The sequence below is a fragment of the Camelus dromedarius genome, chromosome 19 (assembly GCF_036321535.1).
Source record: "Camelus dromedarius isolate mCamDro1 chromosome 19, mCamDro1.pat, whole genome shotgun sequence".
NCBI classification, from domain to species: domain Eukaryota; kingdom Metazoa; phylum Chordata; class Mammalia; order Artiodactyla; family Camelidae; genus Camelus; species Camelus dromedarius.
Window position 1 is genome coordinate 13359302 of NC_087454.1, and position 1153433 is coordinate 14512734.

General features: G+C 40.0%; 3 protein-coding genes, 2 long non-coding RNA genes, 4 other non-coding genes and 1 pseudogene across 16 annotated transcripts; 7 read left to right on the forward strand and 3 right to left on the reverse strand.

Annotated features, from left to right (window-relative positions):
- The first annotated feature begins 55500 nt into the window (after positions 1-55500).
- Positions 55501-120143, forward strand: E2F3 (E2F transcription factor 3). 3 transcript variants are annotated; one of them, XM_031435134.2, is made up of 7 exons: positions 55501-55804; positions 107983-108094; positions 109322-109541; positions 110833-110991; positions 113958-114072; positions 115429-115564; positions 116746-120143. In XM_031435134.2, exons 1-7 carry the CDS (start codon positions 55787-55789, stop codon positions 117006-117008), a joined length of 1023 nt encoding a protein of 340 aa, XP_031290994.1. In that variant the 5' UTR covers positions 55501-55786; the 3' UTR covers positions 117009-120143. The 3 variants fall into 3 exon arrangements, with proteins under 3 accessions (XP_031290994.1, XP_031290995.1, XP_031290996.1); XM_031435135.2 differs by having other exon boundaries at positions 109340-109541; XM_031435136.2 differs by lacking the exon at positions 116746-120143 and adding an exon at positions 115711-116739.
- Positions 120144-145206: 25063 nt separating this feature from the next.
- TRNAS-AGA (transfer RNA serine (anticodon AGA)) lies at positions 145207-145280 on the forward strand. The gene has a single exon. It is a non-coding gene; the product is annotated as a tRNA-Ser (tRNA).
- A 6785-nt stretch (positions 145281-152065) lies between these two features.
- On the forward strand, positions 152066-690732 carry CDKAL1 (CDK5 regulatory subunit associated protein 1 like 1). 6 transcript variants are annotated; one of them, XM_010980113.3, is made up of 16 exons: positions 152066-152164; positions 152974-153017; positions 164081-164255; positions 167071-167183; positions 241835-241919; positions 304480-304576; positions 322292-322340; positions 339823-339943; positions 396804-396907; positions 474819-474985; positions 503030-503175; positions 555307-555487; positions 583767-583829; positions 661526-661609; positions 664733-664897; positions 689801-690732. In XM_010980113.3, the coding sequence occupies exons 3-16, from the start codon at positions 164086-164088 to the stop codon at positions 690005-690007; spliced, it is 1752 nt and encodes a 583-aa protein (XP_010978415.3). In that variant the 5' UTR covers positions 152066-152164; positions 152974-153017; positions 164081-164085; the 3' UTR covers positions 690008-690732. The 6 variants fall into 6 exon arrangements, with proteins under 6 accessions (XP_010978415.3, XP_010978420.3, XP_010978416.3 ...); XM_010980118.3 differs by having other exon boundaries at positions 152075-152187; positions 152960-153017; XM_010980114.3 differs by having other exon boundaries at positions 152075-152187.
- On the reverse strand, positions 684818-684890 carry TRNAA-GGC (transfer RNA alanine (anticodon GGC)). The gene has a single exon. It is a non-coding gene; the product is annotated as a tRNA-Ala (tRNA).
- Positions 690733-701952: 11220 nt separating the features above from the next.
- LOC135318579 (uncharacterized) lies at positions 701953-767625 on the forward strand. The gene is made up of 4 exons (XR_010376744.1): positions 701953-702119; positions 707546-707655; positions 738860-738978; positions 767479-767625. It is a non-coding gene; the product is annotated as an uncharacterized LOC135318579 (long non-coding RNA).
- Positions 712348-712419, reverse strand: TRNAA-CGC (transfer RNA alanine (anticodon CGC)). The gene has a single exon. It is a non-coding gene; the product is annotated as a tRNA-Ala (tRNA).
- On the forward strand, positions 741202-741308 carry LOC116147849 (U6 spliceosomal RNA). The gene has a single exon (XR_004131441.1). It is a non-coding gene; the product is annotated as a U6 spliceosomal RNA (small nuclear RNA).
- A 42167-nt stretch (positions 767626-809792) lies between the features above and the next one.
- On the reverse strand, positions 809793-823036 carry LOC116147684 (uncharacterized). Its single transcript, XR_004131257.2, has 4 exons — positions 822997-823036; positions 822117-822550; positions 817435-817491; positions 809793-810746 (listed from the first exon to the last, which is right to left on the reverse strand). It is a non-coding gene; the product is annotated as an uncharacterized LOC116147684 (long non-coding RNA).
- A 116479-nt stretch (positions 823037-939515) lies between these two features.
- SOX4 (SRY-box transcription factor 4) lies at positions 939516-944439 on the forward strand. Its single transcript, XM_031435130.2, has one exon. It carries the CDS (start codon positions 940332-940334, stop codon positions 941739-941741), a length of 1410 nt encoding a protein of 469 aa, XP_031290990.2. The 5' UTR covers positions 939516-940331; the 3' UTR covers positions 941742-944439.
- Positions 944440-987555: 43116 nt separating this feature from the next.
- Positions 987556-1044054, forward strand: LOC105089195 (uncharacterized; annotated as a pseudogene).
- The last annotated feature ends 109379 nt before the right edge of the window (positions 1044055-1153433 follow it).

Consider the following 1153433-nt stretch of genomic DNA (forward strand, 5'->3'; position numbering starts at 1 on the left):
AAAGTCACAGCTAAATAACAGCACTTGATAAGAAGGGGAAAATTCATGGCAAAGTGCAAACAAAGAATAAGAAAATCCAATTTAAGGCTAATAGATGAACTCAAGTAAACCCATAAGGCGATCATGGAAACCACTGCATGCCAGACGCCACTAGTTGCCCATTCAATATCCACTCTTGTGAGCATGAGGGAACCGCGAGGGAGAAAGGAACACACTGAGGATGGCAGAATAGAAAAATAGAAGTAACCTGGGTGACTGAAGGGCACCAGGATTGATGACATCATCCAGCTGGTAGACCAGCGGGGACTGCCTACATCCATGCTTCCTGCCGTGTGAGAAAAATAATCTATTTGATTTTTCCACTAGAGTTCAGTTTCTCTCGCATGCCGTTGAATATAATCCCTAACCGAGGTTCATGTCATATATTACCAAGTCTAGGATGCTACAGATTGTCAGATGCGCCATTATTTTATGGGCAACTTACTAAGAAAAAAATGTTGCCAGTTACGCTAACGCACAATGCCGTGATAGTCCTATTAGGTATGTGAATCGGCTGCATCTGTCTCTCTTACTGTGCGGCTTCTTTCTTTAATGCTGAAGGGTTTTCCAGTTTCCCTTGCTATGCATTTCATTGTAGACGGATAAGCAACCCTCTTACACGTATCTCAGCAACCAGACCAGATCTACCTGTGGGGATCTTTCTTTCTTGGGTCCCACAAAGCACTCGGTTGTTGCCCCCCAAGGCCACTGTGTGTGGTGGTGTGGTCTTGCTTTGCACAAGTGCACCTGACCAAGAGGGGCAAGTGAGGGCTGAAATCCAGCCCATACTCATATTCTGGCACCAAAGAGGAGAGAGACCTTTTGCAACTCATCTTTTTCTGAGCTGTACAAAACTGCAGTGTGCAGTAGTTGTGGCCCTGGCACTGGGGATCTGGTGGAGGAAAGGAGAGATGTGGGTCCCGGTTTTATAGTTCTTGAAACCTTGTGAGGAAGAAAAACAGCAAACAAGGAAGGGTGATGATGGGTGAGATGGAGGATACTGAGGCGCTGGGAGCACATGACAAGGGTGCAGGGTTGGGTGGGGCTCAGGAGAGGCTGAAGCCTGAGTGCTGAGTGGGAGTTCGCTGGGTGAAGGGAGAGGGGTGGGGAGGAAGAGCATGATGGGAAGAGGGAACTGCACGTGTGATGGCTGGGAGGCAGGAAAGGGACATGTTCCACCGAGGCAAGAGTGCCTTTGTGAGAAGAATGTGGAAAGGGAGATTTAAAAATGATTTCAAAAATATTATGTTAATAGACTGAGGCCAAATAAAGTGTGGTCATGTGGGCTCTGATAAGGATCTTAGAGTCCACCCTGCGGGAAAGGGAGACCTACAACAGTATAGGGCTTTAAGCAGGATGATGACATGATCAGATTTGTGTTTCAGAAGGCACAGTGGCTACAGTGTGGATTGGAGAGTTGGCAATCTATTGCATGGTCCAGGCATGACATAACTGTGGTGTGGACAGAACTGGTAGCAGGAAAGGTGGAGAAAAGTAAATGGATTCGAGAAATGTTTAGAAGGTACAACTGACAATGTTAGTTTGGCTTCTGAGAAGCGGAAAGACTGGGGTGAAAAGAGAGGGATACCAGTCTGGGAGGAGATAAGGAGTGGACAGAGGGTCACATCATCTCCTGAACTAGGGAAGAGGAGCAGGTCTGATTCAGGGACAGGATGCTTCCATTGTGCACCTGTTGTGTTTCATGGACCCATGAGATGTCCAGTGGAGAGAGCTCTTCCCTGCTCCTCAGCTGTCCACCTCCTGCCTTGCTGCTCCAACGTGCTTCCCTCCCCTTCCTTATTCTCTTTCTCTCCTGAGTTTAAAGTCTTCCAATCTCAGGTCTTCAATTCCCATCAGAGGAAACAAATAAAAATAAAAACAAAAACATATTTATGAGGATTAATAATGTAACTCTCTCTAGAGAAGATATTTAACCATATCAGTGTCTGACGCATCTGTTTCAGTTAGATGATGTCCACTGGTCTAGAAGACCCACAGTGATGGTTAGGTATTTATTTTGTATATGCTGATTAAAAGTGGTCCCCAATGGGCTCTCTCTCAGAAGACAGCAAGAAAATCACTGAAAGATGAGTTCTAACTTCTTTCCTTAGAGCCCTCAAGGGTTCCACCTACCCTGGTAGATGAGACACATCATATTTACATTAGATCCCGGACTTTTACATGGTATCTAGTTGTGGAACACTTTCATCTAAAGACAGGTTCCCTAGAAATAGAAGCCGAGATGGAGAGTCTTGTGCGAGGGATTTGTGGAGGAAGAGCTCCTGGAGAAGAGGAGTGGGGGAGACAGGAGAGGGCAGGATGGGAGAGCTGGATGTGGTCTCAGCTGGAGCCCAGCTTCAGCCTGGTCCCCAGGGAGCCCAGGGGCCAATCTACCCTACAGAGTCAATCACCCGTTAGGCAGGGGTCGGCCTTTTGTATCCCGTCGGTTGGTCATTGGCTGAGGGCAGCTGAATGGGGTTGTAACCTCCAGGCAGCCCCAGGCTGAAGGCAATTCTTTGGACAAGGGGGCAGGGGTGGGTCATAGGCAACCAACGTTCACAACAGCTGGGGGATGGGTGCATCAGGCCTGGGAGAGACAATCTAGACCGGGAACTGATGGCTTTCTTCAAACAAAATCTTACCCAGAAGCCTAATAGATATAAAGGAAAACACACATCCACACACAAACACTCACCGCTGGTGCGTGGCACCTTCACAGAAAACCTTTGACCCCTTGTCACCCCCCCAGAAGGCTGTCTCACTGCTTGATTTTAAAGTGAAATAAAGTCCAGCAATTCTAACTAAATCGTCGCCCTTCACCTCCTCCCTCCTGAGCACCCTCTCCTAGTGCTGGAGTGGGTTTTTCTGACGTCCCTTCCTGACTTACAGGAGTTACTTCCAGCGGTCTTCTCAAATGTCGGTGTGACTATAAGTCACCTGGGGATGCTACTAAAAGTGCAGTTTCTGATTCAGTCGTGCTAGAACGGGGCCCGACAGCCTGCGCGTCTCGCAAGCGCTCAGGCGATGCCGACCTGGCCGGCCAGTGACCACTCTTTCAGAAGCAAGGCTGATCAGTTCTTTCACTGGATCATGTTTGCTTGACCCACTTCACTTCCCGGGGGTAATAATAGCAGAGAGGAGGCAAGGGAAGAAAACAGGTGAGCAATGGAGAAACGTGTCAGGAGGCGCTCCACAAATATTATCTCAGTCACACCGACCACCTCTCCCACGGGAATCCCACTCTTTCTCTGAGTGTCCTTATATGCTGTACAAATTTCAGCCATTGCTCCTGTATTTGATTATATGGACTATACCAGGAGTTTCTTGAAAGTATGGAACTCCCAAACTGGTGCCTAAGGCCCCACAGATGTTTTGTTTTATCATCACAGTGTTTGTAAAATATATGAATCGGTTGCCAAAGGCAAAGCACTGATTCTCAACCCCCACTGCACATTAAAATCACCCAGAAAACTCTAAAAATATGTCAGCACCCGAGTCCGACCCTCTGTGATTTTGCCTTAATTTAGTACAAATACATCAGTGCTTGTTTTTAATAAACATTTTATTCTAGAACATTCTGAGACCTTGAGGATTACTGCAAACATTCAGTACCGAGTGTTTTCCTATAGCCCACATCCAGTTTGGCCTCTTATTAACAACATCTTACATTACTATGGTTCATTTGCTCCAACTGATGAAACATCCTCATACATTATTTTCAACTAATGTCATACTTTATTCAGACTTCCTTGGTTTCTCCCTAATGATTCTCTTCTGTTCCAGGAGCCCATCCAGGACACCACGTTCAGTTTAGTCATCATGTCTCCTTAGGCTCCTCTTGGTCATCAGTTTCTCATAATTCTCTTGGTTTTGCTAACCTTGACAGACCTGAGGAGCACAGGTCAGGTATCGGTAGAATGTTCCTCACTTGGGATTTGTTCGATGTTTTTCTCATGGTTAGACTGGAGTAGACATTAGTATTTTTTAAATTAATTAATTAATTTTTACTGAAGTATAGTTGATTTAAAATGTTGCATTAGTTTCAGGTATACATATACACATTTTTTCCAGATTCTTTTCCATTATAGGTTATTACAAGATATTGAATATTTCCCTGTGCTAGACAGTAGGTCCTTGTTGTTTATCTATTTTATATATAGTAGTTAATCCCAAACTCCTCTTTTATTCCTCTCTCCTCCTTCCTTTCCCCACTGGTAACCATAATTTTCTTTCTTTGTGAGTCTGTTTCTGTTTTGTAAATAAGTTGACTTGTATCTTTTTTTAGATTCCACACATAAGCGATATCATATGACATTCGTCTTTGTTTGATTTACTTCACTTAATAGAATAATCTCTAGGTCCATCCTTGTTGCTACAAATGGCATTATTTCATTCCTTTTTATGGCTGAGTAGTATTCCATTGTATATATATTTATACCACAACTTCTTTATCCAGTCATCTGCCAGCGGACACTTAGGTTTCTTCCATGTCTTGACTGTTGTAAATAGTGCTACTGTGAACAATGGGGTGCAGGTACCTTTTCAGATTAGACTTTTCATCTTTTCCAGGCATACAGGCATTAGAATTTTTTAATAATCCCTTGGTTATTCTAATGTCCAGCTAGTGTCAAAAAAATCATTGACTTTAAGAATGTGGAAGGTTCACATGAAAGTTCAGGTCTGGCTTTTCCTGACATGTGGGGAGATCTGACAACACTGGGACTGCAGTCCTTCAAGGAAACCTGATTGACAGTTAAACGTGGTTGAGGGCTCCCTCCAATTCTCCTCAAATCACTTAGCTATTGGTCTCATCTCCTCACCTCCAATGGGAGACATTCACTTATTCTTTTATGCACAGCACCTATTGTGGTACCTGATGCGATGCACACACTTGATAAATATCTATTAAGTAAATAAATGAATGAATGAGTTTCTAAAGGAAAGAACCTATAGTTTCTGAAAATGGCAAATCTGTGTGTTACATGATCTGATTAAAAGATCAGGGCAAAGGTGGCCGAATGATTTACTCAACATTCGCTCTAACCTACTTTCTATGTGATGGAGACTCAAAACTTAAAACTACATTTTCTAGACCCCCACACAGCTAGGTTTCCTCCAGGGAGGGTAGTCCTGACAAACTCACTTTGCCAAACTCGGAAGGAGGAATGAAGCCACGCAAGGAGGAGCACAGGGAGAGGGTTGTTTCTGGCAAGCACTGTGGTGGAGACATTTGGTTGTTCGGAGGCCAGCAGACCCTCCTGGGGCCTGGAAGCGGCAGCCAACTGAGCAGGCAGGCCAGCCCCGCAGTGTGGCTCTGGGAGTCGTTGCTTAAGGACAGCCTCCTCAGTCTGGTTTTGCATCTTCCCAACAATGTCTCCATAAATTTACAGGATGGATTCTGTTATCCATTTATCCATCGGGAGGGGTAGAATAATCGGTCAGAAACTGCACATTGCCTACTCTGTATCCGTTCTCTTCTTCACTAACTTCTATATTTGGGAGCTGTAAATATGTCAGGCTTTAAAAGCATATGCTGTGTTTCCATATCCCCTTGCAGAAGGAATGGCCAAGGAGATGGGATGGAAGGCTTTGGACAGAGCTTCTGGGCAAGGTCCACAGGCAGACCTCAGAGAAACCGCAGCTTCGATTCCAGACTGCCACAGCAAAGCGAATAGCACAATAAAGCAGGTCACGTGAATTTCTTGGTTTTCCAGTGCATCTGAAAGTTATGTTTACACTCTACGGTAGCCCACTAAGTGTGCAATACCTTTATGTCTAAAATAAGTACATACCTTAATTAAAACATGCTTTATTGCTGAAAAATGCTAACCATCACTGAGGCTTCAGCAAGTTGGAATCTTTTTGCAGTAGTCACATCAGAGATCACGGATCATGGATCAGCATAACCAGTATCATCATAATGAACAAATGTGAAATCTTGTGAGAATTACCAACATGTGACACAGAATGAGACAGGAAGTGAGCAAATGCTGTTGGAAAAAGGCACCGACAGGCTTACTCGATGCAGGGTTGTTACAAACCTTCAATTGGTTAGAAAAGAAAAAAAAAAAAAGCAGTATCTGCCAAGGGCAATGAAGAGCAGCAGAGTAAAGCGAGGTGTGCCTGGACTCGGCTGGCAAGCACCCCTTTGTCCTCAGACCATCCTCCAACCTGGATGAGATGGTTTTCGCACCAGCTCTGGTGAAGATGGAAGCCACGTGCTAAGGATGGCAGAGAAGAAAGCCAAGAGGAGGCCGGATCTTGACAACACTGTGGTGCCATCACACCAGCCCTTGACTGACTGCCTCCAGCCTCCTCGTTTTATGAGAAAGAAATTTATCTTGCTCAAGCTACTATTATTGGGGGGTGGGGGGGATGGGTCTCAGTTCCTAAGCATTTAAAGCAGTTCCTTCATGATATAAATATAATGTAACAAAATATCCAGCTGGAGATGAAACTTTTTGAGTGTTTTTGGCTCCAGAGAGGTGTAGGAGGACATCAACTCGGCCTTTTCGCCTGCCCCGTCTAATCTCCTTCAAGCTGTCAAAAGGCTCTCCTCCTGTCTCCAGAGCCAAGTTTAAGGTCTGGGTGTCTATCTGGGAAGTCAAGGCTGAGAGGGTGAAAGATTGCCCTGTTGTCTGGCAACAGGATTTTTATCAGCCCTTTCATGTTTTCACAAATCCAGACAGAGCCCTAGGGAGAGACTGACAAGGGAAAGTGGTCAACACTCTGGATTCATGTATGTATATGGCGCTTCCTAAATATTCATCGTGTGTCGACTGCATGCCAGGCACGGTCAAGGCATCAAGTCCCAGCAGTGAGTGAAAGATCAAGTCTCTGCCCTCAACGAGTGTGCACTTGCGGTAGGTGGGGTGGGGTGAGGCTCTGCAAGGAAGCCGAGCTGTGTTACAGAGTCAGCTGCATGGAGGTGACTGTGCAGGTGAAGATGGAGAAGAAATCAGCCTCCCATCTCTGCCAGTGCCGGCTCTGCAGCCTGGAATAGAGCCCCTCGCCCTTTTAGGGAGGGCTTCTCTCCCAGGCCAGCTGTCACTCTGTAATCTGCCCACTGTGATCCCAGCTGGACACGGCTCACCAGTTTCTCTGTTACTTTGTAAATTATGGTTGGGAACTCTAGCCCTCATGATCTGGGAATGGGAGTGAGTTAGCTGGGTCCACTGAGCTTGGAGAAGGGGAAGTAGAGGTCTGGTTAGACATTTATTAACTCTTGCTTTTTAGAGACAGAATTCACATAGATTATACACACTGATTATTACCATTTACTTTATAATGATTCTGAACCTGACACGCAATGTGCAAGGCACTTGATCTTATTCAGACATCACAGAAACCCAGGGGTAATATACTATTATCTTCATTTCACAAATGAGATCAATGCTCAAAGAAGCTAATTATCTTGATTGGGTGCAGCAAGAAATCAAAATGGATCCATCTGACTCTAAGGTCACATTCTTTCCACTTCACTATTCTGCCTCTTCCATGCCAGCCTGCAACTCAAGACCTTGGATCCTAGAGAATATTGCCAGTCTGAGTTTTGCCAAGCAGACCTTACGAATTCAAAACATAGCCACAGTAGCCACAGCAATCAAAAGTTCCACAGGGAACGTTTGAAGGCTGAAGCAGGCTGTCCAGCAAGCACAAGAGCCACATGAATCCAGGAATTTAGAGTTTTTCAGTAATTCTCTTTCTCAAAAGAATATCCAACCATAAGAAATATTTGACAGTGCAATAAGTTACTTTTTTTTTTTTTGGTAATTTACATGACCTGTGCTTGCTGTGGATGGGGGTGAAGGCTAATCACTGCTTCCCTAAGGAGAGGAAAATATTTTCTCTTGCCCTTTTCACCTGCTCAGTCTTTGACTAAGACTGTAAGGTCTTCAGCCATACCCACCAGTTAATGAAAATGCACAGTTGAGAGAAGAAGAGAAGAAATTGGAGAGGAAAAGGAGTTGCCAGAAATTTTTTCCAGACCACTGGATCCTCCAAGAACTAATTAGCTTGAAGCATTCAGGAAGAGAGATTGTATGTCTTATGGTCAGTAGGAGTGCAGGTTAGTCACCAACTGTTACCCCCTCAGGCTGAAGAAACTTACTCCTCCAGACAGAGTCCCCCCTCTGCTCTTCCCTGCTCACACTAGGATCGTATGTCTATATTTGTACTTAACCACACGTCTCCTGCCAAAGTAGCAGGCATGATGTCTTTTCATTTATGACTCTGTGTCAAAACTCTGAAGTGTTGGTGGCCAAGGACATAAAAATTAAATCAAACTGGCTTAAGCCAAAAGGGTGGGGTATTTAAAAAAAAAAAAAAAAGGAAATCTATCGGCTCATAAAATTGAAAAGTTCAAGGCTAGTGCCAGACTGATAAATCCTGGATTCAGAGGCTCAAATAGTATCTTCAGAATTCCAATTTTCTCCGTCAGTTCTGCCTCCCACGGTGTGGGTTAGGTGCTATGTAGTGGCTCCTGGTGACTTCATTCTTATGGTTATAAGATACTTCCTGGTGCTTCCCTCTTAAATTCTGGGTTCATTCTGATTGGAGGGATCTGAGTGACTCAGCCACTTCTGAGCCAATTACTAGCTAGTGGAATTCAGTGTGATGACTGGCCAGCCCTGAGGCACATGCTTCAGCTCGGAAGCTGCGGTGGAGACCCTGTAAACCACGTGGACTGTGCAAGGACAGGTAGGAGTGGTTCCCTAAAAGAAACCTATGGCGTTATTACTGGAAGAAAAGGTGGAATGGATAGTAAGTGACTAAAATAACACATACTCCTGCAGTATTCCCACTGCCTGGCACAGTGCTTGGCACGTCGCAGGAGCTCAGAAGTCTTTGTTGTTGAAGAAGGTTCTGCAGACCTGCGCTCAGAGCAGTGCCTTGACTCTGGTCCCCTGCGGTGCTGGTAAATGATGCCCACCTTGGCTCTTGTTACCCTCAGCTCCTCTCCTCTGAGTTCTGACTTGATCCATGTTAAATTCCTCTGCTTCACAACATGCCTTCCATTTTCCTATCATGACCAATCTACCCTCGTCCCACCAAGGTAGAGCTCTTTAGAAGGCAAGGTCCAAGTTGCCTCCCTCCCTGGTCTACAGAGCTCAACTGGACCTGAGCTGTCCGAGGTGAGACACTAATTGGGACGGGAGCACTGCTACACCAGGTTGAAGGACAGGATGTAAAAGGATGCCAGACCTGAAACCCTGTTCTCCAGATCCCTCTTTGTGTCCTGTTTCCAAGTAACCCAGGGCCTCTTTCCCACAGTTTATCTGGCTGATATCCTGAGAGTAAGTCCAATGGCCTTTCAAGATGGCAGCAGTCAGTGTCTAATAGTTATAGCTGCACAGGTAAAGTTCCATCTCAGGGTATTTTACTAACTGGCCAGGAAATATTCAATGTGCCCTTGAAACAGTCAATAGCTAAAACCTGTACGGTATCTGTAAGAAGACACACTCATTTCCAGGCTGCTGTGATATTGGAGGCAACCTTCTACTCCCGAAAGATCTTGGAGTTGACTGAATCATCTTGTATTACAGAACTCACACGCTAAATTAGCATAACAGGATGCTCAGCAATCCTCTTTGTTCTCCTACAATAACTAATTAATTTTTCCTAAATTTCTTCCTAATTGATGTACTCATTGAAAAAAATTACACTGTGTATAACAATGATTGACCTTTATCATAAAAATTGTGCTGCAGAAGGAAAAATATCCAATTTCCTGTTCTCACCACCCATAGTCTTTTAAATAAGCCTGACATTTAAGACATTAATTATAGCTGTGCATTCCAATTCAAGCATCAGAGATGAACCTCGAGTAACTAATAAACTTTTGGTTTCTTATGAGTTCCAAATAAGAACTTGAAAAAAAGAATGGGGAAGTAATTGTCCAGGACAGGGGACTTCAATGGGTGCCTGAGGACTTGTCTTCGAGTATTACTTTATAGTCAGAAGAAAATGAAAGTGAAATATAGCCGAGCTTGCAATAAGAGATGTGTTTCATAACCATACAGCGTATTTCTCCATAGCACATTGTCATCCTTATCCCGGTGATCTTTATATCCACAAAAGCTTGAGTAGGCGTTCAGTGACTCCCTTTTACAGATAAAGAAATTGAGGCAGCGAATAATTGAGTTTCTCAAAGTCACATGCATTAGACATAACATTGGAAATAAAATCCACTCAATTATCAGTCAGTCCAGCGCCTACTCACATTTTGAAAAGCTAAGACCCTCCGGGCTTGGTTATGAAACTTTATTCTACACACTGTTTTTCTTTCTGTCTCCCTTGCAATTCTTGTTTTCTGCTCCGATGTCAGTTCTCATCTTGAAACCAGGATTTTTTTTTTTTCTTCTAATCCTTAGTTGTCTCTCAGTATAAACCGATTTCCTGTTTGTGTTCTTGAAGTTCATGAGTGCATTTATTTTACCAGCTAAAAGACATGAGCCAAAATCCTTGTGACACACATTGAAATGCAGTTAAGTTGTTAAGTGGAGCACAAAATGTAAAATCAGAATACAAAGGTTTATGGGTGCAGAGTGTACAGGTTTTATGCTATTCGGCCCTGATTTCCAGGAGGCATGTGTCTGCCTTTCCTTGATGTAGGTCTAAATTTGACAAATTTATTTCCTTCAACCAGGGTTAAATAATGATTAATTTCCCAGGAGCCTAACTTTCCTTAAGCATTGTAGCAAAATGTCTTTGCCATGCCTTGTCATTGGTAGGTGACAGAAAAGTTGAGTCTTTGGTTTTTAAATATGTTCTTGACAGGCAAGAAGTCAGAGGTTCAGAAAGCTTCCTGGGGCTTGTATTAAAAACCAGATTCTTTGTTGATCATATCACTTGTCTTAAACAGATCGCAGCTTCCAAGAGGGGAAGCATTTATTTCGCATTAATCACGTTCTACGTGTCAGGGTCTTCTAGACACTGTCTTCCTAATTGAAAGTGTCTTGTTGAAAATTAAGTACAGAGAATAAAGAACATTTGATTAGGCTTTTGATAGAAAGGCAGAGCCTGTTAATTAACCGCAGTGGGCTTCAGAGAGATGCAGGTTCAAAGCTTAGCTCTGCTGCCTTGGGAAAGTCAACTGATTACCTGTGCCTGTCTCCTCACCTATGAAGTGGTGCTCATGGTACCCACTTCCTAGCATCCAGGTGAAGCTGAAATGAGCATGGAAAGTGCTTGTCATACTCCATGAATAGCAAATATTTGAGGGTATGTTCAAAAATAAATAAGACTGTTTATTGCCCTTGTGTATCTGAGAATATTCAAGGCCATGTGTCACAGATGATTGTTGATAATGCACTCTGCATCCTTTTCTGTTCCTTTTACACGTATCATATGTATCAAGCACAAGGTAGCAAGTCACCAGGTGTCCGTTCATAATTTGAATGAGCGCAGACGGTCCAGTTCTCTGCTCTGCGAGTGGTAGAGCTTTATGTTTCTATAAGAAATGAGAGCATTGATTTCCTATCTTTACAGAGAGGAGGGAGACAGAGTTCCTGCCACTTGCTCCAGGGTCACAGAAAGGTAGTGGTGCATCTTCGAAGATTAGAGAACTGGGCTGGTTTCCATTTACAGAAAGGTATTGCAAACTGAAAATCTTTGTAGATGTGATGGAATTGAACTTTGTTTTTGCAAATGACCTGACTTGAAGCTCCAGGGTTAAGGGGGAAGAAAGTCTCCCACTTCCTAAAACCTGAACTAGGACTGGAGTTTATCGTGCCTCCTTTGACGCCATGGTGGCCATAAGGCAGCTGAGCCACGAGGGCCTGGGTGTAACCCAAACTCAGTTTCTCTTCTACGTCTTGTTCTGTCTGCTGTGTCCTGCAAACACGCAGGAAGACGCTGTGGCCCACTTGCCCCGCTTTGCAACCAACAAGGCAGCGGGATTTTCCAGCAGCTGCTTCTGGCAGAGTTTTATCCATGGGCTTCCAAGCCTTTCCTTCAGGCTCACTCTGCTACAGATGAATAAAGCCCTACAGATTCCCTGCTGATCTGAGTGCTGGTACACACTGCATGGATGGAGTTCGTTAGCACTTTTCCCGTGCGAATGGGCGCACGGCCCTGGTGTTCTATTGGTGGAAGTCGGTTAGTGGCAGTCAAACCATTAACCGCCTAATAAGCCACTGTCACCGCCCCTCCCACCCGCTGGCCTGTCATCAGACCCCCATCGCAAGCTCATCACCACCACTAGGCAGCAGGTCAACAGGGCTCCTTCATGGTGGGGCACGTGGGCCAACCTTCTAGAGGAGGAGTCCCATGCCATCATTACTGGGAACGGCCACGCTCGGTGTGTTTTAGGAGTAAGGCAGGAAGAGTGAGGATGTGGAATGATTCAGGAAGCAGGAACCAGAGAGAGAGGCCTGGCGTAATGTTGGCTAGCTGTTCTCGCAGTGCACGTTTTTAAACCGCAGAATGCACTTGTGTGCACGCGAGAGCCAGAAAAGAATGAGCATCTATTAAGCAACAATTTGCAGCACAATATTGAGTTGGATGTGGTTGGAAGTACATTAGAAGAATCTAAATTCCACCCATCCTTTAAGGCCTAACATAAGTACTCTGGCTTCTAAGAGCCTACCAACACAAGAAGGATCTCTCCCTCCTCTGACCTTCCCTTCTCTTTCTTGTCTACCAAACGGTTTCCTACTTTTTAAAGCCATGAATCTCTTTATTGAGGACAATAAATTCTGCAGAAGCCAATAAGAAAACCAGATATAAGCAGAGGGGCTCTAGTAGAAGTGGGGATGTGCTAACCTGGGGCATCTCTCCACTGAGAGCCTGAGGAACCCTGGGGTTCCCTGGAACACTGTTTGACAACTGCTTGCCTGCATCATTGACTTGGCAGTTAATTGGCATACACTGTCATATGTTTTCCCCTGATTCTTGTAGATTTGCTAACTAGATCACAAATTTCTAAAGGGCAAATATTCAAATGAAAAGCAGAAACAGCAAGGGCTAGGAGCCAGGAGATGGAGGTTCTGGGCCTGGCACTGCCACTGGTCAGGCTTTGCACGTGCACTCACTCAGTACATCGGGCCTGCAAAAGCCAAACTAGACAGTACGTAAGAAATGTGACTTTAATTCCTGGTTTCAATGTGCTGTAGACCAATTAACTTAATCATGTTTAGAGCCCCTTTCTCTCTCACAAGTCTCCCAGTTTGGGATGCTCAATCACACGACCTCCCTTTGTATTAAGGTCTCTTCTTGATTGAGGATGCTATGCTGGTGCTTCACCCTACATAATCCCCACCACACCCCCAACCCTCACCCCCTCCACACACACACACCCTAGAATCTAGCATAGGGCTTGCCACATAATAAGGACTCAATATGTATTAAATTAATCCAGAAGAAGACATAGTCATTAACTGAATGGGGCTCAAAACCTAACTGAGGAGATGACTAACACATAGGAAGCCTCTAGAAATCAATGCAAACCAGTGTGTGGTGGAGGCTGGGAAATTGTGAGACAAATGAGAAGGCCCATGGGCAGATCCTGTGTTCTAGGTCATTCCCATCATAGCACATGAGATTTTGAACATCAGAGTCTGGGAGAGAGGCCAGATGAGGAATGGCCAGGACCCAGACACTGGGCAGACCACTGAGTGGGAAATGTGACTTGGGTGATTGGGGTTACAAGGTGGTGAGTGTCAGGGAGGCACAGTGTGGGCCTGCTTGGCTGGCTGGCTGGCTGGCTGGCAGGACTCCAGAGAGAGGCAATCAGCAGCAATCCATGCAGGCAGCTGGTGTCAGTGAGGTCCACGTGTGGAAGGACCAACAGCAGTGGGGTTCGCGTGGTAGGGGAAAAGCCAGGCCTTGGGTCCAGGCAACCCCATGCAGCTGCCATCCCTGGAGAAAGGCAGTCCTGGGGCAAGAACAGGGCACAGTGGTCTAGGCAGGAACTTTCTGGAAGTCAAGGGAAAGTGGATGCTACAATTTGGGCTGACTTGGCTACAGGGTATGCTCGATCTCAGTGGTGGGTGAGCACTGCAAGAATGAGCTGAACGTTGGCAGAGACCAAGCAAGAGGGATGAATTTGGTTTTGGGCATGGCCCTACGGAGATGAGCCAGCTGTCCAAAGCACAATCTAGGGTCTGATGTGGGTTGGTGCCACAGCTCGAATCTGGCAACAGGAGCCCAATCCCTGCCTCTCCTGTTAGGCAGAAGCCTGGCAAAACTGCTGGGGCAAATCCACAAGTTATGATAGGTCCCTGGGCATAGCACTCTTCCCCAGAGTGAAGGTTAGTTACAGTGGGTGAGACTGAAGGTAGAATCTGTGAATCATGTCAAATCATAGTAATATTCATAGCAGCATTACCTACAACAGCCAAGATACGGAAGCAGCCAAACTGTCCATCAACAGATGAATGGATCAAGAAGATGAGGTATATCTGTACAATGGAATACTACTCAGCCGTTAACAATGAAAAATTTTCCATTTGCAACAACATAGATGGACCTGGAGGGTATTATTTGTGAAATAAGTCAGACAAAGAAAAACACTATATGTTATCACTTATATGTGAAATCTAAAACATAAGACCAACAAATGAACATCACAAAATAGACACAGACTCACAGATAATGGAGATCAAACTAGTGGTTACCAGCAAGGAGAGGGAATTGGGGGAAGAGCAAGAGAGGGGGAGGGGATTAAGAGATATAAACTACTATATATAAAATAAGCTACAAGGATATACTGTACAGTACAGGGAATACAGCCAATATTTTGAAATAACTTTAAATGGAGTATAATCTATAAATTTTTGAATCACTGTATTGTACACCTGAACTAATATAATATTGTAAATCAACTACACCTCAATTTAAAAAGTAAAAAAAAAAAAAAATTTCCACCATAAAAAAAAAATCTTAGACAGCAAATCCAAATGAGGTTATAAAATGAGAGTTTGAGAATAGGTTTTGAGTTAAAGAGCCCAGTGGGAGATCAAGAAACTAAGGAAACAAGGGTGAAGAGTGGAGGGTCAGGGTACCCAGGCATCTTCCAGGTCAGTTCCATGACAAAGTGTGATCCCCTACAGTGGCTTTAGATACCGCAGTCCCATCATGGGCTGACATAGATGTGCTTGAGCCGTTGAAAGAGGCATTGACGGTGCATGGCAACAACCTCCTCCAGGCAGAGACTGTGCATGTAGTCAAGCAGGAGAGGGGTTCGTGGTTCTGGGAGAGCCCCGCCAACTGAGCACAAGACCCCACCGAGCTGGAGGGAACAGGAGCAGCCCCTCGGGAGAGGAGGTAGGCAAGGCTAGAGGCAGGATGTGAGGGTCTCAGCAAAGCAGTCTGGGAGTCAGGCTGGAGCTTCAGTTCAGGAGCAGAAGTCAGGATCCAGGGCAGAAGCACAGTCACACAGACAAGGCACATGCATGCGAGGTTGGGTGTGAAGCTGGAGTGTGTTGGCCCCGCCTGGGTCGACCAGATATTGGCTGGGGGCAGCCAGACTGCGAGGTGGTGGTTTTTGATCTCTGCCCTGTACTCAGACTGATTGGGGTTTTCATCTTGAGTCTACCATTTTCTGGCTGTGAGACTGTCAGCTAGTTAATTAACATCTCTGAGTTGTGGTTGCCTCATCTTTAAGATGGACATAACAAAGTGTACTTGGCACATAGTTGTTGTGAAGACTACGTGATGTAATGTATATGAAGCACCAAGCTTGGAGCCTGGCACCATTATAGATGCTCCATAAACAGAAGTATTACCATCGTTAAGACTAATTCTAAACCACGCCTGTTGGGAGGGAGGCAGAGGGAGCTTTGAATTCACTGCCAGGTCTGTCCAGATCGCTGAAGGAAACAGATGATGCCTAGCCCAGAGGTTTCAGGTTGGATGGTGCTGGGATAGAGGGACTAGGAGTGGGCTTGGTCCTGTGGGAAAAGTATGGCTAAGTTTCTTCAAACAGGAGTTAAGGTTCAGAGAAGCATCCACTGTGGGGTGCTGACTCACTGGCCTCTGTTTCCAGCAGACAGGGTCCAAATGACCCTTGCAGAAAGAGGGATTAGGCAAACAGCTCATCACTCTGAGAACGTGGCATCCCCAAAATATCCCCGCTCCTCAATTCAGGACCAATGGTACCTAAAATTCTACCATTATATGTTCATTTCTTTGAAATAAACTTCTCCCCAGGCATAATTGTTCAAAAGGTAAGCATTGCATGATGTGGAACACACTGAGTCACTCACAGTTCATGGATCCAGACCTCAATCTGCAGAGATGCCTGAAACTCCCCCCAGAGGATTCATGTGGGCACGGACCTTCCCCAGACACGGGGCAGCCAGCACAAGAGGAGGAGAGGAAGCATCTTCAGAACTATGAAGACTTGGGAAGAAATAGGGAAAAGATAGAAGCTTACGCAGCATTTATTCCCATCAGGGTTTCATGGGATCTAGTTTATAGATTCAGTTCTCAACAAGAGGGCTACAAGCATCTGGTCATGGGGAAGATGGGCTGAGAAAGAAACGTTGTCTGCACCATTTCTTTTCTGTGGGTCCCAAGCCCCTGGTGGGACCTTCTTCCTTTGGTCTCCTGACTTCCCCTGAAGAAGCTAATACCTTTAAGCTTTGGGCATAATCTGGCTGAGGCAGCTTTGAATTTAGGCCCTAAAGCTACATTAGAAATGCACGTGTGTGGTTGGCTTACAAAGGTAACTTTTTGTCCCGGGCAATATACAACAGTCCAAGCCACATGTGGCTGAACCATAAGATGGTGGAGTACTTTGAAGTGCACCAGACGGTAACTTGGAGGACAGTTTCTCCAGTAAAACATCTTGTGCTTTCCTCTCTCAGGGAGTCTAAGATTCTGTGTTAACCCCCTCGCATCTATATCAAAAAACCTGCTCTAGCTCCACCTCTGAAACTAAGATGAGTCCTTTGTTAGATTAATAAGAACCCAACCCCCACCCCATTTCTTTATTCCCCCGAGACGTATTTGTGTAACGTCTACTCCCTGCCCAGCACTTAAGGGAAGAGCTAGCAAAACAGACATGTGGCTCTGTCGACCAGCAGCATTTGGTGAGTCCATCTTGAAATTTCCTGCTTGGAAAACTTGCTTCTCATGGCACCTTCAACATCCCTTTCTCTTAGTTCTTCCTGTTTCATTGTCCAGCCCTTCATCTCCTTAACTCGTTCCTAGCTGCCCTGATCTTTGAATATTTGAATATTGTAATTCCCTTGGTCTTCAGACCCTCGTCTTCTTTACTGTCACCAACGCCCTGTTATCGCTCTGTCCCAATGGCTGTGAATTCAGTTTGTGCTCTAACAACACGTCATCTTCACCAGGACCAGATGCCTGGTCCCAACCTTTGTCTCTCAGACCCCAGGTTCATATATCCAACTCCCTCTTCAACGTTTCCATTTGGATGTGGAAGAGGCAGCTCAAATGTAACACATCTAGAGCTAAATTCTGGCTTCTCCTCTAAAATATGCTCCAAGTTGGTATATTGAAAACCTATGCTTCCCGTTGTTTAGATAATAAGGAAAATGACAAGAGACGATGAGGTGATGTGTAAGAATTAGCCAGAAGCCACATCACAAAGGACTTGACAGACTACGGTAAAGTTGAGATTTTATTCCCAGTTGTATCTAAGGCTAGACGTGTCAGTCGCAAGTTGAGAGGAATATCTGAGATGGTGTCAGGAGATGGAATTTGGATTTGTGACCCATTAACTTAGGCTTCTGCTTGTGTAAGGCTTCTTAGTTAGGAATGGACTGGCCTTCGCAAGTGCAAACTGCTCCTCCTTGGAATGGCTTCCAAGATGCCGTTTCCTGTGCAGAAAGCGATGGCATCTCTATCAGGACCAGACCCCAACTGCTCCAGCACTTCTGTTATTGGTTCCCTCTCTAATTATGTAGCCAGTTTCATCTCCCACAGCAACAACGTATCACATATGGCGTCTCCAGTCCAGTTCGCCCAATCCCTGTTCTCTTCTCTCCATCCTCACAGCCACCCCTAGGCTTTTGTTCATTCTGTTTCCCTGGAAAAGAGATACCCTGGGCCTCATCCACGCCTCCAAAACCCAGCTCTAGCTCTGAGACCACCATGAGATCAGATTTATAGGTCTGCATCATGGTTTCAAGTTTACTTTGTTTATTAGTGAAGTACGATGAATAATGACCCTATCCCCGCCTCCCAAAAACAGATATCCACATCCTAATCTCCAGAACCTGAGAATGTTATTTTGCGTGGGTAAAAAAGGATTTTGCAGATGTGACTAAATTAAAGATCTTGACATGGGGAGATTATCCTCCATCACCTGGGTGGCTCTTAAATGTGGTCACATGTATTTTTATAAGAAAGAAGCAAAGGCAGAAAACAGATAGAAAATGGGAAGGCAGTGTGACCACAGAGGCAGAGGTTGGAGTGATGCAGCCACAAGCCAGGACCGCCAGCGGCCACCAGAAGCTGGAAGAGGCAAGAAACAGATTCTCTCCTAGGGTCTCCAGGGAGAGTGTGGCCACTGGACACCTGATTTCAGCCTAGTGCTACTGATTTCACATTCCTGGGCCTTCAGAACCGTGAAAGGATACGTTTCTGTGGCTTGAAGCTGCCAAGTTTGTGGTAATTTGTTAGAACAGCCACAGGAAGCTAATACAGTTATCTCGCTCTTCCCTTGGCATCTCACCCCTTTGGAAGGGCGCACTGCTGCCCTGTTGGCTTTCCTGGTGAATTGCTAGGTAATTCCTGTTCTCTTACCCTTCTTGAGGCTATGCCTACCCATTTATTGCATCCTCATTTCACAGGTGTATGTAGGTGCATATGTAGGTGCATTCTTCCTCCCGTTCTCTTTACCTTAAAGCCCCACGATCTAGCCAGCCAGACTCCAGGCAAATATCTTTATGATCTGGGTGGCAGAATCCAGGGTAGATGGTGCTCGGCAGGCCTGGAGGCTGGTTCAGGAATCCGTGAGCGGGGTGATGGGGTGTGGACTCATAGGTGGTTTGAGCTATTTAGGTTGTTGTGTCTTTTTTAACTTTGATAATACTGGGTGCCTGGAACTGTGACCAGAAGCAGAAAACAAAGGCTCCAGGCATGTCTGTAGCCAGAGATTCAGGGACCTGAAATGCAAAACTTAATGGCTGAACGGAGCTAGGGGATGAAGAAAATAGAAACACAAGGTTTTAAACCTGAATCATTGGGAAGATAAAGAGTGATACTATTCACAGAAATGGAAATATTAGGAAGCAATGAGAGTTAAGGAAAGAAAATCATGAATTCTTTATCTGAAGTGCTGAGTGTTAAGAAAGTGGAAATGACCACTTGAAAGGTTATCTCCCTAGGGGAAGTCCTCAATTCTGGTTCTTCCAGAATCCTCTGGTTATGCCTTTACTGCAGCCCCGGTAACACTACATCACGATAACTGGCTGTTCTGTCTTTGTAAGAGTCTGTGAACTCCTGAAGGGAAGAGATTGTGTCTTCTTCTAGCTCCAGCACCAAATATTCTATCCAGCACCTCATAGGTGCTCCATAAATCAACTGTAAGTGACTTAATGAACGAGCTGGAGTTCAGACAGGAGGTTCAGGCTGTGGCCGAAGATCCTGGAGTTTACAGCCCACTTGCAGAGGGAAGAGCTGAAGCCTTGATAAATAGCACAGCTGAAAGGGATGACAGTTTGATCTGTCACCAGTTGGTTTCCACAGTTAATATCAGGTAGTTCTCGCTAAGTAGATTTTCAAACTTTGACCCAGTATTCAGGTGTCAGGGATCATAATAATTAAATCAGGAAGAAGACAGGAGTCTGAGACATTATCATCCATCCAGGCTTTCGTGAAGCTAAAAGTAATTTATTTGCCAGACAGTTCAAGGTTCACTCACCCTTATCACGGTTGTCATGCAACCTTATAATAAGCAGCAGTCAGAGGCATACAGATATTTTTATGTGGCGTGTCTGACTTCTGGGTACTGGTAATTATATTTTATGCCACTTCAAAGATCTAGTCAGGTGGGGAGGTCTACAAGCAATGTAACTTTTTGTTGGATATTTCTTCTCCTTAAAAGCTGCCAAAGGTATGGAGTATTCTTAAAAATGCTTTTCAAGCACTGCTGTAAAGGGCTTTTCCTTATATTCCCAGCCAGATCATTTTTGTACCTCCTGCAGGCATCAGGATATGGGGGTCAACTTCTTCTGAATGTCAAAAGAGAGAGATAATAATATTGGCTGTTTTAGACACTGCTCTTACCTTCATTGCCTGGACCTATCATCGAATTTCCCTGGGAATTTTATGATCTACTGATCAAGGACCCATTCTCTGTGATTGTTTTAGCCAACAGAGTGCAGTAGATGTAGTGCTGTGACATCTGAGGTCATAAAACTGCCATGCATTTCTACCTGGTTTTTGGGGGGGATACTTGCTTCTGGAAGCCAGCAACCATGTTGCAAGGAAGCCTGAACTATGCCAAGGGGCCACATGGGAAGACCAAGTCTGGATGTCCCGGGCAGTGCAGTGGAGGGTCCAGCCAAAGTTAGCACCGACTACAAGACATGTGAATGAGGACATCTCTCAACGATTGTAGCCCCACCACTGAATCATGCCCAGCCTTTCAAGTTTTCCTAGCTGAGACCCCAGACACTGTGGAGCAGAGACAAACTTTCCCCACTGTGCTCTGCACAAAGTCCCGTGCCAGGGAATCTGCGAGCCTAGTACAATGGTTCTTTTTACGCCACTTAGCTTTGGGGCGGTTTGTTTTACATCAGGAATGTGGGCATAGCTGGCATTACCCTTCCTCTCTTCTCCCAGTCCTGATTCTGGTCGCCGAGCAGGGTGGGGGTGGTGGAAATTTTACAACCATGTGGTGAAAGCATGATCTTGGCCTTGACATCGTTGATCTGCTGAACCAACACCCACAATGGTCTGCCTCCAGACCTCTTGGAGTGTGAGAAAAATAAACTCTTTTTTTTGTTTATTTGGCTATATGCCTGATTATCCATTACTTTCAGTTACTTTTAGTTAGAAGCCCCCCCCCACCAACTCACACAAGTGACCCCTGCAGGTAAGATTTGGTGGATTTGTGGGGGCTAAAATTTGATTTCTAAATGTCAATGACTGTCTCATCAGAATAAAAGTAGACATAACCACTGTAGTCTAGTCTTCTGAGAAATTTAGCTGTGAAGAAAATGAGAGAAATGAGGTGGTAGCTAGGGGACTCCTATGGGCAAATTTTATAACTCATGAGGCAATACCTAGTAGAAGCAGAGAGATTAAAAACTGGAAAGTAAATAACCTCAGCAGTTATTGTGAGCATTAAACAATCCTTTGGCCCTCTCTGGAAGGCTCGCTTGGAAATTTTAAAAACAGGGCCAGCTTCCTGGGCATGCAGCCTGTACAGGTGCACAGGGCTTCATGCTTAGAACAACTCCACGTTTGATTCAACAGTCTCTGTCTTGAAATTCTTCATGATTTTTGAACAAGGGGCCCCATGTTTTCACCTTGCACTGCTGAGTCCTGCAAATAACGTAGACAGTCCCATCTGGAAGCTTCCTGCTCCCACGACCCACTTAAGTGCAGTGTTACTGGGAACCTGGGACATCACCCATTGCTCCCCATAGACATTCCCCAACGTGGGGCAAAGGGGACAACAGAATGTCCTGCCCAGCTGTCATTTTCAAGCCATCGGCCATGTGCCATGCCTGTAGATCAGGAATCCAGATGCAGAGCTCATCCCCTTTCTAGAAGGAGGCATGGTGATCATGTCTCCAGCCAGCTGGGCTGAGCCTTAGTCCCAGAATGAAAAGCAGGCATGGGAGCGGGAGGTCTGGTGAGGAGATGGGTCACATTTGGTGAGGGTTTGATTAGAGAGAGAGAGGGCCTGTGTGTCCATCAGGGTGTCAATAGCACCATTCTCCAGAAATAAAGCAGCAGACTCTTACCAAGCTCCCCCATTCCTCCCCCAGCGGGCAGAGAGCCGCTGACATGTACCGCCTGATCTGACTCTAACTGGCTCAGGGCCCGTGGGGAGGCAGACGGTCATCTCCAGCAGACGGGGTGAGTATGGCTGTGAGTTGGGGACACTGAAAGCAGGAAATTTCCTCCTCCCCCCTCCCCTCTCCCTGTGCTAAGGGAAAAGTCTAGGATGAGTTTATGCCTCTACTTTTACTAGAACAACTCAGCAACAATTTAAAAAAATAAATTTTAGCATTTGTTTTTAGTAACAAATGGAGAAATACTAGCAGAAAACCAAAAAGCAGAAAATGGAATTCTGCCCATCCAGAGGAGAAGTTGGTACAAAACCTGAGTGATGGATAAACATCTTCAGGACCTATTTCTATGTCCACAGTAGAGAGACCCGTGGGCCAATGCCTGCATGTCATAGCAGCTGAAATCATTTCAGCCCAAATACCTTGAAGAGGAATATGGTCCACAGGCATGCTTTAAAATCCTCTTTTTCTTTTCCCTCCCACTGTCCCACACTCAACAGATCACCTTTCACTTCCCAAAACCCTTCAGAAAACATCCTCTGAGCCCCAGCCAATGGGCCTTTTCCTCTCAAGTCACATCACAAAAGCTCAGAGGAATTCACCTGGTGGACAGTCCCTTCCATAGGGAACGAGGGAAAGAAAGAAACCGACTGGGGAGAGTTAGAAGTCTCCTTAGCAGGTGGGGAGAGGGCAATGCTGAGCTCATATCCTGGTCATCATTTTCTCATCTTATACGTGCATTTTAAAAAATGAATGTTTTTCTATATCAATGACTGTTCTTCTTTGAATGGCTTCATTGTATTCCATTGTACAGATAAACTATAATTTCTTTAACCAAATCACTATTTATTTCCAACTTTCCCATAAAGTTGGTGATCAATTTCATTGTTATTTAAATCTTTACACATATCCTCAATTATTGACTTAGGATAAATATCCAAAAGTAAGGATTCTGATGCATTAGTTGGGACATTTTTGTCCACATGTGTGACATGCAGTGGTTTAAATAAGAGTGTATTTATAGCTAAGTTAAAGTCAGAGCTGGTATGGCAATTCAATGATGTTGAGGACCCAGGTTCTTTCTATCTTGTGGCTCTGCCATCCCTAGATGGTCCTCTTGCCCATGTGATCTGTATTCCAGACAGCCAGACAAAGAAGGGGGTGGGGACGACAGACCACACTCCTGGCTTTTTAGGGCTCAACCATGAGGTTATACACATCACTTCTGCTCTCATCCCATTGGCCAGAACTTATTTATGTACCCATTCCTAACTGCAGGAGAAGCTGGGAATATGATCTTTATTCTGAGTAGCCTGGCTAAAAATTCTATTACCATTCTATTCACTGACCCACTATTCTCATCATCACACACCCATCCCCATACCACCTTGACTCACACACACAGTTCCAGCGTGTCTGAGTTCACATGAGTATCGGTTTAAGTCCAGATTAACCCATAACGCAATGTGTACACATAAACACGCACACATATACCCAGCACTAGTTGATTATAAGTGTCTTGTTCATACTTTTAAAAAGCTTGGCAATAATTACCACCACCTTGGAAAAAACCAAGAGTAAAAAGCCTAAAAAGTTTCCAAGAGTTAATTTTTCATAGGAAAGAGGACAAGATTAATTTATTCTTTATGTTTTATCCTGTTAATCTTTTAAACTGTACAAGTAATACACGTGTGTCAGCAAAGATAATTTTGTTGCAAACCTACAAATCAATTTAAGTTAACTTACCCCAAAGGCAAAACAAATAGAAGAAACTGGGTAACCCTAAAATCAAAGTCACTCCTAAATCCTCAAGAAAGAGAAACCAAAGAAGTTCTGGGTCTCTCTCGACACTGCCAACAGAAGATTCGACACCAAAAACCATCCATTTCCATGTATCTGTATGAAGATTTAGATTTCAAGAAAGTATATGGTCAACATCAGATGATATGTATCTGCTTTTCTGTTGGGTGGGATGGGGAGCTGGGAAATGGAATCACTTGGTCAGAAGGCAGGGCAGTTCCTCAATGGGATGTACACTGATCAGGACAAAAACAACTGATGTTTGTGACATGTGCTTATATTTTTTAAATAGAAAATACACGTACAGAAGGAAAATTTAAATCACCTATATTCCCACCACAGTTTATATTTTGGTATAAAGACTTCCAGACATTTCTCTACTCGTATATAATTTTTCCTGCCAAAATTGAGTCATACTGTATGTCCTGCATTATAATTTGCTTTTTTTCCCACATAGAATACCTTGTGAAAACTCTACATAAATTAGCAACAAGATCGAAATGTAATTTTTAATTCAGAGTAAGGAGACTGAAATGAATTGCAATCAAAGATGGTAACCAGTAAACCAGTAATCAATGTTAGAGTGAAAATTTAGTCATGATTTCCAGACCTATAGTCCCACCCATGAACACCTACTACTAGTATATCTGAATTTCCATCTCTCTGTCTATGTATCTGTCTACTTATATACATACCTATCCATCACCTAGCTAGCTACCTACTTTACCAGTCATGATGGACTAAGTTATGCTCCAGTAACAAACAACCCTGAAATCTCAGTGGCTTGATAAATATATTTCTTCATCCTACCACATGTCCAATGCAGGCTGGGGAGACTCTGCTTGTATAGGTACCTGGGAACCAGGGTAATAAAATCTCCATTCAACCCAGCTGGGGCACAGAATATGGCAAAGCACACCCTGAATCTCAAACTTGACCTGGAAGTGATACATCTTTTTACTTCCACTCACAATTCATTGGCCAAACCAAATCTCATGGCCAAGCCAACTCCACAGTAGCAATCCTGCTGTGCAGCCCTACCATGTCCCCAGAAGAACCTGAATATTTGTAAGTAGCAAGTGGCAAAGATGGCACTTTGGGTTTTTTTTTTTTTTTTTTTATAAAGAATTCAGTAGTAGAAATTGGGTTGGAATGGAGAATTACCTCTTTCCCCACTGGCAAATCCTTTAAGAGGATCAAATGATTTAACCATATTAGTCAGAGTTTGCATCATAAACCATTTCCATTTCTATCTCAAACTACGTTTTGTCCCTCCCCCTAATCCTCTGTTCATATAATACCAAACAAACCAGAAAGTAAGGACATGGACAGCTGGCACTGGTAACTCGCACAGAAGATGACTTTGTGGTATGCTAAAAAGCCCTGTGTTATTCATTCTAGGAGGCCTAAAACAAAATGTGAATAGTTTTGATTGTTTAAACTGCTTTAAGAAGTATCCTGAAGAATTGAATATTAGTATTAGAGTGCTATCATCAGCGATTCAGACCAGAAAACTATCATGAAAATAATACCAATAATATGTAGCTCTGGAACCAGTTTATTTCAAGTGTTGCCTACTGAATATATTAACTGATTAAACGTTTAAGGTCTTTTTGAAAAAAGTGTTATGTAGATTATGGGCAAACTACATCTTTGGCCATTGTATAGTGCAACTAAGGTGTATCAACCTGTTACATTTATTGATGGGTTCCAAGGAACCATGGCCTTGGGGAAGAGACAGATGGATGAGGTCATCATCAGAGAGCACCTGAGTCAAGGAAAAGTTGGGTACCACTGGAACCAAAGTGTACAGCCATCTGACTTAGGGGGCGGCTGAGATGGAAGCAGAGGTAGCCTACTGAGTTGTACTAGAAGCCATGGATTTCAGCCAGACAGGTTCCAGGGATGACCTCTGATGAGACTAGACACACGTGCTCATTTATAACGAATCTCATCACCTCACTGGTAAATGTGCACCAGACATGGGAAAAGCAAAAAGAGACAGATGATGGGACATCAGTGACAACAGTTTGCAGCCCTTGGAAAGGGGAGCTGAGCTTTCAGGTGGTGGGCCCAGCAAGGACTTCCTGGGGCCCAGGGGAAGTCTTCCTGGGATGTGGGTGGGAGAGGATTTCTGCTCATTCGTAGTGGAGGAGGATGTTTCCAGAAAAAAAGCCATAAAGACACAAAAGTTGACCTCAGAGGAGAACTCTTAGCTGGAGGCTGAGGACTGGGCTCTAACTTCCTGTTCCTATCTTCCGTCCACTGAGCAGATAGGGAGGGTGAAACTGGGCTCCATCAAATGCACACTCTGTTGCCAGACCTTGACTACTCTGAGCAGAGAGGAGGAGGTCTCCCTGTCCTAAAAATGGAGGGGACAGGCTGAGACAAGAGGTATAGACTGAGCAAAATTGGATTCAGAGAAACATTGCCAATCCTGCTACTGTTCAGTTAGTCCATTCTCCTTTCGGAGTCCAGGACATGTATGTTTTGTAATATAAATGCAAGTTTTAATCAAGTCGGCAAGTATTTTTTTCAATATAACAAGCTCAATATAACAAGCAAAATGGTTAAGAGTTCACTATTTTTTAATACATCAAATATACCAGAATTAAATTTTTTGTAATTATGATAGTTATACATGCAAATTGAAAAAATTTGTGGAAGAACAGAAAGCTATAAAGAAAATATTTAAAGTAATTGGAACCTCACTGCCTGGAGATGGCTACTGTTACTGTTTAATATATTTCCTTTGCATCTTTCTCTCTGCAATTTTTAATAATGTAGATTTGTAAAAACATTTTAAATTATGTTATATATAATATGAATCCTATACTTACCAATTTTACTTAAAATGTGAATGTTTTTCTATGTATTAAAAAACTCCAACACTATTTTAATGGCTTTATATCATCTGTGGTTCACCAGCACTTACTCATTTTCCTGTTGTTAGTCATTAAGTTCATTTCCAATATTTCATTATTATAAATTATACTGAAATGTATTTATCAATTCATTTCACTATAATTTATACATATATACTTATTAAAGTTAAATGTATTATATCTTAAATGTGAATATATATACATGAGCGTAAAACTTTGTCCACATTTTGAATTATGTCATTAAGATAAATTCCGAGAAGTGAAATCACTGTGTCAGAAGACAGACATTGAGGCAGTTTTGAAACATGACCCCAAAATTCTTTGACACTCTTCCTGGGGAGAACTGGGGTCTGTTCCCCCTCTCCCTGAATCTCAGTAGGTTTGTGACAACTTCAATCAACAGAGGAAGCAGGGCCAACGCTGTGTGGTCTCTGAGATGTGATGGCTGGGGCACTCGCAGTTGGATCTCTGAGCCACCATATGAAACACCTGACTACGCCATGGCCGCCATGCTATGAGGAAACCAACCCACTTGGAGGCCAAGTAAGATGCTCCAGGGGACAGTCCCAGTCTGTGCATCACTCTCATCCAGGCACCAAACCTGTGAGTGATCAAACCTGATGATTCCAGCCCCCAAATGGTGGGTCACCCCCAGCCTTCAAGTGTGACTGGCTGAAGCCCCCACACATCATGGATCAGACAGACCATCCCCACCGTTCAAATTCCTGATTCCCAGAATCTGCGAACTCAATAAAATGATGTTTTAAGTTTCTGGGTAGTTTTTCACACAGTGACAGCAACTGGAACACACATTTTCCGGGTCCTTGACACATCCTGTCAATTCATTTTCCAGGCAGCCTGTAGCAGTCCGGCCTCCCACCTAAAGTACATGAGGGCTCCATCACACTGCTCTTGATCCATACCACCTTCAGAATCCCTCTCTTGCTTCATTTTTACATTTTTACTATGGAAAATGAATGTTCGCAAAAAATGAGGAAATAGTATGTGAACGACCACATACCCACCACCTAGCTTCAATCATTTCCACTCTTATCTCACCTCTCCCCCTTCTACTCCCATCTCTTCCTTCTATCGGCAGAGCCGTTGTATCTCTACAACACTCTTCCTAAATAAAAGTCTGTTTGTTGCTGTGGGCCATTGAAGACCAGGACTTGCCAGAAATAGCTAGATTAAACAATAAACAACAACAGAGTAAGAAAAAAAGATAGGTAAATACATTTTAAATAGTTATGACTTAGGCACTGTTTTAAACATACACACAATCACTCATCTAAGCCTCTTAGGAACTCCAAGAGGTAGGTAAAATTAATTACCATCATCCTATTTTGCAGATAAATAAACAGAGGCACAGGAAACTAAGTAACTTGCCAAGTTGGCACAGCTAGTTGGTAAGCGGTAGAGACAGAAATGGAACCCAAGCTGTCTGGCTCCAAAGCCCATGCTGAGAATTACTCTACTACATCACTGCTCTTGGGAGCCTAATTTCTGTGGCTGGTTATAGCAAATTAGTTTGTATGGCACCCTCAACTGATTCTCTAATCCACCATTATCCCAATTACTGGGAAGATACTGGAAGATATTATATGGTGCCATTTGACCAGATGGCTCAAGAAGAAGTATTGCTGGTTTATGTGTGTAGCCTTGTAAAGAAAACTCCAGGCTAGGAAGAAAAAAGGTAACTATGTTATAACCTAATAAAGTCAGGGCTTCTACTGCAGGTCTTTCTATATCAAAAGGAAAAGAAAATACAACTTCTGGATTAATGTGGTGGAATGACTCTGTATCATCATCTAATTCCAAAGGAAATAACAGAAAAAAAGTAGAAGTGAGTTTTCAAAAAATTCACCAGCAGCAATGAAACGAGGAAAGGAGCACATTCCAATACGATAAACCTTGAAAAAGTGGTCCTGGAAGGACACGAGATTCGGGAGTCAGGCAGGGCAGCATTCTGGTAGGGCTGCCAAGCCCAATTCCTTGTGTCGTAAGTCATAAAATCCTAAGCATTCTCATCAGTACTCCAAATCCGCAAAGAGCCAATCTGTGGGTTTATCCTTATCTTTTCTGTTTTCTGACTGCAGGGAATGGAGATGGCTGCTGAGGGGAAATTGGGTGAAACAGCCACTTGGAATAACACGGATGGGAAAATTCCAAATTGGAGAAGTGAGCCAAAGCCCATGGAAATGCAGAACACCAGGTGGAATGAACTCTGGCGAGACACACAAAGCTCAAGGTTTCTAAGAATACACCAGCCTCGGCGGAGCCCCCCACCATGCCCAGAGCGCGCAGAAAAACCGGAAACACTGAGCCCGCCAATTGCAGCACAACGGGGAAAACAAACCGGTCCAGATAAGGTGGGAAGGCAGTCACGAAGTCGCCCACACTCCATCAGAGCAAACAGGGGGTTTGACAGAGCTGCCCGAACTTGAGCGAGATGAAAAGAATCAGCCCTGGCAAGGAGGCACCGGTGCCTGCGGGGCTGGGGGTGGAGCGGGGGTGGAAGGAACAGAGGTGAACAAAAGACACACACACACCACAGCCTGCATGGAAATTCAGCTCCAGGGAGAGGAAGGTTTGTCCTTACCCGGGTGTCGAGGACAAGGCAGAGCCACGGCGTCATCTCGGCCTTGGAGAGACCACCGTAGAGACGAGGGGTTTAGAAGAAGGGGAACCAAGGGGGAAGGTACAGTTTAAGCGGTAGAGCGCATGCTTAGCATGTATGAGGTCCTGGGTTCAATCCCCAGTACCTCCATTAAAAATAAATAAATAAATAAACTTAATTACCCCCCCCACCAAAAAAAAAAAAAAAAGAAGAAGAAGACGGGGAACCAACAAGAGTGTATCCACACAAGACAGCTTCTCAAGGCCCAGCCTGCAAGTTTCCAGACCTTATTCCTTCGTGCGATTCAAGGAAATGAGCCAGCTCCAGTTTTAGGACCCTTGCCGAACCTTCCAGAAAAAAAAAAAAGACAGCTATTTGAGTACCACGGTGTAGTAGGTCCTAAGCTCTTTTCCTGTATCAAATCATTGACTCTTTACTGTAAGCCTATGAGATACACTATTATCATCATCCCATCTTACAGATAAAGAAACTTTACCTGTAGGCACACAGCAGGTGAGGCAGTCTGGATCCAAACTCCATCCTTTTATCCATTACACTCCGCTGGCTCTCCTTTACTCAAAAAACAAACAAACAAAAATTTCATCTTCCGCTAGAGCCGGAGGAACCCATTGGGTTTACTGGGTGGGCAGGAGGACTAACCGCAGCCTGCCCCGCTAGGGAGAAGTTAAGAGGTTTTTTTTTTGATTCTCTCCCCAGTCCCATCCCCGGAAAGTAGCTGAAGAAGGAAAGCGTGAGCCGTCTGATTGGTTACCCTTGCTTTTGCTTGAGAACCTTATTTCACGTGTAAATAACCAGCTGAAATTAATCTGATCTCTCTTAAGTGCTGAGATATTTCTCCCAGGTAAATGCAAATCCCTTCACCAACAGGTTTGTTCACCCAGGCTGTAGACTACACCCATACATAAAACACCCACACAGGCACACACACAGCTTGCAGCAGTGTTTTAACACAGACATAATTATGACTCACAAAGAACCACGGCTGGAGCGGAAAGCACTCAACCAGAAGTTACGTAAGCATGGATGACACCCACTTTCTACTAGCGTGGTACTAACATGCTGCATAGTGGGCTGGAGATTAAATTAACAGAAGGCGGAAGAGGCCATTGACTGTAATGAATTCTTGAAGGAGGAGGATCTGTCTTGGAATCGCTAGTCCACTGTGGGGGGTGTAATATTCCACCAATTAACAATAAACTCAGTGATAAGCCCAACTTTTGCTTCCAGAGAGGCATTTGACCTGCAAACCAGTGACTCTCAAAGCTTTCCCTCTGACTCAGTATCTTGTGTTCTAGAGTTGATTACCCTTAAATAATTCCCACCTGTGAATGATGGTGGACCTTTTTTTTTTTTTTTTTGACAACTCCCAGAAAGTACCTAAATGGTATGAAACTCCTCAAATCAAGACTAGGAAAGAGGGACAAAGCCAGGATTCTCAGCTCAGAATCATGAGGGACACATGAAATGCCACCAGCATGCAGGGCAGCAAAAGCATTTGGCCTAAATGTTGTACCCTCCTGTCTTAATTAACCCTCCTCTCTGTCTTATTTGCTCCTTGATCTTTAAAGTTTTTGATGTATGAGTGTATGGAACCTTTGTGAGGTTAGCAGGGGTAGAAGAAGTTGACTATGGTCCTACCTCCAACCTGATCTGTTCTTTATAAATATCATTATTGCTGACTCTGTGGTACACCCACCTGTTGGCACATGTAAAGGTGTTCACTGCGAAGATAAGGAGGTGGAGTGTGCCAGTGACCTCATGTGGAGGATGGTGGCTGAAAGCAGTATTGGCACAGGTCAAACTTCCTCCTCAAGTGATACAGGCTTGATGTAGGAAGTGATCTCACACCCAGGGAGGCTCTGGGGCCATCACTGCGGTGATCATGAGTGTTTAGATTCAATCTAGAACACGTCAGTGAGAACTACTACTTATATATCGTGGGTATACAAGTACTTTCAGTGGCACTTGTTTAGGGGACAAGATGGGAGTACATTAGTGGAAGAATCAGGAAGAGTGAAAAGAGGGGGGAAAAAAAAGACTAGCGAGAAACAATTTCACAGAAGCCAAGAAAGCAGGGAGTTTCAAGAAGAGAGAGGAGAGTTAAAAGTGTCCAAATATTGAGCAACTTGAAACTTTTACTCCTTGAAATAAAAAGTCCTTCTGGATCCTACATCTCTGCCTCATACTCTTCCCCAACTCCTGTCCAACCACACTCTTCCTCAAGAGAAGTCCCCTGTCCTTTTCTCACTGTCCACCTTGCACTGAGTAATTCCACCTACTTCTGTAACTGAGCAGGATCCTATGGGACCTTCCCAGGACAGATCCCCTCCCCTATATCCTCTGCTTTAGCTCCTCTCTGAGATACCTAGATAATAGCACCGAATGCACATTTCCTGAGTTGTTTTATAGATGCTAAACCCCCACCAAATGGAGGAAATTAATTACTTGATTACCATGAGCACGGAGCCCCCAGACCAACTGATAATATTACCCTATGCCAGAGCTGATCACAAACCCTGGGATCCCCTTCCACACCTGGCCTTTAAAAATGCTTTGCTGAAACCTCTCAGGGAGTTCAGGCTTTTTTAGCACTAGTCGCCTGGGACTCTTTGTTTAGCGCCCTGCACTAAACACTGCACGTTCCTTCACCACAACCTGGTGTCAGTAGACTGGCATTACTGCAGGTGGGCGAGCAGACCCTAGTTTGGTTTGATAACACTTCCATTGTTTCAGCCAAGTCTTGCCTACATGCTCAGGATGCCTAAATCTATTCCTCGTGTCCAGACCTCTCCCTGAAGTTTCGGTTTATTTCTTCAACTACTTGTTAAGCAATTTCACCTGGATGTCCCACAGATTCAACTGAACTCTTTTATTCTTCCCCCATTAGTCTACGACTTTCAGCTGGACCATTAACTAACACTGAAGCTGGAATCCCGTGAGTCATCTCTGGTAACTCCTCCTCCAGCCCTCATTTCTAATCCCTAAGATTTACCACTTTTGGCTCCTAAGCATTTCTTAAATTCATCACCCCTTCTCCAGCCTGAATTCCTGCTACCTCGTCTCTCTCCTCCACTATCACTGTGGTCTCCTACCATCAGTCTCCCCTTCTCTGGTCCTGCCTCCCTCAAATCCATCCTTCCCACATTCTCAGACTCACCTGATTACAAAGCTCAGCATTTCACTCTCCCATTGAAAACTTGATTTGCTGCCCATCATCCGTGGACACTATGGAAACAACCTAAGTGTCCATTGATGGGTGAATGGATAAAGAAGATGTAGTATAAACGTACAATGGAATATTATTCCACCATAAGCAAGAATGAAATCTTGCCATTTGCTACAACCAGGATCAACCTTGAGGGTATGATGCTAGGTGAAATAAGTCAGAGAAAGACAAATATCATATGATCTTTCTTATATGTGGAATCAAAAAAAAAGCTCTCAATTCAGAGAACAGATTGGTGGTTACCAGAGGCAGGAAATGGGTGTGGGTGAAATGCGTGAAGGTTGTCAAAAGGTACAAACTTTCAGTTATAAAGTAAATAAGTCATGGGGGTGTAAGGTACAGCATGGTGACTACAGTTAATAATACTGTATTATATATTTGAAAGTTGCCAAGAGAGTAGATCTTAAAAGTTATCCTCACAAGAAAATAAATTTTTGTAACTATATATGGTGACCGATGTTAACGAGACTTATTCTGGGGAGCATTTTGCAAAATATACAAACAGCAAATCATTACGTTGTATACTTGAAACTACCATGATGTTACATGTCTATTATATCTCAGTTAAAAAAAAAACCTGCTCACTTTCTGCTCATCATCCTTTGGATAAAGCCTACATGGGGCCTCCATTATACAGCCCCTGCCCCACTGAGAAGGGCATCAGCTCGCCTCAATGCCCTCTTCCCGAAACTCCAACAACAGTAAATTTCATGAGGTTCCAATTACACTCAATGCTACTCAGCCCTCTATTTCTCTGCTCATACCTTCTCCCTAAATCCACCTCAGCCTGACCATCTCACACTCATACACTAAGGCTCATGTCCACTTTCTACAAAAAGCTCATCTGATCCTTCCAGACTAGTTTTCCTCCCAATACCTTGTACATTTTTTAGTTCATGCAGCAAAACACTCAGAGCAGTGCCTAACAGTAGCCTAGAGCTGTAACTGCAGTGTACGCCTCCCAGCTACTCCATCAGACCCCATATGGTATAAGTGCCTGTTCTTCTTTCTGTTAGATACTGAGCTCCTTGAGGACTTGCAGGATACCTTTCATTTGGCCATCCAGATCCACTCTACCCTTCTCCTTCCTGCTCTGCTCAAGGAGCCCGATGTATAGACAGATCAGTTGGCTTCCTCCTCTGCTGGCTTCTAGTTGGCTTGGAAGGGGCACAGGAGGATGAGGAGAACGAGGTCAGGATATTAATTCTCCAGCTCCCTCCTTGCTAGGCTGTCATTGGCTGACTGCACCCTTGACTGAAAGCCACAGTCGGGCAGGAAGCATCTCTGCATAGCTTGCTGGTACTTCTCCTTCACCTCCTGTGTTCCAGTAGCTCTAGCAGAGCACTTGGCATACAGTAGGTGCTCAGTAATGATGGAACGAATAAACGTGTCACCCTGCTGCAGTTCCCCGGGTACACCCGCAACTCTGAGATAACAGACAGTGGGGGCAGCTAGTGAACTCGTTGAACTTTGGTTCAAGGGGGAATAGAGGGAGATGCTTTCAAAAGTCAAGGTAGGGGATTAGTCTCAACAGGGGGACTGTACTCAGGGCTGGAGGAAAGAGGGGAGGGTCTGAATCTTCCTGGTAAATTTAGGAGACTGGAAGTGCCCATTTAGACCATGAAGAAGGTTGGAACAATTGATGTGAGAAATGAGATATGGAAGATGTAGAAAAAGGAACTGTCAATTAGCAGAGAAAGCTGAGTCGACGTCAGTATTTGCTTGTATCTGCACGTATCTATAGTACAGCAGGGCAGCAAGTCTCTGACTTGGGTGCAGGAATAGAATTCAAATAAACACTGTGTGGAGCCAGGCACCGTGGCAGGATCTGGAGACACAATAATGAATGAGACACAATTTCTATCCTCGAAAAGTCTGCAGTAGAAAGAGGAAGATGAACACACAAACAGATCATTTCAAAAGTCAGTCGTGTGAAGGGCAGCCTAGATTTGAAGTAAGTGCAGCGAGCAGAGGAGGTCAAAGGGGTAGAAACAAGACCCATACACCCAATGCCAGACCCCGAGTCCAAACACCACAGCCTGCTTGGAAAACTGTTGTTTTTTTAATAAGTAGTTTTAATTACAAAAGCTACGATTAAAACATGTCTATAAATAATTCAAAGAAACCAAAAGAGGTTTTCAGAGTAAAAATAGAAAGTCTGCTTTCTCCTCACTATCAATCCCCCTCCATTCCTGAAGGTAAATGCCACTAACAGCTGGGCAGGCTTCCCAAAGTTTCTTCTATGTGTGATAGAATAATATGCTGGTATATTAATCAGTGTGATTTTGTCTTTGATACTTGTTAGTTCTGTGTCTGAAAATTTTTTTTTTGGTAATTATTTATTTGATGACTCTTAGTCATACTCCCTACACACACACACACACACACACACACACACACTCACACACACACACTCTCACACACACACCCCACTAAAGCAGGACCATGAGGTGGGGGCCTTGTAAGAATCAAGACAACTCATGACCAAAGCTTTAGATTCCAAAGACCTGGCATAAAAGTATTTCCAGTTCCCAAATCTTGATGTTATATATCAAAATCAAAGCCCTGAAATATTTGCGGCTAAAAACTCATGGCATAAACAGTAGTTTGGAAATAGAATGGTTGCAGAGGCCAACTTCCCCGCCACCAGAGATAGACAGGAAGTGGAGTGATGGAAGGCCATGATGGGGTGGACAGGGTGGGGGGTCCGTGTAGCTCAGGATGACGGACAGGACATGGAGCAACCGCTCTATCGAAGAGGAGACTCTGCCTTTTCCCTCTGTGAGAGCAGAGAGCTGCAGGGGATCGAGGCAACGTCTGGGGTCCAGCAGCCGCTTGAGCACTTCAGCTGTTCTTGCGGTTGCCCTCTGGTGAGAGCTTCCTATAAACAGCAGCCAGCTGGACAGCCACCAGTTGTTCAGCAGATATGATGCCTGTTTATGCCCCAGAACTTTGCCCTTTTCAAAGGCCCAGGCCATTTCTAAGCTTCCAAGATGGAGAATGGGGCCAGGACACATGTGCAGTGATGTGCGGTCCAGCAAGCTCCAGCATCCTTATTGGGTGGCCCAAGGAGAGCCAGCTTGTGGCCTCTCTACTGCCTGGACAGAGGGGACCACAGCCCAACGTACACTCGTACACAGATGCAGATTATTGCTTAACACTCATTGATCATACATAGACAATTCCATAATTTAAAACTTTTCACTTTCAGTATCCAGAACAGTAAGGACAAAGTAAATCCTCAATAAAATATTTGTTCAATAAATGAATGATACATGGTGATCTTTCCATGCAGAACGTACTGACTTCCATTATCCTTTTTATTGGCTACTCAGTATTCTAAGATATAAACTATTTAACTACTTGTCCCTACTAACAGACATTTCAGCAAGTGTATTTCTGTAGGTTTGATATATACAATGCAACTGTTGAGCCAAAGTATGTAGACATTTTGATAGATGCTGCCAATCTGTCCTCCAAAAAGAATGTACTTGTAACAACGGCAAATGGTATGATAGCCAATGTTGACTAAGAGTTTATTGTACCCAAGGCACTTCCCCAAATATTCTGCATGGATTGATTTGTTGATTCCTTAAGATAGCTCTTTAAGATAGGAATTTTTATCTTCATTTTACATATTTAGAAACTGAAGCACAGACAAGTCAAATAACTTAATCAAAGTTATGGATTCGTAAATTGGACACCAGAGCACATGCCCTTATCCACGTGCCTCTCTAAGGGAGGGTATCTATTTCCCCACACCTTCGTTAATAATAGATTTATGTATTTTTGTCAATCTCTCAGGAGATAATGTGGGTGAACATACCATAGGGCTCTAACGCAGATATAAAGGATAAAACATTAGAAAGTTGACTCCCTGTGGCTACGTCCCCAGTAGACCAAGTTTTTAATATTTTGGTGACTAAGTGAAAAGTTCTAATGTCCCTGCTGTCAGTGTAACTGTATCGGTGAGGGATCTGAGTTGGAGAGAGTGGAATCCATTCTAGCCACAACGGAAATGGATTTATCACTGCTCTCCAAGCTTAAAGAATTTCTAAGAGGGCCAGGACCAGGTTTGGTGGCCATACAGCCAGTAGCAGTGGCACCAGGACCAACAGCAAACCACACCAGGAGCCTGTTGAACACCAGGAAACCTTTCAGCTGCTGCTGAAGCTACTGGACCCTAGGCAGCTGGGCCACCATCCCGCTGCTCCCAAAGAATCAGTCTCCAGCATAGAATCCTATCTGCCCAGGGGCTGCCAGCTCATACTGTTCACTCCACCTTCTAAGTTTCTGGTGAAAGCCACTTACAAAGGAGTCTGAAAAGTGGATTTTAAGCTTTCTAATCTCTGATTTACAATGCAGTGGGGTGGAGTGAGTTCTACGCAACCGGCAGATTCTGCTACAGTAAACATATAATTTTTCTCCCTAAGGATTTAATAAATTTTGTCCTCTGGGAGTGAGAGGGGAAAATATGATTTATAAATATCTTTATTTTTCCTCAATTAGCCCTCTTGCAATTTGTCCTAAACATGAGGGCAGGGCTATGAGTGAGAATTAGCAGCTTCAGCTGTGAGAAAAAGTGAGACTTGGACACCAGTGAAGATTTAACATTCCCAAATCGAGATAATTGATCACCTATTAACAGAGATATGAGAGCAATGGGTATCAGTGGCATCGTCCCCCCAGCCTTGACTTCTCTGCTCCTGAGAAGGGCATCCCCACCACCACTTCCATCTACACAGCTCCTGTAGGGCCTTCCTTGTTCACTTCTGCTCTTTCCAGTCCTGACGTGACAACATCACCCAGCCAAATGTGACTGAGCGGGGTGTGGGCAACTGACCCAAACTAAGACACTGAGTGTCTTTACTGGTAGTTTTGAATTTGTGACTCAGTGGTGGAACCCATAAGATATGACCCTAAAGAACTGACAATAGCCCCGTCTCTTGCTATTCTAAAAGTCAAAGAAATGCAGTGAAAGAAATAAATCCAATCCAAATGAGGGCAGCTATGACCCTAGAGAGAGAGTTCTCGTAGTGTTCGAATTTCTGGTTCAAGCAGTCCCCAAGAGCCCCCTGCATCACAGCTCTCTGTGACTTACTGTATCCGATCAAGTTTAAGATCAAGTTAGAAGATGCCCACTACATTATGTATGTACTTTGTGTAAATGCACTTGCAATGAAACTATAACGTGTGATCAATTATCAGACTCATTTCATTTCAGAGATTTTTTTTAAATTAGAATGCAGACTTAAGCATCAATGAGATAGGGGTTAGCCAACTCTTCCTCGGAGTCTAAGCAGATTCAAGCTGGCTTGCTAGGACTTACAATCACAAGAATAACTAATATATTACGGTCTTACATATGTGAATATGATGCAGAGAGAAGTTCCAACCTGGGAATAGAATAATGTGAAAAACACACGGCAGTAAGTATTTCTTAAGGGAAAAATTATTTCATGCAAGAATTATAAAGAGCACAAATTGCCCTGAAAGATACTGTGATTGCCAGTGTCCTCATTTGCTCCAGTATTACTTGGAAGCACTGCAGTGACCCATCCTGCGGTGACGAACTAATGGCAGCAACAATAGTTTCAAGCAAGTCAATTAAGATGTTTTCCTATAATTAGCAAACAGAAACACAATTTTGCTTATGGGTTAATATACACGAGCATCTTCTCAAGAGTTAGAAAGTCTTCAGAATCCATCCTCCTAATATAATTAAATCATATGCTAACAATTAGTGATGAAAGCGTGGTTCAAACTGAAGAGAGCTTTAAAACTCCACAAACAAGCAAACTTTCCTTTGGTACCAAAACAATCAGGAAACTCAGATTTACCTTTAGGTACATCTTTAGCGCACAAGTAAAGGGCGCTGTCTGAAAGGCTGCAGAGATTTGCCAACTGTTAAAAGTGGTAATCCCACCAAAAAAGAACTTACGGAGCAAAACAAGAATCCATTCTTACAAGATCAACTGTCCTGTAGCTCCCTTTCATTTTAAATTTGGCGTGTGCTCTTGCTTCTGCCGTATCATGAGCTGTGAACTCACACGGTCTGCCAGATGGCAGTGGGAGGCCCATTAGTTATGCATCACACATCCTGATCAAAACTGAAAGAAATTATGCTCAGATTGAGGAGAGATGCTGGAGAGTAAAGCAATGATGAGAATTTTCTGTGTTTCTCCGGAAGATTTCACATCATCATTCTCCATAAATAAACTCATTCTTAATCTGTGGACCCCCAATCTGGGATCACTTCCAAAGGAACTCCTCTCATGGTTTGGGTCAAAACGTGCACGTTCCTGTGATATTCATTAGAGAATTCCACGGAGCTGATGCCTTTTCAAGGTTATCTTGAAAAATCTGAGAATCAGAGTGTAAAATAATACACTAAATTTTGTGCCTTTCAGAGAAGGTCTGTTCTTTAGTGCTGTGGAAGAAGTAGAGGAATTCAGTTACAAAGGAAGCTTACTAGAATCTTGGAGAGCACAGGCTTGATGAAAATAAATGGGAAATGCAGTGTATAAACATTGCTGATGAATGAAAAGGGATATATGTATGTACACATATGGCTGAATCACTCTGTTGTACACCAGAAATTGACACAATGTTGTAAGCTGACTATACCTCAATTTTAAAAATGTTTGAAAAAAAGAAATATTGCTGATGAGAAAGATTCTAAGTAGTACTTTGAAAGGGGCTGAGGGACCCAAAGTGTATAGAATAACATTGATAGTAAAGTTTATAGTCTTTGAAATAAAATAGAAGATTGTATTTGTTGCTTAACAAAACCAAGAGAGTGTGTTGTAATCATATGTTACCAGTTTTCTGCTAAGTAGAAGGCATTCATATAAGGGCTTGTCCTAGTGTACTTTCCTGAGAAAAGACCTTTTTTGTTGCTTAAGGAGAGTCAGTCACTGTACATATGTCCATGGAAGCCAATCCCAGCTCCACTTTGAATTGTTCTTTTGGCAAGGAGCAAATGAATAACTATTTCTAGTCCTTGGTTTTCCCATCTGCAAAATAAGAATAAAAATACTTGTCTTTCCCTATCCACTGGGATGCTGTGAAGAAAAATGTCAGAGACCTTTCAAAGAGGGAAAAGCTCTGTCTCAGACAGAGAGAGGAAAAAAATCTTTCTGCCCCATCCCCAAATTTTCTGAAAAGCCTAGACTAAATCAACTGACATTCACTGAGTGTCTATTATAACTCCACATCAGCTCTGAGGGACGCTTAGAAGACCACAAACGTGTGACCACAGTCATAGAAGTGGAGAAAACAGTGCTGGGGTCCAGGGTGAGCACGGCCCTCTAGTCGTGAGAGGTACAACATGGGTACTCCCTGCACTCAGGGAGCATCCAGTCTAGTGCCCAGGGGGGCCCTGGGTCTGTGGTGTCCAAGCCTGAATCTACACCAGATTCTCCTGGGAAGGTTCCTAAGGACACAAACCCTGGGTGCCTCTCCCCAGATCCAGTGGTTTGGGGCATGTGGATTGAAGAGGGATGTGATTGACGGAGAGGTGAATGGATGACGTCTCTGGACTTCTCACTCAAACTTGCATCCGTGTGGCTCTGCCCTTATTTATGTTCAGCAAGATTTTCTTTCAACAGAGAAATTCAACATCTAAAATAAAATAAAACAAACCTTTGATATTGAAAGAACATGGGTCTAACAGGCTTCCTCGGAGACAGGAAATTATTTCTAGAGTTTCTTTCATTTATTCACTTATTCATCATTCATTCACTCGACAAACATTTCTTGTATGTCTCTTGTGGCCCTCGGGGCTCAGCAGTGAACAGGACAAAGTCTCAGTTCTTACGAAGCCGTCACCAACGTACCGTGGACATCCGGGCCCCCAGCTTTTGTTTTTCCAGGTTTGATTCTTTAACTGAACCAGATGTTCTCTCCACAATTCCGCACATTCCTTCTCACCCTACCCCCTTTCTGCCACCCTTTCTTCCCGCCAGAAGGTCATTTCTATTTATTCGAAAACACAGATTTTAATGTTTGCTCATCTGAACTGTATTAGTCTTCGCATACTTCTGCCATTGATTCTGAACCAGGCAGTGCAATAAAATGAGTACGTCTGTGTAACATGTGCTTGTTCCTTGCTTCACTCTCCTCTGTTTCATATTCAGTATGACATGCGGGAACGATGTCTCGGAGCAGGATGTTTGCACGTATATACCTTCGGTAGGTGTGATTTGATGGGCAACGTAGACGTAATCAATCAACAAATATTTCAGAGACATTCCTGAATGCATAAAACAATGTCCTCATTCTCAGGAAGCAGATTAAGCTTCCTGCGATGGACAACTCAGAAAATGTACCAGAGGACTTCTCTCCCTCTTCAGTGATGCAAGAAGAAGAGAGGAAGGATTTTTAAAGGTAACAAGCAAGTTATCTCCGCTTGTAGTCCAAACCCAAAAGATGACTGCCTCAACTTGAACAGTTTCACATCAGTTACTACCTGTGTGTGTGTGTGTGTGTGTGTGTGTTTGTGTGTGTGTGTCTGTGTGTCTGTGTATGAAATGCAAGAACAGGACTAGTGGGTACCTAGAGGGATAAACTTTTCACTGGTCCTGCTGAATATCTCACCAGCTTTGGGCAGGATGAAAATAAAGCCAAAGCTCAACAAAACCAACCAAAGGGAAGGTGGTGCTCTGAGCATCCTTTTCTCCTGTGTTCTTCCAGCTCCCCTCACCATCGCCCCCATCAGCACCACTCCCATCTTTCTGCTCCCAGAACATCCTTACCCAAGGCCCCACGGTGTGTCCTGCCTCCTTACTAGGGTATGAGGTTGCAGCATTCTACCCAGCCCCCTCCCTCATTCACCAACAGTGTGGATCCAGCTGCTCGTTGGTAGGTGGACCTGCCTTCCTCCCTGCTCCAGAACATCCCTCCTAAAGCTGGCTGGCCAAAAGGAGAGGATGGCCTTCCCAGACAGAGAGGCGACTGGTGTCTCCAAAAAGCTGCTTCCAAGTCCTTGCTTGTCATTGTGATTTCTCCACCACCAAATTTAGCCTCTCTGATCCAGATTCTTTGACATTGCTGGCAAATTTTAACGGATCAAGTAAATTATTCCCTGTTAATCAGCGAATGGGAAAAGAGCCAGGAAGAATCTAAACATTCATCTGTTACCTCTCCCAGATGTCATCTGTGAATTATTACAACCTCTCAAGACAACATCCCGACCTTTGTCCCCTTAGCCCAAAGAAATGACTCTAAGAGAAGGAATTTTAGACTAGGATAAGGACAGGAGATATATTAGAACTGGAGGGTTCTTCACCTCATACTATTACATAGAGGTCATACTCCCAACACAAAAACAAGTTCAACAACAACAAAAAAAATTCAGTGACCTTCTTGTAAGCCCTCTTCTGCAAGGAAAGAAAAAAATAAATATATACTTCAAGTAGTATTCATGCTTTATCCATTTTCTGCCATAGCTTAACTTGAAAATGTTTTCATACAACCATGATGTGTAAGTATTTCTCTGTACATTTCTAAAAAAGAAAATAACCTCAGAGTTTTAAAAAAATCCATTTTTATAATAAAATATTAGGGAAAACAACCTTAGGGATTAAATATCAACTACTTGCTCTTAAACCAAGGACACACTACTTCTCTTTGAACTTGTAAACCATCAGTGAGTAACTGAAAGATAAAAACCAGATTGTTTCTGGCTTTTTAGAAGAGATTTTGTTTTGTTTTGTTTTGTTTTGAGCCACTTAACATATAAACAGAAGAGTGTGATCATTTTCGAGGCAAATGAGATGTTACCAAAGACATTTACCTTTGTAGCATTTATTAGAAAGAAATTAGAAATGTGTCAGTACCCTAGGGCTGCTCTAACTTGGTTCCTTAAATCAACTGAAGTTGATAGTCTCACAGCTCTGGGGCTAGAAGTCTGAAATCATGGTGTCGGCAGGACCGCGGTCCCTCTGACACCCGTAGGGGAATCCTTCCTTGTCTCTTCCAGCTCCTGGTAGTTTGCTGACAATCTTTGGCATTCCTCAGCCTGTAGCTGCCGCTCCAATCTCTGCCTTCATCATCACATGACATTCCCCCGGGTCTCTGTGTCTTCACACAGCCATCTTCTTGTGTGGACACCAGTCATTGGATTAAGGGCTCACACCATGTTTAACTTAACTAATTAGATTTTCTTTTCTTTTTTGGTGCCATGCAAGAACAGAACAAGGGAGCCACTAGGGAGATAGACCTTTTACTTTTCCTCATGGATATCTCACTAGTTTGGGGTAGAATAAAAGTAAGATTAATTCTAGGCAAAATCAATTAAAGTGAAGGTGGCTCTCTGAGTTCTCAAGTATTAAAACCTAAGTCTTAGAAACAACTTACTGGCCATGCTCAGGCCACATGCCCACCCTTGAGGTGGGTGCATAAGGTTTCAGCTTCAACTAAATCACACAGTTCCAGGCTGTGGGAGCAGGGCCCAGCAAGCTGAAGCAGCTGACGCTTTATGCACGAGTCTTACTTCCATGTAAGTCCACATATATCCATTTATACCACAAACATTTAGTATGTACTATGCACCAAGCACCAAAAAGACAAAATTGACTATAGAAAAAAAAATCTACTCTCAAGATGTTCACAGTTCAGTGGAAGAGAGAAAAATAGGAAGCAGTAAGAAATTAAGAGTGTATCATTTTAATTCACACACTATCGAAAAGTAAAGAACGAGACATCAAAGTTCCCGCCTGGATTGTCTGGTCTAATTCACTATGATTTCTCCCCTAGATAGATCAGAAGTTGGGAAAATTTTTCTGGAAAGGGCCACACAGTAAATATTTTCAGCTTTGTGGGTTAAACCGTCTCTGTTGCAACTGTTCAACTTAGTTCTTGTAGCCTGAAAGCAGCCACAGACAGGATGCAAACAAATGTGTTTGGCTCTGATTGAATAAAACTTTATTAATAGAAACAGACTTTGAATTTCATTTAATTTTTCACATGTCATGGAATACATTCTTCTTTGGATTTTTTTTTTTCAGTCATTCAGAAAAAGAATCAAAAATCATTCTTAGATTGCAGGCTGTACAGAAACAAACAGTGGGCCAGGTTCAATCCAGCAGCCAGTTTGCCCATGCCCTAGAGTATTGCCACAGTCCTGGCCCCTCCAATCCACTCCCCATACTGCAGCCAGAGGAATCCTCCTAAGACCAAATCTCCTCACGTCACACATCTGTCTCCATGACATCTCGTTGTCTTCAGGATACATCCCAAATATCGTCATAACTGTAAGGTTCTTCACAGTTCCTTGCTGAGCTGCTCTCATTTCCTCCAACAAACCATGCATTCCATATTCCGGGCTCCCATTCCTTATTACCTCCATAGTCTCTATTCATTCTTCTACCTAGTTCCTCCTTCAGGAAACCTTCCTTAAACTCTTCCCCAAGCCTGAGAGAGGTGTCCTTAGTATGTTGATAGCAGAGTGCATTGCCTCCTACCACATCACTTAGTATATGACAATGACTATCATAATACAGAATTACAATTATAATGTTATTATAGTTCCGTTTGCCAGCCTATGTCTTCAAGCTTGATGAGGACATCCTTAGGTCTCTTTGTTTCTCACTTATATGCAAAGCTTCTAAGTCAGGGTCTGGCATAAAGTGGATGCTCAACTAATGTTTATTGGATAAATGAATGATATGAGGAGAGGTATCTTAGGAGGCTTTGCAGAGGAGTGTCCCCTGAACAGAGTCTTAAAAGATGAGTAACCGTTTATAATTTTGGCAGGGAGTGGTAGGCATTTTTAAGCAGGGGGACAGTTATATGACACATGGAAAAGAGACCACTGGAAGTACACCAGATAGTGTGATATGGCTGGAGTATATGCTGTCTGTTGGAAAATGATGTGAAATGAGGCTAGAGAGATAGCCTGAGAACTGTGTAGGCTAAGATAAGGAATTTAGTCTTAACTCTTCAGGTAATGGGGTGCCTCAGCAAGGCAAAATTTGTTGGATTTATATTTTAGAAAGTTTACTTAGATCTCCCTGCACAGGTAGATAGTCTAGATCCAACTAAAGTGCCTGGGATAAAGTAAACAAGGTCATTTTGGCAGTGGAGTTGACTGGAGTTGGATGCCAACCTGCCATTAGGAAATAAAATCGGAGCCTGCAGCAACAATGCATGTAAGAAATAAGGACCACATGAATTAAGGCACTGGTAGTGGGAACCTAGTGGAAGTGTGCATTTAAAACAGGAAAAATGGCCAGATTAAAAAAACAGAATTAGAAGCCAAAGCCCATGATATCTGCTGTAAGATCCACTAGCCCATGTGTAGCCATTTCAACTTGGATTTAAATGAGTTAAAATTAAATAGAACTTAAAAATTCAGTTCATTGATCATATTAGTGACATTTCATGTGATCATTAGCCACGTGTGGCTCATGGCTACTGCACTGGACAGTGCAGATTTATAGATTTCCATCACTGTAGAATGTTCTATTGGCCAACACTACACAGACCATAGTTGAAATCGTAGCTAAAGTCAAGACTGTCCAGGGAATTCCTCAAAAAGTTAAATATAGAACTACCATCTGACCCAGAAATTCCACTGCTAGGTATGCAGGCATACCTCATTTTATTGTGCTTTGCTCTACTGCATTTTGCAGATAATGTGTGTGTGTTGTTGTTGTTGTTGTTGTTCTTTACAAATTGAAGGTTTGTGGCAACGCTGCATCAAACAAGTCTATCAGTGCAATTTTTTCCAATTTTTGCTTATTGTGTGGCTCTGTGTCATATTTTGGTAATTCTTGCAATATTTCAAACCTTCCACCAGCAAAAATATTATGACTCACTGAAAGTTCAGATGATGGTTAGCATTTGTTTTATCAACGAAACATTTTCTAATTAAGGTATGTGCACTGTTGTTCTAGACATAGTGCTATTGCACATTTTACAGCATAGTGTAAAAATAATTTTTATATGCACTAGGAAACCTAAAAATTCATGTGGCTTGTTTTATTGTGATATTCACTTTATTACAGTAGTCTGGAAACAAACTCACAGTATCTTGAGGTATACCTGCATAACCAAAAGAATTGAAAGCAGGGATTTGAATGTTCATAGCAATATTATTCACAATATCCAAAAGGTGGAAACAACCCAGGAGTCCACCAACAGATGAATGGATACACAAAATGTGGTATGTCCATACAGTAGAATATTATTCAGCCTTCAAAAAGAAGGAAATTCTGACATGTGACAACATGGATGAGTCTCAAAGATATTAGATAATTGAAATAATCCAGACACAAAAGGACAAATATTATATAATTCCACTTATATGAGCAACCTAGAGTAGTCAAATTCATAAAGACAAAAAGATAGAAAAGTGATGACCAGGGACTGGGGGAAGGAGAGGATGGGGAGTTATTGTTTAATTGGCACAGAGTTTCTTTCAGGGATGGTAAAAAAAACTTTGGGGTATAGATACTGGCGATGGCTATACAACATAAATTTAACACCACTGAATTTTATGCTCACAAATGGTTAAAATGATAAATGTTTTATGTATATTTTACCCTAATGATAATATAAAAGATTATCTAGAGAGAACGTGTAGAACAGGAAGAGGAGAAAGATTCTGTAAGGGAATAAAAAAGAAGATGAAGCCATGGATGAGATACAGAAAGTCAGAGGGGTAGAATGGCAAACAGGAGAGGATGCTGTCAAGGAAACCAAGGTGGAAAAGAAAAAGTAACTTTCTACCCACAGGCCCATTTGTGATATGCTGCCAACAGTGTTCCCCATTTAAAACCCACAAGAAAGAGGCACAACCAAACCACCAAGTCCGAAAAGGTAGCTTGCATTCCTTGGCTCCCTCCCAGCCCAGATCTCATCCCAACCATCGCTCAAAAATGAAGGATCTTGACTGAACTTCTCTCCTTCAGCTCACTCCTTCACGTTCTCTCTGAGAAGCTGGAAAGAAAACAGCTCCTAACTTTCCTTTCCCTTAATGCCTGTGGAAATGTTTGCCTATGTGGCATCGTTTCAATGACACTTCAACGTGGTAGCTTCAAAATGAATGTCTAACAATGAAGGAAAGGTCCACCCGAGAACTCCCACGTGAGAACAGAAAGGACATCTAGGTAGGAAAACTAAAACCCACAGGCCATGTTTACCCCAAGACTTGGGGGCAGAGTCATCCCACAAATCCCAAAATATAAATGAATATGGATCAATCACCAACTGCCACAAGAGCTGTGTGGTCTCAGCCCCTGTACACGAGGAAGAAGGAAAGAATTGGGTGGTGCCTGTTGGACCTAAGAAGAGGAAACCACTCAGAGAGCAGCAGATCTTCATGGGGATGGGAGTGGGCTGATGGGGTAATAGCAGCTGAAACGGACAGATGTTTTGCTCCCCAGGAGAAGATGAGAGCATGGGGCTACAGTAGGAAGGTCCAAAGGGAACACAGCAATCTCCCTCAACTGCCCTCAGAACTGACCCTCAGGGCTCCCTTTTAAAACAGGGAGGCAGACCAAGGAGGAACTGCTGAGAATGGAATTGAAGTTGATCAGGACAATATGGAAGCAACCTAAATGTCCATCAACAGATGAATGACAAAGATGTGAGGACGGGTGTGTACACACACAGAGACACACAGACACACACACACACACACAGGAATATTACTCAGCCATAAAAATGAAGACTTTTAGAGGAAGTTGTAATGTCAACAATGGACTGTTACTCAGTCATAAAAAAGAATGAACTAATGCCATTTGCAGCAACATGGATGGACCTGGAGATGATCATACTAGGTGAAGTAAGTCAGACAGAGAAAGACCAATATCATATGATATCACTTATATGTAGAATCCCAAAAATGATACACATGAGCTTATTTACAAAACAGAAATAGACTCACAGACATAGAAAACAAACTTATGGTTACCAAAGGGGAAATGGGAGAGGAATAAATTAGGAGTTTGGGATTAACATGTACAAACTACTATACATAAAATGGATAAACAACAAGGACTTACTGTAAAGCACAGGGATCTAAATTCAATACCTTGTAATAACCTATAATGGGAAAGAATCTAAAAGAGAATATATATATATATGGCTGATCTCTATGCTGTACAACTGAAACTAACACAACATTGTAAATCAAACATAGGTCAATTATTTTTTAATTTAAAAAAGTCGATCAGGACAGGGACAAGAGAGATGAAGGGAAGGGAAAGTCTAGACTAGACTGAAGTAGGGGGTGGAGGGGGCACAACAAGGAAATCTCAGAAAGTAGACCTCTGTGTGCACGAAAACAATAGAAGAGGCAGACAAGCTCATCCAAACCTCTCACACTCTAAGGAGTCCAAGAATACTAATTTCTCATACAAATGTGCACCAGAGAAGTACTGAAGACAAATATCACGTGGAAGTCTTATAAGAAAAAAGGAACGTAAGGAGAGTGGATGACCGCTAATATCACAGAACAAGGGGCAAGCAGATATCACACGCCTCAGATCTGCCAGAGAACCAAAAAACTGAGTTTGGACCAGGGTGGGGATAGCTCAGTGGTAGGGCACATACTTAGCATGCACGAGGTCCTGGGTTCAATCCCCAGTACCTTCATTTGAAAAGAAAAGAAGGAAAAAGAAAAAACCAGAGTCTGATCGAGACAGAGGATCCAGCTGCAAACCTGCAGGTAATGGAGAAGACAGAAAAAATGGGGCAAACGACACCATCCGTGTGCGACCTGCCGAATTTAGTCTGTCGGGTTAAATGGCCCAGGTTCCTGGAATGAGTTTTCAAATGACTACAAACTGGGTGGCTTAAAACAACAGTTTCTTCTCTCACAGTTTTGGAGGCCAGAAGTTTCCAATCAGGGTGTCAACCAGGTTGGTTCCTTCTGCAGGCTCCCGAGGGAGAATCTGTTCGTGCCTCTCGGCCTATGGTTTGTAGACACATCACTTCATTCTCTGCCTCTGTTTTCACATAATCTCCTCTCCTCTGGGTTTCTCCTCTCCTTTTCTTTTATAAAATGATCGACATTGGATTTAGGACCCACCCTAATCCAGGATAATCTCATCTTGAAATCCTTACCTTCATTATTCTGAAAAGACCATTTTTCTAAGTAAGGTCAAATTCACAGGTTCCAGTGGACAGATCTCTTTTGAGAGGGACCAACCATTCAACTTACTACATTCTTCAAGATAAATTGTAAGGTAAATAAAGGGATAGATCAGGAATCATATATTAAAAGAGATTTAAAAGACTTTTCTTTTAATGGGCAAGACTATAGTTTCTGGACTATATTTGGCTTTTTTAAAACATAAAGAAGTGAAGACTAAAAATATTAGGCTAATAGTACTTTTGGTGGGAGGGAAGGGGTTGTGATCAGGATTAAGGCATGTGAAAGGGACTTCAGGGATACAGGTCAAGTTCTACTTCTTGACCTGGGTTGTGGCTACAGGAGTGTTCATCCTGTAGTAATTCATTAACCCATGGTTAGTTTTGTTTAGTTTTCTATGTCTGTAGTTTTGGTTTCCATAAAAATCTGTTTCAAAACAGCAAGGAAACACACACCTTTGAGATAATACCCTTCTTTTCCATCCAGCATATTTTGTCTGAATCACATTACTTGTTAACTGAGCAGTAAGAGCTTTAGCAGAAGAGGCAATTTGCAATCATGGTACAGTCTAAATAAAGTTACACTAACAATGGTAACATTAGTTGCTCAAAAGTTTCTACATACAAGGGAGTTTTCTATGTCATCATTGCCTAAGAAGCCAGTTTATAGGGCAGAGATTTCCAGGTCATAGATGCCTGCGTGGCAGTGTTTCCCAAAGTGTATTCTGTGGACCACCTGCATCACAATTATCCTGCTTATAATGCAGATTCCTGGACTCCAACCAAAGATTCAGCTACAATAGATTGATGCTCTATGCCGGAAGTTTATCCTAGATTTATTTAAAAACACAAAAGCTCTATCTAAAGAGTACCTTCCTGGTCTAGTCAAAGAATTGATGACAAGAAACCCTACACTGGTATCTCAACCTGACAAGAAACTCTACACTGGTATCTAAACCACTATCTATAAATAACTATAATGGTCAAATTTTCCAGGATGAGCACCTAGAAATTGTTATTAGTGTTTGATGTGGTAATGGCTTAAGGACATGCTCCTCTTTCTTCCCAACCAGGAAGATAAAATAGAATGTTATTTCTGTGTGAGCTAACTGACTGAACTGCAATAGAAAAGCCTTAAACTCTTAGGCTGGTCTTCTCCAGACCCTAAAATTTAAATATGCTCTGAATCCAATGTAGGTTCAGATTTGGCTGAACTAAATTAGAGGCACAATTTAAACTTCTGATGTTCCGAAGACTTTCTGGGCCCATGAGCAGTCTCCTTAATCCAGAAACCTATGACTTTTCCATCTGAAGATTTAATATTGAATCCCCCAAAACTGTTTAATAGTGTTGTTTCTTGGGAATTATTTATATAGACCTTATGGATGTTGGCAAATCTGTATTTAGAAATAGAAAATGAAGACTTTTAGAGAAAATTGTAATGTCAAACTTTGTGGTATGTATAATGTACATGTATCTGTGTGCATATGTTTACATACATGTGTGCAAGTAGAAATTCGGAGCTTCTTATGGCAACTGGCAGGATGAGAAGGTGCAGGAAGGAGGTTGGAAACACCCATCCAGGCATCAGACACGGGGATGGCAACGCTAGCTGGGGCAATGGGGAGTAGTGGGCAGAAGTCCAAAGTTATACAGCTGACTCTTGCCCTCAGTCTCTAGAGCGTAAAGGAGTTACCCGGAGGGATTTGTTAAATGAGGTTCTTGGGTCCTGCTCAAGGGATTCTGATTCTTTGGGTTGGGGTAGAGCTCAGGAATTTGCACTTTTATAAGCACCTTGGGTGAGTCTGCACCAGGTGGTCAGCAAGTCATACTTTGAAAATGTCTTCAGCAGGGGCTATAGCCAGGCTGGCAATTAGTGTCATTGGTGTCCAGTAACGAGTGGTATCTTGGCAGTGATCCAAAACAAGGTGAGTAGCAGTTAAGAGGTCTGAGGCTCAGGCAGGCAGGCTAACAGACTGCATTAATTTCCTAGGGCTGTCATAATAAATGACCACAAACTAGGGAGCCGAAAACAACAGAAATTTACTCTATCATAGGTCTAGAGGCCAGAAGTCTGAAATCAAGGTGCCAGCAGGGCTCTGCTCCCTCCAGAGCTCTAGGGGAGATGCTACTCCTTGCCTCCTCCAGCTTCTGGTGGCTGCCGGCATTCCTTGACTCATGCTGCTCATCCCAGCCTCTGCCTCTGTCTTCTCATGGCCTTCTCCACTTCTCTGTATGTCTCTCTTCTGGGTGTCTCTTATAAGAACACTTGTCACTGGATTTAGGGCCCACCCAGATAATCCAAAATGATCTTATTTCAAGAGTTTTAGCTTGGTTACATCTGCAAAGACCCCTTTTCCAAGTTAGGTCACAACCACAGTTTCTAAAGATTAGGACAAAGGCTGGTGGGGGAGAGGGCACCATTCAACCAACTAAGCAGGCCAATTCTGGGACAGCTAGCTGCCTTGGGTTACTGTCAGAGCAAGGGAAAGGGTGGCGGTGACTGGTAAGAACAGTCTGGCTCTTCTGCCAGAGCAGTCTGAACTTCAAGGGAAGGTCTTGAGGGCTCAGACTTAGGAACCAGCCAGAAGCTGGCCACTAACAGATGAGCAGGTTGGGTAGGATGAGCAGCAGAGCTGGCCTGCCTTCACCACCCTGAACTTCTGAGTCAGGATTCCATAATCCCTACTAACCAGGACATGACTGCTCTGGCTCTGGGACAAAGCCAAGTGGACATCCAGAGGCAGTAGGAAGATTAGAGGCTGGGAGTCAGAGTGGACAAGAAGGAGCTGCAAAGCACAACCACACAAATAAGTAGAATCATCAACAGCCACAACTTATTGTGCACTTGCTATATACCTGGTAAAGTGCCATTTATTATGGCCTCTTTTCATCATAACCTTGCAATATGGGTATTATGATATGAGCTCCCATATAACATGTGAGAACACAGCCTGTTAAAGATTAAAGTTATATAGCCAGTAAGTGGCAGAGCTAGAATTTAAACCCCAATCACTCTGGATCCAAAGCCCATTTTCTTTCTCCTAAAACATGCTTCCTCTCCACAAGTGAATTGCCTACCTCAAATGTTAGCATATTAACTTCCAACACCTCCTCTTCTCTCTTTGAACCCCTCTCACCCCATCCTGGGGTTCACTAGACATAGAATGTCAAAATATCAGAATTACAGGTGTGGATCTAGATTGCGAACACTTGCTCTCTTGTGACTGTGACTGTAATCTTAAAATGTAGGTCTACGATGACTGTGCATGTTGCACACCCCTCCTCCTACGACCCTCACTATAGCCGCCAAATGCATGCTGCCAGTGATTTTCTATAGCTGGTAACATACAAGTAGTTACAATACTAGTTTTCTCCATAGTGACGCACAGTGGAAAGCAACGTTGATAGAACAAGATCAAGGAAGTTGCTAATACCTTATGCTTCTAGCCCAGCCAGGAATTGATGCCCTTTGAATACCACCTAATCTGCCCTAAAGATAGTGTCAGTTTTACGATGATGTGTCAATCAATGTTTGGGTACTGGGCCATGAATCCTCAACTAGTTTGAAAGCAAGACCAAAATATTCCTGAAGCAAGGTTTAACAATACTTTGAGCTCACCCTGTTTCAGATAAGGTTAACAGGACTGAAATAGTAAGGAGTCTTAGCCTGAACTGGCATATTTTGTCAGGCCTTTCAGAAGACTGAATATATGAGATTTTGGAAATTATTACTAATGATGATGATGATGATGATGATGGTAATGATGATGATGATGATAATAATAATAGTCTTGCAAAAGGGCCTGAGGTATTGCAATCCTCATCACACAGTAAGCACCAGATCAGCAGCTATGTTGTGCAATTCTCAGTGATTGGAACTGTAAATGATAACCTGACATATGGACACCTTTCCCCACAACCTGTCAGGGTCCTTTTTCCTACTCAATCTCACAGGAGCAATCTTCAATTTTAAGACCCATGAATACTTGCACCAGTGCGGGAGTCAGTTTGACAATAAATTTAATACTTTTCGGGGTGTGTGTGTGTGTGTGTGCAATTTCTAGTTTACTGGAAAAAATTCTTTGAAAATATTTTGGACTAGGTTTAGACAGACGTGTTTGCTTTTAGTCAGAGAACTTGCTAGGAAACCGAAATTGTGACGTGCTGGTGCTGAGCGTGCAGCGTTTATTGGGAGCAAGACGTCATCGTGGGAAGCACGTACTTCTCTGGATTACTGTTTGGCGGATTAGAAACCCGTAGATCAATCCTAGGTTAGCTCAGATTAACTGCCCTGGGTGCTTCTGGGCCAGCGTGGGGCCGAGGCGTGGGGTGGGTGTCTGCTGGACTCCAACCAATATTCGTGCTAAGATTTCACTGGGCAAAATATTCAGAGTTAATTTTTACGTAAACCCCATGCAGGCTAATAATGAAGCTACCAGGAACGATCTGGAATGTTAACTAAATCGTGCCCGAAATCAAGTCAGTCGAACCTTCTGCCCCCACGATTCTGTCTGCCCACATGCTTCTGTCTATCAGCCTCGGCCTCGGGATCAGCTCTCGCCGCGGCATTGGGTGGATTTCAGGAAGGGAGAAAACCACGATTTAAAGGGCTCAGTTTCCACCTGCCAGGCATCGTTCGCATGGTCCAACCTGCCTTCGGTACATATTTGGGAGAATCTCCCGCCGTTGTTCATCTATTACCCTGACTGGTCAAACGAAAGAGTTCCTGAAAGTGTCCCCTTGGTCACCTTGACAATTTCCAAAAGCGAAACTTGCACTCTAGACTAGATCCACACTGAGTCTGCGGGGCGCGGAGTCCCTGCCCAGGTCAGCAGCGCCCGCCCGGCTGGTGGGCGGGGATGCGGGCGGAGCCTGGACCAGGCGTGGTCTTCCGTGGGAGAGAAGGCAAGGCTTCACCCCACCTCCTGAAAAACCCCTGCTCCCTCCCAGCCAATCAAGAAGGCCTATGCAAATAGGGCCCCTGTCGCCCCGGCAACCATGATGCACGACAGCCAACGAAAACCGGCAAGTCGCGTCCCTGCTCGACGATTGGAACTGAAGTAAGGAGACAGAGGCCCAATGGGCTGTGGGAACGGTCCTCGGCGGGTTGAGGGGCGGGGACATGCAAATATGGTTTGAAAAGGCGGCGGGAAATCTGAGTTTCGCGGGAGGACCTTGGCGCGTAAACCGTATCCCTTCATTCATTGTCAGCAGCAGCTTCCTGGAGCCATTTTTCAGCTGCCGGCCGCAGCACCCGGGCTGCCGCCGCCGCCTCGCAATCCATTGCATCGGCCGCCCCCGACGCCTCCATCCCCCCTCGGGGCCCGATATCCGTGCGGCCGGGACCCTCCTCTCTCCAGAGCCCCGATTATTTTTGGCCCCCGGGGCCCGTGCGGTGCGGAAAAATAAAAAGAAAAGAGAGAGAAGGGGCTCGGAAGCGCCGGGCGGGGAGGAGAGAAGGAGGAGAGACTTGGAAACTCCGACTGCAAATAATAAAGAAATTGAAAACAATACGTTAATATACCATAGCAATAAAAAGAGCAGGAGCGAGAGATGAGAAAGGGGATCCAGCCCGCCCTGGAGCAGTACCTGGTGACCGCCGGGGGTGGGGAGGGGGCGGCTGTCGTCGCCGCCGCCGCTGCAGCCTCCATGGACAAAAGGGCACTGCTAGCCAGCCCCGGCTTCCCCGCCGCCGCCGCCGCCGCTGCTGCCGCCGCCCCGAGCGCGTACATCCAGATCCTCACCACGAACACTTCCACCACCTCCTGTTCCTCCTCCCTCCAAAGCGGCTCCGTCGCCGCCGGCCCCCTCCTCCCCAGTGCCCCCGGCGTGGAGCAGACCGCCGGCAGCCTCCTCTACACCACGCCGCACGGACCCTCCAGCAGAGCCGGGCTGCTGCAGCAGCCACCAGCGCTGGGACGCGGCGGCGGCGGCGGCGGCGGCGGCCCTCCGGTAATGCCCTCCCGTTCCCACCGTCCCCAGCCCGGGCGGGAGGTGGGCTCGCACCGCGCGGGGTGGTGGGCGAGCTGCGGGCCGCCCTGGGAGAGCGCGGGGCCGTGCGTCGTGGGCCTCGGCGGCTGCCCCTGCAACGAGGGTTTATTGTTAGACTTATGTGCCTTCCCCCCAGCGCCCTGAGGTCGGGGGGCTCCGCCAGGCGCGCGGGGCAGCGGGGATCGCCTTGGCGCGAACCACATCAAACACTCCTAAACTTTTAGCGGCCCCCCCTTCTTTTCCTGCACTTTTCCCTACCCCCACTCTCCCCTCCCCTCCAACTCGAAGCTTCCTCTTTCTCGGGCGTAGGAAGGGGTCACGCCCCGGATGGAGAAGGGGGTGGGGGAGGGAGTAGTGAACTGGGGAGTGGGGGACTCTGGGGGAGTGGAAACCGGGGGTCCCTTGGGGTGATGGCTCCCCCGCCGGCCTCGGAGGCCAGTTGGCAGCCGGGGGTCCCCGAGGCGTGCTCGGAGAGCAGGGACTCTGCCAGGCTGCGCTTGACACATTTTGGGATCGGGAACTCCCGGCAACAAAGGGGCTGGGGGAAGCGGAGGGGGGCGTTGGGGGGGCGGGAAGGTGGAGCTGGAAGCTGGGTGCGGGCTGGGGCGTGGGCTGTCTGAGGGCTAGGGGCTAGCAGGCTGGCGCCCGGGCCTGGGCGCATCCCGGCGGTGGCAGCGGCGGCGCCCGCGTGGCCCGAGCGCCCGGGCCTTCCTCGCCGGGCCCCGGGCCTGCCCTTGACCCGCCTCTCCCCTTGCCCCTTCCTTCCCCGCCCTGTCCCCCTCTCCGCCCCCCAGCGACGGAGGGCGGGGGCAGCCGTGTTCCCGTCCCGCCGCCTGGGTCTGTCCCTCTCCCCGGGACCCGCCGGTGACGTTTCGCACACGTGCGCGGAGGACGCGCCTGTGACTGGGGAGGAGGCGGCGGCGGGAGGGGGCGCTGGAGCGGGAGAGGGGGCACCCACTTCCTCCTGCTCGCCGGCTCCCTGGCCTGGGACGGTCCCGGCGCCCTCGCACCCGCCCCCGGCACGGCCACCCTCCCTCTCCTCTCCCCAACCCCCCCCCCACGGGCGCCCGCCCTCGCCCGGCGCCGCCGGTCCGTTCGGCCCTCCGGGCCCCCTCTCCAGCCGGCCCCCCCACCTCCCCCCGGAGCCAGGCGGGTTTCGGAAATGCCCTTACAGCAGCAGGTTAGTGACCGGGACGGCTCAGGGGCCACTGCCGCCGCGGGGGCACCGGATTCTGTTGGGGGCTGAAGCCGTGAGGGTAGGCGGTTGAGCGGGGTTTTGGAGTGGGAACGGGGGGTTGGGTGCTCGAGGGAAATGAGTAAGCAAGAAAAATCTAACTAAGTAAATGCCCCGGCCTCCGGTTCTAGGAACCCCGGGGCAGGAGTGGCCGGCCCAGGGGGTGGGTATGGTGTTTATGTGTATTTTTTCCTAGGGGGCCGATGGATGGGCGATTGAAAACCGGAGGGGGGCTTCTCGCCAATGGCCGAGTTGAGCTCTGTTTTCTGTCTTCCTTCCCTTGTGCTGGAGGGGGAGGGGGCGGGTCAGAGGGTAGGGCGTCCGTAGGATTCCCAGGCCACCCGCCATCCCCTCCTTTTGTCCCTGTAATTTATAAAGCGCCTTTGAGAGATGATTTAGGTCAGTATGCGGCTTCTCTTTTTGTTGATACTAGAAAGAAGTGTGGCCCGGAGGTCTTCCCCCTTTCTCTTTTTCTCTCCCTCGTTCCCTTCCTCCATGCCTCCTGTCTTCACCCTCGTGGTGAGGTTTGGCCCCCACGAGGCTAGAAACGAACCAGACCCAGTTAGGTACATGGTGGTTTGTTGATAATACCAGTCGCTGACCTCACCTTGTCTCGGCTCCAGATGGGCTTAATTTTTGGAGAAGCAAGATTTTGCCGAGGTCTTTAAGAGAGTCAGCACCTAGACACCACTTTGGGGAATGAGATGGGTTTTGGAATAATGGAAAAAAAATATTTCCTTACTCTTCCCAATTTCACCTCGAGTTGGATCTTAACTGCTTTTCAGCCCCAGAGATACTTGCTGGGGATGTGTGATAGATACCGTCTCAGTCAAAGCAGCTCATCGTGTTTTAGTGACTAGGGTCTGCCAGCAGGGGGGAGGTACAGTACCTGCTCACACATACAGTATCCAGTGAGCTGCGTTCTAGCCATGAGAATGTTCCGCGCTTTCATTAGCATTAAATACTGTTACTGACTTGACCTAAACATACTTGGATGTATTTTCAGTATATTTGCCCCCTACACAGTTCTGTTACTATTTCATAAACCTGATCTGGAACAACCAGCTATTGAGATTCTTCTTGGATTGGATTCAGATTTATGGGGGGAGTAGTTCTGATAATGGGAAATTGTGAGACCACCAGATTGCCTTTTTTTTTTTTTTAAGTTTTCACCCACTTGTTGGGCCAGGTTTCCAAAACTGTCTAGCCAAACTTATATGTAGATCATTGTATTTAAAATATAAAAAAATTACCCTCACCACCGTCCAAACTGTTTCAAAACTTTATCCTTCTTACTATGAGATGATTATCCCAAAGTTGTGAGCACTGAATATAAAGTTTGGTTTCTGGTTTTTCTTTTTTTTCTTCTTCTTCTTATCAAAATTGTATTAGACTTCTGTTTAAGTCTTGAACTTTTGTTGATATTCTTTCCCTAAGCAGGCAGGACACCATGGGGATAACTAAGTGACTGGCTGAGCAGAGACCACTTAAACACTTTGCAGCCGAGAAGAGGTTGAGAACTCCTGTTCCGGTGGCCAGAGTTGCAGGCCCATGTGGTTATGATTCCATGTTCTGTCTTAAGAACTTAACCAGGAGCAAATTCTCCAACTTTTTTTTTTTTAATGAGACAAAATATATATATACGAGTGCTACCTTTCTAGCTGTAACTACCTCTGTCATTTACAAGTCGTTTGATCTTGGGCAAATAATCTCGCAAAACAGATACCTCTTCTGTAAAATAGGGACAATAACAATACTAACTTGAAGGTTCTTTTTAAGGGTTAATATGATAATGCATGTAGAACACTTAGCACAGTGCCAGGCAAAGAGTAGACGCCCAGTAAAATGAATACTCAGAAATGTCATTGTTTTTGTAATTCAGAGAAATGATGTAAGACCACGGGCACACTGCTCCTTTGTTGACATATATGAGGAAAATGGTTAAAAGTTTTCTAAAATGATATGTAATTAACTGTTTATACCTAATTAACTTGAGGTTTTAAATCTATAAACCGTGGCTACCCTAAGAATGGATGAAATGGGGACATGTCGGGACGGCAGGCCCGTATAGAGATGGCGGTGATGAGCTGCCCGAACGTGAGCATGTGCCTTGAGTTGTGACCAGTTTAGATCAACTCATCCTCACTTTTTGCCCTCACTCTTCCCTTGACTCCATGGAGCTGCCATCTCTTGGGGGCATCCTAGGCTCAGGGGCTTTTGTAGAAATGGACTCTTAATTGTCACATCAGAGGCTTGCACTAGATAAATTCAGTGTTACATGCTAAGCTGTCGCACACGGGCTAGAGAAACCATAGTCAGCAGTGCTGTTTTCTGGAACAGAAAAAGCTTCATCATTTTCTGCCTCTTCTGAAAAGAAGCTGAAATTATTTCATTCCACTTCTAGAGAATTTGGGATCTATTAATGCAAGAGACAATGGCCTGTCACAGCTGATTTAATTTAATCCAGTCATAGCAACCCGCTGATTAGACTTCGGAAAAGAACCTGCAATGCTGGAAATTTCTGTCCAAGAATGGAGAAACCATAGGTGCTGTAGCAGAGTCTCTTTTTTTTTCCTGTACGAGTATAAAAGAAGAAAAAGACTGAGTTCCTGTGGTTCTGTACTCAATAATCTTGCTTCTGCTGAGATAGATGGTTGGTGCCAAGTTTAAGCTAGGAGAGAATTTTTAGTCACTACATACCCCAAAATGGAAGTTTTAATATAATGCAGTGCCCAGACTCGGGCAGGACAAATCGCTCCACTATAATCAGTACCCAGGGTGCCACTCGAATCATCCTCTGAAACAAAGCGCCCTTAAATGTGGCACCGTGACCTAAGGAACCCAAGCTTGCGAACAGGAGAGGCTTATTTGTTGTTGTTTTTCTAGAAATCATCACCTTGTATAATAGTTGGAAGAGTAGGTTCTGAGATTGATGTTGTGCTGTGTAAAGCTAACTTGAAAACAGAAAATACTCCTCTAAGCGTAGACATGAATAAGTAACAGCACCTGGAGATTGAAAGGGTGTAGGGAAAAGTGGCTTTTAATCTCATTTCTCATAGGGAAAATGCAGTGGTTTTCTTTTGGCTCTCCTGTCCTTCATTGCCCTCCCCATGTAAGTATCAGCCGCACCTTTAACCTCTTTCCAAAGGACTTGGACCCGTTTGGCAAGGCTTCAAATATCCATAGTTAATTTTCTGACTGGTTTCCTAGTTTAACATGACTTACATATATTCCATTTATATGTCCAGTTTACATCCACTTTCCCCGGCTGACCAACTACAATTCCTTTTTAACCACCCACTTTCTACTAACATTTTAAACTAGGAAGAGTGAAAATCAACAATTGCCTGTGATCATCAAATCAAGTCTCTCCTAGGTTCCCACAAAACCACCCTCAGTATTGCAAGGCAAAGAAGGTAGATTGCAATTCTTAGCAGGGTCTCTGTTTCACTTTGGTTTTTAAAGAAAGGAACCGGAATTCTCTGAGGTACTAAGCATGTGGTTTAATGTATACTTTTCATGCTTGTTAGCAGCTTAAAAATAGTGTTTCAGGGACTGTATTTACAATTTGTAAGAAGCATTTCTTTCTACTAATCATTTTTCATGGGACTAAGAAGGGATGCTAACTGGGAAAGCAGTAAGTGTAGGAAACCACTAGCAGTATCTCCTTCCTCTTACCCTGATCCTCTCTTTGGCTTCAAAGAGTGACTTGGAAAATGTATCTTATGCAAAGAAAAGTTACACAACGGAAAGGGCAAAAAGGCAACAACTGGGATGGAGACAAGGAAATCAGGAGAGTGGGGATGGGGTTAAGACAGAGGAATAATGCATATAACTTTGGCTTCAGTAAGAAGGATATTGGTTTATTTTCTGTTGTCACTTCGAGCACTGCCCCCCACAAAGCAATGCATTTTTAGAACGCAAAGAATGTGGAAGTTACAAGGATGCATTCTCAGTCTCCCCCCAGCCTTAACTGGAGGCCTGCCTTGTTGATGTGGCAGCTGCAATTGTATACAATATCCCTTTGAATGGGAAGAGATAAAGCCCACTGGTTGCCAGATTGTATCACAAAGCCCAGGCACCTTGCTTTGCTAGAGAACCTGGGTGAAAGAGACTGCTGTGTAGCTATGTAAACCAAGGCAGGGGGTTTATGTCTGTGGGAGGTTGACAGCAGTGAGAACTTACAGCTGATGGAATAGGGAGGTGATAAAGAGATAAGAAGAATAAAAACAATTGACTTTAGTCTGCTTTCTATTATTGTAGCCCAGCTGGGGCCATGTCTTGTGTCCAGGTGACATTCTTTACACCTTGACAGTCCCTAAGAACAATATTTTAGTTTAGCATAGGAATACCTGATATTTCTGATGGTCTTTGAATCATAGCATTTGAGAGCTGTAAAGCAACAGAGTCATCATCTGACCCAATCCCCTTCATTTTGCAGGTGAGGAAATTTAAGACCCAATGCAATTAAGTTACGTGCTCAAGGTCACAAGCTAACTACTGGCAAAACCAGAACTGAAATTGGAGGCTTGAATTCTTAGAAGAACCGTCATTCACCAAGACAAAGTCTCCTATGCCCTATATGGGAAAACCGAGACGTATAGAATGCATTTTAGATTGCTTTCAGGAATGGCTACATTTTAAAAAATATACAGAAGTGTCCTTTGAACAGTTGGCTTTGGAGTAACAACAGCTCATTCTCAAAGATACAAAATAAGTGAAGCTCCTTTAGATGTTCAATGAAAGGGAATTTTTTTTAATGGACGGAATGACTGACTCTTATAAAAACATGATAGTAACATTTTTAAAGCTTTATTATTTGCAAAATTTCTGCAGATATGACTTTCCCAGTGCCCAAAAGTGAAACAGACTTCACTGAGAATAGAACCTAAAAGGATTTTTGCCACACTCTTCAGGAGAGGGGCACAGGGTGGCTCTGGTATTGGAGGTCTGGTCCTGGGCCAGCCACATCCTAAGTGATTGCTGTGGTTTTTCAGAGGTCCCAGGACCCTTGCCCAGTGACATCAGACTAGGTGCTCTTCCTCCAGGAAGATTTCTGGTTTAACAAAGTGACTGATCAGTTTAACTCTTTCAGAGGAAGTCATCGCCCCCTAAAAGCCAGAACTAATTTCCTTAAAATGTCTTCTTTTACTTGTGGAATTGAGAAAGCTTAAAAATAGAATCACTTCAAGCCCTGAAGCCTTAAAGTGAAACATAATCCAACGTGGCTCTGTCGTTCACCAACTTGTTAGCAGTGGGGATAGATGGCTTGTCTATAGTCCACAAACCAGAAAGGCACCATGCGTAGATACGGTCTTGCAGCCAGTGAGCAACTGTTGGTGAGAGCTATAGTTACCAGTGGCTTCCCCTGGAGGACTTTCTGGTGGATGGAGTCCGTCTTTCGGGGAGCAGAGGACCTGAATGCCCTTGGTTCTCCCAGCCAGCTCATGCCTGGCTACACAGGAGATCCTGTTGGCTCCCCCAGCACACGCTTGACTGCTGAGAAGCGCTTCTTCAAGCCCTAGTTTTCGTGATGCTGAATGCTGTGGCTCTGGACTCTGGGGGTCCCAGGAGGTCCACTCAGAGCCTGTAGATTTCACCCCTCCCTTGCCCTTTTTCTGTGTCTGATTCTTTGAGGTCCTGGAACTATGTAAGCAGGACAGCAGCCCTATGGCCCCTTCCTCTCTGATCCTCTCTGGGTCTGGCAGCCCTTAGGAGAGGCGGAGGCTCACGTGCACCTACCCCACACCCTCCACCCAAAAGGCAAACTGAAGGGCAGCGGGGCAGCGTGGCTTGTGCTCTTATCAGCTGTGTGCCTGGGCAAATCACTCAACCTCTGCGTCTTCATTCCCTCACCTGTAAAATGGGGACATGATAACACCTACCTCAGTGGATCGGGACGATTACATGAGTTCATGCTTGTCATGTACCGAGACCAGAGCCTGGCCCACAGGGAGGATTCGGCAGACACTTGGTGGAACCCTCCTTTCCTTCCACCGCCGTCTCTTGGGCCGGTCCTTGGTGGTTTGTTTTCTGAAGTAGCCCTCATGTTCATGGAAGCCCCATGGCAGCTCTCTAAAAATGGCGGTGATGGGGAGGAGGAGGGACCCATGGGGCGGTTTTCTCCTGACGCGCTCTGTAGGATGTTTGTGCCTCTTTATAAGTTGTCCGTTGACTTGGGAGAAAGAATAGAAAAATAAGCCTCCTATTATAATAGGACTTTCAGTAGTGATAGTGTCATGACTGGAACCTATTTCTGTGATTCTGTGTGTTAGTAAAGTTGGCAGTAGTAACATGAATGGCACTGTGAACATCATCTCACTTCTGTATAGTGGACTCAGGCTGGAGACTGAACAGCAGAGATCGGGGTGTCTGAGGTCTCTGGGCCCTGGCGGAACTGGAGGCCGAGCCAGTGTGGGGGAGGGGGGCTGCCTCTGGGCCTCCCTCCCCCCTTCTTACCTCCTTCTCACTCCTCGTTTTTCGGTGTGTTCTGCCTGTTCTTCCCGCTTCCCCCTTCCCTCTCCCTCTGCCTGGCTGTTAGGAGGATGCCAGAATTGCAGCCTTCATCGGCCGCTTCCGTGACTTATCAGATTAATTACAACCTTTTCCCTAGCGTTTGAGGTGCAGAGAGATCTCGCCTTTCCAGTTCTGCTTCCCATTCTCCCAGCTGGGCTAGTGGCAGGGGGCAGAGTTCAAGGAGGCTCAGCTGCCCCTCTGGTGCGTGTGTCTGCCGGTGGATTCTTTCTCCTCCCACTCTACTTCCTGCTCTTGCTGCCGTCCTTCCCGCTGGCCCATCAGGGACACCTGCACAGGGCCTGCCCTGACTCCCCAGGGCCTTGGGCCCCTCCCGTCCCTCAAGTCACTGCTTCTTCCCTGGACCACATCTTCACCGACCTACCAGACATCCTCATTGTCCATGTCCTTGACTTAACTCTTCCTTCAAACCCACAAGCTTCAAGAAACCACTCTGTGGTTTTCTCACCATGTCGTCCTTGCAATGCCTTCTACGTCATGGACTCTCGAATACTCGAGAAGGGGCATTTTCATTGGACACCCACAGTGTGCTTAGCACCCCAGTCTTCCTGTTGGGGATGCGAAAGAAGAATGAGGTGTGATCCGCCCACTCTTGAGTTTACAGTCTGTTTGGGGAGACAGGCTTTAAACATAAGTTGAGTTGCAAGCAAGACTAAACAGGAGTTGGATGGAAAACAAGACTCATCTAGCCCTGGGTTGTACAGTGTCGGCAGGAAGTGCCAACTGGGCCATGAGAATGGGGAGGCCATGGCTCCTGTGGTCACCAGCCTTAGAGCCCATTCAGGTGTAAGTTTGCATCATCTGGGCACTTTTCAAGAAATACCTCCACCCAGACTCATTACAATCTCAGGGTGGGGTCCAGACATGGGTATTTTTGGAAAGTGTCCCAGATCACTTTAACGTAGACTCTCAATTGGAACCGCTGAGCTCGGTGGACAGGGAAGACTAGGGAGGCTCCTCATGGCTGTGGAAAGAAACATCATGAGGCAGAAAGTAGTTAGCATAAGGAGACCAGTTGGACTGGCGTCAGTATGGGGGAATGATAGGACCTAACACTGGATATGTTGGTAAAACTGGTCTAGAATAGAGATTGCCTTCCAACAAGGTCCAGGCAGGGAGTTAACAGTCGGGAGAAGAATGAAGGGTAAGTGGTCTGGGGCTTGGGGGCTGGGCTTGAACAAAGAAGAAATGCCCTATTAGAAGGGGGCCCTGGGACCCTGCCCCTTGTGATCGCTGCCAAGCAGGCCCTGTTTGCTGCCAGATCTTCAACTTTCTTAAAATGCCTGAAATCTACCAGTTTTAGACTATTGGCCCCATTAAAAGGGAAAATGTGTGAGCCAAACAAAATAGGTCTCGAGGCCAGATTTGGTGTAAGGGCTGCCACTCAGCCATCTCTGGTCTCTGGGGATAATAATAGCTAACGTTTATCAAGTGCCCCGTGCACGGGAGGCACTAAACTAAGTGCTTTCTGCACCTTAGCACGTTATCCACACAACCTATGAAGTGGGTATTACTATCGTGCGTGTTCTGCACGGGAAGTGGCAGACAGCGAGGAGTTAAGGGGCTGGCTCGGCTCCACTGATGCGTGAGGCACCTGAAACTGAACCCCAAAGAGCCTGGCTGAGGACTCTCAGCTGGTGCCTGGTCTTTATCCTCGAAGGTCTCTGACATCGTGTCCATTCCTAGGAGGGACCCCAGGCACCTGTCAAACAGAAAGATTCCGATGTCTCTCCAGGCTTACCTGATAATAAGAATTCCTGTAGCACTTGTTCCAGATGCAGATTTCCAGGCTGCACTCTACCCTCAGTCAGAGAAGCAGCCAGAGCTTCTGCAACATTGGGGAAACAGTGCTGCAGGTCGTTGGGCACAAGCAAAGGTTCTTGAAGCAGGAGTGACCAGGCAGTGCAGGAGCTGCCTGCAGACTCAATGGGTGCTGCGTTCATCCCACCTCCTAACTCGGACGTTGGAAAGGGCAGCCCTGCAGACCCTGGAAACCTGTACCAGGTGCACTGGCACCCCGTGCCTGTCCTCGTGCCAGCTTTGGGTTTCCAGGTCATTGCCAAGGCAAACCATCCAAAGACAGGTTTATTCAAAACCCAAAAGAGGTGGAACAAGATGGGGCCCCTGGAGTTGAGAATCTTAAGGGGTCCAAGTGAGCACTGTTGCTGTGTGCCCAGCACCAACACCACTGGGTGCCGGGGTGGCGCGCTGGACACCCTGCCCTTGAGGAGTCTACTTTATCCTATAATAGGAAGGCTTTTCATTCTGTTGGGTCTGGGTCTGCCTGGAACAGGTTACCGAGTGGACAGAAAGCCAGAAATTTCCCTGGGAAGAGAACTCGGGCTACCATTTAGAATATGGATGCGCCAGAGCTGGTGAGTCTGGAAGCAGGAGCAACGGTGATGGTGGGAGAAGGCAAGACAGCAGTGAGGGGCAAACCAAGGGAGAAAAGAAATACAAGACATCGACGCCCAAGACATTTCACTCCTGGGCCTGAAAGAACGGCGCATTTCCTCCGTCGGGGTTTGCACCGTGTGGGGAGGGGGTGGTGAGTTTGGAATGAGCCAGCTGTGAGCGATCCGTGGGCCATCCGGCTTCCTGAAAGGCTAGGACTCAGAACGTGGCTTTGGCACAGAGGTTAGAGAGGAAGGCTTGATGAGCAAAAGCCAGCCAAGAACTGGTCTCCCTCTCTTAAAAAAAAAAAAAAAAAAAAAAAAAAAAAATGAAAGCAATGCCTCAAAAACCTTTCATCATTTGTACTTCTCTCTCTGTACTATGGAAACGAGACAGATTCATCAGGGTGATTTGGGGGGATCAATACTGTTGGGGCTCTCGGAGACGTGCCATCAGATGTTACTTATTACGTGCTCTCCTAGGCCTGGCTCCTTCCCGGCCGCTTTGAGAAAGCCCACGGTTTGCAGAGAGCCAGCTGGAGAGTGCCGAGCATGGGGAAAGGTCACATAATTATGTCTTGAACTAAGGTGGTTCTTTTGACCATTATTTCCTATGCTCTCTGGTTTTCCAGAGTTTAAAGAAGAGCCTTGAATTAATTTTCTTAAGCCTTAGCTTATTAAATTAAAAAAAAAAAAGAAAGAGCCACGTAAATTCTAAGTACCTTTATCATTGATTTTTAAATATGTAACTTCTGTTTAACCCTATTTGCAATAATCCTTGAATTAACCAATTTTGCCGCTATATTGGGGAGCAAAACTTGTGATAATCACCCTAATAGTGGAATAAAGTTTCAGCCTTTCCTGTTACTGTTTTCCTTGCTAGCATCTCAGACCCTCTAGTTTTGGGACTGGTCTTAGGACCCGTGGCGTGGTGGTGGGGTACGGAAGGAGTGTAAGACTAAAGGGCTGGCTCCAGAAACATGCTCTGTCACTTACCAGCATGTGACCTGTTACAAATTATATCTATGAGCTGTAGTTACCTAAAATAGTGTTGCTGTCTTCTTCAGTGGTTGGAAGGCTTAAATGAGATGTGTTGATAGGAAAGGTACTGTGTGGTCCTAACTTAGTGTGTGCTCCCCAACCACCCCTCATGGTAGGAGCTCTTGAATGTTGGTTGAACCTGAACTCAGCATTTTTACCCACTTGAGGGAAAACAAACCAGGGGACAAACACTTCCTGAATATCCACCCCGAGCTGACTGCGGTTCCCAGGATGCTGGGTGTTTCAGTGACTAAGATGCTGTCCCTGCCCTCAGGAGAGAGGGGAGACGAAACACGTCTTTTAGCGACTAAGATAAAAGACAGCGAAGGCTGGAAGAGAGTATCAGTGAAGTGTCTCAGGCATCCAGCCTTGTGGAGGGGAGGAGAGAGAAAGCTTTTGGAAATTCGAAACTGGAGCAGGGTTTCAGGACTGTTGACATTTTAGCTAGAGAATTCTGTGGTGGGGAGGCTATCCTGTGCGTTGTGGGAGGCTGAGCAGCAACGTGGTCCCCACTCTCTAGATGCCAATGACATGCTCCTTGCCCCCTGGCGTGATAATCAAAATTATCTCTGGACAGTGTCAGCCTCCCCCCACCTCTGCCTCCCTGTTGATGAACTACTGAGCTAGCCCTTTAACTTTGGGGTGCCCAGCCCTCTCGTGGAACCCCAGCACTGGGAAGCATGGTCCTGCTCTTGAGAGATGATACAGAGAAAGCATGTTCTGTGTGGCCCCCGAAACCCTGCCTGTTTTATGATCAGCCTACTATGAATGGGCCACTGGGAGTCTCTGTAACTTGGAGAAGGAAGGATCAAAGTCTGCCGTTGGGAGAACACCAAAGAAATTTTCCATCTATCATTGCTCAACTGGGGAATTAAGAGAGACCTTCTGCTTGAGACCAACTTCACCACGCATAATGATCTGGGCACGTCACTTCCTTTCAAACCTGTTTCCTTGCCCGTGAAATAAGGAGAATCATAGATGGTTGTGAAATGCTGTCACGTGTGTCAAGTGCTGGGTCCTGCGCCGGCCACGCACCAGACTCTCCTGAGGGTTTGAGGTCGTCATCTGTGTGCTGTCTGCTGCTGCTGTTGCCATTACCGTGACCAAGGTGAGCTTCCCTTTCAGGGCAGTTTGGCTGTTAGAGACCATCACCTTGGTTGCTGGTTTTTCTGCAGCCACCTCCCTCACTCATCCATCCCCATGCTGGCCTCACTTTCCCCCACGGAGCATACTGATTCATTTGACCTCCTTAGCAGGTGTGTAGGGAGCATCTCGTGTACTCCAGCCCCTGTTCTCAGTGCACACCGACGAAATCCCCTGCCTTTCTGTGGCTTGGATCATGGTTGATAAAGATTTTGCTACGTAATAAATACTCTGTTCCTCTCTTTGATGGATTCTGTTCTGGCTTTTTGTTGTTGTTTCATCAACAGTGGTTTTTAAATGTATGGACCCAGACTAGCAGCAGCACTTGGGAGCTTGTTAGAAATGCAAATTTTGGAGTCATACCAAGAGCTACTGAGTCAGAAGCTCTGGGTGTGGCCGGCAGCGTGGGGTTTGATAGGCCCCCCAGGAAAAGATACCTCTCAACCAGAAGGCACGAGGGGAAGCCAAGCCGTGGCCGGGCTGCCGTGCTCTGCGGCGGCGTCAAAGGGGGTGTCGCTCATAGAGTGCAGTCCCAGCAAGACCAGAGCTTACAAAAGACGGTCTCGGGCGCATCCAGACTGGCAGCCTCCTTTGATCTCTCCCTGGGCCTGGCGTCCCTCCTCCGAATGGGAGGACGCTGGGAGGGTCCTGCGAGCCGCAGCACAGAGCTCAGGAGCAGACGTTCTTAGCCTTCTTTGGGCTTTTCAGCATCCAGTGAACAGGGAGGCTGCTTCCCTCCCTTTTCTCCAGAGACTTTTGCCTTGTTTGTTTGACAGTTAATATTCCTTCCTTTAATTCCTTCTCTTTTAATCGGCCTCTTGTCTAGCACCAGTAAAAATCCTCGTATCTGTAACCAACTTGCCAGCCAGATGTACATGGCTTCTCTGGAAATGAAATGGTTGCTCTCCTTACATGGCTGGTAATTTGGGTATTTAAAGATATCATGAGGAGTAAATGAAATGAGAAACCATGGGACAGCATCCAGCCTGGAGCTGGGCACAGAGTGTCCAGCCACTTGATAAATTCCCACCCATATCCCCAACTCATTATGAAAACCAATAAAAGCATTAAATAGATACCATAGTTCTTCATGTGCAAAGCTTTCGACTACACAGTTTGAATGGGTCTGATTAACCCATTGATTAACCATCATATAAATTATAACCAGAATCATGGAGTTAGAAGTTTTGATCAGTTAAAACTTTCATTAAATATATGTAATTAAATAAGTTTAACTTATACTCTCAAAAAAAAAAATAGATGTTACCTGATTTTTTCCCATGAAGACGGATTTAAAAAAAAAAAAGAAGCCCTAATTAGACTGGCAGAAATTCTCTGTTCTGCATGAGCCCAAACCTGGGTCTGCTTGTAAGTAAGCTGTCAATTTAGGAGCCATCTTCAGTTTACAAACGCTAATTAATTATAATTACATTGATTATGTTAAAAGGAGTGTTTGGAATGGATTGATTCTTTTAATAAAATGCTGTATCTTGAAAATGCACATGGAAGGTCATAAGGCTTTATTACAGCGCAGGTTTGTCCCGTTGGTTCTCTTCTAAAAATGTCTCTCTGGCCGTCGGTGGGCATCTCCGCCCACTTTCCATCCACCTTCAGCCAAAACAACTTCTGGTTACAGTGACGGTTCTAAGTGTGCCATTTGTGGTCGATTCTATTATAGAGGTCGGGAAGTGAGGCGAGCAGCACTCATTTCTCGCTTCCTGCCTTGCTCAAGAGTGAGGGTCAGCTTTTCTAAGCCCTTGACTTTCAATGTTTGCTGCTCTATGTGGTACTGGTGGCTGGGGTGTGGCCCTTACCTGCCGCCACCTCTGAAGGTCTGGCATGACTCAGCTCCTGCCACCCTTTCCAAAACCAGGTCTGGGGACCAGGGCGTAGGCTGGCCCTCTGCCTTGCAGAGTAACAGAGTTAGAATAGAGCCATGTCATCTACAGAGTTGAGTTTTATAAATATTTTTCAGGTGGCTCCAAACATATATCATCATATTTGACAGGGACAAGTTGCCAAGAATTGGGCTCTCATGAGTCTTGCTTTCCCTTTGCTGCAATGTAAGAATAATGTGATTAAACTGGCCAGTTTGTCAGTGGCCCATTTTCGGCAAGGTATGTCTCCTGCTCTTTTTGCACCTTAGAGGAGAGATCGCAATAGGACTAGATGTAGGTCCCAACTTTGCAGGATGAGGGACTCAGATTTATTGCTCTGGGGGATGACTGTGTAAATCGCATGATAAACTAGAGTGCACACTTATTAATTTACCCTGAGAAATATAGCTGCCAAGTGGATAGTTGCAGAAATTGGAATTGCCTTGGGTTCCCCATCAAAAGATTATTAGCTGAGTCAGAATAAAGGAGTTGAATCATCCTATTCATATCTTCCAGCTTCCTCTGAGGAGCTTACCTGCAGAGGCGGGAGTCCTGCTGGCTGTTTCAGGAACGTGATGGACACTGTCATTTACTCGGGTGTCCAGTGATGACTGTTACGAAACACTGTCTTGGTTGCCTTTTTTTTTTTTTAAGTACATGTCTGATATTTAAAGAAATCAAAGGTGGTATAAGTCAACGGAGTAAAATCTGAAACACCCTCTCCACTCCCTCCCAGTCCTGCTTCACTTTCCAGAGGTAACCACGACAGCTTGGTTTTTCCCTTTCATACCCATTTTCAAATATATATTTTATATAAAGCTGCAAATTGTGGCTTGCAGTTTGTACTTAGCAAAGTATTAGACATATTTCCTTATTGATGTTCATCATTCCTTGGAATCGTTGCACTATCACCCATTATATGGAAATGCCAGAATGTAGTTAACACTTCCCGTTTGATTATTTCTAATTTTATAAGCACTGCTACATTGAATCTCCTCATACATATGTTTTTGTGCACGTGTATATTTCTGAAAGCTAGATTTTTTTTTAATTTTTTATTGAAGTGTAGTTGATTTACTATATATTAGTTTTGGGTGTACAATATAATGACTCAGAATTTTTAAAGATTATATTCCATTGAAAGTTATTATGTGGGCTAGATTTTCTATACATATATTGAATTTCCATCACAGGGCACATATCATAAAATGCTGGATGGATAAGGCTAAATTTTACCCCCAAAAGGCTGAACCAGTTCTTCCTCTCACCAGTGTAGAGTGTGCCTGTGCTCATACTTTCCCCAATACTGGATGACATCAGTCTTTCTGAAGTTTTGCTGGTGATGGTTTTGCTAGTGATGCTAGATATCATCTCTTGATTTTTATTTTGTGTTTCCTTAATTATGCTACTATTATTACTGTTGCTGGTTAATATTTGTTGGGTGTTTTATGTGACAAGATCGTTTTAAGCACTCTACATGAAATTTACTCATGAGTTCAACATCCCTGTGAGTTTGGTATGATTATTGTCCTCATTTTGCCACCGATGAAAGAGAGATGAATTAGTAAATGTAAGCGTCTCTGCTCAATTTGTATTTTTGTGAATTGCCTCTTTGAATCCTCTATCATTTTTGTTTGTAAGGCTATTTATAATTTTCTTATGGATGTATTAGAACTTTTCAGATATTGGCCTTTCTCTGGTTTGTGTGTGTGCCGCCCACATGTGTGTGTAGTAAATTTTTTTTTATCAGTTTGTCATTTTTCTTTTAATATTATCTACAAGATATATTTCTTTGTACAGAAGTTTTGTGCATTTTTCAATATATAAAACTACAGTCTTTATAAGTTTGGTGGCTTGTTTTGGGAGAGATTTTCCTAATCCCCAAATTGTTATAATGTTCTCTATTTTCTTCTCTTGACCTTATAATTTTATTATTTTGATATTTAACCTCTTTGGAAGGGGGTATGTGTGTGTAAAAGATCTGACTTTGTATTTTTTCCAAATGGATAGCCGATTATACCAGTACCATTTATTAAATGGTTCATTCTTTACCCATGAATTTGAGATACTTCTTGTCATATTTGTGTGTGTGTGTGTGTGCACGCACATATACACACACACTCACACGTGGATCTGTGTTGATCTGCACCTGGACCTTCTACTCTGCTCCATCGGTATCTCTGTCTCTTGCTAAGGAAATAACACACTACTTTAAGCACAGTAGCTTTATAGTATGTTTCGCTGTAAGTAGGGAAAACCCCACCCCATTTCATCTTATACTTGCTTTTTCCATTAAGGTAACAGTTTTCATTATTACACATTCTTTTTGTTTTGTTTTGTTTTTATACTTTCTTGAAGTTGCACAGACTGGGGTTCTGTCTCCCCTCATCCACCGTCAATTTGGGGTAATAAGAAAGGTAATAATTGCCTGCCTTATTGAACAGTTTCGTGCACAGGGAATGGCAGTGAGCATTCTGCATGTATTGTTTCACCTTAATCAACCCTCCCTCATCTGTAGATGAGGAAAACGAGGCTCAGTGGTTAAGCAGCTTGTCCCAGGCTACACTTCCAGGCGGTGGTAGAACCAGGATTCCAGACCAAGGGATTTCAAACCCCTTATTAACCCAGACACGTGGAGTCTCCTCGTGGGATATTTACAGGCCTTTGTCTAGAATGGGTTACTAGATGTCTCCAAGTTCTGCAGGGCAGTCGGTGGCACTTAGCGCTTATTGTGTGAAGAAGACTATCAAGATCTCTCTCAAGGACTCACATGTCGGGGCAACAAGAGTTGAAAAATTCGGCTCTGCCAAGGGCATTTGTTCCAATTTAGGAGGCGTGAAGGTGGGTCCACGGGGTAAAACAGAGGGGAGAGCATCACCTAGCCAATGCTTCTTCTCAGGCCAGACCCTTGTCTAGCCCTCCCTTGGCTCTGAGAGCGGTGGGTCAGGGCGTGGCATGTGCAGAGGTGAGGAGGATGGCCTTGGCGGGCATTCTGGTGGGAGAGGCCATGGACACAATCCTGGGAGTTTCCACCTTTGCAGAGAAAAGGCAACCCATATTGGCTTTCTAGTGGAGAAACAGGTCGGTGGTGATCGTGAGAGGGGCATTTAGACAGGAGCACTTTTCCATCTACCTGCCAGTCTAAGCCTTCCCTTCCCGCTGGTGGTTGCCTCTTGATTTGATTTCTCTCAGGTGCCTTCTGTGGATTTTTACGGGTGAACATCAGGAAAGTAATTTTCTTTGGAGAACTTTGAAACTGCCTCCCAAACAGAAGTGGAGCTGAGCTCCCACCGGGAGCCTTGGGAAAGTAATCCTATTTATTAGTAGTTGTATATTGATTTTGTGTGTAAAATGGACCCAGAGGCCTGTGACAATGAGTCCATTTGAAATTATAATTTAAAATATCTAACCGAATACTGGGCAGAACTCCTACCCCAGAATATAAATGATCAGATGCTTAGTGAATTTCTCCTGTGCAGTAATTAAATTGGCAATTGGTAGGTCAAGTTTTGTTTTCCTATCCTAAATCCTTTAATTTACCTTTTCTTCCACAATCCCTGGTGTAAGGATGTCGGCAGCGCTATTCAATCTGATAAACCTTTCTAAGAATACATAGTTGTGCTTTGTCGTTCATTTGTTTAATCGGCCCACGTTACCTGATCTTGTACTATAAAATAGAAGGCACCTCATCAAATAATTCTTTTTACTGTATGACCACACTGTTAATTTTGTGAAAGCTTGCAAGCTTTGCTTCCAGATGGAAAGGTGAATGTGTGATTATTTTATTATTTCTTTGGCACCTGCTGCCCAACCTTGTTTCTAACATCTGCGGTTGTGGCTGTACATCCGTTCCATTCCCAGCCTCCCGGTTGCCGGTATCTCTCTGGTCACCACCTAGTGTCGCTCTGGGATTGTGACCACAGGTGGGTCTGCCGGGGCTGTGCTGGCGGTGACCGCGCCAGTGCTGGTACCCTGAGTCTGCCTCCGCTGGCCTGGGCTTTCTCTCACTCCCAGGACTGAAGCTTTAACTCTGCCCATTCTGTTAGCAGTTTTTCTCCACCTTTCCTTTCCAATATACTTTCACTTCTTCCTTCCCATCCCCCCCCAATACAACTGCCCGGGCATCCTGGCTTTTTCCATTCTTGACAGATGATCTGCCCACTGTAACCGTAGCTCTGCTGTGCTGATATCTGTTGAAATTAGACCTAGAATCTAAATGTGGCTTCATGAAACGACAGGTGAGACATTTTTCTCTTCCAGTAGTCCCTGGTCTACTGATACCCCAAACCACAGCAAAGAACTGTCTATCTGTACCTTCCCCGCAGTGATGTTGGGGGTAAAATGGAGAAATATGTGTCTGAAAGGGATTTAGAATTAAAAGTTCTGTGTAAGGCACTGTGTTTGCTGTTTTTTGCATCTATAACAAAGTAGAGGGATGCTCACCACCACGGGAGGTCACCACGCCCGACTCCGCCTTCCATCCACCGAGCATATTGAACAGACTTCAGCATCACTGTATATTTGATCATGAAATAGGAATCAAGAACCTTCCCTCTGTTTGCTCCTATAGCTACCTCTTACCCCAGTGAGACTTTGTAACCCAAAGATTAAACGTTTCTCTTATGCTTCAGGGAATGGGTTACCTAGTATTTTGTATTTGGTCGTTTTCTTTTAGAAGTTCAATAATTTGGTCTTGAAACTACTCCTGCAAAATAGGTGCATCACAAATACGACTGTCTGTGCTGGAGGCGGGCCGGACTGCGCGGTGGTTTCTCACACTGAACACGAGGCTGCGGGGGAAGAGGGCTTGGCCGGGGCCTGGGCCGTGCAGGGGCTTGCTGTGTGGTCAGACTCCTCCGGGCCGCCCGGGGCCTGGCAGGGACTCAGCCTGGACGGGTTGGAGCAGATCTTTCACGTGCAGGCTCCTTTCTTATCTGTCAGGTGTGAGTGCTCTTTATGGTCCCCTTCTACTCAGTCTTCTGTGACTTTGTCCATGAAGCCACTGTGTCCCTTATGTTCTTAGGGGTCTCGGGAGGTTCTGGTGCTCAGGGTAGCTACTTAGGCGCCACCAGGCATTGGGAGTTGCACTGGGACCTTGTGAGGAGGGAAGGGGTGCGTGCGTGCTGCCGCTAACCACACCCCTGCCCGGCCAGACTTGACGTCTCTCACTTCTCCTGTTTTAAAGTCCTAAGGGTTAATTACGATGTTTACTATTTTTATTTGCATTCCTGACAGTGCTCTTTCAAAGTGAGTTGGCCCCAGTTCCTTTTCTTGTCTAAGTGGATCTCAGAATCAGGGTGTGGCTCTTCTGGCCTTTGAGATGGGCGCAGCTCCAGGGCACCGGACCTAGGTGAATGTTACCACCACCCAGAAATCACTGAGTCTGTGAGTCTGTTTCTGTTTTGTAAATAAGTTCATTTGTGTCGCTTTTTTAGATGCCAGATTCCATCTGACTGACTTTGCTGTACACCAGAAAATAATATAACATTGTAAATCAATGTGTATAAAAAAAAAAAATCAGTGTGTTTAAAAAAAAAAAAAAAAAGAAGACATCACTGAATATCATTGCCTGCCTGTTGCCAGGACTTTGGTCCCTACCCTTCAATGACTCACTGAACTGCCTTTAAGTTCTTGCAAGGGATTCTGAGAAATATGGGAAAATGTTATTTCCGGGTTAAAGATGAGGATACGGAATGAAGGTCAGAGACATTTAGTGACTTTTCCCCCCAAGATGAGAGGGGTGGTTAAGGCATTAGACTTTGCAGTTACTGCGGTTTCAAATTTCGTGAGCTGTGGGAGCTCAGACAAGTGATTTCACTTTTCTAGACCTCAGTTTACCCCTCCATAACATGGGACAATTAATGACTGGCCTCTCAGGGTTGATGGAGAGCGTGAGTGAGAAAGCGTGTCTGGAACGTAGAAAGGGATCAGAAGGTTAGCTCTTACTATATATGGAGAGCATGTGGGAGAGACGGGACTGAAACCAGGTCTCTGGTCTAAATCTTGTATTAGCACACAACTTCCTGCATATAAAGAGAATCATCTTTAGATACGTAGACTTATGTCCTTTAATTTTACTGTAAATGTATTTAGGACAGTTTTGATCAACGTGGATTTGGTGCAAATTTTATTGTAGTTCTTTTTTTTCTCCTCTCTGCTGTTATTCTAAGCTGCCCTGCAAGGATATTTTTAAAAATTGCTGGGAACTCGGGACTGTGTAATCACCAGGGGAGAGCCAAGACCCTCAAGGTTCTCCTAGGCCAGTGGTTCTCAACTGGAGACAGGTCCGCCCTCCTGAGGATGAATATTTGGCAACGTCAGGAGACATTTCTGGTTGTCATAACTGGGGGTGGAGGGGGAGGGTGCTGCTGGCATCTAATGGGTGGAAGTCAGGGATGTTGGTGAGTCCAGCAAAGAACTGTCAGGCCCAAAATGTCAGTAGTTGCGAGGTTTAGAAGCCGTGCTCGAGGTAATCCCCATTCCTACTGCAGGCAAACTGCCTCCCCTTGTTGTAATAAAGTCACATACGTCTTTTCAAACAAGGCGGACTCATTTTCTACAGTATGTTGGTTTTCCATATGAAAAAGATTCAAAGTGCTGAAAATCTAGCACCACTTCTCAAACTCTAAGGGGAGGAGGAGGCTGGAGAGAAAATTGTTTAGATCTTCCTCAAGGTATGTAAAGCTTTCAAATCCATTCAGATACTTTCTCAAAAATTTTCTTTTTTGTAGGTTTTTTCCCCCAGTATCACATAACTTACACTGATGTTTTAGTTTTTGTAAGCACTAAGTCAACAGGGGCAAGCTATACAAACAAAATGTGTTCTTAGTACATTTTAATTGTTCTTTTTTTGTACAAACAATTTATGGCTTCTTGTTCCTACACATTGATTTCTAGGGGAATTTTAACATTTTGTTTTTAAACTATTTTATTTCTTTCAAACTGATCTACCCTAATTGTTAGAATGAACCATCAGTCTTAAAATGAATCCTGTCTGTTAGAATGGCAGCTTGTTCTAACTAGTCATGCTTCGAGCATTCTGCTGTGGTCTATTAAAGTTAAAACAAAAAGTTTATACTTTAAGCAGAAATTTTACTTTTAGATTCTAATTTTGCTAATTTTCCAGTCTGGAATATTGACAGGTGCCATATAAAATAAAAGATGCCAAGTTCAATTTGAATTTCAGATAAACAACAAATACTTTCAGTATAAGTATGTCCCATGCAATATTTAGGATACATTTATAATAAAAAAAATTATTTGCAGTTTGTCTGAAATTATCATTCAACTGAGTGTTCTGCATTTTTATTTGCTAAATCTGGCAACCCTAATGATAGAACTCGGTATTGAAAAATACCAGGAAATACCACTCATGTCTGGCATCTCCCTGCATAACTTCTTCTTGGATATTGTACTTTATGAAACTGTTAAATAATAAATCTCAGACAATAATTTACCAAAAAGATGGAAATTTTCTGAAGGCAATTTAGCAAATTTGTTCTGCAATCACATTCATTGGTCTTTAAGGGGAGCTTGAGTAAACTGGAAGAAATCTCTTACCTGATGTTCACAGAAGTACCACATATCTGACCTAAAAACTCAGTTTCAGAGGTGAAACCTGGATGGGAGAGAGAAACCTTTCTATGGTTTGGCTTCCAGGGATTACCCAGAACTTAAATGGGGTGATTATACAACAACTGAACTCATTCTGCTATTCGTAAGTAGTAGAATTCCTAAGCTGAAGGAAACAAATGGAACAGGTTGATTGTAAAAGACTTAGATTGGCTTTGGAAAATAGCAACAAAGCCCAATCAAAATTCTCATTTAAAATACAAAATTTGCGAGAGTCCTCTGCAAGTGAGTCTTCTTTAACGCTCCTCTCCGTATTGCCTGACGTCCACACTTACCTTTTGGGAAGAAAGTGATTGTCTTGGATGCCAGCCTCTTTACATCTCTGTGGCCTCAGAGTGGGTCCATCACAGAATCTTGCTGCCTTGCTGAATGATGTTTTTGCCTCTGGAGGAAGAACCGCTGTGTCTGCTGTCATCAACTAACTGCACTTCCCTCTGGTCCCACATCGTAACCCCATGGCCCACCTCTGATGGCATTAGTGTCCTTCGCGCTCAGATGCCCCTCCACCCTGACGCCATCTTGCTTCAGGTGCTTGCAGTACTGCTTTTTGCTTTCTCTGGGAACTTCTCTAGTGCCAGGGCTACACGCACTGCAGCCTGCGAGTCATGGGAGCTAATTTTCCTAGAGGCAACCCTCCACCCTTGGGGAAAGGAAGGAAGTCAGGGGGTAAATGTCCCTCCCCCCCAGAACAATTTTAGGGGGCATTCTAGATGCTTCTTGGGAGATCTCAACAGAATTCAGCCCGTGTCGTGCATGGCCATGACCTGGTTCACACACCCTTAAATAATGCACCTGCCTCTTGCTCCCCACTTCCTCTTCCTGCTCCCTGGGATCGCTTTCAGATAAACTACCTGCGCCCAAGTCCTCGTCTTGGTCTTTGTTTTTGGAAATACCTAAATGTAGACACCTGTGGTATCAGTTTGCTAGGGCTGCCGTAACAAAAATACCACTGACCAGAAATGTGTTTTTCATTTCCTTCCATTATGAATGCAGGCAATAGACCCCCATACTGCTGGCAGTACCTGTGACTTCGTCACCTACACCAATCACGGATATTTTCATATCACATTGCACTTGTTGCCAGATGTCTTGAAATCCTGTGTATGCTCATCACAATTCAAAATTACAGTAATTTTTTGATCTCCTACTGGATCTTCTTACTGAATGCATTAATAAAGCATATAGATTACTATATCATAAAGTTTAATTTTTGAATAGCTATATTTCAATACAGATGTTTCTTTTGTTATCCTATGTATTTCATTTTAGGACCATAAAAACAGTAGTCTGAGAAGGGGTTCACAGGCTCCTGCAGAAGGCCAAAGGGGCCCATGACACAAAAGAGGTTAAGAGCCTTAGAGGAATTATGTGAAAAAGAGAGGTCCTGTTACCTTGTCTTAAATTATGGTAGTTAATAACTCCTATCAAAAATGATCCCATCCTCTGTTCTGGGCTTACTGACTCATCTATTTTTTCCTCTCCTCTCGGGAATCTTTTGTAAATTTCGAGATGGACTTTTTGTGAATGATTCTTTTCTTCATAGTTTGACTGGAAGAGGTGCTCACCTTGTCAGGACTGTAAGAGGATATTGCAAGCTTTGATGATTGAGCAGAAAAATCTGAGGACAGCTGGTCAAAACAAGCTTGTCCTGCCTTGTGGGAGGGTCAGAGCTCTCCAAATGATCTTTTGGTTTAAGACCTTAATTAAAAACAGCCTGTAAATTCATTTGTGGCAAGATTTATTACCATGAGCAAATCCCTGTTGTGGTCGAAAGAAAGGAGGGTTCTAGTGGGGGTCAGGAGGCTTGAATTCTGGTGAATTTGGCACAAGGGAGCTAAGAAAACCCCAGACTGGTTACTTAAAGTTTGTGATTCATATAATTAAGGGGTGGGTTGGTCAGTAGGATCTAAGGAGTCTCTGAATCTGAAGACATTATGACTTGTGGCATAATTAGACACCGTTTAAACTGTGATACCGAAGTGTCAGAAAAAAAATTTGCAAGTTCTACATCTCAGTTTCGTTTCTCATGGGAGAAGCCACGTAGATCTGAGACCCACTAAAAGCGTCTCAATGCATCAGTGGATTTTTCAGTTTTACCTAAAGTGTTCTGCTTGTTCTTTTCCTAGAAAGTATACAGAGAAACGCAGGTTTCTTCCAAAGCGCCTTTCTAAGTTTAACTGTCGTACCTGGGAGCGTCACTTCTTTGTTTCGTTTAGGATAAGAAGGGGGCCAGGTAGCTGCATATGCCTTCCCTGCCCTGCCGCCCGTTCACTGCCGCAAACTTTGTCGTGTTTGTGGGCATCCTTGGAGTGAGCAAGCACCGGGGGCCCACGACGGGCAGCCCTGGGCAGGGCCACCGGCTTCTCCCCACGCTCAGCAAAGGCGCAGCACCTGCGCGGAGCGGGGCGGGGAGTCTGCCCAGGGGCCGGCTCCCGGCGTGCGCGATGCAGGAGGGCCCGCGAGTAAGGCGCCGGAGACCCGTGCAGCGCTGGCGTCCTGGCGCGGGTGGCTGGGCGTGGGTGAGGTCCTGCTGGCTCCTTTCAGAACATTTCATGGAAGACCTCGAGACGTAGGTTGGTTATAACTTGCCCAAAGCCATGGGAAAAAGTAAGTCAACCCCGAATATAGGTGATTATTGATTGCCTGGCATTTTGATTTGATCGCGAGACCAGACCCTTTGAGCGTAGGGAAAATTTTAAGTGCAAGGAGTCAGTTTGTTCACCTAAAGAGAGGGAACAGGGGAACTCTACTCAGATTCACTGAACTGCCGAACACCGTCATTAAAGGGATACCAGAGGTAAGAAGACCGGGATCCTTTTGTTATCATACAACAATGGTGATAATAATAGCAGTTGTTACCACGACGCTTTCCCCGCTTTCTTGTTCCTCTCAACCTCCCCCGGGGAAAAGAGAACTTCACCAAAACTAAGATCCTAGACTAAAGAATTGTCTTTGTGAAAAAGGAATGTTGGAGCTTTCTGTTAGAACATTCACAGTAGAATGGAGATTCTAGATTTTCTTCCCTTCTCTCTCTACTTCAGCAGCTTTCTCTCATTAGCGGCCCTTTTCCCCTCCTCCCTTAAACCAAAGTACCAGGCAAGAGGAGGAAAAGCCTAAAGGCCAAGAGTACACAGTGCCTGTAATTCAAGCCCTTGAATTCCAGTAAAGTTCTAATACAGACTTCTATGAAAATGTAACAATTAAGTCCATTTAGGGAGCAGGAAAATCTTTCATACCTTTTAAAACATCAAAAATCGATATTCCCAGGTGGGATGTACTATGGAGAAAAATTAAGTCTCTTGGTTGCATGTAGCTTATATGGAAAGTAAAACATCGGTCATTGCCAACTACAGGTGACTGGTAATGTTGGATGGAATTCATCAGCTTTTGAAATGGCATCAATTTAAAAGGAACAGTTTTTGTCTCTAGGGCAAGACTGTTCTTATTCTGGCTTCCAATGCCCTCAGTCTATCGGAAAAGTATAAAAATTGGCTGATGCAAATCCAATTTGGAAATAGAACTAAGGGGCGTTGTAATCTGCAGAAAACATTAGATAATTCTCAAAACTTTTGTTCTCTAGTGCACATATCGTTTTACTCAGGTTGGGCAAAAGTTGGTAAAACGCATTTCAGAACTCTGTTTTCGTTTAATTGAGGGGAGTAGAGAGCAAATGACTTGGAGAAGCATCTAATACCCAAAGAAAGAAAGTGGACACTTTGAATTCTGAGAGGGCGTGAACAGAAAAAGCTAAAGCTGCTTAGTTTCATAACCAGCCCCTGTCAAAGGGACTTGAGAAATTCTCTGCTCAGTCCTTTGGCTTTGCTGATTAGGAAACCGAGTCTGAGAGAAATCCCTTGCCCCGGGGTCAGAGAGAGTCAGCGGGAAAGCTGTCTTCATCGTTACCACCACCCCGTACAATCTGTATTCTCCAGCTGTGCTTGGTTATAAGATTTATTTAATGCCATGTGATGACCCTACAACTGTTTGTGATTGTGAATATCACAGATTTGACTGGGTAATGTGATCTTTTTTATTTGCTTTAAGTTAACTTTAGCCCTTAGCATGGTATCTTGGAAAGGGCACTAGACTTGGATCCAAAAGACTTGGGTTCAAGTTTCAGCTTCGACCTTAGCTTTGCTTCAGCAAATCTGAGAGCCCTGTTTTCTTTATCTATAAAATGGGAATAGTAATACTGACCCAGTCTACCCTCCACAGTTGTGAGGGTTAATTGTGAAGGGCTTTGTGAAGTACGAAGTACTATATAAACATAAAGGTATTAATCTCAAGTGTTTGGAGATACATGAAAAAGATGTTTTCCACTTTTGCTTACTCTAATTTGTATGTCATACAAACTGTTTCTCTATTTTTACTCTGAGTATCTTATCCCTTTAGAATTTTAGATGCTAGGCACGATAGCTTCTCTCCTGATCTGGCTTTTGTCTCAAGGTGTATGTTTTCAAAGCGATACCACCAGTGCAATTTGTTGGTCCTTTGGCCTAATTGAAATTTTTTATTCTATATTCAGTATATGAAAACTGCATCTTATAAGGCCATAAGACACTTAAGCAAATATTCAGACTTACACTGTGAAAATCCTAGCATGCTCTTCCCTGGGGAAGTAGAGAAATGAGTACTGTTTGTGATAAGAGCATTGCCTTAACACAACCCACCTAGGCACAGCCTTGGCAACACAGACTGGAAGGAGATTTGGTAATTACACTCTTTGGTTCTTCTATGAATATGGCCGATCTGGGTAATTTGGGCACCAGAGTGAATTTTTAGGCATGAATTATCTGGTTAAGTTCTCCAGATAATTGCCAGCTGTCTCCTTTGCTCTCTGCTCTGTAGACCCCAGTCTGAATAATTGTCTTCTGTTTACTCATGCAAGCAAGTTGCTGGTTTCCATTTTCAAACAAAAACGGACCACATATTAGAATGGTATTTTAATTGAGCTATTTTTGCTGCTGATTCACAGATTCCCCCCACCCCTTGCCAAAGAAGTTGCCCGGATGAGAACCCATTAATTTAGTTGATTTGGGGGCCTCCCTTGTCGACTCTGGGAAAGACTTAAATATAGTAAAAGAGATTTGGAAGTTGATGGTATGAGATTTTTGTGACATATTCAAAACTTATCTCAAATTCTGACCAAATATTTTTCTACTAATTTTCCTAACTAAATGAAAACTCCAGCTGTACAAATAATGGTTTTTGTTTGAAAATATTTCTTCCCTTGTTTTTAGAACCATCAAGGGAATTAAATTATAAATAAGTAGCCGCAAAGAACTTCTTTGTCAATGTGAAACAGAATGTAAAATTGCTCAAATTTTGAACTGAGTTCTAGAATGTTGAGACCACTCTTCCGCACGGGTTGACAAAGCACGCTTGCCCTTTCAAGAGGGAGGAGGAGGCTTACTCAAATGTTTCTGTTCCTTTGTGTCTTGATTTTTAGTTTATTTGCCCATTTCTCTGTTGGATCTGATTTTAATACTGCAGTTCTTCCCATGTACTCTTAACTGATCCCAAGTGCAATGACATGGCTCATTTTTTTCCTTAAAAAGAAAAGAAAGGAAAATTCACATTTCACCAGCCTCACAAACCTCCCCTTACTTAAGCATACATAAAGGAAACACTGAAATTTGTGACCAGTACTGATAATTTCCTTTCTGTGTGTTTGTGCTTTATTTATAAACTCCAGTGGAGGAGGCAGTGACCCATCAGCCTAGCCAGGGCACTCTACTCAGGACTTCTCCACCTCTTGCAGGGAAATCACCTTACCCAAACATTATATGCTGTCCAGACCCTTTGTCATACTTTCTTGAAAACACCCATTCATGTGCATCAAGGATGTGCTCATATTATTGGACTAGGGGTTTCCCATAGTTTGAACTCATCTTTTGTTTGGGGGAGCTGTTTTTCTTATATTCTTCATCCCACAAATACTTAGCCAGTGCATATTCTGTGACAGGGATATTACTACCCCCCAAAATCATGTTAACGCTCATTTAACTCGGTCATCTAGGAAAATGATAATAACCTAGGTTAATAGTGTCACTGTTATCTTACACTGAACATTTTTTCCAGAATTTCTCAATGGAAACCAACGGTTGCTGTGAATTTTTACCTTAGTCCCAGCCTACTTCCAATCAAGGCAGTTATAAGTGTAGAGATATATCCATCTGTCCAAAAAAAAAAAAAAAAGAGGAGAAAAGTCAGCCCCTGCGTCAGGAAGAGCAAGTGATTCACCCGTCGGCATATGGGATGCTCGGCCCCTTTCCTATTTCTCGGGCTTCTCAGTAGGGAGTCACTGATACCAGTACAAAAAGCCCATTTTTCTTAGGATTTGGTCTGCTCTCTTGAACCCACTGGAGAAACTGAAGTTTTCTTTCCATAATGATCTTAAGTGTTGGTAGTTACCGTCTCTGTGAAAACTCATTAAAAGTGAGTTATTTTCCTTTGGAAGAGAGGTCACATGCTGGAGCTAACCGTGGAATATCAGGACCAAGAGCCATAAGCCTCCTGCTTTACCTCTGGTTTCCAGATTTATTTGAGCCTGCTTCTGCCAGGAGTTATTTCAGTGGACATCTTACAAAGTACAGATGCTCAAGGAGAGAGAAAGTGGTCAGAGGTAGGGGTGGGCAGACGAGGCAAGGACCTGCGGGGGTGAGCGTATCCTTTGGGAATCCTTATTTTGTCTGTTTGCTTGTTTTATTTTGGTAAAATACACATAACATAACATTTACCATTTTTAGGTGTATAATATGGTGACACAAAGTGCATTTGTCAAGTTGTGCAACCATCACCACTGTCCATTTTGAGAATTTTTCACCATCCCTAACAAACTCCGTACCCACTAAACAGTAACTCCCTGTGTCCCTCTGCCCCCAGTCCCTCCTAACCACCGTTGCCCTGACTGTCTCTGAATTTGACTCTTTCAAGTGCCTCGTTTAAGTGAAATTGTAGAATATTTGTCCATTTGTGTCTGTCCCATTTCACTTTGCATAATGTGTTCGAGGCTCATCCATGTTGTAGCATGTATCAAAATTTCACTCCTTTTTATGGCTGAATAATATTCTGTTGTGTATATAGACCCAGTTTGTTTCTCTGCTCATCTAATGATAGACTCTTGGGTTTTTTCCACCTTTGGGCTATTGTGAATAATGCTGCTGTGAACATGGGAGTAGAAGTATCTGTTTGAGTTTCTGCTTTCAATGCCTTTGTGTATGTGCCCAGGAGTGGGATTGTTGGAGCAAATGGCATTTCCATGTTTAACTGTTAGAGGAGCTGCCAAACTTTCACAGAGCTGCTGCACCGTTTTACATTCCCAGCAGCCTTGCACAAGGGGGAATCCTTGTTCTGACCCCTCTGAATGTCACCTCACTGTAATTTGCTCATAAGGCCTCATTCATCGCTGGGTCTCCCAGCAGTCACCGTTTTTGCTGCTGGTAAGTGGCTTTGGTTGGGGAAGAGAGCATTTTTGTTGTCTTGTTACCTGGCTGGCTACGTTTACAAGGTGCAGGAAGGCATCCTGTGCTGTGGTGCTCCGTGTTCTCCGCTGTAAAGGGAGCCTGCGCGGTGAAGTCAGCTCACCCTGCCTCCTCCCGAAACAATCCACCTTTTCATTCTCCTGGTAACCATCTTCTTAATAGCTGCTGGTTCATCGAAATGAAAAATTTATCTTGTGCTGCTTACGCAAAGGAAAGGCTCCTCACATGTCAGATATTATTTTACCAATTATCTTGGTAACTTCTGTCCTTTTTATTTCTTCAAGCAAGTTCAGAATTATTTGAGTCTCCATCACATTCAACTTCTTATGCCTTTTTATCATGATGAAGTAACACTACATCAAGCAAACTCTACAATTACTTGAAATGCTGCAACACTCTCAGTCACATATGTGTTTGTGTGTGTGTGTATTCATACCTTGACTTGATTTTTTTCCTTGACCAGTATAGACAAAGCCTTTAGTGAACATTTAGGTTTCTCAAATAACCTTTTTTAATAGAAACCTCAGATTTTTTTTTTTTAATTTAACCTTTGAAACATTTGTGTGAAGTAAGTGACTCTTGAGCGCCGTATCTTTTGGCAGAAGAGGAAGCGGACCTGGCCGAGAATTCCCACTGGGGTGCAGTGGAGGAGGGGTGGGCACAGACAGCGTACCCATGGGGCAGTGGGGGTGGGTCTGGAAGAGTGGGGACAGGGATGTCTGCTTTATTGCCCCGTCCTTCTTGGGCCCTCGTTCTTTTTCTCTTCATGGCATCATTGTGTTGGGTAAGTTCATGATTATCCTGCATCCCAACTCATGGTTTCTCCATACCGTCACACTTTACAAAGTATACACTTGTTAATCTGGAATCCCCAGTGTGGGGTTATTAATAACATTTTTGAAAACTGTAGTGCTTCAGAGGCTGTCTCAGCCTGTGTGAATTCCCATGGCTTTATTGCTTATGGAAGTTATTTGACAGTTTAATTGTGTGTGCTAATATTGCATATCTTCCATCAAGTTAAAAGTTATTTTATTTTACTTTAATTTCCTATCAACAGTTTGATCATTGTTTAGCTTGTAAGCCTCTTGGAGATAAAAGTTACAGATCAGTGTCCCCATGGAGTCTTGTACACTGTAGGTCCACACCATATATTTATGATTTGATCTGGTGCTTTTAGGCAAAGAGATTTTTAATATTAGCTACTCATGATTCATAACAAGTTCAGTTTTTATGAAATAAGCTTCACTCAAATCCTCGAGATGCCCAGTCCGTTGTGTAGTGGAGCTACACAGTTGATACCTTGGACAGATTAAAGATTTGTCCATTTCTTGGTTCATTCCTTCACAAACCAGAATATCTAGTATGATCCATAGGGATTCCTCAAAAAAATATTGGTTTCTACCTCCAACGTAAGTCAAGTTGTGGGTCTGTTTCTCTTCACTCTTTTGCGTGTGAGTTCCTCACTGCAGTAGCCAAATCCAGAAGAAACTGCAGGAAAGCAGTGTGAGTGCTGGCCTTGCATTTCTGCACAACTTGTTTACATCCTCACCCAGAAGCAAGATCCTTGGAAGTGAAATGTTATGCCAAAAGAATAAAACAAAACAAAAAGAACAGATAAAACACACCTTCTTTCTAAACCATTCAATTCAAGGCTTTAAAGTCTTAAGAAAAGTTGCAGAGTCCACCCAAAGGCCGCGGGAAGTCCCCTTGAGTCATGAATGGGTGTGGTTTAGGGCTGGATGTGGCATCAGGGTTTCTGGGCTTTCATTCCGATGCTAAGTTCCCTGAGGGCAGGCATCTCACCAAGGACCCAGCACAGCTTCTGCCGCATAACAGGTGCATGTTGTTGGTACTGAACTGCATTGGCCCTGCCACTCCTTGGGCCCTTGGACACATCACAGCCTTCCAAGGCTCAGGCTCCACCCCAGTCAGGGTGGGGCGTGGGGAGCAGGTCACAGTGAGTTGTTGCTTTTGTGTAAGAATGAGTATATTTTCTCCTTTTTCTCAGTCGTACTTTTTTTTTTTTTACAGATGCCATTAGCATCTAACCATTGATGTCTTTCTCTATTTGTTTATGAAACGATGGTACATCTTGCAATCAGTGGCTTCTCAGAGCCGAGGACTTTGTTCTCTCATCTGCTCTTGGAGGGAAATTGGGTACCAGGAAGACGGGTTCCAGTGTCCATGCTATCACTTTCTGGCTGATGTTTCCTCATCTGTGACGTAGGAGTTCAGGGGAGATGAAGTGATCATTTTCAGCACAGCAGTCTGCCCTTCAGCAGAGGCTCAGTGCATGTTAAGTATAATCATTTCACCAGAAGGTTACGGACTTACCCTTGAAAGCATGAGGAGCACCTGCTTGACATATACAGGGTTTGGGTAGCACCATGGGCAGCGCTTAAGGTTGGAGGCATTGCTGGCCCCCGATGTAAATATCTGCTTCTGGATTAGGAAGTGAAAAGTAAGATTTGTAATCCACCCTCTGGATTATTGTTGACAAGATAGACAATTCATATACTTAGAGGGAACCTAGAAAGTCAAAAGTAAAAACAAATCTTAACACCAAAAAGCAGCTTCAGAAAATGTCACCATATTACTGCCTCTTTATAAAGAAATGCAGCCACTTTGGACCCAGAAGGTGATAGGTTTTAAAAATGTCTTCCTTGGGTAATACCAGGATGCAGTGTGATAAGTTAGATTAACGCATCACATTAGCTGGTGGCTTGTCAGGGAAAATAGGCAGGTCCTCAGAGCACAGAGGAAAGAGGAACCTCCGTGTCATCTTGTTGAAAGTAATTTTGAAGGGGAGTAGGACCAGCCAGTGCCTGGTGTCCTGCAGCTTTTGACTGACTGGGGGAAGGGCACTGACTCTCTTGTGAGGCTTTTTTCCCAGGGGACAATTGAGCTAAGCAATACTGCGGGATTAGCTCTGTGTGTGTGTGAGAGAGAGAGAGAGAGAGAGAGAGAAACGCACTTGGGCAGAGCTGGTAAGTCTTGCCATTTTGCTTTACATCTGACCAGCCAAGCCACGCGCTTGGCAGGTCTTGGGGACAGTTCACCACTGCACCAGACAGAGATCCACAGCAGTCATCTGGGATGCTTGTTTTCCAGAATGTAATTTGCACTGATCTAGCCTCCGAGGGGAGGGGACAGGATGAAATAGAGAATTTACTTTTATATTATGTCATCTTGTGCAGAGACTGCTGTAGAGTCAGGAGTCAAAAATCTTTAAGATTAGGCTGTTCAGTCATTTTGCCCATGAGTTGGATTACAACACATTTGTTCATTGTAAGCAGTCAGCAACTGGGGAACTCACTGTCGTCGCCAGTAAATTGGGTGTTTAAGTGACAGAGGAAGCTAGCGGAATTAAGCAAACTGGAGTTCCAGTCCCTGTTCATGAGTTCTGGAAAATACCTCCGTGAGACCTCAAGTACCACCACCACATTTTGGAGATGAGCAAATGGAGGTCCAGAGAGGGGCAATGACTTGTCCAGGGTCACACAGCAAATTAAAGCCATATCGAGGACTAGAAAACTGGCGATTTTTGATACTGTATCCTTAGGTCTTTCTACTCCACTTCCTGGGTGACACGGTGGATAGGATTTTACTCAAATTTCCTGAAGGTTGGTATGAAAGCTTTTTCACTTGTCCAACCTCATTCTCTTTTTCTGCATAGATTGCAGGTGGTAATTTTAGAAACTGAGCAAGGGATGCTGAAAAGCTAGTTCGTGTAGTAGGCTTTTTTTTTTTTTTTTCTGGTTTGGTTGTCATGAGTGCTCTCCACGCATAGCCTAGAAACATCCCCAGAGAAATGATCATCGGCTCTCCAGGGAGAGCTCGTGCAGGTGGAAGGCTTCTGTGCTCCCGTGCTTGCTGGTACGTTTCCTCCCATAAATTCCTGGCGTTGAGAATCGGTACAGGAAAGATCAGATGACTTGTTTTCTTTCATTGATACATGACAGAAAGTCATACAACTGTAACTCTGGTGCCTTGACATGTGCCAAGAGTAAGTTAAATGTGTTTGTCTTTATTTTTTTTAATGTTATGGAACATGTATATATAAAGTTTATGTTAAATTTTTATAAATTTTATATAGCAGCAGTCAACATAAAGGTTGACATTCTAGGGACTATGTAAAAACTGACATCTCAGGGAGACATAGCGGTACTAAAAAACCGTGGTTACTCTGACTTATTTTGTATGCTCTGTGGTGTGCTTGGTACAGTATCTAAAGGTGTTTCCTCGTTTTGAGTGAGATAAAAGACAGGTGTGAAAGGTGGGAGAAGGGTGGAGTGTGGTTCTTGCCTCATCTGGGGAATTTTATATTCCTGAAGTCTATAATTAGGTGCTTCTGTTGATTGTTTATTTATTAAAACAAAAGTGGGGAGAGTGCCACGGAGTGAAAAACATGCTATGGCAAACATCTGAGCTTCGTTTAAAAGCATGGGCTGCAAAGAAATGTAAATTCATTGGCTTAATTGGAAGAGAGCATTTATGGAAATTGAATGATCCAGTAAAAACTGAAAGCCTGGCTTCTTTCATCTTCCGAGACCTGTTGCAGCAAATGCTGTTCTGAAAAGCCCTTCCCTGCAAAGTGGACTTTGCCATCCGATGTCTGGCCTTCTGGTCAATAATTTTGGCCTCACTTGACTTGTATTTACCAAGTGCTTTTTCGTGAGTGGGGGCAAGGGGAGGGGCTTTGAATGGTGCTGAAAACCTGTAAAGAAAAAGTACTCAGGTACACCAAAATTTTCTCATGTTTTAAGTAGTACCTCAATTTGATTTCAATAACTATTCTAGAGGAACTTTTATAAGAAGATGCACTTGAAAAATCTTGCGCTCAGGCCTGTTCCCATCCACCCTACCCTCCTACTCCCAATAGTTTCTTGTGAATTCTTTCACCATTTGTGCAGATTCAAGAAATTAAAGAATTTTATCTTCCTTCTCTTCTTAGAAAAGATGACAATTGTGTCTTATTCTGCACCTCATTTTTACCTTTAACGATATACTTGAATGAGCCTTCCATGTCAGGACAGCACCACCTCGTGATTTTTAGCACTAAATAATATTCCATTGTATGGATGTATCAGAGTTATTAAACTAGTCTCCTGTGAATAATCTCATAGATTCTTTTAGTCTTCTGCTGTTCCAGACAAAGTTGCACCGGGATCACCTTCACACATGTGCAGCTGTAACTGCAGAGCAGTTTCCTACAGGGAGGATTGAATTTTTGGCCAGAGGACATGTTCAGATGTACTTGGGATGCTGTTGAATTGCCCTTCCTAGGGACTGTTTCATTTTGCACTCTTACCAACAACTCATGAGAGCTTCACCAACAGAATGGGGTATCACACTTTTGGATTTGTGCCGATCTGATGTGCAAACTGTATCTCAGTATGGTTTCAATTTGCATGCCTTTTTAAAAGAGTATGAGATCAGACATCTTATTATATGTTTAGATACCATTTGTATTTCTTCTTTTTTTAACTCTATGTTCTGTACTTGGCGTACTCTTCTATTGGGTTGTTGGTCTTTTTCTTATTGATTTGTAGAGCGCTTTATAAATAGGGAGATTAATTAGCACTGAGTCCATGATGTCATCTCCGAATATTTTTCTCAGTTTATCTTTTTCTTTAGTCTTTGAGGTTTGTGTTTGCCACATACAGAAGTTAGTTTTTATAAAGCTTATTTTTTTCCCATTCTTTCTTTTATGGCTTCCAGATTTGGAGTCACGAAAAGCATCCTCTACTGTCCCCTTTCCAAACACACATACGAAATTGATGCTTTTTTTTTTTCTTGGCAGAATTTATGTAGACTTTTTTTTAAATTTCAATGTTTGCTCCTTTGGAGGTTTATCCTGCTCATCTATGAAGTACAGATTCAACTTTATTTGTTCCAGATATTACTCAGTCGCCCCAACCCCTTTGTTAAGAAGCCCACCTTTATACCCACTTAAATGCCACATTATAAAATAAACATTTTGTAAATGAAAAGTAGCCACTCCTCCTTTGTGAAACAAGAAACCATGGGTCAACATTTCTGGGGAGAAAAATGTTAAGGTCTTTCTATTTTAACTTCAGATAGTGCTTCGTTTTCTCCTCCAAGGGTAACATTTACACACAAGTGAATGAATGAAGTTAACTGAACCCATCTGTTCCTCTCTAGAGGAATGATAAAATTTTATCTCTTGGCATAAATCTCAAGATTTATCTTAAGACAATGTCTTGTTTCACTCAAAGTGAGTTTTCCCTTTATCGCAAAGCCTGAAACAAGATAGAAACATTTCTGTGTACTCAGGGAACACACAATTTGTGAGCCCTTAGAACAGGGGTCCTCAAAGTGTGGTCCCCACACCAGCAGCCTCAGCCTCACCTGGGAACTTGTCGGAAATGCAAATCCCCATCCTTGACCTACAGAATCACAGACCCTGTGTGGCAGGAACCCACGGTCTGCATTTAACGAGCCCTCCGGGTGATTCTGAGCATGCTCAAGTTTGAGACCCATGGCCTTAGAGGTTATATTTAATCTCTTAATGGAAAAATTGGAATCTTATAGCTCTGCCTTTTAGGTGGATCGGTTTGGTCCTTTCCTTCTTGACACGGGAAAATGGAAAGACTGGCAGGAAACGACAATACCTGTTCTTTGATGGTGGTATTCTTCGAGCAGAAAGCTTCTCTGGGTTTTTCCAGAAGCCACAAAGATATACCACTTGTGCTTTGGATGAGTACATCTTACATCCAAAATTCTGCCGATGGGGTCAGTGCTTCCCTTTGTCGTGGAATAAAAAAACCAGCAAAACTGGTTTCTATAATACGCTAGAAGTTTTGTAGCATCGGAGATTTGTCTTCTTCCTACAAAAGCATTATTGTTCCTTCTTGTCTGTTGCCCCTCTGCCTTTAAAAATAATTTGGTATCAGAACAGAATACACGTTTACCTCTGAGGAGTGTTAGCCACACCATCATCGTGCTTGTATTTGGTTGGTTAAGGCAGACTTCCCATAAGCGGCAGTACCTTCGGAGCCTAATTGCCAGCCAGGGTTTCCCTTACAACAGTGGTTCTGAAACTCTGCTAGGCATTAGAGTCAGTTGGGTAGCTTTTAAACCTCCTGCCGCCTGGACCACACAAATATACCTAATCAGTATCTCAGGGGTGGGACCCAGGCATCAGAAGTTTTTAAATGTCCAGTCAATTGTAATGTATATCCAAGTTTGAGAACCAGGACTTGTGCACTTATTTTGAAGTGATTTTGATTATCACAACAAGGACTGTAACAGGGACCAAATATCACATGTAAGACAGTGGTCCTGAAAATACCCAATATAGTCAGAACAGGAAATCTGTAGTTGAGATAGCAACTTGCTTGAAGCTTAAATCACTTGCTTTTTGCTTTTTTCAAAATCTGATGACTCAGCTTTTGAAGACCCCAGGTTGCAGCATGTGTTTCTCTCCAACTCCCCTGGATTTCTTGGTAACAGTCTTGCTGATCTCATTGGCTGCAGGGAAAGTGGCAAAGTGATAGGCAGGTCGGGATTGGCTTTTTTCTCTTTGGCTCTGCTTTGACGCCTCTAGCAGGTGGCTTCCAACCCTCCTGGGAAACTTTGACCTCCAGAAGCTTCTGTTGTCCGAGAGCCCCTGGGAAGGCTATGGTCCTTCTTAGACCTTTTCCCACCTTTGGCCCATCAGATATTGCTTTGTCCACAGCAGGAGTCGATGATCCCTCCTAAAAGTCCATGATTTTATTAATTGACCCCACTGCACAAGTTCCCTGTAGAGAGTCACAGTTGGCTAAAAGGGAAGGTAAGGACTGAGTACAAAACTTCCTGCACACCCTGCTTACCCTGAAGACAGGGCACTGTTCATAATAAAGTGAGCATTCTTTCCCACCAGTCCTGGGGTAAGGGTGTGTCCCAATTGCTTTGACAAGGGTGCCATTTGGTCATAAACAGCATGATGATAGGGTGGGGACAGAAGGAAATCCTCTCATCCCTTTTACAGCTCCAGACAACTCTAGAACCAAACCCTTAGGAACCAAGGGAAAGAGCTCAAGAAATGATCCAGTGGCTGAGGCCACACACACACCCACACACACCCACACCCACCCCTTAGCCATCCTCAGGTTTAACAGTCGAAGGAGCTGGGGAAAGAGCCAGCTTGTGTGTTTGGCTATGAACTAAGACACAGATCAAGAGACTTTAGGTTCTTAAATTTCTATGACGGTTTTTGATGTCTGTGTTCTTCATATTATATTACTCGTAACTAATCTAGTCAGAATTTCTGGTGAATTTAGCACTTGCCAGGTTCTCGTCAGTCCTGTCTGACGCAAGGAATCTTGTTCAGAAATGGTAAGTGGGAGTGAACAAAAGAAGTGATATGTATCAGTTGATGAGGCTTCGGAGATGCTCACAGGCATTGAGGTTCTGCAAAGTATTCCAGGGATTTTTCTACTGCTGTATCCACTATGTACAGATGAGGAAACTGAGGCCCAGAAAGCTCTGGAACTTGGCCAACAGGCCTTGCCATCCTCCACGATCTCAAAGTTTAAAAAAAATTTTTTTAAGTTATATTTTGCAAACTGACCAAAGAATTATAAACTAATATGGTGGAAATAACAGAGTAATGTATGTGTTCTTGTAGCTTCTTATTTTAGTCACCTTTCTATACCACTCTGAGATCATCATTGAGAGAGTTCTAAATTGGAGTGTGATTCAAATAGTCCACTTTTCCTCCCTGCCTACACATACACACACACGTCTTTTAGTGAGCAAATGCAATGAGTGAGTACAAATAGAGATTTTTGAAAAATTGGCAGTCCATTAGTTGAAAAAAATACCAAAATAATTAAAGGATTCATTAATCATATGTTTAATATAACTGTCAGTGTTTTTTGGATTGGTTCATTTTATTCTATAAAACTCTATAACATCTGTAAACTTTAACCGATGTATAGAGATCGGGAAGTTTTATCCATCACACAGATAAGTATTTGTTTTTATTTTCAATAAGCAGGTATTTATTTTGCATTTATAATATGTAATTGTAAAAAGAAAGTTAACACAGGAATTCTAGATGAATTCCCAGGTAAGACCTCAGGCGGTGTTCTCTGGCATGCACTTGGGGTCATCTAATCAGGAAAAGCAATGCCTTTCAGGTTTGTGAACTCACTTGGCCACAGGTGAGATTTTCAGGTTGAGAAGCAGGGGGAGGATGTGATGTAGGTACGGCTTCAGAGATGCAGAGAGTGTTTGTACTTCGTGCACCCCCTTTGCCAACTGGAAATAAGTTCAATCATCTCTCAGTATCCCCAGGAGGTTGGGTCTAGGACCCTCTGCGGATACCAAATTCAGCAGACGCGGACCCCACTGAGACGGAGGGCTGAGTGTACATAGGCTGAGTGTACATAGAAACTGTTCTCCAAATTGTTGGGTTCAACTGGAGCAATTTTTGAGACCTCTCTTTTATATATATATTTTTGAAGTATAGTCAGTTTACAATGTTGTGTCAATTTCTAGTGTATAGCATACTTCAGTCATATAGGAACATGCATATATCAATTTTCATATTCTTTTTCACCGTAAGTTACTACAAGATATTGACTATAGTTCCCTGTGCTGTATAGTATAAATTTTTTGTTTATCTGTTTTATATATAGTAGTTAGTATCTGCCAATCTCCAACTCCCAACGTATCCCTTCCCACCCCCTTCCCCGCCCTGGTAACCATAAGTTTGTTTTCTATGTCTGAGTGAGATCTCCCTTTAGTCTCCCAATTAACATAACATCTATTGAGGTAACATCCATTGTATAGAATTGTTACAAGGCATATAGGCTAGACATAGTGAGGAGATAAATAGGTTAGAAAAACACCCACTTGTTTAAAAGGAGACAGGCTATCAGAGTGATCACCTGGCTGTACCTGTCACTGTTGCCCCCGACAGAGCCTGATTTCTTCCACCTGGGCTGAAGTCCTCTTCAGATAAATTGCAGCTTTCCCTGTAATTACCGAGCTGCCGCAGAGAGCCAGGTCCTTGGTAAACTTTATAGTCTGTTACTGATTTTCGTCATTAATAAAGGTTATCATTATCATCATCTCTCTCCTGTACAACACACTAGCATTTTTTTCAAAAGCCATTTAGATAAAAACCACTTTTCTTTGTCTCCACATTCTTCGAATTCAGTATTAGCAAGTTTGCACATTTTTTAGGGCTATTGTATCACCACTATTCCATCCCACATTTTTTAATAGCATTTAGTCCTCGTATGTTTTCAAGATCTTTTTTTATGTGCATCTGGAAAATGAACGCAATTTCATATGTATTTATTACCCATCACTGCTGTAGCCCTGTTTGATTTTTCTTCTGTGCCTCAAGAGGTAGAGGCTCATTATGAAGTAGAAAAACACTAAGACCTTGGTCAGAACATTTATGGGGAAAATGAGAGGCTTCTAGGTCGTGATCTCTATCAAAATGTTTGCACATTAGTATAACTGGGAGTGAAAGTCCAATTCATGTGTCAGAAGCTGGGGACTCAAAGCTGAGAAAGTGAGTGGAGGAATTGACTCCTTTCAAATGCTTCTATTTTTTCTGTGTTGATGGCTGTGTTGTTTTGCCCTGTAGGTGTAAGATTCTGTCTTTTAAATTCTAGGAAATATCTCAAAAATAAGTAGGCCTGTTGGTAAAACTCTGTCATTATGGAGGGGGTAAACTTGCGTTTTTGTGTGTGGGTACTGCATTTTAAATAATCTGTTCCCCAGAAACACGAAGCTCCTTTTGAAGTTACTGGGGAAAAAACAATGAGAGTAACACGGGCTCTTCCATCATCTGCTCCCGCCCTCCCTGTCTGGGTGTTTTAGGGCTGTTCTCCCATCTCAAAAGTTGCCTAATCCTATATTCACTTTGTTGGGGATTGTATGAATTGGGGTCTGTGTTAAATATTCCACAGTTGTTCGCTCTCTAGTGATCCGGCCAGGAAGAGCATGGGTAAGATGAAGAATTTGTAGGGATCATCTGAAGAGACTCATTAATCCCAGGGTAACCTATGAAAACCAAGGCCTGCTTATACCATTAGATGAAGAGCATACTGACTTCCTCCACCCCTCACCTGTTTTTGGTCTTACATAGAAGACAAATACCATTCTGACTTGCTTTTTTTTTCTCTTACTACATAAAGTCAAAAATGGACCTTGCCTAAAATACTGCAGCTGCACAGTGCTCTCTAATGTGGGTGTATGATACAGTTTATTTAACCATTCCCCAGTTAATGGACAGTGGACATCTAGGGTTGGTTGGTTTAACTTCCGCCTGTGATATATAATACTGTAACAAAATCCTTGACCCACACAAGTCTCTGTATTCCCGTTGGATTTTGAAAGATATTTTTGCTGGGTATGGAATTCTGGTTTGACAGTTTCATTTCTTTTCAATGCTTTGAAAGATGTTGCTCTACTATCTTCTGTCTCCATTCTTACCAATCCCATCATTTTTTTCTGTTTGTAACATAACTTTTTTCACCCCTCTGGCTGCTTTCAAGATGTTCTCTCTTTTGTCATTAACTTGGAGCAATTTGATTGTGATTTGCCTTGGTCTAGATTTCTTTGTTTCTTGTGTTTGGGATTTACTGAACTTCTTGAATCTGTATGTTTATATCATTCATGTCTCTACTTAACTTTTTTGAACATATGGAGTAGAGTTCCATTAACTTTTATCTGTCTCTTTGTCTACTAATTCTAACATTTGTCTTGGTTTGAGGTCAGTTTCTGTTGATTGATTTTTCTCCTGAATATGGATGGAACTTTCACGCTTCCTTGGAAGCCTGGTAACCTCTGGATGGATGATAGTCCTTATTGGGTACTAGATGTTTTTGTATCTCTAAGTATTCTTGAGTTTTGTTCTGAGATGCACTGAAGTATCTTAGAAACAGTTTGATCTTTCAGATTTTGCTTTGCTGGGTGGGGCCAGAGCAGTGATTATTCAAAGGCTAATTTTGCCTCAATCAGAGCGTGAGACAACACCCTCTGAGTACTTTAGCCTGTGCCTCATGAATTATGATGGCTTGGGGTTTTTTCCCTGTCTGAGAACAATTGTAGGAACAATGTGCTTTTGGTTTCAGGCCCTGTGGAAGCTCTAGTCACTTTCTGTTGCTTTCAGGTGTTCATTTTTTCCAGGCCTGGGGTACTTTCTTCACATGCATGCACTGATCAAGGGTCTACTGAATCCAAGGGACCTTCTGCAGATTTCCAAGACTATCTGAACACTTCCTTCCTTTCTGGTTCTCTGTGCAAATTCTAGCTCTCTTGATCTCCCCAGCAACATCTTTTCTCAACTCAGGGAGTTTATCAACTACCACCTGGGTTCCTCCTTACTGTACTGCAGCCTGGAAACTCCCAGCCCTCAAATACAGGAATTGAGTTTGCCACTAAATAAAAGTTGAGTGAACAGGAGAGCAGCACTCTTTGGCCTTCCAGTCAGTTGTATGAGTATTAGATATTCCTGACATGAGACTAGCTGATGTCAGCTTTCGGTTCTTTGTATTTCTTAAAGTAATATTTTACTACTTTAAGAGAGTTCTTCAATTCTTTAATCTTCCAAAACTATTCTTGAATCCATGTATCGTAATCCTGCACCAGGAGAGTTTGTGAAACTATGTCCTACAGAGCCAAGTGCCCTGTCCTTTGGACCCTGAGGGATACTTAAACACATGCTCTTTTTCTAGGATTTGAGGTCCTAGCGCCGTGCTGCAAGCCATTGTAGGACTTATGTTCCAAAGTAAGCTTCTGTGAACTCACCAGTTCAGATTCAGAACAACTACACTACCCTCATGTGTTAACAGTAGCTCAGTGGGAAAAAGTTTGCTGACAGGTTTTTTTGGTACCAGTAATGAAGCAATTGAATTACTACTCTAAAATTGATATGTTAAACCCATAGTATGAATTTGTTTATAGCTCTTTATTGCACCTATAAACTGTCTTTCTAACTATGAATGGCTGAGGACATCAAAAGGAGTATCTTCCTGTGGTTAATTAGCATTGTTTTCCAAGGATGGGATAAGGTCCAGCTATTCAAGTGGGTAGCTCAAATTTGCTTTTATTTTTAGTACTTGTTTCTGGTCCTCACATGTAACACAAAGATGACAGAGATGTAATTCCATTACCCCAAAAGATGATTGGCTTTCTCACTTCATAAAATTTTAGTATTTGGCATGAGCAAGATAGATATCCTTTTATAAAACATAATTAAAATTGCAGAAAGATAATGATTTACCCCGTAAGTCCACAAACAGTGGCCTAAGGGCCAAATCTGGTCCACTGCCTGTTTTATAAATAAAGTTTTATTGGAATACAGTCAAGCTCATTCATTTATTTGTTCTGGCTGCTTTCCTGCTACAGTAGACGAGTGGCGTAGACACAACAGAGCTGTGTCCCACAAGGTCTAAAATACTTGCTACCTGGTCTTTTACAGGAAATGTTTGTCAACTTCCTGGTTTATTCCATTGATGTTGAGGTGAGATAAAATCGTAAAACCAAAAACTAGAAATTGGAAAGGGAAGTAGAGATAAACTAAACAGTCTTCCAGTGGGAGATTCAGGGAGACATCTGAGCAGCAGAGTGAGAGCAGAAGCTTCTGAACTGCCCATCACGGAATATATTTTAAATACTTTTGCCAACCTCCAAATTGGAAATTCAGATGTCTGGAGAGAAGAATTCTTAAATTCCATTTTATGGGCAATAACTACATATTTAAAGGCTAGCAATCATTTAAATTAAAGAAGAACACATTATGAATTTGGTAATATGAATAAATGTAAAACTGTCTTTTCAGTTAGCAATTTAATTGCACAGTTTTCCCTGTCATTTATTTTTCTGTAAAAGCATATAAAATTCAGACTTCAAAGGAAATAATAAAGTGTAAGCATTGTATGGGGGATTGAAAACCTTTTGCCCACTCTAATTTAGAGACCTCTATGACTCACAGATATAAAAGCTCATCATAGAGTTTCATATTATTAAAAGTATTAGTCATTTTCTCTTATTTCATCTAAGTAACATTAGGTCTGTGTAACTTATTAATCAGGACTTTCTCTTAAGCTTCCTACCCATTTACTCTGTTTTTTCTTTTCTTTTTTAAATGGAGGTACTGGGGATTGAACCCAGGACCTCCTGCATGTTAAGTATACAGTCTACCACTGAGCTACAGCCCCCCTCCATTTAGTCTTAATTTGGTGTTAGATATAGATACAGATATAGAATTAATCTGTAAAAGGTTTTCAGAAGTTCTTGCTTTTTAAGATCAACATTCAATTATCGGGGTAGAGACTAAGGTAGGAAAGATATTAGGGCTTCTGCTCTCTTTGCAAAAGAAACCATTACCTCTATTACGTGAGTTCGTTTACTAATATGAAGTGCCAAGCACAGTGCCTTGCACCTAGTGAGCCATCAGTACCACTTGCTGATGGGTGAGAATTAAGTACATGGAAGGCCATTCTGGTTCAGAAAGGCAGATTGTCATATGTGTTTATCTTCTTTCTCTTGAAACCCTATGAAAATAATAGTAAACTTTTTCTTGTTTTTAATCATTGAGAGGAGGGCCTTCAGTAGACAAGATTAATTTAACAGATTTCTGGAACACAGAGAGTGAGTGGAGGAGGGGCCATCAGTAAAGTAGACAGAGGAAGCCATGGCCAGAGAGGGTGTCAGTCTGCCCTGGAGAGCCACCAAAGCTTGTGTGACAAGACCAAGAGCAAAAAGGGGATTCTCATCAAGGTCTTCATGCAGAATAAATGTCCAGAATCCAGGAGTCTTTCCCGCAGACAAGTAATTTTTGAGAAATCTCAAAATAAATGGATTGGCTCCATTCTGGCCCCTAAGGGTATCACCTCAACTTGAATCATACAGCTCCCAGTTTTCACTGTATTGCTTTATTCTTAAATATGCGTTTTAAAGACACAGAGCTTGACAAGACGTTTGAGCTTGACAAGACATTTGAGAAAAGACATTATAGAGTGAGACCAAGAAGATATATATATATTTTAAGGTAGGAAAATATGACTATGGAGAACACAGATGAAAAGGAAACAAAAGAAAACTTTAAAAGAAATGATGGCATTGGAGAGGCTAGGCTATTCATAAAACAAGAACAAGATGCTTTAAAAACAGGTTGATCAGGGAACGAAATAAAATGTTCTTGAAAATCATCTAGATTTTTTAAAATTACCCAGATTTTTTAAAGAAGTGAAGTAGAAGCTAAATTTGAGGTAAGCAAGTAAATTTGATCAGTAAGTAGAACAATGAAAAAAAAAAAAGACAAGAAAAATAGAAAATAAAAGGTTTAGTGGGTAGCGTAGAGCTTGGTGGTAGAATGCATGCCTAGCATGCATGAGGTCCTGGGCTCAATCCCCAGTGCCTCCACTGAAAAAAGTAAACCGAATTACCTCCTCCACCAAAAATTAAAATTCAATAAACAAACAAGCAAACAAATAAATAGCTTTAGAGGAACAACCCAAGAAGAATAGGAATTCCAGAAAGATCAGAGCAAGACAATGAGAGGGAATGGTTTTACGACATAAATACTTCTCACAGCTGAAGGCCAAGCATGTGGTTTCTAGGAGCCCACGAGTTCCTCACGCAGTGAGTGAGAAAAAGATGCTCATCTGAATGTACATTGTGAAATTTTATGGTCAATGTAAGACAGGCCTGGAACCTTCCAGGGAGATTAAGATCGAATAGCTTCAAAGGAATAAGAATCTGTGGCTGCAGGCTTCTCATCGGCAGCACTACATAAAAACCCGGGAGCAGTGCCTTCAGAGTTCCCAGGGCAACTGATGTTCAGCCTTAAGTTCTTTACTTCGTCACGCTGTGAAGTGTGAGGGTGAAATGCACGTTTCAGATACATCAGGGCTCGAATTTTCTCCTCCATACCACTGTTCAGATGTATTCCAGGAAGACAGCTGATTAACAGTGGGATCAGGAAACTGACGCTGTTGTAACCAACCAACAGAACCCAGCTCTGGCCAACTTAGGCAGAAAAGGAGTTTATTGAAAGGATATTGGATAACTTACTGAAATGCCAGGAAGATTAGAGAACCGGGCTTGGCCAACAGGCAGAAACAAGGAAGAACCACAGCTAAAACATCAACCCACAGCCATCACCACCTCACTCTGCTGTTTTGCAGGAGCAACTCCAGAATCCAAATCTGGGGCGGGTGTGTCTGCCTGTCCCAGCCCAGGTTCCAGGGAAGCTGGGAGACAGGACTGGGAGTCTTCCGCTTCTATGGTAGAATGGGCTACCCTGGGGAGATAGATCCCTGAGCTAGTGCATTTTTAAAAATCATGTGCATTTATTTATTTTTAAATTGCCTTAAATGATTGTTTTAAAAAATGTATATAGAAAGGAAGGCAGTCACCAGTTCATAAGTAAACAGCTTCTATTCCAAAAGTTGTTCATCAGTTTGAGATTCCTTTTCTTTTAGAAATATTCACATGTAGGCAGTTAGATTCCCAAACTAGTCCACAAATACAAGTTAGAGTGAAGTTAAAATTCCCTAGATCTGTAGGTTCAAAATCAAAAGAAGAAAGATGGCCAGGTTTGGGGTCCATTCTAGAAATCCAGAGAGAGACGATGGGGGAATTTAGCTGGGGCAGTGAGGCGGGCGGGTGTGGAGAGCGATGCATCTGAGAAGGAAGAGAGCATATTCTGCCAGCTGGTGGTGGCTGGGATGTGGGGTGTAAGGGGAAACCCACCCCTAGAGTGAAACGCACTCTTGCTGCTCCTGTCGCCACGTGCCTCCGTCAGAACTTCCTGTGTGCCCTTCACTTGGGCAGTTCTCTGAGATGTTGGTTTCTAATTAGGCTCCTTATGTACCAGCTCACAGAAATGCTGCTCTTGATAGATTCTGAGCTAAGCTCTTGCTGGAAAAAAACACTGCAGAGGAGACTCAGAGCTCTTCATCTTAGGTAACCTCATGGCAATGAGAGGTTGATGCTGGGAGTGTGGTTATTAGCCTGGCATGGAAGGGACCATGATCTGGCTCCTTCTTCATTCTCTGCACCAAAGCCCCCCTGCCCTATTCCCTACTAGCACCTCCAAACCCAGGTCCTTCCAAGTCTCTGGGCTTCTGGCCATGCTTGGACAGCCCACTTAAGTCCCCCAAAATCCACTCTCTTCTCTGCAAGAAGAGAAGCCCATTTGCTTACCAGGACTTGGCTCAAGCACCACCACCTCTAACCACTTCCTCCAGGTCTCCTCACATTTCTCTGTCCAGCCCTCTGTCCTACCCTCCTGTACCTAGTCACAGACTCTTGCAGTATTTATCATGCATTTCCTGCCAGTTGTCTGTACCCTCTTTACGGCAGGAACCACCACATCACCTTTATGTTCACCTGCCTGTGTGGGGCCGGGTATGCACTTAATAAATGTTTGAATGGACTTTTAAATGGTTAACCAGATTGAGTTAATATATAGTCACAACTGGAAACTAGGTATTCTTTTCTTAAACTCCTCATGCCCTAACCCACTGACCTAACGGCTAGAATCCAAGTGATAGATTTAACTGTGGTCCAGTCTCAAGCTGGAGGTTCCCTCCTTTGAGTTATTTCACTATTGTACTTAGTCTGGTCCTCATTCTATTTATGTAATTTCCATTTTCTTCTATTTCCCTTCTTCCTCTATTCAAAATGCCTTGTCTCATCCTTGGCTTTGAGACAAAATGGATCATGTATCTAGTTTTTTCCTTTGCTCAGATCTATTAACTGGGGTAAAGGGAATTTATTGTAGTGTTCACAGTTTGTTAACCCACAGCAGGCATGCCTTTTCCTTCATTTAATTTTTTCCTGTGGTTCGGCTGAATGGTATGTAAGAACCCCTTCCCTTCCCACCATGAAATGGGATGCTCGTTCTGGTAGCATACCTTCTTTCTGATTTGAACACATACCCATGCACACTGGATGGGTATAAACCACTAGACTTCTTTGGTTTAACTCTAAATGGAAATGCTTTTTGTTTTTCTTGTTATGCAAGATACTCACACTGACTTTAAAGTGATTTGTTAATATAAAAAGTTAAGAAAGTAAAATCACCGTAATCCTACTACCCAAAGATTAATACTCTTAAACTATTTAGATACTTTCTAGGCATATGGTTTCCCCACAGAAATACAATTTTACTATTCAAACCTGCTTTAAAAAAAAAAAAACTTACATATATAGATGTACCTCATTATTAATTACATAACATCCCATTATATAAATGTACAATAACTTACTGAATTTTTCTTCTGAGATGGGGCACTTACGTTGGACATATGTGGAAAAATATAAATATTCAAGAAACTGACTGTGCTGTTTTTAATAGACAAACCCTAGAAACAACATAAATGTTCTCAGAATATACTCCCAAAGGTGGAAGTGTTAGTTTGAAAGATATAAATTTAATGTGTATACAGACACATCACTTTGTAAAATCCAACCAAATATTACAGAACTGTAAACATGAAATCATTACCTCATACTTAATTTTACTTCTCAGAGATAATCTCCTTGAACATTTGATGTGGACATTTTCAGACTTTTCCTCTGTGAATACATGGAAAATTTTATATTGAGGTCTATAGTTTTATAGTTTTTTACCCTATGAGATCATGTTATACATATCATTCTGCAACCTTAATTTTTCCCTTATATATTTCTTGAAAATCTTTCCAAATAATGTAGATTAATTGCCAGCATGTGTAAATACATATATTTAAATATCCCCTTTACAGGTTGGTAATGTTGGAGCTTTGTGATTTACCTGCCAAGAGACTTGGGGGATTTATTCCTTGGTTCATTCAAAATAAAGAAGTAAATTTGACTGAGTGTATGCCATGTGCAAGGCTCTGGGGAAACTAACCTACTTAAGACCTGAGCTCAGGGTCCAGTGAGGAAACCTGGAGCCAAATAGGTGTGATGGTGGTAAAAGCATGCCCTTGCAGCCCAGAAATTGCTATGGCAGAAAAGCAGAGACATCTCAGTCAGCCCAGGGAAGTCATGGTCACTGACAGGTTATTTGAACAGACCTGAGTTTAATCCTGGTGTCTGTGACTTGTTAATGGAGACTGCAGGTAAATCCTTAAGTTCTCTACCCCACGATGCCGTCATGAATGTCTGCTGGGAAAGTGGTTATAGCAGAGGGATGTTAAATGTCCATTAGTAGGTGTACAGCTAAGTAAACAAATCATGGTATATTAAAAAATACAATATTATGCAGCTCTAAAAAAATAAGGTCATTCTATTTGCTGATAGGGACCAAACTCCAAGACATTGATAGAGTAGTATGTGGTTTGCTACCGTTGGTGTAAAAAGCTTTTATAAGGTGCAGTGGTTTACAGCTATATATGTACTAGACTATCTGAAAGGATATCTAACTAACTTCACAGTGCTTGCCTTTGAGGAAGGGGACTGACGATCCAGACAGAGTGGGAGAAAGATTTTTTTTTTCATTCTGAGTTACTTGCTGTCTGTCGATACCCATTTGTGCTGTTTGAATTATTATATGCACTTATCATGTAAAGGAAAGGTTTTAAAAATTATGAGTAAAATGAAACTCCTTAAGTTTATCATAAAGTAAGGTAGTATCAATTTAATAAGACTTTTCAGATATCTTTATATGGCAGTCTTTCACAAGCATTTCATGAAGTGGTTGCAAGCACGGACTTTGGAGTAGGCATATTTCCTGGCTGTGGGGTTCTTGGAAAAGTTATTTAAGAGCACTAGACCTCCATTTTCTCCTGTAAAATAGGAAAGAATAATAACAACTACCTTATAGGGTTGTTGTAGAAATGTGATAATGCAATCAGGTGGAAAGCAATTAACATGGCGTGTGGATTTTAAGAACCCAAATGCTGAATGTGTTAAATAGTTCATATTCAAAGGCTGTATCAGTCAGGATTCTTGGCTGCAAGGGGTAGGAATCTCATACTTACCTCCTACCACAAAAGGGATCTGGTCAGCTCACAGAAATGGGAGTCTGAGGTAGGTTTGCCTTTGGGACTGGAAATGTCTAGCGCCTCCCTCAAAGGCACTGGGATTCAGTCTCTCTCCAGCTCTTAACTCTGCTCTCTGTTGGCTCAGTTCCCAGGTAGCGCCAGGCTTACACCCTACCGGCCTAATAACTCCCAGTGAAAAGAACCCAGGACTTTCCCAGTAGTTTCCAACAAAAATCCCTTCTCTGACTGACTCATCCTGCTTCGGTCATGGACCCATCCATCAGCCAGTCACAGTAGCCAATGGACTGGACCGTGCTGATTGGTGGGCCCACGTGAAGGTACTCACTTCTGTACCCTTGCTGGGAGGGGGAAAGGGTCAGCCTAAGATGCTGAACACTGTCAGGCCTTTTGTTTTCAAGCTTGGAGACAAAAGAAACCACGTGAACTTGAGAACCGGGGAGAAGTTCTTTCCCCAAGTGAAGAAAAGGGGGCAACAAATGCCAGGTGGACGGACACTATGGATGTCCCCTCAGCCGACTGCTTGGCCGCCTGACAGTTGTTCCTGTTATTTTCATGTGTACATTTTCCGAAACGCTCAACAGTGCAACTATTTCATTACAGAGGCATGTCATCAGAGTTGGGGCTGAGGTCCTAAAGTTAGCACATACTTCCTTTATGGTAAAAGCCACCCTTGGTACTACCTCAGGAAGGTGCCCTGTGGGTGATCTACGTAGCATTGCTCATGTCAGCCTTTACTCCTGCTTAGGTCCAAATGGCTGGGCCTCCCGTTGAGCACAAGATGTATTAGTTGCTTTACTGGTACGGGCCATGAAGATCTGTTTATAAACAGAGTAGCTCTCAGTTCAGCAAGATGTTCACACTAAGAACAAACAAAAATTGAGACAACTGAGAAAAGATTTTCCTCTGCCCTGGTGCTCAGCCCAGGGCAAGGGGGTGTAGGCAAAAACTACCTGCACTGTTTAAATCCTCCCATCTGGTTTCTTATTTGTTTTACTAAGCATGTGCACTAGAATTTGCTAAGGTAAGCATTAAAGTAATCCTGTTCCATCATATATCACAATTTTTAGCCTTTTCCCCAAAGAGTTTGGCCATTGTGTCCATCTTCAGATCTAGGACCTACAAGGGCTGTTATCCTCAAGCCCAGTTCAGTCCCCATTCGCCAAACAGTGCAGGAAAGAGAACAGGGTAACCCAACAGAAATGTCCATTTGGAAAGGGGGCATTGCCCATGGTGGTCAAGCGTGTTGTGTCCTCAACAGGAGTGCCAGGCCCTTGGCCCTTGGACTTGCTTGTGGAGCCAAGATGGCCACCCCGATCTCTACCCTCTGGGAGGATTTCCAGAGTCTGCCCTTCTTTCACAGCTCATTTCTTGTTGGTGAGATTTGCAGGCTAGTGATTGAGTCCCTCCAAGACTGAGGTATCTTAGGCCTTTTGCTTTTTAGACTTCTCTGGCAAGACAAGTGCCTTTCACATTTTCTATCTAGTGCTTAGATTTGGTTTGGTGCTTGGTACCACAACCTGACTAACCCTGGTCCTTGAAGTTAGATCTCATTTTCTTAGCAACAGATCTCTGGGAATGTCCCCAGCCCACAGCTTACTACTTCCACAGGCCTTTGCCTCAAAGTACTTGAAACAATAGCCCAAGATGGGGAGGCAAAACGAATTCACCCCCAGGCTACTAGCCACAGGTGGTTCTTTCTTGTGCGGATGCAAGGAGGGCGCAGCCTGAAGGGTCCAAGTGTTCAGGGTCCCAAGCTCTTTTCCCATTTTGCCTTCCTTCCGTGGACTTCGGTGGGGGCACAGAAGAGGGCTGTGTCTCGGGTAACTTTCTACAAAGAGAGAGTCTTCAGAGGAAAGCCAATTCCTCCTTGTGTACAAACTTTAGGTAAGCCTCCAGTGAAGCTTGTCTCTGTCAGTAATAATTCCCTCAAAGCCACGAGAAGTGGCTGACACCCCTGCCCCACTTCAGCAAGGCACGCCCGCTCCCCAGTGCTTTGGAGCCCGTTGGGCTCAGCGAGTTCCGCAGGCTGTCCCCTGCACACCACACTTTCAGGAGCCCAACTCAAAGTGATTTGAGCAAAAAAGGAGATTTTATTGGCTGATGTAACTGAAAAGTCTGGGGAGGACCAGCTGTCGCCCCCAGTGCCTGACCTGCTGGGGTTCTGAATGATGGCCTCAGACCCCTTTCTCTCGGTTTCTCCACCTGCTTTCCCCTGGGGAGGCCTCATCTGCAGGTGGCTTCCAGCTGCCAGCTTATCATCCTACCAGCTTATCAGCCTTACTGAGAAGGCACACTCCTTCCTACTGGTAGTTCCAGAAAAATTCCTGGGGTTGGCCTTTGTTCAGCCAGCTTTGGTCCTGTGCCATCTGACCTAGTCATGGCGGGGGGGCACAGGCCGGGTCGCCCGGGGGCACAGTGCACTCACTCCGGGAGAGGGAGAGATGCTCCCCAAAGAACCATCAGGGGCTTTTGCCTGAAGAAGAGGGAATGCTCCCAGAGCCAACCAAAACCACAGGCCCACACAAGGATCTGACGGAGTATTTGGGAGGGGAAAATGGAGTTAAGAACGTTAATTTGCTAATTGTCATTCCTAGGCCTTTGGAGTGATGTGGGTTAGCTCAGCACTGCCCAGTGGAAAGACAACGTGTGCCACAGATGCAGGCCACACAGTAAAGTATGTATGTCTAAGAAAGGAAACTGGTGAGAGGGTTGTTTTAATACTCTCTTATTTAATAATATTTTGTAAGGCCGAAACAGCTTCATTTTAACATGGTATCAATATAAAAGTTATTACTGAGCTATTTTTACCCCTTTTTGTGCTGAGTTTTTGAAATCCAGTGTGTGGTTTACAGGGATATGACACATCTGTTCGGACGAGCCCCTCCGGCTAGTGGCTAGGGTGGCGAACAGAGCAAGGTTAGCTGAAAACTTTGCGCAGAGAAGCTGGATGTGTCATCGGCTAAGTTGTGACTTCGCTTTCTGTGTCATGGGCAGTTATTTTGAAGTTGTGAATCTCCTCATTAGAAGAATCTGCCCTGAAATGGGCCTCAGTGCACACTGCCATGTGGGGGTCTCACTGGTGCCACCCCCGTCTGAACGCCCTTCGCATCCAGACGGTACTCACCAGTTGCGTCCTTAGTTACCTGGCTTCTGTCTCAGCCTCTGCGCACTGGGGCTGAAGGGACTCTCATCTGTCTTGCTTACCTCTGTTTCCTGAGCCCAGAGCCCATGACATAGAAGACATGAAGTGGAGATCTTTTAAAGTGAAAATCAGATTAAAAACTTGGGCGAGAACTGCTTGTTTGCCAAGTTTGATGACAAAACCAGGAAAGTAATACCAGTTGAAGCCCAAAATTGAGTGTTTGAGGTATTTGTTATTCTGATGAATGACCATTTGTAGTCTCTGACTAGTTGTGTTACTATTCAATCACTCTTTCTTTCATTGAATATATACAGAGAGAGAGTGAGTGAGTGTGTGATTGAATACCTACAGAAACCCAGGCTCTGTGCCAAGCCCTAGTATACAAAGATAAATGGGAAACAGTCCCTACCTTAAAGGAAATGAGAAACAGATCAGTGAAATAACTCTTAAATTGAGCAAGTGTTATGATACCAATAAACAGTGTTTGGGGAGCTCAAGGAAGGGGGTTCATCCCAGGTCAGAGAGGAGGACAGGCAGCAGAGGTTTACCGGGGAGAAGTCGATTTAAGTTCCATGATGCCTATGGTATTCCTCATATCTAGCCCCATGCCTGGCGCGTCTGTGGAATCAATGAGTAAATGAACAAAGTGGTTTCAGAACCTGATCCAGAAGGGTGATCGGATTTGTCCGTCTGAGCAGAGGGGGTGGTCACTGCAGGTGGAGAGGGAGTTTGCATGGTGGCCCCGCCCCAGGCGCCTCGGCAGGGAGCCAGGCCCCCCGAGAGAGGCGGAGCAGGGTTGCTGAGAGCCGCACGAGCCCGCAGCATTTGGCAGGGGCTGGATCACACAGCCTCACTCGTGATTGTCCACATGACCAGTGACCAACGACTGTACTCTCTTATTCCAGGCAAAGCGCAGGCTGGAGCTAGGAGAAAGCGGTCAGCAGTACCTCTCAGATGGTTTAAAAACCCCCAAGGGCAAAGGCAGAGCTGCGCTCCGAAGTCCAGATAGTCCAAAAAGTAAGGATCCTGTCGTCTCTTTCTTACTCTCTGGTGTGAGCCTCCCACCTTTCAGAGCTCGTGGCTGAAGGGGTGCCCAGGTGCGGATGATTTTGGCATGTTTGGTTCTTTTCATTTCTGTCTGTGCCTATCCAAAAAATAAATACAATGTCTGCAGACACCCAGGGCAAGGTTTACAGAGCCACTCTGAGACCTGGAGACTGACTTCAGGGGAGGCCTCTTCCAATGCGTGCAGTTTCATTTTTCAACTCAGAATACAAGCTCCATGGCACCGTTCTGTCACCAGATTTAATTTTAATTTTCCTTAATGGACCTTCACTTCAGGGGCCGAGGTGAGCTGGGCGTAGACAAACTTTGCCGGAGTCCCTTAAATCTCTGGTGCAGCCATGGGAGCATGAGGATGGACTGAGACCAATAACTTGCAGCTAGTTTCCACTTCCGTCAAATATGGTCATTGCTTCTTTTGGGAGAGAGAGAAAACTAGGTAGGAAATAGCTAAATAGTCCTGGATGTCTTTGGCATTTAACGCAAAGGCTGAATTAATTTAGATGTTGTCTTCTCCTGTAGTTTATGAATTAGGCAATCCACAAATGTGTGTAATGCTCAGCTAAACCCTTGACCTGTGCACCTCGAAGAGAATAAATACAGTATTAAGCGGACATTTCATTCTGGAGGGACGGGGAGATGGGATGGGAAGACTCTCCCAGGTATTCTTCGGCGCCACTATTTGAAAAGTTGGTGAACAAGTTATATACACACACACAGACACCGGCGCCTGAAAAGCCAGGTAGGATGAGTCTGTCTGGCCCCATCATGAGATACTGGAGAGATTCGTAGCCTGACCCCATCAAGTTAGGCTCCACACGTGCTGATCCCATGAGGCTACAGCACTTTTTCATTCATTCAACAGATATTTTTGAGCACCTACTATGTGTGAGATACTTTACTAGACCCAGGGAGTAGGGTAAGCCAAAGAAGAAACTACAGAGAAATTCACAGTAAAATGCCTTAATTAAACAGGAATTTTTACTGTCCCTTCTTTTTCTAATAAAGCAATTTCATAGCTTTCTGTAACTCACCAAAAAAAATCAGCAACCACAGCTTTGCTTCCGATACTAATACTTGGGCTGCTGGGGGAAAGAGGGCTTGCTTGACTGCAAAGAAACCCTTCATTTCTTTACCTTTCCCCCTATCCCCCCACCCGCTCGGTTTTTGTTTTTCTTTAAGCTCCAAAATCTCCCTCAGAAAAAACACGGTATGATACGTCACTTGGTCTGCTCACCAAGAAGTTCATTCAGCTACTGAGCCAGTCACCGGATGGGGTCTTGGATTTGAACAAGGCGGCAGAGGTGCTGAAGGTGCAAAAGAGAAGGATTTATGACATCACCAATGTCCTGGAAGGCATCCACCTCATTAAGAAGAAGTCTAAGAACAACGTGCAGTGGATGTGAGTATGAGTCACGGCCCCCCACTCCCTGGCTCCGGTGGGGTCCTTTCACACTGCTGCGGGGCTCCTCCCAGCCCCAGCTTTCAGATTCATGCCCACGCTTCTTTCATTTTCTCTCCTCTCTCTTTCCTCCTCAACTCCTGAGCCAGAAGTTCAAAGTCTCTTGACAAAGAGACTTTCTGTTTAGATGCAGTCAGAGATAAAAGGGTTTATAGTCTACTAGCCTGGGGATCCTGGGACTGGGATTAAATAGGGCCCTGCAGATGTGAAGTAAAAGGCTCTTCGTCTGTTACCATGATACCCACGTGTGTACTCACGTGTGTAATCTAATAGATGCTTACACGTGTCTTTGGCTTCTAAAAGGAATTTAGAAACTGTGGCTGTGTATTAACTCATCTGTCTATATGCACAGTTGTCAAATATCCTTATGTATGGTTCTCATAGCAGATTAACTCACTTTCTGTGTAAATTAAGGCAAGACTTAAATGCCCCTGTACCATCTGGAAAGCAAGGCGAATACACATTACATGTATGATTAAATGTATAATAATGTCATTTGTGAATTATGGACCGAGCAACTGAACACCCAGCACTTTAAAAGGAACTATTAAAGCATGAGTAGAAGGAATAAATCTGTTATAGGTTGGCTTTGAAAAAAACACTGCTTCAAACATGATAAAATGAACAGGTAGTTTTTTTGTACTTTGGGGGAATTCTGTGACGATTCAGTGACCCATTTTTAGCTTGTGGTTTAGACAGACCTGTTGCATATTGGTCTTTGCTCCTGCGTACAGCACAGACATGTTTCCTTAGCCTTTTCCTTTGCAGTTGTTGGTATAAGACCCGCAGTAATAACCTACGTCTTTTGTACTTTTTGGATGATTTTTTGTTGAATATTGAACCATTCCATTGTTTCCTTCAAATTTTCCATCTTGCTATGTCTTTCTGTCCTTTGTCTCCCTGTTTCTTTTTCCCCACTGGGAGGCATGTGGCAGGGAGGAGCTGCCCTTTGAGTTTCAGTCTTCTGAAGAAACAGGCCTCCTATGGAGGAAAGAAACCTGAAAATAGCAATGTTTTTTTCACTTAATTTCTATAGTGTGAAAAGTGAAGAACTGACTGTATGAAGAAATATGTATAAACGTCCTAATTTTAACACTTGGCTAACAAGCAATGTGACCTCCTGCATCAAGAGGGGGCATGTACCTGAAGGGCCACTTCTCCTGGCCTTCCCTGTCCCCGCTCCCCGCCAGCCTCTCGAGCAGCCATGCAAAGTTTGTGTTTGGGTTTCCAGGGGCTGCAGTCTGTCTGAGGACGGGGGCATGCTGGCCCAGTGTCAAGGCCTGTCAAAAGAAGTGACCGAGCTCAGTCAGGAAGAGAAGAAATTAGATGAACTGATCCAAAGCTGCACCCTGGACCTCAAACTGTTAACCGAGGATTCAGAGAATCAAAGATATCCTTTGTGCCACCTGGTCGGTGGGGGTTAGTGCCTTCTAGACGGTTTCCAGAGTTGACGGTCTGACTTTCACGCACAAGGTAGAATCTACTCTCGTTTCATGCAAGTAAGCGTGTGCGTGCGCGCATGCGTGTGTGTGTGTGTGTGTGTGTGTGTGTGCGCGCGCGCACGCGTGCGCACACAAACCCACTTAACTGTCTAGAAGTCAGTATTTATGGAATGATAGTTATTGGACTGGAACCTATCATATCTATTTCGATAGCCAGGTGGGAACTTTTTTAAAGCATTTTATTCATGTGTGGTTGGGACATATGGATATACTCATAGCGTAAGGCAAAGCTATTAATGAGATACGCAAGGTGTCAGTATTCGTATTAATGATAACATTGGGCAGAGTCATCTCTGGCTTCCCAGATTTCGGGTGGGTGTTAGCTGTCACTGTTGGGGTTCTCACATTCTATTTTCTCTTCCTCAGATATCGGGAGCAATTGGAATTGGTTGAATTGAGCTATATAGTTGAAAGCATTGCAGGAGGATAGAAGGATCATTCTATAATTTTTAAAGTGTGTTATGCTGACTCACAACACCAAAAAGTGATTTCAGAAACACCCCCAGGGCCTAAGAAATCTCAGTTTATCTATTTATCTAGAAACATTAGTCCTTGGAAATAAAAATATAAAAAGCCAACTCTTGTTCTTAACTCGCTAATAGACTGTTGACCACCTCAGAAAAACTTACTGTTCATCACCTCACTTCAGACCATAGAGTAGGGAGATTACTTCATTGTGCTGACCAGAAGATTTTGCAATATTCTCAGCTATTAGTAGAAAACCAAACCAGTGTTTTAAGTTATCTCTGATTTCAGTGCCAAACTTCTGATTATTCCACCTTTATCTTTGTTAGAAAATAAAATGTGTCTTGCCCAGTTTCTTCTATTGTCTTGTCTCTAATAGGCTTTCCCTTGGAGTTATGGGGACATTTATTTTCCAATCCAGGCAGTTTTTGAAACTGATTGTTCATTTCCTGTTGCCCAAAGGATTAACCTTGTCAGCTGATGATTAGTGAGCTGGAGAAGAGGTGTGATGATCTGAACCCCCAGTGGTGGCCAGAGTGGGTTTGTAAGGGAAGAAACAAGAATAGCTCTAGTTGGGCTGTTTCACTGTTCAGTCGGGAGTCCCTTCGAGGAGGAGAGGTGGTGGTTACACGTGATTGGCAGCTTTCCGGAACGTGTACCTACATTAGTTTTCTCTGGAGCCTTTGTTGGCAGAAAATGAAAGCTTCCTTGCATGGGGCTGCTAACCCAAGAAGCAAATTCAGGAGGGAGCCACAATGGAAGCACTTTGAGTTTGTAAGATTAGAGAATATGTTTGCACAATTTATTTCAATTCGCCATTCAGTTCCGAATTTGGTACAGCTTGTTCACAAATGTGTTGAAATTTTCCTTCCTGCAGCATGTTGGGTAATTGTAGATGAGCTTTTATTTTAATAAGCTGTTGTCAAATAGCTTTTTGACAGTGGGCCGTGGGGTAAGTACCTAGTTATCAGTTTCCCCACTGTTCTCAGTAAAAATTCACAAGCGTGTGTGTCAAGTCTTCTAGAAAGACACCAATTGGCTTCCTTGATGAGACAGATGACCTAAAACCCAGAATCCTGAATGAGCTATCCTTTCAAGCTCAACACTGAATTTAGCTGTTGTCTGAACTACTGAGACTCAAAGATCATAGACTCTGACAGATGCCTTAATGTACATGCAGATTTGGGGTGAATGTGCTTTTTTCTGGACAGTAAATTCATAGCTTTCTTCAGTTTCTAATGAAAAGCTACTGATCTAAGGGACATCGTTTGCTCTAGGCTGTCCTATTTCTGTGTCAAACAAGTTAGATCACGGACTCCATTTGCTACTTGATATTACCTGCAGAAATGCCTTCATTGAGTTGTGATTCGCTGTCTTGTCCTAGGCACTTTTTGTAGGTTAACATAAAAGGCAACTGGCCAAAGACACTGTACGTTAATTATGTTGCTTCATGTCTCTTACGTAAGAAGGCTGCATGGCCCGTTCTCCTGCAGCACCAAGTGAAAGCTTGGCTCTCTTTTATCATACAAGTACCATATTCTTTCACGATATCCTCTTAGGTTTGGCTATTGGGGCCCTTAAAAGAAGTGTTCGGTGCTCAGAAGTAACTCCCAAGAGTACTGAAATATTATCTCACTCTCTTTTCCTAAATCATTCAGGTTACAGAGTATCTGGAAGCTGCTTTCCTCCTTGTGAACACTTAAGTATTGTAGTTAATAATATCATACAAAGGATAATTTTCCTAACAGAGAAATAATGACACTCTTATCAACAGGCAATATATAATCACAACCAGCCCAGGTGCAGTTAAGAAAACAAGCTGTCTGCCTGAGCAGTACTCTCGAGTTCTTCCACTAAGATAGATGTGTATGTATTAGCGACTCATTCATTCGTCTGGGTGGCTGCTGACATTTGCTAATAGTCAAGTAACACATAGAAGTTAGTGGAGTTTCAAAAAAAATTATGGTTACCAGAGCTTAAATTTTTTTCTGTAAATTAGCATTTGCCATCATTCAAGATGAGTGACAGAACACTTCACTGGAGTTCATGGAATACCTGTGCTCCAGAGGAACCTGGTTTGAAAATCCCTCACCAAATTGGATATTAGTTTTCTTTTGAGTTTATTTTAACTACTTTGTTTCTGTGTTTATTTTAATATCTTAAATAGCCATGGACTTTTTAGGAAAAAACTGTACACTTTTGTTGTTTAGACTATCAACCAGAAAAAAGGACTCATGGGAGATCTCATATATTTAAAGACCTAGAAGGAGAGACACATATGTTCTTACAAGAAAAAAATACTTTGTAAGTTTTCCATGCATCTTTTTGTTATCTTCATAATGGTTACACCTGAGTCGATTAGTTGGAAGATTTCCTTAACACTCATTACGTTAGCTTATGTTACATATCAAGATATTCGAAAAATTAGTGGCCTTAAAGACCAAACTGTTATAGTTGTGAAAGCCCCTCCAGAAACAAGACTTGAAGTGCCTGACCCAATAGAGGTAAGGAGATCATGTCTTTGTTCATCTGCAGAGATCTGTTTGGGATGCTGAAGAATCACTGACTCATGGTTAAAGTCTGTATCCTCCTAGAAGCTTGATAGTTCTTTCCCATCTGCTTTGCTTAACCTTACTTTAAAAACATTTTAACAGTTTGATGCGTACTGAGTGTCCAGAAAGTCTAATTTTAACATAGAAGGGCATTCAACTCAAAGGGGTATATGACACCCCTTCTTTCCTGTACTTTCTCTTGTTCATAATTTGTTATCTGGTGGTTCTGATCTATTTGAACCATTGGGAATTTTATATTGATTACCCTGGATATGATCCTTACCATAAATAGAGGTATACATGTTGTAAACTATCTCCCTGTCTTTTTTTTTTTTTTTTTCATGGAGCTACTGGGGATTGAACCCCAGACCTTGTGCATGCTAAGTATGTGCTCTACCACTGAGCTATACCCACCTACCTCTCTATCTTAGCATGTATTAAGAATGTGTCATTTATAACATATTTACTTTTAAGAAATCAAATGGGACCTTGGGTTAATTGATAGACTCAAATATTTTTTTTAAAAAGGCGTATTTTTGTGATTGTTTTCAGATATACTTTGATAATACAGGCCTAAACTGTAGCTATAAAATAATGTAGTTAAAAAGAACGTATAAAAAAGAAAAAGAATGAAATTTGCAAGCTGTCATCTAGGGTAGAATTCTTACCTTAAATGATAATAATAGCCCTATGACCTAGATGAAGAAGAATTTTAAACATTAGTGTGCTGCATTCTTACTAAACTCAGTTCTGAGCACTTAAGAACAGTGTTCATCCAGTGGTTATTAAAGTTCCACATGAAGCCCTACTGTTAAGAAATAATAACATGGAAATAGTGTATTTGGAACACTTAAAAGACTTTTTAATAGTTTGCATACAAGGAATATATATATTTATATATTTTAATCACCTCTTCTTGGGCAGAGGTCAGCAAACTTTTTCTTTCAAGAGCCAGACAGTAAGTATTTTTGGCTGTGTGAGCCATACATACAGTCTGTTGGGACTACTCAACTGCACAGCTCCGCCATCACAGCAGGGAAAACAAAAAAACCAGCCAGAGGCAATACATAAACCATGGGAATGGGCAAGACTCTACCAATAAAACTTTATTTATTTATTGACCCTTGGGCTGTAGTTTGCTGATCCCTGCTCTAGAGGACAACAGTCACTGACTGAGGTAGACTACCAGTGGAGAAGCAAAAGGAGCAACAAGAATTACCCTTACTTTCCATGTTTTGATGACAATTACTATAGCTTTCATTTCCAAAAGAACTTTCAGTTTGAACGTCTCACTCCTTCTGTTTATAGAGCCTGCAAATACATTTGGCAAGTACCCAAGGACCCATTGAGGTTTATTTGTGTCCAGAAGAGACTGAAACACACAGTCCGATGAAAACAAACAACCAAGACCACAATGGGAATATCCCTAAACCCACTTCCAAAGGTAAAAATTCCACTCTTGTCATTTGGAAACTGTACTTAAAATGAAGGTGACTAGAAGGATCCAGTTTCAGAACCACAAGTCTAGGCAAGAAACAGAAATGTCTGTTATTAATATTATTAAGGTAACTTTGTTTTTTTTTTTTTAAGGCATTCTGAATGGTTTACAGAATAAAATGATGATCTTGGGCAAATGGCTCCTCCACCCACTTAATGGATTCCCTTCAGGCTCTTGCTATCGGCAGAAACCATTTCCTCACAGTGTTTGGGGAAACTGAAGTGAGGAGTGAGGAGTGAGGCTGTGAGCTGTCTGGGTGAATCATCAGCTACCTTCGGCCAAACACCTCTGAGTGATAATGCAGAGGCCATTAGAGAGGGAACTGAAAAAGTATGGAGAGAAAGAAGCCTTTTGTCCAAGTTTTATCTTAATTTTTCCCCCAACGGGATGGGGAGAAAATAAGGGAGGGAAACCCCTGAAATATAAATCTAAGTCCTCTGCCCTCCACGGTCCCTACAGCCAAGGAAGCACTTTGCAGTCTTTTTTTTTTTTTCCCCAGTTTCAGACTGGAGTTGTGTATTTAATTTTCTTCTTCTACTGCCTCCTAGTATAGTGGCAAGAATAGGAGTGATTTAAATAAATAGAATGACTTAACATTGAGCAAAAATACAGCACCTCAGATGGTAAAACAGAATAGCACTTGTTTTTTCCACCCTAAAAATTCAAAGTGGATGTGTCCTTTTATTTGTATTTTTAGAGATGTCTCTAATAAATTAGTTGTTCAAAAAAGACTAAGCTAAAATTGGTGATTTCTATCAGGGAGCCAACTTTTCAGTCTGCATGTTTTCTTTTGTTTTTTTGTTAAAGAATGACTACTTGATATCAGAGAGACTTTTTTGAACTTCTTAGTCCCTAATATTTGAAGCTATTTGTAATTCTTGTTTGCTAACAGTAGTTATTGGAAAAGATTAGTAGACCAGAACAAAAACAACCACCACCAAAAAAAACAGCTGACTGGAGTCACTGCTTACAGTGCCTGTTAGTATAAAGGTGATCTGTACCATGTTGTCATCTAATTGTCCTTAGCAGAGGGTGCCTGCTTTTATAATAGCAACATGTATAGTCTCTCTAAAAATCAATTTGATTTTTGCCTTATTTTTTGGTTTCCACCAACTTTTTCCTTTCAGACTTGGCTTCAACCAACTCAGGACATAGTGATTGCTCGATCTCTATGGCAAACCTTTCTCCTCTGGCCTCCCCAGCCAACCTTTTACAGCAGACTGAGGACCAAATTCCTTCCAACCTAGAAGGACCATTTGTGAACTTACTGCCTCCCCTGCTCCAAGAAGACTATCTGCTAAGCCTTGGGGAGGAAGAAGGCATCAGTGATCTCTTTGACGCTTATGATTTGGAAAAGCTCCCGCTGGTGGAAGACTTTATGTGTAGTTGATTATGCTTTGTGTGAACTCCCCTTATAAACCAATATTTTTTTATTATGGAACCAGAACATCTGTCATGCAGTGTTGTCCCTTCCTACCTTCTTCCTCCAAGATAGTATCATGAAGTAAACGACGAACTTCAGAACAAAGCTGACATTTTAATGAATTAAAAAAAAAAATTGTCTAAACGCACAGTCGCAGGCTCCCTTGGGAAAGCCCTGCTTTGCCCCAGGCTCCAAAATCTCCTGGATGAGTCGGCAAGTGAGAAAATGTGCAATCAGGTGTCTCTCACCCGTCCTTTTCCTCCCTCCCTCCCCGACTGGCTTGCTGTGCCTGACGGATGGGCTGTAGAATGGGGTCTGGCCACCCGGCCCACTCGAAAACAGCAATCTTCCTTAATAGCATTTCAAGCCGTGCCTTCTCCACAGAATGCATGTCTTTGGGGTCTGCTAATATGGAATGGAACTGCAGGAACTGTAAACTTGAAGTCATGCAAAAGTATGAAATGGATTTCTTCAGCTCTTCTTAGGAATATTTAAATTACTGTCATAATTCAGTTTAAGCTATGGACCGTGTGTCCCACTAGGAGGTCAAGAGATCCTCCACAGCCTTTCGGATGAAGAAACTTTTCAAATATTTGTTGCAGATACAGAAGAATAGTCAAGTTCTGCCCCTCTAAGCTGTTGTGGATTTTCCTGTCTCCATAAACCACTCCCACTCCCCTGCCCACAACGTATTTGTAAGTTTAAAGTTGATTTGTAGCAAATGCCTACTTAGGAGTTCTTTGTGGATTGTTTTAGATTTTTCTTTTTAAGCTGCCATTTAAGCATTCCTGTGGCACCCATCACCATTTCAATTGAATTGTTTACTTTGAAGCGGTTTTTGCTAATTCAAATTATTTAAGCAGAGGTAGAGAACCTCTACTGATCAGAGCATCTAAATGTGTGTGATCTAAGGTTTAACAGCCTCTGCAAGAAGCTTTGCCCCATCTTGCTTCCTTTCCCAGGAGGGGGCGCTGGAGCGAGTGGCGCTCGCTGATAGGGGTGGCCCCTTTGGAAAGAGAACCAGGTCAGAGGACACAGCAGCCCCAAGGAGCAGCAGGCGTGCATCCCTCCGTCCTTGGGCTCCCCGGGCCCCTGCCACCGGGGAAAGGGCTCTCTTATACTGCACTCAGGGAGACCACTTCTCAGGATGGGGTCAGATGGAGAGGCCTCTGGGGAGAGAGACATCCCCCGTTGTGTGAGTAGCATTCTATCAGTGGCATTTACTTCAGCTGGTGAGAACAGGGCATCTCCCACTTAACTCTGCAAGAATGGTGTCCCAAGTTGGAGGCTTCGTGTCAGCTGCAAATCCTACCAGTTCTGTCCAAGAATGGCTTTCCCATTGGCCAGGGGAGAGATGGCCATCTCCCCCTGGGAATGCAGCAGAGTACCTCAAATCCATTCTTTGGATGCTAAACACTGTGGGAATGAGGGAGTCATCTAAAAAAAAAACAAACCTCAAAACAAAGAACAGTGAAATTGAAATGCTATGTGCCGGACATGGTGGTGGGCACATAGTAGGCACTCGATTCATATGTTTAATTACATGGAAAATAGATCCCTTAGGAAAAACACAAAACAAAAAACCACGAAAGCCCCAGCCAGTTTACTCTAGGTAGATTTCCACAATATGCAAAGTGGTGGTGGGGTCAAAACAGATGACACCAGCACTTTAAACTCTTTGTGTAGGTATGCGTGGGTGTATGTTTGAGAAGAAAAACAAAGGTGCAGATTATCCTCCTTCTTCTTCGGCCTCCAGCCCCACCCTCCTCCCCTCACACACACTGGACTTGGTCCTAGATGAAGCATTGGGGTGGGGGAGGGAGGGGGAGCTTTGTGTCAAGTGCCTACTGGAAACGCACTGTGGGGTTTTTTCCTGTATGGGAAACCATTTATGCCAAGCTTTTCCCCATGTCCCGTATTTATCTCATCTGGTTAGCTGCCTCTGCTTCCAGCTTTGTGTAATTCTCTTTGCCAGCTGCACAAAGCTGATTTTTTTCCAAAGTCTAAAGACTGAGCTCACCTAGCTAGGTGGTTGTGTGTTTGGTTGAGTTTCTCGTTAAACTTTTTTCGTAACGTGATGCCATATTTATTGTTTAAAAATGAAAGGAATCCTAATAAGTCTTAAAAGTTCCTTCACGCATAAGGTTTTCCCAGTTAATGGGCTTAACTGGTGTACATTAATCAAACGTCCATACTGTGTTCTGTTTGCATTAGTCCTTTTCTTTTTGACATAGTATCCGGCACACAAAGTGGGTTAGTACTACAGTATTTGTGTTACTTTAAGTACTGAGTATGCAGGTTTCCTGGTACCATTGAGTTGCTGCTATTAAAGCTCACACATGAAATGGCTAAAAGTTACAAGTGTGCGAATTATGACTGAGTGAGCCTTAGAAAGTAAACTGTATAAAGAGCAACACGAGCTGTCAAACAGTGTTAGGTGTGTGTTTATATGTACAGATTTGTGTGTAGCAATCATTTTATTTAAGTTGATACGCAGTCTACTTGTATTTTCATTATCTAGCAATTTTGTACAAAAATAGCAATTAATTTGTAAACACTGCCAGAATATTTTCTAGCTGGTTTGTAATTTTTTAAGAGTGTTATCTTGTTTTTGTTGTTGCTGTTGTTGTTGTGGTGGTTCTTGTGTTCATTTTTGTTGTCAGTGTAGATCTGTAAATACAATTGCAGTATTTAACGCTTTAGCTTTCAGGAAAAAGAAAGAACTCAGTGTGTGCATGACAACTTGTGTGTACAAGAGGAGGGATTTGAAGGAAGATGCCTTGCAGAGTGAGTCGGGTGGCAACTGTCAGATTGTGGAAATTTCTTTTCCTATGGGGTACGTGATTTTGTCAAAAGGAAGTATTTCTCCCAAAGTTGGGAGTAGGCAAACTACTAATCAGTTTAGCTTTGTGTTGTACGCTAGTTTAAAAAAGAAAATATGTAATATAATGTAAAAAAAAAAAAAGCTTTTATGATGGATTTTGTAAATAGATTTGTTACAGGGTAACCTGTTCTCTAGCTGTGATCTTACCACTTCAAATGGGTGTAATTTGAATAAATTTTGTATGGTAAAGGATCAATAAAATGATTTTTTTTTTAAGAGTTCGGACTGTGGATGGATTTTCTTACTGTTTGTCTTATGCTTCTATCTTCATTTATTTTTAAAAACATACTTTTAACAAGGGGAAAGTTTGAACAAAAGTTCAAAACATCATATGCCTTACCATTTATTTGGGATTTGGGGAACATTAAGCAAAATAAAAATTTTGAGCCCCTGTGGTGTGCTCACCACTTTGAGAAGCAGAAGAACTTGCCATGTCTCTGACCGCAGAGTGCAGAAACCACTTCCAGGTATGGAAGGAAGGACTTTTACACTGAGAAAGTGACAGCAAGTCACGTTTTATTCCTCATAAGGAGTATGAAGTCAGTAAATTCTATTTCTCGAGATCAGTAATTACCTCCCCTGTTCTAGAGTCTGTATTTCTTGTGATGCTACCTTTGAGCAAATTGGGATTTTATGACTGCCATGTCACATGCTTAACTCAGAGCTCATCATGTAAAAACTTGAAAACGTCATGTATCATAGACAGGCACACACAATCAATACATGAGTATAACATACAAAAAAGAAACATTCCCTGCCCCGCCCAAGTCTGTTCATCCCATGTTCCGTATGTGTATCCTGGTCCACTTGCTTTTTAGGCATATATAAACATGTGTATGAGTGTACGTGTGTATTTTTAACATAAATCATACTTAATATATGCTGATCTTCTGCTTTTTTTCCTGCTAAATAACGTCTTGGACATTTTACCATGTTAGTACTTAAAGATCATGTTCACTCTCTTCAAAGGCTGCATAGCATTCCAGTGATTAGAATTTAACTTATTTACCTAGCTAATTTCCTGATTGAGAGAGATTTTTGTTTTGCTGTAAAAAATAAAATGTTTTATTGAATGCTTATATTATGCCACATACTATATTTTTTAATGTAAGATAAAAATAGCATAAATTTACCATCAGTGACATTTAATACATGCACAATGTTGTTCAATGATCACTACTCTCTGGTGCCAGAAAATTTTCATCATCCCAAAAGGAAACCAAATACCCATTAAGCTGCTCCCCATCCTCTTCTAGTCTCAGCCACTAGCAACCAACCACTAATCTTTCTGTCTCTATGGACTTGCCTATTTTGGATATTTCCTATAAATGGAATCATAACAATATGTGACCTTTTGCATCTGCCTTTTTTCACTTAGCATAATGCCCTCAAGATTCACCCATGTGGTAGCATGTATCAGTCTATTCCTTTTTATGCCTGAATACTATTCCATTGCATAGATATACCTTTCAATTCTCTATTATCACCTGATAGACATTGGGGTTGTTTCCACCTTTTGGCTATTGGAGTGTCAGTACTGTTTTAAGTGATTTATATGTGCTCTATGTTTTTTCAAAGCATCCATCACAAGCCAAACCTCTATATGTTATCTCTCCTCTTCCAGAATGTAAGCTCAGTGAGGAGAGGTACTATGTATTGTTCACTATTGTGTCCCAAGTTCCTACCACAGTGCCTGGCACATAATAAGCACCTAATACATGTTTAAATGAATTATTCAGATTTAGCAGATAAGTCTGAGTTTTAAGAATATTAAAAGTTAATTAAAAGCCCAGAGGCAGCACAGTGATATAATGAGCTACCTCATTTTGTACCTTGTGCTGGACTTTTTCTTTTCTCTCACATTTTTGCGTTTTATTTTTAGTTCTGCCTAGAGCCCTATTTTCCCAGAGCTTAGGCACCTGATTTCTGTCACCCAACACAGCTGCCATCCTACCCAGGGATCTGCACATTTGGTCAGCAGGTATTCTACAGTCAAGCCAGTGATAGAAGCTGAACAAAATGATACAAAGATAACTGAAAGGGGGTAAGGTGGAGGAGGGAGTGGGGAGCTAGCGGATAAAACAAGAATTGTCTATACACAGCTGAAAACTAGACTAGATAAGTTTGGATCAATTGTGTAGAGCTGCATCTTCTCAAAAGGTGAATATATGACTAGGATGTGTCTACAGTTTATAATTCAGAATCTTACCTGAGTATGGTTTTAAAATGGGCTCATTCTGGGGAGAATTTAGAAATCAGTCTGTAATATTGAGATAGAAAATAAACCTATTATTAAGTTAATTTATTCAGTCATTTAATGTTTATTAAGAGAAACAGTTATTCATTTATTCATTCAGTTACTCTTTGAATGAGCATCAAGTGATTGCCATACACCAGACACTATTGTAGGTGCCAATGTACAAATAGAAAAAGACATACATCCTACCAGCAAGAGGAAGCTTACAGTCTAGTTGAGAGAGAAACAACTTTTAGCTAGGAGAAGTGAATTCTGAGGACCAGATCTTAATAAGTGATTTTTCTTTCTGAAGCCATATTTGGAAAACATGGAAGGATAGATGGTTAGAGGCAGAAATGGAAATGAAGGGAAGATGGAGCCTTGCTGCTGGAGAGCCTCACAAATCAGGAGAGCTTCTGATCAGGGTGGTTTAGGGAACTGTGCACCTGGATGCAGCCATGCCTGCAGAAGACTGCCCAGGTAGGTACAACTCAAACACAAATAAACCAATGGGTTCATTTTCCAGGATCTAGGGAGCTGGGGAGCCTCAATCCAATCTAGACTACAAGCCAAATATCACGAAGGAAAATGACGAGATTAAATGGTAGGTCATGCCTTGGGATATGAATGAGAATTCCTGCCCAGGCTACTTAGAATGAATCAGCCAGGAGTCAATAAGAAGTTAAAAGAAGTAACACTCATAGCAGGAAGTTGCACTGATCCACAGAATGCAAAGAGCAAGCTTTTCTTTGTGCCCTTCAATCTGGGACTTGAAGACTGAAAAGACAAACAGAACAATGTATTGAAATATTCTGGAATGTTTATAACACTAGAAATTACCTTTATGCTTTGTGTGTGAAGAGTACCATCAAAAAGTTCTGGAGTTCCCTATGTGGGGTGGCTGGGAAATGCTGTAGGAAACAGAACAGTGAAAGTCCCATGTTATCAGGGATGTCCCTCAGAAACAACACTGGATACTCCGGCAGTGCTTCTGCTGGGCTGTTTTAGGACCTAAGTATACACCATGTAACAGTAGAGGCAGAGTCAGTTCCTAGGGGAAAGGGAAGATGTATGTGTTCTCTATTGCCTACATCAATTTCAGTGGCTAGGGTACAGAAACATGGGAATTAAAACCATGTTTTAATTTAGTTACCCAGGGAATTAAGATAAACAAGCAATCAAGGCCTAGCTTTTCAACTCAGACAAAGCCATGTCAACTGGTAATGATCACAGAATCACAGAATTTAAGTTGGAAGACAATCTCATACCTAACAAGGAGCTGATTTCATCATGTGACAGTTCCGTGACCAGTTTTTTTTTTTTTCTTTCAGTCAAGAAAATCTCTGGAACCCTAGTCCAATGCTCTTTTGGTGGCATCTATAAGGTCTCCTAGCTCCCCTGCTCAGACACGCACATCAGGGAGCTGCCACTTCCCAGATTGGGTCTCAGACCCACAGCCTGGCTGACATGGTTAATTCATCATTCTGAACTGACATAAGCTGGAAGATCTGTGTCCACACTGTCGACCAGCCCTGTAACTTCTCCTGCTCTTCTATACCACGTTTCATGGGTAGATGCTATCATTACCCTCTGTGCCTAGTGCACAGCAACAAATCAGGAGAGGTGGAAATCCCTGGAAGTCTAAGCTGGAGGGCTTCTCAGTGGTTCTTTTGTCCTCAGTCTTTGATAAAAATCGATTTGCTCTATTTAAACAGAGGAAGAATCAAATTGGCCACATCTTCTAAATAGGATGTTCCATTTCCCCCTTGAAAGACTCAGACTTCTCTTTCTGTACAGACTACTCTTCAGCTTCAGAAACCTTTAAGACAGTTTTTCTGCATAATCAAATTCAGGAACAGTTGCCTCAGCTGAAGCCTAAATTATACTGTGTCTCTCATCCTTGAATACTCCTCAGCATTGTTCAGGGCTTTACAGTTTACATTTTCATCTGCCTTGTCTCTCCATCTAAAGCCATTTATAACTGATGGCAACAGCTGCAGAAGTAACTAATCAATCTGAAAATGACAGAACAGCATGTGGGCGGTGATGTAAGCAGAGGATGAAAAGCATTTAGCTGTAAGCCATACTCTGGAGACCCAAGGAGCCAGAAAGAACACTGCGATTCCACAAGAGAGATCTGAAATAACGACATTAGTACATAAAAATTAAACCATGTCAACAAAGAGAGCAGTTTAAATGGGTTAGGAATGGGAATAGAGGTTGTGTGTGCTTAGAAACGGAAAGAGACAGAATGAGACCCAAGATGCTTGAAAAGAGCCACAGCTAAATCCTGTCCTTGACAAGAAACCAAAGAACGGCTGCTCCTTTAGTCAAAGAGAAGGTACCATAACAACTGACTCAAAGTTTGGGTATCTATTGAGGGAATAAAGTGAGTGTTAAAGACAGGGGCAGCCATAGGGGTATAAGGAAGGAAATAACTCTCTTACCTGGTCCTGGGAAGGAGATAAACCAGCAACTGGGGGGGGGAGGGGAATTAGTTGTAAGTGAAGAAGAAAGAACTGGATACGACTCTTGCTCTTACAGTATGGCAGGTTAGATGGCCAGGAAACCCTCTTGTTACAAAACATCTAGATTGCACAGAAAAAAATAGTTTTATTGTATTGCTGAGATAACAGGGAATTTCTAAGGGCCAGAAGAATAAAAAAAAGAAAACTGAGCTGAAAAGAAAGGTTGCAGAGCATGTAAATGGGAACAACAGGTAAACCTAATGTTGGCTATCAATTTCATGTAGAATGTTGTTACTGGAATTAAGAAAAAAAAAAAAAAAGCCCTGGGTCAACTGAGAAAGACTGAAGTACTGAACCTAAGACTCTGAGATTAAACCAGAGAAACTGGAAGAAGGCTCTAGTGTTCCAGGCCAGAATCATCCCCCTGACTTTCAGCAGAGCAAATACATATCCTCTCTGGACAAGACATCCTTAATGGAGGACCACAGACTGTATCTAGCAAACATAAGATCACAGTCCAGATCACCAAATACATAAGGAAACAAACCAGCATTAACAGCAGAAGCAGCAAACATCAGTTTTAGACCTCAAAGAACTCAAGTAATGGAATTATCAGATACAGTATATAAATATGTATGAAATGCTTAAAGAAACAGAAGATGGTAACACAAAAATGAGTGATTAAGAAGAGATGATCAAAACCTGCCACACAGATTAGAAAAAGAATAAAATGTTAGAAATTTAAAATACAATTGTTGAAGAAAAGAAAACAAAATGATGGCTAAACCAGCAGATGAGATACAGCTAAAGACATCATAATAAACTGGTGTAGTAAATCTGACAAAACTACCCAGAATGTAGCCAGATAGAAAAGGAGATGGAAAATATAAAGAAATTTTAAGACATGGGCAGCAGGGATTGGAAAAAAATTTCTTTTCTGTAAAAATCCAGATAATAAATATTTTAGGCATTGTTGGCCATAAGATCTCTGTCAAAACTACTTAACTCTGCCTCTATAGTGTGAAAGCAGCCATAAACGGTAAGTAAATAAAGGAGCGTGGCTGTGTTCCAATAAAAACTATGAATTCTAAAATTTTCATGTAGTTTTTGCTTGTCATGAAATAATATTCATCCTATGATTTTTTCCAACAATTTTACGAATGTAAAAATTGTTTTCAGCTCACAGGTTGCACAAAAAGAGGAGACGGGTGGTTTCGGGTCCAACGTGTAGAGTGTAGACGTCGCCCCTCCTGCCCTCCCAACAAGAAAAAAACTAAACAATGTGATAATCAATAACTCTCCTTAGATCCATGAGAGAACTGAGGTCTAGGACAAGCCACCACCCTGTAAACTGGAGAAGCAGGCAAATCCAGAGAACCAAACCTTACTCAGAAACAGCCACTGGAACCAGCAACTGGTATGAAAACCTGAAGGGTAACTGACAGGTTGTGGGGTCTGCCCCCCAGTGTGAGAGAATCTCCCGAGGACCCAGTCTCGGGGTTCCTTACACTTTCACTAGTTCTCCCTCCAGGAGGGAAATCGGGAAAGAGAGACGGGGAGAAGAGATCGGATTTTTTTTTCTGTAAAGAGCCAGATAATAAAATGTTTTAGGCATTGTGAGCCGTAAGGTGAAGGACCTGAGGGTGAAGATCTGAGAATATTTCCCTCCTGCTTCTGGCAAGGGGAGGAGAAAAGTTAACTATTTTGAAGTATGCTCAGACTATTCTGTTCTCCCTAACAAAGGTCTGCCCTCAAGGAAAACTGTTTTGCCAGAGCCTATCCAATGTGGATTTTGCCAGAGTTTAGGTGATATCAGGGAAAGGAAATATCCAATTCCAGTCCCTTCTAGCCTTCCTGTCCCATCCTATGGGGGAAAAAGGCAGAGAAGCTTGTGAAGGTCACAGCCTGAGGCACTAAAAGACTGCAATCTAATCATAAGATCCCAGAATGCCTCCCATCTCCCACACCATACCACCACATCAGCAGGGCTGTGTACAGAATAGAGGACGGCAATGGAAAGAACTGCGAGTCTCAGACTCTTTTAAAAATGAGTTTCTAGGAAAACTCAAAGACAACAGGAAAGATAAAAATGACAGTAGAGGAAATTTTAGCCACTGACACCACAGCTATAGCAAATAGTACACACAGCCTACCTCCTAGCCAGACAAACTTAAAACCTCACACTAAAGACCTATCTACTGCAGTTCCTTTTGCCTGATATATAATGCCTGAATTCCAGAGAAAAATTACAAGGCATACTAAAAGGCAAAAAACAAAGTTTGAAAAGACAAAGCAAGCAACACAACCAGATTCAGGTATGGCAGAGGTTTGAGAATTGTGAGACTGGGAATTTAAAATAACTGTGATTAAGATACTAAGGGCTCTAATGGAAAAAAAAAATGGACTTCATACACGGACAGTTGGGAAATGTAAGCAGAGAGATGGATACTCTAAGACTCAAAGGAAAATACTAGAACTTAAAAACACAGAAACAAGGGAGACGGTACAGCTCAGTGGCAGAGGGCATGCTTAGTATGCACAAGGTCCTGGGTTTAATCCTCAGTACCCCCATAAAAACTATATTTAAAAAACCAAATTACTTCCCCCTTCCAAAAAACAAACAAAGAAAAAAACAAAAAACAAAACAAACAAAGAAAAAAACCTTGAAGAATATGAAGAATGTCTTTGATGAACTCAATAGATTGGACATGGCCAAGGAAAGCATCAATGAGCCTGAAGCTGTGTCAATAGAAACTTCTTAAACTGAGAAACAAAGAGAAAAGAAAATTTAAAAAAAAGAGGGGAGACAGACAATTCTAGAACAGTGGGAAAATTACAAAAGGTGCAATATGCACTTAATGGGAATACCAGAAGAAGAAAGAAAAAAGGGAACAGAAGAAAATGCTTTATATAATACTGGCTGAGAATTTTACAATAATAATGACAAACAACAAACTACAGATCCAGGAAGCTCACAGGACACCAACAGGGATAAAAGGTCTACACCTAGGCATATCATATTCAAACTGCAGAAAATCAAAGACAAAGAAGAAACCTTAAAAGAAGCTGGAGGTGGGGAGGATACCTTATCCATAGAGGAGCAAGGATAAGCATTACATTGGACTTCTCAGAAAAACCATGCAAGCAAGATGAGAGTGGAGAGAAATACTTAAAGTGTTAAAAGAAAAAAAATCAATCTATAATTCTATAGCCAAAAAAAAATCCTTCAAAAGTAAAAGAGAAATAAACACTTTCTCCAACAAGTAAACATTGAGGAAATTTGTTCCCAGCAGACCTGCCTTGAAAGAAATGTTAAAAGAAGTTCTTTTAAAAAAAAAATTCTTCAGAGCGAAGGAAAATGATAGATGTGAGACACTCAGATCTACATAAAGAAAGGAAATTTGTTAGAGAAGTAATAAATGAAGGTAAAATAAAATATTTTATTTTTCTTACTCATAATTGAGCTAACAGACAACAGCTTGTCCAAAATAACTGGCAACCATATGTTAGATGATTGTAGCTTATGGATAAGTGAAACGAATGGCAGCAGTGTTATAAGGGATGGAGAGAGGAACTGAGATAGTGTGTTATGACATATCAGTACTGCATGTGAAGCAGAGTAGTGTTATTTGAAAATGGACTTAGATTAGTTATAAATGTATACCACAAAGTCTATGAAAACAGCTAAAAATTTTTTATAAAGAAGCATAATTTATATAAGACAGAAGAAGAATGGAATCATACAAAATGCTCACTTAAAACCAGAGAAGAAAGAAAAAAAGTGGGAGACAAAAAAAAAAAAAGGCAAAAATAGACAATGGTAACAAACGTGGTAGATATTGATCCAACTATTGTCAATAATCACTATAAATATCAATGGTCTAAATACACCAATTGAAAGCAGAAACTGTCAGAGTAGATTAAAAAACAAGAGCCAATTACGTGTTATTTATAAGAAATCCACCTTAAATATAAAGATAGACAGATTGAAAATAAAGGAATGGAGAAAGACATACCATGCAAATGCTAATCAAAACAAAATGGGAGTAGCTATATTAATTTCAGACAGAGCAGTCTTCAGAGTAGGGAAAGTTATCCGGGATAAAGAGGGCATTACATAATGATAAAGGGGTCAAAACTCCAAAGGGTAAAACAGTCCTCACTGTGTAGGTGCCCAACAGCAAAGTGTCAAAATACATCAGGCTGATAGAACAGCAGGAAGAAATATACAAACCCACTACTAGTTGGAGACTTCAATACCTATCAGTAATTGACACCAAAAGACAGAAAGTCAGTAAGGACACAGCGGAACTCAATAGCACCATCAATAACTTAGACTTAATTGACATCTATAGAAAATTTCATCTAACAACAGTAGGCTCACATGGAATATTCACCAAGATAGACCACTTTCTGGAGCACAAAACACACCTTAACATTTTTTAAAAGAACAGAAATTATACAGTGGTCCTCAGACCACAGTGGAATTGAATTAGAAATAAATACTAGAAAGAGAGCTGGCAAACACTTAGGTATAAACCTAATAAAATATGTATAAGATCTACATGAGGAAAACTACAAAGCTCTGATAAAAGAAATCAAAGATCTATATAAATGGAAAGCTATTCCATGTTCATGGATAGGAAGACTAAAAATTGTTCAGATATCAGTTCTTCCCAATTTGATCTATAGATTCAACTCAATCCCAAGTCTGAGTTGAATCTATAGATCAAGTTATTCTGTAGATATCAACAGAGATTCTAAATTTTATATGGAGAGGGAAAATCCCCAGCATAGCCAACAGAAAACTGAAGAACAAAGTTGGAAGACTGACACTACCAACTTGAAGACTTATTATAAAGCTGTAGTGATCAAGTCAGCATGGCACTGGTGAAGCAACAGACAAATTGATCTGTGGAGCAGACTGGACTCCAGGAATAAGACCCACAGAAATATAGTCAACTGGTCACTGAGAAAGGAACAAAGGCAATCCAGTGGAGAAAGGATAGTCTTTTCAACAAATGGTGCTAAAATAACTGGACATCCTCATGTCAAAAAAAAAAAAAAAAAGAATCTAGACACAACCTTAACCTCTTTCACAAAAATTAACTCCAAATTAATCATAGGCCTAAATGTAAAACAAAATCCATAAAACTTCTAGAAGATTAAATAGAAGAAAATCTAGATTCCCTTTGTTTTGGTGATGACTTAAGAAAACACCAAAAGCATGATGAAAACAATGTTTATAAATTGAACATGGTTTGGTACAATGGTATTGGTACCTTATTCTTAAAATTAGATGTTGAGTTCACAGGTGCTCATCTCATTATTAAGCATCAAAACTCACATTCATGCTGCATTAATATTTTTGTATGTAAAATTATTACACAATTTTTTTTAAATTTTGAGATTGGGCCCCAAAATACCAGAAAGATAAAGGTAAGGGATTGACAGGGTCTTTGAGAACAACTGGCCTTCAGAGTACCAATGTGATAGTTCATTACCTGATGTATTACTAATGCACCGTAGATTGAGTTAATCTTTTTCCTGTGCTGTGCACTGCAATCAAGCCTTCTGAAAGAAAGATAAAAATAGAAAATCGGGTAGAATTAAAGGAAAGGCAAAGCTTTGCAATTCATTATTTTTTTTGAAAAGCCAAGAATTAAATCAGAAACAGAAATCTTAGAAGGAGACAGAAAAAATGAGAGTTTCACCTCAGCAGGACCATGGAGTGCTTTGCTTAACTCTTCTCTGAAGTGTTGTTATGTGCAAACCGAGTGCCAGGAACTGCCCTGGATAAAAACAGCTTTTCCTCCAGGCCCCTTCTCCAGCTGAGTTCAGTTCCCTTCCCAGAGGCCCCAGGCACAACTCGTTAGTGGACAGGTGCCAACAGGGTAGAGGCCGATGAGAGCAGGAACAGCCACGGACACAGTGCTGCACACGCTGACCCTTTGGTAGTCATTTTGTGAGAACACTGGGCAAAAAACTCCCGTAAGAACATCCTTTCTGAGCCATTCTTGCTGACTGACTCTTTCTTGCCTCTGTCTTGATTCCACAGCTAACATCATACTACCTTTGCTTTCTTTTACATCTTCCCTCTCTCCGGCCCACTGTTTGCCAGGCTCTCACAACCAGTGTGAAACTTGGCTTGGAGACACCTGCCCGGCACAACCTCCTACTCCCGAGCCCATATCCCCTCCTGACCCAGGGTTAGTATTTGGTATCTTGGACCTTACTGTTCCAATTCCAGCTATTCCAGTAGGCACTGATGGAAGAGCAGAGACAAACAATATACTATTAATGATTTTCTGGAAATAGCCATTCAACTCAGTTTACAACCTTCTTTGGGCCTCTGCTCTTTTTTTCCCCATTTATTGTACTTTGGGGGAGAATGCTATGTGATCTGTATTACCTTTCATCCTTTAATTGTCTAGCTTCTCTCTCTCTCTCTTTTTTTTTTTTTTTTTTTTTGCTTTCAAAAGAGAGTTTCATTTATTATCAATATTTGGCTTGATACATGCAAGGTCTAGACACCATCTAAAGTTATTTTTGATACTTTTTCATTTCATAGCTTATGTTTCAGAAGTCAGAACTCCTAGAATCAAGTAAAGCCTTAAAGCAGGTTAAGATACAGGTGTGTGGACTTCTTCGCTAAGGTCTCACAATTCCTCCCAACAAGCGGTCAACCAATGTTCATCATAAAGCCCCAACTCCCTAGACACCTCCCACATTTCACTGTGGCCTCTTCTTCACACAAGCCCTGTGCAACCAACTCACACATAGACACACAACAATCTCCAAGTCACCCACACTGCACAACAGCCTGTCAACAACCATTGGTGGCTAATCAAGGGCCATTTTTCTCGACGCTGCCTACAATCTTTTTTCCTTTTCTTCCACAATACACACTACTCAAAACAAAAGAAACAAGTTTCTTCTCCCTAACTTAAGACAGCTGCTTTAACTCTATACATCTCTTCCTCGCTACAACCCACCCCCGAATCTGCTTAATTTTGTTTCCTGCCTTTGTGATTCAGAAGGTGCAGGGTCTAGGAAGATGTCATTCAACTCTATAGGCTACAGGCACCAGCACCTGGTTCCAGGCCAACCCTGGACAGGCTAGCATCCAAGTCCTGCACCTGCCTGGATTCCATTACCTCATCCGCCAGAGGCAGCTTCAGAGCCCCGGCCATCCTGGCTCCTCGCTTGCCCCAGGAGACACCGTTTCTGGTACAAAGGCGAGTAGTAGTGTGATTCTACCCAACGCGGCAAAACTGTAGAAAACTCCAAACCAAAATCTCCCATGCGGTACCCACGAGCCACCTCAAGGCCGACCCGCACTGCCCGTATACTTGGCTCCTTGCTCTTGGCTGCTCTGACTTCCAAAATCAGTCTCCCCCAGCTCTCCGGAGCCGGCATCGGCCCTTCGGCTTAACCCCTCCAGGCCGCCCAGAGGCCCCGCGAGCTCTCCCCTCGAGCTCGTGGTGGTCACTTACCGCTTTCCGAACAGACCAGCAGCAGCCACCTGCCGCCTACCGCGCTCCCACGCCGCTCTCACACCCTCCGGCCGCCGCCTTCCGCCAGAAGCACCTTCCGGGAGCCACCCTCCTCGCCCCTCCAGGCCTCGCTTCCGGTTATCCCAGGGTCACTTCCGGTCACCCCTTCTCAACCTCCACGGCTCTTCTAACCAAACCCAGGTTTCCGCGGAGCCGATTCCCCGCGCGCTTTGCAGCCCCCACGGCCTGGAAACGCGGATCGAGAAAGACCAGCACCACCTTGAAACCCAGACCCCCGGGCTCCTCCACCACCCCAGCTATTTAGCTTCTTAAAATGACAAAGGTATTCTCTTCCTGGTGAGATCACCAATTTTGTCCTCTTGTATTTCTTTTGGCGATGACTTGACATAACTGATATAGTACTAACCTTTTCAGGAAATTGTCATTTATAAAAATGTTTGTTTTAGTATGATTATTTTTTCTTACCGGGGCAAGAAGATGACATGGTAAGAGAAAAGAAAAAGGAGACCACTCTCTGGTCTCTTCCTGTTTTGGTGTGTACCACTTAAAGCTGCCACACTCAGAACGAATAAAATATAGGAAGCCGCAACTCTTAGCGTTAAGTACCTAATAAAGTTCCTGTTACTTCAGTTATCAAATATATAGTGGTTTCAGTATAACCCCCCCCCAACTTAATTATATAGCAGTGTCATTAAGGAGACTTTCCAAATGGTTCACAAAAATTCTAACACCAGCCATGTTTTTTGAAGAGCTGCAGATATGATTACAAAGCAAGATTCTTCTCTTGGTTTTGTTTTTGTTCTCAGCAACTCTCTCTTACTTTACCTCACTTTTTAGCTCTGCTACCGCTAAACAAAGGACTTCTAGAAGTCAGTGTTTTTGCAGATCTGAGGAAGACTACATCCATTTTAAAATGGTAGAAGAGCAATTTAAGCTGGTTTAAAAAAGGAAGTGCCTGGAGGTGTTTTGACAACATATTGCAGTATTAAGCACTTGGCTTTCATTATGCTTTGAATGGTAAGAGGGTGATGATATGTACTGAGTTTCTTTTGAAACTCCAAACAGGAGTGCCAGAATGGAAGGGATGTGGGAATCAGAGCATGCGATGACACTTTTAAAAAAGATCCATACACATTCTATGGGTTTTGTTTTATGGAGAACTCCAACTGATGTAGCATCTATGTATTAGAAATCCTGTCTGCTTCCCTTCTCCACTATCAAACCATAGTGTCACAGGTGGGTCCTCTGATTAGTATTACATGACCCTCATTTCCTCGACTCAACTGGGTGAACATAGTTTCTTTCTCAGGAACTGGAATTGGGGATTAAGAGAAACTAGTGCGTATTTCTTGAGCGGAGTAGCTGTAGTCATGTTCCACAAGAAGTGAGTAGCAGAGGAAGCCATGGCAATTAAAGAAGGAACTGCAGGAGTTAAGAGAAACAGAGATAAGAGACAAAGCAAGAGCAATGAGTTCCACATGCTTCCTGAAGCCAGCAGCACCCTGGCCCTGAAATTCTCATAATAAATTCTTCATTGCTTATTTAGGCTTGAGTTTGTGTCTGTTGCAACCAAAAGATCTTAACTAATATGATAACCTAGTGTGTCAGGCAATTTGTCAACCTCTAGGGATCCAGAGATAAAAAAGATGTGGTCCCCATCTCCCCCCCACCCCAACACCCAACTGAAAAAAAAAATAGACATTGTTCCTTCCTGCAAGGAACTTTCAGTACCCAAGGGAGAGGTACACACGTAAGCAGATAAAGTCTATATAGTATAGTAAGTGAGAGGATATTTAGTGTTGCCAGATTTAGAAAACAAAAACAAAAGCAGGATGCCTGGTGAAATTTGAATTTCAGATAAACAATGAACACATTTTCGTATAAGTGTTTCCCAAATATTTTATCTGGCAACCTAAGAGATAGACTGTATACAGGTGTTAGAGAAGGGAGGAGCTTAACTCAAACTAGAATGTCTCAGAAATCTTAAATTTTGTATATTTATTTATTTACCTACTTGGTTAGTTCTTTTCTGGAGAAAGGAGCTTGGGTTGAGTTTTGAAGGTAAAGTAAGAGTTCACCAGGGGAAGAAACTGGGAAAGAGTATTTGAGTGAGAAAGAGAAAACATCATGACTAAAGACACAGAAGCGTGACACAGCAGGGTATGAGCAGAGATGGCAAGCATTTGGTATCACCAAAGCTCACCAGCACAGGCAATGAGATTTAAAATGTCAGTAAATGTATAGGGATTCAAATGATACATTAAACACAATAACTTCCCATCCTGTGCATATGCCTATTGGAATGTCAAGAAAGATATTTTAAAAACAGTAATTCATAGTGACACTAGAAATCTAGAAGGGCTGCAGGCAGCAGATAAAAGAGTTGAGGAATTCCTGGAAAAAATAGAACATTTATAGCATCTCATGAGCAAAGCAAACAAGTGGAGAAACTGTAGGCAAAACACTAACTGGAGAAAGCCACTTCGGTGATATTTCAAGGGTAAGAATGGATTTTCCTAAGGAAACCTCAAGTTCGTTGTCAATAAGTAGAAAAGAAAAGAGCCTGGACACATCATAATGACAATTATCAAATGTCTGACTTGGGACATCAGGGTCTGTTGGATCGCGCTCCCCTCCCCATGTGCTAGCCAACAGTTTGCTCCCAGAATAAAGGACTGCGAATGTTTTTTCTAAGCATGGTGAGGCTTAGAGTTAGAATTAGAAAATCATGGATATTTGGGTCAGAGAGCAAAGCAAGAAGGCGCCCAGAGGTAACTCTAGACTTTGGCCAAGACTATGGAGGGTGAAAGATTCCAAATTAAAATCATGAGCATTACTCTCTAAAGAGAGAATTGTGTTTCAAAACATAGGTAGAGGGCCCCAGGTAAGAGTAAGGTGTCTCTAAAGCCACAAATTACGCTCAATCTCTCTCTCTCTCTCTGTATACAAACAAATACATACTACATGCATATACATTATGTATATTTTATCTTTCTACTTTGACAAACACTCCTTTATAACAAAACTTTTTGAAGTATGCAAAGCCATGGTTTTGCAAAATACCAACGATGTCTGACTTTAATTAGTGTTGCAACTGTCTCGCTATTCAGTTGATGGGCCAGTCATGGACTTAGCTGTGTAAAAAAAATCTGTAATTCATAAATGACTATATACTTATTCCATAACATTCTTTTTCTTGACCATTTCAGCAAACTAACTACATTGTTATAATCAAGATTTTCATGTAATTAGTGTTTTATTGACAGTAATTATCTGAGGGGTTAAAAAGAAAATGTAATTATCTTGAAAATATGCAAAGTTTCCATTATTTTTATTAAAATGTGTAAATTAAATGTGAAAACGAGTTTTCATGTAAGTTTTCAAACATGTCCTTTTTTTCTAAAATATTTAAAATTATTAAAATTGAATTACAAACTACAAATTAAAGTTAATGAACATTAAATTTTCAAGTCAAATTATTTTTAAAGCTGAAGTTTAAATTTCATTTTTAAAAATTATATTTAAATGTTATTAATTGTTAAATAAAATACACTCAAAGATAGTCACATATTTAGTTTTCATTGTCCATCTGGTTGCCAATAGAAAGAATTAGTATCATACTACATGCTTATTATGGCTAATTGTGTATCTATATGCAAATTTAAGAGTAATGTGAATTATTTACTGTATGCAAATTTAAGAGTAATAGGAATTAATACTGGGAAATTGTATTCACCTGTCATGTATGATTGTTTCAAATATTGAGCTAATTTAAGAGAAGCTACAGATTTACAAAGGCCAGCAAGAAAATTCTAGCTCTCAGAGAATAATCTTTCATTATGCAAGAATCTGCTGCATTCATCTTGAGAGGAAGGATTTGTCACAATAATTAATTTGTATTTTCTCTTTCTTTAGCATTTCTGCTTCTCAAATCCTCTCTGCTGAAACAATACCCATTTCTGAAATCGATAGGGCACAACTCACAAATACTCAGGGCATTTGGACAGGATTGCCTGTTTTTGTTTCAAGGTCATGGACAGAGGCAAGGTGTTTCTCTGGGGCTTGAGCAGTGTGAGCATTCTATGACAGCAGGTGTTCAGGGAGGCAGATCCTGCTGTGCCGGGACTGAGTGCCTATCTTGAGTGGAAAAGTCACCTGCGTATTCTTTAATCAACTATTTTTGTGCAGTCTTTTATGCCCAAATCTCAGAGTGTGAATGCTCCTGTTGCCACATGACCCAGTGCTCACCTGCCATCATCAGAAATAGTTTTCTGTGATCAAAACTTGAACACATTGAGGGGTAACCAGAGAGTCCCATTTGAGTGTGCAAGTAAGATGTTTTATCTAGGTCCACACAGCAAATATTAATAAGAAAGAAATAAAAATAAAACAGAGCAAGAATCACCAGCTATCTGAGGAAAATCAACGCTTTGAAGGACAGGCACCAAGGGCAACAAATAAGAGAATGAACATTTGTTTCCCCTCTGTTCATAAGGGGAGAGGCAGGCGGTAGCCAGGTCCTGACAGGCCTTGTTGGTCATGCTAAGGAGACGGGACTTCATATGGCTGTCAGAGGGCCAGCGCAAGGTTTCACCGGGGATTGGCTTTATCATATTCGTATTGTCGACAGCTCACAGGCTGCAGCGTGAAAAGCAGTTTCAAGCGGAATAAGATTAGAGGCAGGAAACAATTTAGGAAACTATTTAATAGTCCAGATGGTAGTTGATGGAGGCCTGAACTCAGACAGTAGGAGTAGGAATAAAGAAAATCGTCTGAAAGGGCTTAGGAGACATAATCATTAGAACGCAATGACTGACTGGGCGTAAAGAGTGAGAATAGAATCGGTCAAGGATAATTCCCAGGTTTCTGGCATTTTGACTGTCAGGATCATTGTGTTACTAATTCATTTTGAAAAACAGGAGGAGAAACAGATTTGGTTAAAATTAAACTTAAAAAAATAAGAGTCATTACAATAACAGCAAATAATAATAAAGATGGGTGACATCTAATGAGTTTCTACTGTGTCTCTGATTCCATTTTATCCTTTAAAATGTCTACATCTATTATTCCAGTTAATGTTCTAGACATTCTGAAAAATGGATACTATTAATTAGACCCCTTTGAAAAATGAAGAAACTGGAGGTGTAGTCAGGTTAAGTAACTTGCCAAAACTCACAGACAATGTCCTTAACAAACAGTGTTACTGTTATTGTAGCAAATAGTTTATTAATGTTGTTTCTTTTAACATCTGCTTTAATCTATTGCTATATAACAAAAATACCAAAACCTATTGGCTCAAAACAATAAACATTTATTGTCTCATACAGTTTCTGTAGGTCAGGAATTGGGGAGCAGCTCTGTCAGGTGGTCCTAACTTGAGATGTCTCGTGAGACTGCAGTCAAGGCATCAGCCAGTGTGATGGTCATCTGAAGATGGACCTGGGACCAGAGGGTTCACTGCAAACTGACTCACTCATGATCTGTATGTGGGCGCTGGCTTTTGGCAAGAGGCCTCAGTTCCTTCCCAGGTGGACCTCTTCATGGGTCTGCTTGAGTGTCCTCATCACACGGCCACTGACTTCCCTGGGGTGAATGATCCAAGAAAGAAAACGATGGAAGCTACGTAGTTTTTGATGTCCTAGCCTCAGAAATCACACACTGTCATTTCCTCAATATCCCAGCAATTACACAGCTCAGCCAGATTCGGTGCGAGAGGGGAATATACAAAGATGAGCCTTAGTGGGGTCATCTTGGACACTGGCTGCCACAGGTCTTTAACCTGGTCTTGGGTCATTAACTCACAGAACCTTTCAGAAGGGCAGTCTAGCGCTCAGCTCATCTGACTTAACCCACAGATAGATTTTTAGAGACAAGCACTCACTCCATCCCCTTAAGGCAATCCTTTATTAATATTGAATCTGTCAACCAACCTTTAGTCAATCTTAAGCATCAGGAAATTTGACAACTGTATCCCCTGACAAGTTCCTTAAGGCCAATAAACCTCTCTTGGTGGTTCACGATGTAGGAGGGCTAGCCTTGCTGGTCCCTGCCTGCCTCCTCCCCGGCCAGTCTCTCCCCATTCACGCATTGCTGTTTCATTGGCCCTTTTCCCCACCTCAGAGTGTTTGAATTTGCAGTTCTCTTGGCCTGGAATTTTTTTACCCTTGCTTCCTCATACTCTCTCTCTCCTTTGGCTTCTTCTAATTCTAGGCTTCAGCCTACACGTCTCTATCTCAGAAAGAACTTCCCTGCTCATGTGGGATTCAAACGGAGAAATTGCCTCTCATAACTGGGGGCCCTGAACCACGTCCTGCCATGAAACAGGGGAAAAGAAATCTGTCCTGCAGGAGGAAAGCCACTCCATTAGCACCCACGTGGGGAAAAGAAGGCACCACTTTTATTGTCATTATGAAGAATAATCAAGATAATTATCAGTATCATTTGTCAGGACTTAGATAATGGTTGTACCCTTGTCCTCATCTCCTTTAAGAATTCATAAAAACAAGAGTGAATAAGAGGGACTTTACTAACAATGTTAAGGGAAGAATGAGAAGAAAACCATCTGAAAATAAATCACCCATAAGTATCCCTGTTCCAAAGCAACTAGAACTAGGTAGATTAAGAGTTTGGGATTAATACATACACATGACTATATATAAAGTAGATAAACAACAAGAACCTACTGTATAGCACAGGGAACTATATTCAGTTTCTTTTTCTTTCTTTCTTTCTTTCTTTTTTGAGACTGTTGAGTGAAAGTATTAATTTTTCTTTTCTCCTCTGGATTTGAGTCTGGAAATTGGCCTGGAACTAATGACAGAGTCTGAGAATAAAAAGAAGGTCAAGGTGAATGACAGAGTCAAGGCATGGAGTGGGTGAAATTATTTCAAGCTCTAAATCCATATTTGCTTAGAGTGATCCATCCTAAGATTAAACATCCTGTTTTACTTAAGATCTGGTCAGCGTGTGCACACATACATACACACATATCACTTCCCACACACATATTATATAATTCACACATACATACACACACTGTTCCATTTATATTTACTTCTATTATCTACCTGTATCCATTAAAAATGAGTTCACACTGACATCTCTAATTCAAATCCAGTGCCACAGGGGTCATTCTTATTTTCTCTCTTTTACTATTTCTAATTTTGTTACTTGACAGTGAGAAACTTAGCTTCCATTATCCTCAATATATTTGCTTGATCCTTCTATTTGTAACCAGTCTCCCATGTGGCCACCATGCCTCTTCCCCAGTCATAGACACCCTCCTCACCCCACTTGGAATCTGTCACCCACCCCTGTCCTTGGCAGACACTATTCTTATTCGGTCTGGGCTCTGATACTTGGTGCCAGGCTGGTGCTGATCTATCCCCTATAGGGATATCCTCTCCATCCAACTCTGACTCTCACATCCTAAGCTGGGTCACCCTCTGCTGAGTAGTAGCCACAGTGTGGATGTACCAATGTTTTTTAACCATTGTCCTATTGAAGGACATGTTGGTTATTTCCATGGTGGGGCATTACAGATAAAGCTGCTGTAAACAGTTGTGGACATGTTTGGGGTTTTCTTGTTGTTGTTGTTTTTGTTAACATAGGTCTTCATTTCTCGGGGATTAATGTCCAGGAATGCAACTGATGGGTCATATGATAAGAGCATGTTTATTTTTTAAAGAAACCACCAAGCTCTTCCAAGAGTGGCTCTACCAATTTGCATTCCCATGGTCTGATAGCTTTTTCACTGAATTGTTCAGGAAGGGCAGGGTAAGGGAGGGAAGACCAGAGAAGGGAAGGAAAAAAAATGAAAGGAAAGGGAGTAGTAATCTATTACCTGTGTTTAAGTCTATGCCTGGTTTCTTTAATTTTTTCTTTTGATCTAGATTTCTGTTTTCATACTGTTGACACATTATTTTAATTTTTAGTCCATGGAATATTTTCTTATAAAAGCACTTTTTACCTGTTCTTTTTAGCACTGTTCTTTAATATTTCATTGTTTATATATATATATTTTAAATCCAAATCAAAAATTTTATTGAGGTGTAATAGGCATACAATAAAATTCACCATTTTTAGTGTACAATGCTAAGAGTTTTGACAAGTGCACAGAATTGTATAACAATCACTATTATTAAGATACGGAACATTTTAACACCTTAAAATGTTCCTTTTTGCCCTTTATAGTCAACCCTTCCTTTACCCACAATTCCTGTCAGTTGATGATCTGTTTTCTGTCCATATTGTTTAACCATTTCCAGAATGTCATACAAATAGAATCATGTAGTATGGAGCTATTTAAGTCTCTTTTCATGCAGCGTATTTGTGTGTGTTAAGGAGTTCATTCATTTTTTTCTTGATGAATAATATTCCGTTACATATAAGTACCAAAGTTCAACTATTTACTAATTGAAATAGACATCACGTTGTTTTCAGGTTTTTTGGATATTTAAAAAAATGAATTTTATAAACATATCCTGATTCCTACAAAAAGTCTTTTATAATATTATTTTCCTTTATAATTTTGTATCCCTTTTTGTTTGCTTGCCATGTCTGTATTCTTGTTTCTAATTATTGTGTTTTTTCTCTTTATTGTCTTATATCTCATTTGTTTTTGTAGTTGCTTTTAAAAAATCAGCTGTTGATTTTATTTGTCCAGTGTACTTTTGATTTTTAATTTACTTTATTATGCTTTTAGTACTTTTTCATCAGGATTTAAAATTTTCCTTTTCTAAGATCTTTAATTTAATGTTTATTTAATTAACTATCTATTAGCAATAAAATAATTTACAAGCATATGTTTCCTTTAAGAAGAGTTTTCCTGCATTTCAAGGTTTTTGAAAAGTACTTTATTATTTTTTAAACAGATTTTTACTGTGTTCTTAACTTTCTCCTTGGTAAGTATATTATTTAGGAGAATTATATTATTTTTCATGTAATTAGGGTATTTTTGTTATTAATTTCTGTTTTTATCACAACTGATGGCCTAGAGAACATTATGTAAGCACAATAAATAGAATTCCTGCACCTCATTTAATTTATTATAAATATCAATTAATTCTATATTTGAAGATGTCAGGATCTTTTATACAATATTTCATCCACTCAATCTCTCCTATTGACAATGAAGAATTAAAATCTCCTGTATAATTTTGATTCTGTCATCGCCTGTATTTCTAACAAACACATATACACCAGGGCTTTGACACTTGGTTCACGTTCTCCACCTAACTTCTGCCACTTTTCTGGGTGAATTATACATTCCATTTCTTAGTGTCCCTTAATCTCTATTCCAACTCTTACTTCCCTCTCAGCAGCCAACTCTCTTGGCCACATCCTGGACCTTGTTACAATTTGGGACTCCTCTATCTTTGATACCTACTCTCAGACCACATCCTTCCCCACAATTCCTGACTCTCACAAAGCAAAGACTCATCTAACCGAGCCTTGTAGCCTTTCAGCTCTTCTCCTTCTTCTAGTTGGATTTCTTCCTTTTTGGATTCTCTTTCTTCTCAGTCCAACTTGACTCTCATTTTCAGCCACTTCAGCGTCTTTCTCACTGGTACCTTCAATTTCCTTCCCCTCTTGTCCTTCTACTCTGTCTGTCCTGCCGATTCTGAACCCTGGGTTAATTCATCCATCTGCCTTCTCTATCCATGAATTATTCAACTACCTTCAGGGGCTGCAGAGTCAGTAAAGATTCTTGACTGACAATGAGAAATCAATTGGAGAAACCAATTCAGAGAAGGAGATTAACATGAGGATTCACATTTGTACCTTCAGAGAACTAAGGGTCAAGAATGTAGTCAAGGTGGGGGACGGTATAGCTCAAGTGGTAGAGCACATACTTAGCATGCATGAGGTCATGGATTCAATTCCCAGTACCTCCTCTAAGAATAAATAAGTGCTAAATAAACCTAATTACCTCTCCCCTACCAAATAATTAAATTAATTAAGTAAATAAACTTTAAAGAAAAAAGAATGTAGTCTGGCCCTTAAAGGACGAGATTCGGGGCTTCTCTCTTCATTTTCATCTCTGTTGCTCTCTGCCTGACTGCTGCTTTCTTCTTTCATTTTCTCTCTTTAGAACAGCTTTCTCTTCTCCCACAGTCACATGGAAGCTCCCTGATAAACAACTCTTCTGTTAGATGTCAAAACTGATACTGAACTCTCTTTGTCTCTGTTTCAAATTCATAGGGAAAGACCTCTGATTAGACCAATTTGGGCCAGAGGTCAATTCTAGATCGATCAATTAGAGTCAGCAGGGCATGGACATGTTTTGTAAAAATGGCAGCTGCAGACTGTTGTTACCATGGGATAGTTGTTACCACATGCTCATCCATGAACTTACTGCCAGGGAGGATAGGATATGCCCACGGGGCTTGCCCAGGTTATAGGTACTCATAAAATCCAGTACTGTGGTCAGAGGACTACAAGGTTCTGATTGATCTGGTCTTAGTCATTTGCCCACTGGTAGAGGCTGAAGTAGTCCATGGCCCCCTGGACCACATAAAATTAGAGAAGGTTCTTCTGGATAAAGAAAACCTGACTATCTGACATAGCTGCTAAGTGATAGGGAAGCTGAGAAACTTCCTGGTGCATCGACTTATTCCAAGTTTAATAGATGCAGGGCTAGGCTATGTATGATCTGAGTAAGTTTTTACACAGTATGTTTTCATTGCTCCATTTGAAGTTTTTTTAAAAAAATCTTAGAATCTTAAAAATACCCACATTCATAGCCAAATAGCAAGCTCTTTTTTTTTCAAAGTCAAATATAAATGACTTTAGATTATTTTGGAGTAACCACACCATTGTTTCCCTCCATTAGGCAATACAAGCAACAATCGACTAAATAAATGTGTCACTTGTCTCATAAAACATCATAATTATGTCAGAACAAGTCAACTTCAGGGAATAGAGTTTTGCTTTGAGCAAATTCATTTAGCGTATGAATTCTGCCCATATGTATACATAACATAATTAAATGTATGCTTTGAAAATAAATGCTGTAGTGGCTCAGCGAGTGTCTTTGTCCTAAACATTTCTTCTGCCTCTATACAAATCATTTATTGAGAAGTTAAAGAGGGTAACTACAAGAACACAATAAAGAAAATGACAAAAAGTCTTGTTTTCTTTATTTTGTCCTGGTTTACTTTGCCTTTTGATCTCTGCTTTTACTCTCCTACTGAATGGACAGCCACCCCAGGGGATCTTTGAGAAATTTAGATTCACCAAATAGACCAAATAAGCCCAAACTGAACACTCCCTCTTCTTCCTCCCCTCCTGACTGATGCAGCTTAAACCTGGTTTCTCTGTAGCTTCAGGGAGAAAATTCTCATGAAATCGGCTACTGCAAGCGTTATTCTATACTCTGGTAGCGAGTTTCTGACTCATAAAATCTTTCACGGTCCTTATCATTCCCACCACTCACTCTCAAACAGATTTTCTCTCAGTGGAATTGCAAATCTCTGAATTTCCCCTGCCCATTTATCACTCGTAAGAAATATTTCAGAAAGAAGCCCATGAGAGATGTGGCTAATAGAGAGCTTTTAATGAATGATTCTTTTTAAACCAAAAACCATGAGTATCCTATGGTTAAAAAAAGAAAAAAAGGAGTTTCCGTTTCCACATCTTCCTGGCAGTGACCACATTCTGACACTTGCTAGTGAAATATGTTTCCAGTATATTTTAGTTGACTCTTGATGGTCACTGCTAATGCCTTATTAGAAAGCTCTCGTTTTTTAAGTCACATCTCTCTAAATGTGTTTTTAAAAATAACATCAGCCAGATTTGCAGACATAGCAAACAATCTTATGGTTACTGGGGGAAAGGGGGTGGGAAGGGATAAATTTGGGAGTTTGAGATTTGCAAATGATAACCACTATATTAAAAAATAGATTAAAAACAAATTTATTCTGTATAGTACAGGGAACTATATTCAGCATCTTGTTATAACCTTTTATGAAAAAGAATATGAAAATAAATAAATATATATATATATGCATGACTGGGACATTGTGCTGTACACCAGAAATTGACACATTGTAGCTGACTATACTTTAATTAAAAAAAATCAGCCAAATGTATTTGATTTTTTAAACTAGGTGAACAACTTTTATCTATTCTCAAATATTCATATCTCAGGTGTTATGATATAATGCTTAGGAAATGGTCACCGTTCTTTCTCAGCAATATTACTTCAGTAGTTTCTCCCTCTCTGTACTGAACCATCAATTTCCCCGTCTCTAAGGGATTGCTCTCCTTTCGCATATAATCATGCTCTTGTTTCACCTATCTTAAAAAAATTCCTTCCTTTTGATCCCAGTTTTTCCGCTGCTAAGTCCCATATCTCTGCTCCGCTTTGCAGGCAATCTTAAGTGGTCTATATGCCCTGTCTCCAGTTCTCTGCCTTTCTTCCTCCTTGAATCCACTTCATTCAATTTTCATCCCGTCCATTCCACCAAAACTTCCCTTCTAAGTTGCTCAGTTCAGTGATGACTTCTTAGTCTTCATCTTACTTGACCTATCAGCATAATTTGACACAGTTGATCACTCCCTCCTTCATTACATACTTTTAGCATTTGGCTTCTGGGATACAACATTCTTCGTTTTCTTCCTACATCACTGGTTGGTCCTTCTCAGTTTTCTTTACTTCTTCTCACTCATCTTGACATCGGCGTGCCCCAAGCTTCAGTCTTTGATCCTCTTCACTTTTTATATTAATTCTAATTTCGTCTAGTATTTTGGCTTTATATGTTACCTGTAGCCAATAACTCCCAAATGTGTATCTTCAGCCTAAATTTCTCACTTAAACTTCAGAATCATAATTCTAACTGCCAAGTTAACAATCCAACTGGATGCCTGATAAGTTATATCAAGTTTAGTAGGTTTAAAACTGAGCTGCTGGAGCAGTGACAGCTAACAGCAATGAGCACACCTAGTGCTCATATCTTAGTTTCTAAATATAATTTCTCACTAAAAGAACCACAGCTCCTTGGAAAACTGGCGGATTCCAGGGACAGAGCAGAGAAAGTGCAAGATAAGCCTAAAGAGGGGAGGCTATAGCTCAAGTGGTAGAGTGCATGCTTAGAATGCATGAGGTCCTGGGTTCAATCCCCAGTACCTCCTCCAAATATAAATAAATAAATAAACCTAATTACCTCCCCTCCATAAAACAAACAAAAAAGCCCCCCCCCCAAAAAGATGAGCCTAAAGCATCTGTGGTGCCAGAAAATAAGGAAGTGCTAAAAAAAAAAAAAATGCAGACATGTCCAAAGAACACAGAAGCTAACCCTGAAGGCCAGTGGCCAAATCTGGGATAATTTGAGCACAGATTAATTCTGGCAATGGATTATAAACCAGAGAATAAAATGAATATCTGTGTATCCATAATAATATGAATTAATAATTGAACAGATAAATAATTGAGAAGGGACAGCTCATTTAAGAATAAAAGTGGAAGGAATAATGGAAATGGAACATTATCATTTGTCAAACTGCACAGTAATGATTGTTGCCCACAAGAATCATTCAGGGATGCTAAAATTGGTGGGCAAACACATGCTGGGAAATAAGAGACTTACAACTCTCAGAGTATCTTCCCTCAAGACACTTTCTAGCAACAATGGGAAAAATAGTAACTTTACATTGCAGAGACCACGTCCAAAGTATGTCACTGGTAATTGAGACCTATTAACATCATGTACCTCCTTGATATGATGGTCTAACTGGCCATAGCATCACTTCTGCAGTGGTATTGCCAAAAATTCATAACCTGAATTTAGTTATCAGGAAACATCAGACCAACTTAAACTGAGGGACATTTTACAAAATAACTGATTAGAATCCTTCAAAAAATGTCAAGGTCATGAAAGACAAAGAAAGAATGAGGACCTGTCCTAGATTGGGAGAGTTAACAATATTGTATCAATGTGAACTTCCTGGGGTTGAGAATTATATTTTGGTTATGTAAAATGTTGTCATCGGGGAAAGGTGGGTGAAGGTTATACATGAACTAATTGTAATAATTTTGCAACTTAAAAAAACTAAAATTATTTCAAAACAAAAAATTAAAGATAAAATATTAAAGATGCCTTGAATTCCTGATCTCCCCCTTCAGGAATCTATTCCATCTCCCCTGATGGAAGTCTCTTTCTTCTTGTGGTCCAGGCCCAGAACTTTGAAGTTATCATCCTTTACTTCTCTTTCTTTTCCTCCTCATACCCTAAATCCAATGTACCAGAAATTCTATGGGCTGGGTTCTCAAATATGTTCAGAATCTAACCACTGATCACCTCCTGCTCCTACAGAATACTGTCAGTTCCTGCCTGGGTTATTCCAACAGCTTCCTAACTGATCTGCTTGACCCACCCTCCTCTCATAACTCTGTAGTGCCTCCCATTTCTTCCAGAGTAAAATCCCAAGATCTGACTGTGGCCCATCAGGGCGCATCTGAGCTGGTTTTGTTCACACTCTGACCTCTTATTACTCACCCACTCACTCCATTCCAACCACTCTGATCTCCCTGCTGCCTCTTTAAAAATCATAATAATAAATTAATTTATATTGAAGTATAGTTGATTTACAATACCGTGTAGGTTTCAGATGCACAACATACCAAAATTTTGATTCACCATTTTTAAAGGTTATCCTCCTCTTAAACTTATTATAAAATATTGGCTGTGTTGTACAATATATCCTTATGGCTTCTGTATTTTATACATAGTAGCTTGTACCTTTTAATCCCTTCCCTGATCTTGCTCTTGTCTGCCTTCCCTCTCCCCACTGGTAACCGCTAGTTTGTTCTCTGTATCTGTGAGTTTGTTTCTTTTTTGTTAGATTCCCTGATTTATTTATTTTTTGATTTATTCCACACTATAAATGAAAACATACAGTATTTGTCTTTCTCTGTCTGACTTATTTCACTAAGCCTAATACCCTCCAAGTCCATCCACATTGTTGCAAGTGGCAAACTTTCATCCTTTTTTTAAATGGCTGAATAGTATTCTATTATACACACACACACACACGACATCTTCTTCCTCCATTCATCTGTTGATGGATCCTGCTGTCTCTTAAACATGCCAGGTGTACTCTTCCCTTGGAGCCTGTGCACTGGCTGGTTCCTTTTTCCTGAATGCAGTTCCGCCATACAGTCCTTGGCTTACCTCCTCATCTTGTTCAAGTCTTTACCTAAATATCTTTTTCTCAATGAGCCTACGTTGACTACTATCTTTAAAAATTGCAAGTCCTTACTCTTGGTTCTCTTTAACACTACAATTTTTGGCCATTTTAAAAATCACTTTTGGACACAATATAGAATTTCTATTTATATCATATTTATTGTGTATTATCTATCTCTCTCTACCTGCTAGCATATAAACTTTAAAGAAGGCAGAGATATCAGTCTATTTTTTTTTGCCCTGAATGTTAAAACAATCCTTGGTATACTGTATATACTCAATAAATACATTATTATATAACTCAATACATTTATTACTTGAGTCCTATGTTGCTGAAGGACAGAGAAAGCATCATATGTCTCTTTTCCAATCAGGGAGTCAGACAACCGATACAAATTATTTGTTTAAAGGCCAAGAGAACATGTAAAAATAAATTTAGCCAGGACTCTTTTGGTTGTAAGTGAGATAAACCTGCTCAAATTAGCTTCAGGGTTAAAAGAGGGGATTTACTTGTTCATAAAACTGAACAGCTCAGCAGTAAATCCTAGCTGCAGGCATGCGGATGTAGGGGGTTTACAGTTGTCTTTGAAACTTGTTGCTTTCTCTCTTCACTGCTCAGCTCTCCTTTTCTCTGAAACAGCTTGGGTCTCAGGCAGGTGTTCTCCACGTGGTAGCCCTGGGAGCTCCAGCCAAATTCTCCCACTGGACTGGGAGTCCGGAACTCACTGTGGCCTGGCAAGGGAGTGTGGTGTTCCCGTGGCTGTGGCCCGGGCCACAGGCACAGCCCCAAACCACTCATTCTGAGAGTGGGAGAATGAAAAGATAAGATTAATTATAGAATCAAGCCAAACCAATCTGTGTAAATTGCCAGACCGGAATAGTTGATATTACAAGTATAACACTCTGACCCCTAGTGGTTAGATTACACGGAGAAAATTCAGCATTAGTCCAAAGACAAGAGCACGTTAATTATTTCACGTCATGTTTTTACATGACATTTTCTCAATTTATTTAAGAACATTGCTGTCCTTCCCTTTTATTCTCTACATTGAAGCATTCACCTATCTTGGGTGCATTTTATTTTGACATAGCTCTTGTACCGTCTTTTTTTCTCCATTTCTACTATCATCATCTTTCTTCCTGGCTTTACGGTTGGGCTGTTGTGATAATATCCTAACTTGTTTGCTTATTTTTCATCGTTTATGAAAACCAACACCTGAAAAGTCTTACTGAAAAAACTGCTTTAGTTGTATGGTGTCCAGCTGGGGAATTTACTCTGACAATTCGTTAAATCCAATCAAAATCCCTGGGTCTAGCATTAATTTTCGTATGCCCCCTCATCCTTTTGCAATTAAGACATTACAGTTAGCTTTCTATCACATGCACTAGGAAGCTATCATAAGTAATAATATATTTGCATAATATATGACCTGCTGAAGTTTAAAAATTGAGGACACATATTTTTCTTACCTCTTATATAAGAAATAGACTTATCCATTTTAAATTTCACTCTAAGTTTATCTAATATTCTAAACAGAAAATTTCATATATACTTCTTATCATTTTTCAGGAGTGAATTAAATGTGTGATTTATTTATCATAAAAAGATACTGATTAGTACAAATTTACAAGTACCTTAGCTAATTGCTCTGATCATAAGCTAAATCTAAAATATGTGTGCCTACATTTTTATAGCTTTCATATTTTATTCCTTCTTTCTTGGTGGCTAAGCTAGAAAGAATTCTCCAACTTCATTATTGCCCACATTTTGTCTTCAATTTTTACTGTAAGGAATAACATTAAAAGCTTTAGTCAATCACTCTGAAAGTTTATACATTTATTCCACATTTCCTTATCATTCTTTTCTTTTTTCACTCGAATGTTTTCTTTATTTGAAATTTTACACTTTAATGGAAACATACAGTTTCTTTCTTCTGAATTATTTATATTAAAAACCCCCTAGGGGTATAGCTCAAGTGGCAGAGAACATGCTTAGCATGCACAAGGTCCTGGGTTCAATCCTCAGTACTTCCCCTAAAAATAAATAAATAAATAAATAAATAAATAAATAAATAAATAAATAAATAAATAAATAAATAAAGTTATCCCCCCTCCAAAAAAAACCCCCTGAAATTAGCCTGTCTAAGCTTCAATTTTCTCTTCTGTCAAAGGAGGATAATGAGGATAATAATAGCACTCCTAACTTACAGGATTGTTTATAGAGTTGTTGTGATGAATACATTTGGCAATTCACTTAGTATAGTAACAGGCACACATTTATAAGTTCTCCAAAATGTTAGTGTTTGCTGTTATAGATTCACTTGCATTTTTAGCGAGTCTTTGTAAACTCCAATTGGTTTGCCTACCACCAAACATTTATAAAGCATTTAGTATTATATTGAGGGCTAAAAAAAGAAAAAGACAAAATGGAGTGTCTGCTCTTATGAAGTCTACAATCTAATTTGAGAAACAAAGCATAAAGATTTAAAATTTATGAACAAAATGTGGTCTATACATACAATGGAATATTATTTAGCTTTAAGAATGCCTTTTTATTTTTTTAGGGGAAGAGGTAATTAGGTTTATTTCTTTACTTATTTTTTAAGTGGAGGTACTGGGGATTGAACCCAGGACCTTGTACATGCTAGACATGCACTCTACCACTGTTTAGCCTTAAAAAGAAAGGAAATTCTGACATGCTACAACATGGATGAACCTTGAAGACATTATGCTAAGTGAAATAAGCCAGTTACAATGGGCAAATACTGTATGATTCCATTTATATGAGGTACCTATAGTAGTCAAATTCATACAGACAGGAAATAAAATGGTGGTCACCAGGGGTTGGAGGAAAGGCAGAATAGGGAGTTATTGTTTAATAGGCAGAAACATTCAATTTGGGAAGATGAAAAAGTTTGGGAGATGGATGGTTACACAAAAGTGTGAATGTACTCAGTGCTTCTGAACTGTACACTTAGAAATGGTTAAAATGGTAAATTTTACATTCTATGTATCTTACCATAATAAAAATATTTAAATATTCATATAAAATAAAGTTAGAGTTCAATACTAACTATAACAGATAAACCAGTAAATTATAAATTACCAAATGTTACTTTAACTTTATTTATGAAATGTACCCACTTATTTTTTGAATAAATAATACATGTGCATGGTACAAAAATAAAAGGTACAAAATGATATGCAGGGAAAAGTTAATCTTCCTTTAGCCACTCAATTCCTTTTGCCAGAGACATAACTCTATTGTTAGTTATTCATATGTCCTACCAGAGATTTTATGTGTATATTCCAACAACTATACTCATACACTGTATACACCATATTGCAAGTTCTTTTTACACTTAAGAATGTCTTGGGTAGTGCATTAAAAGCAAACTTGTTCTTTTTAAAGAGCTGTATAAATATGATAAATATATTTAATCCATCCTTTATTGAGAAGCCAGAGAGGGTATCCAGTCTTTTGCTATTACAAGCAATGTTTCAAAGAATAATCTGGCGTGTGTGTTATTTTGTATAACTCTGAGCATTTCCATAAGATAAATTCCTAGAGGTAGGGTCACTGGCTTTTCAAATGACTCATATTAAAAGTGCCTAAAGAGACCGATTTCACCAGAGGTATTGGTGTTAGTTGCTTTGTCGAAAAACCTGGAAACATCCCTGTAACCTCTTCTTTTATACCGATCAATCTCTGAGTCTTGCTGATTTTACCTCCTTAATGTTTCTTCTGTCCTCCCTTTTCATTTCCCCATTGCTCACAGCCGACTACTCAATTTAGGTTTTCACTGTTTCTTCACTTCTGAAGTGTTGTCCTCCAAGTCATCTTCCTAAGAGAACAATCTGTTCAGACACTTTCATGCTACCCAATCCATTCAGTATTAGGTCTAACATCTTTATTTCAGCAAACAAGGCGCACCTTAGTCTGGTCCCTGCACTTTTCCTCTCTAGGCTTCCCTGTCATCATCCTGCTTTACTCTTTCTGCTTTTATTTATTTATTTTTTTTTACTTTTTAAAGTTTTATTTATTTAGTATTTTTTAATTTTAATTTTTTTGGACGGGAGGAGGTGATTAGGTTTTTATTTATTTATTTTTAATGGAGGTCCTAGGGATTGGACCCAGGACCTCGGGCATGTTAGGCTAGTGCTCTACCACTGAGCTATACCCTCCACCCTTAAACTGACTTCTAAGCATTAAAAAAACAAAACAAAGCAAAACCCCAAAACAAAAAAACCCAGCAACACCTTGCTTGGTGTTACATGATCTGCATTAAATTTAATCCAACTATTCTGTCTTTATCCTTTTCCATTTTCTTCTCTAATACGACTTCTTTCCACAAACGTTGAGGAAGCTGGTAAAATGTAACGAAATGAGCAGGTTTTTTGAGATTTGGGCCGAGTTGGATTCAGCACAGAGGATAGTCATTACTGTCAGAGTCACTTCGGGCAAGTACTTAAACTCTCAGTTTCCTCTTTTGTAAGATAAGCCGGGAGATAATGCTTATGTATAGCGCTGAACACAGTGCCCGACACGTAGTATGAGTTCAGGAGAAGTTAGCTATTAAAGGAGTCTCAGAACCCGAGGTCTTGGCAGTGTTATTTTCGCTCCTGCAACTAAAGGAATTAGTGGAATCATTGCTTAAAGTGGTTAAACCTGAACGCGCACGTTCAGCGATGAAGCGTTTTGACCCCTCCGAGCCACCGTCGCCGAGCATGCGTAAACAAACGTGGCGGGACGCATATGTCATGGCGAGCTCCATCTGAGGTCTCTGCCGTTTGTGGAGAGTGGCGTGTGGATTCTCCTGCTTTGGGCTGGTTTGTTATTTCCCGACTACTGGGTAAGGGCGGCGGGTGGACCAGTGTGGGACAGAGTTTGGCCGGAGCTCCTTTTTTGGCGGAGGCTTGTTTCCCCCGTTTCTGTCTCTCTCGGGCCGTTTGCTGGTGTGTTTCGCAGTTAAAAGGGAGCTTCCCAGCTGGGCTGGGGGAATTGGGAGGCAGGGAGCGTTGCCAGAAGTGAGGACCGGGTCGTTGGCCTGAGGTGCTGCGGGGCTGTAAGGCGTTTTTAAGGGCTCTTGTTCCTTATTGTCACCTCTAACTGCTTTCATTCTTCCACTTTGTGCCTTAGTGAGTTTGTGGGGCGGGACAGGGCTTTCCCAGTTACCTAACTTTCAGAGCTGTATCTCAACAAGAATTCAAGCTCTAGTTGGGCTGAAGAGCAGGGTCTTGTTTTTTCACTTTTCCTTCTTGTTTACTCATGAAACCGCTCGCTAAATCTCGGAAGGACACGTGTCTTTCGGGTGGAAGGTGATGTAGATACTTACTTCATTGCCTTATCCTGTTTTGTGCTTACTGGTATTAACTTGAATCCCTCAGATGTGTTATACTGCAGGATAGTGTTTATTACTAAGGCCAGACACTGGATCTCAGTCATGGCAAATATGGCAGATGTCACACCTGTCCTAATTAGTAAGAAGTTGGGAGTAGTGTGGGACATCATTATCCTTGCTGTATAAAGCTGTATTTTACAGAGTTTAATCCCTTTTTGGCAGTCTTAAAAGAGTTCTTACTGTGGTTTTGTGAACTCGTTACTAGCTTGCTTTTTCTAATCAGTTTTTATGTTCCAGACTCATCTTTCAAGAAGATTTGAGACTAATTGCAGATAATCAAGGTACTCATTTATTTTAAACCTTTTATGTTGGAGTGACGTGTTACACGTAATATAACGTGCAAAGGTAGTTTGTTTTAATTTCTTAGTAATTTTCTCACCATCATTATATGGAAACGCGTTATCTTGATATCACTAAATCTAAGAAGCATTTTCATTCATTTTACTTAACCTTTCATCACCTGCATTGAGCAGCGCTGACCATGTCCACCTCTTTGACATGCTTCTTCCTTTTGCTTCTGTGCCCCAGTGGTTTTCTCCTTCTCTGGTGGCTGTTTCTTGGTCTTTGTTATAGGCTGGTTCTCTTATTTGGCAGTTAAATTTGGGGTTCCTTAAGGCTTGGTCCTGTCCCCTTTCCTCTTCTGATTCTGTTCTTTTTCTCTCTGGGTGATCTAATCCACATCCTCATCAACACTGTTCTCTTTTCTTATTCTAGCCATTCTAATGTGTGTGCGGTGGTATCTCATTGTGGTTTTGATTTGTGTTCGGCTGTTCGCTAATGATGTTGACATCTTACCGTGAGTTATTGGCCATTTGTATATCTTTGGAGAAATGTCTTTTCAATGACTTTGCTCATATTTTATATTGGGTCATTTGTCTTTCTGTTGTTGAGTTGTAAGTGTTCTTTTGAACTCCCTTGTTGAACATTCCCTTGTTGAAAATCAGCTAACCAGGTAATGTATTTTTGACAAGCATTCTAGATGATTCTTATGAAAGAATAATTCTAGGACAGTGATTCTCAAATGTAGTGCACGTCAGAATCACCCAGAGGGCTTGTTAAATAAAGATTGCTGAGCTTTATTCAGAGTATCTGATTCAGTAGGTTTGGAGTGGGACCCAAGGCTTTTCATTTCTAAAAAGTTCCCCAGTTGTGCTAACTGTGCTGGTGTGGGAACCACACTATGAAAAATAGTAGTGTAGGACTTTGGTTCACAGCTGTGGCAACACATATGAGAATTACTGAAAAGTGTTAAAAAGAAGATTGATGGCCAGGCTCCTGTTTCAGAGATCTAGTCAACTAGCACAGGGCTCAGTAGTTGGAAATTTTCCATAGCTCCACAGGTGAATATAATAAACATGTAAGCCTGAGACCTTTTGCTGTAGGAGAACATTGGTACCCAGTCAGGGAAGAGTGCAATCACCTGGGCAGGTTTTACATCCCCAACCTTGAATTCCACTCTGGAGATTCTGATTCAGAAAGGGGCCTGGGTATTTGCTATCATACAAATTCTCCAATGTGAGTAACCGGTACTCTGTGGTACTGTTCTCACTCCATCATTTTCAGTATTTCCACTTATGGTTGTTAGTCCCTGTATCAAACTTGATTTCCTCTACTTTTGAGGAGAAAACTCTATATGATCCTATTGTTCCATTTAACTGTTACCTTGCTTTCCTTTTATTCTCAAACTTTCATTTCCTTACTACTCACTTTATTTCTGAAGGCTAACAATCCCCTTTGCCAGTTTTGTTGGAAGTAAAAACTTGAGCTGATTAGTAGTGATGAGTGAGTTTGTTCAGATGCTTGTGATACGCAGCCAGGTTTAGGAACCTGCATTACATATTTGTCTCTTTTGTCTCCTGAGAGTGAATTTCTAGAAATGGAATTGTTGGGTCAAAGGACACACATGTTTTAAGGGTTGATTCGTATTGCCACGTTGCCCTTCAGAAACGGTATGCCGGCTTTGCTGAGCTGGCAGCTACCAGTAGGGCTTTTGTCAGTCTTTTTTTTTTTTTCTATCAGTGGGGTAGGTGGAAAATAACTCCTTGTTTAAACAATGCTATTAGTGTGTTTGAGCATTCTTTCCTATACTTAATGGCTATTTGCATTTCATAAGTGAGTTGCCAGTTTTTCCTTTGCCCAATTTTTTTCTGGAATGTTTTTCTTTCTAAGGGTCACATTCAACTCTTGCATTATTTGTGCTTTGCCAGTGAGGCAGAGGCACGTGGGGAGAGCTGAGTGTGTTGGAAGAAGATGTGGGTTCTAATTCTAGCTCTGTCAATGTACAAATCTTGTAGCTCCCCTGGACTTCAGTTCTGTAAAATAAAAGGCTTAGCAGTGTTCCCTGCTTCTGTAACTCTGATATTATAAGTTTACCGCAGTGGTCCCCTCTCATCTCTTTTCTTCCATACTATGTCCCTTCAGTGGATCCACACACACTTGTGTGTGGGATGTAAATATTGCATAATGTAGGAAAAAAAAAAAAACAGGGCTTTTAATATGTCATTCAATTCCCAGTCCTTCCGTAGTCCTTTAGTAACATTGAAAAGCACTACCCGGCCTTACCCTTTCTCACTGAGCTTAGTTATTTCATAGAATTACAGTGACTGAAGAAACCTTAAGGGTTAGGTATTTCACCCTCCCACCCAGTGTAAGAATGTCCTCCTGTGTTGTAGAAAGACCAGGTTTAAGCTGAACTTCAGCTTAAACAAGCATTTTATTCATTCATTCATTCAACAGATAATCTGGGCGTCCTGTGTGCTGGGCATTGTTAGAGGGGAAAAAGAGATGACACCTTTGTTCTTACAGAGCTCACACTGTAGTGAGAAAGACAGAAGCAGATACAGATACGGTGTCAGGTAAGTGTTAGGAGTTAAAATGAAGCATAAAGCGGGGCTAGAGGTCAGTGAGCGTGTGTGGGATGTCTGATCAGTGTGCGGTTATTTTAGATAGGGCGGTTCGGAAAAGACCTCTCCGAGGAGCTGTCATTTGAGTAGAGAAATGGGCAGCAAGCCATGTGAATATCTGGGGATGATATTCCAGGCAGAGGAGTAGCAAGTGTGAAGGCTCTGCGTCGGAGCCTAGTTTGGCATGCTCGAGGAATCTGAGAGGTTAGTGCAGTTGGGGCGAGTGGGAGGGGGCAGAGGGAGTAGGAGCTTGGGGCCAAACTTTGTGAGACTGCGTAATCTACGGTCAGAAACATTTATTGAGATACTGCATTGTGCCTGATAGTTCTACGTACCACCTGGGGTAAAGCAGTGAACAAAGCACCTGCAGCCTTTACATCCCTCCCCACCCCCACCCCCCGCCCCCGGAGTATATACCCTCACAGAAAGAGATAGTACCAAAATAATGAAGACATTGTCGTGGAGGAAGAAATTTTCCTCTGCCCTTCTAGGTTCTTCTGGCTGGTCTAAGAATTAAATTGACAGATTAATAGAAAAAAATAGGATGAAAAGTTTAATAACACGTGTGCATGGGAGAGAGCCAGGAAAACTGAGTAATTCGCCAAAATGGCTGAAACCCTTCCTGTAAATACCATCTCCAGCTGAAGTCAAAACAGGATCCTCTGGGTAGTGGTTTGGGACTTCAGAGGGGAAGAAGGCATTTGCCGTGAGATGGAAAAGCAAATGTTTGGTAACAAAGAGGAATTTTAACAAACAGACTTTGCTAGTTTCACCTTGTCTGTACACATAGTTCATACTATAGTTATCTATGGTGACAGCTCCCTTCCTGGAACAGGTCCTCTGTTTACATTCTTTTGGGCAGTTAGGGGGAAGGTCAGAGTTTCTGCCTGAGTCTTCTGGGCCTTAGTTGTTTTCAGCTCGAAATGATCTGTATGCCAGAGACATTTTGGGGTGGCAAGTTTGCTCCCCTCCAATATCTAAGCAGGTGGTGAAGTGCTGTGGTAAGAAAGCAAGGTGGGGAAGGGGGATAGGAAGTGTGTGTGGACATGGTGAGGTGGGAGTTGCTCAGACAGGCCTCACTGGTAACATATGAGCCAAGTCCCAAAGGGCTGGAAGGCAGTCCAGGCAGGACTAAGACCTTGAGCTGAGTGTGTACCTGGTGGGTGTGAATCCGCCAGGAGGGCAGTGTGGTATGAGGGGGGGGCGCAGTAGGAAGTGGGGTCAGAGAGGTAACAGGAAGCTGGTTATGTATGTCCTTGCAGAACTTTGTAGCGATTTTTACTCTGTGGCTTTTTACTCTGAGATGGAATACCAGTGCAAGGTTTTGATCAGAAGCCAGAGATGACTTAGGTTTTCAAGGGATCCCTGGCTTACTTGCTGCAAGTGTCTTTCGGGAATTAAGAGTAGAAGAATGGTGACTATTCAAATTATCCAGGCAAGAGTTAATGTTGGTTTAGACCAAAAATGTAACCATGGGTATGGCTGGAAATAGTCAGGTTCTTAATACCTGTGGAAGATTGAGCCAACAGGATTTTGTTGATGACTTGGATTTAGGGTAAAGGAAAGAGGGGTCAGGAATGATTCCAGTATTTTTGGCCTGAGTGGGTGGAAGGTTGGGATTGCCTTTAAATGAGATGGGGAAAGTTGTGGGTGGATCTGGTGTAATGTTGGTAGTTGTGTGTAGGGTGAGGTTGGGAGAGGGTAAAGAGTTCTATTTTTGGCTTTTTTAAAAAAAATTGAAGTATAGTTGATTTAGAATATTGTGTTTCTCGTGTACTGTTTTTGATTTTTTAAGTTTGAGATAACTGACATTCAGGCAGAGGTGTTGAGTAGGCATTTGGACATCTGAGTCTGAAGTTCAGGAGAGGACTGGAGCTGGTTATATAAACAGATAGTTGGTATTTCAAGGCCACAGGGCCAGATGAGATCACCTGGGGTGTGTCTGTAACTAGAGAAGAGAAGAAGCCCTGTAATGGAGCCATGGGGACATTCCAACGTTGAGAAGTTGGAGAGATGAGGACGAACCAGCAAAGGAGACTTGGGGAGTGGCTGACCTGGTGGAATGAGAACTTGGAGCGAGTGGGATCCCAGAAGCCAGTGAAGAAAACATCATAAGGAGGGAATGAATGGTCAGTAGTATGAGATGCTGCAGATGGGGTCATTGACAATGACTGAGAGTTGACCATCGTCTGCATTGCTGGGAGCCACTGAAATCATGACAGGCGATTTTGATGGAGTGGTGGAGGGGAAAGCCTGGCGTATGAGAGAACAGGAGGGGGATATTGGACACTGTAAGTATAGACAGCTCTTGCAAGGAGTTTTCCTTTAAAGGATGAAAATGTGGTGGATGTAGTAAGTAGAGGAAGTGGGTCAAGATAACGTTTTTCTTTTTTAAATGGGGAAGATAACAGTATATTTATATCCAGGTAGTAATGATTCGGTAGAGACACAACTAGTGATGATGCAAGAAGTGGGAGCGTTGCTGGAGTTGTGGGCTCAAGCAGATTAAAGTAGGACTGTTCCTGGGGAGGTGGCCAGTTCATTCATAGCGACAGATTGGTACGTGGGCAGAGGAGCATATCCCGTTAAGAGAATGAAGTCATCCATCTGTGTAGAATGTGGGAGGGGATGAGGGCCTGCTTCATTCAGGCCTTCTGTTTTCAGTACCGTCATCAGCCTCATTAGGACAAGATCTGTGAGAAATTATTTTCAGACAGTTCCTAAGATAAATGAGTTTAAGTTTCTTTACTGCAGCTCTTCCCCAGTCATTGGGATGCATACTGAGACTCTGTAAGAGGCAGAATTTCCCAGGTTGGTTTGACCACAGAACTATTTTTTCACTGATAGTTAATAAATAGAACCAATTTGGGAAAGACTAACCTAGTTCATTTCACCTTACCTAGTTTTTGCTGACTTGGCCAGGGTTCTTGTTTGCAAGAGCAGAAAGCTCAAGCAGATTTAAGCCACAGAGGGAATTTATTGGCTCATACGACTGGGCAGAGCAGGGCTGCATCTGGCTTAAGGCTTTGGTTGGATCCAGGTGCTCAGATACTGACATTGCTCTTTACATTTCCTGCTCTTGAAAGGCTTCCTTCTTTAGGTAGGCTTCTGCTTTGTGGCAGGCAGAATGGCGCCTGTATCCTCAAGTTCATGTCCTTCTAACTTAGCCACTTCAGTGAAAGAGAAACCAGCTCTCCAGTTAGCCCAAGAGCTCTGATGGGGGTTGATTAAGCTTGTTTTTCATGCCTGCTAGCACAGCATCCATTCTGCAGCCTGTGGATCAAGAAGAAGTCATTCGGCTTTCAGGTCTTATTATTGAAGAAGTGTATTTGATAAGGCTATAGCTGCTGTAGGTAGTGATTCCTCTGAGGATCCAGGCAAAGTCAGTTGAAAACCTTTTGGAAAGGATTCACCATTGTAGATACCATTAGGGACATTTATGATTCATAGGAAGAGGTCAAAATAGCAACATTCACTGGAGTTTGGGAGAAGTTGGTTCTAACCCTCATGGATGATTGTGAGGGGTGTAAGATTTTGTGAAGCAAATAACTGCAGATAGGGTGGAAATAGCAAGAGTTAGAAGTGGAATCTGAAGATGGGACTGAATTGCTGCAATCTCATGAGAAAACTTGGATGGATGAGGAGTTGCTTCTTAGGGATGAGCAAAAAAAGGGATTTCTGAGATGGAATCTGCTCCTGGTGGAGAGGCTGTGAAGATTGTTGAAACAACAACAAAGGGTTTAGAATGTGACATGAACTTAGTTAACAAAGCAGAGGCAGGTTGTGAGAGGACTAATTTCACAAAAAGTGGTGTGGGTAATGCTATCAAACAGCATTGCGTGCTTATAGAGGAACTGTTGGTGAAAGGAAGGGTCAGTCGATGAGGCAAACTTCGTTGTGGTCTTATTTTAACAAATTGCCACAACCACCCCAGACTTCGGTGACCACCACCGTGATGAGTCAGCAACCTTCAACACAAGGCAAGACCTTCCACTAGCAGAAAGATGACAACTCTCTTAAAGCTCAGAAAATAGCATTTTTTAGCAAGAAAATACTTAAAAATTTAAGTGTGTATCCTATTTTTTAAGTTATAATGCTATTGCATGTTTAATTACCATAACTTTATGACTCATTGGAAAATAAACCTATTTGTGTGGCTTTATTGTAATACTCGCTTTATTGTGGTGGGCTGGAGAGCAGAGCCCGCAGTATCTTTGAGGTGTGCCTGCGCAATTTTTTTTTCTGGATAGTTTTTTTCCTTAAGTGTTTTTTTTTTTTTTTAACATTTTTTATTGATTTATACTCATTTTACAATGTTGTGTCAAATTCCAGTGTTCAGCACAATTTTTCAGTTATTCATGGACATATACACACTCATTGTCACATTTTTTTCTCTGTGAGTTATCATAACATTTTGTGTATATTTCCCTGTGCTATACAGTGTAGTCTATTCTACAATTTTGAAATCCCAGTCTATCCCTTCCCACCCTCCACCCCCCTGGTAACCACAAGTCTGTATTCTCTGTGAGTCTATTTCTGTCCTTTATTTACGCTTTGTTTTTGTTTGTTTGTTTTTGTTTTTGTTTTTTAGATTCCACATATGAGTGATCTCATATGGTATTTTTCTTTCTCTTTCTGGCTTACTTCACTTAGAATGACATTCTCCAGGAGCATCCATGTTGCTGCAAATGGCATTATGTTGTCGGTTTTTATGGCTGAGTAGTATTCCATTGTATAAATATACCACCTCTTCTTTATCCAGTCACCTGTTGATGGACATTTAGGCTGTTTCCATGTTTTGGCTATTGTAAATAGTGCTGCTATGAACATTGGGGTGCAGGTGTCATCCTGAAGTAGATTTCCTTCTGGATACAAGCCCAGGAGTGGGATTCCTGGGTCATATGGTAAGTCTATTCCTAGTCTTTTGAGGAATCTCCACACTGTTTTCCATAGTGGCTGCACCAAACTGCATTCCCACCAGCACTGTAGGAGGGTTCCCCTTTCTCCACAGCCTCTCCAGCATTTGTCATTTGTGGATTTTTGAATGACGGCCATTCTGACTGGTGTGAGGTGATACCTCATTGTAGTTTTGATTTGCACTTCTCTGATAATTAGTGATATTGAGCATTTTTTCATGTGCTTTTTGATCATTTGTATGTCTTCCTTGGAGAATTGCTTGTTTAGGTCTTCTGCCCATTTTTGGATTGGGTTGTTTATTTTTTTCTTATTAAGTCGTATGAGCTGCTTATATATTCTGGAGATCAAGCCTTTGTCGGTTTCACTTGCAAAAATTTTCTCCCATTCCATAGGTTTTCTTCTTGTTTTATTTCTGGTTTCCTTTGCTGTGCAGAAGCTTGTAAGTTTCATTAGGTCCCATTTGTTTATTCTTGCTTTTATTTCTTCTAGGAGAAAATTTTTTAAATGTATGTCAGATAATGTTTTGCCTATGTTTTCCTCTAGGAGGTTTATTGTATCTTGTCTTATATTTAAGTCTTTAATCCATTTTGAGTTGATTTTTGTATATGGTGTAAGGGAGTGTTCTAGCTTCATTGATTTACATGCTGCTGTCCAGTTTTTCCAACACCATTTGCTGAAGAGACTGTCTTTATTCCATTGTATATTCTTGCCTCCTTTGTCAAAGATGAGTTGACCAAAAGTTTGTGGGTTCATTTCTGGGCTCTCTATTCTGTTCCATTGGTCTATATGTCTGTTTTGGTACCAATACCATGCTGTCTTGATGACTGTAGCGCTATAGTATTGTCTGAAGTCTGGGAGAGTTATTCCTCCAGCCTCTTTCTTTCTCTTCAGTAATGCTTTGGAAATTCTAGGTTCCATATGAATTTTATTATGATTTTTTCTAGTTCTGTGAAATATGTCCTGGGTAATTGGATAGGGATTGCATTAAATCTGTAGATTGCCTTGGGCAGTGTGACCATTTTAACAGTATTGATTCTTCCAATCCAAGAGCATGGAATATCTTTCCATTTTTTAAAGTCTTCTTTAATTTCCTTCATCAATGGTTTATAGTTTTCTGTGTATAATTCTTTCACCTCCTTGGTTAGATCCTTAAGTGTTTTAATGTAATTGTAGGTTCACTTACAGTAATAAATATTATGTGGAGGTGCTGTATGTTTTACCTAGTCTCCCCCAGGGGTAACACCTTGCAAAACTGTAATACAGTATCACAACCGGAATATCCACGTTGATCTGGGCAGCATCTAGGTCGTTTCCATCACCACAGGGATCGCGCACATTGCTGCTTATAGTCACGTTCACTTTTCTCTCAACCCATCTTCTCCTTCATCCCTGGCAACCTCTGTTTTGTCCTCCATTTCTGTAATTTGGTTATTTCAGTCTCAAGTATGTTATGTAAATGTAATCACACCGTATATAACTTTTTGCGATTGGCTCTGCTCACTGAGCATAGTTATTTGGAGATTCATCCAGGTTGTTGCATGTGTCAATAATTCATTCCTTTTGTTGCTGACTAATATTGCATGGTCTTGGATGTGCCTCAGTTTATTTAACCATTCAGTCTGTTGAAGGGCATCTGGGTTGTTTTCAGGTTTTGGCTTTTATAAAGAAAGCTGCTATGAAACACTCGTGTTTAGGTTTTTGTGTGACTATGTCTTAATGTTTCTCTTGGATAAACTCCTAGAAGTATAGTTGCCAGGTCTCATTGTAGTTGCATGATTAGTTTAAGAAAATGCTGTTTTCCCCAAGCAACTGTACCATTTTATATTCCTGCCAAGACTGTACGAGTGATCCAGTTTCTCTGCATCCTTGCCAGCATTTAGTGTTGTCACTTTTTAATTTTAGTCATCCCGATAGGGATGTTGTGATATCCCATTGTGGTTTTAGTTTGTATTTGCCTGATGGCTAGTAGCTTTGAATCTCTTAGCGTGTGCTTATTTTTCCTCTGTATATCCTCTTAGGTGAAATGTCTCTTTCTGTCTTTTGTCTGTTTTCTAACTGGATTCTTTTCATCTCTCTTAACTATTCTATTTTGAGTTCTAGATACTAGACTTTTGTCAGATATGTAGTTTGCACATATTTTTTCCCACTCTGTAGCTTGACTTTTCATTCTCTGAAGAGTCGTTTTCAGAGTAAAAGTCTTTACCTTTGCCTGGGTTTGTTAATTTTTCTTTTTTATGGATTGTGCCTTTGGTGTCAAGTCTAAAACCAACTTAGTTCTAGATCTAGAAAATGCTCTCATGATTTTTTTCTAAAAGTTTATAGCTTTATGTTTTACATTTTGTCCATGGTTCATTTGAATCAATTTTTGTGTAAGGTGTGAGACTTAGATTGTAGTTCATTCATTTGTCTGTAAATGTCCAGCTGCTCCAGTACTAGTCATTGAAAAGGCTGTCTTTCCTCCATTGAATGGCTTTTTGCACTTTTGGTTTTTTCTTGGTGTGTGTGTGGAGTTGGATGGTTATTGTCTAAAAGTTTTCTGTCTTGCTTAGCTGCCCATTTTCTGCTTCTTTGGCAAGAGAACAGGCTTTTGCTTTGTTGAGGGCTGTCTGCACCTGCTGGCACTTCTGGGTTGCTGTCTTCTTCAGCTCCAAGTCTGGGATATAGGAAGCAAAATAAAATGCAGGGAACTCACCACTGTGGTGTTCCTTAGGTTCCAAGGTCCCTGGCCAATCTGCCTTCTTCTGTCCACCTTTCAAAGTCTTCTTATTTTATCTACAATGTCTTATTGTTTTATCTTCAATGTCCAGAGTTTTAGTTGTACTCAGCAGGAGGGATAGGGGAAATATGTTTATTTATCTTCCTGGAAGCATGTCCACATTTTCTTTTCTTAATTATAAAAATTTTGAACATTCAGGAAAGTAGAATTGGATCATAAACAACAGCATATCTATTTCCTAGATTTAAGAGTTCTAAATGTTGTCCCACATGTCTTACTGTATTTTTTACTGTTTTAAAATAAATTATAGACATAATGATATTTTATCTCCAAATATTCGGTATTCATCATTAAAAAAATAAGATTTTTAAACATAAGGGCAATACTTTATATCTAATGATTTATAGTAATATCCTAATATTACCTGATACCCAGTTCATACTCTGATTTCCCTAGTTCCCAAAATGTCTCACCGGTTTTTGGACAAAGTACTAATCAAGAACGTGAAGTCTGTTTCCTTGCTATCTTTTAAGTCTCCTTTAATCTTGAACAGCTCCTTTCCTGCTTTTTTCTCCATGACATTGACTTGTTGGAGAAATAGTTCTAGCTGAACCTTGGAATATCCCACTATCAGTAAGATTTATCTGGTGTTTCCTTGTATTTCTTTATCTCCTATATTTTCTGTAAACTTGAAGTTACATCTAAAGGCTTTATTAGATAAAGATTTGGCAAGAATATTTCATAGGTGATGTTACTTTAAACAGTTTCTAAAGGACTCATACGCTTTTATAACTTTTTTATGTGATAGAGAAGATGCCTTCTGCATCCTGTGATGCACTACTGGATGACATAGAAGATATTGTGTCACAAGAAGATTCGAAGCCACAAGATCGGCATTTTGCAAGAAAGCACGTTGTTCCAAAGGTGCGAAGGCGCAACACCCAAAAATATTTACAAGAGGAAAGCAGTCCACCAAGTGATAGGTAAAACTTTTTTTTTTTTTTTTTACAATTATATTCAGTATCATACCAGGTGAGAGGCTGGCATTATTGTATATGATATACATAATATCTCTGCTAAAAAATCTTTGAACTCTTGAGATGAAATATGTAGATTTATTATTTTTTTAAATTGGAATAGTTTTAAAATTAGCAAAGTCTAAGAAAGAAAAAGATGTTCCTAAAAGGCAGGGTCTAGGACAGTATTTGGCACAGAAATAGATCTCCCTTCCATTCCCAGGCCAGATGTCTTTGGTATTACTGTAGTTGGTGTGTAATTGTTAAACCCAAGTTAAAAATTTTTATTGGAATTTGTGCTTCTTATGAAATAGTAGTGGTTTGAGCATTTGATTTTTCTTAGCAAATTTATAAATAATTATGGATCATCTAATGGAATTGGACACAAATAAATTATTGTGCTGTTTACACTATTATATTAGGTCTCTCATTCAGTGACATTCTAATACAGCCTAGCCAGAAAGGATTATGGAGTTACACAGTTATAATACACTTATGTTGTTTATCTAGTAAATTGCTGAAAGCTGTAACACCCCTGATGATTTTGTTGGGAACAGTAAGCTTTTAAAATCTATGAATTTAAAATTTGCTTACATTTTAATGACTGTAGTTTATTAAATCTGTCCTGAACAGGTCCTTAAGGTAATGTCTATTTAATTATTAATTATTAGACCAATCCAAGTTGTAAAAGTCTTTTTTTCCTCCTCCCTAAAAATATTGCATATTTTAGAACTTTATTTTTATATATGGAGTACTTTTAATAATGCCATAGGGTGGCAGATTTTCATTTTGATTGTTATTTGTATTTGTAATTATAAAATAAAGATTGTAGCTAGTATGTCTTGGACAAGAATTTGCAAAGGAAAATCACTACTGTGTGAGCATATAGATCTACTTAATTTTTATTTTTTTAAAATTGAAGTGTAGTTGATTTACAATGTTGTGTTAGTTTCAGGTGAACAGCAAAGTGACTCAGTTTTATATATATATAAATATATATATATATATATAGGGGTGTGTGTGTGTGTGTGTGTATATATATATATATGTTCTTTCTCAGATTCTTTTCCACTGTAGGTTATTACAAGATATTGAAAATAGTTCCCTGTGTTGTACAGTAGGTCCTTGATGTTTATCTCTTTCATATAAAGTAGTGTATATATGTTAATCACAAACTCCTAGTTTTTCCTTCCCCACTTTCCCCCTTGGGATATCATAAGTTTGTTTTCTGTGTATGTGAGTCTGTTTCTGTTTTGTAAATAAGTTTATTTTTATCATATTTTAGATTCCACATATAAGTGAGATCATATGGTATTTGTCTTTCTCTGGCTTTATTTTACTAAACATAATATTCTGTATGTCCCTCCATGTTGCTGCAAATGGCATTATTTCATTCTTTTTTATGGCTGAGTAATATTCCATTGTGTATATATGTGTATGTATGTGTATGTGTGTATATATCACACATACACATATGCACACACCACATCCTCTTAAGCCAGTTGTCTATTGATGAACACTTGGGTTGCTTCCATGTCTTGGCTATTGTAAATAGTGCTGCTATGAACATTGGGGTATGTATCTTTGCAAATTAGAGTTTTCTTTTCCCAAATGTATCCCCAAGAGCTCAGTTAAAAACTATTTTTAATTTTTTAAGGAACCTCCATACTATTTTCCATAGTGGCTGCACCAATTTACATTCCCACCAACAGTGTAGGAGAGTTCTCTTTTTTCCACTCCCTCTTCAGTGTTTACTATTTGTAGACTTTCTGATCATGGCCTTTCTGACCAGTATGAGGTGATACCTTCTTGTAGCTTTGATTTGCATTTCTCTAATAATTAGTGAGATTGAGCACCTTTTCATGTGCCTGTTGGCTGTCTGTGTGTCTTTGGAGAAATGTCTGTTTAGGTCATCTGCCCATTTTTTGATTGGGTTGTTTGGCTTTTTTGATATTGAGCTGTATGAGCTATTGGTATATTTTGGAAATGAATTCCTTGCTGGCTGCATGGTTTGCAAATATTTTCTCCCATTCCATAGGTTGTCTTTTTGTTTATGGTTTCTTCTGTGCAAAAGCTTATATAAGTTTAATGAAGTCCCATTTGTTTATTTTTGCTTTTATTTCTTTTGCATTGGGAGACTGATCCAAGAAAAGATTGCTGCAATTTATGTCAGAGAATATTTTGCCTGTGTTCTCTTCGGGGGGTTCTATGGTGTCAGGTCTTACATAGATGCACTTAATTTTTCTTTATTTGCCACTGCTGTTAGAACCATTTTCTCTGCTACTGTTATTTGTTAGCACCTTTCCAGGAGTTGAATTTAGTGGTGGTATTTTGTCACATTGAAGTTAAAATACAATTCAGAGAAGGGGGAGGGTAGAGCTCAGTGGTAGAGCACATGCTTAGCATGCATGAGGTCCTGGGTTCAATCCCCAGTACCTCCACTAAAAACTAAATAAATGAATAAAACTACCTCCCTCCCCCTGCAAAAAAATAAATAACTAACAATAAAAAAAAATAATGAAAAATTAAAAAGATACAATTCAGAGAAAAAGATTTTTTTTTTAATAGAGAGAGTCTTAACTTAGAATTCTGTGCTAATTTTATCTTGATTTAGATTTTTGGTGTAATGACAGATTATGTATTTAGTTACTGCTTTTAATGAATAGCTTGCAAATGGGTTGCAGTGAGTAAGTGTTTTTTACATACTATGCCCAGAAATTACCTAGTGTTTTTTATTTTAAAAAATCCCTTAATGAGACTTTTTTTTTTTTTTAATTAACAGCACTATTCCAGGCATACAGAAAATTTGGGTACGAACATGGGGTTGTTCTCATAATAATTCGGATGGAGAATATATGGCTGGACAACTAGCTGCTTATGGATATAAAATTACAGGTAATGGCATCTGTAATGTATTTTATTGATTAAATTGTTTGGAGCTAAGTTTTCCAGAGAGATGTATTTTAGCTTCAGCAGCTAGAGGATATTTTAGCATAACTTAATGATTTTAAGGCAAAAAAGAATGAAGCTGATTTATGTTGCATAGGTTACTACAGTTGACTCTTGAACAGCGTGGGTTTGAGCTTCACGGATCCTCTTATCCATGGACTTTTTTCAGTACATATACTGCTATGTTTACAGTGTGTGGTTGGTTGAATCTTTGGGCTTGGAACCCTCGGATATGGAGGACTGACTCTGGGAATTGAACATATGCAGGTTTTGGTATCCCTTTGGGTCTTGGAATGAATTCCCTGTGGATACTGAGGGATGACTGTATATAAGACATATTTTTTAAAAACTTAAAAAAAAACCCTTTATTTTGAAATTAATTTGGACGTACAGAAAAGTAGTAAAATTACAGAGTATGCATATGCCCTTTACTTAGCTTCCCCAATCTTAACATCTTACATAATTATAGTACAATTAATAAACTGGGAAATTAGCATTAGTGCAATACTATTATCTAAACTACAGATCCTGTTTGGAATTTTGCCACATTTACCGTTTGAATCCTTTTTCTGTTCTAGAATCCAATCTAGGGTCTCACCTTAGGTTTACTTGTGATGTCTCCTTAGTCTATTCCAATCTGTACCAGTTCCTCAGTTTTTTCTTGTCTTTTATGACCTTGACATTTCAGAAGAGAACTGATTATTTTATAGAATGTCCCTCAGCTTAGTATTGTCTGATAGTTTCTCATGATTAAAATAAGATAGTATATGCATTTTTGCCAAGAAGAGCACAAAAGTGATATTATATCCTTTTCAGTGCATTGTATCAGGGGGTTCATGATGTTAATACACTAACTCTTGTCTGCCAGATTTCTCCAAAGTTACATTACTGTTTTACTCATTATAACTAATAAATATTCCTGTGTTTCCTCAACCTTTAGCCTACTCATTTTAGTATTCGATAGTTTTAGTGTCTGTTGGTGGATCTTATCTGTAACAGTTACTACTGTGATATTTGCTTACTGTTGATTTTCTGTTTTCTTCCACATTTATTAACTGAAATTATTCTGTAAGAAAGAGTTGTCCTTTCTCCCACATTTTCCTTGTCTGTATCAGTGTGGACTTATGAATATTTATGTTACTGCACAGACTATCATTCATACTGTCATTATTTTGTTGCTTGTATTCAGTTTTGGCCGTAGGACCTCGTTCAGCCTGTGGCGCCTGTGTCTCTTCAACATGCTCCTATTCTTTTTTGGGCACTTTCCTATTTTCTGGCACCACAAGGTGTTCTGGTCTCACATTTTCCCTTCTGCAGCCTTGGAAGCAACCACTTTTCCAAGGAATCCTGATCCCTTTCATTAAGAGAATGGTGTTTAGAACCAGCCCAGAGATCTGGGCACTAGGTGTGCGCACTGCCACCTTAAAGTGTCAGTGCTTCTCGGTCCTCTCAGTGGACAGAGTTAGGAAATATCTTTGTACACTAGATGGCCCGTACACGCTCTGTATGTATTTCTCTTGTATGTATATTAAATGGGAACATAATTTGAATGCTTTGTGACAGGCACTGGCTCAGTGCTTTATATGTGTTATGCTTAGTCCTTGTGATATAAGGATGTATTAGAACTCTTACTTTATAGGTGAGGATGGCGAGGTTGTGTCTTACTGTAAATCATGTAGGCAGTGGAGTCTGTTGCTCCAAAACACTGCATTTGACCGCTAATCTGTATCTCATAGTTGTCTTTGCATGTGTAATTGACCAGTCTTGGCTTCAAGATGGACGTGAGGAGTACGGAGGCTTGGACAATTATTCCTTTCACAGCATTGTTTCCTTCAGTAACTAAATGATCATATGTCATTAACTTTGTGCTTTTGATGACTTATTCTCTAGATAGAAAAAAAATCACTCTTAATACTTCTGTTCTTTAGATAAAAACACTCCAAATCTGCTTTTAGAATTGCTTCTCTATATTCATTAGTAATTTTCAGTATAATTTAGACTAGACTTGCCTTACCACATTCTGATGGTGCAGTTTGAAAATTAAGAAAATAGCCTTTAAGATAATTGCCTAAAACATTTAAAAAAAAAAACAGAGCTTGACTTTTCCTAGGTGGTATTCAATATCTAACACATTTTAATTTTAATTTTAGTCCATTAGCAGTTTGTTTTCAGTCTTATAATAGTACTCTTTGTAAAATAACAGTCCTAATGTGTTTACACAAGGATATTAAGCTTTGTTATGCACACCTAATTTTGGTTTCTTATTTGGGAATAATAGAAAGGGAAAATAAAGCAATTACTTGAATATGAATTTATTTTTCTTAATGTAGTATATTATTTTATATATCTACATTATTTACATCTATTTGTATTAACTTTATATACTGTTGATTGTACCCACTTTAGAAATTGATAATCCATTTTTTTAAAATCAAAGTATAGTCAGTTATAATGTGTCAATTTCTGGTGTACAGCCTAATGTCGGAGTCATGCATATATATACATATATTTGTTTTCATATTCTTTTTCATTAAAGGTTATTACAAGATACTGGATATAGTTCCCTGTGCTATATACTCCGTTTTTAATTCTGGTATGACTTGCATGCAGCAGACTTTAGGACCACTTTCTTTACTTGTCTAGATGCTATAGGCCCAGAAAATAGGAACAGTGTTCCCTTCTGTAAAACATTTAGTAGGAAATCTCTGCAGGTCTTTTATTTAGGTTAGATATATGATGTGAATGATTTCTGACTACCTGTGCCAGTCGTCTCTTCTGTTATTGTGGAATAGTGGGAGTTTATAAAAATTATTATTGTTTAATAGTTTATAATGTTTCAGGAATCAAATACAGAACTAAAATATTTTTATTTAATTTTATAATTGATAAGAACTAGATATAAAGTATTTTATGTATAATGTACACAGAGGTTATTGATAACAGTATACAGAGAAATTCAGAATTCTTAGTTAGCAGTAGTAGGTATTTTTACTATTTGGAGAAGAGAGAGAGATTATATGGCTATATACTTGAAATTGCTGCTTTTAACTATTTGAATCTAGGAATATAATTACTCCATAGTAAAACCTCATAGAGGCTTACTCAGAGCAGTAAGCTCTTGTTTGTTGCCTCCTTCAAACCCTTTTTATTTTGAGGAAAAAGGTTCATAAGTTATAAAATAGTGCTTGCTTGCTTGTCATTTCAAAGAGTGAAACCTACTGTGGAGAAATGATGTCATTCCCTAAAACTCAGAACAATTAATTGTATCATGGATACCTGTTTGCATGATGCATTTAAATCAGTATCATGGAAAGCAACTGAATTGTCCTTGTAGGTATAGTGGCTTAAAAAAAAAGTATGATTTGAAAACAAACAACAAACAAAACAAAAACAAAAAGTATGATCTGAACATATATATTTCATGAGAGTGTTCTTTACGTAAGCAATTTTTATGGACTAAACTCCCTCTCCCCCCACCATAATGCTACCTTTAGTGACTATTTTAGGATTATTTCTTTTGGGATGTTGGTAAATTATATTCAGCATCCTCATTGGTGGCAGATCTTCATATCTTGAGAGTATATTTAGTGTTAGAATGGTCACAGGTCATTTGGGGCCAAAAGTATGTGATATGATGTTGAACAATGCTGTTTTAGTTAAAAATAAGGCATTTTTTATTTGTCTTAACTGATTCTGAAAACTGTTCTAAAAGAGTTCAAAAAATGTTTATAGTAGTGATTCTTAAACTTTTTGGATCTCTTCAGAAACTTACAACTCTTACACAATTTCGGCAAAGAACTCATAACCATTGCCTGGCCCAAATGGTGGAGTGAAGGTATGGTCTTCCAAGGTGACTGCTTTAGGAACAGCCCTCATTTAGATACAGGTAAAGTAGAGAGATGTTAGAGATAGGTTGAAGAGATAAAAAAGATGTTGGAGAGAGAGATGTTTAGTTTGTAGTCCTCTCTACAGTGATTGAATATAGTATCACTTTTTATTTAGTGGGAAAAAGTCCATCACAAGGCCATTGACTTAGGTTCTAGTTCATAGACACCTGAGAATAACATGTTATGTACATGAAATATCTGTGATGAGCTTACCTACGTCAGAGCATTTAGCTTGGGTGCCCACAGTTTCAGAGAAATCATTTTGAAATTGCTGGGCTGTTGCAGTTCTTGATAGTTTCTTTGTTATACCTGTATAGAGTTCATTCATTCAGCAAATGTTCTCTGACCATGATACATGCTACAGGGTATAATGCTAGGAGGTGTGCAGACATGAAAATGCGCTAGACATGGATTCCAGCAGACAAGAAGATGATTGTTTTCTAGTAGAGGAAAAGCATTCATACTACATTCTAAATCTTAGAAGTTATTTTAGTAAATGTTCAAGGTCTTTGAATGTATTCTTTCATTTTTTTATAATACAAGGGAAATAGGGCCTGCTTTTATCAAAAGAGCATTTCCAATTTATATTTTAGAAATGCTTGATGTTAATGTCAAGTCAGAGTATAAAGTCTTATGTTTGAATTAAGAAAATTAATAGCTCTTTGTTGTTGTGGAAACAAACATTAGTTTATTTGGTAAAGGACAGTATTATATAATTGAATGACTAAAGTGTAAGCATATTTCCTGAACCTGGCCATTTAATTTGAAGTAGCTTTAAATTGGAAGACTGAGGTCAAGGGGGTTATATTAGACTGATGAATAGAAATGTTTGTGTAAGAAATAAATTCAAGAACCACACTGTGGATGGTAGACTTTTAAAGACATTAAAGTTATGTTTTTGTGTTTGGACTTGGAGTTTTGAAAATCATACTTCTTGTTCATAATTAAAGTATGAGTGCACATAAACTTCCTTTAAAAAAACCCAACAAAACAAACTTTCCCTGCTTTATCTCTTTTAAGCACTGGTGGGCATGACATTTCATATTAATATCTTGAGTTTACATGCATAATAAAGGAGATGAAGTGAAGAGATTAATTCTGTGGGAAGCTGAAAAAGCAAGAGCCTTCAGCTTCTTCAAAACACAACTAAATGAAAATTGAATGTATGATACATTCTTCTCTTATGTGACACATTATTTTGTGCCAGCTAGTTCAAAGTGAAATCAGGATTTTTGTACACATTTTCAGGGAAGGGGACTGAATTGGCTAAAAGCCTACCGTGTATTAGGCATTTCATGTAAGTTATTGCAAGGATCAAATGAAATTACCTAGGTGTGAGATTACTTCATATTCTAAGGTGAGATTGAGACTGAGAAGGAAGACACATGACCTGCACAACTTCACCCAGTGAATCCATGCAGGAGCTGACACGGGCACTTACTGTCTGTCACTGCAGCCTCTGCTCTTTGTGTTACGCTGTGTAGTCTCTCAAAGTTGGTATTTTAAAAGCAGTCCAGTGTGGAAATTTAATAACCGTAATGGCTTTTATTAGGGTAGTTCTTGCGGCCCCTCATTTTGAAATTTCTTCTTTAGTCATCTTTTATATGGGATCCTGATTAGAAGCCATTCTTTTTTGGGAGGGGAGGGAGCGGGGGATACAGACCGTTGGACTCCATTACACAGGAATATGCTCAGTTTGTTAATTTCAGCACTGAGTTAGGAGTTGGAAGTAAGCTGTTTCTTTTGTAAGAGTCAGTATCACCTGAGAGCTCCCTGGTCCATTTCCACCTCCTTAATCATAGAGTCATCTCCCAGTGGAACAAATAGAACATCTTCTTGATTTTTGTATTCTTCCTGAACTTCCAGTGGAGTTCAGTGAGCGAATCATTGCGTGTCTTAGTGCAGGGCTTTTAACTTGCCTTCCATCATTGCGTGTATAGTGCAGGACTTTTAACTTGCCTTCCACATGTACCTCTTTAATCCATCCTTCTTGCTCCTTTACCAGCCTCACAGTTATTTACAGCGTGTATATTGTCTTACAGTTTGTAAAACACATTCATGTCTATTGCTGGTTTTATGTAGCTTTGAGATGAAGGCAGAACAAAGACTTTGCTAACCTAGGCTTTTAAAAGGTTATTTAAAAATAGCCTGATATTTAGGTTTCTGACTTAAGTTATGTGTATTAGTAATTAGTATTTATGATGAGGGATTTAGTTATGTGCTGAAGAGAACATTTTCTTAATGTAACACAGTTTCCTTGCAGAAATTCTTTATTCTCTAGCCAAAGGTGATGCTTTTATCTGAAGATTTTGAAGTCCATCTGGAATTTCAGTGAAAATAAATTCTACTCTGATCATTTGCAGAGTGCCTGTAATGCAAAGGGTGACCATCAGCATGTAGATACAGTTCAATCTTAGCATTATTCTAAAGCTCAGAAGTTAAACATAGAAAGGGTTATATACACTAAAATAGAAACTGTATCTGTTGATCTGTAAAATGTCCTCATGTGGGCATTTCAGGCTAGTTTTATAAGCTTTTACTTTTTATATCCTATGTCCTAGAAAACTATAATCTTAAGATAATTAAAGTTATTTCCTAACTTCCCAGTAATTTACTTTCACTTTCTCTCTCTGGTTACTGTGGGAATATTATATAGGTTTTTCGCATGAACTAGTAAGAATATTCTTCGTAAGCCTTAATATTTTTCTAGTTTCTTCTTGCCACTATTATATCACCTAGGAAGTAGAGGATTTTATTAAAAGCTGACGTTACATGAGGAGCTGACGGCACAGGGTAGTAGAGGTAGACATTTTTCCAGGGTGTGACTTCCAACAAAATAAAAGTGATGCACCAGTGTGTCAGATGACAGTTGTCATTGAATCACCGAGCTGTATTCTTTTTATGAAGTCTCTCCAACACTCAGCTTTCAAAGATAGAAGTCTTAAAGAGGTTTGGTAGCTTCCCTACCTTTTATCTACCTGGACAGAAGAAAAGAAAGCTCATGAGGTTAGGATTTGGTGACAGGAGGTAATTTGGAGATACCTAAATATAAAATGAGACCTCTTTGCACATTGCCTTGTAGTATGTATAATAAACAATTGGGGTTGAAACAATCTAGGACTAGACTGTTTCTTTCTGATCAGCCCGTATGTTCTCAGTAGATGAAATTTTGGAATCCTGTACTTGGAGAGTTCTGGAATGGCTTCCCTGAGTCAGGAAAAATCCTTTTGTGAGGAACTGAGTAACAGTGTGCTCCTCAACCCCATCTCCATTTTGTTGAGGAAAGTTGGTTGGGAATGGTGACTAAGTGAAAGGTTGGTTGAAGTTGTGGAAAATGAGCCGCTATTTAAGGGGGTTAAAGTGTGATTTTTAAAGTGGAAATTGCAGAGAACAGACTTGACATCCTAAGTAAAACCAAAGACTGAAATGTAAGTCAGTGTAAGGGAATTAATTAGGATGTGTGTGTATATATGTAGGTATTCATGAAAGACTCCATCAGTTGGAAGGATGTGGACAAACGTAATTGAGAAACCATTTTTATAATTGGTTCTTCAAAGTGCTTCAATTTGGGGGGCCATTGATACATATAATTAATTGACATATGTTATGCATAACTTCCTGGAAAACTCACTGTTGCATTTGTGGCCTCAGGGATAAGAAGACTTTGTAGAAATGTAAAAACATTGTTATGTCACCTGAAAATGGAGCCAAGTAATGTACTTTTCTTAAGGAAAATGTTGTAGTAAAGATATTGCATACCTTAATTGTCATTCTGCGGTGAGTTTTCCCATTAAGTTTATATATATATACGTGTATGTGTATATATATATATATACACACACACACATACAGAAGTATAGTCAGTTTACAGTGTTGTGTCAATTTCTGGAACTAGTTCTTTTCTCCCAGCAGTTAATTAGGTTTACTTACTTATTTATTTTTAATTTTTAGAGGTGATACTGGGGATTGAACCCAGGACCTTGTATATGCTAAGCATGTGCTCTACCACTTGAGCTATACCCTACCCTTTTCTTATAATTTTTTTTAAGAAAAATTTAAACAACTTCATTGAAGTATAATTTAGATTATATTTACCCTTCAAATTTAGAATCACTTTCCCTATAAGATCTTGTGAGGAGGTTGTCTTTATTTTAAAATAAGCCCAAGATGACTGAGAAATGGGAGAAAATTGCTTTTCATTACATGAGGAATTATATTATGCTTTATGTTATAAAAACTGAATAGCTTTCTCTATTCAGGTTCCTAAAATTTAAATTCTGTATGCTGAGAATTTTGTTAAATTTTGCAGTGCTTTAGTGGAACGAAACATTTCAGAAAGGTATTTTAGTACATTTTAAAAGGGTTTCTTCTTTACTGTGATATAAAATAGGATGCAGGCTGATTTTTCTGATCTCTACGTTCTGGTTTTTTTTTTCTTTAAGTAAATAGAGCATGGGAATAAGTAGTTCATTATTTGTCACCTCCTCTTTTCATCTCAACAGAAATTTTTCATGATCAGAAGCACAAAACTACCTGTGTTTGAACCAACAGCCTATTAAGTGGCACTGGTTTTGATTTTGTAGTAAATTGTGTGTTATCCGTACAAATTAAGTAGTGTCTGCTTCGCTCCTGTTGTTTAAATCCTGAGCTGTATTTTCCTTATGTTTTTGAGAGTGAATTCGCATGGTTGATTAGCATTTTTATCTTTTACAAAGATAAAGAGAAAATCTGGTTGACTCTTGTGAATTCTAAAATAAAAATCTTGTGAATTCTAAAATAAAATATTTTGGTTCCAGGTCCTAACTTTTTTAGCCAAAGTGAATGCCCAGTAATAGTTAATAACTTGCCTGGTCATCAAATTATTTTGATAAAAGTTTTAAGCTCTTTTTTGCAATTTTCTCACAGTAGATGTGGGAAAATTTCACCTTTTTTATTGTCTTTCTTTGGGAACTTGAGGATCAGTTTTCAGTCCTGTTCCACTTTTGGCCTGACCTTTTCAGGTCACTTAAACTTCTTGTTTGCATTTCTTGTAGCATGTAATTGGTAATACTTCAACTCACAAGTAGTTGCATTAATTTTTGTGAATAAACTACTATGGAGTGCTAAGTTGTGTTAAAATTACTAGTCCTTTTGGAATCACTGGCCTTCTGGTATTGAACAATTTGAAATATTTTCAAGTTTTAATATTGATATTTTATAATTTTTGAGTGACAAATTGATATAGACTGATAGGTTTTTAGAAACTACTTTTGATTAATTGCTTGATGATTTGCATTACCCTTTGAGATTCTGTAAAACAGTTTTTTAATAATTCATTTAGAAATAGCCTGTTTCAATTTTATTTCTCTAAGAAAATGGGCAGATGAGAAAGTACTTAAAAAAATCTATTTTTGCATTGTTGTCTCTGATTTTGGAAAAAAAAAAAACAAACTTTTTTTAAGATGCTGACCCCGAAATGTGAAATAACGTTGGCACATTTTGGCCTTTAAAATTCTGGTAGGTTTGGATTAAAACACATGATGTATTTTCAGCTCTTGGACGATAGATGGCAGTATTACTGCAGCTATACCTTTATATATGAAAAGTGAGTTTTGTGTTACAAAGAGTTTTCTCATAAAATTATTAGAAATCATTAAATTAGTTAACACTTTATTTTTTTTCTGATTTATTGCTTCTCAAACTTTTTAGTCGTACTTATGTAAGAATTGGACAAATGACCTCTTCTGAGGCAGCGCGATCCAGTGCAGATACCAGCCCACCACATGTATGCTGGAGACCACGTGTGAAATTATTCGTTCATTGCTCACTGCTTGACATTGTCCTTACTCTGTTGGCCCTGACTGTTCTTGTCGTAAAGTGTGCTCATTGTCCTTTTGCCCAGAGGAGCGTGCTCAGGTGGCGGTTTTTTGAATCTGAAGACACATTTGATACCTTTTACCACTCCATTGATTTCACACTTAACTAAACTAAACTTCGTGTAAGGTGCAACTTGAGTAGCTCATTAATCCTCAAATCCATAAACATATATTCAGGGTAGAGAGGCTTAGTATTAAAAGAAAATGGAATAACCTGCAGCACTTGAACGTTTCCCTCATTCCTACTTTACCAAAATGATGGTTAATTTAAGGGGAGATGGTTTGAGTGTGGAGGCATTTGCAGAGACTCAGCTTTTGGTCCTTCCTTCCTCATAGCTTGGTAAGGCTCAAATTTAAGAGTTTCTAAGAATTTTTGTGCAGTGCTATATACACAGATTCATGTATATCATAAATACGGGTGACTTAAGGGGTGTGTGTGTGTGTTGATTGGGACTGTATACGAGATGACCTAATCTGATGACTTTACATCCTTCCTAACTCCTTGTACTTGATGCAGCTCCACTTACACTGCCACCGTTCAGCTTACTTCCCCGGCTTAGAGACAGAGGGAGTAGCACCTCAGCTACGTCCTGTCTTAGGGTAATTTAATTTATCTTTTTCACATGTTCTCTCCCATGGTGTGTGAGTTACTTCCATCTTAAATCATTTCTACCTTTGGCATCTCAGAGACACTGTTGCTTAGTGATTAAGAGCAGACTATAGCCAGCTCTTAGTACTGGACCAGACTGTAAAACCAGCTACTGCTGTGTGTTAGCTGTTTGGTATTGGGCAAATGACAATATCTCTGTGCTTCAGTGTCCTTATTTATTTAATGTAGATGACAACAGTAGTCCTTCCTAAAGATTAAATGTTAGTATGTATAAATGTTCAGTGTGTGTTTGGTATTATCATTATCATCATCAAACTAAGTATCTTGCACAAAGTAGGAACTCAGGTGTTTTTTGTGTGTGTATTAGTAAACACATGAAAACAATTTTTTGGTTGTAATGTACTGAAGTAACTTTATTCTTTATAAAAAAAAAAGTGTATTTTAAAGGTTAACTGAATGTGGTGTGTGGTATGTGTGTGTGACCGTGTGTCTATGTGAATCCCTTTAGTTCTTCCTTACAGTCCCTATTTAGGTGGCTGTCAAGTCCAGTCTGCGCAGTCCTGACATGTCTTGGATAAGATCCTCACTCACGCTATCACTTTTCCTGACACGGACTCTACAAATTATACTAACTCAGAAATCTAATTTAATCCATTCTTATTAAATTGGAAGCAGTAATTGCTTTCAATTTAATGGGACTGAATTCAGTATTAGAAATTTTGATGTTCCTCCAAACTTAATAAAATTTGGTTATGTATATTTCCATGATTTGCATGTGTGCCTGTGAGAGAGAGAAGTGATCTGGAGCGTTACTTGTAGTCACACGAGTTATTTGCAGCGATAATAAAAGGAACATGGTACAGGATGGCACTTCCTCATTCTTTTTCCCCTCTCTACCAGGGAATAAAGCAGAGAGAAATACAACGAAGGGCCTTCAGAGTGGGATTTTTCATCCATTCAGAAATAGGAGAAGGGAATTAAGAGTCTCCAGAGAAGATCTGGAATGTTGTTTACTCTTGAAGGGAGCATCCAACCCTCCCAATGATGAAAAAAGAGCTGTGGAGTGAAATGGAATCCTTCAAAAATTTATTCTTAGCATGTTTATATTCAGTCTTTCCCACTAAATCGTTTTTAGAAATGGCGAAGTTTACCGATTTTTATGTCTGATACAGTGCTTTTTCATGATTATGTTATGAATAAGAGGTGAGGCTAATTAATGAACTGATAAATACATTTTCTGAGTTAGTGTCTAATTGTTGATCATTTGATGGTGGAGTTCTGTTTCACAGAAGATGTAGTATTTCGGGCCCATGCCTCTGACTTGCTCTTTGCTTTTACTCTTTCAGTGTTTTCCGTAACCATTTTAGCTACCATCTTTTTTAAGCTGCAGTCTTTTTTCTTCCTTTTTAATTGAGTGACAGTGTACAGTAATTTAAGATGGATTCATTACATGTTAACTGATTTTGAAATCTCTATAAAGAACTACTTGACGACTGCACTTAGAGTAAAATTCTTGGTAACGAATCAAAGATAAGATCATTGAGAATATTTTCTTTTTCCCATGTGAGAGCTGAATTGTTAGCTAGCTTACAAAAATAAGGGAGCTGTGAGAGTGTTCTAGAATAAATATGTTACGGTCTGGTAAAAAAAACTATTCAGGAAATCAATGAAAGATGTAAAAGTAGAAGACATTGAAAATGCTATTCAGACATCTCAATATGAGATCAAATTAAGGCAAAGAAGCTTTAGGGAGAATATTTGAAGCTTTTCATTTCCATCTCATTTGTAGCAGCTCTTTTATCTTGTGACTTAGGAAAGTTGCAAATCATGTGCAAGCCATAAACAAGGGCTTTTTTTTTCCTGGAAAAAAAAAAAAACAGAGAAGGCTTTGCAGTTTTCAGTGAAGGTTTTTTCCTTTCAGCATAGAAATAGGGAGAGTACTGTACTGGGTGAAGAGTTTTTGTGTTGGTGAAATGTAAACAGCTATGTGAATGTAGTCAGCGTTTGTGTGTCTTCATGTCAGAATTTAAATATACATATCTTTTTCTTGCAAATACATATAAAAAACATTGTACAAATGATTAAATTATTTTGTAAAATCTTATGCAGTGTTGCAATGTGTGCATTACTTATAACACAGGATAATTAGAGCATTTGACTCATTGAGGAATTAATGCTGGAATTAAAACCTAGCAATTTCAAGCTCCTAATGACTCAGCCATTCTAACTGAGGGATATTTGGGTCAGGCATTAAAATTTTCTGAGTCTCAGTTTTCTTTGAAATGAAATGGTGCTGTCAGCCATACAAAATTAAAATGAAAACATAAACATGAGGTATTTTAGGTTTTGAAAATACTTATGTTTAAAAATAACTTATTTATTATAACTTAATGTTATTAAATAGTAAACTGATTTTTTTTGAATTTTTATTTTTTTCAATGGATTTTTTTAATACCTTGCTTTGCTCTCTGTCATCTTTGTTACATTTAAGGATATTTTTATACAATTTAGAAGCCCAGTTCCTAAATATACCAAAAGGTGGTGCTGTTTACATATGTATAATATTTTGCTTTTTGATAAAAAATGTGTTGCATGTTTTATCTGCAAATGTATTGAATTGAGGTTATATTTTTTACGTTTAATTTTCTGTTTTGTAAATGGATTTTTATTTCAGCTAAGGTTTACTGGGACCAGGTTTTGTTTTTACTTTGGAAAGGTTTGGAAATTCAGATATTTAACAGCTATTTTGTAGACATAAACTCCTGTATAATCCAGTATAATTAATGATAAAACCTTGTATTAATGTGACAGCTAATGTGTCGTGGAAAACATACTTGCTTTTGTATAGCAAAAACCATTAATTTTTTTAAGCCTTTAAAAACTATCCAGTGATTAAAACATAACAGCCATAAATAAATGATTTATGTGGCTTTTAGGTCATACCTCATAGGTTTATCCATTCTGGAATGTTATTTTATGTTAAAAGCACCTTTGAAAATTTAGCAGAATCTTTCATTGCTTGAATTTCCTACTGGCAGTAGTGTGATGAAAGGAGAATTGAGGTTCTATGCATAGCTTCCTTCGGTGGAGAATGCAAAAATTAGATAATATGAATTTGACTTGAAGTGAGGATTATTTATATAATAGGATGTGGTGAATACATTACCCATACAGTTAGGTGAAAACCTCCTGATTGTTCATTTATGGAGTGTATTACATCCCACTATGACCCAAGAAGATAATATAATTAGGATATTTTTATGTGCAATCAAAGCTGTCTGTAGTTTTTTGAGTATAAATAGAATTTGCCAGTGATTTTTACTGGAAGTAGAGCAGCACAAAATGCTGCTGTTACTAATATTATAAAATGCTTGACTGTTGTTTTGGGGGTAAGATGAAGAAATCTAAGATAATTTTAGGTTTCCTTCCACTGTTTTCTTTATTTAAAAGTAGATGTTTCAAGTTAGCATAACTACTACATTTCAGTTTTTTTCCCTTAAGTATCAGTTTTTAAGGTACTAATCCATAGAAATAAAGAGTTTACATCTTACATTAAAAATTCACCCTTGTCACTCTGAAGTGACAGTCTGTTACTGAATGTATGTAGTTCGGGGAAGTGAAGACACATTTGGCAGTTACAGGGGTTTTTATGTTCGTGAGAGTGTGCTTACAGTTAAATGTTCACTCTTACTGCTGCTTTTGTTTTGCTAGTAATATGATTCATATGTGATTTGTCTGAATTGTTTAAAAATGCATAGTTAAAGGAGGATTTGATTATTTAGCAACTGTTTTAGTAGCCGAAGACTATCACTTAGACATTTTCTTCCAGGATTTGACAATTGTTCTGTGAGCTATGAATAGTATAAAAAATAGAAGGAAAGTATTGTGATACCTTGGTACTTCAGAAAGCCCATACTCTTAGGATACTCTTATTGTAGAGATTTAAGAAGTGTTTTAATTACCTAGCAAGAAACCGAAATGTTTTTTGACCTAGTTTTTTTTTGCAGATATGAAGTTTCATGGTTTTGGTAAATAAAAAAGATGATTTTCCTGAATACCTTTGTGTTTACAGATTTTTGTAAGGAAATTAGAAAAAGCAAAAATGCACTCAGCATAACTTAAAAAAATAGTTTGATTTTGGACATGAAACTGAGAAAGACAGCTAAGTGTCCCCAAAATACTTTGAACCAGCCCCCTCCACTCCATAGCCTCTCCCCAGGCTCCCCACAATTTCACGTTTGCTTCTCAGGGTTGGAGCCGAAGTACTACATGTAATATTATACAAGCAATATTTTTTTCTAAATAATACTTTTGATTAATAGAAATCCAGTCAAAGACATTATGTATTTGTTATGAAGAAAAGATCTATCATGCAGATTTTGTCTGGCTTCTTTATGCCTTATAATAATGTGCTAATTTATGCTGATGATCTTACCTTATGACCCTTCTATGTGGCCTAGATATGTTAATATGTTATAGCTTTGTAATTTCAGTCATCTGTGTTGGTTGAATATGCTTGTTTGTCCACAGTACCACTCAGCAGTCTGTGTCAAGGACTGGAAAAGAACAAGAAAAGCGTATCTTAGAATCAATTTCTTTAAGCATGCATTCATTAGTAATGGAGGAACTTGTAAAATAGACATAATTTTAAGAAGACTGTTACATCTGAACATTCATTGAAAATAGTAAGTACTCCCAAGTACTGTCAGCTTTTAATTAGAAAAGAGAATTGGGTCATTGGTTTTATTAAGCAAGAGCTTATCAGCATCTTTTTATTTTATTTTTAAATTTTTAAAAATGTCAGTGAGAGAGTATCAAAGGAATGATAGATGTTGTAAGGCAGTTTTGAAGACGTTAACCATTTTATTACACCCCTTTTTCTATTCTGTAAACTTTGAGGGTCATGTGTGTAAAAATGCCCAAGGTAGGAAAATACTTTATGTCATTGAAAATTTCAAGACCTTATGGTGAAAACAGGGTAGGATGACCAAGGCTTAAAATGTGAGAGAACTAAAATATTTTTTTAAAAAATTAAGATAAAAATATTCTTAGAAGATAATTTATGTGACTTAAATATAATTAAGTTATCCTCCTTCATCCAATGGAACTTAGGAATTATTTTATTCTTTCTATAAAAGGTATACAGCAGGGAATTTTTTTTTCCTTCTAATAGTTAGCCCTTTATCTGAAAATGTAATACCTTTTTAACTTTGCCTCAAAATTGTTGTACCCCAATTTTGGTTCTCATCTTGATCTGAAAGACACTGATCAGTTCAAATGTTTGAAAAACTTGTGTAATTTTTAAATTAGCGTACTTGGCATAACTGAGTAAGTATTTCTCAGACCTCTCTGAGCCTATGATTCTTTGTCTCTAAAATGAGCTACAGGGTTCTTGTGAAAATTAGTAGGTGGTCAATAAATGTTAGCTGTTATTATATTAATTACTACTAAAGAAAACTCACCATTATATATTTTTTAAATTTGAGTTTCTGAAACGAATTGGTAACTTAATGAAATTTAATTTAAATGTGTTTAATTCATTTAAATCTATTTAAATGTCTTTTAGTTTTATGCATTTCTCTCTTGCACATCTTTTTCTGATGGTGAGTGTTCATTAGGAAATGAGGATAGGATACTGAAGTAACGTGTAACACATGGCTTCCCTGGGGAACCAGTGAGGCAGAGTAGAGCGATTTCATGGAAGGAATAAGGGATTAGAATTTGGAAGATCTGAGGTCTTACTTCAAAGATGACATTGACTATTAGTGAACTTACCTTCTTCAGCTTTTTAATTCTCATCTGTGAAATAACCATCTTGCTTATTCCAGAAGTGTGAGGAATAACATGACAGGTGGACAGGTCATGTTTTTTCACGTACATTGTCTCACTTTGAAAGAGCTAAAGCACTAGTTTAGGAAATGTCAGATGTGGAATCCTTCTCTTCCATGTCTAATTCCATTCCTTCTTACCCTGTCCACCCCCTTCCCCCATATCAAATCAGGCTTTTACTTAACACACTCCTACGACCAAGGTTACCTTTACTCTGCTTGTAGCACTCATTAGACTCTATCAGAATTATTTCTTTACATATCTTTCTCTCCTGTAAAACTGAACTTGAGTACAGAGATAGCCCTTTTTTCTTATATTCAGAGAACATCCTACCATATTTGGTCTGTAATAAGCACTCAGCTCATGTTTCTTGAATGAATTTGTATCAATATTTATGTCATTCGTGAGAAACAGGTAAACTTTGCTGAGTGGTTATATAAAGTACAGAGGTGGTTTCTCACTTGTGATGCCCTGCCTTTTACTGTTAGGTGTAAACCACTGATGATTTCGTACCACCTGAAAGAATTAAATTTAGCATTATTCTGGGTCATGTAGTCTTTCATAGGTTTTTTGAGACCCCCTTAGGAGCCTGCCAGTAGTAAATGGCCTTATTGGTGCTTTACAAATGTTGGATTTATGGGCACCTTAAGTGTAGATTTCCTGCTTAAAGTGACTGAACAGAATAGGCTCATTGTTCTTTGTTAGTTTCCTCAATTGGTTCTTTTAATTTTCCTGTTTCTACTGGTGATACCTTAAGGCATCTGGCCATGGTGAGTATTTCTTCCTGACGCATCATTCCTTCTGCCACCTGCCAAAGAAATGCTTTTACTTTGGTCAAAGACATTTGGAGTTAGTTAGATTTCGTTATGTTGTAGGTCATGGACCACCTGATAAGTCTAAGCATGTCATACTGATTAGCATTACTAGAATGCTTCATTCTGATACTGTGCTGTTTTAAACCTAAAGATGTCATAGAGGATGGAAAAATCCTTTATCTGAATATGCTACCAGATTTGAAGACTTCTCCTCACTCTCAATATGATTTTCCTTTGTGTGAAGTTCCAGTAGACTGTATCAAATTTAGTTTTATGTAATCTTTCAGGACCATTAGAATTTTTTCCTTAGGTCTATTTAAGTCACTCCCTTTTAAGATAATTTAGAAAAGAGGAAATGGAGGTTTAGACTTTAAAAAGGAAGAAAAATGGCTCATAGATCATATGTAGAGGTTTTAACCTTTCAGCCTGGAAGAGAGGGATACTTTGGGCCCTAGTCATCTTGTATCTGAGCACTGGAAGGAAGCTGAGATCCCTGCTGGAGGGTCCCTGGGACCTTGTGGGACCCCCCCCCCCCGGGAATCCATTGGATTTAATTGTTTGGATACACTCTTAAAATGCATCTTATCTGCTGCAAGTACAAGAAAGGTTACTGACATTTGAATGAAACTGTAGAAGGGCCATACTGAGTTTTCTCAAAAGCGAGGGATGGTTAGAGAACCTGAAAAGCGCAGTACTTGTCGTTACAAACACAAAAGAGTAAAATGTCACTTATCATCCTTTCTTTCAGTGTGATGTCTGTATTAGGTTGTAGTCAGTTTTAACAAAAATTGATAGGGCTTCCCTGGGTTCTTTTTCTACCTTTGGTCTCTCTATCCTGTCTTCCAGCTGGATCTTAAATTCCCCCCAAATCTATTCTCCCGCTATGGAAATCTTTAGAAATATTAACCCCCTGACTGGGGAGGGACTACTTGCCACCTGTATTTCTAGAAAGGGAAAAGTATGTAAATCTCTTGAAAAAGGGCTGTGTTGAGCTTAACAAGTACTGAAGGTAGGGGAAAGAACAAGGAAGGTCGACGATAAAGCGGTGTCCGTTGAGTTAGACTCTGCGAGGCTGACCAGCTTGCCTTGTGATAGTAGCGAAGCCTTCTAATCTGTCTGGGTTTCAGTTTACTTACATCTAAAATGAGTGAGTTGAACCCCAGTGCTCGCTGGTTCTTTATAAATTCATTTATTCATTAGATATTTAGCATGTGCCTGTGGTGCTGTGTATTCATCAAGGACAAGGCAGACAGGGTCTCGTTCCTGTAAGGAGACTTCTGTTGCCCCATCTCTGCTGCCCTGTCCCTTTCCCTGGTCTTCCCGGGTGGATAATGGGTGGTAATTGGGTGGATAATGAGGAAATGAAGCAGTGTGAAATAATTACTGACAAATTTTGGGACCTTTTTTGCTTGCTTATATATAAACTGGATCAGTATTTTTGTGGGGAAAAAAAGCAGGTTGTAAAGAACATAGTTTATACATGTTAAAAAGGTTATTAAAAAGAAGAAGTAAATTATCTGTTAGTGGAAGTAATTAGACGACTTGGGAGTGAAGTGAAAGGCAGCTAGAGAATGATCTTGTTGATACTTAGGTGTGCCAGGTATAAATGGAAAAGACTTATCCCTGACATTGAAAAGTAATGAAAAAAAAAGTATTTGAGCTTTTTGGGTGTAGTTACTCACACTGTTGTATACGGTGAAGGTCAGATGTAACTTTCTTGATGGTTGGGAAGGGGAACCTCTTTGGTTTGAGTCAGCTCTAATATCTTTGAGCTTTATGCCTTTAATCTGGAGAACTGAAATTTATTATCTCACGAAAGGGGAAGATAATTTGAATAGAGTTAACTGAAGTGAAAGGAGTACATTTTTAGTTAATTAAATACTTTGAGGCATCCAAAATGAAGAAAACTCTCAGATTTGGCTTCTGGATCTAAAACGATACCCTGCCTGTGCAGGTTGGGGCAAGAGCGTTTAAGTCCATTGGAGGCAGCCAGGTTAGCGTCATAGAATTTAAAACTCTGACTTTTCCCAAGATACTGACGAAAGCAACTAAATTTATTGGTTATTAGGGAGTGAGAGTAAGTTCAATTTTCTCCAGACCTGTGACAATTAGAGGTTGGTTCTAGCATATCTAATGCTTAAGTTTCACGGCTACCTCTATTTGAGAGCTGTTTTGGAGAGATAACCTTGTAACACATACATTTTAATGAGTACATTATTTTGACCACCTGCTGAAGTAGGCTTGGAGTGACTACTGACCTGAAGTGAATGCCTGTGTTCAATATTAATACGGCATGTCTGGATCCAGACAGCAATCTTTCATTTTGACATGCACATAGTCAAAGTAAATTAATGTTTAAAACCCCAACACTTTAAGTTCAGCCAGTGTGTGCATTCCATAATAATCCTTCAGAAGCAGTTTACATAGAAATGCTGAGTGCTTTCTTATACTTTATTTATCATATGTATGGGTCCGCATTGCAGTGTTTGTAACAAGATTTATCCAGTGCTATTTTTGTGACTTGCTTGTCTTACGGTGGCTAAAGAAATTAATTATTTTAGGACTTGGTCTTTGCATGTTTTAAGTAAAATTACACTGTTTTTATATGTTTGTGGCTGGCAAAAGTAGCCTAATTTCAGTTATGTTAATCTTAGATTTTTTTTTATTAAGCTAGTTCCTTTATTTCTGCTCAAATCATAAATTTTTGATAGTAATTTTTAGTAAATCAGGCCTGGAAATAATGTGTATTTGTGACTATGTAACAAGAATATTACTGGAGGATTTTTCTTTTCTCCTTTATGTACCATTGGCTAACCTTTTATTGGTTAAAAAAAATTCATGGCAGATGTAGCCATGGGAAAATTATATTAACATTTAAGTATTAAATTAGCTTGTAGCCAGAGTCTCCTACTAATATGATGACATTTAGTGAGTTCAGGATTTTAAGGACCACGTTGCACAACTCATTGTTACACACTTCCTGTTTGCCTTTTTTAAAAAAAGTATGTTAGATCTGCTTTTTCAGATGGAAAATTTCCATCATGGAATCCATTGTTGTTAGTACTTCACCTAGCTTGTCAGTGTTTATTATTTACGTATTAAGAATATATGTATAGTGACCATAATGAGAATGGGATGTGATTGGTGCCGTCTGCAAACAAGACAGTTTTCATAACACTGTTACAGTTTAATTTCAAAGAAAAATCTCAAGTTATATTTATTAGCAAACATATTTCAGCTAGGGAGGTTTTCATCCTCCAAAAAGATGGCAGATGGAAGTGAACCTAATACGTGTTTTAAAAAAATAGCTGCATTTGTTTTGAATTATATCTCTTACATCAGCATGGTGCTTTTTATTTTTGTCTTAGAGTTATAATAAATGCCATACTTTTGCTGTAAAAATCAAAATTAGCTTTCTTCTGTGTCTGAGAGAATTTTATTTTCTGTTCAGAAATAAATAAAATATTTGTTTGAGGATGTAGACCATCAAATAACAACTGTTAGATTATCCTTAATGCAGTTTTAGTATCCTGGATCTTGACTATTCCTACATGAGAAAATTATGTGCTTTTCTTTTGGTGCAGGGGATTTAGATAGGATTTGGAAACATTGTACAGAGAACACCTATTGTTTCTATTGAATAATGTATGCCCTCCAGAGATGAACTTTTTGACCCAGTGCTCTTCCAGTAGTAATAGATTTGCAGATTTGAGCATAGTCTTCGACTGGGTCCTGTTTTCAGTTCTCATGTGTGATGGCTGGCTGGCAGAATTACACATCTGCTTTGTGGCTGCTCCGGAAGGCAGTACGACTAGCTGGCTCATACTGGTTTAAATTTACAACACTGGCTTGATTAGTATTATGCTGTCACTACCTGAATTAACTAGCTGTGGATAAATTGTCTATATCATAACATCTTCCTTCTGCTGCATGGGGAATTTTTGTCCTCCTGTAAGTTTTCAGAAGAGGTTCTATTAGCTTGGATTAATTGAAAAATCATCACTTTAACACTGCCTCTCTGCCAGTCAGAGACTTGGTGAGTGATTTCTATGAAAAGAGACCATATAAGAGGTTATGTAATTGGGCCTTTTATTCCTGATCTGATTTTAATTTGCTTACTTTTATAATTTTTCAACCAAAAAACCCAGCCATATTCTATCTTTAGGAAGGTTGGAGAGTTGAGCTGGAATATGTGCACATGCAGGTTTTTATGCAGTCGTGGAGATCTGTACAAACACGCTGTAGAATAAGTGCATTTTGTTGAAGTAATGAGACCTCGCAGAAGGTGGGAGCTACCGTGGAGGCCCCAGAGGTCTTGGACTGTTTTGTTGGAAGTTACGCATATACCTCCACTGATGACAAGGCAGACATTTTCTTTGGGGAAAAGTAGTTCACAGCAGACTGTGGTATCCACTTCTTGCAGCTTTATGAGCTTACTTCAGAGGGTTGGTTACTGAGCAAAATATGTGCATGATTACATATAATCAAGGTTAATTTTTATCAAGGGTCACTATGTTTTTGCTATGGTCTGACAATCATGACCTACATTAAAAGAGCCCTGTGGGTCTCTCTGGTGTATTTTTGCTTAATGTCTGGGTAGTTTATTTCAGATGCTTGTCAGTTTCATTATAAATTATCGTTGGGGGCTCTTGCTGCATTTTCAGGTATACCATAAAAAACAGTGCTCTTTGCAATTAGATTGTCGTGAGGGAGCTTCTGTTTTATGATGTGTAAACACTCCTTAATCTTGAAGGATGAGTAATTTTGGAGACACTTTCCTTTTGGTTTTGTGTTATATTCCATTGGTAGATTATTTTGAAATAGAATAGACTTAGTTCTACAACTGAGATTCCAGATTTGGTTCAGTTAATTCATTCTTTAGTTATCCTTGGGGAAAATATTTTGGAATTTTCAATTCAAATGCATTTTTCTGGCTTAAGAAAAATCCAGATGTGTAGCTTATTTCGCGACTAAGTAGGATTTATAAGTCAGAAATTTACAAATATTTTCCCCTTTTGCTGGTACAAAGGGAATGGTAAATAGTGTTTTTTAAAAATGTGATTTAGGACATGAAGATAACTCAGAGACAACTTAATGGCTATTAAAACTGGGTATTTGGTTTTGTAGTTTGAAATCATATTTAATTTTGGCCATATCTGTCTTAGTGGTTTAAAGGATAAACAGTTCAAATAGTAAGAAAAAAGCAGTTTGTGTTTTGTCAGTTTTCAACTTTAGATATCAGTAAATCATTGCTATAGCCTTCTTTATCTCTTGTTTGCACAAAAAACCTGTTAGAATTATGTCTGGGGGGACCATCTGCTGTGGTTCCCAGTCTTGTCAGTGTGATAAGGGATAAGCTGTATAAACAGGGGCACCAAAAAAAAAAAAAAAAAAAAGAAAAGAAAAGGAAAAAAAAAGCAGGCTGCTTTTTGGAAGGGAAAAGTACGGTGGGGATTTAATTTTATAATGTACCCACAGAAAGTCATAGGATTTTGCTTGTAGTCTATCAGGATTGAGGGTATAATGTATTTATTTAGAAACTGCAGGTCCCTGTTACTTGAATGGTTTATCTTCACATTAATATATCTTCCTTTTTGATGATAAGGTTCCTGTTTTGGAGGGCAGGCTTTTGTAAGTTTTTGAAAATATTTCAGTATAATTCTTGACATTCCAGTATTTTTCAGATTGTTCAGTTTTGAATTTTTTTTTCCTAGCTATTAATTTTTCTCTGAATTGAATCCTCAGAAATCATCCTATTCCTTTTTCATTTGCCACGAGGTCACGGTGCTTCATAAGGAACAAGCCAGTCATTTCCATGGCAACTCACTCTGTCAAAACATCACAAATCTGTCTTGCCCCCTACCTTTAAACTCAAGTGCAGTTTATTTTGAATCAAACAGTTTTCTTAGGATGGAAAAATGAAGATTCCAAAAAATTGCTTTGAAGGTTGACCATTTAGCATCTATGAGAACAGTGGAAGGAGAATAAGGAATTGAGTTATATTATACATGTAAACACATGACACAGCCACTCCAGTGGAGAAAAGTCTGCTTTGCTTAAAGGCTCTAGCCCTTGCCCGTCAGTCATTTTGACTTAAGGCAGTATTATTTCAGCATGGGAGTGGCACTTTGAACTTTTAAGTGAGTTCCAGGGTTTTGTCAGTTCTTTTCCTGTTAGGAGGAGCCAGTGGGATGATGTGATTACTTGTTTATGGAGCAAGAGAACAATGGGTGTTGCATCATTACTGAAAATCTCATACCCTTTGATATCAGGTATTATGGAGCACAGGAACATTATTTCTTAATAATTAGAAACATTAAAAATGTATTTTGTTTCTTTGCCATGTTTTTGCAAAAATCCCAAGGTTTTTGGGATGACCCGTGAAGATGGTAGACGTCACGAGCACTTGCTGTTTCCCCACGTTCCCTGTCGCCCGCCTTGCACCGCATCTTGGTCAGTTCTTACTGTGGAGTCTACTTGTTGCCCTCCAGAAGGTGGCTCACCTGAGTCACCCCTCCGGTTGGATGGCAGGAGCTTTCTTTTCTCTGGACATGTGTGGCATGGGCAAGTGTTCAGTAATGTTTGCTGTGAGAATAGAGATCACAGTGAATGGAGTTAGTTGTTTGTGATAAACAGTTTTTTTCTATGGCAAAGGTATTTACTCCGTTTTTTTCCCATGGATGTTTAAAATGAAGTTGAAACACATTCTGTGCCCCTGGTGCCTTCCCAGGCCTCCCACACAGCCGTCACCAGAGAACTCCAGCGCCCGCCTCTCATCCCCATTTCCTTTCCCTCCTGACTAGCTCACCGTGGCAACTCGAGGCTCTTGATTGTGGGAGAAGTTGCTGCTGGTCCAGGTTTTCGAAGTCTCCAGGCACTGCTCGGTGGACCACGTTAAAATTTTTCATTAGGAAATACTCGAAAGAGAGAAGGACTCAAAGAATGAGATACAGAACAGCCACAGGCTCCTTACCCAGACTGAGAAATACAGCATGACTGGTCCAGCTGCAGCTCGCGGACCTATGTAGCGCGGGTTAGGCAGCAGGCTGCTTTTCATTCTCCTTTTCTGCCTGTGGACTCCAGAAAAGCCTCGGCCTTCAAAGGCAGTCCTCCCCTCCTCTGCGCCTCCCTGGTGCTGCCCTGGCCCGTGAACCTGCCAGTGTGCTACACTCCAGCCCTCTGTGGGGATGCCTGTCACCTCTGTCAGGCGGTGCTTCGTCTTTGTGTTCCCAGCACCGCACCCAATGCCCTGGAGGGAATAGGTGCTCATGAGGGCTTGCTGCGTGAATGAGTGAATGAATGAGTAGATATGTTTCTAACAGACACCATTTTAGTGTAGGATTCTGTTTGGCAAAACTGTCTCCTTGTCTTGCCTAGTTACTGGGTCTGGCTGCTCTGATTTGAACAAATTGAATTAAACAGAATCCTGTAGAACAGATGCGTTTACAAGTCTCTGCTCACACAGCTGCTGGTCTATTTAATAAAAACATTGTCGTTTGGATTGAGTATTCATAGTCTCTTTTTGTTACCTCTGGTAGTATCGTGGTGTAAGCAGAGACTGCAGCCTCTGAGGTGAGTGGCAGAATGAGCCAGTGGTCAGAACTGAGAGACGATAGGAGATGGAGGAGACGGACGGAAATAGGAGGTGTGCTTTTAATGAAAAGAATGAATACATATATTTGCCCTCCCTGGACCATAACTCGTAAGTTTTTGACCCCAAATTTCCCAGGCAATTATTCTGATCATCCCTCCTGCAAGTCACCTATGTATATGACATCCCTGCTCTGAATTACAGAGAGTATATGCAGAGGTATTTGCTCTTTAAATTAAAACTTTAGGTGTAATTTATTCCCAGTAAAGTGTACAGTTTCTAAATGTTCAGTGAATGTTTTCCTGTTTTTTACACCCATGTACCACTACCCAAAGAGGATGGAGAATATTTCTGTGTCCTGGGTAATTGGATAGGGATTGCATTAAATCTGTAGATTGCCTTGGGCAGTGTGACCATTTTAACAATATTGATTCTTCCAATCCAGGAGCATGGGATATCTTTCCATTTTTTTAAAGTCTTCTTTAATTTCCTTCATCAATGGTTTATAGTTTTCTGTGTATAATTCTTTCACCTCCTTGGTTAGATTTATTCCTAGGTATTTTATTACTTTGGGGGCTATTTTAAAGGGGATTGATCTTTTCTTTTTTTGTTGATTCATCATTAGTGTAAAGAAATGCAACTGATTTTTGAATGTTAATCTTGTACCCTGCTACCTTGCTGAATTCTTCGATCAGCTCTAGTAGTTTTTGTGTGGATCTTCTAGGGTTTTCTATGTATAGTAAGAAGATGGAGAATATTTCTATCACCCCAGAAAATTTTGTTGTGCGACTTTCCAGTCAGCCCTCCCTGTCTCTCCCCTTCTGTAGGAGCCAATTTCTGATACTGTCCCTGCTTGTTCTTGGGAGTCCTATGAACAAAATCATATGGTAGGTACCCTCTTGTGTCTGGCTTGTTTTACTCAAAATGATGTTTCTGAGATTCATCCATATTGTTGCGTGTATAAATTCCATTTGCTTCTGACAACAAAATGTGTACACTAACCACCAAATAAAATTCATTGTTACCTTAAAGCTGAGAGGTTGAGTAACACATTTTTGGGAGTATTGTTAATAGAATCAGTGACAACAGCTCACATTCATGGGGCAGCAGCCCCCATGCTAAGTGCTTTGCACGCATTAATGTACTTAGTTATGTTCTGTGGTGATGTGTTTATTTAGTTCTCGGTGGCAGGCATGTTTGGTGAAAGTTTTGACAGCCAGTGAGGGGCTCAGTGTTTGCCAAAAGAAACTGTCTTGTGTTGTAAAATTCTTATTGTTCTCTTCAGGATCCAGCACTGTTTATGGCAGGTATTGATGAGCTAAAATAAGAACCAAGATGGAAAAGGCAGTGGAAAAGTAGTGTTGGGTAGGGAAGGAAGCAGTGCAGTTGCTCAGTTTTGATTCCCCTTATACTGGCTGCAAGGAAATAACCTTTGTGTATATGTAACATTGTTGTCTTAAGACTTTCAAAGATGCTTCTAATAATAGGATGCCCTCCTTTCTGTTCAGAATTATATCAGTCCAGCTTTGAGTTTTTATGTGTAAGTTTTGTACTGCTTACACTTACAAAAGACCTGCTATGTGCCAGACAGTGTCCTCACTGCTACATGTATTCTCACGAATCTGCAAAGTGGGAATTTTTCCTTTTTAATTCCTGTTTTGCCCACAAGTTCGCCAAGGCACTGAGAGGTTAAGACTGGACCAAAGTCACATAAGTTATCAGGATGGAGCTGGGATTCTCACCCAGGCAGGCTGATTTCAGAACCCATGCTTCTTCTAACCACTCCCCTGTGTGTCACAGTCCCCATACCCAGTCACACTCCTTACTTTTCCTTGATCCTGGTGGTGATTCCGGGTGAGTATTGGGGTTAGTAAGCATTGACAATATCCAAGCAGATGCAGTGGTTGGAACTTAATTTTAAGACCTGTATAATTCACACAGCAGTGCTTATTCAAGCCTGTACGTACGGAGGGTTGATGCTTCTCAGCTAGTTGTCTGTAGCCCCTCGGGCTGAGAGACTCGCCAGACTGGTTGCAGGGTAGGCCTCTGAATGGATGTGTGTGTGTGCTTCATCACTGGCAGTTGAAAGCCTATCAGCATATGGGGGCCTTGTGCTCAGAAAGGTTGGACATGTCTGCACCAGATCCTTGACATCTGTGACTTCAGCATTTGGGGTTTCCATTATTTTCATGCACCCAGAAAGTCCATGACATTTGGTCATTTGTTATGCGGATACCGTCAGTTTCATAGAGTTGTAGGAATTAGTTGTCAAAGGCTGGAGTCCAAAACCTAGCTGTTGGGTTAGTGAGTGAACCTAGCAGAGGTTCCCACCTGTGAGACTCCTGAATTCGGGAGGGTCTCCGAATGCATCCCATTTACCATGTCAAGGAGGCATTGTTTTTGCCACTCATGGTCCAGGCAGGCGCAAGTTTCTGCCCTGGGCTTAGGCCTTCAGTATTATTTTTGCCCCCTTATCACTTATGGAGTGCTTAGTTGTTACTCCTGTTTGGCCTTTAAAGATGAAGTCCCTTTACTTTTTTGTCGTCTGCCTCCCCTCTCCGGGTTCAGCGCTGGCTGCTGCTGGCTGTCCCCTGTCAAGCTGGGGGTCAAGCATGCTGGGTAGTATCTTCCCTTTCTGTGACTGTGCGCTAGCCCAGTGCCTCTCCCCTCGGCTCACGGTCAGGTTGACTCCATTGATACTTTTTCTACCTCTTACTTTGTTTCGATCTGAAAGTATATTATTAATTTCCCAAGGGAAGCCCAGGTGTTTTTCAGCTCGGCCTCCAGGGCCTTAGTCACCTCTTGAGGCAGTGGCACATCTCCTTGCTTTCTGCCATCGGAATGCTGGATCTTGTGAATGCCTGAAATGAGGCTGTTACAATCCACACTTACTTTTCAAAGGCAGACTTCCATAAAGTCAAACTTCTTTTTTACTGTACTGTATTTAAAAAAAAAAAAAGGTTATCTCACGCCTGTATTTTAACTAAGATACTCCCTCTCTGGTGGAGACTGCTTTAAACATGCAGTTCTTTTGTCAAGGAGTGTTGGTTTTTTCCCGTATACTAACCCATAAGATACGCTGCCTGTATTTCGTTTAGTAAGAAGTCTTACAATCCTTTGAATTTCATAAGGTTTCATTTTCATGGGCCTGTTCAGTGTATGCTTAACTATGTAAAAGATCCTGAGCTCCGTGTTCTGGGGGAGCCAGAGATGGAGCCCTGTCCTCCATTCTTACAAAACATTCATCCTTTTACGAAGACTTTAAAGGTGCTAAGCTAATGTTTTGGGCAACCCAGATATGCTTCCTCTTGTAAGAGCTGAGGGAAAAATTTGAGGAAAAATTCTGTGCATGATACTAAATTCTTAATTTATCACAAGTTTCATTAACCCTCATTTTTAACGCTGCTCCTCATGAAATGTAGGTATTAAAGCAATCCACGTAGGGTGACAGTAATGACGGCGGCCCTAGCAGCCTTCAGAGGTGAGTGGTGGGAGATTTACAGCCAGTACGAAGTGCCTGTAGTCATTGTTCAAGTACAGGCTCCTGGATTTTACTTAGCTAGGATTTATACTAAATATCATGAAATTGCAGGTTTTGCCTCTTGCAATAAAGTACAAGTCGGTAAATAATGTCACACTCTTTAGCACTCAGTTTTGGTTTAGCAATTTATGGTAATACCTAAAACGTACTTAGCTTTTACTGTGTGCTAGGTGTTATTTTGAACACTGTACATATATTAACTTCATGTTAAGGATTAAACATGGTTTTCAAAAAATAATACTGAATCTTTTTGGAAAAATACAACAAAGTTGTCTTGAAGACCCTGGATTTGGAAAGCCCAGCCCCCCCAACCCCTTTTTTTGAAAACATGTGCATACAGATATATCCATAAATATATTTTCAAAAAGAGATAAATAGCAAATTTAGAAGTACTTCTTGGGGAAGGACTTTCTTCATGTATCTAACCCATAAAATACTCTGTTTCTTTCACAAGACATTTTTTACATAGATCTTTTCGTTTATGAAGTGAATTTTAACATGTTGCTTAACTATTCAGCGTATCTGTGAGATACAATGTTATGTGCTGAGGAAAATAATTTTAAAAATGAAAAGATTTGGTCCTTTATTTTTTTCAGTTACCGCAGGTGGCAGTTATGAATGATTCTAACGTAAGGTGATGCCCCTGTTTTCCCAATGAGTAGATTAAAGTGTTTTGAGGACCTGGAATATATAAGCTTTAGGAATGAAGATGAAGTTGTCACATATCCTTATATTTAGTTAGTTATACATACAGATTTAAAATTGCATTATATAAAATAATTTTGAAATGTTGCTTTTCTATCCTGGCTTTTCATGAAGCAGTTTTATTTGAACTCTTCAAGGGCATCTTGAACATAAGGTTTTTTCCCCCTCCTTCAATCACTTTTTGAGTTGTCTAACTTAGTTTTCAAGATTTAACTTCCATTTGACTTGTTTGAAATCCATCATACTTTGAATCTGTCTGTGATGTGGTCCCTGGAAATTTCCCCCTGGTGCCTGTTCTCGTAATTAAAAGAGAGTTGGTTTTGTCTTTCCTCCTGTAGAAGCATATATGTTGATCTCTAAAGTGTAACCACTTATTATAATGCTTTTTAAAAGCTGATCTTTGAAAGACTTATTTGCAATGAAATCCAATACTTGCCAGTCTCAGGTTATATCCCTAGGAGTTAAATCAGGCTTAAATCTCACTGCAGCTGTTTTGACTGATTCAGGTGATTGATTCAGGTGACTTCTCTAGGCTTCCTGTTGCTCAGGGTAATGTCTTCTTCAAGTGATACTGTAACTCAAAATAAAGGACTGGAGAGAGTTAGAACTCGTGGCAGTAATAAAGGCTTTACATGGACTTTATTAGAAATATAGAACAATTCTCTCTTTTCTGAGAGATTTTTTTTGGGGGGAGAATAAATTGTGCCTTACATTTGGGCATTATTTTTAGTAGCTAGCTGACACCTGTTGGAGAGAGTAGATAGGCTGTATTTTTGCCCAGTTTTTTCTTGCTGTACTGTCACCATTGCATACTGCTTTTCCTTGCCATGAATTTAGTTCTTTTTACCTGGTTTTTCATTTTTATATTTCTCTATTTCATATTACCTTGTTAGATTTTTTTTCCCCTTTAGTCAAATGAAAAACGTTTATCACTGTTGACATCTTCAGTATTGTAAATATCTGTAATTCTTATTTTGGGTGTTAGAGTAATGTTCTATTGGCTAAGATTCTATCAACTTGACCCCCATTACATGTTGATGTATTTCTGGAATGAGTGTTCCTGTGATGCTTTCTTGCACGTTGGAACTTTAATATTTGAAATCAGATTGTGCAATGTGGAAAGGCAAAATACACTCTTAAACTATTTGCATGATAATCTAAAGAACAAAAACATTTAGTGGGAGCAGTGGTAGAATGTTTCCAGGATCAACACTTGGATGCTTATGGGAGAACAATTTTTTTTTAATGGATGGCAGGTGGCAGGGTTGAAAAACAGGTTTTTATAATGGAAATGCTAAGTCTTAGCCATAGTGGTGTGAATGGTATTGTTACAATAGATATAATAGATGTGTTGTATTATCTTATCTAATCAGACACTTTTGTTAGTAAAAGCTCCCTCTCTTCAATTAGTTTCAGCATGCTTGTTGCAGAGAATCAGTCTTCTCAACAATCAGAGCTACTCACAAAAGGTTTGAGAGATTGAGGCTTTTTTTTTTTTTAAAATATGTCTGTCAGGTTTTAACAGATTAAGCCTCAATTTATTTTATTAAAAATACTACTTATAGGAAAGTAAGTATAGCAAACAGCTTAAATGTATTCCAGATTAGAGAGGATATGACTCTGCCCCTTTAATGAACATCAGTAACATTGGCAACGTTCTACTGGTTTCTTTTTTTTTTTTAAATCTTACTACCCATATTTCACTTTTGATTTGTTTTCAGTACCTTTACTCTTAAAGAGGCTCAGGAAATTGAATTACATTTTATACAGTCAGCTTCTAATCTCATTCTTATCTTAAAAATTTGTATAACTCCTAAAGGCTTTTTTGTAAATAGGGGTCTGTGGGGTCTGTGAGTCTGAGGGGCTCTGAGGGAGGGGAAAGACCACACAGGAGTTGGTTTTTATCGCAGTCAGGAAGGCACTCGATAATGTGCTTAAAGGCAAAGGAACTCAGTTATATTCTAAGAAAGTAGAACCAGTTGGTCTTTTCTGAGGGAGTCAGAATAAAAATGGATAGTCACCATTTGAGGATTTTAATCCCAACAGGCAGGAGGCACTGTCTACATATGCAGGGTGGAAAAGCGTTCAACCCTTCCACTCCCCCATCCTAGAGCAGTGGTACCTTGCGGGGAGAGGATTGGGGGTGAGCTGTGCTTGGCAATAACTCTGACCCCTTTCCTTCTGTGTGATGTTAAGTGTACAGGATGGACTGGTAAGTCTTGCGAAAGTCAAGGCTTAAGCTCAGATCCCTGGGTAGTTAGATTGTTCTAAGAGTGTAATTGTTCAGGAGAACTCTTAAATAATTTAACTTGTGCCAGCTTGCTACTGCTAGGAATAAGAAGATGACGAAAACACTGCCCACTCCTCTGAAAAGCTATCAGTCTAATGAGGCACATAACTATTTGGAACCATAGGAAGAGGCCATCCACACGTCCTGAAAACCAAATCTCCCTGCCTGCATGAATTTGCTTCACCTGCACACCCTGTGGTCCCTCCACTGCACTTGAGTGGTCCACATGCCCGTCTGAGGCCAGTGCTGTCACTGCACTTACCCCTCATCTGCTCGGGGACATTGCTCCTACAGTTTTCTCCTTCCTCTGCTGGATTGTTTTTCCTCTTGGCTGGATCCTTCCCATCATCAAACATGCTGTGATATATGCCCTCCTGAAATAATCTCTTTCCTTGATACCATGTTTCTCCCCAACTGTTCCATTTCTTTACTTTCGTATGTAGCCCAGCTCCTTGTAAGCAGTTGTTTATACCTGCTGCTTTCCCTTCTGTCTCCAACTTACTCAAACGCTGCTGAAGGACCGTTGCTGAAGGTGCTCTTGTCAAGTTCATCAGTGACCATCGTAGGGTCAAGGGCACTTGTCACTTCTTAGTCCTTATAGTCTTTATCTGTTATCATTTGACATAGCTGATCACTCTTTCCTTCTTGAAATATACTCACTGGGCTTCCCGGACACCACTCCCACTTGCTTATAAGTTCTCTTCCCATTTCGCCGGCTGCTCCTTCAGTCATCTTTGCTAATGCCTCCTCATTATTACGATGCCTAAATGTTGGCGTTTCCTCAAGGCACTCTTGGACTTTGCTTTCTTCCCACCTGTACTCATTTGGAATTTTATGGAGCGTCACAGCTTTTAAGTACTCTCTATATGCTGATGCTTCCCAAATACAGATTTCCAAATCTAATCTCTCCTTTGAACCTTGGACTCTGTGCTTATGTATCATTTGAATTTGGATCTTGAGTAGGCATGTCTGTTTAATGGGTCTAAAATTCTTAGTCTCCCCCACAAATCTGCTCCTTCATAGTCTTCCTATTTCACTAAAAGGGGTCTACCTACACCCTTTCAGTTGCTTGGGCCAAAATCCTTGGAATAAAGGATAATTACTCTTCTTTTCACAGCCACACTGAATCTATCCTGGTGGCTCTGCCTTTAAGACATCCAGAGCCCTGCCAGTTTTAGCACCCCCACCTAGGCTGCCACCTGGCTCCAAGTCAGCATCATCTTTTTGCCTGGTTATATAGTTGCCTGATTTATCTCCTTGCCCACCCCCACTCCCCCAACCCTAACACACAATCTGTTTTCCACACAGCAATCAGAGATTGTTTGAATATCATATTATTCAGTCTTCGGCTCAGATTTCACAGTGCTGTCCAATAAACTTTCTGCAATGATGAAAATGTTCTGTTTTACACTGTCGTATATGGTAGCCATTGGCCATATGTGACTATTAAGCACTTGAAATCTGGTTAGTGCAACTGAAGAACTGAATTTTAAATTTTACTTAATTTTAATTAATTTAAATGTAAACAGCCACGTGAGTGAAAGCCAAAGTTTTATCATGACTTGCGAGGTGTTAGGTGAACTGAATCCCTTTAATTTCTTTCTCTGACTTCATCTCCTATCACTGTCACCCTAATTTTTTTTTCTGTGCTTTGAACATACCAAGTCATGTGCTTATATTTGCTCTTCCCTCTGCCTCGCATGTTCTTCCTGCAGGCATCCACTTGTTCTCTGCCCTTTTTTCAGGTTTTGGTCCAATGAATGTTACCTTAGGGAGTCTTTCCATGATCAACCTGGACAAAATAGCATCCTTTCCTCACTCTCTACCTCTAACCTTCTTGATTTTCTTTGGGTAGGGCTCACCACCTAATAGATTTATTTGTTTGTGGTGTCTTCCCTACCAAAATGTAGGTTCTGTGAGAGCAGGGAGCCTCATGTCCTGATACTGTTGGAGCCCCAGTCTAGAACAGTTGTTGGCACTCAGTAAATGTTTAATTGATGAACAAGTAGTTATAGTCCAGATGATACACTCTTGTTGGCATGTGAATAAAGCCCTCTTATAGAGGAATTAGTAATGACTTCAGCCCTAGGACTGGGACTGCCTTCATAGAACAGTGACATTTGAACTGGGCCTTAAAGAATGAATAGAAATTTGTCTTGTTTTATTTTTACTCATTTATTTTTAATGGAGGTACTTGGGATTGAACCCAGGACCTCAGACCTGCTAAGCACTCACTCAACCACTGAGCTGTACCCTCCCCTGCTGAAATTTGCCTTGTTTTAGAAGAGACAGTAGAATTACGTGACTTAATTTATATTTCAGTTTTGCCTTGTTTTACATAATGCTGACATGTAGGCAACACAAGTGAGTACACAAGTTCTGTTATGTGGTGGGCACTATGCTGGGCCCTGGTGATACAAAGATCAATAAGATGTTCTAGGGGGCGGCAGGGGAGGGTGTAGCTCAGTGGTAGAGCGCGTGTTTAGCATGCACGAGGTCTGGGGTTCAGTCCTCGGTACCTCCATTAAAAAAAAAAGTTCACTTCCTTCAGGGACCTCATTGGATATAATATAGTAGTATCCACTGGGAAACCGAGTAAGTAGTAAAAAGTTCAATTTCAGCTTTTTCTATTGGCATTTTAGATGGTATGTTCATTGTTTAATAATCAAGAGATTGATATATAAAAATATAATAAAAGAAATGTGTATTTGATGCCATTAGCGTCTGCAGTGATCATTTCTCCTAGTAGTTAATTTGCTCCAAGCTGTTGTTGATAGGGATCAATTTTTTTTTTTCCCCACCTCCCTCCTCTTTTTCTCATTACAGGATTGAGTTCTATAGAAAGCTAACTGGGGCAAGAAAATTCATCAGTTGTCTGCAAACTTTCAGAAACTACAGATCTGAATTGTTGACATTGCCATTGTAAGAGAAGCTAGGTTTATATGATAATCTTGAACTGACTGTAGGATAGAGATTATGTGAATACTCGATGAATTTAGTGCTTTTTAAATTGAGTAGAAGTAAACTGAGGCCACATCTTAGAACCCTTTTCAAAGCGTGTTGTGGTTCATTTAGGTGTTTGGGGTGATGAATGAGCTTTTCAGAAGTACTCTTTCCTTGCTACAACCCAAAGAGTGTATTCTTCACAGACACCTTCCACATCCACCCCTCACCCAGGAAAACTCATCTGCCCTCCTAGCTGCCTGTATTTCTCTTATTTCTTTGAGCCCACCTTTGAATTTAGGACTGGTAAAATTATAAACATTTATTAATGTTTGATCTCTATGTCCATGGAGCTAGCTTTAAAAATCTTCTTTAATCTCTGAGATGAAGCAGTCAAGAGTCGGGCATCTTCGATTATAGAATCTCTTTGAAGTTTTCTTTCTATTTCAGTTTTTCCCTCTAGCACTCCTACTTTCAGTGGCTTAGAGGTGTTTTTTTTTTTTTTTTTTTTTTATTAAAACATTTTTTTCCCCTTTTGCTTAGGTCTCTTTGGCAGTCTTTCAGAAGTTCAGAGGCAAAAATTAGTAAAATTAGGCTTTGAACCTTGTTTATTGTTTTCAAACTGTGCTTCTCTACTAAGATATTTGTTTGAGATAGAAAGAGATCTCCTTTTAAAATATTTTCATCTGTTTTACGTTTTATTGCTGATTCTGTTGTAAATACAATAGTCCTAAAAACAAGCAGTTGTTTTTCCTTGTCTAGACTAGAAAGCTCAAATTGATCAAGATGACTTGAGTCTAGTTTAGCTACTACCCATTTTTGTTTTATAGCATTATTCAGTTAAGTTTTGAAATGACAAATCTGAAATATTACAAGGTGGGATTTTCTTTTGTGGCATTACATGAATCAGCCTTGGTCCAGGGAGTAATATGAAAACTCTCACTACAAGAGGAAGGTAGCTTGTTATTTTTTCATTCTTTGTAGCCCTGTGTGAAATTACTGGCAGTCTTTTTGTATCATGAACATCTCCTCTCCTACACTGAGGTACTCGCTTCAGCTTTTGTTGTCAGATTCACATGTTACAAATGTTCAGGGTAGATAGATAGCATTGATCAGAGCTGTTAAATTATATCTGTCATAATATCTTGCATATTTGTGTTGGCTTTTACTTCAGTGACGGGTTCACTTCTGCTTTCTCCTTTGTGCTTAGTGTCTCTCTCTCTCACACACAAACACACACACACTCTTTAAGTTGAAACAGTTTCACATTGCTTCCTATTTGATTATAGGTGTAATTGATACTCTTACTGAAAAGAAAGCCAACGAAATTGAAAGGCTTAACTTAAGTAGAGTTTTTGTTTCTTTAATTTTATAATTAATAATTATTGTTTCTCAAGTGTCCTTTGGCAGGTATTCTCATGGAACATTCCAGGATCCTGTAATACTTATTCTTTGATTAGAAAATTATTTGTCACTTGCCTCTCAGTTCTTTAGGAAAGTGGAGGGCCTCCTGATTGACATCAGTGAGATTAAATTTCAGAAAAAGAATATTCCACAAAAATACTTTGACAATTGTTTTATTAGGTGTTTTTTCCCTTATTTCAATGAAATTTTAAGTATAAAGCCCAAATTTATGTTGTCAGGTGTTATGGAGTTATTCATTGACCATAGAGTTGTTGTGTAAGTCCAAGAGCCACTTCATTACTTATTTGCTGTGTCGCCTTGAGTGAGTTGTTTAACCTCTCTGTACCCAGTTTTCTCATCTGTTAAGCAGGATAATAGTACCTCTTCTATATGGTTATTATGAATAATAAATGAATTTAGATTAATATATTTTTAAGACACTTGGAAGTGCATAAATGTGTATTGAGAAGAAACAATACAGTAGTTAGAGGCAGCTGCTGCTCCTGTTATTGTTGTTCTTATTAGTACTAATAGGTCTGTGTTTGAATTCTTCCTTTGTCCAAGTTATGTGATTCTCTGAACTTACTTGACTTCATCTCTGAGTTTTCATCTTTAAGATGAAGATTATACTGTGTTGCACCTAATAAAAGTCATCAAGAGACCTAGAGATGCATATCTAAATGACCTACTGCAGAGTAGGGCGCCATAATTTTATTACTTGTAGTATTTATATTTTTTCTCCTGAAGACCCTGCCCAATATCCATTTTCCTTTTTCCTTAGTCTTTTGTAATATTTAGTGGTATCCTGCTAAATGGATATCTAGAGTCTGCAAAAAAGAGGAACGCTTTTGGGATTCAGGGCTTTAGACAGAATTAAAATAAATGTTTCTTAATTGGCTGGCTGTGAGAGGAACACGGTGGGGATCATCAAGGTTTCACCACTGAGTGTTTAAGCAGAGGATGTGAGTGCTGAGCCAACATTTTCTCCCTCCTTCATCTCCTGTCTATTATTCCCTCCTCTCTGCCTGTCAGTATCTGTTGTGAGGCTGTTATGGTGGCTGGACCCTGGAGTGCCTGTAATACGAATCACAGTCCTTTTAGAGTGTTGGTATGGGTGCCACATCAAGCTGTAAAGGCATTAAAGGATTAAAGGAGTTTCAGAGGCACTGTTAGATGAAGCTGCATTTCCTTAAATTCTTACATTTGTAATGGTTATAGTGACAGAATCATTGCAATAATCTGGAATCTAGGGAAAGTTGTGATGTATGCTAGATTTGTATCAAAATTTACTTTTGTTACTGTCACATTCTGGTTTTCTTCTCCCCAGAAGGCAAAATTATTTCTAAACTGAAACCTCAGCTTACTGAGCTTAATATTGATTTTGAAGGCTGTAGAGTGATGACTGAAAAATAGTCTATAGCTAGTTTTGAAGAGAGAATGTGTTTGAACTTCTGCATTAAATATGGCATGTGCTATGAGTCTGACACGTCTTGCTGAAGCAAGTCATTAATGACATGACCTCCTGTCACGAGCATAGACACGTTTTAAATTCATAAATGGTGGCCTACTGAGAAATGTCTATTGTGTTCATTAAAATACACATATGAAACGAATCAAATTAAACATTTCAAACAGCTAATTTTATCAACTGTTAATAATTAGTTTTTAGCACTGAGAATAAAGGTAATTAAAATAGATTTACTACATGTTATAAGATTTCTGCCTCAGGAAGATGAAAAGGGACATTTATTTTTCATATACTTGAACATTGGCATTTCTGCTTTTATTCTCTGGGGGTTTTGTGTATAGCAAAAGAAGTTATTGAGGTTTTTTAAAATTATAAAATTATAATTATAAAATATCTTTAGTGCTTTTTTTGTCTACCTAAATTTAATTGCAGTCTGTTGGAATGTTAAAATTCCACATTTAACTTCTGTGGTTAATAAAAAGGTATTTTCTGCTGCTCTGGTGTATTGTCACATCATTTTATTTACATTTTTATTAATTTACTCTTTAGAATAGGTCATATCTTCACATAGATTAAAATACCTAAGACATAAAAAGATTTACAGGCAAAAGTGTGTTCCTGTCTGGATTTCTGAATTCCTTAAATGCTGTTCTCATATCCTCTCTAGGTAAAGTCATTTATTAGTTTCTGTGTATGCTTCAATAGTTTATAAAACTGCGAAGAAATATATGTCTTTATTTTTCATCCCTTTGTCACTAAAGTCTTGGAAAAACCCCAGAAATCCAGACATATAAGGTAATAGATAATAAATGTTAGATAATAACTTGGAAAGAGCAAAGTCACAGTATTAATCAGTTGAGTCAGTTGTATCATAGCCCCCTCCCCCCCATTATGTCAGGTTGAGTGTTCATGTTTGCTTCGTCTTCAGAATAGAAAGTTCCTGGAGAAGTCCTACCCTTTCTGGAACTGTTTCTGTTTGACCCATCCTATGCAAACTTACTCAGTCATGCAAACACTGGGTGCTTTATACAAATATTACCACCTGTATGTTTTATTTGTGTTTCTCAAAGGAGTTTTTGGTAAAATTTGCATAGTGATTCGGCTCATTTAACTTTGTGTATTGTTAAGAGTTCAAATGCTGTGGATATGAAAGATTATAGTGTGTACCAAATAAAAAGGTACGGTGACAGGCAACGTTCTCAGGATAACTCTGTCTTAGGTATTTAAATCTAATTTGCATATTGAATCTAGATCTATGATTATTAACCCAGCTCCATTTACAGTTGATGAAAATTTGCATAAAATTGTCTTCTTGATAGCTCAAGGTATAGTGAGCAAAATGTTAACTCCTTATTTATGTAGCATGTGCAGCTCTGACTGGCTGTCATGATGAAAAACTAATCTAAGCACATTTGGTTTACTTGATAATCTTTTCTGGGAATTAGCTGTGGTATCATGTCACAATGTCAGTAACATGTCTGACAGTTTGCCTTCTTGTACTGGAAATGGTGGATAGCATGTTATAAATCCTAGCAGCTGTGCGGTGTCAAATCCTCTCTCTAAGGATCTTGGTAGGCGGATCATTCAGGAGGGGTTTACAGCTTGGTTTGTTTTATAATTTTGAAAGAAATTACACTAACTTTGTTCATTTCATGTTGGCGTTTGCTTTGCTGTAGGCTTTATTTCTGGTGTTAGCTGATAACTTCCCAATCATCTGGTCTTGTCTGTCCTTGTTATTGTTTAGAGAAGATGATTCTTTTTATTAAATCTTGTATGAGTGTCTGCATGTGTAATGATTCACTGGAGGCAGGGAGCTTATATAAATCTCCTTTTCAGATGAAGTTCCTGGCTATTTACAAAGGTTGATTACTTCTTAGAACAGTGATTGCCTAAGGTTTGCAAGGGCAGAGGAAAATCACACCTCTTATTTTACCTTTCTCCATCTGTGTTAAACCTACTGTAAATATATTGGTAAGGGTGTTAGGCCATTGAATAGGTCTTTGTATTTGAACAGTTTGATTCTATCAATTTCACTGAAGTCATTATTCTTTGTAGGACCTCAGGATGATAATACTTTTGAGGTAGTGACTGAACATCAGTCCTTAAGTAATTTTCTATTAAAAAAGTCCTTAATACAATTTCTGTTAAAAAATTTCTCCTTTTATCATGAGTAGTCTCTATGCCTTTTCAAATATGTTTTTAATAAGATGATAATTGAATAATACTCAAGCTATTTACTTTTATTTATAAAGCGTTTGGCTGCCTTGAGCAAATCTAATGATGAAACAAAAAAGCCTGGATGGATAAGAATATAAATATAAAATATTTTGTAACAGTATTTATAAATTATTTCTGGCTAGTGTACACCCCTTAGTGTATTTGAATTATTAGATTTGTAAAATTCACTTTATGTACAATATTAGATTAGGATGTGTGTTATATAAAGTGAGGCATGCCTCTGAAACCTAGCATGTTTTTTTGTTCCTAAATTCTGTGGTGTGCTGAATGATAAACAGTCATGTTCTTAGATTGATCCTGGATCCCCTGAGGGAACTGGCAATTTCCCTTGGAAGGCATTACTATATCTTCAGTTTTCTTTTCGACTTGCTCTCCCTGTGGCCCACACTTAGGTCAGATTACTGAGAAAATCGGTGTTATTGATGAATGTTTTGTACATGATTATAGAAGTCTCAGTATCTCTGAGAAAGAGCAGAAACACGTAATTAAATGCAAATGGTGGCAACTTGGTATGGAAGGTATAAGTAGGTTGTTTGAGTAGGTGGCTCAGATGCCTTTGATGCCAACTTTTGTTTCATTGCTTCTTCTTTTTCAATTTTTGCCTGTGGCCTCTTTGGAGTTCCTTGTGATCAGTTGAGCAAAGGTGAAAAAAACTTGAGCCTTCTTTACAAATGATTCTGCATAAAATGCTAGTCACTCAAAAGTAGACACTGTAGCACTAAAACCCCACTGAAGACTGACCATGAATGACAATGGTGGGAAAATCTGTACATTGGGCAGAATTTTTGAGCAGTATATTTTATTGCCTACTATGTTTGGAGTGGGAGATGACCAGAAATAAAGAGCTACATTGATTAATGGGCAGTTGCTAATGTTTTGTCTGGAAGGAGCAGGATCTGAACATAGGTGACAAGGAAGTCTAGGGAGGAAATATGTGGATAGCCCCCTCTGACTAGTGACAGATTGTGAAGATTGTGTCTCTTGTGAATGCCCACCAAAGGGCATCTACTGCAAAGGAGACTCTTACCAATGAAGTAGACAAAACTCTCTGTGAATGTCAGTTAGCGTCTTTCTCTAGCAGCCCTAGCACTTGGTCAGTGGGCCCATGAAAAAGCGGCTGTGTTGGCAGGGCTGGAGGGTTCATAGTTCAATAATATGGACTTTCTTTTAACAAGGTTGACCTGGCTAGTGCTGTTACTGAGTACCTAATCTGCCAACAGCAGAGTTCAGCATCGAGTCCCTGACATGGCACCTTCTCCAAGGGAACCAGCCAGCCATCTGCTGGTGGTTGATTATGGTGGACCTCTTCTGTCATAGAGAGGGCAAAGATTTATCCTCACTGGAGTACTCCCATGTTTTGCATATGAATTTGTTTTCTCTACCTGTAATGCTTCTGCCAACAACCACAGTCTGGGTTCACAGAATACTTTATCTACTGTCATGGCATTTTGTATTGTGTTGCTTCTGATCGAGGAGTTCATTCCACAACAGTGAAGCTGCAGAATGGGCTCCTGCCCTTGGAATTAACTGGTCTTGCCAGATACCCCATTACCTGAAGGTGGCTGGCCTTACTGAAAAGTGGAATGGCTTACTGAATACTTCATTATAGCACCAGTTGAGACAGTACCATGAAAGGATAGGGTTCTGTATTACAGGATGTAGTATATACTTTGAATTATATTGTTCTGTCTTTTCCATGGTCAGAATCCATGGCTCTGGAAATCAAGGGTTGGAAGTGAGAGTGGCATTTCTCACTAGTATACCTAATAACCCACTTGTGGAAATTATGCTACCTGTCCTGGGAGTACTGAGCTCTGCTGTTTTAGAGACCTAAGGCTCCATGGGGAGAATGTTTGCATTAGGGACCTCAGCAGTGGTTCCACTGAATTGGAAGGTGAATCTACTACTTAGCCATTTTGGGGTCCTCATGCCACTGAACCAACAGGCAAAAAAAGAGGCTGACTTACTTGCTGGAGTGATTAAGCTTGACTACCAGAGGGAAATTGGATTACGGTTACATTATGGAGTCATGGAGACAAAATCTGGAATCCAGGGGATTTTTCTGGGGTTCCTCTTAGTTCTTTTATTCCCAGTAGTAAATGTTAATGGAAAACTACATCAGCCAAAAAAGGGCAGAATGATTAATGAGTCAGGTCTTTAAAGAATTAAGGTTTGGGTTACCCTGCCAGATGAACAACCCTGAGGAGCTGAGATAGTTTAATCTTTAGTCTTTTTCTTTTTCTTTTTTTTTTTTGCCTTTCAGGTCTACGCTTAATTTCCTGAATGTATGTAATATAGTTATAATAACTATTTAATGTTTCATCTGCTCATCCTAACATCTGTGTTAATTTTGGGTCAGTTTTGATTGACTGGTTTTTTTCTCATTATGAGATTTTATTTTCCTTAGTTTTTGCGTGCCTGGTAAGTTTTGATTGGATGCTAGACATTGTAAATTTTATCTTGTTGGTTGCTGGGTATTTTTGTATTCCTGTAAATACTCTTAAGCTTTGTTCTGAGATCCAGTTAAGTTACTTGGAAGCAGTTTGATCCTTCTGATCGTGACCAGATCCATGCTCGGTCAAAGGCTACTACTCAGGCAAGACCCTTCTGTGTACTCTACCCAGTGTCCCATGAATCAGGAAGTTTTTCCATCTGGCTGGAGAAAACAGGCATGATTCCCAACCCTATGTGAGCTTTGGGCACTGTTACCTCCATTCTTCGGAGGTCATACTTTCCCTAAGCTTGGTTTATTCTTCACATGTTTGCACTGATCAGTACTCAGCTGAATATTTGCAGAGCAACTTCTGCAGATCTCTGGAATTCTCTTGCTTTGTAGCTGTCTTCTTTATGGGACTCTGTCCTGTAAACCATTTAATTCTTGTCAATTCAGATTCCTCTGGACTGTCTTGGTCAAATACAACTCAGACTGGAAACTCTGTGAAGGCAGTAAACCAGGGCAATTGTAGAGCCCATCTCACTTGTATCCCCTCTCTCAGGGGTCATTGCTCTTCACAGTGTGTTCAGTATCTTAAACTGTTTTGTATATTTTGCGTGTTTTCCGGTTGTTTCAGATGGGAGCTTTCAGTATCGTGTTTGAGGCCACGTATTCGTGTAACATTTAATAGGCTAATATTAAACAGAACAAAACATATTGACTATTTAGAAAGTCAAAAGAAAACCTTTCTTCATAACGGGAGCCCGTTTTTTAGTCATTTGTAACCACTTCTGAATCATGGAAAGATTTTTTTTTAATTGAAGATTTGTGTGTCTCCAGAGTTCTCCCTTATAAATTGTAGAATATAGAAGAGACAAAGCCGATAAGATTGACCTGATTGCCTCTGTAGGTTTGTGAGCGCAGAGAAGTTGAAAGTGTAGAATTTCAAAAAGGTAGCAGAGAAGTCTGGGACTAGAGTTTATCTGAGCACCGAAGAATCATGTGTAGATAAATGCAGGATGAGAAACACAAATAAGCAGAGGAGAAGCTTTTGAAGCACAATATTCCCAAAGTCTTGTCTTAAGGATATAGGTCTGTGTTTGTTACTTGCTGATTTGAAATCTGCGTAGTGAATGTTGGAAAATCTATCAGTCTGAAAGGAGTCGATCCAGACATGCTGCAAAAAAGTTGGGTATGAAACAGGAGAGAAGAAAGCTAACTTTGATGAAACTTTTCATAAAATCTGTTTCAGTTCAGGGTGAAAATGGCAAAACCTTGTGGCTCCCCTGAGCTTTTGAAGGGTATTCTGGCTGTTTGTGAGTCTTAGGAAGTGAGGATTTTATTTCTTTGGCTCCTTTTGGCCTTACTCCGTGCCAGATGCTTTACATATATTATCTCATCTCTCCTCCTGACAAATCCAGTGAGGAATGTGGTGTTAATCTCATGTTAAAGATGGAGATTTTTGAGGCTTATAAGGGTTTAGGTAGTTTGCTTAAGGTCACTGCTAGTATGTAAGCAGGGGTTGTGCCTGGGACTTGACTTGTAGGCAGGTGTTCCTTACACTTCATCACATGCATGAGTTGCGTGGTGCAGTTGCTTTTTCTGAAGGTAATAGATGAACATTTCTTTCCTTGGGTAAAGAGCAAAAACTGAAGAACTGAAAGTACTTCTAAGGTTATCTCAGTTTCTTCTGGTCACCAAATTAACAGAAAAAGGGAAGTATTGACTGAGTAGTCTAACCCAGGTTTTGTGTTTTCCCTGTTCTGACTAATGTAGTTTTTGTTCTAATGCCCATACTTATTTTGTTGAGATGGATGCATGTTTGTAAGTAAAACAGTTACATATTTTTAGGGGCATAATTTAATCAGTAAATTATGCATTCTTGTTAAATGATTCAGACTATTGCAGATTTCTATATCAGATAGCACTTGAAGTCATAATGTTAGTATTATAGAAGACAGATTCAGAGAGTCTTTTTCTCAAATAAAACCATCTGATCCCAAAGCACAATGAAATAACACTATAAAAGCAGAGTTATTATGACAGGGGGTTGGTGGCTACCTTTTTCTTTTGGAAGACAGTGGTTCTAAAAATGGGGTAGAGTTGAACACATTCAATGCCAGTATGTATTTTTTGGATTAAGCCTATAGCATTTTTAGGAATGTTTAGATAGAGGTGTACTGAGATAGCTCTTAATAGATCACTGATAGAACTTTAAGTCTAAGTATGTTCTGTTGTTCCTGAAATAAATTATCTTAGAAATCTACTATACCTTTGTTATCACCATTTGGACAGATGGAGATTTACTGGAGAAAGAAATTTAGTGCCTGTCATATAAATGATATTATTGCTTCTGGTAATGTCTAAAACCTATGGCCAAAGTTGAGAAAGTTCTTGAGCTAATAAAAATAATTCTCAGTGTTTGATTGTGAGAGTGAAATCAGCACTTTGTGTACTTTTGTTTTCTTTGGAATGCTCTGTGTACTTTAGAAGGTTGAACAATTTAAGAAACTGAAGATCTTTTTAGTGCTTTTGAGGTGTGTTCCTGATACCAGGTTAGTATAAGTTTCTATAACTGCATTGTACTGTGTTATACTCTATCCAAAAACAAACATGTAAATAAAACTCATTGTGTTATATCCTTGACAAGAACACTATTTTGTTGCTGGCATATGGTTGGTTAGTTGTATTCAGTACCATACCTTCCCCATTGAATGGCACCATCTGTTAAAACTGTGACAGATACCAGTAGAGAGGAAGCCAAGTTTTAGTTTGTGAGCATAGAGTAAATGAGAATGTCTGAAGTTGCCTGCAGTCGAGTACTTTACAACTGATTTAGTCTAACAGTTGGAGCTAGTACTACCTTGGGAAACCAGATCAGGAAAGAACACGATAATGCTTGTTTAGCATCTTTATCTACTCTTAGCAAGGGGTAATGCGTTATAAAAAATAAATAGCACATGATTAAGTTATTCAAAAAGATTTGCATGATAGGCTTTGTTTTTAATGCTATCAAAGTACTGGTGTTTGTGGTTTGTGATTGCATCTGGCATGATGAGAATTGGAAAAGGTGTTTTCACAATGAGGCAAAAACCTTTACAGGAATGATTTTTCATAGGGTTGGATTTGGAACAATTTTATACAGTAAAAATAAATCTTAAAATTATTAGACATTTATAAGTGATTCCTTTTCATGTCTATGACTCTGTGCTGTGAAAGTAAAGTTTGGTGTTGCATGTATCCGGCTGTAGCAGAGTTACAGGCCTTGTTGGGATTGGGAGGACACGGTTGGGATTGTTGTTCACAGCCCTCTGTGTGTGTGTGTGTGTGTGTGTGTGTGTGTGTGTGTGTGTAGGAGGGCAGTGAGTGTGTGTGCTGTCCCGCTTTTGCTGTCTCCACTTGGACTCTTGGGACACTTTTAATATTATTTTTGAATAGTTTGGACTTTGAAATTACTTATGGTTTTACTTTTGCCTGGTCTCCTCTTCACTCAGCTTTGGCCTAGATCTGTCTTGAATCTAAGATCTGCCCAAAAAGATCTGCAATAGTAAATTCTTTGCTCATGCATGACTGAAGATGTTTCATACTTGTTGGAATGGGTACAATTTTTTAGATTGAAAATAATTTTCCCTCAGATCTTTGAAGTATTCTTTCCTTTTAGAATTCAATCTAAGAGATAAGAAGTCTGATGACAGTCTAGTTTTTTCTCTCTCTGTAGGTAGCTTTTCTTGTCTTTCGTTTTTAGAAAACGTTTGGGACCTTATCTTTAGCTTCAGTCTGAAATAGCAGAAGGGTATTTCAAGGTGTGGATGATTTTTTGGTTATGATGCTTAGCAGGGTTGGGATTATCAGTCAGAAGCTTTAAATTTTATTCTTTATTTCCATACCTTTACTTTCTTTATCTTTTTCTGGCAGTCCTGTTGTATATGTTAGCCCTTGTGACTGAATTTCTTTGCCTTTTAATTTTTCTTTTATTTTCTGTTTGTCTTTTTACCATACTTTCTGGAATTTCCTTGACAGTGTTACACTCAAATATACATGGTAGCAGTTAATTTTAGTGCATATTTGAAAATCCATCTGTGCATTTACTATACCTAAAGAAATCTGTGTTCAGCATTCCACATTTTCATGCAGATTGTTAATATATTCTTGAATTTATATATATGTATGAAATACTAACTTTGCATGCTAGGATGGCCACCTCTTTATTTTATCAACAGTAACTTCTGGGCCCATCTTTCATGCTTCTCTGGAATTTTCCCATGTTTCTCTGCTGTAAATTGCTTTCTGTTAGCCACTTAACTGCCCTTTGTTTCTGTTGCTTCCTTTCTGGCCTGAGAAAGTACATTAGTTCACATCTACCCACCCCAGAATAATTTTCTTTCAATGGTGACTATTTCATCATCTTACTTCAGTGCAGAGGAGGATTGCAGGCCAACCATGAATTGTTCTTAATAATCTAGACCAGTGAAATAATGGACAGTTAATTGTTCCTGCTGCCTCTTTGGATGGAGGAAGTATTCTAGTAGTCTCAATGAGAGCAAATTAGTATTTTAAACTGATAGTATCATTTTCAGAAGGCTAACTTTTTTTATTACTATATTTTTGGATAGGGAAGCCTTTCTTTGTGACCCAGGACCAACACATTTGTTATGCATTTCAATTTTAAATTAATAATGTATGTAACCAAGACTCTGGTATTTACTATTACTTTTTGGATCAAAATAAGAATATTAAACATTTTTTTGAATGCATAATTTATTCACATGGCACAAAATTCAAAAGGGACCCAAGAGGTATACAGCAATGTCTCCATCCATCTGCTCCACCTGCTAAGTCTTTCTGAAGAAACCTAGTGTTAGTTTCTTTCTCTTTATAAAGGAGGATATAGAATTATAAAAAGAAATGTACATACACAGTCACACACACACATACATAAACATATATCTCACATAGATGCAGAATAATTTTTTAACCAGACCCTTCATTTCAGACATTCATGTTATTTTGTTCTTATCTTTTGCTTTTACCAGCAATGCTACAAGGATACCCACTGTGTGTGTGTGTGTGTGTGTATAATTTTACACATGTGTAAATATATCTGTAGAGTAAATACCTAGAAGTGTAATTACTGGGTTAAACAGTGCATACATTTATAATTTTGATAGATATTACCAAATTGCTTTCTTTGCTAATCTGATGAAAAATGGTGTCTTAGTGTCTTTTAATTCTCATTTCTCATAAGAGCTATTTTTATATTCCTTTTCTGTGACCTATCCATGCCCATTTATCATTTTTTCCATTGGATGATGCTTACTAATTTGTAGTTAGTTTCTGTTGGAGAAAGTAATCCTTTGTGATAGGATTTCCAGATTGTCCCCTCTTTGTTGTGTTTGCCATTGATGGTTGCTTCTGCCATGAAGAAGGTAATTGTTTTTTATACAGTTGACTTTATCAATGTTTTCTTTTACTCCAAGATGATTGTAATTTTCTCATTGTTCCTTCTGTGTCTTTAATAGTTTCATTCTCTTACATTAAATCTTTGAGCTACATGGAATTCATTTTATGTTTGACATGTGGTTCCAACCCTCTCCACTCTCCCCAGATGACTGACCAATTCTCCTGATACTGTTTACTGAGCCATTTATCTTTTCTCTTCTAATTTGAAATGCTGCCTTTACCACACACTAAATTCCTGTATACATTTGTATTTTTTTCATATTTAAGAATTATGTTTGTTTATTATGAAAGTTCAAACATACAGACAAGTAGAGGGAATACTTCAGTGAACTGCCCCCCATACCTATCAACAGATGTAATAATTAATATTTATCCTTTCATTATTCCTGTTTTTTTCTGAAGAAAGCAATCCCAGATACCATGTTTTTTTGACCCATATATGACTTCTGCATGCAGCTCTAAAAATACGGACATTTAAAAAGATAAGTTAAATATTTGACTTTTTATTTCCAAATTCAGGAGAAAAAACATTGGGGTAAACATTTGGTGTCTATGTGCTCTTATTAGTAATCAGTTGCTTCAGAAGGTGATACCACATTGGCCTTTTAGTTGGTTAGTATTGAGTCGTCATGAAGCTTTCCTCCTGCACTTGTTTTTTGGAGGGACCTGCCATTGTGTACCATGGATTTTGAAATTTTTTATTAGTATAGAGGTGTCCAGATGATTTCACTAGCATGCCACATAATGAGCAGTCTGTGTGTAGACTACATGAATAATAAAGTTGTAAGCAGTGGTTAAATATGATCTATTTCTGACAGCATATAGAAGGCTAAATGCTAGAAATTGATACCATTTTGGTCAAATTCATGACTGCATTCTTGAGAATAAGGGTGTCAGGGCACATGTCCCATTTGATTCTAGATTTGTACCACTGAAGTTAGTGCTCAGTGTCAGATTTGTCAGTTTCATGTGAGAAAATACATTTCCATGATGCCAGATGGGTGCAAACATCTTACGTACTATAAATTTCAGTTTAGGTTATATTTGTCGATTAGATTCCATGGCTAGTATGTTTAATCTTCTTAAAATTGAGCTAACTTCATAGAGCTTGTTCTTGATCATTCAATTATGTCCTCAGATTTATTTCCAAAGACAGCTTCAGAAACTGAAAACATGGATCACATTCTTGTACAGCTAAAAACTCTCTTGAAAATGAGAAACCATTTTCATCAAATAGCCCTGATTTTCACTAGGATTCACCAAATACCTTGCAGTGATATAAAATGAATATAGATTTTAGTTATTATCTTCACAATTCGTATATCCAGTTTGACTAGGAATTCTTTATTTTTGAACAGTTCTGCAGTTTGTTAATTTTTTTCAGTTTTGTTGTGTTTTATATGCCTTGTTACAATCTGTTATTGTCTGGTGAGTCCCATACATACTTGACTGGTTAGGTCTTCCAGAGTCTTATAATTCCCCAAAATAATCTGAAGAGGCACTTTTTCATTTATTTCATTGGATTTTACTATTGTCATTTGATTGAAGTCTCCATTCACTTGTCATGTCTCCTTAGGCTCCTCTTGCTGGGGCAGTTTCCCAGACTACTTGTTATTGATGACCTTGACAGTTTTAAGGACTCTTGGTTGTTAGATATTATAGGATGTCCCTCTATTGGAATTTGGTGTTCTTCTCATGATTAGACTTGGATGATGGGTTTTGGGGAGGAAGACCACACAACTAAAGTGCCATTTTCATTATATCATATCATGTAATCGTATCATACCCTATCAACATGATTCATGACTGATGTTAACCTTGATCAGCTGCCTGCAGTAGTGTTTGTCAGGTTTCTCCACTGTAAAATCATCCCCCTTAACCCCACCCTTTCTGTGCTGTGCTCATTGGAAGGAAGTCACTTATGTGTAGCCCACACTTCAGGAGTGGGGAGTTAATGTTCAGTTTCCTTTAGAGTGGAATATTGACATAATTCATTTGGAATTTTTCTGCATGGGAGATGTCTCTTCTCCTTTATTTATTAACTTATTCAGTCTTTTATTTATGTCACTATGGATATTATTTTATACTTTAGGTTATAATCCAGTGCAACTTAATTTTGTTACTTAAATTGTTCTCACTTTGGCCATTGAGAGATCTCTCACTTGTTCCTTTCTCCCTTTGACATATCTCCATCAGTTTCTTTTTTAATTAAAAAAAATATTTTTGGCACTTTCTTGTGCTACAAGATATTGCAGGCTTATTTGTATATTTTCCACCCCATCTCTATGCTGACTTAAAGAACAATGCAAACAGAAGAGTTGTGAGCGTAAGTTTAATTCAGGGTCTTGGGGAGGGCTATAGCCTGGGAGACAAGCCACTTGGTTAGCTCTGAGGAAACTGCTCTGAAGAGGTAAGGGAGAAGCCAGTTTGTATATGATTTTTGGCTAGGAAATACATGCAGTCAGGCATACATCTTGGTGAGTGATTATTGCTAACCACAAAGAACAGATATCTCAAGTTAAATGATGTTTGTGTTTTTCTGTGTATGAGAAGATGCAAAGAATCTGGGGTCACTGAAGTTCTTCCCGAGGTGTCCATCTAGCTATCCATGGGGCCTCACCATTTTTTTCTTCCTGAATTCCTCTCAGGGTGCACTGTCAGCAGCTGCCGTGGGTTACCTCTTAACCCTTGTAGAGTTGGGTGGTGAGCAACACACTTTGTTCTTCTTTGTTCATGGCCAGAAGCAGCCATTTCTCCCAGGAGCCCTGTTCCTTTTACTGGGGAGACGTAATAGAAGCCAAGACCGGGTCTCAGTGCACCCGTTGCCAGTGCTTGTCCTGTCTTTCAGACCCTCTCAGGTGGCAGATGGAGGAGATATTGTGTGTGTATACACGTGTGTGTAGATATTTGTATGTATCTGTATTAGGTTAAACATGAGTTTTTACCTATGTCTCCAACTCTAATTCAGTATAACTCCAATTTTTTAAAATAACCAAAAAAAACAAAAAAAACAAAACCCAACAACAAAAAAACCACCAAAGGTTTTACAAGTTTATGGCAATCTTATCCTGTCCCACACAGGTACCCTTTCTGTTGTTTAGCTTTGTTGTTTAGCTGTGCTTGGCTGGACTCGGTATTCACGCCCAGTTTTGTGTAAGGATTTCTTCATTCCTGAGCCATTTTCATTCTTCCATGAATTATCTAGCTGTTTAATACTCAAACTCCCCCTGCCCCCGTTTATTGATACTGTGTTGCCTAAGTCCTCATATGTTTGAACATTTTTTAAAAAATAAAAATTGGGTTCTATCAGTGAGATGCTTGAAAATTTTATCCATTCACCTTCTATCCTCATAGTATTTTTTTTTTGTTTGTTTTGTTTTTCAGTTTCGGGTGGATAATGTGGGCAAAGGGAGTGAAGAATAACATTGGATTGATGACCGAAATGTTTTGTTTTCAGTTTTATATGTTTACTATGCCTTCAGATGACATTTTCCTGAAATTTATAGATTAAATTTGGCCCCTTCTCAGGTTAGAACACTTGTGGTATTTTTCTTTGCTGATTTTCTTTTGTTTTAGTTCATTGGGATTTGAAAAAGGTTAAGTTCCGTGATTCTTTTGCCTTGACCAGCACATTTTTCCTCGAAAGCCCTTTTCGCTCTACTGCTTCCGCAAAGTTACTGTTGACATTTAAGTACTACTGTAATGCCTAATTGTTATCTTAGCAGCTAGTACAATTCTCAGATTTAAAGAGTTTAATTGGCTATCATTTTCATTAGAAATTGACATGCTGATTTTTTTTTAATCCTAATCTGAAAGAGAAAGGAGACACCCCCCTTCCTTGCATTTGCCAGGCTTTTTTTAAGAAAAAGTTTTTATACGTGAACATATTTGTGAGACTCACTGTATTATTTTTGTATGGCTTTTTTGGTGAAGAAAAATGTATGTTAAAGGTGTTTTGGGGTTAGTGAGCAATGAAATATAAATCTGTTTCCAGGGCAAAGCATAACTTCTCTTCAGATAAACAGTTGTAGACAAGTTTTGTCGTTGCAGGAAGTTTATTCGTTTTTTAGTATCAACAGAAAAAGAGTTTAACATTATGGTGAAATATATACCCTTATTTTAGAAAAATGGTGATTTTTGAAAAATCTTAAGATAATCAGTATGTAAACTAACTTTGTAAGCCAAGAAAGCACACTAATAAGTTTATGCAGTGACCCATTTGGACCATGGGGAGTGAGGATATGATATAATAATATAACAGCCTGCCAACTTAGACTTACTTTATAACACTTAGGTTATTCAGTGTGTTAAAGGTTTTTAAATGGTATCCTTTGTAATATACTTCCCCAAACTCCTTGGGAAAGGGAAATTGCTATGTTGTGTTCAAATCTTGTTAAAATAAAATCTTAACTACTATAATTTACAGAAGGAGTAGTATACTGATTCAGAAGTTTTTTTTTTTTAATAAAGCGCAAAATGCTTGCTGTATAATATGTTGAACAAAGTAAATCAAGGTGGAGGTTAGTAATTAATAGGGAGGTTTTGTTGATTTCTAAGCCATGGTGCCTGACATAAAGAAAAATAGTATGATGGACCCTTATTTTATTACTTTAAATGCTTTTAAATACATTTGAGAGCAGTAGTGTATACGTGGTGGTTAAGGTTGCAGAGTCTGGAGCCAATTGCTGAATTCACATCTTGGTTCTGTCATTTGGTAGTGTGTGACCTTGGCTGAGTTACTTAAGTTCAGATCTCTCATCTGTAAAATGGAGACAGCCATGTAGTTGTGTCATGGAATTGTTGTAAGGATTGAATGAATTTATGCATGTAAAACTCTGAGAGCCTGGCACAAGAATGTGCTGAATAAATACTAGTTATGATTTTTATCTATGTATCGATGTGTCTGTCTATCTGTATCTCATTTTAAAAGGCATATTGGTTTATTAATAGGCTTTCTTTGAGAGACTGGAGAATCTTTTCATGCAGCTCATTGTGGAATTCTTTTCTTGAAACCAGATCCTATGCAGTTTGGGAGAGTTTGCTACCTAATTCAAGGGGTTTGTTTTCAAAGTTTATGAGAAGGCATTTTGTGATTGCGGCAGAGGTGGGGGTGACTGCTAGGATGAGGGGCTGGTCAGCTCTTGGAAGAGCCCATTTTTGAGGAGTGGAGTAGTAGTGTTCAGAGCTGAGACCCATGCAGACAGCCTCCACTGTACCATGCAGGTCTTTATCTTCCCTGTCAATCAATTAAAAGAACTCATGAGAAAAACTCGTAGTATTTTGTTTGTTTTTATAAGACTTTTTCTCCCTCTTGAAGATGTATCTTGTGTTGTGTTCTTACTCAGGAGCAGGCTGGGCAGGTAATAGAGCGTCCGGCTGCTGCTCCATCCTGTATGCACAATATGCAAGGCCCGCCTTTGATGTAGTTGGATCCCTGTTTCTCCTCACCCGGATGCTCTCTTAACAGCTCACCCTGAGCCCCCCAAACTGGGCTGTGATCTTGGATTAGAACCAAGGGGTAGAATTAATTTTAAAACATCCATTTCCATAAATGGAGTAGTGGAAGAGAGGGAAGAGACGAAAATTTGAAAAGTATTTCAAATTATAAGATTACTTAGTACTAAAGTCTTTTACATAAGCTTCTGTATTTAAAATTCTGTGTAGTACCATATTTCTACAGAGTTTAGGAAGCCAGTTTTGTCTGTTTAATTGAGGGTATTCACATCAACAGTGGGTATTAAAGTAGGCTGTAGATGAGAAATAGTTTCCTCGTAATCGTGATTTTGTTGAAACAAAATTCTGCCTAATGCTTCTATGCTTTTTGGCATAGATCCTGTGATTATGGTTTGTAAAACAGTCGCACCTTCTCTCTTCATGTGTTTTCTGAGTAGTAACACGATTTCCCAGAATACTTAGCACACTTAATTCAAAAAGACAATATTTGTCTTTGCTATGGTCACAGTGAGATAAAACACTGACGCATTCTAGATAGAGATATTATGGACAGTTAATTCCTGGGAAAAATTATCTTACTTCTATTGGAGCTTTTTGTAAGAATAAAACCATAGGTGAGACTGGTATCTGTTTTTGTAACTGTAATCCAGAAATAGTTATGTATTCTACTCTACTTCAGCAAACTTTTAAAAAATGTGTTGTAAGAACTTTAAAATTATTTACCAGGGTTTTCTTTTCTATCAAATATAAAAATGGCTGTTAGAGAAAATTTTACTGTTTTTTTTAAAGTTAAAATGTTGAGTCAATCTGTTTTACCTTTTCTGAATTGATTAATTCAGTAAGAATTCCAGTGGTGGTATGTTAGTCCAGTGTGTTTCCCACAGTTCTCACCAGGGAAATGTGTGAAATTTACTAAATTAATTGAAAAGTTTTCAATGTCTTTGTGACTTATGACAATTCCTGAAAATTAGGGCTTTCTAATGAGTCACGTTATATAGGTAATGTGTAAAAAGTCAACATATTGCTATAAGGCACAATTTAATAAATGAGATATATTTGGCTTAAATGCAGTCTGTGTATTTTCACTCTCTTAAGTGATTTGTAACATTAAGATCTATTTTCCCTATGAGGTTAAGTAGAAGTAAGGCGTTTACAATCAATGAATTGCTTCTGGGGAGAGCATAACATAAACAGATTTTGTTGTAGTAAAGATTATAAAATATCATCATAAAGGTAAACATGGACTGTTAAGTTAAAAAAAAAAATTGTCAGAGTGTATAAAATTGGAATTGGGAGACTCTACACCCCTTTGACATACATCAGCCTTCCTGGTTTAGGCTTAAAACCATAGCACTGTCTCCAAGACCTGCCTTAATTGTGTTCCCCATTACCCAATCATTCAAGTCTGACTTAGGATCTATGTTTTCCTTGCTACAGCTGCTGTGAGCAGAGTGGGGCCTGAGAGTGTGGACTGAGTATATTTTTTTCCTCCTTCTTTAATTTTGTGATTATTTAACTTCTGAAGCTACTCTTACTTCACACTTACATAAACGTTGTTGTTAGGAGAGATCATTTTCCGTCTGTCTCATTTTTGCAAATAAGCTTCCTGCTAGAAAGTAAGCTAGTTGGAAAGAGAAGCCTTGACTAAATCTTGATCACTGTCTGTTTTCCCAGCATCTGGTAGAGTGTTTTACACATGGTAGGCTCTTCAAAATACATGTTGAATGAGAGAAAGGAAACGAAGTCTGGAGAGGCTAAGTGAACATACTATGCAGGGAATGTATATTATAACACACTACCAAATTAATATTCGTTAAATAAGTACTCCAAAAGGCTTTAGAAAGATTGGTTATTATTAGTAGTGATCATGCAATAGTAAATCATTCATATTTCATAAGAATTTATTAGATAACACACCCCATATTTAGATAGGGATGCTTTGCATTGTACATAACAAAACACCTAATCAACAGTGGCTTAAACTAATGAGGATTTATTTTCTTTGCGTAAGAAGTTTGGAGGTAGGTGTCTTGCTGACTTTGGCTTAGCTGCTCAGCAGTGTCAGGGCTGCTGTTCTGTAATTTTCTTGGCCTTTCCTTCATTACTGCAAGATGGCTGCCCCTGCTCGAGGCATCGCCTTTCTGTTTGAGGTGCCACGAAGAGGTATGGATTGACTGCAGCATCTCTCTTTTTACCACGAAACCAAAAGCCTTTCCGGAACCTTTCTTCATTTTACCTGGAAACCAGAAGCCTTCTTAGAAAACTTGTAGCACAGCAGACTTCCCCTTAAGAGTTATGGCCCAAACTGTTTGATGTGGCCACCGTTACTGGAAGGAAGGCTGAGAAAGTGTGTTGTAGCTTTTCCAGCCTCTGGTGGAGAAGGGAGAAGGAGTTTGGAACTAGGTATTGGGTTTGTTAACCAATAGTATCTGCAAAATCTGCCACTTTGGCTAGCTAAAATCGAAATATAGCCTCTTCTTTATGAATACATTTTACACTGAATACAGTCACCACTTCTCTGAGGGAGATGCCTGATCTCACTCATGATTGCATCTGCCTCATAGTCTAAGATGCCTGTTTCATGTGTAGTTTTCTCCATCAGGTCTAGTTGTAGCTGGTTGTCTTCTGGTGACCTAAAGCTAAAAGAGAAATCTGTGTTCCTAGTACACCCAGAAAACCGTAACGGATACAGGAACAAGATAACTTTAATAAATCCTCCCACTTAGAAAAGGAGAGAATTAGAAACTCAGAATAGTCACTGGTCCACAAATGTACCATGTTCTGGAGGATGTGAATATTGAAGACTTCGTGTTCAGGCAGTGGATTAAATTCCTTAGTTAATCCATCTGCTGTCTCTGCTTCATGTTTCCTGGGAGAGTCTCCCTTGGTCACAATGTCTTGATTTCTGTAGCTACACAAGAAGTCTTGAAGTGGGCAGACTGGTTCCTCCCACTTCCTTCTTCCTTTGCAGAAGTGTTTGGGCTATTCTAGGGACTTTCCCTTTCCATATACATTCTGGAGTAAGTTTGTCTGTGCCTACCAAAAAGCTTGCCGGGATTTTGATAGGAGTTGCATTAAATTTACAGATCAGATTGGAGAGAATTGACATCCTTACTACCTTGAGTCTTCTAATCCATGTACATGGGAAGTCTCTATAGTGATTTGTTCTACTTTAATTTCTTTCAACAAAATTTTCTACTTTTCAGCACATTTTTTTAGATTTACACCTAAGTATTTCATTTTCTTTGGAGCACTTATCAGTGGTAGTCCATTTGTTGATTTGTTTCACTTGTGAGTTGCTAGTATATACAAATGCGATTGATTTTTGTTTGTTGATTTGATAATCTGCGACCTTGGAGAACCCAGTTTTTCTCGAAGTTTTTTGTAAATTCCTTGGGATTTTCTACATTGATAATCACGTCATCTGCAAAAAGAGACAGCTTTCTTTCTTTCCAGTCTGTTTGCATTTTACTTCTTTTTTGGCTTCATTGTGCTGTCTGGACCATCTTGTACTGTGCTGAATTTGAGAGGTGAGATTGGACTTCCTTGCCTGGTTTTTGATCTTAGGGGGAGAGAATTCAGTCTTTCATCATTAAGTGATGTTAACTATAGGATTTTTGTTAGATATTCTTTATGTGTTTGAGGGAGACACTTTCTGTTCCTAGTTTTCTGAGTGTTTTTGTCATGAATGACTGTTGGATGAATTAGAGATTCTTAAAAACACTACGAGGGAGACTGGATTATTATTTTTTAGTTGGAAATAGGTTAGTGCATGAATAACAGAATGATGAAGCCTTTTATCTAATGTATGTAGTATTTAGTAATCAAAGACATGGATCAGCCTCACTTATTTCTCCTTATGTAGGTGAAGATGTATGGATATAATTACGTGTAAATTTTTTTCTCTTCAGCTTTTAAAATAAATATTTCTTTTACATTTACAAAAACCCCACTTTGTTGACACCTGTATTGGTCCTGCCACTGATATTGTCCTCGTGAAACTCACCCACATCTTCCTATCAGAGAAAAAAATACTTCCATGTGGATAGAAAGTCACATTCCATTGTTTTTTAGTGCCTTTTATTCTCCGGCAGTTTTTTGGTGGCAGCCACATGTTACCGAGCAGTTTGCCTCTCTTATCACCACTGTTTAAAAACTAAAATTTTAAAAAAGAAGAAAAAAATGATGTTCACAAAAAAGTTGCAGGAGCACTGCTGAAAACCTTTTCCGAAGCCACTGGATAGTAAGCTGTTCACTTGATGCCTCATTGTCCCAAATACTTTAGTGTCTGTTTCCTGTAAAGTTACTGTCCAACAAAAACAGCAACGCAGCCTTGGTAGACGGGGAATTGACCCGTAGGCCTCGCCACCACCTGCTCCTCAGCCCTCACACGTGTTATTCCTGTGATGTCCTTCCCAGCAGGAGGATACGTATTTGGAATCACATTTTGCATTGAGTTGTCATGTCTCCTAAGACCCTTTTAATCTGAATCAGTTTCTCTCTTTTCCTTCCTTGCCTTGTTTGTCATTTTTGAGGAAACAGGCCAGGGATTTGAATGATCGGACTGTGATTTGTGTTTGTATGATGCTTCTCCTGATTGGGTTCAAGTTATGCATCGTTAACAGGAGTATCTTCAAAATGGATCCACTTAGTGCATCCTGTCACGTGACACCTGACTTTGATTTGCCCCATTATTGGGGATGTTAACTTTGATCAGTTAATTAAGGTGATACCTGCCAAGTTTCTGTACTTAAAGGTTATTTTTTTCCCGTTGTAGTTAGCAGTGTATTCTGTGGGGAGGTTCTTTGAGCTATGTAAATGTCCTCATCAGACTTTCGCCTCTTTGACCTCCTGCTCTGCACCTAGCTGCGTCTCCAGGGCTGCCCGCCTCACTCCTCCTGGAGCCCAGTGCCCTGTGAGCACACCCTCCTAGAGCCTCCCAGGGCCGCCCTCCTGCATGCCTGCTTCCCTCCCCTGTGTGTGCACTGACAGCAGACCCCAGGCGGCTGCCGCCCCTGGAGGCCCCTTCACCTCCCCGGGCCTCGGCTCCCGCAGGCCGGGCTGCCCTTCGGTGCCTGTGCCATCTCATTTGGCCCCAGCTCTGACGCCCCTCCCTGGGCTGCTCCCCCACAGGGATGCCCTTCTTGCTCTTGCTGGGCTCTGAGCCCCTGGGCTGGGCTGCCTGCCTAGGTGGATGCTCTCTGCTGACTCTGACACATGGGTCAGGCCACACTCCTTTGTGGCCACCCCCACCCTTTTCGTTTCTCACCTACTGATACCTCATGCCAGGTCACCCTCCCATACAGATGCCTCCCTCGTCCTGCTTGGGCTCTGACACCCTCCTTCTCTTGGATGGGCTCTGATACCACTCCTTAGATGGCCACCTGCCTTCCGCGAGCACGGCTGCCAGCCTTGCTCAACACCCCCGTTCACTTTGTACCGAATCATTATGAAAGGGTGGGGAGGGGAGCTCCGGTCTCCTCTTACGTTGTTCACTTTTCAGTTGTTTTGTCCTTATTCATCCCTCTGTTGTTTGCTTTCTCATCTTTTCTTTCTACTTCATAGGTCTTTTCATGAGAAATAGATAATTTATAACATTCCAAATGTAAAATTAATTTTTTTAGAGAAAAAGAGATGACTATAATCTGTGACTAAAAGTGCAAAGCGTAGTTGTTTTAGATGTCATGAAAGAAATAATCCTTATACACGGGAGTAAAGACAACATCACAGTGTCCCTCAGAAGGGGTATTGATGGCGCGGATTCAGAGTGCTTCAGTTCACCTGTTAGGGACACAGGTGGATCCCTGCCCAGCCTCCTGGTTCCCAGTTTATGGCGCCTCTTTGCAAGTGACATCTTTCTATCCCTGCTTCCTCATCCGTGAGATGGGGATCTTAAATACTTACCTCATGAGGCTGTTGGGAAGCTCAGATGAGATAAGATATTTGAAAATGCTTTGCCAAGGGGAAAATGCTATGCAGATGTGGTCATTTAGTTCTAATTCATTGCATAGTCAAGTGGAAATTGACAGGAAATTAAGTCAAGCATTTTAATTGCATTGTGACTTCTAGGCAAATTCCCTCTGATTCATAAGGCAGAGAAGAGGTCAGGACAGCTTTTGCTTTTTGCTCCCACTTTTTAAGTCCATTGTTCTGTCACCATTACTCAGTCAGGCAAACACTCCTCTTTTGAAGTCCTGCCCACCCATTCTACCTCTGTGACACGCTTCCACCAGCCTGATGAGTTTTGTGGCTGGTGTACAACAGTCCTTCCCACCCAGTGCCTACTGTCTGTCATCTTGGGTGATACCAGCATCACTGACCTTACACAAGTTCTTTTCACACACGTGCAGTTGTTGGTGGCACAGTTGTGCTTGCCAAGGTCCCTGGATAGATATCTTACGGTAACATGTCTCATGGTGAAGTGACACTCTTCCTCTGACCTGCTTTTCCCTAGAGCTCCCACTTAGATTACTGGTGTCATGCTTTGCACTAGGCTTCTGGGTAGAAAGCTCCAGTCTTCCCTCTGTCGTTTCCCATATCTGATCACTTACTAAGGTGTTTTGTTTTTTGCAGAAACCTCTTTCCTACTTGAGCCTTTGTTTTCTTATAATTAACAGCCTACCTCTGGCCCTTATTACCTAATCTCTGAACTATTGCAATAGCTTTCTTCAAGGCTAATGTTAGAACCTTGGCTTGCCAGGTCCCAGCCTGGGCCTCTGTTGAATAATTGGGTGAAGAAGACCCTTAAGGCCAAAGCCAGCTCTCTGAGGAGCCAGCCTTTCCAGATGAGCCAGTCAGATGATACAGAACCTCCAGATGGAAGGGATCAGGCTTGGGGAAGAAGCTCTGCCCTGTCAGGCCCAGAGTCGTGTCGGAAAGCCTCTGGAGTCCAGGAAGACCTGATCTTCAGACCACGGGTGCCATTACCTAAATATAGCTACTGTTAACATTTTGGATATTTCCTTCTAATCTATTTTTTATACATAGTCTTTTTCTCTTTTACTTCTGTAATTATATGTATAAATTGCATAATGTCTTTTAAATGAAAAATGCATTTTTCCATGATACTTTTGTAAGTGCAGTTTTTTTTTTTATCGGTACACAGTGTTTCATAGAATGAAAGGTTGAAAGGTTGCTGCTGTCTTTGCTCCTCTTAGAACAAGAAGATCCCCTGAATAAATACCAGATTGTGTCTGAGAGCTCGACCCCAGCTTCTGCTGAAAGTAGTATTTCTCTAGGGTTGACTTCTGAGTGCTGACAGGAACTAGTCTGTTTGCCTCCAAGTTTGGTCTTTTTTTTTTTTTTTTTTTTTTAATTTTTCAAGTTTGGTCTTGATGTGTGCTCATTAATATGCCTTCTGCTGCCCTGATCCTTGCTTATTTGTTCATTCATGCATTTCCTCTCCCCTCTCCCCCCAGTTTTCCTCTTTCCACCCTCTTCCCTCTCTCCCTTCCCTCTCTCTCTCCCTTCTTTCCTTTCTTCCTTCCTTCCATCCATCCATCCATCCACAGTAACAGCATATTCTCTTCTAAACCCTGAGCTTGGCTCTGGGGATTTAAAAATGAATAGTCCATTGAGGGACTCATCCCAAGAGGGAGACACATTTATGAATCTTTTCCAGGATGTGCCACAAGCCCATCTGTGTGCACACGGGAAGCAGTGCCTTAACTCTTTCTGAGGCGCGTACGCAAGGCTTCCTAGGGGTGGCGACGTGCAACCGAGCTGGGGAGGGTGAGGAGGAGTTTGCTAGGGCAGATGGTGGGGGAGATACTTAGGCAGAGGTTACAGAAATGAGATCAGTGGTGACGCTGTGGCTCAAGCTTGTCTGTAGTTTCTTTGTTGTTACTGCTGTTTTGTTTTTTAAACAGTTTTATTGAGATAGTAATTTTCATATACCATTTGAAGTATTAATTAATTCTCAAACCATGCACCATTTAAAGTGTAAACTGAATACCCTTTAGTGTATTCAGAGTTGTGCCTTCATCACTACAGTCATTGCCCCGGATAGAAACCCCACATCCTTTAGCTGTCACCCCTCAGTCCTCCCAGCTTTTCCAGCCGTTGGCAATCACCAGTCTGCTTTCTGTCTCTTCTGACATTTCATTTAATTGGAATCATATAACGTGTTCCCTTGTGACTGACTTCTCTCACTTAGCATGTTTTCAGGGTCCATCCATGTTACAGCCTGTATCAGCACATCATTTCTTTTTATTGCCTAATAATACTCCATTTTATAGTCACACCACATTTTATTTCTGCCTTTAGCACCTGCTGGATATGTGGGTTTTCCCCACTGTTTGGCTATTAACAGTAATGCTGCTGTGGACATCAGTGTACAAGTTGTTGTGTGGACATAGATATTATGCACCCAGGAAATAAATTTCTGGATCTCCGCTGCATGTTAACTCTATGCTGAACAATTTGAGGAACTGCCAAACTGTTTTCAAATGAGCTATACTAGTTTACATTCTGATCAGCAGTACGTGATGGTTCCAGTTTCTCCACATCCTAGCCAACACTTTTTTATTATTTTATTTTATTTGTTTAATCATAGCCATCCCAATGGATGTGAAGCAGTGTCTCACTGTGGTGTGATGTGCATTTTCTTTTTTTTTTTTTTTAACATTTTTTATTGATTTATAATCATTTTACAATGTTGTGTCAATAATGTGCATTTTCTTGATGGCTGTTGATGTTGAGCATCTTTTCATGTGATTATGAGTTATTTGTGTGTCTTTGGAGAAATGTCTCGTCAGTTCTCGTGCCCATTTTTAATCAGATTATTTGTCTTTTTATTATTGAATTGTAATTGTTTTTATATAGTCACTAGTGTTTTGAAGCAAATTTAAGACTAGAATACATTATTTTTGACTTGAACTGGAAAATGACTCAATTAAAATTTTCAATCAAATTTAAATCTGAAAAGTAGATTTGGAGTTGGGGGATGTCAATATTAATTTTAAAAGGTGGTAACATTAATACATTCCACAAATCAAATTCTAGTTAAAATAATGTTACTCGTCTTATTAAGCTAATTCTCCCTGTTTATGTGCAGGTCTGTCAGATAATTAAATACTCATTTCTCTCCCCAGGAAGTCCCCGGCTACTGTGACAAATGAGTAAGGTTTTCTGTAGTTCTTCTTTCCCAAATAATCCTTTAGGACAATAGTTTTCCATCTCTTTGTCTCTTATTCTTTGTCTCAAGTTGGTAAAACATATTTGTAATTTTAGAAAGTTTGATAACTATTATTTGGGGATATTATTTATGAATAACTGTCAGTCAGTTGAACAACAATTATTGGATGCCTACTTAGGTCTACAGTTGGCTCATTTTATTTCTCTCCTGGGGCTGTATTTTAAATATCAGACATTCGTATGGCATGAGCATTGACAACTCAGAATGGACGCTGACTTTAAAGTACTTCACTCACATTCACTTTCATTACTTCAGTAGATCTTTGATGTTGTTCTTCTTTGTACTTTGAAGTCTAGTGAACCTGTGACTAGTCCATAGCTTTATTTTTGATCTGAATCTTTCCTCTCTTGGCAGTGTCCTATGGGTATTTTTCTTTTGATTACCATATGGGTAATTGTTTTGACCCAGGAAGTTTGCTGGGTCAAAAATCCAGAGGTAGCTCTTGTATTAGAGGTAATATTCAGCAGATAATCTAAACTTCCTTTCAAGGAGGTACTTCTATACTCTAGAGTTGGTCATGGAAATGTACCATTCCATGCAGATGAATTGAGTTATCGATTTGTGCTAAACAATTGAGGATTGTATATAGTCTGAATGGAAACCAGATGTTTTGCAAATTTGCTAGTGAGTGGTTTCTCTAGGTTGTTATGATTTGTTCCTTGGCTAAAGAGAACTCTTCAGTATAGCCCTTTTAAAATACTTGAATCAGGAAGGAAATTTTCTGTGGAATATATGAATTTAAAGATGCAATTGGTCTAGTCAGCTGCTCTGAAAAGCCATCTTTTCATTCTCCCTGAGACTGGCTCCCTGCTCACTGCAGCCGCATGGTTTGTATGTCTCCTCTGCAGACATGGGCTCGGGCAGCTTTATTGCCAGTCTCCAAACTGGGGCTTTCTTTTCAGTCTGCTGCATTGAATCACTGGTGTGTCCCACTGTGTCAGACACAGCTGTGGACACCAGTTCTGAGATCACCACCAAGGACATAAAGGAGAAGAAGGAAGTTGTGGAGGAGATGGAGAGAGGAAGGGGTGGACCTCCTAATGGAGAAATAATGAGGAAAATGGGGAGCAGCAGGCTGCCAGTGAGGTAGAAGTTGGGGAGGAAGTGGAGGAGGAGGAAAAGGATAAAGATAAAGAAGAAGACGAGCAGGCTGAGGCAGCTCTGGGCAGATGAGCAGCCGAAGATGGCAGGGACAACCATGTTGACACCAAGATGCAGAAGACTGATGAGGATAACTAGAAAGCAAAAAAGAACAAGGTAAACTTACAAAAAGGAAAAGAAGATAAAAAAGATGCCCTGATCCATTCACTCCTCACTTCCCATCTCGGACTCTCAACGTAGTTAACCTTGGAGTAGAGAGGCCCCCCTGGCTGCCCCCTGTGGGTGGCACCACCCACCACCCAACCAAAACCACAGAGTGAATTTGCAACAGGAGAAGAAAAGAAAAAAAAAAAAAAACCCGAAAGCTTTCAAGGCCCTGCTTCTTTTCTTAAAAGTGCTTTAAAAAGAAAAATTTATTTGAATTTTTAGCTTGCATTTTATATTTTTGAACGTACTGTTAGGGGTCAGACATTTTTAATGATCTTGGATGACCAGACCAGCCTTTGGATTGTTCTCTGTCCTACTTCCGACTTTACTTGTGGTGTGACCATGTTCATTATAATCTCAAAGTGGGGAAAAAAACCTCAGGAGAAAAACACAAGAAGAACAAAAACAATCTTATTCCCAATATGCCAGTAACTTTTTTTGTTTATATACTTAGCTGCACTATATGAGTTTTATGAGGTGGCTAAAAAAGCCAAAGTGAAAGGTTTATTTTTTTCCCCTTTTTTTGTCTATGAAGTTGCTGTTTGTTTATTTGGCTTGTTTGAATGTGTGAAACAAATGTCCAACAATACACTGGAATTTTATTTTGCTAAGTTGTTCTAAAAAAATTGTATTGTTTTTACAACTATTTTTTGATTTATAGTAAATTCTTAATAATGACTTATTCTCTCCTTTACCAAAATATAGTTGCAAATAGCTGCCAATAGTATATGTCTTATCAGCTGGTTTTCAGTTATCCACATATGTAGATTATCCGTGATAGTCCAGTTAAAACGACTCCTACTTTCCTTTGGTTAAATGATAGTTTTCATAGTTGCCTTCATGGCAGCCATCAGGAGGCAGGAGACTGTGTAATGATCTCGGTGGGGGGCCGTGGAGAGAAGTGGCAGACATACATTTGTTTGAAGGTGGACTCTTGAGAGTTTTTGGATTTGCTGTGGGAGATGGTGAGGTACAAGGAATGATTAATGATGACTTCCAGGTTTCTGGTTTCAGCATTGGAGTAAATATATCATTTATAGTGATGGGGAGGTCTGCAAGAGGTAAGGTTGAGTCTCAGAGTCAGTTCCCTCTCTTCCTCTGTACTGCGTGAAACTGCATTCCACAGCCTCCTTGCCTTTTGGCTTTGGTGGGTAGACGTGGCCAATAGGAGGCACTGATGGAAGCCTGGAAGGAGGACTTAGTGAGAAGGTAGAGAGGTTTCCTCCCTCTCTTCTCTCCGGGCCGTGTCCCAGGAAGTGGCACTTTCATTCCTGTGGCTTCAGTCCTGTCAGACAGCTCTGCCCCTTGTTGCAGTCCTGGTCTCCAGGGCGCAGCTCCTGCTGTCGCTCTTACCCTGGCCCAGTGATCGCAGCTTCGGGGCTCTCATAATCCCACCTCCTCCAGTGGGTCTCTCGGCCCTCAGGCTGGTAGAGCTTTCCTGCTGTTAATCAATTCCTGGCTGCTTCACCATCCCCCTTCTGTGTCTTGACTTTTCTGTTGCTCATGTAACCACACTTCTGTATTAATTTTTATCTTAACACCAAGAGTGGTTTCTGTTTTTTCTTAACTGGAACCTGATGAGTACAAGGGTGAACATTTGAGAGTTCAGTTGTAGAAATGGTTGGTGTCAAGGTTAATAGTTCTTCGGTATGTTGCAGTGGAGATGTTACTGGATGAATTGGGTAGTGAGCTCAGGTGGGTGTTGGAACTGGTAGTGTAAACTTGGGAGTCAACTGTCAGTGTCCTGGTGGTGTTTAAAACCATGAGAGAATTGGTTGGAATCATCTGGTGACCAAGGAGAAGGGAACCAAAATTGAGGTCCTAAGGAACTCTAATTCGTGGAGGGCAGACAGTGATGGATAAAGTAGAGAGGCCAGGGAGGTAGGAGGAAAACAGACTGATGCTAGCAACACCATAAAGAAAGGAATGTTTGATTACATCATGCTGGTTCATCAATTCCCTTGATGAAAGCGGTTTCAGGAAAATGGTGAGTGGCTAAAGGTCTTCATCAGAATGAAACAGTGGAAGAGTGAATGGGAGGTGACAGAGTACAGCTGGCACAGAGGGACTGTTTGTTTCGAGATGTTTGAGTATGAGAGGGAGCAAAGAAATGGCAAGATTGTAGGATTAAGACAAGCTATATTTTTTACAATTGCTTTTTTGCTTTGAAAATATTTGATTTTTGAATCGGTTCAAAAATAAATAAGTTATACAGGGAAAAATCTTCCTCTTTTCTCCCATCAGTCCTGTTCCACTGCTTCCTCCCAGTCCCAGCCTTTGCTGTTCATTGCTGGCACACACACCCCCAATTTTTTTTAAAGCAAATACAAGCAAATGTGAATATGTCTTCTAGAGTTCCAATGGTAGCATAGTGTATGTACTTTTTAGTGTCTTACTCTTTTCTCTGAACAGTATGTCCTGGAGATCTTTTTATATTAGGACTTAGAGGTTATTCTTTTTTTTTTTCTTTTGTAGGTAGCTCTAAACAAGTCTCAATTCTGAATATACTAAAATGTCTTTAGCCAGTCACCTTTTGCTGTTACAAAAAATGCTGCCATGAATGCCTTTGCACCTGTACAAGTATGTTTATCATAGGCTAAATTCTTAGAACTTCTCTGTCACAGGATGTGTACTTGCCGTTTCAGAAGATACTGTCAAATTGCCTCCATCCGTGGTGGTCTAGTTTGTATTCCCATCAGCAATGCATGAGAGTGCCTGTTTCCTCAGTTACACCAGCTCAGTGTGTTATCAAACTTTTGGGTTTTTGACAGTATAGGAAGTGAAGAAAAATGGCACAGGGTTTTTTTTTTTTTTTTTAAGTGCAGTTGTACTTTTCATTTATTAAGAACGGGGTTAAACATCTTTTTGTGTGTTCAAGAGCTGTATGTGCTTCTTTTTTTAGAAACTCTCAGTTCATATTCTTTGTCCCCCCCCTTTTTTTTTCCAACTAGATTTTGGTCTTCTCAACTTTTGAGTTTTACTCTTCAGGCCTGAGAGCCTAAAAGTTCAGTGTGGCAGGAACACAACATCCAGAAGGGCTTTGGATAGAGGGGTGGTGAATCATGAAATGCCCTGTAAAGTCTCTTTGGTGTGTATATTGCTTCTGAGTTTATAAACTTATTTTACATGTAGAAATAGGTAATCTTTCAGGGATTTTTTTAGACGCAGTTCCTTCTGAAGTAGTTAATGGAGGATCAACAGAACAGTTTAATTTGGAAAGAGGATGAGAGGATATTGGCAATATTCTGTTCTACATAGTAAGTGAAAGATGTCTGTCTAATGCTCTGATTTTGATCATGACCAGGTCTATGTAGCTATGTAATTAATTTTCATTAGTTATTGTTAGAGTTTTGCCAGCTACGATTTCTCACTTAGAAGAAAAAAAATGTTCTTTTCCCTTGTTACAGTAAACAGTTCAAGCTGACCCTGGGTTTCCTCATCTTACTTCTGTGAAGTGCTCAGTAGGACTGTTGTAAAAGAGCAAACCGGTTACGCAGGCAGCCTCCAAGGCTAAGTGCTCCCCCAGCGGCTCCTGTGCTGACCTCACTCAGAAACATGCCCAGCGCCACCAGCACCAGGCAGTGGAGGGTTGCTTCTCTGTGGGCTTCAGACTGGGAGTGTGCGTGCTCTGTGCCGGTCTCTCTCTCTCTCATTTCTCCTCCTCTTCTTTCCTGCTCCCTCTTTTCCTCCCTGTTTTCTCCCCAGCCTCCCACTGCTCCAACCCTAGCTGGTTAAAGGAGAGTACTTTTCCGTGGGTCACTTTCATTGCTTTTATAAAACAGATTTTGAAAACACGGTGTCTCCACACCATGCATTTGCACAGTCCCTATAAAGAACAGTATGTGAAATGTGGAAGGAAGAAATCAACCCCGGGACCAGAATTTTTATTTTGTCTTATTGGTTTTAAGATGGTATTTTCAGTGTGCTCCACAAAGGTGCTTTAAAGTGTTCTTATTAAAGCATACTCTTTTCTCTGAGTTTTTAGTAGAAATCCCAACAATTTGTATTACACAAATAAACTCCCTGGGTTATGATTAAGCGTGATGGACATTTAAACATTTGGACTTGACTTGTCTTCCAGAGTTCTGTGGTGAAGAAATTCCCCCAAAATGCTGTTGGGTCCAAAACAATCAGACTTTCCCCCCACCTTTGTTATATTCTTAGTGAATTCTTATTTGTATCACTGGCTTAACTGCCCTACTTAAATCTACGAATTGAAGTAATTCCAGGCTTTTCTTACTGTTGTGGGCCGTTCCTTTAGTTGACTTGCAAATGGAATGGTTGTGTAAGAGAAATGTTTTACTCTGAGCAGTGCTGATGTGAAGCACGCTCCTCTCTTCTGTAATGCTACCATTATGCAGAAAGCTGCAGGCTGAAGGGAAGATGGGTGGCTTTGACAGTAGCCTGTGCTTGGGAGTGATGATTCTGCACTCAGGATTAATTCTTTCTTTACTTGCGTGTCTCTCACCGATTACAGAAGGCCAAGAGCTGACATATTCAAGATCTTGGAGATTTTGGAAATAGGCAGACAGCTCCTTTTGAAGCCTGGCTATTTGTCTTCTTAGAAATAGTACCATGAGGCAACCTCAAGGCCATGCAATACTACTTTATTTTGTTTTCAGATATTGTCTGCATTATTTTTGATGAGAGGCAAAGAGCCACTAATGAGGCATTCTAATTTCCTTAAATTTACAGTCTCTGGAGTCAGTTTGTCTGGATTTCTAATCCTGACCCACCCTATTACTGTGTGATTTTAGGCAAGTTACTTTTCCTGTCTAAGCCTTAGATTCCCCTCTGTAAAACTGAAGTAAAAGTTGAACCTGCCTCCGATTGGGAGGATTAAATGGGAGGGGGTTGTGGAGAAAGAACATGCGTGCTTGGCTTATTGCTGCATAATGTGTACTCAGTGATGTTAGCTATTGCCATTATTGCTAGTCAGATTTTTATTACTTTAGATTTAAAAGTAATTCATCTTGTGTACAGAAAGAACTAGTTGGGAAAGTAAATGTGTTTCGATTAAAACAAATAATTTGTTTCTCTGTCCTCACATGCAACGTGGGTAGTGTGTCAGTGACCATCATTTTCTTGGTTCAGTGAGTATGAAAGCTTTCAGCAGTGGGGAGGAAAGTCCCAGAAAATGTGTATCAGGTTGCTGTTTTCATGATGGATCACAGCAGGAAAGTAGTTTATATTCTTCCCTTAAAATGAAAGAATACTATTAATTTTGAGCTCTATGGAAAAAGAAACTTAAAAAAAATTTTTAAAGACTTTATTAGTTTTTTAGTTTAGCTAAATGCTTTTAGATTTCAAATAATGCACATGGATCTAAATTAAATATTAATGTGTCCCTTCTCAGGATTAAACTTAATAAAATTATAAAAATTAGTGTCCATGCAAGTTTAATAAAAGAAAAAGAATATACAAGTTGCATATTAAGGCTGTATTGAAGGACAGCTGACCTTCCTCTTACTTCCAAGGGCAAACACCTCAGTTACATATGTATGCTTTGAGGATTTTTTTTTTTTTTTAACTTAGAACAGAATTCCCCCTTTTCTCTTTTTCTTTTTGAAAACACAAATGAAATACAAGGTCTACTCTTCAACTTGCTTTCACCTGATGATATAATAAAGATTACTATGAATTAGCACTTACAGATTTATCTTGCTTTTTCAACAGCTAATGGTACTTTAGCTGCAGTCTCATGATTTATTTAACCTGTCTCCTTATAATGGATGTGTAGACTTTTCAGGTTTTTTGCTTTGTCAGTAAATCTTCCATGTGAATTTTAAAATGTGTGTGTATTTATGTATGTATATATATATATATATTTATATATACACACACACGTATATGTATATGTGTGTTTGTATGTAAATATGTGTTTGTGGTGCAGGTATGTGTAGGAGAAATTCTGATGCACATTTAAATTTTTAATAGCTGTTCCAGTGTTGCAGTGACAGTTTCATCAGTGTAGACTCCATCAGCAGAGTAGAGCTTGCCAAATTCCCCATAGTATCATACTTTTTAATATTTTCCAATTTGATATGAGAACAAAGGATCTTAACTCATTTTGCATTAAAAAATCAATGAGATCAATGTATATCAGGATAAAGTCCTAATAGAGCAAAGATCTAAATGTAAAGCCATATGTGTATTAAAATAAAACATGAGTGAATTTCTTCGTAATTTGGGAGTAGAGGAAACTTTCTAATTAAGACTTAAAATCCAGAAGCAATGAGAAAAGGATGATAAATTTGATATCCTGGAAATAAAGTATGAAGAAACTATAAAAATGTAAAATGACAAACTGGGAGAAAATATTGTAACTTCTGTTACAGACAAAAGATTAACATCCTGTGTGTGTGTGTGTGTGTGTGTGTGTGTGTTTATTTGCGTATATTAGTGAATTACAGCTTAAGATGAAAATGACTCTTGTAGCCCCATAGAAAAATGGGCAAAAGATATAAACAGACAGAAAATAGGAGGAAAAACAATATAATCCTGCAACATGAAAATATGCTCAACTCCTTCATAATAAGAGAAATGCACATTAAAAGTGCACTGGCATCCAGTTTCTCACCACGTTGGCAGAAGTACAAAGGTTTGATAGCACGCTCTGTGGGCAGTGCTGTGGGTAAGTGGGCAATCTCTTGCATCGCTCATGGGTTTGCAAATTGGTGCACCGCTTATGGAGGGAAATTTGACAGTAAGTCAGGAAATTACATATGAATTTATCCTTTGACCCAACTGTCCTGCTTTTTTGGACTTGGTTCCAAAGGTAATCTGGGAAAAATACAACAAGATATATGTGCAGTGCTATTCATTACAGCACTGTGTGTAATAACGAAAGACTGTAAATAATCACATCCTGATCTTCCGTCTGCCAAGCCTGGAGTGGGTAGCTTTCACACCAGTCCTGATATCCCAGCTCTGGCATTAGCTGTATTTGGCTTATGTGCAGCTGATTTTCAGCTGCGTTTCAGGGGTTGACAGTGCTGTAGGACAAGCTGCACAGTGGGTAGAACTCTATTTTGGGTCCTCTCCAGGTCTGTGTCTCCAGTATTGGTGCCTTCTTACTGCCTTTTCCTTCCTTGGTCCATTCTTGGCCATCTGCCTAGTCCTGTCCCATAAGTGCTCTTCTCTAGGACTGCTTCCCCCTCCCAGGCACTGGGGAACCTGACATGAATGCTTTGATTCAGGCAAGACCATAAGGCTTTAACCTGCTCTTACCACATACTTAATCCAGTAACCAGATTGTCTACTATTGGTAGGATATTTGAACATTTATTTTATTTTAGGTGATGAGGTTCAGAAAGGCAGGTCTCCTGGTGTTTCCTGATTGTTCTGGATGGTGCCACTCTAAGGTAGACATGCCAAAAACTAGCTTATTTCTTCTGTTTCAGATGCATTTCACCTCCACCCTGCCTCCTATATTAATATTTGAACTTGGGATGCATCTTAAAACTTGATGAGTATAGTGTTCCACCTCTCTTGAAGAAGCTTTTACAAAGTTGATGGTGTTTCTTATAGTTGATGGCATCTGAAAATCCGGGAAATGTGTTCCTAAGGGGGCAAAACATGAGGGATAAACATTCCTTACTGGCGAATAGCCATATACGATTCTCCTCCTCACTTCCTTCTTGTGGTGAGTTTTTCTGTGTTACTTAAAAATCCTAAAAAAGGGCCTTTGCTGAGTGATTGTGGGCTGGCACAGAACAAATAATTAAAACTGAGAAAGGAAAATGAAAAAAAATGTGGAGGATCGTCTTGCTTTTTTTGGCAACAATACTAATATTTATACAGATACCTTTCTTGAATTCTTAGCAGTTAACACAATTGATTACTCCTTTTTCAAATACTTCCTTCTCTGGATTTCTATGACACCAGGTTCCCTAGTTTTTATCCTCTTATCCTATGGCCTATTCCTTTTCAATATCCTTTTCCCACCTCAACTCCTCCATCAGACCTTTAAATGACTCAATGTCCTCCCCGCCCCCAACATTATCTTCTTAAATTAGTGCGTCCATTCCTGTAAGTTCAGATTTTTTTTTTTTTTAAGGGTTTTGATTTTTCCCAGTTGTATCTCCAGCCTGGAAGACTCCCATGAGCTTTGATTTCATCATATACAAACAGCTGATCAGTATTTCTAGTTGAATATTTAATAGGGCTCTCAAACATAACATGGCCAGAACAAAACTATTGATTCTCGGTTCCCCAAATCTCTCTTTCCAAACTGTCCTCATCTCAGTAAATGGTGCTGCAAACAACCGATGCTCAGGCCAGAATCCCTTCCATGTGCTTAGGAATCCTACTTGATTTCTTCTTGCATGATTCATATGTAATTTATCAGTGAGTTCTCTTGATTCTGCCTCCAAAATCTACATCTGTTCACTTCTCAGCCTCACCATTGCTGTAACCCCAGTCCCGGTTACCATGTCTTTCACTTATGCTTAGACCAGTGTGTCAGCTTCCAACTGGCTTTCTTGTCATTACTTTTTTCCTCACTTCTTTTACTCTTGGCCCATCTGTAGGCTCTTCCTCACAGTATTTCCAGAATGGTATTTCTGAGTAGAAATTAGTTCATGTTTGAAACCCAGTGGTGACTTCTCATTATTCTTAGAATAAATGTAAAGTTGTTAACTTAGCAGCATCATCCGGTCCCTGCCTCCCTCTGAGACCTTTCTCTCCCCGCTCTCCCTGTGTCCAGTCACACTGGTCTCTCTTCCTGGAACGCGACAAGCTCTGTCCTGTTTCATGGCCTTTGCACTTGCGGCATTTTCTCCTTGGAATGCTCTTTCTTCTGATCTTTGCATGGCAGATTCCTTCCCATTATTTAGATCTCAACTTAGATTTAAACTTCTAAGGGTGACCAACAACCCCACAATTACTCTTTGTTCATTACCCTCTTTAATCATCCTAATACCATTGACCGATACCTGAAATCATCTTGCTTGTTTCCCTGTTTTGTTTGTTTTCATCAGACTTCCTGTTTAAGGCTGTAAACTCCTTGAGGGTGGACACCCTTTTCACAGCCATATCCCTGGTACCTAGAACAGAGCCTGGCACATAGTAAATCCTCATTGTGTTTTGGTTGTTGACTGATTTATGCTTGTAAGTAGTCTTTGACAATATTAAATAAGATGTATTAACACAAAACTGAGTTGAGAAATAATTGGATAAGAAACTTCTGTGTTCATTGGAGAAAGGAAATTCTCTTTTGGGGGGTGGTTACTACAAAGTTAGGTAATTTTGTGGGCATTTTAGTGTATTCACAGGATTCCTGTGGGTTGCAGTGACTGGATCACCAAGCATAGTAGTCACTCTATTTTTAAAGTCAGTACATTTCAACACTGGCAAAATTCTAGACAAAGTAAAGTCATTTGCTTTATATGTTGCTGGAGTTCTTGAGTGGGCTTTTTTGTTAGAGGTGTGATAAGGGTTGTCTGATGGCTCTAAGGTGACCAAGGAGAAGAATGTGCTAGGATACAGAGTTGGCATCTGGCATGGATTGTCCTATATTTTGATTTTTGTTTGTTTGCTTGAAATAAATCTGCAGTTGCTATATTGTTTATCATTAGCTAACAGACATCCGTGTCTTTATTCTGTGCATAATACATTGCTCATAGTATTCCTTCTCTTTCAAATTTCAACATTCCTTCAGTAAATATTTAATGAGTGTCTGCCATGTGTGAGACACTGTAATAAGTGCTGGGGATGTAGCTGTGAATAAGACAAAGTCTCAGTCCTAAATATTTGTTAAAGAAATTGGTGACTACCTTGAAGCTTACTTCAGAGGATCAGTGTGGCCTTCAGAGCTTTAGGAAATTGGTAGAAGGCATCTAACAAACCATATGCATGTGTTCCCACACATTATCCCATCTTCTTCTTTTTTCTTCTACCTACTTGTGCATTGTTTAGTGTTCCATGGTCACTTGAATGTCTGTTCTGTACCCATCCCTGTGTTAGGACCTGGACATCCTGAGAGCAGCAGATAAAAATGTTGTCTTTAGTATCTCTTAAGTAGTAATAAAGACAGGCTGGAAAAATGAATTATCTTAATACAGAATTGTGAAGTGTGAGAACAGTCTATTACAGGATGCAGAGAAGAGGCATCTAACAGACATCTAGGTGAAGCTGAATGATGAATAGGAGTAGGCCAGGTGGATGGCAGAAGGGTAGGAATTGTCATTCTGTGAAGAAAATAAAGGTTTTTTAGGCAAATGAAGTAGTGCGAGCTTGAGAAATTCAGTTTGGTGTGTCTGGAGGAACAGATGACTGTAGGGAGAAGTGAAGACTGAAGTTGGGGAGATGGAGATCTGGATAGGTCTTGAATACCAACTGGAAATCACTAGTAGGAAAAATTACTATGATCAGATTGATATTAGGGGAGTATCTTTTAGGTGGCATCGTGGGGAATAATTTGGAGGGAACTAGAGGAAGTAGGTGAATACTCCAGCATTTCTGAGTTTGAGCAGGCAAGTGACGTCATCAGGTGTATGTTTCACAAAAGACGCTCTGGATGGGGAGGTCGACTACGGGTAGGGGTGGGGAGGATGAATGGAAGGAGTGAGACAAGTTAGGAGGGTCCAGTATTCAGCTGACACTCAGTAATGAGGCCCTTCCCTTGGCTTGTTAGCATTTCAAGAAGTTTTGGATCTTACCTCTTTATAAAAATTTTTTACTGTTTTTGTAATAAAATGCGGGAAGAAGTATTGCCAAGTTACTAGGAACTTTGCTGTGCTCGCCGTTGCGCTCACATAGTGCTCTCACCTAAAGCTCCTTCCCAGGGAGAGAAGGTGCACACAGACATCCCTGTGTCCTTAATTCTTCCTGTCTTTTGGCCTTAGCTTCTGTTCTTATTGAAAGACCCTTGAAAGTGCTGCAGTTTTCAGTTTGGGTTTTCCTTTCATTGGTGTAACCCTGTTTTAATGTTTAAGTCCTTTTAGGCGGCAGGGCGGTTTTGGAATAGCATCAGACATTACAGGCGTTTTCAGATTCATTTCGGTAAACAAGATGAGCTTACGTGATTGGTTGCCTTGCTGGTGAGTTTAGTATCTTATACAGCAATATCCAGTCAACTTAGAGAAATAAACGGCTCACTTTGATGTAAGTCAGTATTTTTTTCGTGGAAGACAGATTATGTTTTTAATAACTTCTCAAGCTGAAGAATGTTCAGTGTATGATAATACACGTGCCTGAAAAATAAGAACACACAGACCAAAAAGGAGTACTTAATTTCATGTTGAGATTCGGCCAATTTCACTTTAGTTTTTGGAAGTTATTAAATACTCACAGGATTGAAAATACAGGAAGAAAATGCTTATCCTCTTTATATTGTAAATGGGAAGATACTAGCACAGGTTGTATATTTTAATACTTATTTCTCATCACTGTTTCCATATTAGAGGAGTTACCTACTGCTTTGTAATTGCCTGTTTACCTGATTCTGTTCGCTAGCTCTCTCTGCTCTCCCCCTGTGGGCCCAGTGCCATCTGAGTAAGCACTTGGATATTTTTGACTGATGAAATGTGATACTTACTTTTCTTTTTCATATTTATGTTTTTAATAGAAAATGCATCAGACGCAGATTTATGGCTTCTGAACAGTTGTACTGTAAAAAATCCGGCTGAAGACCACTTTAGAAACTCAATTAAGTAAGTGGAAATTGACTTTTTTTTCTTTTATAAGTGACATAAGAATTACTTTTAGGAAATTAGCTTTTAAAAGATTCTTAATATTACAAATATTCAGTATGTTATCAAAGAAAGTCAGTTGGACTTTTAGCATCATAATGTTTTGAATTTATCTAATAAAGAATGAAACTTTAATGTAGATTTTTCTAATAGGTATTTGAGTATGTGTGAAGTTAGCTAATAGGTAATTTGAATATCTGTTAAGTATTAACAACATACTCTTCCCAGGGAATCCAGTCCATACATTCTGGAACAATCTGAAACAGTCCTTTCCTCTTTTCTCCTCTCTGCCCCTCAGCACTGTTCTGGATGCTAATGATGTCTGGCCATCAAGGGAATTACAGTTTATCAGGGGAAATGGGCATATAATCCTTGGCTCTTGCTTTGTTGTTCAAGTTAAAATGAAAGAATTATCCTTTCTCATATCTGCTCTGAATCTTACTCTATCCACCTTTTTAGAACCTTCATTCTATAAATTGTTGCCTCATCTGTTTATATTTTCAACCTCTCCAACTGCACTGATGTCTTTTTATTGGTATTTAAACACGCTCAGGTCTGATTAGCTCCGTGCACCCCTTTTAGCTATTGTCCTATTTTTCTTCTTGCCTTTCCCGAGAAACCTTTAAGATTATCCATTTCCTAACTTCACTCTCAAACTCACCCCCTACCACATTGATTTTTACTGTGAAATGTATCTTACATAAATGAGTTTATGAAACATGTACAGTTTAAGTAAGGGTAATAAACTTAACCCCCCACCCAGCGTAAGAAAGAAGGCATAGTCAAGACCTTGGAAACCGCTGTGTGTTCCTTTTTGTCATATCCCCAGAAGTAATCTTTATCCTGACTTTGGTGAGTCATTCCCTTCCTTTTATTAGTAAATTTGTCGTCTCTTAAATGTACCTCTAAACAATGTGTTGTTTAGTTTTGCCCTGTTTTAAACTGTGTTTGTTGGACTTACACTGTTTGTGTTCTGAGATTTGCTGCCTTTTCTCAGCATTTTGCTTTTAGATTTATCCACGTTGATGGATGTGAAATAACGCTGACCATTCATAGTATTTCCTTAAATGAATCTGTTAGTTTATCCACTTTATTATTGATAGAGTTTTGAGTTTTCCCAGTGTTTTGTTTTCCTGTGCAGTGCGTCTCTGAATATTTTGAACATGCTTTCTGGTGGACGTGTGTCAGAGTTGTTTTAGGATATGTACCTAGGAGTTGAATTATTGGGTCACAAGTGTGTACAGTTTCATACTTTGCTTGGTAATACTGAACTCTTTTCCCAAATGGATGTGCCAGGTGTTCACTCCCACCAGTAACAGATGAGTGTGGTTGTTCTCCATTCTTGCCAATACTTGATATGGTCAGACTTCTAACTTTTGCCAGTCTGGTGGTGGCGATGGTACTTCAGTATGGTTTTAGTCTGCATTTCCATGATGACTAATGATGTTGAGCATCTTTTTTATATGTTTATTGGCCATTTGGATTTTCCTTTTCTGTGACACAGCTTTTTGAATATTTTTTCATGTTGACTTGTCTTTTTATTATTTGTGGGAATACATTATTTATAGTCTACATACAAATTCTTACATGTTACACATGTTGCAAATACCAATTGTGGTTTATCTTTTGACTTTTTTTAATGGTTTCTTAAGATGAAGAGAAACTGGTTTAAAATTTATCCTTTGGATCTGTGCTCTTATTGTTCAAGAAGTCTTTCCTTAACCTGATGTTGTTAAGATATTTTCCAATATTTCTTCTAAAAGCTTCTTGGTTTTTACTTCTTACATTTAGTTTTATAATCCATCTGGAGTTGATTTTTTGTGTATGATGCCAGAAACGGGGTTTTATCTTATTTTTCCTGTAGGCACCAGATTTTTCCAGTATCATTTATTATTTTCTGTTTTAAAAAATATGTCCTTCTCCTTATATCTATGTATTACCTGCTCTGTCATGCACTGAGCGTCCAGAGATGGTTGGGTCTGTCCCTGGGCTCTCTGTTTGCTTCTGTTTCTTTTTCTGGTGCTTATTCCACGCAGTCACAATTAGTATAGATTTATATGAAGTCTAGATATTTGATAGTGCTCATGCCTTTTTGTTCTTCTTTAAGAGTGTCCTGGCTTTTCTTTGCCCTTCGCCCTTCCATATGAATTTAATGTAAGGTTTTAAGTTCAACAAGGAATACTGTTGAGATTTTGATTGTGATTACATTGAATCTGTTGATGCCTTTGAGGGGAAAATTGGTAGTTTTTACATTTTGATGTTTCCAATTTGTGAATAATATATTTGGGTCTTCTTTGACTTTCTAAGGATTTATAATTTATTCATGTAGCTCCTACAGCATCTTTTTGATTTTTTTCTCTAACGATGTATGGACAACCAAATTGTTCCAGTATCATTTATTTAAACTATCCTTTTTCCTTTTATCTGTACAGTATTTTTTATCCTTATACTATTGTAAATGGTAATTTTAAAAAAAAACTCACTTTCTAGTTATGTTTACTCCCTGGTTCTCGAGGATTAATTCTTGCAGCAGTGTGAAAGATGGTTGGGCTTAAGGAAGGGTATGATCAGGAGTCCATGTAGGACAGAGTTGGAGTAGCAGTCCAGATCGTGATGGCCTCGTTTCAAGTGGAAGTATTCAGAGTTGGAAGGAAAGAGTTGACTTGAGAAAGAATTCTTTATATTTTCAACATTATTGAACATGACTCCCAAAGTCTCTGACTAGAATGAAATAGGGAATTCCAGAAAGGGAGTTCAACTTGAGGGAGGACGTGTTTTAGTTTTGAACATGCTGTATTTGAAGTCACAGCTAAATATTGTAATAAAGCAATGGATGATATTTGATCTTTATCGAGTGTCTTCTGTGTGAATGTTAGAAGTGCTTTGGATCAATTGTATATTACCTAGCTTAATTCTTGCAGTCTGTCCATGAGTTGTAGATTCTTACTCTATTCCTGTCTTCCAGATGAAGCAACATCTGTTTTACAGATGAAATTCTCTAAGGCTGTTGAGATGCAGATTTTATATTTTTTCCATAGAAGCGATAGTTGAATATGATGGCATCTTCAACTCAGAAGTTATGGAAGGAGCAGAGAAGTTATCACCTGGATGATGATGGGGGCTCAGAAGAGGGTAGTGATGTGGGATGGAACAGCAGAGTTAGGGTTATGGTTAGGAGAAGGGAGAATTAAACCACGAGCAGAGCATGATGTCTGCCAGGTGCTGCTCATTGTCAAAGCACGCTTTTTATTTTATGAGAAGTCTGTCATGTTCCCCAGTTATCTACTTTTTTTCCCCCTATAAGAAAGGCATATAAAATATAAAGATATTTTAGTGTTACTGATACCTGCTGAGTAAAGAACCCAGAGAATTTAATTTCTGTGATTATCAGTTTTATAATGTAATTAATGGGTACACTTCTAGACTGTTTCTAAAAGCTGACTTAAAAACTGAAATGTAATTTGTGTCAATGGGTTTTCTTATGTATAAACTGCATTGTGAATGTGGTTCAGAGTAACGATACAGTGTGTGAATGATTCAGTGAGGTGATCACTTAAGATATGTTTGTCATTTGACACTGTAAAGCTGGTGGTTGGTGAGCACAGATTCCTTTAATGCACTGTTCTGCTTGATTGAAAGAAAATTTAAAAACAGTATTACAGGTATTTTTTTAAATGGCTTTGAAGGCTTTTGATAGTCATAACTAGTCCTTGTTAACATAACACCTAAACTAACATTTGGTTTGTTTCCAGAATAAACATAATCCTGTAGAAGGTGCAGTAACAGTTATCACTGAGAAAACATCAAATTCAGGTGACATTTATACATTTAAAGACTTTCAGTGACAGATTACCTACTCTTGTCCAGTGTTTTGCTTTATTTAGATGTTTCCCCCTTGTCATCACCATCTCCTAACAAAGCAAAACCGAGATGAATGTTCATAAACTTGATTACACCTGCAGTCACGCTACACGTTTGTCTTCTCTCAACCTCTAGCTCCATCCTTTCCCTTCAGCCTCCTCACTGGCATGCATCTTTTCCCGCATGACAGTGAGACAACATTTGAATTCAAGGAGAGCCTGATAGGGGGTTTCATCTCTCCTAGCTCAGTTACGCCTCTTCCCTTATGCTCAAATTCACAGATTTACGGCACAGGCTGGGAGCTATGTTTTTTTCTAACCCCCCCACCCCCTGCCAAATAATGGTCACTTCATGTTGCCACTCATTTCTGAGTGATTGTCATTGCTTCTCATCATCTGCTTTTGCTTCTCTTTCAATGTATTCTCGGTGTTTAGTAGTTGTTTGTCTATTATCAACTCATTTTATCTCTCTTGAGCCACCAGGCAGTGGACAGTCTTGTTTTAACAGGAGTAAAGAAAGATAACTCTGGGAGATTCAGTATCTTTCACTTGATAAATGCAGTCTCTCTTTGATTAAGATCACAGAATTGTGAATTTGTGACAAGACAGTCATGGGCTGATTTTTTTTCTCTCTTGGTGGTGGTGGTGGTGGTGGTGGTGGTGGAGAAAGGTATTACTTTTGCAGCTTCACAGTATAAACAGTATTGGGGGGCAGTATTATTTAACCGGCCACAGGTAATATTGGCTTAAAAATAGTTTAAAAATTTCATTTCATAAACTAGTGCTGGTAGTAAATCATTCTATCTTAACATAATTGCTTAACCTAGTCAAAGGAACATACCTTATATGAAAATGTACTTCTGTTCATCTGGAGGCTGGACTGCTCAGTACTTCATACTGACTTTCTACTGGTTGATCTAATTACTAACGTTTTTATAGTGTTTGCATTATTGATGCTCAGTTTGATAAAAGAGTAGGAGTTTTAAGTAGCAAAAACGGAGTTAAGAATCATTTTTTGGGGGGCTACCTTTTGAACTTTGAAATCTTTTTTTTTTTTACATAATATTTTTATTACTGAGGATTTTTTTTTTTTTTAGGAGGATGTCCTCTTTTTGTGTGGGGGCAGTTTGGGGGAGGTAATTAGGTTTATTTATTTATTTTTTTAATGGAGGTACTGGAGATTGAACCTAGGACCTCTTGCATGCTAAACATGCGCTCTACCACTGAGCTATACCCTCCCCCCCGAACTTTGAAATCTTAAATGCTATATTGCCTTTACTAATTTTGGAAAGATTGCTAATGAGCCCCATGTTTTGTGATGGCAGCCTGTGGTAGGCATATGCTTTCTTCTTGATATTTTGCCAGTTGCCCTGGCCTTGTTTTATCCACTATTACCATTTGATTTAGACAATATGGCCTTTAACTTGAGGGGTTCTTGAGTAAACGAAAAGAGATCAAAAGTTTCAAAAAAAATTTGCTCTTAATGAGAATATCAAACAAGAAAACTCCTTTGGTTAATGCTTCATAGAAATGTGGGATCTTTTCCATGCCACCTGAAGGAGGTCATTCAGAGGCTGGTGAAAATAAACACGTCTTGTGTGTTCTATATAAATGACAGAAAGAATAGCCAGCTTGCTTTGATCATGGACTGTCAACCTCTCCTTGACCTTGTGTGTTGTTAACCCAAATAGGCACTGTGGTTTAGCCATACTGATAGCAGATAGACAGGAGTCACTAGTTCTTTGAACTACCTTTGCTTGTAGAAATAAATGGTAATGTTGAAGGGATGGTTTAGATATCTGAGTGAAATTACTTGAAAAGAACAATGGGAGTGTAAGGAGAAGTGGACAAAGAAGAAAAGTGTGTGTTGAGACAGAGGATAATCTGATATCTTACGTCTGTAGGAGTGCTCTTTTTATAGCATTCTGTTGATTAGACATAAATTACTGAATGGCCACTCCTATTATGAAAATACTTTTTTGCTTCATGTGGATTTAACTTTAAGCTCTTCATCGTAAATTGAAGTTGGGGGAGGTACCAGAATATTATTTCAACTTGAATTTGGAAAATAAATTGCTTTCAAAAAAGCTGGCTTATTAAGAACAGAGAAATGCTTTCTCTTTGAGTTAGCAATTATCCAGTTTAAAGGGAAAAGAAAACTAGACTGGTTCTATTTTTAACTAGATTTATGAGTAATCAGGTTATCATTCTTTTTTTAATTAAAAAAATGGGCACTGGGTGATAAAAATAACAGTGAGTTTTAGTTTGGCCCTTGTGCAAGAAACAGGTTAGATAACACAACTTGTGTAACTAATTTTTAGTGCCATAGGCTGTGGATGTTTCTGTAAACATAGATATTTTAATTTTGGCTTTTTTAGTTGTATGAAAGGGCTTTAGTTTGGTGTCAGTTTTATGTTCTTCTTTACAATGTGAGTAGCAGATACAGTAACTCATCGTATGCTTTGACCAGTCACAGTCTTCATGGTTCCAGCTATTCTTTCCCACCAAAAAGTTTTCCTTTATATGGGAAGTTTGTCCAAATATTGTACTGTTTGACTTAACATGTATTGTCCATCAGGTTTTGTATAATGCAATGGTTTTTCTCTAAACAGTGCTATTCTTAGCATGAGTTTACATTTACTCCTACATTTTTTTCTACTTTTACTGTTCAGATACTATCTGTGTGCTTATTACTTCAAATTTATGTTTCTGATACTCCTCTCTCCTTCCAGAAACTAAGCTTGTACGTCTAATTGCTTCCTGGATTTAGATGCCCCGTTGACTGTTGACGTCATTGCTTCGGAACCTCTTCATTATCTCCCTCACCTTTACCCCAGCTGGGGTTCCTATTCGTATTGCCTGTCTTGTTTGGTTGCATAGTCACCTATCAGATAGTCTGAGAGTTTTCTTTGACTCCCTGTTTCCCTCCCTTATTTTCCCCATCCTTAAGAATTCATTCTCCTTCTAAAATATCTTTTCCTTCTTCCCTTTGACCTCTTCTTCCTCTTTGGTTTTGCCCAATGTTATTAGTATTTTATTGCTTCTTGGAACCTGCAGTGAACCACTGTGTTCTCATGTTTCATCAGATTGCCATGAACTAGGAACCTGTCTTTTAACTTTAATCCTTTCTATTTTAGTAATGGGCCTTACTATCTCTTGCTCTTCATATTACACTAGAAATTTAGCTTGTTCTCAGCTGCTTTTCTGTTCCAGGTCAAACTTTCCCCTCCATCACACCCTGTAATGGTCTCAGCTACAGGATAAGATAGAATTTCTTAGTGTAACAAGGTCTTTGAAAAAATCTGTTCCTTGCCTACCTCTCCAACTTCTCTTCTCACCATTCCTCCATAGAATTTTACTTCTCACCTAAATTATATTTTTCCAGGCTCATAATGTGTTTGCATGTTTTTCCCTCTTTTCTGGAATATGCTTTCCCTTTCCCCCAAATGGATGCATGTGTGCATGTGTATGCATGAGCACGTGCGCGTACACACACACACACACACACACACACACACACACGCGCGCGCACGCGCTCATGCATCTTAGGTAATCCTGCTTGGCAACCTAGTCATCTTTCGGAACTCATATCAAAGGTAATATCATCTGTAAGGTTATCTCCCGTCTAACTCCCACCCTTTACCTCCAGGTACACAGAGGTAAATCACTTCTTTATCCCATACAAACATCCATTGTTGCGTATCACATTTTATTATTTGTTTACATATTTGGTTCTCTCCTAGATTGTGAGTCCTCAGGTCAGGTAATTGACCTCAGGAAAATCCTTTTTTGTGGAGTCTAACTTTCTGACTCTACCATGTAATGATTTTCCTTTTCTCAGGAAACAGATACCGTTAATAGAGGAAGACTGTCAGCTGTTCTGAGAAGAGGCTCCCAGGGCCCCTGTGAATCCCATGTAGAGACAGGCTGTATATTTGAAAAAGGGGAAAAAACATTCTGATTTTCAAAGATTGTATTAGAGGGCTCTCTTTTTAATAAACCTTTTTTTTTTTTTAATGTTTTGTTTATAAACTAGGAAGAAACCTGCTCCTTGTTGTCCTAAATGAGACAGAAAACTTGGTTTGTGACTGATGGTCCACAAGTTGTTTCCAGGGGCAAGCAGTAACAGAAGTATCTCTTCTCCCTTTCTTGGAGTATTGCTCAGTCATCTGGCAGACGCTCAACTGTGAATGGCTGGACCCTGTTCTTCCTGCCAAACTTAGTGAGCTGGGCCTGCTTCCGGACTCGACCATTGGATTAATTGAAGCATCTCGTCTTGAGTCAGAGGGTAGGAAAGGTGTAGATAAAAACCAGGTAGTGTTTGACCTTGCTTTAGACACACAGTTATACTCAACATGTATTTGTATAATTAGGTTGAACTGATTCTTCCTTTTTTGGGAAGAGAGCTTAGTTAGCATTATTCTGCTACCAGGGTGTTAGCAAGTCATGGTTAATGTATAATTTTGTGTTAAGTATATTGTTAATTATATAACTATATTAATATCACAGCACTCATCTTACATCTGAGTATCAGATTGTCCAGTTTCAACGAATGGGCAAACAACATCAAAAACACAAAGTGGGGGAAAAATCAACATGGCTATCATAGGGTGTTGGAAAGGCTAACTTGCTGTAGTACAGGATCTTTGTGAGGGGAGTCCAACAGTAAGATCTCTGCGGACAGTGGTGTTCACTCACTTGTTTCCTGGGGGATCCTTGGTCTCTGGAACAGTGCCTGGGAAATAGTTGGCACTAAGCTGTTTTTGTTGAATTGAAAGCTAATTCGATGGAGACCAAATTTCTCTGGGTAAGTTGCTGTTTATGTGTTAGGTCTTCTTACCGTCTGCCATATGTGAATTTGTATCGTTCAAATCTTAAGTCATGGATCTGTTTAGTCTACTTTCCGTTGTCGCTAGGACTTTGTCTTGTTTTTCTCCCTGTCAGCTAGTCGGGGGTTAATAATGGTATTTGAGGAACATGCTTGCTGGAAACATAAATGAAGAGCTCTCTGTTGATTCCTAAAGTGAGGGGTGAGAGTTACATAATTCAGAGCAGATTTTGACCATTTCCTGCTACAGGCTTTCGTTGCTTGCTCCTTACCCGTGGAAAACATAGGGATGAGTGGGAGTGCAGGGAGATTACTATGTTACACATCCCAGTAAGAAATTTGATAGGGAATAAAGGAGAAATTATGTTTTAGGGTTGAATTCCTGGTTGACTTAAAAAAAAAAAAAGAAGAAATAGTAAGATTTACAGTTGAAAGATTAGTTACTTAATTTGCAAATCAGGAACAGAAAAAGCAGTTTAGATGTAGTAAGTCTTTTTAAAATGCAAAACTGAGTTTCATAGCTGTCTAACATCTTTTTGGAGAATGGGATTTTGCATATTTCATGATTACTGTTAAATCAACAGTTGCTTTGTTTTTGCCATTTTAAGCAAGAGAGTAAGTGAAAGAGGTCAGTGTATTATGTACTGGCAACAGCTGGCTGATAGCATTGAATACTTACGTAATTAAATATATGTGTTGGCTATTGTCCTAACAGCTCTGTAGGTGGAGGCCCCAGAAAGCATGCAGAAACTTGCTTTAGCAGGATTAAAGAAGAAATCAACATGATCTAAGCCTGTGCTTTCAGCCAAGAGTGATTTCCTATTGTTTTGGTTTGAAAGACATTCTACTTATTCTTGGTGTGTGTGTTTATACAACAGCAGACCAAAAAAAAAAAAAAAAAAAAAAAAAAAAGACACTTGTATTTTTTTTCTCCCCTTATGCTCTAAGTGTGAAAAACATAATCTTAATTTTTGGTCACTCAGTAGGGTTGTTTGTTAACTGACAATAAATGAAGTAAAGAAGTATGACCTTTAAACCCCCAGGACACGATACTAAAATATTAAACATTAACTGTTTCTGTTTCTTTCTTATGGTTAGAATTAGAATTAGGTGTCCTCTGGGCCATATTAAAATAGTGACTTTGATTTTACACTACATGAAGGCATGGTTGTCTGTGATCATGGGAAACTGGATAGGGGTGTCAGTGAAGGATAAAAAGAATCCAAGGTAAAGTGTAGCTCTGCCTTCATTTAGTAGTCTTATCTGTGGATGCAGATTCTACTCAAAGTACCCTATGGTTACCTCTCTTACTGCTTTTATACCTCAAGGGCTGAGGCCAGTCCTTAAGGCACCTTTTTTTTTTTCATTTTTCATTTTTATTATGTAGAATTGTTACAGTTTGACTGCATATATATAATATATTGCATGTAAACACATATACAGAATATACTGCACATATTTAAAAAAATTTATATATATGTACTATTCATTGCTTCTAAGAACGTTTAGAGCTTTAGCTTTTTAAACTTATATAGTTATCAAAAGAATAAAGCCAACCACAAAATAAGAATTAATTTAAAAAGATACACACACCCCACTATTTAACAGCAACATTCTTTATAATTGCCAAGATATGGAAGCATCCTATGTGCACATCAATAGATGAATGGATAAAGATGCAGCGTATATATGTAATGGAGTACAACTCACACGTAAGAAAGGATAGTTTGCCATTTGCAGCCCTTCATTCACTGTTTTTTTCACTTCAAAAACCAGAATTTTATAACTGACATAAACATTTCCATTGCATCAAAAACAACAAAATACCTAGAGATAAACTTAACCAAGGAGGTTACTTACACTCTTAAAAACTGTAAAACATTGAAGGAAATTAAAGATGATACAAAGAAATGGAAAGAGACCTTGTGCTCTTGGATTGAAAGAATCAACATAACAAAATGGCCTTAAGGCATCTTTAAGTACAGGCTCTAATGAGTGGATGGTACCTTTGTGGGTGTTAGAAAAGGATGCCAGTCCTTGTAGCCACAGCCTGGCACAGCTGTGTGTGGCTGCCCATACAAATAACCATGTATTTTAATAATCTTTTTGTCTGTAAGCCATTTCAGAGTTCCTTGGGGATAGCCACTATGTCTTTTATCTGTACCCCAGCACCTAACACAGTGGTTGACAGTAAGAGTTGAACAAATGAGTGAGCCAGCTCACGTGTTAGCTTTCTCTGTATGTTGACTCTCCTGAGCCCTTCCACCCCCTTCCTCTTTCAGAACAAGTGTCCTCCTCTGTCGCTTTTCTTAGCACCTTTTCTGTATCTCTTTTTTTTATTAGATTGCATTACTTAGAAATGAAATTCAGCTGCATGTCATAGAAAGCCCTTAAATAAGATAGGGGGTTTATTTTTCTTTGTGTAATGCAAAGTCTGTAGTTGGGAAGTTTACTGGCTTTAGTTTACCAAGTCAAGGATGTGAGGGCTGAGTCTCTGAAGTTTCATTGATCTTTGCATTATGATGTAAAATGATTGCTACTCCTCAGCCTTCATACATACCTCACAAAAAGGGACCAGGCCAGCTGAGTTTGTCCCTCCTTTAAAGGAACTTTATAGGAAGTCCCACACAAAATGCTGTGTTTGCATCTCATTGGCTGGAGCCATATCATATGACTACGTCTATTTGTAAGGGAGGTGAGGAAATGTGGTATATTTTCATTTATTTCAGACTGGTCACGTTGTTGCTCCCAACAGACTAGGGGTTCTGTTAATACTGAAGAAGGGGAGAATGCTCACTGGGTCTGACTTGATGTCTCTGCTACAGGGCACAGTCTTGGGGGCAGGATATGTATTTTATTTACCTTTCTCATTTATCAGGACTACAGTTATTGGATGAGATTCTCAACATATTTGTGAACAGATGGCCCTGCTTTCTCCTGTTTACTTTATTCAGAATGTTTAAGAAACAATGTAGTTGACATTTGAGAACTTTTCTTCTTTTTGATTACACAGAGCTGTCTCTAATGAACTAATGACAATAACAAAATACACTCGAGAAGCTCATGGCTTAGATATTGCACAGATAATAATAAAAAAAGAATAATTGGGATTTTCATATACTTTCCACTCTTAGGATCTGCAGTGACCATATTTGAAATGGAATCTGTATCTCACTGTTTCAGATACCCAGTTCTATGATAATAATAATTATAAACCTGGTTTAGAAACTAGAAATTTTCAAAGAGTTTAGCCAGAAAATGAAAGCAGAGTTTAAAATTATCACAGAAGGTCTTAACCAATTGCAAGACAGGTTGAGACTTAAATTCATTCTATAATTGTTAGAAAACAGTATTTTATATAATTCTAAAAAGTTTATTTCAGCTGAGAACAATGCTTCTTTTTACTCAGATGGAAAGTTGGTGTTCTACAGTTATGTTTAAAAAAAAAATGGAGGATTAGATGTAACCAGTGAAAAGCTAACCAAAGGGAGGAGTCCTGTAGAACTTGCTGTAGATCTTCTGTAGCTTGGCACCACTGGATGTTATTAGAGGAAAGTTAAGAGTATCCAGTTCTCATCCTAGAATGTGACCTGAACGTTTTTGCATCAGTGTCTTTTTGTGTCCCTACAGAGATGCTCTGCTGAGCCACTGATACAAACTGCCGAGATATATTTATGTTCTAATGGCCCATTCATTAGTGTTGTTCTTCATTTGGTGAGTGAGTGTGTGTGAATATGAATGGGTCTGCTCTTCTCAATGTAGACGGATTAAGAAAGAAACTGACAGAATCACATGATACGAAATATTTTGGGAAAAAAATTAAGGTGTATATCAAGAATCTCTTTTACAGTATATTTTAGAAAACAACAGCTCATCCTTTGTGCCAGCCAGTGATGCACTTTCTAGCTCATAAATTTCTTCTCTGCTATAAGAGAGATCACATAAGCAAGTTTATGGCAAAACTAAAAAGTTTAATTTGGTGATTTCCTTAAATGCCTGTCAATAGTTTGATAGTTACTGCAGGGAAAGGCTTGTTTTTCTTTAAATGAGAAAATGTTTTGAGACAACTTTTTTGTTTTTTTGTCATCCATAGTTGAAACATTAGTTTGCTGTTTTGATGTTTTTACTCTTTTAATAAATAACAAAGGTTTTGGTGTCATTTAAAAGTGGTAATTTTTAGGTGGTGGAAGTATAGCTCAGTGGGAGAGCATGTGCTTAGCATGCACAAGGTCCTGGGGTCAATCCCCAGTACCTCCATTTTTAAAATATGGTAATTAAAAAATTTATGAAAATGGAACCCATGGATATTCCACTGAGCAAATCCTGGGTGTATGGTTCCTTGAGTATATATTTCTGATCTGCTCATTGTCCCACTGCCTGAATAACCACGGGCCACAGTTAGAGCCTTGGAACTCTGTGTTAGCGAGAGCACAGATGCAGTGGAGACCTGGGGTCTTGCGAAGAAAGTGCACTGTGCAGGTGGGGTTAGAGGAGGGCCCTTATCAATAGTCCTAGTGGGGATGGAGAGGAGGGTCAAAGATCTAGAGTCTGGGAGTCTTGTCTTCTGTAGGCTTAGGGCAGTGTTTCTGAACGTTAGCAGACCCAGTGATCCTTTTGTATAACAAGTGTTTTGCAATGTACCCTTTATTAATTCATCTGATTCATGATTAAAATTAGTGAAATAAAATTCATTACTACACACATAATTACAAATAACACAGTTGCTCTGAATATAATTGATATAGGAGGAAATAAATAGAAACATCGATGCTGTAATATATTTTTCAAAATATAAATGCTCAGGTACTAATATGCTGGAAGACCAAATGAAATCTCCTGTATGCAGAATTACACTGAATGTGAGAGTGACGAGTTCTGTCTGATGTGTGTGTAGCCTTAACAGCTTAAATACCGAGAATGACATTGCCCTAGGGATGTGCCTTTCTGGGATGAATGACAACCCTTGGTAAAGTTCTTAATGAAAGGAAATATGCTTTTCCTTCCATTTTCACGAAAGGTGAATACCTTACAGTGTCTGAGAAGTCTGTCGTGATTATGTGTAAGATAGAGTTAGATTCTGGGGCCAAATAGTATGTTTTTTCACGTCCTTGAATGTTCAGTGGGACATTGAGAACTCATGCAGCACCTGTGGAATTCTTTCTACAGGACATACGTGCATTAGAAAACATCCAGCACCTCTGACTCCTGCCCACTCAGTGGCATTTGCATTCTCCAATCAGTATCACGACCGAAAAGATTTTACAGATTTTACCCCTAATGATTATAATTTCTGTATGGCCTGAAACACCCAAAACAAGATGTTAAAAATCTATAGTGGTTTAAAAAGATATATGTAATTAATATACATGTGTATATATATATGATGTATATATAAATATAAATGAATATATATGAATAATTTCAAAGAGCTCCTTAAATGAGATAGCTTAATAGAAAAATCTTCAAAGGGAAGGCAGTTAATGCAAGAAGAAATGCAAATGACAAATAAACAATGAAAAGATTTTCATCCTTACCAGTAAGTGGTCAGAAAAATAGAAATTAAAATAAGATACTGTTTCTTGATGGATAACTCAGATTGCATTTTTCAGTAGATCCGGTGCTCCTAAGATTTGGGGGAAATGTTTACTCTGATAAATTGCTGGTGGAAGTTTGAATTATTACCGTCTTCTAAGTAATTTTTTGATAGGTATAAAAATTGAAAGTATATATGCCCCTTGACTTAGCAGTTCTGTGTTTTATGACCTCCTGCAGATATAAAAACACTTGTCTGCAAGGATAGGGATGTAAAGTCATTTATTGCATCATTGTAACACTTCTTGCTGTTATAAATAACAAATCTTACTCTTCTGTTCCTTACTTGTCCCTCCTTTCCTCCTTCCTTCAACTGTGTACCCTGGAATAATTCCCTACAGGTATATGTAAAGCTTCCTTATTCTTACATTTATAGAGTCTTAGAATACTTCTTTGTGCTCTTATTTATTTATGGATTCATAAACATTCTATTTTATATACATGAAATATTATTTACTCATCTATTGATGGACATTTAGGTTTTTCTATTAATTATAAATATATTTATAAGTTATATAAATATATAATATTAATATATTTTACATAATGACTATTATAAATATTGTTTATAAACGTGTTTTGACTGGAACTTTATGTAGAGTGTTAAAGATTTTTGTTTTACCTTCCATCTTGAAATGATACCATACTGAAAAGTTGCAAGAACAGTGCAAAGACTTACCGTAGACCTTTCACCCAGCTTCCTCTAATGTTTAAATGTCTTACATTACCATAATGCAATTATCAAACCAGGAAGTTAATATTGATACAGTACTCTGAACTACTATACAGACCTTATTCAAATTTTGCCTCTTTTTCTGGTTCAGGATTCAATTTAGAATCCTATGTTGCATTTAGTTGTCACATCTCACACGTCTCCGTCTCTTTCAATCTAGGACATTTCCTCAGTCTGTCTTTGTCTTTTATGACATTGACACTTTTGAAGACTATTGGTGATTATGTTGTGAAATATTGCTTAATTTGAGCTTTTCTGATATTTCCTCACGATCAGATTCAGATGTGAATGCATTATCAAGAATACAGGGAGTGATAGGTATGTATCCTTCTTAGTGTGTCATACCAAGGAGATTCAGGATATTGTTATATCTCTTCTTAGTTAACTTTAACATACAGTAACTAGGTGTTAAATTTATTTACTTAAGGTGGTGGCTTTTGTCTTTCTCCGCTGTAAAGTTACTGTCTTCCCCTTTGCAGTGACTATGTGATACTTTACTATTGTGCATACACTTTCTTGTCATGCTTTCACTTAATTTATCGTCCATTGATTGTTTTTGCCTATAGCAATTAATTCTATTGTATTTATCAAATGATGTTTTTTCTGTTTCCATCATACCATCTACACTGATTAACTGAAATCTTAATGTGAGGAAGAGCTGACTCTTCTATCTTTTTAATAATGTCATTAAGAGAGTCAAGGTTAATTATTTTAACCTTGGACATAATCCTTTACTGTCATTATTTTATTACTCAAATTGTTCTGGATTTAGCCAGTAGGACTCCTTTAAGTTGGCTCCTTTCTTCTTGGTGCCACAAGAGTCCAGGCTCATCTTACACTTTCCTTGCTTTCTTCCTGGAATGAGCCACTTCTCCAAGGAGCTCTGGTTCTGTTCATTGGTGAATGGTATAAAGAAACCTGATCTGAGCACTAGGTATGCTCCTTGCTACTGGAATGTCATTGCATCTAGGTATTGTTAGTGGACAGAGCTAGGAAATGTATGTATGCAAACATCTATATCTATTTATCTGTATATGTATTAAAAAGCATAAGGTCACACTCTGCCCTTTGATTCTATTTCAGCTGCATAGAATTTCTTTCTAGCCTTCCTCCTTTTCTTGTACATAATCCGTTCTATAACAGTGAGAAACACAGCTCTCATTTTTTACAATGTGTTTGTTACTTGTTTAGTCCTACTAAACGTATAGAGTAGTTTCAGAATTACCTATCTTCATGTGAAAAAGACATTTTAGTAACTAGAATATAATGTTTGTCTTAAATTCTTTTTGTCTTTAATCTTACATTATGTAGTTCAAAGTTACTTAGGTTAGTTCTTACTTTTGCTGTCCCATTCAGTGTGGTTATGTTATTAATTTGTAGTTCAGTTGGGTTAATTTGTTACCATTAGCGTTTCATTATGGATTCTGCTCACTTCCTGTCTGGTTAAAAGAAAATTTTTTTGAGTACGTGAAACATTAGCGCGATTCTCAGAACTGGACTGAATACTCAGAGCTGTGTCACTGACAGCTCATCCTGTGTCTCCTGCCCATTCCTTGTCTTACCATCCTCATCCCACCTGTCTCCATTGGCTTCTGGTTTATTCTTCCTCTTTTGTACACATAAGCACAAGTCAGGTTGTGATTTTTCTGTTTCTATCATACCAGTTACATTTATTTATTTAAAAATTTGTTTTAATTCTTTTTTTTCTATTTTTTGAAGAATGATATTTATTTAGGGTTTTTTTTTTTTTTTTTTGTAGGGGCTAGGTAATTAGGTTTATTTATTTCTTTATATTTAGAGGAGGTACTGGGGCTTGAACTCAGGACCTCATGCATGCTAAACATGTGCTCTACCACTTGAGCTATACCCTCTCCCTCCTTTTACATTTATTAATTGGAATTTAACTATAAGGAAGAATTGTTTTTTTCTCCTTCATCTATTATTTAATCATTTATTTATGTAAGTATAGGGTCGTGGTTATTTATTCTCTGGGTCCATAATCCTGTAATCCACAGAATAAATATACAGAATTCTGTATGCAGAATTCATGTACATTTTTAAAAGTCTCCCTCGAGTTTCCACTTAAATAATAGCATATTCTAACATTCTTTTATTCTGTGCTTTTCTGTGACGTATTCTGGAAACTGCATCAATTGATGGAGATTGTCCTCTCTCTCTTACAACGGCATAGTACTTCACTGAATGGCTATATCATGGTTTATTCAACTACTTTTTTGTGCATGTGGGCATATACGTTGTCTCCAGTATTTTGTGGTTCCAAATAGTGCTGTAAGGAGTAAACTTTAGTACATATATTTTTGTATTATTGGAGGTGTGTCTTGAGGGTGAATTTCCAGAGTGGAGGTTGCTAGGTTGTAGGGTAAGTGCTTCCATAGATATTAACAAAATACTCCAGAATGGTTGTAATGATTTGTGTTCTTACTAGCAGTGTATGAAAATTGCGTGTTTCCCCATAGCCCCTCAAACAGAATGTTGCTGTTATCATCCACTAGAATTGCGCCACTCTAGGGGAGGGTAGAGCCTCAGCGTTTTAGTTTTCATTTCTCTGCTTGTCAGTGAGTTAGAACATCTTATATGCTTGGCCATGTCTTTCTTATCAGTCATTCATGTCTTTTTCTAAGTTTTTTATCCATTGTCTCAATTTTTATGAGTTTTTAGAGTGTTGCAGATAATTGTCTGTGATATATGTCATAAACACCTTCTCCTAGTTTTTCAGTTATCTTATGACTTTGCTTATGGTGTTTCTTGACATGTAAAATACTTTTGTTGTTAAATTTATGGGGGTTTTTTTTCCCTGTTTCTCCTGAATTTTGAGTCATAGTTAAGTTAAAGCCTTTCTGTACACTAAGGCTAAGGAGACATTCACTTGTGTTTTCTTCTAATACTCGTATGTTTTCTATTTTTTCCTTTTTTTTTTTAAAGAAAGAAAAAGGATTTTTTTCCCTGATTCGTGTGGAGTTTATGCTAATGTATGATATAAGCTAGTTAATTGAATTAAGATACTTAATTTGTCTGAATAGCTACTTAACTGTCCTAGGACTCTTTACTGAAAATATTTTCTCTACCCCAGTGTTTTGAGATGCCACTTTTATCATATATTAAATTTCCAAATTTATATAGGTCTAATTTGGGCTTCTTATTTTATTCCACAGGCCTGTTTGTTTATTTATGTTTCTGTGAAAGTTTTATTTATGAGTTGATGTCTGCTAGGTTTAATCTCTCCTTGGAGTTGTTGTTTGTTAGTGTCTGTATATAAAATCTTTGTATATTATATTCCTTGCCATTTCTACAGCTACCATTCTGGTTCCAGCCTTCTTCAGGCCAAGACCTAGATGATTACTAGGAATGGAGATTATATGTTGGTGTGTTTTGTTCTGTTTGGAACTAGCTGACAAAGGGTTAATATGAGATAAAGTGACTGGCATTGTTATCCACGGCCTGGGCTACCTTGTAGGTTAGACTACCATCTGGTCATTTCTTCAACAAATACCATCATCACCATTACTTATCTCGTATATGTTGGCCACTGTACTGGGGACATAGGCCCTGTCCTCAGTTATAAATAAACCTCTTTAGAGGAGAGCTTGAAATCTAGTTCTGTTCTGTGTTGAATGGCTTTATAGGGAGGTTCTGCTGTAATTAAGTTGTTTAGTTACTGAGAAATGAATGGATGTTGCTTTTGAAATTTATTGGAAGAACATCTTAGAATATAATGTCATTATCAATTATGTTGATTTTTTAAAAACATGTTTTATATTGTAATGATTGTAGTCTACTATGTGTTGGTTTTTAAAGATATGACATTATATTTGAAGTTAGTTTTCTTATAATTATGTATCAAATTAAGAAAAACTGAGGGTGAATTTCCTGACAGTAAAGTGCCATTAGCAATGTCTGCTTTTTACATTCATCACTCAAACTGCTACAATTCTAGGACTAGTCTTTTTTTTTTTTTTTTTAAAGATGATTAAAACTAGACAAGTTGTCACTTGTCTGGAATTGTTCTTTCAATAAGCAAGACTTGATTAAGACTGAGTGTTGTCTGTCACTGTCTACATCTGTGATTCTCTTTGCTCTGAAGGAAAATCTTTACTTTCTACGTGTAGCTTTCTGTAGAAACCTGGCCTGACAGGGCACTTCTGTGTCAAATCTTCAAAACACAGGGAAAAATAGAATTTAATGATGACGATTCTGTTCGGAGGGGTGAGGCTGTAAATAATAGGGCAAAATTTAAACTTGTGTTTCTTGTTTGCTAGCTCCCAAAGAGGTATCTTGCTTGGTCATCTAAGTTTTCCGACTTCCGGGTGTGATTTTAAGAAGAGAAAATAAGTTTGTGATACCAGTGATACTAAAGGTTTTAATATCTGAAATGAGCAATCAGTATTTTGTGAGGAATGAGATTAACGGGTTGGGAAGGATACCCGGTTTCAGTTTGGTTTGTTGCATCACATGAGCTGGGGATCTTCAGCTCAAGCCTCTCCTGTTGGCCCTGCTTTCCCTCAGTTGTTCAGTGCTGTTTGGAGTGCGTGTATAGTTCCTTTGAAAGATGACCTCTCTGTGTAGATGAATCCCTATAAAGAACATTCTAGAAAGTTGTTAGGCTAACTCTTACGTGTAGTCTGGGGTCAAAAATGTTTCTAGGCAGCAACAGTGTTGTGCATGCCGACCTCTAGGAATTCCATTCCTTTCCTGCTACTTCGTTGTGTGGTCTGCAGCCTGTGGCTGGGCAGGCATGAACCAGTATGTGTCTGGGTCTCAATTCTGTGTTCTTTCCATTTTGCTATGCTTTTCAAATTTATTGACTTCTCCTTGATGCCAGGTATTTTGTTAGGGCTCAAGGACAAACAACAACAATAACAACATCAACAAAAAATGAGTAAGGCAGAGTCTTGTCTTTATTTGATAAAGTAAATACCTGGGCCAGGTACCGATTTAGCCTCTGGCAGCCCCCAGTCCTGCCTTCTTTGCTTTGCTTTCTGGGGCTGGAACTGGACCTGGCCAGAGTTCTCCTTTGTCAGCAGCGGCGGGGGTGGCTCTGTCAGTAGAGGGTGCTGGCGGGAACTTGCGAGGTCACAGCAGCAGCGAAGCAGCTCTCTGGATTCTAGGCCTCCTTCCCTTTTTCATTCACTGCGGGAGCCAGGGGTGATGGGTGCGTGGGAAGGCCTAGTGAGGCCCGCGTGGCAGTACAGGTCCTGCCTCCTTGCCAGTGACATCGTGGGCCATCTCCCTCCAGAAACTCTGGTTGTGGCTGTACCATATCCCCTGCATGTCCCTGATCGTCCATTCCTCCTCTGACTGTGTAACATTTCTCTCTCATTATCTGGATGTGGCAGCACTTCCCTCTTGAAGTTGTCCCTGAACTTCCAGCCCAAAGTACGTCTTCTAACTTTACTTCTTTGACACATCCTGCATTCACCACAGCTACATCGTCCTCTTCGAGGGTATTGTACTTTTCATTTGGCTGGTATTTCTCTCCCTGAAGACTGTGAGCTTTTACCTGCTTCAGTATACCCAGCACCTGGCAGGGACACTCAGATGCTTCCTGAATTGACTTAAATCTTCTGTTTCACTCTTTACCCCTTCATTCTACTTAGTAAAGTATCTTCTAAGGGAAAACAAAAGCTATCTTGAGTAGTGGGTGAGGCACATCTATATACTTCGTCTTATTTAATCTTATTTAAACTTGAGGGCACAAGTATGTTTAGAGGGGTTAAGTATCTTGCCCCCTGGTTGACATGGCCAGAAAGTGATGGAGTTGGCTTTTACCCTGGGTCTGTCTGACTCCAAAGACCCTAAAATGTTTAGAAGATGTTAAAAGTTAAACAAACATTTGGTTGACAATTCCTGGTTTTATTTAAACTTAGAGATTTATTTGTTAGCAGGAAGTTGCTTATGGATAGTGTCTTGTGCTCTTCAAAGTTGGAGTTAATAGAATAGTTCTTTCATCTCTCATACAGCGATTTTTAGGGGATGGCAATGATGGGAAAAAGCCATAAGGTCCATTTTATGACTATTGTATAATTCTACCTGGGGATAAGTGGTGTTTTCTTTGTCATTGATTGTTAAAAGTTTATATTATGATACTGATTTTTAGAGCCATAGATGCTAATTTATCTCAATCATTCAGAATTGAGTAAGGAATTCTGTTTTTATTACATAAGGCTTATGTTTCATAAGCTTGGTCTTAGTGTTAAAAATAAATAGCTGATTTTCAGAAATAGCATTGGTTGTTGATCCACAGACTTTTAAACCATTTTTCTTCCCCATTATAAAACAGGTAGCTTGCATTTGGAAAATGAAATTTAAAAGTCACCTGTATACTCTTCTGCAGTGGTTACCATGGTTAACATGCTGCTGTATGACTTCCCAGTCTTTTTTCTGTATTGGTTTTCCTTTTATGTAGATGTAATTGTCTTGTGTTATTTTTGTATCCCACTTTTAAAAGAACATTTAAGCTTATCACTTGATATAATATTAATTTTAAGTGCCTATGTAATATTTCATTTTATGGATATACTATAATTTATGTACATTCTTTGGCTGAGTGCTTAGATTTTATCCAATTTGCCATACACTGCAACAGATGTATCATAACCATCAAATAAATGAACATCTTTGGGTGTAAGTCCTTGTGCTTATTTCTGGATGTTATTTTTTTTTATGTAGATTAGATTTGTGAAGGTGGAATTTTGGGTCCGAAAATGAGCATTTCAAAAACTCTACATATGTCTTGTCACATTATTGTCTAGAAAAAGTGTATCAGTTAGGCTCTCATCCAGCAGTGAGAGAGACACTTCTCCCTCCTGTGTTTGCAGAATTACCAGTTTTGACTTGGCTAATTTAAAAGCAATTGAGATTATATTTCCTTGTTTTTATAGGCGTTTTGTTGATTATGAATGGAATTGAACATTTTTACATATATTTGGGTTAGTTACCATTTGCTTTTAATTTTTTTATTATGGACTTAATGTTTTTCAAGTATGCTCATATGAGAGTCTTTGAGAATCAGCTGTAAGAGAACTCTTAAAGTTAGAACTGCTTTGCCATGCTTATGAAAACAATAATCAGGAATAAACGTAACATTCAAGCCCTGAGAGAAGGCTTTGCAGATCTGATGTGAGTTTATTTAATTATATTCCTCTGTACCCAACCATGGTCTGCCTGAATACTTTGATCAGTATACAGAAAAAGGAACCTGAGATTATAATATGTTATGATAATTATTTTGCTCTAAAATAATGATGAGTATATTTTTCAAATAAAATGAAGCATATATTTCATGCAACAAACACTATGTTACTAGATTTTTTTAAAAGTAGGAAATACTCAAGGGAGTAGGCTGTAATGACTTTGAAATTCTTTAGGAATTGTGGGTAAGATGCTTTATGACTTCCCCCACCAAGAGGCTTTGTGGCTCTCATTTGTAAGCTGCCATTCATTGTCCTGTCTCTGGTCTTTATCTCTCTCCAGTTTTTCTTCCTCAATCTTTGGACTAGTTCCTGCGGAAAATATGAGTGCACAGTTGTGCCCTCTTGGCTAGGGCATCTCTGGACCAGCAGACCCCGAGCAGCCAGTGCTGCTGAGAGCAGGTGCGTGTGCAGATGGCTTGGTGGGGCCAGCCTGCCTTCTGCTTGGTGGTGCTGGAGAAGGTGATTGATCATACAGCTCACTCCGCATAATGGTCTGAGGCAAGGGGAGCAAGAGTACCAGGCTAAGGGAAAGTCAGAGCTGGCAGAACAGGCATACACACTTAATTTAATCTGAGTTTCATTGAACTTCCTTAACAGTGCTCTTAAGCAGTGGCCTCTGTGCTTGTGGTTTCGCCTCTTCTTCTCTTGCCCTGGATCTTCTGAGGGAGATGATGATAATAGAGACAGAAAGGGCAGAAGGCAGCTATCCTGAGCTGGAGAAGGTATCCAGGCATCAGTGCTTTCATAATTCACGGTGGACTCCAGGGTGGTGTAAAGACAGCTCATTATGTGCCTCAGTTGAGCTTTTGTCTTTTCTTATAGTTACCTCAAAAATGGGGTACATGTATCCCTGGGGTAGATTAAAAAAATGCATTGGGTGGAAAGAGAAGACTAAAAACTTCATTTTTATCTTGTTCTTTAAAAATTTCTATTTCCATCTATCTTTTGGAAAGTACACAATCAACTTGTACTCTAAGACAAGTATATACTTAATAAATATATGTAAATTAGGGTGGTATATGCAAAAGTTTTTTATTTCTAACTGAATTTTCATGGCATGCAGTTTCTAAATCTTACAGGATTGTGAATTACGGGATTTGTTGTATGGGAATAACGCTTTTGCTTGTTAATACTAGGACATGGGACATTTACATAAGATTACGATCTACCTATTAAGAGTTCTTTTGTTTGGATTTTTTTCCCCCTCTGAGTAAATCAGACTTAATAGAGTACATATGAAGGGCATGAGGTCGAGGACAATTCTCACTATTTCTTTGCCAGAATTTTATACTGAATTTAAAAATGTCAAAATGATGGAAGACTTTAGAGATGGCTGGTATAGAAGTATTCTCAATTTGTTATTTAACCTCAGAGTTCATGTGGAGTTTTATAACTGTTTTAGGGAGCTTTCTGTTTGGAGCCCCAAACATCATGAGCTCTTGTGAATTCTGTCTACAGCTAATAAAGAGGTGCAATGATAGTCATTTGTCTCTGGTTTTCTTCATCTTTACTTCTCTTAAATGTTCATTTATGATGCTTGAAACCATCCCAGCCTCTTTAAGTTAGTATTCCGCAGAATTTCTGTCTAGGTCACAGAGAGGTTATAGTTATTTTTGGGAACTCTGAAATTTCATTGTCCATGTGGTTCAAAAATCATGAAACCTAAAGTGAAACCATCGTAGAAAGCTTGCTGATGGGGATTTATCAACTGTGAGAATTGATAGTAATGATCATTTTTGCATATTTTCCTGTAGGATAAATTATTTTTTGAGGCTTTGTTTTTAGTTGTAGTTGTTGGATTTCGTTTAGCCCTAAACATAAGAAAGTAATGTAACTTTTTGAGTAAATTTGGAAAACCAGTGTTTTGAGGGGTCGCAATTAAGATGGGAAGTAGCCCATAATGAAAAGAATATGAAAAGGAAGGTATGTATGTATCTGGATGACTGAAACATGCTGTACACCAGAAATTGACACAACGTTGTAAACTGACTATACTTCAATAGATAGATAAATAGATAAATAGGAAGAAAGAAGACAGGAGCTGTACACAGTGCTGGGAAGTGAAGAGAGAGCCAGAGCTTGGAAGGGATCAGGTCTCAGCCTCTTGGAGGGTGCCCCTTTCAGTTCTCAGACAGCCTCTCACTTTTCTTCCTCCATTCTCATTTCCTTGACAAATATTACAAGTGTGTAAATATTTATTGGCTTTTCTGGTTAGTCAGAAATAGTAACCATTTCTGATAATCAACCCAGTTGAGATAAGGTAATTTTTGTTATTCAGTTCCAGATCACTCAGATCCCTTTGAGACTAAACTTTTTGAACTGTTAGCTGTTTGAACTTTTTGTGTGTTTTTTATTAAGAGGAAAAACAGTCACTGTCTTCTTTCCCAGAAGCATGGATTGAAGAACAGGACAGATGACTGAATCATCTTTCCAGATAGAAGTGTTGCTTCCAGGGACAGATGTTCTGTACTTAGTTTTTTGGTTGATGTAGTTCATATTAATGTGCACCTAGTACTACACCAAACGGCAGCCTTACTTGCCGGCCTGTGGCTGCCCCGAAGGCCAGGACCCCAGGAGTACTTTGGCCTTCTCTTGTCATGTATCCTCCATGTAATGTGGACGATGGAAACCTAATACTAAAAGCTTTTCATGAGACCTAGTTATACTTGAACTTGGGGTTGCTTAACTCAGAAACGTTCTAATTTAATTAACCTGTGATTGTCATACTTGGCACAAGTCTTCTTGAGAACTTGCCAGCTACATTCATAGGAGTCCCAGTTTTCTGCGCTGGGTGCAGGAAGTACCCCTTCAATTCCACAGGAGGATGAGGATGGACATCTCTCCCTGTGCATCAGGATGTCAGTCTCTGAGTTGTGCAGAAAGGGTTCTCTGTCCACATCTTTTGCCTGTTCTGCATATTTATATTAATTTTGTTATGAAGCATCAACTCAGCAGAGGTAACAGAAACCATAGCTGCCTGGATGCCAGGGCTAAAGAAGTCCTTTCTGTCTTTGTGCTTACAGCTCATGATAGTAATGGAGTGTGTCATCACTTCATGGACTGAAACACATGAAAACCAAAGTGAAGGCCTTTGTCACTGCTTCTTGCCTCTAGTGAAAAAGTAGAAAATGTAGTGAAAAATGTAGTGAAAATGTAGTGAAAAAGTAGAAAATATAATGCACAGCTGCTGCTTTTCCAGCTAGTAATTTTGAAAAAAATAGATACAGTACATGTTTTTTAGGACTGTGTCTTTCTGGGGGGAAAAATCAAGTTGTTTAGCGCCTTCAGAACTGGATGTTCTCATGTTTCTAGACAAAATGTGATACTAATAGGCCTATCCAGAGTTGTTTCTACAAAGCTGTCTAGGACGTTGGGTCCACCAGCCAGGAACTCTATGTCTTGGTAGAAGCGCTTGTTACAAAAACCATCCTCTAGGAGTGTTCAGGTTATAGGTCCATCCAGATGTTCCCGAGTACACAGTCTTCCCTTTCAGAGATGAGCCCAGATGTCAGGTTATAATTGGAGGGGGTCGTATTTCTACACTACTTGGGGGCTTTGGTTTCCTTGTACCTGCTAGTTCAGTTGCCACCTAGTTTCTTGATATCTGTTTCTGGCACTTCTATCATTTTTTGTTTACCTTTTCTCTGGGCATGGGGTTACTACCCATTCTGCAAGATGCTGTGTGCAGCCATCCTGGTTTTCATTGATACCATATATTTTTAAATTGTGGTAAAATATACATAATATAAAATGTACCATTTTAAACACTTTTAAGTGTACAGTTCAGTGGCATTAAGTACATTGACATTGCTATATAACCATCCATGTCCAGAACCTTTTCATCTTCCCAAACTGAAACTCTGTACCCATTCAACAGTAACTCCCCTGACTCCCCTCTGCCTAGTCCCTGGTAACCACCGTTCTGCTTTCTGTCTTTATGAATTTAACTGTTTCAGCCACCTCATATAAGGGGATTCATTGAAATTTTAAAAAAAGATCTGAAAAAGCCACTGCTTTATTTCTTGAATGCATGGTTAAATCACCAGTTGAATTTGCATCTCTTCTCTTAGCTGTGGCCCCATAGGCCTTCCACAGTGACTGGCCAGCCAGAAGCAAGAGGGTGAAACATGGGAAGACCCTAGAAATGTTGGACCTTCTTCCTTTTAATAAAAAACTGATCCTGAGATGTTACCTAAAAATGGAAGAGTTCTTCCCGTATTTTTTACAGCCCTCAGTGGCAGCAATGTTCTACTTACACAAAATAGGAAGAATTTCAAGTTACTCAGGCTTTACTTAGTCTCCAAGTCTCCAAAGATATTTAAGTTTAGACTGAATTCTTTAAGAAATCAGGGAGCTAAGGGCATCTGAAATTAGTGAAGGAAATAAAATCTATCCTTGGGAAACAAAAAGTAAAAGACTGCCTTTTAGCAAAGACCCTTTCCTTTGGTTGTCTCTCTAAAGCTGATACATAGAATGACATTCACCAGGGACATCCATGTTGCTGCAGTGGCATTAGGTTGTCATTTTATGGCTGAGTAGTGTTCCATTGTATAAATATACCACAACTTCTTTATCCAGTCATCTGTCCATGGACATTTAGGTTGTTTCCATGTCTTGGTTATTGTATATAGCGCTGCTATGAAAGTTGGGGTGCATGTATCTTGTTAAATAAGAGTTCCCTCCGGATATATGCCCAGAAGTGGGGTTGCTGGATCATATGGTAAGTCTATTTTTAGTTTTTTGAGGAATCTCCATACTGTTTTCCATAAATAAAATAACAGGTTCTTGAAGAAAATTTTGATTTCTGCTTTGAAACGTCAGGTGAATTGTATACCCTAATAGTGAAAATTTTCTGTTTTTGAAAGGTATGTGGTATTTATTTAGATCAAATGAGAAGACTACTTGTTTTGGGGCAAGTATAAATTGTGTTATTTAAGAGAAAACTAATTGCAATGGAAAAAAACATTGGTTGACTGTTGTCTCAGGGCTTTATGGTTCTTAATGATTGTGAGTCATAGGCCATTTTAATTACCTGGTAAAAGCTAAGCACCTTCTCCCCCTACGAAAAAGTAGCACATTCACAACCATGTGAAAAATTTTCATACAATTTCAGTGGGATTTTTGGAAGACCATACATGGATGTCAAGTTAGAACCTACATGGATGACAAGTCTTTCTCTAAGCTCTGTAGTGAACTGACGTATGTCATCTTTGTCACTCATAACACCTATTTTTTGCCAAACAAGTTTAAGGCAGGGGAGCTGCTTCTCTACAAGTCTCACACCATATTCTTCCCAAGATACGTATTAATCATCCATTAGTGAGACAAGCTCAAAACAGTTAACGCAGTTTGTTCCATAAGACAGATTGAAGGTTCAGATCTCTGTTCTTTTAGGTGCCTCGACCAGCACTTTGTCTGAAAGGTTCATTCAGGCAGACACAGTGACATTTTAGAAATAGGATTTAGTTACCTTTATATTCAACATCAGACAGCAAAAAATCCTCCTAAACCCGTGACTGGACACAGAACCTTCTAGAGATTAAGTTTGGGAAGCTGTCTCTAAGGGTAAAGTCTACAGGCCTCATGAGTTCTTTTGCCCTGCTGATTCAGAAGTGTGTCTTGTCTCTGAATTGTTTAGTCAGTCTGCATGTGTTGTATCTCATTACTTTCAATAAGTGAAAACCTATTTGTAGCAAGAATCCTGCAAGTCAACAAGCTACTATTTTTACCAATAAAAACTCATTTCTGACATTTAATATACCAATTAATTAGCAAACCCTCTGTTGTTACTTGAGATATTGATGATAGACGTATTTACGGTGGCTGTCTCTGAAGCTGGGATTCTGCTTACAGTGCCCTGGGATTTGCATTCTTGACTAGAGCAACTGAATGCCCTTAGACTCCAGGTTTGAACTACAGAAGCCACATTCTTTGTGCTCAAGTATTTTAAATTAATGGACAGACATTGTAACAGCAGATAATAATTTGCATGCGTTACATCAGTGAGACCCTCGTTTCATACCCACCTCCTTTTAATCATTTCCTGTTAGTGGTTGATTTCAGTCCCAGTTTTGTGGTTTTCCAGTGTGTGTTCACATGGTACTCGTCTCACAGTGGGGTCTCCAGTGCACTGCATTGTGTGTGGCTGTAACACAGTGACTGCTGAGTAAATTTTGGTTGAATGAATAATGAACATTCAAAATCCCCACTGAAGAAAATTTTAGACCAATTTTACATTTATGGAAACATTGCAAAGGTAGAGAGTTCCTGTATACTCAGTTAACTTACTGTTAATTTCTTACTTTACTGTGGTGCTTTTTTTTTTCACAACTGAGAAATTAACATTGGTACATTAGTGTTAATTAAACACCATGCTTCATTGAGATTTCACTAGTTTTCCCCCAATGTCCTTTTTCTGTTCCAGGATTTCTCCAGGATCGCATTTAATTGTCATGTCTTCTTAGTCTCTAAACAGTTTCTCAGACTGTCCTTGTTTTTGACAGTTCTAAAGAGTACTGTTCTGTAGAATGTCCTTCAGTGTGGGTTTATCTGATGTTTTTCTCATATTTTGAGAGTGGTCATAGGTTTTTGAGAGGAAGCTCACAGAAGTGACGTGCCACTTATTATATCACATTAGGATACATACTGAGCAGTTTTATTTTTAATATTTTAGGCTTAGAGTGGAGAGATGGGGACAACAGAAGGTGGAATTTAAATCAGTTAGTTTTGCCATGGTAAAAATGGTGGTAAAGATAAGGCGAGGGCACTGAATCTAAAAGAAAAATTTAAACTTATCTGGGGGAATTCAGCCCTTGGTATTCCTGCCATGCATCATGTTGGATGTTTGAAAGTTGGTAGCATTTACTTTATTTAAATGCTTATCTGATATAAATCAGAGAAGTGAAAAGGCCAGTGGTATATAGGTAGATATATATCAAGGCACAACTGTAATAATTTTTAAAAAGTCTCTCAAATAATGAATTTTTTCAAGTCAGAAAAATTCTTAGTTGGATTTTTTTTCCCTTTGCTGTGAAGTTTTTTCTTGCCCTTTGTTCTTTTGCATTAGGGTTTATGTTTTTCAAGCTGAGTTAATGATGTTGAGAAACATTTCAAAGGATTTGTCACCAGAGTAGTTTATCCCTTAATTAGTGGTGAGGTGGTTACACAGACAGGTGACACATTTTAATGTATTACAGAGACTAGTCTTGTTAGTTATTGATTAGTGACGAATAAATTACTGCCATTTTTAATCATAAGAAAATTTCTTTTGAGGATAATTAATCAGATTCATGTTATTTCTCAAACCAATGTAGGATTATCATCTTTTTTAGTTACAAGAATCAACCTGCCTGCTTCTGCCTGGGATACATTCAGGACAGAGCAGACAGGTTTCTAGGTTTGTATTTTGATCTTTACTTTTATTTAGGTGGATGAGAAGTGTACTTGCTTAAAAATTACTTTAAACTGCCTTTCCTGTTGAGTATGTTTTGAACTACCTGCTTGACAGATGGTGTTGGAAGTAATTACTAAAATCATGTGTTTACCTGTACATGGACATGTGTTCACCAGATGCACCCTGTTTACTTAGTGCTGCTGATTTCTTAAAGAAATACACACCTTCTGGTTAGAGTTGCATAACTTAGGAGAATGCATAAAAGCTTGGCCAGCCAGAACTCTCCATCTTGCTCAGTTGCAGAATCAGCTGTACTGAGATTTACCATTTATATCTCTTCCTGAGTGGTCAGGGTAGTCCAGGGAACCACTTTCAGTATTATTTACCTTTCCTTCTTTTGATTTACTAAGTATTCTAATTTTACTTGTCTATTGATTTAACAAATAGCCCCTCTCCCCAACTGTGTACTCAACAGTAGTAAGAGAGAGTTAAGCTTTAATATGATGGTTATGGTTTATTATATGGTTGTATTATTTATCCTCAGTATTTTAAAATACATGTCTTCCAGATCACATGTTAAAAATATGTTCATCCTTTGTATTTCTAAATTCTGATATTTTTGGATAAAGCATTTGTATTTTTTTAAACAACTCATGGGTAATTTCTTTATTCATAAAGATTGAGGCTTGCTACTTTAATATTTTATTTATTAACCATCAAATCCTGATTTGTTTTCTACCTCACTTCTATTTTATTTCTGTTAAAAAAAAGTTTAAAAAACTTAATGACAATGACCCCTTTTAACATATGTGCCTTAAGTGTTCAGTTTTGAAACTCAATACATTTAACTGTCTATAAACCCTGAGAAACAAGGAAAGTCATTGTTTCAAGATTTTGACAGGTGCAAAACTGTAAATAATTACAGGCCTGGGCAGAAACTAGAACAGAAGTTGCACAGCAGCTGGCAGGCCTGACCTGTGACGGGTCTGACCTGAGTTAAGTAGCCTAACTTTCATGGCAAGCTCAGATTTGTTTTATGGTACGAAGTTCACCTTCTGCTACAACAAGATTCCACTGAGGCTGGCTATAAGCTGCAAAGAGAGAAACATACACAGAATACGGAGAAAGAAAACTGTCCACTGAGTCATCTTTTGTTCAACTTTAGGGCTAGAGGAAATTTTTATAGATGAGTTTTTAAACTGATTTCCGTGTTGACTGAAATAAATCACTCAACACCCAATAGTATACAGCAGTTATATCTGAGAAGGATAGTCTGGCTTTTTAAAAACTTTTTATGTTGTCTATTTCTTTTTTTTTAAATTGAAGGATAGTCACTCTATAATGTGTCAATTTCTGGTGTATAGCATAATATTTCAGTCATACATATACATGCATATATTCCTTTTCATATTCTTTTTCATTATAAGTTATTATAAGATATTGAATATAGTTCCCTGTGCTGTAAGTAGAAACTTGTTTATCTATTTTATATATAATAGTTAGTATATGTAAATCTCAAACTCCCAGTTTTTCCCTTCTCACCTCTTTACCCCCTAGTAACCATGAATTTGTTTTCTATGTCTGTTTTTGTTTTGTAAAGATGTTCATTTGTCTTTTTTTTTTTTTAAGATCCCACATGTAAGTGATGTCATATAGTATTTTTCTTTCTCTTTCTGGCTTACTTCACTTCGAATGATGATCTCCAGGTCCATCCATGTTGCTGCAAATGGCGTTATTTCATTCTTTTTTTACTGCTGAGTAGTATTCTATTGTATGTGTGTGTTATTTATCCAGTCACCTGTCATTGGACACTTAAGTTGCTTCCATGTCTTGGCTATTGTAAATAATGCTGCTATGGACATTGGGGTGCATGTATCTTGTTGAATAAGAGCTCCCTCTGCATATATGCCCAGGAGTGGGATTGCTGGATCTATGGTAAGTCTATGTTACCTATTTCTATAACATCTTGAATGACTGGGACATTGTGCTGTATACAAGAAATTGATACATTGTAATTCACTGAACTTAAATTTTAAAAAAATTTGTTTTCCATTCTATTAAAAAAAAATCTTGATTTTTAGTCTTATGAGCACATTTGACTTTTAATTATTTTATAATTAAAGCAGTCTTAATACTTTATATTTTGGGACTTACCTGAGTTGTATTTTTCCAGACCATCATAGAAAATAATGCAGATGCAGATTTTTAATGAGGTTTTATCACCTTTAGGTTCCACTAGGCAGTTCCCAACCCTAAAATTGCTGGCTTTGTTGATCTGTGAATTGCTGCCCACTCCCTCCACACGCCATGTTGTTGCCCCAAGAACTGCAGTTGGGAAAGGTTAGGATTCTGCTCAAGCTGGTGACTCGTGGGCCCAGTCTAACCCCTGGATGAGTTTTCTCCGGCTTGTACAGTATTCCAAAATTTTGGCAATTTCACATTTGTGTTTCTGTTATTTCTGGCTTTCTTGGAAAAACTGATGATGTGGCAGTGGCCTGCGCGGCTGCAGTTGGCCAGTCGGAGTAGCAGCTTCCCCCTTTCCACTCTCTGATTTGCTCTAGTCCTTATCATCCCTGTTGTTTATTCACTTCTTTTACCTGCCTACAGACACAGTGATGACCTTGAGCCTGGAAGATGTGTGGATTTAAAGGAGGACAAACCTGAAGAGAAAGGACAGTTTTTAGGAAAAATTTGTGGAGCCTTGACCCAGTTCATTTTGGTTTGTCTTGTGCTCTGTTCTCTCCACGCTCTTTCCCTTTTATTCTAGGTAATGCCTGCATTTTTTGTTTGTTTGTTTCGTTTTCTTTTCACTGTTATGAGATGTATACCCTTTAGAATTTTGAGTAATGTTCCCCCTAGTCACCCTTAATCAAGTAAATATCCCAGGCACTTGGTGTAGGTAGGGGTTCTCTGAATGATTACTAGTCCTTTAATTCACATACTGGTATGATTTTGTTTGATCAGCTAGTTTTTAACCTTGTTTTTAGTAGGAGTCAGCTTTGTTGAAGGATGAGAGTTTAATTAGAAAAGGCCTGTAGACATTTTTAATGCTCTAGTAATATAGAGAGTTAGGGCAGGTCATGGTATAATGCCTTGGGGGATGACTTAAGAAGGACCGATGGCACTGAGGTCAGTTACAGGGTGGACAGGAGGAAGTAGGAGGACCCTGGAGATTAAAGTTTTCCTTTCCTAGAAAGGAGAGAAGAGATGGTCCTCTTCTTCCCTGTCTTTGATACCCCTCTGCTCTTGGTGTTTTAACTCCTAGGATACAGAGTCTATGGAATAAATATGCTTTTTCTTTGTTTCTAATTAGAAGGAGAGAGGAGAACTGGGAAAGAGTTGAGTTTCATTCATCTAAGAACCTCACTACTAAAATACATGAAACATTGAAAAATAGACTTCAGTTGTCAGGTGACTTCACACATGCCTTTCTAGTACATTGGTTTGTTCTGAGCTTTGTTAAATAAAGTTACTGTAAAAAGAGTGGTATGGGCCAGTGGTGGGGAAACTGTGGCTAATAGGACGAATTAGCTTGCTGTCTCATTTTGTAATAAAGTTTTATTGGAATAGAGTTGTACCCATTAGGTAACATGCTGTCTGTGGCTGGTTTCGCATCCCAAGGGCAGAGTTGAGAAGTTGTGACAGAGGCCATGTGGTCCGAAATTCTAAAATATTTATTATCTGGCACTTTACAGAAAAAAATGTGCTGACTCTTGGTGTAGATGGTTTTGGCCAAACAAGAAAAAAAAGCTCTTTTATGCACTCTGTTATTTTTGATGAAAACAAAGAGAATTAGACATGTGATTGATTTTCAAAATTTATATGGTTTTTTTCATGATTTTGCAGATATTTTAGAGAGCTATTGTTCCATTTGAATGAAATGAAAATTTTATAATGTGTAGGACTACAACTGGCTTATGATTTGATTATGTCATTGGCTGTAAGCTATTTCTGGGCAAGATTATAATAATAGTTTACAGGAAAACATGAAGTAATAAAGTTAGTAAAAACGTGATATAATAGTAAAAATTAGTAAAATAAAAGTTTTTTTATGTTTTGGGTTACAACTTTTTTGGAGGGAAGAATATAATGGCAGTAAGTTTGAAAGCATAATGTTATTTAATTAGTTTTTACACATATTTTCGGGAGTATATTTAATGCACAAATGCACATATATGGTTCATTATGGTGTTAATTTAAACTTTGAAAACTGTGGAAAGTTTCTATGGTATTCAGTTTTGAGAACATTTGAAAATAGCAGGACTGTACTGTGGGATTCATTCAGCCTGACTGAGTGTCTCAAGAATTAAGCACTGTTCTAGGCACTGGATTTCAGCACTGAATAAAAAAAATACTTAGTGAGCTTACATGGGGAGGGAGAGAAACAAACATGCATTGACTCAGTTATTTATTGGACTATACCAAGTGCTTTTTTAAGTCCTGGGGATACAGTATGAATAAAGCAAAATTTGTTGTTGATGTAGCTTGCATTATAGTTGTAAAAGAGAGGTAACATAACTCGGGACAAATGCTATGAAGAAAGTGAAAGCAAGATCTTGGGAGACATGGGGGATTCTAATTTGAATAGCATGGTCCAGAAAGATTTCTCTGATAATATGACCTTGAGCAGAGACCTGAATGAAATAAGGTAACAGCAGTGGGGATATCTGAGGAGAGACTATTCCAAGCAGAGGGAATAGCAATGAAGAGGTACTGGGATAGGAACCTGTTTGATTGTTCAAGGAACAGCAAGGAGAAGCCAGTGTGGCTGGTGGAAGAGCCATAGGGAGAAAGGTAGCAGATGAGTTTATTGGCTGCTTAATGAATGGCTCTGAACAAGTGTCAGGGTTAAGGTCACATGGGACCAAGCTCAATGCTGTATGAAGTGACAACAGTATGAAACTAGAAAATAAGGATCCGTGGAACGTGTCCCTAGACCAGAAGTCAGGAAATAATAGAGTTAATTTGCTCATTGTTCCTCCAGTTTAATCTCACTTGGGTGAATCTCCTTGCGATTTACTCTTTCAAAATGAAATTCTACATGGTATAGTCTAGTGCCCTGAGGTCTGTATAAATTGTTGAATTTATGGTATGCCAATACCCATTACAGGGTGGCCATCCGGTTAATTTGCAACAAAGAGTATGAGGTTTGGAATAAATGGGTCAGAAAGCCTGACTAAAATGAGAATAACAATTCACATTCAATTAAAATGTGCATAGCCTGCAATAATTTTTCATTGTACTAGGGTGAAGGGGAGAACAGAAGTGGAATGATAATTAACAGTTGTAAATTTAAAAGTCAGCTGTATTCCAAGTGTTAATTTTTCCTGGAAGTGTCGTGCAAAATGGTCAAGTTCCTGAAAGTGTAGAAACAGATCATGCGATTTATAATTGAGAGGCATGCTAGGTAGCTGACCTCAAATGTGAACTAATTAACTTAGGGCTTGTGTAACATGCTTTAGCAAAAGTGGGTGTTTAAAAATAGTTGTGTTTTTTTTTTTTTTCATTTTACAAATGACAGCATTTATGGGGTTTTAATTTATTATAATATTGCTGAGCATATTTTTATGGTGATTCAAGTTTAGCACAGGTATCAAATGAAATTTTATTTCTGGAATCATAAGATTATTTCTTAAGCTTATTCACAAAATATTTTATAAAGAACATCATCAGTCACAATTATTATAAAGCTACCATATTTAAAACAGTACAGGGTTTTGATATTAAGCAGTTAGTAACAGTTATTGAAATGCCTTATATAAAGATAAGACTGATTAAATGTATACTGTTCAGAGAAGTATTTCAGCAAGAAGGCCCTTACATAGAAGCAGTTCTTTTGCAAATACTTGCTGGAATTCAGGACTCATTTTTACCCAGGAGTAATATTATAATATACATGGTAGTTTGATTTTCAGCCAAACCCAAAATGTATTAAGAATCTATACATATTTCATGGATTTTAGAGACAACTGTGGTACCACTTTTGAGCAGATCTAATTTCCAGTAAAAACCTGTAGCTTCTCTTTTCATCGGTGCACGTGTTTCAGCAGCACACACCTTCTTGAGGCTGTTTAGGATGACTTCCCTTCCTGCTGTCTGTGTCTCTTTGTCCCCTGTTCTGGGTAAGGGAAATGGGCTCGTAGAGGAGTTTCACGGATTGGGTCTGCGGGGGAGGCGATTACTGACATCACTAAACATTCAGTCCTGTCACTAGTTCTTCTCAGGGCAGCACTTCTTACCCAGGGGTCCCCACACTCTTTATCAGTCACAAGGAAGCTGAGGGGATAGGCAGGGCCTTGTCCCAGAGCATCTGTTTGCTCCCCACGTAACAGGACAGTAGGAGGTGGTGAGGGCCTGGTACGGTGGGCTGGGACAGGTTCTCTCTCTCTGCTTAAGGGCCTAAGGGCTTCCTGTGATGATTCCTTTGCCTTAATTCTGCTGTTATATCAAGGGATACCCCCCCAACCTGCCCCCACTAGGTTTGCCACCTGGTGTAGGGAGGCCAGGTTTTTTGGGGCTGGATGTTGGCTAGAAGGTGAGTTGTGTCGTGGGGAAAAACAGGGAGGAAAGAAAAAAATCAACCTAACTTACTTTACATTAGGCTTTTTTTGTGTGTGTGTCTTTTTTTGGTGAGTTTGAGGTAGTAATCAGATGCCCATAGGCTGACTCAACTTAGTTTCTGCCTACTTTCCAATCTTACATTTCTGTTCAAGATATCCTACAATTCAAATTTCAGTGAAACAGGACACACCTCTCTTCTTATCCCTGACTTTATTTCACATTTGTAACATCTTGCCTTTATTTACCAAGACCAAAGTGTTCATTTTAGACCCTAATTTTACAACAGAGGAAACAGAATACCATCAAATATGTAACTGTATTTAAATATATATGTGTGTATCTGTGTTTATGTATCTCATTATATGTATGTTGTACACAGTAATAAATAGCCCGGGAGTACAGCATCTGTCTCACCTGCTGCTCTCTCTGTGACGTGGAGGGATGACTCACGTGAGTAGTTAGTTGTATGACTGGTATAAAGTACTTGGAAGACAGTTTCACTTGCATAAGTCCTTTGCTGCATGTCATAAAGATGAAAAGTTTGAGCCATCTGTTACTTAAAAAAAACACCCTAGCATACCACCTGGTGTTTGACTAGGCCTCGGGATTTGTTCCAGATACAGCACTGCTTCAGTGAACAAATATTGGGGTGAGGGGTGGGTAGGCTGGGTGATTACTTCTGCAGCTTGGGAGGGGCCCTTTTCACTGAGTCTTGAACAATGTTATTTGGATCATTGTTATTTCCTATTGTGGTTTGCCTGTCATTAAAAACAATTTTGTCTTAATTTTGAAAATTGGATATGAGGAGTAACATTACACAAAAACAACATTATACAATGATGGAGATAATGTTCTGTGCAGCATGATTTAATTTGGAGCAGTGGATGGCCACCTGCTAGGCCTTTGTTCTTGTGGCAATCTGGCAAGTGGCCCTAGTGTTTTGGGTCTTTAGTTGGTCACGTGGCCTTTGAGATCTGCCTGGTTTAGCTGCAAACCATTAATCTGGTGGCGCAGAATGATGGAATATTTGACTACTGGCTGTTTGAATTAAGAAAACAAATCCCTTTTAAAGTTGTTATTCAGCAATCACAGAATGCTTTTATCTTGTTGGTATAACATCTGACTCTTTACATTTTATCTGGGGGTAGCTTATTCTTATCTACAACATGAAAACAGAAATCTAGTTGTATTTGGCATTATGGTAACTGGCTACCATATAGCACCTGTCTGCTTACCCACTGTGGTAGGGTAACCATGTAATTCACTGATTAACCTGGGACCCTTTTGAGAGTGACAGAGAGCCACTAAAAATTATGCTGGGATAAGAGGCACAGACAAGGACATCTGGGCACTCTGTTCATAAGACATGGCCGTTTTCACTATCCTCTGTGATCAGGAGTAACCAAATAGTCCATACGTATTTAAGGATGATTTCTGTATTTAAGTTGTATTAATTCTGGCTTGTATGGTGTCTCATACAAAGCAGGCACTCAGTCAGTATTTGCAAACTGAAGAATTGTTTATATTGAAAAAAACTTAAAGCTTCCTGCTATTTAAAGATACTTATCTTTAAAAATGTACATTTTAAAGCAGCTTTGGGTTAAAAATCCTCTTTATTTTCCTGATACTCAGGCCCAGTCTCAGGTTTCCCCAGAGTGATAGTACCCATTGACCTATGACTTGAACTCTGAAACCATTTTAATGCATAGTATATTATAAGAGTAGGGAAAGCACTCAAAAATTGCAATTGCCTATTGTTCTGTCTACAATAATTTAAACTACATACTAGAAGAGTGAGCCATGTAGTTAGTCAAGTGCTTCTGACCTATCCCAGAAACTTACTTTTCCATGTTACTTGAAGTTCTTAAACAATTCAGTGGTTACTTAACAATTCCTTAAATTTCTTCTGAGAAAATAAGGAAGCCAAGTTATTCAACTTAGTTATCTGATAGTACCTAGTCAGAGACTTTTCATCAAAAGATTAAAATTTTGGATCTTTTTTCAATGCTGTTTTAATTTTATCACTTTAGAAATTTTCTTTAAAAAAGTTCTCTCTCTTTACAAGCCTTAACTTGTTACATGTAAGACATAGAAAAGGAGGTGGATGTTTCTCTCCTTTTCTACGTGAGATAATAGAAGGGTGTTTCTTGCCCATCTGGCCATCTCATGAAATGGGTTTAGCTCAGCCCTAGAATGTGGTTTACAATGTGGTGGATTTTGGAAAGTCAGCTGTGGTTTAGAGGGAATGTACGATGTGGGTGGGCTGGGAACTTCAGTGTTTTCTACTGGTCTGAGGTAGGTTTTTTTTGTTTTTTCTTTGAAGAGGTGTTAGAAGATCTTGGGTTCTAGACCCTGTTAATTGGTTTCACATGCTATTTGTCTAGTCTCCTTGTTTCTAGTATGAAAGAGTTGAAATAGATGTTATTTAAATTCCCATTTCTTTATTTTTTGTGTGTGTATGTGTGGTGATGATTTCAAAGTCTTGTTCTTTCTGCATCTTTCCCTTTTGCTTTTCTGCAATCCTGGCTTGATTTCTTTCTCTTGATCTTTCAGTTTTTTCTTCTTGTTCTCAGATCTTGTTTCTCTCTCTTTTTTAAACATGAGTGAAAGAGTTCTTGCAATCTTCTTGTTTATTTCACCCGTAATTCATTACATTCAGATGCTGATCATGATAGAACTTGCCTGGGTGCTGCCTGATTTTTGTACAGTAGAACTAAATCCATGTGGAAGACATTTATTTACTTGTTAATTATCTTTATTGCAATGGAAGCTCCCAGGGTAGGAGTTCTGCTTTGTTTACAGCTGTATGCCCAGAGCCTGGAAGGATGCTGGGTGCCTAATAACTATTGAAAGAAATGAGTAGAAATGCATTAGTTTCCTGGTAGTTTATTAAATCAGATATTGTTTAGGGAGATTCTTGGAGTTCCTTTGCTCTATAGAAACTCCTGAATCTTGGGTGGTATTTGAACCACATAATGAGGGAGAAGGTACTTTGGAATGATTCTTCTTGTAATAATGTAGGTTTATAGTCTCTTCCCTTTCTAGTGCTTTTTGTCCCTAGACTTGATTTTACTGCTTTATCAGTTAAGGTCGTTTTTGCTGCAAGTAATACAAATCTCAGCTGAAACTCACTCAAACAATAAAAAAGCAGATTTTTCTCACAACGTGGAGTCCTGGAAGGCTTCCGAGTGGGTTGGTTGAACTTAACTGTTGTCATAAGACACCCAGGTTCATTCATCCTATTTCTAGTTCCTCTTCCGTTTGCATCCTTAGCTTCACCCTTCAGGCTGCTTCTTTGTGTGGCTGTGAAGACGGGGGCAACTGCTGAAGCCATGTTTTTCTAGTGGGAAAGGAACTGGCTTTTCTTTCTTCAAAGACCTTACCAAAACTTTCTTCATGTATCATTGGTCCAAAGTAGCTTCATACTATTCTTCTGAATGTTGGCAAAGAAGATAGAATTGTAGTGTTGGCTTGGACTAATCATCTCAAGTGAAATAGATATTGGAATCAATTACAGTATTTGGTAAAATCTCATGTGAATTAACCTTTATAAATAAATTTCTAAAGACTGTTGATTTCCTGAGTTCCAAGTTAATACTTCCCAGTGTAATTAGGTTCATAACCAAGAGGATGCTGGGTGAAGTCAATATTATCATGGTAATTGCTTCATTAGGGAAATTACAGCATTTAAATTAAAAAATGTGATATTTTTGTCCTGTCTTCCTAAAGTTTAATAAATATGACATGCCACATTGTTTTTATAAAGTAGATATGTAAAAATCAGAACCATGACTCCCCCTTAAGTGTGTTTGCACTGTAACAACTGGTATGTTTAAATTATTTAAATAAAATGAAATCTTGGTGGCTAGTAAAGTGAAAAAAATAACTAGGACATAGAGAAACTTACTTAAAATAATAAAAAGTCAATATTTAAGGCAGTGTGCCTCTGTCACCTGACCTTACTAAAAGGTTTTTGATTTACTAGAAGATACAGTAATGGATTATTTTTGTTTGGCCAAGAATTCTCAGTAAATATTTAATAAGCAGCTTGGAAGCATTAGAATATTGTGGAGAAAGCACTGAATTAGGAATTGGAATCCAAATTTCTAATTCCGGTTCTGACTCTAACGATCTATGTGAGTTCTAGTAAAACATTCAACCTCTGTAAGCCCTCATTTCTTTATTTGTAAGAGAGTTCCCCTTTAGTTTTCTCAAAATGTCTTTTTCCCTTCATTGGTTGTAACCATTTGTTTCCTGGGAATTTAGTGACATATCTCTTTACTTTAGAGGTGTGGCTTTTTAGTGTAATTAAGATCATATGCGATTTAAGTTTATTTGAACAAGGAGGGACAGGTAAAAAGTGAATCAAAGTTGTGAGATGGAAACAGGTAGGTGTTCTGTCTTCAGTGTATATAGTGCTTATAGAAAATAGAGTTTCTGTTTTGAAATATACATTTTAACTCATTAGAAAGGCAAGCATTTTGTAGGTATACACACACTGCATTTGCCTAACACTTCCAGTACCTCATTAACCAAAGATGAGCTTCTAATGATGATCTGAGTTGATAGTCGGTAGTGCACATGCCATGTCACTTAGAATCCAGTAGTACATGCACATAAACCAAGAGATCATGGTAACAGAATATGATAGTCTATGAGAGGGAAACGTATTGGGTGCTACAGGAGATTATAAGAGAGAAATTTAAATGCTAAAGTTGGAGTGGTCAGAAAAGACTTTTCTGGAGGAAATATCTTACATTGTTACCTGAAGAATGAGTGGGTATCAGCTAAATATTAGTCATTGATCTACACTCCCTTTCCCACAGTTATAGGAGGTCAAATCCTGGCCATCACGGTGTATTGAGACTATTTTAAGAGAAGTTTTAGGGCACACGTTTTGCATTCAATACCCAGACTTAAGCCCAATTACTTGTAGGTATAACAACTGATGTTCAAAATGATCCTTATTTTTCAAGTAAAAGTTATATAATAATTTTCAAAGTGCCATATATTTTCGGTATGAAATACTGTCTTTTATCTTTGTAAAATTCTAAGAATCAGAGGACTTATAATGGTGCTGCTCTTACCTCTTCTGTGCAGAGCAGCCATTACTTCATGGATGCACTGTGGTGAGAAGAGTGTTTAGTGGGACACAACCTAGGATGGCTTTCATAATTCAGGAAGCACAGGTGAGGGACCTTTCCCCTCTGACTGTGATGCAAAGCATAAGCAATTGGTCCATTGTATCGGCGGATTTCCCATCTTTGGGTTTGAATCCTTGCGTTTCAACCAACTGTGTATCAAAAATACGTGGGGAAGAAATTCCAGAAAGTTCCAAAAAACAAAACTTACTTTTGCCATGTGCCGGCAGCTATTTACATAGCATTTACATTGTGTTAGGCATCATAAGTAACCTAGGGATGATTTAAAGTATATGGGAGGATGTGCTAAGGTTATATACAAATACTATGCCATTTCATGTAAGGGACTTAAGCATCCTCAACTTTTGGTATCCGTGGGGGATAGGGGTGGGGGTAAGGCAGGTCCTGGAACCAACCCCTCCTTGATACTAAGGGATGACTATACCTAGTTTTCAGCATTCTGCTATATTATTATTTTACCTTTACTTTCATTCTTTAAGCTCTTGAGTTTTGATTGAATTAATTGATTAATTTAGAAGACTATTAAGTGTTTTTTCTTCTTCTCATGATTAGAAGTCAGATTCCATTTTCTGTCCTCTACTAGTATTTTTACATGTTTTTCTTCTTTTAAAATACTACCAATATCTTAAACTCTTTAAAAAATGATATTACTTCCTAAGAAGAGTACATAAAATGAGTCATTTTTGGCTCCTAATCTTTACTCTCCAGAGACATACAGTTTGTATTAGGAGATTGATACTCTATTTTTTTCTTGTTACTAGGAAGATAATGCCAGTTATATTCATGGAGAATGTTTGCAAGACTAACCAATAGATTTTTCAAGTAGAAAAAGAGTGTGGCAGAGTTTACAAATAAATACTTGATGAACTATAACTCATAAAATGTACGATGTTAATTCTTAATTAAGAATTTATAATTGATACTGCCTTATGTTTTAATTTTCTTTTTCCTCATCTTGTTGAGAACAAAATCTAAGTACAAGAAATGTAATAATTATAATTGAAATTGAAAATTCAGACATCTTTTTTGTCAGGCTTTTAAAATACCTTATCACAAAATGTTACAAGGTGAGTACAAGGGAGAAATTAGAGTTACCTATGTGGGTTAGTTACCATAAAACCCAAATGTGAGAAATATACTATCTTCTCATGTTAGCAGGCTATTTTAAAATCCATCTGTGACACTAATTTTGGTCATATTTAGGCTTCTAATAAAATTACTCTAGCTTCTTTAAGAAAAGTCTGCGTAAGTGCAAGGAAAATGATTTATAAGATATTTAAAAAGTATTTAATAGAAAAGAGAGACAGGTTTTTCCACTCGTTTTGAAGGGTGGAGTGGGTTTGGGAATGGAGATTAGGAATTCTGTTCGGATCATGCATAATTTGAGATGCTTACTGGATACCTGAGCTGACATGTTCTATATGGGAGGTTGATATTTGAGAGATAAATTTGGGAATCTTCATCCTGGTATATAAATCCATGAGACTGAAGAAGTTCGCCTAGGTAGGTAATTAGGGTAGACAGAGAAGGAAAAGACCAAGGACTAGGAGGCAACAAAGGAGACTCAGTGGAGATAGAAGAAACCAGGAGAGTGTTTTGTCTTAGAAGCCAAGTGAAGGATATGTTTCAAGAGGGGGAGTGATGAGCTGTGGAAGTGCTGAGAGATTGAGTCTGATGAAGACTGAGAATTGAGCTATTGGATTTGTCACGAGGGCACTAGCTGGTGGTGGTTCTTGATGAGCAGTTTCAATGGAGAGGCAGGGATATAGGACTGATTTGAGTGGATTTAAAACAGAAAGGGAGTGAGATGGAGTACAGATGGCATTCTAAAGGAGATTGACTCTAAATGGAAGTAGAAATGGAGCCAAAGCTGAGTGAGGAAAGGTGTAGAATCAAAGGAGGGCTTTTGTTTTGTATTTTTCAGATGGGATGTTGCTGCATGTTTGTATGCTGTTGGATATGATCCGTTACAGACGTAAAACTTGCTTGGGAGAAGGAAAGAGGGTAATTACTGGAGCAGAGGATCCGAGAGGGCCTGGGATCTAACACACGAGCAGAAACTTTGGGTTTACATACCAGTGAGGAAAGCTGATTTATTTTAACAGGCGGAAGACAAGCTTGTTGATGATGAGCAGGTAGTTTGATTGATGCAGTGGTGGAAGGAAACAGCCATTTTCATCTGACTTCTGTTTTTCAGTGAAATTAGAGGCAAGGTCATTTGCTGAGAACCTTAATGGAGAGAGACCATGTTAGAGCAATATATGCTTGTTTCGTTTTCTAAATGATACTTAAGAAATACATTCCCTAGCTGTTGAAGTTTTGTTGTTGTTATGGTGGGTAGCAATCTTTGCCCAAACACATTTTAAGCAGGGAGAGTTGAATTTCACTAGGACTTGTGTGGCGTCCATCACTCCCCCTCGTCCCCTCCCACCGCCTTTTGAATATGGGATTTGAAGTTTAGTGATGTTATGTTTTTGGCCTTCTCCTTGTGCTAATTCTCTAATTTTTCAATAGTAGAGAAGAGAGGATTGTTTCATTGAGTTGAGTTACGTTCTGCAGCGTATCCACTTGCTACCAGGACTTGAGAGTTCCTTATACAGTGAAATGTTCCACCTTGTGACCCTCTGGTGGCTATCACTCTGATGAAGGTGACCCGAATGGAGACATTCTTTTTGCTCAGGTTTTAAAGTGAGTTTCTTTTCTTTCAGCAGGTACAGATCTCCTACATATATTCTGTTTTCTTCGAGGGCTTCAAAGTACCCCCGTTTTTGCTTTAAATAGTAGAGACTAATGTTAACTCCTCTCTTATTGTATTCCATCTTCCAGCTCACTTCTCTGAACCTCATTTTCCTCATTTGTAAAGTAAGAATCTCTCCTTTAACTCGTGGGTTCTTCATGAAGATCGCATAAGGCAGCATATGTGGAGAAGCCTAAAGCAATACAAAAAGCAAAATCCTATTGTCATGATGATCATTTTTGTTTCTCTCTAGAAGACATGAACCATCCTTTAGACGTTTGGCTTTCAGCTTACAGGGACATTCATTTCTTGTTTTACTATTTCTTTTCTGATTGAGACTTAATGTAGTAACTTGAGTATTTGGGATTTTGATGTTTATTTTAGGGTTGAAATTTGAACACTACAAACTGGAAGTGAGAAAGGAACCTGAATTTATTGCCTGTTTTTTTTTTAGTTTATTAATTCTAGCTTTTCAAAGCCACAAATGTTCTCTCTTGTCACAGTTTTACAAATGGATATGTGAGAGCATAAACCAGAATTTAAAATATTAAAAATGAACTTTCTCCTTGTATTTTCATTTGCTAATATTCAACTTTACTAAAGATCAGCTGGGTGTAAAAAACTGAATATAGATTGTAGCTTTTGGGGGGGATGTTCAAACAAATTTTACTTTTTTCTAATTTAAAAGCTTACTAATTAGAAAAGAAACACATTTCCAATGTTATTTGCCACTGTGGTATTTCTTGTTGGATTCTGGTGGCAAATACTACTTTTGGGGGCAGATATTTCCTACTTCAATCATAGGTTTTTAGTGCTGCAGTAAGCATCAGGGTTCATCTAGTTTAGCCATTTTCAAGTATGCGAGAAAATTAAGGCTCTGAAAGGAAGATGGTTTGTCATCACAGGACAAACAGCACAGCCGGAACGGAAATGTAGTTTTCTGGGTTTTCCTTGTTGAACCATCCTGCCTTATAAAGCTCATGGTTGTGTTCGCAGAAGAAGTTGGTGAAGTTGCCCACACACAGTTCAGAAGAGGAGCAGTCAGAGGTGCATTCTGTGTGCTCTTTGGACTTTTAAATTTTTTCTGTCAATCCTTGCAATGGTATAGGTGTTAATTAATTGCCACAAAATACGGGAAGTAAACAAGTTCTTTTGTGATGTTCTCTTGGAATCTCTTTAGTAATAATTCTGACTGACTTGGTCTTTCAGTGTCATCCCAGTTCCCTCTGACAAGGATGGTCAGAGGGCAGAACACAGTTCTGTTTCTACCAGCATGCATCGGGTTCCTCTGGCTAACTGTGACTTCCTGTTTACATATCGTGGGTTAAAACTGCTTTCATGTGGGTTCTTAGGTAAGTAGGGAGGTTGAAAAGACTTTAGAGACAGCTACCACAGTTGGACTTCTCTTCCTCTTTTTGTTTACTTGGAAATCTCTGGTTATTTAGTTCTAGAGTATTTTTTCTTAAAGATTTATTTAATTCCTTTATTGTAAAATACAATAATAAATTTTAAAATTGCAAAGAAATACATAGGTTAGGGAATCATTTTAAGTCAGACGTCCCTGTAACTGCCCCCTAATTCAAGAAATGAAACATTGCCAGTCACTCTGGAAACCCCTTTGTGTTCCCCGTCACACAGCTCGCTCGCCCTACCTCCACGGGTGGCAACTATCTTGACCTTTACAATAACCACTTCTGTATGGCTTGATCCCTACGGCTCTGTCACCCACATTTTATTCTTAAGCAGTAAAGTTAAAATTTTCCCATTAAAAAAACAACTGGTGTATATTTTAAGTCTGTCTTAATCAACAGTTTCCCTTCTGTCATTTTCTTTTCCTTAATAGTTTACCTGTTGAAGAACGTCGGCCTTTTGACCTGAGAGCTCTCCATAGTCTGAATTTTGTTGATGGCATGTTCCCATGCAGTTCAACATGGTCTCCTGTCTTCTGATTTTGCTGCAAATTGGCAGCTGGCCGTAGAGCCTTGGCAGGATTTTAGATTGAGTTGTATCCTTTCATCAGGAGGCTCATAATGCGGGATGGTTTCCGTGTTCATGATGCTCTCTGCCATTAATGCATAATGCTCAGATTCATTATTTCATTGGGGTTTGGAAAATGGTGACATTCTGTTATATCACCTCGTTGTCAGAAGTTAGCTGTAATAATTTTATAAGATGTTTCCCTTCATCTGCTATTTACTCCTAGGGAAAGGCAGAAAAATTCTAGATCCTTTTATTGACCTGGTTTCCAAAATAATAAATTAGTTTCCTATTATTCTGAAAAAGTGACTGATAATCTGTTTTTTTTTTTTTAAGTATGTTTAGAAACTGAGGAATTTAAACATATTTGGGCTTCAGTCAATTATGATTCTTACCCAGGTTCAAACTGTCCTGTCTTGGGCCACTTTGATCCCCTCTGGGTTGGCTTCTGAGTCATTCTGACATGACCCTGTACTCTTTGATAGCTTCCTTGCTCTCACATGGTTGGATAAGATGTTCTAAGCTCATCTTGTACGTTTCCTGTTCCAGACATGGACTCAGCCTTTACTCTGAGAGGCCCTGGTTTCTTTTAATGGGAAATGGCATTTCATCACCACACCAGGGTGCTTTGCTTTTGTATTGGTTGTTGTTTCTAGGCCTTTTCAGTCTTTTAATGGATGCACACACTCAAACACAAATTGTATATAAAATACCTGATGAGTTCATTTTGGTGTTTCCAACTTACATTTAAGATTACAAGGTTTTTACCTTAATCTCATATATTACATTTGTTTCCTAACTTCTTCACCAAGAATCCTAGTTCTCAAGAGCATAGAGGGTGATAGAATTATCCCATGTTCCTCATTAGCTTTATCCCACTTTGTACATAGTAGTTTCAGAATAATAAAAATACTTGTACAACACACATCACCAATCATGATTACTGAAAAAGTTAAAAAGATTTTTTTTTGGCAAATGCTATATTTCCATTCTCCTCCCAGATATTTTTAAATGGGAGTTCTGTATCTACATCATCAAATCATGTAGTCTGTATGTACTCAGTCTCTCCCTTTCAAACCTTATTTGGTATTCATTCCATAAATAATTATATATTTAGTGCTTGCCACTAGACCTTATGTCAAAACCCTTCTAGTTATTTTTGGTGGTTTGAAGTGATTTTTTAGTAGGTTCCTTAGTAAAGGCTCCTGGGAACAACAGTCCCTTACGTGTGGTGTGTTGATAATGGTTAGTGATCTTTATACTTGACGATCACATTTGCTAGATATAAAACACTTGGGTCATGTGTTCTTTCTGGTGTAGAGTACTGCTTTTGAAGTCTGGTGGCAATGTAATTTTTCCCCTTATAAGTCATGGGTTTGTTTTTCTTGTTGTTGGTTTTTTTGTTTGTTTGTTTTTTTGCCTGGATGCTCAAAGGAGATGTTTCTTTTTCTTTAGAGTCCAGTGATGTTATTAGAATGTGCCTTAGTGTTGGTTCTGGGACAGTATCCTCAGGAACATAGTATGATCTTCCAACATACAGAAAAATCTTTAAAAAATCTTTTTGGTAAGTTTTCTTGAATTTTAATTTTTAGTATTCCATTCCATTGCCTTCGGGTTTCTTTTTCATTTTCAGGATCTCCTTTTATTCTTAAGATTGTCTTTGCCTATCTTCAATGAGTTTTACTTTCTCTTGAATTCTGTGGTCTTGCTTAACTAACTTACTAGTTCTAGTAGCTTTTTATTAAATTCCTGTAGGATTTTATACCTACCCAATCATTTCATTTGTGAAGAAACCTTTTTAATTCCTTTTTCCTGTGATTGTATGCCTTTCTTTCCTTATTGCCTTAGCTAGGGCCGCTAGTACAATAGTGAATAAAAGTGGTAAGAGAGGGCATCCTTACCTTGTTTTTCCTCTTAGGGAGAACAAATGATGTTAGCTGTAGGTTTATTATAGATATCCTTAATTAATTCGAGGAAGTTCTCCTTTGATTTTAGTTTGCTGAGACTTTTCTCATGAATGGATTTGGAAATTAGTCAAATACTTTTTTGCTTCTATTGAGATGACCTTTGGTTTTTATTTTTCAGTATGTTAATATGGTAAATGTGCTTCTGTTTTAGGAACTTGGACCCGTTTGCTTAGGGGATGATGGAAAGGATGACAGGATCACAGTTGGCTGAGGCTTGGCTTCCCCTTGAGAATATGGGGGTTGCTATTCTTTCAAGAGTGGTTATTGTGGGCCTGTGGTGACTTTAAGTCCCTTGGTGGCACTGTTCTGCTTACCCGGTGGTAGTGCCGGCACTTACAGGGCCACATAGAAGACCTACTTTTCTACCGTTGAGATCTGTACTCGAGGCCGTAACTTGTAGGGAACTCTGGCAGCCGATGACTGAGGGGAGGGGGACTCAAACCATTGTTCATCTCTAGTCAGAGGAGGTCAGCTTTTCTCCACTCCTTTCACCTTTGACCTATAGGTTTTTTTGGGGAAAATCACATTTTAAAAAACGTTTTACACAAATTGCGTCATGATTTGGGTTGCTCGTGGTCCCTTCCCCAGTTTTCCATCAATGCCATGGATTTACTGTCATTTATGTTTATGTATGTGTGTATATACATATATGATAAGCTTATATATATTAAAATATATCAATGTTATATGTAACATTATGTATATAAAAATGTTACATATATTCTCCGAAATTTTGGAAAGACACAGAGGTAGGTGTTTCTCTTCGTTTGGTCATCTCAGCTCTCTGCTGGAATCAAAGTACATAATTGGGCTTTCCCTTCTAGCAGGAGTTAGAATATAGTAAATTCCCAGGCCTATTTTTTATTTTAAATAAGGCACCAGTGCCAGCAGCTGCTGTGGTTCCAGTTAAACAGGCTCCTACACAGCAGTTCTGAGTATAATTCTTGTTTCTTTCAAGTCCCATTTCCTTTATTTCTAGCTTCAACTTAAGAGTTTTTTATAATATTTAGGTGACCATAACAGTCTAGTTTTATTTTCATGAATAAAAATACAGATAATACATAGTATCTTGGTTATTAGTTCTGAGATAAAAATGAGGGAACATCAGTCTAATAGTGGTGATGGTCCTCTCTCTCTCATTCATATATATATATATATATATACACACACATGTAATATATATATGTGTGTGTATATATGTATGTGTATAGTTACTTCTGTGCATTAGTAAAACATACAGTTATTTAAAGGACCAATTAATTGATTAATTTCAGTAGAATACAGAGAAAAATCTCCAGAGGGAAATGGAGCTTTTAAATTAACCATGAGTGTCAGCTAGCCTTAATAATTACGAAAAGTATCCCAAGAATGACATGCTTTGTTTGTACAGATAAAGTGAAAATAATTAATAGGATTATACAGTTAAAGCAAACCAAATCGTTCTCTTCATCCTTACTGTATATAATTTTTTACACCAAATATTTTATAGTTGCTACATAGCAACTCTTATAAACTGTTTATTTATTTATAAGAGTGAAAATCCTTTGATGACTTACCTTAAAATTCAAATGTAGATAAATAGTGTTAATAGAAATCAAATGTAGTTCCTCCGATTGGATTATCTGTATTTCTGATGACGAAAAAAGATTCTTATTTAATGGTGGGCTTATAAATTTTAAGAGATGAAAGCATGGCTGTCAATCACAGCTTTAGTTAATGATTGATTTTAGTGTTATCTCCTGGTATTACTTTTTCTTTCACTTACTAAATTGCAAGAGGCTTCTTAAAAATGTACTGTGTGTAAAGTGAATTTTAACGAGGCGTTGCTCCCAAGGAGCTTGCAGTCTTGCAGGGAAGAGATGCAAGAGCTGCAGCACTGGACATCAGTGCTGAGCACCCTCAGTCATTTGCCGTAAGAACAGTACTGATAATTTAGAACAGTGATTTATTCTGAATTCGCTGGTTCAACTAGAGTATATTAAAGTGAGCCTTTTTAATAGCGCCCTAGAATGCTGATACTCTCTGCCTCTTTCCTCTCCAGTAATACCTCTTGATCGTGCAGAGGTTAGAGCTTGCTGACGACCAGTTAAGGCAGTTTAACTTACTCTCATCTTTTGCCTTGGTCCAGTAGGTAAGGGTTCCATGACCACGGAAATTAGCCAGAGAGACAGCTCCTGTAGACTCGTACCTTTTCCAGGACCAAGTGTCTTTTACTTGGTCACTTCTTACTGTATTATTTTAAATAACAGAACACTTTTCTGTTACTCCTCCAAAGGGTCAGTTTTTCCATTAACTAATGCCTCTTTGGAAAAGTGACTTTATTTTATTTTATTATTATTTTTTTTTTTTGAAAAGTGACTTTAAAAACAATGTAAAAAAACTTGAAAATTTTGTTTAGGAACCTTTTTAAAGTTTTTACAACAACAGCTTTTTATTCGGATTATGTAGCTAATTCTAAATTTTAAATTTGCCTGGGCCTCTCACCAGAAACCAGATTGGGATCTAATAGTACTCTAGCTCAAATTGTATTCAGGCTGGAACTCTAAATAAGACCAAGTATGCATTTTCTTTCAGAACTTTTATCCCTTTAATCCAATTTTTCCTTGGAACTGGGACTTTAAATTTCCCTCATTCCTTCCTTGTAGTATGGTTTCATGTCTTAATTTTATTTTGATCTTTCATTGGTGAATGTGATAATTAGAGTAAACTATAATGAGATGTGCAAATTGGATGGTGAATTGAATAAATGTAACAGCTGATCAGGGCATCTCAATGTCGCGTTATTAAGGTCTTCCTATATACTGCTATACTTTTGAGTTTCATTAAAAAAAATTCATTTCCTTTTCTTTCTTTGTTCCTTTCCTTTCTTGAAGGACATTACCTTCTAAAGTGTTCGCTATGAGTAGACTAACGGGTATATTGATCTTAGGGGAGGTGAACTAATTACAGATTTGCTTTTCATTTTATGGGGATATTCTCCATAATAAGAATATACATGTCATATACTTCAGGTTATTTTTTATGTGAATTCTTTTAAGGAAGGAGTGTTTCACTTACTTGCCTTAATTAGCTTATCAGGAAGGAAATGATTGGTTTAAGTACTAAGTGCTGTGCAAGTCTTTTTTTTTTTTTTAATTTCTTATGAAATGTAGTTGATTTACAATTTTTTCCATTATATGTTATTACAAGAAATTGAATATAGTGTGCTGTGCAAGTTTTAAATGCAGTGAGGTATCATATATACAGTGGTCTGGTTTTTGTGAGTCTCACTCATCTTGCTTTGCCTTAGACCTTGAGGTTACCCAAAAATGTGATTGAACTTTAAACTTCATGGTTTAGGGTAGGCAGAGGAAACCTTTTCGTATGTACCCTCTTAGTTTTGGCAACTGGGACCTGGGACTCAAAGTGATAAAAGACAGATTAACAGGAAAAAACCAAAACAGACAGATTTGGTTATGTAAGTATGCAGGAATTAGAGTTTGGGGATTGTATACTATCTTAACACAGGGGGTAAAGAGTGGAGAAGACTTCAGACAAAGGAGAAGGGGGTTGGGGGCTTCTTGGAGAGGTGTAAATTATGGAAAGGGATGAGGGAATATGTTAATTTTCAGTACGTTTTGTTACACAGGAAAAGGTCCTGTGATAAGAGCTGTCTCTGGAGTAGTTCTTGTACTGGCGAGGGAGACACTTGTACAAATGGAAATTTATGTCCTGCTTTTAGCCAAATGGCACTGCGGAGAGAGCATTTTTCCTGAGTCTGCTGTTTCTTAATTGCCTTCAGCTCAAAATAATTCCTTTGGCAAAGTGACATATTTTGGGGTGCATGTTCTGGTCTCCTTCAATGAAAAAAGAAGGTTCTGAGTGATGGATAACATTACACCAAATTTTATGAGGCCGCCTGATTCTTTATTTGAGCCTGCAGTAATTCCTCTCATTTGAACTCAGGACAGTAAAGTTATTTGCAGTATTTCATTTTAAAAGTCCTAATATTAAGATATATTTTATCATGCTTGTAATATATTAGTATAGTACTCCATGTGTATTATTTATGTTCAGTTGTATGCATTTAGGTATTTGGGGTACATCTTTCTCTCTCTCTCTCTTATTAACTGGTGGATACCTTGGTAAAAGTTTTGTGGCCATTGGTCTGTAAATTTATTTGTACTTATTAATGTACTAACCTTGTAAGTAAAATGTTCATTTGTATTTTTCAATTTGCATATTTCAAAAAAAAAAATTTTTTTTTTGTCTTCAACTTCATGTATATTCCTTGAAGACAGATTGCTCTTGGTATTAAAACAGGCCTCTAAGCGTATATTGTACACATAAAAGGCACAAAATATTTCTTTGAAGAATTTGTGAAAATTGTATATAAAATGAAGTTTTTCATTGTCGTTATTTACTTAGAAATTTTTATAGATTCATAGCATGGCAGTTAGAAATGGTGGCAGTAGACTAAGGAGACAGGTTAGAAATGACATATTGAGAAGTAATAGCCGACACAAAAGAAAGAAAAGAATCAATATATATGGCTTACTGAGATTACTTACTATGGGGCCACATAACCTTCTGGATCTTGGTGACCTCTGGCTTAGGACATCATTATATCAAGGAAGGCAAAGGTCAGTGATGGATGACTGCCAGTACTGTCTTTACTTTGACCTCAGGCAAGCTATTTAATCTTTCTGGTCCTCAGTTTCCTGTTTTATAAATGAAATGACAGGGCCAGAAAGTTTTGGATGTCTCTTACAAATGTGAAATTCTATATCTACAATGATGATCTAAGGCAATCAATGACAGGTTCAATTAGGTTCACTATATTTCGTGTAATAAGAAATGCAAGCATGCCATGTATTTTAGAAACATCTCCTACGTAGTTTTTTGACTGGGATGTAGGCTAGTGTGTAGGGGTTAAAGCTTTGGGAGGTGAAAGAAGGCAAATCTGAATGAGTAAGTGCAAGTTATCTAGAGGTAGAGTTTAATAAGAAGGACATACAGCAAAAACAGGTGTTCAGTGTTTAAATAGGAGATTTTGAAGTAATGAACTCCCCGCCTCTGAGGAAGTAAAGCAGAAGCCACATGACCACTTCCAAGGGATGTTAAAGGAAATAGTGACCACTTGGGTAAAATCTGTTCAATTGGGCAGCCTTGCTATCTAAGAGGAGGTCTCGGAGTGTTGGGGAGCTCTTTGAGGCTACCTAAAGTACTTTAGGAATGTCTGTGGGGAAGAGTATGACGCTCACGTCCTCTTAGATGGGGCTTCATCTCTGGGTGCTGGTCGGGGTGTGTTACTGCAGCTGCTGGGGAGTCCTTTCCTTTGTGCTGTTTGGGTGTCTAACTTCTAAGAACCATGTTATGAGTATCTTTTTTATATTTTTAATTCCTTATTCAACAGGGTTCACTTATTTAGACTTCAGGATGTTTCCTTTCCAGATTTATTCTGTGCATATGGCTTCTTGATGCCTTCTTTATGGAAATGGGACGAAACTTACATCTTGTTCTATAACTTGGTGTTTTCTCATAACCGTATATTGTGGACGTTTCTCTATGGCAGCCCTCGTGTGTCTCCATCATTCTCTTAAATAACAGTGAACATTTATGAAGTTTTTACTATTTGTCAGCACTTTAAAAAATCGTTTTCATCAATCAGTGAATCAATAGAAAGTAACTCACTTAACCGTCACAACAACTCCGTGAGGTAGAAACTTCTGATAAATGGAGACTCAAAATCACGGGGAGGTTAAGTAATTCACCTATTGTTGCCTAGTAAGTAGCGGGGCCAGCATGAGAAGCCGGGTGGTCTAGCTCCGGAGTCGTGCCCTCCATCACATTGCTGCCTCGTTTCTCGACTGACTGTGCAGTTCCTTTGCATGCCTGTGCTAGAACTCATTTACTTCACTTTGAGTGTCCCTCTCCCCAGTTTTTGCACCCACAGTATTCCAGGCTCTGTTCTATGTCCAGGAATGTCTCTGTGAACCAGAACACACACCACCATCCCTGTCCTTAGGAAGTTCACACTGGGGAGGTGAATGGGGGTAGACTACGAAAAACATCAAGGCATAAGGTACAGGAGGAGGTGAGAGGCGGTGTGAAGAAGGAGTAAGCCAGTGAAGGGACCGATGGTGCTGTTGTGGTCTTTAAACACAGTTTTAAACGCAGTGTGAAGATGACCTACGAGCCCAGCCCTGGCGGATGAAGGGCAGTGCACCGCGTGGACGTCTGGGCCTCAAATGTGTCAGTGGAGGGAACAGCAAATGCAGAGGCCTCATGTGGGTGCCCACATGACATCTTGCCGAAACACTTAGAAGGCCTGTTGCAGCCAGAACAGAGTGAGTGCGGGAGGAGTAGGAGTTTCATGAGGTGAAGGAGGGAGGGGTGGCAGGCAGTATAGAACCTTGTAGACCAGTTTTAAGAACTTTGACTTTTAATCTTTGTAGGGCAGTGAACTACGAGAAGATTTAGGGGGGAGGGTGCTTTGTTCCAGCTTACATTTTAAAATCATCATTCTACTGTGTGGGGACCAAACCACAAGGGAACAAAAGTGGAAGGGGAGAAAATGTTACTGGGTTGGACCAGGGTGGTGGACGTGCAGGTGAGGAAGAGTGGTTGGAACGTGGATTCTTCCGAAGGTCAGTGGGATTTGCTGATGGATTGAGAGTGAGAGGACAAGATGGATTGAGAATAATTCCAAGATTTGGGGAAACAGTAGTTGGAAGGGTGTCTTGCACAGGTGTCTTGATGCCGAATTTCTGAATCAGTGAATAAACCTATGGCCTTTAACACTTCTGATAAAACTTTTAAGCCACCAGCTTTAGAAACAAGATAGAATATATGCTTTACTGTTTTGTATCGTTGGGGGTTTCAATTTTAGAGAAATGGAAACATGTCATGTCAGGCTGGCTTTCCAGGTGACATAAATAGGTGTCATCAATATTTTTCAGGGTATGAGCCTTCATTTTACAGGGTCAGAAACTTGATTTTTGTAGATTTTCCTAGAGTTAAATGGACTCAAGGATCAAATTCATCATAAATGTCTCACATATTCAGTATCTCCTGGAAGCACGTGCAACCGTGGTCAACAGCAGCCAGCCCCCCCCCCCCCCCCCCCCGGAATCACAAGGATTTCCTGCCCCTGCTATCCCGCAATCTGGGGAAATGCTAATTTCCTGACTTCCAGGAAGAGTTGCTTTTAGCAGCCAGTATGGCAGGATTCACAGGGAAGCATCTTTCTGTAACGTAAGGAATCATTCCGATCCTCTACACTTGTTTCCCTTTGAGGCTACTTGGGCCCACCTCGTGCTTTATTACTATGTTTCTTGTCCTCTACCCAGCCACGCGAGCCCCAGTCACTGGTTTTCTGGTTTCTGCAGGAGATTCTTCCATTTACTCCTCGCGTTTCTCCAGTCTTTGGTTTCCCCCACTTCTCCCATCGCTTTTTCCCCTGTAGCTTTCTTTTTTTTTAAACTTTTTAAACTTCTTATTGAAATTCCCTTTTCTACAATGAACCAACTTTCCTTATACTGTTAATGTCTTCACAAAAGTCTATGTCCTTGGCAATTATACTTCAGTGAGGCTGGGAAGAAAAAAGTCCATGCCCAATTCATTTTTCTTTCTTAAATGGAAGTCACAGAAACAGAAAATCTTCAAAGTCTTTTCCAGACTCTTGATGCATGGAGCAGATGGAAGTGCAGTAAGAGGATGTGTAGGAGAAGGCGGGGAGGAAGACTCTGGTCCCCCTTGCTCAGCCTCCCCTGTGTCCCTGACCTGATCCCTCAGGGACGTCATTAGGAGTCAGGGTCCCACAGCCCTGCATTCAGAGAAGCCGCCTCTCCCCCATAGCTGGGTGCCCCTGTTGACCCGGGCGCTGCTGCTGCTCCAGAACCACAGGGCCGCTCGCAGCAACCCCTGCTACTCCAGATCTCTGCTCTTCCCTTCCTGCAGGGACCTGGGTTTGAAGGCCCATTTCTTTGTCTTCTCACTAGATTGTGAACCCCTACAGAGCAGCGAGTAGCTTCTAATTTTTGTGTTTCCTTGTGTCTGGCACATGAGTGACTGAATGGTAGAATGACCAAATGAAATGCTGGATTATTGACCTCTTAACAAATACTAGTTCTTACAGGCGAACCCAGGGACTTGCACTGGTAGGAAGCACAATAAAGGAAACCTGTGGAACCTGGACTCATTGGGAGTTTCTTGACTGGCTTTACGTGGCCAGTTCATCAGGGAATGGCAGCTTGTTAACGTCCAGATTCACTTTACAGAAATGACTGCAGTGTCTGAAAGGATTAACTGCTATGATGACCTGCCTCAGGCGCCTACTTTGTTTGCCATTGTTTTAAGTGTTGAGAAACTTTTACCCTTTGGACGCCTCTCTTCTAGGTGTAGTGAAGACCACACCCTTTACAGTGGCATTGTTTCTTCTCACAGGGCATAAAATGTGCAATGAAGGCTTTAGCTTTATTGGTTAGAAAAAATATTGTCTTGAGATTATACCCCAGTTATTTTGGATATGAAATGTCTCCAGAAATCCCCAGTTACATATTTGAATACATCTGTTGAGATGATTTTTTCTTTTTAGATTGATAAATCCCATCAAGACTCAGAGTAACTTTAGTTTCAACTTTGGGCAGCTCTAAGCCTAACTCTCCAAGTCCTTACAGTGGTCATATCTGGAGACAGTTGTATGGTAGCTGCAAACTCTTTCCTCCTTGAAGATTGTTCTAAAATTTAGAAAGGGCATCATGGTTATTGAAATATATTACAGACATAGATCCTTATTTGTTTTATCTTAGATTGTTCGCTAAGATGTTTTTATGAGTTTCACAGGGCTACATGCCTGCACATAAATACTGGGGATAGTATCCGCTTGAATATTTGAATGTAGACAGTACCGACATGCAGAGTAGTCAAGAGTGCTTGCTTGGCACAGAAGCAGTTTAATTGACCCTCTCTCTTTTCAGTGTTGCTTTAAGAGTTTTTTTAAGAGTGTTATCAATGTACATTAGAAATTTTAAAAACAGGTAGATGTTTAAAAATAGTTTTTGCTGCAAGAAAATTTTGGTCAAAGACTTAGATGATGATATGAGTATTTTATATAGACTAAATATCAATTTGCAGGAAGGGTACCAGGAATAAGAGAAATGAACATGGAGAAGAAGCAACATTTCCTCCTTATCTGCTACTTGTAGAAAACTATATTTTTCTTGATATATCTATGAATTTATTAAACCTTGGTTAGACTATTTGTTTGTAAGACTCAGAAAAACAGGGACTATCAAGTATTAAGTTGTGTTTCTACTTTGAAGACATTCAATATATTATAATCTCTGTAAATTTCTGTGCTGTTTTAATCAAGAAGTGTTTGCTCCAATGTTTATCACACAGTCAAAGCTCAAGTTTGATTTATGTTCTGAAACATTGTTTTCAAGGACCCAGGAGATGCTGGATGCTCATCCAGCTCCAGCACTAGCTGCATGAAGTGTGGGACTTGGGGTCTTGATCATTGTGTCCTCTTGAATCTCAGTTTTCTCAGTTGTGAAATAAGGGAATGATATCACACTATGTTTTTGTGTTTTCTCAGATGCTGTGAATTTTAAAATTCTGTACAAATTATTTCTTTTGGTGCTTCACAGAAAAGAGGGAAAGGTTTCCTTATGTTTTCTGTATTACTCAAGTATAGAGACAGGGGTACATCTCTATTTAATTTAGAACTGAGTTTCAGGAAAATGTGAGTGATGATATTGGATTAAGTTTATATTCTGCTTTCATTCTAATTGATATTTCAAGGCTATCTAAAATGAAGACTTCAAATTCAAAGTATTTGAAAATTTCTTAAGGTATTATTTTTACCAGCATTCATATTTTGTAGGATAAGGCTTTAAAAAAAAATGTCTGTGCTGGGTACATTTCTAAAGAAAAATTTTTTCAGGCTTTATTTCAGGCCAATGAACCTGAACAAAGCTCACTAAACTGAAAGAACAGGATATGAGAAGGGAATGTTTAGAACAAGAATACTCTTTCAGAAATTGTGTTAAAATTTTGTTTCTTGATTTGGTCACATACAGTGTGGCACGAAAATTCCATAACTGGGGTCTGATTTTGGGCTTGGAGTCTGGTTCTGGTCTCCCCTAGCATTTTAAAGCCAAATTCAATAAAAACAGGAAATAATATTTTAAACAAATTACTTAAGCATCTCTATTTTGAACTTCTCCTCTTAATTTTCTGGTGTTCTGCTTACTCCATAAAATATGGCCTTGGACTGTTGTTTCGTGACCTGATCTAGTGTTGATAATGTCACCAGAACATTTTCCCTGGGTTGTTGCATATTGGCTGTACTGTTTCCAAATATGTTACATAACTCACTACTTAATGGTGACCTTGACATAGTGCACACAAATGCCAGCCATGGTTACTGTATGCTCTTGGTGGCATCAATACTTTTTTTGTTTTCCACACTAACATTTTTTGTCCTGTGGGAGTGTTTCTACATTGCTAAAGAACCTTAAAGTTTTGTATTCAGTTGGATCCTCTCCACACCCTTGGGGACTGTTGCATTCACTTTCACCAGCTGTCACTTTGGAATACATTTCTAAACTCTACCTCCAGCTTTATTCCCAGCCAGTTTACCTGCACGTCCGGAGACTTGATGGGTATTAGCAGGACACACTAAACCTGAGGTTCCGTTTTAATTTCCTGCTATCCCAGTACTTGACCAGCTTCTCCTGACAGCTAGTGGCACCAGTATTCTTTTCTTTCCTTAGCCTGGGGATGCACAAACTCTGGCCTTTGGGCCAAATCTGACCTGCAGTTTGCTTATTTTAAATAAAGTTTTACTGGAACAGACACACACCCATTTGTTTTAGTATATGCCTGCCTTTTGCTCTAAGGTGGCAGAGTTCTTCATCAGAGATCACAGAGACCTGTGATCACTTAAGCCTGAAGTAATTTACTCACTGGTCCTTTATAGAAACTGTTAATCCCTGTCTTAGACTCAGAACCTTGGCATCACTTTTGATTCATCTTGGTGTTCCCTGAGTGTATTCTAGCAAGAATACTCATCTCTTTTTAACTTTTTTTTTGATCCCCCACATATGTTCACCTCCTCACATCCTTTTGCCTAGGATGTTAAATGAATTTTCCTACCTTTTGGCTGCTTTTCCTGGATATTTCATTTCACACCTTGCCACCAGGGTCCTTTTTTTTTTTTTTAATTTGAGGTATAGTCAGCTTACAATGTTGTGTCAGTTTCTGGTGTACAGCACACACTGGGGTCCTGTTCTCAAAGTTTGGCTCCACTCTATGTCCAGTGTGCCACCAACACAGGCAATCTCCCCACTGCCTGCTAAGTTAGACTTGTCGAGCCTTTCTTTATCAGGCTCCTTCCCCAGTATGAGCCTTATTAGTCTCCCTTATACAGAAATTCTTTCTATAATGAAATACTTTCTCCCAGCTTCCTCCCTTCTTGTCTTTGTCCATCCTGTAACAACTGCCTGGAGCTTTCTCTGCCTCTATTTTCACCCATTTTCAACTCCTGTCTGTTACAATCCTCCCAAAATTTTTCATGAAGTTTTTTTTACTGTCTTATTCTGTGTGCATATTCTTTTTCCCTCCATGGTGTGTTGCCTGTATATCTTTCTGTCACTTAAGAGCACTTTACTTGATGCTGTGTTGTGTTCTTTTATGGCTCATCCATTGTAAACCATAAGCTTGTAGAGTGCAAAGCACATTTCTTTCTCTTACTGTGGTCCCTTAAACCCTCACTATCATGATTTAGATGTGCTTAATAATTAAGTAATTGAATCACATTATTGGAAACAGGCTTTTTTATTTGAATTTAATTATTGGTGACCTCACAGACTCTTGGATATTTGGCAGTGATTCTGGCTGCATAGCTACAGGTTTTGAGGAAACAGATATTATTTGCTTGTATATATTGTTAACGTAAATGGAAAGATTTTTTGTTTGATAAGGTATTTCACATTTACTACAAGAAAATTATTTGTGTGCAATGATGTGCTTGGTACTAATAAAAAAAAAAAAAAGTAGAACCATGTGGCAGAGCCAGACAGTAATTCTTTTGGATATGTTCAGCAATCTACCAAAGTCAGATTTTCTTGATTTCATTAAGTTTTTTTTTTTTTTAAGGATTCCAAGTGGAAAGGTTATGCCACAGTACTCTAAGAACTTACTGAAATGAAATGCTTGCATGTGCTGTTAAAATGGTATCTTGTCGTCTGCCTGTTCATTCATTTTATCATTCTCTGCATACTTCCCAGAAGGTTTTGGTGTGGCTGTTGATCACAAACAGCTAGTTCTGTTAATCCACCCCCACCCCACTTTTGGCTTTTAGTTCTGAATTTGTACTCTTGAAAAAGTTGACGGAAACACAGAAGTGTGCAAGGTACAGAGGCTTTTTACTTCCTAGTGGTATAGTCTAGAAGTTACATGTCTGGAAACTGGGCTGCTGATATCCTTAGCTTTCTCAGTTGGTTTCAGAAAACTAGACTCCTTGGGGGTCAGTTTGGTGTCTAAAACACAGTTCCCGAGCATCCAATCAGAAAAGGTAAAAAAAAGCATCACAATTCCCAAACCTACATAGCTGGAAAAGAACTGAAGACTTGGAATCTTAATAGAAAATGGACCAAGACTGTGAATAGTTTCTAGGAAAAGATAATTAGCTCTGCCTGTCTTACCACTGTCTTCTAGCGCAGAGTTTGCCGTACGCATGCATGCCTGGACAAATGAGTGACACCCACATGAGATACATCCCAGCTTCCTCATAAACAGGAAAAAAACGCCAAGTGAAATAACCAGATGTGTATTCCTTTGAATGAACATTTCTACTTCTTAGAGTTTATGTTGGGGTAATAGACAGCTTAGCATAGATTTCACATCTAGGTTTTCCTAATCCAGAAATACTTTCTCAGATATTCAAAGATATCTATCCATCATTCATCCACCTACCTACACATCCATCCATTCACATATATATATATATACACACACACACACATATATGTACATGTATGTATATACATATAACTATATGCATGTTTATTGTAAAATAACTTGTAATAGTGAAAAATGGGAAATAACCTAAGTGTCTATCAGAACAAGAGTAATTAAATGAGTAGTATACTCACTGTTATGTTTAGAAAGGCTGAGATTCCATTCCTGGGTATATATCTGAAAAAAATGAAAATACTGATTCACAAAGGTACATGCACCCAAAGTGTTCATAGCAGCATTATTTATAATTACCAAGATATGGAAGCAACCTAAGTGTCCATCAACAGATGATGTGATTTGTGTGTATATATACATGTGTAAACATGTACGCACACACGCACACACATAACGGAATGCTATTCAACCGTGAAAAAGAATGATGTCTTGCCACTTGCAACAACATGGATGGACTTGGAGGGCATTATGCTAAGTGAAATAAGTCAGACTGAGAAAGGTGAATACTGTATGATATCACTTACATGTGGAATATAAAAAATAAATGAATGAGTATAACAAGAAAGAAAAACCACAGATATAGGACCAACTAGTGGTTACAGTGGGGAAAGGGAAGCGGGGAAAGGTAAAATAGGGATAAGGGATTAAGAGGCATAAACTATTATGCATAAAATAAATAGGCTATGAGGATGTATTGTACAACATGGGGAATATAGCCAATATTTTATAATAACTAAACGAAGTATAACCTTTAAAAATTGTGAATCACTGTATTATACACTCGTAACTTATATTGTCCATCAACTATACTTCAATTAAAAAATGAAGAAAAAAGGATGCAGTTGATGTTTAGGTAAAGACTCAAAAGGAAAGATACACAAGTTGTACTGGACGGAAGTTGTAAATCAGAATGTTTCCTATTTGTGTGTAAGTAGTGAACACAGGTTTCCTTACACATCATACCCGCATATGTGAGGGATGGTCTGGACGGAAGCATGCATGTAAGTCTGTGACTTGTAGGCAGCCTCTGGGGAGCAGAACTGAGGAGATGTGAGAATCCTCGGGAGGGAGGGAGTGTTATACCTTCTGTTTCTTTCTTTCCTGTTCTGTTTTTAAAATGTGTATTTTACTTCTATACTAGACAAAAGACTAGGAAATCATGTAGTACGTTTTAGGTATCTTTTCATCAATATTTAAAATAAATAACTTATTTGTATGGCTAACATCTATCTGGAAAAAGTGGTTTTCAAGAATGATTTATATCCTTGAGAACGCTATATAAGTAAAATGTGTTTTATAATGGGACGATAATGAAAGACATTATCAGATTGAACTGCTATTGTGTTCTTTAATGTTACCACAAATAGACACATAGTTCAGAAGTCTTAATATATTTTCTTTAAGCTGTTGTAAGCAAATCCTGCTTCATACTAGATGGGCTTGTTATTTTTTAGGGAACTTATGTGCACTTACATCAGTTTCCAAGGGTACACTTGGGAGGAAAAGAATTAACATGGTTTTCTCTTCAATCTTGTAGAAAAGCTCAAGAGGAGAACAAGAAAATAGTGCTGGCTGGATGTGTTCCTCAAGCCCAGCCTCGCCAGGACTACCTTAAAGGACTGAGTATCATAGGGGTAAGCTTGTACCTGATGAGGCAAAAAAAAAATCTTACATTGTCAAAGTATGTAGTGGCCCCACATTTTATTTTTGATTTCTAGGTTATTTAAAGCTGTGTTGCACTTAAAGCTGTCTTTCACACACTTTCCCTGTTGCCACTGAAACTTGGTCTTGTTTGTGTAACTTTTAAACTTAGCACAGAAACGTGTTCTAGGTTCTCTCATTTAAAAAAGAATGGCACAATAAAAAGCCATGGTATGGAATTTAAGTTCGTTCCTTATAACCTGGTCTGCATCTGCCTGTCCAGCACCATCTCTTGCTATGTCATAGTATACAAGTGCCTCTTTGGGAACGTCCCACTTCACCATGCTCGTCCCCCAGGTCTTGGCTTCAGCGTGACCCATTCTGTAAGCGCTCTGACACCTGTGCGGCCTCCCTGATCCCGGCTCTGGCTTCCCTGTTCTTTCTGTGCTGTTACCTGTCATTTGCTCTATCTGCATTTTGCAGAGTTGCAATTTTGGGGGGTTATAACTTACATGATTTTTTGAATAAAGCCCACCTCTCTATTTGAATTACTAGGTTCCCAATGATAGCATTATCAGTCTTAAACCCTCACCCTGCTTCCCAGCCTTTCTCACGACGCCTGACAGTCGGCAGCGTCAGTGTTTGGTGACTGACTAAATGGAGGAGTCCTCCTGTTGTACACTTGTGGTCGGCCTGCTTATTCCCCTGTTGGACAGTGAGCTCTGGGAAGTCAGGACACTGCTACCTGCTAGCTCTCTTTTTTTTTTTTTTTTTTTAACATTTTTTATTGATTTATAATCATTTTACAATGTTGTGTCAAATTCCAGTGTTCAGCACAATTTTTCAGTTATTCATGGACATATACACACTCATTGTCACATTTTTTTCTCTGTGAGCTACCATAACGTTTTGTGTATATTTCCCTGTGCTATACAGTACAATCTTGTTTATCTATTCTACAGTTTTGAAATCCCAGTCTATCCCTTCCCACCCTCCACCCCACTGGCAACCACAAGTCTGTATTCTCTGTCTATGAGTCTATTTCTGTCCTGTATTTACACTTTGTTTTTGTTTGTTTGTTTGTTTTTTAGATTCCACATATGAACGATCTCATATGGTATTTTTCTTTCTCTTTCTGGCTTATTTCACTTAGAATGACATTCTCCAGGAGCATCCATGTTGCTGCAAATGGCATTATGTTGTCCGTTTTTATGGCTGAGTAGTATTCCATTGTATAAATATACCACATCTTCTTTATCCAGTCACCTGTTGATGGACATTTAGGCTGTTTCCATGTTTTGGCTATTGTAAATAGTGCTGCTATGAACGTTGGGGTGCAGGTGTCATCCTGAAGTAGGGTTCCTTCTGGATACAAGCCCAGGAGTGGGATTCCTGGGTCATACGGTAAGTCTATTCCTAGTCTTTTGAGGAATCTCCACACTGTTTTCCATAGTGGCTGTACCAAACTGCATTCCCACCCCTGCTAGCTCTCTTATTCTCTGTGGCCATCACTGTTCACAGATGCCCAGAGGGAGTTAGCATTCAGACCATATTTGTTGACCAAAGGGTGGTGCTCCTTCCTTCCCACCATTCTACTAAAGCTGATCTCATTGTGCTCAGTAACCATCTTCTTTTAAAGAGGCTTTATCAATTCAAAAAAAAAATAAAAATATTGTATGTTCTTAGAAAATAACTAGATGAGTAATTGGCACCCGGACTGAGATTTATTGAGTTTCCCTCATTTGATGTATGGTTGATGGGTCCTTACACTGTGTTCTCAGTGTAATGAACTTGTTTTCTGCTGTGAAGTCCTTGCCCCACTGGCAAATTTAATAATCTTTGAACAAACACTCTCATGTTAAACAAACAGAACCTGAATGTTTGGGAACTTTAGTTTGTTTTCACCACTTGTCTGTTTACATTTTGATTTCTCTTGGTTTAAGGAGTGAAATGAATATGGACTCCTAAGTTATCTTTTCATGTCAGACCAACTTTCTCCATAAACATAAGCCTGCTGTGTTAGGGAAATAGGAAACTAGTTAGAATTCTGTTTTAGAGATGGAGTGTGGTAAAAGCTTGGAATTCATCTTTGAGTTCATCTCAAGGAATTAAGTTACAAGAATAGTAGGACTTCTGTAGTATGACAAAAGCCTCTTCTCTGTGTGCATTATGGTGAAGTTTCCCTGAGCTCTGCTGTGTGCTGTGAAGAGCTGAGTACATGTGAGGATGTTGGGGAAGTTCTCAAGATAGTGTAAGAGAGGATGCTCAAGGGCTAGTGATGTGGAAGACGATTTTCAGGGATGAAGTCAACTCCTGGCTACCGCAGATAAACATATTTTTTCCTATTTAATCTAGCACCCTTTTTATTCTATCACTTTGTCTCATTTTATTACTATTAAAATTTGTTAGATTTATTTAGCTTCTTTATAACTGGAGGAATAATGCATTTGAAAAAATAGAAAATTCATAGTTCTCTCACCCTCACTCAATAATTATAACTTCGCTTATCCTTTCCAGACTTCTAACCTCTGCATATTTTGCTTGATTGTAATCTCAAAACAATTTTGTGTCCATATTTTTCCATGAGATTTTATTCCATGAGCTCTTTAACCATTTTAAATCCTGTGTTAATCTATTGAAGGATATACCATATGTTACTTAACGTTTCTTAAATGTTGGATGTAAGTAGTTTCTTAATTTTTAGGAAATATCCATAATATAATAATGCTCAGAAAGGGCGTTTTATTTAAATTTTAGATCAGTATACAGTGAAAAGTTTCCAGAAGTAGAATTGCACTGTAAATAGCAACATTTTAGAGTTATGATTTAATTATATCTCCAGCATTTAGTATTGTTATTAAACTAGAAGATTATTCTCTGTCAGCCTCATTTTATAGAGCATTTTTATCTGTGGCAGCTATATGACATCTATTATAAATGACTTTATATATAAAAAACATGTTGAGGAGAACTGAAAATTTTAAAAAAAAATTTGAAGTAGGAGACCAAAATCATCTGCATTTGGAGAGATCTCTTTCCGAGTAGAATTGTTGAATTGCTACAAAATCAGAAACCTTCTGAAATTCAGTGAGTTACAGTGAAATAAAGTGGTACAGTGAAATAGAGTTACAATGAAATAAAGAAATGAATTATACTGGTTTACACAAAGAAAAAACAATTTTGAGGTGTCAAAAAATATGAAGATGCTTAAATTCAGGGTTTGGGAAACTATTTTTATGAGGATGTTTAGAATTGTGTTGCACAGTTAATTTCCAGACTGTTTGGGAACTGCTGCTCCTTCACAGAATCTTCCCCTCACAGATGTCTGTGATGAAGGGCATTAACAGAGGTGGAGGGAAGACCAGCTACAACTGTGTCCTGTGCTTTCGCCTCCTGCTGGGATTTGTCTGTGTCACCCCGCAATCCAGGGAGGATGTGTCAGTTCTGTTGACCAAATGGTTTAAAGAAAAAGCTGGTGAGCAGGGTACTAATTGCACACCATTTTGCAAGTGCTCATGGAGTAAGCACCCAAGAAGATACTTCATAAGGAAAAATATTACCATTGCCACATGTTCATTTCCAACCATATCAGACTTTAGAAATGAAGCATTTAATTTGTTTCCATAATCGGAGATAGCAGTGTGGTAAGGGCACATAGCAATTGGTGATTTGACTCCTAGGCTTTATATTATCATCTGTCTTAATGTCTCCTGAATCTAGTTGTGGTTAATATTATTTATGTGGTGGTGCACAGAAGGAAAATAGTAGAACATCAAAACCAGAAGTAACACCTGTCAGCCTCTGGGTCCAGAAAAACTGGCTTTGGTGGCAGTAATCTCTGGCTTCTTCCATGCTAGACAGCAAAGCTGTCTCATTTTTTCATAGGGAGAGAGGAGAAAGAGCAGACTTGAAAACACAGATGTCTTGGATAAAAAGTTCTTTTTTTAACCAAAAAAATTTTTTTCCTAGCACGATTAAATGAAGTTTATGATGTGTATCTAGAATATAAAGTTATGTAAACATAAATTTGTAGATAACCAGTGCAGAATCAAGATCTTTTTCATTTTTATGTGATCTTGAAACATTTTACCTTACAGTGCAAATTTTCATTTCTCTTTTGACAAATACAAAGATGGTTAACTATTCACCTTGGAATTCGTTTTCATGCAGTGTCACTTTTTTTTTTAAATCACTATTATTTGTTTACATTGATTACTCTATATCTAGCTGTAGGTAGTTCCAGTAGTTCCAAGATCTTGTGACGATCTGTTGAATGCTGCTTTCCTTCTCTTCAGTTCATTTTTTGACAGGAAAGTTTCTTTTAGGTTAGCCAACCAGAAAGGATGTTCTCTTTTAAAGTCTGGTAGCAAAAAAGAATAATAGACTTAAGCACTCGGAAAGCCAGGCTTTAATCCCAGGGCTGCCACATCGTTCTCTTTTCTATTCACATCATTTCCTTTTTTCTATTCATCGTCATTTTTTTCTATTCAGAAAGGTACTTTCTGAGTGCCTGCTGAGTGCTAGCTCCTAGTCCAGGTGCTGGGAATGCAGCGGTCCATAGAATCACCAAAGATCCCTGTCCTCATAGAGCTCATGTTCCAGTTCATGGGGAGAGGAATCTGGTTTGAGCCTAGAACATCTACAGTCTCCTGGAAAATGTGGTGGGATGTGTCCTAGAGACCGGGAGATAAGATTAGTTGGAAGTTTCTCTGTAAGGCTCGGATGGAATTACACTTTGTGTCCATCAGCTGGGGGTTGTGTTAGGAATAGATGGTTGAAATAACAACTATTTGCTTGAGTTCTTCTTAAGATATTGTTATTTCTCACTTCTTATAGTAGGCAGTATTAACAGGCATGACATTTATTCGGAAGGTTGGTTTTCATTTCTGTTACAGGAAAGCATGTTTCCAGAACTGCGTATTTTGGGTAGATTCTCTGTTAATAAAGAGACTGCATTTGAACTTGGTGTTCAGTCATTAGGCTTATCTTTGTATAATATGTCTAGAAATCCTAAATAAACTGAATTAATAAACAAGTTGTAACACTTTAAAACATACGATTCACAGCAGAATATGCAATGTGATATTGAAAATTTGTAAATGATAGAACTTCCTGATGTGCCAGCTGTGAGCCCTGCAGGCAGGTGTATATTTTCTTTGGCGAGCTGAACAGAATGTGGTTTAACCCAGGTGTCCACTTATCTCTGGGACTATTACCAGGTTGATTTGCAGTGGTTTAAACATCTTTTGAGGCAGATTGCTCTAATCCTGAAAAGTCAGACAGCATGATGACTGTTTCAAATATGAATGCTAATTTTGAAAATTATGTGTATGTATAAAGCAGCATTTGAAAGAGGATACATTTTAGAATATTTCTGTCATCTACTGTATTGCAAAAGGTAGATAAATTCATGAAATGGAACAATGTCATAATAACAGTGGGATCGGTGTTAAGGGCAAAACTTGGAGAAACTGTCCTCCTGTTTGTCTCTACTAATATTTCTTCTTGTCATATTCCATTTTTTTAACCTTTAATTATCAAAATGGCAGTATCACAAGAGAATGACTTGTAGATTTCAAAGCCCATTCATTTCTGTACCTTCCTAGATCTTCCTAGATGTTGTTTCCACTTTTTCATGGCTGCTTCTAGTTCTACCTATATGCATACACATTTTTAACCTACTGATTTATAAAAAAGTAGTGCATCATTGTAGTGAAAAGCATGGATTCAGGAGCTATGTTATATATAGGTTCATATGCCTGTTCCACCACTTATTAGCTGTGTGACCTTGTGCAAGTTACTGCTCCTCTCTGTGCCTTGAATGTCTGTAGAATGGAAGTAATACTAGGACTTAACTCTGAGTTTTGTAAGGGTTAAAGTGTTTAATGCATTTAGTATGCTTAGCATGGTCCCCGGCATGTAGTTAATGCTCTGTATTAGCTTTAGAAAAAAAAAGGAATTATTTAATTTTCTTACTAGTAGAATTACTAGTAGAGCACAGCTGTGTGCCTGGAATGAAACTATTTGCTAGAGATACAGAGCTGAATGAAACTTGTCTCTTCCCTAAAGACAGTGAAATCTGGAGAGAGGCACAAACAATCATGATAAATATGCAGAGGGATAAAGTCCTGTGGGCACACAGAGGTTGACACCATTATTGACTTGGGTTTCAGAGGCTGAGTAGTGGTCTGATGGATGAAGGAAAGGAGAAAGGGCTTTTAAGCAAAACCTATCTAAGGAAAAGCATGCATGCTTTAGGGCACCTGAAAGGAAGAAGAAATAACAAGAAATGTATCCTTTGAGTGTAACTTGGAGGAGATAGTTCTAAGAGGTGTATTTTGGAGTAGTGCAGATGAGTGATAAATAGGGTGGAAAGAAGGAGTTTGCATTCAATGGAATGTTTAAGTCAGAATCAACAGGACAGAGTGAAAGACTGGTACGTGTAAGATCATGTGAAAAGGTCGGTGTTAGAAGTGTTAGAAATCTTGGTTGCTTCTATATGTCCTTTATTTGTTATTTGTTATTTTCTTATATGTTATTGATACTAACTCTTTTCTTATTTTAAATAAGAATTGTTGAGATATAATTAACATATAATAAAATCACCTTTGGTTGATTTTATATAGAACATTTCCATTGGACCGGAGAGTTCCCTTGTATCCTTTTGTATTCATCACTCCCACCCCCACCTAACAAACACACACAGTCCTTGGAAACCATTGTTCTGATTTCTGTCCCTATGGTTTTGCCTTTTTCAAAATGTCAAATAAATGGAATTGTAGATATACCTTAGAGATATTGTCGGTTTGGTTTTAGACCATTGCAATAGAGCAAATAATTAAGTGAGTCACACGATTTTTTTTTTTTTTTTGCTTTGCTAGTGCATGTAAAGTTATCTTTATGCCATACTATAGTCTGTTATGTGTGCAACAGCTTTATGTTTAAGAGAACAATGTACATACCTTAATTTTAAATAATGCTTTTATTGCTACAAAGTGCTAGCCTTCATCTGAGCCTTCAGCCAGTCATAATGTTTTTAGGGGTGGAGGGTCACTGGAGAATCTCAGTGTTGATGGCTGCAGACTGATCAGGGTGATGGCTGCTGAAGGTTGGGGGGGGGGTGGCAGTTTCTTAAGACAACAGTGAAGTTTGCTTCATCGATTGACTCTTGCTATCACCAACGATTTCTCTGTAGCATGTAATGCTATTTGAGAGCATTTTACCCACAGTAGAACTTTCGGAATGGAGTCAATTGTGAGACCCTGCTGCTGCTTTATCAGCTAAGTTTATGTAATATTCTAAATCCTTTTTTGTCATGTCAGTGATCTGTTAAGCTTGTTGTCTTATGTGGGTGCAGTTTGTGTTAACCTAGAATTAGAGTAGTGACATTAAAGATCACTGATCACAGATCACCATAACAAATAAAATAATGAAAAAGTTACATACATTGTGAGGATTACCAAAATGTGACGCAGAGAAGGAAGTGAGCAAATACTGTAGGAAAAATGGTGCCAACAGACTTGCTCGACACAGGGTTGCCATAAATCTTCAATTTGTAGAAAAAAAAAGAACACAGTATTTACCAAGTGCAGTAAAGTGAAGTGCAATAGAATGAAGTGTATCTATACGTTACTTTCTCACTTAGCATGATTCATTCAGTATTCATACATGTTGTTGAGATTATTAATAGCTTGTTGCTTTTTATTGCATGGAATTATTTGACCAAATAGATGGACCACAGTTTGTCCGTTCAGCAAGTCAATGGAAATTTGTGGTGTTTCCAGTTTGGGGCTATAAAGAGTAAAGCTCCTGTAAACATGTGTGCATAGGTCTTTGTGTGGCCATATGTTTGCGTTCTCCTAAGTATCCAGGCGTGATACTGCTTGGTCACATGGTAGGCGTCTGCTCAGCCTTTTGAAAATTGCCAGTGTTCTGCTTTTCTACCAGCAGTTCCAGTTGCTTCACATCTTCACCAAAACTTGATACTGCCGGTTTAATTTTAGCAGCTGTTACTAGGTATGTAGCAGTATCTCATCGTGGTTTAAATTTGCTTTTTTCTGTCGGCTAATGACGTTGAGCATATTGTGTGTGATTATTTGACATCCATGTATCTTTGGGAAAGTGTTCAACTCTTTTATCACCTACCCCTCTTTTTTACTCAGTTTGTTGAGTTAGGAAACTGTTGGTTAGGTAGGACACACACATACAACCTAGGACATGAGAGAAAAGAAATTGATAATTGGACTTCATCAAAATTAAGCATTTTCGCTCCCTGAAAGATACTGTTAAGCAGGTGAAAAGACAAGCCATGCACTGGGAGAAAGTATGTGCAAAACACATGTCTCCTAAAGGGTGTATATCCAGAATATATAAAGGACTCCAGCGGGAAATTAACCTGTTTTAACATGGTGAAGAAAATGTGTCTTTTTAGCATCATTTTCATTGCCTTTTAAAATTTTGATATAGTAGAAGCTTGGAATTTGGGGGAGGACAATGAATGGGTAATTTTTCTTGTGGTTTCAAAACTTCAAATGTATGTTTCCAGGATCTAGGAACAGGTCTGATAAAGTATCTATTTTTCTCTCTCTGTTATAAACTTCTTTTTTTGAAGTATGGAAAGGATTTATTCAACTCTTTAATCTATTTGCAGTTTACTGTGGTGGACACTTACAAGCTCTATAAAGCCAGGAACTTAGTTTTCTATGATTTTATGGTTTTACATATTTTACATTGTTTTCTGTACTTAGAACAGTGTCTGGCTCAATAAATGTATTGAGTGAATGTTTGCTAAATATAAAGTGTGCATTTAACGTAATTTTTCCCATATTGTTCGCAGTTATTCCAGCAGCATTTATTTTGAAAGTTTCCTTTCCCTCTTTGATGATGCTAACTAACTCTGCCATATGTATGTTTCTTCATCAGTGTACTAATTTTGTATGCCCCATAACAAATTTACCACAGACATGGTTGCTTAGAACAAACACGTATTTATTATCTTAAAATTCTGGAGATAAGAAGTTGGACATGAGTTTTTACTGGACTAAAATCAACGTATTGACAGGGCTGTATTCTTTTCTGAAGGCTCTAGGGGAGAGTCTTTTCCTCTGCCCTTCCAGCTTTTAGAGATCACCCACATTCCTTGACCTGTGGCCACCTTCTTCCGTGTTTAAGGCCAGAGATGCTATCTCCCTCTGACCTTTCTTCCACAGCAAATTATTCTCTGGTTCTGGGGATCAGGACTTGACCATCTTTGCGAGGCCATTATTCTGCCTGCTACATATAACATTGTTTGTTAGTTGATGTTTTATATCCCTAATGTGTATTTCTGTACATCTGTATTTTAGTTCTTATAGTACTATGTTTTCAACTTTAGTATCACTTTAAAGATAATTTTTCACTTTATAATATGTCCTATTATTTAATATGGTTATAATTTTTGAATGTCCCAATGTTTCTGTATGTAATTAACTTTATTTACCATGCTGAGTTTTCTTATTGTTGCTTAAAGATTTTTCTCCCTCATACTGAAAGTTTTATAGGTATTTTAATTGAATTTAATAGGAGAAAGTTCCTGGTACTGATCTTCATTTTGCTGGCATCCATCTAGTCTGGCTTCATCTTTCAATTAGTACTTTTTATCTCTTACTGTGTGTTCATCACTCACTGGTACCATTCAGGTAGAAAGTATGCTTTTAGTAGTGCGCGGAATGTGCTGTCATACAACTTTTGATGAAAGGGCTATTTCTGCTATTGGGGAAGAGTTTTTCTCAATGAAGAGATGAAAGAAGATGAAACTGTACTGGCAGATGAGAAGGCTTTTGTTGAAAAAGTTAAGCCACGTGTAGCATCAAATGCCCTTTTGTGTTACTTATTAGCAGACCTGTCACGCACGGGCTTATGAATTCAAGGAATCTTTCTTCCGGTGGAGTTAGCTAGTGACTGCTCTGGACTTCCCCAAATTTAAGAGATTTGGAAATTGAACTCTCTCTTCAAATACCATTAATAGAGTTAGGGACTTTCCTTAACAGCTTGAAGAAAAGTTTTTAGAAAAATATTTCTTTAGAGAAGTCAGTCCTGAACTTCAACCTGTCAAATGCTGGTTATTGAGTCAAACTCCCATTATGGTAAAAGTGAAAAATTTGAACATACATTTGATAGAAAAGACTTTTAATAATACAGTTCTTAGAAGAGCTAGAAAGATATTTTTTTCTTTTAAAGGTTGATAGAGTTTTTAGGTGGTTTTAAAGTTTTGGTTTGTTATTTCTTAATTAGAATGAGAATGACAGGTTGTCCTAGTTTACTTGTTTACAGTCAAAATTAAGAGAGCTAATGAGAGTGCTCTGCTATATATATATCAATGTTTATGTGTATTTATAATGTATTAATCTTTGTTACTCCTGAATTTTGAAGTGTTTTAGGATAAAATAAAGAGATAGTAAAACCACATGCAGCTTCATTCAAGTATAAGAAGACTCACGCCAAGTAATAGAGAGGTGTGGTTAAAGAGTAGCCTTGGCATATTCTCAGTACAATTAGCCTGAGCGATGCTGATGAAATGTTCTGCTAACCCTCCAATGACTTCCTTTTGCAGGTAGAATAAAATCTAAATGCATAGTATGAGTTGTAAGGTCTCACATAGTCTTACTCCCCTAATCATCTGACCTCATCCCCTTCCACTGTGCCCCTCATTCTCCATCACTCTGTCTCTCAGCCCCTGTATGTACTCTTCCCCCTGGAGGTTCACATTGATGCTTCTGTCTTAGGGTTCAGGTCCCAGGATTAATGATACCTGCTCAGAGGTTTACTTGGACCCCTGTAGCAAAATTGCCCTCTCTACCTACAGCTACTCCCAGATTTTATTTTTTCTTTATAGCATCTGTCATGATAGGAAACGAACATTTTCCGTTGTTTGTCTCCCCCAGTAAGAATGGAAGGCCCACGAAGCAGAGATTTTGTACTTCTCACCATTGTATCCCCCATTCCTACAATAATCATAGTGCTTGGTTGGTGCTTAATAGGTTGTCGTCAAGTGAATGGGTGCATGGCGGTGGTGACTTGTCGGGGAGAGTTTGGGGGAATAGTTGTGGCCTGGGTCACTTGGAAGTGCAGGTTTAGGTGGACAACAGCATTCTGTGATCATTTAGTGGTGACCTCTATGTGGCTAGGAAGAGGGAAGTTTACCAAATGTGCCATTCTAGGTAAGATACACTAGTAACACTTGGCAGGAATTTAGCAGGGTATCCTTGTGCCTTAGTGCCCTCAGCCTAGGAAAGGACAAAGTATCTAACGCGTAGGAGTGTTGTTGAGAATTAAAAGTGATGGCGCGTATGGCACGTTAGACAGAGCCTAGGAATTGCTCAGGAAATGTTAACCATCCCTGAGTTATTCCTAGTCATTAACTTATCTAATTGCTGGTTGTTCAGAAAAAAAAGACACTTCAAGTGTGTATGAAAGCAGAACCTCAGACTGCAGGATGGTGTCTCAGCTTGTTTCCTGACTGTGCTTTGTTTTTCAGTCTAGTTGGCAAAATTGTGTTCGAGGTGTGTACCAGTTTCCTAAGGTTGCCTTAACAAATCACCACAAACTGGGTGGCTGTCTTAACCATACTTTAAACGTGTTCTTTCCAGTATGGTTGTCAGTGGCCACATGTGAATATTTAAGTTAATTAAAATTAAGTCAGTTCCTCAGTCACAGCCACATTTCAAGTACGTAGTAACTACACGTGGCTAGTGGCTCCCATGTTGGACAGCACAGCATATAAACATTTCTTTCATTCTAGAAAGTTCTGGATAGCACTGCTCTAAACAATTAGGAAACTTCAGAATAGGTCTTTTATTTGCTTTAGGTAACTTCGTATAGGTTTGTTTCTTCAATATATGTTTAGTTATAAATTTGGAGTAGTTCATAATAGCTGAATAAAATATTTTTATGGGTTTCTTTTAAAAGTTCTGCAGCAGAATGACTCATTAATGTTATTTATGAATTGTTTATTCACCAACTCCTTTCTTCATTGTCAAGAACATATGGAGTCAGTAATAGAACATACTGCGTGTCTTTTTTTCCCTGTATATTTATAACTAAGTGCCTGAAGGACACAAGATACTGTTTTATTTATTTTATTTGAATTATATGCCAGAGACTAAGCTCTTGTGTATCCAGGGCTACAATTTATAGTATTAATTAAGAACAGCTTTCCTCTTCTCCCTAGAATGAATTCAGTGTATTCTTCATTACTGTGTGTGAATCTTGAGTTTGTTCTCACTCGGCATTGTTTTGGCTTCTCCCCCTGCCTCCCACCTGTGCTTTTTCCTCCTAACTCCCCACTCTCCCACTTCATTCCCCCTCCCCCGACTCTTCCCTTTCTTCACTGTCTTCTCTTGTGTGCTGCTTTTTTTCCTCCCACCACTTCCTCCAGTATCCTTCTAACTAGAAATGGAAATGACACAATATTTTCTTTAGAGCATTTAATGAACTTCTCCCCTACTTTTTTGCAGTCAAATGCTTTTCCCCCCTTTTCTTAAAGTTTGGTAGAGCCTTCCTTTTGAAGTCCTAGGGTTCCTTCACACCCAGCTGTTACTTACCAGGTGTAGGTAGCATCTATAATTTTCTGCCATAAAAGCAAATGTGATAATCAAATACTCTTCTAAAATTGGAGGATATGTTTTCAGCTATATGCATTCAAGTAAATTTTGTGTGGCTATTAGGGTGAAAGAAAATCTCTTCAACACACACCCCCACATACACACTTAAACCTTTATTTTGACATAATTTCACACTCATGGAGAAGTTGCAGAAATAAAAATTAACACGTACCATTTACCCAGATTCCCCAGATGTTAATATTTTACCACATTTGCTTATCATTCTTTTTTTATATTTACACATTTGTTTTCTGATCCTTTTGAGAGTAAGATGTCAACATGATGCCCCTTTACTTCTAAATATCGATGTATTTAAAAACCAGGGACATTCGCTTACATCACTATAGTCCAAGTATAAAAATCAGGAAATCAGCATTGGTGAAATGCTATAAGTTAGCCTGCAGGTCTTAACCACATCTTGGTAATTGTTCCAATAATGTCTTGTATAGGAAAAGAAAAATCTCAGGTCCAAAGTTGCATTCAGTTGTCACTTCTCTTAAATCTCCTTTAAGTGGAACGTTTCCTCAGTTTTTCCTTGAGTTTCATGACCTTGATATTAGAACATTTGATCACCTTCAACCTTTTTTTGGGGGGGCGGGGAGGGGAGATTAACAGCTTACTTGAGATGTAATTCCAGCACCATACAATTCTCTCATTTAAAGTGTGTAATTCAGTGGTTTTTAGCATATTCACAGAGTTATGTGACATAATCACAATCAGTTTTAGAATATTTTCATCACTCCAAAAAGAAACACAGTCCTGCTCATTTCTTTCACTACCCATCCATAGGCAGTCACTAATCTACTTTGTCTCTGAAGATTTCCCTGTTCTGGTTATTTCATATGCATGGAATCATACAGTATTTTTCTTCTTTTCTCAGTTCGCTTTCTCTTAGCATAATGTTTTAACATGATCAATATGCCATTACCCCTTATGGCTTAATGATACTTCATTGCATGGATGTAACACCTTTTGTTTATCTGTTCACCAATAGATGGGACTTGGGTTCTTTCTACCGTTTGGTATTAGGAATAATGCTGTGAATATTAGTGTACAAGTTTTAGTGTGGACATATGTTTTCATTTTTCTTGGATGTTTACCTAGGATTGGACTTGCTGAATCGCATGGTTTAACCACTTGAGGATCTACCAGTCTGGTTTCCAAAGCAGTGGCATCATTTTATTGCATTCCCACTAGCAGTGTGTGACAAGGGTTCCAGTTTCTCCTTAGCCTTGCGCATGCTGGTTATTGTCTGTCCTTGTGATTATAGCCATCCTAGTGGGTATGAAGTGTGTCTCATTATGGTGAAATAGACATAACATAAAATTTACTGTCTTAACCAATGTTAAGTGTGTAGTTTCGTGGCATTAAGTACATTCACACTGCTGTGCAACCATCACCACCATTCAGCTCCAGCACGTTTTCATCTTTTCAAACTGAAAAGCTATGCACATTAAACAATAACTCCTCATTTCCTCCATTGTGGTTTTGATTTGCATTCTTTGGTTGGCAGTGATGCTGAACATCTTTTCATGTGCTTATTGGCCATTTGTATATCTTCCTTGGAGAAATGTCTATTCAGATCTTATGCCAATTTCAAGTGGTTTATTTGGCTTTTTATTGAGGTGTAGGAGTGCTTTATATATATATTCTCCATTCAGGTCCCTCATCAGGTAAATAATCTGCAAAAATTTTCTCTTATTTTTGATGTTGTCTTGGTATTTTTGTTGCTTGTGTCCTATGATGCACCAAGAGGTTTTAATCTTGGTAGTGTTCAGCTTTCCTTTTTTCTTTCATTGCTCATGCTTTTGAAGTAATATTAGGAAACCATTGTCTTCTACAAGGTTGATCTAGATTTATGGCTCTGTTTTCCTTTAAGAGTTTTATAGTTTTAGCCTGCCCTCAGCTTTTTAACCTTATAACTGCTCCTTCCACATGTTGTCCTGACTCTTCTCTAGGGATACTGCTCCTTATTCAGTCCATGTGCTGCGAGTTTGGGTGCAGCATTCCCTTTGAACTATTACGTCTCCAACTGCAAAAGAAAGCCTTTTTGGTTTCGTTCTATCATTGAATTATCTCATATTGTATTTCTTTTATTCTCTGTCTTTTAATCTCAACTGATACATTAGTCGTTCACCTACATTCACTGGGAAATTTGACCAACTCTTCCTTCCTTATCCTACCCATGTTTTTAATATCATGGGCAGTCTGAGTATCCATATGTAATATGGACTCTGTATTATACTCTAACCTCTTACTTCCTTACTTCTACAACTCCAGTGGTTATCACCTTCATCCTGTTTCAGCAACATTTCTTATGACTAGATCTGGGATCTTGCTATTCTTCAGAAATCCTAAATGCTTATATATGTACTCTATGGTAATCTCTTGTTCTCTTCTCTCCTTTTTCTTTCTCCATCCTCCCACCCTCTTTCCCACCCCCTACCTTCCTTTTTCCTTTCCTTCCTCCAACCCCCAGCCACTTTATTTCTCCTTTCTGGCTCTGCTTCGTTCTCTGTTTAACCCATTACATAAAGTTTCATCTTATCCAAAATGCATAGTTCATTTCCTTTTTTCCATGTCTTTCAGGTCCATCCTAGTAATCTCTTAGTGTTGTTTCCCCAGCCTTTTGAACCTTCCTGGCACATGTTAGATGTTGAATGAATGAATGAATGATGGAATGTACAAACATTGGGGTCAATCTATTTAATGGTTTGTTTCATGCATAAGAACTGCTGAGCCCTGAGAAAAATTACGGCTATCTATGGAGTCATTGTTAAAAATTCATGGCATCTAATTTTTACTGGAATCTCAGTACTGTCTGGCAGTTTTTGGCTATTTTTAGTCTTCATTTCTTTTAACAGTTATTAAACTTTTAACAGGTATCTTAAACATCCACTCTCTCCTTACTTAACAGCATGCTTTCTCACTCATAGTAGATGAACTTGCTTCTTATTTCACTGAGAAAACTGAGGCCAACAGATGGGAAATGTACTTAATACCCTCTCTGACTTCTATGAGACTTCTAGTACCTGTTTTCATGCTTCCCTTTCTTTTAGAAGATGGCTTGGCCCCTTTCCCATTCTGGGCTTATGTCTCTGCCTGTGTTGTGGATCTTACCCTCTTCACCTCCTGAAGGACCTAGCTCCATCAGTTGTTTCTTCTGTCTCCACTCCCTTTTTCTCTGAGGCCTTTCTCCCCTCAGTATGTAAACTTTAAAAAAGAAAAGAAAGAAGGAAAGAATTAAGTATACTAACACATGTATACTCAGGGTTTTTGTCTGCTTTAAAGCTACTAGGAGTCCTCTCTCTCTTCTTTTGACCCAGCTTTTTGTAAGAGATGTCTGTATCAGCTGTCACCATTTTCTTATTTGTGATTCATTACTGCTGAAGTGTTTATCCTGAGTTCATCGATCCCCTTGTTGCGAAATCAAGCATATTCATTTTAGTCTTTGTGTTACTTGTTATCTCTGTAGCATTTGACATTGTTGGCTACTTCTTCCTCTTTGAACTCTGGATTATCCTGGCTTTGAATACATTCTGTAAGGAAGCCATGTGGATTCTCTTAATAAAACCAGAACCTTATGGTTCCAGTAGTTCCAGGTAGACACATCCATCTCCAGTTAAGCAGGTTTATTTGGGACTGAAGGTCCAACATTCTCTGAGATTTGCTTTGCTTTGACAATTTCTCGGTAATTATCATTGTTACTACTACCATCATGCTGGGTGGAGTGGTGACAGGCAGTGCTGGAGTCACGTATGTTTTCACAAGTCTTCCCTTATTTCCTATAAGGCACTGAGGCCAAAGGAATATTTCAAAGAGATTTGCCATTGCATTTTTAGTAAAGTATTTTAAAAAGGTTCTTGTCTCAGTGGAGTTCATTGCAGCATTGTTGTATAATAATGAAAGATTATGGATAACAAAAATGTCCATCAATAGGGGAATGTATGAATGCTTTATATCTATACAGGAGATACTGGGCAGCTAGTAAAATGAAAGAAGTAGACCTAAATGTATAGACAATATATAGGAAACAAAAATCAAAAGAGCAGGTCTCCACCTTATATGTCATCTGTCTGTCTCATAATTTGTAATGGAAAAACCCTACAGAACAGAACTATGTATAAATGTTTAACACTGGAAAATATCTTGGTGTCTGCTCATCAGACCATTCTGAGTGATGTCATCTGAGGGAGCAGAAGTGGACGATGTTATGAGTTTCTTTATCTCCTTTTTATATTTCTGAAAACAATATTGATTTTGGAGATTTTTTAAAGTAGAAGGGATATCAGCTTATGACCTATTCGTACTTGCCTTGCTCTCTTCCTCTTGGGTTACATCTTTGCTTTTTTCATTTTCGTTCTAAACTCTAGCCACGCTGAGTCTGCTTAGTGGGCTTCTCCTGTCTTAATCCTGCTCACCCCTCAGGAATTGCCTTTGGTTCCCTGAAAAGCACTCCTGGATTACTCACACTTATTTTATTACCTTTCCTCTGTGTTCGCATGGCATGCTGGGAAATCTCCCTTAGTCACTGGTGTCTAGGGCAGGCGCTGTTATTTGACTTTGTATTCCATGGACCTGAGCATAGTACCCAGCACATGGTAGAGATTCATTAAAAGTGGTTTCACTGTTAAAATAATAAAGCAGAAAATTTGGAGTAGATCGTCTTAATACCAGCATGTCCTTTGTGTGGGTTGTCATATTATGCCATTTTTTTCTTGAAGCTCTGTGTGAAGAAACATATTTTAATGAAACTTCAGTTTATATCTCAAGATGTGTTGTGTTTATGTTGATAGGCTTTCTTAACAGAACTCCAGGCAGTTTATTTAAATGTAATATGATTTCTTCATTACAGTTGGAGGACAGGAGAGTGATAATTTCATACTTCATTGTAACACAAAACATTAATACGGAATTTTTTATATTATCTCCAAATGCATTAATTAAAGAAAACCTTCATTTGTGCGCTTCAAAAATGTGTTATGTTGACTTAGGCAGAAGGATACGTAAAAATTAATGTTTCTTCTCCATATAAATTGCTTGTCTAACACTTTGTTTTCTTTATAGGTTCAACAGATAGATCGAGTGGTAGAAGTTGTGGAGGAAACAATTAAAGGTAATTGTGGAAAGTGAAATAAGCATGTGTATATATTGTTTGAACTATATTATAAAAATACTGCTTAGTTAATACTTGTAAAGGGTTTTTGTTAAAGTTATTTTTAGACAAAATCATAAAATTTTGTCCTTGACTGCTTTGTGCATTGACCAGTCCAAATGTAGGAGGCATATATTTGGTTAGCTTATACATAAATCAGATCATAGTCTTTTTTTTTTTAATTTAATTAAAAATTTTTTTCTTTGCAGGGGAGAGGTAATTAGGTTTATTTATTTATTTATTTCAATGGAGGTACTGGGGATTGAACCCAAGACCTCGTGCATGCTAAGCACGAGCTTTACCACTGAGTTATACCCTCCTCCCACGTCATAGTCTTTAAAAATTAAAAAAAAATTTTTTTTTAGTATAAAATAGATTTAATTTGAATCTCAGGTCAGGAAGACAGAGTTTAGTCAACTTTAAAATAAGGAAATGATTTTATTTGCATTCTTTTGCAGTTTTATTAAGATATAACTGACATTATTTGCATGTTTTATATCACATAATTAGTTGTACTTAACCTTTTTAAGTACTTTTAAAAGGAGTATTCAATTTTGATGCCTCGTCTATGTATAATTTTTGTAGTTATGAGAAAATGGATGGTTATGTGAGAAAACATGATAGTTATATGAGAAAAAATATAATTATAGGAGAACATAGAATTATGCTGTAATTGTTTCATTAACTAGTGTTCAATAAGAATCTGAAATGAGAATCTGTGAAGTCATTAAGAAACATTTTAAATTCTGTGTATTAAGTTTTAAATATTTATAGTCTACTTTTCTTCTGTTAGTGCAAGTCAAAACTGACAATATGAACAACATAGAAGAGGCATCAAAATTGAATACTGCTTTTAAAAGTACTTAAAAAGGATAACTACAACTAATTATGTGACATAAAACATGCAAACAACCGGAGAAGTCATGGTATAGTGTAAAAGTTGTGTCAAACATAGGAGCACAGGCATCGGGGTTAGTTTGCATGGATTCAAATTCCAACTCTGCCTTAATGCTTGTTCAGTTGGGCTTCTTGAAGCAGAGCTTCAGGGTTGCTTCGGGATGTTGTTTCCTGTCTTGAGTACCAGATGTATACTGGCCACTAAATATTTTTTTTAAATTAATGACAGTGAAGACAATACAGGAGAAAATCTAGGTGATGGTGGGTATGATGATGACTTCATAGGTGCAACACCAACACAAGTGAGCCATAATGTAAACTATGAACTTGAGAGATCTGCACCAGGAACTGGGAATGGTGAGCAAATATGTATTTCTTATTATATCACAATATCGCAAAAGGCCTGTCACCTCCAGTTTGGGTTAATTAGGGATAGCTTCTCACTGAAGAGCTTTGCTTGAGTAGATTTATTGGAGAGACTGCAATCGGATTTAATTGTGATAGTCTGTCTACCGCAAGAGACAAGTTGAAGATGAAGTTGGTTTCAGGGTGGGAAGGCTGACAAATTGCGTCTTAGTAATACAACAAGATAATTTTAGAGATGGAAGAAGTAATTTTGGTACATGCCCATAGTTTGACCAAAGAGAGGGTTAAGTGACTCATCTGAGATCTCCTAGTTGCTGGTGATCTGGGCCTGTTAGTGAAACTTCCATTCTTCATTTCCTGTTTCTGTTGCTAATAGAAGTTAGTTAAGTGTCACAAGGGCCACACTGTTTCTCTGCTTCTTGGTTGTCTTTCAGTAAATTACTTTTCTGAGGCTCAGTTTTCTCAGTGTAAATTGGAGAGGATTAAATGAAAAAGACTTTTGAGATACTTGGGATATACTGGGCAGAAATTCATGTGAATGTTGATTTCTTACTACCTCCTTAATACCTAGACTGCTGGGATAAAATAACTAACCTTTTATATCAGTGACCCTCCTTTCAATCAGTGTATATATGGCTGTCATTTTCTGGGATTATTTTACTTTCCTGCATGTGTACCTTCCCTCGTTGCCTGTTATTTACCAGATTAATTTGTGACTTCCAGCTCATTCTACCATTTTCACTTTTTCTTCTGTTAGTTCCATATGTACACCTTTTCCTCCAGCCAGTTGTACTATTTGATGTTCCTTGTATATTACTTGCAGTTTGCTTTACATTCATTTTAGGATACTGCACTGAAGTGGCTAAGTTCTGTTTGCCCCCCCCCCCCCCAGATCCATTCTCTACCCTTCTCCACCTTGCTGTGTGTCCATGCCCCCCCCCCCCCCCGATCTGTGTGATTGCGTCAGTAGGATCCTTGCTACCTGGCGCCTAGTTGGATTTCTCCAGTTAGAGGTTGAAAGTGTGGCTGAAGTGTGAGATAGGAGGGTTCACTCCCCTCTCTCACTCCCTGTTTGCTCATCCTGAATGGGTTGCTTCCCTAACCTGAATCTCACAGCTCCTGTCAGGGGACCCTCTCTATTCTTCTGTTTCTCCAGGCTCCTCTCCTTTGCCTTTTCAAGCCTGGGGTGGAAACAGCACCCCCTTGTTGCTGGCCTGGGGCTACTGCATTGTCTCTTGGTTTTCCTAACCTTGCCAAACTTCAGTAAATAGTCCCGTTATTAAAATCTCTTCAATTATGCAGTGTGCCATCTGCTTTGCTGGGTTCCTTATTGATAAATGCTCCATGGAGAAGAAGTTCTGCCCAGAAGGGCCAGGTGGAATATGGCCTGACCAGAGGGTTTTGCGTTGTCTTGTTTCCACATTTGATTCCTGTTGGGCTTTCTTCATATGTCTTCCTTGAAGGAGGCTTGGACATACAGCCTCTGCTGCAGCCTGTTTGCATTCTTATGTTATACCAAGTAACGTAATGTATTAATAAGATATATTGGTGATAAAAACATTGGTATAATTTACAATAAAACCATCAAAACATATTCCATTTGTATCTGTCTTGGTTGGAGCAAAATGGAAAATTTAAGTTTTTCTGAATGAGTTCTTATTCTTTCACTAGTGGCCTGAATATTCCATCCATTTATAGCATTTGTTTTTAGGAGAGACCCTATTATAATGACTTTAGGATTTTTTTTTTATCATCTTGATAATTCAAGATTTGTAACTAAATCCAAGGAAAGAAGTATAGTGTTGAAAGATTTTACAGTTATTTCTTTATTTTAAAAATACTCATATATCCCTTAGTCTTGGTTTCTATGGTCATTAACCCCCCCCCCTTTTTTTTTAGTCCTAAGTAAAATCTCTGAAGGGAATATAAATTGGGCTATTTATTCTGATATATGTACATGAAGTCCTTTAAACAAACAAAAAAAACCTTAAAAATTTTTTTTTGTCTTTGTAAGACAGTCTAAGCAGATAAGTAAGACCAATGGTTGGTCTTACTTACATTGTGTATTGAAAATAGAAAAATGTTTTTGCTATTAAATCCTATTCTTCTCTAGTCAGTCTCTAATAAAGGAGGCCTCTGCTGTTTTAATATGTTAGCTGGTATTTCATTTTGTCTAATTCCAAATGCCTGCAGTGTTGTTAATTCAAGGCTTTCCCAATATGGTACAATTTGCATGTTCGATTGATTTTTCATTTCCCCTAACTTCTCAGTAATTGATGTGATCTTGGATTAGGCTGACCTAAATTCCCAAGATACTTCACCAAATAGCTCTTTGTTATTTAATGCATTGCTATTAATCTTCACTCTGTCAGAATTGTACTTTGCATTTGATACTAATTTAGAATATAAACTCTATAAATTGAGACTGTGAGGCGCAACTGTATCAAGTGTGGTTTTATTAGTGTTAATGACTTTAGTGACCTCCCTACGAAGTCCAGTAGTGATTTACTTGAGGATGTTTCCGAACTTAATAAGTAAGTGAATAGAGCTTAGATATGTAGCATTGTTCACCTGGACACTGTTGGACCACAGAAACACATCTGCTTTTTCAGTATTTGCTTTTCAATAAAATAATTATATTGATTTTCAAAATATGGTTTGAAAGGGTGCTCTTACACGTCCTCTCATCATCTGTAATCTTTTATCTGTTACTGTGGTCTAAATATCATGGAAAAAGTTATGCATTGGTTTTACACATTGGAAACGCTTCCCAGTCTCACTAGTGTAGAGCAGTGATAACTTCTGCTTCCCCATAACTAAACGGGCCAGAAATTTATTGCTGTTATTTAGCTTTTTACAATGAGCCTGTTTTAAGTTTATGTACCGGATTAATACGGGATGACAGTTTGGTAAACACTGCATGTTGCCACCTTCTTAAATGTGGCACTTTATGCCCTGTTCAGTCCCCTTTCCTGTCTTCTCCCTCTGGTTCCTCCAAATAACCGTAGTCCTCTAGCTTTACATGTCCCCTGTACTTTTTATATACATTATTTCTAGAACAACTTTCTTTTTATTCATTGTATCTCTTCCAGATAGCATTTTTCAAATCATAATAGCCTTACAAATGAGAACAGAGTTCTTCATGATCCCATATAGCAAAGTTCTACCATGTGACTTTAAGTTGGTTTTTCACATCAATTTAGTCTGTAATGGCTGGTTTGGAATTACAGTTGCAAAGGACTGTTTATTAGACAAACCACTGTGTCATGTCTTGTCTGTATTTCTATAATTTTGTAACTTTATTAGCTAAATTATCATTCCTGTTTCTAGCCACAGAAATGCTCAGCAGTCCCGGTATTAATTTATTTGCCACAAAATAGCCAATAGATGCTCTTGAAAGAGTGTTCTTTAAATATTGTAAATAGTCATGTTAAGTAACTTTAAGTTTGTCTAATATTTTTCTGTCTCAAAGCTTTGAAAACTCAGATAAGTGCTGAAGTGTGTTCCCAGGTGAATTCTGCTGTGTTGGCTTCAGAATTGTGTTACATGTTTTAGTTTGTTTGAAATTTAATTACACTGCTTTTGTGTGTTCAGCACTTACATTTCCTTTTCTGTTCAAAGATGTGTTATCTTACGGTTTGCAACCACCTTTTATTATTAATGGAATTTACTGATATGAAGACTTGGGTATTTCATCAATTTTGATTTTTTTGTTGTTGTTCCTGGGTAGAAGTGGGGAGGGTGCATAGTGCTGAATAGTTTGTTAGGTTGATGATCCAGTTGTAGTTTTCACACAACACTGTTAAAGTGGTTCACTGGATTTGATTGTTCAGAACAAGGAAAGGAAATTACTTAAGTCTGAACCTCTCACGACCTAGCCCTGTGTTAGTGATCCCACTGATCTGTTTGGTAAAGTAGCCCCATCCTTCCTTGTTTGAATATTAATGAGGACTTGCCCACTGTGAAAATTGGGCTTGCATGTTAATTCTTTGCAAATCTTGATTTGATATTGCCTTGACAGATGGCACGCAAGTGAGACTATAAGTATTGTTGAGTTCTCTAAAAGTGCATTCTTGTAGTCTAGACTTCTGTGAAAATTGTTACTGTTAAAACAGTCTATCGGGTTTAAACATTAATCATGTCTATATATTAATAATTTTATTTCAGGTTTTTGATACTCTTCAGATACAAGATTCTAGTTTCTATGCACTCTAATAGGATTTATTTAGTAAAAAATGCCACATGGAGCAATTAATCTTGTTTTGAGGCTCTCGTAGGAAACATGAAAGTAGAATTTTTTAAAGACTTCAGTATGCTTAAGTTCTTCCTTTCTTGTAACTTTCTTCTTAGAGAATTGGCATGTGGTTCAGTGCTGTTATACTCTGCATGCATCTATGTGTTTTATTATATATCTGGAAGAGTTTTCCTCTTCATTTAAAGAATCTACTATTTTTGTTTAGTAAAATGTAGTGAGAATAGTTGGGACTATAAACTTAGAGAAAATAATCTTAGCAGCTTTGTTACATTTTTAAAATAGAGGATGAAGTTGTAGGTTGATTGTGGTATTTTCAGTTCAGCTATTCTTATTTAACACAATAGTAAATTGTATTGTATGGATAATTCTTCTTTAGTACTTTATAGCTGAGTTCAATAAAAATAGTGGGTTCTTGAGTACTTTATAGTTGGGTTCCTTAAAAATAAAGTGGAAACCAGGTCCTGTTAGGAGTGTACTATCTAAAATTGCAATAGCAAAATAAAATAGGCATAAAAATTATGATCATTTTTGAAAAAAATACTGAAATGCAAATACATTATTGCCAGTAAAATCCTATATTATATCACAGCCAAGTGAAAAAACTAGCAACATAGAGCAATTTGATGGCTCAGATGTAACTAGATGAGAAATTTAAATCTGATTTTCTCTTTTTCTTGAAAATGTTGACTATTTGAAGAATTTACTTAAACGACTTGTAGGATGTCATTTGTTAGGTGTTGCCATTGACCTTTCCTTAGAAAACCTAATGTTGTTAGCAGTTGATACGCTGAAAGAATGCTCAGTTGATACTAAAGCTTTGTATCTTAACGTTCTGAGATGCGTGTCTTTTACAAGTTCATTCTGTAGCACTCTACAAAGAATGCAGCAGATATGTAGCAGTTACTTCTGAGACTTGGAGAATAAATACGAATTTCATACACTTCTTACTTTGAGGGTGGGGGAAACTCATTTGCAGAATCTCCAGTTAGGATATCAAAGATGGATGGATTTTTAAAAGTAGAAGTTTATCAGTACTACCGTTTTATAATGAAGTGTACATTTTATTGAGTAATAAAGGAATAGTAATTGAAATGTCTTTATAAAAGATGGTTTCTAACACATTAAACCTTTATGGTTACTCTGAAAATTCAAGTGTACCATTTCTTTAAGCTGCACAGAAGGCTGACTGTGATGGGTAAAAATCGTGGACTGAGAATATGGGGAGCTGTGTTGAAATACTACTTGGTTCTACGGCTGACTGTCATGTTTAACAACCCACCCAACCTCACTGATTTTCCGTTTCCTGGTTTGTGAATTGTATGACATGGAAGGTCCTTTCAGCTCTGAAATTCTAGGAGTGTTGGAATCTGCAAAATAAAAGTGAGTTTCAGAGCCTGTCATTAGAATGAGATGTTGACATTTTGGACAGTGATCTCTAGCAAAAGTTATTATAATGTGACTAGTTTTTTCTCAACACCCTAATCTCCATGTGCCAGATTTTACTTTTTCTTTCTTGGTGCCTCCCTACTTACAAAATGAAGTTGAAGATGTTGGTGACATACCATGCAGTTTTCCTTCATATGTCTCTGTATTCTCCAGTGAGGAGGGTCTTGAATAAAGCACAGTTCTCAGACTCCTTTGCCTTTACTCCACCCCGTGGTAATGCTGCCCTGGGTGCTGATTTGATAGGCAGCGTACTTCCCAGTGTTGCATAAGAATTTGGTGCTTCTCTGAAGCAATTTTCATTTTTACCCTGGAGCGTGCTTGAGACAGGCAGTTTTCGTCTTGGTTGGTGACTGAGATTGCTGGGGGGCAGTGATTCTCAAGGGTGTTTGCTGGGAGAGGATTCCTAGCCAGGGTGGGGAAATGGCAGGGTGGTTTACCAGACCCTGGGGGTTGGAGATTCTGCCATGTGGCCCCTCACCTAGAATCACTGCATTGTGAGCCCCTGTTACAGCAGTACGGATCGTATCACTCGTATGTCCTGGGGGTGGTAACACAGCCACGGCTCTCCAGGTGCTTAGACTTACCCAGGATCATCCTGGGACACTGCTTACACCTTCTTTCTCCTCCCTCATGTTCGAGAAATTGGAGCAGAATGCAAGTGAGTAATTTAATAGGGGTGACCTTGAATCTACTTTACCTTATATATTTAAAAAATCATTCGCAAATCTGATTACCATTATCAATGCAATTATTTGTGACCTATTTCCTAGCCCTCCAGAGGTTTAAAAATAAATGGGATCTGACTTTAACTTGGAGTGTTGGAAAGTTTAAAAAATCTCCTTGCCATCTTGCTTTGAGAAACTTCATTAGCACTATAGGTCTTGATAGGATTACAGTTGCATTAATTATAGTAGCATCTGTAATTAACTTCTGTCTCGCTCTTCGTAGCTTACCCTTTCGTGTACATTAATTCATTTGTACTCCGCAGGAACCCTGGCATTGCTGATTACACAGCTAGGCAGCCATGCCCTGTAATTTGAAACCTAGTCTTCTAATCTCAAATTCTTTGCTTGCTGTTAAGCTGCTTACCTTGAATGCAGGAAAGTAAGAAAGTGAGACCCTGTATTGTTACCTCCATCCCCCGTGCCTGTTGACTAAAGTCACGGCTCACCCATTTCTAGTTCCCTGAAATATGAAATATCCTGACTTACACATTTTCTTCCTGCACATTTCTTGTTTCCTCCTGCATCTCTTTTTCCCTCTCCTCCTTCTCAGTTTTACTTCCTGTTTTATTTCATGCCCACAGGAAAAAAAAATTCTTTGTAAGTTGTTAATAAAGATTTGTTTTATTTTTAGAAATTCTGAAAAGAATATTTTAGTCTTACTGTGCTATACTAGTGCTTAATTTAGGAAAGGAGTGAGTAAAAGTGTTCCTTAACCATAAGCAAACCAGTAAAAAGGTAATTTAACCAATACAAAGCTAAAGAGATTCTGCAGAGAATGTTGTGTGTTTTTTAAGGGTAATTTTGGAAGGTTTTGAAGTGAAACAGACTTTATACAGGTTTTTACTGTCATGATTAGGTCAAGAAAATCCATAGTTTTTCCAGGATATCCCTGGGTTTTTAAATTCTAGTTTTGTGTTTAGGCCAGGTAAGCACTGAAGCTGTAACAGGGAAGATTTCAGTGTAGATAACTTTGAGTCTTTAACATTTCATATTCAGCATTAATTATAACTTCTTAAAATCAAGTTTTAAAAATAGTATTTGACCAGCCTTTTGATGAGAATAAGAAGGCATCTCAAGCTCACATAATTTCCACCTCATAAACTATGTTTAGAAACATTTGATTTTGAAGGTGTGGGTTTTTTTTTTTTCCCCACAGTGGGCCTTCTTGAGGTCAAATCTTTTTTTTTTTTTAAATTGAGTTATAGTCAGTTTACAATGTTGTGTCAAATTCCAGTGTAGAGCACAGTTTTTCAGTTATACATGAACATACATATATTCATTGTCACATTTTTTTTCGCTGTGAGCTACCACAAGATCTTGTATATATTTCCCTGTGCTAATAAAATCTTTTCAGTGGAATCTGGTTTTAACGATAAGTGGTTTTAAGAAGTGGAAAATGACCAGCAAGCAGGAATTGTAGCAAAGAACTATGCTTGCTGTGTTAGTAGTATTGTGTCCAAGTGTCCGGTGAAACCTAGATTGTCGTGTTCATAAATTGTATCTTGCTCAGCCTCCCACACTGTAGTGTCACCTCTCTTTGAAGCCTTTCCTCATCTTTTCTGGGAAAGTTGACCACTCTCTCATGGTGTCTCACTGTCCCTAGAAACACTAATCAGACCATCTCTGACACTTCATCCCAGTTGTTTGTTCACAAGTTTGTTTTCCTCAACACCTTAAATCTCTTTAAATCAGTGTGGTAACTCAAGACAGAATAGATTTTGTGTGTGTGTGGGGGGGTGTATTTGGAGAGTCATTATGTTGTATTTAAATATTGATAAAATAATATTTCATACATACTTCATTTTTTAAGCTCATCTATAGGATGTTGGAGCTTTTGAGTTACGCATTTGCATTGTTGTATTGTGTTGTGATATAAAATGTACATCTTCTTTTTCTTTACATTTCTACAGTTAGTTCATTGTCCCCATGTCTATAAAGGGCAGTGATAATGGCTGTCACAAGGGGTGGAGGAGCAAGAGTGTGAATTTAAAGCCAGGACGTAAGCACCAGATGCCCTCTTCCCTGACTTCTCTTTTAGATTGCCTTTCTGCTGCCCACAGCCCAGGTGTGTGTACCTCTGTTTGGAGATGGATAGACAGGCATTTTTAAGATCTATAGATGGGACAGCTCTCCATCTCTCTCTGCTTCCCACCTCTCCTCTGTCACACTTTATAATGACTTGAATAACAGCAGGAGGAACTTGACATATTCATTCATGATGGGAGGTAGGAATTTGAGCTTCAGTTTCTAAAAGTTAAATGTGACTCACAAGTTCCTTGTTCTTGTATTTTACTGTTCTCATTTTCTGGGAGCTTGAATGCCAGCTATTGTAAGGACTGTTATCTCTGCTTCCGTCACCTGGTGCAGTTTAATGTTGGGAATACAGTTTGGAGTCTGAGTGGTGATTAAGCTCTTGCACTGCTGCCATGGATGCTTTACTTACCGACATTGCAGCACTGAGTAGCTTTATTGGTGGAAACATTAAAGCCTTGAGGCTACTGAAATTTAGAATTCAGGAGATCCTATTGTAGCAAGACAGCCAATGAACTGAGTTCTTTTAAGGGTCAGTTCTTATGTGGAGTTACTGACAGGGGAGTGCTTTGACTGTTGAATGCTTTGACGTACACTTTGATATTTTAAAATACTACTTTTTATTGAACTGTAGTTGATTTACAGTGTTAGTTTCAGGTGTACAGCAAAGCGATTCAGTTATACATATACATATGTATACACATATGTTTTCAGAATCTTTTCCTTTATTGATTATTACAAGGTATTGAATATAGTTTCCTGTGCTTTATAGTAGGTCCCTGTTTTTTGTTCATTTTATATATAGTAGGGTGTACAATTGATTTAGATCGTGAAAAATAAGTTGGCACCACACAAATCTCCTCTTACTATTATAAAAGGTATATTTGCTTGCAAAAGATGTAATTAAATCTAAAATTAAATGTTTCTGGTAATTGGCTTCCAGAAGGTGTCTTCATTAATGTAAGAAGACATCTTGCTTATGAGGATTATTCCTTATGTGTATTCTTTGTTTAGTATGATTACCAATACTGCTGTGCAAATAGAAGAAAAAATTGCCTCAGAACATTCCATTCCAACGTGTTTTCATCCTTTTATCTTCTATAGTTCTGGATCATGCATACATTTCAGATCATTTTAATTATAGTGTAGATACTTTTTATTGTGCAGCAAGAGTTTTTTTTTTAACATTTGTTTTATTGAGTAATAGTCATTTCAGCAAGAGTTTTGTTATTAAATAATCCTCAAACTTTTGGGAGATTTAAATTTTGTAGTATGACCTTATCTTAGCTTTCTCTCTAAGCCCTGCTGGTAACTTCAGTACCTTAGAAGGCTCTTACAACATCTTGATTCACACCTTGAATTCTGTCTTTTTGGACAGTTTATTCTTATCATTCTGCTCTTACTTTAATATCTTTTTCTAGGTGTCATTGTTCAATAAACATTTGAACTCTTCATACTTGCTGAAATCTTAGTAGCTAAAATTGACGCTTGCATTGTGGTCATTTTGTCTTTTTGAGTCAGTTCTAGGATTTCGCATAAAGTTTTCCCACCTAGGCATGTGACACAGCTGCTTCTTTGATTTGACCCAACTTCTTTGTTTTAATTTGCTTTCTTCTTTCAAAATGAAAATATTTAGAGGGGAAGTTACTTACGAGTGAGTATTAGAGAATGCTTGCTTTCTTGAGAGGAACCTGTGTATGAGGAATGCCATTGAATGGAGTAGAGAGAAACTTGGCTGAATTTTTGGTTTTCTTTGTAATTAAGTAGTTAAAACGCCTGTGAAGGATATGTCAAGGAACAACTCCAAGCATTTTGTAGAAAAACTGAGTAAATTAGCATCACTTTCTAATGTTCTGAAACAGTATTCAAATTGATGTGACTAAATTTACTTAAGTGAAAATTAATGTCTGCAGTGCAATTTACTCTTCTTTTTTTTTTCTTTTTGCTTGAATTTTCTGCCAGTCTTCTCTCACCCTCTGCCCCCAGTATCGTGTTGAATTGCTTTACTAGGCAGTTTTCCAGCAGGCCGACCCAGAGTTGAGGTCTTGTGAATGTCTGTTAATAGGACTGAATTTGTGTGAAGTGAGCAGTTAGTAAGAGATGGAAAAAAAACCTTGGCCTGAGGCCTCTGGTGGTGGTGGAGGTGGGTGGTCACATATTAAGGAAGTAGTGAATGGCCTTTAAAATTACGTGGGATGAATGAAGTATTGAAGGACGGTCTGGCTGTTTATAGAGCCTTTAGAAGAAAAAGAAATTAAAGGGAAGAGAAATAAACAATTGGCGTCCAAGTTGCTGAATTACTGTTGCTTCTGTAATGTGTCATGATATTCTAAAGCTAATTTGTACAACCCATTTTAGCTTTGAGAACCAGAGGGGGAAGGATTGGTTTCTATGTAGACATATAATTTAATTAATATATATTTTGTAGGTGGGCCTTTTTTCGTCACCCAATTTATATATACATACAATTTAAAAAATATATACGTATATGCTTATATTCCAGAGGTTGGTTCTTTTTGCTTGTGAATGACCATTCTAATTGGCTTTCTGACATGTTGACAGACTAGGCTTTCTATTATGTTTGGGTGGGATGTTTTTCCTCAGCTCAAATAATATTCAACACAATTGGCACTGTGGGATTTGGAAAAGATTTTTGCTCTTAAAGATCATAAACAACATTGAATATTGATTCAATGAATATAGCAATTATTGTATAAAAACATGCCTTTTTCCATAGAGGTTGTTCAGTATTGTGAATTCACAAATGTGCATATAATAGTGAACTATATAAAGCAAACTAGCTTTTGGTTCAATATTTTGTAATATACAGTAATTTTAGCTAATAAAATGGTTAGTAACATTCTTTAGTGGATTAGAACACATGTAAAAACCAGCACGGAGTCAGGGGTTTGTAACTGATTTATAAATAACTGCTGAAAGCCTCAGGCTTAAAATTAAATTTGGTTTTAACAGGACTGAATTTTATGTGACACTTGTAACAACGTAGAAAGATGTTTATTAAAGATGGTTAAGAAACCCACTGAGACATATTTGACCATTATTTAGAGGAGATGAAATGTGAATTTACATTGAAAATGGGAAAGATTAAAGATCTTGGATGTAGAACATTTGGTTACGTCCCGTTCTATGAATAGAGCACTCTTATTTTTTCGGCCTTGTATTAAAATCACATATCTCTATTTCAATCACTAACGTCTTTGTTGCCGTCTTCTCAGTGGTCTCATGTTATTACCAGTTGATCTGGTCACACGAAGCATTGTCGTTCCCATCTGTTCCTTTTGTTACTTCCTCCTTTAATTTCTTATTCCATGGGATTGAAATGATGTAAAAACTGGTATTTTCAGTCTTCTTTTCTTTCCAACTCTGTTGTCCTAATTTCTTCCTCCTTTTCTCTTCAGTCTAGCCACACGGGGTGATGAAGTTTGCACTGTCACAAAATAAATAGGCCCTCGTTGAGCAGCCATTGTTTTTCCATCGCAGCACAAGGCATCAGTGGCTACCTGAGGGGGCTGAACAGAGAAGTGGTGTGTTAGTGTCTAATGGTGCTCCTTGCTTCTTGGTCCCTTCATAAGTAGAGCATGTTCATTTTCAGTATAAATCAGCTCCAGAGTTTTTCTTTTTCCCTTTCACATGTTGCCCTCAGCTTATATCCTGTTCCTGAGTCCTCATTTCTTCTCCTTTTCCTCCCAAAGACGTACCTTCTTTAAGACATCTCCTTCAGTTTTATTCTTTATTCGGTCAAATAGCAATTGGTTTTAGATGGTCATAATACTGATAACTGCATACATAATGGGTAATGATTTGGAGTAAATGTTTTTATTCCATGGTCCATAGATTTAAGGGGTTAATTCAAAGCAGCAATTTTGTTTGTAAAAGGGTTTTTAAAAGAGATGGTATATAACAAAAGTTTTATTCTGCTAGTCTGCTTTTTAAAAAAATAGTTGTTATGTGGTTGAATTTCCTTCCTTTTATCTTTGGCCAGATATAATGAGAGACTTTTCTGTTACTTCCTATATTGTTTTTAGTGTAGTACATTTTTTCAATTAAAAAAACCAGACTATTGTTAGGTCTGCCCTGCCTCTCTTTAATGAATCATTGGATTGGAAAATAACTCATTATATCATCGGGCAGAGATACGTTCCTTTATTTGCATGTAGATGGTGAAGATGAATAATTTATCAGATGTTATTAGTACAGGCTGCATATTACTGAAGTCTCAGCAGGATATAATGAAATTTGTCTCAGGCTAGTATGAAAATAGCATGCCTTTGCACAGTCATTACTGAACTTTTGGCATCTCTTAGAGAACAGTTATGTTATCATGACAATCTTGCTCACCTCTTCATTAACTGGACTTGTGATGGAGGAGTTCAGCTTATCTCGAAAATCTGTGAAATCTGGTATGCCAAATGCTTGCTTTGGTCTAGCTATGTTTCTCCATCAGAGCAAGAATTTTCAGAATGAATGAAGTACTTAAAGTTTCTTATTAAAGCGATTAGTGCAAAAAGGCTATGACTGATGGTTTTGTTTCTCTTGGTCCTGAAAAGCTGTCTGTACAGGAGATGTTTAACCAATGTATCTCTGTGAAATGAAGGGTGGTGAAACATACATATGATTGCTTAGAATCTTAAATCTCTACTAAGTAGGTATTTGAAGTTATTTTAAATAATTGCTTTTAAAAAGTGGGTTTTGACTTGCTTGGGGTACAGTTGTGTGAGAAGGTCAACAAATCTCCTCGCAGGCAACAATAAAGCTGGACAGATGGTCAAAAACCAGTCATCCTGGCACTCTGGAAATTGACTAAAAGCAGTCAGCAAACTGAGAAGTGTTTATTTGTGAAAATAGCTGAGCTTTGGGTGAGAACAGTGTGAGTTGTGGTGTTTGTGCCTGGGGCTACTCCCATTTTCCTTCCTCAGCTCTGTGGGCAAGGTTGTTCAACCAGGGTAGAGCAGGCTGTGAGACGCGGTGGCCTCACCGCTGCTCCCATGGAGGCTCATTTGATTTGGAGAATTGTTAGTTAACGTAGAGATTTTTATGGCAAGTGACCAGGAGTGGTGGGTTGGGAGAGTAGGAGCTGGAGTGTCTCTGGCTCAACCCACTTGAAGTTGTAGGCTTTTTTGGCACAAGTAATAGACAGCCAGACCAGCAACAGGTTTAGCAGGACTTCTGGAAGGTTAGTCAGAGAGAGGATGCTTGATAAGTCTTTGAAAACTGTATGTTGCCTGGAGGTTGTGCACATGCACAGCAGGGACTGGAGTGGGCCCAGGCCACCTGCACTTACTCGCCTGCTAGAGGCTGCACGCACATCCTGAGAAGGTGGGAGGACCTGAGCAAGCCCAGGAGAAAGTAAAAGATGGGGCAGACTTGAAAAGGCCCTAACCTTGGATGCTCTCAGTTCAAAAATAGATCCATCAGCACACAGTAGGAATCTTACTGGCTTAAGGTGTTTAAGTCCCTGGCTTAACAAAAAGCTATTCAGATGCATAATTGACTGCTGGGAAGTTATGCTTGGGAGGGAAAAAAGACAAACTCAAAAGGGAGATCAATGACTATTCATTGTGGACAGGCTTAGACTTAATAGACACAGACATAGATTTAATAGATTTAGCCAGGTAAGTACTAAACAAAGACAGCAGTAACCTTTGGGGGATAAACCTGAATTGAGAGTTTCTATAATATATTACCTAAAATTTCCAGTATTCAATGAAATATTGTGATACATACAAAGAAACTGAGTATAACCATATTTTGGGGAAAAAAAGCAGGATAGATTGTGAGTTGCCAGAATTGTTGGTTTAGCAGACAAAGACTTCAAAGAACTAAGTGAAACCATGTCAGAAGCATGTAAGGAAAGGATGGTGACAGTGACTTGAATACAGAATCACAAAAAGACAGAAATTATAAAAAAAGAATCCGTAGGAGATCTGGAGTTGCAAAGCACAGTAACTGAAATGAAACATTCGTTAAATGCTCAACTGCTGGTTTGAGACGGCTGAAGGGAAAAGTGCAGTAAATCTGTGGCTAGACCAAGAGAAATTATCCAACTAGGACAGAACATTGAAAAGGGCCTCCGAGGCCTCTGGGACAACATCTGGCGCACCAGCAAGTGCGCCATGGGAGTCGCAGGAAGAAGGTGCAGTAAACAGCAGCAACTACAACAGCAGCCTTGACCAGCGCTGCGTGAAAGCGTCCCAAACTCGGTGAAGACCATTACTTTTGGATCCAAAAACCTAATGAATCCCATGTAGGAAAATCGTAGAGATCTTCGATTAAGTGGATAACGCTTAACAGTGTTAGGGAGAGCAGTTTGCTTTACTCAGTCTGCTGATTCAAATGTCAGTCTCATCCAGAAACACCATCACAGACACACCAAAATAATGTGTAGCTGAATGTCTGGGCACCCTGTGGCACAGTCAAGTTTACACATAAAATTAGGCATCATGATATTTTACTAAACAGGAATCTAGTTGGCTTATAATCACATGAAAAAGTGCTCAATACTATTAGTTGTTATGGAATGCATATTCAATCATACGACAATGATAAACCCATTAGAATAGCTGTTGTCAGAAGTTACAGTATGTGGTCTTGGTGATGATGTGAGGAAATGCAAACCCTCATACATTGCTGGTAGGATGTAAAATGGTAGCACTACTTCAGAAACACAGTTGTTTCTTATAAAGTTAAATATAAGTTTAACACATGACCCAGCGAATCTGTTGCCAGGAAGCCATCCAAGAGAAATGAACACATATGTCCGCATGGAGACCTATATTCAGATGTTCGTAAAAGCATTATTATGATAGATATTAATTGGAAACAATCTAGATGTTCATTAGCTGGTTGACAGATTAACAAAATGCAACATATTTGGTGTGGGAGCAGGGACAGACTATGAATAAGCTTAAGGGAATTTGGGGAGGTGATGGAAATGTTCTAAAACTGGGTTATAATGATTGTACACCTGTTTAAGTTTGTTTAAAATCATTGAATTATATACTTACAGTACATGAGTTGAATAGGAAGTACCTCAGTAAAGTTATTAAAGTGATATGTGTGTAAGAGCAAGTGGCAAAGTAAATGAGGAAAATAATTGGGGAATTTGAAGGGGATGGGGCTCTTTGTACTATTCTTCCACCTTTTCTACAGCTCTGCAGTTAATTCAGGATTTTCGTGAATCTTAGAAGTGGTTTGATTTTCTTCTGTAATGTTTTAAAAAAAAATAAGTTTAAAAACTTTGTTCTTAAAAATCCAACCCTGAGGTGTCATTTTCTCTCAGCCTTTTTGTTCTTCTTTGATTGACAGTTTGCTTTGAGCAGGTAACCTGCTTTTGCCGTTGGCCTGCAGGCCCAGTGCCCAGGTGAACCCTTCCTGCTTCATATGCGTATCTGGTCCATGCTAGGGAGCATTCCTAGCTGGTGGAATGACATTCTGAGGATCTGTGTCTGTTTCTCTCAACTGTGTAGCAAGAATGTGCAAATATTATAAACGAAGTATTTCTGACTGTAGGACTCGAACACAGCTGCTTTTCCCTTTGGTAGTATGTCTTAGGTTCAGTGATCACATCTTCTCTCAGTTGTTTTTATTTATTTTCGTAAAAGAAAAAGTTAAATGTAAATATTAACACATTTTTTGGAAAGCGATAAATTAAAGTGAAGTTATGTGACTCATGCTAATGTATATTTATATGCTTTAATTGAAGGTCACTCCGTGAGACTGCTGGGTCAGAAAAAGGATAATGGAAAACGGCTGGGGGGAGCACGATTAGATTTGCCAAAGATTCGAAAGAATCCGCTGATAGAGATCATTTCCATCAATACTGGGTAAGCTTCTCTCTAACTTACCCTTTCATATAGTCCATGAATTCTGCTTTTCTTCCTGGCCATGTGACAGAAAAGTAGTTGAACGTTTCTGTGGGAAAGAAAAATCAGAAAGCTCTGAAGCTCATGAATATCGTTCCCTATGAGATGTTCCTTTTATGCAGTTACACTTAGATTTGCAGCAAAGGTTAAATCTTTAACATTATTCTACTTTCTCCTTTTTGGTGATAAACATGGATTTTATTTGCTATGCCTTTGGTTAAAATCTTTTTAAGAAGAGTATTTCATTCTGTGAAATGGTTAATACACCCATCATTTTTGACTGTTTTTTTCAATAGTAAATGTTGTCCAAGATCCTAACTATGTTTTGATGATAAACTATCTGAAATGCATATTTTAAAATGTTACTTTTATAAGCCTGAAACTGAAAATAAGCTTTATGACTGAATTATCATGTACTCTTAATTGCCATGTTAGTCTGAAGTTCTGCCTGACTGCAGCGCTTGGTGTAATTAGTCATACTTGGTTTTATTTGCATTTATTGAATTTAGTTCCTTTCAATTATGGCTCCATCTGAAAAGTTACTTACTTCACACTTTAGTCTAGATCATCATAGTCTGGAAGTTTGATGAGCCAAGGCCTTCTACTCCTTAAACCTCAGGGAGTCCCCTCTGTTCATGCAGCTGCCTTACATTTCGCACAGATTTAAAGCCTTCGTGCCCCTTTTTTATTTTATCTTCCTTCCCTCTTTGTAAAAATTGCTCTCCTTCTGCCCTGTCCTTTCTTCTTGCTGTTTCCCACTGAGATCAGGTGAACATCTCTTTCCTGCTCTGGCATCTTTCTGCCTCTCTCCAAGCCAGGGCCTTCCCCTCCCCCTGTGCGCCTGTGGCTGAGCTGTTGCTGTTCCCCTTTTCTCCTGTCTCACTGCCTTCTGGGCGAGCCTTCACGCTGCCGTCAGAGACTGGGGACAGTTGAAGAAGACATTTGCTTTTCCCCTAAAAGCCCTTGGGGACTTTCAGTTGACTTGGTGAACTTGTCCAGGACCAACGTCTGGCCTTCAATGTTGAAGATTCAGAAACCTGGACCCATTAGGCTCAGAGACTAGTGAGTGAGTCAGAATTGAATAGTGAGATGTGGAGTTGTCACACTGACTGACAAATCTGATACACTCTCTTGAGCCTGAGCCAGGTCATACATGTCGGGCTGTTGGCTGGTCCCTCTGTCTCTGTTTCTCTTCTCCTTCCTTCACATACTGCATTGTTGTTGACTCCTGAATTCCTGTAGAAAACTGCAGCGTCCCTGCATTTCCTCTCCTCCCTATTGGCCTCATTTTCCTCGCTAATATTCCTCACTGTTGAAACAGACATAGGTCCATTTATGTTGTAACTGCCCACCTCCCCTCACTGGCATGTAGTAAGCTCCATGAGTGTAGGGAAATGACTCTCTTGTTTTGCATTGTATCCTTAGTACACAGAAAAATGTACACAGTAGGGATTTAATAAATGTTCACTTAGTGATTGAATCAAATCATTGGGTTATGTAATTTGAAAGTTTAATGGGATCACGTTAAACTCTCATCACAGTACAGATTGCCTTGCCGGATTGGACGGTAATACTTGGAGTTTGGCTAAGCACACTTTCTCTTGAACAGTGTCTTTTGAAGAGCCACGTCAAAATGTTTCTGAGATTCTTTTTTTTTTTTTTTAATGCAGGACTGATCAACTCCTTTTTGGATGGGCACATTCCTTTAAGTATGTTAATAGTATGTTAATATTTTAGGGCCTGTCAAACTCTATTATATGAGAATCCACCATGTTAGGATCAAGGTGACTTTGCAGCTACTTTCGAGCTATTGAATGTCAGTTTTCAAAGATGCTTTATTTTTCCAGCCTTTGTACTTCTCCATTTTGTCACTCTACACCCACACTCCACTATTCAGACAAACTGAACTACTTGAAGTTCTCAGGCTCAGATCAAGGTCCTTCTCTGTCTCAACCACAGGCCTCTCTGCGTGCCGTAAGGGTCCCCTTGCGTCTTAACGTTTCTCCACTCACTTGGGGGGTAATCCTGCCTGACACAGGTGTGTGCCCCATTCTTTGGCTGGCTACTTGTTCCTGCCCCATCCCTCCTTCCCATGTGCATTTACAAACTTCCCTATTTACTTGATTATCTCAGAACGTGTAGTTTATATTTTCCACTAAGTTGTAAGCTTTGTTGTTTCTGAAAGTACTTTAAAGCTATGACTGATTTATTTTGCCATACATTTCTCAAAATTTGCCTTTGGTAGCCATTTTAAATGGACTTTAAATTTAAAAAGCATGAGGCTAAAAATTTTCACGTGCATTTGAATTTTTCTCCTCTTAAAATGAGGCTCTAGACTTTTTAAAAGCTCACTGGATATTTCCTTTCACTCTCATCCTCTCACATCTTTCATTTTACAGTGAAGAATTGCCCCTTAGTGAGTCAATGAACAAGTATTCTTTTGCTATGAAGAGAATTCAGTCCATTCCATAGCTCGTTGAGATAAGAGTTTCTGAACTTCTCTGACTACTGATCATTTTCCTGAATTCGCTGGAGCCTTATCACTTGTTCTCAGATGAAAGTATCTCCATGAGTGTTGGTTGGCAATATCACTCTTAACATCTTTACCTTGGATTTTATTTTTTTAATTGCCTGCAGAGCTCATTGTTTTTTTCATTTACGTTTAAATGTTTTAAAAGAGTTCTACTGATAGTTTTCTTTTGAATGAAAAGTATCATCCCCGTCAAAATCTTTCAACTTTTCAGTTTTATCTCTTTCAAATGAAATATGGATATATATGTTTCATATAAATTTTTTGTTTATCATTTAGGAAAAGGATCCCATTTTCAGCAAATCTTATTACATGTATTGGTAAATTATCTAAGTTACTGTTAAACTATACAAAATTGTTATGCTTTTTTGAAAAATTTGCATCCTTTTTTCTTGAAGTATAGTCAGTATACAATTTTATGTCAGTTTCTGGTATATAGCATACTGTTTCAGTCGTACCTATACATACATATATTTGTTTTCATATTCCTTTTGATTATAGGTTACTGTAAGATATTGAATTTACTTCCCTGTGCTCTACAGTAGAAACTTGTTTATCTATTTTATTTATTTATTATTCATATTTTATTTTATTATTGAAGTACAGCCAGTTTACAGTGTGTCAGTTTCTGGCGTACAGCATGTTTCAGTCATACATATTCATACATAGATTCGTTTTCATACTCTTTTTCATTATAGGTTATTACAAGATATTGAATATAGTTCCCTGTGCTGTACAGAAGAAACTTACTGTTTATCTATTTTATATATAGTAGTTAGTATCTGCAAATCTCAAACTCCCAGTTTATCCCTTCCCAGCCCCCTTGCCTCCTGATAACCATAGGTTTGTTCTCTATGTCTGTGAGTCTGTTTCTGTTTTTTAGATAAGTTCAGTAGTGTCTTTGTTTTTCTTTTTTTAGATTCCACATATGAGCGATCTCATATGGTATTTTTCTTTCTCTTTCTGGCTTACTTCACTTAGAATAACAATCTCCAGGTCCATCTGTGTTGCTGCAAATGGCATTATTTTAATCTTTTTATGGCTGAGTAGTATTCCATTGTATAAATATAATCACAGCCTCTTTATCCAATCCTCTGTTAATGGACATTTAGGTTGTTTCCATGTCTTGGCTATTGTAAATAGTGCTTCTGTGAACATTGGGGTGCATATATCTTTTTGAATTACAATTTTCTCCAGGTAAATGCCCAGGAGTGGAATTGCTGGATCATATGGTAACTGTATTTTTAGTTTTTTGAAGAACCTCCCTACTGTCATCCATAATGGCTGTACCAATTTACATTCCCACCAGCAGTGTAAGAGGGTTCCTTTTTCTCCACACCCTCTCCAGCATTTATTATTTGTAGACTTTTTAATGATGGTGATACCTCATTGTAGTTTTGATTTGCATTTCTCTATTAATTAGCAACGTTGAGCATCTTTTCATGTCCTTGTTGGCTAAAAGTTGTTATGCTTTGTTACAGTTCTAACTTAAATTTAAAAGGAATATATTATTCTCTTTAGCCAAGGGAGAAGTTGAAAATTTCTGGTCATGCTAGGTTGTGGATGAGCTAAGAGGACCACTTATTTGATCAAGGGTATGTAAGAGTACCTTTACTTCTTAAATAACATTTATCTTTTCTCTTTATACTCTGTCTTAATTTTATGTTCAAGTATTCATCTTACTTATTATGCTTATTGTATTGGATATTATAAATTTGGTCCACTTGGTGCCTTGTTACAATTTACGCTGTTCATGTTTTTTGTTAGCCACCATTTGTCTAATATACGTCTTATGTCTGGACTATCTCTGTGGGTTAAGACTCCCTGTAGACATGAATAGGCACTTATTTTTCTAGTGGGAGGATAAGACAGCTATATGGACATGACTCTCAAATACAGTCGAGAATGAGGTTAATTGTTGCTAGTGTATCTCAAGTGCTTAATGTGTGCCAGACACAATTCTGGTAATTGTATATATTTTCCTGTATTTAATCCTCACAACTGCTTCATGAGATTTTTTAATAGATGAGGAAACTAAGTTATAGAGAGGCTAAGTGACTTCATGTTGTCCTCCAGCTAGTAAATGACTGAGCAAGTAGTATCTTGTGTGGTCGACAGGGAGGGGTCTGGTGGGAGCAGGATAATCTTTGCATTATAGTGACATTTGAAATGAAATTTCAGCATCTGTAGATCACTCATGTTTCTTGCTCATGTTTCCTGTAGCAGCTCAGCCAGGAAGGAATGAGAGCTTGATTGGTAGTTTTGGAAATATAGAAGCAAGGGTGGCAGAACTGTGTAATGGTTAAGAAGATGGACTTTGGCATTCTCCAATGGATTTATTTGTAACCAGGGACTTGGTAGTTGCAGAGATTGGTTGGAGATAGAAATACAAGGCCAAAAAGAAGTCTTAGTTAGTGGAGGGGTGAGAGTGGAGGTCACTGAAGGTGATCAGTGCCTGTGTGTAGGAAATAGGAGGAGACAGAGGAATTATCTGTGAAATAGAATTAGTCAGAGGTGAAGGTTTTATGCATATGCAATGTAATAAGTATCCATTACTTAACATTTCTTAAGGAGAAATAATGCTTGGATAGGTGAACCATTTCGGAAGAGTGGGAAAACTGGAAACGTTGTTGGAAACTAGTAGGGATTGCCACAGGAGGATTACTCTTTGGAGGAGTTCGACTATTAAGTAAAAGAGGTGGTCTTTAGGGAATAGATTTTTCTGTCTGAGCTTATTTTGAGGCTGAGGAGTAAAGATTAGAACTCCATTGAAAGAAGAAACTGTTTAAACAGGATTATATACATAGTTAGAAAGTGTTGGAAAGAAAGAGATACTTCTATGCTTCCTTAGAGATAGAAGTAAAGGATGTAAGTTTAAGGTTTCTTAAAGGTCTTGACTGATGTAATTTAGAGAAAGCCATTTGGTTCCTCCACGCGGTCAGGCAGAACCGAGGGTGCGGTGCTCTGTGCCCTGTCCCTTTATGTCTGGGTTGATGTACTGTAGCCTCTTTGATGCCACTGACTTGAGATACAGGCAGTTTTCCATCAGAACATCCCCTGCCTTCTGGGATTTGTCAATTCTCTTCTTCCCCCTTTTCCTCTGTTTGGTGGTGGTGTTCACTTGGTATTCTAACCTATGTATTTTCTATAAACTGGAAGCTATATCTAATCTGAGATTCTCATTAAATATTTGGCCAGAAATAATCTAGTTTCTGATGTAAAGATAGGAAATTTAAAGATTCACGCCAGATTGTTTAATCTTTTTCATTAAATTGGTAGAGTAAGGTCGTAGTTCTAAAGGACAGCAGAGTAGGAAATCTGTGGACATTGATGTAGAAAAATATCAACCAAGTGCTGTGGTCAGTGTAATAGGGAGTCAACATGTGCATTAAAGAAAGGAGCGAGCTGTTGAAAAGCGCAGTTTCTGTCAGGGGACCCCATTTGTGTGACTGCCTTATTTTTTCTAGGAGGGAGAATGGAGTGTGGAGACAGACAGAAGGTAATGTAGGGGACAAAATGTAAAATATCAGAAATTGGCCATAAAGAAAATCTGTGCTTTATTTTGCCTTCTCTGTCACTATTAAAGTAATCATTTTTGACAATCCCTTGGCAGTTTTCGTTCTTCCAGAGCCAAGAGTTGGATGCTGCTTAGCAGTTCTGATACAAGTTATATCATTTTTCAGATACTGCTATCACATTATCCCTAGTTTGAAGGGATAATCCTCCCCTGGGCTAAACACATCTTAGAAAATATTGTCTGACCCTGTAATGCTTTACCGGTACTTTCTCTTTTAAAATTTATCTTGTCTTTCTTGTTACTTGCCATCTGTCAGACATAAAATAATGGTATACAGGAGCCTTTAAGGGGAATCTAATTTTCATTGAGATTGCATACTTGAATTTATTATCACTTTTTAAAGTATCTGTTACTTTTTCCCCCTTGTAACATCTTAGCTTGGGGAAAACAAACTCACTCAGATGTTTTAAGATTTTTTTCTGTAATGTCCAGAATTTATCAGTCTCTATTCCAGTGCTAGGTGAATGAATGAAATAACAAGAATGCAAATTGGTTTCATAGAAGGTGCAGTTGTTTTCAGAGAAATATAGTTACTACTAATAACATGTTGTTATCTTTGTGGTCCTGATGATTAAAATATAAAATAGTTACTAACTAAACATAATCAAAATACATTGGAAAATGTAATTTTTATTTGCCTACCACACTACCAGGTATTGTGTTAGATACTATGACATATACAAAAACAAAGATTTCCCAAGTCAATGGGTAACTAACATAGACTGAAATAATCGAGAACATGCAGCTGTAAGCAGAGTTAATTATCGCTCCTGTATAGGGATGATTTGGGTCTTACTCTGTTCCGTACTCTGGGGAATGCTTTTGGGTCCCAGCATGACACTCTGCTAGAGGTGAGGGTGCACAGCAGTGCCTCCATAGGCCTCCGAGTTTAAGAGGTGTGAGATACACAGATACCCTCTTACCGCCCCTCTGTGAGATGCAGTGTCAGCCACACAGTAAAAAGGTTGATGAGCCTGGAATGTGGCACCAGCCTCTTGCAGAGAAGACGGTAGAGTTCATGGCACACTGTGGAGAGCTCGGCGACTGGGGATTGGAGTCATAGACACTGTTACTCTCTAGCTGCGTGACTCAGAGAAACTGGGTAACCTCTAAGAGCCGATCTCTTTTTTAACGTGGACACATGCTACCTACCATATATGTAGCCTGGCATTATGGGCATTTTAGTAAGTGTTTTCCTTAGGATTGCTCCATCAGCCTTCTCCAAGGCCACTTCTCCCCTTCCTTCCTCTTCATCCTGTGTACTCTGGGCAGGAGAGGTACTGGTACTGGAACATAAAGTCAGGAGTTTATCTGATTCATCAACAGCTCCTCAATCTCCTGTTTCACTGGTTCAGTTTTAGGTGAATGTTTGACAAATAAACTTGCTCACAATATTTACTTTGAAAGTATTTTAGCATTTCGGTAACAGCGGTGTTACTTGAATGCAGAAAAAGCTTTCCAGCTGAGCTGGAATAGAATTCTCTTTACTTCTCTCTCAATATAGATGATTGTTTTGTGGAGAAAATATGTTAATTTGGACCATGAATGAAGCGGAACTTATCTCAAACAATTAAATGTGTGAAATTGAAGTGTTTATGGCAGTTTTGAACTTGTCACATTTTTACTTTTATTCCAGAACTAGTTGTCTTGAAATTTGTGGCTTTTTTTTTGATATCTTTAATGAAATCCCCAAATACCTATTTTCTTTTAAATACTGTAAAAATAAAATTTTAATGTAATCTATTTTTAGTGTATATATACACTGTATTTGGGAAAGATCATTCATAAGAACAGTTGATGGCACTGTTGGTTCATACCTGTGAAGTGATTATCATCAAGTTGCAGAACTTTCAAATGCTAGTTTAATGAATGCCTTTAAATGAGTGACCCACTTGGAAATTTTAGGCAGCATTAGGATGGGGTTTTAATTTTAAATTTTCTAAATTCTTCTTTATGTAATTATATATAAAGAAAAGACTGGTTTTGAAAAGACATTTCAAATTCTAGCATGTTACAGGATATACCATTGCTCTAATTAAAAAGTATATCTTGTTGACCATTTTTCTGATAAAATTACTTAGTTTGAGGAAGATAGAATAACTTGGAATTTGAATAAAAAAAGCAAAAAATCTAAAGACACTCAAATTTAGACATATTATTAAAGAAACCTTAAAGTTAATTGAGTAGAATGGTTCACTTCAGGTCAGTTCATAGATTATATGGTGAGGATATACATTAGTTATAAGTACTCAGATGCTTTTTATTGTTTAGAAAGATTATTATTTTATTTCATATGTAAAAATCTTTTATGTTTGTTCTTTAAAAAAAAGTAAAGACCCTGTTTGTGGACATTTGTTCACTCAACGTGATTTGATGCTTGTTAATAAGTGCAGAGGATTGAAAGATGTGTTCATTTGGTGTCTGCCCTTGAGAATCTCACAGGAGAGAGAGAGTAAGACAAGCATCAATGAAATGAAACAATGAAATCATAACATTGTAAGTACAACAGTAAAGGAGTGAACAAAGTTATTCAGGAGGGGGATGGGCTGTGTGAGTGAGTTAGGAGTTTTCATAGCAGGTGGCTATTTAGACTGTCTGGCAGAGTTTATCTTACAGGTGAGTTCAAAGGCATTTTAAGGAGGTAGACCCCCTTCCCCCATCATGACCAGTGGTATTGAATTTTGAAAGGCCGTATCTTATACAGAGAATGATCAACAGATCATTGTGGTGGTGTTTTGAATAAGGGAATGAATGGCAGGAGAAAGGCTAGAAAGAGATAGTTTGAGATTGCTGGGGTTCACACTTGGCCTCATTGTTTTCTCATTTGCTGTGTGACATTGTACAAGTTATTCAGCCCCTCTGTTGGCCTCAATTTTCTCATCTGTAAAATGGTTAGAATAGTGTTGGGAGAATTTAAAGAGATTATCTGTTTAAAGTAATTAACATGATGCTTGGCACATAGTAACTGTTCAATATAATTATTATTAAGTTTGTTACTGTCAGAACTATACAGAGGACAAACTTCTGGCTTAATTAGATTTCAGTTTGCTTAAGACCACGGAGCAGTAAGTGGCAGAGTCATGACTTGAACCACATCATCTAACCAGTTCTTTTTCCAGTAAACCACAGAGTCGCTGGCTTCTAGCCCAGTGTTCTATCCTTGCATTGAAACTGTATTTGTTTAGTTAGTTGAAAGCCAGTTAGAGCTAAAGTTTGATAGTGATCTAGGGGATAGCCTACTAAACCCCCCCAAAGAGGCTATAGGTCCCAGATTTTTACAAGAGAAATTTCTTATATTGTACTATTTTCTTATATTGTACTGTCTCAGATGCGTCTTAAGATGCATTAAGTTTGTCCAATGGAGTGGAATCTGAATTTCGTATTACGATGCTTAAAGGATAGGACTGCTGATTCATGCAGGTTTAGAGATGGTTGATTACTGTACCCTCCTGTCCTGTGGTCTTTTTTTTTTTTTCAAACCAGTCCTTGAGTTAGGATGCACGTGGAAGGGCGCAGCAGAAGTGGTTGAGTGGTTGTTTCCAAAGAGCTACCATCTGTCAATTTTCTTGTTGCTTCAAGGAAACTTGTTTTCAAGCCCTATCAGGAAGGGGGGAAAAACCTCAGAACTGTGTTGCCCAACTGAAATTAGGTATAATTGGAGGCACATGTGATTGTGGATGAAGGCCTGTCATGTCAGTTTTTGCACTACAAAAATAATATATATCTCATATTTATTTCTGAAACCACTTTGCTTTTCTTTTGCTACATCTCAGCATGGTAGCACCAGTTGTTTTATTTTTTCTAACCCTGACAAAGCAGAATGTTTTGTTTGGCTTTTTGAAAAGGCAGTAGTGCATATAGTTAAGACCTCATTTACTTTATCTGATGAGGTAGTCTCTGAGGAATGTCTTATTTTTCTGTAAATCCACTAAGGAAACTGGGTTTAAGGCAAGGTCATTTTTTAAAATCCTATTTTCTATTTTTAAACAACGTATGTAGCTCTGTGATTTGTGATGTGTATTTTTGTGGTTCTTTTTAGGTTGACCTTAACATAAATATTAATAGTGAGAGATAATAGGGATTTAGGAAGTTCTTTCTACCTTGTAAAGTACCTTTATGTACTGTTCCACTACTACTCTCGAGAAAATCATAAACTGTCTGAGATGGTATTTTTATTCTGTTCTCCTGCTCCCCTGCTTCCCTTTTCCCATCTCTGTTTTTCTTCCCCGTGCCCCCCACATCTATATAAATTTATGAGAACAAAGTATGTACGGATGAATTTATTTATTTAGGACCAGTTGCCCTTTTGATTGGAAGCTATCCCCAAACAAGATTGGTGGTTGCCTGCTGTGTTCATTGGCTTGTTCATATATTCGTTTGTTTCTTCTTTACTCACTCACTCATTTATTCAGCAAACATTTACCTACTATCTATATATGTATAAGATACTCTGCTAAGTGCAGTAAAAATAATAATGCTTACCTAATTTATCACAACCCCCATGAGTCTTTTATCACTAGTGTAGTTTAGTTAACTGGTAAATGACTCTGTTTCAGTCTTCATGGAATATAATAATCATCCGTTTTTTAAAAGAATATGTGTGAGACTTAGAGTTATATACCTAGAAATGACCACAAATACAGAGAAAGAATAAAATAAGACTGATGCTATATATGACACATGAAAATAGGGTTGTACAACAATAGTGTGCAGTGTATGTAACAGGGCAGCTGGGGGCCCCCCTTTGGTAATTGATTGCTGCTGAGAATTCAATCATCATTGCCACATATTGTTCTCACTGTGAACTTCAGGAAACCCACCATCCTTTGAATGTTCATTCTGTGCCTGTTCTGTTAAATTAATAAATACCTGATTTCACCTCCAAAGAATGGAATTATTAAGGTCCCTTTTTGCTTACTCCAACATCTTTCTCCTTATTTCTACCGTTAGGTTTATTTTTTCATTTTCCTGCCTTAATTCTCAATCACATGCAAAAGTAAGAGGCAAAGCAATAACAATAAAGACAAATACAATTCTGAAGTTTTTTTTACATTTTGAAACAAAGATGTCTATCTGTGTCCAGTGCCCATGAGGAGAGAGTGGGGACTTGAGGTTCTGCTGCTGCTAAAGGCAAATTTTGAAGGTAATTAGTGATGCCTAGTGGTTGCTACACGGTGGTTCACTTAATGTGAGTCTTCTGTGTAATGGAGTTGACTGGCACTTAGATATTTAGTACACTTACATTTTTACAGTAATACATCGATTGATTAATTTTCTTAATTTTATTTAGCCTTGTTATCCAGATTTTCAATTTGGAATGTAAACTGACATAATTTAATACTCCATTAACTTTAAATTCTGTGGCAGATTTTCAAAGGTGAATGATGGAAGAAAGAATAATGTCAATATTTCAGGGTTTCTTCTTTTTTTGATTTTTAACTTGATTATATTATTTTTGCGTATCCTAATTTCAGATCCAACTGTGACTAGGACTTATATGTAGAAGATTTTCCTGATAAACTTCATAAATGCCTATTTGAATCAGTGTCAGTATGACTTGCTACTTTTTAAATTTATTTTCTTCATCCCAGTACGACTCTGCTTGTATGTTAATGGTTCTAAGACAACTTTAAGCGATCCTCTCATGTCTATATTTTCTGATTTCTCTTGCAATCTATTTTCTTTAAATTATGCTGTGTTCCGTTCCCATTCCCATCTTCCATCTTCTATATGTCCTGCCTTTTCTTAAGGTGCCATTACCATCAGGATACTTTGATTACTGGAATAGTTTGGTCTTAAAGTATCACCAGTGTGTTGTTTTCTTCTCTGCATCTGATACAGAATTATCAGTGTGCTTTTCTGTTTTTTGTTTTTTGTTTTTTTGGATAGTGGACCCTGGCAGAACTTTTTTCCTGAATTGAGTTCTAGTAATGACAGCCAAAAAGTAGCTTCTGTGATCTAGACTGGATTATCCATTCTTTTTAGAACCCAATACTTTATAAATTTACCTTTGTCTTTTTTACTTTCTTTCTGTTCTGATGGTCTTAACTGCAGTTAACTTTGGCGTGTCTAACATGTACTACCACGTATTAAAAAGCAGATTTTCAAATATATTTCATTAGGATGAATTTACAGAAGCAGAAGAATTAATGTCGAGTTAAGACCCTTTTTATGAGTCTTGGAATATAAATTCAAATTGTTTTCCAAAACATTGTCATTTACAATGCTAAAACAACAAGGAGGTTACATGTTTCACTTCACTATGAAGTCTTCATTATTATTCTCATTTTATATGAACTGAGGTTGAAGAGATTAAATAATGTGCCTAGAGCCACCATGTTAGTATAGATACAGCTAAAATTTGCAGCCTCCTGTATTGAATGTGGAAGGCCATTTGGCCTGGTGTGAAGTACAATTCTGGAGCCAAACTGCCTGGATCTAAATCCTGGCTCCAGTGATTACTGTGTAACTCTAGGCAAGTTCCTTTGTCAATTTTCTCATCTCTAAAACAGGAATAATAATTAAAATAATCTGTTTCAAAGGCTTACTGTGAGGATTAAGAGTATCTATAGATAGGTTAGAATAGCATCTGACAGATATAATTGTTATATAAGTGATTGCTGTCATTATCACCATTTTTAATTAGACTGTGTTCTCTGTTTACTTATTTATTATCCATGTATAATGTTTATTCTTTCTAAAATGACATAGGCACTTGAGTAATCAAATTGTGGAACCATTCAGTCATTTTTTGAGTGAATGGAAGGGAGGAAGGAAGGCAGCCTAGAACCCACATCTTTGACTTTATATAATTATGTTTTATTAAAAGCCTCTTTATTTTGGTATACTGGATGAGAAAAAACTAGTTGAACTTAAGTATATCTATTGTAAATATATGGTTTGTTCTTTGTAACATTTCCTTGCCAAATGTTTAGATAGATTGTAGAGCAACATGATTGTGCAGTGAGCAGCAGTTTGATTTAAGCTGTGTATTAATGGGTTATATACTGTCTAAGATCTTTTGCCAACTAATAAGAACGGTCTGAGGCCTTTTTTTTTTTTTTAAATAAGGAATGGAAAAAAAACCTTTTAATTAGGGATAGACTTTGCAAACTGTTTAATAAGTTCCTTTTTTTTTTTTTTTTGGTAGCCCCATGGCCAAATACCAACTGCCCACACACCTTCTTAATATGAATCTATTCTTGGGTAATTAAAAATCCTTTTGGCAGACTCATATATTCAGAGACTGTTAGAGCTGGAAAGGATTTTAGAGGTTTAAAAATCTTTTTTTTTTTTTTCATAGATGATGAAACTGAGGCCCACTGGACCTAACAGCCCGAAGTCTGGTGGCCCACACCACACTTACTTGTAGGAGAAATTAGTTCATGAGAAACAGAGAGAGACCACTCTTGACAGGTGGTAGGCCTTCACACTTTAGGGTTTTAGAGCTTGGTGGAAGGATTAGAAGCATTTGTGGTCTGCAAGACATCAAAAAAATGATATTTTATGTTACCTTGTATTGAATTATGTATAGATCAAAACATAGAAAATGGTTATCACTTTGGTCACTAATGTTTGGAGAATAAACAATAGAAAACAGTGACTCTTTCTACTAAGTGAATTGGATTACATGGGATAAACAGGCTATTGAGACTTAAGTTTCTCTCTTTTAAAATTTATTTTTAATGAAATTCTTTTGGGGGGGTAATTAAGTTTTTAAAAAGTTATTTATATTTAATGGAGATACTGGGGATTGAACCCAGGACCTCGTGCACGCTAGGCATGCACTCTACCACTGAGCCATACCATCCTCCCTGTAAGTTTCCCTTTTGATGTGTGAGAACCTTTACCAGAACTCCAGAGTTCACATCTCCTTGTGTTCCTCTACACGTCACTCGTTATTTGCCTTTCCCCTCAGTATTTCTGGTTCTACTCTGTGTCAAATTTATTCCTTTAGTTTTGTGTGTTTGTATCTCTAGCACCTAATAGTGACTAGCATATGGGAGTGCTCAATTAAAAAGTTTTTATGACTCAGTAATGGTATGTTTTCATTCTAAAGCTTTCTCTTGCTGTTTCCTGAGTCTTGACCATGTATTCCAGCCTTTCTCAGTGTATGTTCTCTGAGAAAATTAAGTCTAAACTTACATCTGAATGTTCTAGGCACTCATGGTGGTTAACGAATTAACTTCTCTCCTGGGCGTCTAGATTGATAAATAGCTGTGTACCATTCTTGAGAGAATTGAGAAAATGATCACTTAGATTATTTTTTGTAGTACTCAAGCTGCTATCTTGGGACACTGATTGAGAAAGACTGCTTTATTCACTTCATCAGGCCTCCTAATAGCCTTTTTAAAGCTTACTTCTTTTCTAAGGAGTGTCATTGATTGACTTCATTTTCATGCCACTTGTTTCTTTACTCCACATTTCCTTATGTTGCATAAACTTCAGTTTTTACTAAGAATTGTTGCTCAGTTTGCTTTATGTTGAATAAATTACAGAAAATTGGCTTATTCTTTTAAAAGAACCAGCAATAAGTGTGTAATAGAGTTCTCATATTGTTGTGTTTTTCTCATGTAAAGCATATACCACTTGAATATCAGACTGGTTGCTGGTTGGGTGGGCTTATATGTCAGATGTGCTAGGATCATGACAGCACAAGTTCCAAGAGCAATGGTAGGAGACTAGAAACTAGTAGATTGTGGGTCGTTAACAGCAACGTGGCCACTGCAACTGACCCCTGAGAGTCAGCCCTGTTTATAGACATGGCATCTAAGACTGGCAACTATCTGAGTTCTTTATAAAGGAGTCAATATTAGATGTGTCAAGGGTCAGTTGTATGAAAGTGAAAGAAGAAATAAAACGATACCTGTTCACAGATGACATGATTACCTACATAGAAAGTGCCTTGAAATCTACAGTACAACTCCTAAAACTCATGAGTTTGGCAAGGATACAGTATACACCCACCAAAAATCAATCCTGTTTCTACATGCTATGTAGAAATGTAGAGTTGGAAACTGAAATTAAAAAAAAAAATATTTTACACAGTAGCTCTAAGAAAATTTAATTACGTGTAAGTACTTAGGTGTAAATCTAACAAATCAAGTATAGGATCTGTATTTTGAAGACTGTAAAACAGAAGAAATTGGAGAAGACCTGAAAAATAATATGTGAAGTTTATGAATTGGAAGATTCAACATATTAAAGATAAAAATTCTCCCCAAGTTCATCTATAGATTTAAAGTAATTTTAATACAAATTCCAATTGGATTTTTTTTTGTAGATACAGACAAGCTGATTCTAAATTTCCGTTTTCAATGGAAAGACAAAGGAATTAGTTATTCAAAACTGTTTTGAAAAAAGAATAAAATAGGAGGAATCATACCAACCTATTTTAAAACTTATTACAAAGTAGCAGCAGTCAAGATGGTGTTGTAATGATAAAGAGATAGATGAATAAGTCATTGGAAACAGAACAGCAAGTCCAGAAATAGACCCACACAAACTGGCTAATTGATTTTTGACTGAGGTGCCTAGTGTGTTGAAGAATGAAAGCAGTATTTTCATCAAAATGTGCTGGAACAATTGAATATCCATAGGAAAAAAGAAAAAAAAAAACTTTGACCTAAACCATATATGTATACACACACACAAACCCAAAAGAGATCAAGGATCCAAATACAAAATTTTAAATTTTAAAAATTATAAGAGAAAACAAAGGAGAACATTTTTGTGACTAACGGTGGTTAGGCAAAGTGTTCTTAGATGTGGTGTCCAAAGTATGATTGGTAAAAAGGACAAAAGATGGACTTCATCAAAGTAAACAACTTTTGCTTTCTGAATGATACTCTTAGGAGAATAAAAAGCAAGCTACAAACTGGGAGAAAGCATTTTCATACCCAAACATAGGACTTTTGTCAGAATGTATAAGGACCTCTCAAAACTCAGTATGAAAAGAAACGAACCAATTAAAAAATGCTCAAAAGACTTCATCAGGCACTACACCAAAGAGGATATTCAAATGGCAGATAAGCACATACAGAGTTTTTCAGCATCATTACCACTAGGAATACAACAACTCACCTATTAGACTAGCTAACATTTAAAAGTATTGACAGCGCCGGGTGTTGGCAGGGATGTGGAGCAGCTGGAACTCTTAGGCATTGTTGGTGGTGATGCAAAATGATACAGTACTTTGTACAACAGCTTTTCAGTTTCCTTAAAAACTTAAGCATAAACTTACCTGTGATCAGTAATCCCTCTTCTGGTTATGAGAAATGAAAACTTATGCTCACAGAAAAACCTGTACACAAATGTTCTTAGCAGCTTCCTTCCTAATTGTACAAAACTGAAAACAAGTCATATGTCCTTCAATAGCTGAATTAATAAATAAACTGTTACATTCAGTGGAATAGTACTGAGCACTAAAAAATAATGAACAATTGATTCCCTCAGCATCTTGGATGAATCTCAGAAGCATGATTTATTTATATGACATTCAAGAAAAGAGAAAATGATGGTAATGGAGATGTCAGTGATTTCCAACAGGTAGAGGTGGGGAAGGTGTGCCTGTAAGGGGATAGTGAGAGGGAGTGTGCTGGGTGATGGAACTCTCCTGTATCCTTATTGTCGTGGTGGTTCTATGTGTCTATACATGTGCTAAAATTCATTCAATGGTATACTCTCCAAATATTTGTTTTACTGTATGGCAGTTATTTAAAAATTAATTGGTCCTAGAAGGAAAAAATATATTAAATATTTAGATGAAGAATCAAGGTAGGAGATTGAAGTTTGTGAAAAAGGGTTTATACCTCATTTAGGTAGGAAAAGAATCATCTGGACAGAGAGGGAGATGTGTTTTGATCTGTATATTTGAGAAGATCTGAGCTTTGGCACAGTTGCCCAGAGTAAATGAAGCACTAGTGAATTTATCCTTAGTAGTGAATGGAACATTGTCACCTCTAAGTAATATGACATGAATAGTAAGAAAGTTACATGGCAGGATTTATGTCATGATTTGATTTATTAAATAAAACTTTAATTACTCAGTGTCACTTCCCATTAAAGGACACTGTCTTTCACTTTGGCAATTCCTGCCAGTCACCATTTGTTGATCAGAAGAGAACTTCCGGAAGTATTCTGTTGTTGCCAGAGGTGAAAGTAGGCCCCGGTGGAATCTGGCTGGAGCAAAAATGTCACAGTCACAGGAGAAAGGGTTTGGCTTATAATTAAGCTGATGCCTATATGCTCCTCTTACCTATGTGCACATGTGCACACCAACCCTGCAGTTTTTCTTGTTCCTTTTTGCATAAGGAAATAATTACCGCTTTGGAACTTGTACCTATAGAAACTGAAGAAGTCTAAGAGTATGTGGCTACTTTTTCATAATGATTTGTTTAGATTTAATTTTTTCTGTCTGAATAGGCACTAGAATTATAATCAGGTCTTCAGATTCATCATTTAATCATCTTAGCCGTGTATTTGGAGGAACTGAAGATCCTCTTTTGCATGGGCTGACTGTGAGGATGTGTGCTGGTGGAAAATCAGCATGAATCCCTGCAGTTTCTAGGAGCACCCAGCCCTGCCGGAAGTGTTGGATTGATGTATGCATAGGAAGCTGTTGCTGCCTTGTTTTTTGTTTTTTTTTTTTAATCAAATGATCATAGAAGCTTTATTTGTAGTAACCTAAACCTAGAATCTACCCAGCATCCATCATCCGATGAAAGGAAAAACTGTCAGACAGACATTCAGTAGAATACTACCCAGCAAAATAAAGGAATTAGCTTTTCGTACATACGAAAGCGTGAGTAAGACTCAAAAGAATTATGCAGAGCGAAATAACCCAGGCAGAACCATTACATACTGCATTGTATCATCTATATAAAAATAGAGAAAATGCAGATAAATCTATTAAAGAAAGCAGATCAGTGGTTGCCTGAAGCAGGAGGTCTGGGATGGGGCCCGGGATGGCCCACAGAAACTTGGGGGTGATGTATATGTGTTCACTCTCTTTATTACAGCGATGTACGTATACATGCATATAAAAGTGTATGTATCAAATGCTTTTCAAACTGCCATGCCCAGCTTCTTTAATTCTTTTGATACTTAATAGGAATTCTATCATGTTTTAATTATCATTTTCCCATTAAAAAAATTCTATTTTCCCCTGCCACCTTGATGTCTTCCTTAGAATATAAAAAGAAAAAAAAAATCAGTAGGGAGACAAAAAAGAAAGCTAAGAGAGAAAGCATAAGCAAGATCTCATTTTGCTGGTAACAGACTACCAGAGGACACCTTCATTTGCTTTCCTCTCCTTAGCTCTGTGTGTGTGTGCCTGCGCACGTGTGCACATATAGTCTTGAGGTGCTTGTACCAGGCCTCTTCTGGCAATTATTGGCACGTGATAGGCACTCAGGGCTCACATAGGTATGATTGTTTGTTTTCAATCATACAGTTCCACACGTTAACTGACTAAGCAAATTTCCTTAGCTTCAAAATCCATTTGAGTGTGCAGTGAGGAAGTCCCACCTAACCTTCATTGGAAGTGAATGGTCTGCGTTGTAATGACATGCTAAAAGGCAAATGCCAGGAAAGAGTGCGTAAAAGCCTTCCAGGTGATGGGTGTGCTCAGTTACAGTCATGCTTGTGGCTTGCAGTCTGCATTTGCCCTTAACTATCTGTGTGAAAAGACACTTCCAAAGATAAAATGAGTAAAATCTTTTCACGTATCAGTCTTAACAGATGAACATTTGTAACTGATTTTTATGATAGACGTTACTTAATTTTGGTTCAAAGTTAGAATATTATCCCCCACAAAGAAAGAATTCCATTCTTCTCATTAATACACTTGTATTACCAAAAAATACATTGTCATTATGTTTTGAATTTCTGTAATAAAAAGTCTACAGGAACTTTTTTTCCTCTCATTATATGAGTACCTACATAATAACCTTCTGGCCTGGAAAAATATTTACTGTCTGACCCTTGATAGAAAAATCTGCCACGCCTTTCTTAGTTGATTGAATGTGGAAAGGGAAGCGATGGTAACGGGAGACGTGATGCCCACGGTTTCCGGTGGGGCATTGCACTGATGCTCTTGCAGACAGGAGCTCCAGAGAAGAGGCTGGGTGGTAAGACAAAGATGAGTAGCTGCATTTTGAGCCCGTGTTTGGGATGCCTGTGGGATATTTTCGGGAGCCTTTGAAAATTTGGGTCTGGGTTTCAAGAGAGAAATAGGGAATAGATGTGCTGTTGTTATAAGATGGTAATAGAAACCAAGGGTATGTTTTTTAATATACTCTATATTCCTTTCAAAAATAAATGTATTTTTCTACTGTGTTGTCTATATTTGCAGCAAGGCTCATTTTTCATGGAGTTCCTAAAATACAACTCTGGTCACTAAGTAACTCCTGTTCTTTGATGTCACACTAAGGGGGCTAATTCACATTCTCTTCTTGACTACATGATAGAATTCTCTTTCACTATGTGTGACTTTAATTCTCGGCCACATACTAGAAGTAAATTCAGCAGATCTTTTTTGAAGGCAAAAAAATACATGCATTTTGGCTCCATCACTGTTGCTTGCAGAAACCACAGTGTTTTTATCAGGGGGAAAGCAAAAAGTTGTTTATAGTGGAAAGCATAACAAAATCTGTGATCTTTTTGCCTGAGGACTCTTTCCAAAACAACTTACTGTAACAGACATCTAAGGTCAGTATTTCCTAATTAAGGCTGTTCAGCTAGAGCTGGAGCTCCCAGTCCAAGATCACCCATAGGGCCGTTCCCTCCTTAAACACCCCCCCACTGCACCACATGCACACACACACACACACCCATACACACATACACATGTCCCTTCCTTAATATAGTGTGTCTTTCAAATTACTAGTCAGCATCTGGGGACCATGCCTTTTTTAGCTTAAAAGAATGTTAGAAAAAGATATTTTACTTCATATCACCAATGATTTTTAACTTTTATTTGTGCCTTTTTCTGAAAACAAATTGAGAAATTCAGCATGCTGAATAGGGATGTCCCTTCAGTAGCCAACGGCGAGCAGAGAATTTAATGCATTGATATTTTTGTACGTGAGGAACGATTTTATATGTAGGCTGTGTGAGATGAAGCAGCAGCCTGAAGAGGCCACACACTTATCTCTGTTCTTGTCCGCTTTCTTCAGAATGCCTCATTCTAGTGAATACTCAGTAAATATTTGTTTGCTTGAACGCTCATCAGCAAAATAGAGTTAACAATTGAGGAATAAACAAGTGTAGAGAGGAAGAAAGGAGATACAGACGAGTTACTCTAGTTCTTGAAGAGTAACAGAAAATTGAGGACTGGCTTGGCTCATCCTTTTTATTTTGTTTTCAGCTGATTTTTCTCTTTCAAGAATGTAACTCTCTGAAGAAAGATAATTTTATTTTTGAGGTCTTATGAATAGAAATTACTCAGGAATATTCACTATATTTAGTATTCCAATTTCATAATATGAAAAAAATTTAATAGATATAAATATAGAAGCAGCAAGTCAGTTCAAAGGTACATCTAAATTTATACGTAGGTGTCCCTATAGGCTGATAGTCATCCTTCATTTTGTATCTGATTTTTCTACCTTTTGCTCTTTCACATTGCTTTTATTTTTTTAATTATGGAAAACTTCAAACAGATAGAAAAGGGAGGGTAGTATAATGAGCCCTCACGTACTCACTGGGCTACAGTGATTATCAGCTAACAGGCGATCCGTATATTCCGTCTGTCTCCCACCACTCAGCCCCCCCTTTCCTGCCCCAGCACAACTTGATTATTTTGAAGCAAGTTCTGGACATTGTATTATTTAATTGGTAAATTCATCAGTTATGTTATCTCCAAAAAAAAAATCTTCGTTCTTTTTCCTTTATGGAAAAAAAAAAAAGAGAGAAACCAATCTAATACCATTGTTACACCTAAAATAAAATAAGTAGAATTCTTTACTGTCAACAAATACCTATTCAGTCCCAAAACTTTCACAGTTGATGCTTTTGTTCATTCTTCCTCTCTTTCTCCCCCAGCCATCTTTATAGTTGGTTATTTTGAGTCAGCACCCAAAGGAGATCCACACACTGCTTTGGGTTGATAGACCTGCACCATCACAGCACTGGTTATGTGTCCAAGTTGGCCATCAGACTCACAAGACTCAGCTAATTTTAATCTAATTCTGCTTTTATTTCAATTCATAGAAGGACCAAGGGCAGGAGACACAGCATCTTCATCCCATCAGGAAGCCTAGCATCCCTGCCCTATGAAATACACCTTCTTTTAGCCCTCACCTGTTTTGTGTGGTTCAGTTGCTGTGGTCAAGAGGCAAGGTATGTGGACGCCACCTTGACAACAGCAAAGTCTCAGCCTCGATTTCACACTAAATTTTTAAACCATTCTGTTAAGTAGTGGATCCTGCCCTGCATACCATTTCACTCAATAACAGGGGCAGTTCATACAGCAGATGAAGCAGACATAACATTCTGCATTTATCTTAACTCTGAGGTTTCCAGGGAAACAAGTATGACAAGAGGGACATTGAGGTCATTCCCAGGAGAGTGTGTCTGTTCAGGCCAATGTTATACGTGGTCTCTTAAGTAGTGTTTCATCTATTCCTTGTTTTTTTTTTGTTTTTTTGTTTTTCTCTCTCTCTCTCTTTTTTCACTTAAGAAACCATTACATTTATCCTAGCATTTCTCACATTCTGGACTTATTGGTATTTAATATGTTTCTTTATCCCCAGTTTCTGCTGTGCACTGGAAATTAGATCCAGAGGCTTGCTCACAGTTTAGATTTGGCATGAATACTTCCCAACAGGTGATGTTAATGTCTCATATCAGGAGGCTCATGTCTAGTTATTTTACTTTTGCTAATCTGTGCTGTCTTACTCTGGGCTGCTATAACAAGATACCAGTGGATAGTTTGTAAACGAAATGTATTGCTCACAGCTCATGAGGCTAGGAAGTACAAAATTAAGGCGTCGGTGTGGTCACCTTCTGGTGAGGGCCTTTCTCCTGGCTCACAGCCGTCACCTTACTGTGTCCTCACGTGGTGGAAGGGGCAAGGGGTCTCTCTGGAGCCTCAAAATGATAAGAGCACTAATCCCAGTCACGAGGAATCTACTTTCATGGCCTGTTCACCTTCCAGAGGTCCTGCCTACGAATACCATCACTTTTGGGGGTTAGGATTTCAGCGTTCAAATTTTGATGGAACACATTCAGCCCATAGCATGTGAATTATGTGTTGTTAACTTCATCCAACCTTTTTAAAGTTTAATCAGCTTTTACTTAACGGTTTAAAAAAAAAAGGGGGGGCTAGATGATTGACTATATCAGGGGTAGGCAACCGTATTCTGTATGGGCCAGATACATTTTTTAGGCATTGTGGGTCATATAAAATCCCTATCAAATAATTTTCTTTGTGTATTTTTACATCTCTTTACAAATGTAAAAGCCATTATTAGCTGTCTGGTCATATATAAACAGTATGAGCCAGATTTGACCTACTGGCTAGAGTTTGCCGACTTCTGGCCTACATCCATTATTTTACTAAACATTGCAAAATTGTTAAATTTTAGTGCTCCTAATATTGCTTCTTCATCTTTTGTTTGGGATTCCTCTGAAAATAACTTTTCCTAATTGTTTACCCTGATGTACAATTCCTACAGAAAAGACAAGATGAATGCCTAATTCTTCCCTCTTTAGTTACTGGTATTAGAAAAATGAGTTGGTTCCCTAGTATTCTCCAAATGTATCCATTAAGTTTTGGTTTTAACTTTTAACCAAGAAACATTACTCACTTGAAGATTTTCTTTAAAAAACATTTTTGATGTGTTTCAAACCATTGCATGTTCGTGAATGGGGGCTCCTTCAGGTTGTCTCCTGGATCTTTTTGACTTGGTGTCAGCGGTCTTTCTAGTGTACCCAGTAAAGAATGTAACATGTGTACTCCCACGAGACCATCACCACAGTCATGATAATGAGCATTTCTCCCCAAAAGTTTTCTCATGCTCTTTTATTTATTTTTTTTAACATTTTTTATTGATTTATAATCATTTTACAATGTTGTGTCAAATTCCAGTGTTCAGCACAATTTTTCAGTTATTCATGGACATATACACACTCATTGTCACATTTTTTTCTCTGTGAGTTATCATAACATTTTGTGTATATTTCCCTGTGCTATACAGTGTGGTCTATTCTACAATTTTGAAATCCCAGTCTATCCCTTCCCACCCTCCACCCCCCTGGTAACCACAAGTCTGTATTCTCTGTCTGTGAGTCTATTTCTGTCCTTTATTTACGCTTTGTTTTTGTTTGTTTGTTTGTTTTTGTTTTTGTTTTTTAGATTCCACATATGAGCGATCTCATATGGTATTTTTCATTCTCTTTCTGGCTTACTTCACTTAGAATGACATTCTCCAGGAGCATCCATGTTGCTGCAAATGGCATTATGTTGTCGGTTTTTATGGCTGAGTAGTATTCCATTGTATAAATATACCACCTCTTCTTTATCCAGTCACCTGTTGATGGACATTTAGGCTGTTTCCATGTTTTGGCTATTGTAAATAGTGCTGCTATGAACATTGGGGTGCAGGTGTCATCCTGAAGTAGATTTCCTTCTGGATACAAGCCCAGGAGTGGGATTCCTGGGTCATATGGTAAGTCTATTCCTAGTCTTTTGAGGAATCTCCACACTGTTTTCCATAGTGGCTGCACCAAACTGCATTCCCACCAGCAGTGTAGGAGGGTTCCCCTTTCTCCACAGCCTCTCCAGCATTTGTCATTTGTGGATTTTTGAATGACGGCCATTCTGACTGGTGTGAGGTGATACCTCATTGTAGTTTTGATTTGCATTTCTCTGATAATTAGTGATATTGAGCATTTTTTCATGTGCTTTTTGATCATTTGTATGTCTTCCTTGGAGAATTGCTTGTTTAGGTCTTCTGCCCATTTTTGGATTGGGTTGTTTATTTTTTTCTTATTGAGTCGTATGAGCTGCTTATATATTCTAGAGATCAAGCCTTTGTCGATTTCACTTGCAAAAATTTTCTCCCATTCCGTAGGTTTTCTTCTTGTTTTATTTCTGGTTTCCTTTGCTGTGCAGAAGCTTGTAAGTTTCATTAGGTCCCATTTGTTTATTCTTGCTTTTATTTCTTCTAGGAGAAAAATTTTTAAATGTATGTCAGATAATGTTTTGCCTATGTTTTCCTCTAGGAGGTTTACTGTATCTTGTCTTATGTTTAAGTCTTTATTCCATTTTGAGTTGATTTTTGTATATGGTGTAAGGGAATGTTCTAGCTTCATTGTTTTACATGCTGCTGTCCAGTTTTCCCAACACCATTTGCTGAAGAGACTGTCTTTATTCCATTGTGTATTCTTGCCTCCTTTGTCAAAGATGAGTTGACCAAAAGTTTGTGGGTTCATTTCTGGGCTCTCTATTCTGTTCCATTGGTCTATATGTCTGTTTTGGTACCAATACCATGCTGTCTTGATGACTGTAGCTCTATAGTATTGTCTGAAGTCTGGGAGAGTTATTCCTCCAGCCTCTTTCTTTCTCTTCAGTAATGCTTTGGCAATTCTAGGTCTTTGATGGTTCCATATGAATTTTATTATGATTTTTTCTAGTTCTGTGAAATATGTCCTGGGTAATTGGATAGGGATTGCATTAAATCTGTAGATTGCCTTGGGCAGTGTGACCATTTTAACAATATTGATTCTTCCAATCCAAGAGCATGGAATATCTTTCCATTTTTTAAAGTCTTCTTTAATTTCCTTCATCAATGGTTTATAGTTTTCTGTGTATAATTCTTTCACCTCCTTGGTTAGATTTATTCCCAGATATTTTATTACTTTGGGTGCTATTTTAAAGGGGATTGTTTCTTTACTTTCTTCTTCTGTTGATTTATCGTTAGTGTAAAGAAATGCAACTGACTTTTGAACGTTAATTTTGTAACCTGCTACCTTGCTGAATTCTTCAATCAGCTCTAGTAGCTTTTGTGTGGTTCTTTTAGGGTTTTCTACATATAGTAACATGTCATCAGCATATAATGACACTTTTACCTCTTCTTTTCCAATTTGGATCCCTTTTATTTCTTTCTCTTGCCTGACTGCTGTGGCTAGGACTTCCAGGACTATGTTGAATAGGAGTGGTGATGGTGGGCATCCTTGTCTTGTCCCAGATTTTAGTGGGAAGCTTTTGAGTTTTTCACCATTGAATACTATGCTGGCTGTAGGTTTGTCATATATAGCTTTTATTATGTTGAGATATGTTCCCTCTATACCCACTTTGGCGAGAGTTTTTATCATAAATGGGTGTTGAATTTTATCAAATGCTTTTTCTGCATCGATTGAGATGATCATGTGGTTTTTGTCCTTTCTCTTGTTGATGTGATGTATTACATTGATTGACTTGCGTATGTTGAACCAGCCTTGTGTCCCTGGGATGAACCCCACTTGGTCATGATGTATAATCTTTTTTATGTGTTGTTGGATTCTATTTGCTAAAATTTTGGTGAGGATTTTGGCGTCTATGTTCATCAGTGATATTGGCCTATAATTCTCTTTTTTTGTAGTGTCTTTGCCTGGTTTTGGCTTCATAGAATGAGTTTGGGAGTAATCCCTCCTTTTCAATCGTCTGAAAGAGTTTGAGAAGGACTGGTATGAGTTCTTCTTTGTATGTTTGGTAGAATTCCCCGGTGAAGCCGTCCGGTCCTGGACTTTTATTTGTAGGGAGGTTTTTAATTGCTATTTCTATTTCCTTTCTAGTGATCGGATTGTTCAAGTGTTCAGATTCTTATTGATTCAGTTTTGGTGGACAGTATGTTTCCAGAAACTTGTCCATCTCCTCTAGGTTATCCAGTTTGGTTCCATATAGTTTTTCATAATATTCTCGTATAATATTCTGTATTTCTATTTTGTTTGTTGTAATTTCTCCATTTTCCTTTCTTATTTTGCTAATTTGTGCTCTCTCTTTTTTCTTCTTTGTGAGTTTGGCCAGAGGTTTGTCGATTTTATTTACTTTTTCAAAAAACCAGCTTTTGGTTTGGTTGGTTTTTTCTATGGTCTTGTTAATCTCTATTGTATTTAATTCCTCTCTGATCTTTATTATTTTCTTCCTTCTGCTGCTTTTTGGGGCTTTTTGTTCTTCTTTTTCTAATTCATTCAGGTGGTGGGTTAAATTGTTTATTTGAGATTGTTCTTCTTTTTTGAGAAAGGCCTGTATCACTATAAACTTCCCTCTTAGCACTGCCTTTGCTGTGTCCCATAGGTTTTTTCTCATGCTCTTTTAAAATCTGTTTTCCCTTCATCCCTGTCTGTGGACAACTGATGGCATTCTGTCACTGTAGATTACTTTGTATTTTCTAGAGTTTTATATAAATAAAAGCATATAGTATGTCCCCTCTTTTTGCTAACTTCTTTCATACAGCCTCCATGGTTAGATTCATTTATATTGTTATGTGTATGACAATTCCTTTCTTTGTTGCCAACAATATTACAAGGTTTGTTAATCTGTTCACCTCCTGATGCATACCTGAGTTACTTGTTTTCTGATGTCAAATAAAACTGCTTTGACCATTATTCTGTGAGTCTTTCCATAGACAGTTGCTTTCATTTCCTCTTGGGAAATATCTAGGAGTTGAAAGGGCTGAACTGAACAATTTTAGAATTTGATGAAGTCCAGTTTATCATATTTTAAAATAAAATTTGTATTTTTTATTATATTTAAGACATTTGTCCAGTCCAAGGCCACTAACATTTTCTTTTTTTTTCCCCTAGAAATTCTGTAGTTGTAGGTTTTCCATTTAAGTATAGTATTCATTTTTGGTTGATTTTTGCATGTTGTGTAAGGTAAGGGTTGAGGACCATTCTTCTGCATATGAGTATACAATTGTTTCAGCACCATTTGTTGGAAATATAATCCTTTCTGCATGTCTTTGAACCTTTGTCAATAATCAGTTGTCAATAAACTTGTGCTTCTGTTTCTGGACTATCTATTCTGTTCCACTGACCTATATATCTCCTTTGCCACCAATTTTACAGTATTTTGTTTAGTGTTGCTTGAATTCACATGGTTTATCTTCCAATTTTATTCTTCTTGTGAAAAATCAGTTATACTATGGTAAATTATTTGCATTTCTAGAAATTTTAGAATCACTTCTTAAGTTTTTACCCCCAAAAAAGAACTCTTTTATGATTTTCAGTCAAATTATATTGAATTTATAGATCATTCTGGGGAGAACTGACTTCTTTACAACATTGAATTTTCTAATCCCTGAGGATAATTTTGCCTTTTAATTAGATCTTCTTTAATGTCAAAGTTGTTTTATAGTTTTAGTTAACAGTTCTTACATATGTTTTGTTAAATTTATTCTTAAGTATTTCTTTTTGGGAGATGTTATTATAAATGATATTTTTACATATTTCAATTTGTAAATGTTCATTACTATTTATATAAGTATAATTAATTTTTGTGTGTATCTTACCACTTTCCTAAATTTACTTATCAGTGTAGTAGTTTTTTTGTAACTTTTAAAAACTTGTAGTATGATGTTAATTGTGGGTTTTATGTGATTGGGGAAGTTTACTTCTATTCCTAATTTGCTAAGAATTTTAATCACAAAAGGATGTTTGCTTTTGTCAGTTGCTTTTTCTGCATTTATTAAGATGATTATATGTATGTTTTTTATTCTTTTTTTAGCCTGTTAATATGTTGAATTACATTGATTTTTGAATGTTTAACCAACTTTGATTTACTGGTGTAAATCTCACTTGGTTATGATGTATTATTATTTTATACATTTTTGGATTCAGTTTGCTAAAATTTTGCAAAGAATTTTTAGATCTATTTTATGGGAAACGTTGGTGTGTAGTTTTCTCGAACTCTAACTTTTATATCATGGAAATGCTGACCTCCATTTTTTTATTGGTATGTTTAGACCACTAACATTTAATGTGGTAATTGGTGTGTTGGATTTAATTCCCCCATTTTGCTGTTTTGTATTTATCCCAAGTGTTTTGACTTCTTTTGTCTTCTTCTCCAGCCTTCTTTTGCATGAAAAGTGAATTTTAAAATTCTTTATTTTGGTCCCATTTTCTTTGTAGTTGCTCTGCACAGTTTACAGTATTTATATTTACTACAGTTTGCTTCCAAGTTATATCATTTTAGATATAGATTAAAACCTCAAAGCAATATACTATTATATCCTCTTTTCCTTCTTTATTCAGTTGTTGGCCTACATTTTACTTTCTTATATATTATAGACCAATAAATATGATTTCCTGTCACTTCATCTTGGCCAGAAAGCAGAAGTCTTTCTGCCAGTGTCTTATTTAACATTTTTTTCTTCAGTATTCCTTAGAATGGTTGCCATTTTGGTTTTTGGATTCTTTGTCAAGTTTCTGAATTATTGTCATGTTTATTTAATAAGAAAAGAATTGGATAATTTTCTTGTTCTTCTGTTTTTAGGAATAGTTTGTATAGCACCTGTATCATCTGATCTCTAAAGACCCAGTGGTGGAAGGAGTACTTTAGCTTCTGTGTTTTTGCTCTAGTAATTGTTTTTTTGTCTTCTTGTCTTTTCTGGGGTCAGATTTGTGACATTGTATTTTTCTAGAAAGTTATCCATTTTATCCAGATTTTCAAAATCATTAGAGAAGTTTGTGCAAAGTAGTCTCTTATTTCTAAAATTTTTCTCTCTTTTGATGGTGATTTCTTTCTTGCTCTTTCTGATTTTGCATTTTTTCCCTTGACGCCTTGCTTCCTGATTAGTTTAGTGTTTGTACACTTCTTTATAGAATCATCTTTATTGGCTTTTATTCTGATTTTAAAAGTAAACATGTTTATTGAAAAAAGGTTTAGAAAATTTGGAAGAAGCACAAATAATACAGTAAAAATCAGCTAGTCTACCACCCAGAGATAGCCTTTGTTAACAGTTTGGTAACATTTTCTATGGTGGTATGCATATAATTGCATGTTAATTTAACATAATTGAGATCAATTTTCTATGCACATATTTGTATCAATCTCTTAGGGCAGTCATAACAAAGTACCACAAACTGGGTGGCTTAAAATAACAGAAATTTATTCTCTCATATTTCCAGAGGCTAGAAATCCAAACTCAAGGTCCTGACGTGGCCATGTGCTTTCCAAATGTAACTCTAATCTCTGTTCATCTTCACATGGGCTTCTTTCCTCTGTGTTTGTGTCCAGATTTCCCTGTTTTTTAAGGACTATAGTCATTGAATTAGGGCTCATTCTGACTTGATTATATCTGCAAAGACTGTTTCCAAATAATAGCACCATCACAGGTTTTGGGTGCACATGAATTTTGGGGGTACACTATTTAACCCAGTATTGTATTCTGCTGTTATTTTCCCTTCTATTTATTTCAAGGCCTTCTTTATACTTTTATTTTTGTAAGTGAATTTTAGGGTCTGCTGCTGGGCAACATCAGTGCTGGAGTGTATCTGCTTTGTGATCTGCTAGCAGCCAACTATGCTTACAGTTTACCCATAAACTCAATTTTCCATCGTTACCTAACAAAGCGTCATCATAGGAAAGAGAGGCAGGGTTCATTAAATTTCCTCAGAGCTTATATCCTGGTTAATTTTAGAAGATGAGAATGTTCTCTCTTACACTGTTCTTGAAAATCATTAAATATATGAATAGAATGAATGTGGTGTTTTTAAACCCAAATTAAGTAGCATAAAAAAGCAAATAGATTTAGTCATGTTGTATCATCAGAAAACTAAAAAAAAAAAAAAGTGGCTTGAGTACTTTGTTTTGTTTTGTTTTTGGTTTGTTGTTGCTGGTTAGTTTGATTAACAAGCTGTTCCTGGACCTTTCTCATGGTATTCGTCCTGGCCCTCACACATCCTCTAACGTTCTCGTTACCTTCCGCCTTTCTTTAACAAATGCTGATTAGTCTCCATTGCAATTTTTGTATCTCAAAAGTCAATGGCTGTTCCTAACTGTGATGAATTAATAAGTATTTGTTGTTGTGGCTGTTTAACCCGCTGCATCTTAATTAGTGTAGATACAATATTCTGGAGGATCCAGATCCTCCGAGGATATTATGTACAATATGCTGTGTCACATTACATGTTATTTTTGCTTGTTCCTTAAAACTGACTGAAAGGGAAGTCTTACAGCCATTTTCAGTATTAGAAACATAGAGATAAAATCATATCACTAGTTATTAGTAAAATTGGAACGATAACTTAGGCCTTAATTTCCAAACTTTTTCTTGTAGCACTACAGACTTAGGATTTGTCAGCTTTAAGGTAGTGTGAAAGTGATACTGAGCAGTAGAAACTGTACTTCCAATTTTGCATTTTGATGTTGTTCCAGGCTCAGGGAACCGTGCGCTGTCTTAATGCTGGGCTGCAGCAGCGAGCGGCTCCCAGTCAGCCACGCCATCAGGAGGCTCACCAGCCCGCTCACTTACAGCCATTCTGTATCCAGACAGTCATTCTGTTTCCCACTTTCAGTGCAGAATTCCATACATTACGTGAGATAGTCGACACTTCATTATAAAATAGGCTTTCCATTAGATGATTTTGTCCAGCTGTGGGCTAATGGAAGTGTTCTGAGCGCATTTAAGGTTGGTTAGACTAAGCTATGAGGTTTGGTAGGTTAGGTATATTAAATTAATGCATTTTTGACTTAACCATATTCTCAACTTACGATGGTTTATCAGGATGTAACCTTGTGAGTTGAGGAAGATCTGTAGTTCTTTTTATTAATATATGTACATGCAGGCTCTGGTGTAGAGACAGGATATACGTATAAATATTCTCTCAAGTCTTCTATAAGGCAACCCACCTTTAAGAGTTGAAGTGGAATTTTGCTTAGTTAGTTTTTTTTTTAAGTATTTAAATTCTCAGTCATGTACTATCTCCTCATAGTAATTATAGGTTTAAAACAAGTTTTCTATTTCTCAGAAGGTTGGAGAAAGTCATTCTCAAACTGCTTTTATTTTATGCTACTGGATTAAATAATATGGAGACCTTTAGGTGTTTTAGAAATCTATCTAAAAAGAATTGTCTAGTTCTTGTTTGAAGGATAATAATGATGTATAAGTTGCCCTCCATCCTCAGTGAACACACAGATGCACCATTCGTCTGAGCAGCTTAGTGTGCCCAAGAAAGCACAGATGTACTACTATTATACTAAGAGTTTTTATGGTTTACATCAACAAGGAATTTTATCATCTGATTTTTGTGAAACAATTGCTTGATCTTAGGGAATGTTTTACGAAAATAACTGCAGACTGGATGAACAGGAGTGTAGCCTGAAGTTCCCAGCTCTCAAAGAAGCTTCCTTTTCCAAGCCTCACACCCGCTCTCCCCCTCCCCATCAATACTCTGTACCAAGTAGTCATTCACATTATGGTTCATACTGTGGTGTCAGCTTTTCCCAAAGGTGCCCCCCTCCCCAACTAGTGAGTCATTTCTATGATAATGGCTTATTTCAGAGCTTTCACAATCTCTTGTTTGGTCTTGTGGGGCCAAATGTTAACACTGTCACAATCAAGGGTTAGATGATGGTCTTTGATAATGTGTCTCAAACTGGAGTTAGCACTATTTCTTCAGTTGAGGAATGTTTCTGGATTGACCCCTCTAAACTGTTCTGTGATAGTAACGTCATGTCTCATATTTGTACCTCAGTCATTACTCACATACTATGGAGCAATAAACTCATTGTTTTAACGTTATCAGGTTGTCAGTATTATAAATAGCAATCCAGTATCAACCAATTATCTTTTTTGTTTGAGTGTTTTGTATTTAAGAAAAGTGATAAGTTCTTCTCATTAAAATTGAGCTGATGTTACTCTTCTAACTCCTATAATTGAAATCAATTACTTAAAAAAATTGTAAGTCTGTATTATAACCACTGAAAGTAAAATAAAGAAGAACGACTGCATAATTGCGTATTCAGGACTTTCTACTTTGTAAGACTTCATCAGAATCAAAGACTGTTAGAACAGATGCATTAAAATTATGTAAACATTTAAGAACTCATAGTAAAATTCTTACAAATATATTATGCCATGCGAACGTAGTATCTGTATTTTAAGTGTCCCTGTTGCTGTGAAATCACAGTGAGATGATGTGGTACCCCAGGCAGTAGTGAGAGGGGCTCTGTGTTCATACTCTCGTGACACATCTTGATTATTGTTTGTGTTTATAATTTAGGTATTACAGAATGTTTAAAAAATCTGTTTATCCTCTACATGGTGTTACCTGGTACAGGAGTCTGTGTTTCTTCAATTCATGAATGATGCAAGTACTTGGTTGATTTATGCTTTATAAAGTAGAACAATCCTTTGGTTGAACTAGAGTTAATTGTGTTAACAGGTTACTCACTTGATCTGGTGTAGAAAACAGTTTCTGATAGTGCCATTTTCAAATGGTGTTTTCTGCCTTTTTTGCTTCCATGTAGCTAGCATATATTGTTGCAAAACTTTGATTTATGTGTCTGTTGCTTTATTTTCCAATATTTTGTATGCTTAAATGTTTATCTAGAGTATATACTAGTGGCTGATTGGACGAAGATGACAGGCTCCTGGGCTATGCAAAAAAGCTTCAGGTGGGTTATAAGCAGACATCTCTTTTAATTTGCTAGGCAAAAGAATTATAGTTTTTGAGAACCTGGTAGGTGTGCATTGTAGGTTTCTTCTGACTTTAAACCTATGTGAATATAATGATTTTGAATTTTTGAAGAAGTGGCAGAATATTAATTGTTGTTGGCAAATGTATTTCTCTTTGTATTCATTTCTCTTGTATTCCTGATGGTCAAACTGATATGTGAACTTTGCTTCACACCTTTGGTGACAGAAAACACCAACTAAGTGGATATTATCCTAAAGTGACCAGGTGATCTAAATATTTATCTTGTGCTGTTTTGAAAGCTTTAACCACTAAACAAATGACTCTTTCCTACACTTGAAAAAAAAAGTAGAGTGTTAAGATTTATTTAATGTATATGAATATTTGTCTTCATATTCTGCTTCAAAAATGGATTTTTCTTATAGAAATAAGGTAGCAGTAAATACCATCCCAAAAGTTTGTAGTTCTCATTTTCATTGACTGTTTAAGGAGATGCCTCATGGACCTGGCCTGCCCCTAGTCGCCCGGCTTCCTCCACTGGGAGACTCCGCAGGGCTGACGTCGAGGATGTGGCCTGCCGCGGCGGCCGTGGATTCCCTCCCAGAGTTTGCGCTTGCTCTCTCTGTGCTCCCCAGAATTTCTGAAAGTAAGCAGAAGGTCTTAGGCCTAAAAATGTGTGGACAGCATTGTCACCTCTCACAGCTCCTCACGAGCAAGGATTGCAGTAGTGCTGGCAGAGGAAAGTGGAGGCTTCTGACTCCAATCACACGTTCTTTTGCTGCCCGTGGTTTCGTCAGCATATTCAGTCTTGTTAGAGTCAAGTTTTTATGCCTGGCAGCCATTCTTTTCTTTAATGGTGGTGGTGGTGGTGGTGGTGGTGGTGGTGGTGGAGGAGGAGGAGGAGCAGGAGATGAAGGAGGAGGAGGAACCCTTGTGCTTTGTTTGTTGCTGAGACTGTAAATTGGTGCAGCCACTATGGAAACCAGTATGGCGCTCTGGCTCTACGCTCTTAGCTGCTCGGAATGTGAACTGCTGCTCCTGTGAAAAGATTTGTTGCTGGTCTAAGACAAGGTTCCTGTGGAAATAGAGAGTAAGTGTTTGGAAAGTTTTGTTGCTTTTTCTGGTACTTTAGTTGTAAGTGATGTTACGTTGTGTCTCACCCTGTGCTTTTCTGACAGCTCTTTTAGGGTATGGCTTGATTCTTCTTTTTAAGTGTATGACTTGATTCTTCTTGGCAATACTTGTGACATGAAAGCATACTCCTTAGTGACAGGCTGTATTTACTGAAAATACCGTAAAAACTGTTGCTGACTGTACAAGTCGAAATAATTTTTAAATGGTCCCAGTTCATAGATACCAACCTAAGTTGATTATTAGTTATGACTTAATGAAAGTGTTACCAAACTCCAAATAAGGGCAGGCTACCTAGACAGGCCCCCAGACCTCCTGCAGTCTATTTTTGTGGTATATTTTTTTTTTATAAATTTTTATCTCCTCTCCATTCTGATTTTTAAATAAATTCTGGGGGATGACTCCATTACATCACACTGCATTTCCGAGGAACTACTTTCTTAACTCCTTTCTTTTTATTCCCGGATAGGACCTGAATTTGGTCCTGGAAGGGGTGTTCTTGCTACATGTAATTATTTAATGTCCTCTTCAAACAAGATCTACGTGTAAGTAGATGGAGCCGCCTTCAGTCTGCAGCCTTTCTCCTTTGAGATGGAAACTGGAGATCTGAGTAAGAATTTCTCCAAGTGGAAGCCAGTCCCCCATCCCGGTGGACTCAGCCTAGTTGGCTTGAGGAGAGAGTGGTTGTCCTCACTGATCCCATGTGAATGCAGGGAGGAGGGGAAACTGCTGAATGAGTAGTCAGTGTGACAAAAAGCTGTTACTTTTTTCATCCCTAAATATAGTTGTTTCCTATTGTAAGATATTTTATCCTCTGACTTAGAAAATTTCCTTTTTGTCTTTCTTTTGCTGCTTTTGTGAAACTTGCTGTTTTCAAGTGTTTTGATTTTGGAGAGGGAGGAGTTATAAGTGGAATTGTGTATTTCAGAGAAGGTCAGGTTTAGCAGTCATCACTCGTCACATGCCTGTCTCCCTTTTTTATTTTTAAACGGCACAGGAGTGTCTGACTCGCACGTGGTGTTTCTTGCTTGGCTGACTGGTGCCAGACTCCATGTCTTTTGTTTTTGAGAGATAAACGTCTGGTGGTTTTTGTTTTTCTGTGAGACACATGTGAGTCATACTTATCATGAACTATGTCCTTCCTCCAAACCTCTAATTATTTTGGATGACTTACCTATATACACCTCAGCATCTGGAAGCTAATATGTTAAAAAATTTCAACTGTGTGTCTGTTTATAAAAGTTTGGTGAGTCATCTGTGCTTATGATAGAGTTATATCTTGGTTGAGTAAACTCCCAGTTCTGTTGGTGCTAACGTTGTTTTTGTACTTGCATGTATGTGTGTATTTGTGTCGGGGGAAGGGGACCAGGTTTATTTATTTATTAATGGAGGTCCTGGGAATTGAACCCAGGACCTTGTGGATGCGAGGCAGGCGCTCTACCACTGAGCTGTACCCCACCCCCCATACTTGTATATTGATTGCAAAGTTAGGGAAATATGTATATATATTTAAAGTTCTCCTCAGACTCTGTGACTTCATCCTCCTTGGTCATGGACAGTACCAAAAATCTAGACTTCATCAGTGTGTTTAAATCCTGTGAATGACACTGTCTAGCACAGTGGCTCGTAGTTTACAAAAGCAAACAATACTAATGATGAAAAGACAGCTGAAATATTTCCTATTACGTTATTGAAAAACCTGTTCAGCATTGTCAAAATCACCTTTATTTCCCCAGTATGTTATGACAGGTAGTACGTGTAATGGTTAAGAGAATGGATGTGGGAGCCAGCCTGTCTGGGCTTATGGACTAGCTCCGCCACTTAACCAGTTGTGTGATGTTTGTGGTATTTGTCAAACCACTTTGTCTTTCTGTGCCTCAGTAAAATAGGGAATAATGACAGTACTTACTTCAGCAGGTTGTTTTCAGGATTAAGTTCATATATGTGCAGCGCTTACAGCAGTGCCTGGCACTGCCGGGTCGGTGCATGTAAGTCTTAGCTACCATCAGTCATCTTTGTGATTGTCTAGTTTGACAAAGGATTTGCTAATAACTAACAAAATGATATTTATGTTATATTTAAAGTATGTACTAGAACTTATTTTTTTTAAAGCTAAACTTATCAGTGGAAACCATTTTTTTTATTTGTAACTCTTAACAAATGAACGGCTGAAGCTAAATACTTCATTATCAAAGACTATTGCAAAGTAGTGTTTTAAACATTAAAAAGGAAAAACAAAGAAACATTGTCCATGGAGTTGTATGAAAGACCAAGTAATGTGGTTCTGCCTTTTTTAGCATACTTTTAGCATTTGCTTATGTTCCTAGTTGAAGACATAAAAACATCTGATTTTTGACAAAGTGGGTACCAAATCTTATATGTCTAATATCTAAAACTTGAGTTTTCATCGAGTTACCACTTAAGTTTTCTTGACTGTTGATACACTTCCATATTATTGTTTTAAATAGTCTTTTTTTATTGGGAACATTTCCTTGAACATTCACTTAGAGTATCAAAAGAAGTTTCTGTTTGTGGTTGGAAAAAATGTCTTTAACCTGCCAACAGAACTTAAAATTGCATAAGAAAATGGGTGTTGATGCTGAGAAATGGTGTGTAGGCAGCAGATCTCTTGTTCTGTCTGAAAACAGTGATGAAACACAAACAACAAATGCGGAATTGCTGTTGCTCTATTTCAGTGTGGGAAAGATAACTTCAGAGTAGGGGAAAAATTTCTGCTGTCTTAATAATTTTTTATTTACGCATGGGATTTTGTTGGCAGTCATTACAGGGATCACAGAAAGCTAATTTCTATAAAAAAGTACTATGGTGCCTATTTCATTATGTTTGTGTTGAAATTCTGCAGGAGTTTATAACTTGGGATTCATTGGTTGATCTTTAGGTGATCTGTGAACTCTTGAAATTGTCTATGCAATTTTACTTTGTTTTTGAAGCTTTTATGGTGCATTGTTTGTCATTAATCAATTTTTTTTTAACTCTTTACTATAGTAAAGTATATAGCATAAAATTAACCATTTTAACCATTTTTAAGTGGACAGTTGAGTGGCATTAAGTACACTGGTATTTTTGTGCAGTCATCACCATTGTCCATCTGTAGAACTTGTTCCTCCTCTCATCCTGAAGCTCTGTGCCCATTAAATAATGTCTCTCCCTCCCCTCCCCAAGCTCCTGGCAACCCGCGTTCAGCGCTCTGTCTTCATGAACTTGACTACTCTCGGTGCATCAAATAAGTGGAATCATACAGTATTTGTCCTTCTGCTTCATCCATGTGTAGCATGTGTGAGAATTTTATTTTTTAAGGATGAGTAACATTCTGTCGTATGTATGGCCCACATTTTGTTTATGTGTTCGCCTGTGATGGACGTTTAGGTTGTTCCACCTTTTGACTATTGTCAATGAGACTCTTATAAACACTGGTGCACAGATATTTGTTTAAGTTTCTGCTTTCAGTTCTTTTGTATATATACCCAGAAGTGGAATTGCTGGATCATAGAGTACTTCTGTGTTTAATTTTTTTAGGAACCAGCATGCTGTTTTCAGTGGTGGCTATACTGCTTTATATTCCCACTGCCAGTAGAATTTTATGTATTTTGGTGTGCTTTTTTTCTGGAGAACCAGTCAAAGTAATCCACTGTTAGACAGTATTTAGTTCTTAACAGATGCATTTTAATTCCTACACACTTAATATAGTGAAGATTGTGTTACAGGTATGAGTTTTACTAGGCCACCCACTTGTTTCCTCATTCCACCAAGACTTCCTTGGGAAGATGAAATGCAAGGCATTGTCCTTTGACTTTAGTCATATGAGTTAACATCGAAATAGGTGACTGTAGGATTAGGTAGAATCTTGTATTGAGGTAGTCCTGAAAAGTAGAACTGTTTTTCAAGCTTGCCAAAAAATGGAGCTAACAAAACACACAAAAATAGCATCAAGAGCATGGAAATGGACTGGCATTAATAATTTTGATTTCTCAGATTCATGGATGAGACTGTGGATCAACAAACTGCTGTGCACCTTTAGGTACCTGGATAGACTATTTTCACTGTGAATATGTTAATGAACTTATGTAAATGTGTTTTAACAATAGGTTTGTTATCCTTTAAGATGGATTATTATCAACCAAGGACATTATCAGAGCTAGATTTTTTTTTCACGTGACTTCAGAATGATGGCTAACAAAAATAAATTGATAGTAGAGATACGGCTCCCTTTTCACTTCCTCCAAACAGGTAAAAGAAACTCAGAGACATAGAAAAGTCCAACAGTATCTTTTGTCCTATATCCCTGTAGCAGTTAACAATGATAATGTGAAGTTGAGCATGATAATTTGAGTTATGATTCAGCATCCTGTTGATTATATTTCATTTCCTAAGGCAGAGAATATGTGCTGCAGATTTTTTTTTAAATAAATGAATCCTATATTTTAGGGCCAAATTAAAAAGTCTAAAACAAACTAAAGAAGATTACACGTGACACCTAACATAAGGCTGCCATAAAAGAAGTTGTCTGCCCCAGGATGAGTGTGATGCTTCCCCACCCCACGCCACCTTTCCGTTCCTGCTGTTCAGGGTCACTGTTGCTGATGGGACTGGGGCACATCTTAGCACCGTCTTAGGACAGGAGGAAAGGTCGAGAACAAGCAGTACAGAGGTATAAAACCGCATTTTAGAAAACCTGCATTTTTTTCTTTCAGATTAATTAGCTGAATCACTTGGTCTCCATTTCTTATTTGCCAAATGAGAGGATTGGACTAGAAGGATGTACTTTTTGAAGTCCTTTCCAACTCTTCTTCTTGTGTGTGTGTGTGTATGCGTGTGAGTATGATTCTGGAGTCTTAGCAACACCCCAAATTCTGAACCCTAACAAATTCCCTAAGTAATCTTTGTAGAGTCTGCCGAATTATGTCTAACCTATAATTTGTTTCTGGTTTGAAGCTAGGGGCCATCCATCTTGTAAACTTCATATCTCCCAGTATAAGGCATTTCTCAAAATTGGCACCCAGAAATCGTTCAAATGTAAAGAAAATTGTTCAGGTTAAGGAAGGTTTAGAATTATTGTGGCAAACACCATTTAGTTGGTTCTTTGACACATTTTGTTGGATATATTTGCATTCATCTATTTCAACTGTAGATCATAAATAACCAATGATAATGAAATATAAGGACTTGCATACCCAAAGTTAAGAGATGCACCTTAAACCAGTGGCTTCACTTGCATTTTTCTGTGATTTCCTTGGCAACCTTCCTCTGGCTTTTTAGCCTCAGGATCAGATGGTCTTGAGTGCAAACCTGTAGTTCACAGAAAGGAAGGGGCTGTATTTTGAGAGCAAGGCAGTATTCTCCCAAAAGCCTTGGTGCATTTTATTGATAGGAATTTCATCCTTGCACATTTCTGAGTTAATTCTAGTTTCCGTAAGAGTGCCAGGTGCTGGTTGCCTTAGTTCTGAGTTCCTAAACTAAGCATTTATTAAAAAAGAAAAAAGAATTCTCTTTCACCTTGCCCTACTCTAGGATTGATGCTCGAGCTGGTTTCTCTTTAGCTTTCTGGATGATGTGAGGGAAGAGTTGATTCCTGAACGAGACCGGTGTTCTTTTAGGAAGGGAAGTGGGGATAATTTCAGGGCCGGCATCTTAACAGTGTTTGTGCCCTGTAATTCAGCCTTTTCACTCCCAAACTTCTTCTTATACGTGTTCTAAACTAAAATTTGCCCTTCAGCTGAACCCCCTCACCTCCTCTCCAAACTGGGACATTTCAAAGTCTCGTCTAGTTCCAAGACCAGGTTCTCTTTCTCGGGTCTTCTGAAGCCTCTCATGGTCTTGCAACCTAAGGCTGAAGAATAACTTCTCTATGTCTTTTTTATAATGCTGGAGCAAGAGCGGGATGATTCCCACGGAAAAACATCCCATTTTTAAAGGAGCATAGTGGAAAACTACACACACTGGTCACTCTCACGTAGTCTGGGCATGGTGAGTACTCCCTGTGCCGGCAGGAAGTTAATTTCTTAGTCAGTGTATTTGACAGCAAGTGGTTTTTACCCCTGAGAGTGCCTCCTTTTTCCTTGTCTTCTGTGGGAAGGACTCTCCATTTGGGAATGGCAGCTTCTGGTGGCTCTCCCCACAGTGGATGCAGTGTCGAGAGGAAGGTTGCCTCAGAGCAGTGGTTTTCAGTGTGGCCTAAGGTCCGTTCCATTTGCAGCAACCACAGTCTGACACCTTGCCTGGTCCTTCTTTCTGAACCTGTTAGAGCATGAAGCCTCCACCCACGCGCTGGGACCTTAATTTAAAGGTCACTGCCCTGTCTTGCCTCTGTTTGCTCCTAGCCCGTAGGCTGCATTTCAGATACATGTTCACAATGAAGTGTGTTGTCTTCTTTGTTAGGCGAGGGCAGGCCCATTAGCTGGAGGTGCTTGGGAAAGGACGCTGTGGGGGTGGGGTTCGGTGTCTTCACACCAGGCTCCAGTCCCATCTCCCCTGGAATCTCTAACTTCTCAGCCCCTGTTTTCACAGACCTGAGCTTGGCTTACAGATCCTGGCTTTTTGTTTGCTTGGTTTTTGTTTTAACCCTGTGGAATCCACATGACCGGACTTTTGTCTTCTTTGGGTTATAGAGGCAGAGAGTGCCTCTTGTGTCAGAGATCTGTTTTCTCCCCTTTCTGCTTTTAGCTTAAGTTTATCATTATCTAGGCTGGAAAAAGTAGGCAACACATTTCATCATTCTTAACTTCTGTACTATTTAAGTTTCTTCTGCTTGAAGCGGCCGTAGTAAATGTTGGCGTGATCATGAAGGCCTGAGCTCATTGGTTAAGAGTGCTGACGTCGAACTCTCCCTCTTGGGGTTAGAAGCATGTGCCACCAACAGGGAAAGGAAGCAAATAAGGAAAAGCAAGTCCATCCTTTCTTGTTTGGTCTTCCTGCCTCCCTCTTTTGCCCCCTTCACTCATGGCCTAACTGGAAAAAGCTGGCAAAGTGTGGAATCCATGGAATAGTGCTCAGTAATAAAAAGCAGTGAACTCTTGATACATTTCACAATATGGATGGAAAAAGTCAGACAAAAAAGAGTACATACTCCATGTTTCATTTACCTAAAATTCTACAAAACTAACTTATGATGAATACTGATTTATAGTGAAAGAAAAAACAGGTGCTGGATACTATGGTGGGGAGGTGATGGAGGGACTGGACAGAAAGGTGACAAAGAGACCCAAGAAATCTTTGGGGTTGATGTTTTTTGGTCAGTACTTAACAAATGACACATTTTAAATACGTGCAGTATATTGTATGTTAGTTTTACCTCAATAACTCTATTAAGATTATTTATATACTTATTAAAATTATACTATTTGGCAATCAAACAGCCCCCCCCCCCAAAAAAAACCCAACACCCACCCCCTTGAGTATTCTTATAGGTAGAAGAGGTGGATGCAAACAATGGTTCTGGCTTTTAATGAGTCTGTGTCCTGTAAACCCTTTTCAGCTTCAGTTTTCTTCTGTAAAAAACAGCTTCTAACAACCTGCACTAGGGCTGCCTCACAAAGGAGACTGGGGGACAGTGTTTTGTGTCCTTTGAATGAACTCTCTTCCTCTCCCTCCTTCTCCTGAGTGTTGAAAAGAGACTCCATGGGTTTCTACTCTGGCCCCTTTTCATCCTGTGAGGGTCTATCTCCCTTGGATAGGCCACACCTGCATTATTTGGTGGTGAACTGGTTGAGTAACTGTCATTAGTTTGCAGGTGCCCTCAAGAAATGGCAGTGGGAACAGAAAAGCCTTGAAGTCAACCAAACTGATGATTGTGTTTCAAAGGCTGTTTGATTTGCTGAATTTCAATCACTAGCTTAGGACAAATGTAATAAATTTGCATATTATAAAAATATTTCCTCTTGAAAAGAAAAAGGCAGCACCGCTAAGGTAATCATATCTAGAAACTCAGCTTAAACTGCAGCTATTCTGTAGCAAATTGAATGGCTTTACAGCTGAAAAGAAATAGATGATCTTGTTCCTGTTGTAAATATTCCATCTGTATGCATCTGATGAGTAGTGACTTAACAAGGTCTACAGCTGCTCTAGGTTAACGTTTTTGTAGCTAACAAGCTACTTTCTTTAAGGGACAAAAAAAAATTGTTTATTTTCTCAGCAATTAAGAGATCCAAAAATGTGAATACGTTTATTTGCGAGTTTACCATGTGTTATGTATATTTTAGTCGCTTTTAATATTTTTATTTTATAATGGTGGAGTTTAGATGCCTTAGGATATAATATTTGGTCATGGATGTCAGGACATCAGTGGCATCATGCGTCTCAGTCTAGCCAGTTTTGACTTTCTACACTGAAGTTGCTTGACCCAGGGCTTCTTGGTTTCAAATTCCAGCCTCACCACGCATTAGTGGCCTGTAATAAGTTCCCTAGCCTCGTTTTGCCTCAGTTTCTTCATATGTAAAAGAAGGACAATAAAAACATGGACCTCACCAGGTTGCTGTAAGGATTCAGAGTGATTTAATACATGTCAAGTGCTTACAATAGGGCCTTGCACACGTAAGCTTTGCATTAACTATTGGCTTACTATTTATTTTTATGCCAGCGAGTGTTTTATTTTTAAGAATCTGTACTTGAAAGACTGTTTCTTTATAAAATGTATGCAAGTTGAACAATTTTAAAATAAAATGCTTATTAGATTAGAAATAGAGTTATTGGGGGAAACTGTGAGGCCGTTAACACGTATTAGCAGGTTTGCCTTCAGAAAAGTTAGACCAGTTTGCACTCTCATCAGCAACCTATAAGAGCCCCTGGAAATGGAATTATTGAGCCAAATTAGGATGATTTTTATCTTGATAAATTTTTAATGAATCGATTTTCCCTATTTAACCTAGAAAAGAAAAGTTAAATAGAACAGGAGATATTTGGAAATACAAGAAAGAATTTTCCAGTAGAATCTGTTGAAAGCCGGCAAAATGAACATTTAAGGGTAGGTAAGGAATCTGCTCTGGGAAATACTAATAAATAGCATTTCCTGTCATTTGTTTTGTACTCTTTGGGAGTTGTGGACACTCAGGTACCTGACCTGATCTACAATATTTGGATAAACGATCTTATCATATTGCATTGGTTGATTCTTTCAAACAAAACATTACATACCTTAGTGTATGCCTATATGACTAGCCCTACTGGGGAGTCAGAGATTTCTTTTAATTCACTTTCGCCTCTGTCAAAGGGTGGCTTCTTCAGGCTTATACACCCCATGCATATCACCATCTCTTGGGAAGGAAGTTCTCAACAGATACAAGACTTATCTCTCAAACATTCTTATTCAGTGCTCCCATCTGAGTTCTTAAATTGAAATATTTCCCCCATTTGAGGTAGATTTTTTTTTCCCTTCCATCCTAATTTTTCTGAAAACAGCATGGTTCTTTGAAAGGATTAAATTCTATATTTAATGAGGGTAACTTTTATCACTCCTTTCCCTTGTCCCAAAAAAGAAAGAAAAAGAGCTGTTACTGAATCAGTAGGGGGTTCTGACTATCAGTCAAAGAAAGAGATGTAGTATGAATGAAACAGAATGCTATAGATTGCTGTCCACTAAACCATTGTGCACCTGCAGCCTGAGTGGGAAAAGCTGTCTTCTCAGGCTTGGGTGGTGGCTTCATGGCCAGTGGCCTTATGCACATTAAGGGCCTGCTAGTTGTCTCCTTTTATCTCTGATATGCGGAGTTTTGTCTTGGCCCTGCTTTATTTAGGTAGTGGTCTTAAAAAGGGAGAGTTAGGCAGGTGGATTTTACTTAGTAGATTTTTATAGTGCTGATTAGAATTGTAGCTCTCAAATTTGGAGGATTTTGTTGAAATTAAAATGGTGGGTAATTGCTTAGGCATTACTTTTCAATTTTGGTTTAAAACACCTCCTTTCTCTTCATTATGTAATTACTCACTCCATTATTTGACCCAAACAATTAATTTTCCTACACAGGTTAGAAAATTATCTGAATTTAGCTTTCTAATTTCCAGACAGTTGAGATATAAGACTTCTAAAAAATTTTCCCAGGATGTTTTGACCCATTTTAGAACAATACCTTTTATCCCAGGCGCCAAAATGTGGTACCTGTTATATGTTATAGAATTAGTTTCTCCCAGTGTTTCCTGCGAGATTTCACCCCGGCAGACGTCAGCTTCCAGAGCCACAGAGGAAGCAAAGTCAATCGCTCTCCTCGCTGCTGAGACCCCTTTACTTTTTAATACACTTTGAGGTCCATTATTCAGGGGTTTTTTGTTTTGTTTTGTTTGGTATATTTAGTGTGTGGTTAGTCACACTTTGAGGAGATTAACCCTTAAATAAATCTTTGCTAGTGATCACTTCCCATATGTTCTCCTTTAGAATACTTGGAAGTGAAGCTTCAGTTTTCCTTAGTTTAATTGACAGAAAGTCAATTGCTATTTCTAATATTATCTTCCAGTGAATTTGGCTTCCACTCAGGCATATAAAAATAGTACTGCTTTTTACAAATACATGTGCCTTGGTTCTGCAGGGCACATGTCATTCTTGCAGGTTTTGATTCAGTAAGGTTGGAAAGGGGGCCAGGTATCTATACCTAAAAAGAAAAAAAAAAATCAAACCCAAATCACAAACTCCCAAGATGCAGTGAATATTTAGGAGTGGAAGTGAGTGTGTGTGTGTGTGTGTGTGTATGTGTGTGTGATTGTATGTTTGTGCTTTATATACAAATATACATCTACATGATTATATTAGTTTTAAAAGGGTATTTGTTACGGCTTTCTTGACCTTATAGTATTTTAGGAATATGTCTAACATGGCAGAATTAATATTTAAAAGGCAGAATTATATTTATATATATATGTAAACATAAATATAATATATAATATATATGTGATTTATACACAGACTGTGTAAATAAAGTCTCCTATATGGTAGGATATAAATAGTTGCCATCAGAGCTCCTGTTTCTTTTGCCACTGGGATGTGCATAAATTAATCCAAATCTGCAGCAGTCACTTTGTATTTATTCTCCAGTTCTACCGGCCAATCAGGTATTTTTGCTTCACTAGCAAGTATTATTTGCGGGCTGCAGCTGTTTCCACTGCTGTCTTTGAAAGGTATATGAGATAATAGCTTAGCCTTAATTTTTGTACTGCTGTCATTGTTTTATAAAACTAAAAATAACAATATAGGTGGAATAAAAGAAAATTCTTGGAAAAATATGTGCTTTATGGCTGTCAGAATTTCATCATCTTCCATCGTGCTATTTTGGTAAACACATTCAGAAAACAGTTGTTACTGTTATGGGTGTGGCGCTTCGTCCCCCAGGGAGTAAACCACTAGCTACAAATAGAACCCTGTTGAAAATCCAACTGGCTTATTACTGTTACTTATTAATTATGTTTCTTCTATGTTTGTGTCATTTGGCATGTTTCCTTTTTTAGGCCAAAATTCAGTTAAAGCCACTTTCCTGCTGTTTTTACCTGTACATCTTCAATTCTAAAGATTATCGTAGAAATGTAAGGCAACTTAGGCAGATGTTATGGAATTATTTTGCAACAGTAGTTTCAGTGGGCCTTGATAGATTTTTGCTGGGCCCTGGTGGAATAAGAAATGCAAGGAAAATATGGTGAGTTCTTCCTGGTGCTACGTGTGATCCTTCAACATGACATTCCTTCTTTTCGGGTTTTAAAATAGGCTATTTTTAAAAAATATATAAAATAATGACACCATAGAGCAGTTTAACTTTTTAAAAAACATGTCTTTACTTGGCAAGATAAAAAGTTGGCACAATATTTGGTGGCCTTAAGTGTGTGTATTTTTAATTTATTTCTCTGTGACCTCTTAAGGTCTGGGAACTACTGATGGAAAATGTACAGTTACATCGAAAATGGATAAATGAACTCATTGGTTCTTTGATGGATACTTTGGCCCTTTGATTTCCCTTGTTGGATAGTCTGTTTGGTATGGTGTACACACTGCATTGTGTTTACATCCTGTGTGGGGTCCCTGGACTTAGAGTTTTAGTCTCCAAGCATTAGTTTCCTGTTCCCAGCTGCCTGACCTTGAAGACAAGAGTGCAGATCCTTTTGCCTCGCAAGATCCTTGTTACCGCCCTGTCCCTCTCCATTCCTGGCTTCCCTTTCCCTGCTTCGTTGTATCTGACTGGATTTGTTTCTAAGCAGATAGAATTATAATTGCCAGCCCCCTTTTCTGCTTAGCACTGCTCCTGGCTCTGTAACAAAGCATTGACTTGACATCTGGTTTGGTTCATTATGAAATCACCAATAACTTTGAGCATTTGCTGATATTCTAATAGTCTGCAAGGTACTGTATTAGGTACAGATGAAATAGTAAAATAAGTAAGATATGCCTATTTTTAAAGTAAACTGTAATCTACTGAGTATTAAGCCCACAAATAATCATGTATTTTTTTCCACTTTTTAAAAAATTGTAAAATGCAAGGAACATGAAACTGAACCTTTTTGCCATCTTAACCATTTTTAAGTGTAGTTCTGTGGTATTAACATTCACATTGTTGTGCAACCATCACCAGCATCCATCCCCTTAAGTCTTTTCATCTTGTAAAACATAAACTGTATACCCCTTAAGCAGTAACTCCTCATTCTCCCCTCTCCCCAACCCCTGGCATCAACCATTTTACTTTCTGTCTCTATGAATTTGACTACTCCAAGTACTTCAGATAAGTGGAATCATGAGTGTCTTTTTGTGACTGGCCTATTTCATTTAGCATAAAGTCCTCAAAGTTTAATCATTTTCCATGTATTGCAGTATGTCCTTCCTTATAAAGGCTGAATAATATTCCATTGATTTTGCTTATTCAGTCATCCAACGGTGGACACTTGAGTTGATTCCATATTTTAGCTATTGTAAATAATTCTGCTGTTGGCATGAATATGAGTATACAAATATTACTTCGAGACCCTGCTTTCAATTCTTTTGGGCATAGATCTAGAAGTGGAATTGCTGGATCTTATGGTAATTATACTTTCAATTTTCTGAGGAAAGGTCATACTATTTGGGGTACCGTTTTACATTCCTACCAGTACTACACAAGGATTCCAGATCATGTTCTCCAACACTTGTTCTTTTTTTTTTTTTTTTTTTTTTTTGATAGTAGCCCTCCTAATTGGTGTGAAGTGGTATCTCATTGGAGTTTTGACTTTTATTTCCCTAATGATTAGTGGTGTTGTGTATCTTTTCATGTGCTTATTGGCCATTTGTGTATCTTCTTTGCAGAAATGTCTATTCATGTCCTCTGCTTATTTTTGAATTGGATTGTTTGTTTTGTTGTTGTTGAGTTTTGGAGTTCTTTATATATTCTAGGTATTATCCCTTATCAGGTGTATAATTGACAAATGTTATCTCCAGTTCTGTGGTTTGCCTTTTTTTTACTCTGTTGATAGTGCCTTTTGAGGCAAAAAATTAAAAACTTTTTCTGAAGTTGTTGTCTATGTTTTCTTATGTTGTCTGTGCCTTTGGTGTCATATCCAAAAGGCCATTGCCAAATCCAGTCTTGTGAATCTTTTGTCCTTTGTTTTTTCCTAAGAGTTTTATTGTTTTGGGTCTTACATGTAGATCCTTGATCCATTTTGAGTTAGTTTTTGCAGAGGGTGGTAGGTAAGAATCCAACTTCATTCTTTGCATATGGATAACCAATTTTCCCAGCATCATTTGTTGAAAAGATTGTCCTCATTTCATTGAACGTTTTTTGTACCTTGTCAAAATCATTTGACCATATATATGAGGACTTATTTGGGGGCTCTTTATTTTATTCCACTTGTTTATATGTCTGTGTTTATGTCAGTATCACATTGTTTTAATGTAGCCTTATAGAAAGTTTTGAAATCAGAAGGTACGCGTCCTCCAGTTTTTTTGTTTGTTCGTTTCTTTATTTTGTTCTTTTTCAAGATTGTTTTTGCAGTTTGGGGTCCCTTGAGATTCCATATGAATTTTAGGATAGGTTTTTCTATTGCTGCACAAAAATGTTACTGGAATTTTGAAAGGAATTCCATTGAATCAATAGATCACTATTGGTAGTATTGACATTTTGATAATAGTATGTCTTCCAATCTGTGAACATGGGGTGTGTTCCCAGTTGTCTTCAGTTTTTTCAGCAATGTTTTGTAGTTTTCATTGTGTAAGTCTCTCACAATGCTTTGGTTAAGTTAATTCCTAAGTATTTTATTCATTTTGATGCTAGTATAAACAGAATCATCTGCAAAGAGATAATTTTACTTTTTTTCCTAATTTTTTTGCTCTTTCTTTTATTTGCCTAATTATCAGGCCAGAGCTTCAAATATTATGTTGACTTGAAGAGGTGAAAGTTGTCATCCTTGCCTTGTTTCTGATCTTAGAGGGAAAGCTTCAAGTGTTTATCATTGCATACAGTGTTCATTGTGAGTCTTTCATTTATGTCTTTTTTTATATTGAGAGAGTTTACTTCTAGTTTGTTGATTGTTTTTATCATGAAAAGATGTTGAATTTTGTCAAATACTTTTTCTGCATCAATTCAGATCATTTTTTTTTCTTTCATTCTGTTGATATGTTATATTACATTGATCAGTTTACATATGTTGAACCACCCTTGCATTCCAGGAACAAATCCCAGTTGGTCATGGTGTATATTCTTTTAATATGCTGCTGAATTTTGTTTGCTAGAATTTTGTTTGTTGAGGATTTTTGCATCCATGTTCCTAAGGGATATTGGTCTCTGGTTTCCTTTTCTTGCAATGTCTTTGTCTAGGTTGAGTATCAAGGTAGTTTTGCCCTCAGATAATGAATTAGTAAATGTTCCCTCCTCTTCAGTTTTTGGAAACTTTTGAGAGGGATTGGTATTAATTCTTCTCTAAATGTTTGATAGAATTCACCAGTGAAGTAATTAGGTTCAGGGCTTTTCTTTGTTGGGAGATTTTTTGATTACCAAATCAAGCTCTGTAACTAGTAAAGATGTATTCAGATTTTCTATTTCTTTGTAATTTAGTCTGGGTGTTTTGTTTGTTTGTTTGTTTCCAGGAGTTTGTCCACTTCAACTAGGTAATAAAATTTGCTGGTAAACAATTGCTCATAGCACTGTCTTACAATTCTTTTTATTTCTTTAGAATTCGTAGTACTGTCCCAGCTTTATTTCTGATTATACTAATTAAAGTCTCCTTTCATTTTTTTCTTAGTCCATCTAGCTAAAGCTTTGTCAATTTTATTGATCTTTTTGAAGAACCAACTGTTGGTATTGTTGATTTTTTTCTCTGTTGTTTTTCTATTCTCTATTTGTTTATCTCTTCTCAAATCTTTATTTCCTTCCTCTGCCAGCTTTGATTTTATTCTTCTTTTTCTGTTTACTTACATTGTAAAGTTGGGTATTGATGAGATCTTTCTTCTTTTTTAATTTAAGTGTTTACAGCTAGCTCTGAAATTTCCCCATAGTACTGCTTTGTCTGCATCCCTTAAGTTTTGGTGTGTGGTGTTTATTTTCACTCACCCCTAAATATTTTCCAATTTCTTTTGTGATTTCTTCTTTGATTCATAGGTTATTTAAAAGTGTGTTGTTTAACTTCCACAATTTTGTGAATTTTCCATTTTCTTTTTGTTACTTATTTCTGACTTCATTCTCTTGTGGTCAGAGAAGATGCTTTGTATGATACTTATCTTTTAAAATCTCTAGAGTTTAATTTGTGTTCTGAAATATGGTCTTTCTGGAAAATGTCCCATGTTTATTCCATTGTTGTTGGGCAGTTTACCATTCAGATCTTCTCCTGGAAGTTGCTAGCCTTCAGCTGACTCCAGAGTTCCACAACAGTTACACCAGACAGGTGATGCCAATGCAGTTGTCTAGGTGGGGTGCCAGAATCCTGCAGCTTCCCACTCTTCCATCTTCCCATAATTCTCCCCAACAATCATGTATTCTTACCTAGAGTAAGTTATTGTATCTTAAGAGAAGTAGTGTACAATCAGTGATAAAGAATTTCAGATGAGATTGAGTACATCTTTGACTTGGCCATCTACGTAACTTTGGGCAAGTTTTTAAATCCCTTTCAGCCTCAATTTCCTGTGTCAAAGTTAGAGATAATGATACGTATATCAATATTGTTGTGAGGATAAATGGAACAGTTAATATAAAATGTATGGTTTACTGTCTGGCAAGCATTCAGCAACCATCTTTTACTATTATTAGCAACTCCCCCTTCCCCCAGGTGATTTTAAAGGTGGTGATGATTTTCACAGAGATTGATGGGTGGTGATAATAAGGATATCTCTTTGTAAAGGGCATGAGATACAAGGGTACAGAGTTTAAATATGTTGACACAACTTTTTGAAGCAAAGGGTGTAGCCCAGCAGCTAATGGGGATAGGATAAGGGGGAAAAGTAGCTGCAATTTTTTTGAATTTAGTACAAACAGAAGAAATGTTAGCAGCTGGGTTTGACAAACAACCAAGAAGGAAAAGAAGGAAAAGAATTCCAGAAAGGGCACAGTTAAAGGCAGAGGCAGTACCTATTAGGATGAGATTTTCCAGTTGGAGATTGAGGCAGTAACTCAGGTGGAGAGATCTCGTTTTACAGGGGAGGAGTCCCAGCCACCGGAAGCTGCTCAATGTTATATTCTGCTAGTTTCTCAGGTGTGTTACTTTTCCTTTGCTTTTTGATCTTGAAAAACTGGAATTATCATTTGAAGATCCAACCAGATTTTACTGATAAGAATATGTTTTGTATTTGTTTAAAAGATCAAAAAGTTTGTAATTTTCCTGGAAATACTTTTAAATAATTTAAAAATTATAATGAGGGTTCACAATAGGCTATATTTAACAGTCAAGTCTGTCACAGCCTACAGTGTGTGAACCGTTTGTTTGTTGAGTTTTTGTTTTTTCTTTGCTTCCTGATGCTTCCATATGGAAGAATATAGTTGGGCTACAGTGGGATTTTCTTCCGAAGTTTTGTTCTATGAAGGGCTTATTTTATAAAAATTAAAGCTTTGAGAATGATTACACTTTATAAGAAATATAATGTAAAGATTATACTTTTTCTCAAAGCTTTAAATATAATCAGTTTTAATTCAACTGATTAAAAATAAATAAGGATTAAATTATGTAAGTGGCACAGAATATGTTAGTTTGAAGTGTTAATGTTGGAGTCCACAATGGTTTTTGCATATTTAAAATTTTAGTCTTTGACCCTAAGTAGGGAGGAGCAGAATCCTGAGTCTCATGAACTTCCCCTGCCCAATAAAATAAGGTATCAGAATTTTTAAATGTGTAACTCTGATTCTTAAATTATTCCCAGACTTGTGGTATCTAAAGATGCACTTTAGAAGGAAAAACATAATTTATTAAAATTTTTTATTTTCCTTTGCTTTATGTGGTTCAGGTATCCAGTTGACATGTTGTCATGCATTTGAACCCTTTAAAATACTTTAATTTGTGGAAATTCACAGTGATTCCATTTGTTTAGTTTCTGTAGTTTAAAAACATTCTACCACAGATGCTTTTTAAGATTTCAGAGTAATACTGCTAAAATTAAATGCCTAGTCTGTCTCTCCTTTTGAGGTTTTTTTTTAGTTATTTCTTGGCCTGGGGCCAGATAACAACCTGTGCAGAGATGAGTAGGTGTGGTGTCTGGCTGTATCCTTCCATCACAACAGGCTGTCTGTTCAGGAGTTTGCATCCTCCTTGCACTTCAGCAACCATCTCTTCTTGGTTTTGGCTTTCAGCAGTCAGCCCTCAAAGATCTTTTGTTTTCTGACAGTTGAAGAAACTGGCTCAGTGTTCTTATTCTTAGACAATTATTTAATTGTTTACAGATAACTGAAACTAATAGAGGTTTCTATGATGAATCCCTTTATTTTGTTGGAGACATGTCATGTCAAAATGATCGGTATCACAACTCCTGGTTATTCAGAAAATTGTTTTTAAACCAAATAGCATCAAAAGCTTTTTCTTTCTTTTCTGATTTTGTGTTGCTTATTTTTCCTGTGTATTATAAGAAATCTCTCTCATTTTTCACTGTAAGACATAGCAGATTTATTGCTTGAATTAGTGCTGTTATGCTTAAAAATGCACTGTGTAGAAATTTTCAGTTTATTGAAATAATATAAAATATTATTTTGGTAACTGCAGATAAGGATGAACCCATATTATACAATAAACAATTTAGAACTTCAGAAATATATCACATCAGCAACTCTGATTAGCCCCAAGGGAGCAGTTTAGTGAAGAATAGTTTGAATTTTTAATGTAATATTTATACTTACTGGCTTATTTTGAGTATTATAAATGTTTCCGAATATCACCTTGTTTTATTTAAACTTTGGAGTATCCTTTCGTTAGTGACTTCCCGTGGGGGCTACATTTCCACCTTTGTTAACTGAGCCAGTAGGAAAATATGATTTGGTTTCCACAGTTGATTTAAGTCAGTGTATCAGCAACACATCTGTTCCATAAAGTTAGGTACACCTGGACGATGACAGTGCAGGATTACTTCCTCACAGAATTGTTTAGAACAGTCACGTTAAACCACCGTTGGCCAATACTTACCAGTCACTTGGTAGATGCAGGCAGTGTTCTATGTATTTTCTGTGTGTGAATTCATTTATGTTACAAATATTTGAAGTACACGTTTCCAGTCTGCTTTCCTTCCCCTTCTGTAGGCTGGTGTCCCCTAAGAAAGTTACTTCTAAGAAATAGCCCAAGTTAGAAACAGTAGTAGCTTTTATTTGTGGAGCTCTGTTGGGACAGGAGGAATAAGAGAAACGGGTCAGGAGACCTGAGTGGTATTGGGATAGAGAGCAGCTTCCTGGGAAGGGTGGTGATTTCACTGGAGTGCATGGCAGTCATGGGGGGAATCGCAGGTGAATGAATCAGGTGGGGGCCCGCTGTGTCCAGTGGATCCTGGAGCCGCTGAGCAGGAGGGCACAGAGAGCTGTCAGCTTGGAGACTCCGAGCAGTAGGATGTTAAAAACACGCCAAGACAAACAAGGGGACACATTCTGCCACAGAGCAGCAGTTGGATGAGAAACAGAACTTGAAAACAAGGGTGAAGTAACTCATTTGGGCCGGTGGCTGGCCAAGAAGCCTAGCCTTAGATTTCCAAAGAATGAAAGAGAGAAACACATTTTATAATGTTTCCATCCACAGGATGGTGCCTTCTGGCCATGTCTTTGAATAGATGTGCTGCATCACTCTAGAGCTCATGTTGGGTGATCGCCTCTCTTGTTACTGCATCTCATCTGCACTTGTCTGTAGCTAGGATATCTGATACACATTAATTCTGGGGAGGCAACTTGGTGTGGAAATAGCAGGGAATTTGAGATTTGGCAGACCTAGATTTGAATTTCAGCTGTTACATGTCTTAAACAAGTTACTTACCTGATTCCTCCCAACCCCCAAACACACACAGTTTTACTGAGATATCATTGATACAGAACTTTGTATAAGTTTAAGATGTACAACATAGTTATTTGCATAATTATTTGATGTATGTATATACTGTGAAAATGTTTAGCACAGTAAGTTTAGTTAATATCCCTCATTGTACATAATCAGATTATTTTCTTGTGAGGAGAACTTTTCAGTTCTGTTTTCTTAGCGTCTTTCAGATCTCAAAACTGCGCTGATAACTATAGTTGCCTTGCTGTACATTACATCTCCAGAATTCATTTATTTTATAATGAGTTGTTTGTACCTTTAGACTTCCTTCACCCTTTTCTTCCACCCCCTTGCCCCAGATTCCCCCTCTGGCAACCACCAATCTGTTACTTGTTTGTATGAAGTTTGTTTTTTTTTTCTCAATTTTTGTTTGTTTGTTTTTAGATTCCACAAATGAGTGAGATCACATGGTAGTTTTCTTTCTCTGGCTAACTTATTTCAGTTAGCATAATGCCCTCAAGATTCATCTATGTTGTCTCAAGTGAAAGGGTTGTCCTTTTTAATGGCTGAATATCACATTGTATAAATGTATCACATTTTCTTCATCCATTCATTTGTTGAAGAATACTTAGGTTATTTCCATGTGTTGCTATTGAAAATAATGCTGCAATGAAAATGAGGTTGCAGCCACCTCTTTGAGACAATGATTTCATCTCCTTTGTATATATACCCAGAAATGGAATTGCTGGATCATATGATAGTTATGTTTTTAATTTTTGAGGAACCTGTATACTTTTTTTTCATGGTGGCTGTATGTTTCCATTCCCACCAATAGTGCTTACAAGGGTTCCTTTTTATCTACATCCTTGCCAGCTCTTTTTGACTCTTGTCTTTTTGATAATAGCCTTCCTAACAGGTGTGAGGTGATCTCATTTTGGTTTTGATGTGCATTTTCTTGATGATTAGTGATGTTGAGTATCTTTTCTTGTGCATTTGAATATTTTCTTTGGAAAAATGTCTATTCATATTCATTAGCCATCTTAACATTGGGTTTTTATTATTTGCTATTGAGCTGTATGGGGTCTTTATATATTTTGCATATTGACCTGTTGTCAGATGTTATGAATCCCTTATTATGGAATACTAATCAAATACTATGAATCACTTATTATGAATCAGACATGTGGTTTGTAAATATTTTCTCCCATTCTGTTGCTTACCTTTTCATTTTGTTGATTCTTTCTTTTACTGTGCAGAAGCTTTTTAGTTTGATATAGTCCAGCTTGTTTATTTTTACGTCTGTTATTTGTGCTTTAAAAGTGTCACATCCAAAAAATAATTGCCAAGAACAATGTCAAGGAGCTTTTCCCCTGTGTTTTCTTCTAGGAGTTTTATGGTTTCTGATCTCAAATTTAAGTCTTTAATTCATTTTGAATTAATTTTTGTCAGTGATGTAAGTTAGCGATCTATTTTCATTCTTTTGCATGTGAATATCCAGTTATCCCAGCACCATTTATTGAGTAGACTATCTTTTCTCCATTGAGTATTCTTGGTTCCTTTGTCAGATATTAGTTGACTGAGTATACAAGGGATTACTGAGGGCTCTCAATTCTCTTACATTGATCTATTTGCCTGTTTTTACACCAGCACCATACTGTTTTGATTACTATAGTTTTGTAATATGGTTTGAAGTGGGGAATTGTGAAGCCTCCAACTTTGTTCTTTCTCAGGATTGCTTTGGCTGTTTGGTGTCTTTTTAGTTTCTAAATGAATTTTAGGATTTTTTTTCCTATTTCTGTAAAAAATGTCATTAGAATCTTGATAAGATTGCATTGAATCTTAGATAGCTCTGGGTAGTATCAACATTTTAACAATATTAAGTATTCAGTCCATGAACACAGGATGCCTTTCCACTTATTTGTGTGTTTTGTTTTGTTTTTTAATTTCTTTCATCGGTATCTTAAACTTTTCAGTATACAGATCTTTCACTTTCTTGGTTGAATTTAGTCCTTGGTATTTTGTTGTTTTTTTATGCTATTGTAAATGAGATCATGATTTAGTCTTGGTAGGTTGTGTGTTTTAAGGAATTTATTTCTGCTAGGTTGTCCAATTTGTTGTTGTGTAGTTGTTCATGGTAGTATCTTATGCTCCTTTTTATTTCTGTGAAATCAACTGTAATGACTTTTTGGAAGCAGATTCTTTGTAAGATGGAGATAGTAATACCCAACTCTAGAAGAGTTAAATGAGGTAATGTATGCAAAACATCTCAGTGTTTTGGTGCTCAGTCAGGGCTAAAGAAAAGTAAGTTACTCTCTCAAGAAGCAGCCAAAAAAACCCAGTTTTCTTTTCCCCATTGTTCTGGAATGGATGAGGATTGAAAAGAGAAGGCATACAACAACTGGGAGACTAGAACTTCTGTTCATAAGAGAGACGGCACAGTTTGTACATGTGTGTGTTTGTGTGTGTTTTTATGTAAATGGTTTAGGAAGAAAGGGATGTTAGCTGTTTAAGGTTGTATTTAGTTAAACAGTTAAAAATCAAAATGTATGTGTTATTTTACTTAAGAGTTCCATGCAAAAATAATTAGAAATTAAACACTGCATAGTTGCCTCCTGAGTACAATGATTTATATGCATTTTAAAGTTATATATTAACAAAATTACACACTAGCCAGTTACAATTATTAAAAGTTTGATTTTCCTCAGTTTGAAATTTGAAAGCATTTGTATAATGATTGTCTTTTAAAACCTTACTATTATAGCAATTGAATCACTCATGTGAAGTTACTCTTTGTTTTGTTCGATGTTACTGAGCCTTATGTTTTTGGCATAGGAATATTTTATTGTGTATAATTTTTTTTAAATAAGAAAGTTTATTGAAACTGTATTTTAAAATTATAAAAGTAGAACCAACATTTTAGTTTTTAAAAGATGATTCTTTATCATATCTAAAGTCTGTTGGGAAATAATTCTACTTTTTAGTTTTTTTTAAACTAATATTATCATTCTGCTTCTTTACTTTGACTAATATAACCCCAACGAGCATTCATTGAATATATTTTAATTTTTTTTTCTGATTTTAAAGAGTGAAAAATATTATCTGAAGATTTCTAAGGATGTGTTTTCTATATTGCCTATTTATTCTTGTATCATTAGTTAAAAGTTGAATGAAAAGCTTTTCATTTCTGAATAATACAGTATGTATAAGTAATAATAGAATTTTAGTTTTATGATAGCCAAAGAAATGTCAGTGGTTTTAAAAAGTGTGGACCTTTAATAATTATTGTGCATTTATTATCTTTGTTCCATATTAATGTGTACATTTAACAATAATATTATGTGATTTGTACAATCTTTCTTGAATAGTTGAAACTTAAACGAATTGCAAATTGCAACTTTCTGTGCTTGGTGGAAATAAATTAAGTATGAAGTTTCGTAGATAATCATTTAAAAAATATCTCTTATATAAACTGGCAAATGATACCAAAACAGCATTTTAGGGGTATGTTTTGGATATTTTTTCCCCATGTTAAGTGTGCACTGTCTTTAAAAATATAACTTTATATATTTCGATCATTTGAACAGGTGTCTCAATGCTTGTACCTACTGCAAAACTAAACACGCCAGAGGAAATTTGGCCAGTTATCTAACTGATGAACTAGTTGATAGAGCCAAGCAGTCTTTTCAAGGTAAGAGTTCCTAGGATTCTGTGTGATTTAGTCTCCTTAATAAACTGTAACTTCTAAGAAACACTTCACTTTCACTTTCTCATGCTTCCTTAGCTTTCTGAAGAGTTTACATATATTTATTCCAGCTTATCTAATGGTTGTTACCAGATTCAATCAATCAGGTTATAGTATTCACATAACTTCTTTCAGCACTGCTCCATTTTCTTGTGACTTTAAGGTAAGTGACATATTTTGAACTTTATCACCTATCTTTACACTTCATGGAAAAAAGACCTAAATAAATAAATAAATAAAAACACCCAGAAATCCATGACCTTCTGGTGTGTGTGAAGACGTTTGTGGACTGAGTGAAATACTTCCCAAGATTTCTATACCTTTCTTTGATAGTTTTTGGACCATTTAGAAAATAGAGCTACTAGGGGTTTCTGGGAGTCTAGGGAAGAGAAGGTGGTTTTTGCTATGACCCAGTAGAGATAACCCCCTCATCCACAGGACTGTTGGACCAGGAAAGAGTGGTGCTGGTTGAGTCCTCATGGGAATAGTTCTTTGTGTGGGTTGCCAGCTACTTCTGCTGGAAAATGTGATTATCTAGGTATCTCTTAGTGTATAGTGAGACTTAATCTTTAATATGAGTCATAGTTGTGTTGACACATAATCATAAACTTCCTCTTTTGTCTTTGTTTATAATATGTGTATATAACATTGGTGTGTTTTCATAACCAACATGAGATAACCTATTGTTTCATAATCTTGTGTGTTAATAATTATTGGCAAAGTACTTTTCCTTTTAGCAAGTAACTTGGAGTGTTTCTTTCAGTACTTCACACTCTAAATCTCAGAAATTAGGAGTTCCACACACATTTAGTCTAAAGCTTTTATCAACATGAATTTGAAGTGTTCTTTATAACAGAGAAAAATGCCCTTGATTAATTTAACACATCTCAACAATTACTTTCTACTTTAATATTCTTAACACAGTCCCCTCCTCTGTTCACATTCAACTTGTATTGAAAGACAAATAAATGGAAACTCATTGAATCTTGTAATTGTTCTGTTTCAGAGCCAGGTAATTGTCTAATCTGAGGAAAAGTCTATCTGGTTGTCTTTTCTACAACATCACTACTTTAAGGATTTTTCAGAAAAGGCATGAATTTGCACAGAACCTTACTTTATTTGAAAAGTGATGCCTTTGCTGGCATGCTGAATTGCTGTGTGTTTTTTTCCAAATATTTGTTGGATAATGGAGATACTAAACCTACATAATCTAGCCACCAAACTGCAAATTGGAAGACATACAAATTAGTTTCTTTAAGACACTTTTTCAACATTATGTATTTCTAAGTGCAGTTGTTTAAAATTGTACTCATTTTACTCTGAAATTTTTTTTGAAAAATATGAAACTCTTAAATTACTGTGTAGGAAGTAAAAATATTCTCTTGGTTCCCTCAGATCTATCCTCACCTGTAACCTGTGTTTAACTACTTGATGTGATTGCTTCATGACTTAGTATTTACATTTGTATATTGTGTATTGTGCGTGATTTAAGAAGAAAGGAATAAATATAGTTGCTATGAACTGATTACAGAATTATTCCTAAGATATCTACCTTAGCTGTCTGATTTATCTTAAAAATGCCCTCTGAGCATCCAAGGTACAGTGTGTTACTTTGGTCTGCGTTTAGTTGTTAGATAATACTGTCATGTCCAAGTGGGTTAGCCGGTTAAAGGGGGTGATTCAAAGCATATATAAGAGGTTAGCAGAGGAAGTATTAGAAGAGATTTATTTGGTATTACTTTCAGCAGCAGCAGTAGATAGATAAATAGATAGATAGACAGAGCGACAGACAGACAGACAGACAATCTCCTTTGCTATTCCCAATCATGGACTGCAATGTAAAGTTTTCTATTGTCTTGTTATCTGTGTATTAGAGTTGAAATGGAAAGCTAGTTTTTGGACTTGGGAGCTCATTAGATTGATTTGTGGTAGTATTACTGAAATACTAAGGTCCTAACTTTCTAGGTAAGCCAGTGTGTTTTGGAAAATGTTAAGTCATGAGTATTTGATGCTCTTTGCCTAGAAGAGTCTGAATTTGAAACACTGCTCTGCTACATACCAGCCACATGATCTGACCAAGATACTTGACCTTAACAAGCCATGGTTTTCTCATTGCTATAATATTTAGTGTTGCTGGTTGTTAGAATTTGAGATAACTTACAGGAAGTAACTGGCTGGGTCCTTATTATGAGGAAGAAGACATGTTACTTGAACTGAAGGAATTTAAAATAAATCCAAGAAGTCTAATTTTGAGTGAGAATATTGGAACATCTGTAACAGACATTAATGACCAGAGTCGAATGACAGATTTAATTTTGATTATAAAATATGTTTTATGAAAAATGTCTCTATCAATAGAAGCTACTTAGGATGACAATTACCTTTTATTTTCTTAATTTGAGAACTGCTAAGGATGACCTTACGTTTTCTTCCCACTATAGAAAATAGCTGTCTGTAAGTTCGCATTTTAAAGACTTGAGTTAGCAGCGTTATCTTTTTTTTTTCTGCAGAAGACATTGAGATCATAATGGTCTTATAGAATTCCTATAGTTGAGTTTTAAAATTGTGAAGAATAATTATGAAGGTAAATATCATAGAAGAAATAACTCATTTTCTTATTTCTGTGACTTTTGCCTATTTAGTTCTTTAATAGATCAGATATTAGGATTATTTTTACTTCACAACCCCTTAAATTCTGCATGATACTATTGTTAAGTTGTCCTATAATCAATAATAAACGTTATGGTTTTGAAAAGTTACTCTCAGATGAAAAGTCTAAAGATGCCAGTAAATTTTTGTGCTATGTTTAAAGCCACTCTTGTCAGTGCACGTAAAATTTCCCGTCCTGAAAAACTGCATTTCCTCCCTTTCTTTTTAAAAAATTTTTAAATGACTGTGTGTCACAAATACAAAATGATTTTTAAAAACTCTACACCAGTTGTGGTATGGAGATTAGAACCCTGGTTACCGGTCATGTGACAGACTGTACAGTAAGATCACGGTTTCTTTCTGAATAGCATATTTATGAAACGTTTTCTATTCATAAACATTTATTTCTTAGAAGTCTAAAGAATGAAGAGAGTAGGGCTAACCCAAAGGCAAGGGAGCATTCAGCAGAGTTTCTTAAATAATCATGAAATCATTCTGAATGTTAAGTGGTTTTCTAAAGTATTAACATGCTGATTATACATTTAGCTGCCCAAAAGTGGGAAAGGGAGCTCATTAACTTTTGAATGGTATTTAGTTTATATTTCATTGTTTCTTGGCTTTTTTTCTCTTTTTCTGTCACTCAACCTAGTCCCCTTGACATTTTCATTGACTATTTTTACCTTCTCAGTGTGTTGTATCATTTTTGTGGGCAGTTCCACGTATGAGTGTAGGATTTACCAGGTTAACTTCTGGGTATCATCTCGTTGTCCTAACAGACCGTTGGGAAGCGTCCCCCTCCCCTCCTTACCTGTGCCGAGCTTTAGGTTTTAAAAATTCCTTGGCATAGTAGTCTCTGGGGGCTGGGGTTTGACATGGTTACATTTTAGATACCTAGAAAAACATGTCAAGCAATGACCAGGACTTTGTTGGGGCCAGAATGAATTTACAAGCTAGTGTTGTCTAGGATATTTGTATTGATTTTTCTCTAGCAGCTAATCAATCAGTTTCAGTTGTATAAGTGATGGAGCAAACCTTTTTAAGTGTGCTGGGTGAGTGGTGTGGAAACAACACCTTTCACTGCTGTCTCTGGAATCAAAATGTAGAGATGATGGATGAGCTGTTTTTATAGCTCTTGTGTGCTTTTCTAGATCTCATTTCTCTGTTGGTTCTTTTTTTTCTTCCTCATAAATCTGAACCACCCCCCCCCCCAAGATAACTGGCATAAACCAGTGATGGAAAGGTAAATAAATTAAGATGAAATATTCAGAGCAAGGAGGAAATTTCTTGATGCTTCGTGATTTTAGGATTAATGTTGGGATTTTAAGAAATGGATTCTGTTTTATTTCAAGACTTGGAAAGATACTGTCCGTTGTGTATAAGATTAATTATGCAACATAGCTGGAAAACATTGCTTCCTGCCCTTTTAGGTAGGAAAGGATATGAACAATATTTGGTATTTTGGTGTATAAGCTGAATTGTATGGTTTATATCGAGCCGCATTTGACTTATCATCTGTAGCAGTGATTACCAAATACTGATTTTCATCTAAGATCAAAAAGAGACCAATAATTGCGTCCTATTAATTTCTATGGCACTTATTTGTGTCTCTTTTATTCCTTTATCTTTTCATTTGTGCTGTGTTCAAATTCAGAAATCTGTTTCTTCTGTAGGATTAATAATGTTAATGTACATTTTTGTTATACATTGTCAACTTATAAAAAGAACTTTAGGCAAGTTACATTAAATGATTGCATGTAATAGACCATGAAAATAAAGGCTGTATAAAACGCTGTATTGTGTTTTGAAAGAGGGAAGATAGTTTTACCAACTGGTGAATCGTGGCTCTTTCAAAGCATAAGGAAATAGGGTGATTTATATAATTTGATATGGGTGTATAAAAGGAAGTATATAGTTTATAATGAGGCTGTAAATATGAAGGTTTATTTTCATACGTCCTTTTCTAAGAGACATTGACAAATATAATAGAAATGCCTTTAGCTGGTAAGATACAGAATTTCAAGATATAGTCTCCACATGGCCTTTTCTTCTGTTGATTTTTACAAAACCCCCAAATATAATATTGAAATGTGACTTTTAAAGGAATTTTAATGAGAGAGTGAAATAAATGTAATGTACATAATACATATAACTTGATAGGGATAGGATGCCTAAATAGCTGTTTATCAGATGCTCAATTTAAATAAACCGAGATTAATCACTTTGATTTCATAGTGTGTTAGTTAAGGCTCTCTATGGCAGACCAGAGTATAAGTTACTTGACTCTTATCTCTTCAGACCTTTGAGTTTCTAAGTCAGTAGTGTGCAGAGTTTTCTTAGCAATAAAGGAACTCTTTCTTCAAATGAAATTGGAAAAGTAAAAGCAGAACTGCTGTGATTGAAGTAGAGGTGAGGCCCAGTTTAATGAGCCCTCGCTCCTGTGGCCTTTTCTCGGAGCCTTTAGGATGCAGGCTGAACCGGCTGGTGCAGATGAGTATTTCTCTGGTGTGTTCCTTTATACACTGGTCCAGAGCTGGCAGGCATTTTCTTAAAGGGCCAGATGGTAGAGTATTCTAGGCTTCATGGGCTGTAAGATCTCTGTTGCAAGTGTCCACTTTTGTCCTTGTAGCGTGAAAACAGCCCCAGACAGTGCATGAGTGGATGGTGTGGCTGCGTTCCAGTGAAACCGTGTTTAGAACAGGAGTTACGGATGAAAGTGTTCAGTGGTCAACTCTGGGGAAAGCTAACTTAAATAAGACTGTTTTGCCAGCTTCCTTTTATCTCTAATGTGCTAATACACAGCACAAATTCACAAGAGAAGGCTGTAGTTTTTAGCAATGAATGTTGATCTAGAACAGATCAGTGTTCTCAGCCTGACTGTTCATTTTAGTCAGTTGGAAATTTGAAAAACCAAAACCATACTTACGTCCATGTCCCATGGCTGGCAATTGTATCATCATTTCTGTGGATTGGGGGCCCTGTTTTGTCTAAAATAGAGGTGATCCTACCATATAAGCCAGAGTTGAGGACTAGAATTGAGAGCCACTAGTTTTAGATAATTTTTTGGTTGAACCTGTTAGATGAACAGACCCTCTCAACCTCTACTGAGAGGGACCATTAGGAGGAAACCCTGGTTGGTTTTAAAGAATGGAGCTGAGTAGGAAGGTTGGAGAGGCAGTTAAGTGCAGTGCTGTTAATGTGTTGATATCACCCTGCTAGTTAATGGCTGGTTTCAAAATCCAGTGGTGCTTATTTCAGTTAAAAGGCTCAATGATTTTAGTTATCTCCAGGTATCACAAAAGGGTCAACTGACATTTTACTGAGTGTTTACTGTGCTGTGTGAGAATTAAAAGGATGGAAAAGGCATGGTCCTTGTCTTCGAGGAGCTCCTCCTAGTTTAGGAGGACAGAGTAGCCAGTTGGACTAGTAAAAATTAAAGTATGCAGAAGTCTTCAGATGGCAACAATCAGTGAGCCTTTAAGCTTAAATACCTTTGGATTTTGAAAACATCCGTTATGTGTCAGGGTGGTGTCAGCAAATTGACAGCCTTGTGCTGCCCACTTCCCCCCACCCACCTTTCTAGCTCTGGGCATATTTTAGCAATCAACCAGGGTTTCTCTGCAGAATCCCTCTCAATTCAGAGTTCTTATTAGCCACTGCTGTTTGATTATGCTTAATATTCTAGATGAAATCTACTTGCCATTCTGAATCTTAAGGTTTATGTGATGCTAGAGGTCTATAAAAGAAAGAAACCAAACAGTGACTCTTAAACTGAAGTAACTGTTGGAACTATATAGTTGTTATTTTGCCATTTATTAACAAATATTTATTGAATATTTATTAGAAACAGTTCATGTTTCTCCTCATAGACACATGCTTTAGAAAAGCAGCGATAACAATACATTATGATTATCAGCCTTTAATTTTCTTTTTATAAAATAGGGAGGCCAGTGGTGAGGTTTGCTGATAACCGAACAAAAAGCTTATCTTTGCTGTGGGAACAAGGATGTGGTCCCAAGGCTGCTGTATGGAATGACATCTGTTCATAATTCTCTGAGTTTTCATAGTTTGGGGTACATATAATCCAAAGTACAAAAAATTTGGAGCTTCTGGGAATACCTTTTTCTATCCATCCTTAGGGAAACTAGAGTGTCATCAGTCTCCCACTGTTATTGGTGATTTTTTTTTAAACTCTTATTTTGTTCCATGAAACAACCCTGCAAGTATGCAAGAAAGTATGAAAAATAGGTAAAATAATGAGACCCCGGGAAAACAGAGGAGAAAAGTCCAGACTTAGTGTGGAATTGGAACATGGGAAAGTAGGCATGGTCACATATGCAGTTTCGACTCCGAACTTCTTGAAAGCTTATTGTCTGTAAGGAAAAAAAGCAACCTGACTGGGCATTAGATTTGAAAGAAAATGTTCCTGTGTGTGTTCTTGTAGGGAGTCCTGAGAAAGCTAGTGGGTCAACAACATCTCTTTAACAGTCCAATCCACATACTGTGTTTCTTAGAGTTGTATGTTTTGGCATTCTTTGTTAAAACTTGCAGCCCTGTCCCCCAAAGCACACCACTCTGAAAGGATTTATTGGGAGGATAAGACAATGCACTCCAACTATGTGTGGCTCGGGAGTGATCTGGCCCCACTTCCACAGCCGTCGGGTACCACAAAGGAATCCTGCTGTACTGGTGGGGTTTGCGCAGCCCAGGTCATTTTGTGAGACGACCCATCAGAGTGCAGGGAGAAGATACTAGAATTGGTGTTTCTTTGTATTGCCTCTTCCTTTAAAAATTTTTTTTGGTGTATGTTTCATATTGTATATAATGTGCTAGTACAGTACCTGAATATAATGAATAAGCATCTATCTGAGGGGGTGCATTTAAAAAATTTTTTTCACTGATTCAGGAAAGTGATTTTCTAAAATGTGGAGACCACTGATGGAGAGGAAGAAAGAGCCTGCTCATTTCCCACTAGAAACCCCATTCTTTCAGCCAGGCATTTGGTTTGAGTAGGCAGAAGAGTTTTTTGCTCTCTCTCAAGGTCCTAAGGTGCCCGTATTCTGTTTTGATTGAGTGCAAATCCATCTGCTTTTGAGATGAAATAAGCAAATAATGAAGTGTATGCCCTTGGAGGAAACCGGAAGCACTTAATGAAGACTCTTGCCGAGCATCTGCTCAGAGGCTGACTTTTCAACCTCAGCAGCACGTGCCCCTGCCCCTTCCATCTGTGTGTCAGGTCGCTGGAGGACTGAGCCAAGGGGGCGTCAGGTCAGGCATGTGTGGCAGTGCATATATGGGCTTAGTAGGTGCTCACTAAATATCGAATGAGTGGCTAATCCTGAATTGATTACGCTCGATGAAACGCCATATGCAACTTGGAACCTATAATGAAAATACAGCCTGGAAAAGCTATATTTCTGAAGTGGGCAAGAGATACTGCTTAGTTTAGCTGCCTTTCAGGCATAGTTGAGCACTGTGTCTTATAACACAGGCTTGATTTTATGACACCAGATATTTGGTGGTGGTGGTGGCTTTCCAAGATTTGCAGCAGAGAAATCATTTACTTTGAGGAATCATTTCTTGATAGTTAATGGGTATCTGTCATTTTACCAAATGAATATATCCACGTAGGTCCATGTTTCTAGTTACAAATAAATATTTGCTTTGGTATTTTTTCTTTCACTAAACAGAATTATGCAAACAATTTTTGGTGACAGGGGGACAAAAGTTAACCAAGGGTTTACTTTTGGAGTTTGAACTGAGGCTGATCTGTCTCTGGGATCACTTTGGTGGACTTTAAAGGCTGCAAGTTAGTTTTGGAAGGTTGTTTAATGGAATTTTAATAGCCCTGGAAAGATGTGAAAGCGATACTGCTACCTGGTGGTTTGTAAACCTGACCTTTGTGAGATGTTTTCTGGGCAAAAGTACTACTTTGTGATGCCAGCAGCTTTTATTGATTCTGCAGAATCTGCAGTTTTCTAACACTGGTTGTCAATTCATTCCAGCTGAAAAATTATTAAATTTCTTCTCCTGCTTGTGTGGATATTAAATCGCAGTAAACATACTTGCACAATGTCAGGTACGGTGAGCACAATTTTCTGTGTGAAAAAAATGTTAGTGGGACCTTGGCTGCTCAGCAGAGGTTATAAATTTCTGTATTTCTTTTTATTTGTTGCTCTCAGTTATGTGTTTTATTTCTCTTGGTGAGTTCCAACATATTTCTTGTTATTTGTAATATAGGAAAGAAAAGTTTGATTTAGATTGCTGATTTTAAAAACCATGCCCTTTAGTTCGTTTCTGGAACTGTCAACAGAAGAAGGGAGAGATCCTGGGTGTAAGGATTTAACCAGTGAAAATACGATTGGGGAAGAATGAGAAACACCTGATGAAAGAATGAATTGAATGAATAAGGGAAAGAGTGAGTAAATGATCCTACCCGCCATAAAAATCTTTTAGATGCGTTGAATTTTAGCTAGGGACTATGAATGATGATGAGATAGTAACTGTCTGTGGAAGTGATTGTTAAACTTTACTGTCTCTGAGAATAACCTCTGGACCTCAGGGTATGTGTTGAAAATGCAAATATCTGGCCAGATTCCCTACTCAGTAGATCTGCAACAGGCCCAGGAATTTGCAGTTTCTAATGAGTCGCTCCAAGCCACCCAGATACTACAGGTGTCATGAGGATCATTTCTAGAAACTTGTCTTGAGAACCTACTTGATTAAATACACTGAGTCATTTGATCAAAATACTGAATGGAGGTGGAGACAAAATGTACCATTTATGTGAAGAAATAAAGTAAAAATCTGGACTTATTTTTCCCATGTAAGAGATGCAGCGTGAGGACCAGCTCTATTTTTCCCAGCCAGGACTTTTGTCAGATTATTTTGGGGGAGTTTTAAAATACAGATTCCTAGGCCCCACCTCAAAAGATTCTGATTCTGTGAGGCTGGGAGTGTTTATTTAAAAGCCCTACAAGTTTGAGAATCACTAGTTTTGTAACCTATCATCTGCAATTTAGTAAGTAAGCCATTGTATCACTGAGTGATAAGAGCAGTGATTCAGATAAGCCTTAGTACCGTGGCACTGTGGACAAGAACAGAAAGGGTTAACTTCTGTTCCCGTAGTTTGTTAGCTCTGTGGCCTTAAGAATGCTGTTTTTCCTCTCAGGCTCAGTTTTCTCTTCTGAAAAATAGGAGTAAAGCATACTCATTAGATAATCAGTATGAATATTAAACAAGATAATGTAATGCTAAATCTGTGATACTTTGTGAATACTGAATAAAGTTGCTTGTTACTTTTCTTAATGATCTAATAAGAGGGCAAGGAGGAGGAAGGGGAACAGAAAAGACAAAATGCTGTTGCCATTTTATTTTTCTTTTTAAGTCTATTCTGTGTGTATTAGTGCCTATACCCTCATGCTTTCATATGCTCATGTGTGGGCTGCTTTTAAGGAAGAACACTGGCCTGTAGATGTGGTCCTCATACTTTAAAGGGCAGACGGATCACCTGGAGATTTTGTTAGCATGCAAATTTGTTTCTTGTGCGTCTTGGGTGGGGCCTGAGAATTTGCATCTTAGGCTCGCAGGTCATGCTGACACTGCTTGTCCTTGGCTCACACTGGATGGAAAGAGCCGGTAGGATGACATGATAGTAATGACACTTCATATTCTGCTCTTAAGTCTCCCCTTCAGTCTTCATCCCTCACCATTCAGAATTTGTTCTTCAGTCACACAGAATCTTTCCTTCGTACATCTGTAATAGTGCTTACCAGGTATAATTAAGGTGATTTTTTAAAACATTAATATCCTCCACTGGACCATCTCTGTAATAATGACTCCTTGGGTCTTACTTATCTTGATGTCACAATTAATGTTCAGTAAAAGCCTTTATTTTTTTTGAAAAAAAGTCTTCTGATGCATGCCCTTACGATTCTCATAACAGCAGACTGGAAAGTTCATCTTTCACCTTTCTAACCAAAAGTAGTGAATGTTCTCAGAATAAACCTTCTTAATATCTGGCTGTGGATCTTGGAGTTTGAAGGAATAGTCAGCCAATGTCCTTGATTGGTAATGAGAGAAAGATGGATTGTTCACAGATGTGAGGTAATTTAGGGAGGATAATGTGAATTGGGCACAGTTCAGACTATTTCTTTTTGTGAATATTAATGTACACCCATACTAGATCATATAAACGAATAATGCCAAATTAGATAATATTTGAAACAAAATGAATGCTGTACATAGGAAATGTTGAAGAAAACTGGAATTAAAAAGATAATACCTGTTTTCATTGAAAAATTGGGTTGCTATGTATTGTGTACAAGTGAATTTGTTTCTGTTTTTATATCTGTGTTTGTTCACTCTGGTGACTTCTGTGCATTGTTTATTTATTTTGAAGTATAGCCAGTTTATAATGTGTCAGTTTTTGGTCTATAGCATAATGTTTCAGTTGTTCATATATGTATATATTCATTTTCATATTCTTTTGTGCTTTATTTTTTAGACTTGAAATAATTTATATGCAATGGTCTGGCCTTCATTTACAGTTTTACTGACTTAGAGATATAATTCACTGTGTAATTAGTTTTAGTGAAAAAAGAAGGGGGCAGTAGGAGAAACTTGGCACTATGTTAAGTGGAGAATAATTGAATAAAGACTTAAAAAATAATTTCTCTAACTGTATTAGCCCATCATTTGAATGTTTCCAGCAATATTATTTCTAATTTTCTAACTAAATTTTCAAATAGAAAGTGCTTTTTGTAAATTCATAAATACTGTGATGACATGAAAATATACCTCTTCCTATGAATTTTGAAAATCTAAGTGTTTTTGCTCTTGACTAACATTTTGCGTTTTGTTGACTAGTTCTTGATTTTAAATGATGATATTTAAAATAGCTTACTTTGAGTAAATACAGGAGAATGGTTGAGGGATTTTTTTTTTTAGCACATTAGCCAAAGTTAGTGTGAGATTTAATCTTAATTGTTATTACTATTATTTATTTAGCAAACATTTGTCAAGTACCTGTTAAGTGGAGGATTTGTTTTAGTGAAATGCTGTTTATATTTGACATTTTCTGTAGTGAATCCTGGAATATTTAGTAGAAGCAGTTTGTAATTTATGGCTTGATAGCAGGTTATGAAATAAATATATATTTTTCCTCACTAATATAGAACTTAATAAAATATAAATTGCTACTTAAAAATGGCTGGCTTGTTCAGAATAATTTATATAAAAGGAAAACTAAATGGAAACTTGGACCAATGTATTTTAGGTAAGAGAAGATATTTCTCAAATTGGGTATCAGCTAACTCTTGACATTTAATCATGTATTTAGCTACCATATTGCTAATTATTCTGAAACATGGACTCCAGGAAGCCAGATTGCCATCCCTAAGTAAAGAAAAATTTATTATGTATGCTGCATAGTATTTATTATATTCTGTCACCAAAAAACGTAAAATAGAACCTTTGCACATCACTGATTTTTTTCCTTGTTTTATTTTCATTCTTACTCGTGACCGTGATTTTTTGTGATCAGCACAGGTATGATCATAAGTATAATTCAGCCATTGTGCTGTTTTGTGGCCCTTGTATTAATAAAATTTCCTGGGAAGTGGGTATCGCATAATGTTCTTTGTACTTGTACATCTAGCTTTTCACTTCGCCTTTCCATTCCTTTAGTGAATTATAGCTGCTGGTGCTTGTTGTCCCTCTTTCAGTGAAGCACAGAGAGGTCACCTTGCAGGTCTGAGGAAGAGTATTGAAATAGAGATTTCTTGACTGATAGGCCAGTGTACTTTGCACTATAACATGCTGCCTCTCAGGGTCAGTGTTGTATGCAAATACTTGATATTGCAAATGCATTGGTTGCTATAGTGCAGTTTAGTTTATTATGATAATTAGTGTCATTTCATCAGTTGGGATCATTTTGAGAGAAGCCCTTAGTGGAATTGCAACCATAATGTTCTTGAATGGTGGCACTGACACATTTCACAGGATTTCAGTTGCATTGGCCATTCCTGTTTCAAAAGATTAGATGCCTGTAAAAACAACAGAAGCCTAGAAATCAGACCCAAGCAGTAATTTTAGGCTCTAGGAACCTTAATATACTAGGAGAAAGTGTTTTAATATATGTGTTAGTAACATTTAAGTACATTCATTAAGTAGTTCATTAAACTACTTTAATGTACCTTCTTAATAACTAACTGTGCTTAATTTGCAAAAATACCTATTCTTTTCAGTTTGGAGATTTAAAATATTTAAAAGAGAAGAAAGCTGTATTTCATATTTTAGAAATGTGCATAAAATGAATATAGGAGTGATGTTAATGATGCAGAAAGATTAGCTGTACTATATGTAACTATTAACTCAAGGCTTTGGATCGATGAAGATACTTAAAGTTTCCAGTGTACCCATCAGACTAGTTTGATTGCCTAAAATCTGTGTTCTGCTCATGCCATAGAATTGCTTTAAATGAACTGTGAATTTTAATTTGAAATGTATTTGGAAACCAATTCCTATTAAAAAATAGATTTATAGCTTGAAAACTGGGCACTTCAGAAATGCTAAGTAAATCCAGTTCATCTTCAGTTGCTAGTTGTGTCTGTTTTTAATTTTAGGCAATTGCATTTGTGACCCACTCTTGTTTGGCTTTACTCTTTGAGAACCAGTGCTCCAAAGAAAGAAAAAATAAACCCACTTTTGTTCCTAGTTTATTTGCAAACCAGGTCAGACGCCCTTGATTAGCTCTCAGTTGGAGGATAATTTGAACCTTGACAGATTGAACCCAAACAGCAGGGTTTCTCTAGTCTGGCCAGCAGATAGAAAAAATGAAATAAAAGCTAATTCCAGTTCACAAGCCATACAACAGGACTGAATAAATGTGCAACTGTTAATGAATAGCTATTTCAAATATTTACAAAAGGCCCAAGAAAAAAAGAAAAGATTAGCATCTTAGGCAGCTGTTCTAAGGGAACCCTATTAAAAATAAACATGATAAATGATGCTGGAGAGCTAATATATCTGTCAAATATCAAATACACTCAAAGAAAAAAAACACTGTTTCAGAAAAAAAACTATTAAGACTCTTCGGGGCATGGCTGACTTGCTTTGTGGTATACACCAGAATTTTATTCTTATTATTTTAAAAATGCACCTTTCCTGACTCCTCCAATATTCATATGGATATTATTTTGTAGATTGTAAGGTTATGGGTAACTGAATGGAATCATTTGAGTTGTATCTATTGTGACTAAATTGATTAGAAACTTTAAAATTCAGCTATACAGCATTTGAATGAAGACATACTGTTAATTGTTGTTTTATGGGATTGCAGATGATATAATGGTTTGAATATGACCGTAATAACATTTTAGCATCATGGCAATTGTGCTACGAAATGCTACATAAAAACGGAAATTATTACTGAAGCAGTGAGGTGTTGGTTCTCAGGGCCGGTGGCAAGTACAGTTGCTAGTGTCTACCTGTGCTTGACAGCGTTTCTTCAAATCCATCCTGGTCTCTTCACATAAAATACCTTTTTTTGTATTTAGATGAAATTAAAGCAAACTGTACCTGCCAGTTTGATTTGAGGTCATTTGTCATTTGTAGAAGTGTAATTCTTTACCAGAAGTGTGGATCATTTTGTGAAAGTTCAAAAAACATGTTCATGGTTGAGATGTCCCCTGCATGAGAGCAATGTCTATGGTGCAGATGTAAAGCAGTTTGGTATGATCTCAACTAGAAGTCAGTTAGATCAGGTATATTAACATATTTTTAGGCCCACTATATGTCTTCAAATCAAGGTTTCAGAACCAGTGCAGAAGTATGGCCGTCCTTAGTCCCTTCAAGACAGGTGATGTGTTACTTGGGGAGACCGTGGGAAAGGCTGACAGAGCGTCACTGGACATCACTATCTGGCCCTAGTCTGATTCTCTCACTTCATATTTCGCTCCTCTCCAGGGATACCCTTTGTTTCAGCAGGACCTTTATGGACCCATTTCCCCTATCCCCACCCAAACTGGCATGATGGAACATTCCAAATAACCTATATCCTGGAGTAGTCTTGAGTCACTGTTAATTCATTTTTGCCTCCTAATGTAAGGGTTAGAAAATGGAAGAGAAATGACTATAAAACTGATGTATAAAGGGGGCATGAAAGGGGACGAGGAAGAAAGCCACACAAATTCGTCCTTTGTTTTGATCCACATGTTGCTTCTGTGTAATGAGCAATGTCATTATTGTATTGCTGTTTCATTCTTTGAAATATACACACTGCATATGCATGCATACATACGAGGGGAATTTTATTATGATTTATACATATGAGGAGCTGTATCAACATTTGATATTTTTAATGATAACCTTCCTATTTCTGCTGTGTTGAAGAGGTACTAAATATCATCCCCATTCTAAAAGTGGTTTTAGTGAAATCTGAAAGGGTCTGTTCCTTACCTAGGAAATACTTTGGTTCAAACTCCATGGATAACACTAAATTTTCATGCTGTTCTGCAGTTACATTAGACCCTTAAACTTAGACTCTCTTTGTACTTCATCATTGTAATTTACACACTGGGTTGGTATATTCTCTTCAAGACAGTTTGTCTTGCGCCTCCAGCTGCTCCCCAATAGCCATTGTGCTGAATAAGCACTTATTTCAGTATGTCCTTGATACAATTAATGCAGGCATCTGCAAAAGCGGCGGCGGCAGCAGCTGCAGTGCCTTATGGAAGCCAACTTCTGCTTAGCATTGTGATAAAAGAAATAGTTTTGAGCTGGAAGCTAATGTTGGCTTATTTTTAGCATAAAAAGAGTTGCACCTGCCAGGGGTAGTGGAGGACTGAGGTTTGTTGATTACACGTTCTTGTTAGTGCCATTGTTATTGGTAAAATGGGGATGATGTCATCCTTATCAAACTGAATTGGCACCCTGTAGAGTGACAAATAATTTACCCTCTGCAGTTTTATCAGCATGGGCCTCATGTTAGAAGTAAGCGGAGTGCTGAGTTTTCACAGTTGAATGCTATGGAACTGCAGAGGTGTATGAAAATGAAAGGGATTGATACTTGTAATCAGCACACATAGTAATGGCCAAGGTGTAATGAAACATAAGTGCACATTTAGGGTAATTATGCTGCTACCAGGTGGGGCCCTGGGGCTTTGCATGTATAGAAGCTGCTTGAGGTGGCGGATGTGCAGCGAGGAATCCTGCAGCACCATCTGGTAGATTCTCATTTTCTCATTAATTCTTCTGTCCCCTAAGTCTGGGCTACATTGACTTTGAACAGCACTTCATCTCTTCAGTATCTCATCTCATTTTAGCTGGGAGTTGCTTTCAGCGGTGGTATTGATATGATGTAATTCACAGTCTCAGCTATGTGAAATACAGTAAGTCATTGAGTTGATTTTCAGTTTTGAGTAAGGCTAACTGTCTTTAGTAACATCCACATGACCATTTAATTCTAAATGATTCAACACTTTTGTAGTTTTTTTTTTAAATAAAATAGAATAGCTGTGCAAATTGGCTAAATGCACATTGTTCTCAAATATTTTATACATAAAATTTATTTATTAAAAGTTATAAAAGTACATTTTCTTTGGTAATTTTTTAAAGAATTCTTTTATTTCTGCAAGCTGATGTAATTTTGCCTCAAATATAACAAAATCTTATTTTCCAGTCAAGCTTAAGAATAAATTATTTGCACAACAATGTGAATATGCTTAATGCCACTGAGCTGTACACTGGAAAATGGTTAAAATGATTTTTTAAGAAATGAATAAAAATTGATATTTAAGGTTGCATATTTTGTAGGAAAGTTAAATGCTTTAAACTTGCTAAATTAATTTTTATATTTTCACAATATTTCATATTATATTAAGAATAATATATTTAATGCACCTAGCATGTTTATAGGTAGTTCACATGTGACTGCTCTCTTTATTAATAAGAATATTAATATCATGCAAATTTTTAGTGAAATCTATAGTATACATTCATATAACACAGAAAGTAACAATAAAGTAGCATTTGGTGGCTGACTTTTTTATACCATGTATCTTATATGAGAGATCAGTTTATCAGAATAATTTGGACAATCTTCTGGAGTCTGTAGTTGCATTTAACTGACATTAGTTAGCTGTTTCACAATCTCTTTAATGAATGCAAATAAAATATTTGAATGATCTGAGTGATCTGAAACTCTTTAAGAGTTTCCGATAAATAAAATTTTCCACCAAGTGAATCCCCATGCATTTTGTCATTTCATTTCCATGAATTTTCATGAAATGGAAAATGAGAGAAAAACATACTACACGAATGCTTGCAGTGATGCCCCAGCGGTCAGTATTTGTCAGTGTAGTTGCAGAGGCAGGGAGAGCTTTCCCATCAATGACAGTGCTGCCATCTGAACGTCCCTTCAGTGGATCTCAAGTTGGTATCCAGATACTTCTGGCTCCGTGAAAGGAGACAAGTATAAGCAATTTACTGCTTTAAAATACCCAGCTAATTTTTTTCATGTTTACCTTGAATAAGGCTCCTAAAACATTAATAAAATGTATCTCATTTCCCCCTCCTTTCTATTTATATAAATTAATCAAAGGCAGCAAATAAGAAGAGGTTGAAAACTCCTTCTAAGTTATCTCTTGGGAAGTTACTTGATTATCACTTAATATGTAGTGTAATAGTGGACAGAAAATATATTAGCAATATGTTATTTCTCGCCTAAGGTTTACTCACTTGTGTTGAGAGCATTTAATTATCAGGATTTTTTTTTTTCTCCTACATTCAGCAGACATTAGTGAAGTCACCTATTTACCAGGCTGTGAGCTTAGTAAAAGCATGGGCAGTGAGGTCAAACTGTTTGAATCCTCGCTTGGACCCTAGCCGGGTATGTGACTTTGAGCTAGTAGTTTAACCTTTCCAAGCCTCAGTCTTCTCATCTATAACCTGAAAATAATAATCCTTTACCTTGCACAAATTGTGAGAATTCGTGCTGATGTGCTCCTGGCAGAGGGCCCGTATGGGCACGCAGTAGTGGTTGCTGCTGTATGGCTCTTTTTACCAGCAAATGCGATTAAGAACCTACACTCCAGTATTTAGATTATCCTCACAGAATAAGTCACCATCCTTTATTTCCTAGCATATTCTTCACAGGCAGGGTGGACATATATCTACACAGTTCCAAGGTACTTAATAGGTTAGAAATGCCCACTGAAGGGTACTAATCAGTTAGGAGACACACTTACACATCTGTCCCTTCTCCTGATGGTATTTTTAAATACGTAAAATAAAAGACATAAGATTAAAAGAAAAATTATGTTGAAATATTATCAATGTATGAAAAGGATGCTTTTGTGGTATGTGTTTCTTTATCAATACATTAAATAGCAAGATAGAGCTATGTCTAATAGTTTTAATAACTTCCTAATAGTGATATCTCAGAATATTTCAGAATACCTAGAATAACTGTAATGTGACACGAAACTATAATTTCTTATGGATAGAAAATCACAGGTACTGCCAATACTTAGAGCTTGTTGCCTAATTATACAAATGCAAAATTTTGACAAAAGATTAGTGAAAACAAAGTTGTGATTTTTTTTTCCCTCATCCAAGTTTGGGTGTTCTGCTACCCTTCAAGTCTGTCATACCTCCAGGGTTTTTGTACCCAAGATAAGAACCCCTGGTGTAGTGTAGGAAACTTTCAACCAGCTTTCTTAATGAAGGAGAAGATGTAAACAGCGACAGAAACTAATACACACACTTACCAACATCAACAAAATAATCCAGAAATGATTCAGACCAACTGGTTTGTGTTGTACTAGCCCTTGACCAAGACCTCTGGCCAGTGGGCCCTTCAGTGCTACCTTTGTCCATCCCCTCCTGTAAGGTTAGCTGTCTCACAGTTTTATATTCAGTAGTTCCTTGTGACTTGATTATGTTTCCAAATGCACTTACTGTTTTATTTGAATTAGAATACAAATTTTCTGTGAAATTAATGAAAATCTATTTGCGTCACAGGTCTGTAACCATTCGGTTACTTTACAAACACAGTATCTGTCCCTTTACCTATGAGCAAAGAATGCTTGAAACACAGTAGGCTTGGAGTTCTCAAATGATGTGGCCTGAGCTTGAGTAGATACCTAAATTAAAATCTTGAAATTATTTTTGTCCAAACACAGAGCAACAGGAAAGATCCAAGCATATTCCATAGAGATTGTAGTTGCATTGTTTTATGTATCTTTAATTATAGAAGAAAATAGCCACAAAAATATACCACATTTTTTAAAAACATTCAGCAACTTATATTATTATAACTATTTTAATTTAAAATGCAAATTTTAGAGCAGCAGTACTTTTTTTTTTTAATGCTGAAAAGCTCACTCTTTTAACATGTGCTTTTTTGATCACAGTTGTGGTCAGAACTAAGTGAAAATAATTGAGCAAAAATCATCAGAGTACAGAGAAAGATTATTTTTGGCTTTCAAAATGATGCATGATGCAGGATTATCTAAGAGATTCCTTTAAGCTGGGTTTCAAAGGACATGTAGGATTTGATAGATGGTAATGTGGGCAAGGGCATTTCTGTTCTAGGCTCGAGAAATAGTATGAACAAATACTGAAAGAGATGGACATGCATATTCTAGTTAGGAACACGGCCCAGTATGAATAGCTAGGTACATGGTGGTGTGTGATGGATTCTATGGGGGCCCAGTTGTTGAAGCTTTTTGTCCACAGCTAAGAAGCTTAACCATTATTTGGTAATTATTGGAAGGAAATAAACTTTAATCAGAGCGAACACAGGAAAGAAAATCTGTATTTTAGGGAAGTATTTCAGGTTGTAATATGAAGGATAATTAGAAAAGGCAAAACATTGGAGAAGAATAAGGTTATTAAGGCTCTTCAAATGTTCCAGGCAAGAGACTTGAACCTGGCATTGAGAATTTGGAAAGGATGAGTTAGAACGAAGGGGTACTTTGAAGTACAGATTTTGAAAAATTGGAGGATGGGAAAATAAAAAACCCACAGTCACAAAGGACTGAAATTTGTAGTCTGAACGATGGGAAAAGGAAATGGAATCAAAAAAGCAGCAGCGTGTTTCAGAGGAAAAGGCAGTTTTAGGCTTGGGTTCAGTGAGGTGTTCGAAGTCTTTCTTTGTAGTAAAATGTAGCTGTCTATTTCAAATTCTCATCTGAGGCTCTCTTTAAACGTTCAAGGTAAATAATGGCCAGGGGGTCAAACTTTGGAGCAGAAAGCTGAAGAGGTGCCATCCATTTTGTAGAGGTTGAGAGGATGAGATTTAAGAAGGTATCGTGGATGTGGCAATTAGGAACTCATTGATTATCAGAAGACAGCAATGGCATTGTAGCCGTTCCCAGACTTTATTTAGTGTGCCTAAGAATGGCCTTAGAAAGCTTGTCCTAGATTTGTTAACTCTTTATCACAGGTCTCTAGGACTAGCCAGGGCCTGAAAATCTGCTTTTAAAAGCATTCAGATGATGGTGATGATAGTAGCTGATATGTATACAGTGAGGACTTATATGCCAGACACTGTTTTAAGTTGATTATATTTAAAATCATGGTCTTGTAAGAATCCTATGAATTATGTACTGTAATTTCCCTATTTTACAAATGAGAAAACTGAATCACGATGAGGTTAAATAACGTGCCCCAGTTTGTACAGACAAGAGATGGTGACGCCACAGCAGATGAGCTTGACCACTGTGTTACTCCCAGTGAGTGCTGAGAGCCAGTCACTTAGAGCAGCGCCCATCAAAGCTAGATAAGGAATACCAACGACCCAGCCTTTCATCTATCAAGGCCCTTAGTCATTGTATTTTTTTCTGTGGGTGTTTTAAATGGCATTGCTTTGTTTCCTTGTACAATTCTCGTAACACTGTTTTGACCTTGCTTAACTTTTAATATTCTTTGAGCCTTAAAAAATGTAAGTGACCAGGTTTCTCTTAACTTTCAAGAGGCCCTGGGTAAGTGGTTGCAGAAGAAGTTGGACTGCAGTGGAATTAGTAGCCGAGGGAGGCAAGGAAGTCAAAGTAGCTAGGGTCTGGAGATGAAGGAGCAGTGAGTGCCTGGCCCAGAATTCTGTGTAGAAAGGGCTTAAGGGTGGCAGTCCCAGGTCGAGAAGCTGTGGTTTTAAAACAAGCACACTGATTTCACTTAGAGTTATGTTTATTTGTACTGCCTTGAAGGGCACTGGGCCAGGGTTACAGAAGGAAATAATTGGGTCTGGGAGTAGGGTCAGGGGGAGATTGTTGAAGCCCCATAAAAGCTACCCTTTGGTGCCTCCAACTATGGAAAGAAGAACAGAAATGGTGTGGGAGATAATGAAACTGCATGGAGGGAACACTTTTCACAGTGCAGGCTATTTACACGTGTTTCTGTATGATGAGGAAAAAGGAAGTAAAAGTAAAGGTTTGGTCTCACTGGAGAGATGGATCTTGCATAACAGGAGAGCGCTTTCAGAGGAGATGGAAGGGATAGTAAGGTTAGAGAAGCACAAGGGTACGAACGCTTGTTACCGTGACACAAAAGGGAGAAGGAAGGTTCTGGGGAAAAAAAAATTGAAAAGTTTTGTGGTGATGGAGGAGGGTTAAAGACTTTAAAAATGAGGATTCTCCAGCTCTTTTAATAATAAGTAGGTAGCAAGGTCATCTGCTCCCAGGAATCACTGGGGATCTGAGGAGAATGGTTGTACATCACCTGATGATTATATGTCTTTGTAGACCTTTGAATAAGGGGGAAAAAAAAAAATAGAAGCTCTCAGAAGATGTTTCAGTACTTGGATTTTAAATATTTTATCTTCACTGTTGTTTCTGAGATGTGTTGGGGGGTTGGAAGACTGATTCCAGGAGGGGGCAGCAGCGCTATAAACATTTAATTCGGGTACGTATTTCCTTTCTCTGTTCACTTGGCTTTTAAAAATTAATAATGTGTTTTCTGTCCGTATTACCTTAACTAACGAAAAAAGAGTCTATTAAACTACTTAATAGTGTTAGAATTTATTAATGCATTAGTATCACATTACTAAACATAGCAATTGTGGAAAGTCCTGAAAATTATCCTTCTATATAATGGTTCTATTTGAAAAATTTTGATATGATGTAGGCCTAATTTTGTCCCATCTCTGCCTGTGACTTGTATAATAAGAAATTCAAAAAAAGGCTCACCAGCATAAATAGCTTTTAAAATATAAGCTGTGGGAATATAGGGCTCATTGGGCTTGTTGAAAGAATTTTTAACATATAAACATTAATTTTTATTGAGCACAGACTGAATTGAAAAAGGCTAAACCTACATGTTAAAATAATTTGGCAATCTAACTGCAGATTCAAAATTTCTGAAAATGTAAATAAATTAAAATGTTAGGCAGTGTTTTGCCATCTGTAATGAATTAGCATTCCATTTTTACCAGCTGCTGCTGGGGTTTTGAAGCTGACTCAGGATCCGAACACACTGGCCGGTTGCTGGTAACACATAGAAGAACCCGTAGTTTAAACGGACAGGGCTGGACTGGGGATTAGAAGTCACTGCAATTTTAAGCAGCAGAGATCCTCCCACTTGGGGCAGAAAAGAAGGGTAAACCTTGTGTACAGATGTTACAGCACAGATGAGGAGGGTGGACACCACTGCTTGCTTCTGAGGGGTAGGGCATCCGGACCTGACCCTGACAGATTTGTCCGTGTCGTATACAAACTCGTGCCGTCTAAGACCTGACAGATTGAAGGAAATTTTAGTTAAATATAGGGCGAGTGTCCTGGGAGTTTTAAAGATCTTTCATTGTGTAGAATTGCTGTCCTGTTCCCACCATCACAGACTCGTCGGGTGTCCCCCCGAGCTGACCGGGACTGAAATGTACCTGTCTGGCTGTTAACACAGGCTGCCCTGAGCTCACTGCCCTCGGGCGGAACCTGTCATTGATTTTCTAGTGACTCACCCTGTGTTTCTCTGGCTGGCCCTGACTCTGCTGCCTCAGCTGAGTGCAGTGTGAACTCAGAGAACCTGTTTGTGACCCTCAGTTGGTTCTGTGTGCATTTCTCACTATTACTCATCCACGCAGAGCTCAGAGCTCAGCTCTCATTCTAAATGTGTGCGTCGGGGTCACTCTTAATTGAGCCCTCCTTCTCTTAGAAGCAGCATCGCGTACTTATCCTGTGTTGACTCGGCCCATGAATGTTTGAAGTGTCTGTGTTTGGCTTTGTATAGTTATAATCCTTGCTCCTTAGCCTGGAAATTTAGGCCACTTGTGGTCTCTGTTTCCAGCCTTAGGCCTAACCACCCCACTTCCCGCGGCTCCAGTCAAGCTCACCTACTTCGACTTTTCCACATGTGTTTCAAGCTTTCCCACCAGGATGATGGATCTTTGCTGACCTGCTTTCCTTCCTTCCTTCCTTCCTTCCTTCCTTCCTTCCGGTCGGGCTCAAAATTGCCACGTTGATTTTGGACGTTGAGGTGATTTCTCTGACCAGAAACAATTTCTCCCTCCTCGACACTATTATGTTATTTAATAATATCTTGCTTTTTCCACTGTGCATTGTAGTTATTTGTGTTATGTCATGTCACCCTTACTGGACTATTCCCATGTACTGTCTTGTATGCATAGGTTCTAAGTAAAATTTTGCCAGTGGCAAGGCGTGGGGACCCAGACTGTAGAGGGTCACCAAGAACAGTGAGATAGAATGCCCTTCTTATCTGTCACCTAATTAGCTTCTCCCATTCCCTCACGGACTTGGATCTCCAGCAGCCCTTTCTAGGCTAACATACCCTGCCCTCATTCCCACATATATCCGCTCTACACTCTTGTCCTGGGCTCCTTCAAGTGTTAAGTCAATGAATCTTTAAAGCCAATTTTATCAGCCCTCTGTTTTTAAATGAATCTCTCCCATTAGAGATTGTTCCAGTACTAAGAGCAGAGAGGAGTACCTTCACAGTCTTAAGGTTGATGTTCAGGTAGGATGTCATCCCTTTTTCATGGACCCAGAAAGCTGCTCATACCACAGGCAAAACTACGCTCCCCAAAAGGGGCAGAGAACACTTTGGCAGTGGCTGGGAGGTGCAATGAGCATCTGCATCTGGTTTTAAAGTATTGGTACTGTGAGTTAAGAGCAACAGAATATACCTCTCAGATTTAAAACAACTCACATATGCTTTACCAAAAATAACTCAGTAAATAATATTTCCTGCCTATTATATACAAGGCACCTGAACAGTTTTTATGCCATTTAATCTTCAAAACAACTTTTTTGTTGTTGTTGGAAATCATTATTCCTGCTTTTATAGATGAAGAGCCTGAAATTCAAATATACAAAAAACAAAAATATTTGTCCCGGGTCAGGCTTACTGTTGTCTCTGACTGGTGTTTTGAAACAAATTTAAACTTTATTCTCCTTTTTATCAGCAAATTCTTTCATATCCATGCTGGATTTCTAGACTTTTTGCTCCTGTCCTCCTCTGACTGTTCTTACCCCTCTGGTTCCGAAAGTCATCCCTGATTCCCTGCTTCTGCTTCCTCTTTCACGCAGTGATCCCAGCGATTTGCTGCCCACATCCTAGAGTGAAAGAATCCAGCCTACCCAGACCAAGAAACAGATCACGTTTTTTCAAACAGAGCCCTTTCCTCACAATCAGTTAAAAGTTTTACCCTGACTGTCCAGTTCTCAGTTACAGTACAAAATTGTGATACTGATTATCATCTCTCTATTCCCAGCCCTACCTCATTTTCTGTTTTACTGTGTTTTAAATCTGTGCCTCTTGTCTTCCTCCGTTTCAGCCCCCTCCAGCTGTTATGAGCAGGGTTGGCCGCTGTGTTCTTGCCGTTGCTTTCCAGTGTTTGGTTCACCAAGATAGTAGTTTTAATTTCCTCAGAGGTTGTGACTTTCATAGTTGAATTATTTTTTCATCTTTAGAAATAAATTCTATGTCTTTGACATCACATGCAGAGAAGCACTAGGGGATATTTTATTATATTGGAATTTTTGTAAATAATTTCCTTATGCATCAACATGAAGTTTGCCAAGGGCTCCAGAATACTTAGAATGGGGATGTCAGGTCATAGTGAGCACTTCTACATATTTTATGTTGTTTTTTTAACCCATCAAAGAAACTAAATTCTTTAAATTTTTACAATATTTTAACATAAAACCAAGACTCTATAATGTATCATAAACTGGTCTTTGTTGTTTATATATTTCTCTGTGAGCTCTGTCTTATATGGTGCACATAAAGCCCCCTGAATTCGTATATATGTAGGTTTGAAAACGTATTTGAAAGTCAGTTATCTGAAAGTCAAATTGTTGAGTTACATGTTATAAGGGGAGAAGGTTGCTAAATAAGTTCCTATAAGGCTTAAAAAAGATTATAAAATTTCGTATTATCAGTTCCTGCATACCTGAGCAACTCAGCAGGTGGGAGAGCATTCGCAGAGGCCTTGGCTGGATGGGTTCGGGGACTTCCTTGGCAAGGGACCACCAGCTCTCTGAAGATTGTGGAAGTTATCCAGGCATCTTCCTTAGCTACTGTTTACCCATCTGACATGTTGTGTGTGTGTGTCCTGAAACAAATTATATACATGTAAATAATGAGGGTTTAACATGGTGTCCTTCTGTATAACTAAGTCTTTATCCCAACACTATTCATTAAATAGACTAGTGAGTCTCCAGGTGTGATCCCAAACTATCTTGATTTTCAAACTTTAAGGAACATCACAGTCACCTGGAGGGGCTTGTTGAAAACGCAGATTGCTGGGCCCCCTCCCCAGAGTTTATGATTCAGTGGGTCTGGAGTAGAGCTCGAGTGTTTGCATGTCTTTCAAGTTCCAAGATGATAATGATGCTGCTGGTCTGGGACTGTCTGTCAAGAATCACTGAAAAAAGACCTTCCTGTCTCCACTGGTGTGTGATTCCTTCTTTACCGTATATATCGATAAACATGTATTCTGTATATTTGATATATAACTCTATAAACCTTCATTTTTTATTCTTTATTCTATACATTTCTTATTAAGAATTTATTTTTAGCTGACTTTTCTTGTTAAATGGACTCCCTTTTTTGGGTAATATTTTCTAACTTTATCACTTATGGGTGGGCAAGCTATTGATTTGGCTATGTTTATCCAGATATGTGATTGAAATTTCTTATTAATTATTAATCCTGTAGCTTTTTAGTTGATTCTTCTGGGATTTCTAGGTAAACAACCATATTATTTCTGTCTTTCTCTTTGAACTCTGCTTATTCCAGAAATGGCTCTCTATGAAATATTTTTCTTATCAGCTAGCATGTTGCTATTATTTGTCTGTCATGATTTTATTTCTTAAGTCGGTCCTTATTAATTTATTTTTATGCAAGCTCAAATCTCCTATTTCTGCCTCCACAGTAGACATTTTGATGAAATTGATGAATTTATCAACAATATTGATAGATTCTGTTTGGGAGCTGTCACTGCCACTACAGTCAAGATCCTGCACAGTTGTACCGCTCGCAGAAATGTCCTCCTTGTCCCTTTGTAGTCAAGCCCTCTTCTCCCTGCCAACCCTGGCAACCACAAATTTGTTTTCTGTCCCTTTAGTTTTGTCTCTCCCAGAAAGTCCAGCTTCTTTCACTTAATGTAATGTATTTGAGATTCATCCATATTGTTGCGTGTTTATTCCTTTGTATTGCCGAGTATTATTCTGTTGTATGAATGTACCACAATTTGTTCATGGGCTTACCAGTTGAAGTGCCTTTAGATTGTTTCCAAATGTTGGCAGTTATGAATAAGGCCATTGTAGACATTCACATGCAGACTTCTGTGAGAAAACACCCAAGGTAGTATCTGATTTTCCTCACCAGTTTTTCTCTCTCATGCGGTCTTTATTTACTGTGATGTATTCTGTTTTCATAATGGCTTCCTCTGATTTCTGAAGTCAGTGTCCCTTTGTGTGTTAAGAACGAGTTTGAAAAACTGGCAAAAAAAATTCTTCTATTTACATTTTACATTGACGGTTTATTGATGGAAATTTGTCTCTCTTTGGCACTTTGATTTTTTTTTCTGTTTTGCTACTAAAATTTTTGTTCTGTGTTTTCTTTGCTCATCCTTTGTAAGAGAGAAGTCTATAGTCATTTTGAGGTACAGATGAAATTAGATACTTCAAGCATCATCATGAGTTTTGGCAGAAGGGCATAGGGCCCCACCTGTAATTCTTCCCAAAGGGTCTTCCCAAATTCATATTGAAGGATAACAAAACCCAGTTCTCAGTGGGTGGCTGGCTGGGCAATGGAGCAGTAAGGAACTGGATTTGAGTTATAGGCATTAGCCTCTTCTCACCTCTGCCTGCATTATTTTCCCAGTTGCATTTCAGTCAAGACAAGGATGGCTAATTCCAGGCAGCTGCCCCTTTCCCACATGTGGTAGGCAGAACTGAAATATGGTCTCCAAGATTCTCACCCTCTGCTGTACGTGCCTTGTGTAATTCCCTCCCCTTGAAGGAAGCTGAATATGCCGGGATGGTCCTTCCATGATTCCGTAGCCACCTCCCACGAGTGGCTATTCAACACTGACATGTGGCTAATACAACTCAGCAATGTTTTTACTTATTTAATTTTAATTAATTTAAAAATAAATTGCCACATGTGCCTGCTGAAGTATTTGAAATAAAGTGTACTGATGTCTAGATCCTATGTTGAAATGCATTAAAAAAAAAAAAAGGTGGATAGCTATGCAGTAAAGCAAGTGTGGTAAAATGCTTATCACAGAATTTCGGTGGTGCTTATATGGAGTTCATTGTAAAATTATTTCAACTTTTTCTGTATAAGTTTTATAATAACTTGATAGGAGGAAATATTTCAAAGTGCTTTATTGAAAAATTAATTATAATTGTTAGGAAAAGTCCAGGACCAGATAGCTTCGCTGGAGAATTCTACCAAACATTTAAAGAAAAATTAACACTAATTCTTCTCAAATTATTTCAAAAATAGAAGTGAGAACTTTTTCTAACTCATTTTCTGAGACCAGCAGTATTACCCTGATACCAAAGCTAGGAAAAGCAATTAGGAGAAAAAAAATTACAGACCAATATCACTAACAAATATAGGTACAAAAATCCTCAGCAAAAGTACTAGCAGGTGAAGTCCCACAGCATACTGAAAGGATTGTATACCACCACCAAGTGGAATTTATCTCAGGAATGCAAGGGAAGTTAAATATAGAAAATTGATCAGTGAAATACACCATATTAACTAATGTAGGGGAAAAAACATATCAATCTCAGTTGACACAGAAAAGGCATTTGACAAAACCAAACACCTTATTTTGGTCAGAAGCACTAAAAAGAATTCTAAAAGTTGAGGGGAACTTCCTTAACACGACAAAGGGTGTTTATGTCAGGCCCTCAACTAACGTGATACTCAGTGGTGGAAGAGTGAGAGCTTTCCCCCTAAGATCAGGAACTTGCTTCTGCTGCAGATATTTAACAGTGTACTGGAAGTGCTAGCAAGAGCAATTACAGAAGTAAAATGCATTAAAATTGGAAAGGAAGAAATAAAACTTTCTCTCCTCACAGATGTTGTGACCCTATACATAGATTATGTGACCCTGTACACAGATTATACCAATGAATCTAGAAGAAAGCAACTAAAGCTGAGAAATGAATTTAGCAAAGCTGTAGGTTACAAGATCAACACACAAAAATCAGCTGTTTTTCTATGCAGTAGCAATGAACAGTCCAAAAATGAAATTAAGAAAGCAGTTAATTTACAGTAGCATCTTAAAGAATAAACACTTAGGAATAAATTTAATGAAGGAAGTAGAAAATTATCCAGTGAAAACTGCAAAGTGTTACTGAAAAAAATTAAATGAGCCCTAAATAAATGGGAAAACGTTTATGTTCATGGATATAATGGCTTAATATTGCAAAGATGTTAGTATTATGCAAAGCAATCTACAGATGCAGTACAATTCTTATCACTATTCTAGCAGCCTTTTTTGCAGAAATAGAAAAGGTAATCCTTAAATTCATGTGAAATTCCAAGAGGCCCTGAACAGCTAAAGCAATTTTAAAAAGAACAGAGTTGGAATACTTACACTTCCCAACTGCAAAAATTACTATAGAGCTTCAGTGTATGATCAAAAGAGTGTGGTACTTATTTATGTTGAGGGGAGGAATATAGCCAATATTTTATGATAACTATAAATAGAGTATAACTAAAAAATTGTGAATTACTATATTGTATACCTGTAACATATAATATTGTACATCAACTATACTTTCATTTTTAAAATATATTATAAAATAAATACATAAATAAATAAAAAAGAAAAAAGTAAAAAACAAAACAGAAAAACCAGTGTGGTACTTACTTGCACAGGAATAGACATCTAGATCAATAGAATAGAATTGAGAGTCTGAAAATAAACCCATACCTGGCAAGCTGATTTTTGACAAGGGTACCAAGACCATTCAATAGGGAAAGAATTAGTATCTTCACAGATGGTACTCGGACAACTGGATTTCCGCATGTAGAAGAATGAAGTTAGACTCCCTGCCTCACACCATACATAAAAAGAGTTAAAACAATAAGACTGGGAGAAAATATTCATAATACATTTATTTGGCAAAGGATTGATATCCAGGATACAAGAATTCTTAAAACTCAGTAATATGAAGACAACTGAATTTTTTTGACAACAGAATTTCTAAATGGGCAAAAGCTTTGAGCAGATACTTCACAAAAGAAGACGATCGAGTGACCTTTAAGTACTTACAGAAGTGCTCAATACAATGAGTCACCAGGGAAGTGCATTCAACTTACAGTAAGATACTGCTGCACATTTGGTATAATCCTAAAATTTAAAAGATTGCCAACACCAAAATGTTGGCAAGGATGTGGAGTGACTGGAATTTTCATACATTGTTGTTGGGAATTGCAGTTTCTGACCACTTTGGAAAAGATCTTACAGTTTCTTATAAAAGTAAGTGTACACTTGTCTAATGATCCAGATATTCTATTCATTTACTGAAGAGAAAGGAAACCATATGGTCAGAAAAGATTTATACAGAAATGTTTATAGCCATTTTGTTCCCAATAGCCAGAACCTTGGAAACATCCCATGTGTCCATCAATAGAAATATGAATAAATAAAATGTAGTTTATTCACACAATGGAATATTATTTAGCAATTAAAAGGAACAAGATAGAAGCAAAACCGGATTTACCTCAAAACATGTGAAGTGAAAAAGAAGCATTACACAAAAAATACACAGGGTATGTTTCCATTCACATGAATCTCTAGAACAGGCAGAACTAATCTCTAGTACGAAAATGTGCAGTGTATTTGTCGCCTCTGGGATGTGGTAGCGGAGGAGGTGGTGGAGATTGATTAGGTGCCTGGGGATGGCTTTCTAGAAGAGTGTTGATGGTATCTGGAAAGCAGCTTGAGTTACACAGCTGTGTATATTTGTCAAAAGTCACTCAAGATCTGTGCATTTCATTTTATGTAAATTTTGCATCAAATAAAAAACTCTAGTTAATGATATAAAGAAAAAAAATAATTCTGAGCTTTGAATATAGTCACGCAGTAGCGGAAGACAACTGCATATTTTATGGGGCTGTTACTACTGGCCTTGGGCAGTTACAGCCTTATGTTTTACAACGTACTCACCATGTATCTTAATAACTAGAGCTTTAAGCTACATCTTGATGTTTCTTATTGCTTAATTATCAATTTGCAGACTCAAAGCAAGATGTACAAATGGTGTTTATGGGAGCTTTCCTTTCTCAAGAACTCCTTCTCTAGTGATAAAATCGTTGGTGCCCAGATACGAACACTGTAAAGCAGTTGTGAGGAAAAAAAGTGCTTAGCAATTTAAGTGGAAGAAAGTGTGCAGTAGGTAATTTGATATATTTTCAAAAATGAAAGAGTATTGAAAAAAAATCTCATTTTTCTATTCACGTCCCTTGTAATGTCAAATTATCTGATGGAAATTGTAGTTGTTATTCGAACCTTCTGGTGACATCCAAATTTTTCTCTCCTGAGCTCTCCAGTGTTTCTTTAACATTGTTTAAAATAAGAATTACCTGGAGTGTTGGTTCAAAATATATTTCCTACACTCCTCTCCTGGAGATTTTGCCTCAGTGTTTCTGAATGAGGTTCGTGTCATTTGTCTTTTTAACAAGTACCTCGGGTAGTTCATGTCAAATTGTTTGTGAAACACTGTTTTCAGGTTGTAGGCAAAGGCATCAGGCAAGAAGTACCTTTGTAATTCTTACTGGTGACCAGTGATACCTTTAAATAATAACTTCTTAAAATGCAGTCGCATTTCGAGATTAATTATTCAATGTAACAATTATAACAGTGATAAGATGATATTATTGAATAGTACAGTTAAGGTATTCCTGTTGCTCTTCTAAGTGCCTTGTTTCTATTACCTTTGTTTAGTCCTCACAAAAGAAGAAGGTGCTATTTTTATCTCATGTTACAGATGAGGAAATAGATCCAGAAAAATTTGTTCTTGCTCTCGAAGATAAAGGGTGACAGGGTCAGGCTTTAAACCTAGAGATTCTGGCTAGAGAACCCATACCTTACCCAGGACTTTGCTTGGCCCCACAATGGGCTATAGAAAGGATATCTACTTCTTTTTGAAGGTTGGAAGGAATTTTTCTACAGTAATGAAATGAGGTGTAATGCTGGTCCAGCGCCTCCATCCTTCCTCTCCTTACCTCCTTACCACCTCCAGCACTAGTGATCTCGGGCCGCGCCACACAGGGCTTGGAAGGCTTTGGCTTGAGCTGCGACAGGATCAGTTACTAGCAACAGGACCCTGGGCGCGCTGCAGCCTGTCCTTCCCGCAAGTTAATGACACCTCCTGTGGTGGTCGGAGCTCTGGAGGTGATGCTCAGTGGTGTTGTCAGTCATCCTCCACTCCTGTGCCATTTCACCCTCTGCTGCCCATCCTGCTCCTCTCTTACATGCATACAGGGCTCGTCTGCTTTTTTTTTCCCCTCCCCCGATGGTTGTCTATTTTTCTTTTTTAAATTTAGTCTAATTTCCAGAGATTTTCTTTGCGACTCCAAGGTTGTAGCACCCTTAGAGTTGCTCTTGTTTTGTGTCTTTCCTCTCTTTAGCACTTTCCTGACTTTTGCTTATTGTGTACCTCTGTTAAAATTAATGTTTCCACACCACCACCCCTGAGGAAGCCTTACCAAAAAGTTGAACTCGAATTTGATTAAAGTAATGCAGAAGACATGGGGACATGCTAAACTGCACTTCAGGGGTGCAGCCAATAAAATCCAGACTGAGGAACTTAACAGGTCAAAGACACAGTTTCTGTGACAAAGAAGATGGAGTGGCAGGAAAAGAGATGAAGGGGAACCGAATAGATTGAAGGATTTTAAAAGAAAATTGCAATGTGTGTGGAGTGTATGCAGATTCTTACTCCAACAAACTGTTGTTCAAAATGGACCACTATAAAATTGAATACTGATGACTTTTTAAATTTTTAAGATTTTTTTTAGGTTTGGTAATAATTAAATATTTATAGATAAAGTGACGTATCTGTAATTTGCATCAAAAATCTCTGGGGAGGATTGGAGGGGGCCAAGTATGGACAGGTGGCTCTGGGCTGCATGGGTCATATTTCTTGAAACTGTTGAGGACATGAGGATTCATTATACTGACTATCTACTTGTGTATATGTTTGAAATTTCCTGTAATAAAATGTTAAAGTGAAATACATGCTTATAACCCTTCTTTATCTGCACAAACCTCCAGAATTAATGAAGCAGTTCTTACTTTAAAACTGGTTCTTTATAGGGAGTGTTCATTTACCTCATGGCCCAGTGTCCACTTGTACCTTGACCTGCTCAGATTTTGTTCCAGTATTTTCTGAGAGGATCTTTCTAGATAAACCAAACCTTCAGGAAGCAGTTGCCTCAAGCATCTGTCAGTGGAGCCTGATCAGATTGGTTAAATTAAATGAATTCAACTGGGGCAGAGTCAAGTGGATGAGAACCTCCTGGTCTCCACTGCACATCTGCTCCTGGTGGCGGGCTCACAGAGGTCAGGCTTCCTGATTTACCTGAGTGGAATCTGAGGGAGCAGGTGCAGAGTCGTTTGCTTCTTTTGTCCTGCACCTGCCTCACCTCAGTTAAGGGGAAACAGCTGTTGAAAGCAGAATAGCATTACCCAGTCGGTGGGTCTGGAATGATCCCAAGTATGCGGTTCTCTGTGCAGCCTCATTTTTAATAGTTGACATCTTTTGACTTGGCATCACAAAAGAAGCACATTAGAACATCTCAATAAGATACTAAATTCTTCAGGATTTTGACTGGAGTCAGTAAGATAATTTTGATTCATTCCAGTACCTGCACCGCATACAGTTTATAGCCCACATCCAGGAGGTATTTGCTGGTCCTTTGCTTGCCTCAGAGCAAAAGAATAATAGGGTGCAGTGCACCTGTCTCCCCACCATATAACTAAATGGTTGTTGGGATATTCAATTTAGATCTCATGCCATTAGCCACTGTTTCTCAATAATTATGATAAAGAGTCAGGGATATGTTACAGGAAATGTTAAGGCTGGATTGTTTGATCGAGGAGGACCTGACTGGGCGATGGAGTGGAAATAATGTAAATTTTAAAAAGTGTATTTGCCTCATTGTATGATTTTTAGTTGTGTAATAGTTGCACTTATCTGTATTGCTTCTCTCTGGTATATGTAGAATGTGTAACAGTTAAGGACTTGACTTCCACAGTCAGATGAATCACTGTTCTCCTGTTTGCTGAATCTGTGTGACTTTGGATAAGTTATTTAACATCTCTGTTCTCAGTTGCCGGTCTGTAAAATGAGGATAATGACAGAACTAGCTTCACTGAGTTGTGGGAATCAGATGAAGAAATGTATGCACAGGACTCGGGGTTGGGCTTGGAATAAGTGTTCAAGTGATGATGTTGGTGATGATGAAGATGAGGAGGAGGAGTAATATAGTAGTGTGTGAGCAAGAAGAGTGAGTATATAACTTTGAACATTTCTCACTAGATTAGAAATTAACATTATTTCATGCTAACAAAACAGACCTTGCTAAAGCATTCATGTGGTGTGATTATACATGCAACATAAACACATAAAATAGAGGCATATTGCAAACTTTTGACATGTAATTGGGTACTGAGCACATTTTAATCAAGTGGAGAATAAAATTCTTGTTAAGGATATTGGTAGTTCATTTGCTTATTGGCTGCTAGATACATAGTACCTAAAATGTCATTTTTTAAAATTCTTATTTTTTACTGAAGTATAGTCAATTTACAGTGTTAGTTTCAGGAACATAGCAAAGCAATTCAGTTATACCTATATATATATAGGTATATATATATATATTTTCCAGATTCTTTTCCACTGCAACTCATTATAAGAAATTTAATATAGTTCCCTGTGCTATACAATAGATCTTTTTTGTTTATCTGTTTTATATATGGTAATGTGTATCTGTTAATCCCAAACTCCTAATCCCTCCGGCACTCTTTTCCCCCCTGGTAATCACAATTTGTTTTCTATGTTTGTGAGTCTATTTCTGGTTTGTAAATAAAATTTGTATTTGTTTATTTTTTTAAGATTCCACATATAAGCAACATCTTATGGTATTTGTCTTTCTCTGTCTGACTTAATGTGATAATCTCTAGGTCCATCCATGTTGCTGCAAATGGCATTTTTCATTCTTTTTTATGACTGAGTAATATTCCTGTGTGTGTGTGTGTGTGTGTGTGTGTGTGTGTGTGTGTGTGTGTGTATACACCACTTCTTTATCCATTCATCTGTCAAAGGATTGAAGTAAAAATATCTAAGTGGTTATCTCTCAGTAGTGAGATTTATTTTAATTTTATAGTCTACAGAATTTTTTACAGTGTGTCCAAAATCTTTTTTCCACAGTCAACATGAATTGACTCCCATTATAAACTAATTAAAAATACGTAGTTAAAACACTTGATGGTTTTAATGCTGCACAGAAAATAGGAGGATATTTTGGTAGTTTATTTTTCAGTTAAATGACTTCATAACTAATAAATCAGTCTATTTAAGATTGTATTGTATGAATGACTTGGTCAAGGTCTGATGAGTTGATGAAATTAAGTTTTTCAGTCTGTGGAGAAGTCCATGAAAAATGTAGTTACCCTTCAGAGTACAGCCTTGTTACAGATTTTCACTCATTCACTTCTGGGCGGGGACGGAGAACCCAGCTACTCTTCGGTATATTTCAGCTTGTGACAGCTGGATTTGGTAATGGGGGACTCTTTGGACTCTTTTTCACTGTTTCTTCTTGGTCTGAGTTTTATTTCATTTGCTTCTGTATATCTCAGCATAAATCTGCCTGGCCTGCTTGTCTTTCTCTGTTCCTCTCTATACTCTCTTGGTCCGTAGAGGTGCGTTCTTCCTACCCCCACCCCTTCTCTTTGCCTCTCTCCTTGTTCCTGATGACTTTGTAGCTCTCCAGAGTTGGGGTATTCCAGATGAGAGTTTTGGGCAGACTAGGCAGTAATGACTAGAGCAGATCCACTAACTGTGACTGTCATTCTGAGAGTGACTTCCTGCTTAGTTTTCTTTCGCTTCTTCTCAGGAGTGAGCTTGGTTTTTGTAGGGATACTATAATTATTCCAAAGTGGCCTAGTCTTGACTAATGACTGTTTTTCTTGGCATCTGAAATCTAACAGATAGAAACCCAATTGCTCTTTCTAAATACTATGGATTCAATAGGATTAGGAACAGTTATTGAGAGTACTGATAAACTAAACATTATTTAAATGCTGTCATCACGAAAATTACTGAAAAAAATAATGTTTAGTAAAGTCAATCATACATAAATGTTTTCTTCTCAAACAGGAAGTCTGTATTCAAAGTAACCCTGTGATGAAACTTACTATAAAACAATTTCCTCCAAAATACATTAGCTTAAACTAACTTATTACTAAGATTAAATAACTCCCAGGATCCCCCCCGTACAAAATATTACTGCCAATGAATGTCTTAAACTGAATTACACATTTTATTTGTATGGAAATTCAGAGCAAGAGGGGCTCAGTGACTTGCCCCTGTTACATAACTAGTCCTGGTAAGCACAACAAGACACTGTCTCCTGGAATCCTTCTTCTAATTCTTTAGCTACCACATCATGCTACATCCTACTTACGGGGCATTATTTTCAGGGCAGAGAATGTCTTGTTCCTGCTGTAGTGAATCTTGTCAGCAGAATGATGCTGCTTTTTAGAACCATTTATTGGGCATATAATATTTCCAGGTGTTATACTAAGCAATTTACATATCATTAATCTCATTTTTATTCTCACAATAACCCTGTGATGTTGTTACTATTAACCACATTTTATTGATGAGGAAACTGAATCAAAGGGGTCCTGAGGGATTTGACCAGGGTAACATAAGTGTTGACTTTTTATGACCATGCTGTGTTAACTTAAAGCACTGATGAAGTGCTCAGTGACTAGAGATGCTGCCTGGACCCTCTCCTCTTAATTCTCTAGGAAACAGTTTAAGATTATACTTCACCTGCTCAATATTCTAGTGCTTAAATTTTATCCACAATAACTTTTATTCAGAGAAAGTTTGAGATTAAATAGCTCCTTCTCCTTTAATTTATACCCATGTAGAATTTGGCATGCTACCGTGGAATATTGAGTGTTTGACCCAATTCTCATAGAAAGTGGTAACAAGTATTTATATAGAATCACACTAAAGCCATTTTCTAAGATGAGTAGGTAAAAGGGTGTTACGAAAACAATGTTTTGGTATCTTCTGTTATTTAAAAGATAGTCTTCAAGCTGCTGTTTAATGCTGGTGGTTTTACGTCTTTAGTAAATTGTGAGACTCTCAAGGTTTATATCCTCATCAGGACTGTCACGTGGCCTCTTATGTCTTCACGTTAAACAGTGTGTGCTCTGATGCAATATGCAAATGAAAGCAGCAGCACCATGAGTAGATATTGCTAGTGGCACAGCATATATTGGCTACTTGAGTGAAAAAGGCTGTTGTTAAATTAAATGATGAGGCTGAGTGTCATTAACTGTATGCTTATTTAAAAAAGTCCCCCTCCCCAAGACACCTGCTCCCTTGTCAGAAATGTCACTTTTCAACAACACCTGTAGGTTAGAGTCATTTCCAATTTTCTCTTCATGGAATCACCTTGCTTTTGCTAATGGATTTCTTGGTAAAGGAGGAAAACACAGACTCTGTTTTTCAAAATACTGCTATAACATGTCTGCCTAAGTCGTGTGCTATATATAGAATGTAAGAAAATGGGCAGCATTCCTTAAGGAGCTCTTTTATGAACATGTGATAGGATATTTTATCATTTGTGTAGATCTTTTCCCCTAGACGTTAAATATTAAAGTTAAATGAAAAATCATTGTCCTGAAGGGTTTGTGTCATTTACAATAGTTTCAATTGCAATCATGCACTGAAAATCAACAGGACATGTCCTCTTTCACATTCACGATGAGGTAATGTCCACTGGCGCGCAGGTGTTACAATATGAGCATTTAGGTTACTTTCGCAGTTGAGAGATGACAGCCTCACTAGTGCTTGCTCTGTGGGAGGGAGGGGAGAACTAGTGTGTGAGTTCCATGGTCTGAGACATGTGCATGCTACGAAGTCCTTTTTAGTGATGTAATGACATAAAGATGGTATTTTTATTTGTGACTGTTACTTTATTTGCAGAGTCTGTTTTTTTCCTGTTGAATTTGTGTTTAATATCGTTATTCAACATATATACCAAAAATGCACAGATCTTAAGTGTACAGTTTTGTTTTTACAAAATGAAACCAAGAAACATAAAACATGTAACCAACACCCAGATTAAAAAGTAGGGCTTTTCCAGCAACTCAGAAACCAGTTTCTTACCCTCTAGTCGTCTACCCAGAGTAACTACTTTCCTGACTTCTAATACCATCTTACTTTTCCCTTTATAAATGACCAGATTAAGGATTTTGAACTTTATCCTAAGAACAGTGGGAAGAAGTCATATCAAAAGATTTGAGGCAGGGAGGTGACATCATCTGATTTGCACTTCTAAAAGACCAGTAGCTGCAGTGTAGAGAGCACATTGTAGGGTCTGGAGTTTAAGTGGAGGGATCAGATAAGAGGCTATTTGATGAAACCACCTGGTGGTTTGACCTAGTGCCATGGCAGTGGAGATGGGAAGAATTGGACAGATTCAAGATACACGCACACAAATGCACTTGAGCTTGCGCAATTGGTTAGATCAAATAAACAGAATTTAAATATAAGACGTGAGGAAGAAGGAGGGGAGGCGTTAATAGTTCTTGGGTTTATGGATAAGATGTACTGAATGAGAAAGACTGACAGAAGCATGCATTTGACTAAGAAGTTCTGGAGGTCCAGTTTGGGCATGTTATTTTGAAATAGCTGTGAGCCCTCAAAGGGGGTTATCAAGGAGGCAGTTGAATATATCACTATATTGAAAAAAGACTCTGAGCTGGAGAGCTAAACTTGAGAATTGCTGAAATATAAATTACATTTAAAACCATGGACATAGATAAAGTCTTTTAGAGATGGAGCTTAGAGCACAAAGAAATGATAATATTTAGAAGGTATGAAATACAAAAAAAGGGAGGCAGAGTAATAAAGAGGTGATCCAGAAAGCAATAACAGCAGAATGGCTGTTGGCGAAGGGATGACAGCAGGTCATTTAGGCAGTCCAGATGGATGATGGGGGAGGATGTGCTGAGGTAAAACCCTCCCAGGAGTCCAGGACAGTGCGATAACACTCAGTTGTGATGTTAGGGCTTTTGCCCACAAGTCATCCCTATGTCTCATACTGTGGCTGACACTATATTCTAGAGACTAAGATTTAGCTGTATTAGGAAACCACTAAGTTTTGAGGGGAAATGGGCAAGTTAGAATTTGTGGATGGAAAAGCCAAGCTATTTTTAACATAACTGTTTACCAGTCCTGCTTACCAGAAGGCCATGCCCACTTTCTATATTTGAACAACCAAACTTAATACCTCCTCTTCCCTTTCATTTGTACACATAAACACACACACACACACACACACACACACACACACACACACACACCTTTAATGCTGAATATCTTAATTTTGATATCAAAGCTTTTCTGAGGATGTTAGTCTTTGAAACACTATCTCCTTTAATCTTCCTAAGCATCATTATTTGGAGATGTGTTCTTGAATAAAGTGCTGCTGGAACTGGTAAATGCACGTTCATTACTTTACTCAGCCCGAGCTCCTTTGAGACTTTATAATTGAGCATCAGTAATACGCATCATTTTAGAGCTCTTCAGAGATCGTTCTTGATGTTCCCGCTTTTAGCTCTGCTGCTTTTTCAGTGCCCTTATATATTTATTGGAAAAGACGAGATGGTTTTCGGCTCCTATGTACTTTAGTTTGATTGCTCAATCATGATTGTATTTCATATACTTGCACATAGTAACTGAGAAGAGAGAATTCTGTTAACAAAGGTGCTGCTTCTAAATAGAAAATGTTTTATTTGAAAGGGCTTGGAACCACCCCTAAGGAACAAATGAAATTCTGAAGTCCCTGTAGTTGTATCATAGGGCAGAGTTGGGCTTGCTTTATTGTTTTGTCATGGAAAACATAAATCATTTTAGGATTAGAAATTGTAGTCTTAAAAATGACTATGAAGAAAAAACAGTAATTAAAAAACAACCCTAGGCGAATCCTCTCATGGCTGCTTATCAAGTAATGGTCTGTCAAAGGGTAGCAGAGCCCAGTGAGTGGTGAGTTGTGGGATGAGGGCTTCGCTGCAGGGAGTAGTGGTGGGAACCAGGGATGCAGGCTCAGGTGGGAGTTTGGTGATGGGCCTCAGGCTGCCATTCGTCAGTGGGCTCAGCACGGACGGAATCCCTGGAAACAAAGGGGAGGAGAATGAGCTGGAATCTGCTGGCGTTTCTGCGTCTTCTGTCACCTCTTCCAATTATAATGGCCTTCATTCAGAGAGTCGTGGCTGCTGCCTCACTTCTGCTTCCAAATCTCCTGTGAACTCCTTTCTGGGCCAGCTTTAACTCAGAATCCTACAGGGAAGGGCCTCCTGGGGATTCCAGCTGAGCTGTTTGACAGAGAACAAACCACCACAGGATGGAATCTGAATAATGAGGCTCCTGAAAGTTGGTATTTTTTCTCTCCCACTTCAAATGCCAGAATTATTGAATGGAGACAAGAGAAATGTTCATGTGTTTTTCACGAGAAGACGAATGACAATCTTGAATATGCAAGGTCTACTTAATAAGAATTGAGCACTACCTGTGTTTATCAGATTTCGATGGGCCCAAGTATAATTACTTGAAAACATTTAGTATTGATTAAAAGGGTCATATTTAAGATAGGACTTAAAAATACAGATTTAATTGAATGATTACAATGAATTCCTTCCTGAATCTTCATTGGTAGGCAAATGAGAAGACGCACTGGACATGACTCTTACCTAGATTTTAATACTAGCTGTGTTATAAACTAGCTATGTGATTTTGCATAAATATTTAATTTTTTCATCTTTACATTCTTTCTTTATGAAGATTAAAAGGAATAATGTATGTGGAAACTAAGAAGCATTATAAAACCTTTGGATATTACCATGTCTTTAGGGAGAAAATTTCCTCCAGTTGACAGGAGGTTAACTTATATAATAAACATTTTTATCCTAAGTAACAGCCTTCTAATGAATAGACTCTCTATATTATATATTAAGTCTGATTCCACTGAAATCTGTCTCAAAGCAATTGTAATGTGACAAAATATTTTTATTAAAATTTAAATACTCTTATTGCTTGGTTATTTTTCTAAGAGGAGTCTTCACTTAAATTTTCAGTGGAAGTACTGGTTCAGCTTCAGAATATTGTTCATTCTTGTCATAGAAGTTGTATCCTTGTGTGTCTTGCTGCAGTGTACGTATCTGAAGGAGTACTAGTCATTGCATCTGTTGTAATGAATTGTTAAATTTTCTGGTTGTTTGTTGTTGCTGCCTCCTTTTCTAATAAACAAAACTATATTAAATAAAAGGTCAAACACTGTAAATTAAAATCCAAGAGCTAAAATAAGCTGTAATGTGATAAAAATGCATATATCTGTGTGATTTGTGTGTATGACATGGTGTGTATAATGCTTTTGTTGAATTTAAGCCTCTCTAGGACAGAGTTCAAATTCTAAAGAGCTCAAAAACCTTTCCAAACATCTAGTACAAGAAGGAAATAAGGGTTTGGTAATCAGAATTGATGAAAGGACCAAAAATGGGTCAGATTTTGTAAAGAACCTATCACAGTTCAGCACCTTTTAGAATTCATCCAAGTCTTTACGCATTCATTATAATTGAGTATGTAAACTGATGATACTTTGCTTAATAAGGCTGCTTGCTAGTCATATCTAGACTGTTACTGCATATGCAGTCAATGAGATTTATTTAAATGGTTTAAGTGCTTCACTTAAAATCAACTTAAAACACAGATATTATTTTAATGTGGTATTTGCCCTGGTTTTGTTTGTACTCCCCTCCCCCACCAGTGTTTGAAATACTTATCAGTCCTTTGAGCCACACCCAGCCCACCCACAAACTAGGCAGAGTTCTGTCCTGAGAGTCTCTGTTTATAGGGAGAAAGATGATGTCTCTGTGCCAGGGAGGTTGCGACTCTGGCGGCCGTGAGAACACACTTCTGGGCTGGCCTCAGGTAGAGCAAAGGTGCTGTGCCAGGAGGGGTGGAACAGTAGGGCCTCATTTCTGCCAAGAGGTGGCCTTGGTGGTAGGGCACTCGGAATTTAGTAACTTCAGCCTGGTTGAAAACAGTGTGACTAATGCAATTATCACACCCACTCCCACTTCCCCCGAAGGTAAGCATTAATTATTTATGGTTATCAAGTCCTATCTCCTACATTCTCATGTTCTAAATTAGAAAAATGTTTGTTATTCCTGGCTGTTGATTTCTAGATTCTGTTTTCACTTTCTTATTCTTCCTTATAATTCTTCTCCTAACAGCTCTTCAACTGTTCTTTGTCCGCATCCAACCCATTGTCTCCCAAATGTCTTTGATAAGAATCATCTTGGCTACTGGTAAACCTATAGTTTTCCAGACTCTTCCCATGGAGGGTCTGATTCTGTGGGCCTGGGTGGAGCCTGGGAATTTGGATGTATAACCAGTACCTCAGGTAATTCTTACAGCTGACTTTGAGAGACTAGCTCAGTGGGGAGGGTGCCAGCTTTAGCAAATAAAAATACAGGAGGCTCATGGAACATACTTAAACCAAAAATTATTCATTGTTTATCTGAAGTTCAAATGTAACTTGATGTTTTATCTGGCAATCCTAGCTTTGGAGAAAATATATCTGTGCTGTAGAAGCAGCCATTTGAACTTGTAGCCTGGGGGCCAGATGAATTCTAGCCAGGATGCAGGATTTTCTTGGACATAAAATGTAGGTGCCACTTCACACCTTCTGTAAGTCCAAATCTGTATCTGTATGATTTGGTGGCTGTTATGATGAAGCATGGTGTTATGGGTCAAATTGTGTCCCTTCCCCCAAATTCATATGTTGAAGTCCTGACCCCCAGTACTTTGCCTTATTTGGTGATAGCATTGTTATAGAGTTAATAAAGTTAAAACGAAGGTATTAATATGGGCCTCAATCCAATATGGCTGGTGTCCTTATCAAAAGGGGAAATTCTGTTGACAGGTGCTCATATGGGGAGATGCAATGTGAAGATGAAGGCAGCAATCAGGGTGATGCCAAGGAACCCTAAAGATTGCCAGTAACCTCGAGAGGCTGGGAGACAGGCTTCGGATTCTTTTTACAACCTTTGGAAGGAACCAGCCATGCAGACATCTTGGTCTTAGACCTCTAGCCTCCAGAGTAGGAATTTTCTTAGCTCCAGTTTGTGAATGAAAACTGAAGCTCAGTCAGATAAAGTGTTTTAGCACAGTCAAATAGTGGCTGCCAGAAGGAGGAACCAAGAATCAAGTCCAAATTCTCTGGTTCCAAGCTCTGTTCTATACTACTACTAGACAAGAAAGATACTAACCAGTTGTGTAACTCCACGAAGGACTAGATGAGAGAAAGAGCCTACTTATTTAGTTGGATTTGTTTCTTTGGTCTGGAATTAACTATTTTGGTTCGTATGCTCATTTTGCATATGTGCGCATGACTCAGTAACCGTTTTATGTGGCCAAGGTCACACAAGATGTCTTTGTTCTTGAGTTTTAGCAAGAATTAGAAGAATTACAAATAAGGTTTTCATATTATTACAGACACTATTCTTTTTGCTCTGTTTTGCATTGAGACCAGAGTAGACATTGTCAGTTTTAATCTCTGGGTATTATATTCCTACTAGTGCTTAGCAGTTTCCTGAAAGGATTGCTGTCCATAAAATTTTTCTGATGCAGGAAATAATAAAATTTTACTGCCCTCTTTTTCCTGTATCTTCCCCAACACCTGAGATTTGTGGTGCAGACTTATTCCTTCGAGTTTTCACTGTAGTGTATCTAGTCCAGCATTTTAACAGTTAATGTTTGCTTAGTACATTGGAAAGGAGGATTTCTCACCAGAGGTGATTTCTGGCGTGCTGAGTGTGTGGCTTCTGAGATTTATTATTTTTATGGGGTGGAGAAGTTTCTTCAGGCTATTTCTGTGAATGAGAGATCAAAGTCAGATGGATCTGACAAGTCTCCTTTGAGAAGGACCACCCAACAGTTTGATAGTTCTTGTGTTTTTCTACCACATGGTGATTGATGTTCCCATGATCCACTGCCATTTTGTTTTGAATAAAAGTGTATGAAGAAGCCCCTGTTTCTGCTCTTGATTTTTACCAGAAAACTCATGGGTAACTTTACTATTATTATTATTGTTTCATTCAGATTCCTAAAAATTTCCAGTGTTCTTCTCCCTCCGCAAGTCCCCCCAATTTCTTTTTAGCTACTATTTGTTTCTTTTTCCGTCACTAAAGTGGAGTTCAGTGGAAACTGTTTGGTTCCCTGCCTGGGTGGAGAAACAGCAGGCTTTCCTGGATTGGGTCCTGGCATAAACTAGGAGACCAGCTTCACCTTCTCTTGAGGTAAAGTTGATCTCTTAGTTTCTGCTGGTGAATAGCTTTCTCAGGGAAGTGGTGTGTCGGTCTGGTCTTCAGTTCCTCACCTGGTGAGGCATCCAGGACTCTAGATCCATGAGGAGTGGGGGTGGTGTTCTAATTTAGGAATAGCTGAATGAGGCAGGTAGTCAAGAGTGAAGTCAGAGGTAAAACCTTGTGAAAAACGGACAGCCCAGAAAGCAGGATATGAGTTGGAGGCCCAGGTGGTCAAGCAGTGGAACTAAGAATCAGCCTTACTGCTGGGAAACCTTTGAGGATCTCACTTTCCGTCTTCTCGTGTGGGAGGTCACTCTTGATTTTAAAGGGTCCATGTTTCACCCAAACGTCACCTTCTCAGGGAAGTCGTCCCTGAGAGTCCTCTCTAAAATAGCACCCACCACCACCCACACCTCCATCTTTTAAAGTCTTACCTAGATTTACATTTATTCATAAGAATTTATCATGATCTGACTTACTATATGTTTGTTCATTTTCTCTCTCCACTCCGCTCCAGCCCAGTGTAGATTCCATGAGAGTTTAGACTGGATATTTTCTTAGTACTGTATCCCAGAGCCTAGAACTTAATACATGCTCAGTAGAAATTACTGTTGAATTTTTGGATGACTGTCTTAATGGCAGAGATATCAACACTACCTGTCTGGTTCTGTATTATTTTCTGAAATGCTACTATTTAAAGCAGGTTTTAAACATACTCTGCTACTACCACCACAGAACATAATAATAGTTTTCTGTAGTTTCATATAGCCCCTTAAAAAGGTCTTTAGTAGTCATTTGAAGTAGTATTCAATTTTCCCACCTTTTTAATGTGAAGATTTTCTCATAGCTATGGTACCACTTTTACAAAATGTACATGGCATTTGTATATCTAAAGCATTGATCACCTCCAAACTCACGCAATATGCCTGAAGATATTTTTTACTTAGTTTATAATAGTGGTTGTAAAATTGGAGGTAGGGTAGTCTGTTTTACTCCTTCTTGTAGAATTTACTTGCTAAAATATGAATGGACTTTACAGTAAGTTGTTTTCCCATCATATTTGCTGAATCTTTATTAAATTCTTAATCTTTGGCTAGCCAATATGCAAATATCTGAAATAATGTATTTATCATAAATTGATTCACATTTTGAAAATCATACATGATTTAAAAATTGGGAAAACTTTAAAAGAAGCGATGAGAGCAGACATCTCTGCCTATTTCCTAATCTTAGGGTCCTATATTAGAGTTCTCTAGAGAAATAGAACCAATTATACACACACTCACACACACTGAGTGAGTGAGTGAGTGAGTTACTGTTTGATGTAAGGAATTGGCTCACATGCTTTTGGGGACTGGCAAGTCTGAAATCTGCAGGGCAGCCTGAAAATTCCAGCAGGAGGCAATGTTGCAGTCTTGAGTCTAAAGGCTGTTTAAATTCCATCCTCTTCTGGGAACCCTAGTCCTTTGTCTTAAAGCCTTCAACTGATTAGAAGAGACTCACTTATATTATGGAGGGTAGTGTGCTTCACTCAAAGATTTAAATGTTAATCACATCTGAAAAATACTTTCACACAACATCTAGACTGGTGTTTATCTGAACAACTGTACTATAGGGTAGCCAAATGACATGTAAAAATTAACCATCACAGGCAGTGTATGACACAGTAGTCCCACTCTTGGTATTTACACCAGAGAAATGAAAAGTTTATATGAAAACATATAAATGAATGTTGATTTTATTTGTGATAACCCCATATGGAAACAACTCAGTTGTCTTTCAACAGATGAATGGATAAACTGTGTTCCATACAGTGGAATACTGCTCAGCAATAAAAAGGACCAAGGTATTGGTAGATGCAGCAACTTGACTGGATCTCAATAACATTATGTTAAAAAAAAAAAAAAAGACCCTGAATGACTTATTGTATAAGCTTATATAAATTATCCTGAAATGACAAAATTATAGAGATGGAGAACAGATTAATGATTGCCGGAGTCAGGGTGGGAGGAGTAATGGCTGTAAAGGGATGGTAGCATAAGGGAGTGTTCCTGAGGTGGTAGAACCGTTCTGTATGCTGGTTGTGGTGGGGGTTCCATGAATGAAAATTGTAGACCACCCCCTCCACCCAAATAAGAAGTGAGTTCATGGAAAAACTGGTGGACTCCTAGTAAGGCCTATAGTTGGGTTAACCAAATGGGAACAATGTCAATTTCCTAGTCTTGATAATTGATATCGTTCCAAGAATCTGGTAAAGGGTTACAACTATTTTAGCAACTTCTGTGTGAGTCAAATTAATTAAACTAAAAGTTGTTTCAAAAGAAGGAAAAAGAAGAGAAAGATCTACAGATATTAGAGAAATCACTGAAAATAACAAATAGGTGGGCATAGAGGAGAAGAAATAACAACAGTAAAGCCTAAAGCTGGACTGAGCATGGTGGCGGTGAAGCAGTGAGGAGGAAGACTAATGAAAGTATTACATGTGGAGACAGTAAACAGGAAGATCAGATGCAGAGGGTAGGGACCTCGTTGTGGACCTCAAATGCATTTGAGGCATTTGAAACCTCACCTCCAATGGAGAAAATAGAGAGCTTTCATGAGATTTTTCACTAAGTTAGAACCCATTGTAATTTAAAAGGACAGTTACGTTTTAGGCCTGAAAAATTCAAAGCACGAAGAAGCTTGACATGCTGTGCTTCAATAAGTGAATAGAATATTTCACTGAAATATTCTAAACGCTTTAGTCCATTGTGTCTGTTTTTGTTGCACGTTTGGTACACTTTTGTTCTGACATAGGTTTACCCTTAGTAAGATCTTCCTTTGAAGGAAGGACTTCCAGTAATAATTTGTAGAAGTTGACACAGCAGTGCAATCAAATAACTTTCAAGTGGTAGGCTTTGGTATACACTTATTAAACTAATGAGTGAGTAAAAGTTTATAATACAATGTGCATTTGTTCTGTAATTGCTCATAGTTATATTCTTACAACACATAATTAAAAATTCTTTTTGTATATGTATGTGTCTTAACCAACAGAAGTTATATTCTGAAAGCTAGAAGCCCAAGATTGAGGTATTACCCTTGGTTTCTTCTGGGGCCCTTCTCCTCGGCTTGCAGATCACACTTTCTCTTTTCTCTGTGTGTGTGCCCCCAGTGTCTCTGTGTGTGTCTCAGTTTCCTCCTTTTATAAGGACACTAGTAGTCATATTGGATGGGGTCCAGCCTAAAGATTCCATTTTAATGTAATTGCCTCTTTAAAGGCCCTGTTTCCAAATATAATTGTCTTCTGAAGTGCTGGTGGTTAGGGTTTCAACATACAGATTTTGAGGGTGACACAGTTCATCCCAGAACAGCCATTACGTTGCCTGCAAATATATTTTTCTTCCTTCTCGCTAACATATATGCCCTTTGTTTCTTTTTTCTGCCTCTATTGTACCAGTTAGTCCCACCAGTAAAATGTTAAATAGAAATGGAGAGAAAAAACATCCTTGACTTGTTCACAATCTCATAGGTGGAAAAGTATTCAGTTGTTTCCCATTAAATATGATGTACCCTGTAGTTTTTTTTTGTATATGCCGTATAAGTCAGGTTAAGAAAATTTACTTCTATTCCTAGTTTGCTAAAATTTTTCATTTATGGGGGAGAATTTTTTCAGATTCTTTGTCTGTATCATACTCCCTGGTAACTTACCTTGTTCTCAAATCTACTTTTTCTATTGTCTGATTGCCTACTCTTTCACCAGTACCCTGTCTTGATGGCTGTAGCTTCTTAGTAAGTCTTGAAGTTAAGTACCGTCAGTCTTCCAACTTTGTTCTTCTTCTTCTTCGGCATTGTGTTGGCCACTCTGGGTCTTCTGCCTCTTCATATAAACTTTAGACAGTTTGGTGATAGCTTGCTGGGATTTTAATTGGGATTACATTGAATCTGTAGATCAATTTAGGAAGAACTGACATCTTGACAATATTGAGTCTTCATATTCATGAACATAGACTATCTCTTTATTTATTTTTCTTTGATTTCATTTATTGGGGTTTTGTACTTTTCCTCATATAGATCTTACACATAGTTTGTTACATTTATACCTGCTTATTTCATTTTTTAGGGGGTGCTAATGTAAATGGCATTATGTTTTAATTTCAAATTCTGTTTGTTCATTGCTCGTATGTAGGAAGATGATTGACTTTTATTTATTAATCTTGTATCCTGCAGCCTAGCTATGATCACTTGTTATTTCCAGGAGTTTTTCTGTCAGTTCTTTTCAGATTTTCTTCTTGGATGCTCATCTGCAAATAAATACAGTTTAAGTTCTTCCTTCTCAATCAGTATTTCTTTTATTTCCTTGTGTTGTCTTACTGCGTTAGATAGCACTTCCAACATGAAGTTGAAAAAGAGTGGTGAAGGAGGTTGCCTTGTACCTGACCACACATTTTAAAAAGAGATTTAATATACCATTAAAATATCACAAGCTTAAATTGACACAACATTGTAAACTGACTATACTTCAATTATTAAAAAATATCATAAGTTTACCTGATTTAAAACTTTCTATGGCAAAGTACTTTTAGGAAAATGAGATTCATAATAATCTTTAATTTTGTTGGGAGATATGATTGTAGGTTAGATTTGGGGGACCATACTAAGTGAGTCTGCCTATTTCCCCCAAATGGAAGAATTGTAACACATATTCTTCCACATTCAAAAAAAAAAAAAGCCACAAACAAGAAGAACACATGCTCATTCTATAATTTTTCCTATATATAAGTACTGTGAAGTTTTGGGTGTGTGCTTCTAATCATTTTTAAGGCTTATACACTTGTCCCACCTAGCTGCCCAGGTTGGTTCCAGGACTCTTGCAGACACCAAAATCTGCAGATGCTCGAGTCCCTTATATAAAATTGGCTTGTACAGTTGGCCTTCCATAGCCACAGTTCCATATCCACAGATTCAACCAACAACAGGTCCGTTTTGACCAGTGGTTGGTTGACTCCCCGGATGCAGAGCCCATGGATACCGAGGGCCCACTATGTAAATGCATATTGTTTGTGTTAGGACTTTAGCCTAGAGGTGATAATTCTCTTTACTTTTGCTTGTCAGTCTCTTTACTCACATATATTCCTGCCCCCAAGTACAGTTTGCACATGGGAAGCTCCATAAAATGATGCTATGTTATGGAGCATTAAGAAGCAAGGATCAGCCCATCTTTGTTGTGTTTATCCATCCACGGTTGGTCCTGAGGTAAGAAAGCATCGCCAGCACTTAGTTTTCATGGATGTTCCTACCCTCTAGTAGCGGCCTGTAGCAGTGTTGTGCATATCATACCCTGGAACCCTTCACTTTGTGGGTCAGAACGAAGCGTTCATATTACATATCACTTGAATACACATGTTCAGTGATGAGAGTGGTCTCCTGTGAAAACTCAGCAAAAAACCCTTGTGAACGTAGTCATTGAGTTACCAAAGGTAAAAAGAGAAAGGAAAGAAGAAAGGCAGGATTAATGGGAACAGACTTCACTAAGGTGCAACATGTCAGTAAGGGGCCTAAAGCATCAACTGTGCGTGTACAATTTGGAAAAGGTTGAGGGTGACTAAGCCATTGGAAATGTTGGCGCTGGGCAGTTAAGATCACTACAGATCTTCATCTTCATTATTTGTAATGGACTTATATCATAATTGGAGATATGGTTGTAGCCAAATCATATTTGTTTGCTGTATTTATGATTTAATTATTTGTTTTAAAACACATCTCATTTTGATGCTTAAGGGATGAATACTGTTCATTTCCTTCTTTATGCGGGTGTGGATTTGATCTTCAGTTTATAGTCTCATACAGTTGGCACTAGTTGTGTTTGCCGGCGGCTCAGTGCCTTTTGAACGCTTTGGCTATAAGCTAGGGTGTTTCCAACCTTAGGAGAATCACCTCCCTAGGAAGGAGCTCAGAAAATTCACCTCCTTTGCTCTAGCACTGGAACATGACCTAGATTCCAGCAACAAGTCTGAATTCTGAAGTGAGCACCTCGAGGACAGAGGCTCCTCCTGTGATCTGTTTTTGCTAACCAGGGTGGCAGTAGCGGCAGCCTGCTTTTGGGATTGGCAGTGTTTGTGGGGTCGAATTCTCGGTGTGGGAGAAACACTGATATTCGTGTTAGATCTGTTTTGTACTACGTTGTACATTGTTCCTGGAAGCCTAGTATTGAGCCTCGTTCTTAGTTTCCTTTTAATAAACTTCTTTTTCTGTGTGATTACTCAGAATCAGCTGTTGTTGCTTACAACGAAGAACTTGAATGGTATCAGTTCTTAGTGAACTCCGAGCATCTTATTGAGGTGCCAGACTAAATTTAGCTTGGCCGTGTTTCAGTGACAGGTGAAGGCACAGGGCAGGGTCTGGGCTCAGAATTTGTAAGAATGATACCATTTTTAGGTCTAGACCTAGAAAGATAAGCCAAAAATGAGGAAGGAAGCCTGAGTTCAAGATAAAGGTGAGGGCCCACCATAGGAAAAGCTAACTCTAAGACAAGATGACCATAGAGATCAAAGTTAGTGAAGTGAATGGAATATGTTAGATTCATGCCTGATTGACAGGTTGAAATATGTGTAATTTTTTTCTCAGCTTTTAGAAAATTTTAGATTTCAATACTTTTCTTTGATTCTGACTCCCTTGATTATATTTCCAAGATTATAAGTCTTAAAAAGTTTCAAAGAATGAAATTTGTTGTCTACTATATACAGAAGTAACAAAGCCAAAATTTTGTTTTTCAGATATGTACTGCCATCCATGCTTTACTTGGTTAGTTTTCAAATAATGATGCTGATTTTTCAATTACTAGTGAGAAATATGCCCAAGAAAGCACTTAAAATGAAAATACACTTCCAGAAATTGTAGACTTAAGAAGCTGTTACACACATACCCTTAGTTTAATAGATTTATCTTAATATTGAGAGTTTCACTTACTCCTTATAGAATTATTGACCCTTAATTGGAGAATAGGCAATCAGGAGGCAATGTTGCTTTAATAATATGGTCTAAACTGCTAAGTGTCTCTCTTTCTTGAAATTCAAATGATTGTCTTAGTTAAATCCTCTTTCATCTGTATGCGACTGAAAGTTTCCTTCTTAAAAATTTCTTACTAAAAAATAAAATGATAATAATAAAAATAGCTTCCTTTATTTAGTGCTGATCGAGTGCAGTCACTGTCTTACTTGTTTTACATAAATGATGTATGAGCCGCACTACACCCAGCAAGACAAGTTGTTACCCCTGTCTTATCAAGAATATAAGGCTCAGAGAGATTACTCTACTTGCTCATGGCTATCCAGGGATATTTTAAGTTGATGTTTGAGAGTAATTTTAAATTAAACAAAAGGAGACTAAGGTGCTTTTCTAAAGAATCTTGACTTGTTGTTTATCTTAAACCTGATCTCAGACTCTTAAATAGAATGGCCCTGTGGCCCATCGTTGCTTGTATCTTCAGAGAATGGTTGTTCTTAACCTCTGGACCAACTTTGCGGCTTGATTTCACAGGCTATTTGTCTTTTAACAGCTGGCAATGACTACTAAGAATCACTTCATTTCACTCCCTATTGGTGAAGTAATTTCTCATAGATTTGAGCTGCATTTTCTCCAGTTTCCATTCTCTACACATGGCCAAAACAGCAAATGAGTAAGAAAGTGCCGTGTTGACAGTTGAAACCTTCTGACTAGCTTCTCCCCAGTTATAGATATCCCTACTATTCTCTTGTACTAGGAAGGAAAAATAAGTCAAACTTCTCAACTTTTTTTCTGATGCTGGGAGATGCCAGGCCTGTATGAACTTACCTTAGAGGCCCTAATACGTTTGTGCACTGTAACTGTGAATGAAGTACATCTGATAGACATCCCAGTGCTGGTGGACTTGAAAGCGTAGAATATTTTGAATAAAGGTTTGAAGGATTTTTGAACAAAAATCAAACTGGGTTTGTGGTAAAGGCATGCACTCTGAGCCAATGCAGAGAGAAAAATCGTATCAGATGTATTTCAGCCTTCTTGTGCTATTTGAGGAGCACACTTTGTATTCAAATAAATCATTTCCCCGCCAACGTTCAAAGGATCTTTTTCTTCTCCAAAAATGGTCTTCTTCACCTGCTGTAACAAATCACATATTCAAAATGCAGACATAGAAGGAAATTTTTTTTTTTAATTTTAGGTGATAAAGAAATCCTGGTTTTAAAGTTTTTCTTTCTTTACCCTCTTGAGTATTATCGATTGCTGGAAAGTTTGTGTGGGGAGGAGGAAGGAACGTAACAAAACAGTGATCTCACCTTAAAAATATAGGAGTCGTGGAAAGGGTACAGAATCTAAATGAAGACTGTAAGTCTTACATAATCATCTAGTAACATCTAATAGCATGTGTGTATATGTGGTGTGTTGTGGGAAACGACAGGCCAGCTCCTATAGTGGAAGAGAGGAGAGAGAAAACTGAAGGATCCTCAGTTTCCCTGTACACTGCATTCAGTGTTAGGCTTTACTTGTTTGAGTCAAACAGTCCCGTGCTTTTTCACCCAGAAAGACAGTCTGCAGTTTATAAGATGTAATTTAAGATTGTGATGAGACTAGAGAGATGGGAGTTGAATTTTGTAGCTTGACTCTATTCAAGCAATAACTCTTACTTTGGAAGCTTTTGTTCACTAAAAAAGTAGGTTGTTTCAGTGAGTCTCAGTAATACACAGAAATTTCCATCATTTACCAAATGGTTTGTAATTTAAGCTGCATCTATATACCATTTGAGCTGGTTTATTAAAATGAATGAATAGCATAATTTATGTTTAAGGTTTTTGTCAAGCATTAGGCACAGAAGTATTTGTTAGATGGGGTGGCATTTGACTCAGAAATGTTTTATTAAGGCAGACTAGAACTTAACAAAAAACATAAAGTGATTTAAAGAGATATTTAGAGGGGAAAAGCATGTATATATAAACTTAGATATTTAAGATGTTCAAAATTGTAATAGAGAAAATTGGTTTAGTAACACAGTGACTTGTTATGTTAAACAGTTAACTCTCTAGCTTACATTATAAATACTTAGTGATATTCCAAGATGTACTTATTATAGAATATAGTGTTACAAGAGCAAAATTCCAAAGTACCTTTTCCAGTAAATTTTAGGGTACATTGATGTTTATTTTTAAATGAGGATGCATTTACATATCATTTTATGTCTAAATGAAGATGCATCTTATAATTGAGGGAATTTTATAATTATTTGAAAGCACTTTGTGTTTTTTTCCCTTACAAGTACATTTTATAAAGTGCATTTTATTTTTCTTCCAGCTTTATTGATATATAATTGACACATAACAGAAAGATATGTTTTACATTGTTGGTGTCTTAGATTCCATTGTATACAGTAATTATCTTTTAAATAGACACATCCATACATCATACAAATGATAAGAATTGTGAAGATACTAGAACCTCAGCCAATATTCAAAATATCAAGCCAGTGATATTGGTTACTAAGTACTATGATGTTTTGAGGAATACTTTTTATTCAATTTTATTTCTCTTAGATTGAGTCATGGCTCATCTAAAAATGTGGAAAGAAATTAATGTTATCTAGACATAAATGAAAATTTTGACAAGTTCCAGTATATTTTTCATATAAGAATTTTAGGAAAATGACCTCATACATATTGAAGGATATTCTGTAGAGCTCTATTAAGAGCCTGAGGATGGTTTTCTACAGATGATATCATTAGCCTGGAACAATATTGCACTTTATTTAGTAAATGGAATGAAAGACATACAGAAGGAATTGATGAATAACATCAAGATGGGGGAAATTGGTGGCATCAAAAGATTAAAAGAATGTAAATTAACTGTAGAAGATTTGGTCCAGAACATCAACAGGTGTATAGTAAGTTGAACTGTAAAATTGTTTCTGTAAAGAATTGAGGCTTGGCACTAACCCTGCAGTTGGCAGGGAGGAGGGGTGGAGAGGCTGCAGAAATCTGGTCAGCACTCTTAGATTATGTCAAGGATATGTTGTTCTTGTAAGAGTTAACATTACTTTGGGGTAAACTAAATAAGTATTGAGAAATAATTCTTCTATTACACTGTGGAGAAATTCAGTGAAAATGGTTTAGAAAAAGAGACCTCTGAGAAAAATTAAAAGAAATTGAAATGGTTTGATTTAAGCAGAAGAACCAAGAGATTAGGAGTTATAAGGAGAAGAGACACCAGCTGTTCTCCATTTCTGTTAACAGAGAGTAAGAATAAATGGATATTAATGAGAGTGGAAAATATGCCAGTTGGTTGTAATAGTACCAGAAAGAAAAAGGAGAACCTATTCTTAGAAATTTTGAATACAGTATATTATTGCATCTGGTAATAACTGTATGTACTCATTTGATAAATACATATTGAATATCTTCCTTAGAAAGATCTAATGTTAGGTACTGATTCTTGTTTGAATGCAAGAGACTAGGGTCCAGAAATACAGTATCCCCCCTAGTTCTATAACTTTCTTGAAAGTAGTTAGCGGGCTAAATTGGGCTTCTTGAGAAATGGAGAAACCTGTATGGTATCCATTTAGTGAGGAAATAAATGATCAATATCTTACATAGAGAGTCAAGAATAGAAAGGTTCTATAGAGTTAGTCACCATTTGATGTCAATTAAACTGACCTTCATATCTACATGTCTTCTGCATATTCCTTAAGAAATGTCAAGAGAAGCAAGAGAAGTTTAGTAATGTGGCTCATATTTTCTTTGTCATTATTTACAGTGTATTATGTACACAGTGTAATCTGTCAGCCAACTTTAATTTCGTAAGCTGTTCATTATGTTTAAACAGTGCCTTTCTTATATTAAATATGTATGGTAGTCTTTGAGAAGAATACATTAAAATGGCAGATGGGGGTCGTTTTAAACATTACCTTGATTGAAGGCAAGGGACCCCCTTGCGAATTTATAGTGTGCTTTCAAGGAAAGTTCGCAATATCTGATAATAACCCAAGGAAGCAAGAATTCCACCAATTCCCAGCACTGTGATTTCAGAAAGCAATGGCTGCAAACAATCTTCATGCTTCAGCACTTCCCATTTTGAGATTGTTTGCAAGGGCAGTGAAGAATGGTGAACAAAAACATTTACAGTTGTATTGCCTATTAATAATTCAATAGGAGTACACCTATTTTGCATTAATATTACTTTTTCATTGATTTTTTTTAAATCACAGTAGCAAAAGATAAGTGGAAAATCAAATTTTTGACCTATGTTGGACAAGAAGATAGGTCCTGAACTCTAGAATTCTGGAACTTGAAGTATACTCTGGGAATCACACCCTAGGTTTCCTAAAGGTGGAATGTGTTTTTTCACTTTACTATTTTCTCTTTGCCTTGGTAACCAATAAGCCTGAATAATGATTGTTTATTAAAAATGTTAACCAGGAAAATGATTGATTTTTTTCCCCTTGAGAATGATGTCTTCTAGTTTAAACTTGGACAAACAATATATCTTTAATTACATCACTTTCTTTAATAGTCACCATAAAATCTGCTCTCTTTAATAGGAGCTTTGCTGAATAGAAGATTAAATCTGTGAATTTTTATTAAAACCTTAGATGATTATTTATCTCTGTCTCATTTAACTGTTGATAGTTGAGATGCTTCTTCCCTAACCATTCTTGTTCTCTTTTTCTAAGTAAACAGCCTGCATTTGATGTAAAAGGGAAATGACTGTCTCTGCAAAACTTATTTTAGCTTTAACCAACTATTTCATTCATGTTTGGTGAGAGCTTTGAAATTATGCAGAGAGAAATTATGACTTGTAGTACTTAAGCCACTTGCTAATCAGTGCTGGCCGTCCTTGGCTGATAAAGTGATCACTTTACAATTACACAGAATGTTGGGGTATGTGTGGGTACCATGAGCAGCCTGATAATTTCAGGATCCCTTTAAAATTTATATTTTTCAAGTAATTGTCCAACAGTTACTGAGCGGGGATGTGAAGCAACTGATTTTCTAGTGGTGAAAATTGTGTATCTTTTTTTTTTTAATGGTTTGTTATGTGTACAGACTGTAGCATCACAATTTAATATATAGTTGAAGGGTTTTTCCACATATGTTCTTTTAAGAATCTATGAATCCTCTGAAATACCAAGCAAAATGTTGTATTGGCTTTTTTTCTGGATAGGAATCTGTAACTTCCATCAGTGTCAAAGGGCATCTCTAACCCAAAGATGTTGAGCTAAATAGCCTGGTCTAATCTCCTTATTTTCCAGATGAAGAAACTGAAATCCAGCAAAATCAAGTGACTTATTTAAAGAGAGACAATATTGGAAGAGCTGCAGTTAAAATCCTTTCTTCTACTTTAGACTGTCCCTTAGGTTTCCAATATTCTTTTAAAAGTTAGGTGCTCAGAACTTGGACTTGAAAAAAATCATGGACCTTTTCCCTACAAAAATCTGTTTAACCCAAAATACATGTGAGCTAGAGACCTGGACTCGTAATATCTCAGGGATGTTGTTTTGAGTTCCATCTTAGCTTGGAGATACTGTTTATAAAAGCCAGCCAATATTCGTTACAGCTTATAAGAGAAAGTAAGGCCTCTCCTCCTCTGCCTGATTTTAACCCTGTGCAGTGGGACTGGAGATTCTCCTTCTTCGAGCATGTGTTGGATAAATCTTGACAGTTCCAGATAATAAGGAGGGTTCCCAGTAGACATTGAAAGGATCCGTATTTAAAGGTTGAAACTTTGTGGGATAACCTTCCTGTAAGGATGCTGATAATAGATGTATGCAACCACTCATTTGTTGGATTTTCTTTGGGGGTGCTTCAGGTTTCTTGGGGCACATAAAAATACTACCCCATTCTTTCTGATAATAAAGTCTAGCCTTGGGAGCAAGGATAACAGTTACCAGTGCAGCACAACATAGGAGAAAATGGAAGGGAGAACCCCAAAGAGCAGGTGGAGATGGTCTCCAGCAGGAGCAGTAGTAGGGAAAGTAAGATACAGTCAAGGAGGCAGTGTAATGCAGTTATACTAACAAGAATAATTACTCATGAGGAAGGAATGATAGCACATTGGATGTTTCCTGTTTAATCTTAATCCTATTTAGTTTTTAAATCTTCCTGATTATTTTGATGTTAGTAACAGTGATTTTTGCTTTGTATTTGGCCTTTCTTTAACATTCATAATCATCGAAATGGGGTGTTTGTTTTTCTGTAACAGGCAGGACATAGGCTAGATTTATTAATTTTTATTTTTAATTTTTGCTGGCTAACTCCATCCCTGAACATCTGCCGCCATCCACCTCAGTGATCAGTGGCAAGTGTCTTCTTCCCCACTGGCAGCTGGGCTGCTCATGGCTTCTTCCTGCATGTCATCAAGGACCAACTCACATCAACATCTCCTCCTTGGACCCAAAGAACACAAGGAAAAATGGGTAGAGATTTGGCACATTAGTTTTTAAAGGGTGTCAGCTCTTGGATTTTAGTGCTTGTTTAAATACTCTGAAACTATATTTTCTTTTTTCCTTTAATTTTAACTTGTCTTCATAAAGTTTGTTTTCAAAAAAATTTATCAAGTTGGTTTGGATTTTACAGATCAAAAGTGTAAGTGATCTCTGGACTTCTTTCTTGACAAAAAGTGCCAAGAAAAGCTGCATTAAAACAACAAATCTAATTTTAAAAACACTTAATGAGTTAAAAAGCAGACTCAAACCAAACTAATGAAAGCTATTTAAGAGAAGTCAGTTGAAGTGGTTTTAAGCATTTATTTCATTGCTTATTTAACTCCTTGGCTGTTCACACTATAAATGTGAATTTGAGAAAAATTAACTTGTTTTTGAACTCTATAAAAAGTATTTTTTTCCTTTTAATTAACTTTATTGTTTTTTAAAGCCCTCCATCCAGCTCTATTTCTGTGCTTGGGTAGTTCCCATTTGCAAATGGGGCAATTTCTGCATTTAGGTCTGAACAGGCTATGCCACAATTATCCTTTTTATTGTAACTTCAGTATCAAAGAAGTAGTTTTTGTCTGCAAATGGGAATTCAGAGTGATTCAAATGCCTTAGTAAACATATTGTCATTTCCAGTTTCCAAAGGCAGTGGCCCCTGGTCCCGCAAACGAAACCCGTGCAGAGACCTGGACGGGTCTTAGCTCCTCATTGTTACTGTGGTATTTCGCGTAGTAGTAACGGTTGCTAGCATTTGTTGCGTACTCTGTGCCAGGCAGAGTGGGAATTGCTCCGTATGGATTATCTCATTTATCTTTACATCACCCCTGTGAGATGCGGATGTGATTGTCTTCATCTCACAGCTGAGGAAACCTGAGCTCTGAGTCATGTAGTTAACTTACTCATGGCTACCCAGCCAGTAAGTTGGCAGAGCCAGAATTCTAACCCAGGCTGACCCTGAAGCTTGTTGTCACATGAGCATCTGTGCTCTACTGATACATGGGGATGTGCGATTATTGTTCTATGTGTACATATATGTATAGTTTTTCTAGTTATAGGTCATCTTTGGAGTCACTTTGATTTAGAGGAGTAAGGATACATAGGATTTGGCCTCACAACATCAGGTCCTGTGCTGGGTTCTTTACTGGAAGATTTGCTGTCATTGAATTGTCACAATCCACTGTCACTCTGCCTACTTTACAGACAAGACATAGGAGATTTTAATGTGGTCATTGTCGCTGGCTAGAAAGAGGCCAGCCCAGGGGTTTAGAACCTGGTCTGGCAGCTGGCTTTCTCCAAACAAAGCTCTTTTTCTATTTCTGGGTAAGAACTATCAGACAAGCTACACAAAGGGGTTGAAGTACAGTTGAGACTACTTGTTTTGTTCATTTTGTTTTAATTTAATGTGTGGTGCTGTTTTTCCTCTGTGACATCTGAGTATCTTTAGAACACTTTCTATAAAATTATTGCCTAATAATTTTATGCATGTTTGCCACAGAAATATCGGAAAAATTTGTTTTGAAAAAAATTTGCCCTTTCCTAGAAGGTTAAATATTTGAAACATTTCCCTTCTTTCTGCCCCATCCCTTTCCTTCCTTTAGCAAATATTAGCTAAGTAGTTATTATGTGCAGTAGTCATCGTACGAAAAGCTGGGAGCACCCACATGACTGGAACACATCCCGTGACCTGGAAGAACCTCCAGATACTTTTTGAGCAACCACTGTGTACTGCTTGCTTTGAAGTTTATAAATAAAGGAGTAAAAATTCATAAAATCTTCAGGGGGTTAATTTTACAGTATAGGTTATCTCACATATTTAGTATATATATCAAACGGTGAGGTCCTTCTCTGTGCTGTAGTGCCCAAACATAACCGTAAAGTCTTGCCATTGAATCAGCTGTTACCTCTCCCGATGCTGTGTTTCTTTCCGACTGCAGTGGAGAGCCTCCACATCCTGATGACACGTGCACCATTTGCAAGCTCTTTCTAAGACTCTGCAAGCCTGTATTTCTTTGGGGGATCAATAATTGGGAAGTAGGAAATCATAGTGTGTCATTGCAGAAAGGGAATTTTTAAAGTCTTTAAAGGACGTGCAAATCTTTTCTATTTTTTTAGAATTTTGATAATGTATTTAATTGTTGTTGCTGTATACTCACATGACGCCAAACCTACTGTTTCTCCAAGTGTGTTTATCAGTATCACCGGAGTACATGGTCTGAGACATCAACCCATTAGAATCTTGCCCACCCTGCTTGAATATTTCACCTGCTTTGTAAGTGGTTCTTAAGCCTGGTAGCACTTAAGAACTATTTTCTTGTTGATTTTGTATGTATTTAAGCAGAAGCAAAAGAAACTCTGTTTTGAGTAAGAAATAAATTACAGAGGGATACTCCTTGACTTGTGAGCCCTAAAGGAAGCCTCAGTAGATCTCTGTAAATTGAGCTGAAACGGTGTCATCTGGCCCCGAAGACCTGCCTGCCTTAGCATGGTGTTTTCTTCAGTGATTGTAAGTAGGATGAGACCAGGTTCCCCCAGCCTCAGATTCCAGCGTTTTGAAAAGTCTCACTTTTTAAATGATCTAATTTCCCAAAAACAACACCAAAAATATTCCCATAAAGAAAAATGGAAGAGAATATTTTTCTGCTTAGTTCCAAAGAGACCTCTTTTTCTGATAAATTCATGTAATCTTCACAGACCTCTCCTAAGGGAACCCCTACGACCAGTGATACATGTGCTGTGAGCCGTCCCCTCTACTAGATATTTTTGTGTTACTGAATTTAACAGTTATTTATTCTTAAGTCAGTTAAATAACTTGCCCAAAGATGTTGAGTTAATCAGCAAAGAACCTAGGACTCAAATCTTGGTTAGCTGAATTTTTAAAACGTGTCTTCCTAAGTCAAGAAAAATGGAAGACAGTGCTTTCCACTCTGAGTCCAACACGAGAAAAATTCCATCCAGTGAAGCCACCATCTTTCCAAAGTTACCAGCAGAGCAGCACTGAGTGAAAGGACTTTCTTTATCTGCCCTGAAAAAGGGGTCATCTCCTTTCTGAATTTAAGTGTTGACTTTACCTGTGGGAATATAGTACCCTTTGCCTCGGGGCAATAAGATAATTATTTTGGTTTTAAAGGTCTTTCTTTCTGGCTCTTACAGGATTAGAATAAACAGAGGTAATGTTTATGTCAACAATGTTATTTAGCCAAATAGGTGACACTGGCAATGTGAAAGGTAGATGAGCATTGACTCCAAGACAGTGATGAGACATTTATAAACTAAAACTAGGGACTCAAAATTAAGAATGCCTCTGTAACTGTAACTTTAGCACATTTGCCTGAATGTTATAATATATTCACTGTAAAGTCTAGAAGCCTTATAAATATATGACTGGCAGTTGCCTCAGGCAGAAATCTTTTACTGATGCAATGAGATAAAAGTAATTAAGCTACATGTAGGCTGATGGGTAATTAAATCCATGTGAAGCATTTTATAACTAATTGCTGTGTTCTAATCACAGATTGCTTTCTATTTGTCAAGGTAAGTGTATATAATTACACAGTCCTTATTTTCTTTAATCTGAAATCATCCCAGTTGGGTGAATATTTTTAAGCACTCTGAATCTTAGAATATCTGCTACATTTCTTGCATAAAGATAATTTGCATATTTTGTAATTTGAGGGCCTTTTATAATAAAATAGCTGTTAGTGACACTGACAGCAATTTTGTGGTCAGTAGAGATTTCTACAGTCTAGGTTCATTGTTCATTTTTTTTTTTAATAGTAAAGCTGGTTTGTTATTTATTGAACGCCAGTAATGTTCAAAGCATTATATGGACTGTGGTACAAATCACAGTAGTCTGAACAAGGATCAGTAAGTGGTGTGAAAGGATTTCACTCTAAAATGGAACCAGAAGAGTATCATGTCATCTGCAAACAGTGACAGTTTACTACTTCTTTTACAATTTAGATTTCTTTTATAGCTTTTTCTTCTCTGATTGCTGTGGCTAGAACTTCCAAAACTGTTGAATAAAAGTGGCAAGAATGGGCATCCTTGTCTTATTCCTAATCTTTGAGGAAATGCTTACAGCTTTTCATCATTGAGAATGATGTTAACTGTGGGCATGTCATATATGGCATTCACTGTGGGTTGTTTTTTTTTTTTTCTCTTTTTCTTTTTTTTTTTCTTTCATTATGTTGAGGTATGTTCCCTATGCACACTTTCAGGAGAGTTTTTATCATATATAGATTTTGAATTTTATCAAAAGCTTTTTCTGCATCTATTGAGATGATCATGTGGCTTTTATTCTTCAGTTTGTTAATATGGTATAACACACTGATTTGTGGGTATTGAAAAATCCTTGCATCCCTGATATAAAGCCCACTGGATCATGGTGTATGATCCTTTTAATATATTGTTTGATTTGGTTTGCTTGTATTTTGTCCAGGATTTTTGCATCTATGTTCATTAGTGATATTGGCCTCTTAATTTTCTTTTTTTGTGATATCTTTGTCTAGTTTTGGTATCAGGGACATGATTGCCTTATAGAACAAGTTTGAAAGTGTTCCTTCCTCTGGAAATTTTTGGAATAGCTTTAGAAGGATAGGTGCTGACTCTTCCCTAAGTGTTTGGTAGAGTTTGCTCGTGAAGCCATCTGGCCCTGGACTTTGGTTTGTTGAGAGTTTTTTAATTACTGATTCAGTTTCAGTACTGGTAATTGGTCTGTTTTTTCTGGTTCAGTCTTGGGAGATGTCCCTGTCTAAGAATTTGTTTCTTCTGGGTTGTCTGTTTTATTGGCATCCAGTTGCTTGTTCTAGTCTCTCATGGTCCTTTGTATTTCTGTGATGTCTGTTGTAACTTCTCCTTTTTCATTTCTGATTTATTGATACGGGCCCTCTCCCTTTTTTCTTCATGAGTCTCTGTCTAAAGATTTATCAACTTTGTTTGTCTTTTCAAACAACCAGCTTTTAGTTTTATTGATCTTTTAATTGACATTGATACAATACTATTATGTAATCTATAGACTCTATTCAAATTTCACCCATTGTCCCACTAAAATCCTTTTTCTGGTTCAGGATCCAATCCAGGATCTCATATTACATTTAGTTATCATGTTTCCTGAGTTTCTTCCCCTCCAATTTACAATAGTACCTTTGCCTTTCTTTATCTTTCGTAACGTTGATATTTTTTAAAATTACTGGCCAGTTATTTAAAAGAACCTCTCAATTTGGATTTGTCTGCTGTTTCAACATTATTAAATTCAGATTATGTGTTTTTGGCAAGAATACAGCTAAAGTGATGTCCACTTTTCAGGGCCTTCAAATAGATGATGTTGAGATGTCTCATTAAAGGTGGGTTTAATTTCTGTCACTTAATGAAGGTGACAATCTGCCAGATTTCTCTACTGCAAAGTTACTGTTTTTCTCAGATAGCAGGTATCTTATGGGGATATAAAGGACTATGCAAATAACCTGTGTATCCTCATACTTTCTTTTGTCCACTGACTTGAACATTCACTGATGATTCTTAACTCCAATGATTATCACTGTGGTGTATGTCAATTGGCGATTTTTCTCTTTCCTTTCACAGTTACTAATTGGAATTACAATATAAGGAGGAGCTGTGTCTCCTATTTGTTTTTTTTTCAAATACTTATTTATGTAAGTATGGATTTATGAATATTTACTCTATTCTGTACTTTGAATTTCATTATCATTTCTATTATTGCTCAAATTGTCCCCAATTTGCCATTGAGCACATCCTCAAATTGGCTTCTGTGCTCTTTTGTTATAGTATCAATTTTTTGAGCACTTTCTTCCTTTCTGGCTCCAGAAAATGTTTCAGGCTCTTCTTGTACTTTACTTACCCAGGCCTGGGATCTACCATTTCTCCAAGCAACCGTTGTTTTTAGGGGAGAATGGTGTTTAGAAAATACAGTCTGGTTATTAGTTGCACTCGTTGCTTCTGGGGTATCATCTTCTGGCTTGATCTTTTACATTTCGAATGTATGGAGTTCTGTTGAAACTTAAAAAAAGTACAGTTCTGTGTAAACTAATGATATTCAAGTGATTCTCTAGTGAAACTCTGCTTTTTTCCTGTTCAAATAATGCTGTTTTCTTTTTCCTCATTTCAGAAGGAAAATATTAAGTTAATGAATAGAATTATCTTCATTTTCAGTATTTTTCAGAAAATTTTTTCTCACTGTTTTGGTGGCTACCTTCTATCGGCTAGATATATAAAAGATGGCAAATTAGTGCGTAAGTAGAAAACAAGTATTAACAGAAGCTCAAGTAATTTATTACGATTATTTTTACAATCTGTTTTGTGTTTTTTTTCTAAGTATATATATTCAATATATTTTAGGCATTTTCTGATTGTTCAGTTTTCTGTTGTAGTGGGAAAAGCATTTATATTTTGTGTTCTGTGTGAAATACTGTCACTTTCTTGTGTTCGTGCCATTTACACAGATCTGAGAACTGAAATTGTAGTCTCCTAGTTCAGTCCCACGTGTTCTCATCCCTGCATCACCTTCTCCTTCTCCACCGCTTCAGGTTTTCTTTTCTTCCTGTCTTTTTATTAATTGAATAAGTCAATCAACAAATATTCATGGGATGCCTCTGAAGTGTCAGGCACTGGCCTACTGCAGGAGATACATCAGCGAAGAGAACAAGTGAAAATCTCAATCTTACTGTAGTTTTTCTCCTGGTAGGAGGTATGGTAGAGAGACAATACACAATAGACATAATTAGAAGCAAATTATAGTGTGTTAGAAAGAGAGATTTCCCTCCGTATTTCTTTCTGCCTGCTCCTCCCTACTGTGCTATTCGCTGAGTAATTTCTCTCCATGGATACTGTTGGAGATCTTTAAAATAAACAGTGAATGAAAGAGACCCTCTCTAGGACCTCAGCTTAATCCCCAACCACCTGAAGTCACATGAAATAACACAAAAGAACTAGGAAATTTCAGAATACAGAGTCAAATTGTTTTTCACAGGGTTTTTAAAGAATATGTGAACTCAAGTTTGAAGTACTGAAACATTGTGTTTCCTGGAAGAGATTTTGCAGACTTAGTAGAAGTAAATTAAAGTATTTAAAAAACTTAACCAACTTACTTATAAAAAATAAAGTGATTTTACTATAATTGGCTGAGTTTGGGCCAGTGCAATTACCACAAGTACTCTGTTCTCTTTTTAAATCATTTCTCCATCGTTAGAAAATCTCACAGTAATATATTGGCTGCAAGCATGGAGGAAAAGGTGGAAAGTTGCCTTGTAATAGTTTCATGCAGGGGGACTGAGGGATGGTGAATGTGGGTTTTTATTATGTTAGCATGAGTACTTTGTTGATAATTCATTTTCCCCCAAAGAATAGAAGTTGTATAAGTCACACTTGGAAATGAGGAGCTTTTTAAAGGATTTCTGTTTAACTCATGTGTTGGTTAATGATAGGTGAGTCACAAACCTCACCCATTTTCTATGTTTGCTTCCTCATTTTTAAGTTATAAGATAAATAATGGTTTACAGTTAGAGGCAATTTGTAAATCTTTAAATATATCAAAGTTGGGAATGCTATTTGTAAACATATGTGTATGTATTAGTGATGAGAATTAAGGATTCAAGAAACTTTATGGTTTTAAATAGAGTAATCTTTCCTTTTTTAATAGTGTGGAGTATATAGAATGTACATGTCAAAAATGACTTAAACATAATACACAAAATGTACTAGAATTGGAAGTTTGCTAGTGGTATTTTTTATTTAATATTTTTCATATTTTAATAAAACAGCAAAAATAAATAAAAACAAACATAAGTAAATGAAGTGTCAAATGTATAGAGTATCTTGTAGCTGTTATTAATCAGTTATCTAACTGAAGAATTTTCAGTTTCTCTTGGTTAATTATATAGAAGGAAGTACGTTTTAGTAATGATTTAAAGTTCATGTTAATTCTTTCATCTCTTCATTGTAGACAGCTGTATTGTCTATGTAACAGTGCTGTACAATACAAATATAATGCAAGCCATGTATGTAATTTAAAAATTTCCAGTAGTCATATAGGAAAAGTAAAAAAATGCAGGTTAAATTTGTTTTATAAGATTTTAATTAACCAAATATATCAAAAATCATCTCAACTCATAATCAATATAAAAAATTCTTAATGAGATATTTATATTCTTTTTTCATATTAAGTCTTCACATTCTGTGCACTTACAGCACAACTAATCACATTTTAAGTTCTCAATAGCCACGTGTGGCTAGTGGTTATCATATTGGATAGTGCAGACTTAAACTCTTAAAGCATCTCATACGTTATTTATGCATTGTTTGGTTTTCTTCAGTGATTTCTTATTTCTAATGCTACTAAAGCTTTCTTTCTTTTGAGATTTTAGATGCTATTTCTCATGTTGCCATAATTATAGCCGAAGTTTTATAGGTGTTCTCCTTGGATCACTGAATTGGCATAAAAAGAATTATGTTGGAATTCCTTCCTTGTAAGTTAGGAGGTTAATTCTTATCCCTGCTCTGCTGCTGGTTATTGTATAACTTGGGGCAAGTTGCTTTACCTTTCTGATCTTTGAGAGTCTGTGTTTGTAAAATGAAGTGAATCAAGGCTTCTGACATTTTCTAACATTTTCTAACAAGACAATTTAAAGCCTTTATCATATCTGGGTATAATTGGAGAGCCCGAATTGAGTAATCAGGGACAAAGAAAAGGGCAAGGTCAACAGAGCTATTGGTTTGTTGTTTTCCTCAGTGTCACCAGCTAACTATATTTTGTCTTTCTTTGAAAAGCTGAATTATTATGGTAAGAACTTATCATTTTCCCCCATGAGGTAGTTATTTTAAAATGGCATTCTGTTTTCCCCTTAGACTAGAGGAGCGTTAACATTCTATTTTTAAATATTGAATATTAGCTACCTAGATTAGCCTCACATAGCAGAATTTAGTAAAGGTTGTTGCACTTAATTGTGCTTGTAGAGCCACTTACTGTAAAACACACTGACTTCATTGGTTGACTTAGCTTCTGAGGGATTTATGGGAAAAAAAAGAAGAAAAGATGAACTTCACCGATAGTAATCTAATCACAGGGATTACTAGTTGTCATTCAAAATTTAAAGTATAAAATGTTTTAAAAATATAATAACCTGTAGAAACAGTTAAACGCACACACAGCGATTACCAGCTGTATCACACCCTAACATTTTATTATATTCAATTCAGACTTTTTTTTTAAATAAAGTAAGTATTACAATGTTGAAGCCTCCTGTGTGTATCCCTCTGTGATTCCATTTCCACTCACATCTCCTCTGGAGTTAATGATTGATGATTATTCCCATGATTTCCTTATTCCTTCTTTCCTCTTTTCCTGCCTCCTTCTAGATTGAATATTAGGATTCTTTGTTTTTTATCTCCACTATTGTGTTGTTAGCTATACCTTTTGTTTGATTGATCAGTGGTTGCTCTAGGGTTTAAATGCTCTACAGAGTAGTGGTCTGCTGGTAATGAATTGTCTAGCTTTGCTTGTCTAACATCTTTATTTTGCACTCGTGTTGGATAGCTGTTTTTCTGTTTTCACTGAATACAAAATTCTAGGACAGTTTTTCAGTGTTTTGAGGATGTCTCTCTGTTCCATTCTGGCTTATGTAGTTGCTGACAAGTTTTCTGCCATTTTTATCTCTGTGCCTGTGTACAGTGTCATCCCCATCCTCACTTGCTTTTAAATTTTCCTCTTTATTTAAAAAACCTATTCATAATGTGCTTTCGTGTGGTTTTCTTTATGTTTATTCTGCTGAGGTTGATTGAATTTCTTAAGTTTTTAGTTTATAGTTTTCATCAAATTTGGAAAAAATTCAGCCATTATTTTAGGAAATCTAATTATGTGTGTGCTAGTCGGCTTGGCATTGTTCTGTTCTCATTCTCAGTGTTCTCTGCCTCTTTGCTTCAGTTTGGATAGTTTCTGTTACTGGGTCTTCAACTTCATCTTTAGAAGTTCCAGTAGGATCTTTTTTCTAAAATCTTCTGTTTATTTTCTCATCATGTTCATAGTTTTCAAACATGTGGACTACATTTACACTAGCTATTTTAATCTCCTTGGTCTGCTAATTTTATCATCTCTGTCATTTGTGACTCTGCTGCTATTGATTGATTTTTCTCTTGATCATAACCACAGTATGTTCTTGTCTGCGTGCCTGGTTATTTTTGTTTGGATGCCAGGCATTTTGAATTTCATGTTGAACATTGGGTTTTATTGTGTTCTTTTAAAGAGTTTTGGAGTTTGTTCTGCTTTAGGGTTAAATTATTTAAAATTAATTTGATTTTTTTTTTTTTGAGGCTTTCTTTTTAAGTTCTGTTATTATAGGTCCAAAGAAGCTTTCTGTCTAACACCAGCTTTTCTCTGCCACTAAGGTGGATTCCTTTTTAAGGGCTCTATCCAATGACTCATGCATTCTGAATTCTTTCTTTTGGCTTACATAACACAGGTTATTCCTGATTCTATACGACTTCAAGGAATTGTTTGTCCTACTGCTTTTCTATGATTCTTTCCCCAGCCTTGAGATTCAGTTTTCTCTTATGGATTCTCAGCCAGAAACTTGAGGGGGGCCCTCTGCTGTTTTTTTGATCTCTGTCTCTGTATATCTCTCTCGTTGATAATATTTAACCCTTTCTGAACTCCAATTTCTGTCTCCTCAGTCAGCAAGATCATCAGGCTCTGTTCGGATTCCCTTTTCTATGCTGTGGCCTAAAAAATGCCTCCAGGCAATAAGATGGGCATTCATGGGACTCACTTTACTTGCTTCTCTCAAAAACCGTAGTCCTGCACCGCTTTTTATTCCTTGTCTGATGGTGGTTGTTTCATACATTTTGTCAAATTTTCTAGTTGTTTATAACATTAAGGCAATTCTTGTAACACTTAATCCTTCATGTGTAGAAATGGAAGTCCTCACAATATTTCTTTCTGATTATAATTATATATTGTCATTAATATGGCCAGAGTCCACAGTTCATGCTGGATATTGTGCATTCCTTTACAGAAACAGGAATGTTGGTGGAGATAAATTTGATTAGCATAGCTTGGTCAAGTTATGGAGCTGGTTATTGGTATATGTGTTATTCTGTTTTAACATATATTAAAATTCCCTTTTATTAATACCACCTGCAAATATTTGTAGTGCTTTTTACTTAGAAATTTTAAATTGAAGAGGTAGTCAATTATTAAATCCTTGATATCTGGATTGTATATCAGACCTTTCTTCTTCTCTAGCTTCTCCATAAAACTTCTAAACTTTTTTTTAACATTTTTTATTGATTTATAATCATTTTACAATGTTGTGTCTAATTCCAGTGTGGAGCACAATTTTTCAGTTATACATGAACATATGTATATTCATTGTCACATTTTTTTCTCTGTGAGCTACCATAAGTTCTTGTGTATATTTCCCTGTGCTATACAGTATAATCTTGTTTATCTATTCTACAATTTTGAAATCCCATCTATCCCTTCCCACCCTCCACCCCCTTGGCAACTACAAGTTTGTATTCTATGTCTTTGAGTCCGTTTCTGTTTTGTATTTCTGCTTTGTTTGTTTTTGTTTTTGTTTTTGTTCTTGTTTTTGTTTTTGTTTAGATTCCACATATGAGCGATCTCATATGGTATTTTTCTTTCTCTTTCTGGCTTACTTCACTTAGAACGACATTCTCCAGGAGCATCCATGTTGCTGCAAATGGTGTTACGTTGTCGGTTTTTATGGCTGAGTAGTATTCCATTGTATAAATATACCACCACTTCTTTATCCAGTCATCCGTTGATGGACATTTAGGCTCTCTCCATGTCTTGGCAAAACTTCTAAACTTTTGTGTATATTTTTGTCCTAGAATTGTACTGTACTCTTTCCTTATATGGAAACAGCTCTCACCTGTTTCCCTCATTTTTACTTTTTACTCACCAGAAAGCATAACTATATTCTGATGTCTGTGACATTATACATGGAAAGGGCACAAGACTTATACTTACAAGACTTTTTAAACTCGTCCATCTTTTGATAAGTTGCCAGTTATAGTTAAAAAGAGTAAAGCTGATGTGAATTATTCTATTTTTTTTTTGAGAGAGGAGGGAGATAATTAGATTTATTTACTTAATTATTCTTTAAATGCAAGTGGTGGGGACTGAACCCAGGACGTCGTGCATGCTAAGCACGCACTCTACCACTGAGCTGTACCCTCCCCCCGAATTATTCTATTTTCATAATAGTTACTCGGAGTATGGGTGGTAGAGTCTTGAAGGCGAGCCTGTTTTACCTTTCCTTTTCCTGCCTCACAAGAGAGGATTCTCTTTACTTATTCTTATTTGTCCTTCTCTTTGAAATTGTAGCCTTGGTTCAGCATCTTTGAAGACTCTGAGTTTGTGGCAAATGTTGGTTTGTTGGACGTTGGTGTAAATGATGCCCAGTGATGGACTGGACCCCTGTAGCAGTACTGAGGCTTTGCTGGGTGGGAAGAAGGAAAAGAAGGCAACACTTCCGTTCCCTCTAGGTGCTGCCATCTAGAAAGCATAAATGTGTTACTGGTCTTGGGTTCCTTTTATTTGTTTCTATTTAAATATGTGAGTTTTGTTTCATGCATTTTGGCCAGGTATATAAATCCCCTCTCCAAAAAAAAAAAAAAAAAAGAGGGAAAGAAACCGATTTTTTGAAGAAAGACTGGACAGTGGTATTTCTTGTTTTTCCCTTTCCTGCCATTTCTTATATGCCAAATCTAGAGATTTGAGAATCCTGAAACTGCTTTGAATATTCATGAGCATGAGCATGAAAGTATCTTAAAACATGGAATTACTGAGAGCATTCACTGACAGGTATAATACGCATCTTGGATATTCATCACATACAGTAGTTAATAGGTTATTGAAGTGTAATTTTTGCTCCCTTAGTCCTGCTCTGTGGGCTTGAGCCTCTTGCCACAACTTCTGTCACCAGTGGCTCCCATTTTACAGTTCTTTTTCACCACAAATCCCTCACCTACTTCACCCCAACCACACTGACCACTTTGTGGTTCCTTGGGAACTGTAAACATGCTCATGCTGGGTCTTTGCACTTAGAGTCCCTCTGCTTCAAGTGCTCTTCCTTTGGGTCACTGATCTGCATGGCTTACTACTTGGTTCATTCCAGCCTCGGGTCATCATGAACCTTCCGTGACTATTCCTTATCAGCAATAGTAATGTCCTTTCCCAACCACTTTATCACATGTTCCTTTTATTCTGCATTCATACATTTTATTAGTATTTACATTTACTCAACAGTGTATTCTTCATCTCTCAGTTTATTGTCTCTCACTTGAATAAATTTCATGAGGACAGGGATCTTGTCTCTGAGATATAGAACTGTGTCTGGCACATAATAATACTCAACAAGTACTTGCTGGTAGAAGAATGAGTGACAACAAGGACCTACAGTGGAGCACAGGAAACTATATGCAGTTTCTTGTAATAACATAATGGAAAAGAATCTGAAAAGAAAGAATATTTGCATATACACATATATATATATATATATATAAACTGAACCACTTTGCTGTACACCTGAAACTAACATTATAAATCAACCACACTTCAATAAAAAAGAAAATTTATTAAAAGAAAAGAGCGAAAGAATCAATGAATGGGGGAGGGTATAGCTCAGTGGTAAAGTGCATGCTTAGCATGCGTGAGGTCCTGGATTCAATCCCCAGTACCTCCATTAAAAATAAATAAATAAATAGATCTAATTATCTTGCCCCCCCCAAAATTTTTTTTTAAAAATTTTAAAAAAGAATCAATGAATGAATAATGTTACATTTGTCTGAAGACACTTAAACTGTGTACTCAATGCACCTTGACATTGAACATAAGAATATAATAGAAAATAAAAAACTGTGTTTGTTGTTTAAATACTTGAAATATTAATTTATATGTTTTATATTCAAAGTCAGAATATCCTCCTTATAACTACAGGATTTCAGGTCGTATTTGACTGTAGATTTGGTGGAGGTCACTTTTGAGAAAGACCTTTTGGACCAGAAACTGTTAGTCATAAAAATGTTCTGGTCTATTTAAAATTTAAGTTCTATTTTTTCTTCATTCTATAATTGAGTTCACTAGCCAAAATAACACAAAATCTTTTGCTTCGTTAGTTTCCTTTCCCCTCTACACTATTCTGTAGCCCTTTGAGTTTGTCTTGAAATCTAGATAAATTTCTGTCTGTCACCATGATCAGCTCATATTAATCTTTTCTGAGAACGGGTACTGTGTTGCAGGCATCTGGCCATCTTTTTTCCTCTTCCTCCTTCCTTTTATATCTGTACTGTTTGGACTGCTGGGAGTTAAGCCTGTTGTGATTTTTTTTTTTTTAAGACAAAACAACGTCTCTCCCCACTCCTACTGAACCACCAGCGGGTCCTTTCATGGACACGGCTGCCTGGATTCTCTCTAGGGGTGTTTAAAAAGCCTGTGTATGGAACAGAGCAGACTGGAATTAAGAGGATAAACGGAATCTGCCTCACTGAGGCTTATTGTAGATTTTGGAGACTGGGAAGTCGGATGCCTTGTTTGCAGAAAGCGGGTCATCCTTTTGTGGTGTTTGGTTTGCTTTTAGCTTTCCATTATTTCCAAATTCTTGTAGAAGTATGGAAATAAACAATCTTTTATCTGATTATGACCTTTCAAACGAAATGAATTACACAGGTTGTTTTTGTTTAGCAGCAACATCATCAGTTTCTGCCAGTAACTGTTTTCCTGTGTGTGACTGTACTCCTGGATGTCTGGATGCTCTGGAAATACTGTCTGTTAACTCTTATTATTAAAGCACTAAAAAAGATCATTTTAAAGCTTCATTGTTTTATGGATACTTGATCCATCTGAACTTAGGTGCAAGTGGAAAATCTGTCCTTTAAATAAAAAGATGGTTTATATTCGCTTGCTGTGTTGTCCCACCACCACTATAGGGTACTAGGGAACATTAGGCAAAATTGCTTAGAAGTGAAGAGACTACGCAACACACTTTGCAACATTCAAGCTGCATTTTCATATTGTCCGAAGAAAATTCATGTTGCTATTGCCTTATTGCCTAATGCAGAACCTAATACACTCCTGTGTATACTGTGTGTGTGTGTATGCACACATGTACATACAGACACATTTACATATACACGTGTGGGAACAAGTCCATTGTTAGCTGAATTAAACGTAATGGGTCATTTTTACCGAACGCAATCTTATTAACTACATTGATTGATGGAACCAAGTTTATTGAGTGCTTCCTCTGTGCTGTGCACCACAGTAGGTCCTAGGCCTAGTGTATTTGTAACGTTTCTGCATCTCTGCCTGGGAGATGCTTGCATCCTATCGGGAGACACACAATTAATCCAGTAATTACGAGGCATTGTGGCCCAGAATTTTGCACAAGATGCTTGGAAGCACAGGAGAGGAGCATCTAAATTAGTTTGGTTGGTCAAAAAAGTTTCTTGGACGAGGTATTCATTATGCAAAGAAGAGTGGAAGGATCTTAGAGGGAGCAGCATATGCCAAAGCAGAGTTCTGACTACAGTGTCGTCCAGTGTCAGATTTGCCTGGGGGAGTGGTTGTGTTGTGAGAATGTCAGGAAGAATGTTCTCGACTTCAGAAGCTATATGCTGGCATATTTAGGGGTAAAGTGCTATGATGTCTGCAACTAATTCTCACATGAGTCAAAAAAAAACATGTATTTGTGAATGTGGAGAGTGCTCAGCAGTGTGACAGAATGTCATTCATGGGTCTAGGTGTAGGAGGTACAGGTATTCATTATAGTCCTTGAAACTTTTCTTTAAATTTAACATTGTTCAAAAAAAAGGAAAAAAACCTTCAGGTCACAAATAAACTTTTTTTTAAGTTTGAAAAAGTAGTATAAACATGATATAATTGAAGAATTAGCCAATAAATAATTGTCTTCTATGGTGGCCTGTTACCTGGGTATTTGTCAGTGATTGTTGCTCTTTAAAAGATAGCCTTGATTAATCTGCTAGGGGGCTATCCTTAATAAAACTGTTATTTAAGTCATTTTTTGTCTAAAAGGAAAATGTAAAACCGTTGAGTGTCCAGTAATAGGATCAGAAGGGACCTAAGGAGAGTTCTGTTGTCTAATTCACTATTAAATGAATACGCTAAACACGTCAAAGCCTGACTATCTGTATTATTGTAAGTGTTGCTGTTGAAGAAGTTTCCGTGACCTTTCTAGTGTTTAGGCAGAGGGTCATATTCATTTCTGAATTGCCCAAGATTATTTTTTAAGGAGAAAGCACCCATGAAAATTGAGTAACTATACTCTGTGACCCTTAAAAGAGAGAATGGGGAATTAAGAGCAGAGAATGTAATGGATATTAAATAAACATAACAAATAATGTATATTTAATTCATATTATTTATTGGCCATAGAAGGAAATGGAGGATGAAGGCTGGAGTGGGTGGTGGGGAAAGACTAGGGGATGGAATTGGCGAAGGAGGGGAAAGGCCAGGCTGGTAACGGAGAGTACAGGACAGAAGCGGGGAGAGAGCACATCTTCTGAGGAAGGAAGAGTTAGCAGATTTTGAGGTGATCTCTTTCTATTATGTCTAGTTGATGTGGCTTTTCTTGCCATCTGGTGTGTTTTAACTATTGATCCCATTAATCACTGTTTACAGTTTTTATATTTTTACAATCTGTATTTTTAGAGGCTCTACTCATAATGGAATAATTGAAACAACTTATTATGGTGGAAATTTTCCCCAATGATAAAGCAAAAGCTAGTAGAGAACTATCACTTCTGACCAGATGAAATCAATCTTCACCCATATTTTAATTTGTTACAATGAAGCTCATACACAGGAAAAGTTATAGTAAGTCATAATCCTTTGAAATTGAGTTTTGGCAAAGTGTGTTTTTTCAGAAAGGATTTTTTTTTTTTGGCATGAGACTTATACTAGTGAGAATATTATCTTTCTTTTATTATTAACCTTTTATGTCTTCTACTTTTTCCATCCTCTGCCATCTCAAATTACTGTGGAGCAGAGATCAGAATCCAGCTGTCGAGGTTGCTCTCCATTCAGAGAAAAATAGCATTTCAGCCATAGGCTGATTTATAATTACTTGAGTAAAATGAAAATGGACTCCAATAACTAAACTTTTTAAAGAGTTTTCCCTCGTAAGATGCATTTCATTTCTTCTTAGTATTTGCTGCCTTTTTAAATGCCAATATTAGTACAGCAGCAGAATGATAGGTGATCTTACGAACCTAATGCTCGGTAGAAAAGTCCGACTGAATAATTTAAGCAACATGAACAAAAGTCAGGTAGATGAAGTTTTAGGAAATGGTAAGATTTCTCCTTGGATGCTTAAAAAAAGCTCCTTTCTGTCTCCCACTTTTCTACCCACCACTTTCTTTTTTTGCACATATTTATTTTTACAGGCATGGGAGTTTTCACTGGGCATTCACTCCTCTTATCTCAGTTCTTCCTGCCTGCTTCTCCTTTTCATTTTCATGTGTTTGTTTTTCTGACACGTATTAATCAAAATCCATGTTATAGTGCAGACTGAATCTATCTCACTGGGGTTGACGTCATATCCACTTCAAGCCCGCCCAGTCCACCCTTCATTTTGGTTTCTAAAGCTGTGTTCTTCAGGACCCACCCCTCCACCATCACCCCTGAGAAGGATGTGTGTGAAGTTCCCAGGATGTCTGTCAGTGTCCTCTTGCCAGCTCCTGAGTCATAGCCAGTCTTAGGTCACAGAAGTTGAATGATGATTACATATCGGTCACGAACTGGAAGAGCTGCGGGGCACATAGTAGGTAATAAATGTTTGATGGACGAAGAAAGAAATGAAGGTGCAAAGGAACATAGCTCATAACTGAAGTCCTGTTGGAATGAAGGTGCTTAGGGCAAGCACTCTGACCATAAGTATAGCCAGTTAAGTGTGCAGCCAGAAGCATGCATGTGTCCCAATATCCATTTGTGGTTACAGACTGCAGCCTTCAGCTCCCTGGTGAATTCATCTGCAAGCTGACCTGATGGGAACGGCTTGCACTATGAATAATCACAATGCTTCCCAGAGAAAAGGATGTCAGGCGTGGGGATTCCACATGGAGCTTCTCTTTTACTACGAAATGGCTCTCTGTATCCTAACCACGTGAGGGATCAGCTCTCATTAGAATCTGTGCTTGAAACAGAACCTTACAAAACCTGAACTTTCTCACATTAAGAGCAGAATCATCTCTGACAAATTTTTGGATTGAATTGACAAGGCACGGTTCTCCTAAAGTCCAAGGATTTCACGTTTTGCACCAGTTTTCTCATTTCCTTGTGTTTTAGAGCAGGCTGCTATTAGAGCATTTTAGTGGCCTTGATCTTGGAGACGTCAAGACCGTTATTCCTGTTGTTGCTGATTTAGTGTCACAGCTGCTTCCTCTTTATGTGATTTAATTTGAAGTTTCAGCCCACCAGGGGGCTATTGGTCCCCACCTATGCAGCTTCAAGAGCTGGCTGCTGTTTTCTGCAGGGATGTTATGTTATTTCCATTCCTATTCATAGAGGTTTTTCCCCTCCTGTATTCAGCTAGCAGCAGCAAGGCACTGTTCCAGGAACTTGCTCTCTCTACATAAGGCGTAACGTGGAACCATTTGGATGGAAAAATTATAAATTAAAATTATTCTGTTCATTTTAAAATATTCATATTGTGTTGCTCAAATGCCAGTAACTGGAAAATCATGGATAATGTCCTGTTTTTATAACCTCTTTCAGAGCGTTTTAAAATCCATTTATGTTGTTACTTAGCCATTTCTTTTCCTGGAGTGGATTTTGTGATAAGATTTTTTAAAAAGGGGGGGTTGTCTGAGTCCAGTGTATGATGGCATATGTAATATTAAAATACAGATGATACCACTAATTGCAACCTATTTTTTAATAGAAAAATATTTACTCCGAGTATAGAAAATATTTATAAAACTACAAAGCTACAGAAACAGCTGTGGACATTCTGGGTTATGTATTTTGAGGTTAAAACTTTTTAATAAATGATTAAAACTAAGTAAAGCTTTATTAATTTTGGAAACTACATCTTTAAATTAAGAAAACCCATCTATTCATATCAGTACTGATTTTCATACTAAAATTATCGCTGACTTTTAAAACGGAGCTGTTTTTTGATGTCTCCTGTTCTTTAATTAGGGAAAAGTAAATTTTATTTCTGTTCCTGTATTTTCCATGTCGATATGGGTGTCAGTGAGAATATGCTTGTCTCAGATAGTCAAGTGGGGAAAAGTGAACACGTTTCTATGTAGGTTGGCTAGTCTTTTTGATAAAATAAATATATCTCTTATTCTAAAGGAAAGCATACTGATTGGAGATCTTAACTTCAGTATAAATTTTTCCACCTCAGTGGAACATGTTAAAGAGAGTGAAGATCTTTCCTTTTTGCTTTTTTATTCTGTAAGTTTTAAGTTCACGTTCACATGGATGCCGTGTGTTTTATTTGTTGTCTCTCTTGGTTAGGAATATTTAAATGTACTTTTGAAATTCTTCTGTTCTGTCAACTAAACCCAATTTAAAATTATAATTTTAGGACTCTTCCTAGAAACTACACTTTTGGTTCAGGCTGGCGTCTTTGTGTGCCGTGTGTGTGTGTGTGTGTGTGTGTGTGTGTGTGTGTGTGTGTGTGTGTTGAGATTCTTCAGAAGCAACAAATCACGTTAGGATGAACAAATTTCACAGGCCCAATTCATTGTTTTGGCCTTGTGAATCATTTGGCCGTTTAAAACAGGCTAATCCTTTTTTTATTCCCCTTATGAAATTCTTTTTTTTTTAATCCTTTAATTGAATATGCACTCAGAAAAGTTCTGTATGCCATGAAAACTTGGGTGGCTCTTGCTAACTCTGCTTTATTTATGTTAAATACTAGGTTATCCAGAAGTATTTCTTTTCGATTTTTGAAAGACTGTTATTGCAGGCTGAACTGTTTGAAATCAGGATTCTTTATAAAAACGATAACAGTAAAACATATATCCATTTTCCTAAAGTCTGATTGATGGAATATAGGGTGCAACCTGTCCTATTTTTAGTAAACGAGTTTTCTAACACAAATACTTCATTTATAAAGCAGCCAGCTCCTTTGAATGCAGCAATACAGTGCAGTCTATTCCTAATTGAATAAAGACAACAAATGAGCATAGCTACTGCAGGAGAAATGGGTACCTTATAATTAATAATACGTGAGTTAAAGCTTAACTACACTTGACATTTTTCCTTGGGTTAGTGACAGACTGATGAGTGAGTTAACTGTTGATAGTACCTTTCCTGTGGAGTGACTGTTTTTAGTTCTGGGGCTTATGCTGTTCATTAAAATAGGTATTCTCTGTGCTGGGGCTAAAGCTTTAGTCTTGATCAGAGTGCTCTGGAGGAACTGATTGGCTGTGAATGTTAATCACTCCATAGGATACACTGATAATTGACAGCATTGTTGTTACTCTCTGGTGTTCATAAAATGAACTTAATAACCCAGTGTCACTGTGGGATAAGCTGCTTTTTCTCTGCAATTGAATACCCAGGCTGCCTGCATAATAGTGTTGAGAAATACTGCATTAGAAAGGGTGAGCAGCTGTGTGATGAAGGCAACAGCTCTGCAACAGATTTATTAATTATCTCCTTTGATTCACAGAGGGCGTTTGTGAGATATGGTTGACCAGCGAAGACACAGGGGCTTATGGCAGAGATATTGGCACCAGTCTCCCCACACTACTGTGGAAGCTGGTTGAAGTGATTCCAGAGGGAGCAATGCTGAGGCTTGGCATGACAAATCCACCCTATATTTTAGAGCATCTGGAGGTAAGGAGAAGCACCCCATTTCCCTGCCGACACAGACACGAACCATTCCGGACAGTGTGGCAGCCTCAGCACCGTCACATGTGCTTCATTTAAAACCACAGTCACGTTTTGTGTGTGTGGTCCCACGTGACCAAGAATGGATAGAGAATTTCAAGTCCCCTTCTTTGTCAGTCTGCACGTCTTGTTTTCACTTCCTCACTGTTGATTAATGTTGCCGAGGTTTTCCAGTATTTGCCATCTTGTCACAGTTCTTCGTTTCTTTGCAGCCCTTCAGTTTTCCATTGCATAAATTGGCCCCAATTCCTCCATTTATAACCCTTGTCTGTTTCAGGACTGCTAATACGTTGCATTGATTTTGCAGCCAACTGTGAGCGTTGCATTATCTGAAATTAGCCCCACCTACAAGGATACTGTGCTGTAAAGTTTAAGGACGTTTTAAATTTCACCCCTTTGTCTGGGGATAGTTAAGGGCGAAGTGAAATCAAAGAGACATAGAGCTCAGTATTCTTCCACTTGGTTGTCTTGTGCTCACAATGAAAAAGGAGTTATGATGATGTGAGAGCCCTGGCATCAGTTTTATACCTTCCGTGGATCAGGATGCCTCCCTTCAAGTAGCTTATCTTTAAACTAAAAAAGTGGACGTGTGTGCAAGTAACTGTGATACTTGATGACAAATGACACAATAAATATGAGCAAAGAATATGGACAAGGGAGCATCCATTAAAATGGAAGGATGCTAGGATCCATGAGTGTTATTTGAGAAATAAGATTATTATTTAATATTAGGCTCATAGTTAAGGATAAGAAATCTCATAAATGCCATTAAAAAGTCATGTGCCAAGTACGGAAACAAGTCACATATTTTTAATCAGCTGTGTTCTTTGCAGTTAGTTTGTGCAGAAAAACAACATTGCAAAATTCTAAAAGCAAGTATAGTGACTGAAATTTAATGCATAAATGTGCATGAATGCTCAAAGATTTAAAAGATTGTTTCTGTTGATCTGAAGGCTTATACTTGTTGAGGTTGTTGCTGAAAAGCCACTCTAATCTCAACAATGTGTTTTAGAAGGAAAACAGAGTTGATCGCAATCTGATCGTTAATTAGAAATCTGTAATGAAGAAATTTAGAAATTTCAATTTTGTTACTCACATTTTCCCAGCCAGATCCTACACAGATGCATGTGATTTATATGTTAACTTTGGTACTTTGGACAATGTAGGACAATTATGATTTGCTATTTAAAAATAAGTTGCAAGCATGTCAATTTTTACATAACCCTCTGACTCAACACTTGGAAAAGCAAAAGATTCTCTGTAAAAATCAAATATGCTAAGAGCTGTAGCAGTCCTGGGATGTTTGTGGTAAGTGTGAGGCCCGCATCATGAAGCCCAGGAGATGTGCTCATGTATGGTTGGTAGGAAGACAAGGAAGCCCTGCCAGTACACAGCTGATAACGTGCCAGTTTCTATGGATTAAAAAAGTCTCATCAAGGATCAAGGGAACATGAGTAGCTAGAGTCAGAGAAGTTAAGGTGGGAAGTAAACACAAGGGGGAAAAATCATGTATTGGCTCTGAGATGAGTAACCTAGTTCATCTTAGGATAAATTCAGCACTTAAATTAATTGCAAGATTGCAAAACCTAATGTCGCCTTTATTGCAAACCCTAATGCTCAGTACCCAACGCAGTACTGGAGTTGTTGACCTCTGAATAGATGCTCCAGAAGAACTTCTAAAAATCAACAGAAGGTGCACTTTACTTGGAAAAGCACCAGGTGTTTGGTTCATAGATTGTGGTTAGAGTGATAACAAGTTCTGATTGTCATAGCATTAGCTTGTTAACATTCTTGCTTTAAGACATCTGTAACGTTGGCCTTCCCTCCTACATCGTCATCTTCACGAGGCAAGTACCTAGTCGTTTCTGTCTCCAGACCTGCCCGACCCAGTAGTCGCTCAGTAAATGAATGCATAAAATGATGGATAAAGGAAGAGGCTTCTTTGTGAAATAAATTGTAAAGCCCACTGTAGTCTTGAACTTTGATGCCTTAACCTTGTGGCCAGAAGAGGCAACACCAGATGACCAAGTAAATGAGCCTCGAGGGTGAGGTTTGTCCCAAAGAAAACTACCCATTTCTCTGCACTTGATAAGCAGGGAGTAATCCAGTCCCCCTGGACCACACCAAAGGAAAAAGCAGTCCAGAGGAAACAGAGCCAAATGAAACAAATGAGCAAAAGTGTACAAGAATCAAAGACCTAGACATCTGGAAGCAGGAGCTTTTCAAGTCTTCCTTGGTCGCTTTGACAGGATTTGCACACTTTGTTGGTTCTTCTCATCCTCCTCTTATCGGGAGAGCCTTGAGCCTGCAATGTTCCACAAACACACCCTTCTGTACCAGGAAAGGTACCTGAGCTCCACAGCACCCCTGGCTTCCAGGTGTGAAAAAGAACATTCGGAAAGAGAGCCCCCCCAGGGAGCCTCACCCACCAGTGCATGCTGTTTCCCCATTTTCCTCTCGCTAAGCTTAGACCACTCTGCAGAAATTACTTGACTTATCTAAAGTGCTGAAGAGAGATCATCAATAAAGAAAAAAGGAAACAGGAGAAAAGATGAAAACAAGGGGAAAAAGTAACACCAGTGAATGACAGGTGGTGTGTTGTTTTTTTTAAAACGTAGGAATAGAAGGAAGCCACTCTTGAGAGCTACTTGGAAGCTGTGAGTGAGTGTCCTGGAGAATTGTACTGATAGGAGCCAGCCTTCTTGTGTTTCTGGAAGATGCTTCATCCTGCAGACTTCAATTACAGAGCCTTCAGCGGGCTGCGCTCCTTCCTCTTCATTTTATTCTCTCCACTTTCACCTGACTCTTGAATTTTTTTTCATCTCTTTTACCAGTTTTTTTTTTAACTGAACAGTTTAAAGGGGAAATCATTTAAAGGAAAATACCAGAGTTTCTATCATTATTTAAACGTATGACGAGGAAAGTTAGATCTGTTGAAAATACGTTTTCTTAAATCTTCCTAAGAACAGAAGATGCATATTACACTTAATACAGGACGCACGTTTAAGTTCTAATCGAGAGCCTGGCGTTATGTGTGGCACTTTGTTATAGCAGATGCTGAATAAAGGTGTAATGAATACAAGGAAGGGAGGGAGAATTCTTAATCCCTATCAGGCAGGCAGGTCAAGTATCTGATTGGAACGTCTACAAACCTATTTTTAACTTGTCACTGCCTTAAAAACAATATGAGATTTATTTTAAATGACGATATAGCTGACAAAGATACCTCAAACGTGTGTATATTTGGTGGGAAAACACCCTGCAACTGAAGAAACAAAATGATAACCTTATCTAATACTTACTAAATTTGGATATGAGGTAGAAACAATAGATAAAACAGTAGATTTAAAAAGCTTTTATTGCCTCATTTTAAGTCTGTGATGCCTCTTGATTACCCTTAGGATAAAGAGCTCTCGCTCACGACCTACAGGGTCCTCAAGATGCTTCTTCCATTACATCTCTGTTCTCTCTTCCCTTTACTACCCTTATGATGCTTCCTATGTAGCTTGCATTTTTTAAAACCATTTCATACTCCTGCTATGTTTACTCTAACTTTTTCCCATTTCACACTCACCACATGACAGTTGGTGGTCCTGAGTTAATCAGATATACTAATATTTGCTACTACTTATGTTGACTAATATCTTGCCCCTATAGTGGCAAATAAGAGACACTTGCCCTCTGTGTTTGCTTTCCTGTTGATATCGCTGAGATAATAATGCTGGCATATTTCTTTTTAATGAACTCTGACCTTCTAGGTGGAGCAGCTTGTGAATTTGATTACTCGTGAAACTACCTTGCTTGGTTTTGCCTTCTGAGTTGTAGGTATCCACAGCTAAAATATTAGTTCAGACTGAACATAATGCATATGAACCCACCAAGGGGTGATGTGGCCAGTGACAGTGATACAATGGTTACTGGTAACCAGGCACCAGAAAACACTGGGAACTTTTTCCCAGACTTTGTAATAGAATCGTAATAAGACCAGTACAATTTCTCGGGTTCCTGTTATTTTCTAGAAACCATGTTACTTGCTTTATACACTTCATGTCTTTTCCTTCTTAAAATCAGCTAGCCATATAGAAATTATTATCCTTATTTCATTGATTGAGAAGCCAGGTCTTAGCAAGCTTTAATAATTGGCCAAATTGCATAACGAATTGACAGCTGAACTCGTTTCTAATCTTGTCTGACTTAAAATGCTTTCTCCTATACTGCGTCTTCCACGAGACCGTCCCAGATTCCTTCCATGCTGTCAGGCGCTGTCCAGCGTATCTCTGTCGGCACTCATCCTGGTGCCTCAGGACTACTTATTTACATTTAAATCCCACAAAACTGTTATCTTTAGGGAGAGGCTGTATCGTATCCTTGGTCTTTGCATTTCAGCGCCTGTGATAACATGCGCTTAATAAATGTGTGTGGAGTGATGTGATGGCTCTAAGTTGAGCTGTTCGTTGACTGCGTGTCTTATATATCCTGAGCTGTCTTCATATCCGGGCTGAGCATCTCGTTTTAGAAGAGTTTGTGGATGATTGTCACACGTGTTCCTCACTTATGAGTCACACTTCTGTGGAGCTGTTCTGGACGGTGGGGGCGGGATCCATCTAAGGGATGTGTTTTAGTTATTCGCCCTGCTGAAGTATCACAGTGATAGTATCTTTAGGACTACCTACAGCAAATGAGCTCATTGTCTGATTATTGTGCTTGTAGATTGTCTAGGCTCTTAGCCTCTCTCTTCTCCTTCCTGCTTCTTAGCTTTCACTGCTTTTTATAATCTCCATCGGGGAAGTCAGCAGTGGCTGGAAAAGGAGGAGAAATTAAAATCAGGCAGTTTGTCTTGTTTTTCGTTTTATGGGTTGGCTGGTAGGGAAAAGATATTAAAGCTATTGACCAGTAAGGGATATGGGAATTATCAGTGGATTTTATTTATCAGAGCTGTTCTGGTTCTCTGTGTGTTATGAATAATTTAAAAGAACTGTTGTCTTTCTTTTAGATTCCTGTGTGTCTTAAATTCATATCAGAATTTCAGTGCATCACTTACAGCCTGGTCCAGAGAGAGCAAGCTGATTAATCTGGAGTGCAAATGCTTGATATTAAGGACTTTTCCTACACTCACAATATGAATAAAGCAAATTGGTTATCTTTTAACTTATTACTATATTCTGTAAAATATTGCTGAAACATATTGACACATATATTCACATTAATATGCTACATTTTATTTAACTTGAGTTAAAAATGTACAATATTTTGCAAGATTTACATTTAGTATATTGCTATTATATATATTATATATGTTACATTGTGTAAAGTTAATCATAGTGATGTTTTAGATGTTCCAGGTGTTTTGGGTTGAGAAATCTGGTAGTCACTACAAGTCAGTTTCCTGCCACCTGTGATTTTTGTATATTTACTTTTATTTAAATGACTTTAAGTCCTACTCTAATTGCATATTTAGCAAAGTTAATTTATCTGGTAGAAGAAAGTAGGTATCTGTCAAGGACTTTCGCTGCATGGTAATTTATGGACATTAATAGTATGTTTGGCTTGGCAGACTTTTGAAAAATGCCTCATAGTGTCAAAATAATATCAAACTCAGTACCTGCTGTGCTTATGTTTCATCAAAGGAATACAGAATTTCCAAACTGAAGTCAACAGTTCACATGGGGTCTTTAAACTTTTTTTTTCCTTATGGCTTATACTTTCCAGAATAATAGAAAAATATGCAAAGAGGTTTTGTGCTGTTAGGGACAAAATATTTCACCCTTTTGGTAAATAGAAGGACATGCTAGATGATTTATTCTGAGCAAGAAAATGGACAGAAAAATCCTTTATTTCTGCCCTCCGTGTACTGTAGCTTTTGGGACTTGTCGTGTGTGGTGTGATGTGACTGTTGGCACCCAGTTTCTCACTGACTATGATCATCAGCACTTTCTTTCTTTCTTTTTTCTTTTTTTTTTTTTTTCTACTTCATTCATAACCTGGCACTTGTGAATAGATTTCAAGACGTCAGTGAAACCTCAGAAACAGGAAACCAAAGTTGGTGCCTCTCTGAAAATTTCAGGAGAGGAATCCTTCATCAAATATGAAAAGGATTCATATTCTTGATGAAAAGTTTATCAGGCCTAATTCTCAGCTGCGAACAGCCTCCCTGGAAGGGAAGATGAGGATGGAGGCTGTGCCCTAGCCCTGTTTGCCCAATGACTTGACTCCTGATAAACCATGAAGTTGAAATACTGCTCTGCATAAACATGGTTGCAGGTTCTACCTCCCCACCCCCGCCAACCACAGCGCCAGCTCTGCTCCTTCCTGGGTGGATTTGGATCTGAGCATCAGCAAAGCTTCAGTCCGGCCCTTGTACTAAAACATTTGCATGTGTGCACATACTTGTATCACAGCCTGTTTGTTCCTGTGAGCCTCACTTGTTCCTGTTCAGTCTTCTACCCCTAACACTCCAGCCCTGCCCAAGAATCCTCAGCTTTGCTTGAACTCAACAGCCCGCCAGTAAAACGTTCATAGCTTCCTCCTTCTTAATACTGAGATTCAGTTTGTCATATTCTGGATGATTCAGCCTCCTGATAATACGCAGGCCAGAGCACCCAGAAACGAGATGAACTCAATGAATAGATAGAGTTGATCTTGGCACGTGACTCTGTTGCTGTCCTCACAGCCATATACTCAGTTTCATCAGGAATCTTATTTTATGCTTATCATCCCAGGTATGTTTTTAGGGGAAAAATGAACTATTTTGTGGATGAATGTTTCTCATGTTGAAACTATTGGGTACCTCTGTCTTCTTGGGGAGAACAATGGAAAATACCTTGTTTTAAAATTTTATTTATATGGCCATCGATAATTTAAACAGAGGCCTGACCTGTTGGCCTCACTGATGCCCTCAGTTACAATTTCTAAATTACCAGTCTAGACCCAGCGTAGGAGTATAAATGGTCAAACTGGTTTTGGTTATCATAATATGCTTTAATCCACTTTGTGGTAAAAACTATCTGAACTTCACAACCACTAATGTCATCATTTTTTCTCTTGCCATTGGCCTTAGTTATTGAATATTGCTGATGAAATCCAGTGACATATTTATATTCTTTCCCAAAAGAAGATGGCCATTTTCCTGAGAGGAAAAGAACATAGGGACATAGGGATAAAATGTGTGTCAAGATGATAAGTGAAAAGGCCTCAGCAAATGCTTTATAAAGAAACTGATGTCATAGTGCAATATATGGAATTGTATGTGTGTGTATCTTTTAACAAAGCAGAATACTCTAATATTTCAGAATTATATGAAATACTGGAAGCCTGGAAATTTACATATTTTCATTGTGGAGTACAAATATTCCTACTTCATCTTTTAGTGTTCTCGTGTACATGTCAGTTTATAAAGGAGGGCATGAGATATGTGTATGGTTTAATTTGCATCTTAAAAGGCATTTCGCATTGCCATTCCCTGAATCCTTAATTTCACAGGAGTAGCTGAGAAGGCTTCCATGCCACCTGTCAAAATTAGTATGGTTCAAACTCCACAATACACTGTCTGTGGGCCTTATCTTCCTCATTAATTTAGGAAGTCAGTTATGTTCAAACCATTGAGAAAAGCTGCTTTTGACTTTCCCTCATAAGCACGGAGAAGGGCCAACACATAAGGCAATTGGTGCAGTTTTTCCTTTATACTTTTCTTTTGATACTAGGATCATTTCTATATTGATTTCTTTGCTCTGATAGCCTATGAAAGGCTACCCTAGGCACTTGCTAATTCAGCACTTAGTAAAATGAAATCTTCATATTTTATATCAGGTGGGTAATGGAATTTTCAGGTGATTCATGGTGTAGAACAGAAAGGTTGGTAATGAAGTTAATGGTTCATAGAATAGTTGAGGGACATTCTGCATATTTTTCAGAGAGTAAAATGTAGTTCCTTAGCTTGCTTCTATTTATTTTTAATCTACTAAATAGTGTATTGTTTTTAGATCTAATATGCATCTGTTCTTTTCCCCACATCTTCCTTTGCCTACTGTAAAAATAACCCACATGAAAATGTTAAGCTTTCAAATTTTAAGTCCAGAGCTCTTTAATGTCATTTAACAGTAAATGATGATTGTGTCCTAAATTGAGAACATAGGGTTTTTTAATTATTAAGAACTCCTTTATTTGTATGTGTTGAAACAGAACTATCAGATTATAATGGACATGAATGGTGTATGTGTAACAAATAATTTTTAGCATCAGAGGATGCTGCATGTGGACCAGAGAAGTCAAACTGTTTACAGTAGTACTGTAAGTTCTCCAGTTCATTAGTTTAGGGGCAAAAAATTGTCTCTTTTTATAGCATGAATTTTTCTGTTTTTAAAAATCACTGTGAAAAGTTTGCTACATGCGAAGTACTGTTTGATTAGAGAAAATATTGTGGATCGGTCTGTCTCTCATATATGGCACCAAAGAAATAACTTTCATAGTCACATGTTAAAATAGCTCTAAAAAGCAAGCTTTATGTCAATTTTTATTGTGTAGTGTCCTCTGGAATATCAGCCTAAATACGGATCATTTGATATTTCAGACATTAATCTTTTCATTAATTTGCTACTGTATTTTCCAGCTTCCTTTTCCCACTCAACAGATCTTTGTTATTTTTTTGGTTCCTCTGTTCCTCTTTCACTGCCTTTATATTAGTTTCCTAAGGTGGTTGTAACAAAGTGCCACAAACTGAGTAGCTTAAAAAAAACAGAAATTTATTCTCTTACAGTTTGGGAGACCAGAGGTCCCCAGTCAAAGTGCTGGCAGGGTTAATTCCTTCTGGAGGCTCTGAGGAGGAACCTGCCCTGGTCCTCTCTCCTAGCTTCTGGTGGTGGCTGGCCGTCCTTGGCATTCCTTGGCTGAGATCACTGTGATCTCTGTTCAGTTTTAACATGTTGATTTCCTCTCTCTGTGGCTGAATTTCCTCCTTTTTATAAGGACACTAGTCATTGGATTAGAGTCCACCCTAATTCAGTATGACCCCATTTAAACTTGATTACATCTGCAAAGACCCTATTTCCAAATAAGGCCATATCACAGGCACCGGGGATGATGATTTCAACGTATCTTTTTGTGACACAGAATTCAACCTACAATAGCCCTCTTTTGTGGTAAATACTCTCTAGTGTGCCATTTTAATTCATTTATGTACATACATACATACATAGTTTTCAAAGTCATTTTCTTAGTGGTTACCTTAATCTTAGTATCAACTTTATAATAGTGTACAAATCTTTGCCTCTATATGTAGCTTAATTCCCTCTCCCTTTCTTTGTGCTGATAATGCCATACAAATTATATCTTCCTGAAATGTACACCTATCAGCACATTAATAATTAGTGCTTTATGTAGTTGGCTTTTAAGTTAGGAAATATAAAAACAAGAGTTACGACCAAAACCCACATTTATACTGTGTTTTATGTTTGCTTTGTGGTTACCTTTAACTGTGCGCTTTCTTTCTTCGCGTGGATTGAAGTTACTGTCTAGTGTCCTTTCATTTCAGCCTGAAGGACTCCGTTTAGTATTTCTAACACAGGTCTCCTAGCAATGTATTCTCTCAGGTTTTGTTATCTGGGAATATCTTAGCTTTTTCTTCAGTTTTGAAGGATGGCTTCTCTGAATATAGAATTCTTGGTTGAAAGTCTTTTTTTCATCACTTTGAATACGTCATTCCACTGCCTTCTGGCCTCTGATTTGTGATGAGATACCAACTGCTAATCTTCCTGAGTATCCATCATACATGATGAGCTGCTTGTCTGTTGTCAAGATTCCTTTGTCTTTTGGCAGTTTGTGAGATAGCTGGGTACAGATCTCTTTGAATTTATCCTACTTAGAGTTTGTAGAGCTTCTCGGTTGTGTAGATGAATATTTTTCTTCACATTTCAGAGTTTGGGGCCATTATTTCTTCAGATATTTTTCTGCCTTTTTCTTTCCCTCTGGAATTCATATTATGTGTATGTTAGCGTGCTTGTGGTGTCCCACAGATTTCTGAGGCACTGTTAATTTTTATTCATTCTTTTTTTTTTCTCTGTTTCTCAGACCAAGTAGTCTCAATTTTTGTCTTCAAGTTTGCTTATTCTTTCTTCTGCCTGCTCAAATCTCCTGCTGAGCCCCTTCAGTGAATTTTTATTTATTTATTTATTTGGGAAGGTATATAATTAGGTTTATTCATTTTAATGCAGGTACTGGGGATTGAACCCAGGACCTTGTGCATGCTGAGTGCACACCCTAACACTGGGCAATACCCTCCCTACCTGAATTTTTAATTTCAGTTCTTTTACTTTTCACACTAGAAATTCTGTCTGGTTATTTTTCATAATTTCTGGCTCATTATTGATATTCTTTATTCAGTGAGACATCATTCTCATGCTTTTCTTTAGTTCTTTAAAAATGACTTGCTTTACTTCTTCAAACATATTTAAAATGATGATTTAAAGTCATTGTCTAGTATGTCCAATGTTTGGGCCTTTGCTGGGAGAGTTTCTATTAATTGCTTTTTTTCCTGTGTGTTTTTCATGTGTCACAACTTTTGTTAAAAACTAGACATTTAAATATACTTTTAAAGATAAATGTGACAGCTCTAGAAATCAGTTACTCTTCTCTGCTCAGGATTTATTATTGATGTTGTTGTTTGTTTGTTTGTTTAGTGATTTTTCTTAATTAATTCAATAAAGTCTGCAAACCAGAAATAGACTCACGGACATAGAAAACAAACTGTGGTTACCGGGGGGAAAATGGAGGGGAGGGATAGATTAGGAGATTGGGATTAATAGTTATACATTACTGTACATAAAATAGATAAACAGTAAGGACCTACCGTATAGCACAGGGAACTATATTTAGTTTCTTGTAATGAGCCATAATGGAAAAGAAACTGAAAAGGAAAAATTGTATTTATATATATGTGTAACGGAATCACTTTGCTTATACACCTGAATCTAACATTGTAAATCTACTTCAATTCAATAAAAAATAAGAAAAAAATTCAGTAAAGTCTGCACTTTGTACATATGGCAAGTAAAGTCTTTACCAAATTAGCTTAGCAGTCAGCTAATGATTGAACAGAGATTTCCTTAAATGCGTAGAACCAATAAATCTCTCAGTCTTTTCTGAGGAGTCCTATGTGCATATTGGAGCATGCCTTTAATGCTCAGATCACGTACAACTTCCATCTCTACTTTCACTTCCTGCTTGTGCAAAACCTCAGATTTAGCCGGAGATGAGAGCTAAGGGCCTTTTAGATGTTTACTGAACAGGTGCACGGCCTGGACAGGCACACGTCCCTCTGCATGCACATGGCCTTCTAGATTCCCAGGAATATGTCAGTGTGTTTCGAAACCCCCTCTGGACATCACATCCCCTGGCTTTTCCTTTTAAGTTTTTTTGATTTGCTTATTATTTGCTCTGTTATTCACAGCCCCAGGCAGGGGTGATGTTAAGCAGTTGCAGCTGATTATTTTTGACAAATGCCCCTGGGAAAAGGGCTTTTCTCACTGGGTGAGTGCCAGGTCAGGTTAAATAAGAACGCCATGTGAGTGGAGTCTTCCATGGAATCACCACACAGGTCAAATAATAACAGTTTTTCTGGGAGTGGAACTTTGAAGCAGCTCCAACCCTCTTCTGCCCCCTTCAGTGGCTGCGAGGCTGCTGGTTTTCACCCTGATTGAAGTTCGTTGGTTTTCAAGGCCGCCACAGAACTGGGGAGTAGGACGTGAGAAAAGGACAGGTTTAAAATGCCACGTAACTCTCTGCTATTACCAAGATTGCTCCATTTTTCTTGAATAAACACTCCCCGGATTGCTGCAAGCCTTTAGTTAATTTCCAGAGTTCTGATAAAACTTGATTCTGACCATTTTTGTCACTGTCCTCATTGCTTTTATGGAGGAGAGGATTTTCAGGGGTCTTCACTCTGCCATTCCTGCTGATGGCAGTAAAGATTACTTATGCCTTAGAACAGGCTTCCTCTATTTCTGTCAGGCCATTAGTGCTTGGGGTTGTCTCAGTTTTCTTCTTTAATTTTTGTGTTCCCTGTCAAAGGTACCATCAATCACTTATGGTTCCATCTGCCCTTGTAAAGCTTTTGAGAAGGCACTCATGTCTAGACTATTGACAGCAAAAGATCGCTATTAATTGAATCTCTCAGTGGCCTGTAACAAACATCACCCTCATAGAAAGAGCCGAAATTTACAGATAAAGTGCATACCTCATTAGATGCTCATAGCTCTGGGCACCACACAAGAGATAATGTGGCTTACATAGACTGAAACTTGCCTATGACCTTTAGTTGCTTCCCTCTCTTTTTTTAATGATTCTGTTTCTAAAAACCGTATCAAATATTATTTTGTTATTTATTTTCTAGTAGATAGTTCAGCTTCCACAATCACTATCTTTTCTATTGTTGACATTACTGTAGGTCTCTTTTCATGAAAATGCTTTGTTTTCTTGACAGATGACGTCCCCATCACTATGCCACGTCCCATTCTCTGCATAGACTTCCAGAAATCTTTGCACGTAAATTGATTCAGCATTTGTTAATTAGAAAGATGTTTGCTGTTGATGCTGCTTTACCAAACTAAGAAGGTATCAAACTTACAATTAATAGGTATAAACTCTAAATTTTGCAGTTAAACACTGGAAAATATAATTTGGTAATTTGAGGATATGTAATTCCGGGAATTAGAGTCATTTTGAAATTTGCGGTACATTGTCTTACTGTCATGAGAGCAAACACAGGTTTTAAAGTGCCTCAGTTTTATCAGCAACATTTTTGTTAGAATATCCTTAAGATGTTTTTGTTTATTATCCTTCTAACTGAATCGGACATGACTGGACTGAAGTGTTCATAGAAGTAGAAGACCTAAGTTTGAATCATTTTGTCATTAATCTGAGACTACAGGGTTTTACTAAACCAAAAATATAAGTTCTTTAAAAATAAAATAAAATGCTAACAACTTTACTGGCAACTGCTTCAATTTGGCAGTGCATCGCAGCTGCACTGCTCAGCTACTACAGAATCAGAAACCTAAAGGACATCCCACATACAATGTTGCAAAGGTTCAGCTTTGGACTGGGTTTTGTGAAGTCAGCTTGAAACAGATTCAACCAGCCTGTGGCCCTTCAGATCCTACTACACTGAGGCAGGGTTTCTTACAGTTACTAGTAAGTCCATGGTGAAGGGAAAAGGCCAGTCCTCTGTTTCTGTTACGATTAAAGGTAGAAGTTTCCTTTCCCAGTCTTGCGATTTCAAAATTTGATTCCTTTATTACATCCAGATGGGACTAGAGGAGGCCGTGTATTGTACTTTTACGTACTGCAGAATAAATAATTACATCAAGCAACGCAGAATACCTTGTGAAAGTATAAACAGGAAACAGATGTGAGGTTAGACATACAGATAACTATAAAGTTGAGCTGTGTTTGAGACTAGCAGGTTTTCATGTTCTCCTTGGGCTGTCAGTTAATAGTTTTATTACTGAGTGATGAAGTACAGTATATTATTTTTGAAGTGGACTGAGGCAGTGTCTATATCATGTTGTACATTTTAATGTTGAGTAAAAAATTAAAATGAATTTAATCATCATCTTGTTATTGGTTGCTGTTTGAGAGACATGAATAGTAAAATGGCTAGTGAATGTGGAATTTTTTATTGTTTACAAATGTGGAGTTTGTTTAGAAAATCTATTTTGGACAGGGAAATTAAGATAAGTTTGAGTACTCGCTAGTATTTGAGCAGTATCCTCCGCTTTTCAACCCACTGGCTTTGTCATGTGACCTCCTTGTATCTTATTTATCTTAAAAATGACTTTAATTTTAGGCTCCTATAATTTAATAATACTACTCATCATTATTCTATCATATTTGTAAATGATGACAAATTACTTTGATTAACTTCATTAAAAATTCTTTGTATAAAAAGTAAGATGTCCATCAGTGCATGAATGGATAAAGAAAGTAACAACCTGGATGGACCTTGAGGACATAATGCTAAGAGAAATAAGTCAAACAGAGAAAGACAAATACTGTATGGTCCCACTTCTATGTGAAATTTAAAGAAAAAGAAGAGCTCATAAAAACAGAACAAATTGGCAGTTGCCAGGGGTTGAGAGGGGGCAAAATGGGTAAAATGGTCAAAAGTACAAACATTCAGTTTTAAATAAGTCCTGGGGATGTAATGTACAGCATGGTGACTATAGTTAATAACACTGTATTGTATTGTATGTTAGAAAGTTACCGAGAGAGTTACCTTAAAAATTCTTTCCACAAGAAAAAAAAATTGTCACTGTGATGAGGGATGTTAACTAGACCTATTTTGGTGATCATTTTGCAATATATACAGATCTTGAATCATTATGTTGTGCCAGATCATTGAAAAAGCCAAAATGAGAGTTGTGAATTCGGAGTCTTCAGCTGGCCTTGTTTAAACACATTGGCTCTTGGTAAAATTAACTGCTATTCAACAATTAAACAAAAAGATACCAAATATTTTTATTAAGCAAAAAGATACCAAATATTTGATTGGGGAAGCAAGGGGTTAATTAAAATAAAGAATTGCCTAGTTGAGATACAAAGTGCTCTAAATGAGAATTGAAAAGAAATTATTAGTTCTTTGTGTACATTGGGAAACAGGAGGAATTGATGAATGAGGTGTGGCTAGTTTAGGGTAGGTAGCTTGGAAGTGGGGAGTTGCATTCCAGCTGAGGGTGACATCTGAACAGGGGTGACACATCCAGAGCATGTTCTAGGCAAAGCACAGTAGGTCTGTTTTGAGTGAAAATGTGTTTTCTGAAAGTCGGTGTATGTTGGGAGGAGAGGGGAAAGCCATAAATGGGAGATGAGACTGGAAAGGAGCCTGAGTCCTGGGGAGTGGAATGCCACACTCAGATGTTAGGACTTTGTTTTGTAGACCCATGAGTGGTATAGAAACTCTTGCCTGGTATTAACCCAAAATAACTTTTTAAGATCATGTGCCACCTCATACATTTTTTGATTGACATTGAATGTTTTTTCACTGTAAGTTAACATAGTTGCAGAAGAGGTCATCTCTCATATTTCTCATAGAGAATTATAAAATAGAATTGTTACATCACTCTTTCAAATGAATTCAGTGAAACATAAAAAAACAGGAAATTTCATGTCATCTTCTTTTTTATCTGGAATTTGAATTTCCATTTTCTCCACAGAATTCTATCTAATATCTATTTTTAAGCTTGAAAGTCTTCGGTTGATCATTCTACCATCCTCTGTATCAAAATGTGTTAAAAATTAAAACATAATTGTGACCATGGGGCTCTAAGTATTTAAAAATAAAACACTTTTTTGAATTGTCATTAAATTATTAGTAGTACACAATTCATCAAAAACAGTATAAATATTTATTAAGCATAAATGTAGAAATTAATAGAAACACTACTTTTAATGAAATGGATGGTGAGGGTGGTAGTCATGGGAACTCTTTATGTTGCTTTGAAAAAGGCAGCTTCACAGCTTTTGCTTGGTGACCTGAAGGTGTTCAGTAAAGGTGAGAAGGAGGTGTGAAAGAGGCCTGCATGAAGCCTTGACCATAGACAGATCGGTTGTAGGCAAGAGCACAAAAGGAAATTAAAGACCTGGAAATGGATTCATTTTCAAATGACCCTTGCCTGCTAGTTGGTTTTCCTCCAGGAAGACCCTGCGCTCGTCTACGGGTCCACACTTAAACTATGGTTTGTAAGAAAGAAGAGTGTGACCTGGATAGTACAAAGTCATGGTAAGGCAGTACATACGGGCAAATGTCAGAGACTTCTGAGTGTTGAGATGTTTAAGAAACACATAGCAACTAATGGGGTGTGGTGAATGAAGGTGAGAAATTGAGAGGTTTTGAAACTCTGAGCAGGGGAAGGTTGTAATGCTTTGACAAGGAAGTACAGAGTTCATTTTTTTTTAACTGAGATATAATTGACAGATGACATGTTAGTTTCAGGTGTACAGCATAGTGATTTGATATTTGTATGTAATGTGAAATGATCACAGTAAGTGGTAAGAATAAGAAATAAGTCTAATTAACATCTCTCACCACACATATTTAACAATTTTTTCTTGTGACTAGAACTTTTAAAGTCTACTCCCCTAGCAACTTAGTAATACACAACAGGGTATTAGTAACTCCAGTCACTATGCTGTACTTACTTGTTTCGTAACTGGAAGTTTGTACCTTTTGGCCACCTTCATTCATTTCACCCCCTCCCATCCCTGCCACTGGCAAACACCAATCTGTTCTCTGTGTCTGTGAATTCTATTAAATTACACAGATAAGTGAGATCATACAGTGTTGGTCTTTTTCTGTCTGATTTATTTATATCACGTAGCATAACGCCCTCAAGGTCCATCCAAGTTGTCACAAATGGCAGGATTTCCTTCTTTTTTTGTCTGAATAATACATATACCATTGTATACATATACCACATTTCCTTTATCCGTTCATCCATAGTGAGTTCATTTTTAAACATCATCCATATAATCAGTGCTCGGGAAAGTCATTCAATGGCTTGTTAAGGGGAAAACAAACACCCAGATGGGAGTATCCCATTTGTTTTTAATTTTTAATGGGTAGTTTTAACGTGTAATCCTTAAACCTCTAAGGGGTTGGATTTTCCTGTCTTCATTTCACTCAGCTGAAGACATTGCAGAGTGTTAATTTTGCTCCTGGGAGACATTTTTTCATCTGGACTGTGTTCTCCCGCTTGACACCATTTCTTCAAGGGACACTGAGTATTATTTATTCAGACTAAATTATTATTATTTCAGCATGATCCCAGCTCTTTCTAGATATCCTATAAGAACTGGGCCTGTGTGGGTAATTCTGTGGAGAGGTTATTTAGAGCCCTGTGAGGATGGGACAAAGGAAATGATGTGAACATTCTATGGAAAAGTGGGGGAGGTGCCTGCTCCCTTTACCAGGGTTCATTTCAGCATTATTACACGTTTTGTTAGACTCTCCTTGACATAGCTCTTTCTTTTCCTGTCTGTCTTCTAGAGTCTCAACCTCTAGCTAATTTTGAAATTTAAAAAAATTGTTTTGGAAATCATTTTCCTCACCTAAGACAGAAGGAAATATTTAGCATATAATAGGGGATCTTCCATCTCCTTCATCATTATTCTTTAAGCCCATGTTTATCCAGTTTTGTAACCAGGTAAACATAATGTATTAATAATATATATATTTATAGAATGCTTGATCTATGGAGAGATAAAGTTCAAGACCTGTTCTGTTACCTTTTTACAAAAAAATACTTTAATCCTATAAAAATGACAACATTCAGATCTGAAAATCTGAAAATCAAGTGATTGCTTCTGTTATCATTAGGTACAACCTTGCAAAAAAAAAGTGCATCATAGTTTTGTATTTGTAGAAACCAGACCTTGACAGAAAGGAGGAAAATAGAAATCTTCATTTTCTCCTCTGATCTGAAGAAATCTATTTGGATTGCATAGGGTTTTAACTTCTATTTGATTAAAAAATAACAGAGCATTAAAAGAAATATATAGCCCAAGTCTAAAAAGGTAAATTTAGCTCATCAAATGGAAGTTTTTCCTGATCTTTCTTTACATGCTAGACAAGCTATGTGATCCTGTAACTTTGGAACCACAGCACTTAAAAAAGCAGCAGGTTAGAATCTCAGAAAATATTCTGACAAGGTGTTCTTAACTTAGACAAGGTAGCCTGCTATGCAGTAACTGGAAATGCTTTCATTTCAGCTCCAATTAAAGAACTGACAAGAGAAGCCAGTTTTACCAAGGGAGAACAATTAAAGTAGAACAAGGAGGAAATATGCCCCCTTTGTTGCTTTATAAAAATTATACACCCATTTATCAGTTTGAGCTCAAATTCCGTATTATTCAGCAGCAAGAGTGTAAAGATCCTATTAATTTATTATCTTTTAATTTCAAGTAATATAATAAGAGCCATTTAATTCATGCATTTTGAGACATTTGGGAAAAACCCACACGTTTCTAATAAATCAGACGTAAGGAGAATTTTGCAAAGCAAAATATTTAAATTGTCTTTGATTTTTTTTTTTTTTTGGTCTTGTTTTGGGGAGACAACTCTCCACTGCTTATTTCCAGCCCTGCTTCCAGCAATGATTTATTATTATTTAACATTATCACGAGAATTAGTGCTGCTCTCAAGAATGATTTTAGGTTTAAGGAGGATCACTGATCAATCGGCTGATACTTTTGTGAGATACATTTGATGGAGCAGAGTGACGGGGAGTAAGAAAATCTTTTCCTCTACCCATCTTGGGTTCTCCAGGTGAAGTTCTTTAAGTTAGACTGGCCAAAGATAGACTAACAGCAGAAAAACAGAAGCTTATTAACATGTGCTTCCAACTTACATGCATGGAAGCACCTAGCAATCAGTAACCCAAAAGGGTGTTTAGAGCTTGGGTTTATGTACATCTTATGCGTAAAACCAAAGAACCTGGATTTGGAGCTCCTGGGTGACAAGTTCTGGGACGGTGACCAGAAAAAATGTGGTAAATGAGGATTGTTTAGGAAAGTTTGTTACACATATTCAAGTCTTGCCTTCACCATTGATAGGGGTGTTAAAATTGTTAAAATTTTGTTCCCCTCTTCCTAGTACAGAATTTCCATATTTACAGCCCCCTCCCAAGTTCTTCCTTTAAAAATGGAAATTTTCCTGGTTTTAGAGGTTTCCTGGGTCTGCTGATACTCAGTGGCCTCTAGCTCCAAATAATCCATATGCCAAAGAGGCCTATTTTGGATGGTCTATTCTGGTAACTTTCAAGGCTCAGTGTGAGTGTGTTTATACTCCAGCTGTACCATTGTTCGTTGAGCAAGGTATTCACTTCTCTGAGTCTTAGATTCAGTAAAACTAATCTCTAGGTTTGTTCAGAAATTTAATTGAGATAATGCGTGTTGTTACTTGTGAGTGCTCACCTGACTCGCAGCAACGCCAGTCTGCCATCACCCTATTACAGTGAGGGAAGGTACAGCATTTATTGCAGAGCACCAAGCAAGGAGAATGGGCAGCTCATGCTCTGAAGACCTGAACTCCCTGATGGCTTTCAGGGAAGGATTTTTAAAGGCAACGTTTGAGGTGAGGGTTGCAGCTTGTGGACTTTCCTCTGATTAGTTGATGGTGATATAACAGGGTGATGTTTCAGGAATCTTAATCATCAACATTCTGGTTCTAGCCATTCTACATGCTTATGGTCAGCATGTCATCACCATCCTCCACCTGGGTGTGGGTCTCACTTTCTGCGGCTCAGCTCAAAGATAATGTGTTCAGATTGTTATGTATCCCTTGAGGAAGAACTAAGACTGTTTTATCACTGAACTATTTATTGTTAAAGCTATTATTACTGCTCTTGCTTGACTGTTTTTCCTTTGTTTTTGCGTTCCCTCACTTCCCTAGTTAGTAGTTGCTGGAGTCTACTCTTTGGAACTTGGGGAAGGCCGAGGGGAATAAAACCTTTTTTCCCCCCTACAAACAAGAGGGAACACAGAGGGGCTTTTGTACCCAGGGACGCCCTCAGATTTCATTGTTAATCAGCAAGATGTCTAGCACATAAAGATGCTACCTGCTATTACCATTATTACTACTGTTACTGCTGCTGCTGTACCACTTCACAGTATTGTGATTTGGAGAGTGCCGAGAGTTTTCTTCTTTCCTCTAACAATCATGCCAATTATAGTCTATGTTTTTGAGAGTCCCCTTATATTACAATAAATTTGAGAGTAGGGAAAGACTTGCCCATCTCTCTTTTCTCCTTTTACTTTCATTCTCATTTTTGTGTCTTTTTGAACAAAGAGATTTCTTTCTTGTCTGTTTACTTCTGCTCTCTCATCACAGCTCCAGGGACAACATTACTCTAGTGGTAATCACTTCTTCGGGAATGATTATAAGCTGTTTTGCTGATTCTTATCTCTGATTCTCCTTTGTTGTTTTCATATTCAGATTTCTCTCCTGTTATGCTAATGTGAAAGCATTATTAGCCCCCTGAGTGTAAGTGCCTGGGTGATTTGGACCCTGCTTAGAAGAAAGGTTTTCTTCTTTCATTTTTGAAGAAATTAAGTTCATACTGAACGATGTATTTGTCAAGAAATATTATTAGCTTAATCTTTTGGTCTTTGAAAATCATTTTACTTTTTCTGAACCCACCAAGTGGTATCATATATAGTTTTATAATTTAAATGTTTCAAGATGATAGTAAGAGTAATGAATTTTTCTTTTAACAATGATTGCTTTAACTGTGATTCATTTTTCTTTTCTATTTTTCTATTTTCCAAAAGTTCAAAAATAAGTATATATTACTTTATAACACAGAAAAATATTCATTTTGAAAAAGAGCAGTGTTTTTTCATTATATTATGTACACTAATTACTTTATGCATCTTTATTTTGGAAGTATGTAACAGGTTTAGCCTCTTTAAGTCTGTAAGATCTGTAAGTCTAAACCTCAAACGAACAATTCTCTCTTTAAAGTTATTCCAGCGAATAATGTTAACAGTTGATATATTTGATAAAAGAATAAAGAACTAGAGAATCATTAAGTGGTCTCCAAATGTAATTCTTATTTTTCCTAAATGTTCTTTTAAAGTTAAAATTGATATTATTAGGCTAAAAAAAGCAGAGTTGATATGACAGGTCACTGGATTATTTTTTACAAAATACACAGCCTTTGATCTTACGTATGTTACCTGTTGACTGTTTTTAAGTGTACCGTTCAGTGACATTAAGTACATTTATAATGTTATGCAACCATCACCACTACCCATCACTCGTACTTTTTCATTGTCCCAAACCGAAATTCTATACCCATTAAACAATAACTCCCCTTGCCTCTCTCCGTCATCTCTGTGAACGTGGCTATTCTAGGTACCTCATGGGGGAAATCACACAATGTCTGTCCTTTAGTGTCTGGCTTATTTCACTTAGTACAGTGTGTTCACGCTCATCCCTGCTGTAGCAATGTGATGTTATTTTACTTACTGCTGTTCCAGGCGGTTTTACTGTCTGTGCCAGTGCACACTGTACAGCATGCAGTTTACCATGCATGCTCATACGCCAAGAGTGTATCTTGTTGATCTGTCTCCTTGCTTAATGCCTGGTGCTTAAATAGTTAAATTAGAGTTGCATGAATGAATGAATGATTGAATGACCCAGTTGATTAAGCAACATGGTTATTTTGGAATGAATCCTACAAAGACTTCTAGGTGAAGGTCAAAACGACAGTGCCTGTGTTTAGGAGATCCTATTTTAGAGTCACCTTCAACACTCCCAAAGTCATGTAAGTCAAGATAAAATAAGACCAGAGTCATATTTCACCCATTGCTTCATTAATGACACTGTAACTGCCACTCAGTGAATTACCAGCACCTGCATTTACTCTCAGCAATCTAAAAATAAATTATCATTAATGGCATCAGAAAGTCAAGGAGGAAGCATAAAAAGAGAACATTTCCAATCCTTATAGCCCAAATGAAAAGGAGTAGATAACTGTGAACAGATTCTAATTTACATTTGCTCTATAACTTACTTAGAACAGGAAATTCACTTCTAAACTGCAAAGAGTTAACATTTTCAGTGTTTGCATTAAAATAAGTTGAGACAAAATGTCTGTTCTAATTAGCTTTCATAGAGATGTTAAAAGGATTCCAGTGCTCCTTTACCATCACCACATCATCTTAGAGGCAACTAAGTGTCAGGGGCAACTTAGTGTCAGAGGCGATAATCAAACTTTACATTACAAAGATAAAAATATACATCAATACTATGTCGAAATGCTAAGAGTTGTGATTATACACACATTTATTTTCAACTGATATTATCAGTGTTTGATTTTACTTTAAAATTATTATTCTGCTCTGCTAAGGAGAAGAAATCAAAAGAGAGTTCTTATATCCTGATTGTGGTGATGGTTTTGTGAATCTACACATAGGTTAAATTTCATGAAACTGAACATACATGAAAAAGTAAATTTTACCATATTCATTTTAAAATAAAGTAACAAAGAGGAAAGCTAACAGTACAATTTGTTGTGATTCAAACATTACATAATATGAACAGGTACATGTTTTAATTTTTTTCCATTAAAAAAAAGACCTTGTCTACCAAACACTCTCTTTAAAAGAACAAATCAATACCTGGTCAGTTTAATGGGAATAGTGCCTGCAGCCCCGTTAGATTGAGCATAGACAGTTCTTCTTTGGGCTTCTCTTAAACATGATAGAAATAGTTAAAGAATCCAGTAGAAAGGCAGATGTTAAAAGATTGATGGAAAAATACTTAACTCTCATTTGTGTATAGTCTGATTATCCCAAATGAGCCTAACTAAAGGACTTTTGTTTCATGTGTTAGGTGGTATAGAGTAGAAAGAATGTTCTAATGGTTTAACTGCTCTTGTTGCAGTTGCTTGGTATGTAAAATGATGCAGCTAAGCAAGCATTTATTAAACATCAAAGTATGTTTCTGGGATTGGGGGTACAAAGACGGCAGTAACCTCCCCTGCGTTTTATAAACATGTAAACACAGAGCTGCCTGCTTTGATGAGGGCACACTGACTTGTGTCAGGCACTCAGCTGAGCACTTGATATGTATCTCGTCTGACCCCTCCCTCTCTGATGTAGATATTTTTATTACTTCTGTGGTAGATTGTATCACTGTTTACCAAATATTCTGGTTTCCCTCCCTGTGGGAGTATTAGAATCTCTGTCTACTTAAACTCAGGAGTAGCCATGTGACTTGCACAGGTCAGTGAAATGTGGGCAGAAGTGGTAGGAGCTATTTCCGGGCAGAAGGTTTAAAGCCAGTGATTCTGTATTGATACAGGAAAATGTGGGGCAAGAGGATGGCCATGTCTCAGGTCTTGGTTGAGTCCCTGGGATGCGCCCCACCGAGTGTGGGTTCTTGGCTTCATGCAGGAAAGAATTCAAGAGTGAGCCACAGCTGAGTAAAAGTAGATTTATTACTTGGTCAAATCTCCCACCATCTTGGGCCTCAAGGCCTAATGGGAGTTGAATTTTCTATCATCTTGGTGTTAATTGCTGTGTCATTCATTCAATGGCTGTGCCCTGCCTCCTTCCTTCCTGTCTCAGTATGTCTCTCTTTTCTCCCTGCTTCTTGCACACCCTGAGTCTGGAAGTGGAGGCAACTTGAACAGAGCTTCAGCCTAATCATGACAAAGATGTAGCATGAGCACATACTACATTTCTGTTGTTAGGAGCCACTGAGATTTTTGAGATTATTTGTTATACAGCATAGCCTAATGCTTTCTGCTGACACATTGTCATTTTATAACTGAAGAAAACTAACACTTGGAAACATTTAAAATATATATGTCCAGAATGAAGAGCAGTTAGTGGGATAACTGGATATAGGCCCTAAGCCTGTCAGACTGCTGAATCCTTTTTCTTAACCAGTTTACAGTAAATATGGGAATGGAAGTATGTATCAGTTACAGGAGTAGAACAGGGTTACGTGGGCCACAGAAGGTTTCACTCCGAATGGAGTTTAATTTTGCATGATAAATAAGAATTTTCCAGGCAAGCTATACCATATTGTAAATATTCTAAAAAACATTTAATTGCATACTTTTTATGGGTGAATTATATGGATTGTGAGTTATATCTCATACTGTGTTTAAAATGCTTAATGGTAATGATATAGGTTGTCTTTTTTTTTTTTATTGCTTCATCATATATCTTAGATTAGTTGAAAAAAACATAACAATGTAAAGTTTAGCTTTTTAAATATGCATATACTTCCTAACAAAGCTACAGTCTGAGAGGGCTTCTGACTGGTAACTGTCAGTGTGAGCGCAGAGACATCTGAATGCAAGTATTAATATATTTTACAGTATCACACACTGAGTGACTTTGTTAAGCAGTTTTATATATTCAAAACCAGGAAGAATACGATGGTTAATTTGATTACTGCAAGGCGATAAAAATGAGGTTTAACATTTCTTTTAAAAATGTACCATACATAAGATTGCTTTTTAAAAGTAGGCCTGTTTCCATTCATTATTTTTATCTTTGCTTTTCAAGTTCATTAAAAATTAACCAACACCAAGATGATTACCAGCTTGTAATAGGAGAGCTCCATGTGAAAACACCAGCCAGGAATAATGTTTTGTTGATCTCTTAGCCATTCTCTGGCCCTTGCCAATAAAATAGTCACCATCTATATTTTAAGCAGCCTTGATCCATCAACCCTGAAATTAAAAATGACCTTTTTATTAAAATAGATACCTTTTCTATGCTAAGTACTACCGGCACTCCTCTAGAGGCATGCGCATGTGCTCACAGACACGAGACCTACACACACCTGTGTGCACACATGCCCTCACACCCCTGCCTGTCTCTGCAGACTCTCTTACCCAGCTCAGAGCCTCAGGTTGCTTGTGGCTGCCATTCTTGGTTAACCTGCACCCTGTGCCCCATTTATAAATTATTTCAGTAAGAATATACATTGTGATTCCAATCCAAAGCTCCAACAGCCTTTTAGAAATACAGCCCCTGGTGGGACTACCTATAGAGTGCCTGATCTTTACTTATGTATGTATTTACTTATATATTCATAGATAATTTTTCACTTCCAAAAATGAAGGCAGGCTGATTATATGCTTGTTTACCTACTTTAATAAGTGCTTTTTTAACCTGCTTTAGCCAAATGGAGCTATTATTAATTGAAAATTTGATTTCCTATCAAATAGCAGCTGTATTTTGAATGTCTTTCTTCTCAGGTTGATGAAGTTTCTGACTCACACGTATCTGTCCATGTTCGGCAGTGTGCTTAGCCCGGTGCTAGTCCTTGCAGGGATCCAGAGAGATGAGGAAAACAACCCCTGTTCTCCTCGAGCTCCCATGTTACAGGCTCACTATCATGTTGCAAGGTTGTACCAAGGAAATACTTCGGTCACGCCAGGAACAGACTGCTGTAGAGTCATAGAGGAAGGAGGAGTCTCTTGCACTGAACCTGTAACTCTAAGCTGAACATTAAAAATAGAGAATTTTTAAAGGGGAGGAGACAAGAGGTTATTCTTAACCAACAGTGCTGAGTGAGAAGAAGGACAGAAGGAAAAACGAAGCAGAAAATAAGTGCTTTGTCTCTTTGGGATACATTAATCTGTGTTAAGTTGTGATCCTTTTCGTAGCAGAAATGCAGACTTTGATTAAGGGGCAAGTTGTTTTTGGTCTTTTTCACTTTTATGTTCTAGTGCCTACCATTATAAAGTTGCAAAGTCTGTAGTATGAAGCTGTAGATAATTACTAGTGGGGAATCTTATTTTGAGAGCCAAAGGGAAAAAACCCACCAGATTTATCCTACTTGCTAGCTATTAACGCTTTAATTTGTAAATTGCCACACTGTAACAAGGCAGCACTTCATCTGCACAGCATCCTGTTTATAGTAGTAGGCCGCCCTGCGTGTTTCCAGCAGAAACCGCTCTGCCCTTTCTGGCCCGGGGTCATGTTTGCTGGGAACCCCTTTCAAATTTATTTTTTGCAAATCAGTACAAGTTACTGCTCCTTCACTTACTAGTAAAGGGAATTACATTGTTGAAAAGCTATTTTATTTATTGGTAAGTTCCCATAATGTGTATGAAAATGTTACCATGAACTTTACTCTCCAAAGAAGAAGACCATTATACCATTTATATATTGAGTGCTTACATACAAGCACGTACTGGATTATCTTATTTAATTTTCGCAGTAGCCCAGCAGCCCTATGAGGTGGGTATTACTAGTATCTCCATTCTGCAGATGAGAAAACCAAGGCACAGAGATTGAGTGAAATTCTGTTTCACAAATTGTGTGATTTGTTAAGGTGTACTGCTTTTTTACCGCAGCATGTATGTTGAAAGTTAGTTAAAGCTGAGTCCTGTCCCTTTAGAAAACAAAGTTTTTTTTGTACAATTTTTTTTTCCCTTCCACTGTTGGAGAATCTTGATATTCAGGTGTGAAAAACCTGAAAGGCAGAGAATCAAAACAGAAGGCCAACACAGTTACTATAGAGTGCGCAGTGATAAAGGTTGCCCTGCCTCCCACAGCCTTATCCGGGGAAGATGCTGAGTGAGGAGGTGCAGAGCCTTCTGACTAAATACCCAGACAAGAAATGTCACCGTTTTGTGAAGGACATCTTCAGATAATGTGTCAGCTACTTATTTTTCTGCTAAATAAAATATTCATCAACTCCAGTTTCAGTTTAGTTATTTATCTGTATATAACAAGGTTATCTACCTGTAAATTCCTGGTAGAGAAGGTAGATAAAGAATATCCATGAGTAATGTCATTTGGTTGTTTGAATTTCTTAGTCTGAAGGATTTTTTTTTAAACAGCTGCTAAGAAGGTGAGTGGTTTGAATTAGTCATTCTTTTCTTCCACTTTGGTGAAAATACTAACATTCATAGTCGGTGGAAAGAAAATGGAGGATCAAAGGACACGGGTGATAAAAATGCATGACTGACCCCTGAATAGCTAAGAGGTCACTGTGGAACTAGGTGGCTCTTTGACTCTGTAAAATCCCTCAAAATATTGTTCTAACGATGAAGTGAGATAATAGAACTGCTAGTGCAGGACTGTGAAAACTCAGAACCGTGGGACACATGCAGGTTGTTGAAGGGCAACCCCTTTCTGGACATTTTTATCTCTTCTGGACTCTGCGCTCGTACGCACCCGTCTCCCTCCCCTTCTCCCTCCTCCCAACCTTTTTCCCTCCCCGCCATTGATGGGCCGTTAATTAGTCACATTTTTACGTATTGCTCACATCGATGGTTTTGTTTCCGGTTTTCGTTTTGTCACTCTTTTTCCTACCCACTTTATATCCTTGGAGGAATTTAAAACCGTCTCTGGATTTCCTCATGTGTTTCACTCCAGTTTGCTCTCTTTAACTTTGCAAGACAGATTCTTCTTCCTGCTCTTCCCTGATTTCTGTTCTTTCGAACTCCGCAGCTGAAAGGCAGATATCAGGAGGTGACCAGGTTGGCTTCACTGTCTGATACCATGCCTTTTGCATGGTAGTACTCAAACAGAAGTGTTCACTAACTACCTGAAAAAGAAACAGGGCAGCAACATGGTTGCTCCTGGAGAATGTCGTTCTAAGTGAAGTAAACCAGAAAGAGGAAGAAAAATACCATATGAGATCACTCATATGTGGAATCCAAAACAAACAAACAAACAAAGAATCAAACAAAGCATAAATATAAAACAGAAATAGACTCATAGACATAGAATACAAACTTGTGGTTGCCAAGGGGGCGGAGGGTGGGAAGGGATATATGGGATTTCAAAATTGTTGAATAGATAAATAAGATTATACTGTATAGCACAGGGAAATATACACAAGATCTTATGGTAGCTCATGGAGAAAAAAATGTGACAATGAATATATGTATGTTCATGTATAACTGAAAAATTGTGCTCTACCCTGGAATTTGACACAACATTGTAAAATGATTATAAGTCAATAAAAAATGTTAAAAAAAAAAACAGGGGAGTCATAGGTATTTAAAAAAAAAAAGTATTGACTTACTCTGAATTTGGGAACTTTATTCAAGTACACAGGACCGCATGGCTTCGACAATTCGCCTTAAATATTGCTGTTCCTCCTGCTAATGGAAGAAGGCAGAATAGAAAATGCTTTGAGGAAAGGGAAGAGTGGTATTTATTTGGAAGTACTCAGAAACCTTTTTACTCTTCAGACATTACATGCGTTTATCTCTGTTTTGTCACCTAAGAGAGGTAGTGACCATGAGGATATAACTCTTACATGAAATCCTCCAAAAGCAATGTGAAATTCCCACTTGTCATCCTGGAGTGATGCAGGTGACGTTCATTCTGAGATCCTAGCTGATTGGTCTGTTTTCAGCTATGCTATTTGTTTAGCACTTGTGAGTGTTCATCTAAGGGAAACCATTCCCTGATTTGTGAAAATGATGAATGTTTTCTCCTTCCATCTCTTTAAAGGAAATGGCAAAAATCCTCAATCATCCCCGAGTCTATGCTTTCCTGCACATACCGGTCCAGTCTGCCTCTGACACGGTGCTCATGGAAATGAAAAGAGAATACTGCGTGGCTGACTTCAAAAGAGTCGTGGATTTTCTGAAAGAGAAGTAAGTCTGTTAGCACTTAAGAAAATAACCATTTCTTTTTTCTTTTAAAAGCATGTGGCAAAAATGCACTGACGGTAGCCACAATTAAAGGTACAGAGAAAGAGGCAAGACTTTCGAAGCTTTCAAAGCCTTTCAGTGTTCCTTAGACACCCTTGATGTGGTTTCTTCTCTCCCCTCAGTTTACATGCACCTTCCATCTGGGCATCACATGCCGTTCACTGGCGGCCAGTCCCCAATCTCTCTAAGGTTATGTGCGCGGTGATGTCTCTCTACCTGACCTAGCAGATGAAAACTGCCTTAGCTTTGCTCTGCTTAAACCTTCTTTAATGCGGCCTTCTGAAGTTGTCAGCTGCTTTTGATATGGAGGTAGCTCAAATCATGTCACTACAAAAGAGATAATTTTATACAAAATAGCATTTTTTGAAGAGGATCTGAGAATGTTTCTGCCTCTACACACTTATCCCTGGAGTATTCTTGAAGAATTGAGATGTATAAGGCGGTTTGGGGATTCTGTTTTTTTAAAGTTCAAGTTGCCATGGACCAAAATTAAGGCATATTTACCCAGTCTCAGACGTGAATGATAATTTTGTTTCCACAGAAAACACTTGCAGCCTATAATTATATTCTTCAAAATCCCACTTCTCATCATCACCAAACACTGAATGCCTTCTGTGATTATACAAGGCAGGAAATGGTGCAGGCCAAGGTCATGGCGAAGTTCTCAAGTCTGGGGCCCTGTTCCCCCCTCTGGGGCTGTGTCATTTATCTTGGCATATTTGTGGCATGGCTCTTCCTACTTTCCACAATTTTTTCCCATAATTTTTCCCTCTGTTGTGTTTCTTAATTAAAATATAATTCTTTATTTCCATCTTCTTGTTTATAATTATGTACCTTTGTACCGAGTACTACATGGATATTATTGCTTTATACAAATTGGAAGCAATTATTTTTTCCACCTTCAGTTAGTCACTTGTCCTGACTGTTTACAAATCTTTTAAAAATCTTTTTCTTCTATTTTCTTTCTCTGTCCTTCCTCATCTTCCCTTTATGTGTCCCCCACCCCCACTCCCGGCATGTCTTGATTATCCTCACCACCAGAAATAAAGACACGTAGTGTGCATTCAAGCAAATACAGCTGATTGTTTGAATATTCAAATCAGTCAGTAGAAAGTATATTTATTCTAGGATGGATTTTACTTGTATACTCATTGAGTATATACAACTTTCAAAGTAGAAAACAGAATAATGATGGATCTCTCTCATCTCTAATACTTCCTGATCTTGAACAGAACTGAGGGCAAGGCTGAAGAGTAAGGATGTTTATGTTGGATGTCTCTCATTGGCTTGTCCTTTGCATTTATTTCTAGCTTGTTATAGGTAAACTTGTGTCATGGAAGAGAGACCTTTTGGGCACACTGGCACTGGTAAATGGCATGTTTTCAAAACTGCAAATAAGTACTTACACCTGTGAAGTTTCTTGCCTCTTGCTTACTAGAGCAGTAGCAGATGGTGCACACAGTTCATAGCTGTTGCACAAGATTTTTCCGAGTGTAGGCATGCATCCTGTTATGCAGAGTAGACTAGAACACTTTCCAAAAGTTACACTGATGTGATTCAAGGAGATTAAGGAATCAACATTTCTCCACCTCCGTTTGGGTGAGTGCTGACTCAGTTGTTTGGGGGAATTACTGTGACTGCTTAACAGGGCAACGACTTCTCAACAACGTCTAGCCTTTTGTGTTACTCCAGAGTTGGACCTTTTAAATCTGTTGCATCTTGAACAGTTTCAACAGCATCCATGAGCTAAATAGGGGTCAAAAGATGATCACATCAAAGGATTTGAGAAAACAGCGCTAAGCTCATTGTTATTTCTTTGGTTTCTGAATTACCCTGAGGCATCCATGTGGCTTTTCTAGAACTATCCCAACTGTCTGGAAGACTCCAGAGCCAAGTAATCTACCCAGGGCTCCAGGGTTGGAAATACTGGAGATCCCAGAAACAGGAAATTAGAGATGCCTGGAGAAGACACCCCGTCTCACCCATCCATCCACAATTTCAGTTTCAAGTGCTGTGAATCACTGGAATTGTAGAATAGAAGTTAAGACAGTTAGCATCTCCAGGTGATGTTTTAAAAATTAACTCTGGGCTATATATGGTTTTAGACAGTTCATCAGCACCAAAGAATTGTATGTCTCATCCAGTCCATTCTGTTGCTTGTGAAAAACAGTGGAGCCTCACTCCTGTGAGGACTCTCTAACCTAACTCTGCTCCTCAGTGGGTAAGTTTTCCTGTCCTCAGGGAAGTCCATCCATCCAGTGAGTCATTTCCAACTATGATGGGCATTTAGAAATAAATGGAAAATTATAAGCAGACGTCTGCTCTACGTGTTTACTTTCCCCTATAAAAAAAACTAGCATAGCTTTATGCCACATAGATTCGTGCTTATTGGAAACATCCAAGTTTCAGAGGTTTCTATAGAACCCCTAGTCTGGATAACTGATCCGCACAAAATTGTTCTGTCCAGTTTTTAATCAAAATTTAATGCAGTATTGTCATTCTTAGAACGAGGGTCTAACACTCTACCACTGTTTTATGCATCATGCTCATTCAGACAGTGGCTCTCACTCAAAGTTGTGCGTCTGGTGCTCTGATCTGTTTTTTAGCTTCTGTGTACATGTGGCCCTTTTCATTTACCTCGTTTCCTCTGAAGCCTTTGAAGTCCGTTTTTTGTAATGAGCCTTTAACAAACAAAAGTCTCGTTTATTTATTCTCCAGCAGTGTGAGGCTTATCGAATATTCATGTTACAAATTTAGGGACACAAGGCATTTCCTGATCTATTTCCTCAAAAAATCCAATCTGTAAAAAAACAAAAACAACCGACAGCATTTAAGACTGAAATCCAAGCTATAGGATCTTACCTGAAGCTGCAGGCCCTTCAACCATTGATGCAGCGGCATTTGTCATGCCGTGTTGCCCAAACAGCGGAGGTGAAGGCTTTTTAATTAATTTTCTTTATGGCTGAAATTGGCCTGTGTTTTAGCTGGGAGCAGAAGAAGTTCACATACGAGCCGACTTGCTGCTGATTCATTATTCTTTTCAGTTGGTTGAAAGTTGGCAGCTCCTGTCATGACAGCAGCTGGACTGGAGATAACCTAGTAGTGCTGGCACATGTTGGGGCATATGGGAATTTATTAAATCATGCAACCTTTGCAAAGAAAAGTGTCTAAATTACTTAATATACTAATTTAAAACAGCTGGTCATGAGCAGACACTCATATGACGGAAACGATTCTATTCAGATTGATTAATCCAGTTGGAAAATTAACTAAGTAATTTGATGTTTTTATTTAAAGGGATAAGATGATTCCTTAAAATACATGATGGGCTTTGGAGGGATGTGGAGGAAAACTACACAGAACAAAAGCAAGAGACGTGATTCTGGTTTTAGAGAGATGCATGTTTTTATAATTTTTAGTAACGACCTCATAAATTTTACTACTTTTATTATAGGTCACTTACCTGCCTTCTCTGTTATCTTTTTCACATAATACTGGGATTAAAACAAGTTTAAAACTTGAATCATTAATTTTTGCTTTCTCATGTAGTTTTAAAGACTTCCTTTCCCATTGAGAAGGTTTTTTACTCTGATATATAGGGAGGATATAATTAGGGCTCCCAGGACCTTGGGGCCTTGGACATAAACTTTAATTGGGTTTTCCCCGTTTGAGCAGCATTGAATGTACTCATTCACTCCCCAACATATATTCACATCGGTTTTTTTAAAAATTGGTGCAGCATGAAAGTTCTTCTCTCAAGCATATGTTCTAATGCTCGGTAGAAGAATCGCTGAGCCTTCCAATTCACACATGAAAGTAAGAAAGAAATATCTAAGAATGTCCCTTTGATAGATACAGTTTAAGAAATGAAATGGTTTGTATATCAAAAGACCTAACTGTTGACACAGATTATTTTGTTAGCAGTCCAGTGGCCTTTTGGTGTATGTTTACTAGATCTTAAACTTGGGAGACAAGATCCATCTCCCTCAGTCAGTAAAATTTGAATGAAGTAATGCCCAGTTGTGTTCTTGCTTGCAAGTTGCACGTATCTAAAGTAAGTTGCACCATACTGTAGCAGCCTTGTCTTGACTTTTACTTCCATGATATCATTTGTCTCAGAATTTGCCATGATCATTTGTCAATGTACTATGTACTTCTGGATTAATTCCTCTTGTTTCCCATAGGACACTAACCCTTTTAGCCCTGAATTACCCATTTACACAGCCAGAGATCTCCAAGTGAAATGCCACAACCAGTAACTAAAGGGCACTCCGGTGAAGACGGACGTTTTAGTGGGAAGAACATATTTGAAGGGAAGTGGCCGCCTTGCACAGAAAGTTCCATCCTCTGATCTCTGCACTGTACACTCAGATGGTGGAGGGGCACAGGGACACGAAGCCAGGGTCACTTTGGCAGGATGATGTCTCTAAGAGCATCCCAGAGTTATCTCATTCTGTCCAGCCTGTCCTGTGACCTCCTTTTCCAGTCTGTCTGCAAAAAACAAAACAAAACAAAACAAAACAGTGATGCTAACTCATTAACATCCTACATTCTTTTCTTTCCTTTCATCGGTCCCAATCATCCACGTGTTCGTCCTGGAGCACAATCTGATAAAAGACAAGTGAGGTTAAATTTGTATTTTATTCTGTTTTTTTTTCCCCTCTGTCTAGCTTTATTCCTAACAGCTTGGAAACATAAATAGCAATATTTGTCAGAATAGAAGAAAAGAACATTGCAAATAAAAAGAACTATTCAGCAAGGATTCAATAATTGAGTTTTCTTCCAGATGCATTTCCAGATGTGTTTCTGTTCACTGAATAACCACCTCCAAAATAATTTAGGCAAAACACTTCCCTCAAAGATGTTTTCTGGCTTTACTTCATCATTTTTAATATCTTTAACTGGGTTGTTGTTTGGGGAGTCCCTCGGGTCTTGTTCATGCTTTTATCTTTTGTCAGATTTCTTTCTGAGGTAGTGAAGTTCTGTTCTTTTCCCTTCCCTCCCTTGCTACTGTTAAATTTTTTCAAGAGAATGAATACATACAATTGGAACAGTTATCTAGTAGAAAAACACTTATTTTTTCCTTTTGCAACACAACATTGTATTTACATTTGGAAGATGTTCATATCATGTGCTAAATACCATATTATTTGGGGATTCCCCCAAGTTTGATTTATTGGTTGAAGGTAATTAAATTTTCTATTGACTTAAATTTTCCTTCTAGCTTGGTAAAGAGAGAAATCTCATCTTCCCTAATCTCTTTCTACCTTCTCTTGTATTATGATTTTTTTTTCAGGAACTAAGAAGCTACCTTCCCTTAATCCCCTGTATGTTTTCTTCATCTCAGTGTTTTGTTGTAAACATAAGGATCACATATCTATGAAGTCATATACTAATAGTAAGCATTTTTCCTTTTGGAGTGCTACTTTTATTCCACAGGGCTCACATACTGTCATGACGTTGTCACAAAAACCTAGGCAAATATGTAGGTTAGGTATTTTTAATCTGTACTTCAGAGTGATGGTCAGGGTTCACATGGTTAAAAAGACTTGTTGAAATCCCATAGTGACTTAATGCACAGTGGGACTAGCTCCTCAGTTTGGCCTGTGAAACAGGATTCCTTCCAACACTAATAATACATGGTAACTAAATGATTCACTTTTTCATTTATCAGTTTTGTGCCCAGCACTATAATAAATGGAACAGTAACAATGCCAGTATCAACACTTCACATGCTAACAGTAAGAAATCCAATAACTAATATTTTTGAGTTTTACTTTTGTGCCCATTACTACTTTGAGGGTATTGCATGTGTTAGCTTGTTAAATCCTTAACGCCCAAGGAGGTTATGTAATTTCCCCATGGTCATGCAGCTATTGACAGAACCTTGATGAAAACTCAGGTCATGTTAGTCTTGAGCCGGGACCCAAAGATCATACTGTGTTGTTGTTCTCATCTAAGCCATGTCTCTCTAGAGACGGAGACAATGAGTCGGATTCAGCAAATATTGAGATAAAATTTGCAGTGTGTGGTTAGAGGGGAAGAGGAGGAATGTAGGCGTGAGTGTCACGGATGGCTCTGTGATGTTTTGTCTCTAGACACAGGAGAGGATGATGTAGTTAACCAAGACAGGAGAAGGAGGAATTTGAGTGGGAAAGATAACAGCTTTGTTTTGGATATACTGAATCTGCAGTGCCAGTGTAGGAAACCCAAGAAGAGCTCCTATGGCCTGTAGAAAATAAGGGTGAGCAGCCCCTGGGGTCGATGGGAGTGTAGAGAGAAAGAGCCATCAGCGTGTGGGCAGCAGGTGAAGCTGTGGGCGATGAGATCCTCCAGAAGAAAGGCATCTCGGGAGTGCCAATACTTGAGTGATGGGAAAGGAAAGGATCTGGGGCAGAGGTTGAAACGGCAGGGTCAGGCCAGCATAGGAGGGGACCCAGGAGGAGGTGACACCATGGAAGCCCAGAGACGTTGCAGTTTTAGGAAAACAAAAATGGTAAGGGTCAAATGGCAATTAGAGTTGCCTCCTGTAAGCAGACGTGGGGCTTGGTGCTCTGGGTTCTATGAGGGAAAAACAAAACAAAACTATTGTTAGGTTACGTTCTTTGTCAAATACTGAGCTGAGGTAATGGCTAAGATGGGAGCCAGCCTTCCTGGTCCTCTGTTGATTACTGCACCCCCAGTCCTAGCATGATGCTGCATTTGTCCTCCTCAACCCCTGTCTGGCTGCACTGTGTACATGGCATCCAGAGGCCCAGGAGCAGGAAGCCGGGATAATACGATTTTGTCAAAGAACAGCGCTTACTCTGGAACCAGTAAGATTAAGGCTTAGAGTAGGATTTCTCAGTCTGCTTTAATTAAAGTTCTCTTTTCATATGCAAGAACATCCTCTGAGATTTGCAGAGAAACTGATATGTTCCCTTTAGTGGAACAGAATACTCTGCCTTCTTAGAGATTCTGTGTTCTCTGAACCCCCGCTGGCTAGTAGCTAACAATAATTATGAGACAGTGTTTATTGAGCATGTAATATGTTGAAAGTAATGTGCCAGTTATTTTGCAGGGGTTAACTCATTTAATTTTCACCTGACGCACACTGGATAGGAAATATTCTTACCCTGATGCTACAGGTGAGGAACTTATGGCACATAGAGGTTAAGTGACTTGCCCCAAGTTACTGGCAGATTTAGATGCAGGCTCCAGCCTGTGATCCTCTAAACTTTATTCACTTCTGTCATGGCATCTATCTTTTCCAGAGAGAATAATTTTTAGAAACATTAGGGATGATGGTAATTTTCCAATTAGAAATTATACTATCCTATTAAACAGAAATTTAAAAATTATAGATGCCTTCTCTTATAAATTTAATACATTTTTCTGTAGTCAGTATCCCCTCTTTTTGCCTCCCCATCCAGGTGGAGAGTCTCTGGGTTAAGGGGGTGCTAAGCTTGGTTTGAATGTGACTGCGTGGAGGAAACCTACAAAGAGAAGTTAACAAGTAGCTTACCTGTAAGCGCATCTTTAACAGTAAACTGCACCTGCCTCATGCAGTGTGTATACGAGTAAATAAAATGCTGGACTAATGGTTATGTGTTGCAGAACTATCACCTTACATAACCTCCTGTGTTTCAAAACCTTTGTCAGTCCTCATGTCTACCTCCTATTTACCCTTTTTCCTAGAGCCAAGAATATTAAATATCCAGCTCAAACTCCTGCTCATAAGCAGCCTCAATTCTTAACACTGATTATTCCCTCACTTGGTGCTGCATGAGGAGAGAGAGCTGGTTATTGGTCACTCTCGCCTCCCCGTACTCACCCTTGTCGCCATCCTCTCATGTACACGTCTTGAGTCCTCATTATTATATCGAGGACTTTGTATTCTTATCAATAACAAGAAATCAAAGGAGCATGTATAGTGCCTGTAATTTTGACTAATCTCTTAGATTTTGCAGTAATATCTGAAAGGTACTAAAACTATGTTAAGAGCAAACAGTAGGGAAAAGACTAGGTAATGTAACCCATAATTGTTTTTAAAGTTTGAATCTCAGATTATGAAAATCTGACCAATTTAAGTTCTGGAAATAAGATCAAAAACATCTCTGTGAATTAATGTTAATTTCAAAGGATCCAAAGTCTTGTATTTATTCAACTATTATTAATTGGTTATGGAATGTATGTCAGGCACTTGTTAGGTAAAGCATATTGAGATTAGTGAAACTTGATAACTGTCTTCTAGGGACTGGTATTCTTAAATCAGGGTTACTATTATATAAATACTTTTAACTATGATGTTTGATAAATATAGTAAAACTCCAGTGTTAATTCTGGTATGGTGGGTGGGAATGAGCTTAAATATTTATTATAGGCTTCCCATGAATAAGAAAGAAATACTGAATTACAGGTCTTACATGAAAACCAATTTCTTTTCTTTAGACAATTATACTTTCTAGGTTTGAGTTTGTCTACGACATAATAAAACCTACTAGTATAGGAAAGACTTTAACTAGATTACACACAAACAAATATATATTTATGTATATAAACATTATAGTTTGGTTTGTCTGCAAGTGACAGGAAAAGTAATGGCATAAAGAAAGTAGAAGTTTATTTTTTCAGCTGTGTAAATGAAGTCCAGAGCTAGGCAGGCAGTAGGGCATTTTAAGGCTTCAGCATATAAGGGATGCAGTCAAGATACAGCTTTTATCTCATGGTCCAAGATAGCTGCTTGAGCTCCAGCCATCAAATTTGCATCCCAGTCTATATGAAAGTGAGGGGCAGAGAAGAGTATATGTTCTGTCCCTTTAAATACTCTCTGAAAGCCACATGTCACTTTGATTATCTCCAGTTGGTTGGAACCTAGTCATAGGTCTGCACTTAGCAGAAAGAAAGGCTAAGCAATACAGTGTTTATTTTGAGTGGCCTTGTTCCCATTTAAAAACAAAGCGTTCTGTTGGAAATAAGAGGAGGTGAGATAGTGGGGAACAATTGGTAGTCTCTGCCTCAGTCTGTCTCATTTGACAGGAGTTTCGCCTTTGTCTGAGAGAGATAACCCAGCCCCACATAATTACCCTGTCCTGTTGTACTGTGATAACGCTGATGCTCTGTCCTTTTCCGAAGGTCCAGCTGTGGCTTTCTATGGACTGATAGCTATAAACTAAAGGGCAACCCCAAACTGCCCATTTAAAATGGAGTAAAAACAAGATAATTATAATTTTTTAAATTCCCATTTGAAAAATGGGAGACTGTGAAACACACATATTCGATGGGTATTATAACAAATCCTGCTTGGTAGAAATCATGATTTTTCTGCCCTAGCACCAAAGGGTATTCTTTAGCTATCCCATCTGATGAGCTTTGATTTCGCTCTGTGAGAGAAACTCTCTAGCTGGTTGTCCGTCATGGCCATACCTGTGCTAGGCCTAGGGACTGTGACCTTCTGGCTGGGTTCTAATCCTTCCGTGCCTGCTTCCTTGTGGTGCTGATTTGAGACATGGAAATTGCTTTAGGAGTTGTGCAGTCACATGCTGTGCAGTCCATCCTGGTGCATCTTTGGCAACCCATTTCCTTCAAAAATTTACTGTGTTTTCAGTCTATTTGTTTCTTGTCAGTTCCATGAACAAGTCAAAAGTCAGGTCAGGACATAGTTTTGAACCTGAAGACGCTTTGATTTATTGCCCTCTGGCCTCTGTTCATCCCCACCCTCTGAACTTCCTGATGACTCCTTTCAGACCCTCTTAACCGCTCTTAATCCCATCAGTGCCAGAGGACTGGGCCAGTGTATGAAGAGGCACCAGTTCTGTCTTCCGTGGTATTGTACCCAGTGCTTGTAATTGCTTGGCTTGGCTTTTGCAAACCTGCAAACCTCAAAATCACAGGATTCTCGGTCAAATTAGACTGTAAATTCACAAACAGACAGATTTTCTAAGAAAAGCTCAGTTTTCTTAAGTCTCAGCTTGCAGCTGGCTAGCTCTAGTCTGAGCTCCTTGTTGCTAAGAGCAGGGAGAAGAAGCCAGCTAGTACTTAAGGTTCTGAACCGTTCGTAACACTTCCACTGCTCCAGACTTACCTAACACTGGGTCTATCTTCCAAGGTTCAGCAGGTGACAATATGACCAGATATTTTGCCAACATATAACATTAATTTGCTTTCCAGCCTGCAGTATGAGTTCCTCCTACCTGCTGCTATCCAACTCAACTAATGCCATCCTTTCAGGTTCTGTTACATGGAGCACTCTAGTTTAGATAGGATTGGTTTGGGCTGTGAATGGTCAAAAGCATAAAACAATATCTCAAAGAAGGTAGATGTATATTACCCTTTCACGTTAAAAAAAAAAAAATTGGGAGGTAGTAATCCTGTGCTGGTAGGATGGTCCACAGTAGCAAGGAACCAGGATTCTGTTCTGTCGCTCCGTTATCCTCAGTGTGAGTTTCTGTGTCATGGGCCATGTTGGCTGCTTAAAATCCATCCATCAAGTCTGCATTCCAGGCAACAAAGAGGAGAAAGAATTGAAAAAGGGTGTACCCCTCCCTCCTTCAAAAGTTACTTTCTTAGAAGTTGTTACATGACACTTCCATTTATATCTCATTGATTACAACATGGCCATCCCTAGCTACAGGGGAAGATGAAAATAATTTCTTTCAGGCATCCATGTGTCTAGCGAGTAATCTATTTCTGTGGAAAGTGGAAGGAATAGATGTGCAGGTGTCACTACCAATCTCTGCCACGACATGTACTTTTAAAAAAGTTTTCATGTTGAAGTTTGATAACTGCCGCTTAAAAAGAAGTGAATTTGTCATCATGATTCTAAGCATCTTATTTTTCTCTTGGGTGTCGTACCTGGTTTTGCACATGAGCCAATTGATAACTATTTTTTTATTGTTGCTGGCAGGCATAGTGGTTTCATTTTTTTAAATGTACACATGCTGAAACCACCTCACAAACTAAACAGTATTTTGGCATGTGATCAGTTGTCTATTCTGAGTGATTATCAGAAAATGCCATTTAAGACTTAAAGAAATTTAGCTTCTAGTTTTTTTTGTTTCTTTCTAATATCAAACAAAAATCATTGTTACCTCCATTTTTCTAGTCCCTGGTGTCCTTTCTTACGTATTAGCAATTGCCTGGGCCTCATGGTGAATCCCCTCTTGTGGTTCCAAACCTTCTATGGCATAGCCTTCTATCCACTGCTTCTGTCACACTAGATTAAAAACTCGATGCAAAGAAACATATATTTCTTCTGCTGCCACCTCCAATTCAGGATGCTAGTGCACTGGAGTTAGCGTTCTGCCAGAAATGCTAAATATTTTCATGTTAGACCAGAAGAGATAGCAAGGAGAAAAATCACTTGTTCCATCTGTTTGTCTGTGCAAGCTTATTTCTACCCCAGTATTCCCTCTGATTTGTGTGAGGTTATTTGCATGATGTGCTTTTGCTTTTGTTTATTTTAGATGTCTTAAATTCTTAAAAGAATTTTCTTTTTAAACTAATCTGTTTTGATCAATGAAATCAGTGTTTTCTTGTTAATAGCCTTTAAAATGAACAGATTTCTTTCTGTTAATTATTATTTCAAGCCACTTGTTTTTAGCCTAACCATGTAAATAAGACCCAGCATCAAATGCCTTTTAGAAAACAGAATTTTAATTCAACTGTACAATGACTCCTTTTCATATTCTGTTTCCTAATGTATTGTGGTTTAATTTTTAATTGTATCATTGAAAAAAATATTCTTTTGAGTTTTTCTTTGAAAACATTGATTACATTGTCTTATCTAGTGTGTTCTAATTGGGTTTCATTCTTTTTTTCTTCCTTTTAAATAATTTGTGCTTTCAAGAATGATGATATAATTAAATTTTGAACAATTTTTTTCTTCAAAAATCAGAATTCATCTTAACTTTTATAATGTCATTCCCTGAATTTATCTACTAGTGATAAAAGAAACTGAATTTGATGGGAAATTCTTTGCAATGTTAAGAATTCTAGTACATGGGAAGCTTGAAAAAACTGTTTATTACATTTTAATACACATTAAAGCAATATTTTCATGCATAAAAGATGTATGTTTCCCTTTCTGTAAGCTAAAATAAATCTCCATTTTTTCCAAGTAAAGAACAACAAAATATACAAATACAAAAAACAGCATTTGCATAAAAATATTTACCCTTAGAGTCATGACTTTTTGTATCTACCTTATTACTCACTAACTGATAGTATTAATTACTAATATTTATTGAGCCCTAAAAAATGTCCCAGTCACTGTTCAGATTGGTTTATAAACTCATTTAATTCTTATGATAGCCCTCTGAAAGCACAAATTATTTAAAAGGAAGAAAAAACAATGACAACATAAAATGTATTGTTGACAGTCCCATTTTATGGATGAAGAAGCTCAGACAACAGAGAGCTTGAAGTTACGTAGATAGTAGGCGATGGGGAAGCTGTGAACCCTGGTTGTCTAGCACCAGAGCTGGCGCTTTTTAACTGCTGTGGTCTGCCATCTCCCAGGCCACGCTGTCCGCCAACTGCTGCTCAAAAGTTGCTTTATAGACGAGCACATGTTTGCAAACTACTTGTCATCAAGGTACGAGATTATTACTGAAATTGAAAGTAAGCACTTAGATTTTCTAGTAATTTAACATTCCAAAGATATCAAATTTATGATATATTTTTTAGTTATTCACTTCGTGTTTTAGAAATGTAGCGGTCTGTAATAAATTGGAAGGAAAACTGGTTATTCCCCACAAATAGTTCAAGAAGCATGGCTCTAAGTAGAGTGCCTTTTATAGCTATTAGATGCTTTTAAATTCATGGTTTCATTCAATGCTGACAATAAGCCTGCAAGTTTATGGTGCTATTGCCATGTTTTAGGTCGAGAAACTAAAGAGCAGAGAAGGTATATATGTGAGAGACGTGTAATTCCAAGCCTGCTCTTTATTCTATAAGGTATAGAAACTATATTCTCCTGTCCCTGGTGATACTCATATTGGAACATACACATTTGTTAAAGCCTTTCAAGGTATTTTTTCTTTTTTGTCAGTTATCTTCATAAAAGAGAACTTAGATTGAATGAGTAAGAATTTTTTTTAAATGTGAAGAGTCTTGAAACCTAAAGAGAATAATGCAACCTGGTCATTTATTAATTCTTTGTTAAGATGTTTTTATTGTGATTTATTAGAGGCAATTCTCCCTTTAAATGTGTATTGACATGCCTAGTTCCACTCACTAGCAAATGTTTCGTAGAGTGGGGAATTCAGGTCTTCCTGCTGCTGCTTCTCGTGGTAGTGGCAGAGTGTAAGGTAGCATTCCCTCATCTATAAATAAAAAGGATGAGCTGAATTGTTTTAAATTCCAGTCTAACTGAAAAAGTGTGTTTTTTTCTTTTCTTAGCTTTCTCTTGATGAGTTTCAGTCTTTTCTGCTTTCCAGTTATTTCTGTTCTCCAGAACCCCTTTCTGAGCCTGTATTTACCTGTTACAGGGCAATTCATGCCTCCTCATGGCCCCGTTTCCCTGAAGAGCACCCGCCCCTTCTGCCTGCCCCTCTCCCTCCCTCCCTGCTTTCCATCCCCTCTTTGATCCTCTGTAGCCCGGTGTCTGCTCGCTCTCCTTCATGATGGCTGCTCTTGTTAGATTCCTGAAGGCAGACTCCAGCAGGCAGTCTTCATCCTGCATTTTCTTCTCCCTTATGTTGCCAACCCCCTCCTCCTTGAATCAGTTTCAGTACTGGTCAGTCCTCTTCCCCCCCCTCCCTTCCCCCTACTCTCACACAAGGCATCTATCAGGCTGCTTTTGAATGAGAACTCTCCACTTGAGTGTCCCTCAAGCGCTCAGTCCCCACCTTTCACCCCTGCTCCTCCTGCCCCACTATCCATCCATCCAAATCAGAAGCAGTTTTTCTGGACTTCCCTCTCACCTTTTCCCACCCAGTCTAATCTGCCACCGGGTCCCATGAACTTGATCTTCCACGTGACTCCTGTCTGCGTCCTTATCCCCACTGTCACTGCCCTCATTGAGGAAGTTCTTGGAATTGTGTTGCTCCCTAAATCCCTTCCCAAAGCCCAGGCTCACTCCCTCCAACCCATCCTTCACCTCACGGCCAGAAATGTTCTTTCTAAAATACAAACTTTGTATTTTTTTCATCAAAATTCTTCCATAGCTCTCCCTTGCCTTCAGTATAAGAAGCAACAATAGTAGCAGTTAGACCACCGAACACTTACTGATTTGTCCCGCCAGGAATTGTGCAGAGTATTTTACATGCATAATCTTTTATAGTTTGTCTCCACTTACCACATGGTTCTGTGTTTGTGCCTGTGTTTGCCTCCCCACCGCGTACAACTTCACGAGTCTTTCCACGTGTGCATCTCCAGTACCTACTGTGGTGCCTCCAGCATAAACCCCTTCCGTCTTCACTAAGTGAAGGATTTCTGTGGTTGTCATAAGACTCATATGTGCTATGGGATGTGGAGGTTTCAGAGTCTTGGAGTAGAAGAGCCTGCAGCAAGGACAGCAGAGGCTTGCTGGCTAGGGCAGAATGCTCGTCCCAGGTCACGGGAGCCAGAGGCCAGTGCACTTGCCTCTTTCGAGTCCTTACAATTGCATCATCAGTTAAATGCAGCAGGACCCAGGGAAAGGGTGAAAATGACTGTCGTTATGCTTTGATTCAGTGCATGCAGCCTACTACCAGCAGCCTCACACCGACATGCACCATATTTTAAGGCAAAATAATTGTATCCTACAGAAAATAGCCTTGGAAATTCCCTTCCTAGCTCTGGTTTGTCTCATTCTTCACTGCTGACCCTCTTTATTGAACGACAGTGATTTCATCATTATTACTGTAAGATAGCTGGTTCTTCCAAGCTATTTTATATTTCTTAAATGATCAACCTTCACACAGCACGGGATCCTCTGTTTAGCAGCAAAAAACTGTTCTTCTTAATTTCCTTTCTTGGGTGTTTAATTTAAAATATATAAAATTTATTTCCTCCATTCTGAGATGTTTTAAAGGGTGTAAACTGAGGTTATGAACACTTTAAGGTCAGGTTACCAATAGGAATTTGACATTTATGTGAATAAGAATAATATCAAGAGTTACGAAAGCTAATATAGAATTGCAAGGGCTAGCAAGCTCTGTGCTTGAGGCCATAAATTGATCGCCAGCAGGGGTCAAACGGGAGTCTCTGCTTTTTCTGTACAATCTCCCGTGGGTAAGCCATTGCAGTATTTGGTACAGCAGCAGAAAGGGCAGAGTGAATTTACACCTTCTTCGAACAAATTGGTAGAATATTCACTGCTTAAGAGAAGTGTGGATTAATAGGACTTTGTTTAGATAGCTAAACATAGAGCCCAAGATTATTTGTCTAGAAATAATATCAAGCCAAGGGAAATAAATTTAATAATTTAGTCAAGTACACGCAGACAGGCTCTGTTTGATCCACACTATGTTTCAAGACAGGGTTTCATCTTTGTTTTTTGCTATAAGAGCTGCTGAGAAAAAAATAAACACTGATGCCAAATGAACTAATTTGGTGCTAATTACCTAAAACAAAACACTGAAACCAAAGTTGATCCTTAAAGCAGAAATATGTTTATGTTGCAGTTTTTGCTTATGTCTCTGTTTATTTCATGTCACCTTGTATTCTTATAAAAATGTTATTAAAATATTGAGGGGGTGGAGGGATAAAATAGGAGTTCGGGGTTTTCAGATACTAACTACTGTACATAAAATAGATAAACAACAAGGTCCTACTCCATAGCACAGGGAGCTATCTTTAATAATTTGTAATAGCCTATAATGAAAAAGAATATGAAAAGGAATATACACACACACACATATATAACCAAATAACCATGCTGTACACTAGAAATTAACACAACATTGTAAACTGATTATGCTTCAATTTAGGGGGGAAAAAAGACATAATGAATGAAAGGAGGAAAAACAAATTACTAGAATAAGCTTCTATCCAAGCAGTAGAAATTAAACTTTGATAGAAAATAGAAGGATTATCTACCCTTTTCCAAGTATTATGATACTGGGTGCTTTTGTTAAGAATGAACTTGGAGCAAGCAAACCTTTAATGGCCTAAAATTGAAAAATACAAGTTTATACATTATTATTTTGTTTCTAGTCATACCTTTGTGTTACTTATCATGATAAAGGTTTTCTTTGTGAAGATAAGAAGTAAGCTCTTTTTGGTCTACATTCCCAGGTTATTTAATTTAAATGACGTTACATCCACATATAAACTAGGTGTGTTTTCTTGGTGGCCAAAGAGGGGTTATACCTGGCCTCCCTTATTTTCTCTCTTTCGCTTTGTCTTCTGTTATCTGCCTTATTTGTTAGGTGTCTTTTGGTTTGGGTTTGGGTTTGGTTTTTAACTCGTTTCTGTTGTCCCTGTTGTAGGGTTGCTCCTTTTCTTTTTTTTCCTCTCTCTTAGTTTACAGAGGACCTATGCCTGTAGGTGTTGCCCATTTGTTACAACATTGCTGATGTATCATTTTCTGTTCCTAGTGAAGATCCCACGTGCTGTTCTTTCTACTGCTGCGTCAGGTGCTGTGGACAGAACTGGAGTTTCTAAAGGAGTTTCGTTTTGCATTAAAAAAAAAAATAGACTGGAAGCTAGATGGTATAAATATTAGTGATTTAAGCTATGATTAGATACCTGAAACTTAAATTATGCCTTTGCCGGAAGCCTTCGAAGTCACTTGGTTGTAGCGGTAGCCTGTGGGTCTGCTGTTGGACGTGACTAACTGCTGTCTTGTGCGGAGTGCATTATGGTGATTTAAAAAATAGGTTTTTTTCCCTCACTCAACTAATTGGGTGTATATAGGAGTCATCATCTATACAGCAGCAGGCAAAATATAACCTATTTAAGCCTATCCTTCAAAATATTTCACTCCAGCAGGCCACTAGGAGATGCTAAATATGGCCATTTAATTCACTAACTTCAAGTAGCATTGAGGAAGGAATCTTGAAAGTTACTGCTAGCTTAGATTTTGTTACCCTTCTACCTTTTCTCAAAGCATTTTATTTATACAGTGGCCATTTTCTCTTTCCTTCTCTACCCCCCAAATATTTTATCCCCAAAGTAAAAATGGTTCTTTAACAGCAATATCCTTAATGATACTGTTCAGAAGTCTTCAAAGCTGTGGTGCTAACCTCATTAGACACAAATGCTTCTCTTTTTCTTTCATTCTTTACCCCCCAAAAAAAAGAAAAGAAAAAAAATTAAGGAATAAGATATGTGGGGTTTGATCATATTAATAAATATGATAATGAACATGTGGAATTGGGAGGCAGGTTAGAAATCAGTCTGTCTTTTCTTGTTTTCAAAGACCTAAGAAGTTTTGTTTTGCTTCTATTTCACATATATTTAATGGGCAAGTCAGTCTCTGGTTTTCTGAGGTTTTTATGGCACTACCTGACTGCCCTAAAAAGCTCATTCTCCCAAAATTTCAGACAGAAATGTGTAAGTTGGTTGTGTTGGAGATAGCCTCATACCTTCAACTAAGTTTTGCTCTTTTTGACAGAAAGGAACTCTAGCAAATTCACAGGTATTACAATGTTTATTAAAAAAAGGAGCCAAACAAAGGAATGCTAAACTTATGTATCTTATGGACCTAACCACTTTGGTTTAGATATTCAAGTGAGGTGCTGTCATGATTCCTCCCCAGCAGGGTTTGTATGGGAGCACTTCAAATCAAAGTCCTGGAGCACAGGCACAAAGTCAGCTAAACTAGATGTATTTAAATCCCGACTGTCTTTGTAATATTTACCAAATTTCTTAACCTCTGGCCTTGGCTTTCTTATCTGTAAAATGAGGAGAATAATACCCTTTCTTTAAGGTGGTTGTGAGACCTAAATGGGATCAGATGCTGTAAGATTGATGTGGGACAGTGCTGGGTATTCATTCACTCATTAAAAGGTTGCTGGTACTTTTTCTACTAGTAATAACAACAGTAGCAGCACAACCACAACACAGAACAGTCATTACGTGATACCTAAATAATAAATTTTAAAAAATGATAACATGTTATGTAGAAGCCAATGTGCATAGCCAGTGCAATCTAAGATAGACAGAAAAAGTCAGTATGGAAGAAGAAAAACACATTGAAAATATTTTTCGGTTTTATTTTCTTTCTACAAATTTTTAGAAAATATCCCTTTAGGTTAAAAGTTTAGTTTATTTGGCAGAATATTCCAAAAGATTGAGAAAACAGAGTGAATATGCAACAGCTACATACTAATTGAGGTCTACTGACATCTCTAAAGATGATGCTGTCAATTGGGTCACTGGGGTTGAAATTAATGGGTTGTTTTTTTTTTTCAGGACCAGGGATCTCATCACTATTTCAACACCTTTCTTCCTTTATTCACTCCACACCCTCATTCAACTTCAGTATTGCCAGTCCTCCAACCTTTCAATCTCCTCTACACTGTAATCCTTGCTTTCCTGGAACATCTCACCATCCTTGCCCTGGTACTTAATTTTCCTGCTGAAGTGTTGTTGGTTGATAATGCCTGGAAACTTCTTTCCTAAATAGAATTTGCATTTGACTGGAGTCTTTAATGACTTAAAGGAAAAGAAGAAGTAACAGAGAATCTGTTAGGAACTCTGAATGGCCAATATACAAGACTGTTTTGTTCAGAGGGAACTTCCAGCACCCGTCACCTCTGAGCAGACATTGTACGTTTTTAACATGGACCCACCACCACATCTGAGAAGGGTTACCAGTATGTGGAATGGTACTGACTCCCAGCACTGCCTCCCCCTTTTTAGGCCCCCAGGTACAAAATTTAGTTACATTTAAAAGCAGAATTAGGTCTCTAATCTCTAGATGATGTGAAACATTATCTTGTTCCACTGTGTTTCAAAATCAAAGCATAAGAATACTGTCTTGAGTTGTTCCACAGGTTCGTGCCTAGCCCACGAGTTAATTTGGAGCACTATTTAGAGGGGGCAAATTATCTTCAGGAGTCTCATGGCCTGGCTGCTGCCCAGTGTCCTGGGAGATGTAATCAGTTTCAGTTAATTCTAAACAATAGATTGTGGCGGGAACTCAGATAAGTGGCGGGTTGACTGCACCCAGTAAACTGTTGATTTAAGTTGTCAAGAGAGCTTGACTCATACTTAGACCTGACACCAGTTTGGGTCAGCTGACTTATCTGTAAACTATTACCAGACTGCTTTTGTGTGTGCAGCGGGAGGGGCGGTGTGATGATCTCTCTGATCACGTTACCCCTCCTCCCTGACTGCAGCCTCCGCAGCCTGGCTGTGAGGCTCTTTCTGTGACTTGTGACCTGCTCAGGCTTTGACCTGCTCACACCAGTCATGCCCAGCACTGCTTATCCAGCCACCTGCCTGTGGGAAATGCCAGTATGCGGTGTGCTTTGTGTAACTTCTCTTCGACTCATCATCACTAAATAAGAAATGCATTAATTTTCACTTTACCATATTGCACTCCATGATTTTCAGAGGGAATTGTATCTGTCCAATATATTTTTGGCAAGGGTAGGGCCAGAATTACATTGCATCAGCGTTAATCATTCTGTTACCCTTTGATTAGATCACTCTGGTTAAATACCGGTTGGAAGAGTGACCTCAGGTTGAAAGAATGAAGGATAAATATGGGCAAAACATGAGCAGTTTGTGTGATTTTTTTTTTTAAGTTTGAAGATAAATGTTTTTCAATTTGAAATTCCATTTTTTTCCTACATTAGCCTTTGAAAATAAGTTGCAGCAATTTAAAATTGAGGCACATGAATGGAAACTTGTTACCCCTATGATACAGGTTTAAATGTGCTTACTCTGAGGTGATTTAAAGCCCACATATAGAGTATTTATTTCTGTAGGTCCAATTAAAGGATCCCTTGACTTCACAGTAACATACTGTGAGGAACTGAACCCCAGAGGGTGACCCAAGGTACCTGTAACCTCACACCCTCCTGGTAGCGCTCGGCTCTGAGTCTCAGGAAGCCTTGAGGGCCATGGTTTGATACGGATTGCCTTTGTGTTTTTCCTGTAAATTAAGTTTTTGGTTTGGAAAGCCAGAAAGCCCCAGCTCTTTTAAGTACAAAAGTCAAGTGATTTTCTTCTTTCATACCCTTATCCAACTTTGTGCCCTCGTCTCTTTCCTGCTATCATTTTAAAAGTCTTCAGATCATTGACATGGTTTGCTTTTCGATTGTAAATGATTTCGTTTTCTAATGGGCAGAATTTTGTCTTCTGGAGAATATCTGCTGCAAATTTCCCTGTTTTTAATTTTAGTTTGCGATTTAGTTTTCATCTGTCTCAGAACAGAGTGCACATTTTCATGAGACTAGAAGCAATGGACAGAATGGCACAATATGTTTTTATTTACCATAGATCATAGCCATTTCACTTTTCACTGGCAAAATGGGAGCGAATCCATCATGGCTGTTTCATCATTTTCTGCTGTGTCATTCACTTTAATGGGGTACGTTAGTTACTCACACGGTGTGACCTGGGAAAGGAAAGTTATGATTGTTTTCCTTTGGTTTCCATAAGATCTTCAAATGAGGGGAAACAGCCCTCAGTTGAAGAATATATCATAAAATTTTAGTGTGTGGCATTTTCTTTTATATTAATTTGTGAATAAAATATGTAGTAGAGATAGTAAAATAACAAGACTAGGCAGTTCTATTTTGGCCAACAAAATAATAAGATATACACGTTTATATCTGCTGGGTTTTACTTTCCTGTTATGAGAATTAATTTCAGAGATGAGTTGATAAAAATTATCAACATTAGAAGTATTTTATTCTGGGACAGTATATAGAACAGTTCGATAGGTGACATGAGTCCATGTTACTTTAACATATATTAACAGAATTTGTTTATTTATAACTGCGCTCAGGAATTGAGTAGTTTATGGAGAAGAATGTGAAATGTAAGATTTTTTTATATGCAGTTGAAGAAATCAAGAGGAAGGAGAAAATTAATGTAGGAAAAATAAGATGAGGTTATTATCAGACGGGCCCTCCAGTCTCACGTCCTTATTAGACTGCATGTTTGACCACAGGCTTTCTCGAAGCCAATGTAAAGAGGGAAATATTACCAGTTACATGATCTACGCAAAGTAGATAAGACTGAAAATGTGCTCAGGAACGCAGCTGTCCCAAATATTGAGACCATAGCAAAACTTCTGCCTGTGACCCTTCTTGTAACGTACCACGTCCTCCTGAGTGGCCACGTGGGAGTTTTTCCCCTCTTCCTCATTGTAGGTAAGAGAACGGCAGACCACAGCTCAGAAAAATCCAAGTACAAAATCTTCTCACACTGTGTTAATCTAAGCATAAATTTAGACCATTAGAGGAATGGATGGACTCTACATCCTTCAATCTGCTATTTTGCACAGTTACGTTTTTGATAAATAACGGGTAACTGAAATTTTGCTGTTGTATTATCTGGACAATACATAGAAAAAAGTCTTTTTTTTTTCTTTTTCTTTTTCTTTTTTTTGCTAAATTAAAGATAGAGTCATAGGCTTGAAAAAAAAACCCACTTATGTGATATAACTTTAATTCTTACAGAGTTCATGTGAAAACAGTCATTTTCAAGTTGGTCCTTGTTAATTGTAACTTGTACCTTAGTCACCCCATTTCCTCCCTTCCCCAAAATTCTTTTTGCTTTTTGGATTATTAAGTTGGGCTGAGACAGTATTTTTGTCATTGGAATGAGCAGTCAGACACCCCATTTCTCATTAAGCACACTCTTATCTCAGTGCTTTTCTATGTGCTTTGTTTGTTTTTCCTGCAGGCATACTTGTCCACTCTAGTTTTTTGTTTTGATTTGGTTTTACTTGTTTATTTTTGTTATAAATTTAAGCAAGTTTTAAAGTACTGCAAAGGTGGATGAATGTTCTTATTATTCCTTCTCCTCTAGAACTTTCAGGCCCACCCCCTGACTTCTCTCTCCACTTGGAGACATGTAGATTTTGGTCTGTTTATTTGGAGTTAGGAAGGTAATGAGCAATGAAACAGAGATGAACAGAAAGAACTGAAATGATTATTTTCTCTGGGCTTTGGAAACTCGAGTTTTAAGAGAATTCTTTGAATATTTAAGTGCTCTAATCATTCTCCTTGAAATAAATGAATAGTAAACTGATTTTAGTAGCCCCTGCTCCTCTTTCTAGCTGCAGTGGAATTTATCAAGAAGAGAGAGCTTCATTCCAAACTTTCCTGACAGGTTTCTAATGCATCTGCTTGCTTTTTCTTGGTTTATGTTACAGACATGGAACAACTCTACAGGGAAAAAAAAAAAAAAGAATACAATAAAACTTAATTTTCACCTATTTACATTGTTCCCTGAATTTATAGCTGAACACCTGTTAGCTTGTATTCAGTTCTCTCTCATCACTTTTTGAATAAAAATTTCTGTGATTCAGTGTTGTCCATGTATTTATCATTCTTAGAGGTTATGTAACATTTTAATAAATTTACATTCCCTTCTTAGTTTTTCCCTCATTGTGAAACATTTGGATTGTTTTCCATTCCTAAGTATCATGTAAAGAGTCGGCCAAGAATTTCTTTTTTTTTTTTTTTTGAAGTGGAGATTATAGAGGCAAGTTAAAATTCATTGTACAGTTGCTTCTCAGTATTCACGGGAATTGGTTCCAGGACCCCCGCCGATACCAAAATCCATGGATGCTCAAGCTTTTTATATAAAATGGTGTAGTACAGTCGGCCCTCTGTATCTGAGGGTTTCATATCCTTGGATACAGATGGGCAGCTGTATATACATATGCAGCTAATATATTAAGGTTAGATAATCCAAAATTATCATATAGTACAGTTGCACTTTCAGTTCTGTAAACTGACTGTAAGTAAATTGTATATCCTTATATATTCAATATATACAATATCACAGTATAATCTTGCTTACTTTGTGGGATTCCTTTGAAATAGGCTGTGAAGGCATTTATTTGATTCGGAATCAAGAAAAATAGGTTTGTTCTTGTTGAGTTGGAAAAACTGGTTTAATCTTTGTAGTTCAATGAGTCTCATCTTTTGAATGCAGGGATTAGACTAAACATGCTCTGAAGTTCACTTTTGCTCTAAAATTCTACCATTTAAAACTTGGAACATAGTTTTACTGTTTTAAATGCTTATACATATTTATTATTTTATCTTTGCTTTTATGATATATTCTTGCTCTTATCTCTAATTTACTTAATGTCAAGTCACAACCAGGAGGGCAGCAACTGATGTCTTTATTATTCCCTATGAGAAAAGTCAGGCTTTTATGATGCTTTTTCCAGGAATTCATTTTGGAGGAAAGTGGAGACTACCCATGTGTGAAGCCAGACATAGATGCAGTCTTAAAGAAGATGTTATCAGAGAAAATGGTTTCATTTCTAGGTGCTTCTTTATCTGTTATTGGGCAGGATTTTGTGCCTTATGCTGTCCATTTACAAGAATGACCAGCTGCCAGAGGGGAACCTCGACTCTTCAGTGACCCTCAGTCCCCCTTATGTTCTCTCTCCTGCCTTCATCCTTGTCAGGAATACCATCATCCGACCTCTCCTAATTCCCCAACCTTCTGCCTTCCCCCTGATCCGGACCCCATGGTGCCCTGTTGTATCGATGCTCTTTGGTGACATCTTTGGCATTCCTTTACATCTAATCCTCCCCACCCCCTCAGCTGTGGCCCTACCACTCGCACCCACTGCTCCCCGCTCCAGGAGGCTAAATGTGCTTGTAGGAGCCTGGCTTAAACCTTACTTTTTTAAGAGCCCTCTTTGCTATCATCTCTGTTTTCTTTTTCAGTCAGTTTTTCCGTATTAATATTAGTCACATCCAGTTTTTTTCACCTCTTTCAATGATAATACTCCAACTCTACCTAACCGATTCAGCAGTAAGACAGGACTTCCCAGCAGGTACCACCTTATCTCACCTCCTTGTTGAATTCAGAATGTAGTGATCTGCTGGTCAGTTTCCACATCTCTCCTGCCTAAGAATTTGTCATTCCTTGCTCCTCTTTTCAACCAGATAGAAGCAAATCCTAGTGGTCAGGGAGGGGAAGTGCCTGGCAGTGCCAGGTTCCTGTGTTGACCATACTCTGGAAAATCTGTGGGGGAAGGGCCAGAGCAGAGTCAGCAGAAGGCTTTGGTCCAAGAGTCTGAGGTGGAGATCACTAGGCCTGAGGTGGTAGGTAGGGCCAGAGAGGATGAAATACAGGTGGACTCAGCACAGGAACTGAGGAGGAATCAGAGAATCCAAGAAAAAAGCAGGTGGGCCCAAGAACTAGGGAATCTGAAGGAAGCTGGTGTGATGGGGTCATCTGGGCAGAATGGAGGCACTGTGATAAGAGTAAGCCTGGGGCTGAGTCAGTGAAATATTTTGTTTAGACTGTGGACAGAACTGTCTCATGGGTCTTTTTTTTTTTTTTTTAATCTGACTCTGACTCACCTCCCCTGTTTCCAACAACAATAATAGTTACCATTTAAGGATTGACTCTGTGCCAGGCAGGATCTTAGAACTTTATAGACATTAATCTCTGTTGATCTTCCCAACATTCAGCTAGTTAGGTTTTATCCTCAATTTGTAGACTAAAACATCAATATTTTTCAATAAAGCTGTGTGGGGGATAGGATTGGGTGAATGGAGGGGAGATGCTCAAGGTTCCACAGCTCTTTACCAAGCACCTGCTAGACCTTTTAACCTAGACGCCCCACGGACGCTTTAAATTCAGCTTACGACAGACATCATACTCCCTTCCCTGAGCCAGTCTCACTGCTTTAAGTCTTCATTATTTCTCTTCTCTGTACTTAAGCTTTCAAAGTTGCTACAACCTCAGATTTGGAGATTCTGACCTTAATGGTCTTCTCCTTGCTCCCTACATCTAGCGAGTGACTGGTGGTCACTAACTTCTTTTTTTTCCCTGTTAATGTTGATCACTTTCTGAATGGACTAGAGAGAAAAAGAAGACAAGATGGAAGTGAAAGTGGACAGTGTCAGAAGTCAGAGTGATGAGGTGGTGGCGGAGCAGCACCCTTTCCTTGGCAATTTCCTGTAAAACTTCTGCTTAGGTGGGTTCATTGCTCTAACTTTGAGGCTGTATGAAGGTACAAGCATCAGTTTCCATTAAAGCCCTTCTTTTGATGCTTTCCTGAAATCATCTGTGAATATGTCGTGATGAATTTCATTCTTACTTATTTTGTAATAGGGAAGGCGTGCACATGGAGGAAAAAAATCACCAAGTATACAGGGGAACATTGAAAAGTAGGTCTCTCCCTCCAGCCACTCAGTTTCTCCTTTACTGGGGTATTTTTGAAGGTGGGGGGGGGTGATTTCATTACTCTGTTGGCCCATTCTCTTTTGACCGGAGCTGATGGGTACTGACAGATGCCTAGTACTTCCCTTACTTCATTCTCTGTGTATTCATTTTCTGTTACTGTGTGATAGATTCCCACATTCCAAGGCCCACATTCCAGGTCTTTCAGCGCATTATTTGCATGACTTTTGAATCCTGTTTGGAAAACGTCTCAGTGTCTCAAGGTTTCCTCAAAAGTGCGGAGTTGTCTGGGCCTTTATTCCTCTCTTACCTATGGTTTTTCCCTTTGTTTGCCCAGGACCATCCTGGTTTATGCCCATTGTCCTGGCATATTTATTAAGAACACCGCACTTTCACTGGACAATGCCTGTGTCTGAAGACATAATATAGACATCATAATAAATAAAATAGACACACTATCCATATAATTTAGCTCCTGTAAGGCCCATTTTTCTCAGCTCTTTCTATTATCCTAATGCTGTTTTATACACTTGACAACCCGTGGACCTTAAAGCTCACCCCATCACATCATTTGTCAAATGAACAGTTAAGGAAGGGGTGATTAACAGTGTCAAACACAATAAGTAGGTCAAGTGGAATTAACCTGGGATAGACTGGGATTTCAAAATTGTAGAATAGACTACACTGTATAGCACAGGGAAATATACACAAAATGTTATGATAACTCACAGAGAAAAAAATGTGACAATGAGTGTGTATATGCCCATGAATAACTGAAAAATTGTGCTGAACACTGGAATTTGACACAACATTGTAAAATGATTATAAATCAATAAAAAATGTTAAAAAAAATAAAACGATTTAACATTAAAAAAAAAAAAAGACAGAAAGCAGCATTCTTGGATTTGCCAGTGATGAGATGATTTCATCACTGTATTGGGGCAGGAGCCAGGTTATAGAGGGTTTACCAGAAAAGTAATAGTGGGGAAGTAGAAGTGGCAATGATGGACTCTTCTTCCAGAAGTCTGGGAACGAAAGGGAGAAGGGAAAATACTTGGAACCAGTTAGGGAAAAGGGATGGAGGAGCCAGACAAGACAAGCTGGATGGATTTGTTCCCTCGTATAGGTGAGCCTTAGGAACGTGCTAGAAAAGGAGCAAGCAAGCATTAAGGGCAAGAAAGCCCATCACAGGTTCGAGAAAAATGGAGTCCAGAGCACAGTTACAAAGAAATCAGCGTATGTGTTCCTCAGGACCTGGAAGGAAGATAGAGAAAATTGAACCAAACTGCATTGAGATATGTGGATGAAGACGAAATTCTGGTCCTGCCAGGTGGTCCCCATCCTCTCTGCTAAGGAGCTTGTGTTCTGTCTGTCACTATTGTTAGCTTTGCAGTGCGTTCTCTTATGAGTCTCTCAGCTTTATCTTTGAACCATCATTGTCTTATCTCTGGAGACTCTAACATCCTTTAAGTGTTTTTAATATAAAATATTTGTAAAAAGAAAAACAATGTTTGGAATTACACCTGTGTAATTTCAAATAAGTGGCCAATTAAAGCAGCTCATAGATGAGCTAGTCTGATAGGCTTTATTTTACAAAGATGAATACAGTATTTTAAATCACATATGTAGTTTGCTCCCATGGCTGATCTGTACCTAATAAAGATGGCCAAATCACTAAGGAAAACATCTGTTTTGTTATCAGGCCAACACAAACTGCCTACAAGTTCAACGCATTAAAGACTTGTTCATGTGAACGTAGGGTTAGTTTAGTGCAGCTGTTTGTTCATCCATGCAAAAAAACCTGGATAATCTAATCTCAACAAATTATTTTTGTTGTTATTTTTGAAATAACCAATTTCAGTTCAACTTGATAAATGTAAAGAAATCAGATATGAGCAATTCCTGTTTGACATTTTCCCTTTGTAAACAAAAAGCACAAGAGTACAAAATTTCATTTTAGAAAGTTTATTTGGGAATTCTAAACTGAATTACTTTAAAAATCTTTTAATCTACAAATTTTACAATATGGTGCATTTGTCTGCATAGCATGTATGAAGACATATGTCTTTTACTGGTGTTCATTTTAATGAAATAGACCAAGATCGAAGTAGCAAATCAAGAAATTTTCATAGTGAATTATTTATTCTGCTAATGTGTTAGTGCATGTTGATGTTTGTGCTTGAACTTCAATAAGGACTTTATTTCAACATCTTTCTCTCTTTATTGCCAGCAATCTTAGGCAGTCATAGGAACATATCACAGGAACATATAATATTTAATTAACATTAAATATTGCTTAAATAGTTAAGTTCTCTATAAGCAAGATTCTGAGACCCAGGTTTGGAGGAGACTGGGCTTATTTAAAATCTGTTGAAATTCCCTGTACAGAATTTGTCAGACTAAAGCACAGGCAATCCCTGAGACAGGGCACGTCTAACCTAATCTCCTGGGACCCTCTTGTACTCTGATGCTTTTCTTTGCTATTAAAAAAAAAAAAAAAAAAAGCAGCCATAGGTTTTCTTTTGTGCACAAGTCATAATTGAAAGGAAAACTTTACTTTTATATATATTTTAAACTACTCAGGGTTGTTAGAGAAGCATCTGGTATAGGGTTAGCAAGCTTTTTTGATAAAGGGTCAGATAATGTTTTACACTTTTGAAGATCAAGAAGTAAAAATCAAGGAGTATCTATCTATCTGTCTACCATCCATCTATAAGGAAAACCAATTTTCATGAAATTTTACTTGATGAAATTTAAAATGTAATAGTAATGTACAATATGTAAAATACTGACCTACTAGTAAGAAGAATGCAATTACTTTATTTGGATAACATTTCACTTATTGGGGTTCAAAGATTAATGGTCCCCATCATCAAAATCAATTGCTAATATTCATTCGTCAGTGTTGGTGTCTAATAAGATTTTATGTATTTCTTTTTTGAAAATGTCTTTTCACACAGATACATCATGCCAAATATTCGTATCAATTTATGTATCAGTATATCATGGTTTTAACTGAACATATTTATCACTTGACCTTTATGAAATTCTGTTAGATCCTTTTCTTGATGTTTGCCTCTTATCAGATCAGTTACCTCCAATTGAAGTTTGGGTGGAAGCTCCTCTCAATCACACAGCTAAATGGATTTTTAAGTGTGGGCGTTTCCCTTGCACTTGTATTGAGATCTGAAAAATGCTGCTGGCAGTGTAGTTTGAGCTGAAAAAATTTGATCTGCTGCAAATTTGTGTGGGGGTGGAGAGCAAGCTTTCACTGTTGATGGTATGGTAAATGTGGAAAGCACCTGAATATTACTTGTGATTTAAACAGTGTACGTTTTGCATAAAGCAAAATCTGCCATGTAATAATTAGGTTGAAGTTATTAAGAAACATTATCAATCACCTGTCGATGGACATTTAGGTTGCTTCCATGTCTTGGCTATTGTATATAGTGCTGCTATGAACATTGGGGTGCATGTATCCTTTCGAATTAAAGTTCTTTCCAGATATATGCCCAGGAGTGGGACTGCTGGATCATATGGTAAATCAATTTTTAGTTTTTAAAGAATCTCCATTTTGTTTTCTATAGTGGCTGCACCAAACTATGTTCCTACTAACAGTGAGGAGGGTTCTCTTTCCGCCACACTTTCTCCACCATTTATCATTTGTAGACTTTTTGATGATGGCCATCCTGACTGGTATTAGGTGATAGGAAGTTATATGTGGTACATATATATTCAACGGAATACAACTCAGCACAAAAAAAGATTAAAATAATGTCATTTGCAGCAGCATGGATCGACCTAGAGATTGTCATACTAAGTGAAGTAAGCCAGAAAGGGAAAAATACCATATGATATCACTTACATGTGAAATCTAAAAAAAATGACACAAATGGACTTATTTATAAAACAGAAAGAGACTCACAGACATAGAAAAGGAACATAGGTTACCACAGGGGAAAGGAGGGAGTAGAGGAATAAATTGAGAGTTTGGAAGTTGCAGATACTAAGTACTATATATAAAATAGATTAGCAACAAGGTCCTACTGTATAGCACTGGGAACTATATTCAACAACTTGTAATAGCCTATAATAAAAAAGAATATAATGAAAAAATTTGAAAGGAAATATATATACATATATATATATACACACACAACTGAATCACTAAGCTGTACGCCAGAAATTAACACAACATTATAAATCAGCTATACAGCAAAAAAAAAAAAAAGAAACAGTATCAAATCTATAACAAAAGCTAATTTTCAAGACCATTCGATGAGAGTGGTTGAAGTTGGTTCTTCTCATTGAGAAAAATTTTAGTTATCAATCCTGATCCCCCCAAAAACATAAGATTCATATATTTCCACAAAGTACATGCTGATCAGTATCGTAGGCTTTCATTTCACAAGCTGGTTAATTTATTTTCTTAAGCCTTTTTTTGGTGTGCGTTTCACACATACTTTTACCTACCATCAGTTGTAATACATCATAGCAGATTCCACTTCAGGTTATAGTGTTTTCTCAGCGTCTTTGAAAATATTCTTGTCTGTAGTTTTTCCATGCAGACTATTCATAGAGGCTAATTTTCAGTCACTTCAATTTTTGCATGGACTTCACTAATAAAAATAACTTTGCAGTATTGGTACTAGCTCTTGATTCGTCAAAGCCAAGAATTACCTCTCAAAATAATTTGCTTTGTTTCCCAGTCGACTGTTGATGTTGGTCCCAATACCCTCAACTCAGTGTGGGTAGAACATGGAGAGGAAAGAGGTAGTGGAAGGAGATGAGCCCAGAGGAGTTAGATTGTGCTGGGCCATACTTACTTTCTTGCCATTCATAAAGGCTGAAGATGTATCTTCCAAGACATTGGGGATTTTTGGATTTTTTTTGTTCGTTTGTTTGCTTGGCTTCATAGTCCTTTATCAGGAAGAGAAAAAAAAAATCTCAAGGGGAAACCCAATCTGTAACAGTTAAATCTGAAGTTGTTTTGGCTGAAAAATCAGGAGGTGGGAGGCCTGGAGCCCCATAGTCCTGAAGTGCCACTGAAGCCCTCTCTCCTTAGCCTTTCCTGCAGAACAATTTGAAACCTGTTTTTAGCATGACTGGGGAACATGTGATAAGATGTACTTTGAGCCAAGTGCCTTTGCATTCCAAGAAAAGGGAGGGAGGAAGCTTGTTGGATCACCTGTTACACATGAGACACTGAGTTACTAAGTCTTAAAATAGCTCATGTAACCCTCATAGTAACATCATTGGTAAATATCATTGCCATTTTATAAAACAAAGAAAAGAACGTTCAAATATATGGTTGGGTTTGTTTTTTTTTTTTTTTAAGTGTTGTTATTTATAGCATCTCCACTCTCAGGAACTGTACTATTAATAGAACTTTTTGCAAGGATGGTAATATTCTCTATCCGTGCTGTCAGATATGGTAAAAAGTAGCCATATGTGGCTACTGAACACCTGAAAGATGGCTGATGTAACTGAGGAACTGAATCTTAAATTTGCTTTTAATTCACTTTCCTGTAAACAGCCACAGGTAGATGGCATCTACTATATTCAAAAGTTCAGCTGTAGGTAACAGTCTCATTCAGACTGGTTTGTTCTTCAGTGAATCTCTTACTTTGCCACTTATTTTGAAAGATTATTATGTAATTTATATTTATCTTGGAATATTTTGTTAAATGTATCATGTAAATATTTAATTTCACCTATTTCAACTGAAAAGTTGACAGTCAGGCCTCAATAAAAATTATTTATGTGGTTTGATTTTTCCTCCTTACAAAGGGAACTAAATGAATCTTTCATTAACTCATTAGTGTTTAGTCAGGACCTACTTTGTGCCAAGCACTGAGCTGGACTCTGAGAAAGTAGCGGCATGCAAGACAGGCACAGTCACTGTCCTCCAGGGACTTAACAGTCCCATGGAGAAAACATAGAAATAACAAGCAATTATAATGGAACATTAGAAAATACAGTTTGGCAGCTTGGAAAAGGCACTGAATATAGTCTAAGTGCAGGGAAGTTTTCCTAGAGAAAATACTCTTTTAATTAGAGGCCTGAATAATGAGTGAGAGTTACCTCTGCCAAACAGGTTTGGAGGAGCAGTAAGGAGAATGTTTAGGGGCCGGGGGTTGGCTACAGGCTAGAAAGCCCGGGGCCTGAGAGAAGGGAGTGGCTGTCTGGTGGAGCTGGACTGTATGACACATGAATGGGAGCCCATATGTTCTAATTCTGTGGGGTCAGCTTTCTGGGGCAGCATACAACAGGGCCGAGAGGGCAGGAATGGCTGGCTGGGGCAGGGAACAGAATAATTAGCAGAATAATTTAGAAAAAATTCTAAATCTGGACATATTTAGAAGTTTAATAAAAAGAATATTTTTCCCTAGTGGTTATTACTACACTCACTAGCCATGCTTACTTTCATTACCATCCCTTTGTTAATTAATTCAAGCTTCACAGAATTTTCTGAATCTATCAGTTAGAAGAACTGTTAATCTACACCTTTAAGAGACTAGATGTACTCTGAAAAAGCTGACTTTCCTCTTGTATCTCAGAAATCTCCTTTTTGTACAGATCTGAAAATCCTTTTGAAGTGGTCATTTTTCTTAAACAGCCCAAACACGCCATAGTACCTTAAAGGTTTAGTTGGAAAATGGCCGGTTTATAAAGCTTTTCCCCTATCAGTTTTACCCTGAATCCTTACTTTCCTCATCGGTGAATAAATAAAGTACTAATTGTCCAGTATATGCAGCACTGGTTTGGGGAGCAGCAACTAGGAGTAGATACTCAGGAATGAGTGTATTCTCACTTCAGCTTCTACCTTGAGAGCTGAGTCTACAGGAGCTGCTTGTACATGTAGATCATGTGAAATGCTATGAGTTAACTAGGCGTTTGTTGATAATACTGATAATCAGGAATTTCACTCAGCAGTTAGCTTTTTTCTTTCTGTACCGTTACCCTCCTGGAGAATGGGCACTGTTCTCAGCAGCTCACCGGTAAGCTTCACTGATGGTGAAAAGCCAGCCTAGAAATGAGCACCTTGTAGAATATAGGGAACATTTAATTAACTTTCATTCTTGTATTCTCTGTGTGTTTAATTTCTTGCTAAACATTGATGAACTTTGTAATTCCTGGAGGATTTAATTAATTTTAACTTTTGGGAGCATGTCTGTAAAAAATGGAATCAGAACAGTATTATGCCTACAGAAACCACTCAGATATTTTTTTCTTGGAGAAATGCGAAGTATGGTTAAAATGTGGGGGACTGAGCCATGTAAACCAATGTCAGTCAGTAGACATGCCATATAATTTTCTCTATTTTGATGTCTTCTATTCCATTTTTTCTGCCCATGCGTGACGGTTTTAATGTTTTACGTGGAGGAGTTGTAAAAAATTAGTGTAGTTTCAGTGGCTGATTTTGTGCAACAAACATTAAATCAGTTCCCATGAACAGCCCCCTGGTGCAACCCTTAATAAATGCAAACTTTATTTTTAGTAATGACCTTTCGTAATGTGAGCCTTGATCCGTCGAGATGCTCTTCACTTTTGATGCATCTCCAAATCCCTTTTTTTATGCATTTTAAATCAACACACGCTTGCTCTGAATTTATGCATGTGGATAGACGGAGATGTAATTTAAACACATCTGTTCAAATATGCATTTCAGATCAACTTGGTGCCGGTTCTCATAACACGATGGAGTTTTTGACGGGTACTATATCCCTAAAGTACACAACAGATGGTATTTATTAGAGAATGAATAGAAATGAAGTTTAAGGATGTTGAGCTTTTTGTCTTAAGTCATTCATTTTTTAGTCATAAAACAATAATGGCCTGAAGTCCTGTGCCCCTGTGATAAAGCTTGGCTTGAGACTGTTCTCTTTTAGATGAACGTCTCTTAGTCAAGTTGAGATTAAAAATATTTTTTTTGTTGAGTAGTCACTGTCGCGGAGAAAGTTAGATAAAAAAGGGATAGGGTAAATAATGGACTACTAACAATTAGATAGCAGCTGCAAACAATACTTTACACATCATATAAATAATGGATTTAAATAGTTTGGAGAGCTTCATTAAAAATTGTCATCACTTTAGGCGTATGTCAATGAACAGTTTCAGATTTATTTAAAAAATACTGTTCTGCTTTGGGATCCTTATTTCAATGCTAAAAATAAGATTTCTTTATTAATCTTCAAAGCTAATCTTTCCTCCCCCAAGTATAATATATCCCCAAAAATGGTGACCGAAAATTAGTATAAAAAAATTCATTGCCTTTCAGATTTACCATTTTCAGTTGTGAGTTAGACCTAAATGACTGTCATTTCAGCGAATGTAGAAGAATATGACATAAACACACATCACTCTCTCCCTGATTCCTTGCGCTCCTTACTCTTCCTAGCATCACACCCTGCTGTACCTTCATGTTCACTCCTGCCGGTGAGAAGCTGACAAGAATGCAGTTGCCCATGTGATGATTATCCTTTGATAGGAGAATACTGAGTATTGCAAGGTTTTCAGAGCTGAAATAACTAACTTTTAGCATTTATTTCCTGCTCCAGAATGTATAACATTGGGAACCAGTTCCAAAGAGCTGAATCAAGATAAGAAACAAAATCTATATATGCGTGCCTTTTTCTTGCATTTGATAGGAAGCTATATTCTCATGTCTATAATCAGATGCAAGTAAACCAGACTGAGATTACTTGTGAGCTATTATTGACTTCTACAAACAGCACCACAAATAAGTCTTTTTTCTCAGACATTTAGATGGAAGGAGTGCTAAAGGAAAGCAGTGATTTGTAAGGTAACCTGCAGTTATGTTAGGCGGTAATAGAAAACATTTTAAAATATTTGAAATAATATAATTGCTTTGCACTGGGAACACGTACATGAATAAAAGATGTTAGCAGGTGTCCTGCTAGTATGGAATCTCACGCTGTTGTATTTATTGGAAATATGCACACCATCACCAGATTTAAATTTGTAAAAAGTAATTGAAACAGAAGGTTTGAATAAAAAACTCAGGCTTAAAATCATGTAACCCCTTTAAACTGAATTTCCAATTTAATAAAATAGAGTTTTTGTATTGTGTTACCTTTCAGTCTTAGATTTTTCACTGTTACTGTGAAAGTTATATTTTTCTTGGTGTTTCAGGTTTTTGCCTTTAAAATGTTTTAATGCACAACATACGATAATGACCTATAATGTATGATGTGTCCACTGCATGATTTGATAAAGGTTTTTGTAGCATGTATAATATTTGATGATTAGGAACTTATTGTTTAATGTCTCTCCTGGTTATAATTTTTATGGTGAGTAGCATACAGACTTGTAAACATCCCATTATTATAGTCAGTGTACAAAGACACATTTCCTCATTATTTCATGTTCATCAGTACAATTGATTTTAATACAATAAATTACGTGATAACACAGTTTTAGCTTTAAATAAATTAATAGTCATCTGCTAGAATGGATTTTTGCTTTCTAGTGGAAGTATTTTTCTTCTTTTGCTCTGATTTTATTTCCTTAATGTTTTTAACTGCCACGGAAATGTAGAGTCAAGGTGCTCAAGTCTTAATCCATTTTGAGAGACTGCACCTCCCTCTCTAGCATTTCTTATCATGTGGTCCTTGTGTTTATCTTTTAACTTCATCTTTCAATTTTCCTACCCACTGTACACCACCACTACCACCATTTACCCCATCCCTGCTCCTGTACTAACAAACACTTTTTGTTTCATTGGTGTACAACATTATAATAGTTTCAGGTGTACAATGTAATGGTTCAATATTTGTATATATTGTGAAATGATCACCACAATAAGTCTAGTTAATATCCGTTCCCCATACATACTTACAGATTTTGTGCGTGTGTATGATGAGGAGTTTTCAGAAAGATCTACTGTCATAAACATATCCATTCCCTCCCAAAGGTTCCTCATCCCCTTTTGTAATCCAGTCTGCTCTTCTCCCCCCAGAAGTACCCTCCCCAGGCAACCACTAATCTTTCTGTCAACGTAGATTAATTTACATTTTCTGTAATTTTCTGTAAGTGAAATCATACTATATGCACTGTTTTTGTCTTCTTTCTCTTAGCATAATTATTTTGAGTCATATATGTTTAAAAAAATCTACTCTCTTAGCAGCTTGCAGATACTATAGTCGTGCTGTACATTTCCTCCCCGTGTTTTTAGTTCCACGCTATGGCCTGGGGAGATGAAACCTGGATGTAACCTGGGCCCTGCCCTCATTGCGCTTGGAGCTCATCAGTTACACAAGGAGCACTTCTTTAGTGATGCTGGATACTCTGGTAGGGTGTTCTGGATTAGTGGTCTCACTTTCCTTCCAGTCGCTTCCAGATTTAACACCCTAGAGTCACACTGGCTCCCGGTCTTCACTGTCTCCCCTGCCTTCCTCCTCCACCTGCTTCCACCCTGACCAGTCTGATCAGTGACAGAGGATCATACCTCATACCGCCTCTCACACTCCTCCCCCCTTTCCATCTCCACTCTCCCCATCCTAGCCGAGCCTGTCAGTCTCATGCTCTGTCATCTCTCTCTCATCCAAGTCGTTTCTAAAGTATTGCCAGAGCCATTGTGTTGATGCTTCTCACAGAAGCCTCTGGTAGCTCCTTTCTGCCAAACATCAACGTGCTGATCACACGTTTTTAACTGTAACTTTCAATACACCCTTTCGTGCATACTACATCCTGTGGTGGTGTTTGTTGTTTCTTTTCTACCTGAATGCCTTTGCTCTTGCTTTTCATTGTGTTTAAGGTCTTCCTTTCTCCTTGTGTCTGTGTTGTTCAATACAAGAGCCTCGTCTGTCTGCTGAGCACGTGGGAAGTAGCAAATCCAAACTGAGATAAGCTGTGAGTGTGAAACATACATCGGCTTTCAAAGACGTGGTAGAAAAAAAGAATGGGACATAGCTCATTAATTTTTTATATTGATGGCATGTTGAAATGATAATATTTTGTGTGTATTGGGTTAAATTAAATAGTGTTAATTTCACCTATTTCTTTTTAAATGTGACTACTAGAATACTTAACATGTGTTGCTCATGCTTTATATATATTTGGGGGGATGTGGTGATTAGGTTTATTTATTTATTTAATTTGAGGAAGGTTCTGGGGATCAAACCCAGGACCTCATGCATGCTAAGCATGTACTCTACCACTGAGCTGTACCCCACCCAGTGCATGTTATATTTTAATTGGATGGTTCCCCCCATCCAGTGTGGTTCTGTCCCCTGAGCTCATCTGCCACTCTCATGAAATCTTCTTGCATCTCTCCCCTTCTGCATTGCATCACTGTAGGATTTACTTACAATGCTCACTTATTCATTGTGCCAGGGAATTAACTATTTATCAAGAGATAGTGTATACACTGAGTGAAGTGCTCAGAATTGGGAACCAGGATATATAGGTTCAAATCACAGCTCTGACACTAATTCAGTGACCTGGGGGAAGTCATGTAACCTTTCTGAGCTTCAATTTTCTCATCTGTAAAATAGAGATAATAGTAGTACCTATCTTATAGAAGTCCTGGGAGGATTAAATGAATTAATATATGGAGAACACTCAGAACACTGCCTGTCATAGAGTACAATGTAAATGTTTCAATAACTACTAAAAGTACTCCTCCTGCTTCTGGTGTGTACCTAACTTATCCCTGACTGCGGTCTTTGAAGGCAGATAGAGTGTCTTGCTGTCTTTATATTGCACAGTGCTAAGACATAGGGGGTCCTCCCTCTGTGATATTAAGTTGATTATCGATTTAATTGATAATGGATTGAATTGAATTTTCCTTGGGAAGTCATCAAAGCCCAAAGTGACTCTTCTGCTTGAATTTTTCAAAAAGAGATTTCAGTAGGAGAGCGAACTACGTGAACATTTACGATTCTTTCAGCCCCCTGAAATCTGTGTTACAACGGTTCTTTATTCATTCTCTTTCTGCTGTCCTGGGGGATACTTCCTAGGCGATACTCCAGGAGATACGTCCAACATTGCCCTTCTCTCATTTCTTAAAGCGTTTGGACTCACTTAAGAATATGTCACGTCTGTATATTTTCACCATTTGTCTCTGCGCTCTCTTACCTCTGAAGATAATTCATCATCCTGATTTTAGTGGCAATACATGCTTTTCCATTTTGGTAACTCAGTGTCATGTTCTCATGATTTTCTGTTACATTCAGTTTGTTTATGTTAACATTTTATGAAAGTGTCATCATACAGTTAAAAACAATTCTTATTGAATGTTGCCTGGAGAATGTGACTTGTGTTCAGAAGGAAATAGCTGTGTGTAGGAGGCCAGCTGTCACTGACTACACAGACCTGTGTCTTGGACCTTTAGGTATGATGAGATAGCCATTGGGTGTGTTTTACTGCCTGGGGTTTCTTCATTTGCTTTTTTGATCAGAAATTGGTTTTGTTCAAGCTGTTTGCTAAAGGAAGTGTTCGTGGAAGTGTTCGTGGTCTTTGGAGCTGCATACGAACTGAAACGGGATATAAATTCTAGTGATGCCACATTGTTTCTGTTCATTTCAGCAGATGCTGCATTAGGAGGTGACAGTCTGGGGCTCTGTGTATCCTGTCACGAGCCTCTGCAGTTTTTCCTTGTATCCTTTCTCCCCACCCCCGACCCCCAATCCATGTTATTCCTAATTTCATGTTCTCTCAGGCTCATAGTCCCACTTTTTCTGCCACCCGGCCCTTCCCCCTCTTCTCCCTGGTATTGTATTAAGCCTGCACTCTCAGTCACATCCCTGTTTTTGCCTCCGCTGGTGACGGGAAATGCTGCGTAGCCCTCCAGTGTCCTCTGATTCTGTTTGGCCCCTTAGTTGTAGATATTCAGTTCTTAGAGGTTGGACTGAGTCAAACTGTCTCTGAATCAGGCTTTCAGCTGGTAGATCTGACCACCCCCGATACCTGTCTGAGAGACACCGACACTCTGCTGTTTATGTTGGTTGTCACAGATAAAAAAATTTCTCCTTCACTGGCCCCTCTAAGATCACAGCATAAAAACCTTTGGCGTGGGCTGTGGTTCCTGAGAATTAATCATTTTAGCAGCTTTGAGAGGCAGTAGTCAGTGTTCAAATCCTGATTCCTCTATACAAATTCTTGGTTTCTCTGAAACTCTGCAAAGTAAATATATCACCCCCTTTTTTTTCAGAGAGTCGTTTTGATGTCTGTGAAACAACACAGAGAAAGAAGTATCAGCGTGTGACCCTTTGCGGGTCTTTATAGCTGCTAGTTGGATCTGAATTATATGAAAGACAGAGATTCTTTGGTTTCTGTGCCAGGCTGTGAACCGTCCAGGACTTGGAATCAAGCACCATCATGATTATCTAAATATTCCTCAGATTCTTTTGCCAAAAATGATGTAATTGGGGCTACTTTCTAGACCTTGCATGGTTTGGGACATGATATGAAGTGTTAAAAATTAACAAGATCGTTTGTTTTCTCACTGCCTCTCGGAGCCAAGGGCTAGTTCTGTCTACTAATGTTTCTAGTCTCCTGGGGGCCTATCTCTCCTTCTCATTTGGCACCGCTGAAAATGTGTGTGATAAAATCTGAGCTTTCATGAATATCTTTTCCTGGCTACTGGCGCAGATGCACTATCTGGTGAGGATTTTTTTTCCCTACAATTCTTTTCCTTGACTGTGTACCAGAGGAACACACCAGGAGTCAGAAGACATAATCCCAGGCCTTCTCTCCTGTTGACTTGCGCTATGACTGTGGACAGGTGACCTCATCCTTGGTGTCCTTGTTTTTTAACATGAGTAATCATCAAATAACCGAGGAATGGCTGAGCTGATAATGTGAAGTGGGTATTTTTGTCATTTAGTAGCTGTGGGGTTATCAGGTGACACTCAAGCTTCCAGATGAGTCTGAATCAAGTCGAGTCTGTGATGACACCTGGTAGTTATTGTTTCTGAGAAAGGAGGCCTTTTGGAATAATTGTACGTGGCGCTATTTGATACTCACTGCCCTCCATCAGTGGGAGGCAGTTTGTCACTCAAGATCACAGACTCTGAAAACTGACAGATCCAGCCTAGTCCTGTTGCTGTGTGATCTTAGGCAAGATACTTGATCTCTGTGCTTCTGCTGCCACATCTATGAAATGGAGAAAATATTGCCCAACTCATTAACTGCTTTGATGATTAAATGAGTCAGTGTGTTAAAAGCACTTGAAAGAGTGCCTGGCACAGAGTAAGTTTTCACTAAGGTTCAGAGAGGCCAGTGCCAGAAAATGCCACAAATCAACTTGATGCTGAGCTAGTTCACGTGTGACTAGTGAGGTCTGTCTTTTGCCCTCAGCAGTGACTTTGGAGATTGATGTAGTGTCCTGATGCTCCCTAATGTAGTCACTCTGTTCTTGGGGTTTGGGATGTTCCTTAGTTTAGGATCAGCTACCACCCGCATCAAAGCGATGCCCAGCATCCCGGCACTGCATGAGAAGCGGGCTGCCTCCGGGGAGCTGCTGTGGCAAGAACTCAGTCAGGGTCCTCACTATCAGGCAGAGCCTCAGAGTGTCATGAGGACTGGTGCAGCGTGACTTAGCCCCTGATGCGTGGCTGTGGAGGGCTGGGGATTAGCCACAGCAGACAGACCAGCCAGGCGTGGCTGGAGACAGAATGGAACTGCCCTTTTGGAGGTAGAGATTTGGGCCAAACAGGTGATCGAAACGGCAGTGTCATACGAAATGACAGGCCTTTCACATAAAAGCTCCAATGTCTAGTGAACAGACACATTTCATGTGATTTTCCTGGGCCTCTGCTGGCTCTCTGCCACTGCAGCCCTCATAGGTGTCGACTGTCCAGAACCTTGTGGAGAACATACCATCCAGTTGCAAAGCAATTTTCGAACGATGGGACTCACCACCTTCAAAAATACAGGAGGGCAACTGTAACGCAGAATTAGAGTGAAAACTCTCCTTCCGAGTCTCATAAATCTTACTTGAGGGATTCCAGCTTGAACCCCTTTTCCCTAAATTTTAAACCGAAAGTGGCAAATAAACTCAGGTCATTTAAAATAAGCTTTGATCCCTTGTCAGGGTTTTAGTTATTTCTAGAAATCAGACTTGAAGGTAAAACAACTGTTAGTCAATTAATACACTTTTTAAAGTGCTCACTTGAGAGCGATGCCCCTGTCGTAAGCAGGACAGGTAAGCTCCAGTGTCTTGGCAGCATCTGCGGAGCCTTCACCCCAAAGAGAAGCTTGTCGATTCCCAAGCCCTGTGGACCACCCCTTCTCTTCCCCTGCCAGGTAGATGAAGGCTAGCAGTTCATTTCTAGGACTTGAAAATGCCGAGACTGATAAATCAAAACAGGGATTAATCTTTAGTACCTATGCGTAAAGCCTGTTGTTTGACTGAGTTCATCTGCTCATCACCCCTGTCTTTTCTCAGTCTCCCTTGCCCGTCACCTTTAATTCAGTGAAGACCTTTTGAGCCTCAGCTGTCTGTGGGCTGCTGCCTCCCTACTGCAGAGTGTAAAAATATGAAAATGACCCCCTCCTAGTCCCACCGGTGCTTGTGGTTTACTAGGAAGCGTAAGAGCAGAAAACACGCATGCTCAAGTTGCCAGGTAGATTAGAATGGGACCTTCACAGAAGGTGTAAAGGGAGGGCTGTGACTCCATGGTACTGAGAGAGGAACAGGAGAGATGAGGAGAGAGATCAGGAGCAGTTTTGTCGGAGAGGTGGGTCACGGGGGACGCATCGCGAGCACAGGTGCTAATAGGTTGCGCACCAAGATGCCTCAGGGAGAAGCTATTGTGATTTGAATTCTTTCAGGGAGACTTTGGTGATAATGGGAAGATTGATTGGGTTGTAGAGAGTACCATCTGCCCCCTGACCCTGCACACTCACCCTGGAGTGTCGCTAGGAGTACTTGCCAAAAATCAGAGTCACGGACCTAGTTGTTTAAAATATCTGTGGGTAATGAATAGTTTTGCCTTTTGGATCATCCCCTCTTGGTTGCAACTGTCACCATTACTCACTCTGTTCGTGTAGCCAAAGCCAAAGCCAAAGTTCGTGTAGTATTTAGGTCTATATCTAAATGAAGATGTGTGGCCGAGTTCCAATAAAACTTTATTGACAAAAATAGGCAATGGCTAAATTTGACCCGTGAGCCATAGTTTGCCAACCCATGATCTTATTTTTAGGGTAAACTGAATTCAAACAGAACAAAACATGAGTTCAGCTAATTAGGAATAAAGAAAGTAATTGTAATACTACAGCTGTATTTTGATTTTAGGATTTTTGGTGCTCATGCTCTCTGTATTTTTTCAGTATTTTTTATGATGCTATTGTACAAATTGCATTTGAGGATGAAATGTGCTATCTCTGAGTACCAATTCTTGATGATGACAACACTTCTATTAAAAGTAAAAATTTGCCTAGTTTCTTATTTATAGTGTGGACTGGATTTTAGAGGCAACTGCATTATGACTATAAATTTATAATTTATTCTTCCTGAGACCCAATGTTTAGTCACCTTCCAATTACGCTTTCTTATTAAAGAATGCTCTGATCTGGGTTTGAGTCTTTAAAATTTCAATAAGTGATTTTTTTTTTCAAAGTTTAATTTTTAAAGATTTAAGCAACTTGCCCAACTTTGTAGTTTTTGCCCTGTCCTGATATTCATTTAATTGGTTCTGCTAATGTGAATGCCCTTTCAAATATGAAAAAAATAAAGCAAGAGGGAAAAGTTGATTATTTCTGTAATTGGATTTTCTCTTGAATAAAATGATTTCACCCACTTTATCTTTCTGACTTAGCGGATGGGGGTGGGGGACCAGTTTTCGTTCATACTGTAGTCAGAAGCAGACAGAAGGTATAGTCTGTTCCAAGGTATCAGAATAGCATATTGGTTTTGGTTGTAATTAATTACTGATGCTGAATATACTCTGGCCCCTGCTTTCATTCCCAAATCTAAATTTCCACTGTGTGCAAAATAATTCCATCCAGGAAGAATTCTAATTACTTTAGTAATTATCGTCTTATCTCTAAATGGAATTCAGACATGTGCTGCAGTTTATAAATGTTAGAAATGTTTCATTTCCTTTTCACCTTGAATAACAGAAAAATACACATTACTGAATCTGGCTTCATTGAACTTTATAATTCATGTTACCATAGAAACAGAAAAACTCATATAAGAATTGTGTTAACAGTACCATAGATAGTAAATACCTTCACGTTAACCAGCAGTATCATAAAATGATTTTAATAACAGATGTGTAAAAGTTCTGTGAAATTTAATATGGTTCCTTTTAAATATTGTAACAATATTATCCAGTTTGCTTACTTTTAATTTTTAAAGCAATATCTTTGGTCTTATGTAAGGCTTTGTGCTTACTCTAAAATATTTGCTGTGGAAAGCAAGAATAGTGTTACAGGATAAAAAACTTACTTAATGTAGTATTTATTTAGTTTTTAGTTAACTGTAATGATTCATTTGATTTTTGCTTGAAGCCAAACTGCATATTCTGGATTTATACCTGGTTTAGAAATGTAATGGATGACACTAAATTCTTTGGTGTCACCTGCATCTGCTTGTCCCCCTATCTTCTTCTTTTTTTTTTTTTTTCTTTTTTTTCCTTTTTTGGTCTGTTTGACAACCTGTTTTCTTTCTGAGTTTCAGAAGCACTTTTTCCCATATGCTTGATCAGTTTTATCACAGGTGTTTAATAGTTATTTATTTTTTACCATTTTAAATCCTAATTTCTCAGAATTTCTAGAAATTTGCAAAGTTTTAGCAAATCCTTTGTCATTTTATGCATCTACTTCTTCCTTTCCTTGTCTCATACATTCTGCTTTTTTACTTCAAGAAAGTAAAATGTATCAAATTTAAACAGGAAACCATCTGGATTTTTTTCAGCTTATGAAAAGGTTTTATTACTTTAAAAGAGAAGGAATAATTTAAAAAACTAATTGCTGCTAAATTTTTCTCAGAGAGAGGCCTTGAAAAGCTATCCTTGATTATAAATGTCATTTAAAATTAATATGTGGATTATATGTTAACATGTAGATTTTGGCTACTATTGAAAGTAATTTCTTCAAACAAGTAGGTTTAAACTGTTCTCTTAAGGTCAGAAATTTTATGTATTCTACCTTGAAAAAGATCACAGTTGTTCATTTGTAAGAATACATTTATATTCTTACTGTATTCAGTTTCCCAAAAATTGGGTTGAGTTTTTTCTAAATCCATCGTTTTACCATTTGTCTAATTTTATTACTTTATTCTCAGAGAATGTGATCTGTGTAAATGTGATCTCATTAAGGTGGCAGAATATGGACATTGGTGAGTTTGAGTGTTTTGTTCAGGGTCCTGTTAGGATGAAAAACTATGCTAGCTATTTCTACCAGGAGATATTTAATATAGCAAATTCATTACGTAGATGTTGGAAGGCTGGAAAAGCAAGGACTGGGAGATGCAGTCACCAGAGAACACTAACTGCTGAGAGCAGTTACTGCCACCAGGGCTGAGAACAGCAGGAAGAAGAACCAGAGCACAGAGCAGGGGGTTGCTACTTCAGGGGCAGGAGGTAATCACTTAGAGGAACACATGCTTCTGCCTGCTCCCACCTTCTGATCTCCTGTCCATGCCTCCTTTCTCAGGACCTAACAGGAAGGCAGCTGCTAAAGGACTCAAATATATTTTATGGGCTTCTAGCCCCAGTATTACTGTGTACAGTATGAGTGTGAGGCTAAGACACATTAGGAATAACAGCAGTTTTCATCCTCTGCAAAGTAATATAATAATGGATAGAGTGGGACCCATTTTATATTACTGATTTTCTATTAGGTTAAACTTTATGAAATTGTTGTTACCTGACCATTTTTGATTTGCAGCAAGTCAAACACACAAGCAGATAAAACAGCAATATCAGATGACTTTAACTTACGGATTCTACTAAGTCTACCACTGCAAAGATGATTATTTCACTCGGATTAACCTGAGGAACCTTTTTTCTCTCGTTGTCCTAGTGACTCAGTATGGCTTTTCAACCCCCATCCCAGTGTTTCAGGACTTACGTTTTCATCCCAGGTCCTTTAAGAATTTTTTCATAAAATTATGAAAATAAGTTTAAAGCTGCTGAAAATTTTTCTTAAATGTATTTGAAGATGTCATATTGTTTCTAACTAAATCTCCTCTTTCAGTATGAACAGAATGATTCCTTGTTGTCCTAAATTGGTAGTTAGGAAATAAGTCCAAGCTTTCCTCATTCTAGTCCTGGGTGATAGCATGCTCTGGACATAATTTCCTTTCAACCTTAACCTTACCTTTTATTATCTTTCCCTTTTTTTCCCTCTTTGGCCATATTTAATTATTGGACAATGCCCTATGAAAAGTTCAGCTTGTTAGGACTTCTGAAAAGAAAGCATGTTATAGAGGATTCCTGCTGCCTGTCCTCAGGAAGGTGTTTTTTGTTTTGGTTTGGTTTCTTCACATTTAAGAGATTTGTTATGGGTAAATTCAGATACCATCCAAAATGCACCCAATCTAAGTGTATGTTTGAAGATGTTTAGTAAATGTATACATTTGTGCAACCATCATCACAATTCAGTTTTAGAGTGCTTTAGTTATGACAAAAAATTTCTTAATGCCTATTTGGAATGAATTCCTGCTCCCAGCCCCAGGCAACCACTGATCTGTTTTCTGTCTCTGTATTTTGCTTCTTGTAGAAATTTCATATAAATGGAAATAAGTACTCTTTTGTGTCTTCCTTCTTTTATTTAAGAATGTTTTCAGGGCTCATCCATGTTGGTACATGTATCATTAGTTGGTTCTCTTTTATTTGTAAGTAAATTTCCATTGTTTGGATATGTCACATTTTGTTTATCCACTCACTGGTTGATGGACATTTGGACTGTTTCCAGTTTGGAGCTATTATGAAGCATGCCACTGTGAAAATCCACATACAGATCTCTGTGTGGACATATGTTTTAATTTCTCTTGGGTAGATAACTAGTAGACTTTCATAGTCACAGTAAGTGTATGTTTAACTTTTTTTTCCTTCTTTTTTTTTAAACATTTTTTATTAATTTATAATCATTTTACAATGTTGTGTCAAATTCCAGTGTTCAGCACAATTTTTCAGTTATATGTGAACATATGTATATTCACTGTCACATTTTTTTCTCTGTGAGCTACCATAAGATCTTGTGTATATTTCCCTGTGCTATACAGTATAATCTTGTTTATCTGTTCTACAATTTTGAAATCCCATCTATCCCTTCCCACCCTCTGCCCCCTTGGCAATCACAAGTTTGTATTCTATGTCTATGAGTATTTCTGTTTTGTATTTATGCTTTGTTTTTTTATCTCCTTTTGTTTTTGTTTTTTAGATTCCACATATGAGCGATCTCATATGGTATTTTTCTTTCTCTTTCTGGCTTACTTCACTTAGAATGACATTCTCCAGGAGCATCCATGTTGCTGCAAATGGCGTTATGTTGTCAGTTTTTATGGCTGAGTAGTATTCCATTGTATAAATATACCACCTTTTCTTTATCCAGTTGTCTGTTGATGGACATTTAGGCTGTTTCCATGTTTTGGCTATTGTAAATAGTGCTGCTGTGAACATTGGGGTGCAGGTGTCATCCTGAAGTAGGGTTCCTTCTGGATATAAGCCCAGGAGTGGGATTCCTGGGTCATATGGTAAGTCTATTCCTAGTCCTTTGAGGAATCTCCATACTGTTTTCCATAGTGGCTGCACCAAACTGCATTCCCATCGGCAGTGTAGGAGGGTTCCCCTTTCTCCACAGCCTCTCCAGCATTTGTCATTTGTGGATTTTTGAATGACGGCCATTCTGACTGGTGTGAGGTGATACCTCATTGTAGTTTTGATTTGCATTTCTCTGATAATTAGTGATATTGAGCATTTTTTCATGTGCCTTTTGATCATTTACATGTCTTCCTTGGAGAATTGCTTGTTTAGGTCTGCCCATTTTTGGATTGAGTTGTTTATTTTTTATTGAGTCATATGAGCTGCTTCTATATTCTGGAGATCAAGCCTTTGTCGGTTTCATTTGCAAAAATTTTCTTCTGTTCTGTAGGTTGTCATTTTGTTTTACTTATGGTTTCCTTTGCTGTGCAGAAGCTTGTAAATTTCATTAGGTCCCATGTGTTTATTCTTGCTTTTATTTCTTCTAGGAGAAAATTTTTGAGATGTATGTATGTCAGATAATATTTTGCCTATGTTTTCCTCTAGGAGGTTCATTGTATCTTGTCTTATGTTTAAGTCTTTGATCCATTTTGAGTTGATTTTTGTGTATGGTGTAAGGGAGTGTTCTAGCTTCATTGTTTTACATGCTGCTGAAAAGCATTTGATAAAATTCAACACCCATTTATGATAAAAACTGGTGGGTATAGAGGGAACATATCTTAACATAATAAAAGCTATATATGACAAACCTACAGCCAGCATAGTACTCAACGGTGAAAAACTCAAAAGCTTCCCACTAAAATCTGGGACAAGACAAGGAGGCCCACTATCACCACTCCTATTCAGCATAGTCCTGGAAGTCCTAGCCACAGCAATCAGGCAAGAGAGAGAAATAAAAGGGATCCAAATTGGAAAAGAAGAGGTAAAAGTGTCACTATATGCCGACGACATGTTACTATATATAGAAAACCCTAAAAGGTCCACACAAAAACTACTAGAGCTGATTGAAGAATTCAGCAAGGTAGCAGGTTACAAAATTAACGTTCAAAAATCAGTTGCATTTCTTTACACTAACGATAAATCAACAGAAAAAGAAAGTAAAGAAACAATCCCCTTTAAAATAGCACCCAAAGTAATAAAATATCTGGGAATAAATCTAACCAAGGAGGTGAAAGAATTACACGCAGAAAACTATAAACCATTGATGAAGGAAATTAAAGAAGACTTTAAAAAATGGAAAGATATTCCATGCTCTTGGATTGGAAGAATCAATATTGTTAAAATGGTCACACTGCCCAAGGCAATCTACAGATTTAATGCAATCCCTATCAAATTACTCAGGACATATTTCACAGAACTAGAACAAATCATAATAAAATTTATATGGAACCATCAAAGACCTAGAATTGCCAAAGCATTACTGAAGAGAAAGAAAGAGGCTGGAGGAATAACTCTCCTGGACTTCAGACAATACTGTAGAGCTACAGTCATCAAGACAGCATGGTATTGGTGCAAAAACAGACATATAGACCAATGGAACAGAATAGAGGGCCCAGATATGAACCCACAAACGTCGACTAATCTTCAACAAAGGAGGCAAGAATATACAGTGGAATAAAGACAGTCTCTTCAGCAAATGGTGTTGGGAAAACTGGACAGCAGCATGTTTAACTTTTGAAGAAAGTGCCAAACTGCTTTCTAAAGGAACTGCACCATTTTAAATTCCCATCTGCAATGGATAAGGGTTTCCATTTCTCAGTATGCACATCAATGTCTTTTTCTAGTCTTCTTTCAGTATAGCCATTCTGCTGGGTATGTGGCATCTTGTATGGTTTTAACTTGCATTGCCCTGATTACTAATGATGTTGGGCAACTTTTCATGCATATATTAGCTTTTTATATATCTTCTTTAGTGAAGTGTTTGTTGAGATCCTTGGCCCGTTGTACAGTTGTGTTGGCTTCTTATTAGTGAGCCATGAGAGTACTTAATATATTTTGAATACAAAACTTTTTATCAGAAATATGATTTGTAAATACTTTCTCCTAGTCTTGGCTTTTTTTTTCTTAATGGTGTCTTTTCAATAAGTCCAATTTATCTATTTATCCAATTTTCTTAAATAGGTTGTACTTTTGATGTTAGTGTTGTAGCTAAGAAATCTTTGCCTAACTCAAGGTCACAAATATTTTTTCCCATGTTTTCTTCTGGAAGTAGTAATTCTTGATCTTAAATTTATATCTATGATTCATATAGAATTACTTTTTGTGTATAATATAGGCAAGGATCTAATAAGTCTTTTTTTTTTTTTTTTGTATATGATATCCAATTGTTCTAGCACCATTTATTGAAAATGCTATCTCCTGCCCTCACTGAATTGCCTGAGCAATTTTGTTGAAAATCAACCATAAATGTGTGGATGTATTTTTGGACTCTGTGTTGTCCCACTGACCTGTTCTTATATGGCTACCACACTGTCTTGATTACTGTAGCTTTATAGTAATTCTTTATGTCAGGTTCGTCCATTCCTCCATTCCACTAACTTTGTTCCTTTGCAAAATTGTTTTAACTATTCAAAGTCATTTGCATTTCCATATAAATTTTAGAATCAGCTTAATTTATTTCTCTGTCTTTCCTGTATTGATTAGAACCTCTAGTAATATGTTGAATTGAAGAAATGAGAGCAGAAATCCTTTCCTCATTACTGTTCTTAGTGGAAAAGCATTCAGTCTTTCACCAATAAATAGGGTAATAGCTGTAGACCCTTTATTGGGTTGCAGTAGTTTCCTTCTGCTCCTTGTTTACTGAGTTTTTATCATGAATGAGTGTTGAATTTTAAAATGAGTTTTCTGCATGTACTAAGATCACTGTGGGGTTTTTACCATTTATTCTTTTAATGTGACTTACTGCGTTAATTGATACTTACATGTCAAACCAACCCTCGCGTTCCTGAGGTTAAACACATGGTCATAATGTACCATACTTTTTACATATTTCATGGTTCACTTTGCTGATATTCTGTTAAGAATTTTTGTCTCTGTGTTCATGAGGACTATTGGTCTGGAGTTACTTCTGTCTCTTCCTCCAGTTTTCCTAGGCTACTGCTAGACTTGTAAAATGAGTTTCTTTCTCATCTCTGAAATAGTCTCTGTAGTATTGCTTTTATTCTCTCTTAAGTGTGAAGCCATCTAAGCCTGTGTTGTTTTGTGCTGTTTTCTTTGGTGGCAAGATTTTTAATTACAAATTCAAATTCTGTAATAGATAAAAAGCTATCCAGATTTTCTGTTTTTTGAGTCAGTTTTTATAATTTATATCTTTCAAAAAATTTGCCCATTTCATCTAAGATTTTAATTTGTTGACATAAAATTGCTTATAACATATCCTTAATATGGTGTCTGTAGTGCCTTTTACTTTTTGCGAATAAATAGCTGGTAAAAGTCAGAAAAAAATAGGTCAAAATTTCTGATATTCAGGCTAATTGAACATTTTCATTTTCATCTTTCTTTCAGAATTAATGCTACTATGAAAATACAAATATAGAAGGTCTTTTAAATTTTAAAAAGCCGTAATACCTAGTAATTATATTTATTAGACTTACAGCTTCAATAAGTTTGTGGAAATGATCGTTCTTAAAAATTTTAGTATTTTGAAAATTCATACCATCTCCAAAACAGCAATTACTCACATTTAGTGTATTAAATATTTGGATTAATATCCTGTTTTACACCCCTTAAAATTTCCTCATAGCCACTTAAATCATATGCAGGTAGTTTAGAATTTGGTCTGCTTCAAACTTTTTTGATTTTCTCATATACTGAAGAAAACTATTTACAAAGTAAAGTAACAGTGTAAATATGAAATTTTTTATTTGGTTCACCTGAGCAACCCAGTTACTTTGAGGACCCTCAGTAGCATGATTTGAATATATAAAATAATGTGTAGATGAGCTTCAGCATTAAAGCGTAGTCTCTACTTTGAAAACATTTTGTGGGTAATCAGTTTATATTCTTTCGTACTTTGATAATTTTTTTAACTTCAGTTTTTTGGGGTGGGATAGGTAATTAGGTTCATCTATTTATTTATTACTTTAGTGGAGGTACCAGGAATTGAAGCCGGGACCTTGTACATGCTAGCCAGGCACTCTACCACTGAGCTATGCACTCCCTTAGGTACTTTGAAACTTAATCTGCTTTTACTTTTAAACACTGACTAGCTTAGGTCTTTAATTAATAGTGGCCTACCCCCACTCCTGTTGTCAGTCAACTTTTTGTGTAGGTTATCAAGGATGTTTATGCATTGAACACCCCCTTCATTAACATTTGGGATTACACCTATAAAGGTTTGTCTTTTCTTTTTCACTGTGGATCTTAAGGCCAAAGTAAACAGGTGTTGCATAATTCTGAGCTCAACTCTGTTGGATCGAGAAGAGTGCAGGGGGAGGGGAGAGTATCAGGAAGGTACTTTCCTTTGGGAATGCCCCATAATCTAGTGCCAAGTTCATTCCAATTCATAGCCTAGGACAATAACCAATTGTCTTTGTCTCACAGGCAATTTCTCAGATTTCTTTTTTTAAATTTCCTAGGGGAGATATTCTCTTCTCTGTCATTTCTGCTGTGATCTATTACTTTTATTTTTAGTTGTGGATTTCTTTTGTTCAGGAGTAGTTATTAAGTCAAGTGTAAAAACTTGCTAATTGAAGTTATTGACATTTTCATTTTGCATACTTTAGTAAGTCTAGAAAAAGTCTTTTAATTTACAGCTAACTGTAAAAACATGTTTATGATTTTCAAAAGTAATTTTGATAATTACCCTTAAAGGAGAAAAATTGTTTTTATATCACAATAAAAATTTTTTCAAAATACTGTTTCATTTTTTAAATGGATATTGTCTCTTTTTCTATTTATCATCCCAGAGAAAAGTTCCAGACCTTGACATTTCTCTTACTAATTAAAGTTCAGCCAGATTAATAGCTGGATGAGACTAAGTAGAGAGCAAGAAAAATATTTTTTTTAATTTGTCATCCTCTCAACAGAGACATTAAAGTATTATTCAAACAAAGTATGGAAAACTGTAGTTTTTATGAAGCTGTTTATATCAGGAATCCAGTAATTTGACTTTCCTCATTGTTAGATCCTTTGTTCGCTCTTATGCCCCAAAATATCTAATAGAGCTTAGTAAGATAAATTATTTTATTCATCCACATAGAAATGCGTTTAAGTGAGAGAAAAAATTGGCATATAGGTAGGTTTCTGTTATTCGAAATGTTTAGGGCTATTTTTCCTGTTGTTCATGGATTCAAGATAATACTGCAGTTTTGAATGCTGTTAATGTTCTTTGTTATTTTTACACTGTTAATATGCGATAGAGTATTGGGGTTTACCTGTGGAGAAACTCAACGACCAGAGAGAAATGACTTCCAAGATGCTAACATTTGGGCCTGTGAAAAACAGAGGCAGCTTGCTACCCAGTCACCCTGATGGGAAGCTTTTAGTGCTTTACTCTTAGGTATTAAAGGGCACCGAGAATCACTTTTTATCATGGCAGGTCTTAATTACAACTGAGAAGGACCAGAGTACAAGAACCTGGAGGAAATAGACACAAATGCAGTGAGCAGAGGAAAAATTGAAGAAGTTTCATTGGTATCCTCAGAGTTAAGAAAAGGTGTTGCACCTCTAAAACAAAAACAGTAAGCTGTGAAAGTGAAAACTGGAAAGTGAGAAAGAGTTACTAGAATTTATTATCAATGGAAATACTATTCATACTATTAATTTAACTAAAAATTGAGCAGTGACTATGTTGGGAGGGGAAGGATAGAGTACTTTAAAGAGCTAAATCCTCACTGAAGTCAGTAAATATTGCCTAACAATCAGTAAATCTAGAAATAGCAGGAAAAGCATCAATGTTAAACTATAGACGAAAGGATAAAGGAAACATCTCAAAGAATGAAAAATGGGTATCTCTTGAGGATGACAGGGGCCGTGTTTTCAATAGGCTTTTAGTATTTAGGGCTCTTTAAAACTGCTTGCAAATGTCCCTTTCCTAAAAATAAATTTTAATTTTTAAAGGAATAGTGGTATTTAAAATGTCAAGGAAATAGAATAATTATGGATTGTAGTCAACTTTTTACATTTTTGTCTTATTATTTTCTAGAGTTCCTGGAATAACTATTGCTACAGACATTATCTGTGGTTTTCCTGGAGAAACAGACCAAGATTTTCAAGAAACAGTGAAACTTGTTGAAGAATACAAGTTTCCGAGCCTCTTTATTAACCAGTTTTACCCAAGACCAGGAACTCCTGCTGCAAAAATGGAACAAGTTCCAGCACAAGTGGTAAGAATCTTGTCTTGTAAGGTATTATATTTAGCCAGTAGCTATAAAAATGGAACTCTGTTGCCTACCTTAACACAACTGGCTCATGGTATAACCCTTAAGTTAAAAATATGGAGTGTTTGTTCTCAGTTGGGGTCAGGGCAGGGAGACTTTTGGTAAGTTAAATGACCTTAGGAACTAAAATATCACTTTTTTTTTTTCGTCTTGAAGAGTGAAATTCAGATGACACTGGGAAGAAAATTTTAACTAATTATCTATTGCTACCTGTGTTTATAAGATAAATCCTCGGATGTTTCAAAATAAGGCAAAATTTAAATATCTGTGAGCAAAAGAGGCTTCCCTGCTTCTTAAGAGACCCTTTTCATAATTTGTTACTCACTGGGGGGGTCCCATGGTTTTCCTGCTTTTCCATAGGGTAGGTTTTATGCTGTCTGTCTGTTTCAGATGTGTGTTGCTTTCACAATGAATCTCAATTGAATTTCATCCTTACATGTTCGTAGATATATTAGAGTAAGATGACTTAAAATAAACGTGAAGAAGTCTGAGATCCAGTAAAGGCACACTGTTTTCCAGAATGCCCAAGAAATTAATGGCCTCAAACAAACATTTGGTTTCTAGCGTCATTGGCTAAAGATGAAAAAATATTAAGCCTTAAGAGAAAGTAGAATTTTTTAACTGAAAGTGTTATGCTTTGTTTCTAATTATTAAAACAAATTATGTGCTACCATGAATTTTTCACAAACACAAAAAGTAGTCAAATTAATTCATTACTTTTTATATCTAAATTACAGTTTTTGTTGAGGTATAATTTGCATACAGCAGAATTACCTCTTTTTGGCATACAATTCTTTGAATTTTGATAAATGCATTCCTTAGTGTAACTACTCCCACAATCAAGATACGGAATGGTTCCATCAGCCCCCCAAAACTCACTTTTACTTTTTTGTAGTCATCTACTTCCTCCATCCTCAGCTCCTGGAAGCTACTGTTCTATGGTCTTTATAGTTTAATCCATTCTTTTTTGAATACTACTTCTTTAATAAAACACTTTTTTGAACTCCAGCATACCTGCAGAAAAATACACAACTATACACATTCATAAAGTGAATACTTCCGTGTAACCCCCAGTCTGATCAAGAAATAGAACATGAGCAGTATCCCATCGTGCCTTTTCCCTACTGTCCTCTCCCATTCCCCAGCAGAAACCACTGTCCCTCATTCTGGCACCATATATTAGTTTGACCTGTTTTTAAACTTGATGTAAATGATCTTGATGTAAATGATCATTCATCGGTATTTGAATGTTTGACTTTTTTAATTTAACTGAACATTATGTTGGTGAGACTAGTTTGTTTTTGCTAGTAGCTGTAGCTCATCCATTTTCATTGTTATGTAGTGTTCCATTGCATGCAAACTACAATTTATCCATCCTAATGTGAAAGACGAATTGAGCCTTTTCAACATTCCATTGTTAGTATCACAATGAGTACAGCCGTCAGCATTTCTATTTGTATCTTTTATTGGGCTCATGTATGTAAATATTTTCTGCTGGGTGTTTAGCTAGGAGTATAGTTGCTGAGTCATAGGAAGTATAATTGCTCTGCTTTACTAGATACTGCCCAATAGTTTTTCCAAATAGTTGAATTTACAGTTCCAACAGCATTATAGATGAAAATGCTAGCAGCTCTGTATCCTTGCCAACAGCTGGCATTGTTATGTTTTTATTAGTAGCCATTCTGGTGGGAATGTAATGTAATCTAACTGTGGTTTTTATATCCCCTGTTAACTAATGATATTGAATACCTTTTATACGTTTATTGGAGATTTGGGTATAGTTTTTCACGAAGTGCCTATTCAGACCTTTGTCCGTTTATCTCTGTTTTGTTTGTTCGCCACTCCCCTCTATTTTATAGGAATTATTTGTGTATTCTTGATAGAGGTCCTTTGCTGGTCATGGTAATTTAAATATCTTTCATTCTGTAACCAGTCCTTTTGCTCTTTTAATGGTGCCTTTTGAAGAGCAGACATTGTTAATTTTTTATAGGATTTATCAAATGTTTTTGTTTTAGTGTTTTTTGGGTCCTGTTTAAAATTACCTTCCCAGCATTGTCATGAAGATACTCTTATAGAAATTTTATGTACTGTTCTTCAGTGTACTCTTCTAGAAATTTTATAATTTTCTCTTTTACCTTTGGATCTTCAATCCAACTGGAATTTATTTTTTTTAAGGTAAGAGGTGTGGAGGTCAAGACTTTTTTTTTTTAAATCATATTCATTTGTATTATCGCCACTTACGGAATATCTCATCCTTTACCCACTGCTCTGCCTGGTCACCTTTATCATGAATCAATTGTCTTTACATGTAGATCTGTTCTGGAACTTCATTCTAGAGTTCCTTTGGTCTGTTTATCTTTCCACCAAATCACAGAGTTAATTACTGTAGCTTTATAAGGCTTGATATTGGCAGTTTAAGGATTTCTACTCTGTTTTTTCCTTGAAAATTGTCCTGACTCTTCTTGGTCCTTTGACTTTCTAAATTTGTCAACTGTCACTAAGAAATCCTGATAGAATTTGAATTGTGATTGTATTGATTCTGTAGATCATTTTAGGGGAAATCGACATTGTAATAATACCAAGTTTTCCATCTTTGAATGAAGTATCTCTCTGTTATTTCAATCTTCTTGACAGTTTTCTGTATACAAGCCTTGCATATCATTTACTGTTTTTATTCTTACATATGTCTGCCCTTGATACTATTAAAATGATTTTCATTTTTAATTGTTATTACCATTTAGAAATATAATTGATTTTAATATATTTACCTTTCACACATCAACATTGCAAAATTCATTTATTCTAATAATTTTTCTGTAGAATTTTTTTCCTTTCCTGTCTTCATCTGTTTCTAATGAGCCATTCAACTCATCAGTGGAATTTCTAATTTTAGTTAATTTGTTTTTTATTTCTGGAGTTGCAATTTGATTCTTTCTAATAGATTCCATTATTAAAATGAAATTCCTTATATTTTCCTTTATATTTTTGAACACGTTTACTGTTATCTTAAAGCCCATGCTGAATTCTTCAATATCTGGATCTCATGTCGGCTTATGTGTACTGCTGTTTTCTTTTTCTTGATTTTGATCATTTGTCTTCTCTTTCCATATACCTGATCATTTTTATTAAATGATGACCATTGTTTACTTTTTAAAAAGCCAATTGGGTGGACCTAGAGATTATCATACATATCATATCATAAGTGAAGTAAAAGTCAGAGAAAAATATCATACGATGTCACTTATATGTGGAATCTTTAAAAAAATGATACAAATGAACTTGTTTATAAACCAGAAATAGAGTCACAGACAAATAAAATAAATTATGGTTACCAAAGTGGATAGGGGATAGAAAGGGATAAATTAGGAGTTTGGAATTAACATATACACACTACTGTATGTAAAATGGACTAACAACAAGGACCTACTGTATAGCATAGGTGATATCTTGTATTGACCTATAATGGAAAAGAATCTGAAATATGTATATATAAAGATATAACACTGAATCACTTTGCTGTACACCTGAAACTAATACAGCATTGTAAATCAACCATATATACATACATACATACATACATTTTAAAAACCCTAAAACTATACGTTCTAGACTATCATGCAACTTCCTCTGGGAGGATTTAATTTTGCTTCTGCTAGACTCTTAAGGGCTGATCACTTGAATTGATCTAAGGCTGATTTTTGAAACTGTTTTCAGTCTTTCTGAGGATTGGGTTGTTTCTGGCTCACCCTTACTTTTTTTGTGTATGTGTATATATTTTTTTATTGAAGTATAGTCAGTTTATAATGTTGTGTCAGCTTCTGGTGTACAGCACAATGCTTCAGTCACACATGAACATACATATATTCGTTTTCATGTTCTTTTTCACCATAAGTTACAAGATACTGAATATACTTCCCTGTGCTATACAGTATAAGCTTGTTTCGCCCTTACTTTTTGATGGCAGCCAGTGGTGAGCTGCTGTTTCACAACTGACAATCAGTGGAACGGGTTCTGACGTGGAACATTTGCCAATTTCCATTGTGTAAATAGTTCCACTCTTACCAGTTTCAGACCACCAGTGTGACATCATTGAGCATGAAACTGGGAAGAGAAAATGCACGTAATCAACTCCTGATCCAACACACCAGCTGGTGGAGCTCTTCAGGGTCTCAACAGAAATTCTGTGGTGGTTACCAGGGCCTTTTTTTACGGCAGGTCTTCAACTCTAATTTTTGTCTCCACAGACCCGTGAGAACTCCTAAGACACTGCATAGTTTCTCAGCCTCTTAGCTTTAACTTGGCTGCTCAGCCTCCCAGCTGCTGCTTCCAACTTGATAAATACCCAGAAGGGAAAAGTAGATTCAAATATTGAGCTTCTCTCTGGGATCTCAGGGTTCCTCAGGTTCTCACTGCCTTGGTAGCTTTTTGATGTTCAAATAGTACATATTATAAATTTTATTCACCTTTTCTAATTGTTCTTGGCAAGATCACTGGTTTGATACAAGCTGGTTTGCCTTAGCCAGAAGCAGAATTTTTTACATAAAATCAGCTTTCAGATGCTTTTTTTTTTTTTTTTTTGCTCTTGGCTTTTATCTTCTAAACATAGCTCCTTAGCATCTTCTTTACATTTTTAGACTTCAGTCATCCAGTCTTGGCATAGCAGAACCTTTTTTTTTTTAAGACTGTATATTTTAGAGCAGTTTTAGGTTCTTAACAAAAATTGAGTAGAAAGTACATAGAGTTCCCATATACTGTGCCACACATACGGACAGCCTCTCCTGATAATAACATCCCTCAGCACAGTGGTACATCGATTTCATCAGTGAACCTACATTGACATCATTATCACCCTAAGTCAGTACTTCACATTTCACTCTTGGTGTTGTACATTCTATGGGTTTGGAAAAATGTGTAGTGACATGTATGTACCATTATAGTATCATACAGAATAGTTCCACTTCTGTGAAAATCCTCTGTGCACCACCTGTTCATCCCTCTCTCCCCACCTCCCCCCACCCCCAACACCTGGCAGCCACTGATTATTTTTACTGTCTTCATAGTTTTGCCTTTTCCAGAATGTCATATAGTTGGAATCACCAGAGTTGTAACCTTCTCAGATTGGCTTATTTCACTTGGTAATATGCATTTAAAATTTCTCTGGGTCTTTCTATGGCTTGATAGCTCATTTTGCATTCATTTTAAAACAACAGAAAGTTACTGTCTTACAGTTTTGGAGACTAAAGTCCAAAGGGAGACCCCTGCTCCCTCTGGACCGTGTAAGAGAATCCTTCCTTGCCTCTTCCTAGCTTTGATTGGTTTGCGGGTAGTCTTTTTTCGTTTGCTTGTAACTGTTTAACTCCATTCTCTTCCTTCATTGTCACATGGTGTCCCTTTGTGTCTCTGCCTTTTATGTCTGTCTTCTTGTAAGGACCTCCGTCATAGGAGATTAGGGGCCCACCCTACTCCTCATCTTAACTAGTTAGATCTGCAATGACCTCTTTCCAAATAAGGTCACATTCTCAGGTGCTAGGGGTTAGGACATCAGCATATCTTTTGTTGGGGAGATACAACTGAATCACAGCACTTGCCTACTTTCCTGTAATTATGCTGTAGGTAAAAACAGTAGCCTGGAAGAGTTTCATCTTTATAAAATGCAGAAACTTAAATGAAGAGAATTAAGTATTAATGATGAAAATTTAGAGACCTGCCATCAAATAGAGGATACGTAATGTACATTGAGTCTTCTTGGTTTTCCTAAATTTTTCAAAAATTAACAGTTATCCACCCTAAGGTAGGTACTTCATGATAAGGTACATTATGAAACTGCCTGGCTTTTAGACTTCACAGAAAACATTGCTACAAAGTAGTAATTCCTTATCTAATTTGTTTCCCATTTCCTTGCCAAAAAAAAAATCAGCAATAAAAGTAGCCTCTAACCCATTATTGGAAGAACACACCAACAGTTCATTTCAAACAGCAGCTCTTCATTGTGGCTGTAGAAGGCCTCTTAGTGAAAATATATTGTCTACTTATGTACGTTTTATTTCCACTGAAGTCAAGCCCTCCAAATGTCTTCCCCTATAAATGACACAAAATAAATCATTTCAGTACACTTTTCCCTTTCTTCATAACTATTTTTACATTAATGCTAGTATTAATATAAGTAAATTCCAGTGCTTTTAATGTCTTATAGTAAAGTCTGATAAATGAACTAAATTATGTGTATTTTTAATCATTTAAATCATCAAATGGAAAAAGCACCATTCAGTTGAATTTTGCACTTTTATAGGTGGGAAGGGTGGATTTTTTTGTCAGTCCTTGATTGCCCACTGAAAAAAAAGAGTGAAAGAGTATAATCCTCTTTTTTATTAAATGATGACCATTGTTTATTAAATAAAAAAACAAAACTGGATGGACCTAAAGATTATCATACAAAGAGAAGTAAGTCAGAGAAAGACAACTATCGTATGATATCGCTTATATGTGGAATCTAAAAAAAACAAAAGAATTGATACAAACGAACTTATTTACAAACCAGAAATAGACTCTCAGACATACAAAACAAACTGGTTACCAAAGTGGGTAGGGGATGGAAAGGAATAAATTAGGAGTTTGGGATTAACATATACACACTACTACATATAAAATAGATAAATATAAATTAGGCAATATATTTACATGAACAGGATGAACTAAAATTTTTTTTCTTGGCTTTTGCAAGATTATAAATGTATGAGATTCAGTGGTAGAATCACCTGAGCTACACGAGAGAGACCTTAGACTTTTAGATGAAAGTTCAGTTGTGTATGTCTGTATTTTCTATTCCATTGAGTCTGCCTTCATTAGTCTTCATTAATATTAAGTAATTCTGTTGGTATTTTTTAATTGTGGCTGAGATTCTAAGTCTGCCTAGGAAAGGTAACTTAAGTTTAAAAAGTCACTGATTCTTAGGAGATTGTGCAAGACAGGTTTGGAAGCTAATGGATTTAAGAAATCTCTGGAACTTACTTGTGAAAACCTTCATTAAATATTCTTCTTTTGGACTTAATAATTCTGAGTCTTAGACTTAGCTACAGGTCAGCAAGGTTATTCTGTTTTCAGTGGAGAATATTAATTTACTCTACTGGCTTTTGATTGAGCCTGGCTCACAGTAAAGCCAAGGCATGTGCCAAGGACCCTGGAAGGTGCCTGAAGTTTAGGGCTTTACAGCTTGTTCCTGCCTTTTGCTCCTGCTGGTACCATTGATGCCGTTTCCTAATGGTCATAAGATTGCTCCCTAGATAAGGCCAGGACCTCTTCTGCTCCACAGGAGAAAATCCAGTCCACCCCCACCCCCCACCCTTATCTACTCACATTCCGTCCTCGACGTTGTTTTATATGTTCCCAAACTGTTTCCCTGTGGAATTGCTTTTCCCTGTAGCCTCTTTATCTTTCTTTGTGTTTTTGTTGTTCTGAGCATCATAAGATAAGCTTAACAGCAACCGAGTGTGTGTGTCAGTGTGTGGGTTTGAACCTGTACAAAACTATCTGAATTTGGAAAAATTTGAAGAAGCTGGTTGGATCACTTTTTTTTTTTTTTAATCCTTTCTAAGGTGATCACTCCCCTTTATCCCACTCTCACACTTAAAGACTAAAGGAAAAGGGGGCGATGTTTGGAGCTTTGAAGAAGGTGGAAGTAACAAGAATGAGGGTTAAGCCTCCGCTGTGTAGGGAAGAGTTGGCGTATGTCCATCTCATGTTGGCTTTGCCAGTAGGGTCAGGCCCTTTGGTTGTCTTCCATCTTGAACCTGAAATGGTAGAGAATTTAACAAATGTGACTAATGTGTGGAGTAAATCGAAGCAGAGTGTCTTGCCAAGATACCCTGAAAGACAGTAAGTACTGTTTTTAAGAGAGAAGTGCTCTCGGGGGCATAAAAAGTGAGAGCCTGGATGTGGACTGACGCAGCAGCTCACTACCCAGGAACCTCTTCAGGAGACCCAGTGAAACCCCACAGTAAGGAGCTGGCACCAGTGACACCACCATTCATTTTTACTGCCACGGTGGGGTTTTCTTAGGTGGGGGAGAGCTTACTCCTGATTCCTCTCAGCTTGAATCATTCTTTAGAAGATCCCAGCCTTCCCTCAGGGTACCCCTAATTTTCTGGCCTCTGAATCTGACCTCTTACCTGCCTGCCGCAGAGCAGTGCCTAACTTTTTATTAAGTCCTGATGGGACATTGATGAACTGAATTCCATTGTCCTGTAAATCAGCTTCATGTTGTCAAACCACAGGACCAGACATGCACTAGACACGCAGGACTGTAACCCAGGATGGAGCCATGTTTTGATCAGGATGGCAAAGATAAGGAAAGCACAGATTTTTGTTGATACCTAAACTCTTTCATATGACTCTTCTGTTAATTACAAGCCACTGTAAGAAAAATCAGGTTTTACTTTGGAACCATGGTTTGTCTTGGGAACCTTCATATTACAAGTTTTCTAAAATAATCTAACTGTAGGACTGTGAAGAGTCAGAGGTGATTTGAGAGCCTTGAGTCTTAATTTGTACTTCATCGTGACCTTACAGAAAATCTCTTTTTTAAACCTGTAGAAAAAATGTAATAACTTGTTTCTAACATTTTTTAATTTCTCGCTTTCATTTTGACATTATTTTTATCCTGCTTCTTTTATGAATGTATAATTACCGAAACAGTAGGAAGATGTGTGGTTGTAAGTTTTTCTCTCAGATGCTGAATGGTGGTGGGTATTAGGGTTGAGAAGGGCTGAGTGAATTTATATTAAATACAAAGAATGCAAACTGTATCCTTTGGAAAGTCATCTTTATTATATTTTAGTCTAACTATTTTTTCAGTTATGATTACACACCTTGTTTTATTGAGAAGATCTACATAATTCTTTTATGCCTTTTATATGAAGTTGATTTATTACAATTGTAATATTCAATTTGAACTCACTTTTTATTACCTGAATCACAATTTTCGAACTGAGTAGACTCTTTGGAGTAACTTCTACAGGTAGAGAACCTTATAATGATCTGTCTTATCTTTTAATCTTATTTCTTTCTGTGATAACTATGATTCATTAATAACTCCATATTTATAACCCTCCAGGGGATTTACAAGTGTAATTCTAAGTGTTAGAGCTAATGTTAAATGTGTATTGTGGTCAACAGAATATATTTGGCAATTTAACATGGCACTCTTCAAACTCCTGCCTCTTAGAATCGTGTTTATTTCATAATTAAGGAGTAACAAACTAAATGTGAGCAGATAAGCATTCAAATGGACAAAAATCTTTCTGCTAATCATGTGTTCTCTGAGATCTTATAACCTATGGTAAACGTTCTGATCCTTTATTTTTGCTGCCCATAACAAAGTGCCTTCATAGAAGTGGTATGTAAGATTAGAAGTCATATGGCAGGGAAAAGAAACTCCCATTGTTTGAATGTTAATTTGTGCCAGAACTGTAGTCTGTGCTTTTCGTGTACTTTGTCTCATGTTATTCTTCCAACAATACTTTTAGGTATCTGGTCTTATTTCTTACTTTACAGAGGAAGTTAGCTGAGGCTCAGAGAAGTTAAGTAAACTTACCCAAGGTTACATAACTAGTAAGTAAAACGCCTGAGACTTAGAGTTCACTCTTTCTCACTCTTTGCCCCATGCTCATATAAACAGTAAAATGAATGTTTATCCTGGAAATTCAAAGCAAGTTTGTAACACTTTGACCAAAAAGTATTGGTTTCCAAAGTTGTTCTTCTATCATAACATTGATTTTTTTTATAGGCCCTATAAATTTTTAAAATATTTTAAATTTTAATTTATTTTTTTAATTATAGTTGATTTACAATGTTGTGTTAGTTTCTGGTGTACAGCATAGTTATTCAGTTATACATATATATATTCAAGATCCTGCATTTAGTTGTCATGTCTCTCTTTAGTCGTCTTTAATTGAGACCATTCCTCAGCTTTTCTTTCTTTCTTTCTTTCTTTTCATTTCTTTTTCTTTTTTCCTTTTCTTTTCTTTTCTTTTCTTTTCTTTTCTTTTCTTTCTTTCTTTCTTTCTTTCTTTCTTTCTTTCTTTTTCTTTCTTTCTTTCTTTCTTTCTTTCTTTCTTTCTTTCTTTCTTTCTTTCTTTCTTTCTTTCTTTCTGTCTTTCTTTCTGTCTTTCTTTCTGTCTTTCTTTCTGTCTTTCTTTCTTTCTGTCTTTTTTTGTCTTTTTTTTTTTAAATTGAAGTACAGTCAGTTACAATGTATCCATTTCTGGTATCCAGCAGAATGTCCCAGTCATGCATATACATACATATAGTCATTTCATATTTTCTTCATTAAAGATTATTGCAAGATATTGAACACAGTTCCCTGTGCTATCCAGAAGAAACTTTTTAAAATCTGTTTTTATATATAGTGGCTAACGTTCGTAAATCTCAAACTCCCAAATTTATCCCTTCCTACCCCCTTTCCACAGTAACCATAAGATTGTTTACTTAGTCTGGGAGTCTGTTTCTGTTTTATAGATGAGTTCATAGTGTCCTTTTCTTTTTCTTTTTTTTAGATTTCACATATGAATGATATATGGTATTTTTCCTTCTCTTTCTGGCTTACTTCACTTAGAATGTTGATCTCTAGGTCCATCCATGTTGCTACAAATGGCATTATTTTATTATTTTTTATGGCTGAGTAGTATTCCATTGTATAAAGATACTATAACTTCTTCATCCAGTCCTTTGTCGATGGATGTTTAGGTTGTTTCCATGTCTTGGCTGTCTCCCGTATTTTTAAAATGTGGGATTACAAGGTTTTTGCCAAGCCTGCCTTGTGATCACAAGAACCACCTGTATGATCTTTGCTTCCTGCTCACACAGCACATATTTTTGAATTCACTCTGTGCCGAACCCAACAGTGCTGAGCAGCATGGACAGGACTCTCCCCTCACGGAGCTTACACTCTAGCACAGGGGAGAACACAACAAACAAAACCAGCAAAATACAGCAAGTATGTAGTAAATTAAAATAGTTGAATATAATCAGTAATGGCAGGGGGAATCCTTTGTGATCTAAAGGCCTTTCTGTGGTGGTGATATCTGAACTCAGATCAGAACAGGCAGCCAGCCTTGTGAAGATCTCTAGGGAAGAAGACTCTAGGCAGAGGAACTGTCTCACAAAACAGCCTTGGAAAGGGATGATCATAGAGAAACAAAGAGGAGGGCTTTGCGGCTGAAGTATGGTGGGTGATGGGGAAACTTGCAGGAAATGAAGTGGGCAAGATGGACGGGGGTCAGTCATGTCAGACTTTATACGCCAGGGGAAGGGACATGAAGCAAGAGAAGCTGTAAATGTCATATGAATTCTGTAAAGTAAGAGTTGAGGACACTGGAATTTTTTTGCTTTTGAAATTGAGAGAATGTGCTGTCAACTGAAAAAAAGCACAATGTCAGAGTTGTGAGTTAACTTTTATTTGGGGCAAAATAAGGATTATAGCCCAGGAGACAGCATTTCAGACAGCTGTGGGGAACTGCTCTGAAAAGGCCGGGGAGAGCATTAGTATTACACATTATTTTAGTGAAGGGGGGACCTGCAGTCAAGCACACATTTTGGCAGAGGCTTCCTGCTAGTCAGGAGGAGCAGGTGTCACTGTTAATGACCTTAGTGCTTTTCTAGATATGAAGAGATGCAAGAATTTGGGCTTGTACAATTTTCTTCTGAAAATATCTATCTGAAGGCCTGTTATGCCAGTTTTTCCCAGAGCACAGAGCACCTCATTCCTGATCTCCACCCTGAACTCCTTTCAGGGTGTGTTGAAGGTCCATGGCTGTAGCAGCTCATGATTTAATCCTTGCAGAGGGAGATGGCAAATGCCAATTTTTAGTTGGCAGTGTAGGTGCCACCAGTCAAAACTGAAGTTTATGTGAACTTAAGTAACGGTTAGAAGGCAACAGCCAGTGTTGTTTTCTGGTGTCGCTCTGTGACATACTGGTGTGAAATTCATCGTCATTCTTTGACTTCATGGAGGGATACATCTAGTCATTTATGAAGAAAGTTTATGAGGGTCACGTATGTTAGTAACTATAGCTAGACAGACATTTGTTACACTTTAACTTGTGATAAGACAATGAATACAAGTGATATTATTGAACTGTGACAGTTATGTTAATTGAAACTAATTAAGGAGCTTGCATGTTCATAATAGGAGCCAACATTTATTACGTGATGACTCTATGCAGACACTGTATTGAACATTTTATTGACATTTCATCTCATGTTTATGGACTTTGACATTGATGAAAGTTGCTTTAAGCATAACTCCTTTAAAGTCATCATAGGTAGTTTATTGAGCTTTTTCTAAGATTTTCTTGTCATTTTGCATTGTAAACATGCATGTATGTTTAAACCTACAGGATTTTTTTTTTAACACCTTAGGATCATCTCCCAATGAAAAAGCACAAAGCGCACAATATTCACTATAAGTGGATGGCCAGGGTCTTCTCACTTCTTAGCTCTTCCTCTTTGAAGACAGAAGGAAAGAGAGGCAAGAGATGAGAGGCTGGTTAGGATGCGAGAACCCTATCCCGGGGCTGAGTAGGAGGCCTGCTGGAAGCCCTGAGAACGTGCCTCAGGTGATGGGCACAGGCTCCGGGAAGGCAGAGCCTGGCTGATGGGGTCGCAGCCCTTCGGCCTCCGAGGAGGTCTCGGGTGGACTTAGTTGAAGTATCACGTTCTGTCTGTATTCTCATTACTTACAATGGTCAGACCTGCCATTTGGTCCAGAAGCCTACACTCTGTGGGCATTTTTTCCCCTCCTATGTGAACGTGGGTTAATTTCTCTGAATGCTATTGTGACATGAATTATATATAGCTGGATGGTCTGAAGTGTTGGAAGGGGAGGGCGCAGGGCAAACCTCAGCTACGTTGTGTTCCTCCTGTCTTGCCCTTTTTCTCACTGCCTAGGCCTCTGCCACCCACCTGCCCTCCCACCCTCACCTGCACCCTTCTTGCCATTGGCTGAAAGCACTGCTTGGCTTAGAGCCAACCCTAGAAATTTTCATCCACTGGCTGTCTGCGCAATAACCTCGCTCCACAACATAAAAAAAGAATCGACTGATTTCTGAAGTGACATGAAGACAAGAGACTGGAGAAGATTGAGCTGTATATTAAATTGTCTTCTGCTTGTCAAATAAAGACTCCTTTGTCATAAAGGCCAAAGATAAAGAAAATGTGTATGTTTAATACATGGAACAAAAATAAGTCTATTTTTGACGTAGCACTTGAGGAGAAAATAGGTCAAAAAGCCCAGCCACCCCTGAAATGAATTTCAGACTCTTAGTATTGATGGGATGGGGCAGAGAGATATCAGCGATGAGCGCATTGCTGATAGAAATGATGTTTTACAGTAGGTGCTAAATTAGATGTAGACAGTAGGGGAGTTATCAGACCTACATTGTCACATCTGACCTTCCCGGTCCCAGTGGAGAAATCGTAATGAAAACGAGTTGTGGGCTTATCTGGAGATGCAGCAGTAACTGGCAGAAAACAGTTTTGCAGCTTCTCTTCAAGTGCGGTGATACCAGGGGTTAATTCAGGGTCATGAAGGAGATGCATTGGTTTTGATCAGTTTTTTAGAACGGTAGAGCAGCTTATCTGTGGGTCAGAGAAATTTAGTTTCCTCCATTCTTTTTTCATCCTTTTTTCCCTCTGGATGCAGTGTGGATTAGCCTCTGGAAGGCAGTCTGAGGCTCGGAGCGTTAACAGAGTTTGCGCCGAACCAGACTTTACAACGTGTTTCCCGATGTTGAGCCCCTGAGCTCATTGAATGTTAGATTCAGTAAAAGCATGTTACCATCTCTCTTTAAATAAAAGGAAGAAACATATTTAATGACAATACAGAAGGACACAGGACTCCAGGGTACTAATTAGAAAAAACCCACCTGCATTTATTTCATCCCCTTGCAAAATATTTTTCTCTCATATTTAGACCTCTGATGTGACTTCCTATTTTTACTTTTTTTAATTGTATAATTTGTCCTTACTAAAATAATTTATAGGCATCAGACATTATTATTAAGCAATTAGAAAAAAAAATAAAACCACTTGTCCCGCCCACTCTCTAATTTCAAGTAGTTTATAGCACAGTGAAACTTTGAAGATAAAAATAAAAAGATAGATGGCAACAGATTTGTTGCCCTACACTGTTTGCTGGGTGGTGATGATGGGCCAGACTTCGAGAGTTTTCACACTGTAACCGGTAATTCTAAAATAGTGCTGTGAGAATGAGTGGTCGTCACGTGTTAAACGAATTTTTAAAATTTTAGAAATAACAGTGAAACCTCCTCCTGCATGGGTAATATTTATATATATGAATTGGTTTAGAAATTCTAAAAGTGTATGAAAGAAAATGTAACAGGAATTAGATCAAATCCAGTTTTCTTTTCCTTTGTCAAACTATTTAGCTTCAGAGTAACCAAAGGGAGGGGGGTTGGGGTGGAGGACCTCCGTGGGGATGTAACACTTCTTCTCGCGCTGTCAGGTGTTTTGGGTGCATTATAAAAGCTAGTATCAAATATATGGCTAGCAGATCAGATCTGACTACTTTCTGAACTGTTACTGGTTGTTTTCTTTGCCTATTTATTTTTTATTGAAGTATAGTCACAGTGTGCCAGTTTCTAGTGTACAGCACAATGTCCCAGTCATGCATAGACATACGTATGTTCATTTTCATATACTTTTTCATTAAAGGTTACTACAAGATATTGAATATAGTTCCCTGTGCTCTACAGAAGAAATCTGGTTTTTCATCTGTTTTTGTATATGGTGGTTTTACTTTCACGGATCATCTCTATAGTTCATTACTTATTTATTTTTAAGGTAAGGGTAATGCATGACATATAGCCGTTGATTATGTCCTTTCCTAATATTTTTCTACCTGGAAAAAGGTACTGGATGCTGTTGTTCCCCTATCCTAGGTATAACTTGTCAGAGAAAGGAGCAAGCTTTATGAGAGTGCAAGCATGCTAACAAAAACAATGAAAAAAAAATGGTGCATAAAATGTAAGTTGATTCAAGGGCAGAATCCCATGGAAATAGTTTCAAATTCCAGAATTTTTACAATTATCATCTTGAAGTACCATTTATAGTTGTAAAAATAATTCTATCCAACATGAAATAAATTTGCGTTTAAATTTAGAAATCAGTGTGCAAATCATAATCAGCTCATCCATTAGCATAGCAGCTTAGCAGGTAGTGTTAATCCTCAGAATTTTTGGAACGCATTCAGCATTTAAGTACTTACTGTGTTCCTGGTTGCTGGTTAAGTATGGTGATTATTTCTCCCTGCTAGTTTGTAAGCTCTGTTGAGTCCACTGGCCTGTGACTTGCTTTCTGTCTCACCAGTGCTTAATATGGTCCCTGCAGCATGATGGACACACAATAAATATGGCAAATGAATGAATAATTGATTATATTAATGGCTAAGTTTTAAAGCTGGGAGAATGTATTTTGGATATAGAGGTGAGAATGGAGACAGAAAAACTGGTGAGGAGGCTCTTAAGAGGGATTGGAATAGCAGCTGACTGTCTCCTAATGAAGGAATGACCAAGGAGTGCTGAGATGGCCTTAGTTCACAGATGGCACCCGGATTACTTAGGGGGCAAGTAATTAGATTAATATAAGATGAGAAGCCAAGAGTCTGTAGGGAAAATGAAGGACAGAGGGAAGCTGAGGTTACTGAAGTTGAGTGCTGTGTTCATGAGTCGAGAGCCTGCAGAGAAAAGGTGACCTGGGTGGGTAGTGTGAGGGTCTAGAAGGCTCAATGAAGATTAAACCAAAATGTTGTGGGATTAAGGGGATGGTGGCATTTATTGGACAGCTCCCATAGGCAAGGCACATTAATGAAGAGTTGTGGAGGGAAGGGATGCTACCCAGATGAGCGGACGCGGCTTCTGCCCTCAAGGAGGTATTGACACGGAAAAGTGGTAAAGAGATCTGTGGGAGCGTGTAGGAGGATCCAGCAAGAAAGAGATAACCTTCGAACTAGGCTTTTCAGAATGAATTTAATACATGGAGATGGTAGGGGAGGTATTCCAGGCAAAGGAAATAGCATTAGCAAGATGTGGACTCAAGAAAATGTCAGGAACAAGACATTGTCTTTGGTGTTATTGGGGAAAGTGGGCCGAAGCCCTCATGTAAAACTTGAAATCTGATTCTCTGAGCAAACAGGGAGCCTTTGCAGGTTTTTGAAGAGGAGAGTGACATGTAATGACCATACACTAGAGAACTCACCCTGGCCTCAGGACAGACATGTGTTAAGCAGTGGTTCCAAACCCTGGGTTCAAGCTAGCATCATCGGCAAAGATTTTTAAAATTCCAAATCCCAGGCTGCACCCCAGATCAGTTAAATCAGAATCTCTGGCGTTGGCCCCCAGACATCAGTATTATTTAAATCCCCCAGTGATTCCAGCGTGCAGCCAGGATTGCACGCCAGTGATTTAAAGCTGGGGTTGGCAAACTCTTTATGTCAAAGGCTAGATAGTAAATATTTTTGGCTTTATGGGCCTTAGGGTTGCTGTTACAGCCATGCCGGTCTGCCATTGCCACACACAAGCAGCCCTAGACAATACATGGACGAGTGAGTGTGGCTGTGTGCCGATAAAACTTTATGGGACTTTCAATTTCATGTAATTTTCACAGGCCACCAGTACTCTTGTTTGTTTGTTTCTCATTCTTGGGTTTGTGTTTGGGTTTTTGTTTCCCCCAGCCGTTTGAAAATGTAAAAACAAGCTGCAGACTGTGCAGAACTAGGCAGCCAGTCATATTTGGCCCTTAGACCCTATTTTACCAGCTCTTGATTCAGAGGGTGAAAATTGGACCCAGGTAGTCCAAGAAAGAAAATACCACTGCAGTAATCCAGAGGAGAGGTGAAGGTGGTTCTCTTTGGTTGGTTGGAAGAGCAGAGTGAAGATGAGTGATATTGACTTGATATTCATAACAACCCGTGTTCCCCTGTGCTACGTCTGAGCACCCGGAGGTTGCCTTACCAAGGAGCTTGGAAAGAATCATTGTGTGTGTGTGTGTGTGTGTGTGTGTGTGTGTGTGTGTGTGTGTGTGTGTGTGTGTGTGTGTGTGTCGTGCTTCGTACTCTTTGATTTTGCTTTTTTGCTTTGCAGAGATTTGTTTTATGTTGAAAGGCTATTTGTTCTCTGACTGCTTGTAATGGCTTTTCGCTTTGGCAACACTGATCACCACATAATAGTTGTCTCCTTCCTTTCTTTTGTGCCAGCCCTGCCTTTGTTTTCAAAAGAATGACCTTTCCTTGCAAACAAATATTCTCTTTAGAAAGTAAGGTAAGCTTGATATAAGCGATATGGCAACTCATGTTTTATTTTATCAGATAACTGCTGGGTTAATGCAGAATTCCCTATTTGCATTTTCTTCCCACATCTGTTGCCTAGTTAAGGACCTGCCAGGGTAAAAGGTGCCCCTGCTCCTCTCCCACCCCCGCTGTGACAACATGAGGCTGATTGTGGCACCTTCCTTCCCTTGAGGTTATTTTAGAAACCATAGGGCTGAAAAATAGTCTCCCACTGACACCTGCTGTGCTTTAGAATCTGTGGTACATTTCCACGATGGCCTGGTTATTTTATTTGCGCCCCATTACAGTCAGGTGAACAAATTCACTTATCTCTTTTCTAACTTCCACTCTTAGAGGTCTGCTGCTTTAGTGTCCTCCAAGAAATGCTTATCCTGGGCCCCCCACTGTGGAGATTCAAGAAACTAAAGAACATGGGAACTCTCCTTGAATTTGCTGTAACAGGAGGGAGAGAAGGAAATTTACTACAGTCAGCACTCAGAGAAAGACAAATATCATATGATATCACTTATATGTGGAAACAACAACAACAAAAATATGTATATACACACACACATACACAAATGAACTTACTTATAAACCAGAAATAGACTCACAGACATAAAAAACAAACTATGGTTACCAAAGGGGAAAGGAGTCAGAGAAAGGGATAAATTAGGAGTTTGGGATTAACATATACATACTACTACATATAAAATAGGTAAGTAACAGGACCTACTATATAGCACAGGGAACTATATTCAATATCTTGTAAAAACCCAAAAATATTTATATATAAAACTGAATCACTTTGCCATATACCTGAAACTAACACAACATTGTAAATCAATGATACATCAGTGAAGATAAATTTTTTAAAAAGACTATAGTCAGCAGTGTTTATGGTCATTTCCATTATCTTGCAGATCTTACTAGAAAGTAAGAGATGAAAAAACAGGTAAAGTCAGGGCAGCTTTATTTTTCTTTACTTTTCCTACCACCCTCACAGTAGAGTTGTTTCTCATAGAACACGGGAGTATTATATGTGCCTTATAAACGAAAAGCAGATGAGATTTTTGAAGAGTTTATTTCCTTGAGTATTTTGGGGGTATTTTTGATCACCAAACATATTTCACATCATTGATTTTTTTTTTTAATTTCTAAATTTTGAGGTCCCCATTCCATGGACATGTTTTTCCTCCTTCTCAGTGATTTTGAGTGATTATCATCATCTTAGGGACACCATCTAAAAATGTTGAGTATGAACGTGAGGTTGTGATTGAGTGCTGATAATGTCAAGTACTTTTAATTAAGCTTCTAATGTTTTATACATAGATAACAAAATAAAGGTTCACGTTTATTCAATTAGCTTTCCATTTATTTTTCAAAAGCTCTCACCACGTAGGGAACTTAATATATAACAGCAGCCTGTCTCTGCAGCCAAAGCCTCAGGGTGCCCCAGAGGAATTCCTGCAGAGAATCCGTTTTTAAGTAAAGGAAGGGATCAAGAAATAAGGCAAAGCTACAGGCATAATATGGAGGTTAAGAATGAAGATGCCTTATAGACTTCAGAACCCAGAATGGTGACAGCTGGAAGATGGGGGTGGGGTGGGGGGCTGATCTAGAAGAATAGAGGTCAACAGCTGGAAAAGACCTTAGGGATCATCTTGGCTAGTGGTTTTCAAACTTCAGCTGCTCATTGGAAAACTCAAGAGCATTTAAATAATACACTTGCATAGGTCCCACCGTGCCAATTAAATCAGCATCACTGGGGCCTAGGGCTGGAGCACTGGTACACTTAAAGGCTCCCCAGTGAGTCCTGGCATTTTAGAGCTGGTCGATATTAGCTAGTCCAGGGTTTCTCAACCTCAGCACTGTTGACATTCGGGGCTGGATGGTTCTTCAGTTGGGGAGAGGGCTGTCCTGTGCACTGTAGGCCTCTACTCAGTAGATGCCAATAGCAACCCTCCCCAAGTGTGACAACCAAAAATGTCCTCACACATTGCCATTGTGTGTCCAGTGAGGGGCAAAATGGCCCTCGGTGAGGACCACTGATCTAGTCTCATCTCCCCATTTTACAAATGAGTAAACAGGCCCACAGGGGGAAGAAGTTTGCCCAAAGACTGTGCTGAGTTAAGCTAAGAATCTAGAGTGGCCCCCAAAAGTCTGTTCATTCAGTTTAAAAGGCGATTTTTATAGACAAAGACTTATAGTTTGTATAAACCTAATTTTAATGAAATGCAAAAAAAAAAAAAGAAAGAAAGAAAAAGTCATGCAATATTGGCAATACATCACAGGTAAAGAAAACCACCTTTATATGCGAGTGGGCATTAGGCCAATCTGCCCCGAAAGTTTTTGCATTGGTGAGTGCACCACAGACTACCAGCAGGAGCACAAAAGTGTGGTGAGCCAAAATATGTGAGTTTTAATTTTATTGGTATAAAACTCAGAATAGAAGTCTAGTTTACAGTACAGATCAAGGAATATACAGCCTTGAAAAAGCAGAAGGTTCTGTCACAGGCTACAGTATGATGAACCTATGGACATTATGCTGAGTGAAAGAAGCCAATCACAGAAGAACAAACACTGTATGATCCCACTTATATGAGGTGTCTAAACTCATAGAAGCAGAGAGTAGAATGGTGGTTGCCCAGGACAGGGGGAGAGGGGAGGAGCAGGAAGTTGCTGTGTAGTTAGTGTAGAGTTTCAGCCATGTGAGATGAAAAAGTTCTGGAAAGCTGTACAACAGTAGTTAACAATACTGTGTTGTGCACTTAAATGTTTGGTAATAGGGTAGATCTTATGTTATGTATTTCCCACAATTAAAAAATAAGTAAGTGAATAAAGTCTCCCCCGTGATTCTAACCTGCAACCACGGTTGAAAACTACGGTTTAATCCAGCCCACTCATTTTACAGCCGTCAGAGAGCTATTCTTCGCTTGGATTTTAACCTGAATTTTCTTGTGTCCTTAATACTCCCTGTGCAATCACATCCTTCTCCTGCTTTAAACCACACCCATTGCCTCATGACTCCCAAATCTGCGTCCCACATGTCTCTTCTTAGCACCATACCCTTGTATCTGACTTCCTTCTCGTTAACTCTCCCAGTGTCTCCCAGCCAGCCACATCAAACACTGAATTTGAAACCCAATTTCCCTCCCTTCCCCCCATCCCCAAACCTGCTTGTCAGTCTAGATTCCTTACCTCAGTGCAGGACACCTCCCCCACCTCAGCCCTCTTGGCGTCTTCCTCTGGTCTCCTGTCTGCCCAGATGCACCCATCCCACCTCTCCGCTGTCTCTCACATCATCTCACCTCCTCTCCTTGCACCTCGCTTCATCTGAGATGCTGTTATTTTTTCCAAACCACCTCAGCATCCTCTCGCAGTCTTCAACCTCTGACCTTCCTGTGCGCTCCATACTTAACACCATTAGGAAGCTCTTTCTGAAACACAAATGTGATCATTTGTCACATTTCTTGCATCATGTGCTCTAATCATTTAGCTGTTTTCTTTGATTCATCAAAGCTGCCTCCTTTTCTGTCTGCCTTGGTGTCTATATGCGACCTACTTTCTTACAGCTTATAAATGGCAGGATCTATCTATAGACTCAGTTCTTTTCTTTCTGCTTTTATCAAAAACCGACCTCCCCAGTACACTACACTACTTTCCCTCTTCAGCCAAACGCGATCCCATTTCAGACTGAGCTTAATGGGCCCCACGTTGCCCACACCCTGACTACAGGCAGCTGCCCCTGCAGGAAGCACAACAGAAGATCCCAAGAGAAACATCAGACCTGCCTTAGCATCAGAACACATCCTCAGTTGTTAAGGCCTTCACTTACTCTTGAGGTTTCCTTGCTGCTTCGTTTCTCATCCGTGACTTCAGTGTCTCTTAATGCTTTTTGCTAAGTCCTTGTTTTCATTTTGATCCTCTTGGTTCCTAGTTCTTCACCATTAACCCTTTTGACTCTCAGGCATTTATTATCTTGCAACTCTTGGCTGTTTCCCCCCTTTTGCCTCAGGATTTGGTTCTGTGACTTCCCTATGGGATACCTGTCCCTGGCATGTAGTAACTGACCAGGCCTCGATCCCTTGTCTTTATATTACCTGGAATTTTGACTCCAGTCTCTTAAAAGGTATTTAGAGCCTAAGTCCTAACTCTCGTAGTCCTCAGGGCACCGTCATTGCTCCATTGTCTCCGTTACCCCACGTGACCCAAAGGTCAGCCACTCAGAACCTGACTGTCCAGTTGGTGACATGTCTTGGCCCCCTATCCTCTCACTCTTACTTCCCTGCTGCTTTTGCCAGTCAGTCGGTTACCCAGGCTCTCTGCCAGAAAGGGAGCAGGAAAACCTAAGTGTGTTGAAACTCTGCTTTCCTAGCATATCATTTACACTTTAAAAACAAAACAAAACAAAAACAACTTATTTTAGTGGTTGCCCTAGAGTTTGCAACGTTTGTTTGCAATTAATCCAAGTAGAAAACAACCCCCTTTCACCTGGACGACACTGCTTCACAGGCGGTGTGAGTACCTTATAACAACAAAAGAATCCTAATTCCTTCCTCCCATCCCTTGTACCGTTGCTGTCATTTCATTTCATGTAAACATAAGCATACATAGTCAAATTGTTGCTATCATTTGTTGCTGTTATTTTTATTAGTTTTTGCTATTATTACTTTGAACAAACTTATCTATTAGATCAATTAAGAATAAGAAAAATAAAAGTTTTTTATTGCACTTCCATTTATTCCTTCCTCACTGCTCTTCCTTTTTTTATGTAGCTTCACATTTCTGACGTATATTCTTTTCCTTCTCTCTAAAGCACTTCTTTTAACATTTTTTGCAAGGCAGGTCTACTGGCAACAAATGCCTTCATTTCTTTTTGCATGAAAAAATCTTCATTGCCCCTTCATTTTTGAAGGCTAATTTTGCAGGGTACAGAATTCTAGGTTGGTGGGTTTTTTATCTCTCAACACTTCAAATGTTTCACTCCACTCTCTTCCTGCCTGCCTGGTTTCTGAGGGGAAGTTGGATGTAACTCTTACTATTGTTCCTCTATAGGTTAAGTGTTCTCCCCCATCCCTGGGCTTCTTTCAGGATTTTTTTCTTTATCTTTGGTTTAGTGTAATTTGAAAATGATATGCCAAGGTGTAGTTTTCTTGGCACGTGTCCTACTTGGTGTTCTCTGAGCTTCTGGAACTGTGGTTTGGTGTCTGGCCTTAGTCTGGGGAAATTCTCAGCCATCATTGTTTTAAATATTTCTTTTCCTTTCTTTCTTCTCCTTCTGGTAGTTCCGTAACATAGTTATCCCACAGTATCTTTGGATATTCTCTTCTCTTTTCTTTCAGTCTTTATTCTTTACTTTGCATTTTCCAGGAGTCTGTTGATATATCCTCTAGCTCTGAGATTCTTTCCTCAGCTGCATCCAGTCTACTAGTAAGTTCATAAAGGCATTCTTCATTTCTCTTACATTGTTTTTGATCTCTAGCATTTCCTTGGGCTCTTTCTTAGGATTTCCATCTCTGCTTACCTTGTCCATTTGTTCCCACCTGCTGCCCGCTTTATCCATTAGAGCCCGTCCTGTATTCATCACAGTTTTATGGTAATTCTCACTTCTCTGCCATGTCTGCTTGTGATGTTTACTCTGTGTTTTCAAATTGTGGGTGTTTTTTGCCTTTGATTTTTCTGGTAATAATTCTTTGTGATTTTTCTTGATAACCAGACATGATTACTGGTTCAAAGGAGCTGCCTTTAGTGATATGGCAAGGTGTGAGAAGCGGGGAAATATCCTGTATTCCTATGACTAGATCTCAGTCTTCCAGTTGGCCTAGACCTCTGGACTGTGAACATAACAAGCGTTTCTCAGGTTTTTTTCCTCCTCTTTGGTGAGATAGGATGGCTAGGTGAGTTGGAGTTGCGTATTCCCTTCCCCAGGTCAGTCAGGCTCTGGTTAGCTAGTTTCTCCTGCGGGCAGGCCCTGTTAAGAACAGAGTGCACTGGTGTATTTCAGAATGGTTCCTTCCCCCCTCCTTCTGCTGGAAACCTAAGGGGATTTTTCTCTGATATTTACTGTGGGAACCTCATTGAGCTCCTGGTGGTAAATCTCACAACGTTGTGGGGCCCCCTATGACCGGATCCCCATGGAGTTCTCAGCTCTCATGAGTTGTCAGCACTGAGCTCAGCCATCCAGCAAGTACGGTTCAGGTTTTCCTACCCCAGCATTGGTTCCCACAGTGATCCACTCTGTCTGGGAAGCTACATTCCCTGTGTTTACCTATTGGTTTCTCCAGTCTGGGGTTGTGGGGCGTGCAGCAGTCTTCCGTGTCCTCCCCTCTCTTCAAGAAGAGTTGCTGGGTTTTCAGTCTTTTCACCTTGTTACTTATTGGGACAGAGTGACCACTTCCAAGCCGCTTAACCTGCAAAACTAGAGAGCAGAAGTTGGTATGCTGACGCTCAAACCTGCCTTTTGGGTTCTTACCACAAAGTCTGATGAAGGCTTGCTGAAGCATTTGTATTTTATTATAGTGTACTTTGAGCACATCAAACTCAGAAAGCTTGTAGGTTTTATTATTTTTGAGATTCCATATATAGAAATGATATTCATAGCATTACTACAGTTTTACCTTATAATAACACTATTTATTTGAGAAAACTTTAATCTACAAGTAGAGAATGGGCACAGAAAGCACCGAGTTAGTTAGAGGAACCAAGAGAAGTTCAGTTGGTGGATATTGTTAAAACTCAGTTGATTGTATAACGTCACATTCGAAATAACACAGGTTCTCATCACATGTGGAGTGTCTCTCAGTTCTGAGTTCCGTTGCATACCTTTGATAAAAATTGGAATAATTACATTGTCTGGAAACCTGAACTGTTAAAAATCCTCCTTTGGGACCTTTAATTTTGTTTGGTTTTGTCAGAAAGGGAGTTTAAACATGGATATAAAAGGGATCATCGGTGTTTCCTGTCCTTGCAGAGTGAAATTCACAAGCAGTTTAGGAATTGTTCAACTTGTCAGAAATCCAGAAGTTTCATCAAATTTGCATACTGCAGGGCTCGGCACGTAGTTACTTTTGAACATCCTCTCATCTCTGTGTACCTCGAGGTTGATGGTGGAGCTGACTTGATGGCACCTCATTCAGTGCTGGGGGAGAGATTTGCCTTACACCTTGTGCTTTGGGCACCCTTGTTACAAGTTCATCACACAACTTGTTTAACATGTTTACTTTTTAAACACCTGGAGAATTAACAGGTGGTTGCATGACTGAGATGTTTAACAGGCTAAAAAGTGGGAGGTAATTTAGACACACACTGTGATGCAATAGGAAAATACCTAATTACTCCATTTTGGGCTCAGCTCTTAATTTCAGTTAAAACTGCTGATAGCAAGGCTCAACAGGCTTTGTAGGATAGTATTGTTAACGCTGTGTGCATGTGAGAAACTGGCTCACTAGCAACTTTAGTTACTAGTACACAAAGCCTTCTACTTGGCTTTAATGCCAGAACTTAGTAACAGGTCTCTTTTCAGAGTTTTTGTCATCAGCAGTTTTAATGTGAATACAGAAGGCTCGGAAAGCTCCAGAAACCAACTTGTAACATTCTCTGTCTGAATACAGAATGCTCAGAAGTTAAAATCCTGAAAACAAGACAGCTAATTGATATTTTGCTTGGTTTCTTCATCCTGATGTGTTAGGATATGGATTATGATCGATTCTTAAACTGTTTCCATTCGGTAAGTAGAAGGAGCAAGGAATTTTGCTGAACAGTTAGTTGTTCATGTGGTTTTGGGTCAAAGGGCTACTGCCAGAAGTAGACGTAGTCAGAGATAGAGGTTCTAGATCAGAGGAGGCTCATGTTTTCTGTAACAGGCCAAATAGTAAGTACCTTAGGATTTATGGGCTATAAAGCCTCTATTGTAACCACTCCACTTCTGCCATTGTGGCATGAAAGCAGTCATAGATAATACATAAGCAAATGCGTGCGGCTGTGTTTCAATAAAACTTTATTGATAGAAACAGTCAATAGGCTGGATTGGCCCTGGGGCCATTGTTAGTCAGCCCCTATTCTGGATCCTGAAGATACACCACTGGGCTATACGACTCTGACTTCACAGGAAAAATAGCACTGGTTTTCAGTTAGCAGGACTAATAATTTATAACCTTCACTATTCATAGCCAAGACTTCACTGTGGTTGTGCATAATAAATTTGTTGTCAGAAAAACAGGCATTCTTTCGTCACTGTCTTCTTTTGGGGCTTATTGTGGTTTTTTGAGGGTGGAGAGGTAATTAGGCTTGTTTACTCAATTATTTCTTAATGGAGGTGCTGGGGATTGAACCCAGGACCTTGTGCGTGTTAAGCAAGCATTCTATGACTGAGCTATACCCTCCCCTCTTTGGGGGCTTAATGTGAATAGTGTCATTTGCTTATTATTTATACTACTTTCTTCCCAAAATAGAAAAAATATATAGATAGGTTTTAGCTATGAAAATAAAGACATAAAATCAAAACCCACATAAAAAGCCCACACAAAACCACCTCTGCATGTCCCTTATCCACCTGCCAACTCAAGCTTGTAGCTCAACCGTTTCTAATGCTGATCAGTCCTTGGGACACCTCCTATGTTGAATACTGATATGCCACCTATTTTATCTTCTCTAGCATAATTTCCTTCCTGAAAAAAAAAATTTCCCCAGTGTTTTATATTGTCTCCTACCAAAGGAAGTGTTAATATCCGTCATTTTCCTTCTGATTGAAGTGTAAGCCAAGACCTGTTAAACCAACTAAGTGGGTGTATGGAAAGGAAAGAGAAAATTATAAGCTAATGAAAACTTTGGTGGGCAAGTGACCTGTTCAGAATGGATTCCAGGGCTCACAGAGCCACAGGGCCATTTCCAATCAGTTTAGAAATACACGTCTGCTCTCCAGAGAAAAGGGTGTTAAATTACTTTGGAGCCAGGTGGTCAGAAGCACAGCTCAGAAGTGGACAGAGAAAGTAGGAATATTGGCTGAGCTGCCGGGAGGAATGACTTCTAGTCGGCATCAGAATGTGGAAACAGGCCAAGTGATTTGAAGGACTGCTAACTGGAATTGTGGCTCCAAAGAGAGTTCTGAAACAGGGAACTAATCTGTGGGAAAACTGTGAGTTCTATACAGACGACTCGAACACAAGGTGCTAATTACTATCAGATCTGACTACTTAGCCAAGTAGCTGCCAAAGGTCGCGTGGAAGCTATGCTGGGGGATGTGCTTAGATCTCCGACATTGGGGAGGTATGACAGATGGGTTCCTGAGGACACTGGAATTTAAGGAAGGACTACTTCTCTAGGAAATGTGGACACCAGGCAAGGATTAACAACATCTGAAGAGAATGTGGAGCAAGAGGAGGGCAGTGTTAAAGTCAAACAGGCCATTCTCATGGCAGAATTTTAAGATGTAGTAGTGGGCTAACTCTATGCTGTATGAAAAGTAAATACAAGAAATAAATTCCATCATCAGATTCTGGGAAGATGTTCAATATCTGTTTTTAAAATGTTGTATCTGTGCTCTAAATTTAGAAATGTCCTAATCTTTAAATGGAAGAGAGAAATTAAGAACTTCCTTTTTAAGCGCATCCCTTCTCTCATTCTGTCTTGGCAAGAGGACATCAGTACAGAGTTTGGGGGAAGGGGCTGTTTGGCAGTTTCTGTCAGGGTAATTATGACAAGCAGACTATTTGATCCTGCAACTGGACTTCTGTAATTTATCTTTAAAAATATATATATACATTCTCAGGCTGGCAAAGATGTTTGTGGGAGATTATCATTTTATTTAAAAATTGAAGTGAATTGCGGGAAAAAAGTTCAGATTTCAGAAGTTTTTTGGGCTTCAGAACTCTGTGTAAGGGATTAGAGAGCTGGATATACAAGCCTTCGAGTTTGGCAAGGATAAATTGTTAAGTGGAAAAAAGTAAGTTTCAGAGCACTTTGTACAGAATGATCCCTTTTCTTTGAAAGTAATAGTAATCAGTTGTGTGTGAAGATACACACACCGAAGGTCTGGAAACACCTGCAGAATGGCTCATGGTGGTTATGGCGGGTGGACAAATCACAGTGGATTGGTAAACAAGCTGATTCTTACAGTCAGCTCTCATCAGAGAACTACACACTTCACTGTCGCAGATACTGGGGACTAGGTGGTGGGGAGGGCACTGGAGTAGTGCCTGGCTTCTTCTAATCAAGGAAGCATCATTACAAGCCAAGAAAGGCTTGTCTTTTTATAACTGTGTGTGAGAGTTACGTGTCATTATTGCAGAGATAATAATTATATACCTAACTCAGATATATTCATTTATTCGTTGACATAGCAGATACTTATTGAGTGTGTGTGAGACATAAACACATGTCACTATATAGCAGTGACAGAGCAAAGGCAGGCTCACAGCTGCAGGCTCCAGTGGACAGACCGACTCTGTGGCCAGGAAGCCTGAAGGAGGTATATTAAATGAAGCATGAGTGCCCGATTCTGAGTAACAGAAGTTGGTATTTCAGTGAAGTTTAAAGTGCCCTAAATGTGTTTGTTTTCTTTCTCTTCATAGCTTTTTCTTCATTTTAGTCTCCGAATTATGCATTTATTATAAATAGAGTTTTAATTACAGAGCCTTCTAGGAAGCGGTTGCCTGGCTGGTCTGGGACAGTGACCCACATAACCATCAAATGGCTTTGGTTTCTAGTTGTATCCATTTGTCCCAGATTGACAGTGTATTCCCTCAGCTGGTGGTACAAGGGGAGAACCTCTACGTAAACAATGTCATAAAACAGACAGACAGGCAGACAGAGGTACACATATAGATATATACAGATGTGTATATTTTTGCCACCTGTCAACACAAATGTTTGTGTTTTCTTCCACAGAAAAAGCAAAGAACAAAAGATCTTTCTCGCGTGTTTCATTCTTACAATCCCTATGATCACAAGGTAAGAGAAGCATGTTACTAGTCTTACTGGGTTAACAGATGTCCTTCTGAACGTATAGCACAGTTTTCACCAGTACATAGTGATTCTGAAGTATACTTACCAATTACGTTTATATTTCAATTTTAATGTTTCAACTCTTTATATCTTGTAAAGAAAGGAGAAACTTTGTATTTCCTAACTAAAATAATTCTATTTTATTCACATTAAAATCTCATTACGTGTTGTCACTGAAATCTCAAAGACCATGAAAAGACAGATTTTGAGGGGTGTTTTTTGGTTGGTGGATTCTTTCTTTCCAAACAGCAGCATGGGGGAACTTGGCTTTTGAATTGGTAAAGATAGTTGAAATATTAATTGCCAACTCTTGGCTCTCCATTGCTCCTGATAGAAAATCACATTTGTAAATAAAAACCCTCAGAAAAAAAAGCAGTCCCTAGAATTATACGTGAAATACTCACTCCCAAGAGCTTTGCTGCACAGAAAGCCGAGGAGGGTAATGACCCCTGTGGAACCCATCCCCTGGCTTCCTGGACCTATGGCCAGACTTGTCTCATGTATACCCCACACTCTCCATTCCCTGTATTTGAAGAATTCTCAGACGTCTTTTCATTTTTAAGTATTTCACCATATATTTGTTAAAAAATCAGTTTTTTTTAGAAAATACTTCTGTTTTTTAAGAAACTGCTCAGCACCACATCTTCATGGGGAAATACATCACAAGTATTCTGAGACTTGTGCAAAACTTCTCTGTCATTTCAGGTTCCAGTAAATCTGTTAATTCGAGGTGCTTTCAGAAGCAAACAAAACATTTGCACAGTCGAAATGCTAATATAAACTTAAATCTTTATCTATGAATTTACAAGGAGACATGTGGTGGGAATTTTTTAACTAGCCAAAATAAGTAGTGTGAAAACCACTTTCCTCATTTGAGAGTATGGAGATGTCTGGATTCAGGAGGAAAAAATTGTTCCAGTTGTTCATAGAAGTTGCAAGAATTTGAAGAGCTTCTAGTGTTTCCATAGTGACCAAGTGACTTAAGCACCAAAAATTTGGAAAAAGAGGTGTTTATGTTCCATGTGACCATGGGGATATACAAGACTAAAAATTTTTTTTTTTATCATTTCAAGTTACATTTTTCAAGTTAAATCAATCACTTTGCAGAGTATGGCACTTTGTTTGAAAGAGGTTGAGTGAGCCAGGAGTGTCTGACAATGCAGACGGAAGGTGCAGGCTGATAAGTAACACAACAGCAAAAGGAGTGAGACTGGCCAGATTTCTGATGGGAAAGTTGCATTTTTTTAGATGATGCCATTTAATTAACATAAACGCACCAGTGGCTTCAGTTAATATTTATCAACAGCAACAATAAGAGGCTGTAACAGAGCAAAGGTTTTGCCTGACTTGTCTAAATTTTGCCTGCTTCTAACATTTTTTAATTCATAGCCAAGGGAAATTCCATTATTCTTTTATTAGAACTCTTAATGGAACTTAGCCATTTGCAGCTTTTCTACTGGCTTCCTCTTCATATCCTTTGTGGCATTGTATCAAAGTCACCTCAGATTATGTTGGCTTCCCTTGTGCAGACTTCATTCCTCTACAAATTAGTCATCAGGCAGTGAGGAACTGAATGTAAATGCTAGATGGAGTTCCTTTTGATCTTTGCTTTAAGATCGGTAATAAATTATTATAAGTAGCTGGATTGCTTGATGAGTGATTTTTGAAGCTCCCAAGGTTTAGCCTGTTGGCATTCCGTTTCCTTCTGTACGTGTAGTAAAGGAAGAGGCAAAAGGTTCCTTCTAGGCAGCTCCTGACCCGTGGTAGCCTCCTCCCGTTTTTCCAAGCTCCATCCGGGCCGGTCTAACTGTGTTACTGTTCACCTTGTCTCATGTTGATGGGTGTCCACAAAGCCCAGAATCACAGGGACTGAGTAACGTGCACGCTTTTCTCAATCTTAGAATGTTCCCTTTCTCTCCATAAATAAAATAATAGACTGTTGTGATTCAAGTTACTTTGCCATTTTAATTATCCAATTATATTCAAATAAATTAGTTTTCTAGGCAGATAGATTTTAGTGTAAACGGTTTTGTAAGATGTGGTTAAAATTGGTTTAAACATCTCATGCTCGGTGAGATTTCTGGAATGATCTTCAGGTTACATATATATATGTATATCATAAATGAAAGCTTATATACAATAAAATATAGGCTGTCTGGGATTTGCTTTAAAAAAGAATTAAAAGAAGGGGATGGGTAAGTTTCGGTAAAAGAAGGTTGGCCACATGTTGATGATTGAAACTGAATTATTGGTTTGTGCAGCTTCATCGTTCTATTCCATATATTTTTTCTATATGACTGAAATTTTGTATAACAAAAATGATGCAAGAAGTAAAATAAACTGCGGTCTGCTCCTGGGAGTGAATGTTGCAGTATTCTCTTCCTCTCCAGCTAGATTTTTTTAATTGTTAATTTTTCCCCTGACGTAAATTTCTACCGAAGAAGGAATACTCATCACCTCAGTGGATTCATTATGCTGAGTGAACTCAGAAATGCAACTTCTGTTCTCAACTTGGCATAATTTCCTGGGGCTTCATCCCAAATTATAGTAGGTCACTTAAATGATAGCCTTGCCTCCGAGAAACTGTTAAAACAGTTGTAATTACAAAGAGTAGTGAGTACCACCGTTTTGTTCCCAGTGAGTCAGTTACATTTGCTGTTCTTTCCTCCCCCATCCAAGATTGCTCCAGCCTGACCCCAGACACAGGAGTCACCAGGTTAAACAAATCTGTTGTTTGAGTGAAGCCAGGTGCATTTCTTAGTCATACTCTAAAGCCATTGTTTAGGTTGTAAATGGTCAGTTGGTTTTCTCTTAAGTGCTGTTGCAAGAATCAAATAAAGCTTAGAGCAAAATAAGCACTCAGAATGAGTCTTAAGGAAAATACTTGATTTATTTTTTTATACTCTAAAACAAATTTTGCTGGACACTGGAAGAATTTCATTTTGGATTGTTATCTCTGGTTCCATGTCCATCTTTTAAAAAAAAAATGTTTTTGGGAATTCTCATAATATACACTTACACAGAAAGGCTGGACCGAACTAATTTCCATTTATCTGTCCTAATGAAAGGGAACATTGGTAAAGGGAACCCAGAGCAGCAGGTAATCTGATTGTATTTTGTACATTATATTCTTTCCTCTGTTATTTGAATAAACACATAATAAACATAGCTTGTAATTTCTGAAAACACATCATGCTAATGACCAGGAAAGGTTATAGGGCCAGAGATCTTCCAGGTCACAGAAATCCAATCTGGAGTTGAATTTTTCCTTTGGATAAGTCACGGGTAAGTAGAATAAGCTACAATTAGAACACTTTTATTACAGCTATGCAAATTAGCATGTGCTTTCTGTCTTTGGCCTGAAGAAAATACTGCCATGCATATAGAAGATGTCTGTCTCTCTCTTTTTCTTACTTCCTTTCTTTCTTCTTTTCTTTCTTGTTAGATTTTATCAGAATTATATGTCTGGGGGAAATCTAGGTTTATTAGCTACACACAGATGTTTATAATCTGCTAATGTAAAAAGCTACTATAAAATATGAAAATTCTTGGAAGGAAAAAGATACACAGTTCTGTTTAGGTCTGTGGTGGTTTTTAACATCTGCAAAGTTGAATACATTCCTAAACACAGTTACTCTATATGAATTAATGAAGTAATTAATTAATCCAAAATAAAATTCTTCCAGTGTCCAGCAAAATTTGTCTTACAGCTTAAAAAAATAAATCAAGTATTTTCCTTAAGACTCATTTTGAGTGCTCATTTTGCTCTAAGCTCAACCACTGAAAGTGAGTCTTTAACAAGATACCACTATTGCAGTTTCTGTATTTTGTGAAGTGGGCTTCTCATTTTCTTTTAGTGACGATTGCTGTTTTAATACTTTTCTACATTTGTAAAATATTCTACATTTTGTACAGAAATCAGTGGACACACGTGAAGAGAAACATTGTTACATAGCTTCTATGTTGGTGAAGTAAAGTTTTCTTTGTCTTTTGGTGACAAATGTTATTTCAGTGATTTTTCTGCACACACAGACATGTATCAGTTGAACTGTAAACAAACTCATATGTGTCCAAAAAACAGCTGTGCATGAATACACTTGAGAAGTTAGCAGATGAACAGATAGGAAAATCACTCAACCCGAGGCCTTTTGTGCAGCAATCTTAGCTGTCAGAAACTCAGCCCAGAACCTAAAAGTGAGCCAGCCTCAGCCCAGACTGTCCAAATCATCTAATTGTCTCTCCCCACCTCATTACCTCTTCAGTCCTCCATCCACAAACAGTACACTTTTTTTTTAATAGTTCTAACAAACATAGATGCCTGGTTTCCCAAACCACAGTCAACCCTAGCAGCAGTTTAGAAGAGGGCAGTTAATTGCTTCAAGAAGTCAGAGCTCCATTAAGAAGTGGCAGTGTACTAAATGAAGGCAAGGACAGGGCCATAAAAGCTGTCGGTCATTAACAGAGGAGCTCTGAGAATGCAGCTGCCCAAGACCACTTAATCTGGACCCAAATACCCAAATATCCCTATATGTTTTTGTAGTCCCAAGGTGAAATAATTGGGCCTAAATTATATCAAGAAACAGATGTTTTATTTAAAGATGGTAGAGCTGTGTATAATCTATCTTTACAAACATTGATATTTTAAGAATAAGTCTTATTTATCTTGAAAACTCTTCTTAGGAACAGCTGGTTCTTAATAAGGTTGGATAAATGAAGTATGTATTACTATAGAGAGTGGTTTAATAAAAGAAATAGTGAAAGAATGGTTGAACATGGGTTGGTAACTAAGTAAAGGACAGAAAACATTTGTGAGCATAAAAGATGAGAAGGGTAGAATCAGTGTTCCCCCAGTTTGTTTATATAATCAGACACTGTAAAAATATTCAGCTCTTTGAGACTTATTATCAGATACTTTTATCCTAAAGATTACTGTAGGCATAACTTGAGTGAATACTTATCAATAGTGCATCAGTACAATGCATTTTTAATTGTAGTATTAAATACACCCCCCCAAGTTGGTGTATATTTCCCTTAACCACACTTCCTAAGAGCTGTCATTCATACAAACATTTCTAGGAATTCAGATCTACTAGTGTACAGTGAAATATATAATAAAAAGTATAAAATTTTATTTTATACAGCTTCATTTGGGCAGAAGCCCAATCCATTTCAGAAGTCTTGGGAAAGAGAAAAATCTTAGGTTATACACTATCCTTTCTTCCCTAAGAGACTAGTAGTAGTCTCTGTGACATCGAGTTTCATACATACGTATATCATATCTTGAGCAAAAGGGATGGTTTCATTTCAGTAATCATGTATTGATTTACATTTCTCCATTAATCAAATTTGTCTAGTGATTGAAGATAAAAGTCACTTTATCCAGCTCTTTACGTCTGAAGGATGATGGCCATTTGACTCAATCCTGAGGCAGCTACGGTCATGTCAGACTTTCATTATCTCCTTTGCTTTGAGTAGCATAATGTAGCAACAGAGTGCTTTGAGTTGTTCTTCTAGAGAGGGAGATGCGAATTTGGATTATTGCCTGCTGGCCCTGTTGAGCTTTGAGCTATCTGCTGTCTGGAAATAGCAAATTCAGTTTCTAATGGATCCGGCACTCCATGATAGCCAGATTTTCATGGCACATGCAGATAAGGAAACAAGTTATTGATCTGGCGTGTTTACACCATGCTTAAAACAGTTCTCTGCAGCAGATTGTCCAAAGCCATTTGTGTGCTTCACTCTGTTCCCTATCTTTGGCAAAGACTAAAAAAGGTTTAAAAAGTAATTTTAGGGATGTTGCTAAATATCAGGGACAATTGGATAAATGTCTAATTGATTGAGTTCCCTTATTGTTATATTAAGAGCAAGTCGTACTAAATCATGCTCAGGTTATGGCCTTGAAACACAGGGATGTGAGCACTTCAGTAACTGTTCATCCCACTTCCTTGGTCCCATGAACTCCACACTAAAATGGAATGAATAACTCAGCTTCAGAATAGTGGGCATACTAAAGAGCTCTTCTGGTGTAAAATCTGTGCTTCCGTTTGTTAAAGTATCTTCCCTCTCAAGGTGGCCATATAATTATTACCAAAGATGCACATATAATTCAGCTGTTTTCTGCTCCAACCGTAGTTATCTCTTACCACCTTCTTGCTTCCTGATCTGTGCCAACCTGATCCAAAAGCATTTTCCTCATTTTTAACCCCCCTCACCTTGTGATTCAAGTTGAGTAACAGATCCTGTTTCCTTGAGCCTGACTTCAATATCGTACCTATGTGTTTTTCTCTTTTCCTTCTAGCATGGCATTGTTCTAAAAATTAAACATTATTTTTGACATGTTGATTTATTTATTTTGTTACTGTCACTGAAAGGATAGATTGTATGGAAGTATGTGTCAAGAGATTTTAGTGGTGTTAAAATGATAAATCCAGGGACCTTTAGATGGTAGAGTTCTGCTCTGACAGTTACCCTGAGGCTTGACAAGGAGAATGGAATCAGATTGGATCATTATTGTTGTTGTTGTTGTTGTTGTTGTTGTTGTTATCATGATGATGATGATAATAATTGTTATTATTACTGCTCAGCTATGTAAAGCACACCATGTGACTGGTACTATTCTCAAAGCTTTACATGTACATATAACTCATTTAATATTTATACCAACCCTATAAGTACTATTATTATCCCCTATTTTACAGATGAGGAAGTTGAGACACAGAGAGATTAAGTAACTGCTTAAGGTCACACAGTCAGTTATAGAGCAGTCTGACTCCAGAGTCCGTGTTCATCACTCCTTTGCCACAAGTAGCTGAAAATCTACAAAGTAAGGTGCTGTAATAAAGGAGGATTCACAACACAACTTAAGCTCAAGGCTGAAATGGACCTTCTTGCCCCTGACTCTTTCACCCCAGTCGCAAATCTGAATCTAAAGAAGCAAATCCTATGTAGAAATAAGGTATGAGAAGAAATAAGGAGAGGCAGAGGACAGAAATAGTGCAGGGGGAAGCACTGAGGGTTCCGTTGACTGGCTTCCCTGTAAAGCAGACAGTGAAACAGCCGAACTTACACTGAGAACTGCCACCTTCACCTCCACTCTTCCCCCCTTAGTTAATTCACCATCAGCCTGGGGCAGAGCTCACTGGACTGAAGCTGGACATCAGGGCTGATATTGCTGGAGACTAATAGATGACTGTTGGGCACTCTGTTTCTAGCAGAGACCTATTTACCTTGCTCTCCTCTCAACTCCCTTCTGTAAGAGTGGGGATGGGGCAGGTTCCAGCCAAAGGACTGGAGTTGCTTAGAGCCAAAGCATCAGGGGATGTCCAAGCCAGAGAAACAGGGCACCCAGTATAAAAGCCTAAAGCTTTTGAGAAAGGTTGAGAAGAGAATCAACTGATGCCTCATGGAGATGGGAAAATGGCAGCAGGGTAGGTTAGAAACTGGTAGAATGCTGTCCTGTTGCATTTATCAGGACACCAAGTGAGGTCATGATGCAGAAGTCGGAAACTTCCCCAGGTCCTAATTTAAAAATGTCCTATTTAATAGTAGCGTATTCTCTTCCCTCAACCCATCGCCCAGCTATTCCCAGAAAATATCAGTAATTGGGGAGGGGGGAGGAGTTCACGATCAAATCTTGTGCTAATATTCAGTATAGAAGTGTTGATTAAAATTAATTAAAATCTAAAAGACAACAAAAGCAAAAGTAAGTGGGACCACATCAGACTAAAAAGTTTCTACACAACAAAGTAACCCATCAACAAAACGAGAAGACAACATAGCAAATGGGAGAAGATATTTGCAAATCATATATCTGATAAGAGATTAATATCCAAAATTAAGAACTCATACAACTCAACAGAAAAAAATGCAAGTGAAAAATGGACAGAGATCTGAATAGATATTTTACCAAAGAAGACATACAGATGATCAATAGACACATGAAAAGATGCTCAGTATCATTAATCATCAGGGAAATGCAAGCCAAAACCATAATGAGATATCACCTCACACCTGTTAGAAGGCTGTTATCAACAAGGCAAGAAATAATAAGTGTTGGCAAGGATGTGGAGAAAAGGGAACCTTTGTGCACTATTGCTGGGAATGTCAATTGGTGCAGCCACTATGGAAGACAGTATGGCAGTTCCTCAAAAAATTAATAATAGAACTATCATATGATCCAACAATTCCACTTCTGAGTACTTATCCAAAGAAAATGAAAACACTGACTCAACAAGATATATGCACCACCTTGTTCATTGCAGCATTGTTTATAATAGCCAAGACATGGAACAACCTAAGTGTTCATTGATAGATGAATGGACAAGAGAAATGAGTGTGTGTATGTATACCTGTATATGCACACACAGTGAAATATTATTTACCCATAAAAAGGAAGTCTTGCCACTTGCAACAACATGAATGGACTTTGAGGGTATTATGCTAAGTGAAGTAAGTCAGGCAGAGAAAGGCGAATACCATATGATCTCACTTAAATGTGGAATCTAAAACAAAACAAAACAAGCTCCTAGATATAAAACACAGATTGGTGGGAGGCACAGGGTAGGAGTTGGGAGAAATGGGTAAAGGGAGTCAAAAGGTATGACCTTCTAGTTATAAAATAAATGAGTCATGGAGATGCAATGTGCAGCATGACAACTATAGTTAATAATATCATATTGTGTGTTGGAAAGTTGCTAAGAGGGTAAATATTAAAAGCTCTCTTTAAAAGAAAAAAATCTTACACGTATAGTGACATATGTTAACTGGAGCCACTGTGATCATTTTGCAATATATACAAATATTGAATCACTATGTTGTATACCTGAAACTAACATAATGTATTTCAATTATACCTCAAGTTAAAATAAATGAAAAAGAAAATTTACATAGATATGGCAGATACTATATTTTAAATTATTTATCGAGCCTAAAAGTATCTCAACTTCTGCTGTCATTGATTATATACTGCCTTTGCAAAAGTCACTAGCATACGGAAGAAATCAGCAGAGGAGGGAAGCGGACCTGCCTTGTACCAAGAATCATAGAATGTGCACGTACCACTCATTCCTGGGCTGCTTGGCTCCAGCTGCTCCACCAGTCACCCCTGTGCTGGTCCTCCACCATCAGTCTTTGCATGCACTTGAAATGTATCACCATTCTTCTTCTTTGATGCATCCCATGCCCCAGCTCTTTTCTCTGTGCCTCACCATCAGTGGGCACTACCACTTAACAACCCTTCCCAACAACAGACTTGGCTAGTACACCCTCCACTTGCTGTGTTAGGCCTGTTGCATGTAGAGCTGCCAGTTAGCACATAAAATTACAGGACACTCAGTTACATTTGAATTTCAAATAAACAATGAGGGTTAAAAAAAATGAGGGTTTTGTTTTGCTTGTTTTGTTTTTTTGCTTTTTAGTATAAGTATGTCCCATGCAATATATAGGACACACTTATACTAAAAACTTATTCGCTTGTCTGAAATTCATATGTAAGTAGATGCTTCGTTTTTATCTGGCAACCCTAATTTCATGTTCATTATAGTTTTCACTTTGGCAAATTGAGAGAGAAAGATGAAAGGGAAAAAGATATCCAAAATGAAAATAAATAAAAATGATTTTCAAACCTCTCCTGTATAAAATGTGAAGGATATGAGAGAGTTTCTTCCTGTTCCTAATCTCATCCTTATATAGTGTGCCTGGCCTCCCTGTCAAAGGTTAACACCAATGTCAGATGTAGTTTTTCAGACATTTACTATTTTAATTAAGAAGATAAAAAAAGCTGCTCATTTAACCTTTGTTCTCTAAAATCTCATGACAGTGTTTTAACCTGGTAAACCTGTTTGGAAAATTGCTTGGAAGACACAAAGAGAAGTTAAATTTAAAAATGCCCATACCTTATTTTCAAGGAAGAATTTTCAAATCCCCTCCCCCGAAAAGTATACTTTGTTTCTTAGCAATGTATTTATCACAAAATATGTTAATGACTTCTTTGTAGCTGAAGTTATATTTGAGATGTGCTAAGAAGCATTAATGCTAGTGATGCTTAAAACAAGTAATATATAACTGATCACTACACTGTATGCCAGAAATTAACACAACGTTGTCAACTGACTATACTTCAATTTTTAAAAAGTAAGTAAAACAAGAAGCATTTAGGAAAAAAAAAAAAAGTAATTCAGGCATCCGCTAGAGAAATGAGGAAGCCATTACTGATCTTTTTCATCTCTAGCTCTGCTGCTCAAGTTTTAAGACTGTTGAGAGTCCTTTGATTGGTGGAGTGTGTGTTGGTGCCGTTCGCGGAATTGGCTCCCCAGGCCTGGCCTGTGTCTTCCTCAGCGTATTATTAATGGTGGCTGAAAGGCCCCAGTCTAGGTACCACTCCCCTATGATCACCAGCCTTTGATACAGATTCTGACTTGCACAATTTCCAGAATTCTGCTGACAGAGAATAGTGAAATGAAAGTATTTCCATGGGGCAGTAATTCATTCTCTCTAGGGGTTTTGTGCAAGGTTAAGAAGACATTAACTACAGTTAGCATCTCTGGTGCTTTTTTAATGTGTATATTACCACTCTTCTCTTGAAAGTGGAAAACTAGAGAGTTTTAGCATCTGGGAAGAAAATAAGTTAACCAGCTTCTTCTAATGGTTGTTAATATTTTCCATGATTTAATGCCCTGCCTTTGGGTGCTTTTCGGAATTCCAGAGGTATTTTAAGTGCACATGCATCAAATAAAAATAAAGGATTTTTTTCAGGTTCTTTTTAATTTAGCTTCAAGCATTATATGGTTCACAGATGGGTAAGAAAGGAGACTGTTCCATTTTTGATTACTGTAAAATAAAACAATTCAACATATAATAATGCATACAATAGACAGCCCTAGTTCAATTGTAGGCCTTTTCTTTGGAGGGGAGTAATTTTAAAGCTGCTTGTTTGTCTATATTCCTCACTTTTTATTTCTTATGAACACTTTCTTTTTCTAATTTAATTTAAAACAATGATGTAGTTAATGCTTTTATGGTTTCCCTTCTTCCCCATACCTCTAGGGCGCGTGTGCTTACTTTCCATTGTTTTTCAGTTTCTCTCCCCCTGCGAGCTGGTAATCTTCCCTTAACCATTCTTTGTTCTCATAGTTTCTTACTATTCCACTTACCTTTACATCTCTCCACACAATTTCTTAGATGGTTCTGCTTTTTACCCTCTAATACATTGCTGCTTGGAGTATATGGGGTGTAATTCTTGGGATCTTCAATCGGTGGCATATTCTGGAACTTACTTCCCTTCCCCATGGAGACAGTAATACAAAATAATCAACACTGCGTCCGTCCCTCCTCCAGTCTTCAACTGTAGAGCTGGGAGGGCCCTGAGAGCTCACGGAATCTTACCACTCTTCCCATCCCACGTCTACTATACAGGTAAAAAAAAGTCTCTTTTGTCCTGCTGAGTTCTTACTCCTCTTTCAAGACCCAGTTTAGTTTTACTTCTTTGCATCTTTTCTGATGCACACAGAAAACTGTTCTCACGCTGCTACCATGATGTGCATATTCTTCATTAATTGAGTTGACGTGTTCTTAGAATTCAGTTCCGTTCAACAACCATGACTTTTTTCCTAAGTGGCAGGCACCGTAACTGGGATAAAAATGCCAATAATCCATTGGGACAGTAGGAGGAAGTGGCAGCAGTCATTGAATTGCAACTATTTTGCTCTGTTATATATTTATTGTTGGCATAACTATTTCCTCCTGTTACACTGTGAATGTCTACAGGACAAAGATCGTATCTTACTTGTCTTTTTTTCCCCCTCTCCAGGGGCAGACCCTGAGTGACGGACTAGAATTTCCTATTTTGTATATATGAAGTGTAATTTATTCTTTCAGTCTGCATACCATAACTATACAAGGCACTTAACCATTATCCCACAGCAAATGCAGGGTTAAAACCCAGCCTTTTATTCCCAACTTGGTGCTCTGTCCATGTCACTACGTAGTTGGAATGTTCCAGTAGTAATGACCACAGCTGTGGGAGGATGCACTAAGTTTGTTTCTGGTTTTTCTTATAAAATGGAGAATACATGTGCTTAACACCATAGTCAAAGAAAGGCTCCCACCTAACCCTGTCTTGCAGATCCCTGTTCCATTCAGAAGCAGTCACTGCTTTTGGTTCTATGTGTGTACATCTAGTGTTGTTTTCTGCATATAAAACCACATACCTGCATATGTGTTTCCATATAGATATGTGCTCTTTTTTATTCAGATCTTAGCATACTACAAATTCGTCTCTTTTTCACTGACAGTGTATCTTGTATATAATTTCAATCAGTACATAAAGAAATGCTTGTTTCACTTTTTAGGAATAGATGTCTATATTCTGTTCCAGACGTTTACCATATCTATTTAACTAGACTCTTACTGATGGATCTTGGGGTGGCCTCTGATCTTTTGATCTTCCAGGCACTGCTGTAGTGTGTAATCTCACAAACGTGTCATTTCATGCATGTATAAATAGTAACTGTGGGATAGATTTCTAGGCGTGGAATGGCTGGGTCATAGGTGTGTGCATTTTAAATCAGTGATAGGAATTGCCAGAGACCCCCTAGACGAGATGTTATAATGTTCGTTCCCATCAACAAGGGAACTCAGTGCTGTTTCCCCACATGCTCCTCTAAATACTGTGTCAGCTAACTTGTAAAATCCTTTCCTGTTAGAGAAAAAAATGATATCTTATTATAGTTTTCATTATATTGCTCTTTTGAGTATAGCTAGTCAGTTGTCAAAAGTAACCACAAAAACAGAAGAATTTGGTCTTTGAATTTATGGAGTTACTGCCACTTTTAAGACCATAAATTTTGACTCTTAGATATACCAGCTGTGTGCCCTTGCCAAGATACTGAAGTTTCCTTGACCTCTGTTTTCTCCTGTGCACAATGAGAGTAATACTGTATTTCATGGTCTCTAAAACACTATTAATTATAAGACTTGTCATTAATTTATATAACACTAAGAAAGAAAAAAAACTGCCTTTTTGATAGTGAGACACCCCTCATTAGAAAATGCATCTCAGACTGAGAGATGCCAAACTATAAAGGAGAAATGTGCATTCAGAATCGATGAAACTCGCTCGTACCTGGCTCTTAGGGGTGTTGTAAGGATGAAGTGAAAAGCGTCTAGAATGGCACCCCGCAGGCACCTAGTAAGTACTCAGTAAACGGCTGTTCTTATTCTTGCAGTGAAGTGCTACTTCCTGGAATGTCAGCCCCGCCGCTAGTACTGAGCACATAGCACAGTCTCAATGAATAACTGTTTCTGTGATTGTATTTATTATTAACGCCAAATTCATTATTGGAATGTAATTGGGGATTTTTGTCAGCTTTGCTCAGGGCTGTTTCTCCACCACCTAAAACAGTGTTGGCCTATAGGAAGTGCTCTATAACTATGTGTTGATTGAAGATAATTAATCTTAATCCTCCAAAACTTCAGCAGAAGGATACATAGAAATCTTAATTTCCCTGAGTGGCAGGCGCAGTGGTTGTGGATCTGAGAGTTCTGCGGTCTTGAGCTCTCCTCTTCCCACCACGTGCTCACCCAAACTTCTAGACCTTATCAAAAAGCACATGCTTTAGTTTCAGAAATAACTGAGCCCTGTGGAGCTCGGTGTAAACATTGAAAAACCTGTATTTATAAAGCCCAAGACTTTGAATACAAAGGATTCTTCAGAATATTGTTGATACAAACTTTTTCTTTTCCAAACAGTAGGCCAACTGTGTTTTATTTAATCCGTACAGGATCCTAATAAGACTTTTGTAAAGTTTGTGTGAGCCCTGCATTTTAGAGTTTGCATTTTCAAAATTCAGTGCAGTCATCCTTCAGCCTCCATGGGGGATTGGTTCCAGGATGACTTCCTTACCCCCACCCCTGAAAACACCAAAATTCACAGGTGCTCAAGATTCTTACATCAACTGGTGTCGTATTTGCAAATAATCTGCACACATCCTCCTGTATACTTTAAATTATCTCTAGGTTACTTATAATACCTAAAACAGTGTAAATTCTATGTAAATAGTTGTTGGAGCATAGAAAATTCATGTTTTGCTTTTTAGAACTTTCTAGAATTCCTTTTTTCCTGACTGTTTTTGACCCAGGGGTGTTGAATCCACGGATGCAAAACTGTGATATGGAGGACTGACTGTACACTGGTTTTACACCTGAGCTAGTATTGAACTATTGCTATGCAATACATCCATTACAGAAAGAATATAGAAATAAGGCCTTTTATTTTGAAGTACCATTGGGTTTTTTTTAGTTTTTTTTTAGGATGTGAACTCATATGAGAAGTTCTTCTCTTCATCTTCCTGGCTCTAAGTATGTGGACTTGAGGAAATTCTTCATTACTCCACACAGTCTATGTCCTCACACTCTTCCTTTTTTAATTCTAGTGTTTTCTCCCTTTAGACTGTTAGACTCTACAGACTCCAACTTGATGATGGGTATTTGGATATTTCTATGTGGCTTAGGTCTCTCTGTTTTAAATCTTTGAGAGCTGAAAATGTAATACCGATTTGATTGCTTTAAAAAGAGGAGATAATGATATGCAGACTTCAAGTGTGTGTGTTACAAATATTTGTGGGGTCGGTGTGTGTAAAAGTATGCAGAGAGGGATCTTATGGCTAAAGTGTAAGGTCTGGCTGGTGTGGAGACTGGCAAAGATAGCAGCTCCCCATAGATAGCCCATTTCTGGGTAATAGTATTTTTTTCTACCTTTTAAGTGTCCTTAGAATTCTTCAGGTGTACTTCCAAGTGAAATGTGGACATTTTTCCCTTAAATTTAGTTTGAGTCAGTCTTGTTGAAAACTCAGCATATCTGTTGAATCAGGATAGCACGGCCATGCTCTCAGGCGCTCTGTGGAAGGAATGAAGCTCTCTTGCTCCAGTTTGAGCATCTCGGTGTGGACGAAGGTCCCTCCCACGTGTTCTGAAAGTCCCCTTTGATCGCAGCCCTGCTTGCTGATGTGTTTATCTGACTTCACAGTCACTCACCTTTCACTTACTTGAAGAAGATAAGGTCACAACCTGAAAGTTTGCTCTGAAAAATGGAAGCAAACCTAATATCTCCTACTGAAATACTGTCACAGTCTACACTCAGGCTTACAACAACAGATTACAATGCCACCAAGCTGTCACTAAATTCGTGCCGCAGGAGGTCGGCAGCTGCTAACACTTCAGGTCTATCGGTGGTCCCTCTCCCCCTGATTAGTGACTTGGCATTCCCGTCTTGGACTTGATAGGTTTAAACATGCCAGTTTTCACTTTGGTTGTAACATGCAAGTGCCCTCATTTTAAAATAAAGACAAATGGTTTTAACTCGAGGATAAAAAATCTTTTTCAAATTAAGTATTCATAATGATAAATTTTGAATATGTAGCAGACATGTTTTTTTGAAACTTCCCTTAAGGATTGCAAAATACTTACCTAAGTATATAATTTCATAATGTTTGGTAATCGGTTAGTAACGTAATACGCGTGTGTTATGCACACGTGAGTGTGTTGATCTCTACCAGGGTTCCTTCTCGCCTCCCTGGTCTCTCCCTCCAGGCTCCTCCTCATTTGTGTCTCTTTGATGTAGCTCTTGCTACCTGTAGCCCGTGCGTGCATACACGTGCACACACACACACACACACACACACACACACAGCCTCCTCATGAATTGGTCTTCTGTTTATATTGCTCAAACAGAAGACCTGAATCTACCATTTTGAATTTCTAATTTTACCCACATTGTACTCAATCTGATAATGTGACATATCCCTAAGGCTCTTACCTGTCTTATTGGATATTTTATTTAAAGTAGTGTTGTGAATAACTCAACTCATGCTGACTTAAACAAAGAGACAATTTATATGTATAATTTATTGGCTTCCTTAATTGAACTGTCAAAGTAGATTTTGCATTAAGCAAGGTTTGATTCAGGACTCAAATGGAGTCACCAGGAGCAGTCTTTGCTGCGTCACTTGACAGTGTTTGATACACCAGCCATTCTCAGGCAAAGTGACTACGGCAGCCACTCCTCACTCCTCATACCCCTAAATGTAAAGACGAGGGAAGGCCGCTGTCCTGGAAAATCCAGCCAAAGTTCCATCAGACCTGACTGATTTGGGTTGTGTGCACTTCCCTGACTAGGGACTGTGTTTATTGACTTGAGCTGGTCAGGGTTCTCAGGCCAGGAACTAGGGGTGCTGTTAACCCACTCAGACTGCATTGGCCACAGTATGAGGGGCCAAGGGCGGCAAATTTCCTTGGGAGTGAAGGATGATTGCAGCAAGGGCAAACAGCAAATGGTCACCATCGTGCAGATTACCATACTATTTAATATTATCTGCAAGTGTTTCACCAACATTTGAACAATGTATTTAATTTGAAGTGTCATATGTGCGGAAATATGTATGTAGTAAAATTAGTAAAATTGCTGGGTCATGTTGGACCATTTTGGCTTTCTCGTGAAATGAATGCAAAAACTGTTATAATATGTTCTGTTCTTATAAGCAGTATAAGAAATGACATGTTCTGTCATTGAATTTATGAGTTTAATTTTTTTACAAATAATGAAATTACTCTACTAAATATTAGAAGTGTGACATAAATAGAATCTGAAGAACTGACTTCAAACTGATGTTTTGTCACTTGGCTTTGGATGAGGTATTTTGTCTGATCACTAATTTTGTTATCTGCTAGCTGCAGGTATGATGAATGCCTGGCTCATTTATCTCACAGAGTTACGGTGTCAAATGAGATGATTTATGTTAAGCGTATAATAAGAAGGCAGTGTTAATTGCTATTTATTTCACTGTCTCATCAGGTTGAGTTTACCTGGTCAAAGAAAATATCATTATAATTAAAATGTAATTCTATTTTACTAACACATATTACTTAAAACTTGCTTTGTTTTTATTTCTGGCCTTGTCTAAAGCCTCTGAGTGCCAGATAGAAAAACTGCATAATATATTTTAGGACAAAATAAAAAGAACTGTGTGTGTTGTTTACCCACAGAATCTGAGTCATTGCTACAGTTGAGAAGAAAAGCCTGGGCTTCTGGGAGGCAAAGGCAAATAGATAAAGAGCTAAACCCCCAGCTTTCATTTTGTAATAACGAAAAGCGTATCATTCAAGAGGAGTGACAGCCTTTTCTTAGTCTCTAAATAGACTATATCCCATCCATCTTGCTGTTAAGGGGCATTGAACAGCATAAGGGACCATTGTACCATGAAATTTACAAAACCCAGTAAGCTTTGAAACTATTTTGGACAGTTTTTAGTAGAGAAGCACTGGAGCCTGGGTCTCAATAGGCCATATGTGTGTGAGCTGTGTAACGGGCCATCTGCTCAACTTCTCTGAGCCTCAGCTTTCTCATCTCTAAAATGGAGAGGAAAAAACAATACCTACCCTAGGGCATTACCATAAGGAATAAAAAAGACTGTATGTTGGAGAGATCGGTACAGTGCTCTGAATGGTGTGCTTAGTCAATGTTAGTTGTTATTATAATTATTATTATTATTACAAATCCCACCAGTAAACGTGTATTGCTGTAATTGGGTATCTATAAAAGAATATCGACTGTGAGGTTATTTTATTGTGATGAAAGCATGCATGTGATTGGATACTAGGAAATACCACCAAATGTACTAGAAAAAAGTCATCCTTCAACAAGATAAAAATCTAACCTGCTGGAAATCTAAAGGAGAAAAGTGTAAATATTGTTCTGGTTCCCTCTGTGAGCTGATTAAAATTTTTCTGTTACAGATTTAAAAAAAAAAAAAAAAAAAGTCATTTTAGAACCGAACTGAGGCACTCCAAGATAGTACAGCCATGAAAAGCCTGTGGTGGGAAGGGTCAAAGAAGCTAACTAATGTGTGTGAACCCAAAGGGGAGCCCAGAATTCACACTGCCGCTGACAGTGCCTGCCCTCAGAATGCAGCGTAGACGAGAGGCTTGTTAGCCTCTCATCGTCTGGTTGATGTGGTCCCAGTCATTCCTTTGTGTAAGCAGTGCTATTAAAGGATGCTGTCTTTAAGTCCTAACACTAGTTTGCCATCCCCCTGTACCCACCCCACCCCACCCCAAAAAAAGGACAGGGAGAAAAACAGAATAATTGTACTGATAACTCTAGATATAACCCAAAGTAAGATTACCTAGATTACTTTCCCTGCTAATACATCGGTGATAGATGGTTCTTCTGTTCATCTCGTCAATAGTCAATGTCATAGGGTTTATATTTAGAATCATTCATGTTAACACTAAGAGGAATACAGCGCCTTCTTTTTTCTTTCTGTTTAACTTAGATATGGAAACCAAGGCTCACAGAAGTCAAGTTCCACAGGCAGCTGGCTAATTAATAATAAAACTATACCTTAAAGTCAGATTTGCTGACTCCTAGTCTGAGAGGCCTTTCACTTCACCGCAAGGTGTTTTGGGGTTTCTTGGTCATCTTTGTTTATTTTTGTTTGTGGCTATAGTTGATTTTCAATATTTGTAGTCTACAGAATAAGAATTTCTTTGTTTCCAGTTGTTCTGGGATTCTAAAGTCCAGGACACTTCACATTTTAGCAAACTGGACTTAACCTTTTAAGCTCCTGAGATTGATGTGAACTTGATTGCTCAACTAAATGTGAGTTTCCAGGTTACTTAGCTTTTTACCAGAGGCCAAGCGTGCAGATCACAGGAGAAGTAATAGCAGTTCAGTGTAACACAGCCACGGCTCTTGGGTTATGTAGATCTATCTGGGATTTGTGTAAAAGAAAGCAACTATAGTTAACCTCTGCACGGTTCTACTAGTAGAAAGCCCTGGAGTTGGCCAGGCTTGTGGTGGTTCCTCTGCTCCCTGGCTGACCTCTCCATAGCCAGTCCCCAAGGAGTCCAGTGGCTAGGGTTAGGAAAGCAAGCGTGGGGAAGGAAGGTATGACAAATCACCAATGCCAGGGTGGAGAAGACCTGCCACTTACAGGTAAATTGAGTTTCTCTTTTGTAAGCAGTGTTGTAAGTTCTCTTATCCCTGCTTTTCCTTCTGCGCTACCTGCTACAGTGGAATTAAAAGAAGTGTGTTCCCAAAGACTGCTTAGTGATACAGGGTCGTGCTTACGATACACCAAAGTTCAAAAAGCAGTTACAGAGTAGAGTATTCAGTATGACGCCAGTATTTTGTACGTGTGCTTCTGAGTTGTCTACCTTTTATATGATTTCTACAATGAGGAATAAAAGGGCTAAATATTACTTTTCCTTTAGAGAGGCTGTGACTGGGCCAGAGAAAATTTGGATGACTAGGTTTTTCAAATTCTGATCTTTTTTAACAGTATCATCTGCTTTAAGTATAAACATCACTAAATTTTGGAAATACCAATTCAGGACAGATATTGCCTTTTGGAGTGTTTACCTCAATTATATCTTGTTCTCAAAGGATATATAGTTTCTGTATCAGTTTAATTTTCACTTTCTTGTTGGACCGTTTTGATGGTATGGTCTTAGTATGCCTTGATCACGACTATTATTCTTTCAAACCATGCGTCTTCATTACTTTGGCGTAGTCCATATTGTTACAAGTGTAACAGAAGAGTCACCATAAACAAGTCAAAAGGAACTTGACTAACCACCCAATACTCAAATGTTGGTAGAAGTAAAACAGAAACATTTCATGGGAGAGGGTTACTGAGAAAGATAACTGTTGTTTACCCTTCCTAACACTGGGGAGAAAACAAACAAACAAACATGAAAACTAGGTGACTACTCTAAAATGTTTCTGTGGTTTCAGAGCATTTAGTTATTTATATAAAATTTTCACTGATTTGAAGTAGTTTCAAGGGAGACCTGAAACTGCATTCATCATATTCTGAACTAAGAAAGTGTAGATATGTCTGTTTAGTGTGTCCCCATATATAATGTCACATTAGTTACTCATTCAGTCTGCCAGAGTCAAATGTTTGCAAGGTCCAAATTAGTGAAAAAAAAAACTCATTTTTAAATATTTTAAAGGAATATTTAGTTTATGCTAAAATAATAATAATAAATAAATAAACCTGAAAGTTTATTACTTTCAAGTAATTTCAACTAATTTCAAGTAATTAGACAAATTCACTATTTCAAGGAAGAGTACCTTGTGATTCTTTAAGTAGAAATGAGTGATAACATTTTCTAAGATATCAGTAAGACTAAAAAGGAAATGTTTAACTACAGAAAAATTCTTAACCTAGCTAGTAATTAAAATAATACAAATTTAAATTATAATGAGGTATTATTTTTACCTATAAAATGACTAACGATTTTTTAATTGAGACTACCAAGTGCTAGATTGGAATATAAATTTGAGAGCCTTAAAACTCATGTCATTTAGCTCAGCAATTCAGCTTCTGAAAATCTATTCTAAGGAAATATTTCCTAAGGCAGAAGTAACACTTTCCACAAAAATGTTCACTATTATTAATGATAACAAGGAGAGAGGAAAAAACTCATTCACCATGAAGGAAATTAATATCATAATATATATGTGAAGTGGAATAATGCCCAGCTGATAAATATTATTTACACAGAATTTATAACAATGTGGGAAATGGTCATATTATTAGAGAAAGGATGGGAACAGAATTTTACGTAAGTTGGGATGTTCTATTTGAAAACAACAAAATAATGAAGATAGAAAGAAATACTGAAAACTTCAGTCTCTTAAGCTCAGACATTCTGCTTACAATCTCATTTATATAAATATGCCACTCCTTTTTTCACTTTTGCTACAAATGTGTAAGTGGGCTGTTCCTTTTCCAAATTATCTCACATGTCAAGTTTTGAGGGTCATAATATAATTTTTATCTTAAAGCAGAAATATCTTTAGATAACACATTTAGGTTTTCCAAATATTTTCATTTCCATTAGCCGTTTAAATTTGTGGTTTTCAGTGTATTATTTAAGTATCTCCTTTTGCTACATAACTCTTCTGGAAGAAGTATACATTTCCTGGAATTTTCTCCTTGCTTGCACATCTGTCTGCCTCCCTAAACTCTACAAAATTAGATTTCCGAGATGGCATTTCAGTGGCTGTTAGGAATTGGAACCTATATATTTGTTTTAATTTTTTTTTCGGTCCTAAAGCACATGGGGATTATTTAACATTTTCTAAGCACACATGATCCATTTACAAAGACAAAGCGCCTTGTGTTTCTATAGTTATTTTTATGTAAAGCTATTAAAGGAACAGGAAACATCTTTCAACCACCTTTCTCCCTGCAACTGCCCCAAAAATAGTCATTAGTATTAAACATAACAGTGACTAAAATTGTTTCCCATAGATCCGTGGAGAAAGGCTGCAAAGTAACACTGAAGCATTTGGGGTTATTTATAATAAAGCCTGTGCAAGAGAAACAAGATGCCAGCCCACGTGTCAGGCAGACAGTGGCAGCTGCGTTGTTACTACGTGGCACTGTCCCATCCTAAATCAAGTGGGAGATGGGTACTGGTTGACAGATACTGTCATCAGTGCAAACATTATTAAAATAATTAAAAAGCTTTTTTTTTAATTTTAAAGACAGACTGGTTGGTTGTTGGGGCTTTCCCAGCTCTGATGCTCAGGGCTCCAGTGACGAATTCCTGCACCAGATTTTTCATCCAGCCAAAGCCTGAGCTATGACTTTTTATCCCAGTGGGACAGTGCAGCTATGTTCTTGGCGTTTTCTGCCTATTACCAGTTAGGGTCTGTGAACAGAATCTCCATTTGTGAGAACCTCATTGTGGAGAGCATGCAGTGGTCTTTTCATTTTGATTGATGGTTCTGGTTCTGCACCATCTGGCTTCTGATAGGCTGCATTAATCATATCCTGAACTAAGAAAGTGTAGACATGTCTGTTTAATATGTACCCATACATAATGTAACATTAGTTATTCATTCAGCTTGCAAAACAGAGTCATAATGTATGCAAGGTCTTTATATAGTAAAACATAAATATTAATATGCGACCCATTAATGCTGTTTTCACTTGTATTCACCTCCCACTAGTACATTTGTTTATGAAGATTGAGGAATTAAGAGAAAGAAGACCATGTGCACATTTACATGAACATACAGAGTTCTGCTGCTGTCTCGTGTGAATTTAGACTGATGTATGCCGGTAATTCTTATCTCATGCACATTTACTTTACATCTTTCTAACTGCCTCTTAAAATACAGGTTAAATGCAAGCAGCAGCAGAGATCCACTGTTTCTCATGTGAACTGCGTGCATCAAATGTAGGTCACCCGTGTGCTGGGGTTGCTGGGGTTGTGCGTGGCCCTGCTCTTTTGTGCTGCCTCCAGCTGGGCCCACTTTTGACACACTCTGTCTCCTGCTGTGTAATAATGTCCAGAAAAAAGAGGGGGGGGGGGACAGGAATTCACAAGTCAAACAAAGTTTGCTCCAGATTTAGGACTATGACACTTATCAGTAGCTTAAATTTGATTTTAGAAATTTGCTAGGACCTTTTCCAGTGAAGAGAGATTTAGTGTTCATTAATCATAATCCTTTGAGTATGTTGAGGAGGGAGGGTAAAAGAGGATTTAAATTCTCCTGGGAAGTTATCTTGTATAGAATTGCCAGAGCATATTTCATGTGGTAGCAAATTAAAACCGTAACTTTAAGAAACACATTTTATGTTTTATTAATTATGTTGTGTCCTGACAGCACCATATTCCTGTCGTTACGTCTTCTTATATGTGCCTTAAATTCAAAGTATGTATTTTAATGGATCATTCTGCTGAAGAATGAATGAAGGTTAAAGCTTGTGTGTTGCAGAATGCAAAATACAGTCCACACTGTACCAGGAATCAGTCATGGAAGAGTGCATGGGAAACAAGGCAGGTTTTGTTGATAAAGGAGTAAACTGAAGCTTCTGCTTGAAACATCCTTTCACTAAGGTTTAATTTGTCACATAAGCACTGTGAACATTACCAATAGAAACTATATAAAAGGTAATCCATGGGTCCAAATGGACATCATGAAAGTTTAAGATATTAAGGTAACATTATATATAAAGCTGGAAAAAAATAATTTTTAAGAGTAAAAACAGTAAAATTAAATATTCAGCACATCCATTTCTTATTTTAAAGCTAATTTTAGCTGGTTCTTCCAATAACTTAGGTCCCATTATTGCTTAATTCATTCTATTAATCAATTTTTTAAAATCATACTCAACTGCCAAGAACACTGCGCCTACAAACTAGAGAGTAGAAAATCTATAGCAAATGGGGCTGTGACCGTGAGAACGCCAATGTAGTTCTAGGAATTTGTGAAAAGCACTTATTTTTGCTAAGGAAGGCAGGGTGCATATCTTGGCTGTGCCACTCGACTGGCTGGATGGTATTGAAAATGGGTTCAAACTAGCTAGCCTATTTCTAGATTAACCCTCCTAAGACAGAATAGGCCTAGTGAGGTTTTTATCTTAAAAAAGAAATGTCTTTAATAATCTCAAATCTGATTTCTTGTCTTAATATGGAGATCATCCCTGCTCCATGTACCTTTACTGTTTGTGAGGGTCAAACGGGATAATGTGCATGTGTTATAAACTTTTAAATGCGATAAAAATATACGTACTGCCATTTTTGTTAATTAAACTTCCCTGGATTTCATCTGTTACATTCACGAGAGTCTGCACAGGGATACGTTCTCCTCCTGTGTCACAGAAAATCTAAGACCCAATGAAATGATGAATACATGCGTCTCCTGGTACCCAAGTTCCTCTTGTATAAATTCCCTCTAGAGTTTACAGCAGGGGTGGAAGACTTTTTTCCCCTGTAAAGGACCATATGCTCGTGAAATCCAACGTAATTTAATTTCCTTCTTCAGGCAACATACACACTGTTGGACTGTGCTTCTTTAAAATTAAGAACATTCATCCTGAAGCTCGGACAGGACTGAAAGGGTTGGACTTCTAAACCAAAACATTTCATTAGTTCAGGGAGGCAGTGCCAAAAAGACAGCTTTCAGAGGCTGGGGCTTCACTTCTCTGCTGGAGAGCTGGGGCCACGCCGGAGGGCGGGCATGAACAGATGGACACGTTAGCGAAGCAGACAGCTCTCCCTTCTTGCAGAAGTCGTCATCAGACTTTGCTTTAAAATGCACTGAAGCCCCGGAATGCCAAGTAAACCTCTCTCAAATAATTAATGCAAGAACACAAGCGATTTTTAAATGTGTAACATTTTGATCAATCTACACTATTATGTTCTGGCATTATTATGAATATGTGAACGTTTAGATTATGATTGAATTTTTAAGCACCTTTTCATGTGGCCGGCTTGTCGGAAGGACACGTGGCTGGCTCTCCAAATCAAGGGAAAATAACTTCCATTTGAGGCTGTATTTTGTGTTTGCTTGGACTTTAGGTGAAATCAGGTGCCACTGTACCCTGAGCCTCGTGTCACAGGGCAGATCTTAATGTCTGTAAACAGTAATTCTTGCCCTGATGCCAACATTGTAAATGGGACTCAGAAGTTATTAGAGGAAATTTAGTAGAACTGGCATTTGTTTATTCAGTCACACTGTGTGCAAGGCACTGGGAACACAAAGAATAGGATATTGTGTGGCCCCAGATCTCAACCTGCTCACAGTGCATTGGGGAGGATAGAAGTGAGCAGCTAATTTTAATTCTGACAGTCCTACCAACTACCGCTCACACCACTATTATGAATTATTCTATTGATAGTAGTAGTGTTAATAGCAGACCATACATATATAAACCATATTATACAAAACTTTGGAAGCACAAGGAATTCATTACTAACTTCACGCCTGAAAACAGTTGTGGGAAGCAAGCCTCATTAATTATTTGATTCAGATAAATTTGTTCTTTATTCCCCTAAGGCCTAAGAATGCCCACAGTGTGTTCCCAAAGACTCGTATTTAGATTTGTCTAAACTGCAGTGGTCCTTGAGCCAGCTCACCAAGAGTGTAACTGTCCCAGCGTACCTTTTTGAGTTTCACATCTGGCTTAAATTGTAGCCAAAAGGCTTAGCACATACCTGTCCAAATAACTTTTCAGTGCATTTTCCTTAATGGCACTCTGCCCTCATGTATTATTTCTTTTGACTCTATCTCAAATCACAAAGATAATACTGAGGAATTACTTCCTAACCCTCTCTCCTCTGCTGCAATAAATTATTTGCCCTTCTACTCTTCCCCAAGGCCTCCAAGGTTATTGACAATCCAGACTAATGTCTACCATTTCCATCCCCTCCCCCCAGCCCCTTGCTAATGTGTCCTGCACCTTATCCATGGCGTGGAGTACGTATACGGATTGGAATAAAAGCAGAAAACTATTGGGAGGAAGCTGGAGGGTGGGACAGACATGCGTTAATGCACTGTCAGCATTAATGTGAACAAAAGTTCCCCCAGACTCATCCCACTTATAATAGGGAAAGAATATTTGCTCTCTGGAATTCCACATTTCAGTTAACCTAATATGCTGCAATTATTTGGTTTCCAGTTGAAGATACCGTTCTTGCTAAAGAAGCTGTTTCTCTTTAGTAACAGTTGATCATCCTGTGTATTACTAGTTATGAGTTATTTCAGTTATTTACAATGTGTACTTGACCTTCACTGCCAAAGGTAGGTTTATCCTAGGAAAGAAACAGACTACTCTTAACTTCTTTTCTTTCACACAGCCTGATACCTGTTTTCAAACTGCCTGTTTTCAGAAGGTAATGAATATATGAAAAAGCCTAGAAATGATAAATAGGCTAAAGTCTTCTTCTAAATATATGAGATGAGATGTTTACCTTTTGAAAGAGTCTTTATTTTTATGATCTAGGGGTTTTTTTTCCATAAATGCATATAAAAATGTGAATTGGTTTTCTTTTCCCAAGCGATAATTTTGTTAGAATTCTTCATTCAAAGAATCTATTCATGGGGTAAAACGGTAGCATAATTGCTGTTTAAGCTCATTATTTTCAGATGGTAGAAAAACAGAATAATAAAAGGAAGGCCTCTTATATGGTTAATATAAATGTTAGACAGGATAGGGCAATACTTGCCAGAATCAAATGACATGCAGGCCAGGGAGTCCTTATTTTTCCCCAGAGTGGAAAGTCTCCGTGTCATAGCTGTTTAACTTTCCATTCCACATCCACTGTTTAGAAACATTTCTCGAACACCTCTGTATAACATATGCCTATGCCTTGTACTCAGAGTTTCCTCTTTCCTCTTTTCAGTCTCATTTCAGTTTTATTCCTGCTGTTTTATTCATTTTCCCCTTTCTCCCTTTAACATTAACAGAGCGGTTCACTTTCGTATGTGTCACTGGGACCATATTTTTGTTCCAAATGTTGCTTTTATTTCAGATGCTGCCCTGAACCCCCAAAGGTCTGGGGAAATAGTTTATTGCCATCTCTATCTTGTCCTGCAAAAGAAAATGATTCTCCCAAACAGACTCAGCAGCTCCCCACAATAACCAGCGTTGTCAGGGTGTGTGTGAGTTTGAGGGAAACCGTCATTTTATCATTTCAGCCATAGGCAGCCATAACCCCAAGATTTTTTAAATGCTCATCTTTTAATGAACATAATTTTATTTCTAGCATTTCTGTAATCCAAATGTGCCCAGACATCTGGGCAGCATGGTGAAGACGAGGAAGACCGTGTGTCCTGCAGCTCAGGTGAATCTGGCTGAAAATGGGCATCTTCTCCTTCATTAGCTGTGAAACTCCGGGCACATTTCCTCAGCTAGCTGACCTTCTCCTTTGTCATTGGTAAACAAGGGAAACCATCGTATTTATTTTTCTAAGTACTCGTGAAATGTCTGACCCATTTCTTTTCCCTTCCCACTAAAGAATTACTGTTTAGTATGCTCAGTAGTGTAGACACTTGGAAATACTGAATTATTAAATTTTCATGTTTTATTTCTCATGCCTTTCCTTGGCAATTGAGAAAAACACATTGTCATGAAAATGTACGCACATCACAGATTGGCTCGATCAAGCCCACTTTTATATGTAAGTTCACAGTCAGACCCAGCCCTGGAGAAGGTTGCGAAGCCAGGTTTGCCTCTTCTGGCCATTACCTTCCCCCCTTCCCCTCTGCCTGACCTGTCCACTACCCCCCTCACTGTCTCTAGTCACCCGCAGCCAACCGCTTGCAGGAAAGAATAGGATAAACCCATCCATTACCCGGTATAAATTATTGAAAAGGGTCAGAATGAGAATCTCACTGGCTGTTTTCATTTTAACAGAAGAGACGAGGACTTCAGCCTGTCTTCACTACTAGTTGTTGATTCTCCCGTATTCATGAACCTTCTTATTTTCTACCAGACTTTCTGGAACTTGCCGTTTCCAATGTCCCTGAAAATCATAACTTGAAATCAGTCTTTTCCCCTTTACGAGGTTGCTTTTGATGACTTGTGACCCCAGCAGAGAGATCCACAAATCACTGGGAACTGTTCCTTTTGGGCAGGAGCTCATTATCCTTTGTGGCCATGTAGTCCGGTAAAATGCAGTGTCATCAAGGAAGAGAATTGGGAGCAGAAGAGAGGATGGCAGCGACAGCAGGACGACCAGAAGTAGTTATTTGTGGTCATCAGTGTGTCCTAAGAAAGACATAATAGCGCCGGAGCACGTAGAGAAAAATAATTTCCACCTTCAGTGCAAAATCAATAGGACTGTGCCTTTCCTTAAAATCCTCACTGATGGAAAATATACGAAAGTCAGCGAAAATCTTGTTAATTATTAGGATATTTATTACAGGCAAAAATATCCCGTTTCTCTCAGGTAAATTAAAATAGTACTGTCTCTAAAATCACTAATAAGGGAGAGACTGGGAGGACGCGTAGGTAATTACCGGTAATCTCAGCTTTCTGCTGACTCTGTGTCTTTCTTTGTTGTATTCTTCTGATAGAGGATGTGGTCAGATACGAAAGATCCAGGAGGAGGAATCCACTCAGCTGCTCAATGTTCCCATGAACATATGAATAATACTCTGTCAAGCCCTGGGTTACATGCTGCCTTGTGTGTTTGCTTAATTATGTCTTAGCAACTAGATTATAAATTTCTCTTGGGTAGAGACTGTGTCTTATATTTTTAAATCCCTTAAAGGAAACTAGGCTAGTAGTTGACATTTAATAGGTTCTAAGTGAATACTTGCTGAGTGGAACTGAATTTATGGTAAAGTTACTTAGCAAATTACCTGTGTAGAGGCCAGACGTAAACACTAGAGGAGTCTGAAGTGATTTTCTTTGGAACAGCTTGGACGTGGCTGGTGTGGTTTGCCTTGGACACACCTTTTAGGATAACACTTCAATTCAGGCAGATTGGTACCTTGCATCTTTCTAAGAGACCTGTGCACTTGGTGACCAAATCATGCTTCTACCCAAGGTTCTCAACCAGGGCTGACATTCGTTCCTCTCTGACAGTGTACTGGCACGTAGCGCCCAGGTGTCCGGGATGCTAACTCAACATCCTAAATACTGCACAGCGCAGACCTTCCCAGAGAAAAACTGTGCTCATGATACTGCCAGTACCCGTCACTGGGAACCCTGGATTCCTTAAAGCTTCTGTCCTTCCTGCGACTCAGACCTCATGTTCACCTCTCCCTGCTGTCCTCTGTGTTTAAGCCTTTCTGAGCTACTTGATTCTTGATCAAGCCAATCTCTGTCTACTTCTTTATCTTCACAGATTCTGTTTCTTCTTCTCTTGTCCTACTTTGTCTTCTTCCAGCCTGTCCGGACTCAGCTCAGGCACCATCTCCTCCAAGAGACTTTTGCTTGTTATAAACCCAGACTGGGATAAGTGGCATTTTTATAGGCTTTCAAAGCACTCTGTACTTTCTTTGGTCATGACATTTCTCCCAGTGAATTGTGGTGATGGTTTTGCTTTCTGTCTCTGTTACTAAACCGACATCTACTTAAGGAGTTGGATATCCCAGGATCTCACCGAGTGCCTGACACATACTGAGCACTTAATAAATAGTTTTTTGAATGAGTGAATCAATCAAGGCAGTTTTTAGACAGGAATTAGTTCATGCAGCAAATATTTACTGCGTACTTTTCGTAACTAGGAAGAGCCTTGGCATGAGGCATACGAGGGTATCAGCAACACGGGCGTCGTGGATGGGGAGGAGAGCTTGTGCAGGGGAATGGAAGAGGTCAGGAGAAAGGAAGGAAGATGATCCTTGCAAGGGGCCGCGCAGGCTCGAGTCACTCGGTAGCTCTGGCTGTGCGTGGGACACAGTGCCAGGCCCCGTCAGTGCTATTCTTTTTTTCTCTGCCCCACCAAGAATATTTTTATATGTATTGTTTCCAAAGTTTGACATAGACCCTCTGTGGGGTTTTATCTGTATTTTTTTCAGATCATTCATGTAACAAGTAATGCTTTAAGATAGCACCCCTGGGGAGAGCTGCCTTAGCACAGCTCCACTGATCAGGCGATACTGTTAGAAGAAGAAACATTTACCTAATATGAACCGATGCTGTTTTTATAAAAGGTCTGTGCAGTCCGTTGGACACCTGTGTTTTTGTGCATAGCTACCTGCACGCCCAAGTGCGTAGGAGAGTGCAGTTGTCTTACTCAGCTCGGGTTGCTGTAACAAAATCCTGTAGACTGGATGGATTCAACAGCTGACTTTGTCACAGTGATGGGGGCTAGGAAGTCCCAGATCAAGGCGCTGGCAGATTCGGTGTCTGGTGAGGTCTTTTCTCCTGGCTTATAAGCAACTGTTTCCTCATTGTGTCCTCACGTGCCCACCAGTGCTGTTCCAAACAAGGTCCAGACAGCCAGTCCCCTAAATGTGTGGATCTCAAATGAGCTAACTACTGGAGCAAGCACTTAGGAATTTGACAAAATAACTTATAAGTCAATTGGTTCCTGATACATTGAAACTTTTTTTAGGAAAGGAAAGGAAGAAAGGAGGGAAGAGGTTTTTTTTTAAGCTGGTCTTCACCGCAGATAGCTTGAGCACCATTGGTCAGGGCGATCCGATCCGAGCATAGCCACGAGTCTGTTTCACACCAGACTCCCAAGTTGGGTGCTGAAGAAGCGGGAACTTACTGCTGATTCTTCCCTTCCTTTATTACCCTCCTGGCAAGGGAATGGTTAACTTGAGATGGAGGCAAATGGTTAGAATGAGAGTCCTCTCTGAGTACCTGGAGTTCTGGGTAAGAAGTAGCATTGACCAGAGCTGCAGTGCCAAGCAGAAAACAAAACATAACAGAAAAATTTATTTGTATAGATCAAGTCAGCCTGTCAGGAGTTTGGAGAGCGCCAGGACTCCAGAGAAGTTGGGTACCCAGTTCTCACTTCTAGCAGCAAGGTTTATGGTAGGACCTAATTCTGGCCCCTGTCTCCTGGTAAGCTGGTGGCCACCGGGTACCCTCCACCCTGAAGGTGATTAAGTGAAGAGCTGAAGGATGTTGGCTGGATTCATGGACTGGGGACCCTCACTGCCAGCCCCTGAGCAGGTTATTGGAGGCAGCAGCGACATCCTCGGATACGAGGAACAGGGCGCCAGAAGGTTCAGAGGTGAAGACCTGTGTTGATCATTTGAACCAAAGCATAGACAAGAATATAAATAAAATGCCTGAAGAGAAATGGGAAGGACAAATTGTAGAAAGGCATCCTTAAAGAATCAATATGAACTAGCTTGGGTGCAGATTAAAGCAAGAAAACATTATTTTTACGTAACTATTCCAAGAAGTTAGAGATGGTAATGGTGGTAGTGCATTTATTGACTATTAAATCAGAAGCAGTATGACCCTCATAAAGATTGTTTATGCAGAGCAGGGTTGAAGAGCCACATGATAAAACTTATAAGCTTTACTTACAAGAGTTCTAACTAGGGTAGAAAAAAAAAATCCTGCCAGACAGCATGTCTGCTTTGTTTGGAATAGAAGCATAAATATCTAATTTGCCTTGTTACAGAGAAGAATGCATGATCTGTGCCGGCTGTAGCCAAATAATCATTCCATCAGGCTCAAAATGTAGGGAGCATAATTAATTTGCTGATTCGGCCTAATCCTTATTCTCAGAGGATGAAACCGAAATCTGCAAGTTCATATTTCATTTAGTCATATTTTATTTCTTAGAAGCTAAAAACACAGTGTTGCTAGAAGATCAAAAATACAAGCAACCAGTATAGGTCAGTAGAGCCTGAATTAGGAAAGTTAAAAACACACACAGTAATAAATCTCTGGAAGTTTGTTTTTCCCTCAGCATCTCTCTATTTTGTAAGGGTTGTGTTTTTTCTGTTTTAGCGTGTGTCATCAAAGCAAGTGTGTCTGCAGCGATGGCTGCGTCTCATGAGTGGAAGGTAGGACCGCAGGGACTTTTAATACTAGCATTTCATCACAAAAGCTCTTCTGTTCATTTTTCTGTTGAAGAAAAACGAGGGTGACTAACAGCTCACACAAAAGCTTTATGTTTGTTTTTACACAAAATTGGCTTGATGCTCCTTAAATTAGAGATTGATATTTTCTTTTTGAAATTTGTCAGGCTTTTATTTTTCAGCTGGTCTCTTGCTCGCCAGCTGCCTTTGTTCGTTTGGTGTTTCAGTTTCCTGGTGTCATTGTAATAAACAAAAGCAAATACATTTTTATTTAACTGTAAAAATGATCAACTATACACTCTTACAGAGAATGTTCGTAATTGTTTAATACTGTTTTCTTTCCACATTGAGTCAACCTGAAAGATTACTGATCATACCAAACCCCGTTTCTTGGCGCCCTCATTCTCCAGGCCTGTGTCTCTGGGGACCCTGGTCGGGAGGGTGATCGTGTGCCTTGCTGCTCTGTGTTGAACGCCCCGTGACAGGCTGTCTGGAACAACTCAGGTCATAGAACAGCGCGTTTCACCATGTGAACTGCCTGCCGTTCTGGACAGGGGAGGAGGAGAAACACCTCCTCGTTTATGACTAAGTGAAGAGGGAGTTTGAAGGCGAAAAACACACAAAATTTTAGTAGGCATGTTGTGTTCAGAAAAGACTAGAATACTGTTCCATACGAAGTTTTAATTTTGCCTTAATTTATAGAGATGTGTCAAAATGGTCAGAGTGATTACTTTCATTTCTGTCTTACTTTACGCAAAGCACTTCACCTGTGAATCTTACCAAGCCGTGCTCTCTTGAAGTCTCTATTTCACTTCCTCAAGCCTCAGTTTTCTGGTCTGTGAAAAATGGGCATAAAACTGCAAGTTGTCCTGTTAATCCCCCAGAAGTGTGAAGGTCAAATGATGTAGCTTTCAGTCAAGCAAGTGTTGTTCAGGTATGTTCCCTTCACTGGAGTGAGGTCACATATGTTCATTAACAGCCATTTGTAAAGCAACCCCAACATGGAAAGGCTGTCAGGGAGCCGAGGATCACACCCGCGCTGGGAGTGGGTTCTGTGATGGGGCAGGTCATACTGAATCACCTGTTTGTTCTCCAGAATAAAGGAAACAAGTCCAGGCAAGCTGGGGCTGGGCTGAGGCAGACGGGGAGAATGCCATCACTTCACTTCTTTTCTAAGATTTCCTGTTTTAACTATTCTTTGCTCAAAACCAGAGAATTGTGCCAAGTGGCTTCATCCTCATCAAGTATCTAGAATCAGTTCTCCAGTTTCACGATGCTTGAGTGCTCAGTGGTCACATGCCCTTGGGTTACCGGGAGCCTTAAGGATTTTACCGTCTCCCACGTGTCTCTGTGAGGTCTGCAGAGCTGGTGGCACAGAACTTTGTCCATGCATGGGATTCACAGCCTCTGTTTCCAAGCAGTCACATTTCCCTCCTCGGAACAATGTCCTAACTGTTGAAAGTGTGCAGATTTTCAGGTTTGTTCTTAATGATGGAGAGCAGAAAGTCCATAAAAATTTTTAAGTAATATTGTAAATGCCTTCACTTACTGAGGTGATCTTTTCACATTGAGAATCAGTATCTTCTTTGCAGTAACTCCTTAAAAAAAATTCCAAAAGCTTATAACATTATTTATGAGAAAAGATTTTTTTATTCCTCCTATGTTAGCAACATCCCAGAAAACTGGAATTCTCTGTTAACTCCTAGGTCAAGCATCCCTCTTGACACACAGCTCCTTTATTCTATTTCATTTGTAAAGCAGCAGTTTATTCTTTACTTGATTCTTAGCCTCTGTTTAGGGAGCATTCGAACTTAATCTCAACAAAGAATAGTAATTCAGATTTGCAGTCTGTGGTATTAGGGAATAGAGTGAAATCAAGTAATTTTGGCATTAGGGGGAAACCATAGAGATCAGTTATCTAAACCACTTCATTCCGCAGTGCGGCAACCACAGCCCAGAGAAGCTAAGTGTCCATCTACAGTCACATGGCTGATTTGTGGCTGATCCTGTAGTTTGGTGCACTAGGCAACGTAAAGGGTGATATTTCCTAAAGGTTATGGGAGACTGGAATGTAACATTTTTATTCAAATAAATACACGTGAAAACTGGCTTGGTGATTGTGCGCTTCTCCACTGCTAGTATCCATTACTACATCTTTCTGCTATGCTTCACGAGTCTGGACTGCGTGTAGCACTAGGAATGGCTAGTAAATAGCCCAGCAGTAGCCTAGCAAAAGGAAACGTATCATCAGACGTGGTGTTGAGAGTCAGGGACTGGGCCTTTGCCTGAGCTCCAGCATGTACTTTCTGGGTCTTGGGTTTTTTACCTCCTCTGAAATTAGAATGGTCAAAATGCCTGACACGACAAACTGTCAGCTCCACACAGTACCAGTCTCCCATAAAAATTACTAAAAAGGGTTGCAGTTTATGTCCCATAGCCAAGAGGAAAAAAAAGGTTTTGATTTCTGATCCTAACCTCTCTAATCTATCCAACAAATTCCAAGGTAGGTTCAGCTCAAAATCAGTATGCAAAGACCGCACTGGCCTCGGTTGCCTTTGCTCTTAACTTTTATGAGTTTTGAAGGGAGGAGGAAAAGGTGTAGAATTATTTCTAGAGCTCCTAGTGTTATTTCTGGGTTAGGCTGGTCCCACTAAGATATTCCTGAACTCACCTTCCTACCCAGGTTTCCTTCAAATCTCATATTGTCCTGTGATCAAAATAAACCTCCTTTCTCCTGCACGTTCCTGTCTGATCCAAGTCCACATCTATGTTTTAGGGACCTGCACTTGTCTGTGGCCCATCAGCAGTAATGCCTATGGATGCCATGACCACAGGCTCTTCAGTAAGCACAGGCAGGGAGTCAATGGAGGGGAAATGTCTATGCCCCAGAACCTGCCATCCAACTAACAGCTTTTTTGCTGTCACTGTAACATGTGATCCAGGTAAAACCCAACTTGGGTTCTCTCCCCATGATGTCGTTGTATTGAGGTCCTTCTTGATGTATAACGAAGAGGAACTTGAGGACAGAAAATGCACAAGATGAAGCTCTGGAAAGCTTAGGTCTTCAACTTTGTCATGTATTGGTTGTCACTTATAAAAAGGATTTTAACCTTTAATCATCTGAAAAGTAGCACCGTGTGAATAGCTACCTTGCTGACCAGATTGGCAAGTAGAGCGTGAAAGGGAGAAGTAGGACTGTGGATTTAGGAGGCCTTGGTGGACAACCTGGGAGGTCAGACCATCACACAAAGACCTGGAGATTAAACTAATAAGAAGAACAAAGCCTAACCTTCAGCTCTGTTTCCCTTGTCTATTCAAAGGAACCTTGAAAGTTATATGAGCCAAGCTTCCTAGTTAGTGCCCTGCAACCAAGACCACCCTCTCTCCTTGATCATGTGGGATCTGACTCTCCTTTGACTGGAGAAGAAACTAATTATGGCTTGATTTTTTTTTTTTTGAAAGAATGATTAATAATCACTTCCATTTGGTGGAATGTAATCTGTGGAGGCAGCATCAATGTTTTTACTACCTTATGAACCAACATAAGGAAGAAGGAAAAACAAAAAACCCTATGTACTCTTTTGCAACAAACTATAAAATAATATATTTAATCTTGAGTAATTAAACAAAAACATTTTTATTCACATAATGTTACAATCATATTGCTAATACCAGCTTAATGCTTGCTTTTGAACTAATTCATTTTCTCATTTGTGGCAATCGAGAAAGGTTTATTAAATCTAATGACTGTTTTAGGATTAAGTAGGGGAAAAGCATGTTCTAATTACAGGGATGGATAAAAGCAAACTAATTAACCAAAAACGTGTATTTCCTTCCTGAGAGATGTCTGGTCGGCCATATCCGAGATGAACTTGGGTTACCTAGCTCCCGAGTTTTTTAATCATGTTTTTAGATTGCATTTTTTACACCATCTGTACCATTAACATGACTGTAATTTCTGTCACAGTTGGAAGCTTCAGTTAATAAATGTTTTGTTTTGGAGGGGGCTGGGAAGGCTGACAAGAAGATGGCAATGTTTGTGAATGAACCAAAAGAGGAGAGCGTGTCTTAACTGAAGGGACCATGAAGTGAGATGCTGTACAGTTCCCTGTGCCTCACCTTACATCTTACGTTTACTTGGGAAAACAGTCTTAATTCATCCTTCAAAAAAATCTGATTGAATAACCCACCAGCTAATAATAATAATAATAATAATAATAATGCATAAATAACCTCATTTGTGTACAACAGAATATATACAGAAGAATGGGTACTTCTTTTATGAAATTCAGAAGCATTTCTGTATATCCTGAGCAAAGCAGAGAATCACAGTGCTATAGTTTTGAATTCCAAATAAATTATTTTATCCCTCTTTGAAAAAAAAACGACTGGTTTTCTGTATATGCCTTCCTTTTTTAGCTAGCAAGTACCACTATGGCCTTGTTTTCAAAACTGGAGAGAATGATCAGAGTTTTTAAATAATCTGATTGTAATTTCAAAGAGAGGTGGGATACTGATGAAAAGTCCATAGCAACAGGTAATAAAATTGGGGGGTGGGGTCGGGGAGGCAAGACACAATGCGAACTGTGGAGGATTGCCCCAAACCAAGTGCACATACTTTTCAGATGGAAAAGGTTATCATATCATTCATGACTAAAAAATTATAAACTATATGAAGACTGAATTTTTAGTTAAGTCCTAGAATACTAGGATGAAATTTTACATCTGAAAGCATGAGACATGAGCTTTCCTAATGTGAAGGCAACATCAGTATATATTCTGTGCCTGGTGTGTGCTGAGTGTTTAGGGACACAAATGATGAAGATAGGAGCCTCCCTGAAGGAGCTTACAGTGAAAGTCAGTATTTGGGGGACCAGGAGTTACAGCAAAGTAGAAATTACAATAATTTACTTCCAAAAAGTCCTTTAAAGGGAATTTATATAATAAAATTATTTGAGTAGTATATAAAGGAAATAGCACTCAAATTACCTGGTGGCACTAATTTGTGTATATAGTGACCTTTCGGCATTTGCTAGCCATATATCCTGAAGCCTTTGTGAATCCTCAGCTTCCCAGACAACATTACAACTTAGAGTTGCAGCCCTAAATTGTGCTAGTAAAAGTAGTTGAAAATCTGGAATGGCAGCTTCAGGCCTTCCTGAGACTGTGCATTGGCAGTAAAGAAACCATTTCAAGATGTCAACACTGGGAAGTAGGCACAATTCACCCTTTAAGTGAGTCCATCCCATCTACCAGTCTTGAAGTCATTTGGGAATTCCGAATTGTGTGTCACCAAAATAGCAAATCTATGTCCTGAACATCCAGTAGTAAGGATCTCACACTGGTCTGAAAGAATTCTCACATTAATTGTGCATTTACCAAATAGTCTATACTTCCAAGAGCAAGGGGAAAAAAAGGCTTTTGAGTGTTCATGAGCGAGGTACACTGGTATCCCTTACTTCCTGTGCTAAAAGTCAGAACTCTGGATGACTCCTTCGAGAGCGTCTGGTGGAAGCTGGCTTCCATGGTCCTTAGCCCAGGACTGTGTTTTCCAGCAATATGTTCTTGTTAACAGAATTCCACTCCTGAAGAGAACAGTTCAGATTTGAATTTTGTTGTAATGAAAGTTTCCCTGTATAACCAAATCTTCACCCTTCAAACAAAACCTGGTTAAGATAATGCAGGCAAGCATAGCCAAAGCCACTGTGGAGTTTGCTTGAAATTTGGCTCTGAGTGTCGGCCAACCAAGCACTCTTATCAGTAAAACCAGTCACCTTGGAATTGATCTGATTAAGCATTTGAGTCAACTTAATATTTAAAATGCTTTCAGATAATTGCCACGAAGTCTTATTAAATGCAGCAGCCTGATTTCAAGGTTGTCCTGTCGGCTCCATCCTGACAGGCTTTCCCTGTTCCATTGCTGGCTTTCTAACTGACTCTTCACCAGCCTGAAATCAGAGTAATGAAAACAGTCAAACTGCTCATAAAATGTCACATCACTATGAGAGCACACATTATTTCTACAGATATTTTCTGTCAGTCACTAGATCACTACTCAAATGACAGCAGTGCCTGCCTGGAACATGCTTGCAAAATGACAGTCCCGTACTGTGAAGACTACTTCAGCAGTAAAATTTACTGATTTTCCCCTTTGATCTCAGCCTACAAAAGATACCAAATGTTACTCAGGAATAAATACAACATGTGAAAGAAAAGGGGAGAAAAGGTTATATGCTGCATTTTGCTTATCAATGTCATTTCCAAGCCAACAATTTTATTAGGGGTAGGGGTATGGTGACGTGCTATTTTTAGTTTGTGGGGGAGAAATGTGACATTTAGAACAAATGTCATAGCATTTCTTCAATAAAAATCCATGCTGTCAGCTGCCTAGCTCCAGAGAATTACAGAAAAGCCGTACTGAACCAAGAGAGGCGGCAATAACCAGGGTTGGGGTTTAACCCTCTCGGCACCAGCCTGAGTGCGGACGGACACTAATGACAGTTTTTGTTGGTTGTGTAGCTCTGGGACGCAGGCCTGACTTTGTACAAAGAGTGTTTCTTAGAAGAATCTATTCTGTCTACCTAAGAAATGACCCCATGTTCAACCAAAGCTTTGTGACCTGTTTTGTTCAGTGAACCTTGAGGAGAAAGCAATTTCTTCACAAACAAAAGAAGAACTCAAATACCTACTAAAATAATGATTCCAATACGAAAGTCAGAAAATGACTTTTTTATTCCCTGTAAACAACAAAAGGAATAGCAAAAAACAGTAGAGGAGAAAATTTTTAGAATTTAATATGAAAAGAAATAACATGTGATGAATGGAGTGCTTGTTATGGAACATTCTGCCCTTATCTCTCCCCCTGTTTTTTGGCATCTGTTCACGTTCTACCATGAAATATCTCTGGGTTGTTATTTAACTTTTCAGGGACAAGAGCCATATCTTACGTTTCTCTAAATTCCCCACAGCGCCCAGCACATTTCTTGATAAAATGATTGAACAAATAAAGCCTTGGTTTGGGAAATATGGCCCATATCTAATTTTTTAAAACTTTTTAGCTCCCCCTGGCATGCCACCCCCACCCCAAACACACAGAGTGATAACTTTCAGGCTTTGTCATTTTCAAGGCTCAGATCCTACTCAGTCCACCCTTACTCTGTTGAGTAGTAATAGTAGTCTTTGCCGACTGTTACCTATGCATTTTTTAAATAAGTATCGTTTTCATTAATTGAGAAGATGGAGACATTTGCGACTTTCTTAACGTCATCTCCTTTCCCCTTACAAATAATCCTGTGCTTCAATCGTGATCTTTTCTTCCTTCCTGTCTCAGAGAGGTTCCTCTCGTCCTTGACAAAGCTCTTCCTTGCTCAATCAGATCTCTTCAGGCTTTCCTGAAATTCCATCATTTGTCTCCCTGGTTCTGGGACGTCTTCCTTTTTGCTTTCTGATTGGCATAGTAATAATCTCCATTGTAACCTGACTTCTTCTCCAGTTGCCATTAAATTGCTGAACATGAATTGGGCACTCAGTAGGTCCCAGGCATTGAGCCAAGTAATACATGCTGGTATGTATACCCTCCACTGAGCTAGAGTTGCTTCTCTTGAATAGCTGACAACCGCCAAGCTGATTGCACTGGTAACTTCTGTGTATCACCTCCACAAACAATCATTCAGCAAACATTCTGAATCAAGATCAAGTAAGTCAGTGATGGTTAAAGACAGCCCTTGCTCTCAGGTATCACGCAGTGTGTGTGATTCCTGGAGCCCAAACCAGCCACACCTCACATTTTGAAGTTTTGTTTGTTTCCTGCCCCAAATTCCAAAGTGTGTTTTATATGTATCCATAATGCTTAAGGCAATTTTTCTTCAGTTACTGTGGAAACATCTTGAAGGCAAAGACCATTTTTCAAAAATTGAATTACTTTTTTATCTTTCATGGTCATTGCCTGACAAAGGTCCCTCACCACAGAGCCTCCTCCCACGGCCACTCAGATGTGTACTGTTCCACTCCGGGGGGGACCGAGCACATCTCAATCTCGGCAGCTTTTGGGGCTCAAGAAATATTTTCTTTTGACTCTTAGGGTACCAGCAATTTGTGAAACATTGCTTTATTTTCTGAAATTTGTCCGTGTATCCTTTCTTTCTCCTACTCTCTTAAATCCCGCCTAGTATCTAAAGCCATGGAAATCATCATTCATATTCACTGGTTCAAGAGCAGGTGCTGTTTGGAAAACTCATTGTTATATGACTTAGATACATATGACTTAGTAAATTGTATATACCCCCATTGTATATACCTGTGACCTGTTTTTTCTTACAGTCTTTTGACGTGGCTTTTTAACACTGTTATATATATTGACAACCTCATTGGCAGAGTGGAGGTCTGTGATTTCTTTTTATCATTAAGCGTTGTCATTTCTAACCATGGATTCTCAAACACAAAGAAAACGAATTGGTCTTGTATGGCTTTGTTTAAGACTTTAATGAACTAACCTAATGTCATTTGAACTTGGGTTGCTTCTGCTTCCGATGTCAGATCTGTTCTATTATGGCAGCTGTAATGATCACCAATAGCAATATTGGATATTAATCAAAATGTAGTATTTCTCACCTTCACATTTGTACGCACATACAGGGAGGAAGGGTATCATTCGTAACTAGCTACAGAATTCCTCTTAGGAAAGGAAATAGCTTTGTTTAGGAAACTACTTTGATAAATAATTTAGTGGACAAAGTAAGAACCTGAGGCCATGAATTAGAAGGAAGCAAGGCTATGAAAGGTAGACTTGACTGCTCCGCAGAAGGAAAATAGAGGGGATTTTTCTCTCAGGATAAATGGAAGAAAGAGTGATAAAAGAGAAGGAAGAAGTGGGGGAATAATTAATATTCAGTTTTAGGTGGTTTGCATTTTTTCCCTGTATGTACTTCATGACAAAACTAAGTCAGAAGACCAAAAATTGGAAACTACATGTGACCTTGAGAATGTGAGACCTGGGGGAGCAAAGGTATAGCTCAGTGGCAGAGTGCATGCCTAGCATGCATGCGGTCCTGGGTTCAGTCCTCAGTACTTCCATGAGAGAGAGAGAGATGTGTACTTGGGGATCCTAACACCTTCATTTCTCTTTCAAACATATTTTACACCTCAAATCAAATGATGAGTAATTTGTAACCTGTACATCAATATTATTTGGCTCCATATGTCATCATATTTTAAGACCAGAATCTTATCAAAATCTTGATATATTTTTCCAATCCGTATATATTTGCTTATTAAGAGAAAAAGCAGTGCTTTGTTTCTAACTAGGGGCTCATTAGACGTAACTTACAGAGATTTAATCATTGAGCTCTTGTCTGCATGAAATGGAAAAGCAGCTTACTTTGTAGAAGTTGTTAGCTTCAGCGGTTGCTAAATGCTGTACTGTGTACAATATTAAAATACGGGGATGGTGGTTATTTTGAGAGTGTAATTACTGTGTGTTTTAACTACCTCCTTTTAAACCTTTAGGCCATTTATTGCTGACCCATTTTGGTAGCCATTCATGTTTATGAGAACTGTTTTACCATATCGATTACAATGTATCTAGAAACTCAGCTATGAAAAAAGTTATTAATTCAAATCTAAGTTATCTTCTAGAAAAACATTTTTCCCCACATAATTGTTTATTTTACCTAATTTTTCTCTAGAATTACTCTGTCGTTAAGCAGTATGTATGTGGGGTCAGGTAGGAGGGGGGTAACTTTGAAAAGCTATAATATTTAGTAGTGATTTATTTCATAGTTGGGAGGGAACTTTTGAAATAAAATATTCAGTTTTAGCTCAGCTCAAGTTAGAAATAGGAATAGGAACCATGGGAGGACAAGCAGAATCGTTGTGATGGCAGAAGGGTGAGGAAGCTGACTGGAGAAGTTCATGGAGAAGCCGGACCTTGCCCAGGACATCGAGTCCATCCCGAGACTCAGTTCTCCCTCCGGGTACCTTTCCGATCTAGTCTTTTCTCTCCGTTCTCATGACCTCTCATTTTTGGACTTTTTACAATTTGTCTTTATTGCTTCTTTCATTTTCTGTCTTGATACAAGTAAAGCTCTTTTAAGAGCAAGGACTGTGTCTGCTTGCTGTATCCCCAGTGCTTGGGACCTTTAGAAGGTTAATGAGTGTTTGTTGAATGAATTAATGAATTCACTTATAAGTCACTTTGCAAGTTGGTGATCGTTATGTTCAAAAGACCCATTTCCCATGCATTAGTACTTAGTCTTGCTGGGAATTAAATTCGTAAAATATGTGAGGGCAACCCGACAGTTTGTATTAAGGCCTTCCAAGTGTAAAGAGGAATGTATTGAAAGAAACAGTCATGAATTTGAATAAACGTAAGTCTGTGAGGATGTTCATTGCAGAACTGTTTGTAATAATAAAATGTTTTTAAAAAACCCCTAAATATCTTATGATAGGTGATGACTTAATAAATCCACTACATTCATGTGATATAAGGCCATACAATTACTGAAAGTCATGTTGTAAAAGAATATTTAATATGGGCAAATGTTTATCAATATGTCAAAAATGGAAATAGTATTACAAGATAACACGTATCTATGATATGAATTTTATTAAAATAATTACTAAACATTTGCTTCAGAAAAAATAAGACCGATAACAGATACCACAACATTAACAGGAGACGTTATCTCAAAGTGACAGAATCCAAGGTGCTTTTCACTTTCTTTTTTTATGCTTTTCTAAATTTTTTTGAAAATGTCTAAAACAAACAGCTAATGCTTTTTGTAAAGAAGGGTGGAAGGAAGGAATGTTTCCCAGTGCCACTTAGTAGAGTGATGGGTCAAGCCCATGGGGAAGGAATGGAAACATAGGTGGAAGCTGGGGAGGGGAGAGCAGTGTGTGCGAAGAAGCTGGAGATGGCTCGGCAGGAAAGAGTCTCAGGCACCGTGGAATTTGGGCGGTGAGATTAACAGGATGCAGATAACTGGAAAGGTGCAGCGAGATCCCAGGAGCCGGAGGAGCAAGGTTGGTACGCACACCTTTGTCACTGCTCCGTCGTGGAGTCCTCCTAGAAGCATCAAGCCACGTGGAGTAGGTGGGAAACAGAACTCGAAGCCTGATAAGCTTTGTCAAGGGGAAGGCTCTGCAGTCTGCCTGGGGGTGGGGGTTTCCGTATAGAATTTGAGCCCATTTTAGCTGTATGTGTCTTTGGCTCTTAATACGTGTTTATTGATTTCTTTTTCTGCACCTTGTTCTTGGTTTCTGCAGTGGTATTTTGAGAGCTGGTGGGTGGAGTGGAAAGAGAGGGGCTTTTGAGCTTGGCAAAATTCAGCCGACAAGAGTTCAATCTGTGCTTTGTCACTTCTGAGCTCTGTGACCTTGGACAACTTTGCTTCAGTGCTCTGAGCCAGTAGTGCTAAGATGAGGCTAATAACAGGTACCTTGCAGGGTTTTTAAACACAATAAATGTATGTAAAGTCACAAGCTCAGTGCTTTGCACAGTAATGGACAGCCAATAACTGTGTAACTGTTAGCTGTTGTCCTTAAGACTGCCTTTCCTCACTGTTCCTGCTTACGCTAGCTCACTGTATCTTATGATCACATAACCATATGCTTGTGTCCATGTCTTTTTTTTTTAATGGAGCTACTGGGGATTGAACCCAGTACTTCATGCATGCTAAGCACGCGCTCTACCACTGAGCTGTTACCCTCCCCACTTGTGCTGATGTCTCGTTTTGTTGTGTTTTTAAATTTTTTGCTTTAATACTGTAAAGAAAAACTAGTCACAATCTTTAAAAAGTTTAAATCTCCACCAGTAAAAGCAGGCTGCTTTGTTGATTCGGAGCGATCCTAACCAAAATCAATAGTGTGGTGATACTTCTGTTTCCCCGTGACACCTACCAGTCACCTAAACTGGCCTTCCTGAAACAAAACCGCCTTTGAGCCGTGCAGGCACGTCACCCAGCCTCGGTGTGGAAAACTGGCAGACACCTGGCTGTGCCCAGGGGGCTGTGATTTCACTTCTCACTCCATAAGCAACATCCTTCTGTTGTGAATTAAATCTTCACAGTCAAAATCTGTGTCTGCATGTGCTTGTTTATTTGGGAAAGAAATGTTATTCAGAGGCATTTTATCTGTAATAGTTATGAAGCAATATGATAGGAAGGGAGCTTAATATTGGTATAGTGCTATCTCTGTGTTAAGATTCCTCAGGAGCATTTGTTTTTCTTTCCGGCTTAACTATCGTTTCCTATGAGGACAACAGACAAGTTATATTTTATACGTATGTGTGAGTGTGACGTTTCCCATGTGTGAGTAACACGTATGAATAGTGTATGGAACCTCTTTGTGAACCGCTGTATCGATTTGAGGCCTTGTGTGCTAATGAACTGGTTCCTCTTTACGCAAGATTTCTTTTTCTGGTTTCACCCACCCCTACTTTATCCAAGAGGGTAAATGCTGTCCTCTTATCTCACATCCCAAGCTGAGTTCAGCGTCTGGAGAAGCTTAAGTTCCCAGTGCATCAAATTATCGTGCTCAAACCGTTGTTTACTGCAGTCCATTTTGTCCTGTCATTCCAGTGACAGAATGTCAAAGCTTTTCTTTCTGTTACCTTCAGCTCTCAGCATCTGCAGGGATCTGATATGCTGTGCCTGCTTTATTCAGGGGGCAAAAACTCAAATGCTCATGATGAAGGCTGCAAGCCAGATAACCACAGGCACTGGTTAACTCCTTTGCTAAAAGCTCAGGATGGGTTTGTGCCCCGCCATTTCCCTCCCTGGACCACGAAAGTGCACTCCATTTTACGGATATCTGTTAGTTTCTTATTTCCATCACTCTTTTTCTGAGAAGCGAATAACCACAAGCAAATCACATATGATGGCGTTCATAAAAGTATCGACATTTTAAAGTCTAGAAATTCAGTATGCATTTCATCACTGACTGCAGGTCTGTGGTCTATGATCTGAGTGATTTAATTTAGATAAATAGAAATATTGTATCCTGTAAAACTCAGTCTGGAATAACTTAACATGCACATGGATTTCCCGTTGAATTTTGAAAATCTTCAACTTCTAGCCTTTACTTTTTTAATTGGAAATGTGTACCTAATTATGTATTTTTAGTTTCACATAATTGTAATCATATATTTTAATTCTGTATGATTTGTCTTTCCAGGAGAAAGTCTTGTTGTGCCAAAAGGTGCTTTGATATCTAGGAGAGAATGCAACTGCTCTTACTCAGAGAAGAGAAAACCTGCCAGTAGTGAAAAACACCACATTGATCACAGGCAGGGAAACATTTGAATATTTCTACTTAAAATCAACTCTGGCCCGGCAACCCTCTTCTCTTGCCTGGACTGAAGCAATCACTTACTAACTCACCCCTCTGCCTTCATTCTCCTTCTCTCTGCAATCTGTTCGCTGAAGGGAAACTAGAATGATCTTTTATACCAATAAATCTGATTATATCTCTTCTCTGCTTAAAGCTCTACTATGGCTTTCCACTCTTCAGGGAGGCAAGCCCATCTGTGTGCGAGGCAGCATCTCCCCTCTGCTCCCTGACTCTCCGCCCCGAGCTCACCTCACCCTCTTCTGCTCCCTCAGGCAAATGCTGTTTCTTCTCACGTGTGATTTCTCTGCCTGAGATGCTCTGCTTACCCATCTTCACCCCATTAGTTCCTGGTCACCTTGCAGACCTCAGCCCAAGAGCTTCCTCGGGGAACCTTTACCAGACCTCTCAGACTAGGCCACATCACCGTCATTGTTAATAACGGGTGACACTCCTCCTAAACACACATCTGAGTTGCCGTTTTACATTTGTGTGATTATTTGATCACAGTTCATCTTTCTCACTAGATTCAGTTCCTTAAGGACAGGGACTGTATCTGGTTTTGCTCACCATGATTTCAGCAGAGCGCAGCCCAAAGCCTGGCACATGGTGCATGCTCAGCGGAGACCTGGAGAGTCGAATGGAAACAATCATATCTGTAGTATATTCTGTTTTATGAAAGCATGTCCTCAGGCCCCGGGTTTACACGGTTCTCACAGATGTCAGCTCACAGTGACCCCTCATTCACTTCATTATCACTCTGTGGAGATCTTACTTCCTTTGTATATTTGTTTTGGGGTCTGCAGTGTAGATTACTCTTTAAAAATTAAAATCCCTGCTGCAGGCAGGGTCTGAGATTCAGAAAGTTCCCTCTGGTTTCACCCAGCATGGATTGGGTTTGAGGATCTGTATTTCATAAGAGACAAGAGGGGGAGATTATTGACTTGCTAGCAACTCTTGAAAAAGATCTTTGCGGTGAGGCCTGATTATTCTCACACCCTCAATTTCCAGAACAAGAGATGTTTAAAAAAAAAAAATTGTGGCACCAAACATATAGAATTTGTTCTGGTGATTTTGGATTACCGTTTGCTTTTGTCCATTTGTGACAGTTCTCTGAGAGAGCCCTTTGCTTATTTGGGTACTAGGTAGCATATTTGTGGTCCGTAAATATTTTTGTAGATACACTTTAAACCACATAGACCTAGGTGTGAAATTTTCAATGAAAGGTCAATAAGAACATTTTGGCTTTGAAATGATGTCTGAGCATCGTACCTTTTCATTTTCATTCCATCTTTTGCTTTCAAGGGGAAAAAAATGACTTTGTATTCACTCTAATTTTTGGATACGTACCTATTTTTACTTGAACAGTGGCTAATTCAGTCAAGAAAATAGCTCCTAGAAAATTAGAAAATGCAAATTAAGGAAAAATAAGAATCAATTATAATATAGGAAGCCCCTTTTGTTGCCTGGGGTTGTGAAGGTAGGGTCAAGGTGTACGCAGAAGAGGACCTGCTGTCACCAGCCCGATTTGCATGTCACAGCGCAGAGTAATTACCTTGCTCTTCTGAGTTAGAGACATTGTGGAAATCTTACATAAATGGATCCACCCTCCTTATAAACTTGACAAGGCTACGTTTTTCCTCCCCTCCAAAGATACTGTATGAGATTGACATTATCAGAACAAAAATAATGTTGCTTGCTATTTTTTTTCCTAAACAGCAGCAGATAAGCAAAGACCATTTTCTAAGTAACAGTGACTTCCTGCTTCATTAAAAGATTATTTATGTTCCTTAGAAGAGCACTATTGAAATGGTATTCCAACAAGCAAGTTGTATCTCTCTTTCCAATCAGCATAGGAGATAAACTGTTAGCAAGAATGAAGAGATGCTCACTGAACTGAGAATATACTGTTTTGAGATAAAGATATTTGTGGGGGTGGGGGGTGGTTAATCACTTTTGACCTTTCAAGACAATTTGTCCACTTAATATATTTATAGGAGAGATCTTAGTTTCTGATTTATAATGTCTCTGAATATGTTTTTAAATGAACACATAAAAATTAAAGTGAGAGGAAAGAGTCTCAAAAATCACTCTTCTGTAAAGCTAACATATAAACTCTGTGTCCACATTGCTTCCATTATGGGATTGGAGTAATTAAGCAGACATAGTATAACACATAAAGGAATTTATTAGGCTTTTAGTAAGGCTTGCTAATTTGAGTTTCAGATTTTAAATCTCGAAGGACTCATAATTGTTGTCATTTTCTACTAAAAGCTGCATTTAGAAAGAAGTTAAACTGTGGTGCAAAGGAAAAGACGTGTGTAAATGAAAAGTACAAAATGCCATTTTCATCAATTCAGTGCTTGAATTCAAGTATCTATTTGCCTAGCATGAGGCTTTTAATAAGTAATAAGACACGACTTTCATGAGTTAATTTATGCTGGTATTTTCTTGAAACAGCGTTAATTGCGGGAAGTAGACGTTTGAGATTGAGATGTGCCTTGGTAGGAAGGGAGAGATTGGTTTCAAACTCCAGAAATGTGAGCGACTCATTTGCCAGACCCATTTAAAATCTTAGAAAGGTTTTCAATTTGATTATTGACTCAAGACATACACTGGGACAGTTCCAGGACTCGGCAGGGCAAATTCTGGAATGGTTTGTAACATTGAACAGCCGTCTTCTGGTTAAACACTGTGTCCTTTCAGTTTTAACCTTTCATTTTAAAAATTCTGTCTAAAATGCATTAGTGAGTATGGTATCTTTGATTCTTTAGAATCTTTTTCCTACATGTTAATTCGCTTGGCCCTGGAATTCTCTCTGTGGAGGCTATAAGGTACTGAGTTTTACTGACCCCACAAAATTCCTTGAATTTTGCCTTTAAAAAAAAGATCCGTGATTATGAGCCCTAATTTACTGCTTTCTCCCAAAAGTTTAGAGAACATCCAAAAGCCTCTCCCAGTGGCATATTGTCAGGACAACAGATGCACCTCCCATCCTCTCTCCTTATGGACTCCTGATTCCCCAAAAAGCTGCATCTCTTCAGGGTCATGAAAGTAAACATGCCCAAGAGAGGCAACATTTTAAAATTTAAGAGAGCCTAGAACTGAAAACTTTGATGGAAAAGCGGTAAACAGGGCTCAGAACCACGAGGTTCATTCCACTGTTCTGCTTGGAACCAGCCCTGGCCCCAGAATTCGAGTTGGATAAATTCCAATTAATGGAGGTTTTGCTCTAATATTGAAAAAAAACAAAACAAAACAAAAAAACACCTGGCTCAGTCAGGATGTATAGTTTCCCTGCTTTTTGTTGGCTTTCAGGACCTAGAATAAGACTGTCTTGAGAGCTCATTTTCTAGTGTCACACTTGAACCCGTCTCATATGATCCACCAGGGTGGACCTACCGCACACACAGAATGACACCAGGATGTCTGTGTCACAACACAGGATTTGACCTTAAATTCACGCCTGATGTAGGGAGCTGGCAAATGGCTCTTGTCACCTCCTCCCTCAGTCCTGCCTTGTGAAAAAGTCCCTTCTCTTGAGATGGCTGAAGCCGAAGTGGTGGTTTCTTGGTTCTTGCTGGTCCACCACCTCCCCAGGGCTGTGTGAGAGCCTGCTCCACCGCGCACCTCTCAGAAGGCGGAGGCCTCACGCGCATCCCTCCCTGCCCTAAATGGGTCCCAGCCTCCTAGTCCCTACAGGAACGCAAAACAAACAGCAATTTGGAGCCGCAGAGCGAACCCTCTGTAGCCTGGGGATAGAGTAGCCCTTACTGCTTGGATTTCAAGTCGTCACCATTTCTTCTTTCCTTGCTTGTTTCTTTTCCACCCGAGTCACTTCTCTTCCCCCTTACTGGCTCTGTAACCAGTTGGCCAAATCCAAGCATGTGGCAAGTGTGAAGCTAGAGGGCGAAGAGGACCCTGATCACTGCCCCAGGCGGGTCCATGTTGCGTGTTATAGGACAATTACAGAACAGTGGGTGGGACGCTGTCAGGGTGACCACTGTGAAGAATGAGACCCTGCCTACCTGAGAGCAGGGGACCACTGAAGAGAAGTTTCAGAGGACAGGCCACCTGAGCTGAGCTTACAGGCCAGTTCTGCATCGAGGGGGAGCTTCTGGAAGCAGACTGTTCAGGTTCATATCCTCGCTCTCCCACTTACCTCCTGTGTCACCTTTGGGAAGTAAATGCCTGTGCTGGTAGTTTTCTCATAATTAAATAGAGGATAAATGCAGTCTTTACCTCATGATGGAGTTTTTGTAAGTATTACACACGTTACATGACGTGTGTTACACGTGCTAAGCACTTAGAACAGTGCCTGGCAGGGAATTAGCTTTTACTGTCACTAGGAGTTAGCCTGATAATTGAATTAGGGAAAAGGAGTAAACGTAGGGGTGCAGATATACAAGAGAGCCCACTACGTTCAGGGAGCTATGTGTAGTTTTCCGGTATCCCCCAAAGGGGTAGCACACGTAAGAGCAAAGAGAGGTGAGGACTGCGGGAGTAGAGGGGATTTGGACTTGACTGTGTAGGTGATGGGAGACCCATTGAAAGTCTTCAGGTGATTAGACTATGTAAAGAATAACCTGCCAGTTTTAAGGCTGGAAAAAGGAAAGTTAGGGAGAAACTTAAGATGACACAAAGTAGATTGTGTAACATGCCAGGCGAGAAGGGTGCAGGCGTACAGGAGCGGCAGAGGAAGGGATGCCGTGCTCCCCACCCTGCGGCTTCGTTGAGGCTGATTGCTTTCCTGCCTCCTGATGGGTCAGGCCCTTTGACACGCTCGTCTTCAACCACATCAAACATCATACAAGCATATTAGCCTCATCTTGAATTTAACTATTGAGAAAACTTTAGAGAGACAAAGGCTTAACTTTTAAAAGACTAATCAAAGAGAGTGTAGTGAGAAATTATCATTGAAAGGGAATGTTTTAGACCTACTGTGAGCGCTTTGTAACATGGGTTTTTTTTGATAGAGGAATATTCAAACAACTCCAGTAAAGGAGAAGCTCCAGTAAATGAATACAGAGTGCCCCACTTTGACTGCCTCATCCATTGCTCCTAAACGCCTGTTCACTATCTACATCAGTGTTGGTCTGTTATGCTGAAAGCGGAAGATGGAAAACCCAGACTTAGAGGATGTTCCTTAGCCTCTGGGAGCCTGTTTCCTTTTCAGTGGGGAGGTAATAATACTGTCATCATTCAGTATCCTCAGGGTGTTTGTTCCAGAACACACGCACGCGCACGCACACGCACACACACACCCCTACCCCTCACCATACCAAAATCTGCGGATGCTCAAGTCCCTTATTTAAAAGGGCGTGGTATTTGCATATAACATACACACATCCTCCCGCATACTTTAAATCAGCCCTAGGTTACTTATAATACCTAAGACAATGTTAAAGCTATGCAAATAGTTGAAAACACAATGAAAATGCTGTGTTGCCTGGCACATTGGAAACTGAAGTGTTGCTTTTTGGAACTTTCTGGAAATTTTTCCCCCAAATATTTTTGATCTGCAGTTGGTTGGTTGAATCGCAGGTGCAAAACCCACAGATGCAGGAGGCCATCTGAGCTTCAGATAGTTGTCGGGAGGAACAAATGCGATGACGTAGGTAAGAACAATGTGAAATTAGAGAAGCAGCGTGGCGCTGTGGTTTGCCAAGCTGTACATCTCATGTGAGCTCTTTTAAGCCTTCAGTTTGTCCTCTAGTTCTTATGAATTTGGGTTCAATTTTAGTGGCACTTTTGAGCCAGGTGAGGAGGAGTTTGAGTAGTAATGCTGTTAAACTTTAATTTTTGAGTTGCTTTTTCAAAGTATTTCTGCCAAATGGACAGTCAAAGCTGACAGCTGATTGACTTAATCACTTCTAATGAAACTGCCACTAAAAGTAACCATGGCTGATTCATATGAACCATGGAAGGGCTATTAAATAAAACCAGAAAATGCTTAATTAGCTTAGAAACAAAGTCACCAACTAGTTCATAATAGACATGAGGACCGTATCTAACAATGGCTATTCCACTTTATCATTCTGCCTTTGTCACTACAATTATTAAGCAATCTTAGGCCTCGTGCTCAAGAGTATACACTCTGTTCACATCAATTTTATGGAAAGTGCAAGGGTCTCTGTATTCTCTTCTGTGACCTTCCTTTGACTGAGAATGGCCCCTCTCAGATGACTGCTGCGAAGAATGTAAACTGATGAAGGGACCGAAATCCTGAGTATGTCATACATGGATGGCCAATTGACGGCACTTTGTCTAAGATACTCTTGCTTGCCATTGAAGTAAATTAGGATTGTCATACATTCCATTTGATTTAATTTAATAAAGTGTATTTATCATGAGGCTTTATGAGCCTCACTCAAGGAGACACGGGACCTGCAAGCTGATGTCAGAATGTGTGTCTGAGTCTCTGCGGCCTTCTTCCATTCTGCAAATGTCTTCAGGAGCCCTCAGAATGCTTGCATGTGATGGACTCTTGACACGCACGGCCTAGAAGTTCTATTAGATGACAAATGGCAGTGCAGAGCTGGCGGAGCATGATGGTTTGAAATAAATAAGCCTGAGGAACGGGGAGGTTGTATTCCAGGCTATGTTTGGGATATGTCCTGTGTGCAGCCAAAGATAGCAGTTGACTGCGGGAAGCATGCTGACTAGTGACTTGCATAAGAAAGCAGAAAATGAAATCAAATCAATCTGTATTCCTTGGGAAGATAACAGACAACTTCTGACACCAGTGAGCTCAACCTTCTCTTGAGAAGCAGATTTCACGCAGGTAGCATCCAGGTGCTCGAGCTGTTTCGTCAGTGATGCTTATGAAGGACATTTGAGATTGAAGCTAGGTGCGATGATTATCAGGGTCCTAAAATGTCAACCCGCCTAGAAAGACAACTCATTTCAGCAGATGCTCTACGAGTAACAGATGGAAGCAACGGAGAGATTAATTTTCATTCACTTTGGGGAAGAACCTTTAATAGTTCACTGACATAGCTACGTAAGAGGAAAATTTTTGTGTGTAATTGTACATTTCCTTGGACTCGGAGCTATTGTCTTACAAATCAAAAAGTAATATACCACAGTTGGGAAAAGTTGATAGGAGTAATTTCAAAATAAAACGCATACCATCTGTTTCTAAAAGCTAAAGGGAATATTCTGAAAATCAGCGTGGTTTCAAAGAGCTATAAAAACAATTTCTAACGTACCCATAGCCCAAGTAGATAGCAGGCTTTTAGCAGTTTTCTTTTAGGTGATATATTTACCCCCAAATTGACAGCACTACTGTATTTTTCTGTATCTCTCCATCTTTGCTTCTTATTCCTGTTGGTCTGTGTGTCTGTGTGTCTCTTTCTCTCTCTGTCTTTCTCTCAGAGGTCCCTTCCTCCTCTCTCCCTCTTTGTAAATACCCTCCTTCACCAGCACATAAATATGTGAGTGTATTCTCCCCTGCTGATTTAATGTGGATAGACCTCTTGGGCTCCAGGACAAAGTTCCAGGTCAGTGGAGACGTGAGAAATTCCCGTGAGAGGCAAGGAAGAAATGATTTATTTAGAGAAAGGAAGAATCTATGCAAGACAGTTTTTATCCCAATAGAAGGAATACAGGACGAAACAAAATAAGATGGTCTATAAGATGGACATTCAAAAAAAATAGATACTATTAAAACATTTTACAAAGTCTACTCCACGTTAAGTAATAGAGATGAACAGATACTGCAAATGTTGTGCACCTGTGTCCGCACTGAAAACCTGTATAATTTTGAAATTTTTATTTACCAACTTGCATAACCCTCGGTGGATTTATCGGTTTTCTGACAGAATTAATAAAAAATAATAGAAAATCCATCAAATTTTGATTAATGTAGATGAATTCATACCCTCCAATGAGAGAAACAGAGTAATAATGAGGACAGCTAATGAGCAAGTAAGTGAAGTTTAGTGGGTGCTGTCTGCACCTTTGTCTGATAAAAAGCCTACAGCATCCCACTTGAGATGGTCATCAGGGCCATGTTGTCCTGTTACAGAAGGGGGGCTGGTTGACCGGAAGCTCATTATGTAATACTGGAGTTCTGAGGGAAGACTACAAAAGTAGTTTTCTTAGTCATCTTATTTCATACATATTACCTACTTAAGGACTTTTTAGGTTCCTTTCTTCTTCATAAAGTTGGGAGCAAAAAATTATGATGGCGTTTCTAGAATGTTACTGATGCAGTAAATACGTTGCACTAAAAGTTTTCATATGAAAGGTGGGGAAATCTTCCTGCCATTTACAGAAGCTGGTAAAGTACTGTAATCTAGCAAAGCGTTACATTGCCTTTAGCCAACGTTATTCAGCTGTTTAGAAAACTTGCAAAGTAATGGTCTGTTGGCAACTCTGTCATTAATTGTCAGTATGCTTTAATGACTTTACTACTGAATAGACAGTTGAAACAGTATTATAAGCAAAATTTACAAAGTGGGGGCCAGTAATTGTGATGATCCATTTGATTACCCATCTTTATTAGTAAGATATTTTTATTAAATGGCTTTTATGTGATGGTTTTAAAAATGCCTATTGTAGAATATCTGTAGAGTAAAAAAGTAAGGGACAGAGGAAGGAACTTAATCACCCATAATCCCACCACCCAGAGTTAACCATTAGTACTTTTTTGGTATATTTACTTCCTTTAGACTGTGTTGATTTATTTTATTTTACAACACTGGCATTATACTTTATATTCAGAGTAACTTTAAGAAATTATACTGTGAGCCTTGTTCTGTCTTTGAAGTTCATGAAGTCATGAATAGCTGCATCCTATACATTGAATTGATATATTAGTGTATTGACCATTCCTCTACTGTTGGACTGTTTCTGTTGTTTTATTATTATAAATTACCCCAGAATAAGCATCATACACACACACTTTTTTGTCTCAGTGACTGTTTTCATTAGATGTATTTCTGGAAGCACAATTATTAGCTTAAAGAGTACAAATACCATTCAGTTAAAGAGGTTCTAGATACATTTTGCCAAATTGCTTTCTAGAAAAGCTGTCTGAAGGGCATCCTCACCCCAGAGTAGTCTTCACTTTCAAAGAATAATTTTTTGGGATGCTGTTAAATAGTTCTTCTCATGTGCTGCTGTATTTATTTTGCTTATATTGCCTCCAGATTTTTCTACATCTATACTCAAAAGTAAGGTGAGTATATAGTAGTGGGTCTTAGTTTGGGGGAAGAAGCTATGATTCACTTGAAAATCTCATGAAAACTAGGAACCTTCCTCTCAGAAAAATCGACATAATGCAGATTTTTACATATTTTAAGGAGATTGTGGGCAGTGCTCTCCTTAAAATTTTGTTGCTCACATTGTTCTGTTTTTACATGGATTATTTTATTTAATCCTTACAATCTGGGGCATCACAGAGGAAAGTAACTCAAAGTGGCTTGATTAGTACAGTTGACCCCTGAACAGCATGAGCTTAAGCTGCACAAGTCCACTTAAATATGGATTTTTTTTTCATTAAATACATCCTACAGTACTACACGATCCACAGTTGGTTGAACCCACAGATACAGAACCGCAGTTACAGAGGGAAGACTGAAGTTATTTGAGTCTTTGACTGCACAGTGGGTCAGTGCCCCCAACCCCGGTGTTGTTCAAGGGTCAACTCTAAATGGTAGAGCTAGGATTCAGACTCCAGAACCTCTCCTTGTATCCAGGATATTGCACTACATCGAGGTTAAGACACCTTGTCTTTTTTTTTTTTCATGTTATTTGGTCAGGTTTTTCTAGTAAGAGTAATGCTGGCTTCCTAAGACCTAATAGAGTCATTTTTCATATTTTTTCTGTGCGCTGAATCTGTTTCCATAGCATGAGACTGTTTCTTAAAAGTTTCAAGAGTTCACTGCTAAGAGGCGTTCTTGCCTAGAGTCTCTTAAGAAGAAATTGTTTAATAACCTTTTCAACTGCTTATATGCATCTCAGGGTTTTTTTTTAATTTTTGATCAATTTTTATAATATATTCCCACAATAGCTACCTATGTTGTTGATTTTCTTTTTCACATTTTTGAGCATAGAACTGTATGTAATATTCTCTTGATTACTACCATCCCCTTTCCATTCCTCATTTTTTTAATCCCCTTGATTGGTTTGGCTAGTGTTGTCTGCTTCAGTATTGATTTGTTTTTGTGTTTCATTTTGTTTTTGTGAGCTCCTCCCCGCCCCACACACGAATCAATATATGCTTGAGTGACTAATTGTTCCTATTTTTATATTTTCTGTTTCTGTTTTTAATTATATTCCTTTATTCTGAATTTCTTAGGGTGTGGCTATTGTTGGGGTTACTGTTGTTCTTTTCCTAATTGCCAAACTTACACGTTTGTTGCTTTATTTTTCTGTGTCTAGTGTGCAGTGTTCGGTTTTTTTTTATTTTTAAATTGACTTATTTGGAGTTTTTCTTTTCTCCTTGATCTATAGTGAAGTGTTCTTAATTTTCATATGTGTTATTTTCATAGGTTACTTATTAAATTTTTAAATAGTAGAACCCTAAGTTCATTCCTTCAAGAAGTGTAACCATTGTAGGGAGAACTGAACATGCATTGACATATGTGTGAGAAGAGAAACCTGAATTTACATTTTCAATTCTATTCAGTTCACCAAATGTTTAATGATTCCTTACTGTGTGTCAAGAACTGTGCTGGGTAATGGGAACATTTCAGTGAAAAGGTAGAAATAGTAGTCTCCTTTCTCATAAATATGTTAGTCTGGTAGAGAATACAGACAAGTATACAATTACAGGAAATACAAGAGAATTAACTGAAAAGCTAAGAAGACAACTGAGTCTGAGCCAGCTACAAGATCCCATCAAAACTAAAATGAACAGAAAAGGACCATTTAAATAAATGTAATGGAAAAAGATCTCATTCACAATAGAAACTAAGCAAATACATATACCAACGAATAAATCTTATAAGAAATGCATAAGATTTTTATGATAAAAACTGATACTTTTTGAAGAATGTAAAAAATATATTTAAATTATAAAACTTACACATTTCTGCGTAGGATACTTTAATACAATGCTAATGTCAAGTCTCCTCATAGTACTCTATACAAACAGTATAATCTTAATCAAAAGCCCAGCAGGGTTTTTTGATAAATTTTGCTACCAAAGAGTTAACATTTCTGTATAATGAATAATAAAGAAAGTTTTAAAATAAGCAATAAACCAGGGGTGAAAATACTTGTAATAATTGTAATTCAATAATTTTAACTCAATAGAAAAATGGGCAAATGTGTTCAATAAAAGTATGAGAGATATTCTATCTCATTGGCACTAAGGGAAATGAAAATGACACTGAAAATATTTGTTCACCTTTTATGCAGCAAACTTTTTTAAATTGCTAATATACCATATTGTTGAGTGTAGGGAAGAAAGCAACCCCATATGCTAAGTGAGAAGTATAAATTGATAAAGCCATTTTGCAGGGCAGTTTGATGGTATACATGAAAGTCATATTCTTCCTTCAGCCTAGTAATTCCGCTTCTAGAGAAATGCTCACCCACGTGTCCAAAGATGCAGGTATTGTTGTTGGTAGTAGCCAAAAATTGGAAAGTAGCCACTTGTCTATTAATAGGGAAGAAGTTAAATAAATTATAACATCTTCATTACATGATCTCCTGTGCACTAATTTAAAAAATTAAGTTGGGCTTTATGTGGTAACTTTCTCCTGAGAGCAGTGAGGAACCATTGTAGGGTTTTAAATGGAGGCATGATGTAACCAGACCAGAGTTTTTAAAATCTGTCTCTGGATGGATTATAGAAAATGGATCAGAGGGACATGAAATAGAGGCAAGAATCCCATTACAAGGCTGTTAATCCATTCAGGCATCGATGGTGGCCCCGTGGTATGGCAGAGCTGAAACCATGGTTACACAGCCAAAAAATACTCTTAGGTAGAAATTCATTTTGTATTCTATTTTAATGTATGTTTGTTTGGCAGCTGTGTACAAAGTGCTTTCCTAGACAAGGGTGATAAATTAGGTTTCCTAACTGTGGTATCTATTTACTAATAGGTTAAAATTATAAACCCTGTTAGTTCTATTGTTTGCTTTCCAAATAAGGCCATTTACCTCCTTTTTGAAACAGTGGAGCCTGACTAGGTGACTAGTCTTTTTGCCTTGACTCTCAGGACGCTCAGAGACAAATTCAGCGCTCACCTGCACTGACCATATAGCTTAGTATTTAGGGTATAATTAGCTTCTCCTTTCCTCCATACTTTCATCTTTTATTTTCATTTTCAAAAACTGCATCGTTATGTGTGGTTTTTTATTGTATGCTGACTATCCATTGTTTAAAAAACTAGACAGTTAAAATTACTAATTAACTGTTAAAAAAACAAAATTCAACTGAGTAAATTTTGAAGATCTTACTGATTTTATTCAATGAATCATGAATCAAGCAACATCCAATCTAGCCAATAGAAATGAGCTCCAGGTTGCTGTCCAAAATGTCCAATCCTCTATAGGCAGACGGGAGCAAGAACAAGGAAGTTATGCCAGCAGAAAGTGGGTTGGTTGTGGTAAGATCACTTTCCTTTAGGGCATGGGAGGGGTCTGTCAGACAGATTACCTCACTGTTGCTGACCAGATAATTCCTGATGGACTGGTTTAAGATTCCATTTCTGGGAGAGGCCAAAACTGTAATTAAGTCTTGGTTTGGTGATGTGGGGCTTAGCATAAGTGACTCCATTTTGGACCTGTTGTCTTGTTCTTAACAAAATAAATGCATTAAATTTGCCATTTTAGCTGCATATTCTCTTTGAGCCCTGGTGACTTTGAGCCCTCATTTGACTTTTATCTCCTGAAGTTGTAAATATTTCATATTAGTTTAGTAAAGGTCTTTCTAAAAAGAAAGGGATGATTTTAACTCCAAAGCAAGCTACACAATAATTATCAGCTTCCCAGGATTAATTAAGCATTTATATCATTACTTTAACACTGTAACTTGACTTTGAAATTGAAGAGGTAGCATAGCATTATAGTTATGAACTCGGATTCTGGAGCCAGGCTGCCAGGTTTGAACATGGCCTATGCCTGTCGCTCACCAACTGTGGGACCAGGGGCAAGTCAGTGCTGCAAAGGGTTATTTTGAGTGTTCAACCAGCTAATATTTGTAAAGCACTCAGTATAGGTATTTGTTAAGTAGAAAATAAGTAAATAAATGAAAAATAAAATGAAATGAAGATTCTTTTCTAGCATATATCTTTAGATGGAAGAGAAGTTTATTTCATTTGAGGCTATATGGTGAGAGGGGCATTGGAGGTTTAAAGCTTTCATTTTGGTTTTTCATGCATGCAAATATGCTTCTGAAAGAAGAGAGCATTTTTCTATACATAATCAATTGAAAACCATAGATTGTTTATGAATGTTCATGCTAATTAGTTTTGAGTTACCACTGAGAGGCCACATGGTGAAACACAAAGTGGAAAGGCTGGTATTTAGAAAGATGTGCAAATAAGACAAATGAGTATGCCAGGTATGCTTCTGTCTCCTGATGGGTGAAACTTTTAATCTGCTTGGGTGTTTGTAAATTACAGTCTAAATAAAGGAGTCAAAAATGCTGCTTTGAATTCACGTGTATAGATAGCCTTCCATGAAGAAGGACACGTGCACTAGAATATGGAATCTTAAGAAGCACGAGGCAGTTGAGGCAAAGGGTCTTCTGCTCCTGTAGTCTGAAAATGTCTGCAAAGGGTGAGATTTTGTTTCTGAAAAGCAATTCTCACAGTCCCCTGACTAGTAGAGAAGAATTATGATTTTAAAATCCACAACTCTGCTGTTCACTTGAATTATTTACATAAGCAAGGCTTCGCCTTCTTAAATTAGAACCATAGTGAAATATGCTTTTTTTGGACTTTCTGGTGTTCTCAGTTAATTTAGGTAGACTTGAACAGAATGGAAATCTATAAAATACTGCCTTGTTTTTAAAGTTGGGTCTCTTCCCTTCTACTGTGTTTTAATACACTGGCTTATTTCCATTTTTATGATATTTAGTTTTTATATATCATGATAATTATTGTTTTGATAAATTGAACATCCCCCCCACCACACACACACTTTATTTTTAGAAAATATATCTGTTATCAAATACAAGGAAGAACTAGTTCTAGTTTGTATTGATTGTGAATTTTTCTTCGATTTGATTTAATTGCCTAATTCCATTTGGAAACTTCAATTTATATGATTATTTTTCTACCCTCTTTTCATTAACTACTAAAAGTGAATACATAAAAAAGCAGGTGTTTTGAATAAAGCCAGACTTGATTTACAAAACCAAAGGCTTGATTTAAAGAGTGTGATATGACCTTCAGCCTGGCTAGGTATTATTTAGGGTTTCCATCATCTGATCTAATTTTTTTCCTATTTATTATAAAGCAAGGCATTACATTGCCTCAAAAATGACTGCTGGATCTGCTCAAACATTTACTGTCTAAGGAAACTGGAGAATCATCATTTACTGATACATTTGAAGGTTTTCCAAAAAGATAAGGCGAACACGTAGAGTAACAGTTTTATGTTTGATAAAAATTTTCTCAAAGCCTAGCAACCTAACCAGAAATGTTGAATAAACCAATGTGGGAAGTGAAGTTTTTTAAAGTATTCTGTAGTATCTTAGCGGGTATTTTTATATATTTCCTTAATTCTAAGTTAGATGTAAACTTTTCCCATTTTATAGGTGGCAGAAGTGACTAGCTTGTCCAAACAAGTCAGAATCTGACTTGAACTCAAACCTGTGTTAGCACCCCTTGATACTTTCTCTAGTCCATCCACTAAATAAGAAAATGTCACCTAAAAGATAGGAACCGCCAGTGTCACGAGCACAGGGCAGCAGAGCAAAGGAGGAATGAAGATGCGAGGGGCAATCACAGTATCCAAGGCAAGGACAGTGTCCTGGGGAAAGAGCACGAAGAGGGAGAAAAGGAAACCGTCACAAAATTACGTTTCTTATCATTCTGAACTCTGCGACAAGGGTTATACATTTAAGAATTTTTTAATAATATAAAATTCTTGCACAAAGCCAATGCCTACTGTTCTTTGAAAATCCTTCACCATTTATGTTGTGATGGCACCAACAGTGGAAGAGACGTGCGTGTGCTGTTAATATGGATGTGCCCTGTGTAAATTCTGAGCTCACATAATGAAGAGGAGCATACTCTTTAGCTTAAAAAAAAATCGCATTAAAGTTAATTTTAACCTGTATATAAGGCTTTTTAAGTGAAAGAAAGGAGGGATCGCATTGTCAAAGATGATCTTGTTATATAAGTCATTGCCAGAGAAATTCATTTGATTGAAAATGGTGCCCCCCAAAAGTTTCTAACTCAAAACAGTTTCTAGACAATAACTTGCTTGTACAATCACTGGGCCTCTGTAGTCACAACAGCGATGTCAGTATCACCAACAACTTACTTTCATATAGCAGTTATCAGTTTCTTAACAAGTGGTACCTGTCCTCACATTAAGTGAACTGACTGTAGTTGCGTCAGACTGAGGATCACAGGAGGACTCAGCCAAGCACACAAGAACTCAGAGCCTGGGTCTCCAGCTGGGTTCCCTGTTCTTTCTAGAACACTGGGGTCACTAGCAAAGCACACAGTTTAGGGAGTGATTCCAGACGGCCATGTTTTTCTGAATTTTTAAGCAAACAACATTTCAACTCGCAAAGTGCGACAGGATTGCTTGCTAGTGTCCCTGTTATCTTTTAACCTAGGGCACAGCAAGTGATAGACTCATTAGAAGGGAAGTGACTTCTCTGCTGTTGGCGTAATATGGCGTGTCTTCCCTCACCTGTTTGCAGGGTGAGGAAAGGCCTCAGCGTCTTTGCAAAGATTTTCAAAGACAGAGGAGGAAGTAGGGTGGTGGGTGGGTGGGGGAGTGTTGGGAAGAGAGAGAGAGAGAGTATGAGACCATAATAGAAACAGTACCCAAACTAGGCTTATGAAATAAGTTGCCCTGATTTAAACAACTCATTATCATGGGTTTGCTTGTTAATAGTCAGATGCTTCCTTCATTTATCAGTCTGAGGCCTGGTTTAACCCCAAGACTAATGCTAAACAAAGTCATGTGCTGCCCATGAAGATGCCTAGTTAGGAGCAAGCATTTGGCAGGGGGCTGGAGAGTGGGGGGTAAGGATTTCCCGTGTCTTTTCTAGGAAATACTGTGGGTCGGTATATTTTAATAATTAGCCTTAAATTCATTTTATATTTCTTGCCTACTAGCTTTCTGGCAAGCTGAAGAATTTGGAAGTAATTGTATATCTTTACATTTTTTTAAAAATCAGAAATAAAATGTTTGTGACTGAATATTGTAAGCTATTAACTGTCGCCTCCATAAAACAGCATTTTTTTATTTGCTGCACAAGTCTCCGTCTATATGTACTCCAAATAATAGATTACTATCCCTTTGAATTTTAAAGCATTAAAAAAAATCATTCAGCTTCACGTTATTACCTCTGGGGCTTTGGTTAAGAGCATTGCAGTGGGCCTTAATTTTCTTATCAACAGTGTAAGGGTTATGTCAGTACCTCCCTCATACGGGGTTTGGTGAAGAAGCCGTATTTCATCACTGGAACAGGGGTCGCAGTAGGGCAGTGCTTGTGCTTATGCTCATGGTGGGTAGGAGAAATGAGTAATCGAATCAAATTTTCTCTGTTTCTTAAACTTTCTCATGAATCCTTCCCACCCACCTACCCACCACCACCATATTTAAAACAGTAAATCTGGCACCTTTAAGTTTTATATCACTTGCCAATCCTTGTGCTACCAAAGAGCGTATCCACTGGAACACACCACTGAGCTTGGTGGACTCATTTCCAGCTCCAGGCATTTCTAGAAGTAAGCTGAACTTAGCTGTCTGGTCCTGGTTGTACTTATCTGATCTTTCAGTGATTTCTAGAAAGCCTCAGAGAGAGTTCCGCCAAACCAATCTGAAATAGTTAAGGAAACTGGATTAATATTTTGAATTTTAAAACTATCCAACTACTTTTTTGCCTAAGTTGTAAGTGATCTGTAGGGCTACTGATTTTGCTTTATTAATTTTTTCCATCTTGTATGTCCCCTAAAAAAGGAGGCACAGGTAGGTCTTTTGAAGAACTTTTGTGGTTTTGTCTTCTGATTGTGATCTGGTAAGCAAGAAATTCCCGAATCTGACTGTCTTTTCCCCCAAATCTCCTAATCTCTGAAGGGTGCAAATTGAGTGCATCTATGTCTTGCTGAAGTCAGTTTAGAGATCTAATCACAAATTTTGGACCTTGATTTTAAAGGCCGTTTTCTTAGCCTACATTTTGACATTAGCTGTTCTATATTTGATGTATTATAATCTAATATGAAGCAGAGAACTCTAGGTGGCTATTTTGAGAAAACATTTTAATTATTTTCCATCCTTCTCTGTTAATAATGAAAATTTCCCATCTTTTTGTGCTTTACCCTGTTGCGTGCTAATTACAGTACCTCTTATCTTCCCTGAGGGGCCTTGTTTTGTGCTCTCTTCCAGACACAAAATAAGTAGCAGCTTTGTAGACTGCATTAAACACTTGGGCTAGGAGGCCTGGTGCCTGGGAGCTGTATCTAACTTAGAAAGTAGCCTTGAGCAAGTTACTTAAGTTCCTTGTGTTTCTTCATCTGGGAGTTGGAAACAACAAAAGTATACGTGAAAATGAAATATAGGGAACTGTCATCAACATCCCTCACCAGAGTGGCACATTTGTTACAAGTAATGAACCTACACATACATCAGTAGAGGGGGCTGCGCTCGGATAGGGGTGGAGATACATGAGAAGTCTCTGTACCCTCCTCACAGTTTTGCTAAGAACTTAAAACTGCTCTGAAAATACAGTCTTTCCTATACATTAATTAATTAATTAAGGAACTAGGTAAAATAAGATTATTATAGCTGCTGTTTGTTATGAAGGTGGTAACAGAAAAAAATGCATTTCTTCTATGGTCCTTGGAATAAATTAGGGAATTAAATCCTTTGAGAATTACCTCACTGATGATTTGATTCCAATTTAGCAATTTTTCCAGAAGTATCAGTGCATGACAATGTAACTGCAAAAATATGACCATGTACTTGTTAAAAAAGCTGGTTCTTTCATTCATTCACTCAACAAACATTTATTGAACACCTACAACGAACCAACCATGGTGTTCAGCACTAGGGATATGGCTGTAAATAAAAGAAACAAAATCTCTAATCTCATAAAATCTAGAATCTTGGGAGCTTTCATCTAGGTTATTGATTTCCCTTAAAAAAAAATTTTAAGGTATTAGCTTGCTCAAGGTAAATAGAATATTTTGCCTAGCTGTAGTGCCATATGTATGTACTGTTCTTAATACTTCTCACTGTCCTAGGTACTGTTTAGTAACAGAATTGTTTATTATGATGATTCTGATATGTTAATGAAGAGATACTCATTTGCAAATAACTGTTTAATCTATAATTGAAATCTGGCAGCTCTCTTAAAAATAAAGACAGTTAAAATGCATAGTCACTGGCATGCTGTATTAAATATGCAATTGCAAAACATTAAGAAAGACATATCCTATTTATCACTTTTAATGAATCTTTCACCCTAGTCCGACCGTAAGCCCTAGATGGTATTCCTGCCATCCCACCCATATGCTTCTAAAAGCATTAACTGTTCACGGGTCCGTGCGTGCCCTAGTATAAAATCAAAATCTCTAGGGTGTTTTTGATCACACGTAAGCAAGCTAAAAAAAAAAAAAAAAGAAAGAAAAGAAAGCCCATTAACGTTACCATATCCTCATTAAGATGATGGGCCCCTGACCATAGCCTGATGTTTGCCTAGCAGTCTGAAATTCATGTATGCAAAAGGAATTTTTCTTATCCTTTTGAAAGAAGGACGATAAATATTTATATAGCCTTAACTCTTTCAGGCAGGTACAGGATCATGTTTTAGAATGGGAAGATGCTGCTCAGTTTTTGACGGGGGAGGGTTGGAGTTCTTTTGTTTTTGTTTTTGTTTTTAGCATAATTCATCTTTCTCGCTACTGAAAAAATGAATTGTAGATTTATCCATATTGTACAGTTATCCTTCTTTCTCCCCATTAAATATGTTTTGTCTTACTTCTCTGAAATCCTTTTGAGTTGTGGCTTTTCGGGCAGGATTCTGAGAGAGACAGAGACAGACAGACAGACAGACAGACACAGGGCAGTGGGCAGCAGGACTTCTGACCAGGGCTCCTTAAGAGAGACCAGGGACCTAATTCCTCCTGCAGCCTTCTGTTTTGTTAGCATGTTTAGCAACCGTCTTACACTCAGTAGTCATGCATCCATACCATATTGCTTTCTCAAACTTCTTCCGATTCTGAAGCAGTAATTGGATAGAGCCCCCAAGATGGCTTTCTACTTAAAATTAAAATTTTTTCCTGACTCCTTGAATCAAGATATCCAGGAGTAATGCTGAACTCACGAACATGTTTCAGCTCTCAGAGCTATCTCCTATAGTAAATGAAAGATGCATGAAACTTGGGAATTGACTCCTGACGGGAACAGGAGTGCCATCGGCTGTGATACCAATAGGAATCCAGCTTTTCCAGCACATACACTGATTCCCACAAGTAGGTTACTCATCTGAAGACAATTCAAGATTTGAGCCAGGTAATTATTTTAATTGTTTCTTTCCGACTGGTAAACCGAATCCCCAAAATGTTACTCCCATTCATTCCTTCCTTCAGCCTTGCCTTCAGCGAACACTGTTAATCCCAGGCTGTGTGTCAGCTCTGGGAGTGAAGAGAAGAAACAGTGACGCTGAGATCAGTGCCCGGTCGCGCAGCAAGGGCCAGGCCCTGGCCATGTCCATGGGACACTGTTGCTGCTGCCACCACGACCACCGACCTTCCACTGGGGGCGCTGCTGGCCCTGCCCCCACATGAATCTGTGAGCCAGAAGTGACCCTTCAAGTTACTGATTTCAAACTCCCTCCCCCTTTTTTTAGATGAGGAAACTGAGGCTCCAAAGCGAAATGATTTGTTTGGGGTCACATAGCTGGTTAATGGCAGAGGTCAAACTAAAGGCTTCTTGACTCCTTGGTTAGGACGCTTCAAGCTCTTCTCCTGCTGGCTGGGGTTCTTTCTTGAAAGGGAAGGAAATTGTACCAATGTACCCAGAAACCTTTGTAGGATGTCAGACCAGAGACAGGGGCTGTGGTGGATCTAGGCCCTTATTCGGAATTAAAATACCAAATTGTTGTGCTTTAAAACTATAAAGTAGAATAGAATTCATAGTAACATGCTGTATTTGCATACTATCTTTTGGCAAACCTTTAGGGTGAAAATAGGCAAGAAAGTAAAAAATACTACAATGTGCTCTCTTTTTTAATTGAAGTGTAGTCAGTTTACTATGTACTGTCAATTTCTGGTGTACAGCAGAGTGTTTCAGTCACACATAAACATATATACATTTCTTTTCTTATTTTTTCATGGAAGATTACTACAAGATACTGAATGTAGTTCCCTGTGCTCTCCAGTAGGAACCTGTTTGTCCTTTGTGCCCGTGTTCTCTCCGTCTCTCTGCCGACCCACTGCTGCTGTCTCCTCCCGGCCTCTGGAGCCCGTTCTGGCCCAGCTGGCCTCCCTGCCGGAGAGGGGGCTTCCTAGGGTGAGGGGCTTTCCCCCTTTGCTGCTCCCTCCCCTGGGAACAGATCCTGCCCCAATTTCCTTTTTCTTTTTTTTTTTTTTCTTTTTTTTCTTTTTCCTCTCCTACTCAGTTTTGTGAGGATTTTCCTGGTAGTTCCCAAAGTAAGCGATATTCTGGCGAAGCTCAGTAGGCGTTCTGTGCGGATTGTTCCGCGTGTAGTAGTTCTTGATGCATTCGTGGGAGAGGGTGAGCACTGCGTCCTTCTCTGCCATCTTGGCAATCCCCCCAACCCCAGCCATGTGCTCTTTTAAATAGGAGAAATTCGGTGAGAGGATTTTTAAAAATTCACTCTTCCTGTAGTGTGGAAGGTGAAAACCAGTTCTTGAACGTTGAGTCGTTCACCCCATAGCAAAGGGGCTTTCAGGATTTAAGTGACATCCCAAGGTTTATTTTAACTGTGCGCTGCCGCATGCGGAGTGTAACATTAAAATGCCTCGCCCCGGGTCTACATGTTATGGAACTCAGGTTCAGCAGCTCACTGCTTGAAAGCCAATACTTGAGAGACAGTGCTGGTAGGAAGGGAATGATTACTTTATTCAGGAGGCCAGCAACTCCGGGAGGTGGTGGGCTCGTATCCAAAAACCAGCTCCAAAGATTCTGCTCAACCATGAACATTTTTAAAAGGAGAATCATTTGGGGAGAGGGTCAGAGTCTTCCTTATCTTTCAGTGTGTGCAGACTTCCTTCTGACTGGTTGATGGTGAGGTAATAGGACGGTGTTCAGGAATCTTGTGCTCAGCCTGAAGTTGCCATCTTCTACTTGGGTGGAGGCCTTAGTTCCTACAGAGGAACTCAAAGGTACTGTTATGTATATTCCTTGAGAAGGAACCAGGAACCTGCCCATGGCTGCACTGTTGTTTCTTGACTGGTCCTCTTTGGTTTCTGCATTCCCTCCCTTCATAGACAAGCAACTGTTTGAATCTGCCCTTAGGAACTCAGGGAAGGTCAAGGAAGCTGAAGGAAGCCTATTTCATACAAACAAGAAAAGGGGCAAAGAAAGGATTTGTACCCAGGGACTCCCCACAGGGTCTTGCTCCATTTCAAGCAATCTGTATGTTAATGACTTGAATATTCTCGAGGTCTCTCAGTTACCGCAATGCAGTAGCTTTGCAGCAGCTGGAAAATCCAGATGCACTAAATAGGTTCAGTAGATTTTCCCAGCTACTTGGCTCATTGGCTTGGTTTCTGCTTCTGAGGCTCAGTAAGGATTGCAGAGGTTCCTGTCTACCTCTGTGATAAACAGCTTTTCCTAGAACAGCTCACAGACAGGGCAGTGTTCAGGTTTAAGTAGACTCTGTAATATTGTGTTTGGCAGGAGAGGCCATTTAAAAAAAAAAATCAAAGCAGCCCTCATAACTAGATTCCTTTTTGAAAGGTATTACTGATCAAAAAATATAGCTCACAACTGGAAATTGTTTGGTTTAAATAACTGCATGCTCTTCTCCTTCCTCCCCACTCAGTCCTTCCCCTAAAAGGAGACTGAGATGAAAAATACGTAGGATTACTTGAAGCTTTCATCTTTCTTAGTGATCACCCTGGAAGAATTTTTTTAATACTTCATTTAAGTAGAATCTTTTATTCTTGGTTAAATTTATACAAAAACTACCCATGTGTTCATCTACAACCTCAATTTCCTTGTGTTGAATTTCATGTATTTTCTCAGTTGTCTATCATCAAGAGGAACTAGGGAGAGAGGATAGGTCTGAACCAGGCTACTCCCATTTAAATTCCATGATGTGTGTGTGTGCGCGCATGTGTGCGTGTGTGCGTGCGCGCATGTGTGCGTGTGTGCACACACACATGCTCAGAGCTAATTACTGGTTGCAGTAAATGTGGTAGATTTTCAATTTAGCTTCATCTCTGAGACAGGGAAGTAATATCAAAGGAGAAAAACAGAATAAGTGAAGAGAAACAAATAGATCAATTTTCTTTAAATAAAGATATTTAGTATTCATTTTTTTAGGTCATCATTGCTAATTCTCAATATTGTATACCTGTCAGCAGCATAGCAGGACTTATGTGTGCTTGAAGAAGCTACATTTTCACAGCAGGAGAGGAAAACAGAATAAAGCATTGAGATGCAGGTGCACAGTAATACAAGCGGGCTCTTTCCCTGCAGCCTGAATGCCTGGCCAAGAAAGCAGAAGCTCTCCAGCTCAGCTCTCAGGGTCTCCCGGAGCTAAGCCAAGAGGCGTGGGGGTGGGGGTGGGGGGAGCAGGACAGAATAGTTGTTATTCAGTCTTCTTTAATGAAATGTATTGCCCACTGCTGAAAAATTGTGGCAGTGTCTTTTGTTATGCTAATTAGACACCATTAGAGCTTGGCCGTCTTTGATTTCTGCTTAATCCTTTCTGCTTCCTCTGCCTCCATCCCGACTGGCAAATGGTTGAAAGATGGTGGGTGTACTGCACGTGTTATTTATTGCTCACATCTATGCTAAGTTCTTTGGTAATAGGGTCAGTAACAAAAGATTTATCTTACCAAAGACAGTATGTATTCTGGACCTTCATTTTTGGCTTTTTCAAAAATAAATTTGAGAATAATCGATTTCTGCATTTTAAGTCCAAACACTATTCTTTTTTTATATGGTTGCTTTTGCAGCCACACAAAATGGGAAATGACAGATTGGAAAATTTAGATGGCCTCTCTCCTTGGTTGCCTGGATTACTCGGAAAACAACGAGCAAGTTGATCGTGCCTTAAGCTTTTGGCGAGGCTAGGGTCAACCAGAAAAAGGGAAGCAAGATTAATTTAAAGGTCAAAAAGAGAAATTCAGCAGTTCAAAATTCCTGCCTTTAACAATTTATAGATATGTATGTATTTTTTTCCTAAAATTAAAGCATTTCATTTACATAATTAGTGCAATTAAGGGTATTTGTGGTGAGTTAAAAAGATTTTTTTTTTGAAAAATGATCAATATGGTTCTTAAAATAGAGAAAGGAGGAATTTCTGTTAAATGTTTTAAAACTACACAGCAGTGTGTTAGAGCAGTGCTGTCCAATGAAAATGAACCACAGATGTTATTTTAAATTTTCTGGTAAGCTACACTAAAAAAGTAAAAGGAGGGGGATAGGTATAGCCCAGTGATAGAATGCATGCTTATCATGCATGAGGTCCTCGGTTCAATCCCCAGTACCTGCATTAAAAAAATAAAATAAAAATAAACAGGTGAGGTTAATTTTTATATATATTTTATTTAATTCAGGATATAAAAAATACTATCATTTTATTGACCTACAACAGATAGACTGCCATTTGTTTCTCTAGGGAAAATGTGGGTTTATTCTAGAGCAAGAAAGAATTACAGTTTTGGATCTGCAACCACTGTGAGCCACATGCAAGTCCCTACACAGCAAGGAGAGGAGAACTCTTTTAAAGAGGGGGAAAGAAAGTTGGGAGGGCTGTAGTGAACGAAGAGTTCATTGGAGGAATTGAGAGTTTGGAGCACTGTTGTGACTTTTCATTAGCTGAGTTATTTCAGTCTCTGATTGGCTGAGCTCTTGCCAGGAAAGAAAAGAAAGTCTTTCTCCTTCCTGTTAGGCTCCGCTCTCATCATGAAACTCAGAACTTCCCCTTCTGGCCACACAACTCTAATTGAGATTTCTATTTATTAATTTTAACCATTTCAACACATAATCAATATAAAGTTAATGAGTGAGTCTACATTCTTTTATTTAAAATCTGATGAGTATTTTATACTGGTGTGTGTTTTACAGCACATCTCAGTTTGGATTTGCCCATTTCAAGTTCTCAACAGTCACTTGTGGCTAGTGGCCACCATAATGGATGGTGCAGGTTTAGATTAATTCGTTAATTCACCACGTGCCTAAAAGCAACCGTCAGGATAAAATCCATTTTTAATGTGGATAAGTATTATGAGCTGTATGACTGACCATGTCACTTATTGTCTAAGGAGTGAGCCTTATCTCTGAATTGAAGAGTTTGAACTAAATGATCTATTAATTCCTCCACCTGTGCCAGTTCTGAATTCATGATTCAAAAATTCTCATTTAGAACCTGAGTAAGGTAGAACTTATCCATCCTCTCCTATAATTTAGTATCTGAAAAGAAGCCTTCTTTCCCCACAAGGAAAATTGGGAGGTGTCCTATATGCCACACCCACATCTTTTTTCTCCCAGTGTCTGAATCTTTCTCTGAATTCTTTTGAGTCTTGTATTGTTTTGATAAAGTGTTTGGTAGTGTAGGAGACTGAAGGTGCCCGGTCCTCAGTGCTTTTGGAAGAAGGTCTTTGGGCAAATACGAGGCTAGTTGGCAAGTAATTACTGCACAGTAGTAGATTAAGCACTAAATCTCTCTCTAAAACTCAGCTGCCTTTCTGTCTGCCTTTCTCTCTGTAATTTGGATCATTTATTGTGTCATCAGTGAAACAAAAATTCTAAAGACACTTTCCAAGAAGATAATCTGCTCTGTAGTTCGAAGATGTGAAGATTGTCACCTTTGTGCCGATATGAAAAGCTCATCAAAGAAAATTGGCCCCATCTTGCTCAATAATGGCTGATAGGGACCAATGGGAAAAGATCAGGAAGGTAGGAGCGAATGGAGATAATTATTCAATCTAGGAATGGAAATTTTAATAAAAAAAAGGGTTCCACGTAGATATCCCATATTGACCCCACTTGGTCATCCCATTAATAAGATCTCATGAATAGATATTACTGGCAACATCTAGCCTTAGGGCTTTTTTTTTTTTTTTAAGGGAAAGGTAGTTAGGTTTATTTATTTTTTTATTTTTAGAGGAGGTACTGTGGATTAAACCCAGGATCTCATGCATGCTAAGCTTGCCCTCTACCACTTGAGCTATACCCTCCCCTACCTTTAGGATTTTTGATAGTTTTATATGTTGAGCACTTTCCTATGGTGCTTGGGCATTGTAGAGCTTGCCTAGTATAGAGAAAAAATAGTTGTAACATACTTGTGCCAAGTCTGTGATGTGGAAGGGCCACTTGTTTGAGTTTGTTAAGAGACCAGATTTCAGATTATATGTTCTTATTACAATTAAAAAAAAAATCTGTAAAAGCATTGTAGGTAATACCTTAGAGTGTTCTAGAATACTGGAAATGTACAGGTAGGTGGTTAACACTTGGCTGGTTTTCAAATTGGAAGTTCAGTCTGCACTCAGGTTCAGGTTCTAGTGCTGGAAAGGGGATATCGGGTTGGCATTTGTTGTGTAACTATTTGCTGTCGAGAACTGATGTTTAGAATTACATTTACCAAAGCAATAAAACACTGTTACTGTGTTGCTACTGTTGGCTTTCAACCAGCAGAAGAAAACTGCTTTGTTATTAAGAATGAGATTTGCCTCCAACGAGGAAGAGGCTCCCTTGGGTTGCCTTTCTTTGACTGGGTTGGGCACATGGCTAGAAGAAAACCAGCCAGCAACTGAAGGCAAAAAGCACAAGGGCCTTTGCTGGAAGAAATTTCATAGTCTAATTTGATTCAGCAGAACCACCTTCTGTCTGGTCTTTGTATCTTGCATCTTTGCCTGGGGAGGAAGGACTTTTAAAAAGCCATAATTTTTTTTTCAGTTTTTCTTTGTGTTTAGGTTATTTCTGTAATGAGAGTAAAGACTAGTAGGGCCTGGAAAATACTCATGGCAATAAATAGAGAAGCATAAATTAAACACTTGGAGGTATGGATATTTGACCTCAAAGGAACATTCTTTCCCTTTTGAATATATTTAATTCTAATACTAAGTAGAGCTAGAGAATATTGGGGGTTTTTTCCACGCAAAGGATAGTGTTTTTTAAAAATCGAATAAATGTATTTCCTGTCATTGTTTAAGAGTCAGATACAAGTCCAGCCCCTTTTACAATGAACTGTCCCACCTCTCCTCCCAGAATCCTTAAGTGGACCAGTAAACTGAGGGCAAGCATTTTGAATACGATGGACTTAGAGGCTCATTACTTGTTTTCTACGCTATCATCGTTTTTTGACCCACATTTCTGTGTCATGGCCCTATTTCATTATAGAATGGCATTGTGGAGTAAGGATGATATTAAATTTTAATGTTATTGCTATTATTACTGTTGACTGTTTTTAGCATAAGTCTGCCTGGTTCTTTAATTCCAGCTTCTGCAGGGCCAGAAAACAGAAGTGTGCATAAACAGTCAGGAAAATTACTGTATACCCTGGAGACCCAGCATCGCATGCTCTGCCTGTTGTGAATGATGAATCAAAATGGAAAGGTTATCATTTTCATTAGCTAGGAAAGAACAAGACCATACTTTTCTCCAAGTGTAATTACAGTGGTTCACTGGCAACATTACACTGCAGTAATTAGTCTAAAGGTGTATGTGAGGGCAGGCTTTTGCACAGACACTAGAAATATTATTTCAGAGTTTAAGGTCACAGCCTTGTGTTTAACATGTTCCAGGCAGCTTAGGAGGGAAAAAAAAACTAATTTGACTGGAGCTAAAGAAAGACGTTTGACATTTCCCAGAGTCATGCATTCAGAAATCAGTCAGGTATAAAAATTGTATTTTATTATCTACAATAATAAAAAAAAATACTTAGCTGCAGAAGTAGCATGTCAGAATATTGTGTAGGATAAACAGATAAAATTCGTTTATTAGGAACATGCTGTAAATAATTATGAGAGTGTTTGATAGGTGGGTTTTAATCCATTTTTTTCTCTAAGGCAATTGGACAGAGAAATTAATTGCTAGAAACTTTTCAGGAGAAGAAAAATAATTTCTATCCCTTCTTATAACTGTTTTCAAGAAATAAATATTTCTCTTACACGGGTCTTCAAATACATATCTATCCTTTGTGAATGGTTGTTTGGTTGTTTTTTGTTTTTTGTTTTTGTTTTTGTTTTTTTTTTTTTGGTACTCTGAGCAGTTATATTGAATTACTGAAATCTCTCTAAGCTAACCCTTCAGAGTAGAAAGTGAATTGCAATTATTTTCCAAAACTGTACCTCAGATTTTCTGTTTCAGTAAAAGAAAAGGGAAAGGGGGGGGGGACTAATAAAGAGAAAAGTAAAATTTATGTGAATTATATTTTAAAGCCATATATGGGTTTAAAAGAAATTCTTTGCTTCTCCTCGTCCACGGAGTACTCACACAAGTAACATTTCTCATTGGATTAAAGGCAGGAGCCCATGTACTCTCATGTCTTTGTTCAACGTCAGTGTTACCTTCCTGTCTTGAAGCAGTCCTTTTTAGTTTCTCTCTTTAAATCCATAGATGGCCACGCAGAATATTGTTTTAGGACTAATGGAGAAGTAGGGTGTACTTGAATGAGCATTCGTTCAGGAACCAAATTTGGTTAGGAACCGCTGCTTTTTAAATGCAAGTGTGTGTTTTCTGTGTGTTATCTGGCCATATGGTTAAAAGTGATGTTTCTCACCACTTCAGGCACTTGGGAAATTTTAAGCAGAGATGTGACACAAATAACACAGCCAGCTGATTATGTAACGTACTGAAAATCTATCCCGAAATTGAATTTAAAAAAACACTGCTTTTTGTTTGTCACAGATGTTTCTCTGCTCAAGGAAAAGCCATGTGCTGCAGAATTAGATCCATAATGTACATTTTCAACAGCTAGCAATTGAATAGGAGACATCAAGTAGTGGGAATGGTTCCAAACCTTCTCCTCTCTGCCACTGAGCAAATCACCATGGCTTGCTGGACCTCAGTTTCCTCTCTGTGAAATCAGAGACTGCTAAGCCCCCTTCAGGTCCTTACCTTCTTTGTCTGTATAGGGGAATACGGTCTTTATTTTCTGCCTTTGTGGTTAAACAAAACAAAACAAAACAAAAAAGAATAAGAGCTTTTCTCATCTCTTTCAACAAAGCCTGGAAAATTCTCTTCCACTCATTCTTTCATAGTCAGGGCTGTAGTTCTTAGCAGCTCTGTGAGATCAACAGTAGGTGCAGGATTCTGTGGGGGTTTTCCTGTACCTTCCCTTACCTCAGTGACCCAATCTGTGAAATGGAGAGATGATTTTTACAAGACTATTTTCATAGTTCATTTTTCATAACTTATATTTTTGAAGTCAGGTTAAAATGGACTAAATGAAGTTCCACACCTCTTAGGAAAAGCCGCTTTCTTCACTGACATTTGATGAATAAATTACAAAATATGTCTAGCTTGTTAAAGCAGGTGCCGGGACTGACAGCCACTTTGCCAAGTTCTGAAGTTCAAACTTTGTAAATGGGAACTGAGATTCCCATAGAAATGCAGGGTTGTATTCCCATCCCAAGTTCCTGAACTCTAAAATGCCCTAGAAATTAAATAAGCATTTTATTTAATCAACTCTGAATTATATACCCCATAAACCAAATCAGAAGGAAAGGGCCATCTTTCTTAAGATTTTTTTAAAAAGGGTTTTATTGGGAAGATTTTGACAGGATTCTTTAGGTTCAGGTCTCTGGATAGCTTTATGAGAGGCTCTGTAAAATTTTTTTTTTTTTTTTTGGTGGATTTTAAAGACCACGTTGTTACTTTAAGTGCAGCAAGAAAGTAGCTGTAATTTGCAGAGGGCTCTAAGCATGCATTTACTGTGAGAAAAGAGACAGCCTGGTTTTAGAGTCCATATTTCCTTCATCTGAAACCTTGTGAGCGGACCAAGTCTACCATGAATGATGACTTAGAAGTTTGGAGCTGAAAGTTCCTTTAAATATTATAATCCACTTCCTCTTCAGCCCTGCTCCCTCCCCACCTCCCTGTCACTTCTGCCAAACTCTCATTTTTTCTAGGAGGAAAGTAAAGGCCCAAAACATAGCCAAATCTCTTTTACCTTAAAAATAATCTACTCAGACCCATGTCCTCCCACTCTACTGTTCAAGTTGAATATGTGGCATTTGATTTTTTTTTTAATTGAAATACAGTTGATCTACAATGTTGTGTTAGTTTCTGTTGTACAGCAAAGTGATTCAGTTATATATATATTTGAGTATGTATATACACATATATAAGCACATATATACATATATAAGCGTAGAAATACATAGATACATATAAAATACATAAGAATTATATTCATTTTCAGATTCTTTTCCATTGTAGTTTATTAGAAGATACTGAATATACTTCCCTGTGCTATACAGTAGGACTTTGTTGTTTATCTCTTTTATATATAGTAATGTGTATAAGTTAACCCCATAATGGTTTTATCCCAAACTCCTAATTTATCCCTCCCTTCCTTTCCCCTTTGGTATCCATAAGTTTGTTTTCTATGTCTGTGAGTGTGTGAGTCTGTGTCTGTTTTGTAAATAAGTTCATTTGTAGCATTTTTTTTTAGATTCCACATATAAGGGATTTTGCGATTTGATATTTTTGAATAACCCTTCTTTCTATTCCCCTCTCCTTGGTTCTGTTAGGGCTGTCAGTTCCTTCTCCCTGCAAGTCACTTTCTCCTTTCTTCGTGTCCTTGAAAGTTCCAGTTATCTTAAAATCACCCTCTGGACCATTCTTTGGGTTTACAATACTTGAGTCTTAATCATTTCTGCTGAACAGTCAGCCATATTGTGCCACCAGTCACCAAGTTCATGAAAACCATTATTTTCAACCTCCTCTATATTCTTTAAAATATATATATATATTCTGTAAAGTCAGGAGTTTATTCATTTTTTAAATTACACAAGCAGTCTTCCTGTTAACTTCCTCTTCAAAGGGCTTGTCTCAAGTCAGTGACATAACCTTGCACTCCTGTCGGAGGTTCCAGCTGTTGAGGAAGGTTCTGTCAGGGCTGGTGAGTAGAGAGGAGCCGCCTTCTCAGCAGAACACCACAGTGTCAGATGAGAGCAGATGTCACGGAGCCTCAGAGCAGACACATTGTGTTGTCTGTCGTTCTCCATCTGTAGGACAAGTCCATCCCTTCTAGCAGATCCGCTCTGCCGTTAGCGTAACAGATAGGGGGGTGGTTGGAATCCCAGTGGTCTCAGGATGACTGTCACCTTACCACCTTTCTCCAGGAGCCCTGCTTTTTTTTCTGTGAGACCAGGACTTCCTTGCTGGATAGCAGAGGCATTCTTAAGCCAATCAGGGTGGTTGCCCTGAATCTTGCTGTGTGGTCTTTAACTATACTGAGTTATCATGTGGGGTTGGGGGGAAAACAGTTGGAAAGCAGAGAGGAAGGTGGCTCATTTTCAGAAAGATTTGAGGCTTCTGTTCATACCTTTGGCCCCTAAGTTTGTCACCAAGACAAAGTTGCCTCTTCCAGAGTTCCAGCTAAACTGCCCCCTTCCTTAACTTTGTTGTTGTTTTTAAGGTTATTTGAAACAGTTGATTTTCTTAAAGATTGTATTTGATATTACTTCATTGCAACTTCATCCTTAAAAAAAAAAAAGCACTGGGTAGAGCATTTGTTATTTGTTTCTGTTGGCTTTTTTAGGGGGCGGGGATAGATTGCATCAGCTTTTGATCCAAGTCCTAGCTTGCTTAGGCTCATTTTGGCTCAGCGTCCTCTGGGGAACTTGAAGAATCTCACCAATGAAACAAAATCCATGACTGAGGGAACCAAAAAGGTGACTGGAGACGTGTTTGCCACTGTAAATTACTGCCCATAGCAGTTTTACTGAATCCCTTTGGCAAATAATAGTGAAAAACTCACGAGCATGTGGTTCTCTGACGGTTGATCAAAAGCCCTGCCCTCTACTGTAGAAACATAGCAAGTCTTTCTAACTCTGTGTGTAAATTACTGTCATTATTCTCTCCAGATAAAATCGAATAGCCCCAAAATGATGACTACAACTGTCCACATTAGTTCCAGCAAGAGGAAAGAAGCAGTGTGTGTTTTCAGTGGCTCTGTAATCTCGTATTGTATTAGATTAATTTCCTGAAAACTTAATGTTAGATGAAGTGTAATTGCAGATTTCCTTAAGAACCATCAACAGATACTTATCCTAAGTTATAAGCAACTCACACTGTGAAATGAGTGCAAACATCCTATGTTTTCTTCCAGAAGAATATACCTCAGTGAAAGCCAATACCCATCAGTCTTTTTTAAGAAACTGGGCCATTAAGCTCAAAGTAGAAGTTGGGGGAACTTTCTTGTTGTTGCTCCTTGATTTTTTTTTTTTAAAGAGATTAAGGTTGCAGGAACTTCACTGGTTTTCAGGGAGTGAAGGAAGTGGGTCTTTGATGAGCATCGTCCTAGAGACCGCACCACCTTGGCTGAGGGGAGCTGCATGTGAATGAGAGTGAAAAAGAGCGCAAATTATGGTGTGTTTAGGTGTTGGCATTGTATGCTGGAGAAGAGAGCTTGATGTTTTGGGGTTTTTCTTTTTAATTGTTAGGTGGTCTCCTTGGTGCAGCTGTGTTTATGTTTCCTAAATGGTAACTGCCTGAACAGGGTGACAAGTCCCTGCATATGAGAATAGAGATTTCATTTAAAAAATCTTGCCAGTGTGCTTTAACATGGAGGGTTGTATTTATCAAGTATCAATGGCAAAAATAATTCCAGGGACAACCATTCAGTACAGCTGGTTTGCTCCATCAGACATTTTGACAACCTTGTAAAAAAAAAAAAAAAGTAATTGATACTTTAAATGTTGCATTTCACAGTGGAATAAACTTGGAAATGGCAGAATATTTTAGAATGGTCTCATTGCTTTAACCAATGTTCTGGCTGATTTAACTCCTTGGTTATTAAAAATGCATGCTCAGATCATAAATATAGATCCTGTAGAGAATTAACAGTCCTATATTTTTGCTGTCTTCACCTTAAATGAAATGACCATGGGGTCATGGCTGCAGCAAAAAAGAGACAGTCGCGCATGATACAGAAAATGTATATAATAAGTAAATAACTGAATTAATCAATAATTTCAGAATCACGTAGAACGTGAGAAATGGTTCAGTATAAGGACTTAATGATTGGTTTTTGAGGCATTTTCTCTAGTGTTACATCCCTCATAACTCAAATGAATGTTTATTACCAGTTTCCTATTGCCAAAATATTTTCATGAATTTGAATTAGAAGCAGCTTGTTCTGGCTTGTTTTGCAACTTTGTTTCAAGAAACAAAGTGATATTTAGAAGATTTTTGTATGTCTTAGAAGCCTTAATTATCAAACTTATGTTGAAGGAGGAAATAAGATCAAGTTTTGTTTCATAATTCTGTAAGAAAAAAGATTACATACTCTACACATTTTATATTAATATACAGATAATAATGTCTTTCAGGAAATTTGAGTCAGTGATTCTTGTATTGACTGTTAAGTAGCTAGCAATCTAGAATCTACTTTAAATTCAAGAAGACATCACTTAAAAGTCTGTAACTATTTTGGTTGACATTTATTTTGGATTCTCAGGGATTTACCCTGACCTGTCCTTTTTCTTCCCCCTTCTCTCTGCAGGTTGGTGAAAGACAACAAGTGTTAGTAACGGAAGAATCTTTTGATTGCAAGTTTTACGTTGCACACAATCGATTCTATGAACAGGTGAGAGACACTTCCGTATTCTTAGGATTTCTCCAGAATGAGGAGTTCTGAAAGCACCTCAGTTTAAGCAAAAGGGACTTAAAGTAGGGGAGTGTTGTACAGTGTTGTCACAGGAAGGCTATTTTATAGCATCAAGCCAGCCAGGCTAACAGGAGGCTTATCTTTGTGGCTTAATCTACAAAACATTCTATACAAAGGAATGAGTGTGTTTTAGTCCTCATTAATCTTTGACAGGGCCCGCCGCTGGCTTTGGGGAGCTTGGAACAGGCAGTTATCACTGCCAGGATCCCCACAGCCTGGCAGCGTAGAGGGGAGAGTTCTGTCCGGAAGACAGGAAGGATGTCTGAACCGGCGGCATCAGCCTGGAAGGGCAGTGCTTTCCTCTCGCTGTCACAGGACTCACACGGGTTTGGGTGGGTTGGTTGGTTGGTTGGCTTTTTTAGTTTTGTTTAGTTCTAGTTGTTTGGTTTTGGTTTTGGTTTTTTTTCCACTTTGATAGAAAATGCTAGGGGCAAAGGGAAAAGAGTCTGTTTGTTGGACTCGGCTCAAATCTTGTGAACAACTCTGGAGACCAGCACGAGGAGCAGACCAACTTGACTTTGAGAGTTTCCTTCAAGGCCAGCCCGAAGGGCTCCCACTCACTGTCCACCTGTCCCTGCTCGTAGAAGCTCGCCTGCTCTGCCCCACCGGCAGCCAGGCCTCTGTGTCAGCGTTTGGGATTCTACTTCCCCAGGTGGCAAAGCCACTCACAAGTGACTGGAGGAAACAGAGTGCCTCCTGCAGGGCCGCTGACCCTGGGAAGGGCCAAGGAGGAGGTGACATGCCTTTCTAGCAGAGAGGGGCTTCGGGGCTTAGGGGTTTCATGAGCTGTTCCTGGATTGTACTAACTTTTCTTAATCTCAAGTGGGTTTTCATACTTTTTTACTCCTTTCTCATCAAATGAGAAGGGAAATTCTTTTCTGTGGGTTGTGGCTTGGGAAGGCTCTTAAGGCCAGGGAGGGCAAGTCAGCCAAGGAATGGTCAGGAGAAGCGGACCGCCCGTGTGAGGGAAAAGCAGGGAGCCGTGGCTGAAGAGGCCTCCAGCGCTGATGTTCCGCGTGGAGCAACCTCCGACTGGGCACTTGGGCCACAGGACATGTCGGGGAGCTTCTCAAGACCCAGATCGAGCACGTCCCTTTCGGTCCCCGTCGAGACTACAGTCGAGGACGGATTCCCAGCACTCCATGTTCGAGCTGAGTCTCGCCCCCATTTTCCATCTCATTAATTGACTCCAGAGAGCCATTTTCCGATTCAGGCCAACCTTCTGCTCAGCCCTTTGGAGAAGCTTGATTATATTTTGGTTGCCTCTTTCCTCTCCTTTCTCTTGCCATCTGGGTTTTCACCTCAGCAGGGAACTTCTCCCCCCTTCATTTTAAAGGCGATGGCATGCCTCATTAGCTGTTTCCTCCCATTTAAAGCAGTCGGGCTCTTTCCAATTATTAAAACCGGAGGGGGAAGGAAACACTGAGCCCTTCATTCAGATCAAGGCAGCAGATCAAGGGGAGTTCTTTTCCCCCAGAATAGTACCACATCTCCCAGGGATAGTTTCCTCTAGAGATTTTCTTGTTTTATAAAAAACTGATTTAAAAGGGCTTTCAGATCCTGATACTAACGTTCTTTTAGTTCATTGCTTGCCGTGAGTAACCCACCGCCCAGGTGACCTTTCTCCTATGCTTTGATGAAGCAGTGCACTCAGTGGCCATAAAAAATCAAACTCAGAAAGACCGAGATCCAATTCTGCCTCACAGAGAAATTGGCTGTGGAACTTCTGGCTCTGATCTGAGTTTTTGTTTGTTTGTTTGTTTTTTTGTCTCTACAACCAAGCATATGAAAGATTTCATAGGAATCATTTTTCTAAAAAAAGATGACTTCCAGAAGTGAAGATTGTATCTAGATATCAAACTATTGCTGAATGAGAATTGGTCTGTTTATTTTGGATTCTGACTTGAAAAGACTGGCAAGTAGGTCCAGGACTGAAATAGAAGTGTGAGGGAGACCTAACACACAGAGTGCGTGTAAGTCCCAAAGGAGGGGAGGCATCCTCGAGGTAAACAAGTACCTTTACAGGCATCTCTAGTGGAAGCAGACCATCCGACAGTTTCCTGTGAACCAGCCAAAGTGTCCTTCCGAGGAGCTGATACTATATGGAGGTTGGACTAACGAATACATGGATTTTATAACAGAGCCAAAGAATTAAAGGGCAACTGTCAGTTTAAAAGAGTCATTTAGCTCCAAACACCAAGTCTTAGAATATTGAAAACGTGGCTTTTAAATGTTCTTCATCCTGGGGAGGGTATAGCTCAGTGGTAGAGTACCTGTGTAGCATGCAGGAGGTCCTGGGTTCAATCCCCAGTACCTCCATTTAAATAAAATAAACAAATAAAACCTAATTACTGCCCCCCCAAATAAGATAAAAATAATTATGAATGTTCTGCCTCTTCCCCCAAAACACACACGCTTGTGCACACCCACACACGCGCACAAACGTGGGCCTTGATTTGAAGTGGCTGCTCAGATCGTGGCTCTGACAGCTGGCTTGGACCGTATTAAAAGTACAAGGCTTTCGTCGGTGCTGTCTCAGTCCTTCATTGCCTGGGACAGCCAAGAGCAGTATATCAAAGGCCTGTCCAAGAGCAGCTGGCTGAGGGCTGCGGGAGTGGGGATCCCTGGCCAGCCTTCCACATGCCTGAGGACCATGGGCATCCTGCAAGGAGAGAGCGCTGTCTGCAGCCCCGTGCCCCTCCCAGGAATGCCTTCCCTTCCCCAGATCCCCAGAGCCTTCAGCAGCTGGAAGATAGAGCCCGCTTAGGATGGGATCCCTGAAGGGGAAAAGGACATGAAGGGGCCACTGAGGAAATCTGAATACAGTGTGGACTTCAGTCAATAGTAATGTATCAATATTGGCTTATCAATTGTGACAAATACATCAAACCACTGTGCAGTGTTAGTAACAGGGAAGCCATGTGTGGGGTATGCCGGCGCTCTGTGCTGTCTTTACAGTCATTCTATAAAACTGAAACTGTTCTCAAGTAAAATTTTATTTTGAGAAATTAAGCCTCCTGTAATTTTTTTTTTTTTTTTTAGGTTTTAGTGCCAAAGAACCCCACATTCCTGGGGAAAATGGTCGAAGTGGACATTTATGAATCAGGAAAACATTTCATGAAAGGGCAGCCAGTATCAGATGCCAAAGTACACACGCCATCCATCAGCAAACCATTAGCAAAAGGAGAAGTCTCGGGTTTAACAGAGGTGAGTAAAAGATGCTTTCCCCTCCCCTGCCAGTGACACAGCAGCGGTGGGAGCCCAGTGATTTCCGACCCTGCTTCTGTTATCATTTATAGTTCCCTTTTTATTTATGCATGAGGCTTTAATCCTTTCTGACAGATTGAAATCTGAATTAAAAAGATGCATTTTCGCTGATGCTTGTAGCTTTGCTTCTCTGCCTGTGAAGGGAAGCTGTTTCTGCGTCTAGGCTAGAAACAGGGCAAAAGCCATTATTTTCAGGTGAAAAATTTACCACCAAAGATGATCTGATGCAGTATGTTTCTGTGTCAGTAGGTCTTGAGTGGAAGGGGATGAGGAAGGGAAAATTTCCGTACTTTATGAAGCTGTTTTTAATACAGTTAAACAGGCATTAAACCATGTCAGTATGTGTGGTGACGGTGCCTTTCTCGAGGGTGTTAGCTGAATATCTGCTTTAGTCATGTGGAGTGAAAATTAAATATTTTTTTCCTTTCTATAAAAAAGTAACCTGACCCCTGTTTTATACCTTGGTAACTATGGCTGTTTGCCAAGCGCTCTCTTACATTTCATTGAGCTACAGCTGTAAAAGCTGATGGAGTGTGAAATGAAAATGTGTATCACATTTCTAAGCATCATTTGATGTCCCTTCTTCAACACAATTGTTAAGTGCTCCAGAAAAAAGTATAAAGCGATGACTTAACATTCAGAAAAGTGATGAGTGATATTTATCTGGCTTTACAATTCCAAAATTGTTTTAATATAGGTATTATCTTTTCTCTCAAAATAAATGGCAAAGGCACATTAATTATACTTGAGAAATAGTGACAAAGAGGGTCCTATTATCTGTATTCTCATGTATGGTGCTGATGGACTCCGGTGTCCAAACATGAGCGACACCTCCCGTGAGCTTGACGAGGACACGTGAAAAATCGGTGTGCACGGCCATCTGAGTGGTAACGGAAAGACATAGACTGGCCTTTGTTACAACCCTGCCAAGTGTGTCCTCCTGCTCAACCAGGAGGGAATGCTATATACTTGATAAGCATAACCACTGATGTTTGCTGCTGTTTAGGAAAAAAATTCATACATCATACTTGGGGGTTTGGATGGATGGCCAGGAAGGAACTGTAATCCAGCATGTAAATTATATTGTTAGAGATTTGGCTTTTGATTTGTTAACTCATACTTCACAAATTTTAAAGGAAGTGGCTTTTTAAATTTTGGTTTTCCTCACAATATGTTTTTCAAGGTTGATTTTAAATTGCCACAGTGAAAAGGATTTTACAACAAATGGCAATAGTAGCAAATTAGGATTTCAAAGTCCCTGCCTGATTTAATTCCTTCTTGTATGCCTATTGACAAGGCTGGTGTTTTAAAACATCACATTAAAAACAGGTAAATAAGGGAAAGTCGGATCCTTTCATTAGTTCCTTATTCACAGACGCCGCTACGTGTGGAGAACTGTGACATCACTGTCTAAAGGGGCGGCCCTGTTTACATTCCACGGGGCTGCCTTTTCTGCTCTCCTCTCCCTCCCTCCAGCCTGGGGAGTGGTGTCATCAATTCTGCCACCAGCCCTCTGAGCCAGGCTGACCCGAAAGTTCTAGATGAGATGAGGATAAAGGTCAGTTGACCGCTGGCCTTTCTGGGCCCCTAGGAATTATAGTCTGATAGCATGCATGAGGCCAAAGGGTTAGGAATATGGATTTGGACATTTACATGAAGGGAAACATCAGGCAAGTCCTTTATCACCCTTTGTGACTTCATATATATTAATGATTAATTAATTAATTAATTTCCACTTCATTATTTGTCAGCTTTTAAAGATCTGCCAAACTTGGGGTCAACATGCCCTCTTTCATGAATTTGTCCTGGTGTTACAAATGCTTTTGCTGATGATATGAACCAAAACAAATTCAGCAGGAGGAAAACAGCTTCCATTTTTATAGGATTTAGAAGTCGATGATAGAGGTTATAATCATGTCTCTCGAGCTCTCTGAGCACTGATCAAGGTGCTGGAACTCTTCAATGAAGAAATGAGTTTAACTCTGTGGATGACATGTGACCCTGGGATCAGATAGACCTGAGTTTGCATCTGAACTTGCCAGTTTACCCCAGGCACGTGACTCCTCTGGGCATTAGTTTAGTCTGTTAAATGGAAATGATACTGTCAATTTCATAGGATTGTTGAGCAGAATACATTCAATGGTGTATGTAAACCACCTAAAATACTATTCTTGGGACATAGTAAATAGTTACTAAGTGATTATTTTCCCTTTTTCCCAAATCTAGCTAGAAAGATGAGGCTCTAAAGATGACCATGGTACTAACAACTTTGGTCTTGTTTAATTATTTAGCTGTGGTCATGCACTGCACGTGGTATTGGAGCCGGGAAGTGGTGAATTTCTGTATTAGGATAATCTATCCAGTGCCAGAGAAACCAGTCCTGTCAGAATTTCTGTCTTCTTAAATGCTCTATGCTTTTTCTGAGTTTGTCTAGAATAATAACCTCCTCCTACCCACTTTGTAAAGAAATCTAGAAAAGCCAAAGCATCTATAGCAAAGTATTGTGTAAGGAAATAATTTTCCATAGTAAATGTACTTCCTTAATTGGGAATTTTATGATTATCCTTTAAGTGTTTAGCCCTGTGCTACTTGGGATTTACTTTGGCTCACTCTAGACACTGTTGACCTCTTCTGATAAAACTGGCGAGAGGTCCAGCGGACTAGGGGAAGAAGCACAGGCTGAGTGGGAGTTGAGATCTGGATTATAGGATTCTGGCATTTGCGGTAACAAAAGGTGACCTTTTATACACCACTGAGGTTCCCTGAGCCTCCATTGTCTCTGAGACTCTGTGACTGAAGTGTTTCATTCAACGAAAATGGATTAAATGCCTACCCTGTGGCAGGACTTTGAATTCTGTAAATACTAGTAGAAATCAGGCCTTGTTATTTCCAAATGATAGTAGTTATGTAAATGCCCATAACATGGTGGAAAAAGAAAGCTAGAGGTGAAAAGGTTACTGCTGTCTCCTAAGAAATGATATTCTAATAAAAACAGCATATAGTACCATCTTCTAATGATTATTACTCTCCCTCTTTTCAGTTTGGTTAGAGGAGTGGAGGAAGAGAAGGGGAGAATAGGACAGAGAGACAAAATTAGTCTGATTATTTTTCGGGAAGATGGGAGCCAAAACGCCACCTCTAATAGGGAACATTTTCTAGTAAGTATCACTTAAGGATAATTAATTTCAGAAAAAGGTTATGCAATAAATATCCAATAATTAGTCAATAATTTTAATAGACTCAAAGAGATTAAATATAAATCAAAGACAGATAGATTATGTCAGGGGACTTTGTTCCTAAGAGGAAGAAGAGATGGGAGGAAGCAGGGCATATATATAGATTTCCTAGGACAGTAATTCACAAGTGTGGTCCCCAGACTTGCAGCATCAGCAATATATGGGAACTTGTTAAAAATGCAAATTCTTGGGCCCCAACCCAGACCTGAATCAGAAGCTCTGGGAGAGGAGCCCAGCAATCTGTTTTTCAACAAGCTCTCCAGGCAATACTAATGCACGCTGAAGTTTGAGAACCTCTCTTCCAGGAAACTAACTCTGAAGTGGGGAGGAGTGTTTGATATCTGTCAAAGCAGTTTTAATACCTAAGGTAATAACACCAGGTTTTTACAATACTACCTTCAGAAAGTAGAGTTGAACAACATCTCCTTGGATGATGGAGATCATCTCTCATTTACATATTAACGGTTCTTCAGAGGGGGTCATTTTTATAAATGATGGTGGGGATAGGCAGAGGTTATGTGTGTGTGTGTGTGTTTAGTGAAACAGGCCAAAAGATAGAACTTGGGAAAACACAGTTTTTAAAATATTAAGAGCATGATATTTTTACCATGTTTTCTCATGGAACTTAAACTTGTGGTAACATATCCAATTTAACGTGATGTTCTCTTTATACGGCTGAAGTTTCCTTAGAAAATTGCTGTGCTGTTCAGGCATTCCATCTGAAGAAAACCTTTGGGTAAACAGGACCTAATGTCACCTGTACCAAAATCCATGACTATTTGATAATATGAAAAATTATCTGAGGGTCATCATCAAAGAATGAGATCAAAAAGCTGTTTTGTTTTAACTCTCTCGTGAAAGTCTTCTGTTATAGACGACTTCGAGCTTACCTGCCACCCTGTGTCAGTTACGTCACCTGTGTTCTCGCTCTCCATCCCACTCTGATTCTTTTGAAGGAAATCCCATTTATCATTTTATTTCATCAAGATATTTATCAGAAAATATCTCTAAGTGATGAAGATTCCCTTTAAAAACATAATCACAGTACAGTATCAAACTAAAAATAATTAACGTTAATTCTTTGTCCTATTAATGGCAACTCAGTGTTCAGATTTTGCAATTTTTTAAGCAGTTATCTGAATCAGGAGGCAAATAAGGTCCACTCATTGCAACTAGTTAGTACCTGTTGTAAGTCATTTTAAATCTGTAGGTGCTGCCTTTTCTCTCTCTCTTTTCTCTCTTTGTATTGCAGTTTATTTGCAGAAGCAGCCAGGTTGTTTGTCCTGCAGCATTTCCCACAGTCTGGAATTGCTAATTGCATCCTCTGATACAATTTAACAGGCTTCTCTGTTCCCCATTTGTTTTATAAATTGGTAGTGAGAGTTAGAGGCTTAATCAGATTCAGGTTTGAGTTTTTGATGGGATGCCTTCAGAGGATGCTATGTGTTTCCATTATGAGGCATATAACGTCTGGTTGTCTCTTTATGTGTTTGTGGTTGACCAGTGTTGCCTAAATTCATGGAGTCCTGAGGGGTTTCAAAGTGGTGGCATTCTAGTTCTGACTCTCCTTCCTCATTTATTAGCTAAAAGTACTTCCGTGAGAGAAACTTGGTCTTCTTCACTTTTGTTAACCCTGAAGTACAGTTCAGCCAGGAAAGGTGAGATAAAGGCTTGCTGCCTTTCTCTCTGTTTATCAGTTTTAAAAATTTAAGTAAATTCTGGTGGGGGAGGGTATAGCTCAAGCGGTAGAGTGCCTGCTTAGCATGTAGGAGGTCCTGGGTTCAATCCTCAGTGCCGCCTCCAAATATAAATAAATTACCTCCCCCTCATTAAAAAAAAAAAAAAAAAGAGGAAGAAAAAATTTAAGTTGATTCTGTAGCATCCTTGAAAAGTAACCAATAAGGTTTTTTTTTTTTAAATATTATTATAAACTTGTGGATATTGCATATTTGATATGGTTTTATTTGTTGCAGTTACTGCATTTAATTGGTGTTCAAATGGCTGCATTTTTGGAGAGTGGAAGCTCTTCAAATTGGCTCCTCAGTCCTTTTGACGGAGCTCCTGAAGTCTTTGGAAGTTTCTTTGCTTTTCAATATGACAAGATGTTCCAGGCTTATCTTGGACATTCTCTGCTCCAGACCTGGAATCAGCCATGTCTCTAAGGAGCCTTGGTTTTTCTAAGTTTAAAAAAAAAAATGGTATTTAGAGACATCAGGGTGGACTATTTAATTGGTCATTGTTTTTATACCTTTCAGCAGGTAGAGCTAGAAAGTCTTCCCCCTCCTTTTTTTTCCATTTCATACTGATGCTCTCATCCAAGTCAGATTCTGAGATTGTCTTGCATCTGTAAATTTTTCCTTCCATCCCACTTCAGAGTAACACAACATAATTATTCATTTGGCTTATCCTGTAATATGCACATAACTGTCTAATAGTAACCATACCAGTACTTCTGCCAACAATACGATGCCTGGAAACTGTCAGAGGTGGTGCTAGTTTTGCAGTTGTTTCTGTTCTTAGAGTGTATCCCACTAGGGCTGTCCAGGCAAATGATGGTTTTAAAGTCACCTGAAATAATAGTAATTCATACAATTATACCAACAAATGACTACACAAGTAGAAGTATTAGTTTTCAACTTCTTTGAATTTTTAAATTGAATTTTGTTTCATAATTATGTAAAATAATTTGCAGAATCACATCTGCAAAAGTATGTCCCGAGAAGCCCACCTTCTACTTACTCCTATCCTTTCCACCCTGTTTCCTTTCTTACCTATTTAGGAACTGTTTTTGTTTTAGTTTTCAGTTTATTCTTCCAATGGCTTGTTTTAACAGTATAAACAGACACACACACAGACACAGACACATATTGTACATATTTTTTATCACCTTCTTTAACTTATATAAATGGCAGACACTTGCTGCTTTCACTTAGCAGTGTATCTTGATGGTTACCCTAGTATGAAGAAATTAAATGAATGTTTCTTACGGTTTTTGTCAGGCTTTTATACAAAATACCTGAAAGTCTCTATTGCTGAAGTATCTGAGATGAGTAACATTACCTCATATGAAACCCAACACCCGTTTGGTCAAAGAAAAGACAGGCAGAATTACCTTAAGGAGACAACTAGCTCCTAGGCCTGCAGGAGTTGCCGGCAACCTGACGGAAGGTATTAAAGTGGCCAGAGTGTAGGAGTGGTCAGACATGCAAGCAAAACAAAGTGATTCAGGGGAGGGTGCAGCTCAGTGGTGGAGGGCGTGCGTAGCATGTACAAGTCCTGGGTTCAAGCCCCAGCACCTCCATTTAATAAATAAATAAACCTAATCCCCCCCCCCCCCAAAAAAAAAACAAAACAAAGTGATTCGGAGCCAACATTGGCAGTAACGCTTATTTCCCAGAAGAAAGGCCACTTTGGCCAGAGGACTTTAAAAAGTCTGAAAACCATTCCTGTCTAGAAATGAATGCATGTGGTTGCCATAGCCTGGTACCATTGTGCCTTCGATGCATTTACATTCCTTTGCTGAGTTCATGATTACCAGTCCACCCTCTGATAATGATTTGCCTTCCTATGCAAGTCTGCCTTCCTGCAGGAAGAAAATAAATTTGAGCAGCCCGCTATAAATGAGCTGTTTATAAATTGGCATTCTAATTTTATACACTGGTGTCCTGTGTCCAGGCCGCATGGTCTCCTCTGTAGATGGTGAGCATTTCGGTTTCTGAGCTTTCAAGGCGGTGAGCCAAACCCTGGGCCGTGTTCAAACCCGCAGGGTAACAAATGCCACCCCTTGTGGCCTCTGGAGAGATTGCGAGGGACTTTTCCTCTGTACCACTCTGCGTTGCCATTGGCTACATACTCCATGCCTGCTGCTGTGACACAAAACCAGTATTTATGGAGTGTTTATTATGGGCCAAGCACTACATCTCACACACGTTCGCTCGTATCATCCTTATAACATCCGTGCTGTCAGGCAGGTACTACTCTAATCCCTCTTTCAGAGATGAGGAATCCGAGCATCAGTAGCTGAATCAATAACTTATGCAGAGTCACAAAATTAGAAACTGGGAGAGGCAAGCCAGGATTTATATTCAGGTCTTACCAACTTTCAAGCCTGTGTTCTTATTTTTGAATTGTGACTATATGTAGAACATGAAGTTTACCATCTCAACCGCTTTCAAGTGTACAGTTCAGTAGTGTTAAGTGTGTTTGTTCACAGTCCAGCCCATCTCTGGAACTCATTCTGTCTTGCAAAACTGAAAGTCTAGCCCATTAAACAACTCCCCGTTCACCTCTGCGCACTGCCCCTGGCAGCCACCTCTCTGTCTCTGTGAACTCATATAAGGGAAACATACAGTATCTGTCTTGTTGTGACTGGTTGATTTCACTTGGCATCATGTCCTCAAAGTTCATCCCTGTTGCTGCATGTGTCAGAATGTCCCTCCTTTTGAAAGCTGAATAATATCTAGTTGTATATTTGTACACTTTGTTTACCCATTTATCCATCAATGGACACTTGGGTTGTTATACCTTTTGGCTATTGTGAATAATGGTGCTATGAACGTGGTTGCACAGATTCCTCTTTGAGACCCTGTTTTTAATTCTTTTGAGTATATACCCAAAAGTGGAACTGTTGGATCACATGGTACTTTTATTTTTATTTTTTTAGGACCTACCATACTGTTTTTCACAGTGGCTATACCACTTAACCTTCCCACCAGCAGTGCACAGGGGTTCCAATGTCTCCACATCCTCCCCAGCACTGACTGTTCTCTGGGGTTTCTTTGTAGTTGCCATCCTGATGGGTGTGGGTTCAAGCCTGGATCTTTAACCCCTGGCCTGTGCTGCCTTTCCCCTTTTGAGTTGCAGGAGTTTTATTTATATCGGACAGTAGTTGCCTTTTATATACTACAGTAAGCTTACATTAGGTACAGGAAGTCGGGAGGGGATGATGGGAAAATGGACAATATTAATCATCTTCTCTGTGTTCTGTTAAAAGTGGTATTCAAGCTGTAAGTCTGCCTCGGGATACAGACGAATATGAGCGCTACTGCTGCTGCTGGATACAGCCTGAAAGATTTACTTCTGATGTTCTTTCTCCTTTTATGGCCCGTGTTAGAACAAATCACCTGAATCCTACCATTTCTAAGATCGATTCTTAAGAAGTCAGAGCTATTTTGAGCCTGGCAGAAGAGAGCAAAGAAGAAAATTCTCCTAATTCTGAACTTAAAAGTAGTCAGTTTTATTCCAAAGTTTCTCTCTTTTTAGGTTGATTCCTAGTAATAAAGAATCACTTTAAAGAAAGAAGAGGTAGCGTGGCTTTGTGAAAAGAGCTCAAGATTTGGAATCTGTTGGTCGTGGGTTCAGATTACAATTCCTGTGATGTCATACAACATGCTTCCTTGAATCAGTCTCTTCATTTGTAAAATGGAGATACCTAATTTGCAGAAGGTTAAATTAGATACTGTGGACAGAGTGCCCAGTGCGCAGTAGGTATATTAATATTTGATAAAGGGATTCAGTAAAGATAAAAAAAATCTGATTTACTGGCTTTTTAAAAAAAAATGTTTACTTTAATTTTCTAACAGGTGCTTTACTTCCATCAGTCTTCAGTAGGCAGCATAGTATAGCAAATAAGAATGTGGATTCTGGATTCTGGAGTCTGATTACCTGTATTTGAATCCTTGTTTCACAGTAAGAAATAGACCTTGGGGGAGTTACTCCACCCCTCTGCCTCAGTTCTCTCCTCTGTAAAGGGGGCATAACATAGTACCCACTTCATAGGATGTGCATGGAAATGGCTTAGCAATCAATAAATTGGAGCTATTACAATGAATACTGGCTAATGATAATGAATAATAATTATTATAAATTTGTGATCCATGCTAAGGGATTATTTTACTTTAAGCAATGAGGGTAAAATTGTGCAGTCTTTCATCATTTCAAATGCGGTGATCATCGGCCACTGATTCCCTACAAAACAGTACAGGAAACCAGATTTATTCAGGGGTTCCTCCACACAGTGAGACTAACAAAGTAACAGGAGGAGACTTAGCCGCAGTCTTCCAGCATGGGCTGTTCTTACTGACAGACTTTTCTTCCTCTTGTTCCTTCTGCCCCCTTTTAAAGGAGAACATTCTAGAATGGAGACCTGTCCCCAGCATTCTCTCTCTCAGAAGGGAAGGGATGGCTACCCCAGGGTGCCTGGCTGCCACCTGTTTCTCATCCGTCGGGACTTTGATCCTAACGATGGCCTCACTTGAGCAGTTACGTAGCTCAGCCCCAGCACAGCCGACTGCACTTAGCAAGGAAGCAGAGGCTTTAGAGGGTGGCGTGCTTACCTCATTACCAGGCAAAGGGCCAGCAGGATATTCAGGTGTACTGAATTTTATGTACAGACTATACTATATTTTCAGAGCTCTGACCCTTAGAAAAGCATCGTTAAAATGCTTTCCTCTCTATCTCACATTCATTTCCAAAACCACTGAAGTGAAAGGGTCTATTAGTTCAGGGCCAGATTTGAAAGCGCATGAAAACTGCATTCATGAGGCTAAGAAACAGCTTAATAATTAAGTTAAAACAGTTGAAAGTGGGTCTAATTTCAAACAGATCAGCTAACCGTGTTAGAAGCAAATGAGGGTGTGTTCTTTCCTTTTTTTCCCTTCCACCCCCAAGAGACTGGCTCCAATCCCAAGCAGTTTTGCTGATTTCTTTTTTCTCTTTACCTTTTATATAAGATAGAATTCTTCACTGCCCATATGTTAAATTGGTGTCACAATTAAAACCATAGCACATGTAATATTTAGTCCATTTCTTCCTTTCATAGGGCATATAATTAATCGCATTTGAAGATCCATTAGGACATATTTGGGTTTCACAGTCCAGATATGTAGCTTTTATTCTGTGCTCCTGAGCTGTATTTTATCGGGCATCACAGCTGAACTCGGATGATTATGTCATTTCAAAAATGTATTTAGTGTGTTTGCGGTACCTCCCATGCACCAATTTGACTACCATCCAAAGTAGCATCAGAGCGAGCTGATGTTAGACAATTAGCTTCCATTTCATTTGCATCACTAATTGCGCAATCACTGATGATAATTTTCCTCCTCCTGCGCTTGGCTTGTCGCTGGGGCCTGGTGGTGGGAATCGCATGCATCGGGGAACGAATGTGCTTTGATAGCAATGACGGCTACTATTTCACGAGCCTCTACTGTGTGCTCGGTGGTGAGGCTTTTCCTAGCCTGGGTTAGAGCAGCTCAGACACGTGACGTGCTCTTTGCAGCGCTGTGCACGCTCACAAAGGGGCGTCGGGGTGGGACTGGACAGGCGCTCTCCCTTCCTCTGCGTCCTTTGCCCACGTTGCGGAGAGGGGCAGAAGGAGCAGGATGCTTGAGGCAGAGAGAGGCACAGGCAGACTCCCAGAGCCGGGAGGGCCTGGGGGCGGGAGAGGAGAACCGGGCCCCGCGAGCCTGGATTACTCACACATGCAGCACGCAGGTGGTGCCTGGCTTCTCAGGACACGTTTTAGCACTTACTGAACATTACGTTATCTAAGCACTGGCTAAATGTTGGAGACGGAAATAATGAGTGTGGTTTGGGCCTTTGAGGAGACTTAGTCTGGAGGTTCTGGTAATACTGCTATTCTGTTGTGAGCCTGGTTGGAAGGGATTAGGGTGAGAGAGAGGGTACTATGTAGGTGCACTGGCTACCCAAGGTGATACACTTGCTCTTGTGATTAAAGTTTATGGATGATTCTTACCAAATCTAAGGTGTCCAGGACTGCTCTTTTGTGCTTTCATTTTGACTTCGTTACCTTTCTTTCAAATGTCTTTCACTTTTTATTCAGACGACAATGACCAAGTATGATTATGTCTTGATTTGTCTGGGATGGTCCTGGTTTATACCCGTTGTCCTGGTGTAATTAATAAGTGCCCTTTTCTCATTCTCTGAAGTGTGGTAAATTACATGGTTATCTGATCCATTCCTAAAGCAGACTCAGTGCTGTGCCAAGCACTGCTTGAGATACAGAAGCCTAAGATGTGATCCTTGCCCTCAAGGAGATGGAAACTTAGTTGGGAAGAGAAGATAAGTGCTAATAAAACAAAATCTGTAATATAAAGTATTCAGTTGAATGATGTGAGATCTTAAGAGACTGGAAGATAGGAGACCACTGGAGACTTGAGGTATCAGGGAATGAATGGGTCAGGGTTCTTTGAAGACAACCGAAAACAGTTCAGTTAGTTTAACAGAAAGGGGTTTAAAAAGAGATACTAGATAATCTATAGAATTACTGGAAGGGCTAGGGAGCAGACTCTTTGCTGAGTTTTCTGGAAATAGCACCCAAACCACGCAGAAGTTGCTGGTTAAGATTTGCTGCCTCCGGCCCTCCTGCCCCAATAGGGCAGAAGCCCCAACACCTGTCTGCTTCTTCATGAAGCTTACTTCACAATCCGTGTCTCGTACATGTTGCATCGGAGTGTTTGACCTGGGTCTCAGGTTTGCACCTGAGGGACAAAGGAGCATGGGAACTGTGTCTCGGAATGTGTATTTGTAAGGTGGAGTTCACAGTGCGGAGACTCAGTGTGAAGAAGGTGTTCAGACACTGTCTACTGCAGAGAGTTTCATGGATGTGACGATATTAGTACTGGACTTTGGAGGTGAGGACTTAATCAGGCGAGTGAGGAGGGAGGTTCGCAGTGTGAGAGGAGCAGGAGTCAAGTGACAGGAGGCACGGGAACAAACCTGGCTCTCTGCGTATTCTCAAGGAGATGCAGGCAGTTGAGAGGCAGTGTGAAATACTGTTCATTATGAAGAGTGGGCCCTCTGGGCTTCGAAGTCAAAGGGAAGGACGTACACCTGCCACCGTGGACAGCAAAGCACGTGTGTTGGTCCACGACAACTTAGGCTTTGCTGCAGTAACAGATCAACCCTGGAGGAAGCTTTATCTCGTGTTCACAGTCCAGTACATCTAGTACCAGTTGGTGGGCAGTTCGGACCCAGGGATTATCTGCGGCACACAGGCACTCAGGGACCCAGGCTGACCGCAGGAGGCGCACAGGATATTTCTATTTATGTCCGTTGGCCAGAACTATTCACAGGGCCCCACCCAACTTTAAGAGTTTGGCAAATACATACTTCTGTATAATTAAGGAGAAGATACAGGCAAATGCTAGAAGTTTCCACCACACATGTTGGAAAGTTTTTGAGCACGAGCGTAACAGTGAAAACAGCGTGTGGGAGCAGAAGTTCATGAGAGCAGGGCCACGCCGTCTGTCCTGCTCACCCCTGGCCTCGGGCCCTAGCCCGGCGCCAGGCTCCGAGGTGGTACTCAGCACATGTTTGCTGAATGAGCTTGCCTTTCACCGATGTGCAGGCTGGAGTGGGTGGTTCCTTGACCAGAGACAGGGAGGTAGACGGTACGTAATAGGTTGACACCTTCTGTTACTTCAGCTTAGGACATAAATATATTCTTCAAAGGCTAAAAAAATCACAGTCAGGCCACCCAACCTGCTCTTTGAAGTCCTTTGACATCTTGATAAGCAGATTGCGAAAGCCCTTTTCTAAGCTGATGATAATCTTGCAACTTTAAATTCTTTTCGTGGGCACCGCAGGGATGAGCACTTCAGAGCCAGGCGTGCTTTCACCCATAAAGTTTCGTCTCCCTCCCTTTCACTTTCTAATGATGAAAGTGACAGCCTGTTTCTCCTGTCGTGTTCAGAGTACGGACTTTGAGTCGTACCTGAAGTAATGGACTCACAGGTCTCTTTGTTTGCTAACACAGTTTGCAATGTTTTAAAATTAAATGATGTTGGAGAAAGAAGTTTTCTCCTGTCCCTCAACCTCCTCAATGCAATCCTGTAAAATTACTGAGAAATGTCAATATACAAGTCATGTGTCACGTTGACCTTTATCTAGTAGAAAGTCAACCTATAAGAATAGGATACAGTACCTTTCAGATTTGCCACCACTTGGGAAGGAAGTCCAAAGGATGCAAAAAGCAAAGGAGCACTGCAGACTGACTTTTTCAGAGCCAGCATTTTCCTTCTAGAGGCCCCTGGCTCCCAGGGCTTCTTTCTTACAAACATCCATTTTGAGAGACTAGAGTATCCCGTAAGCATGTAAATTTTGCATCTTACTGTGTGGATTGGAATTTTGGTTCTGTCCCTTACTAGCTGTGTGGTCATTGGCTGGTCAGTTCCAATATCAAGGTATGTTTCCTCTTCTGTAACTGAAGGTAACAGAGTCTGTTCGATGGAGGGGCGGGGTGGGGGTTGACAAGAAGTGAGATAATGCAGGAGAAACAATCAGAACCGGTGCAGAGGAAGTGATCAGTGAGTATGTGGTATGAAATTGGTGGCATGGTGACGGTCAGTGAAGATGTATTTGAACCTAGTTAATCAAAATGCTAATATCGCATTCATGACATATTTAGTGTGAGAAGAGAACTTGGTCATTGGTCTATTCAACCATATTTATAACCAGCAACAGCATTTTTTTTTACATACAGTTACATAAAATAAACACTTTGTGATCATAGTTTTAAGTTTTCCTTTTTCATTGACTCTTGGTGCTGTTTCTTTCCTGCTAGCCTTCAGCATCCATGGTACAGGATAGTGTTATTTGCCACAGGCCTTTCCTTTTAAATATTCTTGTAGAAGGTGGTTTTCCATGCTCTGTACTATATAATCTGAAAATAAATACAAACAATCTGCCTAATTAGTCTCCCTGTTTCTACCCTATAAAAATCATATCCTATCTCTCTTGCGCTCAGGAACATCTAGGGTTCCACATGACCTAGCATATGCACCCCGCAGAATTAAAAGCAGGCCCTCAAATAGATCCTTGCTCTGTTTGTATGCCAATTGTATTGCATGCCAGTGTTCATGGCAGCGTTATTCACACAAAGGCTGGAAACCGCCCAAGTGCCCATCAGCAAGTAAATGGATAAACAGAACGTGTTTGATATGTTGACATATACATACAAAGGAATTTCATTCATTCATTCATTCTGATACATGCTACCACATGGATAAACCTTGGAAACATTCCGCTAAGTGAAATAAGTTGGCACAAAAGAACAGCTATTATATGATTCCACTTATATGCAAGGTCTAGAACAGACAGAAAGGGTATCAGTGGTTGGGAGTGGGGATGGGAAGTTGTCTCTTAATGGTTACAGCTGCTGTTTAGAGTGATTTTAAAAAAACTTAGACAGTGGTGATAATTGTACAATGTGGCAAATGTAATTGATGCCACTGAACTGTACACCTTTAAATGGTTAAAGTAATTTTTATGTTATATATAGCTCACTACAGTAAAAAAAAATTTTTTTAATAAAAAGTTTAGGGTTTCAAAGAGGGAGGAGGTGTAGTATAGTTCAAGTGGTAGCCTGCATGCTTTAGCATACACGAGGTCCTGGGTTCAATCCCCAGTACCTCCTCTGAAAAAAAATAAATAAATAAACCTGATTACCCTCCCTCCCCCACCCCCCGCAACAAAACAGAGCAAAAGTCTAGGGTTTCCCAGCACACTTAAGAGTGTCCCTGCCATGGCCTTCAAGGCATCTGCCAATCCCCACCCCTGGTTGCCTCTCTGACATCATCATCCACCTTGCTTCCCTTCAGCACACCAGGCCAGCCCCCCAGGCCTCCATGCTGCGCCTTGAATGTGCACACACCGGGTTTGCTCCCTCAGCAGGAGCCTTTCCACTCACTAGTCCCTCTGCTTGGGGCCCTTCTCTCAGAGGCCCACACGAAGTGTCTGCAGTCACCGGCATCTGCTGAAGCACCACCTTGTCAGTGTGACCTCCCTGAGTAACCTCTGTAAAATAGCAACCCCACCATCTGTCACACCTGGTACCCCTGTCCTGACTCTTGTTTTCTCCACAGTACATCTCACCATCAGACACACCCAACATTTGTGTATTTCTGTGTCTCCAGTTAATACAATGGAAGCCCACCCGTAAGTGCTGGGATGTTTAGCTTTGTTCACTTCTTTGTCCTTAATGTCTCGAATAGTGCCTGGCATAGAGCAAGTGCTCAGTCAGTGTCTCTTGAATGCATGAATGGATGGATGGATGGATGAATGAATGTACTGGTGCTGAAGATGGATGTGTATCCCTTATTAACAGGTATTGCAGGACCAAATATCTGGTCATCCTGTACATCCCTTAGCTATTGTCACTACAAATGCCTCATGAGAAACAACCATAAAACCTTAGTGGCGTTCAGCTAATCTCGACTGGGCACACACTCCCACAATTGCAGTCACCTGCAGGGTAGCTGAACAGATCATTTAAAACACTGACATCTGCCAGTACCTCTTGTGGTTACCCTAGTTGAACAGAACCCTTAGGGGTAATTATTTTGAGTTGAACTGATTGAAGATTCACTTTAAGACACCCAGTTGTTAACGTTCAGCAGCGAGCCTGGTTCACAGCTTCCTGGTTACGCTCCATGGAATAAGGGTGGTTTCGGTTGTGGTTTAAGAGATTATCAAAAGGACTTTATTGTCAGCGAAGCATCTTGCCCCAGTTCATTTTCTCTTTTTTTAGCTTTGCCACACCTGTGGAGCAGCTGTAGTTTGTACAAATGCTTATTTCCAGCCAATCATTTGGAATAGATGAGTTCAGATTTCTACCTGTTCATGAGCATTGTGATCGCAGACCTTCATGGTTCTTAGTGAGCCTCCTGGGGGCTGTGTGTGTGTGTGTGTGTGTGTGACCTGCCCCTGCCACCTTATTTCGGTAAAGGTAACAAGTCAAAACTAGGAAAGTGTGAGCTCATTTGAAGGCCTATTTGGTGCTAAGTTTAGGAAGAACGATCAGGAAAGTTAAAGAGAATGAAGGTGTCGGACAGAGGCCCATAGAGGAGGGCGGAGAAGGCAGCGCCGAGACTGAGCGGCCACCTCGGTTCATCCCTGATTGCCAGGGCCGCGCACAGCAGTGTGCCTTAGGGATGCTGGCATTGGCGTGCTTCCTTCAGTTTACGTTTTAGGGATAAAATACAGTTATGATAGCGATAGCTTTCTGATATGAAGATAATTTTTTATTCAAAGCAAACTCTTCAAAATTAGGAGATTTTGAAGTTCTCTTCCAAGAGTATACTGCGCTGTGTGATGTATATTTTAAAACAATTTCCTTGCATTGATCACTTATTTAGTTTCAACAGATTTTCTGCATAGGCCATATGTTCAGGCCGGGTTGGAAAAAAAAAGATGATTCTTAAACTCTAATTTATCTTGAGCTACAAGCTATCAAACAATTTTTTCCTTCATCCCTGTTAGCTTCTACTTCAAGCTGTAACAGCGCCTCTGAGCCCTGAGAAAAATTTACACATAAGAAATATTTTGACTTCATTAAAGGAAGTTCAGAGCTTAAGAGTCGTTTTCATATCTCTTGAGTAGGATGAAATACGATGTTACAGAAAATAATAATGAGGTGATGGGCAGACGCTGAGCTTCGGGTTTTGATATGATTATTTGCCTTTCTTTCATTTGGCACCATTCAAGTCAGAGGGCTGGGCGTCCTGAAAGGGCGGGGTCACCACGAGCACACAGAGGCAGCTCAGATCTATTCCTTTGGTGGTCGTCAGGGCAAGATTATTCAGAATATAATCTGCAATGCATTTGATCACACGGCAGATAGTTTAATAATTTATGTTTGGCCTTATTAGCACAGCCTTGTGTTTACTCTGCTATCACCAAAATAAGATTAAAAACTAAGGTTGTAGTGATTTCTTTTTGCATGTGCATATGTTCCGGTTTTAAACTTTTTCTTCGCCACTTTGATGATCTGATAGCAGGTACGCATTTGAGGTGGGGGAGAGGGAAGTTACATGTGATTGGTGTCTGGCTTAGAATTGGTACTGCCCAAAAGTGGTACAGAAAGGCTGGCAGCACTGTGCTCTTATCACATAACTCTGTGACAGAGGTTTTAAAATGTCAATTTTCTCCCCAAATAAATGAAAAGGTGTAATTGATTCTGAGTTTAATTCACTTATCCTGTTACATGGCAGCGCACCTGTAATGCGGACCAACTGTACGTATAACCTTCTGTGTACGGACTGCAAGACCTAGAAAATACCCCAGCTTTGGTCTGGGGATAACGGGCATACCTAGTTATGTGACAGTAAGAGGCTCCCAATTTAAGAAACGTCGAGAAAAGTAGTGGAGAAAGCTACCTTGGCGCCTGTAACCCCCTGTGTGTCCTGGTGTCTGCAAGCGACACGAAGCACAGGGTGAGGCTGTCAGTCCGAGAAGGGAGCTGGCGTGTGGAACGCAACTGCTGGGCCCTGGCAACACCTGCAGGTGTCGGGGACGGAGGAACTCACTTAGAAGCTGCCCCACAAGATGGGAAGACAGGTGGCATCTCTCCTACAGGGATGCCTTTCATTTGAGCAGAACCAAACCAACTGTTCCTCATTAAAATACATCTTGCAACACGCTCTAACGTGAGCAGATTAAGTGTGTGTGTTCAGGGAAAATCCAGTGACGTGCCATCCACAGGTCACATTTACGGAGTCTCAACATGGTTCCGAGCTGCAGGACAGGTGGCCTGAAATGTCTCTGCCTGACCTGAGGCTGCCCTTCCTGGAAGGGCCTTCGGTCGGGAAACACAAGGTGACGCCGTCACCTCCATGTAAAGTGGATAAAGTCTGTTTGGTAGGAATCTTGATACTGGTAGTCATTTTAATAATTACACAGTTGCTTGATTTTTCTCCTGTCTTTATATTGCATTATAGGTGCATGTCTGATGTTCCTTCCAGGCTCGACTTAACGTGACCAAAGCCAGGCCTCTCTGCTTCCCCGTGGACGCCTACTCTGGAAACTGGGCCAGCTCTTGCAGTCGGGAGAAACTCGTGTTAGGGAGAAGTGAAGCAGAGCAGGCGTGGAGAGCAGGGCCCTGCTGGGCACGTGGTGAACGTCCCAGAAACAAGGCTTTTCCCATGTAGTACTCTTCCAGAAAGCCTATCGTCCATCCGCCTTTCTTGCTGGCTCCTTATTATTCTGGTTCTGCAGCCATGTTACAGTTTATAAGTATTTTTGATGAGAAGGAGAAGGAGCTGCCAGAGGGGCCTCCCAGCATCATGGCTCTCTTCCAGGGGAAGGCCAAGCCCGTCAGCTCCTAAGAGGAGGATCCTTGCAGCTGTTTGAATATAGAGCTATAGAATGCGAAGGAACAAGCAGACACGCAAATATCCCTTCAGAAAATGTTGACGGACCACCTTCTAGGTACCCTTTCCTTCAGGCTCCTGTTTCTTTTGGCTGAAGGAGCTGTGACTAGGACAAATCAGGGCGGCCCTGGAGGTCTGTTTCCTTGGCAAGCAGCTTTCTCTGTGTTAGCTCAGTGGAAGGCGAAGGCCGTAGAGGAGGCCGAGCCCTGCTGGCCCCCGTCTTCCTCCACCAGGAGGGTTCAGGGGCAGCCAGCCACACGCTGCTGGGAGGCGCCTCGCCCGCCTTCCCCTGTAGATGTGTGGAGAAGGCGGCTTCCTCTGGAGCACGTTCTCTCCTGCTGCTGGTTCAGCTCTGCCTGAACTGAGCGCACTTTCTGGTGAGATAATGAGAGCTCGGGGCATCACATGTGCCACGTGTGCCGGGATGCGGGCCGGCAGGATGCTCGGCCCCGCAGAGCCGGAGCCCCTCACCCATAGGGGCTGCGCACTGGGTTGAGAGAGGTTTTCCTAGTGAGGGTCCTGAGCAGTCAGGTTCTGAGAAATCAGTACGAGGAGGAGACAGGGGCAGACGGTGGGTAGAGAGGAGGTGGCTGGGTCGGGCAGAGAGCAGACTGAGGGGAACAGGTGTGTGGAGTCCTGGGGGGAGGATGTGGCGTGTTTCTTTCCTTTTTAGTTTCCTGGAAGACAACAATATTAAATGTTGAAAGAAAAGCCAGATATAAAAATGGGCCCGTGGCACATCTAACAGTTGAATTCCTCTTTATAAATTGTGGTACCCAGGTCTCCCTTCTTATATGGGATGGTTTTAGTTAAGAGACTTTCCAGAAGGCTCACGCCGTAGACTAAGAGCCCAGGGAGTTAGAGGCGCTGCCTCCACGGTGGGCACAAGGCCCCCTCCCTCATGGGTTAGAGCCCCGAGGACAGTGTCCAGAACAGGGCATCACCATCTCGGCACTGTCGGTAAGTGCCGTGGGAGGCTCTGGCCTTCTGCATTTTCCAAGGCACACCCCTGAAATGGAATATAATAGTGGCCCTTTTTTTAAAACTTCTGTATTCCAGCCACTCCACCTGGGCTCTGGGCATATTAATTCTAACCCTTTCAACAACATCTTAAAGTAGATATTGGTATCTTTACTTCACAGAAGAGGTAACTAGGCTTAGAGAGCTTAAGCCACTTGCCCAGTGTCACACAGCTGATAAATTTCTGGACTTGCATTCGGTTTCTGGTCTGCCAGAATCTGAAACCCGTGCTATTCGTTAAGAAATATGTGTAAGAAACAAAAATAGTTTAAACAAAAAAACAATTTAAACCATATTTGAAAAGCAAATAAAATAGTGACTTTGTAATTTTTAACAAAAGTAACATCTAAGGCAGTTTGCATATTCCATCAGGGCCATACATTACCAGGAATGTGTCCTTTTTAAGTGAATTTTGTTTTGTTTTTTTCCCTTAACAGAGGCACTGGGGATTGAACCCAGGACCTTGTGCATGCCAAGCACACACTCTACCACTGAGCTATGCTCTCCACTCACCCTTAATTGAGTTTTAAATGTTCAAGACACTTACAGCTCTCATTTAATCCTCATAACGACCCTATGATGTGCAAATACTCATGTTATCTCCATTTTCAAGTGATTTTGTATAGAGGGAAAAAGAGGATAAATTGTTAGAGCCCGGAGCCCATGTACTTGCTGCTTCTAGAACTGGTCCCATTTGCTCCTCGGGGTGTTAAACGTGCTCAAATTAAAGGCTGCTTCTTCCTTTCCCTGGTTGACATATGATCCCTGAAGTTTCTGAACATCAAAGTTGTTTTTGTTTTGGTTTTTAGGGTTTTTTGTTTTGTTTGGTTTGGTGTATATACTTGGATCTACTCTAATAGGATTTGATAAGCTATATTTTTATTATTCTAATAGGATTTGATAAGCTATAATTTTGAAAATTAATAGAATATGTTTAACAATTAGCAAGTAAGTGTGTTTAGAAATTAATCACGGAAACAGTGAGATTTACAAGGGGCAAAAAAACCCATGTTAATCAAAGTTAGCAGTTTCTTGTTGTGTCCTTAGCCTACTATGACTGGATAAAGATGTGGATCTTTTTGATTGAGTAAAAAGGTCATATCCTACTTTGTTTCAAATTTCTGTTTTGAAAAAGACTTCTCTAAATGGAATTTGATTTCTTAAGAATTGTGAATCTGAGAGTCGATGTTTGTGGTTAGTTTTAGTAAACAATACAATTTCTCGTATTTGGTCCATTAAAGTTTGAGCGATACAAATGTGTCTTTAGTGTCAGGAATTAATAACCTTGATGATGTCTAAGAGGTTTATGAAAGGTCCAAGCCTTTCTGTTTACTTTCCAGAACTATGAACTGTGCCAAATTTGTCCCTAAAGTCAGTTATAGACATTGTTGTGTGTGTGTGTGTGTTTAAACTTTATCTTGCTGTGGTTACTTGTCATCACTTCACCTATAGTTTCATTACATTCCAGAAATGCTACATTATTTTCTATTCATGAATGCTTCCAACTGTGTGGAAATCTGCAGTAGTTGTGCATTTGCGTATTCGAGCATCTTGGACTTCGTGAGAAAGTCCTTGTATTTCCTGTATTTCTAAATTACTTTTCCTTCAATATCACAGTGGTGCTGACAATTGAAATGTACAAAGCTAGCTGGCTACAGATGACTCCGTCATCTGAGAAACTTTTTTTCAATCTTATATTAGAAATGCGTCATCCAACTCCTGTCACCAAGACGCTGAGTTGGTACGAGGTGAAGATGATGAAAGCAGCACAGCGCGGTGGAGACAGGCTGCATCTCCCCTCTCTGCTCCGTTGTCAGGCTCCCACCTTGATCTCAGGGAGAGCGGCAGGTCAGGCTGCAGACGCCACTGCACTTCCAGACGGTCCTGTGATGTGTACCGGCCCCTGGGAACAGGAGAGTGGCTTGGCATCAGATAGGTCACTTGTGTTGACGCTGAAGGTTTTTTTCTTTTCGGGCTGAGAGCGCAGGTACATTCCCTGTGCTGCACTTTCGTGAAGTACAATGTATTATAAACCCAACCAAGTGCTTTGTGCTTTGAGACTCACCTAGTCCTGCCCAGGGCAGCCTGACCCCTGGCCCAGCACCAGTGGTCACAGAATAGCACCTTCCGGAGTCGCAGGCCCAGGACCAAGGTCCAGCATTCGGAACTGGGGATGGGAAAGGGACGGATTTTCCCTGAAGCTGTTAGAGCTTAAGACTCAGGGCCTCACACTTGGAGGGGCCCCTTCTGAGGCCCTGTACCTAATTTTGTATTTGTAGTTTTCATATTTTTTGAAGAGCAAGCGAGGGGCCCCACAATATCTGGATCTATGACCCTCCTGAAATTATTTGCAGAATGTGAGTGGGGCTGTGTGTATAGGTGCTTGCACACCCCCATGTTTTTCTGGGGGAATGGTCTGTGGTCTTCACTGATTTCTCAAAGCCATCTGTGACTTAAAAGGGTCAAAGAACTCAGGCCCAGGAGAAATTAATTAGCCTCTTAGTTCTGGACCTGCAAACCCAAGCTTAAGAAGTGATTTTTGAATTGCTGGAGACAGTAGCTCCTGGCTGGAGTCCAGTCGTGTCCGTCGATCATCAGAGACATAGACAAGCATGGCTCTGATCAGTTCTATCTCATCTGTAACGTACATCCTCATATCTACTCTTTCATTCATGTCTAAACACTTACTGAGTGTCTGCTCTGTACTCGAGGCTGTGCAGGTTCCAAGAACCCAGAGATGAATTTGGCAGCCTCTCTGCTTTTGAGGAACTCACGTAGTTTCTGTCACTTTAGCTGTAGATGGACTGCCTTCTTTCCCAGGGTGACCATATCCATGTGCTCTCCTCGAGATCTTGGGGCTATTTCTAGCCAGTCGAAATGAAAGCTTGTCAACATAGTCCCAGCTCCAAAAGACCCCCTAGAAAGCCAGTCTTAGAAGAGAATGGTTTCCCAGGGCAGGTTTGTGTGGACCGCGGAGCTCCGCCCCTTGCCCCCTCTGCTGCGGGGACGACGGCTCCATCAGTCCAGCTGTGAGCCTCCTTGTCCACAGCTTCCAGTGCAGGGAGTCAGCAGGGTGTCCGCCCCAATGCCTGAGGAGCCCAGAAGTAAGTAATGGCTTGACTGCCGTTGGGGTTGAGAGATTGATCCTGGTGGTCAACAGCTGTATTGATTAATTAATTAACTAATTAATATTAACTGTTAATGTAATCAGTCTCCTATAGTCAAAGCAAGACTCCTTCCACGTCTATCACAGTAGCTGGTGAAAATTGGGTTGGGAAAGTTATTCTCATTTCTGCCTGTTCTTTCTACCTCCGTCACCTACTCACCTGAATTCAAGTCCTGTTGATTCTACATCAAAAATCTGTCATTCCCTCCTCTTCGCCCTTTGTCGTCAACGTGACATAGGTCCTCATCACCTTCCACCTCCTCCATCACCACAACCTGCCCCTGGATGCTCTCCCCTATTTTCTTCCCTCCCCCTAGTCCACCCTACACATTCCTGCCAGTCACCTTCTGCTTCTGTGCACAGTGGGACTGCAACTCCACACAGAGGCCCAAGCTGTTACCAGAAGATTGTTTGAGAGCATGGAAGGAAAGAATAAACAAAGCTAAATGGTCCCTCCAAGACATCTTGTGCTTCTGTGGACTTCTTGCTTTTCCGCAGTCACGCCTTGTGCTGTGCTGTCTCTGGACCGCACCCCGCCCCCTAGCATTGTTCCTTCCATCCAGCACCCTGCTCTCCGCTCTCCATCTCTCAAAATGTTACTCAGGTCTCAGCAGGAGAGGCACTGATTGTAAAGCCTGTGCATAAGGTGGAAACCTAATATCATGGAACCCAAATTACATTTTGAAACACTAGAACCACCCTGGGAGCGGCCGCGTGCCCCTGGTCCACTCCTCCCCACACCTGCTAAAATGCATCAAGGAACACAGACCACCCGAAAAGTCTCACAGTCACATCTCCTAGGTCTTCATTCTCCCTCCAAGCAGTATTTCCCAGCCTTTCCGGGTCTGGCGCACAGAGAAAATGGCGGTGTTCTCTGCACACCAGGGTGAATGGAGGGGCTGTGCACGGGGAGGGCCTAGGGCAGCCCTCCTGCTGCAGTGTCCCAGCCGGGAGTCCCTGTCCAAAGGAATGTGTTTGCTGAATAAAATGGCTTCCATGGTTTGATCCTTTGTCATTCTTCTTTTCCTGAGTGGATATGGTTGCGTCCCTAAAAGTTAGGTACATTTGTGATATGACTCCACTCTGCATCAATTCTACTCTCCGTGAGTTCTGCCTTGATTCTCTGTGAGCACCATTTGTCTCACATAGTCTGTGTATAATTTGGAAATTCATGAACTTGGTCTGACCCCTCAAGGAAAGGAACTGTAACTTATACCTAACATGGCCCACCTGGCATCTGGTGGGTGTTTTTGCCTCTTTTGAAGAAGTAAGTGATAGCCCCTTCTTTCATCAACCTAAAAATTAGCTTCTGCACAGCAAAGACCATCAACAAAATGAAAAGGCAACCAACCAAATGGGAGAAAAGATTTGCAAATTACATTAACTGATATCTGATAAGGGGTTGATATCCAGAATATATAAAGAGCTCATACAGCTCAATAGCAAAATAAAAAAAAACAGTTTCCTCAAAAAACTAAAAGTAGAACTACTATATGATCCAGCAATTTTACTTTTGGATATTTATCCAAAGGAAGCAGAAACACTAACTTGAAAAGATACATGCACCTCCATGTTCATTGCAGCATTATTTACAACAGCCAAGACATGGAAGCAACCTAAGTGTCCATCAATGGATGATTGGACAAAGAAGATGTGGCATATATGTACAATGGATTATTACTCAGTTGTAAAAAAGAAGGAAGTCTTGACATTTGCAGCAATATGGATGGATCTTGAGGGCATTATGCTAAATGAAATAAGTCAGAGGAAGAAATGGAATCTAATAAAAAAAAAAAGAAGAAAGAAAACTGAATGAATACATAGATACAGAGAACAAATTAGTGGTTGTCAGAGACAGGGAGGTGGCAGGTGGGTGACATGGGTGGAGGGGGTCAAATGATACAAACTTCTAGTTGTAACATAAATAGGTGCTGGGGAATTAACGTACAGCATGGTGACTACAGTTAATAATGCTGCATTGTATATTTGGTTAGAGAGTAGGTCTTTGAAGTTCTTATTACAAGGAAAAAGTTTTGTTAACTATGTTGTAACTAGACTTATTGTGGTAATCATTTCACTGTATACAAATATTGAATCCTTGTGTTATATGTATTATATCTCAATATATATCAATTATATCTCAATAAAAAAAATGCTCCTCCTAGAGATCCATTCCTTGACTGGTATCACAAGAGAGCTTTTTTTGTAACTTTAAAATCTTTCGTTTTCCTCTATGTTTTTCTCTTCCTAGGAATTCAGAAATAGGCTTGGGCATCACCTGAACTCAATATCCCACAGCCCAGCTGCAACTCCACGGGACTCGGCAAGTTCCAGAATGGCGTGGCGACTGCAAAGGCTGCACCAGGACTGTGCGCTGACGCTGTCTGTGGGCATGGCTCTGTTTGCTCTTCTTTTTGCTTTTTTGGTCAAGGTCTATAATGAAAACATAACTAACTGAAGCCTCTGTGAAGAAGAATAAATTTCTAATTAAAATCTTCAAAGAAGAGGAAAGCAACCACATTAATTCTCAAAAGGCGATAATTTCTTCTGGTCTCCCCATCTGCTCTTCAACCACACTCTTTAATGAGGCTCACCCCATCTCACATTGAGTTGGGACCACGAGTTATTTGACCTGCAACCTAATAACAGCTGCCATAGCATCTCTTTTCAATTAAGCTCCTTTTGGTTTATTTTTAGCAAGAAATGCAAGTGGCTGCATTTTCTTTAAATCGCCAATCTTCAATCAGGGCTTATTTGTAGGGTGGGTCTGGTCACCTCTTCCATATGCAGGAAGAATTTTCCATTTTCAATAAACATTTGTAAATGTTTCTTTTCTCTTGATGCCTTGTTTGGGGTCCTGATGCTATAAGCATCTTATTTTCCACAGCAGCTGTATTCCTGAAAACTTTATATGGAGACCTGATTTTGGATCTTGAATCCTTTTGGAATGCACAGGGAGAGTCTGCCAGTTAAAGGACTCCTGGCAACATTTTGAGAAGTCTGAGGAATCAGCCACTTCCTAAGCACCCACAAACTTTCAAAAACTGGATTTGTCTAAACAAGCTCTGCCTCTTTTCTGACATTTTTGATCAATTATGTCGTGTTTATTTCTACCTGACATCACTGGCCATTACTAAATAAAGTGATTTCTTTCACAATAAAAGGAATTGGTGTAATGCACAAGTCTCCTGACTATCAGAATTTAATAAATTACTTGGATTGTATAGTCACAGGGAGATCAGGCGCCGTGTGGTTACCATGGGACAGCTTTCATTTTGAACCTCCACCCCTGTTCGGGTCTTCTTTTTATTCAAAATGTTTTCAGCCTCTTTTTTTGACTTTAAGGAATCCAAATTAAAATTATGTCATCAGTTGCTGAGTTTAAAAAAAAAAAGAACACAAAAAACTCTAGTACTAGTTAGTACATTTCTCCGGAACCTGGTATGTGCTTCTAAGAGTAAATCACATGTAAAATGCAAGGATCTGCTCATGTCTCTACAAGAGCCCTGCAGCGGGACATCCACTTGGGATTCCTGTGCTAGCAGCAGGAGGAAGGAGAAGACTTGGCAGGGTATAGGAGCCTGCTGGGCACTTCATTTCTTGAGAGATATACAGTCATTTCTTTGTTAATAAAGAGTGGGTTCCAGCGTGGTGCTTATTTAATGAAAACCTAGCAGAGGTGGAAATACTACCCAAAGCCTAGAGTCATGCTCTCTAGGACATAAGGAAGTTTCACATCCAGTACAGATTGGACACAGAAAGCTTTTTTTCTACTCCTATCTGAGACTTTTCCTCTCATCTCCCTCATCTGTTTCTTTCCTCCCCTCCAGCTCTGTGCCTGCCTCTCCTCCACTCTCCTTCCTTCATCTTTTTCCGTCAGAGAGTGATACATCCAGGGTTCTGACAGCCCTGCTACCCCCTCACCAGCCATGGTGGGGATTCTCAAGGATTGTTTCGGCCGTGCAGGATCGTCCCCACTCCACCCCAGCTGTTACCCCCAGTTAGGCTGCAGCTCCACCCTGCTCTTCGGTCCAGAAGGCGTCGAAGCCCTGCAGCAGGAACGGATCATACCTAATAGCGGTCCCCATCCTGGTGACCAGCTGGCAAGGGTGTGGCCGTGGTCTGAAGGCCCAGCTTGCTTTTTCCATGACCTGCTAGAGGAAGAGAGAGAAGGGTGGGTGTCTGCTGACCACACAGTTCTCTTGCGGACAGAACTCTGAACATGACTAAACCTGGAAGCCGAAGGAGCAAGTGTGGTATCTGTAAAGCTGTCCCCTTTCCAGCTCCTCTCCTTCTGCCCACAGGGCGGCTGCACATCTGCCCCTCTGGGGTTAGGCCTGGCCATGTGAGCTGCTTTAGCCTATGCAGTGGGAGTGGAAAGGTCATGTCTTTCTTTGGACAGACGTGTTCAAATCCAGTCTGCCACGTACTCTTCCCACCGCAGAGGCGATTGTGGACACACGTGTCAGGATGAAGCTTCCTCAGTCTGACTGCCTCAGGGAGTGCGAGGGGCAGAGCATCCTGCCTGCGTGTGCCAGACACACGCAGAGCAAGAACGGAACTTGTGCTCCGCTGAGCCGCTGAGATTTGGGAGCTCTTACTGTGGCGTGACGCAGCCTGCCCTGACTGATACAGAGTCGGGCACGAGAGGATAATCGACCTGTTTGTAATCACAGTTTATGAACGTAGCTGTTCTTACGCCTTATCACATTCGTGAGGGCTCTACCCTCATGACCTAATCACCCTTCAAAGGCCTCACTTCCCACCATCACTTTGGGGATTGGCTTTCAACGTGAATTCAGGGGTGCCTTGGGAGGGACAGACCGGGAGACAAATTCTATGGTAAGATCTTTTCAATATTTTGGCCAATTTTTTTCTTAAATTGTTTATTAGAGTAAAACAAACATAGGAAAATGCAAATATGTGTACATAAATACATGTACCTAAATGCATATATATAAATCAGAGGGAGACAGCTTGATGCATTTTCAAAAAATGAACACACATGGTAACCAGCACCAGTAGACTCCCCATGCACCTTCCCAGCCATTAACTCTGTCCCTCAAAAGGTAACTACTATCTTTACTTCTAACATCCTAAATTGGTCTCCCTGTAACGGAGTCATACACCATGCGCTGCTTTGCATCTGCCTTCTTTTGCTCAGCGTTGCTTGTGAGATGCATCCAGGTTGTGTGTGGCAGTAGTCCGTTCACTTTCGTTGCTGATTAGAATTCTGTTGTGTGAATATACCGCACTGTAATTATCCATTCTACTTTTGAGTTACTTCTAATTTTTTGGCTACTAGAATAATGATGCTATAATTCGTGTTTTGGTACACAAAAGCGTGCATTTGTGTGAACTTAGATCGAGGAGTGGAATTGCTAAGTCGGGGCATTTGCACATGCTCAGCTTTGGTACACACTGCCAAGTGGTGTTTTCAAGTGATTGGACTAATTTACATTCCCATCAGCTCTGTCTGAGAGTTGTGAACGCAGTCCGCTTGCTGAGGTGAACCCTGACATTCTCCGCACTGTTTCTCCTCTCTGTACCTTTGACTTTGTTCAGCAGACCTTGTCTCTGTTGTCTCTCATCCATGAGTCAGCCCGATTTTGATAATAATGATTATTAATACTGATAGCCATCAACTGTCTAACCTTTAAACATGTTGGACAAAATGATGTACACTTTACAAGTGTTTATCAGTCCTGAAAACACAGCCTTGAGATACATTTTATTAGTCCCATTTTACTGAGAGAAAAAAAATCTAAAACTCACAAGATTAAGTAACTTGGAAGGATCACAGATCTACTAAGTCATAAAAGCAGGACCTGACTCCAGAGTCTTGGCTCCAATGCTGTGCATCCTTCCTGCTCCCAAGACTCTCTTCCACCTCAGCTTGACTTGTGCCAACAGATGTGGATCTAAGATTGACCCCGTGGGTGCTTGGGTTCTGAGGGGGCCCGGACCCTCCCTCCGTATCATCCTGCTCCAAGAATCTACATGGTTCTGGATGTACTTTTAAAATATTTATTACTCAAGTTTCTTTTCTCTTGCTTCCTTCCTCCCTCTTTCTCCCTCTCTTTCCCATTCTTCCCTGGTTCATCAAGTGCAAAACTGTCAATAGGATAATGTTAAAATTCTTTGCTGAAACTGCTTTGTTGCTGGGAAAATGTGTCGAAACATCAGATTTCCGTATGTCGTTCAGTCAAAACAGAGGCTTTTCCATTGACTTCACTCCAGGTTGAAAATTTCAGTGTCTATTATAAGATGTCATGGAGAGAGAATTAGAGTTACAGATGAAGCTTCAAGAGTTTTTATCGTTATAAAATAAGCATGGGAGATAAATGAAGAAGGGAGAGAGCAGCAGAAAAGGAAAGAAAGGAGGGAGTGAAAGAAGAAAAAAGAAGGGATAAACGATATTCTTAAGGCTTGCCTGGCCCCTGGGCACCCCAAGGTGCTGTAGTGAACTCATAGGAGTGCCATGGGATATTTTAAATTTTTGTGGGAAACACCGCGACATCTGTCAGATACCAAGCAAACTGTTAGCTCAGAATAGTTCACAGTTTCAACATTGAAATGCGTAAGATTTTTTGATGTTACCATATCTTAAGGCAGTTGCTGGGATAACAGGCAAGTATCAACTGAAAATCAATGTGTAACAAGAAATGAGGGTGATGTTAATTCAAGGTTTGAGAAGTTGTACAGTGCCCAACAGATGCACAGCTTTCATTCGTAGGTAATTATGGTAATTTTAGAATGAAATAAAGATACATTTATTTTAATTTACATGTATTTTTTTAAGTTTTAAAAATGTGCATTGAATTATAGTTGACTTACCATATTGTATTAGTTTCAGGGGTACAACATAGTGAATTGATATTTTTATAGATTATATACCATATAAAGTTATTGTAATACTGACTATACTCCCTTTGCTGTACAATAACACGTATTATTTTTTTCAAACAACTTTCATGAATTATTAAGACACAAGTATTTATTATGTTGTTAAGACCTACTTACTTAATAAACAGACTGGTTGGCTGTTTCTTTTGGCTGAGGGGTACCATGAATCAAGAAACCTGGGAAACCTCTGCTCCATGGTACAACTCAATCTAGAGGACCCATGCCAAGTTTATATTCATCTGGAGTCCTAATCATTTCTCAAAATATTTTTAGTTTTTGAAAGTCGATTCATCAGTAACACCTGTTTATGCCTGCTCTACTACTGAGCTTGATTTTTATGATGTTGAAACCATAAACTTTGAGTTAAGGAACCATAAAAGAGTTAAGGCTCTGAAGCAACTGGGATTCAGATCTCAGTTGTTTTCCCTACAAATCTGAGACAGATAGTATAGGGAAAGAGCATGAGATTTTTGACATCAACAAAAGTTTGGTTTAAATTTGCAGCCAGACCACTTCCTGCTTCTGAGCCTCATTGGTGAGGCAGGGACAAAGTTCCATTGCCGGGTCATTGAAAGATGAAGTGAGATCACAAGAGTCAAACAGTGGGTCCTTGGCACACGTTGTTTCTTCCCCTTTCATGATTCCTTTAGCCATTTAAACATGAAAACCAATTTTATAAACAAGGTTAGGTGTTTTAAATTTTGATATTAACACATGACCACCCAAAAGCACTATATATGGAATAAAAAGATTCCTGCCTCAAGGGATGTAGCATCTAATTCTAGCAAATGCAGCAAAGGAAGGGAAGTTCAGAGAAAATGAGTTGCAGCTGTATTTGAGGAACTCAAGTTAATGACTGCTGGGGAGCACAGATTTGGGGGGCGACTTAAGATCAAGAAGGAGATTTTTCCATGGCCAAAGATGAAAAGAGCAAAGAGATTAATAGGGAGGCCTAGAAGTCATGCCCTCCCCAGCCCTACCTTGGGGGTAAAGGAAATGCAGACGCTATTATTCTTCATTAGTTTTCTGTCAATTATTTCCTACCAGTACTGCTTCCTAGAGTTCTATGGCCGAAATATCCCAACTGTGTAGCTGTTGAAGCAAGGAGTTTCATTTGGCCTCTTATTAGGTTTTCCTAGTTTATGGGCATCTGAATATACTTAGAAGGACTGATGAGGCAAATGCCCAGAAAAGAATGTGTGAAGGGGACCCGGGAACCTTGGATCAAGGTAAGGGAAAGCTTGGGGTTCAGAAAAGCCTGAAGAACTGGGAATTTTACCTCTTGAGTTTATCTAATCTGCTTTTAATATGCCTAATTAATCATAAGAACTATAGATGTTATCCCAGACTGTCTTGATTCCAAAGTCCAAGCTTTTAACTTTCATTTTTAACCCCGTTTCCATAGAGGAATAGAACACATGTGGTTTTTAAACAGACCTAAAGATTTTCAAATAGATATAAACTAAGTTGTTTACTTATGGCTCAGTGTACTTGGGCCCAACCTCTGTGACCTAAAGCCTACCATCCATGTAATGGATACATATGCAATGAAGTAGTGAGTCTAATTACAAACTATAGCTTCCTTGTGAAGTTGAGTGTTACCTCCCTCAAAGAATTACTTTGGACTGAGTCTGATGACACTCAATCCTGAAAGTAGTTCCTTGTACTATCTTGTGAATCTTTGCCTTTGCAGGAGGAATTTGTGTAATGTTTTTATTCTTGCAGGTTTAATTTGTTTAAAAATAACCAGAAGTAATTTAAACATATCTAGTGAGGGAAGCATAAGATTGAAGTAGATGTGTTGATAGGGGTCCCTGGGAAAATTCGTTCATGGACCTTGGTTCTCTTAAGAAAATACTTTGCAGCAAGACTTTTTTCCCTTAAACACTAGACTTTCCCCACTGACTAGCAGGAAGAAAGAAAAATCCAGGAGCAGATGGATTTACAGGTTAATTCTACCAAACATTTAAGGAATAATTAACACTAGTTCTTCTCAAACTCTTTCAAAAAATTGAAAGAGGAAGACTTCCTAACTCATTCTGTAAGGCAGGCATTTCCCTGATATCAGAGCCAGAGAAAGATGCCGTAAGAAAAGAAAATTGCATCTATATTTATAGGGAATTTTGTTTGGCAGAAATACTCAATAAAATATTAGTAAATTAATTTCAACAGCATATTAAAAGATTATTTACCATGAACAAGTGGGACTTACCCCTGGAATACAAGGGTGAGTCAACATAAAATCAATCAGTATAACACATCACATTAATATTTTAAGAATTGGGGGGACATGTGATCATCTCAGCTGAAACAGTAAAGGCATCTGACAAAAAACCCAACACCTTTTCATGATAAAAACTTCTTAGAAAATTAGGAATAGAAGGGAAGTTCCTCAACATGGTATTTATGGAAATCCCACAGGTAACGCATATCAGTGGGGAAAGACTGAAAGCTTTCTCCTAAGATCAGGAACAAGCAAGGATGCCCACCTTCACCGCTGATATTCAACATCGTATTAGTAGTTCTAGGGAGAGCTGGTAGCCAAGAAAAAGAAATAAAAGGCATCCAAATTGGAAAGGAAGAGGTAAAACTATATTTGCAAATGACATGATGATCCTATGTATAGAGAATTCCAAAGCTTCCACAAGAAAGCTACTAGAGCTAATAAGCAAACTCAGCAAAGTTGTAGATTATAAGATCAACACACAAAAATCGTTTCCATACACCAGCAGTGAACAATCCAAAAAAAGAAATTCAGAAAGCAATTCCATTTATGATAGCATCTAAAAGAATTAAAAGAATTAAATGCTGAGGAGTAAATCGCACAAAGGGGTAAAAGTTTTGTATGCTGAAAACTAGAAATCATTGCTGAAAGAAAGTTTTACGTATCTAAATAAATGGAAAGATACCCAATGCTCATAGATAGGAAGACTTAACATTGCTAACATGTTAGTGCTACCTAAAGTGAGCTACAGATTCAGTGCAATCCCTGTTGAAATAGCCTTTCTTGCAGAAATGGAAAAGCCAACCCTCAAATTCATATGGAATTTCAGGAGGCCCCCAACTACCGAAAACGATCTTGAAAAAGGAGAATAAATTTGAAAGAACACTTTCACCGTGCACAAACACTTTCCAACTTCAAAACTTACAACGTGGCTACAGCACTTGAAACAATATGGTACTAGTGTAAGAATAGACATATAGATCAATAGAATAGGATAGAATAGAGATCTCAGAAAAAAATTCTTCACATAAATGACCAATTGATTTTTGATAAGGGTGCCAAGATCATTCAGTAGAGACAGGACAGTCTTTTCAACAAATGGTGTTGGGAAAACTACATATCCACATATGAAAATTAACTCAGAATGGATAAAAGACCAAAGTAAACTTGAGTTAAAATTATAAAACTCTTACAAGAGAACAAAACATTGGGGGAAATCTTCATGGCATTGCAGTTGGCAACAGTTTCATAGATGTGACCCTGAAAGTACAGTCAACAAAAGAAAAATTTTAGACTTTATCACAATTAAGAACTTGGGGCACATGAAAAAAATGCTCAATATCACTAATTATCAGAGAAATGCAAATCAAAACTGCAATGAGGTATCACCTCACACCAGTCAGAATGGCCATCATTCAAAAATCCACAAATGATAAATGCTGGAGAGGCTGTGGAGAAAAGGGAACCCTCCTACAGTGCTGGCGGGAATGCAGTTTGTTGCAGCCACTGTGGAAAACAGTATGGAGATTCCTCAAAAGACTAGGAATAGACTTACCATATGACCCAGGAATCCCGCTCCTGGGCATATATCTAGAAGGAACCCTACTTCAGGATGACACCTGCACCCCAATGTTCATAGCAGGACTATTTACAATAGCCAAGACATGGAAACAGCCTAAATGACCATCAACAGACGACTGGATAAAGAAAAGGTGGTATATTTATACAATGGAATACTACTCAGCCATAAAAACCAACAACATAACGCCATTTGCAGCAACATGGATGCTCCTGGAGAAAGTCATTCTAAGTGAAGTAAGCCAGAAAGAGAAAGAAAAATACCATATGAGATCGCTCATATGTGGAATCTAAAAAAGAAAACAAACAAACAAAGCATAAATACAAAATAGAAGTAGATCATAGAGATAGAATACAAACTTGTGGTTGCCAAGGGGGCAGAGAGTGGGAAGGGATAGACTGGGATTTCAAAATTGTAGAATAGATAAACAAGATTATACTGTATAGTACAGGGAAATATGCACAAGATCTTATGGTTGCTCACAGAGAAAAAAATGTGACAATGAATATATATATGTTCGTGTATAACTGAAAAATTGTGCTCTACACTGGAATTTGACACAATATTGTAAAATGATTATAAATCAATAAAAAATGTTTAAAAAAAAAAAGAACTTGTGTGCATCAAGAGACTATTGAGAAAGCAAAAAGACAGAATGGGAGAAAATATTTACAGATCATATCTCTGACCAGAGATTAAAATTCAGATTTTATAAAGAACTTCTGTAACTCAACAATTAAAAAGCAAACAATCCAACTGAATATTTAAAAGGTTTGAGGAGACATTTTTCCAAAAAAGTTACACACTTGGCCAATAAGCACATGAAAAGATATTCAACATCGTTACTTTGCAACTAAAAAAAAAAAAAAAAAAACAAATAAAAAAATAACAAATGTTGACAGGGAGGTGGATAGTTGGAAACCTCATATATTATTGGTGGAAATGTAAAATGGTTCAGCCACTGTGGAAAATAGTTTGGCAGTTCTTCAAAACTGAAACCTAGAACTACCCCATGACCAAGCAATTCTACTCCTAATTATACATCTGAAAGAACTGAAAGCAGGGACTCTAAAAGACATCATCATACTGATGTTCACAGCAGTATTATTCACAGCAGTGAAAAGGGGGAACCAACCCAAATATACATTGATGGATGAATACATAAACAAAAGGTAGTTCATGTGTACAATGGAATATTACTCAGCCATAAAAAGGAGTGAAATTCTGACATATGCATGGATGGCCCTTGAAAACATTATGCTTAGTGAAATAAGCCAGACACAGAAGGACAAATATTGTATGATACCATTTGTATTGAAGTACCTAGAGGAGATAAATTCACAGAGACAGAAAATAGAGTAGAGGCTACCAGGAGCTGAGGGCAGGAGGAAAGTGGGAGTTATTGTTAACGGGTGCAGAGTTTTTGTTGGGTACAATGAAAGTTTTACATGTAGATGATGGTGATGCTTACAAAGTATTATAAATGTATTTAGTGCCACTGAATCGTACACTTACAAATCGTGAAAATGATCAATGTTATGTTATGCATATTTTACCAAAATAAAAGTCGCATTACAGTATAAAAGTGTATGGTGAAGTAGTGTAGCTAGAGTGAAGGATATCCAAGAGGAGCGCCCGGAAATTAGACTAAGAAATAAGCTCAGGTTGAGATAAGTTTTGATCTCATTCAAAGGTATTTAGACTTTATCTGATAGTCAGAGAAGAGCCACTGTAGGCATCCAAACAGGCTTCTAAACATTGCAGACTCTGAAGAGCGTCCTGTTCGGAAAGACACGCAGTGCCTGCCTGGAGGATGGCTTCTCCTGTTGATGATCCAGGCCAGTAGTCTCCCCTTCCCTGATCCTATACTGACACTTTTGGAAACGTACAGTGTCGTGATCACTTTTCAGGGACTGTGAAGCCAGGCTTAGGGAGAGTTAAATGTCTGTCCTCGGTTTTGAGTCTTTTACCTCTGTCCACTTCCAAGAGAACCATTAGCAAGCATCAGCTTAGCCGGTTGGTGATGGTTCTTATCATTGCTATTACTGACAGCAGTATTGCAGATTTGGGGGTCTATTTGTTTCATAGTTGTTGCTGTAACATATAGTGGAACTGGATGTGTGGGTCCCATCATTATTTCAATTAAGAAAGTGCCTCGGTAAGAATCAAGCTCCTGTCTTTGTAGCTCAGCATATGTGATCCTTAATCCTCGCTTTGGCACTCCCACACTCAAGGGCTTCTGGGGACCTAGCAACCCTCTGTCCCTCCAGCACCTGCTACCTTCTCGGCTTATCTACTGTGATTCAAATGAGTGACTCCAGCTTTCTGGGTTTGATCTTCTGTATCTCAAATTCTATGAAGACAGCTGTTCAGTTAAGAACTCACAGGCTCTATTCTCGGTAAATGGATCTGAATATACTTAACCAAAAGGCCACCCGGGAGAACTATCTCGGGCCGGGATCTTAGACAGCAGACGCTCCTGCTTTTTTGTTTCTCTGTTTTTTTGGTTTTTCAGCCACTGTGATTTCGCAGCTTTGCTTGGTCTCATTTGAGATACAAAGGAAAGGCTTCTGCTGCCCTTGCATCCTCACAGTCCACTATCCTCAATTCCAAACTTCACAGGGAAACTCTGAATTCCTGATTATTGGCCCATGGAGGTGTCAACACTTGTCATCTCTACAGGACTGGAAAAACTGGGCTACAATTTGGTGTCGACTCCGTGTTTTGGGCCTGAGGAAGTAAACTTGATTAGACCATAATCTCTCACGCAGGAAACAACGGTGAATAGTCAACATCACGTCTCATTTCACTCCCTATCCAAGAGTAAAATCAGAAGCCAAACAGAAAATGAACCAAGTGTTGGGGTTTATAGAGTCTGGGTCCCATCTAGAGAAAGCAAGGGGCTTCTGAAATCCGCTTTTAAATGTTTTACATGGACACGCATTCAAGATGGGTTGGATTTTGTGTCATCGAAAAGAATGACCCACATGCCTCTGAAAGGTCTGCCCTTGACCGCTTCTCACCTTTCCTATTTTTATATCTATTTTTTCTCTGATTTTCCAATAGTTTTCATTCTCCTATGTATCTCCTAAGTGTAAGATCTCTAACCCCATCCACACAGGGTAAGATTCTCAAGCCTCCAATTAAGATCCCTTCTCTTTTTCCCTCTTTACACAGCGTCCTCTAAGATTTTTGAGGTTAGAAAGGTTGAAAGTTCCAAAGCAGTCTTACAAAAAGCACAAGTTAGTTGGATCCCAGTCTAAAAATAAATCTAATCTTACCAAACCAGCTTGCCTTGAGCAATCAGAATTATAGAAATTACAGGAAAATTCACTAGCTAAAAATGTTGCATTTCAGGTATTTCAGGTTGGAGAATATTTTTAATGCCTTAAGACACAAATCAAAAGGAAAGTGGGGGGGGGGTGGGAGGGAAGCAAATTAACACCAGGTTTCCCTCATGCTCTGTGGCAAAGTGAAGCTGTCTATCTGAGAGCTGCAGCAACGCCAGTTAATATTGAAAGCAAAACTTGTGGCAACCCAACACTGAAGGCACAAGGAGAGACCCCTGGGAAGTCACCACCGGCTGCCTTCTGGTAATCAGTCCTAAACAGCCTCTGGTTCTCTGCGATGTGTCAGGGAGTTTAAACTTCCCTCCGGTAATGTTGGAAATTTGAGTCACACAGGAGGACTGCTCTTTCTCAGCACTTGATGATGTGTGTGTCTCTCCACCTCCCCTAGGACTTGGTCTTGCTTGAAAAGCTGGGGTGGTGAACCCTGAAGATCATCCGCCTAAGGGAAGAGCATGAAGGGCTCCTAGAAACCTTAGAGATGGACCGCCTCACCTTACAGGTGGTGAAACAGGTGAGGAAGAGTTCAGTGACTTGCCTAAGATCCACTCCTCTAGTCTGGAGCATTTCTGAGCAGGGAGCCCAAGTGGTCTTTTTGGTGTTGAGATGCTTTGGGACTGGGACTTACCTGTGTCCAGAGCTGTATCATAACTGAGTGTATCTGAACGTATCCCCTCATGGCTAAGACGGCCTGTGCAGCCCGATGCCAGCTTGGGCCAGAGGTGTCCCCTGCAACTGTCTCCATCCCCTGAGTTCTTAGTCCCAGCCCCAGAAAGAAGGCAGTGGGGGACACTGTGCTGAACTGACCCACATTGACTTTTGTCTCTCCACTGGAATGGGGTTATCCAAAGGTGAGTTCCCAAAAGAAACCTGAGTAGAGTTTTAAAGTTCATATTCCTTAGACTCCTGAGCTCATCCAGTCTTTGCTGCAACTGTGCTATGCTTGGTAAGACAGTGACCACTCTTCTTGAAGGGCTCTGGAATCTGCAATCTCTGCCCTCCCCATACCCAGAGCAGCATGGACGTTCACACTTCCCTTCTCAAACTGACCCAAGGGCCCCATGTACTGTCCACCACGTTTGGTGCCTTTGGTTGGGCCAGATTGGCTGCAGCAGCCTCTGATTGTCCAGTGCACGCAGGTCGTAGAGCGCCCACTAGAGTCACTGACAGCCCTGTGGGCCCAGGAAGACCCAATGTTTCAGGGCTCAGGGCTTGGTTTCTCATTCCCTAATTCTGTGACCATGAACGTTGCCTTCCATTATAGACAACTTTAAAAGATGAAACACCCTAATTCATCCTCTGTCACAGTGAAAATTTCTCAACACTTAGTGGCTGGGGTTAAGATTTGAGGCCTTTGTGACTGGAGCTAGGAGACACCCCCGAGGCTCTGTTCCGTTGTTGGAGCAGCAACAGGAAGTTGATGCTAAATTCCAGCAATGGAAACGGCAGGAGGACCTGGAGTGGACCAGAAACAAGGAGAAGGGCCCTGGGTCACTGCTTTGGAGGAAGCTGAAGTCATTGTACTTTGCCATTATTGGTTTTAGAAATCATGCACCAGGGTTGGTTGGATTGCCGTAAGAGTCGAAGCAAATGGAAGCAGTAGCCAAAATACCTATAATGCCTGAGGCAGTAGTAGCAGAAGTAAATCATCATCATCATCATCATCATCATCACAGCTACCATTTACACAGAGCCAGGCACTTTCCCAAGCACTTTACAGGTATTAGCTTATCTCACCCTCACAGCCACCCTGAATAATTATTCTAGATGAGGAAACTGAGGCACAGAGAGGTGGCTGGTCCAAGGTCATTAGCTGGTAAGTGGCAGAGCCAGGATGATAACCCAGGCAATCGGGTCCTGGAGTCCTGCTCTTCCAGTTTGCTTCACTGCTCCCAAGCTAGAGCATGTGGGGCCTGCAGCGTCCATCAGTATGCGTCAGACAAGAGGGTGGGCAGGGCACAAGCAGAGGTACTGAGACCATGAACACAGGAGGTGCTCAAGGTCAGGTGAGGGCACTGGGAGGAACAAAACCCCTCCTGGACGAAGACTTTCCGAAAGGGAAGGACAACTTGGCAGATGTTTTGTGAGTATTTCCTATGTGTCAAGCACCGCACTTGGCATTGGGATAAAAGAAATGAACAGGACAGACACCGCCCCTACCTTTGTGACGCCGAGGGGCAACTGTATTCCAGCTACTCAAGGTAGAAAGTACAGGGAATCATCCGAGCGTAGGAGGGACATCTAACCTGGGCTGGGGAGGTCCCTGAAGGCTTTCTAAAGAATGCCAAGTCCACTGAAAGAGGCAAGGGCGGGTGTCATGAGATTGTGGGGCAAGCAAGGGGTATAAACCAGACTGCTGAAAGATGAGGGGAAGCAGAGAGGTGGGTAGAGTTTGAGGAGACTGGGGTAGAGGACTAGTGGAGAGGAGACGGAGTGGGTGATACCTGTCTTTAACAGAAGCTATCCCAGGAGGAAGGACCTTCTAAGGGCAAGTTTCCTTTCATCGGAAGAGGGAAATCTAATGCCTAAAATTTGCCCTAAAAAATCATCAAGTGAGGAATAGTAAAGCCCACATCTGAATTTTATCTAATGTCTAAAAAATAAAGTCATTCCGTAGACTACATCTATTTTCCTAAGCAATTGTATTTAGTCCCTTCTCTTTTCTTTCCGACCCTCTGTAGGAAAAAAAAAAAAAATTAATTTTAGAATGACTCAGTTCTTCTCAGAACATCCCCTATCTTCAGAAGGTGGCAGGTAACAAGTTTTCCCTTTGCTAATTTTCTCTGTCTCTAAATGTTTTGTAATCAGATGTGGTAGCTCCAAATTCTCTTTATTCCAAACATAGCCAGGAAGCAATTTCTCAGACAGTTTAACTTTGATAGCAGGTAATTTTAATCCATTGCAAACATCAACCTGACATGGACTTGCTTTCTTCATTATTTTAATTACTCTTTGGGGCTACTTCCCCCTCCCCTGCCCCCCTGCTCTTTCCAGGAAGGAGTGGATAGAAATTGGCAGCTTTAATCCTATCATGCCATGGACCAGATAATTTTTTGCTTAATAGTGACATCATTTAGCTGCATACCTTAAGTAATGAAATTTGTTTGTGAAACTCTTTATCTTAACCAGGAAAAGGGAAAAAGTTACCTTTTTTGATGGGAGGTCACTCACCTCTGTCACACTGCTGTCTGTGCTGTTCTGAACAGCTGACAGTTTCTGTTAATTTACTCTCACTCTGCAGTTCAACTTCCAATATGGAAAGCTGGAGTGATTTTTGAATAACAGCAAGTAATATCTGGTGTGGCAGCAACTGGCAACTCTGACATGGAGCTTGGCTGCAGCCATTATCCAGGATTCCTCACTTCTCCTTGAGAAGCAATTTCAATTTCACAGGCTGGAATTAAAATTCCCCGTGGTATGCATAGAGCAACTGACACTGTCAAAGTGATTTCAGGCTGCTGAGCTCTTGCTGGGCTATGAGTGAAAGAACGAGTTCCTCCTCGTGGAAACGGAGGTCCGACAACTTTAAAACTCAGCCCCTTTGATATGTTTTAATTCGCACCGAGGTCAGCGGGCGCTGCCTCCTTCCAGCAAAACTTGTTACAGCACTAGACTGTGGAAGACGGGTGTTTTCCTAATGATGGAGCAGAAGTAGGGTTTGGGGGAGGAAGAAGTGCTCAGACTAGGAATGAAAATAACGAAGACGGGCCCGGCTCTTGTACGAACTAAAAGAGGAGACAGAAATACGGACACCTTCTGAGCGCTAACCTGGGGGAGGACACAGGGCGTGTGCCCTTTTCGGTTGTCCTCCGACAGGTCTTCGTGGAGATCCTCTTCTTGAAAATCAGGTGGGGCAGCCCCGACCCTGCAAGGAAGGACAAGTAGTGCGTTATAAAGCTCGGAGCTTTGGGTGTCACACCTGCCTTCCGGTCCTGGCTTCTCTAACTATGTGATCTTTCATAGCGAAATTTAACCTCAAGACTGAATCTCCTTCTCTGTCAAACAGGGCTCATAACAGCTACCTTGCAGGGCTGTGATGGATCAGACGTGAAAAATGCTCTGTTCAGTGGCCTATCCAGTGGAAATGCCAATTAAACATTAGCTGTCCTTAACAAACAGAAAGGCTTTGTTCCATCATGAAGTTTCTCAGACCTCAGGACTTTTGTCACAGCCGAGTACCATCAGCAGAATTGCTTACTTAATAGTTTTCTTTCAGTCAATCACTTTGGAGACTTAAATGTGTCTATTTTAAAAGACAATGTTTATTACAAATGGAAAACCTACGTCACTTGCCATCCATAGAAGGTTACCATTTAAAAAAATGAAAAATAAAAAATGTTAATAAATTCTACTTAGCGTTACTTAAAGAACGCTCTGGACTTGAGGCTTCCAGGATTCAGTTAAAAAGACAAAATGACTTTACAAAGTCAAGGGCGTACTTGCTCCCAGACTGAGCCTTTTCCCTCAGCCAAGGCCTCAGTCTTCCTTCCTCACCAGCTACTCACCCCAGCCTGCATTTAGGGACCTGATCACTTTCCATGAGATTGCTTGTTTCATTTCCTGTAGCCTCATTCTAATGTTTGAACACAGGGAAAGAAGCATCTTGCAGAGAAGTGTGTCAGCCCCTCTGAGTTCTTCACTCTACTCCCGAGCCCCCGATGTGAGTTTACAAGTGAAAACACATGGGTGAAAGTCATTTTCTTTCTGATTAGGAAAGAGCAGCACCTCTGAATGAGTGGGCAGCAATCCAGTAACACCCATTCCACTCCTGAATTTCTTGGTGGTCAGGGGCCTCCATGGGACAAAGCCAGCAGATGTTCCTCCCCCACCCTGGGCTCATTCCTCCTGCCTGAGTGCCCAGCTCTGCGATACAGGCCTGAGCGCAGACACTTCTCGCTCATTTTTATGCTGTCCAGTTACACCGTGTTCAGTACCCCTTCACGTGAGTGTGTCCTTCACCTCTACCATCTCCGTCCTTGTCTGATCCTACCGCTCAGGGCTTCCAGCAGGGCAGGTCTCTGGCCATGGGAATCTCCCAGGAAACTTTAAAAATCCTACAGCCAGGTTACACCACATACCATTCACATCTCACATTGGTTCTCAGCCTCAGCTGTACATTGGAGTCCCCTGAGACGTTTTAAGAACTACAGAAAACTTGTTATCACCTCCAGAGAAAATAATATAATTGGTCTGGAGCAAAGCTTGGCGTTAGGAGTCCTACAAGCTCCCCAGGTGATTCTAATATGTGACAACACTGGGGAACCACTGTGCTGTCAGTGAGCCCCAGCTATTACCAACCAGGGTTCTGGATTCCTTAATCAACAGACACTGGTAAGAGGCTGGAGGAGAAACTCAGGCAAGGCTTTACTGGGACTCGTGCTGCGGCACGACGGAGCGAAAACAAGTAACAGGTTCCCATGCTTGCTCCCTGGGTGGGGGCGAGCTGGTCACTTAAGTGGGGGAGGCTGGGGGTGGATGGATGGGGCATGCTGGATGGGTGGGTGCTGCGTGCAGGGATCATGCGCGTCCCCTGCTTTTGCTCCCGACACCTCAGAAGTTGGGCTTTTGGTCTTTTTGTATCTGGTTGCTCATAATTTGCCCCAACTGCACCTGTACGTAGTTACTTTTAGTCCCTTGCTCCTCTTCTGTTGCTCATTTGTCCAGGTGCAAGCACTATGGTGAAGGGCCCCAGGCCGCAGCCTCATAGCCGTCAATAGTTTTTAAGTGCTCCGCAGGTGATTCCAATGTGCAGCCGCGACCGAGAAGCGCTATATTAAGGCAGCTTCCTTCTCAACAGAAAGCTTATGGGTGCCGCTGGGCTGGAAGCTGCCGTCGGCTGCCTTTCCTGTCCTTAACAACTGGACTTCTGGAGGCCGTGTCACTTGGGCCTGGAGACAGACCACAGAGAGGACACTTTTCAAAATAATCTAATCTCTACAGGCTTGTAAAACACTGCTCACCAACATGTAGATTCGGGAAGGACGTCTCCACCCCTGGGCTTTTTTACGTCTTCCATCCCTTCTCTGCGCGAGGGCCCTCTCAACAACTCGGTGAGATTTGTACCTTTTATTTGTGGGCAAAGGGGTATGAGGGTGCTGTGGGTAGAGGGAGGGAGCAGACTTTCTGGATTTAATGAATTTTCTTGGGGCTGGCCTGTGAGCTGTTCAAACTCTTGCTGGGGACTTTGTTTTCAGTGAGTCCTTCTCTGCGGTCATACTATCTTGCTGATTCCAGAAGGGTGAGAGTGTGTTGTGCTCACAACCGTCTGCTTTGATTTTAAATGGAGATCAGAACAAATATGAGATTTTTTCCACTCATTTATAATGAATCAAAATTAATAATTTAACATTGTTTCATGTGTGCCTGAGCTGGGTTTCACCTATGGCAGAATGTATTATATCAGAGGCCTTATTCATGACTTTAAAATGATTTTAAAGCGTTTCCAGAGCTCGACCATTGGCTCAAAAGCTGGCTTTAGGGACAGGTTAAGCTAAAGTCACCTTTGGGAAACAGATGCTGTTTCATCTACAGCAAAAATGAAAGAGATAAGGCTGGAGATTCACTGATAATTACTATGAAAGGAAGTTGTGAACTTGAGAACATAAATCTGACTCTGAGTCAAGGTGGAACCAAACATTAGGAGGGAGTTTCCTGGATAATTCCCCCAAAATATCACCCTGACACACACTACATGTACATTGGTCCTCCTTGGAATTCATCCAGAGGTTTTAGAGATTGAGTAACAACATGAGTTTGTTAAAATGATAATACCGTGTGTTAAGCACCTGTTTCCTACCAGATGCTGTTCTAGGCCCCTTTCTGCACGTGGACATATCTAATGCTTTCAATAGCCCATTTTACTCGATTGTTTTTCTATAAAAGGGAGGAGTGACTTGGAAAAGCAAAGTGACTTGACCAAGGGCACACAGTTGGTAAGCAACAGAGCTGGGATTTGAAACCAGGTCTCCCTTTAAGGGTTTCCTTTAATTGCAGTATTTAAAGAAAGAGGAGGAGGGAAAAGGAGAAAGGGAAAAAAATCTTAAAGTGTTACAGAAATGCTCAACCATCTGTGCTTAATTTTCCAAAATATTTTTATCTGACGACTCCACCTACACATTTATTTCTAAATGTGGGACAGTCATTTCGTCAGCCATGGTCAAACTGGGGAGTCATGATAGGCCCTCACTGAGTCTGAACTGAGCGTGTGAATGTGGTTTATGCCGTCTCTTCACTACAAAGTGAGAGCTAGAAGGACCAGAGCAGACGTGCTCAATCGTATAAGCACGGAGTTGATTTTTTAGTTTTGTTTTGAGAAAAAAAGACTTTTGTCTGCATCCTTGTGGAGCATCCTGTCTTTGGGGGAATGACCAATGGCAGCTAGGACTTGGAAAAGTGATCAATATGGCCTCAGCATCTCTTTCCGTGGTTCCTCCCTTCTGACTCTCCCTGAATTCATATTCAGTAGGAACTTACTTAGTGCCTTCTGTGTGTCCAGCAATATCCTGAGCATTGTGTACATCCTAATAGTAATTTTCAAACTAGAAATTTTTTCTAATTGCTATTTTACAAAAATCTTAAAGCTAAAGATGATTTTAGGGATTTCTGTTGGCTGCCAGTTGCTGACCAGATAATATCTAAACACCTTAACTTGGCGTACAGAGTTTTCACTACATGCTGCCAAGTGCCTTGCCAACCTCATCTCTTGCCAGCGTCTCCATGGCAACTCATTCCAGCTCCTTGGAGATTTTCATTGTTTTCTTGCCATGCTTGGACCACTGATGACTCTGTGCCTTTGCATATACTACGTCTTCTGTTTAGAATACCTTTCCCTCTTAATCTGTACAGTGTATTCCTATTCTTCCTTCAGAACCTTTTTTTACATCCCCTTTCTTTAAGACCCTCTTGACTCTCAGGCAGAGTAAGTTGTTCTGTCTTCTGTTTTCATGACTCTGTTCACAAAGTAAGGTAAATATAAACAAAGTCTATGACAATACTTCCTATTGAAATTTCTCTCTCAGTGGAATTTGAAATCTCCAAGGGCTGGGACTGTGTTTTATTTATCTTTATCTCTCTCATGCCTGCCTGTGGTAGGATTCCAGTGGAGGATTTGCTGAATCAATGAATAAAATTACACAAAATTGAAACTCTGTCAGATAACCTAGGATGTGGGAGTGTTCATAGGGATAGGAGAGATATTGGAAAAAATACCATTCTTCAATGTGTAACTAACTTTAACAGATTTGGAGTGAGATGGTGAATATGAAGGAAATAATCAGGATATTTAAACATGTTGAGAATAAACACATTGCATAAAATTTATAAATATAAAGAAATTCAAAGTAGAGCTGTGTTATCTGTGGACTTGAAGTTATTTCTGGAGAATTCATGGAGGAGGTTAATTTGAGCTCTCTGCTTGAGAAAGAGGATGGAAGGGTCCCTTTAGTTCATGGGAAAATGGTCCCAGAAAGCGATTTGCATTGAGGAAAAAAGAACATGAATCCGAAAAAGTGGATCAGCTGAGTGCCTGGCACCTGGCAGGCAGGGCTTCAGTAGATGAGTGATCTTGCTGGAATGTATGGAGTATCTACCACGTGACCCTCACCTACCCCAGTTTTTAAATGATTGTAAACAAACACTAATGGTCAAATAAGGAACAGAGTTACCAGCTTCATTACCCAAAGCCCGCCTTTCCTAGAAAACAGTGGGCAATGTGCCCTCCATGTCCTGAACCAAAACCCAGACCCCAAGTGGACTTCTTGCTCCCGAAGTCTCAAAGATGGAGACTGGTTCCTACCTCTCAAAGAGCCAGGGCTGCATCTCAAAGATGCACAGAAAGTCACAGCCACCAGATGAACCAAGGCAGAGAAGTAGAAAGTGGAGGACAGAACTGTGGGTTCCTAAGCGGCTTCTAGAAGCCAGACCCTGCGCCCTGAGAACCACAGGGACCTGGAAGAGGACGGCTCCCTGGCATCGCCATCAGTCTGTGAGGAGGACTCGGTGAGGGGGGGGACCGAGGCTTCCCACTTCCTTCCCACTCCAGAACCAGAAGGACCTGACCCACGAGTGCCACAGCCTCCCCATTCAGAGAAATGACACTTCTTTTTTGGAGGGGTGAGGAGGGTGTGGGAAGAGGGGCCACCGGTGTTCACCCTACACTGTTGCTTCCTTAGAAATGGGTTTAATTTCCTACCCCTCTTAGCTCCTTATCTGCCTTTCCTGTGATGTTCACCTATCTCTTATCTCATAGGAAGGGCTTGTGGAAAAGCTGTCTCCTCCCGGCACCATTGCCAAACAGCTTCAGACACCTCTGACATGGTGCCGTCTTGGGGCTAAACTAAAGCAACAGGGTCTCTTATGAGAATCACATGGTTTTGACAGAGTTAGACGTGCTCTTACCCCCTTGCCCATCTTTAAATTGGGGCTTGAATCTGGCTTAAATGAGCAGCCTCAAGACCCCAAGGAAGGAGGAAGGAAGTCTTTTTATTCTTATTTTATTTTTTAAAGTGTTATTTATTTTTTAAACACCTTTATTGTGGTATGGTTCTTGTACAGTAAACTCACATATTTCAGATGTGCAATTTGATTAATCTGATAGATGTCTACACCCATGAAACCACCACCACAATCAAGATAGCTAACATTTCCATCACTCACTAAGAGGTGCAATTTTTGAATTCCCAATTTTTCCCTTCCTACCCTCTTTAACCCCTAGTAACCATAAGTTTGTTGTCTATGTCTGTGAGTCTGTTTCTGTTTTATAGATAAGTTCATTTGTGTCTTTTTTTTTTTTTTTTTGGTTCCACATATGAATGATATATGGCATTTTTCTTTCTCTTTCTGGCTTACTTCACTTAGAATGATGATCTCCAGGTCCATCCATGTTGCGGCAAATGGCATTGTTTTATTCTTTTTTATGGTTGAGTAGTATTCCACAGTGTGTGTATCTATATCTATATATATCTATATACCTATCTCTCTCTCTCTATCTCTCTCTGTCTCTATCTCTCTCATATCTTCCTTATCCAGTCATCTGTTGATGGACATTTGGGTTGTTTCCATGGCTTGAATATTGTAAATAGTGCTGCTGTGAATATTGGGGTGCATGTATCTTTTTGAATTATGTTTTTCTCTGGATAAATGCTCAGGAGTGGGACTACTGGATCATACAGTAACTCTGTTTTTAGTTGTTTAAGGACCATCTATCCTGTCCTCCACAGTGGCTGCACCAGTCTACACTCCCACTGACAGTGTAGGAGGGTTCTTTTTTCAAGGAAGTCTTTTTAAAGGGAGGCTTGTGCTTGACTGTTCTGTTCACAAGGATGTTATATTAGTTTCCCAGGGATTCTGTAACAAATTAGTTCAAATTGTGTGGCTTAGAACAGTCTCAGTCCTGGTGGCCAGGAGCCTGAAATGAAGGCATTGGCAGGGCCGCACTCCTCCTGAAGTCTCTAGCAATGCATGCCCAGCCTCCTCCAGCTTCTGGTGGCTCCGGGTGTTCTTTAACTTGGGGCTGCGGAATCCCATCTCTGCCTTGGGTCGCCACATGGCCTTCTCCCCTGTATGTCTGAGTCTCTCAAACCGCCCCCCCATTCTGCCACCACCACCTTTTTCTTATAAGAACACTTGTTGGATTTAGGGACCACTCCAAATCCAGGATGATGTGATTTTGACTTGATTGTGTTTTGGAGGCAGGGGAGGTAATTAGGTATGTATGTATGTATTTGTTTGTTTGTTTATTTACATGGAGCTACTGGGGATTGAACCCAGGACCTGGTGCGTGCGAAGCATATGCTCTACCACTGAGCTATAACTCCCCCCTCCCCCGCACCCCCAGGATGATCTGATTTTGAGATCCTTAATTACATCCGCAAAGATCTTTCCTCCAAATAGATCACATTCACAAATTCTGGTGCTCAGGACTTGGACTTCTCTTTTGGAAAGTTAATATTCAACCCTTGCTGATGGAAATATTTCCGCCGGGATGATGGCTGATAAGCTGACCACCTCCTGGGAGCAGTGTCTGCTTAGTCCTGTTCTAACTTTCTCTGTTCTCCGGGGCTTAGGCCCCCCAGTCTGGACCCAGGAACCCAATCTTATCCCTCTCTGCCACCCTCTCCCTAATCTTCCAAACACCTCTCCAACCCTCGCATCCTCTCTTTAAGCAGAAAATAAACACGTGGTCCTGGAGGAGTGATGCAGTTTGTCAAGGTTAGACAACCAGTTAGCAGAGGCAGGACTGGATCCAGTGTCCTCTCTGAAATAGTTATTTAAAAATCATATGGCTGTGGTTATAAAGCTCAGAGAGTCGAGCTTTTGAATCAGAACATTCAGCTTCCTGGATTCCTGGCAGCCTTTCCAGACTGTTTCCAAAGAAAGTCATCAGCCTGTCACCCTTCTCACCAGCCCCTCTCACCTTCCCAGTGTCACAGGCACGACAAAGTGTGGACAGACCCGCTTCTCACCACCTCCTCAGCCAGTCGCCAGCAAGGCGATTTCTCTCATCTCCTGTCCAGGGCGGAGATGTGGCAGCGGCCTCTAGGCGGCTGAGCCACACACGAGCTCTGTGAACTAGGCTGTCAATTTTTATGTGAATCCTCCTTTATTCCCAGTTTGATTGCATTTAGGGTTGGCCCCACTTCCTGTTCACATGCCAGGCCTGTGGCCTTGCACTCACCGGCAGAACTATCTCGTCATCACTACAAAGGAAGGACTCTGCCCCTAGACTGTTGCACAGGAGCTTGGCTTCTGTGTTTAACTCCATCTTGCCAGGCAGCTCTAGTCCCACAGCAAACACAGCGACTAGGAATTCCGTCTTTACTTTGTTTCCTGGAGCCACACTGGCTTGGAAATGTTTTTGTTTTTGTTTTGCTTTTCCCGGATCCAGCTTGCTTTCTCGAGTTCTTGAGGAGTAGGACTAAATAGACCACACTGTATGTCTCTGAGAGACAGCCCCCTGAAAAGACTTTAAAGGGAAGATGAAGAAAGCGTTCTGCATCTGACCTTTGAGCGCTTAGGAAATCAGCAAATGCTTTCTTCGATAAAGGGTGCATCTCAGGACACATGGAAAGGCTGATCTTTCAGCAAACACTGAATAAACAGTGTCATATAAGAAACAGTAACGGGGCAAAAGAGGCTCAGTTTTCCACGACATCTTCAGCTGGGCATCTCAGGGTGACCAGCGGGGAGCTACACCACAGCCAGGAAGGGGCAGGGTGTGGCTCTCTGGCCACTGCCTCAGGGAACACCCCCTGAAACTTGTTCCCAATGTTTTGCCTGTGTTCTCTGACCGACTTGATGTAAACCCACTCTAAGCGTCTGCCTCTTTGTAAAGCTCATTTATAGTTGGTTGTTGTGGTTTAAATCAGAGAGATTCAAGTCTAAGAATAGCAGGTGGAAACCGGAGGTCACATGTGAGCTCACATGGATGGCCAGGCTTCAGGAAGGGCCAGAGGACAAAACGAGTTGGATAAACAGCAACTAGCACAGGCCACAGATGCCAGAGCAGAGGTTGGACCCAGGCTGGAACTGAGCAAGTATGAAACAAAGCTGGGACCGGAGACCAAAGGAAAAATGGTGTTCAGATCTGGCCTCCTCCGCATCCAGGAGCCTGAAGTCAGAGTATACCCCACCCATGCATATACTCAAATTGAAATCCCAGGGTCCCCATGAAAGGAGGGTGTACAGATGCCTGAAGTTCCCCACACTTTTCAAGCTCAAATATGATCTTCTCAGTATTACTAGGTTTCCCCTCACCATCTGTTCCAAATCAGTACTTTCTTCTCGTCTGCAACCATGAATGGGACTTTGTACCTCTCTTGAGGTACATGGAAATGAGATTGAGCCACTAAGAAATGAGGGAATTTGCTAACCTCACACCATGGGACTCAAAGCCAGGACTCAAAACAAGTAATTCCAACTCCATAACCAGCATTTTTCACCTAGCTGGGGTAAGATCAATAAAAATTTATGTACGTAGAGTTTGCGTTGACAACACAGCACCCATTTGGGGATATGCAATGGGTAACAATGGGTCAGGATGTAGAGAAAAGACTAGGCTACAAATGTCAATTTGGGAGTCTCTTGCTTGAAAGCTGTGAGGCTGATGAGAATGTTTAAGGAGAGAATATTAAGGGAGGCAAAAAAGCTTGATGATAAGCCCTAAAGGAATGCCCCAGTTCAGAGTAAAGGACAAAATGTGGGCGGGCCAAAAGGATAGAAGGAGCAGTGGGAGAGAACCAGGGAAGGCTAGTGCCGTTGGAGCTAAGTTAGTTTTAAGGAGGAGGCAGTGGTCAAGAGGATTTAAGTAGAGATAATGGTTTGCAGGGATAAGATCCAAGAAGAGTCTATTTGAATTAAAGTTAACAAAGCAGTTGACCTTAGGATTCTTCAGTCTAGACTCTTTTCTGAGTTCTGTAGTTGGGTGTTGAAGTATTTACTTGACTCCCCCAGACTACCTTAAATCGTATATTCAGATGTTCTGAATGTACCTGTTCCTCCCTGCACTCCTCTCCCCAAATCTGATCCAAGGCTCTTACTTCAGTCAATGTGTCTGTCATCTCTTCAGTTACCCACAAGTAGCTCTTGGTCACGTCTTCTTCCTCGTCTACTGTATACAATCCAACACCTTCTTAGCTGCAAGGGAAGCTGGGAAATTGGCTGGAGATGGCTTGGACCAGAGTTGGGCAAATGTCTTCTGAGAAGGGCCAGGTGTGGAATTCTTGAGGCTTTGGAGGCCTTGTGTTCTCTGTGCAGCTACTCGGATCTGTCCTTGGAGTGGAGCAGCCCCAGACGACGCATAAATGAGTGGGCTGATCTGTGTTCCAATCACATTTTATTTACAAAACTAGGTGGTGGGCTGGACTTGGCCCAGGGGTAGTTTGCCAACTGCTGGCTTAGGCAAAACATGACCTACTTTTAAGAGCTGGGCACACTGTAGCTCCACACAAAGTCATGATTCTGTGAGCAAGAAGTCAGAAGACAGTGGCTGTTAGTGGGCCGTTAACAGCGCCTGCTCTGCCTGGTCAGGGGTGGTCAGTGCTCAGGCGTGGGGACTGCCCCTTGTTGTGACTACGAACTGTGCATTAGAGGTCTTCGTTGAATTATGGAAGCTGCACTCTTGGTTGATAATAAATGTATAATAACAAGTGATATTATAATTATAATTATGAAGTAATTTATAGTAAAAAGTGCAGCTTAGTGTTTTCTTCCCTGACTATTGCTCACTGAAGAGTGAGTCACTGATCAGTGACTTTGGCCAAGGGGCCCACTAATCCTACAAATCACCAAATGATACATTTTTAAAACTGATGGTCTGGCTGGTGAAACCGGATGGAAGGAAAAGTGGGGTTGAAAAAGCTGGAGGGAGCCGTGAGGCTGGAGCACCTGTGCTGGGGTGTATGTTAATTTGTTTGGAAATATTTATCTCTGCACACATAGACAGTGCCCTTGATGAGTGACTGTATTTGTGCTGCACGGCCATGCCTTCTCTCCACCTTTAATGCAATCAGCGCACATTACAGAGGCATGAATATGCAAATGTTGAATAAAGCTTGAATTTTTTAATTAAAAAAGCTAAATCAGGGGAATTACAAGTACCAGATTTAACATTTTAAATATGAACTGAAATGTTCTCCTTCATTCCTGATTCACTGCTGTGGGTTTCGTTGATGGTCATCACGGAACTTGATGGGTTTATGCCCACCTGTTGCTAAAGGAGCCGGCGTGGGTTGCGGGGAGATCAGGAGGATGAGGGGTTGGGGGAGGCTGGGAGGAGCGTGACTCCCACCCTGTCCTGGCTGGTGGTGTTGGCAGGTGCAGTGGGGCACCGCCTGTGTACTTGCGAGGTGTAGCAGCACATAAATGCCCAGCTGGGAGTTAAATCTCCAAAAGGAAGCGTTTTCCCCAACTCAATTTTCTCTTAATTCAGAGAAGTTACTTCTAAACTGATGTAACACAACAGCTTAGAACAGTTGTATTTTTCTCCCCCAGGAATCAAGGCAGGCTTTTCTCTGCTCCCTTTTCAGATTGGTAAACAAATGCTCTCTCTTCGGGCTTTGCTCCTTCTGAAGAGGAAAGCGAGCCTCTCTGCTGGCTTGGGATTAAAGAGTTCACATTGCAGTCAGTTGATTATTTATTAAACACTTCCTCATGTGGGATTCAGGACTGTCCATAATTAAATTGCAAAGATCCCACCAGGCTCTTTGGAGTTTAGAATCTTCCATGGTCCATGTAGCTGGGTGATCTTGGCCAAGTGGCTGGTCATGATATCGGTGGTAATTATACCTTTATAATTTTGCAGCGATTTATTTATAAAGTATTTCCGCCTGTGTGTCCTTGTTTAATTTGAAACCTGCCTCTGGGCCTCAGGAAGAGAATAGGTCAGGCCACTTCCAAATCCCTTTCGGGGCTTCCACTATGAGTTCAATAAGGTGTTTTAAGTGGGGAAAAAGAAAGAGCTAGACTAATGATGATTGCACCACATTTAACCCTCATTGATACGCCAGTGCGAACAAGGGGAAGGAACTCGAGTTACAGTGACTCAGCAATGCTTAGTCCGCGCCTGCCAACAAGCTCTCGGCATTTATAAAGCTTTTCACTTCCATACCCGTTTTGGTCGCTTTCTAAGGGAAACCCCTCCTGTAGCTTATCTCTTCCCTAGTGTTTTTATACCAATTACTCTACTCACAGTTCAAGGCATACGATCTGGAATGTTCCAAGAATGTGGAATTCTTCAAAGGCCGAGGTCCTCCCTGCAACCATAGAGGGCGTACAAAGTGTTGAAGAAGTGACAGGATGATCTAAAGGCAGGGGCATTAAGTTCATACCGACAACAACATTTTAACCCATGTTTCTCTGTGACTTGCCTTTTCTGAAATCAGAGGGCTGACAAGATGTTCTATTGTAATAGCCTGTTTCAACTAAGTGTTGCTTTTATTTACACCCAAGTGAGAAAAATACATACGAAATTTTTTTAAACGCTTCATTTTGGAGTAATTCTAGATATGGAGAAAAGCTGCAAAGATGATGCAGTGGGTCCCCATATTCCCCTCACCCAGTTCCATTAATGTTGACATCTTACATTATTATGGTACATCTGGAAAACCTAAGAAACCACTGATACATTACTGTGAACTCAACTCTAGGCTGTATTTGGATTTTGTCAGTTTTAGGAAAATATTCAAGTCTCAGATGTCTGAGTCTGGGTACGGGGTCAGCTCAGCTGTTTCAAATTCTATGAACCTGAGTTGATGGGATCGAGGGCACTGAATCACAGAGTGGCACATTAGTGAAGGATTTTAAGATCCACGTAGTGCTAACGCATTTTTATAAATGAGGCAAATAAGGTCACTGGGGAAACAAATCGCATGGGGCCAACGTACTTTCCATTGCACAGCGTATTCTGCACAAACAGCTCTGACTAGTGGCCGTTTAGGTCCTGGTTGCCCTTGCCTTGGTGAGAATGAATCCTTGTACACACAGACACACCTGCAGGGCACACTGAGATGGGAAGCCCCTTCCACTGTACTGTGCAGAAAGACCCCAGATCTCCTGCTCCTTTGAATCTGTTCAAGAAGAAATTGCATGGCAGAACAGATAGGTGGAGTTTCTGTAAAGGGTGTGATTGAGGGATATTTCCAGCTTTAAACACAACAGCGGAGGAATGAGTCATCCTAACACTCTCCGGGTTTCCTGGCAGTCGGCGTTCCGCTGGGGCTGTGTGCGTGGATATGGGCTAATTTCAGGTGTGTGTAAGGTGATGTGATCTCGCACGTCGACAGAGCAAGAAGCGCAGGAAACCCTCTGTCAACGTGCAAAACCATTAGCCTGTCCGCAGCTGATGCCTTCGAGCCGTCTTACTGGGTATTGGGGTGACCCGAATACATTTCTCCCTCGCAGTACAGATGGATACCAGGAAGTGGAGCAGATGCATCGTGGCTAATCAGGCAGAGGCGCAGCAGGCTACGAGCCAGGATTCACATGCCTTTGTGAACCTTAATTAAAGAGCTCAGTGCCTCCTTTTGTTTTATCTGTTGCCAGTGTTTGGTCTCCTATTGTGACAGCTTTTCTTTCTTTTCTTTTCTTTCCTTTTTTTTTTTTTTTTTTTTCTTCTTCTTTTCTTAAGTAACCATCAGTTTGCTGTGATAATCTACTGGGGAACCAGAATAGTACCGTATCTGGGAAGCAGCAGTAATGCTTGTGGTTGCCCAAGAGCTAAGGAGCTGCTGCTTGTGCAGCTGCAAACCGATGCTTGCCAGAGCCGACCGCAAGGGAGGCAAGAGAGAGGGTGGAGGGATCCGGGCACCTCGGAACTCATCCCTGCACCATCTTAGGCAACAGCCAGCAGAACCACGTGTCCTTAAGAGAGAACGTGCTAAATTATTGAGCAGGCTCTGAACAGCAGGCAAGTGGAAAAGGCATCTGCAGATCTGTGTTTCACGCCCCAGTAATAAATACAGTGTTGAGAGGAGAAATCTGTCCTAGCAAATGCATGGGGCTGGGGACAGACTTTGCTAAGGGGCTCTTCCGTCTTGCAGAGATTTGAGGCAGAGGTTGCTGGCTGGGCTCAGTGCCCTTCTGTGAACTGGGGAGAAAGGCCAGGGGTGGAGGAGAGATACCTACATTCAGTGAGTAGCTAGGCTTCCTGCCGCTGAGGGAGCTCAAGAGAAAGAAGCCAAGGGAAAACTTTGCGCTGTGGAGAAGGTGCGAAAATGTATCTCCACGCAGGGTCTGGATTAAGGGGTAAGTGTGTTGCCCCTCAGAGCAAGCTTCTTGAGGGCAAGAACCACCCCTTACTTGCCATTCTCTTTCTAGTTCTTTGACCAGAGCCCGGTACATACTACTCAGCTCAGTCAGTGTTTCCTGGGCCTAGTTTTGTAGATGCTTCTAAATGACACCATCTCCTATTTGTTGCTGGAAGGCAATGGAAAGAGACATTACATCCTAACAGCACACATGGAAGGGTAGTTGGGGATCCTGGGAAAGAGCATCAAATTAGGACTCAGAAGTCCTGAGGTCCACTTGTAGTTTGCCTTCTAAGGTTCTGGCTGTGCCAAGTTTCTCAGGACAGTTTTATTGGATGGTGACAAAGGGTGCTAATGGGCTAGTCAAACTGCTCTAGGCTGTGTTGCCCCTTTGCATCTTCATCACCCCTAAATCTAGACAAATTCGTTTTTTTGGGAGACTGTCTCACGCCACTCCTACCCTCATCCCCTGAAGCAATGAACTCCAATTATGGGGATTAGAGAGACCACAAGCATCCAGAAATGAGGACAGTCAGAGGGTTTGTGCGGTAGGCCTGTCTAGTGAGATCACTAGGTCTGTTTTAAACTCCCTAATGTGGTGCCCCGACTCTGGCTCTTCAGCGGAGCAGTACTCACTCATCACCAAGCACATACAGTCACGGCGGCCCGGGCTCAGTGACCTCATTCAGTCGCCCTGCAGCTCCTGCTTGACCTCAGCTCTCCGCTCCTGTCCCCTGGCCCTGGGGCCATCTGGCTTCATCTTCTGGATCGTGATATCGACCTCGGGTCTGCCATGTTTTGGTGACCCATTGGACATTTCCCGGCATGCTTCTCTTTGGAATACAATAGCTCCAGGATGATGACAGAAATGAGACTTGACATGTGTGAGTTGACGCCTGGTGTTTAGTCAATTACAATTAGTAAGTTATTAAGTCAGGCATGGATTGGTCTCATTGTAATCTTGAATCACACAAGAGACCAGCTGACAAACCACGTGGAGGATTTATGGAGCCCACATTTGGAGAAGTCAACATGCATTTTCTCCTAGTGGAAAAAGACTGGGGAAGAAAGTAGTCTGTGGACCCCCCCCCTTCTCCTCATTGGCTAATAGGTTTTTCTTTAAAGCAACATCTTTCAAAAAGTACAAAATACTATATTATAATTACTTACTTACTTGTGAACCACAGAATTTGGGGCTCATAAAAGAAACATTGATGTTGTATATGAGTGAAGATTGGTGGTTAAAGGCACTTTAATTTTCCTTTAAGATAAATCCTGAAATATATAATTTCCTGTTCTTGAATTTTTGACCTATACTGTAGACCTGCACTACAGTCTGGAAAGTATGGGTGTAGATTGGCCATTTTGACTGGAGATAATATTTGGCTGGCCTGGAGGTCCCTTGGTTTCTGGAAGTCTTCAGTCTATAGCTCATGTGTCAATTTAGGTTTATCATGAAAATATTTCTGTCCTCCCAAACAACTTCAGATTTGCTTAAAAAAAAAAAGCACTTCCAGAATCTGTGTGCATGCTTGGACCCCCGTTTGCTATATCCCACACCCACTATCATTTGTGTATCTCTAAAAGGCTACTGCTGATTGGTTCTCAGGAGAACATCTTAGAGAAATACACCTCTGTGCACTCTGATCAGTCTGTCATAGTACTTCTAACCTCGGTTGGGATTTGTGTTCATCTACCAGTGACTCAGCATTTGAAGCTAAATGAGCACATGGAATTTGCTCCAGGGTATTTGGAAACACGCTGGAGTTAGGAGTTGATATAATCCTTGCGTTTTTTTGTTTCTCAGTCTTACCATTCAGCCAAAGACAAACATTGAACTCCCATTGTGGGGTGCTGACCATCACCCTGGAAGCAAAGGACCACTGCACAGAATGGAGGGGTCCCAGTTCATGTCTGAGAGAGTGTAAATGGCAGAGAGAGAAACTAAAAAGTGAGTGACAGAAACAGGTTAACACTTTCCCAGCCATCTTACCATTTCACTGATTGGAAATAACTTTTCCAGCACGTTGATTCAGGTGGCATTTTACCTGCTTCTGGGGTACAAGGGCTTCAGTTTTCTCTTTGCCACCCATGTCTATTTGAGTCAGTTGTCTTGCTAATTCATTAGATGACTTTTTATTTTTAAGTTGATGAGTTAGATTTTAGCTCCATCAACTCTGAGTTAGTGAATAACATTAAATCCACGAGTTTAGGCCCCAGGATGCAGCTCACTGAATTGCAGACAACGTGAAGGAGACGGAACAAGGAACAAACTCCTGGTGTGGGTCTCTTCCTCCTCCTCCTCCCCACTCTGACCCATCCCCCACATGGACTCTTATTTTAAATGTATATGGGGTGGCAGAAAAAATATTAATGTGACCAGTGAAGTGAGATGAGTAGAAAGCACTGGGGACCCAGGCCTCTTACTCATCTTGCCCTTCCTGCTGCCTGTCTCCAGTCCGCATTCAGGCTTATCCATCCCTTCCTGACCAGACGAAATCCAGCCTTTTGGGAAATCAGGACTTCTGAGGCTTATGATGTGACTTTATCCTCAGGGTTGTGGTCCTTTGGCTTTTTTGTTTCCTGATGGCTTGGAAGTCCTTTCCCCACTTATCACCAGGGCTGTCTCACTGCCCCCTCCCCACTTGACAGATTGCTCTGGGATGCTTCAGAACCCAGGCAACTGTCCTTGGCATCCTTCCTCTGCGCCTCTGCAGGGCTAGCACAGTCCAGAGTTGTGTCAGGCATTCCCCTGTGGTTTTCAGGACGAGGAGATAAACCTGTGTGCATCTTCAAAATGGTTCGGGGAACCCAGGGTGGGGCTGACTGGAGGGGTGCTCAGCCGCATGGTAAACATGGTGCTTGCCTTCCCCTGATACCTCCAGCCCTAATATTTGCGGTGTTTGAGACGAAATGGTTGTGTGAGAACTTCCCCTTGTGATAATTTACCTGTTACTCTTCCCAGATCTTGTCTCCTGTAAAAAGTTCCCATTTCTAAACATCTTCTGTATAAATATCTTGAATTCCAGGGTATCTTTAGAATTTCCAGGTATTTAACAGAATCTCAGGGATCCAAACAGTGGCAGGGGGCTTTAACTTGTTAGGGTTCTGAATTGAAATGAGCTGGGTGCCTCAGGAGGTGGTGAGTTAGCGCCTTGTGGCAGAAGAGGTTAGAGCAGAGGCCGGCAAGGAGTCAGTGGAGAAGGTAGAAATGTCTAATGGGTGCGGGTGGCAGGCAGCCACTGAGCTGGCCCCAGTCACCTCCTGGTAAGCAGGCCCTGTGTAACCCCCTCCCAGTGTGAGTTGGACCTAATGAATTGCTTCGAATAAATAGAAAAAGTGATGGGATATTGCTTCTGATAAGGCATGCCTCTTTTTTTTGTGCTTCATTTTATTGCGTTTTTAAACAAGTTGAAGGTTTCTGACAGCTGTGCCTTGAACAATCTATCGGTGCCAGTTTTTTAACAGCATTCGCTCATTTCATGTCTCTGTGTCACATTTTGGTAATGTCTCAAACCCCTTCAGTATTATGTTGGTGATGGTGATCTGTAATCAGTGATCTTTGGCATTACTACTTTGACTTTCGAAAGCTTGGATGATAGCGTTTTTTAGCAATACAGTATTTTTAAATTAAGGTGTATACATTGGTTTTTTGTTTTGTTTTTACCATAATGCTATTGCACACATATTAGACTATGGTATAGTGTAAGCGTAACTTTGATACGCACTGGGAAACCAAAAAATTTGTGTGACTGACTTTATTGCAATATTCCCTTTACTTCTGTGATCTGGGTCCAAATCCACAATATCTTCAGGGTATGCCTGTATTAGTTTGCATAAGATCGTGACTTGTGTTTTGTTCATACGCCCTCTCTTGCCCTCTCCCTTTCTTGCTTGATGCAGTCTGCCACCATTGTGGGGGCCACATAGAGAGGCGAGGAGCAGAGTGAGGCCTTGGGCCCACAGCTCATGAGGAGCTGAGGCCCTCGATCCAGAACCCCAGGAGGAACTCACTCCTGCCAGCCATCTCTTCGGCGGGATTATCAGCAGGTTCTTCCCCAACCCAGCCTTCAGTTGACTGCAGCCCCTGCCAACATGGGGATGGCAGCCCCTGGGAGATTCTGAAAGCGGAAGACCCAGGTAAACTGAACCTGGATTCCTGACCTACAGAAACTGTGAGGTAAAGAATACTGCTGTTTCAAACCGCTGAGTGTGGGAGTACTTTGTTAGGTAGCGGTAGATAACTAACCCGGCACATTGAATAGTTGACCTCCGATATCCCTCCCAGACCTATAGGATTTTATGAGTTTTCCAGGGTTAAAAAAAAAAAATGAGACTCAAAGGTATTGACTATATTGATTCCTAAGCTGTTCTTTTTTTTTTTTTTCCTCTTCTCATTAAGCCTGATTAATAGTTGTCCTAATCTATCAGGATCCATTTTTCCTTGTATTCAGGCTTGTCAGCTGGCTGAAATCTTACTGGGCTGGCCAGAGAAAGTGAACTGATTCAGGCAAGCGTTTTTGGAAATCCCAGGAAGTCCAGCAGGAAAAGGAAGATACCATCTGGTAGCTACCGCAGTGTGCTTTGCATGTCAAGTCAGAGCGATCGCAGCGCAGCTAAGCAGCTCTGAGGTGTCATTGATTGCTCTGGGTCTGAACATTTCTTTCTAATCTAATCCAGTATTTTCACCTTCAGCACCAGGGCTCATGCATGCTGGTACTGACGGGTTCCTTCAGTCATCCCTTGGAGGAGCTGCCGCAGTTGCTTTCTGCATAGATACGTTTGTGACTTACGCTATTGGCTCAATAAAAGAATGACAGTGCTTTGTTGTGACTTGAGGAAGTCCCAGCAAGGTCTTGCCACTGCAGTTCCCAAGATCTATGACTCTGCCAGACCAGCCCACTGAGTTAATGTTTTATACTAAGATTTCTAGTCTTCATTCTTAGAAACAGACAAGTGACATGCTAATGCTCAATGTTGTTGAAAGAAATGAAAGATGCAGTAGGAAATTCAAGTGATTTCACTAAAAGAACAATCACAGCACAGGGAACCAAATTGCCCTGCTTTCCCCACCAGGCACACGGGCGGACTTCACAACACTTGAGCTGTGGTGTATTTAAACCGACAAAATGGTCTACAAGACGGGCCCTAAGGAGCTCAGTCGGGTGAAAAAATCATCCTGTGCTCTCAGCATATCAAGTACTTAGAATACATTAGGAACGAGCACTGTGTATGTAGCCACATAATGTTCAGATTGGACGTTGTGACTAGCAATTTATCTTAAGAGCTGTTTTTCTCCAGGGGTATGGGTGGAGGGAGAACAAGAGACTTTGAGGGGTATGTGTTGCATGGGGACGCGTGGCTGTCACCTTTATGATCTCATCCCAGTAGCCTGGCTTTGTGGACAATTTTGGCCATTAAGTGTGTGCTCAGCATGGTGGTTCTTATCTTCCATTTATGTGCAAGTTTCCATTTCCAAAAATTTTCACAAAACGGGTTATTATATATTTTTCCTGTCACATATCAAGAAAATAGATCAAGAATATAGCTGAGGAAAAGGAAGCCCAGAGGTCAAACTCTTTTTTTGTTTGTTTGTTTAAATTGTGATAAAATAAGTATAACACAAAATTGACTCTTAGCCATCTTAAAGTGTGCAGTTTAGGCATGTTAAATACATTCATAACATTGTGCAACTATTACCACCATCTAGTTTCAGAACTTCTCATCATCCCGAGAGGAAACCCCTTACCCATTAAGTAATTACTCCCATTTCCTCTCCTTCCCGCACCTGGCAATCACTAATCTGCTTTCTGTCTCTATGGATTTGACTATTTTGTACATTTCATATAAATGGACTCATAATATGTGATCTTTTGTGTCTGCTTCTATCAGTAGTTTATTCCTTTTATGGTTGAATAATATTCCATTGTATGGATATACCACATTTGTTTATCCATTCATCAGTTGATGGACACAGGTTAAATGCTTTTAGTGGTAATTAACAGCAACATTAATAAAGTATTTTAAGTTTCAACAACCAATTAGTAGATGACTATGTTGGTAATAAGGACCATTTAGGACTAGCCTTCAAAAATGGAGTACTTTTCTTAGGCAGCACATCACAGGAATGAAAACAGGATTCATGGTTTATCTTCTAAAATGCTGAGACAGACAGAAAGGTATTTGAAAGATGTGTTTCTGGGAAAATGGATCTACTGAATGCCATAGGATGTTTTTACTGGTTCTGGCATTGATAGGCTGAGGTTACTATGGGAGAAATTTGGTCCCAGTAGTGTGACTATGGAGATCTTTTGGGGAGGTTCCAGGAGGAGGGTCCAGGGGCTCTCTTAGGTTATGTGTGTATGGAGGCTCTGATCTGATGCCATTCTGGCTAGAGTTCTGTTGATTTTCATAAATGATTCTACCTCAGGCAAATGATCTTCCCTTATCAGAGACATGCTATGAGTTTGGGGTTTCTGTTACTTCAGGGTCTCACCATTACTCCCAGTATGACTGATGCACCTGGCACTGTTGAGCTTGGAAAATGGGATGGAATATAGGCTGGGAGAAACCACAGCCAAAGAGCCCGTGGTGGGTCTGAGCTGGAGAAGTTGGGTGGATGTGGACAGAAGCATCTCTAACCCGTTTTCACATGAGGACAAGCGCTATTCTGATGTGTAATCAGAAACCTTGGATTTAAAAATGAGCTGATTTGGGAACTTCTGAGGGTAGGCAGATGTCACAGACAAAAGGAATGGGTGCACATTTTGTTTTCTAGTTTACACAGATGCAGGCCAGTTTTAATCAACTCAGCTTTGTGTATTTAGACTCACATCAGATTCATCTTTCAAGATACTTCTCAAACTCTGGCAGTTACATCAGAGGAGGGGAAATGCCAGCTTCTTCTTAGACTGGAAAGGAGGTGTTAGTTACTGCGTGATTCTTGAGACCTTGTATAGATTTTATTTTTTAAAAAAACCACGTATAGCTTCTGAGTTTGTAACGAATTCCTAAAATGTTCTATGCAAGCTGAGCAGTTACAATTAAAATGGATAATAATTGCTTTTCCTTTTAGAAAAATAGCCCATGCCCTTAATTAGATCACTGCATATGCAGCAGAGCATCTGTTGGTGTGGTGCTTGCCGGAAAGTCTAATGAGCACTGCTGAACACCTATGTCATGCATCCTCCACTGCTGCAGCCCCCAGATGTGGTCTGCCACTTGCACGCCAGTTTCTAGGACTGGAGTTTCTCCCTGGCCCCCTCTGCAGTTATTAGGACAAGAGCCCAAACTGGCTCGTGTCTGCAGGTGAGCGTTTTATGAGTCAAAGTTGAAGTGATTCACGAGCCATGAACATGATTTATCTGCTTTTTCTATGCAGGATGGCTTTTGAGGGAGCTTCCTTGTCTTTCTAGGAGGGTGTTATCATAGTGCCTTAGTCATGATCAGGCAGCAGTTTCTGGAGTAAATGCACATGATTAAGTATGACTCTAAGTGTAAAAGGAAACTGATGTAGACTCTGGAGCATGGAAAGGGCTCAATTCATGATCCTTCGTTTTGAAAACTTTGGCAAAAGGGTATTTTCCAGGTAGAAAGGATATAAACAACTAAGGCATATGCCAGTCTCTTTGGCACAACCAGCTAAACATTTGTGTATTTCTTTGAGACATAACCAGAAGGGTTTAGTCTGATGCCATGTGGATTCTGCGCACCTCTCACGGGGGAGCTTCTGGATGAAGGCGTTAGATTTGGTGAGACACTTTAAGGTGTTTCTAAGAGTCCAGCTCTTCATGTAGAAAACCCAACTCCTTTCCAGCATCTCTCCTGAGTGAGCATCCTCCTGTGTTTGGATGTCTTCACTAGCAGGATCTCACTACTCTAATTTCTGGAAATAAAACTTTTGCCTGATTTCCACTTTATGCACAGGAAGCGCACCAGTGGCTGTTTTTCTTCATGATTCTCAACCAGGCGCAGTAGTAACAAATTGTGGGAGGAAAGTTGCCCATAAGTTTCATATCACTTGGATTCTTTCCCTAGAGATGTGGTGACAAAGTGCTACCAACTGGGTGGCTTAAGACAACAGAAATGGATTCTCCCTTAGTGGTAGAGGCTAGACGACTGAAATCAAGGTGTCAGCAGGACTGCACTGTCTCTGAAGGCTTCTAGAGCAGAGTCCTTCCTCACTTCTGGGAGACCCTGGTGTTCTTTGGCTCATAGATGCATCACTTCAATCTCTACCTCTTTCTAAGGTGACGTGTGTCTGTGTCTCCACTCTTCTCACGAGGACACCAGTCATATTGGATTAAGGGCCTGTGCTACCCCAGTAAGACTTCATCCATACCTACTTACATCCGCAGTGACTGTTTTCAAAGATCACCTGCTGAGATACTGGAGGTTAGGACTTCAACATACCTTTTCTTCTCTTAGAAGAAGGAAAGAGAAGGGATGAGTGAGGCAGGGAGGCTAGGAAAGCTGGGGCATATCTTCCTCTTTTCCTTTGGGAATTCCATGTAAATCCCAGGGAGAAAGCATTGCCCAAATCCTTAGGGTTCCTGGAAAAAACAGAGGAAGTTTGCGCCAGAAGAATTTGCTACATACTTAATGCACTTTCTAGTCTTGGAAGCAATGCACAGTAGGGTGGACGTGGTGGGCAACCCAGTACAGCAGAAGCTGCAAAACTTCAGAATGGATTCCTACACTTTCCATTCCGTTGCTTGTGACCGCACGCATCTCCTTTTGCTTTTGTGATGAGCAATTTAGAGGTTCTCATCTACTAGGAGAAAGAATGTGCTAGATAGAACTGTGAAATCAGGATCTATCTGCTTATTAAAATATAGGAACCAACTTGTCAAATTTTCTGAGAACTAATGAGAGCAAAATTATCCTAATGTGTGTGGTCTCCAAATAAAAATATTTATGAACATACAGAGTACAAAAACAAGAAATGTTGATTGTAGAATATTTGGAACATGCAGAAAAGTCCTAAAAAGAAAATAAAACTGCTTCTGACCCTCCCATCTAGTGATAACCATTGGCATTTTGACATATATTGTTCATGAAAATGCACAGACTCCCAATTTGGATTATATTATTCCTACTGTTTTGTGTTTCCCCTTAACGATTGTCAGTGTTTTCTTAAGATGTTAACTACTCCTCTAAAACTGATTCTAAATGACTTCATAATATTTCATTGCATGGTTGTGACATAATTTATCTAACTTATCTTCTAATTATTGGACATTTAGCTTGTCTCTAGTTTTTCACTGTGATAAGTGATGCTACAATAAGCATCCTGGCATGAAATTGTTAGTACACATCCTCATTAGATAGTTGCTTTGTTGTGTTCTCATCCCTATGTTTGCTAACTTTTTGATACATATATATATTCATTTAGCAACAGCATTTTTTTCCTTTTTTAATTGAAGTACAGTTGATTTACAATGTTGTATTAATTTCTGAAATACCGCAAAGTGATTCAGTTATACATACATATTCTTTAACATTTCTTTTTCATTATAGGTTATTACAAGATATTGAATATAGTTCCCTGTGCTACACAGTAGGACCTTATTGTTCATTTATTTTATATATAGTAGTTTGTATCTGCTAATTACAAACTCCTAATTTATCCGTCACCTAACCTCTTTCCCCTTTGGTAACCATAAGTTTGTTTTCTGTGTTTGTGGGTCTATTTCTGGTTGTTAAAAAGTTCATTTGTATCATTTTTTAGATTCCACATATAAGTGATACCATATAATATTTGTATTTCTCTTTCTGACTTACTTCTTAGTATGATAATCTCTTGGTCCATCCATGTTGCTCAAATGGCATTATTTCATTCTTTTTTATGGCCGAATAGTACTCCATTGTATATGTATGCCTCAACTTCTTTATCCACTCATCTGTTGATGGACATTTAGGTTGTTTCCATGTCTTGGCTATTGTAAATAGTGCTGCTATAAACATTGGGGTGCATGTATCTTCTTGAATTAGAATTTCCTCTGGATATATGCCCAGGGGTGGGATTGCTAGATCATATGGTAGTTCTATTTTTAGTTTTTTAAGGAACCTCCATACTATTTTCTATAGTGGCTGCTCCAGTTTACATTCCCACTAACAGTGAAGGAGGGTCCCCTTTTCTCCACATCTCCTCCAGTATTTATCATTTGTGGATTCTTTAATGATGGCTATTCTGACCAGTGTGAGGTGATAGCTTGTTATAGTTTTGGTTTGCATTTCTCTGATAATTAGCAATGTTGAGCATCTTTTCATGTGCCTGTTGGCCATCTGTATGTCTTCATTGGAGTAATGTCTCTTTAGATCTTCTCCCCATTTTTGATTGGGTTGGGTTTTTTTTGTTATTGCTGTTGAGTTGTATGAGCTGTTTGTATATTCTGGAAGTTAAGCCCTTGTCAGTCTCATCATTTGCAAATATTTTCTCCCAGTCTGTAGGTTGTCTTTTCTTTTTTTTTTGTGGTATCCTTTGCTGTGCAAAAACTTTTAAGTTTGATTAGGTCCCATTTGTTTATTTTTGCTTTTATTTTAGAGTAGTAATTTTAAGTTGTACTTATGTATTATATCAAGGAAAGTCTTGTTTTATTTGCTCCCATCCATGAAGCAAGTGTATTTTATATTTTACAAGCACTTCTTAAATGGTTAGAATAAACTTTAAAAATGTTATATTCAATTACATGCACATTGGAGCACTGGACTGTGAATTAGGCTGCCATAACAAAATACCATAGACTGGTTGGCTTAAACAACAGATAATTATTTTCTCACAGTTCTAGGGGCTGGCAGTTTAAGATCAAAGTTCTGGCTGATTCAAACTCCGGTGAGGACTCTTCCGGGCTTGTAGATGGCCACCTTCTCACTGTGTCCTCACATGGCCTTTTCTTGGTAAGCACATGCTTATAGAAAGAGAGTGAACTCTGTGGTGCCTCTTCTTATAAGAACACTAATCCTGTTGGATCAGGGCCCCACTTCTATGATCTCATTTAACCTTAATTAGTTCCTTAGAGAACCTATTTCCAAGTACAGCCACAATGGAGGTTAGGGCTTTATAACATAAAGAATTTGGGGGGGGAAACAAACATTCAGTCCACTGCATTCTCCCCCTTGCTCCCCAAAATTCACATCCCTCTCCACACACAAAATACATTGATTCCATCCCAACAACCCCCAAAGTCTTAACTCATTCCAGGATCAACTCTGAAGTCTAAAACCCAACGTCGCATCTAAATATCATGTAAATCAGATATGGGTGAGACTCAAGGTAAGATTTATCCTGCAGCAAAATTCCTCTCCAGATGTGAACCTGCAAAACCGAACAAGTTATGTCTCCAAAACACAAGGGCAGCCCAGGATTAGGACAGACACTGCCGTCTCCAAAAAGGAGAAATCTAAAGGAAGAAAGAGATGATGGATCCCTAGTGAGACAGATTTCATTAGCTCTTAAGGCGCAAGAATAATCCTCTTTGGTTCAGTGCTCTGCCCTCCAGGCCCACTGGAGTGGAGGTGTCACCCCCATGCTCCACAAGGTGGCCTGCACTTCCCTCCAGCCATGGCTCTCTGCTAGGGCCCTGCCCACACAGCTCTCTTCACTGCCCATCTGGCCCAGTGGAACTGAAGAGGGGGCCCACTCCTCTGAAACTCAGGGGAAGCAGTCTTGCCCCGGGCCTGTGTGGTGGGAGTGGCAGCCCTGATGATTTCTGAATGGCCTTGGAGGCCAGTCTTCCTTTTTCTTCAGTGACAACACATGTTAACAGCCTTCCTTCATTTGGTCCCTTTTCTCTGTTGCGTTTACTCCCAGCTGGCAGTGTTTCTGCTGGTGTCATCCCATCTCTAATCCTAGCTTCTGCTGAGATGGCCAATCAAATCCACGGTTCACTCCCCAGCCTAGTAGCCTTCTCAAATGGGCTACACCCTTCGTGTTTTCAGAGCATGCTGCTTCATTTTTTTTGCAACATGGATAGGTTGAGAACTTTCCCAGTCTTCAAGTTCTGATTTCTTTTTGTTTGACAGTTCCCTCAATTTCTCTCTTTCCTCTTGCATTTTACTGTGAGTCAGAAGGAGAAACCAAGCTGCTGCTTCCATACTTTGCTTAGAAATCTCCTCAGCTCAACAACAAGTTTTATCACTTGCAAGTTCTACCTTCCAGGAAACACTAGAACACAATTCAGCCAAGTTCTTTGCCCCTTTATAACGAGGATTGCTTTTCCTCCCGTTTCCTGTAACCTTTCTCATTTCTGTCTGAGGTCTCACCAGAATGGCCTTGAATGTCCATATTTCTACCAGCATTCTGGTTGTGGTGCTACATGTATCCTATAGGCAGATGCAGGCTTTCTCTCTAGCTTTCCTCCTTTCTGTGCCCTCACCAGAATTGCCTTTACTATCTATATTATAGCAACAGTCCCTTCCTAGCAATCTAAGCTTTCTCTAACATACACCTCAGAACTCTTCCACCTTCTGCCCATTACTCAGTTTCAAAGCCACTTCCACATTTTTAGGTATTTGTTACAGCGGCACTCTACTTCTTAGTACCAAACTCAGTATTAGTCTCCTTGGGCTGCCATGAGAAAATGCCATAGATTGGGTGATTTAAACAACAGGCATTTATTTTCTCACAGTTCTGGAGGCTAGAAGTCCAAGATCAAGGTTCCAGCTGATTGAGTTTCTGGTGAGGATTCTCTTGCTGGTTTAGAGACACTCACCTTCCCACTGTGTCCTCACATGAACCTTCTCAGTGTGTGGCGGGGCTTTGCGGGTAGAGTGAGCACTAGTGTTTCTTCTTATAAGGACACTAATCCTATTGAATCAGGGCCCCACCCTTAAGACTACTTATCTCTTTAGAGATTCCAGTCTTCCAATATAGCCCCCCTGGGGGTTAGGGTTGCAACATAGGAATGTTTTAGTGGGACATAGTCCTAACCAACTGAGAATTTGAAACTTAATTATAAGTCCCTATGTTTGTACTGTACTTTTTGTCTTTTTTAAGCACTTTTATGTATATTATCCCATTTCATCTGAAATACATCCTATAATCTTTACATTTCTCTCAGGTTACCTTTAAAAAAATTAATTTTTTCAAAGTAATACCTAGGTAGTTTTCAAAGTCAAATAATAATAATAAAAGCCTTATAATAGTAACTTAAATAGTCGTCCTCTACCAACCTGCCACCCCACCCCCCACTTCCTGGGTCCAGCATTTCAAAGGTAACTGTGTTAATGCCTTTTGGCACATTCCTTCATATTTCTAAATACTGTGCCTGTGTGTTAATTATCTATCACTGCATAATAAGTTGCCGCAAACTTAGTGGCTTTAACATAACATACACTTCTTAGCTCATTATTTCTTCTGGTCAGGAGTCCAGCACATCTTCTCTGTGTCCTTTGCCTAGGGTCTCACAAAACTGCAACCAAGATGTCAGCTGAGCTGCATTCCATTCTTGAGCCCAGAATCCTGGTCCAGGCTCATCGGCTCGCTGACTGAATTCAGTTCCTTGAAGCTGTAGGACCGAAGTCCCTGTTTTCTTGCTGGCTGCAGGTTATGGCCTGCTCTCAGCTTCTCAAGGCTGCTTGACTCTCTTTGCCACCTGGCCCTCTCTCTTCTTTTAGCAGAAATTCTCTCTTGAAAGACTTTCATCTGATTGACTCAGGTCCAACAAGGATCATCTCCTTCTGTCTAGCTTGCTGACTGGGGAGCTTAATTACATCTGGAAAATCTCTTTGCCTTTGCCATATACTACAGGCTAGAAACAAGTCACATTTTCTTCCCATACTTAAAAGGATGGAGAAATACACAAGAGCATGACACATTGGGATCACCTTAGAGTGGACTTATAAACTTATGTCTGATTAATCAATTTTAGATTTTACTGAATTTCTATTTTGACACATAGTATTTTAAATCTTACACCTCCCTTCTCTTAGTTAATAGCACTTAAACAATTTAGTTATTAGCACTTAAATAATTAAATCCCTGTATAAAGCTTTTATTATTTACGTAAATGTGAGGTGGACATTTGACACTGTTGCTGTTTGTGAGAGATTGTCTGCCTAGTGATTCCTCCCCTGAATTTCTCTATCTTCTAGCTTCTTTTTTTTTTTTAATTGAAGTATAGTCAGTTACAATGTGTCAATTTCTGGTGTACAGCATAATGTCCCAGTCATATATATATACACATATATATTCATTTTCATATTCTTTTTCATTAAAGGTTACTATAAGATATCAAATATAGTTCCCTGTGCTATGTATATTCTAGCTTCTAATGTTGCTGTTGAGACCCAAGTGTCCAAAATTCAAATGTAGAAGCCCTAACCACCCCCCTACACACACACTGCCATGTGATTATATTTAGAGATATGGCTCTTAGGAGGTAATTAAATTTAAATAAGGTCACAAAGGTGAGGTCCTAATCCAATAGGATTGGAGACCTAATAAGAACAGGAAAAGAGATTTCTGTTGTTTAAGCCCCCCAGCCTCTGGTATTTTGGTATGGCAGCCCAAACAGATGAACACAGCGCCCAGTGCTGTTCCAACTCCTGCTCTTTTCAGTGTAACCTGGGATAATGCTCCTTAATGTAAGTCACCAAAAAAAAAAAGGTTCACTTACTGGTCATTTCCATTCTGGAGATTCAGCTTCATTTATTTCAGTTTTGGAATTTTTTCTTGTATTAATTGTATCTCCCTAATGTTTTCTCTACTTTCTTTTTCCACAGTGCCTATTATTTGGGTGTTGGACATTCTTCTCTAACCTTTTGTTTTCTTGCCGTTTTCCTTTCCTTGTCCATTTTTATCATTTTTCAGAAGTCTTCTTTATCTTCCAGGTGCATTATTGAATTCGTAAGTTTAACTCTCCTACTTGTACTTCCAGGAGCTCCTAAATGCTGCTGCTGCTGATTATTAGATGGCGTCTCGTTCTTGTTTCCTAAAAGTGATGTCTTGAGTTTTTCTCCAGCTTTCTATGTTGTTTTTATTTCCTCTGAGGTTTTGGGTTTTTTTTTGGGGGGGGGTGGAAATAGTTATTTATTTATAGTTTTATCCATTTTGGAGGTTTTTCTCAATAAAGGTTGAGACCAGGGTGAGCTTGTTTCCCATACTGAATTCAAAACAATTTCCCTGTGTTTATTTCCTATCTCATATGCAGCTCCTTTGGGCTGAAACGGTCTCCAGTGAGCTTTTCTGGATTTCTGAGATGCAAAATAGCTTATTTCTCAGCATTTTTGTCCCTACCAACTCTGCATTGGAATCCTCCCTCCTCTGCAAAGTATTTACTGTCCCTTCATTTTCTCTCTGTCTTTATTGTTTTGGTTACAGATATCTTCTGGTTTCACAAAATATAAACTTTTGTGTTTCCTCATCTTTACTGTTTTGAGGTGGTTTGAGGAATTATTTTCGAGAGAAGGAGGCCATAGACGTGTTTATCATCTTTATCCAAAAGCACTCCGTGTCATTTTAGAATGTTTTTCTACTTCCCTGGTGGGAGGCCAGACATGCTGAGCCCCTTGTCAGGATAATGGAATTTAAAGCCAGGAGAGGGACTTGGGGTGTCCCACAGAGAATCAATGGATATAGAAGAAAACTGGAAAAACTCAAATCCCACCAAGGAGTTTTCTGAAATGCAGAAAATGGGTAAATGGTCCATTTGAATTAGGGAATTTCCTGTTTGATAATGCCCGTTGCTTGTAACTGGTTGGTCAGAATTAGATTTCACAGAAACATTACGTTTGGATTACAATGTTAGAATTCTACAGCAAGACATGCAATGTGATTTGAAGTCCTCAAACTCCCTAACTGTCAGGCTGAATTTTTGTAAGCCATACTTGTTCTGCCTTTGGAAAACAGAAAACTTGGCTGTGTTCTTCTGGCCAGAACAAACCAGAGTGGGAATAACCATGTCAGATTTAAATCGTGGGACTTCTTTGGGATTCAGAATGGTGTTCTGGTCACTGCTCTCAAGGTTACTGAAAGAATACTATTTTTAAAAAGGCTTAGTCATTTTGTGTTTGCTGTTTACTGAACTCCAAACAGTATGTATGGTTTGCATTAGCGAGACTTTTGCAAATTGTGTGGAAGGGATTTAAAACAGTTCTCTGGCTTCTATGAAAAATGAACCCCCAGTTCCTGGCTCTTCAGAGTTCCTTGTGGGAGTCCGGGTGTAAAATGATCTTCTACATGCCTGGCTGGAACTGTGAATCGAGCAACATCTGCATGGTTTTTTTTAAATAGAATTTTGCATGTAGAACTGAAATTTTCTTTTCCAGCCTTTATTTTTAGTGCAAAGTAGATTGATTCATCATATATACACACTAGTACTCAGAGAAGAATTGTCAACAGATTGAAAGTACATATTTGAGGAGATCCTGTAGTGATTGCTGTGGGACTATTTTGGAGTCAGGGTTTTCCACTTGCCTTCCAAACATTGTTTGGCATGAAAGGAAAATTCTCAGTAGCCGAGGTGACAGGTACGCGTTGCCAAGACAGCTTTTTCCTACACATGGGACCCTCTGATATGACTTCACGCTCTCAGGAAATGTCCCGACCTCTCCAGATAGTTTATTGATAATATTACCCCTTGAAAAAGCCTCTTACATTACATTTACAGATACATTCTACACTAGAGCACCTTTGGGAGAAGTAACACATTTCCAAAGGCACAAATGTCCTGGACCTGATGGCTAGTCTAACAGGTGGACACAGCAGAGAGGAGGAGCTGGAGCTTTCCTTCTGTCCTTAAAACAGAAGGAAAGAGCTGATTAAAAGGATTTTTGTAGCGAGACAGACAATACGATTTGAAAACCACAAACTGCTTAGCTGTCAGACTCGATCTTTAGAAGCCCAAAGCCAGAAAGGTTGCAGAGCCTAATGAAGGTGAACTTTTCCTACTTTTCAGTTTTGCTGAGGGCAAGCCCTGCAGATGGACCAGGAACAGGACACTTTCCTGTTATCCCTGGTGAAAAGGCAGAATGACAAAGGAGCCGACTGGACCCGGAGTGTGGTTTCTCTGGACATCAGGTGAACTCTGGGTTAGAGAGGATAACTCTTCTTTCTCCTAACAAATTCCCATGCATATCCAGACCTAATGAACAGGATTCCCCATCTTGGCCACGTGGCTCCAATTGGGAAGAATAGGCATTACAGTCTTAGAGAAGTGAGCTTATTTACAAAACAAAGACCGACTCACAGATGTAGAAAACAAACTTACGGTTACTAGAGGGGAAAGGAGGTGGGAAGGGATAAATCGGAGTTTGGGATTTATGGATGCTAACTACTATATATATAAAATAAATAAACAGCAAGAGCCAACTGTATAGCACAGGGAACTATATTCAATACCTTGTAATGGCTTATAATGAAAAAGAATATGAAAAGGAATATGTTTATATACATATGTATAAATGAATCACTATGCTCTACACTAGAAATCCACACAACATTGTAAATGGCTATACTTCAATAAAAAACAAATTAAAAAAGGAATTACAGCCTTAAGTATTTGCTCACAAGGAGTTTCTAACAGTTTGTAAGGAAGTACTATTTCTTTAAGAGGGTATAAGTGAGGGGGGAAAAATCTCAGCTTCTTTAAAAGGAAATGAGGATGGTTGTTAAAAGTAACAGTTTAGAAGTAGATTCTCAACTTCTTTGTAATGCAGGAGGAAAGATTCTGGGTCATGACATTCTCCAGTTTAACTCTGTCAACAAGAGTGGTTTTTACCTATATGAGAATTCTTTTAAAAGCTCTTCCCATGAAATGTGAGCATGCACGCGTGCACATTTCCGCTTTAATTGTAACTTTCAGGAGACTCTAACATTTTCATATGAAAAGCTGCAACCTATAGAAAAAATCGTTTGCCTTCTAGAGCATCCACAATTTGGCCCCAATGTACTTCTCCATTAAGTGATTATTTTTGAGACAAGATTGTGCCTGGAGAGTATGCTGAGATCTAAGCCAAAGAGATATATAATAGTCTGTAGATGCTGTGTAAGGAAATCATGAGGCAGTATGCAAGCACTGAAGTGGGCATTACATTTTGTAACCTAACTAAGTAGTTTTGTATCTCCTATTGGTTTGACCTAGAGGGGAATATAATTTAGTCTTTTGGGGTTTCAGTTTCCTCATCTGCCTAACTATGGGTGGCTGAGCGATCTCTCTCCTTTCTCATTCCTCTGAGTTTCTAGAAGTTATAATGCCAGGTTATCACCACCTCATGTGGGGCCAGTCCCACTGCCAGGAATCATTCATCAGGCTATGATGTGAGGGCCTTATAGAGGATCCAAGCCAGAGAACACAGGACCCTGAATGCCTTGTAGGGAGGCAAGTCCAGGATGTATCTGACTACAGATCAGCTTCTGCCTCAAGTCAGTTTCTGCTTCCAGTTCTCCTCTTTTCTGGTGGCGCTTTCTCTGATTTCTTTGAGTCTTTGGCCTCAGAGTACCCACTGATTTATTGCTGGGTGGACCCAGTGTCTGTGGACTCCCTGCTGCATTCAATTCCTCTGAGAAGTGGATTTCCTGCCTCTGACTCACTTATCTACCTGGCCCTTCCGGTCATCATAGTCACTCTGTTCAGAGATGTCTTGCCTGCCTGACTCAGCTTGCCCTGCTCCTCTTAGCAGCTGGCTCCTGTGCGGGCCGTGATCCATCTCAGGGTGATACCGCAGTATGGCCTGAGGACAGCCTTCCTTTCTTAAGGGTGCCTCTTTCTTAGTCAGCTTGGGCTGCCGTAACAAAATACCATAAACTAGGTAAACAGCAGGTATTTATTTCTCATGGTTCTGGAGGCTGAGAGTCTGAGAGCAGAGTGCCGGCTTGGTTGGGTTCTGGTGAGAGCTCTCCTCCTGACTTGCAGCTGGCCACCTCCTCACTGTGTGCTCACATGGTGGAGAAACGGGGGCTCTGTTCTCATCCTCTTCTTATAAGTACGCTACGTGGGGCCCCATACTCATGACCTCCTCTAAACCTAATTACCTCCCAAAGGCTCCGTTGCCAAATACCATCACGCTGAGGGTTGGGGCTTCAACATAGTTATTAGGGGAGGGACATAACATTCTCTTTTCTGACCACAGATTAAAAGGGATAAGAGCTGACTTCCAAAGAAAAAGAGAATTTGGGGCAGAGGTAGAAGAGGATCAGAAGTAAGGGGCCTGAGGGTCTTTGAATTTACATTTCACCACTGCTTCCAGCGTTTCTAATTGTAGCTTTAGAGATGCTTTCACGACCCTCTTCCAAGCACCCTGATGAACACATAACTTTCATACTGAAACATCTTCTAAATTGAGAGGGGAGGTTTTTCTGGGGAAATGTTGGGCTTCATTTTGAAACAAATGAAGTGGAGATGGTGGCAGTAACTGAAATAGAAATTAAATTATCCTCCTCCGGATTCTGTAGACCTCCTTTTTCCTCAAAGAATCACTTAAAACTTCATGCATCCCCTGGCAATATTATGGCTGGAGACAAGAGTCTGTCGTAGATGACAAAAATGTAATCTCTATATAATTCCATCCTTAGGCTCAGCAGAAGCAGAGTGTTACATGTGGTCGCCTTTCGGATGAAGGTCAAGATGAGCGGAGACCACCAAGCACTTTTCCAGAAGGATATTAGATTTCACTGGAGCCAGAATCCCAGAAGTGAGTTATTAGAGTTTTGTTTACTATACCCTCTGGCTATAGCCTTAATTAGGTGGAACTGATAAGCTTGATAAATTTTGAACTATTGCTTTCTGTTTGCCAATAACAAAATATTACTGTGTAGGATGTTAGTTATTTTCCACATCAAATCCCTTCATTTTCCTGAAGATGTCAGTTTCCGTTTCAATGGGTCTTTTGTTTAGAGGGAGGAGAATGTCCTTTTTACCTTTTTTAATTAAAGCACCTTAGTGACTATTATACAATTACTTTAGACTTGACTCTCACCTCGACTCTTGACTTTGTTCTCTTCAGGGCTCCAAGGTTTTACTCTCTCAGATAGTAATTAGATCAAGGAAGGGACGCAGACACAGGTTATTTCTTCCCAATTCTCACACATTTCTTAGTTTATATTTTCTTTTTCTTTTTTCTTCTTCCCTCCTTTCCTTCCTTTCTTCCCTTCCCATCCTTCTTCTTTCTTACTTTCTTTCTTTTCTTCTTTCTTTTCTTTCTCTTTCATCTGTGAATTAAGCAGATCCTACCGTCAGGAATCTCATACCTATAGACATATTCCTGTTATAAAATGTGAAGAAGATGTATGGGCAGTATTTTAAGGAACCCCAAACCACTGGGAGTAATAGCAAGAACAACAAAAAAAGCATAGAAAGCAAATATGTGTTTGTTTACGAATCAGTTGCATACGTAGGTTTATACATACCGTTAGACAGATATGACATGTTGAAATATTTTCTTAGTGATGTCCTGAAACCATAATTATAATCTTAATGAAACATTTAGTCAAGTTTTAACGGGTCCAAGAATAATTGTTTTACTGTTCTGTTTGGAATGCAAACTTAGAAGTCTAAGAGTTCAGTTAATTATCCCACAGACGGAAGAGTTTGAAAGTAGAAGGATTTTTTTCCAGAGTGGTGTTTAACATAGACTTAAGTCTGGGCTCAGATTCTACAGGCCAGAAAGAGTCCTGCTAACCCCCTCATTCAAATACATCCAGGAAGAATAGCCCAAGTAATCACACCTAGGAAATGAACCGGCTTACTGGGAGGTAAAGGGAAATACCTGGATTTTAGAACTGAGCAGCAGGCGCAGCAAGCGCGATTGCCAAGAATATCCGTGGGCAGGAGTAACTCAGCAAGTGCTCAAGGATGAGGCTCGGAGTGGTCACAAGTGAACTTCTCAAAACTGAAGAATGTGAGACAACAGGCTGAAGTGCCCTTTAATTTTACAGGGAAAGATTGCTTCCGGAAAGAGTCTATTTAGGAAGATGGCATTTGAATCACTTTTGAAAAAGTTTCTTCCTTTCTGATTTATATCAGAAATCTGACTTCTGGACAGCCTTTAGTTTCAGGATGTTTTCTCTGGTTACCAGCATACTTGCCTGTGGCTGGGCCACTTTGAGAGAAGTACGAGGGAAGGTTGAGGTGGAGAACATATGGTAAGAAAATAAAACTAAGGGCTAGAAATGACAAATATATGGGTAAAAATAAAAGACTGTATAAATGTATTTTTTTCTTTTCTTCCCTTATGTTCTTCAAAAGACATTTTAAATTGGTTAAAGCAATAATTATAGCAGTGTGTTGTTGGGTTGATGACATACATACATGTGATTTATGTGGCAGTAGTAACATATAGGAAGATGGAGGAAATGGCGCTAGACTGAAGTAAAATTCCTGTCTTTTAGCAGAATTAAGTCAGAATCAAACTGAAGTACATTGTTGTAATTTAACATGCATATTGTAATCCCTAGAAGCAATCACTACAAAAATAACTTTTTAAAAAGAAGCTAAATAATAAAAAGAATTAAAATGGCCCCCAGAACACACATCTATTTAACACAAGATAAAGTAGTAAAGGAGAAATAAAGGAACAAAAAAGACTTGAGATATGGAAAACAAATAGCAAAATGACAAATGTAAATCTGACCAAATCGATGATTACATTAAATTTGAGTGGACTAATCATTCTAATTAAAAGACAGAGATTTCTAGCAGCGATTAAAGAGCAAAATCTAACACTATGCTGTCTGCCACAAATACACTTTAGAATACAAGGCACAAATAGATTGAATGTAAAAAGGTAGAAAAAGGATATACTATACAAGTAACAACCATAAGAGAACTTGAATGGTTGTATTGCTATGAGACAAAATAGTCCTTAGTCAAAAATTGTTACTGGAGACAAAGAGGGACATTTTATAATGATAAAAAGGTGCTCGCTTTGGCAACACAGATACTAAAATTGGAACAATACAGAGATTATTAGCATGGCTCCTGCACAAGGATGACAGGCAAATTCCTGAAGCATTCCATGTTTTTCCTTCAGCAAGTGGTGTTGGGAAACCTGGACAGCTGCATGTAAATCAATGAAGTTATAACACTCTCTCACATCATACACAAAAATAAACTAAAAAATGGCTCAAAGACTTAAATATAAGACATAACACCATAAAACTCCTAGAAGAGAACAGTCAAAACATTCTTGGACATAAATCTATGTATATCTGAATCACTTTGCTGTACACCAGAAACACATTATAAATCCACTATACTTCACTTGTAAAATACACATATAATGATAAAAGAACCAATACATGAAAAAGATATGCCAATTAAAAGTTTATACATATATAACAACAGTGCCCCAAGATACATGAACCAAAAACTGACAGAAGAAAATAAGAAACATCAAATTCAACAGAGAGATTTTAATACTCCTTTCAATAATTAATATAATAACTAAACAGAGAAATCAGCAAAGATATAGAAGACTTGAACACCGCTATCAAACATGACCTAAATGGCCTAATGACATTTGTAGAACACTCCACCCAACAACAGTGTAGTGTATGTTCTTTTCATGTACAAAAGGAGTAGACCAGGACAGACCATGTGGTATGTCATAATAATAAATTTGAAAGAATTGAAGCCATTCAATCTTAACAGAATTAAAGTAGAAATCATTAGCAGAAGGAAATTTAGGAATTCCCTAAATATTTGGGCATTAACACAGTTATAAGTAACGCATGGATCTAAGAAGACATCAAAGGGGACACTAGGAAATATTTTGAACTGAGTGAAAATTAAAACACAACATACCATAAGTTATAGATGCAGCTAGAGTAGTACTTACAGGGAAATGTATAGATTTAAATACCTATATTAGAAAAGAGGTTCTCAAATTAATCATCTGAGCTTCTACTCTAAACCAGCAAAAAAAGAGCAAATTAAGCACAAAGCAAGCAAAAGGAAGGAAATATAAAGAGTAGAAATCAGTGAAATAGAGAGCAAAGCACAGTAAAGAAACCCAATGAAATCAAACCTGCTTCTTTGAAGAGATGAAGAAAATTGATAAACCTTTACCTACACTGACCAGGAATAAAAGAAGGGAGACACAAACCATTAAAACCGAGAGTGAAAGAAGGGACATCACTGACCCTACAGAAATGGAAAGAATTATAGATGGAATATTATAGAACTATGTCAATAAATTAGACAACCTAGAAAAGTTCAAAAAATTCCCAGATAGGCATTAATTACCAAAATTAACTCAAGAAAAAAAATAGAGAATTTGAATAGAAGTAAATAAATAAAAACAGTAACTAAAAATCTTCCCACAAAGAAAATCCCCTCCAGTTCCAAATGGTGAATTCTATCAACTATTTAAAGATGAAATAATAGCAAATGTCCATCAACTGGTGAATGATAGACAAACTGTGGTATATTCCTACAATGAAATCCCATTCAGCAATAAAGAATGAACTATTGCTACACAGTACAACATGGACGGACTTTCAAAACATTATGCTAAGTGAGAAAAGCCAAGCAGGAAAGACTGCATGGTTTAATTTATATGAAGTATCTCCCCAAAAGGCAAATGTATGGAGACAGAAAACAGATCAGTGGTTGCCTGGGACTGGGATTGGGAACGAGGATTGCCAGCAGTTAGGCACAAGAGAACTTTTTAGAGCTGTTCTCGGAATGGCTCACGGTGGTGGTGTGATAATTGCCCAATGACACAAATGTGCCAAAATTATCAAATTTTACATTTACAGTAACTTTTGCAAATTATAACTCAATAGAGCTGTTAAATAAAACACCTGAAGATTAGATATTCATGGAAGAGGCTGCTTGATAGAACTATTGAGAAATTTTCTAGGCAACCTACAGAATGGAAGAAAATATCTTCAAATCCCATATTTGATGAGGGTTTAATATCCAAAGTATATAAGGAACTCATGCAACTCAATAGCAAAACCCAAAAACCTAACTCAAAACTGGGCAAAGAAACTGAATAGTTATTTTTCCAAAGAAGACATACAGATAGTCAAGAGGTACATGAAAAAGTGCTGGACATCACTAATCGTCAGGGAAATACATATCAAAACCACAGTGAGATATTACACCTCATACCTGTTAAAATGACTGTTGTAGAAAAGCAACTCGTCCAAAAACAAAAACAAAAAACCAAGAGATAACAGATGCTGATGAGGATGTGGAGAAAAGGGAACCCTTGAGCACTGTTGGTGGAAATGCAGATTGGTGCATCCTCTATGAAAGCAGTATGGATGTTCTTCAGAATATTAAAAATAGAACTACCATATGATCCTGCAAACCCACTTCTGGGTGTACATCCAAAGAAAAGGAAAACACTGTCTCGAATAGGTAACTACACTCAGGTGTTGACTGCAGCATTATTCACAATAGCCAGGATATGGAAATAATCTTAGCATTTGTCAACAGATAAATGGATAAAGAACACGTGGTGTATACATACAATGGAATATTATACAGCCATGAGAAAGAAGGAAATCCTGCTGTTTGCAAAAACATGGATAAACCTTGAGAGCATTGTATCAATTGAAATAAGTCAGATGGAGAAAGACAAATACTCATATGTGGAATTTAAAATAGCTGAACTCACAGAAACAAAGTGGAACGATGGTTACCAGGAGCAGGGGGATGGGGAAATGGGGAGATGTTGGTCTAAGTGTATGAGACTCCCATTGTAAGGTGAATAAGTTCTGAGGATCTAATGTACATCATGATGGTTATAGTTAATAATACTGTACTGTGTACTTGAAAGTTGATACGAGAGTAAATCTTAAATGTCACCACAAAAAAGCAATTGTAATTACATGTATGGGACTTGATGGAGGTGTCAGCTAATGCTATAGTGATAATCATTTTGCGATGTAAAAGTATATCAAATCAACACATTATACACCTTAAACTTACACAGTGTTATATGTCAGTTATATCTCAATAGAGGTGGGAAAAAATTTCAAGTCTCCTTTATCTCTTAGTTGGTTTTTAAAACGCTTGAGATATCTGAAGTTCTTTCCAGCCCTTACCCTGCAGTGAGTGGTATAGTTGGCCAACTATGTTTCAAAATGTAGTGTGTAATTGGGTAATTGGTACTGAGGCTGATGAAATACAGTTAATTCCCATAGTAAATTTTTGTACAGAGTATTCATCACCTACCTCCAATATTTTATGAATTTCACTGTGGTTTTTAGCAATGACCTTTTGCAGTTTTGTAGGAGAATATATTTAGTGGCAGGAGAATTAGCTCTATAGACTAGAACTATTATCTTGTCCTCTGAATTGGTTGAAGCCATTGTGGGCTAGCCAGGAAAAGATGTGTTGTCAGAAACAAAAGTAATTGGCCTTTCTCTGTTACTGTTTAATGGGCTCTTACATTAATGTGTATTAATGTAGCCAAATTAGTGTCATTTTTTTAAGCAGTGCAAGTATAAAAACGGAAGCAAGGGGATGCTATCACTTCCTTTGTTTTATAAAGAAGAAACTGAACAGACGGTTGATTATACTGTGGCTAGTTTGCATGTATTGTACTTACATTTTGTGTGGCCCATAACCTCAAGAATAATGAGATTCTAGGAGTATTCTGTTAGAATCTTGAAGATGCTTCTAATGCATGAAATAGATACATCCATCTTCTGCCTTGCCCCTCCATCACTCCAGTGCACACAAATAGGTCATTTAATGTAAAGTCATTTCTGATTTCTAAAAAATGCACAAGCTAGAAATTCTATCCCAGTGGCTCTACCATCTAATCACTCTGAGACTATCAGCTTATTAAAACAGTGTTGCTCACATGTTTCTGTTGCTCAAACCAGTTTTGACTTTTTAAAATAAATAGTCAGAATTCGTCTTAGATTATTTGAAATAGTAATTGACAGACCTTTGCCCTAGGAGTGTGCCTTTTTTTGGTTTGAAAACAACTGGGGTTCTTTTAGGGCCAAATTTGATGATTACGATGGTTTATCAGGCTGAAGAATATAATTTTTAATTGAAAACAGTATATCCGGATTAAGTATGGAGATATTTACTTAATGTGATTTACAAACTTTTAAGGAATGGTGGTATCTGCAGATATCAAAGCATTGCTTTCTTTCATGAAGATGAGTTTTCTAGTTGTGGGATGGAGGAAACCTTTTAGTCTAGCAGTTACCACATAACTCCTGGGAATCATAAAAATCTTGTCGTCAAACTGAGTTGAAAGTTAGAGCCTGTGATGATATTTTCAGAATTCTTGGAGAGCTGGGAGAGGGCCACAGCTCCCCATCTGCATGAGGGAGAATCCCCTGCTTTTCCCCCCGGCCCCCCAAGTCCATCTTCTATTTGGTATCAAGAGTAATCTTTTTAAATGATAGATTAGTGTCTTCTCACTGAAATTTTCATTGGCTCTCCCAAATCTAAAGGTTACAACTGTTGGCCTTCTTAACTTGTGTCTTAAGTAGGGTTGTTTTTCACAAGACTGGGAACCTTCTGTTTTCAAGTCTCTACAAATCCCCATTACGGGGTTGAGGGGATGGCCTGGACGGCTTCACATGGACTCAGCCCAGCTCCTCTGCCGTCCTCCCTTCCGGCTCTCTTGTGATGCGATTTAGCTGCTGGACAGTGGATTTGAGGGGCACGAGTAGAAACAGGAAGGCGATTCTGTTGGTTTGCTAAGGCTGCCATGACCCAGCTCCGCAGCCTGGGGGGCTTAAAGGACAGAAATCTGTTTCTGATAGTTCTGGAGGTTAAGAAGCCCAAGATCAAGGTGTGGGCAGGGTTGGTTTCTCTGGAGACCTCTCTCCGTGGCTTGTGGACGGCTGTCCACCAGCCGTGTCTTCACCTGGCCTCTCCCCTGGGCGTGGATCCCTGCCGTCTTTGTGTGTCCCGATCACCTTCTCCAAGGACACCAGCCAGATTGGATCAGGCCTCATTTTAACTTAATCACCTCTTTAAAGGCCCTATCTTCAAATACAGTCACCTTCTGATGTACTTAGTGGTTGAGGTTAGGGCTTCAACATAGGAATTGGGTGGGGGTGGGGGCGTAGGGCACAACTCAGCCCATAATAACAAGTTAGGAGTTGACTGCAGAGTCTAGAGGAGAGAGGACAGGGCTTCTACCAGGAGGCGGGGTGAAGTTAGAACTAGACAGATTTGGGATATATTTGGGGGGGTAAAGTCAACAGGAATTAATGATTAGGTATGCAGTGAGGGAAAGAAGGGGTCAAGGTGACTCCTAGGTTCTAGCTTGAGCCACTTGGCTCAGTGGACAGTGGCGCCGCCTGTCGGCAAGTGTGTTGCTATCCTCTCCCATCCGTGTGCACACACAGCCCACCCGCCCACCCTACTGTTTCTTCTTCTTCTGGCTAACTCCTACCTTTTCCTTAGAACTTCAATTCAAGAGTTACCTCCCCAGAGAAATCTTACCCCCCTTCTCCCACCCAGAGATATACGAGGTGGGTGCCTCTCCCCTGCACTGGCTCAGCGCCTCAGGATTTACACCTGCGCACTCACACCAGTGCGTTTTCATGGCCGCTTTGCTTGTCTGTCTCCTCCGTTAGACTGGGAGGACCGTGGACCCTATGTTTGATTCATCGCCGTCATTCAGGGACTAGAGCAGTGTCTGCACACATGGTCCGCAAAGAATGTTGAAATGAAATGAAGCTACTTGTGAGGTTTTAGTGGTCACCATGACGCCTCCCAGCTGCCACTTGGCAGTGGGAAGTTTTGACATTTAGAAACTTTTTCCATTTATATCTTGTCAACGTTGACCGTGGCTCTGCCTTTTAAGGTGCTGATGAAGGCAATTTAAATGCGTATTTGTTTAAGATGGTCACATCTGGGGTGGGGGAGGGGAGGCTTGGAATGAGTAGAACAAACTGTGACGGTTGCTACATCTCCGGTCCAGATGCTTGAAAGTCTTCTCAAGTCCTTCGTTGGCTGAATTGATTTAGAGAGATTTTCAGTTTTCTCAACCTTATTGAGTTGTTGCAAGTACTTTACTTTCATTTGTTTTCACAGGTACCTTCAGGGCAACATAAGATTCCTTTCCGAATAGTGCCTCACTTAACTTCCCCTGAATTATTATTTATTGCAAGGCTGAAAGCTTGCAGTGTAATGCAGGCAGGACAGACTCCTGGAAGAGCCAGCCCTTCTCTTGGTCTGCACGGATTTTGTGCATGGTATAGGTTGATATGGGCACCGACGTGGAAATCTACCAGCTCTCGGGGCCAAACTGGCAGGATGATGAGAATGGGACTTTAAACCAGAGAGTCTGCTCTCAGTTACCAGGGAGTAATCAAGAAGTATCGAGAAGCCCTCTGATGCACCCTAGGCTAGAGGGAAAGCTTCTCCATGTGGGTCTCTCTGCTTTGCGCTGTCTCCTGCCTCCTGCTCCCTTCCACATTTTTCTCCCTCACATTCCATCCTCACTTTTTTTCACCTTTTCTCTGTTTGCTTGCTCTCTACCTCTCATCTGTCCCGACTGAGGGAAAAATTGAGGAAAGGTTACTATACATAAAATATATCACACATCCTGTATGTATATGCTGTTTGCACATAAGTCAGGATTATATGTATCACTTGATTGGGTGGTATAAAGCTTCCTGCTTCCAGTTTTTCATTTTAAAATGGGTAAGTTAAATGTTTTGTATTTTTTCTCTCTCTCAAAAGCCCTCTTTCCCTTTTTGCTTTGTTGTGGGTATCTGAGTCTTTACCAGTTTATTTTTACAAGAATCAGTTTCCCTGCCACCCCCCACCTCTTCCACATTCCTGCTTCTGTCTGAGCAAGAAGGAGGAAGAGGAATGAGATGAATTGTGCTGGGGGGGGGGACCTGGGTGGGGAGGGAAACAGGTCCCAAAGAGTGGGTGCCCCTTCCGCTTTGCACTTTTCTCAGTTAGAGGTTGGGACAAAAAGCTTGATTTAAAACAGGAGCTTCGTTTTCCTCAACAAAAACAGAAAGCCATCTTTCTCATGACAGAGGTGTCTGCTCTCACCCAGAGTCCCATTTTTTCTCTGGGAGGGCTTGAATTGCCAGCTCAGAGCACAGTGCCGGGGTCTCCTTCCCCGAGCCACACTCTCTCTTGTCACTGCAAATGAACCAGGAAACTGTGAAGCGACAGGAACTGACAGATAGAGGCTTGATTTCTTTTGTGTGCATATGTGGGTTATGCACAAGGAATCATTATCTTTCCTTCAACTGGGGTCATTTTCTTCCCTCCTTTCCTCCAGACCTATACATTTAATTATTTAGTGACTGCTGCTTTAATTAAAAAATCTTCCTTATCTTTAGAGTTTTCCTTTCAAAATTTCTAAAGATTAGGATTATCCACATCATGTCAGCTCTTTTTATGTCCGTATACTATATGGTTTCTACAGTGATATAAAAATGAATTACTGAGATCCTAGGCGCTAATCACATTCTGCATTTCTCTCCTAATAATCCCAGATTGTATTAATCATAAATGTCAGCAGCGTCTCTGGATGACTTCTTGACTTTTGACAAAAAGCCTTCATCTTGGCCCTTTAAATTCCAAGGTCAAGGAGAATGTAACATTCAGAATAATTATTAGCATTATTTTACGTTGACATTTCCTCCCTGCTTCTAGTTTAACATTCCACCCAGGCGATGAAGACGAATGTCATCTTTCGATTCACTGGAGGGAATTGCCCCAATTAAACCTGACTTAAAGGCTATTGGAAATGCTGTATTAATTTGCCGTTCTTCTTTAAAATAGAAAATATTTCATGAAGGAGAAGAATTTTCATTAAAAGCATTAAGGATTTACCATGACATGAACAAGCAATTTTGGAATTGACTTTCCTTCTTCCCAGGCTGGCATAATGAGCGCGGGGGACCTCGGCCAGGCCAGGGTCTCCCTGTCAGTGGGCGTCCTATCAGGGCAAGCCGCCTTCTTTTCCTTTTAGCTCCAAGGTCATTGTTACAGTTTCGTCACACCCAGGATGATTAGAGGTGTCTTTTAGGAATCCTGGCCTTTCCGTGTGGCGGGGCCTCCTGCCTGGACAGCCTCTTAATTATACTTCCTTTTTCTGAACCCCACCCTCCTCCACTTTAAAAAAATGTCAGGCTCGGGTTATTGGAACACGTTCCTTAAAAGTCTCTGAGGCTGTATTTGCATTATGGGGGGTGGTGAGCTGCTTCCTAGAACGTAAGTACCGTGAAGATGGGGCCCTGGTCTGACTTCTCAGTGCTGTGTCTCCAGCACCTGAACCAGGGTCAGGCAGGTATTTCTGATGTGAATGAAAGGAGACCGTGAAACACAGGGTCTGCGATTGCGAGCTCTGGGATCCACTGACTGGGACTGGACCCCAGTTCTGCCATCTACTGATTTGTGTTGTCTTGTGTCTACTGCCGAGTTAACGTCATCTTTCTAAGCCTTTCTAAGGTGTCTTCATCTGTAAAATGTGTATAATAATAGTATCAACTTCATGGGGTTGTTGAGGATTAAGTGAGATAATGCTTGTAAATGGCTTAACTCTGGGCCTGGCAAATGTTTCAGTCTTCTGTGTCAGGCAGAGGTGGGTCAGGGTAATACCCCGCCCTCCTTCCTTGGATCTGTAGTCTGGCACTTGCCCCAGGATGCAGGGAACACTAACCACCCAGTTGCCTGTTGGTTTGGGGCCTCTGCTGATCTCTGTCATTCACTTGCCAAACATCTCTTGTGAAATTATAGGAATCCCTTCCCTAGAATTCTAAGGCAAAATTCCTAATCCAGTCCTGCTTGTCAGAATGGAATTCCTATTCCAGCCACCAGTCTGAGCGTCCTGCCTGGAGCGAGTTTGCATCTTGGATGCTGGTCTCTTTGACTGTATTTCTAAACCCCGCTCACCTGTGTCTCACCTCCATCAGTGCCACAGCCTCACCCTCCCTGCTGGCCTTGGCAGTGTCCCCTGTGTTTTGCCTGTGTTGACCTGCCTGATCCCTCATCTCCCGTGACTTGTGGCCTGACATGGGACATGCCCATCCCCCTGCAGTCTGGACTGCCTTTTGGTTTCATTCCCTTGTACTTGACCTTTCAGACAGCCACCTGCCACTTGGCTGGCACTCCCTAATGTCTTCACCTGCACAGAGTTCATAGTGCCTTGTCCTATGTCATGTTCGTTACAGGCCAGAACATTTCTTCCCTAATGCTAATTTCTCAAATAAACAAATATTTAGAAATATTTCAGACATGCAGAAAAAGAAAAATGCAGAGATAAAATAATAACCCACCATCAACATTTAACAAATCGAGCTGCATTGCTTCACATTTAAAAAAAAAAAAATGGAATAGTGTAGATGCCGTCAAATCCCCTTTCCAGACCCCTTGGTAGCATTTCCTTCCCTTTGTCCCTCCTTGGAGGGAAGCACTGCTGACGTTGGTCTTTTCCCTCTCATACATGTTGTTATACTTTCACTATGCATTTCTGTCCATAAACTATATACTACATTGTTCTTGTGCTAAGGTTTTATGTAATTTAAAATTGTACGTATTATGCTGATTGTATGTGTTATGGGTTGAACTTTGTCTCCCTAAATTCCTGCATTGAAGTCCTAATCCCCAGGACCTCAGAATGTGGCTTCATTTGGAAAAAGACCCATTGCAGATGTAATTCGCTGAGTTACAGTGTGGTCACACTAGTGTAGGGTGAGTCCCTGGGACTGGTGTCCTAAAAAGAATGCCCTGGGAAGAGACAGAAACACCTACAGGGGAAGATGAGGTGAAGGTGCAGGAGAGCATTTTCAGTAAGCCAAGGAACAATGAGGTACCAGGGGCTAGGAGACAGGCCTGGAGCAGATGCTTCCTCAAAGCACTCAGAAGGAACTAACCTCGCTTACCTCTTGATCTTGGACTCCTAGTCTTCAAAGCTAAATGGATCCATTTCTGTCCTTTCAGCCACCCAGTCTGTGGTGCTTTGTTACAGCAGCTTTAGCTAACTGATACAGCCTCCTTCTGCAGAGTTGCTCTCTGTGCCTCAGAAGACCGCTTTCTAGATTTAGCCCTGTTGGAGGCAGCAGCCCACTACCACCCCCATTTTAAATATCAAATGTAGAGTTAGCAGCTTTTTGAAAAGAATATAGCCTCACAACACATGCAGCTCTTGTTTACTCTTTCCAGTAAAAATCTACTGAGCACCAACTATATGCTAAGCTGGGAAGGTGGGAACCAGGGAGGGCTAGTGAGCGAGGGGAAAGGCATTTAGGAATGAAGGGAAGTGACCTGAGGCTTTGAACAGCATGCGAACAGGGAAGGGCAGTGGATAGTGAGTTTGGTGGCTTGAGTGAGCTGCTGACATCGAGGAAAAGGGGACTATTGTATGGAAGCCTCATACCCGACAGTGGCTGAGATGCCCATTCCTCTACTACAGGGCTCCCACACTTCGTCAGAATCCCCTGGAGGGCTTGCTAATACCAGATTTCTCATCCCCGCTCCCAAGGTTTCCGATTTCATAGGTCTAGGTGGGGCCCAAGGATTTGCATTTCTAACAGCTTCTCAGGTGATACCCTGCTGGTCCAGGGAACACACTTCGAGAACCATTGGTCCGTTGTATTCAGTGACTCTCATTGTAGTTTTTGTAGCTTTTTTAATGAATCAATTTTTAGCAGGGTTAAAAAATATATACATGGCATATCTTGGGTTGTGAAAGTTTTGCTCTGATTAGTCTTTTTTGTTTTTTTGGTGTTTTTTTAAGTTTCTGGTAGGGTTTGAGAAATTTCACTTTATGTTACTTAGTTTACGGTTCCCACGACATGTAGGGAGGATAGGTTCAAAGCCCACACCTGTACATATTACCTGTGCAGGTGCATAGTACCTGCACATATTACAAGTTTGGGCTGTTGTTTATTTCTCACTGGCGATCTTTTCCCCCATCTCATCTAAAGCCCCTGACGAATGACAAGTTTTTGTAAGCCTTCTTACTGCCTGTCTGAGCCTATGAGTAGTTTTTGTCAGCCTCTGTTAAGGACTGAATTGTGCCCCCTAAAATTCATATGGTGAAGCCCTAGCCCCCAGTACCTTAGAATGTTAACTGTATTTGGAAACAGCCTTTAAAGAGGTAGTTAAGGTTATATGAGGTCATAGGGGTGGGGCCCTAATCCAGTATAACTGGTGTCCTTATGAGAAGAGAGACACCAGGGATGCACACACAGAGGGGAGGCCATGCGAGGTCACAGGGAGAAGGCGGCCGCCTGCAAGCCAAGGACAGAGGCCTCTGGAGAAGCCAGATAGGCCAGTACTTTGCTCTTGGACCCCCAGCCTCCAACACTATGTGAAAACAAATTTCTCAGGAGCCACCTAGACTGCAGTATATTGCTGTGGTAGCCTAAGCAGACAGCACAGCTCTCCTTAGTGGCTGGGGTGGCTCTTCACTCTGGACTTGACTCTCCTGTCACCATCTGTTGGCTAAGGTTCTATCTCTTATCTCCGTGGGCACTAGAAACTCATTGCTCTGCATCCAGGAACTTTGGAAACCCAGTGAAAACCCAGGGGGCTGCTTCTGCATCAGCTTAGATTCATTTCCCTGGCTTTGATTGCTGTCATTTCTGGCACCTGGCCATTTCCCATATTTTCCTTCAAGCCCCATTCTCCCTCTGTATTTGTAAAGGTTATATTTTATCCAGCATTTGGGTATCTTTGTACCTGGAGGAATTAGGTTCATGTGCCGTGCTGCCGGAAGTTCAACAGTATGTTCTTAAATCCATTGAACACTTTCTCGCATCCAATTCAATTCACGTTCCTCCAGACGATTTCCTCAAGACAGTATTATCACCCTCAGGCTACAGGTGGAAAACTAGAGGTCAGAGAGTCGGAGTGATTTTCCCAGGGTTGCAGAGCTAATAAATTGTGGAACTTGTCCCGGAATCTAACACCAGTGCCCTTTCACTCCACCTTGGCGCCCATCACAGCCTACATGTAATAAGAGCATTTCTAGAAGATGAGAGTTGTCTTCTAGTTCCCTAGGCTGTGGTGTTATTTTAGAAGCCATAGAATATGCTTGGAAACGCCCCAAGTTTCAGAAAACACTGCTAAAATCCTTCCAAGTAAAGCTGTGAGATGCTGCCTGGAACATCCACTTTTCACTGTTTCTCTTCCACGGATCTAAAAGCATTTTTTGAGAATCTGAGAAAAAAATTTTTTTCCGTACTATCCATGCCATCAGTCCTGAGAGACAGATTTTTTCCTCCCTGTTTATGCCTGAAATTTAGCAGAAATTCTATTTTCTTCTAGTAGATTCTAGTATCAGCATCCAAAGGATTTTCCTTCTTAGCATATAATCTTGGAACACTTGAAAGTGCATTGTGTGGGGGGGAGTGAGGAACATGGAAATATAACATCTCTATTTGGAAATAAATTTTAGGCTTAGCCTAGAAATAGATTTTAAGGTGGGCTTTCTTCTTATATCCACTGGCTTGGGTGTAAAGGAGGTCCTTTCTGGAGAGGAACTTTCCCACGTTGATGCAGCTAGCATTGGAGTTAGCTTGCTGTTTGCTGCTCTGGAATCTATCTTTGGGGTCTTTCCACCGGCCTTCATCCCTCACCCTCAGTCTGGGTCAGGTAAATTGCATAGTATTCTTCCACCAGGGAACTCCAGAAGAATCCTCTGCTTTCCTTTAGATTCTCCCGATTCCTACCCCATTTCCATTCACCTCCAGCAGTTTTTGTCATAGCGTCATGTGCCTTTCTTGCCAACACCCTTCAGCCCCTGCCTTTCCTGAAACTCATCTCCTGGCCGGTCCCCAGAGCGTGGCAGCCAATTTGCTCTTGATTCCTGTAACTGCTTTGCTTTCTCTCTTCGCACTGGCTGCTGGAGGGCCCCCGATTTGAAGAGCGCTTTGGCTCACATTTGCAACTTCTTCCTTCCCAGATAGGTGCTGCATGCTCAAGTTCCAGACTTCCGTCTCCTGTTGCCTGCCCTTCTGTAAGGCTGCTCTGATTTCTAGCCTTTTTTATTGTCAGAAAGGATTGTTAGGTTGGTGGGCAGAACGTTTCCCAGCCAAACGCTTTCTTTAATGAAGAGCAAAGGTCATTACATTTTGTTTAATTTTTAAAGTATGTTTTATTTTCATTAGGTAATACACAAACTTGTCACAGAAAACAACTTGTTAATGGGAAGTTGTTTAATAGGTAGAGTTTTGACTTTGCAAGATGAGAAAGTTCCAGAGATTGGCTGCACCACTGCATGAATATGCTTAAGACTATACTTAACTGTATACTTAAAAACAGTTAAGATGGTCAATTTATACGTATTTTACCATGATTGAAAGAAAGCCCCAGAATGACTTGTCTTAAATTTTATATATATTTTACAAGCTGTCTCAATCCTTTTAGGAACAAGGTGTCTGCAAATAAAGAAATAAGATGTCTGTATTTCCACCATTTCGTCTGTCTGGTGTTGGCTTAGAGTGTCCACCTTTGCTTCTGTACACATAAGTGCTTTTTATGGACACAGAGCCATAATCACAGTGCCGTCCTCCCTCAGTATCCAGGGGGACTGGTTCCAGGAGTCCCCACAGGTACCAAAATCCGAGGATGCTCGAGTCCCTTATGTCAATGGCATAGTACGGTCGGTCCTCCCTCCGTGGATGCGAAACCCGCCGATACGGAGAGCCGACTATATTTAAGGTGACACGGTTCTTCTTACAGGCCTTACTTTGCTGCTTCTTTGTCAACCTTTCAGTGCCTCAAAGTAACCCTGTCCAGACAGAGGTAGATGCCCAGGCTCTGAATCCTCCTTTTTGCTCTTTGGTGCCAGGATGATCACATTACAGTGGCACCCCCGTCCGTGTTCTCAGGCGCCCACTATACTGTCGATAATCATGGAAAAGGAAGTTGATGTCTTTGGAGTAATGTCCTCTAGCTCTGTTTTCTTCCAATTTATTAAATGTGAAAAAAACAAGGTCACGGTCAAAGCCCCCGGTAGAAAAGGCATTTCTCAAAAAACTGCTGGAAGCGTCATGCTGACAAGAAGTCAGGGGGTTATTATCAAAGCAACTTTGAGACGTGGGCTCTTCCAGGGAAAAAAGATGCCGCGTACACCTGCCGCGTGTCCTCTGACCGTCACCTCTGGCTGCGCTGTGTTGCTTGCTGGCCCTCGTGATGTCAGGAATCTGTTTAATTGTCTTAGGGTGCTTTAAAGCTTCTCGGAGATTCAGGTGACTATTTCAAACACCAGGATTTTTTTTTTTAATGGTTGAGGGGATAAAAAATAATCAGAAACATAACAACACTTGGATCATTTTTGAAGTGCATCTATTTTTGTTTTCTGCCTGAAACCAAAATGCTCTTGGCAAAGTCTGTCCCTGAAATGATAAATATCTTAAGTCACGGAGTCCAAAAGAAGGCAGGGGGCCCAGTGTGCTAGAAACCAAAGCGGGAAACAAATCCAAATTTGAATGTTTGACTGTGATTGCCTGGGTGAGTGAAGCCTTGGACAAAATAGAACTTTCTTCGTACGGAAGAAAAAAAACCCAGATATTTATTGCTACCCAGTTACTTGACAAGGATGCTTGGCTCTAACAGCAGCTTTGCAAAGCGTGAGAAGTTACCGAGGTTTCTGCATCTCCAAACTAAATGCTCTTGGAGGTTTTTTTCTAAACACAAAACATCTAAGCACAAACATCATCTGAATAATTGCTGTGAAGGAATTTGGCTTCTCAGACGGTCTTTAAAAATCTGTTCGCTTCCCAGGCTGTTTTATTTTTTTCATTCCTTCTTCTGTGTGTTAAGGGGAGATCAGCAGAAGAGGCCACTATATTCATCATGTATTTTTATATTTACGTCTTCTCTCTTTTGCACCTATTTGGCGAATCCTTGCTTTTGTGTTTCTTCTCATTTTCTTGGCTCACTTTTTGAAAGTTCTAGTTCTTAGATGTCTTAGAACAGCCAGCCACATTTGAACCCTGAAACGAGTTTGTTAGGCATTCAGGATATGAGGGGATTGGTTTTTTTGTTTTGTTTTTGTTTTTTTAATCAATACTTCTCAATCCATTCTCTGCCCAAGGGTATTAAAGGCAGGTAGTAATGGGGGGAGAGTATAACTCCGTGGTAGAGCGTGTGCTTAACATGCGCAAGATCCTGGGTTCAATCCCTAGTACCTCTGTTTAAAAAATAAGTAAATTAATAAACCTAATTATCACCCCTCCCCGAAAAAGGATCATTTTTTTAAAAAGCAGATAATAATGGAAAATACTTACGTTGGGCCAGGCACCATTCTTAACACTTTAAATAAATTAACTCAGCCCTCCTATAGGTTCTATCCTTATCCTGCAGAGACAGAAGGAGGGGCACAGGGAGGTGAAGGAACCACCCCAGTGTTTTCTAGGTAGAGAGCGAAGAGCTGGGAGGGGCGCAGGGGCCGTCCTGGGCCAGCACATGGCGCTCCCTGAGGATGGAGCTTCCTGGGTGGTGTGCTGGGGAAGGTTTAACAACCAGTTCTCAAGCAAACAAAAAAAAAGTCCTCATTGGTAACAGCCTTCGCCGATTTCCGTGGCTCAGTACTCTCACTGGCCCATTTCAGGCTGCTAGTGGGAACTCAGCTGGCTCCCGATCTTCCTGAAAATGGAAATCATCGGCTTTCCTGAGCCAGTACCAGGCAGCTCCAGCACATCCTCTCCATATTTCCTTCAGCATCAAGGGATGGACAGTCTGTGCGCGAGGTTCCACCACCTTGGCACACTTTCCCGAGACTGACTGTCTAGGGAGGTTTTCCAGGGAGAGCCGGCTGCCTCTGTGCCTGCCTCCCATCTCCTCAGCCCACTCCTGACTTCTGGCTTCCCTTTGTGGCTGGGCAGCGCTGTGCCTGGGAGTCAGGACCAGGCCAGCGAGGCCCGCTCACAGGGCAGGTAGCAGCTTGCTTAGGCCAGCGAACACACAGGAAAGCAAAGGGGACCTTTTTGGCAGAAGGGTGAGGATGGAAGGGCTGAGTTGCTAAGGGGAGGAGATGACAGCCGTCCAGAGGTGATGGAGAAGTGGCCCACCATCAGGACTCCATCCTCGTTCCCTAGGCGAGGACCTGGGCTCGAGGGCGTCATGGCCTGTACTAAGAGAGCTAGTTAGTTTATGGCAGATCCTGGTCTCTTGCGAAAAGGAAATTTATTTTAAGACTATTAATAGGGACGTGCATGAATACCTCCACCCCCCAGGGTGACTTTCATTGATGTCGGATCTTAGGTCACAGGAGATACACTGGCGTCGATCTGTCGGAGACACAGCAGGAGGGGATGGTGGGCCTGGTTCACCGAGGGAGGATGGCGTGGCTTGACCACTTTCCACTCTCAGTTAAGGCTCTCACTTTGGTTCTCTGGGGACTGGCCCTGTGGCGTCCACACTGTGTCTCAGCACAGCTTTCCGCAAGCCCCCTGACTGGGCCTGGGCTTTGCTTGATGTCCACGGGAGCCTTGGAAATAGCTTAAATCCACACAGACGGAATCAGCCCGTGAGTTTTCCAGGGGTGGAGAATGGGGAGATGTGCTTGTGGTGGCTTCTTTTGAGTTTGTTCAACCCAGAAAGGGAATTTGGGGTGAAATGCACAAGAGAACCAGAGTAGGCTTTTTATTTTAATTTTTGATGTATCTGTTTTTTGGTGGGGAGGGGGTTGTTTGTGCTGCTAAGGAGAAATCTCGCTTGTGATCTATTGTCAACTGCTTTTTGGTTGTCACCGTATACCACTTAAGGGACCGCATTTCAACTCTACTTTCTGGATTCCAGCCTTGATTTCCACTGAGAGAAGAACATTCGGTTTCCTATGACATGACGGGAAAGAGCTGCTCTGAGACTGAGAGCGGGGCGGGTGGGGCCTCACCTGCGGTGCGGGCCGGCAAGGCAGGAAATGGCACCCTTCATCATTACGTTCGTGCCTGTGCTCGGTTCCACCCCAGTGGCCGGGCACCTTCATCATTGCTGCTGAGGCTGGACGGGCTGGTTACACGTCTCCCTGTTTCCAGAGGGTTCTCTTTGAGCTCCAGACAGAATGATTAATGGCCCTTTAGGTCCACCCTAACAGACTGAGGAGACAACTATACCTCATTCTTGGGGAAACAAGCCCCAGGACATACATTATCGAGGAAAACTGAGATGGCCAACGAGCTATTTCATTAGGTATTTATCAGCTCTAGCCTTTATTGTAGGACTTTATTCAATTTTTATATACATATTTGTATGAATATTTAAAATATACAGACATGTGTAGTATCTATACACACTATTAAAAACCAGAAGAAAGCACTAAATACTAGAATATTATTCAGGAATTGCTTTTCTTACATTCTTTTTCTTATTACAAAGGATGGAGACGACTTAGATAAAAGGAGGTTTAAATGAAAAAGAAACTAAAAATAATCTATTTTTAAAATCACACAAATATACCGCTATTAACAATTTGCTATATTTCTTTCCAGTTCTTTGTCGATGCACACAGAAACGTTTCTTGAAACAATGAGGAAACAGTGTTATAATTGCTTTTTTAATCTTAATATATTATAAGGACTAAACAGGATACATTATAAAAAAGTTTTAACACTACCTAATAGTATCCACTAAATAAAAGTTCGCTGTTACAATTATTATTTTCTTCCTGTATAAATATTATTACCTATTTTATTTCTAGTTATAAACAATCCTATAATGAAAATTTCATGGACAGATTTGTACACACAACCGTTATTATTTCTTTAATATGGTTCCTTGGAGGAGAATTGCTGGGTTGAAGGATATTCACTTACTTATTAAGCAGCTCTTTACTGAGTGTTTACAGTTTGCCAGCAACTGTCTTAGGAACCAGAAATAACAACCAGAATAACAAGACACACTTGGTACCTGCTCTGGTGGAACTTACACTCCAGGGAGAAAGGAAAAATAATTAAACAGTTACAGGAAATTCTAAGAAAAGCAAATTCAAATGATCAATAAAAATAGAAAAATGCTCAGCCTCCCCAGCGGGGAGGGAAATGCAAATTAAAATATCAAGGAGATGCCACTTTTACACCTATTTGATTGACAGAACTAGCAAACACCAAAAGCTGGCCAGGATGTAGAAGAGGTGGGTGCTCATGGATTCATACTGCTGGCTGAAATCTGAATTATGATGACAGCCTTTTAGGAGAGTAATCTGGCCACACCTATAAAAGAAATAATAAAATGCATGTATACTTTAACTCAGCACTCTAGGGAATTTATCCCACGGAAATAATATTTAAGAGCATACACTTGGAGGGGATCAGAATACGCCACCCCAAAATATGCCACTTCAGCAAATAGATTATTTTGAACTGGAGGAGTCATAGGGAGAATTCTCTGCCAAAAGCAGGGTACAAATTTCCATTTGTAAAGATATCCCCCCTCCCCTCTCATAGCAGGAAGAAGAGAGGGCTGGGGGCAGCACTGACGTGAGTCTGCGTAAACAAACCTCACTAAAATGACCCTTACCTTCCATTAGTTTCCCCCATACATTTTCTGTCCCACAGTTGACCAGCCCTAGAAAGCCCAAACCCCTTTTCTTCTGTCTTGTCAATTCTCCATACTTGGTCACCCTTTGTTAAAATGGTGTTTAAAGACCTCAGACCTAACCACTTCTTCAGGCTTTCACTTCTTTACTGTGTAAGAAAATTTTCTCCTGTTAAGCTGTCTTTGTCAAGTTCATTCAGTCCTCAGGAGCTGAAGATCAGAGATCAGAGGAAACAGTTTTTACCCTCTCCCCTGCACACTGAACAGTGTTGCATCTTTGCTCATAGTGGCAAAAAAACTGGAAACCGATCAAAAGAGGAGTTATGGTGTAATCACTCCATGGGGATTTTTATGCATTTGCTGTTTCTTGCAAGCTATCCCATATATGTGATATTTTACGTATATACATACATATATATATATAAAGAAATTAGGAAAAATTAGATTTAGGAATATCCATGATACAGTATTAAACCAAAAAAAAAGGAGAAAGGAAAAAATAGTTTCAGAGTAAGAAAAAGGTATGCTTCTCTTTGAGTGAAAAGCAAGCCAACAAACTCAAATATGTGTATAAGCCTGTATACTTATATGGGATCCAGGCGAAATGTGTTTACAGATACCTAGCATCATATTAATACTGATTTCTGTGGGGAGATGGGATTGGGTAGATGGCTAGCTTTTTTCTTTTACAGCTTATTTTTTCAAAGGGTTCTGGGCTGGCTGGCTGGCTTGTTTGTTTGTTTAATGGAGGTACTAGGGATTGAACGCAGGACCTCATGCGTGCTAAGTACGTGCTCTACCACTGAACCGTACCCTCCCCCATCTTTATACCTTGTTTTGTATTACTTCTGTAAAGTATCAAAGAGAATTTTAACAATTAGCAGTTTTATAACTGACAAAATACTGCAGAGAAGATTGAGAGTGTTCTGGGAGCTCACAGCAGAAGCACCCAGCACTCCTTCTCGAACTATGATTTGTATTATCCGTCTGAAGGGTGAGATACAGGCCAAATGCTTGTCCAGGAATCAAGAGGCCGTGACTGGGTGTCAGTAATAAGTTGTGGCCATGATCGCTGGTTATTGCTTTTAGACTATGAGATGCTGCTCTCCTGCCTAGATGCATTGCTTGGGCTCCCTGGAGTTAATTGAAGAATTTTAACTGGGACACAGAATTTAAAATAGGTTATCTGTCGTGAGGAAGAAGAGTTAGCTTTCAGCTCTGGGGCGTTCCCCTCTCTGGCTCTCAAGCTTTTCATCCATGTGGTGGGTATTTTCTTTTTACTCTCCGCATAGGGTGGTCAGCAGGACCCCACGAGGTAACATAGATGAAAATGCTCAGCACAAAAGCTGTCACAAGGTAAATCCTCACAATGTGTTCTTTGATCTCTCAGAGCCGCCCTAAAGAACAGAGGAGGAGCAGATGGGAGGGTGCTTTGGAAGGTGTAGGGTGTGGTACCCAGGGGAGGCAATCAAAGGCAGCAGGAGAGCCAGCGTTAGAGCCCGAGGGCCTGGGCGGCCACCTCATTTCTCAGATGTGCTCTTTGCACACTTTCACTGCCAAAAGTTTAACCAAGTTCAAGGAATGGGTGACCAGGCTAATGGCCAGGAGAATGAGGAACTGGGTAAAGTTAGTGCTCCAAAGAAATGTCTGGCACAGAGTCCTGATTTCCGGAACTTTCCAGTGCTGGCAGGTGTGAGATTGTGCAGTCACCGAGAGCCTTGCCAAGGAGATCCGATGCTAACTGCTGAGCACAGAGGGGAAAGTCCCTTGGTGGGTTGTGTGTGTGCTTCGAAGGGCAAGTCACAGAAGAGGCTAAAACAAGTATCAGGTCCAAAAACACTCTGCAGGCACTGAGACTTGGCCAGTTACAGAGTCAGAGTGTTTTGACCAGCTCCTAAGTGTGGGACAAAGCGAGGAGACGGCGCTTGTCCCCTAGCATCCTTTCATGATGTTCTGTGTGTACCAAGTGTCTCCGAGCACAAGGGAAAAATATTTGAAAAGACAAGAAAAGGGGGAGAAGTACTGGTTTATATTTGTGAAACTGAAGCCTTCACATATCATCTCCCCCTCCCCTCCCCACCCCTGTATCCACCCAAAACGCGGTAGGCATCCCAGCCTTGTTTCAGATCCAGGTTTAATCGTGCTGCACGATTTCTTCGTTGACAGCTTTGACCTTGAGGGAGAAATCTGCTTCCAAACTATTCCCAGTCCTAATCCTTCTAAGAGAGGAAATGGAGCTACTGTGATGGTTGGATGCACCCACGTGTACCCTGGCTGGGGGAGGGGAAGGAGACGAGGGCAGCCTTGAGTCTGCCAGTAGGTCAAGGTCAGATGGCAAAGGGCAGAGGATGAGAGTGTGACTAAAACACGTATACCTTGGCTTTGAGTTCTGAGGTGAGAGTATTTCCTGGTTAGCCTCCTTTCTTACCCCTCTCTAACCTGCCCCTTTCTGGCTTGATGACCTTCCTATCTTAGTGTAAGTCATGGCGGAAATCCTGTGAAACAGCTGAGCTCAGGCAAATCCCCCTCCTGTTCTGGCATCCTGCAGTCAGCAGGGGTAGCCGTAGACGCTGTTAACTAGTTACTAACACTAATTATCTGTTTAGAGCTGGTTGTGTCTGTTGGCCACAGACACACAAAGGCTTTGGTATAAAAACGGCAGCCACAGATCACAGCTCAGTAGAATCCTGGGTTTATATGAACAAATATTCAGAAAAATTGAAGATACTTTGTATTCAATGGCTTTAAAAAAAAAAATCAGTCACAAAATGGCTCTTGGTATTTTGAGGGGGATGGTGGGCCTGGTTCCGCTGGTGTTTCTGAGGACAGGTAGCTTTCCTTTTCTCATACGTCAGATGAGGAGGCTGAATTAGAAGATTGCTATGGTTTCCCTTCTTTAAAAAAAAAAATTGTATGATTCTACAACTCTTCTGCCTCAGGCAACCATTTGGGATGACCAGATTGACAAATATTTGGGACATACTTATTCTAGAAAACCATTCATTGTTCAACCATTGTTTAAATTCAGATTTAACTGGGTGTTCTGTGTTGTATCTGGCAACCCTACAGCAGTTAAATTTTGGTTGGGAGGAGAGAGACCCTGGCTCCCCTTGCCCGGGCAGCAGGCAGGACCAGTCAAAAGTGCCTGTGAGATCTGGCTCCTTCCCACCGGCCCGGCCTGGAGACCCCGCTGTCCCTCGGCTCTTTTCTCATCAGGGACGTAACAAACTAAACTCTCTCCAGATCTTTCTAGGCAGGAGAGCTCAAACTTATATTTCATATGGCCACATTTCCAATCAGTATTTAAAGAAAAAAACTCCCTTTCGCTACAAGGAGACAATTTTTTTTCTATCTCCATGGAAATAAGTTCTAACACATATTTTCTGCAGGTCCTCCTCAGCAGAAAATCTTGGACATCGTATGCATTGGACTAGAAGTCGTTTTGTTAGTGTGACATGAACAGCACTTCAGGGAAAACAGGAGTCCTCTGAATTCGGAAGTAGAATTTGCCTTCTTTTCTTTTTCCTTTTTTTTTTTTTTTTTAAATGGAGGTACTGGGGATTGAACCCAGGACCCCCTGCATGCTAAGCATGTGCTCTACCACTGAGCTACACCACTTCTTCCAAGAATTTGCCTTCAGAAGAAAAGTGGGAAGAGATTTACATCTGTGTAGCATTTGTTAGCTTATAAAATTTTTTCTTATCTTGTTTGAGTTAATTTTTTACAAATAACCCAATGAAAGGGGTATTGTGCTAGTTCCGTTTTATAGGTAAGGAATTTGGCTTAGAAATGTTACATTTCTTACCCACATCGCCCAGCAAGTCAATGGAAGATGGGGCTCGAACCCAGTTCTTTGACCACAGCTACATTGCTCCCTTCACTCTGCTGCCCTGCCCTGTAAGGACTTTTTTTCTAGAAGAGTCCCATATTTCAAGGGTCTCCATGGGGTCTAGAAAGAAAGTTCCAATGCTTTTTGCTGCTTTTTGCAGAATGGTAACATGCCAGTCTCTACTCAGGCCCCTTTTTGCTTCCTTACTCTTCTGGGCTTCTCCAGCAAGCCTTAGAGCTGGCCGTCAGAACCAGCCAGTCTGATTAGCATTATTTCAACAGATGAGGAAACTGTGGCTCAGATTGTTGAAATCAGACCAGGCAAGCCTCTGCTCACTTCCTCTCCCTGCAGTGATCAAACTGTGCTCAGCTCAGGAAATACTCAGAAAATCTCGGATTCAGAGTAGGTGAGAAACAGCCCACACATTCCCTAGAGATGGCTTTAAAAAACCAACACTCTCCTCTTTCTCATTTCTTTTGCTGATATGGGAACACACCCTGTGTGTGTTTGATGACTGGTAATACCTTAATTGCCATTAGTCAAATCCACTTCTGCTGTCTCTGGATGGATAGGGTAGGCTGGGTTCCAGGCGTTGTTTATGCCAGGAAACTAGAAAATTGACCAGGACTCTTATACAAGCTTCACCATGCTGCTCTGAAAACAGATCTGCTTGTGTTAGGGCTTTGAGTACGAAATAGCCTTGTTTTCTTTTACAGGAATCGTCTAAAACGTTTTCCTGTTGTATTTGAAAGGATGCTACTGATTTTATAGATTAATTAATTAGTTACTTCAGCTCCTGGAAAATAAATCACATGCCTCATTCTCCCTGTGTATAACATTTGTATTTACTCGTTTGTATGTTTTATATATTTACATATTTTTGATCACTTGTGAGGAAGAGGAATAAAAGCTTACTGAAACCGCATTGGACAAATGACTTTCAGAAAATACACACTAGCTGAGATTATGGGTGACTTTTTAGTTTCTTCTTTTACTCTCATGAATATAAAACCCCTTAAAAAATTTTTTTTAATTGTAACAGAAAGGAAAACCTTCATTGCCCAAACCTACATCTAAAAACTGATCTTGCCAACTGCCTCGCAGTCTCATTTCTTTGTAGCTGTTGACAAACAACACATATTAACATAATTGAGATAATTAAGGGCAGTGCCAGGTACTGTTACCCGACAGGCTTCTGCGGTGCCGGGACTGCCAATTTCCGCTCCCTTCTAACAGCCTGGAGGTGTGGAGATTAACACCTACAAAGTGTGGTGGCCTGAATATTGATGAGGGGAGAGAGACCGGCTGCTTCCTTTGATTAAAACATTAGAAGAATAATTATTACAATAGTGAAATGGCTTCAGCCTTCTGTTAAATTTTTTTTTTTCTTTTACTTCTCCAGTTTACTCTGTAGCCCTGAAACGTTTTTTTGGGCTTTTTTTTTCCCCTCCATATGGCAGATCACAGTCATTGAAAATCTTATACTTCAAGTTGAGAACATTTTGTATGGATTGAGTTAGTGGTTCCCCAAGACAAGCTAATTTTCATTGTTGCTGAGGAGAGGAAAATATTACTTCTGGAGAGCCAGCAGGCATTTTATTAAACAGTTGTACCAGCTGGAAACAAATTATTGCCTTTATTTGAAACTACCATTTGTAGATGTCGGATGCTTTCACGTCGGTGGGAATTAAGTGATGGGACCAGCTAGGGTTCTCGTGTTGGCGGACTGCTTAGCAGGCCGACCTAGACTCAAATCGTGACCAATGTTGAGGCTATTGGCTGCTGATTTTACAACAAGGCTATGATTGCTTTTAACTTAGGTACTGATTCCACTGTCACTCTTTTCTCTGTGTAAGGCTTTGGAAATATTTAAGGTCTAGAGGAAAGAAGATATGCACACTGGGCAGAATCCCAATGCAGTATTAATGCACTCCTTTTTCAGTTGTGATTTCTACAAAATTATCGCATATATACTATTACGGCAGCCTCTGGGTCCCCTCTCTGGTATGAGATAAGAGACAACCACCGCGTTTTTGCAAAGGACAAAGAAATGCTGGCATTACTTCTAAAGGTCTTGTGATCCAGAACGTGGTTCTGTTTGGGAAAAGAAAAAAAGGCACGCTCTGCCAAAAGTAGCACACGCCACATTATCAGTGAATATCTCCATTCTGTATTTTTAGTGGGCAAATAAAATCTATCAGGACAGCATGATTTAGAAGGGTGGAGAGAGACTCATAATTTCCAGGGCAGGGAAAAGGCTACTCTGGTGCATTTTTGGTGGAACTGATGTGTTTTGGCAGTAACTTCCAGCTTCCTTTTTTTTTTTTCATCTATGCATAGTCTTTTTTTTGTAATGGAAAAATACAGCACAAGACCCTGAGAGTTGAGAAGTGACTGCTGAGAACACTGCCTGTTGCTTTTTTACTAGAATTTGTTTTCTGCTGCCTTCTTGCTGGATACCTGTTTATTTAAAAAAAAAAAAAATTAAGTGCTTTCCTGTCAAAAACTTAATTGAATTGGGCTTATTCAAATCCTGAGGGAAAAGTGCCTTTTGGTCATTTCATCCCTTCAAAATCTGCTATGCCTTTTGACCTAATTGATTAAAACAAAAAAGCCCTCTGTGTAATTGTACGAGTTGGGAACCCAGATAATTTCCTCACCCAAATCATCCTCCTCCGTCCTCCCCCAGAGTTTCCCATTCCCTTGTAGTTTCTCGGGGGAGCTAGAAGTCAACCTTGGACAAACCAGCGCTTTTTTGAAGATGGTGAAAATGACACCAAGTTAGAATATCGTTCTAGATTAAGTGGGTGCAGGAATAGAGAGGCTGTGCACGGTAGGTTAGCCACATAGAACCCCGTGTCTGTGGCTCTGAAGGGGTGTTCTCGCTGTTCTGAGCAGAGTAAGAGGATGGAGGCGAGTTTGGTAGCATTACCTTAATTCTTTCTCTGTGAAACATGAGCCCCTGGTGAAAGTATGTGACCACCTCCAACTCCATTTAATCTGGCAGGTTGGTTGGTCCTGTGGGAAGATTCCCCTGCACCTGCAGTTTCTCCTCCTCTCCAAACAGTGCTTCACCATAAAACCACGGGAGATGCTTCTTGCCTGGTTCTGCATTCAAGAGAGGAACTGAGATCAGGTCCGTGTGGTGGGCCTTGTGTGAGGTCTTGGTACTTGGAGATGCGGAATTGCAGCTCAGTATCCATGGACATACATCTCTGTGTGTGCGTGCCTCTGAAGTTTAACCCCCCAAAATACCATAAAAATTAAGTACCTGCATTCATTTCCGGTGCTGCTGTAACAAATTATCATATACTAGTGACTTGAAACAACAGAAACTTTCTCTCTCCCAGTTCTGAGGCTAGAAGTCCAAAAGCAAGATGTCAACAGGGCTTTACTCTCTCTGAACGCTCTAGGGGAGAGTGTGTTCCATGCCTCTTCCAGCTTCTCATGACTGTTGGCCTCCCCTGGCTTGTAGCTGCATCTTTCTCTTCTCTGCCTTCATCTTCACATCACCTTTTCCTCTGTGTGTCTCTATTAAGGATACTTGTCATTGGATTGAGGACCTACCTGAATAACCTACGATGCTCTCTTCATCTCAAGATTCTAACTTCATTACATTTGCAAAGACCTTTTTTCCAAATAAAATCACTTTCACAAGTTCTGGGGATTAGGATGTGTGCATATCTTTTAGGGGGCCACCATCTAGCCCTCTACAGTCCCCAAAGCCGATTGTTTGCACATAGGAAAATGTTTAGAAATAGGTGCAATATTATAAATTGGTTGATTGATTTTCATAAATGTATTTTTCTTTTTATATGCCTTAATTTATTCCAAAAAGATTTTAAGGTAGATGTGTAAGATTATACATTGTTTAGGAAGAGAAATGACTTTTATTCTAAACTGGTAATGTTCTTGCAGGTACACTCTGGTCTCTGGAAATTGCAAGCCTTTCTCAGGTGCCTCCAAGCACAAGGAGCCCTCATTCACAAAAGGAGAGAGAGGCTATTTCTCCAACTGTCTTGCCCACATTCTGCCAAGGACCATGTCCTGCCCACTTTGCTGCGTCTCCTGGTAAGTTTCTCCCACAAGCTCTTTCAAAGGCAATGATTCTCTACCTTCTTGCAATAGGAGACACTCATTTACTATTTGTTGACTCATCCTTCTTAAAGGAGGGTAAGGGGGAGAATGTCCTCAGCATCCCAGAATACTCCCTGGTGAGCTGGCCAAAGATGAAGACGCAGAGGACCTCAACTGACTAGCATGCATTTCTTTGGCATGCAGCCCACAGACTCATGTGAGACCTGGGGACGGGGCTGTAAAATGAGAACCATACTCCCTTCTTCCACATGCTTCCTGAGGCTCACGTGCCGTTACTCTCCTGCACATCTTCTTCCACAAAGTACAGCACTCCTGGTATGTTGAGTCAATACCTCTCTTAAGGCCCTGCCAGGTTTTAAACTCTAGCTCCCTGTGAACATGTCCCAGTGTGCTGGTCCCAGTTCTTGGATTTGGTGATAAACGGTGAGGAGAGGAGCCCTCGTTCAGACTTGAGCCTCAGCTGTGGACTCCAATCCTGGTTTTGTCAGAAGCCAGTATGGGGGGGTTCAGAGCATGTGTGCTGTTACTAAGACTGTGCATTTTGAGTCTTATCTTGTCCTTGTTCCTTGAGCATCACTCATTCCAGAATCCTGGAGAGAGATGGGGTATTTGCAGTCAGCGTTCAGACATTCTTGGATTTTCCAGCCATAATGCCTTCCAAGTATCTAAACCTCTTGCAGGGGACACTCAATTCTTTGATTAGCTCAGTGAAATATTATACTCTTTGTAATTGACATCTGGCATCATAAAAAGGAGTATTTTTTTAGAAACTGTGGACTATAACCAAACCCCCTGCTGCTCTTGGCTTGAGCCTGTGCCCTCTACTCGGGAGGCTGTGAGGGAAGAGAGGCCCAGCCATCAGCTTGGAGTGTGACCAATCAGATCAGCAGTTCCTCTTGAGAAGGAGAAAAAGCAGAAGCAGGTAGGGTGTGGGAAGAGCAGAGTACATCTCCCTCCCTGCTGCTTTCATTTACCTGGTTTGTATCGGACTTGGGTCTAGGGTGTGATGGTCCCTGTTTCATTCTGTTATCCCTCTGCTGGGTCAAGGTTTGCTCCAAGTCCAAGGCCTGTCTTAGGTGGGCTGCCCCAGGGCCTTAACCTGTCTCATTCTGACATTCCTTCTCTGAAATGTCTTCTTCCCTATAGCTTGTGTTTATGCTTGGTGAAGGATTTCTTAGACTCGGATCCAAGAAGCATGAGTCCTGAGAGCTGTTTTGACAGGAGGAATAAAGGGGGATCTGGCGTCTAATATGTTTGGAAAACTCAGTATGCTATAATCCCCTCCTGGAGATTCATAACACACATTAAAAGCCTCCTTAACCTTGGTTAATGTGGAGTTTCCCAAACTTATTTGACCCCAGAACTCCACTTTCACATAACACCTATTAATAGGGAGAGACACATTCTGGAAAATACTGGCCTGGAAGAAGAGATGTTGGATTTTGAAACAAAAGGCCTGTGTCTGAATCTCCTGTTTGAGTTTCTAACTATTGGCATCAGATAAGTCATTAGTGACCTCAATTGCCTTATATATAAAATGAGTGTATACAACACTGGCTTACCTGCCTAGCAGGGTGGTGAGAAACAAGGACGTCTCTGAAAGTGGTTCCAAAATTATGGTAGGCTCTTCAAACATAGTCCTGTGCATGTGGATCTATAACGGGAATGGCCCACAGGCTAAATCAGTCCCCCTGCCTGATTGTTGTAAATGAAGTTTTATTGGCATGCAGCCATGTTCATTTGTTGACACATCATCTGTGGCTTGCATTCTGGTGGCAGAACCGAGTCACTGAGACAGAGACCGTATGGCTCCCAAAGCCCAAAAGGTTTATTATCTGACCCTATAGAGAAGAAGTTCACTGACCCCCTGATCTCTAATAAAAGAAGACATTTATACTCAAGGACTTGTTACGTGTACAGGAGGAGAGATGGCAGATGTCACTCTGGTGCACTTGGGAGACTGTGATGTGGTGATGGGCAAAGCCCCAGCCTGGATTCCTGTCTCAGGGTCCCCAGGGGGCTCTACCTCCCTCACCAGGTAGATCAGGAGGTAAGGTCTCCAGGCCGAGCAGGAAGGAGGTGAAACAACTGCACAGACTTTCTCTAGATGACAGCTTGGGTGGTGAACATGCCTGGACGCTTGTAGCAGATTCTGGAAAGTTGCCCAGTTCACCCAAGTGGAAGGAGGAGCCAAAGAGCATGCAGCTCCCGGCCTGGGGAAGGGGCGGAGTGCCAGTGCGTTGCAGATGCATTATTACAAGTTGCTGCTGAGGACATAGTATTCCTAGGAGTTTCTAAAATCCTTAGAAACCAGAGATAGGTATTCACTTGCAAGCACATTTCTCAAAGGATCACCAGGGCATTGAAGTGTCCTGGTGACACCTCTGAACGTTTCATCCTCAGGTCCCCCACTGGTGTGTAAGTGGGTGTTTAGGACCCCCGGTCCCCACTCTCAAACACTCAGAGAGATCGGCATTCTGAAAATCCATCTTCATGATTTTTCGGAACTCGGCACCTTCAACTCAGCTGCTTTATGTTCCCAGACCACGAATGCAAAGAGGGAAGCCCCAAAGCATTCCTGGAAAGAGGAATGTTCTCCACTTAGTAGGTGGGTGAGTAACTTGATAAAAGCCTTAACGCCAGAAGCCGGATGATGGTGATACGGCTCAGACCCCTGTTTCTGGTCTCCGCGGTCACAAGCTGCTAACAGCATCTGGCGTCTGTAACTCTGGGTGGAGGAATGCTCGCAGGGCTATTTGTGGAGCCTGTCTCTGAGAGCACACTTAAGACACCTCATACATTTCCAGCCTCCCTCCCCACCTCGCGGGGGCCTAGGCTGTGATGATGTTTGTGACGGGGAGGGAGGAAATGTTCTGGAGAGTCACCATGGCCTCTCAGTGCTCTGTTAATCCTTTGAGAATTGCTCTTGCAAGTGTGCACTTACCTCTAGTCCCTGAGGATTTCAGAAACGCAAAGAAGCAGAGAGGGAAAATCACAGCTCGGGGTCAGACTAGCTAATTTTTCTGCCGGTTCTACCCTGCGGAGTCGTCAACTTCCCTTAGCAATTTAGAGGCAAATGGACTTGCCTTCTGCTTGGATGTCACATCCCTCCACCACCTGGGGACAGTTTTATTCCCTAGGACTCGCCTGCCTTCCACTGCATGCGGTGGGGGGGGCATCACGGTCCCACATTACTCCCCCCGTCCCTTCTCTTCACCTCGCCCCTCCAGCCCCATCTTCAGGGAGCCTTTGCTGACATCTCTGAGCCCATTTATCTGAACTCTCTCAGAACTTAAGTTCTGTACTGCAGTTTAACATTTAATTAGAGCCTGTTAAAGTCCACCGTATATATATGTATACAGTTTTACTCTCTTCTTTCCAGCAGGAAGGATCCAGCTCTTTTTTTTTTTAAAGGGAGTGGTAATTAGGTTTATTTATCTATTTTTAATGGAGATACTGGGGAGTGAACCCAGGACCTTGGGCATGCACTCTACCGCTGAGCTATACCCTCCCTCCTAAACATCCACGTCTTGAAAGCAGAGGCCATCTGCTTTATTTGAACCTCCCCCGCCTGTCTAAAAGAATGGTTAGCCTAATAGTAGTTTGTCAGTTAAATGCTGTTGAAAATGAGAATTTTGAAGATAAGTTTTCAGTGTCTCTCGTGACTACGTTTAGAAAAAATGACAGGGTTCAGAGAGAGATGTTGGAAATGCTGGCTTAAGAATATTAGTTGTGTTCATTCTAGGACTCAGGTGCACCTGGAAGGCTGGGGGAGGAGGGGCACCCAGACCTATTTGCATTTGATCCAAGGAGTTTCTTGGGAAGGGACTCAGCTTTGGGGAAGAGAGAGTAAAGAGTCATAACATTTGGACAAGGCCTGCAGGCCAGCAAGGGACAGAAGGGATTTATGAGTTTCCTGGGGCTGCCGTAACGAAGTACCACAAATGGAGTGGTGTAAGACAACAGAAATGTGTTCTCTCTCAGTTCTGGAGGCTAGAAGCTGGAATTAAGATGTTGGCAGGTCCAGATCCTTTAGGGGAAGTCCTTCCTGACCTCTTCCCTCTGTGTGTCTGTCTTCAGATGGGGTCCTCTCTTTCATAAGGAGACCAGACATATAGATTAAGGGCCCACCCTAACAATCTCATCTTAACTTGATTGCATTTGTGAAGACCCTCTTTGCAAATAAATTCACCTTCACAGGTACTGGAGGTTAGGACTTCAGTACATCATTTTGGGGGATATAATTTGACTTTATAACAAGATACATCTTTAATAGAGAGTATATGTTATTCTTTAATACCATTGTTTTCTTTAAGGCCTCTGAGAAGTCAGTAAAAGTAGATCTTTATAAAACAATGAATTTATATTCTTTTGTTGTATATAGTCAGCCCTCTGTACCTGTGGGTTCCATGTCTGCAGATTCAACCAATGGCAGATTGAAAGTGTTTGGGGAGAAAAAGTTCCAGAAAGTTCCAAAAAGCAGAAATTGAATTTGCCTGGCAACTATTTACATAGAAGCTACATTGTATTAAGTATTATAAGTTATATAAAGATGATTTAAAGTACAGTGGAGGATGTTCATAGGTTATACGCAAATACTACACCATTTTATGTGAGGGACTTGAGCGTCTGTGGATCTGGGGACTGTGGGGTTCCTGGGACCAATCCCCTTGGACACCAGAGCCAAGCCGACTATCTTGGGGCTGAATTTGACATACTCGTGAGGCTATAGGCATCTTTCTCCCCTTGAGACTGGAACCTGGTGGAAACTGAGCAGAGGCAGCCCCACCAACACCAGCAGTGGGAAAGCAGCAGGGGCTTCAGAAGGAGAGAGTGGCCGAGAGGACTGTCCCTAAGCACGCGCTGGAGGAGTCAGACCTCACTGCGGACCATGAGCAACACTCTTCCCCGCTTTTCTGCCTGCCTCTGAGCCCTCTTCCCACCTGCCTCTGTGGGCTGTCTTCTGTGTGTCTCAGCTCTCACTGTCCCATGCTGTCTGTCTGCACTGCTGCCCTTTCCACCTCCTTTGCCTTTACAAATGAACGACCATGGCTTGTGCTTGGGAACCAGTCTCACTGCCGGGTGCTCCTCTCCGTATCCAGAACATTCTCTAACCTGCCAGCTGTGGAAGGGTGGACACCCCCTGCAGCTTCAGGTGGAGAGATCAATTTCTAGAAAGTGTGAAGCCTCTCGTGCCCTCTCGCTTCCCTCTCCCCGCAGTGGGCTGATGTTTCCAGGTCGCACGGGTGTCCTCTGGCTGTAACAGCTCTGACCCCCTGCCCAGAACTGTGAGGGCCAGAGCTGTGTGTACCTGCTGTTGGCTGAGCTGGCTTGGAAGTGTCCCCAATGAGCTCCCTCTCATCACCCTTTTTATTTGGTTACGGGCATCCTCCTTCATGATGTAAAATAGGAAGTAGGCTAATACCGGCCTCTCAGTCTTGAGGCTCTAATCTGGTGCCTTGGGGAAAAGCTGGGGTGGCCCGGCCGGTCCCAGGACGTCTGTTCTGGAGGTGATCCTGAGCCAGGCAGCAATGGCCAGGTTGCATCTGCAGTAACCACAGCCCTGGCACGTACTCCCGAGCCGGGACCCTGGGGATCTTGTGACTGGAAACGCCAGCTTCTGCTGGTGTCACAGCCTCCTCCTACGGGGCGGAGGGAGCAGGGAAGAGCTGAGCTCACCCTCCCACTCCCTGGCTGGCTGGCTCTGGGCTGTGCCCTCACTCACCTCCCTGTCCCCCGGGGCCACAGCAGGCCGGGGAGAGGGATGCTGTGGTCACCAGCCCGCCAGCCAGAGCCTGCGTGATGCTTTTGCCAGATGCATAATCAAGGCACTAGAGGCAACTAGGCAAACAGAAAGAACAAAGCACCAAGTCCTGAGATTTGGGCCAATATTTCGGAGTTGAAAAATCTTTGTTAACATGAGAGTGTCTGTGGATGATACGTTCTTGCATGTGCTTACGCTTACGTGTTTACTTACAGAGGCTTAATCATTAAATCATGTTATCCCCTAAAGATGTTCTCAGCGGCAACAAATCTCTTGGCATGAGATATCAGAGCAATAAAAACTGCTCATGACAGGCAGGATGCTGCTGGAGTGCATAAAATAAATTTTAAAAACTAGGTTAAAACAGTAGGAGGCATGCTAGTCTAGCAGAAATAAAAATGACAGTCTGAGATTGTCAAATCTAGATCTTTTCCTGAATAACTACTGCACTATTTTCAGCTCTTATCTTTTTTAGTGTGTAAAAAAGATGATAACTTTGCCTTTTCTCCCAGTTCCTACCCAGAGCTTCTCCATCTTCTTTGAGTGTGAAATCAAAATAATGTAAAAAAGATATCATTAATTGACAGATTGATAATATTTTTAAATTGAAGTACAGTTGATTTACAGTGTTGTATTAGTTTATGGTGTACAGCACAGTGATTTGGTTTTATGTATATATTCTTTTTCATTATAGGTTATTACAAAATAATGAATATAGTACCCTGTGCTAGACAGTAGGACCTTGTTGTTTATCTATTTTATACGTAATAGTTTGTATCTGCTAATCCCAAACTCCCAGTTTATCCCTCCCTACTGTTTCCCCTTTGGTAACCATAAGTTTATTTTCCATGTCTGTGAGTCCGTTTCTGCTTCATAAATAAATTCATTTATATCATTTTTTTTAGATTCCACATATAAGTGATATATGGTATTTGTCTTTGATTTCCTTCACTTAGTATGATAAATCTCTGCTAGACTGATAAGTTGATTCAACCAGTTGGGTTTGGAATAAATGCAAGGAAGGGGGAAACTTGAGGGATATAGAGTGTATTTTTGCGTTTTTAGAGACTTTCTTCTCACATGAAATTGGCTTTAATTTTTAGGCTGATATCAGCTCATCAGGATTAATAATATTGACAATTTGAGTGGCCCGTGACGTATATGGCAGCCTGGCAGAGGCCCTTCTTCGTGAATTACTCAATGGCAACGCCTCCCTGAGGAAGGTGGAATGCTCCCTGTTTTATAGATGAGAAAATAGAGGCTCAAAAGACCAGACGACTTACCTGGGGTCACATGACTAGTGGCCACTGGAGACTGGCCAAAATCCCATGAAGTGCGCTGGTGGGAGTATCACATGTCTTGGTTGGGGATGCCCAAACCTTGGTATTCTGTGGGCTGCTCACTGTCTTCTGTTATCTTTATGCTCCTGTTCCCCTGAGAACCTTGCTCTTGCCCTGGGCCCCTGTGTCTCCTGGGCTTCCAAGGCCTTAGCTGCTTACCCAAGCCCAGAATAGACTCAGAACAAATACACACTTGGCCTACAGGCAAATCTGGAGACCAGGAGTTGAGATCAGTGCGGCTGAGGGGCCAGTCAGTGGTCCGGTCCCTCAGAGGCCTTCACGCTTCCTGGCTTTCCCTGTCCAGGCAGAAGCAGACTGACGGGGGGGGGGGGGGGGGGGGAGCAGTGCTGCCCCAGCTGGCAGACCCTGGGGTGTGTGGGGCCAGGCTGGCCCCGGCTTCATTTAGCCCTCGGGCTTTCCATGTTGCAAAAGGACAGCCCGTGAGAGATACATACGCTCGTTTTACTCTCTTCTGGAATCGTTAGTGTGAGTTGTTCCTGACTCTTGTCGGGAGCACCCACCCCCAGGGGTGGTCTCTTAGGGTCTGCAGCCCTCTGCTCCTCCATCCAGGGTAATGCCTTCAAGGTTTACTCCCTGGCTGTCTCCATCAGCAGCAGAGGCTTTGTGCTTCAGCACAGGAGATGTCAGGAGACATCGTTCATTGTCAGGACGAGCAGTGTGGAAGATGCGTGGACTGGCTGGACTGTCGCACAGGCAGAGTTTGAGGCAGTGAGCCTGGTACTCCTTGGAGTGGCCTTTTGTGTGGCCCTGATTTTGTTACCTGGAAAGTCAACTGGATCTTGCTGCCAGGGTTGAGGAGTACGCACCTCGAATGGGAGTTTTTCAGAAGGTGCTTGTTGGGATGTGTCAGTGGGCAGAGACCTGGGGTCTTACTCACCTTGGAAGAACACGCACTGTGACTGCATGTGTGGCTGTTTGCTGGTACGTGTTTGCCGGATCAGTCTGAGATTTACTTCCACTGTAACATATACCCTGTGTGTGTGTGTGTGTGTGTGTGTGTGTGTATCTGTCTGTCTGTCTGTCTGTCTGCCCTTATCCTACTGGTGGGCTGGAATTGCATGCACTGGCCCTTACGCCCTCGAAAGACGTTTGTGTACACGTCACTTCTCAACTCCGTGTCTGATGACGTCGGACAGATGTCAGAGTGGCTAAAAATCTCCCATGAAAATGAGCAAAAACCACCAATCAGGGCTTTTTTTTTTTCCGCTGGGAAAGCTGGTTGTTAAACATTTCCCACCACCACGTCTCACCTCCGGAGGCTAGTTGAGAGTGACCAAATTGGTGTTGGAGAGTTTGCAATATCACTAAAATAAATCAACCTGCTTACCGCTGTTTTTAATCCATAATGATGCCCAAGAAAGGTTTTAATTTGTCTTATAAGAATCCTGGGTTTTTTTTTTTTTACATATATATGTACTTACAAACCAGGCTTAAAAATAGTAAGAGGAGCACATGCTTTTTATGAAATACTTAAGACGATACAGAGAAGTAAAAAAAAAAAAAAAAAAAAAGCTGGAAAATATCACCCTTAGTTCTACCACCCAAAGATAGTAATTTTTTTCAGAGATTATAATTAAAAAAAAAATAGAAATTTAGAAAGTTAAGTTGTTTGACCAAGCTTTCCTTTCAAGAGAGAAAGCTGGAAAAAGGGAAGCACTCCTTGATTTTTGTTAAAATGACCCTTATTCATCATGGAAAGGTTAATTTTCAGTCTTTCACGATCACTGAAGTGAGTCACAATTCCAAAAAGACAACCTTAGAACAAGGTTTCAGTTGGCCCCTCCCCTCGTCTTGGATTTCAGTGTCCGAAAAGTTTTGTTACTGTCTGACTTCAGTGTGTTAGCAGGAGTTTTAGGGGTTATGAAATAATAAGATCATCTGTCCTCCGAATTCTCACAGTGTGCTGCATCTGAGCTCCCTGAGAAACTGTCCTCAGCCAGGAGTCCAGTCTCTGGCACCTCTTGGCATCATTGAAAAATGAAGGCCCCTTCCAATTGTGCAATGAGAAAGTCAGCAGTAACTGTGGTGGGTTCAGGGATCCACAAAGTGTGACCGTCAGGGCCTGGCTGGGCTCAGAAGCACACATCAGAGCACGTTAACCGAGATGTGTTTGCTTTGGAACTAAGACTGTTTCAGAAGTAAGTCGAGGATCCAAGTGTAATAAAAGATGAGGGGACAAGACTCTCCTTCTTTTTAAACAACACTTGTGACTTGTTACCCATCCCCCATCCTGGTGTTGTCACACTGCAGTTTGAGTTGAACACACAGCATCTGGCACTGATTAAGTCGTATTAGTACATCCGGCTGGCTAACCTTACAACCTAATAGGGTACCGCCATCATCCTTGTCCTGAAAGCTCCCACACGTGAGCTCACCCCTGATGGCTTGTTTAAAGTCATGCTTGTGACTATTCCAGACCTTTAAGACAAGTGTGATTTTTCTACTCCAGAACTTTAAGATAAGTTCATAGCAAAAGCTGTGCAGAATGCTGAAAGCTGTTGGAAATATACAGAACTCAGAATTGAGGTCCTTGTCATCATGGTGTTTGCCCTCTGATGGGGGATGTGCGATAGGCATCAATTCATAAGGCCCAGCAGAACCCAAATCACAGAGCAGGTGTCATAAAACCCTTGGCTACAAATGCTTCCTTTCACCAAGAGTGAACCTAAGGGAAACTATGAACTCTGGATAATGACGGTGTGTTAATGTAGGTTCATCATTTGTAACAAATGTAGCCCTCTGGTGAGCAATGTTGATGGTGGGGAAAGCTGTGCGTATGTGGGGAAGAGCATATATGGGAACTCTCTGTACTTTCTGCTCAATTTTGTTGTGAACTGCTCTAAAATATAAAGTCTATTAAAAAAAAAAAAAAAAAGAAAGCTTCCATGTTCAAAGAGTGGGAAGAATCCACTGCCAGAGCTATGACATTTCTGGTGGACACCACGAAAGCCAGACTCTGAGTATGTGTTCAGGGATGCTCTGGACCCTGAGTCATTAGAAATAAGTTTATAGAAAGGAAAGAAAGAAGGAAAGAAACTCACTTGAAAGTCTTTGTTTCCAATAAACCATCAACCATTGATTTGTAGAAGTTTGCAATTAAAAGTGATGAGAGAGAGAGAGAGAGATGCTGTATTTTCATTATGGTTCCTTTGAGAACATTGGTTTTGGAAGCTTTAATTTTTTTCTTTTCAGTGTAGTACAATAGAGAGGAGGCGTGAAGGTAGAGCAGAGGAGGCAGTCAAAGGTCAAGAGATCTGCAGCGTGACTCCTTCCTGCAAGTCCACAGATCTCCAGTAAAACCTGTCAAGAAAAAAATCATAAAATGCCTGCCTCAAAGTAATCGGAGAACAAGCCAAGTTTTGTGTTCTGAGTGTCTTTGGGTGTAAAGGGACAACTCCCAAGAGTTCAGGAGAGTGAAGGCAAGAGAGAAGCGTGTAAGAGAATATGATTGTCAGAAAAATAAGTTTATTAGCACTGGTCTCTTAGCTATGGTGATGATCAATTTGAGGAATATTGTTACAGCCAGAAAAATCCCTCTGGTGGATATATTATACCCCAAACCGAGGGATTGCTGACCTCAACACCAAAAACAGATGGTGGTTTCTAAACTAGGTTAATAATAGAATCCAGAGTTATCACACAGAAGAACTTCAACTGCTAACCCAGTTTAATCTGAAATGATGCTTAGAAGGTATAATAGTGGCAGACAGGATCGCTCCAGTCAGATGGGAAAGTACTCACAATCTATTAATCTTGGAAGATTATTATAGAAACAGAGAAATCACCTGGGGATTGACTGTCTATTGTTAGAAGATAGATTGAACCATGCTGGGAGGAAGTCACGACATCTGTTAAGTACTTTGAACTTGGCCAGAAAATCACATATCTCTTCTTGGTGACTGACTTCTCCGAGATGGCTTTGATAGGTCTCATTGCTTTTCAACTTATTCAGAATCAGACAAGAAAGAAGGTGGTTAAGATTTTAGTATGAAGCTCAAAGATGCTTTTGGGAGAAACATTATACATGTGTTAACTTTCTCTTCTGCTGGATGTGGAGCAGATCTGGAATATCTTTGTGTTGGATCCGTGGAGCCTGGGAAGGATAATGGGGAAATGCAGGTATTTCAAGGGGCGGATAATTGATCTACACACATTCAGGGCCTCTGATGTGGTGGGGCCGTTGAGGGGTGCAGCTTAGTAGGAGATGACAGCACCGTGATCCCTGTTGATAAGCTGGGCACTGGGGGAGTGAAGGTGACATTGGGGCCACTTGACTTTGAAGGAATGATGTAGACCTGGGGAGAAGTAGCAATATGACTCACACAGACTAAGGATCAGATTGCTCCAAATATGGACTCAGCTGGTTTGGAGAGGAATTGATTATTGAATTTGGATTAAAGCACAACTCAGATGATTCTAGTGTATAACCAAAGCTGGGAACCATTGCTTAGCTGAATCTACGTTTGGGTTCTACATAGGGTTTGTCTGGTGCTTTTATTGTATTGACTTCTATTGAGTTGACCTTGTATTGACGCTCAAGTCCACCTGGGTTCTCCCCTTTCATAATTATTTGTCTTGTCTCCCAACCTGTTGTCTGCTCGGCCTCTGAAACTTGAATTCTCCTATGCAGTCTTCTTGAATATGGCTTTCACAGCAGAAAAGCCCAGTCATGTCTCAAGAGGCATTTTAGTGGAACCTTTGCTTTTCGAGACCAGGACATGATTCTCTGGTTCCATCTTCAGTCTCTGGCTGTGAGACATTAAAAAAGAGAACCTGTAGCCAAGGGCGCTCCTGATATCATAATCCCAAGGTTATAGCGACATGTCCTTAAGGGTCTTACCATCGTCATGGCTCCTTCAGTTCAAGACCCAAGAGCCAGAAGGTATGTGTGTGGCTTCCAAAGCTCTCCTGCTCGGAGCCAGCACTCTGATTATAGAACTTTATAGACCAGAGAACGAGTGGATAAACAGGGTGATCAAAACTCACACTTTGCTTTAGTAAAATGTCCTCCCACTTGAGGCAGTTTTTTGTTTCTGAAATGTCCAGCCTCTGCAGTGGGCCTCCTGAGTGTTGTCTAGACTTCATCATTTCACTACTGAGGGAACAGGAAGGACTGTGGGTGGTGTCCGGACTTCAGGTCAAGGTGAAACTCATAAACCTTCACGGGGCCTCACAGTTACCTCCCCTCCCACTTTGTTTCTGTTATCCTGAGGTGCGAGCTTTCTAATGACAGTTAAAAAAAAAAAAAGAGAGAACTTCCCACATCTCAACAGCTTTGGTTAAAACCTCCAGGAGTCCTGGTCCCTTGCAAGTGAGAGGTTAAAAAAAAAAAAAAAAGTTTAGGCATTGTGAACTCTTCCTTTGAAATTCTCATTTGCCTTTGAACATACTCTTCTGCCTTAAAGAGGAAAGTCACCTGTACTCCCCACAGCCCAGGCTGACTGGGAGGGGTTTTCAGTTCTACAAAGCTCACTTGGTGTTTCATAGGCTTATTTCTTTTTTCTTGAGTATATCTGTGATGTAGAGTGTTGGTTTTCCTGAGCTCAGCTTCTGTGATCTGACACACGACCCCTAGGTTATCAATCTGAAACATAGCTTTAAAACCTGCATAGATTTGGTGGTATTTGGAAAAACAAAAGCAAAAACAAAAACCCAACCCCCGTATAGACTTATAAGTGAAATTATCCTCAGAAGGTATTGAATCTTACATTTGCTAAGTTAGACAGAAATATTGTCTAAAGCAACTTTATTCATTAAATTACTCTTTGTTCATTTTGTGAAGGACCCATACAATTTAACAGAAATTTTCTAGGCTTGCCCTCCTTTGTAGTTACGGGTAGTGGGGCTAATTTTTCAAGAAGCTGGAATGGGGACTGAAAGTAAAATATGGGCTTAGGCTGCCTCGTGAGATTCAGTGAAATCAATAGAAAACTCTTGGATTTGCATTCTTAGCAGTGGAACTAAGGAGGTGTGGACACATATACATTCCCCAGTAATGAAACTTCAGGATGTGCTCCTTAATGGAAGATAATCAACTGCAATGCAAATTTAATGAACTCTGTTTTTGAAAGGCAAACCAAATCCAATATCCCATGGAAAGTTAACCTAGTCCATAATCTAATTTGAAGCTTTAAGCTGTGAGAACAACCCACAGCACTGGCCAAATCTGCCTCTTCTGATGCCTGCAGGAGGTGGCCGTCCTTCTCAGGTTTACTGCCTGTTCCTGCATGTTACACTGTTGGCTAAATGCTGCCACTCTTAATCCTTAACAGGGGTGTTCTCAAACTTACAGTAACCACGCATGAAATGTTAGCCTCCATAAGATTGTTTGGGAAAAAAAATTCATCTGAGCGAATAGTAAAACAAAAAAGGAAGGAAAGCTCCGTTTCAGCCAAACTCAGTTCCAGTTTAATGCAAGCGTCCATCCCTCCACAGAACAGCTCCCCTTCCTCCCTCAGTCAAGCGTTGGGGAGCTTTTCTTACTTTCCTTGAACCACAGAGAATCTGCCCTGGCCCCTCTGTCTCAGAAAACGGGCTACCTGCCCTACTTTCAAAGTGAAACTCCCTTCCCTGATTCGGTGGCCCTTTATCCTTCAAAGTCCCCGGAGGAGGCCCCCTGCAGCACACTCCTCTTTCCAGTGTAAAGCTACTTCCTGTGATGACAGGTGCTCCCCTCCCAGCATGCCTTTTCAGGAGTGGCCGACAGGCCGTGGGTCCAGCACGTTTTCCTGGCTCTTTTGATGAAGCATCCCGGTGCCAGGTGGAGCAGCCAGCCGAGCATGTAGGTCTGGAATGTAGGAGAGTGTGCAGCTGGAGACCTGGGTTTTGATCATTCCCAGGGAGCTATTAGTTGACATCATAGCGGAGGGTAAGATTGTCAGCCGAGGAGATGGAAAATGGAAACAAAATTCCACAGCACCCTGAATCATCTAGAAGATGTGGACAAGCTCCATGGGGCCCGGTGTCCTGCATGTGAGGGAGAGAAGGGGAAAAAGAGAGAGTGAAGTGTAGCAATTGGGAAGGCAGACCATGAAGAGAACACTTAACGGTGCAGAAAAAGGATGTGATGCAATTTTGTGCAGCTTTTCTAAGTTAATGAGGAATACAGGTTATTAAGCCTTTTGAAGAGTATTTTGGAGGCAAACAGAGCCTTCTGTAGAAGTTAATTTATAAAGATTTAGAGACTTGGTACTGAACAGCTACACTTAGAGTAAATGCATATGGGAGAAGGAGATTTAGCAATAACGGCCAGGAGAAAATAAGGGGCTGCCGTAGCGTGGTTGGTGTGATTATGGTTCACAAACCACACATGGTATATACAGTGAGATCTGGACTTGAGATGAGGAGAGACTGTTTCTGAAGCCACATTTATGTTAAGTGTTCTTACCTCCCCGCCCCCTATTTCCTTATCAGAGAATGAATGGGAGACACGTGTTAAAACCCACCTTGTAAACTTTATAGTTCATTTTGTTTAACTAATCATGCACTCTGTAAATGGAATCTGGGTTGCCAGACTCAGCACATACAAATATGGGGTGCCTAGTTGAATTTGAATTTCAGATAAACAATGAATAATCGTTCTAGTGTATATCTGTCCTGTGTATTATCTGATCTGTAGTTTATAGGACAACCCTCATTTGAATCTAATTCCCATTAGAGTGTCCCATTCAGCATTCTCAACACAACCTACTGCTTTCCTCAAAGGAACCCAAGTTAAAGGCCCTCTCGGCCTTGCTGTGGTCCTCCAGACTGGCTGGGAGTCCTCAAGCAGCCCCACTGCATGCTGGTTCTCCAGCTTCGCTATAAAATCTCCATTCCCTTGTACACAGATGCTTGAAGAAACACTCCAGATTCTTGCCTCCCAAACCTGCTGGGTCCTTAATGTGGTTTTCTATTGTTGACCCTTTTCTTCTAGTTATTTTTTCTCTTCCTTCTATCCACTCCTCTACCACATGGCTTTTCAGATGGTCTCTTGCTTTCCAAGACACCCTCCCCTCATCTGTAGGTGTCCTCTGCTTCACATCCCCAGGCAGCCAGCCTTGCCCACCACCGAGTGGTAGCTGATTTTGCAGGTTGTGGCCAAGATAGCACACTGTTCCCCACTTACCCCAATTAGCAAGACCAACAGATCTGATGGAGCCTCCCCAACTATTCAAGCCAAGAATTTCATGCCCCCCGTGGCCACGATGAGGAGGGAAGTACCTCTTACAGAGCACTGTCTCTTTAAGGCTCAGTTCTGCAAGGTTTCCCCAGTGATAGCTGCTCAGACAGGCCCTGGGGGAGTGAGGGGCCAGTTCTCAGCAATCACATGCTGAAGGCAGAGGCACATCTGAGAGTGTTTTTACACTATTTTATTTTATTATGCTAGGATTTGGAGGAGAAGGGCATGGCACAGTTTTCTTAGGAACTCCAGACCTAAGCTCAAAGCCCCCCTCCAAAGAACCCTTTCATATTTATTCACCCTGAAATAAAAAGATTTTAATTTGAGCTGACAATCTCGACATTTCATTAGCACCGAAATCAAGTAAAATCAATTCATGTCTCCAGGATTGCTTGTTACAGAGAAGAAATTTTAAACATGTATAACCGAATAGTGGCAGATGTCACCCAAAGCTTATGCAGAGAAGATGCCTTTCTTTGCGATGGATGGACTTATTCCACGGATCGCCCCGAAACTGCCCTCCCTGGTTACCTCTGTGGGGTTATGTCACTGTTTCTTGTGACCTAGAGTCCTAAGAGTTCTGGTCTTGGTCCTCTGAGGCATTTTTACCCCGCTCAGGTTGGCTGTGATAAATGCTGTGTTTTTTTTCAGCCAGACATTTCTTCTACCAGAGTTCTGCTCAGAGTCGTCTACCAGTTTGATACCTGGGTCTAGCTTCTACGATGGCCCAGGCTGGGTTAGATCTGCACAGGTTTGGGGCCAGCCCCGGGAACCACTCCTAGCTAGTTCGGACGTTACTTACCTGAGCTAACGCCATTCCTGCCGCTTTTCATGGAAACAGCTCAGCCTTATCTGGCAACATCTGAAATGACTCTCTCTTTCTCTCTCCCCTCTGAGCGTGAACACTGTCGGAGATTTTTTTTACTTCATGTGACTGCCCGGTAAACGTCATGAGCGTCATGACTGCATTTATCCATGTGGACAAATGACTTTTGTCATCTTTGGGGCTGAAGCCAAACAAGGCCCTTCTCAGAAACACAGACTTCTGCCACCCTTCATTCCTTCTAGCTCACAGCTGTTTTTACAGCAGCTCTAGAGTGTGGAATTTTGGGAACCAGCCAAATGGTTTGGGTGTGTCTGTGCAGATTCAAAGATCTTTGGGGGAGTAGGGAAAGCAGCAAAAGAAAACAATTTTCCTTCCCTTGGTTTCTAAGCCTTTCTGTCCATCTGCATCGTGCATGTGTGTGTGTGTGTGCGTGTCCTGGGCTAAGTTGTCTTAGACTGTAGGAGGAATAGACCGTATTTTCATATTCTCTGTAATATTGGGTTTCATTTCCTCTCATTCTCTTTATTCTACTGCCAAATCACTGACCTGTCTAACCTTTGCTGCAAGGATAAACTCTGACCTTCATGGAAATTCCACCATCTCAGGAAAGGAAAACTTTAGCTCCAGCCAGGCCTCGAATCTTGCAATGAAGGGAAGCTGAAATGAGGTTTTTATTGGAATGAGGCACTATCAAAGGGTTTACTCAAAATGAGCATCTTAAAGAATTGCTTTTGTTAAAAAATCGTCTCCAGCATTATTTTTTTTTAAATGCATTTCTACGGATGGTTCCTGGTATTAGACTAAAAAAAAAAGTACAGTAATAACAAATTCAATGTTTTCTCATAGTGTACATACAGACCACAAATTCAAATCCTAAAGTTTTATAATAATGACTCTAGTTCTTAAATGTCACCAATATGAAAAGCTACTTCATGAATTATTTAGTCTTTCTCTTCCCTGTCTTCCCATGTTCCTTCACAGTTCTGAAGGGCATTTTCAGTCACTAAATATACTGTGATATTGCTTTCCCAAACTTTTAATTCCATGGACTATAGAGGGCTTATTAAAATGGGCATGATTCCCAGTACTGTAGAAAAAAGTGTTCGGGGGGGGGCAGTATCAAGACATACTATTACACTTATTTGTCTAAGTGTTATTTGATCTCCAGGAAGAATTTACTGTTGGTCTGAGGTCAAAGAGTCTTTAGCCAAGATGAAAGCTGAAACAGAAGACTGCAGTGGTTAGGTTCAGACAGTGGTACAGTTGTCTGTTGTGGGTGCTGGGACCGTGGAACTGTCCTGTGGAAGAGCAGGATGGGGCCATCCTTCCAGATCCAAAGTCTGAGGGCTTCCAGAACATGGAGTAGACATCACTGTTAGTAGGCTGTTAAAAATCAGGGTCGACAGGTAAAATACTGTTGGCCTGAGTCCCTTAGCCCCCACACTCTTATTGGCATTTCATGACCCCTCTTCTGTCCATCAAAAGCAGGACAAACAATGAAACAGGTATCTGCATTGAGCACCTATTATATGCTGCGAGACGTTTCCAGAGAGAAAGACCAGGGTTCTTGCCTTGCCTCCGGGCCTCGCCCGCGAGCTAAGCCTCTTTGACATGAACCCGAGCCTGGCAGGATGCGTCTACCTTCCAGCTGAGTCGTTGGTGATACTTACACTCTAGGACACGACATCCCCATCATCACCGTCTCCCGAGGAGGTTGTTAGAAATGCGGATCACTTGCACTTCACCCCTGAGATGCTGGTTTACTTAGTAAATACGGGGCCCAGAGATCTGCATTTTCATGAGCACCCGTGGTTTCTGGGTATAAACCAGTCAAAGCTGTCCTCATTTATACCAGTCTTCATCTGTTAAAGAGAAATGTTAGGCACAAGAGATGGGCTCCAGCTAAAAAGATTTGCTCAGAAACAATGGACTGAAAGATAGCCTTGAGGATTTATTTATATATATATATCTAGATATATAGATATATATATTTATATACACGTCTTATATAGTAACTCAATATACTATTTATACTTTATATACTAAATATATGTATTTAATTTCATGTACCTTATTTTTTAAAATTATTATATATATATATATATATATATATATATATATATATATATATATATATATATATATGGTATTTATAGACACAGGTTTTATTTAAGGCTGGAAAGTATTAATGTTCCTTAGCAAAGAGAATTATTTTTGTACCATATGAGAATTATTTTTGGGAAAAAAAAATCCAGCAGGGGGCTTTTCGCAAACTCCTTAGGCTGGATTCTAAAAATCACTCAGATCTGTTGTGACATTTTCCGTGGCAGAAAGTCTCCCTGTTGTGTGCACATAAGTAAATTGTGTGTAAGGAACGTGTAGAAGCTGTATGATCTGAGGGAGGGGAGAAGGAGCAGAGCTCTGTACAGAATTAATTTTGGCCATTTGTTCCTCCAACTGCATAAAGTACAGTTGTTATAACTGAACGTGGGAGGAAGTTAAACCCCCTGAACGAGGGGTGTCACCTTCTTGACACCGACAGCTCATTTCAAAAGCTCAGTGGCAGACCTATTTTCAGAATTTCTAAACTGCCGTAGATTTGAGGTGCCAGTTAGAGGAGATAGAATCTATTAATAGACTCAGGTGATATGACCCAAAGGCTGTGTGGCTTCAGCTTTATAAATAAAATCACTGGTTTTCAAAATGTCTCCCCACTCCACCCCACCCCACCATCCATCTCCAGCCTCCCACACCCCTACTGATGGGTCATGAATTTCCATAATTGAGGGCGGTGGCTTCCGCTAAAATAAATAAATAAATAAATCCCTGAGCTTATGGGCTGAAATGCAAGCTAAGCACAAGAAACAGACCTCAACCCTTGCTATCTGATAGTCTTATTCTGTGGGTCTGGGGGAGGCCAGGCAATTGCCTTTTAATAAGCATCCAGGGCTTTCTGATGGGATGGATGTTTGGACTACAACTGGGGCCAGTCTACATTAAAGCGTGCGCGGCTGAAGGCAGATCCCATCTCCAGAGGAAGAGGGAGCCTGGGCATGCACTTCAAGGGAAGTGCAGGGAGGATGCCAGCTCGGGCACACGTCACCTCTTTCCTGCTTTCTCCGGATTAGCTCTTAATAATCATCTGTACAGGACAGATGCTTAAAGCATAGAAACAAATGACCAAGACTAGGAAAGCTCTTCACCTTCTCAAGGACATTATGTGTAAGATCGTATGATGGAACTGTGTTTTACTGGAGGAGGAGGGTTTGAAGCCTCTAAGTTTGGAAGTGGGTGAGCGGATACCAGCAGCGTTTGATCTGCGGAGCAGACGGGGCACCAAGAATGATCTGGAGAACGTTCCCCTGCACACCCTCCCAGGATAGCTGAGGACACACACCCTCTCTCGTCCAATCTTCATCCCTCCTCCACGCTCAGCTGGAGTTCTGAGGGTACAGATGCTTCACTGTGAGAAGATTGTGATTGGATTTGGGACCAGGAGCTGGGGAAGTTAGCCAGGGTGACTGCCGGGCATGAGGTTGGTCTTTGATAGGGCTTTCCAGGGGCAGCAGGGGCCTCGGAAAGACTGCGCACACGGAAATGGGGATGATCCCGGCTCAGAGGGACAGGCCTCCCTGGCCAAGGTGAAGATGCCCGGAGGAGCGAAAGCTGAATGATCTTGAGTAAGGAGCCATCTGGGCAGAGATGCAGGGCCTTCTGCCTCGCAGACTGAGGGTGGTCTGGCCAACAAGCCCATTAGATTCCCACCCGTATTTCCCGGGTGCCCGATACGATCTGAAACATCGGCAGTAGTAAAAGCTACTCTTGGACACTTGCTCCGAACCAGTGCTTACGTGTCACACGTTAGCTTATTTAATCCTCACAACAATCATCTGGGGCAGGGACTTCTCTGAAGATCAGGCAGTAGGAAAGATGGCAGAGCCCCCATTAAACCCCAGCGTCTCTATCTGCAGACACTGGGCTTACCGCTCTTAGACTGTTACCAAGCGTGTATGGGGTTCATATTGAGGTCCGTACTATCCAGGAGGTAATAACTCCAGAGCGGTCACAGAGAGGATTGAACATGAAGGTAAAACCCTCAGAAGGTTTACAGAAGGCATACCTTCCAGGTGCTCACGTGAGGCAGATAGTCGGTCCTCCACACAACCTCCCCTACACAACCTATAATTACCAAGTCACTTGCACTGGGGCCTCAGATCTTTCCTTTGCCAAGGATTGTTTAAACATCCCTTGTGCAGGGTACACCCATTAGTGGAGACTTGATTGGAAAGCCCCCGTGGAAGTACCACGTCTCGAGTTCCATTTACAGTCATTTTTCCTCCTCCTTTTAAGCACCAAATGCTGTCTTTGGCACTCTGCAGATTGGACAGAAGGTCTGCCTTCAGGGGTATAGAGTGAAAGCCATCATTTTCTGCCCTACTTAGCGCTATGGCTAATTTTCATCTTCTGTTTATAAAATTATTAGCACTAGTGATGTAGGGAGCAGCTTCTGGGGTGGTGTTCTGTTGAAATTTCAGCTTGGGAGCTTGGAAGGAAAAATCAGATCAAAGTGAGCCATACAAGGAAATGTAAATATTAGGGGAGCGGCCTGGAGAGGCTGGTGACGCGCCAGTCCCTCTGACAGCAGATTTCCATGGAGAACTGTATTTTCATGACCGGTTCACATGTAAATAGTCAACGGAATGGATCATTCTGGCAAAAATAAGTTCAGAAAATCTGCTTGATAATATCCATTCAACCTGCTTGGCTTTCCTGCCGCTGTCAGTACTTTGCAGCATAAGCAAGTGCCCATAAGCCACACGGAAGGTGGGAAGCCCAGGAGGGAAGTCTTCCCAGCATCAGCCTCCTCTGCGGCATGGAGAGACAGGTCCATCGGATCTGCTGGAATGGCTTTGAGCCCTGGCGATGACGATGGACCATGAGGTGGCACTGGGAGAGAGCCCTGCCTCCATCCCTGACTCCTGCTGAGCCTAGAGTAAGTGGTCTTCCCAGCAATAGACACTAGCACACCTAAGGGTTAACGTGGCATCACTGTTGCAAGGCGGAGGCAGGGCTGATGTGAATTATTTCTCCTTACTTCCGCTGACATGGGCAATGCTCTGGGAGTGACGGCACCACACGTTCAGTGGAGTAACACAGAGAGGTGGTTTCGTAGGAACCATGGACTGAAAAGTGTTCTAGAGATCACTCTCACCTTCATCAGACCCCGGCTGTGCGGGAAATACATTACATCATCAATAGCCTGAGACAGGCAAGCGTTACGAAGGGGAGAGTGGCTGGAAAACAATACATTTTAATTTTATTCCTAAACAATGATGATATCTAATCATTCCTATGAGACTCACACGTCACTCCGTAAACCCAGTGCTGATCGTGAAACCCATGGAAGACTGTCTACAGTTTCACTGGGTACCCACACCCTTCTATTCCTGATTGGAGGGTTCTGTTTCCAAATCATGGGGGGTTTTAAATGCAAAGATGTATTGGTTTGCTAAGGCTGCCATAACCAAGTACCACCCACTGGGGGACTTAAACAGTGGAAATGTACTGTCTGTCATAGTTCTGGAAGCCAGAAGGTCACCAAGATGAAGGTGTCCACACTGTCGGTTCCTACTGAGAGCCATGAGGGAGAATCTGCCCCAGGCCCTTCTCTGAGGTTCTGGTGGTTTCTGGCTATCTTGGGTGTTCCTTGGCTTACAGAAGCATCACCTTGATCTCAGCCTTTACCTTCACGTGGTGTTCTCTTCGTGTGCACGTGGCTGCATCCAAGTTTCTTTTTTTTTATAAGAACACCAGGCATATTGAATTAAGGCTTACCCAAACTCCAATGTGATCTCAACTAATTCTGTCTCCCGTGACCCTGTCTCCAACTCAGGTCACATTCTGAGGGCCTGTGGGTTAGGACTTCAGCATGTGAATTTTGGGGAAACACAGTTCATCCACAACAGAAGAGTTGGTCTGTTGACCTAGGAGCTTATTAGCAAGTTTATAGGATATAGTCTCTGGATTTTCCCCTTTTACTCTTTTTTTTTTTTCCTGCCTGGTTTCTTATAATAAAAGTTAGGCAAAGAAAGGGGGAAAAAATAAAGTTCAAGCCAATATACCTCACATTGTTGGACTAAGCCTTGGTCACAGGATGGGGATTTAAGTCTTAGTTCACAGTGTGTTTAAGTGGCTTCCCATCACAATGACAGGTGAGGTGGCGGCCGAATTAAGAATAAGGAGTCAGACCTAATCGTAAATGCCAAGGATGAAGTAAGGATTGCATTCCAATATAAGTCCAGAGCCATGATTAATATTAATATGTCTTCTTGCAGTGATGCTCACTGCCATGTGCTTTATTTGTTTGACACCTTTGTCAAGTGTGTGTAAGTGGCAGGTTCTGTTCCAGGCTGACCTTGGGGAGCCCACACTCCACAGGGCGGAGCTGGTGCCTCCCTGCCTGGAGGTTCAGGACCCAGAACAGGGCTTGAAATAGGTTGTGGTGCATTGAACAGACTGGGGCAGCCTGGAGGTCTTCGTACCCACAGACATGCTTGTTTGCAGGTCAGAAGGTGATGCAGCTCTTATTTTTAAAAATCCTCTTTCTTCCCACACATCACCACCTGGTTTTCCTTCTAACCCATTCTCAAGATCTCAGTCGTGCCCTCTTTCCATCTCATTCACTTATTTTAGGGGAAATAGTTTGAACAGCCTTCTCTGAGGGAAATTCTTCTGAAATTTTGACCACCAGAGTCTTTCCAGAACATTCGAAAACTCAGCAGTAACTTGGGAAGGTATCAAGGAGAAGATGTTTAGAAAATGACATTTCATTTTGCTAATCACCACGCCACATAGCTCTGAGCAGGCTGTGGTCAGGATTACGGGAGGAAGGCACCAGAGTGGATTACAACACACAGCTGACCTCTTACCACCCGGCTGAAGCTCGAAAAACAAAACCAAATCCCATCTTACTAAACCATACCTGCGTCTTTTCTGGGAAATACCCCAGATTATGAGTTTGTTTGTTTTTTGAGATGGTTTTCCTTGCCTGGGAGAGCCATCCAGAAACTTAAGTCAATAAGGTTCTCGTACTACATGGGCGTTTTGCCTCCTCGGGGCAGGCTTGAGCCCTCCCTCCCACCCCAAGCAGGCATCAGACACTTGAGATCGCAGTTTGTCTTGGGCAGGCTATGCAGCTTTAATCTTACAAATATGAAGATAAAAGACAGAATCAGAGCCAAAGCAGGATACTTTATTTTTAAACCAAAGGCAGCAGAAACAGCAACAGAGAAGAAAGGAACCCAGCTAGGACTGTCTCTGGGGCCGACGTCCATTGGTCCTGGTTCCTTCTATTTTCCAAATTGTTTTCTTCATCCCCATCTCAGCCACCTGAGCTTCCTCTGTCTTGTCTGCCTCATGTTCTAATTCGACCCCAGCTTCGTCCACTGAAACAGTGAAACTTAAAAGACAGATTTAATTGGATGCCTCTGTGGCAATGCATTTTTTGCTCTCAAGAATAAAGGGAGCTTTGGAGTTGGGGTGATGCTGGGGCCAGTGAGTGAATTGCTGATGGTGGCCCCAAAGTGGCCGAGGTGTCTGCCTACTGGTATAGATCCCGTTAATAAATTATTCTTAATTAATTTTTAAAATTAATGGCTAATGCCTATTAAGTACTTATTATGTGCATGTCTGAGAACCCATTTGTATTTGATAACAGTTCGTAATGACACGTAAAATGGTTTCATTTCACAAGGGAAGAATTTGAGGGTAAAAGAAGTTAAGTTACTTCACAAGTCACTTAGCATTCCTGGCAGAACCAGGAAAGGAACCCGGATCTTTCTGTCCAAAACATCACCCATGACTCTATCTAACAATAATGGGAGGAGAACAGGGAGGCAGAGATCACTGAGCCATCTTGAAAGTAGAGTCATACAAGACCTAGCAGTTGGAAGTGCCTGGCAAAGTCATTAAGTTCCAGCATTTTCCATTGTCCTTTAGCTGTGGGGCTGAGTGAGTATGGTTCTGACTATAGATGAGGCCCAAGGAAATGTTAAAACCGAGGTTTAATTAGATGTGTGCCTACAGTGGAGTATTATTCAGCCTTAAAAAAGAACAAAATCCTGCCGTGTGCGACAACAGGGATGCACATGCAGGAGGTTGTGCTAAATGAAATAGGCCAGTCACAGGGGAACAAAATACTGCATGGTTCCACTGATATGAGGGACTAAAATGCTTAGACTCATAGAAACAGAGTAGGATGGTGGGGGATGAGGGCGTGGGGAGCTGCTGCTTAACAGATGTAAAATTTCAGTTACAGGAGATGAGTTATGTTCTGGAGATCTGCTGTATGACATTGGATCTACAGTTAATAATACTATACTGTACATTTGAAAATCTTGCAGTAGGTAGATTTCACGTTAACTCTTCTTACCACAATAAAAACAACAACAAATCACCTCATATGTGTGATGGAGCCAGTCAACTTTTTCTAGCAGTGGGCTGGGGGTTGGTGGGCAGGCAGCAGAGGAGAAAGCCACTACGTGGAGCTTGAGTCACGGTGGGTTAGAGAGGCAGAGGACCAGAAGAGGACACGAGGCAGGGGGAGTGCTGGCGAGAGAGGGCACTGGGGGATCTGGGGTCCACGTGGGTAGGTGATGAAACAAAGCCAGTGACTTGTCTTCTCATGATTCTCTCGGCCGCTCCCTCTTGCTCGTTGCCCCCTGGTTGTAGTGTAACTTTGGCGCCTCCAGCTGACATGTCGGCTTCCAATAGAAGAAGGAAAAAGAGAGGTGCCAGAGGTGTCAGTCCCCCTGTATCAGGAAGACACTTTCAAGGACGTCCCCAGTCACGCTGTGCTTGTGTTCCATTGGCCGGAACGCTGCCTCATGGCACCCTGGGCTAGGCAGGCTGGGGAACCAGTAAACCAGCGGGATTATAATGACAAGGAAGAAGAGACCCGGGGAGCAGAGCAGTGGGGTCTGCTGCTGCTGCTGTTCACACCTCAGAGTAAATAACTGATCAGTTTGCTTTTTCACCTGAAAGCTGCTACACTGCAAGAAAGGAATTTGTCATGTAAGCAGGACAGGAATGGACCCAGCGTGAGGAAAGGGAGGGATGCTTTCGCTGGACGTGCTCTTTGAGAAAACGGGTTTCTGAGGAGTTCGAAGTGCAGATGGTTGTACAGGTAGAAAATAGCCAGGCAGTTGAGGGGCCCGAGGTGGAAGCAGGATGCGATGCAGTGATGAAAGTAAGATGTCCTGGCAGCAGTGATGGACTCAACTTGTAACTGTAATTTTCTCAGGATTGACAGCTTTTCTGGTGTCCCCGTTGCTGAACATCTTCTCCAGTGCTTTTTTGTGTGTGTGTGTGTGTCATACAAACTTAACTTCACAGATACCTGGTATAAAAAAAGCACACCCAGGACCCTTTCCAGGCCATTAAGAAAGGTGCCAACAACTTACAACCTACAGCACAGCCAGGGCTGCAGGTGGAGGGACTTAGGTCACTGTGGCCTCTGGAAGTCACCCAAGCTGTGTGGCCCCAGAGGACTGAGGCCAGGATGACTCTCTGGGAGCTGCCTTCACTTTACTGCAGACAATTGTGGCCAACCTTGAATTAGTTTGTCAAGAACAAGGCCAATCATAAATTAGTTCAGTAGCAAGAGCCAAAAGGAGGGGAGGTCTTAAGTCACTCCATTTAATTTTTCTCTCATTTTTTTCCCAGTTAATTTTAGTTCAGTTTCATCTTGGAAGTTTCTTTGGCTGCAGAGATGTGGGTTTTCCCTGCAGTGAGGTCAAGGCCCTGGGCTCGGGGAGGATCATTTACATTCTTGGTCTCCCGACGGATAGAGATGCTGGCAGCTCTAAAGGCGGACAATGGCTCTTTGTGGACACCACAGTGAGTGACTTGCCAAAGGTCATTTATGGAGTGAGGGAGAAGCCGCCATCCTCAGGAGTCCCAGTTGAACTTGTAGTCCACAGGAAGCCGAGAGAAAGGTTTGCCCTCTTAGTTTAACTTCTATTATTTCCACCTCAAGCATTTGGCATCGAATTGCTGGAAGATGGTTTGCTAAACTGGCCTTATGTAAAGAGTTCTGTTGATGTATCTTGCTACTGCTGCCGCTTCAGCTTCCTGACACGTGAGTAGGAGTGATTTCTGAAGACATTTGGATCTTCTACAGTTGTCATTCTTTGAATATCGGTGTATTTTTCTCCTCCGTCCTTAATTATTTCAGTCCATGGTGAACTCTGATCGCAGTCCCCTTTGAGTCAAGCTCTCTCTTCAAGGCTAGGTTCTTGTACCTGATGCTTTGATATTACACTCTCCACCCTTGTTTCCTACGGTTTAAAAAAACATTTTTAAATCAAATTTTAGAATATTTTTACTTGGAGAAAATCACATAATGAAGGCAGTTCTACTTATTGTAGATTTTTGATATTCTGGTGAGATTAACATGTTGAGACAGTTTAATTAATCTTCTTAATCACCAAAATGTACTTAGCAAGTGCTTGTGCGGGAGGTGTTCCATGAGGCAGCATGTAAGGAAAAAATATATATGCTCCTCTAGGAAGTAGTTTTCGATCTCAGGAACGAATTGACAATTTTCTGTTCAAGTCAACAAAATTAATTTCAAAATGATTTGAAAATTAACTGTCAGACAGTTGAGTGTTTTTAGGTTCACCTCACAGATCGTTGTGGATACCACCATTGTACCACCACATTGGATTCTAACTCTCTGTTTACTTCTCTCCTTTACCAGCCAGTAAGCTACCAGATGCTTTTGGATGAATAAATAAATGTCTGAGGACGGGAAGGAAAGTAAAATTACACAACAAGCAATGAGTTAAAACAGTCCTTTAAAAGATGGCAGTTACTGGAACGGAAGTGCAGAGTTTAACTAAGGCGCAGTCTTATGAAGATAGCAGCAGAAAAACACACAGAAATATTTGCATCTTATTCCCCCAAATGTAGTTAGGGTCCTTCTGGCAGTGGAGGATAGCAAGAGTGGAAATGCAGGCTTTATTTTCAGACCATCAGCGTAGTATTGACTTCTGTATTCAATTCACAGGGGTCCTGCCTTCTCTCACACAGTCACCACCTCTGGTGGGTCCCACTGCAGCAGCCTCCAGGTTTGATATCCCTGGTTTCTCCATTCAGATAACCTTTCCAAATTATGCGTCTGAATGTGTCATTCCTCCTTTAAAAGCCACCCAGTGCCTCTTCATCATCTTAAAGGAAAAGAAAGCCAAGCATCTCAGCATGCCCTGCTCGCTGGCCTCCTCCACACTCACCCCCAATCTACCATCAAATGGACCATAGACATTAGTTATTGTAAATTTCTTGCAGCCCTTGAACTTGCCATGTTGTTTCACATCTCTGTGCTTTTCACACATGCTGTTTGCTCTGCATGGACTGTCCCTCCTCCCGGGGTCTTCCTACAGCCCCATTCTCAGCCTTCTAAACTCAGCTCAACGGTAAAGTCCCTTGAGAGCCCTCTCTTGCTTCTCTCTCTTCCTTTGTGATTAAGTTTATCTGCTTTTATTGTAACACCTCTTACTCCATGGGTGTGATTTTGTGTATGTGACGGTCTCACGTGCCCTGGCAGGAACTGGCAGGAACCATGTCTAGTTCATCTCTGTCCTGAGGTTCCACACAGGATCCAATATGTTGCGTTTGCCTGATTTGTAGCTGTGGGAATGACTGAGTGCAGGGCCATATGGAGACTTCGTTGAAGAGGTAGGATTACGGGAGATCGCAAGGTGGTGGGAATGAGAGGTGTAGAATGGCCTTGAATTCCAAAGTGTGGTGTGTGTGTGGATTTAAGTTCCCCCTTTCTGGTCCTAAAGCATTGGTTCTTCCAGTGTTAGCCTCAGACCAGTAGCATCAGAGTGACCTGAGACCTTGGCAGCAATGCACATTCCTGGGCCCCATCCCAGACCTGGGGCCAGGACCCAGCAATCTGTAGTTTAACAAACCCCCCAGGTGATTCTGAAACGTGCTTAAATCTGAGAAGCCCTGCCCTAGGGAATAAGGAAGTCAGGATTGCGCAATCTGCTGCTTTCCTAGCTTGAATTCAGTGCAAATGAGTGAGTTTACACAGGCTCCTTGGTGCAAGGAAAACTTCAATTTACTTCAGTATGCAAGACACCCCTTCTGATCAGCTCTTCTCTCTTAGACTGGATTTCCCACAGCCCTTGGTTTCTAAGAGCTGAACAGAGAGTTCTGGAAGATAAGATCTAGAATGTTTGATTAACATGAAAAGATATATCAGGAATGAAAAAGGCCTATTTGTATTGGGAGAAGTTCATCGGCCTCAGGCTCTGTCGTACCCCATTGAGGGGAGGGAAGGAGACACCAGGAAGCAGTGGACAGATCGTGGCTTTGAAGTCAAGGATACCTGGATGCGGATCCTACCTCCAGCCCTGAGAAGCTGGCTAACTCCTTGACTTTCGTGGGCCTTAGTCCCATCAAATGTGAAAGGGAAATAATAGTCCCTAACCAATGCGGGTGTGGTAAGGATCGAACGGAACATGACATATTCAGGTGCTCAACACACACTGCCCTGTTCCGTCCCCCACCACCTGGTCAAAGGCGTGTCCTGGGCCAGACACAAGCAAATACACAGGTAGGGCTGAGTCAGTCTGTGTTACAATCTGAGGCCAGGCTACCCCATGGTGTTCTAGCAAGGTTTGGTAACACAGAAACCCTGGCAGTTTGCTAGCTAAAATACAGGACACCCAGTGAAATGTGAATTTCAGATATATGATGAATAATTTTTTTAGGTAGCATTCGTGTGTCCCATGAGCCCTTTGGGACCTATGCTAAACAATTATTCATCATTGATCTGAAATTCACATTTCACTAGCTGTCTTGGATTTTTATTTGCTAAATCTGGCAACCCAGACTTGCCTTAGGGTAGAAGCATGGTCCGTGGCAATGGTTTTCTCCCCACTAACATTTTAATAAAGGCCATCTCTGAGCAGAACATGCTGGGTACAACCTGATAAGGAAACTCAGTGCTGGAATATACTGGGTGATGTGGAGCAAAAAGGGGAGGCCCAGCTAATCGTCTTGGGAATTTGGGAGGAGGATACGGCTGCTGTGGCTGCTGCCGGTTGATGCATCTCAGACTCCTGCCTCCATTAGCAGAAGAACTGGAAGTCACCTCTTGCCTTCCTCCCACCCCCAGGCACCTCCGGACGTGAAGCTGTGGTCATTGCCCCACTTCTGTGCACTTGCTGCCCAACTTTAAGTCAGAGGCGGTATTAAAAGCTGTAACCGTCCTGGTTAGGATTCTGTGGTGCTTATTTGTATTTTTCAGTCTGGTATTAGTATGGAAACGAGGCTTTGTTCAGTCTAACTAGTGAACTGGATTTTAAAGCATTTGCTTATTTCCACCCCTTTGAAAGTGCTTAGCAGTTGAATTATTTAAACTAGAAAGAGATGAGGGAGTTAGAAAGGAGGGCTGCCTGCCCCAGGCACAGCCAGGGGAGGGTGCTAAATGTGGTTATCAAGAGATCAAAGACCAAGGAGAGACGCCTTTGATCTGATGCTTGCCAAAGCTGCAGTTAGATCTCTGAGGCTCTGCACTTGGCCCCCGCCCCTCCCCACCCTTTCTGCGTATTTGTCCTCTTTTCCTGGACACCTGGACGTGCTAGACGAAGGCGCGCCCTGGAGGAAGCCGTGCGGCTCGGGGCGCCTGAGTGTGCCCGAGGACACAGGAGACATAACCTCCCCTAGAGGAAAACCCCTTTTCTAAGTACAGTTGCTTTCATTCATCATTTTTGAGGGAATAAAAGGTAAGTGTGAAATCCCCCCCGTTATACCTGCAGATGCATGTCCCAGTGTGTGAGCTGATAGGAATCAAACTGTGGTTTCAGTGCTCTTCCTTTGATGCAAACAGGAGCGGTACCAACTGGCTGGGACTAACTTTGAGTTGCCCGGATTTTCCAGATGTTTGAGGTGGGGGTGGGGGAGGCAGGAGTGGGAGACCCCGGGGAGGTCTGCTGCACACCCAAGCCAAATTCTAGCTCTTTTGATTTCTCACTTTTGTTTTCAAGATGACATAGGACTACAGAACCGTCTTTAAGAGCTCTGCTCTGTCTTCCCTTTACTCTGAAAAGCTGCTTATCACGGTCCCTAAGATCTTATTTATGGCAGTCCTCTGAGCAGCCTCAGTCTCGTTCTGAGAATTTTTTACGCAACTTGTTTGAGTTGGAAAAGTACAAGAATAATGGGTACGTTTCTGCAGATGAGTCAAACACTTCATCCCTATCAGGCTGTGCAAGATACAGAATGTCTGTGGTTTTCACTCTTGTTTCCTTAATGGACATGATTTCATATGTGTTTCCTAATCCTGAGCTATTGAAATATTGATTCTCATCCTGACCTGGCCTCCTGGGAGCGGAGCCAGTCTATCTGCATCTCTGCGCTCCACATTTAGACTGTCTTCCTGCTGACCTAGACTGTGAACACCAGGATGAGATTAGATTTGTTTTGGGCAGGGGGTGGGAGGATTGGGGAATGTAAATCCCAGTGAAATCGCTGTCTGGCCTCGTTTCTGTTTGACAGAGTGGGGCAGCTACTCTCGACATTTTTGGCCAGTGTTATCATGTATTTACCCTAATGTCTTTTTTGCTTTTTCCTCCCTATTTGATTTTAATATATATAGGCTGTCCAATGAAAATAGGAAAAGAAATCCCAGCTAAAGATTCATTTGAACTTCTGAATAGGACTGTCTGAACAATGTAAAATATTTTATAAGGAATTCCAGAAAGATGAATAATGTATACCACATCAAAAATGTCTTGGGCATGGAAAATATTAGACTCCTCTCCATTACTTGTGTGATCTTTGAGTAGAGATGAAAGATGGTTTAGAACTAAGTTGTCACCATCTGGTGCCGGGCACAGTGTCTGATAGGCTATAATTCCATCCTATTTGAAGATGAAGGGGTGGGGAAGTCTGCCAAGTGACCATTTATCATCATCAGTTCAGCTCCTTTGCACCATGACAATGTTGAGGAAATAGAGGTTCACGAAAGTGAACCCTGAGGAGACTAATAGGCCTTCCCATAACATATTTAATGTCTTCTTCATGGCTGACTCCCCTCCTTCAGCCTTCTCTCTCACACCATTTCCCCAGTTCATACCCAGTTCATTCACCTGGACCAGGGTGATGACTTCCTACTGTCCCTCCCTTCACGCAGGCTTGTGGCTTCCAATATTCGTCCTCCATACAATTACTGGACTGAGGTTTTAAAGATACTTACTTGTTTACAGTCCACTAGGGACTTCCTACTACCCAGAGTCCCACGGCCCTTTTCTGACATAGACAGTCATCCATGACCCAACCCACCTCCATTTGACTTTCTTCCAAACCTATCTTGAACTTGACTTTCCAGAAATATTCAAATGCCGTGTTCCATGTTTGCCTTTGAGTACATAGTTGATTTTCCTGGGAGGTCCAGTTGTCTCTCTCTCCCTTTTGGAGACTCCCCTCAAGCACATCTCCTCCAGGAATCCTTCCACGTTTCCCATCTCTCCCTCCATTAACTCCCTTCCTGGTACTTCCTGAGCAGTACCTGTGTTGGCCTCCATCACTGCCCTACCATACTGACTGATTCCTTTTGACCCATCCATCTCCTTGACTGCATTGTGAACTCCATGAGTGTCAGGGCAGGCTCTGTTTATCTTTGTATCCACGGTGACTTACTCATTGGAGCAGAGAAGGTGCTTCTGAGGGTTGTGGAACTAAATTTAAGAGAGGATGCTGAGAGTAGAAACAGGAATAATAAAGACAAAAAGGAATGGCATCAATAACATTTTGCTCTTGGTAACAACCCTTTAAGGAAGGCTTATTATCTCCATTTGATTGATGAGGAAACTGAGGGTCATAGAGATTGTCTGGCCAAAGGTCACAGAACCATAACCTGACCATAACAGTCCCAATTTGATATAGTAAAATTAGATAACAGTCTCTTGGAATTGAATATTCATTTGTTAATTCCTTCTGCAAGTAATAATCAAGTATCAAGTATTCCCAAGTGCCAGGCACTGTACTAACACATGGGGGTGTGCTTTAGGGGGAGCAGACCTGCCCCGGTGAGGCTTTTCTGGAAACTTTTCTGTCTAGAAAAATCCTGGTATAAATGTGGAGTGAACTAACCATTGACTTACCAGTGGATGAGATATTTTACCAACCAATATTTACCAATCATGTAAATCATGCACATTAGTAGACCCAGATCACTAAAGCCAGAAGCATTTATGAATCACCAAGGAGCTTTAGATCTTTTGGGGTTTGTTAGTTGGAACAGAAAGGACTAGAAGCAGACAAGGAAATTACTGAAAAGACTAGTTGGCTAAGAGAACCTCTAGGACAGCTGGAGGACCAAGCTCAGGAACTGGGCAGGACCAGAGTGAGGCCACGTTTCAGATTTTTGGCTGACATCCATCTGCAGAATGGGCCGATGGGGTCCCTGCCGCCGCCCACCAGTCACTGTGGTCCACATGGCTGCTGGTGCTGACCCCTGAGGCCACTGGTACCATTATTAGCATGACTAGAAAAGAATTAACCCGTGTCCCCACCCCTTATTATCATCAGCTTCTCTTCCTTATGGGCACATACAATTGGTGAGCTTATGTCTGTGCCTTGACTGGAAGGGATGCTGGGAAGGTGGGTACCACACCTCTGCAGCTACTGTAGGGGGTCAGGGGCTCTGCCTCCCCAAAGTCTTATGCACAGGGGACTCCTCCAAACATCGGAGGGGTGTCTAGACAACCCAGCACAGCTTCCACTGTAGTCACTAATATGAATTTTTTTTTTAATCTTAGAATTGAGGTATGTCACCAGTGGCCACATAGTATAATGTGAAAACGAATAAATATTTATTTTGTTTAACACTACTAGTTGAATTCCTGAATGGCCTTGGGTAATTGGCTTCAGAGTTTTGTAGAAATAGTGGTCAGAGTTTTACTACATGCCTTTCTTTCTCAAAATAATAAAAAATGGAACAATAATATTTTGTGATAATATTTTCCTCCCACCCACCCTCCCTCCCTCCCTTCTGAAAACACTTATCAAGTGTCTATTATATGCCAGGCACCATGCTTGCAAACAAGAAAATCAACAATAAAGAAGACACGTTCTTTATCATCAGGTTGTCCCTAACATCATGGAGGAGAGAGACAGACATGGAAAAAACAATTGCCCCGCAATGTTAGAGGTACTAGGATAGAAATCTAGGAAAGGTTCAGCCAAGACACCAAAGGTCGTGTGTTCATCTTTACCCTGTGGGACTGAGAGGTTAGACAAAGCTTCATAGACAAGGTGGTACTTGAATTGAGTCTTCAAAGATGTAAGTGATCACCCGGAAAAAAAGCAGAGCGACATTCCCAGGTGGCAGGGGAACTCGGGATGAAAGAAGAGGGCGTGAACAATTGCTGACTAATCAGAGCAACTCAGAGAGCTTGGGACTAGTGTTTGGGAGGATGGCTGGTGAACTGTGTGAGGTAAGAGCTGAATGAAATAAAATGAAAGGCTCTCATTGCCTGCAAAGGGGTTTGGAGCTTATCTTGAGGGACTGCAGAGCCAATGAAGGAATGACTTGATCAGATTTATATGTTTGAAAGATCATTCTGGTGGTGGTGAGGAATAAGATCTGGAATGGGATGAAAAACCAGGGGACTAATTGAGAAATGATCACAGTCCACATGGAAGATGGTAAGATCCTATAGTCCTGTCATTGCAGTAGGGATGGAAAGGAGGCTATGAAATAATATTTTAGGAGCTGGAATCTGTAGGACTGTGTATGACTGAGAAGGCTGGTGGGGCCCTTCCTCAGAGAACTCCAGAGAAGGAACAGGATTTTGTTGGGTGGAGACTGAGATGACTCTGTGCATTTTAACCATGTTGATCATCTAGATGGAGATGTTGTGTTGGTGGTTGCATATAAAGGATGAGAGCTCAAAAGAGAGATCTGGGTCAAAAATAAAGAGTTTCATCTCTGTAGTTACCTTAGTAAGAAATCTCTAGGCTCTCCTGGTTACTAGAGGAAACCTGATAACATATGTCCCAAAGTGTGAAAATGGAAAATTCAGGCTTAGTCTTAAAATTCCAAAGTAGGAGCTAAAGTTTGCACCCTCCTAAATCTCAGACTACTGAAAGCAAATAATAACAAATTTACGGGGAACTGCAAGTTTTGACAATGAAAGACACTGTGTTGGCAGTCACCCCTGTGTCTCTTACAGAAACTCTACCCATTACTTGCTTTGTCATGGGAGTAAATTAATCTGGACTTGAGTAATTCTTCTCTGCAAAATGAGGACTGATTGAGCTCTGTAGCCCTTTTGGTTCTAAGGCAGCCTGAATGACCAGGGTCCCACCTTGGATACACATGAAGCCTCATCCTTTTGATTTTTAAGTTAAATCTAGCGTGGGCCTCCAGAGACTGGCAGGCTCTCCAGTCTCTTAAGTGATCCAGATCACACAGGTCTGGTAATCAACACCTCCTGGAGAGGAAACTGTCATATATGACTGGTCCACAAGGTAGCCCCCTTGTGGCTGCTTTCTGCTCCACCCCTGCCTTCCAGGAGACCTGGGCTGTCACAGCTCAGTGCTCCCGTCCTCCCTTGTGACGATGCTACTACTGGTCCAGATCTTCTGCTGAGTAGCCCTTTAGGACAGGATGAGGATCACATTCTCAAGGTCCATAGCTCTTGGTCTGCATTTTCTTACTTGGCTGTTTCACCCCAACCCCAGCACACCCACACTGTCCACCCGACACTAGGACCACCTCTCCATCGTCCTGCTGTTGTGGAGTTGGGCTTGCATTTCTAGACCCTCCTTTTGCTGTCATGCTGAGACCCCCACACCCTTGGGGTCTTTGTTTGCCAGCAGACCTCAGTCCGTCTACTCTGACCCATCAGAGACTAGTTTGTGGATGCTCACTTGTTCTACATTAAAGTTATTCTTCCTGGAACAAGGGAAACCTCCAGGAGGACTTGCCCTGTCTAGGAAGTGGCTTGCAGATTTTAAATAACTCCCTACTTCATTTAAAAATAAAAATCCATAGTTCTGATTAACCAGGCACCCATTTAACATTGCATGTTTCTATGAAGGATGAACAACAGTAAGAGAAGCGGGCCTACAAAAGGAGGGACCAGGAGGGTCAGCATCTGTAGTCAGCATCCCATTAAGCAGATACAGTCGCTGATCAGAAGTCCTTTTGTCAGGACCCAAGGTTTCCGCTAAGGCTGTGGGAAGTTCCTGTGGTGTGCGGCGGGGTGCTGTCCATCATCACGATAGAAGGGACGGATAATCTACGCCATCCACGCAGCGATCAGCCCTCCACACGTGGCAGCCACGTGCCTGAGCTGCCCCTCCCGCTTCTCCCAACTTGGACGTGAACGTGAGGGCCAGCCACAGACCGCCTGCGGGTGCGGGCGGGGCTGGGGGTGAGACTGTCCACCCCGCAGCATCACAGGAGAGCCAGCCAGTGGGGGGCCTGTAAGCCTGCTGAGTGATTTTCAAAGAGAAAGGGCAGTTTTGCAAGGCAGCATGGGGAAAGCAAGCTGGATGGATGCAGAAGGAGGCAAAACAAGCTAGAAAAACATCACCGTTTCTTGCCCAACCACTGAATATGTGTCTTCAAACATGAGCCCATCCTTACCTGGCAATAACGCAGTTGAAATAGATCATTTAAGTAATTTCGCATGAGGGGTGAGCCCAGCATGGCCCTTCAACTGATAACCATCCGTAACAAGAACACTGACACAGCAGCTTGAAGTGCAGGAAAATTTTATTTTCTTCATAATCAGCTGAAAATGTTGTGAATACAAGCCAGAGAATAGGCTTGTATTAGATGTTTTTTGGTGCCTTAAACAACTAATTTTTTTTCTAAATAGTAACTGCACCATCCTAGTTAACTTTTGGGAATGAAGTGAAGAACTTGGGTTTCACTGGGAAATCTACATTCATCTTAGTGATGGCATCCCATATCCTCAACTTGGTTATTCTCTGAAGACGAATTCTTCCAGAATCGGGACCCTGTATTTGCCTTGTACTCACCCCATGTGTCAGGAAAAGCAGTAAAGGCAAAGCCCAGCAGATGGCCTTCAGCCACGACAGGCTGATGTACAGAGCACGAAATGCACGATGTCTGTGACTCCTGGACCCCACTCCCCATCTGACGAAAACCTCAGAAGGTGACTTGCTGATCCTCGGTTTCATAATTAGAAGTTTTTGCAGGAACAGACCAAGTCAAGAGAAAAGGTACACTTTTATTAACTAGCGGTTGCTCTAATTAAAGTTATTAGTTAAGGAAGGGCTGTTACTCGGGGCAAAACAATCAGAAGGAAGTTTTAGCAATTAAGTTAAATTCACTGTGGTTGTGAGGGTTTGCGCTCCCCCACCCCTTTCTTTCTGGAAAACAAAACAACCTCAGGCAGTGTTCTGTGCTTCCCAAAGAGCGTCCTGACTCCGTAGTGGCGGGAGAGCAAACGGAGAGCAGCGAATGTGCTGTTGATTCTATCAGCAGGTTAATTAAGAAAGCTGTTGGCAAGGATTAAAAAAAAAAAAAAAGCGGGCACGTTTTCAGTTCACATTGACAAAACTCATGACCTAGGCAGAACTGGTGTTTGTTCAATACTCACAAGACATGCCAGAGGCATTTAGAGGAAAAGGCCGACAAAGAAAGCTGCAAGTCCAGTACGGGATGTCCCCTGTTAATAATGTTAGCAGAATTGATCGTTTGAAATTCCACGTGCTTTTTCCTCTCATATAAATTATGTAAGCAGAAGTGTTCAGGGCCTCAGACGCACTCTGAAAAGCCCAGTTCATTCGTAATGGAGACATCGTAAAGGAGCGCTGGTTTGGGAGTTGGGAGACTGGGTTCTAGTCTGGGATCTCAACTAATGCGTTTCGTGGTTTGGGACCGTGGATTCGACTCTGTATTTCCACTTCTAGCCTATGTGTACCTTCAACACAGCCCAGTGTCAGGAGCTCGGAACCCTTTCTCAGGCAGCATCATCCTTTGGGGAAATCTGGTCTAAGCTCTTATACGGGATGGTAGGAACGTATTGCTCACTGGGCGGTGGCACCGAGTGAGACCGTCCTTCTTCAGGAGCGAATCACTCCTGCTTCCTCTGCTGCTGGGGGGCTGGGCAAAGACTGATGGGGAGTTTGAGAGGAGACAGTACTGTGGGGTGTCTTGTGTTTGCAAATCCTAAAGTCAGACCTATATCAGGAGAAAGCTTCCAGTTCCCTAGCTAAGCTTTTATTTCATTGACCGTGGGGTTGGCTGTCCTGCTCCCTTCCATGGTCGTTAATCATTCGCAGTCCCTCAGAGCGCGTCCCCTTGGAAACACCACAAGCCAGTTCCTCATGTCACCGCCAAGCATGTAAGTACTTATGGGACTGCTTAGGGGACGTGGAAAGGAGTGAAAGGGTCCCTCTTAGGCCCTTTTGGCTTTAGCATTGGCTTTTGCTGCCTGCTCCCCTTCTCCCTGAGGTTGGCCACCACCACTGGTGAATCCCCAGGAGGGACTGAGCCAGGGCAGGAGCCCCTGTAGAAGAAAAGAAAAGGTGAGAGAACAGGGACCTCTCCCAGGTGGCTCTTAGCTGTCAGGAAGATGTAAATCAGAAAGTCAGATGCACTCAAAATTTTATTTTGACACAGTCACCCCCCACCTCAGAGATGAGTTAACTTCATTTCTTGAGGCCTTCTCTGTCTATCATATTGGAGCATCTTTAGTAACTTAAACTCTACATTTAATCCTGTGATATTTTGGATCCTTTAAAAGTGTGGTGGTAAAAGATAAAAATATTGACTCTCAAAGGTGAGTTCAGAGATTTGACTGAGAAATTAAAACACACTTAGGTAATTTAACTCACTCTGGTTTATAGGAGCGAGAATATTGTGTATCTGGATGAAGTGGCTAAATGGCATCTTGAGAAACCCAAACGAAAATGAGAAGGAGAGGACCTTGTAAGTTACAGGACATCCCTAGGAAAGTCTTCATAGAAAGAGTGGAAGGGATGATAGGAATTGGAATGAATGGACTTAGAAGAACTGAGCTCAGAAAGTAAAGAAGGAGATGGAAGCACTACTCGGGGAACTAAACACACCACAAAGTAGAAAAAGCAGACTGTCAAAACTAGAATCTATGCCAGAGGCATAGACAGGGACTCTTTTTTAAAAAAATATTTTATTTATTATTGTATTATTTATTTTATTTTGGTGGGAGGAGAGGAGAAGTAATTACGCTTATTTATTTTTAGAGGAGGTACTAGGGGTTGAACCCAGGACCTCGTGCCTGCTAAGCATGCGCTCTACCACTTGAGCTATGCGTTCCCCCCCAAGACAGGGATTCTTTATTGTTTTTAAATGGTGACAGTTGGAGTAGCATGGGACTTTATTGGTTATTTAGCTCCATTCCATCCTGTTTACACCTCTGATTTATTTGCTTCATTATGATGACAAGCTTAACTTGTACAGTTGTGTTAACCAAGTTCCAGGCAGAAGGATGGAGGACGGAGTATGGCTAGAAATGGAAAATAAGGAAAGTTGGTGACAACTTGACATCGTATTTTTGACAAGTAGTCCTACTTCTTTCAGGTACACGTGCAGTTTCTCTATTTTCACAAACTCTTGTTAAGTCTCTAAATATCTTACTCTGATCATATCATTTCCCTAGTCAGAGTCCTGTAAGTCTCTTCACGTCTGCGGAATAAAGTGCAGACATCTCATCCTGGCCCTTGTGAAGGTTCTTTGTTATCCAGATCCACACATGTTAACCTAAAACGTACAGCAGACCTATGCCCGTGTGGGGAAGGCATGTGACAGTTGTTGGTCCCACAGTGGATGCTACTGGTTTCCATCCCACACACATCTCTCTTCTTCCTTCCTTTATCCTAAGATAACTCTGACTTTTCTCAGATCTCCATTTATCCAACACTTGGAAATGTGTCTCAGGGTGAAGAAGAGGCTCCAATTGATCTAAGAATAATCCAAATCCCCTTGCCAGTGATTGTTTTAGGAATGTGCTAATAACACAGTTCTGGCCAATGAGATGTGAGGAGAGGTGTGTTAGCGGCCTCTGGAAGTTCCCTTGCCCCTGAGAGAGTCTCAGGGAGAAGCTGAGTCGGCCTTTGGGTGCTGCATGTTTGGCTGGATTTCCTAGAAGTAAGCCAAGCCCAGGATGGAAGAACAGAGAGGTAGAAAGAACCTAGATCCTTAAAGGCATTCCCAGGCTGCTGAAGCAACTGCTAACTCTCCAGTCTGCCCTGCCTCTGGAGCTCCCATGATATGATATGACACTTTTTCATTTAAAATCAGAGTCAGTTTTTCAGCTACCTGCAGCCAAAAGCATTGTACACAGTCTTGTTCCATTTTTATTTTGTTTCAACCTAATTCCAATCCGGATCTTTATCACTTCAGCATCCCCAGCCAAATGTACCCCTGCTTCTCTATAAATGCCCCCCAAACTCCTTCCCTCTCCAGCTACTGTAGTCCTAGCCATTAAAAACCTTACTAAAATACCATTACCACTTAAGAACTCTTTCCTGATAACCCACTGTCTCTTTCCAGCTGCCAGAAAGTTTTCCCTTCTTTGAATTCCAAAAACCCTTTACTTACCTCTCTTCAGGCATTTTTCATATTCAGGCGTCATTATTATTTGTGTGAACATTATGTCTTGTTCTAACTGGAAAGTCCTGGAGAATAGGCGCTCATTTATAGTTTTGTATTTACCTCCCACCTAGAACAGAGCCTGTGTTTAATATAAGGCTCTCAAAATTTGTTGAAGGAATCAAATATTACTAGACTGATTTACCACCCACCTTCTGCGAACTCAGTGAACACTAATTGGTGTAGTAATAAAGTAAGAACACTAATTATGCAGTTGATTTTTCAAAATGTCACCTCCGTGTAAGAAATGTACAGAAATGAAATTTTTAAAGAATCTGGTTCCTCTAGTAGGTCTGATTGAGTGAAATGTAATGATGGCAATTGAATGGCATTGTAAACAACAGTATCAATTCACTTAGAAATGTCTTTGCATTTAAAATGCAAGAGAAAATTGCCTGGAGAACTTGGCTTTGGTTTTTCAGTTTAGTGAAACAGTCAGATGCCCAAATTTCAAAAGCAAAATGGGAACAGAAGACAGTGCAGAAATTGTGCTCCCAACTCATCTGATAAAATAATGGCTGGTGGGATTTACAATAGTGTGATTAATACTCTCAGAAATCATGGGTCCTTAAGCTTGCCGGTCTCTTTTATGGGGTATTTTAAAACAATGACATTACTTGCTGATCTCTGACCCAAGTCTCACTGTAAGGATACCACTAAGGTTGGAGAGACATTTAGCCTTTTATCATATTTTATTTATTTTAGTTAATTTGAAATATTTTATACATGCAGAAAAATCACAGAAGCTAATATTCCAGATACCCTATAATCCAGCCTCCTGGTTTAACATGATAATATTTTGTTAAATTTACAATATTTATTTTATATTTTATACCTCATCCTTCTGTGTGATATTCAGAATAAATTTCTACTCAGATTTTGAATTCACTAATGCATTGCAATTTTGAGTTTTATTTTTAATTTAGAAAAAATTTACATGGCGTGAAATGTACAGTAAATAAGTGTGTGTCCAATGACTTTTGACAGACCTACACACCTGTGTAGACAACATCCAGTAAAGATGTACATTTTCAGCACTAAAAAGTTTGCTCTTGCTATGTTGCATGCAGTCAGTCCCTCTCAAGAAGCAAATCCTGTTCTATCACAATAGATTATTTTTGCCTGTTTTTAAATGTCATTTAAACGAAGTCATAGAGTATATACTGTTTTGTGTCTAACTTCTTTAGCACGACATAATCTTCGAGTTTGGGTTTTATATTGAGATCTGTGGTCCACTTTGAGTTAATTTTTGTATTAATCAGAGTTTTTTTGCATATGGATATTCAGTTGCAACACAACATTTGTTGAACATGTACTGACTTTTTAAGTACTCCTCTTTGCAATTTTCCTAAAAATGTAGCTCTGGGGATTTTATTATGCATTCCTGATTTATCACAGTTCACTTAAATTAATATTGTACCACTTCATGTAAAATATGAGAATCTTACAGTAGTATAATGCCATCCACCATCACTCCATTCTTTATGAATTGTCATATATTTTGCTTTCATATATGTTATAAAATTCACAACACAATGTTGTTATAGTTAACTTAAATGGTCAATTTTGTTTGAAATAAATTTTAAAAATAAGAAAGGCAGATTTTAAAAATTCACCCACATATTTACTAAGACTGGTGGTGGTGATTTCTCTGTATAACTGAGTTTCCATCTGTTATCATTTCTCTTCAGTCTGAAGAACTTCCTTGAACATTTTTGAAGTGAGCATCTGCTGGGTATGAATTGTCTCAGCTTTCGTTTATCCAGAAACTTATTTAAACCTCATTTATTGAAGAATATTTTCACTGGCTGTAGAATTCTAGACTGACAGTTTTCTCTCTGTGTTTTATACATAACGTCTGATTGTTTTCCGACCTTCGTTGTTTTCTGTGCGTAGTAGTCACTCATAATTCTTATTTTTGTCCGCTGATGCAGTGTCTCCTTCCTCTGAATGCTTTACAAGTTATCTTTGATTTCTAATACCTGTTTAAAAGTTTTCTCCTATTTTTATTTTACTTAGAGATTTCATCGTGAATGCTTACTGAACTGTATCTTTTTAAAGTCATATATTGGAGTAATTTTCTATTTTCCCTGTAATTTATTAATGGAATAAATTATGTTGATAAAATTCGAATGCCCATTCTTCAATGTCTGTAATAAATCCTTATTTTACACACTGTTAGATATGCTTTTCAAATTTTCAGGTCCTTAACATAAATTAACAAAACAATAATAAGCTTTAAAATATAGAGTGCTTTAAACAAAAGAAATAACACTTACTACGTTTCAGTTACTTTGTCTTACTTAAACATACAAAGGCAAGTTGATCATTAGTTGTTAGAAGAAGTTTATGCTGCATTTCTCTACGTGTGCTTCTGAGACAACTGCATACAGCTTCATTGACGTATAGTGGTGACAATTGCACATTAAAGACTGAGCTGATACTCTGAAGTGAAAAGTATTTAGAATCCTAACTCTACCACTTATGAGCCAAGTGACCTTGTGTAAGTCACTTACTTCTCAGAGCTTCACTTACCGTCTCTGTAAAGTGCGGGTGGAAATCACACCTACCCTGCAAGGTGAATGTGAACATCAGATGTGGTGATGGGTGGGAGTATGCTTTGTACATGGTAAGTTATTGTTAGTGGCTATTTTTTTCTCCAGAACTTCTCTACTCTATTTCTTTTCCCCTCTTTTTCTCCTTTTTTCAAAAACTCATACTTTAGTATTGTTTAAAGCAGTTTAAGGTTCACAGCAAAACCAAGGGGAAGATACAGAGATGTCCCATATACTTCCTGTCCCCACATGTGCATAGTGTCCCCATTATCAACATCCCCCACCAGAGGGGTACATTTGTTACAACCGACGAACCTACGTTGACACATCGTAATCACCCAGAGTCCACGGTTTACATTAGGGCTCACTCTGTTGTGCATTCTATGGGTTTGAACAAACTGTATAATGATATGTATCCACTATCGTGTATCCACTATTACAGTATTGTACAGAGTGTTCTCTCTGCTCTGACTGTCACCGTTCCCACCCCAAACCCCTGGTAACCACTGTTCTTTTTATTGTCTCCATAGTTTCACCACGGCTCTCCTTTACTCCCAGTGGTCCTCAAGGACTGTACAGCTGACGTGGGGCTGTGGGAAGCTTCTCTTTTGTGACCCTTGTTGTCACTGTCCACCACTGGATTCACTGTCCAAGCTGCTGGGCAGGACCCCCTGAGGGTCCTGTTGTTGTTTGAAGGGGCATAAAAGGGAAGAAGAAATCCACTCTCATTTCCTGAGAGGGGGGAAAAAAGCGAAGAGGAAATTCGTTTGTGTCTGAGGGAAAAAGGAGGAAGAAACTTAAAGGGACTTCAGTTCTAAAGAGTGGGATTGTAGGAAAAGCAGAGTTCCCACCCTGCTTCCAATGTCCCTGTTACGTCTAGCTCACTGCTTTTCTTAAAGAAACCATGGGAAGTGATTTTAACACTCTAATTCACCTACCTTAACATTTAAATAAATTTTTAGAGGCAGGGTTGGAAACCTAACCACCTAAAGAATTCTGTTTTTAGGGGAAAAAAAAGTGCATTGTAGATTAAACAAACAAAACAAAAACCTTGCAAGGATATTTTGTAACTTAATCCACCTTTTTATCTCTACCCAGATCTTTCACATACAACTCCTCAGCTTGATGTCAGTGTTTATGAAGGGTTCTCTGTGGAAAGGGAGCTTTTGAATGGCTGAAGAAAGGTGATAAGACATCAGGATGTGTGGCAGAGGAGAGCGGCTATTCTGTTTTGGAAAGCCATGCAGATACTTTGGAATGATCTTTAAGGCGCAGTCACCAGACCTCCAGGTGAGTGTCAGATACGCAGGGCTGCCCTGACACCGGACCATACGAATCATGGAGAGTGGTGGCCAATTTCAGAGTTGAGAGCATCCTAAAGAGAATCCCAGTAAGCCTGTTCTTGGCTAAGCGGCCGAAGTTTTACACGTACCAAATCGGCACGGGTGCCCTCAACTTGCGACTCTGGGCAATAAAACTATTAAGCTGCACTATTAGGACTTAAGTTACATTAGTTCAGGTGAGTGTGCTTAAGTTTCAGATAGTGAGTCAGTTAAGTTCCTGGAATTTCCCTCCTCTTATATTTCTTTCTTCTGAATTTAAATCCTAGTTTACCTACAGGTTTCAGTATTCTGGGAGTATTCAGTATTCTGACTAAAACAGATAAAAAGAGAAGTCCTCTATATTTATTAACCAGGACAGAGCACGTTCAGTGGTAGGAGAAACATCCCCATGGTTCAGCTCTAAAACCCTGAAGAGAGCTAAAAGAGAACTTGGGTTGGTGGGCAGCTGTCTGCTGGTGGCATGATACACGTAAAAGATCTGCTTTTCATTTGTAATGTTACCCGGTTGGTTGGTAGCCTGGTTTGTTGTTTTTCAGAAAAATACGGCAGAGAAACATGTGCTTCCATGTTGCTGTTCTTTGCGTTCCACAATCCAGAATATAGGTCTGCCTGCTTTCCCATTTGTCTCTCTTGGGAAACTCAAAATTGACGTATTAAGTTGGATTAGCTTGGGTTGATGCAAAAAAAGGTCAGATACTATTTTAAAATAGTGGTGGAAAAAGGATTTATAAAGAAACCAACCAAACAAACATGGCAGGAGGAAAGAAAAAAAAAATAAGGAAAAAGTGAAAATGATGATTGATGTTGACCATGCTGTTTTAACTGAGGACTTTAAAAGCTGCAAAACATTGAGAAATCAAATCTGGAAAATAAACTCAGATTAAGAAATGTCAGATTGGAGGATAATCTTGATGGGGTAGAAGTAGGAGAAACAAATGACTCCCCGCCGCCCCCCAAAACACACACACGAGAACACTGCAAAACTGCTTTGGATGAATGATTTTTAATTCCTTCCACAAGCTGTATCTTAAGTTCCCTAATGCTTGATGCAGCGACAGCAGTCTGTACTTTATATGTGAAATGAGAAATTCTTGCAGGGAAAAGGCAAATATCTTAACTTCCTTTGGCCACTGATGACTTTTTGTTTCTGCAGAGAAGCTGACAGAGCTACTGGCTTTGATTGTTTTTGATTATATAGGACTTCAACCAAAGCTCTTAAGAGTACTAAACAGTATGAGTCAAATGCTTATCTGGCTAACTCCAATGATCATATTTAAAACACATACTCCCTTGAACTCTTATTTTGTTAAGTATCTTTTCAAGATTGTGCTGAACCAAAAGAATTTTTGAATAGTAAAAAGAAAAGTGTTTTAGGCAGGATGTGAGAGGCAGAACATTTTCTTTGTTCCTGATCCTTCTTGGAGGTTCCCAGAATTTGTCCTAAAGTCACAGTGGGTGAATGGCCTTTTTATGTACTATTCTATTACACAAATAATAGATAATAACAGTCATAGAGCAGCTAGTCTATGCCAGACACTCTTCTCAGTGCCTTCTATGTGTAAATTCAAATAGTCTTCACTACAGTCAGAAGTGGTAGGTATTATTATTATCCCCGTTTTTAAGATGAGAAAAGCAGGCTGCAGAGAGGCAGGTCATTGTGCCAGGTCACACAGCTATTGGTACCAAGTCCAAGCTCATACTGCTCATTGCACAACAGGCCAATTAATTGAGAGATGAGTGGTGAGGGCAAGGAATAGCAACTTTATTCGGAAAGCCAGTAGCCCTCAAAGATGGTGGACTAGTGTCCCAAAGAACCAAGTTAGAATCCAGGCGTCTTTTACACTAAAAGGGGAAAGGGTGTGGTTGGTTGCTGCAGACTTCTTGCTGCCAGAATCCTTTGTTATTGCAGCTGTCCGCATAGGTCCGATCACAATGTTCCTATAAAGCTCCAAGACAGATGTTACTCTCTGTTCTGCAACTTTTTATCTCTATTTGAATGGAAAAGTGTTATACCTTTAAAGGTCAGAGCCTGGGAAATGGGCTGTCCTACATATTTCAGTCTATAGGCAGCATACTTAACTTTTAGCAAAGGCAATAGAATACAAAGGTTAAAGTAAAAGAAACAGATCCATCATGCGGTCAGATTTGTTCTTCCCTATTACAGTTACAAAAGAGGCATATCCAAGTTACTCTGGCTCCAGAACCCACACTTTCAACCACAATACTGTGGTTCTGAGTTATATAAAGACACTGGGATTTTTAAAATAATCTATTTATGGCCATTGGTGTAAAAATATATTCATTTATCCCAGGAATAGTTTTGTTAGCAAGAGGAAGTCCCTTTTTTTGTTGCCCAGTCATTTCATAAAATCAGGTTAAATACAAAACAAGTCGGAGTTTTTGCCCTGCCGAAAAGAGTGCGGTAAGGTGTGAAGAAAGCAGGAGAAGCAGGTGTTCAGAGGGACTCGGTTTTACCTTCCTTACCTGAAAGGGATCAAGTTTGGTATTTTCCTTCTTTAAAAATATGGAGCTAACATTTAAAGAAGTGATTTTTATTTTTTTAATCAGTTTTATTTCCGCTGGCACAATGGCTGGTTTAAATTACACAGCAGCAATGAGTGATAAAAGAAATGCTTTAATTAAGAGCAGAGAAGAAAGAATATGTTTTGAATCATGAAGTCAGAAGGTGTGAGAAACCCCTGAGATTCCAGGAGCAGAGCTGCTCTCTGAAGAAAAGAATGAGTTGTTTGCTCCACCCCTCCGAGCAGTAGGAAGCAGTGTCTCTTAACACAATAGATAACTCGACACCAGGGGGTTAGAAATAGCTTTTGTTTTTTCCACCCAAAGAATCACTTTAAACAGCCTGTCAAGATGGCTGAAGTGGCTGTAAACTGGCCAGTGTTCCCTGAAGAGTGGAGAGCACACGTAGAGCAAAACGGGGAAGCGGCTGGAAGCGAAGTGGAAGAGGTTAGCCCCGGGTATGAAGGGGAGGGCTGTGCAGAATCAGGAACTCAGAAAAGGGACACAAGGAGAAGCGCAGGGATGGCCACTTCCATCCAATCCGTCCGCTACTACGCCCATCACTCTTCTCTTCCTGCTTTGCAATGTACAAAGTTTGCCATGAAAGTGGAAGAAAGGGTCTTTGTGAGTTTGAGAGCTCAAACTGGTGAGGGGAAAGGCATCTAAAGTAATAGTGGTAAGAGTTGACAAAAAATACTAAAAGACATGGAATTTCATCAAAACTCAACAGCAGTAACCACACGTCTTGGATGCCATTGCTCAGAGTCAAAGGGAGGCGTAGCTTAGGTCTCTACTTTCTACACTGATTTTAACAGAGGAAAAGCATGGTTTCTTTCTTTTTACTATGTTTTCTGGCTAGAGAAAAAAATTCCTCAGAATTTTGTGTGCAGAGAGATAGCTTAAACAACTTGAAGAGTTATCTCTTTTGCAAAGAGACCGCATCCTTCCAATTTTCGTAATTAATTTATTTGTGATATCACAGGTTAAGACCATATTTGATGAGAATCCTGTCAGATGAAAACATGGCCATACGGTGATTATTACAGTGGACTAGGATTCCAGATTCTGCGCTTGGAGACAGGGGCAAAGCAGGTATGAGGTCTCTTGGTGGATATTTTTATTTGTGAAATGGGACAGTGCTTCTAGGTGCTTTCAGTGGTGGGGATTAATGTCGTGGTGGTGGTGAGGAATCATTCAGCACTGCACAGTGCTGGGCTTGATGACCAGTGAGTAGAGATTTGAGAACTTAGGTGTTGCAATAAGAAAGGAATTATTATCACTTGTCATCTTTTAAATTATGGAATTACATATAGCAGCTCTTCCTGCAGACTGCACATGACGCCTCTCAAAGGCACTTTACTTCATGCTTTCTGGTGTGGGAAGATTATGATCACCTTTATGCAAATCCAAAAAAAATGTGGAGATTGGGTTAGACTTCATGGGAGATATGAGTTTGGATGACCCTTATTTGCACTATAGTCAATATAATGCCAATTTACAACTGAGATGAAGAATTACAATTCTACTGAAGGTTTGTATTCTAACCAGTTGTATTCTGTATTTATTTTCCAAAATTATGCCCTTGGTGATTTTGTTATAAAGTTAATGCCCATTCATTAAAATATAGAAAAAGAGAAATCAATATGGCTCTCTTAAAGAGTCACGTACCTTGACTAATTTCACAAGGAGTGAGAGTGGACGCTGAGTTAGAAACCAGGGACTCTGATTTCCAAACCAATGCTGTCTTAGCTACATCACAGTTTAGAGTTTAGTTAATGTAATATTTTCTTTTTTTTTTTTTTTAACTTAACATTGTACCATAGGCATATTTGACTTAGAACTTTCTTGGGGCAAGGTACAACATTCTATCAAGTACCCCAATAGTGGTTTTGAACATTTAATAAAAAGTCTTGTGGAATGTCAGTGTTCAGGGTGAAGATTAAGGGCACTGGAAGGTCTGCACTGTGGGGTCTGGACCCTGCTGGAAACAGAGGCTATCTATACCCAACAGCCTGCCCTCCTAATCCTACTTGGGGCTATATGTACAGTCAGTAGGAAGAGGCAATGACCATGCCTGACCTCACTTCTAGGAAGTCAGAGAATGATTTCATAGACTTTAGTTGTGAGGGAGACAGAATTTTTAAGGGAAATATTTAAATCGTAAGCTAAGAGAGAGAGATGGGAACTTGTTTCCTGGGGAATCTCTGAAGAAAGAAAGGAGAAAAATCTCATCTATCCAGCATGGGTAAAGTGTGTCTTAGATGAATGTATAAGCGTGTAAATTAGTTGCTTCTAAGCTTTAGATCTGTAGGCAATGGGAAAAAGTACAAAAATAAAACTAAGCAAAGCAAAAAGGGTAGTTCAACATAATACTCTCAAAAGGCAAAGCTGAGTAATACTCACACCCGGGTTATTCTAGGACGTGGATTTTACGGTGGCACCCTCCACTCCTCCCAGGTGTCCCCTCCACCTCCTCTGCTCTCTCCCAGGATGCTGTTGGATGTTCCTTCATCTGCTGTTTTCTGTGCAACCCAATTTCCTTCCAGGAATTCACTCCATTCCACCAAAGATACTTGCCATGGATACACCTCCCATGTAGATTTAATCTTTAGTTACTGAAGTATCCGACTCATTTAACAGTTTGTATATTATAGTTGGATTGGGGCTCAGCCTCTCTACCATAGCCTTCGCTGCTAAGAGCTGCAGCTCGCTTCACGTGCCTTGAGTAGCCCCCACCTCGGCACCCATCAGCGAGATCTGTTTTCTCTGCAGAAGCACATGCATTGCCCCACGCTGACAGTCACTTGGTTTAGCATTGGCTAATCACCAGTACCGTTCTGTGAAGTGAGATTCATAGATGCTGATTGCATTTATTGCATAAATTACTTCATTATTAAAATCAGGTCATTTGAGCCTCCAAACCATTAACATGAAGGTTATTAACATAATTTCATAAGCTAATAAATCAAGCACAGGAAAAGAATTAAAGGGTTCTTAGTGATAAGTGTTTCTTCAGAGATTAAGGAACACAATTTTCTTATGCATATATTAACATTCTCTGAGTGGGTTCCTGTAAGCAGTTTCCTTCTCTCTGCATACATGACTCAACACTCTGTCTTCTTCATACTCGGCCTCTGAAGCTCATTTTCAAAATTAAGGGTCTTTTTTTACCTTTTCAAATAACTATAAAGCAATTTTCAACTGAACCCATTAGCCTTCTGTGATATCCACTACCTGTAAAATTGTTATCTTTTCACACTTCTTAGACTGCAAGAGCCTTGGGATGGGGAGAGCAGGTCAGGTAGAGTTGGAAGGGAAACTCCCTTGGATTGGTCTCAGGTAATGCAATTTTCATTCTAGGTGAATTTAAAATGTATTCCTAGTCTTAAGAGGTTCTAGTGAAGTTCTAATTATCTCTCTAATTACAACACATACTGAGGTTAAGTGTTCTTATCAAATGGTGCATTAAAAATGTGTTTTATTCCCGGGCTGGATCTAACAAGCTGAGATACTGGCCTGAACACACAGAAATTGGTTCCCTCGTTCATTTCACTTACCAGATTGTGAGCGATTTGGAGGGACAGAGCCATCATTATCCAGTGCAATGATGTTGCCTAGAAACAAAGATAAGTTCCAATTTAAATTAGACTACAACAACTTTATCCGTTGTGCAATTTGTGTAATGTCTTTAGCAAATAGCAACTGATGGGTCATAATTGAAATACATGGAATGTTGTTAGTGAGCATTGCATGTGATTTTACAGGTGGATTTGGGAGATGGGTGTGACCAACGGTTCTTTCCAAGCACACGTGTAGTGATCACACCACGCCTTTTCCTCTCTAATCTTCAATGACTACAGATATTCCCTTGAGTAAAGCACAAGCTCCCCTGGACTTCCTCCTCTCTGCCTGCTTAAAAACTTTCAACAGCATGTCATTGCTCTTAGGATTAAAACAGTATCTCTCAGCATAGCGCACAAGCCCCGCGTGGTCTAGCCTGCCCTCACTGGTCCAGCCTTGTTTCACAGCTTGCTTTGCTATTCTGCTTGCTTTCTTCATAAGTGCTTTTTTTTCCTTCCTATCACAGGGCCTGTGCACAGGCTTCCCTCTCTGATGATAATGCGTTTTCTCTGCTCTCTGAATCCATTTACTTCTATTCATTCTTCAGATCTGACCTCAGGAGCCACTTCCTCCAGGAAGACTTCCCTGACCTCTATGATTAGATCACATCTTCCTGGCTGTGATAATACCATGAATGTCTCATTTAAATGTTATGTTTGTCACAATTGCCATTTTAAGTTTTATAGTGTTTTTTTCCAATGATAAATGTGGTTACATGATGAAAAAAATCAAAGTGAAATAGAAAGATATATTCTAAACTATCTAGCTTTGATTTCTGTTCTCATTTACCCCATAACCTCTCCTTTTAGAGGTAAACTTTTTTTTTAAATTAGTTGCTTATTTATCTTTCCAGTATTTCTTTTTTGCAAGGACAAATGCAAATCTGTATCTTGTTCCTCCCCTTTTAAACACAAAAGGTAGCGAACGTACTTTGTACCTGTTGTACACCATGCTTTTCTTCCCTAACCATGTACTCTTGAGCTTATTCTGTATCAAGACATGAAGAACCTCTCTCCATTTTACAGCTGCATAGAATTCCACTGTGTTAACTCTTCATTGGTTCTGGAACCAGTTCCTTAATGCTGGCGTTGAGTTGTTCTCAGTCTTTTACTTTTTTTACTGAGCACTGTCAGTTACAATGTGTCAATTTCAGGTGCACAGCACAATGTCCCAGCCATGCATATACGTACAAGTATTCGTTTCATATTCTCAGTCTTTTACTATTACAGGTAATGCTGCAATCAATAATCACGTGTTCCTGTCCCTGTTATGTTACACATGTGCGAGTTCTATGCAAATACCCACAGGTAGGATGGCTGGGTCGAAGGACAGATGCGTCAGTGATTCTGATAGACATCGCCCTATTACCATTCCTGTGGGTTGTACCATTTCCCACCTTTATCAGTAACACATAAGTGCCCATTTCTTCACAGCTTCACCAGGGGTGTTGCCCAACTTTTGATGGGGAGGTAAGAAATGGTACTCAGGGCAGTTTTAATGTGCATCATTCTTATTTTGAGTAAGATTTTCTCATCATGTGCTTAAGGAGAATTTGTAGTTTTTGTGTGCGTGAACTGTCTGTCCACGTTTCTTGCCCCTTTTCTGTTGGGTGCTTAATCTTTCCCTTCCTGTTATCTTGGTGCTTTTTATGGTGGAGATTAACCATTTATCTGTGATGTGTGCTGCAGCATTTTCCCCAGTTTGTCATTTGTCAGTAGTGTTTTTGGATAGTTAATACCTATTTCCTTTGCTAAGACACTAATACCAGGGAGGGCAAGTCTCGCATCTCTTGTGCTACCACTGTGCCTCCTCAGATCCGTTCCCTCATCTGTAAAAAATATAAGCCTTATTAGAGGGCCCTCTCACCTCTGAAAGGCTATGATTCTGCTTTCTCTTCTTACTTTTCGGTTTATTAAGGTTCCCCTGTCTTCCCCACCTTTGGGTCCCACGTACCACTGGGAAATGTGGGGATTAATATAGTGTCACCTGAGAAGTGCCTAGAAAGGCTCCCTCCCCCAAGTATCCCACTTGGTTTTCATTTGAAACTTCGCCATGAGTGATACATTTTGTCTTCTCAGTTCCCACTAGCTTTATTCAGGTCTCTGGTACTTGCCACCTGGACGTAAGCCAGTCTCCAAATTTGTCTGCCTGGATCCTGTCTTCCCCTTTCAGTCTCTGTGCTGTCCGCCTCCAGGTGTTGTTTCTTATAGAACAGCCCACCTGATCGGGGACCTTTCTCACCCACCTTTCTTGTAGTGCCCATTTCTTTTATTAAAGTGCCAGGTCCCTTCATGATAAGGTCTCAAGCTGCATTTTCAGCTGCGCGTCTCATGATGGCGTCCTGGTCCCTTTCGTTCCGTCACATAGGCTCCTCAGTCTCATCCACCTCCACCTCTTCTCAGGCTGGTCCTTCCACCTGACATGCCCTTCTTTTATTCAGGTTGGTCTGATTCTGCCTACGAAATATCCCCCATCTCTCACCATCCTCCTATCGGGCTGGGATTGAACTCTGCTTTCCCAGTGCACTCATAATAGTTTGAATAAAAGATCATACTGGGTGTTTTTCTTGGAAAGTGTGTGCATGGCTCTCTGTCTACCAAAGGATAACCTCTTTGAGGGCAGAAATGTATTCTTTTCCATCCTCACAGAGTCTGTAAGAAATAGTCCCTTAGGCATTTATTGACTAGAATTAAAGCAGCACTCACTCCCAGGAACTTTAATTTTAATTTAATTTGTACAATACTCCTGGGATGGTAGCAAGTTAAGTCTTAAATAGATAAAAGTTAATTAGTTTAGCTTATTTGGTTTTTCCTCTTAAATTATGGTTCAGTGAAATATTAGTGTGCACTTTTGTGTATGGGTGTGTGTGTGCGTGTGTGCGTGCATGCGCAGAGACACACACGCACACACACACGTGCACAGACTATTACATGCTCATGGGAAGGGAATAGTGTTGAAAGGGAGGGAAAGTATGTAGAATACTTAGAATAGAGGGGCACTGAGGAGAGCAGCCTTCACTTTATGGTTTTGCCAAAGAGCAGCTCTGCTCGTTCCTGAAACAGCCTGCCTCAGTGTCCTGCCAAATTCTATCTTTCCCATCTTTCTGATTTTGGATAAAATTTATCCATGGAAACTTTTCTAGTTAACCCATAACCACCACAGCCCTTGTATCACTCTGATCGGTTAACACTTTCTGCAGGGATATATCTTGAGGTTATCTGATATATCTTGAGATTATCTTATCTCCTCTTGATCCTTCCTGAGAAATAGCTCATGAATATCTGAGGGTGAAAGAATTCTCCAGGATATTTGATCTGGGTCAGATCCTAGTGCTCCTCCCCCACCGTACTCTCATTCAGCTGTGCCCTCGGCTGCCTCGAATGAAGACATCATTCCCGTCTCCCTTGCAGCTAGTTGTGGCCATGTGACTAAGTTTGGGTCAATGGGAGATGAGTAAAAGTGCCACATATAACTTCCAGAAATGGCTTTTGAAATAAGAAGGTGCTCCCTTTTGGACCCTTTCTCCATCCACCAGAAAGGGATAGTCAAAATAATGGATGAAGCTGGACGAACCATCTTAGACTATGAGGTGGCATCCCTTTGCTAAAACTGGCAGTATAGCAAAATAGACCCTGAGTCTGTGATGACTCTCTGCCGTTGCACTTCTCAATACCTGCCCCCCAGACTTCTTCTATATGAAAGAGAAGTAAGACATTTGTCTTGTGCAGGTCTTCATTATTTACGGTTTCATTATTCAAGGCCAAACCTAATCCTAATTGAATATAGTCATAAAAAAGAGCAGGACCTGGAGAATTACAAAGAGCCCTCAAACAAGACCCAAACTGATGCTCTGTCTGGATAATAGTCGTTTTTTTTTAAATCTTCAAAAGGGAGGGGAAGAAGATCCAAATTGTATGCTATGGGGCATCTTCTCTTCTCCATGGTGAGAGCAGAGCACGGGCCCATCACACAGCTGGAAGTCTGGAAGGGCAGGAAGTACCAGAGAACTGAGTTATGAGCAGGAGGACTCCCGCAAAGCGTAAGGAGCTGGAAGGTAATGGATGCTGGCATTTCAGGCTTCCAGAAGCTGAGTTCAAAATGTGTGTGATGTAGACTTTGCTGGCATGGGATCTTCATTCCTCCACCATGGAACTAACTTTTGCTTATGGTAATTAATATATTAAATGACCTTGTAGTGACATAGAAAACAAACTTACGGTTACCAGGTGGGGAAGAGGATGGGAAGGGATAAATTGGGAGTTCAAGATTTGCAGATACTATTATATATAAAATAGATAAACAGGTTTCTACTGTACAGCACAGGGAACTGTATTCAATATCTTGTAGTAACCTATAATGAAAAAATATGAAAATGAATATATGTATGTATATGTATGACTGGCCTATTATACTGTGAACCAGAAATTGACACAACATTGTAAACTGACTTTACTTCGATTTTTAAAAAATGACCTTGTAGTGATAATACCTCACCTTGTTTAAGCCACTTCTATTTGGAATTTGAAAGAAGAGAGCAAAGAAATTCCAGGCTGGCATGATTCCACAAAGCAAACTATCCGAGAAGATTCTTGTCAAGATGCAGTGACATGGGCATTACCTGTGGTAGAGAAACCGCGCTCCGGAAAGGAAGTGATTCTCCCTAAACCACCTCTGAACCCGCTCCCTTGAGGCTCCTAGGCCAGTTCTTTCTCCTCAATACTGTTTTATCTGCAAATTTAATCCACTCTCCATTGGGAAAATTGGTTGTGCCCTGGGAAACTGGGCTGAAGTGGAATGGAATATTTATCTTTCCCCTAAGGTCATGGATGATCAAACACTGAGATTTCATCTACCACCCACGGAAGAGAAACGTAGCTTTCCAAATGTCTGCAAGAAAAGTTTTTTCAAATTGCGCATGTTTCTGACTGTAAGGAATGAGTCTTGCGTGAGATGACGTGTGGTAAAACACTCCGAGGTGCAGTCGTAAGGTCTGAGTCTTCCCTGTGGAGTCAGAGATCTCCAGGTGGACGGTCACAGCTACAGAGCTGTGCGCTGGACAACGAAACAAACAAAAAATAAATATGACAAACGTTTTCTTTGATATTAGATGACAGTTTCTCAAAGCACAGAGCTCTTCAAACAATAATACTTCTATTTTTAAAAAAACCCAACATGTTATTTCTTTCTACTAAATCTTTCAGCATATTTCTTACTCATTACAAATTTCTAACATGTTTCTGAATGTGTATAAAGGCACTAAATCCAGGTTGGATATAACAAATCCTCGTATCATGGGAGACGTGCTTTTTCAGACTCAGTTCTCCATCACTTTAGGAACGTGGCCTATCTTAGAATCTGAGGTTTTTAACATTGTAAGAAGCCTCTTAGTTCAATATGTAAATAATCCAGTCCCTTCCTTTGTAAATGAGAAAAATTGAGGTCCTAAGAGATCTTTTTGGGCTCAAAGTCACAAAGCTAGTTGAAGTTTTAACAAATACCTTTTCAATTCCTTTTATATCTTTGCAGAACAGATTAAAAAGAAATCATTTTTTCTTCTCCTTCTGTTTCCCCATCCACTCAGCATTCCAGGTGAGGTTTCATGTTTGGAATCATAAACCTGGGACAACAAAGTACTACAATATACAATTTATCAAAGATTTTTTTTTAAACTCTGAAGGCACAAAATGTATCATCACCATTCATTCTTTCTCACTTTTGCTGTCAGCTTTTCATGCATGGGTTGAACTGGCTGTGCTTTTTGCACTGAGGTGTGTGTGTGAAGCTGTCAGGTGTTAACAGCTAATTAGGAGCATTTCATAGCAGAAGCAGACCTCGCTAATACAACCAAGTTTCTGTGTCACAGTGGCAGTGGCGCTGGTGCTGGCGCCGGTTGCGCTGCTCTTTGGTGTCAACAAAGAAAGCCCAGCATAGTGGCGGCATTAGCCCAGGGCTGGGAGAAGCCTTCTGAGAGCAGCCAACGTCCTCATTTGGAGCCTGCCAAGTAACCGTGTTGGCCGTTGGTCTGAGCAAACTGCTAGATGCCGCAAGGCCTCTGGTAACCCAGGGCTGGCTTCTCTGACAGATATTTACGTGCAGCAAACCGCAGGCACCCAAAAGGGGGACCAAATACTTGTGAAAAGAGCCAGAGTCTAAGAGAAAGAGACTGAGATGGTAGCCACCAGTCTACCTCTAAGTGGGCGATGTTTCCACCCCATCCACTTGCATTGGCAAAATAGCGGCTGGCCAAGCTTTCAGCCCTCAGGCAGATGTTATTAGGAAGAAGTAAAACAATGAATGAAACAGCAGGCTCTGGGGGAAGGAGGAGAGAGAATGACATGTTAACATCACATAACTGGGAGGTGATAAAATCCACGTCCTCTCTTCATAATTTATCTGATTTACTGCCGACAGGATCTCTAGTCTATAAAATATCAAAGTTCTATTTGACGCATTCCAGGGAATTCAGTATTTTGCCTTCTCTGAAATTTATTAGGATGTAGTACTTTTCACTTTTAATTTCAGACTAGCTTCAACTCAAAAAAAATAAAAAAACCAGCGAATGAATTCATCAGTATTTATTCAGTAACAACTGTGTACGCCATGGCCTGTGCTCAGAGATAGACGAAAGCTTGGACCTGCACAATTCTTGCAGTACATTTCAGGCATCATGTAATTCATACAAATGCCCTGTTGAGCACCTGTTCTGGACCAGGCAAAGAAGGCTGTTTTGACATTACTGTTTTGAGGTGGCCACTTAGTAATTGCTACCTTCACTTCCTTTTTTACCTCCTTCCCAGGGAATACAAAAATTTCTGAACTCTTGTCACTGATATTTAGTGCAAACTACTAGAAACTGATTGTCAGATGGGACACAGAGAATACAGTTGGTTTCACAATTATGCAGTGCTCCTAAAAACCAAACCATAGGGACTTCTAGCTAAATATGGCAGGTAGAAACTAAAAACAAAACAAAACATGACTATCCCTCCAGTCCTGCTGAAAGTCCCGCTAAGATGACAGCAAGAGAATGTAAAACACATGTCAGTAAGGATGCTGGGAATTGTGGATGGAGGCTTACCAGTCCCTCACAGTACCACATGAGTCCCTGGTTATGACTCAGGAAGCAGGGCATTCAATGCAGAAGTACCTCGGAAGCACATCATGGGTCAGAATGTCGCAGATGATTATAGAAGAGATGGAGATCACCAGGGTCTTTAAAAGTGATCTTCTAGAAGAGGATGGGGATGCTCCCAATACATAAAGAAAAACAACTCCAGTCATGACGGAGGAGATGAACGCTATATACTACTGTATGACACAACCCAGTCTGTCAGAAGAAGCCTAAGAAAGAGGTTGCAAAGAAGAGGTGCAAGTCTTCCAGTGTCTCTGGCTCAGAAGAAAGGTCAGGTAGCTCAGAAGAAGGCAAGTCAGGAGTGAGAGACAAACCAAACCACCATCTTCTATGAAGGTTTTTCCAATAAAGACAATAAACTTACTAACCAAGCAGCTAAAACATCACCACCACCACCACCACCAATAACAAAAACTTTGTCACAGTAAAACAGATGAAAAGTGTCTAAAATAAGAGGAAAGTAAGATTTAAAAAGTTAGAGTAGCCATAAAGGATACCCAGCAGGAGCCCTAGAATAAAGCAGAAAAGTTACTAGATGGAGTCGGCGCACCCACAACGTGAACGACAAAAGACCCCTGTCGAGACACATCATTGTCTTTTCTTTCCCCCAAGAAGTTCAGTAGTAGAGATGACTGAAAAATTCTAAAGAAAGCCTGATTATGGACAAAGGAACAGGCATCAGAATGGTCTCAGAGGTCTTAAAAATAACTTTGGAAGGTAGAAAAGCAATGCCTTCACAATTCCAAAGAAAATAATTCCCACCTTCACTGTTAAACAAGTCTGCAAGTGGGCTAGCATTTCGGACATTCAGAGTCTCAAAAAGCTGTCGCCCATGAACCACTTTTCAGGAGTCCACCAGAGAATTTCCTCCAAGATAAGGAGAAAACTCAGAAGATGCTAGCGGACAAGAAACGGCATTCTACAGAAGAAAGTAGCCAAGGGGACCTCAGAGTGGTTACTCTGCGACAGGCCCACGGAAGACCCAGTCCAGGTGGGAACAGAAGGTTAGAGAGGTCCAGAGGGGTGACTCCAAGCGGGTGGGGGAAGAAACTGACTGTTCATCTGCTGTACCTGTTCTCAGGAAATGTATGCTTATTGCAGAGTTGGGAGCCGGATTACCAAGTACGTAGATAAACTTCAGCAAACAGCTCAAAACAGTTATTTACTCCGAGGATCAGAGCACCAATCCCTATATGAGAAAGAAAATATAATTCTAGTTCACTATGAGATCTAGTTATAAATAAATGCCCGTCATTATAATAGAGTCAATACTAAATACTCAACTCTGATTGGTGATGTGCTGTGTCTGTATGAGGGGAATTGTGGCGTAGTGGATGTGCAGGTGCCATGTAGGAGCTCCTGGTGTCTGGTAGGCAGATTGCAAAAATGGCCACAGTTCTCTTCTCCCTGCATCCTTCACCATGTGACTTTCCCGCATGTCCCACCAAGAGGTGCAGGCTATTCGTCCTCTACTCAAATCCAGCTGGCCTTGTGAGCGAATGCAATGGGAGTGCCAGAGAGCCTGGGCCTCAGCAAGTTTCATGTGCTGAGACCTTTGGAACCCTGCCCATCCTCTGTGTGAACAAGCCCGGCCTCACCTGCCATACGGAGTGTGGAAGAGCCACCCCCAGCTGAGGCCACTGGGGCCAACCCGCCCCCATCCACCCTAGCAACTGACCACAGCTGACCTTGAGCTCAGCCAAGACCAGGATTGCCCAGTCCAGTCCAGTTCAGATTGCTGGTCCACGGAATCGTGAATACATAAATGGGTGGTTTAAGCCAATACATTTCAGGATGATTTGTTACAAGCAAAACTTAATTGATACTGTGCGTACATGTACATGTGTGTCTACGGGAGGATGTTAATGCGATCAAGCTAGGTTTTTGCGTTCTATAATGGGAAATCAGTACAGCTACCTAAATCTGAAAACGCAAGCAGCACAACAGATGAGGTTATTTAGAAACAAGGGGACAAAACAGTGAAGGGATTTGACAGTGTAAATCAGGGGTCAGGAGGGATAGAGTTTTTCATTACAGGCTTTGTAGAACTGTTTGATTTTTTTAAAAAAATATGTACACATTTAATTTTGAAAAAAATGTAAATTAAGTGGAAACAAAAAAAGAAAAATAACTAAGCCTCCAAGTTATTGATAGTCAGCTGGTGGAGAACGTCTGTCACCGCCAGCAGTTGTCATGTGTTCCACACATGCCCTGGCAGCTGGAGGAATTTCCTAAGACGCTAAGCCGCAGCCAGCCCGGCTTTGCCTTTGGATGAGTATTCAGTCCTCGTGCTTGCATACTTGTGGCTAGTGCACAGTGGGAGCACTGGGGGAGAAGCACATGGAAAAGTTGGATGCAGGGCCTCAGACACTGCAGGTGTTCTTCGAGTTGGTAGTCCCCATTCTAGCAGAGTCAAATAGGACCACAAACATCAAAAAATAATGGAAAACTGGCTGCAGCCAAAAATCAGGGCATGGCAGAAATGGTCATTAAAAATCATTCTGTGGTAACACTGTTGAGTTGACATGGAGCAGATCACCGTATTTAACAGAGAGAAGTGGCACTATGAAAACAGAACACACACAACGGCAGGAGAAATGGTTCTCGTCAGACAGGCACTCTCTTCTTTGCTCATACCATCCTCTCTGGGCTTCAAATATATTTTTCTCTTGCTAACTATTATTTTCAAGTGTATTTATTAAATTTTCTCTCCCCTGTTAGGCTGGGACGAGATCAGCAATATTTTGAAAAGACATAGGAGGTAAAAATGAGATCCTAGGTATTAAGTGATGTGGTTATTAGTCGGGATAGACCACCAAGATAGAGGCTGTAGTCATGAAAAAGCCCGGATCTCTGTGACCTAACATCACAGGCACAGTTAGGTCTTCAGAAGGATGCTGGTTACCTAGTTCACTCGAAGATCCAGGCCAATACCTGGTACCATGATCACTTCCTCTCAGAGCTGACCACACGTGACACTCATCACTTCTGCTCCTATGTTTAAGCCATTTCACATGGCTGTGCCTAAACTCAGAAGGGTGGGAAAATACAATTCTAGCACTTATCCAGGAGAAAACTGGAGTATTTGTGACATACTGCAACTCAGTGTGCTTTTCTCCCTGCTGTTCAACCTAGTCATACGTCACCTAGAATATAAATTAGTTATGTGTATTTTTATTGTTGCCTGTCTTACTCCAGAAAATTATGATGCATTAGACGCAGATGATGAATCTGGCTAAGGGGGAGTGCCTGGGAGCTTACATGAGGGATGAAAGTTAAGTAAAGTAACGTGGTTTCCCTTTCTTCTTCCTGCGGCTTAATGATACAGCACCGTATTTGCAGACCAGTCCTGGTCTTCCTCAAGTGGTTTCTATAACAAGATAGTTTTCTTTCACCAGATCACTAACCAATGTGTTTTTGCTTTCAAGTAGAGCCTGATTTTTGCTTAAATTTTGAAGACTGTGAATATAGGGGCACGCCACTTTCTGCCTGTTTAAGAAATAATCTGAGGCAGCCTGGAAAGGAAAATGCTGATGCGTGGATGAGGAAACTTTATTTAAGTAAAATCGCAAAGCAATATTTGCGTTTTGAGAAGGAGAGGTTAAGGAGGGCAGGGCCTGTGGATCTGGAGGGTCAGAGAAGTCCAGCTTTCAGAGGAGACACATGGAGCGCAGGAGAGGAGTTGGGTTTCCATCTCTGGGGTCGAAGGGAGGAGACTGATTTTCCTGCTGATTTGTGAAGAGCTTCAGTGATAAGCACTGGGCTTCTCTCTTGCATCAGGATGGAAATAGAGAAGTAGGGGTTCCAAATATTTAGCCAAAGTCCCCAAACCCTTTGATCCTAAAACTTCAGATAGGCCGTGCATCCCATCCAAGTTCGGTTACACTTCCTTGCTGAAGTCCAAACAATCAGAAAGCTGGAATAATTAGACCTCTCTATTGCCTGGGACTAAGGGGGGAAAAAAAACAGATGGCAAGTAAATCAGTTGAAATCAGACACACCTTCAAAAGAAAAGCAATTTCCAGAATGTTTCAGAGTTAAGATTGATTTCAGCCAATTTCTTGACTTTTCTGAAACACGTGGCACATTCAGGCCGAAGTAAATTTTGCTGAGATGAACCATTTACCGTACTTTGCTCATCTTGCGCTCTAAAATCCTTACTCTGGAAGGTCCCAACTGGTCTGAATCATAAGCAGTAAGTTGTTTGACATGGGACCTAAGGAGATCTGTTGCGAATATTGGTTGTGGATATTCATGCCCGTTAAGTATGTGCTTTAAACTTCAAGCCATGTATTCAGGGCTTTTCCTCACGAGCATGGTGGTGACATGTGACAACCAGGGTCTGAAGGAGTGGGCTGCTCCCTTGCCCCAGTGCCACAGGAATGGGGTGCTTCTGGCCTCGGGCCTTTTATATTGCAAATGGAAATCTATTAGTTATGGATTACTATGTCATATGAAGTCCATTATACAGACACAGATTTGTACATTTGTCACTGGTTCACTTTAAGCTTTCCTTATACTTTATGAATTGATTTCTCTAGATCAGAGTTTCTCAACCTTGGCACTATTGACATTTTGGGTGGGTAATTCTCTGTCATTGGGGGGGAAGACTGTCCTATGCATTGTTAAATATTTAGCAGCTTCCCAGGGGGCCTCTACCAACTAGATGTCAGTGGCATCTACTCTCTCCAGTTGTGACAAATAAAAGATGTCTCCAGACATTGCCAGATGTCCCTTGGGGGCCAAAATTGCCCCCAGTTTAGAAGCACCAGGCTGGGACTTACCCCCCCCCCCCCGCCCCCCGCAACTGTCCTACAGAAATATAATGCAGGATGTGAGTGTGAGCCTCAGACGTAACTTGAAGTTCTCTAATAGCTACATTAGAGAAAATGTAAAAGAAACTAGCAAAATAAATTGTAATTTTTTTTAATTTAACCTGATATGTCCAAAATACTATCATTTTAAGATGTAACAGTATTAAGAAATTATTCATCAGGTATTTTCCATAGTTGTTTTTTTTTTTTTTTCTTACTAAATCTTCAAAATCTGGTGTACATTTTACACTTACAGCACATCTCCATTTGGATGAGCCTCCTTTCGAGGGCTCAGTGGCTACATGTGGCTGGTGGCTGTCTTGCTGGACAGCACAGGTCCAGTTGGCTGTTAAGGACTTTGTGTTTGTCCCTGCAAAACTTAGGTGTTGAAACCTGACTCTGATGGATGGTGTGAGAAGGACGAGTTCGGGAGAGAACTGTGTTTAGCTGAGGCCATGAGGGTGGAGCCTTCCAGGCTGGGATTAGAGTCCTTTTAAGAAGAGACTAGCGCTTTCTCGTGGGGCCACTTGAGGATACAGCAGGAAGCCTGCTCTTTGCAAGCCAGGAAGAGGGCCCCACCAGACACTAGTTTTGCCAACGTTTTAATCTTGGACTTCAGCCTCCAGAGCTGTGAGAAGTAAACGTGGGTTAAGCCACCCAGCGTGTGGTGTTCTGTGCTAGCAGCCTGAGCAGACTAAGTCAGTGGCTTTGCTTTTTTCCCCACTTCCTCCTACAAAACGCTGCCCATTTGGCTGGTTGACGGTTTGAATGCCATGGTTCTCTGACTCCGTAGCTAGAATTTAGGTTCTAGAAAGGCAGGGACCATAACTTTTCAGGCTCACTGCTGGAAATCCATTGCCTAGCACAGTGCCTGCCACAAAAGCAGTGCCCACTGTTGAATGAGTATGACGACACACACGTACCCGTGCGAGATGCCTTCTCTCTGTCACCTGTGGCCCACTGCTTGCTGTGCTGGTGGAAAGGGCTGATGGAACACAGACGCTTCTGCTTAGTCACTTTATGCCAATTTTGTGTGGGTACATTTTCACCTAAAGAATTGCCCAGTGAGGGATCAGCTGAATGGAGATGGATGGAAACTGAATTGGGGTCAGTGAGCACACTGTAGTGTACAGGAAAGTAGAAGTATAATGTGCACATGAAACTTACATCATGTTAGAAACCAGTGTTCCCTCAATAAGAAATAAATTTTAAAATTATGTTCAGAATACATTATATGAAATGGTAAACATCCTTATTACTAATTATCACAATGTTGGATTAATTAAAATTCCCTACGAAGCATTCTGGGGGATAGCAAATTTGTCATTTTGTTGTTTGGTTTCATTGTATTACATTTTTGGATGAATCCTACTCTAACACTGGTCAGTAGAACTGTGTACAACAAAGAGGGTAAAAGAAACCTCAGTGATAGTTGTTCTTCCCGTAAAGAGCCTTTTTTTTTTTTTTTTTTTTCATTTAAGACTACCATTTAGAGAACTGAAACAGGTCACAGAGTAACATCTGAATTTGAGCTAGTGGCGCTGGGTCTGTTTCTTCCTTGGTAAGAATGATCTCCTCTTCTTTGTACGTTATTTTCCTTTGTGTTGCTCCATCCGTGAATCTTCGCACCCGAGAGCCATCTCCAGAAATGCCGCTGAAGTGATGAGTAAGGCACCCCCAAACAAATGGCTTCCCTTTCATCCTTCCGTTCTAAAACAGTGTTCTTAAAACTTCCTAACACCATCTCCTTTCCACATCTTCAAGATCATCAAGGTCCTTTCCAAGGCGGCGGGGGGAGGGGGGGTGCGGGGGAGATGTTTAAAAAGACTAAAGGGAGAAAAAATAGAGAAAATGGAAATGACAAAAAAAATAGACAAAGAGGATTATGAGAATCAGGCCATTTCCAAACAGGAAATAAAAAGCAATATGGAAGTGTGTCAGGCAGTTAATTAGTAACATAATGTTATTCTTCTCGAAAAAGATTGTCACAAAGAACTCCACCTCTAGAGATTATATTTCGTTAGCTCCGTGGGAGGTCCTGATCTTTGCATGTTTTTAAACTTCCTGGATGATTTTGGTGATCAACCATGTTTAGGAACCAGTGGATTAATTTCCTGTATGAACTAAAAGAGGGGTATGCGGTAGGGAGCTGTATCCTAAGATCCTTTGTTTTTCTCTTGTGAGCCCTTCTCTGGGCTAAATAACTTGTCCAGTAGTGGGTGTAACATTCTGGATATAAATGAGGGTTAATGAGAAGTACTTTGAGCTAAAAGTGGAAGGCAGCTAGGTTTGATTTTGTTACTGACAGTCTGTCTTTAAATAGGTCATTTATTCTTGCAATCAGTTTCTCTACCTGCCAGATGGATTTTGTAAGCAATGAACCTTACTTTATGTTTTTTGAAAATGTGATTTGAAATGTATTTTCAAATACATTTGAAAGGCTGCAGAAGGTGATTTAAATTGTTATGATTATTCACAGGTATATAAAACAAAAGATCAGACTTGCTTCTCAGTATTTCCTCCCAAACATTTTATTGCTGCCTTATTCATTGGTAGAAGATTCTTTTTACTGTTCTCCTAAGAATTCACCTTAAGACTCAGTCTGATGGAGCTACAAAGACGTAGGACCACAGATATAAGAGAGGAAGGCACAAATACGGTTTCTCTGATCACAGGTGAAATCCCAAATTAACACAAAATTAGTTCCAGAAAATTATTTCTCATTGTTTGATAGTATATTTTAAATATATGTCTTTTTTTCTTATTTAGGTAATATTTCATATTTAATGCATTAAAATTTTAAGCATCTAAAACATTCTTCTATTGATATTTTCTAAATGATAGGGCTAATTTCAATGAGACATAAAAGAAAACTGTGGTTAATAACTAAGTACGAAAACAAGGCTAGTTAGAAGTAATCTGCATATGTAAACCTAATTAATGTTTATTTTATTCAAATTGATAAATTTGCATAAAATTTGAAGGGTATTTCTTTTGTGGCATGTTTTCATTTTGTTAAAGCTCTGATGCTTTATGAATATCGCAATGGCTCCAAACAGTTATTATTCTGAGATAACAGGGTGTTTTAAAGATAGCTCAAATTTTGTGGTGAATTTATTTTCCTGGATAGCCACTATCATAGACTCCATCAAGTAAGTGCATAGGATCTGTCTTCAGAGACAAAGGAAAAACACCTACTTACCTGTCTGTGTAAAATCTCGATAATCTAGAAAAATGGAAGGTAGTGTCACCCAGCACGGGGCTGCTTTGCCAAGAGGGTACTTCTCGGATTGGTCTTACGGCTCATGAGAGGAGGCACACACGTGGAAACCATCTCAGACCGAAGCCAGCACCATATGCCTCTTGTAAAATACCACCCACCCTCTGAGGCAGCAGAGAAAAGCTCTTTATCCCCATCTCCACCCCATTTCCTGCAGCTTCTGTGAAGTCACAGAATTTGGGAAAATAGTGACACTTCCTAGCCTAGATTTATCACCATCTGGGAAGCAGAATGAGACGCCTGGTGCTGCCACCACTGCTTTCATCTGCCACGTCCTCGGAAATCCCTTACCCTTAGGGTGAGTCTAGCCAGTGCTAGCCACCCTCATCCTTTGGGAAGAGAAAGAAAGACTGGGAAGTGAGTCCTGCCGGAAACCTCCTCCGGGCTGCTTCTGTTTGCTACCACATCCTGTGTAAAAATGCTGCCTTAGGCTGACTTCCAAGGCCACCAGTAATTTGGCCCCGCCCTGCCAGCTCCTCTCCCTAGCCAAGCTGGTCCCAGGGATCCGTGAAACACGCTCATCTCTGCCTCTGTCTTTATAGAGATTGCTGTTCTTCCCTGTTATCCGTCCAGGGGGGCGGCCCAGGCCTCCGATCTCATAGAAGTCTTCCCTGATTCCTCCAGCTCACACTACAGTTCCTCCCTTCTGACCTTTCGTCTGTAACAAGTAGTTTAGAACCTAGTTATCTACTGGGACATATTGTCCTTTGATTATTTCATGTGTGAATTTTAGTTCCTCCAATTAAATTGTTAGCTCCTTCGGATAACTTTTGCAATTCATGTCTATTTGCTGAACTCCTCACTTTCCACTTCCTCTAGTAGCTATCAGAGTGCTAAGTCCATAACAGATGTTCAGTAATTCATAGCATCTTAGAGTCGGGACTTTGACATCCAGCTAATAGATAGGCAAATAAACTCTGCTGTATTAGAGCAATACCTACTTCCGCAGTCCTTTGACCCTCCCTCCCTCCCTCCTGTCCTCTAGTCTTTCCTTTCTTTCTTTTTTTCCTTCCTCCCTCCCTCTTTCCATTGCTTCCACATTGATGCTGAGTTGAAATCTCTCCACCTTTAACTTGTATTAATTTCTTCATTCAAAAGAGACCCTTGGGCACCTACTAGGAGGTAGACCTGGCAAGGCTCTGGGGAAAGACAAAATAATGAACACGATACAGTGTGAAAAGAATTGTGCTTAGAAGAAGGTTTAAAATTGACGAGAGCACACCTGCCTCCCTGAGGGTCTCAGCTCTGCAGGCCTGTCAGGTCAGAGCAGGTCGTCACTAAGGCTTAGCTCACATTGATTCAGCTGTGAAGACCTCCTCAGATTCCTAGCAGGAGAGTGGCTGAGGTTGACTTAAACTCATACAGGAAGTGTGCAAATTATGTACCAGTGGCGTCTCAACAGCCCACTGCTAGGAATATTCTTTGAAACTCTAGAACATCTTTTTCTAATTCAGACACAGTTCTGTGTAGTATGTCCTTGGGCCAGCACTGAAAAGTCTATCATAGCCACTAGGGACATGAAGTTCAGCACAGGATATTAATACTATAGAATTTAGCCGTATGTAAATGGATTTTTTTCAGAAAACAATAGAGCTCCAACTTTGCACGTTGGGACCATGGTGCCCTCCCCCCATCCTCCCATTACCTAGGGAAGGGGACACGCTCTCCTTATCCTCCCCCTCCCCCCATTTAAAAGACAGTGGACTAAGTAGCCACAAGCCTCTTTCATGGCAGCCTGGGACCAAAGTTTCAAGAAGGAGCCGGGAGAACGTGGGAGAAGAGTAGGAGAGCTCTGTGTACCAGAGCCACATTTTCTTATTAAAAAAATTGGGGATAATGTGACCATGGATTTTTGTACCGTTTTCTTGCTAGGAGAGGCAATCTAGGAGATACTGCTTTGTCACCAATTTCTACAATTTCTAAGACATTTTATCCCCTCCTGGCTTGTTGTAAGGATTAGAAAGAATGAGTGTAAAGTATCTACTTGTGTAGTAACGACCAGTATGAGTAAACTAAGTTTAGTGTTAGTGAGGCCTTACTGTTACTACTAGATACAGGTTAGACACTAGTAGACATTAGCAGAGATAGATGCTATTTTAAGCTATTTATCATATTATCACTTTGAAGTCTCACTACAGCCCAATGTACTATTCCGGCCGATTTATTAATGAGAAACTGAGATTTAGAAGGTTGTGGAAAGTCATCCAGTGAGTACATGGCATGGCAGAGCCGGGATTCAAGACTGGGCTCTCTAGTGCCAGCGCCCAGCACTCTAGCTGTTGCTGCTACTGTCCACAGGGCCAGTAGACCTGACATTTAAAATAGAAGCTGTCATAGAAAATTCAAGACACCTGCTCTTGGTAGTTTCCAGCGGGTGGGCCAAGCCAAGGGCACAGAGCATCCTGTGTGGACGTGTGCGAGGGGCGAAGTGGGGATTAAGCGGAGAGCTGTTGGGCGCCGTCTGTCATAAACCCCAGCCCCTTCGCCCTCGCTCACCCCCTGCTGCCAACTCACGCACACACTCCTGGGGCCCTTTTCAGCTCCTAGGCAGCGCCCTTTCTCCTCCACCCCACTGGTCTGCTATCACACGTCCAGTTTTCTCTTGCGTGGCTTTTAGAAACCAGGGTTCCTTTCTTCCTTGATCTCAGAGTTTTCTTGTTTTGCCATCTTTACAGCAAACACACAGAAGTTTGGGGCTCCTGCCTTCCCCTGCCCCACTTTTGTCTTTGATTTCAACCAGGAAAGGAGATAGATTCATTAGGTAATAAAAGCTAACAGCAGGTTATTCCCCAATACCATCGTTTAGAGTCAAAATTACAGGTGTCCCTCGGGATCCACAGCGGATTGGACTGATACCAAAATTCGAAGGGGCTCCAGTCCCTTATGTAAAATGGTGTATGTAGCATTTGTGCATAGCTTACATCTTCTCTTAGACTTTAAATATCTCTAGATTATTTATAAAGCCAAATACAATGTAATCAGTTGTAAATACAATGCAAATCACTTTTAGCACATGGCAAACTCAAGTTTTGCTTTTTTTGAACTTTCTGGAACTTTTTATGTTGAATATTTTCCATCCAAGGATGGGTGAGTCCTGGGATGCAGAACTCATGGATACAGACAGGCACCCGTGCTCTTCTGTTCTAGTAAAACCCCAGCTTCAGGGTACCACTGAGGACTGGCTGCCAGAATGGAGGAAAAGAAGCTTCGAGGGCTTTCGGAAAGTGCAGCTGGGGGTGGGCACGAGGTGAAGTGAGGAGGCTGTTGCAGGTGGGGAGGAAAAGAAAGGAGCGTCTGGCTTCTCTCGCGCGCTTCTCCCTTCGCCCCTTACCTTTATCTGTTCTGAGGTCACAGCCGCTGCCCTTGCCCAGTCCGGTGAGATAAGGGCGGTGCCTGACAGCGGCAGCTGGAGATCACAGAGGCCCGGGGGCTGGGCGGCTGCTCTGGGTCCGCTTGTGTGCAAGGAGCAGATGTCAGCTGGCCCAGTGCATTGCACTTGCCTGCAGTTTATTTTATTTTAACAAAATTCGAATGCCCCACTTAATGTTTAGAAATTAGACACACAATGCAGAGTGACTGTAGAAAAATGAGGATGCCTGTTAATCCAGACTTTACTTTTGCTAATCTCTTTTTGTTCCATCCAAATAATGGAGTCTGCCTTCATGTCAGCTGCCTGTTCATCATTTGTGGTTTTATGCTAACTTCAGATTTGAGGGATAATCTTAGATTATTGGGGGTTCATGACTATAAAGGACTTCAGTAACTCCTTTGCTCCTAGTCCAGGCTGGAAACAGAAAGTAGAATAAAATCTATAAAAATAAAAACAAGGCAAGACAAACTTTCGGAACCAGCATTTGTAATTTTTTCCAATTGAATGTATTCCAGCCCAGTTTCTTTCTTTCCCTCCCTCCCTTGCTTCCTTCCTGTCTCTTTCTCTCTCTCTGTGTGTCTCTCTGCCTCTGTCTCTCTCTCTCAGGCAATGATTTTGCCTACCTGTAGAGAAATGAGTTGTCTCAGGAGCATTAAATATTATAACTGATAACAGTGAAAGATGAACAGGGAGTGGGCCGGCATGTTACACAGCTGATCCCATCGAGGACTAGGTAATAAGAGGAGAGGAATCCCAAAGTGATCATGGGAACTGTGTTCAGGTAACCTTGAACTCCCAGAGAGCGGCTTGCAAAGAAAACCTGAAGTTGATGACTGCCTTTTGTGTGGAGAGAAAGGAAAGCGGTATGGATTTATGGCACAACACTCACTCATTCCTTGGCCGGCCACCGGGCAGAGTTTGGGGGGAACAAGACACCTCAGGACTGAAGTTTTGGGGTTTCCACACACCCCATCTATATTGTGCTAGGCGCTGTGGCAAATAAAAACTGAAACTTGCCTTCTTCTTAAGGGATCATAGCCTTACAAGGTGCCTCCTGGTTCTTGGTTTGCCAAGTAAATGTGTAGAACTGTGCCCTGTGAATGTGCAACTGGGAAGGGAAATCAACAAGGGACCTAAATTCGAAGCCGTAAGCCCAAAGGAAATGATCTTCCCATAGATAAACACCGTGTTTGTAATTGGAACCAAGTCAACCACAAGCCTGTACTTTGCTTCTTGACTAATAGCAGGTAACCTTTAAAGAAAGAAGATAATTAATGGAGGCAGAATAATACAGAATTAACAATCACAGAGACCACTTTAAGGGACACTTCCGCCCCGGGCTCCTTGATTCGCGTGTTCTACAGCTGCCTGCCCATTGCTGGAAAGGTAATGAAGAGGTGATAATGACACGTATCCTCCCTTATCAAAGTCATCAACACATTATTACTGTTGTGAGCAGGCTGGCCATTGCCTGGTCATAGAGATGCTGCTTGAGGAGATAAGTCTTTTAGTCTACCAGGGATTTCTGCTGTGATGAAGAAATTACAGTTTGGGAATGAATTAGCAGGTTACCTTCTCTGGGACTCTTTTGAGTCTCTTATTTCCCCAAACCTTGCAGGTTTCTGAGAACCCCCAGGGCCATTCTGACTCTCAATTTGACCTACAACTTTCCTCCTTTCCAAGCTGTTCTCTGTGAATCGGGAGTGGAACTGTCCCTCTGTCCATCAAATTGCACATCCATCATCCCTGAAGATTTGGCTCAAATCTTCACCCCTCTATGGTGCTTTCTCTGAATTTATATTCAGATAAAGACTACAAATTCTCCCAACATCAGTTGGTTTCCCTGCTTTGGTTAGAACGTGGTATCATGTAAAAATGCACTCAGATTGTGGTGAAGTTTTGTAATTATGTAATCTCTTAAATATCTTGGGAAAATGTGGGAGCATCTGCTTATACAACTTTTTCACATTTTAACGATTTCTACAGATTGGAGAGGAGAAGGGGGAAATGCATTCAGATTGGTGCTGAAATCTTCCAGGCTTTGCTGTATTAGAAAATGGTCTGTAGGATTTTTCTCAGCTTTGTGTTTAAATTGTATCATCCTTGAGGGCAGAAGTGTATCTACTTTACTTTTGATCATAAGCCTCCTTAGAACCGGATTTATCACAACTTACAAATAACTTCAAATTTATACAAATAAACATATATATTTTAAGAATCAAATATTACTAAATGGCTTTTGAAAATAGAGACAAAAAAAACCCCACAGTAATTCTCATGCTCCACCCCCTTTACCACCAGTCCCTTCAGGCAACTACTTTAAATTAATTTTAGCAGTTTCTTCTGGTATTTACTTCCATATTTCTAAGTAATATATGTGTTCTACTAGATCATTATTTACAGTTGGGAAGAAGTTACGTCTCCTATCCCACAACACTGCTTCCTCTTGTTCCCCTTTTTGGTTAAATCAATATTCAGGATTTATATTATTATAACTGTGTAAATAATGTTCTCTACTGAGTTAACACTACACTATAATTATCTTTCCTTTCTTATACAACTTTTTGTTTTTCTTGGAGTTAATAATCGCCTTGTTTTTTTTCCATCAGCCTGACTTTGTATATAACTGTCCCCAAGTTCTGCCACAAATTCCAACAGTCTCCTTCAAACTTTCCACATAGTAACACAGAACATGTGGCCTATCGGGTCTATGAAGACCTCCTTTCTGGAGCTCTTGACTTCCTTTTTCCAACCTGGACTAGTTTCTTTTGGGCAACTATGCCACTGTTCTCCCAGGACTTCACTCTCTATCATCCTGTTGATTCTCTTTGCCTCCTTCCTTTGTTGGAGCCCCTCCTTCCTGGTTCTCCTTTCTTGCTGTACTCCCTCATTTTGGTGGCACACCCTTCCTGAGAAAGAGTGCATGTAAGGTAAACTTACTAAGAGCTTCCCTGCCTGAAAATATGTTTATTCTACCCTTGCATTTATTTGATAGTTTAGCTGAAATTTGAATTCTAGATTAAAAATAATTCTCACTCTGAATTTAAAGGCGTTGCACCATTATCTTCTAGCTTTCAATGTTTCTGTTCAAAAGTCCAGAGTCATTCTGATTCCCCGTGATTTTGATGTGAACATTGTGTTTACTCTGGAGTTCTGAAATTTCAAAATGATATGCCTTGATTGGGTCTCTTCTTACTCGTTGTGTTAGGCACTAAGTGGTCCTTTTAATCTAAAGATCCATATCCTTCAGTTCTATGAAATTTTCTCATAGTGTTTCTTCACTAGTTTGTTTCTCCCCACTCCAACCCCTCCACCCTTAATTTCTCTTGTGGAATTCTTACTCGTCAGTTACTGACCTTTCTGAATTAATCTCCCATTTTCCTATCTATTCTCTCCCAAATGCCTGCTTTATCTTTTTTGTTTTACTTTCTGGAAGATTTCATCTACTTTATCACCCAAACTTTCTATTGATTTTTAAAAATATCAGGGCTCATATTTTTAATTTCCAAGGAGTCTTTCATGTTCTAAGATTGTTCCATTTTTTTTAATAGCACCTACCCTTGGTGCTATTTTATAAATGCAATGTGTCTTTTAATCTCTCTGTGGAAATTCATCTTACTTTATCTGAACTGTTCTTCTGATCCCTGCATTGTTTTTCTTCCCTCTGACTTCCTTGTTTTCTGTTTGCTTGTTTTGTCTCTGCCTTTCATGTTGGAGGTTGTCCCTCAAATCTTGTGATCCTTGGCTGTGAGGGAATCGCATGCCAACTGAATGTTCTGTGTGGGTATGTAAGGCTCACCAACTGAGGAATTCACTACAGAATGATGGTCAGTAAGCCAACAATCTTACTAGTGTACCCCTGAATTCTACAGATCTTTTCCCTAAGTCGTTTAATTTTTCCACAGAAGGATTTTCCAAAGATCTTCCTGGGGATTTTAAACCTGGCTGTGTCCTTCTGGGTGGTAGGCAGAAGGCGGCTAGAAGAGTTTGGTGATCAGACTTTTGTTAACAGCCCCTGTTTCTCTGTCTTCTGTGCCTTGGGTCCCTGGTCCTGATCTGTTTGGTTCACTTTTTGAGAGAATAGGTCACCTGTCTCTGGAGATGAGAAGTCATGATGATGGATGGACCTAAGGAGCTAGCTGCTTTATGTTGACCTTCAGTTACCCTTGACATCATCCCTGTACCTTCTGCAGGCCATACCTCTAGTTCCTGAGTCTTCCCAGAGTTCCGAAGAATGGCTAGCTTCTTACTGGGATGCCTCTATGGGCACATAGAATCCAGCCTTTTCTGTTCTACTGAAACTGTCCCCACTCCTCCAGTCATTCTCACGTAGCAGATATTTGTTGACATCCTTGATGTCCTCTTTGCTGTTCTGTTTTTCTCATGGGTTCATTATACTTTTGTATTCTTTTACTGACATGTAAGTGGGTTTCCAGGAGGGAGTGGAGATAAAAATGTATATGCATGTATTCAGTGTCTCACATTTAAGTGGATATGAATTTTGTAACTTGATTGATGATTACTTCTGAGTTGCAGCTTATTTTTTTTAAGGGATGTTGGACCTTATATCGGTAAATGAAATCAGAGTGGAAATTTATATACCATAAAAACAGAGCATTTATTTCAAGGTTGATATGGCAGGCCCAGTCTTCTATTATATATTAAACGAATAATATGTAAAAGTTGGGTATGCTAACTAGGTTAGACCAGGGCCAGGGTTTGTCTGATTCGGTGTTGTGTTGACTGTTCTCCTAGGACTTAGCACAGACTTTTACAAATAAACTTAACAACAACAATGAATGAACAGAGCTGCAGTTTTTTTTTCTTTTCTTTAGTAAACATTTTAATGGTGACCTATTATGTACAGTGAATTGCTATACAAGCTGGAGATATTATGATGAAGGAAACAGAGTCCTCAGCCTGGAAACCTTTGTAGTCTAGTGAAGGAGACTGGTAAGAGAACAGGTAAATACTAGGCAACGTAATTCATCTTAGCAGAGAAACATGCACCCAGTGCAGTGAGCACCAGCCCTTCCAAAGGTGATAAAAACGTCTAGGTCACTTTTTCTTGATACTTTTCACATAGGATCCGTGGCTCTGACTAGTGTGAAAGTTGGAAATGGGTACTTACAGCTGTATGCTGCATCATAGAGCTATAGCTATGTGTGATAGATGGACAGACGGACAAACGCTCTATTTTAGCAGGCCCTGGACCTTAAAGAAGTATCACCACAGATGCAAGGAGCTCTAAATACATCTCCTCATCATGGGGAGATTCCCCAGGCTCTGCCCTTCAGAGTTGATCCACTGGCGTGTGTGGGTTCTAAAATGCTCAGTGCTGATAAAAGCCCTGGGCAAGCCTTGAAAATGGTGTTATTTTTATGATAATCATATCGTCGTTATAATTTAGAAACATCTCTGTGTAATCTTTGACAGCTGACGACTGTCACCTTATTTCGGGGAGGTCGAGTAGTGCAGTGCCAAGAGCGTGGTCTTTTTCAGGGGAGCTGGGCTCGAATTCCACACATTAGCTGTGTGACTTTGGTCAATTCCTCAGTCTTGCTGCACCTAAACTTCCTGTGACATCAGAGCAGGATAATGACACCTAACTCTCGGAGTGGTTGTATTAAATAAATGAAACCAGATAAAGGGCCATGGGTGGTTCTTGATGGGAAGTAGGTAGAGAATAAGCGGTGGGTATTTTTTCTCCCTTCTCCAGCAGGCAGTGAACCTCTCAAATGGGAGAGACCATACGCTATTCTTACGGGTAGCCCCACCCTTCGGGCAATGCCAGGCATGAAGTTGGCACTTAATGCATATTTACTGAATGAATGAATAAACAAAAGAATGTTTGGATTGCACAGGCTGAGGTATTTTCCTGATATATGAATTATTATTTGCCGTTTTCTTCCTTTGGAATGTATTTCCCTATTTGCTGATACTCGTAAGCCACTATTCTTTCCTGGATGACTTGTTCTGTGGGGCTGCAAACAGAACTAAGGAACACTAACATTATTTTTAAATGCCCAAGTAACACTTCAAATCCAACACTGCTTATGTACACCATAATTAGAAATAAGAAAAGGTAACAGATAGTCTCCATTTTTTGTGTAAAGGAGCCTTTGGCAAGTCTGCAGATGAGAGAGTCTCTGGCTGTAAGGCTCTGCAGTGAGAGGAAAAGGCGAGAGGAGGTGGTGAGACAAATTATCCGTGTGTCCTTTCATGCACAGGTAGCTTTCATCCACAGAGCTGCAGTCTGGTGTCTTCTGGTCACATCTGCCGTTCACTCTTCCTTTCATGAATGCAAGAGCGGTGTTGGGCTAAACCATCCTTCATCCTTTTCTGGCTTGGGCACTTACATTATGTTAGGGCTATTTGTATTTAAAAAAATATTCTAGCCTCAATGCCATCCTTACTGTAGCAATCTGGGCAGCATCTGCTCCTGCTCTTTGTGGAGTCAAAGGCTCCTTGGCAGCTGGCATCTTGAACCATCATAGAACGCCCCACCTTCCATAGCTGGCATCATGCATTTTAGCTCTGAGTTTTAATACCACTCTTTGGGGCAGCTTTGCCCTCTCAGTTATTGTTGGAAGTCCTTTGTGTGTTGAGACCTTGCCTTCCTCATGTATTTCCCACTGTGCGTGGCATACACCCTGCTCTGAAGAGATCTACCAGCCAACGGCCTCTTGTCTGTGAGTGTTTCCTTGAACTCTGCAACATCTGACTCTTTGAAACACCTTTTTAGTAAATTCTCTTAGAAGGACTTCTTTGATTATGCTTTTCAATTCCTCAGTATTATTGTAGATCATGTCTTTTTCTTTCATTCCCCACCCCCAGGAGAAGCCCACCTACTTCCAGTGTTCTGATTGTGACTTCTATGTTAATAACAGCCAATCTACACACTCATCTCCACCTCTTAGGAAATTCACAATCAGTACACCTAAAAGGAAATGTATTACCTTTTTGCACAAATTAGTGTTCTCCTCTTTTGAAATTTATTTTATTCTATCTTGTATTTATTTACTTTGGTATGTTTCAGTTGATTTTCAACTCTCTCTCTTTCTCTCCAACTATACCTGTCAGTCTGAATCTATGTCTACAGGGATCTCTCTTTGTATATTTATCCCTATACCTCTCTATCACTTGGGCTGTGCCTAATGACTGATGGTTTATCTTAATTCACTGTTCTAGCCTTATATGTAAATAAGGTTAGGTCAGAAGGGCAATGTTTCCCTTGAAGATCCTTCCAATCCCATAGGAAGGAACAGATCTGGTGTGTTCTTCAGAGATAATTATAGGGCTTCAGACCAGGCAAATTAAAAATAAAACTGTAAGAACATAAATACACAACCTTTTTAAAAAGTTAATTTTATAAAGGAAATCCTTAGGTCATTACAATACCAGAGCAACTCAACTAGAATATCTTAATTAGCTCAAGGTTGGATTTTTGAGCCATCTGGGATCAAGATTACAAGAATTTGGGGTAATATTATAGGGCACATGAGCTAAATCACCTTTCTCAGAATAGTCTTAGAGAATATCAGTTTTCATTATTTCCAAGAGATTTCAGGAGTGGTCCTTGAAACGCAAGGAGAGATAAGGAGGTTGTCCTTTAAATTCAAGAATTGCATAGACTCACCTTACCACGAGTACCTGGTGGTGAGACTGAGGAACACATCATCTCCCAGGGATGCTGTCAGTGTCCCACGTAGATTAGATGGAGAAAGCCTACTGACCTTGCCAGGCCAAAGGCGGGAGAGTCTGCTAAAGCTGTCCACTGCCTTAGAACCCTCGCAGCCAATCTCTCCCCTTGCCTATGACCATTTCTCATGGTGCTTCAGGTCCACCAGTGTTGTGCATACCCAAACATCCCAACCGTGCAGACGTGCAAGGGAGGGAATCAGAATCTGCCTTTTCAACCCCAAGGTGTCTCCCTGGAGCCTCCATTCTAGTCTCTGTTTAGACTGGACCTTAAAATGCTAAATGTGCTTTTTCTCCACTAGACACTTGGAACAGAGGCTATGAAATTTACAGTGCGATTCATATCATGGCAAGAATATTTTAAAACAGTGGTTTACAGTGTTTGAGCAAGCTGATTAGTCAGCAGGGATTTCTGCCGATGCTCCTTGGGGTCTAGAGTTAAGAAGAGCTGGCTGCATGTCTGGGTCTGGGGTTTTGAAGTGCTTTGCTTTCTTGGGCCACATTATCGCAGACTTCAGTGCATTTTCAAACAACGCACATAATTAATGACTTCTCCAAGAAGCGCTCTAGGGCTTACCTGGATCCCTTGCTCCTTGTTTTGCACTCCATCATCTGCTGCTTACATTTAAAAGCCTTTTGGAGACTGTTTTTCATCTAGCTCACTAGCGAGGAGTAGTTTCTCATGAAGAACTGGGTTGTTGAAGTGATTGTAATTCTTCTCCCAACAGTCTTGGCACCAGAGTCAATTTAAAAACGTACACATTTAGCTGGGTTACTTTGGCTTGTCCTATTGATGATGGTGGATTTGGGTTGAATTCTCAGGCCCGTACGTGAATATTCACATGCCTCAGTGCTTTATGTTAAAGGAGTGTTTATAGCTGCCAAGTCTCCAGTTAGATGCTAGAATGGTGAATATTGTTGGAGAAACTACAAACAACAAAACTTTGCATGTGACATTGATATAGCTGTGTATTAAGGTCCTGGTCTTCAGGCTCTATTTCTACACACAGTCCTACCTGACAGTAACAGTGCCAGACGGTTAAGTAAAAAGGCTGATGGATGTAGAGATCTTCTGAGCTCACTTAGCACAGAGTACCTCTCTCTGCTTCTCAGAGGCTCTTGCTGTCTGTAACTAGACATAATTAAAAGATTAAAGAGACATTTAGAAATGTGAAGCCGGTCACTTTTTAATCAGGGAGATTGATTTCCCAATCCCAATGTGAAGGTGGAATTTTAAATAATTTATGGGATAGAAATCAGTGGCTTGTCACAACTTGGCTAAAAAGAATAAAGGCTAAGGGAAAAGAGCGATGTAACTTTCCCCTCTCTAAGTGCCTTATGGGAAGGCGCGTACAAGGGAGTGAGCCACACTTCGGTTGTTAGGGATGTTTCCCAGCCTCTGTATCTCTGCTGGAAGAACGAAGATTAGGTTGGTTCCCTCCCGCCCTCCTTCCCTTTCTCCCTGGGGCTGGAGGTCTGGACAAATTCTCTTGACTACTCAGCAACATTTCTCTTTTATCCTACAGATACCAGTCAGGTTCCAGTGGGGTTAAGACCAGAGTCTCCCGAACAGAGATCATGACTGCAGTACAGTGATGCTTCCATTAGCCAAGTGAGGCATTCCAGGGACACATATTATCAGAGACTACACAATCAGAGTCAGAATATCAGAGGGTTAAAGGAGGGCCCATGGTGCTACATCAGGGCATTTCCGATACTAGAAGAAAAAGAGGCTTCCAGTAGTAATGCAGGTTTCGGTCGATACATACAAGTAGATGGTAAAGATGTGTCTTAGAAGCCTGGGTGTAAAGGGGAAGAATTGATTGACTGATTGACAGTCAGAAGCCAGAAGAAATCCTGCAGGGAGCAGATTGCCAGCTGAGGCTGTTCTTTTAAGAGGATGGAGTGTTCAGGAAGGATTGAAAACATTTTCTTCAACTCCCAGGTGGGCCAAGTTGGCAGGTCTTCCCCAAGTCAGGGGTCATCGGGCAACAGAGGCTACTGCTGGTCCCTTCTGAGCACACACCTATTCTAACGCCTCTCCCCTTCCCCAGTGAGTCTTCAAGATTAAATCAGACAAAGTGATAAACTTAGTGAAATTTCCAAATTTGGTTTGCCCTCCGCCAAGATCTCTTGGCTGCTTTTAAAGTCCGGAGTGGCTTTGCCAAAGTGGAGGGTGGAATGGAGAAACCCTTTAATCCTGCAAATACCCTCTGAGGTCATCGTTTGCTGTAGATGAGCTGCTGTTAAATGCATCGATCAATAAAGGGAAGTGAGTGACGGCAGATGCTTCTATAACCAGCTCTTAGTCATCTTCCCTTGCTCTTGAGGAAGGAGGGATTGGATAGAGAAGAAGGCAAATAGATGAGGGTCAAAGAGTGCACACTGTGCTGGAGGGGAGGTAGGAGGGAATGACTCCCATCAGAGACAAAGAAGTATCGAAGAGGCCAGAGGAGATGGCCTCACATGGCATCTGTCTGCCATTCATTTGCTGGAACAATTAGAATCCGAGCACTAAGACATTTTTGCTACGCATCAAGATATACCAATTGAGTGATGTATTTATAAGGAAACTTCCTCCCATAGAACATACTAATTAGAGATATTACTGTAACAGGGGCCCAGAGCTTCTTAAAAGGATTGGCTGAGATTCCCGGCCTTCTCCTGGCTTCTGAGATGGTAATGAACAGATTAGATGGAGGGACCAAAATCCAGCTCTCCAAATAGTAGAAGGTCCGGCTGGACGTAACGATGGATTTCTGAATAGCATTCAAGGGCCACTTTTTGCATTCATGCTTTATACCTATGCATTCCTTTTCCTGGGCGAGGTGTAACACGAAAGTTCTATATGATAGTTCTGTCATTTCTACAACCCTGGCTACTTGCCTCTAACCCTAAAGCAGGGTTTTTCAACTGTAGCACAATTGTATTTTGGGGTAGATAATTCTTTTTTGGAAGAGACTTTCCTGTGCATTGCAGGATGCTGAGCAGCATCCCTGGCCTCTATCCATTCGATGCCAGTAGTACCACCCCTGACTTGTGACAACCAAAAATGTCTCCAGATATTGCCAATAACTCCTGGGAGAATGGGGCAAAATTGCCCACAGTTGAGAATCACTGTCTTTAAAAAACAAAACAAAACAAAAAAAAAACCCTACAATTTATATTGAATTAGTAGGCCAATTACAAATCAAGCTGACTCTTCACTTATTTGTGAAGTTTTCCCACAAATAAATAGTAAGTCCCCAATGGGCATGTGCCTCTGGTTTGAGCCATGCTGGAATCATTCTCTCATACTTGTTACCTACTCTGTTCACCCAGTGTTGCAATGCAATCCTCAGTAAGACTCAGCACATAGAGTTGTCTCCATCTTTATTTCAGCTTTCTTCCTCTTCACCTCTTTTGGTAGCACCCCCCTCCCACTCTCTTAACCACCAACTGACTTCAGCATACCTCTTTGAAGAATGTCTTCCAAAAGGCCATGCCTAATGTAAAGAAATGATTCACTCTTGGTGGAGTGTCAGGCAACAGAGCTCAGGTCCTGCAATGGGAGCCCCTCCCCTGTTGCTAAATCATACCAGGCAGTGGCCACTAACCCCTCTATTTGTATGGTTGGCTCCATCAGAGCAGATCATGTTATCAGTGTCCACTAACGACCGTCAATAGTAGTCAGTTTGGGGTAACTGTGCTAGGAAACAGATTTGGTTTTACAGCGAAGGATACTGTCTTCAAGGGAATGGAGGCACTTTGCCCCAGGAAAGGAAGACTTATGCAATCAGTGGTTCTCCCAGACCTCTTTGTCCAAGCAATTTTGGTCAGGTTAAGTGTTCCAGCAAATTGAACAAAGTCTTACCGTCGTAGATTATGAACTGCAGAATCTAACTTTAATAAGGTCACCAGGAAGTGTGGGAGTTCTGGGCCAGTAATGGGGAATTCTGCGTGAGTGAGAGCCAAAGAAAGATTAGTAAGGCCAACCAACCAACCACAACCTGTAGGGGAACCATAAAGAACTATCCACTTGAAAACGAGATGAGAACAGGGAGGAAAATTTCCACCTGTGAAACAGAGGGCAGTCATCACTTAGACGCCTTCAACCATAGCTTGCTTAATAAGTAATATCCTGTAGCCTGCCTTCACGGAATAATTGTCCTTGCAAACTGCATACCCTCCGAGCTTCACGTAGCTCGGGCAACACACAATACTCCACCGCCTACAGATAACACGTCTGATGTATGATTGCCGTGGTAATGGCTGATTGAGTCGTTCTTCAGGAACGTGGAGTCAGCTTCTGTCCAGCTGGAGTCTGAGCCAGTTGAGACTGGCTGGGACCCCCAGCCCTCCAGCTAGGCATGCACGAGTGTCCGCTCAGAGACCTTTTGCCGTCAGAGGGTCACAAACACCATCCTCAGATCATGCTAATGCCACCATTTTCCGAACATGTGTCAGATGGAAAAGCATATAACTCAGATACGCCTGCACAGAGCAGTGATGACCTCACCTCCTTCCTGCCTCCAGTCACCTCCCCCTGCACCTCCGACTCCCTCATCCTCTTCCCAAAGCCCCTTGCCGTGGGGAGGCTGATTTGTGACGTTTCTTCCAGCTCCTAGTTTAGCTGCCTTGTAGGTAAACCTCTTTTCTCCTGCAAACCTCAGTGTCTCAGCATTTGGCTTGCTGCAGGTCAGGCAAACAAACCTGGTTGCATAACATCCGCATTAGCACAGCATTGCAAATGATGTTTGATTATCAGGTACATGTCAGAGGGGACCTCCGTCCAAAGGGTCTTTTAGCATTTACGCCGCTCGAGGAGGGAGTGGGCATTTGGGGCCATTGATAGCCAGGTCTGTCTGAAGACTAGGCCCTGAGTAACAGCCCGTCCCTCCAGCAGCATAAGCTGACCTATTCCTTATCATTCTGCTGCTGAAAAGAGTGAAAAAAGAAATGATCTTGTGGGTTCAAAATTCTCATGCTATCTATTTGTAAAAGTGTCTCCAATGACTAGAAATACACTTGTTTATTCACAATAATAAAATGAAACGAAACAAGACAGGATAAACTCAGAGGCAGCCCATTCTGTGCTTCTAGCTTTCCTGATCTGGGATAGTGCTCCTGTTAAGAACACAGCGCCCCTGACATCTGCAGAGCAGAGGAGGCAGCAGGCTGTGCTCCATGACTGTCAGGTCCCCCCCCCCTTAAATCAGCTCCTATCTGTCTTTGGAGACATGCCGTCTTTCCTGTCTGTACATATGCCTTGACTCTTTCCTGAACCATTTTGAGATGTTGGTAAAAACTGGATCTGGCATATAAATGCTTGCTGAGTTTCCAAGCTCTGTCATGCCTGCTTCCCTCCCCACGTAAATGATCTGCTCAGTGTAAGTCAGGGCTGTCTGGTTTTTAGTTGACTTTCAAACTCTGGTAACTCACTCCTAGGTGATCTTCAGTTTCATAGTTTAAATGCCATCTGTTTGTGATGTCCTCTAGTCCAGAATCCAACCTGAACTCCAGCTTCTTATTCAGTATCACCCCTCGGATGTCTCTCAGGCATCTCAAACCCAACATGTTCTGACCTCAACTTCTGGTTTCCATCCAGCAAACCTGTTCTTCCTGCAGTCTTCCCCATCTGAGCAGATGTCAACTCCACTCTTCCAAACCATCAGGCCAAAACTTTGGGATCATCCCACCCGTCATTACCCACATCAAATCCACCAGCAAAACAGCTGACTCCATCTTCAGAGAACATCTATCCAGAATCAAGTCCTTTCCTCCTGCCTCCATGTCTGTATCCGGCCCAAGCCCCGCCTTGTCTCTCGCCCAGTTAAATGCAGCAGCTTCCTAACTCATCTTACTGCTTCCTCTCTCTTGTGCCCCTGTATCTGTTTTCTCAGCACAGCAGCTAGAGGAGTTCTTTTAGAATTGCTGCTTTGCTTAGGAGCATCCAAAGTCTTCGCATCTTAGAGTCAAGCCAATGTCTTGTGGATGTTGGGGCCTCGGTGATCTGAATTGTAATTCCTGCCCCTCTTTCTCTAACTGTGTTGTAAACCCACTGTCCTTGTTTTCCTTAAGTCCACCAAGAATTCCTCTCTCTGGGTCTTTGCACTTGCCATGACCTGCCTGGACTGCTGTTTCCCCAGATAGGAATCTGCCCTCCATCCTCCCTAACTTTGGGTTTCTGCTCAAATGTCAGTTTACCAGTAAAGGAGTCCTTGACCAGTTGTCCAAAGCAGCACTTGGACCTTTGCTCCCTGCATACGCCCCTCTACCCACCTCCCTGACTTTTCTCCGTGGCATTTGTCACTTTTATTTGTGTCCTTTGTCCCTTCTACAAGGACATAAGGTTGATGAGGGCAGGACTTCATTTTGTTCACTGCTGTCCCCCCAGGGCTGGTATCAATGACTGGTACATCCTAGGACACATTTGTGGAATGAACAGCACCTTTAAATTACATGTAAATGTTACTTTTGTAGGGAGCTTTCCGTGATCCTCCAAGTCTGGGTTAAATGTCCCTCCCACTGCTGTGGTTTCCCCGTTGCACTGCTGCTCACAATGCATGGTGATTTCATGGGTAACATGAAAACTCCATACAAGCTGTTATCTTTTTCATTGATGAAGCCTCAGCACTTGCAAAGTGGTCAGCATATTATTGACACTCAAATATTTGTTAAATTAAATGCATATTATATATGAGACAGGCTTAAAATTCACATAATACGGAGTTAACTTTTTTAAGGCACACAATTCAATGGCATTTCGTACATTCACCATGTTGTGCAGTCATCACCTCAGTTCAATTTCTAAGCATTTTCATCAACCCCAAAGGAAACTCTGTACCTTGTAAGCAGTCAACCCCCCCACCAACTCCCTAACTCACTCCAGCCCCTGGCAACTACTAATCTTCTATCTCTATGGATTTATCTATTCTGGATAGTTCACATAAATGGAATCATACAACATGGGACTTTTTTGGTCATTGAGGTTTTAATATATGTGACTTAGAAAGCCTTTATTATAGCAAGACTCTGTTTTTAATACTTTTGTCATGTGTAGCAAAAAGTTTAACCTGTATCCCTCTCTTTCTTTCAGCTACATACTGCTTGCAAAGGCCAAACAAATTACTGTGAAGAACTTTCTTCTAAGTTATCACTGATATTTTACTGAAAGCCTTTTCCAGTGCAATGGCTGATTGGCTGTCATCTTTCCCTCTGCCCCCCATCAAATGGCTTTTATTCCATCCTCCCCCTGCCCCTCCCCCCCACAGTTTACTGTCTCCGCTCCCACCTTGTTCTCGATGCTTGGTGGGATGAAGGTATTGGTGGTAAGAGACTAAAGCTGGAGGGCACTGAAGAAAGTCTGTCAAGTCATGAAAGGTAGGGAAAACCTGTGAAAGGACTTGTTCCCCAAATCTCAGAATATTTTTGAAGCTTAAAGGAGCTAGTTTAAGGGGAAAATTAAAAAGGAGTTTTATTTTATGGAGTAGATTGGATACATACAGGACTTGTTACCCTGGTAAAAAGATAAAAATAACTTTAGGGTTTAGACAAAAATACACAGACAATAAATCAATAACCGCTGGGGAGAGTTCACATCCAAGGGCAATTTTATCCTCTCGCACAAATGCCCCCTCACTGGGGCAGGCACTGGGCTGATTGGCCAAGGGTGGGTCCCACAGTGACAAGTTAACTGGGGCTTCCCCAGTGGATCTGCTCTTCTTCAGAAATCTTCCTGGAACTGCCATCAGATTTGGATTTTCAGAGGCTAATTTCCCAAACTCTCAGTGAACTTGCCCTTGGGTTGGAGATTAACATATTTCTGACTTTGGGCTATTTCAGAACTTGGAGGTGAGAGGGTGACAGAGGGAAAGGAAGGCGTAGAAACCAATACATGATTTTCCTTGTTATCAAGAGAGGATTCAAATTTTCTCTTGGAGGAGGCAAAAGTAAAGTTTTTGTTTTACTTTAGGTTTTCACTGGCCCAGTTAATTACCATGGAACATTTGAGAATTAGCTGAATAGTTCCAAAACTTGGTATTTGATGAAACATCTTATTGAAGGAACAGTACCTCTGTTTTTACCCTTTGACTTCAGCTTGCGTTTTCACTTTTAGGTTTTGTAGTAATTTGGCGAGGGGGCAGTATTGAACCTGTTGAATTCAATCTATTGTAATATCCCAAAGCAAGTGTCTGAAACTGATTTGGTCCCCAAATATTGCATTGTTTACCAGATTAATGTTAATATGTACGGTTTAAACTGGGGCATGGCAAAAGTTTCTCGGAAACAAATAGATGAACAAAAACCAAATATTGTTTCCTTTTGCCTGTGAAAATAGCTGGCTGAATGGCCAAAGGGCACTAAAACCAGTGTGATGAGATTTTTTTTTCCCCCCAAAAGCTTCGATCTCCAAAAAAAGGTGACTAAAAAAACTCACAGGAGTTTTGACTTCTGAAATTGAGGGTGTGTTTTTCTTTTCAAAAGAAATCTGGTGAAATTTAGTGTAAAAGTGAAAATAACGTCCAGGCTTTGGGCATGATGCAGAGATTATTAATCTGGAAGCAAAAGGCACTTGGCCAGTTAAAATAATGACTTTAAACAAGGACTACCACTTTCCCAGCAATGGCTGAAACCCAATGAGGTCTTTCCAACTGGAGTTGTAGTTCGTTCTTCCAGATTACGCGGTTTGGCTTAATACCGAATGAGTAAACTTTCTTAGATGGGGAAAATATAATCAAAAGAAAATTAGATCGTAGAGTAGCCTGCCCTGAGCCAGCATTCATGAGTGGGGAAGGCACATTTGCTAGTTAAAGAGGACATGCTACAGGCTACGTCTAGGATGTCCCTTGAAAAGAGATGACAAATCAGAAGACAAATGTTTTTCATTTGTCTGGCTTCCAGTAGGAAATAACGAATCAACGCCCACGTGTTTGTTTAGGATCTACTTCACGTCCAGCCCTGTGCTGGGGATTGTTGGGTCTGCAGGAACCCATTCATCTGGGATGCTTGCATCCCCCATTGTCCTCATTATCATCGCCACCAGCAGCAACACAGCCCCCCGGGTGAAATGAAATGTGTCCCACACTTTGAATTTGTTATTTCGTTGAATGTTGGCAAATCCCCCGCAAAGGAGATATTATTTTACCTATTTTACAAATAGGAAAACTCATGTTCAAAGAGATTAAGAAACTTGCCCAAGGTCTTTTATCAGTGGCAGAGTCCAAACCAAAAATTCTACATTTTCAATATCTATAAATCTTATTAGAATTTACTGAGTTTTTTAGAAGTGTATGCTAAATCTTTTTAGTTTTAGTTCTCATGTACTTTGAGGAAGTTTTAGTTCAAAGGAAAGCTGAAATTTCCATTTTCCATAGTACAACTTAAAGTCATCTTTGAGGCTTTAAAATTATTTTTAATGTACATACATATTAATGGAAAGCGGCCAACCTTTTGTTCCTCCAAAGACAGTCTCTAATAAATATAGTACATCTGAAATTATTTTATCTTGGCTAACATTTATTTCAGGTATGTACTTTTTTTGAGAGAGAATTCACATACCATTAAATTCATCCTTTTAAAGTGGACAGTTCAGTGGTTTTTAGCATATTAACAAAGTTATGCAGCCATTACATTTTCACTATCCCAGAAGAAGAAGGAGACCCTAACTCATTAATAGTTACGCCCCATTCCCCCCCCCTCCACTTAATCTCAGCAACCACTAATCTATTTTCTATCTCTGTAGCCTATTCTAGACATTTCCTATAATGGAATCATACAGTTTGCAATCTTTTGTGTTTGCCTTTTTTCATATAGTGTAATGTTTTCAAGGTTCATCTGTGGTGCAGATGTATCAGTAATTCATGATTGCATACTATTTCATTGTATAGATATATCATTTTTTATTTATACATTCATCAGTTGATAAACATTGTTTCCACTTTCTATTATAAATAATACTTCTGTGAACACTCATGTAAATGCTTTTGTGTAGAAATATGTTTTCAATTCTCTTGGATATATACCCAACAGTAAAATTGTTGTTATACAGTAGTTACATGTAACTTTTTGAAGAACTGCCAAACTGTTTACTATAGCAACTGTACCATTTTACCTTCCTGTAAGGTATGACATTCTAATTTCTCAACAGTTTCCCTACTACTTATTATTGTCTTTTTATTTTTTTATTATAGCTATCCTAGTAGGTATGAGGTGTTATCTCATCATGGTTTTGATTTGCATCTCCCTAATGACTAATGATACTGAACATCTTTACATATACTTGTTAGTCATTATATATCTTCTTTGGGAAAATATCTATTCAGGGGCTTTGCCTATTTTTAAATTGGGTTGTTTGTATTTTTGTTGTTGGCAAAAGTTTTAAGAGTTCTTTATGTATTCTAGATATTACTAGACTTTTATCAGATACACAATTTACAAATTTTTTCCTGTTCTGTGGATTGTCTTTCAATTTTCTTGATAGAGCCTTTGAAGTGCTCTAATTTTTATAAAGTTTATTTTTTCTCTTGTTTGTGTTTTTGGTATCATGTCTAAGAAACTATTGCCTCATGACAGATCAAACAGATTTATATCTGTGTTCTCTTCTTGGAGTTTTATAGTTTGCTCTTATATTTAGGTCTTTATTTTTGTATATTTTTGTATATTTTGGTGTGAGGTAGAGTTCCAACTTTATTTTGTTTTCTTATTGCTAAAGTTAAGTGTTTTGGCCGAATAGCAGAGAGATTTAAAGCTCAGGCTATAGAGTCTAACTGCCAAGATTTAAATCCCTCTTCTTCAGTGGCTAGATGTATGATCTTAAGGAAACTCCCTAATTTCTCTGTGCTTCATCTTTCTCATGTAAACAGTGATAGACTAGCAACTATTTCGTTAGTCTACATTAAAATCCAAATCATAGAATTCATGTAAGAATTGAGTCTATGCATTCAAAGTGCTGACAGACAGTAAGCACTGACAGATAATAGTTTTATCAGCATCTCTGGCTCCATGAGCTTTCCTTACATCGTCTCCTCTAGGTATATGTTTTCAGTGATGGACCTGGTAAGTGTATCATCAAGAATAAGACTTAGATTTATTTAACATACCTTGAATGTTCCAGCAGGGTTGGATGTGGGCCAAGTTTATAGTTGTAGCTCACCATGAAAAGAAGCCAGGTATTTGGAGAAAGGCATTTCCCATTTTTAACAGAGCTTCACACAAATAGAGACTAAAGCAAGGTGAATGTATTCGTTTCCTAGGGCTGCTGCAACAAAGTACGACAAACTGGGTAGTTGAAACAAATTTATTTTTTCACAGTTCTGGAGGCTAGACATTTGTCTTCAGTTTCCTCTTTTTATCCTCTTTGGTAACCCCACCCCCTCACCTCCACCCCTCTGGGGGGCCTGTCTTCTGATCTAGCTAGCATCATTTTGATCATGTAGAAAATTAGACACAAAAGCCTAATTCCTAATGTGCAAGCAACTTAAAATGTTACCTGTTGATCCAATACTGGACTTCTTACCTGGGTAGTACCACTGAACTCTGAACTCCATGTATTTGACTGTCAAATAGGAGGAAGACCTGAAAGACGAACCCTATTTGCAAAAAAAAAAAAAAAAAAAAAAAAGGCTGCAAGTCCTGGTGTAACTTGTGGCACCCTGCCACGGGTGTTCTTCTGGGGCCAGTTGTCCCACTGACCCCTGCAAAACTAACCCTCATGCTCCAGGGCCCGGTGTGGCCCTTCTGACCCGTCTCTGCTGGGCCCCCATCCACATGAATGGGTTCCAGTAAGAACCAGAAATTACTTCTTCCAGGGGTGGTACATTTTGATGCAGAGGCAAAGGCAATGATTAACTCTAAAACTGACGTATCTGTTGTGAAAGCTAGGCATTCACAAGCCCGCGAAGGCAGAGCGTTGGAGAGGAACGCGTTTTTGTTAATGCTCTCATCTTTTCATGCAGACAACAAACTGCCTTCGTAGCACTTCTGTCCTACTGAGATGAAAGGTCCTGAATTTGGGTATGAAAATATTTACCAGGGAACTTTCAGTGCATGTAACAAGAAGCTTCCAGGTAATTGAGAATTATTTGTCTTCTCATGTGAACTCAGTATTCTTAAAAAGAAAAGGCAAGGGTTAGTTCTTCCTGGGATTTGGCTTCAACTAATTAATACACAATCGCTAACTTCAGAGGCCGTGGGCAGGGGGTAAACGTGTTGCCTGAGGGAGCCTTCTGTCAAATGGATAATTCAAAAAAAGTCATTCCTTTTGAGCTCGGAGTCATTAACTCCTCTAGGAACCAACTGTGAGAGTTGTGTTTGAGCTTGTCTTGAAAATGACTTTAAAAAAGGAACAGACAAGGGGCTGCTGACTTGGCTGCCGGTTTATTTACACATCTTGAGCAAGGAGCTGCATATACTTGTCTTAAGATCCTTTTGGAATACTACCAACAACCTCTAGGATCTGATAGACAAATCCATCTATGTTAGAATCAGCCCCTGTTCCAGTGTGGGCCAGGCTCAAAAGTTGTCCTGGACCCTGGATAACTCATCCCTGTCTTTTTTAATCCAGGGAAAGTAATATTCAAATACATGTTCTTACATACTCAATCATTTGAGTGGATCAACTCAAAGGGAACTCTTGTAGGACAAGCTCACTGGCTGGTACTTCGTTCAACATGTGACAGCTCACCGAGGGGCTATCACGTCTGTTGGTTCTTATTCAGTGTGATGAACACGAGGAAAGGAGAGGGAATTCCAACTGTCATAGGACCGGGGGCGGATGCGGGTATTGTAGTTTGCTAGTGCTCCTGTAAAAAAGTAACAGACTGGGTGGCTTCAACACCAGAAGTGTATTGTCTCGCACTTCCGGAGGCTGGGAAGTGTAAAGTCAAGGTGTCTGCAGGGTTGGTTCCTTCTGCGGTGGTGAGGGAAGGCCCTGCTCCCGGCCTCTCCTTGGCTAGCAGTGAGCCATCTTCTCCCTGTGCCCTCCCGCTATGAGTGCTCTGTGTCCAGAGTTGCCCTTTTATAAGGACACCAGTCATACTGGATTAGGGCCCATCCTAATGACCTCATTTTAACTTGCTTACCTCCGTAAAGACCCTGTCTCCAAATAAGGTCACATTCTAAGGTATCGGGGTGTTAGGACAGCAACACATGAATTGGGGCAGGGGATGACATTCAACCCACGGTGAGGAGGAGGTGTGGTATTCAGTGAAAACCCGTGTAAGAAGCACCCGCTGCTACAGAGACGCTGACTTCTGGTAGTCTCGCTGATACACTCAGTGCAATAACAAATGCTTTCAGTGTCTCAAAACAACCCTCCTAGAAACAGTCAGTTCACTGTGTCCTATTAACTAATACACAGAAGTGCCCAGCACCTTTTGGAAAGATTTTTCACCAGCAGCTGTGAACAGTTTGAAAGACTCAGTATTGGATGGGCCATTGTTGTAATTATCAGAGACTTTAACCTCTATGTTAATACCTCACTCACTGATTATTCATTCTGACTAACTGAGGTTCCTGTATTGAAAACTGTGCTGTAGCTTATTTTATTCTTACCCAGAGGATAAGACAGTGTGTCTTCAGCACTGAATAAAGAAGACAATCTTAATGACACTTTTTTTAAGACGCCACGCTTTGGTGACTGATAGATCTGCCTCTTAAAACGTGGATTACTTTGGGCACGTCCCTTAACCTCTGTGTGCTTCTCTTTCCTTGCCTGTAACGTGGCTTAGTAATACCTCCCTCATAGAGTTGGAGAGACAGATGGGATAATGCGGGTGAGCTCTTAGTTCGGGACCTTGCACATAGTAGATGCTCAATAAATCATAGTTGTTCCAACTTGATTATATTTTGTATCTTTATAAACCAAGAATGTGGATCAGGGGCCAGATCTTCAGCGTCTACAGGCTGAGAGCAGGTGGGGAGGGCCACTTGTCAAGAAGGGGCACTTCCTGAGTCAGAGAGGGGCTCTATAAGCAGGGTGATGCCGAGGAGAGGGCAAAGATAAAAGGTGGTGGTGATGGGACCCACACTCTCAACATCCCGCCCATCTCTGTAAACTGCACAAATCACAGTATCATTGATCTGATGGGACTTCCTGTGGGCATTGGCATGAAATAGAGGTTGACGCAAATCTGGTAGAGAGTGCAGGGTGGAGACGAAGTCAGAAAGGCAGAGAGACAGAGGAATCTATGAGTAAGTAAATAAGAGCTGAAATTCAGAGTATTCAACCCTTTAATCACCTACAAATAAATGAGTGAGTGAAGCCCATGTTGTTTAAGATATGATACATTTATTGATAGAAAATCAGAAAAATCTCCTCAATCTTGTTATTTCAGTATTCTTCAGTGTAATTCATCCCTTATTTAACTTTCAGTTTTCCCTCTAAAGTCTATCCTCTTGGTTCTCTCGGTTGTTTGGTCACTGGCTTTTCATCTGTATCACTAATCTCTCTGTGTAACTTTCTCCCAAACAGCTTATGCAACTATATCTATTACTTTCCCTATACTTCCGGCTACTTCCAGTCACTTAGAGTCCAACTGGAGAGATAGCACTTAGTGGGAAAGTTCACCCTGATCAACAGACAACTCAAGACCACCCAGAATGAGCCTCTAAACCATTTTTCCAGCCTCATTTACCACCATTCCTTACAACAAACCCTTTAATCAGGGCAAATAACTTACTGTTTCCCCTGAGTTCCCATTTTCCATGTTTTTTTTTCCTCCTTGGAATAGCCCTACTTATCTCCACCTCTTCTTGATCCTATCCCCCCTACTTCCCACCCAAGGCACACATACAAAACTGGAGTCTCCAAGTTCCAGCTCAAACACTACCCCTGCCCTTCCAAGAAGACATGAGTCCACTGGCTCTCCTAGGGGATTTTCTTCAGATGCTATCACACACATTACCTAACAGGATTTTCAGTTGTATTCTTAATGATTTGCATGGTGGGACTCTCCCCAGAGCCTAGCTCACTGCTTGACATAGAAGGGAAACTCAATATGGATTTTCAAAAGTGAACAGTAATAGGGGAAATCCCAAACATCACATAATCCCAAAGCCATCTATATGTGACTTTGGAATGTACTTTAATACACACATTTAGAGAACATCAAACACAAAACTTCAAGCACAGCCATGAAGCCAGGCCTGTGCACATCCCAGTGGGGTGAGGTGGCCTGGAAAAAGAGTGGGAATCCCTAACAGGAAGGGAGGAAGCGTCTCACCCACCAAGCATCCTTCCCCAGCCTCAGTGGCTTATCTAGAAATCAGAGCAACTCCAAATGGCTTAGAGCTCAAGGGTGCAGGGCTGGATAATTAATAAATGACTGTAATGCCTTTGGAAATGGAAGTGCTGTGCAAGTGCTAAATGATAATAACACAAAAATAATCATCTTCCATTATCTTCTTTAAAGACGTAAATGACATACTCTTTTAAATCTAAAGAGGGTTCAAGAAACAGCAGTAAGTTTAACAGGGAGGTGCACCAACCGATCATGCAAACCCATTCAGCGCTCTGAACACAATTATCGAGCTGACCATCAGCCCTGAAAACAAATTACAGTAGCTAATGACAGGGAACAGTAATTAGCATGTTTTTAGAAAATTACTTGGAAACAAAATTGTCAACAAAGACCACTCAAATATAGCTGTACACAGCTTAAATAACAGAATACTGTGGTGGCCTATGCCCCAAGTGACATGAAGAAGATGTTAAAACATATTCAGGGTCCCAAGTCAGTGTCTTCCAAGCGATTATGTACACTGTTTTTAACCTCAGTCCTTCTGGGTCATTCAAAATGTGGTGGAGTGCAGAACGCCCTTGAACATTCTGCTGTTTAGTAAGTCTTATCCGGGTTCACTGGTATATTGTGGATAAGTCTCCGTCTCCCCTCTCCTTTGCATTTTTTGTTATCTTTGGCATTCGTTTTTGAAAAACACGTGCCTCACTTGGAACAAATCCACAAAAGCAAACAACCTTAAAACTTTCCCAGAGGCCCCCACTGCTGCGATCCCCAGGCAGCCCCAGTCCTGTAGAGCCCACCTCCCAGGGATTACAGTGCTGGTGGAGACCCTGGCGGAAGAGTTTCTGGTTAGCCACGACAGAAACTGACATTTACATATCTCCATGTTAATTCCCCGCAGACGGTGCAGCTTAGACCCATGATCAGCACGCGGTGGGAGGGAGTGTGGAGGGAAAAAAGGCAGGAGTGGAGGAGGGTATGGAACAGGAGACAAGGACAACTGCAAGCCTGAGATTGAAACATGTTCTCTTAGTGTTTCATTAGTAACAGAGCAAAACCAGGGAAATTTGAGGAGAGGGTTCAATAAAAAGTTCAATAAAAAGTTGCCACTTTTTTTTTTCAACAGGAAAGCTCAAGTATAATTCCTCATTTATTGCCTGTAATGAAGGACTGAGCAATTCCTTGCAGTTGTATGTGTGTGTTTTAAGGCAAAACAAGTACCAAAAATATTTTTTAAAAAGAAACCATATTCAGTGGAATTCTTTCTAAAATGTGTATTCCACATGCTTCTTTGACGAGACAGCATCCCAAGTAGGGTAAAGTGTCTTGCTGTTGAGGGCTCCAATGTCATTGTTAGAGCCAACTGCCATAGGAAATGCCGGAATATAGTTACGCTTGGCACCTCATATTACATCATTTCCAAAATGTTTTGGTCCATTTTGGGGTAGTTTTCTCTGTCTCTGGACTTTACTGTCAGGGTGGCAGGTGTCACTTTTTTGCAGCCCCATACACTTTTCAGTTTCCTGCATCTCACAAGCTATGACCTAAAACTGTAACTTGTTAGAATTGTGGCAAGAATGTAGGCTCCTGACTGGCTCTGAGAAGGAGCCTGAGAGCAAAGTGACATTCACTGCTTGCTAGAATCCTTTTATTTTTTACTTTTTATCCATTTCTTGGCCACATTCCAAAGATTTGAGCTGACTATATAAATGAGGTACCACTGAAATTAAGAAGAGGTGAATTTCTAGCCTAGAATCTAGGCATCTGATAGACCCAAATTACACATAACTTTGGCTTTGAATTTCATATTTTCAGGATGATACAACATGTGAACATATTTATTTTTAATTAATTTAATTTGTAAAAGTTCCACTAATTGAATGAATGTAATTCTATTATAGAGAATTTGTTATGCAGAAAAGACAAAACAACCCAAAAATCCATAGTCCTATGGCTCTACCACCACCATGCTTTGCACTTTGCTGTACTTCTTTTGATGTTTCCTGTGCATGCTTCTGCAAACTTACTTATCCTGACGTCGTCTATATAAGTTTACATCCTGATTTTACTTTTTTTTAAATTGAATTATAGTCAGTTGCAATGTGTCAATTTCTGGTGTACAGCATAACGGCCCAGTCACGCATATACATACATATATTTGTTTTCATATTTTTTCATTAAGGGTTATTACAAGATATTGAAAATAGTTCCCTGTGCTATACAGAACAAATTTGGTTTTTTTAATCTACTTTTATATATAGTGGTTAACCTTTGCAAATCTCAAACTCCCAAATTTATCCCTTCCCACCCTTTTCCCCCAGTAACCATAAAATTGTTCACTATGTCTGCACATCTGTTTGTGTTTTGTAGATTACTTCATTAGTGTCCTCTTTTTTTTTTTTAATTCCACATATGAGTGACATCATACGGTATTTTTCTTTCTCTTTCTGGTTTACTTCACTTAGAATGACAATCTCTAGTTCCATCCATGTTGCTGCAAGTGGCATTATTATTTTTTTAATGGCTGAGTTGTATTCCATTATATAAATATACCACAATTTCTTTATCCAGTCATCTGTCAACGGACATTTAGGTTGCTTCCATGTCTTGGCTATTGTAAATAGTGCTGCTATGAACATTGGGTGCATGTATCTTTTCGAATTATAGTTCCCTCCAGATACATGTTCAGGAGTGGGATTGCTGGAGCATATGGTAAGTCTAGTTTTTTGAGGAATCTCCATATTATTTTCCATAATGGCTGCACCAACATCCTATTTTTAAAACGCACGATCTCCTGTTTTCCTTGTTGCTATATACCTTTATGGCTCTTTTTTTAATGGCAACAGATTATTCCACTGAGTCACTCTATAATCATTTACCTAACTATTTTCTTATTATTGGAACTTGAGATTATTGTCAAATTTTTACTATTATAACCCTGCCCTGAACATCTCCCTGAACATAGCTTATGTTTGCTTGACCTGGGCTTCTATCCTTAGGAGTCTCAGAAGTAATGTTACTTTAAAAAGACTATGACAACTTAGAACGAAGTCTAAGAAAAGGACATTTTTTGGATGGGTATTGGTAGCCATGGACAGCAACTGAGAGCGGCTCCAGACCAGCTGGCACGAATCCCAGAAACGAGAGCTATTGAGCCAGGGAAATGTGTTCCACAGCCCTGCTGTTACCCTTCTCAAGTATACATACAGCTGTACTTATTGGTAATAAGGATTTTGCCATGTTTTAAATAAGATAATGTGAAAAGCATACTTGAATCATTGCTGAAGTGTGGCAGCTATGTGGGGATATCTGTTTCGTGGCAAGAGTACACCTGTGTTCAGGTTGATTCTTGGGAGGGACAAAGCAAAAGAACTAGCCTGAGAGAATCCTTCGAAAAGCATTCATCCAGAAAGGACTTTTACCTGAAGGCCAATTAAGTGACTGCCCTATACTTCAGTCCTTGCTGGATGCCATGTGAGTGCAGTGGGATGGTTTTAGCAAGTAACTAGAAGATCCAAATTCAAGCCTCAACAGGGGGGGCTAATTAGGGCTAATTACTTCACATAACAGAAGTTCATAAGGAATAATCGTTTTAATAATTCAATAAATAAAAATTGAGGACTAAGTCCCAGGTATTATCTTAGGTTCTTAATATGTGTTGGCTCATTTACTCCTTTATATAAAGCTCATGATGTGCCCCAAACTGGAGATGAGGCAACTGAAGCATGGAAAGACTAACAATTGCCAAAGGGGACACAAATACTAGGATTTAAACCCAAGCTGTCCAGCTTCAGATCCTACTCTTTTAATTATGACAACAGGACTATTCTCAAATAGTTAATTCTGTGTTTCTGTGGCTTTAAAAATGATAGCAAATGCCAGTTCAGCCATACCAACTGGTTTACAGTTGGTGTGCATTCTGATTGGTTGGTGCCTGTTTAAGTGTGCTGGTCTTAAATATCTGTTACATCACGTGGACCTAGGTAATTTCCAGCTCTCTCCTTTGACATCTTCATCACATCAACCGTGTCTTCTTTCATGCTTCAGAGAAACTCATTAACTTGAAGGCTCACAGATACGATGATGTCCAGTAAAGAGGAATTAGACATTTTCTTTCTTCCTCTTAGAATTTTATTACTTAGCTTCTTAAATAGTTTAACATATATACACAAATCTTAAATGTTCAGCTTAATGAATTGGGTTTTCTGGTAAAAGTTCATTATCACACAGATCAAGATACAGAACATTACCAGTGCCTTCTGCCCCTTGTAAGATTCCTACAGTTTTTCTGATGACATTCTCAACTTTTCTATTTTCTTAAACATGCGAATCAAAGTTACTTCTTCCTTGTCTGATAACTTCAATCCCTTAGTCACCCTGAGGTCTCTGTATATAATCTGTTTTTCTTCGTTGGCTTTGGTTATTTGATCCCATTTGTTCATACACTGAATGTCAGACACTGGGTATGAAAAATTGTAAGGCTCTGGCTGATGATACTTTCATCCAAAGAGGATTTAATTCCTTTCTCGAAGGCAGAGAGTCTGTTTTCAGGTCAGCTTGATTTGGCTGCGGGTGGATCCTAGGCTTTCTTAGGCTTCATCTTTTCATGCTTTGTTCTTTCTCATAGTAGACTTGTCTGGGGTCTCAGCACCACCTAACTTCAACCTCTATCTACTCGTCCTCCTTGGAAACTCCAAACCTGAACTCTTTCCAGCCCAGTGAGACTGTCCCTCGGCCCAGCTGTCACTTCCTGCTCCACCTTCACTCCCCACACCATCAACGGGTAGAAGTAGTGTGTCCTGACAATGGAAAAGAATAAATAGTTTCTTTCAGTTTGTCTCCTACCTCTCTAGGAATTTGGCCACTCCAGTCCTGTCTGCCTTCGTTATTCTTTTATGGCTTTCAACAGTTGGTTTAAATCTTTTATCAGCCTTTATAAAGAGGGAGAAAATCTATCCAGAATGCCCTCAACAGAATACCTCTCAGGTCCCAATGGCAGGGTTGCCTAAAAGAGTCAATGACAAGGGTAGGAGACCATCAGATACAGTTTAGACCAACTAGGCACATGGGCCATCTGAGCCAAACTGAAACTCTGCCAGAAAAAAACAGGGGGACTGGGGTTCCAGACCACCCATTTATATGATGAGGGCTTTCCTTACAGGGACTGTCACCTGTTTGGATTATTTGGGGCTCTCCACAATCTTAATCTTCTCCAGATAGACCCACCTTCTGACACAGGAGCTTCCTTTCTGCTTTGATGCCATTAATTTACATGCTCCTCTAGACCCATTCTCTGCCTTTCCTTATATCCCCAATCTAAAATGTGTCTAAAATCTAGACAAGTGAGGTTCCATTATGAATCATTTGATTTAAAATGTCATTTTCTTATGTGAAACCAAAATAACATTAAAAAGTATGTTAAAATTAAAGGTCATCACAAAACATGGAAATAGACAATTTTCTTCTCAGTACCAATAACTCTAAAAGGTATTTAAAAAATTACTATGGGAAGTTTGTATTATAGAAACCTATATAAATTATTTACACTTGGTTATATGTATACTTTTGTTTTAAAAAAATAAGTGCTCGGCCATTAGAGGATGTCTGCAAAATTGCAGAAATGCACAAAGAAGAGAACAAAATTAACTTCAATCTCACCATCTTGGGATTTACATTGTTAACTTTTGGAGACTAACCATCTGATATTCTTTTCCTCTGAGTGTGTATGCACAAAATTAAAATGGTTTTTTAACACTGTGGGCATTTTATACGTTTTCAAAACAAACTTATTTTTTATTGGTGTTTTTTAAGATACAGATAAAAACTAATATTAGATTATCTGCATATTAGGGCTTCTGATTTAATAAAAAACAATGTAAAAGTGATAATTCCTTGATACTATTTTGACAGTGTTCCTCTCCATTTAAAGCATATGACCACAAATCCTGGGAGTTGTGAAGAAAAAAATAAAATTTTATGAGAGTCAGGTCACAGTGAAAACAAACAAGGAATTCAAGAACCACCTGTGGAGTTTCACACTGTCATGCTTACAACTTCACAGCAAACCTTTGAGATTAAATTGTGACATTTCCAGACTGAGAATCCAGAGCACCAAACCTTTCTGTTTTATTTCACTAACATTTGAAGAATGCTGGTGGTCTCCTAAGAGGACCCAAATAGAGAGAGGAAACAGCCAACACTAGGGGATAGCCTAGAAAAAGAAAAATACGACTTCCTTTCCACCAGAAATTGTAGCCAGCTGCTCAGCCAAAAGTAAACTTTGCTTGTGCAAAAACCATTTATTGGGGTGCAAAAAAAAAACTATTAAAACTATCTCTTTAATTAAAAATCACATTTTCTGTATATATCTTATATCAATACAGTAGGACTATAAATTAGTATGTATATGTAGATTGAGGTTAACTAAAATTTCTGTGTATTTACACAAAAAAATATTTTCATGATAGGAGTACATAAAACATTTGGAGATGACTACTTATCTTCAAAGTCACTTTTTAAAAAACTGAAGTATAGTTATTTACAATGGTGTGTTAGTTTCTGGTGCACAGCATAGTGATTCAGTTATACATGTATATACTTTTGCATATTCTTTTTCATTATAGGTTATTACAAGATAGTGAATGTAGTTCTTTGTGCTATATGGTAGGACCTTGTTGTTTATCTATTTTAGATACAGTAATTTATATCTGCTAATTCCAAACTCCCTATTTCATCCTTCCCTCTGCACTTCCCTTTTGGTAACCGTAAGTTTGTTTTCTATATCTGTCTCTGTTTCATAAATAAGTTCATTTGTATCATTTTTTACATTCCACATATAGGTGATATCATTAGTTACTTGCCTTTCTCTGACTTACTTCACTAAGATAAGCTCTAAGTTGTTGCAAATGGCATTATCTCATTCTTTTTTATGGCCGAGTAGTGTTCTATTGTATACATACTTACTTCATCTTTATTCATTCATCTGTTGATGGACATTCAGGTTGCTTCCATGTCTTGGCTATTCTAAATAGTGCTGCTGTGAACATTGGGGTGCATGTATCTTTTCAAATTAGAGTTTTCTCCAGATATATGCCCAGGAGTGGGATTGCTGGATCATATGATAAGTCTATTTTCAGGGTTTTTTTAGGAATCGCCATACTGTTTTCCATAGTGGCCGCACCAATTTACATTCTCACCAACAGTGTAGAAGGGTTCCCTTTTCTCCACACCTTCTCCAGAACAAAATCGTTTCTTTACTGGAGTCTGAGGTCATAAGTGTTGGAAAAATTACATCCTCACTGGAAAATATGCTGTTTAAAATTTTTATTTACATCTTTGACAGCTAATTACTGAATGGAGTCTGGCGAAGGAAGAGGAAGAGGACCTTCTTTCCCAGCCCTTTCCCTGTGCTGATCAAGAATAGATTCATTCACTGGTTCAGCAAATACTGAGCACCACTCTTTGTAGAGCACTGTCCTGAGCCCAGTGAAGGAATCAGAAAAGATTAATGGTCCAAATGATAATCCATTCAAGGAAAAATGAGGAGGGAGCTCTTAGTTCAGACTGGAGGGTATCAGGAAGGTTTCCGAGTGGTGGAGATTTGCACAGGCAGGGGAGCACTGGGCAGTCCTGGATGAGGAACGAAACAGCCATGCAAGGGCAGGAGGCATTTGGTCTGTTGGAGGTGCCAGTAAGTAGTTCAAAGAGACAGGATCCCAGGGGACTCGGTGATAGTGCTGTAGACTGGACTGGAAAGGAGAGCCTCAGGTTCTTGGATATCATGCCAAGAGCCTGGGCAACAGCCCTGAAAAGCCATATTACCACCCCCGTTTTTACACATGAAGGAGCTGAGGCTGAAGCTTAGTCACAGTGTGAGAATAGAGAACTGGCCTCCAAGCCGACATCCTCTTCACTTTTCATTTACAACGTTTGACATCGAAAAAGAAAAATGCAGTATAAAGTGCTGTTCTGGCATTATTGCTTAATTGCCATGTGGGTTTAGCAGAGATAGACTGAAACACCTAACAGTCCTTTTATCCTTTTCTATGATCAGTCCTTTTAAATCAGTATGTTTGAAAAGTTTCTGTCGTGCTCACAACTGCAGTCGTTACAGCGTTAATGACAGAGCCTGCCGTCTGTCTCTCTCTGCATCCCCAGTGTCTGAAATAGTGCCTGGGCCATCGCAGGCACTCAGTAAGCTTGAAGGAGATAAGCCAGTTTTTCTATCTTCATTTTAGAGTAAAGAAGTCTATTAAATTTGAATTCAATCAAGGATGTTGATTAGGGAAGCCTGCACACAAATACATTTGAAATGAATTTATGACCCTCAATTATGGATTTGGAATTTTATTTATGAAGACTAGGGTTTTTGAATTTCCAGGTAACACCTACCTAATTGTAGTACTGAACAGAGCACTAGTGATGGAAAGTGTACAGGACTTAGGAGTGAGACAGAATCAGGTAAAATTTTGGTTGTGTGCTTTAGTTACGCATGGGTAAGACTTTACATTAGACAATTCCTGCAGGTTGCAGTTTTCTCCTCTGTGACATAGGAATATTAACACCACTTTTCAGGGCAGCTGGAAGGATCAGCAGCGTGAACTGTGTCTATATAAAGTCCCTGTCACGCGGCAGGCACTGAATACATTGTCGCTGTCATTGTTATTTTCTGTTTTAATTTTTTTAAGACTCTTGTACTTCCTGACAAATAGTCATTTTGCTGGATGGAATTCTAAGCTTGTGAAATCTATGAATATGTTCTACAGCCATATGATTTTCTCAAATTTTGTATATAAGAATCCTGCAGGTCTGGAAAACTTCAGCTCAGTTGTTTCCTATCTGTGAAAACATTACCATTTATTGAACAACTGATGTCCGAATAGGATTAAAACAACCTACAAAATAGTAGTGAAATTGGGTTTAAACAAATCTGTTTATATTTAATTCCCTCCACTTACTGATAGAATGAACCGTTTTATTAGAAAATAATCGGCATGTGGATCTTTTTTTCCCTACACATTCTCTCCACCTTCACTACACAGACCCTCTTAATCTCAGTGGTTCTTGTTGGGTTCTTAACAGATAACAATGAGTTTTAAGTATCTACCGCCTTCTTCATTCTGTGGGGAAACTGATTTGATGGGAACAACAGATTTGGAGTTCTAACCTGGGGCGATGTGGAGAATTTACAGAAAAAATAGATAACTTGGCACAGTAAACAGTATCTTTAGAGAATTTATCATTCCCTCTCCAGCAGAGGCTAGCAGAAGGGTTCTTTTGCAATATATCTTATTTTGTTAGAGACATAAATCTCAGTTGTAAAATCAGTTGGACTCTACTCTGCAACTTTATGAAACACGAGCTTGTGGGCTTAACAAAGTTTCCAGGTACTTGGAGCATCCTAGTCACTCCCCCATTCCCTCAGGAATATTTCATCAGAGGCTTGAGATGTGAGTTAATAGGGTCCGTGATCTCCATTCTGTTTTTCCTCTAAGCAGGTCTCCCAAGAGTTACTAATTTACGCATTCTATTTCAATAGAGACTTTCACACTAAAAATGTCAAATTATTACCCACAGAGTTTTTGTCACTTATTAGAGAAGTCTCAGTTCTCCTGTCCCCCTTCACCTGGGAAATTCTGAGGAGATGAGTTCCAGCTTCTCCACAGTCATCCTGCTGAAATTCAGTACTCTGGAAATTAGGTATGTCTGCATATCTCAACCTGCAGGCGAACATTACCTTTTTACCTTCCACTCCCCCTTCAATAAAGACAGGTTTCGTCCTGCTAGGTAGGAAACATTCGTTAAATGCGAACAGTCCAGTCTTTTTTTTTTTTTTTCCTTCTGTTTTTGCCTTTTTATCAGCCATACAAATTCCCCAAATTGTTTGCTTTTCTGGTAAAAGGGAATTTACACAAATTGGACTATCTCATATGGTAATGAGTTCTTATTTTGTGGCAAGAGTCCAAAGGTCTTTACAGAGGGTCCCTTGTAGTGTGTGCTGGGCCTCAGCCAGTCTCTATGGAGGAAGAGCAGAGTGGGAGGACCCTTGGCGTCCCCAGAGACCTCTCCTTGGTTTCCTGCTCCAGTGGAACTGGCAACCCCAGGTCAAGGCATGGGTCCTACACAAGTCTACATTAGACCCTTGCCTTGAGCCCACTGTCTAATGGAGCCATGGATTTACAAGAGGTCTTCTCTGACCTTATAGGTCCAAAGAAAGTGGAAGGGCCATTACTGGGGTCAGGGAGGGAGGGGAATGGGGAGTTACTGTTTAATGGGCACTGAGTTTCAGTGTTACAAGATGAAGAGAGTTCTGGAGATGGATGGTGGTGATGGTCACACAGTATGAATATATCCAATACCATTGAACTTAAAATTGTTTAAGATGGTAAATTTTATGTTATATGTATTTCGCCACAATTTTTTTAAATGAAGAAAAAATAGTAAGTTCAGAGATACCACCCCACATTTAAAGGAAATAAGCAGTTCCTCGCAGCTTCAGAGCCTGGGCCAGGACAGCACTTGCACAGATGCCTCTCGTTCTCACCCCAGCCTCCCCAAAGGGCAGCTCTTGGCCTCCAGGCGTTGGTCAGTTTCGTAGCAGGAGTAATTGCCTGATTCCTCCTGGGGGACCCTCTGCACAGCTCACATTCGAGGCATGAAGAGCAGAGCCCCAGGGCGGCTCAGTGACTCCAAGGCCCCACTGCTTCTCCCTGGGCTTTGGTTGACTGGGTCAACCTGATTCCAGGTCTCCATCGACAGCACAATTGTGAAGGTGCTCTCTATCTTGGGGATATTTTATTTTAGATGATTTTTCACTGAGGGGGAAGGTGAGGTAAGGGCTCAGATGCTCTAAAAATTCAAGGACCCCCAACTCCAAAGATTTTGCCACACCTGCTCCGTACCTTTGCATGGTTTCCACTCTCGGTTAAGTGGGTGGTTAAAGTGGTCTCAGGGCTCTGCATGACCTGCCCCTTTGCCCCCTCTCGGACCTCACGCCTCCTCCCTCTTTCATATTCCACTCTAGCCCCAGTGGCCTCTTTACTGTCTCGCCAATGCGGAAGCATGCTCCTGCCTCAAGTCTTCATGCACACTGCCCTCGGCCTCTATCTGCAGAGCTCACTGTGGCCACCATTACATCGTCACTCAAAAGCCACCTTCTCAGCCGACACCTTTCCTGACCACCCTATCTAAAGCTGCACATACAATTTCCTACACTCCTCCCATCCTCCTCCTCTGCTTTATTTTTATCCTTAGCTCTCAGGACTGTCTAAGGTACTATGTAGTTGGAAAATATAGATAATTATTATCTGTCTGCTTTTTAAAGCATAAGCCCCAAGATGGTGGGTCTTCCATCCTTTTTGTTCGTTCCTGTATCTCGGGCACCTAGAATAGTGCATGGTGTGTGTTAGGTGCTCAGTGAACATTTGTTGAATGAATGTGAATGCATGAATGAGGAATAGACTGAGGGCGAGCCAAGGGCCTTTTACTACCTTTCCTGGCTGTCCTTGGCCAAAGACATCCAGCTCTTCCTTTCCCAAGGGCTACACAGTTCTCAATGATGGCACCTCTACAGTTGATTAGAGGTGCTCCACCGACTCTGGTTGTGCCCCTAAAATCTGATGGAACCCCCCCTTCATTGGTCATTGACCTGGTGGGGGCTGCAATAGTGGAGGTGGCTTTTCGTATGCATAAACTGAGTATCTCAAGCCTCACCCTTGTGTGGATACAAATGAGATTATATTTACATTGAATGATAAATCCTAAGAGCTCTCAGCACCCATCCCCTGTAACTGCAGGACCTTGGCACATCTCCCTCTATGAACCTCTGTTCACATTCCTCCACTCCAACTTGGCCAAGGCACCTGCCCACCATCTCTGCTCCTCATGACGCCTACCACCTGAACCTCTGGGGAGTCTCCTCCCCTCAGCCCTGGAGCCGCTTTGTGGGCTCTGGAGGAGTGAGGGGAGAGGGGAAGCAGTTCTGCTTCTGCTCGGACCTCGGCGACCACAGCTGCTTTGGGGTCGGAGCCTGCAAGTAACAATCTCAGGGTCTGTGGGCAAACCCCCCGGCTGGTTGGGTGGCGGGGGTGTAGAACACGTGTTCCCCTTTCTTCTGCTCCTTCCAGGTCGTCATGTAAAACAGCACCCCTCAAATCCTGCACCCAACACAGATGTCTCTGTGCAAACGCACTCTAGGGGCTGGGCATTGGGAGTCATCACCCATGGGCCGGAAGTCTCCCGTCTCCGACCTAACAGCACCCCTTGTAACTCATCCTCTAACCCTACCTAGAGGGTCCCTTAGTGTGCCAGTCCACTCTGTTTCTGACTCGTAAGTTCACGCACTGTGGCTCCAGAGGCAATTCTTACTCTCCCCTGCTGGGAACGCAATCCCACTTCTCTGAAGGGTTTCTGGGTTAACCTGCTGCAGATTTCTGTGCACAAAGTCACATCTTTCTGTCTTTATGTATAAACTCACTGAATGAAGCACAAACCAGCACACCCCTAATGGATTTAGGGCCACTTGCCCTGAATTCAAAAATCAGTATCCTTGTACATCATAACTAAGTTTCCTGGCAGAGAAAAAAAAATACCATTCTGAAGTCATCCTCCCATGACCTCTTCTTCCCTTACTTTTAAGATCCAATCTTATGCCCTTTTCTAAGTGGTGTTGGGAAAGCTGGACAGCCACATGTAAATCAATGAAGTTAGAACACTCCCTCACACCATACACAAAAATAAACTCACAATGGTTTAAAGACTTAAAACCTAAGACCGGACATCATAAATCTCCTAGGAGAGAACATAAGCAAAACATTCTTGGATATAAATAAAAGCAGTGTTTTCCTAGGTCAGTCTACCAAAACAAAAGAAATAAAAGCAGAAATAAACAAATGAGACCTAATGCACAGCAAAGGAAACCATAAACAAAATGAAAAGACAACCTACAGACTGGGAGAAAATATCTGCAAACGATACAACTGACAAGGGCCTGACTTCCAGAATATACAAACAGCTCATACAACTCAATAACAAAGGCCCGATCAACCCAATCCAAAAATGGGCAGAAGACCTAAACAAGCAATTCTCCAATGAAGACATACAGATGGCCCAGAGGCACATGAAAAGATGCTCAACTTTGCTAATTATCAGAGAAATGCAAGTCAGAACTACAAGGTATCACCTCACACTGGTCAGAATGGCCATCATTAAAAAGTCCACAAACAGTAAATGCTGGAGAGGATGTGGAGAAAAGGGAACCCTCCTACACTGTTGGTGGGAATGTAATTCGGTGCAGCCACTGTGGAAAACAGTGTAAGATTACTTAAAAAACTGAAAATAGACTTACCCTATGATCCAGCAGTTCTACTCCTGGGCACATATCTGGAGAAAACTCTAATGGAAGATACATGCACCCCAATGTTCACAGCAGCACTATTTATAGTAGCCAAGACATGGAAGCAACCTGAATGTCCACTGACAAATGTATAAAGAAGTTGTGATATGAACACGCACCCCCCGACACAAACAATGGCCATAAAAAGACTGAGATAATGCCATTTGCAGCAACTTAGAGATTATCTTAGTGAAGGAAGTCAGAGAAAGGCAAATATCTTATGATATCACTTATATGTCGAATCTAAAGAATGATACAAATGAACTTATTTACAAAACAGAAAAAGAATCACAGATACAGAAAACAAACTTATGGTTACCAAAGGGGAAGAGGATGGAGGGATAACTTAGGAGTTTGGAATTAGCAGATACAAACTACTATATCCAAAGCAGATTAACAAGGACCTGGGAACCGTATTCAATAGCTTGTAATAACTTTAAATGAAAAAGAATATATATATATATGCACATAACTGAATCACTATGCTGTACACCAGAAAGTAACAACACTGTAAATCAACTATACTTCAATTTTTAAAAAATTCTGTCCTTTTCCTATCTCTTCCATGCACTTTGTCCCCCTCCCTTCCCCTACACAAAGCCTTGGTCAATTTGTGGCACTGTATAGGTCTTAGGATTGAAAAACATGGATTTTAAACAAACTAAGGTACATCCTTCAAAAGGGAATATGCTTTTCAGCATCTTTAAATGATTTGGTTGCAGCTAAAAGACACCTGAGATGGTGGCAGTGGAACGAGGAGGTATGACTGTCTGAAGTGACCGGTGTCCGGTGCCCACCTTGGAATCAGGAAGGCCAGTCGCCCAGCAGTTACATGTCGTCGGCAGTGAGCTCCACACAGCAGCTCCCCTGAGCTTTTGAGGTCTTGAGGCGGCTCCTGGGCCCCACCCCTCTGTCTGCCGCGTCCCCTGTTCCTTTGCACACTTACCCTACCTTGCTGTAGCTTTAGGGCAAACAGAAGTTTGCTGAAGCTCCCAACATGTGCTTCTCTTTTTAAATGGCTCAAAGCTGAGAAAACATTGAAGATCAACGTTCCCAGAGGAGAAGAAAGTATGTAGGGCCTATCACTTCAGGAACAGTGAAACTGCACTTCCACCCAGAATTGTACATTAGCCTTTTCCAAAGGCTGTTTTCAAACACCCTGGCTGGCTCTCACAGAGCAACAAGACAGTCGGGCCAAGTGGGACGGTGGACCGATTCTAAATCTCTCACCCAGGAACCTGCTGGCCTCAGGCCAGTTGCAGGTGAAGCTTTTTGCAAGGTAGTGGCCTGGTTGGCTGTGTTTCAGGCTCAGTTCAAAGTCCACAGTTTTTATAAACAAATGTTTCTTGTGCAAAGGGTGTTTTAAGGTTGCTGTTTTGAGAGTCTGTTTTTCCAGAAAATGTGAACTGTTTTTATTATCAAATGTCTTTTAGCCTTGTGACCTGAAACAAAGTATCACCAAGGTTTGAATGTCATCAACTTAAAAACAAAACAAAACAAAACAAAAAACCCTGCCTACTCCAGCATTTTAATAAGTGAACATGTCAATTTGTAATTAAGGTTCAGATTTTCAATCGCCTAAGTGGCTGACACCGATTCTACTTGGCATCACTGCTGATTTATTTCTCTTGGAATAAATGTAGTGCCATTATGTCTTGGTGACAACAGAAATAAGCTTTGGCCAGGTCTGTGCATAGTTTGGGGATGAAGAAAATAAGTTTTGAAAGGCAATGGGCACTGCTGATTACAGACTTTTATTAGGAACAGATGTGGGGCTCTGGTTTTGAGTGGTAGACAAACTGTTATTGAAACAAGCAGCTAAGGGCTATACTATCTTCTTTTTTAGGACAGAGAAATAACAAATTGAATTCATCATTTTTTTTCCTTCCAGGGATTGCCTAATCATCAAAAATAAGCTCTAAGACATTTATTTATGCATATGTTGAACAGTGCAGAAACGAGGTGGGGGGGACTGTTTTTGTTAACATATCTCCAGGCTGAAACAGAGGTTTAGAAAGTCATCATACAGTACTTCCTTTACCACCGTGCCTCAGACCTCTCCACTTCAAATTTGTTTATGGCCTCCCCCTTCTAACAGTTTCATCCATTTAGGGTGTAGCAGTACCAAGGCTAAGTTATATACTTATGATCATAAGCAACCTTAAAACACCCTTTCCACAAGAAACAATATGATCATTTTGTGTATTCCTGGCCGATGCCCCTCTTCCTTCGAGAACAGAGTGAGCATCTTGAATTACCGGCTGCCCAGTCTGGGGCTGGGTCAGCTAAGGGGGAGGCTTCAGACATTACAGATTACTTCCATCTCTCTCTGCCATTCCCTTCTTTCTCCAGTCATGTATTGAGACCCCCCCACCCCTTCATTTAATAACACTTCCCAGATATTTCCAATGATGCTTCCAATCACATGCCACTAGCCAGAACTTACTCACATGTCCACACTTAGCTTCAAAGGAGACCAGGAAATGGAGAGTTATTCTGCGTGGCCATGTGCCAAGTTAAAGAATCTGGGTTCAGCTTTGTAGAAAAACAAGAAATGGATATTGGCAGTAACTAGCAGGCTGTACCAAGGGCTTGTGCCAATTTACACTCCTGTCAGCAGCGTATGAGAGTTTCTTTTCCTCCATGTTTTTATTAAAATTTAGTATTTTCAGACACTTTGAAAGTTTAGTATTTTCAAACATTTTTGTCAATCTGAAAGACACTTGTTTATTCAGGGGAAAAAAATCCTTTTATACCCATATTATACTCCCATCCTCTCCTCCTCACAGACAACCAATCTATTTAATAGATATCTCTGTTAATATTGTGCATGATGGGTATTATTTGGTATGCATCTATTTTTAATTGTTTAATTCATCAAATTGTGGCATTGTATGTCTTTTTTCACTAAGCACTGTTTTCAAGGTCCTGCTCGGTGTGCATCTGTTCTATTGCTCTGACTGCTACTTAATAATCTGTGATTTTCACCCACACATCTTGCCTGTCTGTCTTCCCAATGATGGACACTCAGATTACCTCTAATTCCCCAAAAGCACTTATGCCTCACAACGAGCCTGTGTGATGAGTATTATCATCGGTTTTACAGATGAGAAAACTGAGGCTCAGAGAACTTTAAAAATTTGCCCCCAGTCCCATAGCTAATGTACCTTACTGTCTTAGGCCAACCGTTTCTCGACAGAAAAGAAAGAGTGCCAGAGAAAATCCACTTGTACATATAAAGGATGTCTGCTGTGATTTCAGAGATTCCGGGTAAGCTCTCCTGTTCCAAAGTCTTTCCTCCAGTCAGCTTCAGTGATGCCTCAAAGTTAAAAGCAGAGACTCCTTTCTTTGACTTAGTATCTGTCAGAATCCAAATGCAAACCTCACTGGTTATTTATGCCTTGTGATTAACGGTTTTCAGCCCCTTTTTGGAGGTAAAGGATGAGGTGAGCTGTACAGCCATGGAGCGGTTAGAGGGCAGTGTATCAGTTGGGACTGTACTCAGCTATGAATATATAAAAACAGTGGCTTCCACGGATGGTAATTCACTTATCCAAGTGATTTCCGACCTGGAATGATTGAGTGTCACCTGGGAACGCGTGTCAGGCCCAACCCCAGATCTTCTGAATCAGATTCTCTGGAGGAGGAGCCCAGAAACCTGTGTTTTAACGAGCCTCCAAGTGATTAAGATGCCCACTGGAGTATGGGAACCACAGGGTTATCCTGTACCAGGAAGCCCAGAGATGAGCAGTCTGGGCTGGTACCCTGGCTCAGTGACGCTGAGGACGCTGCCTCCTCCTCTGCCCCTGCCCTGACATCTTCAGCATATGGCTTTCACCTTCGTGGGAGCAAGACGTACTCTGGACGCCACGTCTGCATTCCAGGTAGGAAGAAGGGGCGAATCCAGAAAGAGTGGGGCCTATATCCAGCAACAAAAATCTTTCCCAGACATCCTCCGCCTATGTCTCCTTGACAATCAACGTCACACAGCCATGCCCGGATGCTGTAGGGTCTGGCTATAAGTGAGTATGTGTTAACTGTGTACACTTCCATTGTCCCCTTGCCCCCAAGCTGGGGTTCCATCAGCAACAAGAATGGGAGGATGGATGCTGTGTGCCAGCAAACCAGCAGGTTTTGCTATTTACACTTAAAAGCAGAGATGGGAGAAGCCAAAACCGAGCAGTGAGCAGTCAAGATGGACTTAACCTGCGTCAGAACTGTTCTGGAGGCCGGCTTACTATGGAGAGGAGAGGTCACCACTCCTTAGAAGCCGGCACCCTCGAGAGAGGTTGCTGTTTCACCTTGCATGAACAGCAGTCGCTCGGGTTTGGGGCCAGTCGTCTCCTCTTGTCCTCAGAGATCAAGAGACCCTCTGAAATTCACAGTAACTGAATCTGACACGCTAGCCTCAGCACCAAGAATGCCTCCTATCCTGCAAAACCACAGAAGCGATTAGCAGCCGGCAGAAACAGATTAAGAAGGGCTTGTTATGATGAGTTTGTTTACATGAGCTCCCGGCCATCCAGAAGGGATGATCATTTATTTTTGCCTCTCGGCCTTGAGCCTGTTTTTTTCTTTTCTTTTTTTTTTTTTCCCCTGAGTATCTCTGCCTGTTGACTTACTTACTCTCCAGCTTGGGGAGTTTCTCCACTTACTTTCTAGGTGGACATGGGAACAAGGTCCCAACTGGAAAGAAAATAACTATCTTTCTCTTAGTCCTCTAAGGGTCACCATTTGAAAAGGGAAAGCCAGTCTACCCTGTCTGAAGCCTGGGGAGGTAACAAAGTGTAAGAGAGATGCTCTACCCAGCAGTCCTCGGACAGGCTCGCTTCCTGCAGCCTCCTGCCTGGGAGGGGCCTTTCCTGTCCCCCTGCTCCTGGGAGTGGGCAGTGCCCCTGACACTACAGGTGGGTCCCGTGCCAGTGCCAGACAAGCAGCTGCACAGCCCAGGGACTTCGAGCTGTTTGCAGCTCTCCTCTCTTTGTACCCCTGCCAACTCACACACACCTGGGATCTCACCAGCTGCCTGCCCACCACAGCCCCCCTGCCTCCCGGGACCTAATCCTCCTTACACCTGCTCCTCTTCAGGGCAGCCAGCCCCATCCCCACCTCGCCTCCACAAGGCCTGGGGAGGGTTGAACAAGACTGACGTTTTTCACGCCTCGAACAGCCAACTCCCACTCATTTCATGGCAAATTAGGAGGGATTAAGGTTTACTGTGGAGAAAGGCTGGAGCTGACAATTAATCAGCTTGGTCATTGGGGGATCAAATTAAATTGGACCTGAGACCTCGGCTCTAAAATGGAATCAAATTCTCTCTTTGGCATGGTGCGTGTATTGGCCTGAGATTACAAACACAGACCGTCCCCACCTTCCTTCTTTGCCTGTAGATGTCAGCTTGTAATTTTAAAACACAGCAAGGGGTGAAGCAAGTACTCCCGTTTGGGTTTTTGAAGTGAATGCCGGGCTTTAAGTCAGCAAGAGTTATTTTGTCCTTCTGTCTAAGAAATCTCTGGGGTGCTGGGGCAAGAAGTCCGAATAATCTCAGATCTGTGTCCTCAGGGAAGTCAAAATCCAGTGAAGGATACGGAAATGCTATTAACATCAATTTGACTTTCTAGCACTGGAAGTATAAAAATCTGTAGAACCTCCCAATTCTGCTGGGGGCCTGGCCGTGGCTTCCAGAGGAAGTGACACCTGAGCTGAGTTTTGAAAGATGAGTATCATTTGTACTTTCTCTCTTCACGCAGACACTGGGGAGTGACCTGCAGGCGGGATCTCTTAATTGTGTTCGACACTGTCTTCCACCATCGTTGCCCCTAACATTCGGTGCCTGACTGCCGTCCAAGGCTAAAAGCGGTAATCACCTTTGGAAACTGCCAACAAACATGAATAACTCTTCTGGGGCCAACTTTTCTCGAGGAAGTCATAAATGTACCCTGGTGGCGAATGACAGCATGAACATCTCTTTCTGCCTCCCTCGCTGCCTTGTGACTTTGGACAGGAAACATCAACTCATTGCCCTTACAAATGTGGTTTCTTTACGATGGTTTGAATCAATCAACAAATGAGTTGTAAGCACTCACTACATGCTTGGTACTATTCATTGCCACTTCTCTGAGTCACAAAAGTGCAGAAAAGATGAAAAATAGGGACCAAAAAGCATACTAATGGCAAGATATAAGTAAAGAAACAGCCTTGTCATTTTAAAACAGTATCATCTTCAGAAGTCACTGGAGTGGCCGCTAAAGGTTTTATGTGGTTTGCAAGATTTAGGATTCTCATGACTTTTCTAATAACTTTTGGCCCCTACTCCAGTGCTCCCCTGATTAGAGCTCGTTCATCATGGTAGATGGATAGGCAGAGGTGCTCGCCAATATTTCTGGTCCTCTTTTGGGGAACACAGAGCGTTGCATTTCTGTAGCTCCCTGAGTTTAGGCATGGCCATATGTCTTGGTTTTACCAATGAAAAGTTACATTTACTGTCTGAGTCAAAGCATCTGATCACCAGTGCTCAGTTATGTAATAGGGAAGAACAAATCTGACTCCGTGTTAGACGTGTTCCTTTAGCCCTAAGCCAGTGCTGTTTCCTGGGCTTAGTCATGCTGGTTCTGCACCTGTTATAAAAGAAAGTTGACTATAGCCTGAAATACACAGGATAGCCCTTTCTCAAGGCTCTGACCTTTAAGAGTAGAACACTTTTCCATTCACATAGAGATAAAAAGTTGCAGAACAGAGAATAACATTTGTCTCAATGGAGGTTTACAGGAACATCATGACCTGACCTAGGTGGACAGCTGCAAGAACAAAGGATTCTGACACTAACAAGTCTGCAACAACCAACCACACCCCCTCCCCTTTTAACACACCCTAGGTAGGACTGACACACAGTCACCTCAAAGTATTTCTGTGCATCAAAGGCTGTTTACATGCAGGCCTGTAGCACCTCACATAAACAATCTCATTTTAATCCTCACAACAGCACTAGGTGGTAAATACTACTACCCACATTGCACAGATGAGAGGACCAAGAATCACAGAGTTCAAATAACTTAGCCAAGATCACGTAAAAGTGGTCAGCGTAATGCCCAAGCCCATATTCTTTATCCTTGCTGCCTCCGAAGATGTTTATCTAGGTTGTTCCCTCTTGACTGTATTATTTTATTTTATCCACATTCACATAAATCCAAAGTCCTCAGACCAGACCATTAACTTCTCTTTTTTTAAAATAATGGTCTCTACCTTCAGTCCCACTTGAATTCTGAATCATGTCTGATGATGTCATTTGTCAAAGAAACCAGAGAGGAGACTAGAGACAGAATGGGGCAAATCTATCCCAACTTCTGGCAAAAGCAAACCAGATTATTGGCCAACAGAGTCATCATTACGTATGAAAACCAAGCAAGAATTTTATGTAATACACAGATAAACAACAGAATTTAAAAGCTCTAAAAAGGTTGTTCTAAAAGTGATTATGTAATAGGGAGGAACAAATCTGACTCCATATTAGATCTGTTCCTTTAGCTCTAACCCAGTGCTCTGTTTCCTGTGCTTAGTCATGCTGGTTCTGCACCTTTTTGTAAAAGAAAGTTGCCTATGGCCTGAAATATACAGGCTAGCCCATTCTCAAGGCTCTGACCTTTAAGGGTAGAACACTTTTCCATTCATACAGAGATCAAAAGGTGCAGAACAGTGAATAACATTTGTCTTGTTGGAGGGTAACAGGAACATCTTGACCTGACCTAGGTGGACAGCTGCAAGAACAAAGGATTCTGACACCAAGAAGTTTGCAACAACCAACCACACCCTACCCCCCTTTTAATATAAAACAAGCCTGAATTCTAACTTGTGTAGAATGGTTCTTTGGGACACTAGTCCACCAACTTCTCAGTGAGCTGGCTTTCTGACTAAAGTTGCTATTCCTTGCCCCAACAACTCATCTCTTGATTTATTGGCCTGTCATCCAGTGAGCAGTATGCGCTTGGACTCAGTAACAGTTGTAACCCAACCAAGTCAAGTGTTAACAGTTCTCTGACGTCAATGATCGCCAATAAAGTTTTCACAATTTCATGAAGTAATTTGCGTTGCTAGTACCCCTGACTATGGAAGTTTCTCCATATTGGCACATGGCCTTGCAGTCCAGCATCAGATTATACACAGGACAGAGTGAGGCTCTATGAGGGCAGGGACCATGACGATCTTGTTACCCACTGGACCTCAGTGCCTAGGTTGATGCTTGGGAGGCAGCAAGCTATTACAGATAAACAGCTGTTAAACAAATAGAGGAAGTTAAACAACCCATGACCACTGACAAAGATGACAAAATAAACAGAAATAAGAATGTGGTTTTACAAAAATGAAAGCTTTGCTTTAGCCAATCACATGAAGGACTGTCGCCTAAGATCTGCTTATGTAACCATAACTAGGTTGCATAGGTTTATTGGAAGTCTGTATTCAGAAATGGAAAATGATTCCTCCCTATACATTTAAGCTGAAAACCTTAGGTTTTTCTGTCTCACACATATTAATTTAATATTGATAAGGATTTGATTATTATTCCTAATATAGTCCTTTGGTGAAGGATGAAATTTAAATTGGGGGCTTTACATGATAAAAAAGAAAACACAGGCAAAACATTCTCTGACATAAATCTTAGCAATGTTCTCCTAGGGCAGTCTACCCAGGCAATAGAAATAAAAGCAAAAATTAACAAATGGGACCTAATTAAACTTAGAAGTTTTTGCACAGCAAAGGAAACCATAAGCAGAACAAAATGACAACCTATCAAATGGGAGAAAATATTTGCAAATGATAAGGCTGACAAAGGTTTAATTTCCAGAATATGTAAACAACTTATACAACTTAATAACAACAACAACAAAAACACCCAATCTAAAAATGGCCAGAAGACCTAAAGGAGCAATTCTTCAATGAAGATATACAAACGGCCAATAAGCATGTGAAAAAAAAAAATGCTCATTATCGCTAATTATCAGAGAAATGCAAATCAAAATGACAATGAGTTTATGACCTAACACCAGTCAGAATGGCCATCATTAAAATGTCCACAAAAGATAAATGCTGGAGAGGGTGTGGAGAAAAGGGAATCTTCTTACATTGCTGGTGGGAATGTGGTTTGGTGCAGCGATTGTGGAAGACAGTGTGGAGATTCCTCAAAAAACTAAAACTAGACTTACCATATGATCTAGCAATCCCACTCCTAGGCATATATCCAGCGGGAACTCAACTCAAAAAGATACATGCACCACAATTTTCATAGCAGCACTATATGCAATAGCCAAGACATGGAAACAACCTAAATGTCCATTCACAGATAACTGGATAAAGAAGTTGTGGTACATTTACTGCAATGGAATACTACTCAGCCATAAAAAAGAATAAAGTAGTACCATTTGTAGCAACGTGGATGGACCTAGAAATCGTCAAAGTAAGCCAGAAAGAGAAAGAAACATACCATATGATATCACTCATATGTGAATCTAAAAAAAAAAAAAAAAAGAAACTTATTTACAAAATAGAAATAGACTCATAGACATAGTAAACAATCTTATGGTTACCAGGGGAAAGGGGGTGGGAAGGGATAAATTTGGGAGTTTGAGATTTGCGAATGTTAGCCACTATGTATGAAAACAGATTAAAAAACCAAATTTTGTCTGTATAGCACAGGAAACTATAGTCAGTATCTTGTAATAACCTTTAATCAATATGAAAATGAATATATGTATGTATATGCATGACTGGGACATTGTGCTGTACACCAGAAATTGACATGTTGTAACTGACTATACTTCAACAACAAAAATAAATAAATTGGGGGTTTTAGAGAATTTTGATTGGGGATATGCTAGCATCTAGACTTGGCTTTTACAAGTGGAAACAAAAGCTCAACTGAGGGACAGTGGACATGCCCTGCGAAGTGAGGTGCCATGGCAGCAAGAGGCTGTTTGAAGAAGCATACATTCCTGTTTTAAGTGTAACCATCTGCTGGCCCAACAACACCCAGCGGGCCACTGGACTGTTCAAAGAATCTACTATTCAGCCATAAAAAAGTTTATTAAAAAATAAACTATTCCTTATTTGGTAAGTCTCATTTCAGTGTAGGTATCATCATTCCATTGAGAAGGTAAAAGATCAAAGTCACCAGAGGGATTTTATCAAGTCTATCTAAACCTATGTGGTAGATATCACAAAGACGTACGATACAGCATACACAAACCAATGTATGCCATGAGGATCCAGCTCTAGGAATCTGCAACTTACTGTGAATATGCCTCATTCTCCTGCATGAGGTCAACTCCGAACCCAAAGCTCAATTTCCTTTCCTCTCTGCAGTTAGTTGTTAACATGTGTGTAGTTTTAAGGAAGGGTTTAAATAAATGCTTTGTCCACTAGAATCACATACAATGGAATTGTGGTTAAGGAACATACATGTGTAACCAGCTCATGAGTTCCATACAGGCAGACTCCAATATGACTACAGCTGACCCTTAAAACAATTCAGGGCATTAGGGGTGCCAACCCCAAAACCCCCACAGTGGAAAACCCACATACTGCTGTCTCTGCCTCAAAACAAAGGAATTGATAAATGACCCACCCAAGGGCAGGCAGCTGAAAAAGTTTGACCCTAGTTCTTTTTTTGGTGGGGGGGGGGGGGTTAGGTTTATTTGTTTATTTATTTTTATGGAGGTACTGAGGATTGAATCGAGGACCTCGTGCATAATAAGCACAGACTCTACCATTGAGCTATACCCTCCCCCCTCGAACCCTAGTTCTTTTGATTCTACATACTGTGATCTCTAATCAAACACAAACTTTTCCCCACACTTAGTTCATTTAAGGATCTGTAAAATGGAAATACAGGTACTCTAATTTATTGAAAAGATCAGCTTATAAATGGACTCATGAAGTTCAAACCCATGTTGTTCAAGAGTCAACTGTATTTTAAAAAATACTTAACAGCACTTGGCCTTGCATTACATAGGTGTCTAGCAAATGCTTGTCCAGTAAGCTCAGTATATACAGATCTTCCTCAAATTATGATGGGGCTACATCCAGATAAACCAATATACTTCAATAAATAAATAAAAATTAAATTTTAGAAATTCAAAGTGCAGTTTCTACTGAATGCATACTGCTTTCACACCATCATAAAGTTGAAAAGTCATCAGTCTACACATTGTAAGTTGGGAACCACCTGTACTTGTATCCTGTAATAAGGCTAAGTACGTATTTGTGCAAAGTCTACAACAAAGAGGTTGCTGGTTGCATTTTATTATTACCACTCTTATTAAAGACTTCATTTTTCAGAGCAGTTTTAGGTTCATAGCAAAACTGAGAGGAAAGTAGATATTTTCCGTATAATCCGTGCCCCCACACATGCATGGCCTTGCCTATTATCAGCATCCCCCACCAGAGAGGGTCACTCGTTCCAACTGAGGAACCTACACTGATGCGTCGTCATCACGCAAGGTACATAGTTTACTTTAGGGTCACTCTTGGTGGTGTATACTTTATGGGTTTGGGCTATCCAGTTTTTTGATAAATAAAAACTTGTTGATTTTGCTTTTAAGATTTATTAGGTTTGGCTTTAGACTCATTGTTTTAAAAATGCCCCATTAAAATTTAAATTTCAAAGTAAAATAAATTTAGCTACAGTACAAAGAACATTTCTGAACATTTGAGGGTCAATGGTGCCCTGATGTCCCATCACCCTGAACACTTCAGTGTGATTTTTCCATAGTATTATGGGCCTTCTACGTGAGCACAGTACCACCATCAAAGTGGTGGGAAAGTCAGAAAATTAACACTGATACACTGCTGCCCGCTAATCCTCAGAGCCTACTCGCCTTCCTTCAGTTCTCATCAGTGTCTCAACTTTACAGCTAAAGGATCCGATTTAGAATCGCACATTGCCTTTAGTGATCACCCATCTTCACTCTCCTCCTGTTGGAAACAGTTCCTCCGTCTTTTTTGGGGGGGGTGGTTCATGAGCTTGCCATGCTTCTGAAGTGTATAGGACAGTTACTTTGTAGAATATTTCTCTGTGAGGATTTATTGGCTGCTCTCTAATGACTAGATTCAGGTTACGCATCTGGGGCAGCAGTAACACAGAGGTGGCGCTCTGTTCTCTTCGCATCCTGCCAAGTGGTGCACTATTTCAACTTGGCCCCTTACAGGCAGCGTTCAGCTGACTGTGCCTAAGCTAACGTTTGCCTAGCTTCTCAACTGCAGTTATTACTAATTTTCCCCCTTTCTAATGAATAAGTAATTTGTGGGGTGCTATTTTGTAACTATATAAATATACCATTCCTCATTCAATTTTTACTGATTAATACTTAAGGATTCATAGTTCCCTATTTTATTTGATCTCCTAAATCTCTTTATATAATTATTTACCTTAATGCTCAGAGTATCCCACATTTGGCGAGTACAAGTCCATTCAAGCGGCCTTCTGTGCTTTTTTTACCTGACACCATCATTTTTGAGTGCTCCTTTAGTTTCTGGCATAAAGATGTGTTTCAGGCTCCTGTTGGACTTTGCCTGCCCCAACTCTGGAATTAACCATTTCTTCAAGGAGCTGTGGTTCTGTTTAGTAGAGACGTGAAGATCTGGACCCTAATTGTGTTCATTCCCAGACACTCTAAGGGGACAGAGCTAGGAAATATATTTATTTGCACATACACGTTTACATGTACATTTACCTCTGTATTTCTAGATCTATCTCTATATTGAAACCATGAGTTTGTGCTAATTTCTCCACTTCCAATCCAACTGCACCACTTCATTCTAGTTTTCTCCCAGTATGTCTTTGTCATTTGTACCTCCCTTCTCTCGTAGCGAGAGATATCATAATGTAGACTGAATTGTATCCCCATTCCCCTCAAATTCACATGCTTAAGTTCTAACCCTCAATGTGATGATATCTGAAAACGTGGCCTTTGGGAGGTAGTTAGGTTTAAATAAGGTCTTGAGAGTGGGTCCTTCTTGATGGATTTGGTGCTTTTATAAGAGGAAGTGGGGAGGATATAGCTCAGTGTTAGAGTGTGTGCTTAGGATGCATGCGGTTCTGGGTTCAATGCCCAGCATCTCCGTTAGAAAAATAAAAAATAAACCTAATTACCCCCCCCAAAAAAAAGAAACAAAAAAATTTTTGAAGCCCAATAGAAGAGGAAGAGACACCGGAGCCCTCTGCCATGTGAGAAAGGTCACAGAAGCCACCTGTGAGAGAGCCAGGAAGAGACCCCTGCAAGGGGACCATTCTAGCACCCTGATCTCAGATGTTCAGCCTCCAGAAATATAAGAAAATGAAGTTCTGTTGTGTAAGCCACTCAGTCTGTGGTATTTTGTTACGGCAGCCCAAGCAGACTCATTCTTGGTGTCCACTACTCTTAGTATACTTGTTTGATCAATCTTCTTCATTTGGGATCCGATCCTCCACTGTTGGCTACCGCTTCCTCTATGGGGACACCTTCCTCACCCTACTTGGGCTCTGATTTTCCATTCTAGCCGCCCTGCCCCCCTCTCTCCCCACACCGTGAACTTCTAGTTTCCTCTGCTTCATCTACTGGCTTTGGGACTGAACTATTCAGGAAGAGAAGGAAATGGATTTTGTTTAGTTCTCTAAAGATATCACCGGATTATTTGGAGAGATTTGCTTTTATCAAGCAAAAGCCTGAAAAGTTCATTATAATCATAAATTTGAAGCTAGAAGGAAACAAAGATAATCCAACTCAGCCATCTTATTTCATTTAGTAACTAATTTATAGGGACAATTTTTCTTCTTCTGACTAATGAGTAATTGAGTCATTAAAAAAAAGCTTTTGCATTAATGGAACTGTGATTATTTAAAAAGCTTCTGGCATCAGAACCACTGCTTCATAGAACCTCCTTTTTATTTACAGAAGCTCCACGGTTACTGGGAATGATGGAAGAACTAATGGTATGTAACATTTTTAAAGTAACCCATGGCTATTCACGTTATTTTTTCATCTCATTCAGTGTGTATCTCCTACTCTTTGCATTTCCAGGAAAGGGACCTGAGAAGCAGATGAACAATTGAGACTTTGCAGCAAAGTCTAGGCAACACAGTGACCATACTTAAGTATTTTACTGGGAAACTGTGTAGGGCTCAGTCTACAGGAGAGACTACAGACAAGTATGTGCCTTTAAAGATGGAGCAGATTTAGGGACAGGAGCAGAGAAGGAGGTAAACCAAGAATAAATAGAGTCCCACACACCTATGGTCAGTTAATCTTTGACCAAGGAGGCAAGAGTATACAATGGAGAAAAGACAGTCTCTTTGGCAAGTGGTGCTGAGAAAGGTGGACAGCAGCATGTAAGTCAATGAAGCTAGAACACTCCCTCACATCATACACAAAAATAAACTCAAAATGGCTTAAAGACTTACATATAAGACAGGGCACCATAAATCTACTAGGAGAAAACATAAGCAAAACATTCTCAGACATAAATCATAGCAACCTTTTCCCAGGTCAGTTTCTCTCAAGGCAATAGAAATAAAAGCAAAAATAAACAAATGGGACCTAATTAAACTTATAAGCTTTTGCACAGCAAAGGAAACCATAAACAAAATGAAAAGACAACCTACAGACCGGGAGAAAATATTTGCAAATGGTGCCACTGACAAGGGCTTAACTTCAGAATACACAAACAGCTCATAGAACTCAAAAAATGAGCAACCCAACCAAAAAGTGGGCCGAAGACCTAAACAGACATTACTCTAATAAAGATATACGGATGGCCAATAGGTACATGAAAAGATGTTCAACATTGCTAATTATCAGAGAAATGCAGATCAAAACTACAATGAGGTATCACCTCACAGCCGTCAGAAGGGCCATCATTAAAAAAATTCACCAACAATAAATGCTGGAGAGAGTGTGGAGAAAAGGGAACCTTCTTACACTGCTGGTGGGAATGTAGTTTGGTGCAGCCACTAAGGAAAACAGTGTGGAGATTCCCCCAAAAACTAAAAATAGACTTATCCTATGATCTAGCAATCCCACTCCTGGGTGTATTTCCAGAGGGAACTCTAATGTGAAAAGATACATGCACCCCAATGTTCACAGAAGCACTATTTGCAATAGCAAGACATAGAAGCAACCTAAATATCCATTGACAAATGAATGGATAAAGAAGATGTGGTATACACACACACACATATATATACATACACAATGGAATATTACTCAGCCACAACAAAGAATTAAATGTCATTTGCAGCAACATGGATGGACCTAGAAATTATCATACTAAGTGAAGTAAGTCAGACAGAGAAAGACAAATACCATATGATATCACTTAAATGTGGAATCTAAAAAAAAATGATGCAAATGAACTTATTTACAAAACAGAGACTCACAGACATACAAAACAAACTTACGGTTACCAAAGGGGAAAGGCCAGGGGAGGGACAAATTAGGAGTTTGGGATTAGCAGATACAAACTACTATACACAAAACAGATAGACAGCAAGGTCCTACTGTATAGCATAGGGAACTATATTCAGTATCTTATAATAACCCATAATGAAAAAGTATGTATGTTTATATAACTGAATCACTATGCTGTATATCGGAAACTAACACAACACTGTAAATCAACTATTCTTCAATTTAAAAACATAAAGAATAAGTAGAGACAAATAATAAAGGAACCAATGCCTTCATAAACCTATTTTGATTGGGGAAGGGAGGAATTTATAAAAGTGCAGTGGGAGAACAGGGCCTGCCTTGAGAATCTGAATTGATCTGACTCTGGCCACATGAAGTCTTTTAGATAATGCATTTCAGATAGCATTGAGGTCAACTGCAAGTAACATAAAACCCAACAATAGTGGCTTAAAGGAACAGGGGTGGATTTTTCTTATTAGAAGTTTAGAGGTAAGTGGTTGCCAGTTCAATAGCTCAAAAATGTAAGACCAGTGTCTCTGTGACTTCCTTGCCCTTTCCCTCACGGTTCCAGGATGGCTACTGTAGCTCCAGGCATCACATCTGCATTTAAGACAGGAAGGGAGGAAAAGGGCTATTGCAAGACATGTTTGTCATAGTCTATCAGGAAGACAAAAACTTATCCATAGTCTTGCTTCATCACTACCCCCAACAGATATTCATCCACTGAACATTAGCCTGAGTTTATATTCACATCATTATTTCCGTCTACAAAGGAAGTTGGGGTAGTGACTGGTTAACTCCTCCAGATTCTATAGTGAAGATGGAATGGGAAAAAGTGATTAGGAATGGATGTTAGGTCTATCAGTCTGTCTTCCACAAGAAGCCTGATCAGTTATCTTCCATCTATCATGTAGATGATAGAAGTTGTTTCAGTTGGATGTAGAAAAAAGTTTTTAACCCTCCAGTCTGACTACTGAGGAAGACAGTGATGCCTCTCTCCTTCGAGATCTTGAAGTTAAGAAATATTCATTATTATGTGTCTTAGAAGATTTAGACATTCTGTTACCTGAAGCCTGGATCAGGTGATTTCATTAGGTCTATGATTATTTGATTCACTCTTTCAAAGCTTTACATTCCCTGCCTCTCAAGGTGCCATGAAATACCAGAAAATACAAGAACACCTCTTTCCTTCTCCATCTAGTTCATTGGAAAACTTCCAACAGCGCTTTGCTTTTTGAGGTTCTAAGAGTAATGCCGTGCCTCTTGTTCAAAACTAGTTTCAGGTATGTCAAGGAAAAAAAAAAAAGAACTGGATAAATGAGGTATAAGTAAAAGACCAGGAAATCAACATTTGTTTAGTTTACTGAAATGCATTTGGATAAAGCTAAAAAGCGATCTGAGCTCCAATGAGGGAGATGTGAAGCCATGACTTGAATATAATGTGGGCACTTGATGGTGGAGTCACCAAACTTCCCTAGACATAGTATTATACAAGATTATGTGTTACGCTTACTTTTTAAGTAAACACATTTGTAAATCACTTGGCAAACGGGTCGAGAGCTCATGGTTTATTTCTACTTCATGCTGCACTGTGGTCTTGGCTACACCAGGTTCCGTAATGGCAACAGCTAACCTTTTTTCCAGACAACCCTCATACCCCGGAGCAGAAAAGACAATGCCCTATTGTGAACTTACACAAGATTTCCAAATGTGGTGCAATGTGGGTGTACCAATGGCCTGAACTTCACAAACCCACCGAAAATCCCAGCTAGCCTGTGCTTGTCAGCCAGAAAGCATGAGGAAGACCAGGGTAAAGCCCCTTCTCTTAACCGATGGAAAAGACACTTTCTTCCCCTCCAGTCTTTTAAGTGTCCAGAACGAGAGTTGGGATTGATTTCACAATAACCAGACAAATCATCTCTTTCATACACATTTATTTTTGTTACATTGCTAGATCAGTTTAGGGAAACTTCTAGTGCTTCTGTAGAGCTCTGATAGCTAAAAACCCTTGTTTTCACCACGTGCCAGGCTCTACAGGAGGGGCACCAAACGTTATCTCAGATTCATTTCATGCATTCAACAGATTTAGCCCAGCATCTACTAATGAGCTGGTGTTCTAAGTGGCGGGAGGGACATGCTACTGCAAACCCGTACAACATTACAAAGTAGTTATTACACACATTGTGAAAATAAGAAACTAAGGCCCAGAGAGAGTAAATAACTTCTCGAGGTCACACAGCCACACTGCTTGAAAGGGATGTCCGTTTCAGTCCCTATTTCATGCTTTTTACCCAGTATCTTACTGCCTTCCTGCCATCAACTGGCCTTATCATAATGGATCATCGTTGGAAATGCATGAAATCTTTGAGACTACAATTCCTGAACGTTCACAGTTCCTCTACTGAAACAGCCAACGCTCGTAGTATGAGAACGCAAACGGGCTCTGCCTTTGTTGAACTTGGTCTAAGAGTTCACTCAGTCCTTTCCTCCCCAAACTGCTCATCTTCAGAATTTGATTTCAGAAGCCTTTAAGCTGTAAGGAGTGCTGTCCATGCTCCTGTGAATTGTCCTGGCAGGCTAGCCTCAGACTGGGCAGCAGCTGGGGCCTGGCTGGAATCGTCTCAGAGGGGTGAGGAGAGAACCCCAAGTCTGCCCAGGAGCTGAGCCTCCAATCTGCTCACTCACCATCTGGATGGCTTTCAGTTGTCTAAATTCTGTAGGCTCCAAGTTCGGGGTCAAATTGAGAAAACGTAGCTGAGAGTGGTTTGAAGACTGGAAAGTAATATCTAAAGAACAGCCATTATCCTAACTCACAAAGCAGAAGGGACTGAAAATTCAAGGCAGCACAGAAGAACACTTCAGCTTAACTCTGCAACCTTTCTAATAATGCATCATTTAATGATAAGCCTCCAAGGAGGGATAATGAAATTAAACACTGTCAGTCACAGCGCCTTTCTTACTGGTACCTGGGGCGTGAAACTCTGAAAAGCATTCATTCTTCTTGAGCATCAACACCAACTGTGGTCAAGAGTGGCTCCTTTTGACCCAGCAATTTTCTAAATACCAAGAAAGGTATGTAGTGGGCTATCAATCAGTTTCTGAATGGCAAGATCAGAGTGGATTAGAGGGAAGTGGAGGCCAGGTGGCTGGTTTCCATTTGGCTGATGGACCCCAAATCACCTCTGTGTGTCAGTGGGCAAGAATCACAGAGGAAGGTTTTTAAGTGTCCTGAGGTCTCAAAGAGGCAGGCAGAGAGGAAAGAGAACCAGAATAATTTGTGTTGGCCTCAAACCCTCTGGAAAAGTGAATGGTAAGAACTTTGACCCACTTCTTAAACCTAGAGGTGGGCATATCCTCAAGGCTCATCCCCTCACCTTCCCAAAGCCCCTCCACAAAAGCCCCATCTACTGTGTTCCTTTCCGTCATCAGCTCCAGTTTTCCAACCAGCTTGCTTGTCCAGGTTTTACGCTGCTGTTTCTCGCTTTCTTGTAACTCCTACTTGGAGAGATCAGCCCTTAGTCTAAAGTACACGCAGTGTCTTATAGAGACTGCTGTAGAAGGATGGAGCCATCTAATGCAAAAAAAAAAAAAAAAAGCAGCCCCAGGAAGGGAGGGACTGGGTCTCAGTTCTTGCATGCTACAGCCTCTTGGGTAAGGGCTTTAACTTGCCTGAGACTCAGTTTCCACATCTGTAAAGGTGGGAATTATCCTTGCTTGTTTGTTCCATAGAAATCAAATGAGATGTTTGTGGAAATGCTTGAAAACATTCTACAAATATAAATGGTCCCATTCTTCCCCCAGTGATGTTACTTTGACAAATGCAGTCATTCAGCAAATGATTATTGAGGATCTCTGATGGACCACACTGGGCTGGGCCCCGGAAATACAACAGAAAATCTGGCATGTTCCCTGACCTCAGGGAGCTTACCCAGGGTTGGGGTACAGCAGGGTAAATGAGTAATTAAAATATACTCTGCTAAATGTTAGCTACTATATATAAAAATAAAGAAAGCAAGTTTTTTCTGTATCGCACAGGGAATTCAGTACCTTGTAATAACCTTTAATGAAAAAGTAATATGAACACAAGTATGTATGTATATGCACAACTGGGACATTGTGTTGTATACCAGAAATTGACACATTGTAACTGACTGTACTTCAACAAAATAAGTTAAGTAAATAAAATACACTCTGCTGCATTTCTTTACACTAACAATGAAATATCAAAAAAGGAAAGTAGAGAAACAATCCTTTTTAAAATTGCATCCAAAAAAAAAAAAATACTTGGGAATAAATCTGACCAAGAAGGTGAAAAACTTATACATGGAGAACTACAGAACACTAAGGAAATTAAAGATGGCTTAAAGAAATGGAAAGATATCCCATGCTCTTGGATTGGAAGAATTCATATTGTTAAAATGGCCATACTACCCAAAGCAATCTACAGATTTAATGTGATCCCTATCAAATTACCTAGGATGTTTTCCACAGAACTAGAATAAATAATCCTAAAATTTACATGGAATCACAAAAGACCCAGAATTGCCAAAGCAATGTTGAAGAAAAGGAATGAAGCTGGAGGAATAACCCTCCCAGGCTTGAGACAATACTACAGAGCTACAGTAATCAACACAGTGTGGAATTGGCATGAAAACAGACACAGATCAATGGAACATAATGGAGAGCCCAGAAATAAACCCACAGACCTATGGTCAATTAATCTTCGACAAAGGAGGCAAGAATATATAGTGGAGAAAAGACAGTCTCTTCAGCAAATGGTGTTGGGATAACTAAACAGCTAGCTGCATGTAAATCAATGCAGTTAGAATATTTCCTCACACCATACACAAAAAATAAACTCAGAATGTCTTAAAGACTTAAACATAAAAGACACTATAAACCTCTTAGAAGAAAACATAGACAAAATATTATCTGACATAAATCTTAGCAATGTTCTCCTAGGGCAGTCTATCCATGCAATACAAATAAAAGCAAACATTAACTAATGGGACCTAATTAAACTTACAAGCCTTTGCACAGCAAAGGAAATCATAAACAAAACAGAAAGACAACCTATGGAATGGGAGAAAATATTTGCAAAAGATGAGACTGACAAGGGCTTAATTTCCAGAATATACACAGCTCATATAACTTAATAAAAAACAAGCAGCCCAATCCAAAAATGGGCAGAAGACCTAAACAGGCAATTGTCCAATGAAGACACACAAATGGCCAACAGGCACATGAAAAAATGCTCAATATCACTAATTATCAGAGAAATGCAAATCAAAACTACCATGAGGTATCACCTCACACCAGTCATAATGGCCGTCATTCGAAAGTCCACAAATGATAAATCCTAAAGAGAGTGTGGAGAAAAGGGAACCATCCTACACTGCTGGTGGGAATGTAATTTGGTGAAGCCATTATGGAAAACAGTATGGAGATTCCTCAAAAGACTAAAAACAGACTTACCATATGATCCAACAATTCCACTCTTGGGCATATATCTGGAGAAAACTCTAATGGAAAAGATACATGCACCCCAGTGTTCACAGCAGCACTATTTACAATAGCCAAGACATGGAAGCAATCTAAATGTCCATTGACAGATGACTGGATAAAGAAGTTGTGATATATTTATACAATGGAATACTACTCAACCATAAAAAATAATAAAATAATGCCACTTGCAGCCACATGGATGGACCTGGAGATGGTCATTCTAAGTGAAGTAAGCCAGAAAGAGAAAGAAAAATACCATATGATATCATTTATATGTGGCATCTTAAAGAAAGACAAATGAAATTATTTACAAAACAGACTCAGAGGCATAGAAAACAAACGATTACCGGCGGGGAAGGGAGTGGGCAGAGTTAAAACTGGGAGTTTGAGATTTGCAGATACTAACAAATATATATAAAATAGAGAAACAACAGGTTCATACTGTATAGCACAGGGAACTATATTCAATATCTTGCAGAAACCTATGGTGAAAAAGAATATGAAGTGAATATGTGTCTGTTCATGTATGACTGAAGCATTATACCATACACCAGAAACTGACACATTGTAAAATGACTATATACTTCAGTAAGAAATATATATACAAAAAATATATATATATACTCTTCTGCATCTCCTAAGTGAACATCAGAGGAGCACCCAGCTCAGACCAAAGGGTTTTGCAAGGAGAGGGATAATGCAGGAGCAAAATCTTGAAGGATGACGGGAGAACTCGCTAGGAAAAGGAAGGGGTTAAGGTCATTCCGGGGGCAAAGCAGCATGCACAAAGGCAAAAAAAGATGAGAGAGTGGAAAGTTGGAGGATAGCAAGTATTTCAGTATAGCTGGGGCCTGAGGAGAGGGGAGCACGGAGAGATGACACTGGGGATTCAGGAAGGGCGCGCGGCTCCGAGGGCACGCTGCGTGCTCTGATGACGATATTTACATCGTGCTCACCTGGTGCCAGAACATCACATGTATTACAACTTTCAACTCTCCCAACAACCCCATGAAGTCAGCCCTATTGTGACCCATTGCTTATTGAAGAGGAAACTGAAGCTCAGAGAAGTTAATTTGCTGGCAAGTTTGCCCAAAAGTTGGGTTTTTCCCTGACTGTTGAGAGGTCACTAAGATTTTAAGCAGGCTTTGAGGAGCCAGTTCAGATTTACTTCTATTTATTCTAGTGCCTATCTGTTTCCAGGCTTTTAGATAATTTCTTGACAGTCTGCCTAACTGGCAGTGTCTGTCACTTTCTCATGTGGGAATGTATGCTGTCTCCTTAAATACTTCATGATTAACTATCGCTTGGGCTTATCAATAAAGTAATCCAGTAATTGAAGTCTTCAGAGATGGGGTAGATTGTAAATGGAAATGTATACTCAATGACCAATTTAGCTTGGCTAATTTTGCTTTTCCTCCTTTCCTTAACAATCCTTTGTGAGGGATAAACAGAAGAATCAGTGGACTTGACAAATACAGAAACTTCTAAAAAGGCAAAGTATATACATAAAACCTTAAACTGGACTGCTTTTTTGAAGTAATCTCATTTCTAGGAATTTATCATAAGATCATCGGGGATACTAAGGTATACGTGCAGAAGAGTTAAGTCCACCTGATACTTGGGTACCATATCATCTTTTGAAACAAAATTAAATCTGATTTATCACCACCAGCCAGGGTTCGTGGGATGCTCAGCCATTTTTCTGAGTCTGAGTTTCCTCTCTCATCCTTTGGGATTGCAGAGAATCCTTGGGTTTAAGCAGCACAGGAATTTGGGAAAGGTAGTTTCTAGCAGTTTTACTCTCCAGGCTTGCATGCACATTGTCAAGGCCAGCGGCTCTTCTCACAACATCACAACCCTCTAGACCCAACTCAGCCACAGGAATGCAGAGCAGTCTCCAGGCATCCCACAGTCCCCCATTCAAAGTTCTGCCACCACCACCTTCCTGCCACCACCACCTCCTGAGGACTGCTTCCCTCCTGAGGAACCCCCTGCCTCGTTCCCAGCCTCGAAATAGTCTACCCTTCTGCTTCTGGTCTGACCCTTTTCCCTCTTGACTCTAGAAACTCAAAGCCTCCAGCACTTTCTTATGTAGGACTCTCAATTGACTCACCTCCCTGAACACACACTTGTGAAAACACAAGGGCCCACTGACTTGCTCCTGGGACCAAGGAAAGTTCAGATAGCCACAGCTCAAAGCCCTGCTGGGAAGAGGAGGAAAGATTTGGGCTGTTTTATAACGAACCTACAGCCTGGAAACAACTCAGTTAGTTCTGAATGTATTCTGCCACATTAAAGTTATAACGTCTCCAATTACATCTGTAATAGTGGAAATCTGGAAAAATCTAAATGTCCCACTGGAAGGATTAATGGCTCTTTTTTTTTTTTTTTGATGTACTCATTAAAAAAAAGTAGGTTACAAAGTAGGATATGCAATTTAAGTCCAGTCATTATAATTTATTTACACACACACATAATTGTACCATATAGATAATCAGTGCTTGTCTCAGTGAGCAGTGGAATTAATGCTGAGGTTTATTTTTATGCTTCTGTGCATTTTCCCAATTTCTTTCATATATTTATTTTTGTAATGAGACAAACTGCACAGGACAATGATGGAGTGGGGTTGGGGGGGCATTGGCCCTTTTTCTGGAGTAGTTAACTCACTCAAGTGAAGTAGTGACCTAACTGGGCAGACTTATCGGCTGGGGGTAAGAAGTTAACTCGAAAAGGGAGTAACAACGTGAAAAGCAATATATAAAATACAGAAGGGGTAGGACAAAAACTTAAAAATATATCAGGATAACTGTACTGCAGTATTTTTTAAGGTTCTTTTTGTTTCTCTTTTAGACGTCTAATAAGTGACACAAATACGTATTTTATTTTGGCCATAGTCAGCTCTTGGGCAATATGCCACTCTCAGAAATAGGTCTGATATTTGAGTGTGGTGGATGGTGGATCTTTTATTAATTCACTGTGTGACTGCGAACAAGTCAATAACCTCTCAGGATTTTAATTTTTTCATCTTTCATTTTTACTGTGTAATTTAACAAATGCTGTACTGCACCTACTCTGTGCCAGCACCCTCCTGGTGTTTTGCAAATATTACCTCAGTTAATCCCCATTCCTACCCTATGAGGAGGATACGATTACCCCTCCTGTAGGTACAAGAGGGGGTAAAAAGCTCCAAGTTCACACACATGTTTGCAGTAAAGCAACAAAATCAGGATTCAGATCCCAGCTGACTGGCTCCAGACTCTGCGACATTAGCCCCCTTGTTTTATGCTGGACTAAGTGACATTAACACAGGGGTCATTTCGTGTGTAAAACACCCACACAGCCCCAGGCATATTCCCGCTCCGTATTTCCAGAATCCCTTTTTGTCCCCTGAATTTTCTTCTGGAAACCCAATTGAAAAAAATAGATTCTCCAGGATTTATTTTATGAAACAGTGACTCTCCGACTACTGGCTATTCATTTCTGAACTTCTCTGCCTTAAACGCGCCTCCTTCAGTGCTGAATATTGAACTTAGTACAGTGAAAGAGGCCACGTCTTCAAGTCGCTCAATGAAACGGCGCAGTTGGGGCCACAGCCTCTGCTGTGCGGGTCCCGCCTGTTACCACCCAGTTCAGTGAGCTGCTGGCTTTCTGGTTCGGTCAAGTACAAAACCAGTTTACCTCTTTACTACGCCCGTAGAGAGAGAGTCATTTTCACCGCTTTCGCATACAGAAGGTTCTATATGTAAGCACAAAATGGACCTTTCATATTTTCAAAATTTACTAACTTTAAAAAACTTTTTGGATGAAAAACCTCAACCAGAGAACTTTCTAGATCTTGGTGAATCAACAAGCTTCTTCCCTTTGTCCTAACAGTAAAGATTTACTTGTCCACCAATACAGCAGTAGCCAACCAGTCAAGTTTTGGGGGGAATTGAGGCCTTCCAAAGCCAGCTCAGGTTCAGGCCGGAGCCGACATTTGCAGGATCCGGGCCGTATACAAACGGAGGCCTCCCTACCACCTCTAAATACTTACAAATCAACTACAAATCAAGCCAACAGGTTGGTAAATCAAATAAAGCTGACTCTCTTACCTTGACACATAGTCCCTCCTAAGACCAGAATGGAACTACGTTGTCCCCCCTGCTCCGGGGTCCTGGACCAGGATGTGGTGGCGGGACCAGCGGGAGCCTCTGGGCTGACCACCCCTGCCCACTCCCAGCTCTTTCTGGCGTCAGGAAAGCCTTCCCCACCCGCGTTACTGAACCAAACTCGGGTCCGCTGGCCCGTGCGCAATAAAGCCGATCTACTGCCGACACCTGGGTGGTGAGGCCAGGGCAGCGTTTACTGCGGGGAACCCAGCAAGGAGCCCCGGGCAGCTCGTGCTCAGAGCACGAGAAGCCCTCCATGGGTTTCAGCAAAGCATTTTTAAAGGCCAGGTTGAGGGCGGGGCACCCCAGGGTGTGTGATCAGCGCGTGCACATTCTCTGATTGGCTGATGGTGAGGTGACAGGGCGGGGTAGGCTCGCGGGGGGGGGGGGGGGGGGCCAGGGGCTGCATTCTCAAGGTCGTCAAGTAGTTAACACCTTCCACTCGGTGGAGGTTTCTCATCTGTAAAACAACTCAGGAAACGTGAATTAGCTATTGTTATCTAGGTGCTTCAGAGAGGAGCTAAAGCTGAGGACACGGGGGAGGGGTCCGCCCCGGGAAGGCCCCACAGGGTCCTGCTCCCCTCAGCCTCCTCCACCCGCCTTGCAGGCCTAGGCAGCACACACTGGCAGCGTCCTTCATCCTCAGCCTGGCGGGCCTGGAGGTGCAGGAATGCTTCTGCAGAGACTCAGGATTCCAGGAAGCATGCTCTAGGAACAGGTGAAGCACAGGCTCTGGGGGCACATGTCCCCTTGACCCACTGACTTTTTGTCCTTGGTGGGGGGAGGGGGGGTGGAGGCTGTGACAGGGAATGACAGCGGAGGGGCAGAGCAGGGCCTTCTAAAATGCAGCTCTCAACAGCGTGGTGCCCAGGGCACAGGCCCCTCTCTCTGGGTCTAAAGGCTCTCTTTCTCTGGTATAGCCTCAGTCGTCTGCTATGTTGTGTGGGCTGAAAAGGGGCAGGATATGATGCGGTAGGAAACTGAGCTTCCACAGTTCCACCTCTGGGCCTCCTAGGGGGAAAGGCCCTGTGCCTCCCCCTTTTGTTAAAACTAAATTAAACATACGCGTGTGTATGTCCCACAGTTTGATTTTGGAATCTCCAATTCTCGAAGAATGAGGGCAGGCTCATGAGGGACACCTGAGGAAAACCCGGAGCGCTCACCTGGAAGAGCTTAATCATTCAGTGAGTTTGTTGGTTGTTTCTGCTCCCCACCCAACCGAAAACCTGGGGGAGGGGCATGTTTAGACCTTCAGTAAAAGGGGGAAATTTAACGGGAGGTCCATCAAGATATGCAGATTTGGACATAGGAAGAGAAGGCAGTCTGCTAAGATCTATTAGATAGACCTGATTGGTGGAGGGCCAGCTGGGTTCTGGGATGACTGTACCTTCGGTTGATAAGGTGATGGTGATGGTGAGGATGATAACAAGGACACTAAGATACACTAAGTACCAAGTGGGTGCCAAGCATTGTGCCAAATACATTATGTACACATATCTAATAAAATATCATATAATTACACATGTTATGTAATATATACCTTTTATGTATATATAATTATACAATTTATAATTATAAATAAAATTTTCTAAATAATTATAAATTGTATATTACTTATATATAAATAAAGTGTATATATTCTATCGTACAAATAATTTAACACTCACAGCATCCCTTTGAAGAGATGAAGCTTAAAATGGTTCAGTAACTTATCCTGGAGTAATGTTGCTAGTTAAGTGGTAACACAGATTACAAGCCAGGTTTGTCTTAACTACAGAGCCTAAACTCTTAGCCAGTATGTTTATAACCAGTTGGTACTTTATAAAAATAGGTAAATTGGTGGCCATCCAGCCAAAGATAGACCCAGCCACAACTCTCTGATGTCTTTCCCACCAAATGAAAGCTTTAGGCATGCTGACCTGAATGAAGAAAGATGGCCTGAGGGAGCAGCCCCCTACAGTGTGACGGCCGTGTGCACGAGGACCAAAGATCTGAACATTTCCTCAGCCTGAGGGGTCAGGGCCAAGCATAACTTAAGAGGCAGGCCTTGTGCTGCTACTGATGCAAGTGTTATGGACCAGAGGACCAGAGCTAGTGACCAGAAGCTGAGTCCAGGAAACTTAGCAGATGTGGGAAGTAGAGAGAATGTTCTCATGCATCAATACAAATCTTAGAGAAGCCTGGTCTAGGGTTCAGTTAAGAGAGAGCTCGATAAATCTCACCGACAAGACTGGATCCAAGAGAGGGATTCATGAAGAGGTGGAGAGGGCAGGCCTTAACTCACTTACGTTTTCATTAAGACCGAGAGAAATGAATCCTGTAAGCGTTCTTGTGATTCTTTAACTTTGTTAAAATTACCTTTGTTTCCCATCATCATTTCCCTGAAACTGCATGCCAAAGAATGACTTGAAAGATGAAGAGATTTGTTCCTTGGTTCTGAAAAAAACTATTAGGAGCCAGAAGGGAAGTGGAAAAGAGAAAAACCAATCGGGAAAAGTGGGAGAGGAAAGGGAAGAGGCGGAGAACAGCTGGTGACTTTTCAAGAGGCAAATGGGTTACATTTCAAGAGCCTTCAGGGAAGAGAAAGGAAAGCTGGTCCAAGAGGGGGATAGACCTTGGGAATTAATTACGTATGTCCTGACACCTCCTCCATCCCAGTACTGATGTTGAGTTACCGGGGTCCCCAGGCTCAGAGGGTGAAGGCTCACCTGGGCCACAGGGATTGAGACTGGGGAGGGCCCGCTCCCCTCCACCATAAATGTGGGATTTGCATGTTTCAAGTTAAAACATAGGGTCATGGGCGTTTGCAGGCAGCCACTCATCATGTTAAAGAAACAATTAATGTCACATAAACAACAGTACGTTGTTTTCAAAATTCTGTTTTCATCATATATAATTTTAGTTAAAGGAAACCACTGTAAACAAATGTTGAAGTCTAGTTAAGGTCTTCAGCAGGCATCCCCTTAAGGGTAGAGTATACTGGTGTCTGCAGCTTACTCTGAAATGCATTGTCAATAAGATGGATTGATGGATGGACAGAGGAGAAGAAAGCTGGATATAGATGTGATCAGGACAGTACAGAAAAATGTCATTTACAGAATCTAGGGGGTTGGTATATGGGTGTTCACTCCTTTTTAGCTTTTCTCTATGTTTGGAAATTTTCATTTAAAAAATGTTGGAAAGATTCTCTTACTAGAGAGAAGGGCCTCTTTATAAAGATAGTTCACAGACACAAGATTTTCAAACTTCTGATTTTGCCATTTTTTACAAAAGCCCCCCTGAATAATGTGGGTGCTTTCATTTATCTTTACCTGTTTCTTTTGTCTCACCTGCCTTTTTCTCTATGGCAGCCTAGGGGAACACACATACTGGTACTTGGTAAAGGCATGTTTCATTCCTACACATTTAAAACTTAGGGTAAACTGTACTATGTCACTGTCCTTGTTGCATATGTTAATTAGAGAAATCCCATGTCAACTAGGAATAGTCTATTTGACTATATGCAAAATGTATCGGTTCACCACAGTATGCATCTTGCAGAAAAGACTGCGATTATGAAATGATAAAAAGCACCAGGCATTTTTGTGGATTCTGAGTGTGATTCTTGATGTTTACATTTAAAATCACTCCTTGTGATTGTTGCTGATGCTCTGTAGTGACTTGGGAGTTAGGAGTTAGGAGGGAGGGGAAAACTGTCTTTCTCGTGCTTACCGAAAACACACACACACACACACACACACACACACACACACACACTCAAAAATAATGTCAAGCCATGATTGTCTGAGATTCACCCAAATTAACCCCTGCTAGTATACTTTCACAGTTGTTTTTTTACTTTTTCAAATTATCTGCAATTGTAAAGTTATCTTAGTCTTTTTCAACTATGTTATGCTCATCTAGAACGTTGTAAGACATATCCGTAGTGAAAAAGTTGGCAATAATGGATTCGAAATTATCTAAAGATACTTTGTTCAATTGAACAATACTGTGTTCAATTACGTTCAATGACTCAGAGTTTGAAAAGAGAATTTAATTTTAGATAAACATTGGAGTCCGAGATTTTTAAGTTAGCAGCTCGAGATGATGAATCTTTTTTTGTGCCAAAACAAGGGAATTTCAGGATCATCAAGCACTAAGACGTGACAGTACTAGTGGCACCTGCATCCTAAAGAAATAAAACAAACCCCTCAAAATTTTCCAAGAATATGAAATACAAATACTTGAATCATAGAGCTACCAGCTTCAAATTTGCTATTTTTATCAAGTGAATCATCAAGTGAATACAAGTGGTGTCTGACTCCCAAAAAAGTAACAAAAATAATTTCCAATTATTCTTTGAAAATTTTAGGATACCTGTTAATACTTAAATATCAACATGTAAACCAGTTTGCTCAATCAGTGATTAATTATCCTGCTCCAATTTTGACTATTGGAGAGTTTTAAAACGCCAGAAATTAAAAACCCTGTGCAGACTATCAAAGCTATGTGTTTTTTTTAAATACAAAAGAAAACACTTTGGCACCTAGGCAGTGTGGGTTTGTGAAAAGCCCTTTGTCAGTAACAGCCAAGCTTCTTTCTCAGAAGATAAGAATAATAGGTCCAGTAGTAGAAATGTGAGCTATCGCACAAAACAATATGGTAACATAATTGATCTCTAGTGAATCGCTTGCTCTCTTTAAACAAACTATTTACTACGTAAAACTGTTTTCCCCTTTCCTTTGAAAAGCCTTAAAACCTGGAATGTATTCAGAACAAGGGAATGAAAACTATATTTAAAGCATTTTTTTAAAATACCATGTTTTCATTTGTATTTAGAAAAAAACACAGGGGAAAAGAAAGTTGTTAGTTATCCCGCAGGCAGTGAGAATAACAGTAAGTGGAAAGAAAGTACAACATAAAAAACTCATAGCCACTGAAACCAGACAACAAAGAACATCATCAATCATACAAATGATGAGAAATACAACTTACCTCCTTCTGACAGAGGCATTTGCAGGAGTGTGTGGAGGGGTAAACCGGAGTAACAGATTAAGAAAGATACCAGAGTTCAGGGGCTTCAGCAAACAACTCATAATATCAGACAGGTACGTGTCAGACCTACCTTCCTCCCCAGAGACTGTCAGCCCTCAGAAACCCCACCTAGATAGTCAAACTTAAGTCACCTGACTAGGAGAAACCCACATACTGTTCTCATCATGTTACTGAAAGTAAAATGCCGTCACTGTGCCTATTAAGTGATTACAGTCCGTCCTCCACGCAGGCGTTAAGAACCATGCCACTCTCTCGGGGTGGCACCGTGAGCCCTGAGATTCAAAGTACAGCAGTTCAGGTGAGACTTCTACCTAGCGAGCAAGCAGACACAACCCCAACCAAAGTCTAGTCCCAAAGCTTCATTTACTCACTCAGTCAGACACACATGCTGTTAATAAAGGCTGCACAGGGTTATTCCTGGATGTGTCTCTTGAGCTTCTTTTCAGTCTGAGAGGTTTTTAACTCATCACACCAGGACTGTAATGCCCTGAAAGGCTCTCTGACCTGAAAGCAGACAGGGGTTTCAAAGAAGAAACAAAGGTGAACACTTCGTCCTGGGTGCATTTTTAAACTCCTCTCCCAGAACACAGTCTTCCCTCCCTTCTGGTAAACACATGCTTGTATATATTAAAATTAAAAGGGTGTATAAATGAACAAGGCTACACTCTCCTGTATCGAAGAATCAAACCCAAATCCATGACAGCTCACCATTTCCCCAAACAGGCATTTGGGGTATAGGCATCGGAAACACACACACACACACACATAGAAATGCAAACCCAACAAAAGAGACATTGTAACCTAGGAGAATGTTCTTTGCTTTGGGAGTTAAGGTATCACACACACTGCGTCACTTTTGTTCCGGTGCAAAAGCTCACGGGTGCCAGGCATGGTGACATACAATGGGCTTTAAAACCACACAGTCTTAGCAAATTAGAGATCATTTGATGGTATTCTATTGTTGCTATTGTAATCACAGTAATTTTCCCTGGTAATGGTGCTTCGTGATGAAGTGCAGTTCTCACAGGATAATTGTGAAAGATACCGAAAGATTCAGGGATGCTGCATCTGGTTTTAAAAGCTCTTCAGATTCCAATTGGCATTTTACTTTTATCTTGAAAATTTATTACAGATTCAGATCATGCCGGTTTAAATGGAAAGGTGAAAGCAGGGTAATTTCAATCTATGAATTATTCAATCTCAGCCTGGCGAAATTGCCATCCATGAACGGAGGCTCTGACAGTCCTCTCGCAGAGCCTCCATTACGCTTGTCATTTTTATTTCTTTATCTACGATCTCCTTCTCAGTTACCGAGCTGTCCCTTAGGGCTCAGCTTCACAAACCAAAGTATTTCCAATTGGCAATAACCTAAATGTGCAGCTGTCTCAAATCGCTGTCTCCACAGGCTGCATTTTTTTCTTTCCCAAATCATTAAACACACACACACACACACACACACACACACACACACACCCATGATAATATCTGTTAGGCTGTTCAATTAGATGAATTAAAACAAACACACATACACACACACACACAGAGGAAGGCATCATTGCGAAGAAGAGTTATGTTCCGCTAACATCACGAGAAGATACAGTGATGCTTTCTGCTTCCTTCTTTGTTGTCAGTGTGACCCATCCTAGTTGCATAACATCACGCAGGAAGGAGCCAGCACTAAACAGGCTCGCCTGGCACCCTGATTTCCAACCAGCGCAGATGAAGACTGCATGGAAGGCAGACTAATCCAGGCAACTGTATACTTAGCAAGCACGATTATTTAGGAAAATAAGAAGCCATCAGAGGACCGCAATTAAACTGTCATTCTCCCAGGCTCCACCTGCACCCAGACTGCAGTCGCAACGACTCTCCACTTGATGGCTGGTTGTGTCACTGCTAGTCGACAGCTGTCCCTGCATCCAGAGAGCACTGGGATGGATTTAGGTCAGTGAGTCTGGTTTCTCCTTTGACACCGTGTTATAACTGAGAAGTGGGGATCTGCACCAGCCCCGGTGACCAGCCAGAACAGGGAGCTGGGAGAGTCACACAGCATCCGTCCGGGGGAGTCTGCCCGCTCAGGCCCCAGCCGGACAAAGCTTTGGCAAGCAGCATCTCCTTTGTCCTAGCCTTTATTCCTGCAGGTGGAGCGGCGTGGCGTGACAAGCCCGCACACTATTCCCACAAGTGGTGGGGAACCAGCTGGGCTCCACCAGAGGCAGTCTGGCCCCCAGGCTCCGAGCAGGACCTGCTCTGCTGGAAATTCACGCTGCCAAGGGTGAAGCCGTCGTGTGCATGCAGACTGCTTCTCTGCTTCTGGCTAAACCAAGGTAAATACTCCTCACGTCAGAAATGCTGAGCGGCGGCAGGAAAAAGAACACTTTCAAACTCTGTCGCTCTTTGCCTAGTTGTATGCCTGGTGACGTGGAGCCGGCAGCAGCCAGGGCTTGGGCAGCTGCGATGACACGGCAGTCAGCTGACTTGCAGGGCGTTTTATCGTTCAGTGTCCTCTCCAGAATCAGGCACCAGCCAGACGACCTTGACTCTGAAGCGGAGCTTCAGGAGGGCAGCCTTTCACCGGCCCCACCTGGCAGCGCTACCCCCACACCTGGCAGGGACATCTCACAATGCGTGTCTCTCAGGCAGAGTTTTTAACTCCCAGCCTTCGGGACTTAACTATTTCTGTCCTGCCTGCTAAGATGGCAGGTGATGCTTGGGGTGACTGGTCTGATGTGAAAACAGGTGAAAATCCTCACTGTCCCTATTGCGTGGGTTAGTTTCAGCATCCACAGAATCATGGTGGGAGAGTTCCTGCCTGCGTCTTGATTTTAAAAAGCACATTGCTTTTTTGTTTAAAGCAGGTAGAAATTCCCTTAAGCTACTTGTATGCTGTAATGAACTAGTACACTGTACCCCACGGAAAGGCAAGAGCAATAAGAAAAAACCCAAAGGTAAATTAGTCCAGCAAGAGCCTTAAATCATGGTCCAGCTGCTGTAAAGCCGTGTGCAGGCTCTACTGCAGAAAGCAGGTCGTGCATCCCAATTAACTGACAATGGAGCAAAAGCCTTATATGGTATTACCCTAGTGATTTGAGGAATGCTAAAATAAGAAAGCAGTCATTACCAGGCATTTGTTTAATGACTGTAATCATACTGAATTAATTTAACTTGCTGCCATGTTGAACAGAAAGTCAATTATAAATCTGGGCTAAAAGAATAACAATACTAGCATTTGCACGGCACCTTCCTCTGAGGAGACATCCCCTGAAGATAATCTCCTACCCCTGACATTTACTGAGCACTCAGGATGTGCTAAGTGCTCCGGAACAGTCCACAACCAGCTCCTCTGAGGACAGGTGCTTATTATGGTTCTGAGCCAGAAGGACACATACATAGCACACAGCACACAGAGGGTCACTGTGTGGGCCACTGCAAGTCATTTTATAAGGATTCCACAATTTTTTTCCCCACTTGTGCCTCATGAATTTAATTTTTCTGTTTGCTTCTTATTTGGTTCTCTTGACATGAATCCCACTGGAAAGAGGAAGTTTTTAGAGACCAAACAGACAGGTCAAAACTAGACAGGAGAGCATCGTCCCTGTAATTTGGGAATGACTGTGAGTGTTAAGTGACATTTAAATAAAGGACTGATTCTGCTTCGAGGCGGTGGGCTGGTGGGAGTGAGCCTCGGGCCTGTGCTGCAGGATGCTACCTGGACAGAGTCGAAGAGAGGCCTTCTCTTCCTGTACCTTTTTCAGCTCTCATTCAAGAATCCAACTCTCAGAAATTCGCCTTGCCACCTTCTTTCAAAACCTGCTATCAGGAAATGAGCCCCCAGCGATACAAATAACCAATCAGTTTTAGTGTAATTCCTCAGAGGCACTTAGAGTTTTGAAGAAAATAAAGCTCCCAGAAAAGGCACGGCTCTAGTAGGGGAATTTCAAACACGAAGGCTCCCAGTAGGAAATCATTTCTGTGGGGCAAGGAGGCCTTCTGGGGAGTCCACGTCTCCATCATCTGGCAGGTCTGCGTCCAGGGTGCTGACCTCCCAGTGGAGCGGGTGAGGCTTGGCCTGGAACCCGAGGAAGCCAGCAGGTGCCCTGGATGTGCGTGGTCGGTGTGGGTCATGAGGGGCACAGGAGACTCTGGCAGCCCATCCTCAGGGCATCCCATCTTTCCTTATGATTTCCCTCAGGCCTCTAACCACCAAGGAAAAGTGACCCAAACACCGGTATTTTTCAAAAGCTCCCCACTCCCCACCACCACCAGGTAATTAATTCTACCAGGGATCCAAGATGGAGAACTGCTGATTAAACACTGCGACACATTCCTTTATGCATGTTGAATTTGTGGTTGGAAATTCAAACACACAGAATATATCATCATTGAACATGAGAATAAAGAAATAAAATTGAGTCCTTAAACATGTCTATCTTTGCTGTTAAAATTCTGTCCAAATGAGTACAAAGGACATGATTTTATTGAGGAAACCTATGCGATATGTCCCTATGTCCTCTGTAACTGGGGACAGTCTACCACATGTGGTAGTCACACCCTCCCCGAGCTCCTGGCTCCCTCTTTTCTTCCAGCACCTCGTGTCTGAATTTTGCTCACCTAGTGTCTTCCTCTGTGGACTTAGCTCTTCCCAGGCAGGGTCACAGGGTCTTCACTCTGCCTGGCCAGTGATGTGTCTTCATTATTGGCAAAAGGAATGGGGGAATGCTAAAGGACGTCTCCCTGTTAGAGAAGACACTTCAGCGACGTCCAGGTTTCCAGCATGAGAGCATCAAGCTTTTCCTTCATCGTGTAGATTATCCTGAAATAACAGGCTTCCCAATGACTGGGGAAAAAATGCTCATTTTCAACTATAAATACTGATTCAAAGCCAAGGGAGCAAAGAATTAAAAAGGGTGGAATAGGTGGAAAAATGGATGACAGGTTTTATAAAAGTCAATCAAAATCCCATTAGTATTTAATGGCTAACACATTTCAGTTAAATTTAGGTATTTGTTGCATGTATTTTATTTTCCTTTTCATTTTGGAGAGTGAGGCCAATGAGGTGGTGGCTCTTCATATTTTTACTAGGAATCTGCCCTCTCTTAGCACAGATGATGAAAAAAAATTCTGTTCCTAAACCCTCTGGAACTCTCCATTTGGATATGTTCACATCCTTTTAAAAAAATAATTGATTAATTAATTTTTTAACAGAGGTACAAAGGATTGAATCCAGGACCTTGTGCATGCTAAGCACACACTCTACCACTGAGCTACACCCCCCCCGACCCCCCCATATCCTTTTTTTTTTTTTTTTTTGCCGTATGCTCTCTGGCAATCTGGTAAAGTTTGAGGATCAGTTCTCAACAATGCTTTTTATATGCACGTACAGTACAATAAATGAGATCACAAAGGAAACTAATTGTCTTCAATATCCTAGCCTTAGAAAATCAAAATACTTTCCAAGGTGAAATTGCAAAGTGACTTTGCCTCTTTTCCAACAATTACCCAATAAGAAAGCAAGTTCAAGAAGACCCTGGACAAGATAAAGGGATGGAGAGGGGAATAGATGACTGAATGTATTGAATTTCATTAAACTTGAAACTGAGTATTTCTTCTCAAAAGTGACCTTCTTAATGACTAGCAGATTCCTTGGGTAGAGAAAAGAGGTGGGGCGGAGCCATGCTTACTTCCACCCTTCCCAGCCCAAGCACAAAAGAGCAAAAATAGAATAAAGTTACCACCGTGGTACCCTAGACTCAAAATCCCAAGGGAAGAGAGAACAAATTCAGGCAGTCCTTACAGACCGAGTGTTATCGGTATTAAGTTCTGTCAGTTCAAAGAAAGGACAGGTCTCCAAGCTCTCCCTGCCCTGCCTCCTTCTGCACGTTGTGGGTCTCCTCGCCCGCCTACTAGGTTCTTGCTCATTTTTAGAGCCGAAGGTCCACTCCTGGAAAGTGGCATCCAATGTGACAATGGGAACTCTCCCAATAGCCAGTCTGTGGCCCAAGAGACATCGCCTACTAGGCCCTAAAGAAAGGGGTGTTTTAACCCAAATACCAATGCTATATAATAACAGTACTGCAAAGAAAAGAACAAAAGCAATTCCCACTTTGTGAGTGTCCACGTTGTGCCCAGTGCACATGATCAGATCGTCTTCCCGATTAAGAACAAAAACAGAGACACATGGCACTTTCTATGGCCAGAGTTCTGAGTACTTTCCATGAAATAACTCATTTAATACCGACAGCAGCACCATCAGGAAGACACCATTATTCCTACAGCAGCTCCATTAGGTGGGGAACCCAAAGCTTGAAGAGGCGAGTATTATTCAAATCACACATCTGGTAGATACAGGCTTGTGGATGCAAACCCAGGTTGTCTGATCTGGGTTCAAATTCAAATCTATGCTCTTAACTATTAATATTCAAAAATGAGCTTCCTACAATTCAGTGTTCACTTGTGACAGTCTCTCAGGTGGGTTGGAAGAGCCTACAGAAAGAAGGAAAAGTTGGAACTGAGGCTTGGAGTCACTCAGGGGAAGGGTTAAAATCTAAGAGTTGGTGAGTAGGGAGAACCTTTCCCATATCAATTATTAGAAAACTGGGCTTTTCATTGAAGTGTTCCTTCAGCGATGTTTGAACTCAGTGGTATGCTGGGAAACTGACTTGGGTCGGGGTGGGGAGCCCTGGCTTGTAGTGTTTCTCAATTTTCCTGGTGTAAATATTCCCACCTTGGCTGACTTCAAGATTCCAAGTAACAGCCTGTTCCCAAGATTCCTGCGTATTTAGCAGTTGGTTCTCACAAGCTAGTAGGAGTTGCCTTCAGCACACCACAGTTTGGGCTCAAGCAACAGATTACCCTGCCGCCTCCAGAAGCCAGATCATTTTATGACGCTTCTGTGTTCAGGACAGACTTCATCTCTCTGATTAAATCCCAGCTCTCTGATGCTTCAAGGTCTTAGATAGTTTCCTGTATCTTTCTTGATCTCCCTCCCCTCCCAACCTGTGTGCTTGTACTTCTTGTATTTAATGAAAGATGTTTTTGCTTGCATTGTTCTTGATCTTAAAGGAAGGTGAGACATTTATATTTCTCTTCTCTTGACCATCTAATAAACTTAACAAAGGTGTGTGGCTTTTTAAGTGGGAGGGACCCTGGACTGACTGGGTAAAAGGTTCCTTTCTCCATGAATTGGCCAGCCTTTGGGGACAACTCAGGAGCCTGCAGGCAGGTGTTTACATGTGCCCATCCATACACACATGCATTCAAATAATATAGATTGCAAGCCTTGGATAGCCAGGAGCAGGTACAAAAACACCACAGCCACCATTTTGGATTTGCACCTGTTCCTAAGTGTGTCCCTGTCCTTGAGCCAGTGCACAGAATCTGGAGACCCCAACAGCCAAGCAAGTCACTGTGAAAGTATCTGATTACCACGAGGTCATGATATGAATTTAGACCTAGCAAATTAAATTGTAATTACCCTTTGAGAAACCATGTAACTCTAAGGATAATCACCATGTTCTGTGTAATGTTTTTTTAGATCTTTGGGGGCGCTAATTTGTAAAGCACATATAACTAAATGAATAATTACAGCAAGGGGCTGAAAGGCAATTACAAAATAATTGCATACTATTTGGTCTCTCCATGCAAACATGTTTAATAGAAGATTCCCCTAAATTGTTGCCTGTACCTGTGGAACACTTTAAAGTTATTCCTTTTGTCCTTAGTTCTGCTTAATGCTAAGCCATAGCTGTTTTGAATAAAGTTGTTTGGTAAAATATACTAAAGTGTAGGCTCTAACTGTAGGTTAGAAACTCAATACAAAACTTGATTTTTTCCCTGTTATGTAGAGTAAAGGTTACTAGCCTTTAAAAGCTGATCATAAATGCAGTCTATTTCAGAAAAATATATAGCAGTGCAAGTTGCTTGTTGTGTATTAATGTCGGGCTTTTTCTAGCATCTAGATATGCTTGCAAAATGCTCCTCAAGTATCACTGGCTTCTTATCCCATTTCCTTCGAATAACAAGTCTGGCTGCATCCCTCTCTCCCTGTCTCCTCTCTCACTTCAGGAGTGAAATCTAAGAGATCAGAGAGAAAAGTAAAAAAGTGTATATATGTGGCGTGGGGGGCAGAGCTTTGAGCCAAGAGATCGAAGACACTGGGCAAATCACTTAGCTTCTCCATCTCAGTCTTATTCATTTTAAACTGGGAATGAATACATTTTATGAGTCATGCACACAAATGCATAATGCATGTAAATGTGCTTTAAAAAGCTGGAAGTGCTATTTTAAAATACAAGCACTAATGTAATAGTAGTCTTGAAATGTTGGAGTCATTCTAGAACTCAAGCATGATCTGCTTATACACCATGGCTCACTCTCCGTCCCCAGCCCTCAGTGCTCCTAGACTCTGCCTCTCCAGCCTGCCTTTGGCAATTTCTTGTTCTGATCATGCTTTGCAAATGGTCAAGAAAAAGGTGCAAAAAGCCAAAGCTCACAGAAAACTTGTTCTTTATATCTTAACAGGAGATTAAGTTAATTACTGTTTCACTTCTACGTTTAGGAAGTTTTAGGACTTTTCCTTGAAGGACATTGCTTGCTACAGTCCACTGGATACAGAAGTAGTGTAAGAGATAAAATTGAAGAATTAGAACTTTTGAACACCCACCAGTATTCCTGATATATTTTAGACGGTGAAGTTTAGAAATATATTACATTATATGTGCAATCGAAACATGTTTTTCCATACCTTTGTGAAATTATCTACTTACAAAGTGTTTTGCCAAAAGGACTCAGGTCTTGTCCATGGTCAGAGGACGTGGTGCTGGCAGGGCCAATCCCAAGGTAGATGCAGACAATACACTTTCTTTTCTCAGATCCTCATGTCCCTAATGCTTATTCCACTGATAATTCAAAACGGAACCAGCCAGTTTTCACTGACTTTCTCACTCAGCATACCACCATTTCCATAACAAGTTAAATAGTGTTAAAGCCATCAAAATTACTTCCGAAATATAAAAGAGCTGACATAGTCAGCCTTCTTATGTTAAGAATAATATGAGAAAACCAAGAGTGAGCCAATAAAATCATACAGAGTTTAGGTTCACATTTTCAAGGTGAATTAAAAGTCGTATCGATTTAGTAGAACATGCTTGTGAAAGCTAACTTTGTAACAGACTTATGCATGCTTTCTGGACACAAATCAGATAAATGAGGAGCCCTTAAGATACAAGCATCCGACAAGCATCTGCTTGGTCCACTGCTTCGGCTTCTAAAGACGCTGCCACCGAGGAGGGACTTGTATTTTCCAACTGCTGGTGATGTTCAGCATAGTTGGAAACTGAGGAAAGTGTGAACGGGAGGTAAGGGGGCAGAGACAGCATGTGTTAAATATTCTTTTAAGAAGTATGGTTAACAAGGACTTACTAGAAGGAGTAGTTTAAAAGGTACATATTTCTATACATGATGTTTTGGGGGGTTATTTATTTAGCACAGAAATTTTTTAAATAAATTCATTGGCAGAGGAAAAGTTAATTAGTAAAAAGCAATAAGTTGGAGATATGGGAGATAGAAGGGTCAACTGATGGAGGTCCAGAGAGACGTGGGATGGGGCCAAGGGCAAGGGGGAGGAGTTGGCCTTGAGCATCCTTTCCATCCTCCAAAATTGAAGCAAAGGTGATAAGGGTGTACGAAGGACTACTGGTTCCTGTCTGTCTGAATGTGGTTTCTAGAATTTAGAGCAACACTGCAAATAGGTTCTGATCAGACAAGACAGAGATTCTTCTCTTCCTAGACATAGATATTGTGATACAGTTAATGCAGCCCAAGACTGAATTAGCTTCTTTAGGTATCACTTTTCCTCAGGAAATAGTATAAATAGAGGTCATTAACAAGGGCCCTGGCCTTAGGTTCAAATCCCAGCCTAGCCACTTACTAGCTATAGGACTTTGGTCAAGTAACTTATAATTCTCCATTTTCTCAAAAGTAAAATAGGAATAATAATAATAATAATAATAATAATAATAATAATAATAATAATAATAATAATAATAATAATAATAATATAAAAATCTATCTCAGAGAATTACTATGAGAATTAAATGAGATGTCATAGTAAACAGTTAAGAAATGTAAACTGGTATGTTGATTGCTATTACTATTCTCTCGTGGTAAATTTAAAGTAATAGAGATTTTTACAAGGTGTGATTAAGAAACATTTCCCCCATTTTTCCTGTGTACAGTTGCTTCTTTTAGACTCAAGGGTGAGGCTTTAAGGCTATTGAATTCTGCACATCAGATTCATCTTCTTATTCCCTTCGCCTGAGAGCCTTCTGAGGACCACTCAGTATATTTACCATCATTCCCAGATCTGTGACCCTCATGAGAATTCTGACATCCACTGCTGTTCCATCCCCAATATCCATTTTCACCTTCTTCTTTACTAACAGATGCTTGATTTAGTTAAATTGTAGCAATGGGCTCAATTACAGTACATTCGACCCCTGAGCAACGTGGGTGTGCAGTGCACGCAGTTACACGCTGATTTTTCTCAGCTGTAAATACGCCAGTGCCACATGACTTGCAGCTGGCTGAAGCCACGGGTGTGGGAGCGCAGATGTGGAAGGCGGACTATAAAGTTACACTCAGATCTTCAACTGTTCAACACTCAACTGTCCTCTGTGTCCCAGCATCACCTGCAGCTGGGGGTGGTCATGGGATACTGTTCTGGCCAATGAGGTTAGATCAGAAGTCACTGGGTAGGCTGCCAGGTGAGGCCAGATCCATAAGGATGAAAGCCAGACTGTAAGAAAGACGAAGAGGAAAGAAAAGTAGCCTGGGCGTGACGCCACTGTGTCGCAGCTGGGACGGCCCTCACTCTGCATCCCTGGAGTCCACGACTTGTTACCAACACCACCCCTCTTTAGGCAAGCCTCTGTCATCAGGGTTCTGTGACATTTAGCAAGTGCAATTTCTGTGGGCTACAGATGCCATCTGCAGTCTCATCTAAATGTTTGGTTGGAGGGGGAGGGAAGGAACCTACACAGAGCAGAGCTAAAAATGTCAACAGGTAACTATTTCACCTGTGCTAGGCGAGTCTCATTATGAGAGTGTATGGATGGTGTCTTATTTCCTTTGTGTTTGACATGGTGCCTAGCTTTCTCCTGGATGGGCGGTGTGCATTCAGTATAAATCCGTCAAACTAAAAGGAGTTTTGCAATGATCAGTTTCTCATGGTACAGATAAGGAAACCAAGGCTCAGATGCCTTGTTTCCAACTCGGGCTTCCAGCAAGTCTTGAAGTCCGCAGTCACTCTGAGAGTCTTAGCCAGTATTCACCTCACTGCACCACCTAGTCTGAATAACTCACGCAAAACCTCCTTTCATCTTACACCCTCTCTCTTCAAGATCTCATTTACTATACCCAGAATTATACTATTAACCTTTTCAATATCCTTGAGCATTAATGAGGAATTAAAGACAATTTTTGTTTTCCAGGTGAATATGCATTGGCTCTGAGACCTGAGTGTCCTGTCCACAATCACAGGGAACCAGTGGTGGGAAGAAAAGCATACTTAAAGGCTTTTGCAACTACAGGGGCCATGGTGCCCAAAAGGAAACAGACTGATAAAGGGTCTCAAATCTCCATTTGGACTTGATTGCCTGGTCCTCACTCCCACTGTTGGGGTCTCAGTGAAAATAACTTTTCCCCAATAGTGACTGTCACTCTAAGTGCAAAATCATTGGTAAGTGTCTCTTACTACCCCAAAGGGGGATAATACTGGCACAAACATTCCCTTGATATTTAATAACTCCCTCACTCCCTCCAACTGCTGCAGCTGCTGCAGGACAGACACAGGCAGAGATTAGATACACGCTTGCACCTGGCCAGCTATAAACTGTTCCTTAGTTGCATAAGGTTAACAGGCCCAATTCCCTTCTCTCCTCAGACCCAGGATGTGGAAACATGAAAGAGAGCTGTAATTATTTATAAACAATAAAAACTTCTGTGGAGTGTATAAAATGCATGGATTTATTTGCCGACTCAAGAGTGGAAGCAGACGTGTCCCGGGTTGCAGGCAACTTTGGTCTTATGCTTAGAGACGCCTAGTCCTTTCTATTCAAATGTTGGACGTTTTGAGGTTCTGTTTCTCTTGGAGGGGTGGGAATGAACTCAGTGTTGATTGTGTGTTCTGTCTGCTAGTTTGCAATCCTACCCTTCAACAGGTAGGACCTTTTCGCTCTGTAACTTGGCCTTGGTACTTCCTGGTACATCGGCCTCCAGCTGGCCTCTGCTCTGGCCACTCCAGTTTTCCTGACCCAGCATCCATCCTGGGGTGGGAGAAGAGTAGCTCAGCCTGGGAAAAAGGGTGGAGTTGGGTGCCTTTCACGGAGTCCTCTCCTTAGTTACGATTCAGTGCATCCTGGCTGGCTGAAAGCATGATTAAAATGACTTGATCGACCTCCACGGCCAGCTATCATCTGCTTAACCACAGTGTGGTAATTTGAGAGCATTGAAAAAAAAAGACTCCACATTAGCAGATCATTTGAATGTGCTCCTTCCCTCCCGCCCCCACCCCCCAAATCCCAATGCCCTACACTTTTGTTGCCAGTGTGTTATAGAAGCATGATTCATTCTTAGACGTGAATAACTCCTTTGACCGTATGCAATTCAGAGGTACACAAGGAACTTCAGTTCAGACAGAAACTTGCTGTATTTGTGGCCCTTTCCACTCCTTTTTTTCTAGTAGTTTCCAAACGTTTCAAGTATGAGAGCCCATGTGTCGCCTAAGAATAGTTTTGTTTTAGTCCTTGTTGGTTGAGAATACCAGAGCTACCACGAGATCAGCGTATTTTGTCTGTATTAACCATTACAACAGCAACTTACACATGAAAAATACTAGTCATATAGCCCAATGCATTCTTTATTCTGTGCTTCATAGTACTTGGTATAAATATAGATTCCAGGACTCCTTAAAGTAACTCCAAGGGTTCTCAGGTGTTCGGGGCCCAAATTACAAATATAGCCACTCTGCAAAAAAAGGAATGACTCTTGCAGAAAGAATTCAGAGGAAGGGCTGTTAACATCATCTTGCAAAAACCTTGTAGAATAAGATCCTTGGTACACCAAGTTCCACGGGATAAAAGCAGAGAAAGCCAGGAGGAGAGCTTCTGCGTTTCCAGCAATAACAAGGTGTGATGCTTCTGCCATTCAGCTGATCTGCAGATACTGTATTTTTTTAATGGACCAGTGTAATTAGATAAAATTCCTAATCAGCTCAGATAGTTTTATCTTCTTAAAGTGCGTAACCCTTAACCAGTACAGTCACCGTACATTAGCAATAGTAAACTACACTTGAAAATCCCTATTGAGTGAAACTAAATTAAGTAAAATATGAAGTACATGATGCACAATCTGATTCAATTTTGATATGAGATTAACAAATACTGATCTATTATATATCATCTAAAATCGTGTTCTCTCTACTCAGATCTGTAAAATAATATTCAGGTAATTGGATATGTATTAAAAGTTATTTCTAGTTTCATTTTCCCCTTTGGATTTGGTGCAAGCAATGGTTTCTAAAAGATTCTCCAATTCATACCTTAAAACACAAAGCAGAATGCTAATGTGAGTTCTAGTCCTTTCTTCTCTAAGAAGTGTGGAGAAAAATACATTGTATCCCATTTTTCAGTAATCCCCGACGGTTCAGATTTTCTCCTGGGAGTCTGCTCTTCCTGATGGAATTACATTCAGTCTGTAATCTGAAGACCTGATGTTTTCACTGGGGGAGAAGACATGAAAAGAGCAGCCTGGCACCTAAGACTCACTCTTCCCAAGATAATCCTTTCCAGATAGATAGCAAACAGCAGAAAGAGCACAGATAAACTTCACATGGGTGGCTCCAAGCCTGCGTATTCCTAGGAGGAAAACTTTCAGACTTCCCCGCATGCCTAGTTACAAAAATGGTATGACCCGTGGCAAGAAAAGATACACATTCCCATGCAGAGTTTAGACGAGTTAAATAGTGACCCCCACCCAGCAGCCAGGAGCCCTGATAACCTCTCCTAGCTGGGCTGCCCAGAAAGACCTTTGAAAGCCAAAGGGCAGAATACTGACAAAAACTCCACTGCCCTGACAATACGCAGTTAGCCTGCCAACATCTTATAGCTACACACCTTTGCAGACCTTCCAAAAGGCCAAAAATCAGGCTTTTACTCTCAGTCCTGTTCTGAGCACAGGGTTGTATTCTTCACATAATGTAACACCTTCCTTCATCCCCAAGACTTCAACTCCCTCTCCCTGAGCCCACCACTGAGCCCACTCTTCCTGGATTTGCATCCAGGTGCAAATTCATCCATGTGGTGGGAATCCTTCATCCAGATGCAAATAATTTTGCAAGATCGAAATTCTTTTGCTAGGGACTGTCAGGGCTGGCCTCTAAGAAAATTTGCATTTTGACTAGTGATGTAGGCACAGCCATGGGTTATAGAAATGAAGGGACAAAGAGATCATTACAAAATCAAATTAACAAACAAATGAGACACAAATATACTCTATTAACTGTCTACATTTTTTGAAACAGGAAGAGACTTGGATTTAGAATGCTGAAATGCACCCAATTGAAAAGGGGCAAAAAGAATTTTAATGAATTACAACGCAACTTGAGATGCAGACTGGATAATTAGAGCCTCCATTATTGTAACTCAGTGGAGAGCTGGCGTGATTTGGTCCCCTTCCGATGATTTGTTAGAGAAAATGACTGTATTTCAAAGTAAGAGTTCTATATTGCTTGTGGTTTAAGACCGCTAAGTTATAAAGAATATTCAGATGAGTACTGGAAACACTTAATAACATTTCCAAAAAAAAATTTTTCAATAGCTCGCTAATATAACCTTTAAAGACAGTATTTTTTATAAGAAGCGAAACCAGAAAATTTCCCCAAATTTACTTCGAAGAAGTCATGTCTCATTTGTTCTTTATAGCATCCTCGTTAAACCAAATATATTGACACTGAGAAACTGAGATACCGAGAGTCAGTGATGTGGATTAAGTGTGAGGGCAATAAAAATGACTGATGGGAAAAGTACCACCCACACCAGCAATTTGTGAGATGGAATTGGAAGTACCTTGACGATTGAGGAGCTCTACAGTGAAGACACAAACTTGGACAATGGCCAATGTCATACACCTTTGATCTCCGGGGTTGACCTGGAGGCCCCTCCCCACCAGACACACAGATTCACATTCTCAAGGGCTTTGTGGGTACATACTGGCCCTGCGCAGGCCTGAGCCACCTCTGCATACAAGCTAGAAGGGAGTCAAGGCCCACCTGGCGGCGGATCTCCTGACTCGGATACGCAGAACACAGTAAGCTCAGCCTTAGCAACCACGGGGAAGGAACGACACCAAGTGCATTTTCTCGAGTGTGGTTAAAGTTGTTCATGGACAATGATTAGAATTGCTAATGTATTATTCTCGTATGATTCTGAAGACGACTGAACGTTTCTTTAGAGCAGGAAAAGTCTCTCTGCTGCTGCTCCTGCCAGACCCCTACCCCAACCCAGCGGCTGACATTAGACTGGTGAACCACTGGCCATTGTAGGAACCCTAGGCCAGATCAGCTGAGGGCGTCTACTTGGAATCATTTAATGTAATGACCGGCACAAAATAACCACATAGTGGTCTTTCTTCCTCTCTCTTCCCAGCTTCCCTTCCTGTCTCTCTGAAACTAGAGCAGAAGTGTGTGTGCATGCACACTTGAGTGAAGGTCCTATTCACATCTAACTGCAATTGTAAAACTCTTCCGTGTCACAAAAGGCCTAAAAGGTGTACCTTTATTAAAAGAAAGAAAAAACTAACCCCATCCCTACCTCCTTAACCCATCTCCATTCTACCAGGAAAACTTCCATTCCTTGATGCCACAGGGAGGTAACAGTTACGTTTTTACAAAGTGTGCTTTCTTAACGCTTCCTTTAAAGAACATGTACTTAATATTTTCCCATTCAGTCCCTCCCCAGAGTCAATATTGGACTCAAAATTCAACTATATTCCCAGGTCTAATAGCTGTTGTATAAGGTAGTCTGTTTAGGAAGTGCAAACTCAATGTCAGGCATCTATGAAGTATTCAGTGAAAGTTCTTTGCCTTTCTGCCCCTTATCCTTAAAGCTAACTGAAGGTTAGATGTAGCTTATCCCCTGTGCCGTTTACTCCACTGAAAAAGCTCATAGCCTTTACAAACCATTTGAATGTTAAGCCTCTTTATTTTCTGCATGATTTTAAGCTTATTCAGAGTTCATTGTACATAACGTTATTACTTTCCTTCATCCTATAGTTCATTCAATAGACATTCATGCGGTACCTTTTATGAACAGGACCATAGAGAGGCGGAGAGGTGATGTAATGCTGTGGTTAACAGAGCAGGCTGGTTGAGGGCAGACTCAGGAACAGCCTCAACCAAGTTACTGACATGCTGTTCCTCAGTCTCCTCATCTGTAAATTGGGGCTAATCATAGTATTTACCTCATAGAGTTGCTGTAAGGAATAAATGGGGCAGATCATGTGAAGTGCTCAGAACAGTGGTAAGTATTTGTTAGGTGATAACTATTTTTATGTATCTAGGAACTAGTGCAGGGACTCTTAGTCAGGGGTCCATGAACTCCTAGGGTCCACAGATGGATTTAGAGTGTCCCAGAACTCCCTGAAATTATTTGCAAAATTTAAACTACTTTGTGCAGAGAGTAAGTTTACATCAGATTCTCAAAGGAGTGTGTGAATCAAAAAAGGGAGGACCCACTGAACTAGGGCTGTAGAGACACAAGCCAAATCTTCCTCTGACAGAGGAGGTGGACAGTTAGTGACAATAAATATGACAGCAGTTATGGAGAAGTGGTCCAAGGGGCAATGCACACAAAGAGGCACCTGAGATCAGCGATGCCGCAAAGCTTCCTAGAGTAGGTGGCATTTCAGAGAAGTCCTGAGTATGCACAGAGACAGCCGGATGCAAAAGGGAGTAACAGTGCCCCAGGGACAGTGGCCATCACATGCGAATGTAGAAGCTAGTGTGGTCTATTTGGGAAAGAGCTGAGAGTCACGTGGAGTGGGCCAAGAAGAAACTAAACCAGAAGTAAGGAAGATAGGAGGCTAAGGCGTTAGCCACAAGGTGAAGCACTCAGCCTCCCAGCGAAGGCAGTGGTCTTAGGTGGGGGACAGTAGGTAAGCTTGGCTCCTTTCTCATGCATCGGGAGCTCGTGAGCCTGCCAATTAATAACTGCAGATGTGTACTGACATGAGGCCCCTAGTGTACACCTAAAGCATATTATTCCTACCAACCAAGACTACCAGCTGTGGTTACTGATTTTAATGACAGAATTAAGAAAATCTATTGAGGAAAAAAAGGGCAAATTTGATGGCTAACTTATTTATGAAAAAGCATTTCCAATTCCATTTAAATTTGTTTCTGCAATCTCGTTAGAATGACCTAAGCATTCCTTGTGCAGGCAACATAAAAGGTATCTGATCATTTCAGTGCTGGTGATGAGTTTTACATATTCTGTAGCTAAACAGAATTGATTCGGTAGCTTCCTAATGATCTTCCCTGAGGAGTTGTTATTCCTGATGGCAATTAATCAAAATTAAAACAGACCACATAGAATGAAAAAAATTCAAACCTCCGGCCTCAGAACACCTGCACATTAAGATTAATCATGCGCCCTGCTTGAATGTGACAGGTATATCGATATTATAGAGAAAAGAGAAGGGTAACATTTTCCATCAGAGTTCCAAGTGTATTTCCAAGGAGGAAAGGTTCTAAACCTGAGTCTATGTCAAATAAAACCACACAAAATCCATAGTTGTCCACTGCATTAAAATTAGAATTATTTTCTTCCAAAAGGCTTAGACATTTGTGGCAATTTGCATTGAAAAACATAAAGTGTAGAGAGTGGTGACAAAATGGAGGAATTCCACTGTCTTTCCCCTAAAGAACATCAATTTTGACATTCACTCACAAATGAGAGTGCCTTTGTGGAAGTCCAAGAGTCCAACAGAGAAGTTCCAACACACTGTTGGAGAAAAAAAATCCAAGATTGGACATACTGAAGAAGGTAAGAGGAACAATTTCACTTTACCCAAGTCACCTCTCTTCCCCAAGGTGGTACAGCTCAGTGCTAAGAGAGACCTATGCCAGTGAGTGAGTGCCCACCTTCTCCATCTGCAAGAAAGGGATGCAGATCCTACTAACTGCTATGCAGACTCCATCAGAAGCTCAACCACTAGTCACTGGGGATGTCTCATCTGTGGACCCCACCAGTTGGCCCACAGGCACCCCCAACATTCTGTGGAGCTCACTCACACACATCACCACCACCACCTCCACATGGTTGACTCCCTGTTCGTGCCCTCAAGGGCAACAAGTGCAAGTCTTTGCAGACAGCTAGTGAGTATGTGCAGAAAGGCAGCCCAACTCTACACAGTTGGGAGAAAGCATAAAAACTTGAACACTCAGCACTGCCCTAGGGAAGGCAAATGAAGACAGTCAGTAGAGACTGCAGGAGGTGAATCCTTCTTCAAATGCAAAGATAGCAAAGTAAGACTTCAAGAAACATGAAAACAGAAGGAAATACAACACCACCAAATGAACACAATACTTTCCCAGTGACCAATCCTAAAGAAATGGAGATCTGCAATTTGCTTAATAAAGAACTGAAAATAGTTGTTTTCAGGAAGCTCAGTGAGCTACAAGAAAACAAAGGAAGACAATTCAATGAAATCAGGAAAACAATACACAAACAAAATAAGAAATTTAACCGAGACATAGAAATCATAAAAAAGAACTAAGCAGAAAGCCTGGAGTTGAAGAATATAATGAATGAAATGAACAATGCAATAAAGAACATGACCAGCAGACTTGATTAAGCAGAACAAAGAAGCTGTGAAGTATATTCAGGTCATTTGAAATTATCTAGTCAGAGGAGGAAAAGGAAAAGAGATTTAAAAAGAGTGAAGAAAGCCTATGTGAATTATGGAATATCATCCAGAAAAACAATCTACAAATTTCTGGAGTACCAGAAGGAGAATAGAGTGAGAAAGAGACAGAAAAATTAAAGAGATGATGGCTGAGTACTTCCCAGATTTGGGGAGAGATGTCAACATCCAAGTTCATGAAGCTCATAGGTCCTTAAAAAGATTTTACTGAAAAAGATCTTCTCTAAGACAGGCTATAATAAAATGGGCTAAAATCAAAGATAAAGAGATTTTTTTTAAACCAGCAAAGAGAAAAAAACTTCACATACGAGGGGATCCCCATAAGGCTATTAGCAGATTTCTCAGCAGAAGCCTTGCAGGTCAGAAGAGAGTGGGATAATATAGTCAGAGCACTGAAAGAAAAAAAGTTGCCAACCAAATAGACTTTACCCAGTAAAACTATCCTTCAGAAATGAAGGCGAGATCAAACTGTCCCAGACAAACAAAAGCTTATGGAGCTCATCACCACTAGACCTGCCTTACAGGAAACAGTGAGAGGACTTCTTCAAGCTGAAATGAAAGGGCACTAATTAGTAATACGAAAAGATATAAAAATACAAGATGCATCGATAAAGGCAATATGTAGTCAAATTCAGAGTGCTCTGACACTGTGGTATGGTGATGTGTTAATCGACTTCAGTCTAAAGGTTAAAGGGCAAAATATTAAAAATAACTATAGCTACAATAATTTGTGAATGGATACACGATATAAAAAGGTATAAATCGTGATATCAAAAATATGAAATGAAGATCGAGATATCAAAAACAGGAAACGAGGGTAGAGTTTTTGTATATGATCAAAGTTACAGGAGGAGGGTGTAGCTCAGTGGCAGAGTGCATGCTTAGCATGCACAAGGTCATGGGTTCAATCCCCAGTATCTCCATCAAAAGTAAATAAGTAAACCTAATTACCTCCCCCCACAAAAAATGATCAAGGTTACGTTATCAGCTTAAAACAGAATGTTATGACCATAAGATTTTATGTAAGTTTCATAGTAACAACAAAGCGAAAACCTACAATAGACACACAGAGATAAAGAGGAAGGAATTGAAGCATACCATTATGGAAAATCATCAGTTCACAAAGCAAGACAGCAAGAGAGAAAGGAAGGAACAAAGGAGCTACTGAACAGCCAGAAAACAATTAACAACATAGCCTTAGTAAGTCCTTAACTTATTGATAATTACTTTAAATGTAAATAGATTAAATTCTCTAATCAGAAGGCATAGAGTGGCTGAATGTATAAAACAGGAAGACCCAACTATCTGCTGCCAACAAGAGACTCACTTCAGCTTTAAGAACATCCATATGCCCAAAGTGAAGGAATGGAAAAAGACATTTCATGCAAACGGAATCCTAAAGAGAAAAGAGGTAGTTATATTAGACAAGATAGACTTTAAGTCAAAAACTGTAACAAGAGACAAAGAAGGTTATTATATGATGATAAAAAGATTCAATTCAACAAAAGGATGTAACAATTGCAATATATATGCACCTGACAGTGGAAAAATGAAATATATTAAGTAAACACTAACTGATCTGAAGAAAAAAAAACAAACAATACAATAACATTTTTCCAAAGAGGACACGCAGATGGCCAACAGGTACATGAAAAGATGCTCAACATCACTAATCATCAAGGAAATGCAAATGAAAACCACAATGAGATTTCCCCTCACACCTGTCAGAATGGATATCATCAAAAGGAACACAAACAACAAATGCTGGGTAGGATGTGGAGAAAAGGGAACCCTCATACACTGTTGGTGGTGTGTAAGTTGGTGAAGCCACTGAGGAAAGCAGTATGGAGGTTTCTCAAAAAACTAAAAACATAACTACCATATGACCCAGCAGTTCCTCTCCTGGGCATATATCTGAAAGGAACAAAAATACTAATTCAGAAAGATACATCTACAACAACAACAGAGGGAAAAAAAGGGAAAGAAAAGAAAGATGAAAAACAACGTTCCTATCCTTAGAGAGTTTACAGTGTAGTGAGGAACACAGCTGAATGAATAGGCAACTCGTGTACAAGGTGAGAAGTCCTTTAACAGGGAAATGACAGGGGGCTCTTTTTAGTAACAGGTCCCTAGAACTGAGAGCAAAGAAAACATCTCAGTACTAAACTGAGATCTGAAAAGTTAACTGTGGTGATGATATTATCAAATTTGCATATTTGAAAAGATCACTGCCTGAAGGGAAGAGAAAGGATGGAAGGGGGACAATACTGCAGGGAGGCAGGAGACTGCTGCAGTGACCCCGGTTAGAGAGGATGGCAGTGGGTAGTGGGGTAATGGCAGGAAAGCTGAAGAGAAGTGGCCAGATTCTCAAGATGATTATGAAGTAGAATTAATAGAATTTGGTAACTGCCTGGAAGAAGAAGAAGAAAGGAAGGGATTGGAAAGAAGGACGATATCTTACTTTGCTTTTCCCCAGAAACTGACCTCAAAGAAAAGGTTCAAGTGCAAGTAGTTCATTTGAGAAGAACAGGGAATCTGGGTAGGAAAGTGAGGAAGTGATAACAGAGAAGGAAATGGAGCCAAGAAAGAAAGAGTGCTTTATCAAGCCAACTATGCTATTAATGTCATGGAGAAATCCTGGGAAATGGTGTAAAACAAAAGTCTCAGAGTTCTTCCACCCAAGAGGTTGAAGAGCTGGGGAATTTATAAGCCAATTGCCATGAGTCATTGGCTGATGGGTTTAATTCCCCAGCATTTCCAGTCTGCTCTGCACATGCAGAGAAGCTTACTATTGCTTCTTAAGAGGTCCTGGGCAAAAAAGACACAGATGCAGGCCTTTGGGAATGGACAGAATTATATGGAATGCTGAGGCCCAAAGACTACCTGCCACAGATGACACTCAGTCTCCGGTGGGGGTCAGTGGGGTAAGGATGAAGTGGGGTAAGGGAAACCCATGGGGTGAAAGCAAGACAGAATGGTACTGGGGAGCAGAGATTATGAATTTGATTTTTGACATGGTACATTAGAGGTGCCTGTGGGACATCTAAGTGAAGGTGTTTGGTAGAAAGTTGGATATATGAATGAGTCTTTGGAGAGCAATCTGATCTAGAGTTATAGATTGGGAAACTGTCAGCATGTAAATTCATGAAATCCCATGAGAAATTGTATAGAGCAAAGAACAAAGATGGTTAAGGGCAGAAACCAAAGATTACCAATATTTAAGGGACAGTGAAAGGAGGAGAAATCTGCAAATAGTTTAAAAAAAACTGACGTGAGTATCAGGTTAAGGGAAGAGTTTTGGTGAGAGAAGGATTGTTTATACAAATGGAAGAGACTTAAAATTTTGATGGGGAAGAGCCAATGAAGGGGATGGAGAGTGAAGGGAGAGGAGAAATGATTAAAAGGCATGGAGATTTCTAGAAGACAGAAAGGGAACTGAGTCCAGAGACAGGGGGTTGGGAGTAGAAACTGAAGACTTTACATGGACTTTGTTTTCTTTGTTGCAAGCGGGAAGGAGAAAAGTGATGGGTGCAGATCAAAGCTACTTTGCAGATTTGGTGGCAGGAAGTTAAGAAGGTACCTGTGTATTTTCTCCATAAACCAAGAGTTGAAGAGAAAGGTGTGAAAGAGTGGGAATCTGTGATATCACAGGATTAAGGAGCTCATGGCTAGAATGAAATGCGTCGGCAGGGAACTGAGAGAAAGATGAAGAGAAACACAGCTGTGTGGTTTCCTCTCACAGTGCTCAGCTGCCCGGGTGTGAGCCCAGAGACTAAATAGTTGGACTGTTTCTATATTGGGCTTCAACAAGTAGGAGGAAGAGAAAGATGGCAGGGCAAGAGAGTTGCAAGGTGGCCAAAGTGAGGATAACAGAAAACCGAAGCACACAGGGAAGAATGAAAGATAGGAGGGAAAGGAGCCATTCCCAGGAATGGTGGTCTAGGTTCCAATCAAGGGATTCTATTTCCAGGGCTTGGGGTGAGGAGAATGCATGCTAGGAGGGAGACTAGTCATGGACAGGGAACTGAAAACTGATGAAAATTGACCGACATGGACTAGCTTGTCATGGCAGAGGGATGAAGGAAGAGATGGCTCAGAAACAGAGGAGGAAGGAAACAACGCTACCACGGCTGAGATGAGAACCAGCTGGCCCAGAGTCTAAGGAGCTAATGCTGTGGTCAGGATACGTCCACTGTTCTTCCCGTCCCTCTATTCTGGGCTGAATTGTCTTCTCCAAAAACATATGTTGAAGACATAGATCCTTATGAATGTGACCTTCTTTGGAAACAGGGTCTTTGCAGACGTAATCAAGTTAAGATGAGGTCCCTGGGGTGGCCCCTAAGCCAATATGACTTACAAGAAGAGGAGGAAAGACACAGATAAAGACACACAGGGAGAACACCATGTGACAACGGAAGCAGAGACCGGAGTGATGTGTCTGTAAGCCATGGAATGCCAAGGACTGCTGGCAACATCAGAAGCTAAGAGAAAGACCTAGAACAGATTCTTCCCTAGAGCCTTTAGAGAGAGAACATGGCCCTGCTGACACCTAGATATCAGATTCTAGCATCCGAAACTGTGACAGAATAGATTTTTGTTGCTTGAGGCCATCCTAATTATAATGTTTTGTTACAGTGACTGTAAGAAACTCACACACCTTCTGTTCTTATATACGTCTTAGCCTGGGTAATGAGACTATTTCCTAATGTCACAGGGAACCAACAGAGGTCAGACTGTGGTTGACAAATACTGGGGCAATTCTCCATTTCTAATTAGAAATTGGACATTTTCATTATTAAGTGATGTTTTCAGCTCTCATCCAGTGATACAGTAATTCAATGCACTGTTATTCCCAGGCCAGGATGTCCAAAGGTTAAGTTCATCCAATAGGAAGAGAACTAAAAAGAAAGGCAAAATGCCTTGTATGTAAATTTAGAAGTGTCAGGATATTTTAGACTAGAGTCAATCATAGGGCCAGAATATCTGGTGTTTACTATATTTTTTACTTTTAAAAGGGAGTCAGTGCACTTTTTCTGGTGACAGTACGTGCCCATTTTGTGTACTAGAATTTTTTTTTTCACAGCAATATTGACACACGATTTAATGTTCCCATCTCTGCTGAATGATTTGGCACAAACAATGCATGTATGTGCCAATGAATGAGATCTACGTGAGCCCCTTCTCCCTCTCTCACTAATGCACACATACACACAGAGAAGACAGAAAATATATGATTATTTTTCATATGAACAAATATTGAGAATAATAATTTAATCAATGAATTAATACCCTACGGATTGTTCCCCAAAGGCTCAAAGTCAGGATTCTTTTATCAGCCAAAGACTTGAAGAAAATTAGAGATTTTTCATGGCCTTCAAATTCTGTTAGGTTTTCAGCTTTACACCAATTATTTAAAACTTAAAGTTACAAACAGTTTATGTAAGTTGGGGAGGCAAACACAACCACCCTCAGAAGTTGGGCAGGTAATAAAAATAACTGAAGTGGGCCAGACTGTATTCTTGGGTTGTCTTTTGTTTACACATTAAACACCCAGTTTCACTTCCACCCAGAAACATGTTTTCTCCCACTTTTCCTGAAACCCAAGGCCCTGCTCAGTCTCTCTCTCATTTTTTCATCTTTGCAGAGGCACGGCTATAAAATTACTTCAGAATTATACAAATTCTGAAAAGAGACCAACAGGGCAAGCACGAGGCAGGCTGGCTGAGGGGGATAAGGCCTCAGTGGTGAAGAGAACACAGTGAGGAGCTGGGTACACAGGCTCCAGTAAGGGGAGCAGGGCTTCCCGGGCTCCAGCTGGTCTACCCAAGTAGGAATGTGTGGCCAGCATGGGGCACAGACCAGTTTTTAAAGGGGTTTTATACAAAATCTCCAGATTTCTAAATGTTAGACATTAATTTCTTTTCTTCTCTTTTCTTTCTTTCTTTTATTTATTTTTATCTGTTTGTATTAATCTTTTAGTGGTTTAGTGGCTACACTAACAATTTGCATATGCACCCTTGACTTATTATAGTTTACTTCTTAAACAATGCCAGAAATTTACAGCAGAAACTCCATTCACATCCCTTCTACTCTGCACTATTGTTGCCATATATTTTACTTCCATATATAAACCCATAAGACATAATTATCATAATTGCTTTAACAGTCAATATTCTTTAACATTTATGAACATACTTACCCCTTCTTATGATTTTCATTCTTCCTGTGCTTCTGTGTTTTTATCTGAAATTATTTTCCTTCAGCCTGAAGAACTTCTTTTAATCCTTCCTACAGTGTGTGTCTGCTGGAAACAGAATTTCTTAGCTTTTGTTTGTCTAATTTCTTTTTCTTTTTAACCTTCATTTTTGAAGGATATTTTTTATTTGATCGAATTCTAGATAGTTTTTTTCAAATTTATCTTTCAACACTTTAAGAATGTAATTATATTGTCTTTTGACATCCATAATTCCTGTTTAAAAGTCGTAATTTTTATTTTTTTATTCTTTTAGTATAATGTGTCTTTTTTTCCCTCTGGCTTTCTCTTGCTTTTAAGAGATGCACTTAGGAATAGGTTTGTTTTTAAATTCTTTGAGGTTCACTAAGATTCTTGGATTTATATCTATCACTAATTTTATAAAATTTCATCATCATCTCTTCAAACATCAACTCTGACTCATTCTCTCTTCTCTCCTTATAAAACTTTAATAACTCAATGCTAAACCATTTGTCTGTATCCCTCATATCTCTAGCACTCTGTTCATTCTTTCCATTTCTTTTTTCCTGTACATACATTCATATATTTTCTATTGACCTGTTTTTGGATTCACTAATCCTTATTTTCCAGTTTCATGTAAAACATATTCAATGAGTTCTTAATTTAAGATAGTCTACTTAATATTTCTAAAATGGCCATTTGTTCCTTTTTTAAAGACTCCAGTTCCCTGTTTAAATACTTTATCTTTTCATCCTTTTCCATATTTTCTTCTATTAAACATATTTATAGTAGTTAAAGTCCATGGCAGCTAACTCCAACATCTGGATGATCTATGGGTCTGCTTCTGTTGTCTATTTTTTTCTCTCGATCAATTAAATTTTTCCTGCTTCTCTGCATATCCTACAATTTGGTATTATATGATGAATATTAGATTTTTTAAAAAACTATAGAGGTTGAAACTGTTGTTCTTTCTCCCTCAAAAAGGGTTTGTGGCTTTGCTTATTAAGCAGACAAAGTGAGAGGCTTGAGTGACAAGACAAGAATGGTGGTAGTTTGGGTTAGACTCAGTCCATCTGTGGCTTCAAACATCTTGAGGGTCAGATCTTCTGTGTTTATTGCAGACTCCACCCTGCAGTGAAACTTTGTCTCTGAAGTACCAGGAGACTTCAAGAGATTTTATTTTGTGTTTCTAGTCCAGTCATTTTCTTGGGCATGGCCTTCCTACAGTTTTGACTGAGAGGCTGGTGGGTCTGTCTCTGTCTCCGTGACCCTTAATGTATATATTCTGTGTATATATACACATATACGTATATATTTCTCTTCAATTTTTTTGCATGCCTCTTCCTCTAGCATGACTTGTTCGGCAACTGATTTCTCTCTGTCTTTGCGGCTCAGCCTCTTACACTGCCCAAGCACTCAGAAAATATCCCGTGGGAGAAAATGGCTATTTGATGATCCTGTGAATTCCACTTTGTCCATGGCAATCAACATGGATATTAAAAAAAATTGGTTTTCACCTTATTTGACTATGACAGGGTACACCCAGCCTTAGCAGATGCTCCCAGGCAAGAAAATGACCAGCAGCCTCAGCCTCTTCTCTAAACTGTATTTCTTCTAGTCTTAAATTATTCTAAAAGCTCTCCAGTACTTTTTTTAAACATGACTTTCGTAATCTTTCTTTCTAGTTGTGATAGCTTCCTGCTACTACTACATCATACTTAGAAGCAGAAGTGTTCATGTCTTTAATGATTTTTTAATCTTAATGTGGTTAAAAAAAACCAAAGAATAATATCCTAAAATATTAGTCTAGGTTAAATTTTTTCCCTGGAAGAATATAGTTTTGATTTTAAATGCAGCTGAAAGAAGAATAGGATTTACTTAAAATAAATTCACTTTATAGAAAATTTAGTTGAGCTATATCAATTCCGTAAGTAATGTGGAGCAGATTTCTAGTATTCACTCATATCCATTTTTCCTTTTTCCTAGGGCACAGATGACAGTCACATTTTCAAGCCTTCAGGCAGGGCCATGTGCCTAGCTGTATCAATGGGCTATGAGCACAAATGATGTGTGTCCCTTTCAAGAAGAGGCATTTAAGGTTGAGTAAGAGTTCTCTTCACTCTCCCTTTTATGACAACCACGAAGGTCACATGTTTAGGTATGGAGCCACTTACCCGCTTCCCTAAGCCACTGCTGGGAAAGGGAGCCACTCTGGAGAGTTGCTAGGCTCACAGTGGACTTGGTATCAAGAAAGAAGTTTAATGTGTAGAGTCATTGAGTTTTCAGGACATGTCCCACATCTCAGCACAGTCCATCCTTATAAAGGCAAATCTAGTAAGGAATGCCTAAACTAACACAAAGACACGGCATCTTCTCTGACTACTTTTTTTTTAATCCTCCAAATTCTAATATTCAAGAAACTGTTGTTTGGACTACTAGCTATTAGAGCCAATGGCTATCATAATAAAATTATTTCTAAAGGAAGATTAGCAAAGAATATCCTTTAATTACATGGTACGGAGTTTCCTTTGGAGTCTTTTTTATTTCTTTGTCATTTTACCCTTGAGGCATATACAAGAAAGGGAAAGTATATCAATTCTGAGCTAAGCTATATCATACGTTAAACTTGAAGTAATGTTAGTAATACCATTGTGCATATTAACATCAGGGACTTTCCAATCTCAAGAAATTAAAGCTGTATGTTTAAAGAGGGAAGCAAATTTTAACCTTTAGCTTTTCCTTTTCTCATCCACCATACCATACCCACTAGTGGAGAGCTCTACATTTAAACCTTCCCTTCTCAAAGTGATCTCTTTTTCTCTCTCCTCAACCCCTCCTGCCCATGTTAAAACCTACTTGAACCTACTAGAAAAACTACTATAAAGAACTGTACTGTAAGCTATTGTTGCCTACTAGTAGCTCAATGCAACACCTTCTTGGATAATCTGCATTTTAATTAGAAAATACGTACCATAACCTAAAGGGGTGAGTTTTGCTATTATTTATTGGTTGGTTGGGGAGGGTGGTAGGTACCAGAAGGGAAGATAAACATCTTCCCCATTTTCCATCAAAGTGCCTTCTTGAGTGGCTACTTAGTCAACTTATACTTAAAGACCATCCTTGAATAGTCGTTTCTCCAAGGCAGGGCTGTTGGTAAATATCTGTGATGGTTGATTTTACGTGTCAACTTGACTAGGCCATGAGGGACCCAGATCAAACATTGTTCCCAGTGTTTCTGTGAAGGTTTTCTCTAATGTGGGTGGGCCTCATCCTATCAAAGGCTTGAACAGAACAAAAAGAATGACCCTCCCTCAAGTAAGAGAGAATTCCCCCTGCCTGACTGCATGTACATTGGTACATTGTTTTTGTTTTGTTTGGTTTTGTTTTTTCCTGCCTTAAGATTCTAAATGAAACATAAACTCTTCTTGGGTTTCAAGCCTCCTGGTCTTTGGACTAAAACCACACCTTTGGCTTTCCTGGGTCTCCTGCTCACTGACAGCAAATCTTGGAATTGTCAGCCATATTTATTATATACTTGGCCCCTTCTCTGTATATACATCTGCTGTTAGTTCTGTTTCTCTGGAGAACCCTGACCAGTACACCATCCGGTGGCATTAGAATTATACCCTGTATGTGACCACTACACTTTCCTAGGGTCTAGAGAGTTGATACTCATCCCACCCACAACAATTGACTGAAAGAAATTTACAAGCAGAACCAATGACCGAAAAGCCAAGATAAGCTAGAGAATCAAATAACTGAAGGCATAGTATAGTTGGTCTGTTTACTGATCATAAGTAAATAAATGTTGAAACAATAGCAGAAAATGAGAAGTGAGACTAGGAAGAAGGAAAAAGAAAAAAAAAAAAGTAGTGGAGAGAAAGGAGCTAGCCAGGAAAGGCCACAGATGGCAGAAGGAGTGACAGAGATGACAAACAGCAGTGCCAGGGAGCAGCAGGTCTCCTGAGAGGAGAAAGAATTTCAGGAAAATCTGGGAAATGGCAAAGGAGCACCACTTGCAACAAGAGTAGATGAGCTGCCTGGGTTATTCAAGTCCAGCTAACCCCATATCCACTATAGGTATTGATGAATATATTGCCTGAACTCATAATGAAGATCTGGAGTCATTAAGAAAAGCTGCCTTGTTGGGTGGATTTGAATTTTAGCATTTATCCCATGGTATTGTAATTAACACTATTCTGTCTTCTCTTACTGCATAACAAGCCACCCAAAACACAGTGATTTAAAACAACAATTTATTGTTCTCATAATTCTGTGGGTTGTCAATCTAGGGATTCTTCTGCTGGACTCATCTGGGAATCACTCATGTGGCTGAAGTCATCTGACAATCCTACTGAAGTCCAAGATAGCCTCAGTCACATGCATGGGACACTAGAGCTGGCAGGGCATCACGTTCTCCCCATAGGGCCTTTCATCCTTCAGTAAGACAGATTAGCTTCTTCAAAACACCGTGCCTTTAAGGTTTCAAGTGGACAAACCCCAATAAACGTGTAGGCACTTATCAAGCCTCCTCTTGGGTCATGTTTGCTAATGCCATATTGGCTAAAGCAATTCATGTGACCAAATCCAAAGTCAATGGGGGAGAGAACACAAAGGCATAAATACCTGAAGACAGATTTATCGGAATAATCATATCCACTGTGAGTTTAAGACTTTGGCATATCAATAGCATTCCCATTTCTTGCCTGACACTCTTAGTTTGCAATTCACATCTGGGCAGTACTCCCTGGGGAGAATTTTAGAAATTTGGGGATGTTCTAGTGAAATATAGCCTGGGCATTGCACATTTGTAATGTATATTATTGTATTATAAATTCTGTGCCTATTTTTCCTTTATATTTTGGCTTGAGCATTATGTTGATTTAAAAAATACAGTTTTATGGTCGACGAATTTTCTCTCAGAATGGTAAAGTTACATTACAAAATACTTGTTCCAACAAGGCAGTGTTTTGAGTCTAATATTTATGAAATTAATGAGTCAAGTTTGAGTGTTTAGGAACTAGGTTTCAGTTACTCACCAGCCATTCTAGCCCAGATTAAGTACCACTAAATTATTATTTTTAAATTATTGTTGTTAATTTCTATCTGTGTTGTGAGAATGGGGGACAGGAAGCACGGGGCTGGGGGGGTAGGACAAGGAAGGGTCACTCAGACTTCAGGAAGCAGAGGAAAATCACCAACCTTTCATACCTTACTCTGCCAGACGCAACACCTCTCCAGACCCTCAAACTGCCTCAACCACCCTCCTTGGCATGGCAAATTTTCTTATAAATTATCGTTCGAATTGTGAATTTATTATACAATATACACAACAGAACAGATGGTGCAGTTCCCGAGCCCAGCAGCTGGAGGGGACGCTCGGCACACAGTAGGAGCACCATAAGCATTGATTGACTGACTTCATTGTTTCAGTTGACTCGAATGCATCCTCTTCCCAGGCAGGATTGTCATATCTCTCCAAGCCCACACCCCTGGCCCGAGAGGCGGTGAGCTCAGAGCAGATGGCGCGTCCCGGATGCCAGGTGTGCAGCACGCCCGGCGCGGTCTGGGGCGCGGAGTTCTTTGGTCCCTGCCCCACCCCACCCCTCCTATCCCCAGAGCAGCCGTCTGCGCCACACGTGACGTCGGGCAGAGGCGGGATCCGGGGAGGGGAGGGCTGGGAGCGAGGAGATCTGGTGCCTGGCGGAGCCCGCGCGTCCTGCGCTCGCTGCCCAGCAAGCGCCCGCCTCTCTTCCCGTCTGACCCGCGTCACCCGGCAGCCCGTGCAGTCTCCGAGCCTTCCCATCCTCCCTCTCTGCAATCAAGCGCCTCTCTTCCTCCTCCTCCCCTCTTCATCTCTTTCTCTTATCTGACATTTTGATTCGCTTCCCTCTGCCCACTCCCCAGCGGGTTTCCCTCCCTGGCAGAAGCGTCCGCCCCAGTCCGCCCTCGCACAACCTCCAATTGTAGGTCAACTCGTTTGCTAAGGCTGGCTTAGGTTTGCTCTTGTTTAAGCGTTTTTCCATAAGTGAAATCAGCCGCTTTCCCCCACGGGGCTCCAACTGTAATTGCTTCTACTTGGCTGTTGAACTGCGGCTGGGGATCCCGCGGGATGTGCTCTCATCCACACCGCGTGCTGGGGTCACTGGGATGGTTTGGGGCGCCGCGCGGAGGGGTAGGCAGCCCCTCCAGGACGCTGGCTGCCGCGGTGGCCTGCAGAAAGGCAGAGACACGGAATCCAGAGGGGACAAAGGGAGCCGTACCCCTCCACAAGGTTGTGCTTCCACGTAACTGCGCCTGGGGCGCAGCCGTTACCAGTAATTTACCTGCCAGAAGACCCCTTCTCCTAGACCTGGGACCTGGGGGCGTCGGTGCGCCCATACCGATGGGCCCTGGCACCCGGGGCGCCTCCATGGCCCTCGGGGATTCGGCGACTTCCCTCTCCTCCTGCCTTTCCCGTAGGAGGAAGGGCACTCAGGCCAGCCAGCTCCTCCGAAGTCCCTGGGGAGGGGACGCTTGAAGATTCGGGTGCAACCAATTGTCAACCTCCCTTCTCCGGGTGGCTTTTTCCTTTCCCTGCTCTGCCTTCCTGCAAGACATCAGGCAGCCGCACGCTCAGTGGAACCAGGGAGGGGGTGCCCAGCCCGTGCACGAATGTCGCATGCCAGCCGGAGCGTGGGTTCCAGACGCACAGCGCGCAGAGAGCACTTAAGAGTCCAGAGCGAAGGCGGTGGGCGCGCGGGAGACAAGGGGGCCGAGTGGCTGTCAGTTCCGGTCAGGAGCGGAACTGGGCACCGTGGCCGAGGGGGTGGGGATGGGGTATGGTGGAGCCGACCGCCCGGGAAACGACTCCCCCACCCCACCCCACCCCGGCTAGCGGCGGCCAGTTGCAAACTTCAAAGAAGAGCTAGGAGCTGGCGAGGGCGCGGGGACGTGTGTGTGTGTGTGTGTGTGTGTGTGTGTGTGTCTAGCTGGCGAGGGCGCGGGGACGTGTGTGTGTGTGTGTGTGTGTGTGTGTGTGTGTGTGTGTGTGTGTGTGTGTGTGTGTGTGTGTGTGGTGTGTGGTGTGTGTATCTTGAGCTTCTTCCCCGGTCATAAACCTAAACGGAAGATGGGTGTTAAAGTGCTGCTGACAGGATCGCCTGAAACATGTTTACAGTACGAAAGACTTTCTTCCAAAAAGCACTGCCTGAGTCAATTCCAATTTATTTCCTCCCTGTAAGTGAAATCGAAAGGCAAGGCTCAGCCGCGGCGGCGGAACGAGGCTGGGCACCATTAATCCCCGCCGAGTCCTCGCCGCGCTCAGGGCAGGAAGAGCGCCGAGCCTGCGCCGCCGAGTCGCTGCGCTCCGCGAGGCGTCTGGCCCAGGGAAACCATCTTTTCAGGAGGAGGGGTGGCATTTGCGTGGCGCCTCTGCAGCGGCTCTTGGAGGGCGTTCTAACTCGTTCCGGCTTCAGCAAGATACGGACACGGTAACTGATAATCTCCCGGGTTGACTTACTAGATCCAAACGGGAGCTAGCCTTGGCTTCCCCAGTCTCTGGAAGATTCTGACAAGTGCTGCCCTAAACCTTGATTAATGATTTTAAAAAATATCACAATTCACCGACACACCCTATTAACCGCTGATCGTTTAAACTGCTACCTAAAGAAGGTAGACTAGTAGAGGATGACAGAGGTTCGGGAAAAGAGGATAGGGGAAAAGAAAGAAGTCTGACCGTCCCCACGTTTTCCCACGTCTCCTCGCGGGCGCAGGGAGGCTCAGCGCTGCCACCTGGCGGCCGCTTCTCCTCGGACGGGGAGCCTGCTGGTGGCGGAGCGAACCGAGGCTCCCGGTGGGTGTGCCTCGCTTCTGCGTCGCGAAATGGGGCAGAAGCTCGTATTCATGCTTCAAATCTACGTGGCCCAGTGGAAACATTCATTTTCTGTTTGTTCTCATGAGAAAATTGAAAGGAACGGGAAATTGAGCTGGCGCTGGTATGAAGTGCATACATAAACCCTACCAGGTGCTAATCACTGGTTAGGAGGGGAGAGAAAATGGTAAAAATTATTATAAATACAAGGTTCTTACCTATTAGTTTATTCTAAAATAACTCATGGACTTCATTTTACCCCAGATCCTATTTTGATACTTTGAAAAAAAGAATTATTCCATACATTGTTTTTCAATACTAACCGCCCCCCTCCGAAATCCGTTCCAATAAAACTTCATCAGCCCGAAAAGATGAAGTGCAAGTTATGTTTGTCTACTTGACTGACAAGTAAATCAGCTTCGGATGGAGGGTTCTCTTCCATAAAGTGTGGAACTTCCATAAAGGCTGTGGCCTTTCACTTGGCAAAGGCCAATGACATCAAATTTCTCAGGCTTGGTACCTGCCTGCTAAAGTTACAAAGACAAGGTTTTTCTTTTCTCTCTCTCTATTTTCTTTGAACTGAATACTTGTCAGGTCAGACCAGCTCCTACAGTCAGTTTCTACAACCAAGGCAAAGCAAAATCTTGCAAATCAGTGCAAATCCAAGAGATTTGTTAAACTAATTTCCCTTCAGGTTTGTTTTTTTTTTTTTGGCTGCTATGCTATAGGAATATATTAAGCAGTAGGACAGAATCTTATTCCCATCTATACCCCATACCATTTTATGGATGTGAGATTTTATGCTGTGCAGGTGTGTGAGAGCAGAAGAAAAGAAATGAACTAGCAGATATTACATTACATCCCAAAGAGAGTTCCATTATTTAATGGAAAATAAATAAAATATTTACCTTGATTCAAAATTTGAAATGTCTAGCATCAATTGCTAATAAAGACAATTAGTCTATTATTCTAAAACAGGATTTCTTTTTGTGCGAAATTATCTTGGTTTACTGTTAATATGGCCTAAAGAGTAGCATTAAGAATTATACTTCATGTGCTGCAAAGCCAGCAGAGGGAACACTGAGTACTGATTTAGTAGGGGCCACCAAATATCTGGTATTTCGGAAAAAAATGTCAGTAATGGAAAACTGGTTACAAAACATGTTAAGTTAGGTAATGAGAACACGGAAATCTTTCCTCATTATTTGGTATTCAGAGGCCCAACACATTCCAGTGTGCACATACTCGGTGAGAAAGATGACTTTAATAAAGGGCCACATGTCACATGTTTTCTTACATTTTAACAGAACTATTAACACATAAGAACAAACCTGCTTCAGAAGCCTAAGCATTCATATATACTACAATAATCTTAGAAAGTCAATGGAAATTACTAATACTGTATTTCTTCAATTCAAAGAAAAACTTGTCCTTTTCATTTTTAATATCTCAGATGTCTTACAACCCTGGGGATGTCAGTTTCACTGGTAGTTGCTCTCGCTTAACAGCATGTAACAATGGTATGTCTTAAAAACACCAATATAGAAAACACATCTAACCATAGAAATAGGGCAGTGCCTATTGTTTTTTAGTACACATTTTAAAAAAATCTGTGTGCTTTAAACATAAACAAAATTACTATGACTGCTTTGGTTAACTTCCACTTTTCCCTGATCATATTCACTGGTAGAACCATAAATGACTTCGGAAATATAATCAATTATATTTATACCCACCTTGACTGAACTATGACAAACTAGCTACACCCTCCAATCATTAGCTGATACAAATCCCAAAATAAAGTATTGATTCTTTTTTTATTCTGGTGAAAATATTGATTTTATAAATAATAGACTTCTTAGAGTAATTTTGATGTCAGATTGACAACACCAAGGGGTGTCGTCTGGTGCGCACAGCAAAGAAAATGAAATGTAGGCTAACACACCCAACTTTGCTATATGCAAATGAGGTGCCTGTGGGCTTTTATTTGTTTGTTTATTTTTAAGATTTGTTCCTCCTTCTAAAAGAAAAAGTATATAACTTGGGTAGCTAATGGTTAAGAATTATTTGCTTTTACCCACAAAAACATTCTTGCTTGTGGTTGATCCTTAGAGATCCAGTCAGATGTCTCCAAAGGGTGTTCTTTCCAGTACAATTCCAAATCTGACAACCTGGGCCTCTCGCCAGCCTACATACTTTAAAAGTTTGACAAGATAAATAGAAATCTGCTGCCTAGCACTAGTTTGATGTGAATCAAAAGCTGACTTAATTAAGTTGGGTTAGCCCTACCTAACCACCTATCACTGGCCTGTAGGCCATCTGTCACTGGCCTGTTTACTATTATGGTGTGAAGGAAGACCAATTTTTACTAGAATTTTAATTTTCACATCTTAGAACAAAGGTAATTTTTCTGGTAAAATTAACGTGTGTTCTGACTACCTAGGTACCTTTTCTTTGCCACATTCTTCACAACACTTTTCACGAAGTTCCTTTCTTTTCATATCATTGGGAAGACAGGGTTCCCACTATGGTCCCTGGATGGTTCACATCCATGACCTGTGATTATTTTTTCACATCAGTGGCCATCCTTGATTTTAGCCTCTTGAATAACAGGCTGCTTCTACTAAAGGGACTGTCTTTGGAATTCAAATGATCACGGGAAGGATAATAGCATTCACTGAGGACTTGCTATGAATCAAACTCACTGAACCCTCACAACAACTGTCAAAGTAGTTGTTCCCACATCACAGACGAAGAAAACTGAGACTCCGTCACACCCCAAGTTTACAAGATCAGTAAGAAGGACTAGCCTCCAGGTCTAATATAAATCCAGAAGTTCCATTCTCTTTTGCTACCAGTTACCACTGCCTTCTACACTTTCTCTTTACCTTGGCCTTTTGGTTCCATTTGATCAAAGTAACAAATATACAGGTGGAATAAATAGGAGAAAATATTTATAAAGGATAAGGAGCAGGAGAGTTTAGGGGGATGAGGATGCAGAATGAAGCGATCTTTAGTTTTGAAAATGTGGAAAACAAATATTTAGAAAGTCCAATTGATTCCCATTCTTTACTCAGCACTATCATTTTACTCAGAGTCCGACGGAAATTATTCCATCGAGTTAACCACGGAACACTGCCTAATGTGTTCCAGTGGAAAGCTCCTCTGTTTGGGCTATCCCGGATTCATAGAGGGGGGTTAAATCATTAAATAACCATGGTTAACCCCTGTCTGGTTAAGAGAGCAAGTAATTCTTGCAAAAATTCCTCTTCTCTGACTTCCACAAACAGCACCAAAATTGCTCTGAAGGGATTTACACAATACATCAACATCTGCGCTGTACCTAGAGTTGTTAAAATAACTGTGATGACAGGTGTCTAGGTACCACTTTCTTAATGGTTTTCAATATCCATTGATTTATTGCCTTGGCTTTCCCTCCCCCTTTTACGTCCTTGGCTTCGTGAAGGAGCCAACGAACAGATTTTACACTAGAAGGCTGATTCTTTATTCCAATACTGAAAAGAACTAATAAAAATAATCACTTGGCTTTTAAGCAGAAAGCCTCCATTTACAGTATTTCACTCCCCCCCTTCTAAGCCTCTTGTTATCTAACATAATGGTTAGAATACATTTCCGTCTCTCCCCTCAATAATTTCATGCATTAACATCCTCTTCACACACCACACACGCGCGCGCGCACACACACACGCGAGCACAGCAAAAGGAAAGAAGGCAGCAGAAATCTCAGCTGTACTTCTAGCCCTTTTAAAAAGTTTGCTCTGTAAATTGGAATGAGGTCAGATTTGGAGCTTCTCATTGCACGCGGAGATTATTATTGCATCGGGTTCCAAGCCAATGGGAAGCCCGGGGGAGGGGCTTGGCACGAGGAAGCGTTGGTTACAGCGGCTGATTGGCCGCGGCCAAGACTGGGAAAGGATAAAGGGGCGCGAGGCGGAATTAGGGTCTGCTCTAAGCTGCAGCAAGAGAAACAGTGTGTGAGGGGAAGAGGCCTGTGTCGTTCCCGGGTCTCTAGTTCTTGCACGCTCTTTAAGAGTCTGCATTGGAGGAACTCTGCCATTACCAGCTCCCTTCTTGCAGAAGGGAGGGGGAAACATACATTTATTCATGCCAGTCTGTTGCATGAGGGCTTTTTGGCTTCCTACCTTGCAACAAAATAATTGCACAAACTCCTTAGTGCCGATTCCGCCCACAGAGAGTCCTGGAGCCAGAATCTTTTCTGCTTTGCATTGTAGGAGAGGGACTAAGTGATTGAGACTATGTTGCTTTCCTGAGCTCCTGAGAGCGCTCGTGAACTGGAATCAACTGCTTCAAGGGAAGGAAAAAAAAGCCAGACTTGCCTGGGAGGCGGCGAGAAACTTGCATTGGAAGCTTCAGCAACCAGCATTCAAGAAACTCCTCTCCACTTTAGCACAGCCTCCAGGACTCAGAGCCGAGGAGAGACAGAGCAAACAGCGGCGCGGTGAGAGAGACAAGAGCGAGAGAGAGGGAAGGAGACTCTCCAACCTGGGAACTATAACTCCTCCGCAAGAGGCGGAGTACTCCTGCCCCGCATCTTTTGGAGACTTTTCTCTCTTCGCCCGCCTCCGCCCCGGCCGGGAGTTGAGCGGCCCGCCCGGCTGCCGCGCGCTTCCTCCCGCTCGGCGTGCGCTTGGCCCGGGGAGCCGGGAGGGCCCGGCGATCGCGCCGCGGCCGCCGCGAGGGTGTGAGCGCGCGTGGGCGCCCGCCGAGCCGGGGCCATGGTGCAGCAAACCAACAACGCCGAGAACACGGAAGCGCTGCTGGCCGGCGAGAGCTCGGACTCGGGCGCCGGCCTGGAGCTGGGCATCGCCTCCTCCCCCACGCCCGGCTCCACCGCCTCCACGGGCGGCAAGGCCGACGACCCGAGCTGGTGCAAGACGCCGAGCGGGCACATCAAGCGGCCCATGAACGCCTTCATGGTGTGGTCGCAGATCGAGCGGCGCAAGATCATGGAGCAGTCCCCCGACATGCACAACGCCGAGATCTCCAAGCGGCTGGGCAAACGCTGGAAGCTGCTCAAAGACAGCGACAAGATCCCTTTCATTCGGGAGGCGGAGCGGCTGCGCCTCAAGCACATGGCTGACTACCCCGACTACAAGTACCGGCCCAGGAAGAAGGTGAAGTCCGGCAACGCCAACTCCAGCTCCTCGGCCGCCGCCTCCTCCAAGCCCGGGGAGAAGGGCGACAAGGTCGGTGGCAGCGGCGGGGGCGGCCACGGGGGCGGCGGCGGTGGCGGGAGCAGCAACGCGGGGGGAGGAGGCGGCGGCGGGAGCGGCGGCGGTGCCAACTCCAAGCCCGCGCAGAAAAAGAGCTGCGGCTCCAAGGCGGCGGGCGGCGCGGGCGGCGGGGTCAGCAAACCCCACGCCAAGCTCATCCTGGCGGGCGGCGGCGGGAAAACGGCTGCCACCGCCTCCTCCTTCGCGGCCGAGCAGGCGGGGGCCACCGCCCTGCTGCCCCTAGGCGCCGCGGCCGCGGCCGCCGACCACCACTCGCTGTACAAGGCGCGGACTCCCAGCGCCTCGGCCTCGGCCGGCCTCACTGCCCCAGGAAAACACCTGACGGAGAAGAAGGTGAAGCGCGTTTACCTGTTCGGCGGCCTGGGCTCGTCGTCCTCGCCCGTCGGCGGTGTGGGCGCCGGCGCCGACCCCAGCGACCCCCTGGGCCTGTACGAGGAGGGGGGCGCCGGCTGCTCGCCCGACGGGCCGAGCCTGAGCGGCCGCAGCAGCGCCGCCTCGTCGCCGGCCGCCGGCCGCTCGCCCGCCGACCACCGTAGCTACGCCAGCCTGCGCGCCGCCTCGCCCGCCCCGTCCAGCGCGCCCTCGCACGCGTCCTCCTCGGCCTCGTCCCACTCCTCCTCCTCCTCCTCTTCCTCCTCCTCGGGCTCGTCGTCCTCCGACGATGAGTTCGAAGACGACCTGCTCGACCTGAACCCCAGCTCAAACTTTGAGAGCATGTCCCTGGGCAGTTTCAGCTCGTCGTCGGCGCTGGACCGGGACCTGGATTTTAACTTCGAGCCCGGCTCCGGCTCGCACTTCGAGTTCCCGGACTACTGCACGCCCGAGGTGAGCGAGATGATCTCGGGAGACTGGCTCGAGTCCAGCATCTCCAACCTGGTCTTCACCTACTGAAGGGCGCGCGGGCTTGGGAGAAGAGGGCCGGGGGGCAAGAGAGGAAAAAGGAAAAAAAAAGAAGAAAATCGGACGGAGAAAGAGTTGCAAGAGAAAAGGGAAAGGAAAAAAAAAAAAAAGAAAAAGAAAAAAAAATGAAAAGGAAAAAAAAAAGTGAGCAGGGCCGGTTTCGGCCGCGTCCCGGTGTAGCGCGGCGGCGTTTGGGGCCCCGCGCTCCCATCCCCCACCGCCCCGGCTGGAGGGACGCGGCGGCGGAGGTAGACAGGGGCGACCTTTTATTGTTGTTATTGATGTTGTTGGTGGTGGCGAAAAAGCGACTTCGAGTTTCCTCCCCTTTGCTTGAAGAGACCCCCCCCCCCAACGAGCTTCCGGACTTGTCTGCACTCCCCGGCCAGAAGCCGAGTTGGGCTTTTTTTCTAGAGACTGAAGGAATCTCGTTCCTCTCTCATCGCCCCCCTTGGTGTTTTTGTTCTATTTTATTTTGTTTTTGTTTTTTGGATCAAGAGAGGAGGTGGAAAAAAAAAATCCAGCGCGCCCCAGGGGGATTTAGTTCTTCGCATCCCTGCCCCCACCTTTCCCCCTTCCCCGAAGAAGACAGAAGGCTCCGGGGCGTCGAATTTGACCGACGGCAGATGTTGGGGGGTCGAACGGCCTCGACCGCCGGGACTGAGAGACTCCACGCTGGCGAATTCCCGATTGGTTTCTGGAGGTGGTTTTTTTTTTTTCCCTCCCCCCCCCCCACTTTTTTTTTCTTGCCCCTACAGCCAGAGGAGGAGATGTTGAGTGACCGGCCCTCGGAAGTGACCCGAGAACCTAGTTGGAAAGCCACACCAGCGAGGGCTAGGGGCGGGGAGGAGAAGGACACGAACTGGAAGGGGCGAGTCATAAAACTGAAACGGATTTGCACGTTCGGGAGAAGGTGGTGGCGTCTCCTGGGCCTCCGCCTCCTGCATCTCTGAAATCAGTGAGGTGAGACTTCACAGGCCCGCAGGCGTGGAGGAGAGGAGACTGTTTGATGTGGTCCCGGGGCTAGTGGAGGGCGAGTGGTTTCGGGGGAAAAAAAAGGTTTTTTTCTTCTCTTAATTGGAATCGTGATGGTGTTGGATTATTTCCTGGTGGGGTTAATATAGCATGTTATCCTGTCTATCTTTTAAAGATTTCTGTATAAGACTGTTGAGCAGTTTTTAAAATAGTGTAGGATAATATAAAAAGCAGATAGATGGCGCTATGTTTGATTCCTACAACAAAAAATTATCACCAGCTTTTTTTCATTCTTAACTCTAAAGGATTCAAACGCAACTCAAATCTGTGCTGGACTTTAAAAAAAAACAATTCAGGACCAAATTTTTTCTCAGTGTGTATGTGTTTATTCCTTATAGGTGTAAATGAGAAGACGTGTTTTTTTCCCTCACCGATGCTCCATCCTCGTATTTTTTTTCCTTGTAAATGTAATCAGATGCCATTTTATATGTGGACGTATTTATACTGGCCAAACATTTTTTTTTCTTACTTTGTCCCTTTTTTTTTTTTTTACTTTCTTTTCTTTCTTTTTACTTTCTGATTTCGTCCTTCCTTTTTTTTCTTTTTTTTTTCTTTTTCTTTTTTTTTTTTTTTTTGGTAGTTGTTGTTACCCACGCCATTTTACGTCTCCTTCACTGAAGGGCTAGAGTTTTAACTTTTAATTTTTTATATTTAAATGTAGACTTTTGACACTTTTAAAAAACAAAAAAAGACAAGAGAGATGAAAACGTTTGATTATTTTCTCAGTGTATTTTTGTAAAAAATATATAAAGGGGGTGTTAATCGGTGTAAATCGCTGTTTGGATTTCCTGATTTTATAATAGGGCGGCTGGTTAATATCTCACACAGTTTTAAAGAATCAGCCCCTAATTTCTCCATGTTTACACTTCAATCTGCAGGCTTCTTAAAGTGACAGTATCCCTTAACCTGCCACCAGTGTCCATCCTTCCTCCCCAGTCTTATAGAAAGGGGAGGAGAATTAGCCAAACACTGTATGCTTTTAAGAAAAACAAATTTTTTTAAACAAAATACTGTTTTATCCAGAGGCTTTAAAACTGGTGCATTTACAGCAAAAAGGGATCCTGTAGCTTTAACTTGTAAACCACATCTTTTTTGCACTTTTTTTATAAGCAAAAACGTGCCGTTTAAACCACTGGATCTATCTAAATGCCGATTTGAGTTCGCGACACTATGTACTGCGTTTTTCATTCTTGTATTTGACTATTTAATCCTTTCTACTTGTCGCTAAATATAATTGTTTTAGTCTTATGGCATGATGATAGCATATGTGTTCAGGTTTATAGCTGTTGTGTTTAAAGATTGAAAAAAGTGGAAAACATCTTTGTACATTTAAGTCTGTATTATAATAAGCAAAAAGATTGTGTGTATGTATGTTTAATATAACATGACAGGCACTAGGACGTCTGCCTTTTAAGGCAGTTCCGTTAAGGGTTTTTGTTTTTAAGCTTTTTTTTTGCCATCCATCCTGTGCAATATGCCGTGTAGAATATTTGTCTTAAAATTCAAGGCCACAAAAAACAATGTTTGGGGGAAAAAGAAAAAAAAATCATGCCAGCTAATCACGTCAAGTTCACTGCCTGTCAGATTGTTGATATATACCTTCTGTAAATAACTTTTTTTGAGAAGGAAATAAAATCAGCTGGAACTGAACCCTAAATCTTGACTTTTGTCATTATTATGCCCAGAGCCTAAGACTGGGAGGGCCCTATGGTGTGGAGAAACTACACCATCTGCCTTAGCTTTGAAACAAGTGAGTTCTCAGGGAAGTCTGTTAAATGCCACCTTGTTGAGGAATACGGAGTTCCCCTTGGCGGATTTGGCAGGCCCTAACCCTGAAATGATGGCATCAGCTGAGTGTGTGTCAACATCTACATGCTTTTTAGGAATTTTCTGAGTTTGCATCATTTAGGTCAACGCCCTTTGTCTTGAAATTTTCAAAAGAGGAGAAGGGAGGGGCAGCGTGGACAGAGTTCTTTACAGGTGGAACCAGCTGGTTGATCCTTTTTTAACGTGATCCTAAAGCTGCTTTCTTCTTCACTTTCCCATAGGTACCATCCAGCAGTGGCTAGAATTGCTTCCCACAGATGAAGAACAAATAAGCCTGTTAAATTATCAATATATGCTAGAGGACAAAGGTTATAAAATATAAAAGTTGTCTGAATTTTTTCCTCAAAAGCAGAAAAGTTCACGTGGTTCTAAAATAATCCATTTTGTGCCATGACCAACATGGTTATTCATGTCAGTGAAACAGCAGTAATAGGGGTGACCTGGAGAAGTTGGCTCCGGAAGGACTAAGAGGAAAGCTCTCCCCACCCCCACCCCCACCCCCAATTTGAGAAACAGCACACATTCAGCTTGTGGAGACAATTTTTATAGTCATTAGGTGCAGGGTTATTGAGACCGGTATGCAAGCAGAAAAATTTGGATTTCCTAAGACCCATTAGTATTTGGTTTGGAACCTGCAACTTGCAAAAGAGCACTATTTCCTGTTTACTTTGAGGGTTAACAATTGCCATTAACTAACAAAACCCATTTTCACTTCAAATGTTCATTAAAAATGTGTGCTTTATACGTCTTCTCTTTTTTTTTCCCTCAACACTGGCGAGGAGGGGGTTAATAAGCAGCCATCTGTGGAATAACCCTTTAATCATTAGGATTTTCTTGTACGCAAGGAAGTCTCCTTCATCCTGGAATATACAGCTGGAAGATTTTTGGAGCCTGTAGTCCCAAAACAAGCGGTTTTTTTGTTCAATGAAAAGCAGTAATTCCCTCCTCCAAAATAATACAATTATTGTGTTTCAATATTAATTTCATTCTTTAAAGATCATTTTAACTACTAGTCTCTCATGTATTCCCTGATACATTTAGTTTTACTTGCATTTGTGTTCTGCAATTGTAATACCTAATTTAAAAAAAAAGACCTTCAAGACTGGCGTCTTAAGTCTCTTCAAAGACCTTTGCAAAAGGAGGAAGGACTCATCTATCAAGTGTTTACATTTAATTTTTGTTCACTGTTAAGTTTTTTCAGATTCAAAGTGTCAAAACCTTGATGTACATGAAGACTATATGGTGCAATTTTTAAAGTATATTTCATTTTGTAGGATTCTCCTGCTAGAACTATATTCTCCCTTGGCTTTCTGTGTAAGGGCAGATGCTTTAACTATTTTAAGAATTTTGATAACATTGTTTTACAAACAAAAGCTTAAATGAAGTGCATGTCCTTCCCAGGAGGTGACAAGAGTAAATGTAAGGAATGTTTTTTGTACTTTCTTTCCTCTGAATCAATTTTGATTCATAGGGGTACTTATGTGGTAGGTAGTACCAGGCATAATAAACTTGAGAAACAGTTTAGTATGACTTCTTCTTTCAGATCATTTGGATCAATAGAAAAGAATAAATTTTAGACTTTAAGAATAACAAGCCATTTTTCTTTCAAGATACTGCTCTGGCCCTGGGCTCCATAAGAAATGTGAATCCGTAATACTTGCTTAAGCAAGTTTTGTCCATTCCTAGTTGAATACCTTAACTGCCAAGAAAAAAATGTAAGTTGGTAGGATGGGCTGAGTGCCTCAAAAGGCTTCCTGGATTCTGTGTTCACATTGCTGGGGGGTGGGGATGCTGGAGGCATTAAGAGATTCTGAAAAAAGTGAGAAAGCAAAGGGCTGGGAAGCAGACATCCACATTTACTATTTCCTGTGTTTGTAGGGTACCCACAAATCAAAAAGATGGTTTGCATAATAATGTTAGGGTTTGGACTATTTAATCATAAATTTAAAATGATTTCTTTTAAAGGTGCATCTGGATAGATCCATATGTCAAGAAAAGGCTAAGAATTCTGGTAAGAATACAAATCCATCTTACCCATTTGGATTTCTCAGGGTAGAAGGTTGGTATGCTTTGTTTTTCTTTCTGGTAGTTTTTGTTTTATGCCTTTTTTTTTTTCTCCTTTTAGGCCTATAGTACAATATCTTTTTAACCCATATTTATTAACATTTAACCTACCCCTCCAATTCTCCTGGAAAATTCTCTCCACATGCATTTCCAGATCTTCACTCTGGCTGTCATTTGAAAGCCCAAGTGGAGAGGAGGGTGGGGAGGGATGCAATTCAGGCATCAGCGTGGTGTTCAGACCCTTCTGAAAACCCACCAGATTCCCCCTTGCCCAGCATGCACATGCTGCCATTCCAGGCCCTGCACACAATGATTGTAGCCCATCTTCCAGTTCTCCAAAACTCTTATTAAACATAGCCAAACCCGTCTCTCCCATCAGACTGGGATTCTTGGAAGACAGGAACGAGGTCTTAAATACTTAAGTTTCCCCAAATTTGCCATCTCTGTTTCATTGTGTAATATAAATATTTGATTGTTACTTGTTGACTTTACATTGACGTTGTTTCAGTGGCGCTTTAAGAGCTTCCAAAAATGCTTTTGCGTGTTAGGCTGTATTTTAGCTGTGGGAAGGGGAAGCCTGGGATTTGTTGAAAGCCTGGGTCGTGGTGCTGCCTCTTAGACCCACTAGCTGTAAAGGACATTGGTCACTGTTCTCAGCCTCTTGATGCCTCAGTGTTCTAAATTGTTGACTAGGAAGAATGCTATGTGACATACAAAGCTGTTGCGAGAATCTAGTGAAATGACACATGTGGCCTTCCTGGCATGGTGCCTGGCTGCCTCTGTGGGCTCCTGAATGCTAGGTCCTTACCTCACGGGTTGTTCTAGAAAGATAACACATGTTCCAGCCTAGCATAGTGCAAGCGATACAGAAGATACTGTGTTCTTGACAATAAATCCCCTGAATTGGTACCTCTCGGTCTGGTCCATGAACCCTCACGTTGCAGAATTACCCCGAGATTCTTGTTACGGGCAGAGATTATAAAGATGATCAGGTTGTGGGGCTGGGGATCTCCTAAGTCCCCCATACGATGCTCACTGAAGTTAGAGAACCACTGCTTCCATGGGAGTTTGCTTTAGCATTTTCTCCTAATAAAGATGGAGAAGTGGAATTAAGTGGTTCAGTGAGGTCAGAAGAGAGAGAAAAGGCCCAGGAACCCCTTGGCTTGAGCCCTGGTTCTGATTTCCGTAAACAGATGTCTTTCCTCCTCGGGTCGTGGAGATGGAGACTTAGCCCAGGCCTCAGGCCGTGGAGGAGGATTGGCAGGCCTCTGACTTCCTGTCCGTTTCCCAGGGACACCCTTAAGTCTCCCTGGTTGAAAGGGTGAGTGTCCCTGACTATCTGCGTGTGCGTCCATTTTCCAGGTCAACAGACATGTGCTAAGATAAAAGGTGAAGTCAGGGACTGAGTTTTGGAGGAAATAACTGAGGCAGAACAGAAAAGGAGCGGTATAAATATGATGAGTGGAACTTCTGCTATGTTATCTGGAAGTGAGATAATTGGAAATTATTCAGAGGAGCATACTTAGTCTGTATAGAGAGGGCTGCAGCCTACCCATTATATCCTAATGAGATTGACCGTTGGCTACAGTTAACTTGAAGGGTTTTATGGTTTCCTGCATGTGTTGTTTTCCTTCTCAATGTTAAACAGAAGAAGAAGAAAAAAAAAAAAAAAAAGCCTCGCATCACCAAACGGTATTTCCCAGGGGGCTGTTGGACCAGGCTGCTGCAGTTTGGTTTGTGCCTTGGTTAGCAATGCACCTTCATGTGTGTGTATCTGTGGATCCAGGTGATAATAAATTTAGCCCATTTTGTTTTCTTCTGACAGGTTCAATTCAGGGCAGTTGGTTTATGGAGCACTGCCAAACAGGCCAGGCCTAAGTCAAGTCAGGGCAGGAAGCTTCACATTTGGGCCTTCCTTTACCCTGCAGATGTGTTCTCCGAGGACCACGTTGTAACTCGCTGGTGTCTCAGTACACAAAAGTGCTCTGTATCTTTGTATCACACGCAGGACATTCAAATGATATTCCATTTGAGGTTTTTATTTTTAAAGGATAGGATGTGAGAGAAGAAACAAATATCATATTTATCATCATTTAGCCTGGTTGGTTCTTTAGGTATTTCCCCCCAAATAGAGTTCTTTGGACTGGTTCTTGGACAACTAATGAATGTGCTGTTTCCTTTCACAATGTGCAGCTAAAAGATGGGAGGCAAATGAAAACACTGAGGATTACCTTTAGGGGGCTCTCCATATGCTGAATGCCCGGCGGTGTAGCGTGACGACTGGCTGAAGTGTATGGTGCGTATAACTGCTTTTATGAAAGCTGGGCAGCCAGGCCCTGTTTAACAGTCAGTTAGCTCCTGTTGTATGTGTGGTTAATTACCACTCTCTCACCAGGGCTTGTCCTAACTTCCCCAGCTCCAACACCTAAAACCTGTGAAAACGGTCTCTTCTGGGACTCCTGACCTTCAGCCTTGGCCTCTGCTTTCTTCTTCCCCTTTCCCACACTCCCGATGTGGGCCTTTTATCTCTCTTGTTTGCCAATCCTCTGAGGCTTTGAATAATTTATGTGAAGTTCCTGGGAAGTGGTGGGGCCCTAGTCTTAAAACACATTGCACTTTGTTCCTCCCCTGGCAGAAGCAGGTCCAGGAGCCTGTGTCTGTAAGAGGTGATGCTTAGGACATTTGGCGATGTGCTGACAGTTCTCATTTTTCGGTGAGCACCCAATGAATCCAAAAGTTGGAGGGGAAAAAAAACTGGGGTAGGGGGCAGGGAGGTGTCGCTGAAGGTGAAAAGTTCTTTGCTTTTCCCAAACACTCTTAGAAAGGATGTCTCTTAAGATTCTAATAGGTGTTCTGTGAACAAATATCTTGTGGTCAATTAAATTAAATGCTGGTTAAGAAGATTTTCAATTTCGGTTGTTATAACGATGTATGTTTATTCATATCTGTGCAAACATGTGAGAGATTTTCTTGACCAGCTTCTAGGAATGGAATTGCTAAATCTTAGTGTTAACAGACATTGGCTTGTGACAGTTTTTCCACCCTGGAGCTGATTCAGTGTAAAGTGGGTGGGTGTTGGGGAGAAAAATTAGCGATAGGTCTAAGTGAACTAAGATTAAAAATTAAAGTAGACTTTGAAACAAACCATTTACACCTCCCCCCACCCCCAGAGGATGAACAGATTATTTTAGCATGTAAAATGGGGCATCGCAAATCACTGTGAGATGATTTTCCTATCCCAAGTCTCTGATAACATACTTGATTTTAAAAAGAGAACAATGACGGACATAGCCCTTGACCCCCACGTGGTGACCAAGCAGAGGGATTTTGTGACAATTGAAATGTACATGAGGACAGAGATCACCTCCTTCTGGTCACTTTTCTTCTTCTGTTAGAATTCACCAGGCTCCTGTGTAACTGGCTCTACTTTTTTTTAGGCTCTGTGATTGCAAGAAACAGACTCACTCGACTAACTTGAAATCAGGGGGCTTTATTGCAGAGAAAAGCATGACTATCAGGGAACTAGAAATTTCGTGAGAGTTCTGAGAGAAACATCATTCAAGATCCATGGCTCTAGGGAACAGGTTCATTGTTTGCCCAATTTAACATCAAGACCGAGAAAATATTATGACTGATCAGATATTCTCTTGGTTTTCCTACATGTCTTAACTCTCTCCCAACTCCAGTTTCTTGATTCTTTTCTCCATATCTGTTCCTCCAAATTCCATTTTAAGACAGGACTTCGCATACCCAATTATGTCATCCGTCACTTGCCAGGCGGCCAGTTGGCTGTTTCTGGGTTCTGTGCTCACTGCTGACCCAAGCGTTGAGTGTCTACCCACTGATGAGTTGAGTATATTCTTCACTCTCCCATCCCTCTTTTTTAACCTTTGCTCCTGGGGTCTGAACGCCCTCCTACTCCCACCTGTGTTCCTCAGAGGTCTCCCTGTCCTCCCGGAGGGCAAGCCCAATGCCCACGGACCGTGTGCCTTTCCTCCCCTGCCGTCCACAATATCGTCACTTGAAACAGCTCGGTTTTTATCTATTTAATAGAATGATTTTTTCCCCTATAGCTTTAATTTTGTCACCAATGCTCAAAGGTACAAACACAGGGATTAAGTATACCACATCCTAAAGAGAGTACCCAACATTGGAGCCCAGACAGCCCCTACGCCAGTCATCCAGAGCAGAATGGATCTTGATATAATCAGCCTTCTCTTTCTCACCCCACCCCCCAAGTCCAAAGAAGATGACTGGGGAAAAGGAAGGAAGAGAACTGAGTCCAGAAACACCCTTGAGGGGAGCACAGTGGACCCTGTTGTGTTTGGTCATCTGCTTAGGCAACTGAGTTGCTCCGCCAGAGAGAGAGTTAGAGAGAGAGACATGGAGAGAGAGAAAGGGAGGGAGACAGAGGGGGAGGGAGGGAGGGAGAGGGGCTGGAGGGGCTTGTTGACTTTGCCTTCTACCATTTGACACAGAAAGGACGTGACTTTGCACAGGTCAAGTACACTAAAGTAGGAATCTGAGAAGCCAGTAGGGAGTACTTTGGAGAGCCGGGATTAGAGAAGTAAGGAAGACTCCTAGCTGGAATCCTCCAAGACAAGGGAGGGAAGGGGCTTGTCATCAGAAGAACCCACATACATGCCCTTGGGAAAACCAGCATTTGGATGCCCACTGCTCAGAAGGCCATCAGTGAACAGTAGGTGTTCACTGGAGATCAACGCAAAGAGACAGGGTGACAGCTCTCGCCAGGTCAGTACAGGGATGTCCATACCATTCTCTCCCCTGCTCCCTCCCCTCATCACACTGGAGGAGTTAATGTTTTGACGTGGCACAGGGAGAAAGTATTTTTCCACTCTGAGCTGCTGAAGTTGACTCTGAAGAGGAGAGAAGAGAAGAGATTTAAGTCAAGTTTGAGGGTAAATGTAAAAACTATTAACTTTTTAAGAATTGGAAATGACCAACAAGTTATGGACCACACCACAGTGTCATTAGATGCTCTATTTTTCTTTCTTTCCTGCACCAGATGCCAGTCTTATCACACTATATCCTGCGAGGGAAATGGCCCGTGTGACAAACTGGCAAAACATATTTTGGGATGGGTGTAAGGCTACTTTATATAATCGGAAAGGGGGTCCACCCTGTCTAGTCCTCATAAAGCCCAAGGGTCACTACCTTCCTTTTCTTTCTCCTTTACACAGATGTGCTCAAAGAAGTCTACACATAGACACACAACCAGAACAGTTCCTCTTTTATCTGTTTTACATAAAAAATTTTGCTCAAAAGTTGAAAAAAAAAATACACCACTGCTTTAGGTTATGATCATAGAGTTTTAAACTTTTTAGGCAAAGATACCGGAGAGGCCATCTGGCCCATAGCCTTACACTGATCCTTACTTTGCTTTACAAAGATCCTCCACCTAACCCTGGAAAGCAGTCCATGCCCCCAAATTAACTATTACCAAAATTGTTATTAAAAATCCCTGTTCCCTCAAAACAAGATAAAACCCAGTGTCTTTCCTTTAGGACCACTGTCAGGTAGGCGTGAGAAGAACATCAATATGGTTGAAACTTTTTAATGAAATGATGCTCAGTCTCTTAACTGCTAGACATGTTTACATTTTAAAAAGGAAGATGCTGAGTTCAGTAAAGCCATTTATTTGTGGAAGGGTGAGTAGTTTGACAAAATGAAGCGAGAACACTCAGGAAATGTGGGAGATTTCTTGAGCTGTAGGAATTTAGCTCGGTCACCATTTGGGCAGACCCGCAGGTAGCAGGCCTTGGGCGTCTGCCAGAGGGTTGATTCCTCTAAGTCGTTTCCGCTTCTCCCAGTGAATTCCCCTTCCCCTTCCAAACTCACATGCTCTCTAAAAGAGTGGGAGGGTGTTAAGAGCAGCATGCAAATGTTATAGGTTCAAATATTACTGACAAAATTGGCTAATTTCTCAATAAACCACAGGCATTTTATGAATGAAACGTAGCCTCAAAGTTTTAGGGAGTAGAAAAATCCAGGATATCCCCAGTTCTTCCAAGTCCATTTGTAGGAAGACAGACATTTGCAAACTAGGACTGCCAGTTGCTTTCCCCTTTGGCTACAATTAACCGCAGCCTTAACAATCGTGGAACATTTAAAAACTAAACCCAATAAAAGATCATTGAAACCCTTCATTTCTAGCTCTTCCTCGTGTAAGAGGCTGGGGACCGCTGTGGTTCTGTAACCTGTACGTGCTCATCACACAGTCAGCGGAGGCCCTCCCCATCTCCTACCCTGGGATTCCTGCATGGCCTGGTCCCTTAGGAGGAAGCTCTTTTCTCTATCTCTGTGCCATCTCTAATTCACGTTGGTCCATCTGGAAGTAATATTACCCAGGCGTTTATACCCCGAGCTTAGCTCTCCACAAGTGACTGCATGTTTCCTGAAACCAACTATTGGCAACTGTTACAGAGGCATTTTCTGCTTTTTTAGACACCTATAATTACACCAATTATGCCAGTCATTGATGTTTATAAAGGATTTAAAATTTTATACACCCAGAGGCGTCAATCAGAAAGCAGCATCTGAGGCAGAGGGACTTCCCCAGAGGGTCCCGTTTGGCCATTACACTTGCTGCCGGGTGTCCCTTACACTGAGCATCGCAGAGTAAGTAGGGCTGCTCATGCACCTGTATGTCTTAGGCTAGTTGATCCCATCACTGGAATAAAAGTCTGTTTGCTTAAGGACCACAGAACTCAATCTAACTTTTATTTTCCAAGGAAAGAGCACTGTCTCCAAGTTAATGAAATCAAGTTCTTTGACCCCAAACCCTCCAAACCACAACAGGAGGATGCGATTGGTTGGCATTCCTGTGTCCCAAGGTCCACTTTAGATGCAACAAAGGCTAGACAGGGACCATTTAGGCAGGATGCTGAGCCAGAGGCAGATAGCCATCCTGGCAGTGCCCAGCGGAGCCATACTAGAGCCTGGGTCAAAGGGAAAATAGGGTCGTACTGATCCTATATTTAAAATTTTGATACTTGGTTCATCATGGATTTTTTTTTGCATTGATTTTGATTTTTTTTTTAGCTTTTATTTTTTTGGTGGGGGGAGGTAAGTAGGTTTACTTATTCTTAGAGAAGGTACTGGGGATGGAACCCAGGACCTCATGCATGCTAAGTATGTACTTTACCGCTTATGCCCTCCCTACCTTTTTAAAAAAATTTTAATTGAAGTGTAGTTGATTTACAATGTTAGTTTCAGGTAGGCAGCAAAGTGACTCAGTTATACATATACATACATATGTATTTTCTTTTCAGATTCTTTTCCATTGTATGTTATAAGAAATTGAATGTAGTTCCCTGTGCTATATGGTAGGTCCTTGTTGTTTATCTATGTCATGTTATATGTAGTTGTGTGTGCACTGACTTTGATTTTTTAAAAAATACTTCATTAAGACATTATTTATCTTGATTACAGAGTTTTTTGGGTCCCCTGTAAACTTTGCACCCCGGGTGAGCACCTTACTTGCTTCCCCCTTGTCCTTGCCCTGGGTTCCCTAGTGCAGGTTTGGTGTATATGGTTTCCTGGCTTGGTGACTGGTCCTTCTATCTGAGTCCTTTTTATATGCTTTTATGTGCAATTTATGTTTTTGCCATTTGCCCAGCTGCCAGCTGGGCAGAATTGAACTATTTTTACTTGAGTTCTTGATACATTCGAACGGTTGTCCTTCATTGTTAGTATTTGTAAGGATCGTCTGGGATGTTTGTTAGAAACACAGATTTCTAGACCTCATGCCCAGTTTGGATTTCCTGTGCCAAGGTGGAATTTGGATTTCTGCCTATCTGCGTTTTGAAATGAAAATGTTTCTAACGTAGGTGGTTTACAAACCACATTTGTCTAAAAGCCACTTTGCAGGGGGTAGTTGTATTTTGCAGGTTATACCCTGTTCCATCAGGGCAACGGGGTTTACTGGGGACTGGCAGCTGCCTATGGAACAGTCACCAAAAAGGTAACAATAACAGAGTTACTCTCCACGCCAGCCCAGAGCCAGAAACTTCTGTTATAGCAGGCTGTTAGCCATCTCCCACAGGTAGGATTGTCTGATAATTCAGCAGACATTAAATAAAACAACACATGTGTAAGCACTTAATATCTAAAGGCAGTTCACAAATGCAAGGAGTTATTGTTATTACCTTTATTCAGTGTTTTTAGAGACACTTAAAACATTGCACAAAAAGTTACATTCCTTTATAAATCCCCATCCTGCCAAATTCTCTAAATTGAACAGGATTATCCCCTAATGGAATGCTTTCACAGTATTTCTCCAGTCGAGGTCCTAGGACTACCTCTTTGTTGTGCAATCCGCAGATCAAAAGGTGGATTTTCCTGAAAATGTTACCTGGAGCTCCCTGCAAATGCTTTGTCCCAGCCTCGGGCACTTGGGGAAAGATGCAGCAGGATCTAAATCAAGATGGGAAGCCCTTCACAGCGACAGGAGTGGACACACGGTTACTGGGGAGCTTCTATGCATTGGCATGGATTCCCTATGGCACTCAGTTCTCCCACAGCTGGCAGGGACTTCACCCAGGGTCAGCGGAGGCAGGAAGTAGGACCCCGGAACAGAGCACTGAACCACCGCCCTGCGGCTGGCACTGCTCCAGGCTGTGCTCCTGCCGAACTCCCTTCCTCTCAGGGTAACATTCCTGACCCACTTATCAATCCTTCTCCCCTAGACTGCCTTTCAGGTAATCCCCCATCTCTGTTCTCTGCTGGACATTACATATTTGTAAAGGGCCTTTGAAGACGGAGGACCCCCATCTTGCAGCGTAAATCCCGTGTCATATGTCGGGCCGGCCCCAAACCTTCCTAAAGTCACCCCATCTTCTGGGAGCATGCCCATGCTGCCGTAGTCTCTGAGTTTCCTGCCCTCCACAGTGTGGACTTCCTCTTGTGTGGTTGCTAAGCCTCAACATCCTTATCTGATTGTTGTGGGACCTGCAGTGTATCCCACTAGAATTTTATTTTAGAGTGGTATTGGCTGGTGTAGAATGATTTCGATCCCATTTCTTCAATGGTACACAAGCACTGACCTCAACTCTTTTCACTATCCCACACTGGCTGTGGTGAGGCATGCTCTGTGTTTGGGATTCTCTGTTATCTTTCTGGAACAAGATTGGCCCAGGCATCTGGTTTGGCGAGTCCCACAAGGAAGGGAAAGAATGAAGTGCCTCCTTAAGGACGGGCAGAAGCGGAAAAGATCTCTGCCCTCATCTGCGATACGCTCTGCTGTAAAAAGTGGCCGTCTAGCTCTCATGATTTCTGCTTTATTTTTTCAGCAGGTAGAAAGCTTTTTCATGTCCTGACTTTCTCTTTTGGGGGGAGGTGGGGAGCAGGGAGAGGGCAAGAACTGGGATGAGAGGTGTGGAGGAGGGTGGAGAGGGAGTCAAGCCTGGGAATTATCAGAAAGATATCAATGGATTTTTTTTTTTTATGTTTGGAAGTTCACAGGGTGAAGTTAAAAGGCAAATCTGCTTCCTTTGTCCACATTCTTTACACACACACACACACACACACACACACACACACACACACACACATTCAGTCCCTTATGTCTGTTTCTACCACCATTCTCCTGTTCATTGCTTAGAAGAGGAAGGTGATTTTTTGAAGGACATTTGATACACCTAATGGAAGAGGAAGCAAACAGGGAGATGAGATCAGGGGGATTTCTGGGAAAGAAGGCGTGAAACACAAGGGACAAAAGAGTGAGTCATCCAGCCAGAAGCAATCAGGAGAGACCATCTGGCTCAGGGTTTCCCAGTTGTTTTGTTTTGTTTTGTTTTGTTTTAGGGATATTTGCAAATTTTTGCATTGGTTAATAATTACCTGCTTTGCTGCCTTTAGGAGGTGGGGATGGTATATTTATTTTTTTCATTACGTCTGGCAGTGAACATTTGTGCAGAGATTGAGGTAGGGCAGTATATTTTGCCTTAGTCTTCCGAAATGGGCCTTTGAAAAAATATATCTGATTAATAATGAAAAGGAGAAGCAAAGGTGAAATAAGGAGGCGAACACCGGTTCACCCTTTTTCTGGGTGGGAAAGTGGGAAATCTCCTTTCCCACTGTTGTGGCTGCAAATGGCAGACACTTAATTCTCGGCCTCCTGTTGGGCGGGACCCGCCGGGTGTCCCAGGAGATGAGCTGAGGGAAAGGCTGCAGGGCAGGGGAGCAGGGTGTCTGAGAAGGATTTTCTTGCCAGATGATGAGTGTGAGGCCTTTGATGGGTGCCTGTTCCTGTTTCCTTCCTGTTTGGAGCAGCTGCAGTGGCTTATCCTGTGGCCATGAGGGAAAACCCAAGAGAATCGTGGAAACGCTGACCTGGAGCCATGACTCGGTGAACTGTGGAACCAGTTCAAGAATGGCACCACTGAACTTCTTGTTACATAGGGAAAATAAATTCACATTGACAAAGACACTTTTAGCCAAGTGGTCTGTAGCTGGCAAAATCTTACCTGATAACAGATAGAGAAAACCATTTTCATGCAGAAAATATTGATTGGCTTGCTTGAAAGCAAATGAAATGACTACTAAACAGCTACCACCACTCAGAGCATCAGCATTTGTGGAGCACTGTGTATATTTGTGCTTTATGTCTATTGTTTCATTTAATACCAGCCCTTTGAGATAGTTATTATTATAGAGAAGGAAATAATTCAGTTGCCCCAGGTCTAATAAGTGGAACTGAACCTGTGTAATTCCACAACTGACCCTCTTTTCCATTAGGCATAGGACAGAAATTTTAAAGTATGGCATATATTTTAAGGTAATTTCTAGAAAACAGTTATCTGTGTTGTTCACTCATAATAGCGTTCATTTAACCATCACATTTACATTGATCAACATGTCCATTTTTACTGTCATTTTTGAATAGCAGTTTAATTAGAATTCCTTGTGCAAGACTGTCATAAAAGCTTGCCAAGAATGAAATCACGAAAGAAAACAAAAGGCACTTCGGAAGAATCGTCAAATGACGAGTTTGAAAGCGACTTGGAGGATATCATGTGACTTTGTGAAATGTTTTGCTGAAATCAGAATTTACCTTAAATATAATATTTATATCTTCCAGATTAGTAGCCCCTAGTTAAAAAAGAAAGAAAGAAAGAAACCAGCATGTAGTGTCTTAATGAAATTTAGTTTGGCTCCATGTGATTGCTGAATTATTTTCTCAGTGATCACAGTCAGTTAAAAAGAATGAAAATGTTGAGTTTTTCTGGAGCATAATGTAAAGCACTTTGGCCTGCAGTTCATCTTACCCCTTCCCTCCCTTCTTGAAAAAGAAGGAAGTTTGCCTTCTCTGCCTGTCTCCATGATTGCACAGAGATGCCCAACAGTGGTCCTTCTGTCATCCATCAGCCTTTAGGGCCTCTGGGAGGCATTCAGAGACTCAGCCCTGGGGAGACAAACAGGGGAGATCTCACTATCTGCCCCCATCTGGGGCCTTGGTTGCTTAACACGCTCTTTTCTTTACAGAGTCAAGTCTTCTGAAGGTGAAGACGGAAACAAAATGGAAGCAAAATCGTTCTTGAGTTTTCTCTGGACCAAGAAGTGGGCCTGTCCCTTTCTTTTTGTGCTTCTTTTCTGAGCCACAGAACTTTTGCTTTCAGGGATGTGCTTTAGAGGCCTCTGGGCATAAAGCTCTCTGAGTCTGTTTCAGGTTGATGCCCTTCTGACATCATCGTGGTGGCGTCCCGCTTTCACATCCAGCTCGTGCCCTTGGAAAGTCCGAGCACACCAGAGAGCTTCCCTGCAGCTGGCTTGCAGCTGCCTTCACCTTTTCTTCCTTGGGAAGGTTCTAAGAATACAATCGCAAATGATCCCTATTTTAAGAGTCCTCTGTTCTCTTGCACTAGTTCTCATTTTCAATTGTACCCGTCCTTGAATATTTGGAATCTGCTCTCCTAATCTCTCAAAGAATATGTTGGACTCTGCTTAGCTTCTCTTTATCCAAATTTCAGTGTCAAAGGGAAGTTCCCCTATTTCAGAATTAATTAAAATCTATAAATAAAGGAGAAAATGTATTCTTTACTCTTAAATGAATTATACATTGTCCTCCTTACTGGAGTTCATATAACGTATTCCTCTTAGGGTGTTACAGTTTATAATGGTGGATCAAAAATCACACATAGTTGTGTTGATTTAATTGAAAGATTTTTGAAGTAATTTTTTTCAAATTTTTTCTTCTTTTAAAATTCTATGGACGCAAAACTTAAATTGCACTGTGGCCATAAATCATGTTTATTTTTAAGAATCCTAACTTGACTGTTTCCTGCTAATTTTTTTAATGGAGCCTGTTTTCAACCCTAATTTTTAAAAAAAATTAAAGTAACTTTTGTGTTGGTACAGAGTGACCTTTTCTAGTTTTTCACGAGAGATCGATTTGGACTAAATAGTGAATCTAAGTGGTGTGACTAAAACCTCCTTTGTTTATTGTTATAAATGGAATTCTTACTCTTTGAGAACCAAATGTATAGTCTTCAGTGCATAACGCACTCTGTGTGCATGCGTGTGTATGTGTGTTATGTATAATCATTTCTTTTGATTGAACATATGCACGTGTTGCATATGAAATCATTTCTCTTGATTGAGAGGAAACAAACACCCTATTTAAAAATGGGTTTAATTTTTAGGGTCACTATCTTACCCAATAAGAAGTAAAGGGAGCAGTTCCTGATTGGTTGACCAGATTCACAGCATCATCAGAAACCCAGGCTCTCTCCTTCTTGCTGCTCCACATCACTTGGCCAAATTAATGGGTTCAGCAGCTCCAGGCATCTCATTCTCACTAAACAACCTCCAGAAGCAGGAAGGGAGGAGTTTCTCTTCTTGTCTGTCCTTTGTCTCTGTTCTCTCTCTCTTTACAGGGAGGAAAAACTTTCCTAAAAACACCCCCACCACACACACACACACACACGTATACATGTACATATATCTTTATGTCTTAGGTACATGCATTTATAATGAAATTGAAATTTACAATATATTGAATATATTGTAAATTTATAAACATAAGCTACAATTTAAGCATTATGAAACATTGTTAAGGCAAGAAAAAATTAATTCTCCTTGCTCTCATTATTTAAAAAATTAGATAAGTAAACTGAGAAAGAAGAAATCTTTGAAATAATACAGGCGATGAGGTTCATTATCACCCTGATTTAGGCATGTTTGTTGGTAGGTGGCATTCTCTGAAAGTAAACTCTACCAGCAGAAACCAAATATAATGCTATGGACTCTACATGAGGGGTTAATTAACCTCCAGCACAAAAATTAAAAAACAAACAAACAGCTAATTCTATTACAATAAAATAAGAGGTATGTACATATGGAAGACAACAGAACATTTCAGGACTAAACCTTAAATGAATCACTGTGCTGTGTCTGCAGATGACTGGAATTAGAATCATGTTCTAGGCTTCATCTAATCACATTTCACAGATGCAAACTATATTAACTGGTTTGAGTCAACGATAGCTTTTACATGTAGACCCAGCTTTGACCTGATGCCTCAGCCAACCCATTTCACAGATGAGCCAGTACATGAAAGTGAATAATTATGAAAGCTATAATTAAGGAAAGGGCATATACAAGTCCCCTGCTTATTTAATTGCCAACTAAATGAAAGTACTTGAAAAAAGTTTAAACTTTATAATTGGCATAAAGCCTTCAGCAAATAGAGTTCTAGGTGAGCCCTTTGTTTCATTCAGGAAACTCTATCAGATGAGAACTTGAGTCTGGCTTCCATTCCCACAGGTCCCCTGACCCAGCTCTCACCTTTTCAGTCAATGCCGTCTTTGTTGCTAAATCCACTGTTTGCTCTTTGATCCTGATCTGACTGGCCATCCCTGAAGTACGGGACACTGCCTGCCACATCTTCCTGCTGGAGCTCTCCTCTCTTGGCTTCTGTGATGCTACCTTCTCCCAGGTGTCCGTTGCTCCATGAGTGCTTCTCTTGGACTTTTTTTGCTGCTGGACCACGTCTTCCATATTGCTGGTCTGTGATTCACCTCCCACCTTCTCCGGGCAGTAAGAGCATCCAACTAGCATGCTCTTGTTCACCTCCTTGGCTTTAAAAGTGATATACGTTGTATATCTGTAACATATGTAATACCAACTATACATCAACTATACCTCAATACAAAAGATTAAATTAAAAAATGATATACAAACTGGTGGCTCCCAGAATCTATGTTTATGTGCCGTAGCATCTCGCCTGCTCTCCAGACCTACTAAACAGCTCCATGTGGACAAGTCATGTTGATTTCAAACTCACCTGTCTAAGCATGAACTCCTGGGCTCCCCTTCAAGACTGCTATTTCTCTCACAGTCACTCTTGTTGATGAATGACACTATTGTCAGCTCACTGGTGCAGGTCATTAAAAGGAAGAATTCCAGATGCCTCCTTCAGCTTTCCTTCACTCCCACGTCCAGTGATTTACGAAGTCTCCTGCAGTCGACCTTCTGGATATCTCTGGAATTTACCTTTCACTCCATTCCACTACGGTAGGCAAAGCCTTTTATCATTATCTCACTTGGGATTTTGTGGTGGCCTTTCACCTGTTCTCCTATCTAGTCTTGCTCTGTTTCAGTCTATTCATCACCAGGTCCCCAGCGTGGTCTATTTAAAATACAAGTCCAGTCATTTCACTCCCCTGGTTGAAATCCTTGAATGCCTCCACATCACCTACAGGAGGGTTCAAATGCTGTAGCATGATTTACAGTACTCTGGGAACTGTTCCCGATTTAGCTTCTGATCCGGGTGTCATGAATGACCACCCCTCCTTCCTCTTTTACAATCAACCGCTCTATATTCTATACTTCAGCAGCACTAAAATGTTTTCAGTTACCAGAAAGTACCATGCTTTCTCACTCTGATGCTCCTGATATGGTTTTTCTGGCTTCCTCCTATGTCCTTTCTCCAACTCTTCACCTGCTAACACTTCCCTTGAGAAATCAGCATAGGCTTCCATGTTTGGTGAGGGCGTCCCCACACCGGTCTGGTTTAAGCCACCGCTGATGTGATCCCTACTACTCTGTGAATATCCAAGCCCTTATTTTATAGTCATCTGTTTGCCTGTCTTTCCCCCTTCACCACAGAATCTTTGAGGGATCAACTGTGTCTTACTGGTCCTTGCAAACTCCCCACTTTGAATATGCCGTTACTTAATATATGCTCTGAATGCAGCATAATGAGGCAACTATTAAGACAGGAAATAAATTTAGTAACTTTTTTTAAGAGAAACAAGAAAAAAAGACATTTACAAATGACGAGATGGGGTCATATTTTGGTAGGGAACAAGGAGATTTTGACTATAGTGGAAACATTAGCTTGCTTTTTTTGTTTACTTGTTTATTTAATTGAAGATCTTTGTTGAGGTGAAACAGCTAGGACATTGGAGGCAGACAAACTCGTCTTCAGACACCAGCCACGCCTCCTCTAGTCGTCTGCTCTTGGATGAGGTACTTACACTTTGGAAACTCATTTTTCTCATCTGCAGAATGAGGCGTGTGTTCCCCTTAGAAGTGTGTTGTGAAAGGCTAAATAAGAAACTTACCTGAGAAGGACCTGGATACAGTGAGTGTTCAGTAAATATTGATCACCATTCCCTTCTTTGAGTAGCTTATTAACCTAAGAGGTTAAGAAATGATGTTATTTTCAGATGAGAGAAACATCATTTGGCCTTCAGATAATATAGATTATAGAATTTAAGTCTATAAAGATCGGGCCTAATTGTTAATTTCTTTAATTATAGTAACTTTGTAAGTTGTGGAATAAACTCACTTCATAGCAATTAATAATTATATAAATTTTTTTTCTCTGTAATAATATAGAAGCACCTACAATTTCCCTGATTATCTACTATAATCTACTACCACTACTAATCAATTATCTACTACTGGTCTGTTGTGTGGAGTACCACATTAACAAAAGTGGCCTCATTTCATTCCTTGCTGGAAAGCATTTTTAGGTACACTAAGTAACGTGTAAGTCTGCAGAGTTAGAATAAATCCACATGACAGTATATTGAAAATTACTAGGTGGGAAGTCATTTTATAATTTATTTCTTTGCTATTCCAAGTGGCATAGAGCCGGGCTCATAATTCTGGAAAGTAAATCACGTGGCTCTGGCCAACTGGATTAGAAAGAAGACCATCATTCAGACAGTTAGGAAAATAAATTTTCAGACAAAACAGCTAAATGTAGGCGGTAAATTGGGCACTTTAACATTTTAAAAATATTCTACAAACATTTGAAATGGCTTTTTAAAGGTTTTTAAAAGTCAGTTCAGTCCTTTTTTTAGGGTAAATAATTGCTCCACTTGAAAGCCTTGGCAAAGGATCGTGGGCTTCCATTCGCAATCCTCGTCACTTTATAGGTTCTTTCACCCCCAGATCTTTAGCAGGTTAAACTGGCTACACATTGGCCTCCTTTCACAAGATATGAGTAATTACTTTAAATTGCCCTGGTTTATTAAGTGAAACCCAAAGTAGCATCTGTGCCTCCTTAACATTTAGTTAATGAGCACAGTGGTACCTCCAGCAGATGAATGGAGCTTTGATAAGGGGGAAGCAGCGCATCTGGATTTCATTGGGAAAGGGAGGGAATTATCCATATATTAGGATGCCATTTCATATAATTACGTTGTAATTTTGGTTATTTATAATATTTGGGTATTTGGAACTGGAGGATAACTAATATAAGTGTTTGAAATCTCTAACAAATATTAATTGAGTGTCTACTAGGTTCAAGGCTCTGGGGTAAGTCTTGTGATAAATACAAGGAAATATAGGACTTAGTATCTCTTCTCCAGTAACATACAGTGTAGAAAAGAAATTCTTAGGGACATACGTGTACGCACGACCATGTCTGGAACACTTCCATGTATTTCCACTTGATATTGTAATGATCAAGTTTCCACTGAGCTGTCTGTGTAGGACATTGTGTTGATGATACCAAGAAATATTAAACATGATTTGTTCTTTTACTTAGAATGTGCTTGGGGAAATAGGGCATTGAGGTAAAAAAGAAATAAGTGAAAAGCAGCCTATGATAAGGTCAGATATTAATAACCCTGATATTTGCATAACACTTGAAAAGTGCTTCCATAGATGCCTCATATTAAAATTGTTCTTAGTTCTGCTTCCCCCTGAAGCTACAGTTCTACTCCCTTTTTCTAGTCACTGTCTCTTAGATTGTCTGAAAGTCTAATTTATAATTATGTCCCACTGCTGAGCCTTTCTTAACCCCACTGTGATACTATTTTCCCTGTCCACCCTTCCGAAGCTTTTCTCCCATTAGCCCAAATTAATGCCCTCTTTCATCTCGCTTACCATTGAGTCTGTGTCATGGACGACACCAGAATACTCTCCTCTCGTATTTGAAACTCACCCTTTGGCTTTCCTAAAACCGCTTTCTTCTGCTTCTCATTTGTCTCTGTCACAGGAGGTGGAAGGAATTGTCTTGAGCAGCATTCTCCAAAGTGGTAGCTTGCCCCTGGTCACCCCTGAGTGGTAAGAGGACTTTATATGGTGCATGAACCCACACAGACATGGGGGTAGCTGCCCGGAGAGAACCTGAGGGACAGGAGAAGGAGGGTGGGGTGAGAATTTTAGGAAAATACAAATGGGAACAGGAAAGGGTGGAGATTTCCCTGTCTAACACCAGGTCTTTTGTGGCAGCGCCTTTGCATGTCCTCAAACACTAGCGCCAAACTTCCTTCTCTCTGATTGCTCTGAGAATCTATATCCGGAGCAGCCCGACAGCCAGGGCTTAAGGACAGTCTAGGCTATTCCAAGGCCCATCACGGAATTTGGGGTTAGTAGTTGGGGAAGATGGGGGCTGTAGCATTGGGTTTCAATTCAGCCGGGACCAAACTAAGAATAGAGTGAAGAGCCGCTCTGGAACCAGACCTTGGGTTGAAATTGAGCTGTGCCACTTACTAGCTCTGAAGCCAGAGGAAACCAGGGAGTCCTTCCTGCTTCTTCTCTCTCACCCTGAATCTTGGCACACATCAGCAAGTCTCGTTGACCCTATCCCCAAATCCACCCACTTCTCTCCACTGCCCCTCTGGTCCAGACCACCAGAACTTCCGGCTGGGCCAACACATGAGCTTTTCACTTTGTGTCTTTTTCTTTTCCCCTTTGTACATTATTCCTCACATACCATCCAGAGGATATATTCGAAATGAAATCAGATTATGCTGCTCCTCTAATTGAAACCCTGCACGTGTTTTCCATTACGGAGAATAACTTCCAAACTCTTCAACAGAGCCACAAGGGGTTACGTGACCCTGAAGATAACGTTCCCCCCTGCTCAGCAGATTCTAGCCCCACATTCTTTGTTTTCCCTGAATGTACCAAGCTTGTTCTTGTCTCAGGGGCTTTGTAGGAACTATTTCTTATGCCTAGAATGCTCCTTTCCAGTCTTCACACGGCTACTTCTCATCATTCAGATCTCGCCTCCAACGTCCCTTCAGATAAGACTCTCTCAGCCACCCCTGCTGCTCTCCCTCCCCCATCGCATCTCAGGTGCGTAACTTACTTTCTACATAGCTGATCACCATCAGCAATTATCCTGTTTATTCCCCTTTCTTTCCCCAACCATCACTAGGACACAAATGACCAGACTCTGTCTATTCTATTTCTCTCCGTTATCTCAATGCTTAGTACCCAGTAAACCATCAACAAATATTTGTTAATGTTGAATGAATGAGGTCACTACATTTCTTTGAGCCCAGAGTTTCCATTAAGTGAGAACTAAATGAGATTTTGGACATATCATGCATATATATCTTATATTATATAATTTATTATATATAAAATCTCATTTCATATATGTGTATGTAATATGTAAAACCTCATTATATATAATATATGTACATAAAATGAGATTATATAATATATAAATGACAGACTATGTCTATATCATCCATGCAGCACTTAGCAGAGTATCTGGCCCATGGTAAGAGCACAGTGTTTTGAGAAGCTGTTATGTTTTCCATGCATAAGACATGATAAACAGGATCCTGGGGACAAGTTCTGAAACTTACATTTGTTCTGCTAACAGTACTTACTGAAAAACTTGTAATTTCTTCAGAAATGTTTTCTGAAGAACTTATGAAAACATGTTCAAAATTATGGGGGAGCCACTTAATAAAAGGTTTTCATGAGTATTTTCTCAAACCAAATGGCTGTGATTCAGGGGAAAAAAAAAAAAAAACAACCCTTTGAAAATCACTGTCCTGGGTTTTACCAAATAACCTGGCCCATTCAGATGATTTGGGAGTTCACTTCAGAAGACTACTGGGAAAAATAAAATTTGTTGAACAAACACTTAACATCATTTTCAGTAGGAGTTAGTTCTTAGTATCCCACCTTTCCTGAGAAGTCCTTTAAATGCCTTTTGGATGTTCAGTTCATCTTTATCCTGAACTAAGAAATGTTGAACTGAATATTCATTTTCAATTGGTAAGAATGAAAAAATGGGGCTTTTCCTTATTTTCAGGTGTATGTTTTTGCAAAATAATTAACTTTGTCATTACTACTTGAAGATCATTATTTTATTATTTTTAAATTGAGTAGCATTCTTTTGTTTTCATAGTATTTGCTTTTATAATTATTTTCTCTTTACAGTGTAAGACAGTGCTTATGGTGGTGATATAGTATCATTTAAAAATAAATTTATTTAAATAAAAAAGCAATTTTCTTTAAAGAAAATTATTGAATACATGATACAGTTAGGGTGCAGATATGGCAGATCCATGAGGATGGCATATAGCCACTGAAGTGGTTTTGAGAAACAGAAGTGTAGAGTAGTTATTTCTATCTGTGGTGAAGGACCAGTTTTGTTTTGATGTTTACATTTTCAAGCCATTGCAGGATCTTGTTTTTATAAAACACAGTAATAATTAATTACCAGAAAAATAAAAGTTTAAAAAAATCAAAGACAGTAAAAGGACAGGCTTAAATTTTGAATTATTAAACATTCACAGAGTCAACATTCATAAAATAATTCTGTCAAATTGCTGAAGTAGTTTTAAACCTTTACTCTCAGTTTCAGAACTGATCTCCTTGTGTACTGGTGATGGTTTGCAGACTGGCAGGCTGGTTCAGAGACAACACTCTGAGTAACACTGGCCCAGAGGCGTCCAAAAAGTCACCACTAATTCCCATTCATTCTTTTCTCTCCATTCCTGTTGCCTTAGATCAAGCCCTTCCTTATAAATCGAGTATACATGTATTATTTTATAAAAGGGTTGTTTCTCATCAAGTTTTTTTAAAAATGACACCTATAAAAGTTTCTAAGATACTATCCAATGACTATTGAAGCCGTTGTTCTGTATATAGCTCAAAATCTCTTTGAAGGTGGACCTGTAAAAATTTGCCTTTGGAATTTAGTACCAGGAAAATATTCTCTTCTTAAGAATCAGTATGTTTCCTTTTATTCCTTCAATCAGACAATGAGACTTACATAACACACCCTGTTATACACTTCATGGATTTTTTTTTTGGTCAGGAAACTCAAGGGATAGATTTAAGATACAATCATAGTAATTGTATTGCTATTCCTTGTTCTTCCTCCTTTTACATCAGTTTTAGTTTTTATTAAATGAATCCCCAAACTGAGAAAAGGAATAACCATTGGAAAATCAAAGATGTGGTTTCTTTTTCAGTATTTCCTTCTATTCAAGTAAGGTGAACGAGCTTAAATCTTAAGAAAAAGAATTAAAAGGGGGAGGGTATAGCTCAAGTGGTAGGGTGCTTGCTTAGCATCCATAAGGTCCTGGGTTCAATTCCCAGTACCTCCTCTAAACAAATAAATAAATAAGTAAACCTAATTACCTTCTCCCACACACACAAAAAATTAATAGACATTGAGTCAAAAAAAAAGAAATTAGTCTTACTATTTTTGTGATTTTCTGAAGTCTTCTAAGAGTTCTTAGTAGACAAAGCCCACAGAGCTAGAGATTGAAGTGTGTATGTGTTTTAATTGTATCTATTTCATTGGCATGGAATTTAACTTGTCTTCTGAGATCGAAAGCGTTAACAGGAGAGATCATGATAGAGCTAGTTCTGCATGTATTTTCTGGTTATTGTTAGTCGCCTGTTGGAAGTGGACCTAGATTTGTTCAGGATATGAAGTAGGCATGATTCATCCATTTATTTTGAAAGGGTTGTCTGTCCCAGTTCCGGGAGAAATGCCGTTGTTTGCCTGCTCCGCTGGGGAGGAAGGCAGACATGCAGTGGATTGTATGACACCATGATTACTGGGCTGAGATAAGGAGTTGAAACTGCCGTGTCAACCTGAGGGCATCCAAGCCAAAGTGGAGGGGAATAGGATTTGGAAATAACCAAGAGGCAAAGCCCTTGCCTGAAGTCAGTTCAACTCTGTGTTCCTCCAGGTACATTCCTTATTTTGTTTTGTTTTCCCACAGGAGTTTAACTTACCATGCATTCTTGTGGGAAGTCCAACAGTGACTCTCATTTTTCACTATTTCCTGTGTAACTGTTGGTCAGGTGGAGATACCATTGCCGGCCTATCCTGTAAGGTAGTCGAGGAGGAACCAATGAATAGAGTGTCAGTGTCAGGAGGAGATGACATCTTCAATACAAAGTATAGAAAAGTAGGTAAACAGCGAGTTTCTACTGTAGAGCACAGGGAACTGAACTCACTATCTTGTAGTAACCTATAATGAAAAAGAATATGAAGACGAATCTAAGTGTGTATATGTATAACTGAAAAATTATGCACCAGAAATTGATACCACATTTCCAATGGACTATATACTTCAATTAAAAAAATAAATAAAATAAATAAACAGGACTCAAATCCAGAGCTTCTAATTTCTAAAAAAAAAAAAGGTAAGAAAATATCATGGTTTTGGTGGCAATGATTAATTTATTGCAATTTGAATTGATATTTGTATTTTTCATCCACCCATGAACACTGATGTAGAGTCAGAAGCATATTACAACATTAAGATTATCATTCTTTTACTAGTGATTGAGGTCTAGGAAATCTTTAATGTGATGCTCAGTTGATTTAATAAAGAAGAGATGAGAGAGGAAACAAACCCCGAAAGTACTGGCTGCTTGCTTGTCTAAAATACAGTAACGCATTTAAGACATTTATATAAAAGTCACTTCCCCGATCATCGTAAGGTATGTATTATATGTGAGTCCTGGCTGCATGGAACGTCTGTTTTTATTGGAAAGGGCGTTAGTACAGAAACTGTGACATTAGTGGTTTACCTGTGGTAGAAGGAATGAGACAACTTCTATTAGCTGCCTTTAATGTAAGAAATTATTTCCCAGCTGGATTAGGAATGTTCTGGAGTAGAGCTGCAACAACATACCAAGAAGTCTGGGCTAACACATTAAATATTCTATTTTATACTGTAAAAAAAATGATAAAAAGCAATGGACTTATTGATGTAGCAATACTGTTTGTTGCAAAGAACAACCAAAAACCTAAAACAAATGCAAGCTTGGCAGAGAAGCTGAGCAACGTATAAACAGAAAAGTGCATGCTTGTTATGTTAATAAGTGATCAGATTTCACAAGTAATAGGAACACATCTTATGGAACTAGACTGTCCCTCGTATTTTGGCAGTAATTTAAATAGCAGTTCATTTTAAGACTTGCTGTCACTGTAGGATATTTATATTGCCGAAGTTGATTTGACTAGAGCTGATGCTTCTACCATTATAATCTAATTTTATAGAATTATGAGATTTGAATGCTAAAAACAGCAGCAAAAGAGTAATAGTCCCTTCTGACCATAATGAGAATTGTTTGTAATTCATATTAATATCCTTAGGTTATTCTGTGTTCAAGCTAAATGTTTACTGTGGGATTCATTTTTTAGGATAACTAAATTATACCTTGACATTAGTTTGACTGAACAGGTATTCTAGCATAAAATATTTAGTCACTGAGAAATTAGAAGTCCCAGAAGAACTTTTCTTTTTTTGTATTCCATATTCTCTAGACAGTTTTCCACTCAGATGAAATATTTCAAAAGCATGAGGGAAAATAAAAACTTTCTCTGTAAATAGATTCTAGTGTGCCCAATGAAATCTTTTAAACACACTTTGAAACTTTTCCTTTTCATGGCGTCCTTGTCACCTAGCAACAGGCTATGTAAGTAATCAACCTCACAGTCAGTAGGAATCAAAGATTTTTATATTCCCTTTACAGTTGTTTTCCAGAATCTTCTACTACTTACAGCACCATCATTTTCTAGACCCTTAATAAATCCGTAAAATTGCTAGAACCCCTGTTCTCTGTCTCTTGCTATGTAGTGCACCGAATTCTTGTGACTTCTCACGGGCACTTAGGTTATCATTGTCTTCTCTGGTTCTAGGCACCTTTTACTGCTGAGTTATTTAAGATTTGTGACTGTCTGTTGATATGTTTTCTTAGCATCATGTTGCGCTGGGTAGGAAATTCATGCTTGGTGTTTTTTTTTTAAGTTCCATCAAAAAAAAAAAAAAAAATCACATCCAGAAGCATCCCTACAGTGTAGAAGTCTCTATTAAATATCTTGTCAGAGCAGAAACACTTATTCATGAAAGTTCAATGATCTTCATTATGAAATGTTCAGAAGACCTGGCCCCCAAATCCTTTGACCATTTCTAAACATGGGCTTTGGCTTCTAGCAATATTACTGTCTCTTCCTCTCTCTTTTCTCATACCCAGATATTCTGGATTTTAAACACAGAATCACTGAGTATTCTTCATTACCTTTGCCCCTGTTGGCCCAAGCCCTCACCTCCTCACTAGCAGTTTAGCAAGGAAACCTAAACAAAGACATTTCCTCCCCTAAAGCCATTCATTCTCTTGTATTAACCATTGTAGATGCCAAGATCAAATTCCATGCCCTCTGCTTTATCTTTCTTTTTTCATTGTTTGATGTAGGATTTCCAGTAGAATTCTGAAAAGAAACTGAGAACTCAGCATCTCACCTTTTTTTCTGATTGAAAAAAAAGCTTCTGACAGTTCACCATTATGCTTGATGTTAGCTATAATTTTTTAAAGATATCCCTTATTATATGCAGGAAGGGCTGATCCACTCCTAATGTGCTAAGTTGTTTGTTTTATCATGAAGGGATCTAGAATTTTAGTAATTGTTTTTCTCAAATCATTAAGAAGATCTGATAATTATTACCCTTTAACTTGTTATTTTGTTAAGTAACTTCAAAAGATTCTTCTAATGCTAAATGACTCATGTATCCTTGGGGTGCACTATGCCTGTTCATGAGGTATTATTTTTAAAAATACAGTGGTAAATAAAGTTTTCTAATATTTCATCAGGGTTTGGGGAGGGTCTATGTTTATAAATAAGATTAAACTACAGTTTTCCTTTTTTATACTGTCCTTTGTCGATTTTGGTATTAAGGCAGTATTAGTTCCATAAAATGAAGTGGGGGACCTGCTCACTTTTTCCAATTCTGGAACAGTTTATGAAATTAGAGCTTATCTTTTTTATTTTCTATTTTTTTAAATTGAAGTATTGTCGATTTACAATGTTGTGTTAGTTTCTGGTGTGCCTCATCTTTTTTTTTTTAACTTAGTGAAAAATCACTATAAAATCATTTGGCTCTGATGCCTTTTCTGTGGGTAGATTTGTGCTTACTGATTTAATTTTTTAAATGATTACAAGTAAGTTCAGATTTTCTCTTCTTGAATCAATTTTGACATTTTATGTTTGTAAATAATTTTCAATTTTGTATTTTCAAATTCATTGGCATAAAGTAGTTTCTAATATTTTCTCATGATTAAACATAAGACACATACAGATTCGTACAAACATCCTTTCTTCTCTCTTGACTACTCTTGGTGTATTCAAGATCTTTCTAGGTCAATATCTCTGTAATGTCTTTGTCTTCCATTGCAATAATTTATGTTCATTTTTTTTTTCATAGAGATAATCCAACTGTTCCGGCACCATTTGTGATAGAGACTTCTCTCTTCCTATTTAATTGTTTTGATGTCTTGGCCAAAAATTAAATGACTGTATAAGTGTGAGTCTTTCTCTGGACTTTTTTATTTTGTGCCGAGGATCTGGTTGTCTGTCTTTACGTGAGTTCCATGCTGTTAGATTACCCTAGCTTTAGAGTTAAGTTTTGAAATGAGATGTAGACGTGCTGCCCTTACTTTGAACAGCACAGGTTCCTGAGAGTCTGCTCATTTACATTTCTCACGCCGAGCCTACTCTTACTATTTGAGTACTGATCCTTCCCTCAAGTCATATTTCTTTCTCACTACAAGTTGAATGGCCAATTGTGAGGGCCTTTGTAGATTCACAATAGCTTTATGTTGCCCTTTTTCTTGAATGATAGTTCAGCTGAGTATAGGAGTCTGTTATTTCCCCTGAGCAGTTTGCTAATATTATTATATCATCTTTTAACCTATGTTTCTCTGAGATGTTTGCTATGCCTCTTACTGTTATTCAGGTTTGTGTACATGTATATGTATTTCTGTCATTCTCTCTGGGTGCCATTTTACTTCTTCTTTGGTTTTTCCAGCTTTTGCTATGTTGTGTCTGGACATATTTTGATTTATCCTGGGGACTTGATTTTTCAATCTATTGATTCATGTCTTAATTCTGAGAAGCTTATAAGCATGTATTTATATATACATAATTATATATAATATATTTATGAATTTATAAATATATAATTTATGTGTATACATAGTATATATTATTTATTGTATATATATGTATGTGTATATATATAAAAATTATATATAAAATATATAAATTTTATATAATATATATATTTATATATATGTAAAATATATATAAATAAATTGTCTCTTCCATTTTCTCCCTGTACAGCCATCCCTTAAAGATCCTGCAGGTGAAGTTCCAGACCACAATAAAGCAAACATCGTAATAAAGTAAGTCCCATGAAATTTTTGGTTTCCCACTACATCTAAAAGTTATGTTTACACTATACTGTAGTCTATTAATGTGCAACAGCATTAGGTCTAAAAGTGCAACGTGCATACCTTAAGTTTTAAATGTTTTATTGCTAAAAAATGCTAATCATCATCTGAGCCTTCAGCAAGTCACAGTCTTGTTGCTGGTGGAATGTGTGAAATATTGCAAGAATTGCCAAAATGGGACACAGAGATAGAAAATGAGCAAATGCTCAATGCAGGGTTGCCACAAACCTTCAATTTGTGGGAAAAAAAATGCAATATCTGCACAAAGCACAATAAAGTGCAATCAAATGAGGTACACCTGTGCTCTCTTCCTGAAAATTATTTAATGTATGATTGTCCCTCTCATTCTAGCCTCTAAATCTTTTCACTTCTCTTTCATACACTTTATCTCTATTTTCTTGCTTCATTCTAGGATATTCCGACGGTCTCTCTTCCAGCGTATAATGTCTCTCTTTAGCTGTGTTTCAGTCTGCTCCTTAACTCAGTGTAGTGTCAGCGGCCCACTCATCTCCTTGGGAACTTTCATTACTTTTTGGCTGACTTCCAGCTGCCAGTATTGCTTTTTTTTTTTTTCCTGAAACAACAGGCTGGAAGTGTTGAGAAATAAACAGCCCTCCCACCAACCCCAAATGACTAAAGCAACAGGTAATAGAAATGTGGATTCTTTATCCATATACGGCACAGTCTTGGCATTTTGATTTCTCACAAGACTTTTTTATGCACCAGATCTGTAATCTGGTGAAAAATTTCTCTGCTGTGTCCCTTAGTGGGAGATGGAGTTTTTCTGGCTCCTCCTTCAAGTATAGGAAGCCATATGCAGGGATCGCATAGGCTACAGTCTTGTGGGGCAAAGATCACATCTTCCCTTGTAGCACAAAAAAAAAGCCCCATGGATTAGGGCTACATTTGGTGTCTGTTGCTCTTCTGAGTCTCTGGTTCCTTAAGTGTTGCTTTTACTACTATGTTTGAAGTTCTTTCCTTCTCTCTGGCACTTTGGTGCTTCCCTTTTATTCATGTGTGTGTGCGTATGTGTGGTATTTCTATTTGTTGGTAATGGTGATGGGAGAGGGAGAGGCACATCTGCTCAGTCTCCCACTCTGCCATACGTTGAATTTTTGAGACCATCTCTTTGATGAACAGATTGTCGTTGTAGCACCGTGATTTTTTTAGGGTACCCTGTGCGTGGTCACTGTGTGATCCCCTGAGCCGTGCAAGGCTACAATGCTGGTGGTCCAACCCATGCCATGCAAATGCAGAGGTATGGGTTATAATGAATGGAAAAAAAGAACGTGTTTAAAATCCAGAATTTTGATGAAACAAGGTATTTCACCTCTGAGAAGGAGGAATTCCAAATATGCAAGATAGAAGAAATATTTGTGAAGAAAATATATAGCCAAAGTAAGCAGGGCCCAATGATAGATCTTTTCAAAAAGGGCTGTAGCTAATGAGTCTTTCTCTTTGATTTCTGTAGATGAAAATACAACCAAAGATAGGGTGTATTTGACACATGCTAACTACACATTCATATGGATTTCTTTATAAATACAGTCATCATTTTTAAAAATTGCATGTAGATTTTTTTGTCTTCTAGGAAACCACAAGCATACTGATTACTTCTGACTTTCAGTGTGAGACTCTGTGAGCAAAAATATCACCACCATCTTTACAGCCACATGTTTCTAGGGTTTTATGTTCAGTGTTATATTTTCTACTTTCAGGCAAGTCCAGACATCTTTAATTGATGTAATAGTGACAATAAGCACTTCATGCAATCTTCTGTTTATTCAATTAATGTAATTTTTGAATAATGGTTTTCTAAAACATGTTTTGAAACTTAAAACTCACCTATTTCTCAACATTCTTTATGCCTCATATTCTATACCATACTTTATGTGCTAATATTATTTTTTATTACCAGCCTCTTTTTGAAGCTGGTGTATCTAAATTATGACAATGTTATTACTCTGGAACAGATTGGGTTCCTGGAAGTCCTGTTACTAATCTTCTGTTGTAAATTCCAGGGACTCAGGGATTGTTTTACCCTAGAATCAGTGAGTTGTTTATAAGCCATATTGAAGTAAATCTTGAAAAATTCCCACATGGGATATAGAAGAATATTAAAAGTTAATAAATGGTATTTTTGCCTAGAATGGGGTAGTTGAAATATGTCAAACCTGAGCATAGAGACCCAGTAGGATATATGAGTGTATCTCAGATCATGTTCGAATTTTCTAATCCACCATCCATTCCTCTAACTTTCCTATGTCTTTCATCACACAGATTGCAGTCAAGAGCTCAAAGTTCAACCAGCCATTTTACAGGAAAGAAGGAGACTGAATAGCATACTGTGGGTTTATACTTTCACATGGTTTTAGATCTCAGTATAGAAATGAAAAATGGATGGGAACTCAAGTGAGCTATATCTGGGTATGAATTCTGGTTTTGTCCCTTGGTACTGCTCTTTGAGCTCAGGCAAATTCTTAGCCTCTCCAAGAAGTGGGCATAATTGATAATGCTGCTTTCTGGGTTAATGTAGGGATTCAATGAAATCATAAACAGTAAGACAGCACAATTACCTGTCATATAATAAGCTCATAGCAAACACTTTTCCTTCCTCATTTTTCTAACATAGCTCTTAGCTTTCTTATACATGTCGATATTACTGTGGAATCTGTCCAAAGGAAGAATTTTATTCTGAATTTGTTTCAACAAACATTTAACAGGTACCTCTCTTCTGGCAGCACATGCTACACCAGAGTTAGTAATACAGGTTCTCGAGGAATAGACTGTGCCTGAAATTGACTTGTCCCTATTTAATGTATTAAGCTTCATAAATGAACTTGTGTTTCAAGTGGGTGTGTATTGATTTATCCACAGTGTTTCACTTTGTCCGCCATGTGACCCAGATCACATGTGCTTCAGAGTGGACACAGCAAAGGCTCCCTATGGAGAGAAGAAGTCCAGGGCTTACCTGAGGTGCTGTAGTCAAGACCATGACATTAGTTTACCGGCAGGGCATATACATGGGCCAGGATCAAGACTGAATTCTGACGCTCCATTCCAACTTTTGTCCAAAACATCAAAGCAAGCAAAAATCATTTTTTAATTTATAATATTAAATAATTAATAGCATAGGAGAAAAATAACTCATGACCTGGGCAAACAGCAACTTTTCAAGGAAGGGGAAATGAGAAGCCTAAACAGAAGGAAGTTTCACCCTGTACATGATGGGGAAAGATGACACGTGGGGGCCCAAGACCAACAGACGGAGCCTCCCAAAGTGGAAGCTGAATGGGGAGCCAGTGTTTAATAGGTACAGAGTTTCTGTCTGGGATGGTGAAAAATTCTAGAAATGGATCACGATGGTTGCACGACAATGTTATTGAACCTAAGGCCGCTGAATTTTGTACACTTAAAAATGGTGAAAATGGTAAATTTTATGTTATGCATGTTTTTTACCACAATAATAAATAATTCAATAAATACACAAATTTATGTTTTAAAAAGCACAGTGGCGATGCAGTCATCCCCACTCCACCAAACAAGTGGAAGTTGGCTGGTTCAATCTGGGGATTCTCTAGGAAACCATCTCCCTTCCTCATTTCTGTGGCTAAAATGCTAAGGCATTGCATTTCCCCCCCTTTTTTTTTTAAACTTATGAACCTGCACATGGCTGTGTCTATATCTGTATATATGTGTATCTATATATATCTCCTGTGACCCACTCGACTTAAAAGAAGTCAGAAGCTTTGTATATAAAGTATCAATAGGCAGTGATGATAATGATTTGTTTTCTGACTCAAACCCATTCTCTAATAATCATATAGCACTTTATAGTTCTCAAAGTGCTTTTATATCTATTATCTCAATTGATCTGTAGAACCCAGGGGCCATTACCTTTGTCTTACAGATTTGAGGGAATGGAAATGCAGGAAATGGAAATCCAGGCCTTGCTAGAGTCTTAGTAACTAAGCAGGACTAGAACTTGTGTCTCCTGGGTACTGAGTTATCATCCTTTCGCTAGAAGACAGTTGGATTTTTATTTTACAGGACTGACACTACAACTTCTTTGTCAAGAGTGAGAAGAGCCACTGATCACTTTAATGTTTGCTTTCAGTGATAATCACTAGGACCAACACCAAGATCATGGAAATTTTTACTTTCTATCCAAGTGTTTTGACATTTTATAGTCAGACCCTGGGTATGGAAAGAATTTATTACAAATGTTGGCTCAAAAGAATGTTAAACCAGACCATACTTGTCATCATAGATAGCTAGCTGGCAAATGCAAAAAGATAGTCCGAAAAGCTAAGTCTTATTGGGTTAATCAGTCTTAAAGCTTTTCCTAAAGTTATCACCTTATCAGGGCATTCAATTCCCACCTTTGTAAAAAGAGACAGAAAATTGTTTGTGCCCTGATTCGTGAGCTACATTTTACATAAATGCAAAATATAAACCTGAATTTTTGAAATATTTTTTGGGGGGGATGGAAAGTAAGGGTAGAAAAACTAAATGAATAAAGCAAAGGGTAAGATTTCACTTACAAACACATTTACCTTCTCATCCTGAGTAGGTGCTAGACAGGAGAGGCAACGTGGGCTTCACATTCCTAAAGAACAGAGCAAAGAGGGAACCTGCCTAATTATAAGATTTATCCATAAGATTAAAGCCAAACTATAAATGAAACACTTTTTCTGAACCTAAAACCTATCAAACATTCCTCCTGTAGATGATTCACATAAAGAGAACATGGAATGATATAGCGAAAATGTCTTTGGCAACATTGCTCCAATAGACACAAAAATGTCTCTGGGTCTTTGATATCCTTCAGTTGAGGCCAATGGCATTATCGCCAAGGCACGTTCTACACGAGGTCACTGAGAATCAGTGTTCTGAAAGTCTCAACTTCACATGTAGTAAAAATCATGGAAATATCAGACAGTTTGAGCTCAAATGCAGTTTCAAAGTATATCTAAAATGCTTAAAATGTTCATAGTAAACTTTAGCAAATCCTAAGGGCATGCAGACTAAATTCTGGTGTATATCATAAACAGTAAGGGAGGAGGTGGGAGAAGGAACAATAACCTTAAAAGCACAACATAATGGGTGGGACGTTCTTGTGACCAACTTTATGCTTAGGCAGATATGGTTTAGAGAAAAAGGTTATCAGGGATTGGATGGCAGTTGAATTAGGTGAATAAGTAAGCAGGTGAAATGTGAAAGTAATTAAGATAATGAATTGATATCAAAGTAGAGGGAGATTTGAATGCTCTTTCTCAGGGCTCTCGCCAGGACATATTAATCCCTTTATGAAATCAATGACTTAGCTGAAGGTACAGGATTTGTGATGGGTGGATCCATTATATTAGATTTAACTGCCAAAACAAAATCTTGACAGATTGGAGTGATGAGATAATTCTAGCAAGATCAAAGTCAACAGGGACAAAATAAGGTCACCTACTTTTGAAGTAATAGGAGGGGAAATACTGTCTTGATATCTTACCCATCTTTTCTGTCATTCTTCCAATTCTTCAACATGGGAATTTGGGGGAGACACAAACATTCAGTCCACGACTGAGACTCTTACAGTTATTCAGTTGAAAGATGTTGAGGGCCTGAACTGAGTAGTAACCAAAGGAAAGGAAGAGAAGGACATTGGAGATGACAAGAAAATAAAAGACTGTTCTCTTCGAGTGTTTAGGCATTTAGGTATGAGGAGAGGCCTTTTTGCCAGTGTACACGTCAGGGTTCTCCAGAGAAACAGAACCAGTAGGGTATATACACCAATAGGATATGTAGATATCCTATTGATCCTACTGGTTCTGCTTCTCTGGAGAACCTTGACATATATATGGGACTTATTGGCCTCTATAATCACGTGAGTCAGCTGAGAAGTCCCACAATCTGCTGACTACAAGCTAGAGAACCAAGAAAGCCAGCTCTGTAGTCCAGTCCAAATCCAAGTTCTAAGAAGCGCCGATGTCTGAGAGCAGGAGAGATGGACGGCCCAGCTTGGCAGTGAGCAAATTTGCCCTTCCTGTGCTTTTCTGCCCTACTCAGGCCCTCAGTGGATTAGCTGACACCTGCTCACATTGGTGAGGGTGATCTTCTTCACACAATCTATCCATTCAAATGCCAATCTCTTGCAGAAACACGCCAATAGACACACCCAGACATGGTGTACCAGCTTTCTGGGCAACCTTTGGCCAAGTCAAGTGGACACAAAATTAAGCATCACAATTGTTTAGATGGTAGTACAGCTAATAAGAGGAAGGTTTGTGGGGGAGAGTTTGTGATTTTGAGAAAAACTGGTAAAATTATTTAGCTTGAGTTATGTTAAATGTGAGGGATCTGTGGGACTTGTGGGTGAAAACCTCCAGTGAGCAGTTGGATTTAGAGGGTCAAGGAAGAATAATCTAGGCTGGAGGTACAGGGATAAGGGTTGTGAACACTCAAAGCCACAGTGGATAGGGACAGCATGGGTAGGCAGGTGGAATATAAAAGGGAAAGACCAAGGATTAATTCTTGGGAAGAAACTGGGCATGGAGACACCAAAATCCCTTGTTAAACATCTTATTACTTTATTTTAAATTTAAGGGAAAGAACATGGAAATACTTTTGGTGTAATCATTTATTATTATTATTTTTTTTTTGGCATCAGACTCTCACCTTTATTCTTAGTAATTTTCTATGAGCACATCCGCAACTTTATGCTGACTCCAAGTGATATTTTTGATAATAAAGGAGAGAATTCTCTGGAAGGTGCTGTAACGAGTAAAGGATTGCACTTAGCTGCAAATTTAACCTCTGTAACTCCGACTGCAGAATGAAGTCATTTATTACAGGGAGAAACCGCTGGCTCTCCAAGGAGAAGACAAATGGTCGCCTCTTTGCCCTAGTTTAAATAGGATGATGGCTCTAGCACAGTTCCTTAAAGATGAGGGTCTGTTCTGCGGACGCCACTGGCAGCCAATTACTAGGCCAACAGTATCCCAGCTGTTATGGGGACCAAGTGGTTCCTCTTGTAGGATGGGAGGCCTGTTCTCTGAGCTCCTGACTGTGCTCTGGATTAAGGGATCTGTCTCTAGGCCTTGTTATGAGGGCTAAACTTGCCAGCAAATAGAAAGCAAACTAAGTAAATAATGAGAGAAGAAAATACTACCAAACTGAAGGAAATCTCTTATGAACTAAGATAAACTGAAATGGCAAAGGAATATCTAAACTGAATGCATAAAGCCTGCTATTCTATGGCAGGTGATAACCCATGCAAAGTTAAAAGATGGTCTGTTCCAAATCATGGTCGAGAAAGCGTAATCAGTGTTACTACTGATACACAGGGTAATAAAGTAGAAAGCAAGGGAGAGAAGGCAGGTGTCTGGGGGAAAAACTACCTTGTTTATGCCTTGTGTTTTTAATTGTATCTATTAGTGATAGGCTTCCTGGACTGAGTAAGTCAAAGCTATAATAAAAAGTGTCTTTCTGAGAAACTTCTATGACTAGGATGACCTTGACAGGTTTTTTTTTAGCCTAGAGGAGAAAGTTTAATAATACCTTTTACACAAAGCAAAATATTCATCAGTTCTCTTCTTGTTTAAGGCTGTTATCATCTCAAATAAGTATTTCCACAGGAAATACAAAGCAAGAGCAAAGTTACATGAATTCGGGAGCACAAAATATTGCAAAAATTGGAAGAAAACAGGTAAGACCATTTCCATTAAATTGTACTGGCTTTGGTCAAAGATTTTTCTCTAAGTTGGATATAAGGGGTAAATGTCATGAAACAGAGAATCAGGAATTAAAACCCCAAATTATACCTTTTCACATGGAAGAGCATCAGGTTTTTTTCCCCTGAAGTTAAAGATACTACGGTTGCATAGTTACGTTAGCCTGAAGGACTGCTTTAGACAGAGTGAGTAATCATCCCGCAAAATGAGTTGTAATCAGAAGTTGTGATGTACATTTTCCTAACAAAGATGACACCCATCTATCTAATCCATGAAGAAGGTTTCAGAGAAAGCTCTGTATTGGATGGAAACGATTCCATTGGGAGACAGACGTTATTACAGCACAAATGCAGGGATGGTTAGATGTTAGGAACTGGGTGAGCAACAGCAGAATGTGCAAAGTTGCTGGAGAGAGAAAGAAAGAAACCTCAACAGAGGGAAATGTTTAAATCTGTTTTTAAAAGATGCCATGCTGTTTTAGAATCTTCTAGAATAATGACATGGAAATGATCTGTGGTTCAGATGGGAAGACAGAAACTACAGAGTCGTAATGCTTTATGAAATGCAAGCAGACGCTGATGGATTGTGTTGGACAGATGGAGAGTGGAGTTTGTCAAGGCTCTGTCCTGCACTAAAGTGGAAGAACGCTGCTTGTGGAACGTGTGACAAGACAGATTTGTACCAGTACATTTCCAAACGTAAGGGAAGACGTAGTCCCCAAATTATCCTTCAGAAGAGGAGTCAGCCTTACACAAAAGTCCTTATGATATACTCTGTCAATTTCTCAACTATTTTATTTCAAACACATTATACTTGGTGATGCCACATTGCCTTCAACCTTTGCGGCTCAAGCTGGTTTCGAATGCTTACAGAGGTCCCCTAACAAACTTGAAATATAGGAGGAGAAAAAATTTTATCAAGATGTATTTATTTATTTATTCTTTTACAAAAATTTTATTTGGAAATCATTTGGAATTTACAGAAGATTGCAAAAATAAAAACAGTATAAAGAACACCTTTACCCAGATTCCCCTGCTATTAATATTTTACTCCACTTGCTTTACCATTAGTTTCCTCTCTTTCGCTTGCTTTCTGTATATATCTGTGTACATATATACATACACATACAATTTTTTCTGAACCATTTGCAAGTAAGTTACATACATTGTGGCTCTTTCCCCCTAAGTAAGTCAGTGTTTTTCCCAAGAGTAGGGATATTCTCTTACCTGTTAACAGTACAATTATTAACTTCATAAATTTATATTGATACAATATTTTTCACTTAATCTACCATCTATATTCAAGCTTTGTCAGTGTACCTAATAATACAATTTATAGCATATTTTCCCCTCTAATACAAGATACAGTCAGGAGTCAGGTATTATTTTTAACTATCATGTTCTTTAGTTTCCTTTAATCTGGAACATTTCCACAGCCTTTAAGACTTACTTGTTTTTAAAAATTTGTTCCTAGGGATATGATCTCACAATCACCAAGTTTTGCCATCTTTGTAAAACAAATCTTCTGAAGGTAAGGCGAGTATTGTGGCTAGCACAACTATACATCAATAGGAAAGAGGAATCTTTTTTTAACGTTTATGATTGACTCTTTGTGGGTTGGGGTAAAATTTCCAATTTCTGTATCATTATCAGTCCGAGAAGAGCTGTGTTTTCAACAATTTAAATAGAAATAAAGATAGTGGGTTCTGATAAAAGGAGATAAATCAATTACAGTGGCTAGGGGGATGACAAAGATGTGTGAGAAGAGAAAATAAAATTGTTTCATGAACTGTGAGTGGCAAAAAAGAGAAATGCTTCTGAATTGTTATTTCTAAATTTATTAATGTGACTAAAAAATAGAACCACATTAAATAGGCAGATATATGATCTAAAAGTGTGTGTATTCAAATTGGCCAAGAAACTTTTAAAACAATCTTCTTATTGGGAAAATAGAGAATCACCATAAGAGTATTCAGTCACATACAGTACATAGAGCAGAAAGAGTTTCTCAAACTCCACTGTAGTGTGGATGCAATACTCTTTAGTCCAATACATGGACAATACGTTAGACTCCTTGCTCCTTCTGAAACTTCCAGTGGGCTACGCTGGCCTATATATATTGATGTAAAGACTGAAGCACTGTTGAGTGGGAAATCTAGTTTCCGGTGTAACTCCTGTAGCACAACTGTCTCTTGTGAGTTTGGGTAGCTTTTGTTTTCAGTGCCCATCATCCTTAAGGAAGAGAATTTACTGAAGTTCCAGACCTTTCTATCTGGGAAGAAAAGCTGAGAATCAAAATGAAATTTACCATCTGCTCTTGTACTACTTTAACTTTATTTACATCTACTAGTGATAATAAACACCCAATAAATGACAGCTCTTTTTATTGCTGTCAGGTTTATATGCTTAGCACTTTACATTTGTGATGAAATTTTGTCCGTGCAATCTCATGAAGCAGGGAGTGTTATGTTATTTTACACGTGGTCACCGAGGTCAAAAGGTGAGGTGACTTGCTCACAGTCACACAGCTGGTGAGCGGCAAAGCAAGGTGATACACACCAAGCTGATGATTCTAAAGCTCACTTTCTTAATAAAAAATTCCGCTACCTCCTGAAAGGACAGAGATATTCAATGGGATTAATGAAGAAGGAGCGCAGTCCCCTTGGGGGTTCTGGAAGGACGTCCTACAGGAGACGATGGCGTAGAAGGATCTGAAAGGTGAGTAAGGAAAGAAATAGGAAAAAGATGGGGGAAATGTTTTTAGTGAGAACAGCATGAGTAAAAGCACGTAAAGCTGAGATGGCATTGCTACCAGCAATTTAGTGTTATCAGGGCGTGCGGTGTGAGTCATTGATAGGAAATACAGATTGAAAGGGTGAAGAGGCTTTATCTGGAGGACCTTATATTGGAAGCTAGGGAGCTTGGGATTTTACCTTAGGAAATGGAAATAACTAGAAACAATAACAGTAGCAACAGCGAGTACAAAACCAACAATCCTTGGGGCTTAGAAGTAAAATGGCACTTCAATTTTCCAGGTATCTTCTGGGAAAGGGAAAAGATGGCTGTTCATTATTCTTAACAAAGTGACTTGTCCAAAGAAATTTAGTTCAAAATGTAGTATGATAAAGACTCATTGCGCTTATTACAGCGTTGGCTAAAGAAGTTCTGAAAGTTGGTAAGCCAGTGACAAAGACGGGAGAGTTAACTTTTTCTGGGGGCAGATGCAGATATATGACTCCACAAAGTTCTACCCTCTTCTTAGTAATTTGTTGGTGGGCTCTTTTTTTTTTTTTTTAACAAGAAGATAAACTAATCTTTCATAAAGAAAACAATTTACCCAGCACAGTACCATTAAACTTGAAGTCCAGCTGGAAAATATTATGGGAAGTTCATGGGAGCTACTATATAAACTTTCCAAGATCTAAACCCATAAGGAAACCAAAAGAATAACTTTGCAAAGATAAATGACTGAGAGTATCTGAACAAATAAGAGTCAGCCAGGTTATGCTGTGATGACAAACGACCCAAAAATCTCAGCGGCTTATGACCAGAAAGCGTTACTTTTTTGCTAACACAAAATGACCACTGAGGTTGGCTGGGGGGCTTACTCTGGTGCCCAGGCTCACTCAGCCACCTTATCCAGCACTGTAGCAGATGGAAAGGCGGGCACATGAAATCACATACTGGCTCTTAAAGCTTCCACCAGGAAAAGACACATATTATTTCTGCTCACATTTCATTGGCCAGAACAAATCACATGGCCACATCTGATTCAAGGGGAGTGGGGAATTTCATTCCCAGTATGTGCCTAGCAGGGGAACAACAAAAACTTGGTGAATAGCACTGAGGACAATCACAAGATGAAATGAAAAAAAATCAGTGAAAGCAACCCAAGAAGTAAAGTTCTAGGAGCTAGGGACGGCACTGAGGCTTATAATTATGTGGCTACTTGAGTACTTATTCATAATGACGGTTAAGAGGGGAATAAAATATAATATATAATTTCATAAAAACTGTTGCAAGAGTTGGCCAATTTATGCTGAGAGAAGTTTGCTGAAAAACACTATCGGATCTGTCACGGGGAATATGACTGACACAGACACAGTAGGGAACGTGTTTATTAGCCTCTTTCACTCTCATCCCTGGCCCAGTCAAAGCCCTCTGTTACTTTTAAGTCATTTTTTTTTTTAAAAAGGAGATTCTAATAGAATTTCCTGTTGTATTGCTGTCTTTTGGCATTAGACTTAAGTAACTTCTTTATGACTCTATGTACATAAATTTCACACATGAGATATGATTTTATGTATCGCTACTTCTAAACTTTATTCAGTAATATATCTAATTTTAAACTATTACCTAGAAAATAAACTAGAGATCTTAAACACTTTTCATGGCTGAAATAACCTCTTTTCCAGAGAAAATCTGATTTTTTAGCTTCGTTCTCTGAATAGAATGGATTCCTCCCTTTAAAAGCACATATATCTGAGAGGTATCTTAGGTTGAGTTCCCCTAGAAGCTGACCCTGAGATTTGAGGGCTAGTACTGTGCTCTGTTTGGGATACAATGGTAGAAAGCACTAGAAGTAGAGGGAGACAGGTAAGGATGGTAGCCAACATTACTGCTGGGGGAAACTGAGGCTCAAAGTTGGGGACAGTGGGAGACTGTAGAATTCAACTTAGTACATAAAGTCCTACCTCCAGGTGGGAAGCTGGGGTAATTTTAAACTGACCTTCATCCTTCATTGCTGGAAGGCTGCTCTGAGGGGCATTATCTGCCTGGCACTTCTGGCCGGCATCCCTGCTCTGGCAAAGTGGGGTCTTCTGTTCAAGGAAGCCCTTGAGCAGAGAGGCAAAGAGGAGAGAGACTTGCTGTAAGCTGCTGTTAGGCTGCGAGTTGGAATGACAGAGGTGGAGCCCTAAGTGGGACTCCCATATTACCAGTACAGAGTGGAAATTTCGGTTTCTAAGCCCATTTGCTCATCTTTGAGCCTAGATATTAATCAATTTTTAAAAAGTAATAATATGGTGGCATCTGAGAAAAGATGGGATCCTTTTAAACAGTTAACAGTGTGTAGGTCATACACCGAGCAACCTAGGAGGGGAGACGAGGGGAGAGTTCTGACCAATCAAGGATCAAGATTCTGGGAAGGTAACCACTTGTTCCCAATCAGGTTGGGAAAGAGAGAGACCTCAAACATACAGTGTTTCATACAGCAGGGAGAAGGCCTTCCTGAAGCCACACTGACTGTTCACCTGGCACTTGGCCGTCCTCCTCTTTCCTTGAGAAAAGAGGAACAAGCAGAAGGTATTTTCAAAAGGTTTGGTAATATTTGAATAGATTCAATCAGGCCACGATAACAGTAAGTGGAGTATTGGGTATTATGTAGAAGTTAGCAAGTCTCTGTTCATTTATTCCATAACTCGAGTATTTCCGCGAGACAGCAGAATAGAACTCTCTCGAAGTCCTGACTTTTCATTATTTTCCAAGTAGATCCCTGAGGACAGCGGAAAGTAAGGGTTTGTCAGCGGGGAGGGTAGTCTTCTCCTAAAAGGAGAATTCTGGAAGTCATCATAATTAAACAAAGAGGAAAATGTGCCAGACAGGAGTGGGTGGGGGCTGTTTTCTTTGTGGTTGGCTGTGGTGCGTTCAGGATCCCTAACCTAAGACGAGGCTTCCGAGCTTCCAGTAGGCGAGTAGCCGCCCGAGAGACCCGAGGCTCCGGAAAGAGGCGGCGCAGGTGTCGGTGATGGGCCAGGTGAGCAGGCCGAGGCGCCAGGAGGCCGGGCGGGCGGACCCGCGGTCCTGACTCTGCGGCGTGGCGGCTGCTCGCTGAACTCGGAGGGCGGGACGGGGCGCGCAGGAACCCGGCCCGACGGGCGCGGCGCACACTCGCGCTCGCTCCCGCGCCCTCGCGCTCGCCTCACGCAGCAGTCGGGGCAGCCGCCCTCCGCCTGCCCTCTTCCCGCTTCTCTTTGCCACCTCTTCCCTCGACCCCACCACCCAGCAGTGCACACATCCAAACTATTAAAGAAACGCGTTTCCTTCTCTTAAGGGAGCCGGGCGTGGGCTACTCTCGCCCTTGCACCGTGGGTCGCCCTGCGCGCGGGCTGGGACCCGCGGCGCGTGGAGTGGTGCTTCTCGTCCGGCATCTCTGGCCCCGAGATAAAGATTGTCTCCGTTGCTTCTTCTGTTCGCTGCGCCGCGCGCGGTAACTCTGAGGGAAGTTGGTTGCAAAGTTTCCGAGAGCGGCGTGGGCTCGTGCAGGCGAAGCAGAGGGCGGGGTGCGGGAGCTGGGAGGCGAGGACAGAAGCGCTCCTCGCGGCGTCTTTGTTCTGCTCCGGGGGAGAGACCTGGCGAGGAGTCGCCGGGCGAGTACAGGGACAGCCAGCCGCGACGTTCCGGACTCAGCAGGGGCTCTTCGCTCCTTCCCCCGCCTCCTCCCTTAGGCATCTCCCACCTCTAACCCAGCCCCGACACTGGTCCCAAGTTCCCAAGTCTCCTTCTGCCTCATCCCTTTACCCCCAAACTTCACCAACACCCAAATCCCAAGTCTGGGAAGGGGAAGGAGAAAGGGTGGAGGTAAAGGTGCGCAATGGGCCGGATACCTCCTGGAGGGTGGATGTTTCCTTTGGAATGTTTGGGGTCTTTTCCTTTGCCCTAGAAACTGCTTCCCATTGCGGGTCCGCATTCTCTCCCATTTCCCCCACCTCTCGGCTTTCCTCCTCTTCAATTCTAGTGAAACCTAGATGGAAAATTAGCGCTGCTCTGAGTCACTCAGAGAGCCAATGCTGTGATTCGCAGTTAGGATGAGGGTCCAGGGATGGGCGAGACGAGGTTGGGGGTCCCCAGTTGTGGAGGTCGGGAACGACTGGTAAAGGACCTGGGGGAGGGTCCTGAGCGGTTCCTGGTCCAAGACACCAATTTTGCTCGGGGCAAGGCAGTGGGGGAGGAGACCGAAAGACAGGATGCTCTGCCTCTCCAGGGGGTAGAGGATGGGGAGGTGGTCGGGGTCCCCGAATCAGATGTTTGGAGCGAGGACAAGGCAGTGGTGTAGGGAAGGGAACGGGTGAGGAGCGCTTGACTCCAGGGTCAGAGCTAGCGCGGTCACCCAGAAGCCTCCTTGCCATCGCGGTTTGAGGTTAGGGGAAGTTTGGGGTCTGAGAGGTGGGCGCGATGCTAGAGGTGGGAATCCGCCCTTGGAGCCCCTAGACCGAATTGCGCAGCGCCTGCAGCAACAGGTAGCCCCGAAGGGTGGAGATCCTGGCGGGACCCTGAGCTGGGCTTTGTCTTGCGGATTACAGGGCGCTCCCAAGGGACAAATGGGTGGGTGGGGGGTGGCCGGGAGAGGGGAGAGTTTTCTAACACTTCTTGAAGGCCCTTTGAGTTGTTTTGGTGTTTTGGTTGGAAGGGGTCAGCCAAGCGGAGAAACCAGGATGCAGAGCCTAGGGTGCGCCCCACCTCTGATTGTGTAAGCGCCTTTATCTTCTGGGGTTGACCCCTTACCCTTCGCATTTTGTCTCTTGGGATGAGGAACTGACAGAAACTCGATGCCAAAGTGTATTGCTCACATTGATTGGCACGGAAAGTGCAAACAAAGAGGTGCATCTCCCGGAAACAATGATTTTGGAGATTCCGCCCCCTCTCGCCCCCGTAGACTTGCGTCGGGAAGGGGGGCGGCAGTAAAAGAGTGGCGGGTGTGGAGGAGACCAGGATAGGCATCTCCCGGGAAAAGTTTCGAGCAAGGTAGTGGGAGGAGAGGGTCGGGGCAGAGTTGCGATGAGCTGGGGACTGAGCAGCCCCGGTTCGCCTCGGAGGTTCCCGAGCCGGGCGGGAGATGCGGGGAGAGGGAGGGGGCGGGGAGGGAGGGGAGGGAGAGAGGAAGAAGGGGTGAGAGGGAGAAACCTGCCGCCGCTCGCCGCCTCTTTGTCTGCTCCGGGACTTGGAACAAAAGGGGGAACTCTGATAAACTCTCTCCTCCCCACTCCCCCGGACGCCCGGGTATCTCCCTCTCGCAACTTTGCTGCGACGACTTTCTCCGCTGTCAGGCCACACCAAGTGTCCCAGCGCCTCGCGGACCGCAACGAGGGAAACGTCTCTTAAAAGTGCGATGAAGTGGGGAAGAAGGTGAGTGGGGATTGTTTTCTTGTTTACCTCTCTCCCCCTGAACTCGCACGGCTCCCCGCCCTTCGGAAAACAGAGGAGCAGTCCAGTGGCGAAGTTTGGCCAAGTTGTGCCTCCTTTCCCCCATTGCCTTCTCTTTTGTTCTTTAACGAACTCGCGCAGATTGTTTTATTTGTTTATTTCTAATAGGCAAAAGCCAGGCGGGCATTTCTCTCAAGTGCCTCTTCTATGAGGAGCTGGGGGGATGGGGGAAGGGTGTCTCAAGAGGGCATCGCCTCGCTTTCTCCCAGCTGCGTGCAGACGGGAGGGAAGCGTGCTGAAATGGATGGGGACATGCCCGGTCTCACCCCGACCCCGGCCCTGACTTTGCTCTTGCAGAAGACAGAGATATGGAGGTGGGGGTCATCTCCTCACCATTTTATAACTTAACTGTCTGCGGAGTGCTGTGCTGATCCAAGGCACGCTACCCAAAGCTGTAACAATAGAATGCAGAAGAGGTTTGAGTGGTGGGGCACTGGACTCTAGTGTTTGTGGTCAAGGGGGTTGGAGCAAACAGGTAAGAGTTCAGAAAGTTTTCTTTGGGGCTGGGGTAGGGTGAAGGAAGAAGCCACAGGTTCCCGACTGTCAGAGATGCAGGGATGGAGGGATGGGTCCTGGACCGCTAGTTAAGAGTGGGCCATCCCGTCTGCCCCTTTAAGTTTCACGACCCACCCAGAATAACCTGGGTCCTGAAGATCCATCATCACCTCTCTCACTTTACGCGCCCCACGACCCCAGCCCCATTTAAACGTGTTTGTGTAAAAAGGGGAACGCGGGCGCCAGAAGCTCCTCAGACCTAGCAGTCCGCCCCGCCTTTTGTGTTTTAACCTTTTGTTTCTGTCTGCCACGCCCGCACAAAAGAGGGATGGCTGTTGCTGCTTCTGCGGGCTGGAGAGGCAGCGCAATTCCCTCCGTGTTTATAGGCAAAAGGAAGACTCCCTAACTTTGTTTCCCAAGTAGCTTCACTTTGCAGTGTTTCTAGGTTTGTTCTTGCTCAGATGAGGCGAACACGAGTAAACATCTCCACTTGATAGGAAATGTCTTTGCGCGCTTTTCTACTTTATCACAAAAGTTGTTTATCCGCCCAGTCACTTGGTTCACAGAAAGACATTTAGGGACAGAAGCTGAGAGTTTGTTGAAAGTAGAAAGACGTAGTATGTTCTAGCTATGTTTAATTAGGAAGGTGTGGAACAGGGTTCTTCAATTAAATGATGCTAATTTAGGTCGTTATCTTCAGGTATGTTTTGTGGGATCGGTTTAAATACCAAGGTAATTTATCACCACTGTCCTCTCCTATGCCCATTCCCGAGCTAGAAGCTTTCCTCATACCTTTTGCCTTTCTCCCCCGCCTTTAGAGTTTGACAGGACAGATGAAACATCAAATGGTACAGCCAGACACAGTCTACTTGAACTTTTTAAAGTTATGATTTTGTATAGTAGTATCCGTTATTTAGAACTTACAGCCAGAAATGATTCAACTGCCAGAACTTTATGTAGTTTTGAGTTTTCATGTCAAAGGAAGAAATATATTAATGCGATGGTTACCTAAAAAAAAACAACTGAGTTTGTCAAATGACATGGAAGCTAACATTAATTAATTTCAATTGTATAGGTGTGATGACTATTGTCAACATCTAGGAAGCATCATGAGTGCATTGACCTCCTCCATTCTGCATTGTTCTTACTGGATCTTTCTATCAGTGAACATTATGGAAGCACCAATACGACAAGTCATTTATGGATCAAAAGTTGTCAAACTTCTTCCTTTGGAGTTACTTAAAAGTTAAAATGTTGGGATTTTTGATGATGCCTTCCTTATGTGGATTACTGCAGTTTGATCACTGGGCATTCACCACCTTGAGAAGGTATGTTGCTTTTTAAATACTCTACAAGCACTTCTTTTTTGGGGCTGGTACTTATGCCATCAGAGAATTGTCCAGTTAGTTTGAGCTGCTGCCTGATCAAAGTGATTTATGACTTTGGATTTCCTTGTTTTGAACTGGTTTTTGTATGTTCATTTTCATGTGGAATGATAATGTGTGGGTACGTCTAAGGAAATTTTTATTAATTTTACAATGTCTTCTTCAACATTATCCCATATAATGAATGTAGATTTATATGGTCACTAAGGAAAGTTATGTAACAATGACGGGTCTGTTAAGCAAATGTCCTATTTTATTTATGATTGATTTTGTTTTTAAATATCACAGTGAATGTTTCTATATTAGCAGAACTTTTGTGGTTTTCATTAGATTTTTCACTTTTGACATTTCACTTTGGTAAACAGAATCCAAAAGTGGCCAGAAAGAAATGAATTCCTTATAGCTGGGAGTCAATATAAAGTACACTAAGTTCTATGAGAATGAAAACTTCACTATGTGATAACAGCAGAGGCTGCACATTTGTTTAGTCTTTATGGTAAACATGGAGTGTTTATAGTGGTCATTAAGAGTCATATATTCCTTCTTTTATGTCTTACAATTCATTGTTGATCATCTCTGTGAGAGAGCAGTTAAAAGTTCACATAAATACCTGGTAATTTAAAAAGTATTTTGATACAGTATTTACTTTCCTTGGTTAGCAATTGTTTGTCATGGAAAGTGAGAGTTTTCTTTGTTTAGAACAGGTTGCTTTGAAATGATTCAAGTTGTAGGATTTGGTCCTCAAAATGACTCAAGTTCAAGTAGTTTTAAATGTTACAGTTGAAGACTATCATTGCTATATTACTGTAATTGAGAAGTGTTAAGGTGTGCTCAAAAAAGACAGTTGGGAATTGGAAATATTTTTATCCTGCTATATGTGCAAACTATCATGATTTGCTTCTTTCTAGTTGTGGAAACTTGGACAAGCTACTTAACCTTCCTGGACTTTATCATCTATAAAGTAAAGGTTAGGTTAAAGAAACTTGAAGAAATCTTTTAGCTTTAGGATTTTGTGATTTTTTTTATTGCTCTTATAACTAAGGAGCATCCTCTCTTGAAAAGTTCATTTTTAAATTATTGAATAATAGAGTTACAGACATGGAAAACTTTGTGTGTATGAATAATGATTATTTTGCATGACTGCTTAGCTCGGGGAATATTCGTTCAGGAAACAGGCTTTAAAATTCCTGTGTAGTACACTTTCAGCAAAGTGTGTTGTATGTAGATGTCAGATTTCCTGAAATGTTTTCAACAAAAGTTTATCTGCTGGAGTATTTTTTGGAGGGTGTAGAGTACAGTATTATTTCCCAACAAACATTTTACCTACAAATGTCTGACATAAATATGTTTGAATCTGTTCTAAGGGCTACCCAGAGTTGGGCTCAGAGGTTTAGAAACAGACTTTGGAACGAAACAGAGTTTCATCCCAGTTTTGAATCCCAGTTCAGGTGACTCCTCATCGTGATAACCTTGGCCAGGTTTCTTGACTTCCTGGGGTCTCACTTTTCTCATTTGTAAATAGGCAGTCATCACACGTATCGCATGGGGTTGTTGTGGGGAATATATTTTTAAAAACCATATATATAAGGAAAAATTTAGCAGATGGCTCAGCATTTGTAAATATGTTGAAATATAATAAAAGCTACTATTACCTTTCACAATGAATCAGTGATGTTTTGATAATTCCAACTTTCTTTGTTGACTGCCTTGAAAGTTTCAAGCCACGTTAACCAAAAGTATTCACTGACGTATTCAAAGTCAGTTTGGATAGAAGTTTTCACATGTTTGGATATGTTCTTTTTTTCTACCAAAATATGTTCTATTAAACTCTTTTATCCAGTTAACTGTGAATTAATTCACTTCAACAAACACTTACTAAGTATTTCTACGGGTCAGCCTGTTGCCAAAGGTCATGGTTTCCTCTTGTAATGTGTGGTCTGACCTTTTCTTTACAGAAATTTCTGTAAACTGAGATAAGTGCAAGTTTCTAGAATCGACTGATACAAATACTCTATATTTTCAGTGTTGTCAATTATGAGTAGACTTAGGTATAGTTTTAAAAGTTTTGTTCATTCACTTTTCCCTGTGATATAAAGTGATGGTTCAGTGATTTCTTGATGAGGAAATCAATCAAGAACTGGAACACATTTTCTGATATTAGTTTTTAGAGAATGGTCTTTATTTAAATAAAAAAACCTCACAGTATAAACAGCACTTAGAAGAATAGCGTATCATTGTGAAATGAAGTTTAAAGTCTTGGATTTTCATTTTCTAGATCTGTAATTTAGTAAAATACATTGTCATCTGTGAGCGATGATTAGTTTGAGGAAGATGATATTCATTTGCCCTTAGGAAGTTTCTGATGAGAATTTGAAGTATTGCTCCTTCTCATTTGTAATTTACCAGCAGATAGTTGCCTAGAAGTGATAGCATTGAAAAGAAAAATATGCGATAAATCAATATTAAAATGGGAAAAGTTTTTTTTTTCCTGATGTATTCAAACTTTCTGTTTGTGGACAACATTTATTTTAATCAGCCAGTTATGTATCTTTAGGATAGCAACTACTAATATGGTAATTTGTAATTATAGTGTTTAAAATGATAAATTCCTTGAAGTTTTTCTATATGATGTTGATTCTTAAATTATAACCAAATATACTTAATTTTTCTACATGTATCAAATTTTATAGCCTTGGTTATTTAAAATTTTCGTTGACATGGATTACTTTGAATTATTGAAACCAGAACCATCTGCCAAGGTATTCACAAGAAACTTACATGGGAAGAAAATCTAAACTTTCATCTGTGCCTTCTAAAATGATAACTACAATACATAATAAGTATCTTATAAGGAAATAAAAATCATTTATTTAACTTGGAACTTTATAATAAGTATAGAGGTGATTAACCAGATGTTTTCTTATACTTTGAGTACCATTTCTGCTTATTTGCTATAAGTTTCTTTAGGAACATTAAGTGTTCCCAAATTTACTTTGATTTCTTCTTTATGGCCTCAAATTTACTGATTTTTAAGTGTCGGTCATTTCTAAGAACTTTAGTGGTATTTCTACCTATTATTGTTGAAGATACAGGTGTTTAGAAATGTATTTATCATGAATCTGTGAAGTCTACTTTGTTGATTCATTCTTTCCTCATTCATTTTTTTAAAAGTCATGTGGCTTTTGTGTGTCAGGCATTGCTCTAAACTCTGGATACAAAAGAAATAAAAATCCTGTACTCTTGGAGCTTTTACAAGTGACAGAAAAATATATATTGAAAAGTGACAACTACTATTGAGAAAAATAAACCAGGAAAAGGAGTTACAATTTTCAGTGGGATGGCCAGGACTGACCTCATGGAGAAGGGGACATTTGAGGAATGCTACGAAGGGAGTGAAGAAATGAGCTCCATGATACCAGGTAGAAAAGCATTCAGGCAGAGGCATGGCAGATGTCGGAAAGCAAGGAGGGTGTGGTGGCTGGAGTGGTGTGCACAGAGGGGATGGTGGTAGGAGATGAGATCAGAGAGGAAACAGGAGTATGGTGAGCAGATCACATGGATCCTTAAAGACCATTGTGATTTCACACTGAGGGAGATGGAGTGCCACTGAAGGGGTTCAAACAATGACTGACCTGATAGAAGTAATGTTGTAACAGAAGGACTCTGGCTGGTGAGTTGACACCAGATCAAAGATGGGCAAGAGCAGAAACAGGGAGACCATTTAGGAAACTATTTTGGGTATCAAGTGAGAGATGGTGGCAACCTGCATGAGGGTAAAATTAGCCTGGATGTAGAGAGAAGGGATTGAATTCTGAAGACAGGTTGGTGGGAGGCTTTTCTGGTGGATTGGATAAGAAGTATGAGAGAAAGAGAGGAGTTAACTATGATTGCGAGATTTTTTTTTTGACCTGAGCACCTGCATGGACCCAATGTCCATTAACTGAGATGAAATATAGGCTTGGGGGAGGGGGAGACTATAGGAGCTCAGTTTGTGAACATTCAGATGAAGATACTTTTAAAGCATCTAGGCAATTTGATACAGAAGTCTGGTTTTCAGGGAAGAAGTGTCCAGATACAAATTTGTGAGTTGGAAGAAATTAAATGCTATTTAAAGCCATGAGACTTGATGAGATCATCAAGAGACTGGGTATGGAAAAGAAGGAGGTCTAGATACTGAGCATTGGGGCCCTCCACAAAGAGAAGAGAAGAAGATGAGAAGGGGCTGCCACTAAGGTTGAAGCCCAGTGAAGAAAGTGTCTCCAGGAAGAAGGCAAGATCATCTGCTGATAGACTAAGTAAGATGACAATCAGAAATAGACCTCTGGGGTTAGGCATTTGGGAGGTCAGTGCTCCTGGATAGTCCTGGCTAGAGCTGTTTTGGTAAATGGTGAAAGATCACATCTTCCTAATTGGTGTGCTCCATTTCATATCTTTAAAAAATCATATCTAGTCTAACTAAAATTTGTCAGTACTTTATAATTGATAAAATGCTTTCACATGTTAAAATCTCATAGTAGCTTAAGAGAGATGGGATGATAATATCTATGTTTATATTACAGAAAAAGAAATTGAGACACAGAAGTAAAGTAATTTGTCCTAAGTCACCCAAATATAAGATAGAGCTGGTTCTTCTAAACTTCACACCCTTTGCCATTCATAATAGGGGAGATATAAATGATAAAAACAAAAGCCAGTACAATGTGATAAAGGTGGTAATAGCAGTGTATACAAGATATATAATTAAATCAGAGCAGGGAGTGATTATCTTTTGGGATCAGGGAAGACTTTCCCAAGTTGGGATTTAAAAGATGCATGGCATTTTAACATGTAGTCAAAGGGAAGAAAATTCTAGGCTTGGAAAATATGATGTGCAAAAAATATGGAGGTGTGAAACATGGGATGATAACTGGAATGTATTTGGGATGCTGAAGGCATTTGATTCATGCTGAACATGAAAGAGGGTGGATGAGAGATAGGCTGGAATATATCAAGTACTAGTTCAAGCTTGGATTGAAATACGGTTTTAATAAAACAGCTACCAGGTGCCATCTTAAATGTATCTCCTGTCATATAAGGTGGTTATATGCAACCTAGTTACAAGTGCCTGAATGTATATACATCACCACAAATGCATTGCCTTAGTCAGTTTGGTAACTGCTGTAACTAAGTTCCGGAGGCTGGGTGGCTTATATACAACAGAGGTTTATTTCTAACAGTTCTGGAGGCTGAGCAGTCCGAGACCAAGGTGCTGTGTCTGGGGGGGGCTGGCTTCCTGGGTCATGGGTGCTGTCTTCTTGCTGTATCCTCACATGGTGGGAGGGGCAGGGGAGCTCTCTGGGAACTTTTATAAGGACACTAATCCCATTCATGAGGGCTGCACTCTCATGACATAATCACTACCCAAGCCCTCCACGTCCAAATACTGTAATGTTGATATTTTTAGGTTTCAGCATATGAATTTTGAGGGGATACAAACATCCAGTCTGTAGCATGTATATTTTCAAAATTTTATTCTTCCTTCAAAATTAAATGTATATTGTGAATCATATCCTGCTAAAGAAGGTCTGGTGACTATATTTTTAGTCTATATCAATCAGGATGCTTTTGGCTTCAAATAAGAAATACTTAACTAACAGTAGCTTAAAAAGGGAAGACTTTTTGTTTTATTTTATGTTTTGGTTTCACCTTAAATAAATGTGATTAAGGGCTATTTCAAGACTTGGCAGCTCAGCAGTGTCACGCGTGGTTCCTGGTTACCTGGCTTTCTTCTTCTGGTCCTGAGAGCTGCTGCAGCTTCAGCCATCATGGTCCCACTTGGGAACCCAAGATAGGAAGAACTGAATCCATGTATATATGGTGTGGGTTTTTTTGGTAAATGTACAGAGTTGTGCAACCATGTGCACCATTTTTAGAACTTTTATCACCCCTGTGCCCATTTACAGTCAGTTTCTGTTCTCACCTCCTGATCTTAGGCAACCAGTAATGTAAAAGTTTGCCTTTTCTGGAAAATTTCATAAATGGAATTATACAATAGTGGTCTTTTTGTCTGGCTTCTTTTGCTTACCCTAAAGTTTCTGAAGTTCCTCCGTATTGTAGCATGTATCAGTGCTTTATTTTTTTTCTATGTTTTATTGTATGGTTAGACTGCATATTTCTGTCCATCAGATGCAGGGCCTGTGGGTTGTTTCCATTTTTTAGCTATCATGAATAATGCTGCTAGGAACATTTATGCATAAGTTTTTGTGTGGACACCTGTTTTCATTTCTTTTGTGTAGATGTGTAGGAGTTGCATTGCTGTATTGCTTGGTAAATTTGTATTACACTTTTTGTGAAACTGCCAAACTGTTTTCCAAAGTGGTGACAGCACTTGGCAGGTTTGAGGGTTCCACTGGTAATGTAGGAGGGTTCCAGGCTCTCCATATCTTGATCCTTTATATCTTTTAAGGAGGGAGAAAAACTTTCAAAGTCCTTGAGAAGCATTCCCAGGGTAACTAAAGAAGGCCTTGGTGAAAACTAGTCATTAACAAGGGGAATGTGTTTGCTCTGAGAAGTTCAGACTGATCAACTAGCACCCAGGGCCTGCGGAGGGGCCCCTGATGTGTATCAGTGCACAGTGTCAGAACAAAATTGAAGGGGGATGGCTCGTACCTAGGTAACCTTGTGTGTCAGGCTGAGGATGTATTACTGATGTAAACGTACAAAGTAGGGCCAACTGCTGTGTTTATATGACAATTACCATTTAAACAGTAGCCACAAACTCAAACAGAAATAGTCCATTCTGTTGGAATTCAGGTTATTCTCTGTTTATCATGTGGAGAATTTGTGGACATTAACCTGCCCAAACTAATAGCAGAATGAGCGTAGCCTTGGCGGCTGACCCTGTGGGCGGATGCATTCCTTTCCTCTGAAGCACATGTAACTTTTTTGGCATCCTAGTAAGTTTTTTGTTTTTTTTTTTTTAATAATCTTGGTTAAGGGTAAGCTAACAGCCACCAAATCCTGTCTTCATCCTTAAGATACAGGAAGATATTTAGACTGTGTTAAGTGTTGGACAATTTGGTGGCAACTTGAAAAAAATTATTTGAACTTGGATAGAAAAAAAAACACCCCACACAAGACTACACTTTCATAGTCCTATAGTTTTGTTAACTCTTTTAAATGTATCGTTTATTGGGAGGTATGTCATTCATTGGACAGATAAAAACCTGCTTTATGTCTAGGAGATTGATGCTACTCTGTGGGACAAAATCCAGAACACATGGGCCAGTTGAATGATAGAGTTTCAAGTGATTCGTACTTGAAAGTCCCAGAACATCTGATGCAGAAAATTTGGTAATTAGAATGCATCAGTAAGTAATTCTAATAATTTTGGCAACTATAGGTAATTGTGGGGGAAAATTATGTTTGAAATTGATTTCTGTGACACTCCTGCTCTTAAAATTCTTTTCATCCCTTTCTCCAAATCTTAGATTAGGTACCTCTGTAGACCATGATACCTCAACTTTTGTACTGTAGCTTTAATACTAACAATTTGAATTATACAGTGACTTTAAAAACTCCAGACAAAACCAGTAATTCTCTTATAAGGAGTAATTTCATTCTAGAGATGGAGAAAGCCAAGAAGGGAAATTTAAGTTTCTTAATTATTGGTCTGAGTGGGTATAAAGCATACATCTAAAAAGTCATAGTTCAGTACTCTATTTTTCAGAGAAGTAATAACCATTACAGAAACCTCAGACATTTGTGCAGCAATCTTTCACATCCTCTTATTTGAGTCCCACTCCAATCCCAAGGTAGTAGATGTTAGTGACAGTCTCATTTTCCAGGTGAAGAAATTGGGGTTCTTAGAAGTATCTGGCCCAAGTAACCAAACTGGCAAATGGAATAGCACAAATCTGTTAATTTGGGACCAGCCGTGTAAATAAAGACAAGAAAGAATATCCCTTTGAGAGGCTCTGCTGAACCTGATAATTTTTCTAGTTTTATGTTGATATGATTGGCTCTTATCCTGCAAGTTCTGCAAATATCTTTTGAGACCCAAACATTTAATCAGGCTTAAAAAGAGGACGGTCCGCTCTGCTGGTGTTTTTAAATCCCTGAGAGATTGTGTTGCAAGTAGCAGGTGAGAAGCCGGCAAGCTGGTGAAATTAGTCGATGTTCAACAGTTTTACTTGTCAGATTTTAATGGGATGGTGTCATTATTTGTAATGCATTTTTTATACCTTATTTTTAATGGACTATATAAATAATGAATATTATTTGCAATGTTCTGGATTTTGCAAATGACGTATCAAAGGTGATATGTAACAGTATTCATAGAATCCTCTTTCTGTAGCCAAAGAAAAATGGATTTTGAATCTTTTCGTTTCATTTCTTCTTCAAGGAGGATGTCCAAGGAAGAGCTGTGGGCAGGCTTACAATTCCTGAATTGAAAACCCTGAGTAGAGGACCTCCCCGTGACTTCACCTTGCTTTGTCCTTGGCCTCCGGTCTCTCTCTCTCCATACATATGTGAAAAGGGACTCTGTGCGGTGACACACTCTTTATCCAAAGCCCTAGCTCCTATTCTTGGGTTGTCTGCTGCGGCAAGCAGCTGTTCTGGACTGTGATGAGGCCCTGGGGCCCCTTCTTGGGGCCTAGGCCGGAGGTGGACCTAAGCTACCTCGTCCATCCTTCTTTCCCTTGTCCCTGGGACTGGCCTTACTAGCCTTCTGGATCGTATAGCCCTTGTGGGGGGAAGGGACGTCTCTAAAAGTCTAGAGCAAAACTGGGCCCAGTGGGAGGTGCTTTGCTTCCTTTCTCATGGGTCTGGGTAGATGCCCTGTTTGATGTTGGCCTTTCCATGGTATGGGAATCTTTTTTGGGGGAGATTGGTATACAATTTCTATATTTTATTGTACTCGCGTTTAAATTTCACCATTAAAGAGCATAAGTATATGCTGGCCTGATTTTCAAAATGCAAAGATAAATGGACCAACGGCTTTAAGGATGTGATGGATTAGACCCTGCAGAATGTATTAAACAATTAGAGAATCTAGCGGGTGGTAAAATTCTGTCCTGTACACATTTACACAGTTAGTGGCATAAGGAAGCTCTAGGGACAGGAAAACAAGCGTAAAACTTTGGGCTGCAGGTGGAGGAAAAGCCTGCTCAAGGGTTGTGGGTGTCTTTCTTTGGGAGACTTCCTGAAAAGCAGGGGCTTTTCAACAGTGGAAGGAAGAAGAGATCTTGAACCTCCCTCGACACTCCACACCAGAAGTTCTGTTGCCCACACTTTTTATGGCCCTCATTTTGTGTCCCTAAGGCTCATTTTGGCCAGGACTTACGTCTTCATGGCTCCTGTTTGGATTGAAGGGTGAACCCTTAGGTATTACCGTGAGCGGGCTGGGTTATTAGAGTGCACAACTGAGCCCCTTTCAATCCTTTCATTGGGATGCAAGTAAGATGCAGAAGAAAGAGGTTATCCCCAAACTCGGAGCAGACAAAGCTGGGCAGTTCTTGACTCTCACTTTGTGTGGTGACCCCATGTTTCCACCTTTCATTCTAGTTAGCCCTCACCTCAAGTTGACTTTCTGGAGGGCTGTCCCTTCCTGTCTGCATCCTTCCTCTGGAAAAATCTCACAGTATTAGCACATCCAGGATGCTAGCTCCAAATGGTGGATCAGTGAAGAATGACAGCCCATTAGGGGGTGGCACAATTAATTAAATATATATCAACCCTGCTGGAACACTTCCTACTGTATTTGACCTCAGTGATTAGAATAAAGGGAAGGTAATAACAAAAAATTACTAGCCCATGTTTCCAGCTTCTTTTGTATTCTGCAGGTTAGTATAGTTAAAAGAATAAATAAAAGGCACTTGTTTTCATTTTGTCTTTGGGATAAATAAACCATGGTTCTATCATGATACATTTTCAGCTTTTGTCTCAGTGGGGAATGCAGGTGAAAGTTCCTGGAATGTTTTTTCTTCAAAACTTTCTGTTAAATTCTGCCTGACTCTGCAGCCAAATTCCAAATTCTCATTTGACTTTAATGATTATATTAGTATACCTAAATATATTGCGTAGGCTTTTAGCCAAATGGCTGTAAGAATATACTTGAGATGCAAGCAAGCAAGGTCAAGAAGCATTACGTTATCGTTATTCTACTGCCAAATCCTTGCTGTGTGGAGTGGCCTCCTGAGTTCCCACAGTGTGTGCATTCTGAGGCTTCCAGAGCCAGGGATGGGTTTGGCTAACTCTGGCTTGATAGTCAGATCACCTTTGGAACATAGAGGGGAATCCAGGTGCCCAGAAAAGGGGCACAGATTCTGAGCATCTTGTGACTCCCATCTTACTCTCTGACTCCTGGCTCTGCATGAAGTTTAATTCTTACTCACCTGCTGATTCAACTTTCTTATGCAAATTCCATGACTTGTGCACAGATTCAAATCGTTTGTCTTTGCATATCCTGGCCATTTGTGCTCCTCAGTGGTTTTGTCACTGGCCTTAACTCTGCCTGGTCCTATCCTGCCACTGCTTCTTGTCCTTGGTTCCCACCTCCATTAGACCTCAGTCCTCAGGGCTGGTCAATTTCAGTGGCTCCTGGCCAACCCTGGTCATCTCAGGCTCTAACTCCTGTTCTTATTGGGTCCTAATATTCTGCTTAAAAAAAAAAGTAATCTAGCATATTTTCCAAATCAGAACTGTCTATTTGCTATCACTTTTGCCTTTTCCCAAGGTGTTGCACTGATTCATAGACCAAAAATGACATCTCCAAAGTGTGGTGAAATACAGAGCCTCTCAATCATCTAAAAAGAATTAAGCTGTGCTAAGTACCATTTCTATGTCAAATGTATCCGAGCGTTCTGAGTCTTTGAAAACTGGTGATGGGGGAATCCTATATGTCGTGGTCCTTTATTAACCAGACTATTTGATGAATCCACACAAGGAATTGTAACAAACTAGCTGAAACAGGTTAGCCTTGCTGGAAGACCTTCTGAAGTGATGAGTAAGGGTAGGGCATTTTGTTTTCATTTACTCATTTACCCAGAATGAGCAGTATTTAATTCTGAGCTTAATTTACAAGCAGCTGTTGACTGAAACTCTGTTGCTAGTAAAACTGGATGCTTCAGAAAGGAGAATTAGATGCCTGGGTCCAGTGGAAGGAAGGATAATTTATTTTCATGGTATATTCTTGTATATCATTTGAATTTTGAACTATGTGGCTGTATTTCACCCAGTTGAAACAGGAGGATAAAAGGAAAAAAAAAAAAGGAAGAGAGGGAGGGAGAGAAGGAGGAAGGAAAGAAACTAATATAGGAAACAGTACATCAATTAAGTAATATTCCTAAGTCATGTGCTTATATGAAGCACTTTGCAAGGCCCTTGGGAGATAAAAGTGTAGACTGGAAGGAACTCTTCAGAGATGACTATATGATGGTCTTTAGGGGAATGATTCCTCTAAACCTGTCAACCACCTCATAAGTGAGGCATTGTTATCCACATCTTGCAAGTGAGGAAATGGAAGCTATTAGCGGTAGAGCTGGGAGTTGGACCCAGGTGTGTCTGGGTCAACACACAGCGCTGTGCTGTCTGTTGCTTGGGTTGCTGTAACAAAATACTGCAGACCGTGTGGCTTAAATATCAGACGTTTATTTCTCACAGTTCTGGAGGCGGGCAAGTTCAATGTCATGGTGTGGGCACATTCGGTGTCTGGTAAGGGCCCTCTTCCTGTTTTGCCGGCAACTGCCTTCTTGCTGTATCCTCACTTGGTGGAGAGAGATCTCTGGGCTCTTCATCTCCTTACAACAGTACCAGTCTCATCGTGGGGCCTCCACCCATTCAAATCCAATTACCTCCCAAAGGCCTCACCTCCAAATACCATCACATTGGAGACTGGGGTTTCAATGTATACTTTTTTGGAGAGACACAAACATTCAATCTGTTGCTTGCCTCTCCAGCAAAGATGTAGCATAGGGATCTGCAAATAGTCTCAGTATCAACTCCCTGCTCAAAATTGACTTTGAGCAAAATTGTCACTTAGGGGAAATTTGACTGCTACTGTCTGCTCTTCCCATTTTTTCAACCTCCTTTTCTCCTTTTGCCAATTTGTCTCTTTCTCTTTGTCCTCTTTCCTTTTCTTGATCATCCAGAGCCATTGAATCTCTGAAGATGTTGTTCCTTCCATCCATCCATCCACCTTGCATCCACCATACCATCCACATGTAAGGACTGGACCAGATGCTGGAGATACAAAATTGAGCAAAAATGGACATGGTTCCTGCCATCATGTAGCTTAAGAGCAAAAGAGGCATCTGTGTCTGAATATGTTTGGAGAACTCTACACACTGTGAAGCCCTTTTTGGAGGCTCGGCAGGCCCTCTAAACACACTGAGGTGTCCAGTGGTTAGAGTTTCACTTCTTTTTTGAATATGGAATCATGCCCCCTCTGATTTTTTATTTTGTTTTAGTTTTTTTAATACTTAGAGAACATTCATTAACAAAACACCACAGAACTAATCTTTTGACAAATATATGTTTTGGAAATAATGAATCTAAAGGTTTCTTTCGTGAAGATTCAGTAAGTCCACGGTTTAATGTGTAATCACTACAAAATAATATTTGAATTGAAATGGTGGGCTTTAAGTCCAGAGAAGAAATGTGAGGAATTTTAGGCATTGTGATATGTCCCGTAAGGTAATCATTTGGGGCAACAGGAACCTTTCTGTGTCCCTCAGGTCATGTAAGGTGGTTGCTCACTACAGCTGTGAAAAGATTAACCCTAAAGCAAACAACAACAATAAAAACAAAAAGGACAACGAAAGAACTGTACCACATTATAACGGGGTGGGAAACTTGGAGTGAGTGCAGTAGAATAAAGATGAGGCAAGCAAGAGACCATTAAGAACAGCCAGGATAATAATACTGGAGAGCTGAGAGCAGCCCTTCAGAAGCTCACAAAGTCATCCGAGGGCATCTGAGAGAAGATAAGCAGAGCCTCACCCAGTCCCAGGAGAACCATCCCAGTCAGGCAGCCTGGACCATATTCCCTGAACTCAGGCAGAAAGTTTGCTGATGCCACCCAGTTTACCACCTCTTAATGCTGCTTTGCTTGGTTTTTGGTCACTTCAGTTTGATGGCTGGGAGTCCTGCCTCCCAAACAGATAGGTCCTAATATCTGGAATGTGTAAATATCACCATAGAAAAAATTGGTCTTTGCAGATGTGATTAAGTTAAGGATCTTGGCGTGAGGTGATTGTCTTGGGTTATCTGGGTAACCCTAAATCCAATTGTAAATGTCCTTCTAAGAAAGAGGCAGAAGATCATCCCCATGGAGCAGAGCAGGAGGTGATGTGAAGATGGTGGCAGAGATTAGAGTGATTGGGCCACAGTGCAAGAAATGCCAGCAGCCACCCCAAGCTAGAAGAGACAAGGTGTAGATTCTCCCCCGGAGCCTGCGAAGGGAGCATGGCCCTGTCAATACCTTGAGCTTGGACATATGGCTTCCAGAATCATGAGAGAGAAATTTCCATGGATTTAAGCCATGGAATTTGTGATAATTTGTTACTGCAACCCTAGGACACTAATAAAGGCTGTAAACCCTGAGGGCCAGGCAACGTCTTCTCCTCTGTACTGGACTTCTACTCAGTATTCCGAGGTATGCACCTAATAGGCACTCAAATACTCAAGTACCTGAACTGACTTCTTCACTGGTTCAGCCATTCAGAGCCTCAAGACTTGTATTTAAAATTTTATTGGAAGAGAAGTGAGCCCAGCAAGATCTGGCTATTCATTTGCAAAAGAACATGTTAATACCCCCGAGGCTTAGTCTCTTGCGAGTTTATTGCATCTTAAAGCTTGGATTTACACTGCCTTTTAATGTAGCAATTCTTTTGCTGGAATATTAATAATACCACCAAGAAGACTTCATCTAGCAGAGTAAGAAAAGCGAGTCATTCCAGGCAATGGTTTGACATCTTAATTAGATACTACCTTGGTGCTGGCTTTCTCTTCTTTAGCACTGACAATATCTAAGTGACAGTGTTCTGGGATTTCTGGTTCAAACACAGAATGTCTTCTGCTCAAATCTTCCATGAAATGTCATTTTGAAACTATGAGCTTGGTTCTTATTCAAGCAGAACCCTTTGTGTATTTACTGGGACTTTAGTTGAATGGACTGCGGGATCGAGTTCTTTGGGAAATATATAGTTTGTTTTTACATATGGAGACACTGTAGAAAAGAATCTGGAATCTTGACTCAGTAGGCTGGCCTGGGGGTGAACATTGTTCTCGATATTCAATGGCATTTCTTTGTTGTTCTTCTGTAGGGAAACAGGGTTTCCTCTAAGACCATTCCTCTAGGATCTCAATTACATTATAAAGCCAGGTAGGAGTTAAAATAAATTGCTAGAACATCTAACCATATTATTAAACTAATGGGAAAGGAAAGGCAAATCGCACACCATGCAGCATCGTGGAACATGTTGGTTTTGTTTCCATTGATACGTACAGTGTAGGTAGTAGTTTCTTTACAGACTTACTGTAAGATTCATTTTTTAAAGCACTTACATCATTGCCTGATGCCACACAGAACTGTTAATATACTCTTTGACTTCTTTAGTCACTTTCATTGTTTTTAGTAAGAAAGTCTAGCAGATAATTACAATAGTGTGACTAAAGTGAAATTCAGTTCATCCCACCTTGGCTATGCAGGTGGGGTGAGAAGTAGATTTGAAAGAGATCCTTGTTCTCCCTTGGATTGAATGTGCATTTTCTTGATTATGTTAACTTCTGATTGAGGCTGAGATCGACATCGGACTGTTTTAGCTTTAGGTCACCCCACCCTACTTGTCCAATTAATGAAATCCTTTAATTGTTGTTGGCACCATCCTCATCTCTATCTGCCGTATTTTAAATATGCTCCAAATATGCCATTTAGTTTTTACTAATAGCTACAGCCTTATCACTGAAGTATTAAGTGGTGTGATGGGAACCTTGCCTGAAAGGTCCCTTATGAAATTCCCAAGAGATAGGTCCGTGGATCAGACTTTGTATTATTTTGCCAAGGACATAGCAGTTTCTCAGTAAATAATTATTTACCTGAATGAGTTAATGATTGAATAATGATTAAAATCCACATGTTTTGGTGTCAGCAAAGCTTTCTCTAGTAAATTAGGTGTCATGGGCTCACATATCAACCTTGTAACTCATCTTGTGGTGGGGATGAGCACAGAAGGGTATTCTTAACAGTTTATGCAGTGCTGTCCAAGAGAAATAGAATGCAAGTCACAGAAGTAACCCACATAGGCAATTTTAAATTTTCTAATAGCCCCATTAAAAAAGGGAAAAGAAACTAATGAAATTCTTTTTGTGACATATTTTAACTCAATAAATTGAGCATATAATTTCAACATGTAATCAAAATAAACATTATTAATGAGATATTTTACCTTCTTTAGTCTTGGCAGCCCTATGTGTATTTGTACTTGGAGTACATCTTAAATTGGCTTTGTCTGGTTTCAAGTGCTCAAAAGCCACATATGGCTAGTGGCTACCATATTGGATAGTGCATGTGTATACCATCTGGAGGCTCCTATTTTAAGTAATTATTCTTGCTAACTAGATGTAAAATTCGGATTTTATAAGCTATTGAGTGGAGTACATGTATAGTCCTGTCAATGAACTGATAAAAAAGTTGTATCAGCTATGCAACTGAAACAGAATTGTGCAGCTCAGACAAAATTTACAAAAAAAAATTCATCATTTAGAAATTGGTTAAAATGTGCAATGCTTTGTAAATTTTGGGGTTCATAGCCAAGCTTCTATTGCTCTGAGATTTCATCTGTGTTATATAGTGGAGCAAAGTTACTTATCCTCTCTTAAGCCCCAGCTTCCTCTTCTGTAAAATGGGGATAACATTTATCTTAAGGTGTAGTGTCAACATTTGCAAAGGATTCAATGCTGAAGGTTTGAGTACTCACTAGCTGGAATTAGTTCTTATTTAGAATTTTCTTTTGTGTACAAAACTCCAGGGAAGAATGGGTGATTTCTCCCCTATATTTGTGATTCTTTTCATATTATTTCTTTCCAAAGTCAACTCCTCTTTATGACAAGAACTTGTTGTGATTATTTAATGAGTATAAGATAACTGACATTTTTGTTTAAATTGGTTCCACATGGGCTGCTCCAGGTAGCTCCTCTACAGAGGGCTGTGGAGAAAATGCCAAGATAATACAAGGCTGGCATTTACAGGTAAGAAAACTTGGGAGAGTCTTAGTTGACTTTCTTGAGCTAGTGAACTGAATTTGGAGCCTCCATGAGTGCATTTCCATTAAACATATACCAAGTCAAAATTTATTATCCAGTGGGGAAAGGTGATCATGGTAGGGAATTAATTACAGATACATCTAGACTGTTCATTCTCCATAAGGCCTATTGCATCCTCTGTACTTTTCTGATTTTATACATTTAGGGAATATGAAATATATGCTAGGAAAATGTTCTAAGCCATTGTTTGTTTACCTTGCTTCGGGTGAGGGTGAAACAAATAGTAAGAGATTACTGGAGATAATTACTAACATTTCTTCTAGCATCCTGCCAGAGCTCATCTCAGCTTGGTCAAACACTTGTTTTCTAGTTTTTAAATGATGTAAATATGTTTGGAGTGTAGGAATTTCCTCTGGTACTTACTAAGAATTTTCTCGTAAGTACCTTTATTTAAATGTAGTCACTGATTCTAAGTAAGATGATCTTCATGGTAAAGGGTGGATGATAACTAGAATTCTGTTCTTGGGAATCTGCAATCAGTTCCCTATTACTTTCACTAATTAAGTATTGTTCCGATCTTCCTTTAATTGTGGGAAAACACTTATCAAGGGAAGGATATATAATTTCAACAATATTTGACAAACTCCTGATACACTTAGGGAGAATATTATTATTGAGGCCGATGTTGATTAAGATTCTTATATTTTCAATTTTTTTTCAACTTGGAAAAAACCCCACAAAACCTTTGTCTGGCTGATATCAAATCATGGCCCCCAAACTGCTGGACTTTGGAAAAAAATTGTTAACTCTGTGGTTAAAAACAGAGCTCTAAAATGTCTTAGTAACAGCAACATACCTTTGCTAAATACTGTATTTTCTAATAAATACATAAATTCAATGCTTTTTTTTGCTTTTCATATTTATGTAAGTTGAAAAAATATACATAAAAATACACAAAATGGGCCTTGCATTTTTTTATGTTGCACAACATGAATGACTGTTTAGTTGAAATAGATATTCACTTAAATGGAAAATATAGCATTTCTCTTAGCATTTCTTTTAAAATGTTGCTGTTGAAATATTTGGGTACTAATGATGGTGAATCTAGATCATTGAAGGCAATGATTTTCCTTTTCTCTGAATCGTTGATTATAAAAACCACCTATTTGGCTTATTTTTGAATAGGTGAAACTTGGCAAACCTAATGTTTGTTTTTGGGGGTTTTTTTTGAGGGAAATCAGTCTGAAGATCTCTTTGATTGTGAGGTCAAGGGCATTTGACCTCTTTTCTGATCTTTTCTTTGACATAGCCCACCTTAATGGAAATGTTGGAGACTCTTCTCCAAGAGAGAATAAACTCTGCCTGATTTTGCACTGCACTTTATCCTGGGTGGAAAGCTCACAGAAAGGGAACCATCTCTGCAGAAGTTTCCGTACAAGTTGTATCCTTGTGGTATTGAAGGGGTGGAGCAGATAGGTACATAGTTCCCCTCCTGTGAAAGTAAGATAATTACGCTGCAGTGTTCCTGAGTCAGGAAGCAGTTACAAAGCTCTAGATATCATATCTAGCTTAAGAAAAATGAGGCTGTTTATTGAAGGGGGAAAAGAATAAGGAGAAGCAAAGAGCTAGTGAATTGGAAATAGAAATATTTGTTTTTCCTGTATCTCCTTGCAAATCTGGTTTTTCCTTTATTTTGTTTGTAAAGAAACCTAATAGGTGTGTGAGTCATTGCTTCATCTTGTGATTGTGCTTTTGAAACCTTTATTTCAGCTTTGTTATGACAATCATTGGAAATAGAGTGATTTTCCTTCTTGGACCTGTGCTCTCTTAATCATTTGATAAGAAACTTCTCATCGTCAAAGGAGCCCAGAGGCAGGTCTAGCTAATAGTTTTGAACCTAGGAAATATTTATTATATGAAATATTGTTCAGCTGATGGGTTAGCAGGAAATCCCTGGATAAGATAGCTTTCTTCATGATAAGAAGAAACTGTAGCTCAGTTACTTTTCTAGAGAGCTTTTTTGTTTCTATTTTCTGATTACTGTTCTTGGATTATATAAGCAGCTTATACGACATAATAGGAAAAAAACAAACAACCCAATCCAAAAATGGGCAGAAGACCTAAACAAGCAATTCTCCAAGGAAGACATACAAATGATCAATAGGCACATGAAAAAATACTGAATATCACTAATTATCAGAGAAATGCAAATCAAAACTATGATGAGATATCACCTCACACCAGTCAGAATGGCCATCATTCAAAAGTCCACAAATGACAAATGCTGGAGAGGCTGTGGAGAAAAGGGAACCCTCCTACACTGCTGGTGGGAATGCAGTTTGGTGCAGCCACTGTGGAAAACAGTATGGAGATTCCTCAAAAGACTAGGAATAGACTTACCGTATGACCGAGGAATCCCACTCCTGGGCATAAATCCAGAAGGAACCCTACTTCAAAAAGACACCTGCTCCCCAATGTTCATAACAGCACTATTTACAATAGCCAAGACATGGAAACAGCCTAAATGTCCATCAACAGATGACTGGATAAAGAAGAGGTGGTATATTTATACAATGGAATACTATTCAGCCCTAAAAATGACAACATAATGCCATTTGCAGCAACATGGATGTTCCTGGAAAATGTCATTCTAGGTGAAGTAAGCCAGAAAGAGAAAGAAAAATGCCATATGAGATCACTCATATGTGGAATCTAAAAAAAAAAGAAAAAGAAAAAGAAAAAGAACATTAATATAAAACAGAAACAGACTCATAGACATAGAATACAAACTTGTGGTTGCCAAGAGGGAGGGGGGTGGGAAGGGACAGACTGGGATTTCAAAATTTGTAGACACTGACAGACATATGCAGAATAGATAAACAAGATTATACTGTGTAGCACAGGGAAATATATACAAGATCTCTTGGTAGCTCACAGCGAAAAAGAAATGTGACAAAGAATATATGTATGTTCATGTATAACTGAAAAATTGTGCTCTTCACAGGAATTTGACACAACATTGTAAAATGACTATAACTCAATAAAAAATGTAAAAAAAGATTCACTTTTTAAGTTTTCAATGTTTTATCTTTTTACTGCACTATAATCTGTCACAATGTGTCAATTTCTGGCTTACAGCATAATGTCCCAGTCACGCATATATATACACAAATTCATTTTAAGATTCACTTTTAATAAGACATGATGCTGCTGTTAAATCCCAATGTTACTTTTTTAGTTTTGGGATACTTGGTTTTTGTTTCATAAGTTAAAGGAGTTCTGTTCTTGACAATAATGATAACTATAGAGCCCTGGCCATCAGTCTTTGTTGAGGCAATAAAGTTTTATTTACTTGTTCTTAAAAGCTTGGTTCAAAAGCCCTGACAGTTAGGTGAATATTATATATTTAATCCAGATTTCAAATATCTTTCTTTGAAACGAGGCAAGGGCCAGTTTACTTATTGGCTGTGATCTGTGAGAGCATTTTGGTTGATGTTTTCAACATTACCTGATACTCTCAGAGATGGTTCATTCTGGAACAGATCCTTGGGTTGTGAGAGAGGTGAGTGGTTCTTTCTACCAAAGCTGAGTGGTTTTTTTGCCCAAAGGGTAAGTTACACAGCTGGAGATGAAGCCTTACCCTACTATGCAGAGAATAGTGCCCCTTACTTGCTCTATGATTCAGATGGTCATCCAAGGAAAAGTGGGAATCAATTTTAAGGAACATTTTTCTGGTTAGTAAAATTTGAAATTTTCCTAAAAGGTTTGGTTCTTTTACATTGTATTATGGAAGAATTGGCTGGGTACCTACATTTTTAAGCACCAGAGACTTGCAGTAAGATTACTTACAAGTGTTTGAATACTTGATCAATATTATGTGTGCTATGCAATATGCCAAAGTTTTTGTAATTACCACTGCATGCAGTGAAAGCAAAGCACTCAAACTCCATGAACGATTTGGGTTTCTTGCAGGCATAGAAGAGCCATCACAAGGCACAGTGTTGCCTTCAGGAAGATTCTGGCTTCTTGAAGACAACTCTTAGCACTGTAATACTGTTGTCATCTAATGGTTTAGACAGTCTGTGTCCCTGAAATAGAAATTCTGTAGCGGGAGCACTAGATTCATTTTGATTAATATTTGGTTATGCATCACTTAATTATGTATTTAACTTAAAAAAAAAACCCCACATTTGTAAAGTTAGGTCTATGCAAGTATCCAGAATAACATGGTGATTTTACCCCCATCCCTCCCTTTCAAGAAAGGACAATATGGGTGTGGGCTATTAGCCTGTGTTCGGAAGTGATTGAGTGGATGTTAGCTGCTTCCAACACTGAAAGCTTTTATTCCCTAGGCAATTTGGATTCTTCTCTTACACTGGATGGTCTCTAGGAATGTCTGATAACCTCGAACTCTGCAGATGGTGGCTACTGAATATTGAAAACACATGTCCGCAAACATTTTAAAATGTTTTGATGCCGACTCCTCACTCGTCATTACATACTATGTGGACCTGTCAGTGTCCCTCATTAATTACAGGGCTTGACATTTCTAGGACTAACCAAGAAGATGCAGTTGGTTGTGAATCACTTTTTCCCCTGCCGAAATGACAAGCTTCTGTTTTATAGCACTAAAGATTAACAGAGTCGTCACTATTCTCAGCACCAGAATTTTTTTTGCCTCCATCCACTTGCTGATGCAGCATTTGTATAATAAAAAAGAACCTCTTCACCTCTTTAAAGTGCTTTAAATTTAGACAAATTTATGTTTTATCAAAAGGTTAATCCTGACAAATTACTGTAAATTATCTTTGGAAGGTCTGCTACAGGTGCGGTTGAATTAATTCTCTGCTATACGTAGCCAGATGTATGTTTTAGGAAAGATTTACTGCATTTGCTTTGGTATCAGTAGAACTAGAAGACACGGGATGCTCACAATGGGACCAGGATCTTTGCCCAACTGTGCAGATAGGTGATGTTCATGAAAGGTTAAATTAGAGCTTTAATATTCTTCAGTGCAAACACTCTACTTTTTAGTGTCATCCATCTTTTTCTGTCTTTGTGACTTTTATTTTTCTCTTTTCATGTTCTCTTTTTAGTGGGAAGGTAAAAACCCCTATTCATTTATTTTCTGAAGAGAAGTGTCCTTTGTGTGTTCATGACAAGCACTTCTCATACCCATTGTTTCTAGAAGCAGGAGGACTTTTTTCATTTCTCTGCTTCCTGGGTCACAGAGATACAAAGAGAAGATGAAACAAAAGTGGGCCTTGAGAGAGGAATATAAATTAATGTTTCAAGCCAAAAAAACAAAACAAAGCAAAACAAAAAAAACGTGTTGAGTGCATACCTGCAGGAGATGGCTTGGTAAGTGGAACAGAGGAATTAGATGCAGCCCCTACCTTAGAGGAGCTTCCAGTCCAAGACCCACACAGACAGGATGTAATAGCAACTCATGAACTGATGTTAATTTGCATTGAATTCATGAACTGATGCAGCGAAGTTTCTGATTTTTGCGCTAGGAATGGTCTGTTAGTTTGCTTGGGCTGCCACAACAAAGTGCCACAGGCTGGGTGGCTTAAACACCCAGAAATATATTTTCTTATCGTTTCGGAGGATAGAAGTCCAAGGTCAAGCTGCTGGTAGGGTTGGTTTCTTCTGCGGGCTGTAAGGGAAGGATTCATTTGAAGCTTCTCTCATTGGCTTATAGATGGACGTCTTCTTCTGTGTCTCCTCATATCACATTCATTTTGGGGGTGTCTATGTCCAAATTTCCTCTTTTTATAAGGATACTAGTCATATTGGATCAGGGCCCATCCTAATGGCCCTTTTAACTTAATTACCTCCTTAATGATCCTGTCTCCAAATAGTCACATTCTGAGGTACTGGGAGTGAGAACATCAACATATGAATCTGGGGGAAACACATTTCAGCCCATAACAAGTGGTTGCACTTATCCCTGAATGCTAACACTCATACTTCTTTTTCTTATTTCTTCGGTTCTTTCAAGTAGCTGAGAAATCAGAATTTTAAATGTTTTGAAGTTTCTCTTAGACTCTTCTGTGCTAATGATCTGGAAATTGCTTTTAGAGTTTCTCAGTGAGTTTCGAAGTTCTCTGGTAGCCCTCACCATTGGGTGTAATTCACTGACTTATCATTTCTTATTTTCTGGTAGTATCATTATTGGTCTGGTATTGAATAAAACAGTTAGTAAAAAGAAGGAAGGAACTTTTGAAGGATGAAATGTTGGGTTGGTCCTTATGGAGAACAATGTCCTCCTCAAACATTGAATACCTGCCGTATGAGCCCTTTCAGATAGTTCTGAGGTCAATGAAGTGATTTTTTTCCCCTAGTGTGTCAGCTGAGTTAAGAATTCTTGGGAGAAAAAGAAGACGTGAGAGTATCATCTCTTGGGTATATTTTTTCATAATCTTTTTACTAAGTATAATATACATGAAGAAAGCAGACCCATCTTGACTGCACAATTCAATACATTATCACAAAGTGAACTCTGTAGATTAACAACGTTGATAGCTTCCTTTCTGTCCTCAGCTACTCTTCCCCCCAAGGGTAACTGTCAAGACTTTTATCACCACAGATACACATTTTATACTCTTCTCCGTGAATATAAATGGAATCATATACTATATACTCTTGTGTTTGGCTTTTTTGCTCAACATTTTGTTTGTGAAATTCAGCCACGTTGCTGAGTGTAGCAATAGTTTCTTTGTTTTCATTGCTGTTCAGTTTTCAGCTCTTTGGATGTGTCACAACATGCTTATCCATTCTCCTGTTGGTGACTATTTGGATTGTTTCCAGTCTTTGACTGTTACAAGTAGTGCTGCTATGAATATTCTTGTAAATGTCACTTGTTGAATGTATGTATGTGTTTCTTTTGTGGGATGGAGTCATAGGGCGTACATTAAGCTTTAGTAGATACTGGTAAACAGTGTTCTAAAAGTGCTTGTACCAGTTCACACGTCCGCCCGTAATGTGTGAGCGATTCTGCGTTACCGCGGCTTTGCGCGTGCTTGATACTATCATCAGTTTTTAGATTTTAGCCATTCTCTTGGACGACTACTGGAATCTTGTTGTGATTTTATTTTAAATTTCCCTGATGGCAAATAACTTTGAGTATCTTTTCATCTATTCCAACCATTCAGTTATCTTCATTTATGAAGCAGTTTAAAGTAATTGTGGCCAGCAAACCTTCCCTCTTATTTCCCAGAAGTTTTCTAAGTCTTATGCAGGCGAATAATGGATTGATCTTTTTGCACATTTTGGTTCCTTACTGCTAGGGTGAAGCAGCTGGTTTGCTTGGGGGCAGTCTAGGTATATACTTTTAAAGAGAATCCTCATTCACTCTCTAGAAGTGTCCCAATTTGGACAATAAGTTTATGGTCACCCTATTTATAGCTATCATCTCTTCTGTATTATTTAAAGCTTTCTTATCTGAAATCACTTGTTCGTTTATTCTGTCACTGCTGAGCTGTTACTTTATGCTGGTGGTGTGATAAACACTGGGAGTATAAAGATACCTGGAGCTTCACTACCCTTAAAGTCTTAAGTATGGTGGGAGAAAACAGATTATAGAAGAACTGTTTTACCTGACTCAATCATAGTTCTGTAATTGCAACTGTAAATTCCAGTGGAGCTAGAGTTCTGCAAGAAGAATATCTATGCTAGTGAAATGGTTTGTTACATCCAGTAGCTTGTGTTGATGATTTATGATATATTTTATGCTACAAATGGCGACTTAGCAATTATATTTGGTCCAAATCACTGGGAGAATTCATTGTATGTTTTCCTTTAGCTTTGTGAAGGCAGTAGTTAAAAAAAAAAAAAAATCCCTTTTGGCACTCCATTTGTCTCAAGATCTTAAACTGTGTTGTGTATTTATGGCCAGAGAATTCTATTATCAACAGCTTCAGAGAACTCATGGTGCAGATACATGCTTTAAACCTTTGAGTTATAGTAAGAGAAACTGGTCTTAATGAGTTGAACGAAATGTCTGTTTTAAAAAATCATTCTGGTCCCTCTGTCCTCATTCAGCTGGATCCAGCTGTGTTAAAAAGGCAATTTAATACTGCCTCTTATCCAGCAGAGAATACTGCTTTAATTTAAATGTATCTTCTCACATCTGCCCAGGTGCTTAGCTATCACTCTGTGCTCACCCCCCTGTGTGTATAAACCATAAACACTGTCGTGGACTTGTCTGTTTACTTGTCCACGTCCTAGATTAGGTTATGATCGACTCAAAATTCCTGGCACCTGGCAAGATGCTGGTCGAATGAAGTGAGGATAAGAAAATAACGTGAGAACCTAAACTTATTTACTCACTCGTTCATTCTTCCTTGCCACGTGTAATTACCGAGAAACTATAATGCACCAGGCACAGTACCAGGCACTGGGGCTGGCTAGGTATGGCCCCAAATAGATATGCCAACTGCCCCACAGGCTTAGAGTTATGGGGTGAGGGGCAGACAATAATTAACTAATCACACAAAGTGGTGTTTAGTTACAGATTGCGAGGAGTGCTTTGAAGCAAAGGAGCCTGTGAAAATAAGCCTGATCCAGATTTGGAGGCTGGAAAGGCCTTCCAGAGAAAGTGGCACTTGGGATCTGAAGGATGAACAGGAATTAAGTAGAGGCAGGAGGTGGGGCAGATGGGAAAGCATCTCAGGCTGAGGAATGGCTTGTGCAAAGGCTCTGTGGTGGGAAGGACTGTCTGTGTGTTGGACCATGGATTTCCAGAAAAGAGAAACCCGGGGAGACAGGTTAGACTGTTCCTGGCCCAGCAGGCTTCATGGAAGTTGCTGTTCTTCAAGAGCAATGGTTTGCCTTTTGAAGGTTGTCCAGGAAGGTATAGGAGTGCTGTGATCAGATTTGCACTGTTCGAGGAACTAGCTCATTATTTTGCAAATGTAAATAAAGAATCAAATATTCAATTCACTGTGCAGTACAATTTATATTTCAAAGCAATTAGCACACGAAGAGAAGTTTCTCTATAGTGTTCCAGCTAATACCTGAAAAGGAGAGAGAGGCTACCACCCTTTCGCAGTCCTTAATGCATTGTATGTTTAGGCAATCATTATCAACAGCTGTGAACACTGCAAAAGGAGCTCTTCCTGGAAGTATATAACACCACCATTTGGTAGACTTGTTAAAACAATCAAACCTAAATCTGACCAGGCTTCTAGATCTGACGAGCATATTTTCAGGAAATGTGATGGGCAGAGGAGTATGCTACCCACATCACCACGGGATGCCATAAGTGAAATCCGGATACTGGGAGACACTACAGCACAAACGACCTGGGTTATTTCAATGAAGACATTGCAAGGAGAAAGAAAGAGAGATGGGGGAACCTGTAGATTAGAAGATTGATATAAATGTATAATATATTACAATTGATATAAATGTTTGGATTCCGATTTGAACACGCTACTGTAAAATAAAACAAAACACCTATGAGACAATTGGGAGAACTTGAACACTGGCTGGATATTTGGTGATATTCAGGGATTATTATGAATTATTCTTGTATAATAGTGCTATTTGATTGTGTTTGAAGAATAGCAACAGAAGGAATCCTAATCTCTTTAGAGGTACTGAAATATTTACGAAAGGAATGATGTGTAGTCTGAGACTGGCTTCCAATGAGGAGTAAAAGTGGATGAACGTTGGAGCTGGGTGAGGGTCAAGGGGAACTTGATTTAGTTTTTTTTCCCCCTTAACAGAGGCACTGAGGATTGAACCCAGGACCTTGTACACTTCAAGTACACCCTCTACCTACCGCTCAGCTATACCCCTCACCATCCACTTTTATTTATGCTTAGCATTTTCCATTATAAAAAGTTTTGAAAAGTTATAGGTGAAAAAAAAGATTACTTTGGGTTTGATTTTTCTCCTCACCACCCCCCAAATTCTCAGTATGTTCAAGTTGAAATTTTATCAGCTGTTCATATTTTAATATATTAAAGTATTAAAATATTTTAGTTTTATTATCTTGATATATTAGTATATTTTAGTGCCTATTAGAATGATTAATCTTTTAGAAAATTAATACTGTTAATTGTGGGAAATTTGGCTGTTTAGGAGAAACCCAACAAAGACAATTAATAGTGATAATCCCCTCACCCTGGACAGAGCTAATGTTAATATTTTTGGGTGTCCAGTCTCATTAATGATATATACATATTAAGTATAATTTTAATCATAAAATTATTTGATTGTATGGTAAGTTCTTTGGTTCTTTTTCTAACAGACCGTTGTGAACATTTTCCCAAGGCATTAGGGATTTTTTTATAAACTCATTTTAGTGGCCGTTTAGTACTATATCATCTAGACATTAATGACAAAATTTATTTAAATAGTTTCTTTTTATTGAACATTTAAGGGTTTTGTTTTTTGTTTTTTTAAATTTTTCACTATGTAAAGGATGTGCTAATGAATAGCCTTATAGATATATCTTTGTGTACACTCTGATCATTTCCTTAGAGTAAATTCTTGTAATTGAATAGCTGGGTCAACGAGCGTGTACTCTTAAGCAGTTAATACATAGCCCTTCAAAGTGTTGACACTGGTTTGCACTCCCATAGCTGTATATGAGAATGTTTATTATTTCCTATGCCTTCACTAACTCTGTGATCAATTTTCTATAATTTTTAACTAGTTTGTTGATGAAAATGGTATTAAAATGCTTTGATATGCATTTCTCTGATTCCCATTGAGCTTGAACATTTTTTACTATTTATCACTGCATTAGTCTTTCAATTGCCAGACATATCCTTTGTATGTTTTTCTATCTCTGTGTTCTCTTTTATTATTGATTATGCATACTCTTTATATATTAAGGACAGTATCACTTTGCCAGTCATATTGTAACAATTTTCCCTGTGTGTTTTTAAATTCAGCATATGGAATTTTTTGGTATAGACATTACATATTTTTATATATTCAGATTGATTAATCTTTTTGTTCATAGATTCTCTCCTTGGTATTAAAAAATCCTTTGCCATTTTAAAATTGTTATATTTGCTTTTTATTTTTCCTATTTTTTCACTTCTTTTATATTTGACTCTTTAATTCACAATGGCCTAGTTTTGCTATATTGTTTAGAATAGGGATCTAATGTTGTTTTTCTAGTAGTGACCAATTACCCCAGAAATTGAACAAATCTTCTTACTCTGGTTTGAATTACTACCTCTCTCATATATTAAAGTTTTTTATACATAGGCTTTCCATGCCATGCTACCTAATCTTATGCCAGTATAACAGTATTTTAAGCATTGCAACTGTGCAGATTGTTTTACTATATAGTATCAATATCTGTCTTTTTAAAATTTTATTTTATTTTATTAAAAAGAAATGTCTTGGCTTCCTTCCCTCTCTCCACCCTTTTAATCTTCCAGTTGCCTTTATCATCGTGTTAAGTTTCAACAAGAATTTTCTTGTAGCCAGTGGGATGACTTTAGACTTAGTTAGGAGAGATTTGATATTTTTACATTATTCATTTCTTCTCATTCAGTAATGGATTATCTTTCACCCTTCGACAGTGTTCTTTTCTGTGTCTCAGACAAAGTTTTGTATAGGCCCTGCATCTTTCTTGTTAATGCCTAAATATTTATACTTGGTGATGTTATTGTGATTATGGTCACAAAAATGTAACAATTTTACTGAGATATAATTTACCTTCTATTTTGGGGCTCACTTTCAAATCTGATCTAACCCCTAGGTCAAAGCATACATACTATTTTCTTGCTACTTTTAGTTTTCTGTTTCATCTTTTTAAGGATGATTCTGACCATCTGTTGTTGCATATTGTCTTTCAAGACAGGAAATGGGATTATGTAATGTGGAGATCTCTGGATTAGGTATATGGAAACATTAAATTCTGGTCTCTGCTTTGTCATCACGTGGCTGTGTGATCTTAAACAAATCACTTAACATTTCTGGACTTTGTTTTTCTCTAAGGTTCTCTCTAGCTCTATATTTCTAAATATATAATAGCCCCTCAAAATATTTCAGCCTTACAATTTATATTCTAGAGAGAGGGAAACCAGAACTGAAATGGTAGCATAGCAAATAAAATGCTACAGAAATAAAAATTTAAAATATATTCTGTGTTTCCTCCTCTTTCTATTTACCCACTATAAGCTCAATTTTGCGTTTTCATTGCTCAGAATATTAACTCTGAGTCCTAAGTCTATCAAGCGTGATTAAGAATAAAGCATGACTTCATTCTGAAAGATCTGTCACCCCTCTATTTTAGATGCTAGTTTTAACACTTCTGAGGGGGAGAACACATTTTTATTTTCAGGTTTATTTTTATAACAGATGACCCAACTTGAATATTTTGAACCTGGCAACATTTTCACATAGGCTGTTTTTTTTCCTGCTGATATAAAAAAAAGAGTTCACTGAAGTTGAGATCTGAAATGCTTATTGATTATGGAAAAGAATGGAAAACTGATGGCTGGTAATCCATGCCACAGACCAGTTGGGCAGAGAATGTGTTCCTGGTGGGGTGCTGACTATTACAAACTTCTATTCGTTGCTCTTCATTTCTGCCACTGAATATGTAATAATGCTGGGTTCTCAGAAGCAACTGAATTTGCAGTTACAGCTCATGAAGTCATTTTCTATTTAAATGACCTGCACTCTTTAGACTAAATACTCTTTAACTAGGACGATATTAATATATGTCTTCGACAGCAACTGCATTGAGAAGACAGCCTTTGCAAAAGACTTTTGTCACCCATCCAAGTATGGGTCTTTTATGACAGATTGTTGTGTATCTGAAGGAGCTATTGTGTCAACAAAGAGCATCATAATGAGTCTAAAAATCTGACTCAATGGAACAAATGTGTTTTAATGGCACGCATTTTACTTTAAAAGGATGTACCAAAATAGAGCGAGTGTCTGAAAGCAGGGCATTATTTTATAATGAAAGACTAATATAGGGGTAGTTCTAAGAAAGAATGGAACTGGGAATGAAAATTGACTTAGGGTGGATAAAATCACTCCCATCAGCAAACCACAAATGCTATAGGGGCCTTATCTGCAGTGGTACAGGAGGGAAAATTAAAAGGGGTACAGACCCCCCAGTCGGTCATTTACCGAAGTTCACCCCAGTGAGGTACAGGGTTATGTGGGGCATAAGACTGCCTTCCAGTGGCACTCAAAACACCTAACAGCTTGTTTGGGGCTTGCAAAATCACATTTACTAAAATGCCATGCAAGCAATCCTAGAATAGCCTGTTTCTGTCAATGTTTAAATTCTACTTATTAAGTGGCTATAATCCTATGGGGGAAAGAATTAAGTTTGGAGACTGAGATAAATTCTCTAACCGGTTCAGCGCATAAGGGATTATTCGTAGGACTCAGGACCAAACTTGTATGTAAAAAAGGGGATATGACATAAAAACAATTTTCTTTGAAATTGACATTGTTGTACTTCTGGAATTGATTTTTGAGGACTCTTTATTACTGATATTTTTGGTAAGAAAATTTGCATTTTATGAGAATATAGTATAGGACATTTTCTGCATTTGTATTTTTCGATTTATCCGAATCCCTAGCTTGAGATATTGGAAAACCTGTTCATGTGTACTTATCTGCAAAAAAAATGATACATGTGATGTCAACCTGGGGATTATTTCTTCCCTTTTTTTCAGTATCTATGACTAGCCACATGTTTTTCTGTGTTGCATCTGCTGGCTGAAAACAACAGCAACATCTATTCCATCAAAGGCCCTTAAGGAGGCGGATCCCTTTTTGGCAAGAGAGAACAGAGGAAACAGAAAGGAGAATATGAGTCCTGAAATGTCACTTAAGACATTTTATTTTCTGGGCAGGGTTTCCTGTTGACCCCAAGGCACCTTTTATGTCCCTTCCCATCTCCTCTTTCCTGCTTAGATTGCTACAGGGTTCTTTCTGGTTTCTTTTGCAAATTGCTCACTTCATAAGTGCATGGTGTGGTTCTTTTCTCCTTCCTTTAGCTGCCTCCTTTTAGCTACCAGTAACCTGGCATAAGGCAGCAATGCCCTTTTTAGAAGTACTGTGTGGTTTGCAACTTCTTGGGGTAGAAGTCTGGGGAGAGAGAAATAGCCACAAGAATTAGGATGAACACTGCAAATTGAGCGCCGCCACGGCGGATACGTGGACTCGTATGCACAGAGGTCTCCCGAGGAAGGTGTCTTACCCTGAAGTGCAATTCTGGGCGCCCTTCGGCAGGAAGCATCTACCAGGTTTGCAGACTTAATACAGAACAAGGGTTCCACGATCTGGAGCCAAATGTGGTGAAGCTCAAGGCATATTTTCCAGTCTTCTAGGTTGAGGGGAATATGATCCACCTTTAAGAAAGTAAAATGGACCAGCTACTTTGGTGCAAGAGGTACATGTTCTTAGAGCACAACTGTATGCTGTCTCGGCAACCATGTTATAAACTATTTAAGAAAACAGTCTGTATCCAGTCTACCTCTGCCCTGTCTCTGAAACAATGCCTCCCATTAAGGCACAGGTTGCTGTGGCCAAATGAATTAAATCGACTCTCAAACGCTAGTTTGAATGAGAGAAGAAAATTAAAGAACCATCTCTCCAATCCAAGTTCCTGAACCCTTTGCTCATCTGTCCTGTTAATTTCCCCCACTGATAAGAACCTGGGAATGTGCAGATGGTACAAAGAAGACATTTTTGTCAATTGGCATCAGGGAAAGAAGGGCAGAGGTTAAAGAGAACAAGGAAAGGCAAACTTTGGGGCTGAAGAGGCAACCCCCGATTGGTAAGGTGGATGGGGAACTCTCTAGCGGGAAAATGCCTCCATGAGTGTTGAGGCTGCCCTGGGAGGTCATGTAGCTCCATGCGAGGTCCCAGAAGTGAGCTTCTCTTCTCAGAGTTCCAGACTAAATTTCAGTGGACAGAAGGGAGTCTTTTGTTCTTTGACAAACTGCACATTCCAGAGTCTAACATGGCGAGGTCAGGTTTGTGAATGATGGAGGGGTTCATTTAAGGAAAAGCCAACTTTGTTGAAAGTGGACTGAGTCAAGGGTGGGAAGGTGAGGCGAGGCAGGTGTCTTTGTATATGGTAGGACCCCATTTTCTAAAACATGACTGTTGAGTACTAGGTGCTTAATACCTAGTTGTTTGAGTGAATGCCTGATGGGTCTTTGGGGCAGTATTTGCGGTGTATGTTTCACTAGAAGAGTGTGAAGCTTTCCCCACACTCTCTGGAGTGCCTCACTGGAGAGGGACAGTTCTCTTTCCAGAATGGAGCTTACCACCAGGAAAGAGGGTGTCTTACTGAAAATAGACTGGAACCGTTGCCTTGGTTGACATGTTCTTTCTGTGCTTAAATGAGTTTCAGAGTGCCTTCGGAAGCTGCTGGTAGAGTGGATTCTTGCCGGGTAACCAGAAGGCCAGCCCTGCGCATGTCTAGGTTAGACAAAGATAGAAATGTGCTTCTGGACTCCCTCCTGGCCTAAAACTACTCACTGGCACCAGAAACTCTTTTCTGTATTTAAAAATTATGGTAGTCTGTAATTTTACACACTAAATTTGTCTGTGTTGGTATTGGCATCAGTTAACTCAATCTCCTTTTCCAATGCATCGCTCACCCACACATTTGTAACCCAAGATGGTGGCATAGGAAATATTTCCAGCCTGGAAACATAGTAAAGAGAGGAAGTGCTCCTTCAGGAAGACAACTGGAAACCTGCTGTCACAGTTCCTTAGCCATCTTTGGGCTTACCTTTCCAACCGTTCTACCTGAAATAAATTTGCTCAACAAAATAGATCTGATCATGGAAAAATTGGAGACAGGAACTTTGGGAAACATTTATTCACAATTCTGTGAACACTGGTTGCCCCTCCCTGTCCAATTTTATGTTAGGCACTCTCTTGGGCTTGGGGGCTGTGGTTATGAATAAGGCAGCCACCCATCCCTGAGGGTGTTCACTAAATTCACTTCTTCTCCAAGGGAAGTAAGCTTATGAGATGACACTAAATTTATGAATTACTTGGTGGGTTTTTTTTTTTTTTGCCAATCTCTATGCAAAGCCCTTTATATTCCTGTCCAGTCTTTGTGCAAAGCACTTAACTCCAGTTACTGCTTAGAACAACCCTGTGAGAAGGATTTTGTGGATGTGGAAACTCCAGCTTTGAGGGTATGGATAACCTGTGCAAAGGCCTGTGGATGGAGTCAAGATTAGCCCTGGATCACGCTGACTCTAACAAGTGCTCCTGGGTCCAAGTCAAGTTGCCACCTGCTCCTACACACCCTGTGCTCCCATATACGCTGATGGGACCTTTGTGCTTTGTTCTTAGTGAGGGGAAGAGCTGACATAGCAGAATTTCAGAGTTCTCTAAAATAACGTCCGTCCCTGCCACCATGTCCTGCTTCTTCCTTGAATGCTTGGATACATACTTGTCTGGGCCATCACACTCTTTCTTCCTGAAGTGCTTACTTGGAAAAAAAAAAACCCACAACAACAGATACTGGTTTTCTTGAGACCCTATTGAACTATCAGTCATTTTTCATTGATACAAACATACTAGCCTGGTGTCAAAAGAAGATACTTATTTTATTTTGGGAAGAAAACCTTGAAACTTAAACCTGAATTTTCTTCAAATCATTAAGAAGGAATGAGATCTTTTTCAGTAATCATACCTCCTAAAGTTACTGCTTTCTTGTTAAGAACTCAAAGTTTGGTATTATCTCAATTTACTGTGTTTCTCTAATGCAAGCTATAGCCAAAAGGTTGATAAATGGAATGGTTGTTTTGGTGGCGGGAGGCAGGGGTAGGTAATTAGGTTTACTTATTTTTATTTATTTATTTAAATGGGGGTCCTGGGGATTGAACCCAGGACCTCATGCACGCTAAGCACACACTCTACCACTGAGCTATTGCCTCCTCCTCTGAGTTGAGTGTTCTGACAGACTAATAAGATGGCAAGAATCACTAGCAGAAAACACCAGGGGAGTGCAGTTGACCCTTCACAGGTTTAAACTGCATGGGTCCACGTATGTATGGATTTTTTTTCCAGTAAATATATGTAAATATGAATTCCTCTTTCACATTAATCATTTCATTTTTCTTGTCTACTCTTAATAAGACATATAACATCTAAAGTGTTTTGCGTCTCGTAAGACAATAATGATATACGTACTGATAGATAATTCATCTTGTAAACAGACAACAAACACTTACGGTATCAACAAATACAATACAGTACGGTAAATGTAATTTCTCTTCTTTATGATTTTCTTAACGTGTTCTTTTCTCTAGCTTACTTTATTGTAGGAATAACTGCATAACACGTATAAAATACAAAATATGTGTTAATCAACCATTTATGTTATTGATGAGGCTTCTAGTCAACGGTAGGCTATTAGTAGTTAAGTTTTGGGGGAGTCAGAAGTTATACTTGAAATTTCAACTGTGCGAGGGGTTGGTGCCACTAACCCCTGCATTGTTCAAGGGTCAACTGCATTTCCTATTTCTATGACTTTACTGGTGTCTCTAAAGTCTTCATCCTTCTTTGGATGCAAAGTCAAAGAAGACAAAGGTGCTTCATTTATAATTTAGTAACACTTGCATGCCTTCCCCTTGAGGACATGGCATGCCATGTTTAATATTAGTTGCTCCTTTAATGCAGTGCTGTTTTATTGAAGCATCTTAAAAAAGTGTGGCTCCACTGTACACTTTGCTTGTTTCAATGGAAGTTAAAAGGACACTATCTCACTCACACACAGTTGTAAGACACAGTTGGGTGTTTTATTGCTGAAGAGCATGGATTCAGTACACAAGTATCTAGCTGTGATGTACTCTAGAATGTGGGATTCTCTTATGATTGAAAGGATGTGGAGTAGCCTTTTGAGGACTGCCTCACATATTTAATGTATAGCTTGTTTTGTCTGGGGACTGCTGCTCGGAACTCTGCCATCTGTAGTGGGTGGCAACCAAGTCTCCGTCTTGAAGAATTCATCTGTTAATTTTCTTTCTTTCTTTGACTTGATGACACCATTGTGGTTACTTCTCCTCCCTCTCCAATCAATAACATCTCATTTTCCATTATTACATCTTAAGTATATTGCCATGGTTGCAAGCTGTTACATTTTCATTTTGGAAATGTGATGGCTGGAAAAAAATCTGCCTGGAAAAAGTAGTTGGAGTTCAGATTCTCCAGACAGGATAGTCTTTCAGGTGAATTAGTGCTTTGATGGAAGCACAACTCCACCTGCCTACATGTCTCAGCTTGGCTCACCCAGCCGTGTAACCATTTTATAGAGGAAGACCCTGAACCTTGGGCACGAAGTCACCTGCCCCAATGGGGTGGCTGTAGCTCTCAGAGTGCTGGGTCCTGACTGTTCTGCCTTGTTGCTTCTTTTAAGCTTACATTTGAAAGAATACCAGGAGATTTTAGAAGCAGAGTCTTATTTCCATTTGGCTCTCAAGAAAGACGTGTTTGACTGTCAATAAAAGTCATCCAGAATTTTCTGTGTTGTTTTCTACCTAAATGTTGGTGTGGCAGTCCTCATACAGTGACCGGACTTGAAGTCACAAATTGGTCTTTTGACAAATGGAAGAAATCTGGAGGGTAGTTTCCTGTGTTTCTGTGTTGAATGGTTTTAATGCCTTGGTTGATCTCTAATGGACACCACTTTTTGGGGGGAGCTGGGGAGGGTGTTCTTACCTTTTACTAACGCATTTCAAATTTAGAAAAAACAACAGCACGTGTTTGAAAAGTTGTCTGGGAGCCTTTCTTGAAAAGACATGGAACTGTCTTGGGAACGTGTTCTCAGTTGGAGGAAGAGTGTGGTTCAGGAGTGCTTGGCTTGGAGGGGTTGCGCGCATTTGGGACTGACGGTGGCTGCGTCTAGCATGGCGATACCCATGGGTGAGCCCATCGCGGGAAACACTTTCTCCTTCGTGGTTTGGGCCGGAGTGGTGATGGGAGGCTAGGTTTGGGGGTTCTGACTTTCCCGTTCCTCCAGCCTTCTCGCCGGCCTGCATCTTGGGGCCAGGGTGGGGTGGTGGTGGTTCTGGGCTGGTGAATACAGTTGGGGAGGAAAGGGAAAAATTCAGCTCGTGGGTCACTGACTGCATTCTTTCAGGGAGACTTGTCTTTGTGCAGTTTGAGTTAAAATGCAAATCTGGGTTTATTTCTATTTACAGGGTGCACAATTATGCCCCTTTTCCAATAAAGAATAATCCTTACGTGGAAGTGGTGCCCCCAAGAAATGGGCTGAGCTGATTTCTCTGGTGAGAATAGGCCAATCTTCTCAACATCCATTACTTCTGTCTCTCTCTCTTCCTCCCTCACCCTCACCCGCTTCAAGTCTATTCAGTGAATCAGTTGATTCTGCCTTCATCATGTTTTCATGTGGGTTCCCACCCCTGGGACACTGCTGAGGCTTTCTCATTGTAAAACTGAAAACCACTCACCTCACCCTTCCAGACTGCCCCTGTTGAAACATCTTAAAGTCCTCAGGAGCTGTGTGGCCTTAGGTGGTTACCTGGCCTCTGAGTGCCCAGGGGCTATGTAAAATGAGCATAATTATGGTACCTACCTCTTGGGTTCTTGTGGGTTTTAGATGAGTGAACACATGCAAACCACTTCAAAACCGGCCAGGCGTACGAAGGTATGTTACCAGCGCTGGCTGTTCGTGTTGTGATGGGTAATGCTCACCCACCACCCAGACTCTCGAATGGCTGAATCAGTTGTAGGGTAGCATCCAATGTGGACTGAAGCCGGCCTCCTCCCTTGGTACTGATCTGCCCCAGGAGCCAGCCTCACTGGGCTTCTTTCCTCTCACCTTCCTCCCCTTTGGTTGGGATTCACCCTCTAGCCCACCTCTCCATCTTCTGAGTTTGAACAAAGCACCCCTCTCTCCCTCACTTCTCCCTCTGTTGCCTCCTGCTCTGTTTCCTCTTCCTCCCTCTCCTCCTTCTGCTCTTTGCTTTCACCTTCTACCTCCACCAGCCCACCCCCACCCTGTGTTTTATTATTAAAACAGCTTGAACACTGGGAGGTAGGTTGCACTGGATCGTGTGTTCTTAGTGGTCTGGCACATAGCAAGAGTGGGTGACCAGAAAGGCTGAAAATTTACATTAGCAAAAATAGCAGGCTGAGAGGACCCTGTGATGTCAAGGAAACCCCCTCTTCATTTTTATGGAAAAACCATATTTTAAATTCTAGAGACTTCTACCTAATTCTTTTGACTTGTGCGTGTCTATATGTGTGATACACATTCGTTTTTTAAGAGAGTCTTTTACTGCTAACTTGCTAAATTTACATCGTGTATGTTGTGAATAGGAGGGACATATTTTAATACCACATATGTAAATGTTCTTGTGAAGCACAATATATCATTTTTGAATAAGCTCTTTCCCTTTTGTGGCTTTTCATTCATTTTTACTCCAGATTTCCTATAAATCTTTCTGATAATGAAGGTGAATTAAGCAAGGCCCTGGCATTCTGATAGATTTGTTTAAGATCTGGTTCGCAGCTTTTGTCTTCAACTGTTTTGTGTGATAAAGGCCTTGTGTGCTTAAAAAAAATTTTTTTTTGTAACCTCATCTAATAATTGACGAGACACTGAGGTTTGCAGTTACATAATATCCAGAGTTGAAAATGTGAAAAATAAGGCTACAAGAGCATGTTCCATTAACATGGTGAGTTAATAATTCTTTCTTTCTGAAGCAAGTGGAAGGCTTGCCTTGGAAGGGTAGGTATTTCTCTGTGAGGTCAGGAGGCCGTCTCCTGGGTCCGAGAACAGGTGTTTAGAAATCAGCTTGTTGGCCTCCGCAGACATCAGGGGAGAGTTCAGGGTAAGCATGTGCCTCCCCGCTTTTCCAACTGTCACCTTCCTTTCTGCCTACAAAGCCCACTGATGCTGAGCTGGTGAGAGCGGATAAATAATTTAGATCATAGTATCAGCTTTGTCAGAAGCCCATAAAGGTTTCTTGGAGGGGTTGGATCTAAACTCTTTCTGAATTAAGCCCTAAATTATTAATAAGGTGAAACTAGGGTGTATTTCTTGCCTGTGGTGTATATGCTGCTGTATTTTGAAACTGCATGATTTGTGGGTCCCTTTACCAGTTGTTCCGCTTTTTTGGTCTAATGCAGACGGCGTGGAGGAGATGGAAAGTTCTAAGCATTTTTATAACCACCACTCGATGTCGTTTATGGCCCTGATAAATTCAGGAGACAAAATAGAAGTAGTTAGTCTCTCGGGCCTCAGTTTTCTGATCTGTAAAATCAGGAGAGGTGTTGAAGATTCTTTCTAGCTTTAAATTGCATGACTCTTTCTTTTAGAATTTAGGTGGAATTTGTAACATTGATGGGAACTAAAGTCTAAGCCATTAAAATACGAGACAGAAATCAGGTTATCAGACACAGGGTTGTTTTTTCAGCCTAGCCTCTGCCAATCCAAGCCTTGTTATAACCACAGTGAGGCCAGATCTCATGTTCCATTATTATTTCTTCCACTTGAGAATGCTTCAGCTGTATAGATCTATCATAGTGGTTGTTACACTGTAAGTTTCCCTATATCCATCAAAAGAAGAAAATCCATCACGCTTTTGACTGCTTTTCCTCTCCAAGAAAATGATCTTTAAGAGAATGACATGTAATATAGACTTTATATTCTTAAGGCATTGGAGAAACTGCGTCTGAAATAAAATCAATACGTGATGCAGTGGTTTATTTACACTTAGAATATTGAATGGCAAAGCGTTTTATCAAAGACTTTGGAACCAAATACACATTCCAGAGTTGCACAAAGTAAAAGGATAGAAGGATGTAGAAATACAGTTACTACAGTTCAGTTACTCTATGTATCTCAACTACACTAACCACATAAGATAGATTTAGGAGAGATTAAGAAATTTGATATTAGGATCGGTATGTTTGGAGATTTTTTTTTTAAAGTTGCATCCCATAATCTTAATTTAAATTATAATAGTTACTAGGCAACTGAAAGGCACAAAAGCATGGTCTTACCCTTCATATTACTAGTTCTATTTTTATTTCATTCTGTTTTATAGGTATAGGTATAAATTATGTGTTGCTGTTGCATCTTTTTAGAGAATTCCTTTTTTTAATGTTCTGTAGCAGATCATATAGCATGGAAATTACTGGTCCTTGAAATTTAAAATAATTGGCCAATAAAAAACCAAATGGGCACTGAGTCTTTTTCTTGGTGTAAACTACTTGACACATTTTTTAATTTCTTCTATTTATCTTGCTTTTGAGAATTCAAATCTATGCAGAAAACCATCAGGTACATTAAGATTTTAAATTTTACCATGAATCATTTTGCGATCTGTATCAGTATCAAATCATACTGTGTTAAATTTACACAAATTATGTGTCAATGGTATATTGGTAAAGCTGGAAAAAAGACGAATAAAATGTTGCCATGAAATTATATGTTAGATACTCTACTTAATAAAAATTTAAACACATAGTTATTTCTAATTTTATTTGTGTTTTCTGTTTTTCTTTAATTAGAGCTGTACATTTCCCCCCACAGAATCTAGCCCTTAGATTCCTTTATTTATTCTAATCCTTTTTAGTTTTCTGTTTACTTTTTGATGTGATCTTTGATCTTTCTTTTCCTCCAGCTTTCCTATTGCACGTGTTTCAATGGCCCCCATTCTGATAGAAGGTGGCATCACATTCACAGGTCAACCCGAGACCCACTGGCTTGTAGCCCACCCTGGGAACAGAAGGCCCTTTGCCTCCTCTGTGGAGAATTTTTTGTCTCCTTCATCCTCCAGAGGAAGGATGTAAGAACTCACAGGTTTTTATGTCTGTCTGACTCTTTCTCGCCCATCTCCCATCACCTGCCTTCGACTCTTGGCCCCATTGCTGCTCACAGGCTCATAGTGTACAGCCACCATCACTGTGCTGGGTTCAAATAGGGCATGCCCTCCCCTTGTCACTCTGGTCCGAGCTTGGACAGAGACCCCTCCCATTGCTCCTCAACAATTTCTGAATTGAGGCTATGACATTTGATGTGACTTGATGAAAGTTGAGGCTAACCGGAGCACAGAGGATAACTTAGAGTTAGCTGTGAGCCATGGCTGTCATGGGAGCCAGAGGTCTGGGTCATCCACAAGGTGCTATTTTAGGGTTGATGTGCTCCCGGGCTCTAGCTGTCTTCCGTGGGAGTGGAGGTCAGTATCCTTCACCATTCTGGGGTACCTGTAAGTACATCTATACCCCTGAGAGTCCAGGCCAAAGTCTCACTAGAATTAGAGAAAAAAGGGAGTTTCTTTCTCGCCTAAGACCTTCCTTTCTTTATTTCCCGTCTCAGGATCTACCTCTTCCTGGCATGCCTGTGGAAAAAATACTCAGTTCCATCGAAGGAAACATCCCAGCTTACCCAAAGTGCTATTACCTTAACCTGTAGCCCTAGCCAGACAACCCCATAATCCAGTGGTCCACACGTTTTTAGCTTTATGGACACAGGCTTTGAGTGATCCACGAACACCGTGAAGCTATGTACAAATTTTTGTGGGTGTATGCTTTTTTCTGGGGAACAGATTCATAGCCTTCATCAGACCGTTAAAATGATCTGGCATGAAGATTAAGAACCGCTTTTTAGGAGTCTGCTTCCAGTCTGGATTACTTAGGGCATGTACAGTTTCCTCAAGGTAGGAAATTGCTCAAGGTGTCACCTGTAGTCCTTCCTCCATCAGCACATAAATATGGGGCTTTTGTATCTTCTCTCCAGACATCTGTGTCTCTGCTTCTGATCTTTTACAAACAATTGCTCAAATGCAGAGATCTCCATGCAATACTCTGTAGGAACCATATGGTCCAAATCCATCCTTGGACAAGAAACATTTCTCCAGGACAAGAAACAGAGCCTGCAGGGATGCAGTTCTGCCTAGTCTTATAACAATCTTCATTTCATCAGAAATCTTTGCATAATGAAATGCTTATTAGGCTGGTTTTCCTACGGACAAAGAGATAGCCTTCTGCAAAGTGGTAGGATTCTGAAGATCTTAAGGCCAACACTTAACTAGGTCTGAATTCTTATGACCACGTGTACCTCCTTTTCCCAGCAGTCTTTGCAAGATGGAAACTTCTTTCAGGCACCTGCCCTAGGACTTGGAGCCCCAGCAGAGAGATGATGGGAGCAAAAGTTTTCTTTTCTCTTATCACATCTAGCTCCAGACATCTCATTTCCTGCTGTACTTGGAACCTGGGCATCTGTCCTGGCTTGATGTTGGATTCCTCAATTTTCTCACAGTCCCCACGGACTCTGGCAAAGTTTCTCTTTCTTTGCTGAAACTGCAGGGCAGCTTAATTTGCATTGTAATGAGCCCAGTTTATGATGCCTGGCAATGTGTTCACTAAATGCTGTTTGTCTTTTTGTGTGTGGGACTCATTCACTCTTTCAAGTACTGCATGGATGTTCACTCTGGTCCAGATTTGGGGTTGGGAGTAAGACTGAGGTCAAGTCATTGCAGCTTTGAAAATTAGGAACCAAGGCAAATAGTCCTGAGGCCTCTTAACATAAAAAGGCTGTCCAAGGAAAGCTTTTTGGTGGGGCTCTCATCCTGCCTCTCCCATCCACTCTCAGCATTACTTATTAATTTGAAATAGGATCACTCTTTTGCCTTTGTCTACTGTTTTTCTACCTTATGTGGCTCTCCTTGTTGGAGGTGGGTTCTGGGGCTTTGAAAATTACTTGCTGGATAGTTTCTAATGCTATTATTAGATGTGGAAAAAGGAAACCCGAGAGATGCGAATTTGGGTCACTGGCCTGGCGGGTTGTCCATTTTCTCAGGATAATGTAGTTTCTCGCTCAGGTGCCATCAGTGAAGGTTAGTGGAGGCCTCTCACTTCCGGCCCTCACATCGTAACTCAGGAGGTAGATTGCAAAATGGTGTTTCTGAATCTCGCCACAATCAGTGCCAGGGTGGAAAATGTCTCCAGATTCTGATCATGCCTGCTTTCTGTGTTTGTTTCTGTGGTAAATTTCTCTATCTATTAATATATTTTCATTTTATAGGAAGCTCAGACACTTTACTAGTATATGATTTCACTTGAAATTTTGAAAAACATTTTTTATAAAAAATGATTATACAAAATTGCAGCTTGTGATCATTTAGGCCATGAATAGGGAGTTCTATCCAATTTAAAATACAGAATCTTTCCTACAGACTTTGAGAGTTTGGAATTTCACGTAAAGAAAATGTAAAATTAGGAAATGCCTAATAGAATTTAAGATTAAGAGATCTTTGAGTTTAACTTTAAAGTGTCTCAGTGAATTGTTTTATTGTAACGGATTTTATAGCCCACTTCAGTGTTCACGAAATGTCCTATATTGAACTGGGTTACAATAACTATTTTACAGCATTATTAGCACCTTAGTTTAAAACACAGCACATGTAAAGAAATGCTGTTTCATGATGAACCATTTTGTAATTCGGACCTTCTCTAAATGGCACAGTCTCCCTCTTTATTATGAGCTTTAATGTGAATTCTTGTTCTTTTGTGGGTTCTTCTTATTTTTAATACACTTATTGCCACATATGCTGGGAGTCTCTTGAACATTGTTAAATATAAATTGTTGAATAATTTCAAGTATTGGTGTTCATCAGTGCTCATAAGTACAAATGCCATTTCTGTCCCTTAAAGTGTACAAAACATAGGAGTTTGAGGGCTTCCCATCCAGCACACAGGTACCTTTATTTTGAAATTTGTTTTGTGTGCAGTTAACAAAAGGTTAAAGAAAAAGTCCTTTTTGACGGTTTGGCTAAGGTCCTAGAATTTGTACATGACTGTGCATTATGCTCTTACTGCATCACATGTTTAGTATCCTTAGCCCCTGTTCTCGGGTTCTTCACCTGACCAAGGTAAAGATTAGTGGAAGAGGATTTCTATTTTGCTTCCAAGGGATTATATCACAGTAAATATATATATTTATATATTTTATATATATATAAAAATTGAAGTGTAGCTGACTTACAATATATTAATTTCAGGTGTACAACATAGTGATTCAATATTTTTATAGATTATACTCCATTTAAAGTTATTATAAAATATTGGCTATATTCCTTGTATCATACAATATATCCTTATAACTTATTTATTTTATACATAGCAGTTTGTATCTCTTAATTCTCTGTCCCTATCTTGCCCCTCCCCCCTTCCCTCTCCCACTGGTAACCACTAGTTTGTTCTCTGTATCTGTGAGTCTGTTTTTATTTTGTTATATTCTTTTGTTTGTTTTATTTTTTAGAGTCCATATATAAGTGATAACATACGGTATTTGTCTTTCTCTGTCTGACTTATTTCATCAAGCATAATACCCTCCAGGTCTTGCTGCAAATGGTGAAATTTCACTTTTTTATGGCTGAGTAGTATTCCATTGTGTGTGTGTATATTTATATTTGTATCTCACATCTTCTTTGTCCATTCGTTTGTTGATGGATACTTCAGATTGTTTCTGTATCTTGGCTATTGTAAATAATGCTGCTATGAACATTGGGTTACATGTATCTTTTTGAATTAATGTTTTTGTTTTCTTCAGATATATACCCAGGAGTGGAATTGCTGGATCATATGGTAGTTCTATTTTTAAGTTTTTGAGGAACCTCTATACTGTTTTCCATAGTGACTATACCAATTTACATGCCCATCAACAGTGTATAAGAGTTCCCTTTTCTCTGCATCCTCACCAACATTTTTTTATTTGTAGATATTTTGATGATAGCCATTCTGATAGGTGTGAGGTGATATCTCATTGTGATTTTGATTTGCATTTATCTTGTGATTAGGGGTGTTGAGCATCTTTTCATGTGCCTGTTTGGCATCTGTATGTCTTCTTTTGAAAAACGTCTATTCAGGTCTCCTGCCTATTGTTTAATTGGGTTGTTTGTTTTTTTGACACTGAGTTGTGTTTGGATACTGAGTTGTATATATATATATATATTTTTTTAGGATATTAACCTCTTGTCAGTCATAGCATTTGCAAACATTTTCTCCAATTCAGGAGGTTGTCTTGTTTTGTTGATGGTTTATATTATGGTAAATATTTAAAATTAATTTTTAAAAATTGTCATAAAACACACATTGCATAAAATTTACCATCATAGCTCTTTTTAAGTTTACAGTTCACTGGCATTAAGTACATTCACATCATTCTGCTATCATCACTGCCATCGGTCTCCTGATCTATTTTCATCTCGCAGAACTAAAACTCTGCATGGTAAAATGTATTGTATATACAAATACATCCATAAAGCTGAAATAGTAAAAAAATGTTTTAATATTCTTCATGTATCTTATTCTTTTTTTAAACATTTTTTATTGATTTATAATCATTTTACAATATTGTGTCAAATTCCAGTGTTCAGCACAATTCTTCAGTCATACATGGGCATATACACACTCATTGTCACATTTTTTCTCTGTGAGCTACCATAAGATTTTGCGTATATTTCCCTGTGCTATACCGTAGAATCTTGTTTATCTATTCTACAATGTTGAAATCCCAGTCTATCCCTTCCCACCCTCTGCCCCCCGGCAACCACAAGTCTGTATTCTATGTCTATGAGTCTTGAAATAGTAAAATTCTTATGGTAGAAGATACAGCTTGATTTGTATCCTCTCTTTCTTCACCATTTTGGTGTCTTCAGCTAACATTTATATGGTGTTTTATTATAAATATTCTTGCTTACAATTCAAAGCTCACATGAGGTAGACAGTACAATTCAAAGCTCACATGAGGTAGACATTAATATTCCCATTTTATAAGTGAAGAAATTGAGGTGGTCATAGAGAGGTAATGAAGGAGTCAGAATTCAAGCTTAGTGCCATTGTCCTTAAATCCTTTCTTTTCTTTTTTTTAATTTTTCTTTTCTTTTTTTGTTGTTGTTGAAATAGAATTGATTTACACATTGTGCTAGTTTCTAGTACAGTGAAGTGATTCAGTTATATACATGTATATATATGAAATGAATGTATAAGATATATAATATTCTTTTTCATATTCTTTTCCATTATTGTTTATTACAGGATATTGAATATAGTTCTCTGTGCTATACAGTAGATCATTGTTGTTTATTTTATGTATAGTAGTTTGTATCTGCTAATCCCAAACTCCCAATTTGTCCCTCTCCACCCTCTTTTTCCCTTTGGTAACCATGAGTTTGTTTTCTATGTCTGTGAGTCTGTTTCTGTTTTGCAAATTAAGTTCATTTGAGTCATATTTTAGATTCCACATGTAAGTGATATCCTGTGATATTTGTCTTTCTCTTTGTGACTTACTTCTCTTAGTACGATCATCTCTAGGTCCATCCGTGTTGCTGCAAATGATATTATTTCACTCTTTTTTATGGCTGAGTAGAAGATGTGGTATACACACACACACACACACACACACACACACACACACAATGGAATACTGCCTTTAAATCCTTTCTCTTTCCGCTATGCTACACTTCAAAAGACTGTGATTAGTCCATCCGTCCTGCCTGCCTGCCTGCCTGATCTATCTACCTATCTCTTTATTTGGTAGCAATGGGGTGGGTATAGAGAAGGTGGATTTCTGGAGTTTTGTTTTAAATTATGGGTCTTGCCCTAACAACAGACCGTCTTGTTCATAACCTTGGGCGTTCTCGTCAGAGCAGGGATTATTATGCTTTGCCTAAGCACTTAGTAGATACAGCAGATGTCTATTCAAATATCACTTTAAAAATGCCTGGAATTGTATTTAAATTGCTTCCATTATTCACTAATTAAATTGCAGATTGTTTCTCCTGGGGATTTTGCACTAGGCTGAGTTTCTTCAATTGTTTGTGTTGGACAATGACAAAATAAATCTATTGCATTGTAGCTTAGTGAAAAATCTTGCTGAATAGGCTAAATAATTCCACAATCATCCTACAGCAGACCTTTTTTTTTTTAATATGTTTTCTTTTTTCCTGGCAAGACTGAGCATGGACAGATAGTGGGCTTTTGTTTGTTTTTATTTGCGTAATTTGATCCTGGTGCTTAAAATACCTGGAGGGGTCTTGGATACCAGGGAGACCCATGTGTTCTATTGAATGTGTCAGCTTCCTTGGTCTGCATGGATTTTACAAAGAGCTGCACAATGAAATTCAGATATTTTAAAACCACATGTGTGTTTTTCACATGGCTGCCACTATTTAAATCCTGAATCAGTCTTTTCAGGAGGTTGGGCAGAGCAACCTCTTCACCCGAAGGCTTCATCTAGGGTCCTTGTCAGCTGCCGTTGCTTTGCTAGGTAGCAGTTACATTCTCCTATGTGCCATTTTCATTTACACTGAGAGGATGAAGAAAAACAGAATTAGGAGGAGTCAGCCAGAAGAGTTCAGTGCTCCTGCAGACCCGGGGCTTGTCACAATATATACCCTTGATGTTTTTGAACAGGAATGCTTGCTTGCTCTTATGGAAATGATTTCCATTCCCCTGAAAACAAAACAAACAAACAAACAAAAAAACCGCACAACAATCTCATGCTAACGTTCACTCCTATCCACAGATAATTACGACTTTGCTCTCAAAATAAATAAATACTTGATACTTACATGAGTACTGGCTTTGGGGCAACCAGTGTCTCTGCTAAGCTTCATATACAATATCATATTTCATCCTTACAACCTGGTGAGGAAGGTGGTATTCTCCCCATTTTACAGACTAGAAAAGTGAGGTTCAGAAAGGTTAGGAGACTCACTCAGACGGCCCACTGATCATAGATGGCAGATCTGGTATCGCATCCTTTTTGTGATATAAGTGCTCAGCTTGTTTAAAAGTGCTCATTTTTTCAGGGTTGTTACTGATATTAGTGATCTTTAGACTGGAGAACACATACCCAAGAAGTACAAGCATTAAAGACAATTTCAGACAAAGTGTAAGAATTCAGTTCTGTTCCACAGTGTGCTAATATGGCAGAGCTGAAGCGGGGGAGCTGTAGAGCCACCAAAATATTGGATGGGAAACGGAATGCTTTTTCAAATCAAGCGCTTTTGAATAGTGACCCTGGATAGTTGGTGAGAAAGAGTTTGTCACCAACATAAATAATCAGAAAGACGTGTTGGATGAGTTTGAGGCAAGCGGGCGAGCCCCACGTGGAGCTGTTAAGAAGAAACCAGGGCGTGTGAAGAAATGCAGGTTGCTTGGTGTCCAGGATACAAGCAAGGATGGGTCTTAGCATCGCAGATGGAAACTGCAGCAGCAAATAACCGAGAACCAGAAGAGAGACATTTCCATCTGGATCCGTTCCGAAGAGGATGTCGGAGAACTCTAGCCATGAAAGCCAATAAATCTCCACTGGTTATGTCTGATCCAAATGCAGGACAAATTCAAAATGAGCCCTTTGCATACATATTCCTATTTGGAGGCACCCTAAGCCGTATAAATTCTGTTGTAGGGAAAGACCTATTTTAGCCTTATATATTAAGTATATTTAAAACAAACACTTCTTTCTATAGAATCTCCTACCACTTTATTGTTCATTTTCAGAATAAAATGTAGGTATTTTGTTCTTAATGTTGTTTCCCAGTGTCTTAGGAGGTGAGGTGGCAGACACAGTAGCCGTGATGTAGTGTTTGAGGAACGTTGAGGTGGTCAGTAACCTTTTGGATGGTGGTGATGAAATTCAGAACTGGAGGGTGATTTATAGGTCAGTAACAATAAAATGTTGCTGTGTGTTTCTGAAGTCATGTGACAATGACCTACTTTCTGTTTTGCTTATGTGTTTCCTGATTCAAGTTTTTCAGGCATAAAGAATTTGGGGGCCTTTGCTCTTTTTTTTTGCTGCCTTGTCGCCTACGATTTTTGTGTTCTGACTAATATGGGTAATACGGGTGTGTCTGCTAATTTGGGTATTTAAATCAGATTTTAAATGAAAAGGCATGGGAAAAATTTTGACACATTTTATTAGACAAATGGAAATTGTGTGGTATTTGTATACAAAAATGTTTTCTTTATTGAAACTGTCAGGATTTCATGAATTTAGGAGTGTGTGTGCGGGTATATCACAGGCCCCTCTGAGAATTTCTTAAAAGCAATGGAAACTTGCCCCAAGAAAAAAATCCGTATATTCACGCACATAAGATTTTCTCATACAATTTCAAATGATGGATTCATCCCTGAACTCTTGGTTATGAATCCTTTGTTCTGAGTTATCTACAGTCATTTTGAATGTACTTGGCTTTGGGCACTGGCTATTTGTGTGATTCCCAGGGAAAGGTGGACTTTTGAGTCTATATGAGACCTAGCAGGAGATTTGGAGATTTCTAGATTTCAAGTGAATGCGTTCTCAGCCAAACTCACAGAGAGTGTGGCAGAGAAAGAACTTGACTTTGAGAATGTGTCTCCTGGGGATGCTGGCTGGTGGAAATGAGACTAGAGAAATATTTGGAAGCATAATTAATGACTTATTAGTAAATTAATTAGCTTAAAAAACCTTAGACTATATACTCAACCAGAGGATTTCCAATAACAAACACACTGAAGACAAATAAAAGTAAATCTTTATAATGACATTAGACCTTGAGAATGAAAGATGGAGATCCTTAAAGGCAGGGACCATGGCCCTGTGATGTATGTTCAGGGAGCTCCTCTATGTGACTGAGTGCCTGGCTCTGGGAGTGGAAGAGGCCAGTGTTCACTGGGTCTCTTCTGGGAGGAGATGAGTTTGAGGTCAGTTTCAACTCGAAGCTTATTGGATTTCAACTCTTTTCTGTCAAAGCATCTCAATGACACAGCACCCCGCATGGGAGAAAAACCTAGAAGAGTTGTGAGACCCTCCCTGCCCTCCTGCCCTCCTCCCTCCTCATGGCGGAAGCACCGTCACCCTCCAGCTCCCAAATTGCTCTGGAGGGAACTGCAGCTTAACAACTCTGGTCTAAAAGGAGCCCAAACTGTGCTCTCAGACCACACCTACCATCCTTCCAGCAATGAACAGTAAAAGGCCACAAAACCAAAAACATGTCTTCATCTTCCTGTAAATGCCCATAATCCCCCTGTGTATACCGCACACCTAACATCTGTACAGAATGGCTTCTGGTTGCCTTAGTTTGCCTACCAGATTGAAACGTCCTTAGGTTAAGGTCAGGGAGCTTCTCTCACACCATGCGACAGTCCTTTCCCAAGTGAGGCAAGCCAAGCCGATTGCTGGTATCCAGTGAACAGGGGCTGAGTGTATCATAAAAAGGCCAGTCAGTATCTCTTAAAACCTCTCAACATTCTCTTTTGAATTGTTTCCAACTGCTGATCAATTTGGAACCACAATTCAAAGTTATGTTGTCAGAGGCTGAGCTGTTTGCTTGTAGCTATGACAGTTAGTCTTGTAACTGACCCTGGATTTGCACAGCAAGTAAATGGTCGCCCTTACGTGTTTGGTTTTCCATTGATATTTATGACGTATAGACTTGAGATGGATGGAGCTACAGTCAGGTTCTGATAATTTTGTTGTATGAATGAAGCAGATTCATTCATTAAATTACCATTCATTGACTACCGTGTACTGGGGATTATTTTATACACCGAGGATATCAGTATGGGTAAGATACCGTATCTGCTTCTAATCTGTTCTCAACTTGGTAAGGGAGACAGATCCATGAGTGGTCTTTGCAATATCTAATGTGTTAAGTAGCTTGAGAGAAGGAAGGAAGGAAGGCCAGAGAGACTACCTGATTCTGCTTGGGGGTGCCAGGCACAGGACAGGGTGAGGAATGTGACTGGAATGGTGACATTCCAAGTGGAGGGAAGAGCCAGGGCAAAGCACAGAGGAAGATTCTCTGGGTAGTACTCCTGGAGTGTAGGTTGGGCCCAGGCATAGCTGGGATGAGATAGAAGGGTGGTGTGTAGATTCTGTGAGTGGTTTTAAGCACCAGCCCCTCTCCCCCACAGCTTTCCCACGCAGAGTAGTTTGGATTTTCTGTTGTAGCCACTGGGTGCTTCTGAATGGGTAAAAGCTGGTTCTGACTATCAGCTTTTTTTAGAGTAAACATCTACACTCAGATCTCAGTTCTTGCCTGGGGTAAATAGTAAATAGGGACTGTAATTGGCCAGAGGAACTATTTCATCACACTCCAACGAATGATCAAGGAAGCTTAAGCAAAATTCAGGGTCAGGCAAGGTGATTGCCAAATTACCACAAAATCACTTTAGAGCATGTGTGTGTATGTGGGAGGGAGGGTCCTCTTGAATATACATTTGCTTGTTTATTTGTTTGATTAGAATGAAGAGAAGTAAGGGAGAACTTTAAGTGTTTCTCATTTCAGCACTTTGACTCGGGATCTGAGTTAGACTAATGGCGTAATCCTTGCTGCCCTTTCTCAGCTGGCTATGCATCCGCCTGACGTCAAAGGGTAGTGGCCCGTGGTGTCGATGAAATAGAAGCAACAGAGAACAGTCGAATACTGCATCTAGGTCATCTTGCGCATGATGGGACAAGGAAATTACTTTAGACCCAGCGCCAGTGTAACCTGCATAACTGGATTTCCATGTTCTGTCCCCTGTTCAGAGTCTGAGAAGTAATTTTAATGTTAAAAAAAGCCACTTTGTCATATACCTCATAGCATCATCTGGTTCATTCCTTTATCCAATAACAAGTATTTATTGAACACCTACTAAGTGTTACTCTTATAGGTTAAACTTTAAGAGGGAGAGGGAGGATGGCACAGCGAGGATGGTGCCGTATGTGCCAAGTCCAGGGTGAGAAAGAGTGTGTGTGTGAGTGTGTGTGGAGGATGAAAAGCATGCAGCCTGGCTGTACTCTGGAGTGTGAAGTGGAAGCAGAGAGGTTGAGCTGAAGCTTTGTTCAGAGCCCAATCATGGTTTGAACTATGTCCAGGGGTCTGGAATTCTTCCTAATGCCGATAGGAGATTTGCTTCCTAGAAGGATCAGTTTAGCTGGCGTGAAGAGTGGGTGGAGTAAGGCAAAGTTAAAGATAAACCAGTTTCGAGGTTTCTGCTCAATCTGGATGGGAGATAGCAGTAGCCCTAACTGGGGGAGAGGCTGCAGGAGTGTAGAGAGGTTCAGGAGGTAGATTTTAAGTGGGACTTGGCGACTGACTGGAGGTAGCGGGGGCGGGTCTTGGGCAGCAAGAAGAGGATGCTCTTTCTTGATCTGGGAAACATAATATTTATCTATGAGGGGGTGGGTTGGTAATTTCAGTGTAATTCAAAAACTATCAGAACTGATCTAGGAAGCCTCTGCATTCTCTGCTTGCTCAGGCAATGAGTAGGTGCGTTGGAGATGAGAGGAATTAATCAGAAGCATGATGCACTCCCATTTTGAGTTTTCTCTCTGCTTTTAAATTTCCAGGCCAGTAGCGGATGCCTCGGTAGTTTGAGGGAGACTGTGATCCTGTAGTCTTTTTTATTTTCAGAGAATTAGAGCTATGTAAACTTCCTTAGAGAAGGTGATTTTTGCAGCCCCTGAATTTAAAGCACAGCTAGTTCCACCTTTAGCTGAAAATCAATGATGTCTGGTGTTTATCAGAAGCCACCCAACACTCTTGTGTCCAGGTCACCAGCACTCATATTTTATGCTTGTCACTTTGAGCCAAATAATGTCCAGTTGTCCCCAACTGCTAGGTTCTTGAGGCCCTGTTCTCTTGGATCTTCAAGTTTTTTTTTAATTAAAAATTTTTTTTTTTGATTTCTAGAAAAGCACATTTGATTGTTACTAAATTAATACGTTTTTCTCTTTCTGAACATGTCATCCAGGTCATTAAATGGAAAAATGTAGTCTATGATGCTACAGAGCTTGCCCTTTTTATTTTAATACGTATGTTTTCAACATAAAAAAAATCAAAATCGTGTACACTTTGTTAAAAGAATGTATAGCTGGAATTTTAATTTGATTATCTTTCCCAATTTTCCCAGGCTTTCATAGGCTTTCAGAGGTTTGTTTGAACAGCTGTACTTTTGTAAATCTTAGTAACAAATGAATCAGGAACGATTTTGTGGAGCAAGTCAGATGAAAGGAACTTCCTAAGAAAGACAGGTCATTAAGAGAACGAAGAAGGAAAAGATAGCAAAATTTTGAGAAATTTAACAACTGTTTTTTTTTTAATAAGGCAATTTGTTCTAGTAATTCTTTTCTGATAATCTTAAAATATGCTGTCATTAATAGAGAAAGTGTCTTACTTCCCTTTAGGTTGTAATATCGGCTAGAAATAAAATTTAAAACTAAAGTCAGCAGGAAAAGACAAATGCTAACAACTGAGAAGCATAAAAAGGAAGATAGAGCAATGCAGTCAATTTTCTATTATCTGTAATTTTCTGTCATCTCTATGTGTGTTATCCATATGCTGGGGCTGGCGGGATGGAAGAGGAGAGGGTGGAATTGTGAACTCTATCTGCCTCCAATCACAAAAAGATCAAATTAACATGTGAAAAGATATTTGCCAGAGCCGGAGGATGGGAGGGCTTTTGCTTTTAACGTCTTACCTAGTGGATAGATTTGAACGCAGAAAATGAAGCTAAACTAAATTCAGGGAAACACTGATTCACACAACTGGGTAAACAATTTACTGAATTTGCTAATTAATCAACTTGTGCTTCTCCTTTCCAAAACAGATTCGCAGGCAATAAAATAAATTAAATCAACATTTCCCGCACCAACCCCTACAACCTCCCCACTACTAAAAATAAGCCTGCTTTCCCGGGTAACTCGGTCATTGAAATTCCCATGGCTGTCCTCTGGCAGTCCACTGCAGGAAGCAATTGTATGGATACAAAATCAGTTCTCTGCAGATTGCAGAGTTTGGGTTCTGAGCATTACACCTTAGCCCTCTACCTAAGATGATGAATAAAATAAATATTAACTGAAGTTATTTTTAGAAATAAATGGCCTACGATGATGCTGATCTGCAGATAGAGGAGCCTGTGACTTACAGATAGATCTTTTATGAAGCTTGCATTTCTATTGATGGTAGGAAATAATGACTTTGGAGGAAAATCCTGAAAAATTAAGGATATTTAGTTTGAAGACAAAGTGTGACAGTGAAAATATTTCAGTTTATTAGTCTGCAGACCTGGTACCTAAGGTTGAGTTTGCCTAACTTTAAACCACTAGGATAAGACTCAGTTTTAGATTGCATGTATATACCTATAATCATTTTATACACACATACATTCACTTAAACACAATATACAAGGAAACGTGAAGAACAGAATAAACAGGGATGAAAATGAATCAAAAGTTTGTGAAGTATATAACAGGGTCATACTGTAGAGCACAGGGAACTGTATTCAATAGCTTGTGATAACCTATAATGAAAAAGAACACAAAAAAGAATATATATATATGTATAACTGAATTACTATGCTGTGCACCAGAAACTAGCACAAGAGTATAAATCAACTATACTTCAATAAAAAAATTTAAAAATTAAAATAAAAAAATATTACCAAGTGGTGAATGACAAGTTTTACACAAGTCAGGCAAAATATAATACAGGGATATCCTAGTTATCAAGGTAATTATGAGTCAAGACGGTGTCACTAGGTTTTTCATTGTTTTAAAGGCATGATACTCAGATGCGGAAATAGGCGGACAGCCGATTAGAACTGAGAAAGAAAACAGTGTTGATATTAAAGTTCTGCTCACACTTGCAGCATTTCCTTGCCTTCATCATGATTGGGCACCCTTCCAAGGAAGGATCTAAACGGAAAGTCCTCCCAGCTGACTTCTTAATGCCACTAACCTTAATCACCTTCTGGTGCCCTTACCTTGAGGATCAAGACTCCCCAAGGATTGCCTTTCCTCACTTTTCCTTTTCTGATGGACCTATTCTGATTCTTAACAGTCTTGTTCACCCTCGGATATTATGCTCAAAACTCATTTACATGCTCAACTAATCTTAATTAAAATGTAAAGGAAGATCAGGGCATGATCACATTAGGTTCTGAATGTATTCAAATAGGTGGGCATGAGTGTAATGGATTAAACAATTCTTGGAAGAGCTCCTCTTCCCCATGGTGTCTTAGTCTTGTTGCCATTTCTTAGTATTCTCTTCAACTTCCAGTTTTGAGCATTGGCTGAGTGTTCTCTTTTAACTTACAGACTATTTAGCTATCTGGAAACGCATGCCCATGTCTTTGACTGCGGGTCAGAATTGCTTTCCTTACAGTCTGATGGGGAGAGTTGTTAAACATTGAAATGTCCTTCTGAGGTGGGCTATGGAATGTCGTGTAAGTTATTAATTTTTTTTTGGAATGCAATGGATTTTCATGTTTTGCTGGGATAGCTTGGACAAATCTGTGGAATTTCCTTCTGTTTTATTGAGGTATAACTGACCTACAACATAATATTGGTTTCAGGTGTACAGCAAAGGGACTCACTACTTTTATATATTGTGAAACGATCACCCTAGTCTAGCTAACATCCGTGGCCACACATGGTTACAGAATTTTTTTCTTGTGATGAGAATTTTTAAGATTTACTCTGTTAGAGCTCTCAAATATGCAATACAATATTATCAGCTATAGTCACTGGGAATTATTTATTTTATTTTTAAACTGAAATACATCTTTTGAATCCCTTCACTCATTTTGCTCACCCCCTGTTCTCAACCACCAATCTGTTCTCTGTATCTATGAGTTTGTTTTCTTTTTCTTTTTTTAAAAATTTCACATATAAGTGAGAACATATGGTACTTATCTTTCTCTGTCTGACTTATTTCACTTCACATAATGCCTGTAAGTACCATCCATGTTGTAGCAAATGGCAAAATTATTTTTTATGGTTGAGTAATATTCCATTATGTGTGCACACACACACACACACACACACACACACACACACACACACCTATATACATTTTCTTTATGCATTCATTCACCAATGGACACTTAGGTTGTTTCTTTATCTAGGCTATTGTAAATAATGCTACAATGAATATTAGGTTGCATATATCTTTTCACATTAGTGTTTTCATTTTCTTCAGATAAATACTCAGCAGTGGAATAGCTGGATCATATAGAAGTTCTAGTTTTAATTTTTTGAGGAACCTACATACTGTTTTCCATAGTGGCTGCACCAATTTACATTCCCAGCCTCAGTGCACAAGGGTTCCCTTTTCTCCACATCCTCTCCAACACTTGTTATTTCTTGTCTTTTTGGTAATAGCCACCTGACAGGTGTGAGGCAGGAACTCATTGTGGTTTTGGCTTGCATGTTCCTGATGGTTAGTGATGTTGAGCATCTTTTCTTGTGCCATGAAACATGTACCATGTTGGCTGTCTGTATGTTTTTAGAAAAATGTCTATTCAGATCTCCGAAGTTTCCTTTTAAGCCCTGTGAGTCTCAGTCTTGTTGCTGTTGGAGTTTCCAGCGTGACCTCCTTGATGAGTGAAGATGTAGAGGGCAAAGAAGTAATTTTATTTAATAATACTATAAATCCACCATCTCCATACTGTTAGGTGGTCAGATGTACTCAAGATTAAATGAAATGTTTCAAAATTGGTTATCATGGATTTGATTGTGCAGATGGCCAAACTAAATTGATTTCTAAGAATTTGCTTTGTAATTTATCAAGTTATCCTTAATGTTCAAATTAGGAAACGATTTGGCTAGATGTGGGTGAAGAAGACGAACATGACCTTGTTTTAATAGTGATGGCCAACTCATCCTTAAAAACGCACCACTTCTCCTGTGACATCTTCTCAGACCTCTCTCTCCGCTGTCCAGCCATTAGTTACTACCTGAGTTGACCCATGTGAGGCATTAAGCATAGTGTCTAGGACCATGAAAGTGTGATCATAAAGGTTAGCTTTCACTATTATTATTTTTAATATTTATAATACAGTTTACTTAATAGATATAAAGGATTTATTTTCATTTTATAATTAAAATATTTTTATCTACTGTGTGCTCTTCTATGACTACCTGTACATCATACATGTATTCAATCAGCCATCAAAAATGTATTGCTTGCCTAATGTGTTTTAGGTGCTGGCACTAGAACCCAGAGGTAGATGACTAAGGCAGAGGTGTCCTTTTGAAAATGATATTTTACCTCTTACAATAATATATTATGCTAGTGCATTTATTTATGTCTTTTATGTTGTGAGTTCATTTGAGGTCAAAACCATGAGAGCCAAAACATTCATATCAACTTGCCCTGAAATAATTAAGAATTAGAGAGATAAATCATCACAAAGTAACCTTGCATTGGTCAAACTACTTTTATTTTTTAATTTAAATGTTTAAATTTTTATTAGCATTTAGCACAGTATCTGACACCTAGAAAACTCTTAATAAGCACAATTACTATTAGCAGGCTGTTTATTTCAATGTTGCTCCCTGAATGACTTTTCATGAAAACTACTATTCAGCAAGGAGGCCAAAAAAAGTGTAGAACATCATGCTAAAAGGTTAACCATTGCTGAGTTTTTAACCCCCAGTTTAATTGAGATGTAACTGACCTGTAACATGGTATATGTTTATATAACATGATTTGATAGATGTACATGTTGCAAAATGATCACTATAAGAAGTTAAATTAACATCCATTACCTCATATTGTCTTTTTTTCTCTTGTGACAAAATTAGTTTTTAAAACACTATACCGTATTCAGTTCTGGACACATTAGGAATGTTGAGGACTTCAGCATATTGATATTTCTGTTTATCCTTTAGGAGACCATTCCCTATGAACAATAACTACTCTCATCAGCATCATGATTACTCCTTACTGCCAATACGTAGTGTTGTATGGGGCTCCCACATCTCTTGGCTCCTTTGAACCTTAGAATAATTCTATGTGATGTGGAGGGCAGCAGATTCTTCTGTATTTTTTGAATATGGTCAACCTTCCCAGATAACGTAAGTGATTTTCTTAAGCTTATGCATCTATTAAGTCTAGCATCAGGGCTCAAATCCAAGTTTCCTCAGTTCAAGTCCACTGTGTTCACCACTAGATGATAATGTTGGGGATATTACTTGGGTAGTTGAAGAAGCTGAGGTGGTTTCATTGTAAAAAAGGAGAGCTATGTGGGATGATGATTGCTGTCTTTACCTGTTTAAAAGCTCATTCTGTAGGCTTACTCTGAAACTTCTCAGGATAAAACTTGAATGTGTTTGTTGCTTATGAATGCTTCTGTTTTGGATTAATAAGGAAATTTTTTTTTTTTAGTATGCGGAGCCAGAAGTCGGCAGGCCCTACCATGCCCTTGTGCATTGGCTTCTGTTCACTCATTTGCTTCATTTCATCAAATTCTTCCCCATCTCATTCACAACTCATTAGTCATCTTTTCTACCACAGAACCTTTGCACTGCTAAGCCCTCTGCCTAGGTTGCCATTCTCCTTTCCCCAATTTTGCTTGCTTGCATCTCTCATATCCTTTTGGACTCAGCTGAAAGGTTGCTTGGTTGGCTGTCTTGGATCTTTTTGGACTCAGCTTAAAGGAGAAGAATTTCCAAAGAGAATGAACGTTGTGTGCCAACCTCACAAAAGAGTCAGGAGTGCAAGCAACAGAAAATGCACTTTAACCAGAAGTGAAGCTTATTGACAGGATATTGGGAAGCTCATGAGAGAGAGCTCTCCTTGGGAGCACTGAAGAACTAGGAACACAGTTAAATTTTTAGGAACAGTGTTCAGAGCCATGCCAGAGAACTGGCCCAGAGAGGAATCTTCCACCACCCATGCTGGCCCACTGAGCACTAGAGGCTGCAGTCTGCACTGCTGCCAGGAAATCTGCTGTGTTGCATCTGCTGCTGGCAGTCGTGCTACTCTGGGAACTCAGCCTTGCCACCAGTGTTGGTCCCCTAAGCTGGACACCTCTGTTGCCATCTTGACCAGTAAAAGCAAATGGAATCCACACCATTTTGTATGGTCTTTTGTCTAGTTGCTCACATGTGAATGTCGGTTTTGCAAGGGTGAATCCAATGGGTGGTGCTGAATTCACCCAAGCTGCAGAGATGGCTGGAGAGCTGACTTTCTTAAGCTCTGTCTTGGTAAAGTGGGACTCAGAAAGCCAAAAATGACCCGGCTACATCCAGGGTGTTCCAAAGGTGCTGGCCAGCCAGAAAACAGGGAAAGTATCCCGACACTAAGACCCAAGGTTCTCATCTGTATTAAGGCCAATCAGACCTACATTACAGGGTTGTTACTAGGATTAAGTAAGGTAATTTAGATGAAACTGTTTAATAATATATATATTTTTTACTATGATTTATATCTTTCGCCAAAGCATGAAATTGGGTGCTTAATAAGTTGATTCATCTCTAATTCACTTTAGAAGCTTTTAGAATAGGAAGGCCATTCTGCCTCTGCAAAAGGCACTGTAAATGTCTTGGAGAAATAAAACAACAACAACAAACACTTTCTTATATCAAAGAGCTGCCCTCATACATTTATATCATCTCCATATTTTAATTTTTTTTAATGGAAACATACAAACTGATACCAAGCATAGAAATGGGAGTTTTAAAATTGGAGTGGGTTTTCAGCTACTTTTGACTTGTTTCTGAATTTTAAGTATTTGTTCTGCTTTGGTTTTTTACTCTGGTTTCATCGTGAATACAGACCTCTTGTTCCAAACCAGACAATGGGCTTATTCAATTCTCAGTGCCCTCTACATTTGGTTGTTCTGCCGTGGCCTTTCAGTGACTCTACTGGAGGGATTATTATCTTAGAAAAAATGTGGACGTGACAGCTGAGTTTTTAGCACAACTAATAGCAATTGTGTAAAAGAGGGTGTGAGTGTAAATCGCTGGAGAAGTTGCCAGATTTGCATTAACGCTTATGCAATGGGAATTAGTCACATAAGGAGAGGTCAGTTTCAGTGTAATTTCAGTGGAGAAAGGGCTGTTTTCTTCTTTGACAGAAGTGTTTCTCTGTATAACATCTCAAGCTTTTGAGTTAGGCTACTTAATTAGCATTAGCTTTCCTTTTTTTTTTGGGGTGAATATTAAATTGAAATGATTGCTAGAAAAAGTAGCACATGACTTAGCTTTGCAATGCCAAATACCAGGTTGTAATTGCAAGATTTTTTTTTTTTTTTGCCATCCTCAAGTTATATTTTATTCAAGAATATGCAGAATTTTAAGATATGTGTTTTCAGATTTCTTCTTACTTCAGCGATGGTTACTTCATACTAGATTGAACTGCCTCCTGGATTTCCAAATCCCTCATGTTGAATTCAGGGGTATTTCTTCTTAATATATTCATCTCTTCCTCCACATCTTCTCAGCCCTTTCCTCCCCAGCTATACATATGTGCACACACAGTCACTCATTCATTTATGCTTAACCTAAATAGGACATTTGTTTCAGAACATTGGAAGTCTGGAATTGTGTTTTGGTAGAGGTCTTAGCTTGAAAGTGGAATCTGTCTTATAAATAGCTTGTAGTCAGTAGAGCTTACTGGGGTAAACAGAGCGCTCTGGGTAACAGTAAATTTTGGTGATTCAAAATTTATTTCGATGATCTGCTATGTATAACTATTCATGTGATCTGTGAATATTTTCTGGCCCTGAAAATGTCTAATTTCATCTCTTGAAATACGTACTGTGCATCAGGGAGCTGATGATTGGGGAGAGGGATGAGGTGGATGAGGGACATATGAAACAGTCAGTGCTGAAGCTTTTGCTTTAATTGCTAATGTTGAAAGTGACTCGACACTGTCCACCCCCACTGCCCCAAGTCTGCAAAGGAGTTCTCAGTGTGGGGGTATTGTGATTGCCTTTTCTTTTATTGACTCACTAAATTCTGAGATTACTCTCTACCATTAGATATTGACAAACCATAAAATTCTTACGGAACCTGCTCAGTCGTGACTTATAAAGAATTATCTTGTTAATAAACTGAGCATCATTTGGAATTCAAGTTTAATTAAAATGGAAAAGTAAATGATTATGTAAAGATTTTTCCTCATGTAAGCCTGTATACTTTTATTGCCTCTTTACCTTTTCTCTGAATTCATGGATTTTTATTTCAAACCCATTTTTGCAACGTGAATTTTACAGAATCTGTTGTAATACCTGCTCTCTTGTTAGCTTTTGATTTAAAGATTTTTTTTTTCTAACTGAAAAGGTTGAGAAAGTCTTCTGAAGTAGAGTCTGGGGGAGGTAAAAATGAAAAACAAATCTTTGGTGTCCAGGGGGTTTCATTTTTAAGGATTCTATTTAAAGATAATGATTGTTTATGGACTCTTTAAAGATGTTTTCTCGTGCAAGTTGCCAGATAACAGATTAGTTATCTGAGAGTGGTTTGAAAGGCCTTTTGAAATTGCCTGGGTGACAATATTACCTTATGGTACTTATAAAGCTCCTTTGAAGGTGGCTTTTTATATTGGAAAACCAGAAAGTATTTTTTTTTCTTCTTTTATTAAACAGAAAGTACTACGTGGACCAGAGATTTAGTGAAATGTTGTAGAAGAAATATACTTGTTATTTCTGTGACTGGCTCGGTTTTTGCATCTTTTGGTCTTTGTGGGTTACAGGATTTTTCTGTAATTCAGATTCTTAGAATCATGTGTATGCTGCTTTATGTAAATAGTGCGTAATTACCAAGTATACACTGTCATGCCTCCGAAATTGAGGCCGTCTTCCCCTTTCTCACCTTCTCTTTACCTCCAGATACTATTTGGTGCAAAGTCTGGATTGCTGCTCCCAAGCTTGGTTGTTAAGAGAGCTTTGGGTTGTAGGGCACGAAACATTCCTGCACAACCTTTGTGATAAATACACAGTCACGCGAAAAGAACAGGGTCATTGGGATGGGCTGTCAGGGTCCAGGCTAGACACTCACAGAGGCAGATACTGTACTTGGGGTTGGCGGGAGTGTATGGGAACCCTCTTCAGTCCAAGCTTATCTGAGCTCACAAAGGAACTTCACGGTCCGCTGCTCTCCAAAAGCAATTTAGGCAGGCCCTTTTCTTCCCAACTAGCTTTTAAGTGCTCCTGGGGCCTTCAGGCCTATTCCCTTGGGCCTCTCAGATTATGAATGCATAAACCTTAATGATTTTGGAATCCTAAAGAAAGATATCCAAACCAGAGTATCATCAAGACATGATTCTGCTAATTGAATGAACAAATACATATTAAGGTATCACAGATTCACTCGATTCTAACAGTAAATACAGCAGGTAGTCCCTGCAACCCTTGAAGAGCATTGATTCTGTTTTAGCCTTGATAGGATGGTTGACATTGATTACAAATTTGCATTCAAATAGTGGAACCAGTCTCGTGTGAGAGATTAACAACTAAGAGCAGCAGAAATGATTTTAGTTTTTATGGTTTGACAAAAGACCAAGGCATTTGATGAATACACATGTTGGGTTATTTGCAGCATCTTGGAGACTTCATCTTCCCACAGTTACGTAGATGATGCAGCTTTTTGCCCCTTTCAGTGTTGTCTTTCAAAATAAAAATTGTTATTGTGATTATTTTAAATATATGGTTTCTTAAAACACTTTAAATATTCGATTGTTTTAAGCAATCTTTGATGTTAACCTGAATCCAACCCAAAAGCCCCTCATGAGAGGATAGAAACATTCATATGGAATTTGTTTTAATAGGATTTAACCTGTAGGGTTCTGATTCTCTCTTCCCTTCAGTTTTTATCAAGTTTTTAATTGCCCACCAGATGATTTATTTTAGAATTGGCCTACTTTTTTTTTTTTTTTTTTTTTACTTCAGTGCCTGTGGGCAAATGTAAATTTATAGCTGAATTAGCAAACCTGGGATCTCTGTATAAGTTAATAACTACAATAGGGACTCAAGTAACTGATTTCCCTGCTCTTCTAGGTTGACTGTGCTTGTTAGGTCGTGGAGCTAGGATCGGGAGATGAAGGGGTTCCTGGGGGGCATAGCTGACTCCACAGTGTTTTATTTATTAATATAAAAAGAATATATGTTTATTGTAGAAAATATGGAAAAGTGAAAAAGAGGAAAAGAAAATCTATTATTCCTCCACCCAGAGATAGTTATATGAACACTTTGGTATCCTCTATTTCTGTCTTTGACTTTTTAAAAATATATGTAAAAAATATACATATACTTCTGCAATAGATATATATATATATATCTCTAGCATATATAAAAATATATAATTAATAATGTTTATAAATATATGAAATAATATGTAAAGTATACTACATACATTTCTGTAAGAAAAATAATAAAATGCCTACCTGTGTGTCCGCCATCCAGCTTAGCAGAGCATCACCCACTTTGTTTCATCTCTCAGTCGTGTCTCCTCACTTCTGCCCCTGGTGCATTTTTTTTTTTCTTTTCAGTTAAAATTTGTCTTCCAAAAAAAAAAGTTACTGTGATTATTATAAACACACTAAGTTCTCAAAATATTTTCAATAATTCAGTATCCTGGATTTTGTTGGTGTCCTTTTCTTGGGTTCCTTTATAATTTCACCACACATGTGTATGCCCCTAAATAATAATTGCTTTTTTTGGTATGTTTTAAATCTTCAAATATTTAAAACTCTATTGTCCTTCTTTTATGGCAAGTTACTTTTTTCAGTTAACATTTTATGTTTTGCGACGTGTGCACCTGTAGTACATTTGGTTTCACTTCTCTAGAGTTTTACTTTGAACGAATGTTACCACAATTTACCCATTTCCTGTCGATGGACATTTGGGTTTCAGTTGTGCAGCAAATTCTGTCAGTGCCTCACCCATGACCCTTGGATCTTTCTCGGTGCTCTCACCAGTTTCCAAATGCTGTTGCCTGCATCTATGCCTGAGGAAGTTTCTCTGCACTATCTGCAGAGATGTGCAGCGAGTGCACAGTGTAACAGGCCTGATGTGCCTATGGGAGTAGCTCTCCACCAATGATGCTTGAGAATTGGGGTATAAATACCTCCCCTCCCTCAGATCACTCCCATCCCCATAGTTTACCCATGAGGTGATACTCCAGTGATCCATGTAGCAACTGGTATAATAATACAGTCGTACTTGGTATCCACAGGAGATTGTTTCCAGGAGCCCTTGTGTGTATCAAAATCCATGGATGCTCAAGTCCCTAATGTAAAACGACATAGTACAGTACGTCCTCTGTATTTGTGGGCATTGCATCCCTAGATTCAGCCAGTCACGGGTGGAAATTTTATGGTTGACTCCATGGATGCAAAACCTTCAAATTTGAAAGACCAACTGTATTTATTGAAAAAAATCCATGTATAAGTGGACCTCTGCAGTTGAAACCCACGTTGTTCAAGGGTCAACTGTATACACTTTACTGGCTGCCTTTCCTTCCATGTGTTACTTCTCCACACATCTACCTGTCTTCTTATTTATTTTTCCTTCAAAGTAACTTTAATCCTTACCTCAGAGTCTGCTTCTAGGAGAAGCTAAACTAAGACAGGTTGTTTATTGCTATGGACATGCTTGCACACGTGTCCAGTTAGCCAGAGCAAGTATTTCTCTGGGATTTATTCCCAAGCAAGATGACTGGGTTCCAGGGTATGCCTACGTTCAACCTTAGTAGATGATGCTGATGTCTTTTCTAGGAAGTAACCAACACTCATGAGTAGTGTGTGGGTATTCCTGCTATTAAACATCCTCGCTAACTCACCTGTGGTATTGTCGGGAGAATAAAGTGGCTTCTCATGATTTTATTTTGGGCTTTTGGATAATTAATGGGATTGTGTATCTTGCCATATATTATTGGCCGTTTGTATTTCTTTTCTGTGAAGTGTGTATTTGTATCTTTTGTCGGTTTTTCTATTGGTCTGTAGTTTCTCTTTGCAGGAGCTCTTTATATATTCTAGCTACTAGTGTTTATGTGCTTTAAAGGTATCTTTTCCCAGTTTGTGGCTTGTTAATTCACTTTCCTATGAACACTTTCGATGAATAAATATTAATTTAAAGTAGATGAATTTAGAAGAAAGCATTAAGTCTTTCATAATTAAGTATATTACTTGTAAATTTTTCTTAGATGCCCTTTTAAATTGGAATGTTTAGCACATTTGTATTTAATATAATTGCTGATATGATTGGGTTTAAATCTATCATCTAATTTATTTTTTGTTTTTCTTATTTTCTTTCTTCTTCCTCCCTTTATTCCCCCTTCTCTTCCTCTTGTCTTGTCCTATTTAATACTTCACACATATAAGCAAAAATCCAATACAGTAAAATCTTGGCAGTGTTTTTATCATGTGGACAAGTGGAAGATTCCTTTCTCTTCTGAAATTGCCAGCTGTCTAGTAGATATCTGGAATACAATGTTTCTGATGGAATGGGTTTGGACATCAATCATATCGTGAAAAATATGGAGTGTGAGTTTGTAATACTGTGCCACATTCAGTGGGTGACATTGTTTGCTAATAAGGTGGCTCTTGAAATGCCACAGAACCAGACAAATATGCTAGAAAACACCAAACAGTTGAACACGATACCTTTGAAGGGCTATCTGAAACAGGTAATGGGAAACATGTAAAGAGTGGAACTTGGAGGAAGTTCTGTGTGCAGCTCATCAGGTCCGCGACCGAGTTATTCTCACATCAAGGGTCTCGTGCAAGAGACCACCCAAAGCCGCGTCTTGTTTCATTCATCCAATAAAAGGAGGCTTGTTGCTCAACTTTCCTGTGATAATCTGCCAGTGAGCTGAGCAAACCTCTTTGTCTTTTTTTTTTTAAAGTAACTGAAATGACACGGGAAAGCTTTATCAGTCAACTGAAGTCTTGCTGCTTCAAACATCTTAGTGTAGAGGACTCCTTGTAGTGTTTATAAAATGAGGTTGTGTGAGGTCACTTGAGTGGTGTTTGTTTTTCTGGCAACTACTGCAGTGGCAGTTATATACTGCTGGAGATGCTTTGTTTGGGAATGTGTAGTATCATAAGCATACAGCTTTTTTGGTCTGTACTTCCTGAAGCAGCATTTCACTCTGTGCATAGATAGCATGGTATATAATAGTTCTTGTGATTTTAATAACAGAATTCTAATGTGTAGGACCTACAGTGGGTCTTAGACATCATCCAACTCTTTCCCTTAATGGAAAAATAAATAGTCACAGAGAAATTAAAGAACTCATTTCAATCATGCTGACTAGGAAATCTAGGTAGATCATGTAAAGTGGAGATTTAACTCAAAAAATGTGTTGGTGGTCGACTACTGATCTGAGAACCATTCTTACAATTTTTTCTTTTGACTCTCAGGTCCCTTAATTCAGAAAGTAACTAAAGTTTCAGGAATGAGAAGGACAGGCTAAGTTTCAGGAGAATGTCTATTTCTCAAGTGCTGCATTCAGTGGACAGTGGTGGGATGGGGCATAGGAGTCATAAATCTATGCCTAGGGGCATTATATCCAGTCTCATCGGATTCTGAAGGCCGAATCTGATGCTTCCATGTCTTTGGGCAGCCCCTGTCAGTGATTGCTTAAGAAAGAGAGGATACTTTAAAATGTTTAAAATGGAAAATTTTGTTATGTATATTTTACCACAATTAAACAAAAAAGAAATACAAAATTTAAAAAAAAGTAGGCTGTGAATTCTCACTGATTTTTCTAGTTCCTTGGGTAAGACAGAAGGTGGGTTCTAATGGGTGTAACTTCTGTGACGTTCCTCAGGGGAGCTGCCAACTCCTACAGACAGGTGTCCCTTGTAAAGGCAGAGCTGAGGGGTCATCAGTGAAGATTGTGAAAATAAAAATTGGCCTGGATGAAGGAGGCCACCCAACCCTCTTCTTTCTGTCTTGTCAAATGACACTTCATTCCTTTTGCTCTGGCCTTGGTGCTCTGCATGACTCATGACTCCACGTAGGCTTGAATGGATGGTATTTATTCAGTATCTGTATGTGTGAGGCAATGTACTGGAAACTGTGTATACATTATCACAGTTGTTTTGTCACAGTCGTGTGCTGGAGGCGGTATTATTCCTATTTTACATACAAGAAAATTGAGGCTCTGAGAAGGGAAGGAAAATTACCATCCAGCCTCACGCAAATAGTTAAGTTAGAATTAACTCCAGGTCTCTGTTGTTGAAATTCTCAATCTTTTTACTATGACATAATTAATTCAAATTTTTTATTCCATTGAAGTTAAGTGGGGGCAAAGATTTAGTACCTCAGACTTGGTACATATTTTTGCAAGAGAAATGAGTATAAGAAATAGGATTTTTTGTTTGGCATGAAATGAGCACTTCAATCATTCATGAGGTTTCGAACGAGTCCACTTTGCACTAGGCACGGTGATCCGTAGCCCTGGACAAGATAGACATGGTTCCTCCTTACAGGGGAAAATAAATTATGCCAGAGCTGTGTATACATCATCTGTATGCAGAGATTTATTTGAAACCTAATTAAGGATAAAAGTAGACCTCTTAACCATTTCTCTGCTACTTTTATTACCACTAGTTGTTGTCTGGTTTAGCGGGAGCAAAATAGACTAGTTCACCAAAATGTCTTTCTTTGGAGAACTCCCCAAATACTACATTAAAAATAAATGCATTCGAAGGGAGGGTATATCTCAGTGGTAAAATGTGTGCTTAGCATGCATGAGGTCCTGGGTTCAATCCCCAGAACATCCATTAAAAGAAATAAATCAATACAAAATAAATAAACCCAATTCCCTCCATCCCCAGAACGCCCCCCAAATAAATACATGCATTCAGTTCTTTTTATTTATGGTAATTATACCTTATGAAATCACTGTGAACACTGAATTTGCAAATATGGAACCATTACTCCTAGGAGAAAGACAGGGTTAGGTTCCTATGAGCCTCTGGTCACTACATTTTTGTCAACTGAATAACACATAACCTTGTTTTATGTGTGTTTCTGTTTAAAGATGCTTGATTTAATATATATTGTTGATTGATTAACATTGAACTCACAGCCAACACCCTGTAACTCATGCCTGTAAGAAGCGTATCTAACACAAGAATTTTCTCCCTAAGCACACCATAGCCTTCCTGTGCACAGGGACGCTGGGCAGCACTTCAGCACCATCCTTAACAGTGGAGTCACCAACAAAAGCACAAAAACATGAAAAATGAGCACCATGTAAACCAAAGGAAGGACATCTGTCTGCTGTAGGAGATTTGAAATGAGGAATCCTTCCCTGGTCAGAAGCACTTCATCCTGTTGGACCCCTACCTGGGAATGTGTGCCTTGGGCATCTCAAAATTTTTGCTGCTCTCTGCTGGTCCACCAATGAATGTGAAAGCACCAAGAGTGTTGATTTGGGGATTACAAATAAATTTTAGCCAGTGAGGCAAGCTTGTAAATACAAAAATCTATGACTAATGAAGTTGGACTCTACTGTTTTCAATAATAAGAAAATGATAGTGAAGAAAAACATCAGATGTTGCCGCGCAGAGAATTAAGGAGGGTGATGCAGAGGCCCCAGGATGGGTGTTGCTGGTTGGGAGGTTGGGTGAGGTGTCTCCGAAGAGACTTCCTCTAAAGTGGGATCCGAATCACAGGAAGGAGCCTGTCCTCTGAAGATCGGGGGAAGGGCATTGGACGTGGGGGGAGCAGGCAGAGCAAGAGCTCAAGACAAGAAGGAGTTGAGTATAAGGAGCACCAAGAAGGCTGGTGTGACTGCTGAGCAGTGGGGGAAGGGCAGGACAGGTCACTAGGGCCTCGTAGGCTGGGATGAGGGGTGAGGATTGGAGTCTAACACCCTGGGACGCATGGGGATGGTTGAATATCAGTGCTCCTGAAGGTCAGTTTGGGGGCTGCCTGCCAGCTGGAGGGATTGTAACAGTGTCCTGGTCAGGTGAGCTCTTTAAACTATGTCTGGAAAATTCAATTTTCCTGGATCCCACCCTTGCACAAACCTTCCCTCACTCCGCGAGTGCCTTTCCTTGCTTTGCCGACAAATCTCTGGCCAGGAAGTCCTTCCCTGGTCAGAAGCACTTGATCCCGGCCACTGCTTTGTTCTGCATGTCCTGAGCACTCTTCCGTATTCCACTGGTACTCCGTTAGGGATTCCTGGTCTGTTTCTCTGTCAATGTTATACCATTAAAAAAAATTTCCCAGTCACCTTCCTAAGTGCAGGGGTCATTTTTGCTTCTTTATTCTCTCTTGGTCCCCCAGGCACAGTTGCCCCTATATGTGTTGAGTGACACTGAACCATTCGTCCGGTGGGCATTACGGTGGAGAGTGAAACACAGATGGATGATGGCATTGGAGTTGGCTGAGTGGTAGGGGCCGAGTGGTGGGGATGCAGGGAGAGGGCAGCACTTACAAAGGGTGAAAGTTACCTGTATGCCCCAGGACTGAGTTTTCTGTAATGGAGGCATAGCAATATTCGCCAGGAAACAAATGGATGGACCAGAGCATTTAAGGTCTTTGGTAAAACTTCTTCTTCTTCTTTTTTTTTTTTTTAATGCAGAGGCTTTTAAAATTGTATTTATTTATTTGATGGGAGGAGGTAATTAGCTTTACTTATATATTATTTTTAGTGGAGGTACCGGGGGTTGAAACCAGAATGTTGTGCATGCTGAGCACACACTCTACCACTGAGCTGTACCCTCCCCACCCCAGGAAATATATGGCTTTATGATGGTCATAGAGCAGTGTAGCTAGCTCAAACTCTTGGGGAATGTGGCAAGGTAAACATAAAGATACTATACTTTACTACCTTTTGGCGTGTCGGTAACTCAAACCTGTGGCTTTGAGCATTTGATGCCATAGTAACCAATAGTTTGGTTCCCTGTTATCTGTATTCCTTTTAATCTCTTTCTGGGTAAACTTTCAGTAAATGCAGCTTCTTGCTTCTGTTTAGAAGCATTGACTGAAGGTGATAGAACTTGAGAGTTTTAAAATTGCATAGAACCTACCTTGTCTATTGTGTTCGTCAGACATCCTTCAGCATATTTGGTGAAGGTGGGCAAATTAAATTTGCCTTATCCAATATCCTCTGAACCTGTAATGAGCTGCTATATGTTTTGTCATTTTTTTTTTCTGCCCATAGCTGTTGTTTTCAGTGAAACTGTGTTCCAGAATTCTTTTTTCCTATGAAAGTCATTTGTTTCTTTTACTTTTCAAGACAGCTTCCATTTTTCTGCATGCAGGTGCCAGATTTAGTACAATATAAGTATGTAAGACAAAAAAAAAAAAAAAAACTGAAAAGCTATGGAATCTGGTATATCCAGTATATAACTGACATATTTATCTAAGAAGAAACATGTTACCACAAAGGATGTGTATTTCTTCGCTTTGGAAAAGTTTTCAAGTGCATCAGTGCTTTAAAAAATCACCCTTGTGTTATCCAAATGTGAGGATGAGTGATTTGTCAGAAAGAAAAAGTGTGTTCCAAATAAATCTCAAGTGATTTCTTTAATCATACATTCATATTATAGGCCTTTCTTAAAAAAAAAAAAAGGAAGCTGAATGTTTTTACTAAACCCTATGAAAATGCAATTATAAGCTACTGTGTCAGTTAGGAATTGGAAGTTCTTAGACCTGTGAATTCTTCCGAAGATCCATGAGCACACTAAGTCTGCGTACTGGAATTCATTTTAACCATGATTAAGTACAGAAGGAGAGCCTTTTAACTACTTCACTGCTAGCTTTTGACACCATCAGCCATGGTTGAGTTTAGCAGGATCAGATGATAGAGTAACTTAACAAAAGATTTTTTTTTGAGAACCCTAAAAAATACAGGTATTTATAAATATTTTATTCTAGTCATCATTTTCTTTATTTACGCAAAACTATAATTTGGTTTTGGAAAACACCCTGATTGATTTTTATCTCGGTTTTAAACCGCGGAAGAAAAAGTTCAATCTCTATTAAAGCCAAGATGAACCAGTGGATGAGCTGAGTGTGTTTGTAAACAAACCCACACCTTCAAGATTAAGAACAAAGCCATCTCGGTTGTGTGATGGGCTTAGTTAGGGATCAAAGACTAGACCGGAAATTGTGGCTTTTTCTTTGCCCAGTTGCCTGCTGCAGCCACTCATTGAACACAATGCTTTACATTGAGAAAAAGTGACAATTCAGCCCCAGATACATCTGTCATGATTGGAAATGTAACTCAGAGTATACAGGTCACTAATAGTAACTTCATAATTAGGTGAGAAGGGGAAATTATACATTAACCCTATGTGCATGAAGGCAGAGCCATTTAGAGTTTCCGTTATGAAAATGGGATAATTTTATGAAAATATTGCATCTTTGGCAAACAAAAATGTATATAGTCATCCCTTGGTATACTCCAGGGATTGGTTCCAGGTCTGGTCACAGATTCTAAAATCCATGGATGCTCCAGTCTCATAGTTGGCCCTCCAGTATCCTTGGTTCTGGGTCCACAGATTCAACCAACAACAGTTTGTGGAGTAATCTGTGTGTTTATTGAAAAAAATTGCACATATGTGGACTTGTGCAGTTCTAACTCATGCTGTTCATGGGTCAGCTTGCATACATTTGTTACTATGTTAGTAGACATGCAAACTCAGCAGTATGGGTTTCTTATGGAACTCTGGGGGTCAGTCTCTGGGTGATGGGTGACCTTATAGCAGATACATACAAAAATGTCACATCTGACCTTTAGGATTTTTTTAAATTTGAAGTTATAAGGGAACCTATTTAAAAGGAGATTGAAGCCTCATTTTTACAATGTGCACTCTTATAGTCATAGTAGGAACATTATACACTGCCAACCACGTCTCTTCTACCTATTCGTTTATATCATCTCTATTACCCTGTATCTCCCAGAAAGTAGCTGTTGACTTGCCTCGTAACATTTAGTCAAAATTTCCTCATATCTTCATTCCATAGATTTTGAAAAGTTTGAACTCACTTCCCTCACCATCCCTTATCAAGATTTCTTTGAATTTCTAGGGATCTTTTGGCCATTGGTTGTTTTAAGCTCTTTTTCCAACTGAGTTCTTAATCTCATTTATGTGTCCCCTTTTCTCACACAAAATCAGACATGAGCCTCAGATTTCTTTCCATGATTTTCACAGAAAAAAAATCACACTCTGCATTATGAATGTAGAGGTTTTTTACTGAAAGAGGGTTTAGAATCATAGTAATAGCAGTAATTTAAAACTGATAGCAAACATCCCTGTCTGTCAGTGTCTTACTGGCCATCCTTTCTCCATAGACTGGGATTTTTCAAGTTGCTGATCCTTTGTTCTCTCTCTCTCTCTCTCTCTCAAATTTCCATAAAATTGTTGCATAGAGAGGTTTAGCTACACTGTCTCCTCTCTCTCCTGCCTCCCTTGCCCTCAAGTGACTCATAAAGATATTTTCCTAAATAACGGCAGTTCAGTAATACTTGTTTTCCCTGCAACAAATACACTTGTCATGCAAAATACTGCCAACTTATCAGCTCATTAGCTATCTTTCTCTCTGTGTTTCTCTATTTTGGAGCTTATCTATAGATTTTTTTGTTTGTTTCATATTATGGCAGGCTTTGATTACTCTGGCCATCTGTGCCAAGGCAGGAAGGCATTGGTACTCACCAACCCAGTGGCAAAGTAAGAGTCATCTTGATTGCTTCTCATGCTTTTCCACATTGTGGCCCATAAGATATTGTAAGGCACACATGCCAGAGTCAACGGATAAAGTTGCACATGGCCAATGATGACTGGTCTGGGGCCCCAGCTGTTCCGAAGGCTCTCGCCATCCAGGCTCCATCCAGCCAACCCAGGACTGAGGAGATCAATATGGAAGCACACCTGTAAACATCGCATGGCCACCTGTCAGGAAGGCCTAGAATATGGTAGCCTCACTCGGGCCAGGGAAAAATCAAAGCAGCTCCTCATCTGTTTGGGTCAAAAGGCTCTATTTGGGACTTCTTGTGATACTTCAAGGAGACGTAAGTTTTTCATACATAGTTAAATATATATTGCATTAAGTTGTATTACCTTCAATTGTGGAACTCTTAAAAATACAAAACCCAAAGCCTGCTGTACACTACCGGTGTTACTGGAGTGTATTTCTTTAAGTCAGGTTTCCAAATGTACTACATTAAGACGCATCATAAAAAACTATCTTTTGTGTTCATTGTTATTTTAACATTCTAGGCATTGCTCCTTTTAATTAGCTGGATAATTTAAAGGGGCTTTAGAACATCTGTAGGAGAATCACCTTAACACGTGGATGGTTAATTCCAAAGCTCATTTTCAAAAGACATGGAGTGCTGTCATTCATTTTTGTCATTCAGTTATTCATTCAAGAAATTTTGGCTGGAGGCTGGGTATGTGGTAAGGAGAGAAAGTAAAAAAGTATGGCAAAATTGCACCTTCCAGGAACTATGGAAACTACAGTCCAGCAGAGAGACAATCCTGGGCTATTTGAAGCATTAAATTTACAGATAAAAGAGTTTATTGTTAAGTGCCAAAATTGTAAATAATAACAATGGAAGAGGAATTTCCCCCCAATGCCTGCTCAAGGTGAGGGAGCATTGTTAGGGAGTAAGGTATAATTTTAGTTAGTTCTTGAAGGATGAGTAGGATCCAGAATAGCCAGAAGTGAGGCAGCCCTAAAACCATGGATTCTTGCAGAGTTCAGTTTAGTGTAATAAAGGACTTGAACCTAAATGTCTATCAACAGATGACTGGATAAAGAAGGAGTGGTATATGTATACAGTGGAATACTACTCAGCCATAAAAAATGAAACAATGCCATTTGCAGCACCGAGGATGGACCTAGAGATTACTATATTGAGTGAAGTAAGTCAGACAAATAAAGACAAATATCATATGATATCATTTATATGTGGAATCTAAAAAAAAATGCAAGTTCTATTTATAAGACAGAAATAGACTCACGGACATAGAAAAAAATTATAGTTACCAAAGGGAAAGGGTGCGGAGGGATAAATTAGGGACTGGGGACTAACAGACACATATGACTATATATAAAATAGATAAACAAGGACCTGCCATATAGCACAGGGAACTGTATTCAATTTCTTATAATAACATCTAATAGAGAAGAATCTGAAAAGAAAATATATATGTCTGTATATGTATAACTGAATCACATTGCTGCCTACCTGAAACTAACATTGTAAATCAACTACGCTTCAACAAAAAAAAAAAGAAAAAAAAGAAAGGGCTTGTTTTAAAATAAAATACCTTTGAGAAGATAGGTAAACATTGAAACTAAGAGTTTTTCTAAGTAAAATTGTACTTATTTGAATGAAAGAGAGGGCAAAATGAAGAAATGATCAATGATGTTGGCATAATTCTAGTGTAAAACGATCCAGAATAATTTATTCACTAAATATTGGCAAAGGACCTCATGTTAGCTGTTCAGATGGGCGCTTATTGTTCTGATAATGGAGAATAAGTGTGTCAAAATTGTTGCCTGCTAAGAGAGCAGAAATAGGAATAATACGCATTTTTAAGACCCTGTAAATATTTTATTTGTTCATAGCCAGCACCTTTATTGAAGGGAAACACTTTTGCTATTTTGTGACATTTATCTTGTTAGACGTGCTGCAAGATCTGATTGATGATGAGAGAAATAAGGGTTGTCCATCTGCCTCCTCACCCCAACTCAGAGGAACTCGCTTTAAAGTTATTTATTTTCCTCTTTGCATAAGAATTCCTTTAGGGACTGTAATAGAAATGATGTAAAACTGTAATTTTTGAGTTCCTCTGGGCTAGGGGGTCAGGACTGTTTTAAATCCCTAGAAAGAAGCAAGACAAAATTCTTCTTGGTTTTGTTCTTGAATGTCCTGGTCTGAATAAATTCTTCTCCTGAGTTTTGAAAATTAGTGTATTTGGAAAGTTGGCAGAGAATTAGAGTGTAGAGGGGCCAGAGAGGGAAAAAAGAAACACAAAAGAGCCTAGCTATCCTGTTTTTGTTGTTGTCATCAGTAGAACAAGTCAAAAATGGAGATTCTTTTTGCCAATTGAGAAGAAATAGACTCTTAGACCCGCTGAGCAGGTTAAACTTGTTTGGGAAGGCTTGCAATCTGAAACTTGAAATTGTTCACACAACTCAGTTTATAAAGCAGCCACCTAGAGCATTTATCATTCATTCATTCATTCATTCATTCATCCTTTAATGTTTTATACCTACTTCCCAGGTAAGCTACCAGGTGTGTGTGGGTGGCCACACCTCTTTTTGTGTTGCTTGTTTTTTCCCCCCGCATATTCATACAGTATGAGCATCTTTCCAAGCCAAAACATCTAGATTCCATTTACTCATATGAGTGGCTTGGCAGTATTGGATGTGTCATAAATTATTCAAGGAGTTTCCTTTAAAAAAGTGCAGGAAAACTTGTCAGTTCTCATAATTAAATTAGAGTTAGAGAAGACATTTAATATTTGATTTATTTAATTTATTTAAAGAATTCCACAAGCCTTCAGAGGGGGTCTTTTTGTGCGAATTAGATACGGCACATAAAATATTTCAAATAGAAAAATCCGAAGCTAAAATCACCCCTAAAGGACAAAATACATTATGTCTTTACAGGTCCACACACAGCGACAAGACAAGCACTCTCTGGGCTGCATGAAAGTCTGCAGCTTGCACTGGCCTCCATTCTTTTCAAGGAGGAATCTGCTGTGGATTGTTCCATTGCCTTCCTCTGCGCATGTTCCATCATGGCAGGACTTTCGCTCCCTAACTGCTCTCCATATTCACGGAGAGGCACCTCCCTTCCCAGCCTCTCTGAGCTGGCAGGTATCATGCATAAGTTTGAGTGTCCTGAAGATGTGCGGAAGCCTGCCCACCAGGGCATCTTCTAGTCAAGACTTACTCTGCTGTTTTATTATGAATAGAGCTGGAGCCCCTCTTCTTTAAGGTTTGGTACAAGACCTGGTCCTATTTTCGGAGAATCTGCTTCCTTCCCTCCCTCTGAACGTCTTGATGTTTTGGTCTGGCTGACTATAATGATCCTGATTTATTTTATTTTACCTACATGGGTCAAAAATATCAAATCCATCAATTCACATCTCTGTAAACATCATTATATAAAAGTAATTTGAAGATGGTTTTCCATGCAACAAAGAACAATATATCATATCTTTAATTTTGGCCCCAAAGTTGAAATAAATAAGTGTTTAAACAAAATGGATTCATTGGGAAGTCAAACGCAAACTATGCTGAGGAAGAAATGTGGTATGTATTATCTCTTTAGGAGTTTACCAAAGATAGTCACTTTTGGAATTTGAGAAATAAATCCTTGCAGAGATACACAGAATTAATCCTACCTTTTGAATTATTGTAGTGGGAGAGGGCTTTTTTTTTGTTGTTTGTTTAAAACTCAGTGAAGTCTGATACTTTTGTCTAAAATCTGCTTGGCTTCATTTTGTTTGACATCACTGAACAGCACAAAGCAACCTTATCCAGCATGACTCCCATTCTTTAAAAAAAAAAATTAAAATGGGTCAGTGAGAAGATAAAAACTTAATTCCTTTTAAACAGAGGAACTTGAGAAAACTATAAAGTGTCTACCCAAAAGAAGATATTTCCACGGATTGGTAGCTCAGTAATTTAGAATAGATTGGTTGATGTCTAAATGTAAAATGATAGCTGTACCAAGATATATTTGCAAAATAGGAAATCCCTACAAAATAATGAAGAATTATAAGCCATGCCCCCTACACAAGAGTCAGCAAAAACAGATTGTGGAAATACAAGAAGACAGAGTTCATGTTAGTCATGGTAGGGGGTGGAGAAAATTGGAGAATTAGGCACACTCAGAAAAGCCTGGTACGGACAACAGTTCATACGAAGGCTGCCTGATTGCAAGCATTTCTCTTAATATCATCTTATAGCATTTACGTCTACCTGTGCACTGTCTTAAAAGAACTTACGCGTCTCGACAGTCTTGGTTCAGCGCACACCATGTCCTTTTATTGTTCTGAGCCATATTCATTTCACAGGGGTGATGATGCAACTGATTACAGAATCAGTTAATTTGAAATAGATACAGCAAAAGAACTGTGAGTCATGAAATATTTTTATTACTTCTTTTAGATTCTCATTTCCTTTGGTCATGGTCTTATGGGAGATTTAAGCGGTAATATAATTTTGATTTCTCTTTTTGGCAGTCTTTGCCCATGAGAAGGCAATCTTCCCTGTATTGTTTTTATAGAGTATATTCTGATGTTTTAAAGAAATCAGTTGTTCACTCACTGATAATGTATCAAGTACCTACTAAGTGTCCAGAACTGCATTAGGTGTTAATCTGATATTATTTCCATTTTTTTTCAAATTGTCTTTTTTACCGGATTGAAAAAAAAAATGGGCATTTGCATAGACTAGAATGGAGATTTTTGTTTTCTTTACCAGTTGTTTGCTGGTTACCTAAATGTGGACTAAATGGTTAGTTTTTTGGTGTTCCCACAGCATCTACCCTTCAGAGTTTTCAAGGCACTACTATGGAATTAAAATGAATAGATTCCCTCAGTGCCGGCCAAACTCATGGATTGGTGTTACTTCAGAATAATGCTGACTTTTAATGAACAGAATAGATTTGTATGGAAATGCCATTTTCAGAGAGAGAACCAGAGTTGGGATTTAATTTTCCCCTGAAGTTCTGCATTGAAAATTTGCCCCAGGCCTGCTCTGTCCTTATCCTTGGGTCATTCCAGAATTATCGCTTTTTTCCTGCTTGGGATTCATAAAGGTAAGAAGGGCAAACAGTCTGTTTTGCAGTGCAGTTATTTTTACTTTCCCATAAAATCATTTTCTCTGTCTTATTCCAACTGCCTTGTACAGATCACACAAGAAGAGTGAGTGTGAAGATGAATTCAGGGCAGCACTGAGGTCCTTTGCCTGCCCTGAACTGCAAGATTTTTTTTTTTGCATGAAATTACAAGTTCATATTCACGGCTCAACTTTCAAACTTTAATGGAGGAGCTAGTCTTTCTTCTTCAGTGGTGTTATCAGTCAATTAAGTTTGTATTCTGCATCCTGTCTTAATATTTCCCCTCTCTGAGCTTCTCTGCAGCCCCAGAGATCAGATTCTCTGCATGTGTCAAACTTCCTTTTCTCTCCTTGTATTTCATTCTTCTAGGATCTGTAAAGTGTCCAAGTTCTCAGAGCTCACTTAAAAACGGATCAAGTCCAGAGGGACCAGTGCCGACTTCTCATTAATCTTGCAGCATTTCAAATGCACGGGTTTGCACCAGGAGAGGTGGGAGAGGGAGAAAGAGAGTGAAGGCTTCTCTCCAGGAAAGGAAGGCGCTGCCTCCACGTCTAGGGCAGGATTCCTGCCTTAAAGTTCACTCTCTTCAAGGTGAATCCTGCGCTGAGTGGTACGGGGACCAGTCAGCTTGAATTTACGGGGTTAAGTTTGGCTGGGACCCTGTGACTTAGCTCTGTGGTCCAGGAAGCATATGTAAATTCACTGAACTCCCAGGCCTTTCTGTCCTGAAGGAAGAGGATTAGGGGAATCCAAGAGTCTTGACCTTACTCAGAGGCTGAGTTATAACTCAAGCCTGTTTGAACTAGCATACTTTGAGTTGCATACTTGAAATGAAGCTTAAATCAAAATATTCTCCACTCTTCCCATATTCTGATGGGAAATTTATTAAATGTTCAAGTCTAATCTGAAAGCAAACGTTTCTCTGAATACAACTGTGCAGTGCCGTTTAATCGTGTTTATGACTTGAGGGATGAGTGTCTGGGACTAATAACCCAGAATGGAGAGGGAATTCTTGGCCCTCCTTCCCAATCTGGACCTGTCTGGAAGTGTTTATTTGTACGAAGTTTTCTAGTCTGAACGTCTGTTTCATTGTTTAGATTCTGCCTGAATAAACAGGCAGAATGATAAACTTCCTCTTCAGGTGAGGTTTCTATCTTTTGAACCAGACCATGGCCTCTAAGCCATGGCTTTCCTGTCCAGAAGCTGCATGATGCAGTTCTGCAAATGCTTTTGGGAGGCCCTACTGTGTGCCCAGACCTGCACTGTGTACTCATGCCATAATGATAATGACTGATACATAGTCCCTAATGAAGTTGTAGTATTTTGGGGAAAGTGAATCTGACACACATGAAATAAGATGCTTATTTAGGAAAATCCTCAAGTGGATGTGGTCAAATGTCACAATGTCAAATGTCAAACTCAACTCAAGCAGATATTTTAGCAAATTCAATGTAGCAATCAGGAAGAGGAAAAATGAGTGTTGGAGAAAAAGGGGGAAATTTGATGAAATAAATTGGATTTGAGATGGTCTATGTAGAATGTATTCAATTTTGGGTGCCAGATTTTTAAAAGAGTAACCAACACGATTAGATGAATCTTTCCATCTGGGTACCACGCATGGGTTATATGTGTGCTACACAACCGTGACCACAACCCCGGGAGGGGCCTGAGCCGAGAGTCCCCACACCGGTCAGCACTGCCCCAAACCCTTGTCTGTTTCTCCCAGATGCTGCACCAGTATGATCATTTTCTCTGTACATGTGACATGAACAATAGGCAGCACCAGATTAGAGAATTTTTTGGATGGCAGAGAGTCTTGAAACCAGGTCTCATGAGGAATAGTTGAAGGGTGAGACCAAAATAAGCTTGAAACTGAGAAGATTGGGGATAAACATAACAGTAGTTTTCAACATTGCGAAGACTATCATGTTACAAAACAAGGTGATTTGTTATAGGTCAATCTAGGTGCGGAATTGGGCCTGTTGGATGGATGTCTCAGTGAACCTACAAGAATTCAGCTCAAATAAGAGTTTTCTCACAATTCAAATGTCTTGACAGAGCACTGTTTTTCAGAGCAGTGATTTCCTCATCCCTAAAAGTGTGAAGGAGAAGTTGGATGCCTGCTTGTCCGGCTGTGTGGAGAGAGTGGCAGGGTTGGACTGAGTGGACTCCACGGTTCTTTTCCATTCTAGTAGCTTGACCTCTGGTTGTGTATTTAGGGAACCCAGGCAAGTAGACAGTACGGTGGCAGAGAACTACAGCATGAACCATCATGTCAGGGGAGCCAGGAGGAGACGGAGATTTCTCTGTGTCAGGTGTGTGTTGAGGGTGACAAAAGCATGAGATCGATGGCTGAGAACTATACAGATTCTGATGGGCAGTGGGGAACGTCTTGCTTCCTGTTCTGGGACAGGATATGATAAAACCAGCATTGAGGAAGCTTTGCTTTCTATCCTATGTTCAAGGGACGTAGGAGAGAAGGAGGGACGGGGAGAAAGAGAGAGAGAGGGAGAGAGAGAGAGAATGAGAGAGATTGGTTCCAGGCAGGGAAACCACTTAGGAACTTTCTAATTATCCTCTGCCTTACCTAGGCTATGGTGGGGGGAATGGAAACAGAGAAAAAGGGAGCAAAATCAGAATTTAATGGAAAGACTAATATGGGTCTCCTTAAAAATGGCTTTGAAATAGGATTCTTCAGATTATTACTTGAAAGGTGTGTGGTTGGGTTTTTAGATCAGGAGACCACAATCAAGTATTTACATTTTGTTTGCCGCTCCAGCTGACCAGTGACCTGGGACGAGTCATTAAAATTCCTCTCATTCTCATTCCCTGCTTGTATCATCCCAGTCAGAAAGAGTGTTTACAAGATAGTCTGAGCCCTGGATGCAAGGTGCCTTGTTCTGTTAATACCAGGCTGTAATAATTCTTGTTATTGGGGTTATTGTTCTCAGTTACAATGATGATGCAATTTTATGTTTCCTACCTTGGGGATGTTTTTGTCTTAGCAGGATTCTGAAAGTAGGCTTTCCTGTGAGATTTTCTTTGAAAGACTGACAAATCTTTCAAATGTTTGTTTTAATATTGGTCCATCAGGAGAAAGTGAAAAATGTGTAATATTCAATATGATCACTCCTATTCCCCCTCAACCTAATACCTAGCATAGCCTGGAAATCCTTTGGCCTCATCTATTTACAAGAAACTATAATGATTTAGATTGGTGCTTTCCTGGGGTACTGATTTTTTTTTTTCCTGTGGAATTCTCTGAACAGGGCTTTCCTGAAAAGAATACATTAAGACTGTCAGAATGATTCTTTTCAGCAGGCTAAGCTCTGCAGATGCCCTTTGTTGAGGGAAAAAATGCATTATTCTGAAAGTCCTTGTGATCTTCAGGAAAACTGAAAATATCAAATGTTCTTCTACCATTTGAACTTCCCTATAAGAAAACCCCAGAAATTTTTATTTTCTGGAGTAAGATCATTCAGAGCTTATGGTATTTTAAAACATGAGAACAGAAATGTCTGGGAGAGAAAATTAACTTTCAACATATGCATTTGCTGAGAGGAAGACAGCTCTGATCTTGAAAAACAGGAATCGTTGTGCCCCTTTCTCTTTTCCATTTAACACTTTTTTGGACCTGAACATTTTCCTAGATGAAGTGATGTGTCCAGCATAATTATCTTGGGATATAATTACTTAATGTGTGTCAGTAACACATGGTTCCGATACTCAGTGGGCTCTGGTTGGCTGTGTCCTGAACAAGACTGTGCTATTTCAGAACTGCAAAAACCACTCCAATGCATTGGAAAACGTAAAAAGGAAGACCTTCTTCAAAAAGAGTTGGTTTCATGGTTTAGACATCCATTTTGTGCTGGTACCGGCAGACAGAGCTTAAGTGGGAGAGGACTCGCTCTGATTTACAGGACCTTATGAAACGTGCTGCTCTTCGTCCCCACAGAACTGCTGTTAATAGGATGTGCACCTGGGGTCTTTTTTCGGTTGGTAAAATTGATAAAACCCAACAATAACCTCTTTGGGAAGCTCCTCAAAGAGAGGAATGAGTCTGTTAACTACAGTTTGGACAAGGTTTGGCATGGGGCCACAAATGTCTTTGTTGTTGATGACTATGGGAACTGGGAAGGGAGTAAGGAAGGAGCCCAGGTGTTTGCTTAGCATCACAGACAGGAGGAGAGCTCGGAGGTGGGAGGGAAAGATGGATGGGCAGGACAAGGACATATTTTGGCAGATGCGACTACTGTTTTTTAAGAAAAAGGAAAAATGGCTCAGATGATCTTCCGGGAGCATCCTGGTCTTCTGCAGGGAAACTGGTCCCTGGTTTGAAGGTGTTCACCATGATTAGAGGTGAAAGGGCATTTGCGGCAGAATCCTGTCTTGTCTTTGCTGTCTGCCTACCCTGCCTGATCTTTTAGGCCAGTCCCTCGGCACCTTCTTTTCCTTCCTCTTTTCCTTTCTTCCTTCCTCAACTAGTCCTTCAGTGCCTGCTTCTCTTCTAGGCTGGGAAGATCCCACTCTTCCTTCCTGTTTCTGGAGACCGTTTCCAGGAAGGTGGAGGCACTTCACATCAGCATATGCACATGTGAGGAGGCCGAGGCTTGCTTAGGGACAGAAGGGGGAAACCTAACAACGTTTTCTCATGTGCGTGTTGTATTTTCTTACCCGTGCAGTGGATAAGTGTATCGATGGACTGTCCTGTCCGTAGGATGAATATAAACTTCAGAAATATTGCTGTTGATTATTATTATTTAAAATGTACTCGTTGAAAGCAGTTTTGTTGAGAAAACCTCTCAGTTTGGAGGAAGAGACAGAGAGTACAATGCCATATGCAGTTGTTTTATTGTTGAGTCATTCTCTTTCCTTCTCCTAAACTCTTTATTAGTATCAGTTGGAAAGAATTTATCTCTGCATTATGTCAAGGAGTAGTTTAAACAACTCCCCAAATCGGTTTCATGTCACGTAGGATAATATGTTATTATCAGACAACTTCGCCTCTTGTTTTAGAGAAGCAAACTGTTGCAAGAGGCTCAAAATTTTTGTGAAAATAAATATTTAAGAAAGTAAACCATAAATGTAATTAAACCCCAATGCAGTACATTAAACAAGTATTGGAGAAGCCACTATTACTCTGACCATCAACATCGTAGTAAGAACTAAACAGTTTAACTTTATAGGGTTATTTATTAATCTTGCTGGAAATGAATCCCATGATTTTGAGAACGGAGACTCCGTATTTTTCCCTTTAGATCCTGAATAATAGGTTGAGAATATGGGAAACCCACATTACACAAGTCTCTTGATTCCACGGAAGTGGATTCCCTTTTCTGTTTGAGTTATTCTTGAAGTAGCAAGAACAATGAAGAAAAATTTCTCTCAGGCAGTATATTGCAACTGAACTGAAATTCTAATCTGCACACATGTGCTGGTGAAAAGTTACAGTAATTTTAGAATTGAAAAACCTGTTAAAACGTGTATGTTACTAGTGAATAGTTACCCTAAATCTAGTTTTTTGTTGAAAAGATGATTTATAACAAAAGGAAGAAAATACACAGAAGGTATACAGTTTGCTATACTTTTAAAAGAGATATTGCATGCAAAAATTACTGTGATTTTGGATACAAATTTTTATTTTAAGATGTTCTTTTTAGTTTGATTCATAGAGCTCTGTTCAATGAGCACTTCTTACTCTGTATATTGAACAATAAGCATGTTTTCTTCTCTTAATTTTTAATTCTTTTACTTAAAAAATTTAAAAATTGACATATAGTTGGTTTACAATATTATGTTAGTTTCTGGTGTACAGCATAATGTTTCAGTTATACACATATATATTCCTTTTCATATTCTTTCTTATTATAGGTTATTACAAGATATTGAATATAGTTCCCTGTGCTATATAGTAGGACCTTATTGTTTTATCTATTTTATATATAGTAGTGTGTATATGCAAATCCTGAACTCCCAGTTTATCCCTTCACCCCCTACTTATCCCTCTGGTAACCATAAGTTTGTTTTCCATGTTTGTGAGTTTGTTTCTGTTTTGTAAATAAGTTCATTTGTGTCATTTTTTTCTAGATTCCACACATCAGTTTGATATCATATGGTATTTTTCTTTCTCTTTCTGGCTTACTTCACTCAGTATGAAAATCTCCAGGTCCATCCATGTTGCTGCAAATGGCATTATTTTATTATTTTTTATGGCTGAATAGTATTCCATTGTATAAATATACAACAACTTCTTTATCTAGTCATCTGTCGATGGACATTTAGGTTGTTTCCATGTCTTGGCTACTGTAAATAGTGCTGCTATGAACATTGAGGTGCATGAATCTTTTTGAATTGAAGTTACCTCTGGATATATGCCTAGGAGTGGGATTGCTGGATCATACGGTAAGTCTGTTTTTAGTTTTTTGAGGAATTTCCATAATGGCTGCACCAAATTACATTCCCAGTGTAGGAGGGTTCCCTTTCCTCCATACCCTCTCCAGCATTTATCGTTTGTTGACTTTATAATGATGGCAATTCTGACTGGTGTGAGGTGACACCTCATTGTAGTTTTCATTTGCATTTCTCTGATAATTAGCGATATTGAGCATTATTTCAGGTGCCTATTGCCCATCTGTATGTCTTCACTGGAAAAATGCTTGTGTAGGTCTTTTGTGCATCTTTGGATCAGGTTGTTTGTTTTTTTGTTATTGAGTTGTACACATTTTCTTCTAAAGTAAAGACCTCCAACCTGATTTTTATCTCTGTCCCCAGTGTGGTCTTCTTTAGGGGGAGTTTACTTCGTCCTATACTCTGGATGGTGGTGGGCCCTCATGGCCACAGGAAGAAAATGTTATTCCCTGTGGTTTCTTCACTGCTAGAGGTGGGATGACATGCACCAGCTCCAGGCCAAGTTGTTCCAAGAAACAGGCTGTGTGCTCTTTGCATCGGGAACAGCCCAGTGACCTTAGTCAATGGTGTCTCTCCTTGGATCCAGTTTTGCTTTAGGCTTAAAGTGACTCTACTCTCCAGCTTGTCCGAGACACTCCCATTGCACACCTGCTGTCCCAGGGTAATAACTAGAAGCACGTCTTTCATTCTTTGGGTTTATTACTGACTTTCGTCAGGTATTAGTGTAGAGAGGCCAGGTTCAAAGTGGGCGTTACTTTAAACCCAATACTGTTGTATTGGGGGCAGAGAAACCATTGTTGTCGGTAACTTAGTAACAATAGGTCTACGTGAATAGGTTTCTGATCTGGGAAGTGGATCTCAATTATTTATTTAACAGATATTCATTCACTACCTATTTTGTGTCAGATGCAGTTCTAGGTATGGGGGGAATGTAGATGTGAAGAAAACATAGTCACACCCTGAAGAAGCTTAAGTTTTGGCAGGGGAGGCTGACAATGATGAAAATAAAAAAGATATAATTTAATGTCAGGTACCAATAAATGCCATAACAAAATAAAGCAGAGGGTGGGGATAGGGAGGTTGCCAGAAGTGCTGGTTTAAATGGGGTGTCTGGAGACATTTTCTGGCAAGGTGACATCTGAACCATCATCAGAGTCATCTCAGATCCTTACAACTGGAAAGGCCTCCTCAGATTATCTCAGATGCTCCTGGAGTAGCCTGGAACCTTATGAGGGGAGGGGTGGTCATAGTACAGTGGTGTGGCAGTTTGTTTGGGTCTTACCTTCAATTGCTGTGAACTTGCTTTCCACATCTTACCTCAGCCCTGACAATCCTATACCAAACATCTGTTACCTGGCATTCCCCCCACATTCCATTTCCATTCAGTTTCAGAGCTCTAAGAAGGATGGGGAGAGGTGGGCGTTTTTTCAGTATGGCGCAGCACCACTACAGAATGTTTCCTAAGGCTGTTTTCTGTTGGTCATGTGGCTCTGTGGGGAGGCATGCTGGGAAATTCTTCCTCTGCCCAGGTCTTAGTTCAAAGCCTCCTGCCATCTGAGTGGATTGGAACATTTCCTGAACCTTAGAGAGTGAAGGGAAACGGGCTCCTATATCCACAACCTTCAGATTTAAGTGTTTGCCAAGTGCTTTGCAATCTGCCTTTCCATAATTCCTCTCATTATCTCTGTGATGGGGTTTATCATGCCGGGACTGCACTTCACTGAGTAAATGGGACAGATGGAGGTGGCAGAATGGAGGAGAAGAGCAAGAAATGACATTGAGCTGTGAGCTCTTCCCAGGGATGGTCCGTCTGTGGGCCTCATGGGGGGATGAGCATGTGACTGGCACATGGGATTGGCTTTCCATAAAAGTTGTGGCATGAATCAGATACGCAGGGTGAAGCTGAGCTGCTGTTTATGAGAAAAGTTCTGAATACAATTAGGTTGTACATTAATTAAGAGATCCTGCCATTGAAGAAGACTATTCTGATCCTTTTGCGTGGTGAATTTTTCTTGATCTGGATTTCATGAAGAATTTAAAAGAAATGGCATTTGTACATTTTCAGTAGATGAAGAAAGTATGAGTGGTAGGATGGGTCAGCACACCATCCCGTAGGGTCTGAATTGCTGATAGTGTGTTGGATGCTGTAGCTGATGGCTGGTTGGTCTTTCCTGCGTCCATTTGTCCATCTGTCCATCCATCCACCCATTCAAGTTTGTCATGTTGGAAGAGGTTCTATTACTTACCAGTGGTGTGGTTATTCCTCTCACAAGGACTCAGTTTTCTTATCTATAGAATGATGGGTTTTGTCTATATTATTCAAAGGGTCCTGTTAATTCTAGAATCCTGAGCTTCTGATAATTTGATTATGTGCAAGACATTGAAAAGGATACAAACAAATTAAACATGGGTCTCACCTCCTCCAAAAAGCACACAGTGGTAGGTGTGCCGACCTCTAGAGGGGTAGTGGTCAGGCAGTCAGAGTGCCCAGGAACCAAACACAGCTGTTACTTGGGAGGGGAATTCAGAGAAGGGAGAGTATTTTTGGCTGCAAGTTAAGGAAGATTTGGGGATTTGTGGGGAGGTGGCATTTAGTTTGAGGGGAGGGAACGAACACTTAGGAAGTTGTTGAGCACCCTTTGATTATCATCCTGGTCTCACTTAAAGTTCATGACAGTGAGATGGGCTGTATCATCCCCATTTAGCAGATGAAGCAACTGAGGCAGTGAATGAGATTAAATCATGTGTCCAAAGCCACCAGGCTGTCTAGAGGCAGAGCTGTGATCCAGGAGGAGGTCTATTAACCCCGTTTCATCTTACTGTCTTAAAGGTTGAGTCTGTAGATACATGAGGACGGCCTGCGCATTCCAGGTGAATAAAAGACCGTCACCATTGGCAGGACTGGGCGGAAGTGCCCTGGGTGCATGAGGAACTGCAAGGTGGCCTGGGGCCTGGAGCACCGTAAGCCCCAGTGCTATTAACAGAGACTGAGCCTTGGAAGACATTTTGAGGTTTGATAGGGGAGACTCCCCAGTGTCTGGCTATGCGATCTGGCCTTTTTTTTGCCCCAGATGAGATTGTGTGCAGGGACAGGACATGATTAAAGGAGTACATTTCAGGGTGTCTATGATGGTAAGACCTTCCCGTGGTTCTAAAATACTTTCTTGCAGCTAAGCTCTTCAGTGTGGTGCTGAAGAAACTCCCACCCCACCGTGTCCCCTGCAGTCTAAGCCCTTGAGAGTTTTCATCCCAGAGTTTCTGGACTAAGGAACACCTGAGCCCTGGCTCCTCTGTCCTGCCATTCTGAACATAAGCACTTTAAAAATTCCTGCCCAGTTCTTGGGACTTTCGAGAAGAAAATTCCTTAATTTTCCTCCTCTGTACCGTTCCCTTGGTTTTAACCTATTTCTGCTATTTCAAAACTTCTGCTGCTCGATAGATGAATAATTAGATGTTCTTTGGCTTTGCTGGTGAAAAAAATAGCATAATATTTAGATTAAAACAGTGTAATAACGACACTAGAAAAATAGATCCCAGTTACATGATGAATTCCTCCTTTTCCTTGTTATTCGTGGTATCCTGGGGTGGCCTACTGGAGAAAAAATACTATTTGATTCTCCCTGGGTGGTCAGACAGGACTTGTAAAGACTCTTGTTTGTTTTGTGTTGAGGCTTCAAAGGCATGCAGGCTTTCCTACATCAAGCTGTACTAAGAAAATAGGGATTTTTTTTTTTTTTGAAGTTGTTATGTATAAAGGGAAATTCAGAGCAACCGTCTTCCTTTAGAACTACAAGCTAATGTGATTAGAGGGCTGCTTTTTGCCAGTTATCTTTGTTGTCTCCATCTTGGGTCTTTACCACCAGTCTGGCAGGGAAATTTGTACTTATAGAAACCATCTCCACCTGTGGTTTTTTTTTTCCCCCAAAACATCATACAAACATCTTGTAATTTTTAAAAGTATATTTATTGTGCATATTTAGATTTTTTAAGAACTGAAATTCTAAGTGGGGTGTGTGTATGTGTGTGTGTGTGTGTGTGTAATTCAGGACTGTCTGGAGGTGTGTGCTAACAAAACATATTTTAGGCCACGTGATCTGCACTTTCCAATTAGTAAGGCCCTCCTGCTGTGATGTAGGAGAAAAGTTTGGATTGGGGTTAGGGCTGGCTAAATGTAGGATACTTTTTATTAATGCATTCTTTGCAGAAGTCCCTTATTAGCACCTCGGGGTCAGTGGGAACTCGGGGAAGCTGGTGTCGTGTGCACAGCTGGTATTTTCTGCTGAGCGTGGTGTGTCTCAGCCATTTACCCAAGCTCCCTTTTCCCCATTTCATACAATTAATTGTATGTAATGGGGGAGGTGGGTAGTGCTGAGTTATTTTAAGCCTGGAGGGAGCAGAGCAGCTGTGTCCTAGATCAGACCACTGATCTATCTAATAGGCTGTATTGCCTCCTGATTCACTGGACGAATGTGCGTGGCCAATTATGTGCATCCCTATATGGAAAGAAGAATGACCTTGAACCCAGAGAGCCAGACAGTTGCTTTATGCAATGTGTTCACCCACTGAAGCTGTTTCACTGCCTAATAGGAACGTAGTATTTTGAATCCCTATAAATGTATTTCTCCTTTCAAAAAAATAGCCACTATGTGAAATAGTTGAATCTTTCATGACTTGCTGAAACCTTTGCTTTTGGAACTAAGTGCTGAGAAAATAAATAGTTTGGGGATGAAATCTCTGATAATTTCAAGTGAGATCAGAACCTCTAAGCTTCTTCCTTGTTGTATCCAGACATAACCTGCTGGTATAAGCTGTATTTTTCTGTTAAACGAGGAATATAAGAGAAAGGAAAATATAAATTTTTAAGTAAAAGCATTTGACGTGTTATAAGCTAATTTTGCGGGGTGTTCTGTCAGGCAATAATTTTATAATCAAATGCATTTTCACCAAATATCAGATTTTGTTAAAAGATAAGTCTGGGCACAGAAAACAAATTTAACCTTTGATGTAATCTTGCATGTCTTTGTAATTCCTGGAGTCAGAGTTCACAGTGGCTTCGATGTGACGGTACCAGCAACAGGATGGTACTTGGTCAGTCACCGGTGGCATAGTGGGAAGAACTTCCCTTGTAGGGACAGCCAGCTCCCAGTTTTGATCCGTGACTCTGCTATTGCTAGTTCTGTGACCTTGGGCAAGTTCCTGCACACTCTCAGCCTCAGTCTCTTAGTCTGTTACTGTCATGACTGGCCTTACAAAAGGGTTTTAGAGATTAACTGAAATAAGCTACAGAAAAGAACGATCTAGGGTCTAGTATGCATAGTTGTGTTCACTCCCTTTCCTTCCTTCCGATTACATCTCAGGGCTAGTATTTTTTCCAGTGTAGCTTTATACTGTCAGCATTGGGAGTCACTACGGTGAACGTCTGAAAAGCCTATCATTTTCCAGATAATGACATTAGGGCCCAGAAGAGTAGAGTGACATGGGTGCAGTGCCTTGTCTTAGGAGAAGCAGGGCTGGTGCTAAAACCGTGCCTTGCTGGATGCTTACCGTTTTACTCTGGGTGGGAGGAGGGCTTAGCGCACTGGAGTGAGACCCTGGCATGGCTCCAGGGCAGTCAAGTCCAAGGTGGGTCTTAAAGGTATAGTTTAAGAAATAATCAGCTTTCCAAATTTCCCTTAGGAGCCTTCAAGGTCAGCATAACCATATTCTGAAACTTTATTCTACTGTGTACTTCTTCCGTTTACTATTACAACTTTTGACTCCCTTTCCTTTTCTTTCCTAGTACTCTCAGGTGACTGCAGAAGCGTCTACACCTAGCATGTTCAGGTAAGAGACTTTCTGGATGGGGAAGATTTCCAGATAAATCCCTGACTCCCTTGGTGGCTACCGCTTGTTGCTTACTCTCTTCTGGGCTGCCCCAAAGATCTGAATGGTCCCCACTCCCTTGGGTCTTCTCCATTTTGCTTTTATTTGTTTTAGTTTCTTGTGTATGCTATTATTCTATCATTTTTTTTCCCATTGAAGTATAGGTGATTTGCAATGTTGTGTTAGTTTCAGATGTATGGCACAGTGATTCAGTCATATATATACATTTTAGATTCTTTTCCATGATAGGTTATTACAAGATATTGAATATAGTTCCCTGTGCCATACAGTGGGTCCTTGTTGTTTATGTTACATGTATGCATGTATATATGTTAATCTCACAATGGTTTTATTTTTATGCATTCAATACATGCATGTTGGAATGATATAAAACATCATGGGGATGGGAAATCTTACCTTCAAGACAAGGGTTGTCCATGAGGAAGATGGCAGGGTACATGACAGATGGCTACTCTGTCTGTAAAGTTTACATGTTTTTTTTTCCCCATTGTTTGTCTCTTAAGAACTTCTTGTTTTTTTAAAACATAGCTACAACATTTTTTTACACCTGAAACAATAGGTAGCAATAATTCCTTTATATCAAACGTCTAGTCTATGTTCAATATTCTTATTTTAGAGACAGATTCTGCAAAAACAAATCTCTTAGGGGATATAATGTAGAACATGATGACTATAGTTAACATTGCTGTCTGGTATATTTGAAAGTTGTTAAGGTAGATCTCAAGGAAAAAAAAATTTTTTTCTCTTTTTTTTTCTTGGTACTGCTATGAGATGGTGGATGTTAAGTGGATGTTAAGTAAACTTACTGTGGTAATCATTTCACAATATATGTAAGTCAAATCATTACACTATTCACGTTAAACTTGTACAGGGCTGTATGTTAATTTTATCTTGATAAAACTGGAGGGAAACGTGAAAAAGAAAAAATTAAAATAAAAGCAGTCTTTGGCATTTTGAATGCTTGTAGGTGCCGGAAGTTTGGTGAGGCCAACAGCACTAGCATCACCTGCGAACTTGTTAGAAATGCAAATTGTTGGGACTTTACCCTAAACGGACTGGATCTGGAAACTCGGGGTGGGGGGTGGTTTAACAAAACCTCCAGGTGGTTCTGATATCTGGTGGAGTTAAGAGAACCACTGGTCCAAAGGAAACCAAACTGTTATGCTCTCTACATACTGTTTTGCCTTTGTGTTTAACACATAGCAACATATCCCGAGACCCTCAAAATACATAAGATGGTGCGCTTCTACCTGGACTGCTGTGATACAATAACAAATTTTTGGGTCTTTGTCTCCGGCTCCTGGCCAGAGGAGACAAAGGAAACTACCTAAAACCTTGGTAGTTTCCTAAGATAAGAGCAATAGGAGCATTTTGTTCTAAAATTTGGTTATTGTCCTGAGCTTCTGAAACAGTGCTGAAGGTGAAAAAGACCACCATTTGTTATTCAAAACAAGCCCCTTTCAGCCAGTGCTGAGTTTACATCAATGAGGTGATTTTGGAAAGCCCCTAACTGTGGAGGCAGGTTGCCAAGGGAACGAACCTTCTGCTTAGAGGATTGGTACTTTTAGCCCCACCCCCTGGCCTCCCGGGCCGGAGATTGGTGCTGGAGGTTGGGTTCAGCACCTGTAGCCAATGATCTAATCAACCGTGCTGACGTGCTGCCGTAAGGCGTGCTGACGTAAGGCGGCGTCCTGAAGCCTATAAGAAGGGGGTTGGCGAGCAGCTGGATTGAGTACGCGGAGGTGGTGGGAGGCTGGCGTCCTCTGAGGTGGTTTGGAAGAACTAGGTACCTAGCTGTACGCATTTCTTCCATTTGGCTGTTCCTGAGCCGTATCCTGTATGATAAACCAGTAATTCGGTAAGTGAACTGTTTTCCTGAGTTCTGTGAGCCGTTCTAGTAAAATTGTGGAACCTGAGGAGGGGGCCTTGGGAACCTCTGGCTTCTAGGCGGCGGGTCAGAAGTACAGGCCACAGCCTGGACTTGCCGTGGGCATCTGCAGAGGGGGGCAGCCTTGTGAGACACCCCTGAACTAGTGAGGTCTGTGTAAACTTTGGGCAGTTAGTGTCAGAATTGAATTAAGTTGAAGGACACTTACTCCATGTCCATTGAGAATTGGAAAATTGCTTGGTGTGAAAAAAAACAAACCCATACGTTTGATATCAAAAGTGTTGGGTGAATAGAGAGAAATGGGAATTTTTTGCTTTTTATTTTGTTTTATTTAAAATTTTTATTTTTATACGATTTAAAAGGTTGTTTTCCAGTAGTTAGTACAAAATATTGGCTATATTCCTCCGTATTGTACAATACATCTTGGAGCCTATCTTACACCCAGTAGTTTGTACTTCCCACTCCCCAGGTTTTAGCTTTTTCGTTCCCAGGAATGGAGCTGAGCGTTTCATGGCCTTGCCCCAAACCTGCTCCCACCTCTAGCTGTGGAGAGTTTCAAACTCAGCCTGCTCCTTTGTTAGGAGGTGCGTATGGTTATGGTAGCAGGAGTGAAAGTAATGACCAGAGCTTTCTGGAACAGGACAGCCTGAGTGAAATGAGAAAGGTACCGTCGCGTTGGATTTGATGGAGAACCTAGCTGCTTTTGTCAGGAGCACAGTTCTGAAGCTGTGGCTCTCATTTCCTGGCTGTGCATTGGAATCACCTGGGAGGCTTTTAAGAAACACTGCTCACCTGGCCTGACCTCAAGAGATTCCAGTTTCAATTGAGGTGGGTGTAAGAGAAGAATGGGGTGGGTCCCAGCGTCCCATTGGTGTGAAGGCTCTTCAGATGATTCTAATTGCAGCTATGGTTTAGAACCACTAGGAAAAACTTAGGTTTGGTTTGGGATTCAGATAAGAAAGTGAAGATACCCTGGAAGCGTGTACTTGTAGGGGTCTTACCCTTAAATGAGTAAGTGCTTTTCGAACTGTTGGGTTTGTTAGCCACCTGATTTGGGGAAGTGTTTTTTTGTGCCAATCTCTCACTTTTTTGGTTTTTGTTTTCAGCTGGTGCTGATCTGTTGCACAGTATTTCTGGCCAGTTCTAGGTGAGGGGCTTTAATTACGGTTTGTCTACTCATCTATAGGTGTGTTGGCAGAAGACTGTATTTTTATAGCACACAAATGACACCACCTCTCGCCTCTGTGATTCTCTGTATGTAAGGGGATATAGCTTCAGGAAAGAAACACACATAGCCTGAGATTATATCTTGCAGCGTGGGGCATTTCAATTTTTCTAAGATGATCAATGGAGCCAGAGACTTCTTGCAGTTTTGAAGTTACCGAAAGGAAAGATTGAGCAGTATTTGTTGGTTGAATGTTGAAATATTCCATGGAAAAAGGAAAGGGAAACAAGTCCTGCCACTGATTTTTCTTGGCAGGGTTTATCGCCTCCCTCTCGCCACCCCCAAATTTCTGGCAAGTGTGATTAGAAATTGACTTGCAGGATTTGCTCATACTAGCTTCCCGAGACCTCTTTTGCTTGCTTGCTGCTGACTAGCAGTGGTTAATCTGCTATCTCTTACACGTGTTATCCAAAAATCACAGAACTCATTAGCAATAAACAGCGTGAACTTGGTGGGTCACATTTGGAGGATTAGCCAGATGTAAATCTGGGTTGCACTTGGGAGGTTTCGTGTGCCTCGTTTTAAAAATAAATAGAACTCTAGCCTTGAGTAGAAACAGATTTTTTTTTTTAATGAACTATCTTACTGGAAAACAAACTTTATTTTTCCAATAAAAAAATAGAGGAGGAGGTACGTTTTTCTTGACACCAGTGCTTATTTGATTTCATGCTCTTTTACTTCTCCTTGCTGATGTTAGACGTGGCAGAAATAAAGACCCAATTTCATCGTTTAAAATGGGAGAAAAATTTAATCAATTCAGGAATTTATTCTTAACTGACAGCAAACGTTTAAAATCTGATTGGTCACGGTTGACTATTTAATGTGCCTTTTTGGGAAATAAACATTTCTGTATTTCCCCCACCTTTTTGTGCATCATGACTGCACTACAGGTTATGGAAGTGTTGGCCTTGAAGATCTGATTCTTAGACCTTTTAAAAAAGTGTTGCTCACTAGGAAATGGTAAAAATAGGAAAAGAGGTGTTTTTCATGTGGTTACAATTTATGATCGATGTGATTAGAAAATTTCTGGGTTTTGTTGATAGGCAAACTCACTGCCAGCGTTACCAGAGACTCATATGCACCTGTTTTTAATTCCAGCAGAATTTATTAGGATGAAATAAATACCTTACCTTTGAAGAGTCAGAAAAATAATTCAAATTTATTGAAATTTTTTGTTTATCCTTCCAGATCATACTATATCAGATGAGTACATAAATGCCTGGGGGTTGATTCTACCAAGTAGATTTTGTTTCACGCAGACACATGAATTAAAGACCTGCTAGACTGCTCATGAGCTGATTCTAGCACTCCCCAAATTTAACAATTGTATATCACACTACCTTCTGTTTTATATTTATTATAAAAATGACTAACTGTAACCTGCCGTAGTAAAACATCTGCTTTATTAAAACCTATGCAGGCCTGTCAGCTGTCCTGTCTATCTTTTTGCCCATGAAATCATTGATTTTCTGTTTCTCTTCAGTCTTGAGATCCCATTAACAATGTATGTGTCTGCTGTTTTCTAGGGAGAAAGATAATTTGCCCAGTTAACTTTTATTGAGTGTTTCAGAAGAAATAGATGGTCAGATTTGCAGCAGGCTGACTTTCCAGAGTCATTAGAGAAGGGCTCTTCTTGGAAACTTCTGTCACTGAAGGTGTGTCATGGGGGATGTGGGAGTAATATGACTGATCTTCCATACTTCCAAAGAGCTCTTCTTACCTTAAAAGCTCTTTGGTAGCAAGGTGTAATATAACATTTCAATAAGGGAGGCTGCAGGGAAGGGTAAAGGGAAAGACAGAATGAAATACCAGAAGCAAATAGTTGTATCCATATTCATATCATGTCCATATGACCCAAGAAGTGGATATTGAAGTGGCAAAACCAGGCTGCTTCTTGATCCTTATGATCTTAATTACATGTATTTGCACTTAAAAAGGATAACAGTGTTAGATCGTAATAGGATTAAGCTAAGGGAAGTTTGTTAGGCTTTGCTTTGACAGTAAAGATGATGGATGGCTCAGGTTCCATTTTGAGATTGTAGCTTCAGATCCTGTAAGTTTCACCATTGCTTCTCTGCTGGATACCAAGGCTATCCAACAGAACTTGTGTGCTACATGACTGAGACTTGGAATACGAGTAGAGTTTGAATATTTTTCCCTTTAATTTTTTGGAGGCTAATTTTTAGTCTTTTATACTAAAGTGAAGTCTCTTTAGGTAAAATAAAGGGCAGCTTTAAAAAAAAAAGTTAAGACAGTGTTGATAGTTCATTAAGGTCTCTCTTGCTCAGAATTATCTAGATTAACTGTTTTAATCCAAGTTCACTGATACCTACCTGTTCCTCCTTTTCCTCTGTATGTGTTGGAGGACCTTTGTGGTAAAAGATACATAAGATTAACCATTTTAACCATGTTTCATGTACAATTCAGTGGTATTAAGTACTCGTCTTGTGCAACCATCACCTCCATCCATTGCCAGGACTTTTTCATCTTCTCAAGCTGAAACTCCTTATGATTAAACATTAACTCCCAATTATGCCCTCCCCTAGGCGCTGGAAATCACCATTCTACTTCCTGTTTCTATGAAATTCTCTATTCGAGAGACCTCAGTAGAGCTCTAGAATCCTACAGTGGAATCCTGCATGTTTTTTTTTTTGTGACTGGCTGATTTCCCTTAGCAGAACGTTCCCAAGGCTCCTCCACGTTGTAACGTGTATCAGAATTTCCTTTTTTGAAACTGAATGATTTTACATTGTATGTATATGCCACACTTTGTTTATCCAGTTGTCAGTGGGACAAAATGATTTCTTACACCTTTTGGCTATTGTGAATACTGCTACTAAGGACAGGTATACAGATATTTGTTTGAATTCCTAAATATTTTTGAATTGCTTCCCTGTGAGAGATGTCTTTCCAATTATTCAGTACATACTGATGCTGGTTTTGATGCTGATTTAGTGACTTTAAATGTTGTTTGTGACAAAAGTCTTTTATGTAGCCTAATTGGAATTAGTATGTTGGATATGCGTTAAGGTCTCCAAAAGCATGTGGGACAGATAAACACACGGCAGCAAAAACCCATGTAGAATATGCCTGCCTTGATATCATGACCTACTTTCATTGATAAAGACCCATAAGGAGAGACTTTTCAAAAAAAAAAATCAAATTTACTGTGAAGATCTGTGTTTTAGCATCTTTATTCAAAGCAGTGTTGCCGCATGACATCTGGGAAAACCAAAGTGTAAAAATGACCTGTGGAATATCCTCTGAACCAAAATCCTCAGGGTGGAAGATAATCCATGGTTTCAGATGTATGTCTCCCCTAGAGGAGAGTTCAAGTTCTCTCTTAGAACGTAATGCAACAGCTCATATGGCCAACATGTATCACCCTATCCTCACGCTCTTGGTGTTTTCAGTGTGTTCTCTATTTCCCCAAATAGCGTTGACATTTTAATTCTTTTGGACACCTTACACTTCACTAGACAAGCTCCTCCTTGCAGTTAATACTACTTTTTGAGCATGAGCCATATTTCAGCTATGATCCTATTACTAGCTAACGTTTATTCAGTATTTGGCATATATTGGGCATTGTTCTAAGTTCTTCGTATGTGTTGCAGTTTATTTGACCGTTCCAGCATCTCAATGTATTTGATACCAGCATAACCTCATTTTACAAAGGAGGAAAGTAAGATGCTGAAGTTAACTTGACTGAGAACACAGTTAGGAATTGGCAGAGCAGGACTCAAACCCAGGCATATGACTTCAGACCTTATGTCTTTGACCACCATGTTGTACTGACCTGATGCTTTTCAGTTGATCTAACTTATGAGCCATGTGGGAAACATTCTCTGGAGGACAGATTCTTTTTGACATGTATAATTAAAAGTTGTGTGTGTCTGTCTAGAAACCCAGGCCATATTAAATGATGACAGAATGGTTAAGAAGTTCAACACCAAAGGACCAAGGAGTCTAATGAACATAATGATCTTTATTTCACCTTTAAAGGTGAGCACATTTCATAGAAAAAGAAATTCAAGAAGACCATGCTTAAGAATATTAAATACTTTAATATATTTTTATAAATGGTGTTATTACTTCTCTATGAATTCCTATTTTGAAAAGAAATTACCAGAAGTCTATATTAGGAATCAGCCTCACTCAGAAATTGTTATTAAAGAGTTTGTAAGGAATACCTTCTTAGTCCACTTGTAAAGAGAATCCTCTTAATAGAAGGTATTGGGGGTTTTGAAAGTACTTACAGCCACTTTGATTTTAAAATATCTACCTTTATTTACTTGTGTTAGCAAAGGAATGATTTTCTTAATGAGGTCTTAATTCTTAATGCTCGTGGTGAGGTTTAAAATGTTTATTATAGTTGAAGAAACATTCATTGAGCAACAGTTTTAGTTGCCATACACTTTGCTAGATGTTGAGGCTTTGAAGACATTTAAGGACTAATGGTTACTTTTAAGGTACACTTAAGCTATGAGATAATAAGAAGTAAAAGGAGACTTCATTCTCTTGAAGAAAGAGGCTAGGAGAAAATAACTATGCGGGAGCTTGGTTTTGAAGGTTGAATAGGAGTTTTTCCAGGCAAGGTAGGGTGAGGGTGGTGTTTGGTGGTCTGAGGGAGAGAAAAAGCCATGCTCAAGGGCACTGAGACAAGAAGCAGCAGGACATGTTCCACAAACCTTACATAAGGAGTTGATTATAAAGACCATAGGCTTAGCAAACGTTTAAAAAACTACTCCTGAGTCTTGTTTTTACCCTCTCCAAAAAAAAAAAAAAGCACCAAAACTTGAGTCTCAGACACTTTGGTTTTTGTTTTGAGGATGCAAAATAATATATGTAAATTGTTCAGTAAAGAACAGTTTAATGACAAATTTAATTGTAATATTGATATTATCAATGATTACTATCATTTTTAAATTTGTCTTTTGATTTACTGTTTTGAATAATACATTTGCATAATTCAAAACCCCAAAAGTAGAAAAAGCTCCCATCTTGGTGCCTCATGTATCAAGTTCCTCCTTTTTAGCCCCCACAGGAAACCACTGTTCTTAGTTTCTTATGTATCCTTCCTTAGTCCTTAGGCTCCAGAAGGAAATATGAGTACCATTTCTGTCCTTCCTGCTTTTTCACAAAAGGTAGCATACTATGTTGTGAAGTACCTTCCTTTTTTTTTTTTTTAATTAACCATACATCTTAGATCTTTCCACATAGTTTATAGGTAACTTCCTCATCCTTTTTTTAAAAAGGTGCTTTTTATTTTTATGTAGCTTGACTCATAAGAAATTGCAGTGATATTGTAAAGTTCCTATGTGATCATCACCCAGTTTCTCCCAGCGATAATCTTACATAACTAGTGCACTGCCCAAACCAGGAAACTGATGTTGGTACAGTACTATTAACTCAGATAGAGAGCTTGTTTGATTTTTGTGTGCGTCTTTTTATATGCAGTTTTTATAGGATTTCTTTGGTGGGGGATACATAATTCTATGAGATTTTATCATCCTTGCATATTCAAGCAACCATCACCATAGTCAGGGAACAGAACTAATTGTTTCTCACCACAAAGGGATTGCCTTCTACTACTTTTTAATAGTCACACCCTTTCTCCAGTCCTAACTGTTGGTAACCCACACATTTTATGTGTGCCTACTTTAAGAAAACCCCACCGTATATTATACCTTCCTCAAGGGTAAGAAACCTTTCAAATTTTTATATTCCCTATGGGCCTGTGCACTTAATGGGTACTTAAGACTTGTTGAAGCACAAGAATCAAAACCAAGGCAATGCCAAGTCAAATAGACAATTCAGAGTTGAGAAACAAATGAGTCAGGATAATTTGCTTTGCAAAATAACAAAAGTTCAGACTTAAATAGGCACTCCTCAATGTGAATTAAGTGATAATTTACCATTTCTTTCTGGCAGGACTCACTCAGTAACATAAAAGTGCTAATGATCAGAAACACAATTTCTCTAAAACATCACTTTACACTTTTCAAAGCGTTTTCATTTTTATAATTTTTTTTTTCATTTTAAGGACCTCTGTCACTGCGATTTGATATGGTTTGTTATCTCTGGTTGACAGAATAGGAAACTGAGGCTGAGAGAGAAGAAAGTAAACAATCCCTGAGTCTTAACCTGCTGTTTGATTTAATCTCCCCAGCTCTTTGGTCGACCTTGCTGTTCTCATTCTGCAGAAGAGAAGGGTGCTTAGAGGTTCAGTAACTTGTCTCTGGTCAGTTTATAACAGACAAGATTCCAAACTCCATACTCATCACCACTCCATTATCAATACTCTATTTGATTTTTAGCCTTTTTAAAAATGGTGATGGGAGTGGTATTTCAGTACCTCACTCACTTTAAAAGGATAAATTCTGTAGTAGTTCATAGAAATGGTCAAGGGCTCTTGAATTCAGCCAGACTTCTATCCAAATCGCAGCTCAGCCTTCCTCTAGTTTCACTGACCACGGACATACTGTTTTGTTTATTGAGTTCGTGTTACTCATCTGTAAGATGGAGACCCTCTAGTTCTTCCATCAGGCTGAAGCAATTAAAGGGAATAAAACATACAAAGCACTTAGCATAGTGTCTGGTACCTATCTACCACTCCTTCAAAGAACAGCAGCTGTTACTATATCTGAGCCTTCATTTTATGGACTTCCCACTTCTAATATCACATTTTAAGATTGTGTTATGTGCAAAACAACGTACTATTGATGGAGTTAATGTGGCTATATAGTGACTTGATTTTTAAACTTAGAAATTTAGACTGCATTTTGCCTCTATAATTTAAAAATTTATCATTAAAGTTGCTGTACCTTCATATCTGAGGCTACCTTTCACCACACCCCTTTCACAGTTGATGATTTTGACCTGTGAATGAGTGGACTTCCCAGACATGAAGAGTTTGTATAGCATGGGACAACTGTGAATGAGCTTTTTGTGGCTTAGCTCTTTCTAAGGTTCTGGTAGTCTTACCCCAGTATATCCATGAACATGCATTACCTGAGAAATGGTGCAGTGGAGAACAGGTAGCTGGTGTGTGTGGTGAGGGATACTTGTGGTGTACAGCTCCTGTAATAAGAAAAGATAAGTGCAGTCAACAGGCATTGCAGTCACATCCTTTGAATTTTTCAGAGAGAGTGCTTAGCTCTGCTTAGTGGCATGTTTGCTTAGGGTAAGACTGACGGTTGAGGTATCTGTGAGAAGCATTTGTATCAGTGACACTGCAGAGAGCTCTTTCCTGGGTTAGGTTTCTAGGAAATTGGATAGGACCTGAGAAACTTTCCCATGCCTTCCCTCAAGACACATTAGAGAGGCAGTGGGTGGTGGAGGGCCAGAGACTCTCTGGGAGTGAGCTGTGACTCCCACCCCGTGTGGTGTGTAAGCCTCCTGTACTTGGGGCGCCTGCACAGAGCAGCCTGGAGGAGGCTTGGCACATCACGAAAAGTGTGTTCATGTTCCTTTGGAGGACTCTTGGACTTCCTCCAAAACCTGATCACCTCAAATGTTTCATCAAGTGTCTGCGTGATAAAGGTTGTTGCTGAGTGAGTGGGGCTGAAATCAGATGGATAGAACAGTGGCTCTCAACTCTATATGCAGATGAGATGGGAGTTCTCTTGAACCTTCCAGATGATTCTGTGCTACAGCTGGGGGTAAGAGCCACTGGGATAAAGAGAAAGCAATCTGACAAAAGGGCAAGAAAGCCCCCCCGCCACCGGCCCTACACTGGATGGCTGGGTCCGCAGGCTTTCCAGGGAGGCCACTGGCTGAAGCTTCTCTCTTCACGTTCTGGGTATGGATGCACTGGGCAGAAGTGCTGTGGACTGCTGCGTTCACCCAGCTGCATTTCCCGGCTCTGCTGGCCTTGGGAGTGAGGGGCGCAGTGTTTCTCTACTTGCCTTTGGAATCATTATTATTTAAAGCCTTGGTGCTCTGGCTTTAGACAGAAATGTATGTTACCTTCTGAAGGATATTGTGTTTAAATCTTAATAATTTGTCTCTTTCATAGAAGAGAAATAACTGTGCAGGGTGGACAAAAACCCTCGGAGAAAACCATGTGTTTCACATTTGCTAAGAATAAGTCATTCCCTCTCTTGAGCTCTCAAGTCATAATTTGGAAATCATTCTTTTCCTGTGAAAGCCAGAAACCTGTTTTTTTTTCCCCCTTGTCCTTTTGATAGCAGCTGTAACAAAGGTTCCCATAGGCAATTGTCACTCTCCAATTGACAGGATGCAGGGGCTAGTCGTGGAAAATGCATGGATGTGCTTCTTGTCCATTGTGTCTTTTATCCCCTGTGCTGCGTGTCTGACCATGATGTCACTCACACGTCTTTGGTGCATCCCAAGTCCTTTTCTAAACATGAACTACATAAGAAGCAAAAACCGGTTGAGGGTATGACGTACATTTCAGGAACATTTTAAATGGTCTCTTTCGGAGGCACTCAGTTCCAAAGTATTTACTGACATTCATCATCCAGCTTCAAATGATTAAATGTCTTTCTGATCACATGGTGCCATGTTTTGCATAAGGTGACATATCTGTCCTCTTTTAAATGCATGGGCATTGGCAACAATCTCATTTCACTGGTGAGTTTGCTGAAGCATTATCATGGGACAGCCAGAGTGATGGAGCAGTGCTCTTCAGGTAGGGAAACGCTGCCAACTTGGTTTGTGTTTGGTCTGCCTAGAGTTTTACTCCTTAATTGTCTGTTTTAGTTAAGAGTAATCCCTTTTCATGCTAGGAGCCATAATCACATTATAAGAGACTTAAAAATTGTCACTTCCCAGTAGTATTTCTCAGAGTGTAACCATTTTTATTTCATGTAAGATTACTTTTAATTTTTCCCCTAACATTGGGAGAGAGACACCAATACTTAGATTTCCTAGTTTTAATTGAAAGAACTCAGAGTACGTTCTGGTCAAGTGGAGAAGTTCAGGAGTGATGGAGGGAAGTCCTGGATCCATATGAAATGGTAGCGATACGACTTTAATGTGATAGGAGACTTCATATACCTTGACGGTTTTTAAAGTAACATTTAACATTTTGCCTGAGAATCTGATGCTTTTGGTAAATATGGGATCTAGTGAGGCATACTCATTTCTGCCTCTCCCCTTGTTTTCCTTTGATCATGTTTGTTTTTGTGCCTTTCTTGAAGGAACCACATGTCTCTCCCTGACTGGACAGGCCCGGAGATGGAGATAAGTAGGGCCTTCATAGACACCTATTTCAAGTTTGTTCTTGCAGCAAGGCCAGGAGGGTGGAGAACATCTCTCTGTTTGGAAAGTGCAAACATGTAGGTAATTTTTTTTTTTTCCAAACATGAAACTGCATTTGGACTTAGTTAATTTTCAGGTAACTGAGCCATAGGGCATATGCCTTTAATAATCATATAACTTTGTGTCTAGGACTTTTTTCATCTCACCTTTTCTAGAGTATTTTGACTGGTACATCTTTCAGAGAGCTATCTTTTTTGGGCTTAAGATATACATTCTTTTTATTAGGTCCTTCCCCATTCAATACTAGGTATTTAGGAAGTTGACTACATGTTTGGAGGATGTGATACCATGATGTTGCTCAACTGATTAATTGTATGGTTGTTGCAGTATGGATTTATAGATACTACAGATAGTGTTAATGGTTAGTGGTCAGATAGGCAGAGTGAATTACTATTTTAAACTGGCAGGAAAATTGACTTTAAAAGGAGGTTTCTGATTGGCTGCCTAAAGCTGTTACAGTGATGTCAGTCTTAGAGAAGATGAATTGGGAGTATTACTCATTTTCATTTATGAGTTTAATCCTATGGGTAAGCAATGTGGGACATCCAGGCAGTAATCCTCTGGCAGTTGGCACCTAAAGGCTGTGCGACTCTGTAGTAAGATGTGGAAACACATAGTACTCATCTCTTTTGGCGTCTGTTTTTTTCCCTCCTTATGTTTTGGGTTCATGTCTCCTGATGGTCTAGGGAATCACTGAGATACACGAGTTTTATATTTTGGTTTCTTTGTAGAAAGGCAGCAAACAGAGTTCAAATTAAGTTCACAAGTATTTGCTTGGCTACAAATAACTTTTTACCAGCTGATGATGGTCAGTGAACATGGAGCCAAGCCAGGGCAGGTGGAGAGGAGAGGGGTCTGTGTGTGTAAGTATACTTCCTGTCTCCCACAGCTTGGTTCCGTTGGACCATCAAAACTAAAGATGTTGATTGGTTTTCTTCCTGGGATGGTCTGTTTGATTGGCAAGCCCTCAATCAGCTATTGAATCCCACTGCCTAAGCCTTAGAGGGGGAAATCAAGTTCCTAACTGATGGATGTTTCCAGCTCTGACTTGAGTCTCTCCTGCCCCACCCTCCACATGTGCTTCGATAGTCATGGAAATGGAGAAAAGTCCAAAGAATCAGATTTCCCACTTAGGTTTTACTGATTTAGAATTAGGAGTTGGCTTAATTAAATACCATCTTATTTTCTCTTAACTTGAAGAAAAACAGAGGCTGTGTGTGGGAGTTAGTGTGACCTAAATTGTAGCATGGGTATGTGACACCTATTGGAGGCTAGATGTATTTTAGAAATGGGACTTTTGTACCCACAATTGTTGTGGTAATTAAGTGTTGGCTGGGCCAAACTATCAACATCTTATTTTGTTATGTTATGCCTCTCAGAGCAATCCAGCTTTTTTTAATTGTGCAATTCGGATGAACCTTCAAGGCAATTAATGTGAGTTGAGTTATATTGAACCTGCATTGCAAGATGCATGATGACTTCAATTTGTTCCATGATGTGCCAACTCCTATGATCTTAAAATCAGTGATGGGCAACATGTTATGACATTGGTTGTAGATGAATGCTACCTAAACCTAGATTTTTCTTTTTCCCCAGTAGTAAACCAGACTGTTGACACCAGCATCGATGACATTCTTTGGCTGCAGTTCAGTCATTTGAGAAGAGTTTGAGAGGCTTTTTAAAAGTTCATGTATCTGTATTGTCTCTTCTAAATACAGAACAATATCACACCAAGAATGTTAAGTTCTGCAGTTAAAAGTCTGTTCCACGGTAATTATAATGACCACAGCATTAAAATCAGCTTACCAAGAATAAAAAAAGAGGGGGTATCTGGGGACTGAGAGGAGCACTTTGGGGTTAGGTTGATCCTCTGGGGCTGGCAGAGTGTCTGGGCAGCAGAGCCCAGAGCTGGATCCAGGTTGCACCCTGTAGTTTCTCTTTCCACTTGGACAGAAATGGAGGTGCTGGGCCTTTAATCTGGTTCTTGCCCAAAGCTAAGTTAGTGTTAGGCTGCATTTCTGTTTTGAACACATTTGTCCTCATTTCCCCTTTGCTCTGCTTGCCCACTAGGAGGGAAAAAAATAATCAGACGTACTGCCTGGGTGGAGCCACCCTGGGATCCCAGTGCCCTGGGATGTTCTGGGTTAGCCAATTTGAGCTTTTCAGCTGATGAGGAGGGGGTGGGCTGCAGCTGCTCTGTCCTGCCTTCTCAGGTTCCCTTCCTCCCCTTTCACTCCAGAAAGGTGAAGCCCTGTTGTTGAGGTTGGAGGACATACTGGTTGGGAGCTGGGGGGCTGCTGACAGCAGCTGTGTTGTTTTGTGGGGAGGAATCCAGCATATTCTTGAAAGGTGTGGGATGAAAAATACCCACCTTTGCGTTTGTTACTTGTGTAACCTTTCCGTGTGTGCCTCGGAGCTCAGATGTGGATGTGCAGGGGTGGGAGGATGGTGTGTCTTGAGATGCTGCTAGTGAGGTTGGGTGGGGAGGAGATTGGAACCTCTTGGGCACCATCAAAACGGGAGTCAGCATCCAAGGAGGCAGAGACATACCCTTTGGCTTGCATCCTTGACGCTCCCCGGGTGAATTAGAAAGAACCGTGGCCCATTGTGTGGGAGATGGGAAACCCAGTGAGCCAGCTTGATTCCTCCTTGGAGGAATACGACTTCTCAGGCTTTCTCCCCCTTCTCTCTGCTGGGGGTGTGGAAGAGGTGGTGCGGGGTGGGAAAGAGGGAGGTTTTCTGCTTGAGTTGATTGAAAAAACAGCTGCTCTTCTGCATTCCCCTCCTTACCCTCTCCTGCCCTCCCCATCGCCCCATCCTTCTTTCTGAGGCAGGATGCAACAACTGTGCTGTCAACTTTGGCAGCGGTGAAGCATGTTAATACTTTTTGAAGCGGAAACCTTTTTTTTTTTTGTCTTTTTGGCATGGACCTGTTAGGTTAAAACTGGGGAGAAAAGAGCATAAGTAATATTTGATACAGTCATTCAAGAAATGATTTGTATTCATCTAGAAAAGGGTCAGAGTTCAGTGGGTTTGAGTCTACAAGAGCCAAACTGAGATAAGGGAACGAGCCAGCATTCGGAGCTGGCAAGCTCATGCTAGAACTTGAAAGCGTGTGTGCAGCTCCTCCTTTATTATCATAACCTCTTGAACAGAATACGTTGTTTGAATCGACAGTAAATGCTTCTTGGTGGATAAGTTTATGACCTAGTTTTTTGACCAAGAGCACTTACGGGATTGAGCGGCGCAGGGAAGAGCCGGGGAGCTTGGACACCATTGGCCAGAAGTTCTGGGCAAGCCAAGGAGCTCGGGGCTAATTAGGACCCTGAGACATTAAGCAGCAGCTGTTTTATGGTGTGAACTTTTGCACAGAGGGTTTCACGAGGCTAATTCTCCTTGGAAGGCTGTTTGCGAAGTGGTTCTTTCCTGGCTGTTGCTTCATTCTTCTTTGGAGGCCTGTTTTCACTGAGTTTGAGCGTTTTGTGCCAAACCTAGCAATGACCTTATGGTTCCTGGAGCTGCCGCGTGGGCCTGACTGGCGGGGCAGGGCTGGGCTGGGCTGGGGGTGCACTGGCAGAACTGAACCAGGAGGGCAGGGGTCTTCTCTAAGCCCGCTGGCTCTCAAGTTGGTCCAAGGGGAAGAGAAAATGTTTCTTCTGCCTTTTCTGCTCATAAAGGGGCGTGCTGGGCCCCCTCCTCCCTCTTGCTTCTTCTCTGAACTCTCACACCCACTCTCATCCTTCACCTCTGCACTTAAGTCTGAACTGGCTTTTTTGGTCCCGCTTAACATGTGAGTGTATTTTACAAGGAAAATTTTGAAAAATGAATGAAAATGTATCTAAAGTTCACTAAGGTATAGGCCTTCGGGTATAATTAACAAGTTTTCTTCCCTCCCTCCTGTTTCCTGCCTTCCATTCTCCACGATTGTTTTTTCTTTCTCTCCTTCCACAAACATTTGCTCTTATAGTGAAACTACTCAACTAAACATACTTAGACATGTTTTAGAAAGGAAAATCACTCTCTAAAAAGTGCCATTAAAGGCACAATAGAGAGTCTGGGATCCATGAGAAATAGCAGAGTTAAAAAGGGCGAAAATTAACATCAGTTATTTAATTTATTAATAAAAAGTTACTTAAATGATTAAGACTACAGAATACACTGAATTTTCATATTATGGCATTTCTTTTTTAGGAATGCATATCTTGCAGACCTTAAAAGATACACACACTTCTCATAGACACATGAAATCTCCATGCAAAAGGCTTTTTAAGTGGGAGAGGACTGTATCTCTATCATATACCGATAGAGAAATAATTACACACATTAAAGTGCACGAGAAAATATTGGACATTAAAACTGTTGATGCATTGCCTTTAATTTACATTTAAGTTTGATTTACATTGGAAAATGTAAAAGGAACTAAGGTCACAGATATAATCCTATCTATGTAAAAATGCACTTCTGAATGTTTAGAAGGAGCTATGCCTGAGTATTTAACAGAAGTTGAATAGGGGTTATGAACATGTGAAACTATTTTCACATTTGCTTCTCTGTTTTCTATAATCTAGCAAATCTGATGTAATTATAACAGCTAACCTTTGCTAACGTACTTTAATGAATGAGCACTAGAATGGCTCTCTCCTGTGTGTCTTTCTTTGACGTGATTCAGATGAGACAGGGGTTGCAGAACTTCAGCAAAAGTTACTGTTATAAGTCTGTTCACATTTGCGAGGCTTCCAATCATGTGTGTGACGTACACCCTTTGGAGCGAGCCTGGTGCAGGTGGTTTATACCTGGATCTCCAGAAAGAGACTGGAATGTTTTCTGTCTTCCCTGGTAGCCTCCCATCTTTCTCCTCCATGCTCACTTGATTCCTTTTCTTTGACTTCAAGGATGTGTCCTTCCTCCCTGTTCACATCCTGTTTCTGTGTTTTCCTTCTGGGATCTTGCCCACCTTCCTCCTCGCGGTTGCTGCAGTGTGTTCTCTTTCTGCCACCGTGGAGATGATCCCTGAATTACCTTATTAAAGATGACTCATAATCAGGGAGCCACCAGTCGCCAGTAAAGTTAATAGAGCTTCTCTGGGACCCCATTTGTGGCAATAAAATTTGCAACTAGGCATGAGCAGTTTCAATTTGCAACAGTGTTCTAATTGTTCGGAGGTGTCTATAAAAAGAGTGTGGCAAATTAAACTCGCTTGTGAACTGAGATGTTTTTTCTTACCATAAGAGGTGCTCCCTGGAAAGCACCCCTCTTCAGTGGTGACACCCGACGGTTGCCTCAAGCATTTGCTCTCTCTCACTGGACTTGACATATGGTGCAGGGGTGCCCATTTCTCACACTGCCAGCTGTCTACATCTTGTCGGAGAGAACACTTGAACCAGAGGTTGGTGAATCGAAGAAATCGTTGTGTTACTGATGCATTTTAACCTTGAGTCAACCTTTTTACATAACACCTAATGAGAATCTGTTTGAATTAATTCTCATCATCCCCTTCCTTAAACCCTAAAAGCCACAAGTTAGAAATTAGAGTCTTAGGATAACCTCCTCCTTTTCCATGTTCCCAATATCCAAGGGTTAAGCTGGGGGCGAGGGGATGTCTCTAAGGTGTCATGTTTTCACGAATGTCTCAGGCATGGCTTTCTATTTCTTGTCTCTATCTGCCCTTCTTACCTTCATTTTTCTTCGTATCATCCCCTCAACCCACCCTCTTCCTAAATCCCTTCAAGGGTGAATGTCAATAAATATCAGATTGTAGCCTACTTGTAATGCCTTTGATTTTGAGTAATGTCTTGTAAGGCGAAAATTCCTTAACAGAAGCTGTCACTCGTTAAACTTGGACATATTGATTCGACCCGAAGTATTATTCCTTAGTGGATAATTGGTGAATATTTCAGGCTGAATAAAGATGTTCTGGGTAGAACTTAACTGTACTTCATACCAAGGAGAGAACTGAAGAAACATTTGAATTGTTAACCAAGTGAACCTATCCTCTAAAACCTAACAGAAGTAGCTGATTTGGGGAGTGAGTTTTGGAGTCAGGCTGCCTCATTCTGTAGATAGTTGGTGGCATATAAATAGGATATACTCTATATATTTGGTGGGTGGGAGGATACTAGTATATCAGAAATGAAAATGGAAAGTGAGCAGGAGACGTTTGGATCCCCAGGGAACTACCTTTGCTATCACTAGTAATTTTCCCATAGAAATGCAGCTGAGAGAATCTGATAGTGTTGTGACCTCCCACTGACAGGAAATAGATTGCTGGGAGGCAGACAAGTACACGCTCCAGAATCAAACTTCTGAGTCCCTTACCTCTCTCTACCTTAGTTGCCCCATCTGTAAAATGGGGATGCCTCACAGAATTATAAATTCTCTCCTCTGAAGGAAATTTGGGTAACCCAGGCCTGGCTCAGCTTGGGATCTCGGAGCTGGCATGCTGAGCTGCAGGAAGGCCCTGAGACCCTTCTGTGATTCATGTCCTGGGCTGGACATGTCAGCATCTCTGACTTGACTTCCATTGTGGACTGAGATGGTGGTGCTCGGTGATTCTCTCCCTTAGATCTCTCTGACCTCGGAGAGCCTGTCTCAGGGAGGCTAAGGGATTCCTTGTGGGGACCGCCATGTTTGGAGGGCAGGAGTGCTATTCTCCAAGCCCAGGTCTCTCCGCACCGATTCCCCTGGGGACCTGGGGAGGGGCATCTTCATTGTGCTGGGTGTTAAGGACTTGGCCTTAACTGTGAACAACTTAGGCAGAGGTGGGTAGTGTTTCTAGAGTGCCCTCTTCTCTCTTCCCCTCTCCGGTGTGATTTTATTACTTGTGAGCAGAGTTGACTGCTGGAGGAAAAATAGAACCCATTGTAACACTGAAAGAAAAAGAAACAACGACAACTCCAGACAGCTATTTGTGCTTGTTTTACAGCAGGACCCCACCCCCCATCATTCTTTCCAGTCCCCTGTGGGGTCCTGGAACCTTCTTTGCTTCAGACTCCCCCAGGTTAGACTTAATTATAAACACTAGAGCTGAAGGGTTAGGAGTGGTCCATATGCTCGGACAGAGCAGAGGACAAAGCTCTGTTTGTCCCCACATTCTGAGGCCCTTAGCAGAGCACCTTCCTTTTGAGCTGTTGCCTGAACTTTAAGTACTTAACTTTCTAGGCAAAGTCACTTGTAAGCACACAGAAGAGTTCATTGTGTCTCCCAAATTTCTCTTGATCCTTGTGTTCGCAGCGTTCTCATGTTACATCTTACCAGTGACAAGATAGGTAAAGAACTTAAGTAGGGAGGATTTCCTCAATCAATTTAAATTCTATCCATTTCTATCAGATCAGATTTTCTAACTTACAGAAGTGAAAGCTTCTGCTGTGCTTCTTCGGAAGGAATCAAAATGACAGTTTGTTTAGAATCTTGTTTGAATCAACTCTGTATCTGAGGGCTGGTCTCCCTCCGGAAAGGAAAATCCTGTATTTTTTCCTAAAACTTTTTTCTCCAGCCCCTTTAGAACAGTGACTTGTGCACAGTTGATGCTGAATACATACGTATTGAATGAATTAATAAACACTTTACCTAAATCTTGTCTCACCCTCTGTTTGGCACCCTTTGCCATTGCTGTAGTTGTTCAAAATCTGCTAAAGCCAAGTGAATCTGCTTGCTGGTTTTTTTTTTTTTTGAACATAGCACGTGAGTTTTCACTTCTGTTACTTTGCACAGTTCTTTGTACAGATTCTTACCTCTGCCCAGGTTGCCCTCCTTCCCCTGTTCAGTAACTTTTATTGCTGTTACTGACATTCTAGCTCAAAACCTAAACCTTCCAACAAATCTTCAGTGAGCAGCCCCATCTCACAAGGTCTTCTCTACCATTTACATCTCTACCACACACTAGTCTGACTTGCTCTGTTTGGAACACCCAGGAACGTGGGTGTATCTTTAAATAATGAGTACACTTTTGTATGATGGAAGAATGCGGAGTGTGGAACCTGGATGTTAGAAGGAACAGCTCGTCCTCTCTGGACAGAACACCCCTGGGCTGACAGGTTGAAGTTCATTGATGCCATGTTGGTGGCAGTCCTGAGTCCCTGTGAGCATTTATGGGCTCACATGTCCCTGAGATGAGGCTTATTTCAAGATGACTCTTCTTAGCCCTTCTCTCTTCTCTGGCAGCAGTCATTAAGAGATTAGATTTCTTGAAATATCAGCATTTTTTTGGCCCCCTGGCTGAGTAATGCTCAGTAGCTTAAGGAGGAAGGGATTCCAGAATAGATCTTCAGCAGTAAAGAAATGCTGAGTTTTGAAAATAAACTTTCATAGTGGAATGCACTTACTGTGAAGGGGCATATGCTTCTTAAAAACATAACTCAGTCAAGGGTATTTAGAGGTGCTGGTAGAGAGGCGAGGGGATTTGGAGTGTGGGGCGGTGGGGGGTGTGACCGGGGAAGGAGACTGACTTTGGTTTCTCATCCTAGTTGACAACCATCATGCAGCAGTATTTGAATATCCCAGTTTTTAGAATATGTACACTTCTTACTTGGAAGGAATTGCTCAAATGGCTTCAAGACTTAGTTTTTGGATCACTGTTCATAGAACAAAAGGTTGCAGTATTTTTTAAAATTTAATTTAATTTTTTAATTGAAGTATAGGCAATTAAAATGTGTCAATTTCTGGTATACAGCACAATGTCCCAGTCATGCATATACATACATATATTTGTTTTCATATTCTTTTTCATTAAAGGTTATTACAAGGTATTGAATATATTTCCCTGTGATATACAGAAGAAAAAAATTTAAATCTGTCTTTATATAGAGCAGCAATATAGTGGCTAGGTTGCAGTATTTTTTAGTAAAATTACACTCTGGCCTGTTTAGCAACAGAGAAGGCTAGACTTTCTGAAAGATGGTTTGTGGTTCTGAAGTGCCCACTGATGTCAGGAGAAGGAATGAAATGAGGCTGAGAATGCAGAATTGTAGTAAGATCTGGAAGCAAATTATGTTAAAATACCTGCTTAAACAAGGGAAGAATGTGACGGCTTAGGTGTCCTGGGTGAGCCGTAGGACTGCTTAGCACCTGAAAATGGCAGATGGAGTTTGGTTTGGTAGTGAGAATACAATCCTGCATTTATATTTTTATACCTTCTTTATTTAAAAAAATATTAGTATTGGAATCTCTTTGGACAGGGAAAAAAGGGCAGAGTTGTATATCTGTCATCTCCAAATCCATTAGCCCGATGAGTGAATTGGTTACTATTTAGTGAACATGGGTGGGATTGCATTAACCCAAAGAATTGGGTTGGTTCTGATAATGATACAGAGAACGACTTTCTATTTGACTCTACTGCAGCCAACTAAAGCTTGCAGCTAAGTGGAAACCCAGTAAGACTGGAGATAAAGCATGATAAAAGACGAAAGTGTAGTTTCTCACAGTTGGAGCAGGAAGATAAGGAAGCTACACTTGGCCTTTGAATAGAATTTGCACATGCCAAGATCCCATGTGCATTAATTCCTGTGTTAGCACCTGCTTTCACTCTATTGCTGATGTTTAATTTAGTAATAAATCCAAAAGCCTTCTGCTATGTTCTGGGTCTTCCTAATAGACACCGTGTGTTCACAGCAAATCACCTCTTTCCTGCCTGTTTCTTGACTCACACCTGGGAACCTGCTCTTCCAGGTACAACATACTATAGTCATTTCCTCCAACTTTTCTTTCTCCATTTGGCTGCCTATCCCAACTTCTCTCCCTAGAGTTGAAATGAAAATGTTGTGTGTCTTAATATATTTCACATAGTCTATAACAAGCCAAAATTTGTGGCTGAAATATTTTGAGAATCATGTATATTTCAGCAATTCCTTGCTTCACTTCATTTGAATAATGAAACATACACATTTTCATCATACTTTTGGTGATAGAGCTCATGACAGCACATTGACAATGAAGTAAATTCCATCAGTCTGAGGAATTTAACCTAAAATGGAGCTAGTGATGGAGCCTGGAGCATGGGCAGAGTTTAAGACAAAAATAGATAGTAGGCACTAGACAAGTCTCACATTATCTTCTCTATGAATCGCTGGTAGGGTCAAGAAATAATTTTCATCAGCGTCTTGACTTGTCTGGCTAATTAAGAAGACATGTCTCTGCAGTGTAAGCCTATTAAGTGAAAAGGGTTGGGTCTTACTGGGTATAATTGTAATTAAGAACAGTCCACCATCCCTTTTGTAATTTTACCAAAATATATATATCCTAAGTAGAACAAAATCACGGTTAAGCAAAGCAAAACCTGTGATAACTTATTACTGGTTGAATGATGTTACACCAATATCAATATGTGGATTTCATAGGGTTTTCTTTTTAATTCTGTGGGATCTGAGACTCATTTGAAATAACTTTGGCAGAAGAGTATTAGCTACTCAGCTATAAAGGATATTTTGAGCTGGAATATAAAAACCACATGTAGTAATTAATATAAAAGCAGCTGAAAGTGCCTGAGGTCAGTAGTTGCTACATCTATATTGCATGTAAACAGAGTATTAGCCAAAATTACTTTCAGAGGACCCTAATTACATCTGTTTTAATTTAATTTAGTCTGATTTAATGATACTTTTTTTATATGAATTTGCTTCACGGTTACTCTGATCGCAATTTCCTTTCCCTGAGAAGAATGTATACGAGATGAGATCATTGTAAACTTTGGTAATGATATCCAGGGTCATCAGACGAAATACCAAAGTATCTTATTGCATAGAATCATCAGTTGAAAGAATATGAAGCTAACAGATACAGAGCCAGTCATTTTGGCCTCATTTCAATTTGTTTATATATCTTTTTCCGTGTAAAGATTTCATACAATGAAGTGCACAAATCTTGTGTGTATGAATTTTGACAAATGCATACACTTGTGTACTTTGGACTCTAGTCCAAAAGTCATTCTCTAGATCTTGACAGGAGAGATCCAGAGTATTCGCTAGAGTGTTACTCTTGTCCCGGCTAGTTCTGCTCCTTCCTATCACTGCCTCACCTCATCAACAGGTAACCATTCCTCTGCCTTTAACAATTTTCCCGTTGTGGATGAGGTTAGCCTCTCCTCTAGCTTCATGTAAATGAAGCCTCACAACATGGACTGTTGGTTTAAGGCTTCTCTCACTCATAAGCTTCATTGTCATGAATCGTTTTCATATCATGTATAATAGAAGCTAATTATAAGTGGTTGTTTAGGAATAAAGCAGAGTGGTCCTGTTTCAAGGAAGGAAGGTAAAAATAATTTTGAGATGGTTAGGCTAGCATAGCATTGATCTGTTTTCTAATTGAAATTTTAACTGAGGTAATTATAGATGCACATGCAGTTGTAAGAAGTAATAAAGCCTTTAACCAGTTTCCCCCACTGGTAACATTTTACAGAAATACAGTATGTCAACCAGGAGATTGACACTGATGCAATCTACCAAGCTTGGTCACATTTACAATGTAACCTACACTCTGGTGTGTGTCTGTATTTAGTTCTATACAATTTTATCCCCTGTGTAGGTTTGTGTATCCACCACAGTAAAGACGCTGAGCAGTTCAGTAGCAGGAGCATCTGTCTTTTTGCCCTTGTTAATAGCTACACCTCATTTCCTCCCACCATTCCTCTCCTATCCCTAGCCTCTGGAAACCACTAATTGGTTCACCATTTCAAAAAAAAAAAAAAAAAGCTTTATGTACATGGAATCATATAGTTTAAAACCTTATGGATTGGCTTTTTTGACTTAACATAACTCTCCGTAGATTGTTGCAGGTTGTTGCATGCATCAGTGATCTGTTCCTTTTTATTATGGGATAGTATTCTATGATACATATATACCACCGTTTAACCATTCACCTGTTGAAGGGCACCTGGGCTGCTTCCAGGTTTTGGCTGTTATGAATGAAGCTGCTTTGAACATTGGTGTACAGGTTTTTGTGTGAACATAAGTTCTCATTTCTCTGGGACAGATGCCCAAGACTAAAATTGCTGGGTCGTATGTTAATTGCGTGTTTGGTTTGGCAGTTTCTTTTTAAACTATTTTCCGGAGTAGCTGTACCAATTTATCCTTGTCCAGCAAAGTTGGAGTGATGTAGTTTTTCTGCATCCTCACAAGCATTTGGAGGTTTTTTTTTTTTTTTCTTTAAATTTTCATTGCTCTGATAGGTGTGAAGTGAGATTTCATTAGATTTAATTTGCATTTCTCTGAGGGCTAATGATGTGGAACATCTTTTCATGGGCTTATTTGCCATCCATATTATATTCTCTTCGGTGAAGTGTCTTCATGCCTTTTACCCGTTTTTCTAATTGGATTAAAAAAAATTTGTGCTTAAAAGACAGACTAAACAAAACACAACCCAAGTAGCTTTCAAGAATGTTTAAGAAATATCCCAAGAAATACCTCACTTGACTTGAGATGCTTTTACTCGCTAGGTAAGTAGGTAAATAAATTGAATCACTTAACAGATGTTAATGGATGTTTTCCAACAAATGAGTGGAAAGAATTGCAAGCTTTCTGTGGCTCCCAGTTTCCCTGTCAATAGCTTGGGCTTCTGATCACTCCAGTTTTCCCAGGTTTTGTGCCCTTCTTGTCTGCCCCAGTTCTTCTGTTCTCTATTCTTTTTCTCTGTGACAAGCCGGGTGACAGATCTCATCCCCTTGACTAGTTTAATTCTGAAGCATATTGATGGATTCCTTAAATGGACTTTGTGGATCAAATTGTTATTTATTTATTTATTTTTTGGTAGAACTTGGACATTTGAGAACACCTATCTTTGCACAGTTCTGTAGTGTTTGCTTCTGTCACTGCAAGACAGTGTCAGAGTTACCTTGACGGGGACATAAGAAAGAAGCAGTCAAGTGACAGTGCAGAAAACCTTTTGAGTATACTTGTTAATGAAGTGACTGTAGAGTGATACACAGGAGTCATCAGAATGTTTCCTTCGATGATGCTTTTCTGACCAAATGATTAAAAAAGAGCCCAAGACTTAAGAGACAAAAGGACCTGGATCTGTGACCTTGTTCTGCCCTTATTAACTTACTGACATTGGGCAGATTACTTAACCTCTCTGAGCCTCCACTTAATGATTTGTGAAAATGGGTAATAATTCACATACTACTGCAATGAGTTCTAAGGATCAAAAAGGATAATAATGCATTTGTGAGTGATAAAGTGCTCTGGAAATGTAAGCTGCTATTATGTTTGTGATAATTATGCTTCTACCCACAACTAAAGCAAACAGAAACACAACCTGGAAGAGAAAGTCATATGCATGGAATGAGGTCAAATGATCAGTGTTTCCTAAGGGCAAAGGGGGGGGGACCTCTAAACATTGTTTTCTTAGATGTGATTTTAATTCTGTTGGGTAGGCAAGAAACTGCTGAAAAATTTAATCAACAATAATTGCACTTCATTTAGGCTATGATATGGCCATTAAAGAAAGCTACCCAGAGTTAAAGTTGAGTTGCTTTAGGAGTTTTCTGATCTTACCCACTGAAATTCTATTTTTAAGGATGGGTTAGGAATCCATTTGCCAGTCAAAGCCTTATTCAAGGTCATAGTTCCCCCTACTTAATCAACAGCTAGATAAGACTGACAGTGAAGAAGCCAGACAGACCTAGGTACATACAAGGAGTATTATTAACTGGGTGTGACTTTGGATGAAAGATTAGCTCCCTCTTTATCCATACTACAGGTCCAAATGAAACTGCTCATTGATGGTGTAGGTGGTAAACTATCCGAACATCTGTCTTTAAATAATAACTTTGAATGGTTTTGTACATAGTAGACACAGGTAACAAGGTGGCTGGTATCCCTGTCTAGAAATTGAGGAGTTCAGAGGAAAGGTTGATGAGGGTCTGCTCAGCAGCAAAAGCTTTTTGTTTAAAAATATGTCACTAAAAAATGTCATTGACGAACAACCGAAGATTTAATGAAACCAAAAGCCAGTTTGCATGCATGCAATTTCCCTCCACCCCACCCCCCATTTTAGTTTAGGCAATTTGTTTTTGTGATTTAGGATAATTAAAAGTTCTTGAGGCTGTTGTGAAGATGAGATAAGATAAATGTATGTAAAAATGCTTTGGGAATCTTTATGTGTTACGCAAACTTTGTCTGTTTTCGAGGGTAATAGTAGTGCTGTGGAATGTCTTCATCAAGTTGGAAAACGTGTCTAAGAATATTTCCAGTCGTTGGATAGTATAGGACAAAGTTTGAAACTTGCATCCCCGATGCTATATATATCACCACTCTACTCTTGGAACACACAGCCACAAATTGAATCACTGTCTACTTTACATTTTTAACAATTCAGTTGTAGGTGGTAACGTTTACAAAATTATCCATAAAATCTGGGAGAAGCAATGCAGTGACTTTGGAGAACGCAAGAGGGGAGACTCTTAGTTTAATGGAAACCCAGCCAATGATTACATTAGGTGACAGGAAGAGGGTCGAATGGATTATGGAAAAATGAGAAAGGAAGTGAGTATGTCATTATGCTCTTAGTTGCAGTATATTTTTACAGTTGATTCTGTGGATGGTATATTGTTTAATCATTACAGGTTTTAAGGACCAACTTCAGTTTAAAAGCATGAATGATTGAAGCTCTCACCAAAGTCTAATCCCAGCTACTAGAAGGCGATGACTCTTTAAATGTCCTTGAATCTGAAATAGAGTACAGTTTTCCTGTACTGTCGGACCCCTCCAATATTTATTTTCTCTCAAATACAAAGGTTTATTTCACTCTTGACAAACTTCTAAGGCAATTGCTTCCTGTCTTTTAATATAGGATATTGGTATCTTTAAAAATGTGCATGTTGTAAATATGTTAGAAATTTGTTTAAAGCTTGTCCTTCTTTTAAGGATAAAAAATACCTGATGATCATAGCAATGGTATAACCTTTGTAAAGTATTATTATTTAGGTTACTTGCATCTGATGGTATGATCAGCTACTATATTCACTTACTACCTTGAAAAAGAATTTTAAAGGAATTCCACAATAGCTTTCCTTGGATTCCTCCCTCCTTTTGTGACTGATTTCGCGTGGCTCTAGACGTGTTAAGTCAGCCCTGTGAATCATGTTGGTCAGCTCACCTGACAAGATAAAGCATGTGCCTGTATTCCTTTGTTTCAGAAGTAACCAAACAGATCAAGGCATCTAGCCTCACAAGTTTCTTTCCTTCTCTAAAATTCCTAGATGGTCATTAATTCACATGTGTGTAAGCAGCCTTCAGCTTTTCATACTGACCCATAATTGTGACTCTGGAGAGTGGAGTTAATATTATTCTTGTTGGATTTAGTTGATAGGATTTAAAGGCATCAGAGAAGCTTTCTCTGTCGACCCTACTTAAAAATAGCAAAATTGCTCCCATAATCCTTTGTCATTTTCCCTCTTACTCCATCTTGCTTTCCCTTCCTGGCACTTGACTGTTTGATGTTATGTTAAATATTTGACTGGTTTATTGTCAGTCTACTAGAATGGCAAGGAGTGTGAGCCTGTACATTAGGACCAGGACTGTGCTGGGCACATGCACAAGGATTGGTTGAACCAATTGATGTGATTCATGAAACACAACCAACCTATGAGATAGATTCTCCTAGTATTTAAATTCTCTCAAGTTCTAAGTGCTTTTCTCGTTCTGGCTTCTAAAACTGTCTTTTGTTGTATGTTGTATTGGAGGAGTAACTCCTAAAGAACATTATTCCGGGAGGAAGGAAGGCAAAGTGAGTGTGGGTGTCAGGTTATCCAGTAAATTTTGGAACAATTTTAGCCTATGATTGGTTTGGGAATGTTTATTTTGTTCAAATGTGTTTGGTCTGACCTTGGAGTTAGAATTACTTAAGAAGTTGCATAAATGTTAATGAATGTTTATCGTGTGGACTGTAAGCTGAAAACACTTAAAACATAAATATTTAAGCCGTATGTTAGAGAGTAACCAGAGCATTTTGGCTGTTTTGGATTGTGTAGGGAAATTGCCTGATTTATTGACAAGAGCTGGAAATTTGGGAGTCCTGGGTTCTGTTTCCATTCCTGGTTTTGACAGTACTTCACAAAATGTATAAGTTGAATAAATGTTCAATAGGACAGAACTAATCCCTTTAAAAATACTTTTATATCACTTAGACTTTTTTGTGCTCTAGTTGCTCTGGCTTTATTGATGTTAGTCTGTTTTTCAGGTTTTTTTTTTTAAACCTGTTGAGATCCTCATTTTAGTGCATGTGTGTATGTATTTGTGGGGAGTTTGATTCCATCTTACCAGTGCCTCTGTAGTGCGTTTCTCTACCTCATGGTTGTGTAAGAGTCACCTTAAAAAAAACCAAAAACCAATGAATGTGATATTTAGAATACAAAAAATAGTATAACTACCTAATGTAGCAAAAGTAACTTAGAAAAGTAAGAACAAAAATTAAGATGAATGGGACAGATTTTGATGGTGCTAGGGAATGTCGTTCCCAATGAAAGTCACCAAAGATGAGAGCCTCCTCTAAAGCAAAGAAAGTAAATGGGCTGGACCTCAATAAATCCTGAAAGAAGGCAACCCGGCACAAACAAGGTGCCCTATTTAAAGAAGCCCCATTTACCACCATTAGCGTTATCAGGGCTTTTATGTTCGTCTTTTTTCTGTCTGGTGTGTTGGGTGAATTTTTAACTGCACAGGCTTTACAATTGGAGCACTGGAATAGACGATAAACAACAGCTAAAACCACTTGAGAATTCCAGGGGCCTGACTCAACTCCTTCTCTCACTTGGCTCCTTCCTCCGGTGTGCTCACCCCCACTTGCTGGGGCTTCTCGGGGGGTGGTCCTGGGACCACCGGCATCCAGTCACTTGGGGCACTTGATCAAAGTGCTCGTTCAGGCTTCCCCGATAGACCTGCTGAACCAGAAACCACGGCGGAGGAATTTTGAAATCACTTTGAACAAGCACCTCTCAGGTGATTCTCCGGCACTTCATGATTCGAGAAGCACTGGTATGTTATTCCTAGTTTAGTGCTGTCTCTTGCCTTAGAGTAGCAGGTGACTTTGACGTCTTCTGGATCATGTTAGACTGTGAATGGAGGGGAGAAAACCAAGATAAGGAGAGACCTGTTTTCCTCTGTGGGGTCCAGTTTCTTAGTAAAAGTTGTACTGAGAAGCCACATGCACTTCTGCAGTGAGCCCACTCTAGTGGGATGTCCTGTGTATACTGGGTTTCATCGTGCTGATGTATATTTGCAAGGACAGCGTCACAAATAGGAATGAGCAGCTATGAGCTCAGCAAGATCATACTCACTGGTGCGCATAACCACGTGGGAGAGGATGCCATCTGGGTAACCAAGCCGGATGCGCTTAGTACACAGTGAGTTGGGGCTGACATTTCAGTTCTGGGTGACATTGAGGACTTTTAAAATGAGATTGGTATAGAGTCTTCTCTCAAAGTAGAGGTCTCAGTGACCACCCAAAGGTGGCTCTTGGGAGAGGGTTCAGGATAGAAAGACTGCTAGAGGTTCTAACATGAGATACAGTGTTGTTGCACCCTTTGTGATATTTATTCAATGAAAAATTCCTTTAAGGGTCTTGGTTTCCTAAGACAGCCCTTCTCATGTAAGAATACAGTCTACTTGAGACTTTGAGCAGAGGAACAAGGCTTGAAAACCTTATCAGTAAGGAATTCTAGAGGTTTTGACTAACCACGGAAAAACTGAGTTTCCTTCTCTTAGGTTGAGCACCTGCGATGAAAAGAAAGAAAACAGTTTCCTGAGTTTATTTAAGTCAAAAAAGAAGGTTGGTGTGCCTAGCTTTCATTACATCATTCATCAAGAGACTTCGTGTGGGAACTTTGCAGGTCTGGCTCCCTGCATGATGTGATGGAGAGAGTGATTAAGATACGGAACTTGCTCTCTGTTCGTGCTCTTCACCATCTTCAGGTGGGGGAAGATTTAGAAGTTGAAGCACAGTATGGAGAAGGAACTTATTTTGATACAGACAGATGGTTCAATCATGAGAATTGGTTGAAATGCCTTGATAAACTGCTACATTCGATAAGTAGGGTGTGTGTGTCTGGTTTTAAATAAACCAAAGGGCTTGAAGAGACCCAGGGAAGAGACAAAGTGTGCTTTTTTCACTGATGTGACAGGACACATGAACTTAAAACTGTAGGGCTCAAGAAGAGCTTGGCTAGGCTGTCGGAAGAATTGTGGGTACACACGGGGCTGGCATGTGGGGCATTTGGGAGCTGGTGGCTGCACCCTCTTCTCATCCCAGAACTTACCCAAGACATGTGGACTCAGAAGTCACACCTTCAGAAGAGATTCGCAGGTAGTCTTGAGAACCAGTCCTGATGGAAATTCCTCCAGCTGCATCTGGACTGCACCCTCCTTGAGTTCCAGCTCAAAATTTAGATTCTGCCTCGGTTTCACAGGCTTGTGGGAAGGATTAAATCAGACAACATTTACAAAGCCTGCGTCCAGTTCCTGGTGTATAATAAGTACTTGACAATATGCAGGTCCCCTCCATGAAAATAAATGTACGGATGGAGTAAAAGGAATGATTCCAGAAATGATAAAGCAATGTTGCTGCCAGTGGCCTTTGAGCATTTTCTCTTCTACCTGTTTTCACTGGAGACAACCCTAGTGGCCTCTTGCCTTTTAGTACTACATGAATTGTGTGGCAGAGCACTGTTTCCTTACCTACTATGCAGATTCTTCACCCCTTAGATGGGACCACTGAGTGGATGAGTCGATGACTGTTCTTGCCCTTGGAGTTTGGAAGTGGGCATAGGGAGGCAGAAAATGCTCTCAGTGACAGAACCTAAGCTTGTTGGCCTGGGACAGTGTAAGAACAAGCAGAATTGAGGTGTGATGAGTTGTTCATTCCCAGTAAACCAAGATTTGAGAAGTCACCTGTAATATCAGACATTTCAACAGAGCAGGCTCATGGTTTTGTTTTGATCCCCTTTCTCTGTGCGGGTTTTCTCCCCCAACCTCTTTTTTTTTTTTTTTTTCTTTTTCCTTTAAAGCATAGGATGGAAGAAGACCCAGGATGTAGAGGTTTCAGGGACCACCTTTGACTGAGGGTCGGCCTGGGGGCTGGACCTTAGAGCTCGCCCTGCTGATGTGAAGAATGACTAGTCAGTTGCACGCTGATGGGAGCTGTGGAGGGAGGCCCTAGGAGATACAGAGAACGCATGGTGGGCCGTGGGGCAGCGGGTGGGGAGTGTCAGCTTTAGATGTTTTGACTTTTGCTTTTATTGCTTAGACTTTTTGAGAAGCACAGCTTGACTTAAGATTAGCCAAAGCTGCATCTTAATTGAACTAGTAACAGCTATTGGGACAACCAAATATAATTAACTTTGATGTTTTCGAATTCCTTTTCCATTCTTCGGTTTGCCTGTGCTTTGATCCTTAATGATGTGTGCACAGTGAATTACACTGGAAGAGAAATGTCTGTGTTCATATTAAATATTACCAGACCATTCTTTTCATTGAGTGCCGGGGCATTTTCACCTCATGGCAAGGATAGGTAAGGAACACACTGTGCTCTGCTAAGTGTGTTTTCAGTAGAAATGACAGCCAGCCAGCAACCTCACAAATTCAGGGTCAGAATAAACTGTCTTCCACGGCCTAGACAAATATTTGTGATGTTAGGAAATGCAAAAGGTTATGAAGACAGACTCACAAGATGCCAAATTTCACTTCATAATGATCAATCTTGAAGCAAGTTCACTGCCTACTTACCTGTGAGGAACTTTGCCTCAACATTCCTGACTTGGGGGTAGTTGGAAATTCATTAGGAATTTATTTTCCTGCGGCTTTTATTCCTCTTATTATTGTAAATTTACAAAGTTAATAATAAATGTAACCTATTACCCAGGAATCAGACGACATGAATTTTGGCTCTCTGGTCACTTCTTATTTTGTATCATTTTGGAAAAATCACTTAACTTTCCTGAATCTCAATTTTCTCACATGTGAAAAGAGTGTGCCTTGTTGAATTGTGGTGGGATCAAACGAGAGAAATAAATATATGTGAAAATGCCTTGGAAACCCTAAAATTCTTAAATAGTGTTCTATAGTCATGCATAGAGGAAGGCAGCCCAGACAAAGCAGAAGAGCATACATGCTGTTTTTCAGGGTCTAATGATTTATCTCACATATCCATACTTGCTACAAAAAGTGCCCTTCTCCAGGTCTGTGCCCTTCACGTTAGTCTCCCTTTGCCTGTCTTATCACTGTATTTTGGAGCCTGTGGCCATTAGATGACATACTGTTCCGTGGAGTACACTGACAAATTGTCAGGAAATTATTGCTGGTTCAGTAAGCCACGGTCAGTGAGAGGAAGGAAATACAGCTTTTCTTCCATGGTTCTCCCTTTTTTCCTCTATTCCTTCTCCTCCCAACTTTTTGGAACATGTGTACTAAAATTTCAGTATATCAGTACAAATTTCTAGATCAAATAATGGATACAGGATTTTGGACCCATTTTATCCAGAACGTGTTTTTTATTGTCAAGATAGATGAACTGGTTTATAAACCTGTGTTTAATCATCGTTTGTAATTGCAGCTTAAGAACTTGAGTACATTTCACCAGGTTGTTTCTGATCCTGCACCCGTTATGTATGGTGAAATTCTGTTTCCTGCAGTTGAGTTTGCATTTTTATATTTTGATCATCTCCTGGCTGGATGTTAGGTTAGGAAGGTGATTTGAAGCAATTGATTCTGTCAGGTTTGCTTGATGGCTTCATTACATGCTTGTTCAGTCATTTCTCATGTGAAAACGAACCCATCACAAAATGAGACATAATCCTTGCAGTAATTGTGTACTAAGTATTAGATGAGCATGGTGCTGGCATTTAGAAATGCCCATCCCCCTCGTTGCCTTCAGTGTATTTTCTTGTTTTGTTTTGTGTGACATCGAATTTACACTTGTCCTTTTCTCTTAGAGACAAGCCGTGGGAAGGAAAAGACAAGATCGTAACATTAAGATTGAATGTGTTTCTCAATCTTCACATCCTTAACTGGTTTCTTTGATGCATTTGAGTTTGCTATAAAATGTTAGGGGAGGAAGGAAGGCAACCAGTGATAATCAAAGGGGAAGAAAGATCAGGGTAGGACGCGGTGACATTTGAGGCTAAGTTTTGGAGCTGTTGCGAGAGTTATTGCTGCCTGTGACTGTTTGGCCTGGCTACATGTCAGAGCCATTAACTTCAGAATAACAGAGCCTTTAAGAGAAGGCCCTCTTTTAGAAAACTCCTCATTAACTTAATTTATGGGAGGGGAGAGGAGTTACTGAGCAGAGAGTTGGGAGCATGGGGTTTCAGCAGTGCCCTGAGCTGAGGTTAGGGGGGAATAATGTACACAAAAGCTGTAAATGCTGATTACGTGATTTTTTTTTTTTTTTAAACGGCCAGCTCTGCCTCTGGTGTTCTGAGGCCCGTCCTCCTTGAGATGGAGTTGACTCCACGGTGATGGCTTTTGAAGCTCAGTCCCTAACATGGGTCCCAGACAGGAAATCTTCAACTCTCATTAAGCGTTGGCTGATTTTGATTCTCTTCCAGATTTGTGGCTGAAGAGCTTTGTGTATATAGCCTTTTGCTAACAACTTTTCCCACAGTAGGAAAACGTACCTCTGTAGTGTTGATCCTTAACCCAAAAGGCTTTGGCCACCATCTCACAGGAGGTGGGGGACGTGTGTACATCCCTCTCCCTCTGGTCCCCTACACACCCTTCACCAATTTGGGGAATGGAAGGAATAAAGCAGCTCTCATCACTAATAGAAGAATGGGAGAAGACAGCGGTGTCTGGTTCTGTGCAGCCATGGGAGCACACCAGGACTGGCCATTCCTTTCTCTTAAGTGTGTTTTGCCCTGCCTTTCTTGGCCTGGGTAGAAGAGGTGGGAGAGATGGAGACTTGAGTTTAAATCAGTAAGGAAGTCATTCAAGAATAGTTGAACCTCCGTTTGTCATGTGTTCAGATCTGAAGGAAGGAAGGATGGATGTCGTCAGGCCAAGTCATCGCAAGGCAGCGATGGTGTTGCCGTGGTGCTGTGTATGTGGTAACATGCTAGCGGAGAGTGTGTCTTGGAGAGGCCAAGGGAAACTAGTGAGCAAGCGACGTTTTGGCCGAGAATTAGAGCGTAAATGTTAGCAAGGTTTTGGAGTGAAAGGGGGATGCTTGTGTGGATGGAACATCATGGAAAAGGGTGTGGGGGAATGAAAAGATAGGTCCACAAGTGGTTTATTATTTCTGTAAGTCATTCACTTGTTGATTTAATACCTATTTAAGTGCATTTACTTTGTACTGAGTGCTGTGCTAGGTACCAGGAGTAAAACTGGTGAACAAGCAGAGAGTCAATAGAACTTTGTGATGTGCTGCAAAATGCATATGGGAGGAGGTCTCAAGGTATCCAACACACCACCTAGATTGGTGGTGGTCCACTTACTGAGCTTTGACAGGGAGCCAGGGGTGGGCATGGTGTGGGTGGCAGATGATGAAATGATTTGGCTAAGCTCCTTTGACATATCTCAAGGAAAATGTTAAATGGGTGGTTGGTTTGACAGCTTTGGAGGTCTGGGGTGTGAGAGAGAAATCTTAGATGGTTATAAGTATATGGAGAGTTGGCAGAAGACCTAGATAGACATTTCTCCAATGATGACATCCAGGGGGCCAATAGGCACATGAAAAGATGCTCAGTATCACTAATAATTAGAGAAATGCGAATCAAAACTACAATGAGATATCACCTTACACCAGCCAGAATGGCCATCATTAAAAAGTCTACAAATAATAAATCCTGGAGAGGTTGTGGGGAAAAAGGAACCCTCCTACACTGTTGGTGGGAATGTAAATTGGTGCAGCCTATGGAGGACAATTTTGGAGGTTCCTTAACCTAAAAGTAGCTGAAGCTGTTCGAGTGGTAGAGCTTGTCGCCTAGGGAGTGTACAGAACTTTCCTTAAAGTATATACATGTGGGCACTGTTTCTATGCAAATCTTACTCCCAGAATATTCAAAACTCATTTTAGGCATGGTGGTTTTGATTATTGAGGACAAAATGAGTTGAAAAATCAAAGGGAATGTCGTTCCATCTTTGCTGAATAAGCTTAATTGGGCTTCAGTGTGGGAGATCCGTGAACCTTCTGATACACAACATGCCTCTTGGTCTGGCTGTCTGGTCCAGCCTGGGGACCAAAGGTGTTCCTGAAAGAGACTAGTGACATGGTTTGTGACACAGGAAGGAAGGTTATACTGAAAACCGTGGCCAGTATACAAAATCAGGGCAGTTTGTAGAAATGGCATCTATGAGACCTATTGATCGTTAAGACCCCTGCCCACCCCCCACCCCTGACCAGTTGGTTTAAAAAATTTTTTTTACCTGCCTTTGAATTTTCTTTCCCCTTAATAAATCAAAGGCTAGAGTGTGTGTAATGATCCCAGTTTGGGTTGAGGTATCTTCAGTAAGGAGATTCTAGCTTTATCACCTAGATAGTCACTTCTCATGCAGTTCCTTTCTTTGACTCACTGACATTGGAACTTGCAAGTAAGATGTAAAATTAATCAAGTAGACTTTGTTTAGCTCTTGACTTCTGCATTTCAAAAATCACACCTTTTTGTGTTGTCCTCCTTTCTCTTTACCATTATGAAAAGTGGCAATGGTAAAGTTAGACCTCATGTGAAATCTGTATTTCTCTCCTTCTGGTAATTGAGGAACAGATTGGACAAGTATTTTTCACATGTTTCTTAGTCAACACTGGATACCCTGAGCTAGAAGTCCAGGGTCTCCAGCCCTTACCCTGATTTTCACTGCTGGCGGGTTTCACTTTTACAGTTTAAAATCACGAAGTTGTAGGCTAGGAGACTGACTTCACAGGGGAGAGTCAACACATTTAAAAGCCCTTTTGCAGTGCCAGCTGCGGCTAATGTGTGTCAGTGTTTCCATCGTCATAATTCCCAACATTCGAGGGTTTGTAACAAGGCTGTTAAGTTTTACCACAAACCGAAGCTTGGTTTGTAAGGCTAGAGCCTGAAGCAAACTTTTTCATTAAAAAAAAAAAAGTAATTTCTCTATAAAGCCACTAATAAAGAAACAAAGCTAGTGATTATTGTTATAATACCCAAACTGTTTGGTTTACTTAATACTGCAGAGACATTAGTCTGTAACGTAAACCAGTCACTCCAGGAGTTTGGGGAAAAGACTACATGTGAGTGATACTTAATTTTGAAGCGTGTCTGTTTGAACAATTGAAAACATTTTCTTCTTAATTTTAGTATAATTTTCAAGGTTTGTTTAACTGTCCCCTGGGGCAAGAAAACTGCTTGTGACTCAAAACTCAGTAGAAATACACTAATGCTCAGGACCTCAGGCAGAGCCCTTCCTCCCTCAACCTAGGAACCGGAGCAATGACACATGTGGATGAGGGTGCCATGCCCACTTGGCTGCCGTAGAGCTGGGACTATCTTGATTTGAGAACGTGGTTTCACTTCCAGGTAAACTTGATCTTGAAGGACTGCTGTGGAGAGGGCAGATACCTTGAGAGAGACGTTTCTTACAGTAATGATGATGGACTTCTGTGGCTACACCCTCATGCTCTGGCCCCTGTTATGACGAGTGAGAAGCATATGCAAGCTGCTAATTTGAGTGCAGCACAAAATCTATGCCCCTGGAACAGAAGCAGTGTGACTCACATATGGTTGAACCTGTAACTTTGGCCTCTTAGCGCTCCATGTTTAAATCACCCAGGTGACTTAGCCCAGGGGTTAATGGAATGAAAGCTCAAGATAACCTTCTGTGGGTCAAGTCCTGCCAGTCTTATCCTCCCTCTACTGTGTGGCCCATAGACATTGATCCCATTTTCCTTCTCTTTGCCTTGTACTGACTCATCTCCTTCTTTTCATCTGCATCTCCTTTTCTTGGTGGATCTGCTCTTTGCTCTTCCTTTAGATGACTTAGACCTGGGATCTGTCTGCACATGCACTGCTAAGTACTAGGTGCCGAGCTCCATGTTATCACATATATTCATTACAAAATTTGAATGGGTGGACTCAAAATTATTGAAATGATGTACATATATATTTATATGTATACGTATATACACAAATACATGTATATATTAACAAGTAAACAGGCATATTAAAATTAAGAAGTTTGAGCAAAAATTGATTCTACTTGGGCAGCATCCAATCGAGCAGTGAGAAAGGAGCTTTGAGGAGCTGTACGCAATGAAAGACTTACAGTTAGAAAGAAGCAGGAACAAGGAAGTTCTACCAGGCAAAAAAATGGATTATTGCGTGACTACTCTTCTCTGGGGAGGGGTGGCAGAGGTCTATCAGGCAGGGTACAGAATGTGTGCTGATCAGGTGCGTCCTGATTGAATGGCTGAAGATTTCATTTATGGGAGAGCTGAAACTATAAATGAAGCTTCATTATGGTGATTGAGGGGCTTAGCATAAGTGACTCCATTTTGGGCTTTTTTTTTTTTTTTTTTCCCCAAACAGTAGGTATGTTTATAATCTGACTCCAGATACCTCTGCAACTAAAAAACCTACCCAGTCAGGCTGTTGAGGTTACAGGGTATGGAAAACTTTAATAAATGAGAAAAAGATGTTCCTTCTGGTGCCAGGGCATGTGTGGTTGGCGAGCAATGAGGACTGACAGTGTGTCCCCGCTCACCCCTTTGCTTAAAGCATAGTTGTGGAGGGCAGAACTTGCATAGCCCGACGGGGTAGGCCTGAAGATGTCATTAATGAGCATTCATCTTCTCTCCAGTGTGCGTTTCTCTACTACTCAGTGTGGCCCCAGTTCTAAGAAAAGTGTCATGAATACTCAAGGGATAATAACTATTAATATAATGTAAAATTCTTTGATTATATAGAGGAGGATGTATCTGAATTTTCAGGTGTCTCAAAGAGGCAAATGATCTGAGGAATTATGTGTGCAGTTATCTATCTAGCTGTTCATTATACGGTGTAATTTGCAGGCAAGGATTAGCCAGCCTCTAAGTGTAATCTGTGGTCATTTCCCCCCTCTCAATAATTTAGAAAGTAAATCCAAGCATAAACATCTTGTTTTGTACCAGATAGCTAAGTACTATAAATGCCTGGGGTAGGCCCCTTAGATTCCTGGAATTATATGTCTGGAGAAATAAGTATCTCAGTAATTGTTGTATGTTTTTATGTAATTCATATCCTGGCCTTCTCTCCAAATCCAGTGGCTTAATTGTAATTAGATAAAAGTTAAGAACTAAACCCAGTAAATAGGGAAATTAGGAGGATTGCTTTAAGACACTGAACTTACTATGGACTCCTGTATGCGTGTTTAGAAATGGGCTTAATAATCCTACCCTTACCACACCTGGTCCTTTTCTATACTCATTCATTTTCTTTCTCCTGTGTATGGAAACCATGACCCAAAATGCTGATAAAACTATGCTTTTTAAATCTCAACTATGTAGCATTGATAATATAAACATTATACTGACACAGCTTGTTAATTGGGAATGTAAGAGAATGTGACTATGAATCTGCTGCCCCCAGTATGAGACCTTATTTTTAGAGGGAGACCGAATCATATAAAGCAAGATGAAAACCATTCAGATGAATTGTTTGTAAGAACCGATTTAGGTCATTATAAACAGAATGAACAATTTGGTTAACTTGGAGTATATTGTTACAGAATAAATGTTAACTCGGAGTTCTGTCTTTTTCCTTTGAAAATGATGTAGTTTCTCAGGTGTGAGTCACTTCCTGTTTTGGGAGACAGAATGCTGGATAAATGGCAAGGCCCATAAATGTCTACTCTGCTGGCTTTGCACATGGATCGAGTTTCCATTGCTTACCCAAGGAACAGGGCATAGAATTGTGCCTCTTGTCAAACTGGAGCAATCTTCCTAGAAACAGAAGGTGATGCTTTAGTGGTATTTTATCCATAAAATCTTTCTATTCTTTGGCCTTGGCTTTACTCTGTTATAAAATGACAAATTTCAGTTGGTCATTTTTATGTGTAGAGAAGACAGCTCATCATGTGTTGTGTATAAGAAGTGATTCATAGCAACTTAAATATGTCTCTCTTACTGCCACCCTACCCGCAGCAATGGCCAAGCATCTAAAAAAAATGCGTGTTTTACCTGAGATTTAAAATTCCTTTCCTAAAATCTCAGACCTATCTTCATTTCTGTGGTATACGTCAAATGCACATTGAAAATAACACCTGTATTTGATTATCCCCAAACAGTAATCCTCTCCCAGTGTTGGGGACGAAAGGAAATTGTACTTGGGGTCAGGGAGGGAAAAGAAAATGATGATGGTTGTTTACTGCATTTTTTCCCGTATTTTGGGAATACCCCTCCTACATATATTTCTTTTCCTAAATTTTCTCTCAGCCATTCAGAAGCAGACATGATGCTGCTTCTTTCCACAAAGGAATCACAGAAAAAATATAAAATTGGATGGATTTGAAAAAAGACAAAAAGCTTAGAGTGAGATGAAGAGTTAAAAAATAACACCTCATGGGAACTTGCATACCAACTGCTTGGGAATATTGAGGAAAGAATTCATAATAAAGATGTCAGAGGAAGTAGATAGTGTGACAGCTAAACATACATGAAGGCTTCCTGTACTTGTTATAAATAGGAATATTGGCCTGGGTTCCCCTGTGTCTATTGAGTCAGATTATTGGGCAGTTCTTCTCCAGGTTTCTTAAGACTTAGGATGGAGTCTCTGTGTGTAGCCTCTGGAATCCCAGTTGGGGTCTGATTCAACAGGCCATTTCTGACTTTAATAAGGGTGTGTGAATTGTGAATACGTATGTTGGATTGGAGTTAGAGATCCTAAGACGTACAACAGCTTTACCTTTGAAGAACTGGAGGAAGGATCGGGTTATGAGCATGGAATATTGAGGAAGGTGACATGATTATAATGACGGAACTACATATATATTTTTTAAATTGAAGTACAGTCAGTTACAATGTCTAAATTTCTGGTGTACAGCACAATGTCCCAGTCAAGCATATACATACACATATATTCATGGAAATACATATTTTTGGTGCCTCACCACCTCTCAGACCTGGACACATCTGGTCACACCGTTGCTTGAACCCACGATGTCACTGGCACATTTAGGCCTCAAGATGCTTACCAGCTCTTGCACCCTGAGCTGAGGCCAATTCTGTCACCATGATTAGCTACATGTGGATAACTTAAGACAATTTAGGACAAAAATCCACAATTGGCTTTTTCCTGTCACCAGCCGGCCACTGTCTGCAGTCGTTAGTTGGCTTGTACTGAGGGAATATAAAATTTAAAATTCTAAACTAAACTTAATTAGGGAGGGAAATTTGTTGCCAACATAACCACCCTCATATAATAAAACTAAAACCAAATGTAACTGATTTTTGGATGATCCAAATTAGTTTTCTCTTCTGCCAACTACCATGGAGCACCAAGATGAGAAAGTAATAACAAGGCTTTCTAATAGGTAGGTTTTGGAAAGGGCACTGGGAAGAATGCCCTTTAGAAACACTTAAATATTTATTTTTGGATTTATGATACCAGCATATTGCCTGCCAATTTGTTTCTTTATTGTTGAGTGCTCAGATTTTCATGTCTTGCTTTTGATTTTTGTCCTGGTGAATTTTTTATAACTTTCAAAATGACAACACCCATTGCTTAGCATATGGGACAGAAGGAACTTTTTTCTTTTTTCTATCTTGTGTGTTTGTTTTTTTTTTTTTTTTAAATAAGGCATCTAAAACTTTTCATTTTTTTCCTCCCCATTCTCCTAAGCCCTGGATGACCTAAGGATTTAGAGGTCTGGGTCAGATTCCTTTCTTCTTCACTTCACACACAACTGTCTTTTCCTTACGTTGTGAGCCTTGTGATTTGTATGGGGACTCTGCAAGGGGAAGAGGGTATGTGGGTTGTGCATAAAATACATAAGCTTTGAGATCTGGCAGGGAGAATCTTTTCTACTTCGGCTTATGTAGGTGCATATGAGAAGTTAGATGATTCTGATTACATAGCTCTTGAATAGTCAGGACCCTAATTCCTCTTCTCCCTTTGATCTACTTAGTTTACCTTTGGCCAAATTAATTAGGAAAAGGGACAGCTATATCACTTTATTTGCATGTTTTTGGCATCTAGGAAAGTACAGGGTGGGGCTCATCAGAGGCAAATTGAAAGAAGCTTGTAGACACCGAATTTGCTCTGAGCAGATTAATTTTTTTTTCTCCTTGTACATTATTAAATCTGTTGGAAAGAAACATCAGCTCAAGATCTGTCTCTCTGGCTCCAGGCCAGCATGCCAAATTCTGTCATCTTCGCGGCATGGCCAGGCATCTTTATTACATGTTATAATTCTGGTTTTGGGCTGGATCCAGCTATCCTGATACAACATCAGATGGCTAGGAGTGTAGAAAGGGAAGCAGGCTATACAGCATCAGATGGCTAGGAGTGTAGAAAGGGAAGCAGGCTATATTCATCTTCAAGCGAGGTTTGGGAAGAAGTGTGAGCATGTTGCACTTGTCTAGGGCAGGGATTTTTTCACGGATGTCATGAACGTCTTCGCTGTGCTGCCTCAAATTTGAATTACGTTATCAGTTTCTGTTGAGATTGATTTTAGACTGAAGACGACTTCGGGCACTGCTCCTGTTCCGGACACAGTGCCTCAGAGCACCTCAGCAATCAGCACCAGCTTTGAGAGCAGTGTCAGCATCATAGATGTGCTGGTTTCATCCCATTGCTCTGTTCCTGGGATCCCTTGAAGACACTTGGCCTCCATCAGTCTGGGGAAGTGGGAAGCCTAACTCCTGAACTGCTTCTGCCTGGGCCGGCCTTGGATTAAGCATTGCAGGGTTAACTTTTCTCACTCCTTCCTTCAAAATTGCTTTAGAGGGGGAGGAAGTGGTGGGAGTAGATATAGTTTAAAAAAAAAAAAAAAAAAAGAACAGGAGGGGAAAATGTTTGCATTCACTTCTTGAGTATTGAGAGCCTTGACCCTGTCGTGTGCATGCAGTCTCTCCTTCCTGCTCTTAGGGGTTTTGCAGATGAAGCGTTGGCTTTGGTTTGTTGGTGAAGGGCTGCTCTGAAGCCCCAGAGTGTGTTTAGCAGCTCTGCAGGAAGCGGTGACACAAGGTCCCAGGCACCTTCCCTGCCTTCCACTTATTGTTTCAGGATTGTCAGAAAACAGGCTGGGGTGAGGAGGAAGAGACACTGAAGGTGGTTTTTTGTTTTTTTTTTTTTTTTGGCAGTTTGGCTGCTGAATGAAAGCAGGCACTTTATTTAGAAGTGAGTAGGGAGGGAAATGCAGCTTAGGGTTGACACCCTTCTGGTGCTTACCCATAAATATGAAATGGTGTTAGAACACCCGACACCAGAGAGCTTTCTGATTGGCTGCTGGTGATGTCATCTTGTCATTAATACTGTGCTCAGAAAATAAACTGATCTGCCTGTTTTCTTTCTTTTTCTTTCTTTCTTCCTTTTTCAAAGCTGAAATGTTTAAAATCCATTTTGTAATCTAAAATGAGGCACTTGAGAGCATTCTGAAAGAATGCATTTCTTATGTGCTCAGAGTCATTCTGGCCTTCCCTTGAGGAGCTGGGGCAATCAGCCACAAGTGTTCAGCCCGTCTTGTCTTACTGCTTATAAGTAAGGCAGGCGCTTTTGAACACCTGGGCACCCACAGCCGACATTTGGCCACTTGAGGTGCTAATGCAGTAGATGGGAGTTTCTTCCTGTCCGTCTTTAAACATCCTAGGACGCTCAGATCCAGCACTGACACTTCTGGGTATGGGAGGAATGTGGATGGGTGATGAAATGTGCTTTTTAAAATTTTCTTAAATCCTAATTTGGTTTCTCTATGTCTGATAACCCTGCAGTTAAACCTAAACCAGCCTGCTTTTTCACTTCATGCGTGCTCTTCTCATTGCATGGTGTGTTTCAGCTGGAGGATCACACTGTGGCACATCCAGGCTCTGTGTGTGTGTCTGTGTATGTATGTGTGTAAAATCCAATAGCATTCTTGCTACACAGCAGTGGAATTCTCTGGAGGAAAGCCACTGCCCCAGCCACTCTTTGACCCCTGCATTGATTTGTGACCCTGGGGGTCTGGGAAGGTTGGACGGTCCTCCATCCCTCCTGGTTCACTCTAATTGAAGGAGGCATGCTGTGTTTCGATTAACGCTTGGGGAGCATTTTGTATAAATACAGCTCGTTATGATTTTTAAAAAATGTCCTTTTGAGGGAAGGCCAAGATTCTTTATCATGAGAAATTCTGGTTCAAATCATCTTACTCTTTCTTGTAATTAACTTCGTTGGTGGATAACCCTTTAATAATATACTCCTTTGTTGATGTACTCTTAGGTAGAATCTCCTGATACCATGTACAAGTGTTGTATGAATTCAGCCTCCTCCCCTAGAAGCCCTTCTCTTTTATAGTGAAAGTGCATCTAAGTTTTCTCTGTCACTGATGAAAGGGCTGTCCAAGTTAATTGTATGCATGCTGTGGATGTGTTACTTGGATTAGCAAAATGCCCAGCGAGCAGATGTAACTCATTTCTGCCACACAATTGTAGCTCTCCTTAGAGCAAGATGCCACATTATGTTTCAGTTTTCCCTCGTTTTAGTAAGGTTAGAAACCACAGATTTAGTGGCCTTTGGGGTCAAAGGGAAAAGAGAAAGACAATGAGTCTCATTCATTCCTGGGAGCTCTAATGAGTCATAGAAATAGTCTGTTTTCCAGGTAAGAGCTCTTTCCCTGACAGGTTTTAATTATCTGTGAGCTGAAACAAGGAGTGATAGAAACATGCAAAAGTCTTTCAGGAACAGGTTTCTGAGGGAAATGAATCACTCAGGTCCATGTCCTGCTTCGTTCTTTTGCAAGGGGCCCAGCTCCTTCTCTCTTGCCACTTGATCACATGACAGCTGTTTGCAGACTAAAGGAAAGAAACGATCCTTCACTAGCAGGAAACTTAATCCTGGGCAGGTGCAGTTTGAGTAACGACTCTGGGCCTGGGGGTCAGCGTGGTTGCAGACCTAAGCTTTTGCAGATGGTCTGAGTGGGAGGAACGAGATCCAATGGCCCTTCTCCCATCTGCAGCTCCCGGACCGTCCTCTCCTCTGGGATGGTGCTGCCGTTTCTCCAGATATCGCTGAACTTTTGAACTCGAGTCCAGTGCAGTATTTAGGATGTTTGTTTTATAGGCTTCAGATAAAGCAGTAGTGGGTTTTAAGGAAGCAGTAGACAGATCCATTTTCCTCTTTCCTCCAGTGATGTTGGCGATCTAATTAGAAGTCAGTGTTGCAGCAGCTTCCTCTGTGTGTGCTTTGTGCTGTCTTTTTCTAAAAGACGCTCATGGACCTGAACAAAAGCCGGATGTCGTCCCAGAGCGCTGAACAAGTGCTGCGCGTTAGATATGTCTGGAGTTGACACACCACACTTTCCTCTGCAGACCAAACGAGATCCTGTCCGGTGTTATGACTCCTTATTTTCATAGTCAAAGCCGTTGTTTTCACTCCTTAACAGTGTCCCTCTGCCAGCACCACTCAGCCATAAAAAGATGATGATTTGCTATTTGCAACAACATGGATGGACCTGGAGGGTACCGTGCTTAGTGAAGTCAGTCAGAGAAAGACAAACACTGTATGATACAACTTATACGTGGAATCTAAAAAATTAAACTACTGAATATAAAAAAAATCAGACTCACAGATACAGAGAGCAAATTAGTGGCTACCAGTGGGGAGAGGGAAGGGGAAAGGAGCAAGATAAGGGTGGGGATTGAGGTACAAACCACTATGTGTAAAATAAGCTATAAAGATACATCATACAGCACAGGGAATATAGCCGAAGTATTATAAAACTATAAATGGTGCATAATCTATAAAAATTGTGAATCACTATGTTGTACACCTGAAACTAACACAATATTGTAAATCAACTATACCGCGACTTAAAGTGTCCCTCTGCCATTTTATTTCATATCCATTACTCATGGCTGCTCTTTTATTTATAGTGCTTGGAATTAATTGAGATTCCAGGTGCAGAAGCATGTCACACCCAAGGGCTTGGGCGTTTGGGAAATCATAACAATGATGGAAAAGGATCAATAGTCATCCTTTCTGGGAGTTAGCGGGTGGGTACCAAAAAACTCAAACAATAGTCAAGTAAGGATTGTGGGAAATACCAAATAAATTTGTAGGGATAAGACTAACATTTCCTCAGTTGCAACCTTATTTATTGAAAACTGATTTTGGGGAAAGCATAGAATATTTGCTAAACTAATCCACTTCTCTGACTAGCCCCCTCATTTCTTGTGGCTTGGCACCTAAAACTTAGAAAATCCACAATTATACTGTATAGATGAGCCTTGTTCTATATTTAGTGTTTAATCTCCACACTCAAGACGGACATATGGTCATGAGTACCCACTTAAGAGCTAAAAATATAAGTGACCGCCCACTTTGTCCTGAATTGGAAACCTACATAATTGCTCTATGCTTTAAAAGTCTTCCTTTGAGGAAAGAGTTCAAGATCAAGTTAGTGGACAATCCCGTATAAAGCTGAGAGCCATTTAGCCCTTCAATGAAGCTAAGTAAATACTTGTTCTGAATAAGTGAAATAAATGAACCAGGAAGAATTTGCACCTCTCATTGCTTAATCAGAAAGTAAAATGGTGAGTCTAGAAGCTCTAGACTCGTCTTAGCAGTAAACACCCATCACGAAATGGGCATAGAATATCTAGACGCAGTAACTGGTAAGCTAGGCTTCTTGAACTGGTAAAAATATAGTATGCAAAGTCCAGTGGCTTCCAAACCTGACTGTTCATCAGTCATCTTGTCAGCTCTTAAACAACAACTAGCAAACGAAAACCACTGATTTCCAGACCAAACCTCCAGAATCTCTCATGTGCAGCCAAGGGACCACTGCCTTTGTCCACAGATCAGAAATGCTGGGGTTGAGTCAGGGATCTATGGATGGGGGTGGTTCAGGGAGAGTGTAAGCCAGAGAAATGCCAAGACTCCGCCAAGATAGACCAAAGGAATTACACCATCTTTCTGGTTTGTTTTAAAATAGACTTAGCAAACATTTACTGAGCATAACACATTGCATCACATCTTGTGATAGAAGCACACAAAACAAAACTCATTTCTGCTGACGGGCTCAGACAGATTTGTCTTGGACAGACTCACAATGCCACTTTGTTAAGGACCTCTGGGCATAATTACTACAGGAACCTGGAGGAGGTATATCTAATGGCTGGATTTGAAGAAGTCTTCATAGGGAGGTGATATTTAAACTGGCATTCTGAAGGAGGAGGAGAGTTTTTCCAGACAGAGGAAGGCCAAAGGGGAGCCTAGGAGGATGAAAGATCAAAGAGTAGGAAGTAAGAAAGAGCCTGTTGTGTTTGGGGAAAGGTGGAGAAGACACAGGACAACAGGCGTAGCTCTCACCTCCAAGTGCCCATACCTTTGCTAGACTAAGACCTTCGAGATTTTATACCATCAGCAACACTTGTCCTCACCTACAGGGGTGTGGGTTTTACCTCAAGTAGAACGTAAGCCCTCTAAGGGTAGGGAAACATCTTCCAGAGGTGATTCTCATTCTCAGAAGCATGCAGGAGGCACTAATAACTACTCTTTGGCTAATTAAAAGACATCTAATATATGCCTCATAAGCAGAATAGTCAGCTTCCAAAAATGCTTGTATGCCTTATTTTTCTCCTTTTAATAAAGACAAAAATTAGGGGGATAATAAATAATTACGGGCAATCTGCTATCCCTCCATTTTCCTCCCTTGATAATTCTTTGATTCTTTTCATATCTCTCTGTTGGATGACTTTCTCCCTCAACCCTGGCCTCCACCAATAACATGAAAGTGAACATAGCGCACGGAACCAAGAGGGTTTAGCACTGGTCTGTTCCAGTTGACACGGCTTGCAAGTTGGGGCCACAAGGATGTGGAAATGGAGGGACTTTAGAGATTTGTGATCCCTGAGCCCTCCGCCTTTAACACTGAGAGGACTTCACAGCCGCCTTAAAATACAAAATGGCCCATATCCACAGGCCAGAGATGCTGTTTCTAAGAGCTTTTCTTGGTGCTCTTTTTTACTGCTGGTTTGTTTCATGAGATAGAAAAGGAATACTTTTTTCCCTTCCTTGAAGGATGCCAAATCCAGGTGGGGAGTAATGATCTTGATGAATTCTGGTGCTTGTCAGTTAGAAAATGTTCAGGGAAAATGAATGAAAGTGAGGATGGATTTGCTCATGTGCTCTCACTCAGTGAGGCAAGGCTGCAGCCACTTCTGTCTTCCTCTGCGTTTGAAGTGAAGAACTGGAACTGAATGTCAGACAGCCTTACAACATGAAGCATTATCAAGCCTGGGGGGTTTTTACTGGGTTTTTTGATATGTCGTTGTTTTCCAGTTTGCCTTCGTCTTTGATCACTTATTCTTCTGAGAGAAATTTGGTCCTGTTACTGCTTTCCTCTTTCCCCTAAGCTTATATGATGGGAATAATTTCTCCTTTTTTTCCACTTTCTCTTATTAATGTTGTTGGTTGCAAACAAATTATTTGTCTAGACCTGGGTAAATATACCAATCAGTTGTAAATCTGCTTTTGTTTTCCCTTCAAACATTTTCAGTTTTTCCGTTGGTTCATAGGAAAGAATGTTAGCTATATGTTAAAATGTAATAGAACTTGTTAACCTCAAATATTGGGCTACAGTGTATGTTAGCTTGGTAAACCTTTATCAGTGCTTGAAATGAACAGCTAAATGATACTGTGGTAGATGGGGTAGTGATGGTGGGGTGTCTAAAAATCCTAGAGGGTGAACCAGTTTTGAGTGTCCTCAGTACTTCCGAAGTCTGTTTCCACAGTGGCACTTGGTAGGGTCGTCATAGACGATTCTCCTGTGTTCATTAAAATAGGAGCCTGAGGCTCTGCTGACCATTTGTTGGCTTCCCATAGGTTGAAGATAATAAAATTGCTTTGCTTAAAAAAAAAAATCTGTAATTCAGAACTTTGACTAATTCAGATGAGCTTTCTCTCCACTTTTTTCCCAAGTAGGTAATGAGAGGAGTTCGTTTTTAAATACCTCTGAGTAAATGAGCAGGTGCAGCCATACTATAGAGAAGGTGTGGGCTGTCCTGGAAGGTGAATGTGATTGTTTTTATTGACGTGGTGCCCAAAGGCCTGCAGTTTGAAAGGCATGTTTGTTAATCCTCTCCCTCTTAGTTCCTGCAATCAGCCTCTATCCCCTTGTTTCCAAAAAGGATATATATTTTTTCCTAAAACCAAAATTTCCTCAATAAGACAGGTATTTTTAAGAATGGGGGAAAAATTTGAAAACATATCCACACTATAGCCAAAAAAAACGGAAGCGACCCAAGTGTCATCAGCAGAATAAGGTGTTATACATACAGTAGAATATTTATTCAGCCTTAAAAAGGAGGGAGGTTCTGACTCATGCTGCCACATGGATGGACCTTGAGAACATTATGCTAAATGAAATAAGCCAGACAGAAAAGAACAAGTACTGTGTGATTCCACTTATGCCTGGTACCTGGACTAGTCACATTCGAAGAAACAGTAGAACAGTGGCTGCTGGAGGCTGGGGTGGAGGAGTGGAAGTTAATGTTTAATAGATACAGAGTTTCAGTTTCGTAGAATGAGGAGTTCTGTGGTTGGACTGCGGTGATGTGTGAATGTACATAATGCCACAGACCTGTGTGTGCACTTAAAAATGATTACAATGGTGAAGTCTGTTAACATTTTACCACAATTAAATTTTAAGGAAATGTACAGAAAGGAAAACCTATTGGTTTTAAAAACTTAAGTTAAAATAATTGTCATTTCAGCTAATTTTTAATGTTTCAACAAGCAATATAGATTACAAATTGTTTAACACTATGACACCATCTAAAAAAACCAAGGATCCATGATACCTTTGTGACAAAAACTGCATTTAATCTAAAAAACCAAGTTCAATTAGATTTTTGTCGTTTGTGGTATTTGTCTCCTATAGACGCTTTTTAAAATCTGGACTCCCGTCATAAGATAAATAAAATTGCTATGTTCTCTTTTTTGAATTCACAGTTCCTGAAACACACGAACATTGTCACATGTTCAAAAACAAAATGGATTGAAATGGCGGGCTATTTAACATGCATGTGAAGCACCTGGAGGTTTAACATCCACATTTTGATTTAGTGGGTCTGGGTTAGGACCTGAGATCCTGCATTTCTCTCCCTCTCCACCTGCAGAGGTCCTTTGATTGGTTCTGTTTTGCCCAAGGCTAGTGAGGTGGTGCTCATATTTAGCAGGAAGTTACCAATCCCCTTTTCATGATTTGTGGCTGTGCGCTCGTTGTTGGGGGTCATCAGCTTTTCCTTTCATACCTAAAGCTCATTTGAGTAAAAATTTCTTGAGCACTAAGCATGTGCTGGGTATTATGCTTGTCTTTGGGGTTGATAGGTGTGGCTCTTGCCTTTAGGAAACAGGTCGTATATGCCTTAGTGGGTAGACAGAGGGAAAGGCGCTCACATGACTTTGTGGACAGGGTATGTTCTTTGTCTGTCATATACTGTAGGTGACTAAAAGTTTCTTCTTCAGAGCCAGCTCCACCACTGTGCCACATTTATCCCCAGATGACCCAACTTGATGCGTTTTGTTTTCCACCCCTGTTGTTAGAATGATTAAAGTTGAAAGAACCATGCTGTCATTGGTTTCAAGCAGTAGAACATGCTGGCTTCTGTGAAAAGTTTTTGTGAATTGCATCCATGCTGCTTCATTATTGGCATTTCAGGCAGAATTATTTTTTGTAATTAGGCAATGTTTTATGGAGGGAGGTGTGAATAAACAAGGGGTAATAACATTGTGTGGAAGGCAGAATTCTAATAATGGCCCTCGAGATTCCCTCGTTGACTCCTACAGTCCGTGCACCCTGAAACATCCCCGGGACTGTGAATATGGTGGATTCGAAGTTATGTTACATGGCAGTGTTGACCTTAAAATAGGGAGATGATCTAGGTGAGCCTGACCTAATCAGTCAGCTCCTTAAAAGCAGAGCTTTGTCTGGGTGATTGGAGACAGCATAAGAAGGATTCAGAGTACCCTTACTGACTTGAAGATGGAGGGGGTCCATGTGGCAAGGAATGCAGACATTCTAGAAGATGCCTGCCAACCATGAAATGGGACCTCGGTCCTACAACTGCGAGGAACTGAATTCTACCAACAGCAAGAATAAGCTTAGAAGGGATTTTTTCCCCCCCGTTAGAGTCTCTAGGTGAGAACTTGGTCCACTCTACACTGATAGTTCAGCCTTTTGATACATTGAAGAGAGAACTCAGTGATGATGTGCTGGACTTCTGACCTAAAAACCTGTGAGCTAATAAATGCTTCTTGTTTAAGCCAATAAGTTTGCGGTGGTTACACAGGAGTAGAAGACTAGTATTCATTGCATATTCGTGTGCAGACTTAAAGGAACATACAAGTCACAGCAGTGAAAACAAGCTAGGCAGCTGGACAAAGAAAGTTCAGCTCCTTGACATAAATGTCACTGAGACATGGGGTCTCTCAAACAGTGGAAAGAACATAGATTTGGACAGAAGAAACCTGATCAATTTGTGGCACTCTCACTGCCCAGTTTAGGCAAGGTACTCCCTTCTCTGGACCATGCCTAGACAAATGAAGAGGTTGACCAGATGGCATCTCTTCACAGTGCAACCACTGGTTTTATTTATTAAGCAGTATACTCAACTCATTTCCATAGTTTTCCTTAATCCATCTTAGCCCTGACCCAGTAGTTGTAGAGAGGGTTGCCTGTTATGTGACTTTCTAGGTAGTTTTTTAAAAAGCAGATGAAAATTTTCTTTTCTTTTTTTTTTTTTTTCCTGGGTTGGTGTTTTGTAGGATCAGTCAAAAGTGTTCCCATGTCAAAACATTCTCATGTTTGCACCAAAAAGCTACATCAAAATATATTTCTTGGAAAAAGTAATGTCTGAGATCTGCTCTATTTCTAACAAAATTAATGCCCATGAACAGTTTGCAAATCCTTAAAATCTAGAGATTCCCTTTTTTGTGTGTTTAAAATAAATGATGAGAAATTTATCTTTAAAATCTATTTTTAAAACCTAGGGTAGTTCTAACTAGAACTATTTCTGTCTGGAACACCTGCTCGATTTGAATTCATTCTTACTGTGTTTCTGCAGCCTTTTGGGGTTGAGTGTGTAGTCCTTAAGCTTCACTGTGCATGAGCCTGGTCCCTTGAACTTAGTCATGTGTGTGTCCACGTCTGTGTGTAAGTGCTGAGGTTGTAAAGGAAGTGGCTGCGTGGAGCTAAGTTGCCAGCCTTCCTCCTCTGAGATGATTCTTCCTTGAGCTGAAGGGTCTTGTTCACGTTGTGGAATGAAAATCTGCAGAAAATTAAGGATACTTGAAATATCTTCTCAAAATACTGTAACTCAAAGGCAAGATGCTGTTTATGGTGAGTTCTTTCCCTCCAACACCTGGAGCTGCTTTCCCTGCTGTCAGTTAGCTGCTGACTTCCATACATAGGGCCATAAGACGGGAGAAAAAGACCCAATAGCTTATTCACCAGGAAGAGGGTGGAAGGGTGTCTCCCAGCCATTAGAAAAGGGGGAGAGACCATCTTACCCACTGCCAGCGTGCGTTGTGGAACGTGCGTTCTGGAAGCAAAGTATGGAAAACCAAGCTGCCTCCATTGGCTGTATTTAAAACAAGAACTGCGGAGTTGCTCTCCTCCGTACTTTAAACCACATGGTAAAAAGCCCAGAGGTGAAAATACCGAAGTGATGTGGTTCGTGGCTCCATCAGAAATAACGGAGCCCTTCCTTCCATCCACCCAAGGGGCATCCCCCCGTCGGGGAGTATCTGTGGTGTGTCGTCTCCCTCCATCACTTCTGCAGTTCTCCCAGACTTGCCATTTCTCATTTGACATTTGGCTTGTGAAAATCACTTGTGGAGCTACTGTCCCCTCAGTTGTTTTTAAACAATACTGGAGAGTGGGAGGAGAGGGGAGGGGCTCAGAGCGCCCACACAGGCAGATGGCTATTTCAGAGTGCAAAAGCAGTAATGCCCCAGGAATAGCAACCTTGTTTTCCTTTCTTGTCCATTCTTCATCATTTGTAGATAAAATGTATTTTTTGACAGGGGTTGAAGGCTCAAAACCTCGGTTTTCTCCCGGTCTGCCACAGTTTTGAGAATGCTGTCTTGCCAGTATATACGGTGACACTCAGTAACCATTACTGCCATGTCGTCCTAGTGGAAACCTCGCCAGTGCTCTGTTCTTGTGGGGTTACAGCAAAATCCTTCTTTGGAGTTGTAGTTCGGTAAGCACTTTACAAATGGTGACGCCTTATGCAAATTAAGCTTCCAACATTCTTTCAACAGTTGAGCACTTAGAACTTTAATTTCCTCTTTCTCAATGTGTGTGGTTTATAAAATAGAGGGCACCAGAGGTCAGTAAAAGTATTTTGGTCTTAGAGTGCTTATGTATTTACCTCTATGCAGAATTTCTGGTAATCCAGTGTAGATAGATTCAGCCAGTTTTAATTTACAGGTTGCCTAACTTTCCACGTTACCAAACTCAAGAGATTTTTAAGCCATTGCTATGACCTTTTGAGCTGCAGTGGTGTACTAGTCCACCGTTTTCAGCTCTTCTGGCCCCGTGAAGCGTCAGTTTGATGGGAGGATACCTAGAGTCTTCCTGACGCACTGGGTCCCCATGCTTTCTTCTGGAGCCATTTATTGTATAATGAAATTGGAATTTCAACTGAAGTCTTAGGTTTGAATACTGGTTCCTCAACTCTTGGCAAATTGTTTCTCTTTTGGGGGCTTTCATTTCCTTATGTGGGAAATGGGTATGATCATAGCTGCCTCGTAGTGTCTTATGATTAATTGATTGTAAAACTAAGTGCCAGGTACCTGACACAAAGCCAGATCCTTAGTGGGCAACATGTAAGTTAGCTCTTCCTTCCAGGTTTGCTTTTAAAATATGAAACATGATCTTAATGACATTAACTTACTCTCTTATGGATAACAAAAACAATGCCAAGTTATGTTTTATGTAATAGTTTTAATTGTATAACGGACAGCACTGGCTCTCCCAGAACATACATTTAAGTAGTATTTCCTTTACCTTATCTTACAGTGTTTCCAATAATTATTTGGGGGCAAATCATAAAGAACAATCCAAGGAGAGGCTTGGCAAAGACAAGAAGCCTGCAGGCCTTGGGGTGGAGAACTCATTCCAGACATTTCTTGTTGGGCACCTTCTTGGTCTCGTCTTGGGAGTGAGTGGTGTCCCCCATACAAGCTAGGGTTTTGACTTTCTTGGCTGTTGCCGTAGGTGTGAGGCCACACATAATGCAATTAACAAGTAGATCACTATGTTCCTTTTTCCTTTAAACATAAGGAAAGATACAGTTAAAACATGGGTGCTGCTTGCCCGCGGTATCTTTGGCAGCGTTTTCGAGGTAGGTCCAGGCTGCTGCGGCAGTGAGGTGTTGGTGTGCCGATGTTAGTTTCCATTCTTTGTTCCAGGCAGACCCTGCCCTTCAGCCCCGTGGTGAGTGTGGCCTTGGCTTCATGCTCTGCTGGGATCTTCGTACTGCCAGCACCTGCTTCGTGGCCTTGCGGAAGGGCTCTCTCTGAGGTCCTCAGAGGAGTCTGGCAACTCCTCCTCCTGCAGGTCCCCCCCCCCCCCCCCCCCCGTGTCACTTTCAGGCCTCTCTGCTGCTGCTCAAGTCATTTTGTTTTTCTTGCTTTGTCTTCAGAGATCCATAACCTCACTAGGTCCGCTGTTCTCGTGGTCTCTGTTTTCCAGTGGTACCTTGTTTTGTGTTTAAACAGCTCAGATTATATTCTACCCTCTTCTCTTCCCCACTTCCCATCCTCGAGGTCCCTGGGCAGGAAGCAGGAGAGGCTGGTGCTGTTACGTGGATTGCCGGGTTCATGGATTCTTAGGGGTCAAGACCTAATCTAACTCATTCTTCCTTCCTCTTGATTTCCTTGTGTTCTTGTGCCACAGAGTAGGGTAAGAACTCAAATTGTAGAAGATGAGAAATCTGGACTATAGGCATTAATGTTTACTACAGTAGAAGTCAGAAGACTTGCTTCAGATGCCTTCTGCTATTTTTCAGTTGTAAGGCTTTTGCCAAGCACGTTAACCTTTTTTAAACTTTGATTTCCTCATCTTTAAAACAGACATGATATCTGTCTTTTCTATGGTGCCACTGGGAAAATCAAGTGAGATAGTTCATGAAGAACCTTCAAGTTGTAAAATGAGTATAACTAACTTGTCTGAGGTAATATGCTCAGTGTCATGGGAGAGCTAGTCTACCTACAAGAGTTTAAAAAAACCAGGCAGGGTTTAGAGTGAGAAGACCTGGGGTTGAGTCCCAAGCATGGCACTTACTAGCTGTGTGATCTGCATTAAATTATTTAAACTTCTTAGAAGTTTACTTTCATAGACTTAAAAAAATAGAGATAATAACGTGGGGCATGAAGTGATGATGTGATGTTAACATCAAAAATTACCATGGATGGTGCAAATGTCAGCTGTTCCATTATTATTCTCCCAAATTGTGTAGTGATTCAAAGAAATAATTTTTGGATGTATCTAAAAATACCATATTATGGAATCCTGAGAAACTAGGGAATATTTTTTTATGATCAAGGCTGCAATTACCATAAAGGGGCTAATTTTGGAATCTACAGTTAACAGAAGGACACCAGCCAAGTTCCCTTAGCTTTCACATAGATAATAGTTCTCTTGACTACTGAAGTGCATTCTTTTATTTTTTTAGGATCTTGAGAAAAAGATAATGTTTCCTATTTCATCCTTTTTCATATTCAATAGACTTAATTGGATACCTGTGCTAGAACTTTTAAACCTTTGGCATCTTAATGTTCACATGTTTAAAAGAGAGATTAAAAATACTTGCCTTGCTAGGTGGGAATGTTGTCAAGGCAAAGTTGAGATATTTATAAGATTTTGGAAACTAGAAAGCTAAAAAATATTATGCCATAATTTCAGTGTTTTGAACCAAACATTAACCTTTTGTCTAAAAGTACTTTGTTTTGGATGGGCTAAAAGATCCTTAAAAAAACAAAAACATAACAAGAAACTCAAAAGAACTAGGATTGCTCATTATTTTAAAAATTATTTCCTGTTGAAGATCTGTTTCATTATGGTGGCCTTGAATTTCATAATTCAGTATAATATGAAATACAGTTGAAGTCATTTCTTTAAATAGTAAAGATAAGTTTTAATACTGAAACTTCATGTATAGAATAACAGGAAAATTTTTACTGTCTCAGCCAGAAACAAAAATCTGAAGGGCAATACTGTTTTTCCCAAAGGGCAATTTTAAGGAGTAGTCAAACACATTTCAGTGTCTGGTGAGGCAAATACACAAATACCAAATAAGGGAGCTAAGGATTCTATCAATGTAACTAACAAGAATTAAGAATTAAGGGATGTATTGTATTTTGTACCCTGCTGAGAATGGACTTTTTACATGCAAAAGACTTATTCCCAAGAGTTCATGTCACTTCTACTATTTTTAAGTGTTAAAATAATTTGGTTCTATACAGTTAAGTTTTTTGGTAATAATTGAGTTGGACTTTTCTGTTGTTTTAGAATAGGTGTTTTGGGCTTCAGTTCAAACTGGAAGATTTGAAGACCTTGCAGTCTGAGAGTCTGGACCATTTGAGGCCAGACACCTCTCCAAAGAGCTTAGCAAAGGAAAGCAAAATTGGCCCTTCTGCCACCAGTTACGATCTCCTACCCTTACTCTGAATGTTTTCTTATCTGCATAGAACACTGGGGAAGGAGGGAAGAGAGAAAGATTCATTAGCTTTATACCAAAAATGTGAGGGAAAATTCCAAGAGAATCACCCATGGAGAGATTGAGGGTGCCTGGAAGAACGCAAGACTGGTTCTGGATTTTCTCGTTAAACATCCACTCCGGCAGACTTGCCTACCTGCCTCTGTCCCTAACTGGGTTGGAAAAGAGCGAACTGGAGAGGCACCACAGGAAGTGGAGCAGCTGACATATCCCCTGTTTAGTTTGGCAAGGATGTGGGAATTCTCCAAGGTGAAGTGAACACTGAGAATGATCTTGAGCCATCTTGCTTGACTCTGTCCATACGAGGGTGGCTGCTGGTAAAGGGAGCCAAGAGGTGGGTGGAAGAGGTTGAGTCAGCACTGGGGTCAGATCTACATCAGAGAAGCTGAGTGGTGAGGAGGTCCTATAGGGCCCTTGGGAGGATCCACACGCCAGCCAGCATTAGCTAAAGAAGCGATCATGGCCACTCATGTAGGGAGACACTTGCCTTTCCTCCCTCCTACCAGCTGCTTGCAGATCAAGCCCAGAGGAAGGGAATGAGTGAAAGCAGATCCCCGCCCTTCCTGTTTGCAGTCCAGGCCAGAGCTTTGCCTGCTGTTGGAGTGGGGGTTTGCATAAAACCACAATCCAACTTGAGAATAAAAATTTAAATAGGCCTGGAATTTTAACAACCGGAAGTGACCCCTAGATGTGAGGTCTGCCCAAGGTGACACTGCAAATGGGAATTGGTAGCTCTGATGTGAGTAAAGTGATTTTCTGTTAATTGCCCACTAGAGAGGGTAACATTGAATAAATCCAGTTGTACAAATTCTCCCTCTTGTCATTTTGATATCAATACTCGTTCCAATATCCAGATTCATCCCACAAACGTTGGTGTGGAGTGACTAGTGTCCAGGAGTCTTACTGTTGAGCGTGTCTCCCTTCTTCATACTGTGCATGGTGTAAAGTGCCTGTAAGGATGAGGGGTCAAGGCGCTAGATGCTGGCTTATGTGAGTTATCTGTGATCCTTGGGTGGCCACTTCGTATGTGATTGGAAACGTCTTCATGGTAAGAGTTGGAGTTCTGAGGTCTATAGAGTGCAGGGCAGATCCCTGAGACATGGGAAGACTAGACACTAGACAGAATTATGCAGAGAGAGCTTGATGGGGTGGAAGAAGCTTCCATGCTCCTTATTTGCTTAAGAAGACTAAGTGCCGTATGTCAACACAACCTGGTGAAATGCTGCCTCATAAAGGGACAAACGGATACACGTCTTCCCTAACGTTTTCCAGGAGGTCAGCAAGTGAACTGAGAGGTGGATCCAGGATTTCATGTATCAGCACCGTGGGTTTTATCACGTATATAATCCTTTTTTCCCCCCATTGCTGTCAAGGTTTTAAAGGGGGATTATGGTTGGGGTTAGAGAGCAGGAGATTCAGGCGCACGGCACTGAGTTGTTAACTCTCAGAGGCTTGAGATTTGTTGGCTCCTTTTCAGTTGTGGAGTAAGAGCACTCCAAGGAAGTGCTGTGAGGAGCTGGCTTCATGGAGAAAATGTAGCTTTTGGGAAGCTGGCGTTTGAAGCCGAGACAGGATAATAGGTTGGTGAGTGTGAAGAGGGAATTTGCTTCTGGTTTAGAAAACAGGGAGGGAGGAGGTGATGGTCCCAAGCGGACTTGGGCTGTAACCGTCCTTCAGCAGGAGCAACTGGTTCTCTAGGTGAAGCTCAGTTTTCCACTGAGTTGTGTTTTCTGAGTTTCGACAAAGCCTGGGTGTACCCTCTCGTGAAGTGTCTATCTCTTTGTGTCCCGATTGCCAGGGCTGGGCTGTCCTCTTGGCCAACTGCCATTTCCTTTGGGTCTGAAAGGGATAGTTTCATTTCAGTCAAATCTTACAGATTTAGGGCTTGGGAAAAAGAAAGTGTCAACAGCGGCTCTTTTCCCTTTTCTCCCTCATGTTATTAAAAGTCCCGTACCCAGTTGGCAGATGAGAACACGAGTTATGCGTAGAAGCAGACACATTAGGTGTGAGGCTGGGAAGGAGAGGAAGAGCTGCCCCACCTGGGCTTTGCTGAGTGGGGAGTTTGAATCTAGGCAGTTGACAAAATAAGATGCAGGGAAGAGAGGTGGTGGGACTGCGAGCTCCTTCAGGGAGGGCATTCCAGGACAGGTCCCAGCCGCTTGGGGATGACAGGATTCCAGGGAAGAATGGAAGCACCTCAGTGGCCCCACCTCCGGCTCTCGTGCACACTGTTTTGATTGCTTCACAGGCACTGAGTCACCTTGTTAAGTGACATCCCTAATAGGGAGGTGGATTTACTCCTTGCCCCAAAGCTACTGGGAGCTTAGTCAGGAAAGACACGTAACACAAACGTGCAGATACCTACACCACCAACGAACAGGGCTGCTGTCATTCAGTTAAGTGGCTTGCCAGGCAGAATGAGGTTATCTTGTCGGGAGCCCTCTGCCAGAGGGTTAGATCAGTTGCGGAGAGATTGGCAATTGCATGTGACTGCCAGGCATCAGCAGCAGTGTCATGGGGTCGTGCTGCCTTCTAGGGAGACTTGTTTTTGAGATAGAGGAGGAGAGAGTTAACGGCTCTCATCCGCCATGTGCTTTAGTGAGGTTTTTTTTTCCCTTGAAGATGCTTTGTTTGGGATTATGAGAGTGCTTAAGTAGGTGCCTTGCTCATGCCACTGTATCAAGTCTTAGAAGCCCATGAATGTGATGGCCAAAAAGTCCTGGAGGCTCCCTGGGCCCGACACAGAGGGACACATGTTTCCATGTCAGTTTCCATGTGGGTTAGAATTCTGGGCTGGAAGAGCACATCTGCTCTTTATTTTACAGTTGAGGAAGTTGAGTCCCAGAGAGGGAGCAGTTTGTCCCTTTCCCTGAGATGAGCCAGCAGAGTTGATATAAAAATCTAGGTCTTCTGATGCAGCCCAGTGCCTTCCCCTGTATGGGGAACTGTTTCCCTCATTAACTTGAGGTTTGCTGGAGCCACAGGACTACATAATGGTTGCGCATATGTGGCTGTTCGTGCTGCAGCTGAATTAACTCATCATGTTGGTCAGATCCTGAGCGCGTTTCCGCAACACGTGGTGAATTGGTCTTGGAACTGGGTGCCAAGAGGAGGTAGCATCTTCACCCAGGATGGTTCTGTCTGCTGCAGGCTCTGTATGCTCTTCTCCTCTGCCTCGACTTGTCTCAAGTCTTTTCCGCCCGGAGGCAGGGACCCAAGGGGTGGAGCCCAGCGGAGCTCCTGTAAAGGCATGTGGCCCCGAGCTGAGCCGAATTTGAGCTCGTGGAGTGGTATTAATTTTGACTCAATATACTTTAAAAAAAAAAAAAAAAAACAAAAACCAAGGGCAATCATGGTTTTAAGTTGGATTTAGCCCTGTTTTAAGACATTTGTTTGATGTGTTCTGAGACTGAGAAGGAGGAGTATTGCCCAGGCTTCTGGTGATGAGGATTCCCTTGAAGTTTCTCCTTCAAACTCATGTTACCTCCTACCTTATTGGTTGGTAGATTTGGTGCAATGGATTTTTCTGATAAGGATTTTTTTTTTTTTGCCTAGCTTTTTTTTAATTAAAGTATGATTGATTTATGATGATGTATTCGTTTCTGGTGCACTGCATGGTAATTCAGTTCTACATACACATTCGGTAAGGAATTGAATTTAGATCATGCAGTTATACGTAAGGTGATTTCTTAAGGGGACTTGTACCGTTTTAGGCCAGCACTGCAATCAAATAGGCCCCCAGGCTGTGGGATTTGGAGTGTTTGTGTTGTGGTGATGGTCACCCTCCCTGAGTTCTTCGTTTAGTACTCAATGCATGGTGTATCAAGATAAGTAACTGGATTGAGGGACCCAGACAGCAGCTACACAGGGTTCCTTACTTCTGCGTGAAACGTGCTGGCCCCCATCACTGGAGTTACGCTCACTTCATTCACTGCCCATCCTAACTTTGTGCCCTCATTCTTACAGAAATAAGAAAGGTTCCATTTCCTAATGTTTCAAGTGGCCCACCAAATTGGCTTTCACGGTGGTTTTTCTCTGGGTGCCTGATTCCTGAAAGCCACTTTCACTAGAACCTGCCCCTCCATGCAGTGGCCTGAGGCCCTCGAGCTGCGGTGGGGGTGCGGCTGCTTCTCCTGTCCCAGCCCTTCTGAGGCCCCCTGGGCCTCCTCATTGCCTCTTCTGCTCCCGGGGTCCCAGGGACTGGTTGCTCAGTTAGCTCTGCTGCCTATTGGAGGCCTGCGCAGGTGGGAATTACCACACTTGGGTCTCTGGTTCTGTCTTCTCCTTGAGAGCTGGGAATGCAGAGGAGGATGGAGGGCAGAGAGCTGTCCAGCAGGCCTACGGAGCTGGAGTGGTGGTGGCCCATTGCTTTAGCCGGATGCTCAGAGGCGCTGGGAGAAGGTAAATAAAAGCACGCTTCCTTCCTCTCTGTCCCTACAAAACCCATGTCCTTCTTGCCCCTGCCTCAGGCTCTTTCCTGCACAGGTTCTATAAATTACTAGCAGTTATCACCTTGGGTAGATATGGAATGAGAAAAGTTTCTGTGCGCCTGTCTGGAAACGTAATCACTATTGTACGATACTGTTTCTATGAGACAGCTGTATTCTGGCTTCCAAATGAATTACCAGCCTTCCTTAGGGATAGGAACCATGTGCGTGTTTAGGAAAGTAAATGAAGCTTTGATTTCTGGGTCTTTTTAAGCTAGTTCTTCACTTTAGAATCTAGAATGGTGATGGTGTTGAAGCTACCCAGAAGGGCAAAGAGCATCTTCTCTGGCATTACATCTCATTGGCTGCCTCCATGTGCTTCTAATGTCTCTATTTTCCTTTTGCTGAATATCTTCCAGAGGATCATGTTTTGATTTTTGGATAATTTTACTTTGCGAATACAGCCGATAGTTGGGACTGGCTTTGAAAGTACTAAGCAGAGTTTTCTCATTTTAGAATTTTTTTTTTCTCGACTGACTTTGCTTAATATTGTAAACTCAAGAGGAGCTCCATGGTTGCAGGTCTGGTATCGATTATCATTAATTCTTCCCTTTATGACTTTGCCACTTAAATACACATTTAGAAGCAAACCAAATAAACATTGAATAGCATAAGTAAATTTTTGACTTGGGTGGTCCAGTTTCAACATGTGCTTAGCTTTGAAAGGTGGTTATAGAAACATTACAGTTCACCAACCCATTAAATGACTGCAATAGAGTTAAAAAAATTTTTAAATGTATTAATTCAGATATTTTTAAAAAGAAACCTTGGATTACTTATAATTTATTGAAATACAATATAACTGAAAAGGTAAATCGCACATTTGGGTGCTTAGTCTCTTTCCATTTGGCTGGTATAACCTGATAGACTGTGACTTCCAACTCTGTAACTTTGTTTAAGCCACTTAACTTCCTGAGCTTTAGTTTCCTCATTTGTGACAGAGAATATGTGCTCGCTGGTTCCCAGGCTCTCTCACTTCTGAAATGCTAGGACTCTGTATCTCTGTGAATGTCAAAGTTAACATTAAAAAGGATCATGTGAAGCAGAAGGTAAGCTATTGACTCCACAGTAGAAGTGAAGAGATGGCAAGTTGTGGAATAATCAGTAAACGTCTAAAATTAGCATATAATCCTAAACCTTCTTTAAAAAGTCAGTCTTTATTTATTGCCCTGCTTATTGAACTGTGCCTACGGTTGGGAAAATAGACAGGGCATCTGGAAAAAATATTAAAAAAAATACTTATAGGCAGAGACTTTGTGCCTTCAGTATGTTACATTGCAGTGTGTGGTGACGCTGCCATTAAATGCAGTGCCAACTGCGTGATTCAGCCCCCTGAGAATCAGTTTGGATTTGGCCCGTTGGTGTTCTGGTGGCTTCTGGATTGTGGGTTTAGAAATCAGAGCTTCTAGAGTGGATCTTTTACTTCCACAGGCTTGTCACTCCCTAGTAAAGAGAGAAGTCCATTTCCTTTTGGTTTCTGTTCCACATCTTTTTGTGACTATCTTTACTTTCCCCCTCTGGTGATCCATTTCCCTACATGACAGTTAGAGTTTCTTTGGGGGTGATGAGTTGTCCTGAGTTATTTCCATTAAGGATTCCTAGCTGGTTTCTTTGAGAAAGAATTGGGGATTAGATGTAAAACCATTGTAGAAAGGGTAGTTACATAGAGAGCAAAGATATTAAATGTTTATAAAAAAAATTGACCCTTTAACTTAAGAGGCTCAAAATCAGACGTGGGTTGTTGTTTAAATCTGGTTCCTGAAGCAGAGCAGAGCCTGGGGCAAGGCACTGTGATTTGTCACAAAGGCAGCCCTTGGGCAAATGCTAATGACACCTGAAGGAAGAGTGACCACAGTGTTTCATTGAGGTTCCTTTGATCACTCTTAACTGGTTTTTAATATTACACCAGCATTATATGAGAAACCAAAACATTTCTCAGTACTCTGGAAGTCGTCTGCCCCCCTTCTCTGAACTGAGAATGAAAGATGACTGTTTTCTCCATATCTCATGTAAGCAACTCTGTCTTAAACTGTAGTGGTGAGGACTTCTGAGTGTTTCTTCGCATTTGTTCTGGGAAGAGAGAGAGCACCAAGATCGTATCTTCCTACTGTCCCAGGACCCTGCTCAGTGCCTGCAATGTAGGGGAGACTTGCTGCTGTTGGGCTTCTTGTTGAATTGGGGTTTTGAGGACCCTGCAGGAATCTTGCTTTGAAATCTTTATAAACCAGATAAAATCTAATTGGTCGGGGAAGGCAGAGAATAAGATGAACCTTGTCTCTTTTGTCCTTCTGTTAAGTCTTTTTCAGAAATGAAGAGTTTTTTCCCCCTTAGACGTGTAATCATGTGTTTTTTTAAACTCTATAAATGTGGAGTGTTAAAATTTATTACTAAATGTAAATATTAAAGCATAGAGTTGATGAAATAATTTAATAAAACACCATAAACCTTATCGTTCAGTAGTAGGCTAGTGAAATACGATTAAATCCTTAGAAATCAAAGGAGACAAAACTCAAGATGTTTTAGGGACCTTGTTAGGGTCACGAGTTGCTTAAAGTGGGACAGAGTCTGGCCATGTATATTCTGCCTTTTTGGAGGTGATTGGGTTGTTGAAGAAACATGGATCTATTACCATCCCGACTTACAGCTGAGCTTTGGGTAGGTCTTTTTCTGTATATTCTGTGGCCATGTTTTTGCTGTTACTTTGCCACCTCCTTGCTTGACTCGATACATTTACGTTCCTCCAGAATCGGTCGTTCTGCTGTCTGGGCACCCTGCCTTCCAGTCCCTCCCGCTGAAGCAGCTGCAGTTCTGCGCCGGGACTGTTGTTAGGGCTGCAGGTCTGTGCAGCTGCGTCGATGCCTCGGGTACCTTTGGGCAGAGCTGTGTTTGTCAGTTGGTGGTTTTGTCAAGTTATAAGTAAAACACCATGAAAGCCTCTGTCTAGATTCTTATCTTTCACTCCAGCAGAATCAGACAGAGAAATGAAGTTGAATGTTGGGCCGCCTTTGTTTACAAAAGGAGGTGCTGGTGTTTGGAGCAACTCAAGCTGCTAAAACAGAACAGGGCCTAGGGATGGGGGAAAGACAGCATAAAGCTTTATGTTAAAAGCCCAATGTGTGGAATTCGGTTTATTTCTGAAAGACGGAAACAAACCATCCCGGAATGTAAACGTGTTCATTTTATGAATAGAATGAAATCTTCCTCAGTATACCTGAGATCCCAGGATGGGTTAGTAAAGATACACTCTTAGATGTGAAACATGATCTCCTTTTAAATGTTTCCCTTTGTTTTGTGCTCATTTAAAAAAAAAAAGAGAGAACTCCCAGGTAAGTCTGAAGGGCCGAGAAGAGGTCTGTTGTTAAGGCAGCGGCGTTTCGGCAACATGGGATGTTGCAGGGGATCTGAGTGATTGTGGCACTTATTTTTAGACAATACAGAGTCACCCCTGTGAGCAGGGAGGAGTTGGGAAGAGTAGATGTGTGTGGAACCAGCTTAGCCTGGAGTTACCTATAGTTGCTTGAAGCTTGGAGAAAACTGGAAGAAGAAATTACCAACTAGAGACTAATGCAAACCTGCTCATATTGTGCTGAAGCCGCGTGTCTGATCTGTGACCCTCCCAGCTTGCCTTACAAGGAAGATGATTGGGGTTAGAGGAGTTATATTTTAGTCCACAAATTCGTCTTTACCCCTCCTTCTTTAGCCCAATTGCAACTCTGGTAAGTGGAGAAACTGATATCTAAGCACAAGTAAGAAGATGAAGTCATTTACCTTGAAGTTTCTTTAAACCTTTAATTATTGTCAACACAAGATCTCGTTTCTTTGGAGCTCCTGGTGATGTCTTAGTTTTGTGGCTGTTGGTGTTTTTTTGACTCTTATCAGAATGAGTCATCCTTTGATTTGGAGATCTAGAATAACATACCATCTACTACAAAGGAGTGATCATAGTTGTTGGTCTTGACACACAAAAATTGGATGAATAAGATTATCTAAAAGTTTTATTTAGTTCCTGCAGCAAGCTTGTGTCTGTGCTACCCCGTGGCACTTTGAAGACAGGACTGCTGTCCCCCTGCTTTTGCGGGGCTCTGGGGCTCTTCTGGCCAGTGCATGGCTGATGGCTCAACTCACTTATCCCCGTTCCTCAGGAAAGGAAATGACAGAGATGCAAGGGAACATAAAGCCCTTGGCACACGACAGGTGTTTAGCAGACACGCGGTGGGCAGAATTCTGCAGTGGATGGTTGGTGATGGAAGGCTGTAACTTACCAGCCCCATGTAGACTGCACAGGCTCACACAGTGTGGTCTGGGAGGAGAGCTGCTGGCGCTGACTACTCCCTTGCAGACTCAGCTTATGGGGGCTTGGCAGTAGATGTTGAATCTTGATCCACGTTGTCCTTTCTCTGTGTCCCTGCTTTTGAAGGCTTTCATTGTCTGAGGAGTGTGGTTGTCCTGATCTTGTTACCCTGTTTTGGCCAAGGATCAACAGGGGAAGCCTCACGCCCCAGAGACCTCCTGCAGCTTAACTGGTGGTATCAGGACGCCCGATGCTGTGCAAGCAATCTCCTCACTGAGAGCTTTCAGAATGAGATTGCTCTTTGAAATGTTAAAAGAAAGTGGAATAAAAATGGGCTTGCTTTTCCATGTATATTGATTAGCTGGCGTGGAGGGACGGCTGGCCTTTGAAATCTATAGGCTTCGTGTTCCAGGCCTGACCCTCCTGACCTCGGTAGATTAGTGATGGTCTACGCAGCCTGCTCTGTCAGCACGTCTGGCTGGGCCAGCACAGATGGTGCCAGTTGGAGAAAATCGCTGCTGAACGCTGCAGTGCAGCCTTGCCTTGGCCGAGGAGCCTCGGGAGGAGGAGCTGAGACCCGGTTGTTTACAGATGAGTTGCTGCCCAGTGCCTTGGAACAGACCAGTGAGGATGCCAGTCTGGGTTTAGGATGCATTTGCAGATTATGACTTAAGTAATGCTTTCTGGTTGTAGCTCAGGCTCTCCTGGGCCATTAAGCCCCTGAGATTTCTAACAGGGTCTGTGGCCTTCGGGTTGTTCTGAAAGGGAATTTGAAACTAGGACTGAGCTCATTCCAAGGAGTCAACATAATGCAAGACTTGTTTTCCCAGCCTGAGGAAAATGCGAGTAGGCTGGAGTCGGGGCAGGAGGAGTCTTCAGAGTTTGAGTAATCAACTTAACTCAGGGGCAAAAAGAATTTTATTTCAGATCCACGTGGCACACATGACCTCTGTCCTTTCAGCTGCCAACAGTGTCTGGGTTGTCAAATGGGACCCTGAGAGTTGATTAACACTGCTTGTGTGGGGTCAGTCCTAGAAACGGTGACTCTGCTCCCCAAAGATAGGAAAGGATCCTCATTAACATGTGTGTAGCCATTGCCTGGGATAGTCTCTCCACAGAGTTGAACTAAGCTGAGACTGTAAGTCTGCTCTTCCGAATTAGACATCGTACTCTGCCAGTTCTGGATTGGAGTTGCACTGGTAGTCTAGTGTTAAGGGAATGTATCCTTTTCAAATATTTGTATCTGAGCTACATCCCCACAGGTTGAAGACAGGAGGAAATCTGTTGAACGTAAGATGTGCAGGTGTCTGTCATTGCAGAGCACCACTCGGGCAGTCCCTGGACTTCCACCGTTGGTAACTAATTTGTGTTCTTCCTGTCACATTTTAGCTCTTTAAGTCTCCATCCAGGTGAGTTCTGGCTTTGCAACTTATTACTGTTTAACTGACCTATGTATGGGATTCCTTTTGGTTTTGTTTTATGATATACGTTGTTGTCTCACTCTTGAAGAATCTTCCTTGGAGGTGCTACCGTTGCAAAGTGAGCTGCTTTTTTAAGCTCTCACTTGAGAAAAGAAGTTGACAGTGACTTCAGAAAGTGGATTATGTTTTTCCCCAAAGATGTAAGGAAATGGATCTACTGCGCTGCATGCCGGTGCGTTTGAAATCGGGATGTAGGGGCATGGCCTCGGGGGAGCTCTGGCAGAATGAAAGGGCATTTGCTCCGCTCACACAGTGGGCACTCTCTGAAATACAGCGCCGCTTGCTAGAGTCTGGACGAGAGACTCGGCGGACTTCAGTCTGACAGAAGTCTAGCTCTTCTTGGTTAATAGAGCGTAGCTCAGGCCAGGATGGCTTTATTGACGAGATGTGAGGCGGAAGGAGAGCGGGGAGTCACGGATGACTCCCGAGAGGAGGTGGGGGTGGTGGGAAAGCTGGTGGGTGATGAAGTGCACTGGCAAGAGGAAGATGAGCTCAATTTTGAGCAGTTTGTACTTGAAATGCCCATTAGGTCCTTGGATTTCAGGGTTGGGATTTGAGCAGAGAGGTCTGGTCTGGTGTAGAGAGAGAAGCTGAGGAGTTGACACACAGCCCATAATGAAGCCACAGGAGTGAATCCGGTTGTGCAGAGAGCTAAGGGGAATGGGAGTGAGTGAAATTCAGCAGGGAATGAAAAGCAAACTGCCACCCCCCTCCCACTCTGGTATTTGGATAGTGACGTGTGTTTCCCTAGAGAAGATGAGGAACCGCAACTGCCGAGTGACTGTGTCAGGGCCGTACTTATATCTTTGATAGGAAAATGTGTAATAGTTTTTGGAAACGCAGAAGTTCGTCAGTAGCCCCGGAGCAGCATTCTGGGGGGCTGCGGTCCATCTCACAGATGCTCTTCCACTGGAAACAGATGCCAGAACAAACCAGAAGACAGAGAGCCAAGAGTCGGTGGTACCCGAAGCAAGTATGTGCTGGTGCATTTAGCAGCGGGAGCAGAAAGAGCAGAGGGGACAAGAGGGAGGCAGACACCAAGAATAAAACCTGGTCAAGAGGCCACATCCACCCTGCTTGGCAGACAGGCCTCGTGGCTTCACTAATTACACCAGTGCCTGCTGCGCTGTGTGCCTTTTCCACTGAGTTTAAAATTAAAAAAGGCTTTCCTCTAACTACCGGGTCCCCTAGAAGTTGGGCCACTTCTGCCCTTGGTGGTTTTATTCCTGTGGAATCTTTGCTGTGTCTGTGGTGCCTGGTGTGTCTGCGACTCCGCGAGGACACCTCGGCCCTGCCTGTCCCCTCCTGCCCGAGCTCCTAGAGGGTCCATGAGGACAGGCCCTTCCGGAAGAGCCCAGCAGACACCACGTGACCGCGTGGCTAGACCGTCACACGTGGACTTGACCAAAGCCTTGTCTTTTTCTACTTTTTCTCTCTTAGTGCTTTTGCCATAAATCACATGTAACCACCCTAGTTCGGTAGAAATTTCCGAGTAAGGCTTATAATGAGTGGTGAGGGCTCATTAACACTGGAACTTCCTTGGATTAATAATTTTATTTTGAAGAGAACACTTTCTCACACCTACGTTTGCCACCAATTCTGTTTTCAGTTTCGAATTGTGGGAACTACGAAGGAAGAACGTATACTCAAGCTTGAGGAAAATGAATTCTGAAAATCTGTACTTTATGTATACCTCTGCCATATATAGCCCTGTAATAAATATCCAAGAGACTCTTAATTTTCACCCATAGGTGGGGTTTTGCTTGTGTTCCTTTCTGGAAGAAGATAGTGAAAAGCACTGGTTAACAGTTTATTTTCTTCCTGTTACTGTATTATCCTTTAGAAGGGGACATTGAGACTAGGATGTCTTAAGCATTTGCAGCTGAAAGTACTTCTGACAGTGGTGGAAATTTTTGTTGTTTTAAAGCTCCATTCTGTTTGTACATTTGTTTTCTTTTTGCCCTAGTCAGTATCTCTCTTTTAAAAAAAATACTCACCCACAGCTTCCTTTATGTAAATACTTAGGTAATGATAAAAGTAAAGGTTAGCCTTTTCCCCTGCCTGTCATGTACTAGGCCCTGCTCTTCCTTCTGGAACTCAAAGATGAGGAAGAATGGTTCCTGTCCTCAGGGAACTTAGAGTCTAGTGTTGGTGGGTGTGAACATAAACAGAGACTTTCAGCACAGTGCGGAAAGGGCTGTGGGAGTGTAACTAATCCATTTGGGGAGCTGGAATCAGAGGGGCACTTGTGGAAAAATGCTCTCTGATTGTTAAGAACAAGGTGAAGTTAATCTAGGAAGAGTGGCCTGTTTTCTAGTCAGAGGGGTGATCTGAGTTTTAAACATCATGGGACAGGCAGTGCAGTCATTCAGTACTGGCCAGTTCTAAGAGGGGAGGGTAGTGTGATGGGAGTGAGGTTTGAGAGTAAAGCCAAGGTGAGGTCTTGAACTAGGGGTCATCTCTCTAGTTGATGATGGGGTAATCATCATTAGTGTGTAGTAACAGATGACTCCTCTAGTGCCATAGAGAATCGATGGAATTGGGAAACAGGGGTTAATGTGAAACAGGACAAAGGCTTGAATTAGGACGTTGAGTCAGGAGGAGGTGGATGTGAGAAATACTTGGAGATGACATTGGTGGGACTTTGATGTGGTGGTTATGGTATGTGTGTAGGGGGTGACAGCAGGTAAGGGGTGGAACTCCCGTCTCCTGCTGAAATGATGGAGTAGCTGTCACCATCTGGGATTGGGAACAAAAGAGGAAGAAGAGTTAGGTGGGGATACCAATTGTGAGTTTATATCATTAACATCTCTTAAATATTCCTTCCACTTTTAAACTGCATCTCACGTTGTATTTTACTCCTTTCTATGTATATTCAAGCCTGGCAATAGTGATTTTTGAAAGTGTGTCTATAAGAATTACTGTGTATTTTGGGCTTTTATGTCTAGAGGCATGAATTTCGGGAAATTGGAGCTGCCCTATTCTCATGATTTTGAGGACTTTCCACATCTAACCCACTATAAAGCCTGTCAGCTCATCTTTGTGATAAATTCAGCTTCTGATTCCTTGCTATCTCACCCTTACTACATAGCCTGCTCACTCCCTTGATAATCTGCTCTCTAGAAAGCAGCAAGGGTGGCCCTTCTGTAACATAAATCAGATGATATTACCCTCTGCTTCAGCCTCCAAAGACTTCTCATTTCACTGAAAGTTTGAAAAAAAACCCAACAAACCCCGAAAAACAAAAAAGAGGTTGTGAACTGAGTTTTCCAGGATATGAACTCAGAGTCTGCGATTTGCTTGTGGGAGGGCTCTCAGGAACATCACTAGGAGGGGCCTGGGAAGCAGGACTTGAGAGAGGGAGAGGTTGAGCTGTGATGCAAGAGAAAGCTAGCTGATCTCACAGGGACCACTGAAGCTGGGCTGACCCTTCAGGCATGTCCCAGTTACCCTGGATTGGCCAGTCATGGATCTGCCCAAGGAGGAGTTTCCTTTGGCATCCGCACCTGGAGAAGTACTGAGTTGGGAGCCAACAGCGAGCAACATTCCCAGCAGCGAGGAATGAGTGTCTTGATCCCGAAGGAATGTCTGGATGGCAGACCATGGCATCCCCTCCATGTGGCCTGCGACACTCTGTGTGGTCTGACTACTTACTCCCAGCACCTCTGTGACCTCTTTACTCATTTTCTTGTGATTTTTTTTTTTTTTTTTTTTTTTTTTGCTGATTTTGCTGTAGCCACACTGTCAGTATATCCCTATGACGTTATATACATTTAGATGGGTTTTGCCTGTCTTCTGTTATGGGAGTGTAAGCTTTGTGAGGGCAGGGACTGCTTAACATTTGTGTGTTTTTGCTTGTGTATCTTCAGTTCTTCTTGGAAAAGAGAAGAAAGCCTTAAAGTTGTGCTTTTTTTTTTTTTTGAAAGTAAACATTCAAAGATTGAGAAGTGCAAATGAAATATAATTTAGGTAATAGTTGATACGGTGGTTTGATTGTGGTGAATTTACCTAGGATGTTTGACATATTATGAGATTTAAAAAGACTTTGCACATACCCTAGTTTTCAGGACTACATCTATTGTATAAAATAATGTTACCCTATGGTACCTTGAAAGAGTATACTAGTTTGTCATTGCAATATAATCTTACCTTGGACAAGCTTTAATGAAATAAGTGTGTATTTATCTGAAGGCAGAAATTATGCTAGTATCATTAATAATTCAGAAGAGTTTTCAATTAAGCATTAACGACATCATTGCCTTTGGCTGTCATCTGACTGCTTGAGCTCATAATATCGAATTATTTTTCTCAATAAAGATCAAATTAAACCCCAGATAACCAGAACTCAAATTCCAATTCTTTATTCAATATAGGCTCTCTTAGAGCAGCTCTCTTAGGAGAAAGAGGTACATGATAGTAAACATATCAAGGATTTTAATTCCTGTAAGCGTCTTTTCCCAGATAAACCCTGTGATCTGTGTACATTTGGCCCAGTATTGTATGATAACATCATCACACTTAACTACGTTAAAAATTCTGAATCAAAAACATAATTTTGCACTACTTCATTTTATCTTTGAGGATAAAGAGTTTACGTTCTTAACATGGAAGCATGGACTAATTATTTCATTCCTAAAGATCTCTGTGATAAGTACAGTAAGGCTTCCTTTTATTGGGTGAGAGATTTGATTGGATGATCTGTATTGTCCTTGCTAACTTTTTCCTCCAATCAGAAGGTTTGAACCATAAATAGTTTTCTGGCTAATCTTTAATGGAATCAGAAACTCAGCTAACTAAAACACCTCATTCCACCTCTAGGAGTCTAATAACGCATTGAGTGCATGTACTTCTGGTCAGAAGAATCTTTAACATTTAGTGATTATAGACATGAGAATAAGTACTTCTGGAGCAGTAGTTGATGGTTCTGTGTTGCAAGTAAACAATGAGTTTTCAGACTGCCAGAGGTGTTGAAGGTGCTTGTATGACTCGGCATGCCTTGTGTGTGTGTATGTGTCAAGATGGTGGTGGTACTGAGATTTTACCTACATTTAAAATTTTTAAAAAAATTTTAATTTGCTAGGGAAATGTATTTTCATCCAGCACACTTCTAAGTGGTCTGGTATCATACCCAATACTTCACATTCACCCCTGACTTTTTATAAAAAGGCACTTTCCCACCTCAGACACTAATTATTAAAATGGCATGATTTGTCAGACAAACATGACTCAGCAGTGGTATTTGAGCAACAAATCAATGAACAAATATTGATGCAACACACGTGTCACATGAGCGTGACACCATCTGTGTTTCTGTACATGATTTATATGGAAAGACACAGCATCTCTGCCTTTAAAGGGCTCAAAATCTAATTAATAGACTGGGGAGAAAAAGCAGAAAAACACAACCAAGGCCAGTTTTCACAGTGTCGAGTGTAGTGTTTTTGCCATCCACACATTGAGTATTTGCTGAGGGTTTTGCTACTTGTCAGGGGCTGTGCTGAGGGCGGGGGTCGGGGGGGTGGACAGGGAAGGAGACACAGTCCCGGTCCTCTCGGAGATTCCACGTGGGGCTTACTAGCCTTTGACCTTATACTCCATAAGATGAAAAGATGCTCTTCAGTGGTCCAGAAATGAGTGAGATAACTAGATTACCTAGGAGTAAATTTTCTGGAAGCTTTAATATCTGACTACTGCAGGAAATACTCATCATCACTGTTAACTGGTAGATTTCCCTCTGGGTCCCTAGTACTGCTTAGAGCCTAACTACTGATGCTGAAGTTCAGTCTTGGTTTTAGGATTGACCTTGGAATTCATCAGCTGTGTGAAGTTAGGCGCATAACAAACTCCTGTGCCTCCACTTACACATCTGTTGGGAAAAGGCAGTAAGAGATTCTCAAGAGGTGTCCACCTCATGTGCTACTGATGGTTCAAAAGAGACTTACGTGAAACGAAAGGAGTTGGAAGATTACATTCTGTGTGTATTAGTTGTTGTTAGTACTGCCTGCTGGTGGAGGACTGGTCCTCATTAAACACACCTTTCCAACACAGTTTTCAGTTTTTGAGGGGTAATTGTGGCTGCATCCAAGGGGGACGTGTTACAGGTTGTGGGCTGAGTAGTACGATGGAAGTGGGAGGGCTGTCTCCTGCCTTTGATCATTGATAAAAAGAAATCAGTGGAGCCACTGATGACTCCAAGCCTCTAAATTTCATGTACAGTAAGGCCTGGGCTTTCACGAACGTAAAGAACTAAGTACAGGCAGGCCGTGCGCATGTTTTCTTTTGCACCAGTGAGTAAATTTCCAAGCGATCAAGAAAAAGTACTGTTGGCTCTTTAATGTTCCTCCGTTACCCCCTCCAGTGTCACTTGCAGGTGAACTCAGTGAAGGCTGGCATTTTCATTTGTTTGGTTCGTGGCTGGAACCTAGCGGCCAGGGCAGGGCCTCATCAGTAACAGACACTCAGTGGATTTTCCTTAAATCACTGATGCTGTGGAGGGCTTGGCTGTGTTTGAGGAACCCTGCAAGACATCTGGACAAACTGGGAAAGTAAATCCAGATTCCACAAACCCAGGGACCTCATCATCCAACAGGGAGAAAGAAAAACAAACAGAAAATCACAGTTTGTGACAAGTGCTCCCGTGGGGGAGCTGGGGGAAGGCTTCATGGAGGTGGTGGTGATAATTGTGTTCAAAGTCATGTGATTCAAGAGTGGGGGTGGGGGGCGGCGGCAGAATGTGGGCATGCTCCCAGCTCCCTGTATAGGCAGTGAAAAGGTTCATTGTAGAGAATTGTAAATAATAAAACAGACTAAAAGTTGGTCTGCTGTTTTATTACTATTCAGGGAGCATTTCTAAGTAAGACCCTGCTTAAAAAATACTCCTCCTCCAGGGCTGCTCCCCACAAACCTCACTCCCTTCTGGTGTGCGGCAGTTTTTCTGGTTGGGGTTTGTCCTTTTGAGATACTTGACCTTCAGAGACCATTGTCTCTGAGAGAAAAGCCTTTGCGCTTGGTAATGATCATTTTACGTAAGTGTTCTGAAATAACACAAATAGTGAAAAAGCTTTAACGCTGTATACATACCTAATTCGAGACAGCGCCATAGATGGAAAATGTTTTCTGTAACACTCAGAAGTCAGGAAAGGCTTTCTTTTCCATTCTTTCAAAACATTGTGATTTCTTTTAAAAAAAAAATCTGCTCAATTTAAAAAATGGATCCTTTCTTGAATCAATTTCATGTACCATCACACTTTTGTTATCAAACAGTGACCTTTCATTTATTGAAAAATAGAATTCAAAAATCAATTTTTGGCAAAAAGCATTTTCATTTTGAATGTCTTACAGTGATCTATCAGTTGGTTATGGTTATGTTAGGTTATTTTTTTTTCTGCATTTAAAAAATTAACCTCTCTCTTGTACCAGCTAACTGTCTTCCAAAATTCACAACTTAGTGGTCATCATTTGCTGTCGAATTTTTATCTGAACATTGTCCCATATTTTGTATCTTGTCCATGTGACAGACAAATAAGGATCTGTTACCTCACTGTTTTTCTGGTGTATGGAATTAGGTGGGGCATTATTCTCAATCCATATAGCAAACAAAAAATCCATTTGAGAAAGCTCAGAATTCCCTGGGGTGGATTTTCATTCCTTAAGGCAGTCACTTTTCAGTGGATAGACGTACCCACCGGAGTACCTCGTTTACCCGGCAGGATCTACACCATTGATTTTTGTAGAGTAAATCATAACGGCCTATTAACATTCCATTATGCTGAGCACGGGACTAATAAGGAGACTGTCCGTGAGGTCAGAGAGCAGGAGTAGGTTTCCGAATGCACTACTCAAAAAAGGATGGAATGGATACCATTTCCAGAGGCCTGTGGGTAAAGCAAAGACCTGAAGGGAAGGTGGCAAAGAGCAAACCTGTGTAACTTTCAGTCCAGGGGATATTACGGCAAATTTTAGCTATTGCTAACCTCATACTCTTCACTAAAATTGAGCTGGCTTGGATAGGCAGACACCTTTTGAGCTTCCTTCAGTTTTCTCTTATTTGAGTTTTAAATGTTTCATTCAACTAATTGAGTTAGAAAATAGAGAGAAATCACTTAATGTTCTCATTTCATTTAATGCTGTTACACTAGGGTGAGATCCTCTGAGGGCTGACTTGGCGGTGGAAACACAGCAGGCGGGGAGTGGCAGCATCCTGTGGAAATTCCTGCAAAATAGCTTGGGGTCTCTCTGATACCCACATGGCAGGGCTCTGAGAACAACACCGTAAGGACAATGGAGTTATTCTGCCTCTGCTTTAGCTACAGTCTGGAGCTCATGTTGGACCCTTAAGTGGCCTTGGAATGAAGGGGACAGTTGAATAGCTGGGGAACTTTTCTCAGTCAAAGCTGGCAGAGTATGCTATGGA

Excerpts from the sequence above, each read along its gene's own strand:
- SOX4 (XM_031435130.2), top strand. The coding sequence starts at position 940,332 with ATGGTGCAGCAAACCAACAACGCCGAGAACACGGAAGCGCTGCTGGCC.
- E2F3 (XM_031435134.2), top strand. Across the intron at positions 114,073-115,428 it reads AAGTGCCTGACCCAATAGAG|AGCCTGCAAATACATTTGGC; the intron begins GTAAGGAGATCA and ends TTCTGTTTATAG. Across the intron at positions 115,565-116,745 it reads CCCTAAACCCACTTCCAAAG|ACTTGGCTTCAACCAACTCA; the intron begins GTAAAAATTCCA and ends TTTTCCTTTCAG.
- CDKAL1 (XM_064476235.1), top strand. Across the intron at positions 164,256-167,070 it reads AGCAGTCCACCAAGTGATAG|CACTATTCCAGGCATACAGA; the intron begins GTAAAACTTTTT and ends TTTAATTAACAG. Across the intron at positions 661,610-664,732 it reads ACAATCGATTCTATGAACAG|GTTTTAGTGCCAAAGAACCC; the intron begins GTGAGAGACACT and ends TTTTTTTTTTAG.